The sequence below is a fragment of the Mytilus californianus genome, unplaced genomic scaffold, assembly GCF_021869535.1.
Source record: "Mytilus californianus isolate M0D057914Y unplaced genomic scaffold, xbMytCali1.0.p SCAF_20, whole genome shotgun sequence".
NCBI lineage: Eukaryota > Metazoa > Mollusca > Bivalvia > Mytilida > Mytilidae > Mytilus > Mytilus californianus.
In genome coordinates, this window is record NW_026262669.1 from 88,250 (window position 1) to 1,241,682 (window position 1,153,433).

A 1,153,433-nucleotide genomic window follows, 5' to 3' on the forward strand; every position below is an offset into this window, starting at 1 on the left:
GATGAAAATAGAGAAAAATGTGCTGAAGGACGCCTCCGGGTGCGGGAATTTCTCGCTGCATTGAAGACCTGTTGGTGACTTTCTGCTGTTGTCTGTTCTATGGTCGGGTTGTTGTCTCTTTGACACATTCCCCATTTCCATTCTCAATTTTATTATGTAGAATTGGTATCGACAATTTACATTACAAAAATTTATTTTGATCCATGTGAGTTCTAAATCATTCAAACATGATAGGCGGATTGTTCTGTTTTTAAACTGGCTGTGCGTCACAAGTTTAGTTATCGGCCGTTTGTAGAGGCATAGCCTATATGACACAGATATCAAAGCAATTGTTTTTTTTCAATTTTCAATTTTCAATGGAAACTTATATAAAGAAATTAATACCTGGTAAACATCCTTGTGATGGAGCAATTTCTGATCGCACAAAACTCCGACATGTATGACTGAATTCACCCGGCAGTGTGAATAACGGAAAACATGCTGGTCTAAAAATAAATAATGCATTATGAACAAATATACTGTAAATTAAGTAATTCTTGAGAAGGTTTTGTTAAAGCGAAAAATGAAACAGTATCAGGTTCGCAATAATCAAAACTCGCATTGATTCATTAGTGATTTTTCTTCATAATTTTTTTCAATCCCTTAAATAAGATTTCACATTTTTGCTAGTAGACAAAGATAAGGAAAAATACATGCACGCATTAATTTTTTGAATGTATAGTTTTACTATTTTTTTCATAAGTTTGCTTCTCTGACCTCTCACACCTCTTAATTATTCAAATTGTAAATGACAAGTTGTTCTTAGCAATCTTCTATTTTAGGGACGATTTGTGCATTAGTTTTGATACGAATTTTATTTTATAAAAATTCTTGAAATTATTCTGAAGAGTTTTATTATTGCAAAAAGTGGCAAAAGATACCAAGGAAACAATCAAACTCATAAGTCGAGGAGCGACTGAATATGCCATGAAAAACGGGAAAATGACGAAAAGACAAACAACAGTCAACTAATAACCGTACAACACGAACCCCATCAAAAATAGCGGGGATACCAGGTGCTCCGGAAGGTGTAATAGATCCTGAACCATATATGAGTTTAAAGGTTACAATGTCTAGACAAAATGCAAAACACTGATCAGCCACAAATCACATTATTTTTGACAATTTTTGACATTTTTACCTTTTATGTCTTTTTGTTTTGTTCATACATAGTTGTCAATATAATGGAAATATATGCGACTGTCATACAAGTGAGAGGTTAAGCTAGCTATAAAACCGAACAAAAATACCGAACTCTAAGGGAAATTCAAAACGGAAAGTCCCTTATCAAATGGCAAATCAAAAGCTCAAACACATCACACGAATGGAAAACAATTGTCATAGTCCTGACTTGGTACAGGCATTGTCCGAAGAAAATGTTGGGTAAAACCGGGTTTTAATTCTAGCTGAACCTCCCACTTATATGCCAGTTGTTTATATTTCCGATAAATTGACAAATTGGTTGAGCAACCCAAATAGACATAATAGGTTAATGACACTATACTTGGAATCCAGCAGCTAAAACTGTGTAAGCATACATATCAAGTTAATTCATTTTCTGTGTGAATACTAGAATTTGTTTTTATTCCTTTAAACATTTTATATCTAAATCTTAACCATCCACTTAATGTACACAAAACATTAGCACAAAAACATATTAATCAACATTTTTGTATATGTTGATAAGATTAACAGTTTCTTTGTATTTCTTGATTAGATAGGAAGTTTAATTGTACGTTTTGAATGGGTAATTAGTGTCATATATACCTTTTGACGGGTTTGTCCCCGATGCAGCATACAATATTTTCATCGTCATCTGCTCAGAGTAAAAAATAAAATAAAGTAAAATGAACAAAATTATGTTACATTGTATTGTGCATATAGTTTTTTTTTACAAATAGAAAGATCCAAATGCAACAAATAATTGGCCTTTTAAGTCAACATAGTTAAAATTAAATCTGATAAATTAATTAAGAAAATACAAATAAAGGTAAACCACAAACAATGAAAGATCAATGTGTCTCCTGCTATGTTTGAATCACCCGTCATTCGAATCTAAACGCAATCAAAATGTCACATAAATTGTGAATCGGGCTCAATCGGTCAATTTACAGTTCAAGCAAATGTTTCGGCATCTAAATGTCCAACGGAGATGATAGTCATTTAACGTCTTTTTCGTTTATTGTCATGGCATTGTTAGTTTGATTTCGACTTATGAGTTTAGATATATTTTGGTTTCTTTCACCTCTCTTTTAAATTAATGAATAATCGAACAGCTTTGATCCTTTCAAATAAAGTGTCCAGTGTTGGTTCATCTGCCTAGCGTTTTAACCATTCTATGGCATAGTCATATACAGGATCAATCAGTTCTTTTTCCTGTTGATGGGCTAAAAAAATCTATATTTCTAAGCTTTAAAAGATAGGCGAAAGATACCAAAGGGACATTCAAACTCATAAATCGAAAATACACTGACAATGCCATGGCAAAAAACGAAAAAGACTAAAAGACAAACAACAGCATACAAAACACAACATAATAAACTAAAGACTGAGCAACTCGAACTCCATCAAAAGCTTTGGGTGAAGATGTTCATTGTTTACGATGACAATGTCTCTAGTTAAAGCATAAACATCGGGACTAGTTTTGTACGGGGAAGATTTAATATTCAAAGCTCCCGACTTCTCTTAGTCAGGAGGTTTGGATTTTACATCCCTGCGGGTAAAGGTCTCTTATACAATCTAGTGGTTGAAAATCATGGAGACAATAGGTTTGGTGTAGGTATATGAAATGACAATTTTAGTTTTATCTTTGAATGAATCAGGTATTGTTTTCTGCACAGATGTTTGTAGATATGTTAGCTACTCCGTCATTAATCGTTTGTACAAGCTTTAAGGTGTCAGTACAAAATAGTCGGAAAGAAGGAGGAATGATAAGAGCCATTATTTCGCCACTGAAATTGCAAAATAGTAACCTTGTTCAAGCCTTTCAAAATTTTGTTAACTTTATTGATAAATGAAGAAGTTAATATTATCTGGACACTTCAGTGCAAAAAGGACACTAATTATGTCATTATGACGTCATAAACATGTCGAAATTTACGTATTTTATCTAAAATGATCATTTCACGCATATTTGTTAGACAAAATATATATATGTGCAACAGCTTTACCATCTTTACCAAACAAGATCTTTTATACACATTCACATCTTTGTCGAATACTTTGTATTGTAAAGCTGTTGCTCATTTCCAAATAAAGATGACAAGATCTCAAAATGAGGCTATTTTGGCAGTTTTTGATTTTTTGCCCTTAATGTAAGCCCTAATGCCAACATACTAGACAAAATTCAAAATATAAATACCGATGTCCAAACATCTGAAGGATTTTATTTGGTAGATTTATGATACTTTTTGATTGTCGAATTCAAGTGACCAAGAAAGTGGCCTTACCACACTTTATATTTTGATGTCTAAATAACCTGATCTTACCCTGAAGTAATGGTGTTGATATTACATCATGAAAGATTACTAAACCAAAATGCATTAAGTTGATATTATAAATATGGTCCCTAGGAGGTGTCATCCCAGCGTCATGTACACTATTGCTTATCTCTCTCGGACGAGGCAGTCTGTGGCCCGTTACACTTTTTGAACGTGGTATTATACCAATATCAAATTCTGTAAAAGAAGAGCAAGACATATTTCAGAATGGTCCTGTTATCTTTAATATAATATGTACTTTAAGGTGGAAATCAAAATACTAATTTACATCCGCCTGAATATCATTTGACTGTCAAGTCCGGAATAGTTCATAGTAATTGGCTAAAAAAATGTCCTGTCCCAGGTATTTCTGATTAAAAGTGGACGAGAATGCCAATTTATATACTTGTTAAACTTTTAAGACAACTATATTGCCACTTCAGTCTTTACAGTAATTTTCTTTTTAAAATGTACTTTTGATAAGTTAGGCTTGATATAATCATAGTTGTTTTTGGATTAAGACAACTCTTACTAATCCAATTAGAAGTGGATTCTAAAACTATCACATATTGAATGAGTTCAGCAAAAATTTTTAGTTTCAATTGTCTCGCATTAGAGGTATATATTTATATATAAAAGTTAAACTCTAAAACATATCCATGCATATGATCACCATTGAAGGTGATACACGGCTGAAAACACATTTTATATCAATAATTACTTTGAATATGTATATATGTGCAAACCAAGCTCTCTGAAGGAAGGTTTTTACAGGTTGTTCTTATGTCGTGCTGTTGCGCCACTGTCCTAGGCTTAGGGGGTAGGGGTTGAGCACTCATTCTTTATGTGCCTGACCCGTGTCAGGAGCCTGTGGTTCACTTGTTGTCGTTGGTTCATATCTGTTATATTTGTTTTTCGTAACTTGTTTTGTTTTAAATCAGACCGGTAGTTTTCTCAATTGAATTTTTTCATATTTTTCAAGTTGGTTCCTTTTATAGTCGACTATACGGTATGGATTTTTCTCATTGATGAAGGCCGTACGGTTGCCTATCATTGTTTACATCAACTTCATTTCTTATTGGCTATCATACCATATCTCCTTTTTTTTTTTTTTTTTGGTTCTTTTTAACTAAATACGTTTAATATTCTCAGGTAATTTAACATTTAAGAATCAGCTTTCAGTACCTGGGGGTACTTTTAGATCGGTACTCTGTGTCTTTCATCATAAAAATGTAATTGTTTTGGGATTAATTCAATATTGATTAGCTGAGCTATTTCCAACTAAATTTTACAGGTTTTTTTTTCTTATATTGTGCTGTTACACCAGAGTGTTGAGCGCTGGTAAACGCGTTTAAACAGGCCAAATTCTATATAGGCTTTCCCAAGTCAGATGCTTTCAATTCAGTGGATGTCGGTTGTTACTTTCTGTCATTTTTGTGTTAATTTTACTCTTGTAAAAATGTTTATTTTCGTTTGAAAAGTTTACATTTTTCAAAGTCAATGCCTTATATACTAGTATCTGATAATACGGTATGAGTATTTGCTTATTGTTGACGACAGCAATTCACACCATTTGGACTCTGTTTGATTGTTGGACCCCAGGAGTGTAAGGAATAAATCGAAAAAAGAATGCATGCTACGCATACTAATGTTTTTGAAGAGAAAATTGAAAATATTTGTTGAACGGACAGACCGGCGGACGGACAGACAGGGTGATTGTAATATGAGTGCGGGTACAATATTTTGTCAGTGTATGTATCTTAGATGCTAGTGGTAAGGAAGTCTGATCAAAACGGGGTAATCTTTACTTGTTAAAAATTTTTTTACTATTTAGAATAATAATTGCATGCCTACTGGATATTAGTACAATAGCAAGTCACAGGATAATGGAAGCTTTGAAACACCATTTTACAATAAAAACTAAGCTTTTTGATACAAAGAAACAAGGAGAAAAATCAAACAAATTATGCAACAAAAAGTGATATCAAAACAAAACAAGTGATGCTAGAATAATAATATATGTACTTAAAGCATAAAATATATAAACAAGTTTTTATTAAATATGGAATTGACTGGTAGCAGGCCTGCCTCGATTACGGGTTAAATGATTTTGTTGAACAATTCGATCCAGCGAATCGCTATTATTTCATCATCCTTAATATATATGTAATATTTGTCGCTGGATATAAGACATACATCAGTATCATCATCATCATAAATATTATAGCTTGAGGCTTAATCTTCGTCGTATTTATTATAGCTTGTGAGTTTTATAGCTTGAGGCTAAATTCTTATCTGATATTTTAGCCAATTTATGTCGAGAACTTATTTTATGCATGCATCTCTTTGCTACATGATTTTTATAAATGTCCAAGTTAAAGCCAATAGATAACATAGAAGTATGTTTATCAAATGAGCATGTCTACTCATAATTAAAACAGTAAGCAAGGGATTGACTCGTCCGACTAAAACGAAGCACAAAAACAGCAATTACTAGTATTTCAAAATAAACTCCATGTACCGTATCAAATACACCTATCATTTCTTGTCATTTTACTTGACCCATATTTCAGTTCTTCTCAACATTAAGCATGAAAATATTGAAATAATGAAATCCGAAGCGAGAAGGTTATCTCTTTTTTTGTTTTTATAAATTTTAACGTTTAAAAAGTGGATTCCAACACACCCGAATGTAAAAGGTGTACGCGACTAACTTTTAAAAATAATTATTTTTCTATAATTTTATTCAAGATAATTTGACGTGGGCAGAAATTCATATCATTGATACATTTATCAAAAAGTACTTTTTAGTCTTTAACTATAATAATGCATTGGACGAGGTTTTGATCATGTATACCTAAACGTGCATTCGCAGATACAGGGGTAGAGGGCGTACTCCCCCTTTCGATCGCCAAGTAATTTTGAACATCTCACATTTTCCACTTTATCTATACAAATGTTTAGTATAAAATCGTCCAATATTTAGAGCCTGTAATTCAGTGGTTATCATTTGTTGCTGTGCTTTCGTTCATTTTTTTTGTAAATTAATTAGGCCGTTAGTTTTATCGTTTTGGGACAGTCACCGCCATACATCATGTGGCGGAGTTAAACATGTAAACGGGTCCACTTTACTTTTATGAAATAACTAACTGGTTATTTTTTATCGATTTATCAAGTGTGAATATGATTGATAACTTATGCAGGATAAATAAGCTAGCAGCGTGTGTGAACTCTAGGTGTAAAAGGTAAGCTATTGTTTGATTTGTTTCTCACAATTACTATCAGGTGCCTTTGGGTAACCTTCATTAACTTCAGGCACGTAACCAAACACATACTCAGTGGGCTAATTAGGCATATGCGCCTGATATGTGCGCATGAATCTCAGTGTGTATTTTCTAGCTCTCAGTGAGTTACTTTTATTTTTGTTCAAACACTTCTTGATATCTATAACGATGCTAAATTCAAAGTTAGAATTTTTCGACAGTTATCATAAAGAATAAATGCTTTAACCCCGATTATTTATAAATAACATTAACACTATTCTCTAATGGGCAAAAAAATCATGTAAAAGAAAATCATGATCTTTAGTAAAATTTGAGGCAGTTCCGAAACAAAATATATGTATCTTGCCATTAGTCATGCCTTACTGAAACTCATCCCAAACTTTTAAACGAAACCCAGTTGAAGGCGGAGGACACAACAACCCAGTTAAAAAATATGAGACCGTCTTTATAACAACAAATCGGACCATCTATGGAGACAAGTCCGACAGTCTATAACGATTTGCCGACAACTAATGTTGTACTTGTTAATCGATTTAATGATATACGTATGAAGACATGTGAGTCCTTCTGTGGACACATCTGGGATCATCAAAAGAGATATAACACTCCTTACGACCTCAGGCAAAATTGAGAAATATTTTTCGATGCGTCTAACTTTCTCTTGACCGTGAACACTAGTGTGACAGCTATGGAAACAATAAACGTCAGCTGGAAAAGGATTCCCTATTCAGATCGACACAAATTTCAAACATTACTAAGAGTTGTAGTTAAATGATTAACGTGACGGATGCCACATGTGTAGCTTAGCAGGATCTACTTACCCTTTCGGAGTACCTGAGATCACCTCTGTTTTGGTAGGGTCCGTTTTCCACAGTTTTTAGTTTTCTATGTTGTGTTTTCTGTACTGTTATTTGTCATTTGGTCGTTTTTCAGTTTTTGCCATATCAACATAGTTTATCACTGATAATTTAGATTCATGTAGACAATTATAATTTTCTGAGAGGACAAAATGCATATCTTTATATAGAGATTTTATTCTTAGGAATTGTTCCAGTTTCAGCATAATTGGTAATTGCTTATTTATGTATTTGTAGATCTGCAAGTACGTAGACGAGATATGTTCTTGGCTAGGATTTTGGCAAGCGCAAAATGTACTTTGGTTAATTTTAAAATGCAGTGGAGAGCTTATTTATTGTTTTGTAATTACTTTCATTTAGAAACCGTTTAATATTAATGCTGAGTTATTATGCACTTATTCGGAATTTCTCAGTAGAAGTTTCAGATCAGCTCAATCTATTCGCAATTATTTAAATTTGAATTAAAGTTATATTTCTGTTGTTAGGATTACAAGTAGATGTGTTTTCGTCTTATGAATTGAAATTGACACTGAAAGGGTTAGTTAGAAAATTAAAACATTTACCTAAACATGCATTTCCTATTACTTTAGAAATGTTAGGAAAATTTCGTGAACATTTGAATTTGAATAATCCTATTGATGCGACATATTGCTGTTTATTTCTTTTTGCTCTTTTACTTTTAAGCAGGAAGTCTAATTTAGTTCCAGTATCAACCAAGAAATTTGATAAAAACAAACAGCTATACAGAGGTGATATTACAGTCTTTCAATCTCATATAATAGTTGCATTCAAATGGACAAAAGCAATTCAGTTGGGTAATCGTATTTTAAGGATACCTTTGCTTGCATATCCTTTATCAAACTTTTGCCCTGTACATGCGTATAACAGGATGTGTTCTGTAAATCCTTGCACTCCAGAGGATGCCGTTTTTTCTTATACAAAAAAAGGGAAATGCATTCCTATTACTTATAACCAGTTTCAGAATAAACTGAGAGAATTGGGCTATATCCAAAATTATTTTCCTCCCATAGTTTCCGAAGAGGTGGAGCAACGTTGGCTTCGAAAGCAGGGATTTCACCTAGTTCTATTCAATTGATGGGTGATTGGAAGAGCAATTGCTATAATAAATATATAGTCAGTTCTTTGTCTGATTAATGTAGCGGAACAAATTAAAAACTTTTTTTAAAAATAAATGTGCTCTTTGTAGATTTTAGGTCTACTCTGATGCGCGAATCCATAGCCAAGTATGTTAAAACTATTAGAAGGTGACATTTGCAAGTCTTCCTGGAGCAAATATTTGGGACATAATAATAAAATTGAGAATGGAAATGGGGAATGTGTCAAAAAGACAACAACCCGACCCAAGAGCAGAAAACAGCCCAAGGCCGCTAATGTGCTTATTTCTACAATTGAGAAATTAGTTAAACCACATACTGTAATAGTTGTGTCAGCAAAATGTTAAATTCGAGGACTGGAAAACAGCTAGCCAGTTTTTAACTTCAATTTATTTGGGTTTGTTTTTTATCTTAAATCTGGTTATCATCATGTAGATATATTTCCTAATCATAAAAATTATCTGGGATTTTCGTGGAAGTTTTGTTATCCTGTGAAATTGAATGTTTTCACTGTTTTCACGTTTGGGCTTTCATCAGCAGGGTATATTTTTACAAAGGTAGTTCGTCCTTTAGTAAAACATTGGCGGAAAGACGGGATTAGGGTAGCTGTATATTTAGATGATGGCTTGGTGTTAGCAGAGGATGAACAGGTATGTGCTCAACAAGCTATACGGATGAAAGAGGCTTTGATTTTCTGGGGATTTGTACCCAATAAAGAGAAGTGTATATGGGAGCCTGTGCAGAATTTAGTTTGGCTTGGATTTATATGGGATTTAAAGCATTGTCTTTTTCAATTGCCTCCAGAGAAAGTGGCAAATTTATAGATTTAGCTGGAATCATTTAAGACGAGCCTCATAGAGTGAAAATAAGGCTGCTTGCGAAATTTTGTGTTAAAAAAATTTCTTTTACCCCGGCTATAGGAAATGTAACTCTGATTATGACTAGATGCACTTTTTCAGTAATTAACATTGAGATGAGTGGGATTAATTTGTAGACTTGAATTTTAATTCAGGTTCTGTACGAGAGATTTTATTTTGGAGACAAACTATTGTACGTTCAAAGCCTGTGGGAATCTTCCGAGAAAACTCAGATTTTAAAGTGTTCACTGTCGCCAATGAGGCTGCAGCTGCAGGATTTGTAGCTAATTCTGATTATGTCATGCATAAGCAGTGGTTGCAGCATGAAGCTATCGAAAGTTCCACTTGGAGAGAATTGAAAGCTGTTGAACTGTCAATAGATAGCTTTGAGCAATTACTATCGAATAGTTTGGTTTTGTTTTTTTACAAATAACCAAAATGCTGTTGGTATTATTCAGAAAGGTAGCAAAGTACCAGAATTGCAAATGTTGGCTTTGTCAATATTTAGTATTTGTGTTTCTTGTAATATTTCGTTGATATTGAAGATTGGGGAGTTCCGTTTGAATTTTTCAACTTCATAGATAGATTATGGGGTCTTCATACAGTTGATAGATTTGCAAATATGAACAACGCGAAACTCGGGAGATTTAATTCTTTATTTTGAAATCCGAGTACTAGTGCAATTGATGCCTTTACTTGTAATTGGAATGGGGGAAATAATTAGTTAGTCCCTCCTGTTAATATTGTTAGCAAATGCTTCAAATATTTAGTTACATGCAAGGCAGTAGGAACATTGGTCGTTCCGAAATGGCCATCGTCTGCGATTCCCTTTTATTTAAGAAAAATGCAGAATATTTGGTTTGTCAGAGCCGTTTTATAATTTCATGAGATTGATAGAATCTTAATTGCAGGCAATAATAAGAATTCTATGATCGTTAACGGGACACTTAAAGGGCAGTTATTAGCTGGATGTTTTGGATGCTTTATAGATGAATTAATATGCTCTTTATTATTTACAGATTGTGGATAAAGATTTTTCACCACTGGGTGATACTTATATACTGAGTACGCTGGACTGCTTTGCATGTTGCTGGACTGTGAATATGCTTAGAGGTCACTGGACCATATGTATTTGGGTCATAGGACTAAAATCTTATAAGATGATGTTTTACGTAAATGCATTGTGTAATGTTGGTCACTGGACCATTTAGAAATCATAACGGTATGTATTGATTATAATATAGGTTTTAGTTATTTCAAGTGTTTATTTAGTTACAGAAAATATTTTCTACTGGATTCTGGTCCGAAAACGTAGTAATAAAGGCAACAGTAGTATACCGCTATTCGAAATTCATAAATCAATTGAGAAAAAAACAAATCCGGGTTACAAACTAAAACTGAGGGAAACACATCAAATATAAGAGGAGAACAACGACACAACAGAAACACAACACTAAAATGCAACACACACAGAAACAAACTATAATATATCAATGGCCATTTTCCTGACTTGGTACAGGACATTTTAAGAAATAATGGTGGGTTGAACCTAGTTTTGTGGCTATCCAAACCTCCCGCTTTTATGGCAATGTTAAATATAACATTAAAATGACAAGATTACATGACAAGACTTAAATAATGGGAGAACATACAGGACAGAGACACACACAAATAATAGCTAGCAAAAGGTACCAGGCTTATAATTTAATACGCCAGACGCGCGTTTCGTCTACATAAGACCCATCAGTGACACTCAGATCAAAAAAGTTCGAAAGCCAAAAGAAGTACAAAGTTGAAGAGCATTGAGGACCAAAAGTTCCAAAAAGGTGTGCCAAATACGGCTAAGGTTATATGCCTGGGATAAAAAAATCCTTAGTATTTAGAACAATTCATACTTTTGCAAACAGTAAATTTATAAAATGACTATATAACAGATATACATGTTAACACCGAAGTGGTGACTAACTACAGAATAAAAACGAATACGTAAAACAACCTAAATCAGCACATTAAAAAGGCACAGCCGAACAACGTATTATATGTTAGCCGAAGAGATCGACGCACAATGTGACGTCACATATAAATTTCTATAAATTTCCAAAAAATAGAATAGAGTTCAAGATTATGTTTGTAATACTGATATGACATGTATTAATAACAATGAAAATGACAATACTTATTAATATACAATTGTGGTAGTAATTAGATAATTAATATTATTATCAAGCTAAATCAAACTGTAAACCAAATACATCGTATAAATTTAGTTGACCCAAACTAAAATCTTATAAATTAACTGGGTGAGTAATTATCTTTACCGTAACACACGAATAGAACAGAAAAAAATAAGATTTACAACTACAAACGATAAGACATTTGACAAAATCCGATGAGAATAACAAATATAACATCAAAACTAAATACATGGATTTTGGATAGAAAAATACCGTGACACGTCTTATAGCAATGCGTAGACAAATATAGTGGTGGTTTTATAACTTGTAATTTACCATGCAAATAAATGTATGTTGGTCTTTATCTTCAACATTTAATTGAATCTGCAAAACAGTTTAGCATAATTGAGTCTGCATTTTATAGTATCAGATGGGCACACAATTTAGCTGGTGTATAAATCCTTGGAATTCAGATTTAATTTCTTCAATAGTTGAGTCAACAAGGAGAACACTTTATAGACCTATTAAGAAAAAGGAACCTGTGACACCTGATACTATGATTAAATTGTTTGCAAAATATAATACTTTCAATAGAACACTTAAAGATTTACGTTTACTTACTATCTGTTATTTGGCTTATACAGGTTTTTTACGCTATAGTGAATTATGTAACAGAAAAGCCAAACACATAAGTTTGTGTGATGGTTATATAGATATTTTTGTCGAAAGAAGCAAAACGGATTGCTATAGAAAAGGCAACCATGTTTTCATATCAAAGCTAGAAAGTCCACAATGTCCTGCTGCTTAACTTTCATATTATGTATATTTTTAGATCGATCTCCTTTTTTAAGAGTCCCAATTCATTTTCATTACGAAAGAAAAAAATGTCTGTTTGACGTATACTAGAACAAGACAAATAGTATCTACGGCATTAGCTGAATTTGGCTGTAGTATACATAGCTTTCGAGCTGGAGGGGCAACATATCTGATAGATTATTTAAAATGCATGGTCGCTGGAAATCATATAGAGCCAAAGACGGATACGTGTAAGAAAATTTACAGAAGTGTCTATCAGTTTCTAAGAATCTTAGAATTTAGCTACATGTATAATGCTGTCTGCTTTCTTTGTGCGTCGAGGTGTTCACTGCGCCATTCAGTATCCAAACTTGTGTTTGTTCATTTGTATATAGAAAGTAAAGTCTAATGTTGAAGTGTACATACTTGCATGTGCTAAATTATGTACACATATGTTCAAAATAGATGGAGCATTTAAGCACATAAATACTTTATGTTTGGTTAAACAAAGTGCATTAAAACAAAAATACATTTAATCAAAGTTTAGCAATCTTTCCAACTAAATCTAGAGTGGTCGTAGACAATTTAATGGCCGAGAATTGTTAATAATGCATTTTATTCAACAACTGAAATTACTAATACATAAAATAAATAAACAGAAGTATTACCATTTTTCTGATGTTTGAATGTGCGTTGTGGTACGGAAAATTAGATATTAACGAGCAAAACATTTTGCCGGGCTAGTTTTCATACAGTGATTTAAACCCAGTAAAAAGTTTGAGGACCAATACATTGTTACTAAAAACCACTTTTGAATAAGACATTCTTTTCAATGTGCAATAAGGGCTCGGTGGTCGAGTGGTCTCAGTAGTCCAACTACTGTATCACTAGCCTGTAAACACGGAGGTTGTTAGTGGGAATCCTGCACGTGGCAGGTGAGTTCGACTCCAATGTTAATTGAGTAGGATTGTCAGTTTTCCTATTGAAGGTCGGTGGTTCTCCCCGGGTACTACGGTTTCCTCTGCGTATAAAAACTGACCGCCACAAAATAGCCAATAGTGCTGAAAGTGGCGTTAAACATCAATCAATCATTCAATAATCAACCAATGTGCAATAACATAATTACGCATGTTTAAAAAGTAATATAACATACCATCTCCATAATCAGGTGGCAAAAATCTAGCTTGCGGTGAAATCGTGGTTCCCCATTCTGGGTGTTTCCAATTGTTGCATGAGCCATCTGCCGACCGATATCTACAATTATTTTCACACATCGCTGTTTTCGTCGGACAATAAGGTGCAATAGCCGCCCTGAATTCCTCTGCATTTGGAAACTTACCACCATGCCTAAAACAAGGGAAAATAGTACCATTCACTTTCAAATACAATAATTATCATTTGCAAATATCATTTGTCGATGCTGTAAACTTGCTACGTTTTAATTTTCAATCGAAATGAAATATCTTTAATCAGCGAATTCTCCTAATCAATGGGTTTACTCTGGCATGTAGTGTTTTGTGAACTGCGGTTTGCTTTTTCGTTTATTTTTTTATTGGTCATTGTATTGTCTCTATTCCTTCTGCAGTGACTCCTTGGTATCACGTTATATTGGTTTACTTTATTTTTTTTCTTCAGAAATTAGGCAATATTCAGGATTCTTTGATAGAAAAACATTAACTCTGGAATAATGTACCAAGTATGATACATATGTTTGCGTTTAAACCTTAATTGTCATTTGTTTATATTTAAATTCCATAAACATTGTAAAAGATTTTGTAATAAAATGCTCTTATAATTCCAGATTCAAAAAAAATATATCAAAGGAAAAAATTCTGATCAATCAAGGTGTGAGCCAGTCCGAACTGTTCATTATATGGCACCCTATAACTTTCTTTATATGTTCGTTCCAAGTCAGGAGTCTGAAATCAAGTCTCCCAAACGAATGTTATGCACTTTGTATTTCTTTCATTTTCTCGCTTTTGAACTTGTCCGGAAACCACTTGTTAGATGTATATAAAGTACAAGCAGTTATCAAGGGGTATCCCAAAGAAGGATGTTAAAAATAACCACCCCTGGGGACATCGCAATCCCATCCGTATGAGATTGATCAGTTTTCATGTAAAACTATATGGGTCCATTCCCTACCAGGTACGCATTTCGACAGAAATGTCACTTTAGTGATGCTTGGGGCCGAAATAAAATAAAAGACTTAATTCCAACGTCGAAGTGCTGATAGCACCAAAAAGAACCTAAAGTATAGCCAAATCTTCACGAGGAATCAGGGCTTTGCCTGATGGAGATATATTTCTTCATTTGGAATTTTTTTCAAATGTTATAACTGCAAGATTCAATCAAATAATATCCATTTTTCTTTCCAGAGAAGAAAAAGGTTACATGCATTCTTTAGATAAATAAAGCTGTTCTAAATAAGTACTTTATTTTACTCCAATAAAATATTCCTCAATATATAGATACACGGGAAAGGAAAGGTAAGCTCCAATATGTGACAGCAAAAGAGAGGCAAAAGGTATCAAAGGGATTTTCAAACTCATAAATGTTAATGAAATCTTCACACTAAATCCATTGGATGTTGTATGTGATTAATATTTTAGTCTTAGATACATGCTTTTTTATTAGTTGTTTTTGGCTTTGAACTAGCTTTCAGTAACTGTGAGTACTCTCAGATCCATACTTTGTGTCTGTTGTGTTTGTGTTAGTTGTTTTTGGCTTTGAACTAGCTTTCAGTAACTGTGAGTACTCTCAGATCCATACTTTGTGTCTTTTGTGTTCATGTTAGTTGTTTTTGGCTTTGAACTAGCTTTCAGTAACTGTGAGTACTCTCAGATCTGTACTCTGTGTCTGTTGTGTTTGTGTTAGATGTTTTTGGCTTTGAACTAGCTTTCAGTAACTGTGAGTACTCTCAGATCCATACTTTGTGTCTATTGTGTCTTTTGTGTTTTTGTTAGGGTTTTTATGTACTCTGTATCGATGAGTGAAACCTTTTTCAACTGATTTGTATAGTTTGTTTTCATGTTGTACTATTACACCACAGTCTCAGATAAAGGGGAGAGCTTGGTGCCCGCAAACATGTTTAATCCCACCACATTCTGTATTTTGTGCCTTTCACAAATCAGGGCCCTTTATTTCAGTGGTTGTCGTTTGTTGCTGAATATCATTTGTTTTTTGTTTATTGTTTTTCTACATAAATCAGGCCGTTAGTGTTCTCGTTTGAATTGTTTTACATTTGTCATTTTGGGGCCTATCATAGCTTTGCTTTGCGGTATGCTTTTGTTCATTGTTGAAGGCAATACGGTGACCAAGAGTTGTTAACTTCTATGTCATTTGGTCTCTGGTGAAGAGTTTTTTCATTTGGCAATCATACCACATCCTCTTATATTCATAACATAAGTCGAAAACAAAATGACAATGTCATGACAAAAAACGAAATACGACCAAAAAGAAACAGCAGTTCTTAAAACACAACATGCAAAAATATAGATTTAGCAACATGAACCCCAAAAAAAACCAGGAAGATATCAGGTGCTCCGGAAGGGTAACTAGATCCTGCCCCACAAGGTAACAATTATACCTTTCTGCATAAAGTTCTGTTGCAGTTTCAACCAAATCAGCAGCAAATCCAAATTTTGCTACAATTTCCGGATTTTCACGTCGTCTTGCCAACGCTCCTCTTTGCGACACAGGATTAGCAGGATCCTTTATAAGAGGCCGAGGGATGGAAGCTAAAACATAACAAAATACTCAAAAGTATGAATTGTTAACTAGAAAAATAACACAAAATATGGTCCTTTGATTTTCACAAATATAGTCCAATTTATTTCTTGAAGATTTTTGCCTTAAAATAGCAAGTAAGGGGATAAAAGAACACAGTAACAAAATTTGGTTCATGAATTTTAAAGTGACAAAAATTGTTTCAGTTAAAAAGGTCGAAATTTACATTGTCTGAAGTCCCTCTTTTAACATAAAATTGTCTAATATTTTGAGTTAGAGCTGAGGAACTTTTCTATTATTTTGATATAATTTGTCCCACGAGTAGTACATCACACTACAAAACTTTTATTGAGAAAGCACGGGTTTAATTTTTTTTAATTTGCATATATTAATCAGAAGAAATGCTTTGCACATTAATTGTGTTATCGGGCCAACGGACATCTAGCAGGTAGTTAGTCAACATATTTTGGTTACGATAGAATTAATTTAATGTACAGATAATTTGTTTATGATTGTGTTAATTTAATGTACAGATAATTTGGTTATGATGGTGTTAATTTAATGTGAAGATAATTCAGTTAGAATAGTATTAATCTAATTCGAAGATAAATCCATAAAAACATTATTATGAATCCTATCGTTAATGTGTTTATTCCTTAATAAAAAAAAAATATTCATATCCACAAAATCTCTACATTGTAACGGTTTTGACCCCCACCCCCAAAAGGTATGCTTAAATCGAAATGACAGAAAAACTACTTCAATTAACAGTAAAATTAGTTGTCGCTATTTGAGTATGTTTCCTTTGATCTTCTATACTCGCTTGAGTGCCGTTGTCAATGTAAACATCAACAACGTCATAGGTTAAATAGCGATAAACAGATCATCAATGGTCTTTATAACTCAAGGATGTTTCTAGACCTCATCTCATCTCAGGGCCGTCACCCTTTGGGGAGATTATAGCCGAGAAACATCCTCTCGTTTGAAAGACAATTGATAATCTATAATTACATTGCCAGTTAAACTACTTACATTTACTGATACCTTAACATGTGGTACGATCGAGAAAATTGTAAGTAAACTATTAGTTTTATCCTTTGGATTGTTTTACATTTGTCATTTTGGGGCCTATTATAGCTATCTATGCGATATGGGTTTTGCGTATTGTTGAAGGCCGTGTGGTGACCTAATGTTGCTAACCATCTATGTCCTTTAGTCTCTTGTGGAGAGTTGTCTCATTGGCAAAATTCCACATTTTTTTATTCTTATATTTCTTTTTTCATAAACCACGATCTATATTACGTATTTAAATAATTATTCAAATCCAGGGTTTAAATCAATAACAAAACTTCGTGCGCTCAATACGATATGACTGATTGGCAGGGTATGCAATTTAGATTTCTTGTAATTCAAAATCAAAATTTAAGTGACAGATGTTTACTTTCATCAATATTTGTTGTTTGATTGTCTTCATGTTAATTCAAGTAAGATTCAAAATAAGAATTGAGTGAATCCTTAGATATACATATTGGTCTGACGAGCCAAAGTATGTGATGACTACAAGAGACTGGTAGAAATATTCTGTTCTTGAAAGTTACTTAATTTGACTTGACATTTCTTTCTTCTATGTGTAACTAAGTATTTGTTTTCTTTCAACTGGGCATTATTCAGATCCTACTCGAAATATTTCAGTTCCAACTTGACATTTCACACATTAAACTTGACATTTCTCAGTTCCAATATTTCATTTCATACTTCCAAGTTGGAACTGAGAAATATCAAGATGTAACTGAGAAATGTAAACTTGGAAGTCAGAAATCATAACTTGGAAGTGAGAAATATGAAGTTGTACATGAGAAATGTTAATTTTAAAGTCAGAATTGTGAAATTGTATCTGAGAAATCTTGCAATTGAGAATTATCAACCTGGAAGAAAGAAATGTGAATTTGTACCCGAAAAAGCTAAATTTAAAATTGAGAATTCCCAATTTGAAGTTAAAAAGGTCAAGTTGAAAGCGAAAATTTGAAGTTGGATATGTTATAACAAAATCAATAGGAGAATTTATAGACATAAAACGAAAGCATTTCCCTACAAGTCTCACATAGATACCTCACAAGGGATGATCATTTCAAAAACTGCTTTGACATACTTACCGACTCTTCGAATAGTAACTATTTCCAAAGCGGCACTTATAGCTAGTTCAATGTCTCTGTATCCACCACCGTTTACATTAAGAATAACACATACGGCCAATGTTTGGACTAAAATCTTTCCTTACATTGTGTGAAGGAAAAACGAGGTCTAAAGTTCCAGCGACGAAATGTCTACTGATCAAAAACTGTTGAATATATATGTTTTTTACTGACGCAAATCGTCCACTTGATTTCATCAGTCCATAAACTGATTAAAACGTGTTAATAGTTTTAAATGTCAATTGTGAACAAAACCACTGAAGCCACAATTGACATTTAATTTTTTTTTTTATTTAGGTATTAGGTATTTTTCTTTAATAACAATTTATAACATGAAAATGAAAAAAAGCAAACGAGAAAAAAGAAACCAAATATGTGATCATCTAATAATTTGAGAACCTCGAACATCTATAGACTAAAGGACGATTAGTTTTTAGGCACACTGTTTTCGGGTTATGTTATAAATAAGCACATCAAATAATAATGTGGTGACAAATCTATTATACTGTGGATTCATTTATTTCTGTGGGTATCAATTGTAGTGGATAGAGAAAACATTACATGGTGAATGACAGTCAACCAATAGCAAAACTGGATGGTATCGTCGGTGAATAAGAGTGCATCAGTAGCGACACCAGATAGTACAGTTTTGAATAGCAGTCTGACAATGTCTGTACTGGATGGTATGGGCGGTGAATTAATGTTCATTAGTAGAAATTCCTATAGAAATGGAAATAACGCTTTATATAGGTCGTCATATTAGAATTTAACTTCACCACTTGGAAGCTTCCTTGTGAGCAGCAATCCTCCATCAAGTAAATTATTATAAGAAACGTAAACTCTGGGATAAATGATTAAATGATCAAATATTAGGTTCCATCAGGAACACTCAAACCTACATTTTTGAAAGCCAATGATGAATGAGTAAATAGAAAACATGGGTTGGAACTTTATGACATTGATATAAATAAAATAACAGTCAAATGCTTCAATAGACCACTTTCGAGTTATGTCCTTTACCTGAAAAGTTCGTCAATTATGCGCGCCTTTATGACGTCATTTACCAGATAGAGGGGACCGCCTGTATCCCTGCACTATTAAAGTTCATCAAGCGTCTCCGTGATCGTCATTATGCAGGATAAACTAGAAATAGTGTTTGTTCCGTAGATACTTAATCACAATTTCTTATGACAGCAGTGCTGATAATCAATTATAAGAATTTAATTAGCCGAATAATTCGTGCAATATAGCATCATATTTTATCAACCGCTCGCTCAACATGGGAAGGAAGTGACGATGCCCCTTAACGCACGAATGATGTTCATCAAAACCAAAGTTTTTGTCGGAAATGCAACGAACTCGAACATGGTCAATTGCCGTAGGGAATTGAAACCTCAGTTTCTTCCTAATCTAATAATTTATCAACGGGAATGTTAGAACAATATGCTGTAAAACTTGTGAGTAAAGAAGCAATGACTATTGAGCTGATGAACGTCTTGGAAAGACAGTCTGTAAATAGCGGCATCGGGTGCAATCGTTAGAGAATGACAGATTATTAGTAGTGACAGCATATGGTATCGTCTTGAAGTTACATTCAACAAATAATTGCACTTTTATGTACCGTTTGACAATGAATGTCTATAAGTAAAATCACCGAAAAGGTATAACAAACCATTATACTGACTGCAAAATTGGTATGATCAATGCAATGAATTTTAAGTAAACCATTGCTTTTTATGTGAGATATCGAATTACATTACGATCAAAATCCATGATTTTTAATCAGTTAAAAAGCTTAGTGCCCTCTACAAGAAATAACTTCTCAGAAGAAAAGGAATGACGTGTTGTTGTAATTCATGCATCACCCGTCATGAGTTGAAACTAATATATGTTAAAGTTTAAGTAACAGATGTTCACTTCGATCAACGTATGATTTGTCTTTGATTGTCGTCATATTAATTTAAGTTAGCTGAAAGATTTCAAACGAATATTCAAACCCATAAGTCGAAAACAAACTGACAATGACATGGCAAAATTGACAAAAGACAAACAAGAGCACACAAAACACAATATAGAAAATTTAAGACTGAGCAACACGAAACCCACCAAAAATTGAGAGTGACCACAGGTGCTCCAGAAGGGTACGCTGATTTTCCTCCATATATGGCACCCGTCGTATTGCTCACGTAAGAACGAACCCAATGATAAGTATAATTCTGTAGGTCAAAATACGAAATAACTAAATCCTAAGACATATAAAAAAGAGGATGTGGTATGAGTGCCAATGAGACAAATATCCAACAAAGTCACAATGTGTAAAAAGTCAACAATTATAGGTGAAAGTACGGCCTTCAACACGGAGCCTTGGCTCACACCGAACAGCAAGCTATAAAGGGCCCCAAAATGACTAGTGTAAAACAATTCAAACAGGAAAACAAACGATCTAATCTATATAAAAAACGAGAAACGAAAAACACTTATGAACCACACCAACAAACGACAACCACTGAACAACAGGCTCCTGGCTTAGGACAGGTGCATAAAAATGCAGCGGGTTAAACGTTTTAACAGGCGCCAACCTTCACCATAACCTGAAATAATGGTGTAACATTACAACATAAAAAGACACACAATAACATATCAATTGAAATGGCTTAACTCGATCAAAAAGACATATTCACATAAACAATAAATATATACTGAACGAATAAGTTTGATCTATGACACAATATCAATAAAAAAGATATATCAATGTCAAAAAGACAACTTTAACCTAGAACAAAATGGCGTTAAAGAAACGTGCACAGGTAAATTTAAGTATAACAATTTTGTCGTTAGGAGAACCGAAACATTTTTTACAAAATAAATTTGTTATTCATAGTACGAGTACAGAAGTGAAAATTTATCGTCATACTAAATACTTATCAAAGGTGGTACATATTAAAAATAGTAAGACGAGATATAACACAAAATAACTAAACATTGAATAAGAGAAATGCATTACAAATTGTGTCAACAGGTCAAATTAACACGAAAGTACGATGTGAGAGTACTCGCAGTTACTGAAAGCTAGTTAAAAGCCAAAAACAATTAATAATAAAAAATCATGCATCAGAGACTAAAATCAATTAAAACACATCCCAGGCAGGGATTTAGTGTTTTAACGCCATGGACAGTCAAAGAAGACATGACTTGTGCAATGCCAAAATAAAAGTAACGACAGGCAGTAGGGTAGTTAGGATTTGACCTTATAATAAATATGTATGATGTTATATATAGATAAAACAATTTCTAAATAGAAAATAAACGTGGATGTGTATATATACATCCATAAAAAATATTACAAAAGAATACAAATTTAGTTATGTTTTAATTTGTTGATGACAAAATCGATGTTAGTGCCAATGAAAACAATATTCAAAGATCTTATTACAACATTAATAAGATAACCTTTACTAATAAGTTTGTTTAAAGGTTGGATAAGTTTACACGGATCACATAGTGATTTCCGCGCTTTTAGTACAATATTACCGTAAAATGTAGGATGTGAAACACTGTTTTTAATAAGTTTTCTACAGGCACAGCCAAATCTACTAATCAAATCTTTGTATCAATGATCAAATTTAGTAAATGTTAAGTAATTTATGGTAACGAAATCCCTGACTTAATAATTTACCAGTGATGCATTGATTACGTTCGTTTAAATCTATGACATCACTACACACACGGGCATAACGAACGAATTGGGATACACCTATTAATCTGAAGGACCAAGATATGTAATACCTATGAAAGACCGGTAGGGACATTCTGTTGTTTAAAATTTCTTATTTAAAACTTGTCATTTCTTACTTACAACTTGCTATTTATCAGTTTAAAGTTCAAGGTGTCAATTATCAATTTGTTACATATAGATGCACTTTACTGTGTCAAATCGTCCACATGATTTCATCAGTCCATTAACTGTAAAAAGATATGGAGATAGTGTTGGAATATCAGTTGTGAAAAACCACTGAGAGCACTTTATCGTTTAATCTAGGTATAAGATATTATATTATGATAAAAAATAATAATTACAAGAAAAATGAAAAAAAAAAACGAGACCAACAAAAGAGAAGCCTAATATTTGATCATTTAATCATTTATCCCAGAGTTTACTTGATGGAGGATTGCTGCTCACAATGAAGCTTCCAAGTGGTGAAGTTAAATTCTAATATGACGACCTATATATCGTCAACATGTATAATCAAAATATATCTACTTTTAGCGCAGATTTATGAATAAGCAAAGTTGGCTGTTCCGCGTTACGCCCATCTTATTTATACGACCAGGTAAACTCAATTTTTGACAATTGAAAACCCACGTTTTATATTGGCCAAGCTTCAAATACAATACGGTTATCTTTATTCTAATGCAAAATAATCAAATCTGTGCATTTCAGTAATTAATTCTATGTAACATGTCATTTTACAAAAATTCCGCGAAATGATGTTATCGTCTTTAGCAACTAAACAAAGTGACGTCATATGTATGCTTCCGGCGTCAAAAGTAAACACCGGGCTTTTTCAGGCATCTTGTACGCTTCAGAATGTAATAGAATTAGATAAAAAGAACAATTATAGATGAAAAATGTGAGTCTTTTTATTTATTATTGAAAAAGAGAGACGAAATATACAAAAGAGACATTCATATTCAAAAATAAATTGACAATGTCATGACTAAAAACGAAAAAGACAAACAGACAAACAACAGTACACAAAACACAACATAGAAAACTAAAGACTGAGCAACGCGGTCCCCACCAAAAACTGGGGGTGATCTCAGGTGCTCCAGAAGGGTAAGCAGATCCTGCTCAACATGTGGCAACCGTCGTGTTTCTCATGTTAGTACAAACCCAGTAATTAATCTAATTCGGAAGATCACATTCGGGGAAAGGGGGACGGGATTGTAGTTACGACAATTGGAACATATCCGCTGTCATTTGTGAAACGGATATTCCATAACGGTCAACCAACTCGTGATGGCGTCCGTAAAATTTACGAAGGGATGATTTCAACTTCACTACTGGGATCTCTTGGTTTAATAGCTTCCTTGTGAGCAGCAACCCTCTATCAAGGAAATCATGATAGGAAATACAAGCCCTGGAATATCGTATCAACTGGGAGATATATACTCCGTATGCAGGCGCTGCTTAAAAGTTGCTACATAAAAAAGAAAAATTAACCAGTTCGCAGATACCTAATATTTTAGACATACAATGAGAGCATTTCCCTACAAGTCTCACAAAGAAACCTGATAATGGATGATAATATCAAAAACTGCTTCGACATACTTACTGACTCTTCGAATAGTAACCGTTTCCAAAGCGGCACTTATAGCTTGTTCAATGTCTCTGTATCCATCACCGTTTACATTAAGAATAAAACATACGGCCAATGTTTGGACTAAAATCTTTCCTAACATTGTGTGAAGGAAAAACGTGGTCTGAAGTTCCAGCAAAAAAATGTCTACTGATCAAAAACTATTGAATATATATGTTCTTTACTGACGCAAATCGGTATTTTTTCTTTGATAACAACTTATAACCTGAAAATGAATAAATCGCAAACGAGACAAAAAAAAAGAGAAGCTTCATGTTTGATCATGTAATGATATATGAACCTCGATCATTTATAAACTAACGGACAATTAATTTTAGGCACACTGTTTTCGGGTCATGTTATAAATAAGCACATCAAACAATTATGTGGTGACAAATCTATTGAATTGTTGAGGTGTTTAATGATAAACACAGTTACGTGTTTGATATTTTTTAACTTTTTTTTTTATCTGTTTTATACCTATAAAACTTAAATTAAAAAATAGAGTGGGTTCAGTGGTTTTTTCACAATTGACATTTCAAAAGTATTAAAACATTTGTCTTTTCTACACTTTACACAAGTATTCCCCATTTCAAACTTACATACATACAAATTGGAAGAGTTGTTCCTGCTTTGTTTCATAAAAAAGAATGGCCAACGTAGATACAAGCATCTTGTCTTAGGGAGGGATAAATCGTACTTTGAACAAAAAATCACTCTGATTCAAACAAAAAATTCTCTGAAACTGACATTATCATGATGCTTGATTTCTTGATTGACAACATATTTGTTACGTTTTGAGGACGTATTTTTCAACAAACAATCGGAATTCCCATGGGAACCAACTGTGCTACTCTTCTTGTCGACTTGTTCCTTTATTCATATGAGACTGACTTCATACAGGAACTTCTTAGGAAGAAAGAAAAGAAGTTAGCAGTATCCTTTAACTTTACTTTCCGCTTTATAGATGATGTTCTCTCACTAAATAACTCAAAATTTGGTGACTATGTTGAACTATCCCATCGAACTTGAGATAAAGGATACACCATATACAGTTAAGTCTGCCTCATATCTTGACTTACATCTAGAAATTGACAATGAGGTCAGGTTGAAAACAAAACTTTACGACAAAAAGGATGATTTCAGCTTCCCGATTGTGAACTTTCCATGTCTATGTAGCAACATTCCAGCAACGCCTGCATACGGAGTATATATCTCCCAGTTGATACGATATACCAGGGCTAGTATTTTCTATCATTATTTCCTTGATAGAGGGTAGCTGCTCTCAAGGAAGCTATTAAACCAAGAGTTCCAAATGGTGAAGTTGAAATCATCCCTTCGTAAATTTTACGGACGCCATCACGAGTTGGTTGATCGTTATTGAATATGCGTTTCACAGATGATAGCGGATATGTTCCAATTGTCGTAACAACAATCTCGTCCTCCTTCCCCCGAATGTGACCTCCCGAATTTGACTTATTACCGGGTCTGTACTTACATGAGCAACACGACGGGTGCCACATGTGGAGTAGGATCTGCTTACCCTTCTGGAGCACATGAGATCACCCCCAGTTTTGGTGGGGTTAGTGTTGCTCAGTATTTAGTTTTCTATGTTGTGTTTTGTGTACTGTTGTTTGTCTGCTTGTCTTTTTTTTTTAGCCATGGCGTTGTCAGTTTATTTTTGACTGATGAGTTCGAATGTCCCTTTGGTATCTTTCGCCTCTCTCTTTCTCAAAACTATAAACATATTTTGTTCAGCTTATGGACTGATGAAATCAAGTGGACGATTTGCATCAGTAAAGAACATATATATTAAACAGTTTTGATCAGTAGACATTTTGTCGCTGTAACTTCAGACCGCGATTTTCTTATGCACAATGGTAGAAAAGATTGTAGTCCATACATTACCTGTATGTGTTATTCTAAATGTAAACGGTTATAAATACAGAGACACTTAACAAGCTATAAATAAATGATGCTTTGGAAATAGTTATTAGTCGAAGAGTCGGTAAGTGTTTCAAAGCAGTTTATCATCCTTTATCTACGAACGACTTGTAGGGAAATGCGTCAGTGGAGAGCCTTAATATTCAACAGTAATTTATCAGTAGACATTTTGTCATTACAGCTTTAGACCACGCTTTTCAGCATACACAATATAAGCAAAGATGATAGTTCAAACATTTTCTATATGTGTTATTCTAAATATAAACGGTGATAAATACTGAGACACTGAACAAGCTATAAATAAGAGATGCTTGAAAATAGTTACTAGTCGAAGAGTCGGTAAGTATTTTAAAGCAGTTATTCATCCGTTATCTATGAAAGACTTGTAGGGAAATGCTTTCATTCTTTGTCTATAAATATCAGTTATCTAGGAAAGTCGTGTAGGGAAATGCTTTCATTATTTGCTTTTTTTTCATTTTTCTTGTTATCAATTTCTTTATTAGAAAAAAATTACCTAATACTTAAATTAAAGTGCATCTATATATTACAGTATTGATCATAAAACACCTTGAACTTCGAACTGAGAAATATCAAGTTGTAAGTAAGACATGTCAAGTTTGAAATAAGAAATTTGAAACAACAGAATGTCCCTACCGGTCTTTCATAGGTATTACATATATTGGTTCTGCAGATCAATAGGTATATCTTAGGATTTTTTTTTTTTTTTTTTTATTTTTTTATTTCCAACAATTAAAGCATATATGACATACATACAATATAATAGATGTAATATATACAATATCATTATTATAAATACATTAAAGTTGGAAATAAAAGACATTTTCTATAAAACAGATCAAAAGAAAAAAGTTAAAAAATATTAAACATGTAAAAGTATTGATCATTAGACACCTGTCAACAATGATATATATTTGTCACAACATAATTGTTTGATGTGCTTATTTATAACATAATCAGAAAACACTGTGTCTAAAAACTAAGTTTATAAATGATAAAGGTTTATACACCATTACATAATCAATTATTAAGCTTCTCATTTTTTGTCTCGTTTGCTATTTTTACATTTTCATGTTATAAGTTTTTATCAAATAAAAAAATTCGATTTGCGTCAGTAAAGAACATATATATTCAACAGTTTTTTATCAGTAGACATTTTGTTGCTGGAATTTCAGACAACGTTTTTCCTTCACACAATGTTAGGAAAGATTTTAGTCCAAACATTGGCCGTATGTGTTATTCTAAATGTAAACGGCGATAGATACAGAGACATTGAACAAGCTATAAGTGCTGCTTTGGAAATAGTAACTATTCGAAGAGTCGGTAAGTATGTCAAAGCAGTTTATGAAATTATGATCCCTGTCTTGTATCTACGAAAGATTTGTAAAGAAATGCTTTCATTTTATGTCTAAAAATTCTCACATTGATATTGGCATTTCTTATTTCCAACTTGAAATTTTTCGCTTTCAACTTGATTTCTTTAACTTGCAAATTGGGAATTTTCAATTTCAATTTGAGCTTTCTCAGGTACAACCTCACATTTCTTTCTTCCAAGTTAACATTTCTTACTTCCAAGTTAATATTTCTCACTTCTAACTTGACATTTCTAAGTAACATCTTGATATTTCTCACTTTGAAGTTGAGCTTTCTCACTTCGAAGTTTATTTTTCTCACTTCGACGTTGGAATTTCTCACTTATAAGCTGACATTTCTCACTTCCAAGTTGACATTTTTCACTCCGAAGTTGACTTTTATAAGTTACATATTGACATTTTACAGTTACATCTTGATATTTCTCTGTTCAAACTTGGAAGTATAAAATGTAATCTTGCAACCGAGAAATGTCAAGTTGGAACTGCGAAATACCAAATTTAAACTGAATAATAACAAGTTCGAAGAAAGAGATATCAAGTTTGAATTAACTATCAAGAGCGAGTGTCCCTTCTGGTATTTCGTATTTATCACAAGTCTACGTTCGTCAGATCAATATGTTTATATAAGGATTGTCTCAATCATTATTTTGAACTAGCAGCTAACTAAAATTAATATGACGCCCATTAAACAACAAGCATTGATCTAGATAATGATCTGTCACTGAAGTCATATCTTGTTGAGCGCACACAGATGTGTTATTGATTAAAAACTCTGGATTTAAATCGTAATATAGTTCGTATTTTATGAAAATAGCAATAACTTACTTAAAGGAGTAGGTCCGGTAAGAGCCGATTTTGGCCTAAAAATTCAGGTTCATCTGATGAAAGATTTTTGACACTTTTTAAACACTTAAGTGTCTACTTCAGTCGATTCGATTAGTATATGTGAAAGATTTGAACTGATTAAGTCATTAAAAACGCTCAAATTCAAGATTAAATATGAAAAATCTATCAAATATGCCATAATATGTCACTTTTCAGAGGGTTTTTGTCAAAAATGAAAGCGGCCGCATCCGTGTTAATTCTCAACCTTTATATATGTTATGTATTATCATCAAGTACAACTTACATTTAAATATTAAGAATGAACACAAATGTGGCCACTTCCATTTCAGACAGAAACCGTCTAAAAATTAACCAAAATGCTAAAATTTGAAGATTTCAGTATTTTAGCATGACTTAATCATGCTAGTACCCGATACATGTGCATTGTATTGTTAAAAACAGCCCATATTTATGTAACAGAAGTATTCTTCTTTCCAATAAATAGCTTAAAATTTACATTTTAACAATTTTGTAAAACTGCTATATTTTGGGGCCAAAAAGGGGTCTTACTGGACTACTCCTTATTAAGGTATCAGTCGATGTAAGTAGTTTTACTGTCATTTGGATTTATGCTCGTTTAAAAACCGTAATATTGCAGATATTTTGTGAAATTGAATAGGTTTTGGAAGTTTTTATTAATAAATGAAAACAACACTTTATAGATTGCATGCGTCCGAAGCGCTTTTCTTGATTTACCTTCACCAGGAACTCTCAAAGCCGAATATTTGAAATTCAAGGATGTATAAGAACTGAAACAGGTGAAAAGCTATATGACCAAAAAGGACCTTAAAATAATGGGCAACTCTTCTAACGTCAACTTTGCCTGTGGTAGTTGAAACCTTTGTTTCTTAATAATTTTTAATTTTATAAGTGGACACTTTAAGAAAGGATTGTTATAAATCAATTCTTATTAAGGAATAAACACATACACGACATGGTTCATTATATGTGTTTATGGTTTATCGTCGCATAAATTAACCCTATCCTAACTAAATTATCTTCACATTTAATAAACTCTATCCTAACCATTTTATCTTTACAATAAATTAACACTATTCTAACTAAATTATCTAATAAACTCTATCCTAACCAGTTTATCTTTACAATACTAGTAAATTAAAACTATCCGATCTAAATTATCTTCACATCTAATAAACTCTATCCTAACCAGTTTATCTTTGCAATAAACTAAATCGATGCCATCAACTTGGGCAATATCCTTCATCATAGATTAGTTCACTCGAAAATACCTCCTTATTTTAAAGATCAGACTGTACCTATCATTTTTTAAACCTATACCAAACCAATTGCCACTTTAATTTTCAATTACAAACACGTGTTGCAGGATCTCAATATTGACGACTTCAAGTCTAAACCTCCTGATTGCATCTGTGCTAGTTCCCCATTCATATGTAATCCGGCTGGCCACGTTATTACTGGTGACCTAAACATTGCCAATAACACTTCTCTGCGAAATGTGTTATCCAAAGTCCGAAATATCGTGAGCCTAAATCCATTAATTGGAAACACAACTTCAAAATACTGATGGATTTAGTCGAGGATTATGCCTGGCAATGGGTTAAACGCGAGATAGAAGACGTAGATACTCTTTCCGAATGGATTAAGGCTGTTAGGTCGTTAATACAAATCAGAATTAAGAAACTGATGGGTCTATTAATACCCATGCTACATCAATCTTTAAAGACCCAAATGTTGCTGAACACTTGTCCTACCTCCATGAGAAATATGTTGTTGTCCCCGCAGATAAAGCCCCAAACAACATCGTTTTTGTGTGTAAATTACATTACATAAACTGCTTGATAAATGAATTAGTTATTGACAATTCACTTGGAAACTCAACATATACCCCCACGACACTAACTAAAGAGGAAATCCTGGATAATCATAGGTCTGTTCTATGTTCCTTTGGAATTTCAACCAATGATAAAGAACTGGATCTTCAATCACTGTATTGGATTCCTAAACTACATAAGTGTACTTAAAAACAACGGTATATTGCTGGGTCTTCCAAGTGCTCCACGAAACCTCTTTCTTAATTATTAACATTAATTTTATCAGCAATCAAAGCCGGGCTGGCTTCAAAGTTCTTGTGAAACTACCTTATCTAGAGGTGGCGTGAATCAGATGTGGATTCTAAAAAATTCCAAAGATCTTTTAGAGTACATACAATCTAAGACTCTTTCATCTTGCAACAGTATTAAAACATATGACTTTTCTAAACTTTACACAAGTATTCCCCATTCCAAACTAAAAGATGAATTGAAAGAGTTGGTCCTGCTTTGTTTCATAAAAAACGAATCGCCAATGTAGATACAAGTATCTTGTCTAAGGGAGGGATAAATCTTACTTTGTAAAAATTCACTCTGATTCTAATAAAAAATTCTCTGAAACTGACATTATCAAGATGCTTGATTTCTTGATTGACAACAAATTTGTTACGTTTTGAGGACGTGTTTTTCAAAAACAATCGGCCTTCCCATAGGAACCAACTGTGCCCCTCTTCTTGCCGACTTGTTCCTTTATTCATATGAGGCTGACTTCAAAGAGGAACTTCTTAGGAAGAAAGAAAAGAAGTTAGCAGTATCCTTTACTTTACTTTCCCCTACATAGATGATGTTCTCTCAGTAAATAATTCAAAATATGGTGACTATGTTGAACGCATCTATCCCATCGATCTTGAGATAAAGGATACAACAGATACAGTTTAGTCTGCCTCATATCTTGACTTACATCTAGAAATTGACAATGAGGGTCGGTTGAAAAAAAAACTTTATGACAAAAGAGATTTTTGACTTATGAGTTCGAATGTCCCTTTGGTTTCTTTCGCCTCTCTTTAACAGTATCCTAACTATTTTATCTTCACATCTAATAAACTCTATCCTAACCAGTTTATCTTTACAATAAATTAACACTATCCTTACTAAATTATGTTCACATCTAATAAACTCTATCCTAACCAGTTTATTTTTACAATAAATTAACACTATCCTAACTAAATTATCTTCGCATCTAATAAACCCTATCCTAACCATTTTACCTTTACAATACATTAACACTATCCTAACTAAATTATCTACTAAACTCTATCCTAACCATTTTATCTTTACAATAAATTAATACTATCCTAACTAAATTATCTTCACATCTAATAAACTCTATCTTAACCAGTTTATCTTTACAATAAATTAACACTATCCTAGCTAAATTATCTTCGCATCTAAAAACCCTATACTAATCATTTTACCTTTACAATACATTAACACTATCCGAACTAAATTATCTTCACATCTAATAAACTCTATTCTTACCAGTTTATCTTTACAATAAATGAACACTATCGGACCTAAATTATCTAATAAACTCTATCATAACCAGTTTATCTTTACAATAAATTAATACTATCCGAACTAAATTATCTTCACATCTAATAAACTCTATCCTAACCAGTTTATCTTTACAATAAATTAACACTATCCTAACTAAATTATCTTCACATCTAATAAATAGATACAAGAAGCTGTGGTATGAGTGCCAATGAGACAACTCTCCATCCAAGTCACAAATTGTAAAAGTAAACCCTTATAGGTCAAAGTACGGCCTTCAACACGGAGCCTTGGCTCACACCGAACAGCAAGCTATAAAGGGCCCCAAAAATGACTATTGTAAAACCATTCAAACAGGAAAACCAACGGTCTAATATATATAAAAAACGAAAAACGATAAACACCTATGAACCTCATCAACAAACGACAACCACTGAACATCAGGTTTCTGACTTAGGACAGGTGGAAACAAATGCAGCGAGTTTAAACGTTTTAATAGGCGCCAATCTTCACCCTACCTGAAACAATAGCGTAACATCTCAACATAGAAAGACACACTATAAAATATCAATTGAAATGGCTTAACTCAATCAAAAGTCATATTTACAAAAAACACGTGAACATACACTGAACGAATAAATTTGATCTATGACACAATGTAAATACAAAATTAATAAAACAAGGGGGTTAGATGTTTAACAATATCAGAAAGACAACCATAACCTTGGACGAAATGCCGCCAAATAAAAAAAAATAATTTTGTTGTAAGGTATACATGGAGTACGGAAATAATTTTAACAAAATAAATAATTTTGTAAACTCTATCCTCACCATTTTATCTTTATAATAAATTAACACTATCCTAACTAAATTATCTTCACATCTAATAAACTGTATCCCAACCAGTTTGTCTTTACAATAAATTAACACTATCCTAATCCAAATACGATACGCAGACTACCTGCTAGATGTCAGATTGCCCGATAAATAATTTATTGTAGCGCACATCTTTTTATGATTGATTGATTGATTGGTGTTAAACGCCACTTTCAACACTATTGTGCTATTTCGTGGCGGTCAGTTTTTATGGTGGAGGAAGCCGGAGTGCCCGGAGAGAACCACCGACCTTCGGTAGGAAAACTGACAATCCTAGTCAATTAAGATTGCAGTCGACTGCACCTGCCCCATGCGAGATTCGAACTCACAACCTCAGTGTTGACAGGCTAGTGATACAGTAGTTCGACTACTTAGACCACTCGACCACCGAGGCCCCTCACTTCTTTAGAACAATAAATGAAAATTAAAAACATTGCACCTAGGCTTTCTCAAAAAAAAATTTAGTGTGGTGTACTACTGTCGGGACATTTATATCAAAATTATAGAAAACTTACTTTGATCCAACTCAAAAATTGGACATGATTATATTGAGGTGGTTTTGACTTCAGACATACTTAATTTTGACCATTTTTTACTGCAACAAATCACTACTTTACTTTAAAATTCACGACAACATTTTTTTACTGTCTAATTTCATTCCTTTACTTGCTATTTGAGGCACAAAGTATGAAGAAATAAATTGGGAGGTGTATGACAAATATTTGCAAGTAATACACTGTCAACATTAGAAACTATATTTGTAAACAACGAAAATCAAAGGGTCATAATTGTGTCATCGGGCCGGTTAACTATTCATCCTCCTGAGTATATTCAATGTTTTAGCTTCCATCCCTCGGCCTCTCATAAAGGATCCTGCTAATCCTGTGGTGAGCAGAGGAGCGTTGGCAAGACGACGTGAAAATCCGGAAATTGTAGCAAAATCTGGATTTGCAGCTGATTTGGTTGAAACTGCTACAGTTCTTTATGCAGAAAGGTAAGCTTGGGTGTTTTTCGAATTTGTTTAGGTTAAACATATTTCATTTTTGAAAAGAACAAATGGATCAGATACAAGTTTTTTTTAACATAGAAACGTTTTCTCCAATACATACATAACTATTAACATGAATAAACACTTCATATATCTTACTTTAACTAATTTTTGTTCTTTAGCATGAAAAAAATAAATTACAGACATTTGAAGAATTGAATCAATAAATATAACGAATGGAGTGCATTTAATTGTAAAAAAACAAAAGCAAAAACACACCAAGCTGCGTAATATAAAAAAAATATGTTTCTGTACATAACAAGTCTTGTGTTTGTATTGCTTTAAATACAAATTACACAGGTCTGTGTAGTCTCGTAGTTTTATGATGGGGTACATATTTAGCTCTTTAATCACACTATGTAAACGGTGTCCTCTAAGAAATGTGCCTTCGCGTTCTCGATGTACTGTGACTTCCATTTTGCAAACACCAAATACAACAGTACATTTAGTTTGGTATGTTTATTTTGTTATCTATATTGATTCTTCACTTTTTAATAACATGATGTATTACAGAATGAATTTTGCATACATTAATTGCATATTTACATAAAAATGATAATACATTTAAAAGTATTTGGATGTATTGTCTGAAAGTTTGATGGCATTCCAAGATTTTTTACAATTTAATCGAATGAATATACATAGTTGGTTTAGTTTAAAAGTGTACTGTGACCTCGCGTTCTTAATCTGAAAGATGGTACTGTGCCGTAACGTTTTTGTGTACTGTGACTTCTTGTTGTAGTAACATATTACAACCTCAGCTTTCAGTTATCATATCATAGGGAGATCGTATTGGTGTTATTTTAACTTTACAATATTCTGACCCCTCAAACTTTGTATGAAACTATATATAGCTAATAATCGACGTATACCTTGTGTCAGTCCTTTGACATATAACAGTCGAAAATTTTTGTAAAGTGTCAGTCATTCTCTGACAAAATATCATCACCCCGGATAAGACCACATGGTTGTGTTAAATATCTCCTCTTGCAAACTATTTGTCGACTTTTTGTACCAGGTTGTAGAATAATCCAATCGACAGCTTTTGGACAGTCATCCAAAGTTTCATCCATTTGATACAAACTATGTGGACACCGCTTATTAATACGGCATGTATAAAATATCTCGAGTTGAAGCTGCTTATCTCTTTAAGCTCCCTTAAGGCTGATGATGTTTTACTTTACTTTTCTTCAACACCAAACAGATCAACACCTTCGCAAATTGATCTAAAGGACAGGTTTAGTTTTTTACCGTCTATGCAAATCTTGTAACTTTTCAGTCATTCACAGAAAATATGTCAATCCTATGCGGAAGTAATTCTGGTTTCATTTCATTACTTTGATACAGCTGATTGGCTTGTAAAGTTGACCTTGTGAGAGAGTTAGCTAGCTTTAAAACCAGGTTTAATCCACCATTTTCTACATAAGGAAATGCCCGTACTAAGTCAGGAATATATCAGTTGTTTTCCATTTGTTTGATGTGTTTGAGCTTTTGATTTTGCCAATTGTTAAGGGACTTTCCGTTATGAATTTTCCTTGGAGTTCGTTATTTTTCTTGTTTTACTTTTTGATAACACGGCAAAGTTGAACTGTGTTGAAGCTCCATCTAAATATTTGAAAGTGGGGATTTTTCTAAAGACATCAATCGAAGAAATCTCCATGGAACAATTTACCTCCAGTTTGCCAAAATTGTTTAATTGCATTTGAATATCTCATTTGCCTTACATTATCTGAACTTAGTAGTTTAAATGCATCTAAAAACAGAAGATACAAACATTGTTTTTAGTGGAAAAGTTTTACCTTGGATCATTTAAAAAAAACTGTTTATTTCAAGTTGTTCGTTATCCTTCAAGAAAATTATTACCTCTTGTAAAAGTTTTATAATTCTTTGAATATCATCCTCAGTATCACCATCATCTCCATTTTTAAAGGTTAGACATCAAGCTTATCAATATATTTGAGAATATAGCCGGAGTCTGTTGAGATGGTGGTGATGATATGTTATTTTGCAATTGTTTAATCTTTTTATGAGCTGGACTAACTGTAGACGGCGATATTAAAATTTGTAAATACTTTCCTATTGATATTTATGAATATCTGTTTCCCATATGTTTCAACTTCACATAACTTAAAGTTCGATTTCCATTATGACCAGTGGTTGGCGATAATTCAATTTATTTTGCTTCCAAACTGTTTTATTTTTATGATGAGCTGTGGTATGATTCAGTATGCCTTTATGTGCCAATTACCTCTAATCGCAGTAATACCTCAACTAAATCGGTCTTTCGCACAGAGGACAAAACACACATTTGACAAAATCAATAAACTTCAAAGGTACAATAAATGCTATAAGTCATAGAACACAAATTCTTCGTAAATAGATATAAGAAGATGTGGTATGAGTGCCAATGAGCGGGTTTAAACGTTTTGATAGGCGCCAACCTTCACCCTACCTGAAACAATAGTGTAATAATAGTGTAACATCACAACATAGAAAGACACACTTTAAAATATCAATTGAAATGGCTAAACTCAATCAAAAGACATATTAACAAAAACAAGTGAACATACACTGAACGAATAAATTTGATCTATGACACAATGTAAATACAAAATTAATAAAACAAGGGGGTTAGATGTTTAACAATATCAGAAAGACAACCATAACCTAGGGCAAAATGCCGCCAAATAAAATAACGTACAAAGGTAAATAAAAATAATTTTGTTGTAAAGTATACATGGAGTACGGAAATATTTTTTACAAAATAAATAATTTTGTTGTTCCTAGTACGAGAACAAAAGTGAAAGTTTATCGTCATACTAAACACTTGTCAAATGTGTTATATATTAAAAATAGTGAGACTAGATATAACACTGAAGAAGTAAACATTAAATAACAAAAATACATTACAAATTGTATCAACAGGTCAAATTAACACGAAAGTACGATTTGAGAGTACTCGTAGTTACTGAAAGCTCGTTAAAAGCCAAAAACAATTAATAATAAAAAAAATCATGCATCAGAGACTAAAATCAACTGAAACACATCCCAGGGATTTAGTGTTTTAACGTCATGGACAGTCAAAGAAGACATGACTTGTGCAATGCCAAAATAAAAGCATCGACAGGCAGTAGGATATTTAGGAGCTAACCTGTTAATAAATATGTATAATGTAATATATAGATAGAGTAATCTCTATATAGAAAATGAACGTGGATGTGTATTTATACATCCAAAAAAGAAAACGTTTGAAAAGAATACAAATTTAGTAATGTTTTAATCTGCTGATGACAAAATCGATATATGTGCCAATGTAAACTATATTCAAAGATCTAATTACAACATTGGTAAGATAACCTTTACTAATAAGTTTGTTTAAAGGTTCAATGAGTTTACACGGATTACATAGTAATTTCCGCGCTTTAAGTACAATATTACCGTAAAATTTAGGATGTGAAATACCGTTTTTAATCAGTTTTCTACAGGTACAGCCAAATTTACTTATCAAATCTTTGTATCTATGAAAGAATTTAGTAAAAGTTTTAAGCAATTTATGGTAACGAAATCCCTGACTTAATAATTTACCAGTGATGCATTGATTACGTTCGTTAACATCTATGACACCACTACACAAACGGGCATAACGAACGAGTTGGGATATATAAATACCGTATAATGGAGCCAAAGGAACATCGCCGTCTAAAAAAGGAAAATTAACAATAGGGAATGAAAAATCGTCTCTTTTGTCGTAAATTTTAGTATGGAGTTTCTCTTTAAAAATTGAAATGCCTAAATCTGCTATTAAAGGGGCGCAGTTAGTGCCCATAGGAATACCTACTACCTGTCGATACATTTTATAGCCGAAACGTACATATATGTTGTCCAGGAGAAAATTTAAAGCTTCAATCATATCTTCACATTTCCAGTAAGTGTATATAGCATACTTTCCTTTTTCGTTACAGAAAAAAGGCTTTAAACGAGTTACAGCAAATAAATTTGCAATGAGATTTTTCAAAAGACCTTTTAATTAAATATGAAAACTTTTTCTTGATAAGATTGTGTGGAAGTGAAGTGTACAGGCTAGAAAAATCATAACTGTCAACAGAATTAAAATGACCATCAACAGCACGTATTTTATCTAAAACCTCTAATGAATTTTTAACACTCCAAAAATAATTAATACCATTATTTTCATAAGCTTTATTACAAAAGTTAATAACAAGTTCTTTGATAGTAGTAAGGGATGTAGTTAGAAGCACTGACAGATTAGTAGTAGAACACTTACTAGATGCGGAGATGAAACGAAATTTAAATGGTTGTTTGTGTAATTTAAGTAACCAGTACATAGTCGGGACTTTCAAATGTTCGGAAGAGGCTATAAGCTGGGTAGTGGCAGTGATATGCTTGTTTACAATTTGACTCTCTGTGGAGCGTACGGACCTGAATGTAGACGAATTGATAATTTCGTTTTGGAGAACTGCCGTGTAGTATATGCGTCACACCACCACTACATTATTGTCTGTTTTGTCTGTCGGTACGAACACAAACCGCTTTGCGAGTACTTGGAGTTTATTTTTTATTTTAGAAATGGGTACATCATGGACCCTATTATTAATTTCAGAATTGTTTTCAAAATGAGATATACGAATATCAACAGTATTCATAATTTTATTCAAATAACTGTCTAGAGATTTTTTATCAGATTTTTCACGTTTACACCAATTTTTACAGTAAGCAGACAAAGCGTCTTAAATGACCTGACGACACTGTTTCCAATCTATTATAGATGGAGGACGATATTTAGGTCTTTTCTTAAGAAAAGTCTTGACCTCCTGGCCTTCGACGATGTTGAGGTCTCCTGTAAAGAGATGACCATAGGGAACACATTTAAAACTAGATGTTTCATTGTCTCAAGTGGAAGGAGCATTGTTTTCTATATTGACGTCTGCTGTAACTGACGTATAATTAAAAATCAAACTTCTGCTGTTTTTTTTTATAAGAATACGAAATAATAGGTGGTTCTGTATTATCAAAATATGGAGGTATTTGACTATAGATGGTAGGGTCATTGAATATACTAGATAAGTTAATAAAATCATTACCTCTATTTATATATTTCAATTTTAAGAAAATACCGTTTATGATTTTCAGGTTTATCGATACTATGAAACAGCCTGTGATAACAAAAGGCTGTAATAATACGAGTGTTTTCATACAACGGGCTAAAAACTGAAATTTTATCACACCTCTGAAAAATAGCATATAATTTACTTATTGGTATATGACCCAGTTTACATAATACTTGATGTCTACCATAATTTTTTAATATAGATAGCAGAGCAGCAAGTGTATAATTAATACGATGTTTAATACGTTGATTACGGTTTTTGCGTTTACCATGAGACCTATTATTTCTTAGTCGTTTATCGACAATATTAATGACATCGATAGAAGTTTTAGATATGTTCCCCTGTCCCAATATTTTGTCATTGAGACCGAGAGGATAAGCTGTTTGAAGTCTTTTTATCCAAAATAGTTCGCAAACTTCATGAGATTTTTTGTTTGTGTGATTGTCCTGGTTGTTTCTGAACGGTTTCAAGTGGTTGGAATTTTATAAATTTTAGATTATGATTATGCTTATCTAAATGTTGGTATATCAAACTTTTGAATTTTTTAGGTCTTCGAAAGCGGTAAAGGTGCTCTCGATTTCTTCTGTAATATTCTCGTCCCGTCTGTCCCATATATTGAATACTACACTTAGGCTGGGTTCAAGTTACCACATATATAATGTTTTGAGTTTTTCAGGTAATGTCACAGGAAAAGGAGAGTGAAAAAGCTCTCCCGTTCACTGTTAAATGAGAGCGAACCCATATAAAGGCCAAAAATGGAACGATTTTAAGGAACTAACATTACAGTGCATTTGTTGAACATGAAGTCACAGTACAGTCACAGTCACTTTCTACAAGAAGTCACATTACACCGAGAACGCAAGGACACATATAAAAATAAAAATAAGGAGAGGTCAATCAGACACCTATTCACCACATAACAACGGACGAAGATGTAAACAACAACAGGTCAAATGAGCAAAACCCATACGATACACACAGACAAAATAAGCCTTTGCATTACAAAATGTTGAACAATTCAAAAGATAAAACCAACCGATTGCGTTATGCAATAAACGAAAAAACAAAAAAAACAAAAACTGCATACAGCAACTGTTACAGTATGCTGTTTCGAAGTGTCTCGACTGAAGTATATACCCTTTTGGAATTACCATTCACTCAATTCATTTTGACGTGACAAAAATTTATGGTTGAGGTTGGTGGTCTTCAATGTTCCTGATATTTAACCCTATATATCGTGCATTCCCCAAAATATGACAAACACGAAAGTATATTGTTTAATGGAATGGAACGGAACCATGTAGTTTTCCATGAAAACAAAACAATTCCATACGGAAGGTATTGCAATGTCCCCTGGGTTGGTACCTTTTATATCATTTAATTTATTTGAATGATGTTTGAACCTTTTCCAATGGAAGGCGGTGGGAATCACCCCTGGTGTCTCATCCTATACTTCATTTGCACTATTTTGCTATGTACAGCATTTCCAATTCTTAAGATTCTCCATATCTTTTACGGTTTTCGTGTAATTTGAAAATAATTGTCAATGTCAAAGGTCAATGTTATAGATGACAGTTGACCTTTTGGCCTTTTAGTAGTTCATAAGTTACCACGATCATTAATGCAAACCTAATGTATGTATCACTTACTGTTCTTACTAATTATCTAAACATAAAAACAATATTGAAATCATCCATTAGGGTGTCTTTATAAAAAAAAATGCTTTTTTGGGTACCCCTTGATATATGGTTGTACTTTACATACATCTAACTAGTAGTTTCCGACAACTGCTGCTAGTTCAGGTGCGAGAAAATGAAAGTAACCCAATGTACGTGACATTCGTTTGGGAGACTTGGTTACTGACTCCTGACTTGGGATGGATACAAAAAAAAGAGAAAGGTTTTAAGATGTTGTAGAACTGTAAAAATTTCCCCTACCATAAACTGTATTTTGCAAAACCTTTCGAAATATTCGGTCTTCAATGCTCTTCAACGTCGTACCTTATTTGGCTTTTTATCTTTTTTTTACTTTTTTGATACGAATGTCAATGGTGCGTCTTTTGGAAACGGTACGCGCGTCTGGCGTACACAATTTTAAGCCAGGAATCTATGATGAATGTATTTATACTTTACCACCTGATGTCATACCTGTAAGCAGATATGATTTGAGTTAAATAGAGGTGAAACTAGAAAAATAATAAAAACATAAAAATATCCCATACCGCCTCATCTATTTAAAAGCCGAGGTCTTCACATGACAATTGAACGTGAAGTAAAGTGCCATATACTGTACACTTCGAACTGGCTCAGACCTAGAATAATCAGGCTTCTTTCCTTTAATATATTTGTTTTGAATCTGAAATTATGAGAATTTAACTAAAAATCTTTCACAACGTTTATAAAAATTTTAAAATATAAACAATTGACAATTAAGGTTTGTACATATATATGTATCACACTTGGTACATTATTCCAGAGTTAATGTTTTTCTATCACACAAACCTGAATAATGCCTAATTTCTGGAAAAAAATAAATAAATTTAACCAATATAACGTGATATCAAAGAGTCAATGCAGAAGGAATAGAGACAATACAATGACCAATAGACGAAAGGGCAAACCGCAGTTCACAAAACACTACATATTAAAAAAACGAACACTATGAACTAATCGATACAAATCGGTTCTGGTTCCATAAGAATCATCCGTCGTAATGCTCATGCCAGAGTAAATCCCCTGATATGGAGAATTTGCTGACTAAATATATTTCATTTCGTTTTAAAGTAAAAACGTAGCAAGTTCACAGCATCAACAAATGATATTTGCAAATGATAATTATTGTGTTTGAAAGTGAATGGTAATATTTTCTCTTATTTTAGACATGGTGGAAAGTTACCTAATGCAGAGGCATTCAGGGCGGCTATTGCACCTTATTGTCCGACGAAAATAGCGATGTGTAAAAACAATTGTAGATATCGATCGGCAGATGGCTCATGCAACAATAGGAAACACCCAGAATGGGGAACCACGTTTTCACCACAAGCTAGATTTTTGCCACCTGATTATGGAGATCGTATGTCATATCACTTTTTTACCATGCATATTGTCTTTTGCGTATTGGTTGATTGATGATTGATTGATTGGTGTTAAACGCCACTTGCAGCACTATTGGCTATTTTGTGGCGGTCAGTTTTTATATGCGGAGGAAGCCAGAGTGCCCGGAGAGAACCATCGACCTTCAGTAGGAAAACTAACAATCCTATTCATTGGACAGGTACATGATATTTAGGGGAAATCTTGAGATGTTCCGGACTTGACAGGCACATGATCTTTACGCGGAGGTACATTAGTATTTTGATTTCCACCTTATAGTATATATTGTATTCCAGATTACAGGACAATTCTGAATTATGCCTTGCTCTTCTTTTACAGACTTTAATATTGGTATAACACCACGTTTTAAAAGTGTAACGGGCCACAGACTACCTAGTCCGAGAGAGATAAGCAATAGTGTACATGACGCTGGGATGACAGCTCCTAGGGACCATATTTATAATATCAACTTAATACATTTTGGTTTACTAGTCCTTTTTGACGTGATATCAACAACATTTCTTCAGGGTAAGACAAGATCATTTAGACATCATTTAGACATTAAAAGAGAAGTTGTGGGAAGGTCACTTTTTTGGTCCCTTGAATTCGACGATCAAATAGTATCATAAATCTACCAAATAATATCCTCTAGATGTCTCGGACATCGGTATTTATCTATTGAAATTTGTCTAACATGTTGGCCTTAGGGTTTACATTAAAGGCAAAAAAGCAAAAACTGCCTCATTTATTCACCAAAAGAGAAGGTGTGATCAAGCCACTTTTTGTGGTCTCTTGAATTCGACAATCAAAAAGTATCATAAATCTACCAAAAAATATCCGCTAGATGTTAGGACATCAGTTTTTATATTGTGTCTCACATTTTGGCAGTAGGGCTTAAATTAAGTGCAAAACAGCAAAAACGGCCAAATAATCCTCATTTTGAGTATTTGTCATCTTTATTTGGAAATGAAAAACAGCTTTACAATAAAAAGTATTTTGATAAGAAAAATGTATTCAACAAAGATGTAACTGTGTATAAAATATCTTGTTTGGTAAAGCTGTTGCACACATATCTATATTTTGTCTAAAATGCGTGAAATGACCATTTTAGGTAGAATACGTAAGTTTCGACATGTCTATGACGTCATATTGACATAAGCAGTGCAGTTTTTGCACTGAAGTGTCCAGATAATATTAACGTGTTCATTTATCAATAAATTTGACATAATTTTAGAGGCCTTGAACAAGCTTACTATGTTGCAATTTCAGTGGCAAAATAATTGCTCTAATTTTACCTCTTCCTTTTCGATTTTTTTTTACTGACAACTTATGCATTGTACAATCGGTTAACCACGTAGTAGCTAAGTTAACATATTTTCAACAAAAGATCTGTGCAGAAAACAATACCTGATTGATTCAAACTTCACCAAACCAAGATTTTCAACCAAAAGATGGTATTTTAAAAAGACCTTTACCATGTTAACCTTCAGGGATGTAAAATCAAAACCTACTGACTGCTATTGTGCATCTTCCTCATACAAATATAGTCCTGCTGGTTATGCTATCAGTTGAGAACTTGTCATCGTTTACAGTGTATACTAAACAATAAAGCTTAGAATTTTCCAGCCCATCAACAGGAAAAAGACCTTAAGGGTACTGTTTGATCCAGTATAGGACTAAACGCTAGGCAGATGAACCAAAACTGGACACTTCATCTGATTGGATCAAAACTGTTTGATCATTCATTAACTTAAAAGAGAGGCGAAAGATACAAAAAGGATGTTCAAACTCATAAGTCGAAAACAAACTGACAATGAAATGACAATAAACGAAAAAGGACGAAAAGAAAAACAGTACACAAAACACAACGTAGAAACTAAAGCCTGAGCAACACAGACCCGACCAATTACGTGTGGATTTGCATGAGGGTGATGCAAGCATATCAGGAGATGCATTGATCTTTCAGTGTTTGTGGTTTACCTTTATGTGTATTTTTTTAATTAATTTTTGAGATTTGAACATCGGTAAACTACTGTTGACTTAGTACACAAATTATTTGTAGCATTTGGATTCATCTATTTTTAGACGAAATATAGAAAAAATATATGCACAGTACAATGTATCATAAACATATTTTTGCATGATTTATACATTTTACTTTATTTTTTATTCTGAGCAGATGGTGATGAAAATATTGTATGCTGTGTCCGGGACAAGCCAGTCAAAAGGTATGAATGAAACTATAGTGTGTGATAACATTTTGTGAGGGAATTCGATGTTTGCTATACTACGGTTCATTTCAACGCAATTTATGACAATACCACTATACCAATCAGAATGATTTTTTTGCAGTGTTTTAAGAAATGATTTTACTTTGTATCCATGTATTATTTGTGAAAGATTAAATGTTTTAAAAGGGCGAATTTTTGGTATAAAGTCAATAATTATGTAGACTTTTGAAGCCCAAACTTTCTATTGCCTTAAATACGCAAATGAAAGATGCGAAAATATACTCATACAGAACGACATGTTTTTAAAATTATACAAAAACTTTTGGTTAACAAATTTTATTCGTTATTTCAAAAAACGAACTTAAAATATCTGTTATTTTCTCCCTACCCAGTTTACTCCTATTACTTATTATAATGTGGACCAGTCATTGCTATTGAATCTAATGCAATTTGATTGGATTAAATTATTATTAGTTTACCTCCAAATTGTTTATTTTTCTCATACACGTATATTGATTAAATCATACCATGCATGAATGTGTACAGTAACTTAAATGACCTTCAAACTGGACACTGGACGAGTCCATATTATTTTTATCAATAAAACTAAAGGTATGAAAGGTAAGAATTGTCAATTCTTATATTTTCACAAAATTTTCCACATATGGAGTAGATAAATTATTTCATAATCGCCTATTCCGGAGAAAAAAGAGAAATTTTACAATCCAGACGTTTTATTTCATAAAACAAGTCAGTTTTTGAAGAGAAATGCCGAAATACATTTTACGCACGGCTACGCCCGGTAAAATTATTGTCAATCTTAACAACAAAAAAATTTCACTTTCATTATAATGTTATAATTACAATTTATCCAAAACAAAAGTACTAGTAGTCAGTAAATAAAGTCAAAATATGTCCGATCTACCTATTTTTGGACATCAAAATTCAATACGATCGTTTTAAGGTCAACTTCGTCTACCTCACAAAATCTTTTTAGGCACTATAATTACCCAATGAAAACGTACATTTGAACTGCTTATCAAATCAAGAAATACATTGAAACTGTTAATCCAATCAAAATATATAAAAATGCTGATTACTTATCTCCTATTTTTGTTCTATTGCTTTGTCTACACAAAATGGATAGTTCAGATTAAGAAATAAAATGTTAAAAGGAATAAAAACAAATATTCACACAGAAAAGGAAATAACGTGATATGTATGTTTACACAGTTTTGGCGAATGGATCAAAATCATTGTCACATTAACCTATTATGTCTCTTTGGGTAGCTCATTCATTTGTCAATTTAACGGAATTATAAACAAATGTCATACAAGTGAAAGGTTAAGCTAACTATAAAACCAAGTTTAACCCACCATTTTCTTCGGAAAATGTATGTACCAAGTCAGGAATATGACAGTTGTTTTACACTTGTTCCACTGATCGATAGCGTTTGATTGTGTCATTTTTTATGTACTATCCCTTTTTAAATTTTGCCTTGGAGTTCGGTATTTTTGTTTTACTTTTTTTATATAAAGATTCATTTTCTGATATAGTCCATGATACAATTTCAATTAAAGGAATGTTTTCACGAAAAACATTCCATAACTCTTAATAAAACTATAACGTTAAAATTTATGAATATCCTTTTATTGTAATCTTAGCTACTTGTTTTCAAGTAAGATATCACAAATACTCATTCAATCGAGCTTAATAAAATTACGGTAGACCATACGTTGACCAGTTGTTGTTTAATCGAATCATTTCGTCTATGGTGGAAAGTTGTCTTATTGTCAATCATACCACATCTTCTTTCTTGTATACTGTCAAATATTAACAGACATTATAAACTCGTTTAAGGTTTTCATTGGTAGATAATGCAAAATACTACTTCAGGAGACGTAAAATCAAAATGTGTATTTCAGGGTATTTTTTTTAACACATTGTTTATTTGTCTATGGTGGAAAGTAGCCTCATTGTCAATCGTCTCTTTTCTTGTATACTGTCAAATTTAACAGAATTATAAACTCGTTTTAGGTTATCATTGGTAGATACTGCAAAATCCTAATTCAGGAGACGTAAAATCTAAAAATGTATTTTATTGTAATTTTTTTTAACACATTGTTAATTTGTCCATGGTTGATAGATGTTTCATTATCAATAATACCACATCTTCTTTATTGTATACTGTCAAATATTTACAGAATTATAAACTCGTTTAAGCTTATCATTGGTTGAATAGGCAAAATACTATTTTAGGAGACGTCAAATCAATATATTTTTTCAGCGGATTTTTTAACACATTGTTTCGTTCATATGTTCTTTTGCTTTGTTCTTAGTATAATGTGGTTTGTGGCTGTGTTTGACATTGTTTGGGTAGACTTTTAAATCACATATGGTGAAGGATCTGCTTTCCAGATGCGGTTCGTGTTCCTAATTGCTTAGTTGACTGTTTTTTTGTCTTTTCGTCCTTTTGTTCGTTTGTCCATTGCGTATTCGGTATCTCCTATTTTTGACATTTTTACCTATTATGTCTGTTTATTTTGTTCACACGTTGTTGTCAATATAATGGAATTTTATGCGACTGTCATACAAGTCAGAGGTTTAGCTAGCTATAAAACCAGGTTCAATCCATCATTTTCTAGATCAGAAAATGCCAGTTCCAAGTCAGGAATATGACAGTTGTTATTCATTCGTTTGATGTGTATGAGCTTTTGATTTTGCCATTTGATTAGGGACTTTCCGTTTTGAATTTTCTTCGGAATTCGGTATTTTTGTTATTTTTCCTATGTGAGTTTGGATTGTCCCCTTGGTATCTGTTGCTTCTTTTGTAATAATAAAACTCTCCAGAAGAACTTCAATAAAATAAAATGTATATAAAAAATATTAGACAAATAAACTCATTATAGATATCAGGAATAACATTTTGTTCTCCAGACGCGCGTTTTGTCTTTAAAAGAGTTACTCTCAAATCAAAAAGGTTAAGAAGGCCAAATATAGCACGAAGCAATGATGACCCAAAATTCAGAAAGGTTTTCCCCAAAAAAGCTAAGGTAATCGTTTCCTCAGGTATACAAATCCTAAGTATCTCTAAAATTTCAAATATAATTCATAATTATGACAATACCAATGATAATTCATGTCAACAACAGAAGTACTGACCACCGTCCCGAAAATAAAAGCTGACTTAAACCAACTTGTCAATAACAATGTATATAATTATGATTTGAGATGCAAACTTATGAACAAATTCAATAATAACATAAATTCATAACTATAACGCGTACATTTATTAGTTCGAATCCTTGACTTCTGGCAAACATTGTGAAATATAATTCATGCAATTGAAAAAAAAATATGAAAACAAATAACTAATGAAATTATATATGAGAGTTTTAAATATTGCGAACCTGTCGCATTTTGGGCATTGATAAAAGCATCGCAATAATTACTGAATTTACAGTATACTTTCTCAAGATTCATTATCTTTTTTAGACCAGCATGTTTTCCGTTCTTCACACTGCCGGGCGAATTCAGTCATACATGTCGGAGTTTTGTGCGATCAGAAATGGCTCCATCACCAGGATGTTTACCAGGTATTATTTTCTTTATATTAGTTTCAAAAACATCGATGATTTGCTTCGATAGGTTTTATGCTAATGCCAATGGCCGATAAGTGTGCTAGTGACAAACCACCAGTTTAAAAAAAGAGCAATCCGCTCATCATGTTTGAATGATTCAGCACTCACATGAATCAAAATATATTGTAATGTAAATTGCCGATGCTAATTCTACAAGCACATTTTTCTCTATTGTCTCCCTGTTTGGGTCAATATTCACCCCCTTTATATCCAACAAAATTAATATGAAATTTCAATTAACCCAAAAATTCATATTCTATTGCTCTAATGTTTAACGATGGCTTGAAGATTTTCAAGATGAACTTAACAACTTACACTTAACCTACACATGTCAACATAATAAAGATCAAAGCTTCTTTTTATAAAACAGGTCCGAGGAATCAGATAAATCTGAAGACATCTTATTTAGACTTGTCATTGATCTATGGTAATTCTAAAGAGGGAGAACAGAGATTTAGACAGTTTGGTTCAGGTAAGACTTGTCATTAATCTATGGTAATTCTATAGAGGGAGAACAGAGATTTGAACAGTTTGTTTCAGGTAAGACTTGTCATTGATTTATGGTACTTCTATAGAGGGAGAACAGAGATTTAGACAGTTTGATTCAGGTAAGACTTGTCATTAATCTATGGTAATTCTATAGAGGGAGAACAGAGATTTGGACAGTTTGGTTCAGGTAAGACTTGTCATTAATCTATGGTAATTCTATAGAGGGAGAACAGAGATTTAGACAGTTTGGTTCACGTAAGACTTGTCATTGATCTATGGTAATTCTAAAGAGGGAGAACAGAGATTTAGACAGTTTGGTTCAGGTAAGACTTGTCATTGATCTATGGTAATTCTATAGAGGGAGAACAGAGATTTAGACAGTTTGGTTCAGGTAAGACTTGTCATTTATCTATGGTAATTATATAGAGGGAGAACAGAGATTTAGACAGTTTGGTTCTGGTAAGACTTGTCATTAATCTATGGTAATTCTATAGAGGGAGAACAGAAATTTGGACAGTTTGGTTCAGGTAAGACTCGTCATTAATCTATGGTAATTCTATAGAGGGAGAACAGAGATTTGAACAGTTTGGTTCACGTAAGACTTGTCATTGATCTATGGTAATTCTATAGAGGGAAAACAGAGATTTAGACAGTTTGGTTCAGGTAAGACTTGTCATTGATCTATGGTAATTCTATAGAGGGAGAACAGAGATTTAGACAGTTTGGTTCTGGTAAGAATTGTCATTAATCTATGGTAATTCTATAGAGGGAGAACAGAGATTTGGACAGTTTGGTTCAGGTAAGACTTGTCATTGATCTATGGTAATTCTATAGAGGGAGAACAGAGATTTAGATAGTTTGGTTCAAGTCAGACTTGTCATTGATTTATGGTAATTCTATAGAGGGAGAACAGAGATTTAGACAGTTTGGTTCAGGTAAGACTTGTTATTGATCTATTGTAATTCTATAGAGGGAGAACAGAGATTTAGACAGTTTGGTTCAGGTAAGACTTGTGATTAATTTATGTTAATTCTATAAAGGGAGAACAGAGATTTATACAGTTTGGTTCGGTAAGACTTGTCATTGATCTATGGTAATTCTATAGAGGGAGAACAGAGATTTAGACAGTTTGATTCAGGTAAGACTTGTCATTGATCTTTGGTAATTCTATAGAGGTAGAACAGAGATTTAGACAGTTTGGTTCTGGTAAGACTTGTCATTAATCTATGGTAATTCTATAGAGGGAGAACAGAGATTTAGACAGTTTGGTTCAGGTAAGACTTGTCATTGATCTATGTTAATTCTAAAGAGGGAGAACAGAGATTTAGACAGTTTGGTTCAGGTAAGACTTGTCATTGATCTATGATAATTCTATAGAGGTAGAACAGAGATTTAGACAGTTTGGTTCTGGTAAGACTTTTCATTAATCTATGGTAATTCTATAGAGGGAGAACAGAGATTTAGACAGTTTGATTCAGGTAAGACTTGACATTGATCTATGGTAATTCTATAGAGGTAGAACAGAGATTTAGACAGTTTGGTTCTGGTAAGACTTGTCATTAATCTATGGTAATTCTATAGAGGGAGAACAGAGATTTAGACAGTTTGGTTCAGGTAAGACTTGTCATTAATTTATGTTAATTCTATAGAGGGAGAACAGAGATTTAGACAGTTTGTTTCAGGTAAGACCTGTCATTAATCTATGGTAATTCTATAGAGGTAGAACAGAGATTTACACAGTTTGGTTCGGTAAGACTTGTCATTGATCTATGGTAATTCTATAGAGGGAGAACAGACATTTAGACACTTTGGTTCAATAAGACTTGTCATTGATCTATGGTAATTCTATAGAGGTAGAACAGAGATTTAGACAGTTTGGTTCTGGTAAGACTTGTCATTAATCTATGGTAATTCTATAGAGGGAGAACAGAGATTTGGACAGTTTGGTTCAGGTAAGACTTGTCATTGATCTATGTTAATTCTATAGAGGGAGAACAGAGATTTAGACAGTTTGGTTCAGGTAGGACTTGTCATTGATCTATGGTGATTCTATAGAGGGAGAACAGAGATTTACACAGTTTGGTTCAGGTAAGACTTGTCATTGATCTATGGTAATTATATAGAGGTAGAACAGAGATTTTGACAGTTTGATTCAGGTAAGACTTGTCATTGATCTATGGTGATTCTATAGAGGGAGAACAGAGATTTAGACAGTTTGGTTCAGGTAAGACTTGTCATTAATCTATGGTAATTCTATAGAGGGAGAACAGAGATTTAGACAGTTTGGTTCAGGTAAGACTTGTCATTAATTTATGTTAATTCTATAGAGGGAGAATAGAGATTTAGACAGTTTGGTTCAGGTAAGACTTGTCATTAATCTATGATAATTCTATAGAGGTAGAACAGAGATTTACACAGTTTGGTTCGGTAAGACTTGTCATTGATCTATGGTATTTCTATAGAGGGAGAACAGAGATTTAGACACTTTGGTTCGGTAAGACTTGTCATTGATCTATGGTAATTCTATAGAGGTAGAACAGAGATTTAGACAGTTTGGTTCTGGTAAGACTTGTCATTAATCTATGGTAATTCTATAGAGGGAGAACAGAGATTTGGACAGTTTGGTTCAGGTAAGACTTGTCATTGATCTATGGTAATTCTATAGAGGGAAAACAGAGATTTAGACAGTTTGGTTCAGGTAAGACTTGTCATTTATCTATGGTAATTCTATAGAGGGAGAACAGAGATTTGGACAGTTTGGTTCAGGTAAGACTTGTCATTGATCTATGGTGATTCTATAGAGGGAGAACAGAGATTTACACAGTTTGGTTCAGGTAAGACTTGTCATTGATCTATGGTAATTATATAGAGGTAGAACAGAGATTTGGACAGTTTGATTCAGGTAAGACTTGTCATTGATCTATGGTGATTCTATAGAGGGAGAACAGAGATTTAGACAGTTTGGTTCAGGTAAGACTTGTCATTAATCTATGGTAATTATATAGAAGGAGAACAGAGATTTAGACAGTTTTGTTCAGGTAAGACTATATCGAAACTCCGTACTAGAAGAACAAAGATTTAGAAAGCTTGGTTCAGGTCAGACTATATTGAAACGTCATGCTAGGAGAACAAAGATTTAGACAGTTTGGTTCTGGTAAGACTTATCATTAATCTATGGTAATTCTATTCAGGGGAACAGAGATTTAGACAGTTTAGTTCAGGTAAGACTATATTGATTAAGATTATAACACAATGTTGACTGCTGTACCCCTATTTTTGACATTTTTACCTATTATGTCTGTTTATTTTGTTCACACATTGTTGTCAATATAATGGAATTTTATGCGACTGTCATACAAGTCAGAGGTTTAGCTAGCTTTAAAACCAGGTTCAATCCACCATTTTCTACATCAGAAAATGCCTGTACCATGTCAGGAATATGACAGTTGTTATCCATTCGTTTGATGTGTTTGAGCTTTTGATTTTGCCATTTGATTAGGGACTTTCCGTTTTGAATTTTCCTCGGAGTTCGGTATTTTTGTTATTTTACTTTTTGAAACTCCGTACTAGGAGAACAAAGATTTAGAAAGTTTGGTTCAGGTAGGACTATATTGAAACTCCATGCTGGGACAACAAAGAGTTAGAAAGTTTGGTTGAGGTATGACTATATTGAGACTCTATATTTTGGGGAACAAAGATTTAGAAAATTTGGTTCAGCAAGGACTATATTGAAACTCCATGCTAGGAAAACAAAGATGTATACAGTTTGGTTCTGGTACGACTATATTTAAACTCCATGCTAAAACAACAAATATTTAGAAAGTTTGATTCAGGTAGAACTATATTGAAACTCCATGCAAGGTGAACAAAGATTTAGAAAGTTTGGTTCAGGAAGGACTATTTTGAAACCTCATGCTATCAGAACAAATATTTAGAAAGTGTGGTTCAGGTAGGACTATATTGAAACTCCATGCTAGCAGAACAAAGATTTAGAAAGTTTTGTTTAGATAGGACTATATTGAAACCCCATGCTTGGATAACAAAGATATAGAAAGTTTGGTTCCGGTAGGACTATATTGAAACTCCATGCTAGGAGAACAAAGATTTACAAAGTTTGGTTCAGAATGGACTGTATTGAAACTCCATGCTAGGAGATCAAAGATTTAGAAAGTTTGGTTCAGGTAGGACTATATTGAAACTCCATGCTAGGAGATCAAAGATTTAGAAAGTTTGGTTCAGGTAGGACTATATTGAAACTCCATGCTAGGAGAACAAAAATTTCGAATGTTTGGTTCAGATAGGACTATATTGAAACTTCATGCTGTATGACCTAACACAGTGTAAGTCACGATCTCTCTGTTATGAATATGAGCATACAAACATACATATTACGGCATCATAAATTAAAAAATACCAAACTCCAAGGAAAACTCAGTCTAGGTGGTTGCATGGCCTAGAGCGCTGGACACAGTGCAGGCGGTATTGTCACGGTATCCCAATAGCATGAGTTCGAATCCCGGCGAGGAAAGATCAAAAATTTCCTTCCGCAAATTTGCAGATTTAACATTGTTGTTTGTGCTGAAATTTAGAGTAATTATGAATATAATATGTGTTTTCAGCCGTGTATCACCTTCACTGGTGATCCAATGGATGGATCTGTCGTAGAGTTGTCACTTGTTTAGACGTACTTCTAAAATAATTACTTTTGTGACTGCATCTTACGATCCTTTACGACAGATAATTTAGCTAATCTGCAATAAATTCCATCTTCATGCCTAATGTATCATGTAGTGTTACAACTCTAGATTATACTGACGAGGAAAGGTAACACTAGGCCACCGAAAGCTGGATTATTATTCAGTCTAGGTAGTCGAGTGGTCTAGAGCACTGGACACAGTGCAGGCGATATTGTCACGATATCCCAGTAGCATGAGTTACCAAATGTTGTTTGTTCTGTATCACGCTCGATAAAGATAGTTTGTCTAGCGGAATATAGCGTTTATCTTTTATCGCTTTGTAAATATTTTTAACATTTTAATATTTAAATACTAAATAGTGTGTTAAAATTATAGTGTTAGGCAATTTATATATATGTATATATACTGTTTAAGTTTATATGCGTTTATATGTATTTTTAGGTCATCCAGACACTTTTGATTCATTTATAAGCCTATTTCACGTTATCTTTTTACGAGAAAACGACAAAATCTTAAGAGATTTAAAACATCTTGGATGGAATGGTGACAGTCTCTACAGAGAGGCACGGAAAATTCTTTCTGCTATCTACCAACATATTGTGTACACAGCATATGTGCCAGCAGTTATAGGACAGGATGCTATGATGAGATATGGCTTAAAAAGCACACGGTATGGGCATAACACTATGTACAATCCAACACGTGATGCTACAACAAGCAATGTTTTTGCAACTGCCGCTATCCGATTTGGTCACTCTACTTTTGATACGTTTGAAAACGATGTAATCCAAGGATTTTCTCCTGATACTTTTCAGAATTACAGTAATATTGTAACTAACTCTCCGTCATCCTATACACTTTTTACACGATTTCAAAGCAAGACTGATCGATTTATGACTGATTTTGGACGAAACAAGGTTTGGGAATCTGAACCTAGGAACAGTGTTGACACAATGTCATTTGATATCCAAAGAGGAAGAGATCATGGACTACCGTCCTACAATAGATGGAGGAAGTATTGCGGATTAAGACCAATACTTCATTTTGGAAAAGGCATTATGGGATTTGCTGACCATACTTTGGGAGCTATCAAAGCTCTTGCTTCTGTATATAGGTATGTGATTCTATATGAAATAATACTTTAATTAATTTTGTGCGTCCGGGAGATACCGATACTCTTTCTTTCGTATATAGGTAAGTGATTCTAATACTGATGCATCTTTTGAAGACGCGCGTCAGGCAACCAAATTTTAAGCCTGGTTTCTATGATAAGATTACTTTAATTGATATCGTGCATCCGATGCCCCTTTCTGGATTTACTTCAATCATAAACGTTCAAACCCAAACATTTTCAAATCCGGTAATATATAAGACCTACACACGTGATCTCTGAACATGCCGAAGGGGCCCCAAAAAAAGTAACCGAATAAAGTGCAAATCAGGATTCGGCAATGAAATGATTTATTACATACATTTCTTAGATTATCCGTTTATAAAATATTGGATTGAAAGTAACAAAATGGACATTAAACGTATTGAACCAGATGTAGAATTTACAAAAGAAACCCGGATGATATGAATATAGTTCCCAGTTCTATACCAGAAAAAGTTGTACCTGGATCCATTTTATGGACCTTCATTTGTATACAAATCAATTAGTCTTTTGTTATTTTAGACATCCAGATGATATAGATCTCATTTCTGGTGCGATGGCAGAAAGACCTGTTTCAGGAGGAATTGTTGGACCCACATTTGCATGTTTACTTGGCCAGCAGTTTGCTTTATTCAAAACTGGAGATAGGTTCTATTATGAAAATGATTTTTATCCAACAGGATTTACAACAGGTTTGTACCAATTTGATATTAAAGCCATTTGTATACACTCTGCTTATCGCAAGTTCGTGCATTACCCAGGAAAAAACGATAAGTGGATTACAATAGGATAATATTTCCACAATAATTAAAAAAATAATATATTTTGTGTTTATTTCAAATATTTTTATCATGCAGATTGTATTCCGTAAACAATTTAACAAACCAATTTGTATTCTCTTCTGATAAATAAAGGGAAGAGTAGTATACCGCTGTTCAATAGTCAAAAATGTTCAATGTTCAATAGTCATAAATGTTCAATGTTCAATAGTCATAAATGTTTAATGTTCAATAGTCATAAATGTTCAATGTTCAATAGTCATAAATGTTCAATGTTCAATAGTCATAAATGTTTAATGGTCAATAGTCATAAATGTTCAATGTTCAATAGTCATAAATGTTCAATGTTCAATAGTCATAAATGTTCAATGTTCAATAGTCATAAATGTGATAAGTGAATAGATACAAAATACATCTAAGATGTCATCATGTTTCTCATCATGAGCATGAAATATTATGGATTGCGTTGTATGTAAAGCAAAGGTCTAACATTTTCAGACGGATTTGTTTAAATGAAATGTTGTTCGCTATAAGAATTAGAAGCTGGAGTATGATTGCAAATGAGACAACTCTACACTGCATGTCTCTCAGACTCTACACTGCATGTCTCTCAGACTCTACACTGCATTTCTCTCAGACTGTACACTGCCTGTCTCTCAGACTGTACACTGCCTGTCTCTCAGACTGTACACTGCCTGTCTCTCGACTGTACACTGCATGTATATCAGACTCTACACTGCGTGTCTCTCAGACTCTACACTGCGTGTCTCTCATACTCTACACTGCATGTCTCTCAGACTCTACACTGCATGTCTCTCAGACTCTACACTGCATGTCTCTCAGACTCTACACTGCATGTCCCTCAGACTCTACACTGCATGTCTCTCAGACTCTACACTGCATGTCCCTCAGACTCTACACTGCATGTCTCTCAGACTCTCGCTGCATGTCCCTCAGACTCTACACTGCATGTCTCTCAGACTCTACACTGCATGTCCCTCAGACTCTACACTGCATGTCTCTCAGACTCTACACTGCATGTCCCTCAGACTCTACACTGCATGTCCCTCAGACTCTACACTGCATGTCTCTCAGACTCTACACTGCATGTCTCTCAGACTCTACACTGCATGTCTCTCAGACTCTACACTGCATGTCTCTCAGACTCTACACTGCATGTCCCTCAGACTCTACACTGCATGTCTCTCAGACTCTACACTGCATGTCCCTCAGACTCTACACTGCATGTCTCTCAGACTCTACACTGCATGTCCCTCAGACTCTACACTGCATGTCTCTCAGACTCTACACTGCATGTCTCTCAGACTCTACACTGCATGTCTCTCAGACTCTACACTGCCTGTCTCTCAAGCTCTACACTGCATGTCCCTCAGACTCTACACTGCATGTCTCTCAGACTCTACACTGCATGTCTCTCAGACTCTACACTGCATGTCTCTCAGACTCTACACTGCATGTCTCTCAGACTCTACACTGCAGTTGATATGAAAACTCATCAAAGATATGATATCTGACTTCAAGAAAGTACAAGAATACTGTGGATTCATTATTTTTCGTTGGATACCAATTTTCGTGGAATTCGTGGGTACATGGAAACCACGAATTTAAATGTTCAACGAATTGCAAATTTGCTGTATGATTAAATGGAGAATTTTGGAAAACCACGAAAATTGGTACCCACGAAAATAAATAAATCCACAGTAATAGAAAATGATATCAGTGTGTTTAAAGACAAGATCTGGTATTGACATACCTGTACGTTAAGGATCATTGCATATGAAGACAAGATTAGATACTGGAATGACATTCAGTTGAAGACCACTGTGTATCAAGACAATGCCTCATGCTGCAATGTCACATATCACGGTTTTAAAACACAATCCCCTTCACTTCAATGATGTACATGAACAGTGGTGATTATTGACAATATGTGGATCTGCCCGTCTCTCGGTTAAGGATCACCGTATTTCTAGAAAACGTTTGATACTGAAATGTCTTTCAGTATAGGAACACTGTGTGTTTGAAGACAAGTTTGAGGATAAGATATAATATGATAGCTAATGAGATAATTATCCAACATTCCAAACGAAGTGTAAGTAAGTATAGGTCACAGTTAGGCCTTCAAAAATGAGCAAAGCGCAAACTGTCCAGTCAGCTTTAAAAGGCACCGACATTACAAAATGTACACAAATTCAAACAAGAACAGGAACATAAACGGCTGATTTAGACGAAACAATTAACGAAAAACAAATATGATAGACATGGAATTTTACAATGTCTTGAGTGAGGAAAAGAAAGAGAGGTTTGAAGCTACTATATTATAGAACATATTAGTTGGTCATTTGATACACAGGTATTCCTAAAGGGTAAATCAAGTCATGACGGTTCCACGAGAAAAATATCAACTTTGGGGATTCGATATTATAAAAAATTTAATTCATTCTAATTTGAAAGTTAACCCTTTTTTAGGTCAATTACGTGAAATCAAGAAGCAAAGTTTATCATCTGTGATGTGTCGTCATGTCAACGTACCTGCTGTTCCGCAGAATGCTTTCATATCTCCAAAATCAGGGTAGGTATAGATAAAATAGGTCTTGGGTGAACTTTTGTTTCCAGAGAGTTTTATTATATCTCCAAAAGATGGATAGATACAGATAAAAATTGATCTCGGGTGAACTATCATTCCCCGAGCGTTCTATTACATCTGATCCCACCTAACACTGGGGGTAATAGATCATAGAAAACTAAAGACTGCTCAAACCTAATCCCACCTAACACTAGGGGTACTAGATCATAAAAAACTAAAGACTGCTCAAACCTAATCCCACCTATCACTGGGGGTACTAGATCATAGAAAACTAAAGACTGCTCTAACCTAATCTCACCTAACACTGGGGGTACTAGATCATAGAAAACTAAAGACTGCTCTAACCTAATCCCACCTAACACTGGGGGTACTAGATCATAGAAAACTAAAGACTGCTCTAACCTAATCCCACCTACCACTGGGGGTACTAGATCATAGAAAACTAAAGACTGCTCTAACCTTATCCAATCTAACACTGGGGGTACTAGATCATAGAAAACTAAAGACTGCTCAAACCTAATCCCACCTTACACTTGGGGTACTATATCATAGAAAACAAAACACTGCTCAAACCTTATCCCACCTAACACTGGGGGTACTAGACTATAGAAAACTAAAGACTGCTCAAACCTAATCCCACCTGACACTGGGGGTATTAGATCATAGAAAAGTAAAGACTGCTCAAACCTAATCCCACCTAACACTGGGGGTACTAGATTATAGAAAACTAAAGACTGCTCACACCTGATCCCACCTAACACTGGGGGTACTAGATTATAGAAAACTAAAGACTGTTCTAACCTAATCTCACCTAACACTGGGGGTATTAGATCATAGAAATAAAAAGACTGTTCAAACTTAATCCCACCTAACACTGGGGGTACTAGATCATAGAAAACTAAAGACTGCTCAAACCTAATCCCACCTTACACTGGGGGTAGTAAATCATAGAAAAATAAAGACTGCTCTAACCTAATCCCACCTAACACTGGGGTACTAGATCATAGAACACTAAAGACTGCTCTAACCTAATCCCACCTAACACTGGAGGTACTTAATCATAGAAAACTAAAGACTGCTCTAACCTACTCCCACCTACCACTGGGGGTACTAGATCATAGAAATCTAAAGACTGCTCTAACCTTATCCAATCTAACACTGGGGGTACTAGATCATAGAAAACTAAAGACTGCTCAAACAGTAATCCCACCTTACACTTGGGGTACTATATCATAGAAAACAAAAGACTGCTCAAACCTAATCCCACCTAACACTGGGGGTACTAGACTATAGAAAACTAAAGACTGCTCAAACCTAATCCCACCTGACACCGGGGGTATTAGATCATAGAAAAGTAAAGACTGCTCAAACCTAATCCCACCTAACATTGGGGGTACTAGATCATAGAAAACTAAAGACTGCTCACACCTGATCCCACCTAACACTGGGGTTACTAGATTATAGAAAACTAAAGACTGCTCTAACCTAATCTCACCTAACACTGGGGGTATTAGATCATAGAAAACTAAAGACTGCTCAAACCTTATTCCACCTAACACTGGGGGTACTAGATAATAGAAAACTAAAGATTGCTCTAACCTAATCTCACCTAACACTGGGGGTACTAGATCATAGAAAACAAAAGACTGCTCTAACCTAATACCACCTAACACTGGGGGTACTCGATCATAGAAAACTAAAGACGGCTCAAACCTAATCCCACCTAACACTAGGGGTACTAGATCATAGAAAACTAAAGACTGCTCAAACCTAATCCCACCTAACACTTGGGGTACTAGATCATAGAAAACTAAAGACTGCTCAAACCTTATCCCACCTAACACTAGGGGTACTAGATCATAGAAAACGAAAGACTGCTCTAACCTAATCCCATCTAACACTGGGGATACTAAATCATAGAAAACGAAAGACTGCTCAAACCTAATCCCACCTAACACTGGGGGTACTAGATCATAGAAAACTAAAGACTGCTCTAACCTAATCCTACCTTACACTGGGGGTACTAGATTATAGAAAACTAAAGACGGCTCAAACCTAATCCCACCTAACACTAGGGGTACTAGATCATAATACTAAAGACTGCTCAAACCTTATCCCACCTAACACTAGGGGTACTAGATCATAGAAAACTAAAGACTGCTCAAACCTAATCCCACCTAACACTTGGGGTACTAGATCATAGAAAACTAAAGACTGCTCAAACCTAATTCCACCTAACACTGGGGGTACTAGATAATAGAAAACTAAAGATTGCTCTAACCTAATCTCACCTAACACTGGGGGTACTAGATCATAGAAAACTAAAGACTGCTCTAACCTTATTCCACCTAACACTGGGGGTACTAGATCATAGAAAACTAAAGATTGCTCTAACCTAATCTCACCTAACACTGGGGGTACTAGATCATAGAAAACTAAAGACTGCTCTAACCTAATACCACCTAACACTGGGGGTACTCGATCATAGAAAACTAAAGACTGCTCCAACCTAATCCCACCTAACACTCGGGGTACTAGATCATAGAAAACTAAAGACTGCTCAAACCTAATCCCACCTAACACTGGGGGTACTAGATCATAGAAAACTAAAGACTGCTCAAACCTAATCCCACCTAATACTGGGGGTACTAGATCATAGAAAACTAAAGACTGCTCAAACCTAATCACACTTAACACTGGGGGTACTATATCATTGAAAACTAAAGACTGCTCAAACCTAATCCCATCTAACACTGGGGGTACTAGATCATAGAAAAAAAAAGATTTGCTCAAACCTAATCCCACCTAACACTGGGGATACTAGATCATAGAAAACTAAAGGCTGCTCAAAACTTATCCCACCTAACACTGGGGGTAATAGATCATAGAAAACTAAAGACTGCTCAAACCTAATCCCACCTGACACTGGGGGTACTAGATCATAGAAAAAAAAAGACTGCTTAAACCTAATCCCACCTAACACTGGGGGTACTAGATCATAGAAAACTAAAGACTGCTCAAACCTAATCGCACCTAACTCTGGGGGTACTAGATCATAGAAAACTAAAGACTGCTCAAACCTAATTCCACCTAACACTGGGGGTACTAGATCATAGAAAACTAAAGACTGCTCAAACCTAATCCTACCTAACACTGGTGGTACCAGATCATAGAAAACTAAAGACTGCTCAAACCTAATTCCACTTCACACTGGGGGTACTAGATCATAGTAAACTAAAGACTGCTTAAACCTAATCCCACCTAACACTGAGGGTACTAGATCATTGAAACTAAAGACTGCTCAAACTTAATCCCACGTAACACTGGGGGTACTAGATCATAGAAAACTTAAGACTGCTCAAACCTAATCACATCTAACACTGGTGGTACTAGATCATAGAAAACTAAAGACTGCTCAAACTTAATCCTACCTAACACTGGGGGTACTAGATCATAGAAAACTAAAGACTGCTCAAACCTAATCCCACCTAACACTGGGGGTACTAGATCATAGAAAACTAAAGACTGCTCAAACCTAATCCTACCTAACACTGGGGGTACTAGATCATTATGTACACCTTAAGCAAATAATTATTTAGAAGAAGTATATTTTCCTTTCATATATGAAAAAACTGTGAAACAGTTTAGCGTTTAGTGAAACAAAATAAATCAATAAAAACCAAAGGGAGAATCCCAACGCATATGTCGGAGAGAGAGCGGGACAACATAGACAGACCGGCAAAAACGACAAACAACAGTCTACAAAACTCTACAAAAGTTTTTGATTTTGCCAATTGTTAATAACATAAACGGTACCAATTTTTCTGCACATGCGCATTTCTACAATCAATGTCTCTTCAGTGATGCTCGAGGCCAAGGGACTTACCGTTTTGAATTTTCCTTGGAGTTCCGTTATTTTTTTTTATTTTTTTTTACTTTCTACATATATAATCCTTCTTACCAATAACCCTCCTTTTCATTCACTATTGCATTATGATTACGATACCAAAACAATAAACCTCAAACAAATGTCGACTTTTCAAATTAGAATAACCATCGTTCTTAAAAATCAAAACAACGACGCTGATCGGCTTACTTTTTCTTTTTCAGCGTACCCCTGATACCATGTATGACCTTTCCTAAACTTGACCTTAGAGAATGGGATTTACATGGAAAGTATTAGAGATTCGTTTGTTGTACTATTCTACTCGATAAAAATAACTCAATTTTGTGATTTGAATTATAATTGATAATACAAGATTTAAATTATAATTGATGATACATGATTTTAATTATAATTGATGATACCAGATTTGATTTATACGTGATAATACAAGATTGTGGACATAAAAGGATTGTTTTCATTACAAAACTGTGTATCATAACAAAACATAACCTTTAATCAAATGATAATGAACAATCAATACAAATAAAAGGTATAAATCACATCTTGTTTTATCAATTATATTTCATATCTTGTAGTATCGGTTATAATTCAGATCTTGTATTATCGGTTATAATTCAAATACACTGTTTAGTGGTGCGCCTGACAGATGCAGAACATACAGATTAGAAACAAAAAAATAAAAGAATGGTTGTTAGTTCTATTTTGTTTCATAACAAATAAATTAGTCGTACTCATTTGCTTTGTTTATTTTTAACCTTTACTGTTTAGTCTATTTTTGGTATCATCTTTTAGCGTGGCTCGGTATTTATATATCTTGGCATTGTGTTATTGTGCTATGGTCATTTTTTGTATTCTTGTCGTTCATTTTTGCTTATGTGCTTTGTCTATAGAGTGTCGTTATGCCATTTTGTTTTTCTTTGTTGATATAATTGTTTAATTTTATAGGGATTAAGATTATAAGACTGATGTACCCTAATTTATGACATGTTTGTGAGAGATTAGCTAGCTATAAAACCAGGTTTAATCCACCATTTTCTACATAAGGAAAATAACTGTTTATTGTCAGGAGTATGACAGTTGTTTTCCATTCGTTTGATTCAATTAGAATTTTCCTTGGAGTTCGGTATTTTTGTTATTTTATTTTTTGTTTAATTTTGGTTGTGCATATTCAAACTTGATTTTCGAATTATTAACATTGGTAAAACTACCGTTGTCTCTTATCTATGACCACATACGCCAGGAATATATCAGTTGTTTTATATTCATATAGGTTTGATATTTATACATCCAACATTCATGTATTTAGTTATGTTTCTTTTGTAGTGCAGTTTGATATTGTGTTATGTCTTATCGTGTGTGGTTTTAATTCTGTATTTTCAGTACATTTCACATATGTCTTAATTGTCTTAATTGTCAGTATAGTCGAGTTACTCGTGGTTCGTCTACAGTGTTTTTGTTTTATGTTGTTTGTTTTCAACTGTCTTTACTGTTTTGTCTTACATGATCTTGCCTTATATTACAGCTATTTTATTTTAATTTTTTATATGTATGTAAAAGTTAAGATACAAAATCAGCTTTATCATTTATATAATTTTAACTTTAAAGCAACTATATGCACAGGATTTTTTGTTTATACACAGTTTTGATTTAGAAGAAAAACCGACATGGTTAAAAAATACATATTATAACACCATTACAAGCACAATTCCATTGTAATATTCTTGTCGTGGTTTGAAAATACATAAAATAACACCATTACAAACTCAATCCCAACTTAATATTCTTGTACGTGTAAGTTATAAAGGAAACTAATTCTATTCTATTTTTAGAAATTTACCTGTGATAATATGAATGTCACAAAAATACGTCATGTTTTGTGGCGTTGATCCATTTATGTGACGCGCAGTTTATACTTCGTTTGTGGTGTCCTGTGCTGTCGTAAATTCATGGGAGGTGTCCGTTGTTATTCAGCGGTTTACATGTTGTAATGTGTTATTATATTATTTATTTATGTATTTCTCTGTGCTGAGTGTTCTTGCGTTTATCTGTACTGCATTCCTGTCACGTAGTGTTGTCATTTTAGAGGTAATTTTAACATTGTCATATAAGCGGGAGGTTTGGCTAGCTATAAAACCAGGTTCAACCCTCCATTTTTTTCTTAAAATGTCCTGTACCAAGTCAGGAATATGGCAGTTGTTGTCAAATAATTCGTTTCTATGTATGTTGGCGTTTGTTCTTGTTGCAATTCAGTGTTTCTGTTGTTCCGTTGTTTTCCTCTTATAGTTGATGTGTTTCCCTCGGTTTTCGTTTGTAACCCGGGTTAGTTTTCGCTTAATCGATTTATGACTATTGAACAGCGGTATACTACTGTTGCTTTAATAACATAAACGGTACCAATTTTTCTGCACCAGATGCGCATTTCGACAATCAATGTCTCGTCAGTGATGCTCGAGGACAAAATATTTGAAAATCCAAAGCTTATTAAAAACATGAAGAGCTTTAAACAATAAGGAACAAAAAAGTATAGTCAAAGCTGGACAAGGAATCAGAGCTTTGTATGAGGGAGATACAATCCTAAATTTTAAATAATTTCCAAAATTTTGTAACTGGAAATTTTAATAACACAAAATCCGTATTTTTATGCCAGTACCGAAGTACTGGTTACTGGGCTGGTGATACCCTCGGGGACTATCAGTCCATCAGCAGAGGCATCGACCCAGCGGTAGTAATAACATAAACGGTACCAATAATAATATCTAATTCTGTGAAATCATTTTCATCTATTTGTGAATTTTTAATAACCTGATGATATATTCTGCCTTTTTGTTGACATGTTTGCTTGTTTTCGTGTTAATTGTGATTGTAACACAGTGTTGACTGCTGTACCCCTGTTTTTTTGGCGTTTTTGCCTATTGTGTCTTTTTGTTTTGTGCACACGTCGTTGTCAGTGTGGTGGAGTTTTGTGCGACTGTCATACAAGTGAGAGGTTTAGCTAGCTATGAAACCAGGTTTAATCGACCATTTTCTACAGAAGAAAATGTCTGTACCAAGTCAGGAATATGACAGTTGTTATCCATTCGTTTGATGTGTTTGAGCTTTTGATTTTGCCATTTGATTAGGGACTTTCCGTTTTGAGCAATCCTCGGAGTTCGGTATTTTTGTTATTTTACTTTTTTCATAGTTAAGATAATCTTTGTCCCTTGTTGTTAATCTTATACTAAAAAAGATTGGTTTCAATGCGACATTTGTGATTTCTTGTTGACGTTTTCTGCTGTACATTGAAGACCAAAATAAAAGTATAACGCTATTTATCCATTAGAGGAAACGAAACATTTCTGACAGCTAAAATTAGAGACAGAAAACTAACGTTTCCTTATACATGTTATACCGCCATTTTTCGATGCAAAGTACGAAGTAAACAATTAATCAATGTTTTTTGTTTAATTTGGTTGATATCTAGGGAGCCATCCGGGTTTTTTAAGTCTGTCTTACAACTAGACCTTTTTTATTTGCTTATCGTTGGTATCTAGAGTGCTACCGTTTGTTTAGGGGGTTACACTAATGACTCGACCGAATGACAGGACAATGACAGGACCAAAATGAAAAATGCAAATAACTTATTTATTTCTCAAAGGATTTATCTCAAATTTGAAATGTAATAAGGATTTCATCATTTAATACATAAATTTAAGAAAAAATATAGAATTCTTTTTTATAAGCTTTTGAAAACGTGAACTGACCAACGCTGACAATGACAGCACCAACATCGTCAATGACAGGACCAAATGAAAATGCTAATAACTTTTTTATTTCTCAAAGGATTTATCTCAAATTTGAAATATAATAAGATTTCATCATTTAATAGCTCTTCAACTGTTTCGGTACTTATACATCCCTCGGATTTCAAATGTTTGGCTTTGAGCGTTCCTGATGAAGGTAAAACCAGAAAAGCGCTTCGGACACATAAAATTATTAAACGTGTTGTTTCAATTTTTTAATACATAAATATGAGAAAAAATACAAGAAAAAATATTTAAAGCTTGCGAAAAAGTGACCCGACCAACGTTGACAATGACCTGACCAACATCGGCGATGACAGGACCAAATGAAAATGCTGATAACATTTTTAATTCTCAAAGGGTTTATCTCAAATTTAAAATATAATAAGATGTCATCATTTAAAACAATAATTATGAGAGAGAAAAAAAACTAAAAAAATGTTTATGTCTTCCAAACAAATATATTTTTATACCACCGCAAACAAAGTTGTGGGGTATACATGAATCATCATGTCTCTGTATGTGCGTCTGTCAGCCTGAGCTCTCTCTTTGACCTTTGTTTGATTCACTATAACCTTTGTAGAATAATTGAAAATGATATGCAAACATCGGCCTGTGAACGATTTTTATTCTGTTTAGTTTTTTTTAGAATAACATGAATAATACCACTTTTTTTGGAACCGACCTTGTCATCGAAACTCAACGTACATGATCTATTGGAATTTCATTAAACTTTACATTTTTAGATCTTAAAAATGCAGATATGCATGTGGATAGGATGTTCCCGTACATAGCTGATTTCCTTTTATTGTTATGCTCCTTTCAATTTGCAATGTTGGTCCTGACCAGCACCCATCTTCTTTTAGTTTATCTAGAATTATGCTCCTATTGCTATAGAAATTTTGACCGTTTTCAGAACCAAACTTATCGGAACTCATCCTTCATAGAATAGTATTCTCATTTGAATTGTATTACATTTGTCATTTTTGGGCTTTTTATAGCGGCTATGCAGTATGGGTTTTGCCCATTGTTGAAGACCGTACGGTGACCTATAGTTGTTAACTTCTATATCATTTGGTCTCTGGTGGAGTGTTGTCTCATTGGCAATTATACCACATCTTCTTATTTTTATAAAAACTAATAATGTACAAGTTTCATTTAATAATAAATGGAACATGTACATTATTAGTTTCTAAAAAAATAAGAAGATGTGGTATAATTGCCAAGAGACAACACTCCACCAGAGACCAAATGATATAGAAGTTATCAACTATAGGTCACCGTACGGTCTTCAACAATGGGCAAAACCCATACTGCATAGCCACTATAAAAGGTCCCAAAAGGACAAATGTAATACAATTAAAATGAGAAAACTAATGATCTGATTTATTTACAAAACAATGAACGAAAAAACAAATATGATATACAGCAACAAACGACAACTACTGAATTACAGGATCCTGACTTGGGACAGGCACATACAGATCGAAGGAGACAGGGTTAAATATGTTTGCGGGCGCCAAACCCTCCCATAATCTGGGACAGTGCAGATGTGTAAATATGGGAAGACGTCCCCGTACATTCCTGATTTTTAAAGTTATGCCACTTTAAACTTACAAATTGTTACCCCGTCCAGGACATAAATTCTATATCCTTGATTACAAACACCACCATGTCAAGAATTTTATTAAGTTAAGTGTGTCCAGAATTATACCCCTTTCACCTTATAAATTTGGGCTCTGTAGTGAACCTTCCGCGTCATCGGCACTCCTCCGTCGTGGTCTATCATATCTTAGACTACATGAAACTCTTTATATTGTTCGATCCTTATTTGTTGATTTGAATGTGGGTAGGATTTTCCAGTTCATTCTATTTTCTAGGGTAATGTCCTATTGAACTTAAGTAATTAATCCGGTCCTATCCATCACCTACCTTGTCATCGCCGGTATTAAAAAGGTGGTTCATCATATCTATATGAAACTATGAGCGGATGATGCCTACGGCCTTTCAGACCACCAGCAGGCGTATAGACCCCGTGCTAGAAAATACAACTAGCACTTTAATAAGTGAAATTCAGTCCATTAAAATTAACTATACCAAAAGTCACTCGACTTTAGAGTAAATCATGAAGGTCTAGACAGCTGTCAGTTTGCTAGCATAATCATTGTTATCTAATTGGCTGAATATTTAAACATAACGAAAACATCTGGATTCAGGGTAAACGATATATATAAAACTAAGGCGATGTGGTAGGATTTCCAATGAGAAAACTATCCACCAGAGTTCCGTTGACATAGATAAAAGCAATTACAGCTTTTTTTGTAGGTCACCGTACAGCCTTCAACATTGAGAAAAACCTATACCGTATAGTCAGCTTTAGTCAGACACATACAGAATATAAAGGGTTTAACATATTTGTAAGCGCTCAAACGAATAGATTTTAGCATTCTGATTAGATTTGTTTGACAGTTTGTGATTCAACGTAGTTGGACTGAAACTGTCTAATAAGATTAAAAATGAATGGTATTTCCAAGATAGGTTTTATCTAATGGATACCTGTATTTGCTTGATTAAAATCTAAGATGACACCAGATATATACACGAACAAACAGGCAGACAAATTCGATGATGCAATGCTGTAACGAATTCTCATTCGTTTGTCTAACATTAAAACGAGCACAAACTTTCGAATTCTGATTCGTCTGTCTAGCATTGAAATTTGGAACAAACTTTCGAAATCTGATTCGTCTGTCTAGCATTAAAATTCGGAATAAACATTCAAATTCTAATTCGTCTGTCTAGTACTTAAATTCGGAACAAACTTTGAAAATCTAATTCGTCTGTCTAGCATTACATTCGGGACAAACAAATAGAGCAAATAATCTGCAGCAGCTTCATTGACTGTTTCGAGGAGAATCTCGCCGCAAAAAATGAGCGATTATATGGGGATTAGAGAAAACAGAGACAAACACAAAAAAATGAATAGTGAAAAAAGCCAAAACAGAAGAAAGAGATATGGAATGATGAAATATTAATGGGTCAAACAAAATAAAGAAAAAAATAAAATGCTATAGAATTTGTTAAAAGATGCAATCCCCGTACCCCCAACCCACTCAAGAGATCCTAAACGATTAACTCATTACTTGTTTTGTTATCTAATTCAAAATTTTGTAAGAAAAAAAAATAAAAATGATATTATCTGTCTTTGCAATTTCTTATTGTCTTTTAGGTATAACAATTTTTTTTTCTGTATATAAGGAAGAAGGAGAAAATTACGTTTACATCTTTTAAAATACGCATTCACCGGATCACAATATAGTTCAATAAAAAAACTTAATCACTACTGTTCATATTAACTTAAAGGCATAATTTCTAGAAGTCAAAACTACATTTTACGTCTGTCCGAAATCAGCTATTTTTGACATTTTTACATATTATGTCTGTTTGTTTTGTTCACACATTGTTGTCAATATGATGGAATGTTATACGACTGTCATACAAGTAAGAGGTTTAGCTAGCTATAAAACCAGGTTTAATCCACCATTTTTCTACATAAGGAAATGCCTGTACCAAGTCAGGATTATGACAGTTGATTTCCATTCGTTTGATGTGTTTGAGCTTTTGATTTTGCTATTTGATAAGGGACTTTCCTATTTGAAATTTCCTTGGAGTTCGGTATTTTTTTTTATTTTACTTGTTTCTACATAAGGAAATGCCTGTACCAAGTCAGGAATATGACAGTTGTTTTCCATTCGTTTGATGTGTTTGAGCTTTTGATTTTGGCATTTGATAAGGGACTTTTCGAATTGAAATTTCCTTGGAGTTATTTTACTTTTTACATTACACATATTTCTGTAATTAGCTATTTTGAGAAATAGGGGATTAAATCACCAATATAAAAGACGTCCATCAGTCAAATTACATTCTACATATTTCTGTAATCAGCTTTTTTTTGACAATAGGGGATTAAATCGCTAGCATTTCACGTTTATGCTAATGAGACGTACATCCTATGAATAATGATCGTTCAATTGAAACATATTCATAACAAGGTTAACGGTATGAGTGATTTATATCATGTCATGTTATGTTATAATATTCATGACGTACTTCATCACACATGTAAAACAAATTAGAATACTTAATTTAACAGTTTAATTAAACTTTCACCCTGTGGTTGGTAAACAGGCATGGTTTTCTCAACTAATGCTACCCATTGCCGTTATGAGAAAGTAGATAAGAATACTGCAAAGTAAGAAACCACGTGTTAAAGGCTAGGAAACAATCTGACCTTTATTTCACCTTAAATGCTCCCTTTTCACGCATCAACCCCTTTTGTAGTCGTAACACGCGTCTGGCGTACAAAATAATTAACCTGCTATCTTTCATCAGTTTTTTTACAACCACGTGCACTAGGAAGATGCCCGTACTGATAGAGGTTTCAATCCCGAGGGTATCGACAGCCAAGTAGTCAGCACCTTTGTGTTGACATAGAATATCATTGATAGGTCATATATATTTATTGTCTGTTTACAAAACTTTGAATTGATCGATTTTCTAATCCAGGAATAGATCACCTTAGCTGTATTTGGTAAAAACCTCTCGGAATTTTGTTTCTTGGTACTCTTTTACCTTGTTCTTGATTTGGCCCTGAAAAGTCTTCTGTAAACGAAACACGCATCTGTCAAACACTATTATTAACCTGGTATCCTTTTTTTTAAAGCAAAAACTGTTATATCATAAAACTGGGTTGTTCAAGTGAAGGATACAATAGAAAAAACGAATGTATGCATCTACTAAAACATTTGCAAAGCATGGTAAATCATGACTTACTAATAATTACGATATTTGTTCACACATTGTTGTCAATATAATGGAATTTTAGGCGACTGTCATACAAGTGAAAGGTTTAGCTAGCTATAAAACCAGGTTTAATCCACCATTTCCTACATAAGGAAATGCCTAAACCAAGTCAGGAATATGACAGTTGTATTCCATTCATTTGATGTGTTTGAGCTTTTGATTTTGCCATTTTATAAGGGACTTTCCGATTTGAATTTTCCTTAGAGTTCGGTATTTGTTTTTTATTTTACTTTTTTTAGAATCTAAAGGACTATGGGTAATCTCGTTGTTCGTAAACCAATAGGAAAATAACGTTACGCCATTGGTTGAATTTTCATTGTTAAGTACGTTTTCAACAAATCACAACGTTTTGGTGTACACTTTTAAAAATATTACCCAAACTGCATTAGATTCTGAAACGGCGAATTAGGATCTATGAAAACTCAATGATATCAGTATCCCTATTCTCAACATCCATTAGTTCAGTAATGACATTCAAACTTCTCCCGTCAATGCTGTCGGCATGTCACAGTTAATTCTCATCATGGCAATTCACATAACAGAGCCATATGCTTGTCCCCAAGATAACTCCAGAAGGGTTATGAATAATAAAAAATGAAATTAGTGAAAAAGCCTATTGGCAATTTCATATTAGGTTGATCTTTGTAGAGTCTAAATGTGTATCTTGTCTAATATATCAACATGTCCACTTTATTCAGTTTTGTAATGTAACTTGTCTTTGACATTAACATGCATTACAAGATGTGACTTGAAATCTTGAATGTTAATGTCTGCATAGCAGATGATCATCATGACGCCGCACATGGTCGCACTACATGTAAATCAGTGAATTCGGTTGGCGAGATTTGCATTGATAGTTGTAGACGTTCACCCTGTCGACGTGTCCATTTTCGCTATATTTTGAGTTCATTTAAGTTATACGTAGGTTTTTCATTTGTTTAATATAAATGAATTCACGAGAACTGCGTTCTGGATGAAGGTAAATCTAGATAACCAGATTAGACGCATGAAATTTATAAAGCATTGATTTTTTTTACTAGCAATTGGTAGATACTTGAGGGTATCATCAACTCAGTAGATTAAATTTATGCAACAGGTGAATTATAACCACATATATTTGATGGATTTTTGAGTGTTTAAAATATTGCGTGACATAGTCACTGATTAAAATGAACTCTTGAAGAGCGACAGTACCGTTCGTTATTGTAGTAGGTTCCTCAATTACGCTTGTTCATATACCAAATTCAGACTAGATGGCACTAAAATAGGGTATTATTTTCTAATGCGTTTAGGTATAATCGCTCAAAACGGTTCATGTAATGAAAAGGTGAAATACCAATCACAAATCTAGATATAAAAGGTTAAAAATCACTCTCCAGTTTCAATAGAAAATGTTACTTTAATTACATGAGGCAAAAAACACATTAATTATTACGGTGTATGAAAACTACAAGTCACTTGGTATTTAATGCATCAAATCCACTTCATAAAAGATGGGAGCTATAGGTCAATAACGATTTCCAATACTGTGAGAATCAAAGATTATGTTCTTTTACTTTTTTAAATGTAGTAATATTTCGCTTGATTTAAAAGTATTGCATTATTAAATTTATCTCGCATAAGGTCCCCTTATTGAAGCGATAAATTAACAAAACTTCAGATTATTTTTTTTGAAAATTTAACTCGTTAACAACGTTTTATTTCTTCAGTCTAGTAAACATACGAAAGTATTGTTTCTGGCTTAAACCTTTTTTTAATATGGAAATTGTACAGTAAAACCTCAATTGGCAACAACACATTTACTATCTAATGAATTAGTTGTTTGAAGGAAATATAGTATCATTTTTTTTCAGGGAAAATATTTACCTTACACAGGTTGTTACATTATGCTACGTTTGAAGCACATTTTATAAATACTTGGTATTGTCCGGGATGTTTCTACAAAAGAAAAACCTATTGTTCTATAAGGAAATAAATTCCTACTGGTATATAAGAGGAAATAAAAGTTTCAAATAAAACAAATATTCAAAATAGATTGATTTATTACATTCATTAAGCTGCGGGACAACATATACATGGATTCATTCTAATATGATTACTTTTCTTAATCCTTATCAAATGATAGGTTTTTTTTTGTCTGAATACATATAATCCACATTATATAAGTATTCAATTCAAATTACAGAAATTCAAAGGAAAAAAAGTTTATAAAAAGTAAAATAACAAAAATACCAAGGAAATTTCTAAACGTAAAGTCCCTTATCAAATGGTAAAATCAAAAGCTAAAACACATCAAACGAATGGAAAACAACTGTCATATTCCTGACTTGGTACAGGCATTTTCTTACGCAGAAAATGGTGGATCAAACCTGGTTTTAAAGCTAGCTAATCCTCTAACTTGTAAAACAGTTGCATTAAATTCCAATTAATGAACAATAACTTGTGGGCAAAACAAACAGATATAAAAGTTTAAAATGTCAACACTTGGGTACAGCAGTTTACCTTGTGTTACAATCTTAATCACTATAAAAGCAAACAACTTTGTCAACACTGAAGATTGAAATTGCACATAAACACTTTATAGACAAGGCACATCAGCAAAAAATGAAAGACAAGAATACAAAAAATTACCATAGCACAATAACACAATTGTTGGGATGTATAAATACCGAGCCACGCCAAAAGGATATTACCAAAAAGTGACTAAACAGTCAAGTTTAAAGATAAACAAAGACAAATAAAAAGAACACAATAAGACGTAATTAAGATGATAAATAACATCAGTACCTACAATCTATATTTCAAGACCATCATGTATTTTTTGTGAAGTTGATACGGAATATTTATCAACAAGGTCTTGGTATCTTCCGATGAACTTTTTTAGAAAAACGACGAGACATTCTTTGACAAAACCCTGGTTCATCACCTTCTGCTCAGACACTGGTGACGTCTTATAAAGTCTGAGTAGTAACTGCAAGCTCTTGAATACAGAATGAGTTGTGGAATGTATACCTCATATGCAGGTAAAGTTGATTTATTGCTGCTAAGGTGGATGAAATTGATAATTTCAAAATTAAAATCGTCTCGTTTTCATAGATTCTAATACTGAGATGACTGCGTATTTTAAATTCTAGGAATGAGTCTAAAAATGAGGCGAAGGAAGCCGTGTCTGTTGTTTCTTTAATTTCTAGTTATGGAGGATATGGATATATCAATGGAACCCAATCAGAACAGTTTGGATTGTTAATGGAAAGAACATCATCAATATATCTGAATGTGAAATTATATGATCAGGCTTCTTTGGTCTTATTGCTTTTGTCAAGTATCTGACGGAACGAACTCCGACTCATATGAAAATAAGAAAATGTCGACAAGTAGAGGCGTACAGTTCGTTCCAAAAAGAATGCCGACAGCTTGTTGAAAAAGTCTACCTCCAAATTCAACAAATATGTTGTCAATAAGAAACTCCAGCATACTAATAACTTGTTCTTGAATGATATTGGAGGTTTGGTGAGACCATGGTTTGTCTGAAAGAAGCTTGTCTGTTTTAGCGTCACCTTGGCGGGTTGCTGATTCAAGATCAGAAATATCCCGGAGATCGTTGGTACTGTGCTTAGCACTGTTAGAAGTCTGTTTGACACAGATTCCACCGTTTACGGCCGATTAGGCACTTTTTAATTGATATATTTTAGAGTGGCCAACTTATTGATAAAGATTTTTTTTCTGTTAATCAGAAAACACTTCATAACTATTTCTATTGAAAATGAAACCGACAAGTGCTTGTTTCCTTGGTTGATTTGCCAATGACATAATATCTCAGATTGCCTTGAATACCTATGTCAATTTTAAGTCTGATCTTACAGTTATCACGAATGTGGTCAGTATCGACAGGATACATTATGTAATCACCACTAATGAAATGAGACATGCAAGACACGCAGCTTATCCTTTGAAAGCACTGTTTTGTCATCTGAAAGTAAAATAATAATTGCATGATTGTTGGTGTTAAACGCCACTTCCAGCAATATTGGCTATTTCCACAGCGGGCAGTTTTTATTGTTGAAGAAAACCGGACTGCCCGGAGATAACAACCAACCTTCGGCAGGAAAACTGGCAATCCTGATCAATACAGATACGAGTCGAACGCACCGATTATGGGATTCGAACTCACAACATCTATGTTGAGATATTTTCTGGGTTCACCTTTATCAGGAACGTGAAATGAGATGTCATAAACGGTATAAGAAAACATGATCCTGTGCAATGCTAAAATGCAATCATCGAAAATATGTAGGATCGTATGCGTTCATAGGAAAAAATATTTAGTTATGTTTTAATTCATAAATAACAAAATCAATGTAAGTATCGATAAAAAAAACTTTAATACCAAATATTTGTATCTATGAAAGAATTTAATAAAGGTTTTAAGCAATTTGTTGTAAAGTAACCCTTAACTTAAAAAAATATCAGTGATACATATATTACATTCCTAAGGTCTACAACGTCACCACAGACATGGGGATAGCGAACGATATATGGAATATATAAACAAGTTCATTGTCAAATTATGTGACATTGTAGTAAAAGAATTTAACATTAATGTCCATTCTGTTAAGGTCTTATAGGTTTGGATGCTTCCCTAAGAGATGGCATAGTTATACTCGAGCATACATGGTGCAGGTTACTTCTTTACACGTATGACACACATCCAAATTACATTACGTTTTCATACGTCTAATTTCCCTATCACGAAATTTTAATTCATATACTAGTAGTATTTCTTCGTCCTGTTTATTTCTTTATGCCTGTCTTCTGTTTTCATAACATTGACCTTTATCTCACATTAGCAACTATTCATTTTGTAAATTGTTTTACTGTTTTAATAGCAAGGTCGAAATTATCAAAAAATAGTTTTCAATTTGTTTCATTTGTTGAAATAGTCTACCGTTTGATTTTGTCAGGGTTTTTGCATGGACCTCCCCCTTTAATGATTTTACCTTTTTGTTTTTGTTAATAATTTTGTGCCATTGGAGGTGAAAAAACTACAGTATTCTTTTCTTCTTTTTTTTTCTTATTTCACCTACGCAAAAAAAAACCAGTCATATCTCTTCACGAAATTGAATCTTTGTTCTCTTAAACATTATCTGAAAATAAAGATGTTTTGTTTCACGATTCAGTGAATAATCAAATAGGAACTAATTAAGAAGATGATTGACAGTAGACGAATCATAAATCTGTCAAATAAGATGTAAAGGCTAAATCGTGCTTGTTAATTAATATAACTGAATCATTATAGTTTTATTTGAAGATATTAATTTTAACACCTAATTCGGCACTGTTTGTATTTGAAGGAATTAAATCTCTTTGTTGTCTTTTCGGTTCTGGATTGTTACATAAGTTTGATACTGTTTAACTAGACAAGAAAAGAAATGTATTAACAGCATGTATGCGTTAATTAAAATGTACTAATTATAATTGATTTGTCATTGCCACAATTACTCGTGTGACTTTCAATTAGAGGTTTATACCATGTTTGCAGTGGAGAAGTAAATGTGAAATTAACATTTCAAAGGGAATTTATAAATTATGTTTCACAAGAGTAAATGAAACCTATATTGGTTAAAAATGTTGGACAAAATCAAGATTCTAATTGGTTTGAAGTTTTCGTGGTTTGTCATAGTAATTATAATTGTGCCGACGATCGGTTTTAACCAACATTATAAATCCAGCGCCAAGCCAATTAAGATTTCAACAAAAGATGGTGTTTTATTTTGTGGCAGCTCAAGGGTAAGTTATCAGATTGAAAAATATACACTGTACACTGATATAATACACAATTTGAAAAGTGTCAAAAGTAAATACTTGGATATTAGAAACTTTGTATTGCCATTCGGGTGCTTTCTTCATAGACGTATACACAACAATTGATTTTACTAATGTCACGGCTATGTTTCTTATGTATATCTTACAAATTTTCTGAAAAAAAAGAAAAGTAAAAAGAAAATAAACCGAAGTCCAAAGAAAATTCAAAACGTAAAGTTCCATATCGACTCAAAATCAAAAGGTCAAACACATCAAACGAACGGAAAAAAACTGACTGACTCGGTACAAGCATTTCCTTATGTAGAAAATGGTGGATTAAACCAGGTTTCATAGCTAGCTTATCCTCTCATTTTTGGTATGACATTCGAATAAAAGGCCATTATATTGACAACAATGTGTGAAAAAGACAAGCAGTAAAATGTAAACGAATTTAACGTTGGAATAATGCAAAGTTGTCCATCAAACGGTTTTGTGTTAGGAACGATTCACTCATTATTGTACGTTTTTGTATTTGATTATTTTATCATTTACATATACAGTGTGTGCACTAGTTAAAATTATACTTTGTTCATTCAATGTTGCAGCTGATGATATTTTAACATTTTAGGTAGTATAGGGATCTTGCGCCATCTCAGATCGTTCCAAAGTGAAAAAAAATATTATTTGATAAAAAACAAACATTACACTCAGCCTAATTATGGAAGATTTTCAATTTACAAGGGGATTGCACAGTATATAAAAATGTATTTCTTTTTGTTTTGTTTTGAATCATAGCATTAGAAGGTACATTGAAAACCATATCTTATTTCTCATAAATTTCATTCTATATCTGTGTATGTGATATGGTCAAACATTAAATATAACCTCTAAATTGTACTTGCTTTTGGAATAAAATCTTTTACACAAAGCATTTTCAGAGCTGTAATTTCACGTTTTATTATAAAATACAGCTATTTAGTTTTCTTTCTATGTACAGCACAACAATGTTTTTTCTCTCGGAGGTTCTAACAAAATGTTACAATTTTTCGAATGTTGCTTTAACACATGCGCGGTGACCAAAAGGTTTTAGTTTGTATTTTTGAAAATAGCAGAATATAAACTATTTTTTTAATAAAAAAGTTCTTTTATTTTTGCTGGAATATCCATACCATGTTAATGTACTAAAGAATGAAATTTTAACACGACAGTTAGATAGTTATTTTCATCTATTTGGGTATCAAAAAGATTGAGATGATAAAAGGGACAATAGAAAAACGTGTCAAACAAACACATGCAGACAATGCCTTAGTCAAAATGAAAAACAACGAAAAAAAAAAAATTAAAAAACTTCATGCGTCTGACGCGCTCATCTCGATTTACCTTCAACTGTTTAAAAGTCAAGCAAATAGCTGAGAAACTAGGGAAAATAAAAAAAAAACTGTACTAATATGTAACTTTAATTGATAATTAATTACAAAGGACATGCAAATGACTGACATTATGACAGAGGGTCCACTATTCATTATTCTTTAGTTTTGATACCTTTTTTTCTATTTCTTATCTATTTTCCCCATTATTGTCTATTCTTTATATTTTAGCACCTCATTATTCACTAATTTCGTTTGTTTTGCCTTATTTCTCTCCCATCTTTGATTTATTTCCTTTTTTCTACACTATTTGTGTGTTTTGTTTTTCTTATTTGAAAACCCCATCAACACCCTCATTGTTATGTGTGCAAAATAATTTTATATTATTACAAACAAATAAAATTGACAGTGTGGTAGTTGTCGGTTGTCACGTGGGGTCGTTGGAGTCAACCGATTGTAACACAAAACCGTCATACAGAACCACAATCCGTGATACAATAAATCACAGTGTAAATTTGACATCTCATTTGTAAAATATAGTCAGGGAAGTTCAAAGAGGTTTTTGTAATTGATATTAAAGTATTCGAGTCATATCTAATTAATGACCTCAGATATTTTTTTCGATTTAGGGGGCGCTTGTAGAAATTGATTGATTGATCGATTGTTGTTTGCCTGTCAGACTTAATAGGATACATATTCTAAGTTTTAATAAATTTCATTGTATACATATTTAATTATATATATACGTCTATAATGAATTCTATAGTTTATTTTATAAAACCATGTTAAACAGATAAGTGCATGATACATTTATTTTGTCAATTATTGCCGGATTACCTCAACATGATTTTGTCCATTAAAAGTAATAACAATCTGTATATGGTGAACTAGTACACAAACATAAGATATACACAAAAACAGGAACGATGGGGCAAAAGTATTCTCTCTATTTATTTCATTATAAATTTAATGACACTTCGATTCAACATCTTCAATTATCTAAACTACTGTTCAGTTATATTACATATTTTCATGAATATGGACTATTACTGGTCCAAGGACACAGTTATCGTCCTTTGGTTTTCGTTGTCTACGAATATAGTCCCTAGTGTGAACAGTGTATAACTTGCATTTTTTTTTTTTGATACACTTTCCCAATTTATTTCTTGATATTTTGAAATATTAAGTAAGGGGATGAAATTACATGTTAAAAAAAATTGGGTGCTGAATTTTTATGTTAAGTAGTGATTTGGTCCAGTTAGTATTTATGTCCCTGGTTAAACGGCCTGTTTGATGTATATGAAATGTGAAGAGCTTTGTACATAAAATCTGTAGTCCATCACAAATATTTCACTAAATCTGTAAAAAAAAAAACACTTTACAATGATCATTACACCCTATTCATTTCATATGCTACCATAATTTTCTTCTTTAGGATAGAAAGTGGTTCAAATATATGCCAATTGAGACTAAAACTACATGCAAGTTTTCCATTGAAAAGTGAAAAACTGGTCATCAGACCATACTGTCTGCAAAAAAAAGTTGAATTCAAGAGTCCTTTAGCAATTAGACTTCTTGTATCATAACATCTTAGCAAAGAAATGAGCAAAAAGTAACAAATTTCCATTTCTTATAGCCTCTGTGTGCATTTTTATATGTAAATATGGCCTACGGCCTAAATCGACTCTAAATAATTCTCAGTCTTATATATAGCCTAAGACAATTTTATACTCATGTGGTATGCTTTCTGTAACTTTTCTTTACATTTAAAGTACATTTAATATATATGGAAGAATAATGTATGGTTAAAAAACTTCAAAAACTTCAAATTGGTTGAAAAAAATGCATGTTTATGTAAGGCTTCCCTTAATTCGAAAATCTCTATTTTCAGGTACAGGCTCATATAAATTTGACTTTTGAATAACTGTGATAAATCTGATAAATCAAATGAGTGTTCCGTTGCTTTTAATACTTATTATATTATATTCAAGAGTATTTAAAAAGCAAATTTTTGCAATATTTAAATTTTTTAGGCCAAAATCTTGACAGTTGAAAATATTTGATTTAAACGTCAAACATAAACATCCAAATTTCAATATTAAAATGGCCCTAGTTTCTATATTATATATCCCATGGCCATGCAACTTGGCCAACTATCTTATAATTTCCTAAGCTTAGGTCATGCAAAGTTTTATTAAAATTAGTCAAGTCTTTCTATCCTATTAGGTCCAAGGACAGTTATCGTCTTTTGGTTTTCGTCTTTTGGTTTTCGTTGTCTACGAATATAGTCCCTAGTGTGAACAGTGTATTACTTGCATTTTTTTTTATACACTTTCCCAATTTATTTCTTGATATTTTATGCATGAAATATTAAGTAAGGGGATGAAATTACATGTTAAAAAAATTGGGTGCTGAATCTTTATGTTAAGTAGTGATTTGGTCCAGTTAAAAAAGGTCAAAAATTAGAATGTCTGAAGCTGTCAAACTGAATTTTAGCCCCCTTAACACAGAATTGTCAATTTTTTGAGTTAGAGCTGGTAGAAGTTTCTATAATTTTGATATTATTTGTATCAACAGTAGTACACTACACTGTAAAAATCTTTTTGAGATAGAGCAGGTGCGATTTTTTTAATTTGAATTTATTGTCTAAAAGAAATGCACTACGAAATAACTGTGTTCTCGGGCCTACTTACCGAATCATTGGACATTATTTCTTTAATGCAGTTATCACATTTCTAAAGAAGAGTTTCACACGTGTATTTCAGTTAATTATCATTCTTTCATTCTCTCTAATCATTTTACTCCACATTTTATTTGACTGAGGCCAAATAAAAATATATGTGTGGTTCCAGTTACCCTACCCTACCCTACCCTACATTTTAGTCTTAATAATAGCCTACCATAATTTTTCTCATTTTTTATTAAGCACTGCTAAAGTACCCATAGACTCAATATGAAAAAAAACATAAAATAAAAAAAAATCGCTACGACCTTACCCTAACTTTGTTTTAGATGTAATTGGAACCACACATACTATTTTAATTGGCCTGATACCTATCGTATTTATATAGAAAATAAGGAATATTCTCGTTTATAAAATTCAACTGTATAACTGAATCGATTTACAATTATCTCCGCCTTATTCTATTAATTCAATTTGCTCCAAAAACGTAATATGCAGTGTACACAAATTCTTTAATCCCGAAATGATTGTTTTTTTTTTTTTTTTTTATTTGTTTTTTTTTTTTTTTTTTTTTATTTGGTGCGTCCGATGCGCTTATTGGCATTTCTATTATCAGGGATTCTAATGTAAGAAAAATAGTTTACTGATGTTTGAATCTCATAAATCGATACAGAGCCAAATCATGGAAACTAACAACAGCTGATGTCATATTCTACAAACTATTTCGAATTACTGGCATTTATATATTAAACAACCTGTTTCACAAAACTGATCATTTTTGTTTGTTTAACTATAAATATTTCATGTCAACATGACATTTAATAATTTTAATAACTGTACGTTGTCAAATATTTGTATGTATCATTTTGGCGTTTATGATATTTTGAGTCATAAATGTATCAATCTATTTTTCAATATTTTGTGAAAAGATTTCGTATAATGAATTTATAAATACAAAATAATTTTTATTGTTTGTATTAGTAATGCTTTCGTGTCCTTTATTTGCACGATTTTGAATAAAATTTATGTGAACATAAAAAAAAACTACATCGATAAATAAAATAAATGAATTTAAACAAAAGTTATGATTCAAATGTAAATTGGTGAAAACGAATGTATATGACTACTAAACGGTCGATCACATCAGCAGTTGCATAGCAACAAAAGACGGATTCATGCAAAGGTCCATGTTTCCACGATGATAAAAATATAATTTCCTATTTGAATGAATATCACAGTAAAATTTTCGGGAAATTTGATTACTTATCTATTCATGTCAAATTAGTTCATTTAAATGGTCACTCGATAGTTATAGTGTACTAAATGTGTCAAAAAGAGGTGACAGATACCAGAGGGACATTCAAGCTAAAGTCGAAACTTAAACTGACAACGCCCTGGCTAAAAAAGAGAGAGACCAACAGACAAACAATAATACACAAAACATAACATAGAAAAGTACGAATTGAGCATAGCTCACCCTACAAACACCTGGGAGTATTTGAGGTTATCCGGAAATGATAGGCAGGTCCCGTTCCACATGTGGCATCCTCTTGCTTGCGATCGCAATTCTTCAATTAAAAAGATACAGAATAATCAGCTGTCGAAGTGAGATATCATCTGTTAGAAGATGAAGTGACCCTTTCACAAGATTTTACGGACGTCATTATTGCATTAATTAGTTGGAGTGTACAGAGTGTTCTTGTCACAAATAACCAAATGGTCAATAAGTTGAAGCTACAATCCAACCCTCCATCCATACGCGTTTTACAGATTTTTTTAACTTAAGCGACACAAGAGTTGATCAAGACTATTCCTTGGGGTCTTCTCCGGGATTTGGTACGGGTAAAACTGTTGATTTATGTATTGTGAAGAGTGGACAGATATTTTTGTTGTCTTTCTTTAATTTTGCAAAGGTTTTATGTTTCCTTCAATGGCCTGGCATTTTAGTTGTTCAAAAGTTATATTCTTATTTTGTTATACAATTTCATATACTGGATTAAAATAAATTTGACAGGTAGCTTTGTAAATGATGACCAACTGTCATATGACTTGGATGTTTAGGTAGCTATAATATTACTAGTAGGTTAAACCAAGCATTCTCTTCTCCGTTCGTTCCGTTTGGTGATATGGTTGAGTTTTTTAATTTGTCAGGTCTTTATAGACTGGCCCATTTTTAAAATAACCTTCAGTATTTTGGTTACAAAAAGCATATTTCTATATCAAAGATGAACATGATACTTTGATTATAAGTACCATATTTTTTCATATTTCTGCTGGAACCGAATGCGTTGCATGTCTATTGGTTTTATAGTGCATTGTGGGTAAGGAGCAAGTAATCCGAATGCCATAAGTATATATGACATAGGTACATCTTTTTATAACTCCCAAAACAATAGTAACAATAAAAAATTAATAATGAGATAATAAGGTTTGCTAAAATAGGGAACAAATTGATGGTATCCCACTTTTCACTAAAACAAGACAACATTCAAACCTGAATATAAACGTCACCTTCTAGGTAAAAGAAATCTTTATGAAAGAATTATTATTTGAATTGGTGTTCCAAATGGATAAGTTTTACTACAGCAGAATAAAAAAATGTCATGTACAGACAGGGTCCTGTTTCTTAAGTAACATTTAACCTTTATAACATGTTTGACTGCATATTATTCTATTATTAGTGCCGTTCATATCAGTTTTAACTGTATTCTATTTAATTGTTGGCGACCTTTATAGCATGTTTGACTGCATATTATTCTATTTTTAGTTTTGACTGAATTCGATTCAATTATTAGTTCCGTTCATATCATGATTTAATGTATTCCTTTGATTTATTGTTGACCTCTATAGCATGTTTGACTGTATATTATTCTGTTATTAGTGACGGTCATAACATGTTTGACAGTACTTTATTCAATTATTGATGACCTTTATAGCACGTTTGACTGCATATTATTCTATCATTAGTGGAGGTCATATCATGTTTTACTGTATTCTATTCAATTATTGTTGACCTTTATAGCAGATTTAGCTGAATACTATTATAGTATTTGTAACCTTAACAGCAATTTTGGGTAATACAAAGGCGACTTAGGCATCTCATTCTCTTCAAATTGCTGTCATGTCTCTTATGTTCTTGTGATGTTCATTTTACAAATTGTAATCGTAAAACAACAAAAATACCGAACTCCAACAAAAATTCAAAACGGAAAGTCCCATCAAATGGCTAAACTAAATGCTCAAACACATCACACGAATGAAAAACAACTGTCATATTCCTAACGTGGTACAGGTATTTCATTATGTAGAAAATGATTGATAAAAACCTTGCTTTATAGATATAAAAAAAGTAAAATCACAAAAAAACTGAACTCCGTGGGAAAATTCAAAACGGAAAGTCCCTTATCAAATGGCAAAATCAAAAGCTCAAACACATCAAACGAATGGACAACAACTGTCATTCATATGTTAAAAAAATGACGGGATGTATAAGTACAAACGAATGGACAACAACTGTCATATTCCTGACTTGGTACAGGCATTTTCTTAAGTAGAAAATAGTGGATTAAACCTGGTTTTAAAGCTAGCTAAACCTCTCACTTGAATGATAGTCGCATAAAATTCCATTGTATTGACAACGATGTGTGAAAAAAACAAACAGACATAATAGGTAAAAATGTCAAAAAGAGGGGTACTGCAGTCAACATTGTGTTATTATCTTAATCACTATAAAAACAAACAAATATGTAAACAATCATTGGCACAATAACACAGTGACGGGATGTATAAGTACAGAGCCACGTCCTATGTATCAAAGAAACACAAAAAGGCTTATAGACAAAGCATATTAGCAAAAATGAAATTAACAATACAAACATTATCATAAAACAATAACACAATGACGGGATGTATAGGTACAGAGCCACGTCATATGTAAAAAAGGAACCAAAAAAAGGCATATAGACAAAGCTTTGGCTTACAACTATCAGCAAGCTATAAAGGGACCAAAAAATGACTAGTGTAAAACCATTTAAACAGGAAGGCAACAGTATAATCTATATAAAAAAGTAAAACCAGACACACTTATGAACCACATCGACAAACGACAACCACCAAACATCAGGTTTTTGACTAGGGACAGGTGCAAACAAATGCAGCAGGTTTAAACGATTTGATAGTCGTCAATCTTTATCTTTACCTAAAACAATAGAGTAACATGACTAACATCATAACATAGAACTACACACTAAAAAATATCAATTGGAAGGGTCAACATTGTGTTATAATCTTAATCACTATGAAAACAAACAAAATACACAGTCTGCAATGTTTTCATTAATATCATAATGTTTTATTCAGAATGTAATCAAACATTTGTTTGCAGATCCATGGTAATGCCAGCCTTCACGGAAGATGTAGTCCATGTGGGGCCATTAATTCGGATGAAACTTCGCTGTTATCCAAGTCTAAATATGACGTAAACGGCGAAATAGCTCATATTAACTTTTCGATACATTCTTCCATTAATGGGCAGCTTTATTTCCGATTTTGTGAGATTTCCAATTTAAAGCACTGCTTAAAAAATGACAAGGTCTATATAAAGGAGAGCTCAGAAAGAATGTACAACTTCAGTGCCGGAAATCAGACAGTTTCATTACATCTTCACATCCCTAAACAATTCAACAATGGACAATATCTACTGCAATCTAATGTTATACTGAGTAAGTAAAAATAGTTCTCTAGTTTTTTGTGCTATTTTCACATTTCTTGGTCGGTATGAGAAAAATGTTTCTCCCCATTAGTGAAATATCTGTTCACGGCAAATAACAGGTCAAAATTGAATCATGACGTCAAGCTTTCTTGTTTTTTTCAGAATTTTCTTATTATGACGTCATGAAAAAAGGCGACTATGCCTGATGATTGCTACAAGATCAAATACATTAAATGATACGATACAAAAATGTATCTTCTTTCATGTTGTGCGTTGCAACCTTTTGGCTTATCTGATTAATAACTGATTAAACAATACGCATTCAACAGGATGACGAACGCACAATCATCAAACACTCAATACATTGCACGAACGAGATAGGTTTCTTTCATACATTGTATAGTTTGTATGTAATATTTATTATTTGGAATTTAAAGATATACAGCGAGCAGAGGTATCAAAATGGCACCTTCCATCCCTTGTTTTAATATTTATACATTAAATATCGACCTTCACCTTGTTAGCCAACATCCGTTCTTTTTTGTGTAGTACACCCTTGTAAAAATGTTAAATGAATGCATAGTCTTGATTTAGATATGACACATTTGTTTTCAAATCTATTCTTGCCATACCGTCTTATGGTTGGCAACAATAAAACTAACCTAGAAAGTATCGAAAAGTTCTGAGTCTGACACAATTTGGTATAATTTAATTTTGGGATACGAAGGGGAACATAGTTTGTTACCTTGACCCAGCAAATAAACTTTCCATCCATAGTTGGGTTACCAATTTCAACTTACTTCAAAGCACTGGAAAGTTCTGACACAATTTGGTATATTTTAAATTGGGATATAAAGTTGTACTTGATTTCTTACCCACCTTCTCATGGTTTGAAACAGTAACGTCAAATATCAGTAATATATATCTTATGTTATGGCATTCAAACATTCTATACCGGATATGAATTTGTATACTTTAATATGAGAAAGGAAAAAAAAGTGTGTGACTAGAATCTTTCATACATAAATACAGTATACGAAACAAAGAAAACTAACGAATGAGCTAAACGAACTCCACTATCAGATAAAATATAAATTGAAAAAAAGAGTGAAAATAAAATAAACAACACCTGATGAAGTTAATTCTAGAAAACGGGTCATGCGCTCGAAAATCTGGATCACAAACGTCTTTTCGTATGATTTTTAACTGATCAAGTTAAAACTTTTCAACATGAAACTGTCAACCTTTACATGTATGCACATTCCAGGGATAGGGTATTATGTTATGTTACTTTTGTTTTTATTAATATTGATATACTAATATTCAATACAATTCATGTTCAATCTTATCAGTATGAAATTTAAACAAAAAACAGTACACGTGCTTTTTGTCTATACAAGACTAATCAGTGGCACTACAATTTGAACAGTTGGTATGCCAAATCAATTCGAGGTTGAAAAGCTTTAAAAAAAAACAAAAATGTGTCCATAGTATACGAATGCCCTTCTCGCACTTTCATTTTCCATGTTCAGTGGACCGTGAAATCGGGATCAAAACTCTAATTTGGCATTAAAATTAGAAAGTTCATATCATAGGGAACACGTGTACTAGTTTTAAGCTGATTGGTTTTCAACTTGAGCAAAAACTACTTTGACCAAAAACTTTAACCTGACTTGACCAAAACCTTTAACCTGAAGCGGGACAGACGAACGAACGGAGGAACGAACGGATGCACAGACCGACAAACATAATGCTCATAAATTGGGCATAAAAACGAAAAGACACATATTTGCTTACATTGAACTAAAGTGGTTTGTTATACTGACTTAAGGGGGGCATTGACAAGGTTTGATAATAGGTTTATGAGTTTAAATCTTAGGTAAAGCATGTCGAACATATTTTCGTTATTCTATTTATATTCTTAATCTACATAATAACATGCAATAAGAAGACGTGCTACCTGAATTGCAATTAGCAAAATCATGAATATGTATGTATTTGTAGTTGAAAATATGTCATATTAAATCATTCCATATTTTTACTATTTTATGTATGGATTTTTTCCTGTTCAAATTGTTTACTAATAATTGTATTAAAACAATTTCCGTAAGAATAAAATATAGAAAATTACCAATATCACTTTAAAGAACTTGACGAATGTCAAGCAACTCAATCAGTTAAAATAATTGTACATACAATTTTTAATGGCACACGTCTTCTGATTAGCTGAAAGTTGTTGCGTCTGTCAGCTCAAAAACATTATGTTGTCATGTGATCGTGACGTCATCAACAAATTCAATCATCTCAATCAGTTAACATAATTGTATATATATACAATTTTGAATTGGAATAACTCTTGATAAACACGTAGTTATAATAGATTTATGACGTTTGATGATTGAATCAGGACTGTTTTTGTTTTGTTTTTGTTTTGAATTTTATGTTGAAGTTTAATTACCACCACTGCTTGTGTCGGTCAAAGGAACGCTGCAATTGAAGTATGATTGACTAGGAAACCATAAAGGATATGCAGTTGATTTTAGTCTTTTTTATACAATACTGTGGATTCATTATTAATCGTTGTATACCAATTTCCGTGGATATCGTGGGTACAGGTGAACAACGAAATTAAATTTCAACGAATAACAAATTTTCTGTAAGGCTTCCTGTAGACTTCGGCAGAACCACGAAATGAAATATCCACGAAAATGCAAGTTTTCCTCATCCACGAAAATTGGTACCCACGAAAAAAAATGAATCCACACTTTACCAAAAATCTTCATGTAGATGATCGTACTTAAATACAGAAAATGTATTTTCGGGACACATAATGTAATTTCTGGATTTTATCATTGATCCGAAACATTATTCCAGTTGTTTATTATTTATCACGTATGTCCTTTTGGAGTATATGCGATTCTCTCAATCATTATTTGCAGCTTGGTACGAATGAGTCTTATTTAGATCAAAAGTAAAATAATAAAGATACCGAACGCCCAGGAAAATTTTAAACGGAAAGTCCGTTATCAAATGACAAAATCAAAAAGTCAAAAACATCAAACGATTACAAAACAGTTGTCATAATCCCGACTTGGTACGCGTCTAGCGTACACAATTATAAGCGTGGTATAAGAAAGTATAACAAAAATTCCGAACTCTATGGCAAATTCAATAAGGGTGGAAGTCAATAAAATCTGACAAAATCAAACGTTATCAACTAACTGAACGAGGGAAAAACAACTGTCATATTCCTGACATGGTATATGCATTGTTCTACGAAAATGGTGGGGTAAATCTAGTTTTATAGCTAGCTTAACCTCGCTCTGGTTTACACAATTATAAGCCTGGTATTTTTTATCAGTGTTTAGTATCTTCTTCATAATTCATTTTTTTTCAGATTTGATAACGGTAAAAACTACTAATGCCTAAATTTACCTTCTTTTTTCTACATTTTTTTTTCAGATCTAGTGCATCTTGTTAATTGTGTTCCTGTTATAACCAATAACAACGCAGACAAGCATTCGTTGCAGATCAACGAGGAACGCAGGACCATAGATATGGAACCAGATGGCTTAATAGATGGTTATGAAGGTCTTCATGACCACAACTTACCAGAAAATCATTGGACAGATCAGCAAAACAATTCAAATGGGATAAACTATAAGCAAAAGAAAACTTTACTAGAAATTCCGGATAATGAACTGGCTGCCTTAGATAATTACAATAATACAGTTCAAAACAATGTAGACACAAAAAATGCAGAAGAACTTTCACAACATCATGAAGCATCTTCCTCACAGTTTTACAGGAATACAAGGGAAAATGTGTTCACTTCCGTCATAGGCGCCATTTTTGATTATTTCAAAGGAAAGTCTGGTAATAGCTCCAGAGATACCAAATTAGTTACGCAGGAGGATTACGTTTGGAAAGATGGCAAAGACAATAAAACAATTAACTTAATTACTATTGATGGATTAAATTCTTCAGTTATAAACAAACAAATCGATAAAAATAGTTATATAGTTGGCCATGGCGCTGGCAGAGAGTCGTATGAAACACCAGAACCGTTACTTGTTCATAATATCTCTTTCAATACAGATTCCATAGCAAATGAAATCAACGTTGAAAGGAATGGTTCATACGTGCATGTAAGTGGTTTTATAGAAAATGTGACAGATGTTCTAGATGAAAAGAACCAAGATTATCGACATGGTACTAAAAATGAAATAATTTCCAACGCCATCAATCTATATGGAATAGCCATACCACCTACCGATACAAATATTAATTCCCTGCATGATAAAGAAGACACAAATAACGGAAAAATTGAAGAGGTTGGTAATTATATAAATGCTCAGTTTACTCAAATAGAAGAACTGTCAAATAAAAAATCAGTTGTCAGGACAGGTAAACATCAGGTAGCTATAGGTCGAAAAGATTTGATGGAAATTTATCAGCATACAAACCATCACAACGTCATCCATCAACAGAAAACGGATTCATCGACTAAAAGGAACAACGAAATCACCTCAATTAATCATAACAATGACAGTGTGAAGGAAGGACCTGCATTCAGTTGGTTGTCTGGTAAATCAGCGGAAGTAAGAAACTCCGGAACTATGTTTGTTCCTACTTTTGAGGCTATTGATCCGATAGAGCATTCTGGGATACATCGTCCGGCATTAGCGTTTGCAAAAAATACCAATAGTGTGTCACGAAAAAGGATAAAAAAGAAAAAGCGAAAGAAAAGTAAAAGAAAAAGTAAAACACGCTTACGTAAAACAAAGACAGATCATACTAAAAAAGAAACGTTATCTCAACCCGTAACTAAGTCAATTCAAAAATCCAAAACTACGTCCATAAAGCCGATATCACAATCCAAAGTTAAGTCGATTCAGTCGGCCGTCGAACCAAGAAAAGATGTTTCAAAAGTCTCCAATTCGTTTAACCAGCTAGAACAGTTGGTCAACCTGGTAATGTCTACTAAGGGAAAACAAAAACATCAGAACGTTCAGCTGAAAAAGAAACAAAGACAAGATGTTCCGAAAGTCTCAAATAAATATAACAAACTAAAACAATTGGTCTCACTTGTGAAGTCTGTAAAGGAACCAAAAGCATTTGGAGAAACTCATAAAAGCGCTAAATTCCGAACAGACGTTAAACATGTGTTCGGAACTTTAGGCAAAAAAAAGTTGCAACAAGGAGCAGAAAGGAAAATGAAACCACTTGCTAATTTCATACCAAAGTCATACGGAATCAACATTAAGTCTGCAAACAAAGAATTAAAAGTTAATGAGCAAAAATATCAAGTACATAAACAGGCGAAACCTAGTATAAAGAGGATATTGAACGCCAAAAGATACCAGATTAAATCCTCGAACCATAAAGGTAAGCAAAACCTTAACTACATAGTAACATCAAAAGGCGATAGTGTTTCAAAAACAAATAATACTACACTTCAATTAGATCCCGATTATATTGTTACTGGATCAATGGATTTGAATGGAACAAATAATCATCTCTTCACAAACGAAAAAGGACAGACATCTACGCATAAATTTGCTTCACATATTATAAATGACTTGGTTCAGCGTGGTTTTCTTGAAGAGAACCATGCTTCCGGTATGTCGACTGCACCCGGTTCACCTCTAAAAATATCAAAGCCAAACGCCAAATTCATAGATGAACAATTCAGAAAACCTAACAACAAACATTCGATCAAAATATTACCCTCTTCACAAACACCAGAACGAGACTATTTCAAAATTTCTCCTCGATCCACCAATTCCGATTATTCGGAAGTGATACATTCAACCGTCGAACCTGTCCCTTCTCCAAAACCATCTGTTATCACGGAATTAATGAAAATGGGCTTCATAGACAAATATACTTTACCTATAATTGACATCAGGAAGTCAAATGATACACATATTAAACCAGAAACAGGTTCAAGGTCAAAGTCAAACAGTTCACAATATACTGTTTTAGAAACCAAAGAGAAAGCAAACAACTTCAATGAACAGACAGTTAATGGTTACATAGCCTCGAAAAAAATCGTAGGTAAAAAAGGAAAAAACAAACCAAAAGAGAAAAACATGAATGAACAAAATCCGAATGCACAAAATCTTTTATCAAAGGATTTAAAGATTCTTGATTTATTAAAAATGGGATTCATCGATAAGGAAACTTTATCATTAATCGACCTAATTAAGTCTAATGTTACTCGTGTTACTCAAGACATAGACAAAGCTGATTTAGAGGTAACAAAATCCCTCAGAGAAAACTTCCAATCAAGTGCTAAGGTGCTAATTAACTCAAAAGCTACTGAACAAAATCATATATCGACTTCAAGTAATATAGATAGTACTAAAGAGAGTAACAAGAAAGAAGGCATGCAAACAAACAAACAAATTGTTCCGTCAGACTTTAAACTTTCAAACATTCTCAAGGGCGATGCAAAGACAATAACAGATAATCAAAAACATAGAGAAAATAATGAAAAAACAATTTCAAAGGATAACAAAATTTTGGAATTAATGAAAATGGGCTTTATAGATGAAGCCACATTACCAATTATCGATCTAACCAAATCTGATGTCATTAAAGTAACATCCAAAACTGGCGATTTAGAATTAAAAAGTACAAAAGAAAATAAACAAATCAACCGATTAAACTCAGAACGTGTTAATATCGTAAATAGAGACGAACAGTTGATGTCGAAGGACAAAACAACTGGAAAGATCTACAGTCAGTCAGAGCTGATAGATTTAGTTTTAAAGGATGGGACAGAAAAGTTAAAGGACATAGAGGTTAGAGAACACGATAAGCAAACTCAAGATACATCTAACATAGAAGGGGAAGCCCCATTAAAGACAGACAAAGTAAATAAAAAATATAATTCGTTAAAATCAAAGAAATTACCTAAACGTAAAACAAAATTGAAATTTAACGAAACGATCGATTCAACACAAAATGCTCACTTACAATTCAACAAGTCAGTCGACGTGAACGATAAGAAGAAAGGAAAGATACAAGATACAATAATCAATAAAGAAAATATTATCATTAAAGATGTTGAATCTGACAATGCAAATACTCAATTACAATTAAACATGTCACAAGCTGAAAGGCAAATCAACCAATCACGGAAGTCCTTAAATATAAAGAAAATAGATCATCAACAGTTTATAGCTTCCATAATCAAGAAACAGAAGAAAAAATGGAAAAAGAAATCAAGAAGGCGTATGAAAAATAAAACCAAAAGCCGGATACAAACGAGTAAAGAAAACCTGTCAAAGTTTGTAATAGGTGCACAAACGAACGAATCAGTATTAGAATTTGAAAAATCAGCGAGAATGAACGTAATCGCTAAATCGGAAATAGGAACTCTTGACAATGAAGACGTGAAAGATCAACTAAAATTTAATAATTCCTTTACAGGTTCACCAATGAATCTTAAAGACAGTTTACAGAACGCACCTAAAAAAGCGAAAAAATCACGAAGCAGAAAAAAAAAGAAAACACCTAATGAAGATAAAAGTAAGATAGCAAATAGTAATGTTATAATATCGGAAACGGACGATTCTAATAACACAAAAACAAAAAATGAAGATATTATAATTGACGAAACTAATAACATAAATAACGAATCATCTTCATCAAGGGCTTTGAAAAACAAAGAGAAAAATAAAAATCTTTTCTTAGAAATAAAAGAGCTAGGAGGTCTTGAAAAAGTATTACAACCGCTGGATAAAAAAACATTTGATGGAAATCCTAGAACTGAGACTAATAATATAACATCCGAGCAAGCATATCAAAAGCAACCAATGAAAAATGAAAGTAATTCCTCTGATCAAAAATCGGACAAAGACGATCACACTGGTAACACGACTGATTCAGGAAATGTTGGCGAAGAGTCAGTTTTAAAAACTTCGTCACTTGAGGGACAACAAAAATCGCCAACCAAAATTAAAAACAAACTTTATTCGGATAATGTTAAATTAACAATTAAACATAATGGACAAAGTATAAAGACTATTCTCCAGAGGATAAACGATTTGAAAAGTAAAACCTTAGAATCAGAGCTACTTTTATCGTTAGCTTTAGATCAGTTGTCTAAATCTGGAAATGTGGAACGTGTGGTCAAAACTGACCACAATGTTTTTCCTATTAATACATCACTAAAATCTTTGACTGAAAATTTAACGTCACCATTGAGTCTTGACCAAACTATTGAAGCAACTAATTTACTTTCAGCTGAAAACAAAGAAATGTTTTTTGAGACAGATTTGACTTCGCCTGTATCACAGTCAGCCGGTAACAAGAATATTAAAATAAGGAAAATGTCAACCTCAAAGTTACCTTCAAAGGAAGATTTTCTAGATACACAGAAGTTAAATCCACATGCAATAAAAGGAATTCCTAAGTCGTTACTGAAACACGATGTAGATATGATCATTCAAAAAACTGTTTTATCAGGTAGAAAGACGAAAACATCGAAAAAGGTGACCGGCAAATCGACGAGACCTAAAACAAAAACTAAAAAGACCAAAGCGGTCACATCGTCGAAACATAAATCTAAAGATGACAGAAAACTACTTCCGGTTAACCTAAATACGTTAGACTACACTAGTCAAACCAATATAAACAATAGTGAGCCGTCAAAACTGGATTTACATTCAGAATCGGAAATCATAAAATCAAATGAGCACCTAAAAACTGTGAATATACCAATGTCTACAACTTCCAAAGTAAATTCAACATCTCAAAGGTCTGAAAACACCGATAAAAATGAAGTGAAATATGAAGAAGGCGAACAATCCCTGAAGTTGTCGAATCAAAATGAAGAATCAACAAATGATACTACGAAAATTACAAAGCATGAACGTAAAGAAATATCAGAAATAGGAGAAGAGGATTCTACAATTAAATCAAAGAAGACAATTAGCAAAGATATATCGCCGACAAACAAATCGTCTTTATCAAGCAGGGATTCAACACTTCATGCTACAAACATACCAAATAAAAAACAGCAGACTGTGATATCGGAACTAATCGTTCCTAACCAAATGCTGTCTGATAAATCATCGGATAAGTTGCCTCCAATCAAATCAGGTTCTTTAATTAACATAAAACAAAGGGAACATCAAACTCTTTCGAGATTAAATACATCACAGCACGTCTATACAAACAAGACAACGACCTCAATCTCGCCACAACAGACCAGAAACGAAACTTTGCTGAATGAAAATGAAATGCAATCAATTAAGATACAAAACTTGATGAACCAAACTTTGGACGGTGTAGAAACAAAGCAAGTTTCATCTTCAGAAATCTTAGATACATCAGTTATTGATAAATCACCTCTTGAAAACACTTTAGATGTACAAGGTAATCAAGAAAGTGTTGATTCCAACATTACCATGTGGTCAACTGAAACTAAAGACAACAGTACAAGTTTGGCCGATAACGATGAAAAAAATACTGCAGAAGTTTTTCAAGACAACTTACCAACTGTTGAAAGAAATATCATAAAAACTCACGAGGATTTAAAGGACAGATTAACACCAAGAGACAGAAATGTTTCAAGGAGTTCTACTGAAAAACAGACTCGGCAAAATTTAAGCGATAGAAATGAATCTAAAACTACAAAAGGTAATAAGGGCAAGATTACAATGGTTGAAACAGTGACATCCAAAGAACATTCTGATAGGGTATTGTTAGGCGATAGAAACGTTACAAAAACTACCAAGGATGAAAATGAAAATGATTTTATAAATCAAAAAAAGGAAAATGATTTTATAAAACAAAAAAAGGAAAATGATTTTATAAAACAAAAAAAGGAAAATGATTTTATAAAACAATTGCGAGATCTCAAAGAAAGAATGATGTCTGAGGCAGCAAATGATAAAAGCTCTACCGTTAACAGTGAGGACAGGTTATCCTCCGTAGATATAATGGTAAAGGGGAGAAATATGAAAAAAGAAGAAAATGCTTCGTTACGAACGAGTGTTGCACCAAAATATGAATTACATTTAAATGGAGAAGGTGCTTTACAATATAACCATTCCCCATTAGTTTCTAAACCAGATTTAGTAGATATGTACAAAGAGATGAATTATTCTGATCCGAAATTAAAAGTCCCGGATACATCTTCTTACAATAACCGCAGGAATAAAAAATATCCTCAAATACATTCAGTACCTTCAGGCCGGGGGAAAGTCAACTCCGTGTCTTATTCTGCAATCTTACGTTCATTTAGAAAGGAAGGGGGAAATCAACCAATGTTAAATAGACCTAATATAGTGGGTGAACAATTCTTAGGCGCATCCTCCCAATTCGATTATCCTACTTCAACTTCACAACAAAATTTGGTTCTAGCAGAACAACAGGGAACAACCACAACTGTACCAACAAGTGTGGACTCTAGCGGTTTGGTATCGGCCCGAGTAGACCAAACAGAAAATACAAAATGGGCGTCACTAGCTTCCGGCATAATGCAACGCGACAAGAAAGCTCCAGGTGTTGTAATAGATAATAAAAGAACATCGATTGTTGGGGGCAAACAATGGCCAGCATTAGTAGCACAACATTTGCAATGGACTGATACTGCACCAAATTCTATGTCTTTATCCATGGGTCATAATACGGACGGCAGATATATTAGTGACCCATTCACAGGAAAAGATAGGCATATAGGAACAATTGATAAAGTAAATAGTGGTATGCATCTCAACGGAAAAGGGGTTTCAAATTTAAGGCCAAAGCAGAGAAAAACAGTAGACAATGACCAGCAATTCGAAAATATTTTAAATTCACTTGTTGATGTAGCTATGGAATCGTCATATTTAGCACAAGAGCAACGTGGTGGTATTGTAGACCAAACTATGGGTCGAGTTGTTGACAAAGCAATCAAAACACAAACGAGGAAAGGCAATCCAGCGACTCCAATGTATAGCAAATGGGATCGCCATGGTACAATGCATAATAACGATAGAGATATGATAAATAATTATAGAATAAGCTCAGTGCCATTGCCACAAAATATAGATAGAAATCCTAATACAGACGTCAATAGGATAAAAGATCAAAATTCGGTTGATTTATCGTTAGGATATCAACAAACCACGTCTACACAACCACCTAATCTTTTTATGTATGGCAAATCCCAAAATTACTGGTGGCACGACCGCCAGGTAAGAGGACCAAGTGATGTCTTGACGTTTTCAGGAGCAAATCTTCCCTTAAATAGTATGCGGCGAAGAATAGGCAATAAACCTGTGAACTCAGTAAAATCTACTATATTAAATTCAAAAGTTTCAAAGGCGGATATTAATCGCTCCAGTCCTCGCGTTCGTAATGACAGAATTTTAAAGGTAGCAACAGAACCAGACATTGTATTACTCAACAGGAAACCAGACATTGGATTACACAGTAGTGAACCAGGCATTGAATTACACAGCAGGCGAGCGATTGATTTACATAACAAAGAAGAGATCCAGACAACGGATGTTAATTTAAACAACAAACCCAGTCAAATCTATTCTAATATTGAATTACCAGGCTTGAAAGCGCCAGGATTACAAATACGTTCAATGGAAACTCCGAAGAAAAAGAACATACAATTTGGCGGTCTTTTTGTAGCACAAAATGCAGCAAATGAACAACAAGAACGGATAAAGATGCAAGATGAACCTAATAGGGCCATTAGACCACATCAAAGGCTCACTAATAAGAAAACTATTCATCTAATGCCTGGTATACTTGGCGCACATGATATTTTATCTCTACAAAACCAACACAATTCTCAACCTGATGTAACTGATTTACACACGCCAACTGTTCCCTATTCAAGGTTGGTGCCGCAAAATCAATACCACAACACAATACCAGGTACACCAAATTATGGTTTTCCATTTGAAATGAGTCTTCTGCAGTTCCAGCATGCAAGAAATCAGGGTACACGCCGAATACGTGTTAGATCTCCACAGGAAATGGCGAAAACCCAGATTCATTACGATGCTGGTCTAGCAAATAAGGTTTCCAGCAATAACTTGAATCCAAACGATTATGCCTACGAGTACCCTGGCCAACCACATGAAGTAGTCGTTAATATTAATATAATGAAAAATCTGTCAAACGTATGTGCCCCTGACGAACGTTTTACCTGTAATCCGGTTGAAAATAACGTAGCGGTGTCTGAACTACGTTCCTTGTGTATATCGAGCTGTAATCAGGGATACTGTCCTGTCGATAAATGTTCGTGTTTCTGTGTTTCTTTGACAACCCTTGATGTTAAGAACATTATAGTCGAGTCGAACAAAGTAGTACCTTCGAAACAGACAAACTTATTGGGACATATACTCGAAAACTCAGGAACCAATACTCCAAAGCTTCCAAAAACAGTAAATATTATCGGTATGAATTCTGATATCTCTGGAACCACTTCTCCTAAGAATTCAAACACAATGAATATAATTGGTATGAAAGCTGGAAACTTAGGAACCGGTTCTCCAAAGCCTTCAAAAACAGTGAATATCATCGGTATGAATGCTGAAAACTCAATAAACGGTTTTCCTGCGCCTTTTAAAACAGAAAATAACATTGGTATGAATGCTGAAAATTTAGGAACCGGTTCTCCTTCGCCTCCAAAAACAGTGAATATCATTGGTATGAATGCTGAAACCTCAGGAACTGCTCCTCCTACGCCTTCCAATACTTTGAATATGATTGGTATGGTCAGAAGTAATCCTCTGCCGCACGAGGTTCTACAAATACCAAGAGTGACATGTACCGTAACAAGTCTGTTTTTGTCTATAAAAGGAATGATAGATTGGTGTAATACTGAGTGTAATATAAGTTTAAATAATTGCCCTATGCATATTTGTGATTGTCAATTCATTTTATAGGATGTATTTATATTGTAATGAGCTTTCATGTAGATGTGTGGCGGTTTTTAACAAGAACAGTTTTTATGTCATGAAATTGAAGAAAACAAATTAACATCATTGCTTGAAATTGATTTATAAATTAATTAAAAATTTTATATCGTTTGTACGATGAATATATTCTTGAAACTCGATTAATATAAATAAGAAGATGTGGTATGAGTGCCAATGAGGCAACTCTCCATCCGAGTCACAATGGATAAAAAGTATACAACTATAGGTCAAAGTACGGACTTCAACAGGGAGCCCAAAATGACTAGTGTAAAACAATTCAAACAGGAAAACCAACGGTCTAAACTATACAAAAAAAAACGAGAAACAAGAAACACCGATGAACCAGACCAACAAACGACCACCACTGAACATCAGATTCCTGACTTAGGACAGACCTGTGCATAAAAATGCAGTTGGTTTAAACGTTTTATCAGGCACCAACCTTCATCCTAACGTGAGACAGAAGTGTAACATTACAACATAAAAAGACACACTATAAAGTATCAATTGAAATGGCTTAACTCGATCAAAAATATATTTTAACAAACAAAAAACAAGTAAACATACACTGAAGCTATTAACTATTATCTGACGTATGTCATGTATAAATGCCTAACAATGTAATTTTAAAACACTTTTCAATAAATTAGCCACTCAATCCAAAAAGATACAAAAAGTGTTTTGTTAAACTTTACAGGACACGTTGTTAAAGTTCGTTAAAATGTTTTTAAAAAACTTTTTTATCCGTAAAATTTTGTATAATATAGCAATAAGAAGCTGTGGTATGATTGCCAATATAACTCTCTACAAGAAATAATGTACACATTCATAACATTGTCCTGAATTTGTCAGTGTGAAAGTACATTGATCCAAAAGTCCTGAACTTGATATTTGAATGTACTTTGACCTAAAAGTCTATTACAAAAACGTAATGCTTACAGACACCCCAGTTATCTTAACATGCAAATTCAATATACATTTGAATGCATAACAATGAAACCAAAAGCATAATAATCACACTAGACACCTAGTGATCACACAACACATCTAGTGTTTTCATTAGACAATTGATGATCACACTAGACATATTGCAATCAAATTAGAAACATGATGGTCATCCTTATCACATAATGATCAAAATAGGCACATGATAACATTAGACACATGATCATAATGGACACATGATTACACAAGACACTTGATCACACTAGACATATGATCACGATAGACACATGATCATAATATACACAAGAACATAATGGACACATAATCAATCTAGATGCATCATCAAAATAGACACATTATCACACTAGACACGACTTTAATAGACACATGATCATAATAGACACATGGTCACAATAGGCACATTATCATAATAGACACATGGTCACAATAGGCACATGATCATAATAGACACATGATCATAATAAACATATGACCATAATAGACACATGATCATAATAGACACATGGTCACAATAGGCACATGATCATAATAGACACATGATCATAATAGACACATGACCATAATAGACACATGTTCATAATAGACACATGGTCACAATAGACACATGATCATAATAGACACATGGTCACAATAGGCACATGGTTTACATATACACATTAACATATGAACACACATAATGATAAATATAGACACATGATCACACTAGACATATGATCACAATAAGCACTTGATCACAATAGACACATAATCACACTTAACACATTATGATCACATTAGACACACGAAGAGTCCGTAGACACATGGTTATCACACTTGACACATGAAAAGTCCGTAGACACATGGTAATCACACTGGACAAATGAAGAATCCGTAGACACATGGTAATCACACTAGACCCATAAAGAGTCCGTAGACACATGGTTATTATACAAGACACACGTTGATTTGGTTTGGTATTTGGTTTAAACATTACGACCTAAGCATCACCGAAAAGACATTAATTGTCGAAATGCGCATCTGGTGCATAAAAATTTGAACTATAATGTTACACTATATATATGTTAATGTCTCTCTAACACTTGGTGATTCCACTGGACATCTGCAGCCGGTTGTACGAACGTGGCATTAGACTATTGAGTCATTAAGTCTTCATTAAGCCTTTATGATGCATTAGGCTAATGAAGACTTAATGACTCATTAGACTAATGACACGTTCGTACAACCGGCTGCTGGTCATTATATTACAATAATAGTCAAACATATGTAATACAACATGTCAACATAATATTAGAGGCGTGTGTGCGAATATGAAGTTCTTGGGTGTTCATTATTTCGTAGAATTCTTTCGGTTTCTGGTGACCCTTTGAATAAATACATCATTATGATATACATTTACGTGTATACATATTATAATAAGTGTTTCTAATGAATGTTATAGACTAAAAAACAATGTTTATCTACATAAGGCATATCTCGGCAGAACGATTTACTCTACTTTGTTCGTTATACATACTGTGAATATTAAGTTCTTTGTTTTACATAAATCTTTAAATCATCCGATTAAGGTTCATCATAACAAATGGACAAATATGGCCGTATTTTCACCTCAAAAACTACACTGTGTACAGACTTACCTGTGCAGTTTGGAAAGTTTTAAGGCCTGGCATCCACTAGATATATAAAATTTAAATTTATGTTGCATATCAGAAAGTTAAAATCGTTTTTGAATTTTGATGGGCATTTTTTTTCCTTCCTGCAGAAGGTGTAAAAATAAACAAACACTTGAATTGCATTTGATACTGTCCACTCAGTTTCTACCTTTAACTCACCTATAGATGTGTAGATATCTATTGTCCATGCCAATCAAGGACAATCAATACAATACAAACCAGTTGTTACCTGATAGGGAGCATCTCAAAGATGTATCCCAACTTAGTTAATTTTTGTGTGCGAATATGAAGTTCTTGGGTGTTCATTATTTCGTAGAATTCTTTCGGTTTCTGGTGACCCTTTGAATAAATACATCATTGTGATATACATTTACGTGTATACATATTATAATAAAACAAACCAAACCTATTTTTATCCGTAAAATTTTGTATGATATAGCAATAAGAAGCTGTGGTATGATTGCCAATATAACTCTCTACAAGAAATAATGTACACATTCATAACATTGTCCTGAATTTGTCAGTGTGAAAGTACATTGATCCAAAAGTCCTGAACTTGATATTTGAATGTACTTTGACCTAAAAGTCTATTACAAAAACGTAATGCTTACAGACATCCCAGTTACCTAAACATTCAATTTCAATATACATTTAAATGTATTACAATGAAACCAAAAGCATTATAATCACACTAGACACCTAGTGATCACAAAACACATCTAGTGTTTTCATTAGACAATTGATGATCACACTAGACATATTGCAATCAAATTAGAAACATGATGGTCATCCTTATCACATAATGATCAAAATAGGCACATGATAACAATAGACACATGATCATAATGGACACATGATTACACAAGACACTTGATCACACTAGACATATGATCAAGATAGACACATGATCATAATATACACAAGAACATAATAGACACATAATCAATCTAGATGCATCATCAAAATAGACACATTATTACACTAGACACGACTATAATAGACACATGGTCACAATAGGCACATTATCATAATAGACACATGGTCACAATAGGCACATGATCATAATAGACACATGATCATAATAGACATATGACCATAATAGACACATGATCATAATAGACACATGGTCACAATAGGCACATGATCATAATAGACACATGATCATTATAGACACATGACCATAATAGACACATGATCATAATAGACACATGGTCACAATAAACACATGATCATAATAGACACATGGTCACAATAGACACGTGATCACAATAGACACGTGGTCACAATAGGCACATGGTCAAAATATACACATTAACATATGAACACACATAATGATAAATATAGACACATAATCACACTAGACATATGATCACAATAAGCACTTGATCACAATAGACACATAATCACACTTAACACATATTGATCACACTAGACACACGAAGAGTCCGTAGACACATGGTTATCACACTTGACACATGAAGAGTCCGTAGACACATGGTAATCACACTGGATAAATGAAGAATTCGTAGACACATGGTAATCACACTAGACACATAAAGAGTCCGTAGACACATAAAGAGTCCGTAGACACATGGTTATCATACAAGACACACGTTGATTTGGTTTGGTATTTGGTTTAAACATTACGACCTAAGCATCACCGAAAAGACATTGTCGAAATGCGCATTTGGTGCATAAAAATTGGAACTGTAATGTTACACTATATATATGGTAATGTCACTCTAACACATTATTACAATAATAGTCAAACATATGTAATACAACATGTCAACATAATATTAGAGGCGTGTGTGCGAATATGAAGTTCTTGAGTGTTCATTATTTCGTAGAATTCTTTCGGTTTCTGGTGACCCTTTGAATAAATACATCATTATGATATAAATTTACGTGTATACATATTATAATAAGTGTTTCTAATGAATGTTATTGACTGAAAAGCAATGTTTAACTACATAAGGCATATCTCGGCAGAACGATTTACTCTACTTTGTTCGTTATACATACTGTGAATATTTAGTTCTTTGTTTTACATAAATCTTTTCCTGCAGGTAAGTCTGTACACAGAGTAGTTTTTGAGTTGAAAATACGGCCATGTTTGTCCATTTGTTATGATGAACCTTAACACAGTCGATAATATGAGAGTAATTGTGTGTGTATAAGAAAACGTTGTTGTAATTTTCCAAACAGGTCACGTTATATATAGTAAGATGGAAATGCTTAATAATTGTATTCATATAAATCAATACATCACAAAAAGTCACTTTCGCTATCATATATCAATTAATAAAAAGCTTCTCCAACATATATATATACTAAACGTAAGCACCAAGCAGAGACATACAAAATATAATATGGTAAGTAAAGTAATAAGGATTCATACTATGAAAGAGCATGTATCTTGTTCCGTGGCAGTGAAAAGTAAAGTACAAAAATACCGAACTCCAAGGAAAATTCAAAACGGAAGGTCCCTTATCAAATGGCAAAATAAAAAGCTCAAACACATCAAACGAATGAAAACAACTGTTATATTCCTGACTTGGTACAGACATTTCCTTATGTAGGAAATGGTTGACAAAACCTTGTTTTATAGCTAGCTGAACCTGTCGCCTGTATGACAGTCGCATACAATTTCATTATATTGACAACAGTGTGTTAACAAAACAAACAGACATAATAGGTGAACATGTCAAAAATATGGTAACAGTAGTCACATAATATTATAATCTTAATCACTATATAAAACGAACAAATATGTAACAAAGAAAAACAAAATGAAAGATTATACGCGAGTAGTATGTACTTAACGCCAATGGTCGGGACTTAATTAGACAAACTGTCTGGTTATAAAGGGACAGCCATAAGTTATTCTGGTGGGGAGAGGGCGGGGAAAATTTTTGTGCATTGCATATTCATTTTTATATGTTGCTATGCATGCTAAGCCTTTCAAAAACTTGTTTTTACTTTTGTACATATGTATATATATGTCCTGAATTTTTCTTCTGCAAACTATTCATTTACATCCGTCTTGACGTTTTCAGGAGCTAATCTTTCTTCAAATAGTAACCGGCCAAAAATAGAAAATAGAACTGTGAACTCTGTAAATTCTACTATGCTAAACACAAAAGTCTCAAAGGCAAATATTAATCGTTCCAGTCCTCGCGTAAGTCTAGACAGAATTTTAAAGAGTTTAACAGAACCAGACATTGAATTGCTCAGCAGGAAACCAGACATTGGATTACTCAGCAGGAAACCAGACATTGGATTACTCAGCAGGAAACCAGACATTGGTTTACTCAGCAAGGAACCAGACATTGGATTACTCAGCAGGAGAGCGAATGATTTACAAAACTTAAAAGAAATCCAGACAACGGATGATAATTTAAAAAACAAACCCAGTCAAATATATGCTAATTTTAAATTACCAGGGTTGAAAGCGCCGGGATTGCAAATACGGACAATGGACATTCCCAGGAAAAAGAATGTACAATTAGGCGGTCTTTTTATAGCACCAAATGCAGCAAATGAACAACGAGAACGGATAAAGATGCAGGGTGGACCAAATAGGTCCACTCGACCAGACAAAAGGTTGACTAAGAAGAAAACTATTCATCTAATGCCTGGTATACGTGGTGATATTTCATCTCTACAAAACCAACATCATTCTCAACCTGTTTTAACTGATTTACAAACTGTTCCCTATTCAAGGTTGTTGCCTCAAAATTCACAGCAATCAATGTCAGGTACACGCAATTATGGTAACTTTCCGTTTGAAATTAGTCTTCTGCAGTTCCAGCATGCAAGCCATCAGGATACACGCCGAATCCGTGTTAAATCTTCACCGGAAATGGAGAAAAAACAATTTCATGTCCACGCTGGTCTAGCAAATAAGATTTCCAGCAATAACTTGACTCCAAACGGTTATGCCTACGAATACTCCGGCCAACCACATGCAGTAATCATTAATATAAGTACAATGAAAAATCTTTCAAACGTCTGTGCCCCTGGCGAACGTTTTACTTGTAATCCGGTTGAAAACGTAGCCGTGTCCAAATTACATTCCTGGTGTATATCGAACTGTAATCAGAGATTATGTCCTGTCGTTAAATGTTCGTGTATATGCATTTCTTTGGCAACCCATGATGTTAGGAACATTATAGCCGAGTCAAACGAAGTAGTTCCCTTTAAACAGACAAACTTTTTGGGACAGATAAGTCAAAACTCAATAACCGGTACTCCAAAGCTTCCAAAAACAGTGAATATCATTGGTATGAATGCTGAAACCCTAGAAACCGGTTCTCCTATGCCTTCAAAAAAAGTGAATATTAATGGTGTGAATGCTGAAATCTCGGGAACCGGTTCTCCTATGCCTTCAAAAACAGTGAATATTATTGGTATGAATGCTGCAATCTCGGGAACCGGTTTTCCTACGCCTCCAAAAACAGTGAATATTAATGGTATCAATGTTAAAATCTCAGGAACCCGTACTCCTACACCTTCAAAACCAGTGAATATAATTGGTATGAATGCTGAAAACTCAGCAACCGGTTTTCCTCCGGCTCCAAAAACAGTGAATATGATTGGAATGAATGCTAAAATCTCAGAAACCGGTTCTCCTATGTCTTCAATAACCGTGAATATTAATGGTAGGAATGCTGAAATCTCGGGAACCGGTTCTCCTACGCCTTCAAAAACAGTGAATATTATTGGTATGAACGGAAGTGATCTTCTGCCGCAAGATGTAGTACAAAAACCAAGAGTGACGTGTACAGTCAAAAATCTGTTTTCGTCAAGCAAAGGGATGATTGATTGGTGCAACACTGAGTGTAATATAAAATTGTCTGAGTGTCCAATGCATATTTGTGACTGTCAATTCGTTTTATAACATATATTTATATGTTCATGCGATTTCATGTAGACGTGTGGCAATTTTTAAGAACAGTTTTAACGTCATGTTATTCAAACAATTGTATTAATGACACCATTGCTTGCAATTGATTTAGAAATTAATTCAAAATTTTATATCTTAAGTATTATGAATATATTCTTGAAACTAGATAAAGACTTCAATTAACATCCGAAGTATATATACCTAACAATGTAATTTTAACACACTTTTCAATATAATAAAATATATATTTACAAGTAATAAACGCAATATTAGAAAAAAAAACCTTCATCGGGTTTGCACCTATCTAGGTGAAATCGGAATCAGATAAGGAACTCATTGCACATTGAAAAAAATGTAGAATGAGCTGCATAAGTTTAAGAATAAATGATGTGTTAAAATTATATTGGTAGGACATTAATAATTTTATTTGTGTAATTGAATCTATCTTTGCACTGATTAATCCACACTCATATAGATTTGTATGTTATGTGTTGCTAAATTATATGCACTTGTATAGTAATATAATATATAGATTCTAGCACGCTACCCCGGTAAGACTCGCATTTTAATTTTGGGCTATTATTGTAACCTTTAAAAACTTACAAATCAAATTATGTCAAGTTAATTGTACAATATATGTCTCCAGCCTACGTTATGTTTAGTGTACAATATATGTCTCCAGCCTACGTTATGTTTTTATTGTACAATATATGTTTCCAGCCTACGTTATGTTTTTATTGTACAATATATGTTTCCTGCCTACGTTATGTTTTGTATTGTACAATACATGTCTCCACCCTACGTCATGTTAAGTGTACAATACATGTCTCCACCCTACGTTATGTTTATTGTACAATACATGTCTCCAGCCTATGTTATGTTCAGTGTACAATACATGTCTCCACCCTACGTTATGTTTATTGTACAATACATGTCTCCACCCTAAGTTATGTTTAGTGTACAATACATGTCTCCAGCGTACGTTATGTTTATTGTACAATACATGTATCCAGCATACGTTATGTTAATTGTACAGTACATGTCTCCAGCCTATGTTATGTTTTTATTGTACAATACATGTCTCCAGCTTACGTTATATTTATTGTACAATACATGTCTCCAGTCTACGTTATGTAAAATGTACAATACACGTCTCCAGTCTACGTTATGTTTATTGTACAATATATCGGTATGTCTCCAGCCTGTGTTATGTTTATTGTACATGTATGTCTCCAGCCTACGTCATGTTTATTGTACAATACATGTCTCCACCCTATGTTATGTTTAGTGTACAATACATGTCTCCAGCATACGTTATGCTTATTGTACAATACATGTCTCCAGCATACGTTATGTTAATTGTACAATACATGTCTCCAGCCTACGTTATGTTTTTATTGTACAATACATGTCTCCAGCTTACGTTATATTTATTGTACAATACATGTCTCCAGTCTACGTTATGTAAAATGTACAATACACGTCTCCAGCCTACGTTATGTTTATTGTACAATATACCGGTATGTCTCCAGCCTGCGTTATGTTTATTGTACAATACATGTCTCCAGCCTACGCTATATTTATCAAATTTACTAATATACTTTATACTTCTTGCACCCAGGGGGCGAGGATGCCGAGTGGTCTAAGTAGTTTAACTACTGTTCAACTAGCCTGTCAACACTGAGGTTGTGAGATCGGACCAAACGCATGGCAGGTGTGCTCGACCCAATTCCAGTTTCCTCACCAATAAAACAACTTCTACGAAAAAGCCAAAGGTGCTGAAAGTTGCGTTAAACATCAATCAATCAATCTCGCACCAAGTCTACCTCAACATATCACAATATTGTAGGCATAAATGAATGAGCAAGTAAACTAAAAGAATATCTCCCTCCACCCCAACAATCGAACAAAAAAAAGAGTTTATCACATGGTTTTCAACGAATTCAATTTGTTCCAAAACAATATGAAAGCAGATACTCAACAAAAAAGTTACAACGACGAATTAGATTTTGTCTAGAATCTGTTTGTTTCGTACGAAAGACGGGCGGACATAGTTGTCACTTAAGCTCACATTGATTTTTCACGTGATCATAAACAATACTTCCAATATAACTTTTTTCTTAGTATTATTCCCCAATTAATGTTTTATGTGTTTTACCTTTTGGAAATTACAGTTTTCAAAGGAAAAATAAATACCCTTCCCGTTATGAGATATTTGGACGTTTATCCAAATAGGGGCACGTTCTGTGTTTTCTTACGATCTCTTGCAAAGACTTTCTAACAACACGATGTTTTTATTAATGTATTTGATATTAAATGTATGGATGTGACTACTTATAGACAACAAAATGTTTTATTATATCTTGTATTCATTTTGTAATGATTGGGAGAAAAAAAAATAATCCCAATCTTAATTTCACATGCCGATACCCTATCAGTTTCCTTAGCAGACTTAAATTTCAGATCAATATAGCAGCAACGTAAGGTATATGTACAATGGAATTTTGTATAAATATAAAATTGAAAATACTCGTTCTCATAGCAAAAATAAGCAATCGACAAACGTTTATACTTTTCAAACACTACATTTAACAATATTTAAATACGATATCTTTGCATAACAATGAAACCAAAAGCATTGTGATTACACTAGACACCTAGTGATCACACAACACATCTAGTGTTTTCACTAGACAGTTAATAATCAAAATAGACACCTGATGATTACACTTAACTCATGATAATTACACTAGACATATTGTGATCACACTATAAATATGATGATCACACTAGAAACATGATGATTACACTAGACATATTGTGATCACACAAGAAACATGATGATTACACTAGACATGTTGAGCGCTCACAAACATGTTTAACCCCACCACATTCTGTATGTGCCTGTCCCATGTTAGGAGCCTCTAGTTCATTGTTTTTCGTAAAATGTTTTGTTATAAATTAGCCCGTTAGTTTTCTCAATTGAATTATATCATATTTTTTATGCCGGGGCCTTTTATAGCTATACGGTATGGGTTTGGCTCATTGTTGAAGGCCGTACGGTTGCCTATAATTGCTTATATAGATATAAGAAGATGTGGTATGAGTGCCAATGAGACAACTCTCCTTCCAAGTCACAATTTGTAAAAGTAAACCATTATAGGTCAAAGTACGGCCTTCAACACGAAGCCTTGTCTCACATCGTACAGCAAGCTATAAAGGGCCCCAAAAATTACTAGTGTAAAACCATTCAAACAGGAAAACCAACGGTCTAATCTATATAAAAAACGAAAAACGAGAAACACTTATGAACCACATCAACAAACGACAACCACTGAACATCAAGTTCCGGACTTAGGACAGGGGCAAACAAATGCAGCGGGTTTAAACGTTTGAATAGGCGTCAACCTTCACTCTACCTAAAACAATAGTGTAACATCACAACATAGAAAGACACACTATAAAATATGAATTGAAATGGCTTAACTCAATCAAAAGACATATTAACAAAAACAAGTGAACATACACTGAACGAATAAATTTGATATATGACACAATGTAAATACAAAATTTATAAAACAAGGGGGTTAGATATAAAACAATATCAGAAAGACAACCATAACCTTGGACAAAATGCCGCCGAATAAAATAACGTACACAGGTAAATTAAAATAATTTTGTTGTAAGGTATACATGGAGTAATGTATGGAAATAATTTTTACAAAATAAATAATTTTTGATGATCCTAGTACGAGAACAAAAGTGAAAACTTATCGTCATATATCCACTTCAGTTGAACTTTGGTGGATAGTTGTCTCATTGACAATCGTACCACATCTCTTTATTTTTATATTAACACATAAAAATCTCATGATGATCACATACTAGATATATTGTAATTACAGTAGAAACATGATGATGACTATAGACTCATGGTAATCACACTAAACACATAATGATTACTCAAAACACATTTTGGTTACTCTAAACACATGATGATTACTCTAAACACATGATGATTACTCTAAACTCATGGTAATTTGGTTTGATCAGCTCTTCAACGTTTTTATTAGGTTTCGGATTTTCAAATATTTTGGCCCGAGCATCACTGAAGAGACATTAATTGTCGAAATCGAAATGCACATCTGGTGCAGTAAAATTGGAACTGTTTATGTTACACTATACACATGGTGATTTTACTCGAAACTTGTTGATTACACCAGACACATGGTGATTCCACTGAACATCTGGTCATTACATTACATAAACTGTTCAAACATATGTTGTGTGAATAAGACATGTCAACATAAGATTAAAGGCGTGTGTGAGAATATAAAGTCCTTGCGTGTTCATTATTTCGAAGAATGCTTTCGCTTTCTGTTGTCCCTTTAAATAAAAATATAAATTATGATATCAGTTAACGACATATTATAATAAGTGTTTCTAAGATATGTTATCAAGTGAAAAGAAATGTTTAACTACATTGTTATTATTTAGTTCTTTGCAATACCTACCTACTTATTTGTAGATCTTGTCTTGCTGATCATTTTTTCAATTTAAAGTGTCTATCTACCTTTTATAGTTTTCGCGATAGTAGACAAAATCGTAAAATATTGGAATAAAACGTCATTAAAGAGCAAGAACTCCTACAAGGACTCCGCTGACGATTTCGGCTATTCGACGTATTTGTAGATCTTGCCTTGCTGATCTTTTTTGATTATCTAAGTTTCTATGTTTATGTTATAGTTTTTCAGATAATAGGCAACAACGCAAAAAATTGATAAAAATCGTCATTAAAGGGCAATAACTCCAATGTGGAGTCGCATGACCATTTCAACAATGCAAGTTATTTGTAGATCTTGTCTTGCTGATCATTTTTGGTATATAAAGTTTCTCTCCATCTATTATAGTTTTATCAGATATTAGGCAAAAATGAAAATAATCGGTAAAATTCGTCATTTAAGGGCAATAACTCTTTAAAGAAGTCGTCTGACAGTTTTAAAATAAATACACAAAAGATAGATCCATCATTTTGAATATTTGTGCATCTTTCAGATTGTCTCTTTTTATAGCAGTTTTCAAGATAATGGACTAAATTTGCATTTTACCCCTATATGTTCTATTTTTAGCCATGTTGGCCATGTTGGTTGACAGGTGGGGTCATCGGACACATTTTTAAAACTAGATATTCTAATGATGATTGTGATCAAGTGTGGTTAAATTTGGCCCACTAGTTTCAGAGGAGAAGATTTTGTATAAGTTAACGACGACGACGGATGACGGACGCCAAGTGATGAGAAAAGCTGACTTGGCTTTTTACAATGTAGCCAAGGTGAGCTAAAAAAAATAAGATGGAAATGCTCAAAAATTGTATTCATATAAATCAATACATCACAAAAAGTAACTTTCACTATACCAGTATATCAATTAATAAACAGTTTTTCCAACACATATATATTCTACACTTGACCCAGATGCACCCAGCAGAGATATATATATAATAAAATATTATACGGTAATTAAAGTAATAAACATCGATACTATAAAATAAGAGAAGAGCATGCATCAAGTTTAGCGGCAGAGAAAGAGTAAAGGCGACTAGTCTGTACTTAACCTGAATGGTTATAAGGGCACAACCATTAAATATTCTGGGCGGTGCGGTCCGGGAGGAACTTTTACGGATTATGCAAAAATTAGTTTTCACTTTTGTACATAATTATATCCAGAATTTTGTTCTGCAGACTATTCATTAAAATCCGGTCTTGAGCAAGATTATTTTTTTGTAGTTTTAACTACACCCCCCCCCCCCCCTAACCCAAGAAATTGAAATTCAAATTGTTGTCCCCTTGTGATTCATATATCCAAGTTACTGATAAGTTATTCTCGTCAAAATATGCATCAAATATTTGCCACTGGATGTTAAGCAAAACAAATCTATAAATCAATTGTCCTAATGCAAATTGCTTACAGTTGTGAATTTTATTTTTACACTACTTTCGAAGTCATTCAATATTTGTATAGTTCTTAATGTCAAATACATACTTGTCCATGGGTTATAATTTCTATACGTCACGTATCCATGTCTTCTTCTTCTATACACCATGCACAGCCCAATAACGACTGCAATAAATAAGATCAAAGCCAAAACAATTCCAATTGTGGCTCCAACGGAGGGACAGCAGTAATTCCTACCATCTGGCACCTTCGGTCCACAACATCCGGTCAAACAAAATCTGTATTCTGAGAGCGGAATGGTTCTAAAGTAATACCGGTAATAGCATGACCCTGCATTGACGAAAGCTATAAATACAAATATAAAAATAAGATGCGTCTACGCCAATATAAGGTATACGCTAATAAGGTATACGCCAATATAAGGTATACGCTAATAAGGTATACGCCAATATAGGGTATACGCTAATAAGGTCTACGCCAATATAAGGTATACGCTAATAAGGTATACGCCAATATAAGGTATACGCTAATAAGGTATACGCTAATAAGGTATACGCTAATAAGGTATACGCCAATATAAGGTATACGCTAATATAAGGTATACGCCAATATAAGGTATACGCTAATAAGGTATACGCCAAAATAAGGTATACGCTAATAAGGTATACGCTAATAATGTATACGCCAATATAAGGTATACGCCAATATAAGGTATAAGCTAATAAGGTATACGCTAATAAGGTATACACCAATACAAGGTATACGCCAATTATAAGGTATACGCTAATAAGCTATACGCCAATATAAGGTATACACTAATAAGGTATACGCTAATAAGGTATACTCTTATAAGGTCTACGCCAATATAAAGTATACGCTAATAAGGTATACACCAATATAAGGTATACGCTAATAAGGTATACACCAATATAAGGTATACGCTAATAAGGTATACGCTAATAAGGTATACGCTAATAAGGTATACACCAATATAAGGTATACGCTAATAAGGTATACACCAAATTAAGGTATACGCTTATAAGGTATACGCCAATATAAGGTATACGCTAATAAGGTATACACCAATATAAGGTATACGCTAATAAGGTATACGCCAATATAAGGTATACGCTAATAAGGTATACGCCAATATAAGGTATACGCTAATATAAGGTATACGCCAATATAAGGTATACGCCAATATAAGGTATACGCTAATAAGGTATTCGCCAATATAAGGTATACGCTAATAAGGTATACGCCAATATAAGGTATACGCTAATGAGGTATACGCCAATATAAGTAATACGCTAATAAGGTATACGCCAATATAAGGTATACGCTGATAAGGTAAACGTCAATATAAGGTATACCCTAATATAAGGTATACGCCAATATAAGGTATACGCTAATAAGGTATTCGCCAATATAAGGTATACGCTAATAAGGTATACGCCAATATAAGGTATAAATAAAGGCAACAGTAGTATACCGCTGTTCGAAACTTATAAATCGATAGAGATAAAAACAAATCCGGGTTACAAACTAAAACTGAGGGAAACGCATTAAATATAAGAGGAGAACAACGACACAACAAAAACACAACATCAAAATGTAACACACACAGAAACGAACTATAATATAACAATGGCCATTTTCCTGACTTGGTACAGGACATTTTAAGAAAAAAATGGTGGGTTGAACCTGGTTTTGTGGCATTCCAAACCTCCCGCTTTAATGGCAACGTCAAACACAACACCAAAACGACAACATCACATGACAGGACCACAATACAAATAAATGGGAGAACATATAGGACAAAGAAACACACGAATAATAGCTAACAAAAGGTACTAGGCTTAAAATTCAATACGCTAATAAGGTATACGCCAATAAGCTTATGTTTTTTTCTCTGACTGTTAATGACGTCTTTACACTAAATCCATTGGGTGTTGGATGTGTACGTACTGTTTGATATTTTAGTCTTAGATTCACGATTTATTTATTAGTTGTATTTGGCATTGAACTAGCTGCCAGTAACTGCGAGTACTCTAAGATCTGTTAGGGATGGATAAATACCTGTCAACGTCCACTCTGTGTTTTTGTTTGATGTTTTTCTGCTTTGTGTCGATCTAGCCCTGATGAGTTAAGCCTTTTTCAACTGATTTTTACAGAGGATGACCTTGAGGTCGTTCCGATGTATTGCTATCGCCTAAATTTCCATTATGCAAATTAGTTTTGGGATTTCAACCGATCTATAAAAATTATAGATCCGCGGTCATTACAAGGGAAAAAAGTGCATTTTTATACCTGCGATTCCGTTCTCCGTTCGTACGATGTTTCATCAAAAAATGGAATCATTTCAGTTGTTGATTTAGTACTGAAAATTTGACTGAATTATCTCCTTATTAAATACGGTTTTATATGTTTAATAGGTGTTTAAGAAAGAGGTCAGGTGCTCATGTTCATTCATAAAATTATCGTTCATTCATGAATTTATCGTAAAATCAAAATCACTACACAGGTCACACAGGTTGTATACGTAGTGTCAAAAGATAACCTGTATAGTATCCAAAAATAGACAAACTTAACTGACTCCCCTTACTGTAGTGTGTGATAACACTTTGTGAGGGAATTCGATGTTTGCTATACCACTGTTCATTTCAACGCACTTTATGACGATACCACTTTATCAATATGAAAGAAATTTTTTGCAGTGTTTTAAGAAATAATTTTACTTTAAAATCGCGTATCATTTGTGAACTATTAAATGTTTTACAAGGACGAATTTTCTGTATAAAGTCAATAATTGTGTGAACTTTTGAAGCCCAAACTTTTTATAGCCTTAAATACGCTAATGAAAGATCCGAAAACTATACCCATACAGAACGACATGTTTTTGAAATTGTAGCAAAACTTTTGTTGACAAATTTTAATTCGTTATTGCATAAATATTAACTTGAAATATCTGTCATTTTCTCCCTACCCAGTTTACCTCTATTACTCATTATGATGTGGACTTGACATTGTTATTGAATCTTATGCAATTTGATTGGATTAAGTTATTATTAGATTACCTTCAAACTGTTCATGCTTTTTCGTACGAGTATATTGATTAAATCAGAGCGTGCATGAATGTGTACAGAAAATTAAATGACCTGCAAACTGGACACTGGACCAGTCCATATTACGTTTTATCAATGAATAGATTTTTTTTTTATTTCCCAAATTACAGGGCCCATAAAGGGCATAAAATAAGATACAATTGATTTACATAATTGGTAACAACAAAAATAATAGCGGCATATAAATAGATATTTAGTATATAAGCATTGGTCAGAATCAGATGAACGAAACTTAAGGTATGAAAGGTAACAATTGCCACTTTTTATCTTTTCACATAGTTTTCCACATACACATTAGATAAATTATTTTTGATAGCCTATTGCGGAGAAAAAAGAGAAAGTTTACTGTATTAACGTTCTATTCCATTAAATACGCCATTTTTCGAAGATAAATGCGGAAAAACATTTATGAACGGCTACGCCAGGTAAAATTGTTGTTTATCCTAAAAAAAAATACAATTTTCAGTTTCATTAGAATATTATAATAATAATAAATCCCAAATTTATGTAGTCATTAGATAAAGTCCTTATATGTCCGATCTGCCTATTTTTGGACATCAAAAGACAATACGATCGTTTTAAGGTCAATTTCGTCTACCTCACACAATCTTGTTAGGCACTATAATGAAATAGACCTGAAATTTATTTCACATGTTTCCTGAAAATTGATAAATATCAAAGCAACATAGAGCTGTTTGTTCTAGTTCGTATAATGACAATTTAATGTCATGTTTGTTTGTGATGACCCCCCTTTTCGGGATTGCATTATAGTTATCTCGTATCGCATGAGGATGACACATGTCAACTGAGCAATTATGTTTGGGACTTAGTTTTAAGAAATGATGTCAAAGTAACATTATGAAAATATTTTTAGTAAGCTGAAATATATATTTATTTTTTACATGTTTATGTGTTGTAAGATATTTTATTTCTGTCCCGTTTTTCAACATTTGCGTCTGGAAAGTTGAAATGTTTTAACTGAATGGTTAATTTAAATTAATTATGAAAATGGTTAAAATTAAATCAATAAAGGAAATTATTGCCCAGTTACAAACACTACCAGGGGATAATCCATAATGATTTTTTTTCAGTTATATGTTTCAGCACATGTATAATTAACCCCAACTTTAGCCTGGTAAACTTGTTGTCTCCTTGTAAAATATAAAACATATTTAAAATGATTTCCTGCTAAAGTCTTATATTGATATAAAGTTAAAACCGTCTTGCTTCTCACTAGTTAACACTCCTGTCCTGTCAGGTTTAATTCTTATATATATGGATGAAAAATAAAAGTCCACAAAACATTAACATGGCAGCAATTGCTTTTACAGCCTTTAAGACTTTGATTTTTTTTTACAGAAGAGTGTCCACCATGCACTTGCATTACACTATAATAATAGTAGAATAGTATAATATACAAATAGATGAAAATTATATATACATGCAACCGTAATATTAATATAATATATAACAACAAACCAGTGTATTCTCTGGAACTATTATTATATTAGTATAATAGTCTAAGGTATACTGATTTGTATCACTACAATATAATAGTTATTACGGTGAGGTTGAATTTCCTGTCATTTATTCATCATCCAAGCACGAACTTGTATAAGAAAAAAAAAACTCTGTAAATTAACCTCAGTTTCAGGTATAGAGATGTGATCTGTTTCTGTGACATGTGCTTTTGACCATCCACAATTAAGAACCTGCGGTCATCCGATGTTCAGTACTTCAGTACTTTGATTATAGTTTGTTCTTATGTTGTGCTGTTACACCACTGTCCCAGGTTAGGGGAGGGTTGAGCGCTCACAAACATATTTAACTTAACGAGCAGTTTTGATTATTTCGCTTTTTGAAAGTTTAATTTTTTTGGTTTTTGATTAAGAAATTAAAAATTAAAAACGGGCGAAAAGAGAACATATATGTGTTATATTAAAATTTTATGTATCATTGTCGCGTTTGGAGTACCTGTAAAGTGCGAAACGGAATAAAACGGAACGAAATAAAGCGAAATTTGCCAAAACGAAATGAAACGAAATAAAATGAACATTAAATTTTACTTAAGCAGAGAAAAATTGATTAACAAAATAAATATTTCTCAAAAGCGGAGAATTAATTTTAAGATAAGAAACACTTTGATTGTTATCATTCTTGAGTAGGAATAAAAATAAAGAAGCGAATTTAATCATTTTTAATTGCAAAAGGATTTATAAGAACCGAAATAGTTGATAAAAGGTTAAAGATGATCGTTCAAAATATACGTTCAATGATTTCATTAGCCGACATGGATGCAGATAGTTAAGAAGCCGTAAAGCAAAACAAAAAATCTGAAATCAAATTTGAGGGAATACACGTGTATTGAACCATTTTATTGCTGAACGTACAGTAGAAAATATTTACATACTCAACCCTACCACATGAGGGTAATGGCTCGCTGATAAACTGTATATTATATATATGAAATTGAGAATAGAAACGGGGGATGCGTCAAAGAGACAACAACACGACCAAAGAGCAGAAAACAGCCCAAGGCCATAAATGGGTCTTCAACACAGCGAGAAAATCCCGCACCCAGAATAACAGGCAAAATTTATAAAGAATAGAGAAAAAATGGTCTAAAAGAATACAGCAATAACGGATCCCCCATCCACAACCTCCTACGAATTGCTTTAAGCAGTTCCTGCTTAACCTTCAGCATTAAGGCACCTGAGTTCATCCTTGAATTTGTTTTAATGGGGGTTCCTATTATTTTGCTCTTCAGTTTGTGTGTCCCATATTTTGATAAAATTTCATTTTTTTAATATCCACGTAGTTTTTACGACATTGCCCATCATATATTTGTACTAAAAAATATCGAGATTTCGTGCTCGGTCAAGTTTCAGAGATACTTAATAGTTTATTTGTACCGACGGTTAATGCATTTGGTTGTGCCTTAGCTACAGCTAGACAAGAAAAAATAATATATCGTTTAGTTTATGACGCCTGATTACACAGGATTTTGACTCATCACAGGTTAGTTTACGGTAAGAGTTACACGAGCGGTGTCATTATAGTGGATTAGGAACTGCTGATCCTTCAGTGGGGAACATCTAATTCAACTTCTGGTTTGATTGGGGTTCTTGATGCTCATTCATAATTGTCTTTTGAAGACTGTTGTTTATCGATTTTTTCATTCTCTAGCATTTACATAGAGGTTGAAGTTTAATTGCTATTGTTTTTTTTTACAAATTTTTGTTGTTTTAACACAGAATAACCTGTCCTAACCTAAACAACTAACCACCTTTTCTTCGTGTCAGTTGAAATGATCATCCCTTTCTTTCTTCCCATTAACATAATGCTATTGCCCTTCCTATATTGACTTTTTCAACATATACAAGACTTAGTTAAATAATATGTATTTCTTTTTTAGCTCACCTGGCCCATTGGGCGAAGTGAGCTTTTCTCATCACTTGGCGTCCGCCGTCCGTCGTCGTCGTCCGTTAACTTTTACAAAAATCTTCTCCTCTGAAACTACTGGGCCAAATTTAACCAAACTTGGCAACAATCATCATTAGGGTATTTAGTTTAACAAATGTGTCCGATGACCCCGCATGCCAACCAAAATGGCCGTCATGGCTAAAAATAGAACATAGGGGTAAAATGTAGATTTGGCTTCTATCTCTGAAACCAAAGCATTTAGAGTTAATCTAAATTGTTCATCAGGTCAAGATTTATCTGCTCTAAAATTTTCAGACGAATCAGACAACCCGTTGTTGGGTTGCTGCCCCTGAATTGGTAATTTTAAGAAAATTTTGCAGTTTTGGGTTATTATCTTCAATATTATTATAGAGAGAGAAAAACTGTAAACAGCAATAATGTTCAGCAAAATAAGATCTACAAATAAGTCAACATGACCAAAATTGTCAATTGATCCCTTAAGGAGTAATTGCCCTTTAAAGTCAATTTTTAACAATTTTTCGTAATTTTCTGTAATCTTTTACAAAAATCTTCTCTGAAACTACTGAGACAAATTAAACCAAACTTGGCCACAATCATCATTAGTGTATCTAGTTTAAAAAATTTGTCTGATGACCCGCCTGCCAACCAACATGGCCAACATGGCTAAAAAGAGAACATAGGGGTAAAATGCATGTTTTTGGCTAATATCTCTGAAATTAAAGCATTTAGAGCAAATCTGACTGGGGTTAAATGTTCATCAGGTTTAGATCTATCTGTCCTGACGAATCAGATAACCCGTTGTTGGGTTGCTGCCCCTGAATTGATAATTTTAAGGAAATTTTGCAGTTTTTTGGTTATTATCTTAAATATTTTTATAGATAGAGATAAACTGTAAACAGCAATAATGTTCGGCAAAGTCCGATCTACAAACAAGTCAAATTACAAAAATTGTCAATTGACCCCTTAAAGAGTTACCAGGGGTTCAAATTAGCGGTGGTCCGAGGTCCGTGACCTTCCACTTTTGCAATCGGACTTTCGTTTTGGTTCCTAGCTACGCCCGACGGACCTTTGATTTGAAGAAAATAAAAATTAACTTTGCTGACCTTTTTTAACTATCAGTATCGTCATTTCAAAGCCATATTTTTATTATATACCCCTCGAGAGCTTACTTCAAATCATTTTAACGTTGGCAAAATAAGTTTGTTAATTTATTAGAACGTGATGAAAGATGCCTTAAGTAAATTTGTAATCCATGTATTGCATTAAAAACGCCATATTCCCTTCCAAAAAGCGTCTCAAACATCGTTTATTTTTGTAATTTTTCTCGTCGGCCATTGAAATATGTGTACAGCATTCATCGGAAACGGACCAGATATGAACGAAATCCGGATTCTTACGATAATGACTACGGACGCATGAATGGCGCAGCTGACAGAAGAGAGGGGTTGAACAGCTTTTGAGGGAGGTGGGAGGAGGTGGGAGAGAAAAAAGATTCTAAAATTGGAAGGTGGGAGATAGGGGCGGGAGGTGGGAGAAGGGTACCCACTGTCCACCCCCTCAGAAGAATATTGATCCCAAAAGGAAAAATTACGCTTTCCACACGCATTTAATACTTGATCTACTTGAATGATGTATATATTTTCATGCCCCCCAAGGGTGACTGGGGAATAGAAGTATGGTCACCATTGGTCTTCCTCCGACCGGCAGTAAAACCCTTGCTAAAGTGGGGCGTCCGTTTGGCTGTGCGGGATGTACAAATTTCCAGCCACGTCAGGTCAGAATGGGGACGTTAAATCCGATGCCTCGTGTAAATAGAGTGCCACGCTCTTTGCACGTTAAGAACCCTTGCAACAACTCTTTGAGGGGTCCTTAGGTGGCCTGTTGCAAGGCTAAATTTCTGTACATGTCCCTATCCAATATTCCCTCATTTCTCGTGGCAGTCTAAATTTCTCCGACTTTACTCCCGGACGCCTCTATTACAGAACCTACCTTTTGTATTTATTGTTAATTTGTTCTCGTCCTGATTATGCATGAAATATTTTCCACTGGACGTTAAGCAACCAACAATCAATCAATATATTTTCATGTATATGCATTGTTTCAATTTATTAATAAAAGTTGCTCAACTCTGGGACTATTATTATACTAATATCATTATATTATGTCCCAGCAGAGCTTAACTTTGTTAAATCTCTATGTTTTTTTTAATGAGAAACACTGAATTTCATAAACATGATAACAGAGTAGTTTTTCAATTGAACTTTAATTGATATAACAACTTTTTTTTCCTTTTTGGTGTAAAAAAAAGTTCTTTTTTTATCAGTGCTAGATACTTAGTTGGTAGTTTCTGACAAGACAACTAATATAATCATTGTGCAACTAGATATGATAAACTTAAACACCTTTGAATTGGAACTCTTACTTTAATTGTATACTCGGGAATAAATTTAACAAAAATATAAAAAAAAAAGATACATATATAGCCCTTTATATCATAGTTAAAACCAAACATTGTAGCGCCGCGAGCAACTTTGAACACTCCTCTTTCAAATCTCGTCACTTCTCTCTATCAGTTTCAAAAAGAGAAGTCACTTCTCCCTATGATTCTGAAGTAGTGTGAGCCCTGAATTTATTGTATAATTGTCAATGATTGAGACAACACACCCACCCACAGTGACACCCTCCCCAATACAAAAAAAAAGATTATTGGACTTCATAATATACAAGACAAATACATTTATTATTATACAAGTTATACCACAGTGACACTGACAGTGTAGTGCTTTATGTATATGGTGGCCTGGAAATTATTTGTAAACTTAACAAAACATTACATGCAGTTCTTTAAATATGATGAAACAAGCTCAGTATAACCTAACACCAAAATCACATTAATTTTGTATCTTAGTTACTGAGTTATGAAATATTTCATGTAAAAGTAGGACCTATGATTTAGGTTGTGGACCTTTCAGTTTGGAGTGTCAAAGGTCCTGGACCTTCCAGTACCAAATGTTAATTTGAACCCCTGTCAGAGTTATTGTCCTTTATGGTCAATTTTTAACAATTTTTCGTAAATTTTCTTAATCTTTTATTGATCAAAAATCATCTCCACTTAATCTACTGGGCCAAATAGAATTAAACTTAGCCACAATTTTCAATAGGGTATCTTGATTGAAAAATGTATCAGATGACCCTGTCATCCAACCCTCATGGCCGTCATGGCTAAAAATAGAACATAGGGGTTTACTATAGAAGTCTATGGGAAAATTGTAAATAAAACAATTTCAGATGGTCACAACTTGAAAACTAATTTGAATAATGATAAGGGGTCTTTAGTAACTATTGTAAGACTACAATGGGATGACCTGCTTTTAATTTAACTACTGGGCCAAATTAAACTAAACTTGGCCTCAATCATTATTAGGGTATCTAATACTTTTTATCAAGTTATGATTTTTTGTTTTGTTTTTTGTGAGTGTCATTAAATGCTGTCATTCAAGTAATTCTTCCCTCAGTATTGTTCTTTTGTATTTGTTTAATATGTGTAATGTTATAATGTCCTGTTGCCCCTTGTGGGCCCTTTAATTTGGAATAAAGTATATTCTATTCTACACAAATCCAACTGACAAGATGCATGGATTTTTGTATTCCGACAGATGAAGGCTATATTAAAGTTGAAACTCCGAAGACATTTGCAGTCAGAATGTATTGAACTTGCATTTAATATTCATGAAAATGATCATGATGAAAAATTTGTCACTGAACATTTCGCAAACACAAATATATCAAACGTCCTATATTTCGTTTCGTGTTGTCATTTCATTGTTGATTAGATTCGTTTCATTTTGTTTTTCTTTTCGTTTCGTAACGTTCATTCCGTTTCGATTTCGTTTCTCATTACCTTAGCACAACCCAATAAATTCACATTTTAGTGGGGTACCTGTTACTCAAATAGCAACAGGAACTTTATTTTTCTGCGTATTTATTTTTATGATTGTTTGTCTTGTCACCATGATCACCTAGTCCTACGTAGTGATATAGTTGTATGTCCTGCTTGTAATAAAAGAAAACTTCTTTTTTTATATCGTATGGTTAAACCTGTGACAAATGTGGATCAAGAATAAAATTCAACATGGTCAATATTTTAACTTACCAATGGTGAGATAAAATATAATAACATTCTCCATCACTATATCAACCTATCAAAATAAACCGGAAATTGTAACCAAATAGAATTTTCAATGAGATATATATAAACAACGTGTGAAACTGAAAGAGTCGGAATTTTGTGTAAATTATCTTCCTCGTTGTAAAATGAAACACATTTTTTTTTATCATCCTCCCTCTCGTATAAACTACTCATCGATGTAGATATAAAACCTAGTGGCGGATTCAAAGGGGAGGTCACGTAGAAGGAATACCCCTTTGAATAAAATATATATTTTTTTTAGCATAAATTCGTCCAAGAAGATGTTTATTGCGCCATTTAGTTTGCATGCTAAAGGCTAATGATGCTAATGTTTCTTCATTTACGCCCCCTTTCAAATATCATGGATCCGCCCCTGAAACATGAGAAACCAATTCTTAATCATATACAAACTGATAACACTTGCTTAATATGAATTCATGTATTGTAATAAAAACGGTACGTGTAAAATGGCGAATGAATTATCAAAGACGATATATAAAGCTGACATTATTTAGTATCTATAAAATGAATTACTTAGTATTGTTCATTGCAGTGAAATATGTAAAATTATGAATATAATTTATATTATAATATGTTAATTATGTCCCAGAGAGGGAATTTAACGTGACATTGACGGCTTCGGGTTATACAAATACAAATATTTATTAGCACAAACTCATCAACAATAAATGGTTAAGGCTCATGGTATATTAATTACATAGTTGATCATACATAATAAGTATTGCAAATAATGACTATATTAATATGTAATATTATAAACAATGATTATGAATTAGACATAATGACAATTTTATAGAGTTTGTTCTGCTTTACGCAGGTTCAGACTGTCTGAAATGAAAGAGGAAGTCAATTTTAGGATTGTGTATGAATTATTATTTAATAAAAAGATTACATTATTTTCATTTTTTTTTTATATTCCCTAACTAACTAACTAACTAACTAACTAACTGATTTTTATGCGATTTAAAAATCAGAAGAAAAATAGGGTCCAATTCTCAGAATCCCGCTAGACAGGTTCGCCAATGATTTCTGTGCAAAAAAATCCAAACGACAGTATTTGGTATCTATAAAATGAATTACATTGTATTGTTCATTGCAGTGAAATATGCAAAATTATGAATATAATATATATTATATGGTAATCATGTTATTCGCGATGGACGCCAGTATTGGGTCTGAGTTGCAAAAACGTCATTTAAGTTAAACGTTTATAAAAAGATAATTCAAATTAAGAAAAAAAAACAAAGGATATGGTGCAATGCATGACTAAAGATCGATACGTACACATGAAATAATAAATCGAAGAAAAGAACTAAATGGCCGTTCTTCATCTCAATGTCACTGCGATGCCTTCGGCTTGGATTAAAAACGATCACAACGACTGCAAGTTCAATACGGCTAGCCTCGGTTTAAGTGAAATTATTTGCTAGATGTTGTTCACGCTGCACCTGTCCATTCACAAACACAGCTAAGGGGTAGTATCAACTGTCACGCTGCACCTGTCCATTCACAAACACAGCTAAGGGTAGTATCAACTGTCATGCTGCATCTGTCCATTCACAAACACAGCTAAGGGGTAGTATCAACTGTCACGCTGCACCTGTCCATTCACAAACACAGCTAAGGGGTAGTATCAACTGTCACGCTGCACCTGTTCATTCACAAACACAGCTAAGGGTAGTATCAACTGTCACGCTGCATCTGTCTATTCACAAACAATGCTAAGGGTAGTATCAATTGTCACGCTGCACCTGTTCATTCACAAACACTGCTAATGGTAGTATTAACTGTCACGCTGCACATGTCCATTCACAAACAGTTAAGGGGTAGTATCAACTGTCACGCTGTACCTGTCCATTCACAAACACAGCTAAGGGTAGTATCAACTGTCACGCTGCATCTGTCAATTTACAAACACAGCTAAGAGGGTAGTATCAGCTGTACATTGAAGACCAGAGCTCCAGGGCTATATCAACAAACACAGCTAAGAGGGTAGTATCAACTGTACATTGAAGACCAGAGCTCCAGAGCTATATCAACAAACACAGCTAAGAGGGTAGTATCAACTGAACATTGAAGACCAGAGCTCCAGGGCTATATCAACAAATCATAAATTACATCTGAAAAACATCAGCAAATACTGACATGAATTGGCAATTATATTCTTTGGCCTAAATTAGTAGAAAACAGTTTGTAATCCGTTGGTCAAGTCTGGTCAACACTTTGCATCGCAGAGTATGTATATAAGCGTTAGCCTGCTATCCAATTCATTTCAGTTATTTTCTGAATAAAATATGTTTAAGGTTCATCAAAAGGAAGTGAAAAATATGGCCGTGTTTACACCACAAAATTTACTCTGAGTACAGACAAACATGTGCACTTGGAAAAGTTTTAAGGCATTGCAGGAACTAGGTAAATAAAATTTGAATGCATTTTATGTTTCAGATAAATACAAAAATAAGAAGATGTTGTATAATTTCCAATGAGACAACTCTCCACAAGAGACCAAATGACACAGAAATTAACATCTATAGGTCGCCGTACGGCCTTCAACAATGAGCAAAACCCATACCGCATAGTCAGCTATAAAAGGCCCCGAAATGACAAATGTAAAACAATTCAAACGAGAAAACTAACGGCCTAATTTATGAAAAGACACAAAAATAAATATGATATACAGCAACAAACGACAACCACTGAATTACAGGCTCCTGACTTGGGACAGGCACATACAGAATGTGGCGGGGTTAAATATTATAATACGTCCATATTAGCCAAATGATGTAATAAGTGAGAAGATAATATTAACAAATTATTCCTTAATTTGACCATGTTGACTGAAAGTTACTTTGCATTATTCATTCATTTTATATATAACGCTTAGTTAAAAGTGGACTCTGAGCAACGAATTTTAGACTGTTACACACTATAAAAAAAGATGTGGTATGATTCGGAAGATAACAAAGGGATATTCAAACTCATAAGTCGAAGACAAACTGGCAACACCATAGCAAAACAGAAAAACGATCAAAAGATAAACAACAGCTTCACAAAACACAACATACTAAACTTAAGACTGAGTAACACGAACCCAACTACAACCGGGGTGATCTCACGTGCTTCGGAAGAGGATTCTGTTCCACAATACTGATAAATTATTGGCTACTCATATATACCACTGGTTGAATGTGGATGGTGAGCAACGAATCATCGAAACCAATTTGGGTTTAAGAATATAAGTGTCTATGACTCATTTTTTTTGTAAGATTCAGATTCAATATTTTATTAAAGTATCACCACTTGTTATACCTCTAAGAGAGTAGCGATTGGGTCTTTCATTTCTGTATTCTCTAATGTTTTATTCTATTTTTCTCTATTCTTTTTTTTCATAATTCTCTTTTCCTTATATTTCAGCACCCCTTTATTTTCTATTTGGCCTATTTTTTCTCTTTTTCTTTATATTTTTTTTTGGGGCTTTTATTCTGAATTTTGTGCCCATTATTCTGTATTATATAACACCATCCAGACCCTCACCTATAATATACAATCATGATATATATATATACATTGAATATAACAGAAATTTTATAATTGAAATACAAATGCCATCCTGAGAGACTAAAGAAATTTGAATACAATTATAAGGTAGAGATAAATCACTACTGTTTTCCATTAGGATATCAGGTACGTATATATATGTGATCTTGTTGATTTTTATGAAAATTTGCAAGTACCAAGTTTCAGGGAATATGTACACAGTATGGTATATACAGAACATACATTACACAGTATGGTATATACAGAACATACATTACACAGTATGGTATATACAGAACATACAGTACACAGTATGGTATATACAGAACATGCAGTACACAGTATGGTATATACAGAACATGCAGTACACAGTATGGTATATACAGAACATGCAGTACACAATTTGGTATGTACAAGATAATTGTAAACAAAATGCTCTTGAGAGCTTTTAAAACCGACAAAATAAAAGCAAACCAAACAATAAAATTGAGAATGGAAATGGGAAATGTGTCAAACAGACCACAACCCGACCAAAGAGCAGAAAACAGCCCAAGGCCACCCATGGATCTTCAACACAGCGAAAAAATCCCGCACCGGAGGGCTTCAGCTGGTCCCTAAACAATAATATATACTAGTTTAGCAATAATGGTTTACACGCTAAATTAAAACTCCGAAACATATAGATGAACCAAAATGTAAAAAACATACAAGACTAACAATGACCAGATGTTCCTGACTTAGGACAGGCGCAAAATGCACCGGGCTGATATATTAGAACATTCACACATGCAATTAACCAAAGAAAGCAAGCAAACATAAACACAAATAAAAAAAAACATCAGTTTATCGGACATGGTCTTGTCTCCAATTAAAAGTAATCAATGATATAGAAATAAGGAGATGTGCTATCACAAGTAAGTATCAAATGAGACAGTGGCAAAACCGATGGCATGAGAACAATAGAAAAGACACTCTTTTGAAAAAGTATAAAAAAAAAGCAATAGTGAAACAATGCAGGTGACGATACCTATTAGAAGTTATTTCTAAACAACCATCTTACATTTTAAGGAAATTATATGCTAAACTGTGTTATTAAAAATATGCATGCAAATAAACGATACTTTATGTTCATTATTTGTCAAGATAATTGCACTAGAAGCTTTATTGTGAATCTGAAATTAATGCTAATCTTTGCTGCATATTGCGTCTGCGCAGGTAAGAAAATCAAAGATGATACTTTTCAAAGTTGATTATCTGTTCAAAGATTTTTACTATTTTTTGTAGAATTTTAAGAAAAGGACGTCTCGATTTCTTCTTACATCGGAAAAAGGTCCGTTCAGTTGAATTTACTTAATAACCTAATTTCAAAAGTGTTAATCTTTGATGCATATATCAACCGATCCATTTTACCCCTTATAATGATCTAGCTGCATGGTTTACATATACGGATAATTGACATGTTCAAGAAAGGTAAACAGCCAGGAGAAAAATAAATTTAATTTATTCGCAACATTTAAAACCAATTTTACACAAAGCTCCTATAGCCTGCTGTACTCGTCCAGGCGCGTAGCTGCCTTTACGCAAAAAATCATTTGCTTGCACATTTTTTTCACCAAAAAAAAATAAATTCTGAAATTCAATAACGGATAGTCTTTAGTCTTTACAGATTATCGTGTCGGGCGGTGTTTAAAGCCCAAATCTCTGATGTCGTCTGTAGCAGTGACTAATAAGGAACTATATATCCTTCAATATTCGCAATCTTCTCAATTCTAGTTACAATGCCAGTAACTACATCAACTACTGGACGGTCATTTAGTGCATTAAGGCGACCGAAAACTTATCTCCGTTCAACCATGGTACAGGACAGACTATCTTCGTTGGCGCTCATACATGTTCACAAAGAAATGGGTATCAACACCGAGAGAGTTCTGCGATCATTTGCCTTGGCAAAAAATAGATATATGGACTTTCGATATTAAGGTAGCACAATACAAAGATTTTTTCACCCCCAATCAGACAACTTTAAACTGATGTAATTTCTTTCATCCAGCTTTAAATTTTATAAATGAGGTACCAAAAGAAAGAAGAAAGATTAATCTTTCAAATGGTGATTATTTCATTATGACATGATTATTACATAATTAGTTATTATGTAATTAGTTGCTATATTGTGATGTCCACACTTGAATGAAATTAGCTTCTTTGTTATTCATACCATCCCAAAATATTTTATAGATTCTTCTGAAACACAGTTTGACCTCCAAAAAGGTGTCTCAGATTTTTCCTATTGTATTTCATTCTGTCATAAACCCTCAATGAAGTTTGCAACCTCAATTCATAAGAGATCACTAAATTAAATTGGGTATAAAATTTGTTCTATTGATGTTTTTGGAAATCTGAGACACCCTTTTGAAGATAACTGGTCAAGGAACAACATGTGTGAAAATCAGGCATATAGGGGCACCCATCTAGGAGCTAATTTCATTTAAAACTATATTTTCATGACAAAAATGAATGTGCCACAATTGAATAAATAAGGATTTTCCTACTTGTACCCCATTAACTTCAATATAATTCACACATGTATCATGGGGATAATTCAGGATTGGCCTTTAATCATAAATCAATTAGGTTTTGACCAGTAAGAAAGCATTCCAATTCAGCAATTCTAAATATATAAAGAAAATGCACACCCTAAGCATCAAAAATCAGATCTGGCGGGAAATGTTATATCATTATTGACCTTGCTGTAAGTCAGTTGCTACAGATATGGTAAAAACTCCGCCCACCATGATCAACCTTTACTATTAATGATCTCAGAAGTTTAATTACACATTGCATTTACTTTTTTCAACATGGATTTTATTCTTTTAGTACATAAAATGATATATTTTGTTTTTTGCATTGTTACAAAAAGTAAGTTATGCATGTGTACACAAAATTATCAGTTGGTCAGTCTAGAGGATCCTTATGGGGGATTTCTAGAACCATAATTGTATACAATGACAATATGGTGTTTTACACAAAGTAGATTTTTTTCATTTTTTGCAGTTTGAAAATGAAATATTTAATTTGTATTTTCTTTTAAAAAGAATTCATATTTATACATTCTCCTCCAGAAATTCTAGTATAAACATCAGCAACATTTATTGTTGTACAATTATATTTTTTTAATATCTGTACATTTATATTTTGATTCCCTCTTTAGCTCCAAATAGTTGTTTTGTTTTTTTCTCCTGGCAGCTCCAATACAGAAATGTATTTTATTTGGAATTCATTATCTTCATTTTTCCATAAATCCCTAATCCACCTCTTTTTCATAACTGTTATTTTTATTCTGGTCAGTGGTCGTAAAGCTATCAAATGATTCTATTGATTAACCACATAGTACTGCCCACATGTTCTTATCTTGTATCAGTCAGACACGTGCATTTGTTTATAAAACTAATTTTCATCAAAACTCTTTAACAGTGCAAGATATGTAAATATTTTTTTCTTCTGTGGTTTTTGAATATTAAGAAGTAACAAAAACAGCTGAAAATGAAATTTTGATAAAATTTAGTTGCTTTTGTATTGTGCTACCTTAACTATACTTTAAGTCTTACATGCAGTATTAAAATTTAATAATACAGGCTCAATACAATCACATTGAAAACATCTTAGATTTATATCCCTTACTTATAAGTCAAGACTTAAAAGTGGCCGTTATATTTCGAATTCCCATTGTCCGTTCGTCCAAAAGACTATTGATTCACCTGGGGTATCTGTGTCCCAAATGACCTTCTACCGTTGTCGTAGAAACCTCTCCTTCGTGAGACACACTACGGGTGTCTTGCAAGATCAGGAACTGCTTACCCTTTTGGAGCACCGGAGGTCGCCACATTGTTTTCTGGGTCCGTGTTTTTCATCTGTATTTAGTTTTCAATGTTGAATTTTTTTGTTTCTCCTTTTGTGTCTTATCTGTTCCCGGGTTTGTCAATTGTCCATTGATTAACGCTTCGGTTGTCGACTCTTCCTGATCTTCCCGTTTTATAAAATTTATTTTATATTTGAAAATAACCATGTTAATAATATAAGCAGCAAATTACGGAACTCACTAGACTTTTACTATCGTTTCATGAAAATATGGTATTGTAAGAAACAGATAGGGTATTTTTCATGTTCAAAGCAGTCACTGTAATTACTCATATGCCCGGAGCTTCATGGAGATTCGCTTCCCTGGACCACCGCATGTACAAGAATTACGGACATTTCAAGGCGAGATAACTCGTGTTACTTTTCTATTCTGGTTTCCATCTTGTTCTCATCGTCTGGTGACCAGTAGATAAGATAAGATAACCCCCCTAAACGAACACCCCGCCAATAGATGTCACTTTGACGTTATACCTATAGGGTATAAGCTGTTATACGATAATTCCGAACGCAGTTGGATTTAAGAAAGAAAATCCGCGTACACTATACATAGATGAATGATGAAGAAATTGCCGATAGGAAAGAAATAATTAAAAAAAAAAGAAAAGTTGTGCATGCCCTATGATGAAGAAAGAATATTTTCTGTTAACGATGGTTCAAAAGAGATACGTTTACATGTTATTATATTTCCTATATTTATAATATATGTATATCTCTTGATCAATACTTTTTTTAATTTTTTTTCTTAATCTAGTAAATTTTCTTATTGTATGAAATTTGTAACCCTGTTTATACTACACACGACCTTTTCGGAAGCTTTAAGATAGTCCAAATAATTTATCATCGGTGTTTCTGATTTTAACAAGTTCAATAAAAGCCGCAGGCAAACTGATCTATCCTTGTAAATTTCTTTTTAATTGGGTTAGATGAAAATCCAATATACAAAATTCCTTTCAACATCAAGCAGGCTTGAGTATTATCTAGATTATGTTTTATATAAAAAAAAAAGCATTTAACTCTTCAACGTGATTCTGGAAAAGGATAGACAATTTATGAATATGATCTTCAATAATCTTTCAGTCAGTTTAATTGAAGTGTGGAGCTGGCATGTCAGTTATTGCTGTAGTAGTCCTTTAGTTAATTTATCAGTGTATCATTGCCATTTTGCTTAGTGTCTTCAGAGACATATAATACAAGAGATTCGCAACTCTAGTAGAGTCTATATAACAGCCAATGAAATGACGTGGCCACCGGAAAACCGATTATTCCGATGGATTTATGGGTAAAAACTCGCTATTGTTGTGAAAGAGGTTCTACGCCTCACGATTTTTCTAATGGATAATGCCGATACCTTTCACAGCTAAAGCATGCAAGTATATTAAAAAGTTACAAAAAACTAATTCTAATAATTTGTTATTGATAAAATGTGTTCTAATGATGAGATTAATCAAATACAAACAAAGTTAAAACTCGGCCCATTTTACTTCACCTCCTATTGCCGTAGAAACCATTTGATCTCCCAATTTTTTTCTTAAAACTTGGAAATATGCTAATAAATATATAATTTTATGGGGCAATAATACTCCCAAATGTTGTTTCGTGAAAATAAGACTATTTTCGTAAAATTTGATCAAACAGTGTTTTTTTTTTCTCCAAAATTATCAACAAATGTGGCGATTTTTTCTTATTGGTACCCGAAGCCAGCTGTGCTGGTACTATCATTTAATCTCGTAAAACTTGGAAATATGAGAATGATGTTATGTCGTGAAAATAGGACCAGTTTCGTAAAATTTGATCCAACAGTTATTTCTGAAAATATCAACAAAGGTGACTATTATTTTGTTATTTATACACACAGCCAGCTATGCTAATTTTATCAATCTGTTTCGTCAAAACTAGAAATTTAGAAATAAATATGTCAAATTATGGGGATATATATATTACTCCCAATTTTGTTTTTTCTTTTCTTTTTTTTTTTTTTTTGCAAACTGGCTAAATATTGAAATTGTTCATGGACAAATTTCCTTAAATCAGTCCTTCATTTTTGTGCACTATGAAATTTATAGCCTGCATTTTGTTAGGGAATTTATTCATTTTTCAATCTGTTTATGGCAAAGTTGTTTATTTTCTCCTATTCTGAAGTCATTGTTTTTCTTCTTTTTAGGTTGCCAAAGATGAACGAATGCAGTAAATTTACAAAAGGAGTAAAATTTTTCTAGTAAAGGAAAACTTCTGCTGGTCGTAATATTATGAATGAGCTTCATGCATCTGTTGTCGTTTCAGACTACGCTTCTCATTCAAAACATGAACTTAATTCATTTTTAAATTAAAATCGTATTGAGGACATTTCAATGGTGACTGCAAAAGATATATATACATATATATATATTTGATAATAAAAGATTTTATTTACACCAAGGATTTGTATATGTATACACATAAACAATCTTACTTTTAAACTGCCATCTCTTTACCCCAGAATAAAAAGACAAAAACCACTACAAATGATTAAAAGACAAAAACCACTACAAATGATCGTCTCATGGAAATAAGGTTATAAAATTCTTTTTAAATAGAGTCTTCCATGTTGCTTTGATGTATGACCTCAACTCCCACTTCAATGTTGTGTTTTTTTATAGATTTTTTGTTGCTTCGAGGACACACATATCCATCTATGTATGCAGTATTGTCAATTGTTTTTGTTGGTGGGTCTCTCGCTTATGTTTTCGTCCTTTTCACTATCAATAAAGAGTTCGTTGTCAGTTTATTCAACTAGGAGTATATCTAAGTCGTAACTATTAAGATTGTCATCCCACGAAATAAAATCGGAATTTTCCATATTGCGTGCACATGAATGAAGCTTTATTCAAATGAGAAATTAATTGTAATTTTCTTAAATATTAATTCTCAATACACACTTCGAACATGAAGAAACAATAAATTTACCGACAATCATTTAAAAAACAACTCAATGCAAGCCTATGATAAAACTGTCAAACAACACTTAGAAATCAAACATTTAACGACAATCCTACAGAAAAAACTCAATGCAAGCCCAATAAATGATGAATATAAAAATAAATAGAATTTTAATAATTTATAAATATCAAGAATAAAAAACAAAGCCTATCATGATTAACAATTAATAAACAAATAAATTAAGTTTTTTTCCACATTAATTAATTTTACATTTTGTGCATTGTATTTTTGGAAAGAGTGTGGACACCTCGGGTGTAACAACTTCTTGTTTACAAGGTGTCAATTAGAACTCATTATTTATAACATGTTCGTGATTTACCTGGTCATCGAATAATTCAAACCTAATATACATGTCACACTGTGAAATTATGTCTCCGAGACAGGTGTATATTCAATAGAAACCCATTATGTAACTATCAAATAAAATGAACTCTGACACAATTTATCAAGTGTTAATTATTTAATATCAGGGTTTTTTTTTGATACAATATCAAATTATGTCTCTTTTTCAATAATACAAATCTAAAATCAAAATTACATTAAAATAAATAATTATATATGTACTCAAATTATTTAATTAATTATGATAAATTTTACACTGAAACAGTTTATGTTATGCTTAAACATTCGTCCTTACTTCGAGTACTTTTAATACTTTTATTAATGACTTTATTACCTAAGGAGATCTCGCGAGGTTTAGCTAGTGGCCGCGTGTTATTACGGGATTTCGCCGAGTTGCGAATCTCTTGTATTATATGTCTCTGGTGTCTTAAAAGACTTTTGTTATCTATTCTGACATCGGACTCTGACTTCTTTTAAATTGAGTTTTACTGTACGTATTGCTGTGTTTTGTTTATCAAGTTCTACATAGGCTAGAGGTATAGAGGGAGGGTTGAAATCTCATAAACATATAAATAAAAGCTACAGAAGGCAATATCATAAATATGACAAGATGTACATTTTTTTACTGTCAATTTTAGATTTTATTTGATATGGGTAGGTCACATGTATTCGACATTGACATTGTATAAGCCAGATGTATACTCCATGCTGAATTTTATTTGATGTATGTAACACGTAAACTCATTAACACCTGTGGATTAAATTGTAATATTTTCCTGTCCTCTAGGAACATAAAACTTACATAATTCACTACCCTTAACTAGACATAGATATCAGTAAATAAAACCGCAGACTTTCTCCTTAAAGTTTAGTGGTTTGTACATATATTGAAGGTGTGCATGTGGTCAGGGTTTAATATTTAACTGCAAAAAATAAAAAAGGGGTCTCCCAACAATCTCTTTTGCATGGATTACTATATTTTCAATATAATACTTCAATGATAAGGTAAAATAGTAACATATGGTATTGAATAGTGATACCGCACCGGAAAGGATTTGCCGTGGCACCATGGGACGCTTAAACAATATACTATGTAAATATTGACACAATCGTGTTTATATGTTAGCTGAGATCGATAATTATGGAGCTTTTCTTAAAGAGGACCTCGATGTTTTTCGTCATTTGTATTATTAAACGACATTTTATGGATATACTAAACAAGGATTTGTATAGTACTATACAAATCCTTGTACTAAACAATAAGATTAATGTATGAAGGAGAACATAAAGATAGCATATCCTAACAATGATTTTGATGCTATGATATCTTACTGTATACATTCAAAATACTTGCATTTACTTCTCTGATCATTTCTTATAATGATAAGAATAATATTCCCTATACCTTTTCATTATACAAAACTTGTATAAAACTTTGTATGTTTTGAATAACATTAAAAATTGCACGTTGTCATCTTTTCTATTTCAATTTAGTTTTTCAGATTTCGTAGACATTTTTTTTCAATAATACAATCATGCAATTGTGTATTCAAATATTTGATAATAATAATATAATTACTCAAATCAAAATAAGATTAATTAGACAGAGCCATTAACAAAAAAACGAAAAAAAACCCAACACTTTTTGCATATTTTTCTTCAAGATGTCAACAAAACCACACTACTTTTAAAATTTTGATGTTTAAAGAACTCTTTGGTATAATAGAAATTAATATATTGTTTAAAACCTAACTAGATATTTAAAATGATGGATGTAATTAGAAAAGAAGTTCACATCATAAAAATGAGAATTCAACTAAATAACAAGACCAATTTGTCTTTGACTACGGTCAATCTTAGTTGAATGAATATTAGGGACAACAGTAAACATTATTTTAAAATGACGATTCTTATACCATTTGATAGGAAAATTATTTGCCAATACTGTATAATTTGTTAATTTGATTTACAATAAAAAATGAATTTAACATGATTTTTTATAAAATATGTATACCTCGTAATTTAACATATCTCAACCAAAAGAGAACCCGACGTTCAACATGATAGGGACACCAGTAAATATCAAGATAAAGTGGATTTTATTACACCATTTCAAAGCTAAAAAATTGTTGAGATCTCTATGATTTATTAATTTTATATGAGATTTATAAAATAGACATAGTATTCATTTATTTAGCTAGTGGTCATAATTCCCCATAGACAATAACGTTAAAAAAATTTCAATGATTACGGTTCTCTGTGTAGTAGCTGATAAAGCCATCCAGCTGAGCTGTCCGCAATTCTTGTGTATGGTCTACGGTGCTGCCCTGGATCCCCGACTAGGGTGCTACCCTGGACCAGCTAGGGACTTTGAGCGGTCCATAGCCTTCTCCCTTGCCGAATAACTATAAAGTTCACAAGTATTCACAAAATAGGAGTTTGGGCGTGAATGTGATGTGAATTTCATAAGCATGGCATACCGGGAAAATGCCCGAAAAAAAGTTATCATTTTCTGCATAAAATGGACCAAAAAAAATTTTCGCCTATCTTCGCTCGGCGATAGTTATGATTGCACTTTATGTAAGTCCAGCTACGCCCCTGTCGTCGTTTGCAATTGCTATTTTAGTAGGGCAATGATTACATTAAATGATAATGTTGCGTTTATGTCAATTCATTTTGTTATTTTTACTTTTTACCATAACGTGTTCTTGTGATGATTAAAAGTTAATAGCGTCCTTGTTAAAACGGAACAAGCATTGAAAAGACCAAGTTTTCAGTGTTAACAGGGGAGGTAATATTTTGTCCCACTGGAGATAAAAAAAAAAAGAAATATGATTGCTAATGAGACAGCTATCAACAAGAGTTTAAATGACGTGGATGTAAGCAATTATAGGTCATCGTACGGCCTTCAACAATGCCGAGAAAATGCCACAAAGACCGCTATAAAAGACATGAAAAATATATGATACAAATTAATGATTCAAACGAGAAATGTGAACATATTTTCAAGTCAAATAAAGAATTTATTCAAGTTATATTTCAGAAAATAAAATAGATAAGTGCATTATTTTTTCGATTTTTAGTTATAGTTAAACGAACCAAATTTGTATGCAAAAATAGTAGTTTTTTGTACGTTGTGGTGCATTACGGTTTAGAAATGATTTCAAATTTTAGTAAAACTTTTACCTGTTCCTAAACCAAACACTCTTGTTGGTGCTTCAGTCTGCAGAATTACATATTTCAGACGAAAACACAGCTGAAGAGGGTATTTTTTTATTGACAAGGGTGTGGGGACCGGGGTCGCCCCGATATTACGACACCCCATTAGTCCGACTACCCCGTTGGTCCGACACCCCATTAGTCCGACACCCCACTGGTCCGACACTCCACTAGTCCGACAAAGGTAAATAACTGCCGTAGAAAATCTGATAGAGATGCAGAGTAGCGAACATTTTGTCAAACTAAATATACTTTTTGAAGTTTTGTTGAATAACTAACATGGCGATACGCAACTTTGTGTTTCTCTCAAAGGAGGGAAATAAGAAAGTTAAGGCTCCAATTAGGCTTTACTGAATAAACGATTGTATGTGAGATGCTTGGTTCGGTGTATAGAATTATTTTGAGAAGACCATTTAAGTTTAGTTTGTCTTTATGCAACAATGTTTGTACTTATTGAAGAGTGAATTATTTAAAGTTAATACATTGAACTCTTAAATAAAAAATACAGACACTCCTTCGTAGAATCGTTGTTGACTTGGTATTTGAACTACTCTTTCTTATGAGTATCTATCACAGAAACAGATAATATCATGCCACCTGTCTGGTATTACTATTCTCAGATCTGCAGTGACATCACAACATGTAACTGACCAATCAATGATTAGCATTTGTGTTCTGTAAACAATGTTGAGAGGTGATGCCAATAAGAATCCTCTAGATTTTCCATAGACTTCAATGCAAATTAATTTAATTGATATATATCGACACCAGTTGAATATAGTAATTTTACTCTTTTAATATTGTTAAAGACACTATATAATATCTCCATTTTGATTTTTATCATACTATATCCTCTGGTTAAAAAATAATCGGCAATATAAATAATCAGTAATCACCTTCAAATAGATGAAAAATCTAGAGGATTCCTATTGGCATCACCCCTTGAAAAATTTAAATGCCAGGATGTCCGGATCTGAGAATTAAAGAAGTACCATGGCTATGTGCATATAAAGAAATCGAGATCCTTGCAAGTTTTGGTAAACTAATACAAATTGTGTTCTATATGGGAACACATTCTACTAAAAAAAGAAATGTCATCAGCAGTTTCCAACCATTATTATTTCGATTTATCTATACAGTACACGAACTTAATTATCGAAAACCGAGAGCTATCGAATTGTTAATTGATAATACACTCGAACATTGACGAATTTAAGTTTATAACCTAGCATTGGCAAGTTTAAGTTTATAACATCGATAGCGAAATTGTTCAATCGGTAATAATTTTTTTATACAAAAAAGACTTTATTAAGGTTGAAAATTCGATATAAACATGATAAATGGATAAAATGTGCTGTCAGAAAGAACATGAACTGAATAGTCATGAAACATTTGCCACTGGACATTAGACCAAAAAATAACTACCAATCATGTATACAAACCGCCATGTCCATGAATATTTACATAAGCGATAATATTTGTAATTGCATAAAACAAGAAACTTTTTTTTCTGTAATTATATTTTAGTTATTTTCATTTGTGTTCTTTGTTGCATCTTTAAAAACACAACTTATCGGTTGTCTTTTAAACAACACAGTCACATGCGACATGAAAATAAATCTAGCAACAAACACCACTTCTCTTGACATTGACACTGTCACAGGAATGTACTTGTTTTCATTATTTCTTTTTACCAGCACATTTTTTGCTTACAGAGAACGCACCAAACTTTACAAAGTTCTATTTGGTTCACCACTGTCTTTAAGAGTTCAATGTATTAACTTTAAATAATTCACTCTTCAATAAGTACAAACATTGTTGCATAAAGACAAACTAAACTTAAATGGTCTTCTCAAAATAATTCTATACACCGAACCAAGCATCTCACATACAATCGTTTATTCAGTAAAGCCTAATTGGAGCCTTAACTTTCTTATTTCCCTCCTTTGAGAGAAACACAAAGTTGTGTATCGCCATGTTAGTTATTCAACAAAACTTCAAAAAGTATATTTAGTTTGACAAAATGTTCGCTACTCTGCATCTCTATCAGATTTTCTATACTAGTATTTTTGTTTGGGTATATATATTCCATTAATTTCACCAATACATATCTACCAACCAACCTTGATATTCATAAGTTGCATTACCTGTTCTTAGTCATTCGATGGACAAGGTCAAATGAGTTTTAATTATATTTAAAATGCAAGTGGGAATAGAATTATGGTCAGTTTTGTCTTTTTCCAACTAGCAGTAAACCCTTGCTAAACATGCTAAAGTTGGACTTCCATTTGATTGGGCGAGATGTATAATTTTCAACAAATGTCAGAGTGGTGACGTTATATCCAATGCCTCGTTTAGAGAGAGTGCCACGTTCTCTGCAGGTTAAGAACCATTGCAATAACTCTTTGAGGGGCCGTCGGTGGCCTTTTGTCTTGAGCCTGTTGCAAGGCAAATTTCTGTCCCTATTCAATATACTTTTATTGTCCAGTGGCAAGTTTCATTGACCTTTTGATGGCATCTATTACAGGACCTACCTATTGTATTTATTGTTAAATTGTTCTTGTCCTGAACATACATGTAATATTTGCCACTGGACATTAAGCAAAATTATAATATTGTAAGTACTTCATGAATTATGTAATTATTATTATGAGGACTCTCAGGAGGATTAGTTTTAACTAATGGGATTGTCCTCTTGAAATAAAGATCATTTATTCCTTCGTTCATTTTTACTAATGTGCTTTGTCTAAGAAATAATTCATGGAAATTTACACATGGCCTGGGCAGTGATATTCGAATTTTATCCTGAGCGTAAGCGAGGGATAAAATTAACGAATATCACTGCCCAGGCCATGTGTAAATTTACAACAAATCTATGGCTTCCATGAATTATTTTGATTCTAATAGGACAAATACAGTAATTAAAAAAACGAAGCGAGGGTGGGTATGCCGTGTGTGTGGCTGTTCTATTTTACCCATGTTAGATAAAGGTAAAAAAAAATCCAATAAATTTGTAGCTTGCATAAATTATTTCTTAAATAACTGCTAGAAAAAATGAGTTTAACGCTTTTAAATCTCAATCAAAATTTAAATTTACATGTTTTTCTCGAAAAGCTACCGTCAAATCCACAGTTGACATTTCGTAACTAAGGAGCAGCCATGTTGACTTGCTGAAATTAGTAAATGTGCGAATAGTGCAATAGAATAAGAAATAAAACAACACCTACCTCAAAACTCCATTTTAATGCAATATTATCCGAATTTGAAGGGTTCACGTAACAGAAGTAGCTTCGACTTTAACGTTTTCATTCGTATGACGTCATGTTTTGAAATGACTTAAATGCACCAAAAACATTAATGGAATTTCGCGGAATTTCATTTTATTTTGATTTCGTACATTTTTTCGAGCTCTAATGCATTAACTCTTTTGTTATGCATCAGAATAAGAATAAAGGTTCTATAGGTTTTTTTTCAATTGTAATTTTTAAACCAGCGAAATGGACAAAGCATTTGCACATAGGTTATTACGATACACATGGATTTACGTGCGAGGTATATTGTAACAGTCATTATTATGTATACCTCTGAGTCTGCGCTAAGCATAGATATATCCAGAATTTTATCACAGTGTTGTTTACAAAGCGAAAGAAGCACGTCATATTATAATTGCCTTTTAAGCTCACCTGGCCCACCTTTTAACTATTACAAAAATCTTCTACTCTGAAACTACAGGGCCAAATTTAACCAAATTTGGCCACAATCACCATTTGGGTATCTAGTTTAACAAATGTGTCCGATGACCCGGCCAATCAACCAATATGGCTGCCATGGCTAAAAATAGAACATAAGGGTAAAATGTAGATTTTGGATTATATCTCTAAAACCAAAGCATTTAGAGCAAATCTGACATGAAGGTTAAATTGTTTATCAGGTCAAGATCTGCCCTGGAATTTTCAGACAAATTGTACAACCCGTTGTCGGGTTGCTGCCCCTGAATTGGTAATTTCAAGGAAATTTTGCAGTTTTTGGTTACTATACTATCTTGAATATTATGATAGATAGAGATAAACTGTAAACAACAATAATGTTCAGCAAAGTAAGATCTATAAATAAGTCAAACATGAACAAAATGGTCAATTGACCCCTTAAGGAGTCCTTTATAGTAAATTTTTAACAAATTTTTGTAATTTTTTGTAATCTTACAAAAATCGTCTCCTCTGAAACTACTGAGACAAATTTAACCAAACTTGGCCACAATCAGCATTAGGGTATATAGTTTTAAAATGTGTTCGATGACCCTGCCTGCCAACCAACATGGCAGACATGGCTAAAAATAGAACATAGGGGGAAAATGCAGTTTTCGACTTATATCTCTGAAACTAAAGCAAAAGTATAACGGTTGCATTATTTCATGCATCAATTGTAAATAAAAATATCAGGTGAGCGACACAGGCTCCTTGGAGCCTTGAGTTGTGTTTCCTTGTTACATATTTGTTTATTGTTATAGTGATTAAGATTATAACACAATGTTGACTGCTGTACCCTAATTTTTGACATTTTTACCTATTATGTGTGTTTGTTTTGTTCACACATCGTTGTCAATATAGTGGAATTTTATACGACTGTCATACAAGGGAGAGGTTAGGTTTAATCTACCATTTTTACATAAGGAAATGCTTGTACCAAGTCAGGAATATGACAGTTGTTATCCATTTGTTTGATGAGTTTGAGCTTTGGATTTTGCCATCTGACAACAGACTTTCCGTTTTCCTCGGAGTTCGGTACTTTTGTTATTTTACTTTTTATTTAAAATATTGTTCAATTATTCCGTGTCGGACTAATGGGGTGTCGGACTAATGGGGAGTCGGAATAACGGGGCTGGTCCCCAACTTTAGGTCTCTTAATGGCACAGAAAAGGCCTCGGTGGCACAAGCTATAGGTCACAAAAACAGATAAAGAGTGAAAATATTGAAATAAACAGATAAATGATATTGGTTAAAAAAAATATAACTGGCTCAGTGACTGTTTACACCTCCAAAGTTACTCTGAGTACACACAAACCTGTGGAGTTGGAATAGTTTTAAGACCTAACATCCACTTAATATATAATGTTCAATGCATTTTGTGAACCTTCATAACAAATTCCTGAAACATTCCACATTTCAACATGTTCAAAGAAATGGAGGCTTTCAACAGTTCAAGTCTAAAGAAAGCAGTAAAACATAAAGATGATTTCAAATTTAACGAATCAAAAATTATGAAGTGTCCTGGTAGATAGACATGCTGACTAATACCTCATTAAATATATCGGGGTCACTCTCCAACATTTATATAATATTGTTTTTGTTTGTTTTGTTGTACAATGAGTTTTGATATGATATACCTGTGGAACTGTAGCTCTTATGGTCCTTTCCAAAGCACACAAGATCAACCCTGGTTTTTGGCGGGGTTCGCATTTACTGGTGTTAATTGCTCAGTCTTAAGTCTTCTATGTTGTGTTTTGTATACTGTTGTTTGTCTTTTGGTCTTTTTCTTTTCTTGCCATAGCAGTGTCAGTTTATTTTCCACATATGAGTTTGAATGTCCCTTTGGTATCTTTCGTCTCTCTTTTACATTCACTGTTTTCTAATTCTAAGCTCACAGGTTTATTTTAAATTTAATTTGTAAAAGTAATTCACCAAAGCTAGGTATAATAATAAACCATTAAGGAGATGATGATGGATGGCTGCTTAATGTCCAGCGGCAAACTGATATGCTTATTCAGGATGAGACCATGTTAATGTAATATGAATATTTACCCAGCTTTGTACTAGACCTGTCACGGAATAGAAGTTCCTTCATAATATAAGTTCCAAATGGAAACAGTATTCTGGAATATTATTTCCACTGGAATAAATATTACAGTAAATGTTTCTAACGGAATAAATGGTATAGAATATTTGTTCCAACAGGAACATATATTATGACATTGTTTATAAGAAAGTTTCCAGTGGAACTTCTGTTAGGCGGAACAAATATACGTTGACAGACCAACACGCTGAGCCAGATTTTTAACATGCTAGTTCACAAGGTAACAGTCTGCAGGAAGACATGTCACCTTACCCGGACACATTATTCTAACTCCATGCCGACCAGTCTTTGCTCTTACTCCTTAATGCCGCGTTCTTAGCGGAGAAGCAGCAAATACCATTTTTTTTAAGCCTTTGGTTTGACCCGACTGGGGTTCGAACCCACAACCTCCTGCACTCAAGGCAAAAAAACTACCACGAGACCAATGAGGCGGTTACCATTAAGGAGATCAAACACATATTAACTATAATACATGAATATTGGCACTGTACATAAACATGATAAAATTACCAATCAACCATCATTAAATTTATTTTAATTTAATACCAATCTATACATCTTGTAGATGAACTTCAGTTACTTGATCATGTAAATGAAGCCAAATATGTCAACAACCATAAAACTGATCAATTAATTTTTATACGACCGCAAAAAATTTTTGCGGTCATATATTGGTATGACATTGGCATCGTCGTCCGAAGACACATTGGTATTCGCACAATAACTTTAGTTTAAGTGAATGGATCTCTATGAAATTTTACCATAAGGTTCAATACCACAAAAGGAAAGTTGGGATTGATTTTGGGGGTTATGCTACCAACAGTTAAGGAATTAGGGGCCAAAAATAAGCATTTTTCTAGTTTCCAGACAATACCTTGTGGAACGGTGTATGGATCTCTCTGAAAGTTTCCATACCAAAAAGGAATGGTTAGGATTTGCTTTGGGGGGTCATGGCTCAAACCGTTTAGGAATTAGGGGCAAAAAAGGGGGAAAAACAAGGGTGTCCTGGTTAATGGACAAATACTTTAGTACAAAACATAATTTAAAGCAGTGTAAGGGAGGTAATTCAAATACATCATTTGAATTACCTCCCTTACACTGCTTTTAAATTATGTATAAAGTAATGGTTAATGAACAATTAAGACAACTTAAAAGCAGTGTAAGGGATCAGGAGGTAATCCAAATACAATGTTTTGATTACCTCCCTTACGCTGCTTTTAAATTATGTTTACAGAAATGCATATTTATAAAGGAAGACCAGTAAAAATATCTGCTAATGTTGCATCTTATTTTTTTTACAAAAAAATCCATCTGAAAGATTTGACACCATATTTTAAATTCTATTATAAAATAGATTAAGTTAGCACTATGGGTAGCAAAATGGGTAATTATGGTTGCAAACTCCATTGGAAATTTGGATTGATATTATGTTTGCAAAAAAAAAAGTGTGTGTCTGGGGGGGGGTAATATGCAACAGCATAGTGTAATGCACAAAGGAAAAAAAAAGGGGGGGGGTAAATTTTTTATTCTTTTTTGTGGGGGGAGAGGGGGTCAATTCGCAACAGCAAAGTGTATTGCACAAAAGCAAAAAATTTAATATAAATTCTAATCATATAACCAATTCTAAGTTCTTTGACTACAGTTATTCTGTGTCAGAAACCTTTTATGTGTCAAATATTTAATTACAATCCAAATTCAGACCTGTATCAAGTGCGAATATTGCGTCCATTTTTGCCCCAACTGTTCAGGGTTGGACCATTGCGGTCGTATCCAGCTGGGCTCGGCGAAGCAATTTATTTAAATATTTCTTTCCTCCCATTTATTGTTTTACCTTTAGTTTATATAAAATCAAATACCATTTCATTATAAAGATTGTATAAATAAGGGTACCCAGACTCTGTAGGCAAAGGAACCCTGGGAAAATGGACCTGGGGTCAATGTGTTGTGTGGGTAAACGAACCCAATACCCCTCATTTTCTAGCACATTGATTTAAATCTCCAGCACAGTGTGCCGGTCTAGTACAAGACAGAGTTCATATTCATATCATAATTAGGCCTAAAAATATCTGTTTTCTTAATATGTTCTCCTGATTATGCATGTTATAGTTGCCACTGGACATTAAACACCAGCATTGGTCTTCATCAAACATTAGACAATTCAGGTTATGGTTTTATGCCCAGCCATAGGATAGTAGGGGCATCATGTTTTCCAGTAGCTCTGTCTGTTTGTTCATCCCTTTTCAGTTTAAAAATTTGATTTGAGGTCAAATGTAGAGTATTATTTTACAGACATATTAATTGGAGACTATGCAGTGAGTAAGACAACTTAGAGATAAAGAGAGAACCGAAACCAATAACATTCATTGTGCAATTTGAGTTCTAATTTGAATTACCAGGAAGAAGAAAAAGAAAGATGTAATAAGACTGATGTAATATGTAACTATGGACAGTACTGATCCATTCTCCAATATCACAGGTATTTCAGGTTTAATTGTGTGGGCAGGACCGTAACAAATTTTGATATATTTTAGGCCAAAAAATTATTATTTTTTTTGATTTTAGGATTTGCATGGTGCAAGGACGTGTGATATGATTGGCATTGAGATAGATTTGATTTTGATTTTTGGTGTTTTAACGACACTTTTAAGCACCGCTTTTAGGCTATTTCGTGGCGGCCAGTTTTTATTGGTGGAGGAAGCCGGAGTGCCCGGAGAAAACCACCGACCTTCAATAGGAAAACTGACAATCCTAGTCAATTAAGATTGCAGTCGAGTGCACCTGCACAGCGGTATTGAGATAGAAGGAAGGATGTAAACAACTATTGGTCAATGTTTGGCCTTCAATAATGAGTACATCACATACCATATAGTAAACTTTTAAAGGCCCTTTGGTTATGTTGGTATCCTGCCTACATTTTGGCATTGTATATATACACAAAAAGAACAGGATGGTCAGAGGGACAGACTTACCTGACTTGACTGTTTATCATACCATTATGTGCAGTGGAGCATGTATAAAAATTGATGTGGTATGAGACATCAAGATAACAAAAAAAATAAGAGATGATAGTAAACAGTGTACGTACACTGGTAAATGAGGGTCTGGATGGGGTTAACAGAATAGAGAATAATAGTCCAAACATACAGAATAAATGTAAAGGGCCAAGAAAATAATGAATAGAGAATAATTGGCCAAAAAAATAATGAATAGAGAATAATTGGCCAAAAAAATAAAATAAAGAAAATGACCTGAATTTAAAGAATACAGAAATGAAGTACCCTCATATATTACATAAAAGTTATTCCACACCTTAATTTGTATGGTACTGAATTAGAGAAAAAAAAACAATATTCTTTGCATTTATATCCTGTATATTTTCATTTTAGAAACAACAGTTTCAGCTTCTAATACAAGCAGTACACCGCCATACTGGAAACACCATGATGATGATAATTCGTCTGGTCATGGAATTAAAGACCATACAGTATTTGTATCATTGGTTGTCATGGGGATTATAGTGCCAGCCATCTTTATTTTTATCTTTACTATGATATGTATTAAACATAGGAAAAGGAAACAGACAAGAAGGTAGGATTCTGGAGTCGGTTTCACAAAAAAACTTACGACTAAGATTAATCGTAAGTCATGAACAATTCAGTATACTTACGACCAATCTTAGTCGTAAGTTTTTTTGTGAAACCGACTACTGTCATTTACTTAAAAATGAATATATTATATGAATAAAAGCAGATGTGGCTATGTATCAATAAAAAATTGACCAAACGGCACAAATTAGGCTAAAAATGAAATTCTAATATGACGTCCTTATTTCCCTTTGTAAACAAAGCTGTGTTCTAATTAGCACAAAATATATTTGACACATGCGCACAAACTTACTGTTTACCTCGCTAACACTCTGTGTAAAATATCGACAAATATATTGCCTACCCATGTTAAAATGAGCATAGAGCATGACATGAAGGAATTATTTCTTAATTAAAATTGTTTAATGTTGCCTCTTTTATGACTCAAATCGTTTCAAATTCTTTTTTTAAAAATTTGTTTAGTGCTCTAACAGCATTTTCTTGTCTAAAACATGTAATTTATGTTGTTGGCAAAAAACAAATGAAATCCCTTCCTTCCTACCCAACCCTATAGGGCCTTGTAGGCAACATCAGACAAGGAATTTGTTAAGGGTGGCCTAGCCTAAAGAATAGTACAGTTTATAACAATGGACAGGTGTCTATACAGTATACCAAGCGCTAAATCATCCAACCTACATGTGAAATTTATTAATGAATTAAACAGAAACTGTTAAAGATCTGCCATCAATACAGAATTCTCCAAATAACCCAAACATTAAGGGCTATTCCAGAAAACAATGGACAGGGCACTTTAGAGGCACTACCTTAAAATTTTCAAAGGTGCCTGTAGATTCTCATGTTTTGACCATAATTTGCATTATACATAGGGAAAAATTCAATGGGAGTTGAAACGAATAGTCTTGGAAGATCCCATGTCTATTTTACTGGAATAGCCCTAAGGTTGGAAGTTGTCTACCTTTGATCAAAATCTTCAACTTATCCGTTAGGCAAATTATGTTACTCCTTTCCTTTCTGTCAGCTGACTAAGAAAGCTATATATATATGTATGAGGAATTGATAGTGGTATCATTGTGAATATTCTTAAAAGATTTTAGTGTACTGCAAATTCTCAAGAGGGGGTCGGTCAAGGAATTTGAAGTAATTTATAATCTTTATGTTTTTATAGATCGACCATGTTATTAAGAAATGGTCCTGAAATTCCCATGGACGATATTCCTCTGTCAATCAGAACAAATTTAGAAAATGGCAGACTGTAAATCATGGATTTCATCAAAGCAGCCATCTTGAAAGAAAGAGATTGCAGTATATTAATGTCAGAAAAAATGTAAAATATCATGAAAAATGTAAAATTTTATAGTGTACTCATGAGCTAAATGTATAAATTTTATAGTGTACTCATGAGTTAAATATAAAAATTTTATACTATACTCATGAGCTAAATGTAAAATGTTTATACTGTACTCATGAGCTAAATGTAAAAACTTTATAGTGTACTCATGAGCTAAATGTAAAAATTTTATAGTCTACTCATGAGCTAAAATATATTGCATGTACTGCTTTCAAAACCAGGATGTACCATTTAATATGATGTTTTTTTTATTATTTTTTTTGTGATTTCTAGTCTACATCTATAAGCAATATTTATTCAAATCTAGCTTCTACCATTTTCATTTATTTTAAGCTATTCTAGTTCTGAACATTTTATCGAAAGCTGTTATTCTATGCACTGTGTGTAAACTTACCATACAGACTCGATCATGCTTCAGCTCATTTATCTAAGATTTTAACATATTTTTAAAGTACTAATCTAAAGGTCCTAAAACTTTTTGAAGACCTTCACATTTGTTGTTGCCCAGATTTTTGTAGCGAAAATAGATTTTTTTTTACGTCTTTTAGTCAATTAAATGGGGTATTTTTTCTTAGTGTCCACTAAATAACTACAGCTAGACTTCATGGACTTTCACCTGTTATACAGTCTTTCTACTGGCAACTAGTTAATTCAATTGTAATTTGATGATCTACTGTTTAATAAAAATTTCTTTTTGGAAATAAAAAAAAGGCTCAGGTGAAAACAGGTAGAACTAAGTTAAACTCACATAAAGGAAGCTGTTTCACCTGAGAAATAATTATTTCTACACCTAAAAAATATTTAAATCGCTTGAGGTAAAATTTAAAATGTACTGGAAACTATACATAATTATAAGGAACAAACCCTGGAGTGAAAATATTTTGTTTAGATTCATCTTTGAACGTCTATCAACTGTGGATCCATTTATTTTTGTGGGTACCAATTTTCATTGATTGAGGGAAAATTGCTTTTTCATGGATTTTTTATATTAAGGTTTTGTCAAAGTCTGCATACAAATTACAAGCCTATGAAAAATTGTATTTCGTTAAACATTTATAAGGAGGTGTGGTCATCTTTAAATTACAAGCCTATGAAAAATTGTACTTCATTAAACATTCAAATGTGTGGTCATCTTTACTCATGACATCAGTTAAAATTGATATCCCACAAACTTATCATGAATCCACAATATTATTTGTTATGTTTTAACATTAATGTCTATGGTTGTGAAACTTACTGTACCTAGCTAGCTATTTATTGTAGAATTGTACTTATCGTTGCTAGCTATTGTAGCAGTGGAGACAATTTTTTTTTGTAGAATTGTATTAATTGGTGCTAGCTATTGTAGCAATAAAGATTTTTTGATAGAATTGTATTATTTGGTGCTTGCTGTTGTAACAAAATTAAATGATTGACTTGATTTTATATTATCTTTGGTAATAATAAGGGTCCAAGGTAGACCAAATCTTAATTTTAGCTTTTATAGGATTTTTCTCTTTATTGAGAATTCTTAAAATTATAATCAGTTATCATAACAGTAATTAATAATTTAAAAGCAGTGTAAGGGAGGTAATTCAAAGTAGTTTTTGAATTACCTCCCTTACACTGTAATTTGTACTTAAATAATTGTCAATTAACAAGGACACCCTTGTATTTTCTCACTTTTTTGTCCCTAATTCCTAAAAATGGATAAGAATTACAAGATTTTTTTTGCCATTTCAGGAAATGCTTCACACAAAAAAATCCTGTCATAATTTTGATTGCAGTTTTGTTTCTTAAGACTTGCAGTTTTTGCAATATAATAAAAACATTGCAAACATTTTTGAATTTATAGTAATTATTAAAACAACAGTTATAAAGTATTGTTTGTTGTTAAGGTTTTAGTGCCGTATATGATTGTTAACAAATATATTATCTATTTCTTAACATTTTTTAATTATTTGATTTTTAAAATATTTTTTGTATGTAAAACACCAAATTGATCTGAAGTGGATGTTAGTTTGTAACCTTTATATTATTGTGCTACACTACACTTTAGGTGGAGTTTGCTATTTCAACCTGTCCAAGGTGGTCAAACCTTTTAGATGTCCCATGCCTGTGCTTACCCTTTAGTGTGTAATGCCATTTCTTTTTTCAATCATAAGATTTGATTATACAATACCTTGGAAAAATAAGCTATGGTATTCAATACTTTTACTGAATATTAAGTTAAATTTGAGTGAACATTAGTAGACTTCCCATGGTGGGCAGTTGAAATAACCAATCCACGAGAAGTGTAGTGTATACCAAAGTGCCTTGTGTAATTTATTTGTTATTGTTGATATGCCTTTTCTGTTTAGTGAACTTTTACATTGTATACATTTGGTTAGTCAAGTCAGAGCATCAAAACCTATTAATTTGTGTCAGTATTAAAGGGCATATAAATCAATAAAAAATCTTATCTATAAAAAAAAAATAGTCAAGGTTATATTTGTTAGAATCATCATGGCTTCATCTCTGATTTTTTTTAAATATGAAATGATACGGTTGTGTACAATACTTTTTCTAATGTCAGAGCATCTTTAACTTTTTATGATACATAAAAAGGATATACATACCGTAATATGTATTTTTATACGCCCGTTTACGGGACATATTATGGTATACCGTTGTCCGTCCATCCGTCTGTCCGTCTGTCGTCAACATGTCGGACATTAACTCAAAAACGCTTTAACCAATTTGCATAAAACTTTGGTGAATTGTTTATAACTATTGACGTGAGCTCCCTTTCTTTTTTATAAATTTTAGATTTTACGTTTCAGAGTTATGGGGTTTTATTCATTAAAAAAAGGGAGATTTTCCAGTTTTCGGACAATAACTCAAGAATGCTTTCACCAACTTGCAAGAAATTGTGGTGAATTGTTTATATCTATTGACATGAGCTTCCTTTCGATTTTTATATTTTAGATTTTACGTTTCCGAGTTACAGGGTTTTATTAATAAAAAAAGGGGGATTTTCCAGTTTTCAGACAAAAAATCAAAAATGCTTTCAGCAGTTCTTATGAAACTTTGGTGAATTGTTTATATATATTGATGTAAGCTCCGTTTAGAATTTTATAAATTTTACATTTTACATTTCTGAGTGATGGGGTTTTATTCATTAAAAAAGGGGGGATTTTCCAGTTTTTCTGACAATAACTCAAAAATACTGTCAGCAATTCTCATGAAACTTTGGTGAATTGTTTATATCTATTGATGTAAGCTCCCTTTACATTTTCATAAATTTCTAATATGACATTGAGAATTAATTGAACTTTATTTGTTTATAGTCTGACAACAGATTTACTAAGTGTTGCGCAACAGCACAGTGTATTATAAATTCAATTCATATAACCAATTTCAAGTTCTTTGACTACATTTATTCAGAAACCTATAATATGTCAAATATTTATTACAATCCAAATTCAGACCTGTATCAAGCTTGAATATTGTGTCCATTTTTGCCCCAACTGTTCAGGGTTGGATCTCTGCGGGTGTATCCAGCTGCGCTCAGCGAAGCAGTTTATTTTTAATGTGTCTTCTGTTTTGTTGTAAGTGTCATATACATAACATTTGTAATTGTTAATAAAGAAATAAATACTTTTTAATGATGCAATGTTGTAATGTTAATGTCCACACAGGTGCCAGAGCATATACACTGTAAAATTTCTCCTCAGCTTTTCTTCCTAATACTGCCATTGTCAGGGGGCTTCAGTGGCCGAGTGGTCTAAGTAGTTCATCTACTGTATCACTAGACTGTCAACACTGAGGTTGGGATTTCAAGCCTTGCACATGGCAGGTGTGTTTGTCATCAATCTTAACACGGATTGTGAGTTTTCCTGCCAAAGGTCAGTGGTTCTCTTCGGGGACTCCTTTTTCCACACCAATAAAACTGACCCCAGTGATATAGCCAATAGTGCTGAAATTAAACACCAACAATCAATCAATCAATCAATCAATTGTCAGAACTCTTCCTTTAATACCTAAATCATCAACCTGATTTTCTAACTTTCAAAACAAGAAATTCATAACTGAGGGAGGTATAAAATATTGACTAATATAATAGACCTTATTGTTATTTTGGTATCTGCGACAGATGATCAGAGATTTTGCTACATTTAAACTATTGATGTCATATGACAATCACTTTTGCATTGTTCCTTCAGACATTTTCTCTTACGACATCAACATTTTACAGGAATGTCTGTGTTGGCCAGTCATGGGGGATAAATAGTGATTAGGTGTATGCCAACCCATGTTTAAATTTATGCAAGAGTATGACATGAAAGAGGATCTGGATAGGGTTAGCAGAATAGAGAATAATGGAGAAAAATGGCCTTAAAAATTAAAGAATACAGAAATGACAACCTCTCATCCATACCATTATGAAAGAAGTATTGTCAGGGTTTTTGTCTCGCCTTGACGGAGTCAAAAAGCGAGACATAGGTATGCTGTTTCCGGCGTCAACAATGTATTAGTTTGTGATTAGGTCTAGTTCATGGTGAACCACTAGGGTAGGTCAATGATATTTGGTATGCAGTTGTATTAGCATTGGCACATCTCATTACCATGAAGATTATTTGGCCCCGCCCCCTCAGTCAGGGTCTATTGACTTTGAAACTTTGCTTAGTTTACATGTACTAGTTTGTGATTAGGTCAGTTTATGGGGAACCCCTAGTGGTAGGTCAATGATATTTGGTATGCAGTTGTATTAACATTGGCACATCTCATTACCATGGAGATTATTTAGCCCTGCCCCCTCAGTCAAGGTCTATTGACTTTGAAACTTTGCTTAGTTTACATGTACTGTAAATTCAGGAATTATTGCGTGCATTTATTATTGCGATTTTGTCATTTTAGATTAAAATGCGATTTAAATTTTTTCGATATTTAGAAATATCCTGTTCATTTCATATAAAAAATTCAAAATGCGAGTTTAAATTATTGCCATAATAACCTTGTCGCATTTTTCGCAAAAATAAAAACTTATTTCTGAATTTACAGTATTAGTTTGTGATTAGGTCAGTTTATGGGGAACCACTAGTGGTAGGTCAATGATATTTGGTATGCAGTTGTATAAGCATTGGCATATCTCATTTATAAGCAGATTATTTGGCCCTGCCCCCTCATTCATGGTCTATTGACTTTGAAACTTTTGCTTAGTTTTCATGTATTAGTTTGTGATTAGGTCAGTTTAAGGGTAACTGTTAGTGGTAGGTCAATGATAATTGGTATGCAGTTGTATAAGCATTAGCACATCTCATTTCCATGGAGAATATTTGGTCCTTACCCCTCAGTCATGGTCTATTGACTTTGAAACTTTTGCTTAGTTTACATGTATTGGTTTGTGATTAGGTCAGTTCAAGATGAACCACTAATGTTAAGTCAATGATATTCGGTATGCAAATGTATTGGCATTTGCAAGTTTCATTTCCATGGAGATTATATAACCCACCCCCTAATTATGGTTCATTGACTTTGAAACTTTTACATAGACTTAGTTTACAAGTTAATGTTTGTGTATAGGTTTGTTTAAAGGGAACGACTTATGAAAAGTCAATGGTATTTGGTTTGCAGTTGTATTAAAATTGAGAATGGAAATGGGGAATGTGTCAAAGAGACAACGACCCGACCATAGAGCAGAAAACTCCCGCACCCGGAGGCGTCCTTCAGCTGGCCCCTAAACAAATATGTATACTAGTTCAGTGATAATGGACGTCATACTAAACTCCAAATTATACACAGGAAACTAAAATTAAAAATGATACAAGACTAACAAAGGCCAGAGGCTCCTGACTTGGGACAGGCGCAAAAATGCGGCGGGGTTAAACATGTTTTTTGAGATCTCAACCCTCCCCCTATACCTCTAGCCAATGTAGTAAAAACAAACACACAACAGTACGCACAGTAAAACTCAGTATAAGAGAAGTCCGAGTCCGATGTCAGAATAGGAAACAAAAGAAAATAAACAAAATGACAATAATACATAAATAACAACAGACTACTAGCAGTTATACTGACATGTAGTATGATGTATTAGCATTGGCACATCTCATTTCCATGGAGATTGTTTAGCCCTGTATCTTTAGTCATGGTTCATTGACTTTGAATATTTGCATAACTTACATGTTAAAGTATTGCTATTTTAATTTCAACATTTGCATTATCAAAATAACAAATAGGCGAGACATATCTCTGTGTTAACAGTTTATGTTCCTTAAGATTTCAGTGTTTTATTTTAAAAGGCAAACATGAAACCCAAGATATCAAATTCTTTCAGTATGATGTTAGGATTTTGTTCACAGTGGCCAGGGCATATAACTTTACAATTGACTTTCATTGGATAATTTGTCTAATAGATTTGTTTGACATATAGGGTTGCAGATATTAAAAATGAGGAGATGTGGTATGAGGCCAATGAGACTATTCACCAAATAATGTTAGATGTTGTAAGCAGCTATAGATCACCGTATATATGGCCATCAATGAGGAGCAAAAATCATACCCTATAGTGACTCACTATAAAAGACATTACGTATATGAAACAATGCAAACAATAACAATTTATATGATTCAAACAAATCAATTACCCATGTATGTCATACTGTATAGCGGGTTATTTTTGCGGGTGTAAAATTTCGTGATCGAATAAGGTATACAAAATATTTTGGTGATTATTATTTTGGCAGATTCAAATCTTTTATACAATACCATTGCATGTGCACTTTTAAACTGGCGGAATTTATTTTGGCGGTTTTGTTCTATTCACGGAAATAAGTGAAAATAACTGGCTATACAGTATATTATTCAAACTGTTTGCTCCTATTTTTGTTATGCCAACATATATCAGGCATATATTAAATCTAATATTTGTTAAATAAAGTACATAATAACAACTTACTAAGAGTTTCATTCCAGTTGTCCGACTTTTATAATCAGGCTGATGGTTTCCTCATTTGATTTGTTTTACATGTTACTTTTGGGCCTTTTATAGCTTGCTTTACAGTATGGGATTTGCTCATTGTTGAAGGCTGTACAGTGACCTATAGTTGCTTACATCCATGTCATTTCGTCTCTGGTGGAGAGTTTGTCTCAATGGAAATCATACCACATCTTATCAGGTCAGAGGACACAGTAATCGTCCTTTGATTTTCATATAGTCCCAAGTGTGGGCTGTATATACTTGTAATTTTCTTTTATATTTTACTCATGAAATATTAAGTTGGGTGATGAATTTATATGTAAAGTAGAGATTTGGTCCTGTTAAAAAAGATAAAACAAGAATGTGTCCATAGTACACGGAGGCCCACTTGCACTATCATTTTCTATCTTCAGTGGACCGTGAAATTGAGGTCAAAACTCTAATTTGGCATTAAAATTAGAAAGATCATATCATAGGGAACATGTGTACTAAGTTTCAAGCTGATTGGACTTCAACTTCATCAAAAACTTCCTTTACCAAAAACTTCAAACTGAAGTGGGACAGACGGACAAACAGACAGACTGACGAATGAACAGAAGCACAGACCAAAAAACATAATGCCCCTCTACTATCGTAGGTGGGGCATAAAAAATTAGCATGTCTGAAGCTGTCAAACTGAATTATAGACCCATGTTTTGAATTCGAGCTGGTAGATTTTTTTTATAATTTTGATTTTATTTGTCCCAAAAGTAGTACACTACACTATAATAAACTGTTAACACAGAGATATGTCTCGCCTATTTGTTATTTTGATAATGCAAATGTTGAAATTAAAATAACAATACTTTAACATGTAAGTTATGCAAATATTCAAAGTCAATGAACCATGACTAAAGGTACAGGGCAAAACCATCTCCATGGAAATGAGATGTGCCAATGCTAATACATGTACAACTGCATACCATATACTACTGACTTTTCATAAGTCGTTCCCTTTAAAGAAACCTGAACACAAACATTAACTTGTAAACTAAGCAAACGTTTCAAAGTCAATAGACCATGACTGAAGGGGCAGGTCCAAATAATCTCCATGGAAATGAGATATGCCAATGTTTATACAACTGCATACCAAATATCATTGAACTACCACTAGTGGTTCCCCATAAACTGATCTAATCACAAACTAATACATGAAAACTAAGCAAAATTTTCAAAGTCAATAGACCATGACTGAAGGGGCTGGGCCAAATTATCTCCATGGAAATGAGATATGCCAATGCTTATACAACTGCATACCAAATATCATTGAATTACCACTAGTGGTTCCCCATTAACTGAATTAATCACAAACTAATACATGAAAACTAAGCAAAAGTTTCAAAGTCAATAGACCATGACTGAAGGGGCAGGGCCAAATAATCTCCATGGAAATGAGATATGCCAATGCTTGTACAACTGCATGCCAAATATCATTGACCTGCCACTAGTGGTTCCCATTAAATTGACCGAATCACAAACTAATACATGAAAACTAAGCAAAGTTTCAAAGTCAATAAACCATGACTGAGGGGGCAGGGCCAAATAATCTCCATGGTAATGAGATGTGCCAATGCTAATTCAACTGCATACCAAATATCATTGACGTACCACTAGTGGTTCACCATAAACTAGCCCTAATCACAAACTAATACATTGTTGACGCCGCCGCTGCTGCCATCACCGATGCAGGAAACAGCATACCTATGTCTCGCTTTTTGACTCCATCAAGGCGAGACAAAAATCATTTCGAGACAGAGCAGGTGCAATTTTTTTAATTTGAATTTATTGTCTGAAAGAAATGAAATAACTGTGCTCTCGGGCCATTATTATATTATTATTTTGTACAATTGCAACCTTTGGATTTAGAAAATTTTGATTTTGTAATGCTTGCAGTTTTAGGGCTGATTTTTTGTACAAAATTGTTTAAGGGTAACTTACAGATCCCGTTTGTTGACTTCTCACAATAAGGATGCAGTATATGTGTCAGACCAACACATCCATTTTCTTCATGCCTGCCAATAATGTTAAATTACTTTGGAAAGGCACAAAATGAGATGTGTGGTATACATCAATGAGACAACTAACCAACAATGAATAATCTAAAAGATATCTCATTGTCAATAGTCAGTCTTCAGGCAGGAATTAAACATTAACAATAAATCATTCAATAAATCAGGCAGGTATTTATACAATATGCCAACCTCTTTTGATAACAGATAGGTAAATGGATGATCTCATGGAATATTATGAAATATTGCATGCAACTAGAGCATGAGCAGACCTGCCAACTATACTGATTTAAATCCTCTTGCGCTTAAAATCCCCCATGGAGATTTTGAAAAGTTGGCAGGTATGCATGAGGAGCTGCACATAAACATAGAAAAATATGATTACATAACTTTTATACTTGAAGAGATATAGTAAATTGAATATTCTGTAGAAAGAAGTAAAAATGTATAGGATGCAAGTAAATATACCAGAAAATTTTGAATTTGATTTTTTTTTAAATTGCCTTTTCTGAAAATCGTGTCCTACAAATTTTTGTATATCTCCGAAAGTTTAAAAAGTTACTATGGGCTGTTCCAAAATTGATTGTGGTGGGATGGATGGGATGCCCCTATATAAATTAATTGTGCCTTTGCATTCAAGTATAAGTAAATGAAAATTTTTTATTATGATTCATTGAAGCTTTAAGGTGCAATCCATGCCCCCCCCAACCTTTATATACTTTATTTCGTATATCTTTTGCTTTGTTTCTTATATTATTAGATTGCTCCTATATTTCTTAGTTTTGTTTCCCCGATATTATTGGTTTGTTTTTATATTTCTTGCTTTGTTTTTCTATATTATTGGTTTGTTCCTATATTTCTTAGTTTTGTTTCCCGATATTATTGGTTTGTTCCTCTATTTCTTGCTTTGTTTCCTGATATTATTGGTTTGTTCCTCTATTTCTTGCTTTGTTTCCCAATATTATTAGTTTGTTCCTCTATTTCTTGCTTTGTTTCCTGATATTAGCGGTTTGTTCCGATATTTCTTGCTTTGTTTCCCGATATTATTGGTTTGTTCCTATATTTCTTGCTTTGTTTCCTGATATTATTGGTTTGTTCCTCTATTTTTTGCTTGGTTTCCTGATATTATCAGTTTGTTCCTATATTTCTTGCTTTGTTTCCTAATATTATTGGTACTTTATGTATAATGGTAGTGGTTTTCAGGATGTGAATTTTGTACCTGGTGAGAGATTTATTGCCCTTTTTGCATTAAAATAATATTAAACTTAATTCATTTTCTTGGTTTTTTTTTATTATTTCTATCTTTATATTTACAAATTGCACATAGTTTTATCTCTGTCAAATCACATCCATCATTCTCTCACTTCTCTCATTCCATAGATAATTTAAGTCTGTTTCACACAAATGCTTAAAAAGCAATGATGAAACTGCCTATAACAAGCACATAAATGATTCAAAGAGTTATCTCCCTTGACCTCTTAACTACTGGTATCAAATTGAGATTTTATGCTTACAAATTGGGTGTACTTAAATACATGACATTATACATGTACATCGTCCTGAACATGCATGAAACATTTGCCACTGGCCATTATGCAACCAACAACCAACGAACATATACATGTATGCTGGTGTTTTAACTCTATTTACTTACCAACATTTAAACAGGTATAACTACTAAAGCAGGAATTGCATACCCTTTCACCAAAATAAATCACAAGATTGATAATAGTAAATTTTAAAATATTCTAATATATTTTATATCCTTCCTTTGAAGTTTAACAATAAAGTACTATTTTTATACCTATAATTACATCAAAGACCAGATGTGGATCTAGGATTTTGAAAAAAGGAGGGCCTCCACACTAGGCAACAATTGGAGTGTGACATGTAAAAAGACTATGCATTAACAATGGCTCCATAAGGGGGCGGGCCTCTCCCCCCCCACCCCTTCCCCCTCTGAAAAAAAAAATCTGTCTCTGAGAACCAACAGAGTATGCAGAAGCCAATAATGAAAAACATATTGATACTGTCTGACCAATTAGAATTGGTGTTGCAAAAATATTACATTTGAACCCAAGATAAATAACTTTTCAATTTCTATATGTCCATGATAAATATACATAATGATTAATGGATCTGTACATCATACAACATTCAGACTTTCATACATCACTCACAAAACACATTTCTCCATGTTTATAACACAAATTTCAATAGTACAATACAATTCATGTCTATTCTGACTCTGACCCAGATTTATTTTTCTCTGACTCACTACCACTCTGCTTGCCACCGCCACCACTTCCTGCTTCACTTTCCTCATCAGATTCTACAATTCTGGCTTTCTTCTTTTTATGTCCTGTATCAGAATCTGAATCCTACAAAATAATAAAGAGATCACAGATTTATTCTTAAAAAGAAGCTAGGAGCATGCTACCAGGATGTAAGGAGCTTTTTAAGTTGGCTCTTCACAGCAATCCATGTAACACCCATTAAGACAAGTTGGATATGTCAATCCATTATATCAAAAGGAAAGTAAAGCATTGTAGAGGAAGCTCAAGATATACACAGCCATTTTTACAACATGTATAAAAACAAACTATCTTTATTTCAAACATAAATAAATGTGGATAGTGTCCACATGTGATGCCCCTGCTTGCATATCATATAGTTATAAAGGAACATAACTGAAGAACGGTAAAAGTGACGCTACCCAAATTTGAACTTGATCTGAGTTTTGTGGAAATAAGCATTGTGTGTAAGTCTCATAACATTTGGTTGAGGCTAACTTAAGTAGAGAACAGAAACTAAAAATTCAGCAATTTTTCTATTTGTAAACACACGGACAAGGGTAAAACTTAATGCCCCCACCGCTACGGCGGGTGCATAATCAAAGCGATGTAAGCGCTGTAGGCAGTTAACCAAAAACCAAGGCAAACGTACTAAAGTAATTATGAAAACTGTGGCAGTGTTGCTTCAATTTTTTTAAGATTTGAAAGAACAAACATTAAACATTCGTATATTGTACATTTATGTTCATTAAATAAATTGATTATTAAGGCAAATTAATTAATATTTCATCAAGGTTTTCAAAAGCAACTCATATATCAATGTAAATGACCCCCATCTTCACCCCCAAGTGCATGATGTTACTCCATACCAAGTTTGGAATAAAATGACAGGTGATTATAAAACAGTTGGTCAAACATTCTTAGGCTTTACACTGCTTGAAAGATTTATATGTTTTCTTTAAAATGGGCCATAAATGAAAATTATTATAGGCCCAGAAATAATTGAATAAATAATTAAAGTAAATTCAATTAACCTAGACTCATTTTTTGCATCAATAAAATTTTATAATAAACAAGAAATAATTGTAACAGGATGTCATTAGGAAGTCTCCCAAACAAAGCCCCCATATTTCGTCATTCCCATGGTCTCCTGACATTGGGCAAAGTCCAGTTCATATTGGTTTAGTCTAGTAAAGTGATATGCATATGTGACACCTAGGAGACTGATCCTGTATGTCATTCAAATCTTTTTGAAATGATGAACAGGAATAAATATGGTTTAGGTGTGGGTATCTCGACCGTTTACAAGTTCTCAAACAGGAGGGGGTGGGGTGTCCCCATGGACTCCCCCTATATTTCATTTGATTTGTTTTATTGTCCCATACATGAATATATATGGTTTAGGGGTGGGGATCTCGACCATTTCAAAGTTTTCAAACAGGAGGGGGTGGGGTGACCCGAGGAACTCTCCATATATATTTCTTTTGATTTGTTATATTGTCCCATACAAGAATATATATGGTTAAGGGGTGGGGATCTTGACTGTTTACAAGTTCTCAAACAGGAGGGGGTGGGGTGACCCCAGGGAATCCCCCTATATTTCATTTGATTTGTTATATTGTCCCATACATGAATACATATGGTTTAGGGGTGGGGATCTCGACCATTTCCAAGTTTTCAAACAGGATGGGGTGGGGTGACCCGAGGAACTCCCCATATATTTCAATTGATTTGTTATATTGTCCCATACATGAATATATATGGTTTAGGGGTAGGGATCTTGACTGTTTACAAGTTCTCAAACAGGAGGGGGTGGGGTGTCCCGAGGGACTCCCCCTATATTTCATTTGATTTGTTTTATTGTCCCATACATGAATGTATATGGTTTAGGGGTGGGGATCTCAACCATTTCCAAGTTCTCAAACAGGAGGGGAATGGGGTGACCCCAGGGACTCCCCATATATTTCATTTGATTTGTTATATTGTCCCATACATGAATATATATGGTTTAGGGGTGGGGATCTCGACTGTTTACAAGTTCTCAAACAGGAGGGGGTAGGGTGACCCGAGGAACTCTCCATATATTTCATTTGATTTGTTTTATTGTCCCATACATGAATATATATGGTTAAGGGATGGGGATCGTGACCATTTCCAAGTTCTCAAACAGGAGGAGGTGGGACGACACCGGGGACTCCCTCAAATTATTTTCATTTGATTTCTTTTATTGTCCCTTACAAGTATATATATTGTTTAGGGGTGGGGATCGCGACGGTTTACAAGATAAATGTACATTTTCAAATTGAATGGGGTTGGGATGACCCCCAGGGACTTACCCTATATTTTGGTTGATTTTTTTTATTGTCCTGTTCTCATTACTGAAGACTGCATGTGTCTATCACTTACTGTTTTCGAGAAATAGTCATTTGAAAATTTAAAAAAATAAAATCCCATAGGGTTCTATAGTAAACCCCTCCCTTCTTCAGGCCCCTCCAAATACCCCTAAATAGACCCCAATGCACAAACAAAAGATTAATGGCTCCGCTAGACATGTAGTCTAATATTTTATGAAACCCCAAGTATATCTGACAAACGGTCAAAGTTGTCTTCTTAGACGGTTTGAGTTGATTCGGTCCGACTTGTCTCGGGGACGAGTTGTCCACATTACTTAAAACATCCCATCGACGTCGATTTCCGCGTCTGTTCCATGACCTCGTTTCATTCATAAAATAACAACCACCTTATTTGGCAAGATAAGTTAAAAATTACCGCCCACTTATATACCTTTATTTCCTTTATCATAGAGATTTGTTGTACATGAACAATATTCCTGCGCATTTTGCCATTTGGGAAATATAAACGACTTCTAATTACCGATTTTCGGCGATGAAATATTTCATACAATTGTTCTTTGACATCGTAGCCAAAAGCACAGGGGATAATAAACTACGTACGGATTTCTATTGAGCACTACTTCCTATGTGCAACTTCAACAGTTTTGGGTAGTTCGACGATCATTTAAGGTTTTTCTGGTCATATTTTTTGTATTCCAGAAATAAAAGTATTAAAAAAATGTCCAATTAGTTATAAATAACATAATAGCCAGCTAGATAATAACAATGGCCCGTATTTCAGCATTTATTGATTAGAACACAAATCTAGGGTGCTCGCATAAGGCAGCTTAACTGCCTAAAAATAAGAAAAGAGCCTACTGATTTTATTGTTGGTATCTATTATAAATGTGTTTTTAAAAGTTTTGTTTGATTGATTGATTGATTGGTTGCTGTTTAACGCCACTTTCAACCCTTATGTGCTAATTCGGGGCAGTCAGTTTTTATTGGTGGAGGAAGCCACCTCCCTTCGGTAGGAAAACTGACAATCCTAGTCAATTAAAATTGGTGTAGAGTGCACCTGACCCGTGTGGGATTTGAACACACAACCTTAGTGTTGACAGGCTAGTGATACAGTAGTTCAACTACTTAAAACCACTCGGCCATGGAGGCCCCTTTTAAGTTTTGAGTTCAACCTTACATAAATTTAATACAAAATTTTTTAATTTGTGCATGCATCGAGGTAACACAATTCTTATTCCTAAGAAATCCTCTATACACTGTTGATTCATTTATTTTCTCATGAAAGTTTCACAGGCTTCCACTTTGTTTAAATTATTTCAAAAGCTTCCTTATAACTTACATCCTCCACTGGACCTTTCTTAGCCTTCATCAGCCTCTGTGCTCCAGATCGTTCCTTGTCAGAATCATAAGAATCACTATCACTTGAGTAAATGTCTGGTATATTAGGGCGGTCTGAAAAAAAATCAAATAACATATTATTTAATATAATACCCATAAAGTCTTAAAAAGGATTTGTACCCTACAATTAATAACAAATTCTGACATGAAACTGATGAAAGTGATTTATAAGTTTCACTAAAAACAATTATTTGAGGGTCAACATCGGTTTTAAGTGGAGTGATCTGTGAATGGCTAAACAATTCAGAAATATTTTGTACATGGTGGGGCAATTAAGACAATTCTTCGAATGATTGGGAGGTTCATAATTTTTTTTTTAATTATCATTCAAACTACAAAATTTAGTTGATGTTAGGATAATTTATTAACTTTTTAAGGATGTCCGAAATTTTAGCTTCTCGAAAAGATTTGACCTCTGATCTACCTCCCACATTTATGTAAACATTTTTTTTATGGCTATCTACCTAGCACATTCATGTAAAACATTTTATAGATATCTACCTTGCATATTTATGTAAACATTTTATGGCTATCTACCTCGCACATTTATGACCTACCTCTAGCATTTTTGTAATGTTTTTTAATGGCTGCTATGGAGATATCCCCTTCTTCCTCTTCATCCCCACTTTCTAGGTAACCACCAGAGAGACCCTTAGCAACATGTCTTTCTTTTTGTCTTTTCCTCGTTCCTTCCATTCTAATGGCTGCTCTCAGCTTTTCTTCCTCTTTCTGTAAAATATGACTCAACTTTAGTTTTGACAAGGCCAACATTTTATACTGACCAACAAATTCAAAAATAAGAAAAAATGATTAGTGAAATGTACAAAATGAAGCAGCAAAATCTATTGTGTTTTAGTTTGACCTAGATAGGCAAAGGAGAAGGTTTGTGGGCGTGTATAACCCTATTGTCTGTACCTAGTCAGGATATCTACAAGGGTGTGGATGGGGGTTTACAGAATAGAGAATAATGGGCAAAAAATATAAAAAATAGAGAAAAATGGACCAAAAAAATAAAGAATAGAGAAAAGAAGAGACCCCCCATCCAGACCCTCATCATGTGTTGGTTGCATTTGTCTGTTATTGAGAGGAGTGGATTGTTGATGTGGTCTGTTGTACTGCTACCTATTAATTATGTATGATACTTGCAAATAGGATTACAAGGAAAGCTGAAAGGAATAGAACAAGAGGAATTCACGAATGCACCTCCTTCTGCATGATCTCGGTAGCAAACGGGTTCTGATTTTCATTTTTACTTCAATACTAAACACATATATTTTTCATCATGATTATATTTTTAGTTATTAACCATTGTTAAAATTGATGCAAATGACGATTTCGTGCAAAAATAAAGTAACAGCTAACTGCGTTACACAGGTGAATGCTGAAACAAATTAAATTATATAGAGAAACCGTTTGGGAGGGTCTGAGAGTGACTGTTAGAGGAAGGTAACCGCTGAAACGAATTTACCATTCAGACAGGTTTGACTGTTTCTTAAAGATATGATTTGTAAAAAGCACCACAAACTGACAAAGATAAAAATAGTTTATCGACCAAGAAATGTTCTCTACAAAAATTTTCAATGTGCGGCAAAAACAGAAACAAGGAAATTTACGTAAACATCCTATATTTTAGCAACAAGCTAACCAATAAAAAAATATCAATTTGGAATATCCTAAACTTCCAGTAGAATGTATATGGTGATCCATAAGGTAATTATCTATTTTTAAAGAATATGCTCCTGTAGGATTCCAAGCTCTGCTGACTGTCACATTTCCAGCTACAGTAAACTATGAGATCTGGATCAAAACTCTAATTTGGACAATATTCATCATAATAATGATCTTTTAGCTTATATTTACATTTGATGGTTTAATAGCCACTACCTCTATATATATACCTTTATCATTTCTATTCTGTTAGCATTATATTTACATTTTTAGGACAATAGCCACTACCTCTATATATGTACCTTATCATTTCTGTTCTGTTAGCATCATATTTACATTTGATGGGATAATAGCCACTACCTCTATATATGTACCTTTATCATTTCTGTTCTGTTAGCATCATATTTACATTTGATGGGATAATAGCCACTACCTCTATATATATACCTCTATCATTTTTATTCTGTTAGCATTATATTTACATTTTTAGGACAATAGCCACTACCTCTATATATGTACCTTTATCATTTCTGTTCTGTTAGCATCATATTTACATTTGATGGGATAATAGCCACTACCTCTATATATATACCTCTATCATTTCTATTCTGTTAGCATTATATTTACATTTTTAGGACAATAGCCACTACCTCTATATATGTACCTTTATCATTTCTGTTCTGTTAGCATCATATTTACATTTGATGGGATAATAGCCACTACCTCTATATATATACCTTTATCATTTCTGTTCTGTTGGCATTATATTAACATTTGATGGTATAATAGCCACTACACCTCTAAATATGTACCTTTATCATTTCTGTTTTGTTAGCATCATATTTATATTTGACGGGATAAGAGCCACTACTTCTAAATATGTACCTTTATCATTTCTGTTCTGTTAGCATCAGGATCTTTGCCGTGAATGGGTAATACTTTGACCTTTTGTGCTTTTGTTGATCTGTCTGCTAATGACAATGTCATTTTTCTGTGGGTGAAGGATTCTGTAGAATGTGGTCTGTGGAAAAAAAATAAGTATAAAATTAACTTTAAAACTTCCAATCTAAAAGTGAATTTTGAGTCCAAAAGCCTATCAGCATCTATGGTGGCTAAACTTCTATTGGGCGATAATTGGTTAAAAACACTTAACCCTCGATTTTTTAGGGGTTTGTGTTGCTCAATGAATAGATTTGTAATTTTTGTTTTGTGCACTTGTTTGTCTTTTCATTGTTTTTGTCATTTTTAACCAAGGAATTTGTCAGGTTTTTTTTTTCCGACTTATAAATTAGGAATATCCCTTTGGTATCATCTGCCTGTTTTTTAAACAATATGGTTACATTCATTTAAATCAATCAGCCCAGAGGGTAATTCCAGAAATATGTTGTGGGTATTATTTTTTTTATCATAAGTTTAAATATTCCCTTACTGATGAATCATTATTTTCTTAATATGAGGAAAAATTATATTTTCCTGGATATTTGATTTCATGCCTTCATGCCTACAGCAAATAATCATTTGTTTGAATATTTTTAAAAATCTGTGATTCACAGAAATAAGTACCATGCATAATGATGTATACATTTTAATATATTGGAATCTAATGTCTTTTGAGTGATGTGTTTATTTTACTCATCATCATTAACATTTGGCTTTAAAGTACTGTAAATTCAGAAATTATTGCGAGGTTTTTATTATTGCGAAAAATGCGACAGAGTTGTAAACGCAATAATTTAAACACGCATTTTGAAATATTTCATATGAATTAAACAGGATTTTTCTCAAAATCGTAAAAATTAAAATCGCATTTAAGTCTAAAATGAAAAAATCGCAATAATAAATGCACGCAATAATTTCTGAATTTACAGTAGCTTTCAGTTAATGTCATTACTCTTCGATCCTTACTGTGTCGTCAGTCATTTTGTAAGTTGTATTTGTGCTTATTAGAATCTGATGGGTCAAGCCTTTTTTAACTAATTTTTTAAAGTACATTCTTATGTTGAGCTGTTACACAGCTACCCCATGTTAGGGAGTGGTTTAGCATCCGTAATCCAAACCTCTCTCTTAATAAGCCTGTCCCAAGCAAGGAGCCTGTAGTTCAGTGGTAGAAATCTTTCATAATTGCTTTTGTTGAATGTTATAACATTAAATCAGGCCGATAATTTTCTCTTGAAACTATTTCACATTTCGTTATCTCTCAGCCTTTTATAGCTGACTATACTGTATGGGTTGTGGTCAATGTTGTATGCCTCAAGGCTGGTAACGGTTGTGGTCAATGTTGTAGGCCTCAAGGCTGATAACGGTTGTGGTCAATGTTGTAAGCCTCAAGGCTGATAACGGTTGTGGTCGATGTTGTAGGCCTCAAGGCTGATAACGGTTGTGGTCAATGTTGTAGGCCTCAAGGCTGATAACAGTTGTGGTCAATATTGTAGGCCTCAAGGCTGATAACGGTTGTGGTCAGTGTTGTAGGCCTGAAGGCTGATAACGGTTGTGGTCAGTGTTGTAGGCCTCAAGGCTGATAACAGTTGTGGTCAATGCTGTAGGCCTGAAGGCTGATAACGGTTGTGGTCAGTGTTGTAGGCCTGAAGGCTGATAACGGTTGTGGTCAGTGTTGTAGGCCTGAAGGCTGATAACGGTTGTGGTCAGTGTTGTAGGCCTGAAGGCTGATAACGGTTGTGGTCAGTGTTGTAGGCCTGAAGGCTAATAATGGTTGTCTACATCCTTGTCCTTTGGTTTTTGGTGGATAGTTGTCTCATTGGCAATCATACCCTAGCTCTTTATTTGTATATGAACAAAGTTAGAAAATGGCCTCAAATGTACACATGGAAATTAACCAAAAGAGTTGACTGCTAAAAAAAAGTATCAGCAAAAATAAGTTGGTTTATAATAAAAGAAGATGTGGGTTCTACATTTATAATGACATCAAACAACAACAAAAAAAACAAAAGTTCTTACCTGAAGGCCACTTTTGTCCTGAATACACTTTGACCCTGTAAACCAGTACCTTGTCGTACAAACAAGTGATTAAAATCTCCCTGAATAGGCATAGTATGGACGTCAAATATTTCCTGGCCCAAATGTAATGACATGCTGAAATATAAAAAAAATGACCATCAAAATTAAAGGCTCATCTCTGAGTAGGGCATTGTATGGACAACAACAATGTCTGGCCCAAATGTAATGACATGCTGAAATATCAAAAAAATTGACCATCAAAATTAATGGCTCATCATCTCTGGGTCAGGCATTGTATGGACATCAACAATTTCTAGTCTCAAGGTGGATCATTGGTTTAGATTTCCTCATATAGAATTTTTTCCTACTGTGCCAGAATGTAGATTTTTCCATGTTTTTTTCATAAATATAATAGAAAGTATGGGTCCCCTTGCTATTTTTCAAGCTACAAGTCTTGCAAAATTGACCAAATTTGCATAGATTTTGCATGGAAAAACTCTTTTTTGTGAATAAAAATGTAAAAAGAAATCTATGAGATAGAATTTTGAAATAAAATATGTGAAGATTGGTTTATAATATGCTTTAAGAAAATAAAAATTAAAATGGTGTCACGAACTTGTTTTCTTGCTACAGGCAAATAATGAAAATTTCTTTAAAATTTCTCCTATTTGGGTTTAATGGCCAATTTGAAAAATTGATTCGAACAAACACAAATATTTGGCATTTGTTTAAACCCTCTAAATAGTACAACAAATCACTATTTTTTCTTTATTCGTTAAAATACATTGAAATTAACGTTATTTCATATGGGTTATATAGGGGAAACTTAATTTTTCCTTCTTGAGGAAACATTAAACGATACAATTGGCTAAGACTCAATGAGAATATTGTTTTTCATTAACAATTTTTGAATAACAATTAAAAATAGGGGTCATGTGCCTTATTTTTTTTAAAAATCCAAAAAACACAATTTTCCTATCAAATTCAGTATAATTATCTGCCCTTGATTTATAAAAAATTTTTCTGAAAATTTTAAATACACTTAACACTTAATATTTTGATAGTATAATCCTTGAATTTCAAGGTTTATATGTCTCTGTTGTATATTGAATGACACTTGGTAAAATATTTTTAAACTAAATAAAATGCTCCACTGGGGCGCAGCTTGATACGACCGCAGAGGTCGAACCCTGAACAGTTGGGGCAAGTATGGACACAACATTCAAGCTTGATACAGCACTGAATTTGGATTGTAATTAAATATTTGACACAGCATAGGTTTCTGACACAGAATGAAAGTGGTCTAAGAACTTAAAAAATTTTAATTTACCTATTCAAACCATATCATTATTATTTGCTTTTATATATAAATCAGAAATAACCAAATTAAAATGGAAAATTTTAAAGAAAAAAAAGGAAAAAAAAATCCCCCCCCAAATTTTTGAACCCCCTTATGATTCATCACCTCCAAACTCAATCCCAGCTTTCCCTTTGTGGTATGGTACCTTGCAGTACAATTTCAGAGAGATCCATACACTTGAACACAAGTTATTGTCTGGAAACTAGAAAAATGCTTGTTTTTTGGCCCCTTTTTTGCCCCAAATTCCTAAACATTTGGAGGCAATTACCCCAAACTCAAACCCAGCTTTCCCTTTGTGATATGGAACCTTGCAGTACAATTTCATAAAGATCCATACACTTACACACAAGTTATTGTCCTGAAACTAGAAAAATGCTGGGTTTTTTGCCCTTTTATGGCCCCTAATTACTAAAATTTGGAGGCAATTACCCCCAAAATCAATCCCAGCCTTCCCTTTGTGGTATGGTACCTTGCAGTACAATTTCAGAGAGATCCATACACTTGAACACAAGTTATTGTCTGGAAACAAGAAAAATGCTTATTTTTGGCCCCTTTTTGGCCCCTTATTCCTAAAATTTGGAGGCAATTACCCCCAAACTCAATTCCAGCTTTCCCTTTGTGATATGGAACCCTGTAGTACAATTTCATAAAGATCCATACACTTACACACAAGTTATTGTCATGAAACTAGAAAAATGCTTGTTTTTACCCCTTTTTGGCCCCTAATTCCTAAAATTTGGAGGCAATTACCACCAAAATCAATCCCAGCATTCCCTTTGTGATATGGAACCTTGTGATACAATGTCAGAGAGATCCATACACTTACACACAAGTTATTGCCATGAAACTAGAAAAATGCTTGTTTTTGCCCCTTTTTAGCCCCTAATTCCTAAAATTTGGAGGCAATTGCCCCCAAAATCAATCCCACCATTCCCTTTGTGATGTGGAACCTTGTGGTACAATGTCAGAGAGATCCATATTCTTACACACAAGTTATGTCTGGAAGTTACAAAAATGCTTATTTTTGGCCCCTTTTTAGCCCCTAATTCCTTAACTGTTGGTACCATAACCCCCAAAATCAATCCCCACCTTCCTTTTGTGGTATTGAACCTTATGGTAAAATTTCATTGAGATCCATTCACTTAAACTAAAGTTAGAGTGCGAAAACTAATGTGTCTTCGGACGACGACGACGCCAACGTCATACCAATATACGACCACAAAAATTTTTTTGCGATCGTATAAAAATTATATTTGCAACGTGCCAAGAAAGGATCCTCAGAAAAAGACACCTGGTCTACCTTAAATTTAAAAAGAATTGGTTAAACATTACTTTCTTACCTGCCGTCTGTCCATCGTACAATCCTGGCATTACTTTCTTTCTTCGGTGCACCTAATTCATCTAATACATCATTGCCATCTGCATCTTTTACTTTTCGCCATCGAATAGCATTCTCTACCTGAAAATTCAGGTCAAAATTATATTAAAGGATTTGATAACTTATTTTTTGTTATGACTTCAATATCTATAGAATAAAAAATAAAATGCTCCGCAGGGCGCAGCTTGATACGACCGCAGAGGTCGAACCCTGAACAGTTGGGGCAAGTATGGACACAACATTCAAGCTTGATACAGCTTTGCATTTGGATTGTGATTAAATATTTGACACAGCATAGGTTTCTGACACAGAATGAATGTGGTCTAAGAACTTAAAAATTTTAAATTGGACATTCACCTATTATGGTCCAATATCCAAAATCTAAATACATGGTTAGATTCAGCATATCAAAGAACCCCAAGAATTCAATTTTTGATGAAATCAAACAAAGTTTAATTTTGGACCCTTTTGACCTCAATGTGGACAAAGTTGATAACGGGGCCCAAAAATCAAAAATCTAAATACATGGTAAGATTCAGCATATCAAAGAACCCCATATATTCAATTTTTGTTGAAATCAAACAAAGTTTAATTTTGGACCCCGATTTGGACCAACTTAAAAACTGGGCCCATAATCAAAAATCTAAATACATGTTTAGATTCAGCATATCAAAGAACCCTAAGAATTCAATTTTTGTTAAAATCAAACTAAGTTTAATTTTGGACCCTTTGGACCTTAATGTAGACCAATTTGAAAACGGAACCAAAAATTAAGAATCTAAATACACGGTTAGATTCGGCATATCAAAGAACCCCAATAATTCAATTTTTGATGAAATCAAACAAAGTTTAATTTTGGACCCTTTGGACCTCAATGTGGACCAATTTAAAAACGGGGCCCAAAATCCAAAAACTAAATACACGGTTAGATTCAGCATATTAAAGAACCCCAAGAATTCAAGAATAAAACCCCATTGAAATTGGTCAAGAAATAAGCAATTTATACGAAGTATCTTCTTTTGCACAATACTGTGCAATTAAATATTTCTTGCTATTGCGCAATACTGTACAATTGACAATTTCTTGCTATTGCGCAATATTGTGCTATTGGATATTTCTTGCTATTGCGCAATACTGTGCGATTGAAGATTTCTTGCTATTGTGCAATACTGTGCAATTGAAGATTTCTTGCTATTGTGCAATACTGTGCAATTGAAAATTTCTTGCTATTGCACAATACTTATTATATAATAATTTACACATCCTGTTTGGTGTGTATCTCCTACCATATCATTATTATTTGCTTTTAAATATAAATCAGTTTTAAAAGAAAAAAAAAAGGAAAAAAAGAAAAAAAAGGAAAAAAAAAAAAATCCCCCCCCCCAAATTTTTTGAACCCCCTTATGATTCATCACCCCCAAACTCAATCCCAGCCTTCCCTTTGTGGTATGGTACCTTGCAGTACAATTTCAGAGAGATCCATACACTTGAACACAAGTTATTGTCTGGAAACTAGAAAAATGTGTTTTTTGGCCCCTTTTTGGTCCCAAATTCCTAAACGTTTAGGGCAATTACCCCCAAACTCAAACCCAGCTTTCCCTTTGTGATATGGAACCTTGTAGTACAATTTCAGAAAGATCCATACACGTACACACAAGTTATTGTCCTGACACTAGAAAAATGCTTGTTTTTTGCCCCTTTTTGGCCCCTAATTCCTAAAATATTGAGGCAATTACCCCCATCATCAATCCCAGCCTTCCCTTTGTGGTATGGTACCTTGCAGTACAATTTCAGAGAGATCCATACACTTGAACACAAGTTATTGTCTGGAAACTAGAAAAATGCTTATTTTTGGCCCCTTTTTGGCCCCCAATTCCTAAACGTTTCGGCAATTACCCCCAAACTCAATTCAAGTTTTCCCTATGTGATATGGAACCTTGTAGTACAATTTCAGAAAGATCCATTCACGTACACACAAGTTATTGTCATGAAACTAAAAAAATACTTGTTTATTGCCCCTTTTTTGGCCCCTAATTCCTATAATTTTGAGGCAATTACCCCCAAAATCAATCCCAACATTCCTTTTGTGATATGGAACCTTGTGGTACAATGTCAGAGAGATCCATACACTAACACACAAGTTATATCTGGAAGTTACAAAAATGCTTATTTTTGGCCCCTTTTTGACCCCTAATTCCTTTACTGTTGGTACCATAACCCCCAAAATCAATCCCAACCTTCCTTTTGTGGTATTGAACCTTGTGGTAAAATTTCATAGAGATCCATTCACTTAAACTAAAGTTAGAGTGCGAAAACCAATGTGTCTTTGGACGACGCCGGACGACGCCAGACGACGATGACAACGACGACGCCAACGTCATACCAATATACGACCACAAAAATTTTTTTGCGGTCGTATAAAAATTTAAAAAAAACATTTCTCTGGAGTTTTTCAGTTCAGATATAGCAACAATCATCTCTTTTTTTATCCTAGGAGAAGGTCTGGTAAGGACTTTTTTGGCCTACATCTGATGAAGGATTTTTGACATTTTTTAAACACTTAAGTGTCTTCTTCACTCGATTCAATTAGTTTATGCATAAGACTTGATCTCATTTGGTCTTTCAAGCTTAAATATAAAAATTCTATCAAATATGCAAAAAATCGTCACTTTTGAGATGTTTCTTGTCCAAGTTGGAACAGGCCGCATTCATGTTCAGTTTCAACCTTAAAATATGTCCTGTATCATCATCAAATGCAACATGTATTTAAATATTAAGACTGAACATAAGTGTGGCCACTTTCATTTCAGACTAAAAACGTCTAAAAATTAGCACAAATGCTATAATTGTGAAGATTTCAGTAATTTTTCATGAATTAATGATGCTAGTACCTGATGCATGTGAAGTGTAATGCCAATAAACTGCTTCGCTGAGCGCAGCTAAATACGCCCACAGAGGTCCAACCCTGAACAGTTGGGAAAAAAATGGACACAATATTCAAGCTTGATTCAGGTCTGAATTTGGATTGTAATTAAATATTTGACATATTATAGGTTTCTGAATAAACTTATTCAAAGAACTTGAAATTGGTTATATGAATTGAATTTACTGTGGATTCATTTATTTTCGTGGGTATCAATTTTCGTGGATTAATGAAAACTTGCATATTCGTGGATATTTGATTTCATGGTTTTGTCAATTTCTGTATGCAAAGCCTATTGAAAATATGTTATTCGTTGAACATTTGAATTCGTGGATCATCTGTACCCACGAAACCCACGAAAATTGGTATCCAACGAATAATGATGAATCCACAGTATATTCAATTAAAGATTTCTTGCTGTTGTGCAATACTTAGTAAATCTGTTGTCAGATTATAAACAAATAAAGTTCAATTAATTCTCAATGTCATATTAGAAATATATGAAAATATAAAGGGAGCTTACATCAATAGATATAAACAATTCACCAAAGTTTCATGAGAATTGGTGACAGCATTTTTGAGTTATTGTCCGAAAACTGGAAAATCACCCCTTTTTTTAATGAATAAAACCCCATAACTCAGAAATGTAAAATGTAAAATTTATAAAATTCTAATGGGAGCTTACATCAATACATACAAACAATTCACCAAAGTTTCATAAGAATTGCTGAAAGCATTTTTGAATTTTTGTCCGAAAACTGGAAAATCCCCCCTTTTTTTATGGATAAAACCCTGTAACTCAGAAACGTAAAATCTAAAATTTATAAAAATCGAAAGGGAGCTCATGTCAATAGATATAAACAATTTCTTGCAAGTTGGTGAAAGCATTCTCGACTTATTGTCCAAAAACTGGAAAATCCCCCTTTTTTTAATGAATAAAACCCCATAACTCGGAAACGTAAAATCTAAATTTTATAAAAAACGAAATGGAGCTCACGTCAATAGATATAAACAATTCATCAAAGTTTTATGCAAATTAGTTAAAGCATTTTTGATTTTGTTAATGTCCGACATGTTGACGACGGACAGACGGAAGGACGGACAGACGGACAACCGTACACCATAATACATCCTGTAAACGGGCGTATAAAAACAAGCCCATATTTATGTAACAAAAGTATTCTTCTTTCCAATAAACATGATAAATAGCTTAAAGTTTACATTTTTAACAAATTTTTGAAATGCTATATTTTTGCGCCAAAAGGGGTCTTACAGGGCCTTTAGACAGACCAATTTAAATTTCAATACTTAATTTGGATATACATGTACCAAAAAAACACATGTTTCATCCATCTAATCACTTGCATTTTGACAAAAGTAACTCATTTTAAATTACTGTAATAAAAAAATCAGAATTTCATCATTTCCATTAACAATTATTACTGATTAACATTGGGAATACTTTAAAAACATGATCTTTATTCTTTATCTGAATCAAAAGAAATGACCTGAGTAAACGATAACATTAATCCTCAGTCAGACCTAACAGTGAGCTTTGACATTGGTCCTAAGGAAGACCTAAGAGCAAGGTTAGACATTGGTCCTCATTCGGACTAAAGAAAGATTTTTTTCCCCCTTTAACCTTAACATTGGTTTTCAGTCAGAACAAAGTGACCTTATTTATTTACCTTCAGCTTCAACCTTGCTCGACCTTCTTCATCCAAAACTTCATCTTCGTCAATTTCATCTTCATATGATGTTGGATCATAAGGCCTATAACACACATATTATAATATTTTATAAGGCCTATAAATTTCTTACAATTTGGTATTTATTCATATACAAGAAGATCCAAGTTGGATATATTCCCAATCATTTTGATTTGTGTTAATTTGCTGTGAAAAACAAACTCCTCAGAAAAAATATGAAAAATAACTATCACAGGAAGCCTTGTAAGTTCAGAAATTATTGCGAGGTTTTTATTTATGTAAATAATGCAACTAGGTAAGTATTGTAATAATTAGAACTCGCATTCTGATATCTTTTACATATGGCTTTATGCAAATGTTCTTAATTTGTCCATTCTTCTAAAATCGCAATAATAAATGCACACAATAATTTCTGAATTTAAAGTAAACCAAGCAATTTTACATCCCTTCTTTTCCTGTTTACAACTTTAAGTAACCATGTCATCTCAAGTTTCCAAAATATTTTATAGGAACATGAAATAAAAAGAGAATGGTGCTTTAAAACACCCAAGAAACATATTTATGACTTAGAAAAAATAAATGAGGAATGTGTCCATGGGACACAGATGATGCCCCTGCTTGCATATCATATAAAGTTATAAAGGGACATAACTGAAGAACGGTAAAAGTGACGCTACCCAAATTTGTTATTGATCTGAGTTTTGTAGTAAACAGTATTGTGTATAAGTTTCATAACATTTGGTTGAGGCAAACTTAAGTTAGAGAACGGAAACGAAAAATTTTGTAAAGGGGTACAACTCTAGAACAGTAAAAGTGACGCCACCAAAAATCTAATTTGATCTGTATTTTGTGGTAATAAGCATTGTGTATAAGTTTCATAACATTTGGTTGAGGCAAACTTAAGTTAGAGAATGGAAACGAAAAATTCAGCAATTTTTCCATTTGTAAAGGGGCATAACTCTACAACCGTTTAAGTGACGCCACCAAAATTCACACTTGATCTGTGTTTTGTGGTAATAAGAATTGTGTATCAGTTTCATAACATTTGGTAGAGGCAAACTTAAGTTAGAAAATGGAAACCAACTTTGGGACGTACGGACGGACATACGTACGGACGGATAAGGGTAAAACTTAATACCCCCTCCGCTACGGCGGGGGCATAAAAACTGACCATAAAAAAATAGGACCCAGGGTTAATTTCCTACAACTGTCAAATTTAAGGTAATACCTTTTTTGGACCCTTTTTAGCATGAAACGTAGATGTGACATAATATGTTTTGGTGGTATTACACCTATAGTTCTGTCTAGATTGAAAATGATACAAGGGCATGGTACATGTATCTGTTTTCTACACTTAAGGAAAATTTTACATAATGCATAGTTCTTCTTAGATTTGTAATGATACAAGGGGCACATTACCTGGTTTCTACACTGAGGAAATTTGGAAGTTTAACATAATGTATAGTTTTGCCAAGATTTGTAATGATACGAGGGATCTCTACTTCTATAAGTGTTTCTTGTGGCTCTTCGATTTCTTCCTCTTCGTCAGAACCTCTCCCTCTCTGTAAAAATAATAACATCAAGAAATTGAAGTTATAATTTTAAACAAATTATTTTAATTTTTCTACATTTATTGACAAAGTTAACCATCTTTGATTTTGAATTTCTGTTCCCCCAAAATAAAAAGAAAAAAGTATAGACACCATAACCTAGCATTACAACATTGTCATGTTCAGGCAGATCTGGCTCAACACCCTATTTGGCATTCATTATAAAAAGTTATGTCATAATGAACATGTGTACACTAGCCTCGTGTGCATTCACAGAAAATAAAACACTCAGTTAATACACATGAAATATAGATCTTAATAATAAATCAGATTTCTTTCCGTCTTTTGGTCTTTAAAAAACTTTCGTCAAAATTTCATAAAATTCACTGAATGTTTGACCAAGTTATAGATAACAGAAACACTACACACTGAACCGAAACTTTGACAACGCCAATGACGATATAATCTAGGATGGCTACATGTATGTGTCGCTTTCATGATATAAATGTCATAGGCTCTACAAAAAGTAATGTCCGAGGGAAGGAAGGGAAATGTTATTTAGGGACATGGGTCATTTTCATATATATTTTTAATAGCTTTTCTATTTGATGTAGCCTAAATATGTTGATCCTAGGAGGATTTCTGAAGCCATTATCCCAGTCACCTGCTTCAGAACATACCTGATCATCTCTGTCACCTGCCTCAGACCGTTTTTCTTTGTCTTCTTCATCTGAACTGATATCGTCTGCATCTCCAAACAAGTTATCAACTGTAGCTACAAGTAGATAAGTAAACAATGTATTCTCAACTGAATTGTTTCATATTTTTCATGACAGGGCCTTTTATTACTGACTATACGGTATGGGTTTTCTCAATGTCAATGGCAGAAAAGTTGCATATAGTTGCTTACATCCACTTCATTTAAACTTTGGTGGATAGTTATCTAGTTATAGTTAAATAAAGAAGGATCCACTTTCTTTTACATATACACGATGATTTATATTTGTGTTATTTTTCTACTCGTGAAAGTCTCGAAAATAAATCACTCACGAAAATGAGTTGGTTTACAGTATTTTCTATGGCTATGAAAACAAGAGGAAATTTTTCAGCTCCAATCTCCTCAAAAGGCAACAGAAAAACTATAGGAAATTTGAGTTGATTCCTGATTTTGATTATATAATTAATATAACCAAGGGGCTTAACTCTTTCAGAATTTAATTAATCACTGCTATTAAGAAGCTTACAATACATTTATGAAAATGGTTCATTCAAACATTCAAGTGATCTTTAAGAGTTATATTCCTTTGTCTGTTTCAGTTGGAAGCTGTAACAAATCTTACCATCTACTCTCCCATTCTGATCTTCCTCGTCACTACCCATAATCCTCCTCTTCTTTCGTCTACCAATATCTGAATCACTTCCTGTCAACATAATAATGTCATAATTATTGACGTACAGTGGATTCATTTATTTTCATGGTTATTTATTTTCTTGCATTAAGGAAAAAGCATATTTTTATTGGATACTAATGATTTCCAGGTTTTCCTGAAGATTGCATACAAAGCAATAGATTTGTTCTTCCTTGAACATACTTCAAAATTTAGTTCAGCTTTTCCTGTGCATAATAATGAATACCCAGTACATGTATTTGTAATGAATACCCAGTACATGTATATGTAATGAATACCCAGTACATGTATTTGTAATGAATACCCAGTACATGTATATGTAATGAATACCCAGTACATGTATCTGTAATGAAAAGTGCATTCTTGTTTGTCTCTCGGGTTTAATCAAATTTTAGGAATTAAATATGAATATTTTTTCTCCCTTATTTTTGTGCTATTTTTACATTTCTTGATCGGTGTGAGAAAAATATTTCTCCTAACTAGTGAAATATCTGTTCTCGGCAAATGATTTGTCGAAATTTAATTATGACGTCAAATCTTCTGAATTTTCCTATTGTGACGTCATGAAAAAGGCGACCATATCTGATGATGTCACATATTAAGAACATATCTTTCTGAAAATCTTTGAAAAGGAAGGACAAAAAATCATTAGAGAAACAGATTCCACCACTATAACTCGTGTATTACGATATTTCTCTACTCTCAACAGTTAAATTTTAATTATTTAAAAAGCTCGGCAAGCCTTGCGCTTTAAATATTAACTTCAAAATTTAACTGTCTTGAGTGGAGAAATATGGTAACACACTTGTTGCAGTGGTGGAATCTATATGTTATTTTCAAACACGGGTTAAATATATGTCACTTCTCTTTGTTCTTACATTTTTATTTCAAAAGAAATAGCAAACCAACTAATTTTGATACGAAAAAATGTTGAAAAAAAATATTCCCTTATATGTGACAGTTGTAGGAAATTAACCCTGCATATATTTCATTGATAAATTTCTGGAAATGTTCATGGATAGGATGTTTAGAATGTTATTATCAATGCACTATATTTTGTGTATTTCAAAAGTAGTGATAAACCTTGGAAGATTTAGAAATCATCTCAGATTCTCAGTACCATAGGGTTTTTACCCAAAAATCACAAAAATTAATCACATTGAAGTCAACAGAAAGGGCTAAATGCCAAAATATTTAAAGTTGGTTTACAGTACACTAAGCTTAATGAGGTCAGAATAAACACTAGTTCTAATCTGATTGTTTAAGATTAGACCTAAATGTAGGTTGCAGCTCTGATAGACTTGTCTTTCACACTATTTCAAGATGGGTGGCCGAAACCTCTATATTATCCCCTGAGGGCACTCTATGGAGAGGACAAGCAATTTCTTTTAATCATCACAAGAACTGTACAAACAATACCTTGTCTTTTTATATAATAATCTAAGGTCAAATTAAAGCAGGGAAATAGGGTGGGTGAAAATGACAAAGTCCACTCGAGCTTTTAATATTATAAACCTTACTACAATATGCACTTTTAGGGCAGGTGTGCTTAATAGTATGCAAATTAAGATTTTCTGAAAAAACCAGAGTGCTATTTTTAGTAGTATGTTACTTCCAGAATGCCATGTGTCACTACAGGACTAAACATTGGTTGAAAATTGGCATGTAGAGAGTTAATACATGTATAATATGCATAATTCAGGATATAGTGTATGCATAACTTATGAAGTTATATTTAAGGTAAACAATTTAGAGAACTGTTAAAATTGAAAAGTTTGGTTGAATTTATGTATGTAGGGATTTGGAAGTGTGACACTTATAGTACACCATTGTATATTCATCTTTAAAATAAATACCTGATCCACTTTTTCTTGAACCTGATCGAGATCTTGACCTTGACCTAGGACTGCCTGCCTTTGACCTTGGACTGCCAGACTTTGATCTTGGACTTCTTGATCTTGACCTTGGACTGCCAGATCTTGATCTTGGACTTCCTGACCTTGATCTTGCGCTCCCAGATCTCGATCTTGGACTTCCTGACCTTGACCTTGCACTCCCAGATCTGGATCTTGGACTTCCTGATTTGGACCTTGGACTCCCTGATCTTGACCTTGGACTCCCTGATCTTGATCTTGGACTGCCAGATCTAGATTTTGGACTTCCAGATCTTGATTTAGGAGAACCAGATTTTGATCTTGGACTGCCTGATCTTGACCTTGGACTTTGAGAATGACTTTTGACTGAACCAGGGCTCCTTGATCTACTTTTTACTGACATAGGGCTTCCAGATTTAGGACTGCCAGAGCCACTCCTATGGGATCTTGGACTTCCAGAGCCACTCCTATGGGATCGTGGACTTCCAGAGCCACTCCTATGAGAATGTGGACTTCCAGAGCCACTCCTATGGGACCTTGGACTTCTAGACCCACTCCTATGGGAATGTGGACTTCCAGAGCCACTCCTATGGGACCCTGGACTTCTAGAGCCACTCCTGTGGGATCTGTGACTCCCAAGAGGACTGCCTACTGGTGTCCCTTGCAGGCTATGTTCTGATCCACTGTGTTGGGCTGGACTTCCAGGTGGACTCCCTGAATGTGCTGGACTACTTCCACCTGGGGTTCCTGGAACTGATCCATGACCACTTCCATCACTTTCTGAAAAAATAAAAAGACCATAAAGTTATACACTGTACAGCAACGTCCCTATGGAGTTCCAAGTAAACATCATATTGTCAAAATGCAGTAGAGGATGAGGTTCATTTCATATCGGAGTATCATATTTCATAACCACCCATAATATCAAACTTTCCTTTAGCTAAAATTTCTTATAGAATTCTAATTGAAGGAAAATGCAACCTTCCACAATTTAACAATAAACAATAAACTTGAGTGCTTCCCATTCCCCACCATGATCAATAGATCTAACTCAATGTTACTCGAAATACAACAAATTTACCCATCTTTCTATCATTTACACAATACTTTGGAGTAGATGTTATCTCCCCTTCATGGAAAGAAGAAAAGTTAATACTAATACAATAATCCACGCACAAATGCCAATTGACTTACCTTTACCCCTTAAACTGACATAACCACAAACTTTAACATTTTAACTAACCAAAAGTTTCAAATGGATTTGCGAATAAACATTTGTAAAGGTCCAACCCTGAACAGCTGGGGCAAAAATGGACACAATATTCGCGCTTGATACTGGTCTAAATTTTGATTGTAATTAAATATTTGACCCATAATAGGTATCTGACACAGAATAACTGTAGTCAGAGAACTTAGAATTGGTTATATGATTTGAATTTATATTCATTTTTTTGCTTTTGTGCAATACACTATGCTGTTGTGAATTGAACCCCACAAAAAAAATTTTTTTTAACCCCCCCCCCCCCAAAAAAAAAATTTGAGGAAATTTTCTTTTTAACTTCTGAAATCTGAAATGAGAAAAAATTGTCCCCCAATCACAATTTGTTTTTTACCCCCCCCCCCCCTAATTTTTTTTTTCACCTCCCTCCCCCCTTTTCCAAAAAAAAAATTCTTTCCCTCAAGATATGGTCATAATCTCAATACAAATTTCCAATGGAGTTTGCAACCACAATTACCCATTTAAATGCATCATAAAAGTCTTAAAATAGAAATGATATACATAATCATGGCTAAAATTAATATTCCTTAATCAGCATTTTTAAATAGTAACTTCTAAAAATAAATTGACAGCTTATCACCTCAAGACAATACAACATTTCTTTATACATAATTTAAAAGCAGTGTAAGGGAGGTAATCCAAACATAACATTGTACTTTTTATCTATTGTCCATTAACCAGGACACCCTTGTTTTTTCTCACTTTTTTGCCCCTAATACCTAAACAGTTAGAGCCATAACCCCAAAAGCCAATCCAAACCATCCCTTTTGAGGAATGGAAACTTGTGGTATAATTTCAGAGATATCCATACACTGTTCCACAAGTTATTGTCTGGAAACTAGAAAAATGCTTATTTGGGCCCCTTTTTGGTCCTTATTCCTAAACTGTTAGGACTATAACCCCCAAAATCAATCCCAACCTTCCGATTGTGGTTATAAACCTTGTGTATAAATTTCATAGATTTCAATTTACATTTACTTTAGTTATTGTCCGGGAACCAAATGTCTTCGGATGACACTCACGACGACGTGATACCAATATACGACCATGGTCGTATAAAAAGACATTTAAATTGCAACCCATTGGTAGCCGAGAGGTTTCGTCAATGTGTTGATGTCAGTCAGGCATAACAGATTTCAAGGAGGGGTTCTATTCCTAGTGAAGGCATATACAAATTACAAAAAATAAAGGAAAGTTTTTAAATTAAATCCATTAGTGAACAGAAATCAGTAAATTGACCAATTCAAACTTAATGAAATTAAGCGCACAAAGGAAACAATTGAATATAATTTGATTAGTCAATTTAAGTGACAGATTTAGGAAGCGTTGATTCTAGAAAAAGAATCCACAGTAAATGAATAGGCTGACGTCATGGTAATGGTTTAACCATGGAAATGAGATGTCCCTATGATAATACAACTGCATACCAAATATCATTGACAAACTATAAATGGTTCCCCTTAAACTGACCTAATTATAAACTTTAACAAATTGTTGAGGCTGTCAACACCACAGCATGTCTGTGTTTTGCCTCTGGGACTTGGTAAAATAAATCAAAAATTGATAAAAAATATTGGGAATTATCAGAAATTGAGGACAATAGAAAGAAAGATATTGAAATTGTGGTAGACTGTAGGTTTTACAGTAATTGTGTATATTTTTATATTTAGTTTATGGTATTATATTTTGTTTATTATCTGACTTATATTGATTAATTAAAAGGTATGAGTATATTAATTACAGATTGTAATTAATTGATTAGTATATTTATTTTCATAGTTCATTTCATTTGCCTATTTGACAGTTGGACTTATTGACAGACGACATTTTCTACTGGTTTGGGTAACTTTGGTTTCACTGTATTTTACTTCAAAGATTTTCTTTTCATGGTTCATTGGACCGTACACTTTCTTTATTTCTATTGGTTATTATGTTTTGGCGCTATATTTCTTTTGTTCTATATACTGGCTATCACTTTTTGATATAATGGTGGACATAGACATATGTGTTTGATATAATTCTAAGTTTGAGTAATATTCTTTCTTAGTGTTCTATATTCTATATACAGATCAGTTATCTTTCTCTATTACTAATTATACGTTAATAGTCCAGATATTTATTATTTTACCTAGAATGAATATTTAGAATGAAAGGCCGATGCGTAAATGTTGAATGCGAGATGAATGCTTTAAAATGATATAAAATAGATAAAGTACAGTGAAGTATTATCTGTTTGATTAAATGGTTTAAGAGACGTAATTTTTATATTTTCATAAATAAAGTACTTTTAACTAATTTGGTAAAGAATTAATTTAATACACATTGTATGAGAATTCGAGTGTTCCGGTACGAATGCTTTAAATACTTTTAAAGGTAAAGACATAAACGTAATAAAAGTTATGTGGTATTGATTGATTATTTTAACTAAGAGTACATATCGTAAACAGGTGGATTATTACAGTAAAACATGGATTACAATTTGTTTATTTGTTATACAGGTATATTTTTAAGTAATCCTGGGAATGTGATTTAATTCCAATTAGATAATTCAGGAGGCCTTTGCACCTCATGCTGGGTAAGCTAAGTGTTATTTTTGTAATGTTCGTATTTTTGTTTGTTGCTATTTTATGCTTACGGCATTTATACAGCATGCAGCTTTTGCTTTTAGTTTTGTTAATTTGCTTATGTTAAAGTTTGTGTTAACCGCTTTTGTCATTTTTCGTATATTAGACTTGTTTATATAATATGAGTCGTTAAGTGCATATGGACTAAACTTTGTCAGATACGCTCAACAATATAAGCATATTGTTGAAAATACATGCAGAACAGATTTATTTCTATTTCTATTAGTAAAACATTTGTTTATCACATTACATGGATAGAAACATATGTACCAGATTATTTATTCGATAAACGGTCAGAATCTTACTATTGTATTTATTTTGTAGGGTATTTATTTAGTTATTGTTATTATCCTGATTTTGTCAAGAAATAAAACGAATCCACCTCAGAAGAAAGTATTGTGTTTTATTAGCCCTAGAAAGTGCTATTACATAATTTGGCGCCCACGAAGATTTATTTCTGTGACAATGTTGATATATCTACGATTGGAATTCTTGGATTGAAGAAACCGTACGGTGAAAGTTGTTCGAACGCACCCGACCTAGTTATTGGCCAACGTCCGGTTCATATGAACGAAAAAAAGGTAAACAGAAATCGACATGTGATTGGAATTCTGAAACAAATTTTCTTGATTTATACTGATATTGTAAGTTGAATTAATATGTTTATATGAATTGAATATGTGTTTATTACATTAAGTGCTATTACATAATTAAATTAAAGGTGGTTGGGAAAAAACTGGAAAAGAGAATTACATGGTTGGAGACTGCCGTTATTGCTTTCATAAAATTGTAAACATCTCTGCAACAACTTAAATTTTTTCCAGAATATTTTTCTCAAGTGTCCATGAACATGGCGAATTCCGTGTCCTTATACAGCTATTAAAATTAGAATAGGTTAACCATGTTAACGATTGGTAAGTAGAAACACATATTTTTTTGTTTGCTAGAAAAAATTTACTCAAGAAAAATTTCAAAAGGTAAACTGGTTAAGTTGAAACAATATTTTATTTCACCAAATTAGGGCCACAGGATGGCATATAGCACAAAAACAATAACATAGGCAATGCTATCTTGACAATAGACATGTAATAATAAACAACAATATATTATAATTTAATTAATATTATGTTGATATTGACTCCAGTGCACCAGGTAAGTGTCTTTTGACTATTACACGTTACATGTAAATTAACAGAAGGCTTAAGTAGTTTGTGCCTTATGGAGAATAAAAACTTCATCCAATCCAATTGCCAAAAATTCAACTACAATGAACAGTCCTATCCATATCCAAATAAGTGTTCGGTGTAATTGTAAATTGTGTAGCGAAAAATTCCAAATGGTTCAAGATAATTTCTTGTAATTACTAACAAACAATAATCAACCCAAAAAACCTATGTATGCAGGTCGACTTGATCTTGATATGGTATGATGACACGTCTGATATTATACCCTGGTAGGAATTTGAAATTTGTCTTCATCTTTTTCAGTTTTTTGTGGAATTAGTTTTTCTACAATACATGTGATAGGTACATTTAAACTTTCATCACGAAGCCTACTGATTTTGTCGTCATAATTTGGAGTAGTAATTTCAGAGTTAATCATTTAAAATGTATATGTATAACAGACTATACCATTTCCACTTTCATCACTGCCAAACAATTCTCTGCTTTCCGCCATGCTGTTTGGCTAATTTTAGAAACGATGTCGGACAGGATACGATTATAAGACAAATCGGCATCTGTTTATTTCGGCACTTCTTTTTCTTTATACTATCAAACAGACTGTTGGATAATTACTGTTGCATGCATGGTTTATTTATATAAATTAATCAATTGAAAGTAATATAGAGAAAGTAAGTGCTATATGTATGGTGGCAAACCATTCACTTTTAATCTTTTTTATCAGGACTAGCTATTGATTTAAAAAAAACATACATACAATCCTTCTCACTATACAAATCCTTGATATAACGTACACACACACACATGTAAGAAGTATAATTTTGTACAATTGAATCAGTATAAAAGCCACGACTGTATATACAATTTTCAAAATGACATTCATGGGGAAAATCAACATTTGTGTCTTTCGTGTTTTATTTATTTTATTTTGTGTGTGCGTGTGTCTTAAGTTGTATCGATCTGATGAGGTAAGCCCTGTTTAACTGATTTTTATACGACCGCAAAAATATTTTTGTGGTCGTATATTGGTATGACGTTGGCGTCGTCGTCGTCGTCGTTGTCGTCTGGCGTCGTCCGGCGTCGTCCGAAGACACATTGGTTTTCGCACTCTAACTTTAGTTTAAGTGCATGGATCTCTATGAAATTTTACCACAAGGTTCAATACCACAAAAGGAAGGTTGGGATTGATTTTTGGGGTTATGGTACCAACAGTAAAGGAATTAGGGGCCGAAAAGGGGCCAAAAATAAGCATTTTTGTAACTTCCAGATATAACTAGTGTGTTAGTGTATGGATCTTTCTGAAATTGTACTACAAGGTTCCATATCACAAAGGGAAAGCTGGAATTGAGTTTGGGGGTAATTGCCGAAACGTTTAGGAATTGGGGGCCAAAAAGGGGCCAAAAATAAGCATTTTTCTAGTTTCCAGACAATAACTTGTGTTCAAGTGTATGGATCTCTCTGAAATTGTACTGCAAGGTACCATACCACAAAGGGAAAGCTGGAATTGATGATGGGGGTAATTGCCTCAATATATTAGGAATTAGGGGCCAAAAAGGGGCAAAAAACAAGCATTTTTCTAGTTTCAGGACAATAACTTGTGTGTAAGTGTATGGATCTCTCTGAAATTGTACTGCAAGGTACCATACCACAAAGGGAAGGCTGGGATTGATGATGGGGGTAATTGCCTCAATATTTTAGGAATTTGGGGCCAAAAAACACATTTTTCTAGTTTCCAGACAATAACTTGTGTTCAAGTGTATGGATCTCTCTGAAATTGTACTGCAAGGTACCATACCACAAAGGGAAGGCTGGGATTGAGTTTGGGGGTGATGAATCATAAGGGGGTTCAAAAAATTTGGGGGGGGGGATTTTTTTTTTCATTTTTTTTTCTTTTTTTCCTTGTTTTTTCTTTTAAAAAAAAAATAATTCTGTGTTTTACAAATGACATGTTTTAAAATATTATTGTATTGACATAGTACATGTCGTACATGCTGTAAGTTGTACCCGATTCGATCTATATATGTCATATTGCACAACCAATACTGGTTTAAATGCAACGGGGTGAAGGCATATTTAAGCTCCCCGCGCTAATTTCAAACACAACAGTGTCCTCTATATGATTCTAGTCTATTATTGTAGACACAGAGAATGAGCCGGAATGTTGTTGTGTTCTACTGGTGGGAATCTAGTTCCTTAACTGTATCAAAACACTTATCGTTAACTTCTGTAATAAAGCTTATGAAAATAATTGAATAAACTATCTTTGTAGTGTAAAAAATTCTGTCCCTCTGGTATCTTTCGTCCCTCTTTTTTAGATAAAATACGAGCATTTGTCGGTCCGTTTCTTTCGGTTGATTATTTCGGCTATTCAATTCTTCACACTACACTTCCACATGTTTCACACAATCTTATCAAACGAACGTTTTCCCATTTAATCAAAATAAATGGTCGTTTGAAAATTCTGATTACAAATTTATTTCACATAAAGCCGTCTTCTCTAATGATAAAGTAGATATTCTAGATATACTTACTGGAGGTGTGACGAGACGATTAAAGCTGTACATTTTCTCCTTAACAACATTAATTTACGTTGCGGCAATACAGTTTATTGACAGGTTGTAGGTAGTCTTATGAGCACCAATATATTCCGTCCCTTTGTTACAGACAAATTGTAAACAAGCATATCACTGCCACTACCCAGCTTAAAGCCTCTTCCGAACATTTGAAAGTCCATACTGTGTACTGGTTACCTAAATTGCACAAAAAACCATTTAAATTCCGTTTCATCTCCGCATCTAGTAAGTGTTCTACTACTAATCTATCAGTGCTTCTAACTACCTCCCTTACTACTATCATTCAAAGAACTTGTTATTAACTTTTGTAATAAAGCTTAGGAAAATAATGGTATTGATTATTTTTGGAGTGTTAAAAATTCTTTAGAGGTTTTGGATAAAATATGTGCTTTTGATGGTCCTTTTAATTCTGTTGACAGTTATGATTTTTCTACCCTCTACACTACACTTCCACACAATCTTATCAAGAAAAAGTTTTCATATTTAATCGAATGGTCTTTTGAGAAATCTCGTTGCAAATTTATTTGCTGTAACTCGTTTAAAGCATTTTTCTGTAACGAAAAAGGAAAGAATGCTAGATACACTTACTGGAAATGTGAAGATATGATTGAAGCTTTAAATTTTCTCCTGGACAACATATATGTACGTTATATTTATCGGCGATAAAGTGTATCGACAAGTAGTAGATATTCCTATGAGCACTAACTGCGCCCCTTTAATAGCAGATTTATTCCTGTATTGCTATGAATCTCAGTTTATGACCAAACTCAGTAAAGACACGTCATTTTTACATCCAACAATACCTACCGTTATCTGGATGATATTTTTTCGTTAAATAATCCAGTGTTCTCTAAATATACTACCGAAATTTACCCAAAAAAAACTTACTTTAACTAAATCTAACATAAACAGCAGTTGTTGTCCTTTTCTAGATTTAGACATTTCAATTTCTAAAGGGAAACTCCATACTAAAATTTACAACAAAAGAGAAGATTTTTCATTTCCTATTGTTAATTTTCCTTTTTTAGACGGCGATGTTCCTACGGTGTTTATATATCTCAACTCGTTCGTTATGCCCGTGTGTGTAGTGATGTCATAGATTTTAACGAACGTATTCAATGCATCACTGGTAAATTATTAAGTCAGGGATTTCGTTACCATAAATTACTTAAAACTTTTACTAAATTCTTTCATAGATACAAAGATTTGATTAGTAAATTTGGCTGTACCTGTAGTAAACTTATTAAAAACGGTATTTCACATCCTAAATTTACGGTAATATTGTACTAACAGCGCGGAAATCACTATGTGATCCGTGTAAACTCATCGAACCTTTAAACAAACTTATTGGATTGTGCCTGATATTCATATGATGAAGACATAATCTTTCAACCAGTTTAATTGAGGTCTGGAGCTGGCATGTCAGTAACTGCTAGTAGTCTGTTGTTATTTATGTATTATTGTCATTTTGTTTATTTTCTTTTGTTTCCTATTCTGACATCGGACTCGGACTTCTCTTAAACTGAGTTTTACTGTGCATACTGTTGTACGTTTGTTTTTTCTACATTGGCTAGAGGTATAGGGGAGGGTTGAGATCTCAAAAAACATGTTTAACCCCGCCGCATTTTTGCGCCTGTCCCAAGTCAGGAGCCTCTGGCCTTTGTTAGTCTTGTATCATTTTTAATTTTAGTTTCTTGTGTATAATTTGGAGTTTAGTATGACGTCCATTATCACTGAACTAGTATACATATTTGTTTAGGGGTCAGCTGAAGGACGCCTCCGGGTGCGGGAGTTTCTCGCTGCATTGAAGACCCATTGGTGGTCTTCGGCTGTTGTCTGCTCTGTGGTCGGGTTGTTGTCTCTTTGACACATTCCCCATTTCCATTCTCAATTTTATTATTAGGAAAGGTTATCTTACCAGTGTTGTAATTAGATCTTTGAATATAGTTTACATTGGCACTAATATCGATTTTGTCATCAGCAAATTAAAACATAACTAAATTTGTATTCTTTTCAAACGGGATGTATAAAGACACACCCACGTTCAGTTTTATCTATTAAGTGGTTAACTCCTGTGGATACATTTATTTTTGGCATTGCACAAGTCATGTCTTCTTTGACTGTCCATGACGTTAAAATACTAAATCCCTGGGATGTGTTTAGTTGATTTTAGTCTCTGATGCATGCATTTTTATTATTAATTGTTTTTGGCTTTTAACTAGATGTCAGTAACTGCGAGTACCCTCAAATCGTACTTTCTTTTTAATTTGACCTGTTGATACTATTTGTAATTGCTTTTTTGTTATTTAATGTTTACTTATTCAGGGTTATATCTGGTCTATATACCAGCTTTGATAAGTGTTTGGTATTACTATAAATTTTCACTTTTTCAAACTATGAACATCAAAATTATTTATTTTGTAAATATATTTCCTTTCTCTTTTTAAACTGTGTACCTAACAACAAAATTATTTTCATTTACCTGTGTATAATATTATTGTAAATGGCGGATTTTTGTTTAAGGTTATTGTTGTTTTTATGAAATTGTTTAACATTTCACAGCGGTATAATACTATTACTTTAATAATCATCCCTTATTTTATTGATTTTGTATTTACATTGTATCATAGATCAAATGTATTCGTTCAGTCTATGTTCACTTGTATTAATATGTCTTTTGATTGAGTTAAGCCATTTCAATTGTTTCTCGTTTCTCGTTTTTTATATAGATTAGACCGTTGGTTTTCCCGTTTGAATGGTTTTACACTAGTAATTTTTGGGGCCCTTTATAGCTTGCTGTGCGGTATTTTGTCATGTTTATTTTTTCATAACATTTTATGAAGTTGTATTGAACATTATCATTATACTTGACTTTTATACTAATGTATGCCATATGTATATATTTGCATAGTCTTATGAGCACCATTTTTTTCCGTCACTTTATTACAGACTTGTTCATGTACTGTTATGAATCACAATTTGTGGCCAAACTCAGTGTTTATGTTAATTTTCATTTTTTTAACTGCTATGTTCCTTTGACACTATCTTACGGTGTTTATATATTTCAACTTGTTCCTTATGTCCGTGTCTGTAGTGACTTTTGTCAATGAACGTATTCAATGTATTACTGGTAAATTATTAATTTCGTAACCACAAATTATTCAAAATCTTTACCAAATGTTTTCATAGATATAAAGATTTGGTTTGGAAGTTTGGCTGTACCTGTAGAAAATATATTACAAGCCTAATTTTTAAAGTGATGTTGATTACCGATCCCGTAAATTTAGATACGATCCGGGTTAACTTCTCGATCCTTTAAATAAAATTATGCTGAAAGGTTACCAATTCAACGCTGTGAAAATTATTTGATCGGTATAAATATAAATTTTTGTTAACTAAATAATATGGTTATTCACATATGCACATTCACGGCGTTAAAATCTGTCGATACCTATATTTTCAATGTCATGTTTCAAGTTCGCGGACTGCTAATGTCGTCTTTTCACTAAATCCATTGGATGTTGGATCTGTACTGATTGATTTTATTCTTACACATGTTAGATACGGGATTTTTCGATCTGATGAGTTAAAATCTTTACAACTGATTTGTATAGTTTTTTCTTATGTTGTACTGTTGCACCTCTGTCCCAGGTAATCTAGGGGAGGGTTTGGCGCCAGCAAACATGTTTAACCCCGTCGTATTCTGTACGTGCCAGTCCCAAGTCAGGAGCCTTTAATTCAGTGGTTGTCGTTTGCTGCTGTATATCATATATATGTTTTTCGTTTATTGTTTTGTACATAAATCAAGCCGTTAATTTTCTCGTTTGGATTGTTTTACATCTGTCGTTTAGGAGCCTAAATGTTAATAGCCTACTATATATGCGGTATGGGTTTTGTTTATTGAAGAAGACTATGAACTATAGTTGTTAACTTCTACGTCATTTTGGTCTCTGGTGGAGAGTTGTCTCATTGGAAATCCTTCAATATTTTCTGAAATTTATACGTAAGCCACTTCGTAATATTTGATAAGCATCACTGATGAGTCTGATGTAGACGAAACAAGCGTCTTGCGTACCAAATTAGGTATCCTTGATGAACGATAAGACTATCTCAATTCTAATGCATCTGTGAGAAAATTACAGAGAATCTTGTTTTCTTATGTTGACACTTTATCAAATAAAGGTACAGTTTGAATCATCTCTTTTCTGTTCGTCTTAAGTCGTATCTCTTTTTTCGCAGACTCTGTTTACCTCGTCCAGACCGTCATTTTTGAATTTGTAAATTCAAACGATTAATGAGAATTTGAAAATAATTAGTGATAAAGATAAGTTGGTGTCGATTCATTAAACAGCTAACACATTCCTCAAGGAATTTCTTTGTTTGGATAAGTTATGTTAAAACTAAACCTTTTCTTATTGGTAACAAAAGTACAATGAATATTATATTGGACTAACGTTTAGGTAACCAGTATTACTCACCTGTAATAATCCCTTTCAGAAAATATCAGAACAGCAGGTAGTAAGGTTTTTAAATAACTCAAAATGTTTATGTAAACTTAATTTTATTTTCTTATTCTACTGTTGAAACATCGATCAACTAAATAGATTTGTTTTAATGAACATCTCGTCGTTTGTTTATTTCATCAAATACCCTCCCACCCATTTCCCTTTAATTTTATTTTGATGGTAAAGGAGCGGTGTATGGAATCTGCTTTCAATTTGTAACTCATAGTAATTTTTTTATGATTCTGTCGTCTGTACTGTGTAGACCAGATCAAGGAAACTGAATGTATAAATCTTACATGCAGAGCTATTAGACTATTTTCATATTACCGACTTTTGCCTCCTATTATATAATTCTTCGACAGGAAACCTAATCTGTGGTAGGACATCCTAGTACTCTGTCAATTAAGAGCTACCAAAAGAAGTAAAATCAAACATATAATAGTTGTAATTTGGGGGAACGTTTACTGTTTCCCGATGATTTTGTCGTGTATAGAAAACATAAAACAGTAAATTTACCCTCTAAACTGTACCGTTTGTAAGCTTGATTTTACTACTTTAAGTTGCTCATCTTGACCGAGTACCAGGATGTCCAACCAATGAGAAGGTAACCTGTGGAAAAAATATAAACTCCTGAATCAAAAATCTACTGAGTTTTCATAAGTGTATTCAAAATAGCGTCCCTTTCACCATGTATGCTCATCAATATGTTTTCGTCACGACTTAAACTACCCCGAGATCAAATTGGTTGATTATCAGGTAACAGTTCAAATCTACTGAATTTTCATTACTGTATTCAGAATAGCGTCCCTTTTCACCATGTATGCTCACCAAAATGTTTTCGTAGCGGTCGAAAGGCAAATGATTACTCCGAAGACCAACCATTATATTTGAACATTTGACTTAAATTGCTATCTTAATAACTACTAATGAGACAAATTCATCAGGTGACTGCTATTCATATTTTAGAGGTGACTTTAAGCTTTTTATTGAGAGTTTAAACACAGGGAGATTTGCAAATTATTATAAAAATTGAAGAAATTTACTGTTTTTCTACAATAATATTTGCAAATTGACAAATTTATCCATCAAGAGCACTTACCATACATTTATAAGTTCCCATGTATTGAAGGAAAGAGCTGCAAGGCCTGCAATAATTCAAATAAAATGCTCCGGTGGGCGCAGCTTAATACGACCGCAAAGGTCGAACCCTGAACAGTTGGGGCAAGTATGGACACAACATTTAAGCTCAAAACAGCTCTGAACTTGGAATGTGATTCAATATTTGACACAGCATGGTTTTGTGACACAAAACTAATGTGGGCAATGAAGTGAAAAATTTGAAATTGCACATTTACCTATTATGATCCAATATCGAAAATCTAAATACATGGTTAGAATCAGCATATCAAAGAACCCCAATAATTCAATTTTTGATGGAATCAAACAAAAGTTTATTTTAGGACCCTTTGGACTTCATTGCGGACCAATTTGATAATGGAGCCTAAATCCAAAATCTAAATACATGGTTAGATTCAGCATTTCAAAAAACCCCATATATATTTATTTTTTATTGAAATCAATCAAAGTTTAATTTTGGACCCCGATTTGGACCAACTTGCAAACTGGGCCCAACAATCCAAAATTTAAGTACTTGTTTAGATTCAGCATTTCAAAGAAGCCCATATATATTCATTTTTTGTTGAAATCATCAAAGTTTAATTTTGGACCCCGATTTGGACCAACTTGCAAACTGGGCCCAAAAATCCAAATTTTAAGTACTCGTTTAGATTCAGTAATTCAAAGAACCCCATATATATTCAATTTATGTTGAAATCAAACAAAGTTTAATATTGGACCCCGATTTGGACCAACTTGAAAACTGGGCCAAAAATCAAAAATCTAAATAAATGTTTATTAATAATACAATATAATCTTAGCTTTAAACGGAGTTTGCTTCATCAGAAAAAAATATATTCATATATAGCATTCAGAAAATTAGTTTATACAGAATAACAAACAAACCTACCACACAATACTTCAAACAATTTACAAAAAAAAAGAAAAAACCATTTCCAAAATATCATTTATCATTAATACAATGTCTTTAAACAATCTATAAAAACTTTTCTGTTATTATCTTCAAAATATCTAATTATGAATAGTAAATTTCAAAATATATCTATATTGTCCTACAGAGCTTATCATCAACAACACAAAATTTTCAAATAAATATGTCACTCCAAGTATAATTTTGTTGTTGATAATTACCACATGTTTGTTATCTTGATAATAGGTGAAAATTATTGCATGAATAAATTAATAGTACTAAATACATTGTACTAATCCACATGTACAAATGTGAATATTTAGGTAATTGTAAAAATCTATCATACACATTGTGTGTAGTTTTATAGAAGAAAAATTCTTTTTGTTATGTGTAGGGGAATTTCATTATAAACTTTCCTTCCTTCTTTGTTTATGTTTAATTTCTATTATTAGGTTATAAAGATGTTAAATATTATTTAAAATATATAAAAATGAACAGTAAATATCAAACTATATCTATACATAATTTTTTTTTAAACTAGATGCTGTATCTATTTTTAACCATGACTCAACTTAAAATTTCGATTAAATGCGTAATACATTTCTAAATTTAGATTCTGATTAAATATTTGATATAGCATAGTTCATGATACAGAATGAATGTTGTCAAATACTTAAATAATTTTAAATAGGACATTTACCAACATGACCAACTATGGTCCAACTATGGTCCAATATCCAAATTCTAAATATATGGTTGGAATTAGCATGTCAAAGAACCCCAATAATTCAATTATTGAAGAAATTCAACAAACTTTAATTTTGGATACATTGGACCTCAATGTGGACCAATCTAATAACAGGACTCAAAATCCAAAATCTAAATACACACTTAAATGCAGCATATCGAAGAACCCCATATATTCAATTTCTGTTAAAGTCAAACAAAGTTTAATTTTGGACCCCGATTTCAGCCAACTTGCAAACTGTGCCCAAAATCAAAAATTTAATTATATGCTACGACTCAGCATTTCACAGAATCCCAAGTTTTCTTTTGTTAAAATCAAACTAAGTTTAATTTTGGTTACTTTGGACCTTAATGTGGAACAGTTTGAACAAGAGACTGTCGAGTGACAGCAAACCGGATTTTCCTGCAGAGGTTGAACCATGAACAGTTGAGCAAGTATGGACACAACATTTAAGCTTAAAACAGCTCTGAATTTGGATTGTGATTGAATATTTAAAATAGATAATTATCTAATTAATAATGAAAATGATATTTGCAAATCTGAACCCCAAACAGGATCATGTAAAAATTAAACATTAACACACACAACAAAAATAAAATACCACATAACAACTGTGACAACTACCTTCATAACACATGACTTAAAAAAATTGTTATAAAGAAATTTTGATGTTATCATCACTGGTTCATGGAATAAGTTTTAGTTATTTCCCTTTGAACAGAAATATGGTTCAACATAGTACTCTAACATTGAATATGATTTATAATCACTAAAATAGTTCTCTAAAATTAGATATGATGTTACACAATGTATATCTATTTTCAAATTATAATCAAATATAATTAATAGTTCAAAATATTTTTTCTTTCATTTGTCACAAACTAATATAGATCTCCAACTTACTTATCTACACAATGTAATGTAATTAGATATATCCTTTAATAAAAATAGATTATTGTCTAATTAAAGGAGTTCACTTCATAAAACAATTATATATATAGCATTCAGAAAATTAGTTTATACAGAATAACAAACAAACCTACCACAAAATTCTTCAAACAATTTACCAAAGAAAAAAAAATCAAAAATGTCATTCATCATTAATACAATGTCTTTTAAAAATCTTTTAAAAAATTTGTTATTTCCCTTTGTACAGATATAGATTAATTCATCAAAAATTGAATTCTTGGGAAAGGGCTATAACTGAACAACCAGAAAAGTTAAAATCGTGAAAATTGAACTTGACCTTCATTTAGTCACAGGAAACAACATATTTGGTAGCCGCCAGACCGCCCCCCCCCCCTCCCCCCACCCGCCGTACATCCCCAAATCAATAACTGATGTTTACTTCGAACATCCGGTTAAAAACGGGCCCAAAATCAAAAATTAGAAACACTGTTAGATTGCACACATTAGAGAACACCAATAATTTAATTTTTGATGAAAGTTTAGTTTTGGACCCCAATTTGGATAAACTTTGAAAACCAAGCCCAAAATCAACAAGAGACTGTCAGAGTGACAGCAAACCGGATTTTCCTGCAGAGGTCGAACCCTGAACAGTTGAGCAAGTATGGACACTACATTTAAGCTTAAAACAGTGAATTTGGATTGGAATATTTGACACAGCATAGGTTTGTTACACAAAATGAATGTGGTTTAAGAACTGAAATACTTGAAATTGGACATATAAATACCTATTATGATCCAATATAAAAAATCTAAGTACATATTACAATCAGCATATCAAAGAACCCCAAAAATTCAGTTTTTGATGAAATCAGACAAAAGTTTAATTTAAGACCCTTTGGACCTCAATGTGGACCAATTTGATAAAGGAGCCCACAATCCAAAATCTCTCAATACATGGTTAGATTCAGCATTTCAAAGAACCCCATCAATTATTTTTTTGTTGAATCAAACAAAAAAGTTTAATTTTGGACCCTGATTTGGACCAACTTGAAAACTGGGCCCAAAAATCTAATATTTGAATACAGGTTTAGATTCACCATTTGAAAGAACCCTATAAATATTTAATTTATGTTGAAATGAAACACAGGTTAATTTTATCCATAATATTTTCTGTGCAAAGGGAAATAACTCAAACTGGATATGATGCAATTTTTCAAATTATAATCAATAATATAATAACAACAACCAGTGATGACTAAGTTCTCTAAAATTAGATATGATTTAACACTCAAACATTGTTAGAATCAGCATATCAAAGAACCAAAGAATTCAATTTATGATGAAATTAATCACAGTTTAATTTTGGACCCCAATTTGTACCTACTTGAAAAGTGGGCCCAAAATCAGAAATCTAAGTATATGTTTATCAATAGACAATATAAGCTTAGTTTTTAAAGGAGTTTATTTCATCAAAAAATATTATATAGCATTCAGAAAATTAGTTTTTACAGAATAACAAACAAACTTGCCACAAAATTCTACAAACAATTTACCAAAGAAAAGAAGAAAAAAATCCAAAATTTTATTTATCATTAATACAATGTCATATCAAAATCTATAAAACTTATCAGTAACAAGAAATAATTGTAACAGAATGCTGTTACGAAGTCTCCCAAACAAAGCTCCAATAATTGGTCATTCCCATTGTCGCTTGACATTGGGCAATGTCCAGTACAAATTGGTTTATGATATGCATTAGTGACGCCTATGGATATACCCTGTATGTCATTCAAATCTTCTTGAAATTACGAACAGGAATTTATATGGTTAAGGGGTGTAGATCTCGACCGTTTACAAGTTCTCAAAAGGGTGGGTGATCCCCAGGGAAATCTCCCTTTATTTCATATGATTTGTTTTTTTGTCCCGTACAAGAATATATATGGTTCAGGGGTGGGGATCTCGACCGTTTACAAGTTCTTAAACAGGAGGGGGTGGGGTGACCCCAGGGGACTCACCTTATATTTCATTTGATTTGTGTTATGGTCCCATACAAGAATATATATGGTTTCGGCGTGGGGATCTTGACCGTTTACAAGTTTTCAAAAAGAAGGGGGTGGGGGTGACCCCCATGGACTTCCCCTATATTTCATTTGATTTGTGTTTCTGTCCCGTACAAGAATATATATGGTTTAGGGGTGGGGATCTCGACTGTTTTCAAGTTCTCAAACAGGAGGGGGTGGGGGTGACCCCAGGGGACTCGCCTTTTATTTCATTTGATTTGTTTTGTTGTCACATACAAGAATATATATGGTTTCAGGGTTGGGATCTTGACCGTTTACAAGTTTTCAAAAAGTAGGGGGTGGGGGTGAACCCGGGGACTCCCCAAATATTTCATTTGATTTGTTTTATTGTCCCATACAAGAATATATATGGTTTAGGGGTGGGGATCTCAACCGTTTACAAGATAAAAGCACATTCTCAAATTGAAAGGGGTTGGGGGTAAGAATATATATGGTTTAGGGAGACTTAATTATCTACAAAATGTCTAATAATGAATAGTAAATTTCTAACTTTTTATATACAGTCCTACAGATCTTATCAGGAAACAGAAAATTTTCAAATAAATCTGTCACTCCAATGATATTATATGATAAGATATAACCCAGATCTAATTAATAATTAATAATGTTATTAACTTCAAAATGTCTAATAATATAGCTTATAATCATTACCACTTAGAAATAGATAATTTTCAAATAAATCTGTCACTCCAATATTTTTTTGTGAGATAAGACATTATGCTTAGTCATAAAAAAGATAACAAGAGTAAAATATTTAAAAATTCCACTTTTGGATATTGAAAATGGCGATAACTCACAAAGGAGATATACTAATATCTTGAAAATTGAACTAGACCTTCATTAAGTCCCAGGAAACAACATATTTAAATTTGAAAAAAAATTGTTAAAGCGTTTTCATGTTATTCTGCTGACAAGCTGTTTGGCAGCCGCCCGTAGATCCGCCCAGCCGCCCGCCGTATGTCACCATTTTAATAACCGATATTTCCTCCGAAAATACGATGAAAAACCTAAAACTCTGTTTGATTGGGCATTTCAAATAACACCAATATTTGAATTTTGGACCCAATTTAAACTTGAATACTGTGCCCAAAACTAAAAATCCAAATACACGTTTAGATATAGCATATTAAAAAACCCCATCCATTCAATTTTTGTTTAAAACAAAGTTTCATTTTGGACCCTTTGAACCTTAATGTGGACCAATTTGAAAAAAAGGCCCGGAAATTAAAAATTTAGATACATGGTTAGATTCAGCATATCAAAAAATCCCAACCATTTAGTTTGTGTTTAAATCAAAGTTTAATTTTGACCCTTTGAACCTTAATATGGACCAATTTAAAAACAGGCACCAAAATTAAAAATCTAAATACACGGTAAGATTCAGCATATCAAAAAATCCCAACCATTCAGTTTTTTTTTATACTGGAACTCATAGAAAAGATGTATGAAGTTCAGAAATTAAAACAAATGTAACTTGTTACATGCAAAACTGAAGAAAGAGATGGGGATACCAAGGGGACAATACAATACGAAAGAATGTTAACAAAAACTCAAACGTAAATCTAAAAAATGGGAAGTCCATAAAAGCTGACAAAATTAAACGTTAGACTATATCCACTGGCGCTAAGGTACTTGATTTTGATATGTTTGTTCATTGTTTGCACTGAATCTTCATTTTCTATTTTTATATCACATGCTTAACACTACTTTGCTTGTATTACCTTGTTTTATATGAATTAATCCACTCTGATCTTTTTTATATTCCATACTTAAAAACAAGACCAGCATCATTTCAAAATTTCTTCTATCACACACCCGGATATCAAATGGTCGTTCCTTTACTTCAAACCTTTCCGTTAGAATAAGTTTTTTTCCTGATTTCGTAGATGAATAATATGTTTTGCCAATTTGATTCTATCATTACACACTTTTAGAACAAGTTGTTTCCCATTGCCAATTGTAGACTGCATGGTTCTTAACCGGACAAAAAGCAAAGCATGATCGGTTGAAAGTGATATGTAGGCGTTTTAACTAATTGATTTTGTTTAAATGCTTATTGCTATAAAAAAAATTTGAGTTAAAACATATATTAAATTTGAAAAAAGGTAAAAGAATACACATATTATGCACAGATAGATTTGCTGTTTCCGCTAGGTCTTCATTGGCAATGAAAATGTAAGGCAGCAGGTCTTACAAATGGATTTCAAAGTACAGGATCAATTACTTTGTGGAAATAGTTATCTCTTTTAAAGTGATCAAGATTATAACACAATGTTGACAGCTGTACCCCAATTTTTGACACTTTTACTTTTTATGGCAGAAAACAGATATCTAATTACGAGGCCAATTCTTTGTTGAAATAGTTCTTTGTTTTAAACTGATTAAGATTATAACACAATGTTGACTGCTGTTCCTCAAGTTTTTACAATTTTACCTATAATAAAATTGAGAATGAAATAGGGAATGTGTCAAAGAGACAACAACCCGACCAAAGGGCAGAAAACAACCGAAGTCGACCAAGGGTCTTCAACACAGCGAGAAAATCCAGAACCCGGAGGTGGACTTCAGCTGGCCTCTAAACAAAATGTGTACTAGTTCAGTGAAAATGGACGTCACTGAAAACATTGATGATAAAAGTAAATTTTATCTATATATAAAAAACTTAAAAAAGATTGCTAACTAGAATCTTATCTAAATATATCTAATTTTCAGATAAGGAGATTGATCACTCAATTTAGACTAAGTGATCACTCCCTCTTAATTGAAAAGGGGAGATATCTTAAAATCCAAAGAGAGGAACGACTTTGTCAAAAATGTAAAATACTAGAGAAACATATTTAACTCTTTTGTGATTATAATAAAACACTAAGAAATGCCTTTTTTGAACACATATGTACTGAAAATAATAACTTTGATAATTTAAATGAAAAAGAAAAAAATCATTGTTTATTAAATCCATCAACGCCTTTACAAACAAATAAGTTAGGATCCTTCTTGAAAAAGTCATTAGAACTGAGGACAGGGGACACTTAACAGATTGTTTGTTTTTATAAATTTTGATGCTGTTTTTATTGTGTTTGTTTGATATGTATGTATATATGTTTATTGTGTAATAAATGTTGGTCACAAACTGTAAAGTTTATACGACAATAAAATATTTGATTTGCTTTGATTTGATTTATATTCCTTTTGAATAAGTCTGTTTAAAGGTTTGGTAAGCTTTTGAGGTGAATGCCTACATTTTTGTGCTTAGTATAGAATATTACCACAAACGATTGGATGTGAAATATCTGAACGTATAAGATGTCTGCATGTTGATTTATAATGTCTGTTTTGTTTTGCTCGCACATTGTTCTATGCGACTGTCATACAAGTGAGAGTTATAGCTAGCTATAAAACCAGGTTTAATCCACCATTTTCTACGTGAGAGAATGTCTGTACCAAGTCAGGAATATGAAGTTGTTTTCAGTTTGTTTGATGTGTTTGAGGTTTTGATTTTGTCATTTGATTAAGTACTTTCCGTTTTGAATTTTCCGTGGAGTTCGGTATTTTTGCTATTTTACTTTTTACGGAACTGGCAAAAGACTATTGACCAAATATCTGTGCAGAGTCACAAAAAACATAACCAATTAAATTGCAAGAATCAAATGTATCCTGTTTTCTGAATTGTAGGACCTCGATGCTTTGAGATATGTCAACATTGCCATTATTTTAAATCAAACAACAAACACGCATTCTGAGAGTAGTGCATGGCAATACATAGTCCCCTACCGGTTAAAAATTAATTGTACTGGAACAAAAATGCTAACTTGATCTATAACTTGTCATGGTGAAAACTGTATAACAAATATCTAGTCAATATCTTCAAGCATGACGGAAAAAAGTGTGGAAAACTGATTATTTAAGTAAATTTTCTAAGTCCAAGGACCATAACTCTGCACAAAATCATCAGACCGGAACAAAATTTGAACTTTGTCTGTAACATGTCATGATATAACTATATACCAATTATCAAATCAATATCTTCAAGCAGGACGAAAATAAGTGTGGAAAACTGATTATTTGAGTGAATTTTCTAAGTCCAAGGACCATAACTCTGCACAAAATATCAGACCGGAACAAAATTCGAACTTGATCTGTAACTTGTCATGATAAAACAATATACCAAATATCAAATCAATATCTTCAAGCACGAAGAAAGAAAGAGTGGATAACTGATTTGCCGGACTGACGGATGGACAGACAGACAGACAGACAGACGGACGGAGTTGAATCTTAAAGCCCTCTTCGACTTCGTCGGTAGGGGATTAATAACAACCAACAAGTTTGCATAACTCATCTTTTGCTATTGTTTACATGTATAGATATTCCTAATTTTTCCGATAATAACTATACTGCGTAACTATGTTTTTTTTTCCTTTTTTTTAGCTTACTCTAAATGCATTTCTTTCAAAATAGCATTAGACCAATGTCTATCATTTTGCACTTTATCTGTCAAAATTTAAACTTTAAAAAAAACACACACAAACTCATCCTAAAACTACAGAGGTAGCATACAAAGGTGTGTATAAGGTTCTATACACACAACTGAATAGTTCACCCGTTATTACAACATAATTTTATCAAAACTCCATTACAACATGTATCAAAGTACACTGCCATTACAACAGTACTGAAAAAATAATGCTGATCTGATTTCTTGATAGTTTTCATGGTTTTAAAATTTTCGCTTTTGAAATTTTAATTCAAGAAGGGTAATAGCATTAGTTTCACTAGAACAGGAAGTTGTGAGCATATTGTAGAAAACGATTAAAATTGTTGAAATTGCATTTTAATCATTATTAGGGTTTGCCTTATAATAGTTTTATCATATCTCTATTCATCTGACTTCTATATGAAATAGGAAAAATAACTGTTATTGATAATTTTACTTTTAGCTTAATGACAAGGTCACCATGTAATTTGGGACGAGAAATTCCATTAGAAACATAGTCAAAATAATGAACTCGGCCACATTTTATTAGAAGCTCCTTATTTTGTTAAGAGTTTATTAAAACTTTTTATCAATCTATTATAATGGTAAATTTGAGACAACAGTTTTGAAGTGAACTGATTGTTTTAGATTTGACCATGTTTAAATCTTTGATGTAGGAAGATGTAAACATAACGTACTGATTGTGATATAATTGCCTTAGGCAGGAGCTTTTGTCACATCGCTATACAACCACGAGAAGTTAATTATAGAGAACCCGAAATCATCTCTCTTATCGTAAGTGTTTGTTGTTGCATTACCATAATACAAAGGAGATCTAAATTTAATAAAATGCTCCGCTGGAGCGCAGCTTGATACGACCGTAGAGGTCGAAACCTGATCAGTTGGGACAAGTATAGACACTACATTCAAGCTTGATACAGCTCTGATTTTGAATTGGGATTAAATTATTTACAAAGCATAGGTTTCTGACACATAATGATTGCAGTCACAGAACTGTAAAAATGGAAATTGGACTTTTACAGAAATCTTTTATGGTACAATATTCAAAATCTAAATACATGGTTAGATTCAGCATATCCAAGTACACCAAGAATTTAATTTATGTATTTATTAGTGGACTATATCAGCTAAGTTTTTATAGGGTTTCGCTTCATAAAAAAAAGGATTTATACAAAATAACCAACAAACCTACCAGCAAGTTAGAACTTTAAAAAATTATAAAAAAAAAAATTAGAAAAAATAATTTTCAAAATATCATTCATCATAAATACAATATCCTTTAAAAAATCTATTTAACTTGCCTTATAATTTTTCATATCTAATAATGAACAGTAAATTTCATACTATTACTTCTAAAATTATATTTCAGTTATATCTATTTTTAACTTTGAATCTACTTACAATTTCTATTGATTGTGCAATGCAGCTCTGAATTTGGATTGAGACTAAACAGTTGACATAGCATAGGTTTCTGACACAAAGTGAATGTGGTATAAGAAAATAAGATTTGAAATTGGACTTTTACCTATTATGGTCTAATGTCCAAAATCTAAATACACAGTTAGATTCAGCATATAAAAAGTAAAATCACAAAAATACTGAACTCCGAGAAAAATTCAAAAAGGAAAGTCCCCAATCAAATGGCAAAATCAAAAAAACAAATACATCAAACGAATGGATAACAACTGTCATATTCCTGACTTGGTACAGGCATTTTCTTATGTAGAAAATGGTGGATTGAACCTGGTTTTATAGCTAGCTAAACCTCTCACTTGTATGACAGTCGCATCAAATTCCATTATATTGACAACGATGCGTAAACAAAGCAAACAGACACAATAGGTAAAAATGTCAAAAATAGGAGTACAGCAGTCAACATTGTGTTATCATCTTAATCACTATAAAAACAAACAAATGTAACGAAGAAGCACAAAAAGGCATACATCAAATTTAAAATCCTCATTTTGCTTATGTTATACGGTTTTATTTATCTATGTAAAATCCACCCATAAAGGATGGAAGGTTTTAAGTACTGGCGTAAAATCGCGCGTTTGAAATTCAAAATAATTTTGTCGTTCAAAGTATGAGGGGATACATAAATACAGAGTTACGTAAAATGGATATAACAAAAAACAGACTTAACAGTAAAAGTAATATTAATAAATAAAATAAAATAATTGTCTGGTACAAAGTATGACGATAAACATAAGTACAGAGTCACGTCAAATGTATATCACAAAAAACAGACTCAACAGTTTATTCTTATAAAAGAACCCCAAGAATTCAATTCAAAAACGGGGCCTATATTCATAAATCTTAATACATGGTTAGATTCAGCATATTAAAGAACCCCAAGAATTCAAGTCTTTTGAAGCAAACCCCATTGAAATAAGCAATTTATACAAAGTAATAGAAAAGTTTTGTTTTTGCCCCTTTTCCTTTAATGGTTAGGGCCATAACCTCCAAAATCAATCCCAACCTTCTGTTTTTGGAACCTTGAGCTAAAATTTTAAAGAAATCCATACACTTATACACAAGTTAATGTTCTGAAACAAGAACAATTATTGTGTTTGACCCTTTTGGCCCCTGGTTACTAAACAGCTACCACAATAACCTCCGAAATCAATCCTTATCTTCCTGTTGTGGTATGGAACCTTGTGCTAAAATGTCATAGAGATGCATACCCTTATACTCAAGTTATTGTCGGCGAAGCAGAACGATGCTTGTTTTTGGCCTCTTTTAGAACCCTTATTACTAAACAGCTACAACAATAACCTCACAATCAATTCCAACCTTCCTATACTGGTGGTATGTAACCTTGTGCTAAAATGTCATAGAGATTCATACCGTTATACTCAAGTTATTGTCTGCAAACCAGAAAAATGATTGTTTTGGTCCCTTATTGGCCCTTAATAACTAAACAGCTACAGCAATAACCTCACAATCAAGCCCAACCTTCCTATACTGGTATGTAACCTTGTGCTAAAATGTCATAGAGATCCATACAGTTATACTCAAGTTATTGTCTGCAAACCAGAAAAATGATTGTTTTTTGTCCCTTATTGGCCCTTGATAACTAAACAGCTACGACAATAACCCCATAAAATCAATCTTAACCTTCCTATTGTGGTATGGAACCTTGTGCTTAAATGTCATAGAGATCCATACACTTATACTCAAGTTATTGTCTGTGAACCAGACAAATGCGTGTTTTAGGTCCCCTTTTGGCCCCTAAAAACTAAAAATCTACGACAATAGACCCCAAAATTAATCCCGACCTTCCTCTTGTCGTATGGAACCTGGTGATAAAAATTTCTGCGAACTAAAATGTCTTCGGGCGACGACGCAGACATCGCCATAACATTATACGAACGAAGCCAACTGGAAGCAGTAACGTAGTGTTGTCTTGCATTAATATCTGTAGTTGTCACATGTGTATCATGGGTTTTGGCTTTAATTAACTTTAATTCTTTGGGGTAAAATTTCAGGAACATACCTTTCAAAATATGGGTTATTAATATATTTTAATTTCATTAAGGTACTGAGATGTTCTGTTAAAATTATCTATAAAAGTATGGCAATAATTAAATCACTATGGACACTTTTGCATACACGGTTTTTTATGTTACTTGTACATTTGGATCCTTTTTGTGTACCCTCTGGACATCAAGGAGTTGAACACCAAATATCCTATTAACGTTAAAATATAATTTTCGATCCCTTTACAGTTTATGTTTTATAGTCCCCTATCAAATAGCAAAATCAAAAGCTCAAACACATCAAACGAATGGAAACAACTGTCATATTCCTGACTTGGTACGGACATTTCCTTTTTAAGAAAATGGCGGATTAAACCTGGTTTTATAGCTAACTAAAACTCACACTTGTATGAAAGTCGCATAGAAATCAATTATATTGACTGAGCAAAACAAACAGATATAATAGGTCAAAATATCATAAATACATCACTACTAAATGTTCAAGGTTATGATAATCGACATCTTGTTTAGGTAACTTATGTTGTACTTAAAAAATACAGATATAATTTAATATCAATCCATTGCTAATGTATAAATGGTTTTGTCTGTGTGCTTATATTTTGTCAAAACTACAAACCCAAAAGCTATGGTTGTATTATTATGAATATATTAGAAAAGCTTAGTCTAAATTTTAATCCTTGATTTTCATACATTTATACAGTATAAATCTTGTCAATAAATAGTGATTGATGTCATACCAGTGATTGTTCATCACTTTTTAAACATCCTCCCGGCTCCCTGTATACAATTATCAGTAAATACATTGTATTTTGGACCGCCAGTCTCAACATAACTTCCAACATTGTGGTTACCGCCGACCTCACGTGATCCCTTAGATTTCCATTGATCGGACATATGTTTCGCATCAACTACAACCGTCTGACTAGTCTTTCCGAAGCCACCACCTTTATGAACGAGGTATTGATTTCCATGGTCCGTGGTTACTCTAAAAAGAAATATGAAAACAGTATTTTGTGATTAATACTTAGCATTGGCAAAAAAAAATCTTCAGTACTATGGTATACATAAATTAAACCAATGATATTTGCATTTATATTTTCCTCAAACACTGATAATAAATTTTCTCAAAAATTTCAGATATTTATCTCAAAGTATTCGACAATTGGCCAATATTGATATTAAATGAAGTTATTTTATGTATTATCAGCCCTTGGTATGTTGGGTTAGACCTGGAAGATTAAGCAAGAGAGATTGTACCTTACGCCCTGATGAGGAACAAAAGGGATTTTTGCACTACCACCGCTACTGTTCATTGGTCTTTTCATACGTTCCACATTCGTCACTTTCTCGTTATATATACCGGTCAGTCCACTTTTCGTCTTTACGTCATGAGGGAAATTTGCCATTTCAAACCTAAAAAACATTTAATTATTACATAAACATCTCCATGTACATAGATTCCTCTAAGATTAGAGATCATTCAAGTCGTTATATGACATCATTTTACCAATAAATTTAATATGGGAGCCTCAGAAGCTTTTCATATGTGCAAGTGCAGGCTCCGAATTGAGTTAGCACCCGTGTTTGTGCCCTGAACCAGAAATTGAAAGATTCAGGAACGAAATGAATTATTAGTCCGAACACCATTCCAAAATAGGAGAAAATTTAAGTTTGTCTACCATCAACATCACCTCCACCACCACCACCACCACCACCACCACCACCACCACCACCACCACCACCACTACCACCACTGCCACCTATGTTTGCACCATAGAATAGGTCTCAGTCAAACTGGAGTAAATAATGAATAATGAATACAGAATGCGAAGCTGTTGTTAATCACATATGTGGTGGCTTTGCGTGGTAGTTGTGGTGATGGTTGTGATAGATACACTGTTATCATTGCTATTCGGGACGATATGAGTGAAATAATCTTAACTGGGGCGTTTAGCACCATGAACGCGTATCACAGACATCAGTGCCAGTTCAAATTCATGTTACAACATAGTTGTCAGAACATTTGCCCTCTGACGATTTTTTTTCTATCTCAAGCTCTACCTAAAAAACATTTCAATAAAGCGGAAACGTATTTTCATTTTTAATATTTTTGATATCAAGTCAAAAATCACAATCTAACTAGTTTTACTAATAACATTACCGTGTATTTGTGATATCTCCCTATTTCAAAAAAAAGAAAGTAATCTTTTTCTGTCAGGTTTTCGATCCAAAGATCAAATGAACGGAAAACCACAGTTATAAAAAGAACTTTTAATAGATGGTAATTAAATGCGCGGGGCGCAGCTTGATACGATCGCAGAGGTCGATCCCTGAACAGTTAGGGCAAGTATAGACACTACATTCAAGTTTGATACAGCTCTGAATTTGGATTGTGATTAAATATTTGACACAGAATAGGTTTCAAAAAAATTACCAAAAAGTGAAGAAACAAATACAATTTTCAAAATATCATTCCTCATAATTACAATGTCTTTTTCAATATGTAATAATGAACAGTAAATTTCAAACTAAATGTATACATAATTTCTTCTCTAACATTAGATTTACTGCTGTATCTATTTTAACTATGATTCTATTTACAATTTCTATTAATTGTGCAATACAGCTCTGAATTATGACTGTGATAATATATTTAACATAGAATAGTTGTTGCTTACACAGAATGAATGTGGTCTAAGAACTTAAAATTTTGAAATAAGACATTTGCCTATTATGGTCCAATATCCAAAATGTAAATACATGGTTAGAATCAGTATATTAAAGAACCCCGAGATTTCAATCTTTGATGAAATCAAACTAAGTTTAATTTTGGACCCTTTGGATCTCAATGTAAACCAATTTGATAACAAGGCCCTACATAGAAATTCTAAATACGAGATTATATTCAGCATATCAAAGAACACATATATTCAATTTTTGTTGAAATCAAACAAAGTTTAATTTTGAAGCCCGATTTGGACCTATTTGAAAACCGGTCCCAAAATCAAAAATCTAAATAAACGGTTTGATTGGCATATCAAATGACCCATATGGTCACAAAAGATGGACGTTTTTTCCAATGCAGCTTTGAACAGATAAAGATTTTACGGTTTACCGGATGTATTTTAAGTATGAAAATGGTATAAATTAATGAAGAAGCTGGAAATATATTGGATTTTAATATGTGCATATTTGTTTCTACAGCGAATTTGTAGATATTGTAAACTTTGTAACTTTTCTTCCGTTGCTAATGTAAACAAGTTAATGATGGCGGTTTGTTGAAATCAAACAAAGTTTAATTTTGAAGCCCGATTTGGACCAATTTGAAAACCGGTCCCAAAATCAAAAAATTAAATAAACGGTTTGATTGGCATATCAAATGACCCATATGGTCACGAAAGATGGACGTTTCTTCCAATGCAGCTTTGAACAGATAAAGATTTTACGGTTTACCGGATTTATTTTAAGTAGGAAAATGGTATAAATTAATGAAGAATCTGGAAATGTATTGGATTTTAATATGTGCATATTTGTTTCTACAGCGAATTTGTAGATATTGTAAACTTTGTAACTTTTCTTCCGTTGCTAATGTAAACAAGTTAATGATGGCAGAAACAGCTGTGGTTTTTGTTGATGGAGCATGCAAAAACAATGGTCAAACAAGCGCAAAAGGCGGCTGTGGTGTTTTTTGGGGACACTTTCATCCGTTGAATGTAAGTGAATACTTGGAAGGAAGTAAACAATCAAATAACTGTGCTGAACTATCAGCCGCAATTATTGCATTAACGCAAGCACAAAAGTTTAGATTTACGGATGTGGAAATTTATACAGATAGTAAATATGTAAAGGATGGAATTACTAAGTGGATCGGACAATGGAAACAAAATTCATGGAAAACAGGTCGAGGCAGCGGAACTGTGTTAAATAAAGAATTATGGATGTTGTTGGATAAATTGCAGAGTAACATAAAAGTTTATTGGAAATGGGTCGAGGGTCATAATAATGTGGAAGGGAACATAGAAGCGGATTCACTAGCAAAAGCAGGAATTAGTAATACTTCATCATATTGGCAACGTATGGCCGCAATAGATAAAATTGCTGAGGTATGTGTAAATGAAATCAAACAAATTGATGAGTGTAATAGTATAGAAGTTGGAGTTTTAGCAGATGATAAAGTAAAATCCCATTGTTCATTATGTAAAGATTCCGTTGATGAGATAGGAATAAGGTGTGTACATTGTAAAGGTTGGTATCATTATATTTATACTTTCTTACCACCTTATCAGTTGTATTTGTTTGTAAATTCGCAAAGAAAATTTACGTGTGAAAAGTGTTCTGGTGTTACAAATTTGTTTATTGTAAAAAATAAGCTTGATCAAAATAATTGTTCACAAATTGGAGTTCAGTGTGAGCTTGCACATGAAGAAGAAATAAAAAGTACACACGTTTCATCTAAACAAATCTGGAAAACAAATTTGCAAAATATGTTTAACTCATAGGAACTAAGTACCAAAACACCGAACGAATCGGAAAATGATAGTATCAATGTAGAAGAGTCCTGCTTTGAAAAACAAATGTTATCTATGCAATCAAAATTCGTAGATACTTTAGATAAGATTACTGAAGCACACGATAAAAGAAATCAATTAGAACAGAAATTTGAATTAGTATTAACACAAAAAGAAAACTTAGAGAAAAAGTTAAGAGCCATGGAAGCCAAATTTGAGGAAATATCTCTATGTAAATTATGTACAAACTTCGAGCAAGGGGTTAATAGATGTCGACAAGAGAAAAACAGTTTACAAAGTAAATATGCAGATTTATTTTTAGAAAGAGAAGTAGAAGTAGTTAAATATGAAACTGAAATTAAAATTGCAAAACAAAAGATGGATTGTAGTAACAGTGAAATCAAAGTTCTGTCAATTCAAATAAAACCGTACGAAGAAAGGTTACATTGTACAGATATATCCTTATTAGAGATGGAATATAAAGTGTGTGAACAAAGAAATGAAATTATTAAGTTACACGAGGATTGTTCTTTATTGAAAACACAAGTGAATAATAAGTCAGACACAAGACAAAGCAATTTACAAACCGTAAGTAAAAGTACAGACACCGAGAGTAACGTACACCAAGTTGATGTCGCATCTATTGATAATTTATCAAACTCCACACCAGTGGTTAAAAATAATGTAAAACAGAAAAATCTGCAATCTTCAGGAAATTTAAATAAAGGGAGGGAAAATAGAAAAGAAATACTTATGATAGGAACCTCAAACACAAAATATATAAGTGCTAAGTATCTATCGTTTGGAAGTGCAAATGTCAACAAGATTATCAAATACAAAATACAGGAGTCTATGGAATATATAGGTACCATTGACGATCCGAATGTCAATTATAATGCAATCATTTTACACATTTTGGGAAATGACATTGAACACAAAACACCAGAAGAATGTATTGCATTTTGCAAACTTTGATAGATCAGATAAGAGAGAAAAAATTGAGCAAGAAACTTATCATTTCACTTGGACTGCCTAAAAAAGATGGGATAAAAAATAGAAATGTAGAAAAACTGAATATCATGATAAAAGACAAATTTGGTGGTGCCAGTGACACTTTCCTGTGTGACAATAGTAACTTGTCATTTCGTGGTCAACCAGCAAACGGTATATTGATAAATGATGTTATACATTTGACTAAAAAAGGGACATATATATATACTGTCAGGAAATCTTAAGCAGGCAATTGGTCATAATTTAGAGCTTCGTGGTGACAGACTGGAGATAGGAGGACATATTGGTGTTCAAAATCGGACTTGGTATACATCCGGAGGCCGTAATGTCGGAGCAATCAAAACATGGTGGTGAAGAACTCGATAAATATAGGCTATTGGAATTGGAAATCTATAGGAAAGTGTGATATTATTGGATTGTCTGAAACTAAATGTGATTTGTCAGAACTGGATAACTACATTGTTAGTCATTTTAACAGGGCACAAAACCCAAAACAAAAGCAAGTATATGGTGGTTTAGCAATTTTAATCAACAAAAATGTAGGAAAGGGTGTAAAATTCCTTAAAAATACATGCTCAGAGTACCAATGGCTAATATTGGATAAAACATTTTTTTGGTTTTGAAGACAATATATTTTTATGTTTTGCTTACATACCCCTCATTAATTCTTCTTTTTTAAATGACAAAGACTTTGATATTTTGGCTAATCTTTCTGATGAAATAGCAATTTAAGATAAAGGTCAAGTTATGATTTTAGGGGATTTTAATGCAAGGACAGGCAATCTTGAAGATTTTATAAGTAATAATGATGACGATTATAATGATTATGTCCCTGTACCTGAGGAGTATGAATCGGATAAAATAAAGCAGTCACTAGTGCGTAACGATAATAAGTCCTGTTCCAGAGGTAAAAATTTATTGGATATGTGTATTTCAAGTCGAATTCGTATATTGAATGGTAGAATATTTGGGGATTACCAAGGTAAATTTACATCTTACCAATATAATGGCAATAGTGTAATTGACTACTGTTTGGTATCTGAGGATTTTATAGAAAATGTTTTGTATTTTCATGTTGATGATCCAATACTTAGATTGTCAGATCATGCAAAAGTTTCTGTAAGACTATTGGCTTCCGTTCAAGTTAATTGTTTAAAAGAGAATTTGGATGATTTCCCTGTGAAGTTCAAATGGGAAACTATATCTCCAGAATTATTTTTAAATGCTCTTAAGTCTGAAGAGATAAAAGTCAAAATTCAAGATTTTAAAAATATTCAGTCTCAAAGTGAAGTGGAAGCTGCATTACATTCGTTTCTTGATATTTTAAAAATGGCAGCAAATAAATCATTAGAAAGGAAAACAAAATCCAGACGTAACGGCATTAAGTCTAAGCCGTGGTTTGATAAGGGGTTAAGTAGTATGCGTAAAGAATTAGATCATAAAAGTCAAATGCTAGCAAGATATCCAAAGGATCCAATTATACGAGGAAGTTTCTTTAAATTTCGTAAATTATATGGTAAAAAATGTAAGTTACAGTTTAGACAATATAAGCTGGATATAATTCAAAAGTTGGATAATTTATTCGAAAAAAATCCATCAAAATATTCAAACTTTTAAACAAATTAAAATATGAAGATGAAAAACTATTGTCAAGTAATAGTATAATTTCGGCTGATGAGTGGTTTAAACATTTTCAAGAATAAAATACGCTCTCTTCAAAATATCAATCAAAAATACTAGAATTTAAGAATATGCTTTGTACATTAGAACAAAGAAAGACTTTTTCTGAGCTTGATTATAAAATTACAGAGAAAGAAGTGACAGAGGCAATACATGCATTAAATATGGTAAATCTACTGGGTTAGATTGCATTTCAAACGAAATGCTCAAATGTAGTGAGCTAATTTTGCTTCCATGTTATGTAAAACTATTTGATATTATATTATGCACTGGTTTTTATCCAAAACATTGGAAAACAGGTAATATTATACCAATATTTAAATCAGGTTCAAAATATGACCCTTCTGATTATAGAGGTATTGCTATTATAAGTTGTATTGGAAAGTTGTTTAATTCCACTCTGAATAATAGATTTGATAGTTATTTGACTACGTTTAATGTAATTTCTGAATCACAGATTGGTTTTCAGAAAAAATCAAGAACAGTAGAACATATGTTTATTTTGAGGACCCTAATTGAAAAGTGTATAGCAAGCAAAACTTACTCATACACATGTTTTGTAGATTTTAGGAAAGCTTTTGATTCTGTAGTTCATGAAGCCTTGTTGTTAAAACTCCAAAACATTAGGATAGGGGGTTATTTTTATAATTTTATTAAGAACATGTATAATAATATTTTTTTACAAGTTAGATTAAATGATAAATTAACAGATAAACTTAAAGCTGTCATTGGAGTTAGACAAGGGGATAATTTAAGTCCCAATCTTTTCAAGATATTTGTCAATGATTTGCCGTGTAAATTTGATGATTACTGTGTACCAGCTGAAATAGGAAGTACAAAACTTAATTGTTTAATGTATGCCGATGATGTTGTGCTTCTTTCTACTTGTCAAACAGGTTTGAGTAGATGTTTAAATAAATTAGAAGTATATTGTAAAAGTTGGTGTATTCATTCAGGTTAATCTTAAGAAAACAAAAATTGTAATTTTTAACAAAGGTGGTAAAATGATTAAAAGTAACCTTTATTTTAATGGTGAACCAATTGAGAATGTTAGAAATTATAAATATCTAGGTGTTATTTTTTCTGCTTCTGGAAGTTTTTCTACGGCTAGATATGATTTGTATCAAAGGAGATTAAAAGCTTTTTTCAAGTTAAAAAGTACTTTCGGTGAAAACATCCCAAAAATTGATAGTTGTTTACATATCTTTGACCATACAATAAAGCCAATTTTAACATATGGCTCAGAAATTTGGGGAACTTGTACTTTTAATTTTTCAAAATGTCAAACAAACAGCCCCTTTGAAATTGAGAAAAAAATTAGTAAGTTTGATTGCGAGAACTTAAGTTTAAAGTTCTACAAATACATTCTCGGGGTAAATAAAAAGTCATGTAATTTAGCTGTTATGGGAGAGTTAGGTCGTACTCCATTGCATATTGAAATCATTTGTTCTATTCTTAAATTTATACAAAGAATTAATGGTTTAGAAAAGGATCATTTGTTAAAACAAGCCCTATTCACAAGTATTGAAACTCACAAATGTAATAAGTCATCTTGGTATTCTAATATTGTATACATTTTAAGATGTATTGATGTTGATATGGAAAGTTTTGACATTGAAAAAGTTAAAAATATTTTGATTAGCAGATATAGGATTTACTGGAAAAATACTATAGAAGATAATGCAAATGTTAAAAAAGGAAAATTGCGTACTTATTTTAAATTTAAAAACATCTTCAAAAGGGAAGCATATTTATGTCAAGTTAAAAAATTTCAAGATCGAAAAAGCTTAACTCAATTTAGAATCAGTGCTCATCAGTTAGCTATTGAGAAAGGTAGATATAAAAAAATCGATAAAGATAAAAGATTTTGTGGGCAGTGTAAAAATATGCAGTTTGAAGACGAGTTTCATTTTTTGATGGAATGCACTGCATATGAAAAGGAATGGAATTTTATTCTTAATGAAGCATGCATTCAATGTAAAAACTTCCCTTTTATTTCAAAGTATGAACAATTTATTTGGTTAATGTCATGTGAGTCTAAAAATGTTAATATGTCAGTGTCAAGATTTATAAGTACTTGTTTTAAAATAAGAGAAAATTTGCATTCCAGTAACTAACTAAATATACATGTAGTAGTGATGTTACAGTAGTTTATTTATTTTTATGTATTGGAGAGGGTTAATATTCTATTTTATTTATTTTCAAACACCATCTGGTATGGAGTATAGTTATTTAATCATTTATTTTTAAGGTAATATATCTTAAAAATTACTGTATAATTAATACTATATATATATATATATGCATATGCTCGGAAACGGGCCCTTTAATTGGATTCAATAAATATTCTTATTCTTATTCTTATTCATATGGTTCAATTTTTGATGAAGTTTAATTTTTGGACCCTTTGTACATCAATGTGGACAAATTCAAAAACGGAGCCTAAAATCCAAAATCTAAATACACAAATAGATTTATCATATCAAAGAACCCCAAGAATTCAAGACTTTGAATTGAATCACATTGAAATTTGTCCCTTTTTTCCTAAATGGTTAGGGACATAACCTCAGAATCAATCCCAACCTTCCTTTTTGGGTATGTAACCTTGTGGTACAATTTTATAGAGATCCACAGACTTATACTTAAGTTATTGTCCGGAAACCAGAAAATCCTAGTTTTTTGGCCCCTTATTCCTATACGGTTAAGGCCATAATCCTAAAAATCTATCCCAACCTTCCTTTTGAGAAATGAAACCTTGTGGTACAATTTCATAGAGATCCATACACTTATACACAAGTTATTGACCGTTATGGAATAACCGTTTCACAGATGATATCGGATATGTTCCTTATGTCGTAACTACAATACCCTTCTCTTTTCACGAATGTGACCTACCGAATTAGACTATTTACCGGATTTGTAATAACATAAGCAACACGACGGGTGCCACATGTGGAGTAGGATCTGCTTACCCTTCCGGAGCACCTGCGATCACCCCCAGTGTTTGGTGGGGTTCGTGTTGCTTAGACTTTATTTTTCTATGTTGTGTCATCTGTACTATTATTTGTCTGTTTGTCTTTTTATTTTTGGCCATGGCATTGTCAGTTTGTTTTCGATCTATGAGTTTGAATGTCCCTCTGGTATCTTTCGTCCCTCTTTTATTGTTCTGAAACAAGAAAAATGCTTGTTTCTTGCCCCTTTTTGGCCCCGAATTCCTAAACAGTTAAGACAATAACCCCCAAAATCAATAACAACCTTGTTTTTGTGGTATGTAATCTTGTGCTACTATTTCAAAGAGATCCATGCACTTATACTCAAGTTACTGTCTGGAAACAACATATATCCGGACAACGACGACGACAACATAAAATTATACGAACGCAAAAATTTTGCGGTCGTATAAAACCCAGTTATAAAAATAACTATTAGTAAATGGTAAATCCAGTTCTGAATATAACTATTAGTTAATGATAAATCCAGTTCTAAAAATAACTATTAGTAAATAGTAAAACCAGTTATTGTCAATATACGCAGAACGTTAAATAAGTTTATATTTTACTTTCGTTTTCTATTTAACTTTGATTTTTATTATAAAATTTCGGTATTTACTATTTCTAAACAAATATTTAAAGATCGTGCAGCTATGATATTTCATGATAAAGTAATGACTTGGAAAATGTAAACCTGTTTACAACTGTACACTATTTTTGAATAACATTTTTGTTTTTGAATACTTATTTTAAATTGAATGACAGGGATAAAGGATTCTCATGAAGCCTCTAATAAGGATCAATGGTTTTTCCTTAAATTGATTTGTGTTAATCCTGGATATAAGTCACTAAATAGCTAAATAGCACACAATGCATCAAAAAGTAAAATAACAAAAATACAGAACTCCAAGGAAAATTCTAAACGGAAACATGGAAAAGTCCGTAAGCATATGGCAAAATCAAAAGCTCACACACCAAATGAATGGATTACAACTGTCATATTCCTGACTTGGTACAGGCATTTTCTTATGTAGAAAATGGTGGATTAAACCTGGTTTTATAGCTAGCTAAATCTCTCACTTGTATGACAGACGCATATAATTCCATTATATTGACAACGATGTGTGAACAAAACAAACAGACACAATAGGTTAAAATGTCAAAAATAGGGGTACAGCAGTCAACATTGTGTTATAATCTTAATCATTATAAAACAAACAAATATGTCAACAAAGAAAAACAAAAAGGCATATCGACAAAGCACATTAGCTTAACGAAAGACAAGAATACAAACATTTACCATAGCACAATAACACAATGACGGGATGTATAAGTACCAAGCCACGTCAAATGGATATTACCAAAAAATAGACTATTAGTTAACAGTACAAGTAAAAATTTACAAAGACAAATAAAAAAATACTATAAAACGTTATTAAGATGATAAACAACGTCAGTACTTAGAATTTATACTTCAAGACCATCGTGTATTATTTGTGAAGTTGATACGGAATAACACATACTAAAAACGCCATGGCTAAAACGAAACAGACCAACAAACTTACACCAGTACACAAACACAACATAGGAAACTAAAGACCGAGTAACACGAACACCATAATGGGGGTGATGATGATCTTAGGTGCTACGGAAGGATAAGCAGATCCGGCTCATCATGTGGATATCTATTGACATAACAACTTATTTTACTTGGCACAATTTTAACAAGCTGAAGGTGGCCAATAATCATGATCAATGGAATTTCAATTGTTATCATATAGTTTACTGACATCTTCACACAGATGAAGAAGTTGAACATCAATATGCTGACTTTAATAAGTATACGTAATTCGTAATAACAGCACTATAACACAACTCCCTAAATGAAGCATTTGGAGACACAATCTTTAGGATTGTTTTGGCCTTCATGATATTCTATTTGAGTATGTTAAGCTTAAACTTGTAGAAGATATAATAAAAATAAATAAACCCCTCACATTATTGTCATAAAATCAAAAATATACTAATAAGAAATAAATAATAAAATGGAAAAATAAATAAAAATAGAAATAGATAAATGAATAGCTAAATTCTAAGCTCATTGTAAAATATTAAACAGAAAGAGATAACATTCCATAATTTGTCGGGATATGGTTATGTGTTAAATATTGTCATGACAATATCTTTAAGTGTTTCTATGATGGTTATATTGAAAGGAGAATGTGATTTTGCAGCTAAAATGAGAGTACTTAGAAACATAACGTAACTACATCAAACACGACCAAACCAAGAGAAAAACACTAGACAAAAGACAAAGGACAAAAATATAAAAGACCAAATAGATATAAGAAGATGTGATATGAGCGCCAATGAGACAACTCTCCATCCAAGTCAAAATTTATAAAAGTAAACCATTATAGGTCTCAAAGTACGGTCTTCAACACGGAGCCTTGGCTCACACCGAACAGCAAGCTATAAAGGGCCCCAAAATTACTAGTGTAAAACCATTCAAACGGGAAAACCAACGGTCTAATCTATATAAAAAACGAGAAACGAGAAACACTTATGAACTACATCAACAAACGACAACTACTGAAATAACTCAAACTGAATAAATTATAAACACATAGTTCTCTTAAATTAGATATGATTTAAGCACTATTTTCTAAAATTAGATATGATGTAACACAATGAATATCTATTTTAAAATTATAATCAAATATAATTAATAGTTCCAAATATGTTTTCTTTCATTTGTCACACACTAATATAGATATGCAACTTATCTATCAATGTCAACAACTTTATCTACACAATGTAATGTAATGAAGTATATCCTTTAATAAAAAACATATTATTATCTAATTAAAGGAGTTCAATTCTCCAAAACAAAATTATAAATAAAGCATTCAGAAAATTAGTTTATACAGAATAACAAACAAACCTACCACAAAATTCTTCAAACAATTTATCAAAGAAAAAAAAAATCAAAATGTCTTTTATCATTAATACAATGTCTTTTAAAAATCGTTTAAAAAATGAGTTATTTCTCTTTGAACAGAATGGAGTAATTAATATGAATTTAATCTAAAAATGAATTATTGGGAAAGGGCTATAACTCAACAACGAGAAAAGCTAAAATCGTGAAAATTGAACTTGACCTTCCTTCAGTCACAGGAAACAACATATCTACACTGTGTGGCAGCCGCCCGCCCGCCCGCTCGCCGTACATCCCCAAATCAATAACCGATTTTTCCTTCGAAAATCCGGTTAAAAATATTTAAAAATGTTTAAAAAATACCCCAAAACAACTATACATATTTGTGAGTTTAACATTGAAAATTTCTACAAAATCATATCTTCATGAGTTTTTGACAATGTTCTTTAAAAATGTGAGTTTATAAGAAATAATAAGGGAAATTGGGATAGATGAAAGTATATGCAAAGGCACCATTGTTCGATAGTTAGAAGTATGGTGTTTTTTCTGAATGAAAAACATTTCAATAAAGCTGAAACGTATTTTCATTTTTTAATATTTTAGATATCAGGTCAAAAATCACAATCTAACTAGTATTACTAATAACATTACCGTGTATTCAAAATTCAGTGATATCTCCTAAATTCAACAAAACGAAACTGATTTTATTCTGTCTGGTCTTCGATCTAAAGATCACATTTTCGTACTGGATATAAATACCTACAAACGAACGGAATACCACAGTTATAAAAATAAATATTAGTTAATGGTAAAACCAATTTTTATCAATATACGAAGAATGTTAGTAAGTTTATGTTTTACTTTCGTATTGTGATTACAAGCAATAGTTCTTTAATAGTTCATAGCTGATGAAATTTGAAATAAAATTGTTGCATTGAAGTTTAATTCATACAAACTATCATTGTATAGTCAATTACAAAAATTTAAAGGCAATTACAACTTTTCAGGGGTTTCAGTTTCTTTTTAGGGAGAATGTATAATGTATAAACACCGGGAAAAGGGGGTGGGGATTACTCAATCATCTACGTTTGCACTTTTTATCGAGTAGGTTTTTTTTCAAACAGATATCTTATTCATTTACTTAATTCTTCCTAGATTGGTTGCTTATTTCTTTATGATAGAAAAGAATGTCCACTTCGGTCTGTATCTGTTTCATTCATATTAGTTCTCGAAAAGTGTATAGAGTGTGAAACGTAGTAAAATTCAAACATTTTTTTATTGAACGATCGTTTATGTACCTTTTGTCATTCAAAACTGCTTAAAACGAAAAGTGCGGAGATCTAGAAAACTTAGCGTAAGCATGACCTAATAATGTTAATGTACTGGTCCCAGGTCACGAAAGTCGTGTTAAATCAACTCTGAGGCTGATCCAGGATTTTTTTAAGTGAGGTGTAGTTCTATAAAACGGATTATATATAAAATTCTTGAACGACTTATGCTAAAAAATAATATAAATCATAAAAACATGATACAATAATTTGTTTGACCATCAAAGGGGATGAACGCCCTCTGGATCTGCCACTGCTACTCATTAATGTTTTAAGACTGGCTTTTATTACAATGAAAAATTCGTTAAACAATAACTAGATTATCCTTGAATATCATTTTTTGACATCACAGTTAGCATCAATTTCAATTTTCCAACAATCACAATGAAAGGAGGCGATTTTCCATTGTTTCATCTGGACCTGACACTAATAGCTTATGCTTATAATACATCTTATAATACATTAGAGATCTGACTAAACTATTTAGTTTTTTCGAATACTGCGATGCATGCCTTCCAAGTCTAAATTTGGTTGAAATCCAGATGATTTGAAAAATTTCATCAAATAGATATAAGAAGCTGTGGTATAAGTGCCAATGAGACAACTCTCCATCCAAGTCACAATTTGTAAAAGTAAACCATTATATGTCAAAGTACAGCCTTCAACACGGAGCCTTTGCTCACACCGAACAACAAGTTATAAAGGGCCCCAAAAATGACTAGTGTAAAACCATTCAAACATGAAAATCAACGGTCTAATCTATATAAAAAAACGAGAAATGAGAAACACTTATGAACCACATCAACAAACGACAACCACTGAACACCAGGTTCAAGACTTAGGACAGGTGCAAACAAATGCAGCGGGTTTAAACATTTTAATAGGCGCCAACCTTCACCCTACCTGAAACAATAGTGTACCATCACAACATAGAAAGACACACAATAAAATATCAATTGAAATGGCTTTACTCAATCAAAAGACATATCAACAAAAACAAGTGAACATACACTGAACGAATAAAGTCTGTATTTTAGGCCTATTTCGAAAAAAATCGTTCTATTTTACTTTCTCGCATGGTAGTTTATTAACTCAAAACACTTTCCATCTTAAAATTATGGACTTGATAATGAGACAAATAAGGCCCTTATCGTACTTACCCTTCAAAGCTAAACATGGTGGATCAACATATTAATTTGTTGGAGACCGTTTATATGTTGACATGTAGATGTCTTCCTGTCTTATTATCATAGTATTTGTATGTTTATAAATTCTTCTAGAACACATCCGTTTAATAATCATTGTCAATGCCAACAGTATTTCGTCTTTTTCTTATAGCATGTTTAGCATGAATAGTCAATAAATCTCAAAAACAAATATAAGAAGTTTGTTTCGTTGTTTTCATATATATCTTAAGTCATTTTTTTTTTTTTGCCACAAATTAAGTTTTTCTACATTTATTTACAACTATTTTATATATAGTCAGATTTGGTAGGGTTAAATCTTAAAATATTGTAATGACATAAAACAATGTTTATGCATTGTAAAAGAATTTTGGTTGAACTTTAGAAATAAACCGTTTTGTGTATAGATTAATTAGATTGCTGTCTTCATCATTTATGTGTACGCAACATCTCCTTTAAATCACTGACGCGCGTCTGGCGTACATAATTTTAATCCTGGTATCTATGATGAGCTTATCATCACATATATAAATTAAAATATGTTAACGTGCACAAATAGTTATTTTCATGGTCGATCTTTGGGTCGTATTTTTTCTTCTTATTATTTCCCTTTCTTTGGAGTATTTCTCGTCTTATGTTGTTCATATTTAGTCTGCTATCTTGTCATGGTAGGGATAGCTAGACATTCACCCCAGCAAGTTTTCTTAAAATGTCATGTACCAAGTCAGGAATATGGCAGTTGTTATCAAATAGTTCGTTTCTATGTATGTTGGCGTTTGTTTTTGTTGCACTTTAGTGTTTCTGTTGTTCCTTTGTTTTCCTCTTATAACTGATGTGTTTCCCTCGCTTTTAGTTTGTAACCAGGATTTGTTTTTTCTCAATCGATTTATGACTTTTGAACAGCGGTATACTACTGTTGCCTTTATTGTATAGCCCAGTTTAAACCCTCCCCTTGTTTAGGCTCATATCTATAATCAATATTTATCGAAAATAATTGACGTGGATATATCTGTTTTTCAATTTAATTTTTTTCCTTCGGGTAATCCTACTAAGTATTGATAAAAAAAGCATGCGTGGTGTGTCCTTTTGTTTCCATAAACATTTCAACTGTAATAACGGTTTTATACATTACAAAATTACCAAACCAATAATAGGATATTTACTATTATAGAGTCAGTAATATCTTCCAATCACGTAGTAAGAAAGCATTCAGTCTGAAGACTGTGCATCGTTCAACTTATAAGACCGTCTCCAAATTTGAAATTGACCCAGTGGTCATAAATAAACTTATCATAGATATAAGATTTAAGATTGTGTATCCCAGACGCACGTGTCGTCCGCAAACGACTCATCATTAACGCTCGAATAAAAAAAAGTTTAAAAGGCCAAAAGAGTACGAATTTGAAAATCATTTAGGACCCAAAATTCCGAAAGGTTTTGTCAAATACAACTAATGTAATCTATTCCTGATGTACAAAATCCCTTAGTATTTCGAAAAATTAGAAGTTTTATAAACAGTAAATTTATAATTATGACCATATCAATGATATGTCTTGTCAACACAGAAATACTGACTACTGGACTTGTGGTACCTTCGGGGAGAAACCTCCACCAGCAGTGACATCGGCCCAATGATTGTAAATAAACAAACAGAAAGCTTTAATCATGAAAGTAACTCAAGTAAAGTTACGCAATATGGAAGTAAATTATTTTATCTCCCTCACAAGTTGCACAAAACATAATGAATCGTTTAGTGCTGAAAAAAATCGACAGATGGGCAACGTTTCGGTTATTCAAGGTCCACATAATCATAACCATCCATACAAGGTCCACTAAATCGTAACAATCCATACGAGGCATACTAAATCATAACCATCCATACAAAGCCCACTAAATCATAACCATCCATACAACGTCCACTAAATCGTAACCATCCATACGAGGCACACTAAGTCATTACCATCCATACAAGGCCCGCTAAATCGTAACTATCCATACAAGGCCCACTAGATCGTAACAATCCATACGAGGTCCACTAATCATAACCATCCATACGAGGTCCACTAAATCATAACCATTCATACAAGGCCTACTAAATCGTAACAATCCATACGAGGCACACTAAATCATAACAATCCTTACAAGACCCACTAAATCGTAACAATCCATACGAGGCACACTAAATCAAAACCATCCATACAAGGCCACTAAATCGTAACCATCCATACGAGGCACACTAAGTCATAACCATCCATACAAGGTCAACATAATCATAACCATCCATACGAGGTCCACTAAATCATAACTATTCATACAAGGCCAACTTAATTATAACTATCCAACCAAGGACCACTACATCATAATCATCCATACAAGGACAACTAAATCATAACCATCCATGCGAGGTCCATTAAATCATAACCATCAATACAATGTCCACCAAATCACAACCATCCATGATGGTCCACTAAAACATAACTATCCATGTGAGGTCCACTAAATCATAACCATCCATACAAGGTCTACTTAATTATAATCATCCATACAAGTTCCACTATATCATAACCATACATACAGGGTCCACCAAAGCATAACCATCCATACAAGGTCTACTAAATCATAACAATCCATACAACGTCCACTTAATCTTAACAATCCATACAAGGTCCACCAAAGCATAATCATCCAAACAAGGTCTACTAAATCATAACCATCCATACAAGGTCTACTAAATCATAATCATCCATACAAGGTCTGCTAAATCATAATCATCCATACAAGGTCCACCAAAGCATAACCATCCATACAAGGTCCACTACATCATAACCAGCCATACAAGGTCCACTAAATCATAACCATCCATACAAGGTCCACCAAAGCATAACCATCCATGCGAGGTCCACTAAATCATAACCAGCAAGACAATGTCTACTAAATCATAACCATCGGTTATGGTCCACTAAAACATAACCATCCATGCGAGGTCCACTAAATCACAACCATCCATAGAAGGTCCACTAATTCACAACCATCCATAGAAGGTCCACTAAATCATAACCATCCATACAAGGCCCACTAAATCATAACCATCCATCCAAGGACCACTACATCATAATCATCCATACAAGGACAACTAAATCATAACCATCCATGCGAGGTCCACTTAATCATAACCATCCATGCGAGGTCCACTAAATCATAATCATCAATACAATGTCCACTAAATCACAACCATCCATCATGGTCCACTAAAACATAACCATCCATGCGAGGTCCACTAAATCATAACCATCCATAGAAGGCCCACTAAATCATAACTATCCAACCAAGGACCACTACATCATAATCATCCATACAAGGACAACTAAATCATAACCATCCATGCGAGGTCCATTAAATCATAACCATCAATACAATGTCCACTAAATCACAACCATCCATCATGGTCCACTAAAACATAACCATCCATGCGAGGTCCACTAAATCATAATCATCCATACAAGGTCTACTAAATTATAACCATCCATACAAGTTCCACTATATCATAACCATCCATACGAGGTCCACTTAATCATAACCACCAATACAAGGTCCACATAATCATAACCATCGAAACAACGTCCACTAAATCATGACCATCCATACACGGTCCACCAAAGCATAACCAGCCATACAAGGTCCACTAAATCATAACCATCCATACAACGTCCACTAAATCATAACCATCCATACAACGTCCACTAAATCATAACCATCCATACACGGTCCACCAAAGCATAACCATCCATACAAGGTCCACTAAATCATAACCATCCATACAACGTCCACTAAATCATAACCATCCATACAACGTCCACTAAATCATAACCATCCATACAAGGTCCACCAAAGCATAACCATCCATACACGGTCCACCAAAGCATAACCATCCATACAAGGTCCACTAAATCATAACCATCCATACAAGGTCCACTAAATCATAACCATCCATACAACGTCCACTAAATCATAACCATCCATACAAGGTCCACCAAAGCATAACCATCCATACAAGGTCTACTTAATCATAACCATCCATATAAGGTCTGCTAAATCATAACCGTCCATACAAGGTCCACCAAAGCATAACTATCCATACAAGGTCCACTAAATCATAACCATCCATACAAGGTCCACTTAATCATAACCATCCATACCAAGTCCACCAAAGCATAACCATCCATACAAGGTCTACTAAATCATAACCATCCATACAAGGTCCACTTAATCATAACCATCCATACCAAGTCCACCAAATCATAACCATCCATACAACGTCCACTAAATCATAACCATCCATACACGGTTCACCAAAGCATAACCATCCATACAAGGTCCACTAAATCATAACCATCCATACAACGTCCACTAAATCATAACCATCCATACAAGGTCCACTAAATCATAAACATCCATACAAGGTCCACCAAAGCATAACCATCCATACACGGTCCACCAAAGCATAACCATCCATACAAGGTCCACTAAATCATAACCATCCATAGAAGGTCCACTAAATCATAACCATCCATACAACGTCCACTAAATCATAACCATCCATACAAGGTCCACCAAAGCATAACCATCCATACACGGTCCACCAAAGCATAACCATCCATACAAGGTCCACTAAATCATAACCATCCATACAAGGTCCACTAAATCATAACCATCCATACAACGTCCACTAAATCATAACCATCCATACAAGGTCCACCAAAGCATAACCATCCATACAAGGTCTACTTAATCATAACCATCCATATAAGGTCTGCTAAATCATAACCGTCCATACAAGGTCCACCAAAGCATAACCATCCATACAAGGTCCACTAAATCATAACCATCCATACAAGGTCCACTTAATCATAACCATCCATACCAAGTCCACCAAAGCATAACCATCCATACAAGGTCCACTAAATCATAACCATCCATACAAGGTCCACTTAATCATAACCATCCATACCAAGTCCACCAAAGCATAACCATCCATACAAAGTCCACTAAATCATAACCATCCATACAACGTCCACTAAATCATAACCATCCATACAACGTCCACTAAATCATAACCATCCATACACGGTCCACCAAAGCATAACCATCCATACAAGGTCCACTAAATCATAACCATCCATACAACGTCCACTAAATCATAACCATCCATACAAGGTCCACCAAAGCATAACTATCCATACACGGTCCACCAAAGCATAACCATCCATACAAGGTCCACTAAATCATAACCATCCATACAAGGTCCACTAAATCATAACCATCCATACAACGTCCACTAAATCATAACCATCCATACAAGGTCCACCAAAGCATAACCATCCATACAAGGTCTACTTAATCATAACCATCCATATAAGGACTGCTAAATCATAACCGTCCATACAAGGTCCACCAAAGCATAACCATCCATACAAGGTCCACTAAATCATAACCATCCATACAAGGTCCACTTAATCATAACCATTCATACCAAGTCCACCAAAGCATAACCATCCATACAAGGTCCACTAAATCATAACCATCCATACAAGGTCCACCAAAGCATAACCATCCATGCGAGGTCCACTAAATCATAACCAGCAAGACAATGTCTACTAAATCATAACCATCGGTTATGGTCCACTAAAACATAACCATCCATGCGAGGTCCACTAAATCACAACCATCCATAGAAGGTCCACTAATTCACAACCATCCATAGAAGGTCCACTAAATCATAACCATCCATACAAGGCCCACTAAATCATAACCATCCATCCAAGGACCACTACATCATAATCATCCATACAAGGACAACTAAATCATAACCATCCATGCGAGGTCCAATTAATCATAACCATCCATGCGAGGTCCACTAAATCATAATCATCAATACAATGTCCACTAAATCACAACCATCCATCATGGTCCACTAAAACATAACCATCCATGCGAGGTCCACTAAATCATAACCATCCATAGAAGGCCCACTAAATCATAACTATCCAACCAAGGACCACTACATCATAATCATCCATACAAGGACAACTAAATCATAACCATCCATGCGAGGTCCATTAAATCATAACCATCAATACAATGTCCACTAAATCACAACCATCCATCATGGTCCACTAAAACATAACCATCCATGCGAGGTCCACTAAATCATAATCATCCATACAAGGTCTACTAAATTATAACCATTCATACAAGTTCCACTATATCATAACCATCCATACAAGGTCCACTAAATCATAACCATCCATACAATGTCCACTAAATCATAACCATCCATACAACGTCCACTAAATCATAACCATCCATACAAAGTCCACTAAATCATAACCATCCATACAAGATCCACTAAATCATAACCATCCATACAAGGTCCACTAAATCATAACCATCCATACAAGGTTCACTAAATCATGACCATCCATACAAGGTCCACTAAATCATGACCATCCATACAAGGTCCACTAAATCATAACCATTCATACAAAGTCCACTAAATCATAACCATCCATACAACGTCCACTAAATCATAACCATCCATACACGGTCCACCAAAGCATAACCATCCATACAAGGTCCACTAAATCATAACCATCCATACAAGGTCCACTAAATCATAACCATCCATACAACGTCCACTAAATCATAACCATCCATACAACGTCCACTAAATCATAACCATCCATACAAAGTCCACTAAATCATAACCATCCATACAAGATCCACTAAATCATAACCATCCATACAAGGTCCACTAAATCATAACCATCCATACAAGGTTCACTAAATCATGACCATCCATACAAGGTCCACTAAATCATAACCATTCATACAAAGTCCACTAAATCATAACCATCCATACAACGTCCACTAAATCATAACCATCCATACAACGTCCACTAAATCATAACCATCCATACACGGTCCACCAAAGCATAACCATCCATACAAGGTCCACTAAATCATAACCATCCATACAACGTCCACTAAATCATAACCATCCATACAACGTCCACTAAATCATAACCATCCATACAAGGTCCACCAAAGCATAACCATCCATACACGGTCCACCAAAGCATAACCATCCATACAAGGTCCACTAAATCATAACCATCCATACAAGGTCCACTAAATCATAACCATCCATACAACGTCCACTAAATCATAACCATCCATACAAGGTCCACCAAAGCATAACCATCCATACAAGGTCTACTTAATCATAACCATCCATATAAGGTCTGCTAAATCATAACCGTCCATACAAGGTCCACCAAAGCATAACTATCCATACAAGGTCCACTAAATCATAACCATCCATACAAGGTCCACTTAATCATAACCATCCATACCAAGTCCACCAAAGCATAACCATCCATACAAGGTCTACTAAATCATAACCATCCATACAAGGTCCACTTAATCATAACCATCCATACCAAGTCCACCAAATCATAACCATCCATACAACGTCCACTAAATCATAACCATCCATACACGGTTCACCAAAGCATAACCATCCATACAAGGTCCACTAAATCATAACCATCCATACAACGTCCACTAAATCATAACCATCCATACAAGGTCCACTAAATCATAAACATCCATACAAGGTCCACCAAAGCATAACCATCCATACACGGTCCACCAAAGCATAACCATCCATACAAGGTCCACTAAATCATAACCATCCATAGAAGGTCCACTAAATCATAACCATCCATACAACGTCCACTAAATCATAACCATCCATACAAGGTCCACCAAAGCATAACCATCCATACACGGTCCACCAAAGCATAACCATCCATACAAGGTCCACTAAATCATAACCATCCATACAAGGTCCACTAAATCATAACCATCCATACAACGTCCACTAAATCATAACCATCCATACAAGGTCCACCAAAGCATAACCATCCATACAAGGTCTACTTAATCATAACCATCCATATAAGGTCTGCTAAATCATAACCGTCCATACAAGGTCCACCAAAGCATAACCATCCATACAAGGTCCACTAAATCATAACCATCCATACAAGGTCCACTTAATCATAACCATCCATACCAAGTCCACCAAAGCATAACCATCCATACAAGGTCCACTAAATCATAACCATCCATACAAGGTCCACTTAATCATAACCATCCATACCAAGTCCACCAAAGCATAACCATCCATACAAAGTCCACTAAATCATAACCATCCATACAACGTCCACTAAATCATAACCATCCATACAACGTCCACTAAATCATAACCATCCATACACGGTCCACCAAAGCATAACCATCCATACAAGGTCCACTAAATCATAACCATCCATACAACGTCCACTAAATCATAACCATCCATACAAGGTCCACCAAAGCATAACTATCCATACACGGTCCACCAAAGCATAACCATCCATACAAGGTCCACTAAATCATAACCATCCATACAAGGTCCACTAAATCATAACCATCCATACAACGTCCACTAAATCATAACCATCCATACAAGGTCCACCAAAGCATAACCATCCATACAAGGTCTACTTAATCATAACCATCCATATAAGGTCTGCTAAATCATAACCGTCCATACAAGGTCCACCAAAGCATAACCATCCATACAAGGTCCACTAAATCATAACCATCCATACAAGGTCCACTTAATCATAACCATTCATACCAAGTCCACCAAAGCATAACCATCCATACAAGGTCCACTAAATCATAACCATCCATACAAGGTCCACCAAAGCATAACCATCCATGCGAGGTCCACTAAATCATAACCAGCAAGACAATGTCTACTAAATCATAACCATCGGTTATGGTCCACTAAAACATAACCATCCATGCGAGGTCCACTAAATCACAACCATCCATAGAAGGTCCACTAATTCACAACCATCCATAGAAGGTCCACTAAATCATAACCATCCATACAAGGCCCACTAAATCATAACCATCCATCCAAGGACCACTACATCATAATCATCCATACAAGGACAACTAAATCATAACCATCCATGCGAGGTCCAATTAATCATAACCATCCATGCGAGGTCCACTAAATCATAATCATCAATACAATGTCCACTAAATCACAACCATCCATCATGGTCCACTAAAACATAACCATCCATGCGAGGTCCACTAAATCATAACCATCCATAGAAGGCCCACTAAATCATAACTATCCAACCAAGGACCACTACATCATAATCATCCATACAAGGACAACTAAATCATAACCATCCATGCAAGGTCCATTAAATCATAACCATCAATACAATGTCCACTAAATCACAACCATCCATCATGGTCCACTAAAACATAACCATCCATGCGAGGTCCACTAAATCATAATCATCCATACAAGGTCTACTAAATTATAACCATTCATACAAGTTCCACTATATCATAACCATCCATACAAGGTCCACTAAATCATAACCATCCATACAATGTCCACTAAATCATAACCATCCATACAACGTCCACTAAATCATAACCATCCATACAAAGTCCACTAAATCATAACCATCCATACAAGATCCACTAAATCATAACCATCCATACAAGGTCCACTAAATCATAACCATCCATACAAGGTTCACTAAATCATGACCATCCATACAAGGTCCACTAAATCATAACCATTCATACAAAGTCCACTAAATCATAACCATCCATACAAGGTCCACTAAATCATAACCATCCATACAAGGTCCACTAAATCATATCCCTCCATACAAGATCCACTAAATCATATCCCTCCATACAAGGTCCACTAAATCATATCCCTCCATACAAGGTCCACTAAATCATAACCATCCATACAAAGTCCACTAAATCATAACCATCCATACAAAGTCCACTAAATTATAACCATTCATACAAGATCCACTAAATCATATCCCTCCATACAAGGTCCACTAAATCATATCCCTCCATACAAGGTCCACTAAATCATGACCATCCATACAAAGTCCACTAAATCATAACCATTCATACAAGATCCACTAAATCATAACCATCCATACAAAGTCCACTAAATCATAACCATCCATACAAGGTTCACTAAATCATAACCATCCATACAAGGTTCGCTAAATCATAACCATCCATACAAAGTCCACTAAATCATGACCATCCATACAAAGTCCACTAAATCATAACCATCCATACAAGGTCCACTAAATCATAACCATCCATACAAGGTCCACTAAATCATATCCCTCCATACAAGATCCACTAAATCATATCCCTCCATACAAGGTCCACTAAATCATATCCCTCCATACAAGGTCCACTAAATCATAACCATCCATACAAAGTCCACTAAATCATGACCATCCATACAAAGTCCACCAAATCATAACCATCCATACAAGGTTCACTAAATCATGACCATCCATACAAAGTCCACTAAATCATAACCATCCATACAAGATCCACTAAATCATAACCATTCATACAAGGTCCACTAAATCATAACCATCCATACAAGGTTGACTAAATCATAACCATTTATACAAGATCCACTAAATCATGACCATCCATACAAGGTTCACTGAATCATAACCATCCATACAAGGTCCACTAAATCATATCCCTCCATACAAGGTCCACTAAATCATAACCATCCATACAAAGTCCACTAAATCATGACCATCCATACAAAGTCCACTAAATCATAACCATCCATACAAGGTTCACTAAATCATGACCATCCATACAAAGTCCACTAAATCATAACCATCCATACAAGATCCACTAAATCATGACCATCCATACTAGGTCCACTGAATCATAACCATCCATACAAGGTCCACTAAATCATAACCATCCATACAAGATCCACTAAATCATAACCATCCATACAAGGTTGACTAAATCATAACCATTTATACAAGATCCACTAAATCATAACCATCCATACAAGGTTCACTGAATCATGACCATCCATACAAGGTTCACTGAATCATAACCATCCATACAAGGTTCACTGAATCATAACCATCCATACAAGGTTCACTGAATCATAACCATCCATACAAGGTCCACTAAATCATAACCATCCATACAAGATCCACTAAATCATGACCATCCATGCAAGGTCCACTTAATCACGACCATCCATGCAAGGTCCACTTAATCACGACCATCCATACAAGGTCCACTAAATCATAAACATTCATACAAGGTCCACTAAATCATAACCATCCATACAAGGTTCACTAAATCATAACCATCCATACAAGATCCACTAAATCATAACTATCCATACAAGGTTCACTAAATCATAACCATTCATACAAGATCCACTAAATCATAACCATCCATACAAAGTCCACTAAATCATAACCATCCATACAAGGTCCACTAAAATATAACCATCCATACAAGGTTCACTAAATCATAACCATTCATACAAGATCCACTAAATCATAACCATTCATACAAGGTCCACTAAATCATAACCATCCATACAAGGTCCACTAAAATATAACCATCCATACAATGTCCACTAAATCATAACCATTCATACAAGATCCACTAAATCATAACCATCCATACAAGGTCCACTAAATCATAACCATCCATACAAAGTCCACTAAATCATGACCATCCATACAAGGTCCACTAAATCATACCTCTCCATACAATGTCCACTTAATCACGACCATCCATGCAAGGTCAACTAAATCATAACCATCCATACAAGGTCAACTAAATCATAACCATCCATACAAGGTCAACTAAATCATAACTATTCATACAAGGTTCACTAAATCATAACCATCCATACAAGGTCCACTAAATCATAACCATTCATACAATGTCCACTATATCATAACCATCCATACAAGATCCACTAAATCATAACCATCCATACAATGTCCACTAAATCATAACCATCCATACAAGGTCCACTAAATCATAACCATCCATACAAGATCCACTAAATCATAACCATTCATACAATGTCCACTATATCATAACCATCCATACAAGATCCACTAAATCATAACCATCCATACAATGTCCACTAAATCATAACCATCCATACAATGTCCACTATATCATAACCATCCATACAAGATCCACTAAATCATAACCATCCATACAAGGTTCACTAAATCATAACCATCCATACAAGGTCCACTAAATCATAACCATCCATACTAGGTCCACTAAATCATAACCATCCATACAAGGTTCACTAAATCATAACCATCCATACAAGGTCCACTAAATCATAACCATCCATACTAGGTCCACTAAATCATAAGTATTCATACAAGATCCACTAAAATATAACCATCCATACAAGGTCCACTAAATCATAACCATCCATACAAGGTCCACTAAATCATAACCATCCATACAATGTCCACTAAATCATAACCATCCATACAAGGTCCACTAAATCATAACCATCCATACAAGGTCCACTAAATCATAACCATCCATACAAGATCCACTAAATCATAACCATCCATACTAGGTCCACTAAATCATAACCATCCATACTAGGTCCACTAAATCATAAGCATTCATACAAGATCCACTAAATCATAACCATCCATACAAGATCCACTAAATCATAACCATCCATACAAGATCCACTAAATCATAACCATCCATACAAGGTCCACTAAATCATAACCACCCATACAAGGTCCACTAAAATATAACCATCCAGACAAGGTTCACTAAATCATAACCATTCATACAAGATCCACTAAATCATAACCATCCATACAAGGTCAACTAAATCATAACTATCCATACAAGGTCCACTAAATCATAACCATCCATACAAGGTCAACTAAATCATAACCATTCATACAAGGTCCACTAAATCATAACCATACATACAAGGTCCACTAAAATATAACCATCCATACAAGGTTCACTAAATCATAACCATTCATACAAGGTCCACTAAATCATAACCATCCATACAAGATCCACTAAAATATAACCATCCATACAAGGTTCACTAAATCATAACCATTCATACAAGATCCACTAAATCATAACCATCCATACAAGGTCCACTAAATCATAACCATCCATACAAGATCCACTAAATCATAACCATCCATACAAGGTCCACTAAATCATAAGCATTCATACAAGATCCACTAAATCATAACCATCCATACAAGATCCACTAAATCATAACCATCCATACAAGGTTCACTAAATCATAACCATCCATACAAAGTCCACTAAATCATAAGCATTCATACAAGATCCACTAAATCATAACCATCCATACAAGATCCACTAAATCATAACTATCCATACAAGGTTCACTAAATCATAACCATCCATACAAAGTCCACTAAATCATAACCATCCATACAAGGTCCACTAAATCATAACCATCCATACAAGATCCACTAAATCATAACCATCCATACAATGTCCACTAAATCATAACCATCCATACAAAGTCCACTAAATCATAACCATCCATACAAGGTCCACTAAATCATAACCATCCATACTAGGTCCACTAAATCATAAGCATTCATACAAGATCCACTAAAATATAACCATCCATACAAGATCCACTAAATCATAACCATCCATACAAGGTTCACTAAATCATAACCATCCATACAAGGTCCACTAAATCATAACCATCCATACAAGATCCACTAAATCATAACCATCCATACTAGGTCCACTAAATCATAACCATCCATACAAGATCAACTAAATCATAACCATCCATACAAGGTCAACTAAATCATAACCATCCATACAAGGTCAACTAAATCATAACCATCCATACAAGGTCCACTAAATCATAACCATCCATACAAGATCCACTAAATCATAACCATCCATACAAGGTCCATTAAATCATAACCACCCATACAAGGTCCACTAAAATATAACCATCCATACAAGGTTCACTAAATCATAACCATTCATACAAGATCCACTAAATCATAACCATCCATACAAGGTCCACTAAATCATAACCATCCATACAAGATCCACTAAATCATAACCATCCATACAAGGTCCACTAAATCATAAGCATTCATACAAGATCCACTAAATCATAACCATCCATACAAGATCCACTAAATCATAACCATCCATACAAGGTTCACTAAATCATGACCATCCATACAAAGTCCACTAAATCATAACCATCCATACAAGGTTCACTAAATCATGACCATCCATACAAAGTCCACTAAATCATAACCATCCATACAAGGTTCACTAAATCATGACCATCCATACAAAGTCCACTAAATCATAACCATCCATACAAGATCCACTAAATCATATCCCTCCATACAAGATCCACTAAATCATAACCATTCATACAAGGTCCACTAAATCATAACCATCCATACAAGGTTGACTAAATCATAACCATTCATACAAGATCCACTAAATCATGACCATCCATACAAGGTTCACTGAATCATAACCATCCATACAAGGTTCACTGAATCATAACCATCCATACAAGGTTCACTGAATCATAACCATCCATACAAGGTTCACTGAATCATAACCATCCATACAAGGTTCACTAAAATATAACCATCCATACAAGGTCCACTAAATCATAACCATTCATACAAGGTTCACTAAATCATAACCATCCATACAAGGTTCACTAAAATATAACCATCCATACAAGGTCCACTAAATCATAACCATTCATACAAGGTCCACTAAATCATAACCACCCATACAAGGTCCACTAAAATATAACCATCCATACAAGGTTCACTAAATCATAACCATTCATACAAGATCCACTAAATCATAACCATCCATACAAGGTCCACTAAATCATGACCATCCATACAAGGTCCACTAAATCATGACCATCCATACAAGGTCCACTAAATCATGACCATCCATACTAGGTCCACTGAATCAAAACAATCCATACAAAGTCCGTCTTATTTATAACCATCCATATAATGTCCACTAATTTACTATTTTTACATTTTCTAATGACTGTATTAATTCGTATTACTTCATTGGTTTGTAATATTGATATTTTATATATAGGCTAAGTCGATAGAAAAATCAGGAAACCATTTAAGTCAAACATCTATACGAGGGATTGTGCTTGATTTTCATATGATTACGACATAATCTTTCAATCAGTTTAATTGAGGTCTGGAGCTGGCATGTCAGTAACTGCTAGTAATCCTTTGTAAATGTATGTATCATTGTCATTTTGCTTAGTTTCTTCTGTTTCCTATTCTAACATCGGACTCGGACTTCTTTTGAACTGAGTTTTACTGTGCGTATTGCTGTGTGTTTGTTTATTCTACATTGGCTAGAGGTATAGGGGAGGGTTGAGATCTCACAAAACATGTTTAACCCCGCCGCATTTTTGCGCCTGTTCCAAGTCAGGAACCTCTGGCCTTTGTAAGTCTTGTATGTTTTTTTTAATTTTGGTTCATTTATATGTTTCGGAGTTTAGTCTGACGTCCATTTTCGCTGAGCTAGTACACATTTTTGTTTAGGGGCCAGCTGAAGCCCACCTCCGGGTGCGGGTTAATCTCGCTGTGTTGAAGACCCATTCGTGGCCTTGGACTGTTTTCTGCTCTTTTGTCGGGTTGTTGTCTCTTTGACACATTCCACGTTTCCATTCTCAATTTTATACGATCGAATATGTAATAATGCATCCTAATAAATATCAAAATTATGTCAATACTTAAAATATTAATTATCAATATGATGTTTTATGCTTCTAAGCACCTATGAATAGAATTGTTATATAATACTAAGGACACTACATCGGTTAAAAGAAGGGCTGAAAGGGAGGGTGGAAGGGCGGTTGACGGTCAAGTGTCCAAAATTGATTATTTCATAACAACATTTTACTTTTTAAATAAAGGCGTTTTATATTTTGCCAAATGTGTCAATATCGATAGTTTTGATGATTTACTTCTAGATAGGACATGCATCGTATGTCGTTAAAATTAATGAAGATAACACTTTTCTGGATAAACCTCCCGTCAGGAACGCTCAAAACGTTTGAAAGGCAAGAATGTATATATACCTGAAAAAAGAAAGAACTTGATGACCTGAAAAGTATATTCAAATTTAAATACTTTAAGGTCAACTTTGCCCGAGGGAGTTGGTCCTTTAGTTAAGTAATTTCTTAATTTTTATCAACGGACAATTTGAGAAAAGCATAAACCATGTCAGAACAAAAGTAATGACTACTGGGCTAATGATATCATGAAGAGTATTTGTTGAAACTGTAAAAAGCTTTATAAATATATGCAACATTGTTGGGAATCACGTATGATCCTTTGACCTGTCATACAGCATTGGAAATTCTCGAATGACCATCTTGACCTGTCTTCCAACATTGGAAATTCTCGAATGACCATCTTGACCTGTCGTCCAACATTGTTGGAAATTTCCGTATGACCCTCTTGAAATGTATCTAACAGATATTGGACATGTTTTTTTTAAATGATACTCTCAGTAAATTATAATATGGATGAAACTTATAAATATGTATCCTAACCATATGAATATTTGGACCATATGCGTATATACTAATATGGTCTGACCATACGCGTATGATCTGGGTAATGAATGGGTGATGAATGTTGAAAGGGTGTCCCAAAAATAAGAGTTTCAAAAAATGAAAATTTGACTTGTTTAATCATATGGCAATCATTGTTACATAGTTAATGAAATAAAGTGAATTTTACTTACAAGTAAGAATTATTGTAAAATAATTTTCACATAGTCATTATCGACTTGTCCTTACGAAGCACCATACATGTCGAGTTAGGAAAATAACTTTAAGAAATATCTAGATGAACTATTAAACAAGAAGTCAATTGCTTAACTAACAGGAAATTTGGTCATTTAACCCTTTTCTTTTCTTTATCTAAAATTATTTTGGTATTTCAATTTGTTTTCATTCAAGAGTGTCCTCATGGGGGTACCCAGTAATCAAATAATCATTAAATTTTAGTCATTGTAATCAAATAATCATTAAATGTTTGTCCTGGTAATCAATATTTTTTTCTCAAATTGTGGTAATCAAATAATCAAGAAGGGGTCTGGGAATCAAATAATCACATAAAAATACCTTGGTAATCAAATAATCATAAGGAAAATACCCTAGTAATCAGGTTATCAAGAGACCCATGACAGCCCTCATTCAATTGAAATTTCTTAAATATTTCAAAATGTTTTAGTTATTTAATGTGGTTTTGCTCCTGTTCATACGATATTAAAATGACAGTAAGATCGTATGAATAGGAGCGACAACAGTTTCACATCAATGAATTGAAAATAATTAGAAATTAGAATAAATATTAAGAATCCAAATACAAAATGAAAATATGTACTCTCACGAAGGATTTTTAACAGTTAAGGGGAATTAACTCTGATATATATTAGTGATTTCACAATTTCGTTTAAAAAAGAAAAGCAAGCATGAACATGATTGGCAGTTTGGTTTGAAAGATCAGAGCCATAATATAGAATGATCGATGCATGATTTAACCTTATTCTTGTATATGAGATGTAGAAAGCCGACGTGGGTTCTTGATTTAACTGCTGTATAATAAGCAGACACAAGTTTATTTGAAAAGGTCTAATTCTTGTTAATTAAACAATCATTTCCGAATTATATATCAACAATATCCAAAATATGAGAAACAACCGGATGGGTTCATTATCACTCAATAGGGCTGACAAGGAGCATATGACACTATTTAACATTTATTTTGACAAAAACAATAAGGTACAAAATGCAAACAGTTTGAACATATATAAACTCTCTCTATACATATGTATTTTTAAATATGTTCAAAGGTATATAATTCTTCCATCTCAGGTTCACCGCCAACAAAAAGGGGCTGTTAATAATTGTCTCACATTACAAATTAGAATTCAGTAGGATTCAGAATCCTCTTAGTACAAATAATTAATCGGAATTCCGATATCTTCTAGTAGAAATTGGAAAAAAAGATTTATACTAATTAAAGTCTTGTACATATCAGAATTCCAATATAAATTGGTAGAACTTGTGATATCCAGATTTGTACTAGGAGGATCCTTGGCTGAAAATTCTGATTCCACTGGAAAACAATAGGATATCTTGAAAATGGACAGACCTTTCTATACACGAGACATCGGTTTTAAGGTCCCCTTTTCGTAACAAACGTGGCTATGAATTGTAATGAGGGGTGGAAAGCGGTAAGGAAACATGGTAATGAGGTGCGGGAGGCGGGAGTTAGGGGAGGGAAGTGTGTGTTGGGGTGGGAACCGGGGGAAAGGGGGGAATAAAAATAGGGATGTTTCTCATTCTTTATATTTTTTACCCTTTATTCTACTCGTTTTGTCCATTATTCTCTATTCTGTTAATCCCATCCGGACCTTCATATAATGTACACAACGGGTTAAATTTATTTTGAATCAAACTTGGATCTTTTGGCTGGAAGTAGGTATGTTTAAGTACTAGTAGTTACTCTTGTCAACTGTGTTTACATCTCTTGTGTTGCTTTTTAAACTTTTCCTATATATCATGAGCTTGTTTTGGGAATTATCTTATATCTCTATAGATCCTATGTAGGTTCTGGGTATCCACAATTTCCCTTTTATTCCTTAGTGATACAGCTTATTAAACATGATTTCATGGTTCAGTTTATCAAATGCTTTTTATGGCCCGAGAACACAGTTATTTCGAAGAGCATTTCCTTTAGACAATAAAATTTACTTACCTGCCATATCTCAAAAAGATGTTTACAGTGTCGTGTACTCATTTTGGGACAAATTATAACAAAATTATAGAAAGGAATAAATATGGACAATTTCATGTTAAGGGGTTGCATTCTGTTAGACAGCTCCGACATTATAATTTTCAAGGCTTACTTATCTATTCATTCTATTTTTAGGTTATTTTGTATGGTGTTAATAATAATATCTGCATTCTATTTTTAGGTTATTTTGTATGCATGGTGTTAATAATAGTATCTCTGCATTCTATTTTTAGGTTATTTTGTATGGTGTTAATAATAGTATCTGCATTCTATTTTTAGGTTATTTTGTATGCATGGTGTTAATAATAGTATCTGCATTCTATTTTAAGGTTATTTTGTATGGTGTTAATAAAAGTATCTACATTCTATTTTTAGGTTATTTTGTATGAATAATAGTATCTACATTCTATTCTTATGTTGTTTTGTATGGTGTTAATAATAGTAACTGCATTCTATTTTTAGGTTATTTTGTATGGTGTTAATAATAGTCTCAGACTCTGCATTTGATTTATTTGTGTCTGATTGGGTTGCTCGACCAACTTTGTCAATATAACGGAACTGTATATAAACAACTGTTATACAAGTGAGAGATTTAGCAAGCTATGCAACCAGGTTAAATTCACCATTTTCTTCGAAAAATGTATGTACCAAGTCAGGAATATGATAGTTGTTTTCCATTCGTTCCGTTGGTTGAGATAGTCTCACGTTTGATTTTGTCAGGTTTTATGCCCTCCCCCTTTTAGAATCTACCTTGCAGTTCGGTATTTTGTTAGTAAAATTTTCAGTACTTTGGCAAAAGTCTTTATAACAGATATTCCTTGATAGCTACCATGTTTCTTTCGCAACGTTTCCCTTTTTTAAAATGGTGCTAGAATCACAGCTTTTACAAAGTTTGGAACGTCCAAATATATCATAATTATATTAAGCACATGTACTATAAACGGAGTCAACTCATCTATTTCATTATTAGACTATTCAGCTGATGTTCCGACTTCGTCTGGTTCCTTTCCTGATTTACCCTTTTCTATTCAACCCCTGCGTAGTAACATGATCTATACCAAGTCCTTTGTCTATTTCAGTACTTTCAATATGATGTCGTTATTTTTAATACAAGTTCTAATTTCACAGTGTCAAATCTTTGTTCTAATCTAATATGTTGGAGTAGTAATTGATGGAAAAAGTGAAGCGAAATATACCAAAGAGATATTCATTCATAAGTTGAAAACATTCGCACAATGCCATGGCAAAAAACGAAAAACGATCAAAAGACAAACAACAGTATACAAAACACAACATAGAAAACTAAAGACTGAGTAACACGAACCCCAACAAAAACCAGGGGTGATCTCAGGTGCTCCGGAAGGGTAAGCAGATCCTGTTCCACGTGTGGCAGCCGTTGTGTTGCTCATGAACAAATCCGGTGATGATTGTTCTTGTCATATGTTCACTATGTTTGTCCATCTTCTGCAGTCTTATTCATGTTGATAGATATAAGAAGATGTGGTATGAGTGCCAATGAGACAACTCTCCATCCACGTCAAAATATATAAAAGTAAACCATTATAGGTCACAGTACGGTCTACAACACGGAGCCTTGGCTCACACCGAACAGTAAGCTATAAAGGGCCCCAAAAAATTACTAGTGTAAAACCATTCAAACGGGAAAACCAACTATTGTACCATTCAAACGGGAAAACCAACTGAGTATTGTTATACTAGATAGTGATGTGTTTTTCTTTGCATGTTAATTGATTTATCAAAAAGAGTAGTATTTTCATAATTGTTTCTGCAGTCCCGTGCCGCTGTTAGGCACAAGCTTGTATTTGCGCTTATCTTAGTATTCTTTTTTGCGCAACGCAATCCCTCTGTTAGACATAAGCTTGTCGTTTTGCCTTTCTTAGTGTTCTTTTGCAAAGCCCCATCCCTCTGTAAGACATAAGCTTGTCTAACAGAGGTTTCAAATTTAACAAAAAAGTTGAATACGTTTATATACTTGAATGGCTAAGTTTTACTATAAAACACGTGTAAAAAAGATTTAATTTTCTTTTAAAAGAAAACTCTTTATCTTATCAAAATATTCAAAAATGTACAGCTCTTGAGTTATAGTCTTCCGTATGCTGTGACCTTAACCATGATATCTCTCATTGGAAATTCCAAAACAGCATAGCGCAAGAATGAAAAGAAAAAAAACTTGATGAAAGAAAAGGTAAACAAACTTGGGAGGAAAATATCATTAACTGAATAGAATTTTTATTACACCAAATCATTGAACAACTGTTATGACAAAGTTCAGTTAAGTAATCTGAACGCAAGACTTTATGTAAAAACCATCGCTCTAATATCTTATTTTTTTTCACATGTTCCACGACTATGTGATTGTTTATCAAGATCATGATCGATGAACTTCGGCACAAATAAAAACGAAAGTTGATAGCAACTGAAGTTTCCGATCAACAATCAATCAGTAAGAACAACTTGCAAAAAAGCCTGTTTAAGTATATATGCATGCATAGGTGCAACTTATAATTTCCTTAACATTAATTATACTCACTAGAAACTCGTTTCATACAACTTCAAGTTCGTAATTTCTCCCCAAGTGCCATATTAAGCTTCCATAATCTGATAATATGTGCTGGGTTTTTTTTAATGGTTTCATGCCTTTCCTCTTTGATCGTTCCATATGGCTTTACCCTTTGGTTTCATTTTAATTTCTTAATAGCTTTTTCCGTCCATTCGTCCGCACGTCCGTCCATCAGCACCATGTTTCCGAAACAAATGGTTTCTGGATGATTACGTGAGTAAACCTTGCTTGATTGGTAGAAACTTATACATGTTCAGTTTGAAGATATAGGAAAACTAAAAGTCTATCAATTGTGGGGTCAATATGTCAAAGGTCAAGGTCATTGTTACTAAAATAAAATAAAATCGGAAAATGGTTTCATGGTGGTAACTTGAGTTTTGCATGATTGATTGGAATGAATCTTATAAAGATGAAAGATATAAGACAGGCAAAAAAGCCTTTTGTGTTTCGGGTCAATAGAACAAAAAGTCAAGGTAACTATATTACTATAAAAAGATTTTCTAAAAAGTTGGTTTCTGGGTGGTATCCCACTGTGATTTGTAACACATTTATACAGGCTAACAAGTTGAAAAATACTACATGTTTCTTTCCTCCTCAAAGCATACTAGTATTTTGATCCCATGATTTATTTTGAATGATTTATTTTGAATAAATCATGATGCAATTTGGAGATCATCAGTTGACACTACCTTAATATTTTAACTCACTTAATTACTGTTCACGTTCTGTTTTCAAAATCATATAATTTTGTGTATGTGAATTAACTTTTATACCTATATGAATGTTAGTAGATAAGAATTTGTGTATTTATGTATATCTATACGGTATATGGTATACTATACAAATTCTTAATATAATCTATGTTGTAAAATTTTGGTAACAATCCTGTAATTTATGATTTCAAACCAATCATATATCTTTATCTTTAACATCCGTCTTGTTCTTCTTCTTTTTGTGAATTGTCCTAAACATGCATGAAATATTTGGCACTGGACGTTAAGCAAACATCAATCATGTCAATCTTTCGTAAATCCTTTCGTTGGAGCTCACCTTAAATTTCTCAGAGACAGTATGATATTTCTGAAATTGATGATGTAAATGCAGCATATTAATATGTTAGTAAATGTTTCAATGGGGGTAGCTGACAAACATGCACCTTTTAAGGAAAGAAAAATATTTCCAAATTAAGTACCACATATGGATGCAGAGCTCAAAAGTGCCATTTATCGTAAGAAAATGATGTATAATAAATTTTAAAAATTCAGTGGTAGTTAGAACCGGGAAGCATATAGACGACAACGCAACTATGTTACAAAACTAAAAAAATAAATCTATTAACCAATATTTTATAGAGAGGTGACCTGGGGGCCCGACATTTAAGGATTTCTGACCAACAGTGAAACCTTTTTCTACAAATAAAGGTAATGTACATCAAAAAGAAACTGTCCTCTCTAAAATAAAATAATGTTTTAATTACAAATCAAGAGGAGATGTGTGAAATATATAATAACTATTTTGTAATAAAGAGGCGAAGGATACCAAAGGGACATTCAAACTCATAAGTCGAAAATAAAGTGACAACGCCATGGCTAAAAAGGAAAAAGACAAACAGACAAACAACAGTACACAAAACCAAAGAATGAGCAACACGAACCCCACCACTGGGGATGATCTCAGGCAAATAAAGTGTGATGATGATCACCCTAGTATTTTGGCCATTTAAGATAATCTACCCGATCGTGATCAAAACAGTTTAAACTTTTCCCCCTATTGAGTGGGTTTCATTTAGGGTCTAAGCGCAGTGGCGGATCAAGGGGGGGGGGGGGGGGGGGGGGGGGGGGGGGGGGGGGGGCTGGGGTTGTAACCTCCCTTTTTTTGACGATGAATGCTTTTGAATGGGGACATATGGTTGGAACCCCCTTAAAAATGTCTGGATCCGCCTCTGAAGCGTGTCGCGGGATTGGCTGAATTTTGGTAAGCTTGACACGTGAACGTCAATTATTGTGCGTGAAAACGTGAAACGAAGTCAGGCGGGACACATGAAAATACAAGCGTTATTATTACAGTGATAAGTGGGAATAATAAGCGGAATCCGGGATCAGGAAATTAGCCCTAGACCAAAATAAATACATTGCAGCTATCCTGATGGACTAGCTTGTCAAAAGCTTTTGACTGCCTTCCCGATTACTTACTGCTAATGAAATTAAAAATGGTCTCTCAAAATCCTCACTTGATATGAAATATAGATATTTAACAAACAGAAAACAGTGTGTGAAAGTAAACCAAAATCTAAGTGGTATGCTGGATATAGTTAAAGGGGGTACCAATAAGTTTCCATCATTGGGCCCATCCTTTTAATATTTTATAGATGACTTGTTCTTTTTGTTTACAAAAAAATGTTCTCAGGGTCGGATTCAGGCGGAAGCGTGGCGGGCGGGCGCCCCCTAAAATTTGCAAAGCATGGGTTGTCCTCAGCTTAATAAAGAATATTTCGATAATTTTACCTTAAGTTTGCCCCCCCCCCCCCAACCTAAAATCCTGAATCCGCCCCTGGTTCTTTACATAATTATGCTGATGACAATACTTCGTCAAAGTCTGGAAATTCCTTACAAGATGTAATTTCTTCTCTTGGGGAAGACAGTAATTATTTAATAATGTGGTTTCTTCAAATAAAATGCAGGCCAACCCAGAGATATTTCAAGCTATCTCTGTTGGCAAAAAACACACGATAAAAAGATTGTTTTTGATTTGAATGGTATTTCTTTATCATGTGAGGATGAGATAAATTTACTTGGAGTTACAATTGATTTTAAATTAAACTTCAATTTACATATTTCAAATATCTGTAAAAAGGCTGCAAGGCAATCGAATGTTTTGAAAAGAATTGCATGGGAAACACCTAAACAAACTGAGTAAACTTACAAGTTATTACTCATTTGTTATGTCTAACTTTGGTCACTGCCCTTTGACTTGGAATGTATGTGGGGAAAAAAATACAAGAACGAGCGTTTTGCTTTATTTATGAAGACTATCAGAACTCTTACGAATCACTCCTGCAGATTTCAAACCTTCCTTCACTAAAAACTCGTAGAATCCGCTCAACTATCTTGGAGACCTGTACAATAACTGTTAAAATGTCCTTTATTTATTCACGATTTAGTTGTTATAAAAAAAATTTCATATAATTTCAGGTATGTGAACACTGCTGTGGTACCTAGACCAAGAACCTCAAGTTATATGGTAACAGATCTTTTCGATTGCAACAAGTATGAAATTCCCTTCCTATGACTATGACCTCTTTTTACCTATTTAGGAATTACATAAATTTCTGATGTGGCGGTGAAAAATCGTCGTTTCTATCCAGTGCTGCCTCATAGCTGAAATTTCTTCCTTTTTATATCTGTCCTTTTGCTCTGCTTTTGCTCTGCATTTTTATATATAGCTGCTATTAAATGCCAGTACTAAATTAATTCATTCATTTATGTTTTTTAGTTTTTAGTAGTTTATGATATTCATTGATTTCCGGTTCTCCCACTCAATGCACATAGAGGTGTAACTGTTTGCCGCATGAGCATTGACCCTGGAGGTTCAGAAATCGAAAAATTTGCTTTCATTATATTTCAGGCATGCCTCTTTATTGTTATTTATTAGTATTTGCATGAAAGTGCATGATTTTTATATGATAGTCGGTTAAAAAGTTCATCAGAGCCCATGTTTTTTTTCGGGGTCGCCCCGATATTCCGGCACCCCATTAGTCCGACACCCCATTGGTCCGACACCCCATTAGTCCGACACACCACTTGTCCGACACCCCAATAGTCTGACAAAGGTTTAAAATACCTGCCGTAATAGAAAATCTACTTCATGAGGGTGTGTATGGGTTTACAGAACAGAGAATAATGGACAAAAATATAAAGAGTAGAGAAAAGTGGGGTGTTAAAATATAAAGATTAGAGAATGATGGTCAAAAAGTATAAAAAATAGGGAAAATGGCCTAAAAATTAAAGAATATAGAAATGAACGACCCCACCCCCCCCCCCCCCCCTCTTTAAACCAGACACTTCTTTGTAGATTCCGAGCATTGTTGACGAGGTACTTGAACAACTCCTTCTTATGAGTATGTCACATCAACAGATAATACCATACCACCTATCTGGTATTACTATTTAAGAAATACCTTGACCATATGCATATAAAGAAATCGAGAACCTTGCAAGTTATGGTAAACTAATATAAGATGTGTAATATAACACATTGTACTAACATGGAAATGTCATCAGCAGTGCAGTCTCTCATCATAAAGAATAATGTTCAAGTTATTAGGTCTCGGATACAGTCAAAAATGTAATAAGTGTCATGTTACCGTTAAAGATGGACTACTGTTTCCAAACATTATTTCCATTCATTTATACTGTATACGAGCTTAAAGATCAAAAACCTGAGATCTATCGAATTGATAATTGATAATTAATACACTTGAAAATTTTCGAGTTAAAGTTTATAACATCAATAGTAAAATTGTTCAATCGGTGATAATTTTTCTATACAAAAAGGCGTTCAAGTTCATTCCGACAGCACAATTCATCAATTTTTATCAAAGTTTCAACCTTAATAAAGTCATGAAACATTTGCCACTAGACATAGACAAATAACTACCAATCATGTAAAAATAGCCATGTGCATGTACTGTTTACATAAGCAATAATATTTGTAACTGCATATTCATAAAACAACAAACCTTTTTTTCTGTACATACGTATTTTTATTTGTGTTCTTTGTTGCATCTTTAAAAACACAACTTATCGGTTGTCTGTTGAACAACATAAGCAAAATGAGAATTGAAATAAACTCTAGCAACCAACAACACTTCTCTTAACATTGACACTGTCACAGGAATGTACCTTTTTTAGCTCACCGGGCCCAATGGGCCAAGTGAGCTTTTCTCATCACTTGGCGTCCGTCGTCCGGCGTCGTCGTCCGGTGTCCGTCGTCCGTTAACTTTTACAAAAATCTTCTCCTTTGAAACTACTCCGGCCAAATTTAACCAAACTTGTCCACAATCATCATTAGGGTATCTAGTTTTAAAAATGTGTCAGATGACCCCGCCTGTCAACCAACATGGCCGACATGGCTAAAAACAGAACATAGGGGTAAATGCAGTTTTTGGCTTATATCTCTGAAATTAAAGTATAATGGTTGCATTATTTCATGCATCATTGTAAACAAAAATATCAGGTGAGCGACACAGGCTCCTTGGAGCCTCTAGTTCATTATTGCTATTTACCAGCACATTTTTTTAAATTTTTTTGCTGTTGTAAACTCATATACTCATACATATTCCTAACGGAGAACGCGCCAAACTTAACAAAGTTCTATTTGGTTTACCAGCTTTTCCACTGTCTTTAAGAGTTCAATGTATTAACTCTAAATAATTCACTGTTCAATTAAGTACAAACATAGTTGTATAAAGACAAACTAAACTTATGTTCTTCTCAAAATAATTCTGTACACTGAACCAGGCATCTCACATACAATCGTTTCAGCAGTAGATGCTAATTAGAGCCTTAACTTTTTTAAATTCTCTGCCATGGGTGAGATACAAAGCTGCGTACCTTCATCTTAGTTATTCGACAAAACTCCACAAATAAAATTGTGAATGGAAATGGGGAATGTGTCGAAGAGACAACATCCCGACCAAAGAGCAGAAAACAGCCGAAGACCACAAACTGGTCTTCAACACAGCGAGAAAAATCATACAAAACTAACAAAGACCAGAGGCTCCAGACTTGGGATAGGCGCAAAAATTCGGCGGGGTTAAACATGTATATTTAGTTTGACAAAATGTTCGATACCCTGCGTCTCAATCATTCTATATGTTGTTTGGGTAAATGCATGTAAACCGCTATTTTCACTTAATATACATATCTACCAACCAATCTTGATAAATTGCATTACCTGTTCTTAGTCATTCGATGGGCAAGGTGAAGTGAGTTTTAATATATATTTAAAATGCAAGTGGGTATAGAAATGTGGTCATTTGGTCTTCTTCTGACTGCCTTGCCAAAGTTGGACGTTCGTTTGGTGTGCGGGATGTATAATTTTCAACAAATGTCAGAGTGGTGACGTTATATTCGATGCGTCGGTTAGAGAGATAGTCATGCTCTCTGCGGGTTAAGAACCATTGCAACAACTCTTTGAGGGGCCGTCGGTGGCCTTTTGTCTGAGCCTGTTGCGAGCAAATTTCTCAAGTTCCCTATTCTATATACGTCCATTGTTCAGTGGCAGTCCAAGTTTCATTGACCTTTTTTCATCCCGGATGGCATCTATTACAGGACGTAAATATTGTATTTATTGTTAAATTGTTCCGGCGTCCTAAATATGAATGTAATATTTTCCACTGGACATTAAGCAAAATTATAATATTGTAAGTACTAAATGAATATGTTATTATCATTTTGAAGACTCTCAGGAGGATTAGTTTTGACTAATGGGATCATCCTCTTGAAATAAATATCATTTATTTAAAGTATTGTTCAATTATTCCGTGTCGGACTAATGGGGCGTCGGACCGTATTGTGGTGTCGGACCAATGGCCGGTGTCGGACTTATCGGGCGTCGGAATAACGGGGCTGCCACGTTTTTTCTCTGTTTAATATTGTGCACATGTATGCCGACTTTAAATAAAACTTACTTACTTACTTACTTACTTACACTAGTAATTAATGAGTAGAGTGTTCTGCGAGCTAGAAACAGTCTATCCTCTACATTTATTTCATTTTCTTTAATTTCAGCTCTTATTGTTCCTAAATGTTTAGTTTGGTTGGTTGGTGGTGGTATACAAATAATGCCGATATTCTACTGTAAGTTTTCCCCTAACACGGTTTTCTCTTTCTGATTTCGTTTCGTTTAATTGGATCGTTTCACAAAAATATTAAAGTTGATTCGCAAAATGGATTGATCGAAACCAAAGTAGACAAGATGGCGGGCAAAAACACGGTTGCCCGTCTTCTTGGTCAACATAAGGCAGCTATACTAAGAGATTTGGATGTAAACAGAGTTTTACCACGACTTATAAAAAATGAAGTTATAACACAGTCAGAAGAAAGACAAATAATAGAGTCTGGTGGTCGTAAAGTGCAATGTGAAGTGTTTTTAGACATTTTATCCAAGAAAGGTGTAGGAGCATTTCACGAATTTTGTGCAAGTTTAGAAGAAAGTTCGCCACATTTATTAACAGGATTCTTATTAGAAAATCCAGGTTGTTATTTATTATGAAATCTACGCTTATTATGAATTTTTCCTTTTAAAAAAGACAAAAGACAAATAATTTTACAAGGAAATAATCTTGGGTTTCACATATACATGTACATATTTACACTTGTAGTACTAGTAGTACATTCCTGGCAACCTCTGAAACCATCAATGAGGGAGATCTCCCCATCAGCTATGACAGCTGAAGGGGAGATTTCGCGCAATTGACATTTTCAAGCTAATTCTATGACATATATACACTATCAGACTATATCCTTCTACAAAACACCAAATTTATATAAGAGTTATATAGATATACATTATTTGTGTCTCAAATATTGTTAGCTATTTTCTTATTTAACTAAGTACTGGTATATCAGTAATTATTTGATTCTTTAATGTTGACAGTGCACTTTTTCATAGTACTTATTAAGTTTTACTCTTTTCAAAGAACAGGTAACATAACAAATTCACTATATTGCTAGTGCCGGTCAAATAGCCATTTCTATAGAAATATGCTGTTTTGCCGGCATTGAATTAAGATATTTTAATCAGAGCCAAGATGCTATTTTGCCGGTGCCAAGGATGCAGAGCAAAATTTATTTAATTTTGATCAAATGATACTTAAAATGATACCAATTTTACCTGATGTAAATTTTTTAAACATGTTAAAGGAAAATGATTAAATATGGTTAATGATGGGATTGCAATTAATTTATGCTTGAATTTACCAATTTTAATCTTTTCTGTCCCTTCAGATGGCTAAAACTATTACAAGACTGATTCTATTTATTAAACATTGCGGATATGAAGAAATCAGGTAATGCGCTGCTGACACCGGGATTCCACTGTAATTCATTAATAAAAAAATTTCAGTCATAAGATAGGATAAGAAAAATTTATTTTGATTCGGCATTAGTCAAATATGCAACACAAGCTCTAAGGAGCTTTTGACCGAATATAAAAAACATATATACATAACATAAAAACAGTCTAAGATATAAACAACCTGTAATACAAAGTTAAATCTCACACATACATTGTGTAGCATGCAATAAAAATTTAGCAGCAGATTTAGAATGAAGTAAAGCATGGTTGACCTATTTAAAAGTTTAAAATTTAGATTAAAAATATGGTAAACTATCTAAATAAATAGATAACTTTTATAAAAACCAAATAAAAAAGTTTAGAACTATAAAATATGCTTGGAGATCTATATTTTCAACATGCATTGATTAATCAATTTCTGGAAATATGTGTCAGAAACTAAAATTCAAATATATATAAAAATCTGTGAAGTAATACATCACTACTAGTCCAAAGCAACATAAATAAAAAACAGCTCAAGAGTTATCTGCAAGCAGAATAGCAACATTCCAAACCGTTTGAGGACTGAATAAGACATTTAAAATGTGAAAAACTATTTTCAGTCCTGAAATGGTTTGGAAGGCTGTTCCATAAAGTTGCGGCAGCAAATTTGAAAGATTTTTTACCGTTCCAATGCTTTGACTCTACCTGTGGAACATCCAGAATATTTACATACCTAAAAAAATACTAGGCATTTGCAAGTCTCATTTCCATGGAGATTATATAGCCCCACCCCCTTATCATGGTTCATTGACTTTGAAACTTTTACATACAATGTAGTTTACAAGTTAATGTTTGTGTTTAGGTTTGTTTAAAGGGAACGACTTATGATAAGTCAATGGTATTTGGTATGCTGTTGTATTAGCTGTATTAGTATTGGCACATCTCATTTCCATGGAGATTGTTCAGCTCTGTACTTTCAGTCAAGGTTCATTGACTTTGAATATTTGCATTACTTACAAAAATGTACATGTTAAAGTATTGCTATTTTAATTTCAACATTTGCATTATCAAAATAGCAAAAAGGCGAGACATATCTCTGTATTAACAGTTTAAAATGTATTACCATTATTTTGCATTTTTTCTTATTAATTAATAGATAGATAGAAACTTTGAAAAGCATAAATGATCAACAGGAGAAATAGGTTAAATTATTTTTGTGTTTTTTGCTGTGCATGTTATGCTTTTTTGTCATGGATGTATAGCCTATATTCTTGATTTTTTTTAGCATAGATGAAATTGTCAGTTGTCTTCTGATAGGAGATATTATCCTTTAATTATGATTTTTACCCATCTTTGTATTTTGGGCAAAAACTAAAAGATGGAGGGAAAGTGTAAACAGAAAAAAATCAGCAATAAAAGATCAACAATAAAGAGAAATTTTGTCATGGATATATTAATTATGTTCTATTCTAAAATATTTGAGAGTTTTCATTGTTTTAAAATGCACATAGATCTACATGTACATGTAGGTGAGAGACACAGATTTTTAGAGCCTCTAGTTTTAATAGAAACTAAAAAAAACCTGTGCGAGTTTGAATGTCCAATTAGTAGCTTCTGTCTCGGTGTTACACAGGTGCTCCTAGAACACTAATGATTAAAACATTTCTCAGCGGTGCTAGTTTGTAGTATTGCTTTTTTTTTAAGGAAAGGTGCGAGTCAAGTTCTGGTTTCTGTGTGATACGGGTGCTCCGAGAACAGAGGAAATTACTAAGAGTTAAGACAATCGAGAATTCTCTGATGATTTAAAACATTTCTTCAGTGGTGCGAGTTTGTAGTATTTTTTTTTCGAATGGTGTGAATTCTATTTCTGTGTGACACGGGTGCTCCGAGAAAGAAGGAATTTACTAAGAGAAGAAGAAAACAATCTAATGATTAAACACATTTCTTCGAGTTTGTTATATTTCTTTTATATATGACCGCAAAAATTTAATTTTTTTTTGTCGTATATTGGTATCACGTTGTCGTCGTCGTCCGAAGACAGATGGTTTCCGGATAATAACTTTAGTATAAGTAAATAGAAATCAATAATTTTTTAACACAAGGTTTATAACCACTAAAGGAAGGTTGGGATTGATTTTGGGGGTTATGATCGCAACTGTTTAAGAATTAGGGGCCAAAAAAGGGGCCCAAATAAGCATTTTTGTAGATTCCAGACAATAACTTGTGTTAAAGTGTATGAATCTCTCTGAAATTATACCACAAGTTTCCATACTACAAAGGGATGGTTAGGATTGACTTAGGGGGGTTATAGTTCAAACCATTTAGGAATTAGGGGCAAAAAAGGGGGAAAAACAAGGGTTTTTCTGGTTAAAGGACAATTGAGACAATTTAAAAGCAGTGTAAGGGAGGTAATCCAAATCAATTTAAGTAACAATGTTTGATTACCTCCCTTACACTGCTTGTAAATTATGTATTAAGAAATGATGATTGTCTGAGATACTGCCCATAACTTGAGGGGAAGAATTATTTTTTGGAATAAGGGAAAGGGGGGAGGTGAAAAAAATTAGAGGGGGACAATTTTTCTCATTTCAGATTTCAGAAATTAAAAGAAAATTTCTTAAAAACAATTTTTTTTGGGGGTTAATATTCAACAGCATAGTGTATTGCACAAATGCAAAAAAAACGGGGTAAAGTTTATTTTTTTTTTGGGGGGGGTGTCAATTCGCATAGTGTATTGCACAAAAGCAAACAATTGAATATAAATTCAAATCATATAACCAATTTGAAGTTCTTTGACTACAGTTATTCTGTGTCAGAAACCTATTATGTGTCAAAAATTTAATTACAATCCAAATTCAGACCTGTATCAAGCGTGAATATTGTGTCCATTTTAGTCCCAACTTTTCAGGGTTGGACATCTGCATTCGTATCCAGCTGCGCTCAGTGAAGCAATTTATTTTTAAGTGGTGCAAGTTTGATAAACATGATAAAGTGATGGAAGATTGAAGTTGTAATAATTAGTGAGAGTGCTTGAGTGGGGTGAGTTGGCCTACATGTAGTGCAGATTTGTCATAAATTCAAGACAAATTGAAAAAACCCACGCGAGCACGGCTTGAAGACTACTTGAAATGTTTATGGTGATATACAGCTTTGGTTCGTGTTTCTCAAACTGTTTTTATGCACTGATGCATTATGTTGATAGTTTTCAGTGGCAGATCCAGAAATTTTCATAAGGGGGGCCCACTGACTGCCTAAGAGGGGGCCACTCTGGACAGTCATGCTTTAGTGATTCCCTAAATAATCAACCAAATTTTTCCCACAAAAGGGGCCGGGGGGCCTGGGTCTCCTGGAAAACCCTCTAAATCTGCCTCTGGTTTTGATTAGTTTGTCAGTTTTTCTTCCATAGGAGTTTGAATGTCCAATTAGTAGCTTCTGTCTCGGTGTTACACAGGTGCTCCTATAATGGAGGAAATAACTCAGAGAAGAAGAAGACAACCTAGAACACAGTTTTACCCTTGTCCGTCTGCACGTCTTACGTATGTATGTCCAAAATTGGTTTCCGTTCTCTAACTTAAGTTTGCCTCAACCAAATGTTATGAAACTTATACACAATGCTTATTACCACAAAACACAGATGAAATTTGAGTTTTGGTGGTGTCACTTTTACCGTTTTAGTTTTTTTCAAAAGGTGCAAGTCAAGTTCTGTCTCTATGTGATACGGGTGCTCCGAGAATGGAGGAAATAACTGAGAGAAGGCAATCTAGAACTCTCTGATGATTTAAAACATTTCTTCATTGGTGTGAGTTTGTAGTATTTTTTTTCAAGTGGTGTCTGTTCTGTCTCTGTGTGACATGGGTGCTCTGAGAAAGGAGGAATTTACTAAGAGAAGAAGAAAACAGTCTCATGTTTAAACACATTTCTACGAGTTTGTTATGTTTCTTTTTTTTTGAGTGGTGCGAGTTTGATAAAGTGATGCAAGTTGTAATAATTAGTGAGAGTGTTTGAGTGGGGCGAGTTGGCCTAGTGCCAAGTTGTCATGAATTAAGAAATAATTCATGAAAGCCATAGATTTGTTGGAAATTTACACATGGCCTGGGCCGTGATATTTGAATTTTATCCTGAGTGTTAGCGAGGGATAAAATTAACGAATATCACATCCCAGGCCATGTGTAAATTTAAAACAAATCTATGGCTTCCATGAATTATTTCGATTCTAATAGGACAAATACGGTCATTAAAAAACTGAAGCGAGGGTGGGTATGCCGTGTGTGTGGCTGTTCTTTTTTACTCCCTGTTAGATAAAGCTAAAACATTCTAATAAATCTGTAGCTTGCATGAATTATTTCGTAAACAACTGCTAGATAAAATGTGCTTAATTCTTTTAATTCTCAAACCCAACATTTGCCATTTTTAATTTACATGTTTTTCTCGTAAGCTACCGTAAAATCCAAAGTTGACATTACGTAACTAAGGAGCCGCCATGTTGACTTGCTGAAATCAGTAAATATGCGAATAGTGCAATAAAATAGAAAATAAAACAACACCTACCTCAAAAATCCATTTTAATGTAATATTATACGAATTTCGATGGTTCACGTAACGGAAAAATTTCAGCTTTAGCGTTTTCATTTGTATGACGTCATGTTTTGAAATGACTTGAATGCGCCAAAAGCATTAATGGACTGGTATTTATACCCCACGCAACGAGTTGCGGAGGGTATAATGTTTTTGACCCGTCCGTCCGTCCGTCAGTCCGTCAGTCCATCAGTCCTGTTTCTTGTCATCGCAACTCCTCTCAAACCACACAACAGAATTTCACGAAACCTTTTTAGATAATAAGGACATACTATGTAGTTGTGCATATCGACAGGAAATTGCGATTCAATTTTTTTTCTAGGAGTTACACCCCTTTGAACTTATTTGTTTCAATGTACTACTGCAACATTTTGTCATCGCAACTCCTCTGATACCACACAACAGAATTTCATTAAACCTTTTTAGATAATAAGGACATACTATGTAGATGTGCATATCGACAGGAAATTACGGCTCAATTTTTTTTCTAGGAGTTACACCCCTTTGAACTTATTTGTTTCAATGTACTACTGCAACATTTTGTCATCGCAACTCCTCTGATACCACACAACAGAATTTCATTAAACCTTTTTAGATAATAAGGACATACTATGTAGATGTGCATATCGACAGGAAATTACGGTTCAATTTTTTTTCTAGGAGTTACGCCCCTTTGAACTGATTTGCTTCAATGTACTACTGCAACAGTTTGTCATCGCAACTCCTCTGATACCACACAACAGAATTTCATGAAACCTTTTTAGATAATAAGGACATACTATGTAGATGTGCATATCGACAGGAAATTACGGTTCAATTTTTTTTCTAGGAGTTACGCCCCTTTGAACTTATTTGCTTCAATGTACTACTGCAACAGTTTGTCATCGCAACTCCTCTGATACCACACAACATAATTTCATGATACCTTTTTAGATAATAAGGACATACTATGTAGATGTGCATATCGACAGGAAATTACGGTTCAATTTTTTTTCTAGGAGTTATGCCCCTTTAAACTTATTTGCTTCAATGTACTACTGCAACAGTTTGTCATCGCAACTCCTCTGAAACCACACAACAGAATTTCATGAAACTTTGTAGATAATAAGGACATACTATGTAGATGTGCATATCGACAGGAAATTACGGTTCAATTTTTTTTCTAGGCGTTATGCCCCTTTGAACTTATTTGCTTCAATGTACTTCTGCAACAGTTTGTCATCGCAACTCCTCTGAAACCACACAACATAATTTCATGAAACTTTGTAGATAATAAGGACATACTATGTACATGTGCATATTGACAGGAAATTATGATTCAATTTTTTTTCTTACACATATTTTATTTCTCCAATGACAATGTGGGGACGTGGGGTATGTGAGCGAGCTCACTAAGGTTCTTTAATTTATTTTATTTTTATTTTGTAGATTTCTCCGAGCTCTTGTGCATTAATTCTTTTTGTTATGCATCCGAATTAGTATAAAAGTTCTGTAGTCTTTTTTTCAATTACAATTTTTAAAACAATAAAATCGGCATAGCGTTTGTAAATAGGTTCCAATATGTGTGGATTTACAAGGGAGGTATATTGTAACATCCATTTTTATGTATATCTCTGAGTCTGCGCCTAGTATAGATATATTGAGAATTTTATCACGGTGTTGTTTACAAAGCGAAAGAAGCACGTCATATTAGAATTCAAGACAAATTGAATACAAAACCATTTCCGCCTGCTTACAAAACGTAGACGGTAAGGAACCAGCTACGGAACTTTATTTGGGGTTTAATTAATTAAGCTACGCTAATTAAAGTAATTAATATATGAAGTTATAAAGTACATTACATACACTAACTATTTATTATTATATAATACTTCAGACGATTGTCGGCTCGGAGACAAACTGGCTAAAATATTTTGGTCTCTAAATTTGATAGTATAGATTATGTCTGAACACAAATTAACTTTTTTGGCCAAATCACTTATCCCAAGTTTTGATTGCTGTCTTGAATTGTTTTATAATGAAAGAAAATATTGAAAATGAGTATGGACAAAATGTCCCACCAACTAACGAATTGGTTGGATCACAGCACTGATTATTCTTTGATTTCATCAGGGTAACATTACAGGCACACCTACAGACAGGCCCAGGTATGCCTTTTGATGAATATTTTTTTCTTTTTTAATATAGTTTATTCAAAACCCTGTCTCATATGTATAATATGCCCTTACCTCTATTGTTTTTAATTCAGTTTGATTATAAGTTAGTTTCAGTAATATCAAGGATCTTCCAATTCCTAGTACAAATCTTAATTTCCAAATATCTGCTGGTAGATGTTGGAATTCCAAATGTGTACTAGGATGATTCTGGATCTTACTGATTTCCAATTTATACTGTAAAGCCTGGTTGTCACTATCAAAGTTAACTTGGTCAAAGTTTTCTTTGATCAGGTAACATTGGTCCAAGTCTCTGGTTGTCACTCTCAAAGTTTTCTTTGATCAGGTAACATTGGTCCAAGTCTCTGGTTGTCACTATCAAAGTTTTCTTTGATCAGGTAACATTGGTCTAAGTCTCTGGTTGTCACTCTCAAAGTTTTCTTTGATCAGGTAACATTGGTCCAAGTCTCTGGTTGTCACTCTCAAAGTTTTCTTTGATCAGGTAACATTGGTCCAAGTCTCTGGTTGTCACTATCAAAGTTTTCTTTGGTTAGGTAGCATTGGTCTAAGTCTCTGGTTGTCACTATCAAAGTTTTCTTTGATCAGGTAACATTGGTCCAAGTTTCTGGTTGTCACTATCAAAGTTTTCTTTGATCAGGTAACATTGGTCCAAGTCTCTGGTTGTCACTCTCATAGTTTTCTTTGATCAGGTAACATTGGTCCAAGTCTCTGGTTGTCACTCTCAAAGTTTTCTTTGATCAGGTAACATTGGTCCAAGTCTCTGGTTGTCACTATCAAAGTTTTCTTTGGTTAGGTAACATTGGTCTAAGTCTCTGGTTGTTTCTATCAAAGTTTTCTTTGATCAGGTAACATTGGTCCAAGTCTCTGGTTGTCACTATCAAAGTTTTCTTTGATCAGGTAACATTGGTCCAAGTCTCTGGTTGTCACTCTCAAAGTTTTCTTTGATCAGGTAACATTGGTCCAAGTCTCTGGTTGTCACTATCAAAGTTTTCTTTGGTTAGGTAACATTGGTCTAAGTCTCTGGTTGTCACTATCAAAGTTTTCTTTGGTTAGGTAACATTGGTCTAAGTCTCTGGTTGTCACTATCAAAGTTTTCTTTGATCAGGTAACATTGGTCCAAGTCTCTGGTTGTCACTCTCAAAGTTTTCTTTGATCAGGTAACATTGGTCCAAGTCTCTGGTTGTCACTATCAAAGTTTTCTTTGGTTAGGTAACATTGGTCTAAGTCTCTGGTTGTCACTATCAAAGTTTTCTTTGGTTAGGTAACATTGGTCTAAGTCTCTGGTTGTCACTATCAAAGTTTTCTTTGATCAGGTAACATTGGTCCAAGTCTCTGGTTGTCACTATCAAAGTTTTCTTTGATCAGGTAACATTGGTCCAAGTCTCTGGTTGTCACTATCAAAGTTTTCTTTGGTTAGGTAGCATTGGTCTAAGTCTCTGGTTGTCACTATCAAAGTTTTCTTTGATCAGGTAACATTGGTCCAAGTTTCTGGTTGTCACTATCAAAGTTTTCTTTGATCAGGTAACATTGGTCCAAGTCTCTGGTTGTCACTCTCATAGTTTTCTTTGATCAGGTAACATTGGTCCAAGTCTCTGGTTGTCACTCTCAAAGTTTTCTTTGATCAGGTAACATTGGTCCAAGTCTCTGGTTGTCACTATCAAAGTTTTCTTTGGTTAGGTAACATTGGTCTAAGTCTCTGGTTGTCACTATCAAAGTTTTCTTTGATCAGGTAACATTGGTCCAAGTCTCTGGTTGTCACTATCAAAGTTTTCTTTGATCAGGTAACATTGGTCCAAGTCTCTGGTTGTCACTCTCAAAGTTTTCTTTGATCAGGTAACATTGGTCCAAGTCTCTGGTTGTCACTATCAAAGTTTTCTTTGGTTAGGTAACATTGGTCTAAGTCTCTGGTTGTCACTATCAAAGTTTTCTTTGGTTAGGTAACATTGGTCTAAGTCTCTGGTTGTCACTATCAAAGTTTTCTTTGATCAGGTAACATTGGTCCAAGTCTCTGGTTGTCACTATCAAAGTTTTCTTTGATCAGGTAACATTGGTCCAAGTCTCTGGTTGTCACTATCAAAGTTTTCTTTGGTTAGGTAACATTGGTCTAAGTCTCTGGTTGTCACTATCAAAGTTTTCTTTGATCAGGTAACATTGGTCCAAGTCTCTGGTTGTCACTATCAAAGTTTTCTTTGATCAGGTAACATTGGTCCAAGTCTCTGGTTGTCACTCTCAAAGTTTTCTTTGATCAGGTAACATTGGTCCAAGTCTCTGGTTGTCACTATCAAAGTTTTCTTTGGTTAGGTAGCATTGGTCTAAGTCTCTGGTTGTCACTATCAAAGTTTTCTTTGATCAGGTAACATTGGTCCAAGTTTCTGGTTGTCACTATCAAAGTTTTCTTTGATCAGGTAACATTGGTCCAAGTCTCTGGTTGTCACTCTCATAGTTTTCTTTGATCAGGTAACATTGGTCCAAGTCTCTGGTTGTCACTCTCAAAGTTTTCTTTGATCAGGTAACATTGGTCCAAGTCTCTGGTTGTCACTATCAAAGTTTTCTTTGGTTAGGTAACATTGGTCTAAGTCTCTGGTTGTCACTATCAAAGTTTTCTTTGATCAGGTAACATTGGTCCAAGTCTCTGGTTGTCACTATCAAAGTTTTCTTTGATCAGGTAACATTGGTCCAAGTCTCTGGTTGTCACTCTCAAAGTTTTCTTTGATCAGGTAACATTGGTCCAAGTCTCTGGTTGTCACTATCAAAGTTTTCTTTGGTTAGGTAACATTGGTCTAAGTCTCTGGTTGTCACTATCAAAGTTTTCTTTGGTTAGGTAACATTGGTCTAAGTCTCTGGTTGTCACTATCAAAGTTTTCTTTGATCAGGTAACATTGGTCCAAGTCTCTGGTTGTCACTCTCAAAGTTTTCTTTGATCAGGTAACATTGGTCCAAGTCTCTGGTTGTCACTATCAAAGTTTTCTTTGGTTAGGTAACATTGGTCTAAGTCTCTGGTTGTCACTATCAAAGTTTTCTTTGGTTAGGTAACATTGGTCTAAGTCTCTGGTTGTCACTATCAAAGTTTTCTTTGATCAGGTAACATTGGTCCAAGTCTCTGGTTGTCACTATCAAAGTTTTCTTTGATCAGGTAACATTGGTCCAAGTCTCTGGTTGTCACTATCAAAGTTTTCTTTGGTTAGGTAGCATTGGTCTAAGTCTCTGGTTGTCACTATCAAAGTTTTCTTTGATCAGGTAACATTGGTCCAAGTTTCTGGTTGTCACTATCAAAGTTTTCTTTGATCAGGTAACATTGGTCCAAGTCTCTGGTTGTCACTCTCATAGTTTTCTTTGATCAGGTAACATTGGTCCAAGTCTCTGGTTGTCACTCTCAAAGTTTTCTTTGATCAGGTAACATTGGTCCAAGTCTCTGGTTGTCACTATCAAAGTTTTCTTTGGTTAGGTAACATTGGTCTAAGTCTCTGGTTGTCACTATCAAAGTTTTCTTTGATCAGGTAACATTGGTCCAAGTCTCTGGTTGTCACTATCAAAGTTTTCTTTGATCAGGTAACATTGGTCCAAGTCTCTGGTTGTCACTCTCAAAGTTTTCTTTGATCAGGTAACATTGGTCCAAGTCTCTGGTTGTCACTATCAAAGTTTTCTTTGGTTAGGTAACATTGGTCTAAGTCTCTGGTTGTCACTATCAAAGTTTTCTTTGGTTAGGTAACATTGGTCTAAGTCTCTGGTTGTCACTATCAAAGTTTTCTTTGATCAGGTAACATTGGTCCAAGTCTCTGGTTGTCACTATCAAAGTTTTCTTTGATCAGGTAACATTGGTCCAAGTCTCTGGTTGTCACTATCAAAGTTTTCTTTGGTTAGGTAACATTGGTCTAAGTCTCTGGTTGTCACTATCAAAGTTTTCTTTGATCAGGTAACATTGGTCCAAGTCTCTGGTTGTCACTATCAAAGTTTTCTTTGATCAGGTAACATTGGTCCAAGTCTCTGGTTGTCACTCTCAAAGTTTTCTTTGATCAGGTAACATTGGTCCAAGTCTCTGGTTGTCACTATCAAAGTTTTCTTTGGTTAGGTAACATTGGTCTAAGTCTCTGGTTGTCACTATCAAAGTTTTCTTTGGTTAGGTAACATTGGTCTAAGTCTCTGGTTGTCACTATCAAAGTTTTCTTTGATCAGGTAACATTGGTCCAAGTCTCTGGTTGTCACTATCAAAGTTTTCTTTGATCAGGTAACATTGGTCCAAGTCTCTGGTTGTCACTATCAAAGTTTTCTTTGGTTAGGTAGCATTGGTCTAAGTCTCTGGTTGTCACTATCAAAGTTTTCTTTGATCAGGTAACATTGGTCCAAGTCTCTGGTTGTCACTATCAAAGTTTTCTTTGATCAGGTAACATTGGTCCAAGTCTCTGGTTGTCACTCTCAAAGTTTTCTTTGATCAGGTAACATTGGTCCAAGTCTCTGGTTGTCACTATCAAAGTTTTCTTTGGTTAGGTAACATTGGTCTAAGTCTCTGGTTGTCACTATCAAAGTTTTCTTTGATCAGGTAACATTGGTCCAAGTCTCTGGTTGTCACTATCAAAGTTTTCTTTGATCAGGTAACATTGGTCCAAGTCTCTGGTTGTCACTATCAAAGTTTTCTTTGATCAGGTAACATTGGTCCAAGTTTCTGGTTGTCACTATCAAAGTTTTCTTTGATCAGGTAACATTGGTCCAAGTCTCTGGTTGTCACTCTCATAGTTTTCTTTGATCAGGTAACATTGGTCCAAGTCTCTGGTTGTCACTCTCAAAGTTTTCTTTGATCAGGTAACATTGGTCCAAGTCTCTGGTTGTCACTATCAAAGTTTTCTTTGGTTAGGTAACATTGGTCTAAGTCTCTGGTTGTCACTATCAAAGTTTTCTTTGATCAGGTAACATTGGTCCAAGTCTCTGGTTGTCACTATCAAAGTTTTCTTTGATCAGGTAACATTGGTCCAAGTCTCTGGTTGTCACTCTCAAAGTTTTCTTTGATCAGGTAACATTGGTCCAAGTCTCTGGTTGTCACTATCAAAGTTTTCTTTGGTTAGGTAACATTGGTCTAAGTCTCTGGTTGTCACTATCAAAGTTTTCTTTGATCAGGTAACATTGGTCCAAGTCTCTGGTTGTCACTATCAAAGTTTTCTTTGATCAGGTAACATTGGTCCAAGTCTCTGGTTGTCACTATCAAAGTTTTCTTTGGTTAGGTAGCATTGGTCTAAGTCTCTGGTTGTCACTATCAAAGTTTTCTTTGATCAGGTAACATTGGTCCAAGTCTCTGGTTGTCACTATCAAAGTTTTCTTTGATCAGGTAACATTGGTCCAAGTCTCTGGTTGTCACTCTCAAAGTTTTCTTTGATCAGGTAACATTGGTCCAAGTCTCTGGTTGTCACTATCAAAGTTTTCTTTGGTTAGGTAACATTGGTCTAAGTCTCTGGTTGTCACTATCAAAGTTTTCTTTGATCAGGTAACATTGGTCCAAGTCTCTGGTTGTCACTCTCAAAGTTTTCTTTGATCAGGTAACATTGGTCCAAGTCTCTGGTTGTCACTATCAAAGTTTTCTTTGATCAGGTAACATTGGTCTAAGTCTCTGGTTGTCACTATCAAAGTTTTCTTTGATCAGGTAACATTGGTCCAAGTCTCTGGTTGTCACTATCAAAGTTTTCTTTGATCAGGTAACATTGGTCTAAGTCTCTGGTTGTCACTATCAAAGTTTTCTTTGATCAGGTAACATTGGTCCAAGTCTCTGGTTGTCACTCTCAAAGTTTTCTTTGATCAGGTAACATTGGTCCAAGTCTCTGGTTGTCACTATCAAAGTTTTCTTTGATCAGGTAACATTGGTCCAAGTCTCTGGTTGTCACTATCAAAGTTTTCTTTGGTTAGGTAACATTGGTCTAAGTCTCTGGTTGTCACTATCAAAGTTTTCTTTGATCAGGTAACATTAGCCCAAGTCTCTGGTTGTCACTATCAAAGTTTTCTTTGATCAGGTAACATTGGTCTAAGTCTCTGGTTGTCACTATCAAAGTTTTCTTTGATCAGGTAACATTGGTCCAAGTCTCTGGTTGTCACTATCAAAGTTTTCTTTGGTTAGGTAACATTGGTCTAAGTCTCTGGTTGTCACTATCAAAGTTTTCTTTGATCAGGTAACATTGGTCCAAGTCTCTGGTTGTCACTATCAAAGTTTTCTTTGATCAGGTAACATTGGTCCAAGTCTCTGGTTGTCACTATCAAAGTTTTCTTTGATCAGGTAACATTGGTCTAAGTCTCTGGTTGTCACTATCAAAGTTTTCTTTGATCAGGTAACATTGGTCCAAGTCTCTGGTTGTCACTATCAAAGTTTTCTTTGATCAGGTAACATTGGTCCAAGTCTCTGGTTGTCACTCTCAAAGTTTTCTTTGATCAGGTAACATTGGTCCAAGTCTCTGGTTGTCACTATCAAAGTTTTCTTTGGTTAGGTAACATTGGTCTAAGTCTCTGGTTGTCACTATCAAAGTTTTCTTTGATCAGGTAACATTGGTCCAAGTCTCTGGTTGTCACTATCAAAGTTTTCTTTGGTTAGGTAACATTGGTCTAAGTCTCTGGTTGTCACTATCAAAGTTTTCTTTGATCAGGTAACATTGGTCCAAGTCTCTGGTTGTCACTATCAAAGTTTTCTTTGATCAGGTAACATTGGTCCAAGTCTCTGGTTGTCACTCTCAAAGTTTTCTTTGGTTAGGTAACATTGGTCCAAGTCTCTGGTTGTCACTCTCAAAGTTTTCTTTGATCAGGTAACATTGGTCCAAGTCTCTGGTTGTCACTCTCAAAGTTTTCTTTGATCAGGTAACATTGGTCCAAGTCTCTGGTTGTCACTCTCAAAGTTTTCTTTGATCAGGTAACATTGGTCCAAGTCTCTGGTTGTCACTCTCAAAGTTTTCTTTGATCAGGTAACATTGGTCCAAGTCTCTGGTTGTCACTCTCAAAGTTTTCTTTGATCAGGTAACATTGGTCCAAGTCTCTGGTTGTCACTCTCAAAGTTTTCTTTGATCAGGTAACATTGGTCCAAGTCTCTGGTTGTCACTATCAAAGTTTTTTATAAAAAAACTTGGACAAAGAAAATACTGCACTGTGATTGAATAATTATCGTCCAAGTCCATCCATAGGATGAGATTCTATTCCATCCAACATATCCAAGTCCATCAAACTTTTTGATATAAGTTTTCTTTGATGATTGCAATTGTCACTATGAAAAAAGACATCAAGACTTAAATGATACAAGAAGACTTTGATAGTGACCAGCACTTTAATTGATGTTTGTAAACATTACCTTATATAATATGTATTACAATGTGTATTATAAACAAACAAATGTGTGGAAATATATATCTTATTTGTTTTGTACACAAAAATATTTAAATTATGGACTGGAGTAAACCAGGTACAATTTTATCTGGTCTTTTTCCCAGGGTAGATTTATAGTGCTGTCATCCCTATTTACCTGTTTGTTTGGACTATTCTGTAGTACAATAGTAGGACTTGTAGACTAATACATAGATCCAGATAGGTAAAAAGTTCACCTGTAAAATGTAGGTCAGGTATAACGCTTAAATCACAACAGGTAAGCCAATTTTAAATAATTCAAAAAATATAATTTGCATTTTAAAGATGACTCTGAGATAGTAAGTGGGATTAATAATTGTAATAAAATCTGCTTTGACATTACGTAAAGAAGGTTATTTAAAAAATTATCAGTTTAAATTGTCTTTTAATTGGTTGTACAATATTTTGGCATAAAACCTAACTTATATACATTTGTTGTGATATGACTAAATCTTGTCTTTAACTTTTAAAAAATAGGGTTAGAATGACTTATTTGTAAATGCTAGCTATCTTATTTCAAAATAAAAAATAATAGCATGAAGAATTGTGTGAATTATTACTCATATTTTACTACAAGTCACAAAATTGTTATTAAAAAAATTACTGTGTATTTGAAAATGAAATAAATTCCCTCCTGTAGGCCTCTTTAATGTGGATATCTATAATGTGCATCAACCTTTTTGTTGTGTCTATTTAAATAAGAGATGATAAACAAGAAGCATGGCTTCAAATGGTAAGATTTAAAATTTTGTACACATAATCAAATGTCATATTCCGTGAGACGATAACAAGTGATATAACCTTATTTACCCTTTTATTTCATTAATTTTGATTTATGATCATGATGATTGATTGGTGATTGCTTTACATCACCTTATTGCCATTAGCATAAAATGTTATATTGTTGTGATATTGTTTGACTGAAAGTTCAGAAACTACTAAGTGCATTTAGGGACTTATCATTTACCTAGGAGGGGGGGCAGGTCATTTTGAAATCAAACGTTTTCTTGATCCCCCATAATATTTCACATTATTTTTTTATCCCCCGGCCCCTTAAAAACATTTTTAAAAAATGTGATCCCCCTCTATTAAACATGCCAAAACACTTATCTTTGACACATATGATATGTAGGATATACTTGAAGATTCAAAATTTCACAAATGTTTCATTAGAGATAAAAATTGATCTCCCATTTTGAATTTATAAAAAAAAATTAACTCCCCTTTTCCACTTATAGAAAAAAACTTGATCCCCCCTGCATTTTGCCCCACCCCCCCTTTCCTCATGTAAAAAATGGTAAGTCCCTTATTGTGATTGTTGAAAATTGTACCATCTTCAATAATATACTAGTACTGATGTCTATATACTTTATGCCAAGATATATAAATCATCACATGTCTAAAAAGTAGGGAACACCTCATTTCCCAGGAATGACAAAAAAAAAACCAGACATATAGACTAGAAATTAAGAAATTATTGCCTGCATTTATTATTACAATTGTTGGTTAACTTACAAAAATGTGAGATTAATTATTGCTATTTTAGGAAATGTTGCATGAAAGTAATGTTGTCAAAATTCAAAAGTTTTTATTTTTACAATACCCATCCTGTCAGAATTTTTGCATTAATAAAAACATCTGGAATTATTTAAAAATTGACAGTATTTAGATATGACAATCTTGAGTTAACACTAATAAACGACTTTAAGCTTGATAAGATGAATGTTATTATATATATGTCATTTCATGCCTCATTTAGCTGTGTAATGTTCTTATGAGGAAATATTTCTGAAAACAATTGATGTTTTGTTCAGTCATAGAAAAGCTATGTTACGCACAGGCTATCCATATGTGTGTGTGTGTGGGGGAGGGTTTCTGTCTTTGGACAGGGACAAGATGATTTGTTCAGTCAGAGAAAAAAAAGGCTGTGTTAGGCACTAACTATTTATATTTTTTGGGAGGCATGGGTTATTTCTTGGGACACATTTTTTTTTACTTTAATTGAAAACTAAATATTTTTCTAATTAAACATACAGGAACAAGAGGATAATTTATTCAATCAGAGAAAAAAGCTTTATTAGAGACTGACTATCCATATTTGTGGGGGGGGGGGGGGGGGGGGGGGGGGTGAGTTTTTTGTTGAGACAAACAATTTTTTTATTACTTAAATGAAATTCAAAAACAAAACAAACTATTGCTAGTGAAATTTTTTATTACTACTTGAAGCAAAATTGTTTCAATGTTCAAACTTCCCTGCTAGTCTATGATCAAACATCCCTGCTAGTCTATGATCAAACATCCCTGCTAGTCTATGATCAAACATCCCTGCTAGTCTATGATCAAACATCCCTGCAAATCTATGATCAAACATCCTTGCATGTCTATGATCAAACATCCCTGCAAGTCTATGATCAAACATCCCTGCAAGTCTATGATCAAACATCCCTGCATGTCTATGATCAAACATCCCTGCAAGTCTATGATCAAACATCCTTGCATGTCTATGATCAAACATCCCTGCAAGTCTATGATCAAACATCCTTGCATGTCTATGATCAAACATCCCTGCATGTCGACATGTTGAGCTGTGATATATGATCAAACATCCCTGCATGTCTATGATCAAACATCCCTGCATGTCTATGATCAAACATCCCTGCAAGTCTATGATCAAACATCCTTGCATGTCTATGATCAAACATCCCTGCAAGTCTATGATCAAACATCCTTGCATGTCTATGATCAAACATCCCTGCAAGTCTATGATCAAACATTCTTGCATGTCTATGATCAAACATCCCTGCAAGTCTATGATCAAACATCCTTGCATGTCTATGATCAAACATCCCTGCAAGTCTATGATCAAACATCCCTGCTAGTCTATGATCAAACTTCCCTGCTAGTCTATGATCAAACATCCTTGCATGTCTATGATCAAACATCCCTGCATGTCTATGATCAAACATCCCTGCATGTCTATGATCAAACATCCCTGCATGTGGACATGTTGAGCTGTGATATATAATCAAACATCCCTGCATGTTGACATGTTGAGCCGTGATATATAATCAAAAATCCCTGCATGTCGACATGTTGAGCTGTGATATATAATCAAACATCCCTGCATGTGGCCATGTTGAGCTGTGATATCATCATGTTGTGGTTTATTTATTCTATTTAACACCACAAACAAAGGAAGTATTAGGTTACCAATATTAGTATGAGTAATGAATGAACATATCTTTTAAAGTTTACACCTTGTATTTTAATCTTCTTTGTCTTAATTATAATTTTATATTCATAGAGGTGTTTACAGTCAAACATTTAATCAACTCATAATTGTTATCTCATTCTCAAACAGTTGAATATATGTGAGGTCAGGAGTTCAATCTTATTAATTCTATCATGTCTTTCCCCACTCTTTGCTATATGAGTAGGAAGGGGCTGTGGTGGCTGAGTGGTCTACTGTATCACTGACTAGCCTGTCCACACTGAGTTTGTGAGTTCAAATCCTGCATGTGACAGGTGCACTTGACTCCAATCTTTATTGAAATGGATTGTCCGTTTTCCTGCCGATGGTTGGTGGTTGTCTTCATACACACAGGCTTCTTTCACACCCCCAAAAAACAACAAAAAAACTGACTGCCTCAAAAGAGTCATTGAATTTTAAAGTGTTTTGGTTTTGGTTTTGGAAAAATGAAAGAATTTATCTGATGGTCAATAAAACATCACACTTTCTCAATTTGATAATTTGAGTTATCTCCCTTCTATTAAAATTAACAATAATGATTTGACAATTCACACCAAACATGTTAGGATAGATTAGAAATAAATATAATAAAATATGATATTTTGTGTATTATTTGGTGATGACAGAAAGCTTGTCAATCAGCTTTGTGACTAACTCCCATCATTATTATCCCATAGCTGTAAACTTTAAATTATCTGTACTTCCGAGGTGAGATCATCGATGAAGGTATAACTCGCTACAGGTAAAATAATTGGAGTAATCACTTATATAACAACTTGGAAATAAGTCTTCTGGAGGCTGTTTATAATTTTAAACCCTTTGCTACTGTATGCATAGTTTAAAACTATATATATATTGTATACATGTAGTAAATCCTTAACGAGTCAAAAATGCAATTAAATGTTACATAATTTGTGGTCAGGCATTGTGGTCATAAACATTTCAAGTATGTTATCGTATTCAGACTCAGAATACAGAATTCAACCAATCACAACATTTGATTTGGTGTTTTGAACACAAATTTTGCACTCCCAGTCCCAAGTACTGAGTAAAGTTTTATGACAGAGATCGCAGATCTGGTAGTATTTTATCAACAGTTGAGAACATGGGTATTATTGAGTAGACAATACAATTCCTATCTCAGACACATTTTCATGTTTATTAGTGACAACCCAACATTTTTTTTCTTGGCCTAATAGGCAGTCAGGTCTGGTAGTATTGGTTTTATCAACAGATAAGAACATGGGTATTTTATTTGTAAACAATTAAAATTCCAATCTCTGTCTCATTTTATGGTCATTTGTTTCTGATCTTAATCAGTGAGACAATATTGATATAAGGGAGATAATTGATTGACTTTATAATGGAAATGGCGACAAATTGTCACTTGAATTATCATACCATTAAAACATAAAAGACGTGACTGATAAAATTGTTAAGTAAGAAACATGTTAGAACTTTCTTGTTCACTTTCTGATCCTGAACTTTAGACAGATCATTGAATATTTCAGATAATACTGAATAAAAACAACAAATTATAAACTTTAATTTTGCTGTCAGGCCTCTTTGTTTCTAGTTATCTCAGTCATTTATTCTGTTTGTGTGAAATGCTTCATTGTTATTTATATAAATTTAGATGTTCAATGAAGTACAAATTTCTTTTAAGGGAAGCTTGTATGCAGACTTAAACAAAATTACAAAATCAAATATCCATAAAAATTCAATTTAAAAATACGAAGATGTCGTATTATTGTCAACTAGACAACTCTCCAAAAGACACCAAATGACACAGAAATTAACAACTATATGACAAATGTAAAACAATTTAATCCAAGAAAACAAACAGCTTCTTTTTTTTAAATCACTCTCATTATCTTCAGTTAAATTGGACTTAATACTGTGAGACAGACCACTAAAGCTTGTTTCTAATCTAGATACTGTCGATTCATTTATTTTCCGCGGCACCAACTTTCGACGAAACTTTATATTTTCTTAGATAATTTTCTTAAAAATTATTGAAAGACAAATAAAAATTTCAATTTTTTTTAATGTGTAGGCAAATATAATATCACAAACTTTCCTTCATCCTTAATTTCCATGAGTAGTTATTAAAATGTTAAAATAATCAAAATTTCAATTAATTTCATTGTTCCTGTTCTGGAATGGTAATATCAGAAACTGGACATTTTGTGTATTATCATCTCTACTGTTATTACAAACTCAGGTTTTTTGTTTTAAACATCTGTTTGTTAAGTATTATTATCTGACCCTTTATCAGCATTAGGTGACAGATTTACAGCTTTAGTTAACCATTTTATAATTGAGAGAAGATATGAAAATTTCACTCTGTAGGGTTTGGATGCAAGACTGAATAAAAGTAACAGTTCAAAATCAATGTAGTTTAATTTTATCATATCTAGTTGCACATTCATATTAGTCCTCTTGTCAGAAAAAAAACCAGTTTGATATTTAAATAATAAAAAAAGATTTTTTTTATATCAAAAAGGAAAAGAAAGTTATTATTTCAATTTAAAATGTACTCTGTTATGTTTGTGAAATTCAGTGGTTAAAATTCTCATTTAAAAGATATATAAATTTAACACAGTTAAGCTTGGACATAGTATAGTAGTCCCAGAGTTGAGCAATTTTAATTAATAAATTGCACAATTAATATACATGGAAATATATACATTAATCAAGTAGATCTAATCAAAATCAGGTAACAATGTTATTGATGTATATTTTTTAGAAGCAATATCTGATGAAAAAGGTCCAACAAAGGCCCTGCAACTGGGATTTGAATTAGCTCTTAAAGAAAGAGATCATGCTCTGAGGCAGCTCCAGCAAGTGAAGACAGAGAGAGATTCAGCTTTAGCAAGTCTGGACAACATTGAAGGCAAGAATAAAACTCCAAGGTAAAAAAAACACCTCCACTCTCAGTTCACAAAACTTCCATGCATGTCAAATAAATAAATTATGAAATTAAAACAGAATCAAATCATGTGAACCCTAAGTGATTCAGCTTCGAATTGGAAATAGGTACATGCATGTGCAGTTAAATTTTGACAGACCTTTGGTTTTTTTATTGTCATATAACTGCAGTGTTACTGCACTACCTAATTATAACTTCAATAGAATATATGATTATATCTGTTTTATGTATACCATTCTTGCACAGGAACATTTTATTGCTATACAGATCCTGTGTACAAGCTTTGCTTACAAGGATCTAATAATGAATATATGTTCTGATTATTATATAGACAACCAATGAAATTATTGCCTGCAAAATATTGAAGGTGAATACATCATTATTTCCTAGTATGAAGCAAAAATCTTGCAATCTGATGGGTTAATTACCTGGGTGCTAATAGCACATCACCCAAAATAAACTACTTACACCTGGGGATAAAAAACATATTACTATGCGCAGCAATATAAAATGGTACATTTACATAAATTGCCAGGAGTATAAACAATTAAAAAGTGTAATATGGTATATTCATTTTTATATTAAAATTGTAAAAAAAACAAACTAATTTTATTTTTTTTTTGCTTGCCTAGTCAGTAAAAGATAAGTAACTTTATTTATTTATGTCTGCTAAGATGGCTAAGAAATGATTAGTTTGTTAAAAAATGAGTAAAGGAACAAACGCTTCATAAGAAATGAATATTTTATATTGGTGTAATCTGGTGTATTGAATTTACACTGGTGTAGAAAATTCTGTACACCCCTAGGCCTGATTACACCAACATAACTATTATTACAACAATTCCCGAGGACCCCAAAAAGTTCTTATAGGTGAAGTGATCTGTGTTGTAATCAGATTGTGTCCTAGAAGTCATGTAAGTCATAAGCTGTTATTGTTGATTTTCAGTAAATCATCGGACAGTAACCAGGAAAACAGATCAAAGTCTCCGAGTCGTAAACCCCGCAGTAAAAGTATGGAAAGTGATACCGAAATCGATGAAGTAAGTACAAAATGTTTTCAAACTAACTTTCAGCATGTTGTCATGACTATCATGACTATGCAAGAAATATATACCATTTGACCTAAAGAAACCAGCATTCTATTCCTCAATCAGAATATATGCTCATAGACATTGAATATGTGTCAGAATTTATAACACCATACAATAGACTATTTTCATATTACTGACTTTTTCCCTATGATTTAATTTATGTCACACACAGATATAAAACATAAAACAATTAGTTCTTTCCCCAATTGCACTGCTTGTAAGCTTGATTTTAATAGTGTAAGTTGCTCTTACATGACCAAGTACCAGAAAGTCCTAACACAGAGTATGTAACCTGTCGAAAATGATGAATGAAAATGAAAAATAAAATTGTTTTTAAGACGCCTAAAAAATTTCAGCCTCAAATGGCATGATTTAATCCATGTTGGCTCAATCTATGCTAATCTTATTTACTGTAATAAATATTTGAAAAAAAAAATTTGGCATATATGAAAGTGAATGTTAGACATGTTAGAAATGACTTGTGATAAGTTTATCTTTAATGGTAATTATTGTGGCAGTATTTTTACCATTGGCCATCTGATAAGGAGGTCTGTTTATGTATAATTTAAATATTTGTTATCTAAATTGAAATCACATGAGAAGGCAAGAAAATTATAGAATAATTATATCTATCCATTAAAATTTAAACTACCACCATTTTTCTCATACCTGTGAGGACAGATATTGTTACAGCTTTGGACCTAGAATCGAGACTGAAAAAAGAGCAGAAAACAGTCCACCAATGGGTCTTCGATGCAGGGAGAGGCGGGCTTCAGCTGGCCCTTATACAATAATGTATACTAGTTCATTAAAATGGATGCCACACTTAGCTCTAAAACATATAAATGAACCAAAATTTAAAAAAAACATACAAGACTAAATGGTAGTATGTATGTCCAGTTTAATGTGAGAAACTTTTTATTCCTTTGTTGAAAAATAAAGGTAAAATAAAGCAGTGTTCTCCCAAATATTTTCAAATACTGCCATAGGATATAAAATATACTGTTTCAGTAAAATTTAGTCACTGTATATATGATATAGATTACATTCTGATACAAAACAGTGGCGTAAGAGTGAACTGAAAAGAAGGTTGGGACTTCTAAAAGTGGGCTCATATATGCCAGTGCAAAAATCTATTGATATAGCACCATGGTACTGTGATATTCTAAGGCACTGGGGAGAACATGTAAAAGGGAAAAATTTATAAAAATATCTGACTGACTGACCCAACCATAGGTCTGGATTGAGGGGTCTTTATAACCATAGGTGAAGGTCTGGATGGAGGGGTCTTTATAACCATAGGCATAGGTGAAGGTCTGGATTGAGGAGTCTTCATAACCATAGGTGAAGGTCTGGATGGAGGGGTCTTTATAACCATAGGTGAAGGTCTGGATTGAGGGGTCTTTATAACCATAGGTGAAGGTCTGGATAGAGGGGTCTTTATAACCATAGGTGAAGGTCTGGATTGAGGGGTCTTTATAACAATAGATGAAGGTCTGGATTGAGGGGTCTTTATAACCATAGGTGAAGGTCTGGATTGAGGGGTCTTTATAACCATAGGTGAAGGTCTGGATTGAGGGGTCTCTATAACCATAGGTGAAGGTCTGGATGGAGGGGTCTTTATAACCATAGGTGAAGGTCTGGATGGAGGGGTCTTTATAACCATAGGTGAAGGTCTAGGATTAAGGGGTCTTTATAACCATAGGTGAAGGTCTGGATGGAGGGGTCTTTATAACCATAGGCATAGGTGAAGGTCTGGATTGAGGAGTCTTCATAACCATAGGTGAAGGTCTGGATGGAGGGGTCTTTATAACCATAGGTGAAGGTCTGGATGGAGGGGTCTTTATAACCATAGGTTATGGTCTGGATTGAGGGGTCTTTATAACCATAGGTGAAGGTCTGGATTGAGGGGTCTTTATAACCATAGGTGAAGGTCTGGATTGAGGAGTCTTCATAACCATAGGTGAAGGTCTGGATTGAGGGGTCTTCATAACCAGTGTTCCCGCCTGCCCTAATTAGAAGGGCGGCCCGCCCTTGGTGCCCTTACCCCCGCCCTTCTGCCCTCCAAAGTAAAAGAATGCACCCCTCTGCCTTTTCAAAGAAATAAAATTTCCGAATTTCATGCCTACCGGCGTTTCCGGTAAAATTGTTACCTGATTGTGTAATACTAATTAACTGACAATGGGATTAAGTTAAATACCTAATGCTTTGGCAGTTTTATCACCTTTGTTAATGATTGTTTACTGCTAATTAGTGGATTTAAGATAATTGAACAAATACTAGATATTTAATACAGAATGAAATGTCCACATGTTATCCATTTGTAATGTTTATGTACAGCATGTACATCTGAAAAAATTTATTTCAGTAGGCATAACAAAAAAAAAAATAAAATCTTAAACAATTTTATAGCATACATAGTTTTGACTTAATGCATTGGTTAAAAATGTTTTGTTTCATAACCATGAGTATGAAATTTAAAGAAGAATCAAAGAAATTTGTACTTTGAACATAACAAGATTCACTTCCTGTTTTACTTCTTGTATTTTATAATCCTCCTGACATAGGAGCACTCAACAAATTTATTTTTAACAATGATGGAGAAAAAAGTAACTGTTTATACCTTCTGCAATATATTATTGCATCAATATAATATGATCATCTACAGTCTCACCTGTTATATTTATAAAACTCCTTACTGAGGAGCACTTTGGTGTGCACTTAAAAATACTTTTTTGTAACAATTCAAATAGCATATTTACTATATGTTTGAACAAGTAATTTAAATGTAGATAATTTAATTACATTAAACATTCAATTTTGCATGTATAACTCCATCTTTCAAAACTACTTGTTTATTTTTATAGACTGGTATAAGTTATAAAACATTAAAATTTCTGATGATTATTTTCCTTACCAAATGTACAAGTTTGTTTACATGTAGATTAACATCAAAATGATATGCTTTGCTTCATGGTATGATAATTTGATAAAAAAAAAAAATTCTTACTGGAACCAACATCAAGGACACATTAATTTCTGAATATGGTTTGAATACAACTAATCTTCTCCAGCTGAGCCTAGCAATATTCAAGGTTACTTTATACACTGTCCAACAGTGCCCTTAAAATCTGGGTTATAACGCTAAAGTGCCCTTTCAGACAACTAGCACCCTTTTGCCCTGAGATTCTGGCTGGAACACTGATAACCATAGGTGAAGGTGAAGGTCTGGATTGAGGGGTCTCTATAACCATAGGTGAAGGTCTGGATGGAGGGGTCTTCATAACAATAGGTGAAGGTCTGGATTGAGGAGTCTTCATAACAATAGGTGAAGGTCTGGATTGAGGGGTCTTCATAACAATAGGTGAAGGTGTGGATTGAGGGGTCTCTATAACCATAGGTGAAGGTCTGGATTGAGGGGTCTCTATAACCAAAGGTGAAAGTCTGGATTGAGGGGTCTTCATAACCAAAGGTGAAGGTGTGGATTGAGGGGTCTTCATAACAATAGGTGAAGGTGTGGATTGAGGGGTCTTTGTAACTATAGGTGAAGGTCTGGATTGAGGGGTCTTTATTTCTTTATTTATTGAGGCATTATTCTGTAATTTTGATTATTTTGGATTTTTCTCATTTCTATTTATTTTAGCTATAGCACCCCGTTATTATATCTATTCTTTATTTGTTGGTCCATTTTCTCTATTTATTGTTTCTATATAAAAATATAAAATTAGGAAATATGGTATGATTGCCAATGAGACAACTATTCACCAGAGTTAAAATAAAGTGGATGTAAGCAATTATAGTCAACCGTATAGCTTTCATCAATGAGAAAAACCCATACTGTATATAGTCGGCTATGAAAAGTCTGGACATTAAAAATGAGAAACAATTAAAAAAAAAAAAACCCTGTAATGCTATTATGCCCATTCTATTCTATATTTTTATCCTTAATTTTGGGCCCATGATTCTCTAATTTGTAAACCCCATCCAGACCCTCATAGATGATCAAGTCGGATCAGGGTAATCAAAATGATGAATGAGACAAGAAAATTGAACTAAGAATTCACACTTTTATGTGAACATGTAAAAACATATTTAATACTATATAAAGGTGATGTCCTTTGTACATGTTATTCTTAAATTAAATTCTTCAGCACTGAACAATTTTACTATATTATAAATCAAATTTAAAGACGTTTAAAAGGAGAATTTGAAAGACCGTAGAGTGTGTTTGATTTGCTATGTCAATACTGTCCAAATCCTTTGTTGTTAGTGGTAGACTGTAGGGTGAAGTAATTATGAGTCAAAATGTACTTTGTTGTCATACTGCTTATCCGTAGAGTAACGGAGGAATTTTAACAATGTACTAAAACGGTCATATTTAAACAAAAGAATTGTTTTCTCATACTGTTTATAAGAAGAGTTACTGAGGAATTATAGCGATATATAAAAACAGTCACCTTTAAAGGAAGAATTTTTGTTTTTTGCCAATCTTTTGTGGACATGCTTTTCATTCCTTTTTATCCGTAGAGTAACAAAGGAATTCAAGCCATGTTTTAAACATTTATTATACTTATTGTTCTTAAAAGAACTGTATAGTGTAGAGTAATAGGAATTCTTGTGATGTCCAAGGTTGAACTGTATATGAGGAAAATTTGTTTTTGCCAATCTTTTGTACAACAAAGAAATTTGAAGATGGACCTGCCAAAGTTTGATGATCATTCATTGTGTTCAGATCTATAATACAAGTGTTCAAATCTCTATCATTGGCTCAACAAAAGTATTTGAGTGAAGAATGTTAAAAACTTCCTTGGTTCGCCTTTCTTTATTGAGCCTTTATATGCACTGATAGAAAAAAGCTAATTGTGAATACCTTTATAGTGTTTATACATGTATGTACCAATAGACCAAAGCATAGCAATAGCTGTTTAATTCGTTATAGTGTTTATATGTACCAATAGACCAAAGCATAGTAATAGCTGTTTAATTCGTTATAGTGTTTATATGTACCAATAGACCAAAGCATAGTAATAGCTGTTTAATTCGTTATAGTGTTTATATGTACCAATAGACCAAAGCATAGTAATAGCTGTTTAATTCATTATATCAGAGTTCTGAAACATATTGATTGACTAAATAGATGGTGATTGCTACATGTGATATATAAGAGGATAGAAATACATGATTTCTATAGAATCAGAATAGTATTGTATCATTTGTATTCTACAGCAAATAGCTGCAAAAATAGTATTGTATCATTTGTATTAAACTGAAGATCAAAGACATCGCTACTTCACACCATTATTCTGACAGCAAATAGCTGCAATTAAATTGTTTGCAAGAAACAGGATAAATTCTTGTTCATGTTACCATTGTTCTATGTTGATTAAGACTGAATTTGAACAGTTATATAAGTGCATGAACAAAACATCCCACTAAAGATTCCTTGTAAAATCTATTTATTTTACGATTATGTTTATTACCTTCCAAGTATAGACAAGCTAGGCTTTGATGTCTAAATATTTTGATGGTAAAATTAATTAATCTTGAGACAAACTTAATTAGGTGGTAAAATTGTCACATGGTTCCTGTTTAGTTGTGTCATAATCAAGTGGATGTTTTAAGTACCTAAATATTTACTTAAGTTTAATAACAGTTGTTATAACTAGATGATCATCAGAACAATAATCCAGCAAATATCAGTAGATATAAAGATTAATTTAGGCCACAAATTTGACAGGTTCATAGTGGAGGTATACCTTCAGACTCTAAAGATGTATATGTTGGAATAAGTTTCATGACTTTGTCTTTGGACCTGTTTTTACAAATAAGACAAGACAGGATCAGGCCTCAGGTAAACCTCAGGTTAACCTCTGGACACTTCTCAAGACACTTCTCAATAGATCTACATGTACATTGGACTATTTTTGTGGACCTAGGTTCTCCTGGAATTAAGGGCACCTATTTTGCCTGATTGTTGTGGATTCTAACCTATCATTTTATGTAAGGCTTTTCCTCAATGGAATTAGAACTTATCATATGGCATGTATGGATCAGACTGAATTGAAAGGAAATCCAATACTGGACAATTTTGATTGAAACTTACTGAGTTCTGCTCGACAATTTTTTTTTTATAGACTACAGAAAGTTAAATTACTGTGTAATGAATGAACAGGATATTACTTGGACTGATTTGTACAAAAAAAATGGTTGGAAAATATATATATCATTTGTAATTTTGGAAATATATTTGGTTCTGACAATTATTTATATTTATGAATTTGAGTGCTACTATAGGAGGATAGACTGTTATTTATGATCTGCTATACGCATATTCTGGTTGTCCCAAATGAGGAAATCTGCATTTGACATTTAAAATTTAATTGTGATTAATTTGTTTTAAAATTTTTTTCGAAAAATAGTTTCTCTTGAAGAAAATCCATAACTACTTGAATGAAGGAGAAACTTTGATATTTATTAAAACTGTTACATTTGAACAAGGACATTAAAATATACATGACTTATTTAGTATAGGATCGTTACTTGGAGATTGAATACATAGATGTCGTCCATTTATTCAAAGTTTTCAGATTAATGGGACTATATACAGCGAGAGAAGTTGAACAAACGATTCACGATTCACGTACAAATAAATATTTCCTTTATTCATGGCTTTTTACTAGATGTTTGTAATACAATGAAGAATTGTTGTAAATTGATATTTTTGTTACATTGAATGGAAATTAACAGTACAAATTGTCTGGTCTTACAAATCAACACGTCAATTTTACAGTAGAATCTAGAATATTTTACCATTAAATACAGGAACACAAAATTTGATGGCAAATAACTGTTTATCATTCTACCAACGAAAAGTTCTGAGTATAAACTTGATTTGTTAAGTCGGTGTGAAACCATCTATTTCTGGTTTCGTAACAATACATACATGTGTTTTATTTGTTGTAAAGGACATGATTGAACATAACTAATGTCATAAAAAGTGACCACACGTTATCTATAACATTGTGTATATGTATATTGTTTGTGTGGGGGAGACAACATACATGCATGTACATGAACATAAATGTGCATCTTTCACTTAAAGTAAGTGAATATTAAAGTGAATGAATATTCCAAACTTATAAAATTTTAAGTAAACCTATGATTTTGAATAGGACTTTCAGGATATGACGGAGGTGGTGATATATTTGTGAGAAAAGTGTCGTGTGTTTTCACAGTGATTTATATGTAATACTTATTGTGATAGATTAGTCTCGATGGCAACAAAAATTTAATTTAAAAACAAAACGAAGACAATCTGTCTTTTGGATATATGGATCAAACCATTGTAGATCATAACGTCTACATTGTATTCTCTGTTGTGTGTTGCTTACTTAATGTTTATGGAAGATAAGTGAAAGATGGAGAGTTTTTCATTTCTGATAAAATTATTAAACTTCATAATTGTATGTATGCCTGCTGTTTAGAAGCAAACAACTTGTCTTTTCATGAGACTTGTTTTGGAATTCAATAGAATATAACTGTTCTTTGGTTATTTTGGACACTCCATTCGTTATAACAGTGGATTATGTTTTCTTTTAAAATGAAGGGATTAAGACGTAGCTCGTCAGTCAAGAAAAATAAGGTGAGTTCCGCATGTTGACCTGTAATATATGGAATTTATTAACTTGATGTGATGTTTGTAAGTCAGCTGTGGTAGAGATTGTCCTAGATATTGACCCCATACACCATCTCAACATGTCAAGTTTTACTTGCTCTAAAATTAAATTTTTCTGAAAAAGAAATAAAAGTTCATTGATTAAAAAATATATCATTATTTCTTTCAACTTTTCATTTAACTGTTGGGTTTTAATTCATTGTGAGAAAAAGATTTATTTATTGGTTGAAAAACATGCAGCATTTAAGGACATTTTATTGTAAAATTTTTGCTAGATGTCATATGACTTGAATTTGAGACAATTACAGATCTCTTGTGAATGCCTCAAACTAACAAGGATATTTTTGTCTACAAACAAGCACACAAATTGTAATTTGAAGGAAGATTTTCTTTTTTCTCCCCTACTTTTTATGTGAGAACTACACAATTCAAATATCTCTACCACTCCTGTATAATGATTTATTAAAGGTTTGGTTAATATGTGTTGCATGTATATATATATATATCCACAGATTACAGGTGGAAGATTTGGTATATATGGCGTTTAATTGTTACTTCACAACTATGATTATAATGGAACAATGATTTTGATTGGATAATATCAGAATTTGTGGACATTTATTCCATGATTGACTGTTGGAACAAGGAGCAATTCTTCAATGTTTCAATTAATGTTATTACTGGGTATATTTATTTCTGCATTTGAGTTAAAAGTAAAGGTTATTTAACTACTGACAGTAAACGTATGATTTACCTGCGGAAATATGTACATGATTTATAGCATCAATCTTTTTTGGCACTAACTTTTCAGAAATATAAAGGAAGTATTGTTTTTTGGAGGATATCAAATTTTGCACTAATCTTCTGATATTAATCAACAATGAAAAATTAAAATAGTGATCAGCAATTTTTTTCCGACTAGCTGAAAATTGGCTGGATCACAGCACCGACGATGCTTTGATTTAATTTTTTGAAACTTATTTGGAAATCTACTTTTCTGTAGATATATGAAATCTTGTAGAACAGTTTATTGTGTAACAAACCATGAATGATAACAAGCTTTGATTGATCATCTAATAATTGATTACTCTGCAGTTTATTGACAATATTTAACCTTTTATGTGGACATTTGACCTCTGTTTGACCATTGCTGTAATTTGTGATCTATAACCAGAAATATAATTAACCAGGATTTTAATTGTTACCGGTAGTTATGATTTCCCTTATCACCATACCAGATAAAATGTCCATATATAGATGTCTTGTTTCCTTATACAACTCTTCCTGAATATATATATATTAATTTTTACCAAGATAAACTATCTGACCAAAGTATATTTTAGTACTCATATCTGAATAGACCAATTAGTTTCCAAATTTTGCACCTATACATGTATTTAATTCGTGTCAGAAGTCATAAGAAAGAGATAGAAGATATCTGAGGGATATTTAAACAAAGTCAAAAACAAACTGACAAATGCATGACTAAAAATGAAAAAGATCAAAACACAAACAACAGTATACCAAACATAGCTTAGATAATATAACTACAGACTGAAATAATAAATTAATTTTCCAGATAATATATCACAATGATTTTATGATTTTTTGTGATTTGGTGACATAAATAATTGTTTACTAGATAATGTTATTTTTATGATATTTCCACGTAATGACAATTTTACGATATTTCACTAATATATTCACATCTGTGCTGTACAAAGTTATAAAAAAAACCATCGCATTGTGTCAAATTACTGGTTTTCATTGTTATGTTAATTCTGTAACAAAGGGAGATTACTCCATAGAGTGTTAAGTTTGACATGTGAAATCCATCATTGTCATATTGTTATAAACCTACTCTAAATTTGGATTACATGTCGTGTATGTGTGTGCGGATTTAAATGCCAACATTTTTAAAATTTTCTACTTGATTTTTGTGTCATTTGTGACTTATTTAAAGGAGTTTATAACAGTTGGTATGTAGAAATTGAATTTAATTTTTTTTTAAATAACTTATGTAATAGGGAATGGCCATTATGACTTTTCTTTAATCAAACTAATCCCCAACATTGAAAAAATAAAGATTTTGAACGATCGCAAGACAAAAGCAAAAATTGTCTGATTGATAGGTTTTGCTATTAAATTTAATGTTAAGTTTTTATTAATTTTAAACAAAAAAATAATTAAAATATGATGATTGCATGGTTTGAAAAAAAACCATCAAAACATTATCCTCAAAGTGAAATAATCGTTCTCTTAGTTTAATTTTAGTATAGTGTAGTAGGGAAAAAAGATGGTTAACTTTGCAGGCATACACCTTCATTGAAATAAAGTATATTGGCAGTATTAGAAGAGATATTGATGAGGTCATCAAGGGTCATTATTAGAACTGACATTAGGCTTGCCAGTAGCACCCTTAGTTCCTTATGGTTCTCTTGAATTTGAATTGCTCCTCTTTTTACTGCTACATTTAGGCCAGTCTTTAAAACTTTTTACTGGTCCACCTCAAAATTCAATGGCCTCGGGCCAGTGGTCCAGTGCTTAAGGTGATCCCTGTTTATGTATGATTAGTTAAATCCAGATGTCCAGATATTGTTTTAAGAGCTATGTGATCCAGATGTCCAGGTATTGTTTAACACTGGGTGGTGCTTAGAAAATAAACTTTTTAACTGCTGAAAAATATTAATTAATTTTATTCCTATTTTAAAGTCAATTATATATGTATATATGTATTTTTAACTAAATTATCGTCACTAAAAAGTATACTGATTTAATAATTATTCAAACAATCTGAAAAGCTAAGGTCGGGACTGTGTGTGTTAAATAATTATGGTTGAGGAGTATTGTGAAAGCCTGTGGAGATCTCTCAGATGGTTCAGGAGTATTGTGGAGATCTCAGAGATGGTTGGGGAGTATTGTAATAGCCTGTGGAGATCTCTCAGATGGTTCAGGAGTATTGTAATAGCCTGTGGAGATCTCTCAGATGGTTGAGGAGTATTGTAATAGTCTGTGGAGATATCTGAGATAGTTGAGAAGTATTGTAATAGCCAGTGGAGATCTCTCAGATGGTTGAGGAGTATTGTAATAGCCTGTGTAGGTCTGTGAGATGTTTGAGAAGTATTGTAATCTCCTGTGGAGATCTCTCAGATGGTTGAGAAGTATTGTAATAGCCTGTGGAGATCTCTACATATGTATTTTTAACTTAATTATCGTCACTAAAAAGTATACTGATTTAATAATTATTCAAACAATCTGAAAAGTTAAGGTCGGGACTGTGTGTGTTAAATAATTATGGTTGAGGAGTATTGTGAAAGCCTGTGGAGATCTCTGAGATGATTGAGGAGTATTGTGGAGATCTCAGAGATGGTTGAGGAGTATTGTAAAAGCCTGTGGAGATCTCTCAGATGGTTCAGGAGTATTGTAATAGCCTGTGGAGATCTCTCAGATGGTTCAGGAGTATTGTAATAGCCTGTGGAGGTCTCTGAGATGGTTCAGGAGTATTGTAATAGCCTGTGGAGGTCTCTCAGATGGTTGAGGAGTATTGTTATAGCCTGTGGAGGTCTCTGAGATAGTTGAGGAGTATTGTTATAGCCTGTGGAGGTCTCTGAGATGGTTGAGGAGTATTGTAATAGCCTGTGGAGATCTCGGAGATGGTTGAGGAGTATTGTAATAGGCTGTGGAGATCTCAGAGATGGTTGAGGAGTATTGTAATAGCCTGTGGAGATCTCAGAGATGGTTGAGGAGTATTGTAATAGGCTGTGGAGATCTCAGAGATGGTTGAGGAGTATTGTAATAGCCTGTGGAGGTCTCTGAGATGGTTGAGGAGTATTGTAATAGCCTGTGGAGGTCTCTGAGATGGTTGAGGAGTATTGTAATAGCCTGTGGAGATCTCAGAGATGGTTGAGGAGTATTGTAATAGGCTGTGGAGATCTCAGAGATGGTTGAGGAGTATTGTAATAGCCTGTGGAGATCTCAGAGATGGTTGAGGAGTATTGTAATAGCCTGTGGAGATCTCAGAGATGGTTGAGGAGTATTGTTATAGCCTGTGGAGGTCTCTCAGATGGTTGAGTATTGTAATAGCCTGTGGAGGTCTCTGAGATGGTTGAGGAGTATTGTAATAGCCTGTGGAGGTCTCTGAGATGGTTGAGGAGTATTGTAATAGCCTGTGGAGGTCTCTGAGATGGTTCAGGAGTATTGTAATAGCCTGTGGAGGTCTCTCAGATGGTTGAGGAGTATTGTTATAGCCTGTGGAGGTCTCTGAGATAGTTGAGGAGTATTGTTATAGCCTGTGGAGATCTCTCAGATGATTGAGGAGTATTGTAATAGCCTGTGGAGGTCTCTGAGATGGTTGAGGAGTATTGTAATAGCCTGTGGAGATCTCAGAGATGGTTGAGGAGTATTGTAATAGGCTGTGGAGATCTCAGAGATGGTTGAGGAGTATTGTAATAGGCTGTGGAGATCTCAGAGATGGTTGAGGAGTATTGTAATAGGCTGTGGAGATCTCAGAGATGGTTGAGGAGTATTGTAATAGCCTGTGGAGGTCTCTGAGATGGTTGAGGAGTATTGTAATAGCCTGTGGAGGTCTCTGAGATGGTTGAGGAGTATTGTAATAGCCTGTGGAGATCTCAGAGATGGTTGAGGAGTATTGTAATAGGCTGTGGAGATCTCAGAGATGGTTGAGGAGTATTGTAATAGCCTGTGGAGATCTCAGAGATGGTTGAGGAGTATTGTAATAGCCTGTGGAGATCTCAGAGATGGTTGAGGAGTATTGTTATAGCCTGTGGAGGTCTCTCAGATGGTTGAGTATTGTAATAGCCTGTGGAGGTCTCTGAGATGGTTGAGGAGTATTGTAATAGCCTGTGGAGGTCTCTGAGATGGTTGAGGAGTATTGTAATAGCCTGTGGAGGTCTCTGAGATGGTTGAGGAGTATTGTGATAGCCTGTGGAGATCTCAGAGATGGTTGAGGAGTATTGTTATAGCCTGTGGAGATCTCTGAGATAGTTGAGGAGTATTGTCATAGCCTGTGGAGATCTCTGAGATAGTTGAGGAGTATTGTTATAGCCTGTGGAGATCTCTGAGCTTTCATTTTGATTAAAAAGAAAATGTTTATTTATACTCCTACAAGTTAGAATTATAAATTTCAACTTAATGTAAAAAAAATATGAAGGTGCTCATATCAGCTTACTGAGGAACTGGAAATGTGCATGTCCTGTCCTAGATCTTGGACAATTTGGGGGTTCAAGAGGAAGTGCAGGTAGACAGGAATTAACTTAACTTTTTACTAATAGTGCAATGCATTAATAAATGGTATCTTGTATCCCTTATATTTCACTTACATACTTTCAAAAATAAGGAGATGTGGTATGATTGCCAATGAGTGAGACAACTATCCACCAGAGTCCAAGTGACATGGATGTAAGCAATTATAGGTCACCACACAGTCTTCAACAATGAGCAAAAACCAATAGCACATAGTCAGCAATATAAGAGGCTCAGACATGTTAAAATGTGAAATAATTTAAACCAGACAACCAAAGGCCATGTATGACAAAACAATATACAAAAAACAAATACATAACACAAACACCACCACAGAATTACAGTCTGACTTTGGGCAGTCACATACAGAACATGGCAGCAGTTAAACATGTGTGTAAGTACTGAGCCCTCCTGTAATTTGGGACAGTGTTGCACTTAAATGCTTATTATTATTTCTATTGTATAATCATTCCAGTTCTTCCCATTGATTTCAACAGAAATTCTTTTCCCACCTAATATATTGTTATTTCAAATTTAGCAGCTAAATTCCTTTACCAAAAAAAAAGGGAGGGGGGCAACTTTATTTATTTATCTAAACACAATCTTTTAAATCAGAATGCATACTGAAAGCACCACCTTATTGAAAGATGAGCACTATTAAATATAAATTATGCAAATTTATTTAAATTACTTCATAATCTTATTTGATGTAACAGAGCCTTTTATGTTAATGAAATGATAATCCTGAAGTAACATTGAAATCTTAAATTATGTTTTAATGTGATATATGTTATTGTCATCTGAAGTTTTTTCTTTCAATATAAATAGGTAAACTCCCAAGAGAAATATGTATATTAAATTCATAATTAGGGAGAGAGTGTAGTCAACTGTCTACATGTTTTATTTGATATTGTTATAAGTTATACATTTTTCTGTCTGCTTTTAAGTTAGATAATCCTGTAACATCACAATCAAATACATATATCATGTTAATTTAAGACACTGCACCCTAAAAATTGACTTAATAATCATTTAAATGAAGTTGAATGTTAAATACTTAAAATGATATCCTGTGCATGGGACACAAACTTGTATGCTAGTACTCCTACAGAAGGTAAGTGGTTTCCAGCCTTTTCTGGGGCCTAATCCTGGCCTATTCTGGGGCCTTATTCTGGCCCTTTCTGGGCCTCATCCCAGCCTTTTCTGTGGCCTCATCCTGGCCTTTTCTGGGGCCTCATCCTGGCCTTTTCTGGGGCTTCATCTCGACCATTTCTGGGGCCTCATCTCGGCCTTTTCTGGAGCCTCATCGCAGCCTTTAAAAACTTACTATATCACCTGTGTTTTGCTGGTTTAAGAACTTTTATTGTTCACATGTTTGTCCTATCATCTTTATCATGGATAGTGTGACGATCATTTCATATTTACTCTTTAAGATTTAGTATGAAATTATTCCATATAATGTCAACATTAAAAGGACCAAGTTTACATCACCTGATTAATGTCTCATCTCTTCAGTTACGCTTGTCATCATCTAAATAGTTTTACATTTGTCATTTCGGGGCCTTTAGTAGCTTACTGTGCTGTATGGGCTTTGCTTATTGTTGAAAGCTGTACTGTGACTATAGCTTTTACTTTAATGTCATTTTGTCTCTTAATGGCAATCAAACCACATCTTAGTTGTGAGATTGATCTTGGGTAACTTAACTACCACTGTAGGTAAATTCCAACTGAATCCAAACAGAAAGAGAAAAAAAAGAAATCTGTGGAATGTTGAGCCTTGTAAAACCCTTGATCATATCTTATGTTCAGATAAGTTTTAGAAATAGATAGCTCTGGTTTGTGTTTTATAAATAGTAAATCAATTCTCAATCAATGATGCCACATTCTTTACATAGTATTTTATACTAGAATGATGTACAAATGAGTTGACCCAGGATCAATTTATATGCCACATTCTTTATGGAAAATTGTGTTGGAGTAATGTACAATTGATTAAAGCCAGGATAAATTACATGTAATAGCCACAATTTTTAGACAATTTAATTTTTGCAGTGATATACTTTTAATTATATCAAGGTTCAAATATGCCACAATCTGTGTAGAACATCAATTGTTCTTGAGTGATATACTATTAATTATATCCAGGATCAATGACTCGATGTCACATTTTGTCTTTATACATGTTATAGTATTTTATTTCTGGAGTGTTGTATGATTGATTCATATACTGGAATTCTGTACAACACTTTACAAAGGTAAATATTGTTTTTGTCTGATTTTAAGCCAAATTTTATACAGTGAAGAGATTTTCATGCCAGTTATCCAAAGCTGAAGCCTGCCTCCGGGTGCGGGATTTTCTAGCTGTGTTGAAGACCCATTTGTGGCCTTGGGCTGTTATCTGCTCTTTGGATCAGGTTGTTGTCTCTTTGACATATTCCCTGTTCCCATTCTCAATTGCATTAACATTATATTTTATTTGTAAACCTTTTCCTTACTTTAGCACAGTGCCTATAGGATACAAAAGAATTTGTTTTGTTTGAATATATTGTTTAAAAAGTAAAAGAGAGGGCATAAGAAATGACACTGTTAAGAAATGACTAAAACACTTAAAAAAGATTTGATGTACTTATTCAGAATAATAATCATCTTCACCATTGGCAGATCCATGGTGGTGTTCCAGGGATTGGAACCCCCCCCCCCCCCCTTTATTCTTTCTTTTTTTTAATTATGAGAACATTTCATGGTGTTCCAGGGGTTAGAACCCCCCTTTTTTTAAATATCTGAATCCACGTCTTTTTACAATGAATGTGCTTTGAAATATGTTCTCCCACATTTTTTTGAATGCTATAATGAGCCTCTGATAACATTTAACAGTAGAAAAAAATTTCTAAAAATTTAGAAAATTTCTTTTTTGGTATGTGCCACTTCAAACATGTCAGATTTAAATATTGTACTACCTTGTGACATTGTTAAGGGGATCATAGTTATGTAAGTGTTTGTTTTTATTGAGCAATCAAGATTACATTGTAAGTAACCCTGATCTAGATCTAAATCATAGTAAAACTCTTAAAACTAGGATCATCTTTAAATACCTGAGATAACTGGAGTTATACCTAAGATAAATAAGTTTAAATGTAATCAATGCTTGTGGCAGGTTTTTCCATTTGGTTTACAGTTCTTTGTTTTGAGAGTCTGAAAAGACTTCATTTTGAACCCCCACCCCCTCCATTTTCATGCATGCTTGTGCTTATATCTTCAAACTATATATTGGGGTTCAAATTGACAAAAGGAAGTCTGTCTGAAAATATTAAGGTTCAGCAAGGACATATTTTCATTACCTATGTATAATGATAATTACAACTTTGATTTTGTGTTGGCTCAAAATAAATACACATGAGCATAACTTGACTGCACCCAATAAGAATTCAATTAAACAAAATCAGATGATCTAGGTAAGGAAGAAAATAAGATGGGCATAAAACCTTGTCATTAGATTATGAAGTCCAGCTTATGATCTTGTTGATAGATGTGAATTTCGACAGGACCTATCCAGGGGTAGGGGGGTAATTGATAATTGACCTGGATTATTGCATAAATTTGTTTTTTTAGTAAATTTTTCTGATTTTAACCTCCCCTCTCTGCCCTATTAGGCAACATTTTTACAGAGTGCACCATTGTTCTGAATATGCATGAAATAATTGACTCTGGATATTCAACAAGTAAAAACCATTGTTTGGTGAGGCGTTCAGGCTTGTTGAAAACTGAGGACTCTTTTCACCCAATGTAAACAATGTGTTCAATCTGTTTTCTTTATAAAAGATTTCTGTATTGCATGTGATATTATTGTTACATAGTCGAGATGAAACAGCAAATAATATTTTCCTCATATGCAAACTATCTGTTTAACACTGTTTCCTGCTGACCTCCCAAAAGTTTAGTTTCACACTTTCGGTCGCCTGTTAACTATTGGTCACTAGAGGTGCCAGGTCATTCACAAGTTAGATTTGTGTGTTACTTCTGTTTCCTATGGACAGGAACACCTCTAATAATATAAGAGTATAAGGGTAATTTTGTACCAAAAAATACTTATTTATTTTTTGGTTGTACTGTATTTCAACAAAGTATGTCACTTTGGTACCATTGCCAACATGGAGAATGTAACCGGAGAGCATGATTCTACTTGCAAAATCGCATGTCTCCACCGGGACTCGAACCCGGGACCTCTGTGTTACAAGGCAGCGCGTTAACCGACTGAGCTAAAGAAGTACTTCCTTAGCTCAACCACTTACGGCTGACTAAGTATCTACTAAATTTCTAAGGGAAGCAATCCCGTCACACTTCCCCAACCTCAAGAGTCATTATACTCTATAATGATGATATCTTCATCTTTTTTATATTTATGTTTTAACCTGGCTAGGTATTTCTTCTAACCGTGGGTTTTTATTGTTGGGAGCCAATGTAACCGGAGAGCATGATTCTACTTGCAAAGACGCATGTCTCCACTGGGACCTCTGTGTTACAAGGCAGCGCGTTAACCGACTGAGCTAAAGAAGTACTTCCTTAGCTCAACCGCTTACGGCTGACTAAGTATCTACTAAATTTCTAAGGGAAGCAACCCTGTCACAAGAACTTCTTAGTTCGGCCTGCTGGCAATAGTTAAGTTGTACTTAAGATATACCACCAAATCATTGGCAGGATGAATTATATATGCACATTACATGTGATATATGCAGTAACATGCCATCATACAGGTGTGTGACTCACCTGTGTGTCTCACCTGTGTGTCTACCTGTTGTTATTAATTATGTTTACATTAATGAGAGTAGATTTATACCTTACAATTATATCCGAATTAAAAAGGAGGTAATTTTGTATTCATGTGTTATTATTTTATGATTTAAAATTTGCAATTTGATTATTGAGAATTGCACGAATTTGACATACCTTGAGATTTAAATTACATTCTTTGAAGGATTAGGTTTCATAAATTTACATGTATCATGTTTGTATCATAAAAGTTTGAATAATAACACAGAATTTTCTGTAAACCTTGACTGACTTTTACTTACTTATCAATCCTTTACTAAAACATGTTATTGCATTTAATGCAATACACTCCAGGTGCAAATCCAGAATTTGTTTGAAAGGGGGTTTTAGTGAAAGGGGTTTTGCTGCTTAAGCTATAATTTTACATTTTCCATAATAAGAAAACAATGTTTGTGTGATAGCAATTCACGTAGATTGGTAATAATCAAGAATCTAAAAACTGGACAAAATAGCTTCTTTGATAGGAGGAAATGATGCAACCACTAAATTAAATTATCTTAAAATAGATATTTTTCCTTCGACCATGACACAAAGTCCATGGAAAAGCAAAAGTATTTTTATTGCTGTTCTTCATGCTAGAGTTACATACAGTGACCCTTTCAACATGATCCACAGGAGCTCTGGAAATCTTTTTTTAATAACATTATGTGCTCTCTAACCTGAGCCAGTATAAAAATAAGGAGATTTAGTTGTTGATGGCCACATATTGTTATTGTATTAGATTTCCTAAGCAACTGTGCATGAACCTGAAGTTAACGCCTCACTGAAAACCCCTGTGCATGAACCTGAATGTTACACCTCTCTGAAAACCTCTGTGCATGAACCTGAAGCTTACACCTCTCTGAAAACCTCTGTGCATGAACCTGAAGCTTACACCTATCTGCAAACCCCTGTGCATGAACTTGAAGCTTACACCTCTCTGCAAACCACTGTGCATGAACCTGAAGCTTACACCTCTCTGCAAACCCCTGTACATGAACTTGAGGCTTACACCTCTCTGCAAACCATTATGCATGAACCTGAAGTTAACACTTTACTGAAAACCCCTGTGCATGAACCTGAAGCTTACACCTCTCTGCAAACCCCTGTGCATGAACCTGAAGCTTACACCTCTCTGCAAACCCCTGTGCATGAACCTGAAGCTTACACTTCTCTGCAGACCCATGTGTATGAACCTTACTTGAGTTTCAGACATCAAGTATTAAGAAAAGTGACAAAGACCATTCTAAAACTGTCCATTTTTTCTCATTGTCAACTTAATATCAACAGTCTATTTGTATATACAACTATTAAATATGACAGAAATAAATATTAACATTCCATCAATGTCCCAACCATTTTATTAAAAAAACAATGACTACTCCAAACATAAACAAACTTCTGATGAATGATTTTATAACTAGATAGAAATAATTATACTGGACGGAAAAAATGTTGCTTGAGGGTTATTACATTTTACCGTGGCATTCCAGCGTGTAACCTAACACGGTTGTTTACTACAGGACCACCATTGGTGTTCTACTGTAATACACAAAATATGTGCAAGTGATCGGAAATAGTTTGCAACTGACTTATTACGGAAGTGATTATAGGTGCTGTCTTTTCAAGCTTGTCGGTAAATTTTGATGACATTATGTGAACTTCAACATTAAATATACATTTATATATGGTCAAGAACTTCTGGATCTAAATTGTGTTTGTAACATAAGAATAAATATAAGAGGGGATGTTTTTGACATGGAGAAGGTTTTTACAACCTTTTGACTGTATTTGCACATTGAAAGTGTGCAAAAGTAGGTATTTTGAGATGTGACTTTGTAAAGCTTATAAGATAAAACTTTCCAGTGTCTGTTTCCGATGTTCAAGATTTTTTTTTTTGCATATTTGAATATTACTGAATGATTTAAAGCGTATCAATATACTATTTGCCACTGGACGTAAAGCAACCAGCAATCAATCATATTATTTCATATTGAACATAATAACCAAGGAACACGTATGAATATTTTGTAATTAAATCTTTTCCGAAATCTACATAAAATTTGTAAGAGCCTAAAGGAATTTAGATTTCTCTGTTTGATCTGACGATATATGTGTATGATATGCTTATAATCAGTGTTTATGTGGCGTTTATTTCAAGTTTATTACATGTTAATGTCATAAGAATGTTACTATGGTTGACAGTTGGAGTTTGATTGGAAAAAATCAGAGAAAGTTCAATGTATTCAAGTAAATGTGCGACATAACTTCATAAGAAATGTCTAATCTTGAAAAATCAGTCGTGTAGAACTCTATTCCAGCTTCATCGGAACAAAACCTATAAAGAAATTAGAAATTTTAATAATTCCATATGTGTATTTTGGACTTCTTTTGTTCATTCCATATCAAGGCTTTAAAAAATGAGTTGTGTTGGATTGTAACAATGTCTTTCTATTGGATATAATAGTACCATCTTCTTGTAGTGGAAGTATTTTGATTTGTGAATGGAATACAATCTTTTGGAATCATTTAAGATGCAATAGACTTTTGAAATGATTTCACTTTTTAAAATTTATTTAGTGAGAAAAGCAATTGTCATTACAAGTAGTGAAATATAAGACTGCATCTAAGTTGGTTGTGGATTGGAACTTAAGTATCTACATTATACTGTATTTAAGTATCTCTGTTATACTGTATTTAAGTATCTACATTATACTGTATTTAAGTATCTCCGTTATACTGTATTTAAGTATCTCTGTTATACTGTATTTAAGTATCTCTGTTCTCCGTAAGTATTTAAGTGATACTTGCTGTCTAATACGCTGTGCATGCTCAGAGTACTTACATTGTATTTCAAGACTTCTACTTACATCATTGACAACAGAAATTTGTATAAGGAGGTCCAGATAAATAATCACTTTTTTTTTCAAATTAAGTGAGTAAATTAGGAGCTCAGAACTGAAAACAGTTTTGATTTTTGTAAATAAGGAAATTAAAAAAAAAGTTGTTTAAAAGGGTTGTTCACAGCATCAATGCCTGTCGAAACAGAGTCAAAATTTGAACTTATAATATAACTTATAGAAACCTGTCAGTAAAGTAACTAAAAAACTTAATAAGCATAATCTAGTTCCATATTGTAGAAAGCCATAAAGGTCATTTAAATGTTGACCTCATTATAACATTGTCAGAGATTTATAACGAGGTGATTACAGATTTAATGTATACAAATTAATAAGGCGATAATTCAATTACTCCACAAATTACAATATACTAATACATTGACATCATTTTCTGGTCCATGTGTGCCGTAAATGGCTCAGACATTTTTATGAGATAACAACGTTGTATGGTGTGACTGTCTAGATCCATACACACCCCTTTTACGTGGATGAGATTTGGACCGCTGTCTAGATTCAAACATATCCCTCATGTGGAGAGTTACGTGTTGAAAGCTGGTGTTCTGGAGTTATTGTACAGTTTATGACAAGTTTTAAATGTGGATCTGTTGTAAAATTGTTTTTACAAGTGAAAATATTTTTTTAGAATTTTGACATTGTTTCGTTTATTATTTGGAGGCTTATATACAACTGATTATTTTTCAAACTTTTTCATGGGTTTGTGAGTTACAGTTATTGAAAAATTTATTGGATACAAATTAGAAGAACAATTGAAGCAAAGAAACTTAACATTGAAATAAGCAGTTGTTAGAATCTGTATTGATACAGTCTTTATAGTGCTTCACATGGTATACTGCTTTCCACGGTATAGTGCTTCACATTTTTTATTGCTTCACATTGTAAAAAATGGGAATAAAATTTTAAACTTTGACGTATACTAATTTGCTGAGACACTATATTCTCAAACTCTTCTGGAAAGAGTGAAAGCACAAACTTTGTTATCGCCTTATTCAGACTTAGTGATTACAGTAATTGGCTTAAGACATGTCCGACAGAGAAAAAGATTTATAAAATTTACCTTAGCTGAAGTAAGACCAGTCATTTTTTAAACCCCCTGAGAATTTAACCTGAGAGTGACTGTTGTATTCTGTAAGGATTAACTCTGATATATACAAGTGGGAATTTAATATAATACAAAGTAACGAACTGTGGTATACATGTACATGTAAAGAAAAATCACCAACAGAGAAAATCTTATAGCTTGTTCTGTTGGTGGCTGGTTGATAGATTTACATTGTTTACATCAAATTAAGGAGAAGAAGTCATATACCAATGTTTTCTAAGTTTATTAAGGAGAAAAAAATCAGAAATTTAATCTGTTATATGTAGATTTTATAGGATTACATATAATATAGAAACAATAGGCTGGAAATTGGAATTCTATTTTTAGACATAGTGTAACATTTGGTACATTCAGTGGGGATTATAACACTCAAATTCAATAAACTTTGTGACTGGATAGAAATCTGTGTTTCAGCTCTATATGATTATAGACGTACATGTATTTTGTGAGAAGTGTGATGTACATCATATACATGTACATGTTATGGGTGACACTAAAGTATGAAATCTTGACAAATTCTTGTCAATGAACGTAATATTAGGTATTACATGCATGTAGAGGTGATGATGACAGATTTACATGTATGTAATACATTCAAGTTATTTCCATATATGAATTTGGATTAAAATATTTGTGTAAGTGTTTTAACTTAAAGGATCAATTATTTTTAAATATTTGCGATTGAAGTAAAAAAAAATGAACGAAGAAATGTTGAAATGGTGATTTTAAATACTTGCAATTGATGAAGAAAAAAAATTAAAGAGGAAATGTTGGAATAGTGAACTTTTTTGAAGAATTATTGCAGTTGAAAAATATCTTCATTACAAACAATGAGGAAAGCCTATTCATTTAACGCGCTTAGACGCAACGATCCCCTAAGATGGTCTAAAAGTTTGAATGATTTAAGGATCCAGAAAAACGTCAATTTCTTGTACGACAGATTTAATGGACCTGTACAAGTAAGTAGTAATGTAATCCAAAATATTTTTGTGGATACTTTATTTTACTTTTTAAGAGATAAGTAACCTCAGAGTTCCATTACTAAAACAGCATGGGTTTTGTTCATTGTTGAAGGCTAACCGTGACCCAGCATGGATTTTGTTCATTGTTGAAGGTTTACCGTGACACGGCATGGGTTTCGTTCATTGTTGAAGGCTAACCGTGACTCAGCATGGGTTTTGTTCATTGTTGAATGCTAACCATGACCCAGAATGGGTTTTGTTCATTGTTGAAGGCTAACCGTGACCCAGCATGGGTTTTGTTCATTGTTGAAGGCTAACCGTGACCCTGGAATGAGCATGGGTTTTGTTCATTGTTGAAGGCTGTATGGTATCTATATTTACTTACATCTACATTATTTTGGTGGATAATTGTTTCATTGGCAATTAATATTTGACATTAATAAATTACATTTTGTCATTATTCTGGCCTTTTTATAGATTACCATACAGTATGTTGGGTTTTTTGCTCATTGTTGAAGGCTTTATGGTGACCTATAGTTGTTAACTTGTATGGCATTTGGTTTCTGGTGGAGAGTCTTCTCATAATGGAAATAATGTCACATGTGATTTTATATTTATTAAAAACGATTTTTATCCAGTTTTGTAAAGTATTTTCTTTTCAACTCTGAGGAATTGGGGTAATTTCTGTGAAAGTATAGTCATTCTAAAGTGTCATTAGAGATTGTGTAATTTTATTTGTGGTCTATTAGAAAGTCTGGTGGACACATGACTTAATGCTGATGACAATATAAAAATAAGGAGATGTGTATGATTTCCAATGAAATAACTTTCCACCAGAGCCCAAATTAAGTAGATGTAACTAACAGCTTTCAACAATGAGGAAAACGAATACTGGAAAGCAAGCAAGTTATAAAAGGACGAAAGTGTCCTTTAATATGTTAAGTAAACTTAGATACGTTTCATATAAAAATAAGAAGATGTGGTATGATTTGCCAATGAGACAACTCTCCACAAGAGACCAAACGACATAGAAATTAACAACTATAAGTCACTGTACGGCCTTCGATAATGAGTAAAACCCATACCCCATAGTCAGCTCATGTTCATCATGTAGTCTATCTTTTTTGTGCTCTTGAAATCGCGAGACACAATTAAATAACTTACAATTTATAAATCAGATCTTTGTAGTTTACTTCAGTATGGGATTTACTAATATGTTGTGGATTTATTTATTTTCGTGAATACCAATTTTCTTGGATTAAAAACAATTTGAATTTCATGGCTATTTGATTTCGTGGTTTAACAAAATTCTTCATACAAACATATAGAAAATTTGTTCTTTTATAAACATTTAAATTCGTTGTTCACCTTTACTCAAGAAATCCACGAAAATTGATATCTCACGAATAATAATGAACCCACTGGTATCTATATAATATGTATATTAAAACCTGACTTGATTATTTAAACTGTTTGTAAGAAAGTTTGCCAGATATTTAATGTGATGAATTTATAGAGTCTGCCAGATAAGTTATAAATTTGATACTTTAATACAAAATGTCATAATAATCTGTTACATTATAATTCTGTATAACATAAATCTGCCATCATCTAATCCCGTCTTAATTCTACCAAGATGTGGGTTTAATGCAAGGTAAGATTTTTTCTTCAAATAAGTATATATGTATATAAAACTGGATTCATTATTATTCGTAGGGTAACAATTTTCGTGGATTTCGTGGATTATAAAACTATAGATAAATCACAATTTTAGTGTTCAAGGAAAGACCAATTATCTATAAACATGTAGAATTTGGAAAAACAACAAAATCCATAAAAATGAAAATGTTCTCTAGTCCACGATAATTTATTCTTAGAATTAGTATAGGTATATACTGTGGATATTATTTGTAGGGTAAATATTTTCGTGGATTTCGTGGATAAACTATAGATAAATCACAAATTGTTTATAATCATGTTATGATGTAAAGACGATGACAAAACAACAAAATCCATGAAAATGAAAATGTTGATCTCCAGTCCAAGAAAATTTGTACCCATAAAAATAAATTAATCCGCAGTAAACCTTGGAAGACTGGTTACTTGTTCAATATCTTTGGAAAACTGGTTACTGGTTCAATATCTTTGGAAAACTGGTTACTGGTTCAATATCTTTGGAAAACTGGTTACTGGTTCAATATCTTTGAAAAACTGGTTACTTGTTCAATATCTTTGGAAAACTGGTTACTGGTTCAATATCTTTGAAAAACTGGTTACTTGTTCAATATCTTTGGAAAACTGGTTACTGGTTCAATATCTTTGAAAAACTGGTTACTGGTTCAATATTTTTGGAAAACTGGTAACTCAGGTTCAATATCTTTGGAAAACTGGTTACTGGTTCAATATCTTTGGAAAACTGGTTACTGGTTCAATATCTTTGGAAAACTGGTTACTGGTTCAATATCTTTGGAAGACTGGTTACTGGTTCAATATCTTTCTGTTGCAAAGTGGTAAATCTGAAAAATAAGTTTGGAATCAGTAAGTTTGTTGGTTAACAAACAGAAATTCACAAAAGTGATCAAACAAAAAGTCACATTTAAGTCAATTTGTTAAAATAATGTTTCAGTAAAAATTTGTTTTGTTGAATGAAGATTTATCAAATTTTAATCTTACAAATTATTTCTTTAAGTACGTGCATGATCCAATCAATTAACTTTACAAGCAGCTTTCATATGTTATTTTTCTTAATCATTTCAGAAAAAAAAAATCATAATAAATTTCACTTACAAATGCAAAAAAAAAAAAAAATATCAGTCCTTTTGTTAGTCAAGGAAATATTACTGGTAATTATAGAGACTGAAAGGTTGTTCTAAATTTAGTTATTTGTATCTGAGGTATGTTATTCCTGCTGACTTCAACTTCGTACTTTATTTGGCCTTTTTAACTTTTTTTATTTGAACGTCACTGATGATTCTTTTTAGACGAAACGCACGTCTGGTGTACAAAATTTTAATTTACTTATGCCAATTAAGGACAAGTTTCATTATCTTTCAGTATGTGGTAACAACTGTGTGGTATTTATTTCCAGAAGAAAAAAAATAATTAATCAAGGAAATATTAATTACCAAGACTGAAACATGGCTTTTGTTCAAAATTTAGTTTTTTTAAAATGTCTTTGGTACTTTATTCCTGCTTTATGCAAATACAGGACAAGTTTCGTGATCTTTCAGTATGTTGCAATTACTGTGCTCTTAATCTTAATTCTTTTGATATATGTAGGTGAAATTCAACTTTTGACCATGGATAATTCGTGTTGAGAAAAAAATTGATTTTAAAACATTTAGATACAATAATTTTTCAACCAATTTTCTAGTAATTAGAAATTAGATTTCTCCCTTGATGATAAAACCTTGTAAATTAATTTTGTCTGACAAGGTTCAGACATGGTTACATAATTGAAATTAATAATCTAATTGCTATCTACACAAAGTGGCTTTTAATTGCAATAATTAACAAACAAAGACATGTACCTGAGTCTTATCATGACATCAAAGAAATTTAAACGAACTTAATGAAGCCAGGTGAGTGTTATATTCAACACCTTTTTACCTGTAATCAGAGGAAGAATCATACCCCAAGTACCCCAGTCTAGACGTTTACTCAAATTAATATAATGAATTTGAAGATATGGTTTCATGGAATTTCTTAAGATTTAAAGTTCTGACTTCTGATTAAAGGAAAGATTGTATCATCTTCTCTCTGTCTTTAAATGGGTGAAAATTGAATTAAAGTCTACCTTTTAAACATAAGACTAAAGGTATAAAGTATATTCATTAGGAATTTAAGAAATGGCATATATGTGTGGGGGGGGGGGAGGAGGGGGGGCAATATTGGTTTGAAAAAGTTGCTCATTTATATATGAGGCCTAAAATGTGTAATTATAATAATAATAATAATGACTATGAAGAGAGGGGGACTGATCATTAGCATTCACTTATATACCTATAAGAACTCGTTAAAAAACAGTACATAGATTACAATTTTTTAACACAAGAGTTTTTTTTTCTACCCAACCTTCTTTACATACCTTCCATATTTTCCTGGCAAAAAACAAAAATTATGGAAGTTAGTTATAATGATTTTATATAAAGAATTTAGAAAATGTTCTTAAAACTTGAACTGTGCACATTCAAAAATGTCCATAAAATATGATAGGAAAGAATAGAAATTAAGGCGTAGGTATAGAGGCTGGAAACATAATTTGTTTTTTGTTGGCCTTCAATGTAACACATCAAATCCTAGAAAATGGCCCAAATAAAGTTTGAAACAACACTAGAGTTTCAATTGACCGATTCCTTACAATATTGATGATCTCTTGTTTGTGGTTTACATTTGTGAACAATTTTGATTCTATTCAAATAATGCTGTGAGGCTCCAAAGGAGAAGGTTGTGTGTCTTGGTAAAAAAAAAGGAAAAAAGGAATTCTTAAGGTTAGTATTTATATCTTATCAAAAAACATGTCTTGGACGAAATAAAACAAGTCAATAAGCGAAAAACTATATCAAAAGAAAACAACATGACATCCAAAATAATGACAAACAGCAGTCTACAAAACACCAAATAGAAAACTACAGACAGAGCAACACGACTTTTTGTCAGTGACTTTTTGTCTGTGACTTTTTGTCCTGTGACTTTCTGTCCTTCATTAAGCGACACAAACCTCACTAGTAATACAGTGGTCAATTACTGGACATTTTGGAATAACCAATCAAAACTTTTACTGACAAAGATGGTTTTGGCATTTTATTTTGGAAACACTTCCTTTTCGTTCACCCCCCTACCCCCTCTTTTTTTTATTTGTTTTAACAAGCCTAGGAATACATCAATGGGGTTCAAAAATAAGTCTAATGTCATTATAATAAGTAATGATCTTTATTTTGAACTTTTGTTGTTATAAATGGTCATATATTATAGTAAAATTTACTGTCAGCAAATTTTAAACTTTATGAAAATATGATATGATATTAAGATTATAAAATAGGTTAAGGATGTCATAAATAACTGAACAGCTCTCCATTTACTTCCATATACCATTACATTCTACCTACATTTCCTTCTGATCAGGAGTCACCTGAATAAGGTAAAAGTTTTGTTACATTCTACATAAATTCCATCGAATCAGGAGTCGCCTTATTAAGGTAAAAGTTTTGTTACATTCTACATAAATTCCCTCGAATCAGGAGTCGCCTAAATAAGGTAAAAGTTTTGTTACATTCCCAAACATTTCTCTCTGAACAGGAGTAGCCTTATATTAAGTTAGTTAAATTCTATTCTTCTCAGGAGTCACCTAAATAAGGTGAGGTTTCTGCAATTTTTTGTGGTGCTTTTTAAGGGAAAATTATCTTGATTTATAAAAGAACACTGGTGTCACCACAATAAGGACATGTTTTGTTGCATTCTATAAACCTTCCTTCTGGAGTCTGAGTTACCTATTAAAACTAAGGTAAGGCTTTAAGCTTAAATGTTATTGCAATGTTTATTTCAAATGAAAAATTAATTTTTTTATTAATTTAGGAAAATCTAAAAATTCAAGAAAAATGCAGTTTATTTCAAAACAAAATATTAAGAATTGTTAGAAAATGGGTAATTTATGAATTTGTACATGAGAAATCTCTCAGTGACTTTAAAAATATGGTATTTGACCCCAGCCAATTTTTAGGGAAAATTTAGAACATCACATTTCTATTTGAAACTTTGTCTGAACAATCAGTAAAACATTTTATGATACAATGGAGCTTTACTTTACTATTCTATTTTTAAATATAAAATAAAATGATTTTGCATCTATGTTTCACAAAACTCCATATTCCCTATTATTAAATAACTAATATAAATAATTAAAAAATATATTTAAAAAGAATATTTGATTGAAAAGTAACTTCAAAATTTGAGTGAGTATAACAAATATTGTGGTCATCCATTACATGTGCAATACAGACCAGGAACTTATGGTTATCAAATGACCTGAAGCAATGGTCACTTAATTCATGGTTGACTGAACACCTGTATGTCAAAGGGTTATGACCTTAGGCTGTCAATCAATTGTTTGTATTGTTACACCTGATTGGTTTCTAATTGTAAACAAATAACATGGATTAAATAGTAATTAAATCTCATTAGGTAGAGTTAATCTGTAGTCATATAAAAATAAATAACAATTGGACACTTCATTATCCAATTCAACTGTCAACACGACCTGACATCTTGAGAAAGTTGACGATTCTGTCATTTGTCTTTTGTGTCAGTAATTTCATGTGGTGATCATTTTTTTGAATTACAAAAGTAAACAGTAAGAGAGATTTTATCCTTGGAATTGTATTGTTACTTACCAGTTAGGAAAATTGCATGTGTTTTGTATCCTGAAAATAAAAAAGCTCAGCCGGGGAAAAATGATGATGAAAATCTGTAATCGCTGTCAGAAATATGTCACATCCAAACTACATATTTGTCAGGTAAAATTATCTAATTATATCTTTTTATATGTCAGTTTTGTTTAAAACTATGAAATCATATTAAAATAATGGTAACAATGAACTTTTCAGTCATTATTAATTGAAAACATGAAGCTGGAATTTTTAAGGAATTGCCATAACTGTCCACATGAGTTATAACTAGACAATGAGACTTGGTGTGAAAGGGAAATTGTTTACACTCTTGACAAACTTTAGATATAGCAGTGTACCCTCACAGTTTACTGAATAACAGAGGTATCATAGCCTTATACAGGAATATTATTGTACATATGCATTCAAATAATCCAATGTTAATGACAGTTCAATGGTTTATATTTGTTACTAAAATATTTCAAACTTCTGATATTAGCGCTAAAAGAATATGGGATATTTCCTAAGTTTTCTATTGCTACTGCCCTTGATTTGAGAAGATGAAATGTAAGTGCACCTTTTAGAATAAGAGACCAACATTCCTACGCTTCTTGATTTTAGAAGATGAAATGTAAGGAACCTTTTAGAATAAGAGACCAACATTCCGACTCTTCTTGATTTGAGAAGATGAAATGTAAGAATAAGAGACCAACATTCCCACTCCCCTTGATTTGAGAAGATGAAATGTAAGGATAAGAGACCAACATTCCAATTATTTTTCAATCTGTAAGCTGGTCATTGCCATTTGTCTGGTTGAGAGTGTAACCAGATTGACCTATGGTCACCTATTGTCCAGTTTTAAGTGTTCAGCTTTCATCCAGTATGATATTAGAATTAGAATTCCTCTTGTATAGAAATGATATCCTCCCAATATAAAATGATTACACTAAGAAACATTGCAGAGAAGTTTGCCAAGATATTTGTTAACAGTTATTAATAGATATATGTCTTCAGTCATTAGTTATTTTTCGTTCAGCAACCTGTGGGTAATAATGCCATAGGAATAGATTGATATACTGTAGGATTTAACCATGAAAATCCCTTCTAATATTTTTCGTAAACTTAAGGTAAGAACATTTATTGTTGAAGCATTTATATGTTGGTGCAGGGTTCTCACTAAGGATTTTTGAAGGCGAGTGCAGGGACTCCTCATTTTTTGGGATTGGTGAGTCCAACAGTAAGAAGCAGAAACATTGATTTATTATTTTAGTATCCATGACCTATTATAGAGCAATGAAATGACATTAAATTCAGGTTACTTTTAAACTTTTGCTATGAAATGGTGATATGTGTGTTCAGTTTATACAAAATTTTTCAATCTTGATGCATCTTTGGATTCACCAGTTTTGAAAATGGTGAGTCCAGACAGATTTTCATGAGTTCAGGACTCATGGATTCGCCTAAGTGAGAACCCTGTTGATGGCAATTTATTTTTGTAGAACACAAACTTTTAATTCCTTTTCCCCTCTTGTTAAGGTATGATATGAATAATGTATTATGTTTTTTGTTTTTTTTTAATTCAAGTTTCTTTCTGCTTTAGTCTGTTAGTTGATAGGTGAAAACCTAATGTGGTGAGTTATCTGACCTTTGTTAACTATCGAACATTTCCAATACTAAACAAAATTTATTGGAGTGGTAAAAAATATTGTTAATATTAAACTATCAACAACCAATCATTCTAAAATAAATTAAAACGTTGATTATGACATAACTTTTAGGCTAAAACGTTGATTATGACATAACTCTTCGGCTAAAACGTTCAGATTTGACATTTTAATGTGGTATATAAACTGTGAAAATTTGATGTTTTTTTCGCCCCCAATATTACATGTATACCTGTGAGGTATGTAATAACGACTTAGTAATGGGCTGGTTATACTTGTTATACCACCTGGACCTGTTTTATAACTACATCGTAACATGTATTACATAGCCATCAGGCACCCGACGTTCACTTGTAAAATAGGCACAACATTAGAACTGCTTCCATCAAATAAAAGTTGCGTATCCACTGGTCCACAAATTTTTGTAAAGTTACGAATTCACTTATCTCCAGAGTTCATGTTAGTCTGGAGCTGAGGTCCAGTGCCTGTTTATTTCTTGGAGGGAACATTTGATTTTTGAACAACACAAGCCCAGAAACATAGGTAGAGCAATAAATGTGTGTGGAATCAAAAAATGTACAGATAACTTATAGTTTTTCTTTGTCTCTGGATTGTAACAGCATTGGTCTTTCCATGTTATATTAATATACAATGATGACATTACGTCTGACTTTGTTAGAAGTAACGCCCATAACATTATCATCAAGTATTAATTAGTATCCATAAAGAAACAGGAAATTGAATTAATCGCCATGATTTTTTACTAGATAAATATTTAACATTCTTATAGGACCTTATCTATCTGCATAACAGCACTCCAGAAATGTTAGAATATTTAATGTATGTAAGATTATGAGCCAAAAAAAGTTCATTTCCCTATGTGGTGTATGTAAAATAAAAAAAACAAAATCATTTTAGCTATGTATAGCCTTTCTGCCAGGAGACAAAAACAAGTACCGTATATATTTTTTGGCCTTAGTAAAGAAATATATTTTAGAGGTTCGCATTATATTCATAAATAAGACCGTTAATTTTTATATTTATATTCGATGAATTGAATAACCGTCAATCTGGTTAATGGGTGGGATAGTTATAAGTTTTGACAAACAAAAAAATATTTTTGAGAATTCAACATAAGGTTTTAAATTTGACTAGTAGTCTAATAAACGGCTTTAATGTGTGGCAGATACATCATCAAACAAAATGGATTATCCATTTATCAGAGGATTGGAATAAAATTGAAGTAAACTGAGAATGTGTTAATTTTACTAATAAAGTGAAAACATGTACTATTTACAAAAGTTATATAATTATATCTAAATAATAAACTTCAAACGTTACAAGTAAAGATTTGAAATGTAAATATTTACATAACAAATAAACAAACACATTACAATAATAAACAAACACATTTGTGGGATAAAGGGAGTTAAATCTGAATTATAAACAGATTAAAGGGCAGATAATCTGATAATTATAATAGTAATTTAGTGTAAATTTATTACTATTGTTATTTAGATAATTATGGATTAAAAAGAAAATATGGACTTTCTATAAAATGTACTGGTTAAATAACAACTAGCAGTGAAAATTGTCAGCTTAAGATGAAAAAATAACTTCCATTATTGTGAAGCTGATTTTAATGCTTGAGTTGTCAGGGGAAAAGACTTTATTTTTTGTTGTGGTCTAGTATATTATAAGAGAAAGTATAATGTAAAAAAACAACGATGGAAAGAAAATAAAAGCTAATTTCATATTTGAAAAATAATATTCTTGAAAATTAAAAAGAAAAGTGATAGACTGATAAATTGCAAATTTAATAATTACTCAGATTAGATTGAAGACTGATTAATTACTCAGAATAGATTGAAGACTGATTAATTACAGGTAAATAAAGATGAAAAGGATTGCTTCAGGTGTCCAGACTTGTGTAATTACCTGTAATTAATTACTTCAAAGGTAGAAGATATCAGTTGTATTTACTAATTATCTGTACAATATTGAGTTGTCTGCCGGTACATGCAACAATTTAGTCTAGAATTTTTACCTTCACAACAAATAAACTTTGAATTTCAATTTTATTTTAGATGTTGTTTGTTAATTTATTCATATTATACTCTAAATTCAGAAATTAATTCCTGCATCTATTACTGTGAATTGGCAAAAATGCTGATTGCAAAAAAATTTTAAGATTGAAAATTCCTGCTGAATTTATGAATGCAAGTTTTTATTATTGTGTAAGGACCTGATACTGTCACATTTCTAGCATTGATAAAAAAATTTGCAATAATTTCTGAATTTACAGTATTGTCTTCTCAGAACATCTCCATATTTTAAGTAGATCATGATAACATTACATTCTTATTGATAATATAACAACACATCATAGGACATGCATTGTACTTAAGTAGTATTCCCCCAAATAAAACACTCTGTTGATGATAACATTCTGAAATATGTCAAATGAATACATGTATCAGTACAGCTCTGATATTATCCAATGTTTAGCTGTACATGTCAGATAATCCTGTATGTATACAAAAAATGGTATCAGTAGAGCTCTGATAGTCCTCTATTTAGCTGTCAGATTATTTTAAAGAAGGGGACATCTTTATGGAAGTGAAATGTATACATGTTTTAGTAGAGCTCTGATATTGTCCTCAGTTTAGCTGTCAGATTATCCAGGGGACATGTTTATCACTTATAACAAATAGTTTGTCTGATTATATTTTATTTGGAGGTCTTTTAATAGGATTTGTGTATGAATCCCCATCTTTTACATAGACTAAATGAACTGATGGATTAAGATTTACATAAAACATATTAAATATACCTGGAGACTTTAAGGTAATGTAAGATCTGGGAAAATAATAAATTGAACTATTTTGATAAATATGTTAATGTGCAAATGTCAGTTATTAATGGAGACATAATAATGGCAGTTAAAAAATGGACAAATGTAGATTTGTATTTATTTATGGATATCGTTTGGCATTGATACATATATGTATACCTATATGTCAATAGTTTGACGATTTTTACATGAGTTTTTATATTGTTATCCTTGATAAGTTTTAACATTCACCTGTACAGGTATTTATATAAGGTTTAAAAAATTAAATCTTTTTTATAAAAAGTTAGATTATCTTCTCCGTCAATCTGAGAGTTATGAAAATATTTATAATGGATGTCAATTAACTTCTTCGTATATTTATAAATGTACTGAGATGACCTTTTGTTAGTTTAAATCTATTAGTGAAGGGATAATTGTTAAAAGTTTTGGGAGATTGTTTTGTATGTATTTGGGTAACCTCTGTTAATGATATCATTATTGACTTCTGACAGATTAAAGAAGGTGGTTTGGATACATTTTATTTTGCTCTGGTCTTTGTGTAGTGTCTCGTACGGATTGAAAAATGTTTTGACTTATTATCTTAAATAATATGGATGTGAATTCTTACAAGGTAAAATTGATGTCTCTTCAGGGTATAAAAGATAATCCTTACTATATACATTTTGTGATCATATGTTGATAAATTTTCTATCACATCGTAGTTTGACATTTTCTTATACACAATTAAATTAATAATGTAAATTTTGATGACTTATGGAAGCTTAAACTAAGTACAAGAAATAAATGCCAAACATTACTCCTCAGGAATTGGAACTAATATATATAAAGATTGTTCTATTGACTTATGAAGAATTTACTATTATACACTTTGAAAACAAAAAACAAAATTGGAGGGGGAGGGGGGTTAGGGAGTATATAGGAAACACTCTATCTTTTTGTCTGTCCATGTATCTTGTAAGTACACATTCTAAGAGGCTGGATGGATATTGATAAAACTGCATGTACACAATTGTACAACACTACACTACATGAGAATGTGAATAATGGAATGTAATCCCTGTCCAACATGTTAAAGGGGAAATAATCAAATTTACAGGTGTTCTTTTGTGAGTTCACTTAACAGTTATGTTTAAAATAGTTTTTATTCAGTTTATCTTGTACTAATATATATATATATTTTTTTTCAGAGTGGAGATACAGTTGTATGGGAAACTCACAAAGTTTCATTAACTAGGGTAGGTAACTCTCACAAAGTTTCATTAACTAGGGTAGGTAACTCTCACAAAATTTCATTAACTAGGGTAGGTAACTCTGACAAAAATTCATTAACTAGGGTAGGTAACTCTCACAATATTTCATTAACTAGGGTAAGTAACACAATATTTCATTAACTAGGGTAGGTAATGCTCACAAGGGTAGGTAACTCTCACAAAGTTTCATTGACTTGTGTAATATTTTTTTTAACTCACACAGTTTCATTAACAAGATAAGGTAATTCACACACATTTTCATTAAAATTGGGTAGTTAACTTGTAATCTTTCATTAACTGGGGTAGGTAACTCTAAGAAAGTTTCTTTAACTAAGGTAGACAACTCCCAAAGTTTCATTAATCTGGGGTAGGTGATAAATATGTAGATAGCAATCATATTATAGAAATAAGAAGATGTGGTATGATTGCCAATCAGTCATCTCTCCACCAGAAACCAAATGGTCAAGCTTGATTGATTGTTTAGATATGTTTAGTGTTCATTGTAATGGAACAAGAGAAACCAAGAATTTGTTTTCACCAAAAATATGATCTTGGGGGTATGTCTGTTAAATACATACTCATATCATCAGGTACAAGGCTTTGTGTTATCAGCTAAATTTGTAATACACATCAACAATATATTGAAAGGTACCAGTCTCTGAGAGTTGCATTTTTTCCTCTGCTCTACATTGACAGGTATCAGTCTTGAGATTTGCCTTATTATCCTTTGCTCAATATTGACAGATATCAGTCTTGAGGTTTGCATTTCAATCCTTTGCTCTATATTGACAGGTATCAGTCTTGTTGTTTGCATTTCAATCCTTTGCTCTATATTGACAGGTATCAGTCTTGAGGTTTGCATTTCAATCCTTTGCTCTATATTTACAGGTACCAGGTTTTGGTTTCGGTATAGCAGTTAGTGGAGGGGTAGATAATCCACATTTTGCAAATGGTGATCCATCCATTGCTATCTCAGATGTTTTAAAAGCGGGACCAGCAGAAGGCAAACTATTGTAAGTAGTACTGGTGGATTGGTTATTACTTTTTATTGCCAGAATTCAAAATCTGTCTTAAAATATCATGCAAAATTTGGGGGATATGTGTTGAGATCCCCTTTGAAAACCACTTGGCACTATTAATGTCAAATTTAATATTTTACATTGCCCATCAAAGTTTGAATTTGATGTTAAATCAATCCAAACCCTTTGCTTTATAGAATTTGATCCCTTTGAAAAAAATTCTGGTTGTGACATGAAAAGGTTTAAGAAAATTAAAAAAAAAAGATAATTAAGATGTAAAAATGTAAAAGATCATATGGATAGACTTAATTACTTTAAATACAAAATCTGAAATCTGTATAATGTGCATTCTGGATTTTTAGATGGGAGTAACTGTATAAATACAATGACTATGTAACTGTGTATAAATACAACGACCATGTAACTGTGTATAAATACAACGACCATGTAACTGTGTATAAATACAACGACCATGTAACTGTGTATAAATACAATGACGATGTTTTACATTTCAGAATTAACGACAGAGTTGTGAGTGTCAATAGTTGTTCCCTGGAGAATGTTGATCACAGAACTGCTATACAAGTGTTAAAAGACAGCGGCAATAAAGTGCACTTAGTAAGTAATGGTAGATCATAACAAAACAAACAAAATAAGATATAATCGATCTTCAAAAAAGGCAGGATGCTATGAAAAAGACAAAATGCGCCCTGGAAACTGTGAAAATGGCACAGGACACCACTCTAAAAAAGGGTAGGCGCTGCACCCTCTGAAAACGACCTAGCTGGAACACTGTAGTTACTTACTTCCATGTCTTAAGGTTTCTGAAGGATAGTTGTCTCCTTGGCAATCATACTACATGTCCTTATTTTCATGTTATGTGGAAATGATGAAATCCTCTACAGGTTGTGTAAACAAGTGGTGTGGATTTATTTATTTTTGTGGGTACTAATTTCCATGGATTTAGGAAAACTTGCAATTTCGTGGATATTTGGTTTCATGCTTTTGCTAAAGCCTTCATTCAAGCCTTTTACATTTGTAATTTGTTGAACATTTCAATTAGTGGTTCACCTGTACCCACAAAATGGACAGTAGTCAATTGATTGATAAGTGTAAGAAAGGACTCTTAATCTGCTTTGAAAAGTCCTTAATGTTTGTATTAATTTAATGTTTTACTTAAGGTCAAAGGACATATAATGGACATAAGCTTCTACACAAAATAGTTTTAATTTTTAAGAAAGGAGGATGTTTCTTTAAACTACCATCATGACACCAGCAAAGATGCCAAATGTTTAAAAACTTTTTTTGTAAAACTTCATGAAAGAATAATTGTTACGATAATTGTTTTGGGTAGTTTGGTTTTGTTGTATATATTTAGCTTTCTGTGTAAGGTTTTGTTATTTTTGTTTTATCTTTTTTCTCCTATTGATGTTTGACCATAGTATTTTTAGTTTTGATTAGATTTATGATTAACCCCTTGTAATGTTCTCTCTCTTGTTTTACAGGTCATACGTAGACGAGTTGTTGTACCGTCTATGATGGACCCAGAAACACCACTCAAAATTATGCTGGAGAAGAGGAACAGAAAAGATGGTGAACATTTTTATTATTTGTTGAATGAAATACTCCTGATTTTATGTCAATACTATGGTTACGCGAAATATAAACTTGACAGTAGAAAAGGTTAACCACTTCACCCAGCTTTATTTTATTACCTCTGTATATGAAGAGTTCATGCTGAAGGTCTGTATTGGGTTTACAGAATAGAAATGAATGAGTCAAAAATTAAAAATAGAGAATAATGGGGTGCTAAAATATGAACAACAATGGGAAATAAAATAGAGAATATGGAAAAATGGTTCGCTTAAATATAAAGAAGAATAATTGAAAAGGACAACAGAGAAAAATGGCTTAAGAATTTTAAGAATATAAAAATGAAAACCCCAACATACTCTCATTAATTAGACTGATTACTTTATGAGCTGCTGTTTTTTTTTTTTTATTTGTCTTCACTATTTTAAGATGGTTGTTTTTGTTTCAGATTTTGGAGTTGTACTTGGATGTAAATTCTTTATAAAAGAGATTTACTCTGGTTCCCTAGCCAGAGAGGAAGGGACATTACAGGAAGGGGATACAGTTTTAAAGGTTTGTTAGAGTTAATCATGTTTATCACTTGTTTTTACTAAAAACAATAAACTTATTTGATTAAAAATTACAAATTTGTTGATAAACAGTGACCCCCATGCTCTCAGAGTAGTTCAGGGTATAACTACAAACCCTCAATCCATATCAGCTTTCATACTTGACTAAAATTGGACTCGGATGTTGATACACCATGTCATATGGATTAAGCCATTTGTTATTCTCTATATAAAGGATGCTTTCGAAAATGAAAATCATAAATCCGAAAAGAAAAACAGAACACCATGACCAAAAATAAAAATGAAGGAAAGATAAACAAACAATAACAAAAAAACATTACATAGAAAACGAATTATTAGCAACATAATCCCCACCAAAACTTTACTTCTCAACACCTGTTGTGTTGCTCAAGTTAGTAAGATCTTACCTTGTATATATTTAGCATGTAAAAGTAACTCTTCAGTGTACATTTTTTACAGATTAACAATACCCCTGTAGATAATCTGTCTGTCCACGAGGCCAGGAAACTTATAGAGAAGACAAAAGAAAAGTTACAACTATTTGTTACCAAGAAAAACTTGGAGAATAGAAGGGCAACAAATAGACTACAGGATGACGGTAAGATTTATATAGAAAATAAGGGGGGTATGGAGGATAAAGGGGACTTATAAAGTACAAACAACCAATAAACAAGCTGCGAGATATAGAAGGAATCAGAGCAGAAGTGGGCTTGTTAAAAATAAACAGTACTAGTGGAAAACAGACAAGCAATGAATACACAGATTTTACTGGAAAAAGAGGGGGGATATGGATAGAAAAGGAGATTATGAAACAGATTACTTACAAATAAGGTACAAGATGATGGTAAAATTCTACAACAAAAATGATGCAAAAATGGATTTGGCAGAAACAGATAGCCTTCAAACAGGTTAATATTTGGACTCATTTTCTACTACAAAACCACTGGTCCTTATACAACTAACAACATTAAAACCCCCATCTTAAAATTTTCCCAAGTCTAAATTATTTATTGAAGACTTTGTTGGGAAGATACAACCACCTTCCAGCTATTTATTTAGCATGTTTCGAATCTCAAACTTGTTTTTATTTTTTAAGAAATGTTGTTAGAACATATATAAACTGGTTCTGCAAATTTTCGTGAAATTTCTTTATAAGCAGCTATATAATTATTATATTTTGATGATGACAGAGGCCTCACTATGATAATTATATTTTGATGATGACAGAGGCCTCCCTATGATAATTATATTTTGATTATGACAGAGGCCTCACTATGATAATTATATTTTTATTATGACTGAGGCCTCCCTATGATAATTATATTTTGATTATGACAGAGGCCTCACTATGATAATTATATTTTGATTATGACAGAGGCCTGCCTATGATAATTATATTTTTATTATGACAGAGGCCTCCCTTGGCTATGGAACATTACAAGGTACTCTCCAAACACAGAAAAGTGAAGTAGATAGTGTCAACATATACCGTCCTAATGGGCCAATAGATGAAGTGTATAAACAAGACATTCCACGTGGAGCTTACCCTCCCAGTGAGCATGCCCGGTATGATGGGAGGTATATCTACGACCATGAGGGACCTCCAGTGCCTCCCCTCCCCACAGGAGTCGACCCTAGTAAGTCATTAAACTTCTTTTGTTCGAAAGAAATCAAAGCAAATCAATTATTCAATTAAAGATTATTGTTGACTCATGTAAATATCTCATTTCTATTTTTTAAATCAATCAGAGCTGGTAGGATCATTTCAAAACAGGAAGATACTTCAAAAAATGTTATTTATACCTTGAAATGATGACAGAAAACATAGAAAAGTTTTCCATCAACAAATATAACGTCAGATTTTTTAAAAACATTGAAAACAAATAGCATTAGTTTCAACCCAGTGTGTCTTCAGCTGTACCAATTTGAAAGTAATGCAAGTTCTAAGGAAAGTTTTTTTCCGAACATAAATGCTTATTAATCTAATGTTGTATCCTAAACTATGTAGCTTTTGTTTATAGATGCTCCCCCTCGACCGCCAAGCCCAGGAAAGGAAGCTTTACGGTCCGATGATTTTTACAATTCTCCTCAACAAAACGATGGTTACTATAGCGACAGACCAGAATCTCATATGGACAAAGCTCCAACAAGGAGACATCACCATGATGAGTGAGTTCAAGATTTTAAAAAATTGACAAAAAAAAGAAAACCAGGTTATAGTAATTTTATGAGTTGCAACTTTCTTTGAGAACTTATTGAAATCAGATTTTCGTATAAAAGACAAAAATTGTTACATCTTCATTCTTTGGTCTGTAAATAGTTGTCTCATTGGCAATCATACCATTTATCCACATTTTAATATCAGATAAAAGTGGATAAAATGAAATATTCAACAGGAAAATTGTTGTTCATAATAAGAAAGGTTTAAATAAAAAATGTAAAATAAACCTTAACAAATAAGTAAACACAAGAGAGTTGATGCTCACTATGGATATCACACATGGTACTAGCACTAAATATAGAAATACATTTTATAGCTTATGATCATACATTTCACTCTGGTACTTGATAAGTCATGCTTCGTTTAAATGCTGCAATTAATTTTTTATGGCTTACTTTGATTTTTGACATATACATGATGTGAACATTTTATTAAAAACATCTAATAAGATTCAGATCTGTATAACTTCTAAGTATCAAATGTAATTTGACCACATTTATTGCAGTATTTATATTATAAACACACATTAGAAAACATCATGGAGGGTAACATTTTTGTATTATCACATTAAACATGTTAGCAAACATCATGAAGGGTCACATTTTTGTATTATCACATTAAACACACATTAGCAAACATCATGGATGGGAACATTTTTGTATTTGCTTTTCAACTTTGCTTTCATCATGCCTATTTAAGAAATAACTGCGCAGTGTGGGGAAAATGCAGGGGTGTCAATTCTGAACTGACGGTTACAAATGAAATTTTACTCGTGCAGAAAACACTCTTGACTACAGTACTTTTACTTCCATTCTTATGCAATACTAATAAAATAAAAAATATTTGAAATATCCTTTAAACGTTGAATGCAATTGTGCTGTGCTGTTGGCAGTGAATCTGATTGTAAACCTTGGAATTGACACGAGATGTCATTCAATCAAAATAGTTGTTAGAATTCATATTTATCACTGTTCTTGTTCAAACAGCATACTGAAAATCTAGTAACATTGTTTATGTATACACACCTTGCACACAGTAAAGAGAATATAATCTGGAATCCATTCCTGTTTTCATATTTAATGTTCTTATTCTGGTATCGGCAACGTGAAGAATTTTAAAAGTTTTTAGAATTATATTAATTGATTCTAACAAAGCTAAAAAAAGATATCAAAGACATGTTGAAATTATATTGTAAAGAAAAAATCTAAAGTGTGTTTATTTCATTTACTGTAAATTTATCAATGCATTTGTTAAACAAAGGACAAACATTTTTTCGATAATTCGTCTTTTCTAAATCTGAAGGACTATGGGTAATCTCGTTCGTACACCAAAATGAAAATAACATTACATCATTGGTTGAATTATTAATGTTTATTACGTTTGAACCAATCTAACATTTTGGTGTACACGTTTGAAAATATTACCCAGAGTGCTTTAGATTCTGAAATGACGAATTATGAATTAAGGAAATGTTGTATACAACTGATTCTTTCAAATTTGGAAACACCTTTCCCGTCACAATTTAGCAAAATAATAAAATTATTGCAAAAATTTCTGAATTTACCGTATACTTGAATGCGTCAAAATTTTCAAAGGAAAACAGTTTAAGTGAAAATAATTGAGCACAATTGACATATGAAATTATGAATGGATTTTACATGCTGTGGATTCAGTATTATTCGTGTGATACCAATAGTCGTCGAAATTTCATGGTATTTTTGATCCACAAATTTAAATGTTCAACATAAAAAAAATTGTCTTAAGGCTTGTATTCAGACTTTGACAAATCCATGAAATCATGAAAAAACAAGCTTTCCGGAATTCACCCAAAATTTGTACCCATGAAAATATGTGAATCCACCTTAGTACTGGTATAGCTTTCTTTATATATGCTAGATATCATGTTACTTTATTGTAGGAGATATGTTGGAAAGAGAAATGATATCATGTAAGTATTGTGACCTTTGTTAACCAAGCATTTTAAACGTCAGTCAGATGTTGGCAGATATATTCTGTTAACCAATCATTTTAAAAGTCTGTCAGATGTTGGCAGATTTATTCTGTTAACCAATCATTTTAAACGTCAGTCAGATGTTGGCAGATTTATTCAATTAACCAATCATTTTAAACTTCAGTCAGATGTTGGCAGAATTATTCAATTAACCAATCATTTTAAACGTCAGTCAGATGTTGGCAGATTTATCCTATTAACCAATCATTTTAAACGTCAGTCAGATGTTGGCTGATTTATTCTATTAACCAATTCTTGCTGAATTCAGTCAGTTGTTAACAAAACTGTTCTGTTAACCAATCATTCATTCGACACGCTAATGTCACACCTGTATTCAAAAAAGGGGATAAACATAACCCAGGTAACTACAGACCCATATCCTTAACATGCATAGCTTGCAAATTACTTGAACACATCTTTGCAAGCAGCATGATGCAACATCTCGAAACCAATAACACACTCTATGAATTACAACATGGATTTAGGGCAAAACGATCATGTGAGTCTCAAGTTATCTCACTCATTCATGAATTATCACAAAATAATGACAAGAACATACAAACAGATCTCATAATCATGGATTTTGCCAAAGCTTTTGACAAGGTACCACACAAAAGATTACTATATAAAATGAAATACTTTGGCATATCAGATCAAATCATAAACTGGGTCGAATCCTTTCTTTCAAACAGAACCCAAACAGTACTTTTAGAAAACACGTCATCTTCAAAAATACCAGTCACATCGGGTGTGCCACAGGGTACAGTGCTAGGACCTATACTTTTCCTTATTTACATAAATGACCTTCCAGAATACATCAAACATAGCAAAATCAGACTCTTCGCAGATGACAGTATAATTTACAGACAAATTAAATCTCAAAACGACTGCCTCAAGCTTCAAGAAGATCTAGAAGCCGCCATACAATGGGAGCAAGACTGGCTCATGTCTTTCCACCCAGACAAATGCAACATCATGAACATAACAACCAAAAGAACTCCCATCCACTTCTACTACAACATGTATGGGCACATCCTAGAATCAGTAAAACATGCTAAATATTTAGGTATCACAATCTCTTCAGATCTAAAATGGAACACCCACATCCAACAAACAGCTGCTAAAGCAAATAAATCTTTATGCTTCATCAGAAGAAATCTCAAAGTCCAGTCACAAAAAATAAAAGAAAGAGCATACCAACCATCATAAGACCCAAATTAGAATACTGCTGTACTGTATGGGACCCCTATACAAGCGAAAACATTAGATCATTAGAAAAAGTACAGAGATGAGCGGCAAGGTATGCATGTAACAGACATCACAACACCAGCAGTGTGTCTGAGATGCTAGATACCATGAAATGGCAAACATTACAAGAACGCCGACTAAGAACAAGGCTAATAATGTTCCACAAAATTATAAACGAAAATATTGCCATACCATCGCAAAATTTACTACAAAAGAGTCAGTCCACCACAAGATCCACCAATAAAGATGCTTACCGACAAATCCAATGTAACAAAGACAGCTACAAATTTTCCTTCTTTTGTCAAACAATTAAAGACTGGAACAAATTATCCTCAGTCATAACAAAAAACACCACCACAGAAACTTTCAAGGATGCACTCACTCACGATGTGCTCCTTGATACCTATCCACACCTGAAGTAATCAGGCAATCATGTTTTTATCTTAAATTAAAAATAAAAATAAAAAATGAAATATTAGAAAAACTACATAAAAACGAAAAATCTAAAAACAAAGAAAAATTGTAAAAATCAATAATAATATAACAAATATACAAAAATATGGAATACAAAAAATTTGACAATCTATGTCTAACTACATTTATAAATACATAAATTTGAAAAATTTTTACCAGGTATGCGCCGGAAAGTAAACATCAGTATGTTGATGGTTTTCTGAAACTGAAGAAGAAGAAGAAATGTCTGTCAGATGTTGATAATTTCATTCTGCTAGACTTCTGAAGATATATTCTGTTATCCAATCATTTTAAAGTTCTGTCAGTATTTGATAAATGTCTTTGGCCAATATATTTTATAATTTGTTGATATTACCCCAAGGCACAGATTTAGGATGTTTAACATTTAGCAAAGAATTTCTCTCAAACTGAATCTAAGTGCCATCTTGAAATTTGTAATAAAATAATATTGATGATATATATCCAAAAAAGGCAGGTAACTCTATTTTAATTTTAGCAGAGTTTTATTTTTATGCCCCCGCTGATTGGAGGGGGCATTAAATTTTACCCTTGTCCGTCTGTCCGTACGTCCCAAAATTGGTTTCCATTCTCTAACTTAAGTTTGCCTCAACCAAATGTTATGAAACTTATACACAATGCTTATTATCACAAAACACAGATCAAGTTTGAATTTTTGTGGCGTCACTTAAACCGTTCTAGAGTTATGCCCCTTTATTAATGGAAAAATTGCTAAATTTATTCATTTTTTTTCTAATAATATCAATGATGTCATTGTTCAAGTAATTTTGAAAATTGGTGTTATCTTCCTTTGTCCATGATTATAGTTGAATCAACTACAATCAATGCTATATACAATGCAATGTTTAATTTTGCCTTCCACTGATAAAACACAGATCAAGTTGAATTTGGGTAGTGTCACTTTAACCATTATTGAGTTATGCCCCTTTATAAATCGAAAAATTGCAAAATATTCAGTTTCGGTTCTGTAACTTAAGTTTGCCCCAACCAGACATGAAACCTATACACAATATTTATTACCACAAAACTAAGATCAAGTACAAATTTGGGTTGCGTCACTTTTATTGTTCTTGAGTTATGTCCCTTTATAATGTTGTATGTAAGTGGGGGCATCATCTGTGTCCATAGGGACACATTCTCCATTTATTTATCCTAGCAGAGTAATTAACAATGCAGAAATAATAAAGTGAAGATTTTTTCCATTTCAGCTCAGATCCCAGGTTTGTTTTCTTCCATAAACAGCCAGACCTAGGATTAGGATTGAGGCTCGCTGGAGGGAATGCCACAGGGATATTTATAGCATCTGTCCAACCTGGCAGTGGTGCTGCTGATGTGGGGCTCACTGAAGGAGATGAAATTTTAATGGTAAGTATTGGACTCACTGGAATCTCTATAGTTGCCTTATGAATTTGCATACAGGGTCCTTTGATTGATTTGTTTTCTCAATGTCCAGTGACAAACATTTCATGCATATTCAGGATGTATAGCTGTTTGAGACAGGTTAAAAAAGTGTCTTTACATTCTGTGTGTTAAATGTTAATTGTGGATGGATTTTATAAACTAATGATGTTTATTGAATTTAATCACTTAAAAAGACTTTCTAAAACTAACAAAATACAATTCAGAAAGATTTGTGAATGCTCCTAGTTTTGTGAAGAATTTGATTTAAGAATACACGCTGCTTGTGCTTTCATTAAATGTTGTAGGATTTTTTATACACTGTAGAGATAGAATTTTAAACATTTGAGGATAAAATCTTTACCTTTTAGTGCTCATGACAATTTAGTACACTTAAGCAATTATTTTACAGGCAAACAACAGAGAAATTCATGGTTTATCTAGAGAGGAAGCAGTGACCTACTTAACAAGCCTGGAAGGTCAAGTACAGATGCAAGTTCACTATAAAAAAGAAGGTACTTTCCTTACATCAATCTGCATAAATGCCCAAATATTGAAGTTAGCTTTTTTCTTACTTTGCATTTTGAAAAACTAGCACTTTGTTTTATCTACATGAATTTCAATACTTAGGGGACTTTGGTGACTGACTGGAGTAAGTGATTCATCACTTGTCTGTCAACACTAAGATTGTGAGTTCCAACTCTGCTCCTGGCAAAGTGTGTTCAACTCTGATCTCAAATGACTAGAATTTCAAGATTTCATACTGAATGTTATCCTTCTTCCTCCATCAATAAGAATTGGATGCCATGAAATAGCTAAGAATGCCAAAAGTGGTGCTAAACAACAATCAATCAATCAATAAATGAAAACTTTGACTTTAAAATTGTTTTCAAAGTGGATATAACAACATCAAACAAAATCAAACATGTTGTTATGGGCCATCTTGAAATAGCAGTTAAAAAATGGAAACATCGTGTTATAAATTTAATTCGTCCTAAGTGCTTTTCTGGATATACCTTCATCAGAAACGCTCAAAGCCGAATATTTGAAAGCCAAGGATGTATAAAACTGAAACAGTTGAAGAGCTATATAATAAAAAATTCGTATGGGTTCTGGGGAACCCAGTGTCTCGCCTTCTTTTGCTGTAAGGCGCAGGCTCACAAAAATTGGGAAAAAAATTATTAAAAAATTTTCCTCTAGATACTATCTTTTGATTGTAAGAAGTTCTGTTCAAGTTTGGTAAAAATCCAAGAAGGTTTATGAATCTAATAAATGTTTTAAAAACTTTAACTGCAGACTGTACGTCATGTGAACTGGAATAAAACTAAGTCCATTTATAAGTAATATACGGAAAAACAGGAAATAAATTTTTACGGATAAACAAGACTTTTTTTTACAAAATTTTCTTCAGGATACTATCTTATGATCATAAATAAGCTTCTGTCCAAGTTTGGTACAAATCTAGGATAGTTTAAGAAAGTTATTAAAATTTGAAAAACTTTAACCACAGAGTGAATGTAATGTTAACTGGCAGAAAAACTAAGTCCATTTATGAGTAAAATACGGCTAAACAGGATTTTTTTTTTTACAAAATTTACTTCTGTGTAATATCTTATGATCATAAACAAGCTTCTGTCCAAGTTTGGTTGAAATGCAGGATAGTTTAAGAAAGTTATTAAAATTTGAAAAACTTTAACCACAGAGTGAATATTTGTGGACGCCGCCGCCGACTCTGACGGAATGTAGGATTGCTATGTCTAGCTTTTGCGACAAAAGTAGCAGGCTCGACAAAAATGACCTAATATAATAGCTAAATCCTTCTAAGGCCAACTTTGCCTGAGGGAGTTGAAACCTTAGTTTCTTTATAATTTCAAAATTTAGGAATGGGCAAATTTAGAAAGGTTTGTTATAAATCATGTCAGTACCGAAATACTGACTACTGAGCTGATGATACCCTCTGGGTAAATGAGGAACAATGATAAAAGAACTGTTTCTTTGCTTTTGGCTTTATTATGTGTGCAAGGATTTTGTGGTATATCCTTCCTTTTTACTTTCAGAGTTACAAACTAGGAAAGAAATGTACTTTGTGTTAGACGAACACGCAAACTCCTAAATACTGGTTTGTCAAAGATTTCATTTGATTTACCATAAGTACAATATTTGACTAAGAAATTTTATTTATCTGATAGTTACTAATTATGAGTTACATATAATTATTTATTTTTCAGAATATGACAGAATAATGGCCAGTAAAGAGGCAGGGGATTCATTCTATGTCAGGTAATAGCTTATAAAAAAGTCCACAGAAAGTTAATTTGTAATGTCCCGTTCACATCTAATTGAAAAAATATGGGAGGTGGGACAAATTTTAATTTTTGAGTTTTTGTTGATTTTCACTGACACTGTTAGGAATTTTGTTGAAACAGAGCTAAACGAAATTAGACAAAGGGGTGAGAGATTTAACAAACTAACTGGATGTGGCCTAATTATTAAAGTATTTATAGTATCAATATTAAAGAGGCATTAGCTTTCAAAATCATGTTCACTAATTTGACTCAAATTTTTACATTTGATATATAGAATAGAGAATGGAAACGGGCATTGTGTCAAAGAGACAACAATCTGACCAAAGAGCAAAAAAAACCCAACGCCACACTATAACATACTAAAGGGTAGATCCAAATTACAAAAGTTGAAAAAAACAAATAACAATGCATGGACTTATTAGAATAGATCAGCATAATGTGTATATTTCAGACACTTTATACGTGTAAATAGTTTTACTAACGACTACATGTTACTTCATATACTAAACAAACAAACAAAAATATAGTTCAGACATATTGCAGGTTCGGCTGCAATTCATCAATGATGATGATATATATATATATATATATATATTTGAAATCTGTGTAGAAAAAGGATCTAATGTTTTTCCATTTTTTCAGAGCTCATTTTTCGTTAGAAACTACTGAACAAGGTGAATTATCTATTAACCATGGTGACATTTTCCTCGTCAAGGATACACTGTTTAGAGGAAGTGTAGGGTCTTGGTTAGCCGTATCACTTGGCAAAAATAACAAAGAGAACAAAAAGGGAATCATTCCTAATAGAACAAGGTAACTATATTAGCATTGAAGATCAATGTCATATAATTTTGTTGTGTACAAGTAAGGGTTATGCTATTAGAATGAATGGCATAGTAAGAAAGGACTTTCAGCCCAACAGAACTATAGAAATGAGTAAAACTCATCAAAGAGACTATTGAGATTGAGTCCCTAAAAATATTAGGCTTCTATGTAAAAAGTTTAGTTTGTATAAATACAGATTTAATGACATAAGTCTTTGTAACTTGACACATTGATATAAAAACTATTTGATATATTTGTACTTGTAACTTGACAAATTGTAATGACCAAGTAAACAACTAGTAGCTGGACACATTGAAATGACTATTTCTCTTATCTCTTACTTCAAGTACTCTATAATCTAGACCATTGCCTGACAATTGATTTTTTGGACTAAAAACCTACATTTTATAAAAATTTGAATTCTGCAAATTGACACATTGATATAAAGAGAAATAAGAAGATGTGGTATGAGTGCCAATGAGACAACTCTCCATCCAAGTCACAATGTGTAAAAAGTAAACAATTATAGGTCTAAGTACGGCCTTCAACACGGAGCCTTGGAGACTTTATTTGATAAACCAATAACTTGACATGGATATAAAGATTGGCAGTGATATAACAAAATGTCTTTTGATTTACAGAGCAGATGAAATAATGGGAACACAACAGACATCTGAAGCAGACAAAGAAAACTCACCAGCTAAAGTGGGGAGGGGCTTGTTCAAACGTAAAACTGCCCGGCGGTCCAAGTCACTTGGCAAGGATCACTGGGAAGACGTTATTTTTTGTAAGTCTAAAAAGCCTTTTGATTGGTTCAAAAGGTTGCTAAGGAAATTGTAGTGTAGTAGTAGTATAGCCATGGTAAATGTGAATTTGGAAACTGATGCTAGAAATTCCAGAGAGAATATTTTTTATGTAAATTTCAGCAAAATGAAAAAAATTCCAGAAGCCTGATTAAAATGTATTTCTGAATAATATCATATACCATATATCAGTTATATAGATCTATCTTAAAAACACGGCTCCCGACAATTTTTTGAGTGATCCAGAACCTTAAGTCAAGAGTCTATGTGATCCAGGTTTTGAAGTGAACCAGAATCTTGACTTTCAGAATCATGAATGGAGATTCTACGTGATCCTACACATTAAAACAAGAAAATAATTGATCCAGGACTGCAACAGTTTCTAAGTTCACCCATATATATAATATATAGTATACTCATATGGTGCTAGATGATATTTTATTATTGTTTCTTGTTGTATATGTTATATTGTTAAGTTTATGTTGTTGTTATTAAATTGTTTTATGTGTTAATGTCTTTCCATTGTCTTTGTCATTTTACAAAGGAGGGGGGGGGGATTATTTTGTCTTTGTCTTTTTACAAAGGAGGGGGGAGGGGATTATTTTGTCTTTGTCTTTTTACAAAGGAAGGGGGGATTATTTTGTCTTTGTCTTTTTACAAAGGAGGGGAAAGGGGATTATTTTGTGGGTTTTATGTGTAAGGTTTTAAATATCCAACAAGACACACATTTGCTATAGTTTGTATACAAAATTTGTTCAGCCAGAAAATCCAGTATCCATACAGTAAAAACTTTCTTCAATCCACAAAAATGTGTTAACAAGAAAACAATTGGATCTTCAGTACTTGTATAACCCAACTCTACATAAAGGCTACATTTATATTTTTAAATTATAAGTCAAAATTTAGATAACTGTTCAAGAAAACTTTTCACTTTTGTAAACATTTAAGGATGTACTTAGGTGAAATTAAAAAAATCTAGAATTTAAAATTGATCAAAAGAGCATTAGTTAAGGAACAAAATAAGATAAAAATATTGATAGGTTATGGAGCTCCTTTTCGAGATATTTAATTTTGAAAAATGGCGGGAAAAGGCTTACTCAGACTTTTACCATATATTTGCATTGATATATTTTGGGTCTCAAATCGAAAAGAAAAGAAAAGAAATCTAGAATCTGCTTAAATTTTTGTAAATGACCTTTTATGAGCTATTGAAGTCTTATATGAAAAGAAAAATGGGTGATATGGGGCAAAATATTTTACCCTGTATCGTAGGAAAAAAAACAAGGAGTCCGAACATCTGACAAAAATTCCTAAACCTGACCCAAGTACATCCTTAAGTGTATTCCTAATATAGCAGTAATATACTTTATCAATGGATACTTGAATGTTTTGAATCTTGCACAAAACAATAAATTTGTTGCTTTGAAAAAAACAACATTTTTTCTTTAACCATGAAAAAGAATATCCCTTGAATAAATTAGCTAGTTATTAGTCTTTTGTTGTTTTACCTAACATTGATGTGGTTTTGTGGTTTTTAGCTGATGATGGTGGTAAGTGTATGTCACCCGTAGTTTCCTCAATTGCTATGACAACCTTTTAGTTTTTAGCCATGCTGCTTTTGTCATTCTATGTATCATTTGACCTCTTGACCTTTAAATGAACTACACAACAACTCGTGTGGATTTTGTTGTTTTCACCTGTCAATGGTGGACAGTCCACTCTTGACCACTCAAATTTAATCTCTATTTTTTCAAAAAATATTGAAAGTAAATACTTTTTTCCACAGTATTGTTTATTAAGTTCTTATTAAGTCAGAACATAGTTGACATGTTTACCTCTTAAAGTTTAAACAGGAGAACTTCTAAAAGTTTTTTTTTGCCTCTGTGCCCACATCCATAATGGACAGGTGGATATGTGTACCCCACAAGGTTTAAACAGAGGACCATTTCAAAAGTTTTCCCCCTATGTCCCCAATCTTACCATGGACAGGTGGAAATAACAAAATCCATGTGAGCTGTAGTGTAATACAAACATCATATTTCACATGCTGCCATCTTGCCACATTGAATGTCGTAGTGTAATACAGAACAACATATTTCACATGCTGCCGTCTTGCCACATTGATTGCCTAAAGAATTCTGTTACACGGAAGAAGAATTTCAGATTTGCATGAAATGTCATCAACCTTTTTGATAGTTTTAATAGTGTTAGCTTATATATACTTTCAATACCAACATGGTCCTTAGATACACAATGGCTATTTGCCATTGAACTTTTATCAAATAGCCAATCAACCAATCATATCATCTTGTTAATATATCATTGTCATGTGCCATAGGTAACTTTAAGGTCAGTTCCATTTAAGGAATAGTAGTAATGTATTCAAAGAGTTGCCACCTTCAGATTGGGATTCCATGGTCATGAATGGTGTTTTACTGGCAGAGCAGACCAAAGATAGATTTAACAGTTTGTCAGCGTCAATCCATAATTGACAGTGGCAACTCTTCACATACAGTATTATTATTTCTATTTTATTTCAATATTTATATATCCCAGAATCATCCACAGCGACTACTCTTCATTGTTGCCTATGACTTCGACCCTCAACCATTTGAGGGCAGACATCATCCAATCAAAAATAGCTTTACATGTTACATTGCATTAGAATAATAGATAACATAGCACCTAGGTTGATTTCAAAGTACTGAGAATACTGATGGAATGATAGAATAGCTTTAATTGTCTTATGTTCAATAGTAAAATACTTACACAATCATTATCATTGCACATAGAGTAGAAACATTATAGGTAATTACATAGAAAGCCATTTCTAAGGTTCATGCCTTAGTCATAATTAGTAAGACCACTTTTGTTTCCTTGTTTTGAAGGACTTTTCCAGAAATGGGACCATCAAGGTGTATTTTCACAAGAGTCAGAAGGTCGCTAAACCAGTGTTAAGGGAGATTACTCTTTGAAATTGTTTTTAAAAGGCAGATTTGTCAGCAATTTTTAAAAATTCATTTGAAACAAATCAGAATCAATTTGTGAAACTTAGAAAATGTTTATGAAAATTGATGACGCAAATGTAGCAGTGATTTTAATATAAATATACAACTTTAAATTTCGTGCACTTTCCAGTACATTTTTAATTTTATGCTTATGTTATTACATCATAGCAAGAACTGATTGTTCAACAAGTTTTTCATTCTGTTATGATCAAGTTTATATTGAAACATTATTTGATGATATAATTGTAGTTGGTTTTATAAGATCAAGATGTGATCAAGATTCTTGGTGTATGTATCATTGTGTGCCCTGTATCAAGTCATTCATTCTACATATTAAATGTGGATCCCTTGTGTCTCCTGTATCTCTCTGTCAACCATTGTTCCTAACATCCATAATAGTCAGTGATATCTTAGTGAGAATTTGGAATAAATTTCATAGAAAAATTGAACCACATGATGTAGTTAATCTAATTTTCTTCGGATGATTTTTTTCATACATTGTTGGAATGCCAACATAGATCCTTTTATGCCTTTTTGAAAGTTAGAAATGTATTCTAAAGTTAATGTTGAAGCTAACATCTGTATTTTAACGATGTTTAAAAATGACACTTTTGATTTGTTATTTTTTGTTCTCCAAGTATGCAAATTTTTAGATAACTATCACTATAGATCATTTCACAGAGTGTATTTGTCACTATATTATATCGCTGTATCACAGAGATCTGTCACTATATTATATCGCTGTATGACAGAGATCTCACATTCATCACAAATCATAAAAAACATCAAATTTCTGCCATCTATTCAAAGGGAGATAATTTATTGTTTTAGGCGACAATTATTATGGTGAGTTCACTTAAGCCAGACATGGAAAAAAAATAGTCATTGCTTTCAGATGGATATGTAGTGCCAATATGAATTAAAGACTAGGGGTTTTAACTCTGATTTTCTGTACGAACATGGCTGACCCAGAAAATACTATGTCCGTCCCCTGCCAGGAAGGCACTTTTTTTAACCCCCATCACCCACAGAAATTAGAATAGATCAAACCCCCACCCATAAATGACCACAACCCATATAGTCAAGAAAATAACCCAAAACCCATCATATTACACCTTTTTTAACATACTGACACCCAACTTATTTCATTTCCTGCTCTCGGGCTCCACCTCCATCATTCATTTATTTTGAAATACAACCACCCACATTTAAAAAAAAAAATGCCTTCCTTGGGGGGAGAGGGGGGATACATAATATTTTCACGAACAGAAAATAAAATGGGCATTAGTTCCTATTTGAGGTTGTTCAAAGTTTGATTTAGGATAAATTACTACATAAACACCCTACATTTTTACCTATTTTATATAAAATTTTAAATGTCCCATTTGTTTTAGTTTATGATGAAATTACAGTTCCGAAGAAATATCTGAAAGCTATGACACTTCTTGTTTGGTAAATCAGTACATAATTACACAGCATGATCAAAATTATGTATCTTTTTTTATCTTGAAAATCTATTTCTTTTATGTATATATACATGTATGGAATGAACTTATAACAGGAATATATTTACTCCTATAACAAGTTCTCCGTTGGTGTCAAATGGAAAGTGGCTTTTCTGGGAATATGGAATGTTTTTGGGCTCTATTCCGAACTAGGTCAAAAGAAAATGCTTTGGAATAGTAAATTGCTGCTTGTTATTATGCAGAATTAAGGAGTAAGAGTTAAAGACTGGTTTACTTTGAGTTAGATTTACATTTTTTTCAGTATGGGGACATTTCTTCCTGTAGAATGTTACCTAGTGAAGAAAATATAATAGAAATTTGACTCAGCATCCCAGTCTTCTAATCAAATCCATATTACCATGATGGATGGAGTCCTATATAAGCATGTAATATCTGTATATGGATCAATCAATCAACACTCACACTTCTTTCTGAGTGAAATGTTAAACCCCGCTCATGGAAAGGTGTGTTCAAATCTTAATTTACTAGGATTACCAGCTTCCTGGGGGGGGGGGGGGGGGGGGGGGTACTCTGGCTTTCTCTACCAATAATAACTGGCATCCATGAATAAACCAAGCTTGAGGTTAAACACCAAACAATCAATCAATCTCAGTGAAATGGAATAAAAATGATTGGGTGTATCAATTCATGACACAAAATCACTGGAGCGAGAAAATATTATGAAAGTTCAAAATGACCCCTAACAACAGTTAAAACTGGTCTTGCCACAGGATTATTCAGATGGAAGTTTACTTGAAGTGTAAGACTTCATACAGTTGACTTGTTCAGTTTTACATTCAGTCTTGCATATCACTTCCAAACCCTTATTAACACCAGAGTCAAGCTGTGGTGACCCTTGTAGTAATATCAGACCATTCGAAATTCTTTGTTTATATATGCATGATCATGGCCAATGGAGCTTTAAATCTCACCTCTCAAGTGATCTTGTCGTAGTACAGTTTATTAATTGATTAATAGTTTGTGTTTAATGCCACTTTCAGCATTCTTGGTTATATCATGTGGCCACTATAAAAAGTTTATAGGTGGAGGACGCCAGAGTACAAGGATAGAACCTTCGACAGGAAAACTGGCCTTGTCAGTTAAGATAGGAGTGGAATGCACCTGCCACAACAAACTCACAACCATAGGGTTGACAATGATCACTGTTGATTAACTACTTAGACCACTTGCCCACCGAGGCTCCTACACAACCTTAGGGTTGACTGGCTAATGATCACTGTTGATTAACTACTTAGACCACTTGCCCACCGAGGCTCCTACACAACCTCAGGGTTGACAGGCTACTGACCACTGTTGATTAACTACTTAGACCACTTGACCACCAAGGCTCCTACACAACCTTAGGGTTGACAGGCTAATGATCACTGTTGATTAACTACTTAGACCACTTGCCCACCGAGGCTCCTACACAACCTAAGGGTTGACAATGATCACTGTTGATTAACTACTTAGACCACTTGCCCACCGAGGCTCCTACACAACCTAAGGGTTGACAATGATCACTGTTGATTAACTACTTAGACTACTTGACCACCAAGGCTCCTACACAACCTTAGGGTTGACAGGCTAATGGTCACTGTTGATTAACTACTTAGACCACTTGCCCACCGAGGCTCCTACACAACCTAAGGGTTGACAATGATCACTGTTGATTAACTACTTAGACCACTTGACCACCAAGGCTTCTACACAACCTTAGGATTGACAGGCTAATGGTCACTGTTGATTAACTACTTAGACCACTTGACCACCAAGGCTTCTACACAACCTTAGGATTGACAGGCTAATGGTCACTGTTGATTAACTACTTAGACCACTTGACCACCAAGGCTTCTACACAACCTTAGGGTTGACTGGCTAATGATCACTGTTGATTAACTACTTAGACCACTTGCCCACCAAGGCTCCTACACAACCTTAGGGTTGACAGGCTAATGATCACTGTTGATTAACTACTTAGACCACTTGCCCACCAAGGCTCCTACACAACCTTAGGGTTGACAGGCTAATGATCACTGTTGATTAACTACTTAGACCACTTGCCCACCAAGGCTCCTACACAACCTTAGGGTTGACAGGCTAATGATCACTGTTGATTAACTACTTAGACCACTTGACCACCAAGGCTCCTACACAACCTAAGGGTTGACAATGATCACTGTTGATTAACTACTTAGACCACTTGCCCACCGAGGCTCCTACACAACCTAAGGGTTGACAATGATCACTGTTGATTAACTACTTAGACCACTTGACCACCAAGGCTCCTACACAACCTAAGGGTTGACAATGATCACTGTTGATTAACTACTTAGACCACTTGACCACCAAGGCTCCTACACAACCTAAGGGTTGACAATGATCACTGTTGATTAACTACTTAGACCACTTGACCACCAAGGCTCCTACACAACCTAAGGGTTGACAATGATCACTGTTGATTAACTACTTAGACCACTTTTCCACCAAGGCTCCTACACAACCTCAGGGTTGACAGGCTAATGATCACTTCTGATTAACTACTTAGACCACTTGACCACCAAGGCTTCTACACAACCTCAGGGTTGACAGGCTAATGATCACTGTTGATTAACTACTTAGACCACTTGCCCACCAAGGCTCCTACACAACCTTAGGGTTGACTGGCTAATGATCACTGTTGATTAACTACTTAGACCACTTGCCCACCGAGGCTCCTACACAACCTTAGGGTTGACAGGCTAATGATCACTGTTGATTAACTACTTAGACCACTTTTCCACCAAGGCCCATAGTTTAGTTTTAAGGCTCATGGGTTAAAACTAAGTTACCTAATTCGTTCTTAACAATACCAATTCAAATAACATTCTAATTCCATATACTCTTTATCAGGGGAATATTTTCTTCAGGTTTTGTTTGTGGTTTGTGCCTCAGAAAGGGCAGGGCATTGAATTATTGTGGGGTTCATTTTTTGCCTTGTACAATGCATTCCACTTGTAAGTGAAATGTGTGTGAAGGGTTAATTTTGAGATTGAATATCCTCCATGAAAATCAGACACATGTAAAAATTTTCCTGATATAAGGTATCATCTTCCTGTTTACTTGACTTTTCTGTCTTCAAACCTTGTACATGGTCTTCTCTATCTTTTTATCTTCAATAAAAAAGAGGTTGGTATTGTAACTTAAGATGTATGAGACAAGAAGGCTAATATTTGGAAGAAAGAATATGAATTCGATTTTTATATTTCAACAAAAATATATATTAGAATTAACAATTTATCATTTTTATTAATGATCTCCTTCTTGAAGATAATAGTTAATTTTGGGTTCTGAAAATACAGTACAATAATCAACAAAATGAAAAATAAAGTGCATGGGCCTTTTTTTTCTTTTTTTTTTTTAAAGACAAGTAGTTTTTGCTGTATTTTTGTATGACCTATATACATTCTTTATAAACGAAGCAAAGAAGGACATATTGTGCATGTAACAAGATTCCAAGCTATAGCCTAATTTGAGATATATCAAAAGGGCATGACCATTACTGGTATATATTCAGGTTAATAGAATTTATAAAATAAGATAACTGTGGCATTTAAGTCATTTTCTTTTATATACATTTGTCTTACACAAAATGGATAGTTAGATTATTCTTTATCTTAAAAAAAAAGTATTTGTGTATTTAACTTTTATATAAGAGCAACAATGAGCTGTGTTATTTAGAAGCTTGCATTATATTCATTAAAATGGTTGTAACAAACGTAATATTGATTTTAAGAGATATGTCCCTTATCTTTTTGTCTGACATGATAATATATGATAGAGCAATGAATGTCAACCACCCTGACGGAAATATCAAAGTATTTTTCTAGAAAGGGTAAATGTTTTTGGACTTTCAGTTTACCTTTTACTTTATTTATTATATTATTATATTAATATTTGGTCTGTTTTCTGCATTTATGTGTTTGTTACATTTATTGTTTTTCTTTTAACAGCTAATCTCACAACAAAGTTCCCTGCTTATGAGAAAGTTCTGATAAGTGACGGTAAGAAATATTATTGTTTTTGTCTTATCTCGTTACATATAAAGTTTGATCTCTAAAGCATTTCAAAATACTAAGAAAGAGAACAGAATATACCGAGGAGATATATAAAACTCATTAGGTGAAGACAAACTGACATTGAGCAAGTCAACAAAAATACATAAGGTTGTCTCCCCTGACTTGCTTCATATTCAAAACTCATAGGATGAAGAGAAACAATGTCATGGCAAAAAAACGAAAAACAACGGATAAAGAGCATGTCAACAAAAAATACATAAGGAAGTATTGTCTCCCCTGACTTCATATCAGGGGTTCAAATTAACATTTGGTACTGGAAGGTCCAGGACCTTTGACACTCCAAACTGAAAGGTCCACAACCTAAATCCTAGGTCCTACTTTTACATGAAATATTTCATAACTCAGTAACTAAGATACACATGGTGTTAGGTTATACTGAGCTTGTTTCATCATATTTAAAGAACTGCATGTAATGTTTTGTTAAGTTTACAAATAATTTCCAGGCCACCATATACATAAAGCACTACACTGTCAGTGTCACTGTGGTATAACTTGTATAATGTAATAAATGTATTTGTCTTGTATATTATGAAGTCCAATAATCTTTTTTTTTGTATTGGGGAGGGTGTCACTGTGGGTGGGTGTGTTGTCTCAATCATTGACAATTATACAATAAATTCAGGGCTCACACTACTTCAGAATCATAGGGAGAAGTGACTTCTCTTTTTGAAACTGATAGAGAGAAGTGACGAGATTTGAAAGAGGAGTGTTCAAAGTTGCTCGCGGCGCTACAATGTTTGGTATTAACTATGATATAAAGGGCTATATATGTATCTTTTTTTTTTATATTTTTGTTAAATTTATTCCCGAGTATACAATTAAAGTAAGAGTTCCAATTCAAAGCTGTTTAAGTTTATCATATCTAGTTGCACAATGATTATATTAGTTGTCTTGTCAGAAACTACCAACTAAGTATCTAGCACTGATAAAAAAAAGAACTTTTTTTTACACCAAAAAGGAAAAAAAAGTTGTTATATCAATTAAAGTTCAATTGAAAAACTACTCTGTTATCATGTTTATGAAATTCAGTGTTTCTCATTAAAAAAAACATAGAGATTTAACAAAGTTAAGCTCTGCTGGGACATAATATAATGATATTAGTATAATAATAGTCCCAGAGTTGAGCAACTTTTATAATTAAATTGAAACAATGCATATACATGAAAATATATTGATTGATTGTTGGTTGCTTAACGTCCAGTGGCAAATATTTCATGCATAATCAGGACGAGAACAAATTAACAATAAATACAATAGGTAGGTTCTGTAATAGAGGCGTCTGGGAGTAAAGTCGGAGAAATTTAGACTGCCACGAGAAATGAGGGAATATTGGATAGGGACAGAAATTTAGCCTTGCAACAGGCCACCTACGGACCCCTCAAAGAGTTGTTGCAAGGGTTCTTAACGTGCAAAGAGCGTGGCACTCTATTTACACGAGGCATCGGATTTAACGTCCCCATTCTGACCTGACGTGGCTGGAAATTTGTACATCCCGCACAGCCAAACGGACGCCCCACTTTAGCAAGGGTTTTACTGCCGGTCGGAGGAAGACCAATGGTGACCATACTTCTATTCCCCAGTCACCCTTGGGGGGCATGAAAATATATACATCATTCAAGTAGATCAAGTATTAAATGCGTGTGGAAAGCGTAATTTTTCCTTTTAGGATCAATATTCTTCTGAGGGGGTGGACAGTGGGTACCCTTCTCCCACCTCCCGCCCTTATCTCCCACCTTCCAATTTTAGAATCTTTTTTCTCTCCCATCTCCTCCCACCTCCCTCAAAAGCTGTTCAACCCCTCTCTTCTGTCAGCTGCGCCATTCATGTGTCCGTAGTCATTATCGTAAGAATCCGGATTTCGTTCATATCTGGTCCGTTTCCGATGAATGCTGTACACATATTTCAATGGCCGACGAGAAAAATTACAAAAATAAACAATGTTTGAGACGCTTTTTGGAAGGGAATATGGCGTTTTTAATGCAATACATGGATTACAAATTTACTTACGGCATCTTTCATCACGTTCTAATAAATTAACAAACTCATTTTGCCGACGTTAAAATGATTTGAAGTAAGCTCTCGAGGGGTATATAATAAAAATATGGCTTTGAAATGACGATACTGATAGTTAAAAAAGGTCAGCAAAGTTAATTTTTATTTTCTTCAAATCAAAGGTCCGTCGGGCGTAGCTAGGAACCAAAACGAAAGTCCGATTGCAAAAGTGGAAGGTCACGGACCTCGGACCACCGCTAATTTGAACCCCTGCATATTCAAACTCATAAGGCAAAGAGAAACTGACATCTCCATGGGGAAAAAACGAAAGACGACAAAAGTAGCATGTCAACAAAAAATACACAAGGGAGGATTGTCTCCCCTGACTAACTTTGACACCAATTGCAGTATTAACAAGTTATATATGTAAAAACCAATTATTATACTATCCTATTTTTTGGAAAAGCATTTTTATAATATGAGCCTTTATTCAATTCCTTTTTAAAATATATTTGATTTAAACCATAAAGTCTTTGAATTGATTTGAATTGATTTTCAAATTTGTGTAATTTCATTTTCATGCTTTCTCTGTTTACAGTAAACTTTGTTCGTCCAGTGGTGATATTTGGTGCTCTGTCTGATGTAGCTAGAGAGAAGATGTTGATGGAATACCCAGATAGATTTGAATCTCCTCGTAAGTATGGCAGTGTAGTAGGATTAAAAACGAATCGTCTGATGTGACAAGAAGGAAAATGTCTATAGAACATTCTCATAATTTGAATCTTCTAAAGTATGAAATCACAATTGTTTTTTTTTATGCCCCACCTAGTGGCATTATGTTTTTTCGGTCTGTGCGTTCGTTCACCCTTTCGTCCGTTGGTTCGTCCGTCCGTCCGTCTGCCCTGCTTCAGGTTAAACTTTTTGGTCAAGGTAGTTTTTGATGAAGTTGAAGTCCAATCAACTTGAAGTTTAGTACACATGTTCCCTATGATATGATCTTTCTAATTTTAATGCCAAAGTAGCGTTTTGACCCCAATTTCACGGTCCAATGAACATAGAAAATGATAGTACGAGTGGGGCATCTGTGTACTATGGACACATTCTTGTTTTTCAAAAAAATCTGACTTTAACATTATATAAATTAAGAAATAATTTTACATAGAAATAATAGGATCTGAATTAAAAAGCAAAATTCTATGTGAGGCTGCAATAATTCCATTGAGTATATCACAAAATTCTATGTGAGGCTGCAATAGTTCCATTGAGTATATCACAAAATTCTATGTGAGGCTGCAATAATTCCATTGAGTATATCACAAAATTCTATGTGAGGCTGCAAGAATTCCATTGAGTATATCACAAAATTCTATGTGAGGCTGCAAGAATTCCATTGAGTATATCACAAAATTCTATGTGAGGCTACAATAACATGAATAATTCCATTGAGTATATCACAAAATTCTATGTGAGGCTGCAATAATTCCATTGAGTATATCACAAAGTTCTATGTGATGATGCAATAATGAGTATATCACAAAATTCTATGTGAGGCTGCAATAATTCCATTGAATATATCACAAAAACTTAGGAATTGTCGGCAACTTTAGACAAGGCTCTTCACCTCAGACTAACACATTGATACCATGTTACAGGGACAATTTTATATTCTTTTTTATTACATTTAGTGCAGTGAAATACTGTGATTTCCCAGTTGAATAAAAATGTAATAATTTCACATGTGAAATGAGTCCTGTAATTGAAAAATATTGACTAAACAACAGTGAAAATTCACTCTCACATATTTTAGAATTAATGTGTCTTTCGGATGCTCGTTAAATATTTTGCAATATTTTTGATTCTTGGATAAGTCATTCTATAATTATTTTATTCCTGACAGATCCAGTTGCGGATCCAGAGGGGGTAGGGGTGTTTTCCAGGGGTTGGAATTCCCCCTTTTCTTTGACGATCAATGCTTTTGAATGGGGACATATGGTTGGAACCCCCCTTTATCCTGGGTTGGGAACCCCCCTTTTAAAACTGGCTGGATCCGCCCATGAGACCTTTGCATATTTTGCAATACTTGAATTCTTGGATTAGTTGTTTTATAATAATTGTTTTATTCTGACAGAACAAGACAACCATGGTTTGGAAGATGAGAAGAAAACAAGATCTGGTATTATAAGACTTGGTGCAATCAAAGAAATTATCAACAAGGTTAGTAACAGTTTTTAACTAATATATGTATTTACATAGAAATAAACATTTGATTGATAAAGATTCAGTGTCATATATGGAATATTTTAAATTAATATTAATCATCCATAATAGTCTTTTGTTAAGGTTTTTTGTCAAAACATTTTCATTGAAAAATCCATTTTTGATTATATACTTATGACGTGGCTCTGTACTTATACATCCCGCCATTGTGTTGTTGTGCTATGGCCAGTTTTGAATTATTGTCTTTCATTTTTGCTTTCATTAAGTTTGTTAAAGTAAATTTGTTGTTGCTGTAGCTGAGACCACAGTAAAAAAAAAATTTTTATCTTCATGTTTTTAATTTTTAATTGGATGTGTGTTGTTTTGGTTAATGATAAAATAAACAGTTTATAATTTGGAAATGAACTTCTTTAGTTAGTATTAATTTTTTTTTTAAGTGTAAGTCTAATAATTTTAAGACTTGTCTACATGTATCATCTATCACTCTCATACCCCAGGCCATAATCTTGCCGGCGAAATGACGATTTAAGTCGCCAAAGAATTTTGAAAATCGCTAAATCTCGCCGGCCGACTGACTTCATAGCGAAGTCAAATCGCTATCAAAATCGGTAAAAGGGAGACAACTTGTGATTGACAAGTCTCACAGGTAAAAAAAATGGCGGCTGACAAGGAAAATCGAGATTTTCAAAACGACCCAGGACTAATACTGTAAACGATCAAATTAGATAAATACAACGGCGACTTTGAACATCCTCGGATATAACTTTCAAAACTGTTCAAACGGGATACTGACCGCCTGTTTAAGTTATCGTTTTACGATGATTTTCATCTGAGGATGTTGCGTAATCACTCAGCTGATTTGTTTTATTTTTATTACCTACACGAGTCGATCAATTTTACTATTCGGTAGATAAAGGGTGGGAACTAACGGTAGATTTATTATATTCATTGAATAAAAATTGAAATATAAAAGGTAGAAAGACAGCTGATGGATAATGTGATTGCAAACGTACGACACTCGACCAGATTGTAATCAGCAGTGGATTTTTTCTCATGACCACTTCGTTGATATGGATGATATTTTTAAAAAAATGATAGAAATTAGCTCTTTATCGGATAATTATTTTGCGATTGAAAGATATTTTCAATTTATAGACTTACAATCTTTAACGATAATCTTAATTTACAACTCACATAAATGTGCTGGACATTCAATAATGTTTTACAAAATAATGACAAGTGGTGATATAAATTAAATTCCCAGTCATATGAAATTCATCAGGTAAACTGGGAGTCATATTTTTCTGGAGTTTTAAAAATAAATTGAGGCAGATGCACATGAATTTAATGCATCATAATCTTGATAATATTACTAGGCTACTCCCTCATGTCCCAATCTACAAATTTTATTTAGAACACATTATGGTATCAATAAATAAATAACAACTATATATTGTCTAAACCTTTTTATTAAGAACTTTCTATATATATATACATTGTGTACAATAACATATGAAAAAACTGCAAGTGTATCTTTTATTGAATATAAAACAATTTCCTTAGTGATACATGTGATAAGCATGAAAACACGATGCAACCGAAACGGTAATGGAATCTCACTTCTCCAAGAAGTTGACCACTTCTCCCTTCTCTCTCATGGAAGGAGAAGTCACTTCTCCCTCTTCAAAATCCTAGATTAGGCCCTGATACCCTTGTAAAAATTACAGTCTAATATAGATTCTACTACTGTATCATGTGTGATACGATATTTATCCGCTCAAGACAGTTAAATTTTCAAATTTAAAAATTTAACTGTTGAGAGTGAATAAAAATCGTATTGCACGAGATTTGTGATGGAATCTGTTTCTCTAATGATTTCTCGATCATATGCAGACAAATTTAATTCTTCTTTTCGAATGATCTGCAAAAAGATATGTTCTTTCTATATGATGTCATCAGTCATGGTCGCCTTTTTTCATGACGTCACAATAGGAATTTCAGAGGAAAGCAAGAAAATTTGACGTCATAATCGAATTTTGACCAATGAAGAACTGAGATCAAAGGAACCACAAGTAGATTAAATAAAAATAATCAACAGGTCAGAAAAAGGATAATTCCGGTAAGAATTAGACAGATAGAAGAGTTCATAATATATATAATTTTTTTTTCTCTATTTTCCATAGAAAACATTGTCTACTAGACGTCACTCTAAACAACGTTGACAACACTAAAGAATTGACTTATGATTTGTTTTGTTTTTATTTTCCAGAGAAAACATTGTCTATTAGATGTCACTCCAAACAATGTTGACAAACTAAATTATGCACAGTATTATCCAATTGTCATCTTCCTAAAAGCTGAGAGCAAAAATGTTGTCAAAGAATCTCGATCTCGTCTGGCTAAGGGTTCCAGTAAAAACCCTAAGAAACTTTACGAGCAAAGTTTGAAGTTAGAGAAAATGTACAGTCACCTGTTTACTGGTATGTATACTATTACTAAGGAATAATCGTGTTGTGTATGAAAAGTTGCCACCGTCAATTGCAGATTTGATGGTCACAAATATAGTTTCACAGGCAACACCGTACTTGATATTTCTGTTGAAATGAAATAGTAGTAAAATGTTGAAAATGAAATAATTTAAATATCCTCAGAATGTTATATGTGATTATTGACATTATATATCATCCAATCAAAAGTGATAACTCTGCAAAATATCAGAAAGAGGCTACAATACCTTGCTGATTCTGAAAGAGTGAAAGAGTTCACAACTGACAACTACTGAGAAAACATTCATATTCAATTTTCATAGGTCGAGAAAAAAATCATATCATAGATACCTTGTTTTCCTGGTTGTGTTAATTCTGTATAAAAGTTTAGGGAAAATTTTGTTGAACCCTTAAATTTGTGATTCTTCACCCATACCCACAAAATCCACAACTATTGGTACCCCCCCCCCCCCCCCCCCCCCCCCCTCCAATAATAATGAATCCACAGTATCTGTTAAAGTAAAGGGAAATTTTGCTGATAGTCCACAACAAAAATTCAATAAACAATGTATCATACAAATTAGACCTACAAGGTCTACAATTTTTTTTTATCATGAGCTTATTAATAATTAGTTTGATTGATTTAAATAGGAGCAGTTGTACAGAATAACACAGATATTTGGTTTAGAAGAGTGTTGGAAGTTATAGAGGTGCAGCAAAAACAACAGATATGGATGTCAGAAGGACAAGTGAGTTATCTCCCATTAAATTTATGCAAAGAGTCCATGATGGAAACATTTCCTGCCTCAGGTTAGAAGTACTCTCCAGGTACTGTGACTTCCTCCACCAATGCACGCTGGTTCGCATGTTCAACAAACAAACATTGGGATAACATAATATTAAGGGGACTATTTTCATGAAGATTAAATTTTGTGACTTCAAAATCAAATTCTAATTAGTAAGGTTAAATTTTTCGTGTTTTTCATGTATCTGATTCTGATCTACCTTAAAGATCAAATTTACCTGAAGGCATATTTTCACCTTTTTTTTCCTGATACAAAATCAGTGAAAAAAACTAATGAAAATTTCCCACATGATAGTATTTATTTTAGATTGGCACTAGAGACTATTATTCTGAATTAGTTCGTACAAGATACCAGAGTAACAAGATGTGTTAAGATATAAAGGAAGATGATAAGTTGGTCATGCTAAGGTCGTGCTAAGGTCATGATTCTTCTAATTAGGTAGCTTGTGTGGTCATCATCAAGATGTCAAATAATTAGTCAGTGAATATATTGTAATTTATAAATATTCTATTTGTTGTCAATGTAATTCTTTGACTATTTCAGCCAGAAGACAATGTCCACGATGATTATTTATTCCCAATGAACAGCCGACTCAGTTTTGCTGGACCCCGTGAAAGTGAGCAAGACTTGACTCGTCATCGGGATGAATTTGAGTTCTCACCCAAACATCGACCACGATTAGTGAGGTCGTCATCTGATCCCAGTGTTAACACCATGGAGAAGATTCCTGGTATTCCGCCTTATCCGGCACCACCCAGTTATCGCAAACCCTCAAGTGTAAGTAATATTCATAATATACCACTGACGGTGAAAAACAAGTTAGGGGGCTTTTTCGTAAATAACTGAAAAATAGTTGGTATTCGGAAGGCACTTTTTATTTTGTCCCACCATTCATAAAATTTTAATTGATTATTTCTTTTAGTTATTCAGGCTATTTATATTTATATTACAATATATAATAAAACACCAAAGATTAAATTTTGATAGAAGTGCCTTCTGACCAGGGCTTCCAAAACGGTCATATATTCCGGACTTGACCGAAACATTCATAAAATGACCGGCTGCTCTCAGCCTCAAACGGTCAAATAGAATTGGTGTGCCACATTTTGTTATTCAAGGCATTTTCATGAAACGGTCATTTCAATTTTTACCAACTATCGATCGATAAAAATGTCCGTTTGGGGCTTTGGGCATGTCCGTTTGGGCATTTTAGTTTATAATTGTGGCAATCAATTTCACAAAGATATTTCGGTCATAATTGGGTTTAATAAAACAGAAGCAGCATATTTCAGATACTTTGAAGTGTCTCAGTTAGTCTAATCCTCTGGGTACATAAATGTACGGCTTCATGGGCTTGGTCTTTAGCTTGTGTACATCAATAAAAAGTAGAAAAAACACGTTTTCTTTTATTTAAATAACAAGAAGCTGTCAAACAATTATCCCTTCAATAAGTTATATTGAAGCCATAAATCATTCACTGATTACAGGTTTGTTACCTTTGATGAGGTGTCCTTAGCTTGTCTTTATCAATAGAATTAATGATGCATAACAATGTACATAAAGGTAATCAGGTAAACGAGGTCAAACATGTAAGAGTGTATGGAACAACATCCTATTTAATTACGATTTATAGATATTATTTTAATTGAGCATCCAGTTTAAAACAGTATCCTGATATTTAAAAGTTATTCTTCAAATAAGGATATTTATAAATGAATAAGTATGATATATATTATTTTATTTAACACTGTACATCGTGTTAAATACTGGGGTACTCTCAAGGGGAAAATTTACTAAAATATATAGGAAAAACACTGAGAATAGCTTCGCTTGGGTATACCAAGCTGAGTTGTCCAATAAATAAGGGGGGTGTTCTCTATTCTTGTTTTCATATTAAAAACTGTTTTTATAATTAAAATCATAAAGAATAATATCCAATCATGACAATCTCCGACTGTTATAAAGACTTTGTCTCAAATTGAACTTTACAATTCTGCCTTCATGGGCAAACGTAAACGTGACGATTCCGATCAAAACTCGAAATCTGCTAAAAATGCTAGAAGCTTTATTCATAAATGGTTACAACTGTTTTTATGGTTAAGATTTGACAGTATGCTAAATGCCATGTTTTGTGACATTTGTCAAAAACATAAACTTAAAAATAACTTTGTAAAGCCTGGTTCGACAAATTTTCGAAAGTCAGCCGTTGTAGAGCATGCTAATAGCAATGACCACGTTCAAGCTCTTAAATTAGAGACAGCTTCCAAAAGTAATCCAATTGTATCAGTATTTGAGAAAGTTCATGAAAAGACTGACAACGCAATGTGCACCTTGTTCCGTAATGCTTACTTTATTGCTAAAGAAAACTTACCCAAGGACAAATTTCAGTCAATAAATGATTTAACTAAGTTAAATGGTGCCGTGATCACTTCTAAATTATATCAAGAGAACAATGCCTGCTCCGAATTTATTCAGACAATTTCCGATGTTATAGAGAAAGAGGTGATGTCCGACGTAAAGTTAAGTCCCGCCGTGGGAATTATGATCGACGAGTCAACTGATCTGGCTACGCAAAAACATTTAATTTTGTACTTATCATACCTCAAAGCTGGTGAACTGAAAATTAGTTTTACAAAACTTTTGAACTTGTCTTCTGGTACCGCCGTGTCAATTACTGCACATATAATTGCCTATTTAAAGTCATTTGGTGTAGACTTGTCTAAAATATTCGGCATGGGGTCTGACGGTGCGTCGGTTATGATAGGAAAGCATGGAGGTGTATCTCAGCTTTTAAAAGACACTTCTCCACACTTAGTAGAGGTTCATTGCGTAGCTCACCGCCTAGCATTAGCCTGTGTCGACACGGCAAAAGAAATTCCGGACATTAAATTTTTAGAAAGCATTGTTAGCACTGTATATTCGTATTACAAACGTTCACCCACAAACCTTGCCGAACTACGATCATGGCAACTAATAATAGATGATCCGTTGTTAAATCCGCTTGATATTCATAAAGTCCGCTGGCTTTCTATGGGAAACGCTTTAGACAATCTCCGCCGTTCTGTTGTCTCCATTGTAAACATGTTAGGCGACCAGAGTGACACCGACATCGTGGCTAATTCTCTTCACAACAGTATGACAACATACAAGTTCTTTTTCATGCTCTACTTTTTATCCGACCTGTTTGGTAAAATTAATCAGCTCAGCAAATCACTTCAAAAATGTGACTTGTCTTATGCCACCGTGAAACAATTAGTTGACTCTTTTCTTATGGCAATAGAGGCCGAGTACTTAACCGAGATTCCTTCATTTGGACCATTATGTGCCGAATTTCTAAAATCAACAGACCAATCTGACAGCTTCAACACTATCACCTTTAAACGTAACAACCGTGACATTCATCTCAAGACAAGAGCCGTGCAATGTGCCCAATTGATACATGATAACATTCGTGACCGATTTCCAGACAACAAAATTTTCGAAGCATTCTCTGTATTTGAACCGTCGAACTTTCCAAGTAGTGTTGACGACCTTCCTCGCTACGGTGAACAACAGTTAGAGTGTCTCGGAGACCATTATAGTATAGTCAACCAAGAAGAACTACAAATAGAATGGGGCATACTTAAGTATTTGATCTTCAACAACTACAAGGGACTTTCGTTTGCCGATCTGTTGACTGCAATTATTTCAAGAAAAGACCAGTTCCCAAATACAATTTCGCTAATGGAAATTTCACGTGTTTTGCCAGTTTCTAGTGTTGAATGTGAAAGGGGTTTTTCAAGGCAGAACATTATCAAGACAAAACTAAGGTGTAGTCTAGGTATTGACTTTAGATCAACTTATGAGGATAAGCTTAGTAGGTGTAGATGTTAAAGACTTTGACCCTGTTCCTGCTATCCGCAAATGGCAATCCGTTCGTAACCGCCATGTTTATCAGAACAATGCATTTAGCAAGCTCATGAATGTAAAATCTTAAATTAGACTAAATGAACTTCTAATCTTGTGCTGTGATCTGTGCTTCTTTTCAATGTGCTCATTGTAATATTTATTAGTCAACATTGTGCTCTTCTGATATTTTATTGTTGTTATATGCTTACATAAAATATCATGTTGTTATTCATTAAATTATTTATCAACTGAGTATGTTTTTATTTATTCCTTATTTTCTAAATCAGGTTGGGAAATTGTACAAAGAAAAATATTATCACTGTTCAGTAGATTTTACACGGTTTAAAACAATATCCTTCATTGGGCCTCCTCAATGTTATCTATAAATACCGCATCAGTTGTAAAAGTCACGTGGTCAGGTAATCAATACACAAAAAGAAAAGTATCACGTGTATTGATGATCAAGTTGTACTGCAATTAAAGCCAACATCAACAGTTTCAAATAAGATGGCCTTAATTTACAAAGTGTTAAGTACTCACAGAGAGAAGATAAATTATATAAACAGAAACAAAAACATGAGAACAGTCAGGTACTGAAGCTGATTGATGCAATGATGGTTACTGTATTACGATACACAGAAAAATGACACAATACCGAGGATAATATTTTATTTATTTTTAGAATGAAGAAAACAAAACAGTTATAAATAATTTTATTGCATATAACACTACTAATTATTTAGACACATATATCAATTTATGCATCCTCTCAGTTACATTTAAGTATCCAGCTGATCATTGACCGTCAAAAATATTTCTTTGAAAAATGTCCGGCTGACGTCAGGAAATTTTGGAAGCCCTGCTTCTGACCTATACCCACCAAACCTACAAAAAGAAGTGCTCCATGAATAATATTGGATCCATTGTTTTGAAAAATGATAGATGCTATGTCAGTGTTTAATAAAGATAATTAAAAACTGAGATCAATAGTCTAGGGGCCTTATGGCTGAGTGATCTGAGATCAGTAGTCTAGGGGCCGTGATGGCTGAGTGATTTGAGATCAGTAGTCTAGGGGCCTTGATGGCAGAGTGATCTGTATCAGTAGTCTAGGGGCCTTGATGACTGATTGATCTAAGATCAGTAGTCTAGGGGCCTTGATGGCTGAGTGATCTGAGATCAGTAGTCTAGGATCCTTGATGGCCGAGTGATCTGAGATCAGTAGTCTAGGGCCTTGATGGCTGATTGATCTAAGATCAGTAGTCTAGGGGCCTTGATGGCCAAGTGATCAGAGATCAGTAGTCTAGGGCCTTGATGGCCGAGTGATCTGAGATCAGTAGTCTAGGGGCCTTGATGGCCAAGTGATCAGAGATCAGTAGTCTAGGGCCTTGATGGCCGAGTGATCCGAGATCAGTAGTCTAGGGGCCTTGATGACCAAGTGATCTGTATCAGTACTCTAGGGGCCTTGATGACTGAGTGATCTCAGATCAGTAGTCTAGGGGCCTTGATGGCTGAGTGATCTGAGATCCGTAGTCTAGGGCCTTGCGAGTGATCTGTATCAGTAGTCTAGGGCCTTGATGGCCGAGTGAACTGAGATCAGTAGACTAGGGGGCCTTGATGACCGAGTGATCTGAGATCAGTAGTCTAGGGGCCTTGATGACGGAGTGATCTGTATCAGTAGTCTAGGGGCCTTTATAACCGAGTGAACTGAGATCAGTAGACTAGGGGCCTTGATGGCCGAGCGATCTGAGATCGGTAGTCTAGGGCCTTGATGGCCGAGTGATCTGAGTACTTTATTAACACTGATCACTATTCATTTAAGATTGTCACACTGACTCAGCTAGTGTCAAGGTTTGTTGTATTCTGCTTTTAATTGTCAAGAATTGTCAGTGTTCCTGAGTACTCTGGTTTCCTCCACTAATAAAAACTGGTCGCCAAAATATAGCGGAGATCTCTGATGTTTTTGAGTTTTTGTCTTTTTTTCTAATACTATATGCAATAGTTCAACTATATTTGTTGTATGGAAGAATTGTTAGCTGTACATGCCTGCCTAGCATGGTTCATCTGACCTTGACCTCATTTTTATGGTTCATTGGTCAATGTTTAGTTTACTTGGTTAATGTTAAGTTTATGTGACAGCTGTAATAAAGCTTTATATTTAGGACTATCAACATAATATAAATGATTAGTAAAGAAGGCGAGACATTTCAGCGTGTGCACTCTTGTTTACTTCTAAGAATTTTCTTCTTCATTGACATCCATAATAACATAATAATATCAATCATAATGCAACATTATTATAACCCAACCATATATAATTTGTACTATAAATATTTTATCTTTCTTACAGCCGACATCACCTGGGGGAGGAATGTATGATGACAGACGTTACGTTGATCGTAAGTTATCATCTCAATTTTGATTGGTTCATTATTTATATACCCTTACGACAAATAAATCTAACATGTCATTTACTATAACCTGGCTGTAGGGATCATTTTGTTTGTGTGGATGCTTGATATAAATATTAGTAGAATGATGAATTTTTCTATGTTAAACTTTTTCGGCTTTGCTTCCTGCTTTTTGTTGGAAAGCCATTATTACATAAATTTATCAAAAGTTGAAGATAAGTCAAAAGAATGATGGCTGATTCACTCTCAAGTATCTGTTTGTATAATTTACTTATATTACATAGGAAATATATGACAGTCTTGAATCAGATATGACCCTATCATGAGCATCTCTCAGTACTTCAAGAAACAACAACAAAATTTAGTTTTAGCTGAATTGCATTTTGTGTTTGTATTGGAGTAAAATTCCTAGTTTATATTTCAGTGCATCGTAATCAATCCTGTTATTGTTTGATGTTAATTGATTGGGGATAATATTGAGGGGTATGGGAGTATTGGCACATATGAGACCCTTAAAACTATTAACATGATTAAGTATCCAGCATTTAAGAAGATTATAACTTTGATTTGCTGTTTTTTGTGTAGGGCTATTCCATTATATTGATGTGGGAGGGAAGGAAGGGACTTACAAACTAACCTTACAACCCATTAATTTTCTATGGAAAAATTTGCATGTCTGAAATGGATATATAACCATAAATGACACCTATACCATTTCCAAAAATAAAACTTCCCCTCCTACCCTCCCCATTTGTATTAATGGAATAGCCCTTAAAAAACTGGATGTTTAGTATCACATGGATTAAACTTTGTAGATTACTAATGCTTGAAAAACACTTTATTTTTTCATTAGAAATATTTTTGAGTTTTCTTGCTTCAGCTAACCAGTGTGAGTTTTGTGTGAACTAACGTGACAATTTTATTTGCAGTTGACCAATCAGAGGATAGATATTACCCATCATACTATGCGAACAATATGTCGCCACGTCACCCTAGTCGATCACATATTGATGCTTATGCCACAATTACTCCGCATGAACGACTTCGGCCATCTCTCCCTACTGATGGTAGGTTATAACAGAGGTTCTAGAGTATTGTTATCATGTTACAGCAGATATTTTGATTATGTACAAAAAACTATGATGTTAAGTGTGCTTGGTGAACTATAATATTATTAAGACCTTAGTTTACTACAGTAAATTCAGAAATTTTTGGAATGTTTGTATTATTACTGTGAATTCTTTTATTTTCATGACTATCAGTTTTTGTGGATTGAGGAAATGTTGTATTTTTAATGATATTGGATTTTGTGGTTTTTCCAAAGTCTGCGTACAAACTGAAGCCTGGAAAGGTTAATTAACTACTGTTGCCTTTATTAAGTACAAACTGTAGCCTGGAAAGGTTAATTAATGTTTTGAGTACAAACTGTAGCCTGGAAAGGTTAATTAATGATTTGAGTACAAACTGTAGCTTGGAAAGTTTAATTAATGTTTTGAGTACAAACTGTAGCCTGGAAAGGTTAATTAATGTTTTGAGTACAAACTGTAGCCTGGAAAGGTTAATTAATGTTTTGAGTACAAACTGTAGCCTGGAAAGTTTAATTAATGTTTTGAGATCAAACTGTAGCCTGGAAAGGTTATTTAATGTTTTATGTACAAGATCTATGCTAAAGTGAACTATAATATGAATCAAGTGTTTTGAAATTATTGTTGTAGAACGATGGTTTGATCCTGCTTATGATTTAAAGTCAGCACCAGATCATCGGAGAACTGATAGCGACCCTGCCCATCGATCATACCACAATTCTCATCCTCACATTCCAAACGATAGTAAGGTAGGTTATCACCATGACAACAGATCATGACCCTGACCATCGATTATACCACAATTCTCATCCTCACATTCCAAACCATAGTAAGGTAGGTCATCACCATGTCAACAGATAGTAACCCTGCCTAAAGATCATACCACAATTCTCATCCTCATATTCCAAATGATATTAAGGTAGGATATCACCATGACAACTGATAGCGACCCTGCCCATCAATCATACCACAATTCTCATCTTCAAATTCCAAATGATATTAAGATAGGTTATCACCATGACAACTGATAGGGACCCTGCCCATTGATAATACCATAATTCTCATCCTCACATTCCAAACGATACTAAGGTAGGTTATCACCATGACAACTGATAGCGACCCTGCCCATCGATCATACCACAATTCTCACCCTCACATTCCAAACACCATTAAAAAGCTTATCATTCTCACAGACAAAATGATGATATAAGATCATAACCTTGACAAAAGACATTGATCCTTCCTTACAGTTGAAGAGTGATAAGGATACAATTAGTGAGTTTGCACAATTTTAGCTGAAGGAGGGCAGAGTTTTAATTATTTTGTCCTTTTGACAACAACTTTAAAACAAAGATGGAGAAGTTTGGTAAACATCAATGAGACAGCAAATCATCAACAACAATAAAGCAAGAAAAGACAGGATTAATTAGTTCTCCATTGCCCCTGTCAAGAAAAACTATAAAGAGAGACTACAAAAGATCTGTTGTCATCTCCAGAAACTATCTCTGTATATTATTCAGTTGTAGCCTTTCTTTGAGGTCAATACAAAGATATATTGACCCAAAATGTTTAAAGATCTCGGACTTTGTCCTCGGTCAATATACTTTATTTATATCAATTTATCCAAGTATTGTCCTTATATAATTTCTAAACATACATGTAGTATAATAACATACCAACTGTAAACCAACTTATTTCATGTTTAGCCCTTAAGTGTCTATTTCACAACAATTTATTCTCTTGATTTATAACCTGTGTGATGTATTTCTTTGATAAAAGATCCAGATTTGACATATTTGTAAAGAATTGTATTCATGCTATTTTTGTACTTGCGAAAGATGCAAGAAAAAAAATATGATCCTGAAATTTTGTTGGATATAATCATTCTTTTTCACACTTTACAGCCATTTCATGATAATGCCTCATTCAGCGGAGATTCCTACACACGATATACATCTCATCCTGCTAATAAACATGATGATTCAAAACTCAGAGAAAAATTTGGGACCAAAAGTGTTCGTAATACATCACACGACCCGTACAGATTTACACGGAGTACGGCTCATCCGGTGAATACAGCTAGTGTTGATAAATCAAAACTGTCTGATCTCACAGCACGGTACAGGTAAGCTGAAATAAACACAATAATTATTTATTCACTGGGACCCTTAAATTTCTTCTAAGAGAAATCCATCACTCATTGAATAATTTGCCTGCATAAAAAATATCTAAGTAGATAAAAATACATGTATCAACTCACAAAACTGCATGTGATGTTGTATTTATTCAATATCAATAATGTATTTTCAATCTGCTTTTATTATTATAAGCAAGATGAATCCAATCCAGAACCTCCTTTTATATTACAGGAAAGATGAACCCAATCAAAAACCTCCTTTTATATTACAGGAAAGATGAACCCAATAAAAAACCTCCTTTTATATTACAGGAAAGATGAACCCAATCAAAAACCTCCTTTTATATTACAGGAAAGATGAACCCAATCAAAAACCTCCTTTTATATTACAGGAAAGATGAACCCAATCAAAAACCTCCTTTTATATTACAGGAAAGATGAACCCAATCAAAAACCTCCTTTTATATTACAGGAAAGATGAACCCAATAAAAAACCTCCTTTTATATTACAGGAAAGATGAACCCAATCAAAAACCTCGTTCATTATCAACATCTCGTCTTCCAACCTCACCACAGAGTCAGCCATCATACAACGATCAACCACAGAAAAAGGTGCCACCACCTGTACCGGTCAAAACTTATAATCTGAAAGAGCGAGGCATAGAACCTGACGAACTCAAAATGAGGAACTACGAAAACACTAGCAGGTATGGAATCAATATTTCTCTGCTAAGTTCTTATCTCTGCTGTTATAGAGACATTCAAAAGTATGGAAGTAATATTTCTCAGCTAAGTTCTTATCTCTGCTGTTATAGAGACTATCAAAAGTATGGAAGTAATATTTCACAGCTAAGTTCTTATCTCTGCTGTTATAGAGACTTTCAAAGTATGGAAGTAATATTTCACAGCTAAGTTCTTATCTCTGCTGTTATAGAGACATTCAAAAGTATGGAAGTAATATTTTACAGCTAAGTTCTTATCTCTGCTGTTATAGAGACATTCAAAAGTATTGAAGTAATATTTTACAGCTAAGTTCTTATCTCTGCTGTTATAGAGACTTTCAAAAGTATGGAAGTAATATTTCACAGCTAAGTTCTTACCTCTGCTGTTATAGAGACTTTCAAAAGTATGGAAGTAATATTTCACTGCTAAGTTCTTATCTCTGCTGTTATAGAGACATTCAAAAGTATGGAAGTAATATTTCACAGCTAAGTTCTTATCTCTGCTGTTATAGGGACATTCAAAATCATGGAAATTTTTATATCAGTTGTCAATTATTTAAGACCGTATGCCAGGAGAGGATTCAGATGGGGCATAGAGGGTTACCTCTTGATTGTAAAAAAAATTGGTATGAAATCTTGATAATAATTTGATAAACTCTCTTATTATCAGAACTATTTTGGACACTTTCCTCTGTCACTGGATTCACCCCTGTATGTAGACCATTAGTTGTCTGCTGGATTGTTTAATGTCATTTGGCATCTGTCTTGCTAATATATGCCTAATGTCTCCCTTTATTCACTGGTTCTTAGATTCTATGAAAATCAGTTTCTCAAATAAAATTATATTTAACTGAAGTTATCTCCCTTGATCAGCTTGTGTGTAGCATTATATCAAACTTGTGTATAGTTTTCAGCACTTTTATTATCTGAAAAGCTTGTTTTCTATGTTTTATTAAATACCACACAAACACACATTTATGACATCATTCAATTATTTATACGATCATAGCTTTATATGGAGAAAGGAAGGAATATTTAGGTCAACCAAAAAACGTAACACTAAATAGAATTCATCCATTGATTTAGCTTATCCTTGACTAAAGTCTTGATTTATTGTCAAATTCATTTCCACAATGTTGCACAAACTGAAAAGATTTATCATATCTCACTGTTTAGCATTATAGTCTTCAAAAAGTAATTATAGTTAAATGTTATGTTTACTGTATCCCTGTCTGTCATTTACTTATATGGGTAGATAATACAACACTAACAGACAGGAATATTACATTTCTTAAATTCTAAATTAACCCAAGTTTTATTTCAACATTACATCACCTTTTATTCATATTGTATAGAATATTTTAAATCTGTATAAATTGATATGTACTCAAATCTAAATAAAGTTTTTAATACAAATCAGTGAATATGATATAATTTATAAATTTATGGGAAAACTCCTTTAATTAAAGGTGTTAGTAGAAATAATTGTGTGTACTTCAATGTAAATTTGATTTTGGATTAAATACTGCTAAGACGATGACATCTGTTTATGTAAAAATTTTAAGAACAATTTTTGTCGAGCCTGCGACTTTTGGTCGCAGAAAGCTCGATATAGGGATAGTGATCCGGCGGCGGCGGCGGCGGCGGCGGCGGCGGCGGCGGCGTTAGCTAACTTCTTAAAAGCTTTATATTTCAGAAGGTGGAAGACCTGGATGCTTCATACTTTGTATATGGATTCCTCATGTTACGAAGTTTCCGTCAGTCACATGTCCAATGTCCTTGACCTCATTTTCATGGTTCAGTGACTACTTGAAAAAAAAGTTAAAATTTTTTGTAATGTTAAATTCTCTCTTATTATAAGTAGTAGGATAACTATATTTGGTATGTGCGTACCTTGCAAGGTCCTCATGCCCGTCAGACAGTTTTCACTTGACCTCGACCTCATTTCATGGATCAGTGAACAAGGTTAAGTTTTGGTGGTCAAGTCCATATCTCAGATACTATAAGCAATAGGTCTAGTATATTCGGTGTATGGAAGGACTGTAAGGTGTACATGTCCAACTGGCAGGTGTCATCTGACCTTGACCTCATTTTCATGGTTCAGTGGTTATAGTTAAGTTTTTGTGTTTTGGTCTGTTTTTCTTATACTGTATGCAATAGGTCTACTATATTTGGTGTATGGAATGATTGTAAGGTGTACATGTCTAGCTGGCAGGTGTCATCTGACCTTGACCTCGTTTTCATGGTTCAGTGGTCAAAGTTAAGTTTTTGAGTTTTGGTATTTTTTTCTAATACTATATGCCATAGGTCAACTATATTTGGTGTATGGAAATATTTTATGATCTATATGTCAGTCACGCAGGTTTTATATGACCTTGACCTCATTTTCACGGTTCATTGATCAGTGTTAAGTTTTTGTGTTTTGGTCTGTTTTTCTTAAACTATAAGCAATAGCTATATAGGTCAACTATATTTGTTATATGGAAGAATTGTTGACTGTACATGTCTGCCTGGCACGGTTCATCTGACCTTGACCTCATTTTCATGGTTCATTGGTCAATGTTTAGTTTTCTTGGTTAATGTTAAGTTTATGTGACAGTTGTAATAAAGCTTTATATTTAGGACTATCAACATAATATCAATGATTAGTAAAGAAGGCGAGACATTTCAGTGTGTGCACTCTTGTGAATAAAAATATTAATTTCACAAATCACATTTATAATATCCAGATAGAAATGTCTATCATGATTATTTTTTACAGGGTATACCTATTCAAGAACAAAAACAATCACTCAAAATGATTAATTTTGTGAAAAAGATTAAATTCCAATCGAGGCAAAATAAACAGGCATCTTTACAATAAATATATATATAGCCTTAGCCATATTTGGCACAAGTTTTCAAGTAAATAAAAGTTTAGAAAAGTTAGGAATTATCAAATCATTTGAAAGTGTAAAAACACCACATTCATGTATTTGCTTAGCTTAATTTTTATTTATGCTTTTATTTCCAATATTAAAGCTTTGTTCACTGCTTTTGCAGATCTTATAACTATAACGATGGCAGTGCATACGCCACAGTAAACAAACCTGATCGTTACCATAATGATGAAAATCCCTATGATTATGTTGTACCAAGATCTGGTTACCCACGACAACAGCAAACAGCACCGCCACCTCATCAAAGCCATTATGCTAAACCTTTCACAGGAAGTCCCAACAAGGGAGTTAACTCTGGCAGATATTTTGAGAATCAAATTTACATGGACACTAAAGATTTAGAAAAACTGAAATCTGTTCAGTCTGATCACCGTGGCAACCAGGAATATTACTCACGTGACCCTGGATATGTAAGTCCAGGAGATCGACCAAGGTGAGCTTTTTGACCTTGAACTTTGACACTTATGGCTGCTGCTTTCACTCAATACTATTTTTACAAGGATTCATTGTTAACCATATACAGATTAGTTTGAGATAAATAACACAGGTATTGGTTGTAATACTAAAATCACAATTTTTTTTTTTTTTGAAATTCTTACTTTCACCCTGTATTCATCCTAATAACAGCTGTAACTGTTTAAATGCCCTGAAGTATTCACACCCTGATCTTCCTACATACATCTCTGTTTGACCCTATTGGCTTATTTCAATTTTTTTATCAAAATATATTTTATTTCAAACTGAATGTATTTGTTTTGTACTGTTAACTTGAAAAAATACTAATTGTAAAGAAAAGCCATGATAAGAGTTATAAAGGATAACGTTTTTATTATATTCCTCTATCAAATCCTTTAGTGAAAAAAAAGGTCCCCCAGTATTTAATTTGAAGGATTTACAATAGGCTTGCATTGTGATAATAAATAAAAGTAAAATAAAGGGTAAATATTCAGCACAAAGAGGTATACTAATAAAGCAATTGGTATAACAAATTAAATATTTTAATGTTTTTTTTTTCATATTCTTTAAGGATGTTTGCTACTCATGTTTTTGACTTTTTGTCAGATATTCGTAATCTTCTAGTTTTATCCATGTAGTACCAATAAAAATTTAGCCTGCTAACCCCTACTTTTCTTTTCATGATTTTATATAGTTTAAAAAGCAATATTTTAAAATCTTATAAAATCCTTGTTATTTTTTCATAGTTTTTGAAGGAAAAAAAAATGCCAATGTTAAATGTATGAAAAGTCTAGAGATTCATTTCCCGCTAAATTTTCAATTGATTATATCTCAAAGATAAGGACATGGACCTGTCATTTTTTCTACTTTTTATGTTCCATTATTTATATATTATCATTTTATAAGTCTTTTAAAAATCTTGTTATTTTGAAAAATAGTAGCAAACATCCTTAACTGTTTTTTATGTTATCATTTGAAATTTCATAAATATTCCCACTAGAAATATCTTTAAAATGACAAGAATATATATTGACAGTATTTAACTTTTTGTAATAAAAAAATGCAGTGATCAACTCAATTTGAAATTCCAACTTAAATTTTTTTTAGAACAATTCTATGTTGAACATGTTCTCTGATAACATTTTTTTTGAATATATCACATATTACAACTCCAATAGTTCATATGGTTTATAACACACAATACTGATAGTACACTTATATGGTACATTGCTGTTTATGTGTCTTTTTTGGTTGTTGGCTGTACTAACATTCTATCAATACAATGTATCTACCTTTTGTTTCTTGCAGTAGATTAGTATAGCATGGCCCTTTCATGACAGCTGCATGCTTGTTATAATAATGGAGTCTGCACAAGTAACCTCCCTTTATAACAGTTATCTCCCCTAGAATGTGATGAATATAAATTACCTCCCATGTATCTTGACTTACTTCCCTCTGAACCTGATATTCATATCAACCAGTATAACACAATGTTAATTATAGCTGTTCCGAAAAAAAATGGAAGAGTGTTGGATTTCAGATTTTAAGAATTTATGAGGATAATGCTTAAATTTTATGACTTGACCATGTTGACCACCTTTCAAAAAATTGTTGAATAGAACTGTTCATTTTTTTTTTGTAATTTAACACCTTTCAGAATATTGTAGGTAATTAGAAATTGAGATTCATCACTCAATTTGTATTTAGCATGAACAACAGAAAGGGTGCCACATGTGGAGCAGGATCTGCATACCCTTCCGGAGCACACCCAGTTTTTGGTGGGGTTCATGTTGCTCAGTCTTGAGTTTTCTATATAGACCGTTGTATATCTTTTGAACTTTTTTTGTTATAGGATTGTTGGTCTCTCTTCAAATTGTGAGTTTTTAAATCCCATTGTTATCTGTCATGGATGGGTGATGTCCATTGTCCCACTATGACTTCCTCAATATGTTGTATGTCCTACTGTGGCTATTCCTCAGTATGGTGCATGTCCTACTGTGACTATTCCTCATGCATAAGAAAGGAAAAGTTTAAAAATTGTAAGCACATGAAAAATATTATTCTGATAAATAAGAATGTTGGTCGTGTATGGAAATTAAAAACAGGTTACTAAGCAACAGGACATAAATTTACAGATTGTAGAGGCCTAATTTGGACTCTTCCATTTGTAAAATATGTAACTCCATTCAGCAGTCATGATTGAACAATAGCGAATGATGGCCATGCTTTGCTCGTGAAATTAAAATAATCCAGTATAAATAATTGGCCCTTTGTTTAACAAAATTCTACTGCAAATGTTAATACGTTCGTTATTTTGAGATTTCAACACATGAAAAAAAGCAAAAATAACTTTTAGGCAAAATAACTCCATTTACAGTATTTAGAATTAAACTTATTAAGAATTTTACAAGAAAGTGTTTGGTGTCCAGAAATGGATAAAATTGTGATAAGGTCTATTGCCCTTTTATTTGAGTTAAGGTTAAATTCTACTGTAAGAAAGAAAGTTGATATGTGTATTTATACAGTGTTAATATTTTCTTGTGTATTTTACACGTTTTTGTAGTGTTCTGTTAACATGAATTGGAACACATTTTCAATAATATTAACATAACAATTAATTTTGGATTATATTAACTCACATTTGTACAATATTATGTAGAATTTTAAACATTTTAGATTTCTGAAACATTATTTGGAGAATTTATTATAGGCCTGTAATAGGAGAAATTATTTTACATATTTAATTGGAGTATAAATTATAGGCCTGTGAAGGGACAAATTATTTTACAAATTTGATTGGAGAATAAATTATAGGCCTGTGAAGGAACAAATTATTTTACATATTTAATTGGAGAAGTAATTATTGGCCTGTGATTTTTTTTACACATTTAATTGAAGGAATAATTATAGTCCTGTAAAGGCAGAAATTATTTTACACGTTTAATTGGAGAAATTATTTATTTTGGACATTTTATAATAATTCCCATATCATATCAGAAATTTTGATACCTATTTTATACACTTTGCGTATCAGGAATTACATATATCGAGAACATTCGGCCAGTAAATCTACATACATTTATTTCACAATCTGATTAAAATACTGAACATGTGTCAATGCATGGCTTACAAGGGTCTGACAAAGCTCCAATCTTCTTTCTGTTTTCAAAATTTTTGCGTCATCCAATGAAATTTCTGCCTTAAAAATTTGAAGGTATGAATCATTAATGACAGTAAAATCTAAGGGTCCTAAAGAAGTGTTTCCAATGGAAAGTAAAATGTCTGGTCCTTGTAAGTGCTGCATGCATGACAGGAGCTATATTTCAATCAGATTGATATATTTCATTAGCAGTTTTTCTGTCATTTTTATTTCATATGGAATTTTGATGGTTGTTTACAATGGGAGGACATCTCCATTTATAAATTAAATATTTATTTTTATATGAAAAAGATCAAGAATATTTTTGTCATTTTTTGACAAATTCAATTATATTTTTACATTTAAATAAAACAAATAGATTTTTTTGTCCTTTTTGACATTTTTTATGAAACTGCTGGTTTGCTTTTTTTTTCTATTTTTTTTCTAATTTATGTATTATAAGATTCTCAAGTAGTCTAATACACAAGTTGTTTTTTATATATAGATTTAATGAATTTTATTGTGTAGATCTATCTGCTGTTAAATATGTGTACATACTGACTTATAAACATAGAAATAACGAAACTTAAATAAAATTTATCAAACAAATATGTCCTTTTAATCAATCATGGCTGCTGAACAGTTGCAGGGATGAAAATATTTATAACTGGGAAGCACAAATGTTTTTACATATCTAATGTTGTTTAAATTTTAAGTGTTAATTAAATAATTAACAGATACAACATATTTAATTAACACTTAAAATTTAAATGACCTATAATGTTATTTGATATTGGAGCTACTTATTCCAGGATATTTAGGTTGATGAATTTTGAGAAATTGTGTAGTATCTATAGCATCCTTTATCATATATTTACCCAAACGCATGTTGAAATGCCCCTGTCTTATTTTTACCCTGTTGAACTAAGGCAATGGTTGTCTGATATTTTGTCCATTATGGAATTTGGCATTGATCTATGGTAATGTCAGTGAATGGTTGTATAAACTCTTGGTATAGACACTTTTCTTGTAGATATTGAAGACTGTCTACTGACTTCTAGATGTCTTGGTTTTATGTGTCTTTGTGCTAAGAAAATGTTTATTCTCTTCTTTGGGTTTAGATTATCCCTCTGGTTTGATTGTTTCAACACATTTGTATATTCTCCCCTGTTCATGTGTCATGGATTTTGATAGTGTTTTGTTTTCAATATAAAGAAAAATATTACTTCTTTAATTGTACAGCACATTTCTCTTAACACTGTGTCCTGGATTTCCAAAGTACTTGGAGATCATTATAATCATATCAGAGAAATTGAATGACACATTGATTATTTATAACTTAGTATGTCCAGTGATTTGTTTGAGAAAAATGCAATTCAATGTGTTTTGTCAAACCTACTAAAAAGGTCACCTAAATTCAGTGAAAATCTGTGGTGTTAGGTCACATTAATACAGTGAAAATCTGTGGTGTTAGGTCACCTTAATTCAGTAAAAATCTGTGGTGTTAGGTCACCTTAATTCAGTGAAAATCTGTGGTGTTAGGTCACCTTAATTCAGTGAAAATCTGTGATGTTTTGTCACCTTAATTCAGTGAAAATCTGTTGTGTTTTGTTGTGGTGTTTTGTCACCTTAATTCAGTGAAAATCTGTTGTGTTAGGTCACCTTAATTCAGTGAAAATCTATGGTGTTAGGTCACCTTAATTCAGTGAAAATCTGAGATGTTAGGTCACCTTAATTCAGTGAAAATCTATTGTGTTAGGTCACCTTAATTCAGTGAAAATCTGAGATGTTAGGTCACCTTAATTCAGTGAAAATCTGTTGTGTTAGGTCACCTTAATTCAGTGAAAATCTGTGGTGTTAGGTCACCTTAATTCAGTGAAAATCTGAGATGTTAGGTCACCTTAATTCAGTGAAAATCTGTTGTGTTAGATCACCTTAATTCAGTGAAAATCTCAGATGTTAGGTCACCTTAATTCAGTGAAAATTTGTAGTGTTATTTCACCTTAATTCAGTGAAAATTTGTGGTGTTAGGTAACCTTAATTCAGTGAAAATTTGTGGTGTTAGGTAACCTTAATTCAGTGAAAAACTGTGTTGTTAGGTAACCTCAATTCAGCAAAAATCTTTGATGTTAGGTCACCCTCTGCTTGTCCTGATGTAGTAATACCTAAGGTCAGTTTTCTCTTGGCCAGAGGATGACCTTTATATACAGGTTTGACTGTATCAACAATAGATAAGTTATATCATTCAGTGTAAAATTTCAGAACTGACGATGAATTAAATTCACTTAAACGAGCTGAATATCGTAAAAGCTGGACTGGTCCCCCAGACAGACAAACCAGAAAATTTTCATCATATGCTATGTTAGTTACACCAGGATTTTATGGAGGTCGTTCTAAATCACAGGAGAACATACGGTAAAGATGAGACTTTCACGGTGGATTTGTCATCTGCCGAAAAATTATTTATTTTGTGGATTCATTCATTTTCCTGAATACCAAATTTCGTGGATTGATGAAAAATTGCATTTTTGTGGATATTTAAAAATTTGTACTTTGTTGAACCTTTCAAATCATGGGTAACCCTTACTAACAAAATCCACGAAAATTGATATCCCACGAATAGTAATGAATGCACAGTACCTAAATTATGCTGAAAGTTAGAAGAAATGCAACACTTACTGTGTCAAGTGGGCAGAATGCAAGAATTCTCTTAATCTAGGAATTCTTAGCTAAAACCACAAATATGAAAACTAATGAGATGAAATTTTATTTGCACTTTTAATAGAAAATACTAACTTTGTTCTCAAACCATTAAAATAATCTTTCATGACTACAATGATTCCACAATAGTTACGCTGTATGTAGCCTGAAATACCCAAAGAACTGTCTGTCTTACACAGGACATTTTTCACCATTCAGTATTAGTCCCAGAAAGGAATAATTTCTTTAAAATACTCTGAATATTCAATGTGTATTAAATAAGACGTCAAGTAAGCACCCCTGTAACAAAACCGAAAGACATAGAGGGTAACATACACATTATTTTTCTTCTTGGGATCTATTTATGGGTATTTTGAGGGGCCTACAGAAGGGAGGGATTTACTAAAGAAACCTAAATAAAACAGACAAATGTAACATCATCAAAATAATACAAAACCAATACTGTTTAAATGCTCGCAAAAAAATAAAATGCTCATTGTTATATGAACATCGTAAAAATCACAGAATGATAGAGTTTATACTCCATCGTGTTGCATTTCAACTAGCATGATATACTTTAATACATTCTCTGGCTATGACAAATTCTCCCAACTGGTCTCAGTTTATTAGATGCTTTGGGAATTGGGCTTGTCACATGGTTTCACACTGTTATTCTATTGGTTCATACCACACATAGAATGTGCATGTACTCTAGAAGGAATACACAACAGTTATAGCATATTTGTTAAGAAATGAGAAATGTTCTGCATGAAAGGTTGACGGTAAAGGTTTAAGCACCTTTGGTAAATCAGAAGTTATAAATTAGCTGCATGAATGCATGATGATGGTTGAAGGTGAAAGTTTTGCACAACCTCTATAGTATTTATATTATCAGAAAGCTGGAATATTATAGTAATAAAGAATACAGACAAATATCACGGAACATGACAGTACAATTACTTACAAATCTTAATTAAAAATCAATTCACACTGCATACAAATATTTGGGGTATATAGGAATCACCCTGGTCTGTCTGTCTGTGTGTTGGTGAAGCTCTTCCTACAGGATATATATTGATGACAGATTACACAGACCTGAGGATGTGCAAAAAGTTAAAAGGGCAGATAATCAAATTTATTTACTTCAATTATACTCATAATATTGTATTGAAAAGAGTATCCATTTGTGAGTTCACTGACAGTCCTAGTTACCTATCAGATACCTAGATGTTTTCCATATTAAACTTGGTTCGTCTGTTTTCTCTAATAAAACTGGCCACCATGATCTAGGCCAATGTGCTTAAAGTTGAATTTATTCACACTAATAAGAACTTGCAAACTATATAAAAAATTGAAAGATGTGGTTTGATTGCCATTGAGACAACTATCCACCAGAAGCCATATGACATAGAAGTAAGCAACTATAGGTCACTGTACAGCCTTCAACAATGAGCAAAACCCATACCTTATAGTATGCTATAAAAGGCCCCGTAATAACAAAAATGTGAAACAATTCAAATGGGAAAGCTAGCAGCCTGATCTCAACATGACAAAATGTGAAACAATTCAAATGGGAAGGCCAACAGCCTGAACTCGAAATGACAAAATGTGAAACAATTCAAATGGGAAGGCCAACAGCCTGATCTCGAAATGACAAAATGTGAAACAATTCAAATGGGAAGGCCAACAGCCTGATCTCGAAATGACAAAATGTGAAACAATTCAAATGGGAAAACCAACAGCCTGATTTTCTGCATGCTTGGGATCTTTTGGTTATGTTGGTAATAATTTACTATTAATTCAGAGATTTTTGCATTGTTTTTATCATTTCGAAAAGTTGGACAGAATACGTTTTGAAAAAAAATTGAAACTAGCATTTAAAATTGAGATTGCATTTTCCTATACAGCTGTTTTGTGAAATCATAATCATTAATCTCACATTTGTGTCTGTTCAACATTTGGAATAATAAATGCAAGCCAACATTTCTGTATTTACAGTACGCATGCTGATGTTGATATCTGAGCTTGAGCTGTATTTACATGTCTCGTGTGTCTTGTGAATAATATTTTGATGATGTTTACAGTGTTAATTTTAAATGAAAGATATTTACTCACTTATTTTATTTTTATTCGACTATGCAAGAAAAAAAGCAATACAAGAATGCTTTTATTGTTGTTCTTCATCTTTAATTCAAATTGAGGCCTTTAACACCAAGCCAAAAGAAACATATCACTGCCAGTTTACAATGGATCCAAGCATATTTATTTAGCCAGCTGGTGTTTGTACATAATTGAAGATCGTGTTGTGACCTTAAGATTTTTTGTTAATTTGTTGTTGATTCAGCCGTTTCAATTATTGATTGCAATCATACAACAAGTAAAGTTTGAAAAACTTCAGAGCTCTGAATGTTGGTTATAATACATCTCATGACCAGTATAGTATGGCAAAATACTGATTATACAATGACTGATACCTTTATGAACCAGTATTATACAATGACTGATACCTTTATGAACCAGTATTATACAATGACTGATACCTTTATGAACCAGTATTATACAATGACTGATACCTTTATGAACCAGTAATTTATAGTCGCAGATAATTTTGAAGAGAGCTTATCTGGTGAATAAGTCAAAGATGGTAATCTCAAGAGTATATAAAAGTTATTTTAAAAGGAAGCGTCTCAAGAGTTTATAAATGATACTTTATAAGGCAGCATCTCAAGAGTTTATACATGTTACTTTGTAGGGGAGCATCCCAAGAGTATAATCATGTTACTTTATAGGGGAACATCTCACGAGTATATACATGTTACTTTATAGGGGAGCATCTCAAGAGTATATACATGTTACTTTATAGGGGAGCATCCCAAGAGTATATACATGTTACTTTATAGGGGAGCATCCCAAGAGTATATACATGTTACTTTATAGGGGAACATCTCAAGAGTATATACATGTTACTGTATAGGGCAGCATCTCAAGAGTTTATACATGTTACTTTATAGGGGAGCATCCCAAGAGTATATACACGTTACTTTATAGGTGAACATCTCAAGAGTATATACATTTTACTTTGTAGCGGAGCATCTCAAGAGTATAAAATGTTACTGCATAGGGGAAGATCTCAAGAGTATATACATGTTACTTTATAGGGGAGCATCTCAAGAGTATATAAATGTTACTGTATAGGGAAGGATCTCCAGAGTATATACATGTTACTTTATAGGGGAGCAGCTCAAGAGTATAGATATGTTACTTTATAGGGGAGCATCTCAAAAGTATATAAATGTTACTTTATAGGAGAGTATCTCAAAAGTATATAAATGTTACTTTATAGGGGAGCATCTCAAGAGTATATACATGTTACTTTATAGGGGAGCATCCCAAGAGTATATACATGTTACTTTATAGGGGAACATGTCAAGAGTATATACATGTTACTGTATAGGGCAGCATCTCAAGAGTTTATACATGTTACTTTATAGGGGAGCATCCCAAGAGTATACACACGTTACTTTATAGGTGAACATCTCAAGAGTATATACATTTTACTTTATAGGGGAGCATCTCAAGAGTATATAAATGTTACTGCATAGGGGAGGATCTCAAGAGTATATACATGTTACTTTCAAGAGTATATACATGTTACTTTATAGGGGAGCATCTCAAGAGTATATAAATGTTACTGTATAGGGAAGGATCTCCAGAGTATATACATGTTACTTTATAGGGGAGCAGCTCAAGAGTATAGATATGTTACTTTATAGAGGAGCATCTCAAAAGTATATAAATGTTACTTTATAGGAGAGTATCTCAAAAGTATATAAAGGTTACTTCATTGGGGAGCATCTCAAGAGTATATAAATGTTACTTTATAGGGGAGGATCTCAAGATGCTAATGACAGTGATGACAGAGGCAGTGCTTTCGAAGCATACAGAAAACCACAGTTATCAACGTTTGGTAAATCAGACTCCCCACATAGTCCTGTTGTATCATCAAATGGACCCATGAAAAATTACAGGTAAATATACTGGGTAGACAAATATAGATGTATATGTACACATGATATAATTGCACAAAGGCAATACACAAATAGATATATAGACATGTTAATATATATTGTTTGTTCTTCATATGGAAGAAAATGTTTTTTTTATAGAATGTAATAGAGAAAGAAATTTAAATGTATTACATAGCTAAATTTCGAAGTTTTGTGAAAGGTTCAATCAATCCAAGGGGCCTCGTTAGATGATTGGTAGATATATTTCACTAGCCTGTCATCTCTGAGGTTGTAAATTTGAATCCTGCTTATCAAGTTATGATGATATGTGTTCAACTTCAAACTTTAATTTACAATGATTGCAAGTTTTCATGCCAAGGTGGGTAGTTCTCTCTGTGTACTCTGGCTTCCCACACCAATAAGATCTGGCTGCCGTGATATAGCCAAGGTTGGTAGTTCTCTCTGTGTACTCTGGCTTCCCACGCTGATAAGATCTGACTGCCGAGATATAGCCAAGGTTGCTGAAAGTGAAATTAGACCAATCAAACAAATCAGACAATCCATTTACCTTGATTTTGAAGAGTTGTCTCTCTTTCTGAAAAAATTCATTGTAGCTATTAAAAACGCAAATTTATCATTTTTGTAACCTTTTGGCAAAAGAAAAGATAGCAAGTAGTAAAATATTCCTAATGCAAATAAAGTTACGATATACCATTTCTTAAGTTACGATATACCATTTCTAAAGTTACAATATACCATTTCTAAAGTTACTATATACCATTTATTCACAGGCACTGCGGGGGGGGGGGGGGTGGGTTGTGGTGTTTACTATCCACACTTGAACGAAAATCAGGATTTTTCGTACAAGTGTGGATAGTAAACCCCCCATTGACAGAAACAAGTGCCTGTGCATTTATTAGTGAAGTTAAGATTTGAGAAATATTTTAAATACTGTTGATTCATTAGAATTCGTTGGATACCAATTATCATGTATTTCGTGGGTAAAGGAAAACCACAAATATAAATTTTCAACGAAGTACAAATTATCTATATGTCTGTATGTCTGTATGTCTGTACGGAGACTTTGACTAAACCATCAAATCATATATCCCATCAAAATACAATTTATCCTCAATCCACAATGAATCCACAGTTGGAAACTTATATTTTTTTTTTTTTGCAATTATGACTAAACTTAAATGTAGGTCAAGGTCAATGAGGTATCAGCCTTACAATACAAAAGAAAACTAATGAAAAAATACAAATTCTGAGTAAGAATGAAGATATATGATATATTGTGAATTTCTTCGTAGATCCTTGTGCATGGATTTCTGTGAAAGTTTCCACACCTTTGTTTAATTCTGTTTTAGTAAATTTATAACCAAAAGGCCAAGGTAATTCTGGATACGGTTTTCTTAATTTGTTCTTTTTATTTCAAACCTTGCTTCATTGTAGGCCATATTAAGAAAAAATCTTTAAACTATGGTGTGACTGCTTTGGAATGGCTTTTTACAGTGAATTCTATGCATAATTATTTGTATGTTATGATGAGACAGAGTAGTTACTTTTTTATATACTTATAGATTATCAATGGTTTTTCAAACAAGAGGGTGTTTCTCTGAGCTACAATCTGTGGCCGAGAAACATCCTGAAGTTTAAAAGACCATTGATAATCTGTTTATCTCTATTTTGCCTATGACGTTGTTGATGTTTACATTGACAACGTCACATGCGCTCTTAGTTTCTGATGATAATTTTCTATCTCAAGTGAGTAGAGTGATATGAAAAATTATCACAAAAAAAGATCAAAGGAAAAATGCGAAAAATAGCGATAATCTTAAATATGACCTATATTGTCATAGAATTGAATGGTTAGTCTTGTTTTACAATAAAAAGGAATTATTGAAAAAATTTGAAAATTCCTGTAATGGTAAAATGATCAAAGTTTTAGGTCAAGGACATTTTTACAGTCCTTATTAAGACCTATAGTATAAACACAATCAGACTGGTGATGCTGGAATTGTTTAGAGACAATAATCTATGTGTTATTTTTTGGTATGATATTAAAAAAGTTATGTTTGCTAGTAGATTTAGTTATTTTCTGACTTTGCATTTGATAGGGACACTGTTGGATGGAATTCAAAGTTTGATGACATTTTTTGATTTAAATACTAGTTTGTATGCCTGCATTGTATCATCAGGTCACTTGGTAAAATCCAGAGTATAATATTTTATGCACACTAGCAGAATTAAATTTTTGAATGGAAAGATTTCCATCTGACATGTCCCACATAAATTATTTTCAATGTTTTATACTGTATTTTCTGTCTGTATAGCTCTGAACCTATATCTTCGGGTGAAGGCACTACTACTACTAACCAAAATGCATTGCAACCTCCTGTTGAGTCATGTGACAAGGCTGAAACTCCTCTCCTTGAGAATGAGCCTCAGTCTGAAACTGTTATCAGTGGGTAAGACCCCAGCAACTGTAGATATTTATAGTGTCTGAGTTGCAGAATGTTTGTGCATGTTATGTTTTGCTTTTGATGAAATAATCAGAGATTTTAATTTTAGAAGTTTGCTGCTGGCTTGAAACATTGTGAAATGACTGTATTCTGCCAAAATAAGCACTCATCTTCATGTCAACCTTATAAGTCTTAGGAAGCTACCATTTGATTTTTATGGGGGGGAGGAGGGGCTAGGCTGAAAAATTTTGTCCTGCATTTTTATTTTTAGTTGTAATCTCGGTCCTGCCTTTTTTTTATTAGTTAATCCTGACTTTTTTTTTACATAAATTGTCACCCTGCCTTTTTTTTTGCCAAGTGGCTCAACCTGCCTTTTTTTTTTTTTACTCAAAACTCCTGTCCTGCCTTTTTTTCAAATGTCACCCTAGCCCAGCCCCCCACCCCCAACCCCCATAAAAATCAAATGGTAGCTCCCTTAAAGTCTTAATCCAACATTAGAAAGGTGTCTGGACCATAACAAAAAAAAGCAGCAAAAATTTAATATTTCCATGGCAAAAAATAGATGATTTCAGATCATTAACAAAGTCATCATAAATGCTTTTTAAATTTTGATGTCAATTTTTGGTACAGATATCTAAGTCAGAATAGTCCATTCCACTTTAGCAAGTCATAATTTCCCGTCCACTTTTTTTAATTCATAATTTCCAATCCATCTTTGTAAGTCAGATATTTTCATCCACCATTACAAGTCATAATTGTCATATCCTCCTCTACAAGTCATAATTGCCCCATCCACCTTTACAAGTCATAATTGTCCCATCCACCTTTCTAAGTCATAATTGTCCCATCCATCATTACAAGTCATAATTGTCCCATCCACCTTTACAAGTCATAATTGTCTAATCCACCTTTACAAGTCATAATTGTCCCATCCACATTTACCAGTAATAATTGTCCCATCCACCTTTACAAGTCATAATTGTCCAATCCACCTTTACAAGTCATAATTGTCCAATCCACCTTTACAAGTCATAATTGTCCAATCCAACTTTACAAGTCATAATTGTCTAATCCGCCTTTACAAGTCATAATTGTCCTATCCTCCTCTACAAGTCATGATTGTCCCATCCACATTTACAAGTCATAATTGTCCAATCCACATTTACAAGTCATAATTGTACAATCCACCTATACAAGTCATAATTGTCCTATCTGCCTTTACAAGTCATATTTGTCTAAATTCACCTTTACAAATCACTGCCTTTTACTTTGTATTTTAAGCATGTTTGACTATAGAATACAGGAATTCACTTTTCCAGATTTAATACAAACTTGATAATTGCAAACTGATAATGCTATTGTATTATTAATGTTAATAGATTTTTTGTACTAGTTTTATGAGTTAATATCATTTCTGCTATTACAGTATAGCCATGAAACCTCGAATCAGATTGCTTCATTCATTTTGACCTAAAGGTTTTAAAAAAATAATAGCTTGGGATAAAGAGTTCTGCTGATAAAGTGATGTGTTGGCCTTTAAAGAACAATAATCTGTGAATTTTTACATTGTGATTGCTGCTTTTTAAAACTATTTAATACAGTGAAAACTTTCTAAACCAAATCCTTAGTAAACGGGTTACCTGTCTACAGTGAACTCTTTTTTTCTGGAAGCACAGTGCATACTCTTTAAATTTTTACAACAAAAAATTCATATATTTTTTTATAATTCTTAGACTGGAATAATTTTGCTTCATGTTATCACAAGATAATCTGAAAATAAACTTTGACTCATTTAGAAAGGTCTCACTGTCAAAGTATCATAAGTCATGTTGTGAAGGGTTCATTTAGAAAGGTTTCACTGTCACAGTAACATAAGTCATGTTGTGAAGGGTTCATTTAGAAAGGTTTCATTGTCACAGTAACATAAGTCATGATGTGAATTTGAAGGGTTCATTTAGAAAGGTTTCACTGTAATGGGTTTTAAAGATTATTTATCTGGACAAGACTTGTTAATTCTTTAATCTGTCATTCATAAGATGTAAAGAAAACTTAAATAAAAAGAGTTTTTATTATATTTTAAAATGTAGTACATAGACTTACAGTTAGCCAACATTAGTTTCATATTTTTAATGAAAAAAAAATCTATAACAAAAAGTCAAGAAATGATAACATAAACTATATATCACATTTGTTATCTTATGCAGATCAGACATTTCTGTGTGTCCACCCTTATTAAACATACATACTCTATTAGTGTTGGTAAATCCTTTGAATTGACAAATTGAAAAGAAATTATGGTAGTGTGTTGTATTAGTATTGACAATGCTATGCTTAAATTTGTAGGAACAATTTACAATCAATTTTATTTCAATAGAAATATATTTTTATGCCCCTGTCATGATGGAGGGGGCATTGAATTTTACCCTTGTCCGTCTGTACATATGTACATCCATACGTCCTGAAATTGGTTTCCGTTCTGTAACTTTACTTTGCCTCAACCAAATTTTATGAAACTTATACACAATGCTAATTACCTCAAAACACAGGTAAAGTTTGAATTTCGGTGGCGTCACTTTTACCATTCTAGAGTTATGCTCCTTTACAAATGGAAAAATTGCTGAATTTTTTCGTTTCCGTTCTCTAACTTTAGTTTGCCTCAACCAAAAGTTATGAATCTCATACACAATGCATATTACAACAAAACTCAGATCAAGTATGAATTTGGGTAGCGTCACTTTTACCGTTCTTGAGTTATGTCCCTTTATAACGTAATATGCAAGCGGGGGCATCATCTGTGTCCCATGGACACATTCCCCATTTATTATTTTAAAATATTATTGATTGTTTAGAAATTCTTGTTGCAATGATTAAAAAATGATTGGCAGGGATGAAAATGAAAAGAAGATTTTATCTTTTAATTGTTAGATGTCTGAATATATCAAATGAAAGGACAGTTGTTATTGAATACTGTAAATTTAGAAATCATTGCATTTTAAAGAAAGAACAAAAATGCGAATATAATTATCATTTATTAATGCAAATATCTGCACATAGATTATGAGTTCGCATGATTTGCATTAATAAAAACCTCACAATAATTTCTGAATTTACAGTAGCTTTTGTGTAAATTGACATTTGTGTATCATTACATTGTTTTAATTATGTTTTCTTATAGAAAAATTACTTTTCTATGTCAGTGGCCAAATATTTGAGATTTGGTACAGTTAAACAGTATTGGGGGTGGGGATATTTTTTTATTAATGTAATCTATGTAAATTTATGAAGATTTATTACGTTGAGAAAGGAAAATAATTTTTGTTAATATTATTTTTTAGGTTTAAAAATGATCATCAGCTGGATGAGAATCATACAGTGGTTGCCACGGCGAGGGGGTCATTTGACCATCAGGGAGGAGTTTTGGAATCTCCAGAGACAGGGGTCAGTATTGTCATACCAGCTGGTGCCATCCCAGAAGGTGTACAACAGGAAATCTACTTCAAAGTCTGCCGTGATAATAATATACTTCCTCCATTAGATAAAGAAAAGGGTAGGTAACTCCTTATAAAATATAGAGAATGAAAAAAAATCATAGATTTACCATGGATTCAGTATTATTTGTTGGGTAACAACTTTCGTTAATTTTGTGATAGTGGCAAACCACAAATTTAAATGTCAATATTTTCTTTGTGCTTGGTTGGAAAATTTAGGCTAAACCATGAAATGAAGTATCCACGAAAATAGGGGGTGGAGGGGTCATTAAATTTTACCCTTGTCCATCTGTCTGTACATCTGTATGTCCAAAAATTGGTTTCCATTCTCCAACTTTAGTTTGCCTCAACCAAATGTTATGAAACTTATACACAATGCTTATTACCGCAAAACACAGATCGAGTTTGAATTTGGTGTTGTCACTCTTACCGTTATGGAGTTCTGTCCCTTTACAAATGAAAAAGTTGAGGAATTTTTCGTTTCCGTTCTCTTACTAAAATTTGCCTCAACCAAATGTTATGAAACTTCTACACAATGCATATTACAACAAAACTCCGATCAAGTATGAATTTGGGTAGTGTCACTTTTACGGTTATTGAGTTATGTCCCTTTATATTATGCAAGCAGGGGCATCATCTATGTCCCATGGACACATTCCCCATTTGATTTTTAGGTGCCTTTGACTCCGATCGTAAATGACTAGGATGGTCAGTTTTCCTGCCAAAAGTCTGTGACCTCCATTCAGATAAAAACATTAGATTATGCTTTGTGTTTTATTTTTCAGCATCTTCAAAATATACAGAAATTCTCTATTTGTGCACACAAAGTAATGAACACATGTTTAGTTTATATGTTTTTTTTTTACAGGTGAGACCTTATTATCCCCCCTTGTGATGTGTGGGCCTCATGGTTTGAAATTTCTACTACCAGTTGAATTACAGCTCCCCCATTGTGCCTCAGTCAATCCAGAGAGTTGGTCATTTGCTTTAAAGTCTAGCGATTCTCCATCAGGTGAGTAATTGCTCCTTAAATGTGCCACAGTGAGTTAACATCTCCCCCATTGTGCCTCATTCTATCCATAGAACTGATTAATTGCTTTAAAGTCTAAGTGATTCTTCAGGTAAAGAACTATTCCCTTGTGTGTAACAACTTCCCTATAGTGCCTTGGTGAGTAATTATTGCCACAATCTTGATTCAATGAGTTATAACCACCCCAGTTGTGTTTCAGTGAGTAACTACTCTGGGACTGTTTTACCACTTCTAATATCTCCTCTTCTTTGAACCTCACTTGAAAAGAGTTCATTAACAATGCCTCTGTCAGTTTAAAAGATATAGAAACACCATCTAGTAATAAATGTCTCATTGTAAGTCTTTCAAAAATAATAATTTTTAGTTACTGTGGATTCATTTATTATCATGGGTATCAATTTTTATACGACCGCAAAAAAATTTTGAGGTCGTATATTGGTATGACGTTGGCGTCGTCGTCGTCGTCGTCGTCGTCGTCTTCCGGCGTCGTCGTCCGAATACACAATGGTTTTCGCACTCTAACTTTAGTTTAAGTGAATGGATCTCTATGAAATTTTACCATAAGGTTTAATACCACAATAGGAAGGTGGGGATTGATTTTGGGGGTTATGGTACCAACAGTTAAGGAATTAGGGGCCAAAAAGGGGCCGAAAATAAGCATTTTTGTAACTTCCAGACATAACTTGTGTGTTAGCATATGGATCTCTTTGACATTGTACCACAAGATTCCATATCACAAAGGGTCAATGCTGGGATTGATTTTGGGGTTAATTGCCTCAAAATTTTAGGAATAAGGGGCCAAAAGGGGGCAAAAAACAAGCATTTTTCTAGTTTCATGACAATAAATTGTGTGTAAGTGTATGGATCTTTCTGAAATTTTACTACAAGGTTCCATTTCACAAAGGGAAAGCTGGAATTGAGTGTTGTGGTAATTGCCCAAAACGTTTAGTAATAAGGGGCCTAAAAAGGGGTTTAAAATAAGCATTTTTTAGTTTATAGACAATAACTTGTGTTCAAGTGTATGGATCTCTCTAAAATTGTATTACAAGGTACCATACCACAAAGGCAAGGCTGTTATTGAGCTTGGTTTGGGGGGAAAGGGGGGTGGGGGTGATGAATCATAAGGGGGGTGGGGGTCAAAAAAGGGGTAATTTTTTTTTCTTTTTTTTTTGTTTAAAATTTACATTTTAAGTTAGTTATTTTTTATCACGAAGAGAAAGTAGGAATTGAGTTTTGGGGTTAATTGCTCAAACATTTATGAATAAGGGGCCAAATATTGGTCGAAAATAAGGATTTTTTTAGTTTGCAACAAAAACTTGTGTTCAAGTGTATGGATCTCTGTGAAATTGTATTGCAATGTACCATACCACAAATTGGAGGTTGTGATTGAGGTGGGGGATGATGAATCAAAAGGGGGTTGAAAAAATGTGTGGGGGTAGGATTTTTTTTTTTCCTTTTTTTTTCTTTAAAATTTTCCATTTAAAGATGGTTGTTTCAGATTTATATATGAAAGAAAATAATAATGATACGGTTATATATCATGAGGAATTGAAATTTAAAATTATGTATATTGGAAATTTAGGTTACATTGGAAAGTAATAATTGGCTTTGGGGGGGGGGGGGGGGTTGGGTTGTTATGGCTCTAATGTTTAAGGAATAAGGGGAAAAAAGGTTAAAAAACAAGGGTTTCCATTTTAATAGACAAATAATTGAGTAAAGAACATTATTTAAAAGCAGTGTAAGGTTGGTAATTCAAACTCATTTAAATATCTCATCTACACTGCTTTTAAATTATGTAAATTGGAAATTTGCCAATAACTTTATTGTTAATAAATGCATTGGAAATTTGCCAACAATTTTAGTGTAATAAACTTCATTGGAAATTTGCCAATATAAAATTTTGCTGATGAAGGTTTTTTGTTTACCTTTAGCCTTGACTATGAAGTCATTTTCTATTTTTATAGCCTTATGATGTAGTTGAATTATTTAATACTTTTATGATGTGTTTAAATGGGGTTTTATCATGTTTATGGTTGCAAATTTATTGTTTTAGTATAATAAACTCCATTTAAAATTTGCCAATAAAAAAAATTTTTGTTTATTGTTAGCTATGATTATGATGTCATTTTCTATTTTACTTTTATGGTTGTAAAGAAATTTTTATTTTTAGATATTACTGTTAAATGATGCTGATTAAGGTTTTTGCTATGTTTAGCCATGACTATGATGTCATTTTCTATTTTAATATCTGTTATGGTGTATTTAAATGGGCTTTTATGGTTACAAAGGAATTTTATTTTTAGATATTACTATAAAATGTTGCTGATGCTGATTAAGGATTTTGTTTATTTTTAGCCATGACTATGATGTCATTTTCTATTTTAATACCTTTATGATGTAATTTCCATTTTTAGATATTACTGTTAAATGATGCTGATTAAGGGTTTTTTGCTATGTTTAGCCATGACTATGATGTCATTTTCTATTTTAATATCTTTATGATGTATTTAAATGGGCTTTTATGGTTACAAAGGAATTTTATTTTTAGATATTACTTTAAATGATGCTGATTAAGGATTTTTGTTTATTTTTAGCCATGACTATGATGTCACTTTCTATTTTAATACCTTTATGATGTATTTAAATGGGCTCCCATATATTTAGATTTTTGATTATTTATACATGTTACCAAATTGGTCCACATTGAACAAAAACGGTCCAAATTTCAACTTTATTACATTACATCAAACATTGAATTCTACATATTCTTTGATATATTGAAATTAACAAACAATTTAGTTTATGGATATTCCACCATAATAGGTAAAATAATTTTTTTCCAGTTCTTACACCACATTCATCCTGTGTCAGAAACCTATGCTGTGTCAAATATTTAATGACAATCCAAAGTCATAGCTGTATCAAGCTTGAATTTTGTGTCCATACTTGCCCCAACTGTTCAGGGTTCGACCTCTGCGGTCGTATCAAGCTGCGCCCCAGCGAAGCATTTTATTGTGGATTGTGAAAATCTTGCATTTTTGTGGATATTTGATTTCATGGTTATGCTGATCTCTGCATACAAAGCCTATAGAAAATTTGTAATTCGTTGAACATTTGAATTCGTGGTTCACCTGTACCCACGAAATCCACGAAATCTGGTATCCAACGAATAATTATGAAATCCACAGTACTCACTTATTCACCAATTTCAATATGAGATGTCATAAATCAACCAATTTAACATCTCCTCTTTGAACCTCACTCACCTCTGTCATGTGATGTTGAATCAACCAATCTAACATCTCCTCTTTGAACCTCACTCACCTCTGTCATGTGATGTTGAATCAAGCAACCTAACATCTCCTCTTTGAACCTCACTCACCTCTGTCATGTGATGTTGAATCAACCAATCTAACATCTCCTCTTTGAACCTCACTCACCTCTGTCATGTGATGTTGAATCAACCAATCTAACATCTCCTCTTTGAACCTCACTCACCTCTATCATGTGATGTTGAAAGCCAATGAATCATAAGAACTAAACCAATTTCATTGTTGTCTTTTAATTTACAATTGTTTGTTTATGTTATGTCCCAAAAAAATAATTTAGAAAACAATAGGCAAAACACAAATTTTATTTCTTTCTTGTCAGCCCAATTACTGTGTATACATCATTAATTTAAACGTGACTTTTACAGGTCAGCCAACAAATAAAAGCAATCTTTACCCTCAGTGCTCACAAGCTCTGATTTTTTTTTATAGGTCAGCCAACACAGTGGCAGAATATGAACTTGGCTGGTACAGAAGGAGTAACACAAGGACGAGTCGGTAAAAGTAAAGTCTCTGTACTAGTAGATCATTTCTGAACAAGACAATCATTAATGGAGGAACAGACGCTTTGTTAAAAGTGAAAAATACAGCTGATTTCTATAAATAGATCATGATGCAAACTGCTTATATTTCAGTCCCTCCCTCATAAAACATTCAAATTGAGGTAGGGAATCCCTTCTATAAAAAAACATAATGATTGAGGAAGGGAATCACAGAATTTAGGAAAAAAATAGTTAACAATTTGATTAAAAGCAATTATAAAATTACAATACCATGTGATTAGTGTGTGAGGAAGGGGAGATAATTCATATAAAACACATGATTGTTGTATGAGAAAGGACAATGTGATTTTTGTATGAAGAAGGGGAGATCACTCTTATAAAACAAATACGATTTTGAATGAGGAAGGGGCGATCACTCTTATAAAACAAATATGATTGCTGTATGAAGAAGGGAGATCACTCTTATAAAATAAATATGATTGCTGTATGAGGAAGGGGAGATCACTCTTATAAAACAAATATGATGGCTGAAAGAGAAAAGGGGAGATCACTCAAATAAAACAATATGATTGTTGTATGAGGAAGGGGAGATCACTCTTATAACACAAATATGATTTTTGTATGAGGAAGGGGAGATCACTCTTATAACACAAGTATGATTTTTGAATGAGGAAGGGGAGATCACTCTAATAAAACAAATTGATTGCTGTATGAGGAAGGGACTGTTATAAGATGTAAGGCAGCTAGCAAATAGAGAGGAACATACCAGTTTGTTTCCTAGTCAATGTATTATAATATTGTGTAAATTGTATTCTACATTGCTATCATACATTTAAATATAACCAAATAATTTTAGAATTTAAAGATATCTCTATGTCAACAGTTTATTTTTTCAAATAAGTCTTATTGCGACAAGGGATCTATTTGGGAATATATTTCACATGCCATTGCTGTATTTGTCGTAACAAATATTCCATAAGTATAAAAAATTTCTGAACCTTGTTTTTATTTAAAGTCCTTTTTGTTGTTTTTTTTTGCATTCCCTTATTGTGTAGTACTAACCTTACAGAAACAAAAAATAAGGGATTATCTATATGTTGTTTTTACCAGTATAATATGTAATGACATTCACATTTCAACTAAAAGTGCCAAAATTGAAAATGTCATTATAAACTTTTTTTCAACAGATGAAAACTGTTTATAAAATGAAATTTTTGTTCATCATTGTTTATTTTGTAATGAAATATTAGATCAACAACGTTTATTATGTAATGAAATTTGAGTTCGACATTGTTTATTATGTAATGAAATTTAAGTTAAACAATCTTGATCATGTAATTAGATTTAAGTTCAAAGATTTTATACAGAATTTAGATTATTTAAATATGTGTATAATGGATATCAATTTGTAAAGAACTTACCTTTAGTAATGGATATCAATTTGTAAAGAACTTACCTTAAGTAATGGATATCAATGTGTGAAGAACTTACCTTTAGTAATGGATATCAATGTTTAAAGAACTTACCTTTAGTAATGGATATCAATGTGTAAAGAACTTACCTTTAGTAATGGATATCAATGTGTAAAGAACTTACCTTTAGTAAGTGAATTGTTATTGAGGTTGTGAAGACTGTTTTGCTTTTCATTATTTTATTTCTTGGTTGTGTTTATGAAAAGATTTGATCAAGAAATTATTTTATTTCTTGGTTGTGTTTATTAAAAGATTTGATCAAGAGATTTGTTTAATATTTGTTTGTTTTTTATATATGACTTCCATTTTCCACAGTATTTTTTTTATATTACACCATATTCCCAATACATACATTATTATTTTGCCTCATTTCAGAAAGATTTCAGGGGTTGGGAGTTATCTCCCCTTATCATCAAAGCAAACAATACTCAGTTAAAGAACAAATACATAATTTGCAGCAATACATTTTGTAATTCAGTTTTTATAGTTTATAGGAACAGTATATTTAAACCCATAGCTAGATGATTTATCTATATAAGGGCTATTCCATTAGAATGGATTTAGGGGGTAGCGTTTATTTAAGGGCTATTCCATTAATTTGGCATTAAAATGAATGTAAGGAGTAGGAGGGGAAGTTTTATGAGGGTCCAGATGGGGTTTACAGAGTAGAGAAAAATTAACAAAACATGCAGAATAAAGGGCAAAAAATATAAAGAATAGAGAAAAATAGGCAAAAAAATAAAAGAATAGAGAATAATGGTGTGCTAAAATATAAAGAGTAGAGAGTAACAGGCAACATTTATAATGAATAAGAGAAAAATGGCTTAAAAAATCAAAGAATACAGAATTCAAGTACCCTCCATCCACACCATCTTTTATTTAGCTTGGTACATGGGTTGTGTGTCCTTTCTTTATGGTTGTATATCCTTTTGATGTATGTAAAATAACAAAAAGAAATATCTTGGTTGGGGAGAGATTTTGAAAGTCATTTCCTACCCTCTCAAATCAATTTTAAAGGAATAGCCCTAAACATAGGAAATAGCATATTCTCACCCCTTCGTTTCTCCATATAAACATGCCCCATACTTATTATTTGGCATTTTTGCCCATTTGATATTGTACATCTTCACTCTGTATATTATTTCTATCAGGAGAACTTAAAATGTATTAATAAATCATATATTTGCTTTATTAATTCAAAATTACATGTATTTTTACTTATTAATATCCCACAAAGTAAAACCATATCTACCATAGTGTGATTTTTTTTTAAAGAAGACCATAAAATATAGGTACACATTTTGTGCTTTACAATTCTGATCAGAAAATACTTTATGGTAGACTAGATGTTACATATACGAGAAACAATGTCCTTGTGTAAACATGGTTAACATCCATAACAGAAGCATGTAAAGTTGGGGATATGTAAAATCTTTAAATTCCGAAATTGTTTTTTGCATTTCTTTTTGGGATTTTTTTAAATCTTTGAAAATTAGAGACAAATTATAGTGATTTTATGAAAATTTCATCAAATTTTTATTTTTTTCGCAATACCTATCCTGTTGCAATTTTCAAATTGAAAATGTACATCACAAAAATTTCTGAATTTACAATGTGATCAATTTGTTTGTGCCAAAGAATTAAAGTAGACTGCTGTTTATATGTTGCATTAAGAATGGTAGATATGTACAGTGTATAGAGAAAACGTTTTAAATTGTAATACTTTTTTTTTAAATTGTTTTTTATTTTCAAATATTTTACTACTGGAATATCTTTGCATAATGAATTGCTGAATGTGTTATTGAAAAGTAAAACTTTTCATTTAAACTATTGATTTAAATATCTATATTTGCTAAGAATTCAATATTATGCAAGAATAACAAATTTATGAGTTAAGCCAATTCTCTCTTAAATAGTTATTTCAAGGGACATGATTTACTTTTAATCTTTTGATCTTGGTCCATTCTGTGCTTTATATTAGTAGGCCTAGGCATAGAACAACTGATTGCAACTTTGATAATTTATGTAAACAATGAACCAACTGACCAGATTGCGTAATATCATCATAGAAAAAGGAATTTTCGTTTTCTGGCACTTTGCAACACAGACCATATCAACCCTCATAAAAAAGTTTGGATGGTTGCATTTAACTCAAGTTTTGTCAGTTTAAAAAAACCCTCTTTTATGTGTTTTCTGTCAGTAAAAGATGAAAAATTACTCCATTCCTCAGTAGTTTCTGAAAAAGAAAGCCCATAGAACCAGGGGACCAGTCCACTATTTTACATAAGGGGAGATAATAGTATGAGTTTTTTATTTTAAAGAACTATCTACTTATTGTTTTGAATTCACCCTTTAAACAAGGTTATAGATAAAAACTGAAAAGTTGTTGATTTTTGGTAGGTTGAATATAAAAACATGAAAATCAAACCTTGTTCTAAGAAAATTCAGGAATTTTAAAATGTGAAAATCTGTTTACACCTGAGTATGCAGTTAACTTGATTTAATTAGCTCTAAATTGTATTGATTTATTCTATGCATTTTTAGGAACATTCATAACAAGAATTGATTTATTTTATGCATTCTTATGAATATTCATAACATGTATTGATTTATTCTATGCATTCTTATGAAGACTTATAACATGTATTGATTTATTCTATGCATTCTTATGAATATTCATAACAGAATAATTTATTTATATATTATAATATATACCTGCCAACCATTTGGATCTTTAAAGTGAGAGACATATTTTGATTCAAAATTTTGTATTAAGATTCAAAGTATTTAAACATTTCAACACAAACAGATGATAATAACCTATACATGGATTTGATAAGTTAAAACAACATTCTGAATGACCTTCGATGTCTTTAAAATACAAATAAACATTATTTGAGCAAAAAGTGAAAATCACTCACATACAATACTATCAAGACTACTCAAATGATGAAAGAGGGAGAAATTTTCAAAAAAGTGATAGGTCAAAATGGAGAGATTTTAAAGGGAAAAGAGATAGTCTCCTCACAAGATCTGGTGCATTGGCACGTAACATAATTTCTTTATTGAAAAAGATAGTACTAATTTGAGGTTAAGATAATGTACATATATAATGATCAAAGTAATTATTTCAAGGTTGTATTGTGTGACTTAGCAACACATGTCTGCTATTATGAACAAAATCTAAAATGAATTTTGATTGGTTGTTATTCTGTTGTTACCATGGTTGTGCTTTATACAAAAGTTTATATTTCTTACAAGTTTTACATTTAAGTGATATTATATTAGTTATAACACATTGTAAATAGAGTTTTATACAAAGAAGATAAAGTTTTATTGTTTCACTTTATAATATGATACCAGTTAGAATCCTTATACTTATTTTTTGGGGGTTAATAGACCATTTTCAGGTTACTACCTTTGATCCGGAGTATATTATTTTTCTACAGGTTACTTACTCTGTGGTAGGACATTATGGTACTTGGTTAATTAATAGCAAGGAAAAGAAGTAAAATCAATCTTTCAATCGGTGCAATTTTTGGGGAAAATTAGCTTTTTTCCAATGATTTTGTCATGTATAGAAAACAAAACAATGAATTGTTTCCCAAAATTGGCATAATTACACCAGGATTCAATTCTAACAATGATTTACATTAAATTTATTTTTTCTACTCACAAAAACACAAAAATAAATTGCTTATTGAAGTAAGAGTAATTAAAGTACATGTCCTGTATCTTAATTTTCATTTATAGTCAGCTGGGAATAGTATAGTATGCTAACAATATATTATGTCCCAGTTGTCTGTACAGTGCGACTGTTTGTCAACCATTTTCAGGCCCTGCCAACTAGATCATGGTCCAGCGACTGAATTAATAAGCAATGTTGCTGTCCATCAGATTGTCCTTTTTAGGGGAGACATATCTCTGTGTCAACAGTTTATTTAAGATCCCTAACTGGTGTTATAATTATTATAAAGTGTGATTTGTACATCTATCCATCATTATTCCTATCCAAACCATTGTTAACTACATATTATCATGATTAATAAAATTTATAAAGATATTATTGTTCTTCTTTTTACCAGACTCCCCCTCCTCTTGTCTTAGATTTAAAGCATTTATATCCATGGTTGCAATGAATTACCATGATTACCTAATTGCAAAATCTTCCCTTGTAAAGTAAATCTTGTAATTTCACTCCTTTGACATCATACAACAAAAGGTGTTGTCAAGTGTTTATCAACAAAGTTGTATCTAAGCAAAGTGCAAGAGAACCCATAGAGAAAGTTCTAGTTTTATTACATCTAATGTTGCCAACTTTTACGTCAATTGGTCTCTGGTGGATAGTTGTCTCATTGGTTATCATATTACATCTCCTTATTTTATATTAGCACATTCATAAGTAAAGTTGCTGTTTCTTTTCAGGTACTTGCTAAATATTTTTCAACATTGAAAATACTTGTTATTCTTCTTACTGTTAAAAAATAATGTTGGTCTACATTCATATCACATATTATCTTATCTACCTTATACGAGACAACTATCGACCAGAGACTTAGATGTTAGCAACTATAGGTCACGGTACAGCCTTCAACAATTAGCAAAATCCATATAGAGTGGCTAGAAAAACAAAGGATATGGGGTATCCATCCATGAGATAAAATAAGTACATGCATAGCAACAATTACACAAAAAGCAAAGGAACAGCCCCTTTTATTGCTGTTCTTCAGAGTTAATCTGAATTCAACACCGTTTTTTTTAAAGTGGAGGTATTTTTTCATCTTTTCACCATGTTATCGTCCATCCGTCTTCAACTTATGATGTTGTATTCCATCCTTAGGGAACAATCATTTAGCTTTGAGAGGGGTTATTGCTATTTGTCATTCTGAATTTTTTTTTTGTATTTTTCAGTAATTTGGAATCCCCGACAGGCCCCATGTGATGCAGCTTCAGCAAGTCAAAAAGTCCCTATGTTCACACGATTAAACTGTTTGGACTTTCAGATCTTTACAAACATTTAATTACTTTATTGTACTGTCTTCTGATGTTTACAAAAGCACCAATGCTTAAAACATCATCATGTCCAATATCAGGTTTTTTATAATTTCTATTTACAGTTGTATACCTCAATTAAAGGTGCATTAGAGACCCATCTGTGTTGTAGGGATATATTATGTGATCTGTTGGTGTTCCTTTGAACAGATATATCATGTTAAGGAGGGGTATTTGCGAAAAATACCAGTCGAGAGAATGTTAAATTTCGCGAGCCGTAAGGCGAGGGAAATTCATTCTCAAATACCCCTCAAGAACATGCTATATCTGTTTAATTACACCGAATGTTAACATTCAAAAACGCATTGATGATCGTGACGTTACATTAAGCGTCCAGTCAGATAGAGTATTTTTTGGCAAATACCATGGCAGAGAGGGTAAAAAAGGTATATCCTTTTTGCATATACCCTGGCGGCGTTAAAAAATGAACGACATTCATTTGATAACAGTAAATTGGTGAAAAATACACTGGCTATCAACCAATCAAAACCCAGGATTCTTACATAAGGTGTAATTATGTGTTAAATACTACGGTAGTTATTGGATTGCTGGCTAATTGATGTTTATCCATATGGTTCCTTTCATGATAGAGAACATAAATACTGCAATTAAAAACAATTTAATATTCCAAATATATCAATAGTATTTAACAGTATTTACAATATAAAAATAATCTGTAGCATGAAAGACATAGCTATAAATAAATGGCACAATAACAATAATCAAGGTCTGGATTGGGAGGACCTCTTGTCTCTATTCTTCAAATTTTTAGAACATTTTCATTGGGTTATTTTTTGGTTCATTTTTCCTGGGAATTTTATACTAATATCTAATTAGCATAATAGTCTCAGATTTGTCTTTTTTATTTATATTAAACACTCCATAAATCTCTATTTTTTTACTATGTTTTCTTATTTTTCTCTATTCTTTGTTTTTTGGCAAATTTTCTCTATTTAATAATTTCTGGGCTCATTATTCTCTATTCTTTATACTTTTACAAACTTTTATGTATTCTTCATTTTTGCCCATTATTCATTTATCTGTAGCCCCCATTCATACCCCCAATAATATATATTATGTATATGTATATAATTTTGATTTCTCCTTAAAATCAACTTGTTAATAAAATGTTTCTTAAAATAACCTATGAACTTTGTCGACCACAACCAAGGATTTGTATTATACTATACAAATACTTGCCACAACACAGACAATTTTCTTTAATGTCAGAACGAGGTTCCTATGATCACCAGGTGATACATTTAAAAAAAAATCAGTTGATGAATAAAAGGAGAGGTGGGTGTATATGAGTTTACTAAGGATTAACTCCATATGAAGGTGCTCCTACTTACAGGAGGCTAATACATAGAAGAAGAAAAATATGATAATGAAATAGCAAACCAACAATACAAAAAAAAAAATTTCTTTTTACACTGCACCTGATTACTCAAAATTCATCTGATTTGAACCTTGAAAATCAGTATTAAAAGAAAAACTCGCATGAAATGATGTATTTTTTGGGGCATACAATCTTTTTCATTGAAAACTTTAAAATAATTTATATATAAATTGCAAAAATACTAAATTATTGAGTTAAGTACATTAATATAACAAGGTCACATTCAAATAATACAACTGGTTCTCATTACTGACAAAATAAAACAACAAAATGTATGGATTTTTAAATATTATGTATTGCTGACTATTATTTTGGTAGTCCATAAATTTTTTTTAACAACAGATACAGGTATTTATACAATTCTCAACTTTTAATAGGAAAGAAAAAAGAAGATAAAGAAAATTTAGACATCACTCCAAATCTAACACAATAAAATATATAGACTGTTTATTTTTTCAGTGGAGGTTGTTGGTGATGGATGTGATCTGTTGTTAAGGATGTTCGCTCCTCTTGTTTTTGAAATTTTGCCAGATATTCGGAATTCTCTGGTTTTATCCATGTAGTGCCATTAAAAATTTTGCCCACTAACCCCTACTTTTCTTTCCATAATTTGATTGCATATAGTTTAAAATGTCATCTTTCAAAATCTTATAAAATCCTTGTTATTTTTTCATTGTTTTTGAAAGACAAAAGGTGTCAATGTTAAATGTATGAAAAGTCTAGAGAGAATCATTTCCCGCCAGATTTTCAATGGCTTATATCTCGAAAACAAGCACACGAACCCATCATTTTTTTCTGCTTTTTTAGTTACTTTATTTATATACTATCAATTTATAACAGTCTTTTATAAAGCTTGTTATTTTGAAACAGAGTAGCAAACATCCTTAAGTCTTATATGTATCATGGTAAATCCTGCTAATAAAGTATTCTATTTTGTTTATTATACTTATACGAAAATTAAATAGTCTAATTATATATTTTTTTTTCTCAAAACATTGAAAGGAAGTCATAAAATGAATTAAATTTCAATCATAAAAACAAAGCTGGGACCAATAGATAAATTAGTCCCAGTCAAAGTGATTAAAATACTATTCCTTTTTGCGATTAATCATAAATGGTCAATTTTTGCACAGATTAACTCCTGTAATGAATTAGGTGGGGAATGAAAAAAAAAATCTTAGGCCTCCTTTAAAACAAGTCTGATTACAGAACTGATTATACATAATACACATTTATGACTTTTTAGGCCAGTTTTTATATAACATAATACTAGTTGACAACAATCCAAACACACCACTCCATGATCTGGACAGTTTCCCTGCCCATAAAATCCCAGGAGGGCACCAGTTTATAGCATTCATAAAATCACATGAAGCCTGGAGAAGTGCCAGTCGTGCTTCCAGTAAGTTGGCTTTCAGTGCTTTGGCTTCTGTTGATGTACTCTCCATGGATTCTTCTCTGTAAGAAATTTGAATAGTACAAAAATTGGAAAACAGTAATTTCTGCAAAAATAGGAGGTGGATACCAAAAGGACAATAAAACATCATGAGTCAAAGAGAACTGACAACACAATGGCAAAAAAAAAAAAAAAAAAAAAAAAACAGTCTATAAAACACTACATAGAAAACTAGAGACTTAGCTACAGGAAAACAACCGTCTATAAAACACTACAGAGAAAACTAAAGACTAAGCTACAGGAATACAACAATCTATAAAACACTACATAGAAAACTAGAGACTAAGCTACAGAAATACAACAATCTATAAAACACTTCATAGAAAACTAAAGACTAAGCTACAGAAATACAACAGTCTATAAAACACTACATAGAAAACTAAAGACTAAGCTACAGGAATACAACAATCTATAAAACACTACATAGAAAACTAAAGAACAATCTATAAAACACTACATAGAAAACTAAAGACTAAGCTACAGGAATACAACAATCTATAAAACACTACATAGAAAACTAAAGACTAAGCTTCAGGAATACAACAGTCTATAAAACACTACATAGAAAACTAAAGACTAAGCTACAGGAATACAACAGTCTATAAAACACTACATAGAAAACTAAAGACGAAGCTACAGGAATACAACAATCTATAAAACACTACATAGAAAACTAAAGACGAAGCTACAGGAATACAACAATCTATAAAACACTACAGAGAAAACTAAAGACTAAGCTACAGGAATACAACAATCTATAAAACACTACATAGAAAACTAAAGACTAAGCTACAGGAATACAACAGTCTATAACACACTACATAGAAAACTAAAGACTAAGCTACAGGAATACAACAATCTATAAAACACTACATAGAAAACTAAAGACTAAGCTACAGGAATACAACAATCTATAAAACACTACAGAGAAAACTAAAGACTAAGCTACAGGAATACAACAGTCTATAAATCACTACATAGAAAACTAGAGACTTAGCTACATGAATCCAAGCAAACACGGGGGTGATCGCAGGTGCTCTGTAACGATAAACACAACAATTGGATAAAGTACCATCATAACTACACCAAAACCACCAATAACAAACTTAGAGAAACGTACAAACAAATATATCAACCATGAAACAACACATATTCCAGGTAGCCTGTATTGATAAAGGCACTTGAACTAGTATTGCAATGCACAAACTCTCCCTTTTCCTTTCTTTATAGTTATACATAAAGTGATATGGTATAAATAGACAACTGTCTAGCAGAAACCAACGAAGGAAGATGTAAACAATTTAAGGGCACTATATAACCTTCAACTATGAGCAACACCCATATAAGAAGCTTAAAAACCTCAGCACAACAAAATGTGAAACAATTTAATAAAGAAAACCAATGGTCTGATTCATACTTAAAACATTAATGGCACAGACATCAACCATGACAACCACTGAATTACAGGCTCCGGACTTGGGACAGACATATAAGAAATGTGGCTTGATAAATATGTTTTAGAGCGTACAATTCTCCCCAAATAGCTTGGACAATGGTGTAACAGCAAACCATAAGAACAACAAAATATCAGTTGGAAAAGGCTTCACTCATTAAAGCGGCATTAAGCACATAAAAAAACAAAAAAAAAACAAAAAAAGACAAAAAAACAATGTACAGATATAAGAGTACCTGCAGTTACTTAAAGCTAGTTTAAAACTAATTCCAATTCATTGAACTCTTAATGAGAAGCTTATACACATGACTAATACACATTATTTTGATATGATTTTGATGTTTTGTTACAGGTACTTTTGTTTTTCTTCTATTTTTCCTTATCATATGTTTTTGTTTGATTTCTGTTTTAGTTATTTTTATGTAAAAAACATATTTTCCCGGTTTGTTATTGCTGATTTTTGTTATTTAAGGATTGTCTACAAGGACAAATTAAATCTCATTGTCTAGTAAATAATATACTCTTTTATTTAAGGTTGAATGTTCACACAGAAACAACTTAAATTTCAACTTGATTATATATTCCATATCTATTGCAATGCTTTTTTGTATTTGTTTGTCTTTTGTACTTTATTTGTTTGTTTGTTTGTTATTTGTTGAAAGTATTCTTTAATGTCTCAGTATAACATTAGTTCTTACCTTTCATCAGTAGACTCCAAATATTGCTGCTTCTTTATTTGTTTCAATTTTCTACTTATTAAATTCATACTAACCAATTGTCTGAAATTATATACATATATTGCATTATCTCATACACCATTGTTATCCTAACCCTGATCCTAATTCTTACCCTAGGCTAAACCTTACTCCAACCCTATTAAACACCATAGGTATTTGGGGAGAGGACAATTTTTTTTTTGGCCCTCCCCCTTTTTTCCAAAATCCGTTTTTTTTTCCATTAATTTCAATTATTTTCGCGTTTTACTGTATGATATGAACATCAATATACTAGAAATAACTTGTATTTGCTATTCACTATCAATTCCAAGTGTACTGTCAACAGCGGTCACTGATATATTATAGAGCCCAGTAATAATATTTAGAAATTTTAAAATCTCAGTGTGTAATTTCGATTCCTCAGTGTTTTATTTTAGGTTTTTAAATCTCAGTGTGGTTTTTTTTTAATTCTCAGTGTGTAATTTTTTCGAAAAAAGGGTTTAAACATAGTTTTGACCAGAACGGCTTGCCATAGTGAACATTTGAAATTTGGAGGACAAATAGTACCTATAATTCTAAAAGCTCTTTTTGATTGTGTTTAAGAAGGAAGACATGTACCTGAAATCTTTCAGTCTGGAATTATTACACCTATACACAAAAGTCATGGTAAACCTTTACAGGACCATAATTCATACAGGCGCATCATTGTTTGTAGTATTATAGGAAAAGTGTCTTAGACAATTCATTTATCTAAAATTTCTCCGGGATTTGATAAACGTCAAAATAAATTGCACCGTGGCTGTACTAAACGGGTATCTATTACAAAAGCAGCTTTTTTATTTTCCAGTCAGGTGTTAAGGATGAGGACTGGTTTTTAGTATTCAAGTGGTATCAGCAGACAAGATCGAGGGTTAAATGGGATGACAATTTTTGAGAGCATTTGATGAGCAACAGGGAATTAGACAAGGTGTTACATTTTCTCCTACAATGTATAAACTTTATATTAATCCATTATTAGATTGATATCAAAACAAGCAGGTAATATTGTATTATTAGCGGAAGATGCAATCTCTTTACAGACAATTTTAAACTTACAAGAAACTTTTGCAAATAAAGACAGATACCTTATTAGTGAAACTAAAAGTTAAATTATGACCTTTAATAATAATAGGAATGAGAAATGTTTTGATGAATTTTATTTACATGACAAACCTGTGGAACATGTTTCGTCATCAGGTCATATACACATGTTGGAATTGAACGAAATTCAGTTGAAAAATGTATAGTGACAGAGAGAATAAAATTAGCGGAATCAACCCAAATATAGTTAGTAAGTTATGGAATACATATGTACGGCATTAAAAAGAAGAAAATATCAGCATGAAAACGTTAAATAATGAAAATGTAATGCGAAGGCATATATTATAGGACTACTGAACCAGTGTGACACTTCAAGATCTATAGAGCAAACAATTTACTTTTGTATATTTTCTTTCGTATTTTTCATAATATATTTTCTTGTTTCAAAATTTTTGTCTTGCATCCATCCTACTGTGTTGCTCTTTTCAGTGAAAACGTAACATTTATATATTTTCCAAAATTTTCCGATTGACTGGAAGCAGTTATAACTGTTCTCTCCTCCTAGAGGTTAGTTATCAGGTTCACTATCAGTAATGTCGTTTCCTATGATTAATTGATTGATTTATTGTTGGTATTTAACGCCACTTTAAGCACTATTGGCTATATAGCAGCAGTAGGTTTTAATCGGTAGTCCTGGAGCCGACCTTTGACAAGAAAACTGACACGGCCAGTCAATTAGGATTGGAGTCAAACGCACATGCCAGATGCGATGTTTGAACTAGTGATACTTAGACCACTCGTCACCATCTCTTCTCGGCCTAGAATCACGTTCAATAAATCATTTAAAGAAATAATAAAAGAGTGAAATCAAAGTTAGAAGATAAACAAACAAACAAACAAAGTTCAGATTAGAATATATAAAAATAACTTAAGATAATAATAGATGCACATACTTACTAGAGTATTTCAGCAACTATAGATAGTGCCCAGATCATGACGCCTAGTACCCACCATTTCTTGGAGTCTGTGTTGATGACCTATTTGTCTGCCAACCATGGGCCTTTTATAGCTGACTATGCGGTATGAGTTTTGTTCATTGTTGAAGGCTGTACGGTGACCTATACTTGTTAACTTCTATTTCATTTGGTCTCTGGTGGAGAGTTGTCTCATTGACAATCATACAATATCTTCTTGTATTTATAAGTTCAGATTATAATATATAAAACAAACAAAGGTAATAATAACTTAAGATAATAGTAGATGCATAAACTTACTTAAGTATTTCAGCAACTAAAGATAGTGCCCAGATCATGACGCCTACTACCCACCATTTCTTGGAGTCGGTGTTGATGACCTGTCTGTCTGCCAACCAGGCAATATGCTCCACAGGATAATATGATTGGTTAATAATGTTTGTTAGCAGGTTCAAGATTCTTAATGGTGTGCTCTTCTCCTAAATCAAAATTACATCCAAAAATTAAAGAGGCCATGAATAAAAATGAAATGAAACAAAAAAGATAAAATAAACAAATAAAACAGAAAATATCCTTGCAAACAAACAATCAAACAATAAAACTTCAAACAGTTTAAACTGGTTGCAACAACGTACCCATATAAAATCGGATATATAACGGATCCATGGTACAGCTAAACCCATTTCGCTTTGCATTAGTATAAAATCGTAAGGATAAGAGCAAGAACACAATTAATAAGTGAAAATAAGTTAAATTATAAAAGAATATTTACAAAAAAAAGTTAAAGTACAAAGTGGTATATATATAAAGAAGTTTGGGGTCCATTCACCTAGCACTTGTGTTCGTACAGCGAGATGACTGCATTGATTAATAAGCTAGTAAACCAAGTCAGAGTCGACTGCATTGGTTCAGTACCGATGTCAACCAAGTCGGAGATGACGGCATTGGTTCAGTACCGATGTCAACCAAGTCGGAGATGACGGCATTGGTTCAGTAACGATGACAATTAAGTCGGAGATAGCGGTATTGGTTCAGTACCGATGTCAACCAAGTCGGAGATGACGGCATTGGTCCAGTTACAAAGTAGATAAAGACAGAAATAACTGCATTGGTTCAGTATAAAACCAACCAAGTCATAAAGGCCTGTATTAATTCAGGAGCCAAGTCAACCAAGTCAAAGATGTTTGGTTTTTTGGTTCAGAAGTGATGTCAACCAACTCAGAGATGACTGTATTGGTTCAGAGGTGAGGTCAACCTATTCAAAGATGATTGCATTGGTTCAAAAGTGATGCCGACCAAGTCAGAGATTACTGCATTGGTTCAGTAGTGGTGTCAACCAAGTCAGAGATGAAGGCATTGATTCAGTAGTGATGTCAACCAAGTAAGAGATGACTGCATTGATTCAGAAGTGATGTCAACCAAGTCAGAGATGACTACAATGGTTCAGAAGTGATGTCAGCCAAGTCAGAGATGAAGGCATTGATTCAGAATGATGTCAATCAATTCAGAAATGACTGCATTGGTTCAGAGGTGAGGTCAACCTATTCAAAGATGATTGCATTGGTTCAAAAGTGATGCCGACCAAGTCAGAGATTACTGCATTGGTTCAGTAGTGGTGTCAACCAAGTCAGAGATGAAGGCATTGATTCAGTAGTGATGTCAAACAAGTCAGAGATGACTGCATTGATTCAGAAGTGATGTCAACCAAGTCAGAGATGACTACAATGGTTCAGAAGTGATGTCAGCCAAGTCAGAGATGAAGGCATTGATTCAGAATGATGTCAACCAATTCAAAGATGACTGCATTGATTCAGAAGTGATGTCAACTAAGTCAGAGATTACTGCATTGGTTCAGTAGTGGTGTCAACCAAGTCAGAGATGAAGGCATTGATTCAGTAGTGATGTCAACCAAGTCAGAGATGACTGCATTGATTCAGAAGTGATGTCAACCAAGTCAGAGATGACTACAATGGTTCAGAAGTGATGTCAGCCAAGTCAGAGATGAAGGCATTGATTCAGAATGATGTCAAGCAATTCAGAAATGACTGCATTGGTTCAGAGGTGAGGTCAACCTATTCAAAGATGATTGCATTGGTTCAAAAGTGATGCCGACCAAGTCAGAGATTACTGCATTGGTTCAGTAGTGGTGTCAACCAAGTCAGAGATGAAGGCATTGATTCAGTAGTGATGTCAAACAAGTCAGAGATGACTGCATTGATTCAGAAGTGATGTCAACCAAGTCAGAGATGACTGCAATGGTTCAGCAGTGATGTCAACCAAGTCAGAGATGAAGGCATTGATTCAGTAATGATGTAAATCAAGTCAGAGAAGACTGCATTGATTCAGAAGTGATGTCAACCAAGTCATCTCTGACTGCATTGATTCAGAAGTGATGTCAACCAAGTCATCTCTGACTGCATTGATTTAGACGTGATGTCAACCAAGTCAGAGATGACTGCAATGGTTCAGAAGTGATGTCAACCAAGTCAGAGATGAATGCATTGATTCAGAAATGATGTCAACAAATTCAGAGATGACTGCATTGATTCAGAGGTGATGTCAACCAAGTCAGAGATTACTGCATTGATTCAGCAGTGATGTCAACCAAGTCAGAGATGACTGCAATGGTTCAGTAGTGATGTCAACTAAGTCAGAGTTGAAGGCATTGATTCAGTAGTGATGTCAACCAAGTCAGAGACAACTGCATTGATTTAGAAGTGATGTCAACCAATTAAGAGATGACTGCATCGGTTCAGAAGTGATGTCAAGCATTTCAGAGATGAAGGTATTGGTTTAGAAGTGATTTCAACCATGTCAGAGATGACTGCAATGGTTCAGAAGTGATGTCAACCAATTCAGAGATGACTGCAAAGGTTCAGAAGTGAGGTCAACGAATTCAGAGATGACTGCAAAGGTTTAGAAGTGATTTCAACCAATTCAGAGATGAAGGCATTGGTTCAGAAGTGAGGTCAACCAATTCAGAGATGAAGGGGTTGGTTCAGTAGTGAAATGCTTTTTTAATGCAACAATAAAGAAAAGCATGGGAAAGCAATCTTCCCTTCGTTGTTGTTTGCTTAACGTCCAGTGGCGAATATTTCATGCATATTCAGAGTGAGAACAAATGTTACAATTTAAACAATTAGTAGGTTTGCAAAAGTGGTCGACCGGGATGAAGGCTGGGAAATTTGAAATGTCAATATAAAATGAGGGTGTGTTGGATAAGGCTGAAAATTTGTCTTGCAACAGGGCACCTTTGGACCCTCAAAGATTATGCAAGGGTTCTTTAATGTGTAGAAAACATGTCACTTTAAGATAACAGATTTAACGTTCCCATTTCGACCGGACTTGGTTGTGTGTTTATGTAAGACATAATTGTGTCCTGTGAAAAAGTGTCCACCTGGACAGTTTTTCGTAGAATCATGGTATTTTATAATGTCCATTGCCATGAAATATTGTCCCGCAAGTGGACAGATTTTTACTGCAAAAGTTATGAAATAGTGTCCACCCACACGACAAGTTTTCATAGCAGTTGCTATTAAATTGTGTCCTCCAAGGGAAGTAATACAAAGGTCACTAAAAAGTTTTATTATACTTGAAATTTTAATAAAATCAGAACGATTGAGTAGAAATTGATTTATATAAACAAACATAATGGATGGCAGTGAATATTGAGACATTTAAGTTCTTAGAAATATCCAGCTAATGCTAATGACAATGAAATAATAACAATAAGAAGGAAGTGTGTAAAGTATTAAATCAAATGTGAAGAACTTTACTATATTTATTATGAGAAGAAGGCAAAAGAAAATATTGAATTTTGGTATTAAATACTTACATCCCACATATCGAAACAGAGAACCCACTTTAGCTTGAGTTTTAGAGCCATGCAGGCGGGAAACGTCCAAGGATAACGCAGTTTTCAATAATAGACAGATGTCTATGCAATATATATCAAGCTCTAAATCGTCTAATTGAACAAAAGTTGTAAATACATTTCATACAAACAATCCATGATTGCCATCAACACCCAATTCTTCAAATAACAAAAAACAGTAAGATATGGGCAGATATATAGAGTAGTTGCTGACGATGTCCCTGAAGTTCGCGTTCGTTCGCTTCATAATTTTTTTCAAGTGGAATATTAAAACATATAAACACAAGCTATAATCATCTTTAAAAATTGGTCAATCAGCTTGAATCAGTTAAACTTTAGTTGTTAGACAATGATTGGTTGGTTTACGTTGTAACATCGTACAAATTAGAAAGTCGAGGGAACGACATCCCCGAATTTGTTCTTACCATAAGCACAACGACGGATGTCACGTGTGGAGTAGAATCTGAAAATCTTTCTAGAGCACCTGAGCTCACCACCGGTTTTTGGTGGGGTTAGTGTTGCTCAGTTGTTAGTGTTCTATGTAGTGTGGTGGGTTTAGTGTTGCTCTGTTGCTCAGTTGTTAGTGTTCTATGTAGTGTGGTGGGGTTAGTGATGCTCAGTTGTTAGTGTTCTGTGTAGTGTGGTGGGGTTCGTGTTGCTCAGTTGTTAGTGTTCTGTGTAGTGTGGTGGGGTTCGTGTTGCTCAGTTGTTAGTGTTCTATGTAGTGTGGTGGGGTTAGTGTTGCTCAGTTGTTAGTGTTCTATGTAGTGTGGTGGGGTTCGTGTTGCTCAGTTGTTAGTGTTCTATGTAGTGTGGTGGGGTTAGTGTTGCTCAGTTGTTAGTGTTCTATGTAGTATGATGGGGTTAGTGTTGCTCAGTTGTTAGTGGTCTGTGTAGTGTGGTGGGGTTCGCGTTGCTCAGTTGTTAGTGGTCTATGTAGTGTGGTGGGGATCGTGTTGTTCAGTTGTTAGTGTTCTATGTAGTGTGGTGGGGTTCGCGTTGCTCAGTTGTTAGTGTTCTATGTAGTGTGGTGGGGTTCGTGTTGCTCAGTTGTTAGTGTTCTATGTAGTGTGGTGGGGTTCGTGTTGCTCAGTTGTTAGTAGTGTTCTATGTAGCGTGGTGGGGTTAGTGTTGCTCAGTTGTAAGTGTTCTGTGTAGTGTGGTGGGGTTCGTGTTGCTCAGTTGTTAGTGTTCTATGTAGTGTGGTGGGGTTCGCGTTGCTCAGTTGTTAGTGTTCTATGTAGTGTGGTGGGGTTCGTTTTGCTCAGTTGTTAGTGTTCTATGTAGTGTGGTGGGGTTCGTGTTGCTCAGTTGTTAGTAGTGTTCTATGTAGCGTGGTGGGGTTAGTGTTGCTCAGTTGTTAGTGTTCTGTGTAGTGTGGTGGGGTTCGTGTTGCTCAGTTGTTAGTGTTCTATGTAGTGTGGTGGGGTTCGCGTTGCTCAGTTGTTAGTGTTCTATGTAGTGTGGTGGGGTTCGCGTCGCTCAGTTGTTAGTGTTCTATGTAGTGTGGTGGGGTTAGTGTTTCTCAGTTGTTACTGTTCTATGTAGTGTGGTGGGGTTAGTGTTGCTCAGTTGTTAGTGTTCTATGTAGTGTGGTGGGGTTCGTGTTGCTCAGTTGTTAGTGTTCTATGTAGTGTGGTGGGGTTAGTGTTGCTCAGTTGTTAGTGTTCTATGTAGTATGATGGGGTTAGTGTTGCTCAGTTGTTAGTGGTCTGTGTAGTGTGGTGGGGTTCGTGTTGCTCAGTTGTTAGTAGTGTTCTATGTAGCGTGGTGGGGTTAGTGTTGCTCAGTTGTTAGTGTTCTGTGTAGTGTGGTGGGGTTCGTTTTGCTCAGTTGTTAGTGTTCTATGTAGTGTGGTGGGGTTCGTTTTGCTCAGTTGTTAGTGGTCTGTGTAGTGTGGTGGGGTTCGCGTTGCTCAGTTGTTAGTGGTCTATGTAGTGTGGTGGGGATCGTGTTGTTCAGTTGTTAGTGTTCTATGTAGTGTGGTGGGGTTCGCGTTGCTCAGTTGTTAGTGTTCTATGTAGTGTGGTGGGGTTCGTGTTGCTCAGTTGTTAGTAGTGTTCTATGTAGCGTGGTGGGGTTAGTGTTGCTCAGTTGTTAGTGTTCTGTGTAGTGTGGTGGGGTTCGTGTTGCTCAGTTGTTAGTGTTCTATGTAGTGTGGTGGAGTTCGCGTCGCTCAGTTGTTAGTGTTCTATGTAGTGTGGTGGGGTTAGTGTTTCTCAGTTGTTACTGTTCTATGTAGTGTGGTGGGGTTAGTGTTGCTCAGTTGTTAGTGTTCTATGTTGTGTGGTGGGGTTAGTGTTGCTCAGTTGTTAGTGTTCTATGTAGTGTGGTGGGGTTCGCGTTGCTCAGTTGTTAGTGTTCTATGTAGTGTGGTGGGGTTCGCGTCGCTCAGTTGTTAGTGTTCTATGTAGTGTGGTGGGGTTAGTGTTTCTCAGTTGTTACTGTTCTATGTAGTGTGGTGGGGTTAGTGTTGCTCAGTTGTTAGTGTTCTATGTAGTGTGGTGGGGTTAGTGTTGCTCAGTTGTTAGTGTTCTATGTAGTGTGGTGGGTTTAGTGTTGCTTAGTTGTTAGTGTTCTATGTAGTGTGGTGGGGTTAGTGTTGCTCAGTTGTTAGTGTTCTTTGTAGTGTGGTGGGGTTAGTGTTGCTCAGTTGTTAGTGTTGTGGTGGGGTTAGTGTTTCTCAGTTGTTAGTGTTCTATGTAGTGTGGTGGGGTTAGTGTTGCTCAGTTGTTAGTGTTCTATGTAGTGTGGTGGGGTTAGTGTTGCTCATTTGTTAGTGTTCTTTGTAGTGTGGTGGGGTAAGTGTTGCTCAGTTGTTAGTGTTGTGGTGGGGTTAGTGTTGCTCAGTTGTTAGTGTTCTATGTAGTGCGGTGGGGTAAGTGTTGCTCAGTTGTTAGTGTTCTATGTAGTGTGGTGGGGTTAGTGTTTCTCAGTTGTTAGTGTTCTATGTAGTGTGGTGGGGTTAGTGTTGCTCAGTTGTTAGTGTTCTATGTAGTGTGGTGGGGTTAGTGTTGCTCAGTTGTTAGTGTTCTATGTAGTGTGGTGGGGTTAGTGTTGCTCAGTTGTTAGTGTTGTGGTGGGGTTAGTGTTGCTCAGTTGTTAGTGTTCTATGTAGTGTGATGGGGTAAGTGTTGCTCAGTTGTTAGTGTTCTATGTAGTGTGGTGGGGTTAGTGTTTCTCAGTTGTTAGTGTTCTATGTAGTGTGGTGGGGTTAGTGTTGCTCAGTTGTTAGTGTTGTGTGTAGTGTTATGTAGACTACTGTTTGTCTTTTCGTCGTTTTGTGTTTCGTGTTTGTCATGGTGTTGTCGGTTTATAAATTTGTGGAATTCTTTCTATGCACGAGGAATCAGATTTGACTTCCTTTTTACTAAAATTCGTAAGGGTTCCGCGGAACCCAGTGTCTCGCCTACTTTTGCTGTTAATCGCAGGCTCAACAAAAATGAGGAAAAAATTAATAAAAATATTCCTTTCTATACCATCTTTTGATTGTAAGTAGCTTCTGTCCAAGTTTGGTACAAATCCAGGATAGTTTATGAATCTAATAAATGTTTTAAAAACTTAAACTGCAGACTGTATGTAATGTTAACTGGAAGAAAAACTAAGTCCATTTATAAGTAAAATACGGAAAAAATTTAACAAAATTTTAACAAAATTTCCTTCTAGATACTAGCTTTTAATCATAAACAAGCTTCTGTCCAAGTTTGGTACAAATCCAGGATAGTTTAAGAAAGTTGCTAAAATTTTAAAAACTTTAACCACAGAGTGCATGTAATATTAACTGGCAGAAAAACTAAGTCCATTTATAAGTAAAATACGGAAAAAATGGATTTTTTTTTTTACAAAATTTACTTCTGGATACTATCTTTTAATCATAAACAAGCTTCTTTCCAAGTTTGGTAGAAATCCAGGATAGTTTAAGAAAGTTATTAAAATTTCAAAAACTTTAACCACAGAGTGAATGTAATGTTTCTTGGCAGAAAAACTAAGTCCATTTATAAGTAAAATACGGAAAAAATGGAATTTTTTTTTTACAAAATTTACTTTTGAATATTATCTTATGATCATAAACAAGCTTCTGTCCAAGTTTGGTAGAAATCCAGGATAGTTTAAGAAAGTTATTAAAATTTCAAAAACTTTAACCACAGAGTGAATATTTGTGGACGCCGCCGACGACGCCGACGGAATGTAGGATCGCTATGTCTCGCTTTTTCGACAAAAGTCGAAGGCTCGACAATAAAACACTGATCTTAATTTAATATTTGTACGTTCTACATATTAACCCTTGTGATCGTGATCTTTTATCAAACAGATAAAGATAATTATGACTTCATTTAAACTTTATAAAATAAAGATATGTTTAGATTTCCAATAGGCAAAAGATAAATGTGTGTCTAGTATTTACTCAGAAAAGTCTTGTATTTTGTTTCAGTTTTTGTTTTATTTTGCTCATATCTTACATTGAGTTACCAATTCACGATTTATCAACCGAAGTGTCAACAAGAAAAAAGAAAGAAAAAAAACATATCTTGTTTTAAAATATCAGTTCTAGATATCGATGACGTTCTGTCACTCAATATCCGCATTTCAGTAAGAGCTTACATCTCATATATCCCAGTAAACTTAACACTAAGTATACTACCGAAACTAAATTGTTTCTCCCAGGAGAGATACAATATCATATCACATAACACTAAGGATACTACCGAAACTAAATTGTTTCTCCCAGGAGAGTTACACTATCATATCATATCAAATATTCCAGTAAACTTAACACTAAGGATACTACCGAAACTAAATTGTTTCTCCCAGGAGAGTTACACTATCATATCACATCAAATATTCCAGTAAACTTAACACTAAGGATACTACCGAAACTAGATTGTTTCTCCCAGGAGAGTTACACTATCATATCACATCAAATATTCCAGTAAACTTAACACTAAGGATACTACCGAAACTAAATTGTTTCTCCAAGGAGAGTTACACTATCATATCACATCAAATATTCCAGTAAACTTAACACTAAGGATACTACCGAAACTAAATTGTTTCTCCCAGGAAGGTTACACTATCATATCACATAACACTAAGTATACTACCGAAACTAAATTTGTTCTCCCAGGAGAGTTACACTATCATATCACATCAAATATTCCAAGAGGAAGCAAGGTGCGAAGTATCACAAAAAATAATATCCCTACACACATTATGTGGTCACACAAAGCTAACGTAATGGAAAAGATATTCATGACAGAAATCCTCAAAACCCACACGGCACCCCCCTATCACTGCAAACATAGCACAGTTTAGTTGTTCTTGGTCTCAAATACAAAGTTTAGCCTACAAGTGGAAAACTATTATCAAAAATCTGAAAGTTATAGCCAGTCCCTGTCACCGGCTTGAGTGGAATGTATTGCTAAATGTCGATTATGCACCGTCTGCGCGTAGAAAAATACAGATGCGGGGTTTTGCTATTAATGTAATTTCTGTTCCAGGCTGTCAATTGACTTTCAATTTAAACCGCTTTTCGGTTTAGAAGTATTCTGGGTTTTTTTCTTAAACACAAATGTCAACCAGTGATGTTATAATTTTCCCTAAATTGTTATTTTATGACACACTAGAGAAAAAAATCATTTTGTGTTTTTCATCCAGTACCAAATTTCACCCCTGGCCTTTTACATACATGATATACGTTTTTTACCAACCAAAACTATTTACAAACATTTTAAAAATCCGCAAACATTGTAAATAATTGGTATATGTATTACTTTTACGTTTGAATGTCAAAATATAATGCAGTTCGTTTGATAAATTAACTTGTATTAAAATAATCTACATGAACATTAACTTACCATTGTTAATAGGAGACAAAAAGACACATTAATCAAAAATAAGACGAATGAATACGTAGTACACAAATGTACTTATATAGATGGAGAAAGTACACATTTAAGTACTTCTTCTACTTCTACTTCTACCATTATGCGGCCACCATCAATATACTGATTATTTTGCCACTTTTTGATGCGCATGTAAATATTTCATAGAAAGATAATTTGAGGATGTGTGCTATACATTCTATATACAGTAAGGTTAAAACATCCTGGACGGTGGTCTAGATCGTCTCATGTAGGTGAGTCTTGAAAATGATTCAAGACTACCTGCACTGGTGGTGGTGAGTGGTAGTGCGTTCCAGTCCCTTATTGTTCTTGGATAGAACTGATTTATAATGAAGTATAACATGAATCACCTCAACAAAAATGCACGGTGATAAACACATGTAAATGTATAGCAGAGAACTTTGTCAACTCATACTGAGAGTACTATGTGTGTACTAGTATGACTGGGGCGGGGGAAAAAAAGGGGGGGCGCTCACCAAGGCAACGTTAGGAGTGGGAAAAGTTTAGGCATTATATAACCATATATATGTAGCTCCACCACCCCTAAATCCACCATGCCACTACGTAACGATGGTTGGTAACAAGAGTTATTTAGTTGACTGTAACGTAGTGGAAGCATGTGGATTTGACACGTTCCAAAGTGGAGTGATGAGTCACCAAGACTTATAAAATTCATTTTCAATAGTTTTCTCATTATGCTACCTTTTTCGTTTCGGTGCCGGACTATGTATTCAACTTACGTCTAAACATCTTACAGGAACCATGTTTTCATATGTATTAAATAGCGTTACTCTACAAAGAGGGTTTACAGATGAGATAGATTAGATTTAGACTATTAAAAATTGAATCAGCATGTCAGGTTGATGTTGTTATTGAAAGTATAACCACACAGTTCTAATCACAGGTACGAGACGAGATATCTTTTTATAATATATATGTATAAATACTGATAACTGAAAATACTGAAAATACTGAATACACTAACTAACGTTAGTGTATTCAGTATTTTCAGTATTAACGTTAGTGTATTTAGTAATTATACATATATTTAAAAAAATATTGTCTCGCACCTGTGGTTCTACTCGATTCAGCGATGATTTTATTTATATAATGTAATAATATAGTCGACACGTACTGGAGGCATGGGAGATTCGCTTATTTTCTACTTGGACACAATTATTTCCTGCAAATGGTTGCATTTTGTGTTGCAGAATATTCTTTTTTCACCCCGTATTGGGCAAAATTATTAATTTTCATTTAACATATAGAACAAGGTCATTTTCTAACATCAATTAACAGATCAACACAGACTAAAAATCAGTTTTCTATTTATAAGTTATATTTTCAAGTATTACCATATTTTTTTAAACAAAGCAAAACACTTATCTTAAAATTAAATAAAGAATTATGTCAATCTCAGACTTTCTCACAATCATTAGCAATAAAATCCTAATTAAACAATTGCAATGTGTCCTACATACTGACCTTTGTCAGAATTTCACACGTCCTATTTCTTGACCTTTTATAAATTCTTACCTTACTCCCAGTTCCATACGAAAGATTGTAAAATAACATTGGCAAGTCATCAAATAATCTTAGGATTACTCTGCAAGCACCTAGATCTGTAGCAATAGCGCGGATCCGATCAAAAGCTAATCCCTTTCTGTCACCGCTTACAAACATACAAACATAGGTACTGAGTCGTATAATTCTGTCATGTCCTCTATAGGTTTCCAATACGCGAACAAGATCCATGATTGCTGAATAGAAGTTACAAGTGTGTGTTTGTGTACTCTGAGCCTACTTCTGTTTTAAAGTGAAAGTAGATCACGTGGTTCCATATTTTCCCCATATTTAATATACGACTACCACAAAATAAGATAAACGTATAGAACACACTAACGAAATAAAAATAAATTGAAAACAACATTTAGAAATCGACAGCGGGACTTGATTGAGAAGTTTTACGTCAAAGGAAATGGTCTCAATTTCTCCATAATAACTTTCCATCTATTTATGGAGCAAGATTTCCTCGGTAGCAGGATAGAGAGGTGGATTTGGGGGGAAGGGGTGGTGGTGGTGGTTTAGACTTTTTACAAATCCCACTCCTAACGTTGACTTGCCAGGGGATGCCCTTTTTAAAATCATGGATACGCACTTGGGATAAAGGCTTTACTTATCTTGAACATTTTATTAGATGGTTAAGAGCATGCGCTATTGCCTAATTTTCCCTTGGTTAGATTCCTCGTTGTAAACAAAATCCTTTCTTTCAAAGAAACCACGATTGTTTATAAAGTATTAAGGTTAACCACAAGCCAGTGGCGTAGCTAGGCAATTTTTAAGTGTACGCCCGAATCACATCGAGAGGTTCGAGGTCCACTAAGCTGGTCCAGGGCAGGAGACCTTCTGGTAGGTCGCGAAACCCCCCGGAAGTTCACGCATTATTGCGAAAAAGATACCAATATCTGTCATTAAAAACTCATATCAATAGCAACATACTTGATCGATATAAGAACAAAACTTTACGATAAAAGAGATGATTTCAGCTTCCAATCGTGAACTTTTCTTTTCTATGTAGCAACATTCCAGCAGCACCTGCATATGGATTATAAACCTCCCAGTTGATAAGACATTCAAGAGCTTGCATTTCCTATCATTATTTCCTTGATAGATGGTTGCTGCATGCTTAAAAGGAAGCTACTGAACCAAGTGAAGAGTTCCAAGTGGTGAAGTTGCAATCATCCCCGGCTTCGAAAATTTTACGGTCGACATCACGAGTAGGTTGACCGTTATGGAATATCTGTTTCACTGATTGCTAATGACGACAGATATGTTCAAATTTTGATATTACCACAATCCCGTCCTAGCTCTTTTCCTCGAATGTGACCTACGGAATTAGACTTATCATTGGGTTTGTACATACATCAGCAACACGACGGGTGCCACACATGGAGCAGAATTTGCTTACCCTTCCGGAATACATGAGATCACCCCCAATTTTTGGTGGGCTATGTTGCTCAGTCTTTTGTTTTGGTGTTGTGTTTTGTATACTGTTGTTTGCCTTTTCGTAGTTTTCATTTTTTGCCATGGTATTGTCAGTTTGTTTTAAACTGATGAGTTTGAATATCCCTTTGATATCTTTCTCTGCTCATTTAGAGTCTAATTTGTTGGGTTTTTTAATGTTAAATTTATCAATTTTGTGTTTATTTGGTATATAATGTACATTTAATTAAGAGAAAAATGTCCAAACCAGTTGCGTTAAAATGTCTAAAAGGAGATGTGGGGTAAACAGTCAATCAACAAAAAAATCAAAACTTTAAAGAGATAGTAAAAAAGCAAGTCTCCGTTTTAATGTTGTCATTCTATTAATTTTTTTACCTTATTTAATTTACTCACCTTCAAATTCAAATTTCAGTAATAGACACATGTCCTAATTAATTCTCATAGATGGTCAGGTGTAACGTAAAATAAATATTGAACTGTAACATAAAAATGCAAACCACATCGTACCTCAGCAGATAATGAATTGATCTAAACAATAGTAAACTGTAGAATGCACAGTAGAATCAGACTTTGACAGAAAATGGACGAATATATCATATAAAATATGAAAACAACACGTTATTAATTTCATGTGTCCAAAGCGCTTTTCTGGATTTACCTTCACCAGGAACATTCAAAGCCGACTATTTGAAAGCCGAGGATGCATAAGAACCGAAACAGTTGCAGAGCTATATGACCAAAAAGTACCTACAAATTAGTCAAATTCATCTAAGGTCAACTTTGCCTGAAGGAGTTAAAACATTTTAGAATGGTTTGTTATAAATCATGTCAGTACCGAACTACTGACTACTGAGCTGATGTTACCCTTGGGGACTGATAGTCAACCAGCAGAGGTATCGACCCAGTGCTGTAAAAAATTAAAGCAACACATTATTAATTTCATGCGTCCGAATCGCTTTTCTAGATTTACCTTCATCAGGAACGTTCAAAGCCGAATATTTGAAATCCGAGGATGTATAAGAACCGAAACAGTTGCAGAGCTATATGACCAAAAAGTATATAAAAATAATGTGATACCAATTGATTAAGAAGTAAATCAGTAGGCCCGGTAAGACCCTTTTTTGGCCCCAAAATATAGCATTTTTTAAAATTTATAGAATTAATGTAAACTTTTAGCTATTTATTGGAAAGTAGAATACTTTTGTTCCATAAATATGGGCTGTTTTTGACAATACAATGCACATTTGTGCTAATTTTAAGACGGTTTTTGTCTAAAATGGAAGTGGCCGCATTTGTGTTCAGTCTTAATTGTCAAATATATGTTGTATTTGATGGTTATACATAACATATATAAAGGTTGAGACTGAACATGAATGCGGCCACTTACATTTTAGACAAAAACTATCTGAAAAGTGACGTTTAATGGCATATTTGATAGATTTTTCATATTTAAGGTTGAATTTCAGCGTCTTTAATGACCAAACCATTTCAAATCCTATTACATAAACTAATTGAATCGACTGAAATAGACACTTAAGTGTTTAAAAAATCTCAAAAATCTTTCATCAGATGTACTTCGAATTTTAGGCCAAAACTAGCCGTTACCGGACCTTCTACTTTCATCAGTTTGTCTTTTATCTTCAATTACAAGTCATTGAAGAAAGAATTACAATGCTCGTGTGCTTTTAATCAGTTCTTTTGATTTATTAGGGTTAAAATATTTTTTTCTTCAAATTTATGTGTACGCCCGGGCGTTTTGACGTTAACGTAGCTACGCGCATGGCTGTTGTTTACAAAGCGAAAGAAGCACGTCATATTAGAATTATACTTTACAAATATGTTATTTGTCATCTGTAAGTGATAAAACATTTCAAACTGGCTGTCGTTTCCATTTTCACATGTTCGAGGTAACATTCACATTTGCCTACAAATTGAAAATCTGAGCTATGTTTTGGGGTTTTTTGTTTTCTTATTTAACTATTTAAAAGCATTTCTTTTATGCAATATATCATTTTATCAACATCAATATATTTGACATTCCAAACATTTGATTACGAGCAGGTACTGTGATAAAGATAATTCCAAAAACATGTTTAAACGATTGTTTTTGTTTTGTTTTGTGTAATGTTGTTTTTTGTTGTTAATCTATAATGTCAAGTGTTGGCAAAACATATACAGATTCTTTATGAGTATGTTCAACAACATTAAGGAGGGAATATCCTGGAAAATAAAGGATCTGACATTACAATATAACATTAAGGAGGGGATATCCTGGAAAATAAAGGACCAGACATTACAATAACATTAAGGAGGGGATATCCTGGAAAATAAAGCGTCTGACATTACAATAACATTAAGGAGGGGATATCCTGGAAAATAAAGGACCAGTAATTACAATAACATTAAGGAGGGGATATCATGGAAAATAAAGGATCTGACATTACAATAACATTAAGGAGGGGATATCCTGGAAAATAAAGGACCAGACATTACAATATTATCAAGGAGGGGATATCCTGGAAAATAAAGGATCTGACATTACAATTACATTAAGGAAGGGATATCCTGGAAAATAAAGGATTTGACATTACAATAACATTAAGGAGGGGATATCCTGGAAAACAAAGGATCTGACATTACAATAACATTAAGGAGGGGGTATCCTGGAAAATAAAGGACCTGACATTACCATAACATTAAAGATGGGATATCCTGGAAAATAAAGGTTCTGACATTACAATAACATTAAGGAGGGGATATCCTGGAAAAAAAAAGACCTGACATTACAATAACATTAAGGAAGGGATATCCTGGAAAATAAAGGATCTGACATTACAATAATATTAAGGAAGGGGATATCCTGGAAAATAAAGGTTCTGACATTACAATAACATTTAGGAGGGGATATCCTGGAAAATAAAGGATCTGACATTACGATAACATTAAGGAGGGAATATCCTGGAAAATAAAGGATCTGACATTACAATAACATTAAGGAGGGGATATCTTGGAAAATAAAGGACCAGACATTACAATAACATTAAGGAGGGGATATCCTGGAAAATAAAGGACCAGACATTACAATAACATTAAGAAGGGAATATCCTGGAAAATAAAGGATCTGACATAACAATAACATTAAGGAGGGGATATCCTGGAAAATAAAGGACCAGACATTACAATAACATTTAGGAGGGGATATCCTGGAAAATAAAGGATCTGACATTACAATAACATCAAGGAGGGGATATCCTGGAAAATAAAGGATCTGACATTACAATAACATTAAGGAGGGGATATCCTGGAAAATAAAGGATCTGACATTACAATAACATTAAGGAGGGGATATCATGGAAAATAAAGGACCAGACATCACAATAACATTAAGGAGGGGATATCCTGGAAAATAAAGGATCTGACATTACAATAACATTAAGGAGGGGATATCCTGGAAAATAAAGGATCTGACATTACATTTACATTAAGGAGGGGATATCCTGGAAAATAAAGGATCTGACATTACAATAACATTAAGGAGGGGTTATCCTGGAAAATAACGGACATGACATTACAATAACATTAAGGAGGGGATATCCTGGAAAATGAAGGACCTGACATTACAATAACATTAAGGAGGGGATATCCTGGAAAATGAAGGATCTGACATTACAATAACATTAAGGAGGGTACATCCTGGAAAATAAAGGATCTGACATTACAATAACATTAAGGAGGGGATATCCTGGAAAATAAAGGATCTGATATTACAATAACATTAAGGAGGGGATATCCTGGAAAATAAAGGATCTGACATTACAACAACATTAAGGAGGGGATATCATGGAAAATAAAGGATCTGACATTACAATAACATTAAGGAGGGGATACCCTAGAAAATAAAGGACCTGACATTACAATAACATTAAGGAGAGGATATCCTGGAAAATAAAAGACCTGACATTACAATAACATTAACCCTACCAACTTTACTGCACCATATGCACATTTCATTTCCATGTCTCCTCAGTGATACTCGATGCCAAAATGTTTGGAAATGAAAAACCTAATACAAACGATGAAGCAATGATTAAAGCAAAAAAAAAGGACCAAAAGTAAAACCAAACCCGGACAATAAACCATAAACCATGCTATTGACTTTTCTCGTTGTAATATCAGGGGCGGATCCAGTCATTTTCTAAAAGGGGGATTCCAACCCAGGATTAAGGGGGGATTCCAACCATATATCCCCATTCAAAAGCATTGATCGTCAAAAAAAGATGGGGGTTCCAACCCCCGACCCCCCTTTTATCCCTGTATCCGCCACTGAATAGTTTTACATTTATTTACGTCGGACCCTTTAAGATCACTTACTATACGGTATGGGTTTTGCTCATTGTTGAAAGCCGTATTACTTTAGTTGCTTACATCTTCGTCACGACATGTGGTCTCTGTAGGATAGTTATCATGAGGTGTCTGCAGGATAATGGTCTTGTGGTCTCTCTCTATATGATAGTTGTCATGTGGTCTCTGTAGGATATAGTTGTCATGTGGTCTCTGTAGGATATAGTTGTCATGTGGTCTCTGTAGGATAGTTGTCGTTGGGTCTCTGTAGCATAGTTGTTATGTGGTCTCTGTAGGATAGTTGTCGTTGGGTCTCTGTAGGAAAGTTGTCGTCGGGTATCTATAGGATAGTTGTCGTTGGGTCTCTGTAGGATAGTTGTCGTTGGGTCTCTGTAGGATAGTTGTCTTGTGGTCTCTGTAGGATAGTTGTCTTGTGGTCTCTGTAGGATAGTTGTCTTGTGGTCTCTAAAGGATAGTTGTCGTTGGGTCTATGTAGCATAGTTGTTATGTGATCTCTGTATAATAGTTGTATTGTGGTCTCTATAGGATAGTTGTCGTTGGGTCTCTATAGGATAGTTGTAGTTGGGTCTCTATAGGATAGTTGTCTTGTGGTCTCTGTAGGATAGTTGTCTTGTGGTCTCTGTAGCATAGTTGTCTTGTGGTCTCTGTAGGATAGTTGTCTTGTGGTCTCTATAGGATAGTTGTCGTTGGGTCTCTGTATGATAGTTGTCTTGTGGTCTCTATAGGATAGTTGTCGTTGGGTCTCTAGCATAGTTGTCATGTGGTCTCTGTAGGATAGTTGTCTTGTGGTCTCTATAGGATAGTTGTCATGTGGTCTATGTAGGATAGTTGCCATGTGGTCTCTGTAGGATAGTTGTCTTGTGGTCTCTATATATAGGATAGTTGTCGTTGGGTCTTTGTAGGATAGTTGTCTTGTGGTCTCTGTAGGATAGCTGTCTTGTGGTCTCTATAGGATAGTTGTCGTTTGGTCTCTGTAGCATAGTTGTCATGTGGTCTTTATAGAATAGTTGTCTTGTGGTCTCTGTAGGATAGTTGTCATGTGGTCTCTGTATGATAGTTGTCTTGTGGTCTCTGTAGGGTAGTTGTCTTGTGGTCTCTATAGGATAATTGTCGTTGGGTTTCTGTAGCATAGTTGTCATATGGGCGATGATACCAAATCTTCTTACTTCATTTTATATATGAAATAGATAGTCCTGGTACAATAAATATGATACCAAAAAGAACTAGATTTACAATGGTGAGCAATTGCAGATGGCACCCCCGTTCGCCAATTGCCACTAAACTGAAGCAATTTTGAATTTTCCAAACAGGTGAATACACATATATGCTACAACACATCATTCAGTTAATTTATAGAAAGTTTGGAGCATTTTGCAATTTTTAAAATTTTCTATGTGATAGTAGTTTTTAAACAAAAAAAAATCCTATGTGTGTTGAATATTAATATTGCACGGATAGGAGAGGGTAGGGTATAATATCGTCTTCAATTCTGACATCAGTGCAAGGATAGAAGGATGGGCGAAATATCATCTTTCTGACATCAGTGCAAAGATAAGAGAGGGAATGGCGACGTATTCTCTTTCTGACATCAGTGCAAGGATAAGAGGGGGAAGGGCGATATATCATCTTTCTGACATCGGTGCTAGGATAGGAGAGGGACGTGCGAAATATCCCCTTTCTGACATCAGTGCTATGATAGGAGAGGGACGATCGAAATATTATCTTTCTGACATCAGTGCTAGGATAGGAGAGGGACGGGTGAAATATCCTCTTATTGACATCAGTGCAAATATGAAGAATCTGGGTCCGTTCGCCCTGATTCACGTTCGTCCTAGTACCTGTTCGCCCTAATACCTATTCGCCCTGATTTTTTATTTTATTTTGTTGTTAGGTATTTATTATTTTTGAATAGAATTTGTTAAAGTTTGTTGAAAATTTCGCCGAATATTCATGTTGTATTGCTGCTACCAGATATTTTTTGTCCTTTGATTTGCACTGTAGAATACAAAAATACAAGGTATTTAATATAAAACAACTGGAGACCAAGTTAACTGAAAATGTATTTATTTCTTTTGTTTTTTTTCTCATTTATAGCTCCCTGATATATATAAATTTTATTATATTGTTTGTCATTCCTCAATATTTCTAGTCAGTTAATTTAGACAGTATAATGACAAATGAATTTATAAATACCAGAAAGTTTCCCTTTCATGTTTTATAATTCGTTCATCATTGTTTTAACTCATTCCAAGCTGACTAGTTTCAGAGGCGGATCCACGGGAGAAAGGAAGAAAGACCATTCACAATTTGTCTCACATTTGTTTTTCTCTTTTTTGATTAAATAAAAAAAAATAATAAACCTTTCAAATGTAGAGTTCATAAGATAAAAATATTTCCTGTGGAACACCCCCCCCCCCCCCCCCCCCCCCCCCCCTTTTTTTTGTGCTCTCTATTTTCAACCCTCGAATTAAGCTTTCCAATCTAATTAATTAAAATTAAAACCTTGCTGTCTAACCAATCTATTCATGTACCGGACCGGCAAATTTCTTTATTTAATACGAAAATCTGCAGTGCCGTTATACACATAAAATTGAGAATAGAAATGGGGAATGTGTCAAAGAGACAACAACCCGACCATAGAGCAGACAACAGCCGAAGGCCACCATTGGGTCTTCAATGCATGTTGTTTGCTTGGAGTCCCCGCCCGAAAAGAAAGAAATAGCCAAACTCCAAGATACTATATTCCTGCATCACGTGATTTTTACCACGCGGAGCTTACATTTGAATAAATACCGAATATGAAAAGTGAAACTACAATTCAAAACATAGAGTCCGAAGGCACAAATAAGAAAAAGAATGTTTTTTTTGCAAAGGGTGCCGGGGTAATTCTCTCTGTGTTCAAAATATACAAGAAATATTTGCCACTGCCCCTTTTCTGTTCTATGAATTCTAACCCTGGGGGGGGGGGGGGGGGGGGTTCCAACCATATCCATATCTTTGTAGTATTACAAGAGAGGCAAGAGATACCAAAGTGACATCCAAACTCACAAGTCGAAAATGAACTGACAACGCCATGACTAAAAAGGAAAAGACCAACATACAAACAACAGTACACAACACACAACATAAACAAGAGGCTCTCAAGAGCCTGAATCGCTCACCTGTATTTCAAAGGAGAAGATTTTTCAAAGTAAGCAAACTAGATGAACAAATTGCGAAAAATTGTCTTTAAAAGACAATAACTCCTTAAGGGGTCAATTGACAATTTTGGTCATAGAAAAACTTATTTGTAGATCTTACTTTGCTGAACATTTTTGCTGTTTACAGTTTATCTTTATCTGTAATAATATTCAAGATAATAACCGAAAATTGTGAAATTTCCTTACAATCATCAATTCAGGGGCAATAGCCTAAAATTCAGATACCCTATTTGGCTGATAATTTCAGGGCAGGTAGACCTTGACATAATGAATACTTTAACTTCTTGTCTGATTTGCTTTAAATCTTTAGTTTTTAAATATAAGTCAAAAACTGCATTTTACCCTATGTTCTATTTTTATCAATGGCGGCCATGTTTTCTGAGGAAACAGAAAATAAAACACAAAATTTATTCTAGATACCCTAAGGATTATTCAGCTTAAGTTTGGTTGGAATTGGTTCAGTTGTTTCAGATGAGAAGATATTTGAACTAGTTTACTCCGGACGTACGACAGACGACGACGAACGCCAAGTGATGGCAAAAGTTCACATTTCCTTTTCAAGGAAAGGTTAGCTAAAAAGATATGAAACAATGTCAAAATTTTAACTCTAACCTGGGACAAAATGGCGTTAAATAAAATAACGTACACAGGTAAATTTAAATATGATAATTTTGTTGTTAGGTGTACCAAAATATTTTTTACAAAACAAATAAATTAGTTGTTCACAGTACGAGTACACAAGTGAAAATTTATCGTCATACTAAAATAGTGAGACGAGATATAACACAAAATAAGTAAACATTGATTAACAAAAATGCATTACAAATTGTGTCAACAGGTCAAATTAAAAGTACGATTTGAGAGTACTCGCAGTTACCATGGTTACTGAAAGCTAGTTAAAAGCCAAAAACAATTAATAATAAAAAATCATGCATCTGAGACTAAAATCAATTAAAACACATCCCAGGGATTTAGTGTTTAGTGTAAGACATGACTTGTACAATGCTAAAATAAAAGTATCGACAGGCAATAGGATAGAAAATAAACGGAGATGTGTATTTATACATCAAAAAAAAAAAAAAAAAAAAAAAAAAAAACATTCGAAAAGAATACAAATTTAGTTATGTTTCAATTTGTTGATGACAAAATCGATGTCAGTGCCAATGTAAACAATATTCAAAGATCTTATTACAACAATAAGATAACCTTACTAATAAGTTTGTTTAAAGGTTCGATGAGTTTACAGGGATCATATAGTGATTTCTGCGCTTTTAGTACAATATTACTGCAAAATTTAGGATGTGAAATACCATTTTTAATAAGTTTTCTATAGGTACAGCCAAATTTACTAATCAAATCATTGAATCTATGAAAGAATTTAGTAAATGTTTTAAGTATATTTATGGTAAAGAAATCCCTGACTTAATAATTTACCAGTGATGCATTGATTATGTTCGTTAAAATCTATGACATCACTACACACACGGGCATAACGAACGAGTTGGGATATATAAACACCGTATGATGGAGCCAAACATCGCCGTCTAAAAAAGGAAAATTAACAATAGGGAATGAAAAATCGTCTCTTTTGTCGTAAATTTTAGTATGGAGTTTCCCTTTAGAAATTGAAATGTCTCAATCTAGAAGAGGACTACTACTGCTGTTTATATTAGATTTATTCAAAGTAAGTTCCTTTGGGTAAATTTCGGTAGTATATCTAAAGAACTTTGGATTATTTAACGAAAAAATATCATCAAGATAATGTTAAGTATTGTTGAATGTGTCAACCAAATGTAACAATGATGTGTCTTTACTGAGTTTGCAATGAGATTTTTCAAAAGACCATTTAATTAAATATGAAAACTTATTCTTGATAATATTGTGTGAAAGAGAAGTTTAAAGAGTAGAAAAAACATAACTATAAACAGAATTAAAGGGACCATCAAAAGCACGTATTTTATCTAAAACCTCTAAAGAATATTTTACACTCCAAAAATGATTAATACCATTATTTTCATAAACTTTATTGCAAAAGTTAATTACAAGTTCTTTGATAGTAGTAAGGGAGGTAATTAGAAGCACTGACAGATTAGTAGTAGAACACTTACTAGATGCGGAGATGAAACAAAATTTAAATGGTTGTTTGTGTAATTTAGGTAACCAGTACATAGTCGGGACTTTCAAATGTTCGGAAGAGGCTTTAAGCTGGGTAGTGGCAGTGATATGCTTGTTTACAATTTGACTCTCTGCGGAGTGCAAGGACCTGAATGTAGAAGAATTGAGTTTTGGAGAACTTCCGTGTAGTATATGCGTCACACCACCACCACATTATTGGCTGCTTTGTCTGCCGGTACGAACACAAACCGCTTTGCAAGTACTTGGAGTTTATTTTTTATTCTAGAAATGGGTATATCATGAACCCTAGCTATTATCAATTTCAGAATTGTTTTAAAAATGAGATATACGAATATCAACAGTATTCATAATTTTATTCAAATAACTGTCTAGTGATTTTTTATCAGATTTTTCACGTTTACACCAATTTTTACAGTAGGCAGACAGTGCGTCTTTAATGGCCTGACGACACTGTTTCCAATATATATAATAGATAGAGGACGATATTTAGGTCCTTTCTTTAGAAAAGCGTTGACCTCAAAGTTTTCAACGATGTTGAGGTCTCCTGTAAGGACATGACCATAGGGAACATATCTAAAACTCGATGTTTCACAGTCTCAAGTGGAAGGAGCATTTCTTTCTATATTGACGTCTGATGTAACAGACGTATAATCAAAAATCAAACTTCTACTGTTTTTTTTGTACGAATACGAAATAATATGTGGTTCTGTATTATCAAAATATGGAGGTATTTGGCTATGGATGGTAAAGTCATTGGATATACTAGATAAGTTAATAAAATCAATACCTCTATTTGTATATTTTAATTTAAAAAAATGCCGTTTGTGATTTTCAGGTTTATCGATACTAGGAAACAGCCGGTGATGACAAAAGGCTGTAATAATACGGGTGTATTCATACAACGGGCTGAAAAATGAAATTTTACCACACTCCAGAAAAATATCATATAATTTACTTATTGGTATACGACCAAGTTTGCATAATCTACCATTATTTTTTATTATAGATAACAGATCAGCAAGTGTATAATTTATACGATGTTTAATACGTAGACTACAGTTTTTACGGTTACCATGAGACCTATTATTTCTTAGCCGTTTATCGACAATATTCATTACATTGATAGAAGTTTTAGATATGTTCCCCTGTCCCAATATTGTCATTGAGACCGAGAGGATAAGCTGTTTGAAGTCTTTTTATCCAAAATAGTTCGCGAAATTCACGGATTTTTTCAAAGTGTTTGTGTGATTGTCCTGGTTGTTTCTGAACGGTTTCACGTGGTTGGAATTTTATAAATTTTAGATTGTGATTATGCTTATCTAAATGTTGGTATATCCACTCTTTTGAATTTTTTCTGTCTTCGAAAGCGGTAAAGGTGCTCTTGATTTCTTTTGTAATAGGCTCGTCCCGTCTGTCCCACATATTGAATACCACACTTAGGCTGGGTTCAAGTTACCAGATAAATATAAGGTTTTGGGTTTTTCAGGTAATGTCATTGATCATTAAAAAAGGGGGGTTCCAATTGTTATTATTTATATATTGCTTGTATAACATGTATTAAAATATATCACAAAACTACCAACATTGATTGATGTCATTATACTTCAAGTTTTTAACCAGCATTTCAATGTACTGCTAATTTCGTTTCATGTCTTCGGAATACCTGACACAACTGCTACCTGCTGAGGTCTTGTATGTGATGGAGCTAGCGGTGGTGAGTCCTGCACTTTTGATGTTTGTTGTGTTACTGTGTGTGATACAGGAGTAACATGATGGACATTGGAAGAATGTGAAGGTGGTGGTGGAGTTGAATTTGAGGTTTCTGTATTATTGCCTGATGGCAAAGTAGATCCTGGATATTCCAACGTATTGGCTGACGGCCTAGTTGGCAAGGCTGGTATACCAGTTCTTTGAATTTCACGTTTCAGCTCTGTACTAATACCTTTCGATCCTTCAACATTCTTCAACTCAGTTTCACTCATATACGACATTTCTGCTCTCCCTGGCTCAGAGTTACTGGCATATGCAAGCTCTACCTTTTTAAGCTCTGTATCACTTTTGTTAGATTGTTCAGCATAAGGCATGAGATATGTATCTCTTGTTAAACTACTCGGGCTTAGATATGACTCGGCATTTCGTGGTGAAGGACGCATAGTATCAGTTGTGGTGTCCTCTTTAGAATATGCCCCGTTGCTTTGACCTTCACGACTATGATTGGTCACATTTGTCACGTGTTTATATTTCGGATCCTCAATTACGTTCAGGTAGTTATAGTCTTCCTTCACCCCTTCTCCTATAATAAAAGGGAATAATTAAGGTAGAAAATAAATTGTAGATAAAATCAGTTACCCCCTAACAGCAACAACAAAAAGACATACTAAATAAAAAGCAAAAACTCAACATCCTATAAAAGCGAAAAAAAAAAAACCAAAATAAAACACCCCTACACAAACAAACGAAAAACATTTTGGGTTGCTACTTCATGGACGTATACCTCACAAAATAAGCATCAAACTTATGGATAATATTTATTTATTATATACTTAGTAGTAAATACAGATAAATTGTATGTGTAATACGATCAATGGCATTCGTGCTGTATCAGCCATCCGTGATGATATCGATATCAGTCATGGTTTCAAAGGCTTTATCAAACCCCTAATCAGTCGCGTGAAAAACATCTACTTGGGGTATATAATAAAGTGTATATGATATGGCTTTTTTAATATCACACACCGTATCAACCCTCAACTAATATAATTCCTCGAGCAGAGCTCTTGGGATCATATTGGTGTCTCGGGTTGATACGGATGTGATATTGAAAAAAGCCATATGATATTCTCTATTTATTTTCAAAAACAACTTACATGGCAAATAAATCCTAGAACCAAATGAAAGAAAAAAACCTCCTTAATACACCGGAAACATTTGTTATATAGTCGCTAAGATAAACCTTACCTTTAATTTTGCGATAACACAATACCATGACAACCAATAGAATCAACACTAAGATCCCAACTACAACTCCTAATGCTATAACAGTACCGCCATCTTCCTCACTGTAAAATATGTAGTAAGAATCATTAAATATGTCTGGTTTATGACTGGTACGTCAGTCTCTCGTTAAATCAGACACACCATTGGCGCTCGTCAGACTTATCTTCAATATTGCACTATAAATGTCAATGTTAAATTGTTTTGAAATTTCATTTTTTTTTCAAACAAATTGATGATGGCGATATTGGTACGAATGACACGGTTATTCAGAATTACCACGTGACTAAAACTTTTAAAAGCAGAAAACATATAAGAATGACACGAGTATCCGGAATAACCACGTGACCATAAGTTTTGGAAGCAGAAAATATAGACTAGAGAAATCATGACACTTTATGGTAAAAGGTTCAAAAGACGAGAAACGCAACAAGTAGCATATTTGTCGTTAATTCTTAATTCCCAAAGCATTTAGTCAGTATTTTTTATTAGAGATTATTTTAAAATAAAGAGACATTCATTGTCGAAATGTACATCTGGTTAGTCATCTTAGTTGACATGGACAAAGACACTGTCAAGTCTGTTTAAATCAATTATGACAAAGACACTGTCAAGGCTGTCCAATTTGATTATGAAAAAAACACTTTCAAGCCTACCCAAGTTGATTATGACAAGGACACTTTAAAGTCTGTTCAAGCTGAATAGGATAAAAACACTTTCAAGTCTGTCCAAGTTTACACTTTTAATCAGCAAAGACCAGACAAATCAATATCCAATATCTTGAAAAATTAAACACGTGACCTATGTAATTTCATTTCGTTTCATGCACTGATAACAGTATTTACTGACGATGAACCAATATCATGTGACCTATCGTATTGTATACATTTCATGTCTGACACTATCAGACGATGAACCAATATCATGTGACCTATCGTATGGTATACATTTCATGTCTGACACTAGCAGACGATGGGATTGTCATGTGACCTATCGTATTGTATATATTTCATGTCGGACACAAGCAGACGATGGTACGTTATCATGTGACTTATAGAATGAAAGTATGGATGGGTTTAACAGAATAGAGAAAAATCGGCCAAGAAAAAAAAGGAAGAGAAAATGAAATAAAAAAGAGTTCTATAATAAATATGTAGGACTCAAATCTATGGTGGGTTCCACACCTATGGCAGATTTCAAATCTATGGCAAATATGACGTCACAAACGCAATACAAATCATTTATAAATCTATGGCAGTTTTTTGTTTTCTCCAAATCTATGGCAGATTTTGCAATTGCCTAATTTTTCGAGGTAACGGGTAAACTATAAAATATGAAACCGTTAACGATGGCATAACACATAGATTAGAATACCATTCCAGAAGACAGTTTTTTTTTATAAAAATTATCGGAGAGAAAAATAGGCCAACTTATTTCCAAGGATCCAAATCCAGAAGCGTTTTGGAGGGACTATGCAAAAGTACTCTTCATTTGCAAGTCAAAAGAAAAAAATCATACATGGGGATCAGCAAAAATGATAGAATGGTACAAACATATTTAGAAAACTATTTTTACAATTCAAATTCTACTGGCATTTGTACAAAAAAAGTAACGACTTAGCCACTCCACATAAAAAATATCTCTTCAAGGAGGTATCAATCGATCTCAGTGGTAATAAAATAAATCACTCCACAGCGACTACCTATACTATTGTAGCAAATAATCTTTCTTGAGACTTGAAAACTAAAAAAAAAAAATTCATAGATTTCTAATAACTACCTACATCATCTTCAGCTATATTTTAAATATTTAAATTTTATGTCGAATTACTGTACTGTTGGAAAAATTAAGATTGATTGAGAAATCAGCCACTTGTTTAAATAAGTAATTGGTCAGATATGTATTGACCTGTCCTCCATTTACAGAAAATCTGCCATAAAATTGGAAACTAGAAATCCGCCATAGATTAGGAACGTAGAAAAATTGCCATATATTTGGATTCTAAAATATCTGCCATAGATTTGGGATGCATGACGTCATATTTACCATAGATTTGAAATTTGCCATAGATCTGGAACCCGCCATGGATGTTAGTCCTACAAATGAAGACCTCTCTTTCCATATCTTTGTAGTATTACAAGAGAGGCAAGAGATACCAAAGTGACATCCAAACTCACAAGTCGAAAATGAACTGACAACGCCATGACTAAAAAGGAAAAGACCAACATACAAACAACAGTACACAACACACAACATAAACAAGAGGCTCTCAAGAGCCTGAATCGCTCACCTGTATTTCAGAGGAGAAGATTTTTAAATGTTAGCAAACTTGATGAACAAATTGTGTAAAATTGTCTTTAAAGGGCAATAACTCCTTAAGAGGTCAATTGACAATTATGGTCATTTAACTTTTTTGTAGATCTTACTTTGCTGTACATTATTGCTGCTTACAGTTTATATATATCTATAATAATATTCAAAATAATAACAAAAAACTGCAAAATTTTGTTAAAACTACCAATTCGGTGGCAGCAACCCAACAATGGGTTGTTCGATTCGTCTGAAAATTTCAGAGCTGATAGATCTTGACCAATTGAACAATTTTACCTCATGTCAGATTTGCTCTAAAAGCTTTAGTTTTTGAGATATAAGCCAAAAACTGCATTTGACCCCTATGTTCTATTTTTAGCCATGGCGGCCATGTTTGTCGATGGATCAAAACTTCGGATACAATTTATAAACTAGATACCTAAGGAACATTTAGTTAAAGTTTGAAGGTATTTGGCCCAGTAGTTTCAGAGGAGAAGATTTTTGAAATAGTTTACGACGAGAGCTAAAAACTAAAGAATGAGTAACAGGAACTCCACCAAAAACTGGGGTCGATACACTTGCTGATGTTATTTACCTGACAAGAGCAGGCGATGGCGTCGAACCAGTTTCAGTTGTTTTACACATACTACACGCCTTCTCGTTTGGACAGACAGACGGCAGATCTATTCTTTCCGGTTCTACTATTTTGTTCACATCGAGGTCAATGGTTGAACCATCTAAAGGATAAGTCCCTACCTGTAAAATATTGTACATCTGTATACATGGTATAAGAAATCATAGTGAAGTACCAGTGTATGTAAGAATCATGCAATAAGGAGAATATCAAAACATGGCCGAAAAAAAACCGCCGACCCAACCATCCTATTTTAAAGTTACACTCATAAATGGTAGTCTGTCGATTCTGCGTATCTGGTAATTCGAGAAATCTCTAAGATAACTTTTGGTTTATGATAGCAAATTACGGAGTAAGCTCCCCTTAATTTCAACCAAATTATATCTTGAAATAACAGAACAGAAAAAGGACATTCTACTTTATAATCTTTTTAACGCTCGATACTACTTTAAGGATGTTTGCGACTCTGATTAAAAATAAAAAAAATTGTTAAATGACTGTTATAAATTGATAGGTCATAAATTGAGGAAGAAAAAAAATGCAAGATACGTGAGCTTGTTTATTGTAGATAGAAGCCATTGAACATTTGGCGGGAAATGATTCTCTCTAGATTTTTCATATATTTAACATTGGCACCTTTTTTCTTTTATAAACTATGAAAAAATAACAAGGATTTCATAAGATTTACAAAAATGACTTTTCAAACTATATTTTATTAAGCGATAAAAAGAAAAGTAGGGGTTAGCGGGCAAAACTTTTAATAGCACCGAATTGATAAAACCAGAGAATTTCAAATATCATATATTATATAAGTTAAAAACAAGCAAACATCCTTAAACTAAGCTTTTAATACTCCTCATTTTAAACAATGCAATATACAATACCGTTTTTAAGATGATAAACATCCCTTTATTTGCGTCATTACCATGACTGACTCACCTTTTGGTTCTACTTTAATTGCGTCATTAACATGATAAACTAACCTGTTGATACTCTACTGTATATGCGTCATTAACATGATTAATATATTAATTGACTTGTTGGTAATCTTTTTTATTGGCGTCATTAACATAATTAACTAACCTTTCGATACTCTATTCTATTTGTGTCATTTCATGATAAACTAACCTTTTTAAGCTCTATTTTCATTGCGTCATTAATATGATTAACTGACCTTTTGAAACTCTACTTTATTTGCGTCATTAGCATGATTAACTAACATGTTGATACTCTATTTTATTTGCGTCATTTACTAGTACACAATAAACATACTTTTTGGTGCTCTATTTCAACACGATTAACTAACCTTTTGATACTCTACTTTATTTGCGTCATTAGCTTGATCAACTAACTTTTGGTACTTAACTTTATTGGCGTCATTATCATGATTAACTAACCTTTTGATACTCTTACTTTATTTTCGCCATTAACACAATTTACTAAAATTTTGGTACTCTACTTTAGGTATAGAACCACTAATTCAGGCCCGGTCAGAAAGTAGTACATATTTTGTTTAAAATAGTTCCTACGCATAGCTGTATCTTTGTCAATAGGTGGAATATTTGGGTAGTTTTGGTATCAAATGATAGCTTGGGGACTTGGGATCACTGTAGAACCCTTGTTGAAAGTTTCTTTTGAATAATAAAGAAGTATATACAATTTTAATAGGAGGGCACATTTGCCCTGTTGTTCAGATCAGAAGTACCTGTTTTTGTACTATCAAACTTCCGGGAACCAGTACGCTCTAATATGCAATTAAAGGTATGTTGAATTTTTCAGCACAAGTCAGGATAAGGTATAGTTTTGACATGAAATAACTGCTACTTTATTTTAACTTAGGAGAAAGTAGCCATTAATGCTTGAAATTGCAGAATTTAACATAGAAAGCAATGGGGCTATGAATTAGTGGTTTTATACCTTTATTGGCGTCATTAACATGATTAACCAACCTTTTGATACAGTACTTTATTTGCCTCACTACTATGATTAACTAACCTGTTGATAATCTACTTTATTGGAGTCAAACATGATTAATATGTTAATGCTCTACTTTATTAGCGTCATTAACATGATTAACTAACCTTTTAATTCTACTTTATTTGCGTCATTTACATCATTAACTAACCTCTTGATACTGTACTTTATTAGCGTCATTAACATGATTAACTAACCTTTTGATACTCTACTTTATTTGCCTCACTACCATGATTAACTAACCTGTTGATAATCTACTTTATTGGCGTCATTAACATGATTAACTAACATTTTGATGCTCTACTTGATTAGCATCATTAACATGATTAACTTACCTTTTGGTACTCTTCTTTATTTACATCATTAACATGGTTAACTAACCTTTTGATGCTCTTCTTTATAAGCGTCATTTACATGGTTTACTAACCTTTTGATAGTTTACTTTATTGGTGTCATTAACATGATTAACTAACCTTCTAATTCTACTTTATTTGCGTCATTTACATCATTAACTAACCTTTTAATACTCTACTTTATTTCTGTCATTAACATGATTAATTAACCTTTTGGTTCTTTTATTAGCGTCATTTAACATTATTTACTAACCTTTTGGTACTCTACTTTATTTGGGTCGTTGACATGATCAACTAACCTGTTGATAATCTAATTTATTGGCGCCATTAACATGATTAACTAATCTTTTGGTATTCTACTTCATTTGAGTCATTGCCATGATTAACTAACCTCTTGCTGATCTACTTTATTGGCGTCATTTACATGATTAATCTTTTGATTCTCTTCTTTATTGGCGTCATTAACATGATTGACTAACCTTTTGGTACTCTTTTTTATTTGCGTCATTAATATGATAAACTAACCTTTTGAAACTCGTCTTTATTGGCGTCATTAACATAATTAATTAACATTTTGATACTCGACTTTATTTCTGTCATTAACATGATTAATTAACCTTTTGATACTTGACTTTATTTGCTTAATTAGCATGATAAATTAATCTTTTGGTACTCTATTTTATTTGCGTCATTTACATGATTAACTAACCTTTTGGTACTCTATTTTATTTGCGTCATTTACATGATTAACTAACCTTTTGGTACTCTATTTTATTTGCGTCATTCTTATTGCGTTGTAAGTTGTATATTGTGTAACCTACGTTACCATCACCATTTTCGTCAAACAAACTGAGAAGATTTCCACTTCCGTCGACATCAAGCTTCTGTTTGATAACTTTGTTCATCACAGTGTTTGGATTAAGCACGTATTGGTCACACAAGGTAGCAGAAGCGGATCCGCATAACTCTTGAAACGCTTCACTAGTTCCGGAAAGTAGTGCCAGCATTGCGCTCAGCACAAATGGTGTCCATATCTCCTGTTCGTACGATGAAGAGCTTGCTAATTCTAAATTTGACCCACAAGGTTGAGTAAATGTCTTGTCGAAACTAGTAGCTACATGACAGTTGTATTTAGCAGCGGTGTATTCTAGTAACCACGGATTTTTTTTGTCAGTTAGAATGTCTTTATTTCTTAAATAGTTGGTGAAGTTGTTATTTGTAGGTAATTGCAATGCCAAAATGATGCTACCTACAAGTTTTGGTTTATTGGAGAAATCATTCGGTCTAAACCCCCATGCTTCGGATCCTATAAATAAGAATTCACCATATTCAATATTGTCGTTAAGTGCTGATGTTATAGGTTCTACTTGGTGAGAACGAAGGAACAAAATGACAATTTTTGCATATGGATATTTCCGCAGTTCCTCTCTAATAAGATTGAAATTGTCTCCATCATCAACTTCTATTTCCTGTGCAAGACATACTTCCGCTTTTACTGCTTCCTTCCTGAGTGCGTCACGCCCGGCTTCACCATAGGTGCCTTTACTGTAGACGAATTGAATATATTCAGAGTTGTATTTCGAATGTTTGATGATACGCATCATAGCCTGAGTTTGTCGATTATCTGGTGTGGAGACTCGGGTGAAATAAGGATATTTATTCCGGTCACTTAACCCGACAGCGGTCGACGCATACGCTACTTGTACGTATCCAAACTGTGATAACACATTTGATACCGCGACACTTATACTGCTTGAATAAGGACCAACTAGTCCAATCAGTTTGCTTTTTACACTGATAACCGTATTATTATCCAATAGAAGTCCGTTGTTCAAAATTGACAGCAATTTATGTTGAGCGAGTAACGGCTGATCACAACTATTTATAATTAAAAGTCCTACAGATTTACCAGGGAACAATTGTTCATACGGTGCTGTTTTATTGTTTATCAGGGCAACAGCGTATTCCATGGCCTCAACTAATTCATTCCCTAACGACGTCCTTATTACCCCACATGCTAATGGATCGTCAGTGCCACCATCATAAACTGGAACTATACCGCCTACAATAAGATCGCCATTCCGGAAGTAGACTTTGTCATAAACTTCCTGTAAGATGCACGAGCTGCAACGTCTGGACTCTTTACACTGCGCAAAATTGATATTGGGCCATAGTAGTTCATTTCCGGTGTTATCATACTCTCTTATCTTTGATTTATCCATCACCAGTTCAGTGTTGTTGTAAGTCCCAATCTACAGAGAGTTAAGAAATACCATTGAATAAACACGATACACGATACTTCGGAAGAATCAAAAATATTCTGACATTACCAACGTCGAAATGAATACATGTGCATACTCATAAAATTTAATTGTATTCTTATCCCAACACATTGTTTTTTTTTCGATAGAGCGAGATGGACCAGGTGAATGTTGCGGTTTTTTTGAACCCCAAGACTGAGGGTCTGGATTGGGTGGGTTCATTATTGTATTCTATCAATTTGTTTCTCTTTTCTTTATTCTTTAAGGTGGTACCTTACACTACAGGGAGATAACTCTGTAAAAATCAGCTAAACGTTTTAATTACGTTGTATTATTAAGGAAATATTAAGCTTCTCAATGATAATAATTAGTGTTTGTTAAACTGTTATATAACCAATGAAATTTTTCTGATAAAGTGGTTGGTTCAAATTTTTTGAAATTTTTATATTTTTGTCAAAGGGTCAAAGTAAACATTTTGTCAAAATTTTATGAAAATTAAACGAGCCAAATTGATATTAGTCAAGGTGTTGGGTACCACCTTAATGCCCCTTATTTTATTTTATCTATATATTAGCGGCCTATTTTTCTCTACTCTTAATTTTCTTGTCGACTTTTTCTCTATCTTTGCCCATTATTCGTGACATTCACTATTGTGTATACCTCATCCTGACCCTAGAAACTTGTTATGTAACTAACTGTCATAATTCAGGATTTTTTTACTATTTGACCAAAATAAATACGTTTCCGATCCCGATTTGAAGTTAAAATATTGTTAAAAAATTCTCATATTCAGTAATGAATTTCAAGAATTAAACACTATTTTTCCTTTGTAGATTAAAGTATAAAGAAATCGAAAGATTTTCTGTTTTAGGAACAAACGAATGATATGAAAAAAATAATGTTAATTAATGATATAATGTCATCATTCAATGAAAAGTCTTATGCTCCCGTCACAACAAACTCGTGTTCACTACATTCTTAAAAATGTAACCGAACGGGCCTGAACTGTGTGCAAACGGAGTGGGCGAAGAAGTAACTTTTTACGGTCTGTTTACGAACTAAATGATCGGGTATGATCGGAATTAGTGCTCCAGAACTTTGAGCCTACTCAAAATTTTCGGGCGATCATCCCGTTCTACAGTTAGACCGAGTGGCAACGTATTTTAAACGAGATGAACACATTATATAAATTAGAAGATGTGGTATGAGTGCCAATGAGACAACTCTCCATCTAAGTCACAATGTGTAAAATGTTAAGAATTATAGGCCAAAGTACGTGTAAAACAATTCAAACCGGAAAACCAACGGTCTAATCTATATAAAAAAAAACGAGAAACGAGAAACACATATGAACCACAGCAACAAACGACAACCACTGAACAACAGGCTCCTGACTTAGGACAGGTGTATAAAAATGCAGCGGGTTTAAACGTTTTAACAGACACCAACATTCACCCTAACCTGAGACAGTAGTGTAACATTACAACATTAAAAGACACGCAGTATAAAATATCATTTGAAATGGCTTAAATCGATCAAAAAGACATGAAAACAAAAACAAGTAAACATACACTGAACGAAGAAGTTTGATCTATGACACAATATAAATACAATATTAAAACGTAGGTGCTTATATAACATAGACGTTACAGGTAGTAATAAAAAAGATGTAGCCTTGGACAAAATGACGCTAAATAAAACAACGTACACAGGTAAATTTAAATATAATAATTTTGTTGTTAGGAGTACGGAAGTAAACATTTTTTACAAAATTGATAAATTTTTTGTTCAGAGTCCAGAAGTGAAAATTTATCGTCATACTAAATACTTATCAAAGGTGGTACATATAAAAAATAGTGAGACGAGATATAACATTAAATAAGTAAACATTGAATTGCACAAATGCATTACAAATTGTGCCAACAGGTCAACTTAACACGATGAACGGAATTGCAGTAATTAGTATCAGGGACGTGTTATGATGTAATATGGTCGGATCTCAATTGGATGCACGTGTGCACAAAGACCGATCTATTAGTCCGTTTGTAGCACGTTCATCCCATCCACAAACAGACCAAGCTCGACCTCATTACGTCCTTAGTGCGTCTTTAAGCCGTCTAAATACAATCAAGACAAAATAATAAGTTCTAAATAAATTAGTTATACGTTTCTACTCAGTTCAAAACGTGTGCAGTATGTTCTTAGTACGCTCTACTCTTTTTGGGTACGTTTATTACGTTCTTATGTTTTTTAAACGTGCACCACGTCTGCAGTACACTCAGACAAGGTTTGGTATAAAAAGATGCCGTTTTCTCACTGGCTCTTTATTTGGTTAGCTATATGCCCAGAAACATGGATATATCTTCATTGAGCGTGAACACATTTCTAATTTGTATAGATGGGAAATAAAGAATAAATTATATTAACATATTCATTCTCATGCTGTACTTAAACCTTATAACCATTGATAACAGCCAATCATTCAAACATGTCCCTGTACTATGTCAAAAGGAATATCAGCCAAACACAAAATATGTCACCGTACTATGTCAAAAGGAACATCAGCCAATCTCAAAAAATGTCACCGTACTGTGTCAAAAAGAATATCAGCCAATCATAAAACATGTTACCGTTCTATGTCAAAAGGAATATCAGCCAATCATAAAACATGTCACCATACTATGTCAAGATGAAAATCTGCCAATCATAAAACATGTCACAGTATTATGTCAAAAAGAATATCAGGCAATCGTTAAACATGTCACTGTACTTTATCAAAAGGAATATCAGGCAATCATAAATATGTCACTGTACCATATCAAAAAGAATATCAGCCAATCATAAAACATGTCACTGTACTATATCAAAAGGAATATTAGCAAATCATAAAACATGTCACCGTACTGTGTCAAAAGGAATATCAGCCAATCATAAAACATGTCACCATACTATGTCAAAAGGAATATCAGCCAATCATAAAACATGTAACCGTTCTATGTAAAGGAATATCAGCCAATCATAAAACATGTGACCGTACTATATCAAAAGTAATATCAGCAAATCGAAAAACTTGTCACCATACTATGTAAAAAGGAATATAAGGCAATCCTAAAACATGACACCGTACTGCTATATAGTATGTCAAACGGAATATCAGGCAATCATAAAACATGTCACTGTACTTCTTTATTATGTCAAAAGGAATATCAGCCAATCACAAAACATGCCACCGTACTGTGTCAAAAGGAATATCAGCTAATCATAAAACATGTAACCGTACTATGTCAAAAGGAATATCAGCCAATCACAAAACATGTCACCGTACTGTGTCAAAAGGAATATCAGCAAAAGGAATATCAGCCAACCACAAAACATGTCACCATACTATGTCAAGAGGAATATCAGCGAATCAAAAAACATGTCACCGTACTATGTCAAAAGGAATATCAGCCAATCACAAAACAAAGGAGTATCAGCCAATCATTCAAACATGTCATCGTACTATGTCAAAAGGAATATCAGCAAATCACAAAACATGTCACCGTATTGTGTCAAAAGGAATATCAGCCAATTATAAAACATGTCACCATACTATGCCAAGAGGAATATCAGCCAATCATAAAACATGTCACCCTACTATGTCAAAAGAAATATCAACCAATCACAAAACATGTCACCGTCTATGTGAAAAGGAATAGCAGCAAATCACAAAACATGTCACCGTACTGTGTCAAAAGGAGTTACAGTCAATTATTCAAATATGTCACCGGTCTATGTCAAAAGGAATATCAGCCAATCATAAAACATGTCACCATACTATGTCAAAAGGAATATCAGCCAATAAAAAAAACAAGTCACCGTACTATGTCAAAAGGAATATCAGCCAATCACAAAACATGTCACCGTACCCAGTCAAAAGGAATATCAGCCAATCATTCAAACATGTCACCGTACTATGTCAAAAGGAATATCAGCCAATCACAAAACATGTCGCCGTACTGTGTCAAAAGGAATATCAGCTAATCATAAAACATGTAACCGTACTATGTCAAAAGGAATATCAGCCAATCATAAAACATGTCCCTGTACTATGTCAAAAGGAATGTCAGCCAATCATAAAACATGTCACCGTACTATACACTATTTATAAAATAGCCAGCACAACTGAAAAATATATAAGTTGTGGCGAACGAGAGTGAGGACTGGCAACAGAAACATGCTGGGCATAAATCAGTTAGATTATTTACCTACACAGCTACCCAGCCTAGTCATGACTGGTCCTATTAAACATGGTTAAAGTTAACCTCCCCAAAACATCGATAAATCAAAAAGCATAGTATAATCAATCCATATCGCTTCTTACCTTTTCAAAACAGAATTTAGAAGCATCCGATATACATGTCCTATATTGATAAACTTGGTAATCAGGAAATCCTGTTGTATACTGAGCATCACTCGTATCAGTAAAATCAAGAGAAATATTAGTTAATGCTGCTGGAACATAAGTAAAATCTGTATTAAAATTAATTGACAAACCATTCATTTCTTCTGTAAGAGATCCCTTATTGTTGTATAATTGGCTTTTCATGTTACTGCAAATTCCTTGTTGTCCTGGACACAAGCGGTCGTGAACTTGTTTTAAAACCTTGGCCGTAACGTAAGCGGCTTTGACTGCATAGCTTGTCCAGGAGGACATTTGTGAAGCTTTATCTAATTGTGCCGAATCAAGTTCTGAACAGGTTGATATTGTAGATGAACAACTCGAGTATTCTTTATAGACATTCTCTAACCAAATATTAGTTTTAGATTCTTCGGCAACTTTCGTAACATTCCGAAAGGTATTAAACCAGTAATCCTCAAATTCATCTATACGAATTTGCGGCGGTGAAACAACGTATGCACCTTTTGATGCTTTATATAGCGCACCTGTATTACTTTTAAAGTGGCTATCGGAAAGTCCAATGGCTTCAGAAAAGATAAAAGAAATTGGGTCCGATAATGTATCTTTTAAAGCGGTGGCAGTTGCAACTAAGGCATTCGCATGGGCACCGCTGGTTAACACAACAACACCACTTATTGGACTCTCTCCGTTTGTAATTATCTTCTGAAGAATGTCGTTGACCTGGATTAAGCTGACCGCACCAATCGGAAGAACGAACGAAGTCGCTACACATATCGAGCTTTTAGCCGCTCGAGTCATCAATGCGTCTTTGCCTTCTGTTCCATAAATATCATCATCGTAGATGATAGCAATGTAGTTCCACTTTAGCTCTGTCATCAAAGAAATCATCACCTGAATAAAACATGAAATATAAGCAAAATAGACAGTATCATCAAATCGCTGTTTATTTCTCTGGCTAGATGGTTAACACTTCATGTTGTATTTTGTAAACTGAAAACTTATCGTTCTTTTCTGTAATCAGTATATTTTTACCCAATTCTATATTTTTGCAATGATTGTAAGCTTGATAATACTTCTTTCAGTTGCTCTTACTTAACCGTGTACCAGAATATCCTACCACAATGTAGGCAACCTGTCGAAAAATTATAAACTGTGGAATCAAACGTCGATAATATGAAAATAGCCTAGCTTTTGGCCAACACGTTGTAAAATAAGATAGATGTCGCCTTCGATCGATAATCTAACATTACTGTCATACCTTGAATCATAGATTTACCTCAATTTGTACGGCATCACTTGCAACAACTCTGAAGAAATTGCTGTAAATGTTGGTGTTGCTAAGCGACGCAGCAGTCGAGGAGAATCCAATTTGTAATAATTTGTCGTCTGCTCTTTGCGAACTTAATAAATACGACGTTTTCTGGACTTCGCTACTATAACCAGGACCTATCAGAGCTGAAAACATAATATTAATAATTTAAGAAGAGGTATCAGTATATTTTACAGATATCAAAAATACAGTGAAAACAGAAGGTACCAAGGGGACGATAAAAATTAAAAGTAGAAAAATCACTATTGCCAAAAAACACTCTTGCCAAAAAACACTATTGCCAAAAAAACACTATTGCCAAAAAACACTATTGCCAAAAACACTTTTGCCAAAAAAACACTATTGCCAAAAAATACTATTGCCAAAAACACTATTGCCAAAAACACTTTTGCCAAAAAACAATAATGCCAAAAACACTATTGCCAAAAACATTATTGCCAAAAACACTTTTGCCAAAAAACAATAATGCCAAAAACACTATTGCCAAAAAACACTAATGCCAAAAACACTATTGCCAAAAAAAACCCACTATTGCCAAAAAAAAAACACTTGCCAAAAAAACACTATTGCCAGAAAATACTATTGCCAAAAACACTATTGCCAAAAACACTTTTGCCAAAAAACAATAATGCCAAAAACACTATTGCCAAAACAGTATAGCCAAAAACACTATTGCCAAAAACAATAATGCCAAAAACACTATTGCCAAAAACACTATTGCCAAAAAACACTAATGCCAAAAACACTATTGCCAAAAAAAAACAGCACTATTGCCAAAAAAATAAACACTATTGCCAAAAAACACTAATGCCAAAAACACTATTGCCAAAAAACACTAATGCCAAAAACACTATTGCCAAAAACACTATTGCCAAAACAGTATAGTCAAAAACACTATTGCCAAAAACAATAATGCCAAAAACACTATTGCCAAAAACACTATTGCCAAAAAACACTATTGCCAAAAACACTATTGACAAAAAAAACAACACTATTGCCAAAAAAAAACACTATTGCCAAAAACACTATTGCCAAAAAACACTAATGCCAAAAACACTATTGCCAAAAAAACTATTGCCAAAAAACACTAATGCCAAAAACACTATTGCCAAAAAAAAAAAAACACTATTGCAAAAAAAAAAACACTATTGCCAAAAACACCATTGCCAAAAAACACTATTGCCAAAAAAAAATAAAATTGTACAACAAACAAACAAACAAACAACAGCCTACAAAACACTAAAGGTCAATCAACACGAAGCCATTCTAAATTCCAGGGGTGATAAAAAGGTGGTACGACAGGATCAATAGATTCTTCTATACTTGGGAGATTCCCAGGGACTAAAAAAAAATCTTGTGTGATATCAGGTTCTCCGGAAGGGTAAGTGAATTCTTTTTCACTAGAAGAGGCTAAGAGCCCACATAAAAAAAACATTGAAGTGATGCCAGGTGATCCGGGAGGGTCAGTAGATTCTCCCCCACTAGAAGAGACCAATGGACTAAACAAATGTATGCTTTAAGTGTAATAAGCTTTGAACTAGCTTTTAAAAACTTTGAGTACTCTTGGATCGGTGCTTTGTACATGTCTTTTGTCTTTTTGTTAGTTTTTGTGTGTGTTTCGTGTTGATCAGATGATTCAATCCCTTTCCAATTGATTTTTACATCGGATGTGACCTTGAGCGGTCATACCGGTGTTATATTTCCACATAAATGTCCTTGCGCTTTTGACTGATAACCGAACGTATTTCGTATAATTACGCGGATATTATCGAGTGCAAAATAACATTCCTTATCGCTCGTTAGATATTAATTTCATCAATAAATATTCATGAAAATAATTTTTAAGAACATAGATAAATGATACGAAAATGTTTTGTCGTGAGAAATATATATATATATCAATAACAAATCATGAATACCGAAAATTTGTGTTTACGCATGCGGAAGAATATTTCGAGAACCTTTTGCAACAAAAGCGGGAAAATATGAATGCCTACTCAAATCCAATCTATTATAGAATAAACGAATTATTACAGAAGAGTGTCCACCATGCACTTGCACTGCACTATCATTAGAATAGTAGAATAAAATGATATATAGATGGATGAAAATTTGCCTGTAGAGTTATTAAGATGATCTGCTATATACTATAACTGTTATACAAATATTAGTATAATATATAACAACAAACAAGAGTATACTGATAACAAATGATTATATCACTACAATATAATAATTATTACGGTGAGGTTGAATTCCCTGTCATTTATTCATCATCCACACAGGAACTTGTCTGTGAAAAAAAAAAAAACATCTCTGTACCTTAACCTAACTTTCAGGTATAGAGATATGATTTTTTTCTGAGACAAGTGCTTGTGACCATCCACCAGAACTTGCGGTCATCCGATGTTCAGTACTTCAGTACTTTGATTACAATTTGTTCTTAAGTTTTTCTGATACACAACTGCACAAGGTTATAGCGGAGGATTGTGCATTCGCAATCAATTTGAATCCCGCCACAGTCTTTATGACATTAATCGACCTGTCGGAAGTAAGTAAGAATTAATTCAGATTTGTCATTGATTGCTGAATGCAATATTTGCAGTGGGTTTATGGTTTTATCATAAATCGGATCGCTGATGTTCACGTTTGAATTGGTTCAATTTTTTTTATTTTCAGGGCTTTCGGTTTTTATCATTGCCGTACGGACATGTGGTCTCTATTGACGACCCCTGTTCTCTCTATAGACGGTTCATGTTGTCATCAATATATTTCTCCAAATTCGATAGAATAATTTTCCAGCCATTGTATATAGGAGGGTCCTCGATCGTTGTCTCTATAGAATGACTGACTTGTCACCATGTCTTTTTTATAGACGGCCCCAGCTTCCTTCGGTTCGATTTATTTTGTGATCAGGCCTGACTGGTTTTTGTTTTAAAGTTGGGGAAGAGTACAAGTAAAGCGCGACCAGTGACAAGATACATATTTTGTTTCCGGAATAGCATACATATTTGACGGTATATGATGATTTGTGTTTAGATATTTTATGTGCATGAGTAAGTAGTCCCTATATATTTTGAAAATAATAGAGATTAAACGAATTCATTATTATGATAACTGTCTATAAATATTTTTAACTAAGTAATTTCTATAAGGATGACAGTGCTATTTACTTGAAAAGGAACGAAACTAGCATCGTTAAAGATAACTTGACAACTACCCATGGGCTACACTCATTCAGATATGCAGGAGCCAAACTCTGGAACGAACTGCCGAATAAGATGAGGGAAGAAATGCCTTTGGGTCAGTTTAAAAGTTTGGTTGGTAATTGGGAGGGCAGTTCGTGTCAGTGTTCCTCCTGCAGATCTCAGTGAGTTGTAGATCATTTATTTATTTATTTATTTATTTATTTATCTTGTATACTCTGGCTTTTATATTTGATGCATAACTTTTTATTTGTGTTTTAAATGCTTGAATTACTTTTAGTGCTATATAATAGCTATTGCATGAATGTTAGTTTATCTGCATTTTATGTTTGCTTTATATGCTTTAATTTTGCTTACAAATTGCTGTGCTTGAAAACATTATTATTTATGCTTTGCATGATGTGCTTACTGTTTCATGTGTTTTATGTATTGTGCTTGTCATATATGTGTGTCGGATAAAAGCTCTACAGAGCTTATGTTGTATTGTTATATGTGTAACCGACTTTAAATAAATCTTTTATGCTTTATGCTTATGCTAACGCAAGCGACTCTTGCGCCTGAGTAAAACAATAGTATAATGGTTGTGGGAACCAGTCATTATATACTGATTAAATATGTTCTACTAAAACCGGCCATTAAGTAAAGAACAACTTACCAACAAGTGGTGGCTCTGTGAAAGAGGAGTCTTGTTTGTCTTGTCGGATTTTGTAAATTAAATCAACGGCCCTGTCGCTTGCCTCTGCAACCATCTCACATGTTTGATAAGCCTCTAGACCTTAAATAGAAGTAAAGCTATGAATAGAAGTTAAGCTATAAATAGAAGTAAAACTATAAATAGTAGTGCAGCTATTAAAAGAAGTATTATTAGAAGTAATGCTTTCAATAGAAGTTAAGAAATAAAGTAACGGTATGTCTGTTTTTTTATTTGTTTGTGTCAGAATGTTTTTTTCTCACAACAGCCCTGTCAGCCAGGAAGAATGAGTTTAACAATACATACAGCTTGACACTAGTTTGACATTATAATTATTCCTGTTCAAAAGACTTGTTCCTGAAATATGTTGTTGAGTTGTTTTTTTTTTCTTTAGCGGAGACCACCGAAAACCTAACAGCAGACGTACGAAAATATTTTCTTTCTTTTTTTTTGGCAAAGAAAAATTCAATTGTCAAATGTTTTTTAGTCTTCATGCATATCCGATTAAAAAAAAAACATTTCCACATCAGGACAATAACAGATTTTGAATAGGCAGCTATTTTCTATGTAGGTAGGGGTAGGGCAAACAAACATTTTTTTCTGCCCTAAAAACACACCTTCGCCGTATGTTAATCAGTAAGAGTAACTTTGGCCTGTGTTAATCAATAACTGTTATTTTGACCGTTTTTAATCAATAACTGTAATTGTGGCCTATGTTAATCAGTAACTGTTACTAGTACTTTGACCTACGTTGATCAATAACTGTAATTCTGACCTGTATACAAGAATAACTGTGATTTTGAATGTGTTGGTCAATACCTGTACTTTGGCCTATGTTAACGAATACCTGTACCTTTGATCGATATTATTCAGATACTATTACGTTAGTCTATATAAATCAAAAACTTTAATTTTGGCCTATGTACATTAATAGCTGTAATTTTGACCTATGTTAATCAATAACTGTGTTTTTGGCCTATTTTAATGTACTTTTGGCCTATGCTAGTCAATAAGTGTAATTTTGGCTTAACTGTGACTACAATAGCATAAGGTTTTTCTAAATATACAAAAATGCTTGGTAGAAGAAGAAAATATAAGACTTAACATAAAATCGATAAATTCTTTAAGATCCTTCCATTCACATCATATAACCTTTTGACTTAAAGACATGCTTGTTTTAGTTATATGTTTTGTTGGTTTTCCATATCATCATCTCTTCTCAGTTATTGGCAATACATTATTATTCTTACCAATAGAAACTCCGGGAATATAGTTGTTTTCATTTAATTTCCTAAAAGTCCATTTGACAGCTTCTAGACTTTTAACAGATAGTGGAGAGATTCCATCACATTTATTATTCACTGCATTCTGTATTTGGAATAAGGCAGCAATAGTTATCTCCCCTGGTAATAATGTCTCACAAAGAGCATAAGTCGACAAAATGATAACGAGGAGAAATCTGTTCATCAGAATCATGCTGAAAAATATAAATACAAAAGTAGTATATGTTTGATTGTTGAACAAATGAAACACCATTAAAAATGTTCTTCTATTACATAATCATGCGATTTCACTCGGTAGAAGAGCTGATCTTGTCGAAGCCCGTCGAATCAATTCGATTCAAACCCATCCAAACCAATTAAATCACTTACCCTGTCGGCACCCGTTTAAACTATTTGATAATAACATATCAGCACTAATAGAATTACTTATCCCGTCGACACCATAGTAACCCTTTACACCAATCACTAAACCTTGTCGACACCCGTCAAATCAATTCGTTTGAAACCCATCTACATCAATAGAATAACTAACCCTGTCGACACCCGTCAAATCAATTCGTTTGAAACCCATCTACATCAATAGAATAACTAACCCTGTCGACACCCGTCAAATCAATTCGTTTGAAACCCATCTACATCAATAGAATAACTAACCCAGTCGACACCCGTCAAATAAATTCGTTTGAAACCCATCTACATCAATAGAATAACTAACCCTGTCGACACCCGTCAAATAAATTCGTTTGAAACCCATCTACATCAATAGAATAACTAACCCTGTCGACACCAGTCAAATAAATTCGTTTGAAACCCATCTACATCAATAGAATAACTAACCCTGTCGACACCCGTCAAATAAATTCGTTTGAAACCCATCTACATCAATAGAATAACTAACCCTGTCGACACCCGTCAAATAAATTCGTTTGAAACCCATCTACATCAATAGAATAACTAACCCTGTCGACACCCGTCAAATATATTCGTTTGAAACCCATCTACATCAATAGAATAACTAACCCTGTCGACACCCGTCAAATAAATTCGTTTGGAACCTATCTACATCGAAAGAATAACTAACCCTGTCGACATCCATCAACTCGATTCCTTTGAAACCTATTAACACCAACCGAATCTCTAACCCTGTCGACACTCGTCAAATCAATTCGTTTTAACCTATCGACACTAATACAATCAGACCCTGTCCACACCAGTTGAATTAATTCGATTTGAAACCAAACGACACTAATTACAATCAGACCATGTCGACATCCGTCAAATCAATTCGAGTTTAACCAAGCGACATTAATAAGCAACACGACGGCGCGGGGTGCCACATATGGAGCAGGATCTGCTTACCCTTCCGGAGCACCTGAGATCACCCCCAGTTTTTGGTGGGGTTCGTGTTGCCTAGTCTTTAGTTTTCTATGTTGTGTCATCTGTACTATTATTTGTCTGTTTGTCTTTTTATTTTTGGCCATGGCGTTGTCAGTTTGTTTTCGATCTATGAGTTTGACTGTCCCTCTGGTATCTTTCGTCCCTCTTTTAATACAATCAGACCCTGTCGACATCCGTCAAATCAATTCGAGTTTAACCCGACGCCACTAATACAATCAGACCCTGTCGACAACTGTCAAATCATTTCGATTTTAACCCGATGACACTAATACAATCAGACCCTGTCGACATCAGTCAAATCAATTCGATTTTATCACGACGACACAAATACAATCTCGTAAAATCAATTCGATTTTATGCCGACGATACCAATACAATTTAACCCTGTTGACACCTGTCAGATCAAATATTTTGAAATAAATCGACACCAATAAAATCACTAACCATGCCGATAACCCGACGACATTAATATAATCAGACCCTATCGAAACCAGTAAAATATCAATTCGATTTTAACCCGACGACATTAATATAATCAAACCCTGTCAACACCAGTCAAATCAATTCGATTTTATCACGACGACACAAATACAATCTCGTGCATTCAATTTGATTTTAAGCTGACGATACCAACACAATTTAACCCTGCTGACACCTGTCAAATCAATTCTTTTGAAACCTATCGACACCAATAAAATCACTAACCCTGCCGATAAGCATCGACTCAATTTGATTGTAACATATTAGCACAGATTCACTTATTCCGCCGACACCCGTTGATTCAATTCGATTGAAATTATCGACACCAAAAGAATCCCTAATAATGTCGACGCCTATTGAATCAACCAAGTTGTGAATAATGATCGATGCAAAGAGAAAAAAAGTAACGAGTCGACACCCGTCGAATCAATTCGATTGTTACTTATTTACGACTATTTGTCGATGTTACCAGTATAATCAATTCGTATGGAACTTGTCGACCCAAGTATCTTCACTTACTGTATCTTCACAGATAGAATGCATATAAACCTTGTCGACATCCGTAATATTACTTCGATTGCAGGCTGTCGACATAAATGGAATCACAAATCCTGTCGAAAACAATCGAATCTATGAAACCTTTCAACGCCAGTCAGTCACTCAACCTAGTTGACACTAAGACGAAGTTTCCCTTTATACGAAAATATACCACTTCTATTTATCATCTTATTGCATTTGAATTTAGATTGCTGCTCAATATATCAAATCAATGAATGCATGACAACTCGGACCAAAGACAAGTCAGACCATGACAACTCGGACCAATCTACAGACAACTCGGACCACTCTTGAAGACAACTCGAGCCACTTAAAAAGCTAAGACAACTCGGACAAAGGAGGATGGAAAAGGTTTGCTAAGTGTAGTTAAAATAGTCTCTGAAATTGCAAAATAGTCATACTAGTATATTCAATAATGTTTTGTTAATTTCATCTGTGCTATTGACAAAGTGAAACGAAATTATAAAGACAGTCTTTTCTTTTAATTCTTATTTAATATGCTGACCAACACAGATTTTTGTACATGTACATGTAGTAAATAACGCGTTTTTTTTTTAAATATCACCAAATAATTTATTCCCAATGAAATATAAAAAATCTGATCCCGGATCCCGCTTATTGTTTGTCAGATTCCCGTATCCCGCTTATTGTTTGTCAGATTCCCGTATCCCGCTTATCCATTTTTTAGTTTCCCATTTCCCGCTTATTACTTTTGTCATTTTAGAAGTCGCCTCACATGTAGAAATGTAGTTAACATTCATTGTATTTTACTGACCCTGTGACGCTGTTCGACATATTAATTATATCAAACTTTTGGCGTTGAAAACCGGGCTAGATCGTACACATCGTCAGAACCGGAAATGATCTTCATCAATTTGTGTCTGTGAGGTCTTCGAACAAGAGATTAGAGAATTAATTAGATCAGGGTGCGGTGATATTTGTGAGCTCACTTGGATTAGAGAATTAATAAGATCAGGGTGCGGTAATATTTGTGAGCTCACTTGGATTAGAGAATTAATAAGATCAGGGTGCAGTAATATTTGTGAGCTCACTTGGATTCGGGAATTAATAAGATCTGGGTGCAGTAATATTTGTCAGCTCACTTGGATTAGAGAATTAATAAGATCAGGGTGCGGTGATATTTGTGAGCTCACTTGGATTAGAGAATTAATAAGATCAGGGTGCAGTGATATTTGTGAGCTCACTTGGATTAGAGAATTAATAAGATCAGGGTGCAGTGATATTTGTGAGCTCACTTGGATTAGAGAATTAATAAGATCAGGGTTCAGTAATATTTGTCAGCTCACTTGGATTAGAGAATTATTAAGATCAGGGTGCGGTGATATTTGTGAGCTCACTTGGATTAGAGAATTAATAAGATCAGGGTGCAGTGATATTTGTGAGCTCACTTGGATTAGAGAATTAATAAGATCAGGGTGCAGTGATATTTGTGAGCTCACTTGGATTAGAGAATTAATAAGATCAGGGTGCAGTGATATTTGTGAGCTCAATTGGATTAGGTAATTAATAAGATCAGGGTGCGGTGATATTTGTGAGCTCACTTGGATTAGAGAATTAATAAGATCAGGGTAAGGTGATATTTGTCAGCTCACTTGGATTAGAGAATTGATAAGATCAGGGTGCGGTGATATTTGTCAGCTCACTTGGATTAGAGAATTAATAAGATTAGCGTGCAGTGATATTTGTGAGGTCACTTGGATTAGAGAATTAATAAGATCAGGGTGCAGTGATATTTGTGAGCTCACTTGGACCTATTTTCTATTGAGATTTGATATATTTGCATCTTCCGTGGCTGTTTTATTGATGAAGAAATGTCAGCATTCAATGTAGCTGCGAATACGTAGCTTTTAAGCTTGCTGTTTTATAATGGCACTTTTTTGTGTGAAGTCCGATTATAAAGGGCGACCCTAAATGTTACCCTAAATGAAAACTAAAATTACTCAACAGAAGAATCCTGCAACACACCTCTTGATCTTTGGACTTCGACTGGAAATTGTTATTTTATTATGATTATATATCTAAATACGAAAGACATTTCGGGATACAGTTTTAGAAATACAGAAACCAATAACGGAATGTCGATGACAACAAAGTGTACAACCAACCAGTATTCACTTCTTTTGACAACAATTTTTATTTACACGCTTAATAAAATTATGATTTTCAAGCTCATTTTTTGGTAATTTCACGTGTCCCGCTCGACTTCATTTCCCGTTTTCACGCACAATAATTTGACTTTCACGTGTCACGCTTATAAAAACTCGACCAATCCCGCTTCACGGTTCGTCCCAACGAAACCCACAATTAATATTAACAGAACAGAAATATGGTAAAAACAAACAAGCAAATTAAAATGCATCAATCTGAAAGATGGTCAGTTAGGGGGAAAATGAGAAGAAAAAGTCAAAACAAAAAACAAACGAGTTGTCTTTACAAGTAATCCCAGTTGTCTTTAAATTAGTCCGAGTTGTCTTGGTCCGATTAGCTTTTGGTCCGATCTGTCCTGATCCCCAAATCAATATCTTTATAACAAATATGGGTTTAATAGGTCACCCTTTTTGGCCAATATGACAATTTTCATTTGTTATTTTAGAAATTGAATTTTTAATGAGGGTGGTAAAGGGTTATTTTCGTGCAACGTTTTTGTCATTTTTATTTCACGTGCAGCCGTGAAAAAGGTTCGTTATTCACCGTGTTTCGTGAAATCGGTAAAAAGATCGACGTGCAAGAAATTTTCAATTGTTCGTTCATCGTGAAATGGCCATTTTATTTCGGGTTCTTCCGTGTAGATACCCCCCTTTACGCCCCTCTTTAATGTCGGGTTCGTGTTTCTCAGTCTTAAGTTTTCTATGTAGAGTTTTGTCGACCGTTCATTGTCTTTTCGGTCGTTATTGATATAACGATGTCGGTTCCTTTCGACCTAGCTATGAGGGTTTTGATCGTGGTCCGTCATTTCTGTATTTTTTTAATTTTCATTTTCTCTATTCATTATTTATATTGCCCATTTTTCTCTAATCTTACTTATGATTATACAAAACTTTTGATTTAATTCATTGTCAAAACGTCCTTCAATAGACACTTTATTTCCTTGTCAAGTGTACATTTCATGAATACAAAGCTCCTTTTCGACCAAAACAATTTATTTTAAATAGCTTGATATATGTGTGCATATATGCTTTCTGGAGCTAAAAAGAATTGTGTAAATCTGAATTCATTCTTTTATATATAGTAAACCATTTAAACTTCAAGTTTTAGTAAACCGGTATTCATTAACAAATATTTCACCTATAATTCTATTTTGTGAACCCTTGTTTGAACATATAAGTTAAACACTTCATTTGTAGTCAAAGCTTTATAATTCAATGCTTTATTCGAAGTATTTAATGAGGGTCCTTATGATGTCGTGTTCATTTATGTATTCTTAACTGCTTGATGCTATTTTTCTTTTAGACTGGTACCCGGCCGTTATTTGACAATTTGTTGGCTCATCATTCTCTGTTATTTGATGGCTGGACAGGGGATTCTCGATTCCAATTTCCCTACCCTCCAACTCCGACTTCAACACAAAGCTACACAGAAAACTAAATATCGAGAACTCCACCAACAACCAGTGGACCAATAAATTAGAAAATCTTGATAGCGTAAAGAGAACGATGGGCTTAATTATATCAAAGATTAGAGAAATGACCTTAAATTAATGCATAATTATAGACCCCCTATTCAGACCCTCATATATTATAATAGTTTGGTGTATGGATCTCAAGGTGGTTTGGTGTATGACCCTTTAGATTGTTTGGTGTGTGTGGATCTCAAGGTTGTTTGGTGTATGGATCTCAAGGTTGTTTGGTGTTGTTTTGTTTTAAATCACAAGAACCCTGTACTTTATACACCGGTATTATAAAAACCAGAAGTGGGGAGTTCCGTTATAATTGATTGGTGGTTGCTTGATAAACGTCAAGTGGCAAATATTTCATGCATATTCAGTATGATAACAAGTTAACAGAATAGAACGTTAGTGAGGTTTTAGGGTAGTTCTACTGGAATGAAGGGCGTGGAATATGGGCTTACACTAGTACTGATAAATGAGGGTCAAAACTGATGCCTAAGGACCATTCAGAGAATTGTTGAAAGGGTTTGACGTCATAAGCGTAGCTCTGGTCTTATTCAATGCATTGGATTGAGTTCCCATTCTGTCAGGACGCGGCTGCGTATTTATACATCCCTCACAGCAAAAAAAGACGCCGCTTTTTGAATTAAGATTTTGCTTCTTTGAAGCACGGGATAAGTCCAGAAAATACAATATTTCTATACGCCAGTCATCCCTTTGGTATAGGAACGACAATTGATATTCTGGGAGGGGGAGGACATGAAAATCAAATGGTAATATTTATTATTTATCCTACTTTCCTGCCGGACGGGAGAAATCAGAGATGATCATGTCTCTAAACCTCAGTCATCCCCTTTGTGTAAACCTGTACTCCGTCTTCTTTTTATTGTACATATGTTTTTCTCTATACCTTGTCAAAAGGATGGTTCGTTGAGAATAAAGAAAGCTATATATGTACTTTTTTTTATGCCGGACTGGAGAATATAAAAATAAGGAGATGTGGTATGATTGCCAACGAGACAACTCTCCACCAAAGTTCAAATAAAGTGGATGTAAGCAGTTATAGGAAACCGTACGGCCTTCAACAACAAGAAAAACCCATACCGTATAGTCGGCTATAAAAGGTCCCGACATAAAAAATATGGAACAAATCAATTGAGAAAACTAACGGCCTAATTTATAACAATTTTGTTTTACGAAAAACAATATAACAGACGTCAACCAACGACAACCACTGAACTACAGGATCCTGACTTTGGACAGGCACATACAGAATCTGGCGGGGTTCAACATGTTTGTAAGCGCTCAACCCTCCCCTAACTTGGGACAGTGGTGTAACAGCACACCATAAGAACAAACTATACAAATCAGTTGAAAAAGGCTTAACTCATCAGATCGATGCAACGAAAAATATCAAACAAAAACACAGACAGGACGTGGCAGGGTATATATCCATCTCTCATCCCCAACAACAAAAAAGACACTAAGTACAGATCTGATAGTACTCGCAGTTACCGACAGTTGGGCAAAGCCAAAAACAACTAATAAATAAAAATCCTGTATCTAAGACTTGAAGTCCACGGATTTCCATATTTCTATTCGCCAATCAAGTTTTGGGAAAGCCTTTACTAAAAAAGCAAAACACAAATACAGAACTCTAAGACTAAAAGTTTACGAATTTCCATATTTCTATACGTCAATCAAGCTTTGGGAAAGTCTTTACTAAAAAAAGTACAACACAAATACAGAACTCTAAGACTAGAAGTCCACGGATTTCCATATTTCTATACGTCAATCAAGCTTTGGGAAAGCCTTTACTAAAAAAAGTACAACACAAATACAGAACTCTAAGACTTGAAGACTACAGATTTCCATATTTCTATTCTTCAATCAAGCTTTGGGAAAGCCTTTACATAAAAAGTACAACACGAATACAGAACTCTAAGACTAGAAGTCCACGGATTTCCATATTTCTATACGTCAATCAAGCTTTGGGAAAGCCTTTACTAAAAAAGTACAACACAAATACAGAACTCTAAGACTAGAAGTCCACGGATTTCCATATTTCTATTCGTCAATCAAGCTTTGGGAAAGCCTTTACTAAAAAAGTACAACACAAATACAGAACTCTAAGACTAGAAGTCTACGGATTTCCATATTTCTATACGTCATTCAAGCTTTGGGAAAGCCTTTACTAAAAAAGTACAACACAAATACAGAACTCTAAGACTAGAAGTCTACGGATTTCCATATTTCTATTCGTCAATCAAGCTTTGGGAAAGCCTTTACTAAAAAAGTACAACACAAATACAGAACTCTAAGACTAGAAGTCTACGGATTTCCATATTTCTATTCGTCAATCAAGCTTTGGGAAAGACTTTACTAAAAAAGTACAACACAAATACATAACTCTAAGACTAGAAGTCTACGGATTTCCATATTTCTATTCGCCAATCAAGCTTTGGGAAAGCCTTTACTAAAAAAAGTACAACACAAATACAGAACTCTAAGACTAGAAGTCCACGGATTTCCATATTTCTATTCGCCAATCAAGCTTTGGGAAAGCCTTTACTAAAAAAAGTACAACACAAATACAGAACTCTAAGACTAGAAGTCCACGGATTTTCATATTTCTATTCGCCAATCAAGCTTTGGGAAAGCCTTTACTAAAAAAAGTACAACACAAATACAGAACTCTAAGACTAGAAGTCCACGGATTTCCATATTTCTATTCGTCAATCAAGCTTTGGGAAAGTCTTTCCTAAAAAAAGTACAACACAAATACAGAACTCTAAGACTAGAAGTCCACGGATTTCCATATTTCTATTCGCCAATCAAGCTTTGGGAAAGCCTTTACTAAAAAAGTACAACACAAATACAGAACTCTAAGACTAGAAGTCCACGGATTTCCATATTTCTATTCGTCAATCAAGCTTTGGGAAAGCCTTTACTAAAAAAAGTACAACACAAATACAGAACTCTAAGACTAGAAGTCCACGGATTTCCATATTTCTATTCGCCAATCAAGCCTTGGGAAAGCCTTTACTAAAAAAGTACAACACAAATACAGAACTCTAAGACTAGAAGTCTACGGATTTCCATATTTCTATACGTCAATCAAGCTTTGGGAAAGCCTTTACTAAAACAGTACAACACAAATACAGAACTCTAAGACTAGAAGTCTACGGATTTCCATATTTCTATACGTCAATCAAGCTTTGGGAAAGCCTTTACTAAATAAGAACAACACAAAAACAGAACTCTAAGACTAGAAGACTACGGATTTCCATATTTCTATACGTCAATCAAGCTTTGGGAAAGCCTTTACTAAAAAAGTACAACACAAATACATAACTCTAAGACTAGAAGTCCACGGATTTCCATATTTCTATTCGTCAATCAAGCTTTGGGAAAGCCTTTACTAAAAAAAGTACAACACAAATACAGAACTCTAAGACTAGAAGTTCACGGATTTCCATATTTCTATTCGCCAATCAAGCCTTGGGAAAGCCTTTACTAAAAAAGTACAACACAAATACAGAACTGTTAGACTAGAAGTCCACGGATTTCCATATTTCTATTCGTCAATCAAGCTTTGGGAAAGTCTTTACTAAAAAAAGTACAACACAAATACAGAACTCTAAGACTAGAAGTCTACGGATTTCCATATTTCTATACGTCAATCAAGCTTTGGGAAAGCCTTTACTAAAAAAAGTACAACACAAATACAGAACTCTAAGACTAAAAGTCCACGGATTTCCGTATTTCTATACGTCAATCAAGCTTTGGGAAAGCCTTTACTAAAAAAAGTACAACACAAATACAGAACTCTAAGACTAGAAGTCCACGGATTTCCGTATTTCTATACGTCTATCAGGCTTTGGGAAAGCCTTTACTAAAAAAGTACAACACAAATACAGAACTCTAAGACTAGAAGTCTACAGATTTCCATATTTCTATACGTCAATCAAGCTTTGGGAAAGCCTTTACTAAAAAAAGTACAACACAAATACAGAACTCTAAGACTAGAAGTCCACGGATTTCCATATTTCTATTCGCCAATCAAGCTTTGGGAAAGCCTTTACTAAAAAAGTACAACACAAATACAGAATTCTAAGACTAGAAGTCCACGGATTTCCATATTTCTATTCGTCAATCAAGCTTTGGGAAAGCCTTTACTAAAAAAAGTACAACACAAATACAGAACCCTAAGACTAGAAGTCCACGGATTTCCATATTTCTATACGTCAATCAAGCTTTGGGAAAGCCTTTACTAAAAAAGTACAACACAAATACAGAACTCTAAGACTAGAAGTCCACGGATTTCCATATTTCTATTCGTCAATCAAGCTTTGGGAAAGCCTTTACTAAAAAAAGTACAACACAAATACAGAACTCTAAGACTAGAAGTTCACGGATTTCCATATTTCTATTCGCCAATCAAGCCTTGGGAAAGCCTTTACTAAAAAAGTACAACACAAATACAGAACTCTAAGACTAGAAGTCTACGGATTTCCATATTTCTATACGTCAATCAAGCTTTGGGAAAGCCTTTACTAAAAAAGTACAACACAAATACAGAACTCTAAGACTAGAAGTCTACGGATTTCCATATTTCTATTCGTCAATCAAGCTTTGGGAAAGCTTTTACTAAAAAAGTACAACACAAATACAGAACTCTAAGACTAGAAGTCTACGGATTTCCATATTTCTATACGTCAATCAAGCTTTGGGAAAGCCTTTACTAAAAAAGTACAACACAAATACAGAACTCTAAGACTAGAAGTCCACGGATTTCCATATTTCTATACGTCAATCAAGCTTTGGGAAAGCCTTTACTAAAAAAGTACAACACAAATACAGAACTCTAAGACTAGAAGTCAACGGATTTCCATATTTCAATTCGTCAATCAAGCTTTGGGAAAGCCTTTACTAAAAAAAGTACAACACAAATACAGAACTCTAAGACTAGAAGTCTACGGATTTCCATATTTCTATACGTCAATCAAGCTTTGGGAAAGCCTTTACTAAATAAGTACAACACAAATACAGAACTCTAAGACTAGAAGACTACGGATTTCCATATTTCTATACGTCAATCAAGCTTTGGGAAAGCCTGTACTAAAAAAGCAAAACACGAATACAGAACTCTAAGACTAACAGTCCACGGATTTCCATATTTCTATACGTCAATCAAGCTTTGGGAAAGCCTTTACTAAAAACAGTACAACACAAATACAGAACTCTAAGACTAAAAGTCCACGGATTTCCGTATTTCTATACGTCAATCAAGCTTTGGGAAAGCCTTTACTAAAAAAAGTACAACACAAATACAGAACTCTAAGACTAGAAGTCCACGGATTTCCGTATTTCTATACGTCAATCAAGCTTTGGGAAAGCCTTTACTAAAAAAGTACAACACAAATACAGAACTCTAAGACTAGAAGTCTACAGATTTCCATATTTCTATACGTCAATCAAGCTTTGGGAAAGCCTTTACTAAAAAAAGTACAACACAAATACAGAACTCTAAGACTAGAAGTCCACGGATTTCCATATTTCTATTCGCCAATCAAGCTTTGGGAAAGCCTTTACTAAAAATGTACAACACAAATACAGAATTCTAAGACTAGAAGTCCACGGATTTCCATATTTCTATTCGTCAATCAAGCTTTGGGAAAGCCTTTACTAAAAAAAGTACAACACAAATACAGAACCCTAAGACTAGAAGTCCACGGATTTCCATATTTCTATTCGCCAATCAAGCTTTGGCAAAGTCTTTACTAAAAAAAGTACAACACAAATACAGAACTCTAAGACTAGAAGTCCAAGGATTTCCATATTTCAGATCGTCAATCAAGCTTTGGGAAAGCCTTTACTAAAAAAAGTACAACACAAATACAGAACTCTAAGACTAGAAGTCCACGGATTTCGATATTTCTATTCGCCAATCAAGCTTTGGGAAAGTCTTTACTACAAAAAGTACAACACAAATACAGAACTCTAAGACTAGAAGTCCACGGATTTCCATATTTCTATTCACCAATCAAGCTTTGGGAAAGCCTTTACTAAAAAAAGTACAACACAAATACAGAACTCTAAGACTAGAAGTCCACGGATTTCCATATTTCTATTCGTCAATCAAGCTTTGGGAAAGTCTTTCCTAAAGAAAGTACAACACAAATACAGAACTCTAAGACTAGAAGTCCACGGATTTCCATATTTCTATTCGTCAATCAAGCTTTGGGAAAGCCTTAATTAAAAAAAATACAACACAAATACAGAACTCTAAGACTAGAAGTCCACGGATTTCCATATTTCTATTCGTCAATCAAGCTTTGGGAAAGCCTTTACTAAAAAAAGTACAACACAAATACAGAACTCTAAGACTAGAAGTCCACGGATTTCCATATTTCTATTCGCCAATCAAGCTTTGGGAAAGCCTTTACAAAAAAAGTACAACACAAATACAGAACTCTAAGACTAGAAGTCCACGGATTTCCATATTTCTATTCGTCAATCAAGCTTTGGGAAAGCCTTTACTAAAAAAAGTACAACACAAATACAGAACTCTAAGACTAGAAGTCCACGGATTTCCATATTTCTATTCGCCAATCAAGCCTTGGGAAAGCCTTTACTAAAAAAGTACAACACAAATACAGAACTCTAAGACTAGAAGTCTACGGATTTCCATATTTCTATACGTCAATCAAGCTTTGGGAAAGCCTTTACTAAAACAGTACAACACAAATACAGAACTCTAAGACTAGAAGTCTACGGATTTCCATATTTCTATACGTCAATCAAGCTTTGGGAAAGCCTTTACTAAAACAGTACAACACAAATACAGAACTCTAAGACTAGAAGTCTACGGATTTCGATATTTCTATACGTCAATCAAGCTTTGGGAAAGCCTTTACTAAATAAGAACAACACAAAAACAGAACTCTAAGACTAGAAGACTACGGATTTCCATATTTCTATACGTCAATCAAGCTTTGGGAAAGCCTTTACTAAAAAAGTACAACACAAATACAGAACTCTAAGACTAGAAGTCTACGGATTTCCATATTTCTATACGTCAATCAAGCTTTGGGAAAGCCTTTACTAAAACAGTACAACACAAATACAGAACTCTGAGACTAGAAGTCTACGGATTTCCATATTTCTATACGTCAATCAAGCTTTGGGAAAGCCTTTACTAAATAAGAACAACACAAAAACAGAACTCTAAGACTAGAAGACTACGGATTTCCATATTTCTATACGTCAATCAAGCTTTGGGAAAGCCTTTACTAAAAAAGTACAACACAAATACAGAACTCTAAGACTAGAAGTCCACGGATTTCCATATTTCTATTCGTCAATCAAGCTTTGGGAAAGCCTTTACTAAAAAAAGTACAACACAAATACAGAACTCTAAGACTAGAAGTTCACGGATTTCCATATTTCTATTCGCCAATCAAGCCTTGGGAAAGCCTTTACTAAAAAAGTACAACACAAATACAGAACTCTAAGACTAGAAGTCTACGGATTTCCATATTTCTATACGTCAATCAAGCTTTGGGAAAGCCTTTACTAAAAAAGTACAACACAAATACAGAACTCTAAGACTAGAAGTCTACAGATTTCCATATTTCTATACGTCAATCAAGCTTTGGGAAAGCTTTTACTAAAAAAGTACAACACAAATACAGAACTCTAAGACTAGAAGTCTACGGATTTCCATATTTCTATACGTCAATCAAGCTTTGGGAAAGCCTTTACTAAAAAAGTACAACACAAATACAGAACTCTAAGACTAGAAGTCCACGGATTTCCATATTTCTATACGTCAATCAAGCTTTGGGAAAGCCTTTACTAAAAAAGTACAACACAAATACAGAACTCTAAGACTAGAAGTCAACGGATTTCCATATTTCAATTCGTCAATCAAGCTTTGGGAAAGCCTTTACTAAAAAAAGTACAACACAAATACAGAACTCTAAGACTAGAAGTCTACGGATTTCCATATTTCTATACGTCAATCAAGCTTTGGGAAAGCCTTTACTAAATAAGTACAACACAAATACAGAACTCTAAGACTAGAAGACTACGGATTTCCATATTTCTATACGTCAATCAAGCTTTGGGAAAGCCTGTACTAAAAAAGCAAAACACGAATACAGAACTCTAAGACTAACAGTCCACGGATTTCCATATTTCTATACGTCAATCAAGCTTTGGGAAAGCCTTTACTAAAAACAGTACAACACAAATACAGAACTCTAAGACTAAAAGTCCACGGATTTCCGTATTTCTATACGTCAATCAAGCTTTGGGAAAGCCTTTACTAAAAAAAGTACAACACAAATACAGAACTCTAAGACTAGAAGTCCACGGATTTCCGTATTTCTATACGTCAATCAAGCTTTGGGAAAGCCTTTACTAAAAAAGTACAACACAAATACAGAACTCTAAGACTAGAAGTCTACAGATTTCCATATTTCTATACGTCAATCAAGCTTTGGGAAAGCCTTTACTAAAAAAAGTACAACACAAATACAGAACTCTAAGACTAGAAGTCCACGGATTTCCATATTTCTATTCGCCAATCAAGCTTTGGGAAAGCCTTTACTAAAAAAGTACAACACAAATACAGAATTCTAAGACTAGAAGTCCACGGATTTCCATATTTCTATTCGTCAATCAAGCTTTGGGAAAGCCTTTACTAAAAAAAGTACAACACAAATACAGAACCCTAAGACTAGAAGTCCACGGATTTCCATATTTCTATTCGCCAATCAAGCTTTGGCAAAGTCTTTACTAAAAAAAGTACAACACAAATACAGAACTCTAAGACTAGAAGTCCAAGGATTTCCATATTTCAATTCGTCAATCAAGCTTTGGGAAAGCCTTTACTAAAAAAAGTACAACACAAATACAGAACTCTAAGACTAGAAGTCCACGGATTTCGATATTTCTATTCGCCAATCAAGCTTTGGGAAAGTCTTTACTACAAAAAGTACAACACAAATACAGAACTCTAAGACTAGAAGTCCACGGATTTCCATATTTCTATTCACCAATCAAGCTTTGGGAAAGCCTTTACTAAAAAAAGTACAACACAAATACAGAACTCTAAGACTAGAAGTCCACGGATTTCCATATTTCTATTCGTCAATCAAGCTTTGGGAAAGTCTTTCCTAAAGAAAGTACAACACAAATACAGAACTCTAAGACTAAAAGTCCACGGATTTCCATATTTCTATTCGTCAATCAAGCTTTGGGAAAGCCTTTACTAAAAAAGTACAACACAAATACAGAACTCTAAGACTAGAAGTCCACGGATTTCCATATTTCTATTCGTCAATCAAGCTTTGGGAAAGCCTTTACTAAAAAAAGTACAACACAAATACAGAACTCTAAGACTAGAAGTCCATGGATTCCCATATTTCTATTCGCCAATCAAGCCTTGGGAAAGCCTTTACTAAAAAAGTACAACACAAATACAGAACTCTAAGACTAGAAGTCTACGGATTTCCATATTTCTATACGTCAATCAAGCTTTGGGAAAGCCTTTACTAAAACAGTACAACACAAATACAGAACTCTAAGACTAGAAGTCTACGGATTTCCATATTTCTATACGTCAATCAAGCTTTGGGAAAGCCTTTACTAAAACAGTACAACACAAATACAGAACTCTAAGACTAGAAGTCTACGGATTTCCATATTTCTATACGTCAATCAAGCTTTGGGAAAGCCTTTACTAAATAAGAACAACACAAAAACAGAACTCTAAGACTAGAAGACTACGGATTTCCATATTTCTATACGTCAATCAAGCTTTGGGAAAGCCTTTACTAAAAAAGTACAACACAAATACAGAACTCTAAGACTAGAAGTCTACGGATTTCCATATTTCTATACGTCAATCAAGCTTTGGGAAAGCCTTTACTAAAACAGTACAACACAAATACAGAACTCTAAGACTAGAAGTCTACGGATTTCCATATTTCTATACGTCAATCAAGCTTTGGGAAAGCCTTTACTAAAACAGTACAACACAAATACAGAACTCTAAGACTAGAAGTCTACGGATTTCCATATTTCTATACGTCAATCAAGCTTTGGGAAAGCCTTTACTAAATAAGAACAACACAAAAACAGAACTCTAAGACTAGAAGACTACGGATTTCCATATTTCTATACGTCAATCAAGCTTTGGGAAAGCCTTTACTAAAAAAGTACAACACAAATACAGAACTCTAAGACTAGAAGTCCACGGATTTCCATATTTCTATTCGTCAATCAAGCTTTGGGAAAGCCTTTACTAAAAAAAGTACAACACAAATACAGAACTCTAAGACTAGAAGTTCACGGATTTCCATATTTCTATTCGCCAATCAAGCCTTGGGAAAGCCTTTACTAAAAAAGTACAACACAAATACAGAACTCTAAGACTAGAAGTCCACGGATTTCCGTATTTCTATTCGTCAATCAAGCTTTGGGAAAGTCTTTACTAAAAAAAGTACAACACAAATACAGAACTCTAAGACTAGAAGTCTACGGATTTCCATATTTCTATACGTCAATAAAGCTTTGGGAAAGCCTTTACTAAAACAGTACAACACAAATACAGAACTCTAAGACTAGAAGTCTACGGATTTCCATTTTTCTATACGTCAATCAAGCTTTGGGAAAGCCTTTATTAAAAAAGTACAACACAAATACAGAACTCTAAGACTAGAAGACTACGGATTTCCATATTTCTATACGTCAATCAAGCTTTGGGAAAGCCTTTACTAAAAAAGTCCAACACAAATACAGAACTCTAAGACTAGAAGTCCACGGATTTCCATATTTCTATTCGCAAATCAAGCTTTGGGAAAGCCTTTACTAAAAAAGTACAACACAAATACAGAACTCTAAGACTAGAAGTCTACGGATTTCCATATTTCTATTCGCCAATCAAGCTTTGGGAAAGCCTTTACTAAAAAAGTACAACACAAATACAGAACTCTAAGACTAGAAGTCTACGGATTTCCATATTTCTATTCGCCAATCAATCTTTGGGAAAGCCTTTACTAAAAAAAGTACAACACAAATACAGAACTCTAAGACTAGAAGTCCACGGATTTCCATATTTCTATTCGTCAATCAAGCTTTGGGAAAGCCTTTACTAAAAAAGTACAACACAAATACAGAACTCTAAGACTAGAAGTCCACGGATTTCCATATTTCTATTCGTCAATCAAGCTTTGGGAAAGCCTTTACTAAAAAAGTACAACACAAATACAGAACTCTAAGACTAGAAGTCCACGGATTTCCATATTTCTATTCGCCAATCAAGCTTTGGGAAAGCCTTTACTAAAAAAGTACAACACAAATACAGAACTCTAAGACTAGAAGTCTACGGATTTCCATATTTCTATTCGCCAATCAAGCTTTGGGAAAGCTTTTACTAAAAAAGTACAACACAAATACAGAACTCTAAGACTAGAAGTCCACGGATTTCCATATTTCTATACGTCAATCAAGCTTTGGGAAAGCCTTTACTAAAAAAGTACAACACAAATACAGAACTCTAAGACTAGAAGTCCACGGATTTCCATATTTCTATTCGTCAATCAAGCTTTGGGAAAGCCTTTACTAAAAAAGTACAACACAAATACAGAACTCTAAGACTAGAAGTCAAGGATTTCCATATTTCTATACGTCAATCAAGCTTTGGGAAAGCCTTTACTAAAAAAAGTACAACACAAATACAGAACTCTAAGACTAGAAGTCTACAGATGTCCATATTTCTATACGTCAATCAAGCTTTGGGAAAGCTTTTACTAAAAAAGTACAACACAAATACAGAACTCTAAGACTAGAAGTCTACGGATTTCCATATTTCTATACGTCAATCAAGTTTTGGGAAAGCCTTTACTAAAAAAGTACAACACAAATACAGAACTCTAAGACTAGAAGTCTACGGATTTCCATATTTCTATACGTCAATCAAGCTTTGGGAAAGCTTTTACTAAAAAAGTACAACACAAATACAGAACTCTAAGACTAGAAGTCTACGGATTTCCATATTTCTATACGTCAATCAAGTTTTGGGAAAGCCTTTACTAAAAAAGTACAACACAAAAACAGAACTCTAAGACTAGAAGTCCACGGATTTCTATATTTCTATACGTCAATCAAGCTTTGGGAAAGCCTTTACTAAAAAAGTACAACACAAATACAGAACTCTAAGACTAGAAGTCTACGGATTTCCATATTTCTATACGTCAATCAAGCTTTGGGAAAGCCTTTACTAAATAAGTACAACACAAATACAGAACTCTAAGACTAGAAGACTACGGATTTCCATATTTCTATACGTCAATCAAGCTTTGGGAAAGCCTGTACTAAAAAAGCAAAACACGAATACAGAACTCTAAGACTAACAGTCCACGGATTTCCATATTTCTATACGTCAATCAAGCTTTGGGAAAGCCTTTACTAAAAAAAGTACAACACAAATACAGAACTCTAAGACTAAAAATCCACGGATTTCCGTATTTCTATACGTCAATCAAGCTTTGGGAAAGCCTTTACTAAAAAAAGTACAACACAAATACAGAACTCTAAGACTAGAAGTCCACGGATTTCCATATTTCTATACGTCAATCAAGCTTTGGGAAAGCCTTTACTAAAAAAGTACAACACAAATACAGAACTCTAAGACTAGAAGTCTACAGATTTCCATATTTCTATACGTCAATCAAGCTTTGGGAAAGCCTTTACTAAAAAAAGTACAACACAAATACAGAACTCTAAGACTAGAAGTCCACGGATTTCCATATTTCTATACGTCAATCAAGCTTTGGGAAAGCCTTTACTAAAAAAGTACAACACAAATACAGAATTCTAAGACTAGAAGTCCACGGATTTCCATATTTCTATTCGTCAATCAAGCTTTGGGAAAGCCTTTACTAAAAAAAGTACAACACAAATACAGAACCCTAAGACTAGAAGTCCACGGATTTCCATATTTCTATTCGCCAATCAAGCTTTGGGAAAGTCTTTACTAAAAAAAGTACCACACAAATACAGAACTCTAAGACTAGAAGTCCACGGATTTCCATATTTCAATTCGTCGATCAAGCTTTGGGAAAACCTTTACTAAAAAAAGTACAACACAAATACAGAACTCTAAGACTAGAAGTCCACGGATTTCCATATTTCTATTCGTCAATGAAGCTTTGGGAAAGCCTTTACTAAAAAAGTACAACACAAATACAGAACTCTAAGACTAGAAGTCCACGGATTTCCATATTTCTATTCGTCAATCAAGCTTTGGGAAAGCCTTTACTAAAAAAGTACAACACAAATACAGAACTCTAAGACTAGAAGTCCACGGATTTCCATATTTCTATTCGCCAATCCAGCCTTGGGAAAGCCTTTACTAAAAAAGTACAACACAAATACAGAACTCTAAGACTAGAAGTCTACGGATTTCCATATTTCTATACGTCAATCAAGCTTTGGGAAAGCCTTTACTAATAAAAGTACAACACAAATACAGAACTCTAAGACTAGAAGTCCACGGATTTCCATATTTCTATACGTCAATCAAGCTTTGGGAAAGCCTTTACTAAAAAAAGTACAACACAAATACAGAACTCTAAGACTAGAAGTCCACGGATTTCCATATTTCTATTCGCCAATCCAGCCTTGGGAAAGCCTTTACTAAAAAAGTACAACACAAATACAGAACTCTAAGACTAGAAGTCTACGGATTTCCATATTTCTATACGTCAATCAAGCTTTGGGAAAGCCTTTACTAATAAAAGTACAACACAAATACAGAACTCTAAGACTAGAAGTCCACGGATTTCCATATTTCTATACGTCAATCAAGCTTTGGGAAAGCCTTTACTAAAAAAGTACAACACAAATACAGAACTCTAAGACTAGAAGTCTACGGATTTCCATATTTCTATACGTCAATCAAGCTTTGGGAAATCCTTTACTAAAAAAAGTACAACACAATTACAGAACTCTAAGACTAGAAGTCCACGGATTTCCATATTTCTATTCGCCAATCAAGCTTTGGGAAAGCCTTTACTAAAAAAGTACAACACAAATACAGAACTCTAAGACTAGAAGTCTACGGATTTCCATATTTCTATTCGCCAATCAAGCTTTGGGAAAGCTTTTACTAAAAAAGTACAACACAAATACAGAACTCTAAGACTAGAAGTCCACGGATTTCCATATTTCTATACGTCAATCAAGCTTTGGGAAAGCCTTTACTAAAAAAGTACAACACAAATACAGAACTCTAAGACTAGAAGTCTACGGATTTCCATATTTCTATTCGCCAATCAAGCTTTGGGAAAGCTTTTACTAAAAAAGTACAACACAAATACAGAACTCTAAGACTAGAAGTCCACGGATTTCCATATTTCTATACGTCAATCAAGCTTTGGGAAAGCCTTTACTAAAAAAGTACAACACAAATACAGAACTCTAAGACTAGAAGTCTACGGATTTCCATATTTCTATACGTCAATCAAGCTTTGGGAAAGCCTTTACTAAAAAAGTACAACACAAATACAGAACTCTAAGACTAGAAGTCTACGGATTTCCATATTTCTATACGTCAATCAAGCTTTGGGAAATCCTTTACTAAAAAAAGTACAACACAATTACAGAACTCTAAGACTAGAAGTCCACGGATTTCCATATTTCTATTCGCCAATCAAGCTTTGGGAAAGCCTTTACTAAAAAAGTACAACACAAATACAGAACTCTAAGACTAGAAGTCTACGGATTTCCATATTTCTATTCGCCAATCAAGCTTTGGGAAAGCTTTTACTAAAAAAGTACAACACAAATACAGAACTCTAAGACTAGAAGTCCACGGATTTCCATATTTCTATACGTCAATCAAGCTTTGGGAAAGCCTTTACTAAAAAAGTACAACACAAATACAGAACTCTAAGACTAGAAGTCTACGGATTTCCATATTTCTATACGTCAATCAAGCTTTGGGAAATCCTTTACTAAAAAAAGTACAACACAATTACAGAACTCTAAGACTAGAAGTCTACGGATTTCCATATTTCTATACGTCAATCAAGCTTTGGGAAATCCTTTACTAAAAAAAGTACAACACAATTACAGAACTCTAAGACTAGAAGTCCACGGATTTCCATATTTCTATTCGCCAATCAAGCTTTGGGAAAGCCTTTACTAAAAAAGTACAACACAAATACAGAACTCTAAGACTAGAAGTCTACGGATTTCCATATTTCTATTCGCCAATCAAGCTTTGGGAAAGCTTTTACTAAAAAAGTACAACACAAATACAGAACTCTAAGACTAGAAGTCCACGGATTTCCATATTTCTATACGTCAATCAAGCTTTGGGAAAGCCTTTACTAAAAAAGTACAACACAAATACAGAACTCTAAGACTAGAAGTCTACGGATTTCCATATTTCTATTCGCCAATCAAGCTTTGGGAAAGCTTTTACTAAAAAAGTACAACACAAATACAGAACTCTAAGACTAGAAGTCCACGGATTTCCATATTTCTATACGTCAATCAAGCTTTGGGAAAGCCTTTACTAAAAAAGTACAACACAAATACAGAACTCTAAGACTAGAAGTCTACGGATTTCCATATTTCTATACGTCAATCAAGCTTTGGGAAAGCCTTTACTAAAAAAAGTACAACACAAATACAGAACTCTAAGACTAGAAGTCCACGGATTTCCATATTTCTATACGTCAATCAAGCTTTGGGAAAGCCTTTACTAAAAAAAGTACAACACAAATACAGAACTCTAAGACTAGAAGTCTACGGATTTCCATATTTCTATACGTCAATCAAGCTTTGGGAAAGCCTTTACTAAATAAGAACAACACAAATACAGAACTCTAAGACTAGAAGTCTACGGATTTCCATATTTCTATACGTCAATCAAGCTTTGGGAAAGCCTTTACTAAAAAAAGTACAACACAAATACAGAACTCTAAGACTAGAAGTCCACGGATTTCCATATTTCTATACGTCAATCAAGCTTTGGGAAAGCCTTTACTAAAAAAAGTACAACACAAATACAGAACTCTAAGACTAGAAGTCTACGGATTTCCATATTTCTATACGTCAATCAAGCTTTGGGAAAGCCTTTACTAAATAAGAACAACACAAATACAGAACTTAAAGGCAAATTCAAAAAGGGGAAGTCCATAAAAAATAACAAAATCAAACGCTAATCAACAAACCAAGTGAAAAACAACTGTCTATTGTTTCAGCCGGACGGAAGAAGTATAGGTATTTCTGGTCAATGCATTGATTTATCGCTAAGAATTGCATCATTCATGTAATCACTAAAAATAGTAAATACAGAGATGAAAGAAAAAAAAAATAATTAATTAAAAAAATATTGAAATGAGATATTCTATACTTACATTGTAAACTTTATATCATTTTGAGATTAAAGTTAATAAATAGAAAAAAAAACTACCTATGGGTTTTAATTGTGTGTTGATATATTAAAAATCTGCGCCTGCATACACATTTGTTGTAATTGGGTAAAGATAAAGTTGAAAGTCGGGGATAATTTTAAAAATTTCAAAACTGTCAATAAATACAAACGGGACAAGGGAATACATTTGACACATATTTTGTAACTTTAATATTTGATATATAATTTTTCAATCTGTTGAATTATTGTGGTTAAAGCCTTGGCTTCTTCTATATTTATCTTTTAAACAAACAACGCCAACATCTATAACAGCAATCCATTTAAAAAAAAATTAAGAACGTTGTCCCTCTTGGTATGTACAATTAGGAATTAAACATGAAACATGAAAGATACACACAAAATGAATAACACGAGTATAACAATACACCTTATTACATATAGCGGAAAAAATGTACACACCTTGTAGGTAGAACGTTTGACATAAATGATGATTTATAACAATATAATATAAAATGAATTAATATATATTATACATTTTAATAATTAAACAACCTACCTGTAAAATGTAAGAAATTTTACTATTTATCCTTTTAGGAGATACTATTATAATGACACACTTATTTTTTTAAAAGTAAACATTGAAGACGTATTAATTTTATTATGGTCATGCTTGATCAGTGATGTACAATGTTTCTTTATCATTAAAATACGTATGAACTGTAAACTTTTGCGGAAACCGTCATACCTACAATTAGCATTACAATTACGCTTACAAAGGAATTGTTAAAAAAATACACACTAGTGAGAAGGTGTAATCGTGTAAACGAAGGACAGACACCAGACATTAATATTTCTAATGCACTGTGCTGCGGCGGGGTTAAACTTTATATTGTGTAACCTTACACTTCCGGAGAACCTCAGATGACCCCCGTTTTTTGGTGAGGTTCGTGTTGCTCAGTATTGACTTTTCTATGTTGTGTTTTGTATACTATTGTTTGTGTTGCTCAGTATTGACTTTTCTATGTTGCGTTTTGTATACTATTGTTTGTGTTGCTCAGTATTGACTTTTCTATGTTGTGTTTTGTATACTATTGTTTGTGTTGCTCAGTATTGTCTTTTCTATGTTGTGTTTTGTATTTATTGTTTGTGTTGCTCAGTATTGACTTTTCTATGTTGTGTTTTGTATACTATTGTTTGTGTTGCTCAGTATTGTGTTTTCTATGTTGTGTTTTGTATACTATTGTTTGTGTTGCTCAGTATTGACTTTTCTATGTTGTGTTTTGTATACTATTGTTAGTGTTGCTCAGTATTGTCTTTTCTATGTTGTGTTTTGTATACTATTGTTTGTGTTGCTCAGTATTGTCTTTTCTATGTTGTGTTTTGTATACTATTGTTTGTGTTGCTCAATATTGACTTTTCTATGTTGTGTTTTGTATACTATTGTTTGTGTTGCTCAGTATTGTCTTTTCTATGTTGTGTTTTGTATACTATTGTTCGTGTTGCTCAGTATTGTCTTTTCTATGTTGTGTTTTGTTTACTATTGTTTGTGTTGCTCAGTATTGTCTTTTTTATGTTGTGTGTTGTATACTATTGTTTGTGTTGCTCAGTATTTACTTTCTATGTTGTGTTTTGTATACTATTGCTTGTGTTGCTCAATATTGTCTTTTCTATGTTGTGTTTTGTATAATATTGTTTGTGTTGCTCAGTATTGTCTTTTCTATGTTGTGTTTTGTATACTATTGTTTGTGTTGCTCAGTATTGACTTTTCTATGTTGTGTTTTGTATACTATTGTTAGTGCTGCTCAGTATTGTCTTTTCTATGTTGTGTTTTGTATACTATTGTTTGTGTTGCTCAGTATTGTCTTTTCTATGTTGTGTTTTGTATACTATTGTTTGTGTTGCTCAATATTGACTTTTCTATGTTGTGTTTTGTATACTATTGTTTGTGTTGCTCAGTATTGTCTTTTCTATGTTGTGTTTTTTATACTATTGTTCGTGTTTCTCAGTATTGTCTTTTCTATGTTGTGTTTTGTATACTATTGTTTGTGTTGCTCAATTATGACTTTTCTATGTTGTGTTTTGTATACTATTGTTTGTGTTGCTCAGTATTGTCTTTTCTATGTTGTGTTTTGTATACTATTGTTCGTGTTGCTCAGTATTGTCTTTTCTATGTTGTGTTTTGTTTACTATTGTTCGTGTTGCTCAGTATTGTCTTTTTTATGTTGTGTGTTGTATACTATTGTTTGTGTTGCTCAGTATTTACTTTCTATGTTGTGTTTTGTATACTATTGTTTGTGTTGCTCAATATTGTCTTTTCTATGTTGTGTTTTGTATACTATTGTTTGTGTTGCTCAGTATTGTCTTTTCTATGTTGTGTTTTGTTTACTATTGTTTGTGTTGCTCAGTATTGTCTTTTTTATGTTGTGTGTTGTATACTATTGTTTGTGTTGCTCAGTATTTACTTTCTATGTTGTGTTTTGTATACTATTGTTTGTGTTGCTCAGTATTGTCTTTTCTATGTTGTGTTTTGTTTACTATTGTTTGTGTTGCTCAGTATTGTCTTTTTTATGTTGTGTGTTGTATACTATTGTTTGTGTTGCTCAGTATTTACTTTCTATGTTGTGTTTTGTATACTATTGTTTGTGTTGCTCAGTATTGTCTTTTCTATGTTGTGTTTTGTATACTATTGTTTGTGTTGCTCAGTATTGTCTTTTCTATGTTGTGTGTTGTATACTATGGTTGTGTTGCTCAGTATTTACTTTCTATGTTGTGTTTTGTATACTATTGTTTGTGTTGCTCAATATTGACTTTTCTATGTTGTGTGTTGTATACTACTAGTATTGTTTGTCTTTTGTATGTTGTGTTTTGTGTACTGTTGTTCGACTTTTCTATGTTGTGTTTTGTATACTATTATTTGTCTTTTGTTTTTTTTTATTCTTTGTCATGGCGTTGTTAGTATATTGTCGACTTGTGAATTTGAATGTACCTTTGGTATGTTTCGCCTATCATTTGCATGTCGCAATTTCCCGTGATTTTCAAGTGCACCGTTTGTTGAGTATTCTTTTGCTATTCTAAAATAAGGTAAGTCACATATTAGAAACATAACATAAAAGGAAGTACTCTGTTTCTCAGGGGAAAGTGTTGGTTTCTTTGTTTAGATATATTCGAACATACATCCAGTATTGACAAAATTAAATAGACATATTACATATTATAGAATAGAATTTGAGCACGCCATCGGAGAATTGAAAAAAAATATGGGGATTTTGTTGTGAGATCCAAGACAGCAATTCAAATCTGATGTGACCATATGGTCTGCATTAGTGTGTCGTCAAAATGACAACATAATACAAACAAGTACTATCTTTAAAAAAACATATCTGACGCATTCAGACGTCAGCATAAAACAAACCATGATTCTTTATCATTTTAATCATAGTTTACAAACATTGCACACAATTTGTCGGCAAAAGGCTGACGATTATGAAAGTTGAGTATATGCGCTTTTCTCTAAAGAATTATAATCTATACTGCATTGTACTTAACTAAATTATATATATATATATATATATATATATATATATATATATATAGGTATTATTCAGAGATAAAGAAGTACCTGTAATTGTGAGATAGACATACACATAAGATATGTAGGTTACATTCTGTAATGAATAACAAACTTGAAACAGTTTAGATCCATGAAGAATTGTCAATTATAACTATACGCCAAGAACAACTTTCACAATAAATTCGGTATGTATATCGGGGACGGACGGACGCCAAATAGATATGATCTAATACAGCTTTTGACAATTAATTACATTTGCGATATATGTATTTTGACATTCTTTATTTCAAGTATATTATTTTGTACTCTTTGAGATTATTATTTCACCTTTGAAGTTTTAGTCAATAATATATAATTTATAGCACTGAGCTATTAATAACCTAATTGACCTTGTTGATCTAATGAACATGTCAGTGATATCTACCAACTCGTGTATTAAAGGCTAAGCCTACAAAATCAAAACAATTTGACAGTTGTGATAATGACACCTTCTTTACCTGAATTTAGTTTTATTTATCTGGATGATTTCATTTTTAAGTTTGATTTTATGTCCGTAATGTTTTCCTTTTATTGTAGCATATATCTTTTTTGTTGGTTTTTGTTCAAATCCGTTATTTCGTCCAATCAGAGTAAAGATTTGTGACATCATGCATACCGTTGCCATAGTGAAGCGTCCTTTATGAATGGGTCACAAACCGAAATTATACTGAATGCGTCAGAAAAACATTTAGTTATACAGTTGAACGGCAAACGCCTGAATCTGACAGACAAAGGTCAATCTGTCGACACAAAAAGTAACCGTATGTTAAATTTCACTCCAATTAACAGCGCCACCTTTAGGTTTTCTTCCTCGCCTTTGAGAACGATGTTCAGTTCTTTTGGAAATTAAAACATTAAATTGACTAAAACATAGAAAAGTAAGTGTAGATAAATTTAAAGATATATTTTTACATGACTGGCTATGCATAATATGCTGGCAATGTGCGAAATGTCCTTTAATCCAAGATTGAAAATGAGTTTGTTTCCTATGTCAAAATGGCGGTTTTCAATGTTTACATGTTTCTACCAAAACAAAAGCTGATTCAATTAGGTGTCCGGCCATGCATATGCAAATTATTGATTGTTTTTGGTAGCTTATCCACTGAAATTTACTGTTATATAAGTGGCTATACGTTACCATGTATCATTTCAAAAGTTTGACGTGTTTGATGTGTACATATCCGGAATGTTGTGTATTCAATTTTTGCGGTAAAATTCAATGTTATCGTCATTATATTTCCATGCATACACAAGTAATAACAACAAATACAGTTTTTATAAAACTTAAAAATTATACAGACATGTTTAATTGGTTGTCGTAACAAAAATTCGTGTAAATGAAGCTGATGGATCGTTTTGTAATTTAAGCACAGCAGACAAACACGTGGTCGTTCATTGATGTTTGTTTACTTAAAATGCACGCTTTTGTCCCTGCATACTTATATAGCAATAACCACTATTTTGTTATTATTGTTAAACAGTAAATATATTTAGTATATACAGATGGTATTTTATTGATATCAAGAGTTATATAACACGCCTTGCCTAAAAAATGGGTCTACATAGGTTCCAATAAAAAATTGAGGCTATAATGATGTAAATTTACTATGTTCACATTACAGCTGCACTTTTTTTTCATTTAACATATTTTATATATGTTCATAGAGAACAATGGAGTAGATGTACATCAGTCCAAATCCCTCCCTTGACAATAATGTTTATAGTTAGACACAAAGCGGGCAGATTAGCCTAGTGTCCTTGCATTTACTCTGTTGTTCCTATTTCTCAAAAGTCTGCTCGCATTGTCTAAATCCCCAACATTTTTCTTTTTTAATATAGAGCAGCTCCTCTAAGGTTAAGTAAGTGGGCACTTTATATATAGCCCAGCGACTAAGTCCTGTCCTTTTTTGTCTCTTTTTTTAAGTCTAGCGCACCCCTTGTAAGCCGTTCACTGGATAACCACCAAGCCACAACTCCTCTTTTTTCTATACTGGCTGAAAACAATGTACCGGTCTTGTTCATTGTTGATGTCTGTAAATTGACTTATAACTTCTTACAGTCACATTATTTGAACTCTGGTGGATAGTTGTATCATTGGCAATCATACCACATCTCCTTATATATGTATGGGTTATTTGAAGTAGATGGCTAACAAACATTCAGTCATTTAAAAAAAATATATGTACTGATTCCAGATTAATATTTTGGGCTATTAGAAATGAACTGTAATTTCAAAAATTATTAATGGTTTTTATTATTAATACGAAAAATAACTTATTATGTTTTGGATTAATACAAACTAGCATTCTGATATCTGATACATATATATCTGTATACACAAACTAGCATTCTGATATCTGATACATATATATCTGTATACACAAACTAGCATTCTGATATCTGATACATATATATCTGTATACACAAACTAGCATTCTGATATCATATATATGTATATCTGTATACACAAACTAGCATTCTGATATCTGATACATATATATCTGTATACACAAACTAGCATTCTGATATCTGATACATATATATCTGTATACACAAACTAGCATTCTGATATCTGATACATATATATCTGTATACACAAACTAGCATTCTGATATCTGATACATATATATATCTGTATACACAAACTAGCATTCTGATATCTGTTACATATATATCTGTATACAACATTTTCTGAAATGGTTATAATCTAGTCTTGTTGTGGACTGAAACATGAGATTTTTGGTGAAAGTAAGAAAATTGTCAGTATTTCAACCACATTGAGGCCTAAGAAACGCAGATCGCAGAGTTTGACCAACTAAATATGTCACATATTGAGAATCTATCTCTTTGCCGATCATTGAAAAAGAAAGTTAGTTTGCTTACATGCATGTATTGTCAATTGCGGATACAGAATTATGAAACAGGGGGACCCCTAGTTAACCGGCGTTTGAACTGATGTTTGTAAAAAGTATTTGGATTTATCATATATGTAACTTCATGAGCGGGGTCTCTGATTGTTTGAAAATCTAAAGAGAAACATTTCCATAAAAAATCTCTATCAATACGTTATTTCTCCATACACACAAGATACAGTGAAATTTTAATACGTATATTGCTCGGCAAGCCTCGCATATATTGGAAATTAAAATGTCTCGAAGAGGGAAATATTGTTTCACAATTGAAGATGTGTTTCATGTAGAATGTATAATATCACTAGGTTTTTTTTATATGATCAGCATACAAAGTCAAAGAATGTATACAAGTTCTTCAATCTAAATAACGTTGTTAAATCTCATTATTGAAGCTAATTTTTTACACCAGAGTGAAAACTTTCTATTTTAAATACTTTTTTTTTTAGATATAAATCAATTTAATTGAAGTCTAAATTGAGTGAAATAAATATTAAAAAAAAAATGTTTAAACAAGGTACATGTACAACCACTGAGTTAATGTTCATATGCTTTCTAAAAATATTTATAAAAATAAAGTGAAACAACGACTTGTATCATTCCATCTATCAAAAGGGTGTTTGAAAGTAGAAAGCAATTTATAAGTTCCAAGTTTCAGAGGAAAGAAAGTTATCAATAATTTTCTTTTTATGATGGAAAGTTTTTAAAACCTGTAATTACTTGAAATAATGCCATATTCAACCATTCCATGACTCTTTTTTTTAGTAACAAAAGTGAAGGAACATGAATTATGGAATAGTTATTTTAGAAAGTGGTAAAATGTAACTACAATCATTACTTTTTTTTTCAAATTTCTGTTCTGAACTAGTAATTTTTACTTGCTTGTTACGGAGTTATCTTCCTTTGGTTATCACATAGCCACACATAAGCTGACATAATGACACAATGACATATGTGATACACCTTCCTTTTACTCGCAAGGATCCTTTGCTTGCCTATGGAAGAAATATATTATGATACCCCTTCCTATTACTTGCAATGATCATGTGCTTGCCCATGAACAACGTATGTGATACCCATTCCTTCTACTTTTAATTATTCTGAGCTTGCCATGTAAGACATTTGTGATACATATTGCCCTTTTCTTTCAAGGATCCTTTGCTTGCCAATGGAAGACATTTGTGATACACTTATCTTTTATTTTCAAGGATCCTGTGTTTGTCCATGGAAAACAAATGTGATACCCTTCCTTTTACTTTCAAATATCTAACGATTGCCCATGTATGACCTGTGCGATACCCCTTCCTTTTACCTGTGCTTGCTCATGTAAGACATATGTGATATACCTTCCTTTTACTTTCAAAGATCCAGTGCTTTCCCATGGACGACATCCTTTCTTTTTACTTTCAAAAATCATGTACTTACCAATAGACGACATATGTGATTACCCTATACTTTCAAGGATCCTGTGCCTGCTCATGGAAGATATATGTGTTACCCCTTCTTTTTTCTTTCAAAGATCCTGTGCTTGCCCATGGAAGACATATGTGATATCCTTCTTTTTTCTTCCAAGGATTCTGTGCTTGCCGATGGAGGACATATGTGATACTCCCTTCCCTTTACTTTCAATTATCATTTGCTTGCCCATGGAATACATGTGATACAATGTGATACACCTATCTATTTTCTTTAAATGATACTGTGCTTGCCCATCTCAATCACTCACTCATCCTCTTCGTGCCTGTCAGCACGTATGGCCTCAACCATGGAAGACATATTTGATACAGTGACGTTTTTCTTTCAAGGATCATGTGCTTGACATCGAAGACATCTCAAGGACCATGGAAGATACATATGATACATTATGTTCATGATCTATCATTTTTCTGTCAAGAATCATGTGCTTGTTCATGGAAAATATTTGTGACGCACCTACATGTATCCCTTTTCTTTTAATCGTCTAATAACGAGATATCGTCTAATAACAAGATATCGTCTAATAACGAGATATCGCATAATAACGAGATATCGACTAATAAATAGTTATCGTCTAATAACATCCTTGTTGCTAATTTCGTGTTGATATTTCCGTCTGCCATGAAAAATATATCTATTCCTATAATTTGTCAGTGTATTAAATGCTGTCTCCTATTTATCATGATCTTTATTATTCATACATACTATGACTGAAGACTAAGATGCTAGACCTAGGTGAAGGAAGAACACGATATAACAGGCCTACAAAGGATTAAAAGGTTAAATTTAAGTTAAGGAAGAACACGACATATCAGGTCTACAGATGATTAAGATGCTAGACCTAGGTAACGGGAGAACAAGACACAAAAGTTCTACAGAGAATTAACAGGTTAGACCTGTGTGACCGGAGAACAAGACATAACAGACTTATAAGAGATTAAGAAGTTATATCTAGGTAAAGGAGGAACATAAAAGGCCAACAGAGGATTAAAAAGTCAGATCTAGTTGAAGGGAGAACACGACATAACAGGCCTACGGAAGATTAAGAGGTAAGACCTTGGTGAAGGACGAACACGACATAATACTAGTTGGCTTAAAGAGGATTAAGAGGAGACCTAGGTGAAGGGACAACACAACATAACAGGCCTACAGAGGATTAAGAGGAGACATAGGTGAAGGGAGAACACGACATAACTGGCCTACAGAGGATTAAGAGGAGACATAGGTGAAGGGACAACACGACATAACAGGCCTTCAGAGGATTAAGAGGAGACCTAGGTGAAAGTGGAACATAAAAGGCCAACAGAGGATTAAAATGTTATACCTAGGTGACGGGAGAACACGACACAAAAGGCCAACAGAGGGTTAAGAGGTTACACCTATATGACGGGAGAACAAGACATAACAGGCTTATAGGATATTAAGAGGTTATTTCTAGGTAAAAGGGGAACATAACAGGCCAACAGAGGATTAAAAAGTTAGATCTAGTCGACGGGAGTACAAGACACAAAAGGCCTACATAGGATTAAGAGGTTATACCTAGGTGGAGGAAGAACACAACGTAAAAGGCCTACAGAGGATTAAGAGGTTAGACTTACTTGAATGGAGAACACGACATAACAGGCCTACAGAAGATTAAAAAGTCAGATCTAGTTGAAAGGAGAACACGATAAAACAGGCCTACAGAAGATTAAGAGGTATGACCTTGGTGAAGGACGAACACGACATAATAGGCTTAAAGAGGATTAAGAGGAGACCTAGGTGAAGGGACAATACAACATAACAGGCCTACAGAGGATTAAGAGGAGACATAGGTGAAGGGAGAACACGACATAACAGGCCTACAGAGGATTAAGAGGAGACATAGGTGAAGGGACAACACGACATTACAGGCCTACAGAGGATTAAGAGGAGACGTAGGTGAAGGGACAACACGACATAACAGGCCTACAGAGGATTAAGAGGAGACCTAAGTGAAGGGGGAACATAAAAGGCCAACAGAGGATTAAAATGCTAGACCTAGGTGACGGGAGAACACGACACAAAAGGCCTACAGAGGATTAAGAGGTTACACCTATATGACGGGAGAACAAGACATAACAGGCTTATAGGATATTAAGAGGTTATTTCTAGGTGAAGGGGGAACATAACAGGCCAATAGAGGATTAAAAAGTTAGATCTAGTCGACGGGAGTACCAGACACAAAAGGCCTTCATAGGATTAAAAGGTTAGACCTAGGTGGAGGAAGAACACAACGTAAAAGTCCTACAGAGGATTAAGAGGTTAGACCTACTTGAAGGGAGAACACGACATAACAGTCCTACGGAGGATTAAGAGGAGACCTAGTTGAAGGGAGAACACGACATAACAGGCCCACAGAGAATTAAGAGGTTAGACATATTTAAAGGGGGAACATCAAAGGCCAATAGAGGATTGAAACGATACACATACATGTAGGCAAAGGGGGAACATAAAAGGCCAGCAGAGGATTTAGACGTTATACCTATATGCCAAGGGGGAGCAAAAAAAACCAACAAAAAATTGAGATGTTAAACCTAGGTAAAGGGGGAACATTAAAGGCTAACACAGGATTTATACGTTATAGGATATCCCAGTGAACTTGAAATTAAGGATACTACTGATAATAGAAGGACTGTTTATATCTTGATCTTTTCCTCAATATTGACACAACTGGACGACTTCACACTAAAATCTATGACAAACGGGACGATTTCAACTTCCCAATTATCAATTTCCCATTTCTCAGCAGTAACCTACCCTCTGCCCCATCGTATGGTTTTTACATATCTCAGTTGATACGTTATGCTCGTGCATGTTCACACTATACGGACTTCATATACAGGAGTGTGCTCCTTACGCGGAAACTGATCTATGAGTTATGAGGAGGAAAGATTAGAAATGACACTCCGTAAATTTTATAGACATCATCACGAATTGGTTGATCTATACGATGTGCTGTGTCTGAACTAACTAACGACATGTTTACCACGTCTTAGATTGTGGTTTATCATGTATATCTATTTTATAGTCATTTTATAAAATTTACTGTTTGCAAAATTATAAACTATTCTAAATAATAAGGATGTTCTTGTCCCATACAGAAAACCCTGGCCGTGTTAGGCGCAACTTTTTGGAAGTTTTGGTCCTCGGTGCTCTTCAGCTTTGTACTTGTTTTGGCTTTCAAACTTTTTTCATCTGAACGTCACTGGTTGGTCTTGTGTGGACGAGACGCACGTCTGGCGTATTGAATTTTAAGCCTAGTACCTTTTGTTAGCTATTATTCGTGTGTTTCTTTGTCCTATATGTTCTCCCATTTATTTGTATTGTGGTCCTGTCATGTGATGTTGTCGATTTGGTGTTGTGTTTGACGTTGCCATAAAAGCGGGAGGTTTGGCATGCCACAAAACCAGGTTCAACCCACCATTTTTTTCTTAAAATGTCCTGTACCAAGTCAGGAAAATGGCCATTGTTATATTATAGTTCGTTTCTGTGTGTGTTACATTTTAATGTTGTGTTTTTGTTGTGTCGATGTTCTCCTCTTATATTTGATGCGTTTCCCACAGTTTTAGTTTGAAACCCAGATTTGTTTTTATCTCTATCGATTTATGAGTTTCGAACAGCGGTATACTACTGTTGCCTTTATTTACCATCTACGTCTTCTGGTCTTCTAAGTACCGAACATGACTATTCCCGAATATGACTGTTTTGCTAAGTGTGGATTCGCATTGCTGTTAGATGTGTCTCGGTATTTATACATCCAACATTCATGTATTTAGCTATGAAGTTTCATTTGTAATTCTGGTTGGATATTGTTTTATGTCTTATCGTTTGTGGTTTTAATTCTATTTTTATTTTCTTTATATATGTAAAAGTACAGATAAATGACCACCTAGTTCATTATATGATTTTTAGTTTAAATCAACTATATGCACAGTATTTATTTGTTTTTACACAGTTTGATTTAGAAGAAAAACCGACATGGTTAGAACATACAAATAATTAAACCATTACTAACACAATTCTATATTAAAGTTCTTGTAATTCTTAGAAAATACACACAACAACAGCATTACAAACATAATCCCAATTTTATATTCTATTTTTAGAAATTTACCTGTGACTTCAATTTTTTGTGGCGTTGATACATTCGTGTGACGCATAGTTCATAATTCTATTGTGCTGTTTTTGTGTACTGTCGTAAATTAATTTTAGGTGTTCATTGTTATTCTGTGGTTTAGATGTTGAAATGTACTAGTATATTATTTATTTATGTATTTCTCTGTCCTCAGTGTTCTTGCATTCATTTGTATTGTATTCCTCTTACGTAATGTTGTCATTTTAGCGATATCTTTAACATTGCCATACAAACGGGAGGTTTGGCTGTTCATAAAACCAGGTTCAACCCACCATTTTTTCTTAAAATGTCCTGTACCAATTCAGGAATATTGCAGTTGTGATGAAATAAACTCATCATAGATACCAGGATTGAAATTTTGTATTTGCGTCAGACGCGCGTTTCGTCTACAAAAGACTCACCAGTGACGCTAGAGTAAAAAAAGTTTAAAAAGGCCAAATAAAGTACGAAATTGAAGAGCATTGAGGAACAAAAATTCCTAAAAGTTTTGCCAAATACAGCTAATAGTCCGTTTCTATGTATGTTGGCGTTTGTTTTTGTAGCAGTTCAGTGTTTCTGTTGTTCCTTGTTTTTCCCCACTTATAGTTGATATGTTTCCCTCAGTTTTGGTTTGTGACCCGGATTTGTTTCAGTTAAATCGATTTATGACTACTGAACAGCGGTATACTACTATTGCCTTTATTTAGACCTTGGTGGAGGAATAAGTAAAATAACAAAATTACCGAAGTCCGAGTAAAATTTAAAACGGAAAGGCCATAATCAAATGGCAAAATTATAAAGCTTAAAACTCATCAAACGAATGGATAACAACTGTCATATTCCTGACTTGGTACAGGGATTTTCTTATGTAGAAAATGGTGGATTAGACCTGTTTTAATAGCTAGCTAAACCTCTCAAATGTATGACAGTAGCAAAAAATTCCATTGTTTTGACAACAATGTGTGAACAAATCAAACAGACACAATATGTTAAAATGTCAAAAATAGGGGTACAGCAGTCAATATTGTGTTATAATCATAATATCTATAAAAACAACAAATATAAGAACACGATAAAATAAATGCCTACAGAGGATGAATATCTAAGACCTAGGTGAGGAGGGAACACGACAAAAAAGGTTTACTGAGGATGAAGAAGTTAAACCTAGGTGAGAAGAGAACACGACATAAAAGGCCTACAGAAAATGAGATGTTAGACCTAGATGAGGGGAGATTACAACATAAAAAGCCTACAGAGGATGAAGATGTTAGACCTAGGCGTTGAGAGAACACGACATAAAAGGCCTACAGAGGATGAAGATGTTAGATCTAGGTGAGGAAAGACCACAACATAAAATGCCTACTGAGGATGAAGATGTTAGACCTAGGTGAGGGAAGACCACAACATAAAAGGCCTACAGAGGATGAAGATGTTAGACCTAGGCGAGGAGAGAACACGACATAAAAGGCCTACATAGGATGAAGATGTTAGACCTTGGTGAGGGGAGACCACAACATAAAATGCCTACAGAGGATGAAGATTTTAGACCTAGGTGAGGAGAGAACACGACAAAAAAGACCTACTGAAGATGAAGATGTTAGACCTAGGTGAAGGAGACCACAACATAAAAGGCCTACAGAGGATGAATGTTAGACCTAGGCGAGGAGAGAACACGACATAAATGTCCTACAGAGGATGAAGATGTTAGACCTAGATGAGGAGAGAACACAAAATAAAAGGCCTATAGAGGATGAAGACCTAGGTGGAAGGCGAATACCACATTAGAAAAGCTAGCCGAGGAGTAAGATGTAGAGCTTTTCCTATATTATTTATTTATGTATTATTTATGTATTTTTCTGGTCTGAGTGTTCTTGCGTTTGTTTGTATTGTATTCCTGTCACGTAGTGCTGTCATTTTAGCAGTATTTGTTATCATTGCCATACAAGCGGGATATTTGGCTAGCCATAAAACCAGGTTCAATCCATCATTCTTTCTCAAAATGCCCTGTACCAAGTCAGGTATATAGCAGTTGTTATCAAATAAAATTGAGAATGGAAATGGGAATTATGTCAAAGAGACAACAACTCGACCATAGAGCAGAAAACAACCGAAGGCCACAATGGGTCTTCAACACTGCGAGAAAATCCCGCACCCGGAGGCAGGCTTCAGCTTAGACCTAAATAAAAATGAGTACTAGTTCAGTGAAGATGGACGTCATACTAAACTCCAGAACATATAAATGAACTAAATTTTAAAAAAAACATACAAGACTAAAAAAGGCCAGAGGCTCCTGACTTGTGACAGGCGCAAAAATGCAGCGAGATTAAACATGTTTTGTGAGATCTTAACCCCCCCTTTACTTCTGGCCAACTTAGAATAAACAAACACACAGCAAAACATACAGTAAAACTAAGTGTAAAAGAAGTCCGAGTCCGATGACAGCGTAGGTACCAAAAGAAACTAAGTAAAATGACAATGATGCATAAATTAACAAAGGACAAATAGCAGTTACTGACATGCCAGCTCCAGACTTAGATTAAACTGATTGAAAGATTATGTCTTCATCATATGAAAATCAAGCACAATCTCTCCCGTTAGGGGTTTGGTATCATACTATCATAAAATATATGAGAAGAACAAACCTGTGTCATGCCCACAACAGGTTTTAGAACAAATGTATTTATTTCCCATGCAAAGATCCTATGAGTGAATCAATATTAATACCAAAATATGCCATCTTCAATGACCTGAAAACAGTATCGTAACTATATCCCTTCTGAATAAGTCTGTTTAAAGGTTTGGTTAGCTTTTGAGGTGAATGCCGACATGTTTGTACTTTGTAAAGAATATTACCATAAAAGATTAGATGTGAAATACCTGAACGTATAAGATGTCTGCATGTTGATTTATATTTACGAATGATGTCCTTATACCGATGATGAAATTTAGTAAATGTTTTGACTAGTTTGTGATATCGAAAACCCTGGTGTAATAATTTTTCAGTAATACAGAGATCTCTTTCATTAAAATCAAATACGTTGTTACATACACGAGCGAATCGAACAAGTTGAGATATATAAACAACATAAAATGGTGACAAGGGAACGTCACCATATAAAAATGGATAATTAACAATAGGAAATGAAAAATCATCTCTTTTATCATAAATTTTGGTATTAAGCTTCCCGTTAAAAATATAGATATTAAGAACAAGGAAAGGGCAGTGTTCATTGTTAGTATTATCTTTATTTAAAGTAAGTTCAGCAGGATAAATCTCGTTAGTATACATACTGAAGTCGTCATTATTGAGAGCCAATATATCATCCAAATATCTAAAAGTGTTATTAAATTTTTGTATCAGATGTTGTTTCGATGGGTCTTTGCTGATTTTATTCCTATATTGTAACTCATAACAATACAGAAACAGGTCCACAATAAGTGGTGCACAGTAAGTCCCCATTGAAATTCCAATAACTTGACGATATACGGAATCTCCATAGCGAACAAAAATGTTATCTAGTAAATATTTAAGGGCAGTAATAGTATTTAAGCAGGTCCAATTGACATAGTTCTTTGTTTGTTATTACTTAAAAATGACCTAAAAGAATTTCAAAATATATATTCGCATTCTAACTTTTTAAATGCCCATTTAATTAGGTGTGTGAATTTTTTCTTAATAAGATTATGAGGCAAAGTGGTATATAGGGTAGAAATATTAAAACTATGAACTGATTCAAAATCACCATTATAAGCATGCAATTTATTAAGTACTTCCAACGAGTTTTTGACACTCCAAAAGTAATTAATTCCACTATTTTCAAAGGCCTTATTTGAACAATGTATTACCAGTTTTTTTATTGTACCAAGTGTACTTGTAAGAAGAATACAGTTTATTAGTGGAACAATGGCTTGAAGACAAAATAAATCTATATTTGCAAGATGTTTTGTGCAGTTTTGGAAGCCAGTACATAGTTGGAACCTTCATTGTATTTGGTTCTGCTTGTAAAGAGGTAGCTAAAAGTTTATGTTTGTACATATGTCATTTTCCGAATATGGAGTCAGTTGGAATGATTGTGAATTCATGATTTCCTTTTTCAGAACCTCAATGTAAAATTTACGTCAAACAATTATGATATTATTAGCAGCCTTATCAGCCGGAACAACAACAAATTCATTTGCGAGTTCTTTTGGGTTATGTTTGATACTAGAAATAGGGCTATTATGGTTGTTGTTAGGAGTAAAATGTTCTTTAAATGTTGTATCCGTATATCAACTATGTTCATTACTAAATTAAAAAAAGAATCTAAGGATTTCTTGTCAGCTTTTTCGCGTTTTATCCATTTCGAACACTAACATGAGTAAGTACGGAGTGAGTCGTGTATGATGTTACGACACTCATTCCAATTAATAATTGACGGAGGACGATATTAGGTCCATTACTGAGGAATGATTTAAACTCTCGGTCACGAACGATGTTGAGGTCTCCTGTTATAACATGGGAACTGGGGCCATAAATACATTCGGAATTACTGCAATTTCATGACGTAGGTGTATTTACATCTTTACACATTTCACTATAATTAAACACATATTTCCGGGTAGATTTTTTTGTAAACATAACAAATAAGAGGGAGTTCAGTATTACCATATTAGCCAAGATTTGTTTTTGAACAGAATGATCAGTAAAAATACCGGCAATATTTACAAAACCCAAACCTTTATTGACATATTTGATTTTAATAAAATGTTTTTCTGATCTTCAGGGCGAACAAGTTTGGTGAACAGTTTAGAATAATAATATGCAATTATAATTTGGACGATTTCATACTTAGGACTGCAATATGGAATTGCGTTGCAATCCTCTAAAATTAGATGTAATTTATTAACAGGTAAAAAATAGAGCTTGGTTAACAGATAATGTCTACCGTTGTTTTTTGAAATAGAAATTAGGTCCGAAATATTTGTATTGTTGGTATGAAATTTTCTTTGATTGCGATTTATTCTACGCCCATGAGAACGGGTTTTACGAACTGTTTAAGAAACTATATCCAAAATGTTAACAGAATCGGGTCTGGATATATTAAGAATGCCCATGATATTATCATTAAGACCGAGAGGATAGACTGTCTGTAATTTTTTAATCCTATTTAATTCAATTATTTTCCGTGATCGTTCAAACTTTGAATGAGATTCCCCAGGCTACTTATTTACTACTTCTAAAGGTTGAACTGTTAAGAGTCATTCTCTGTAAGCATTAAAATCATGTTGAAATGATCATGACATGTCACAGAATTGGTTCAAAATTTGTAAAAATGTTCTAACAATTGAGATATACTGAAATATACATCAAGTTCCACATAACATTTTGCAGTTGCTATGGCAACTGCTTGAACAATTTTTGATCAATTTTTGTAAGTAAACAAGGCTAAAAGTTTGCAATTACAATTGGATGTATATGGCCATTTCGATGATAAAACAGAAAATTGTGTTTGTTGTTATGACATATTTAAAAAATGCATTTAGAACAAATATGTTTTTTAGCAGTTATGTCAAGAACTTATCCCCAAAAGGTGTCAAATTCCTTGTGTATATGGATTCCCATTTTACCCTGTTTTGAAAGCTTTGAGAATTTCAACCCAGATTTTCCCGATATGGCTAAAATAATTGTTTAATAGTTTAACCATTGATACATCAAAATAAAAAAAATTGGGAGGGGTATATTTAAAAATTTTGCATAATTCAATTTTTCGAAACCATGTTTTTCGAAATTACTGTTTTTAATATTGTTACAAATAGAATATTGAAATTAACACGAATGCTTTATTTATCTGGTAATACTTAATCCTGCTCTCAGAGAAAATAAATGTTCTCAAATTAAATATAACGACTGCTGAATACTTAAATCTCAATTAAAAGACTCTTTTAGTTACCTCTGTGTAGCAGGAGTAGCTTCCCCTGAATTACTCTTCAGACAAGAAGACACACATATATTATGTATATCTACAGAAAACAATTCCACATAGGATGATGACAAAATGTATTCCAAAGTACAATAAACACAATAGAATGTGTTGTGTTTACCACTCGAGGTTTACCATAAACAAGACCGTTGAAAACATTCGCAGTGCTGTACTGAACTTGTGAAATGGAAATCATTTCATCAATCGGATATTCTGATAATTTTAACTGAAGTAAATATTTTACCAAACAATTTGGCAATGTCTGAATGTTCTGTAATTTTTAACATATTCCCAACAATTGCTCAAGCAAAACGGAAAAAGGAAAAGGAGGGCTCTGTGCATGGTATCCAGGGCAATTAGTACACACCCCAATGTAGACCATTCAAAGAAGGGGTCGGGTCGAGCAGTACATGATGGAAAAAGAAAATGTTCTAAACAACTGTCAGAAAGAGATATACTTGTGATGTGTTATTGATGTGGGGTGGGGACGAGGAAGTAGACCCCCAAAGCTGCGATCACCATTATCATTGAAACCTGTTATACAGAACCCAATTACGATTTTCTGTATTAGCCCTTAGTATATAAACAGTGTCTAAACTTGAATATATGTATATTATGTATTGGACAGATATTCAGATTATTGAAATACAGTATGTTACAGTACATGTCACTCTATTGAAAGCGACTAAAGCGCTGTGATTTTCGAAGTGATCTCACATGCGAAATATCAGTGTTTATTTCACTCTACAAAGTAGCACAACAATTCTGATGTCAACTTGTCAAGCTAAACAAACAACTGTTCGTAATGACATATAGATATAATTTGATGTGGTTTATTGAGTATCTTTATTTAAATCAATGTACAAATGTAATACATGTCTTAACAGAATAACATATAACTATTAAATTCTCATACTGAAAATTTATATCTTGTGACTTAAAATGTTATTAACTTATTAGGACACTCATATACTTAATGGACAGTGTCGTTGACATGATGTCATAACAATCAGTAAAAGAAGCTTTTCCTACATGTATGTTTGTTTAAGGCACATATCAGTTAAATTCATAAAATGATTTGAAATTATTTGTTAATTGTCAATCATGACAATGTTATAGATTAAAATTAAACATAAAAAATATCAATCAATAGTTTACACAAATATTCTTGACACTACAATATACATGTGTACTTTTTACTGCATGCATGGTAACACATCATTTTGAATTTGTATAATAAATAGTAGCTTTATGAGGATGCACATGGAATATCTGCTGTAAATTATTTTCATATTTCATTTTCAAATTGGATGACATTTTTTAAATACATTCAATACAATTTATTTCCAAATACCTGATACAGTTACGAAAAAAAAGAACAATTTTACTGATAATAAACTGAAGATTAAATGTATAATACATTGTAAGCATTAAGGCACACCGTTAAGTTAATTAATTTTTTGAAATGTTTGAAAGATCATTTTATCAAAACAATATAAAAAGAACTAAGTTAACATTGATTGAATCATTGATTGATTGTTGTTTAACGCCACTTTCATCACTATTGTGATATTTCCAGAAGTTCAGGTTTTTTTATGCGATTAGGTTCCCAGAATATCAGTTGTTAACCAATCAGAATTAACTTGGAATATTTTACATTTGTTTCGCTTGCCCGAGGGAGGTATTTAGATTTGTTCACCTAATAGAGTTGATGTTTCCCGAGGGCAACGCCCGAGGAAAATATGACTTTTTTTTTAGGGTGAACAAATCTTTATACCTCCCTCAGGCAATGGAAATAAATGTTTTATTCCACTGTCTCTATTTTTTTTTCACTTTATGAACATAAGGAATCAATTTATGTACATGAACAATGTTTTATCTGCTTGCTTTAATAAATAACCATGACATAAATATTGATCAAAAATTAATTATTCATTCAACCCAGAAGCCTACTGATTTTAGTGAACATGTTCCTTCTTTGCAAGACCAAGTAGTTGAACATTCATAATATGATCACGCTTTCACAGTGTCACTAGGCCGAGAAACAGATGTTTCTGTTTTCTCCAACGATAATTACGCGACTTTTTCTTAAATACATTGAATATGGAATGCCAGAACAGAACTATGGATAACTGTCGACTTCAGCTTTAGAAAAAAACAAAGTTGGATCACCTTTATGTTGATATAATAAAGAAGTTTATATAATAAAGAAAACAAATAGCAATTGTCTCAACTGGTGCACCATTTGTTTTATCAAAATATTACCGATGAACGATAGACTTGGAATTGACGGGACGTAGTCACAAATGTGAGATTCACTAACAAAAAAAAAAGATTTTCTTTCGACAAAGCCTGATAGCAGTAGAATGTTTGATATGAATGAGTTTTTAACATTTCAACAAATAATAATCCTGTTTTCCAGTCATGTAAGACAACAAGGTGCGGCTAGAGAGCAATATAATACAATACTAATTATATATTGATCATATTTGTGTCAAGCTATTAAATCAACATACTGTCTGGCATTTTATGATATTAAAACAGAAAATCCCTCACCACCCCAATAAAAAAAGAATAAAATAAAAATAATAAGGAACCCACTTCGATTAAATAGATTTATAGAATGTTGCCTATGTTAGTCTTTCCACTTAAAACTCCAAAATAATAATACAGTCATATCAAAGTTGTTTTATTATTTCACATCAAATAGTTTACGAAATGAGACCAATGTTATCCATGTTCATTTCGTTGCCCGATATACTTGTTATCTTATTATAATCATTGCTGCATCAAACATTTGTAAAACTTGTACCGAACCTTTTATATATATAAAAAAATAGATGTGGTATGATTGCCAATGAGACAACTCTTCAAAAGAAACCAAACAACACAGAAATTAACAACTATATAAGACCGTACGGCCTTCAACAATGAGCAAAGCTCATACCGCATAGTCAGCTATAAGAGGCCCCGAAATGACAAATGTAAAACAATTCAAACGAGAAAACTAACAACCTAATTTATGTACAAAATAATGAACGAAAAACAAATATGTAAAACAGCAACAAATGACAACCACTGAATTACAGGATCCAGACTTTGGACTACGTGTTCTTATATAATATAATGTTTTGAAAATTTTGTTTAACGATTTGTTTTTTGTAAACTTACATCAAGTCAATTTATCGAATCATAAGTTTTGATAGCAATGGTTAATATGGTAATAAAAACAATTACGACACCTGTGTAAAAAGAAAAGGCAGCTATTTTAAACCTTGAAATTAAGTCATTTACTATAATGTAACCAGTTTCCAACAACTTGCATTCAAAATATTTGAGTTGTCTTATCATAGAAAATATGGACATAAAAAGCTTACTGAGAATTAAAAGGTCGCAGGCAGGTAAATGCACTTTGAAAAAATTAGGCACTGATTTTCGATAATTGTATCGAAATCTAAATCTGACGTATTTTTCTAAACTATGCGACACGTGATTGGCTAGAAAGTTTCATCGACATCAAGTTTGATATTGTCACGAACAGCTGATCGGGAACCTTGTTATGATAGAAGTCAGAGTCAACCGTCCAACAAAAATACGTTAATGTAGACAGATGTTGCTTTTATTTTGAGGTATGTTTGTTATAAATTAATTTGTCTTCTACTGCCAAGGTTCGTCGATATTCATTTCATTGATGATTGAGTCTCGATTCAGTATGAATGTATAGAAAGCAGCGTTGTTTACTTCAAAAGGCGGCTCATTTGTTACACGTTTCGATGTCAACATGACTAAGACAGTCTGTATAGACAAACTTCATATGAATAGCAAGTCAACACTATTTTAATCGCTTATAAACAATCCTATCTTCATTGACTTTATGTCGACATTTTGAATACTGATCTGTCATGCATAGATGCAGGTCCAATATGTTTGAATAGGGGCCCATAATGGCCATCAACAATGCATAAAGAGTGGAAATTGTTAAAAGTCCGAGCACCATGCCCGCCACACCCCCCTTTCACCCTTAATTTGCCTCTAAGTCTATGGCCATCAACAATGCAACGTAAGGAGTGGAACTTGTTAAAAGTCCGAGCACAATGCCCACCACACCCCCTTTTCCCTTAATTCACCTCTAAGTCTTACGCATGAAATGATTTGAACAATGTCGAATTTTATGTTGACTCATTAAGTATATTTTGAGCATTAATCTTCAGATTGCTCTGATTGTACATGCAAAATTATTTCCCTACAAGGTGCTTATTCCAATGTAAACATAATACAAACCCCCCCCCCCCCCCCCCCAAAAAAAAGATACTTAAAAATATATGCATAGATGGCACTGTGCATGCAATTATATTAATGGCTTGCCTGCATTTAATAAAATTGCTTCGGCAGACACATTAGATGTAAAATATGTTAGAACTATTATTTGTTATCATTAGCCATAACTAAAAAACAATTTATCATTGATGGTTTTCAAATCTGCTAGTCATGATACTATCATTTTAAATCATTCCTTTTTGTGAACATTTAAATTTTTTCTTTATTCATTTGTTCTTCTTATGTTTATAGATCTATTAGTCATTAGAATAAGGTTTATTTGTTATATTGATTAACTATAAACATGTGTATCTGAAGTCTATATGTTTTTTTTGTGTAGATCTTTTCACATTTTGACGAGCATCACTTAAAACAATTTACATAAATCTAATTTTGTTTATTAATAATCTGGTGTGTATCAAATTTAGTTTGAAACCTTTCAGTTATTATTGTGACTTCTTTTGCATTTTGATTTACACCATGCACACATTAAATGTCATTTTAATGCATAAAGACATGAAGTTCTATAATATCAAACAAGAGGTCTACACAATGTAAGCATTAATTTTATAATGTATGAGTCTTGCTGTGGGTCCTTCAGTTCTTTATTCTTTTCTTATACCATTTCCTCTATTCTTAATCTATTTTGCTCATTATTCTCTTTTCTCTGTGTTTTAACACCTCATTATTCTCTTTCTTATTAGTCCTATTTTATTTTTTATTTTTTTATCCCTTTATTCTGCACTTTTTGTCCATAAGGATTATGATCTATTCTGTAAACACCATCCAGACCCTCATATTTAAGGTGTATATATACCTTTTCTGATATATTGAGTTACATTCAGTCAATATTGATAAAGTCATAATTAATAACAAATTCGTAAAGCATTCTGATGGGCAAATATCAGTTAAAGTAAGTTGTAGTTAATCTTTTATTGTAGTTTTATAGAAAATTCATAAATAAAAAAATTACTTTTAATTCAATAATGATTTTCGAACACACAATTTTAACTGAAGTTTTTTTATTTGTATCATAACATGAATACCAATAACTTTTAAATTGCGACTTTTTTTTAACTGTTTACATTACATTTTTTCAGTATTATGATGATTTGTAAGCGATGGTATTGTAAAAGTTTTTACAAACGGAAATTGGAAAAAAGTAATTAGAGAAAAAGAGAAAACACTGGTTTCCTTCGAAGAGCAACACACATAAGGAAATTGTTAGACCATTTATAACCATTTATTGAGATAATTTTAGATCTATGCATGAAAAAAGATGAATGTTTTAAAGATAAAAGTTTGAGGACATATAACAAAAATTTAACAGTGCTGAATATGAAATAATCCATGCCATGTCACATGTGAACGTTTGAATGAAGCAATTTTTAGTACGACAACAAAAGGAAGAATTAAATGACTGTTCAAACTGACTGTAGAACATTGAAGACAAATAAATGAAAATATTAAATCAAAGGAAAGGACTGTGCACTTCTTTCTTGTGAGATCAGCACATAAAAGGAAATGTTCACAGCTTATTCATCATTTGCCAGTTAGTGAGATAATTTTTCATATGATCTATACATAAACAGTTAAATGAGTGAGAATTATAATGCAAACATCATATTTGGCAGGCTGGTAACTGCATGTGCTTACTGGTATATATATTGTAATTCACAATATATTACATGTATATAGGAATAATCTTTGCATGTTACATGTGAATTAATAGAAATATTAAGAAATAAAGAATTTCCAATAGAACAATAACATATGAAAATCAGCAGGATGTACATTAATCATGGATAATGGAAAACCAAATAAAAAGTATTGAATGTGTTGTGATAAGGACTGTCAGTTAAATGTGACATGTACAATGCTTTTGACATTAAGTGTGAGAAAATTATTTTGAATTGAATGAAAAATTATCATAATTTTCACCTCTTAGGAAATCTCTTATTTTAACTTTTTTCTATAACAATAGAAAATAAGTTCTTATTTACCTACATGACCTAATATTATGATTTTTCTGGTTTAATCATGGACCAATAGACATGTTGTGAAATTTATTGATTTAATATGTTTTATACCGAAGAGACTACTATTGATGAATGATGCATGTTCAACAAATTCTAGCTTAAAGCCGATATGGTTTCTAGAAGGATCCAATTACACATGTGAGAGTTTTCCGATCAATACTAATTTCAGTGAACTATGTAAAAATATTTTAAAAAAAACATTGAAAAAAACTTTATCAGGTCTGAGCAGATTAATATTTCTCATGAAACATGCAGAGTTTGATAGAAGGAGCTTCATACCTCCATGCACTAGTGCTGGTTAAATGTGATTATTTTTCTTATCAAGAGAAACCTTTTGTTTAAGAAAGATTTTATTGCCGTTCGTCATCAGAAAGTCGTAAAAACCCTATAAGAATTGAGGCTAAGTCATTAAATAATGTTAATTTTATTTACAATCAGCACATAAGTGCAGTTAGAAATGCCCATGAGGTTACGAAAGCTCTTACAAATTATAAGGTGGCTAACATTAGTGTGTCCCCCTTTTTGTCCCCTCATACCATTTTTACTACTATTTGTGCATGTATTGCTTACCGGTATTTTAAGCTCGTACTAGATGTCCAAACTTCCTGTTGTACATTTATGGAAATATTGGAAAAAAGTATTATTTGTAGGTCATCCTTGTCCTCTTCTGTATAATGTAATGTAAACAGTTTTGATGATTTTAAGTTATGGCCAGTATATAAAGTATATCACTAGATTGAGGTCTCTTTTTAAGATAAGTATAATGTGCCTTGCTCCTTGTAATGTTTTTAATTTTAGCTTTGTAAATGGACAACCCACATTTACACATTAAATGTTAAGTAAGATGGAAGCAGCATTCACATGATATTCATTATAACTGTTAGCATTATTTCTGATAAAGAACATGTTCAAGTTGTGAACATTTGATAGTTATTATAAGATGCACACGCCATTCATATAACCACATTGTTCATTCGAATAGGTGCTTCTCAGAAACTGGCTCACAAATCTTAATTGAAACTTGCATGCATACTATTACTGTGATCATACTCAATTTTTGTTTGTTCTTGATGTCTATCCGAAATTCAAGATGACAGTAACCACGGAGTAAAGTAGTGTACCCTTTGACAAAGACATACACATTTATATTTAAACACATAGCTGTTAGTCATGCTTAGAAGAAGAACAAATGTAATGAATCATACCATATAGGGATATTATTATTTTTAATATCATGCAAAATACATAATGAAAGTCTCGTTACACAAATTTACAATACTAAAACTAATCCAGCAATTCGGATTCAAACTAATCTGTGTCTACATTTGAAGACACAATTATCTAAATGATTCTAATAATGTTTAACTTATATAGAAATGAAACTAAATATAAGATCCCGATTTAAATAAAGAATAATCTATATACAACGGAGAATAAATGTAAGGTCCTAATTATGTTTAAGTTCTGTACAAAGGATGAAACATGTATGAATAATTTTAATAAAGTAAATCTTGTATAAAAAAGAAAATATAAGGTCTTGATTCAAATAAGGAGGTAACAACATATTAATGTAAGCTCATGATTGTAATAATGTAGTAGATATATACAACAGAATGTCAATATAAGGTCCAGATTCAAAATTATGTATCATTTCCAAACAAAGAAATATAATTGCAAGGTCCTAATGCATATAAAAGAAAAACTTACAAAAAAGTAATGCATAAAAATGTTAGGTCCCGAATTCAAATAAAGAATAATTATTTACAAAGGCATATGAATGCATATCATACACATGTATGGTCCCCGTTCAAATAAAGAATAATTCATATTCAAAGGCATATGAATACAAGGCATACACTTGTATGGTCCACATTTAAATAAAGAATAACTTATACACAGCGACATATGCATGTATGGCATACACATGTATGGTCCACATTCAAATAAAGAATACCTTATATACAAAAGCATCTAAATGCAAGGCATACACATTATGGTCCACATTCAAATAAAGAATAACTTATAAACAAAGACACATGAATGCAAGGCATACACATGTATGGTCCACATTCAAATAAAGAATAACGTACATACAACCCATATACATATAAGGTTCGTTCCGTTTCAAACAATGAATAACTTATAAACATGAAATAATAAATGAGTGATTATAAGGATTAGTTTATTCAGTTGCAAGTGCTTGTCAAACAAATTATAGTTTATAAATGAGCTCTAAAGATATAGGCACAGCACCGTGGGATTAAACAGATTGGTTGACTGATTTGAACTATATCTTTCTTGTATAAATACGATTCTAGTAAACGTTTGTTATCTAAACAAAGCATAATCGACAGTAAACCTTTTGTAAATATTGTTTTTCTAAATTGCAATCATACCTTATATCTCCTTTTTCGTTTTATCGTTTTATAATAGACATGTAATTCCTTCTTGCTGGAAAAATGAGATTAAAATGAAAAACACCGGTAAAAACGTCCACACTTCTGTTACAACTCACATTTGGTCAGGAATATTAATCCGCAGCAAAGACTCAAGCTAAGTGATTTTGTCAACACATGAACTACTTATTCAACCAAATGTGTTTTATTCACCATACAGTAAACAACCAGAAGTCACGGTGCGTCCTTCAATAATCACCAAAACAAATACTAAATACGAAGTTATAAAATACCACGCCCCATAAACTCTGAAACAATAAAAAAGAAAAAGAAAACTAAAGTCACGATTTAAACCAACAGTAGTATACCGCTGTTCAAAAGTCATAAATCGATATAGAGAAAACAAATCCGGGTTACAAACTAAAACCGAGGGAAATACATCAACAAAACACGGTCAAAACTTCTGTCACACACAAACTAAAGACAACCAATGAATAAAAGGCTCCTAGCACAGGATAGGCACGTACAGAATGTGTCGAAGTTAAAAAAAAAGAAGGCTTATCAAAGACAAAACATTTTTGAGCGCTCTACCTTTGTATTACCTACAGCAGTCATGTTAGTCATTACATGTACTCAGCAAGTTATAAGCGCATCGTGGAGTATTCGGAATTCTGACAGAGAGCAAAATCATGAGACTCTCGCATAACTCCCGACTTGATAGGATTCCGATATTTCTACGACTGTCATAATGTAAATATCAATATTACTTGATTTGCTCTCTTCAACATTAATGAAAAGCGTAGAGGCAGGATTTTATTAAACACTTCTAAACTATAAAAAGGACAGACCCTCAATTTTAATTAACTGAATCAATATTTAAAACATTGTGCATTCTGATAAAAAAATATCAAACACATTAAATATATATGATTCTTAGTATTTGTTTTGTTTAATGTCTGTGTGACATCTTTGAGCTTATGTCATGTTTATGATTCAGAAGTTTGCCGACACATACATGTTAAGCGTGGTGAGCTATTTGTCACAGCCTGACAAAACATTCTTATTTACTATATTTGCAAATGAACTTAACATTATAAGCATGGGTTGTTAGGGTGTGAGGCCCCTTTCTCTCATTTTTGGTGAAAATTTAATATAAAAGTAACTTATACAATTGTATAGATGATTTTGAAAAACAATGTCATTACTGCTGTCAATGTTACAGTGTCATGTTGTTAACAGAAAAAAAAACCTCAAATACAAACAGGATATGCTTTCTGATTGCTAAAGAGAATAAAATATCTAGCAATGTCAACAGGACGTAAATTGTAGCAACTATTGTTCCAAATACACCTTTCAGTAATGAGCAATGTTCACAGGACATGGATTGTAGCGATTATTGTTCCCAATACACCTTTCAATAATGAGCAATGTTCACAGGACATGGATTGTAGCGACTATTGTTCCCAATACACCTTTCAATAATGAGCAATGTTCACAGGACATGGATTGTAGAGACTATTGTTCCCAATACACCTTTCAATAATGAGTAAAATCAAACCGTTATTTCATTAACAAATTAATCAGTTAAATACAGAACAATGAAGACAAACAAATTGATAGTTCGCTCTGATTACGATCTGTTGATTAAAAGAAGCACGGGTCCAAGTTTTGTAAATCATTAGACAGTGTAACACAGCTATTTATAATTGACAACATTTTTTACACACTTTATGTAAAAGGTTACCCGCCAATTCTAAAAAGTAAAATAACAAAAATACCGAACTCCGAGGAAAATTCAAAACGGAAAGTCCCTAATCAAATGGCAAAATCAAAAACTCAAACACATTAAACGAATGGACAACAACTGTCATATTCCTGACTTGATACATACATTTTCTTATGTAGAAAATGGTGGATTAAACCTGATTTTATTGCTAGCTAAACCTCTCACTTCTATGACAGTCGCATACAATTCCTTTATACTGACAACGATGTGTGAAAAAAACAGACATAATAGGTAAAAAGGACAAAAAAGGGGTACAGCAGTCAACATTGTGTTATATTCTTAATCGCTATAAAAAACAAACAAATATGTCAACATAGAAAAACAAAAAGTCATATGGACAAATTTTGCCTATGGTGGTGTGTGTGTCATCTATTCTCATTACAGGTTTCCTCTGGTGATATTTTTTTCTCCTAAAAAAGAATTAAAGATTTCCTCTGACGATTAAGTTCTTCTTCTCTAAGAATCTAAGATCCGTCAAAAATTGCCTCTGATTGTTGTATGCGTGTTCGGTTCAAGCCAAACGTTTCATGTTGTAGTCGAGTTCTTTATCTATAAAAATTTAAATATTGCCTAGGGTGGATGTGTGCGTTATCTATTCTCTTTTTATGTTTCCTCTGGTGGTCGAGTTCTGTAGCTATAACATTTAAATATTGCCTATGGTGGATGTTAGCGTTATCTATTCTCTTTACATGTTTCCTCTGGTGGTCGAGTTCTGTATCTATAAAATTTAAATATTGCCTATGGTTGATGTGTGCGTTATCTATTCTCTTTACATGATTCCTCTGGTGGTCGAGTTCTGTATCTATAAAATTTAAATATTGCCTATGGTTGATGTGTGCGTTATCTATTCTCTTTACATGTTTCCTCTGGTGGTTGAGTTCTGTATCTATAAGATTTAAATATTGCCTATGGTGAATGTGTACGTTATCTATTCTCATATTATGTTTCCTCTGGTGGTCGAGTTCTGCATCTATAAAATTTGAATAATGCCTATTGTGGATGTGTGCGTTATCTATTCTCTTTACATGTTTCCTCTGGTGGTCGAGTTCTGTATCTTTAAAATTTAAATATGCCTATGGCTGGTGTGTGTGTCATCTATTCTCATTACAGATTTCCTCTGGTGATATTGTTTCTCCTCAAATATACTTAAATATTGACTATGGTGTGAGTGTGCGTCGTCTATTCTCATTACAGGTTTTCTCTAGCAGTCTAGTGATAGTGTTTCTCCTTACATATACTTAAAGAGTGCCTCCTGTGGAAAGGATGTTTATATCATCAAATGGAAATCATGTGTAAAGAACCTTTCAATACAATATTAAAGAGACGTTCACATCTCATACAATGAACACAAACTGACAGCGCCATGACAAAACACACCAAACGAAAAAAAAAAAAGATTATGTCTCAATACACAACCTAACGATTTCAGCTTTCTATCATGCTTGCTTTTCATTAGAATCAAACAAGAGAAAGAAAAAAAAAACACACACTTCACAAGATCTTCCTCAAATAATTTCTACAAAGTTTGGATCGAATTGGTCTTGACGTTTCAGAAAAAAAAATCTAACAAAAAAATAAACCATTTCTCATTCTAGTTTTAAGAGAATATTTTTAAAACACTGTTACTTAAAAAATTTGCCTTAAACCTTCATGGGTTTCAAATGGTTACAAATTTTTAGAAAATATAATATATAGCTGTCTGTATCTATTTCTGCCAAATTTTATTTGTATTTGTCTGGTTCCTTCATGGAGATGGCAAACGTCGTGTTATATAATTACACTTAAATCAATTACAACATTTCCGTAAAGCTAAAATCTTATAACTTAAAAAATTAAATGTATACGGATTATAGATTAGAATGATAAATTACAGATAATAAAAATATACAGATAATGAAAACACATGCCTTTGTTACTTTACCAACTTTACAATACAGCTATTCTAAAAAAAAATACTTTCAATCCTTTTACCATTAATTGTAAACGAAATTTTCATAACAATAGAATACAGTTAAGTAATGGTCAGTTTATTAATTTAAATCTAGCAAGATTAAGTTTATTGATTGTTTGTAGTCTTCTGTCAATGATTGTCTCGTCTGTTATGTGTAGGTATTTGAAACAAGAACGCAGTAAAAAATTTGACAAGACTTTGTTGTTTCCATCTCAGGTATTTCATCTTGTCTCTGTATAAATTAAAGTATAACCAGTTTTTAATCCATTTTTTAATGTTTGAAAACATTATATCCTTTCAAAATGCTGTTTTTGTTTATTGATAATAAATAAGATGATATAAAGTATTCAATATGAACACCTCTGCATTACGAATGGGATTATAAAATGTAATCAATGGTGACCCTTCCAGAACACCTTAGTACCCCACTGGATAATAAATTATATGATATAATGTAATCAATACTGACCCTTTAAGAACACCTAAGTACACCACTGGATGATGAATGGAATAATATAATATAATGTAATCAATGCTGACCCTTTCGGAACACCTTAGTTCACCACCGGATGATGAATGGAATAATATAATATAATCAATGCAGACCCTTCCAGAACACCTTAGTATCCCACTTGATAATAAATTATATGATATAATGTAATCAATACTGACCCTTTAAGAACACCTAATTACACCATTGGATGATGAATGGAATTATATAATGTAATCAATGCTGACCCTTTCGGAACACCTTAATACACCACTGAATGATGAATGGAATGATATACTGTAACCAATGCTGACCCTTTCGGGACACCTTAATACACCACTGGGTAATGAAATGGGATGATATACTGTAATCAATAATATCCTTCCGGTACACCTTAGTTCACTGGGGAGAATTTGGTTGTATTTATTTTTCTGTACACAGATTTGTGGACTGGTGTTTTTCTTTTGGTCGTTTTTCCTTTTTTGTTGATGGCATTGCCTGTTATTACTATATACGACATTGGTATAAAAAACTGCTTTGGAATTCAGTGGATGTCGTTTGTTGCTGCATATCATATTTGTATTTCGTTTATTGCTTTGTTCATACATCAAGCAGTTAATTTTTTTCTCTCGTTTGGATGCTTGAATATTTGTCATTTCGGGGCGTGTGTAGCGTGCTTTCCGGTAGGAATGTTGCTCAAAGTTGAAGAACGTTCGTATAATTGCTATTTTGTACGCCATGTAGTCTGTGATGGGACGTTGTCATTGACAATCATGCCACATCTTCTTATTCTTATCTTAACAACATGATTGTGTTTGTTAAAATAAAGATATGCATAATCTTAACTATTATGCTAAAAACATTTAATTCAATTAGTCGTTTAATATTGCAAATTATTTCAAATTTCGAAAAATTATATACTATAAAGGTTTTGAAAATAAAAAAGTGTGTAGTTTTTCCAACAACAGATACATTGTATACTTATTGACTTGGTATGAGTGGAATAGTAAGTTTATTGTCCCCAAGGTGCAACTATTGCCCTGAGGCGTAGCTGAGGGCAATAGTTGTATCCGAGGGGAGAATAAACTTACAATTCTGCGAATATCCAGTCAGTAAGTGTTTTATTATACCAAAAGAGACAACATACCATTAATATCGGGGATAAATCAACTATCGCAATATAAAAAGCAGTGTTTCACGTTCATTCATAATATATTCTGAATGGTAAGGCTACGTTCTGCACTGACGTCAACCCTAGACACAATAGGTAAAACGCGACGTCGTAACTCCCGCGATATTCTCTACATTATCCAATCCCGTATCTGAATTTGAAATTCCGCGAAATATAATGACCCTTGCGGTCAAATAGTTTCACCGAGGTCCAATAGTTGGAAACTGTTGTCCGGTCAAATAGTACAACGCTTGCAATTTAAAAAAAATAGTGAAAATATTGTGTACTTATTTTATATAGAAAATGATAACTGAGGTATAATAATTACTTTTAACTTACTCTCTGTTAGTTAATTTGAAGCAAATCCTAATGGTTGCTATATCTCTGCTAGCAACTGTTGTGTTTTCTATTTCATCTGCCAGTTCTGCATATACAGAGTCTTCTCGTAGAGCTTTGAGAAACTCAATAAATCCATTTTCATCTATGTAAAAGAATGTCTATTTATTTCCTGTTCTTTTGTATTTGAGCTGGACTAGCATTCATCATTTGACTATCAGCTATAGTCAACACATCACGTGATATCAGATGATCGACTATTTTCTCATGCTGTATACTGTCAATTACATTTGAATAGTTCTTTTGTAGACGAACTTGATACACCGGAACTGTCGACTCTGACAATCCTACAATTGTTTTACAACTTGAGACATCACCTCATATACAGTTATAAAAATGACACAAAGTAAAAGAATCTAATGAAGATTGACAACATTAATATTTTGGAGTATTTTAAGATTCGTTTCAATAGCAATCCAGCGTTTTACTACACTGGTGAAAGAGTAGGTCAAATACTGTATTTACTATTATGGATGTAGAGTAGGTCTTTAAATGAAAATGTGTTTTTGATAAATCTGTTAAAATCCTGTGGTTAGTATTTCCTATTCAAATATGAAACAAAAGTATTCTCTGTATAATGACTTTTCCGACTTGATAAGCGATTTGACAGACACAATCACGTTCTAAACCTTTGGTTTGGGCGACCTAATAAGAATAAGGACAGACACAATAGGAGACCATACCTTTTGTTTGGGATGCTTGATATTACAATGAAAGGGGACAAACATACTTATAAAAATAAGGAGATGTGGTATGATTGTCAACGAGACAACTATCCATCAAAGTTCAAATGAAGTGGATGGAAGCAACTATAGGAAACCGTACAGCATTCAGTAATGAGGAAAAAAAAAAACACTTACCATATAGTGGGCTATCAAAGGCTGCAACATGAAAAATATAAAACAATTCAATAGAGCAAACTAACTGCATAATTTATAACAAAACAATTTACGAAAAGAAACATGACAGAAATAAACAAACGGCAAACACTGAACAACAGGCTCCAGACTAGGAACAGGCGCATAAAGAATGTGGCCGGGTCACACATGTTTGTTCAACCCTTCTCTAACCGTGGACAATGGTGTAACAGGACAGCATAACATCAAACTATAACAATCTTTTGAAAATGGCCTAACTCATCAGATCGACACAAAGCAGAAAAAAAAACGTCTATCAAAAACACCGGACGTGGGAGGGTATTTATTCATCCCTCATAACAAACAACAAAAAACACACTAAGTACATATCTTAGAACTCGCAGTTACTGACATCTAGTTCAAATCCAATTACAACTAATATAAAAGGTCATGTATGTAAGACTGAATTATCAATCAGTACACATCCAATATCTAATGGATTTAGTGTAAAGACGTCATTAACAATTAGAGAAAAAACATGTGCAATGTCACAATAAAGGCATCGACAGATTGTAGTGCCATTAAAGGGCATATGTGTATTACAATACTATTTAGTATATAGACTGTCGTACAAGTGAGAGGTTTAGCGCTATAAATCCAGGTTCAATCCACCATTTTCTACATAAGAAAATGTCTGTACCAAGTCAAGAATATGACAGTTGTTGTCCATTCGTTTGATGTGTTTTGTCATTTGATTTTGCCATGTGATTAGGGACTTTCCGATTGAATTTTCCTCGGAGTTCAGTATTTTTGTGATTTTACTTTTTAATTAACTGATAAGAAATAATAATAATAGTTATACCAATAAAACAATATTCAAAGATCTAACTACAGTGGGCAGTCCATATATCAAGATAATGACCAGTTTTTCAATAACTATTATATATGTAATTATCGTCATCCGAGAAAATGCATCTATCATGTTTATGTGCCTGTCCTAATTGCGTTGAGATAAAATGTAAATTCTATGATATTCATCCAAAAAGATTATTTTTTAGATAGGGTTGAGAAGAAAAGAAAAGAGCCTGTAATGCATTGCAACAACTATCCACCAGAGTTCAAGCCATGAAGATAAAAACAATTTCAAGGCAACAATAAAAACAAACCCACACCAGATAGTCAGCTATAAAAGGCTCTGACATGAAACATGTGAAACGAGAAATTTTAGGGCCTAATTTATACAGTACAATTTACGAAAACCAAATATGAAATTTGGCTATACGATATGTATTTTCTCTCTCATTGTTTGTGGCCGTTTACGTTTAGCTTCTAGTTGTTACAGTCTTCGCCCATTGGTCTCTGGTGGACAGTTTTTCATTAGCAATGATACTATAGTTTCTCATTTTCTATATTACATTCTTTTTCTGAAATACGTTAACATGGTTACTTATCTGTTTCCTGTTTGATAGCATACATACAAAAGCTATAAAATGATGCATATTACATGAGTAAAAATGTCAAGCCAAATTATATTTGTGTTAGTAAATCTTACCAAAGAAGACTACTGACTTCATTTCTTGACGATTACAAGACCCACATTCTTAAATTCGGCCAGGGCACTGATAAAACAGATTGTATCTTCAATTATACCTAACACTGATATCGAAATCTGGAATTTATTTCATGAAAATGAATATGTGAACTACATTTGTAATATTTTATTACATTGATTTAAACATATATTACAAAAATCGTATTTTGATTTTTTTCTAATTGTAATATCATTTTTAGAACAATTTGTAAACAAATATCCAGGATTTACAACCATAGCCTGCGGTAACGATACACTGGACAATCACATCCTACGGTAACGATATACTGGACAACCATATCCTATGGTAACGATAAACTGGACAACCATATCCTACGGCAATAATATACTAAACAACCATACTCTGCCGTAACGATATACTGGACAACCATACCCTACGGTAACGATATACTGGACAACCATATCCTACAGTAACGATATGCTGGACAACCATATCCTACAGTAACGATATGCTGGACAACCATACCCTACGGTAACGATATACTGGACAACCATATCCTACGGTAACGATATACTGGACAACCATACCCTACGGTAACGATATACTGGACAACCATTCCTTACGGCAACGATATACTGGACAACCATACCTTACGGTAACGATATACTGGACAATTATATCCTACGGTACCGATATACTGGAAGACCATACCCTACGGTAACAATATACTGGACAACCATACCCTATAGTAACAATATACAGGACACCCATTTACTACGGTAACGATATACTGGACAACCATATGGGATTATGTTAAATGCTATTGGGATAGGGTTAGGGTATAAACATAAGGGCTAGTGTTAGGGAATAGAAATTAAGGTTATGTTAAAGAATTACGGATGTCAGTGATGTGTAAGTTTTTGTTCCATATTAAAGGTCTCACTGTGACTCTGAAATGAAGCCATTAGGAAAAATGCGCCATTCCTTGGCATGTTATTATTAGTCCAGTGGCGGATCCAGAGGGGGCGTAGAGGGCGTACGCCCCCCTTTGCTTGCACTTTTTTTTTTGTAAAATGATTAATCGGACTAGACTTTGCGAACTTTGCCATTTCCCGTGTATTTAATTTTTATGCGACAATTCTTTACTTATAAAGATATTTTTCGCTCGTATTTACTGTAATATATTATTGATTATGTCAAAGTCATGTGATTCGCTACGGTGGAGTTGACCAGTACGTCGAAAAAAACGTCACTCAGTCATTCTGAAATTCAAATTACAGTAACACATTGCTTAGGTTGAGGATGACAAGCATGACGTCTTTAAAGCGACAAAGTATTGAGCAAGAACGTATTGACTTCTCTTTCACAATTCCACCCAACAAAAAATAATACTCTATAACACTCTATCTCATGAAAAAAAAAGTTCCACAGCAATATTATTTACCTACGAAAACATGTTTAACCCCACACGCCCCAGCCTATTAATAACATTGCTGAATAGTAATCCCCAATCAGTAAGCTCTAGATATAGATTTAATTTAAAGTCTAAGGTACGGACCATTTGATTTGAGGGGGCAGTCTTAGATATTTTAGAGAAAAAATTCTGACCTTGATTTTTGGTATAAAAACAAATATTGTGGCCGTATCTGGATTGAAAACAATAATCTTGTCCACTTTTTTGCTAGACTGAAACCGCATTTCGTTTCTGATTAGAGATAGTAAAAAAAAAACAATCCGGAGTAATGAATAATTTCCGTAAAAAAAAAAATATTTTGCCCGACTGCAACCTGCCTGCTTGGTGTGGCCTATATGTCTCCATGTGTAGACCGTCATTCACAACTTCATTTTCGTTTCCGACTCATTCGTAGCCTTTGGTTGATTTGGAACCCCTCACTTCCCTTGTTGGTTGAAACATTTCAACCAAACATTTGGATACAAATTGCTTGTTTGTCTTTCTTCGTGTCGATCGTAATGTAAACTTCATTGAATAGCCGTATATCTTGTTTACAACAAGAAATCTGTGAGGTTATGCTAACAAACCATACAACAAACGAGAATTTTCCATGTCCATTTTTTACTGACAAATCCCACATCAAATATATTAATTAGTACATAGCTTTGGATTCATCCAATAATTTTATAATAGACAATTAATGGAGATAATACGGCACCAAAAATATCAAAACCCTACACTTTAACTATAAAATGCATTTTACACTTATTTTATGTTTTTTAGCCAAAAAAGGTCAAAAAAATTTTTCTTTATTACTTTATTACTACGCCCCCTTTCCAAAATCCTGGATCCGTCCTTGATTACATATACACATATATAGCTGGCATGCCAATACTGTAAACCAACTAATTTTTGCGAGCGATTTATTTTCGCGACTTTCGCGATTAGAAAAATAACTGACCGCATTTCGTGTCTGATTGCACGAGGATAAAAGCTTATGTGAAGGATTACTGCCAGTCACTCAACGTCAATCCGTTGCACTACGAACAGTGTATACGCAAGTTAATGTAGTCCCAACCAAAAAGATAGATCTAAATATCTAAAAGGAAACATAATTGAGCAGGTATGTGCGGTAAAATAATTTGCAGTAAATTCATTGCATTGAAGTGCAAGGTTTCTTGATTATCAACAGAATAGCCTGGGATTTTCAAGAAATATTAATTATTGGAAATATTTAAAATGCCATTTACAGTCATAGCCGGCAAAATGATAGGTGACTGCAGGCAGGTCACATTCACATAGCACCAACTTTTAAAATATTGTAGATATATTTACGTTGGGTATCATGGATTTGCAATTATTTATATGAGGGACATTGGGAGGAAATGGAAAGGCCAGACATGAAGCATTGTTCTCGAAAGTATCTTATGAATAAGACATGTCTTACGATTGTTTAAGAACATGTCATACAATATGTATTCGAAAGGGTCTCAAGTCATGATATTCATAACTTTTATTGTACACTTAAGACACCTTACGACATGACTTATGATGGTCTTATGATTGTAATTAATGTTACGTCATCACACCTTTTTTTTATTTGCTCATGCAACATGCAGATCCAGGATTTAGAAAAAAGGGGGCCCAAACAAGGCATCGTTTGGAGTGGTATAAGCTAAAAGTTTATACATAAACCATATATGTAGCTCTCCTATAAAATCCGTTTCTGCATGAAGCCTTGCTTGCTCTCTTTTTGGCAGTTTGTTCTGCCGTTTAATCTGCTAAATAATTAAGATTTATTTCTTCTCCATTTCGTAATTTAAAATGAATCTCCAGCGACGTACAATTTGGAATCCTTTTCTTTGTAATGATTATTTTAATAAAAATTTATAATATTTCTTTCTTTATATAGTAGTTCATTAACGTATTTGCACGGGCATTTCTTTAAGCGGGTACTCTATGTACCAAATCTTAAAAGTATTCCCAATTAGATAACACTTCGTTATAATAGTACATGAACGCGAAGTTCTATCTAAAATAAACAAATTATCAACTCAGATGTTAACTCCTCTTCATATATAATTTCATGTTCATCGTGTTCAATATAATGAAAACAATATGAAATATTCGTATAAGTTAAGAATAGTAACAGATATTATTTTCATAGTTACATATTTTTACTTTTGACTGTCATTAGAACATCAGAGGTATGACTATCTTATGACAGCTATAATTTACATTCTATGGCGTAGCATATGATAGTCATAAGATGGTCATAACTTTTGCCTTAAGATGAATCGAAAAACAGCCTCGGGACTTTTAAAAATTAACAAAATAAAATGTGTACTTATTTATTTCGTGAAAATAGGTATTTATTTGCTGTACAGCAACTGAATTTGGAATCCAGAAAAAATCTAAAGGGGCATATTTAGGAAGTTCACTGAATCAACAGGTGAACTTCGTCTAAGAATTAACAAACGTTCTATTGAAGATTAGTCCATAACCCTGTAATTCTTTATAATTCACAATTTGCATCTTATTAAGATAAAAAAAATCCTTAACAAGACACGATACTCTGATGATTGTATACAATGTAACAATGACCCAAAACGGCAGGTGAGATAGATTTTGGATACATTTTGAAATATTAGTTTAGTACAATTAGTAAAATACAAGTATCTAAATCTCGTGTTTGTGGGACAACAAAATTATACCCAAACCTCATAAATAGTTTCCGCATTGAACATCTAAATAATCTTATCAGTTTGTTTAAATATTTTGATAATTTAAACCGTTATAATGACAGGTATCCACCAGTTTCCCTCCTGAAGGCCTCGATAAGTATTGATTGTATTTATATATTTACTTTGGAGTCGTTAACATGCAACCTTATCAAATATGGGGACCACATTTTGGTAAGTATAAACACGAATTGTATTTTTATGTCAAAGTAAAAGTTAAATTGATGATAAACAAAATCTATATGTTTTCTAACTTAGTTTCAATATGTAAGGTGCTACATATCTTCAAATAAATGTGCAAAGTAGTAGATAACTTCAACTTGGAAACAGTGTGACTAGACTTCAATATCAAACCTTTACTTATTCATATGCCACCGCGGTTATCTGATGGTAGTGTGAATCCACTCCTAGGGGTTCTCTGGTGGTAGTGTGAATCCACTCTCGGAGGTTACTCTGGTAGTAGTGAATTCACTCCTGGGATTAACTTTGGTTGTAGTGTGAAGCCACTCCTGAGGTAACTCTGGTTGTAGTGTGAATCCACTCCTGGGGGTAACTCTGGTGGTAGTATGAATCCACTCCTGGGGGTAACTCAGCTTTTTGAATCATATTCAAAAATATTGTAGTTTCAGTATAACGATTCTGGTTCCTATTGACTGTTACATTATGAACTAGTACTTAACAATCATTTACATGTAGTCATATGCATATAAGTCATGTCGGTCTAATCCAAACAGCGTATACATTTATATGTAGTCATATGACATATTAGCCTTGTTGGTCTAATCCAAACAGCGTATACATTTACATGTAATCATATGACATATTAGCCTTGTCGGTCTAATTCAAACAGCGTATGCATTTACATGTAATCATATGACATATTAGTCGTGTCGATCTAATTCAAACAGCATATACATTTACATGTAATCATATGACATATTAGTCGTGTCGGTCTAATTCAAACAGCGTATACATTTACATGTAATCATATGACACATTAGTCGTGTCGGTCTAATTCAAACAGCGTTAACATTTACATGTAGTCATATGACATATTAGTCTGTCCTTCCTGAATTGACATGTGATATTTGCCACTGATTGTTTAACCTAAACATGTCCCGTGTAAACGTGTATCGACTGTAGGCGGTCGTTTGCTTGACCCTTCCTTCGTCAAAATACAGATTTAAAAGATGGTGCTTAATGAATAATTACTGAAAACGCCACATTTAGAATGAAATCGACACATCTTGAAATTACATGCAAACCTTAAATATTTTTATATGAACAACAAGTTAAGTAGATGTATACATTAAGAGACAGCAATCGAACGAAATAAACAACAAAATAACATCTAAAGGTCTCCAACAATCTTTAATAAAAGAAATATATAATCTATCAAAAAAAATAAAAAATCTTCCCTTATAAAAAATTGAAAATAAATTAAACAGAAACTAAGATCTGTCATCCACATCATATTCTATAATCTAAAAAAACACTTTTGACATAAGACTACTACTGATGATGTTCCTGAGTTTGAACAGGGACGTTGGAATGTGCTGTAAGTAAACTATTTTTTATATCTGAATCCTCCATCATTTCTTTGGTATACCTGTACATGCACAATTGATCTTTGTATCAAACATTCAATTTGGGTAAATCTCTGTGCAAAAAAAGTTTGATACCAATGTTTGTGAATAACATTTTTTCTGAAAGTACGTCAAAGTGAATGTCCAGAAATTTCTTAAGAGGGACCTGCGGTTCACACTATTGATTGCTGAAGAGGGATGTACGGTTCACACAATTGATTGCTTAAAAGGTATGTGCGGTTCACACAATTGATTGCTTCAGAGGCATGTTCGGTTCGCACAACTGATTGCTTAAGAGAGATGTGCGGTTCACACAATGGATTGCTGAAGAGGGATGTGCGGTTCACACAATTGATTACTTAAAAGGGATGTGCGGTTCACATAATTGATTGCTGAAGAGGGATGTGCGGTTCACACAATTGATTGCTTAAGAGGGATGTGCGGTTCACAGAATTGATTGTGAGTTATACATGGAGCGATATGAAATCAGCATGGTTAAAATCATTTTGAAGTAAAATCTAACTTGCATTTGTTTTGTCGGTTTGAGAGAATGGCACTAATTCCTCTACCTTCTCAATACGACTTCTGATTAAATTCATGTTGCATCACAATGAAAATATTTTCCGACATAATTGAATGAATTCTATACGATTTCGGATATACCGAAGAAACAAAAAAGAAACGTTTTTTGAATATTTTAGCAGAAATGTTAATTATGAAAGTATAGCCTGATTTTCATGGCGGTAAGTTATATAGCCCTTGCATAGGATAACATAATAAGAGCTAAATACCGTATTAATATTCGAAAACACAAGGGAGGCCATGCTTAAAGTACTGAATTTCTCTCTAAGGGGATTGACACTAGGAAGTCAGTTTACCTAAGTAAGGGATTGAACATACTGTGCGCTACAACACTTTAATTATAACACTTCCCTGCAGCTACTGGAACGCATTTACACCCGGTTAGTTGGGTACCACAGTGAAACAGAGGTCATTGGTGTTATACGTCTTTGAATGCCGCACAGTTGTGCTAAAGTGCAAATAGTGTGACTACTAGCAATACTCTTGCAACATTAAGTATAATGCCATTATCTTCTCGTGTGAAACATTGCGTGTGAAACATTGAAGATGCATTGTAATCAAATGGTTAATCACGTTTTTGTCTATTGCATCAGAATCAGTTATGTAAAAAAACACAATAAATTGATTGTAAATATGTACAATGGTTGCTCCTTTAGCAGCATATTCTTATAATTATCAAAGTCAGTATGAAAGAACATGATACCTAGATGTAATTGTTTGTTAGTTCAACATCGAAAGGACCCTTCATATCGTTGACATAGACATGATATCAGATGTATTTATTTTTTAGGGTGATGGATTTTACGTAAAGCTGGAGAATGACGAAGTTGACGTTGATTGTCTCGCTTTTGTGCACAGTTATAGTCTGCCAAGTATATGCACAAGGTATGTCCTAGTGTGTTATTCAATCAACGTTTTTTTTCAATGATAAGCCAGATATATAAATCATTGACTCATTGAATAGATAACAATTAGTAAATTTCAACGTACCAAGAAACTTTCCATTTTGAATTTTCCTTGGAGTTCGGTATTTTTGTAATTTCCTAGGATATACAATATAGATTTCATAAGTCTTAGATTTTGGACATACATTTATCAGTTGCCACATCCCGCCACATTGTGTATTTGCTTGTCCCACGTCAGGAGACTGTAATTCAGTGGTTGTCGTTTGTTGCTGTATATCATATTCGCTTTCCAGTTATTATTTTTTGTACATTGACCAGGCAGTTGGTATTCTTGTTTCAATTGTCTTAAATTTTACATGTTGGGAGCCTTTTATATCTAGCTATACGGTATGGATTCAACTCATTGTACAAGGACGGACAGTGACCTATAGTTACATTTTCCTCTGTCATTTTGTCTCTTATGGAAAGATGTCTCATTTGCAACCATACCTCATCTCCTTATTGTCATACCGAACGAGTGCGTGCAAAAAGGCCTTCGTACTAAATATGATGTTTATTGCTGTTCGTAAAAGGTCCGGTGGCTAATATTTAATACATTGCTGTACAATTTATAAATAAAAAGATGTGGTATGAGTGCCAATGAGACAACTCTCCATTCAAGTCACAATATATAAAAAGTAACAATTATAGGTCTAAGTACGGCCTTCAACACGGCGCCTTGGCTCACACCGAACAGCAAGCTATAAAGGGCCCCAAAATGACTAGTGTAAAACAATTCAAACAGGAAAAACAACGATCTAATCTACATAAAAAACGAGATAGTATGATATTAACCGTGATTAATGTTTAATCGTTAAAACATGCTCAATTGATAACAGTAAAATGTTAACTTGTTCGTGATATTTCATGAATAAGATCGGACATATATCTGATGCAGACTTATTAATCGATTGTTTAATTCTTTTTTGTCCTGCAGTGTATCAAATATTGTCCACTGGACCTTTAAGGAATATATATATACAAAGTGAAAACAGATGATGAAATCGAATGAACTCCAAGGAGATCTGTTGTGTCGAACGGGTAGACCTCTCCTAATATGCATGCATTACCCGCCTTGCTAATGTCGACTCAACATATTCAACATGTCACGAAACGGAATATAAAACAACGCCAACATACAAGTTTAATATAAAGACATAAGTCTCGTCACCATATCTGAAGCCTGCAATCCATTAATTTTACGTTGGTTGTTGTCTGACATAATTATTTTCAACATAAAAAAAGTTAGCTGTTCTTTTTGCTGAAATGTTTCACATTTTGTCTTGCCGAGGAGGTGGTATTAATGCTTACTATACGGTATGGATTTTGCGCATTGTTGAAACTGTAAAAAAAGAGGATACAAGGAATAAACTCATTCAGAAAATGCAATGCATTCACGTAAATTCAGGTATATGAAACAATATGTTCTATATCATTCAACCAATCTGAGTGAAAAGTAAAATAATAAAAATACTCCATGAAAAATTCTAAACGGATAACACTTCATCAAATGACAAAATCAAAAGCTCACACACATCAAACGAATGGCAGTCGCGTATAATTCCATTATATTGACAACAATGTATGAGCCAAACAAACAGACACAATAAGTTAAAATGTCAAAAATTGGGGTACGGCAGTCAACATGGTGTTTTTATCTTAATTACTATAAAAACAAGCAACTATGTCAACAAAGAAAAGCAAACTGGCATATAGACACTCTATAGACAAAGCCCGTAAGCAAAAAAGACAAGAATGCTAAAAACGACAATAGCACAATAACACAATGGCGAGACACGCCAAAAGAATATTACAAAAAATGAACTATAACCAGTAAAGGTTTACAATATACAAAGAAAAATAAAAAGAATCACAAATACGTTTTACGCTATTACACTGTATTTAATTTGTAATATTTCTGTTCTAGGATCTATACAAAATGACAATGCTGCAGCTTCGAACGTACCAACTAGGTTAGTACAGTAAAACCATATAACGGACAGAAGGTTTACCACAATGCAAGCACAACATGGGGTTGATTACACCATTTGAACGTGCGCAACCCCCATCTTGCCCGTCTAGATCATATGTCATGAACCCATAACACACAATAAATCCTATCTGTAAAAAAAATGTTCGAATAAGAAAAGAAAGCATGAATGCATTTATAATTATTCAGCGCTAGTAAATCATAAATCGGTTCCGCTAATGACGTTGTTCGATATAATTGATAGACGATTGTCGTTATTACTGTTTGCTTGGCGTCGTTATTACTTGTGGTCTTTTACATATCCGGTTAATAAGTTTCGTTAATTCAACGATTTGTAGTTGAGTTGCTGACATTAAAACGTCTTGCAAAAGCATGTGTTTTATCTCTGAAAGTAACTTTCCGAAGGCTCGATTGCAATTTTTGTCATTGAGTCGAGACCATAGATAAAACAAATAAAATAAATGATATAAAGTCATATGATTAAACAAATTCAAGTATGCAACGCATGCATTAGAACAGACAAACAGGTTTAAAAACCGACCGTGCGATACCCTCATTGGTTGTCAATGTCATTAAACACCCCCTACTAGTAGGTTTAACAATGACAAGTATTCAGCTGTCAGAAATAACGAACTTCATGCTGTTTTACTCATCAGTATATATCATTAATCAATATATTCAATAACAGAAGGTAAACATTGTGATCTGGTTGGTGTGTTTTTATTTAAAAAAGGACATAGCTGGCGAAAATAAATATCAAGTCTTTTATTTGGACATTGGACATTGGACATAACGGCTGCCTCAATTACATTTGCATGTGTTCCAGTAAAATTTATATATACTTTATATTTGCATTGTTTGTATTAACTAATATATTTCAGTATGGCTATAGGGGCTATCGTCGCTACCGCTGTTCTTTGTGGAATTGGTGCCATATTGTGTATTGGTGGACTGGTGTTCGCATGCAAGAAATGTGTTACAAGTACGTATATATTTGAATATTTCGAATATGTAATGGAAATAGATAGATAGAAACTTTAAAAACAAAAATGGCAGGACAAGATCTTTAACCATGATAAAAGTCAACATTGCCAGAATCGTCAGTCGACTCGTTATTGGAGTTCTTGCTCTTTAGTGACAATTTTACCGTGTTGTTTTGCGTTTTTACCTATTATCCTGAATAGTATAAAAGATAGATAGACACTTTAAATTACAAAAAATAATCAGCAAGGCAAGATCTGCAAGTAAGTCAAACTTTTTTCACAATTTGTAGGAGTAAATACCCTTACATGACTATGTGCCGTACCCTTTTTGTGTTGTTTGCAAAATCTAATGAAGCTAGAGATACTGTTCTAGTCTACAATATGTAGCGTGTTCATTGTTAAAGATGCACATAGACCTATGTGAGTGACACACAATCTCAATGCAGGTTAAGAGATTATTTCAAATATAAAAAAATAATTTTGAATGGTATGATTGCCAATGAGACAACTCTCCACAAGAGACCAAATGACACAGAAATTAACAACTATAAGTCACCGTACGGCCTCCAACAATGAGCAAAGCCCATACCGCATAGTCAGATATAGAAGACCCCGAAATGACAAATGTAAAACAATTCAACCGAAAAAACTAACGGCCTAATTTATGTACAAAATGTGGTATGATTGCCAATGAGACAACTCTCCACAAGAGACCAAATGACACAGAAATTAACAACTATAAGTCACCGTACGGCCTCCAACAATGAGCAAAGCCCATACCGCATAGTCAGATATAGAAGACCCCGAAATGACAAATGTAAAACAATTCAAACGAAAAAACTAACGGCCTAATTTATGTACAAAATAATGAACGAAAAACAAATATGTAAGCCTTTCCCTTTAAAAACCCCCAATTATATACTGATAGGGACAAGAAAGGTCCACTCATCTTTAATATGCATAGAATTATATATGTGCACCTTGATGATTTGCAATTAACAATCAATCAATCAATCAATAGCCTCGCAAACAGTAAGTTAGTTGTTTTTTGTGCCTTGTATCGATCTGATAAATTCAGCCCTTTTCAACTGAGTTTAAAGTTTGTTCTTGTGCTGTTACAACACTGTAGAAAAGTTACCATTCAAAATTTGTATAGACGCCATAGTGATTTGGTTGACATTGATAAAATATCTGTGTCCCAGATGACTGCGGATATCTTACAACTGTCAAAGCCGCAATCCAGTCCTCTTCTTTACGATTTTGACTTCAGCGAATGCAATTAATCACCGGACTTTAAATTTGTATCAAAACCACGACGGATGACAGTAGTGGAGTAGAATATGCTGACCATTCGGAAGCACATAATATCAACCTGGATTCTTATTTTGGTATGTTTTGCTGAGTCTTTAATTTTCTGTATAGTGTTTAATGACGATTGTTTGTCTTGTCGTCGTTTTTCAATTTGCCCATAGTTTTGCTTGTTTTTCTTCGACTTATGATATTTGAATTTTTTTTTTTGGTATACCTGAATTATGTCTCTATTCAAAACGATTCCGGATTTGTACACAAATGTTATCCAGTTCGACTTTTGAAAGAAACACAGTAACAGACTGTAACAACTAATAATTACATTACATGTATGTTTCATTATAACACGTTATTTTGATTGGCTAACAGCAATCCCGCGTCATTCTGAAATGAACCTTCATTTCAAAATGAAATGTAATATTCCTGATGACACGAGCTTCCACAATAAAGTGCACAGATAAAAAAAAAAAAGAAGAAAAACTTGATAGAAATCGTGTTTTCATGATCCTAGCAAAGAAAAATGTAATTATAAGTTTTGAATGCTTCTTTTAGTAATTTTATAGGGTTGTAAAAGCGTTGACCGTGCGTTCAATTTCAAAATGAAGCGCTTCCACGCTTCATACAAAATGTACTTCGGTCAACACTTTTACACCCCAATAAATTTACAAAAAAGAAGCATTCAATACTTAAAAAGACATTTTTGTTTGCTTGGATCATGAAAACACGATTTCTATCAAGTTTTTCTTTTTTTTTACCTGTACACTTTATTGTCGAGATCGTGTCATCATGAATGTTACAATTCTTTTCATTTCATTTCATAGAAACATTCAATTCATAAATGATGCGAACCAGAAATATACGTTGGGTCAACTATGGCCAGTGTTATCAAATTTGTTGTATCTAGGGGCTAAATGTAGTAAATATGCCTGTTATCTCACCAATGATGAAAATTCCTTTCTGTTTAATGTTTCGAAATTGATCTTTGAGAACAAAATTATAAATTTCTAATAAGCAAAGAAATATTAAGAAGCATTAAAAATAAAAACCAAAAACTACCACAGAAGATATGAAATTTTGGTAAATATTGCGGAACCCAAGTAAATACAAAACTGACAAACAAAAAGGAACACTTTTAGTACAAGTTGATATCAACTACAATAAGCAACAAATTGTGTTAATTATATTCAAACTTCTGTTTTTTTTAATTTCAGATGGAGTTATAGTTTAATATTTGGAGACTAAATGTGAGCTTCTGTGTTAGTATATCAATATCACCGAAAATTGCATTCTGTTAATAAAACACGCATCTTTGTTTCAATTGCCTATCATTAAATCATCTATCATCAGGTGCTATTACTAATCAAATGTTTATGTTTTGTATCATACATTGAAAGTTATTATAAATAATGTTTATATATTTAGTATTTTTTGTAAAGCACTAACTTTAAATAAGTTAGGGCTACATTTCTAATAAAACCGTTTTATTAGTTTGATATGACTTTATGTGGTTAATACCATGCGTTACTGTCTTTTGTATTGTGACAAACATGAATGTTAAAAATCTGAAAAGACTGATGGAAATACTATTGGTTACTTAAGGCAGACCTTCTGTTGAATGTTGTAGAAGGAATAATATCAAAATTAGTTGAAGGAACATTCAAATCTTTCGGGAGCTTACTACATTGTGTAGTCATCGCTTGACCGTCCACCCTCCGTCTGGCTGCTATTATGGGGGTTCGAAGCGCACAATCTCAATGTTGACAAGATAGTGATTGCTGTCGATTAAATAATAAGACCACTTAGCCACAGAGGCCCCCAGATTTTGATAAAACTTATACGAATGGCCGAAGGTAGAACATTTGAAACACTGAAACGCATTTAAACAGTTGAAACATAAGCACTAATATTATGTATCGTATGTGTTTTCCAAGCATACCAATATGTGGAATTCCCTAAAATACATGTAAACCACTTCTGTATGGCGCTTTTTTTTGTTTTGTATCAATAAATGTGAACTTAGGTATCAAATGGCAGTTTTACGTTTTTTTTGGACTAACAATTTGTTCAACATTAATTAATAAAATTCAAATATAAAACGTATAGTTCTTAGATATGTAACGATCAAAATGAATAAAGCGAGACATTACAAGGAACAATAAATTAATTGTCTGTACCTTATAGAAATAACGACTGTTGAAGGTAAACGAAAATATAATTATTTTTTTTGACGAACTAGAATCTTTCATAGCAAAATTCTGTATTAAAAAAGTTTCACCAAAATACAAATCGCAATGAAAAGTTCAATAGGGGGAGAAAAAACTAAAAGTATGTGTATTAATCAGTCAAAAATATAAACAAAAATGTATTTCATGATGCATTTAATGCATATAAATAAACAAATAACATATACAAGACAAAATAAATGTACACTTTAGTCAAACACAATGAAATATCAAGTACACATATCATTACATGTACAGGAGACACAATGTTGAAGTCAATGGTCCCATATTTTTTAACTATTTCCTTGGTCCTTTTCTTGTACTTTAAACGACGCTCCCAGAGTATGTTCTTCAACCTTCAAAACTTGCATGCAGTCTGTCCTTGCATCTTCCATAATGACTGGTACCAACAAAAGAAAGCCAAAGACAAAGATAAATAAACGGTATACCAAAAGCATTAATATTCCGACTTCGAATACACAAATCATTGCAATTATAGATATAATTGATATTGTAATATCAGTTGTGCCGTTGTTTCAATTAGTTCATAGTCATGTTAAAATTTTGTTTGCAACCAATATAAGTAACGGAATGCAATTTACTGAATGTCCATCAAGCTATCTGTTGAGACAAGGTATACATACTCGTAGTTTTTATTTTCTCTCTCTTTATTTTGTTTATGTTAAAAGTGTTAATGTGCGACATTTTCAACTTCTGTGTTGTATCACACACTTTCTCCTGGAATATTCATACAACAAACCAAAAATATGGCAGTTATTCTTTTTTATACCTCATTTTCCTCCTTTGGGCTTGCGATACAGTTTCACATTTTATTGTCATTTTTATAATTTTGATACTTACATATTAATTAAATAAAGAAACTATGCCGTCATCATAATTGAAATGTATTGTAGACAATGGCGAATTATTAAAAAAATCACCAAAAAAAAATTGTTAAAGCCATGCTTAAAATTACGGATAAAAGTGGAATATTTGTTTTTATCTTTAAACATGCTAAATGTGGAAATCGAGAGATTCTCATAATGTATTTTTTTCTCAATTTTCTACATTAACTGACTTTTCGTCATGCTTACTCCAAATAGCAAATTTAAAACATGTTTCACCGTGCTTGGTTTGAAGATAAATCGCGATCAATCATAAAAATCGATCCCCCTTTTGTAACCTCTACGTTAGCGCAAATATTGGAGACGTTTCCCGCCAATTATTCTGGAAAGTTGTCTTCGAAATTTTCCAAGTGTATATATATTTTTGTCTCGCCTTGACGGAGTCAAAAAGCGAGACCTAGGTATGCTGTTTCCGGCGTCGGCGGCGTCAACAATGTTTTAGTTTGTGATTAGGTCTAGTTCATGGTGAACCACTAGTGTAGGTCAATGATATTTGGTGTGTAGTTGTATTATCATTGGCACATCTCATTACCATGGAGTTTTTTTGGCCCCGACCCTCAGTCAAGGTCTGTTGACTTTGAAACTTTTCATAGTTAACATGTATTAGTTTGTTATTAGGTCAATTTATGGGGAACCACTGGTGGTAGGTCAATGATATTTGGTATGCAGTTGTATAAGTATTGGCATATCTCATTCACATGGAGATTATTTGGCCCCGCCCCCTTACTCATGGTCTATAGACTAGAAAAATTTTGCTAAGTTAACATGTATTAGTTTGTGATTAGGTCAGTTCAAGGGGAACCATTAGTGGTAGGCCAATGTTAATTGGTGTTCAGTTGTATAAACTTTAGCACATCTCATTTCCATGGAGAGTATTTGGCCCCACCCCCTCAGTCATGGTCTATTGACTTTGAAACTTTTGCTTAGTTTACATGTATTAGTTTGTGATAAGATCAGTTTAAGATGAACTGCTAATGTTAAGTCAACGATATTTGGTATGCAAAAGTATTGGCATTTGCAGGTATCGTTTCCATGGAGATTATATAGCCCCACACTTAATCATGGTTTATTGACTTTGAAATTTTTACATAGTTTACAAGTTAATGTTTGTGTTTAGGTTTGTTTAAAGGGAACGACTTATAATAAGTCAATGGTATTTGGTATGCAGTTGTATTAGCATTGGCACATCTCATTCCATGGAGATTGTTTAGCCATGTACCTTCAATCATGGTTCATCAACGTTGAATTTAGCATAAATTACATGTTAAAGTATTTGCATTATCAAAATAACAAAAAGGCGAGACAAATCTCTGTGATAACAGTTTATTAACACAGAGCTACCTTAAAATAATAAAATATATCGAATTTATATCTGATACACGGGACATTCTAACTATAACTTCCTTCTAATGTATTAATACAGGTTAGACTTAATAAATTCGTTACAACAATCAGCTCAACTAAATGTATATAGTCATATACAGACTGTACATAATCTTAAAATCAATTAAGATGTATAACAAATGAAATACATATGTGTGTATATTTTTTTTAGCGAAGATTAGACTCTCAAAAACTCTAACGTTGTTGATTACATTTCTATTTGCACGACCTTACCGTAAAATAAATCTCAAGACAGTTAACACTTGTCACATCTTTAATTCTTTCGAAGCTGTCCAGACTATATTCTCAATGTAAAAGCGTGACATGAAAATAGAATAGATTTATCATGTTGTTGTTGTTATATTATTTTAATAATAAAGAAAGAGTCAAACGGAATTGAAAAGAAGTGAAACAAAAAATTCAATGATGCACAGTCCATGCTATTAACTAATGAAAAAAACCCAACAATATAACGGAAATAATTGTTTGAAATTACATGTTTTCTGGAAAAAAGATTATATTTGCTCAAAAATACCATACATCATTGATTATATGTAACCTAGTAAAAACTGACGAACAGTCATTTTTATAGCATGAAATGCAATTTTAAGTGAATGATCAAACTATAAAGCTACAAACATGAAATCAAATTAGATTATAGAATGATGAACTTACTAATTATAAATGTTTTTTTTTCAATTTATTCTTGCTATTAAACGAATTTAATACAGTATGATGTATCACACACTGCTTAAAAAGTGATAGATTTGCAAAACTTGGAATTTTCATGCGTTTTCTTGACAGAACAATACTTCATTATAATTTATGATTGAATTAATTCCAGACTTCCTCTTTAACATTTATATGAAATCATTATTTGTTTAAAATTATTTCTATGAATAATGTGAAATCTTTATTGATTTGAAATTCCTACAACCACACAGTTAAATAATAAAACAAAAACAAATATGGTACGGTTAGTAAATGTTTGAGTTATTTTAACATGTAACAACGACAAATAAATGAAGAGTAGGTATAATGTTATACATAATAAGCTAAGCACAAATATTGGAAACAGCGATAAAGGACACCATAATACCTTGTACATATGACATTAATAACTTAAAAACGCTAAATTATCAACGTGTTTAAATTAACGAATTCATAAGGGTCTGTATTGTAATATCATTCAAGATTTATGTAGTTAAGTTTCGATCTTCTGGATGTTCTTATATACACCATTGTCCTATAAATATAGATTGTTATAATAATCAGTTTGTATAATACATTTCATTACAAAAGGAATGGTGTGCTGTCTTTCGACATTTAAATACATTGATTGATATAGCCTAAACGTCATTATCCAATAAATAACTCAACTTACATGGACAAAAGTATGTGTGAGTGTTGCTACAAAAACAACTCGCTGTACCGTTCATTGGTTCAACTAAGCAGCTACCGAATCCGCAGTCATATGCATTGCATTGACTTACTGTAGAAAAAATAATTAAAATTAATATGATCATAACAAGTCAGTTTGTTTAGGGAGCACTTCATAATTCGTTTTATTTAAACATTGCCAAATGACCGTTATATATCAATCTAAAATTAAATGCGATTGATTACATACAACAGTATTAGTACACCTCGTCGTACCAAATATCGCCGGACGTTGTGCACCAATGAATACACAAATAAGGTGTAACTATGTTATCGATCATGCATATTTTTTAGCTTGGTTATCTTCATTTCACACACCGATTGATGGCTAATTGCCAAAACTGGGCAAGGGATCAGAGCTTTGACTGTAGGAGATGTATTCCTTAGTTTAAAATAAAAATGTCATGTTATGTGCTACATTTTCGTTATTATGGTGTGTTGTTTGCTAATGTTGTTTTGTATTCATGCTAAGTATGTAAGTAGTTTTGACTTTATATGTTTAATGGATATGATGAATACATGTGTAAAAGTATATACCATATTGAACAAAAATAAGTATAGAGACAAATATATAACCATCTAATAAAGAAACATTGATAGTACATTAATTGCCAGATATACAGGGTTGCTTTACTGAATAATGTACAAAAATGTGCGAAGAAACAAATTGTATCAACACACAAATAAAGATATATTATATATTACAAAAGATCGTTTGCTCGTGGAAGGTGATAGAATTTGTTAATGTAATGAGAGACACAATAAAACATAATGTAAATGAAAAAAATAATGATTGGAATTGAGCTTTGAACGTTGTTATCACGTATTTATATGTAATGCTATGTATAAAGTTTAGATAAATATATGTTGATTTAGATTATCTTATTATTTTTACTCATTCATAAAACAAAACCAATGCAGGCTAATGTTACATGACATACAATATATTATGGCCGAACGATGGACCAACTTAGGCTAATAACGTGTAACACATGACCCAAGAGTATGACATCATGATTTAAATAATATGCATTAATTTCGGAACGGAGGGCAAATATGATGTATCATATGTTTAATTTTGGTCCTCCTTTGGGTCAACGGAGTCTGATTTATAATTCAGTATAGTTTATTTATTTACCATTTTTTCATATGTATGATACATAATTAATTCTACAGAAATACGTGTGTTTAATGAAACGAACTAGTGGTTTGGTAATTTGGTTAAAAAATCAGCTAAAATACCTTTCATTTCGTAATTTGTTTTGCAATGCAGATGTTAAGCTGACTTAGTTTAAATGTGTCCGTATTCATGATGTTTGAATAGAAAAAAAAAACATGATCTAATCAAGATTGCCAAAGATGGTAGAAGACAGTATAAATCATAACTTAAATACTACAATCTATACCTTCACAGAATTGACCAGTCCAATGTCCAATGCAATCACACAATACTCTTCCGTCGTCCTTTTGAACGCATTTTCCATTGTTAAAACATTGACAGTTATCAGCTAAAATGAAGTTGCATTAAAATGTTGTATTATAGAAGTTATTTTATATGAACAATTACAGTGTTCTACTGATTTTCAAAATGAATATAGCTACCGTATGTATCATATAAATAAACAGGTTTTGTTAAAACAATATTCCCCTTGTTTATAAAATGGAATTTTGAAAATAATGAATATTCAAGTCTACAAAATTAAAATCTGAGTTATCATATAACCATAGAAAACAGAAGATATAGATGTTTTATGACCTCTCTAAAAATGTGGATATTCAAAGCGATTCATTCAGATACTAGACGTGAAACACATTAGTTAGTTTATATCAAAATGGCAAAACTAGATGATGACCTTTTTGTTCAATATGAGAACGAACAATGAAATTATAAGGGAAATCATTTCAAACAAAAATAACTATATTTTTGGTGGCTTCTTGCCAAAGTATTTGATGTATGTTTATCTTTTTTAAGTCAAGTGCATTGCATTTCTGTGATGTAAATTTACACAGTTTTGGCTATTAGGTCCGCGCTTTTGTCACCTTTATCTATTATGTCTGTTTGGATTGGTTTCTAATTGTTTTCAATATGACGGAACTGTAATTCACGTGTAACGTTAAGTCTGTAAATAGTTATTAAAGGTACCTGGATTATAATTTAATACGCCAGACGCGCGTTTCGTCTTCATTGGACTGATCAGTGACGCTCATATCGAAATAGTTATAAAGCCAAACAAGTACAAAGTTGAAGAGCATTGAGGACCCAAAATTCAAAAAAGATGTGCCAATTACGGCTAAGGTTATCTATTCCTGGAATAAGAAAATCACTAGATTTACGAAAAATGTAAAGTTTTGTCAACAGGAAATTTACTAAAATGACCATATAATTGATATTCATGTCAACACCGAAGTGTAAAACTATAAAACAAAGTTTGCATTTATTACTATAAATAGTTAAGGGGTTTCAATGCCAAAACAGCCTTTCAAATGAAATGCCTGATATTTCCAAATGAGCTTGCTGCCTCATACGGGTTTTCACTTCGGCTTGATGTATGGCAAACACACGTTCTCTATTGATTAAAATCCAATGAAAAAAATAGATGTGTTTTGGTTGTTGTTTTTTTGGTATTCTTCTTTAAATTAATTTTGCCTACATGTAAATTGTGCAAAGTAGTTGTTGACCTGCAAAAAAGATATGTATAACCTAAGAAACTGTTGTATCTTCAAGACAGACAACTAAAAATTAAATAAAATGTTATATAATCAATACACAAAATTATACTACGTACGATTACATTTTTCAAGCTCAGATGATCGCAGTGATATCACAAATGTTCCATCGCTACATTTAGCACTTGTTCCAACGGATGCTCTTTCAATTAGCCATGACCAGAATGGAAAAATACTGCAGTCACAGTTGAGTGGATTTGATGTAAGATATCTTAAAAGGTGATGGTAATAAATCAAAATTTATAGATTGTTTAAAACTTATATTGGCACGGAGCCTTATGTAAAGTTTGTTAATAATAGATGCCACCGACGTATTTTGTCACTATTCAGAGCTGGTTCGTTACAACTAAAACTTGAAACAGGTTAATATGGTAGACCACCATATATATATATATATATATAAGTGCCTATAAATAGCAGCACATGACATACAAATCTATGGGAGTGTGGATTAATCAGTACAGAGATTAATTCAATTACACAAATAAAATTATAGATTGCCTAACAATGTAATTTTAACACACTATTTAGTATGTAAATATAAGAATGTTTAAAATATTTACAAAATGATGAAAATAAACGCAATATTTCGCTAGACTAACTAGCTTTATCAAGCGTACATCTATCCAGGTGAAATCGGATGTAGATGATAAGAAACTTTTGCAGCTCAATGTATATGTTGCACTTGAATTTAGCTGCCTTGAAAATAATACATAATTTGGATGAAGTTCAAGATTTTTACAAAATTGCTAGTTGAAGTTAGCAACGTCCATTGGCCAATATTACAGGATAAAAAGGACGATGCTGTGTACTAAATTATTCTTTATCTTTCCTGTATCTTTTCTCATCTTTTTCGTTAAGACCATCAGGTTCTAAAGTGTGGAGTTGGTGGATCCAAAAATTTTCTCTTCTCCTTCTCGCCGTGGTGTCCCACTCGGTGTTGACTTCTATGATTTGGAAGGTAACATTATCAAAAGAATGTTTCGTTGAACGAAGATGTCTTGTGAGAGGACAGTTTTTGTTTGTTTTGTACCATGAACGATGGTTATTGAGCCGAATATTAAATTTGTCCATTGTTTCTCCCACATACTGAATGTCACATGTGTCACATGTTAATATATAAATTGAGTTCTCCGTTTTACAGTTGGAATTTGAGTAGATGGTATAATTTTGTTTAGTAACGGAGCTGATGAAGGAACTGCTTGTATTGGCAGCTTTACAACACAAGCAGTTCCTTCGACCACATTGTTTGTAGCAACCGGGAGATGGAGTAGGCTGCTTTGCTAATACAGATGTCACTAATTTGTCACGGATGTTTTTAGGTCTTCTGAAGGCCATGACTGGTGGTGAGGAAAATACTTTTTTAAGATTTGCATCATTTTCTATAATTTTCCAATGCTTCTGAACAATGGAAGACACATTTTTAAAATCAGGATGGTAAGTGAGTACAAGGGGTGTTCTGTTAGCAATGAAAAACATTATCTCCAGATAGACGGTACTAGTATGGGCACAAAAATGGCCCCGTCATATGCCAACATATTTATGGGCCAACTTGAAAAACGCCTCTTGGCTAGTGCTCCATACCAGCCCTTATCATGGTTCCGATTCATTGACGATATTGATTTCAAATGGACAGATTCACAAGAACATCTTAATGAATTTCTAGGACACTGTAACTCTTTCCACCATTCAATAAAATTTACATATGAATCATCTATGGAGAAAATAAACTTCCTCGACACTACGAGTTACATCAAGAACGGAACCATTATAACGGACCTTCATACCAAACAAACGGACAAACATCAATTCCTTTCTCCTAAAAGTTGCCATCCTAAACACTGCTCCCGTGGCATCCCATTCAGCCAGGCATTGCGAATCAAGAGAATATGCTCTACTGAAAATACGCAAAATGCTAGACTTGGACAACTACGTAAACATCTAGTTGTTCGAGGATACAATAACAACATCATTGATAGCGCTTTCGAAAGAGCAAACAAAACTAGTCGCCAAGAACTTCTAGAGTACAAAGATAAGAATAAAGCAACTAACAGAACACCCCTTGTACTCACTTACCATCCTGATTTTAAAAATGTGTCTTCCATTGTTCAGAAGCATTGGAAAATTATAGAAAATGATGCAAATCTTAAAAAAGTATTTTCCTCACCACCAGTCATGGCCTTCAGAAGACCTAAAAACATCCGTGACAAATTAGTGACATCTGTATTAGCAAAGCAGCCTACTCCATCTCCCGGTTGCTACAAACAATGTGGTCGAAGGAACTGTTTGTGTTGTAAAGCTGCCAATACAAGCAGTTCCTTCATCAGCTCCGTTACTAAACAAAATTATACCATCTACTCAAATTCCAACTGTAAAACGGAGAACTCAATTTATATATTAACATGTGACACATGTGACATTCAGTATGTGGGAGAAACAATGGACAAATTTAATATTCGGCTCAATAACCATCGTTCATGGTACAAAACAAACAAAAACTGTCCTCTCACAAGACATCTTCGTTCAACGAAACATTCTTTTGATAATGTTACCTTCCAAATCATAGAAGTCAACACCGAGTGGGACACCACGGCGAGAAGGAGAAGAGAAAATTTTTGGATCCACCAACTCCACACTTTAGAACCTGATGGTCTTAACGAAAAAGATGAGAAAAGATACAGGAAAGATAAAGAATAATTTAGTACACAGCATCGTCCTTTTTATCCTGTAATATTGGCCAATGGACGTTGCTAACTTCAACTAGCAATTTTGTAAAAATCTTGAACTTCATCCAAATTATGTATTATTTTCAAGGCAGCTAAATTCAAGTGCAACATATACATTGAGCTGCAACAGTTTCTTATCATCTACATCCGATTTCACCTGGATAGATGCACGCTTGATAAAGCTAGTTAGTCTAGCGAAATATTGCGTTTATTTTCATCATTTTGTAAATATTTTAAACATTCTTATATTTACATACTAAATAGTGTGTTAAAATTACATTGTTAGGCAATCTATATATATATATATATATAAACAAGTCTAAATTGAAAACAACGTTCAAACCTATGATTGCGTTGGATAAAAACAGCAATTTTTATACGTGTGCATGGAAAACAAATTTCTTGGTAGAGGGGTCTAAATACAGCACAAACAACATTTTCCAAAATACCAAAATAGTGAAAAAGTATATTTTAACAAAACGCATTTGACTAACAGGTCGAACAACTGATGTTCTTAAATCCTGCTGACTGCCATTGGCGATTGCCAAATAAACCGATCACCGATGTAATAAATGGATCTTAATTGTAAATTTAGTACTAAACTGAAAACAATAAACTTGCGGAAAAGATGGTATACCGCAAACAAAAGGTGCAAAGGTTTTTGTACACCATATCCGGATTTCGACAATTAATGTATCTTCAGTGATGTTAGGAATCGAAACGGTATTTGGAAAGTCATACAATTTAACTCAATTTAGGATAGACTCTTGAATGTTGAGGAGTCAAAATAGAATGAACGGATCATATAAACCCGACGGCAAATATAATACAAGCCCAAACGAAAAAATATAAACAATTCTAAATTGAAAACAACGTTCAAACCTATAATTACGTTGGATAAAAACCGCAATTTTTATACGTGTGCATGCAAAACAAATTTCTTGGTAGAGGGGTCTAAATACAGCACAAGCAACATTTTCCAAAAGACCAAAATGAGTGAAAAAGTATATTTTAACAAAACGCATTTGACTAACAGGTCGAACAACTGATGTTCTTAAATCCTACTGACTGCCATTGGCGATTGCCAAATAAACCGATGACCGATGTAATAAATGGATCTTAAATGTAAATTTAGTACTAAACTGAAAACAATAAACTTGCGGAAAAGATGGTATACCGCAAACAAAAGGTGCAAAGGTTTTTGTACACCATATCCGGATTTCGACAATTAATGTATCTTCAGTGATGTTAGGAATCGAAACGGTATTTGGAAAGTCATACAATTTAACTCAATTTAGGATAGACTCTTGAATGTTGAGGAGTCAAAATAGGATGAACGGATCATATAAACCCGACGGAAAATATAATACAAGCCCAAACGAAAAAATATAAACAAGTCTAAATTGAAAACAACGTTCAAACCTATAATTACGTTGGATAAAAACCGCAATTTTTATACGTGTGCATACAAAACAAATTTCATGGTAGAGGGGTCTAAATACAGCACAAACAACATTTTCCAAAAGACCAAAATGAGTGAAAAAGTATATTTTAACAAAACGCATTTGACAAGCAGGTGGAACAACTGATGTTCTTACACCCTGCTGACTGCCATTGGCGATTGCTAAATAAAAGGATCACAAGATGTAACAAAATATATATATATAGATACTGTAATGGATGGTGACATTTTTCTAAAATAAATCTCATCTTATTTTATCTTAAAACATATCTTTAGAGGTTTTTACTTGTTAAATGATTCACCATCAATTGACATGTGTTATGGTTGCTCATAAATCCAATATAGGGCTTATATTCATTACCAGACCACAATAGTTTTTGAACATATGCTGTTTCATTTGATAAACACAGAATCATGTTAAAACCGGTTCAATAACTACTTGAACTAGTTAGAGTAACATAACAAGTGATCACAGATGTTCGTAAATAACAGGTGGTATCCTACACATGGTTAAATTGACTGTAAATACACGTTCTCTTATAAGTCGTCTTAGCGAATGTTTGAATCAATGATACATAAATGGTGTGTGGATTCAGTAGAATGTGTCCTCGTGCAGTGTATGCCTTGAAAATTTGGTGATTATGTTGAACGCATCTTTCCCACCGATCTCATATCTTGACTAAAATCTAGCAATTGACAATGAGTGTCGGTTGATAGCAAAAAATTACGACAAAAGAGATGATTTCAGCTTCTCTATTGTGAGCTTACCATTTCTATGTAGCAACATTCCAGCAACGTCTACATACGGAGTATATATATCCCAGTTGATACGATATTACACATGTTACATGGGTTGTATTTCCTATCATGATGTCCTTGATAGAGGGTAACTGTTCACAAGGAAGCTCCTAAACCAAGAGCTCCAAGTGGTGAAGTTGAAATCATCCGTCCGTATATTTCAAGGACGCTATCACGAGTTGGTTGGTTGACGCAATGGAATATTCGTTTCAAAGATGATAGCGAATTTGTTCCAATTGTCGTAACTACAACCATTCCCCTCTTCCCCGACTTATTACCAGGTTTGTACTAACATGAGCAACACGACGGATGCTATATATGGTGCAGAATCTGCCTACTCTTCCGGAACACCTGACATCACACGAAATTATGGATTTTGTGTTATTAACATTTGCTGTTACAACATTTTTGAAATTGTTTTAGATTAAGGAATACATCTGTTTTATGCAAAGCTTTGATTCCTTGCCCGAATTGGTTAAATCGTTTTGTCATTTTTTGGTTTAAATGCTCTTCATTTTTTAGTTAGTTTTGGATTTTCAAATAATTTGGGCTCTCGCATTACTGAAGAGATATTTATTGTCGAAATGCGAATCTGTTGCAGAAAAAGTGGTACCGTCAATGTTATTACTGGACATTCAAAACAGTCAAATCCTGTAACATTCAAAATTTCTATTTTCGTAATACCTGCTAAACATTCATAGTATCGGTTGGATCTTCAATTGAAAGAAGAGAAAGGGAAAACAATACATGTACATAAAAAAATCAACAAGCAAACAAAAAGAAACAGCTTGAAATATATCAATATAGCAATTGTTTTCTTTTTTTGAATCACTCAACGTTTAAGAGACTAAAAGAAAATTTTAAGACAAGACTTTGATAAGGATGAGCAGATTTAGGTTTTGAAACTCAAGGTGCAGTTAACTTCATAAAATTATTAAGCGCAAATAGTTATTGAAACTCAAGGTGTACTTTATAGCATAAGTTTGTTGAGCATTGAGAGTTATTGAAACTCACGAGATCAAAATCTGATTTAAACATTTGTTTATTGATTGTTATAGTTTTGTCATGACTAATGCGCTGACCACAATTTGGATTACGTAAAAACTTATTTTTCACTATAGAAACGACATAGCAAGAGACTAGTGTATACAAGTTAAGAACGCGAAGATTATTTGGATCATCAAGCTTCATTCCAATTGAATCAAATATACGTTTACAAATTAATAATATAGTGTCCAAACTTACAACTGAGACAGTGAAGTAATATTCCCAAAAGCATGTTCTTTGATATGGCTGATATTATTTTGACTGAAATCTCTGTAATAAATAAACATCTCATATCGAACATATTAGATCAACAATATATCAAAATCACGTATAATGAGAAACATTCCGTCAGTTACCTTTATTAATCTTCAAACTGTCATATCTTGCATTCTAATATTTATTCCTGATTATCTATTATATAACTGTCTACCTTATTAATCCATCTTTATTGCAATCAAACTATTTTGATTTGTATCTCTGTCCAATAACTTATTTTGGAAGCGATCTAATATTATTTTATCAAATCTGCATTCCCAAGTTAAATCTCACACTCCTAATAATACTGCATCTTTATGCAGAATGTTGTGTCATGATTCCAATGGATAAAATGGTAAAGATTGTTTTTTTTATTTAAAACGGTTTGAAGCTTCTTACGTATTTGTCACTAATGGCTTACTTACGTTGGCGATTTCAACGTTCCTGATGCAAGAAAATTAACCAAAGAGCTGTACACACATAAAATGTAATATTCTACTTCATTATCATTCTTTTATACTTACATGTATCTTGTATCCACTTTCTCAAATGTATGTGCCTTAATTGTGGTCAACTTGTTGTTTTCAAGATACCTTCCAATACAAATATTTGCAAATTAGATACATGATATATGTTTTGTTTTTACACACCACGACACACACACATTTTACACCTTAACAACTCACTAGTCCACATCAGACACACACACTCACGTTTAATATTCCATGTTATAAGATTTAACTTTCAATGTTATACTGTGTTTAGCTCCTTTACGGACTTCGGTGCAATGTATGAGCCACACATATAGTTTTATGATATTTCGCCTACGCATCGTTTACATTTGTATAGGTACATCCAATTGAAAAATAACACGCCTCATTGTGGAAAATGTTTCAGGTCCCCGACTTGTCAACTATATATGTGAAATATCTTGGCCGTTAACAGACAGTTAAACCACTGATAATTTTTTAAGGTAATCACAAAATAGCCATAGGGCACATCTTTAGTATTGACAACTGTTATCCTGCATACAAGGGTTATCTGTTAATATAAAATTGAAATCAAGGATAACAACCGTATACTATTTATACCGACCGCCGATAAAGCGAAAAAATGACAGGTTAGAAAGACTCAAAACATGATTAAGGATGTCCGCTACTCTGTTTCAAAATAACAAGCTTTTTAAAAGATTGTTATAAATTGATAGTATATAAATAAAGGAACTAAAAAAGCAGAAAAAAATGAAGGGTCCGTGTGCTTATTTTCGAGATATAAGCCATCGAAAATTTGGTGGGAACTGATTCTCTCTTGATTTTTCATACATTTAATATTGGCACCTTTTTTCTTTTAAAAACCACGAAAAAAAAAAAAAGAATTTGTTAAGATTTTTAAATATGACCTTTTAAACTATATGTAAAAAAATAATGAAAAGAAAACTAGAGGTTAGTGGGCAAATATTCTAATAAAACTGCATGAATAAAATTAGAGGTTTCCGAATATCTGGCAAAAAATCTAAAACAAGAGGAGCAAACATCCTTAACATGACTTATATCGTTGATTTTTGACAATCTTACTAGGATTTCAATCCTTTCTTCTCTCATGTACCGTATACCCCTGGATTAATCGTCAACACTTATGAAATTAACTCACATGGAATAAAGAGCCGGAATGTGGACAAATGCATACTCCTCTATGGTGGTTATTTCATTGCTGCTAAGGTCTCTTTTAAAAATAAGAATTCACTTTATTTAAAAAAGAAAAAGTTTTAGTTTTCAATGTGATATGATAAAAACCTGTTTTAGTAACTGCATTTGGAATAATGAAAAAGAACAACGAAATTTGTGATTAATGTACAGCATTTGAACTAATGAAAATACTTCTAGTAAACAAACATAGCATCAATACTGCATAGCTTACTTCTTAGATACTTTTCTTGAAAATATGCTTGGAAATTTCAGTTGTTTACATGGTAATTTGAAGCTCATAATTACAATGTACATGGCTATGTTATGGCATGATTCAAAATTAATCCAAAAAATCAGGGAGTTCGCAAATGAAAACCATGCAGAAAATTGTTGTTTAAAACAGACATTTATACACAATATACTTTGCTGTCAATTTCATTTTTGTTTTTGTATAAATGGCTTCATATTGAAAGAGACGAGTTCAATCTAAGTATAGCATAATATTTGCTAACATTCTTATAGCTGCATGGTTAGCAGAACAGAATACTCGTTTTCGATATACATTGATACACAGATGTTGGTTATGCGTTTGAAAATCTTACATTTAAAAAGAAGATCTACTATTTGTAAGACGACGGGAAGTATATTCAAACTAACATAGTCATTTGTAATGCAATGGCATGTTTTGCATTCCGATATAGCAGAGTATGAGTGCAAACATATAAGCATTTACTTTTAGATAGTTTTCCTTGATTAATATATTTGAAACAAATGAAAAAAAAAAATATGAAGTCAAAGAGTTAATGAATTATAATCTTTTTGAAAGGGACACACATCGTTATGTAAGGCAAACACAAGAACAAAAATCAACAATCATGATGACAATACTTTGTGAACTCAAATGTGTAACCTAATTTTCGTATGTTTTGTGATTGTTATATACGAGTTCTGCTTCATTACATGAATGTTCTGAATGAAATGTGACACTGTATACAAGTATATACTTACATGTATCGAAGACGAGGGAGATTCATGAAAGCAAACTGTTTTATTGTAGATATCTTGTTATCTTGAAAGTAACTAAAACAATAATATTAATGTGTTCATAAGTTTGAACTGCCATTATATCGTTTGTTAATCTGAATGTTCGAATCAACATTTTTAAAACATTAACCATCAACATTTTAATTTATATATTATTCGTATATGCATATATTTTATTTGTTATGTGTAGTAAAAGAAACAATCATAGCATATCACTGTAGGCGAATGGTTGTGTAATATTTTCTAATTATGAATTAGTTTTATAAAATGTTATCAAAATTATAATTATTATTGTATTAATAATAATCACCATTATAACAGATTGAAGAAACAGTTATTATTTTTAAGATTGTTAACTAAACAAGCAGAAACCGCGTACGATCTTGTTAAACATGAATATCGTTAAAACCAACTTGAATTCCAATTACCTAAACCATCTTATATTCTTTAGTTAAATAACACTCACATTGGTTTGGTGTAATATCAATGTAGGTTGACGCAGCAATCTCCAGTTAATTTAAACAGCGTAATGTCATATATGTGGAAAATTGAAATTTTGAGGACAATAAACAAAAGTGACATTACAACTTACACTCTGTACAAATTTGTCATGTTCATAAAAGTATAACTTGATATTGACTGTATCTTGTTTTTAGACATATATCTGAAAGAGATACACCTGTTTATATTGAAAAGCTTATATAATCCTGTACTTTCAGGCAATTTATTACAAAATTGATTAAGCTATATATAAAAATGTATGTAATGTTTCTTAATCCTTTTTAAATTACATTGATTGAAAAGGATAGCGATGGGCCAGTAGACAGAAAATATATAACAATAACTCATTATACATGGAATTGCAGTGCGATTTACTGATTGTTTAATCGGGAACAGCCCATTTGAACAGTCCAATGACCACAAAAATATACTTTAAATAAAAACTATAATTTGAATTTTCCTTAGAGTTCGGTATTTTTGTTATTTTCCTTTTTTTGCATTATAACAAATATTATACAAGTTTATTTTCTGATAGGTTTTCCATTTCAAATTAAAACCTTTAAGTTATAAGAGGAAAACGGCTTTTAAATATGTTGCGAGATTTATAATAATAATATTATACTATTGAGGAAATACAAACAGATTTCGGGTCTTATAACCAGACAATAGAACGCCATTCAATTAAAAAAATGTATTAGCAGACATACAGAACCCCGAAAAAAGTTCAAAAAGAGGGAATTGGATATTTGGTCCGTGACATCTCCGTCGAAATAGGAAGTATTATCATATGAAATTTATATTAATTTGTCAGATTCATGACCTATTTCGGAGCAAGACGAAAACTTAAAGAACTAACCTAAAAATTATCTATAGTACAATTGTGTTGCAGTAACAACAAATGAGAGTGATGTTTACTGAATTTAAATTTTGGCAGTTTATGATTGTAACAGTTTGACAGCAATCTTATTTTACGTATTGGTTATACTTATCCAGTCTTTAAGGAGCTTTATAAATTTAACTGACCGTAAATAACAAAATTTCATACAAAAACATAAAAAAAAAAGAAAATAATTTTAGATGTTCCAAATTTGTAAGCACACTCTGTTCAACAAAAAGAAGCTGTAAATCTAGCTAATTTCAAAATGACATACAAAAAGGATACTAGATGCCTCAAAATTTGAAATATGCAACAAAGCACAGCAATAAGACTAGCTGGAACACACACAAAAAAGAAAAAAAAAGACAGCTTTTGCGTAAGAAGGAACATTATAGATACTTTTGAATAAAGATTCATCTGTATGCTATATGTAGAAAAAAACTGAAATAGGCAAACTGTAAAACAGATATTGCGCTTTACGAGTTAACTCATGCTACCCACTTGGTTAAACTGTTCACGACACAAGGTTTGATTTTCTTGAAATCTTTTGAAATGAATCCAATATTGTCGATTTCATGATCCAGGAAATTGAATTGTTTAGGTCCTCAACCTATACTTGAATTAATTGGTAAAAGAGAATAGAACGTGATACAGCTGTGCACGTTTCAAATATTCTGTCACATGTCTTATGATATACGTAACTGTTTACTAACAACATGATTTATATCATTGCCCTTACGAATACAGTACAGCCCTAGACAGCTTTTCCCAGGGTATATGAAAACTTGATTTCCATTTTGGTTAATGATATATTGTACAATATATACTACTGCCGTTTTATTTTAAGTTCTAATGTGAAGAATTTGTCACCAAAATGCTTTTAAACATAGAGAATTTTTTATTGCATTATCAGTAAAATCGTCATCGCTTTTAAAAACTAACAATTACGTCTTCTTTTTGGTGGTTTAGTGTGCAGCGTGCTGGTAAGTGTTACATATACCTGTGTAGTGTATTGTTGTTTGTCTTTTCTTCGATTAGGAATTGTTGATCATAATGTTGTTGATTATGCTATAATGTATGCTTGTTTGAGTCCCGTTATATCTTGTCCCGTATTACATATTTACTAATAATGCTAACACTAATTGAGGCTACTCAGCTTACTGGTATTGGAATGATTTTTAACAAACTTCTCGTATTGAAGTGTACGTTCATCAATTTAGAAATTATTAAGAAATTAAGTTTTCGAATCATTCAAGCAAAGTTGACCATATATGGATTTGGCTATCATTTTCAGGTCCTTGTTAAACATATAGCTCTTCTGCTGTTTCGGTTGTTATATTCCTTGACATTCAAATATAAAAATAAAATCCAGGAAAGCGCTTCGGACGCACTCAATTTTATAAAGTGTTGTTTTCAATTCTTAAAATTTAGATGATATACTCACAAATAGTATAAGTTTGGCATGGTTCGAAATTGTATTACATCAATATTATGAATACTGTTGTTTTGCATGTACCTAAAAAGAAATACAATAAACATTGATTATTATAGAAGATTGAATGTATTCTTCCATTTTGGATTGTAAAATAGCAGAAAACAATCGGTAAAGGTTTTTAATGACAAACGTGTATGCAAATTTTGAAAGGAATCTAATTCACTTGTCAGACTTCATATATATAAAGAAAACTATATGTACTATTTTTTTTCTTACGACTGATTACCACACGTAGAACAAAAGTACAGATTAATATTTTTTTTTTATTTATTAAACTTAGCCGTATGAGGGGAGATAACTCATAAATTCTTTCTTTTATAAAGGAATGCTTAGTGAATTTTTCAAATTTGTTCTGTTGCAAGAAAACAACTCCCGTTACTCCAAAGGTTACTTTTTTATTTCCTGAAAGCAGATTGTTAGAGATACCTTCTTATATTTTTGTGAAACAATCTGTACTGGACAAAACAAAATGTCAAGGTACCTATACTTTTAATTAGATTATAAAAAGCGGTACGATTTACACTTCATTTTCGACAAATCATTTCCTTTGTCGATTAAAAGTTCCCCAACAACTTTTATTTTATCCTTATCAAACTGGCCAATATCACTATGACACTATTTTATAATTGATTTTGAAACTATTGAACTGTCTACAAATTAGGGCATACGTTGCATCATCAAAATAATGCAAAATGTATTTCGTTTACACTGTTTTTTTTTTAAATACTTCATAGCATTGTTGACTTATGATTTGCAAAAACAAGTATTTTTTTTTCTATTTTATCATCCGATTTTGTTTGTTCGTAAATGAACGTGTCTAAAACGCTGTCATGTCAAATTATAATGTAATACTGTTTGTTAGTTTTGTAATTATATGTTATTTGTAATAAACATTCTGATCCTATCAAATCATGTATATGACAGGAAGATTGCGTTATAAATAAGTATGTACTTACAGATATACAAGGTTTGGAAGATGTTCCAAGGCGTGTTCTTCTACTTCAGATATATTATTGGACTGAAGATCACTGTACAAATGAATTGAACATGCTTATTTAAGTCATATTTTTATCTGTTTAAAATATTATTGCAAAACCTTTTAAGATCTGTTAATTTCAAAAGATCGATACAAAAATTTATTCCACATCAAAATAAAAGAAATATCAAATTAAAACCAGTAAAACATGCAATGATATAATTTTGTCAGATTACACACGAGTCAAACAAAATGTCAAACGACAAACAAGAAAGCTAGGCCTTTTGTAAAAGACCAGAAAATATCAAATTTCAAAATATAAATATAAAATTTGAATTATATTAAGCAGTTCAAGGTATATCAAATACACAAAGTCAAGTGATTGATGCATATCTACAGAAAGAAATCAGAACAAATTTCCTTTTAGGAGAAACGCACTAGTTTTGAACATGTAGATTTTTGAAAATAACATCCTGTTTTAATGACTCCTATACATCTAGATAACATATTAACAAGTAAATCAATTTTCCGTAGTGTACTTATTTGACTTTACAAATCGAGTGATTCAAATACACAAGGTAACTTGACTAATGGATGTCTGCAACAAATAAAATTGAATCACATCGTATTTCGGAAGAAATCTTCTGGTTAGGAATGTAAATCTAGATTTGAAAACGACAGTTTTAGATAAAAACACAGGCAATTTCTATATTTTCTTTAGAAATAACCAGGACTTTTTTTGGCAAATACATTCCACGTGTGAACAATTGCGGAAAATGCATTATCTGAAATAAGAAAAACAATAACGTTCTTTTTTAAGAAAGAAAACTCCTTTATGTTGAACGTAGATCTGATTTAAAAAAAACAGTTGACCAATTTCTATGGCAGTTAGATTGCAAAGTTTACAATGTAAAACAAGATGAAAGAATGTTCTTATGTTGTTCTCAAATTTGACTATATATGTTTACCATGTAAATAATGTATCCGTTTAACGTGAGTTAACATTTCTCAAATATATCTACGACTGTATTTTTCTTAGATATAACCCTGTGTTTTATCTCGCACTCTTTATGTCGAAAATGTACTTGTGTGGTTTAAGATATAAGTTGTTCCCTTCAGTCAACGAGACTAACGTACGACAATGCATACATGTATACGTGATATTGACGATGGCGCATTGTCATTTCTGACCGTGTTATATGCTAAACTATCTTGAAATTATGTTCATTGTTAGTGATTTGTCAAGCAACAACTTATGTAAAAAACAATGATGTTCATACATGTCAAAATATAATTAATAATTTGTACGTGGATATATATGGTCTGTGTCACTGGACTTTTAGAAAACACTAATAAATCTTTAAAAGCATCATATACATAGATACAAATTTCTTGAACTTACATTTCATATAAGTTAGTATAGTTGGCAAATACGCCCGATTTTAAGATTTTGATATTGTTAAACTTCAAGTCTCTGAAATAGAAAAGGACTATCAAAAATAGATTACAAGGAATATATGTATTTGACCTAATACTTTAATTCTTTGGCGTCTTTTAATGGTGATGCATGTGTTTCAAGTGCCGTGCAATATTCAATATGTTAAAAATGTATTCAACTGACGGATCAGTAAAATCGTAATGTCTTATGATATACCGCATTTAGAATGAACATTGTTGTGTAGATATGTATTTTGCTTTGAATCAGCGTCTGTGTTATGACTGCCCTTGTGAAATAATTTGTTCTTTCAACAAGTTAAATTTCAAGCTATCAGACAGGTTCATTTGAGTGATTACGCAGTTTTGCAGAAAGAAAATTTCTAATTAAATCTAAATACTGCATCACCATGATCACATAGATAATAGTTTTATAGAAGAAGACATGACAACATTGGTGTATGTAAATAATCAAATTAATCGTACTTACACTTTATACAGATTGGATGAATTTCGTGGTAAAGATTGGTTTATATCTCGTAAATCGTTGTAGGAACCATCACTGGAAAGACAGTTCAACAAAATGTATCAATATGTTATCTTAAAATAATAATATTGCTTGTGAAATATAAAATATTTCTAGAACATTAAATGAAATCATTTGAACTGAAAGAGAACAAAATGCCAATAGTCAAAACCTAAAATATGTGTATCATTAAACATTTAAAAAATATATCCCAAACTTATAACGCCGATGCGTTTAATTTTGTGTCCAAATACTCACCAGGGGTATTCGGATCTTAAAAGTTATAAGTGCTTAAGTGAACACGAAAAGAAAAAGTAAGTGAAGGATTTATGAGACTGATTAGATTAGACTAGACTAATTTGATCATTCTTCATTGCGATTTAGTTGCCGTGTTAACATTTTCTCCTCATACCAGTACATCACTTTAAGTTATCTCTCTCTCTCTCTCTCTCTCTCTCTGATATAACCGGTACGGTGTTGATAAATCGTAACTGATTGTTTAACATCAAACTGTGTAAATAAAGGCAACAGTAGTATACCGCTGTTCAATAGTCATAATTCGATTCAGCGAAAACAAATCCGGGTACCAAGTTAAAAACGATGGAAACACATCGATTATAAGAGGAAAACAACAGAACAACAGAAACACTGAACTACAACATAAGCAAACGTCAACATACATAGAAACGGACTATCTGATAACAACTGCCACATTCCTGACTTTGTACAAGGCATTAAAAGAAAAAATAGTGGTTTGAACCTTTATGGCTAGCCAAACCTCCCGCTTATATGGCAATGGTAAAATACCGTTAAAATGACAACACTACGCGACAGAAATACAGTACAAACAAACGCAGAACACTCAGCACAGAGAAATACATAAATAAATAATATGATAGTACATTACAACATGTAAACCGCAGAATAACGGACATCTCCCATGAATTTACGACAGCACATCAGGACACCACAAACGAAATATAAACTGCGCGCCACATGAACGGATCAACATCACAAAAAGTGACGTATTTTTTGTGACATTTATATTATCACAGGTAAATTTCTAAAAATAAAATAGATTTGTTTTATTCATAGACACGTACAAGAATATTAAATTGGGACAGAGTTTGTAATGGTGTTATTTTATGTATTTCTTAACCATGACAAGAATATTAAGTTGGAATTGTGTTTGTTATGGTGATACTATTTGTATTTTCTAACCATGTTACATCTATATAATTAGCGATGACTGTAAGAACACATTTTAACGTTATTATAATACAATACAATATTACAACGAAGTGTACTACATTAAAAGAACTAAAGAAACTTACATTGTTCTTAGACCAACAGCTCTCTCCAAACCTAAATTGTCAATTGTGTCCAGCATGTTACTACCAATATATCTAAAATAAGTGTATTTTATCATGACTAGATAATGGAAACAAACTCAAAAATGAAACGTTGGTCATAACTGATATAGCTACATGACCCTCTGCCTTCCGTATGTACCTTGTTGAATCTGTGTCAGTTTCTGTCATTGCAATACTCGCAAAAATGAAGCTTGTTCGGATTTTTAAATGACTACATGTACATTTTCATTTTCTGTACGCTAGTAAATTGATTTCGTTTGATATTTGTAATAATGTACATTAAACACCATTAATCACCACAAAACGACAAATTATGTTAATTTCATTTCAATCTAACGCCTTATTTGTGTATTGTTGATTGTCTATTGGTCTTTATCTTATTTAGACATGGCGTTGTCAGTTCATTTTCGACTTATGAGTTTAAATGTCCCTTTTGTATATTTTGCCTTTCGTGAATGTATGGATATTCGTATGACTGTAGTCAATTATTTAGCGTGGTTAAAATAATTTTGACAACAAAATTTAAACAAGTATAAGAAATAGTTTTATTTAGATCCTTAAATAATTGACTTTTGTTTGTTTAACTTCAAATATTTCAGTAATCGATTAAATACACACTGCATGTATAATTCAGATATTCTTAGTAAAATGTGTACTTACACGTTCAAAATGCCATGGAAACAAACATATAACACACACATTTTAACTTTTTTGCTGTGTCAATTTCAACGCGAATGTAAAAACCCAAATGTTTTCCCTTGTACAATATTCATCAAATATGGCTGTTAATTGCCTAGTAGAATGTAAATTTGGGTCAGCCTATCAAGGGTCAAAGTAACAAAACCCGTAAATATACTTATATAAGGAGAAACGTTTGAAACACTACATTTTTGGTTCTAAATCAGATATTTCCCGATCGTTAATAAATAACTTGGTGTGATGGTCAGTACTTGGATCAAAGGTCAGCGGCAAACAAAAGATTTCTGTGAAGATTTAAGATTTATCATTTAATTGTTTTATACAAATGTATTTCTGCTACTATTTTATTTGAATCTCGGCTTTGCATCCATTGGGATTTGCATTTGCATACATTTTATTTATTAAATTTTATTTTAAAACAAAACATTCTGCTTTAAATGTGTTCTATATATTTTTTGGTATATTTTCTCCGGATGAACAACCGAAAACAACGTAACATAGGTTTAACGATTACAATCGCGAGTTAGTTGACCGATCAAATGTGTTGGTGTCTCAACTCACTGGCGACATGTTTTCGCGGTTTGAGATCTTTTTATACCAGTAATGTCGTATGCTCTATGAATTTTACCGACAGTGTACTGTTCCTGATTGTGACATGTATACTAAGTGTGAAATTGCATGGCGCCTATTTACCATGTCGACGTACCCGGGTCTGCTATGATAGGTTGTTCCGCAAGAAGTATTAATGCATTATTTAAGCCAGAAGTGTATTGGATGTACATGAATCTTCATGGCTGGGAAAAAAAACATATCAAATTAATTATACTCTTTCATGTCTTTGTTCAGCTCTATGCGTGTGTGCGTTTGGGTGTTGTTTTTGGTTTCCGTCTTGAGCGTTAAAGTAAAAGAGTTGAACGTTAATATTAGCGGCATGTGTAACCCTTAGTAAACAGAAAACACTTGAAGGAAATTATTGTTAAAATTTACTCACATGGTTTCTAAATAAGGAAAGTTTTTCCAAATGTCTCCAAAAAAATCATGTTGTTTACTTCGTCTTGTCTGTTGAATGTTTCTATGTTTTAATATAAATAACTTATGACAACATATTATTTCTAAAACCTTTTTCAACCATGCAATGCATGAGCATATATTGAAATTTTTGTTAACCATTAACCAATTAATAAATACAAAAATGCTACATATACAATATTCCCGTGCAGATGCTTCAAAACAGTTCCGTGAGTACAAACATAGAAACAAATTAAAAGAGAAAAATACCCTGTCCAATTTATACAACTGAAGGAAATATGACTGCTAGTACACACCGACAACCACCGAATTACAAAGACTTTGGAATGGATATGCCGGGAAAAGGTAGAAATAGGTTGGAAAAAACGTGTATGTGATCTCCCAAACCCCACTCTCACCTGAAATCCTATTAAGGGAAAATATGGTGTATTAACTAATTTGAAGTTGCTTTCATTTTATGTGAGTACTTTTAACTCAAAACCTAAGAGTGATTTGTCTTTATGTAAGGGTTATGTGTGTGTAATGTGTACCGAACTTGTTAGTAAAGCTTTACTGTTTTTTTTTTTATTTTCCTTTTTTTATTTTGGGCTGTTTTGTGTAGTTAAGAGGGAGGGTGAATGGCCAGAGGCATGTATAACCTCGCCACATTGTTTAAATCAGGAATCTGTAATACGGTAGTGGTCATTTGCTGTTTCGTTTTTCCTAGTTGCTTCTAATTCAAATCAGATTGTTAGCTTTTTGTTCTGAACTGTTTTACATTTTGCGATGCCGGAGTCTATTTTGCTTATTATTGTAGGCTGTATAGTGCCCTACATCTGTTTGCATCATCGCCCTGTGATCTCTACTGTATAGTTACTGCATTGGCAATACACAAGTTATTTCATTACCAATAGTTTTACATTGTGTTATGTGTTTTTGATAGTTTGTTCGTACTGTGTATCGATCTGATAAATAAAGTCCTTTTCAACTGATTTGTATAGTTTGTTTTTATGCTGTATCGTTAGACCGCTGTTCCAGTGTACGGGAGGGGGATTTAGCCGCAAAATAATTCAGGCCTTTATTTTTGTTATATGAATTGTTTTACATTTGTTACCCCTTTGCCTTTAACAGCTAATTATGCGATATGGGTTTTAATCCTTGTTAAAAGCCGTACGATGACCTATAGTTGTTTAATTTTACGGCATTTGGTAAAATTTTAAATTACAAAAATACTGAACTGAAAATTCAAAACGGAAAGTCCCTTATCAAATGGCAAAATCAAAAGCACAAACACATCAAACGAATGGACAACAACTGTCATATTCCTGACTTAGTACAGGCATTTCCTTATGTAAATAATTGTCTTTTTTTCAGATAAAATTGCATCCTTTTCGTATGATTATTTTAACAATATCGTACACTAAATCTGGAGAATCGTAATAAAAGTCTTTAGTGACGATATTTATACAGTTCATATTCCATGTGCTTAAAAACTGGCATTCAGTCGTGTCTTTTTTTCATGTATATATATTAGAAATATTGAATAAAGACAACAGTAGTATACCGCTGTTTGAAACTCATAAATCGATAGAGATAAAAACAAATCCGGGTTACAAACTAAAACCGAGGGAAACGCATCAAATATAAGAGGAGAACAACGACACAATAAAAACACAACATTAAAATGTAACACACACAGAAACGAACTATAATATAACAATGGACATTTTTCTGACTTGGTACAGGACATTTTAAGAAAAAAATGGTGGGTTGGACCTGGTTTTGTGGCATTCCAAACCTCCCGCTTTTATGGCAATGTTAAATATAACATTAAAATGACAACATTACATGACATGACTACAATACAAATAAATGGGAGAACATATAGGACAAAGAAACACACGAATAATAGCAAACAAAAGGTACTAGGTTTAGAATTTAATACGCCAGACGTGCGTCTCGTCCACACAAGACAAACCAGTGACGCTCAGATTAAAAAAGTTTGAAAGCCAAAACAAGTACAAAGCTGAAGAGCACCGAGGACCAAACTTCCAAAAAGTTGCGCCTAACACGGCCAGGGTTTTCTGCCTGGGACAAGAACATCCTTATTATTTAGAATAGTATATACTTTTGCAAACAGTAAATTTTATAAAATGACTATATAATAGATATACATGATTAAACCGAAGTGGGGACTAACTAATAAGATAGAATTAGGATTGATTCAAGATTAGATCTGTAATGCTGACATTACATTTATTAATAACAATGAAAATTACAATACTATTAATATCAAATTGTGGTAGTAATTAGATAATTAATTGTATTATCTAGGTATGTCGGTGTTTCTTCTGAATCAAACTGTAAACCAAATATATCGTATAAATTTCGTTGAACCAAACTAAAATCTAATAAATGAAGGGGTGATTAATTATCTTTACCATAAAACGCGAATATAACAGAAAAGACGTTAAGACATTTGGCAAATTTGAAAATGATTATGAAAAATCAATAATCGGGCCAACTGATACCAAACACCTTAAGAGGGACCAGATTGTCCGAACTTGACACTACTACACAAAGAAGAAATTATAAAACAAGTTTGATCATTTATATAAAAATAGTCGCTAGAATTATAGCGAAACCAAAGAAATCATTTCACAATAAAGTGATAATAAAATTATGTGTGTTTATACACAATTGTAATCTACTTACAAATCCGTCAACTGACTACAAGGTAGAAGAAACTGATATCCATAACCAGACAATGAATTTGATTGTAGATTTCTGTAATAGTTATATATAGATATTCGCCGTCAAAAGCTATGCACATGTCAACAAAGACAAATCTGTTGTGACAAAATGAAAGATAAACATAATGTTTGTTTAGTTTTCATACAGTAAAGTCGAAAATATAATCAATAAAAACGCCTTACTGAGTTAAGAAATTTGAAAAAAGAGAGGAAAAAAAAAAAACCAAACGCCAAGGCAAATGCAAATAGTCCACCAAAACCGACAATATCAACCGTGATTAACCAACAACTGTCAACTTAGTATGGTACAGATATTTTCCTAAGAAAATGGTGGGTCAAACTGGTTTTTATAGCTAGCTAAACCCCCACTGGTATGACAGCTCTTTATAGGTCCGTTATATTGACAATCTATGAATCCCTCATTAACCACTACACCATGTTTTTTGGTTTTTTTTTGTTTGTTTTTTTCAGCTCCCCACAAGGCTGACTGGGGTATAAAAATATGGTCACTATTGGTCTTCTCCGAACGGTAGTAAAACTCTCGCCCAAGAGAGGCGTCCGTTTGGCTGTGCGAGATGTAAAAGTTTGCAGCCACGTCCTGTCAGAATGGGGACATCAAATCCGATGTCTCGAGTTAAGAGAGTGCCACGCTATTTGCACGTTAAGAACCCATGTAACAACTCTTCGAGGGGTCCGTGGCAAGCCAACATTTCTGTGCCTATCCAATATACCCTCATTTTCCCGTGGCAGTCCACAGGTCCCCGATCTTCATCCCGGACGGCCTCTATTACATGCCCTACCTATTGTACTTATTGTTAATTTGTTCTCGTCCTGAATACGCATGAAATTTTGGCCACTGGACGTTAAGCAACCAACAATCAATCAACTTTTTGCAGTTATCGAGGTTCGATGGTGAACACGTTGACTACACTAGTGTAGAATTTATGTCCGACAGGGAAAAGAATTTAAATGAAGGCATTGATGAAGTTTCAGTTGAAGATACTGTTGTAGAAGATTTTTCAAATTCAGATCTCTTGACTTATATGAAAAACAAAATTGCCGGTCTCGAGAAAAATGGGTCGACCAATAGTTTATCCAAACAGGTGAGGAAGTCGGAAACACCTTTAAATTCAAAGGTAATAAATTTCTGTTTGATTTTAACGTGAATGTGGTCGACAATGTAGATTATGCTATTGCTTGTATTAAGAAGAAACGTCCGAATAAAGCCATTGCGTAGTTCGGATATTACAAAGAGCTGCTGAATGAGTGGAATACGAGTATAAGGATCGCATATAAAGTCCGCAGGCGGTTGGAAGACGGTCAGTGCATACTTATTTGATGATATCGCTATTGATTCGGAAGATAAGAAACGCAACAGTGCCGCAAACAGCAGGGCAGTCAAGAAAAGTAAGGCAGACAAGACAAAAAGCAGCATTATTAGTTTTACATTTGTCATTTCCGGGCCTTTTATAGCTGACTTTGTGGTATGGTTTTTTTTTCTCATTGTTGAAGGCCGTATGATGACCTATAGTTGTTAACTTCTATGTCATTTTGTCTATGGTGAGGAGTTTTTACACTGGCAATCATACCATATCTTCTTGTTTTTATATACATGGTAGAAAAAAACCTGCAGAAGTGTCTGGTTCGTGGTATCAACAGGCTCATAGTGATTTAAATTCTGGAGGTAATGGTTTTCAACTTTAGGCTTTTCCTGCAGGGGTATCTTCCGGTATAGCCCAGGGTCAACAGAGCCAAGCAAAAAAAAATGATGATTGATCAACGGAAATGAAACAGTGATAATGTTCGGAATTTGCTCTCAGAAAGGTAGTGGAATATTTCTGTTTCAAAAAAAAAAACTTTCGAGGTCTGTTTCAAGTGTGGATTTTATTGTTTTTGGCCGAAAAAAAGGTCGCCGACAGAGCAAGTCTAGAGTACACAGAGAACCTTCACAGGACAAAAGATCAAGATACTTTTAAAATACTTTAACAATTTAATATCGACACTTATTTTGAATATGAGATAGATGTTATGGGATTAAACGCCTTTTTAAAGAAATTTATTGGTGTATAAACTCGATCAATTCACTCACAAACAAATAAAAGTCTGACGGACTTTTATGATATGTTTGTGAGTGACTTGGTCCAGTTTATACACCAATAAATTCCTTTAAAAAGGCGTTTAATCCTTATAATTCTTTAAATTAATGTATTTTTCCACACTCATAACCTCTTTCACACGTAAATTGTATAATTATGTCATTGAATTAGCCTGGCGCATGAGTATATTTATTTGTTAAAGCAAAAGTATGTACTCCATGAAATTTGCTATCTGATAAAAAATAAACTACAAAAAATCATAATATCATTCAAATGAATGTTTTGTGTTTATTATTTAATTTAACGATTAACGCGAAGTGAAAATAAATATTTTAAACGTCGAGCCGGATTGTGTTATTATCGTCGCCATCTTGTTTACATTGGTTACAAAAAGAAATTTGGTCAACGTCGTCTATCGAAAAATAAACAACGTCAAGAACAACTATCGGAAGTCCTCTCGGCCAATCATATCAATGTATTTCCTAATATGCAAATCATATCAGAATAATTCTGCTATATTTATAAAGGAAAAGTAAGTAATTTTTAAAACTTTTTGGTTAAGATTTGTATGTTCCCAAGAGAAGATTATAAAATATCCTTTTTTACAAAAACCTCAATCTGTATTTTTGTTAAAATGATTTGTCGTCTCTAAAAAATAATATTTTTGTACATGAGACTACTTTATATTTGCCTAAAGAAAGTATCGAGCGGACCCACGCTGTGAACTCTCTGAAAGTAGCTATCAGTGTAAAAGATAAACATAGACTTGGACTGGATATAGGACACGTGAACAAACAGGTATTAGTAAACAAAGTTAAATTCGAAGATATGAAAGTGTCGAAACAATATGTCACAAATTATTCTGTCGGTTTTCCTTCTCCACACCAGAAGTATTAAGATTTCTCATGGAAGTTGTATGATGTTGTATAAGACCTGGACGTATTCGGAAAAAAATTAAGAGCTCCACATGGAGAGAGGTGAAAGCAATCGAGTTGTGCTAAATATCGTGTGCGCATTTATTTTGCAACAAAACAGTTGTTTTTTATACAGACAACTAGAACGAAGTGAGCGTCCTTGAGAAAGGTAGCAATATATTTGAACTTCAGGACTTGACTCTTTCAATTTTTAAAAATGTATTGTGAATTGTATTTCCTTCATCAGTATGATTATGATGATGTAAAATGAATCATATCAATACATTTTGATTTAACTTAATCAATTTTTACTGTTATACAATTACAAACCGAACAAATATACGTAAGGATTTGAATGACTAGTAAACATTATCCTTGTCAAAGCAATTACGTATCTATTTTACACAGCCAATGTTCCTTTTAAGGTAACTATTCGTATATAAATATATTCAAAGAGTGTAACTTACCAAAATAATGTTTGTATAAGCTATATCAAAATACCGTTTGCAGTAATCGTCCGTTTTCTCACAAACCAAAAAACATCATACTATTTGTTATAACAGAATATTATATCAACTTACAGATTCCTTAAATCAGTCAAGTTGTTGAACGCATTTGGATGAATGTAAGAAATCGTATTGTCGCTCAAGTCCCTAAAAAAAGAATTGAAATGTACTTTCATTGTGATCATACGAAATGAACGATTTACAAATATAATTATTTAAGAAAGGCTTATATATTTTTGTGTATTTTAAAGCGTACATAACTGCAGGTACATTAGAGTGGTAAGTTTTTTTTTGTCGTGAAAGTGAACACTATGTTATAACCAACGCCAGCACGACAATTATGAATGCCTAACATGTTAAGTTGTGTAACATTTTTGTAGAATATATGACATATTATTGACAGTAATGCCATTCATGAAGGAATGTATTATGAACTAAATGATTAGCCACGAAACGCAAATCATGAACATAGCAAATCTGTGTGAAGAAAAAGAAATAGGCATTTGAATTTGTCTTTTCGAGGTCAGACTGCATTTTTGTCAACACTGATGCTGATTTCACGTCCAAGTTCTTAATCTATGATAATAAAAAAAATTGTATCAAGCAAATATAAAGTAGCTGGGAAGAATACATCAGGCAAGTTAACTATTTATACTCTTCAATCATCTTCGTTCTGATGATTGATCAACGGAAATGAAACAGTGATAATGTTCGGAATTTGCTCTCAGAAAGGTAGTGGAATATTTCTGTTTCAAAAAAAAAAAAAAAAACTTTCGACGTCTGTTACAAGTGTGGTTTTCATTGTTTTTGGCCGAAAAAAAAGTCGCAGACAGAGCAAGTCTAGAGTACACAGAGAACCTTCACAGGACGAAAGATCAAGATACTTTTAAGATACTTGAACAATTAAATATTGACACTTATTTTGAATATGAGATAGATGTTATAGGATTAAACGCCTTTATTAAAGGAATTTATTGGTGTATAAACTCGATCAATTCACTCATAAACAAATAAAAGTCCGACGGACTTTTATGATATGTTTGTGAGTGACTTGGTCCAGTTTATACACCAATAAATTCCTTTAAAAAGGCGTTTAATCCTTATAATTCTTTAAGTTAATTTATTTTTCCACACTTATAACCTCTTTCACACGTAAATTGTATAATTATGTCATTGAATTAGCCTGGCGCATGAGTATATTTATTTGTTAAAGCAAAAGTATGTACTCCATGAAATTTGCTATCTGATAAAAAATAAACTACAAAAAATCATAATATCATTCAAATGAATGTTTTGTGTTTATTATTTATTTTAACGATTAACGCAAAGTGAAAATAAATATTTTAAACGTCGAGCCGGATTGTGTTATTATCGTCGCCATCTTGTTTACATTGGTTACAAAAAGAAGTTCGGTCAACGTCGTCTATCGAAAAATAAACAACGTCAAGAACAACTACCGGGAGTCCTCTCGGCCAATCATATCAACGTATTTCCTAATATGCAAATCATATAAGTATTATTCTGCTATATTTGTACAGGAAAGTAATTTTTAAACTTTTGGATAAGATTTGTATATTACCAAAGAAGGTTATAAAATATCCTTTTTTTTACAAAAACTCAATTTGTATTTTTGTTAAAATGATTTGTCGTCTTTAAAAAATAATATTTTTGTACATGAGACTACTTTATAATTGCCTAAAGAAAGTATCGAGTGGACTCACGATAGGCTTGGACTGGATTTAGGACACGTGAACAAACAGGTGTTAGTAAACAAAGTTAAATTCGAAGATATGAAAGTGTCGAAACAATATGTCACAAATTATTCTGTCGGTTTTCCTTCTCCACACCAGAAGTATTAAGATTTCTCATGGAAGTTGTATGATGTTGTATAAGACCTGGACGTATTCGGAAAAAAATTAAGAGCTCCACATGGAGAGAGGTGAAAGCTATCGGGTTGTGCTAAATATCTTGTGCGCATTTATTTTGCTACAGAACAGCTGTTTTTTAATACAGACAACCAGAACGAAGTGAGCGTTCTTGAGAAAGGTAGCAATATATTTGAACTTCAGAAATTGACTCTTTCAATTTTTAAAAATGTACTGTGAATTATATTTCCTTCATCAGTATGATTAGGATGATGTAAAATGAATCATATCAATACATTTTGATTTAACTAAATCAATTTTTACTGTTATACAATTACAAACCGAACAAATATACGTAAGGATTTGAATGACTAGTTAACATTATCCTTGTCAAAGCAATGACGTATCTATTTTACACAGCCAATGTTCCTTTTAAGGTAACTATTCGTATATAAATATATTCAAAGAGTGTAACTTACCAAAATACTGTTTGTATAAGCTATATCAAAATACCGTTTGCAGTAATCGTCCGTTTTCTCACAAACCAAACAAAAAATCATACTAATTGTTATAACAGAATATTATATCAACTTACAGATTCCTTAAATCAGTCAAGTTGTTGAACGCATTTGGATGAATGTAAGAAATCGTATTGTCGCTCAAGTCCCTAAAAAAAGAATTGAAGTGTTCTTTCATTGTGATCATACGAAATGAACGATTTACAAATATAATTATTTAAGAAAGGCTTATATATTTTTGTGTATTTAAAAGCGTACATAACTGCAGTTACATTAGAGTGGTAAGTTTTTTTTTGTCGTGAAAGTGAACACTATGTTATAACCAACGCCAGCACGACAAATAATGAATGCCTAACATGTTAAGTTGTGTAACATTTTTGTAGAATATATGACATATTATTGACAGTAATGCCATTCATGAAGGAATGTATTATGAACTAAATGATTAGCCACGAAACGCAAATCATGAACATAGCAAATCTGTGTGAGGAAAAAGAAATAGGCATTTGAATTTATCTTTGCGGGGTCAGACTGCATTTTTGTCAACACTGATGCTGATTTCACGTCCAAGTACTAAATCTATGATAATTGAAACAATTGTATCAAGCAAATATAAAGTAGCTTGGAAGAATAAATCAGGCAAGTTAACTCTTTATACTCTTTAATCATCTTCGTTCTGATGATTGATCAACGGAAATGAAACAGTGATAATGATCGGAATTTGCACTCAGAGAGGTAGTGGAATATTTCTGTTTCAAATCGTTCCAAAAGATGGAATATCATTTACACTTTTTTATGTGATTTTTTAATTGGCAAAATATGATAAAAATGTATCTATTCCATAACGAAACGTTCAAAATTAGGCAAGACCTACAAGGTCTGTTATAACAAAAAGCATAACAGTGTTAGACAAACTTAAACCGGAAGTGATTATTCCGTATTTGCCCACGGTTTAATACGGCTTTTACAGTATTGGACTGGGCCGAGTAGCAATATTCATGATATTAACGCATGAGTTATATCAACAGATGACTTCACTAGTATATCACATGAAGATTATTCGTATAAGGGCCAATTTGCTCATATTATTCAATAATAGAAATTAAACATCTAGTAAACGACGTAATAAGTGTTTTGCTTTTACTAATAGTCTCTATTATAGGATGAATAATATAATGAACAGGTCTTTTCTATAATAACTGTGTTTGTTGGGTTTTTTTACGTTTTTTTGTGTTTATCTTTGAATTTCATTTTGCTATGAAGTTGTACATGTTGTATATATATTTGTCTGTTTAACAGTAGATGGGAGGCACACTGACGGTGTTGAGTGTTCTGCTGTAAGTTATATGTTTTTCCCTGTGTTCATATTGTATATCCCTTGATGTAATTCCCTGAATTGGTTTTACACGCTTAGTATTTTGTATATACATGTATTATTTTTTGTTCATTTTTATTTTACTTTTACTTTTAAAAAACAACGAATCTTAAAAGAAAAACGTAGTATTTCGAAAAAAATTGTCAAACCCATAAGTCAATCAACTAATAATGTAATGGTAAAACAATACAAAAAACTACTAAAGATATCAAAAGTGTACAAAACACAGCATACAAAACTAGCGAATGGGCAAATCTTATATCTTACATATTTACCTTGAGGTCATTGCAATGAAAAAACAGCAAAAATCTATTTCAAATACTCACAGAGTCTGCATCCTTGTAAAATTTCCAAAAGATAGGTCATCAATATTTGTAAACATGTTGCCACTAATATGCCTGAAATGTTGTTAAATTATTACTATTTCATTTATCGGTTTATGTGTCTTTGACTTAGGAACATTACACATCTTTTAACCGTATAAGAACTTCAAAATAAAGTTAGTATCGTTACCGTGCCATTTCTCATCCGTGTCTTGAACAGGACGACAATATCATTGCCAAACTAAGGAATATATTTTAATATACGTCTTCGTGACTAACCACAGACTGAATTATATTTATAACTTGTATATTTAAGCCAGTGAACTGCTCGTGTATTTGCATTGTTTATCCGTGGTATACTTGAAATTTTACTGTTTTACAAAGTATATATGTATCTCACATTCAAAGGACTGTGCTATAATTTATATTTGACATGTCGCTCATTATAACATAAATTCAACACATAGTAAAATTTTATATCATCTAGAATTAACAGATATTACCATTTGGTAGATTGGTTCTTAAATTACAGTATCAGCACCTGATAGTCGTTTTTGCTTGATCTCAATCGTCAGTTATTCCTAAAAATCCGGTCATTTTAGTAAAAAGAGTACAATTTACCTGTTGTGTCTCACAGATTACGCAACTCCACGTCAGTTTAACGACTCCAACCTTTAATGTGTGCCCCTCATGAAAACGCCTTTTATTGGCTTACAATCAATTGACGACAACCTGTCTTTACTTTTCCAGTAAAGGAATAACAACGAAGCAGCGTTCTTATCTGTTACCTTGACAGTACGAAACCTAGCCTGAGTGGCATAAGCAACAAACCAACAACGTTGTTAATAGTTTATTGTAATCAAACTACCCGTTACAAAACATGAATTCTGATCATAAAGAACGCCATGACAACACAGAGTGTCTATATAAAAAAAAAAAAAATACAAGAACAAGCGTAACTTCCAGTGAATGCTGGACACCCTTACGAAAATACGTCTGATGTTTCACTCTAATAGCAAGTGACTCACAGATGAGTACCTGAACCCTCTAAAGAAGACCAGAACGTTCGACAGTCTTAAGGACATGGACACATGTAATCATTTATCAGATATTCGACTGTTCAAAGCGGACTTGGTCATGGAAACACTGCACGAACATCGCCTCGCATTGGCAAAGGGTTAACCAACAAACACATCAACGAGTAACAAAACATCACACAACGGAAATTACATTGTTTCTTACATGAGGTAAAGGCTTTGCTTATTGTTGCAGACCTTGGATAACATGTAATTACATCCATACACCGTCAGTGTGTACGTCGTTTCTTCCTCTTTCCGATGTTTTTGCTTTAAATAATCGGTTGATTGAAATTTTAATAAATAATAATATACAGGAACTCACAAATGTTGAAGACTTGGAAGATTCATAAAAGTAAATGGTTCTATTGTGGATATGTCATTGTTATACAGATATCTTAAAAGAGAAAAGTACATAACTGTTATATGGTAATCTGCTAAATAACACTACAAACCTTTATAGCCAAAAAAATATACAAAACAAAAAGTAAAGATGAATATGATTAGTGAAAATATGGGTGAATTAATGAACCGACAAACAAACCCAAGTAATTTAAAGGACATCACATAGTATTTAACAACAGACAGCCGTCCCTACAATATGTCTAGCTTTCAAATGTGCCGAGTGTACATACGATGTAATAAAATTGTACCAAACACGCATAGATCTTTCAAGAACACGGTTTTCCCAAACGCACGTTAACTAATAAGATATGACCTACGAGAAATACTGACGAGGTCCCTGACTCAGACCCTACACTTTAATCGAAATAACACATTAAAAATGTCATGCCTTCTTAGCTCTTCTATATTCAGGGATGCATAAATACGTACTATCGTTCGGAATTATATAACACAAAGGGAATAGTCAAATCATCCAAGGTCAACTTTGTCTGCAGGAGTTAAAACCTTAGATCAATCGTTCAATTTTTTAACTTCATTAATTGTTGTAGCTTACGGTGGATCATCGGTATATATTTCCTGAGATAGAATTTTCTTATACTTTGCCAAAATGAAGATTTAACTACGCTTTTTTAAGATATAATATAAAGTATGGGTCACCGTGCTATATTTCAAGCTACAAGTCGTGCAAAATTGACCAAATTTGCATAGATTGTTCATGAAAAAACACTTTTTTGTGAATAAAAAGAAATCAATGATATAGAATTTTAAATTAAAATATGAGAAGATAGGTTTTATTATATGCTTTAAGAAAAAAAAAGAAAAAAATGGTATCAACGAAAATGTTTTCTTGCTACTAGTAAAAAATAAAAATTTCACTATAATGGTCTAGTTGAAAAATTGATTCTAAAAAACACAAATATTGGTATTTGTTAAATTATTTTGGATAATGCGATTAATCACTTATTTTTCTTTATACACATACAACAGTCTTACAAATATAATTGCAAATCTGTCTCAAAATTTGCAGATTGAGGTAAAGAACTAGACCGATTGTGTACTACTATTGTACAATCCAAGATGGCGGTATACAGGTCTACCTTAACGCAGCCAGTTGTCTTTCTCGTTTTAATCGTGTCAAATTGTTTATTGGTTTAATGTATTTTTTTCCGATTTAGAAATTCTTACATACTGAATACTTATATATTATGTTGGCTTATTGATATGTATAACATTTCATTAATTTTCTCATGATTTACAAATCATGTCTCTCTAGAAATCTGATACAAGCTTTATTTTAGCATGCTTCATCATATCTATACTGTGTGGTGCATTTTGACGTCCATTACACATTAGCGTCCTACTTATCAAATTATTAAAGCGATATGTTTTTATCGTAATACCGCGTAGCTCAATGTTTTAGTATAAATCAGGCAGTTGAATTTCACCTTTGCATTGTTTCAGATTTTGTCAAGGTATATTTGGTCCTTTGATAGCATTTCAAGCTTTCTTGCGGTATGGGTTTTGCTCATTGTTGAAGACAAAGGTTGACCTATATTTGTTTCTTTCGATTCCGATGATTTAGATTTAAATAATGCATTGATTGAATTCTTAAAAAATAATGAAGCAGGTAAACGAAAAAAAATGCAAAGCGGTTTATGTGAATAAGTCAATTAACAAAACAAACTTTAAACTTGCAAAATAATAAACAAAAGAAATAGTAAAGATGAATATGATAAACGAAGATGTGGGGAATGTATTAACCGACTTACAAACCCAAAGAATTTAAAGGAAAGCACACATTTGTAAACAGCAGACAGCTGTCTCTACAATATGTCAAGCTTTGAAAAGTTCAGAGTGTACTTAAGATGCAAACACAGTATACAGAAACATATACAGATCTGGCACTGACGATAAACATTAAGATATGAGAGACTAGAACTACTGACGAGGTCTCTGACTCACGCCCTAACCTTTAGTTGATATAACACTTCAACAATGTCATGCCTTCTTAGCTCTTCTAGATTCAGGGATGCATAAATACGTATTATCGTTCAAAATTATATAACCAAAAGGGAAAAGCCACATTTATTCAAGATTAACTTTGTCTCCAAGAGTTACATCCTTAGATTCTTGATATTTTTTGTATTGGCGCATCGTTCAACTTTTTGGTTTTTGTTAATTGTTGTAGCATAATTCAGCCAGTTGCATTTCTTGTTTGAATTGTTTCAGATTGTTTCTACTCTGATGGTCTTTTTTCCAATTTAAAAATGCTTGCATACTGAAGTCTCTCTACAATTCGGATACAAGCTTTATACTAGCATGCTATCTTGTGTGGTGCAATTTTACGTCCAGTACACATTTATGTCCCGTTAACCGAATAATAAAGGCGATATATTATATCGGCATTACGGCATATCTCAATGTTTTCTTCTTCGTGTATTGTTTTAGTATAAATCAGGCAGTTGGATTTCTTCTTTGCGATGTTTCATATTTTGTCCAGTGATATAAAGGCATTTGATCTAATTTAAACCTTTCCTTGAGATATGGTTTTTGCTCATTGTTGAAGACCTTACATTGACTTATATGTAATCAAATCCACACGCTGTCAGGGTGTACGTCGTGTTTTTTTTTTTATTTCCAATGATTTAGATGTAAGTATTGCATTGATTAAAATCTGAATAAATAATTAAACAGGTACTCACAAATATTGAAGACTTGAAAGATTCATAAAAGTAAATGGTTCTATTGTAGATATGTCATTGTTATACAGATATCTAAAATGAGAAAATTGCAACGCAGTAATATGTCAAACGTTAAAATTGCCAAAAAAAAAACCAAAATTTTTTTTTAGTAAAAATGAATATGATTAACGAAGATATGAAGAATTAATTAACCGATATATAAACCCAAATAATTTAGCACATATTAAACAGCAGAGAGCTGTCCCTACAATATGTCAAGCTTTGAAAAGTTCAGAGTGTACATAAAATGTAACAAAGTATACAGAAACATACACAGATCTGTCATTAACCCCGTTTTCTCCAACTGACGATAAACATTAAGATATGAGAGACTTCTACTACTGACGAGGTTCCTGACTCACCCATTACTCTTTAGTTGATATAACACTTTAACAATGACATGCCTTCTTAGCTCTTCTAGATGTAGGGATGCATAAAGACTTATTATCGTTCAAAATTATATAACCAAAAGGGAATAGCTACAGCTTTTGAAGGTTAAATTTGCTTACTGGAGTTAAAACTTTAGATGTTTGATAATTGCTTAATTTATCAACTTCAAATTTTAGAAAACTATGTTATAGATCATGCTAGTATAAAAGGAATAAGAACTGAACTAATGACCATAGTACTCTTGTCTTGGTATATAACAAGTGCTAAAGACAGTAAATGTTTATGAAAAACAAGACAGTAAAATAAAAATAAAAATGAACATCATGACTTACAGTCGATACAAGTTTGTCATGTTGATAAATGTGTAACTCTTTAATGACCGTATCTTGTTAGAATTCAGATCTCTAAAAGATATAAAATAAATCCGATTCAAAATGACATAATACAGGTAGTGTAGTTGAATAACAAAGATGTTTAATAATTTCTGCAACCGGTGTTTTCTTATAAATTTCGTCGAAAAAATGATGAACTAAAAAGGTAACGTTCAACTGCCATATAACATGCCAAATAGCCACTGACTGCCACTAAAATCGATTGCTATGTTCTACTCCAATTCAAACTAAATCATTGTCTGTTTAAACGATAGAATGACCATTCTTAAAGACTCCATTCCGATTGTTGTGAATTAAAACGTATACATATGCTACATAATGTTATATGAGTAAGTTTTATTTTATATGGACAAACATGCAGTTATATGCCTTCAAGAAAGCTATCTTTTCAGAATTGGTAAATCACCTCTTAATGAATACCAAAATTGACAGCAGTTTTTTATACAAATAAAATAATATTGCTTACCGACAAAAACAATTTTGAAAATCAACAGTGCAAAGATCTAACCATCATGTTGGTCATTTTCAAATCTTCTGTTTGTTTATAGGCACACATTTTTATAGGCTTTGTAAAGTCCTAAGATGCAATTTTATAAATATCTTTTGAAATGTAGCAAATTATGCATGCATGCACTTTTTTCATACACCTTCTAAATTTATTTCTTTATATTTTATGCATAAAATAATAAGTAGGAGGTGAAATTACATGTATAAACAATTTGGAGTAGTAATCTGGTGCAGTTTGAAAAGGTCAAAAATTAATATGTCTTAATCTGAAGCTGCCAAACTATATTATACACCCCCTTTACATAAAATTGTCCTGAATTTGTGTGACAGTAAATAGACTTTTCTATAATTTTGACATAATTTGTCCAAATAGTAGTACAATACACCGTAAAAGCAGGTGCGAATTTTTAAATCTGCGTTTTCTGTCTTGAATAAATGCACTACGATATAACTGTTTTCTTTGACCAGTGTTTGTTATATGACTGTTTTGTGTTACTAACGTCATTCTGTCGGGCTGTTCAACATAGTTTTGATAAGAATTCCTCGACTGCTTTATACATTGTTTATATATTCCGTTATTGTTATCCTTATTCACTGTTATGACTTTCGGCCTCATATTATTTTCTCATTACCCTTAATATATCATTTTAAGAAATGGTGAGAAAACAAAATACACAACTCCTTCAAGGATATTCACGTGCGAAAAGAACCGCATTCCAAAAATAAATTCTACTGCCGTCAATCTAAATTCCCCTTCTAAATTTAGCACTTTTTACAATTGTGTCAAAGGTGCACGTGGATATCAACAAATATTCCCGTAGAATGACAGACAAGACTAATATGCTCTAGATTATCTTCTAATAATACTGTTAGGTCAACAGTGAACGGGTGAGCTTTTTCGCTTCCCTTTTCCTGTGACATTACATAAAAAACTCAAAGTCTCATTTATCTGGTTACTTGAACAAAGCGAAAGTGTGGTATCTGTAGGACAAACAGGACGAATTTTTTTTTAAACGAACACAGGAACATCTATACTGCTTCCGAGAACAGAAGAAATTAAAAAGTATAATTTACCAACATTTAGGTAAACACAATCACAATTAGATTTATAAGAGTCCAACCACTCAAAACGATCAAGAAACAACAAGGGCAATTGCATAAACAATTTGAAGATTATTGTAAAATTATCGAACTGTCTTGTATTAAACGACTGCAGACAGCATATATATCCCCTGGGTCTAAATGACAATATAATGGGACAAGGGAACATATATAAAACTTCTTCTATTGATATCATGAATATTGTTGATAAAAGACAACGTAAACATAGGTCGCATGGCAAACGTATCAATCGAAATCAGCGAATTAAACATCGTATAAATTATAAACTTGATGATCTACTATCTATATTTATAAACAATGGTAGGCATCAATTATTATGTAAACTGGATTTTATATACTCGTTATTTCTGTGTGTGTTTGTGTAACTGATAGCCGAATTTCTGTTTCAAATATATTCTATGTTTTTCCGTCCTGTATATGCATGAAATATTTGCCATTGGATTTATACCAACAACCAATCAACCATGTAATCAGCCATCCCATTAATTAATCAATAATTGTAATTCTGAAAATGACGGGAGTTTTCCACATGATAATTTTGTTTATCTAATTGTAGTGCAATTAGTCGGAGTGAAATCATGTAAATGTAATATAATGATAACATAGTTAAATGTTGTATTTAAACTGTGATGCAGGTTTCAATGGCGATTATACTATGCGTCTCATGTTATGCAATTTGCTATACACGTGTAATAGCACAATATGATTTGTGACGAATTCGACATTGCAGTCTCTGTAATAATTATTTTATTCTCCTAATCAATCAAACTGTTAGTAAATCTTCGTAGGACATCAAACTGTGAAATTATTTTATGTCGATATGCTCATTAGCGTCGCTGTCTTAAACTTTAACATCTGTTACATATCGTGAGGTCAAATTTATGAAAGGGTCCTGTCTGGTGAATTTAATATTAGTGTAATTGATCAAGAAACAACAGGGGAAATTGCATAAACAATTTGAAGATTCTTGTAAAATTATCGAACTGTCTTGTATTAAACGACTACAGCATCATATATATCCCCTGTGTCTAAATGACAATATAATAGGACAAGGGAACATATATAAAACTTCTTTTATTGATATCATGAATATTGTTGATAAAGGACAACGTGATAATAGGTCGCATGGCAAACGTATCAATCGAAATCAGCGAATTAAACATCGTATAAATTATAAACTTGATTTACTATCTATATTTTGAAAACAATGGTAGGCATCAATTATTATGTAAACTGGGTCAAATACCAATTAGTAAATTACATGATATTTTCAAGGAGTGCGACACAATTTCGTTCTGCAGCCCACTCTATGAATATTTGCGTATAATTACAGGTGTTTGCCACATTATGGCTGTTCACGCGTATCGATAAACCTGAAGATCATAAACGGCATTTTCTGAAAATTAAATATATTAACAGAGGTATTTATTTCATCAACTTATTGAGTATATTTAATGACTATTCCTTTCAAAACGTTATACATTCCTATGTTGATAACATAAAACCACCTATTATTTTGTATTAATACAATAAAAAAAACAGCAGAAGTTTAATTTTTAAATATTCATCAGTTTCATCATACATCAGTGTAGACATTACACTCCTCTAACTTGAGACTATGATCGTCGAATTGTAGATATGATCCTTATGGCCAAATTTTTACGGGGGACCTCAATATCGTTTAAGGCCGGGAGGTAAAAAACGTTTTGCTAAAAGGACCAAAATATCGTCCTCCATCGAAACAAGATTGGAATAGTGTCGTCAGGCCAAAAAAGACACCCTTTCATCGTATTGTAAAAATTGGTGTAAGCGGGGAAAATCTAATAAACATTCTCTTGATTCTTATTCAAATAAATGTATGAATGTTGTTGATATTCAAATATCACATTTTGAAAATAATTTAGAAATAGATAAAAGAGTACACAATACGCCCATTTCTAGAATAATCAACAAACTTCAAGTACTTTCAAAGCGGTTTGTGTTTGTACCAGCCGACAAAGCAACCAACGCTTAACAAATTAACAGCATTTTAAAAAAAATTAAGCAAAGCAATGACAAGTTCAACGTTTTTTCAAGCTTATTTATTTTAGTCATATAAAAACAGTCCTATTGTAAATAATTAATCATCAATTCTCTATGAAGCTCAACCAACAGATGACCATTTGAAAAAAAAAATTAAGAACAGCCTTGTTTCCATGGCTACAAGACCATGGTTGTTGAATATGTTTGTTTGTGTTATAACCTATAATTTAAACCAAAAGTTTGGCCATATTTTTTTTATATTTGGGTAATTCTTTCAGAGAATCGATGTTAAGTATTTATCTACTATTGGATTGTATTTGCAATTATGATATAACAATCATATGAGGAATTACATTGAACAGACGTTCAGAAAATAGTACAATGTACGTGTAAAGAAGCTTAATATATAAAACGTAAAGTAACAAAAATACCGAACTCCAAGGAAAATTCAAAAACGAAAAGTCTTTTATCAAATGGCAAAATTGAAAGCTCAAACACATCAAACGAATGAAAAACAACTGTCATATTCCTAACTTGGTACAGGCTTTTCCTTATGTAGGAAATGGTGGATCATGTTTTATAGCCAACTAACCTTCTCATTTGTATGACAGTCGCATAAATTCGCAAATTCCATTACATTGACACGAATGTGTGAACAAAACAAACAAGCATAATAGGTAAAATTGTCAAATTTATTTCTTTCGTCTTAAGGTCATTTCAAAAGCTATGATTGCGATTTGGGATATAACATAGTGCGTTACTGTAATAATTATTGTTAAGTAGTGTTATAAATTGTACTCACTCTTTTGTTATATGTACTTTGATACATGTACCTCATTTGTCTTTAATGTTTTCGAAAGTCATTAGAAAATGAATATTTAAAAAATATACTTACATGGTGCTTAAGTGTTCACAATCTGCAAATGTGTTTTCCGGAATTTCAGAAATCTGATTGGTGCTGACGTAGCTTATACAAAAAAGGAAATAACATTAATTTTAGCAGCCGGTAGAATTTAAGTACATTCATAGATTGCAACATGTCCTTTTTCGTATCGACCTAGTATCATCCGGTGACTCCCATATCAGCCCAAGATTGTTACCAGGGCCCATATATTTTAATCTATTTATCACATATCAAACACATGCTTAAACAAGTTGATATGATTTTATTAATCTGTCTTGCAAGATCATTCATTTGTTGTCCTTCACTAAAAGGACTTCATTATTACGAAGCTCCCAAACCGCTCATACCTGTAGTTCTTTTATGATATAATGCAGGTTCCAGCACTTTTTCTGACGTAATTACTTATGGACTTTTGATTTCGTAATAAAAGTTGTTCATCGTTATTATCATTGTAACGACATTATTCTGACAATGCCATATGTTGCCTTGGTTACATATGTATGACCTGTTATATTGCAGATTAATGATTTACGACATTAAAAATCATTTTGTAATGCACGTTACAGAAAATAGACCGAATTTTAAAAAGTTCATTCAAGGCCTAAAGCTTAAAAAAATGCCACCAATAAACAAATGGCATCTGGACATTTTTATTGTATCGATATCAGTTTTCAACGCGTAATTCGAAAATACTGTACAATGCCACAACTGGTCTGTCACTGCTTTATCCAAATCTTAAGTTTTTAATTGACAAGACATTAATTAGTATACATTTAGGTTAAATATCATAATAGTATGATGCATGGTACAATTATTTTCAAAGTGTGGTAACACATATTTATTTAATATGCAGCAAAACAAACAGTATATACATACAGATTTTGCAACTGCGGCATCTCTTTACAAAACTGAACATCAATCTCTGTTATGCTGTTATACCTTAGATTTCTAGATAAAAGATAAAAAAAATCATCCTGTCAGCAATATAAGTCAATCATAGTTATGTTTTTTCGTAATGTGTAAATAATAACAAAGCCAGTATTTGTTTTTCCATATAATTTCTTATGGTATCGTTAACATGTTTAAGCATTGCATAACATTGTATTCTCATGTTTTATTTTGTTTTGACAGTTTTGCATAATGTTCATATTGTTGTTATGGAACAAAATGTCAGCTGATTGCAATTAAAGGGGATTGTTATATCAAAATTATAAATAAAAAGTTATCTGTCATTTTCAAATATTGTTCGATAATGTAACATCGTTGGTAGGCGCAATGAACATTTGTGTAAAGTTCGCAAAATTAAGCCATAACTGTGGATGTTATTAGGTATCTTTGGAATTTCAAACACAACGAAAAAATCATCAAGAAAAACGAAAGAGAAATACCCCAACAGTTTCAACGAAGAAACCAGCTCAGTGTTTTTTTTTGTAACTTCAAAGTTCTAAAATAACACACTTATTAGAGCCAGGTAATTTGTAATCTTCCTTTGTAACTGTTTTGAATCGATTAAATGTCTTAGGTAAGTATCATAAATATAAGCCACAAATATATTATGAGTTTTTCTTAATATATATTTTACTTCCTTCGATTTTATTCGTTTAATAAGTAACAAATATATCCTTTCATTGCATTTTGCATATCGGCCTTGGTTTTCCTTTCGATCGATATTTTGACCTAAAGCTGAAGCTGATGTATAGACATGAGAGTGTTTAGATGATCAATGATATGATATTGAAAGTGCCGTGTACGTTATTAAAATAATACTTACAACACCATTGTTTGTACTTACAGGTAGTACGTGTCGTTAGGAAGGTCACGTGGAATTTGTTGTAAAGATTTGGAGTAACAGTTAACGTATGAGCCTGATGTAGATGTAGAACACGAACAAATCGACGGACATAATCCATTCACTAATCTAGTACTGATTGCAACAAGAAAGACGGGAAAAGTACTTCCTATTTTCATTCTTATGTTACAACGCTGAAAATATATATTCGCATCATGCAAATATCTTTATACATATTGACCTAATCAACGTATGCATGATCTAAACCACGCATTATTCTTTTACTACAAACATGACCCGAATCCAAAGTGGAAGGCAATATCTCTTAATATTGCAATATAAATAGTTTCATGGTTTAACTCAATGTATAAGATGGTATTCGTGTCATATCTATTATAGATATAAGTTTTTACATTTTAGTTATACAACAAAATTGAACAAGATCGAAAGATTGTAATGTAGAACGTGATGTGATCTCAGTAGAACCTAACCTTTGAAAATGTTCAATACTTTAAATATCAGTAGAAGCATGTAATGTCCAAATCTTTGAACATTTTGGAAATATAAGTCTCAGGAGAAACCTGTCTTCTTCACAATCTTTGAATACGTTGCTAAAATAAATGAGAAATGTAGTTCCTGAATACATTCAGCTTATCTTCATTCGTTTTAGTTGTTTTAAAGCTAACACGATTTAAGCCGATCTAATTCATAATTTGCTTTAACTTAATCTAAACCAGCTTCTTTGATTGTTTTTAAATGCAAGTCAATTCATTGTGTGTCTTTATCAATGATTTTTTTTTATCTTCAGTAAAGCTACTGGTGTATCCACCTAGAATAAAATGCATTTTTGTCAGTTCACTTAAAACAATTTTCTTACCTGAAGTCAACACTTATTTATACCTAAACTGATTTAAACAGTTTGATAACGAATATTTATATTCTTTTGTTAAGGACATTTTAATTAAAGTCATGCATTCATAATGTAATCTTTATGACTATACACACACTAACATATCAAATTACTAAAGTATTGATTAACGTATATAACCTTGCCCTGATTTCCCAATAACAACTTTAAAATATAACTTTAGTCCAAGAGTACGTATGTAAAAAGGAGATGTGGTATTATTGCCAATGAAACAGCTATTACCCATAGTTAAAATCGTTTGGACATTAGCAATTATAGGTCATCGTACGGACTTCGACAATGAATAAAAGTTTATACCGTAAATCAGCGATAAAGGCCTCGACATGACAACATATGTTAAAATTCAAACGAGAAAAATAACTGCCTAGTTTTTAACGAAAAATCTGACTAAGCAAAACAAGAATGACAGACATATATCAACGAGATCCTGAAAATTACAAGAACAGTGGATTTAGCATTAATTTCTCATCGTATTGTTTATTAACATATTATTAACCAAAAACATATATTGTGGTTCATGTAATAATGCAAAAGTGAACAAAAGTTTGAACCATTTTTCAAAATATCAAAAATTGTCTACTGCAGGAATAGATTACACTAGATGTATAAGACAAAACCTTTCGTAATATTTGGTTATATGATAGTGGCTAGATTTTGTTGTGGAGTGACGTTTGAGAATTTGAAGAGAACTATTGATCATCGGAAGAGACAATGCAATCTTGGTTGATAAAGATAGGAGTCAAATGCATCTTGCAACGGTCCGGGATTCAAACTCACAGCCTAGTTGACAGGCTAGTGATAAATGTAGACCGATCGGCCACCGAAGTACCAACATATAAGAAAAATTATTATAAATGACCTATTGCAACCAGCGTGCACTACTCTGCTTTCTTTTTTCGAATGTCCCTCCCCTCATCTGAGACGATTACTTAAGTGGGAAAATCTAATCCATTTTTCATTGGAGACAGTTTCTGTCATATTATACATTTCATTTCTACTGAAATCCAACACTATTCAATGGTATGGTTTGTCTGGTTGGCATGTAATTTTGTAACGCCTTTCATACAAGTGATTTATGAAATGTAAGGATTGTATGGTCAATTTAATTTAAAAGGAATCATGTATATACTAAGATAAATGCTACGTGAAATCAATGAATACATCATATTTGTTACGTTTCTATGTTTCAAAATCCCCATATGTAGTTGTACAGAGTGAGTTTGCACATCAATATTTCCATGCATATTGAATCAAAACATATAAACATACTAACATACTCATTTGTATATCAATATTTGAAGTTTCGCAGATATCAAGAGGGATTGGTTGTCAATCGAACATAAAATCTATATTTGTTTAAAAGTATAGACATCCATATTAGATCTGAAACCAATATTCAAGACCCAATGATCATTTGTTGGCAAATGAAGTATCCAATCATTTATGTGCATCATGAAAAAAAGATCATTACACGACAAACACGGGAAGAGGTCCATTCTACAATGCACAAGTGATTAAAGGGAACTTGAAAAATATATTGAGGGAATAATTGAAATTAATTTAACTAACTATACAGTACACCATGTCACATCGACCAATACAACCCTTCAAAACAGAAATACAAACAAACACAAACAAAACGAACAATACTTGGTCCAGATATCGTAACTTGAGACTACATATTATGTTCTATCCCTTTTTCGTAAACGTACAACATGTGAGTGTCGGGTTCGACCTGTGTTACGTACGCACAAACTTAACCTTAAGCCGGTCTACACACAATCAACAGAATGCCCACTAACTATAGCATAACATAAAGACGGCACTCACTTTTGTAAAAGAAAGTTAAATCAAGACCCTATTTATCACAAGTTAAATTAACAGATATATCGTATGGTGGATTACTACTCACAAAAAATGTTTTTGTGAACATATCATTCTTTATGGAAAATTTACAGTAAAATTATTTTAATTACACATTCACAGCTGGAGATTCCGTTATGTCTTCCGCAAGACCACTGGAATGCAAAACGGTTTACATTTGATTTGTGTTTTCATAACTATATATGGGTTTTGTAAACAAAAATATTAATGATAAAAAGTGGCTGGACCTATGTAGGGTGTAAGGTTCCGACTAAATCGTTGAGAATAAAATAGTCAACAAAAATGTTGCAAATTGTTTTATTTTTTCATTATCTATGTTCATATAACAAGGAATTTCAACCAGTATATGTATGAACATAATATGTTTTCTCTCTTAAAACAATAATATAAAACAAGTTGCTTTCTTTTAAAACTAAGAACAGTAATCGTGTTTCCTATAACGCTGAACGGTGAGTGTGCTGTGTGGTTATAATGCTAAACATATTATATTATTCAGTTGATATGCAGTTGTATCGATCGATGTTTTGCTACATGCAAAGAACAATTGAAACGAGACCAACTAAAAGTTAACGGCGGTTGGTGCATGATTATAAAACGAGGTGTGTCGAGTCTTAACAAAAAAAAAAAAAAAAAGTAATTTAACAAAATTACCGATCTCCCAGGAAAATTCAAATCGAAAAGCACCTTATCAAATAGCTGAATCAAAAGCTCAGACACATCAAACGAATGGAAAACAACTATCATATTCCTGTCATATTCCTGACTTGGTACAGGCATTTCCTTATGTAGAAAATGTTGGATTAAACCTGGTTTTATAGCTAGCTAAACATTTCACTTGTATGACAGTTGCATAACATTCCATTATATTGACAACAATGTGTGAACATAACAAACAGACATACTCCTAAGTCAGGAACCTGTTGTTCAGTGGTTGTCGTTTGTTGGTGTGGTTCATAAGTGTTTCTCCTTTCTCGTATTTGATAAATTAGATCGTTAGTTTTCCTGTTTGAATTGTTTTACACTAGTCATTTTTGGACCCTTTATAGCTTGCTGTTCGGTGTGAGCCAAGGCTCCGTGTTGAAGGCCGTATGTTGACAAATAATTGTTAACTTTTTACACATTGTGACTTGAATGGATAGTTGTCTCATTGGCACTCATACCACATCTTCTTATTTATATAATAGGAAAAAATGTCAAAAATAGGGGTACAGCAGTCAACATTGTGTTATAATCTTAATCACTATAAAAACAAACAAATATGTCAACAAGAAAAAAAAAATGGCATATAGGCAAAGCACATAAGCAAAAATGAAAGACAAGAATTCAAAAAGATGAGCATAGCACAATTACACAATGGCGGGAAGTATAAGTACCGAGCCACGCCAAAAGGATATTACCAAAAATGGACTAGACAGTAAAGGTTAATAATTTACCAAAGACAAATAAGAGAACACCATAACATGTAATTAAGATAAAAACAACGTCAGTACCTAGAAACTATACTTCAAGACCATCATGTATTATTTGTGAAGTTGATACGGACTATTTATCAACAAGGTCTTGATATATTCCGATGAACTTTTTTAGAAAAAGGACGAGACGTTCTTTGACATAACCCTGGTTCCTCATCTTTCACTAGTGACGTTTTATAAATTCTGACTAACAGCTGCTCTTGAATACCGAATGAGTTGGAAACTATATATTCCATATGCAGGTGAAGTTTGTATATCGCTCAGACATTGGTGAAGTTTTATAAAGTCTGATTAGCAGCTGCAAGCTCTAGAATACGTTAAAGGATTATGTTGAATATCTAGTGAAAAGCTATATTTTCATTTCACAGTGAATATGTATAGAAATGATTTTGTTTGCATTAGAGTTATTTTTCACATGGTATGATTTATCCATTCCTAACACAAAATTTGTTATATGCATTTCAAAATGTCCTTTTACCTATACAAAATCGAATCATATAGAAAATGCTTTAAGATAAAAAGGACTGGCATGTTTTCGAGTTCTAAAATATTGCGATGATTAATATTGTGACAACTAGTACATTATGCACTAATGCATAATCAAAATAGGGATCTAATTTATCCTAGCATTGATTCATATCAATACAAGCTTGTACAAACGCGTTAAGCGTATTGAATTGTATTGTATAGTTTTAATATTCTATTTTGACTATTTAAAAGGTATATTAAATCGTGCCATTCCGCCCAACATGTTAAGTTGTTCGCTACTCTGTTTCAAAATAACAAGCTTTTCAAAAGACTGTAACAGTTATAACTTGATAGTATACAAATAAACGAACTACAAAAACGGAAAGAAATGAATGGTCCATAACTGTATCGAGATATAAGCCATTGAAAATTTTGCGGGAAATGATTCTCTCTAGATTTTTCATGCATTTAACATTGACACCTTTTTTCTTTCAAAAACTACGAAAAAATAACAAGGATTTTAAATGGATAAAACAAGAGAATTCCGAATTTCTGGCAAACAATTAAAAACAAGAGGATCTTACATCCTTATATGACAGTTGTTTTCCATTCGTGTGTTATGATAAGGGACTTTCAGTTTTGAATTTTCCGTTGAATTTTGTATTTTTTTAATTTACTTTTCACTTTCAGGTTTAATTTGGAAGGTACAAAAATAAAATAAAAAACAAAACGAACTCCAAGGAAATTCATGTTGGAAAGTCTATTATCAAATGGCAAAAAGAAGAGCTCAAACACATCAAACGAATGGAAAACAAAAGTCATATTCTTAACTTGATACACGCATTTCGTTATGTAGAAAATGGTTGCTTAGACCTGGATTAAATCCCGTATGATTTAAATGAAAAAGGAGAAATGTTAGTCGTATACGGAATGGTGTATGGTGCATGTTGTAATGGTGCATCGTGTAAGTGGGAAGTTTACACAATCCAATGACTGTATAGTAATTCAATTTCATTTATATAAAAAATTATAAGAAAAAATGTGTATGAGATGAACTTGATTCATATCAAACTTGATGATAGTGCATGATTCAGATGCGAATATATGATCCATTTAACCATACACCTTATTTCCCGATACACTATACGACATTTGTAAGTATACAAATTCCAGTATCCCATTTTTTTCTTATCCATAATGCTAATCATTTACGGAAAAACGTGCGTGTACGAATTATGTTCCAACATCTAAGTTATCTAAGGTAGTTTGGCATACCGTTGTAGTGACATCACTAACTTTAATAACCTATTCACGATCTTATGTATGATTATTTTTCCTTCATGCCAAAATTTTTTGAATTCTAAATAATACTTAAATCAGTAAAAGATTGTTGCATTTTCATAATGCCGTGTCTGAGCAGTGACAATCCTATTCAGGCAATAATAATATTTGAGGCATGCCCATATCAACGTTTTGTTCCACTGCCGCGCCTTACAACAACGGTACAGCAAGACGAAATGCCTAAATGACCAATCATCAGCGGGTCAACATGGTGTTACCACTCCGCATCAATTAAAATTGCATTACGAAACGGCATTTGCCACAGCAAGTACATCTGCAACATCATTCTCTTACATTCGCGTTATGTCAAGGCAGACATACTCGAGTCAAAAAACGTTTCTTATATACAGGCATTTCACAGAATCCACTACAGTTAAATCCGCAAAATAAAAACAAAAACTAAAATCAGACTGCAATTGGTTACACAGAGATAAATTCCGGAGGGCCAATACTTAACTCAACTCAAAGAACACATGTAAATAAGGTTTCAGTGCATACCAAACACTTGACCATTACACGTGACGTAATAAATTCGTCTTTTGAAAACTTTATGTCGACGATAAGTAATTGAACTGATGTTATGTTTATGTATTGAAATTGTACATTAACAGAAAAGAAATCTAGTGTTAGGTTATTACATTCCGTTAGTACATTTGGTTTGGTACTACTTTGATTGAGATTAAACAGTGGTTAATATCTCCAGAACAAAAATTCATATGTGATGTATGAATCTTTATATTGCCTCTACTATGAAAAATCATACATTATACATGTTGCACATGTTGTAGGTTTATGTTGTTTTTCGTTTAGTCTTGTGTGTCCTTTTGCAGATGTTTGGTTGGTATGAATGTCATAGTTTTATTTCTTAATTAAACCATTTTTAAAACTGTCGTACTGCTCCATTTATATTGCGTCTGTAGTGCTTCAGTCTTATAAAGTGTACATAGGTAATATAGAAGTTAAGTTTGATTACATATATATAAAAGAGAGGCGAAAGATGCCAAAAGGGACATCCAAACTCAAGTCGAAAATAAACTGACAACGCCATGCAAAAAAAAAAAAGAAAAGAAAAAGATAAATGACAAGCAAGAAAATACAAAACACAATATATATAACAAAATAGAATAACAAAGGCTATGGGGGTATCCATCCCTGACACAAAATCAGTACACGCACAATAAAAACACACACAATGCAAAGGAACAGCGCTCTCATTACTGTTCCTCATATCAAAGTTACAGTGAAAAAATATACACAATAATAAATTGTATTTATGAAATGTTAACACTGACGTTAACAGAAACTGATTTAAACAGTTAGTTTGATAACCAGCAGGTCTATGCTGTTTATATAACGAATTGAAATAACTGACAAGAAAATAGAAACAAAGATTTCCTTCCGTAGTCTGTATGGTTTTTCAAATACAAATATATGAAATAGCCTTTAACGACAATCGCCTTGCACGAAATATTTAACTAATCTCTGTAAAACACACCATTTCTTTACACGTCCGCCTATCATATATAAAAAAAACAAAGATGAAATATAACAAGTTGTTTTTGTTACAAATTATATTTAAAAAGTCTTAAGCTTATTAGTTACTTTTATTTACATTGTGCACTTTCTTTTCAAAAACAAATTGCTTTTATTCTTTTATACTTTCCGGTTCATTATGTTGATAACAATGCTGTCTTTCTTCAACTTATTTACAACTTCTATGGATAGTACGATATAGATGTTTTATTGAAAAAAAAAGCTGTCAGATCAATTAAAAGTTCACAATAAAAAAAGTCTTAATAAATACATGTATATCCAATCACAAAACCATTAACATTCAAAAGGTCATTATTTGATTTTAACCTTAAAACATTCAACACTCATCACACACAAATCTATTATGCCAATTAGTCTTCGATTATCAGTACTGAATATTTGTTAATTCAAAGGAAATAGTCAACATTCACCAAACGTTATCATTTAGCGTTTAACATTAAACAACGTATTTCATTATTCGACTGTGAATGTGAATGTTAAACATTCAGATGTTCATTAGGACAATGTATTTTTAATGTTTAGTATTTAATATTATTTTAGACTTTCATAAAATGCTAAAAACAAACAAAAAAAAAACAAAAAAAACAAAAGTACCGTTAAGATTGAATTTCCATTATTAGCGACAGATGGTTACATGCACAAACTTATCACTAAATTAACGTCCTGTGACATATTCCGTACTATGTCTATCCCAGGTTACTGCGTTTCTAGTTACCGAATTAATGAAAATTACCTTATAATCTTGCGCACAAAATCAAACGTTCTAGTGCTTACGAAGATTCACGCAAATACGTCATTAGCATACATAGGCAAATATTAAATTCATTTTCTTATTGAAAATATTTTTTTTTTTACATATTGAAGACTTGAAAATAAAAAGTGTTAATCTGATTTTCATGATGTTTGAGCTGGATTTGAAAAAAAAAATAAAAAAAAAAAAAAATAAACCATTAAACAGGTCATTTGTATTTCAAATTGTCTATTTATTTGTAGAAAAGATTACTACGTCATATCAATTAGTGACAACAAGCATCAGAACCTATTTTAAAAAAGAATACTGCAAAACTCCATTACATGTGGCATAATCAATTCAACAATTGTTTGTTAAGATATGTTTTACATTTTGTATTACGTTTAAGTGTCATTTTAAACAATAAAATATGCTTAAACAAATACATTACCATATATATAACAAATCTTATATTTTCAAACATTATACATTAAAATAACATAATAAGTATTTTAATCAACATGCTGTTGCTCATGATTTATTGCATTTCAGGTTCATCATAACTGTCGGTACATTAGGCCGTATTAACACCACAAATGTCACTCTAGTACAGACAAACCTGTGCAACCTAAAAAATTTAAAAGCAAAGCTGAACCTAGATAAAAATAACATGCATGCATTTTAAGTTTCAGGATATTAAAAAAATAACTTAACTGGATGTTACTATTCAATTTTCTTTTATCATTCCTGCAGAAGCTAACAAAATAGACTAATACCTGATATTCATATAATGAAGACATAATCTTTCAATCAGTTTAATTGAAGTCTGGAGCTGGCATGTCAGTTAACTGCTAGTAGTCTGTTGTTATTTATGTATTATTGTCATTTTGTTTATTTTCTTTGGTTACATCTTCTGACATCAGACTCGGACTTCTCTTGAACTGAATTTTAATGTGCGTATTATTATGCGTTTACTTTTCTACATTGGCAAGAGGTATAGGGGGAGGGTTGAGATCTCATAAACATGTTTAACCCCGCCGCATTTTTGCGCCTGTCCCAAGTCAGGAGCCTCAAGCCTTTGTTAGTCTTTTATTATTTTTAATTTTAGTTTCTTGTGTACAATTTGGAGTTTAGTATGGCGTTCATTATCACTGAACTAGTATATATATTTGTTTAGGGGCCAACTGAAGGACGCCTCCGGATGCGGGAATTTCTCGCTACATTGAAGACCTGTTGGTGACCTTCTGCTGTTGTCTGTTCTATGGTCGGGTTGTTGTCTCTTTGACACATTCCCCATTTCCATTCTCAATTTTAAGTTGGGAAAGAGGTTTGAGAAACCACCTTCATTTAGAAGATTGATTTGCATGATCAATAGAGAGACAATATATATCAGCAATTTGCGATGTAAGCTTTGCAACTGCGTGGGCATGTGTTCAATATGCATGCCTTCAAATATAGAATAATTTGCAATGTCAACATGGCATGGATTATAAAAAAAATATTAAAAGAACCTATTAATCAATTATCTAGTTACACACATATATTTATATTTATAATCGTTATTGATTAATATACTCAATAATACATGTACTAGATATTCGGATAAATTGCTTTTGTTTTATGAAAAGTAGAGTAAACAAAACTACCTAACTCCTAGGAAAATTCAAAACAGAAAGTCCCTTATCAAATGGCAAAATCAAAGCTCAAACACAACAAACGAATGGAAACAACTGTCATATTCCGGATTGGTACAGGCATTTTCTTATGTAGAAAATGGTGGATTAAACCTGGTTTTACATCTAGCTTAACCACTTGTATGACAGTAGCATAAAATTCCATTATATTGACAACAAGGTGTGAACAAAACAAACAGACATGAGAGGTAAAAATGTCAAAAAGTGGGGTACAGCACTCAACATTGTGTTTTAATCTTAATCACAATAAAGGCAAACAAATATGTAAACAAAGAAAAACAAAATGGCATACAGACAAAGTATATAAGCAGAAAGAAAGGACAAGAATACAAAAAATGACCATAGCACAATAACACAATGACGGAATGTATAAATAACGAGCCACGCCAACAGAATATTACCAAAATGGACTAAACAGTAAAAGTTGATAATATACAAAGACAAATAAAAGAACACTTTTACACGTAATTAAGATGATAAACAACGTCAGTTCCTAGAATCTATACTTCAAGACCATCATGAATTATTTTTGAAATTGATACGGAATATCTATCAGCAAGGTCTTGGTATTTTGACTTACTATCGTTTTTTTTTTCACAATATATAATAAAATGCACACAATTTGTAATAAATCGTCCATTTGGCCAACTGTGAAACTAATAACATATAAGTATATGGCTTTATGTGTATGTAGCACTCAAGTTCTCATCCAAACAAACGTGCATGGGCATGTTGGTGTAATATTCGTCGCTGGATCATATATGTTCAGCCTTCACGACATAAGACAGTGTTTATATTTAAACTTAGAATTTTACGTTGAATCGAAATGAACTTTTTCTAATATTTGTATTTTTGAAAGACTGTATAAAACTCAGATTTCAATGGGTTTATATTTATGCTCTTTTGTAAAAGAGGGACGAAAGATACCAGAGGGACAGTCAATCTCATAGATCGAATACAAACTGACAACGCCATGGCCAAAAATAAAAAGACAAACAGACAAATAATAGTACATATGAGAAAACTAAAGACTAAGCAACACGAACCCCACCACAAACTGATGGTGATTTCAGGTGCTCCGGAAGGGTAAGTAGATTCTGTAACAGTTTTTCGACTTCGTGGTTCTACATGTAGGAATGACTGCCATACAAGTGGGAGGTTTTGTGTGCATACATAAGTGCCTATAACAAGCCAAGTAAACAAACTGAAGCCATAATAAACAAAATTCTAGATTGTCATTCAACTTTTATTCTAAAAAGGAAAAGGCCGTACATGGGTGGGGAGATGTGCGAATTTGAATTTTGTTTTCATTTACCATAATTAATGAAACTCTCAAGGGAAATAAAAAGAAATAACCAAAACTTCAAAATATTTTGTTTATCTTCGACAAAATCTTGGCGGGGTTTATTTGGGGAGGGGATATCTATGTTTTTTTAAAAATAATTTTACAAATATTATTATTATTTGATTTTATTATGATTTTCATGTACCCAGTTTTGTGACAAGAAAAAGTGGACGTGTTTATTCAACTTGTTTTCAGTAATGAACTGCAAGATAATGAAATAAATAAATATTAATATGCGTCGTGCACTGAATTGATCCCATTGAAGTCATCATTACTAATTTTGAAGTTAGACTTACAATTCAGTTCGAATATAAATTACTTCAACATTAAAGCTGATTGGAGATTTACCTATATATAAATTGATCAATAATTAACGTTTTAGATCAATAAATTATGTGCTTCTGCATGGAACAATTTTTTGTATGATATGTCGTATGTTTTATTTCTTGAAGCATGACCCAGTTACATCTGTCGTAAAGAATGTCGACCACTTACTGATGATACTGTATAACACATAATTTTAAATGTACATACAAATTTGCAGTATTCAATTTTAACACTTTAAATGTTTGAGTCGATATTTGCAACATATGAATAAGAAAATAAAGAAACTCCGGTATTCATTGTTTTTAGAGCTGATTTTTTTGCAATTGATAAAGGTTAATATTTCGAATTAAAAGTGTTTTTGAATCGTAATAGTTTTATATATACGTAAAATATTAAGTAAAAAGTCACTATCACAAAGTAAAGAAATGTACAAATGTACAAAAGTGATGTAGTTTATTTTATAATTCACACAATTAGTAACGCGAAAGGTATTTTCAAGTGCACGTAAACAATAGACTCTGAAATCTGTAGTAAACTCCGGTAGACATTGTCATGCCCATTTTGAGCGCGTTAACGTAATTATAGTAAACGCGCGTTTACCAGTTAACAAACGCTAATATGCATTTACTTTATGTGATGATTAGCTTGCACCCAACTGTAGTTTACTAACATAAGCGATAAACAAGTATTTCTTCATATGCTACGGTGTCAATTGACGACCTATGTGCTAAAAAACAGAGTTGGTGCAATACTACAAATGCTGAATGAATCTCTTGTAAATAGAAACAAGACACTAAGGAACAATAAAGCAAATCTGACAGAAAAAGAAAATCAACACCTTCACTGGATGAAAATAGACGAAAAACAAACAGTTAATAAACCAACACTAAAGATTGAGAAACATGAACAAAATTGAGAAATAACTGGACGAATCTTCGTGTTTCGGATTTGTCAGCAATTTCTACAATATCTGTTTTTTCCCCAAATTCCCAGTTTAGCTATCACTTTATTACAGCAAAAATAAATACACTGTCATGTGTATAAAATTCATTGACAATACATTCAATATATTCAAATGAATTTAAAGGAAACATACTATCTTTTGAATGTCAAGGATATTTACTATCTTGTGAATGTCAAGAATGAATACTGTCTTGTAAATGTTAAGGATAAATACTATCTTGTGAATACTATGTCTATAATATTTTACTGTTTAAAAGTTATGCTTTGTCAATGAAAAGATTTATAAAATGGTCGATATTAAAAAGAAAATCCTTTAAGCAATATAAAGAAAATCATTTCATAAAAATTGGCTTAATGGATACGACTAACAAATGATAGGTTTCCATGTTCGATATTTACAGTTAAAATTGAGAATAGAAACGAGGAATGTTTCAAAGAGACAACAACCCTATCAAAAAACAGAACACAGCTCAAGGTCACCAATGGGTCTTCAACACAGCGATAAAATCCCGCACCCGGAGACGGGCTTCAGCCGGCCACTAAAAAATGTGTACTAGTTCAGCGAAAATGGAAGTAACACTTAACTCCGAAACATATAAATGAACCAAGATTAAAAAAAGAAAAATACAAGCCTGACAAAGGCCAGAGCCTCCTGATTGGGACGGGCGCAAACATGCGGCGAGGTTAAAAATGTTTTCTGGAAGCACATTTAGATACGCTCTATTTGAAGTATCAACTTCCTATCTATGTATGTAGCGTCGTACACTGAATAAATATTAAATGGATAAATGCAATTAGTAAATAACTATCAAAGTGCAAATATAAACACAATATCACGTCCTTAAACAAAAGGAAAACAAAAGCGGCCGCTTACTTGGAAATCAAACCAAACAGGTGTTCTCTACAGCAGTATCTCTTCTCAGTAGCTATAGCTTGTTGTTTAACCAAAATCAATTAAAGACTTTATTATTAAAAAGCGAAATAAACACTCGGGTTAGAACAGTGAGATAAAACGATCAGGCGTTGACCATATGTTTGTTCTTCTTTTATCTTATCAGCTCTTCAATTTCTTTGTATAAGTTTTGGATTGTCAAAAAGTTTGGCATTAATCCTCAGTGAAGCGCCATGTGTTGTCGAAATGATCATCTGGTACAGTCAATTCGAACCGTATATGTTCTTACTATCTTTTGTGCAGACACGTCTGTTGGTGAACTGTTGGACCCCGAGGGTATCACCAGCAAAGTATCCATTAATTTGATATACTAACAAGGTGAATTAACATGAATTTTACAATCCTTGTTAAAATCGATTTATTCACTCTATTCCAAATTTTGATTATATGTGTGAAACTATGGAAAGTGGAAATGGAGCTCTCTGTCAAGTTCGATAGTTATGAGTTGTTTGTTCGAGAAATAATACAGGCCGTATAGAAACATCTACACTTCCTAAGTACACATTTTGTTTTCTCTTTCTTTTTGGTTTATTGCTTTGAAGACTTCGACTTTTCATATGTTATCTCCTTATATTATAATTTAGATAAGCAATTGGCATTGATTTCTTATTAAAATCAGAAAATGTGATATGATTGCCATTATGTTCTTTGATAACATTTACATTAACCACCAAGATGGCAGCGTCAAGATTAATCTTAAAGTAACTGTAAGTTCTTACCTGTCCTGACATTGAAGTAAACGCTTAATGGTGTGTATAAAATTTCTTAACCAAAATTACTATACCTTTCCGCAAGGACCTTGTAACTATTGACATAAAAACATTAATGAAATGCATTCGTTATTTAATTTAAATCTCACTACAAATACACCTTAAATAGGTTATATTAACAGGTATACAGTGACAAAAATGTCCTTGACGAAATTTGCTTATTATGTACCGATCTTGTCATTTAATCTGCACAGGATAATATTCATAAGCACCAATAATAAAATGTAAGATAGAAAGCTTTTAAACTGGTGATCGAATTTGCTTTATTTCTACATAATGTACAGTACTTGATATTTACTTTGTTGTTACGGGATAAGTTGGTGTCTTCCTATCTTTGTATTTTAATTGCTTTGTACATTTTGATGATTGGTGTGTATATAAAATATTGTTTAAATGATATTCCTTTCAAGATTGCCAGTTTATTTGTGTAATACTTTCCATAAGACTTTAAATGCATTATAAGAAACCCCGAGAGTTCGCAAGTGCACCATTTTGACTTTAACAGGCACTTCGAACGACAGAAATTTCAAAAGCATTGTCTACTTTAAAAAATACAATACCATTGAAAAATATCTTAAATCACAAATAGTTTCCTTTAAATAAAAATAACAGAATGATGTAATCATTTCATAAAGTTGCAAAGCCATTTAGCCTGCCTTTACCGGGTATTGTCTTTTTTCTCCGCATTATGTTTTCTTACATCCTATACAGCGACGGAACACTAACAAAGGCATTTCTTTATATTGATCTTATTTCATTGTTGTTGATCTTTCTACTGAAAAGATGACCCAAATACAACTATCAATTACACCTTTTTGTAGGGGTCTTTGTTTAATATATTAATTTGCATGTTTGTTTAAATTAATTTGTCAGTTTTTGTGTATGTCTGGGATGTATGCTTACACAGTTTTGGCCTCCTGGTCCCAATTATTGTCACATTACCGTAAAATGACTGTTTGGGTTGCTCACCCAATTTTGTCAATGTAATGGAACAATAAACAGCTGTCATACAAATGGGAGGTTTAGCTAGCTATAAAACCAGGTTAAGGTGGTACATAGCATTACAGGGAGATAACTCTGTAAAAATCAGCTGAATGTTTGAATCACGTTCAATTATTTAGGAAATGTTAAGCTTCTCAATGATTAAAATTAGTGTTTGTCAAACTGCTATATATCTAATGAAATTTTTCCGATAAAGTGTGTGGTTCAAGTTTTTTGAAGTTTTTATATTTTTGTCAAATGGTCAAAGTTGATATTTTGTCAAAATGTTTTGAAAATGAACGTGCCAAATTAATTTTATTCAAGGTGTTTGGTACCACCTTTAACCCACCATTTTCGTCGGGAAATGCCTGTACCAAGTCAAGAATATGGCATTTGTTTTTCACCCGTTCCATTGATTGATAGTGTTTGATTTTTGTCTCTATTAAATTATGCACATTATTGTATATTGCATTGGAATCAGTAATATTAGTAAAACATTTGCACAATAAATATGACCAATAATATATACACTAAGACGTAAAATTCCTTAAAAACATATTTTAATCGTCAAAGCGAATGTGAAAGTGTGACATCGAGATTATTTTTCAATTCATAATCGTACTGAATGTAAACTTGTACGCTATAAGTTACTGTATCAGGTTTATAGCTAAACTTACTGTTTAGGGTGATGGATTTTACGTAAAGCTGAAGCATGATTAAATTGACGTTTGTTTTATTTTGTGTGTGCAGTTATATTATATCAAGTATGTGCAAAAAGTATGTACTTACTCTTCTGAGAGAAATAACTAGAAATATTCAACATACCTTAGCTCTTAGGTTATACGACAGCAATCCTATTAGTTTCAGATTTTTTACATTTAATCAGGAGCAAACCCCACCACATTCTATCATGTTTTCCTTTCGGTTATTGTTTGTAATAAATAAATCAGGCGTTGGTTTCTTTCGATTGAATTATTTTACATTTATATGTCAGGGACCTTTATGGCTTGCTATGCGGTATGGATTTTGCTCATTGTTGAAGGACGTATGGTGACCATTGGTTGTTAACTTCTATGTCATTTGATATCTCGTTGAAAATTGTCTCATTTACAATCATATCGAATCTCCTTATTTTCATACTAAAGGCTTGCATACTTACTATGGTGCTGATTTCTGTTTGTTAAAGGTCCAGTGACAAATACGTGATACTCTATAGGACCAAAAAATTTGAACAATCGATTGATAAGTCACTTATAGACCTTGATACTACATTACAACGGGTTCTTTTACCTGTAGAAAGCGTAAAACTATCACGGATATAACACTACATCCGACCTAAATTCGTAATGAACGTATACACCCTGTACTGTCAAACATGCTCGAAAAAGTTTCACACTTGGACTATATTCATATACTTCGGTTAACCATAGGGGTAGAACAAACACAAACAGAATATATATAATTTTGACCTTTAATTTCAAACATGTGTTATTAAAAAGGCACTATCAGCTATAATCACACAACGATTGTGTGTTTTGTATGTCGAAACCATAGTAGCTTATGTATTTCTTTATATTAGATTATAATACTTGTAAATAAACGTTGTTGGCTGCTTAATAAAAAAAAAGAAAAAAAAACCTATTGATTACAATCAAGTTAATGATAAACCTTATTATTTATGAATAATCAATTATAAATTTTTGTTATCTTATGATAATATATTACAGTTTTCATTACGTATCTCAGATAGAACATTAATACGTCAGTATAATTTATCATATTCACAAAGGATGAAAGAATGTTTGTTTCACTAGTCAATTGTAAAGTATCATAAACTTTGTTTAACATTTGCAAAATTAAACAGGTTAATTTACAAATCGTCTGACAACTTCACCAATGTAGACCAAACAAACGACAAATGTTGATGAACGACAATTGTTTGTTATACAAATCGAGTTAATAATGAAATAACCAACATATTGGTAATCGTTGTAATAGCTACACAAAAAGGTTGAATATTGCGTTTTAATGGTTTGTCCATGTCTAAATAAAGATGAGTTCAAATGATATGTTCATATATAAAGGATATTAAACATGGACCTCTAACGTTCAATTTTACTCTTTGTCAACCTGGATCATTTATTGTTAATGAAATTTATCCCTTTATTCAAATTAATTTTATCATTCACCAACACTAATTAATAAATACAATCATCATTTAACCTAATGCAAATAAAACAAAATACAGGTTATGTATACTTCTTTATTTTCGGCAATGTCCATGTCATTCCGAAATAATTTTCTTTTGATGCACTATTTAAAATACTGGTGAATGGTTGATTTTGTATTCTTCCAACGAGTCTTTAAGTGTAGCCTAACGAAGATTTTTTTTGCATTATTTATTGTCTACTTATACAATGCTAAGCATTCTACTTTGAAATATGTGGGAAGCAAGCAGTTGAAAGATGCACTATACAAAATAAAATAAAAATACAAATTTATATATGTAATATTTACACAAATCTGAATTTATTTTTAATAATTAAACACATAGATATAGCCATGTGATATGTGACGCAACAGTAAATTAGGTAGGGGTACATCGCACAACAGATCCAAATAACTACATACAGCTTCTAGTTGCTTGTCAACTCCAGTTGAACATTTTTGGCGTGTTTAGTGTTGACAAATGTTGATGGAAAACTATAATATAAATCCTTTTTAATGACGACATTGCAAAATTTCATCCTGAATTTGCTGGGAAAATTTTCTCTTTAAAACTAGACTGGAACTATTTTGTTTTAATTCCTCCATTATCAGAATCAGCAATATTGAATTTTATGTTTCAATTTCAGAAAACAAGCATACATATCAAAATTATTAAATTTGATGAAATGCATTGCATATCAAGTGAAAGTTTACAAAAAACACTAACAGTACATAACAGAAACGTAGAAAAGAAAAAAAAAATCACAAACTATCAATTGCTGTTATAACCTTGGGTCTTTCATTTCCAGGCTTATGGAGAAATAACTGTATTGTGTGAAAAACGCGAAAAACTATGAAGGTAACGACAAATTGTGTATATGAATATACACATTGAATTTTATACTGAATTTTAGGTCTGGATGCTTTTAAGAATTAGATGTAAAATGTATATAATTCAAAGCTGCAAGATGAAGCTCTTGAATTAACCAAAAACGTCAACATGAAGATGAGCAATTCTGTATTTGTTTACATTTTGAATAGCTGTATCTAAAACATGAAATTTTAGTACATAACATTTTTCTTGCGTATTATATTCATTACACAGGCAAAATTTGCCCACGGGAATTTCAAATTCAGCTCCCTGGAAAAATTTCACTTTAGATTCACCTCAAACGAGCTTATACATGAAACTCATGTGAACATTGTTATGTGAATTTCACGTGAATTGAGATTCATATGAATCTCACGTGAATTTCACGTAAACTTTATAAAAAAAAAAAAGAAATGTTTCATGATTTTAATTAAATTTGAAAATTTATATGTTATTTGAATCACTTTTTTTAAAAATTCCCTTGAATTTCACGTGAAAAAGAATCATGTGATTTTTACGTGAAATTCACGTGAAACTCACATGAACTGATTTAACCCGAGGTTCACGTATAAGCTCGTTTGAGGTCAAATTCACGTGAATTTCACGTGAGATTCACATGAATTTCAATTCAGGTAAAATTGATGTGAGTGAAAATTCCCTGTGTAGTACATTGTAAATTACATTTTATAATGAAACGTAAGTATCCAAACATTCCTTCAATCAACGCAACTTCAACATGTATTCAGTATTAGTATTAGGTGTAAGATTGGACAAGTCCAATATGAAATAACAAAACTACTGAACTCTAAGGGAAATTCAATTCGAAAAGTCTCTAATAAAATTGCAAAATCAAAATGAACTCATCATATATACCAAGCTTAACATTGTATACACCAAACGCGAGATGCATCTACATTAGACTCATCAGTGACGCTCGAATCTAAAAAGTAAATACCAAACGAAGAGTACGACGTTGAAGAGCATGCAGTACCAAAATTCCGAAATGTTTTCCAAAACGCAACTACGGTGATATATTCCTGGTTATAAGTCGAACTAGTGTATCACTAGCCTGTCAATACCGAGGTTGTGAGTTCCAATCCCTCACGGGACAGGTGCACAAGACTACAATCTACATTGACTTGGTTTGTCTTGTTTCCAACCGAAGGTCGCTGGTTCTCTTCTAGTACTCCAGCTCAGGCTGCCAACAAAACTTACCGCCACGAAATAGAACAATAGTGTTGAAAGGGGCGTTACACACAAATCAATCAATCAGACAGTTGTTTTCTATTTCATGTATATAGATTTAGTCTTCTTTCAAGTATTGTATTTTATTTGGATTTGTTTGCTATCTGTTCTAGATCTGTAATGTGATATTTTATTTGTTTAAGTATCGTGTACATTAAAGACAAGGTCATAGTGATTAAACATCCCTTCCATTTTAGTCATAGCTATGTTATATCCCTCTTCATCTTCGTCATAGCTTTTTGATATACCCCTCCATTTGACTGAAATAGACTGGTGTGCGTCTTTTCATGAAGTTAAAATGTTAAGTGTGTTGAAAAGTTTGATCATCTTAACAAAGGAATGTCTCCCATCGAATATGATGTTTAAAGCCTTTTTTCATGAATGTGTCTGAAACTGTAGTTTAGTTTCAATAGGAATGAGATTGTCTTGAAGAGGATTTGTCTGATCTTTTAAATAAACAAGATGTAATTGACTATAGTAGGTATAGTCAGTTTAAAAAAAAATATATGAATGAATGATTGACCTGGAGATGTACTAGAAAGAAACATTATTAGATATATATTTTAGAAATCAAAAGAAGTTGTAAATTACCTTTTTCATGCCAGATTTAAAAATAACTTACTTCATAGGGTAATGCCAGTTAAATTACAGCTGTTATTTAGAAGCAATGGAATGATTAATAGTCGTTTTGAAGCATTTATGCATACACAATCGTCAAAGATAGAACTTTAATTTGACTGTTTTTCTGAAGAAGTTTCGCAATTGTTTGTTTGAAGCAAACTAGTAGAACCTGTATAACATTCAAAATGCTCTGCTCTATAGATGTTCATAAATACATTGATTGAAATTGCATCAAAGAAGGAATGTACCGTATCAGATAAATATATGAAATTTCATTTTGTAAACTACTTAAAATTGTTACGCTTCGCATGTCATGTATTGTATAGACATACATCCCGGATGTTTGTTAAAAAACCAAATTTATTATAAAACATTTACATTTGATATTCTGAAAGAGAGCACATAACTGTATATACTATTTTTGAAAGTTTTATTCAAACACGTTGTTGGAGATTACTAAGCATCAATAACACATTGATTGCGTGTTATATCATATTTTGGAGCAAAAAACTACACGTACAGTGCACATATTATATCAATTACCATACGTCATTCTTTTTTATTATTCACATATGCATTTGATGATGATACATGAAAGTCAAACAAATGGTGTGTTTATTTCAAGAAACCGATTAAACATGCCTCGAAATTTTCAGTGTACAGTTTTAATCCCTTAAATATATCTGTACATTATGTTATATGATCTTTCATCATGTATTATACTTAAACCATGACGAAGATACATATCGATGCTTGATAAGTTCATATGTAGAACAGTGTCTTAAGTAAACACGAATAGATTAAGTAAATAACTTTCTTTAAACAAGTCTAAATTGAAAACAACGTTCAAACCTATGATTGCTTTGGATAAAAACCGCAATTTTTATACGTGTGCATGCAAACAATTTTCTTGGTAGAGGGGTCTAAATACAGCACAAACAACATCTTCCAAAAAACCAAAAAAGTGAAAAAGTATATTTTAACAAATTGCATTTGACTAGCAGGTCAAACAACGGATGTTCTTAAACCCTGCTGAATGCCATGGCGATTGCCAAATAAACGGATCACCAGATGTAACAAAATGGGTCTTGATTATTAATTTAATACCAAACAGAAAAAACTATCTTAAAACATATATACTCGAATGATACTATTTTATATATAACATACCAATGATATAAAGAGTGGCACAACTTTTTGATTCTCTCAGTTGCGCTCTGTGTGAAGTCTGATGATTCTTTAGGGTTTTGATTCATATTTTGAATGTATAAACTAACTGCAAATTATCAATCTTTCGATGGAGCGGGCAATAGATTGCTGATGCTCATTCAGCATACTTAAATATCTGAAAGCGTTTAGTTTTTATTGGTGGTGGATTTCTCTGATATCCATCTCATTGTATGAAAAAACAAAACCAACCAATCCTGATGTACAAAAATTGCTCAAATTCAATGGCGGTTCTTGATTTCTATTAAAATAAAGAGATTATTGTATTCGTATTCAACACAAACAAAGGTTTAGTACTTTTATCCTTATAATATTAAATTATTTTAAAGAATAACTTATCTAGAGCAAATAAAAATAATTGATTGCAAACAACAGTGCTTTATTTTTGAAAGAATGTAGTAATTTTGGAATTTCTAAACAATGCGAACAGTATTTTAGTATCTGTTCTCTGATATTCATCCTATCTCCTATAAAAACGCCGACCCATCCTTGTGTACAATATTTTCTAAAAACCGCGGTTGAGAATTTTCATTAATTTGATAAAAAAATTATTGCACTTTTATTCTACAGACGAAAAAGTTTAAGCAAATTTTTACTGAGATGATTCACATTTTATAAACATCACTCATCCAGAGGCATTTGAGATTACTGATTGCAAATAAAACGTTAAAACACAAAATACTGAACTAAATAAATGAAAAAGAATAACATTTTCAGTATAGACAAATGAGTGAAATATTAAGCACTGAAAAATGACTGAAATGTTCAGTACTGAAAAATAATAAAAATTTTCAGAACTAAAACAACTTTTTTTATGTGTATATGTAGTGGCAATAAAGGTACATGCAAACATAAAGTTCTTGATGCTTTTTAGCATTAAATATTAATTTCTGAAGCTCTAGAACTAATTAGAAACGTAAACATCAAGATGACAAAATCTCTATGTTTACCATTTTAAATGTCTATATAAAAAACATGAATTTTGTTAGTAACTTTTTTTTTTCTTGCGTATTATATTCACTAGTAAAAAGTAAAACGTACTCCTTAAAGACAAGCTCATAACTATTTTATATTCCACTCCATTTTAGTCATGGCTATTTAATATTTCCATCCATTTTAGTAATATACCTATTTGAAACCCCTCCACTATATTAGTCATAGCCATTTATATGCTACCCCATTTTAGTCATAGCTTTCTGATATTCCTCTCCGTTTAACTGAATAAACTGATGTGCCATTTTAAATGAAGTTCAAATGGTACGTGCTTTAACAAGTTTGTAAAGCTGAACAAATGACTGTCTCCCATCATACAGGATGTTAAACGCCTTTTCTTCATGAATGTATCAGAGATTGTAAAATAGTTTAGTTTCCATAAGTATGCAAGTGTATAAGAGGATTTATGTAGTCGTTGAAATAAACAAATGTATTTGTTTATAATAGAGACAATTCTTAAAATTAAAAATCAATAATCGATTGACACGAAGACATGTGATGCACTAGAAAAAAACAATATTATACATCTATTTTAGAAATCAAAAGAAGTCGTAAGATATCATTGCAAGGAAAGTTTAAAATAGTACTTACTTCTATGTTGGATCCAGTTAAATTACAATTGTTTTTGAGATATATCCTTCGATTTCCTCTAGAAGCAGTTGAATGATTATTAGTTGTTTGGAAGCATTTGCAAATAAGAAATACGCACTCGTCAAAAATACAACTTTACCTTTTTCTTTTTAAGAATTGAAATACATTTATTGAAAACAACACCTGAATAGAATTTACCTTGTATAACCTAGGGAGGTATACATAAGGGGCCCTGTGGGTACAATGTTCCATCGTTCAGGGATAAACAGTAGATTTTATTATACAATAAAATCTACTTTTTATATTTAACACATAAGTTACATTCTTATTCATTACACAAACAAACCTGGCGATTAAACAGTATAACATTCTACATAAGATACATCCACTGACAGATATATAGTATACATGTAAATGCATTAACAACGTCGAGCATGTGACCTATCAAAATCACTGACCGACACATTTCAATGTAATCCAGGGTTTAAAAGTACAAATTTAATATGTCAATTATAAGTAAAGGTAATGTGTAGATAATAGTGTGTCTTTTGATGTATCAAATGTTGCAAATAGGAAAAGAATGTAAGTACAAAATCAATAAGTAACTTATTTAAGGTATAAGGTTTGCAATAAGTTTTATTTCAGCTGAATATTTTTCTTTTTATGAAGATAATGATATATTCATAGATTCAATTTAACTGGTCAGTTCCTGTTTTACATATGATATCAATTGGCTGCAAGTAAGACTTTTAGACTGATATTTGATTATATTCCTAGTTTCCAAATAATCCATTTAACTGTATTCAGAATCGTATTGGTTATGACGTTACATTTTTATGGCTATCGTACATTCCTAGTATGATAAGTTCTTCCCTCATCGGGATATATATTATGATATTATTACGTGAGTATTTCTGTATTGGCCTTGTTATTGGTCCGAGGCTTGCTGTATTGGCCTGAGGCAAAGCCGAAGGCCAATGCAGCTGGCCGAGGACCAATAACAAGGCCAATACAGAAATACACGTAATAGTATCTTTATTAATTAACTACAGTGTTACAATATTTTTTTTATTTCATTTCACAAGAGATAAACATTTTCACCTTGAAGTGGAACTATCCAAATCTCAGTTTCTTTTTATAAGATGCTCTATCTAATGATCTGGTGTTGTTTCCAGGTGTCTTCAGCATTTTCTCATCTGATGAATTTTTCTACCCTTTCCAGTCACTATAAAGTGTTACAATTTAAATTTAGACACAGCACATATATAGTAATTGGAAAGGTACTGCCATTGCATGTGTTATGCAGAAACAAACTGAAAAATAATGTAGGAGTTGAAAATGATACAACTATCCATAAGCCAACTGACTAAATAACGAAGATTTGCACAATTACAGGTCACCCTTCCAGAATGCATATGCCTGGTTCGGGTTTAAAAATAAATGACAGTTTACAAAACATGAGAAGCGAAAGTAAACAGTAAATCGACTTGTACCATCGTGAAATTATGAGGTCGACAAGAAATGAACTTTGTGATAATCTACTCGTTTCCCAAACCTGAAATAATTCCATTGTCTGCTTTCAAAATGCTTTTTAAATGAATGTGACCGTCTTAAGCCTGAAATATATGCCATACTGAACGTTTCAGCATGTTTATGGTGAGTAAATGAAAACTGCGTCTTCCAAACAACTGTTTACTTTCAGTTTGTGTTTATCGTGACTTTCGATCTAAAAACTAGAGACGTTCCGAAATCCTGTATTGGCCGGATCAGAACTCGGCCAATACAGAAAAAAATCTATATTGGCCGAGTTATTCTGTATTGGCCGAGTTGACACCTTTATATTGCATAGGCAGTTTTCATCATATTAAGTCCAATAACAGTGTAGTTATTGCATATTCAATTTGTGCAATAAATATACAATTATAGATTTGTTTTGTTTCATTCCTTCGCCAGAATAATATAAACAACAAACAATTGAAATTTGGCTTATTATTTGTCATGGCATTTATTCAACAATATTCAACAATATCAACCAACAAACAACCAACATCAACAAACTGGCCAACAAGTTAAAACTTGATGACAATTGGTCACTGAAGGTAAAACCAACAGTAAATGCATAATAATTTCTAGCTGCTGGGCAGATCCATAACAGCTCGATGAACAATATTTGAATAAATCACTGCCAGTTGAATTAATGTGATGATGACATCCAACGCACTTTCCATATAGAACGTAATGCCATGACGATAGACATTTTTTTTTTTTTTATTATTACTGCAAATTTCTTGAATATTCAGGTTTCATTGAATCTGCCGATGAATGTTGAAACGTCCGACATTTTTGATGATATATGACAATCTAATTGAAATATTCAATACATGTGGATCTGTTTACCATGTAATCTGAAAAATAAACTTAAAACAGCAGCAATTTTGTTTATTAAAGGGAGGGAGGGTGGGTTGTGCAATTCTGTTGAGAAATAATCATTGAATGAAAATTGAGCGGGAACACGTGTTTATATATGACAAAAGTCCACGAGGCGCTTCAAAGCATATTCTTTCGTATGTTTAAATATATGGTTGTAAAGATTTAAATGGCAAACCGTAAACAATGGACTGACTGTACAATCGAAACTCAATAAACAAATACATGTATTTTGAATGCAATAAATCAATTTAATTATTAGATCATTAAATTTTATTATTGCATATTCAATTTGTGCAATAAATATACAATTATAGATTTGTTTTGTTCCATTCCTTCGCCAGAATAATATAAACAACAAACAATTGAAATTTGGCTTATTATTTGTCATGGCATTTATTCAACAATATTCAACAATATCAACCAACAAACAACCAACATCAACAAACTGGCCAACAAGTTAAAACTTGATGACAATTGGTCACTGAAGGTAAAACCAACAGTAAATGCATAATAATTTCTAGCTGCTGGGCAGATCCATAACAGCTCGATGAACAATATTTGAATAAATCACTGCCAAAATTGGCATTTTATTGAACTCTCAATCAAATGCTAATCCGCCATGACAATTGAATAAGCAGCATAAATTAAACGAAAATATATCAACTAGTTGTTATTCATTTCAACATACAACAAATATAAACAAACATCATTCATGCATCGGATAAACAGAATTATTTGGTATATTATCAAATTGTTCTAAAGCAGTTTGAAAAGAATTCAAAACTATATCATTGCCAATAAACGATAAATGTACTCCATCATGACTATCCAAAGATAAGAGTTTGACTTCAAAATCAGAATGAATTATAGTGTAACCCCCAGTTTTAATTAAATGTGATTGAACCAAACTATTTGTACGTTTCCTGGTTGCATCCATTGCTTTTAAATCTTTTGAACATCTTCATTTCAACCTTGGTAATATGCTTGAAAAAATAATTTAACTCCATTCACCATACGTCCAACTATATCTAGCATAAATTAAATATAAAATAAAATTTTTTGCACAGTTTACAAGTCTAATTTCATTGCCACCACAGTGAAGCAAAACAGCATCTGGTAAACCCCCACCATGTATCACATTCTCTTCTATTGGTACAAAATTATATAGTGACATACCGGACATTCCTGCCCACATCAACTTGTATGTAACTGTAAGTTATCTGTTAATGTTTTGACAACACAATGTTCATCATGATTATCATTTGAAGACAACATTAAACTTGTCGAACAACCAATTTGATCCTTCTTAGAAGACATAATTGTAACAAAAACTTTAGAACTAATATCATCAAATTTAATATCTGAATTTTTTTAAACATGATTATCAGTTTTGTGATTTCTCTAATTCTCATAAATCCAAAAAAGGCTTAAGCAAATCCTCCCCTAAACATTTACAAACATTGAAGAATTAATTCAAGTTGTTTTAATACATCAACAGTAATAGGTTTTCTTTTACTTTTTTACCTTTAAACATTATTTTCAAAATAAATGATTTGCTATAATCATTTCAATTATTCATTTTCAACTTATGATTTATTCCTGATAGATATGTTTTTGAAGGTTATAGGAATAACTTTTTATGAAAGCTATGTAATTTAATTGTATGATTAACAGGAGGTGGCCAACTTTCCTCTATTCGAAAACAGGTCAGAAATTTATGAATGAATAGATGCATTTTCATACACATCCATTGTATTTGAAAAACAGATTGCCTTAAAAGTTTATTCACTTCATCTTTAAAAGGTTCCAGAACTCCACTGGAATTGGATGTGGAAAATCGCTGTCAAGTGGTGCAGACATTGAAATTTCTGAAAATTTGCACGAGATAATGCATCAGCAATTGCATTGTCCTTTGACAAAATGTGAACAGCTTTAAACTGAAAATTACCAATTAGTGAACAGTGAATAATTAAACTAAAAACGGACGAAACTAGTTAATATTTTCTTGACATTTTGTTGAAAACATTCACTACTGCCAGGTTATCAATGGGAAAAAGTATGTTTCTTGTATAATTTATCAAACCAGTGTTATTGGAATGATTTCAAAATATGTTATATCTTCAATTATTTCTGAACTATTACATTCTTTATGCCACTCAATTGAGCATTAATATAAATTGCACACCCTTTACCTTATTCACCAGCAGTATCTGTATATAGTTCAAAATAAAAATTTGATATCCATCCTATATCATTTAAATACGAAATCCTATTATACTGTTCCAAAAATAATTTCCATATCAATAGATAAAAGTGAAACGGATTTGACACTTTGTCCATGGTCGAATACAACTAAACGCTCTTCCAGCAGGTATAGCCTTCGTGCAGAAAACTAATGAACCACATATTGACTGCAATTCTTTTAACGTTACTTTTTTCATGGCTTATAAATTATTAATTCTGTTTAAAATTTCTTCAATCTTTTCATGTGGAATTTAAACAAGCATATTAACAGTATCAATTGTAAGACCCAGATATTCAATCAGTGTAGTTGGACCTTCATTTTTTTTTTTTTTTTTTGCAAGTGAGACTACAATATCTTTGCAAATTTCATCATTCTGAAACATCAGTTGTTCACATTCATCAGAATCTGATTAGCCAACAATATTAAAATTCTACCAAATAGTGGTCTATATTATTTAAACCAGACTTATTTTTAAAACCAATTCAAAAAGGCTAAAAACTTCTCAAATTTAGCATATGAAATTGAGCAGCCCAATGTCATTGCCTCGTCTATGTAGTATTCATTTACAATTTTAAAACCAAGTTAGTCAAAATCTCATGTATAAACCGGAAGTAATCAACAGCATTACCAAATGAAGAATATTTAACAGAGGTAAACCTTTCATCGATGAAGTCGTTAACGCTGCTCAATGGCTGATATGATAAATGGGTAATCAGACGAAAAACCTGTTTTTTTTTTTTTTTATTTATGATATTGGTCTCTTACAAAGAGCACCTGCTATTCTTCATAACGATATTTCAGATTCAATCTTACATCTAGCTCCAATAGGATTTGTCAAAAAAGATTTTAATTTTTTGATTCAAGTGGAAATCTTGGTCAATTATGATTCAATCTAAATCCAAATTTAAAACCAATAAACAAAATTTGTTTGTCCTGTTCATTAGGATAATCTTAATTGTTCAATATTAATAGTTGAATGTCTCTTCTTCCAAATATCATATTTATCCTTTGACAATTCTGAAAGAAAAGTTAACTATATGTCATTTGATTAAATCTAGGGACGAAATACCTTGTGTTTATTGGTGACCTATATCTATTTGTTGAACAAATGAAGGCCTGTTTTGTCGAAACTGGTTAGACATATGAGATCTAATTTGGATAAACACAGGTGGCATCAATGATCCCTTATGATAACCTTGGTTACTTTGTAAGCTATCAAATCTAACACATAAGACTGGATGTTGTAATGAACATTTCATACAGTTATGTCTGTAAAACACTTGAGATTTCTGACAATAACCTTTAAAGTTATAGTCATAACAATGTTTTTGTAAGTTAGCCTGGCAGACTACAGGATTAGGTGTGCCTTGCGATCCCTTTACAATGAATTTCAACCAAAGAAAGCCATCAATCTCAGACAAAGATTTAGAGTGTTTTAGTGATACACTTAATCTAAATTTTCTATCATACGGGTAAACTCTGTCAAAATGTGCATCTGATATAAAAACTCTTATGATTAACATGTATGTAAACAAGTCTTGTGTTAAGCCAGCATGTTTTTGAAGAAGTATTTTAGAAAAAAACTGCAAATGCTTCAGTCCATAATTTAATGGTATTTATTGTATTGTCCTTTGAAGGGTAATGAGAAATGACAAGCATTCCATTTTTAACCATTACGCTTTGTTTCTGGTCCAAACTACTATAATATTGACTATTTTGTTGAAGAAGAGTACCAAAATCAACATTTTTACAATTCCGAATTTTCTCTATTATTTGCTGAGAAATAATTATGTCAATTTCATTAGAACATGGTATAAACAAAGGACAGTAGTATTTAAAGTATTACCCGGTTGAGCGTGAACTGCCGTAGTTTTCAGTTGTTTCTGAGGTGGAGGTTGATTACTGGGCTCCACAGGTTGATCTGGTTGTTGAAGCTCGGGCGCTGCACGCCTTCTTTTTCCGTGTCTTCCTCTGTTTACCACTCGGACAACTTCCTCAGGAACGGGTACCTGTTCTGGTGCTGGTACTTCACGAGGAGCAGGTCGTTGAACTCCAACGTTGTTTACCCTTGGTCTTAATCTCCGGCTTACTTCATTTCTTCTATTCTTTTATAAAATGAAGTCATTATAAGTATATTGTTTTCATAAATATATGAAGATGTTTTAATTTATGAAACATTACATTGATGCCTCGGCTGTATATAGATAAAATGCTCCGTACCTTAAATATATACTATTATAAATGTGTATATAATGTACGCCTCTTAAGACATCTATAAGTGTATAATAACCAGCAGTAATTTGAACGGCAGTTGTAAATGCCATTACATTTGTAAGAATCGTGTGTTCCATAACATCATTACAGGAATAATATCATTATCAATTTATTGAATCAAATTTAAAGAAAGCTTTATATGCACAATAACATGCAGCAAACTAAACAGCAGTTGTATTTATAATTAAATAAATGCCGTCACATTTGTAATAATCGGGCCTTCATTAACTTGAATAACCGGTATTTCAGTGTCAATTTAGTACCTGAATTATGTGCAGGTAAAGAACATAAATTAAAATAATGTAACTAAGCGTATAATTGTCAGCAAGCCTACACAAGTATTCCATAGCTAATTATACATGAGCATATTTATTGCTACTATGGTAAAATAGAAACAAAAACTTACCGATAGAACTGTGAATTAAATGCAAGAACCATAAGTAAATGAAAATGAATGGTCATAAATAAGCACATATATATATATATAAATCTAATTAAAGTGACATTAAACAATTCATTAATTTAATAATGAACGTGAAGAGAAACATATAATTATACGAACACATGCGAACACGTGTTAAACTTAAAGTTACCCGTTTTACTTTATCGTCACAGAATTTCAACTCACAGGTAAAAAAGGTTTGCTCTTTAAATATAAACCAAATTATTATAGTAAATTAAAATGAATAAAAGGAAACATATCTAAAGTATAACGGATAAACTTAACCAACTTATCTTATTTACGCTCTGGTCCTATCCTTGTGCAATTCTGTTGAGAAATAATCATTGAATGAAAATTGAGCGGGAACACGTGTTTATATATGACAAAAGTCCACGAGGCGCTTCAAAGCATATTCTTTCGTATGTTTAAATATATGGTTGTAAAGATTTAAATGGCAAACCGTAAACAATGGACTGACTGTACAATCGAAACTCAATAAACAAATACATGTATTTTGAATGCAATAAATCAATTTAATTATTAGATCATTAAATTTTATTAATTAATAATGTAATATTCAGCATGTTATACTTTTTTAAAAGCATCAAAAATATGTTCCCAAACAACCTTTATAATGTTACAGCTGTGAAAAAGATGTTTTACAAAAAAGTCATTTACCATATTTGGATTTGCCCATTCTAAATAGTTTTTGCTCCGTGTAGATAATGTTATGAACAATTTTGCAGCTTGTTTGATTTGCTTTCCTAGAGGACAAATTTTTATTTAAATTTACCCATATCTGTTTTACAAGGTAATCCCGAATTATACTGAATATTCCATTTTATTTCACAGTTTGGAACTATAACTAAATTTAACGAATATTGGATTACTTTCAAAGATATTTATGTAATAATCATTTTTTTTTTGGTTCGGGTTGTAGATTGATTTTAGTCTGTCCTTTAACGATTTTGGAATAGCTAATTTAGTCTTGTCCATTCTAAATTCCAGTTTCTTTTATTTTTAAGGATATTGTATATAAAGTAGTCGCTTTTGATATTTTTCGTTTTTTCATCCCAAATGTCTTTAATTGTATGAATTCCACTTTTGCCGATGTAGCAAAGGAAATAGGTTTTCTGTTATATTGAGTTTTTATGTTTCCAAAAAATTGTTTGTTAAGGATATCGTTCTGTTTATTTGACTTTGTATACTTAACAATTTAGACCATTTGTAATCCTTTTAAATCAGAACATTTTGTAAAAACTTTTCACAATTATGTTTGATATCACATTTCTGTAACCACCATTTGGCTATCGTGTTCCAGTTATCGTTTTCTGATCTCAAAATCTTTTGCATACTTTTGATTTGTTTAGACTTAATGAGTCTATGTTGATCATACCCACCCCCTTCCTATACTGGTAAGCAACATACGTCCCATTTAATTAAATTTACTTTTTACTCCTATATAAAATTTCACATGATGTTGTTTAATTCTTTTTTTAAATTTTTCAGGTATTCCTCGCATTTCGATTTCAAACCCTATTTTAGATATAATAAATGATTTAAATATTAAGACCCTGCCTTTGATTGTTAGGTCACGAGATTTCCAAACCCCAAGACACGCCTTAATTTTCTCTATTGTTTCTAACCATATAGCTTCTATATTAACACTGTATCCATGCATAACTTCCAAATGTTTTAATTGGTTCACTTGACCACCTATTTTTTTTATATTTTGGTGTTTTATTTTTCCAACGACCCAAATATACCCCTACAGTCTTTTCATAATTTATCTTAGCTCCCGATGCTTTCTCGTATATTTCTCAAACCTTAAATGTTCCTCGATTGATTCATCTGTTGTATTAAAAAAATGTGTATCGTCTGCATTATTGTCTTAGTTTTGAATTTCTGTGTAGGGGTGAGGTAAATTGCTTCCTTGAATTTTTGGATTAGTCCTATTTGTGGCTGTCATAGGCTCGGCCTGTAAAATATATAGACAATATTGGACAGCCCTGACGGATTGATCTAAAAATGGGGATATATCTTGATTGAAAACCGTTAGTCATTAAACAAGTTTTAGCATTGTAACATTTTAACCCACTCCCGGAAAATTTCCCCTAATTGAGATTTTTCAAAACACGCAACTTACCATCCCATTCTGCATAATCAAAAGCTTAGTTTGGTTTAGGAAAATTATGGATACTTCCTCATGTTCCATATCTGTAAATTCGAAAATATCTTCAAGCATTCTATTAGAATCGAAAATATTTCTGCCCTTAACAAACACTTTTTGTTCTGTTTCTATAATTGATGAAAGAACAATTTTCAAACGTTCAGCCATAATTGTTGAGCACATTTTTAAGTCAACATTAAATAATGTTATTGGTCGCCAGTTTTTAATACCCTCCCTCTCCCCACTTTTATATAATAAGGTTATCATTCCAAGTCTCTGCGATTCGGGAAGAGTTTAATAAAAAAAATGTTTCTTTTAATTTTTGCGTAAGCTCATTCTGTATCAAAAACCAATACTCCTGATACCATTCTGCAGTTATGCCATCTTCCCCTAGTGATTTATCCCTTTTCATTAATTTAATTGCTTTGAAAATTTCATCTTTCGAAATTTCAATATCACAGAAACGTTTTCCTACTTCAGAGAGAGTTTTATTTATATTTTGTAGTAATTTCCCCCCAGCCTCTCGATTACAACCCCCGAAGTAAAAGTTTCTCATAATATTTTAAGTTTTCGCCTAAGATTTCATTGATATTTTTTTTCATGTGCCATTTTCGGCTTTTATCTTGGACCATAAATTTTCTTGTCCTGGTTATTTTTCTAATCTAAAAAAATAGTTTTTGGATTTTCCCCCTTTTTCATACCAATTTATTTTTGATCTTATGTGTGCAGCTTCTGGTTTTCGTTCGTAATATTGATATACTTTGGTGGATAGATGTCTCATTGGCAATCATACTACATCTCCTTATGTTTATATGTATCATTTTTCAGTTTTTCAACCTCATTTAGAATTTGTTGCTTTCAAATAGAGATTTTTATTCATGTTCCAACGTTTTAACCTCATTTTAATTTAAGATGAGTTTCGTTGAAACAGTTATTGTAATGTCTTTATTTTAGTTTTTGTCAGGTATCAGAATTCCTTTTTATCTTTGAATGTATTCATGTTTCGAAGATTTCCAGAAAGTTTCAAATTTATTTTTAAACAGGTCGGTTCATTTTTCAATAACCAGGATCTATTTCTGGTTCGTTGATGTTTGTAGTAATTGTCTCGCCGTCATGATCACTGAACGGGAAATAAACAATTTTGCATTGTTTAATCTACAATCTATTTTTCATTATTATTCTCATATATAGATATAAGAAGATGTGGTATGAGTGCCAATGAGACAACTCTTCATCCAAATAAAATTTATAAAAATAAACCATTATAGGTCAAAGTACGGTCTTCAACACGGAACCTTGGCTCACACCGAACAGCAAGCTATAAAGGGCCCAAACAATTACTAGTGTAAAACCATTCAAACGAGAAAACCAACGGTCTAATCTATATAAAAAAAAACGAGAAACGAGAAACACTTATGAACCACATCAACAATCGACAACTACTGAACTTCAGATTCCTGACTTAAGACAGGTGCAAACAATTGCAGCGGGTTTAAACGTTTCAATGGTACCAAACCTTCACCCTTATCTGAAACAATAGTGTAACATCACAACATAGAAAGACACACTATAAAATATCAATTGAAATGGCCGAACTCAATCAAAAGACATATTAACACCAGTGAACATTGTTGAAGGTCGTACGATTGACGATGGTTGCTTACATCCTATTCAGTTGAACTTTGGTATATAGCTGTCTTATTGGCAATCATACCACATCTCCCTATTTCTATAAAAGCTGGTTTTATGCGTTATTGCCTTCAAGGGATATTATTTAAGCCTATGTAGGTTATTGTATGGTCTTCTTTATCTATATATCAGCTTATTTTTCCTTGGTAAAAAGATGGTCAAAAAATGGGTTTTTTCTTATACACAACTATTATTGATTGTTTTGCATTTTGCTCCCTTAAATAAAAGTTCTGAACTTTGAGAAAGCTCATAATAATCAGGTTAAAATTATTTATAAAAACATACATTTTTCAAATATTTATTCATTTATTTTTTATTCAATGTTTATTAGAATTAACAATGTTAAGATGATCTCAAATTTATCTTAGTGTGTATCAGGTAGTTTCCATCACAGAAGGCGTCAACAGCTGATTTTTACTCTAATGGGTTATCATTTTTTTATTTTTATATTTAGAAAGAAAAATACTAACAATATACCAAGCTTATCAATGTTGTCAGGAGATATTAAAGTAATGATTGTTTGTTACTACTAAAGGGTTTTTAACGACCTTGAACACATATGAAAGTCTGGTACGATGAGATAATTTATTTGTTAATAAAAGAGTTAATGAAGAACAGATTTTGTGCTTTTCAACTTTAAATTTTACTTGTCCAGGGCAATTTGGGCGGCTGTTAATAAATAACTATGACAGTGTCATTTATTCAATATATAATCATAATGTTCAAGATTTGGAGACGCTTCATTTGTTTGTGGAGGGAGGAGGAGGGTATTGGTATTGGTTTTTTAAATGACTGTATTTTGAAAGAAATTACTCACCATTGACACTGAAATCAATGAAGTAAAAAGGGCAAATAAAGTATAAAGCTGAAAACCATTTAGGACCCGAAATTAGGAAAAGTGTCCGAAGGCATTCATAATGACAGATACTAATACATTAATACTAATACCCGAGTTACAAATTGTTTAAATATATGAGACAACTTCTGAGTAGAAACTGTGTATACATTTCTCATAGTTTTTTGAAAAACCTTGTTCATTGGTTCTGGGTATCTTGTATTTGGCAACATAAAGTCAACATTGGTTTAGGCTATCTATTGATTATTTCTACAATATTCTAAATATGCAAAGAAATTCATCAGAAGATATTTGCAATTTCAGGTAACCAGAATACATGTTACCGTTGCAACCATTACATATTTTAGATGCACACCAAAAAAAAAAAAACATAATTTGGTGAAGTACCTTCACATTTGAAAATTCTGGCTAATTTTGTTTCTAGTAGCAGAAGATTTAAAAAGTTTTCAGACGAATTATCAAAAGTAACGGCAATACATCACAGAACCCTTTTGGTCTAGTTGAACTTATACATTGTAGGTACAGAAACACTAATTTCACAAATACATGTGTGTCTGGAAATGTTTCCTGCCTAGGTGCCCAAGACCTGGTTGAAATTGTATCAATGTATTGTCTTTAAGTATAGTATTACTTTATACAGAATAGTTAATTCAGTTTATTTGTTCATGATTATAGATTTCTAGGGGAAAAAATGAAACATAAAAAATGAAACTTGAAATGCTACAGTATTTGACTGAATTTGAAAGGCAAAAATATTATATTTAATATGTTTTCTTTGGTTAAGAAGGACATAAATAGTAAACCGTGAAGGAAAGTGTAGATAAAAATAAGAGCATGCAGTTTTGACATCATGAAAAAAATTGAGCGATGCTGTTATAACCACAAATTTAAACAAATAGGTCAAACAATATAGTTCATTGTGTTTCCCATTAACTTGGTAAAGAAACAAACACGTATGAATATCTCCATGCAACGAGTTCAATCTTCTCGAAAGCGCATTTGTGTTTTTACGTTTTTCTTACTATACCAATACCGATACTAGTGCATACAAGTATTCCTTGACGTACAATACCTCGCATGATATTTCCTAGTAACCACTATAAATCATTATCTGTCCTATCGGAGTATATATATAAAAATAAGGTAGATGTTTTTATGACCGTCCACAATAGTTCAAGTGACACGGATATAAGCAAGTTAAGGTCAACCTACGGCCTTCGACAATGAGTAAAACTCATAACGTAATGCTTTAAAAGGCATAGCAAAATGTAAAACAATTCAAACGAAAAAAAAAAACAAAAACATTCCACCCCACTTCATCAAATTCCCTCCTTCAACTCGGGACAGTGGTGTAATAGCACAATATAAGAACAAACTGTATACATTAGTTGTAAATGACTTTTCTCAAAATAGTTGTACGGAGCACAAAAACATCTTACACAATAAGACACTACGACCGATAAAGGAGAACTCGAGGTTCAAAATTTAGTCTAAAGCCAAACAAAATTGATAAATGCATTATGTTCTCTAACACTAGAGTAACAATTAGTATAAATCCATCTTATATAGCGTAAAGACGCAACACACTGTCTGAATATTGTACAATGGCAAAATATAAGTAAACAGTATCGACAGGATGTAGTATTGATTGATTGGTGTATGGGTGTTGACACAAATTTCAGAAATTTTGCGCTATTTCGTGGCGGCCAGTGTTATTGGTTGAGGAAACCGGAGTGCCCGTAGAAAACCACAGACCTTTGATAGGAACACTGGCAATCCTAGTGAATTAAGGTCAGGATGTAGTATGATATGCCCATTATATGCAAAAAGGAAGAGGAAATGTATTGTATCTATTCTTTAAAAATTTTATATGCGACATATATATATATATATATATATATATACAGAGTCTATAAGAATCTACCAACCAGATGTATATATATATATACAGAACAGTTAAGTCTATATGTTACTTGCTTTGGTCCTCTTTCGCAAGCCTGTTGGTTGTTTCTTAACTTTAGTTCATTTTTTATTTTACTTTTCAGGGTATTGTGATAAATCTTCAGGATATATTTTATTTATTTTTCACATCTATAGATGCAGATTGACGCTGTTTTATAGACAAACGAATCACAGATTACTTAGATATCCACGATTAGAAATGATCGACTCAAATATAAATGAGGGGCCTGATGGGGGGCTCATCACGATTCACGAGTTGATTTTTTTGTCAATCACGATTCACAGAAAATAAATTTCCATGATCACGGATCACGAAAATATAAAAAAAAAAAAAAAACGGATCACGATAGCGAAAATGCGCCGATCACGAAGAACGAAAATAACCCATCAGGCCCCTCATAAATATTCGATCAATGTCGTTACATTCAACAATTAACATACATGACTGAGATCTTAAATTTCGATTTTAACAGTTGGCATTTGAAATCAACGTGCGAGTATTTAAAAAAAAGCGAAAGATACCAAACATGCCAAAGGGACATTCAAACTCATAAGTCGAAAATAAACTGACAACACCATGGCTAAAAAAGAAAAAGACAAACAGACAAACAATAGTACACAACACACAACATAGAACACTAAAGACTGAGCAACACGAACTCCACCAAAAACCTAGGGTGACTTCAGGTGTTCCGGAAGAGTAAGCAGATCTTGCTCCACATGTGGCACCCGTTGAACGATTTCACATTATATTTTATGCATTGAAATCATCATTGCAGTATTCAACATTTAAAATTTTCAACTTACAATTTCAACGTGTTCTATATATAACATTCGATATTCAGTTTTCAGCAATCAACATTCGACTTCAAATTCCAACATATGTCATCATTCGAATTTAACATTCAACTGTCGATATGAATGCAGAACGCGCGTGACGCTTATCCATCAGAAGCACTCACTCGATCTCGCTCTTTTTGGAATTAATGCAATCCCCTAATTTTTGTTTGTTTTTTGGTAGCATGATTTGATTTTCTGAATCAATTGATAAGATTTAACATCGGAATATTATTGTTGCCAAAATTACACGCGAAGTTACCGCCGTGTGTACATGTTTCGTATGTCTACTATGATTTATGTGGGTTTTGTTTTTGCGTTTTAATGCATTTATTATAATAACCTTATTAAAGCGGTCAAGTGGAATTGTGAATGTCTACTCAAATACAACACAATTGTTGTCGGTAGTTATTATACACATTTGTATTACATCTTCAATCTTGTGCCACATATATGTTTTTGCCTGTGATGTAAATCTACTACATCGATGGACTTAGAATCCAGCTGGGATCATTTGAATATTACAACGCTTCCGCCTTGCCAATAAAACAATAATGTGATACAAGGATGTTATGCCAAAAAAAAATTGTTAAATGTCTATCAACGTCTATTTTGATACGTCTTTTTTCTCCCTTCATATTGAAAGAATTCACAGTTTTATTTTTCCAATCTCAGGGCCCATTATATCGTTCATCTTATTCTTTTTTTTTTGAATAACGTTAAATTTATGAATAATAAAGGTTTAAGAAACTGATTATAAATGCCTCGAAATTTATAGGAAATTCATATGATGTAATTACAGTCCCCGGGATAAACATTTACAGAGTGTAATGATATATTTTATCTTGTACTTTTATCGTGACGGAGATATATATCGATGCCTAATAAGTTGGTATGACATGTTCTAAATTGATCATATGGTATGAAAGGTTTTTCTATGTTTGGATTAAGAATTGCCCGAATTGTGAATGCATCTCCTACTTGAGTGTTGAGTGGGCTTGACACTTTAGAATTATATTAAGGTAAAGTATGTGACATTCAAATCTATATATTGAAGAGTCAAATGCCATACTTATGGTGCAGAGTGAAGAAATCAAACATTTTGTTCATCGTGTGATAAAGATCACTTACACCACAAACACAAAGAAAAGTCTTATTCGTTTCACATTGCACAAGGGATGAACAGTCAACTGAATAATATATAGAAGGGAATAATTATAATTGCAAAAGCCTACTGGATAGTTATACATATCACATTAATGAATAATCCCAGAGTAATTCCAAACCAAAAACAAGAACAAACAACACATGGTCCCGACATCATGACTTGGACTACAGCTTGTTCTTTAGGGAATCTTTTCTGTCGGATTTGCCCACAACCATAGGCCGGTCTAGACATATTAAAAAAATATGACAAAATAGTTTAACAAATAAATGAAAACTGCATAAAATTTTCTTATCAAAATATCCAGTCAACGTAATGAACCTAGCTAAATAAAAACTTTATTTTAAAAGCTACAAAAAAAATTAACTTTTATTATGGCATATAAAACAATAAATAACTTGAAAATCATGGTCAAAATTTGGTTACTAGTAAAGGAAGTTAGCTAATGTAACTTTACTTGTTGGTATGGGTTTTTAAACATAACTAAATTTAGATTTCATCATTCATATGTTAAATTAGCACTTGCATCCACTTGTAATCCAATTGTGATCTTAAAATACTAAACAATAAATCATTAGGTTTTTTCGAGTCTTTCAGTCAAATTTTAGATTGATCCGCTGCGGTAAATTCAGTAATGTTCAGATAATTAGGTTGCTGTTCAGTCTATGTTACGACTGTTCAGAAGTTTTATTCATGTTTGCATATCACCATCATACTGAATTGTCTGAACAGTTACTGAACAGTACTGAATTGACTGCAATCGAATTGTTTGAATAGAAATAAAATTACCGCAGTGAAATACATAAAAAATTCACCGAAATACTGATCATGACTCAATTATTCGTCTTTCAGACTTTTCAGATGGTGTTTTGATCAACATGACGGTTTAAGACTACAATGTGTTTAATAACGATCGCGAGGTAAAATACACAATATCAAAAGTCTTCTTTTGTTGATTAATTTTAAATATATATATGTATTTAGCAAAGTCGATGAAAATTATGATTAAAATTGACCAGGACTAAATACGATATTTTCGTATTTAAAAAAAAGAAAAGAGATTTATATTTGCAAAGCTACTTGAGCACATTTTTAACCAAGAACTGCAGTGTTTAATCAACTTGAAACACAAGTTATTCGCCGTTTGTTTTAGAAATCAGTATAGGGTGTAAATGGTGTTTGCCGTCATGCTTAGTCCACGTTACAAACTGCCTATTTACATTTGTTTTCCTATTCCTCCTTTTAAGATCTTCATTAAGGCAAATAACTCTCAAGTTTGTCAAAGTTAATACTATTATTTGTAAATGCAACTTGTATTAGTCTCTTATTATTATGACATTTGAAGATGTTGAGGAATTTAATAATAAATGTAAATAACTGAATTCATACAAAAAGCATAACAAATAAGTTCTTACCTGTTTCATGTTAAAGGTTTAAGGTTTGTTTACTAATATTTATATTCTTTCCTTTAAAGTTTATGTCATTGTTAATGTAAACACATATAGAAAAATCCAGACGTTATATAATCTTTATTTCACGCGAAAAAGGTAAATATTCAATCACTGCATATCTCTTGTCACGCATGTCCTTGTACGAATTTTGTTTTAAACTATCAATGTATTGTTAAAGGGTAATATAACAATAATGAACATACACATTAGTAAAAATATGTTATTAAACGTATTATTATTTGTAAGTCTGTTTAAAATCGTTGATCACATGTAATATATTTAAACATTTTGCAAACTATTGAATATTTACTCTGTTCTTCTTTACATTTCTTGCTTTATATCTTTCTCTATTAATCTATATGCATAATTTGATAGATAATATGAATATGTGCGAATTTGATCGATGTACTATTCAAAATTGCTCGTAGATGTGTCTAACATATTTCACATGACTATCAAAGCATCACAGGAAAGCCTTATTATCACGAAAACTGTTTATATTCGATTCTTACTGTTGAATGCCAACCAATCATAAAGTGTAAATGTAGGCATCGTCAAATAAAACCTCCTGTAACGATTGTTTAAAAACTATCATAAACATGTGAAGCATTTTTATATGGATATTTGTTTTTCTTTTTTATAATTGAAATGATACAAACTGTATGTATCATGCGAATAAGTAATTGAAAATCAAGGCAATACGCTACATTTAAATTTTTTTTAAATTAACATTTCACGAGTATCAGATAAAAAAGTTTCAAACTATTGGGATTTACATTTAAATGTTTACTTTAAAAAGTTAAAGTAAATTTAAAAACAATTAATGATCAAAGCACACGAACCGAGTTATAGTGTACGTTCATCGATAAATGTGCATATAATTTAATTTTTACCGTGACTTCGAGTTCTTCAACTCAAAAGATTGATTGGGTACGGAAACTTTGTGTTTTTTCGACCAGCATTAAAACCTTTGCCAAAATGAGGCTTTTACTTGGCTGTGTGGGATTTATTCATTTGCAGGCATATTCGGTAAACATGCTGACGTTTAAGTCAATACCTCGTAGATAAAGTGATACTCTCTCCGAGCATTAAAGAACCATATCATACACTATTTAAAAGCTACCTTATTGCAAGCCTACATACATGTCCTTATTCATAATACACTAGTTTTCAATTGACATTCAAAATATTTGACCCTTCATCGCGGTCGACCTTTATTACAGTGTCGTAGACTGGTTTTACAGTAATTGTGTATATTTCTATATTTAGTTAATAGTATTGTATTATGTATATTATATGACTTGTATTGATGAATTAAAGGTATGAGTATACTGATTACAGATTGTAATTAATTGATTAGTATATTTACTTGCTTAATTTATTTTATTAATTTATTTGAAATATTACATGTCTGTCAATACAGACTTTTTTAAGTAAATCTTTCATTGATTCCCATAATGTTTTATATGAACATGTTATGAACAAATAATTATAGTTATCTAGTTTATTGGAGTATGAACAAAAATTGTTTGGTGAAATTTTCCACTTAAAAAGCATCTCCTCTTTTGGCAAAATATAATGCATTAGTTTCCACCTGAACATTTTTAAGAGTCTTTGAATTCATCTTCCTATACGTAAGACTCTTTCCCATTTGAAAAGTCCAGTTAGTATTTCTGTTTTCACTGGACTTAGTACTATTTTGTAAATAGATTCATAGACGGACATGTAGGAACTGTTGTTTGTGTATATGAAGGTTAGGCTATAAAAAAGAAAGAAGGAATGCGAGATTTGCAAAGAATGTTAGAGATTATTTGACTGAACAGTTTCATCGGGGAAAATTGACTGGACGTGAAGTTGACACGATTGATGCTGTACATAGATTGAATATCTTATATAAGTTGTTTCTTACGAGAGAAAAGAATTGATCACCAAGGTTTTGTCTTTTCCTTTTAGACCGTTTTTTTTTCAATTATTGCGTTATGTATGTGAGTATTAAAATTAAATAATTTAATTAACTATTTTAAAAAGGAAATATAACTTTTAGATTTCAGGACTTGATATTTACTTTTTTATTCATTGAAATTGTTGATGCATTTTTTCAAGCAATTGCAAGCTTGACTCTTAAAAAAATAAATGATTACGAACAAAGCTTTGTCTTTGACCATGTAACACATTGTTTTATCGGCACTTATGCTAACCGATTTACTAGTTAAAGATTCTATAATGATAAGGTGCCATTTAGAATTTGCGATGGCAGTTTAAGCACCAATAAATGAATAATTTATCGTACCGTCAATTTATACATTGTTCATTGATTTCTAGTTTGCAGGATAATGGGCATTAATTCCCATATTTCTTGATTACAAAATGTAACATAGTTACCTTGCATTTTTCCAGAAATCGAATGAACATCTAAAGTAGATTTTTTAGATTTGTAATTGACAATGAATTGAAAAAAAAACCAATCGTCAATACAATAATGCAACACAGATTCTTCAACAATTCAACCTTAAAAAATTGGTCCTTCCCCCTTTCATTCCAGGGAAACTTTTATCCTAAAGTAATTTACAATTAGCAGTTTTTTAATTGTGGAAAACAAAATTAGAAATAAAAAAAAAAACACACTCTTTTTTCATTATTTTGCAGAAAAAATATATCCTGTTCCATTTGAAACTAATGGAAAATGTAATGTTATTAGGATACATAAGAAAAAAATGGCAAAAAAATCGCTTTTTTTTAAATTTTGAGGAAAAAACTAAAATATATATAGGTTATAACTTAGTGGTTACCATAGCAACAGAGCAGCTTTGATTAATATTTTAATTATATGTTTTTAGAAATAATAAAAGATATTGAACAACACGCTTTACTTAATTATACCTAAACACTATTTGTTTATTGAGAATAAAGTGATGAGACATGCTATTTTAGCCTTACATTCTGCCATTCTTACCTTTATAACTAAGCGCATGGATGCTACCATGGAATCCAATTTGACAATTAATAAATGACTTATCTAATAACAAGCAAAAACTAAGAATGAACAAAATCTAACATCCCTCATTTTGATGGAAATTCTAGAAAATATTCCATGGTTCATCAGTGCGTAGAGTAAGCGTAAATTTATTAGGAAATATGTTATAAAAAATAAAGGCCAAGTTACCATTATCAAGGAGTATCAGGGGAAAACAGGTCAATATTTCGAAATTTTACGAAATTTTGTATGCATTTAGATATCGTTAGACTGCCTCTAAATAAGAAAAAAAAAATGGTACATGTAGCTTTAACATGTAGATTGTAGAGATACAATTTATTCATTATTGTTTATTCATTTACTTCATGTAGGTAAAAAATGGGCAAAAACATAATAAAATTGTTCACCGAATTTTGTTTTAAAATGATCATCGCTGTGCATCTTTGCAATTAAAAGATATGAAAACATTAGGCGGTCAACAGATCGGTTTTTAATCTTGGCCGTTTAAGTGATGTATGAAAAATATGACTTATTACGATATTGCAGTCTGACGTGATCATGAACTGACTCTAGTGTTGCTCTTCGGCGTTTTATCACTGCACGTACATAGACTATATTGATGTTTACTGAGGGAAAACGAATCCGTGTGAAAGTGCATTTAATGTGTTTTAGCAATGCTTTGTATGTTTATTCTATACATTTATAGATCCTTTTCATATATTTTTAAATCGATCGTATCTTTGAAAAAGATAAATGGTACATATTTTACTTTTAATGTATTCAGATGCAGTTTATTGAGTTTCAAAGGCGTTCAAATTTCATAAAAATCCGAAAAACCGCCTTATTATTTACACAAACTTCGCCTAATTTTTTAATGAGCAGCTGTCGCAGTGATAAGACCACAGGAATTATACTGTCTATCTGAAAATTTAGATCTTGTGGAAATTCATTCCCAAGCTAGAACACCGGCTAGCTACATCTCTTCAAGGGATACGAGAAAATGCCCATTAAACGTTAAGTGGACTGTTTAATAGATAAAATACTATCGCAAATATTGTGACAACGATGATGTACGGGAATGCTTGATACTGTGCAACAGGTTCTGTTGCTGAAACTGACGAAGATGCCGAAATGAAAGACAGTGACCGACGACTAGTCCCCTGTCTATAAAACAAAAACCAAATGGCGGAACTAACTCACAGACTGGTAGAGCGAATACAAACGATGAATTTCAGTATGGATTTTTATTCGCCCTTTAAATGAACGGATTGTGTCAGTTCAAAAGGCTGACTCCGACTGAAGACTTAACTTCAGTCGATACATTTTAAAGATAGACAATGTTTACAGGTTGCCAAAGAATTAAGATTACATAATAATAAAGCTGACAAATTTAACAAATACAGAATGAGCACTTTAAAAGTAACAAAAGACCACAATTGAAAAACGGATTATTGTCATTGTGATCATACATGTACTGAACAAGAACTGATAAAATAACTATTGAAACGAATTATCTATGTACGCTATAAATTAACGGATTAAAAAAAAATGAAATGAAATACTTGTGTAGCATAAAGTAACATAATCCCTCGTATTGTTTTTCACACAATTTTAGATTAAAAAGTAACACACATACATAATATTTAAGAATGCAAATTGAAACACATTGTCTGTTGAATTTGAAATGAAATTGTCTGAAAAGATTTAACAGAAACTGTAAATAATACGATTCTCCTCCGCATTTAATAAAATATACAATATAAAAATTAGGAGATGAGGTTTGATTGCCGATGAGACAACTATCCAACAAAGTTGAAATAAAGAGGATGTAAGCAATTTTAGGCAACCGTACGACCTTCAACAATGAGAAAACCCCATACCGTATGGTCGGCTTTAAAAGGCCCCGACATGAAAAATATGAAACATTTCAATTGAGAAAACTAACGGCCTAATTTATAACAAAACAATGAACGAAAAACAAATATGACAGACATGAAACAACCACAACCACTGAACTATAGGCTCAATTATTTTTCCAGCGCATTTTCTTCAGACTAAATCAGAGTCGTATGTTGTCATAAAAATTTACCGGCATTTTGATAATATGGATTCTGATTGGATACAGGTATGATATGACGTCTGATCAAAGATAACTGACCTTCAGCGCCAACATATTTATTTAAGAATTTTTCTCTTGTAGTTTTGATATTTGCAGAATGTTTCGTTTGTTAAGAAACATTTATTTTAACTGCAAAATATTTGTTCAATAATGGTGACCTCAGGTAATCTGTGTATAAAGACAGGCTTAATAAAGGTGACATCAGGTAATCTGTAGTGTATTGAGATTTGTTTAATAAAGGTGACCTCAGGTAATCTGTTGTGTATGAATACTGGTTTAATTAAGGGGACCTAAGATAATATGTTGTGTATTGAGAGTGATTAAATAAAGGGGACCGCATGTAATCTGAGGTCTGAAGACTACTTTAATAAAGATTACCTCAGGTAATCTGTGTATGCAAACTGGATTAACAAAGGTGACCTCAGGTAATCTGTGTATGCAGACTGGTTTAATAAAGGTGACCTCATTTAATTTGTTGTGTATGAAGACTCGATTAATAAAGGTGGCCTCAGGTAATCTATAGTGTTTTGAGATTAGTTTAATAATGGTGTCCTCAGCTAGTCTGTTGTGAATGTAGACTGGTTTAATAAATGTCACCTTAAGTAATCTGTAGTGTATTGAGATTTGTTGAATAAAGGTGACCTCAGGTAATCTGTCTATAAAGATTGGATTATTAAAATTATGTAGACTGGTTTAATAAAGGTGACCTCAGGTAAGCTGTAGTGTTTTGAGATTTGTTTAATAATGGTGAAGTCAGGTAGTCTGCTGTGTATGAAGACTGGTTTAAGAAAGGTGACCTCAGGTATTCTGTGTATTGAGATTTGTTTTAATAATGTGACTTCAGGTAATCTGTGTATGCAGACTGGTTAAATAAAGGTGACCTCAGGTAATCTGTATGTAGACTGGTTGAATAAAGGTGACCTATTTTAGTTCGTTAATGATCAATGGCCAATATATTTTGAAGGCCTCCCTTTCCATGATCTACATGCATAATTGGTATCAAATCATTACAGTCAAAGTTTGACTTCTCCAAAGTTATGTTTAATCTAAAAAGCATGCGTTCTGTCTGTTTTTCCGTACGCAGGTGCGGATGCAGGATGTTTAAAAGGAAAATTTTCAATTACTACATGCACTGTGCATGTGCATTAACAACATTTGGTTAAACAGGGAAAGAAAACTGTCCACTTAAACTTGAGTGTAAGAAATACAGATATTCTATATATCTATATTTGATTTATTTTGTCAAACAAAGGATTTTTGTATTATTGATAAACGATGAAATATTACCAGGGAATTTGTAAAATAATTCCTAAAACTTTCAGTGATTATGTAAAATCACTGGTCATTTGTAGGGATTATATATAATCACTAATGATTTGAGTGATTATGGAAAATCCCTGACAAATCATGAATTGTACAAAATCCCTGATTTTACAAATTCACTGTAAAATATATGTGTCTACTCGAGATAACAAATACAGTTGCCCATTTTAGAATGACAGCATATCGACATCCCTATAATACATCAATTTCGTCTGAAAAATACGTGTATATATAATATTACACATTGATGGATATGTATCACTCGTTTTAAAGTACTTCAACGGAAACCTTTTGCTCTAAAATTGAAATGTCTAATGCTGATATTGACATATACTAATTATTAAACGGAAAATGATACGCGCACACTTTTAAAGGTATTTACTTTTCGATAAATCTGGTATTATATTTCGTTTTTTTCTAGTTGTCATATATAGAACAAATAATATTAAATCAGTCAACGCGTTTTCTATGCAAGCTTAGTCATTCGTACTGTGTAATTTAAATAATCCATACATGAAGATTCTAAACTTGGGGTTTGTCCCAAATGATTAAGGCTGAAAGATAAATACGACGGCAAAGTGTTGTCTATATAAATAAGAAGATATGGTATGAGTGCTCATGAGACAACTCTCCATCCAAAACACAATCGGCTAGGATGAGGTATGTTTGGGATTGTAGGGCATATGATTTGTATGTTAATATGGTAACATGTTTGAGGAAAATCACCTGCTATCTCACACCTGTAGCAGATTACAAACAAGTTTTTTTGGAAAGGGGGGGGGGGGGGGGGGGGGGGGGTGCGGGAAGGGGGATTGTATTTTGGACAGGATTCAGAAAATTTTGTGTCGGAGATTTTCAAATATTTTACCAAATGTTATATGAGCAAATTTCAGTCTACCAATATCTGTGTTTTCATGTTATGCTAGAAACAACCTATGTGTTTATATTTGAATATGATTAAATGTTGTTCGTACCTTTAATATTCGACGAAAGTATAATTGTTAATCCTGGGAGTTCTTGAAAGTAAACTTGCTACTGGGATTATAATAATATTGCGGACTTTTAGTCAATTAGCAGAGTTTTAGTCAATTAGCAGAGGCATCGATAGATGTGTTAATGATAATAAAAAATAAACATTAACACACAACACACCAAAATGTACATACAAAACAAATTAAACGAAGGATAAAACACAATAAATGCAAGGAAGAACTAAGTCATTATTACAAACGTTGCAAATTGTGTACACATGAAATATGATCAATCATTTCAAATACGTCATATAGTATATAATACTAGTTTCTGAAGATACTTTACATATTTTGTTTGTATTTGTAATATTTACTCTGCCACAATTTATGGTAATTGATAACAGATAAGTAGCAATATAATACTTTGATATAAAGATCAGAACGACTGGTTTCTATCTTAATGTTTTCATAAATGAGATCAATGTCTTTAACGAAACGAACATGCATGTAAGTAAACAAACCAACAAAAAACAACATTTTGCATCTCCATGAAGGCTAAGGAACAAGAGATTACCTATCAAATATGTTCTTACATATACAACAACGTATTCAAATAATACAAAAAAATAACTCAAAGGTTAATTCAAAAAGGGAAAAGTCCATAAAAACCTGATAAAATTAAACGTCAGACTATATTAAAAAAACGGAACGAATGAAAACAAATGTCATATTTCAGACTTGGTACAGGTATTTTCCGAACAAAAATGATGGGTTAAACAAATCCCATATCTAGGTAAAGCTCATACGTGTATGACAGTTGTGTATAGCTCTCTGAATTGGTATATGTGAATACAATTGACTTCATGTAGTTACATAAGTTCATGTTAATTCAATCTTGATTTGAAATTGCTTATGCAATGAATATAGGAAAGGAATACCTGTTAGCTTTCTAAATCGTAAATAAACTCTGACAATTCAAAGAGTTAATTGGGCAACTGTACATAGTATGTCAAAAACACCTAGTCCAATAGTAATGCCATAAGGATCAAAAGAGAGAAAACACAACAGTGTAATATGCATTTTTTTAAATGATCAAACGATTAGAAAAAAAAACATCTTTTACTAGTTCCTGAACGAATTGTGAATAACTAAGGATTTCAGTGGACATTTTAATTAAACACTACATTCCAAGGTTTAATAGAACATGTGAATTATAGAAACATTAACACATTTCTAACGTTTTCATCCTTTATCAATAAGTAATTTCACAAATAATAACATCCGTTTTAAAATACGAGCACATTGTCTGTTCTTATAGAGTCAACCATTGTGCAAAACTGCTACTTGTTTTCAGTTAATCTGTTAATATACATATTGATTGTGGCTTAATAAAGCTTTTATATACAAGTTGTATACACCATAAAACACCCTTGGAAGATGCAAGACATTTCACGATATGACTTTGTTCATTTAACTTTCTGGATAAAAGTTATAATTTAATTTTGTGAAGTAAGCCCATTCAACAGTTGAATTTAAATCATATACTTTCATGCAGTAGAAAGCATATTTTTGGCCTTGTTTTTTAAATTAATTGCGCTTTATATTGTCTTGTTCAAGTTAGTCGATTATCAAGCTAAGTTCTGTACTTTTTCGCTTGACTTAATGATTATCCTGTTGACTCTGTTTAGATCAACTAAAGAGGGGTTCACAAAGAAACAGAATATGTACATACGTTACCTAAGGGAGTATCAAAAGACTTTAATCCAAGTCACGAAACCTGGACCATATGTTGTTGGTAGTTGTTCGTCTTTATAGAAATATTGTAACTAAAACGAAAATCAATATTTATACTAATAAAAACAATATCCAATGAACTTATGACAGTGTTGAATGTGTAACCTTTTAGAATAAACTGATATTTTAAGGATTGATAAGTTCACCCGCATCGTATATAAATGTCCAGTCTCGGTAAACAACATCACCGTAAAATTAAGGATATGCTATTCCGTTTGAAATAAATTTTCTACATGTACAGCCAAATTTGCAAACCAAATTGTTGAATTTATGGAAGAATTTAGTAAAAGTGGCTAAGGTTCTAAGTAATTTGTGGTTACGAAATCCCCGACTCAGAAATTTACCAGGAATACATAGATAACGATCATTGAAATCAAAAACGTCACTACAGATACTGGCATTCCGAACGAGTTGGGATATACAAACACGGTAAGACGGTGCAAAGAGAACATCACCGTCCAAAAAATAAAATTAACAAAAGAGAAAGTAAACTCATCCCTTTTGTCGTACATATTTGTGTAGAGGTTCTGGAGTAAAGCTGTAAAAATGACAGTTATTGCTTGTGATATTTTGTCTATTTAAGTAGGTTCCTTTGGGTAGATTTCGGCAGTACATTAAGAGAATTCTCGACTATTTAAGGAAAAAATATCATCAAGATAACGGTAATTGTTGTTTATTTATTAATTAAACGGAATTTAGACGGGTCTTCACTGAGTTAAGCCGTAAAATGTTTGTTTGAATTACTGTTTTTTGGAAAGACTCAGTTGTTCTTGGTTGATTTGACATGTACTAAACAGTAGGTTTCGGCGATTCAAGTTATCCTTTTTTCAATTGTTGTGCATTGTAGAATAAATAAGAAATTTCTCCGTTCTGCGACAGATTATAACTATACCTCTTGATGAACAGAAATGTTAACATTGAGAATGGAAACGGGTAATATGTCAAAGAGACAACAACCCCACCAACCAGAAGAAAACAGACAAAGGCCACCAAGTGTTTACATCACTCTGCACCATAAGACCATTGGTTCTTCAATATACTGATTGTAACGTCATGTACCTGTCCTTAATTTAATTCTAAAGTAGCCATGCCACTCACTACTCGCATTGGCAATTTCAAAATTAAAAATTGAAAATTTTTCGTACCAGATCTATGGATATATGTTAATTGTCTCTTGCAGTTTCTGAGATTGTGAGACCTTAATATGGTTCAGATTCACACATCAAAATCCGAAAGTTCAAATTATAGTACAATTATTGCATAAGGTTTTGTTTACCGTAATTTTTCATGTTCAAATTTTTCAATTTCTAGAAATTAATTTATATAGAAAAATACCTAACTGACTATGAAATAATAAACATTTGACTGCGCAAGTCTATAGTCTTGAACATATTATTTGTATCCTATTGACAATAAATTTCACTATATACGTGTGAAACTGCAAATACTGATATAACAATGTATAAATATAGAAATTGTAGGGGGTGATTAGTTTTGATTGATTATTCGTGGAAATATTTTCTTACTTTACATCTAATAGAGCTGATATCCAACCATACACACTTATTTATTTGTAAATACAAACTCTTCATAGATCAAAAATTGAAGGCACGTACAATCATTACATTTCAGCTATCGCCTGTATAAAAGGCATATCATTAATAAGCGCAAAACAGACCCGCCAAAATAATGAATACTGATAACTGTTTGATATCAGTAGCAAATTAAGTACTCAGTGCATAATTAGGAGAAGTCATCAATGTAAAAAGAATAAGATATTTCCTACTAACGGATTATGATTAAGGGAGGAACATTAGGGAATATGAGACGGGAGTAATGCACGCTGATGTCATATTTATTGACTCCAGAATTTATTGCTAGGATGTGCGTATATAATAGGTCAGTTACACTGTTATGAGATGGGGAATCGAACCTACTACCTCAAGTCCAGTATTTAGATATAAAAATAAGAAGATGTGGTATGATTGCCAATGAGACAACTCTGGACCGGAGACCATATGACAAATTTAGAGATTGTTTATATGTCTTTTGGTTCGTTATCTCATTAACATTATACAAATAAGGAGATGTGGTACGGATACCAATGAGAAAACTATCTACCAAAGTTCAAGTGAAGTGGATGTATGCAATTATAGCCAACCATACGGCCTTCAACAATGAGAAAAACCCAATCCGTAGAGTCGGCTGTTAAAGCCTCCAACATGAAAACTATGAAACAACTCAATTTACAAAAAACTAACTGTCTAATTTATAACAAAACAGTTTACGAAAAACAAATGTGATAGACATGAACAAACGACAACCGCTGATCTACTGGACCTGATTTTGGACAGGAACATACTGAATGTGGCGGGGTTAAACATGTTTGTGCGCGCTCAACCTTCCCCTAGTCTGGAACTGTGTTGTAACAGCACAATATAAGAAAAAACTATAAAAAACAAGATGAAAAAGCTTAACTCATCAGATCATTACAAAGCAGAAACACTATAAACACAACACCAGTCCGGATGTGGCAGGGTAATTATCCATCCCTAATCCCTAACAACAAAAAGACACTACGTACAGATCTAAGAGTAATTGCAGTTAATGACAGCTAGTTCAAAGCAACTATCAAGTAATAAACAAAACATGTATCTAAGACTAACATATCAATTAGTACACGTCCAATGGATTTATATAAAGACGTCATTAACAATCAGAGAAAAACATTACCTTGTGCAATGCCAAAATATAGTTATCAAAAGAGTGTAGTACTGTGAAAGTACATATGTGTATAACAATAATATTTAGTGTGGTTTAATGTTACTGATAACAAAATCAATATTTATACCAATCCATTCGATAAAATATCGATATATATGTTGTTATATGACGCATTTTAGTTCGTCAGAAAGTTTTGTGTGATCGACATGACTCTGATACGTTGATAAGTAGTTCGAATATAAAGTGTGTTGTTTTGTTTTGATGATGTGCATTAACTAATAACTAAAAACATCTTGTTGATACTGATATTTACGTCGTCTATTTTCTGATCAGAACAAAGTATTCACGTTCTTTTGATTTGATCTGTTATACTGATACACTCATGAAAGTGCTCACGAAACAATAAAACATAGAGTATGTGTTATATTGTACAAATAATTGCGCATATTCGTGTCTGCATGGTTTTTAATAGACTTGAACAGAAATTATATCTAATTTGACAATGGACGTTAAGCAGCTAACAATCAATCAATAATATTTATAGTTCTATGAATGTATGACGTGAAACATGGTTATTTGATAAACACAAATTGTACAACTAGCAACTGCATAAATGATGGTTACTTTATGTCATTTGCCAATGATTAATGATTGAAAACTGAGCTAAGTTTATATTTCTATTTTTAACAATATAGTTCCATCTAAATATGAAAAATGAAAAAGTAGTTGAAGTACTTCATCAATGGAACCAATGACTTTTCTCGATGTGTTTTGTTGTTGAAATCGTATATTTGGAATAAGTTTCTTATTCACGAGAAACGCTCGTAAATAAAGGCAGATACCAAAAGAGAAAATATTTTAATAAATGTAAAAGCCTATATATATATTGTGATACGGTTAACACCAATTGCAAATATGATTCTGAAAGAAATGAAAAGAAATACCCGGACATTTTTTGTTCATCATATATAAAAAATGTTGGTATACATCGTTGAGGCAGCAACTCCAATACAAAAATAATACAGACACCTAAAAGACAAAATAAACAACATTAGAAAGGTGTCCGCACAATATGTCAAGCTCTTAGTAGTGCCGGGTTATTTAAAATAAACCTCTTAAATCGGGAAATCAATAACATTTCAGATCTGATATTCAGATATCTTTTAAAACACATAGCGGGAAAATTATAATGGCTTTTATTGTGTCGTCTTTTGTGATAATATTTATATATTTCTGGAATTTGATTCATTAAATGTCCTAACCTAAAACATAAAAGCATAGTTTGAGTTTGATGTATTCAGTGGCCATAAAACAGCTGAATTTTCCCCCAAATAGAAAATGTACATATGAATGTATTCAAAAAAGTAATATCTTGATTATGAAGATCTAATATCATAACAAGAATCAGAAACTATAATGTGTATGCGGTGGTAAAAATATAACGTGTTATATCCAAGCGTATAAAACCCTATCAGTGGTTTTGTGGCAGAGAGGTCACCGTGAGTTCTGATAGAGTTTGTTTGCTTAACCGTTATAACTTTTTTTCAGCCGCTTCTCTGCAAAATATGCAAAGACAACAACGAAGGCTTGTCGGCTTTTAATCAGAATAATGTGTTCCTGTCAGATGACACAAGAACTTCTTTCGATTTAAAATTTTGGAGGTAGCAAATGATTAATACGACTCATCGTATATGACTAGTACAAAACAGGTTTTGATTGTACAACTCACTGGCGTGGTTTTGTTATAAATATCCATGGAATATTTGCAGCAGGACTAAACAAAAAGCATAACATATCGCAGAACTTGGTTATATTGTATAAAGTAGCCAAACAATTGTCAAACTGAACAATAAATCTTCAAACCAGTGTAAATATTACTGAAATTTCTTACCTAATCATTCCACTAACACGAGGATATGGAATTGATATTCTGACTGGACATGGCTTCAAATGTATACATCAAGCACAGCCAAACAAAAGCCTGACGTTTGCAAGGTTTTATGGCTGGTCGGCAGAACATCATGTTTCTATACCAAATGAATCCCTTGCATTACAGGGCTATAAGTCACGGCAAACTATAAATGATATGCACTGTTATAAATAAACTTATACTATAATTCATCATATGTGATCCTTTTCATTCAGCAGTTTTACAAAAGAAAGGCTGATGTTTTAATGGTTACTAGTCATTACTATATTCTAGCAAAGTCATGTGTAAATATCAAATCAATTCAATTCTTTTACAGAAACTAATTGAATCGACTGAAATAGACACTTAAGTGTTTAAAAAATCAAAAAATCTTTCATCAAATGTACTTCAAATTAAGGCGAACATTACCCCCTACCGAACCTTCTACTTTGCTTTCTAATTTCTTAATTTCTTCTTTGAAATTTCAATCAGGGTCATACTAAAGATACGCACAAGAATATATTGAAATCGTGATTGGCTTAGCTATTTGTTCGAGATATCAACCTGTCCTTAAACTGTAGACAAAAGCAATACAAAGATCCACAAACATATAAGTAAATCGGTCAATTTGCTGTAGTTATTTACTACAAGGATGCGCTTACATATCTCATCAACATAGCATGTCTCATAAAGTCCATTATTAAATCTTTATCAATCAAATTAATTTCTTATGACGAGTAATTTATATTACTTCATTCTATGTCATTATGTTTGAAAGTAATAATTTTAACTATTCCGCTCATCTAAAGCACTCTGTATTGCAAATTTAAATATTTGCGTGTCTGTGTGCGGTGAGTTATCAGCAGTAATAATATCATTTCACACAATTTATCATTCAAATCACATGTTGAATGTCCGAAAACATTTACCTATGGAAGTTGTATCCGCTATGGGAACTGATCTACAGGTGAAAGAACCGTACATCAATACGTATCTTCGTCATGGTTGAATACCATTATAACACACGATGAAAACTTGATATTATATATACGTTATGAAAGTGTTAATGTCATATCAGACATTAAAATGCTCTGAAATAAAAGTATATTTGTGTTAGCTATCAAACATTGAAACACCTGTTAATATCAGTTGAGCTGTACATCAATGTTTGTTCTAGGAAAGAACACTTTTTATTATACTAACTAACAATGGGCTTTTCATTGCTGGTGCATTATTTATTAACATATCAATGTCGCATTTAAAAGAACTAATACTTGTCTGCAGGGGTAAAGTTATTGATAGATATCAACCAACACTTCATTTCCTTTAAGTAACAGTGCACCTAATAAATAATGTTGTCTAGTATTCAGTTATTTTCTCATTTAATAATTAGTATAGCAACGCATTTATAAAACTTAAATATTGCACGTACAAATGAAATGAGAAATGTATCATGTATGAATGTGAACAAGACAATATTCCATGGGCGTTTAACGGACAAGAATGCATACAGTTCACCTTGCGGCCTCTTGCAATTAGTACACAGTTATCTTGAAGCAACGGAACACAGCCTTGACCAGAAAACAAACGGCAGGTTCTATGATAAAACGATCAACAACAAAAAAACCAAAACATTATTGGCCAATATTTACAGAAAGCAACAGCCGATGAACTTTTGTATACGGTATTGACTTTGGAAAGGTACATACAGAAATATGATATTCCTCCTTTCTGAACAAGAAGTATTTTGCATGTAAACGGACCTTACCATCCAGAAGAATGACACACTAATAAGTTGCTAATTTATTGATTACTCTTTTGCAAAGAGCAAAACTATTTAAGTTACTTTAGGGACAAATATTATTATTGTGTTTAATATATCGAGTGTTTATCCTAATATAATATTTGTCAAACCTAGAATCTTTCACAATAGAGAAAATCTTCGAGTATAAAACAAATGTGTGTACTTATACTGAGAATATCGTTGAGATAAGTCAGATATTTAACTGTTTATAGTATTCCCACCAAGCTTTTAACCTGTGAATTAAGCCAAAACAGTCAGAAATCCAACTTTACGTTCCAAACTTCAACGGCAATGCCAAATAACCATACACATGTCATTACAACCATCGTCCCAAATTGTATTACGTACATCTGTCCAATAAGAATAACATTGTGATATTCGATTTTTGCGCTATAAATGTACACTGTTTATTAGTTGTTATTGGCTTTGACATATCTGTCAGTAACTGAGAGAACTCACATTCTATATGTGCCTGTCCAAAGTCAGGAGCCTGTAATTCAGTGGTTGTCAATTGTTGCTGTATATCATATTTGTTTTTTTTCTTCGTTGTTTACTTAAATCAGGCTGTTAGTTTTTTTGTTTGAATTGTTTTTACATTTGTCATTTCGGGGCCTTTTATAGCTGACTATGCCATTTTGGTTTTGCTCATATTTGAAGGCCGTACGGCGATCTATAGTTGTTAATTTTCTATGTCATTTGGTCTCTGTTGGAGTGTTGTCTCATTGGCAATGTCTATATCCTCTTATTTTTATACTTACTTTTTTATATTTTGGTAAAATGTGTTCATGATGCGAACTTTTTATTTTCAGCGATGTAACATAACCAGAATGATCGCTGAAATAATTTTTCTCCTCTTTCTTGTTGTGATCAGTACTGGATTAGTAAAAGGAACATGCCCGTCAACTTGCTCTTGTTATGGCGATTCAACAGGCTCTAACGTTAACTGTTACACAAAACATTTGGGACATATTCCAGACCTTCCTAGTGATACGTATTTCTTGTACACACATTATTTTGTGAATATAATTACACGTGCACTCTTGATATTGTTCCTTCGAATAACTAAACACTGTCATATCGATTGACAGACTTTAGTCTAAGGTCTTAATATTTGTCATGTGTGAACAAATGGAAAACCAAGGACGATATGCAAAATGCAATGAAATCATCCTTGTGTTACTTGTACACACTTAACAAAGGATTTAAATAGATAACCAAAACGAACGTATCAAAGATATCAGGTTTATCGATATCATTTACGACAGACGAACGGTAAGTGTACCTTCCACACTCCAGCAAATCAAAACAGTTATATGTGAAGCTAAATCAAAGAGAAATATTACAAATAACCTGGCTCAAAAAAGTGTGTTAATAAAGATCTACCAAAACACATTGAATCGAGCCAGTGTATCCGTTCATTGTGTTATTCATTTATGTTCGAGGTGTTTTTTCTCCTGATATATTTATCGTATTGTTTACAATTTCAATGATTCTTCAGAACTCCAATAGCCAGGAATTTTTTTTAAACTTTCAAAATAAGCATATTGTGCCTACAATCGATATCGGACGTTATTTTAAAATGATAGATAATCTTATTTTGATAATTCTGACGTAGTCATGCCCTAAAATTGCATTGGTATTACAAAAATCAAGTGTCAGTCTCGTTTATTCCATTACACTATGTGAAAGGTTATCGCTAAAAAATAGTGTGACCAATGAACAATATGCCAAATAGTCCAAACAAAATAAAATACGAGAATAGCATTTTAAAAGATTTCATGCAATGATTGAACATGTTAAAAAACTATATGAGATTATATTTAAAAAAAAAAACAAATATTGCCTTTTTTTTATTCATAAAACACGAAAAAAAGCAAAACCATGATTGAGTTATATTGCTGACCGGATAATTCTTTGTCCTTTCTTTTTTTCTAGAGATGTCAGTTTCAACAGCTTAACAGACATTGATGTTCAGTTTTGTATAGAAATGCCACAGTTGCGAACTCTGTATGTATATACGTTTAGTTTTGCTTTATATTACATATATAATATCAATAAGTGTACCATTTATCAACCTTCTATGATATTTAATAATTCAGTATTTAAGGAATGACTGTAATATTTTTTCTGTCTATGAAGAAATAACATCAAAAATGTGGTGCACACTGAATAACCCGCGTAGCGTGTTATTTTAAAGTGTGCACCACATTTTGTAATGTTATTTCGAATAGACAGAAAAAATATTACAGTCATTTCTTATAATTTAATTCTAAATTCCATTTCAAACCTGAGTAAACCATGAAAAAACGTTGATGACGTCACGGTCACATGACAAAATTATGTCTATGAGCTGATATACAATCAACGTCAGCCAATCAGAACACGCGTTACATCCAAAATTAAATTATTGAAATATATAATTGTAAACATCAATGCTCTTGTCTATTAAAAACTTAGTGTTGAATAAAGGAGGAACAAACTAGTTTCGTCATTTTACAGTACAGAAACATGTAATGAACCTATCAACACTTATATTCTGGGCTATGTTTTTTTCTATTGCATTACATATCATTTTTTATCAGCCTTCTTGTATACAAGACTAATTTCAATGTCGGAAACTATTATCTGAATAATCAAGTCACGTTCCAGCGATTTAATTGCGTATAGTTTGCAAGGTATATATAAACTTAACAGATTTTGAGTTTTGAAATACTTCAAAAACTATTAATTGTCCACACACTAGGCAACATGGAGTCCTTTTTCAGAGCAGATAAGTTATTCATCAACAGTGGAAGGGTTTAATAATTAGAATTAAATGGACAAGTCTAATATCTAAGTACCCAAAGAAATAAAAAATACAGTTTTGTTACTAAGTGATTCTGTTAACTGTTAAGCATTGCCTCGTGTAATACCATGCTATTTATTAGAATACATTTTTTTTCAAAACTAACTTACTCATTTGAACAAATTTGAGAAATTGTAATCGGTAACGTTGAATCTATTCCTACTGGAAACACTTATGTGGTAAAATCATATTTGTAAAAAGTAACCATATAGCATTGTAACGTACATGACACAAAAGTGTCATTATAATATCATAAACGATATTTAATGAAGTCTATATAGAGAACAGAAAGATTAAATCTGCTTCACACTGGCTTTTGTTGAAGTCTGAGCATTTTCTACCGAACAGTTTTTATAGATGAATAATTCTTAGATGATTTGCATATCTACAAATACTGGAATTGAATTGGTCCGTTAGCATTTTGTCCCTTGGTTTACACTTCGATAAACCATGTTGCCGAAACTATTTATGTAACCTTCATTGTGATCTATTCATGCGCGATACAGATGCAAATTGAGATTGAAAACACAAATAAATAATTGTTATTTCTATACTAATGAACAATAAAAAGAAATAATGCATTAAAGCTTGGAAAATGTATACATGAATGAGCTTGGCGCAATCACGTCATGGGAAAACTTGATGTAATACGAATAAAAACTCTCAATATAAAGATTATTCCGCTTCTTGTACGCTTCAAATTTAAATAATATCTTATTAAAATGAAGTTTTTGAGGAAGGTATTATTTCAATTTAGATTCTATTGAACTAATCGAACATAAGTGGATTTCAGAAAGTCAATATGGCGGCTTACTCCTTCGTTACGAAATGCCAATAGTGCATTTGATAATAATTAGTAGCCAATGTCCCAAAAATTGTTAATTAAAAATTGCAAAAGTTTGGGTTCAAAATTATAAGGATTAAACACATTTTTCTAGAGGTCATTGATGTGTGAACTGGGTCGCTGACTTTTAAACTTTACATAAAAGTCTTTCGAACTTTTATTCAGTTTGTGAGTTAATCGCCCCTGTTTACACATCAATAACCTCTACAAAAAATGTGTTTATTCCTATAATGTACGTATTAAAATATATCATTTGAATATATCTAAAGGGATATTTAAATCCTCGACTTTTAAAAACTAATAATTTTCGTTTCTAATTAAGTGACATCAGCAATCATATTTCAGAAAATCCAGTTAATACATTTGTATATTGTGAACTACTGCAGAACATGTGTATTATGTGTATAGGAATTAAAATACATCACTTCAATATCAACAGATACTTTAATTCAAGACTTTAAAAAATGAATTGTTTTCTTTTTTTTATATAAGCCTCATCTCCTACAATCAGATTTCTGAAATTCTAGTAAACACGTTTTAGATTGTGAACAACTGCGTTCCATGTAAGCATATCTTTTATATATTAATTTTGTAATGACCTTATCCTGAAATTGTCAAAAACAATACACACAGACCACACTATGAAGGACATATAGCACAAATAAAACTTGAGTGCAATAAATAAAAATACATAAACAGCTTTTACAGTAAATGATAATGCTTTTTCACAAATTACAACGCTAGTTTTCCATAAGACTCTAAAAACAGAAATGCATTATAAATTCATCTTCTTATACGTTATTCTACTTTTTGAAATTAGACTGTGCAGGGATGCTTGATTTCTTGATTGACAACATATTTGTTACGTTTGGAGGACGTGTTTTTCAACAGACTGTCGGAATTCCAATGGGAACAAATTGTGCCCCCCTTCTTGCCGACTTGTTTCTTTATTATTATGAGGCTGACTTCATACAGGACCTTCTTAGGAAGATAGATAAGAAGTTAGCAATATCCTTTAACTCTACGTTCCGCTATATAGATGATGTTCTCTCACTAAATAATACAAAATTTGGTGACTATGTTGAACGGATCTATCCCATCGAACTAGAGATAAAGGATACTACAGATACAGTTAAGTCTGCCTCATATCTTGACTTACATCTAGAAATTGACAATGAGGGTCGGTTGAAAACAAAACTTTACGACAAAAGAGATGACTTCAGCTTCCCAATTGTGGACTTTCCATTTCTATGTAGCAACATTCCAGCAGCGCCTGCATACGGAGTATATATCTCCCAATTGATACGATATTCCCGGGCTTGTGTTTCCTATCATGATTTCCTTGATAGAGGATTGCTGCTCACAAGGAAGCTATTAAGCCAAGAGTTCCAAATGGTGAAGTTGAATTCATCCCTTCGTAAATTTTACGGACGCCATCACGAGTTGGTTGACCATTATGGAATAACCGTTTCACAGATGATATCGGATATGTTCCTTATGTCGTAACTACAATACCCTTCCCTTTTCACGAATGTGACTTACCGAATTAGACTATTTACCGGATTTGTAATAACATAAGCAACACGACGGGTGCCACATGTGCAGCAGGATATGCTTACCCTTCCGGAGCATCTGAGATCACCCCCAGTTTTTGGTGGGGTTCGTGTTGCTAAGTCTTTAGTTTTCTATGTTGTGTCATCTGTACTATTATTTGTAGGTATGTCTATTTATTTTTAGACATGGCGTTGTTAGTTTGTTTTCGATCTATGAGTTTGACTGTCCCCATGGTATCTTTCGTTCCTCTCTTACATATTTAATATTATAGATAATGCATATCAAATAAAAGACTGACCATAGGCATGTTCATGTCATTTGTATAAATAAGCATTGGACAGATTTACAACTATAAACCATTTATTTGGATGTTATGATTCCAATTGAAATGGAAAGGTATCTCTTACTAGCACAAGCTAATAGTTTTCACACTCACCTATATACGATCTACGTATGATTCAAGCGCAATTTTCTATGATGTAAAAGTTATTTTCAATCAACATGATTAATGACGATGTGTTTTATATATTTGTACATGTTATCTTCGATATTGGTCCCGGTATCAGCCCTTAGACTCCCATATCGACCCAGACGGTGTAGCAAAAAGGTTGATATTGGTCGGATGGAAAAGGCCATGTTATGATATATTTATCGTATATTGTATAATTGTTTTTGATTGACAGTTTTAGCAAAAGTTAAATTCGGGGCTCAATATGGGTATTTTAGGGCAAATATCGACATTGTCACGGATAATTGAATTGACTTTGTTTTGATTTTAACCAGTGTGAAGCATTGCATTTAATACCAGTAATTGTCAGTAGCTTCTATAAATGTTTGAATGTCGATTCAAACTGAACTGTCTAGGTCTTTCTTTTATTTGAAAAAAACATAGGAGAAAACACCTATTCCGGAAATTTGTTTCCATGAACAATATCTTGTTAGTGATGCAAGTATAGAAGGAAACGCGTACCGTGTTGAAGCACAAATTCTCTGTCCGTTTGTAGATCAAGCAATATTATGAGTCCGGGTGTTACTTCGATTTGTCATTTTACTTGATTTAAACGAATTGAACATCGCTAAATTGTCTTAGCTCATTGATATAATTTTGTTTAACTGCATGTATTTTGCTAAAGCAGGTTTGTTTTATCTTTTTAGACATCTACATAGCAACAAGATGCAGTCATTAAAAAGTAATATGTTTATCAATATGGCAAACTTGTATCAACTGTAAGTCGTGATATATTTTGTATGTTTTTTTCTTTTTAAACTCGCATTTTCCTTTCACGCACAGTATTTATAAAATGTTAAAATTATTTCGAACATTAGGCTTGATGTTAAAGTCAATAGCAGAGTTTTGAGTAATGCAAATGTATCTAACAACAACAAGTATGGACCCAGGGCGTTTCACAATTTGACATATTACGGGGATACCTGCCTGTAGTCGAGGACTGTATATGAACCTCTAGATGTCTTGTGCTTATCATTTTCGTTTGTTTGCAATATTGTAGGTATTTTCCTCACGATTCATTTCCATTGTATGTATAAGTATCGAACTGTTATCAAACAGAAAAATATAAAGCTATATATGCCCTAGAGATAACTTTCATAACTTGTGTCGTATGATTGACGTCTACCACACATATCTTTTTATTCATAGTAATCTTAAACATTTTAAAATTGATTCGTTGGTAACATAACATTCATCAAACATTGTAATTCTCAAATTTGCTCTTCCTTCATTCAAAGGACTGACATGTTGCACCTATTTACTCTTCTCTTTCTAGACTTTTAATATTTTGCCAAAAAAGGGATTTTTTCTTACTAGATAATTTTACGGAGAAATTATGTAATATATGGTTTTTGTGGGGTTCATGTTGCACAGTCTGTATACTTTTGTTCTGTGTTTTGACCGTTTATCGCTTTTTACCATGGCATTGTCAGTTTTCGATTCATTCATTTAAATATCCCTTTTGGTAATTTTCGGCCTATCTTTTAGATCTGAGTTAACAGATGAATATCAAAAAGAACAGCGATTCTTAAAATTTCAACGCAACTGCTCTTTACTAAACATGGGCACAAGAGGGTAATAATTTAGAAAAAATAAGAACGCATGGATCTCTTTAAAATTGGAAGGTATATCATTTCGTAGATATGTCTATACACTTTAAAATTAATATCTGATGACCTAAGAAAGATCATTCAAACAGACGGTTTATCGTTTCATTATTGATATTATTATTATTATTACTTTGAATAAAGTTGCTTTTGTCTGATTATTACAATTATCATTATTATTACTTCGTGATAAAACAAAACCACACACACATTCTAATGCAATTCGTTTTCAACGATAATTTTCATTGGACGTTAACAAATATTTTGAAGGGTTAGATTCCACGTTCTACCAGTCCGTAACTAAGAAAGCTACCATTTTGAATTCTGATTGTTTGAGGTATATAATTTCTCAAAAACAAAAAAACAAACAAGAAAGTCACATTTTGAGCCTCAAAATCTTCTTTTTGTCAATATTGAAACCATTCTGAAGCGTACGAAAAGTATAAATACGTCTAGTGTTTATGATTGACATCCATAGTATACTCTTTGGTCGGGTTGTTGTCTCTTTGACACATTCCCCATTTCCATTCTCTTTTTTATATGACGTCACATTGTTTAGATGCTAAAGACGATGCGGATTTTTTTCATTTATTGCATTTTTTAGCCAAATAATTCATTAAATGGAATCTATTTTAATATGTGGCATTAGAATGGAGATAAATGTATTGTATTTTAAGTTTGGCCTTCGTAAAACTTGATTTTACTGTCGCAAATGTCCGTTTACCTAGCTCCGCTCCGCGTCGCTAGGTAAACTCAATTTGCGACAGTAAAATCTACGTTTTACGAAGGCCAAGCTTAAAATACAATACAGTTATCTCCAAATTTATCTTGTTTTGCTAATACTCAGCCGTATCAAAACTATACTAAAGACATAACTGTAAATTAGTAATTTGAAAATGTTTTTGGTTGACATTAACAGTTTAAAACCACTGGTAGAAACTGTGTTACAAATAGCAATTAGTAAAGAGCACAATATTATGTATAATGAATGTGATACAATTTCGTTTTTGAATCTACAATATGAATGTATACTATCATACCAACTTTTTATCACCATAGATTTGACAAAAATGAAGATCATAAACGGTATCTTCTGAAAAATGAAATACAATAACAGAGGTAATGATTTTAGTACTTTGTCTAGTATTTTAATAGCTTTACCGTTCAAACACGTATAACTCTTTATTTGATAACAGAGAGCCACCTTTAGTTTCTTATGCGCGTAAAAACAACAGTAGATGCTTAATGTTTAACAATATGTCAGTTACATTCAACGTCGGTGTAGAAAACAATGATCCTTCAACATATGATATGATCCCTAAGATCATACTTTTACAAGGAACCTCAAAATCGTTCAAGACCGAGACTCTGAAAAAAGAACCAAAGTATCGTCCGCCGTCGAAAATAAATTGAAAAGAGTGTCGTCGGGTCATAAAAGATGCTCTTTCATTATATTGTAAACATTGGTGTAATCGGGATGAATCTGAGAGAAAAAAGTCACTTGATTCCTATTGAAATGCATGTCTGAATATTGTTTATATTCGCATATCACGTTTCGAAAATAATTAAGAAATTATTAAAAGGGTAAGTAATATGCTCATTTCTAGGATTAAATACAACATGCAGGTAATTGAGAAGCGTTTTGTGTTCGTATCGGCCTTCAAGATAGACTACAATGTGGTGGAGGTATAACGTGAAAAGTACACAGAAGTTAGTGAAAATGATATTATGTATTCATATGATCAAGACGTAATCTGTTAATCAGTGTAATTGAGGTCTTGAGCTGGCATGTCAGTAACTGCTAGTAGTCCGTGTTAATTTACGTTCCCCATTTCGCTTGGTATATCTGTTCTATTACCTATTCTAACAACGGACTTTGACTTTTTTAAACTGAGTTTTACTGTGCGTAGTCAAGGAACCTCTGGCCTTTGTTAGTATTGTATGTTTTTCTTGTTTTGTTTTTTTATATGTTTCGGAGTTAAGCATGTTAACTGTGATGTCCTTTTTTGCTGAACTAATATAAATTATTGTTTAGGGTCAGCTGAAACCCGCCTCCGGGTGAGAGATTTTTCGTTGTGTTGAAGACTCATTGATAGCCTTGGGCTGTTTTCTGCTCTTTGATCGGGTTGTTGTCTCTTTTCGATTCTCAATTTTATATACATTCAACATGTTTAAGGTCATGCGTTTCACAGAGTATCAAATAAGAAATAATCATGATACTAACACAGCCAAGCTTAATGTCTCGCTCAAAATTTGAAAGTCCCTACTATGTATTGGCTTCCTACACTATATGTACACAAAACTTTTTCAAATTTCGTTTCATCTCAGCTTCTAAAAGTGTTTTACGACTAAGCTTTCTGTGATGTTAACTAGCTCCCTTACTCCTTTTACAAAAATCTTTGGATGTTTTGGATAAATTACATGTTTCTGATGGTCCGATCAAATCAGTTGACAGTTATATTTTTTTCGACTCTACAAAACGCACTTCCACACAACATTAACTCATATTTAATAAAATGATCCTTTGACAAATATGGGTGCAGATTTATTTGCTAACACTCATTTAAAGCCTTCTTCTGTAATGAAAAAAGAAACTATGCCAAATATATTTGCAGGATACCATGTTGACATGATTAGAGCTGTAAATTTACCCCTTGACAAAATCAATAAACGTTTCGGCAATCACCTTTTTTCAATTGCGCCCCTTAAATAACATATGTGTTCCTGTATAGCTATGAATCACAGAGAATAGCAAAAGTCAGTAGAAGTCATATCTAATTGATAAATTTAAAAACTGCGGTAATTTACGCTAAGGAACTTTCTTTTAATAAATCTAAAACAGAACGAAACAATAGTCCTTTTCGATGTGCTTTGTTATAAATTATATCATTTATTTTCATGTTTTGAATTGCTTTCCATTTTTCATGTCAGAGCCTTTTATAGCCGACTATATATGTTTTTCTCAATGTTGAAGGTTGTACAGTGACCTATATTTGCTTACATCCACTTCATTTGAACTCTGGTGGGTAGTTGTCTCATTGGCAATCATACCAGATCTTCTTCATTTTAAACAGTAAGAAATAGAAAACTGTCAAAGAGCTACAGTACTAAAACCTTTGTCCGTTATACATTTACCTATACCATGTATACCAAAGAAAAGATATCCAATCTTCTGTGGGGTTGTCCATCTGTCATGATCGAATTCATTAGGATGGTCCCATAGTTTAGGGTCGATCTGTGGATCATTTAAATCAAACAGTATGATGGACTTAGCTGGAATAGTATATTGTTCTACTTTTATTTCACGCGGGCTGGTTCTGTATATGGCAAGTACAACTAAAAAGAAGGAAAACAAAACATCAGGAAGAGAGAAGTATTCAACCAGCTAGCATGTGATATTATAATAGCATACGATACAGTAGCAGTGACAAATAAATATGCATCCACATAGGACGCGGCGTTTTCGCAAGACATTGTATATTTAAGCACATTGAATCAACTGCGGGGCATACATTGAATGCGTCTTTTTAACAACGCTGCCAGTGATAACTTTAATTAAAATATCAGATAAGCATCCACAATTGGCGGAAAAAATCGCTTATGTCATCATATTAGTTACGTAATTTTGAAAGAAATTGCAAACGAACATATCGAAAATGTAAGGTTTGGTGTACAGCGGTAATAACTCCATGACAATGTTGCACGATACACATTATAATTTAGCGCCAAAAGAAGGAAATGGAATCTCAGTGTTAGAACAACTAGGTTGTCTCTTTCCATAAAAAAAATGAGCACAAGGAACCTTTTTTTTCTTTCGCAATGGACTATTTTATTTAGGGTTTATCAAAATTGTAAGAAAAAATCAACGGTATAATTTGTTTTAAAATATTTCCATTGACAAGAAAATGTCTACGGCTTTTTATTTTCAATAAATGTACGATTTAACTAATTGTTTACCAAAATCGGGATTCATGTAATTAATTTTCGAAGTCCTATAAATTAAAGAACTCTTTGCAAAATAATTGTTGAAAATATATCTTTCCGTCTCTACAAGTTCAAAGTTGTGTTACTTTATTTATTTATTAATTTTTTTTTTTTTTAAAGAATTGAAAAATACAATTTTTCGTTTATACATGAAATATACACTTTCAAATTGCAATATCTCAAAAAGATAGTAAGACAGGTATATTTTCTTTCCATATTTCGATAGTGCATATCAAAATGATAAGGAAAAATCAGCGAGAGATCTTTTCTGTGTGGTATGCCCTTAACGTTTCAGTTTTAAAACCATTTGAAGAGGAAACCTGTACACAAATGTATGTGGTTGGTAATGAATATCTAGCCCTTGAAATCCTGTCAAAAGGGATTCGATTTTGGTCGATGAATGCATTTTTAAAAAAAGTTCAAACTTATTCAACCTCAAAGTTGAAGGCCGTACGGTGTAGTTGTTAATTTGTGTGTCATTTGTTCTCTTGTGGAGAGTTGTCTCATTGGCTATCATACCACATCTTCTTTTTATATTATATATTTATTCAAAGTTCCTATTAGTTTCATTTCAATAATAGACAAACACAGGAAATTAACCGACTGTGACAAAATACAAGAAGTGAAACCAAATGATTTGTTTCTCAAAAATATGTATAGAAATAAACGGAGAATATGTCTATTGGACACAGATGATGCCCCCGCTTGTATATAACGTTATAAAGGGACATAACTTAAGAATGGTACAGTGAAGCAACCCAAATTCGCACTTGATCTGTGTTTTGTGGTAATAAGCATTGTTTATAAGTTTCTTAACTTTCGGTAGAGGCGAATTAAAGTTAAAGAGCGGAAGTACGGACGTACAGACATATGGACGGAAAATGGTAACTCTTAGTGCCCCTAAGACTAGTAAATGCATAAGATTGTGAAATGGGGCGCAACGAAGTGAATTTCCTCTGATCTTCACATTCTGAATAAGAGATACTTTGGCAAACTGCAACATTGTCAGAATCTAACCTGGTTTAGCAATACGTAGTATTTCTTTAATAGTTGATTCCACGGACTTTGTAACGTAGTTTATCTCTGTCTTCGATCGATACTGTATGTTTTCCACCGCATACCTTAAACATACAAAATTAAAACATGAATAATCTGAAAACAAGAAAGTCAGTATTTGCTATGTCTATCAGTATAGTTTAATTTGTATCATAGTGTACCGGTATGAGTGTTGACATACAATTTCCTATTATAACAGTACGATCAAATTGGGATAATAAAACTAATAGGAAAATTAGGGGATATGGAAGGCTTTCTTTTTAATTTGCAATTTCCTAAAAAGTTCATATGACAAATATGGAATAAATTATAGGGTGTTTTTATATTATTTTTTCCTTGTCATAAAATTTCAAGGAAAGAATATCATGAATGGAGTTCCATGACAACATTAGTTATTTTTAAAAACCTGTATGTTAAAGTTTTATGAAAATTTGTAAATGATATCGTCATAAGTTTAGACAAACGAACAGTCGGTCAGATGTATAGGCAGACCAGAAACCAAATTAACAGATAGGACAAGAGCCTACCATAAAATGGATGTATGAACAAAAACAAATCGAAACTGACATCACAGAAACAAGCCGAATCTGACGGGTTACAATTTCCGGAAGGGGTGATAAACTAATTGCAATACAGTACCCAAAATAAGCACTTGTAATTAACAGACAATCATCATTTCTGTCAGTTTACCCTATGTATTTCCTTCCTGCATTTTTTCTGGACATCCGGGTATTTCGGCAGATAAAACACCAATGTCATCATTGTGCCTGTGTACGTCTCGTATGCCGCTATATACATATCAATGTTAGCTTGGAAACGTTAGTTTCTTGAAAAAAAAAAAGCATTTCGAAAAATGTTTGACAAAATATCCATTTCAGACCCATTACCATAAGATGGACAAAACTACAGTTGGTTATAAACAAGGTATTAAATAAAACTGGAAATCAACATCAAGTTAAGAAAACCTACATTTCTTCTTATCGCTTTATTTCATGATGTTAATTAGATTGGTTTTTTTTAATTTGATGTTACTATCATTTTTTTCTTCTTAGTTGATTTTTTCATATTTAACCTATTTATTATGCTTGAACGACATATTGTGCATTATAACTTACCTTAAGAAATAAATTGCAAACACTTGATAGTATGACTAAACTTTTCCTTGTTTTTTAAACATGAAAACTTTGGAAATAAGCATATTCCATGCATGCATGGACGAAGGCAACTAATGTTAACTTAGTCCATACTTGCATGGACTAAGTTATATAGATACAATGGATAAGCGTGGATTCATGAAAAAGAAACCATGAGCCCGGAGGGCGAATGGTTTGTTTTTCATGAATCTACGCTTATCCATTGTATCTATAACTTAAACTATTGTGTTAATTTCTTTTCAAAATTAAAGCCTTTTCTTAATTAGAAGGTATTGTAAGTGAGTTTACATAACCATGTTATCGTGTCCAACGATGCCTTGATAAATCTCAGATCACAATTAATTGGTTAACAAAATACAAATATAACACTTCTACCTTTGAAGATCTTTATATTACCAGGCATATGAATATTATCTGTTTATACAAAATAAAGACATATTCGAAATTATTTCTAATAAAATTGAAAATGAAAATGGGGAACGTGTCAAAGAGACAACCACCCGACCAAAAAGCATATATAATGAATATATAATAAGTATGTTATCGAAATTTTTCTAGCACTCTAGGCACATCACGCTTTTCTCGCATAGGAATTTGCGAACAAACCTTTGTAAAATTATGTAGTAAAACAGATGAAATCATACTATATTTATAAAACAAAACTTGACAAATAGAATGTAATCATTTTTGTTTCAAACATGTGAAATAGCCAATAATAATTAAAAAAAAACAGTAAAACTCGCTGTTATTACAAAAATATCCACTATAACATGCAAAATTAGAAAAAAAAACTAGGATAACTTAAGAATTGGAACAACAGAGAAAATACAGGGATTCGAACCTAAACCGACAAATCCCTATCTTTAACTCATTGATTTTAACCATGCTAACCTCGCGGCTACCAACTCATACTGTACGACTGCCTATTGTGTCTATATAAAGGTACAAGCCCTGTGTGTCCGATGAACCGATGTATATCAGATGTTCATTTAAATATATAAAATAGACATCTATAGTGTAACCCATTGGTAGCCGAGAGGTTTCGTCGATGTGTTAATGTCAATCACACATAACAGATTTCAAGGAAGGGTTCGATCCCAGTGAAGGCATATAAAAATTACAAAAAATAAAGGTAAGTTTTTAAATTAATTCCATTAGTGAACAGAAATCCGTAAATTAGCCAATTCAAACTTAATGAAATTAGGCACACAAAGGAAACAATTGAATATAATTTGGTGAGTCAATTTCAGTGGCAGATTGAGGAAGCGTTGATTCTAGAAAAAGAATCCACGGTAAATGAATAGGCTGACGTCACCACAATGGTTTAAGTCTGCTTGAATAAATGAATAATTTCAAATTTCTATAAAAAGTTAGTTTAACTCATGCAAGCATGGACTAAGTCTATTGTGTTAGTCCATGCATGCATGGACTACATTAACAGTAGTTGCCTTCGTCCATGCATGCATGGGCTAAGTCTATTGTGTTAGTCCATGCATGCATGGACTACATTAACATTAGTTGCCTTCGTCCATGCATGCATGGAATAAGCTTAGTTCCAAAGTTTTCATGTTTACATAACATGAAAAGGTTTAGTCATACTATCAATTGTTTAAAGTTTATTTCTTAAGGTAAGTTATAATGCACAATATGTCTTTAAATCATAATAAATAGGTTGAATTTGAAAAAAATCAACCTAATGGAAAAAAAAAATATTTACATCAAATTCAAAATTAATCTAACTAACATCATGAAATAAAGCGGTAAGAAGTAATGTAGGTTTTCTAAACTTGATGTTGATTTCCAGTTTTATTCAATACCTTGTGTATATTAAAAAAAAATGCGTCAAAATAATTCTTTCTCCTTTATGTCAAACAATCCATCCTAAGGTAATAAAAGATAATTCATCCCGCCAGTACAATGGTACAAGCTTTAATTATATAAAAAGTAATATTCAAATTGGCAATTTTTATTTTTATCGTTATACATGTAATTCACCGTAGACTACAAGAGTTTTCAATTTGTATAAAAATGTCCCACATTATGTACCAAAACAAACGAATTCTAATTGCTGTAACATAATATTGTTACGAAAGCTAAAATACTGACACTAAATATTGTTGCGACAACAAATTTTGCAATTTCAAAATTTAATTTCTTCACTTTTATTTCTAACAATCCATTCTGAGGTAGAAAATGTACTCAATTACTAGGCCAGTACAACAATAATAAAAAAAAAACAAATATTGTCACTTTTTATTTTTATCGCTCAAAAAGAATATCAAATTGGACGAATAGACTTAATATTAAATGCTCTCAAAGTAGCTGTTGTAGTTTTATTTTAAGATTCTAAACATTTGAATAATAGGCAATACTTGATATTATTATTATTTTTCTGGTTCACAGTTTGTGTGAAAATCTCCAAGTTATTTTGTTGTTCAAAATTTTATTTATATTTTCACTAACATTTATTTCGGATTTAAACTGGAAATGTTTTATTTACATGCTTCACATGTTTTAACAATAATTGTCCATTGTTAATCTTAAGAGTTGATTTTATATGTTGCATGAGTTTTGTATATGTTATCACTTTTATTTTTAAAATAATCTTTATCATTTTGCAATTTGGACATCATCATCCTTTATTTCAAATCACAAATCTAATTTCCAAAATGAAAGTCATTGTTGTTGTTGTTCTACCAGCCTGTCAGGTTGATGAGTTGGTTCAGTCAAATGAACTAACTGGTCGACAGTATCTATAATTTTACTTTATTTTCTTTATCAGAACGTTTGATGTCACTTGAACGGATAGTTCTTGGAAAACGTAAACGTGTTTTTACGTTAATTTAAGCGCACGTGTTCTCGAGAAAAAAAAAAGAGACGGAAATTACCTAAAGGGACATTCAAACCCGTTCACCAAAGAGAAACTGTAAACGCTGAAGCAAAAACATGAAACACAACGAAAGGACAAACACCAGTGTACGCAACACTACAACGAATATTGAAAACTGAGCAACAAGAGCTCCATCAAATTAGTGTTTTGGTAGTTTAATCAGATCCTGTTCCACAAACGGTATTCGTGGTATTTATCTTTGGAAGAACAATGTCGGTAATGTCAGCGATCGCTGATAATCTTTGTCATAACTTGTACATCTGATGTCAGTTGTGAAGATTGGTCATTTTACATCAAAAGAACATCGCAATGCATTCTTATCAATTGAATTTGTGTACATACCAGACCGGGGGTCAATTATATGCCAATTACATTGATTTTTAAATGTAATTAATTACATCACAATTACATTGATTTTCAAATGTAGTTTATTACAATTACATTGCCAATGTAATTAATTACATTTCAATTACTTTTGTCCAAAGAAATGTAAGAGCTACATCATTAAGAAGAAAATCATAAAAATGGCAACAGGCTAGAATAGAATTAAACTTTTATATATACATACACTTTTTAACAGTAAAAACATTAAGAAAAAGATTCAAATTTCGAACGTCATTGTTACATTTCATCACCATTAGACTTTCACTGTGATTATATGATTGCATTTCTTATTTTTATTGGAACAAATTTATATAATATATATATATATATATATAAAGATGAATATATTTTAAATTCTTAAAAAAAAAATTCTTAAAAATTTCAAGTTTCTGCTTAAAATGTTTATTTAGATGTTCAACTTAATGGTTTTCTTATGTACCACAAATGAAATTTGAAGTAACTTTCAAGCTTCCATTTATTACAGAATAGTAATGGTAGCTTTTTCCAGACTAGTCTTTTGGCAAGTCAAAATTGTCAAGTACAAAACTATGTAAATTAAGCTCCATTCTTATATGTTTTGATTGTTGCATTTACAATTTTGTAGAAAATATTTAAAAATAATATCCATCTAAACATGTTTTAACATATACATATGATGGTTTAAAAGTTTAAAATAACAATGACCTTTGACATTATAATCAAGGGACCTTCTTGTACTTCATAATTAGTTATTAATAAGTGAAAAGAATAACCTGAGGCTAAGATTATTGTTAATTGTTGCAACTATATACTTACAATTTGTATGTAAATGAATTGGTATTGCTTTTTTATTTTAAGATTTTTTATGTAAACATGTGAAAAAGTTAATGAAATAAATACAAATAAAGATAATTATACATGCTACATGTATAATGGTTAATGAAATATAAATGAATATTGTATTTTTTCATCATGATACAAGTTAAAAAAATATTTAAACAAATCAAAGTACCAAGTGTATACTAAACTATAAGTTGCATCAGCAAAGTCAAAAATGTTTAAAATTTCCAAACAAATATTTAAATGTAATTCAAAGTAATTGAAAAGTAATTCATAATTACTTGGAAAAAGGCAATGTAATTCATTACTTTCAATTACATGCAATTGAGAATATGCTCAATTACACATTACATTGAATTACTGTCAAAATTGTAATTAATTACAGCTAATTACAATTACATTTTAATTACCCCAGGTCTGATTTGCAAAGAATCATTTTCTATCGTACCTATGAAACATGTTACATGACCTATCACAGATCAAATTAAGGTCAGTAGTCAGAGCAGGTTTATTATCGCCAGTAATCTCCCCTACCAGTAGTAGACATTTCTACATGATGTCACCACAAAACTGCAAGTTGCTGCACTCATAATTTGTTTTTTTTAAAGATTATAAAAAATTGTAAAATTAATATTTTAAACTTTTGATCTGAAATAAAGCCACACACTTTGATTTCTCTCCAAAAATTGCAGGTATCTGCAAAACAGAGTTACATTACTTCACATAAACTAGGAAACCTATTCATATTCTCTCTCTTAAACTATTGGTATTTTTTTCTGTCTTGTTTGTGTACATGTGTACCTATCAAAACAATACTGTATACCAACTTATTTTCGCGGATACTTTATTTCGCGTCTAGTCCTTTCTAGTCCACTTCGCGGCGATTTAATTTCAAGATTTTCTAATTTACTTGATGTAGTTGAATAGGGAAAGATCCATTTTTTACATATTCACGACGATTAATATTCGCGTTACTTTTCTACTCGCGAAAGTCGTGAAAATAAATCGCTCGCAAAAATAAGTTGCTTTACAGTATTATGAATTATACAGATGTGTGTCCACATAGTTCATGCACTAAACCTAACCGCTTTTTATATTTTTATATTTATTTTCAAGATTTTGCGTTTTTTCATTGACGATTTTGTAAAAAGCAATGTCGTCAAATATGAGCCTGTAATGACTCCCTGGACAACTGGAATACATCTTTGAAGCAATGCAGATTCAAACGTTTAGACGAAAACACAAAACAATAATGAAATATTTAAAAGAGAGACGAGAACATGTGTTTAGAGAAGAGGAATATGTCAAATCGTGACTTCGCCTGGAAAACTTAGTTATCCGACCAGATTTTGGTTATTAAAATGGACTGACTGGTTCCGGAAATTCTCTCTTTAAATTTAACCACTTTGACAATGAGGTTTCCATTTTGGAACAGTTTTTGTTTATATCGCGGGGGAAAGGGAAGATAAGGACTCACTGGGAAATATTTTGCAGTCACCAGCTGGGCGATCAGGATGATAAAATATATTCGCCCAGCCGAACTTTAAGTTTAGTCCCTGTAGTTTCTAAAATTGCCAAAAAAACAGTATCAGTAGAAAAGTTTTCAATCTTGTGATTTTGTCTTTAAGCCAAGACCTTGATGTTACTACATTTATTAGGAAATAGTATAAAGCTAGATAACCAAAATAACTGAGCATGGCAACCATTTTGTATCCTGTTTTTACATTTGTTCATTAGTAACAATAAGCATTAAGGCAATCAAGGCCACAATCTGGAACAACAAAGTAAAAATGTGAATATAAGTCAGTCCTACTATCTGTTAGCAAATAAGGCATCCTTTGAGGGGTTGGTTTTAGAAGTACATCTTTTATATTAACACTTGCAATTGACATAAGAAAACTAGTATAACTTATTCATGTATATTCAGTCCTATTCTACTATTTAGTCAGACGTCAGTCGCTACCCTGATATACCCTTTCTTTTTCGGGTAATTAATACGGATAGCGTTTGACATCTTTAGCCGAACAGATATATCATTTTTACATAATTTAATTCAGTGTATGCTGGTTCATATTCTGGACGCCAGTCTTTGCTCCTTTCTAATATAATTCACAAACAAAAAACAAATATGAAGCTTAGAAATGGAAAATATTAAATACTAAACTCTTTCAAAGGGTGTATCTACACGTCTCAATCTTCAAAATCGCTTATCTAAAAATACTACCGTCGCTAACATTTTTAACAATAAAAATCGTGGTTACCCTTCTATCGATAAGTGTCGTGCCAAAAAATTACTTACATGTCCCCGTCTTTCCACCAACAATACGGTAAGGTCCACGTTTAATGGTGGCACATTTTCTTTAAATTTTGAAACTGATATAATTTGAAAAACAAACAGTATTATTTATTTACTCACATGAAACAAACCGGGATGCGGTATTCAGTACGTAGGTGAAACTGTTCGATTCTCTCGTGTATGTAACAATTTTTTAAATTTTAACAAGAGAAATTTATGTATTACTGAAAAATTATTACACCAGGGTTTTCGATATCACAAACTAGTCAAAACATTTACTAAATTTTATCATCGGTATAATGACATCATTCGTAAATATAGCTCAACATGCAGACTTCTTACACGTTCAGGTATTTCACATCCAATTTTTTATGGAAATATTCTTTATAAAGCACAAAAATGTCAGTATTCACCTCTGAAGCTAACAAAACCTTTAAATAGACTTATTAAGAAGGGATATAGTTACGATACTGTTGTCAGGTCATTAAAGATTGCATATTTTGGCGTTAATATTGATTCACTTATAGGGTCTTTGCATCGGCACTAAACACATTTATTTAAAAACCAGTTGTTGGCATGACACGGGTTATGTTCTTCTCATATATGTTATGATGGTAAGATACTAAACCCCTAACGGGAAGGATTGTGCCTGATATTCATATGATGAAGACATAATCTTTCAATCAGTTTAATTGAAGTCTGGAGCTGGCATGTCAGTTAACTGCTAGTAGTCTGTGGTTATTTATGTATTATTGTCATTTTGTTTATTTTCTTTGGTTACATCTTCTGACATCAGACTCGGACTTCTCTTGAACTGAATTTTAATGTGCGTATTGTTATGCGTTTACTTTTCTACATTGGCTAGAGATATAGGGGGGGGGGGGGGGTTGAGATCTCATAAACATGTTTAACCCCGCCGCATTTTTGCGCCTGTCCCAAGTCAGGAGCCTCTACCCTTTGTTAGTCTTGTATTATTTTTAATTTTAGTTTCTTGTGTACAATTTGGAGTTTAGTATGGCGTTCATTATCACTGAACTAGTTTATATAGTTGTTTAGGGGCCAGCTGAAGGACGCCTCCGGGTGCGGGAATTTCTCGCTGCATTGAGGACCTGTTGGTGACCTTCTGCTGTTGTCTGTTCTATGGTCGGGTTGTTGTCTCTTTGACACATTCCCCATTTCCATTCTCAATTTTACTCAGATGCATCATTTGTTTTCATTTGGTTCTGCTGATTATAGGGTAATGAAGTTCTAATTTAAGAATAGCTTATTCATATTTTGCTGAAATTGTAATGTTGTTACCCAGTTAAACCCTGTAGAAACAACAAAAAAAGGACTGATAGATGTCTTGTACATTTTAAGGATAAAAAGCCAGTAAACCTAAGATATTGGCCATTTAATTAACCCTTGATGACAAGTGATTGGAGACGGGATTTCTTATAAGGGGCTTGCTTTTGCAGGAATTACCGCAGTTCTGTTTAACTTGAAAAAAGAGACTGTGTAACAGATACAACCAGTAGTTTAGCAAAAACGATTATGTAATGGTTTTCAACACAGGAAAACGAAATATAACGTAGCATAATGTCTGTATATTAACTTATAGTCTGACCCTCCACTCAACCTGCAAATGAAATATAACATAGCATGTAAAATGTCTGAATATCAACTTGTGCACATAGGCTGATCTACCAACATGACCAATGAATCTGAAAACCATAAACAAGAATGTTGGCAAACATGTTTAACCCAGTCACATTCTGTATGTGCTGTCCCATGTCAGGAGCCTTTTATGCAGTGGTTGTCATTTGTTGCTGTTTATCATATTTGTTTTTCGTTAATTGTTTTGTACATAAATCAAGCTGTTACTATTCTCTTTTGATTTGTTTTATGTTTGTCATTTCGGGGCCTTTTATAGATTATTATGCAATATGCAATTTTGTTCATTGTTGAAAGCAGTACAATGACCTATAGTTGTTAACTTCTACGTAATTTGGTCTCTGGTGGAGAGCTGTCTCATTAGCAATCATATCACATCTTCTTATTTTTATATTTACTACTCACGTTCCACCTTCTAGAAAGTTACACACATTATCGTCTCTTTTAGATACCAGATGGAATGTTTCTCGGATTATATGTTGCTGTAAATCTTCTGGCTGAGGGGAAAAAAAAGTACAAAGTTAGAACTTAAAATATGTTAATTACTGTATTGGTAAGACTTACCGTATTTTAGACACTTTCGAACACCAGCAATTCTTTAAAAAAAAACTCGTTTGACATTATATGAGTTTTTGTTAAATTATATTCCTTTTCAAAACAAACTTCTGCCAAAACATGCAATGCTTATACAGTCCACTCTCATTATCTCAAAGTCAACCAGACCAGAAAAATATTTCGAGATACCTGTAGTTCGACTCAAACGAAAACCGGAATCCACAGATTTCCATTGCAGTGTATGACAACTTATGCTAGTGTTTCACTAAATCCTCTATAGTGGCATCAATCATTTCTTGTGGAAAAACAGGGTTGTCCATTCCATCTGTTTTGTTACCTAAAACACAAAAAACAAAAATCTGAATTACAAATAAATTTTAGGTTTCGATCTTTATTTTCAGATGATTATTAGATTTTTTTTGCACAAAGCAACACAATCTCCACTAAATCCGACTTTTTCTCGTGACTTTTATATTGATTATGAATATTTAAAAAAAAATAGTTTAATAATTTATCTTTTATTTTTCTTTAAAAATGGAATTTTCTTGTATCATGATTATGACGATCAAATCGTTTGTTCATAGAGTTATCATTGCAGTATAAATGAATAGGTGTTTTCATAATGTTATATAACCCAATGTACAAATGTATGTAATAATGGCTACCCCAGAAAGGATAGCAACACCGAGGAAATTAACTATTATTAAAGATCGATGACATATACTTTTCTTTATGAATACACCCATTTATTGATATGTTTATTAATTAACCAGTTAAATGTAATTAAAATGAAGTTTCCTTATTTCAAACTTTATTCAAAACAATATGTAGTGTCAATTATGGAAAAAAATATAGCATTATGTCAGTCCATCACTGGAAAAAAAAATGTCTTCGATACAAAAGCAATCCGTTATGGCACAGTTTCTCCATAATGGCCCTGGCATAATGCCCTATGTATCCACAATGTACTTAGTTCACAAATGATAAGCATTTAGGCAATAATTTAAATAGCTGGTTAATTGTGAACTTTTATATTTAAATCATATTCAAGAAAAACTTGTTCAGAGGGACGATAAAACAGAACCTGGAATATCATTTTAGGGCCACGTGTGATTTGGAAAATGTTATTTAATTTAATTATGTTTTTACTTGTTTTACGAATCTTAGGGTAGTGCGGTACGATTGACGTGCCTCCTGAAAAAAGCGACTGGTCCCATTAAAGGCAATTTAAGGAGAGTCTTGTTGTAGTGGTTAGCGCATCGGACTACAAACACAAAGGTTCCTGGTTCGATCCCCGTTCCGGGGAGAAATTTTCAGGGACTGAATTCACGGCTCTCCCTTGACACCATTTGCGAGTATGGTCTTGAGAAACGATGATAGTCCGTCGGAAGGGGACGATAAATGGCTGACCCGTGTTAAGAGAGAGAGCAATATTGCTTGCACGTAAAAGACACCCTTGTAGATTTCGAAAAAGAGCAGGCTAATGCCGCTACAAGGCAGCACTCGCACCAGCAAAGTGGAAAGGGATTAATATAAGCTGTAATAACTTGTTTCCCAATCCACTATAAATAAATATGTTTAAACTAAGGTACGATCATTCGTTTTTCTAGGGTGGAAGGTTTTTTTAAGGGTTATTTTCTTTTCACTTTTTGATAAGGCGGTTTATTCATTTTTCGCGACTTCGCCTCGTATTCATTTATTTTCAGCCTCTTTTACAACTTAATCTGGCGTTTTAATATAGTTTGGGGACAGATTATTCATTTTCAATCCAATAATTAGCCCAGTTTATATCTATTTTAGGTAATTGGTAGTCCAGATTATTCATTTTCAAAATCATCTTGACCCCCTAGAATATCAAATGGTCGTCCCCTTTGAACAGATAAATTATAAATGGGGAAATGATATACAGTTTACTAGATTGTTTCTTCTTTTTTTATACTTCTGTGGTAGATGTAGGTGACCCAGCCGACTTAACATTTCACTTTATAAACTAACAATAAGGTACTCACATTAATTGAAATAAAAAACCGTACATCTGTTATCAATACCATTCGAAATGACAACCTCTTCTGCTGCTTGAGTAAGAAGGCGGAAACCGTTTTTGTTTTGCAGCTTAATCGTATTATTTATGCCGACATCATATTTATCGCAATTAATTTATCACAATTTATGGTACTTTAATTTATATAAGGGAAAAAAATAATAGAAACGTTGTGAAACAATGCGTTATCTCGCATAGAATTAATTTGCCATACAATAAGTCGAAATATGCGAGAATGTGTGTTCTTGCCTAAAATTAAGTTGACATGACATAACTCGTTTTATTTAAGTCGACATATTATTTATCTCAATTAATTTATCACACTTCTATTCAAATATGCGAGCAAAACAAAGAGAAAAAATGCGAAATAATGTGTTATTTCGCTTAAAATATATTGAATAGTCCTTAAAAAATTAACGAACACGAGGCCAATATACTCTTCCGTACAAAAAAAAAGAAACGTAAAATAAGATTTATATATCTATGCGCTAAACTTTCAAACCCATATCAAACATACTAATACATATTTGTTGATGAGTAAGAATATTTTTTTCCAATCTACCTCATGACAGTTTGTAACAGTAGAATACACATTAAAAGTTTTACAACTTAGACATTCAACTTTAATATATCTTTTTTGTTTTATGTGATGATATATCGAAATCAAACTTAAATTTACAAATTACAATTCATATTTTTCTAAAAAAATCAGTGACATGTTATCTAAAGGCATTACAATACTTAAATCCAAATTGCATTAAGCGACGATCAAAATACTTAAGAATTGAATGCTTCTTTTTGTAAATTTATTGGGTGTAAAAGCGTTGACCGAAGTACATTTTGTATGAAGCGCGGAAGCGCTTCATTCTAAAAACGTGCGCACGGTCAACGCTTTTACAACCCTATAAAATTACTAAAAGAAGCATTCAATACTTATAATTACATTTTTTTACTAGGATCATGAAAACACGATTTCTATCAAGTTTTTCTTTTATTTACATGTGCACGTTATATTAATGTGGAAACTCGTGTCATCATGAATGTTACATGAAATGAAGGTTAATTTCAGAATGACGCGCGAGATAGCTGTTAGCCAATCAAAATAACGTATTATAATGAAACATACATGTAATGTAATAATAAAACAATGAAGAATTTCCATGACCTTTGTGTCTGTAGCGGTCTTTTGTTTTTTTGATAAATTTCAAAGGTACTTTCAGATGTCCATTTTTATTAAACAGCTACACTGGTAAAGATCGATTTGATAAAGAGTTTTAAAAATATCATGCATATTCATGATCTACAGGGGAAAAAACAATTCATAAGAAATCTAAAGTGGTTCCACCGGAACGAAGGACGGAACTGTCAATTGAAAAAGATTTGATGGATAGGGGTAGATATTTTAACTTGCAACAGGCCGCGTACGGACCCCTAAACTAGTTGTTTCAAGGCATGGCACTCGGTTCAGGGATCCATAGTTAAAATTTTCGGTCAACCAACGGGACATATAGGACAGATTGATATGGGACTGATTCTTATTCTATAACAAATGTATCTAGTGAATAGTATTAGAAAGATTATATTTGGAAATAGTTGCAAAGAATTACTTAGTTTACCATTGGCATACTATTATAATTGGGAATAAAACCTATAAACTAAAAAGTTTAGATTGATTAAAATTGCAAGATATTTATCGTAGCTTTTGCTTACTTTAATCTGCAAACTGCATGCACATTTTTATTTGAGTAATTTATAATCTTTTACAAATTTTAATTAAAAATAAAAAAAAAGTCAGACAATTGAAGAATGTGCTGACTGTTTCTATCTAGACATGTGATATCGCAATGATATCAATTTCTCCGAGGCGATCTCAACCTTTCTACTAGTAATGCATACATATATTTTTTTTGTAAAAATGTTTTGTTGTTTTTGTTGTGTTTTTTCGGCTTAGTGTAATAACGTGCCAAAAATTATAAACATTAAAAGTAACTTAAAAATCGAAGATGAAGCTTAGTTTTGATATGGTGATTTACTTGTTCTTTATTTGTGTTCTTGTTTTGGATACTTTTTTTTTTATTTACATCGAGTTTTCATGTATAAACGGTTTTAACAAGATAATTCAAATACAAGTTTCGAAACTACATTCACGTTTTCTGAGACTATCATAGTCGATTGTGTCCGTTATAAAACTTTTGAAAAACAATACAATTATATTATGCGAACGGTGGGAAACAGGTGCGATTATAACGTCAACGTCGTCAAAGATTATATATATAATATATTGTGACGTCGAAATATTGTTAGTTACGTTTCTAACATGTACCGTCTCGGCAATTTTGAATTTTGGTCTTGGCACTGAAAGGGTAAATCAAAATATTCTGGACAGCTTCGAAGGATTCAATATGAATGCAAGCCCTTAGAAACGACCGTTATTGCTACTTTATGAAGACAACAACGGGACTGATATTAAAGCCCGCCATTCTGAAGTTGCGTTATTTTCGCGGAAAAATGAAATTGGCGGGAATATGGGAATTTTATGTTTTCTGTTGGAGTCAGAAATTGATATCTTTTTATGTCTTGAGCATGTGTCTTGTTACAACAGAAAATATAACCCAAAGTGGCCGTCCTAAAACAAATACGTTGAAAATTATGGGTATTTGTCTGTTAGTTTTTTCTTCTGTTTTCACAGATAATTAACATTTATTTTATATGAATTCTACAGAAGAAAAAAAAATGATACGTATCTGAAAGTTAAAAAATATTTGAAGTCTAACTGGTTGTCACCCCTAATGAAACCCCATTTGAACTAAATTCCGAAGGAAAGACATTTTTTTACATTGTAGTATTTTTTGTGTCTTAATTACACATCGATGTCAACATGCATTTAGTGTGTTTGGCACAGTTGTTTGGCAATGGCAAATTCAGCTGTGAATTTGACAGGATTAATAATTCAAACAAAAAGGTAAGGTAATTTTATACTGTCTGTGCACAAGCTAAAATCAAGCTGAATGGACACAATCATTCATACACACTCGTGATGCAAGAGGGTCTGGATGGGGTTTACAGACATTGATAGAGAATAATGGGCAAAATGTGCAGAATAAATGGCAAAAAAATAAAGAATAGAGAAAATTAGGACATAACAATAAAGAATAGAGAATAGTAGGCAAGCCCAAAAATATAAAGAATACAGAAAAATAAACAAAAAAAATTAAAGAATACAGTAAAAAAGGACCCCCACCAGACCATCATGTAAATATTGTATTATTTTTGTGATGAAGGACTCATGTAAAAGTTTATAATAAAGTTAATACTTGCATTTTAATCACTCTTGAATGGGACGACCATTTTCGTAATCACATGTATTCAGTTAGTCCAAATAATTATGACGTCGTATTCAGACTAGTATTCAGTGTGACTTAATTCTGTTTCAAAAAAAATATTGACTCAAAATCATCACTAAAATAGGCCTAGTTATGTTTTTTTTTTAAAAAGAAGAAAGAGTTATATGAGATCGAATCTTTCTCATTATTATTTATTCGCAAGTTGATGATTTACCATTTAAAATTATTTTCGTGATCAACAACGCTACAAAAATGGGAACGAGTTGGTAAAAGTACGAGTTGGTAAAAGTACGAGTTGATAAATGCACGAGTTGTCGTATGTACCCTCGTCCCCTACAAAAAGAAAAATCGGGCGAATATACCCCTATCTTAAAGGAGATGTGGTATGATTGCCAATAGAAAACGATCCACCAGAGTTCAAATAACGAAGATAAAAGTAATTACAGGTCGCCGCGGCATTCAACATTGAGAAAAACTCATACCATCCACCCACTCCATTTAGTTCAGTTTTTTTTTTTCATCTAGAAAATAAAAAATTTTGTAATTTAATTTTTCATCTGTTTTGGTTTGGTATTTTGTTTTATAATACTAGAACTTGTCCATTACGTCATGTACGGACATGGATTCATTACGTCATGTACGGACATGGGTTCATTACGTTATGTACGGACATGGGTCCATTACGTCATGTACGGACATGGAAATTTCATTTTACATTCTCTCTCTCTTCTATCATGTCTATTGTATGTAAATACTTTCGTTTAATTTGTGTATATCTCCAAACTATCTATAGAAGATTACTCCATAACCTTTGTAATTAGTTACAACTTAAAATGTATCTTTAGTTATTATAAGATAAAAAAAAAACATTAACAAGACGCAATGTACTGATGAAACGGCAGATGAGATAGATTTTGGATAAGTTTTGAAATATGAATTAGGACAATACAAGTATTTAAATCGCGTATTTGTTGGACAACAAAATTAATAAATAAAAACCCAAACCTTTATAAGTAGTTTCCGCATAGAACATCTAAAATAAATCTTATCAGTTTGTTCAAACATTTTGATAATTTAAACCGTTATAATGTAAGGTATGCAACAGTTTCCCTTCCGAATGCCTCTATAAATATTGATTGTATTTACAGTATATGTTTAATTTGGAGTCGCTAATATGCAACCTTATCAAATATGGAGAACAAATTTCGGTACGTACATTATGTATAAACACGAATTTCATTTTTATGGCAAATTAAAAGCTATATTTCATGTTAAACAAAATCTATATTTTTTTTTCTAATAAATTTCAATATATATGTAAGGTGCTTTTACAAAATGTACAATGCAGTAAACATGCTTTAACTTGGGAACATTGAGCCTTGACCAATACATCAAACCTATACATGTCAATACCACCGTGGTTGTAGGTTGATCCCCTCCGTGAAATATTCAGTATGCCTTCGGAATATACAAACTTGTCAATAACGACCGGGTACTAGTCTACCGTGGTTGTTTCGTGGTAGGGTGTATCGAGTGTTGAAGGTCGTTAGTTCAATCACTGTTGCGTCAAACTACATATTTTGAATTTGATGTTTGCCACATCATTGTAAATAACGCAGCATTTACAATTATGGTCGGCCAAGAGTATTAGTAGGGATCTGGTCCTTCTGAAACCTTATGGAATAGAACGTACAGATCACTACTAGTACAAGACGGCGCATACATGTACATGTAGTCATATGACATACCAGTCTTATTTTCCTGAATTTTCATGTAATATTTGCCACTGACTATTTAACCTAAACATGTCCAGTAGAAGCTTGTACTATTCTATCGACTGTAGGCAGTCGTTGGATCGATCTCGGTTCCATCACTGACTGTCAAACCACCAATTATCAATCAATTTTGTAACATCTAAAAAACTAAATATTGTTTTTAAACATTTTGTAGCAAAAGATTTGTGTATTTTGTTAAGAAAATGAAATTTACACTACACGTAATTGTAATAATGCTGATATAAACTCACTTGTACAATTGGTGGGGTTCGTGTTGCTCAGTCTTTAGTTTTCTAATTTCTATGAAGTGTTTTGTAGACTTGTTTTTGTCTTTGATACATGATTTTTTTCTCGCCTGCGAAGAAAGTCGCAGTATGCGAAACTCAGGTATTACTACCCGGCGGCGGCGGCGGCGGCGGCGGCGGATGTAAACTATTTGCATAAAGCTTTATATTTCAGAATGTAGAAGACCTGGATGCTTCATACCTTGTATGCAGATACCTTATGTTACGAAGTTTACGTCTGTCATATGTCCATTGTCCTTGACCTCATTGTTATGGTTCAGCGACTGCTTTTAAAAAATAGTTTTTTTCCATGTGAATCAGGAACATATATATTGTTATATATACTGTTCCCAGTGTGAATTTCTCATTTATTATGAGTAATATGATAACTATATTTGGTATATGGGTTCCTTGCAGCGTCTACATGACCGTCAGACAAAGTTCACCTAACCTCGACTTCATTTCATGGATCAGTGATCAAGGTTAAAGTTACATGATTAGGTTCGTTTCTCAAATACGATAAACAGTAGGTCAACTATAGGTGGTGTATGGAATGATTGTAAGGGTACATGTCAGTCTGGCAGATTTCATCTGACCTTGACCTCGTTTTCATGGTTCATTGGTCAATGTTAAGTTTTTGTGTTTTGTTCTGATTTTCAAATACTATAGGCAGTAGGTCAACTGTATTTAATGTATGAAATGATTGTAAGGTGTACATGTCTCTGGTAGGTATCATATGACCTTGACCTCATTTTCATGGTTCATTGGTCAATGTTAAATTTTGTGTTTTGGTCTGTTTTTCAAATACTATAAGCAGTAGGTTAACTATATTAAGTGTATGGAATGATTGTAAGGAGTACGTGTCTGTCTGGCAGTTTAAGCTAACCTTGACCTCAATTTCATGGTTCATTGGTCAATGTTAAGTTTTTGTGTTTTGGTCTGTTTTTTAATTACCATGAGCAATAGGTCAACTATATTTGGTGTATGAAATAATAATTGTTAGGTGTTATTATCTGACCTTGGCCTCATTGCCATGGATATTTGAAAATGTAAAGTTTATGTGATACTTGTAGTAAAACCTTAAATAATTTTCTTAAGACTTTCTACATAAAAGCAATGGTCAGTAAAGCAGGCGCGACATTTCAGCGTGTGAACTCTTGTTTTATTAGTTGTTATTGGCTTTGAACTAGCTGTCAGTAACCGTGAGTACTCTCAGATCTGTATTTAGTGCCTTTTTTTATTGCAGGGATGTATAAATACCGCTACGTCCAGTCTGTGTTTTTGTTTCTTGTTTTTCTGCTTTGTAAGTTGCATCAATCTGATGCCCGTTTCAACTGATTTTTATAGTTTGTTCATGTGTTGTACTGTTACACCACTGTCCAAGGTTAGGGGAGGGTTGGACACCCGCTAACATGTTTAACCCGCCACATTCTGTATGTGCCGTTCCAAGTCAGGAGCCTGTAATTCAGTGGTTGTCGTTTGTTGCTGTTTATCATATTTGTATTTCGTTCATTATTTTGTACATAAATTAGGCCGTTAGTTTTCTCGTTTGAATTGTTTTACATTTGTCATTTCGGAAACTTTTATAGCTGACTATGCGGTATGGGTATTGCTCATTGTCAAAGGCCGTACGGTGACCTATAGTTGTTAACTTCTATGTCATTTGGTCTCTGGTGGAAAGTTGTCTCATTGGCATGATACTTTGTTTTCTTAGTTTTATATAATTTGCCTTTTCATTGTTTTGCATACATTGGATGGCTTTGTTAGTTTCTCTTTAACTTGTGAGCTTATAAGTTACGAATGTACCCTTGGTATCTCCTGCTTTTATATAGTAGTAGGAGGTAATCAAAGTGTTTTCAATACAAAAAACAGGTCAACATTTTGCATTTTGCATTTTGATCCCAAAACATATAGGAGGGTGTGGATGGGGGTTTACAGAATAGAGAATAATGGGTAAAAAATATATTGAATAGAGAAAAATTGTATTTAATTCTGATGTCAGTATTTACGAAATATGTGTTTTTTTAATATTAGAATACATGGATGGAAATGCAGAATAAAGCATTATTGTATTAAGAAGTAACACACATATGTACAAAAACACCATTATTTCATAAATACTGAACTGTGAAAAAATATACTTTTCAATGTGAAGCAGATTTTAAATAGTGCTATATTCATTATTTCCATGCATTTGACGTAATTCTACTTTTAGAAAAATATCATCAGATATTATCATCATATATTGTATGATATTCACATGGTACTGGTATATCCTGAACATGCATGAAATATTTACCACTGGACGTTAAGCAACCTCAAATCATCAATTGTTTTATTATGTTAATTCTTAATACAAAAGAGATCAGCAACACATAGAGTTGCCTTCATTTTTAAAAATTTTATATTTAGGACAACAAAATTTTGGAAGTATTTTACCATACAAGAATATTTTTACTACAACATAACTTTGCAAGTATTTAACTGTTGTTTTTTTTATATTCTAAATGAGTAATTTAATGCTTTAAAATACTGACTGTATTTTACCTGTAATTAATTATTAATTGTTATAACAACACCCATTGTATTTTGTTTGTAGGCATAGGTTGAATATATATTTTTAAACAAATACATGTATCAGAAGTTACCATTTAGCGAAATGCTCCTCTGGAGAACCTTGAAATGGTTCCCTTGGTATCACTTATTAAAATTGTCAAATTGTGAAATGTTTTGCTGGGGAAAATTGAAATGTTCCGCTTGGAATCATCTCATACATTTATTATTTTATGAAATATTCCCTTGTTATTTTAAAGCATCTAGGTAAGCAAAGATCAAAGTTACTATTAAGTTAATTGTTCCCTGTGTAACCCTCGATAAAAGTGATCATTTTGGGAAATTTTCCCCTTGGGAACACATGACAACAGTGAAGTATTCCCCTGGCATCACGTAATAAAAGTTACCATTTAGTAAGAATATAATACTGTTGGGAACACAGATTAATGTGCATCTAGGTAAACACATTCATGTATCAAAAGTTACCGTTTAGCGAAAATGCTTCTCTTGGGATCCCTGAAATGGTTCCCTATGTAACACATGATCAAATTAAAATGTTCCGCTTGGGATCACATAATAAAGTAATCATTTTGTGAAATGTTCCCCTTTGAAACACATGGTAAAAGTTATCATTTAGTGACATACTCTCCTGGGAAACACGTAATAAAATTTTTATTAGTGAAACTTTACTGTTGGGAACACACAGATTAATGTTCATCAAGTAAACCATATCATGAATTTTTTCTAAAACATTATGTTACTGCATATAACTCTAAAATGATTCGCTAGAAAAAGTGAGAGGAGGGGGAATAAAACTGTGCGGGACAAATTAACCATTCCAGAACAGGCAAATCTGACTGCTGTTTTACAAGATAACAAAAATATTTTTTGGCCAAATGACAGACACTTTAAAAAAGAAAATTTCCCCAAATGTCCCAACATGTCACTGTTGTCACTGATTAAGTACATTTCGAATGGGAAATTTAGGAATTATCATGGGAATATTAGAAGAACCCATGTGAAAAAAGTGAACTTTTGTCATTTGTTTGTTCCCATGGGATATTTTAAAGTTCCCATGGGAAAAAAGTCAGGATTGATCAAATGAAAGACCGACCTTGGGCAATCACAATTTAAATATTGCAAGTCTGACGTAAAGCATTAAATCAATCTTTATATTTTCTTTTTTGTATACTTATTTGTAGAGAACTAAGGCAAACGTTTGCCTTTTAGTTTATTTCTTTTCTGTAATTAGGTCTTTCCACTTTTCTGTGGAAAGACCTATTGTATTTGTTCTGATTATTATTATTAGGTCTTTCCACTTTTCTGTGGAAAGACCTATTGTATTTGTTCTGATTATTATTATTATTATTATTATTATTATTTTTTTTCTTCCGCCTAATTTTGTTCTCGCGTAAAATTTTTGTTTCGCAAGATGTCGCTTAGATATTTCTTATATAGTATCATACAGTTTATGCGCTTTTTATTTTCACCCATTCTAAGCCGAACAGTTTTCTTTGTAGGAGTTATCTCCCTGAACACTGTTTTCCTTGTGATTGCATCTCCTTCGTAACAAATAAAGATATCGACAAAATTCTTTTTCTTAATTATTTGTTACATCCTCAGGAATTTTTGCCTAGTTTGGATCGAAGCGATCCAGTGAGATCTTAAAGGAGTTATCTGCCTTTACCAAATTAATTTGTCGTTATGTTTTTGTAACACGTAAACCGTAAGCCGTATAAAAAAAATTTGACCAAAATGTTAGTCGCGACATGATATAACTGGAAAGTTTTTGTCAAAATGGTACGCGTCATTGTTTTAGGGGTTCCATGCCACTGAAATAGCAAAATGAACAAAATGAACTAATTATAGCCTCAAACTTTGCAGCTATCATGATGTATACATGCATCTTATCTTAATTTATCAACCAAGGTCCACCATCCTCCACCTCCCCCCCCCCCCCCCCCCCCTTTTTTTTTTCTTCTGCTTTGAGGAATCCCATTTTGCCTTGAAGTTCAGTCCTGTACATTTTACTGTAAAAATGCAATCCTTCTGATGTACAAACTTCTTAAATAGAAATTCATTCCTGCAAAAAATCGGCTCCAATTCATGTTCCCGTTAGACGCGGTCCGCTTGTTTGAGAAATAAAATTCAATGACATAGAAAAATCGTAAATATTGCTGAACTCCTACAATCAAATTTTTTAATCATGCATTAAAATACAAAACTGTGCTCCCGTAAACATGTGAACGTAAGATGCATGCATGATCCGTCATCAATGACCTGTAAATAATAAAACCAATAGTGGTCATGTTTGTCCGATCAGTACACATGTGCTCTGTTCAACGGTCTCCCCTGAAAAGAAATTAACTCCAGACATATATATTCGAGCGTCACGTGACTTCAAAACATCATCACGCGCGCGGACCTAAAATTAGAATAAAACATTCGAGATCCATATCCAAATATGGAAAGTGAAACTTCCAAGACAAAATGTTACTCATTTTTTTTCTTCCTACAAGTTGAAACAAAATGTACACACAACACATAAAAGAAACCATGAAGTATCAATTCTCGTAGCAAATAGAGAAAATTAGAAAAAAAAGAAGATGTTAGGACTTTTATTTATTAGGAAATCCTCAGGCTGTCCGTTTGGGAGTGCGGGATGTACAAGTACGCAGCCTCGTCAGAATATGAACGTCAAGTCCGATGCCTCGCATAGAGAGAGTGTCATGCAAACTTTCAATCAATCAATCAATCAATCAATCAATCAATCAATCGACCAACCAACCAACCAACCAACCAACCAACCAACCAACCAATTAATCATGTTTCGGTGGGGAAAGACCGTTTAACAATTGTTTTTAAAACAATTGATTTATATTTATTATTTTCTTCCGCCAAATTTTGTTCTCGCGTAAAATTTTTGTTTCACAATATGTCGCTAAGATATTTTTTATATAGTATCATACAGTTTATGCGCTTTTTATTTTTACCCATTGTAAGCAGAACAATTTTCTTTGTAAGAGTTATCTCCCCGAACACTGTTTTCCTTGTGACTGCATCTCCTCCGTAACCGCAAAAGAAAGCGACAAATTTATTTTATAAAATTTCTCGTTATATCCTTCGCATGATTTGTCCTATTTTGACTGAAGCGATATGAACACTCCATATGAGAGTTATTTCCCCTTATGCATGTGATATAAGTGATATGCATTTCTATCTTGTAAACCATAAGTGATAGAGACATAGGATCTTTTGATTTGAGGTTCTTGACCAAAAAAAAAAGAAAATTAGGTCAAGGTCAGAGGTCAAGGTCATATTTTAAATTTTGATTTTGGCTTTTTTTCAATTCTTTTCAAAAACCGTATAAGATATCGACAACATATTTTTACTAAATTGTAAGTTGCGACATGAACTCAAGGTCATAGGTAAAATTGACGTTCTAGATTTTGACCTTTGCTTTTACCTCATATGTATACATGATAAAGCCATGGGACTTTTTGCATTACGATGCAAGACACTTGACCATGGAAAAGCCAACCGGAAGTGACCTGGTGTAAACCGGAAGTAGCTATTTTTTGTACTTATTTAATGATAAAGTATATTGAACCATAAATTTTTGGAATCAGTATCAAGTAAACTATCAAATACAACCGGAAGTGACATATTTCAAACCGAAAGTAACAATTTATCTCCCTTATTTAGAAAAAAAATGTATAGAAACCATATATTTTTGGAATCAGTGTACAATAAGCTATCATTTGACGCTGGATATGATATATCAAACTGAATTTTTATAGTTCTATATCAAAATTGATCTTCATGGGTGGAAAGACCTTCAATTGTTCTCTGAACAATTGGTTTTTAATTTCTTTAAGTTTTCTTTTCTGTAATTTCTTTAAGTTTTCTTTTCTGTAATTTCTTTAATTTTTAAGGTAATTTTTCTCTATTCTTCGTATTTTTTGCCCATTATTCTCCATTCCTTATATTTTAGCATCCAATTAAATATTCTCTATTCTTAATTTATTGGAACCATTTTTCTCTGTTCTTTACTTTTCACCTATTTTTCTCTAATCTTGGCCCAGTATTCTCTATTCTGTAAACCTCTGTTTTGTCTGTTAAAAGGACGACATTCCCTTACAATCATTTGAGATTAGAAGATTTCTTAAAGAACGCTTTTGCACAAATTATATATCGGATACACTTATAAGAAGGTTAGATATCACTACTGTTTATCACTTGTTTTGTTGTTTAAAAGATACAAAGGAAGAAATAATAGGTGAAATCAAATACGAAAAGAGTCTGTATGGGAAAGAACACAAAAATATGGCCCTCTAAAGGTTAAAGAACACACAATTGATGAGCCACCCCCCTTTTTTTTGTCCCTTCATATTCAGATCCTCATACATGTGAACTGAACAGTATTCTTTGATAGTAAATTAAAGTGTATCCAAACGCCATCACAACTTGGTTGATCATTATGGATTTTTTTTTATAAACAATGACCACACATATGCTCTATTTTTCATAGACGACTTTCCTTGTTTAAGACTAACTTTAAATGCTACTTATAAAAATATTTGTATTTTTCATGAACTGTTACCACACGTAAATGGAGCTGTCTATCTAATCATCTTTGATTCATATCCTTTCCCAATGTCCTGCACCGCACATATCCGTTCCATACGTGCTTCGCAATACTTCACTTAAGGTGGTACCCAACACCTTGACTAATATTAATTTGGCTCGTTTAATTTTCATAAAATTTTGCAAAATGTTTACTTTGACCCTTTGACAAAAATATAAAAATTTCAAAAAATTTGAACCAACCACTTTATCAGAAAAATTTCATTGGTTATATAGCAGTTTGACAAACACTAATTTTGATCATTGAGAAGCTTAATATTTCCTTAACAATACAACGTGATTAAAACGTTTAGCTAATTTTTACAGAGTTATCTCCCTGTAGTGTTAGGTACCACCTTAATATGACATATGATGATACGTAGTATAGAACAGAATAGATATGATCATGTTGCTGGAGATTGTTCATTTCCTTTGCCAGAAAAAAAATATTTTTTCAAACGCTGTTGTCTGAAGCCATTGAAGTGTATTATGAGGGTGTGGATGTGTCTTTGAACTGACAAGGTCATTATATCGGCTTTACATTTTCCCTTGTATCCTTGAACTGACATGGTCATTACATCCACTTTACATTTTCCCTTGTATCCTCGAACTGACAAGGTCATTATATCCGCTATACATATTTCCTTGTATCTTTGAACTGGCAAGGTCATATCCGCTTTACATCCAAGAGCTTGCAGCTGCTACTCAGACTTTATAAAATCACCAGTGTCTGAGCAGAAAGTTGATGAACCAGGGTTATGTCAAAGAACGTCTCGTTCTTTTTCTGAAAAAGTTCATCGGAAGATTCCAAGACCTTGTTGATAAATATTCCGTATCAACTTCACAAATAATACATGTCTTGAAGTATAGATTCTAGGTACTGACGTTGTTTATCATCTTAATTACGTGTTATAGTGTTCTTTTTCTTTTTCTTTATGTATTGTTGACCTTTACTGTTTAGTTATTTTTTTTGTAATATACTTTTGGCGTGGTTCGGTATTTATACATTTCGCCATTGTGTTATTGTGCTATGGTCATTTTCGTATTCTTGTCTTTCATTTTTGACATGTACTTTGTCTATAGAGTGTCTATTCAATTATTTTGTTGTTGTTGAAATAGTTAGTTTTATAGTGATTAAGATTATAACGCAATGTTGACTGCTGTACCCCAATTTTTGACATTTTTACCTATTATATCTGTTTGTTTTGCTCACACATTGTTGTCAATATAATGAAATCCTATGCGACTGTCATACAAGTGAGAGGTTTAGCTAGCTATAAAACCAGATTTAATCCACCATTTTGTACACAAGGATATGCCTGTACCAAGTCAGGAATATGACAGTTGTTTTCCATTCGTTTGATGTGTTTGAGTTTTTGATTTTGCCATTTGATAAAGGACTTTCCATTTTGAATTGTCCTTGGAGTTCGGTATTTTTGTTATCTTACTTTTAACCTTTGTATCCTTGAACTGACGAGGTCATTATATCCACTTACATTTTCCCTTGTATCCTTGAACTGACAAAGTCATTATATCCGCTTTACATTTTCCCTTGTATCCTTGAACTGACAAAGTCATTATATCCACTTTACATTTTCCGTTGTATCCTTGAACTGACAAAGTCATTATATCCGCTTTACATTTTCCCTTGTATCCTTGAACTGACGAAGTCATTTTATCCGCTTTACATTTTCCCTTGTATCCTTGAACTGACAAAGTCATTATATCCGCTTTACATTTTCCCTTGTATCCTTGAACTGACAAAGTCATTTTATCCGCTTTACATTTTCCCTTGTATCCTTGAACTGACAAAGTCATTATATCCGCTTTACATTTTCCCTTGTATCCTTGAACTGACAAAGTCATTATATCCGCTTTACATTTTCCCTTGTATCCTTGAACTGACAAAGTCATTTTATCCGCTTTACATTTTCCCTTGTATCCTTGAACTGACAAAGTCATTTTATCCGCTTTATATTTCCCTTGTATCCTTGAACTGACAAAGTCATTTTATCCGCTTTACATATTTGAAGCATCTTTCTCTAGTGCATTATTCAACCTTTCCTACAGAAATATATCAAAACAGAAATATATCAAATTGATCATTTAGCCGTGATATGGTAATTCAGCCTTGCAGGTGAACGTGTAGATGTTATGCGCAATACACGCACAAAAGAAGTTTATCATAGGGACGACTACTTAATATTCTGGAAACGGAGCTTTGTATCCTTCTGATGAGTCAAGCCTTTTTCAACTTACACCACTGTCCCAGGTTAGTGGGGGGGGGGGGGGGGGGGGGGGGGAGGGGGGGAGGGAGCGCTAACAAACATGTTTAACCCCGCCACATTCTTTATGTGCCTGTCCCAAGTCAGGAGCCTGTGGTTTAGTGGTTGTCGTTAGTTCATGTCTTTCATATTTGTTTTTCGTAATTTGTTTTGTTATAAATTAGGCCGTTAATTTTCTTAATTGAATTGTTTCATATTTTTCATGTCGGGGCCTTTTATAGCCGACCATACGGTATGGGTTTTTCTCATTGTTGAAGGCCGTACGGTTGCCTACAATTGCTTACATCCACTTCATTTGAACTTTGGTGGATATTTGTCTCATTGGCAATCTTACCACATCTCCTTATTTTTATCTTGAAAAGGGGGCGGGTTTGTTTTCGATTTGACAAACTAAATAAAAGAAAGATATTTGTCAAATCGAAATTATCGTTTATGCTTTCTGCAAAATCACTTACAAAATTACAATAATAAATAACTAGGTCAGGCAAGCCTTTTTGAAACCGTGCTTGTACTAAGTTTTGTGTTTTTTTTATTATCAGAATCAACATATTCAATACTTTTTAAAAGTATTTTCGAAATTAAATATCTAATTCACACAACCTGCAAATAAAGGTTTTGTACAGGTATTTTACGAATTTGGGAAAGAGCAACTCTGAAACATCATTTTTCAAAAATACAAAACACCTTGAAGCTAGCAAAAATCAATAGAAATGTAAGATCTGTTTTTCATCAGTTGAATCATCGATCAGCTATTTCGTTCCGAGTCAATTGTAAACTCTGTACATTAAACCAACGTTCTTAATTATCGAAAGCTATCAGTTTGCATTAACCCGAAAATAATGTGTAATGTATATGCTTCAACTGTCGAATGCGCTCAAGAGTTCATGCACTTTAGTTATTTTACCCGAATAATTCAGTCCCTCCTCGTAATCGATCTCTCCTATATAACGTAGCAATCGAAGCTCAGCGGGAAATAACGACTGAATTATTAACACCTATCTTATATTTGTATGCAAGTTTATACAAATTTCAGGACATGACGTTTTTTTTATTTCGATAAAGTTTCCATAGTGTGACTAAACTGTAATACTCGGTATTCAAGTTGATAGCTGAATCCGTGTTTGTATTAAAGCTGTTACCAAAATAATAGTATAGATAAACCGGAATCTAAATTAACTAAATTTGATCAATCTAAAGTACTTCTAAACGAATTGCAGATGAAAATCTGTATTTCAGCACTTCAAAGGCAATATTTCATATATTGATTTCGGATAAAAATCTATTAGTTGATATAGTTTCCGATTCTGACAAGTCCGTCATATAGCTATGTATCTGTATTTATATATTCAAGCTTGTCTTTTCAACTTTTAATAGTTACTTAGGAAAATCTATAAACAATACATAATTGTCCTTGCTAATAGTCAATGGTTATAGATAGGCTGAGCTTGTATTTAAATGCTAGTAACACAGTTACCGGAAAGAAATGTTACAGGAAGATGTGATACAAGGGTGTGTGTATACGGGTCGGATGTCTTATTACAAATAAAGAGTTTAATGTGATATACAAGGATACGGGTTGGATGTCTTATTAAAAAGTAAGGGTTTAAAGCAAACGTGACAAATGGCTTTTCTGAAGTTTGAGACAATCAGCATTTCTTTTAGAAAGAGAATTAACCTGTGACATGTGGTATTTCTGAAGTGTGACAATCAGTATTTCTTTTATAAAGAGAATTAGCCTGTGACTTGGTATTTCTGAAATGTGAGACATTCATCCTTCTCTTTCATAAAAGGAATTAGCCTGATTTTAAATATATTGCTGATTCTCTTAAAGTGCATGGATTATTTGTTACTGGACGTATTGCAAAACAATATTTTATCTTATCTAGCATCTCATATTGATGATCCTATAAAAGTTCATGAGATATTTGACACTGGACGTAAACAACAATCAACTAATCATTAATGTTATTGAAATATAAAGAAAATAGGCAAGTAAACTTTCTAGCGACTTAGACTATAAAAATACCATTGAACCTCATATGAGGTTCTACATCTCGGGGTCTGGATTGGATTTACAGACTACAAAATAATGGGCAACACAAACATAGGAAAAAGGGCAATTAAAGAATATAGAGAACAACGAGGTGCTAAATGTAAGGAATAGATAATCAGGGTAAAAAAGGAGAGGAAAATTGCCTTAAGATTAAAGAGTTTAGAAAATGAGGTCTCCTATCCACACCCACCTGTATTTAATCGAAAAAAATAGTTTGCTTTTGATATGAGTTAAAAACAAAAACGATGCCCCTCTACCCCCTCACACGAAATACGAATGGTGTATGTCTAAAGACGAATGGTGTATGTCTTTATACGAATGGTGTATGTCTTAATACGAATGGTGTATGTCTAAATACGAATGGTGTATGTCTAAAGACGAATGATGTATGTCTTAATACGAATGGTGTATGTCTAAAGACGAATTGTGTATGTATAAATACGAATGGTGTATGTCTAAAGACGAATGATGTATGTCTAAAGACGAATGGTGTATGTCTTAAGACGAACGTCTAAAGACGAATGGTGTATGTCTAAATACGAATGGTGTATGTCGTAATACGAATGGTGTATGTCTAAAGACGAATGGTGTATGTATAAATACGAATGGTGTATGTCTAAAGACGAATGGTGTATGTCTAAATACGAATGGTGTATGTCTAAAGACGAATGTCTAAAGACGAATGGTGTATGTCTAAATACGAATGGTGTATGTCTAAAGACGAATGGTGTATGTCTAAATACGAATGGTGTATGTTTAAATACTAATGGTGTATGTCGTAATACGAATGGTGTGTGTCGTAATACGAATGGTGTATGTCTAAAGACGAATGGTGTAAGCCGTAATACGATATTGCATTATTATCATTCATGTATTTGAACTTAATGAAATTCACCCATCGGTGATTTTCATATAGTTTTATATTTTTACGGTATTTTAATAAATTTTCCCCCAATATTTTGTGTTAACGTATAAGATGACATTAGACTTTATTGTATTTACCAATCATGGGCCCTTGTCAGGCAAGATACATTAGATTAACATAATAATACAACAATACTTACAAAATATGCAAGTTTTTAGTGAAAATACACAATACACCAGGAAATAAAGTAAAATATGAGCAATATAGGATGTTATTATATAAAGCATTTAGTGTAATGAGGTCGAGATAAATATGTTTACTTTGACCCATGACAGAAAAAATCAATACTGATAAACTTGTTGTATTTATCAGTTAAACAAAAATAGTTCAAACATCTGACAGACAATGTATCGTTAATCACTTGTCTTATAAATACTGTAAATACTGTGATCGGATAAATATAACACGGGGGATGGGGTGGGGATATAAAAATGTTAAACAATGTTAAACGTCATATGGTTTGTATATTTTAAAAATGAATAAAAATATAGTTTAAAGGAACCAATAAATTCCACAAATATATAAAGATATTTATAAATTCACTCAGGTAAGTATTTAAATTTATCAGTTGACCCATAAGCTAGAGCATGATTTTAACATAACAAAACAGAAATAATATATGAGAATTTTCTAATTAGAATATCAGTGCTATGTATATCAACCAAAGAATTTCAGATTTGTATATACATGAACTATTTGCCACTACACGTTAAGCAAACAACAATCAAACCATTATTTGTAAGAAAACTGACCAAGCATGAAACCTTCAACACGATTATTGATATTATTATGATAAAAACTTTTTATTTTATAGGTGTGGGTATATTTTTTATTTGTAGACATTTCTTTCTAAAATTAGAAATTTATGACCATAAGGTAACCTTGACTTGTGTTATCTCTAAAGTGGATTTTAATCTTACATGGAGGACGATTTAAATTTCTCAATTCGATTCAAATTGAAGAAGTGTAAATTATTGATTATGAAAATGTCTGTGATCAGACAAAACAAATTGAAAAAGTTGAATTTATAATGTGAATGATAGCTATCAGCTTTCAGATAAAACAAATGATCGAATATAAGTTGTGAAATCAATCATTCAGGTATGATAACTAATTGTTGATATATCACCCGTGTTTTTGCATGGTTCATGTTCTATGAATGTAACTAAAACTGATAAAGAAACTAATAATGTCTTAATCTATTGATTTACACCAAGATGTCGTTAAATTGGATACCCTACATTTTTCATACTTTTCTGTAACATATGATCAAATCGCTGAAAGACCCCCGTCCTAAGTTATTGAAAACTATCATTCTGCTTTGAAAATAATATTAGGGATACACCCATTCGGGCTAACACCCTCAATTTGTATCTAATACATAAACGTAACGTCGTTATCAAGAAATATAGTTTTACACTTAATATTTTCCCATCTGATTGATTTCTAGCTTTTCAAATAATGTCTACGTATCTAAATAAAAGTGTTATCATTTATAATCTAAAAGTTCAGATTTTGACAATTAAACCAGAAAAAGACAGATAGTACAGCGATTCATATGGCCATAAAAAAGCAGTGATAAGGTAACAAAATGATGACAGAAAAATAGACGCAATTACGCTATCATTCCAAATCCATAACTATATAACATATTCTGAAAGTGTTACTGAATCTGGATAATGACACCCCTCAGATATGAGAAGCCTAAACTATTTTCGATATTGGGGAATTGATCAACACGGGACGCTTTTTGACAAAATAACTGTGACTGGCGATAGCTTCTACTGTGACAGACGACAGTTTTAACTGTGACAGGCGATATCTTCTGCTGTGACAGGCTACAGCTTCTATTGTGACAGACTATAGCCTCTACTGTGACAGGCGATAACTTCTACTGTGCAGGCGATAGCTTTTACTGTGACAGGCGATATACTCTACTGAGACAGGCGAAAGCTTCTACTGTGACTGGCAATAATTTCTTATGAGACATGCGATAGCTTCTACTGTGACTGTCGATAGCTTCTGCTGTTGACTGGCGATAGATTCAACTGTGACATGCGATAACTTCTACTGTGACAGGCGATAGATTCAATTGTCAGGCTATAGCCTCTACTGTGACAGGTGATATACTCTACTGTGACAGGCGATATCTTCTACTGTGACTGGCGATAACTTATAATGTAACAGGCGATATCGTTTACTGTGACAGGCAATAGCTTCTATTGTGACAGGCGATAACCTCTACTGTAAAAGGCAATAGCTATTATTGTGACTGGCGATATCTTCTACTGTATCAGGCGATAGCTTCTACTCTGACAGGCTATAGCCTCTACTGTGACAGGCGATATCATTTACTGTGAAAGGCGGTATACTCTTCTGTAACAGGCGATAGCTTTTACTGTGACTGACTGGCGATAACTCCTAATGTGACAGGCGATAGCTACTAATGTGACTGGCGATAACTTCTACTGTGACAGACGATTTCTTCTACTGTGACTTGCGATAGATTCAACTGTGACAGGCGATAGCTTCTACTGTGACAGGCGATAACTTCTACTTACGTGAGGAATTTAAGTGAAGAATATAGAATCATTAGATAGGTGTCTACCTTTTCAAAAAAAATTTCCTGTTTAACACTTTTTTATATTGATCGGTATATCAACAAATATGCTATCTAATACTAAAAAAAATAATATTGTGACAAGTTTTTCAATACAGTGTTAATGAAAAAGTAAGAAAGTTAGGAGAAATATAATGTATAAAAAAATAATTGAAAGAAGATCATAGCCATGTTTTTATTCTGTTTCAGAAAATGTTTCCCTATTTGACTAATTTTAATCTCAATGAGTAGATTAACTAAATATGCTATTTAATATCAAAAATATATATTCTTCTACAAGCGAAATCTAGCTTAATATACTTAAATTTTTCATTACAGTGTAAATGAAAAAGTGAAAAAGTTGAGAGAAAAAACTATGAATGAAAAAAAAACCCAAGTGAAAGTAGATAACAGCGATGTTTTTTTTTTTTCTGTTACAGAATGCCATGTCCTCTTTTACAGAGAAGATACAAAACGAGATGGAAGTATGTGTATTACATTATCTTATCGATTACCATAACAGTTCTAGTGACAGTGTACGATATGGATAACGAAAAATCTCTCTGGCCAATTCCTCACTATGGACTATTATCCAACACATATCAACCGTATGTGAAAATATTTCCAGACCGACAGTTCGGACCCGATAAAACAAATAAAGTTATACTGCTATGGACTAAGTTCTTTGAAACATACGAATGGTTTGATACAATACCATTACATACACAACACTGTCCGAAGCAATGTATCATTACAAAGAATAGAGAAGATTTATCACAAAGCGATGCAGTACTATTTCATTTTACCGACAAAGATTTATTTCTGGACGATTTACCCACTAAAAGACTTCTTTCACAGGTTTGGGCTTTATACATAAATGAACCTAATGTTTTTGTGCAAGAGAGTTTCACACCATGGGCAAACGTATTTAACTGGACTATTTCATACAGGAGGCATTCTACTGTGTTCTTACCATACGGGATGTATGAACCAATTCCGAATGAACTACATTCGAATGTCTCGCGTATTAATCCAACTATATACCCATCACGATACAGAGACAAGATGGCCTACGCAGTTGTTAGCCGTTGTGCCGATGATGCCGAGCGTTACAGACTAATCAATGAAATAAGTCAGCACATGAATGTCGATTATTACGGTGAATGTGGGAATTTGAAATGTGAAATAAAACATAATTCATGCTTACCTCCGAACACTTTGAGACGATACAGATTTCGTCTGGCTTTTGAAGACAGTAATTGTAGAGACTATGTTACAGAGAAGTACTGGGATACTATTTCTAAAGGAATTATTCCCGTAGTCGATTGGAAAACAGCTCAACGAGATGTACCTGTCCCTCCACATTCTTATATTAATGTTTATGATTTTCCAAATATAAAGAGTCTCGCCGAATATCTTACTCAAGTTAGTCGGAATAGTACGTTATTTCACAGTTATTTTAAATGGAGAGACCATTTTAGGATTTATACCTCGTTTTGGAATAGTTTTTGTAACTTTTGCACCGCTCTCTACGACAAAAGTGTACCAGCTAAAGTGTATACCGATCTAGAAGGATGGCTGAGGGATGATTACTGCCAACGATTTACAGTAAGTTTATCATGTACAGACGTGTTTATGTGTATCGCTTCTACTTCTTCCACATCAGTTCAGTTAATATGGGTCTCCAAATAGTATCCAAACTGTAGTTTGTTATCCTTCCTAATGATTATTCATTTTGGGTTGGTTAACAATTCAGAAAACTCGATGATTTCCGAATGTCCCTTCTTTGAAGGTCTGGATGGGGTTTACAAAAATGAGAATAATGGGCAAAAAGTGCCGAATAAATGGCTAAAAAATAAAGATTTAGAGAAAAATAGGCAAAAAAATTTAAGAATAGAGAATAATTGGGGGCTAAAATATAAAAATAAAGAATAGAGCATAATGGGCAAGGTTTATAAATAATAGAGGATAATGGGCAAAATTTATGAAGAATAGAGAAAAATAGCTAAAAAAAAAAATTAAGAATACCGAATTGAAGGACTCAACCCCATCCAGACCATCTTCTGCCATTGTCATCGGTTTCAGATTTTATTTCTTCTCCGCACGACTAAATGATGCTTCAGCCCATAAAAATCAGCTGCTGACGGTACAAGTCCGATAGTAATTGAAAATCCAAGTGAGAAACAAGGACGTCTCAGACAGAAACTATTGCAAGCTGAGAAAACTGTCTACCTTATTCACTGCATGACTTCATCAGATGACAATACGAATACTATAAATCCCGGCAAAAAAATAGACTCACTATTTCAATGCAGTAACATAACCGCGTTAACCACCGAAAAGCATATACCAGATTCAGATTTTCATCGAATCTTGAACTTTAGTTAATTCAATAATAAATCCCCCTGATTAAGGAAAATAGACAATAAAATGCCCAATGGTTACACATTATCCTGTGTGTGATGACCTTGAAAGAAAACGAGCTTCTGGTAACTCAAGGTGGTATGCAAATTGTGTTCGCTATCTTGTATTCTAAAAAAAAAAAATCGGTATTGATTTTGTCAGACTTTCGCAAATTTTTTAACATAAATTTATTTGAATGAATGCTATATGAATTACTTCACGTTTTGAAAAAAAAACTTTAAAACTAGGAATCTGATTTATAGTCTACCAATCATAGATTTGTTTGACTGTTGGTTGATAAACGTCCAGTGACTAATATTACTATTATATCAGCGATTTACATGGCAAAATCAATCGTGAAAAAACCCACATTTTCAAAATATATGACCGAATTAAGTGTGTGATCATGAAGAAATCTTTTCGATATTGGATTTTAGCTTAATAAGGAGAGAGAAAAAAACAAGAGGCAACCAAAATCCACGACCGGAAAAAAAAAATCACACATCATTATTCCCCCCCCCCCCCCCCCCCCCTAAATAAAAACGACGAAAAAACACTCTACACAGAAACTTGTATATATTGAGCAACCTGAACCCCACCAGCCAGTCCTGTAATGTCAGCAGCTTCATTTATTTTTTATCCTAGAATATTAATATATATATGAATAAGAAGATGTAGCATGATTGCTAATGAGACAACTCTCTATCAGAGACCAAACGACGTAGAAGGTTAGCAGTTATAATTCACCGTACCGCATAGCAAGCTATAAAAGCCCCAAGATAACAAATATAAATCAATTCAAACGAGAAAACTAATGGCCTGATTTATGTACAAAAAGTAAAAATAAACGAAAAAACAAACTTGATATACAGCAACAAACGACAACCACTAAATTACAGGCTCCTGACTTGGGACAGGCATATACAGAATGCAAAATCAATATTTATACTGATAAAAACAATATTCAAAGGTCTAATTAGTGTTGAATACCCATTTTATTATGTAGCAAGACAACGAGCATTTTTTTAAAGCATATTATAAGAGCAATCTCCGCATATATATCATTTAAAATTTTATCATTTAGCTTCCTTTGTACTCACACAAAATTCCTTATTTCATGTACATTATCCAAGGCAACAAAACCTGAAATTTTGCATATTTTGTAACTTATAAAATGCCCGTTTTATTTTTTGACTAACCATCTACAATGTATTTTTCGTTATTTTTTGACTAACCATCTTCAATGTATTTTTCGTTTTATTTTTTGACTAACCATCTACCATGTATTTTTCGTTTTATTTTTTGACTAACCATCTACAATGTATTTTTCGTTTCATTTTTTGACTAACCATCTACAGTGTTTTTTTTTCTTTTTTTTCAGTACCAGAATCAGTACAGAAGGTTAATCAAGAGATTTTTGTTTGACGGGAATCTTGTTGATTTGCGAATATTTAATTAGACAATTACTCTGCGGAGGGATGGATTGGTAAATTTTAAATATTAGTGCTAAATCATACAACATGTAATAACGCAACCTGAATTCATTGTTCTACAACTCAATCATACTACAGACCTGTCGAATACTGTTACGTGTGATAACATAAAATAAATTATTTGCTATACAACTCAATCATATAACATACTTGTTGAATAATGCCACACGTAAAAAAAAACCAAAAATATACTGACCGACTTTAGAAACGCAACACTAGATTATTCTTTAAAAATTTTTGAATGAATGTGGCACCGTCAAAAGCAATGACTGCCTGTAACAAACGCCAAAATGATTGTCAGAAAGATCAACCAATTCTGTTCCACAAGTTTTGGGTTCTGTTTTACACCTTCTGAATATGCGTTTGTTCCACCCATTACAATGGGTTTTGGCAATTATGCGGTTGAAACTTCAGGGCTTTAAATGTTTTTCTTCATTGTCACTACATGATGATCTGGTCATTGATGGTCAGCAACAAATCCCGTCTTCCTGTATCGTTGTCGGAAGGACAGTAAGACGAGTTTCTGAAGTCAAACTGTATGGTTGCAGCACGTTCACGTTTTCCTGTTTGCAGTATTCTTATGGGCTGATTCAGTTTTTTATTCCTTAGTCTTGGCAATATGGAGATGCAACATTTTTTAACTGATTTAAGTGTGGCCAAGGATTGAAAGAACTGTTTCACGAAGCAAAACAAACTGAAAAAGTCTTTTATTGGTTCCAAATTTCGCTTTAAGAAATTCGTGCGACTTCAAAAATCCGGTATGTTCAATAACCACAGGTAAGTCAGAGAGAGAAGAGAAAGAAGTATGGTAAGCATTGATAGTAGTTGTATGAGAATCAAACATGATGTGGGGAAAAAAATCAACGAAATGAGTATTGCGTTTTTAAAGTCAGTCAGTATAGATTCTAAAACTAAACATCTTTGAGTGTTCCTTCAGTTCAACGTTTGGATTACATAAAAGTGTACAATTATTTTGTAAAACAAGTAATTTCGTATTCAATGTATTAGTATGTAAGAAACCAGCCCCGATATTCCGACACCCCATTGGTCCGACACCCCAATAGTCCGACACCGATATCTAAAAGCACAAAATTCTTTTTTTTAAAAGTCTTGGCGAATTGCTTAAATATGTCTAGATACAGTTTCTCAGAGATACAAGTTAAAAATGACGCAGTAAGAAAATAAAAGAACTCATTGCAATGAAGGTTTGCTGCGTACACGATTATATGTGTAAATATGGCTTGAGTGAATAAGACGGTCACGTTTTCTGGTATAACTCTAGCGATAAAAAGTAATAACGGTGCTGTAACTCAACTTATACTTCTTATTAAATTAAATTTTTAAAAATGGGAGCTAAAATGTTGCAGTATAATGCCATTAGTTGAAGAAGAACTCCAGTTTATTTTATATATATGGGCAACAGTATTTAAGAAAGAGCGAAATTAGGGCAACACACTTGTGCTGAAGTGTTCTGTTGTAATTTTGCTCTTTTTCATATATAGTGGGTAAACTGGTTCAATGATTATCTCCATTCCAAATAATACTCTTCAGTTTTTGACGCGTTCGCCGCACAGGGACTCGGTTAGCAGATCATTTTTTTTATAATCAGGCATCAATATTTTTTTTGTTTTCTAGCAATGTGCAGTTTACCATCCATATCAGTATACTGAAAAAACCCTAAATTTAAAGGGATCTAAGTTGTCATTTTGAACAGCCTACCCTTCTTTAAATGAAAAACAATTAAAAATATTTCAATATGAGTGTATACCTTACAAAGGCACTCATTTCCTTCCTAAATGATTCTTCTATCAGAAGCATGTATTGATTTCCCGATCAACGACTACCGTACTCAGCTATCGTTTCAATCAAGTCAAACATTTCAAATTTCCCAGCGAAAGCAACATAACTGCAAAACATGTCATTTTTCAACAACATAGACGAAAGGGGAGATACATCTGTCATTACATCCAGTGGCAAATATTTCGTGCATGTTCAGGATAAGAACAATTTACAATAAATACAATAGGCCAGTCCAGTAATAGGGGTCGACCAGAATGAAAAGCGATAATTTATTTAGAAGCAGTAATATTCACTGTAAATATAGAAATAAGAAGATGTGATATGATTGCCAATGAGATAACTCTCCAAAGAGACCAAATGACACGAAAATTAACAACTTTATATAGGTCACCGTACGGCCTTCAACAATGAGCAAAGCCCATACCGCATAGTCAGCTATAAAAGGCCCCCGAAATGACAAATGTAAAACAATTCAAACGAGAAAACTAACGGCCTAATTTATGTACAAAATAATGAACAATATTTTTACTTTCATTTTATTTTATGAAATTTTTCGATTTTTAAATTCAAGTTCAGTGCAAACGGAAACCAACATGCTTCGATAAAATAAGTTTTTTTTGTTTGTTAATAAAATCTTTTTAGTTTTGACAGTTTCAGAGAGTTTATTGCAGTCTGGACATTTTCTTTACGACGAGAAACTGTTCTTTAAATTCCAAATTTTCTTCACCCCAAGGATGACTGGGTATAGAAATATGTTAACTTTTTTTTTTTATATATAAAGTTAACCACTTGCCAAAATGGGGCGTCCTGTGGTTATGCTGGATGTATAAATACGCAGCCACATTCAATCTGAATAAGGAAGTAAAATCCGATGCCTCATGCAGAGAGAGTGGCACGCTCTCTGCACTTTAATAAACTTTGCAACAACTCTTTGATAGGTACGTAGGTGGTACCCACACTTGTTTGCCTATATTTGTTCCTCCTCACAGAATTTCCTCTGAAAACTTTGTTGTAAACAATGCTATAATATCTATTCCTTTTGGAACAAATATTATACATACCCTTATTCCGTCAGTGATATTTTTTTTCCAGTGTAAATAGTATAATAATATTCCATATTTAGAACATATATTATAAAGGAACTTCTATTCCATGACAGTCTCTTGCCAGCCCAAATTTCTATGCCTATCCAATATACCCTCATTTTGACGTTGCAGTCCAAATTTTCTGCCCTCTATCTCGGTCGATTCCTTATTACAGGACATACCTTTTGTATTAATTATTAATTTGTTTTCGTCATTAACGTGCATGAACTATTTTGACACTGGACGTAAAGAAAACAGCAATCAATCAATTAAATTCCTTTTTAGCGTAGTGTTTTTTAATGAACGAGCTATGTCATACTTTGTATTTCTACACAAAAATTTGGCAAGGTTGTCGATTGCCTTATATTTATAGGACAATCATTATGGTATTTCTTACATACATGTACCAATTGGGAAGTGCTGTCTTTTTCATTTCTTTGTATGACGTAGATTTTTAATTACAGCTTGTGTTGGGGTGTCGGACCAATGGGGTGTCGGACAAACGGGGTGTCCGACCAATGGGGTGTCGGACCAATGGGGTGTTGGACCAATGGGGTGTCGGAATATCGGGGCGACCCCAAGAAACCTATTGGCACTTGCATCGAGTAATCGATATATGGAAGCATTTTTGTCTGTCAGAAAACTTCTCAACTTTAGCTACCCGTTATCGCCTTTCTTCATTTGGCATTGATAATGACCACATACATTTTTTATACGACTGCAAAAAAATGTGGCCGTATACTGGTATGGCGATGTCGTCGTCGTCGTCGTCGTCGTCGTCTCCGAAGAAAGTTCGTTTCCAGACAATAACTTGAGTATAAATTTATGGATCTCAATAAAATTATACCACAAAATTCCATACCACTAAAGAAAGCTTGGGATTGATTTTAGGGGTTATGGACCTAACCGTTTAAGAATTTTGAGCCAAAAAGGGGCCAAAAGCAAACATTTTTCTGGTTTCCGGACAATAACTTTAGTATAAGTGTATGGATTGTATGAAATTGTACCACAGGTTTCATACCACAAAAGGAAGGTTGGATCTAGTTTGGTGGTGATGGCCGTATCCGCTGAGGTTTGAATAATCTTTAAATATTGGGGTTCTTTGATATGCTTAATCTTATCGTGTATTCCGAATTTTGATTTTGGGCCGTGCTTTCAAGTGGGTCCAAATTAGGATGCAAAATTAAACTTTGATAGATGTCAATATGCTGAATCTTATAATGTATTTAGACTTTGGATTTAGGCCCATTTTTCAAATTGGTCTACATCAGGGTCCAAAGGGTACAAAATTAAACTATGATTGATGTCAATATGCTGAATCTATATGTATTTAGATTTGGATTTTGGGCCCATTTTTCAAATTGGTCTACATCAGGGTCCAAACGGTACAAAATTAAACTTTTCGTGGCACAAATTTATCCCATATTATTATCCTTTTTTGCAAACAAAAAAAAAAATCTTCAGTTCATTATAATATAATTCTATAATCCTTTTAACTTAGATACAATTTTATTCTGCATTTAATTTCAACTAAATTATTCATTCCTAAAATTGCTAAATTATCAGTATTAATTTCTAAATACTAACAGTTTAACAATTTCAAGAAAAATGAATTTCCTCTCCTTTCACATCACCAAAGTCCCAATAGGTTTAATCAAAGTACTGAAGTACTGAACATCGGATGACCGGAAGTTCTTGTGGATCACCACAAGCACTTGTCTCAGAAAAAAAAGCATCTCTATACCTGAAAGTGAGGTTAATATACAGAGATTTTTTTTTCTGAGACAAGTTCGTGCGTGGATGATGAATAAATGACAGGGAATTCAACCTCACCGTAATAACTGTACTGATACAAATCAGTATACTCTGGTTTGTTGTTATATATTATATTAATATTTGTATATAACAGTTACACGTATATATAATTTTCATCCATTTGTATATCATTCTTTTCTACTTTTCTAATAATAATGCAGCGCAAGTGCATGGTGGACACTCTTCTGTAATAATACGATTTTTATAATAGATTGGATTTGAGTAGGCATTCATATTTTCCCGCAAAACGTTCTTGAGATATTCTTCCGCATGCGTTAACACAATTTTTTTCTGTACGTGTGCATAGATATTAATGATTTTTTACTTATATATATATATTTCTAACGACAAAACATTTTCATATTATTAATTTTTGTTCTAAAAAAAATATTTTTTTGAGTATTCATTGAAGAAATGAATTTATAACAAGCGATAAGGAATGTTATTTTGCACTCGATAATGTCCGCGTATTTATAGATCGGTTACAAGTCAAAAACAAACGAAAGTTACGTAACAATACATCGGAATGCCCTCACGGACATCGCAATGTAAAAACCTCAATCATTACCTGATGACAAATACATCTCAAATATCATACACATCCATCTGTACGCCACTTGTAGCAATATTCAAACAACAAAAAATTATTAATTAATTTACTATAAGGTTTCTTATCAATTACAGCTTTAATTAAATTCCTTTGTGGAGCTTTTTAAAAACTTAGCTAAAGTTGTCCATTGATAAATTATAAATTAATTTCTTGGTGGACTTGAATATGCTGAATCTAACCGTGTGTTTAGATTTTGGATATCGGACCATAATAGGTTAAAGTCCTATTTCAAATTTTTCAGTTATTTGACCACATTCATTCTGTGTAAGTAACCATTTCTATGTCAAATATCTAATCACAATCCAAATTCAGAGCTGTATCAAGCTTGAATGTAGTGTCCATACTTGTCTCAACGGTTCAGAGTTCGGCCTCTGTGGTTGTATCAAGCTGTGCATCGCGAAATATGTTTTTAATTATTTGACATGCCATCGTTAGCAATAACTGTTTAACACTTTTGCTCTTGGCTCTGAATTTGGTACACGTCTTGAACGGCGTCTAAGCACGAAACCGAGACAAAACCTTGTCTCGCCGATTAAACACTACAGTTTATAAACATACTCGTTAACAATATTATTTATTTTTGACTCGACAAGCGCTACATGTCCATATCGGATAAAAACCCAACATTGGTTTCACTAACTGATGGGGTGCTGTTTGACAATGATCAGTCATGCAGTTAAAACATATCAAAACACAGAGGAGTTAAAAACCTGCAAATTTCAGGTGCTGTGATTGGCTGCCCAGTTATTACAACATCATGTTATTGGTAGCATTGATGGCAACATCCAACATGTCTTATCATGCCCATCATATTGAGGAACATTTTCTTGTTCTGTTTTGTTCTAGTTACAATATTTTACAATTCTCCAGAATTGAGTGTTAGATGTCGTAATGATGGCCAAAGATGATATATTACATCATGTTAAGTGACTAAGGTTAGTTGGAGGGCTGAAGCGGTCAAATTTACATTTAAACCTGCCACATTCTCTTTGTGCCAGGAGCCAGTGGTTGTCGTAGGTTGCTGTCTACCATATTTGTGGTTTGATTTTTGTCGTAGTATTAACTTGATAAATCGACTATTGGTTTTCTCTTTTGAATCAATTTACATTTTGTCATACATGTACCTTTTATTGCTTACTATGCGGAATGAATTGTGTTATTTGTTCAAGTCAGGCCAGTGTCATATTAAACAAATATTGAAAACAAGTGTCTACGACGATAGAAAGTAAATAAAATGGATAATATTTTGAAAATCAAATATTGAGACAATTCGGAAATTAAAATGAAAAATTATACCCAAAATCAAACCTTTGAATGACAGGGATGTATAAATACACAAAAACGTAAAAAACTATATGTCAAAAAGGAACTTAAAATAGCCAAATTCAGCTAGGGTCAACTAAACCCGAGGGAGCAGGCAATACTATTAATATAACAATGTGTATGAGAGGATTGTCTAACCCTCAGACATTACAAATTAATAATCCATCAGAACAAGTATTTTCGCCAACCTTTAAATGTGACAGAATACTGAATTAACCAAAACCTGTAACAACACTAGCAAGAGGAACAGGAACAAAGAGTTGCACGCGGTATACCCAACTTGTTCTAGACATTAACTGACAATTCCATCCTCAGTGGGTAAAAGAATTTCACAGTCTCGTCAAACAGCAAGTGACTGCCCGGCAGATATTACAATTGCCTACAATACAACAACTCATTACTTATAAAGTTCCAAACCAAATACCAAATAATTCCATAATGCAGAAGTTTGAAAACATGTAAGGAACAATTTCCGGCTTAGTTGGTATTACATTTCAAAGTATCGTCAACATGGTCAACCAGATATTGATTGATTGTTGGTTGCTTAACGTCCAGTGGCAAATATTTCATGCAAGTTCAGGTCAACCAGATATAAAACCTGCTTACACCAATGAGACGTAATGTACGTCTGGCGTTTAAAATAACATTCTGGTGACTTTTTACAGCCACTAGATCGAGAGCACTATTTGTATACGTTTTGTTCCTTTCCGTAACACTAGCTCGGCACTTTAGGTCAACAGTCCGTGCTCCTGTGTTCACATGAAATACCATTAATATGGTCAGTTCCCGTACGTTAACCTTTAATGAAACGACAAATCCAATCAAAAAATTTTGTCCTGCATTTTATTTTAAGTTGTAATCTCTGTCCTGCCTTTTTTTCCCCCTCTACTCGGTCCTGCCTTTTTTTTATTAATTTATCCTGACATTTTTTACATAAAATGTCATCCTGCCTTTTGTTTTGGCCAAGTTGCTCATTCTGCCTTTTTTGTTGCCCCCTCCCGTAAAAATCAAATGGTAGCTCTTTTATGTTGACGAAACACGCTTTCTAGTATCTTTGATGAGTGTTACGCTATGCATTTCATCAAAATAAAAGTTCAGACCAAATTTTAAATCATTCCTTAAAATAGGAACGGACACAATGTTCGTGTTTATTCCTTGCTTAGTTAGTATTCAATTGTAAATACACTCATCATTGATACCAGGCTTAAACTTTTTTACACCAGCGTGCGTTTTGTTTACAAAAGATTCAGCAGTGACGCTTGAATAAAAAGAAAATCAAATATCAAGTATGAAGTACCTAAAATTCCGAAAGGTTTTGCTAAATACAGATAAGGTAATCTATTCCTGGGGTACAAAATCCTTAATATTTCGAAATGACTGTCTTATCTGTAAATCGCGTATGAGGTACTACATATCGAAATAAATTTCAAGAACAACTATCAAATCACTCCTAAAAACATAGACTCCGAAATATGTAAGAAAACATTCATACTCAGTAGTTTACTACATGTGGTATATAAATATCAAAGCATCGTTGGGACTGACCCTCTACATCAATCATCCACACAGAAGAACTCAACAGAATAAATTGTCAGACAAAATATCACATTCCTTAATACAGAAAGTGATGACGGACGGACGGACGCAAAAGATGAGTGCATTTTACCACTAACTGATTGAGTGGAATAATAACGAAGGTTCCGATTTTACTGTACCAGATGCGCATTTTGACAATCAATGTCTCTTCAGTTTTTTCGATGCCAAACTATTTGAAATCCAAAATTTAATTCAAACGATGAAGAGCTAATAGAATCAGAAGGGACCAAAAGGGTAAGAACAAATTTGCACGAGGAACAAGAGCTATACACGAGGGAGATATATTCCTTAATTTTAAATGAAATTCCAAAATTTTATAACAACAATTTTCAATAAAACAACATCCGTATGTTCATGCTTGTGCCGAAGTACTGGCTACTGTGAGGGTGATACCCTCGTGGAGATATACTATTACTAATTGCACGAGGAACCATAGCTATACCCTCGTGGAGATATACTATTACTTATTGCATGAGGGGCCAGAGCTATACCCTCGTGGAGATATACTATTACTTATTGCACGAGGAACCAGAGTTATACCCTCGTGGAAATATACTATTACTTATTGCACGAGGAACCAGAGCTATACCCTCGTTGAGATATATTATTACTAACTGAACATTAACTGGATGCGGATATCAAAAGTGATTTTATTATTTTTCTTTTACTTTAGGGAGCCAGTATGTAAAAACAAATGTCGTGTCAGCTTTCAGTTGAACTGAATCTTGTTATCTACAAAGGTATGAACTTTATAGAACTTGAATCTTAGGACAGTACTTTCGTCAAGCAAAGAAAGCCACATTTGATAGAAACACAAAGAGCTCCCTAGTTTTGTCTTCAACGTTAACGTTACGCCCAATATCGTATATTGTTTTTCCATTAAAGTAGAAGAAAAGACAATCAAGGAAACCACAAGGATTGCTTTGTCAGCAAGTCGAGAGCCAACATGTTAATTAAACTTTCCTTTTAACATTTTGAAAAAATGTATAATACAGACTTTCGTACGAACGACATTTTTTATGAAGTATTTTATTCAGTTACATGGAGATCTAAAGTTTAGATTCCACAATACAACATATTTGAGAGTTAAGACATAGAATAGTCATAAATAGAACAACCGAAACATCAATTTTGCCATAGAGAATAGCACTCTTGATTTTGGTACCAATTCATAATTCACGAACCGCACACTAACAGACAAAAGTTATCATTTAAATAATGTCATTACTGAAGAACTGGCCTCTAGGTGTCGAAGACTATTACGTTAGTTATTTTTGACTCGATACGTGCCTAATGTACATGTCCATATCAATTAAAACCAAACATTGCTTTCACTAACTCGTGTGTTATGTATTACAATGCCCTGTCAGGAAGTTAAAATATATCAAAACACACTTTTGAAGCCTATCATATAAATATAAGAGCCAAGAATTAAAACGGTCTGAAGGAAATCACCTTATCCACCCAAGGTCGGGTTTAACTGAGGATTTGTAATCTCAGTTCTTAAATGAGCAAGACGGCGGGGGCTACATTTCTGGAGCATATGACATTACCTCTGGTGTTTGATGGGGTTCGTGTTGCTCAGTCTTTAGTTTTCTTTGTTGTGTCTTGTGTACTGTTGTCTTTGGTTGTTTTTCCATTATTTGCCAAGTCATTGTCAGTCTGTTTTCGACTGATGAGTTTGAATATCCCTTTGGTATTTTTCGCCTCTCTCTTATAGTCCACAAATAGGTGTACAATATGTGTACACAACAAGTTGTATTCAAAAACATTTCATACAGACTCCGGTGTTAACATCACGTTTGTCTTTGACACTATCATAAGGTATGCTGCAAACCAAAACTTTTGAAGCCAAACATAAAACGTTTAAGGTGCAAGAATTAAAACGGCCTGGATAAAACCACTCTATCCGCCCGAGGTCGTGTTTTACGGAGGAATTCCAACCTTGGAGCATATTCATTTAATTTATGATCCGGAAAAGTATACACAAATATAACCGGTCAAATATATCGTGTTGTTCCTGCCAGTACTACACTCGATATTGACACAGTTCAATGAGAACTGATATACTGAAAGAGGCATATTTCCTTACCCACAGTATGTTATCCTGTCCAAGTCCTATCCCGACTAAGTTTTAAAACTTCCAAAGTGTGTTATGTTTTCTAAGATAAAAGTAAACAAGATAATAAATTGACAATAAACCTCAATTTCGGCATTTTATCATTTTATGGCTGTAAGGAATATTTCAGTTATCTCAAAACAGCACATTTTATTTATTTCTAATCAGATTTATCCAGAATGCATTGCCGTTTTACAAGCTGGTGGAAACCTGGAGGCACAGGAAGTTGACTCCAAATGATGATGTACACTTCCACATCGGCCTAATCGTGCCGTATGTAAATCATGGATTAAGTCAGAGGTCACATGTTTACCCGTGCTTTCCCATACCCAAACACTTCCAAGATGTGTTGTTGCCGCTGACCAATAACTGCCATCTGAAAAAAATATTATTTAGTCGTATATTATTTATCTTAATGCCAATAATGTCACAGAAGACCAACATCGGTAGAAGAAAATATATTATAGTTGTGTATTGTGAATCCAAATGCTGTGAAAGTCACATAAGATTATTATATGTAGGTTTAAAGATATCATATAGTTGTACATTGTTTATCAACAATGACGACGCCAATGTCATAGAAGAACAAAATCTGTAGGTGCACAGATATCATATAGTTGTACATTGTTTATCCCAATGCTGCTAATGTTACAGAAGAACATTGTTTGTAGATGTACAGATATTATTTAGTTGTATATTATTTATCCCAATGCTGCGAATGTCACAAAAGTACATAATCTGTAGATATAAATATGTTATATAGTTGTGCATCGTTTATCCAAATGCTGTCAATGTTACAGAAGAACATTATGTGTAAAGTGTGAATAATAATGATGAATAAATTGCTAGGAACGCTGGATTAATCTGCTGTGTTCAGTTCCTTCACTTTATATGGGGTTAACGTTGTCCGATTTTTTATTTTTCTGTATGATATTCAAGTGACTTGTTTTCTTTCTTTAATTATTTTTCTCTTTGTTTTGTGCCGCCAACATACTTTGACTTACAAGTGTCATTCCTGATGAAGATAAATCCAGAAAAGCACATTAGATTTAAAAAAAAATATGTGAATCATCGTTAAACAGTATTTTAAATGATTTTATGTCGGCAGATTCAGTCAACAAAAGGGATCTTTAAAGTGGCTACCTTGTTTCACTTTTCAATGTTGACATTGTTTTATTTTTTTAGTACCAAACATGTCAAGTCAATGCGTAACCCATCCCAATTAAGGGTTAAATTAAAGTTTGCATGGATACGGATTCAAATGAGTTTAATTATTGACTTGCAAGCCAATATGGCACCATCGACGATTTCGAGCTTATTTTGACAAAATTGAACCAAAACTGACTGCTAATAGTGAACTATTATTTCACAATTCCGGTTTTATAAACATTTGAAAAAAAAAAACAGAAACAAAAACAAAAAAACAATCATATTTTGATTTTTGTCAATGCCCCTTTAAAGTGGAAACGTTTTATCAATTCAGATTATTGAAATGAACAAAAAGATAATCCAAATGAATCATATAAAAACCCAGATACCAACATGTCTATGCATTCCAAACTCAATACAATTGAATGCGACAAAATATTAAGTTAAACATTCTTACCAATATGCAGATGTCCAGGACCATGGTGTAGAAAGTAACGCATGGTATGGCCCATTTCATTTTCGGAAACAAAGTCAATAAGTGAACCACAGTGACTTGTACAATAATTCTGAATAATACAAATAAAGTTCTTTCCGAAAGGAAAATCAATATAATTATATAACAAGAGTACACACGCTGAAATGTCTCGCCTTCTTTACTAATCATTGATATTATGTTGATAGTCCTGATAGTCCTAAACATAAAGCTTTACTGCAACTATCACATAAACTTATCATGATCCAAGAAAATGAGGTCAAGGTCATATAAACCAAACAAGAAATACATGTACACATTACAATCATTCAATACACTAAATATAGTTGACCTATTGCATATAGTTTCTAAGAAACAGACTTAACCCAGAAAACTAAACATTGACCAATGAACCATGAAAATGAGGTCAAGGTCAGATGAACCATGCCAGACAGACATGTACAGCTTACAATTCTTCCATACAACAAACATAGTTGACCTATTGCTTATAGTTTAAGAAAAACAGATTAAAACACAAAAACTTAACACTAAGCCATGAACCGTGAAAATGAGTTCAAGGTCAAATAAAATCTGAGAGACTGATATGTACATCATAAAATATTTCCATACACCAAATATAGTTGACCTATTTCTTATAGTATTAGAAAAAAAGACCAAAACTCAAAAACTTAACTTTGACCACTGAACCATGAAAATGAGGTCAAGGTCAGATGACACCTGCCAGCTAGACATGTACACCTTACAATCATTCCATACACCAAATATAGTAGACCTATTGCATACAGTATAAGAAAAACAAACCAAAACACAAAAACTTAACTATAACTACTGAACCATGAAAATGAGGTCAAAGTCAGATGACACCTGCCAGTTAAACATGTACACCTTACAGTCCTTCCATACACCGAATATACTAGACCTATTGCCTATAGTATCTGAGATATGGACTTGACCACCAAAACTTAACCTTGTTCACTGATCCATGAAATGAGGTCGAGGTCAAGTGAAAACTGTCTGATGGGCATGAGGACCTTGCAAGGTACGCACATACCAAAGATAGTTATCCTATGACTCATAATAAGAGAGAAATTAACATTACAAAAAATCTTAACTTTTTTTTCAAGTAGTCACTGAACCATGAAAATGAGGTCAAGGACAATGGACATGTGACAGACGGAAACTTCGTACCATGAGGCATCCATATGACGTGGTGTTGCTGTTGTCGTTGTAGGAATCGGTGTTAGGGGCTCTGTGGATACAATGAGGTACAAAGGACTTACTGTTAACTGTATGACGTGGTGTTGTTGTTGTCGTTGTAGGAATCGGTGTAGTGGTTTTTGGCTGCGTTGTGAGCGATGATGGTAGATTATGATTGCAAAGGTCGCTATGACAACATCTACCTTTTGGTTGTAATGATTGTCGTTTACTAAATATGATTCCAGTTGATGCAGTAAAGTGTTGACATGTCTGTGTGTAAAAATAATAGATTGTATGAACGAAGCGCAAATGATATTGCAAAGCTCTGGTCGTTTCCGTCTTATGGACTGTTAAGAAATAGATTTGTTATTGCCAATGCTTCTATAAAGCTGCTGTTGCGTGTGGACTGTTAGTCCCTTAGGTCACCATCAGCTCGGTAGTCAGTACTGACATGATTTATGTATCTTTTTCTTAAAGTATCTAAGGTTCTAACTCCTTAAGGCAAAATTGAGCTTAAACGGATGGGCAGCTCTATTAGTTCCTTTAGGTCATTTAGCTCTTCACGTGCTAGTGTTCTCTTACGTGTACATGGTCGGCTTTCGAAATTGTTGTTGGAGCCTTTCAAGGTGAGCGATGAAGGTAAATCATAAAAAGCGCCTCTGATCCATCAGATTGATAAAGCGCTATTTTGATTTTACATATATTTTTAAAAGGTTTCCATAAGCTTAATGTATACATGTATTTATACGATGAAGTAAAATATAATGTTTGAAAAAAATATGTAAGCTTACTATATAATTATATTGCTTCTTTTTATATTTTTCATATAAAAATGAATATAAATGAAATGATAAAGGATTCTTTTTTTTTTTTTTTTTTTTTTTGAAAGTAAATATCTTTTATTACATATCTGCTGTTTTAACAATTTACTCGGATTACAGCGTTAGCCCGAGTATCCCTGTTATTAGTTACTAAATTCCCGGGGAAAAAGTTCAGTAAAAAAATTAGTCAATTGTTAAAAAGTATTACATATACATTCTTTAAAATACAGTTATTTACTCCCTCGTTTCACTACTCCGAAAATAAAATTTGTCTGAACTAGATATCGTAGAAAAAACCAAACACAGTATAGGGTTGTGCGTTCGCTACAAGATCGCATTTAATTGAACGTGTTCAACATATATATATATACAATCAGCCGTACATAATGAAATTTTACTATACACAAGTCGATAAGAAACGATAAGGTTGCATATAATATGCGTAAATGGGGTGGGAGGGGGAGGAATGGTATACCAATCTTACATAGTCCTTACTATCTTGTTACGAGCGTCGCATTGGTCAAACACGCCTCAAATCTTCCTTATATACTTACTGCCGAAATCATCCGTGCAGAAAGGAATACATATAAAGTATAGAATTCCGTGGTATAAATCACGTGTTTACGGAACATCTATTTGCTTTCCGAAATTGTATTCATTTTCCCATATTTATAATCAATCATTGACACAGTGATTTTGTACTTGACCTTTTGTGCTGGATTAGTTAAACTGTTTACTAATTTATTGTCCAAAAACTAGTGCCAAAAAGCACATGTTTGTAGTTAACAAATTGTTGGATTAGATTAAACTAGTTTGGTAAGTATTATATATTATTCATTAGTAACAAATGTATATAGAATTTAAGCGTTTTAAAAATATCAGGAAGTATAGTAGAAATAAAGAAAAAAATATCAACATGTGATTTGATACCAACACACACAAAATTACTTGAGGATACTTAGTGTAAAACAGTGCTAAATTTTGTTCATTTTAGCTTCAAAGTATAATAAATAAAGTGTCTTGTTCTGTTTGTTTATACATAGAAAAAGTAGAAAACCAACAACAACAACATAAAGTCTAGCAAAGGTATTTTGACTTCAATGACCTTTATCTACTGAGACATCATTCATACATTTCAATTACATATATTTTTGAATATTTTTTAGCATCTGACTTATTGTTTTATTTCTATATTCCATCAGATAATATCTGTATTCATATTCTTGTTTAAATATTTTATACACATTAACTTGATTTGTCTTATTATTTGAAATGCAATTGCATTTGTGCAGAGTGAATAAAATAACTGTCAAGAGATAATTAATATCATTTAATGAGTCTTCTCCTATTTTATATCCTACCACCAAATGTTTTAAAGTAATTATATGCTTATCAATATGAAGTTTATTTAATAGAATACAGATTTTATTCCAAAAAACTTTAAAATAAGTACATTCCATGAAATTGTGTTGATAAGTATCTGGTACCCCACACACTGAACACAAATTAGTGTTCTTAATTTTCCAGGTGAAAAGATGTGTACCTACAGGTAATATATAGTGTAATAATTTCCATCGAATCATTTTTAATTTATTGTCTTCTAAAAAACTGAAAATAAAATTTAATGTGTATTTGATATTTGGTGGATTTTTATCTATATTTAGTTCTTTCTGCCATCTTGTAAACCCTATAGGTATACCTTTACTAACATTTGATAGAATTATATAAATATCTTTATTATTGATTTTTTGTAAAACGTATATAATTGCGCCTTGTTTTAAAGAGAGTTGTTTTTCACACTTAACAATAGTTTTTTGTAATATATATTTCCAGTGATTTGGTATACTCTTTCTTATTTGTATTATTTCAGCAATCCAATTTCTTTTTAACATTTTAACTTATTGAGGATTTTTCTTTTGATATTCTACCTTTGTTATCAATTATGTCATTTACATAGATTATATTGTCTTTTATTAAATGACTAAATATTAAACTGTGCCCATTTAACTTTATTTATTTATTACCCCATATTATTTGTTGTCTAATGGTTCTAAAGTTTTCTGGTTTGTTAGTTTGACCGCCGCCATATCATACCCACGTTTTTAGTATTTCAAAGTAGAAATAAGGGATTTTGCTCTTTTGGTAATTAATGGATTTTAAATTATCCAGATTCATGTGAAATATTAGAAAATTTGATCCATACTGATTTAAGTAAAATGTTGGAATAATTTTCCAATTTGACTGTTCACCTTCCATTAATCTTTTCATCCATTTAATTTTTATTGCATCAATAAACTTGTAAATATCTATCATTCCAAGACCTCCTTCATTTTTTTTCATATTAATTGTATTTCTTTTAATTTTTTTCTTGTTTATGGTCCCAAATGAAGTCATAAATCATTTTTTAAAACTTATATATTGAATCTTTGTCGATGTTAGAAACTGAAGCTAAATATGTAATATTGGGTATAACTAGAGATTTCACAACTGCTATTTTTCCGATCATTGTTAACTTTCTTTTCTTCCATGAGTTAAGAATTTTTTCAGATTTTTGAAGTTGTTTTTCTATATTTAAATTCATACATTGAGATTTATTATGTCCAAAGTAAATACCTAAGCTCTTTGCTCCAGTTAAAATTTTCAAAATTGTCCGAAATGTGTTTTAATTTACCGAAAGCTAATCCTTCAGTTTAAGTTCGATTTAAAATAAGTCCTGATAAAGAACCAAATACTTCAATTATATTAAGTGATTGAGTAATTTCATCTTTAGAGCATAGAAACAATGTAGTATCATCGGCTAACTGGCTTATAATAAGGCTGTGTGTTTTTCTATCTAACTTTATGTTTATTCCTTTAAGATTATTGTCAGTTCTTATTCTACAGGCTAATATTTCGACTGCAAAAACAAATAAAATGGCGCTTAAAGGACATCCTTGACGAATTCCTCTAAAAAGTTTCAGTGTGCTTGAAATCCATCCATTATTTGAAATACATGCCTTAATATCTGCATACAAGGTTTTGACCCATCTTAACATAGAATTTTCAATACCAAATTTTGTTAGTGATTGATACATGAATTCCCACTCTAGGGAATCAAATGCTTTGGAGAAATCTAGAAAAAGTAAAGCACCATCTATTTTTAACTTTTCTGCATGATCAATAATGTCTTGTATTTGACGTATATTAAAACCTATATAACGGTTTTTGATGTACCCATTTTGGTCACTGTGGATAATTTCTGACATTAGAGGTTTTAATCTTTGGGTTAATGTATATGCAATAATTTTAACATCAGCATTCAATAGCGTAATTGGTCTGTAATTACCTAAATCAGTGGGGTCTTCTTTTTTAAATATTAGAGAAATAAGGCCTATTTTTTGTGATTCAGATAACATCCCTTCTTTATAGCAATAATTGAAGCTTTGAATTGCAAAATTCTTTAATTTGTCCCAAAATTCTCTGTAAAACTCTACTGAAAGTCCATCTAGGCCGGGGGATTTATTTAATTTCATTTGAAAAATTGATTTTGTACATTCTTCTGTTGTGAGGAGTCCGTTTAGAGAATTGCTTTCCTCTTTACTCAATGATTGTTTATTATTTGTATCCTTTATATAGTTGTTTATAAAAATTTTATCTGGTTTAGTGCTAGTGTAAAGTTTTTCATAATATTTCTTTTCAAAATTTAGTATTTCTGATTGTTTTGAAATTATCTCCCCTTTCTCATTCTTTAAATTTATTATATTTTTTCTTGTTTGTCTACTTTTCTCTAATCCTAGAAAAAAATTAGTGTTCTTTTCCTCTTCTTCTATCAATTTTATCCTAGAACGTATCTGTGCATCTTTTGCTTTATAACTATAAAGAGATTCTATCTTACTTTCTAACAAATTGATTTCCTTCTTTTCCACTTCACTTAATTTTTTGTTATCGTTTTTTTCCTGTAATGTTTGAAGTTTTATTTCCAAATCTTGAATTTCATTTTTTCTTTGCTAAGCTTTATTTTTACAAAACTGTATTGTTAATTATCTTACCTCAATTTTAAACAAATCCGATAATTGTGATAGGTTTTCAGTGTTATTGCTTTTGAGTATAAAATAGTCAATTATATTTTCTATTTTTTCTTTATAAGATTTATCAGTAAGCACACTATTGTTTATTTTAAAGAACCCTTTACCCTTATTATCATTAGATATGTTGATTTTCAGTAAAATTGCCTGATGGTCTGTACTAGAAAACAGGGCTGGTCTAATATCCGTAGACTTTATCATAGTTCTCAATTCTTTACCGGTCAGAAAATAATCTATTCTACTTGCCTCATCATCTTTATTTTTACGTTTCCATGTATATTGATACAGTTTTGGATGTAATTGTCTCCATATATCCTCTAGTGTATTTGTTTATATTAAAGTTTTCAAACTATTTGTAATTTTTTGTTCTCTATTTTTTTTTATTATTTTTTCTATCTGCACTACTCAATGTTTCATTCATATCTCCTCCTACCACTAAAATTCCAAGACTGTGCTCTTCAATTATTTTATTTACATTTTTAAAGAAGACATTTCTCTTTTTCTTCTCATTTGGTGCATATAAATTAATCAAAGAGAATATATTGTTGTTTATTTCAACATTTACCAAAATTATGCGACCTTCTTGATCAGTATAAGTATCAATTATCTTTGAATTTAATGTTTTTTTTATAAATATAGCTACACCTTTTGATTGAGTGGTGCCAAAACTATGAAAAATATCTGCAGCATATTCATTGCTAACTTTATTTTCTATTTCTACAACAAAATGAGTTTCTTGGATAAAAAGTATGTCTGTTTTTTGATATTTCAACCATGTATAAAGTCTATTTCTTTTTTTTTACTTGTCCTTGACAATTTAAGGAACAGATGTGTTAAGTTTTATTCATGAATCTTATAATTTTTGTAGCTCAAAGCAAGTGATTTAAAACCTAAACCTTCTCTACTGTATTTTATTTTTTCTGAACCTTTTTGTAATCTGATGTAGCCAACTATCCTTAATATGAGTAGTTCACATGTAAAGATACAATACATAATTGTGACATTTGACTTTTTAAATTGTTGTACAATACTGAATACATTGACAAACATATACATGTACAAGAACAGTAGCATGCATAAATTAAAAATATACATATATACATTGAGAACAACATTGTATTTAACATGATTTTGTTAACTATAAATATAATGAATACATTCTCTTTTATGTGTATTTTATCTACCCGTAAAATTGGACACCGGTTCGGGAAAGGTGTACATGTTTTTAATAATCTATGTAGGGATTTTCCCGCATCTATTAATATCAGTCGTTTGCTCAGATAATTTCTAATTATTGTTTTTGTTCCGTTAAATTCTACTGATTCTAATAATGCGCTTATATTGTTATATTTTGTTTTAGTTGTAGTTGATAGTAACAATTTTGTTTTTATTTCTGCAGGTAGATGAGATATCAAGCTCAAATACAACATGAGCTTAACACAGTTCAAGATACATTGGTATAAATTTATGTCTTTGGTTACGAACGACACGATTTGATAATAGGATGAATTTACTTGTTTTACATGAAGACTAAAGTACTTTGATTTAGTGATGCTGCAGATTTTTACAAGAATACATTTATGTGTGAGGAATGATATTGCTGGATTTCGACTAAAAATTCTTTTCCAGTATCTATACATGTACATGTATATTTGTGAGCATTTGTATAATAATACAACGTATTGAAGCCAAAAATCATGAAAGTTATGTAGAGAGATCTTACAGTGAAGTATTATCCAGGTGTAAATATGGACTGTAGTTAAATGTTGCTGGATTACTGTTTGATTCATAGATTTTTTTTTTCGACAGCATAGGATTGGAATTATGAGATTCTTACTCCAGTTTATCTGTAGGAAGTAAGAACTTTTTTGCAAACTGTTTTCCAAACTATGATGATACTTATATAAAGGAATTGATATTGCAAATTTGAAAGTATGAAATCTAATATTCCATCACAATCATCGCTACATGTCTTTGTATTTTTACTGTTTTTTTTTAAATTTATTTAAAAAGCATTGTCTTCAAGGTAGGTATCTACCTTTAGGAATATGCTTGGCATACATATATGTATGAATAATAATAAAACTATATACAAACAAATCATTGTAAAAAATATAGAGATGATAAACAAAAAGAAAAAAAGGAGTTAGCTACATAATCGTTTGTACATGTTTATTTCTCCTTTTTAACTTTGAGTTTTTGGTTTGCTGGTTTGGTTCTCTCTATCGAATAGGTCAGTTGTGGGTGTTGTTGCAGACCTTTTTGAAACTTTATTTCCTGGAGTGGTTGCACTAGCTTGTTTCTCAACTAGAAATTGTTGCATTGAACTTTGTTTTTCATCTTTTGCATCATTTTGATTAGTTAGTTTATTCTTTTTACTAGATATTTTTTTTAGTTTTTTTATGACTTGATGTTGCAGCTTGTCCTGTATTTTCATCATTCTCTTCATTGGTGATTGATTGAAATAGAGGTTGAGATTTTTGAATAGACACCTCTTGCGAATTTTTGTTTTGAGTTTTCTTCGGATTGTGAGTGAGCACTTCCTGCAATTGTTGGTTAGGCACTTCCTGCATCTGCTGGTTAGGTATTTCCTGCATTTGTTCAGTTTCATGTTGTTGAGTATGTGCAGTCTCATCATTATTGTCATCAGTCTCTGATTCTTTGTTGTCATCATCTGTGTTTGTTAATTCATTTTCATCATGTGCATTATTGTTGTCTGAAAAGGGCTCTTCACATTCTGATTGTTTGTGTCCATTTTTTTTTTACAGATATTACATTTCCAGTCATTTGGACAATTGCTGATGAAGTGGCCTTTTTCGAGGCATTTTTTGCAAACCATGTCGTCTCTGTTTTTTGTTGGTTGACCTTTATGAAGGATTGTAGCCCTGTAGTTTCCTAATGTTACTTGTCTAGGAAAAGGTTGTTCCACAGGTTCACAATAAAATATTCGGTCTCCTGATAGGCAGTTTGTTATTAGGCGTCAACTCGTATGCGCTCTCAAAAGTATCTGTGTATTTTACACCCTGCATTCTCTAAAAAGAAGGTAATCTGACCATCATCAGCCGAGCATGGGATGTCTTTTACCCGAATTTTAACATGATCTGGGTTCACATAATCTTGGAATCTCGGGTTTTGTGAATAAAAATTCACCAAACGGTCTCTTACCACAATGCCTGATATTAGAAGCTTGCTGCGATCGTCTTCGCCTTGTGTGTAGATTCGCCACATACCTCGAACTCTATGAAGCGCTCTAAGATGGGAAGAGGGTATTAGTCGACCAATCATTTTGTAAAGTTCGTGGTGTAAAAGGAAATCTTTGTCAGAGGGTTTTGGACCAAACATATCTGATTCCAATAAGAAAATAGGTTTTACACTCATGTCATTGTTATTACCATTTTGAACTACCTTCGAATATGTTTCCGCCATTTTTCCTTTGTTTACAGTTAGATTGGCACTATTGAAATACGATGATTTTGTCATTCCAAACTCAAAAGAGCAAAGTTATTGTACCATATAATGGTTACTAATAGTTTTAAGCACTGTTCTGTCAGAAAGTGAAAGAATTATCGTTACTAAAAATTCAAAAATCTAAATTTCGTAAGAGCTCAGAAAAACTCCGTAGTTGACTAGGAAAACAGTTAACAAGTCTGTTCCAAGTTAACTTGTGTAGAGGTTATACTGCACCTATATGTATATATTTGACACTCTGAGAGAGCTTGTTTTCATATACAATACATTGCCGACATTCATCACACACACGTTTGACATATATCATGTATATAATACTAAAGATAAAAATAAAAAGAACTTTTCACCGTGAAAAAAAAAAAAAAAAAATCAGAATCGAATTATATAGTATTGAATCCAAAATCGTTATTTGTTTTCTTTACTAGCTATTCATATATTTCCATGCATATATTTTATCTGCATTCGTTGATACATAATATAAACTTACAACTCAGACAGTGCAGTTAACTTCCAAAAAGCGTTGTCTTTGATATGGCTGATATTGTTAACGCTTAAATCTCTGTAATGATTATAAACTATGTTATGTTATTTAACATATAAATAAAACAAAACTCTCTTGAACTTAATAGGTATGTTCAAAGTGATTATGTATGAAAGCAATTGAAAGAAACCAATTATTTGTATCTGATAATTTCATATGTTGCTCCTTTTCCCCCTTTACGAATTAGATAACCGGGCAGTTTGGGGTTTAAAAGGAAATATCACATTATTTCCGATACGTTTTTTGTTCTTCTTGTCTCTGAATGTAGAGTTTATAAAAGAAAATATTATATTGTTCATCATTTGTCATTTCAGTACATTTTATATCAGCATATGACCTATAATTGACTTTGTCATCATCATCTAAACTCTAGAGGATCATACCACATCTACTATTTTTATAGGCATCCATAAGTGACCAAACCCAAAAGCGTCCGTAGGTTATATTCGTCTATACTATATTTAATCGCATTAATACAAGATCTGCAAAAACAAAAGGCATAACCGCATAATGTTCAAACAACATGTTACATATTAGTTAATTTTAATGAAACATGCAGTTGAAAAAACCAGTATATTTACATCATGACTACAGGTATTACAAGTTTGTCCTGTTGAAAAAATGTATTACTCTCTTATGTCTTTATATCTTGTTGTTATGAAGAAATGTAAACACAAACAATTAGCTTTACGATGAAAAAATGCAGGCAGTTAAAACCATATAGAAATAGGCAACAGTAGTTTACTCATATATCGATTAACACGGCAAATTACTGTAACAGAAACAACTGAGGGTATCACATGATTCCCAATAGGGGTGAGACAGGTAGCGCTGACAGGGTAAGTGAATCCTGATATACATGCATCGACCGCATGCAATTGTTGACGTACACGAATTTACACATGTGATGTCATGTTTTGTGTTTCTTCAATACATATATGTCATAGAAAATAAAAAAAAATAATCGAAATTGACACAAGTATAAGACACTGCCTGTCACAGTGCCGATTTGAATGTCTTACTCTGGACCAAATTAAATTATAGTCGATTGACCATTGAAACGCGTCCTTACAATTTGTAGTTTTATTAATTATAATAGATGCTAGCTGATGTGATTAGTGTCCATTCATGTAGACGAAACAACTATTAAAGGTTAAAAAGGAGAATAATTCTTTCAAAACTAGTACATCTAATCGTAATGACTATCATGATTGACAGTAGCTTCTTTACATATACAATAATGTTGTTTACTAACAAACACGAATTCAAAATGTGTTGTGCAAAGATCCCAACGTCCTAATTTTTCATAAACATGATAAACACATATCAAATGGGTTTGTTTATCAATACACAATCAAATTTGTTAGATTTGGTCAAATAATGAGTTAGTTTTTATTCTGTTACAACGACACTATGTCCTCAAAGAGCTGTCCCGTTCGTTGGCCGCAAAAAAAGTTATTCGAAGCTAGTTTACCATTAGTGTTACTGCAGTATGCACTTATGTATACGCTTGTTTTTCTGTTAGGATTTCAAATTTATAATGTATAACATGATTCATCTTCAATCAAATTCCTGCTTACTGAATACTTATACATTCTTACACCTGAGAGCTATGCATTAATATTCCGTTCCATTTGTCTCAGGAACTGCAAATCAAAGCATTGCTATCTACAATTGAGAATCAAGCTTTATACTAGCTTGCTATGCATTTTCACATCCGTCATTTATCAACGTCTTGTCTACCTATACTTACAGCGGGGTATGTTTAGTTTTCGTTTATTCTGTTTGCTGGAATCTTGCAATTTGTTCTCTCGGATGAATTGTTTTAGATTTTCTCTAACCCGGACCTTTTTGAATAATGTATAGCTTTCTTTACGGTATGGGGTTTGCTCATTGCTAAGGGCATTATGGTGACCCTTATTTAATATGATCCATGTCGTGTCAGAGTAAACTTTTCTTCTTATTCTTGATGCTTAAGCTTTAACAAACGTGTTGATATAAATCTAAATAAATACTAAACATGTACTCACATAGTTCGAACACTTGGAAGATTCATAAAAGTGAACAGCTCTATTGTAAATATTTCATTGTTATTTAGTTGTCTTAAAGAAAAGATAACATCAGTGGAATATGTCAATTCTTAAAATATCAGTACACGTTTGATAAATTTTATGATACGAAAGAAAGAAATGTTAAAGACCAATACGAATAAAAGACAATAAAGGTTAGGCCAATCAAATGACACAACTAACAAAAATAATCTAGAGGGCAACACATGAATTTCAACAACAGACAACTGTCCATAAAATATGTCAAGTTTTGAAAAAAAACGTTCATAGTTAACACACGTTGCATATTAATTGTTCCGAATCAAGCAAAGATCTCTTATTAACTCCATTTTCTCCTAATGACACACATTATGCCCCTTTACATACACTTACTTTTTTATTCGAGTCCTTACAAATATCACACATTCAATGATCATTTCTTTTAAAACCGATTTCTGAGCTGTTACGTGTTATTACGAGCTAAACATGTGCCCCTCCTTTCAAGTATCATTAAATGTGTTTGCAAGTTGTTTACGGGTACCTGCAAGTTATTTCAGGAAAGACTGTAATATTTTGTCTGTCTATGAAGAAATAACATAAAAAATATGGTGCACACTGAATAACACGCGTAGCGGGTCATTTAAAAGTGCGCACCACATTTTTTATGTTATTTCGAATAGCAGAAAAAAATATAACAGTCATTTCTTATAATTTAATTCTAAAAAGGAGTAAACCATGATAAAAATGTTGATGACGTCGCAGGACAAAATTATGTCTATGAGCTAATAGACAAAACACTTTCAGCCGATCAGAGGACGTGTTACACCCAAAATTAAATTATTTACGGATGCTTACGGTTGACTACAAGTTGCCGATATATAAATACTCGTAAGAAAAATCCGGAATGCGAAAGGGGTAAAATGACTAGTGTAAAATGTTTATGCTTAAACTGTGTGCATTTGAACTGATGACTAAAACATTGAACATATCACAAGTATATGACGTTAGTCCAACGTGTTCTTTTGTGTGTGATTTCCAAATTTCTAGGTCCCATGATGTATGAAACATACAACTTTTTAGAATAATCTACGTCTCTATAGGAAAATAATAAATCTAAAATTTACTTTACAGAACATCAATAAAATTGAAAGTTTAATCACAGTTTATAACATGGCGACATATTTATTTAACGTTTTGTTTCTAGTTCAAAAGTCCAAATTTGGTCTACTGCTACTTATTTCGCTCTTTTTGGTGTTTTCGAAACATTACCGTGTTCAGTGTTGTTGCATACATTCATTTCCAACGCGTAAATTTTCTTTCTTGGCCTAGCGGTTATTCTACCTTTCGTCTTTAACATGGCAGACCTAACTAGTCCATCTAGTCCAATAACAAGTGCTTTTATAATAGTTAACTGCCAATTAATCACGGGAGTTTCATTGTATATATGGTCAATGTCACCAATATTCATACCTTGTTCATTTGAACTACTGATACAATGATAATTGCGTTAAACGGTTAAATTATCATTCTTCTATCGAACTATCTGGCATTGGACTTTTTAAAGTTTGTTGGCAGAAGATTGTGTAAGATTTTTATATGAGGTTCATGTTAACATAAAGGTTGCTAGGATACGGTAGTTTTACACATTCTCGTCCATGTACTTACTGAGATGTAGTCAGCTGGTCCTCGTCTATTGATTCTGTAGATACTGATGCCAACGAACATTTGGGTTTGCCTCTTCTTTTCTTATTGTAATATTAAGTATATCTAAACTCACATACGATCGCCATTTAATTCCTTTGATACATATCCTTGTTGGTTGTATGATTATTTACCAAAACACCGCCATACCAAGGCTCTAGCTCGGTTACAAAATTTAACTTCGTCCATTGACTATTCAAAGTTGTGTTGAAGTGTTGGCGATGAAATAAGCATTTCAAGTCCGTACTGATGCTACGTATGTTGTCACATTGTCAGAAACCACGATTGTTGGAAGTGATTTCCTACTTACAAATCTACGAAAAAGTAAAATAAACTGTGCCTTGGTTGAACGTGAATGATGGTACTTGTCTTCTCTGTTTGATTCCCTGTAGTTTTTATTTGTCCTAAGCTTCTAAACATTTGTGCTCCGTTTACATTCCATGTGGGCCACATATTATCTATAGTTAGAAATTGTATTTTGTTTCTTTATATACTCCAACAACCTTGCACAAATCACTGCCCCCACTAACTCGAGTTTTAGTATTATAATATTTTTCAAAGGACAAACTCTGTTTTGAGCCATAACAAAATACCTTTCTTTCTCTGTCCACGTGCTCTGTATGCTCTAGGACTTGCTTCAGAGAATATATCTAGGGTTGAGTTCGAAATATTTGTATCTCCATTTAAGTTCATTCGGGGTAATTCTGCATTTTGAGGGCTATTCCTATTCATTTTTTTTTATATTTTGTTATGAAAACAACTGGTCCTAATCCAATATATTATTCCATAACTTCTTTAAAACATTTTATTTCTCATTATTATTTGATTCTAAAGTACTAACGGGTGGAATATTCTAGATGATTATTTTAGTAAATTTCGTTTTTTAACAGCTTTGCTTCCTTTAACAAGGAAATCCTATTTAGAAAATGTAATTGTGTCATTCGTAGCATTCATTTTGCTTCCGAATACCTTGTAAATTGTGTTTTGTTCTAGAACAACGTCGTTTCTGCCAAATTTCGTAGTGTGATGTCCATGATAGAAGATTAAATCCTGCGTTGATAAATAATTGTCAAGTTTGGTTATACATGTAGTAATCAATCACATCGTTTTCTATCGAAAAACTTGAAATTATGTTGTCAACGTTTAATTGTCTGTTAACCTCTCTGTCAAGGTACACGTGTTGTTCAGCATAACAAATAAAATGAGTGCATGTTGAACCGAATAGAACGGAATTAAAGCGGCAACATGCTAACTGTTTTGTTGTGTTTGTTGGATTGCTATACCTATTAAATCTTGTAGCATAGTCCAACATTCAGAAATGCCTTCTTAGTGAATGTTGTCACTGGATGTTTTTTGCTGATTTTAGGGAATATTAAAATAAAAAAAAATCCGCCAAGAAAAAAATATCAGGTGTTTGACGGAATTCGTAGACTATTTATATCGGAGTAGTAACTGAATCATTTTTCCCGGTGGAAGTAAGCTAATTAAATATGCATCTTCTAAGGTCAACAATAAAACCAATCTGTTGAACCGTTTTACGCATTTTGTTGAGCATGACTGGTGCCAATAACGAGCCGTACGAGTCTCGAGTCTTGAATGTGTCCGAAAGATTGTATCCTCCAATTTATGTTTCTATTCTGTTGTAGAAATATTTGAGGCTGGTTTTGTTTTCTAAAATAGTTCTTATCCAAAACTGTTAGAATAGCTTGTGTATCCTTTTATATAATTCCATTTCACACGTTAGAGCTCTGGCTAGCTTTAAAACCAGATTTAATCTACCTTTTCCTACATCAGGTAATTTAGTTCGTATACATATTTCTAATAACTTTGCAATAGACAATGATTAAAAAATTCCACAAGAGTCAATGTATATAAATACCCAACCCTGCGATGTACTCTTGTCTACTCTCTTCTTCTGTTGCCTTGTTTATATATCTATAATCTTCCATATTACAATTTCCTATCTTTTATAAAATCATATCTACACTTTTCGGTTCTGTCATGCACGTAACAATGCCACTTGGTTACATTTACCAATTTTAGTTTAAGGACAGCATCGTTTCACAGTAGGACTTGATTCGATGTAACCGCTTACAATTTATCAAATTAATAATTCAAATTTTATAGACTCTTTATTCCAACGAAGGAAATGGAAGTACAAGAAGAAATGTTTACCAGCTTGACACCTTAGTAAAACAAAACGCATTTCATAGCTATGCATGTATGATAGTATAACTGTTTTTTTTTTCTTTTCAGGTTGATTTTGTTTTCGATTTTAATCCATTGTTGATGAATTACATATCTTCCAATATTTTCTTTAAACTTTTCTTTGCCTAGTATGTGAGAAATTATTGTTCCTCAAGTACTTTAAAACTCAAATTCCTTACAGGTGAAATACACCACGAAAATTATAAGCAATGAAAACGCACAATCTGTTGATAATATTCGTAACTAGATATTCTGATAAAAGTTTATACGAACAGACTTAGTATGAAAAAGATTTCGACTCGATATATCAAATTGTATACTAAATGATATACGTTTATAAATCCAAATACTAAATATTTCAATATAATAGAAGTACGATACTCATATAGCAGTTATATTCGAAGCGTGGCAAGAATCATATGTTTAATATGAAGCAAAACAAAAGTATTTACATACAGAATTTGCAACTGTGGCATCTTTTTACAAAGCTCGACATCAATTTGTGTTATGCTATTGTACCTGAGATCTCTGGATAAAAGATAAAAAAAAACCCGAATAATTCGGCCCGCACTACAACTCAATCATAGTTGTGTTTGTTCATGTTCTATTAATACAAACGATGTCAATATGTTCTTTAATCAATTTGTTTATGGTATCTTTAAGCATTCCATGAAATCGTTTTTAAAATTGTGCATAATGTTCATTTATCGTAAAAAGAAGATGCCAGCAGATATGGTACTGACATCGATGCCCCGTGTTATCAAATGGGTAGGCGTTATCAGACTTATCAAACTAATATTATCATTTATTTTCAAATAACGTCTGATATTGTGCAATTCTTAGTAGACACATTTGTTTAAAATGGAAAACAAATATGCACGGAATCACGGGAGTTTTAAGAATAACTGAACTTTCAAACAATACGACCAATATTCCAGGAGGAACACAACTTAAAAACAAAAGAGAAAAAAAACTCTAACATGAACGGATACACTGGCTTGTTTCAGTGTGTTGTTTTAGATGTTAGAACAGCATACTAATTTGAGGAAGGTTATTCGTAATATTTCTCTTTGATTTGGCTCTACATTTAACAGTGCTAATTTGTTGATGTGTCTATGGTAGATTAATTGCGTATCTGTTGTAAATAATTATTAGTCTTTATCTTTGATGCTTGTTTTTACCCCTTCCAAATTAATTTGTTTAATATGAGACAACTATATCATGCCATTGCATTTTGCTTCTTTGTTTTGGTGTTCCATATTTTCCCATCTCAGTCGGCTTAATCCTATCATTCAATATGGTAGTATTTTGATGATCCAAGTGACGATATTAAATGTGACATGTACTTGATATTAATTAAACTTAAAACGCATGGATGAACTTACATGTTGTACGTGTGACGAGGAAGATCTGGAAAATGTCCTAAAGATCTGAAATAACAGTCCACTGAAGAGCCTGATGAAGTTGAAGGACAAGAACAAGACGACTTGTGATTACAACAAGAAAGGCGAAAACAAAAATGTCTACTTTCTATCTGAATATATTACATCGCTGAAAATAAATAGTTATCATTACGAAAATGGTTTACTAAAATATAATAAGAAATAAAGTAAACAATGCATGATCTCAACTACACATTATTATTTTTAGCAAAAGCAGACATGGATCCAAGAAATCTCTATAAACCGATTGGAAACTGTCTGATTGGCTTATTTCCAGCATACTATCTTAGTCATGTCTATACTCCATTTGAATTTTGATGCATAGTTGTCTCCTTGGCAATCATATCACATATCCTTATTTTTATATTATGTTAGTAAAGTTCGTTACAAAAGCATCGTACTTATAATATTTAGTGATATTTTATTTATTAATGAATTAACGACCAGCAAACATTTAATATATTCCATACATAATCGTGGTATTTGGTTTATTGCAGAAGATATTAGTTCAGGCTAATGATGTGTTGCTACATTATGCATCAACATTAAAAACACGCTAAAAGTTAATTAGAAATAATGTTATTACCTAAAGTTAACAATTATGGAAGGCTAAACTGATTTCAACAGGTTTGACGATGTCTGATAACTATCATTTTTATACTTTTCATTCAGAACATTGTTTTTACTGACATGAAAAGAGAGACACAACATTTCATAGGTAGTCTTTTAGGCTTACCAAACATTCATATATCAAATTACTGAAGTATACATTAACGTAACTTCCCCTGCACATTTTGAACTATTTACAATTTTGGTGAGGTATATATGCTTATTACATAGCATTTATTGGTTATTTTACAATTTGTTTCTTTTTCATCCTTTTAAGGGACATAAAAGTTGTAATTTTGCAAAATCTTATGTATGCCTTTGCACTTGTTGGGGAATGTGACAAATCTTCAGAATTATCTCCTGTATTAATTTCTTTACATCCAAATGCAGATCAGCAGCGTGTTAGATACACACAAATGTCAGATAAGTTCCAAATTGAAAGTTGAAAGCAATTAAAGAACCCATTAAGCTATTTAGTGTAACCTAAAAAGAAAGAAACCAAATGACAAACAACAGTACACGAAACACAACATAAAATTAAACTTAGCAACACAAACCCCACCAAAAACCGGGTTTGTTCTCAGGAGTTCCGGAAGGAAAAGCAGATCCTGATCCCCATGTGGCACCCGTCGTGTTGCTCATGTAAGTACAACGACGGTGATAAGTCTGATACGGTAGGTTCCATTTGGGGAAAAGAGACGTTACTAATAGTTCAATCAAGAAACCATGCATCTTGATAATGTCAGTTTCAGAGAATCGATTGTTGAATTAGAGTGATTTTTTACAAAGAACGATTTTTTCCTTTTTAGGACAAGATACCTGTATCTACGTTGGCCATTCTTTTTCATGAAACAAACAGGACCAACTCTTTCAATTTGTCCATTAGTTTTGAATGGAGAATAATTGTGTCAAGTGTAGAAAAGTCAAATGTTTTTATACTATTGCAAGATGAAAGAGTGTTAGCATGTAGGTCCTCTTAAATTGTTTGGATTTTTGTTCATATGGGATAATACGGTAATGGTCAGTATGAAATAGTCCCTCGTGACATAATTCACATATTTCCAGATTTGATTTAGGATGTGCCATGTTGAATATATAAAAAAAATGTATGGACTATGCAAATCTCACATTACAGTTTCATGTTATGTTTTTGTTTAATGATTGGTTTCACATTAGGCTAACGACTAAATGTCGCATTTTAAAAATTATTTAAATCATGTTTAAGACATTACATACTACTTAATACGGAGTTGCGTCCTAAGCAAGGTGTAGTTTTTAATTACATAATATACAAGTTTTATACTATATACAAAGGAATTCACGTAGAGTCATTATATTCATTTTAACATAATATGTGTTAGTCAAAATATTGACACGCAAAACAACGTACTAGAATCGGATTACACAACTTTTAGTCTTAAATAATGTTTCCTTTCTGATTTAACGCTGATGAATAACGTTTGATAACAAACCTTTCTATAATTTCATGGTATAGCATACTAATGCTAACACAGAATATTACTTAGTAGTCTGTGTTGATTTACAAATACACATATATTCAATTACTGAAGTAAACTTCACCAAAAATGACCCTCACCAAAGTGTTTTACTAATCTTTGTAAACTACATTGTTTTTGCCAAGGTGAATATACGCCCATGATAGAGTAAAATAGAACGAAAGAAGACATACACCAAGTTATTTCTTTATGAATCCTACAACATATAAATAATCTACAACTTCTCTAGGCGTGGCCATGCAGATTAACCATGTGGTATATCAAAATGATGTCAGATAAGTTGAATGATCAGAATTTACAATAATAATACACCTATACACAGAAATTCGATCAATGCTTCTTCACTCAACAAAATTATTGAAATTCAAAATTTTTATTTTTAACATTAAAATGGTCAACACAATTCAACATTTGACCTTCAACAATAATCATGATTTCAACATTCACAACTTTTAAAAAATGAACATTAAATATCCGATTATCAACATATAATACTGGAGTTATACATTCAATAATCAACAGTTAACATACTTCATCTGTCAATGTACACATTCAACAGTCGATGTGAATGTTGAACGTCAATGTAAATTTAATATCGTTGATACTATTAGTTACATGGTGTGTTAGTGACCTTATACGATATATATGGGGTCAGTAAATTCCATATGGGATAAGAGCGAAGCTCGAAGCTCGAATCCCAATATAGAATTTACTGACCCATATATATCGTATTAGGTCACACGCACACCGTGTACCTAATTTATCTTACCGACTATCTTCACATGTGGTATTTCGACTAGCGGCCTATCAAAGTGATTAAGTCTTCAATTTTTAGTATTAAGAACCTACTTCCATTTGTCTATACAAAAAACAAATGCCAACAATAACAACTTGTTAGCTTTAAATTTGTTTTATGAATTTATTTCAATCGGTCATTATTAATTGCTTTGTCTGTTGAAACCTTTCAGATTTCATTTTTGTTTTGAAAGGGAAGTAACTCCTTACTACCCCCATATGGTAACTTACCCCATATTTTTTAGGACACTCTATATCAAATATATGTAGTCACCACATGTAGTTTTTTAACCAATCATATCCCCAGAAATCTTTAGGAGGTAAGATAATATCAAATACACAATCTGAACGAAGCAGATTTTTTTCATCTGATGCAAGACAGTAAAATGATTGAACTAAGCATCAACGTGGGATTAATGTATTGATATTAAAACATGAGACATCTCCGAGTAATAAAGGACATTGTGCTACAAGGTAATAATGCCAAACAAATACCGTTTCTAAAATGGCCATTGTCAGTGTATTACTGTTAATGAACATATAAAACACACACCATTTATAAATGTGGATATATATTGTATTCCCGTAATCAATTAAGTTGATAACATTTTTGATTTGATAAAATACGTTTACTATTTGTGCAACGCACTTGCCATATACTATCGCTTTTCATAGTTCCTTTTGTTTTAATGAATTTACACGTACATACCCCGAAATGTTCAGGATGACGTTATAGTCCCCAGAATACAGTTTTACAGAATGCTGTTAAAACATTCATCCTTTGTGATGCTGTTTTAAAACCGTGACAAAGATGCTTGGTGAATTGGTAATGAAAATGTAGAAACAAATGTCGTTAGCTAATACAACTTCACAATTTTCTAACCAGTAAAACACATACTCGAATACACTGATGAAATTTAGGTCAATAACATAATGCAATCAGATAAACTAGTATCTAATTTGCAAACATGGCGCATATTATTCGCACAGTACTTACAATTCTTACAGGGGTAAATTCAGTAAACGAATATACGTCATCAATGACTGCCTATTTGGGAGAGAGCTTTCTGTATAACACTGAAGTCCTGTTTCCTGTGATAATGTTTTAATAAATATTTTTTGATAGATGGATCAAAACAAGAGTTAAAAAAAATAAAATAAAGCTGAATGCACTAAATATTAATGGAATGAAAGCTTTTTGGAACCAGTTAAAGTTGTTTTACATACAAAATTCATGTTTAAGGCAAGGATGTACTAAATATACTGTGGAAGGAAGCATGGGGGTATATGGTAAAAATCAGTGTTGTGTCCAGATTTAAAGAAACAATAGAAATTACACTTTAGAGTTGTACAATTAATGAAAGGCATAACTATTCTCCCCATTTTACATCAAGTTTTGCACATATGTCTTCTAATAATGTGTAACATCATATAATAATAACATATAAAATGAAATTAGTCTCATATGGGTGTTATATCATTTATATCTCTCATATGGTGAATGTTAGAAATATTTCGTCTCTTTTTGTTAGTTGACTATTATAAATACACGAAAGAGAAGTCCCATTTCAGTGTTGTATCGTAGTTATTATATCTTGTTTTGATATAAATGCAGACTTCATGTTGAATTACAGAAAAAACTTTTGTTATCTGTATGTCTGCCTTGCATTTCTTTCCATCTTTTTTCCGACAAACATATCAATGCATTCAAACCCGCTCGTCCTAATAAAAAAAATAAAGCAAGAGTATCATGATATCGAATATTTGTTTAATAATAATCAGTTATCTGTTAGAACTATATTTTGTTAACAAAAAATATTTCGTTACTCTTTATTGGTTAAGGTACCATACATAGAACATTGACACACCAGTGTGATTTAAAATTTTACAATAGATGAACTACTGGTCGGTTTATTAGTCAATTGTTCAGATCAGCAAAATTGAAATGGTTTATTCAATTCAACCTGTGGTTTTAACGTTTAACTGGACCTTTATTTACCTTTATCTACCTTTATCATTTATTGTCTATGTAGTATACCCCTTCGTTTATGTTCGATTCTTTTCATGTGAGGATGTTTGCTCCTCAGTTTTATAATAACAAGCTTAATATAAAAAATGCTACAAATAAATATTATATAAAAAAAAGTCATTTAAAAGCAGAAAAAATGGTAGGTTCGTGTCCTTGTTCTTGAGAAATAATCAATTGAAAACTTGGCGGAAAAAGATTCTCTTTAAATTGTTAATACATTTTACATTGGCCCTTTTTTCAAAAACTATGCAAAAATAACAAGGATTTAAAAGATTTTTAAAAACGACTTTGTCAACTATATGTTATAAAATAAGGGGTTAGCATGCAAACTTTTAATTGGCACTGCATGGATAAAACTAGAAGATCCGAATATCTGACAAAAAAACTAAAAAAAAACAACAAAAAAAAACAACTTAGCAAACGTCCTTAATTGTAGTTATTAACAAATAAAATCGTCATTTACACTAATGTCTATAAAACAAAATACAGTTCTGTAATTTTGGTAAGATCTTTTACATTCCATATTATTATCTTTTGATGCACTATTAACCATGTTTTATGTTTTAACAATTGGAAAATGCTTGATTCTTTGTTTTGCCAAAATGTTTGTAAAGTGGGTCTTAAATAGATTTATTTGTTTTGAATTATATATATATATCTTATACGTATACATTTCAAACCATTTTACTCTAAAATATGTGGGAAACATGGAGGTAAAAATGGATCACACTTGAACTATAAAAATGCACTCTACATTGGTAAAGTCAATATTTCCAGAATCGGTATTTACTTTTAATGATAAAACATTTAGAGACAACAAAGACATATGTGAAAAAAAAAACAACGGTAAATTAGAAAACAAAAATTTTGTCAATAATAAATCGCACACCAACTCCTAACTACATACAACTTCAAGTTGCTTTTCAATTAAAATCTTCTCCCGAAAATGCCCATGCAACGCCACATTCACATTAGCCCCATGTTTAAGTTTATACAAATGCTGATGGAAAACGAAAATTTAAGTGCTTTTTAATGACGGATTATTTTCTTTTATTTCAAAATTTCAAATTAAATATGGTTGGATATTTTTTTTTTATCTTTTAACCAAAAAAATCAAAAGTTAACTTAACGACCATACCATCCATACTGGTATCTCATCAGTCCTTGGTTATAGTTTTTACTATTTTTGTCTATATTTTTTATTTAGATTTAAACTGTTAACGTGTGACATTTTAAACTGTTAATGTGTGACATTTAAAACTTCAAATCAGAATTTCTCTTTTTTCTTATCATACACAATCAGGACTTAGACTGATACACATAAAACGTCGTTAAATAATCGTTTAACAATATTTAAGATGTTTGATTATGCTAAATGTGAAACGAAACAAATACTTCTGGAACAGTCCTATATGTTTAACAAGACAGAAACATGACAGTCCCCCTTTTTGCATCAATTTGCTTTTGGTGTTTCTGTCATGTTGGTATTAATAAAGTTTGCCTAAGCTTCTGTGTAGTGAAAAAAAGCAGTTTTCAATCACAAAGTCTTTTGCGATGTTTGAGAACTTGATGTAGCCTATTTGTGGTATCGATTTACTTAAAGCTTTGTAAACTTGACTAAAACACTAAATTTATATGCATACATTTTCTTACATCATGTAACCAATATTGCATATTAATGTATGTGTTCTCATATATATCTTAATTGTACGGTATTCTTTGGGACAATACACAGGAGAGGAACCGTGATAACGGTAAACACATAATGTTAAAAGAATGTAAAGTTGTGGTACACGAATCGTGTGAATGGAGATATACTTCTAACTATTTAAGATCTACACCTCTTACTCAGAAAATTAAATGCTAATAAATTTATTTTTATCAATCTCATTATATTACTATTGAAGTTGTAACTTACTGCATTCGCTTGCTCGTTATTTTATCGTCATACTCCGCATCTTCATCTTCTGTTACAGATATTTATCCAGATTCTTTCTCGTGTTATCATAGAATCATGAAATGATAATAGAACAGTGCATTGATGTATAAGTTTTAGTAATTGCATTCACAAATATTAGGTTTATACTCAATAGATTTAAAAGACACATGATTGACTTTTATACCTTATGTAAATATGTTTAATTATAAAAAGAACAAAAAACGAAAAGATATAAACAATGTATGTAATTAGAGGTTGGCTTATCATTTATGAATTAGATAAAATATATAATACACCAACTCCTAAAACATGTCATGTGTTAGCAATCTAAGGTACACTGTATTACAGATAGATAAATACTCGAACAATAATTCATCTACATATGCTATAATAATAGCATTTTACATAATGTTTTACGTTGCTTCTTTTGTTCTATTTGCAATTTGTGCTAATTACATGTTATGCAATATATCAAATGAAATGCAATGTAAACAAATTAAATGGAAAAAGTGATCATGCCTTCCAAATATAACGGATGCTATTTTTTTAAAACAATATTTATTTTACTTTGTAATTAAATATAACACAACTTACCATGACAATAGTTAACACATCTGTCGCCAAACAAACACTGAGCTGTACCATTCATAGGCTCTATATAGCAGTCACCAAATCCACAGTCATATGAGATACACTGACTGTCTGTTAATGTATGAGTGTGAAGTTAAATAAATAATAGCATATTAAATGCTGAACTGACGATTTACCTTACTTTCTGTATGTGCCAAATGAATTGGGTTGTCTTTCGAAATTTAATATATACATGTTGTTTATGTTGTCAGATGGTATAATTTTACTAGTGTGATAATTGATTTGGCCAATGACTTTCATAAAAGTCAACATTACAGAACAGTACAACTGAATGTTGAACATGGGGCATGTGCCTCATACGTTCTGTGTAGCTATATCAGTTATTGTGATTAAGCATTTCTGTGAAAGTCTCCGTTAAAAGCACACACAAGTTCTAAAAGTTATTCAGGTTATAAAGTTTAGCGTAGGTAAATATAAATAATTGGTTATTACATTTTAGGGTTGGAACACTACTGATGAAGATAATCCGGACATCGCATCAAATGTATTACATGTATGAATGGTATTTTTACTTCATTTGTTAAAATAAATATCATTATTCCAATATTAACTGCATTCTTCCTGTGAAAGTAAACTGCCTTAGGCAACAGGTGTTTACTGGTCCAATACAAATACAGTCATAGCTAGGTCTGTAATTCTAGCTGACTGGCCGTGATTGCAATTTAGTTATGTATAGGAAGTAGCATGGTTTTAATCATTTAAGCATTGGAAATAATTATTAGAAAATGAAAGTCGGACCTCTAATCTAAGAAAATGTCATCTTGAATTTCGATGGTTACATTAAACCTAATACATGAATGTAATTGTTTCATTACTATTGTGTTATCTTGAAATATACTTAATAAACACCTTGACAAAATTCACCGGTCCATTGTCCAATGCAGTCACAAACAAGTTCATTGACCCTTGCCACACATTTCCCACGATTGAAGCAGTGGCATTTATCAGCTAAAATATAACAATATTACCATTAATTGTTATAGAAATTATTCTAATATCTAAAAATTAACAAATACAGCGATCGACAGTCCTTTAATATGTGCGACAAAATTAATAAAATGAAATGAATTATTCTTTTTATGAACAAATTGAACAATGATTGCTGATGCAATTATATTTGCTATCATCATCCTAAATGGTTATGATGATGTTTCTGTCATGTTTTAAAGAAAAAAAATACAGAGAAATCGAAGCATGCTATATTGAACTTTTAATCTGTTATTTAACAAAGGGGTGAGAGATTGAAATGGGCTTTTTCACAATTCGAAGTAATGACGTCACGGTCGAGAAAAAGAGATCTTTGTTACAATTGCAACAAATCTATTGTCAGCTATGACACAGATATTCAATAACGGTTTGATCAACTCGTGATTGAGTTTCGAAAGGATAAATAGCTTCCGTAAGCAAACATTCTATATTTACAAGTATAGCATGACAGGAAACGCAAGCTTGGAAATTAATTCAATATCCAAAATCGAGCCAACACAGTGATCGAAAGACCTTCAACATATGCTATCGGATATACAGTTATTTGTTATGCAATCAATTATTTAACTTATTTAAAAAAATTACATCAATTGCAGATTTATATTGTAAATCATCGTTTTAAAGGGCAATACAATAGGCTTCACGAAACCCAGGAACAACCCGGGTTTTCTCAAGTGGTATGGAAGGGTAAGTAGATCCTGCATCACACGAGTCACACGTTGTGTTGCGTATGTTAATACAAATTCGGTGTTATCTATCATTGAAAGACTTTACCTTTGAGGAAAAGAGGTCGGAAATTTCATTTCTAAAATTGAAACATATCAGTTGCCATCTATGAATCCGTTATTTCATAACAAATAACCAATCCGTGACGGCCTTTCAATGCAAATTTAATATTTGCAACTTATGATTGATCACCTTCTTCGTAAGCAGGAATCCTCTAATAAGAAAATTATGATATGAAACGCAAGATATGGAAACTTGTGTAAACTGGGAGATATTTACTACATATACAGGTGCTACTGGAATGTTGCTTCATAGAAAGTTTATAACTAGGAAGATGAAATCATCTGTGTTGTCGTAAATTTTTGTTAAGGGGACCGTAATTGTCTATTACTAGATCAAAGTCAATATAAGAAGCAGACTTACTGTTTATATCGTATCGTTTGTCTCACATTACGTGGGATAGATGTGTTCCACATTGTCACATATCTCAGAATTATTCAGTAATATACTATGATACATACAGTGGAATGCGAAGTTAAAGGATAACACTAGCTTCGTTTCATTGGTCATTAGAAGCTATTGTAGGAAGTCTGGTCCATATGCATAAGTCCATAAGAAGAGAAATAACGATTTGCTATTAAAAAACAGGTCATCCAAACGTAAAACAATATATTGTCAGACACAACATTTTAACTTTGTAAGGACACTTATGCAATGAACATGTGAACTGATGTATTTATATTATTTCCACGTTCTGGATATTTGTTTAAATAACAGGAATTTAAACCAACGAGTTTTAATGTGTACACACTATATTAATATAATTTACAAGCAGATGTTTTAGCCACTGTACTATTAAAGGGTAATTGTCTCTTTATTTGTATGTTTGTTGATATCCAGGGTGTAACTCAGTAAATTTACAAAAAAAGGTGAATATACAACTCTGTTATTTACATGGATAAATAGCTATGTGACTTTTCATCGTCCAATGCCGTTATGTGTAGCAGAACATCTTATGTAAACCATATTTTAATTTTCCAATTAAAAAATAGACAGACAGAAATAATAGAAATAATAAACCAATGGTTTCTATCATGATATTTTGAAAGGACTCTATATATCGGCTGGTACAACTTACGATTACATGTTTCAAGCGCAGCTGATTGCAGTGATGAAACTAATATTCCGTTGCTACATTTGGCACTTGTTCCAATGGATGCTCTTTCAATTAACCATGACCAGAATGAAACAATTCTGCAGTCACAATTGAGTGGGTTCCCATAGAGGTGCCTTGAAAAAAAAAAAATGTATGAAGCAATATCCCTTAAGCACGACCAAACCGCATAGGAATTGCAACATTAATGAATTGATTTAATGAATTGATGAATATCAATGCAGATCATTGAATCTAGAAAATATTCGTTTTGGGTAAAATCTTGCTTTAAATGTAAAATTGTTAAACTGGAAAAAAAAAGTGTTAATCCAATTTTATTAACTTAAATATCAATCCAGTCTGGACATGATATATTGGAGTCAACACGAAATCTGAACATCACTACCTATCACACGTGACGATTTCGGTTGAGCATGTGTAACACTGCAGGAGGAAGTTGTATGGGAAGTCTGATGCGGTAACTTTGATCTTAAGAGGATCTGAAAAGTATGAACAATAAATTATTCAGTCAAGTTCAGTTTATCAGTCAATGTCAAGACTTATCCACTGGGATAAATTCAGTACTACTCAGACAGTTCCCTTGCAGTCAATTCAGTACTGCTCAGTATCATTTTAGACAATTCAGTATCAATCTGATGTGTACAGTTCAATAGCAGCTTCTGACCAGTCTGAACACAAACTGAACAGATCTTAATTTACTGCAAGTGAAATGTCTGAACATTACTCAATTTACCCCAGTAGAAAGGATTACAAATAGACTGAAAAACCAAATATTGACGGAAAAACTAAAAATAACGTAATAATTTAGTGTACGAGTTGTTCAGATCAAAATGACCGTTTCAAAAAAAAATTGTTTTTCTAGTGATTATAACATGCAAATAATGCCTTATAGAAATTGGGCACGATTTAAAGACTCTTGCAACGATACTAGCAATTCAATTCAAATGATGACCATCAGCACTGTGACTGACCTAGAACCAGCAGCATAGTATAGCAAAATTCGGTTACTTCACATGATAAACTTGATTGTAACAGCAACAGAAAAAGCATCAAATGTTCTAAGTCTCCGACAAATATCGGTAGAGACGGACAGAAAACGTACTCGAAAAACGGTTAATGCGCAAGACGTCCTTACTTTGGCGCAAGGTTGTGATGGTGCAACAGAGTACTGGAATGGAACCCACAAACCTGGAGGAAAGTCTAGTTTATCGTTTAAACAAGATTCAAGCTACAGAAAGAGATGGCCGTGCATTTGTTTTATGACGTCAGAATTAGAGGTTTTCTAGCAACCACGTCCTTGAGGTAGACAATTGTAGCGCGTAGGTAGTGTGAAGGTGTTGGGTGACATATTCTTAAAAACCTTAACTGGTGAACATCTTCCCAACCATAACGCCACTAGATACAGAGATCAAGTTTTGACACTACAAGTGGTGCCCAAAATGACCCTCCTTCGGAACATTTTTCAACAAAAATGCCACAATTCGGATTAGTACATAATAGGTAAAATTACAAATAAGACGACTAATCTGGTATATATAGTACTTAAACTGTGCACACATGTCGCTAGTGAGTAAGTCACATATATATCGTATCGGTGAACTAATTTTAAATGGTGACCATACAACTTATTAAGTATTACACTGTTTGCGCAGCTGTTGTGTAAATAATAGACCTTGATAAAGAAGTCTCAAAGTAATAAACATGCACGAATATCACGTATCGATTGTTATATGCTATTGTCATACGTTTGAGCAGATAGTCTGTAACTGCAGAGAAGAAAGAATTTGACATTAGGAAAATTGATATATTCACATTTTTCATATATTTGTGTCAATATCTTAATAAAAATTAAGGTATCAACCATCCATTCTAGCTTTGGTAGTATCCTTAACCAGTCGATATCCACGCTAGATATCGATCGAAACATATACTGATTATCTTTCGAGATATTAAAAGTTATGGTGTCAATAGTGTCGTTGGATAATTTTTTTAAAGATAATAAACACATATTTCCTCTCTTAATAGTTACTAGCAAGTGTCTATAATACAGAATAATATATTCAAAAGTTAATCTTTACTTCAAATGTCATAGAATTCGTCAAAAATGCAATGTTCATCATCCTGGTTAAATGTGTAATAAATAAATAAAAACAATAGTTTGTACATAATCGTAACAGGACATGTCAAGTCAATGCCTAATATACCAGGAAATGGCTAATCATTGCGTGTGACAAGGTTCTAAATTGAGAAGTAGGGCAACCGGACATATACACTATCAAAGAGTTCAGACATATCACTTTTGCTAAATGTATAACCAATGCCTTTATGAAACTCGATGCAATGTTAAAGGCTCTTTATCTAAGGACAATTGATAATAATTCATTTTAAAGGCTACAAAGAGGGAATAATAAGTCTTTCGGTTTGAATTTTAAAATTGCAACTTGTATGCAATAAACAATGATATACATTTCCGTATTGTTATTTGACAGATCATTTCCAGTTTTCAGATGCACCAATTAAATGTTTTTGAAATGAGAGGTGAACGATATCAAAGGGGAATTCAACTATCAACGCCATAGTAAAAAGGAAAGACATAGTTCATAACGGTCAATCAACTCGTGATGACGTCCGTATAATTTTTGAAGGGATAATTTGAACGTCACTACTTGGAAATCTTGTAACATATGAAACGTATTTTAACAATACGCTTTTTTTATATCTTTACAGGCCATGAACAACACAGCTGATTACAGATGTACAATGAAGCAATAGTGACAATTATGACCGTACCTACCTGTTTTGCAAATGACCACTCCACATTTGCATTGGTGAATTACAATAATGTAATAACATACTTTCTACACTTTTAATTGCCGGCCAGATAAACTAAAGGTACAATCGGATGTATATTTTTTAGTCCAAATTTCTCTTCATACAATTTTACCTCTTCGTCTTAAATAAAGCGACAGTATTTACCAGTATTAATGCTATTCCCTCGGGTTTTGTTTTTCACGTGATCTTGTCTTTTGAATTGTTTGAAGAGATATGGAACAACGGTAATCTATCGTTGCAATGATCTAAGAGATCTGCCATATGACTGGGTTTTCCATATCTAGTATCAAAAATATATCTTGTCGACAGCTTTATCTATTTAAGGTTACACGAAACCGAATGGCATATCTCCCGATTTCTAAATTCTTCTGCACACTGGTACTTTAAATCAAGTTACATCGGAATATGAAATAAAAAATGGGGGTCACCATTTTTGTTTTTTTGTAATATTTGTGAGAAAACGTCAGTTTTGGCGACAAATTTACATAAATATATAGGGAAAATACCTTTTTTATCTTATTTTTTTTATCTTTTTTAATGAGGGCTATGTAATTATATACGGAGAAAGACTAAAAACTAACATAATATCCAGGATTGTATACTGAATCCATGCATGTATAGAAACACATATGTCACCATCCTTGTTTTTTAGATACATTGCTTCAAAGTTGACCGATACGCTTAGAATTTGACAGAAAAAGTGTGACGTTACTGAATACAGAATAACGTTATTTTTATTCACAGGTATTTAAAAAATAAATTTAAATGGTGTTTGATATTTTATTTTCATTTCTCCTGTCGTAAATTTCCTACTTATTCAACATTACATTCGACTGAGTTAATTTTATTTCTTCCTAAAAGGGTGCGCTTTTAGCTTTTAAAAACTGAATCTTCAACTTAACCCTACTAAACTAGACAATGGTGATGATACCGATGGTCCATGCATGAATTAAATTAAGTGCTTCGAAAATTTGATTTGGTAAACTGATGTTGAAGTACAATTTGAATTGATTGATTGATGATTTCTAAACGTCCAGTGGCAAATATTTCATAAATTTTCAGGACGATACAATACAATTTAAAATAGTTGTGTCTTAAAGACACATTTGATGCAACCGTCAAAAAGGATAAAATATTCTGTTAGTTGTAAAAATTATAAAGAAAATCAACATCCTTATAAAATACACATTCTAAATATAGTACATTTTGTAAACGTGTGGTTGTGTGCATAGTCAGTCGGACAAACCTTGCAAACTGTATGCAAAATTTTACTTAAATAGACAAAGTTCAACATTCTGTCATTCGTGGACAATTGCCATATTCAGCAACCTGTCATAAAAAAAATTTGACAAGATGTGCATCTTTAGTATATGTACATAAATTATAGTACATAATTTCAAAGTTTAAGCTTAAGAAACTGTAGTCCTAAGAAATCAGCCGTATAAACCCTATATACCAAGTGCGGGACGGACTGTCGAAAGGACACGGGTAAACAATATGCTCCCAGCATTTTGTCTAGGGAGCAAAATGTATATTAGCATATATGATGATGTTCTATTTATAAATCCTTTGGTGACAAAATATCATTTTGAATAAGCAGTTCATAGTGAAATGGTAATTGGGAGATCTCAAATGTAGCAACGTAAGCAAGCTAACATCTACGTCATTTGGTCTTTGATGGAAAGTGTCTCATTTGCAATCATATGCATACTACACCTCCTTATTTCATAATGGATTGAGTTTTCTCCTGAAATACAAGAAGTTTAAAGACCAACAAATACGTACTAGGAGACTGAAAATTAATATGTTGCTGTTCAAAATCTGACGTTTGTTGTGAACATGTGATGTTTTAATTTGATAAATTTAATACTTGCCATACTAAATATACTTATTAACTTTCCAATTCAAGGGACCAACGAATCTTTACTAAAACTACAAATTAGCAGTACAAAAATACTCGTCCATCCTGCATTAGTCACGTGTTATCTAGATTTGGTTTTATGTGTCGTTAATTGGCCAGTTGCTGTTTTATTGTATATCCCACATTTCAATTTATGCACACACAGAAATAACAACCCTTTTAATTTACCTAAACACTTGTATACTTGTTGTAAAATCTCCTTACTGCAAATACTCTCGGGCTTTTCCCGACGCCTGTGTGAGCAATACCCCATCCCCAAAAAGGCACCTTTGCTATTCGTCTGTGAGTCGTTTTGTCTCCCCACTTTGTGAAAAGGTGCGTTATTTATCAGCTGTACCTGTACATTATGTCCAACAAAAGTGCAAATTAATAGGAATCTAAAATCAAAATGAATTTAGGATCTCGTTTTGTCCGTCCGGTCTTGTTAGCTCTCTCATGTGTATACAATTTTTGCCAGATTTGTATAAAACTCATATATTAGGTTTATATCAGAATTGTTGCTGACAAGTTTGAAAATAAGTAACGATCAATTATTTGTAAACGAGTAATGCCCCTAGGAAATATTGATTACATGGAAAATTGCGCTCTCACGTGTATACATTTTGCTAGATCTCTAACTAATTTATATGAAAGGTTTATATCAGCATTGTCTTGGATAATTTCGGAAGTCAGTGCCGATCAAATATTTTTAAAAGAGTTATATCGGAAATTGCATTGCATTTGCTCTTAAGCATTTTTCTATCAACGATATTTATAAAAAAAAAAAAAAATCAAAGCACCGATCATTCATTTATTGTGGGGCCACACGTTTTTAATGAATCGTTTGATTATAAATTTCGAGAAAATAATTTATTTCAGAATGGGAATTGAAAGAAAAAAATGTAACAGGATCTGAATGATTTAATTATATTTCTTCCTAACAGAGTGCACATTTAGTGTTGACATCCCATATGTTTAAGCCTTTGTTTACTTTCTCCTTATTCCGATGTAGCTGTCTTGTGTAGACTGTGCTTACAAGATTACAATGCCAGTAGTTTGTTTTAAACAAGCTTCCGAAACCATATCGGATTTCTTCTGTACAGTCCAATAAATTTCAAAGACTTTTTACACATGAAACATAGGGAACGTTGTTTGGCCAAATAGCCAAATTCAAATACTCTTCTTTTGTCATTCCATGCCAACAAACTATTTTCTGTCTGAGTTTATACTTCTGATTGTACTGTGCATTCGTTCGCTAGTATCTATCGGTATCCTTTTCCAAATAAATTTCCTTTTTCTATTTTGCTAGCGACGGTGACCATTTAAAAACGAATGGGCTTCTTAGTGGAATTGAAAAATTTCACAGGGAAACGGCGTGCATCATAAGTAGGAATGTATTTAAAAAAAAAAAAAAACAAACCTAGAATAAAAAAGGCCAGTCTGTTATTCATAAGAACACATAAAGATAAATCGTAAAATTGCTTACTTATCAATAGAAACAAAACGTTTCAAAAGTCCATATTTAAATGTAAAGAATGAGAAGAAGAATGGGAGGAAGACGACGAAGCAATCAATGTCAAATAACGTATTGCCACAAATCCCTCGAAACTCTGCATTCTATGCAAAGTTACTGTTAAACATGTTTATTAGGTTAATTTAAATTTCACATAAGTGCGATTTTTTTTTATTATTTCTCATTTTTGTTCTTTCGTGTAAATCGCATCTGTAAAGTGAAGTTTTTGTTTTGTGATTGTATATGATACGATTAGAAAGTAACGCTAAAATGAATTTTATACCAGGCTGAGGCAAATTGTTTCTTTAATTCGTTCTGAGTTGTTATAAAACATCAGGTTTTTACGTTTGCCGTCAACAGCAGGAACGATAAGTCGTGACGTAACGTCATTCGGTATCGTGTAACCTTAATATGTAGTTATCATCGGTCTTATGTATTTACTAGTATAATTTAGTTATTTATTTATCTAATCTATTTAATTATTTCACAGTATTTATGTGACATATTTTTGTTTTATTCTTTTAAGTCATTTTGAAATTCCCTATACCTTTTTAATGTATTTGTCCTCTTTTTTTTAATGTTTTTTTTATTTTATTGTGATTTTAATCAATATTATTTCAAACAGAATATTCCTGTTTATGTTAATTTTAATTAATATTCATCGTCACTGTTAAAACATTTTACATGCAAGTAACACATGATTTTGATTAACATGTAGTATATGCATCCAGATATATCAGAACTAAAATATATCCATCAACCATCTACTATTTCTACTATTTAATTACTTTTATCTTAAATATAACTTCTAGTGAAAATCGAGCTTACTGTCCATGATAAAAAATCACGGTGAGAGAGTAACTATCACATATGTCATTAAGAGCATTTCAACCATGGATCATATTTTCACAGTTTTTCACATTGTGACACTATTACCCTAGAACGTATTTTAAAATATCTAGGATCGAACTGTTCTAGAACTGATAAGAACTGGTAAGAACAATTCATTGACAAATTATACTGACAGTTCTAACGAGAGGATATAACTGACAAGTTAGGGAGAGGGTTGAGCGCTCACAAACATGTTTATCCCCGCCACATTCTTTATATGCCTGTCCCAAGTCATGAGACTGTCGTTTAGTGGTTGTTGTTGGTTCATGTCTTTCTAATTGTTTTTCGTTAATTGTTTTGTTATAAATTAGGCCGTTAGTGTTCTTAATTAAATTGTTACATATTTGTCGTATCGAGGCCTTTTAAAGCCGACTACATGGTCTGTTTTTTTTTTCATTGCTTACATCAACTCTGTTTGAACTTTGGTGGATTGTTGTCTCATTCATTGGCAATTATACCTCATCTCCTTATTTTTTTACTAACGCTAACAAAATGAAATAAAAAAAACTGACTGTATCCAATAACAAGCCAACATCTATGAATAAAAACAAAATTGTTCTTAGACAAAAAAAAAACAAAAAACAAAACAAAAAACAAAACAACAAAAGCGAACAGAATAAAGCAAATAAACAAGATGACAATAGTCAACATCTTTAATTGCCAAATATTCTTTATCAGCTTACAATAATATTTTGAATCTTAATATACAAATCCAACAGACACGATATCAGATGTCTACTTGGAATTTATAGTAACAATGTATATATGTTTTTTTTACATTCGTAAATCCTAATTACATACTAACAAGTAATTCAAAGACGTTAGGTTTCCAAAAGCGTGTTCTTTGATATGGGTGATATTGTTTGCACTCAAGTGTCTGTAATATTAATACTATACATTTTATCTAACATATATTCAAGAAAGCACTCTTACAACTTACTACATCTGTACAAATTTAGTTTATATGCTGACAAGTAAAAGAACAAACTATTGTGTATTGAACGAGTCCATAGATTTGTTTCTCTCTTCCATTGAAAAAATTAAGAAACGAAAAGTGGGTTAAAACAGCCAATTTGTTATACCTCTCGAAAAAAGGAAGTAGATTATTGTAGATACATTTGTTTTGCTGTTATTGTGAAACTTTCAAAAAGTACATTTCTAAAGGGCACCTTTTCGCTATTAGTTTGATTAATATAATTTTTATATCTTTGCAGGTTAAAGAAAACTATGAAAATAAGAAAATGTGGAATAAACTTAACATATTGCATTTAAACGACTCGAATAACAAAGTAGATCTCGAGGGCAAAACACATTCTTCAACAACAGACAGGTACACCTGTAGTATGGCAAGCTCTACAGAGTTTTGAGTTTAGAGTAGTTGAGGAGAGATTTAAATGAATTTAATCAACTATCTAAAATTAACATAATCATCATTCCTAATGCTTAATGTATAATCATGATAATTAGAAGAAACAAGTTATGTGTGAGTTAATTGCAAGTTTAAGAAACCAATACAGAATAATTACATCATGACTTACATGTAATACAAGTTTGTCATGTTGATAAAAGTATTACTCTCCAATAACTGTATCTTGTTGTTGTGAAAATATCTTAACAGATTAATCAATTCAACTTCATGATTACAAATTATTAAAAAATAGATAAAAATAGAAAACAATTAGTAGTAAAGCAAGTATTTGTACGATTGTTTGTTCTGTTAGTATTACCGGTTAATATCGTATGTCAACGTCTGCTTATTGGATACTTATATACACCTTATGGTTGTGCATAAACATTCCGTTGCATTTTCTGTAGGATCTACAAAGCATGGCTATCTATTGTATTGTATCAAGCTTTACTTTAGCATGCTATTCTGTGTGGCACATTTATCAACGTCATGTAAACGGATACTTATAGAGTTTCTTCTGTGTGAGAAACATCGCATAGTTTAATTCGTTTATTTTATTTATATTTTTAGCAAGAATCAGTCAATTAGTTTTCTGGATTAAATTGTTTCAGATTGTGTGTAACCAGGACCTTTAATAGCATTGCCAGTTTTAGTCACATTATGTGTTGTGCTCATTGTTGAATGTGAACCATCTTTAGTGTCATCCGAGTGTTATCATAGTTAACGTCTTTTCTACCGATGTATGATGTATAAGTTTTGAATAATGCATTAATTGTAATCTTAATAAATAATACAGGTACTCACAAATACCGGAGAGTTGGAAGATCCATAAAAGTGAATGATACTATTGTAGATATTTCATTGTAATACAGCAGTCTTAAAGAGAAGGTTACACAAGTTTAATTTGTCTATCATTTAACAGTCCAAATCTTAGAAATACATTGTTTAAATAATATGATGTTACAAAAGAATCAAACTAAAACATGTTTAAGAAGCATATGAATAACATGATATGTGTTGTAGACGTCTATCATACGACACAACTAGCCAAAGTTATATAAAGAGCATATATATTTCCATATTTCTGTGTGTGATAAAAGGTCAATACTTTTACATGCTAAAGATTTATATGACTAAAAGGAGTTATAAGATAAACGTCAATTATATCGCAACCAAACGAAATCAATAACCAAAATATATCTAGAGGTGAATATAAAGTCCTCGACAACAGACAGGTATCCCTGTAATATGACAAGCTGTGAAACTTCTCAATTCTTATAAAAATTGTTTATAGATTCATTTGCAATTATAATAACAACTCTGTCATTAACTTAAACACCAGGCCTAAAGTTCGTAATTACTTTTTGTATTATACGTGAGTAACTTGTTAGAAAAATGCAAGTTTTGAGAAATAAAACATAATAAGTGCATCACGACTTACAGTTCATACAAGTTTGTCATGTTGATAAACGTATTACTTTTTAATGACCGTATCTTGTTGTTATATAGATATCTAAAAAGGGAAAACAAACGTACTTTGGTATAGCATAATACACGCAGTTAAACACAACAATTCCTATCGGATACAAAAGTTTACTGATGTTCTAATCTATTAAATCTAGAAAAAAAGACAAATCGAAGTTACACACATACTTATAGAATTGCTTGATCTACAAATGAACGGAGAATTGGTGCTTCAACACGATACTCGTCTCCTGCTATACTTGGATCACTAACACGGTATTGTTCGTGTAAACGACACTCAGTAAGCAGTATTGTCTCCTATTTTTTTTACCTTTATGAAAAACCTAGACAATATATTTTAGGTCGACATTTAAACACTTATGGAAGCTTCTGACACTCACTGGTATCGATTGCAATGTTTTACACTGGTTAAAATCAAACCAAAGTATATTTCAACTGTTTGATGAACTACCGTCGGAAATAAAGTGTTAAATCATCAATATAAAACAAAATAGAATATGTCAGAGGTTGCCATATAATAAATTAGTTTAAATTATCTCACAATGATATCGTGTCTCACAGGAGAATTTAACTTGATATTGCGGAATCTTCGCCATACCATGAAATGTAAGGTCAATATTTATAAAGGAGTAACTTAAAAAAAACCATAATAATTATATAACGACTTACAGCCGATACAAGTTTGTCATGTTGATAAACGTATTACTTTCTAATGACTGTATCTTGTTGTTATTAAGATGTCTAAAAAGAGAAAACAAACGTACTTTGGTATAGCATAATACACGCAGTTAAACACAACAATTCCTATCGGATACAACAGTTTACTGATGTTCAAATCTATTAAATCTAGAAAAAAGACAAATCGAAGTTACACACATACTTATAGAATTGCTTGATCTACAAATGAACGAAGAATTGTTGCTTCAACACAATACTCGTCTCCTGCTATACTTGGATCACTAACACGGTATTGTTCGCGTAAACGACACTCAGTAAGCAGTATTGTCTTCTATTTTTTTTTACCTTTATGAAAAACCTAGACAATTTATTTTAGGTCGACATTTAAACACTTATGGAAGCTTCTGACACTCACTGGTATCGATTGCAATGTTTTACACTGGTTAAAATCAAACCAAAGTATATTTCAACTGTTTGATGAACTACCGTCGGAAATAAAGTGTTAAATCATCAATATAAAACAAAATAGAATATGTCAGAGGTTGCCATATATTAAATTAGTTTAAATTATCTCACAATGATATCGTGTCTCACAGGAGAATTTAACTTGATATTGCGGAATCCTCGCCATACCATGAAATGTAAGGTCAATATTTATAAAGGAGTAACTTAAAAAAAACCATAATAATTATATAGCGACTTACAGCCGATACAAGTTTGTCATGTTGATAAACGTATTACTTTCTAATGACTGTATCTTGTTGTTATTAAGATGTCTAAAAAGAGAAAACAAACGTACTTTGGTATAGCATAATACACGCAGTTAAACACAACAATTCCTATCGGATACAACAGTTTACTGATGTTCAAATCTATTAAATCTAGAAAAAAGACAAATCGAAGTTACACACATACTTATAGAATTGCTTGATCTACAAATGAACGAAGAATTGGTGCTTCAACACAATACTCGTCTCCTGCTATACTTGGATCACTAACACGGTATTGTTCGCGTAAACGACACTCAGTAAGCAGTATTGTCTTCTATTTTTTTTTACCTTTATGAAAAACCTAGACAATTTATTTTAGGTCGACATTTAAACACTTATGGAAGCTTCTGACACTCACTGGTATCGATTGCAATGTTTTACACTGGTTAAAATCAAACCAAAGTATATTTCAACTGTTTGATGAACTACCGTCGGAAATAAAGTGTTAAATCATCAAGATAACACAAAATAGAATATGCCAGAGGTTGCCATATAATAATTCAGTTTAAATTATCTCACAATGATATCGTGTCTCACAGGAGAATTTAACATGATTTTGCGGAATCTTCGCCATACCATGAAATGTAAGGTCAATATTTATAAAGGAGTAACTTAAAAAAAAACATAATAATTATATAGCGACTAACAGCCGATACAAGTTTGTCATGTTGATAAACGTATTACTTTCTAATGACTGTATCTTTTTGTAATTAAGATATCTAAAAAGAGAAAACAAAGGTGTTTTGCTAAAGCAAAATACTTTCAGTTAAACAAAATGATACTAATTGGATACAAAAGTTCATCGATGTTCAAATCTTTTAAATCTAAAAAAAAACAAAACAAATGTAAGTTACAAACAAACTTGTAAAATGTCTTGATCTTCAAACAGACGGAGAATGTACTAACAATCACTGGTATCGAATGCAATGTTTACACTGGTTAACATCAAACCATAATCTATTTCAACTATTGACTGCATTACCAGCGAAAACGAGTCTTTGCATATTGTAACATCTCAAAACTAAATGTGTTCGGAAAAATTATATATGATATCTGATTTGAAAAGTGTTAAATCATACATACAAAGCAAAATAATAGTTGCAAGATGTTGCCTTTTCATTCTCTCACAATGATATTGTGCCACACAGGAGAATTTAACTTGACCATGCTTATTCTTCGCCATACTGTTATTTGGATCCTTTTTGACAATTAGTATTATAACAGAATCAATGATGTATACACTTGTTTGTTCTGATGTATTTTTCACTTTAAACTGTCTATTATGATTCCTCATGCATCAAAATATTGATTACTGAATACTTACAAATGCATACACGTAATGGGTATGTACACACAATCCGTTGATTTTTTTAAAAAGGACCTGAAAGGCATGGCTTTCTAAATTGCTGACTCAAGCCTGATGTTAGCCTGCTATGACATGTCCATACTGTGTGGTGTATTTTTATATCCATTACTTATCAACTTCCTGTTTACCGAATCATTTAAGCAGGATTTTGTGGTGGGTAAAAAAGCATAGTTCAAAGTTTTGTTTTTCGTGTATTGCATTTGTATAAATCAGGTACTTGGTTTCTCGTTTAATTCCTTTTTGATTTTGTTCAGTTTTATTAAGGCATTCGGTAGCATTTATAGTTTTTTTGTTTTCGCGGTATGGGTTTTGATCATTGTTGAATAGCTTATTTTGACCTATATTTTATTGCAATCATACGTTATCAAGGTTTATGTCGTTTCTTCTGATTTCCGATTTTATTCTTAAAGTAGTCCGCTTATTGAAATCAAAATAAATAATAAACAGATACTTACAAATATCGAAGACTTGGAAGATTCATAAAAGAAAATGGTGCTAAAGTAGATATTTCGTTGTAATGCAGATATCTAAAAGAGAAGATTACAAAATTATTTGGGATATGTCCATCCTTTAAATAACAGTACAACACTTATAATTGTAGCCTTTGATAAATATTATGTTACCAAAGAACAAAACTAAACAATATCAAAGGTTGATATAGATAAAAATAAATAAGGGAGTATACCTCCATCTAACAAAACAATTAAAGTAGCATAGACGGCTGCACTTCGTAAATAACATCAGACAGCTATTCCTACAATATGTCAAGCTGTAAAAAGTCCAATGTCTGCAAAGGTCTCATATGAATGTAACAGAAGTCATTCACAACATTTTGTCAAAATAACCATGAACATTAAAATATGCAACATGAGAACAACTGACGTAGTCCATGACTCAGGCATGAGCCTCAGATGGAAATAACACTTATTTAAAAGTTGTCTGTGTAGTTTTTGTTGTTATTCAACAAAAAATAATTATTTAAGATAACTGACACGATATCATTCCATTAAGAATATCTTATGGTTACTTATTAACTCGTTGCAGCTCTGAAAGTTGAGGTCCTTTTACTGGAAGTTAACCATGGTTGACTTATAAAGAGAGCAATCCATCATTCAGCTTCATTTAGTGATATACATAGCAGTTTGACGGAAGTGGTTAATTGACTCGGCTATATTTTCCCTTTTTCAATACTCGACATTTTAAAGCAAGATTTAAAGAGATTTCACAAATTTATTTTGATTTTTACAAAAAAATATTTAATGATTTCTAAAAGAAAGAGCTTTTAGAATTAGAATAAAAACGATTAATTTAGTTTCGGCTTTTCAATTGTACACATTTTAAAATAAAAATGTGAACCTGTTAAATAGCGTTCGACAACAAGCATGGGACTGATTTATTATCAGGTGTGTGAAACTCTGTTATTGACACAATAACAAGAAGATATACACGACGTTTCATTTCATTTAGCTAGTTAAGGTAAAGAACCACGAACTCGGGTCCGTTCTGAAAGAACATATAATAAAGTAGTACACATTGCATACAAAGTAGTTCCTACGCATAGCTGTGACTTTTAAAATTTGTAAAATATTTGGAAAATGATGTTAAGAAATGCAAGCCGAATGATTGGGGGTCATTGTAGAACCTTTGTTAAATGATTTTAAATAATTGAAAAAATGTATGAAATTGAAAAAGGAGGGCATATATTGCCGGTTTCTCAGATCTTAAGTGCCTATTTTTGTATTTCCGAACCTCCGGTAACCAGTGCGGTCTTATATGCAATGAAGCGTATGATGATTGTTATGGCAAGGGTAACAAGAACGTATTGTTTTGGCATGGAATGAGTGTCAGTTTATTATAGAATTAAACACATTTTTTCTATAAGTTATTGATGTGTAAACTCGGGCGATTAACTCACAAACTGAAAAAAGTCCGAAGTGTGAAGTTTGTGAGTTATTCGCTCGCGTTTACACATCAATAACTTCTAGAAAAAATGTGTTTAATCCTTATAATTCTTAATTTAAATTTAGATAGTTGTTGTTTGTAATATTGTTTTATATGTGTGTTCCGTTTGTGGAACACTAGCGTTGCATATACGGGCAATGCGCATGAATATATTAGAGTGAAATCGACACACAGGGAGGCTAATGTAGGTCATCACTTATTCTCGTTAAAGACAAAAAAGTAAGAATTAACAACACATTCTGCTAAATAATTTTGTTTTAAAACACATACAGAAACAATAATAGAACAACAAACACGTTCAATGTTAATAACTGAATGTTTACAGTCAAGAGTAAAAATATCGGGATTTTGAAGCCGCGCCATCAACGTGTACACACGCTACACAACTACACAGCTCAAAAGTGCTACATGTTAGCTGAAATTGAAACTACAGTTGTGATATACAGAATTTGCTGCAAATCCAGACATTTTGTGGTTTTGAAGATTGTACTGACTGTTTACTAGAACGTTCTAATTTGGCATATCGAAAGAGCGGAGTGGGGTTCGTTCGGTATTAAGAACAGATTGTCCAGTTTCCGTGTTAGTGACATTGTTTTGAATTGGAAAAATTGCGGTAGAAATATAAGGGGCAACTGGTACAAGTGCTGCTGATGACGAAGAATTACCCGTTGCTACATTGTCTAACACCGAACTAATTTTTGTACTTCTGAACGGTGCTTGGTCTTCTGCAAGAGTATTTCAGACTTTCCTCACATTTATGGTCCGACATACACATGATGCTCATATCCTTTAAATCCGCATCATTCATGGCTGTAATAGCTGTAGACCTGAGTGAGTGCCATGTGTAACGTTTAACACCAGCATTTTTACATATGTCGGGCATGAAAGCCGAGAAGTTGTTAACTTTTACAGGCGTTTCATTATACCATGTGTTGTACACTGATGGACAGCGTAAGGCTTCTCGGCAACATTGGTTGAACAGTAATTTGGTAGCTGGATCACACTTGGATAGAACGTGCTTAATCGTAGTAAGAGGACAGGACGGAGAATTAGGTACGGCATACATTTTCTTATCTTGCATTTCTCATGTTGCATCATCTAGTCCACTCTGGTGGTTTTTTTGGTGTGTCTCGTGCGAAATTGACATGAATTCAGATCCCCTTTCATCACGTTCAAATTTGAAAGAATTTATATTCAACTGATAATGGAATTTTTACCCCACGGCTGACGAAATGAATGCCTAAAAGGTACCATACTCTGAAACGGAGTGCAACAGGGTCCTCTTTTATTATAAGGTAGATGTTAATTTTCATCAATTCAGGAGTTGCTATAGTAGGGTGGTGTTGCGTAGGTCTTGATGAACCATTGCGCAAATTAAATTTGAGCTTGGCACTCAACATATAGAATTTGCTGATTTAAATTCTGTGTCACGGACAATGTCAATGCTACGGCCAATATCTTTAAGATGTCTGTTTATAGCAGCACGTACATTTTTTAATGAATGTTTGTGATATTCCTGTGCTTGTTCTTCTGGCATTTTTAAAGCCCTTTTGGTTATGTTTTGAGGTTGAGCCTCAGCATAAAATTGCCTCAAACTGCTGTTCAGACTGCCTACAGAGACAGTCTAAGAGTCAACAGTATTTGCGATTCTTTCAGAACACCAGGCTGAAAAGTAATAATGTACAAATATAAATTTGATTACAAAAAAGTTCATCTGCTTATGTTTATTTTTTATCTAAGATATATATGCATATGGGAAGATCATGGTTTAGATTACTTTTGTTGTTTGGTTGCTGTCTTGTGAACCTATAGGCTATACGCCCCATCTCCTTTCATTCATATTTTCTAAAATATATATGTCTGTTTGGTTATTTCATTAGTTAAGTAAAAAAATACATTGTGTACACCAATCTCAAGTTTAGATTGTTTTTACCCATGGTCAATGGGCGTAAACAATGACATCGAAAACAATCAGTTCTTACTGTGATGTAATAACATAAGCATTGTGATAGTGTTAGGAAAAGAAGGGGAAAGAAGGGGAAAGAGCACAATTTTGGAATGTAGTCTATTTTTCACTCTCTGTTTTATTAAGTCATGTAATAAAACATTGAAATGTATAAGTTTTATATTATTTTATGGGGAGGGGGGGGGGGGGGGGGGGGGGGGCTCGGTGGCCGAGTGGTCTAAGTAGTTACTACTGCTGTAATCACTAGCCAGTCAACACTGAGGTTGTGAGTTTGAACCCTGCTCGTGCGGTTGCACTGGAGTCCAATCTTAATTGACTAGAATTTTCAGTTTTCCTATCGAAGGTCGGTGGTTTTCTCCGGCTTCCTCCACCAATAAAAACTGGCCGCCACGAAATAACCCAAAAGCGGTGCTTAAAAATGGCGTTAAAACACCAAAAATCAAAATCAAAATCAGATATTATCTTCTGTTGTGTTATTTCATGTTTTATGATTTATTTTAGCTTGTGTCATTTCAAGTCAAGATTTAGATGAATCAACTCTTTTCTGGGAAATGGTCAAGTTTTGATTTATATTGTCTGTCAAAACGGATCATTTCCTGGGTAGGTTTCATGGAAAAACAACAGCTAATTCAATCACTGTGTTTCAAAAAGATTTTTGTATAGAATCTTACCGTTAAAGATTCTAACTCCCCAATTTTGTGGTTTTTTTTTGTTGAGGCACTGTACTGATTTTGCTCTATTTCAAGCAGAGTGTCTTTGTCTAGATTTTTGAAACGTCTCGAGTTAGATGTCTTTTCTGATTCCTGTATTGGTGCAGGCTCTTGTTGATGTTGTTGTACCTGGACATCAACTGTTTCAGCAAAAGTTGTGCTTGGAAGTGTTTCTGTCAGTGTTTGGTCATTGTTGATGCTTGTTACAGCATGAAGCAGAATTTCGTCAAAGCCTTCAACTTCTCGGTGCATAATTTCGAAAAAGGTCAACAAATTCATCAGCATCAATGTCTTCTGGCAGTTATAATTCAAAAGTTATTGGAACATCTGGCATCGTAGATGTGTCAAAATCAGCAAAAAGCTCCATTTTTACAGAATTTTAGGAGACGACTTTTCAGATGAATGGAAGGTCATGTGATTTCCGTATTTTTTACCAATTAAAAAAATGGTTTACAGCAATAATTTTGAACTCCATTCTATTTAATTTTTACAACCACTAAAAATATAAATTTATACATGCCCGGTTATATTTACACAATAAGCGTTCGCGATTTAGAGCCGCCATATTGTTTACATTAGTTACAAAAATAGTTCCGGCAACACAGTCTATCGAACTGTAAACCAAGAATAGAAAGTGGAATTGACCAATCACAGTTAACTGTGTGTAGATATGCAAATCATATAAGAATTATTTAAACTTAAGACACAAAAGAGCTATGCAAGTTTAAAAATATAGAAAATGAACATAGAAAGCAACTGGACCATTAATTAGTGGTTTTATTCTGTAAACGTAAACAAAAGCTTTTCAATACTCATTTTTTGTTTTTTTCTTTTTGTTTTTAGATAACGTCGTCTACAACCGTACATATGACTTATAACGCTAGACAGTACTTACCAATTTTGAAAGTTTTTTGTACATCATGTACATAGTTCTTGTTAATAGATATAAGAAGGTGCGGCATGAGTGCCAATGAGACAACTCTCTATCCAAGTCAAAATTTATAAAAGTAAACCATTATAGGTCAAAGTACGGTCTTCAACACGAAGCCTCTGCTCACACCGAACAGTAAGCTATAAAGGGCCCCAAAAATTACTAGTGTAAAACCATTCAAACGGAAAAACCAACGGTCTTATCTATATAAATCTATTTGTTAAAAGTCGACGTTCTCATTGAGATATACACATTGACACTTTACTACCATCGAAGCGTTTATAAATCCCATTATATGTTAACAATGTTGTCGAAATATTACTAATGACTAATTTACCTTAACATCCTTTTTAAAAGTAATATGAATACATTGTTTTCAATCCAGCAAACTAAATGAAGGGGAGTAGAATCGTACAATATCGTCATTGGAAGGCAATAACTTTTATATCATACAGAATTACGACCAAAATCAGGTTGACTCATATCTAGATCTCATCAATGTGATTATAAAATATATATTTGTAGAGATAATCTTGAAATAGCAAATACATGTATGTTTTTGCTTTATCGAGATTATCACTGTCTATCATAGACAAACACGAATAAATGTCCTTTAATGTCGATAATTTCGATAAAGAGTCAACGGGCGATTTCGTCCATTTTAAATACTTGTAGATTTTGTCTTGTTGTTGGAAGTTTCTCTATATTGTCAATTGTATTTCCCAAAAACTCAATACTTTCGTTAAAATGTCATTGAAGGTGTCTGAGAGTTTCAGCCATATGACATAGTTATAGACAATTTAATTTTTTTAACTCGCAATACACGATGCATCGGATTTAATGTCTTCATTCCAACCGAACGTGACAGCCAAACTGGTGTGCCATTTTAGCAAGGGTTTACTTTGTTCGAGAAAAAAAAACTGTGTGTGACAACATTTCTATACTATAGTCAGCTCGTAGGTTTTACATATAAGTGTTATACCGCCAAATCATAGTACGTCATATCCGGTTGCAAAAAAGGGTCGAAAAAAATATTCCCATTATGAATTTGACAGATGTAGGAAATTAATCCTTCATTTCATTGCATTAAACAATTTCTGAGTCATAAACATATATCTTGGGTCTTTTAAAGCACAAGTCCTTTTTATTTGGTGTTTTTATAGAATATTTTGGAAACTTGAGGTTACATGGTTACATTTTTTTTTGTACTAAAGCTTGTTCACAGGAAAAAAGGGGCGAACATTTGATTCGTTTACTTCCAGTGATGGTTATTATCTTATATGCAAATGACATGTTGTGTGAAATTTTGTCTGTAGTACTGGACAGGTTACAAAATAAAAACAATGGTGGTATTACACCTATAACATGTGATATGTGGTACACTTTGATGAGACAGCAAACAACACAGAAAAATACATTTATTTAGAGTCAACAAACAGTCTTATATAATAGACAAATGCATATATAAAAAGTTTTCAACCGCCGCATGTCTACATGTCTACAAAAGGCTGACTTTATATAATTCACCATTACAGATAAGACGACAGTCACAAGAACATTATGTATGTTTGAAAATGTTGTCCTGTTCTTTTTAATCTCGTTATTTTACAAATTGAAAATAAAAAAAAATCCAATAAAACTCAGTGCAGTAAAAAACACATGCATATGTGTCATATATAATACATTATAAAAGAATACTATAGTACGAAAAAACAACAATAAAAAGAACAATCACATAGAATTCTACAAGAAGGATTGGCAACAGTATCTAGTAACCTAATGATATCATCTGACACTACACATTAATATCGATGGCTGACGTCACAACTTCATGAATTATTCTATGTAACCACAAAGAAGACAACATTGCAACCAAACGAAAAAAATATCAAATATATCTAGAGGTCAATATACAGTCCCCGACAAAAGACAGGTATCCTTGTAATATATCAAACTTTGGAAATAGAAAGTTGAGGTTCTATTAACTAGAAGTTAACCAGTTGACTTATTTAGAGTGCAATCAATCAGCTTCATTTAGTTATCAACATAGTTTGTAGTCCTAAGTGGTAAATTGACTCAACACATTTACTCTTTTCAAATATTAGATATCTTAAGTTAGAGTTGCGCAAGATTTCATAAGTGTCAATTCAGTTAAACAAACAGATATTTAAAGATTTATAAAAGAAATAATTTGTGAAAATAAAGATAAACACGATCGATTTGGTTTAATCTGAAATTCAGTATTTCTGATGGTTACTAAATTTTCAGGTAAATATCACATTTAATGTAGCTTGGGATTTTTAATTGTACAAATTCTAAAATATAAAGATGAAAGATTAAATTGCGTCCAACGACAAAAATGGCAGTGGATTTTTATTTGTTGTCTGGAGCTCAGTAATATGATCACAACTAACTCGTTATACAAGAAGATCTACGCGACGTGTCATTCAATTCTGATTGTTAAATGTACAATACAGCTTTTCTGTACTCATTTGTCCATTTATATTTTTTTGTAACGTCGACTACAATCGTATATATAACTAATTACACTGTACTGAAGACTTATCATTCTTGAAAGTTGAAAGTTGAAGGACAGAGTCCCTGCTAAATTTGATTTGCATGTAGTCTACGTACTCATTTGGAATATACAATTAACACTTTACTTTCATGGAAACGTTTATTCACTATCTGTTCATAGTGTTATCGAATTGACCTTTAGTGTAACCTCAATTTAAAAAGTAGTACGAATACATTGCTTCCTATAATATGGAAAAATACCGTAAATATTATCATTGAGAGGCAATACATTCTATATCATAACAGATTACGACAGAAACCATGTTTAATCATTTTTTGATATTATCTAGGTGATTATGAAACGTATAATAGATAGCGGTAATCTATAAATAGCTAATACTTGTATGTTTTTGCTATTTCGAGTTTTTTCTATCTATTATAGTTTCACAAAGACAACCACAGGTAAAAGTATGATAAAAGTACCTCAACAGGTGTCATATATAGTAACAGTATAATAGAATCACGTGCATTAAAGTACAAACAAAACAACAATATCAGTTTCATAGAATTCAAGAAGTTATTTACGATGGATTATATATAGATACCAAATGAAAATGTATTGTTACCAAATTTATTGTTGAATGTCATAGGGAATATATTCATTGATAAAAAATTAACATGTATAGTACCTCGATATTACTTATTGAAATCATCTTAAATTGACAAGTTTAATTTCAGAGGATTACACGAACAATCAGTGATAAAAAAAAATGAAAAAGGAATATCTCATATAGAATTATTTGTAATGAAAAAAATATATTTTATGACGAAAATGAATAATTCCCATAGGAAACAGAAAACAAATATATTTCCCTGGGAAACTATACATATTCAACTGGCATTCATGAAACGTTTCCCAGGGAAATAGAAAGTATGATTTTACTAATTTACGTGCAAGTATTTCCGATATTTTGCACCAGAACTACTATAGTTTTCAAGGAAATTATTTCTTATATATTTTTCCTGGGAAATAAAATGACAACAACTTAAGTCAGCTTCCATCATACCATCCTAATGAATGGTTTATAGTTGTTAATCCGTCCATTGCTTATCATACTGACATGTCTGTATACTGTTAGTCTTTCATTTGATATGCATATAACGATAACGTATAAGAAGTTGAATATCTAATTAATTTATGTTTTTTTAGGTTGATTTGGGAAACTAGCGTTGCAATTTCGTGAAGGAAAATCGTCCATTAGTGTTAAAGCTTTTTAAGTATGTTTATTTGTTGTGCTCACTCTTTGTTTATTCTATATGTCATTTAATACTGTGTTTTAAGTGTATTATTTTTGAAAGTTTTACGACAAGGTCATTACAAAATGAATGAATAAAATATATACTTACATGATACGCAGTTGTTCACAATCGACAAACGTGTCTTCCGGAATTTCAGAAATCTGATTGTTGGAGATATAGCTTACATTCAAAAGAAAGAATTCACTTGTAAAAATCGATAAATAACGTAGTTCTTTAGAAATTCAAGTGATATGTGTTAATTCCTGTATCCATTTGTAAAGAATACTGTTCAATAGAAAATGTTTAGGATGCAACAAAGGCCAATATATATAAGATTACTCTTGAGGTTTTTTATATTGCATTGATTACATATATATTAACCTTCATATTAAATGTTCCGTCAATATGGCAATATACATGTTGTAATGACACCTTTCTGTTATGTACGTTAAAAAACCATATGTTTACTCTTTACAAATATGATTTTAGGACATAAATGATTCAACGTTACCGACTACAATTTATCAAATTTGTTCAAAACATGAGTAACTGATATTTGCACAACATTTATGTCAATGATAGGCATGTCAGGACAAGATATATTGTTTAACAGCTTGAATCACATAGTAACACAACTGTTTTGTTATTTATTTGTGTACGTTGATAGTAGTCTTGCTTATTTGACTTTAATCACAAAACCCATTAGCTGTTGATGAAAAACTTATCTGCTCTTGAAATGATTTATTTTTCGGACTGTACTTTGCCTAGTGTGTGGGAAATTATAATTATCAACTCAAAATCTTGTTAACTATATGCAATTAAAACGCTTGAACGTCACTTGATCATTCAGCTAATAGTTTTCCGACATTGACATTAGTCTTTTATACAAGATGACTTTTTAATGATAATATTAAAAACGCCATTTGAAACAGAAGATAGACTGAACTATTAGTAATACTGGTTTATCAAATGGTAGAAAGCTTAAAACAGAAGTCACAATGTTTCAATCTAACTTAGCATTACATGTTACATAAAATGATATACCAGATATTTTAATTAACATATGCCATCTGGACATTTTATTGTATCGATATTTTTACCAAAATTTTGACATTTTTACCTATTATATGTCTGTTTGTTTTGCTCATACATTGTTGGCAATATCATGGAACTATATGTGACTGTAATACAAGTGAGATGTTTAGCTAGCTATAAAAGCAGGTTGTAGTCATCATTCTATAAAAGGAAATGCATGTACCAAGTCAGGAGTATGACAGTTGTTTTGTATTTGTTTAATGAGTTTGAGCTTTTGATATCGCAATATGATAAGGGACTTTCCGTTTTGAATTTTCCTTGGAGTTCGGTGTTTTAGTTATTTTAATTTTTTTTCTACTAAAAAGCTACACAATCTTTGTCAATTTTGTATTCAACTTTTTGATCGACAAGACCATTTCTGTTTACGTTTATAGATTTGAATACTGAGGTATTAAATACCATATAAGTACGATACATGACACACTTGTTTTTCAAGTGTGGTATCAATTATATAATATGCAATTGTAAGCTTAACAAAATGTATTTACATACATAGTTCGCAACTGCTGCATCCTTTTGCAGAACTGAACCTCAATTTCTGTTATGTTGTTATATCGGAGATCTCTAGAAAAGAAAAGCATCAAGTCAGCGATATAACTCGAGAAAAGTTCTGTTTTATCCTGTTTTGTAAATAAAAAAAAAAAAAACAAGCATTTTCTTTTTCAATCTTACTTCTTATAAGTTTATATAAGGTGGATCAACACTAAATATTTCTTGAGACAGAATTTTTTTATATTTTGTGTAAATGCAGTTGATAAAATACTCTTTTGAAAAACACAATAAAAAATAGGGGTCACCGTGCTTGTTTGGTCAGTACCCTTATCCAAAGTATTGTGTATTTTCGAGGTTTTTTACATAGATATTACAGGGAAATCGGCATTTGTAAATTTTCCCTAGTTCAGAAAAAAAATCCATGAGACAGATTTTTCTTATTTTCTCTAGAATTGTAGCAAAGATATAGATAAAAAAAAAAAATAAAAAAACATAGGGTCACCGTGCATTTTAAAGAAATATTTCATCATTTGCTTGAATATTTTCGGATTTTCAGGAAGGGGAGATAACTGTATCCAGATTTCCCGGGAAAAGATTAATATAAATACTCATTACTAATAGAACTAAATTAGGTAAATTCTAGGTCCTTATTATTATTTGAAACACTTTTGTGTTACAGATTTCTACTACAAAAATCCATGATAACCAATGATATCTCCATAGCAACCAAATAAATCAATTTATGCACTTGGAAACTAGAACATAGAGAAACATGTAAATTTGAGCATATTTATGTAGTACAAATTATAAGTCTTTATTGCTTAAATTGATTTCACAATCTGTTATTCTCTGCAAAATTATATTAAAGGAATGCCCCATAAGTTATCTTGAGATATCTGGACCAAAATTTGGGTAAAATCCAATTTTTTTAACACAAAATCACAAATTTTGAGAAACTAATTTTTGTACTTGAATTTCAACCAAATTTATATACAATTTAGAAAATGTTATCAAAACTTGGTTTTATACACCAACAATTATTTTGATCTTGTAGATTCTTCTTCTCGGTTTAAAAAAAAATCACAAATTTTGAACAATGACGTACAGGTAGGGTTAGGCATTCAAAATCATATCCAGATGTCAAAGAGTTTCAATATGTTGTAAAAACTAACTTTCTGATCCCGTAAAGTGGAGTTGCTCTAGAGGCATGCATGCAGTGGAAGATCCAGAAGTAGGGGTCTGCACTGGTCATGCTTCAGTGATTACCTACATATAAATCAACCAACCCCCCTTTTTTTTCTGCGTGCATCAATCTCTCCGTGTGTCTCATAAAAATGTGCAAGTGGTTTTCTAGTTGTCATCTTTTTACCTTGTTTTCATGTCAGTTTTCGTTATCATGTATTTTGAGGGAAAATGCTAATTTTGATGTACAATATGTGGATTTTGAGGATTATTATCTCTTTTTGCACAATTGACCAAAACATATTTTGAGTACTAGTCACCAACTTACCGTTTTTACCATGTTACAGATTTTAGTACAAGCCATTTTGCTAATGATAAATGCCATAAGGTGACCTATAGTAGCTGACTTCTACGCCTGAATAGTTGTCTCATTGTCAAAGATATCACACGTTCTTATTTTTACAATACAATTTAATTAGTGTATACATTTAAACATTTTCACAAAAGAAAGCAAACAAAGACTTATGGCTGACCATGTGGTATGAGCTTTGCTTATTGTTGAAGACTTGATGGTTACCAATAGCTGTTTCTGCGTCATTTGTTCTCTAAAGGAGAGTTGTTACATTGGCAATCGAACCACATCTTTTTATTTTGCTGAACACACATTCTTTTTACAGGTTGATCAATAATTTGAAAGGGTCCTCTATATGTCAATCAGTAAACTGCAGCTTCTACTAGACACATAAATTGAAATTCATTATTTGAGTAAAAAAGAGATTAAAAGGTTACAATTAAAATTTGTTTGCTAGAAAGAAAGATGTCAAATGGCTGTTGACTTTTATTCCCTATCCTTTGCATCCATGCCAAATTTAAAACAAATTGAAGAAAACACATGAGCTCAATCTGATGAAAGGGATCTGTATTATGTATCCAAGACATATATAATATTGCGCTTATTCTGTTGCACAATATACAGAAAGAAATACAAGCATGAACTATAAGCAATTTTTATTAATTAATAGACTGGTAATTTAGTCCATTATGTATCATATTGTAAATATATATATATATATATATATGAATATATAATGTTTGAATCCAAATTAACATTTGCAATTTTCATTATCTGTCACGTAATTTTTTTTATCACAGTTGTTACAAACACTTATTGTATTACATATTGAAAACTAAAATGTCAGTAGGAACAGTAAAATTTAAAAACCATCAGTCAAGATAAATCTGATAAAACTTGTTAATGAAAAGAAAAATATTTGCAACCTGTATAAAATTTAAACCACATCAACTCTTATTGATCTTTGCATAGTGTTTGAATTCTTTATTTGATAAAATGATAAAAGGCAAAATAAATTCCAGCACATATTAACAGACATATATGCAAGAACAGTACTACATCATAACCCTTCATGTACAAGCTTGGTCAAATAACAAACCAGATACTCACATGAACATGTATTTTCTCATATAATTTTTCTATAAATTTTCTTTAAAACATTTTTTTATAACAAATCATTCTCACAAGTCATTATTTAATAGTATCATTCTGAAAAAATATCTATGTTACAAATTTCGTTAATAATCATGTTAATTTTGGATAAAATTTTACCAACAAGTGTCGTAACAAGATAGAATATTCCATTTTTAATGAATTGAAATTTGCCTCCTAAATTAAGATATGAAATGTGAACAGAAGACAAGAATTGACACAAACTGATGGCAACAGCTCACAAATCCTTAAATAAGTAGTGATATTATACAATGACAGTACAAATTATAAACATGTTATAAACTATATATCAGGTAGATATAAGTTTGAGTGGTCTTTTTCAAGTCTAACAAATTACATTCACTAATATGGATCACACAACATATGTGTGGTACACAATATGATCATTCTTACTGTGGTAAAACAAAATGTCATCTTTGACTTTAAATCCTTCATACAATTAAAGAACTATAGACAACATTATAAAATTTTATAAAAAATTTTACTACTAAAATTCTATTTCCTGACATTCAGCATGGACGGATCAATCAAATTGCTAAAAAATAAGGTATGCGTAGTAGACTACAGGACCAGTCAAAATTTTCTAATCTCTTATCCAAAAATTAAGCTCACAAACAAATATTAACTTTAACATTTATGGTGCAATGTAGTATTTAAATCTTTATATTATATATATTGACCTGATTCTCCATAAGGTCAAAGATTTAGCATCCTAAGAAATAGGTTTCTTTGATAATAACAATTATTGCTAATTGATATAATAGAAGCTTGGTCACAGAAGCAAGTATGTCTGTAGATTAAAATTTCTGTTAATCTCTAGTAGCATTCACCATAATTGTTCCATTTAAATTCTACAATGTATATATATAATCAGATTCATATGGAATCTAAAACAATTTACTCTTCATTTCATATAACAAAAAAATCATACACCTTCTGAATGATAGATTTTGATGTTGTAACACGTACTACACCTGAACTATTTTTTTGAGACAAAAGTGCCCTCAGTCCATCAATACCATTTCTTTGAATTGACAAAATAAAATGCTTCTTGCACAACCCAGTTGAAGCTGTCTTTTTGGCTAATTGTTTTGACATTACTTTATTTTCAACAAGAGCTTTGAAAGATAAGTCATTTTGGCAATATTTGGGTACATTCCATCAAATGTATACTTACAGAAATGAGAAGCTAAATTTCCATGTGATCGCACCAGTTTAAATAAAGATTTACAGTCATACAAAGCATTATGTGCATCATAACTTTCCCCTAAAAAATCTGACACTAAATCACACTGCTTGTAACTTTGACGACCTGGATATTCACTCCTAAACAATATTCTTGTGTCAATGAACCCATTAAAATACAGGCAAAATTCATCCCACATCTTCAATTTATTCAATTGATTATACAGTATATGGCAGTCGAACGTTTTTATATTGTGTCCAACAAGTGTTGGTTTAGAAGGAAACTTGGACAAAAAAGCAATAAGATTAGTAAAGACTTCAAATGGTGGTGACCTTTCCACAGGAACTTCATTTGCCCATCAAAGAATGCAAGTTTTGTTATATCAGATACCTGTGGTGTTATCTTCTTTGATGGCATAACATAGGCTGAGAAAGTTTCATTCTCAGTTAAAGCTGCTATCTGTACAATATCTGACTGACGAGCTGAAATTTTTAAAATGATCTGTTAATCAAACTCAATAGATATAAGAAGATGAGGTATGAGTGAACTGTCCATCCAAGTCACAATTTATTAAAGTAAACTATTATAGATCAAAGTACGTCCTTTAATATGGACCCTTAGCTCACACCCAACTACAAGCTAATAAAATGCTCTGCTGGGGCGCAGCTTGATATGACCGCAGAGGTCGAACCCTGAAAACCAGTTGGGGCAAGTATGGACACAACATTCAAGCTTGATACAGCACTGAATTTGGATTGTAATTAAATATTTGACACAGCATAGGTTTCTGACACAGAATGAAAGTGGTCTAAGAACTTAAAAAATTTTAATTTACCTATTCAAACCATACCATTATTATTTGCTTTTATATATAAATCAGAAATAACCAATTTAAAATGGAAAATTTTAAAGAAAAAAAAGGAAAAAAAAATCCCCCCAAAATTTTTTGAACCCCCTTATGATTCATCACCCCCAAACTCAATCCCAGCCTTCCCTTTGTGGTATGGTACCTTGCAGTACAATTTCAGAGAGATCCATACACTTGAACACAAGTTATTGTCTGGAAACTAGAAAAATGCTTGTTTTTGGCCCCTTTTTGGCCCTAAATTCCTAAACGTTTAGGGCAATTACCCCCAAACTCAAACCCAGCTTTCCCTTTGTGATATTGAACCTTGCAGTACAATTTCATAAAGATCCATACACTTACACACAAGTTATTGTCCTGAAAGTAGAAAAATGCTTGTTTTTTGGCCCTTTTATGGCCCCTAATTCCTAAAATTTTGAGGGAATTACCCCTAAAATCAATCCCAGCCTTCCTTTTGTGGTATGGTACCTTTCAGTACAATTTCAGAGAGATCCATACACCTGAACACAAGTTATTGTCTGGAAACTAGAAAAATGCTTATTTTTGGCCACTTTTTGGCCCCTTATTCCTAAACATTTTGGGCAATTACCCCCAAACTCAATTCCAGCTTCGGAACATCAGGTAAATGAATTTATACTAAATTTATGAAATAAAAGGGTTAATTTTTCAAAAAATAAAATTAACCTCTGTATGTCTGTAATTGTTTTGTACATAAATCAGGTGGTTAGTTTTTTTCTGGTTTTGTCATTTTGTGGCCTTCCATACCTGACTGTGTGGCATGAGTATTGCTCATTGTCAAAGGCTATATGGTAACCTATAGTTAACCTCTTTGCCATTTAGTCTCTGGTAGAGAATTGTCTCATTTGGCAACCATACTACATCTTCTTATTTTATAATCATTATGAAAACTTCAAAACAGGAACAACTGAAAATGCCAAGGATGGTTCTGTATATATCAGAGTTTTATTGTTGTGTAATAGCAATGACTTAGGCACATTTAGTATTCATTGGGGAATCAATTAATAATTAGAATATTTTATTGTGAGAATATACCCAATACTATTACAAAAAAGAAGCATTCAATTCTTGTAATTATATTATTAAGCTACCACCCAATGAGTAATATCACGATTTTGTTCTTTTCCCATGCATCATTGTGACATTGTCATGGGAAGCACACACATTTATGAATGTTGTATTTTTTTGGAGAAAAGAAAGATATTTTGGAATTCTTTGTGATTTTTGTTAGCCAGCAAAAGTATACATTTTTAAGAAATGTAATTTCATGTAAAAATGAAGCTGTTTACACCAATAAATTTTGATTGATTATGTCTCAGATACACATAAATTTCTCTATAGGAATACATACATAAGCCTGTAGTTTCAAGATCAAATACTATAATTGGAAAGTTTTCCTCAGCTGTTATCTGTTTCCAAGTTGGAATTTCTTCTAGTTGGTCAGTTATATCATCCTCAATGTCTACAAAACAGTATTAGTTACACAGTGTGTAATTGTCCTAATACAAGAATTCATCAGGTGAATAAAATTCATATTCATTGAGGCAAAGCAAAACCCGATATGAATTTTATTCACAAAATAAATTCCATATTAGGACAATTGCACATGTGTAAAGAATTTCTCCTGATTTTGTTATATTACATATTATTATATTCATATTCAATTATTTGGACAATACCAACGAAATATATTTAGACATTTAATCTAAAATTTGAAAAATAAGTATTAGGAATTTAAAACCACTAATTTTTCTTGGTTTTTTTTCATTATGTCAATGGTATAAGGGAGATAATTCCAATTTATGTAATAGAAAATTGTACTGAAATTTATTAAACCAATATCAGGTAATCAAATTGCGAGAAATTACTCTAAATCATGATAATTATTCTTGTTATTTGATTATTGCTTTACATTTGGTTTATTGTTTTTTAGGTAATTGTGCTAATGAGGATAATAGATAAAAAAAGAGTTATTATATGTCATTTTGTAACTTGTGGAAAGTTGTCTCATTGGCAATTATAAACTGTTATATATTTGTTGCAAACGATGTTGTATTAGAATTATATTTGGCTTATAACCAGAAGCTTTGAGAAATTTGCTAGGGCTTATTTGGATTAACTGTGACATGAATGAGAAAATTTTATTTAAAATATGTTGATAGGTAAGGCATGAGTTTCTTTTCAAAGGAAAAACTGAATGTGAAACGTGAATGAATAAAAAATGACTATGGATGCAAAATGATGGTATTACCTCACCATTGCATCCAGCAAGGTGAGCTTTAAATGAAAAGTGGCATGCTCCTGTATTGTAATTGTGTCAAACATGATATTTAATAAAATGCTCCGCAGGGCGCAGCTTGATACGACCGCAGAGGTCGAACCCTGAACAGTTGGGGCAAGTGTGGACACAACATTCAAGCTTGATACAGCTTTGCATTTGGATTGTGATTAAATATTTGACACAGCATAGGTTTCTGACACAGAATGAATGTGGTCTAAGAACTTGAAAATTTTAAATTGGACATTCACCTATTATGGTCCAATTTCCAAAATCTAAATACATGGTTAGATTCAGCATATCAAAGAACCCCAAGAATTCATTTTTTTATGAAATCAAACAAAGTTTAATTTTGGACCCTTTTGACCTCAATGTGGACAAAGTTGATAACGGGGCCCAAAAATCAAAAATCTAAATACATGGTTAGATTAAGCATATCAAAGAACCCCATATATTCAATTTTTATTGAAATCAAACAAAGTTTAATTTTGGGCCCCGATTTGGACCAACTTGAAAACTGGGCCCATAATCAAAAATCTAAATACATGTTTAGATTCAGCATATCAAAGAACCCTTAGAATTCAATTTTTGTTAAACTCAAACTAAGTTTAATTTTGGACCCTTTGGACCTTAATGTAGACCAATTTGAAAACGGAACCAAAAATTAAGAATCTAAATACACGGTTAGATTCGGCATATCAAAAAACCCCAATAATTCAATTTTTGATGAAATCAAACAAAGTTTAATTTTGGACCCTTTGGACCTCAATGTGGACCAATTTAAAAACGGGGCCCAAAATCCAAAAACTAAATACATGGTTAGATTCAGCATATTAAAGAACCCCAAGAATTCAAGAATAAAACCCCATTGAAATTGGTCAAGAAATAAGCAATTTATATGAAGTATCTTCTTTTGCACAATACTGTGCAATTAAATATTTCTTGCTATTGCGCAATACTGTACAATTGACAATTTCTTGCTATTGCGCAATACTGTGCAATTGAAGATTTCTTGCTATTGTGCAATACTGTGCAATTGAAAATTTCTTGCTATTGCACAATACTTATTATATAATAATTTACACATCCTGTTTGGTGTGTATCTCCTACCATATCATTATTATTTGCTTTTAAATATAAATCAGAAATAACCAACTTAAAATGGAAAATTTTAAAAGAAAAAAAAAAAGGAAAAAAAGAAAAAAAAGGAAAAAAAAAAAAAAATCCCCCCCCAAATTTTTTGAACCCCCTTATGATTCATCACCCCCAAACTCAATCCCAGCCTTCCCTTTGTGGTATGGTACCTTGCAGTACAATTTCAGAGAGATCCATACACTTGAACACAAGTTATTGTCTGGAAACTAGAAAAATGTGTTTTTTGGCCCCAAATTCCTAAACATTTAGGGCAATTACACCCCAAACTCAATTCCAGCTTTCCTTTTGTGATATGGAACCTTGTAGTACAATTTCAGAAAGATCCATACACTTACACACAAGTTATTGTCATGAAACTAGAAAAATGCTTGTTTTTTGCCCCTTTTTTGGCCCCTAATTCCTAAAATTTTGAGGCAATTACCCCCAAAATCAATCCCAGCATTCCTTTTGTGATATGGAACCTTGTGGTACAATGTCAGAGAGATCCATACACTAACACACAAGTTATGTCTGGAAGTTACAACAAAATGCTTCGCTGAGGCGCAGCTTGATACGACCGCAGAGGTCGAACCCTGAACAGTTGGGGCAAGTATGGACACAACATTCAAGCTTGATACAGCTCTGAATTTGGATTGTTATTAAATATTTGACACAGCATAGGTTTCTGACACAGAAAAAATATGGTCTAAGAACTTGAATTTTTTTAATTTACCTATTATGGTCCAATGTCCAAAATCAAAATACATGGTTAGATTCAGCATATCAAAGAACCCCATATATTCAATTTTTGTTTAAATCAAACAAAGTTTAATTTTGGACCCAAACTTGGACAAACTTGAAAACTGGGCCCATAATCAAAAATCTAAACACATGTTTAGATTCAGCATATCAAATAACCCCAATAATTCAATTTTTGCTAAAATCAAACTAAGGTTAATTTTGGACCCTTTGGACCTTAATGTAGACCAATTTAAAAAACAGGACCTAAAATTAAAAATCTAAATACACGGTTAGATTTGGAATATCAAAGAACCCCAATAATTCAATTTTAGATGAAATCAAACAAAGTTTAATTTTGGACCCATTTGACCTCAATATGAACCAATTTGATAACGGGGTCCACAAATAAAAAATCTAAATACATGGTTAAATTCAGCATATCAAGGAACCCCATATATTCAATTTCTGTTGAAATCAAACAAAGTTTAATTTTGGACCCCAATTTGGACCAACTTGAAAAACTGGGCCAAAAATCAAAAATCTAAATACATGTTTAAATTCAGCATATCAAAGAACCTCATATATTCAATTTTTGCTAAAATCAAACAAAGTTTAATTTTGGACCCTTTGGACCTTAATGTAGACCAATTTGAAAACTGGACCCAAAATTAAAAATCTAAATACACTGTTGGATTCGGCATAACAAATAAATAAATGTGATCAAAGATTTTACAAATCTAATGCGCCATACTGTGCAATTAAAGATTTCTTCTTCAAATTTTTCAATATTTGAAATTTAAAAAAAATAATATTTGAAGAATAATTTTTTTAATTTCTGAAATCTGAAATGAGAAAAATTGACCCCCCACAATTATTTTTTTATCCCCCCCCCCCTTTTTTCTCCCAAAAAATTCTTTTCCTCAAGATATGGTCATAATCTCAATTCAAATTTCCAAGGGAGTTGGCAACCATAATTACCCATTTAAATTTACCATAGTGCTAACTTAATCTATTTTATAATAGAATTAAAAATATAGTGTCAAATCTTTCATATGGATTTTTTTGTAAAAAAACAAGATGCAACATTTGCAGATATTTTTACTGGTCTTCCTTTATAAATATGCATTTCTTTAAACATAATTTAAAAGCAGTGTAAGGGAAGTAACCAAAACGTTGTATTTGGATTACCTCCCTTACACTGTTTTAAATTATCTTTATTGTTCATTAACCATTACTTTATACATAATTTAAAAGCAGTGTAAGGGAGATAATTTCAATGATGTATTTGATTTATCTCCCTTACACTGCTTTAAATTATGTTTTGTACTAAAGTATTTGTCCATTAACCAGGACAACCTTGTTTTTCCCCCTTTTTTGCCCCTAATTCCTAAACGGTTTGAGCCATAACCCCCCAAAGCAAATCCTAACCATCCCTTTGTGGTATGGAAACTTGTAGTATAATTTCAGAGAGATCCATACACCATTCCACAGTTATTGTCTGGAAACTAGAAAATGCTTATTTTTGGCCCCGTTTTGGCCCCTAATTCCTTAACTGTTGGTACCATAACCCCCAAAATCAATCCCAACCTTCCTTTTGTGGTATTTAACCTTATGGTCAAATTTCAAAAAGATCCATTTACTTAAACTAAAGTTAGAGTGCGAAAACCAATGTGTCTTCGGACGACGACGCCGGACGACGACGACGCCAACATCATACCAATATACGACCACAAAATTTTTTTGCGGTCGTCTAAAAATGCTTATTTTTGGCCCCCTTTTTGGCCCCTTATTCCTTTACTGTTGGTACCATAACCCCCAAAATCAACCTTGTGGTGAAATTTCATAGAGATCCATTCACTTAAACTAAAGTTAGAGTGCGAAAACCAATGTGTCTTCTGACGACGCAGGACGACGCCGGACAACAACGACAGCGACGACGACGACGCCAACGTCATACCAATATACGACCAAAAAAAATTGTTTGCGGTCGTATAAAAACAGAAAGAAGATGCATGTACCAATATTGGTTTCATAAGTTGTTCCCTCTAGAACTTCTGCTATACCATTGCTGTTACATTTCTCCGACTTTAGCTCAATTCTTCTCCTTTTATATTTCCTCGTCTTCTGTAATTTACTGTACTTTCTTCTGATCTTATCCATGAAGGTAGCACGCTTTATGGTAAAATTGCCTGATGAGAGCCCCATTGATTCATGAACCTGTTAAAATGCATGTCAGAAAAAATATTTAATAATTACAACAGTATACATGTGCCATTCTCAACTTTAATCTTAATATTGTACACACTCACTGACTGAAATGTTATGACTAAAATTTGAAGACGATATATGTCTCTGTTTGTATACCTTGCCGACTCTACATAAATATTATTAGAATATTATAATATTGAGGATTCATTTATTTTGATGGGTAGGAAATTTCATGAATTTCTGAAACCTTGTGTTTACCATGTTTATGTGAATGTGATGTTGTGGTTCTGTCAAAGTCTGGATACAACTTTAGAAAAATTAAATAAAGAATTACAGATGTTGTTCTAAATAGTTCATTTAATTACCTCATGCACATATCTGTGGCCTTCATTTTTCTGTGCCACTGTTGCACTAAACCTGTAACTCAGACTGTTAGATGCAGAATAATGTTTATATTTAGGTGCTTTTGTTGCTAACATTTGGTTGAGATTTTCATTTGTTTGAGTGCTAGCAAGATTTGCAAGTTTTTCTGCTTGAATTGATAATTTTTTAATAAAAATTCTATCCAGTTCCTTCCTCAGCTCTGGATTTTGAAGTGGTTTGCCGTATGGTCACTTACTAAATTTTGCCAAAGGGTGTTCAAGGAAGACACACCACTTGGTATTACAGAAGCTATGGTCACCAAAAATATGTCCTACCATTGCTTTCAAGCCAGTTGTTACACCTTCTGTGTTTTTTTTATTTTGCGCAACCATGTATGAAAAATTCTGCATGATGTAATTGATGACCCTTTGTGACAATTCTTTGTAATTCTTTTTTATTGCATATAACTGTTTTGATATGTTTTTCTTGATATGGTTTTTGTCCGATCTTTTCTTAAGTTTTATTTTAAGAACGTTTTGTGCTCTTTGAAAACCTGTAGTGTCATCATCACCAGCAATTTCTTTAATATCGACACCCTTATTTATTACATCTTTTATCATATCAACCACTAAAGCTGGCTCCATGCCTTTAGATGAGCCTGTATGGTTTTTGCTGCATTTGTGCTCTTTTGGAACTATACCTTTTCTTTTGGCAACATCACAAGTCCTGCAATTTTTTGATTTTATTTTTACATTCAATACCTAAAACATGCATAACATATCAAAAGATTTAATGTTGTTAGTATAGAAACATGATATATTTTGTGCATGTTATCAATAGGATAATAACAAGCATTCTGTGAGCATTTCCTGGCAATACATAGTCCCCTAACAGATTAAAATTACATTGTACTAGAACAAAATGTTAACCAGAACTATAACTTGTCATTGTGTAAACTATATAACAAATATCAAGTCATTGTATTCAAAACAGATTAACAAAAAAATTTTGAACATTTATTATCTGAGTGAATTTTTTTATGTCCAAGGACCATAACTCTGCACAAAATAATCAGCCTGGAACTTAATTCGAACTTGATATTTAACTTGTCATGATAAAACTATATACCAATTTTCAAATAAATATCTTCAAGCAAGAAGAAAAGATGAGGAAAACTGATTAAGTGAGTGAATTTCCTAAGTACAAGGACCATAACTCTCTACAAAATCATTAGACCAAACCAAAACTGAACTTGATCTGTAACTTGTCATGATAAGACTATATACCAATCATCAAATTACTATCTCAAAGCATGACTAAAAATTTGTGTAAAACTTATTATTTGAGTTGAACATCAATTGATACTTCAAAATAATATTCTTCAATTTTTTAAACATAACAAATACTAATTTATATAGTGTTAATTGTGTTACTATACCAGACAAACTATTATAGGATTTCCCGGAGCCTTTTTTTTTGCCAACAGTATCAGTGGAAACTGCAATCCCTTTGTTTTCTCCATTGTCATCAGAATCTATTGATAAAATAAAAAAAACATGTATACAAAAAATCCGGCTTTTGTAGAGAGTACAAATAAATTTTATATTTCAGACAATGTAAATATATATTTGTATTTTTATCAATCTGATGAGTTAAGTCTTTTTCAACTGATTTTTATACCTCGTTCTTATATTGTACTGTTACACCACTTGTTCTTATATTGTTATGTTATACCACTGTCACTGTCCCAGGTTAGGGGAGGGTTGGGATCCCGCTAACATGTTAAAACCCGCCACATTCTGTATGTATGTGCCTGTCCCATATTAGGAGCCTTACATTCAGTGGTTGTTGTTTGTTAAGGTGTTAAATTTTTGTTTTTCGTTCATTTTTTTGTACATAAATTAGGCTGTTAATTTTCTTCAGAGGCGGATTAAGAGGGGGGCTAAGGGGGCCTGGGCCCCCTTTTTCTGGTAAAAATTGTTTGATTATATAGGGAATTACTGAGGGGGGCTTAGGGGGCCTGGGCCCCCTTTTTCTGGTAAAAAATTGGTTGATTTTATAGGGAATCACTGATTCATGAATGAAGTGGGCCCCCTTTTATGTCGTCAGTGGGCCCCACTTATGAAAATTTCTAGATCTGCCACTGTTCTTGTTTGAATTGTTTTACATTGTCATTTCAAGGCCTTTCTTAGCTGATAATGTGGTATGGGCTTTGCTCATTGTTAAAGGCCATATTGTGACCTATTATTTCTGTGTCATTTGGTCTCTTGAGGAGAGTTGTCTCATTGGCAATTATAATATATCTTTTTTTTTATATTGTTTTTAATCTGCAATTTACACCTGGCACTTTTGTAAAGAGGACCCCAAAATAATATGTGTATATTGACGGTAAGGGTCAAAAGTTAATATTTGATGCTGATTGGCCTCCTACCCACTACTTAGATGACATGATATAGTTTAAGAATTTCTGGACAGTTTGTAAAACTCGATAATTACCATGAATAACGAGCAAAAAAACATGCCTAAGTTACAACAAACCATGAGTATTTTCCTGTAAATTAGACTCCATATTTAGATATTTTATCATGGATTCTTCAGCATATGAATCCAATGCTGCCCCAACTTCTTCTTCTCTCGTCTTTAACCCAGATACGCTCAAATAGTGAAGATTCACCGAAGCCAACAGATTACTAAGTTGGGTCTCACCAAGGCCTACGTGAAGCATTCCTGTTGAAAATGAAATTATTGCATTGATTTGTATTATACATGTTAAAAATGAATTAAAGTACAAACTTCCTTAGTACCAGCAATAAATATTTGATTTAAAGATCACTGATAATGCTTCTTCTGATGACAAAAAAGTAGTATAACTTGTGTATATACATGAAGTGTATTGCAAACAAATGTATAAAAAAGTATAAGGTGTGTGTATAGACTTAGTGTAAAGTACATGTAAGTTAATACATGTATATAATAAATTATAATTTGTGTATGTTAAGTACATGTATATAGTGTATTTAGTAGGTTTATATTTAAAAAATAGTTTAACTTGTGAGTAAAGTGTACAAGTAATTTAACATGTTTAATATTAATTTATTTTCAATACAAATCTTATTAATAGATATATATATTTAAACACCTATGCTGATCTTACTAAAATTTGTAATTTCAAACCCATATATGTTTCATTCAATATGTCTGTGTTTTAAAATTTTAAATATAGGAAAAAGAAAAAGTATAATGAAATTAACACAAATCTGGAAGACCTCTGACATCAGTACATGAAATAGCTGTAATTATGCATGGTTATTGTTTATTATATTATTTATACTTTATCAAATTTATCAAACAATTTTTGCCACACATGGAGCCATTCCAATTTTATAAAGTGTTTATAGGAGCTGCTTAATAACAAAGAATTACAAACAGTTGACATAAATAAACAAGCTGATTGTAATTAACAATTTAGTAAGCAGTCCTTAATTAAGTAGACAGCACTTCTGTATCTACAAAATATTTTACATTATTTAATCTTTGACACTAGTTTAAATATATCATGTACTGATCTCAAAAAATGCTTACCAATGAAAATAAAACAATCAACAGTCTTCTCTGAAATGTCCATGCAAAACATATTGTACATCATTCTCTTCAGGTTTCCATCAGTTCAATTTAAAATTACAGATTAAACAAATGGTAAACTATTCTCTTCAGATTCCACCATTTGACACGGAAACCAGCATGGCAAGGAAGGAAAATCAACTGATTTACTAGTTTCTTTCACAATGCACAGTCCTAGCTGTTAGGGGAATTGAGCACTCACGAACTCATTAACCCATCAGCATTCTTAATGTGCTTGTCCCAAGTCAGGAGACTGTACAATCAAGTTCAGTGGTTGTTGTTGGTTCATGTCTGTCATATAGGTTTTTCATCAATTTCTTGGTTTTAAATTAGTCTGTCTATAGTCTTCATAATTGAATTGTCTTATATTTTTCATGTCAGGTATTAAATAGCTGACTATGCCATGACATCAATTTTTCTCCTTGTTGAAGGTATTATGGTTGCCTTTAATTGCTTACATCCACTTTATTTATGTTGTTTTTATTGTACATGCATGACATGTACATGTGGATGCATCATTTTAATCAGTTCACCAAAATCAATTTCTGATATCCCTTTCCTTTTTGGCTGTCAATGTCATACATGTATATAACAGTACTGCAAGTTAAGGCCTTTAAAACAGATTTATGTCAAACACAATTTACAATGGGGTAACTGTTTAAGCCAAATTTCTCCATGACCCACCAAGAAAAGGGTTACATGTATATGCATGTTAATATTTTTCTATCTTCAAATCATGACTGAATTAAACCTGAAGAAAAAAAATCATTTATTGATCACATATATAACAAAAATGAAAAAGTAACACAAAAATACAGTTATAATTTTTCAGAGTGCCATTCATGTACCTGTTGCAATTTTGGTGTTTACATCAAAAACTCCTGGACCCCTTTTGCTCGGTGTTGTAAAATGACGCTTTGACAGTGGGATTTTCTTAACTCGAATACATTGCTTACATTCTATGTAAAGCCATCCTCCTAACCCTCTTGGTAAAACACCTAATGAATCCTTCAGATGAAGGGGTTTCATACAATTTGAACATGACTCAAGGCCTTGAATAATCAGATCAATTTCAATAATAAATCTACAAAAATTTAAAGGAACTAGGTTGTCTGGTAGTATATCAGTTCTATCATATATAAGTTCATCTTCTTCATCACTTCTGCCTCCGGCGATATTTGATACAGGTTTTATAACATTTAAATTGTCACTAACAGTAACACAATAATCGTGTTCCTCTCTTATTCCAGATGCCAAATTTGAATTACTCTGACTTTTCTGATGTCTGATTTTCATAAACGACGCAGATTTGCTTATTAATTTGTTTGTCGAAAATTTACCCTTTTTAAATTTTAAAAATACCATTTCAAATCGTTGCAGTGTTGATATTTACATTTTCCGGTTGATCGACGCTGAAGAATTTCGAGTTTCCGGTAGAAAGTCGTAAATATAAAATGCGTTGGAAAAGGATCTTTATAAAATAATGATTAAGTTTTTGATCATTTATTAATAAATAAATTACCTCTTTACTAGTGAAAAACCATATTTTCATAAATCAATCCCCAAATAATATTTCAACATCTGACAGTCTTCGGATCGTAGTTGCGCAAGTTTTATGCGCGGTGGTATTCAAATGACTTACCTTAACATATTCAAGCATTGTATAAAATCTTTACAAATGCTAGTATCCAGTTTTGTGTTGTTGGACAATTTTCAACAATGTTTATTAATCGCTCTTTTTCTTGGGATAACCTATGTTTCATGTAATGGAAAAAAACGAGACTGCCAGCTGATGTTGTGATAATATATATGTGCCCCTTGCAATTAAGGGGGACGGCTACATTAGACTGATCACAATTAGATTATCTATCATTTAAACAAAAACGTCCGACATCGTTGGTAAGCACACTATGCTTATGTTTAATGTAGGAAAAAACAATCCTTTGCCACGGGAGTTATGATGAATAATTTGAATGTCAAACAAAACGATATATATCAGGAAAAACCGCACCTCACATATGAATGGAAAAAAAAAAACAACAACACAAGGAACTGATATAGTGACTCGATTCAGTGTGTTGTTTTAGATCTTTTATGTTCTATATCAACATACGTATTTGAGCCTGGTCATTATTAATATTTCTCTGGTTTGGTTTAGCTCTACATATAACTGTTTTCATTCGCTGAAGTGTCCAAGGTAGACTTATCGCTCATCTGTCGTACATTATAATAATAAACCTTTTTTCTTATCCATTTAACTCATTCCTATTTGTTGTTTTAGTTTGCATATGTAACAAAAGGATCATTTCATTGCATTTTGCATATCGTAATTGGTTTTCCATTTTTTCACATCTGATAAATATGTAGACCTTAGACTCAAGTCGGTGAATCGATAGTAGCAAATAAAAATAACCGAAGTAACGATATTAAATGTCACTTACTTAATTTGAATTCTACTAACAAAATAATATGTGTACTTACAGGTGATACGTATCACTAGGGAGGTCTGGAATATGGCCCACATATTTCGAATAACAGTTAACGTTAAAGCCTGATAAATCGCTAGAACAAGAGCAAGTCGACGGGCAAGTTCCTTTTACTAGTCCAGTTCTGATCACCGCAAAAAAGAGGCAAAAAGTTACTTCCACGTTCATTGTAATTATGTTACATCGCTGAAAATAAATAGTTCGCATCATGAACACATTTTACCTAGATATAAAATAAAGTAAAACAAGCATGACCTACATTATTCCTTTCCTCAAAACTAGACCTGGATCCAAAATGAAACGCAAATTCGCTTAACATTTCAATTGAATAACTTTCATCATTTAACGAATTGTATACGATTTATTTGGTTTCCTTTCTTATATAAATATGATTTATTAAAGTTTATTTGATACTGCAAATAAGTGTAAAGGAAACATTTGGTGATAACGCATGGTGTCGCTCATGTAATTGGAAGAACTAATAGTTTTTTTTTTTATTCCTACAAAATCTTCAAAACTAAGATTATGACTATGGGTTTGCAAAATCTTATTTATTTGACAGAATGTAGGCACAAGAATACAAAGGGGCAATGACAATTTAAAAGTTAACATAAACTTACAGTCTACGAAACACCTACATTTGTACATAGAATACCTATAACTAAACGACTCTCACTAACAAACTGGATAATCTCGATATCCTTGCATATAAGATAAGAGATTTATATTTGTGAAATGACTTATTAAGTGAGAATAACTACTTAAACATATTTTGTAACCAAGGACTGAAGGGTTTAATTAACCTGAAATTCACGTTACTCGCAATTTGTTAAAAAATAAGTACAGGATGTTTGTCGTAATTTTTCGTTCATGTTAAAAACTGCCTTATTACACTGTTGTTCTATTCTTCCCATTTAGACCAGTGCTATTGCATTTAGCTTTTGTTGTCATGATATCGTCATTCAAACAAATAACTCTCCAAGTTGTCAAAGCTAATAATATGATTTGTAAATGTAACTTGCAATAGTATTTTATTGTTATGACAATTCAAGATTCAAATAAATCTCCATTAATACATGTTAATACTTAAGTCACATAAAAAAGAGCATAACTGATAGGTTATCAACTGTTTCGGTGCTTTATGAGTTAATGGCCACTTAATACAGGTTTCCTATTTAAACTTTAACGTGCCTTTTAACGGGAATGCGCGAATTATTTTCGTTATTTGTGACAAGTAATACTAAACTACATTTTTTGAGCTATACAATGTTTCATTTGGACCGGCAGCGCAGTAGCTGCTTTTTGAAACAATGATCAATATTGCTTAAACAGTTGCGCTATTATTTTGGAATGAAAATCATATTTTTTATAAGGTCAACATGAATCTTCGGGAGAAAAATGCAGGAACTAACTTCATTTTTGAAAATTTAGCGATGTGCGTGATAGTGAACTGACAATCAGATGAAGGTGAATGACTGAAAGAATGTTCGGGGAAATAATATAAATTTTAGTACACAAAGTTAAAAACAATAACAGCTGTAACAGATCCCTATATTCGAAATAAAAAGTGGCAAATATTCTACCTTGATTTCGAAAATACTTTTCTATCATGTATAGCTAACTAAAATAGATAAGTAGATTTTCATCCAGATTTAAAAAAAAAAAAGGGGGGCGGGTAGGAGGATTTAATTTTTTAATTTTTATTTCCTAAACCCTTTTGTGACGTGTTGTTCCTACAAAAGGGTAATAATAAGCTTATATCATCATGACCATGTATATACATGTATAAGGAATTCTACATTATTCATATGCAACACAAATATTATGAGTACAGAGTGAAATGAAAACTCAAACTGTGTTTAAAATACTGTTGTTGATGCTTTGAAGATTATTATGCAGTGTGCAAATTAGCTGCAGAACCGTAGCACTTAGGTCCTTATGATATTTTTGACTATTTGCGGGTCTATGGTCTGGAAAAAGTCAAAAAATATCATAAGGAACTAAGAGCTACGGTTTAAATAAGTAACCTGTATTAAGCGGCCATTAGCTCATAAAGCACAGTAGCTGTAACAGATCCCTATATCCGGAGCTAGGTGCAAATATAATTACATTACACTACAATGTAAAACATGAACTGAACCAAAAAGAAGATGTTGTATAATGACTCTATTAAGGGGCTGTGGACAGAGGATGCTTGCTGTTTGTCAACAAATTGACAGCCTTGGGGGTAAATCAAAGGGCTTGCTATAATACATTTTGTACGTTTGCCGACTCTTTGTCCTCACTATACGGTCATTAATCGCACAAGTTCGTGCTTGTGTCAATTACTTTATTCCAGTCATGTTTTTGTACTAATGTGTTCCATGATTTATGCGCTTTGGATATCATTCACAGTACAAATTTCCGACACAAAGTCATTGAACAAATAAAAAAATCAATGGTTTTATAATCACTGAAATTTGTGACATACCGCGATTAGCGTTCTTGGACACCGCGTATTCTACATCTATTACTCGTAACCCGAATATTTTATGCCCTTCTAGTAATCAATCTATATTCTCAGAAGAAAATGTTGTCATCATTGAGCAGCAGAATATGTCGACTTAATCATTTTGGTTATATTACTCGAAGAAATTCGAAAACCGAAATTTGAATTTGAAGAAAGTTTTGAATGAATCGAAATTATCTGCGGTTATCGGTAACGTAAATGAACACAATCCAGAAATCGCAAACTTTTTAAAATAAAAAAAAATCGGGGCGGGACGATTTCAGAGGGGAGGGCGGGGATGAAAATTTATCAATTAATTTTGATTGGCCTAACTTATCATGTTTAGTTTCAATTGTCTATTTCCATCATTCATAATTGTAAATATTCCCTTCAGCGAAAAATAATTACAACAATCTTCATTCAAGCGTTTGAAAAATTAAATACTACCAAACTAAATGTTTAGATATGATAATCATGTAGTGATAGATATTTTCAAATTGCTTATTAAACTCGTCATATTTCAGAAAAAACCATCAAACATCCTTTTTAACCAATTTACATGAAACTATAATATTAGGTATATCAATAGTACACGTCGTTTGACCTAACATGAATTATTACATATATAGAATTTATTCTAATCGGCCTGTATACTCATTTTTAAATGTTACTGTTAGTTACACTTTTTTATCGACAAATCCTTTATACTGTCAATCACGTTAATCGTACAAATCATGTGGACATATGAGTATACACGTGTATACCCAAAAATGAATCTGTGAGTAACATTCAACTTTAACATGTATGTTATGCTTTGTCTGTACATAATTTTGAACATATTTAGATATTTTAATCTTGTTTCAAAGATATGCTTGTTGATTTTACGTTTCTTGCAATTAATGTAAAATAACACCATCATTTCGACTTGCAATCAATTTGAGACCGCTTTTTTATATTAAGGGGATACGATACAGTTCTGATCCCACGTTTCAAGCTATTTTTCACTTGGTTAATTCAAATATGTAATAAAAAATATAGTTTCATGTGCTAATTTTGCAGATAAATGGCGAAGAAAATTTAGCCATTTACTTAAAATTTCGGTTTCTTGGACATTTGTATCCTTTGGACAGACACACTTAACTTTTGTTTCAAAAGATAAACGCATGCAAATTTGTAACATGATTCGAAAATCATCTTTACAAAAGAATGGTCTTAATTTTCGTTAATTTGTTTTTGAAAATATTTTTTTTTTTTTTAAATTCGAAAATTTTAGCATGTTTAGTCAAAAACGTCATGTCTTGCTGCATATTTATCTAATTTAAAAAAAAAATCATAGGCGATTTTTTCTTGAAATTTGGAAAAAATAATCCAGTCATTTTTCATTTTAAAAAAGAGGGGTCTATGTACTTGTTTTCAAGCTAATGATAAAAATTCCTCGAAAAATGCAGCTTTTCCTGTTATGTCGCAGTTTAACGTCGCGAAAAATAACATATTACGTTAGCAACGTCATTACCTCCCCTGTAAGTGGATCGTATGCCCTTAAGGCATTCTCTACAGCCTTCTCAAAAACGATAATGCGGTACATACTTATTCTGTACAAGGTAATAGAAAAAAACTCACAAATAACGTTTGTAAAAGGGCTATTTACGTCCATGTTTACATATTTATTGTTATAGCCTGTCACAATTTCTTTTTGAATTTCTTTACATGTAGTACCATGGGCCGCATAAACCGTCCATGTCTACCTACGGACAATCAACATTCACACTTTGGAAACTTATTTTGCAATTATCCAAAAGTTAACAATACAACTAACACGTCAGATGAAGAAGGATCTTCAAGACATTGGTTGTTATACTTAAATTCATATAAAAAGGCCATAAAGGATCAGTTTTTTTTATTTAAATAAACATGAAAACATAAAAAAATACAATTTTTCTATCATCTTTATTCCACGAGAAATACATAATATTGAACAACTGATCTCTTGTTACGCATGCTTTTGTACGAATTGGCCCATTGCAATGGTAGCAAGAAATAGTAAATATAGAATGATATGTGGAAAAATGCTGAAACAAACGGATGACATTAACGATAACAATGTGTGTTCTTCGATCAATGTGCATATACGTTTCTATATGCTGTGACTATGAGCCCATCAATCCAAAAGAGTATCAATGCATGTTATTCCACTGTTTATACATATTGATAGTTAAATCAATATTTGATTGGTTGAGACTATCCCACATGCCATTGAACCAATCTTCATATTCCCTTCTAAGGATCATATTCCCCTCTAAAATGTCGGGATTACATCGTGCGACGCTACGCGCGGTTAATGTACATAACGTTTTGAACGTCTTATTCTTCTTAAAATAGTGATAGCAAAAATCATTATCATGTTCAAATTTTATTTCAGACGATAAAACAAAAAGAGTAATAATGAACTTTTGATCCGTACTGTTTATCAATGTGTATGTCATGTTTAGTTTAACTTATAAAAACAAGCGGATAAGAAAAGAAATTGTATGCAAAATAATAATTAATGTATTGATAGTTAACAAAGCATAGGCAGTGGAATAAAACATTCATTTTCCTTTGCCTCGGGAGATATGAAGATTTGCTCACCCTCGAACAATCATATTTCTCTCGGGCAGAGCCCTCGTGAAATATGAATATTCCTGGGTGAACAAATCTTCATATCTCCCTCAGGCATGGGAAATAAATGTATAATGTTCTTTCGATCGGCAGTAAAACGCTTTCCAAATTGGGACTTTTGCTTGGCTCAGCGGGTAAGATGAGTATGCAGCCAGGTCTGCACAAAAAACCGTATCCCTCAATCTGTAACGCTCTGCAGGTATAGTTTTGCGAGTCGGAATAGCTGTCTTTATTCGTAACACCCTTGTTGTCTGGTGACATTCAAAATGTGTCGCCCTTCATTTTAATTGCTAGTTTGTTTTCAGCTTGAGCATGACTGATATATTTGCTACTAGACGTAAACAAAAATGGTTTAATCAAGTTCCATCCTTTTTTATAGCCTCGGTTTATGATTAACTTTACGCCTAACATATATTTTGATTTTGATTTTGATATTCTTCAGCTTGCTTATCGTATTTGGTCTGTATATGTAGCATGTTACCAGATGCATATTTCGAATGTTGCACACTGTTGGACAATATCATACTTAGACATTAGTTATATCAGTGGCAGGAATTATATTCGGAACATGCTGTTTCGGAATGTTGTCATGACGTACATTAAAGCATTGACTCATATTTAAGATGAGAGATTTATGTTTGTGAATATGATGTATTAATGAATGATAACTTCTTTAGAATATTTCAAATAAAAAAATGTAGTGTTTAATTAACCTGAAATTCACGTTTTTCCAAATTAGTTTAAACATTAGAACATGATGTTTGCCGTAATGCTTTGTCCAGGTTAGAATCTGTCGTAATACACTTGCATGACTTGTTTCTATTTTTCCTCTTTAGACCATTGCTTTTGCATTTCGTCTTGTTGTCATGCTGTTTCATTCATGCAAATAACACTTTAATTTGTCAAAGCTAATGATACGATTTGGAACTTACATTAATCACTTATGTTCATGACATTCAAAGATTCTGGTGAATTTATTTTATAAATGTTAATAAGTTAATTCACACAGTAAAGAACATAAGATATAGGCTCTGACCTGTTTCGTGTTATTGCGTTCAATTTGCTTTACTGACATTTATATTCTTTTCCTTGAAGTTCTTGTTATTACTAATAAGAACACACAAAGAAATACGTAATAATTAAATACTACGTATATCCTGTCACACATGTCCTTGTACGAATATTCTTTTTAACTACTATTGTATTGTTAAAGCCTACTATAACAATAATGAACAAAACATTATTTTAGGTATGTTATTACAAGTATTCTCAATTGAATGACAGTTTTAAAATCGTTGATCACATTTCATATTTAAATATTTTGCACAGTATCAAATATTTACTCTGTCCTTCAATTCATTTCTTGCTTTATAAATGTCTCTGTCAATTTCTATGTACATTTTTATAGATATAATGTACATGTGCGTTTCATTGGTAAGCGAAATTCCTCTTACGATTGATTACAAGCTATCAAGCTTATTTTTACTTAAGATGTGAAGTATTTTATTTGGTGATATTAAAATTGAGAATGGAAATGGTGACTGTGTCAAAGAGACAACAACCCGACCAAGCAGAAGAAAACAGCCCAAGGTTTTTAATAGGTCTCCAACACAGCGAGAAAATCCCGCACTCGGAGGAAAGCTTCGGTTGGCACCTAAACAAAAATGTATACTAGTTCAGTGAAAATGGACCTCACACTAAACTCCAAAACATATAAATGAACTAAAATAAAAAAAAAACATACAAGACTAACAAAGGCCAGATGTTCTTGACTTGGAACAGGCGCAAAAATGCGCGAGGTTAAACATGTATTGTGAGATCCCAACCCTCCCCCTATACATCTAGCCAATGTAGTATAAACAAACACACATCAATACGCACAGTAAAAATCATTTCAAATATTATCTCGTGTAAGGAAAAGACAACTACATATGAAAATTCTTTTAGTTTAATTGTGTTCCTGGCTTAATGTTATTAATCATTGTTGTGTTTGGTATCTGTATTTATGTTTGAAGAAACCTAGGATGAAACACCTTCTTTTTGTCTAGTTTTATAATCGTTTAATATATGTTCGGATGTTCGAAAGTTCAACACTTTTTTTTGGAGAACATCACAGTTGTTTTTAACTTTTCCTTTAAATTCAAGATAGGTATTTTCATGATTATATTGATATTAAGAATATTTGATTATAGACTATATATCTCATATTTGATACAACATTTGTTTCTTCTATTCTCATAATTTACATTTGTAAATAATGTCGAATCCACTAGGGGTCAAGGTTTCCTCCTCGAGGGTATCACCAGCCAAGTAGTCAGCACTTCTGTGTTGACATGAATTGTCATTGATAAGGTCGCATGTATAAGTTACCCAGGGTCAAACACCTTCTATTTTGTCTAGTTTAATAATCATTTATATAACTTTGTTTTACTTCGGATGTTCTAAAGTTCAAAACCTGGTTTTTTTTCGGAGACCAACACAGTTATTTCTAACCTTTTCTTTAAATTCAAGATTGGTATTGTCATGATTATATTGATATTGAGAATATTCGATTATAGACTATATATCTGATATTTGATACAACATTTGTTTCTCATTATCTCATAATTTACACTTGTAAAATAATTCGATTCCACGGTGGGTGAAGGTTTCCTCTTCAAGGGTATCACCAGCTCTGTAGTCAGCACTTAATGACATGACTTATCATTGATATGGTCACATGTATAAATTAATTGTTTGCAATTCTCTAAATTGTTTTAAATACTACGAATTTTTACCCCCATGAATAGATTTTAGCAGTACTTGTCAAAATCTTTCGAATTTTTGGTCCACAATGCTCTTCAAATTAGCACTTGATTTGGTCTTTTAAGTTTTTGATTCAAGCGTTACTGATGAGTCATTTGTAGATGAAACCCACGTCTGACATACACACAAAATATACGCCTGGTCTCGTTGATAAGTTCTTTAACTGGTTCGAAACCTTTGCAGGTAACGGTTTTTAATCACGAACCATCAGCGCTTCCATGTGACATGACATATATCTGATATGGTCATGATTACAAATTAATTGTTTACAAAACGTTAAATTGTTTGAAATGCAACTTACCAAAATAGACGTATCACTGGGTTTGTACTTACATGAGCAACACGTCGGTAGTCGCATATGGAGCAGGATATACTCATCCAGTTGTTATGGGGTTTGTGTTGCTTAATAGTTAGTTTTCTATGTTTTGTTTTGTTAATTGTTTGTCATTTGATGGTTAATCATTTTTGTCAAGGTATTGTCAGTTTGTGTTCGACGTATGAGTTTAAATATCCCTTTGGTATCTTTCGTATCTCTTCTGTAAAAGTAACCCTCACCGCAACTACCACAGCAAACAAATAAACCAATACAGGCCCTGCTTTGTTCAATACAAAATTTAGTTCTTACCTAGTCGTTTATATGAAAAAAAAAAATTATAAATTGAAAAATAACATTTAACAATACTCTTTTCGTTTAGAGCTTTGTAATATATGACAAGAAAACCAATGCATTCATTACAAAGCCTGTGTGTCAATACACAAACACTATTATCAGATTACTGAAGTAAATTAATGTAAATGCCCTTGAGAACATTGAATTTCAAATTACTGTAATCAGTATCATTTATCTATATGAATGCCTTTGTCAGGTACAAACAAAGCGTATTTTTAACCAACCATACAATATATCAAGTATACGTAATTTACTAGCTACATCTCAAGTATATATTTATATATAGTCAAAGGACATTTTTTTCAAAAAGAAGGAGACAATGTCAAGGGGTAAATATTAATCAAGCCGTTGTAGGAATATGATGGAATGCAAAAACTACTAGTGACCATTTACAGAATAGCCTTACTGTTTGATTCTAGCGATATTTTACCTTGATTTCAAAAATACAGTTTTTTATCATATAACTAATCGTGTTTATTTTCAATTGTCTATTTCCATCATTCATATGTCAATGTATGTTGTAAATATTAACTTCAGCGAAAAACAGTAAACAAATATTACATGAAGATATGAAAAAATAGAATACTGCAAAACTATATGTTTAGATATGATAATCCTGTAATAATATATATTTTTTAATTGGCGATTAAACTCGTCATATTTCAGAAAGAAACACACCAAACATCCTTTTTAACCAATTTACTTTAAACTAGAATATTAAGTATTTTAATCTGCACGTCGTTGGACCTAACATGAATTATTACATATATAGAATGTATTCTGATCGACCATTGTACTCATGTATAAAGTGTACCGTTGGTTACGATTTTTCATCGACAAATCGATTATACTGTTAATCACGTTAATTTTACAAATCACGTGGATATATGAGTTAACACGTGTGAGTATTATTCAACGTTCACGTGTATGTTATGCTTTGTTTGTACACAACTTTGAACATATTAATATATGTTAATTGTGTCTCAAAGATATGCTTTTTGCTCTTAACTTTCTTGCAATTGATGTAAAACTTCAATATCATTTGGACTTGCAATCAATTTGAGACCGCTTTATTTATGTTTAGACAATCACTACTGCCTTGCCAAAAATATATATTGCGGTGCATGGTAATGCGGTACAAGGTAATACAAAAAGCCCACAAATAATGTTTGTAAAAAGGCCATGTCTACATGTTTATTAGTATTCTTTTCCAGATCCTTGGTGTCAGGTGAAATTTAAAATATGTCGTCCTTTGTTTCAACTGCTACTTTGGTTTCAGTTTAAGCCTTACAGTACTCTCAAATCGTACTTTCTTGTTTATTTGACCTATTGATACTAATTGTAATGCGTTTTTGTTATTTATTGTTTACTTTTCAGGGTTATATCTGGTCTATATACCAGCTTTGATAAGTGTTTGGTATTACCACTATAAATTTTCACTTTTTCGTACTATAAACATCAAAATGATTTATTTTATAAATATATTTCCTTTCTCCATTTGAACTGTTCACGTATACCTAACAACAAAATTATTTTCATCTACCTGTGTTTAAAGCAATTGCAAATTGCTGATATTTGTGTTTAAGCATATTGTTTTTCTTAAACTATTTAACATTTCACAGCGGTATAAAATGTAACTTTAATTATTCTTCCCTTAGTTTATTTATTTTGTAATTACATTGTATCATAGATCAAATTTGTTTGTTTAGTGTATGTCCACTGGTGTTAATATGTCTTTTGATTGAGTTAAGCCATTTCAATTGATATTTTGTATGTGTCTTTCTATGTTGTGATGTTACACTATTGTTTCAGATAAGGGTGAATGTTCGGTACCATTAAAACGTTTAAACCCGCTGCAATTGTTTGCACCTGTCCTAAGTCAGGAATTTGATGTTCAGTAGTTGTCGTTTGTTGATGTGGTTTATACGTGTTTCTCGTTTTTTATATAGATTAGACCGTTGGTTTTCCCGTTTGAATGGTTTTACACTAGTAAGTTTTGGGGCCCTTTATAGCTTGCTGTGCGGTGTGAGTCAAGGCTCCGTGTCGAAGATCGTACTTTGACCTATAATGGTTTACTTTTATAAGTTTTGACTTGGATGGAGAGTTGCCTCATTGGCACTCATACCACATCTTCTTATATCTATGTGATATATTTTCTACTAGACGTAAACAAAAATTAATTAATCAGTCGAGTTCCTCCCTTTAGTATAGCCTCTGTTTATAATTGCCTTTATTTCAAATGTTACACACTGTTGGAGAATAGTATATTTAGACATAAGTTATATCAGCGACAGGGGTCCTATTTGGTTTATGCCTGTTTCGGAAGGTTGACATGGCACACATAGAAAAGAATTGACGCATATTCAAGATGAAAGATTTATATTTGTGAAACGGTTGTATAAATATAAGATAGCATCTTTAGAATATTCTAAATCAAAGACCGTAGTGTTTAATTAACCTGAAATTCAAGCTATTTGCAATTTGTTTAGAAATTAAAACATGATGTTAACCGTTATGCTTTGTCCATGTTAGAAACTGCATTTTTACACTTTAGACCATTGAAATTGCACTTCGTCTTTATTTCGTGCTAACTTCATTCAAGCAAATAACTCTCTATTTTGTCAAAGCTAATAATACGATTTGCAATTTGCATTGATCTCTTATGTTCAGGACATTCAAAGATTCTGCTGAATTTATTTATAAATGTTAATAATATATTTCACATTGCATTCAATAAATATTCTTATTCTTATTCTTATTCATAGTAAATGCTTAAAAGATAGGTTCTTACCTTTTTCATGTTATTGCGTTTAATTTTGTTTATTAACATTTACATTCTTTTCCTTTACGTTCCTATTATTATTAATATGAACACATAAAGAAAAACCCAGACGTTATATATAAAGGCACCAGTAGTATACCGCTGTTCGAAATTCATAAATCGATTGAGAAAAAAAACAAATCCGGGTTACAAACTAAAACTAAGGGAAACACATGAAATATAAGAGGAGAACTACGACACAACAGAAACACAACATTAAAATAAAACACACACAGAAACGAACAATAATATAACAAGGGCCATTTTCCTGTCTTGGTACAGGACATTTTAAGAATATAATATTTATTTCATATGAATTACGTGACAGTTGAATAACTGCATATATCTTGCACACATCATGCACATGTCCTTGTACGAGTTTTTTTTTACCTACGATTGTATCGTTGAGGCATTATATAGCAATAAGGAACAAATACATTATTTAAGGTATGTTATTACAAGTATTCTCAGTTAAATGACAGTTTTAAAATCGTTGATCACATTTCATATTTACACATTTCGCCCAGTATGAAATATTTAGTATGTCCTTCATTACATTTGTTGCTTTATAAATGTCTCTGTAAATTTCGATGTACATTTTTATAGATATAATGTATATGTGCGTGGCATCGGCAAGTGGAATTCCTCTTACGATTGTTTACAAACTATAAAGCTTATTTTTACATAGAGACGTGCAGTATTTTATTTTGGGATATTGTTTTTTCGTTTGTAAATTTAAATTGATAATTTATCTATTGATCAGTTGTACCATTGCAGAAGAAATCCGAAATTAAGACAATCCACTACATGTTATGGTTACTAGATTTTTGTTATTGAGCTCATTTTTTAAATGACCATTTCATGAAAATCGGATTGAATGAACTTTCATAATATTTGGATCAAATGCCTATTAATTCATACAGCACAGTAGCCATAACAGATCCCTGTATTTTAACAAATAAGTGCGTAGCAATTATTCAGCAATGTCTTTTTAGTCGTTGAACTACATCTGATTGTCGGTTCAGTATCACGCAACGCTAAATTTCTAACAAAATATAGTTAATTTCTGCTTGTTTTTTTCTAAGATTCATGTGGTTCTTATAATGTAAAACATGATTGGCATGCCAAAACTATAGGCAAAATTTTTCAGCAATCTTAATCATTGTTTCAAAAAGCTACAACCACGTACCAAAGCGAACATTTTTATCGATTAAAGTTGTTGTTGATTTTTGGCGAAACCTGAAATATTTTACCTTTCACGACCTAATGCAACACAGGATAAACGCAATACACTTAATGAATTTGATGCGTTGTGTAGGCTTTTCTCGATGAACGTTTATTTGTAATGCCGGTACATGACAAAATCAACCTCATCTTTATTCAAAATTGCATACAATTAAACCCACAATTACAAGTGCTTTTGCTCATCAAATGTTTTTGTTTTGTATTTAGAGTGTTTGTAACTATTTTTGATATATTACAAATGTATTTAAGAGCATTAATTCTATATATGTTAGGACTTAATTTCTAACAAAACCGTGTTATTAGTTTGATATGACTTTCTGTGTCTAAACTAAGGATAACTTTCTTTTCTATTGTAACAACAATAAATATTGAGAATATGCCAAGACTCATGGAAATACTATTTGTTATTTGTTACTTAATAGAGACCTTCTGATGAATTTTGTAGGACGAATATCAAAATTAGTAGGAGGAATACTAACATCTTTCGGGAGCATATAACATTGTGTAGTCTTCACCTTGACTATCAGCCCTCCGTCTCTTCCTCTGTCGACCCAAACGTCTTTTGTATCCAAAACAAATGGTTTTCGAATGTGGACTTTAATTCCTCTGGTTTGCTTACAATGAAACTTTTACACAATTATGAAAAACATGAGCAAGGGAAAGATTCCTGTACACCTTAGGATCAATTGATAAACTTCACGGTCACTGAAATATTTTGTTTTGAAAACATGATTTTCGTATGTTAACTTCAGTTTGTTTTTTAGGTTTAAGGGAAAGTTTAACATAAAATGATGGAATATATGGAGAAAGAGAATATTTCTTTCTTCAAATCAACACGTCAAAAGTCGTGTTGAAGCTGTTAAAATAGACAGTTGTTATAGAAATGTTAGTTTGATTTTATAGTTTCTGAGTGGTGGAGGGGCTGTTATGACGGAAACGTGTTGGTATGAGATACATTGTTTGATAAATTAATTGATGGTGTTTAACGTCATTGTAAGCACTCTTGGTATTTTTATTGGCGGAGTTAGCCTTCGACAAAAGACAGAAATACTGAAAATTCAAATCAAGTCAAATGGGGGATCGGTGTGGCTTCGAAACCCACAACCTTAGTGTTGACAAGATAGTGATGGCTGTCGATTAACTAATCAGACCACTTAGCCACAGAAGTCTAAGATTTTGATAAAACTTATACTTTGTTCAACGTTAATATATGAAATTGTAATATTAAACAAACAGTTTTTGCATAAACGTCTTAAAACAAATTTTACCAAGACGATTGTTTTATATTATTTCCGCAACGTTGTTCAATCCAACCATTTAGATTCAAACAATAAATAAGCTAGTCAGGGGCATTACTCAAACAAGTAACTTTTTAAAATCACCTTAACAAGTAATGATGAAAACGAGGCTTATTTAAATATTACTTATATAAGTAACTTTTCTAAATAGTAGTTTTATAGGTGTCCATTCATACAGATTTTGCTAGCTTTAACAAATTTTCAGTCATTTTGGTTATTTTTCCAATGAAATATAAAAACTAATCCTCCTGAAACACTAGTTGCCTTTTTATGCACTTATCATTCATATCAACGCTTCTGGGTCAAAGATTGGTCTCTTAAAACTATCCAAATATACTTTTCCTTGAAAATCTTGAAGGTAGACAGGTATGAATAGATAGAAACTTGTAACTTGATTAAGACTTTAAGATATTTAAAATTTGTAACCCAAAATAATTACATGTGTTCTTTAAATAATTGTAATTACTAATTCTTTAAAAGATACATACAATAACTTATTCAAGTATAATATTTTTGTCTTTATTTTAAAGTTACCTTTCATTTCTAATACCTCTCAAATTCAATAAATTCATAATGTTATGTAATAGAATGATGTAAAAATTCATAAAAACTACATTTAGTCTATGCTTCTTTTGAAATTTAGAATAACTCTATTGAGTAATTTAATTATTTAAAAAAAAAAAAACACTTACCTATATAAGTAAATACAAATGTTTAACTTGTTAAAGTAACGCCCCTATCTCTTATATAAAGATAACAAATAAACACTTCATAAATTTGATGCAATTGGAACGCTTTCCTTGTTAAACCTTCACAAGGAACGCTCAAATCAAAGAAATTGGAACCAAGTGGATTTTAAATTTCTACAGTCGTGACCATCAAAATGAACAAAACGGGATATAGCAAGGAACAAGAAAATACATTATCGATACCTTATATAAAATACAACTGTTGAAGGTAAACGAAAATATAATTGTTTTTTTTTTCTTGAAGAGCTAGAATCCTTCATAGCAAAATTCTGTACTTCACAAAAAGGCCAATCTCAAAGAAATGTTCAAATGGCGGAAGGGAAGGAGATATCTTTTTAAAGAAGACTAAAATTATGTTTGTATATTACTCAATAATCAAAACTATAAACACAAATAAATGCATTTCATGATGCATTAAAAAAAACCAACATACATATAAAAAAAAAAAGTATCTAAACTTTAGTCAAACATATTGAAATATCAAGTACACACATCATTACGTTTACAGGAAATAAAATGTTAAAGTCACTGGTCCCATATTTTAAAACGATTTCCTTAGACTTTTAGCTTGCGCTGTATACGACGCTGCTAGAGTATCTTCTTCAACTATCATAACTTGCCTGCATTATGTCCTTGCATCTTTTATGAAGACTGACACCAACAAAAGGAAATCGTAGAAAAAGTTAAATATACGTTATTAAAAAATCATTTATTATTCAGAAATCGTGTACACAAAACATGTCGAATAAAGATATACTTAATATTGCAATATCCATTGTGCTGTTTTTTCTCTCTATTAGTTCAGAGTAATGTTAAACATTTGTTTGAAAGCAATGCTATAAACGGTATGATTTTTACTGAATAATCAGCAATCTATCTGATGCGATTGGGTGTTAATGTGCGACATTTTGAATTATTGGAATAGTTCTAAACAAACAAACAAAAATGACAGTAATTCTTTTTTATTTTGCAACATTTTTATCTTGAAGTCTCTGTTACGTCGATGGCAATTAAGTCTTTGAATGTGCTTTTTGTTGTAATAAAAGCAGTTTGCTTCCAACAGTGCACTGATATCTTAAAATGTACTGTTGTCTAAGATTTCATTAGATTGTGTCATTAAGAGAAGGCACGATGATTGGCCAAATTGAATTTTCAAAATTCAATGTTAAATGTACATCTACATCTACGGTAAAACATGTCTATACAGGGCTCATACAAAGTTGTTCTCTATGAAAAACAGTTGATGATGAGACCACATTACTTCTTATTGTGTTATTGTTAACGTATATTATTAACGTAATTTGTTATTTGTGGTCACACAGCTCTTTAGCTGTTTTGGTTTTTTATACATCCTTGGCTTTCAATTTTTCGTCTTTGAGCGTTCCAGAAAAGTGCTTCGGACGCATGAAATGTATAACGTGTTTTTTTCATTTTTAAAGCACTTAGTCGATACATGTGCTGTCGACGAGGTTATCAACAGCTCAATAGTCAGTACTTCGGTACTGATATGATTTATAACAAACCTTAAAAACCAAGTCAATTGTATTGGACAGGTTGCAATATATATAATTAATCCAATAAAAGTCTGAATTATCTACAGTATCTTGCCCTTTGAACGAATACTTATCAGTTGTGAACAAACATTAATAGGTATAATATGTAAATTTAAAAGATAATGATAGTGTTAATTATGAAATGACTTATGGCATTATGCTATTTCAGACGCTGTATCTGAATCCTTTGGAATTATTGAGGTACAATTAAGACTTATTTTAGCATAATGTTTCAGTGTAATTCACCTGTTTTAATGTTTTGGGAAAAAGAATTTACATAGGGTATATGAAAAGTATCTCATGCAGTGGGGGAATGATAAAGAAATAATGTCTATCCCCTCCAAAGTATGTCTTACATAAATCGTGCGTGAATGGTAATGTACAATTTCAAGGGAGTACACGACTCTTTCTGAACATAAGTAGCATATAGCGTGTTTTCCTGAATCGTATGATATTATTAAGTTTGAATTAATTACCTTCTCTTGTTCTTATTTTTAGTATTACACTTCGCATCTTAATCCTGATGTTGTATCTAGATGAGTTTATCTTGCTCATACGCACATAAAATGATAATAGAATACATTGATTTAATTATTGTTATAATTGTCTTCAGAATACAACTTCATTCAATAAATTTAAAATATATGTGATTTATGAATTGAATGTTATACTGTAATCAATTATTTATCTATGTTTAATGCAAACAGTAAGGAAATATATAAGATTAAAAAATAATATGTCTGTTTTATTGAAAAATGTTTTGAATTATAGAAAATATCGCTCACAATGCACCCAACTAACGTTGTCTGAAATAAAAACGATCATGTGTTTGCAATTGACAAAAACTTTATTTCAGAGATACAAGTACTTGAATAATAATTTATCAACAGTTGATATATAAATAAATAAATAGTAAAATGTTCTAAATGATTTTGAACGTCTGGTTCTAGCTGCATCTATACTTATTAGTAATAATGGCGTAATCAAGAATAGATAAATCCATATTTAATTTTATCATAACAAGTTTAGCATCAGGACCTCTGACATTACTTTTCTATTAAATCCTATAAATAATTCAACTATTTCTCAATTCAAGATTGCAACATGTTATTCAAACACAAAAAGCTGATACTGTTAGTATGCATTATGACGTGAATATGATTTAACTGAAAAGTACTGGATTCATAAAAAACACACGGATGTATTTTAAAACAACGAACAAATGGGATCATCAAAATACCTTGTACATATAATATCCATACTTTACTGATGATACAATTAAAGTATGAATATAGAAATATTAATATACAAATTCTACTAAATGATATTGATATGTTTTTCAAGATGTTTTTCGTGGCCACATTTCTCCAATATACATATGTTAGTTAACACAGTTTATACCATTACTCAAGTCAGTGCAATGTCAACTATATACATTCACATTTGCATTGTATTACATCCGTTTCGATTGTTTATCAGAGGAAAAATCTAAATCATATAAAGTTTTCTTTTTAATTAAATTTCTCGATTTATTTGATTCAATAATATATTATTGCATTGGGAATAACTTAATATACACCCTGACAAAATTCACATTGCCCACCATTAAAGCATTGGCAGTTATCAGCTAAAATGAAACAATATGATCATGATTTGTTATCTAAATATCCGAAAACATGTTAACGAAAAAAGATAATCGGCGAAAAGAATAACACGCCAATAGTATACAAAACAGAACATATAAAACTAAATACGAAGCGACATGAATATTCGCAAAAAACACAGTTGTTCTTACGTGTTTTGGAACGTTAAGCAATTGACACCCGCTGTTTAACGTAAGAAAGTACAAATTCGATGCTAAATCTGTTTAATAGATGTCGAGGTCGGGATTGTCTTGATGCCAATTAAAACATATCCGTTGTCGACTGAAACATTTCTCCTATAAAGATCAACTAAGGGATGATTTTAACTTTACAACTTTGAACTTATGGCTTAATAGATTCATTATAATGAGCAATCATCTATCAAAGAAATCATGATAGAAAACCAAAGACCTTAATACTCGTATCTATTGGAAAATACAATATACATATGCAGGTGCTGTTGGAATGTTGTTTTATCGTGAAGTTGACAATAAAAAACCAGAAATCATTCCTTTGTTGTAAATGTATGTCTTTAGAATCCTAATTGTCAATTTATTGAAAAGTCACTTTTCATGTAGTATCCTTTATCTCCAGTTCACAAGAAGCTAATGTTGGTAAGGACACTTTTATATTTTACGTTTTATATTTCGTTTTTAAAAATTGAACTGATCAATCTGTTATGTTTTCAACGTCTTATGCCTAAATTTGGAAAACAAGCAATCAAACACGAGAGTTTTGATTTTACGGTCATTTGCCAACTTTTAACATGTTTATCGTCTGGTTCTAGAGTTTTTATCCTTTTAAATGACTGTTTGATGGTTAAACGTTAAAAGAAGTAAATATTCATCGATTACATGCACACGAGTTTATGTCAATGTGACTTTACATCGTTCAATGCAATTTTAGTATTTTGGTAAGTCCCATTTTAACCATTTGAAGCTTTATCATAATTATAATTTTATGGTAGTATTTTGAAAGAACACTATCGACATGTACTACTTACGATTACATTTTCCGAGCGCATCCAAACACAGTGATATAACTAATGTTCCGTCGCTACATTTAGCAGTTGTTCCTAAGGTTGCTCTTTCAATTAACCACGACCAAAATGGATAAATGCTACAGTCACAGTTAAGTGGATTCGATGTGAGGTATCTTAAAATACAAAAAAAAAGATACTTTCATTAAAACCCTGATAAACTGTCAAGTAAAGGTAATTGCAAACAGAATGGTTTTTTAATGTTTCATTGCAGGTTACATTTTCGCAGGAAATAAAACAAATCAACACCTCTCAAAACATTGAAAAAAAGAATAAATTTAGGATAATTTTTTTGTTTTTCTTAAAAAAATTCAAAACAGAAAACTATATCTTACTCCATAGACAATAGATGGATGAATTTGTTTCCTTAGGTGTGAACATGAACACTGAATTTGGATAATTATGTATGATAAAATGATTCATTTACATTTAAAATTTCTAAAACTTAAAAAATGTCACGGCTTGATCCAACTTGAGAAAACATAGTCTACCAGATAAATGTATTATTTTCTTTTGTAGTGCAATTGTGTGCACAACATTTAAATACCATTCCACAAAGATTGTACAGTTGATATTTTAGGGTAAAACCATGTTTTTCATATTCGTATTGCTGAACACTGGGAAATAGATCATATGCTGATCCATATCCACTAAAACAAGCATGCATTCAATATTTGTACTGCAGTTCTCATATTTGGACACGATGTAATCATCATTTTTTAGTCGACTTATGGGTTCGATTATCCCTATGCTTGCTCCCGCATCTCTTTTATTCAGCTGAAATAAAAATTGATGCAGTAAATTTATGAGTATAATAAAAGGAAATGGCCAATTTTGCATTCCTGGGTTGCAATTTATATATAAAACTATGCAATTATGGTATAAAATTACGGAAAAACGGGAAAATATATGTTGCGTTGCCTCCAAAATTTTGTGATTGTACACAGATAATAAAAATATGTAAATAAAAGTTATTCTTATTAATTTAAGTACCTATAAAGTGATCAGATAGCTTATATTAATATGTAAAATGTCTTTTTATATGAGAATCCAATTTGTTGCCAAATCGATAGATAGCTCGAACACTGCACTTTCGAATCCTAACTTATTTTTGCCTACGTAGCCAGTACACATAGTGTGACGAAGGTGACCTACATTGGAAATTAGCTTCAAGATATAAAGGTGTGTGTAAGATTTTAAAGGGCCTTATTGAGAGTACATGCAAAAAACAAAACGAAAAAAAAAGGAAAAAAAAAGGAATACTGTAATGTGCTATTACAGTCAGTACAGTAAAATCATATCAAACTTGAACGTATATTTTTGTATTTTTACAATTGAGCATTTCTTCTCATTGGTAAACATATTGATATCTGGATTCTGCTCTAAACACGGTTCCACTGGGGTCTTCAAGCTTCAGACAGTGCTTGACTGTTTTTTTTTATTCTTTTTGTTAGAAAGAGTTCTATGCGACTGAATAAGTTGGTCAAACTAGGCAACATTGATAGAAAATAAAGGTACAGTAGTTTACCGATGTTAAAATCTCATAAATCCATTAAGGAGACAAATACAAGTAACACACAAAAACCGAAGGGATCGCATGGACTAAAACATGAGCAACATCAATATCGTAGACAAGTTACGTGTCCCCTGGCATGCATGCATCACCCGCAATGCGAATCCACACTAAATTAAAATGTCACACATTGAAATAGGACATAATCGTGAAATTACAAATCAGACGACTTTTCTATAATCAAAAGATGAAAGACTGCGACAACTTGTGCTACGGAATGAAGACATACATTTTTTGTGACTGTTTAAATTTAACACCAAAGTTCTTGACCATTGTACATTTAAAATCGCCGAAGTAAGTCAATCATGTCAATTAATTCAATTTACATTATTTAAGTATGACAATGGATAAATAATTGTTTATATTGTGTTAAACTGTGTTGTCATCTGTTATGCTTTCGGTAATTTTTTTTTTGTTGTATTTCTGTCTGGCTTACGTATACACCATGTTGAATTTGGGTCAACTATAATGCTATGAGACCACCGGTCTCGATGGATATCTCTTCTCCAAATAATTCAACATAGAATCCCTTCTTGATAGTTTCTATAAAGCTCTATCTTATTGACTTATCCATTAAACATTTGACCCTTTGTTCAATTGTCATTAATTTTGTATTAAATGCAATGTTAACCTTCATCGTAAAATCAATGAAAGATATGCCAGAACATGACATAGTATTGGATTTGCGACAGCTTGACATAAAGAATGTGAACTAGGGCAATCGGAAACATACACTCATAAAGAGTTCAGACATTACACAACTGCTCATTCTATAACCACTGCGCGTATGAAGCTCAATTGAATGTGAAATATTGCTTATCTGAAGACAATTGATTATCCAGTTTAAAAGTCTTTTATTTTTTGTTAAATAGTAAAGTGTTTGCAATATACAATAATATATATTTCCGTATTGTAAATTTGAGATGCAACCATTAAATGTTTTAAATACATTTGTTGCAATTTGTTTAACCCACCATTTTTTCTTTAAATATCCTGTATCAAGTCAGCAATATATCAGTTGGTATCAAATAGTCCGTTTCTATGTATATTGGCGTTTGGTTTTGTAGCAGGTCAGCGTTTATGTTGTTCCGTATGTTTTCCTCTTATCATGTCTATAGTTGATGTGTTTCCCTCGGTCTTAGTTTGTGACCCGGATGTGTTTAGTTAAAAAAATTGATTTATGACTATTGAACAGCGGTGAACTATTGTTGCCTTTATTTAGCTGACTAAAATCAAAAGATCAGAGAATTATTAACCATTATTAGTATGATTATTTGTATTTTATGTTAAACGAGAGGTGAAAGATACATAAATGGCATACAAACTCATTATCGAACCCAAATCGACAATCCCCTGGCAATAAACTAAAAACATCAAAAAAACTACAGTATACAAAACACAAGATAGAAAACAAAAGACTAAGCAGCACAAACCTTACCAAATACTGGGGGTGATCTTAGGTGATCCGGAAGGATACAAAGTAAAATAACCAAAATACCTAACTCCAGGGAAATTTCAAATCATAAAGTATCTTATCAAATGGAAAAGTCAGAAGTTCAAACACATCAAACGAATGGAAAACAACTGTCATATTCCTGACTTGGTACAGGCACATTTCCTGTGCTCCATATGTGACACTCGTCGAATTGTTCATGTAAATACAAACCTAGTGATAAGTCTTATTCGGTAAGTTACTTTCGAGGAAAACAGGGCAGATATTTCATAACAGTCATCCAACTTATGATTGCGTCAATATAATTTTCGACGGTATGATGTTAACTTCACAACTTGGAACTCTTGTAACATGTATACATATTCTTACAAAACCAATACCATTTTAATTTTTATTAAAGGCCACGCACAACACAATTAATTTACGTGTGTTTCTTTCTTGTTACAGATGTACAATACAGCGATGGTGACAACTATGACTTTACATACTTATTTTGAAAATGACTCATTTTGCAGTTTCAATTGGTACATCTTAATGATATCAAAAATTAAATTCAACAGTTTGTATTTTCAGATATTTTTATCTGATCCAAACGGTAACTTAATGATATACAAACTTAATTGTAAATATTAATAATTCAACATCCATGAATGAACACAAAGTTGGTCTTAGAAATAAAGCAATCAAAAACGAACAGAATAAAGCTAACAAACAAGATGACGATAGTCAACATTCATAATTGCAACATGTACACATGACCATTATAATACTAGAACTCAAAGGAAAGTGTAAATCGGAAAGTCCCTTATCAAATGGCAAAATTAAAAGCTCAAACACATCAAACGAATGTAAAACAGCTGTCATATTCCTGATTTGGTACAGGAATTCCCTGTGCTTCATATGTGACATCTGTCGAGGTGTTCATGTAAATACAAACCCGGTGATAAGTCTTATTCGGTAGGTTACTTTCAAGGAAAACAGGACAGATATTTTATAACAGTCATCCAACTTGTGATGGCGTCAGTATAATTTTCGAAGAGATGATTATAACTTCACAACTTTGAACTCTTGTAACATGTACACATATTCTAACAAAACCAATATGATTTTCATTTCATCAAAGGCCACGAACAGCACAATTAATTAACGTGTGTTTCCTTCTGGTTACAGATGTACAATACAGAGATGGTGACAACTATGACCTTACATCATTTTTGTACATACGATGTACTTATTTTGGAACTGACTCATTTCGCAATTTAAATTGGTACATATTAATGATATCATAACTAAATTAAACAGTTTGAATGTTCAGATATTTTTATCTGACCCGAACGGTAACGTAATGAATTAAAAATTAATTGTAAATAATAATAATTCAACATCCATGAATGAACACAAAGTTGGTCGTAGAAATAAAGCAATCAATAACAAACAGAATAAAGCAAACAAACAAGATGACAATAGTCAACATTCATAATTGCAACATGTACACCTGACAACAATAATGTTGAAACTTAATACACAAATCCAATACACACGACCTCGGATGTCTACTAGCTATATATATAGTTACACTGTTTATATATTATCAACATTCGTAAATACTAAATTATAAACTCACAACGTAGACAAAGACGTTATGTTCCCAAAAGCGTGTTCTTCGATATGACTGATATTGTTTCCACTTAAATTTCTGTAATATTTATAACATATATTTTATCAAACATATCAATAGAAAACAGTGCTGCAACTTAGTATAATTATCTTTACAAATTCAGTTTATATGCAAACAGTTAAAAACAAACTATTGTGTATTGAACGATTATTTAGATTTGCTCCATTCTTCGTTTGAAAAAAGTAAGCAATGAAAAGAAACGGGTTTAAATAGCCATATTTTGAACTCACATGAAAAAGGAAAGATCACATACTTGTAGATACGAATTTATTTTTGCCGTTATTGTGAACCTTACAAAAAGTAAATGTTTTAAGTGAACTTTTTTCTTTTTTCTTTTTTTAATATTTGAGTAATTGAGACAAGTTTTGATAATTTTATATTTCAAAGACAAATGTGAAAGAAGGAAAATAGATAGCAACTGAACTAAACAAATAACAGAGTAAACATAGAGGTCAACACACAGTCTTCAACAACCGACAGGTATCCCTGAAGTATGTCAATCGCTACACTAGTTTGAGTCTATAGCAGTTGAGGATATATTTAATAGCATAAATAAACAATCTTAAATTAGCATAATCATCAGTTCTAATATTCTAATGTATAATTAGAGAAAAAAGTTATGTGTGAGTTAATTGAAAGATAGAAGCAAGTTTAAATAACCAAAACAGAATAATTACATCATGACTTACATGTAATACAGGTTTGTCATATTGATAAACGTATAACTCTCCAATAACTGTATCTTGTTGTTATGAAGAATTCTAAAAAGATTAAAAAAATCATATTCATCAATACAAATTATAAAAAAGAAATTAGATACAAATAGAAAACAATTAGTAGTAAATCAAGTATTTATACGAATGATTTTTTTGCTAGTATTACTGATTTATATCGTATGTCTACTTCTGATTTAGTCTGATTACTGAATACTTATACACGTTATGGTTATGTATTTTCTGCATGATCTACAAAACATGGCTATCTATTGTTTTGTATCAAGCTTTATTTTAGCATGTTATTCTGTGTGGCACATTTATCAACGTCATGTTCACGGATACTTATAGAGGGTTTATTTTTGTAAGCAATAGCGCATAGTTTAACTCGTTGATTTCATTTATTGTTTTTGCGAGAATCAGCCATTTGGCTTTCTTGATTGTATTGTTGCAGATGTTGTCTAGCAACCTTTACTAACATTGATTGTTTTTGTCACATTATGGGTTTTGCGTATCGATGAAAGCCTTACGGTTACCTATATATTTCATTTCATCCATGTGTTGTCATTGATAACGTTTTTTCTACCGATTTATGATTTGTTAACTTTAAAAGAGAAGCAAAGAGTGACATTCAAACGCATTAGTCGAAAATAAACTGACAACACCATGGCTAAAAAAGAAAAAGACAAACAGACAAACAATAGTACACAAAACACATCATAGAAAACTAAAGATTGAGCAACACGAACCCTACCAAAAACTGGGGGTGATCGCAGGTGCTCCGGAATGGTAAGAAGATCCTGCCCCATACGTGGCACCTGTCGTGTTGCTCGTGTTAGTACGAACGGTAATACGTCTAATTCGGTAGGTCACATTCGGGAAAAGGGGACAGGATTGTAGTTACGATATTAGAAACATATCCGCTATCATCTTTGAAATGGATATTCCATAACAATCAACCAACTCGTGATGGCGTCCGTAAAACGCACGACTGGGAACTCTAGCTTTCTTGTGAGCAGCAACTCTCTATCAAAGAAATCATGATAGAAAATACAAGCCCTGGAATATCGTATCAACTGGGAAATATATACTCCGTATGCAGGCGCTGCTGGAATGATGCTACATGGAAATGGAACGTTCACAATTAGGAAGCTGAAATCATCTCTTTTGTCGTAAAGTTTTGTTTTCAACCGACCCTCACTGTCAATATCTAGATGTAAGTCAAAATATGAGGCAGACTAAACTGTATCTGTTGTATCCTTTATCTCAAGTTCGAAAGGATAGATGCTTTCAACATAGTCACCAAATTTTGAATTGTTTAGTGAGGGAACATCATCTATATAGCGGAAAGTAGAGTTAAAGGATACTGCTAACTTCATTTCTTTCTTCCTAAGAAGTATCTGTATGAAGTCAGCCTCATATGAATAAAGGAACAGGTCGGCAAGAAGAGGGGCACAATTTGTTTCCATTGGAATGCCGATTGTTTGTTGAAAAACACATCCTTCAAACGTAACAAATATGTTGTTAATAACAAAATCAAGCATCTTGATAATGTTTGTTTCAGAGAATTTTTTGTTTGAATCAGAGTGATTTTTTACAAAGTAGGATTTATCCCTTCCTAAGAAACATACTGGTATCTACGCAGGCCATTATTTTTTATGAAACAAAACAGAACCAACTCTTTCAACTTGTCTTTTAGTTTGGAATAGGGAATACTTAGGTAAAGTGTAGAAAAGTCAAATGTTTAAATACTATTGCAAGATGAAAGAGTCTTAGATCGTATGTACTCTAAAATATCTTTGGAATTTTTTAGTATCCACATATTTTGTTCACGCCACCTCTAGAATAGGAAGTTTCACAATAACTTTGAAGCCCGGCTTTGATTACTAATAAAATTAATGTTATTAATTTAGAAAGAGGTTTCATGGAGCACTTCGAAGACCCAGCAGGATTTTCTTTTTAGTAATTCATGTAAGTGTCGTGGGGGTATACGTTTACTTTCCAAGTCAATTGTCAATACCAAATTCATTTATCAAGCAAGCAATTTAATTAGATTTACACACAAATACGAGGTTGTTTGGGGCTTTATCTGCGGAGACAACAACATATTTGTCATGAATATAGGACAAGTGTTTTGCAACATTTGGGTCTCTAAAGATTAATGTAGCATGGGTATTTATAGACCCATTCAGTTTCTTAATTCTGATTTGTATGAACTACCTCACAGCCTTAATTCATTTGGAAAGAATATCTACGTCTTCTTTCTCGCGTTTAACACACTGCCTGGCCTAATCCTCACTAAATCCATCAGTATTTTGAAGTTGTGTTTCCAATTGATTGATTTAGCCTCACGATATTTCGGGTCTTTGGATAACACATTTCGCAGAGAAGTGTAATTGACAATGTTTAGGTCACCATTAAAAACGTGGCCAGCCTGATTATATATTAATGGGGAACTAGCACAGGTGCAATCAGGAGGTTTAGACTTGAAGATTCGTCAATATTGCGATCCTCCAACACGTGCTTGTAATTTAAAATTTTAGTTGCAACTTTAAAATAGGGAGGTATTTTCGAGAGAACTGATTTATGATGAGGGATATTGCCCAAGTTGATGGCATCGGGAAATTTGTTGGCAAAGGAAAGTTTAAGAAAGGATCTTTTCTGATTTTCATCTTTTACAATGCAAACTGGTTTGAAAAGTCTGTGACTTGCAATTTCCGAAATGATAGCTGTAAGTTTGTATTGGTTTGAATGAGGGTGAGTTACAGTGCTTTTCAAACATAAATTGTACACAGAACACAAGTTTTGAAAGGAGTAATGAATAAAGCTTCGTGCGAATGTGATGAATACCTAACGGCTTTTGCATAAATGATGCGTTAAATGAAATCTGAATAACAAAATACAAGTACTCACAAATATCCAAGACTTGGAAGATTCATAAAAGTTAATGATTCTATTGAAGATATTTCATTGTTAGACAGCTCTCTTAAAAGAGAAGGTTACATGAGTTGAATGTGTCAGTCTTTTAAACAAACAGAACAAAACTTAGAATTGCATAGTTTGATGAATATCATGTACAAAAGAATTAATCTAAGTCATTTCAAAGATCATTATGAAAACATGATATGTGTGGTAGACGTCAATTATACGACACTGCTAAAAAAAGTTCTCTATAGGCATATACATTTCTATATGTCTGTGTTTGATAAAAGGTCAATACATTTACATGTTATAGATTGATATGAATAAAAGGATTTGTGGGAAAAACGGCCACCAAACGAATATAATACAATATATGTAGAGGTCAATGTACGGTCCTCAACAACAGACAGGTATCCCTGTAGTATGTCAAACGCTGAAATGTCCCGAGTCTATAATATAGATCAATTTGCATTAATAAAACACTGCCATTAAATTTAACACCCGACCGAATGTAAGTAATAACTTTATTTATAAATGAGTTACTTGTAGGGATAATGCCATTTAAAAAAAAAATAAAACATAAAAATTATATAACGACTTACAGCCAATACAAGTTTGTCATGTTGATAAACGTATTACTTTCTAATGACTGTATCTTGTTGTTATGTAGATATCTGAAAGAGGAAACGAACGTGCTTTTCTAAAGCAAAATACACACAGTTTAACAAAATGATACTAATCGGATACAAAACTTATTCAATGTTCAAATCGAAGTTACACACAGACTTATAAAATTTCTTGATCTACAAACTAAAGAAGAATGAGTGCTTCAACACGATACGCGTCTCCTGCTATACTTGCATCACTTACAATGTATTGTTAACCTAATAGTATTTGAATAAGTAAGGTTGTCTTCTATGTTTTTAACATAAAAGAATAACCTAGACAATTAAGTTCAAATCGACATTCAAACATTTATAGAAGCTACTCACAATCACTGGTATTGAATGTAGTGGTTTACATTTGTTCAAATCAAATCATAATCTATTTAAAAAAATGAAAACAATACGTTGCAAAACTAATGCTCAAAGCCGAATATTTGAAAACCAATGATGTATAAGGACAGAGTTAGTACTATAACAGAATCAATGATGTACATGCATGTTCGCTCTGATGTAATATCTAACTTATAAGGTATATCACGATTCAATCTTGCATCCACATTGAAAATCCTAAGCCTTTATATCTAAGGTGTGATGTTACCGAACGTTGAAGAGAAATAAATGTTCATTAGAAACATATGAAGGTCGCATTTTTGTCTATTCTTCAATAATCGCAATAATAAATGCAAAAAATAATTTATGAATTTACAGTAATCTCTGATTTTACAAATTCACCATATCATATGCAGTTAACATCAATAAAAACTCGATGTGCTAATTTCGAAAATTGATATCTCGTCATTGATGCTTGACACAAAAATATTTGAAAGTCTAAAAAAAGAAACGATACAAATATTACAGTTGTGATAAAAACCAGAATGTGGTAAATATAAACCTGGACATGGAATCAGATTTATACATGAGACAGAAAACATTCCTTTATATATTTGTTTTTCAAAATTAAGTTTTAACTTGTATTAAAAAGCTTGTATTATGTCCAGCATAACTATTCTGTACTTACTTTGTTTTTAATTTCGAACGCAACTATAAGTCTTACCAATGGTTAACCACATTTTATCTATAGCGGTCAATTTGATCTTAACAGCTCTAAAAGACCCAGTTTTTTCGGTCAATTGTATAGTAATAAGCTGGTGGATAGTCGTAGCAAATGCAATTATACTACGTCAGCTCTCTAAATAATAAAATTCTTGAAAGTTAATGTCGTATCGTCATTTCATACATTCGAAATAGACATTGCAAGCAATTTGACCTTATCAAAGCAATATAATATATTTGTTGTACTCACTTTTTTTCGTGCTATATGTCCTTCAGAAATATTTTCTGTGTGTATTGTTTTTTTAATATTTAACGATAAGTTCATCACAAAATGAATATATAAAAGATATACTTACATGTTTTGCAGTAGTTCACAATCTACAAATGTGTTAACCGGAATTTCAGCAATCTGATTGTTGGAGATGTAGCTTGTATAAAAAAGAAAATGATGCATTTTTAAAAGTCAAGAATTTAAGTATCTCTTTAGATATTCAATTGATATATTTTAGTACATATATCCATCGATAAAAACTGTTCAGTAGAAAATCCAACAAGAGAGCCAATGTGAAGAAGATTTACTCTTTCTGTTCTCTGTAGCCTTCATTACATATCGTTGATTACATTATAATGACACTGTTCTGTCATGTACGTTACAATGCCATATGTTTACTTTTTACAAGTACAATTTTAGCACAAATTTGTTTCCAGTAGGAATAAATTCAACGTAGTAGAATTTTTCGAATTTGTTTGAAAGGAGTAGTTTTAATTTGAAAAGAAAACTGTATTATAATGACGAGCATGTTAATGCAGGAGGCAATGCTTTACAGTTCGAATCACTTACTAAAACACTGTATTTTTATTTATTTATTTATAAGTCCCACTCACTGTTGATGAATAACTTATCTGCTCTAAAAAGGACTTCACTTTGCCTAGTGTGTGGACAACTTTTATTTCTGAAATATTTTTATAAGTTTAAATATACCTCGCAAACTATGTGGAAATAAAACGCAGGAACGTGACTTGATTATTCAGATAATAGTTTCCGACATTGAATTTAGTCTTTTATACAAGAAGACTTATAGAAAAAATATATGTAAATACAATAGCAAAACAAAAATAAACTCATCATAGATACCAGGATTAAATTTTGTATTTACGCCAGACGCGCGTTTCGTCTACAAAAGACTCATCAGTGACGCTCAAATCCAAACAAGTTAAAAGAAGCCAAATAAAGCACGAAGTTGAAGAGCATTGAAGACCAAAATTCCCAAAAATTTTGCCAAATACAGCTAAGGTAATCTCTTCCTGAGGTAAAAAGGCCTTAGTATTTAAAAATTTCAAAAGTTTTGCAAACAGTTAATTTATAAATATGACCATATCAATGATAATTCATGTCAGCACAGACGTGCTGACTACTGGGCTGGTGATACCCTCGGGGAATTAAAACTCCACCAGCAGTGGCATCGACCCAGTGGTTGTAAATAAACTCATCATAGATACCAGGATTAAATTTTGTATTTATGCCAGACGCGCGTTTCGTCTACAAAAGACTCATCAGTGACGCTCGAATCCAAATAAGTTAAAAAAGCCAAATATAGCACGAAGTTGAAGAGCATTGAGGACCAAATTTCCTAAAAGTTTTGCCAAATACAGCTAAATACAACATAGACTGAAACAAAAGTAGTGATATTTCATTAAATGGTCTTTAGTTTTAAACAGAAGTGCAAAGGTGTAAATATAACTTAGCATTATAAGGATGACATTATATTACAGATATTTTTAATATCAAATGGCATCTTGACATTTTATTGTACCGATATTTGTGTATTAGTATATCCCTCCTTTATTCAACTCTACGTTTTTGAGAGACAAGAACATTGCTGTTTAATTGGTAACACACTTATATGTAATATAAAGCAAAACTAAATGTATTTACATACAGAGTTATCAATTGCGGCATCTCTTTACAAAACTGAATATCAATTTCGGTTATGCTGTTATTCATGAGATCTCTAGAAGAAGATAAAAAGAAAATCATCCGGTCAGCAATATATCTAGAGCATATTTGTTTTTTCTTGTTTGGTAAATTAAAAAAAAAACAGTATTTTTTTTTCACTATAATCTCGTACAGGTTTTTTTTAACATGTTTAAGCATTGCATACAATCTTTAAAAATGCTATTATCGTGTTTTATTTTGTTTGGACAATTTTACATAATGTTCATTGGTCATAATATTGTCTTGCGATAACCTTTCACAAGTGTAATAGAATAAATTCGACTTATTGCTGATTGTATCATACTTTAAGGGGATTGCTACATCAGAATGATTTAAATACGGTTATCTACCATTTTAAAATAACGCCCGATACCTTTTGTAGGGAAACTATGCTTATGTTTAAAGACAGAAAATGAATCCTAGCTACTGGAGGAATGAGAAATCAATGAAATTTTAAAAAATACGATAAATACATCAGGATAAAAAACACCTCAAATATGAATGAAAACCCCAACACAATGAACGGCATGATTCAGTGTGTTGTTTTAGATCTTCACTGTTCTATATAAATACTCTTATTTGAGCCAGGTTATTCGTAGTTTTTTTATTTGGCTCCACACATAAATGTTTTGATTTGAAGAATTGTGGAAGGTAAACTTATCGCTGTCTGTTGTGAATGATAACAATTAAAAATGGTATCTCTGATAAATGCGTTTTTGCTATCTATCTTAATCCTTCGTTAATGTGTACATGCAACAAAAAGATCATTTCATTGCATTTAGCATATCGTCTTTGGTTTTTCATGTGTTCACATCTAACAAATATTGAGACCATAGGCTAAAATAGGTCAATGGATATGACAGTATTAAGATATTCGAATGAATGATACCAAAAGTACACGTGTAATTATATACGCACATAATAATCTGTGTACTTACATGACATACGTATCACTAGGAAGGTCTGGAATATGTCCCAAATGTTTTGAGTAACAGTTAACGTTAGAGCCTGATGAACCGCTAGAACAAAAACAAGTCGCCGGGCATGTTCCTTTTACCAATCCAGTACTGATCACAACAAGAAAGAGGAGAAAAGTAATTTCTGCGTTCATTTTGGTTATGTTACATCACTGAAAATAAATAGTTTGCATCATAAACACATGTTACCAAAATATAAAATAAAGTAAATATAAAAATAAGAAAATATGGTATAATTGCCAATGAGACAGCACTTCAAAAGAGACCAAATGCCATAGAAATTAACAACAATAGATCGCCATACGGCCTTCAAAAATGTGCAGAATCCGTTCCGCATAGTCAGCTATAAAAGGCCCTGAAATGACAAATGTAAAACAATTCTAACGAGAAAACTAACGGCCTGATTTATGTAAACAATACCGAACGAAAAACAAAACAAACGATAACAACTGGATTACAGGCTCCTGACTTTAGACAGGCACATATCAATGTGGCGGTGTAAAATACGTTTGTGGGCGCCTAACCCTCTTCATAACCAGGGACAGTGGTGTAACAGCACAACATATGAACAGACTATTCAAATCAGCTGAAAAGGGCTTAACTCCACAGATCGATACAAAGCAGAAAAATACAGTACTGAGAGTAATCGCAGTTACTGACAGCTATTTAAAACTAATTCAAAGCTAATACATGTAACAATTAATACAATATAATTTTTTTAAAGATTATAATATCAATCAGTACGCATCAAACATCAAATGGATTTAGTGTAAGGACGTCATTAAAAAAGGCAACAGTTACTTGTATTCATGCTGTTAGGCAGTTAGGCTAAAACATGACCGTGTAAGATACCCATTTTATAAGGAATAATGCACACTCACGGCATATGTTCCTCAATAGTATGTACTTGAAGTCATATGCCAGTTTTGTTTTCGACTTATGAGTTTTAATGTCCCCTTTGATATCTTTCGCCATTTTTTGACTAGATGAAAGTGTATGCATGTATATCAATTCCAGATATAAACTTTTACATCGATTGATTTGGTTATCGTTGGTGTTCTTTAATATTTTCAAATATCTAGATCAGGCATGAGGTAATGCACATTTGTAATTGTAATGCATTGTAATGCATTACATTTTTCCAAGTAATTGCATGTAATGTATAATGCAACAATTTTTGCATTGCCTGTAATTGTAAATTAATGCATTACTTCAGCAAAAAGTTGTGAAATTCCATGCATTACATTGCATTACAAGGGATTACTTTTAACATACTCTTTATCTTTAACAGATTGTTGGAGATTTAACTAAAGCAGAATTTAAGATTTCTTGATTAACTAAGAATATAATCATGTTAATATTGATTTTTATTTAATATTTATTTTTCGCACTTTGCATAAATCACTAGAAGGAATTAGGAGATTAAGCCTTGCCCCAGGTAGAACTTGAAAAAAAAATGGTATCAATACTAGAATGACCAAACTACAATTCTAAATGAATAACACAATACTGTATATCAGATTGAGTTCTTGTTTTTATTTCATTTTATTTCATACATTTGCTTGCATAAAAAGATTGATATTTGAAAAGCATTACTGTAAAAGTGTTCCATTGTTGTCAAAAGATCAATGAATACCTTTGTCATGATTAAATAACCATAAAGCACTAATTAGCTTGTTTTACAATCAATCTTTTCACCATTTTGACACTTTGTCATAGATTAAGTTCTGTTTTTATTATATAATTAGGAAAGAAATCCTCAGTAAATACTTTAATTGAAATTAAAAAAAAAAAAACAAATGTATATTTATAAAAGTAAAGTTAACATCAAGTTGAAATATGAATTTAACTTCATTTCTGTAAGAGATGTTTACCTTGAAACATAGAATGCACATAAAGGATGAAACCTTCGATACTCTTATGATGTTAAAATGTAATAGTTGTATTGAATAGAATTTTTACATGTATACTTAAATGCAATACATAGATTAGTTACTGCATAAGCTAGAATCTTTTGTTACTTCATGTTGTTTTTCAAAGTGTTTGGTTTTTCTGTTCACTTGATAATAAAATTTACAAATGTAATGTGTAATTCAATTCATTACTTTGCAAACTTATAGTAATTGTAATTTAATGCATTACTTTGATAAATGCATGTACTTGTAATTGTAATTTAATGCATGGTTTTGTCAAAGTAATTGTAATATAATGCATTATATTGCCATGTAATTCGCCCCTTGCTGATCTAGATATGATTTTTGTAACAAACGGACACTTGGCTCAACAGTTCCCTCTTTAAATTGAAAACGCGAAAATCGAATATCAGAATGGTTTCTTTATTGGTGAAAAGTTGTACGTTATAGAATAGGGGACGATGGTTGCAATGATATATGTTTTGGTAATTTTTCATTGTCGTTGACGTTGGGAACGTAAAGTTAAATCCTGTCGTAATTCACATGTTAGAAGTTTGGTAGGAATTACCATAAACAGTTAAATGTCTGTCTTATCTTAACGATGTTCTTTTTATTTATACACAAAAGAGGGACGAAAGATACCAGAGGGACAGTCAAACTCATAGATCGAAAATAAACTGACAACGCCATGGCCAAAAATAAAAAGACAAACAGACAAATAATAGTACAGATGACACAACATAAAAAACTAAAGATTAAACAACACGAACCCCGCCAAAAACTTGGGGTGATCTCAGGTGCTCCGGTATGGTAAGCAGATCCTGCTCCACATGTGGCACCCGTCGTGTTGCTTATGCTATTACAAATCCGGTAAAACAATTTTGTTTTATACTGTAGAAGATTCCAGGTACTTCAAAACTATATTAATTTAAAAAATAACTCAACTTATTTATGTTTGCGGACGAACTAGCCGGCATTTAATATGATATATTCTGACATTATGTGACGATACATATTTATACAATACATTAATAGAAAATAACAGATTAGACTAAACAGTTATGCCTATGTAGGTTTAAGAAACAAATGTTAAATCCTTGAATCTTTTATTATCTCTGTCATAAGTAATGAATGCCACCCAGGAAAAGCCATAAAAAGTAATATCATGGAAACCCGTAACTCGAGGTAATGCCGACACCACTTCCAGAGAAAGCGTCAAATCCAGTGCTAAAAATCCGAATACAAAAAATAATCAGTCACTGGTTATAACATAAATATATATATATGTGCGATGATATTCAACACTTTTTAGTGTTTTGTTTTCCATCTATTTATCGGTATTGTTACACAATCTTTTAGACTCATATATATATATGATAAATTTGCAGATTAAACATTGTTATGTTGATATTTAGATTAATTATATGAGTGGTCTAGAGCGATGGACACAGTGTTTTCAGCCGTGTATCATCTTCACTGGATGGATCTGTCGTAGAGTTGTCACTTGTTTAGACGTACTTATCAAAAATAATTATTTCTGTGATTGTATCTTACGATCCTTTACGATAGATATTTAGCTAATCTGCAATCAATTCCATCTTCATGTGGTTTTCTATCGAACGTCCACGGATAGAATGAGGACCTTAATACAAGACAATACTTTTGGCGCCAAACCATAAAAACCTTGACCATTAGTAATTCTAAAACACACTTAGTCTCGATGAACTGTGCAATACAATATTTGTTTGCTAGACTAAGAAACGAAGAAAAAAAAATACATATTCAGCTTTAAAAGTAAACTACTCCAGGATTAGTTTGAGGCAGTCTAATATGTAACCAAATAAAACAAATAAATGAAATTATAGATATACATAAATGTGTTTAATAAAGCAATGATAAATACTAAGATCTTTTAAAGTTATGAATGTTTTAATGATTTAAAATTAAATGAAATAACTATATGTAAAGATGAAATAATGAACATATTCAAGGGAGACAATAAACGCATAGATTCGAAAGACTTTTTGGAATTGAAACATAGTACAAAGGAATGGCACACACACACGAATTAATTAACACAACATTCGTGCCCCGGCTTCAATGAAGATTATAAATTATCAATATAACCAACAGCTGTTAATCTATAAGATAGTGACTGCTAACGAATGCTAACCCACAGTAAGGTATATTTGTTTGAAATGTTTTTTAACCCTACTCAGAAAAATGCACGAAACATTTGACCTTCATAGCTCATAATTAACGTATTTACACATTAATGTAATAAAGTCGTTAAACATTATTTATTTATAACAACTTCATGTTAAGATTTGATTGAATACCCATATTCCGATATTGTCATGTAAATACAATATTATGCTACATATATAAGCGCATTCTTGTAGTCAGTTAGAGCGTTATAGACCGATCTGCTTATATGTTTTATGAACCTCGCTATTGACTTTGTCTACCGTTTATATAAGAGGTTGATATCTCAAAAAACAAGCTTAGCCAATCAAGATTTCAAGAAGTCCTTTTATATATCTTTAGTATGACCCTGATTGAAATTAAAAAAATACACATTTAGAGATCGGAATAAAAAGTAAAAATGTCCGGTAAGGGCTAATGTTGGGCTAATTTTGAAGTACATTTCATGAATGCTTTTTTATATTTTTTTAAACACTTATGTGTCTACTTCAGTCGATTCAATTAGTTTATGTTAAAGATTTGAACTGATCTGGTTATTAAAACGCTTAAATTCAAGCTTAGATATTCTTAAATAGCAAATGCATTGCATATTGATGGAATTATTGGTCTGTATGACTTAGGGTAATATTCTTCCTAAATCATGATTTAAGCCTTCCTTATAATTTCCGGATATTGTTAATACAGTTGCGCTGCTCATTTGTTTTATTGTCGTTTATTAAGAATAGTCGAATATGACTTATGACTGAAGAATGACTTTTAACTGTTACTACTGATTATTTCAAAAGTATGTTATAAATCATAGCAGTACCGAAGCACGGGCCACATGCTTTTTTATGTACTTTTTTCAATTATATTTCTGTTTCATGAATATTTTTTTAATTTCAAATCAACTAAAGTATATTTGTATATACGTGACTGCATCTTACGATCCTTTACGACAGATAATTTAGCTAATCTGCAATCAATTCAATCTGCATGCCTGATATATCATGTACTGTGTTACAACTCTAGATTCTACTGACGAGGAAAGGTAACACTAGGCCACCGAAAGCTGAATTTTTAGTTTAGTCTAGGTGGTCGAGTGGTCTAGAGCGCTGGATACAGTGCAGGCGGTGTTGTCACAATATCCCAATAGCATGAGTTCGAATCCCGGCGAGGGAAAACAAAAATTTGCTTCAACATTTGCTTTACTAACATGAGCACGGCGATAGTGGCATATGGAGCAGAATATACTTATCCAGTTTTGGTGGTGTTTGTGTTGGTCAATCTATAGTTTTTATGTTTTATTTTGTTAATTGTTTGTCATTTGATGGTTAATCATTTTTGTCAAGGTATTGTCAGTTTGTTTTCGACTTATGAGTTGGGATATACCTTTGGTATCTTTCGTATCTCTTCCGTAAAAGTAACCCGCACCGCAAATACCACAGTAAACAAATAAACCAATACAGACCCTGTTTTGTTCAATTAAAAATTTAGTTTTTACCTGGTCGTTAATATGAACAAGAACTTAAAATTTGAAAAAATAACATTTAACAATATTCTTTTCGTTTAGAGCTTTGTAATATCTGACAATAAAAACAATGCATTCATTGCAAAGTCTTTGAGTCAATACACAAACAATACTATCAAATTACTGAAGTATATTTATGTAAATGCCCTTGAGAACAATGAATTTCAAATTACTGTAATCAGTATCATTTTTCTATATGAATGCCTTTATCAGGTCAAAACAAAGCGTATTTTTAACCAACCATACAATAAATCAAGTATACGTAATTTCTTGCAATTGATGTAAAACTTCAACATTATTTGGACTTGCAATCAATGTGAGACCGCTCTATTTTTATTAAGGCAATTTCTATCGCCTTGCCAAAATAATTCGGTACATGGTAATGCGGTACAAGGTAATACAAAAAGCCCACAAATAATGTTGATAAAAAGGCCATGTCTACATGTTTATTGTTATTGCCTATCACACTTTCTTTTTGAATTATCTTACATGTAGTACCATAAGCGCCGCATAAGCCGTCCATTTTTACCTACGACCAATCAACATTCCAACTTTGGCAAGGTATAATGCAATTATCCAAAAGTTAAGTATACAACTAACACGTCTGATGAAGGAGGATCTTCAAGACATTGGTTGTTATATTTGAATTCACATGAATAAGGTTACAAAGGATCAGTTTTGTTTGATTTTTATATGAATTAATAAAAATACAATTGTTATGTCTTCTTTATTTCACGAGAAACACATAATATTAAACAACTGCTCTCTTGTTACACATGTTTTTGTACGAATTGGCCCTATGCAATGGTTGCTACGAATAATATATATATAGAATAATATGTGGAAAACTGCTGAAATAAATGGATGATATTACCGAGTAACAATGTAAGTTCAATGTACATATACGTGACTATATGCTGTTACTTTGAGCCCTTCAATCCAAAAGAGTATACACATGATACATGCTCGATTTTTTTTTCGACCGGCAGTAAAATCTTTCCAAATTGGGGCTTTTGCTTGACTGTAAGGGATATATGAATACGCAAGCAGGTCTGGTCAGAATGCTGACGTTTAATCGAATGCCTCGTGTCGATTGAGTGCTAATTCTAATGCAATTATTTTGTATCAATGTTTCTGATTGGATGGCAATAAGCGTAAAATTCTCTATCTCCCTGTCTGTAACTAAGGAAGCCGACATTTTGAATTCCGGAATGTATTAACATGTAATTTTTCCAATAATAAGCAAACAATCTCACATTTTGCACCTATAAATCTTTTTTTATCAAACTTTATTACATTCTTAAGCGGACAAGAAGACAGAAAATGCCCGGTGTTTACGTTTGATGCCGGAAGCATACTTATGACGTCACCTAGTTTTGGCGCCAAAGAAGATAACATCATTTCGCTTAATTTTCGTTTAATAAAGATTTACACTATAATAATGACTAAAATTGAATGATTTGTTTATTTTGCATTAGAATAAAGATAACTGTATTGTATTTGAAGCTTTGCGGACGTCCATCTGTAGTTTTACTGTCGCAAATAACCGTTTACCTGTCTCCGCTACGCGTCGCCAGGTAAACTAAATTTGCGACAGTAAAACTACCGATGTACGTCCGCAAAGCTTCAAATACAATACAGTTATCTCTAATTTATCAGCGCGATGAACAACCTAATCCCTCATTCAGTAAATGCTTCGTAGGTAGCTTGTTGTTAGTCGGAATAACTGTCTCTAACCATACCACCTTTATTTTCATGACCCTTGTTGTCCGGTGAAATTCAAAATGTGTCGCCCTTTATTTTAACTGCTACTTTGTTTTCGGCTTGAGCATGCATGATATATTTTATCTACTAGACGTAAACAAAAATAAATAATCAATAGAGTTCCTCCCTTTTGTGTATCCTCTGTTTATAATTGTCTTTAATTCGAATGTTGCACACTGTTGGATTCAATACATATTCTTATTATTATTCATTGTAACGGCTTAAGAGATAGGTTCTTACCTTTATTCATGTTATAGCGTTAAACTTTGTTTATTAACATTTATATTCTTTTCCTTTGCGTTCTGATTATTAATATGAACACATGAAGAAAAATCCAGACGTTATATAATCTTTATTTCATGAGAATTACGTGATGATTGAATAACTGCGTATATCTTGTTACAAATCATGCTCATGTCCCTGTACGAGTTTTTTTTTTACCTACCATTGTATGGTTGAGCCATATATATAGCAATAAGGAACAAAAACTAAATTTTAGGAACGCTATTACAAGTATTTTCATTATAATGACAGTTTTAAAATCGTTGATCACATTTCATGTTTACACATTCTGCAAAGCGTCAAATATCAACAATGCCCTTCATTACATTTGTTGCTTTGTAAATGTCTCTGTACATTTTTATAGATATAATGTATATGTGCGTGGCATCGGCAAGTAAAATTCCTCTGACGATTGTTTACAAACTATAAAGGTTGTTTTACATAGAGATGTACTGTATTTTTTTATTTTTTTATTTTTGGGGGGGGGGGGGGGGGGGTGTTGTTTTTTCGTTTGTAAATTTAAATTGATAATTGATCAGTTGTACAATATGCATAAGAAATCCAAATATGAGACAATCCGCTACATTTCATGGACACTGGATTGTCGTTATTCAGCCTATGTATTAAATGACCATTTCATGAAAAGCGGATTGAATGAACTTTCAAAATATTTGGATTAAATGCACATTAATTCATACAGCACAGTAGCTATAACAGATCCCTGTATTTTAACAAAAAAATGCATAGCAGATATTTATCAAATCTATTTTTAGTCATTCAACTTCATCTGATTGTCAGTTCAGTACCACGCACAACGCTAAATTTAAAACAAAATAAAGTAATTTCTGCTATTTTTTCCAAGATTCGTGTTGACCTCGTGATATCAAACATAATTGGCATGCCACAACTGTAGGCACAACTTTTTAAGCAATCTTAATTATTGTTTCAAAAAGCTACTACCGCGTTGCTGGACCAAAGCGAACATTGTTTTATCGATTTAAGTTTTTTTGTTGAATTTTGACGAAACTTTTTTTTTTAACATTCCACGACCTAATGCAACGGAGGATAAGTGCAACAAACTTAATGAATTTGATGCGTCGTATAGATTTTTATCAGTTAACGTTTAATTGTTATGCTTAAATCCGAAAACTGGAAAGCCAAGTATGTATATTTTGTAAATGACAAAACAAACGTCCTCTTTATTTAAAATTACATTAAATCCACAATTACAAGTCCTTTTGCTGATCAAACGTTTATGTTTGTATTGAAAGTGTTTGTACTTATTTTTTAGTAGGAATAATAACAAATTTCGTAGGAGGTACAGTAACATCTTTCGGTTGCATATAACATCGTGTAGTCGTCGCTTTGACCATAAGCCCTCCATCTCTCTGTGCTTCTATGTCTATCCGTCACTAAATAAACCGTTTACAAATTCGATGCGAACGGAGCGCTTTCCTTGATAAACCTTTACCAGGAACACTCAAATCCAAGAAATTGGAAGCAAGTGGATTTTAAGTTTCCACATACCTGTCGATCAAAATGAACAAAACGGGAAATAATAAGGAACAAAAAAAAATGTCAGTACCTTATAGAAAATACAATTGTTAAAAGTTAACGAAAAGATAAATCTTTTTTCTTGACGAGCTAGAACCCTTAATAGCAAATGTCTGTACTTTCGAAAACATTTTCAAAAAAATATCAATCTGAAAGAAAAGATATAATGGGGGAAAGGAAGACTAAAATTATGTTTGTGTATTACTCAATATTCAAAAATGAAAAAAAAAAATGCATTTCATGATGCATATGAAAAATACAAACATACATATACAAAAACACATCTTAACTTTAGTCAAAAACATTGAAATATCAAGTACACACATCACTGCATGTACAGGATACACAATGGTGAATTCACTGGGCCCATATTTTAAAACGATTTCTTTGGGTTTTTTCTTGTACTTTATACGACGCTGCTCCCTATTGTGTATCCTCTGTTTATAATTGTCTTTAATTTGAATGTTGCACACTGTTGGATTCAATACATATTCTTATTATTATTCATTGTAACATCTTAAGAGGTAGGTTCTTACCTTTTGTAATGTTATTGCGTTAAATTCTATTTATTAACATTTATATTCTTTTCCTTTGCGTATGGTTAATAATATGAACACATGAAGAAAAATCCAGACGTTATATAATCTTTATTTCACGAGAATTTCGTGATGATTGAATAACTGCGTATATCTTGTCACACATCATGCACATATCCTTGTACGAGTTTTTTTCACCTATCATTGTGTAGTTGAGGCATATATATAGCAATAAGGAAGAAAAACCAAATTTTAGGTATACTATTACAAGTATTTTCATTATAATGACAGTTTTAAAATCGTTGATCACATTTCATGTTTACACATTCTGCAAAGCGTCAAATATTAAAAATGTCCTTCATTACATTTGTTGCTTTGTAAATGTCTCTGTACATTTTTATAGATATACTGTATGTGTGCGTGGCATCGGCAAGTACAATTCCTCTTAAGATTGTTTACAAACTATAAAGGTTATTTTTACATTGAGATGTGCAGTATTTTTTTTTTTGGAGGGGGGGGATATTTTTTTTTTTCGTTTGATAATTTGTCTATTGATCAGTTGTACCATATGCATAAGAAATCCAAAAATTAGAAAACCCGCTACATTTTATGGACACTGGATTTTCGTTTTTCAGCTTATTTATTAAATGACCATTTCATGAAAATCGGATTGAATGAACTTTCAAAATATTTGGATTAAATGCACATTAATTCATACAGCACAGTAGCTATAACAGATCCCTGTATTTTAACAAATAAATGCAAAGTAAATATTTATCAAATCTCTTGTTAGGCATTCAACTTCATCTGATTGTCAGTTCAGTACCTCGCACAACGCTAAATTTAAAACAAAATAAAGTAAGTTCCTGCTATTTTTTCCAATATTCATGTTGTCCTCGTAATATCAAAAATAATTGGAATGCCACAATTATATGCACAACTTTTTAAGCAATCTTAATCATTGTTTCAAAAAGCTACTACCGCGTTGCTGAACCAAAGCGAACATTGCTTTATCGATTTAAGTTTTTTTGTTGAATTCTGACGAAACTTTTGTATTTTGTATTGAAAGTGTTTGTACTTGTTTTTGATATATTGCAAATGTATTGTACCCCATCAAATCTAGATATGTCATGATTAAATTTCTTTTCTTAGTTTGTTATGGCTTTCTGTGGTTAATACTATGCATTACTTTCTTTGCTTCTGTGACAAACATTATTATTAAAACTTTGACAAGACTCACTGAAATTCTATTTGTTACTGGTTACTTAAGGTAGAATTTCTGATAAATTTTTTAGTAGGAATAATAACTAATTTCGTAGGAGGAACAGTAACATATTTCGGTTGCATTTCGTCGCTTTGACCATAAGCCCTCCGTCTGTCTGTACTTCTGTGTCTATCCGTCCGTCAATCCCTCGTATGTGTGGCCGAAACAAATAGTTTTAGAAAGTGGACTTTAGTTCTTCTTATTTGATCACAGTGAAACTTGTACACAATTATGAAAGACATGAGTAGGAGAAAGAATCCTGTACACTTTGGGATCAGTTGAAACATTAGCACTTGTATTATAAGTCGCATGTGTTTTCCAAGCATACCAGTATGTGGAAAACTCTAAAACACATGTAAATCACTTTTGTATGGCGCTATTTTGTTTAGTATCAATAAATGGGAACTTAGATATCAAGTTGCAGTGTTTGTTTTTTGTTCAACGTTAATCGATGAAATTGAAAAAAAATAAACGAACAGTTTTTCCATAAACGTCTTTAAACAAATTTCACAAAGACAATTGTTTTATTTTATTCCTGCAACGTTGTTAAATCCAACCATTTAGATTCAAACAACTTATTAGATAAAGATAAGAAATTCGATGCGAACGGAGCGCTTTCCTTGATAAACCTTTACCAGGAACACTCAAATCCAAGAAATTGGAAGCAAGTGGATTTTAAGTTTCTACATACCTGTCGATCAAAATGAACAAAACGGGAAATAACAAGGAACAAGAAATAAAATGTCGGTACCTTATAGAAAATACAACTGTTTAAGGTTAACGAAAAGATAAATGCTTTTTCTTGACGAGCTAGAATCCTTAATAGCAAATGTCTGTACTTTCGAAAACATTTTCAAAAAAAATACCAATCTGAAAGAAAAGATAAAATGGAGGAAAGGAAGACTAAAATTATGTTTGTGTATTACTCAATAATCAAAAATATAAAAAAAATGCATTTCATGATGCATATGAAAAATACAAACATACATATAAAAAACACATCTTAACTTTAGTCAAAAACATTGAAATATCAAGTACACACATCACTGCATGTACGGGATACACAATGGTAAAGTCACTGGTCCCATATTTTAAAACGATTTTTTGGGGTTTTTTCTTGTACTTTATACGACGCTGTTTGAGTATGTCCCTCAACCATCCAAAACATTTGGAGAGCTGTATAACCAAACAAAAAAGGACCTAAAATAATAGCCATCTCATTTCATGGTCAACTTTGCATGAGAGAGTTGCAACATTTGTTTCCTAATCAATTAAAGAACAAATGAAACCTTTAATGTTTTAGAGTAATAGCTCTTTATGTGGAAGTCAATTATATAGGAAAGTACAATAAGAGGATCCAAAAATGTCCATTTTAAGCACGTTTTATGAAAGTGTCTATTATGCAAGGTGTGACTTTATGCTAACAAACTGTTTTGGTTAAACAAAACTATTTTATGACCTATATATTCATGCAATTATAATAAATGCAGTACAATAGGGAAATTATGCTAAATCATGTTGATTTGACATGTTCATGTTTCGAAAAAATAAGGATTTTGAAAAAATATTTGAACTGTAATTGAATTTTGTGTATATCTATGTACTTGAAAACATTTGTGTATATCTATTTACTTGAAAACAATATAAAGTGCAAATTTTGAGCTCTATATTTATTTATCCAAAATGTTTTATAACTTTCAATTTGTGTAAAACACTTGACAAATCTAAGTTATGACGACACATTTGAGACATCAGTCAAATAGTGGCTAATAACCCCGTTTACTGGAAATCCTATCTTCTGATGTCTTTTGAAGCCCGCAAATGTACATTATTGTTTTTTGCAAACTTAAAAATAATCATACGATTAAGCAGCAAAAACTTTTACTACATCGCTATTTTCCATTATACAGTATGTTTTATTTTAATTTAAAACAATCGTTTTTTTTTAAATAAAGGCATTTGAACATGTTGAATTTATAAGAAATGCATCTCGATACCCGAGACTCGATACAATAATTTACAAAAAAGCACAAAAGCATCTATCAAATTATAAACCACATTCATTGCTTCCCGTGTCTGACGTCAGAAAATGTAAACGTCACATAAAAAGAAATGTTGTCATTCAATGTGTAAAATAAATGTGTCGTTTGTCGTTCAAAGTATTTTCAAATTTATAAAAGAACAATAACATAATGACGGGATCTTTTAAAGTACAGAGTCACGTTATAAGAACCACAGAAGCACAAAAAGTCGCATATACAAAACACACCAGCAAAAATGAAAGATAATACAAACACATTGACGGGATGTATAAGTACCTAGCCATGTCAAATGGATATCACAGAAAACAAACCAAACAGTAAAAGTAATATTAATAATAGAACAAAGACAAATGAAAGAACAATAGTACACGTTGTTAAGATGATAAACAACGTCAGTATGCAGAATCTATACTTCAAGACCATCATGTATTATTTGTGAAGTTGATACGGAATATTTATCAACAAGGTCTTGGTACCTTCCGATGAACTTTTTTAGAAAAAAGACGAGACGTTCTTTGACATACCCCTGGTTCATTAACTTTCTGCTCAGACACTGGTGACGTTTTACAGAGTCTGAGTAGGAGCTGCAAGCTCTTGAATATCGAATAAGTTGGGAAATGTATATCCCATATGCAGGTGAAGTTGGTATATTGCTACTAAGATGGGGGAAATTTATAATTTTGAAATTAAAATCGTCTCGTTTGTCATAGATTCTGGTACTGAGATGACTGTGTATGTCAAATTCGAGATGTAAGTCTAAAAATGAGGCGGAGAAAGCCGTGTCTGTTGTTTCTTTCATTTCTAGTTCTGGGGGATATATTAATGGAACCCAATCAGAAAAGTTCGGATTGTTAATGGAAAGAACATCATCAATATATCTAAAAGTGAAATTAAATAATCTGGCTTCTTTGATCTTCTTGTTTTTGACAAGTGTCTGAAGGAACTCCGATTCATATGAAAATAAGAAGAGGTCGGGAAGGAGAGGCGCACAGTTCGTTCCCATAGGAATGCCGACAATTTGTTGAAAAAAAACTACCTCCAAATTCAACAAATATGTTGTCGATAAAAAACTCCAGCATACTGATCACTTGTTCTTCTGTGTAGCATGTTTTACCCTTTTGTTCACTATTGACAAAATATGCCTTATGATATCCCAAAGTAATAAATTTATAGCGTATGCTACCATTTATATTCCCCAAAAACCAAATGGGAGTGGGGAAGGGGTTGATTCCAGATTAATTTGTCTGAATATTCTAAATGAAAGTTTCCTCTCCGAATGTGATGTAACATTACAAAAACAATACGCAAACTTGACAAAGTCAAAAAGAAAAAGACATCACTTTCAACGCTGATTTTAACTTTAAAAGTTTTTGAGACACTCTAGTTATTTTTTTCGGCATACTTTCCTATTTTCGACAAGAATAATAAAACAAGAAACATTAATTGACAAATATAAAAGAGTAAAATAACAAAATTACTGAACTGCATGGAAAATTATTTTCCTTTATCAATTGGTAAAATCAAAAGCTCAAACACATTAAATGAATGGAACTCATATTCCTTACTTGGTACAGGCATTACCTTATATAGGAAATCATTAAAATCTAAACACACGCGTTAAACAGTTTCATTTGACACAGTACCAAACTAGTTTGTTCGATATTAAATTGTATTCCCAAGAACAAAATATGGTTTAGTTTTCTTTTTAATCAAGACAGATTAACATTTTGACAGGTATATTTTCCATTTTCATAAGGGAACACAATAGTTTTAAACAGGTTGAAATATCTGGTATTAATCAAATAAAAGTCTGAAAATCTGATCTGCAGTATCTTCCCCTTTGAACAAATACATATCCAAATTAGTTGGCTACAAACATTAATATGTATAATATGTATTATTAATAGATCTTGATAGTGTTGATTATGTAATGACTTAAGTTTATTTGAGAGGATGTATCTGAATCTTTTGGAATTATGGAGGTGCAATAAGGACATGTTTTGGCAGTATTTGTCAGTGTAATTTGAACTTTCTCTTTTTTTAATGTTTTGGGCAAAACATTATACATAGAGTCGATGACAAATATCCCGTCTCATGCAGTGGGAAAAAGGAAAACAAATAATGTTTAACCTTTCAAATGATACTGCACAGTAATCATTAATAGTGATATACAACTAGCAGTTTTTAAGAAACTACACAACTCTTGTCAAAAATAAGTAGCATATAGCTATAGCCTGTGTTTCTAAATCTTATGATACGTTTTAATCCATTACCTTCTCGTGTTCCTAATATAAGCATTACACTCCGCATCATAATCTTCATATCTATATCATTTTCTATTTATCATTTGTTCATGAAATGATAATTAAATACATTGATTTAATTTATTGTACAAATTGTCTTTATAAGCATTAGAATGATATTTCGATTGAATATATATAAAAAAAAATATCATTAATTCACAAATTGAATAATATTCTGTAATCAATTATTTGTCTTTGTTCAATAGAAACAATAAGGAAATACATACGATACAAAACTATTACTGTTTTTTTTTTGTTTTTTTTTTTATTGAAAAGGCCCTAAATAATTTAACATAATGCTTACAATGCATCCGGACAACGTTTTCTAAAAATATATCATTATTGAAGGAACATTTTATTTCAGAGGTAAAAATAAAAAAAAAAAAAAATCGTTAACAAATATCAAATATACAAATAGATGTTACAGATTTGAACTCAAAATCAGTTATTATATATTCAAGGTTTGTTTTTCTCCAGAAAATAGAATAAACAATAATCATTGTGAAAAAAACCAGTGTATTTCATAACCATCAACTTGTTGGATAATTATCATTTAAAATCTCTCAAACTACAGTTTGTTATGTTGACAGTACAGAAAACAAGTCTTCATTTACAATTATATTTCCAATAATAACCAACAATAATTGAACTTTCATTCCTACAAACATGCAACTGGTTATTCAAACATAAAAAAACAGGTGCTGTTAGTATGCGTTGAGAATATCGAATGAGGATTAAAATAAAATATAGGATTTAATTAATCTGTATAAGCACATACATGTATATTAATTAAGTTGAATTCAAGCAAATATCGAAATATCTTGTACTGATCACATGCATAATTCACTCATGAATGATATAATTCAAGTTGGAATATAAATACTTTTATATCATTAAAAACAGACAGACACAATGTAAAGAAATTGTAAGAATATTTTTTACGAACGCCAGCTATCGATGGAAATTAAAATGGAACCCAACATCCACATATTCCAACATCCTTATGTAATTCATATCAAACATTACTCTACCTGATTAAGGAATAAAAATACTTCATTCCTGATGGTATTTTAATATATTCTAGAAAATCACTAGAACTGACTTGATAAATTTATATAATTGCTTGCATCAATACCACACTTATTTAGTGTTTCGGCGGCATTTTTATAGGTTCTAAAATGGGTTTTAGATATAGGCCCTCCATCATCAGGGTTTGTCCTATATTTTAGTTGATGTTAGCAGATCTGTTAAATTTTTGTGCCTTTTATATGCTATAATAGGTTTTTCTGTGAATATCTTATTGCAAATCACATCTTTTTGTAATATGTGCCAATGTTTGATGATTTTCCCAATTTTCTTATGCATGGGTTGTATTTGGTAGATGAAACTAAAGGAATTTCCTTTTTTCTTTTTTAGAAATTTTTCTCAATAGAAATTTTCTATGCCTTGTTCTTGCCTCATTTACACAGTTATATATCACTTTCTCCTTGTATTCCCTCTTAATCAAGTTCAATTTGAACTGTAAAAGAATTTGTCCTAAATCATCTATATTATTTGTGTTTCTGATGTATCGTATAACCTCACACTTGATAAAACCGGAAAACACATGTCTAATGTGACAGCTGTTCCAATGTAGGTATAAACATGAATTGGTGGGTTTAAAGTGCGTTTTCAAATCAAATATGTTTTCATTAAGAAAACGTCTCCCTTTAAATAAATGAACATCTAGAAATGTAGTTTCAGCATTTGAAATTTCATATGTGAATTTAAGGAACTTATGGTTGCTATTAGCTAACTCAAAAAAATCAATCAATTCTTGTTTGTTGCCATTGTATATTATAAAGCCATCATCTATGTATCTCACATAATATAATATATTATTTCAATTACGGAATTTAGAAAGAATTTTTTCATGATATTGTACATTAAGATGTTACAACATTCTGGGGAACAGCACGCCCCGATAGTTGCACCAAGACATTGTTGATATTGAAGTCCATTGAATTCAAAGATATTATTGACGAGGACAGATCTAAGGAGGTGTAGTAGATCCTCTTTGGGTGGGCATTTTTATTTTGTATTGTGATTTGTTAAAATCATCATAGGCAATTCTCACTGCAGATAATATTTCATCAATTGGACAATTTGTAAACTTTTGGCTTATATCAAAACTGCATAGCAGACAATCAACATGTGGTTTAATTGTTTCCAATTTGTGTATAAAATATGATGTGTCTCTTATAGATATAAGAAGATGTGGTATGAGTGCCAATGAGACAACTCTTCATCCAAGTCAAAATTTATAAAAGTAAGCCATTATATGTCAAAGTACGGTCTTCAACACAGAACCTTGGCTCACACCGAACAGCAAGCTATAAAGGGCCTCAAAAATTACTTGTGTATGTATGTTTGTTGCTTTTGCACGATAGGCACAAGAAAATAATCGACATAACGGCTTATATATTCTGTAATCGTGCCGATCTGAGAGATAATTGGTCGACCAGGTGGAACTATGTTGTGAATATTAAACCCATTGCATTTTATATTAGATATGTCAGATTGATTCAATTTATGAGTTTTTGGAAGTATGTGCATATGTCCTGGTCCATAATTTATTCTATTACCATTAATTAGGTAATTAAAAGTTTCACTGTCAAGTATTCTCCTGTTGAACATACCTATTAGATATTCGTTCAGACTGTTTCTAAGACGCTTGAAATCAAAATGGTCAACACTTTTGTATTGATGTGAACCAAGCTGTCTATTTGCTTCAGATAAGTAAATACGTTTATCTAGAATTTCAACATTGTTACTCTTGTCTGCTTTTTTGGGTTAAGAAACAAACAAAAAAACTTACTGAGAGACTTTGACGAGTTTTCAAGAAAGATGAGATGTAGATTTCTCTTTCATTTAGCAGATCTGCTAACATCAACTCAACTTTGAAATTAGGAAATATAGGACAATACGTGATGATGGTGGGCCTATATCTAAAACCCATTTTAGAATCTATAAAAACGCCACCGAAACACTAAATTAGTGTAGGATTGATGCAAGCAATTATATAAATTTATCAAGTCAGTTCTAGTGATTTTCTAGAATATATTAAAATACCACCAGGAATGAATTATTTTTATTCCTTAATCAAGTGGAGTAATGTTTGATATGAATTACATAAGGATGTTGGAATATGTGGATGTTGGGTTCCATTTTAATTTCCAATGTAACATAAAAACAAAACCAAACGATGGCAGACGAATTATTTCTCAATGCAACTGTCACCGGAAGGGTTAGCAAATTTATTGATTACTTTTTGATACTTATAGTTAAAAGACAGACCAGTTACATTAGAGATAGTGGGGATTTCATAAATAAAATAGAAAATTTAAGTCCTGATCGGGATTGCCTTTTAATCTCTTTTGACTGCACCGGCATGTATACCAACATGAAGTTCAATGAACAAATTCAATCTGTTGGACGGGCTTATAGCTGTGCAGTAAAACAAGATTATCCGATAAAATTACTAAGCTGTGAAACAATTAAAACGTTAGTAACCACACTGTTGAAAAACGATTATTTTGAATTTAATGACCGATACTTTGTACAGAAAATAGGCGCTAGTATGGGAAGTAAATGCAGCCCAGAAGTTTGTGATATTAGAGCATTTGAAGTTATCAATGAAGTCATTGAAAAATATAAGTATAAAAATAAGATTTTATTTTACGAAAGGTATAGAGATGATGCGTTTATAATAGCTCATTCATCACGAGAAGAGGTTGAGGAATTCTTTAAAATAGCAAATGATCATCACCCTTTATTAAAGTTTACTTATGAAATTTCGAACGAAGAAATTATTTTTCTCGATACAGTCGTACATAAAGGGTAGATGTTCAGGAACACCGGTATCCTTGATATAAAGAGCTACATCAAACCTACTAATACATTTTAATATTTAAATAGGACGTCTTTGCATAACCCAACAGTCTTCTCTGGATTTATAAAAAGGGAAGCTATTCGCCACCACCGAAACACCAGCAACACACATAATTTAAAAGATACAATTTGTAAATTCAAGGGCCATCTTAAGCAAAGGGGATATAAGGAGCATGAAAAACATCGTAACTGTGAATCGGCTCTCAATATCGAACAATCAGAGTTACTCAGCTTTAAACAAGACTCTGACAAGCAGATAACACTAGTATTTGTAACTAAATACCACTTTTCGTTAGGAAATATAAATAAAGCTTTGCGTAAACATTATAAAAAACCGTGTAGGGATATATTTCCAAAACCACCAATGGTGGCGTATAGTACACATCGGAACTTAAAAGAAATACTGACTAGCTTGTTAGTCAAAGCTTAGTACAACATGAAGGATTGTGTCAGGACACCCAAAGAAGCACCCACCCTTCATATGGGCCACGGAATATTGTAGAGTTTGTCCTATTCTGTACTGCAGAAACACGATGTGTTGGGTCCTGGAAAATAGGCAAACGTGGCTGTTAGGTAATTTCAGACATTCAACAATGGTTCTACTTACGATTACATGCTTCAAGCACAGCTGATTGCAGTGATGTAACAAATATTCCGTTGCTACATTCAGCACTTGTTTCTATGGGTTCTCTTCCAATTAACTACGACCAGAATGAAATAATACTGCAGTCACAGTTGAATGGATTTGCTGTGAGGTCTCTGAAATACAAATGCATTGTACAGTCAATCTAGCTTACGTACGACGAAACCGCATACTAGTTGCATCATAAATATATTTATGTTTTTTTTCATATCAGTACAAAAAAGATCTAAGAAATCTTCAGTATCAAAACAATGGAACATTGTTATTTGTGTGAAAAACCATATTAGAACAAGAGGAACACAGGAATTATATCATATTTTGAAATAACCACACAGAACATAGATAAATACATTATTTTCAATTAAAGTGAACCCGTAACATGTTCGAAGAGTATGCACATCAATGATTGCAGACAAGAATGTGTTTAGGGAAGAGAAAAAAAACACATGTTTATTTTATGTAAAATGGCTAAAACTTGAAATTTGTCATCTGATCCAACTTCATTTAATTAAAGATAAATGTACTATTTTCTATTGTGTAGTGCACCTGTATGAACACAATCTATGGAAGTTAACATGTATGTTTACGATCTGAATTGCACCACCCGTCAACAATTGCAGGAATCGGTATATTTTTATACTATCATGCCTTTTCAATTTAACATTACGGAAACCACGTTTGTATGTACAACACATACACATTCAAAATTATCATCAAATAGATGTTCTACAAGGATAACCAGTCCTTCACCTTTCATTTGATAACTTGATTACCAAAATATATTCTACGTAATTAGATATTTATGCATATGCTATTTTAAATATGTACTACTTCCCGGTATGTTCTTTCTGACCGGGCCCGAGTTTGTGGTATTACATTTTACATAATCTAGCCAAATGTTTTGCCCTATTCATACGGTATTTCCTCCCAAGTTATCTAACAAATATCTCGATGTGTCCCGTTGTTGTCTAAATGTCTGTATTGTTTCTTTCACACTTCAGTGTGACTGTCGGGCTGAATTTTGACAGCAAATGTTTGATTTCTTTGCCAGATTTATTTTATTTATCATTCTAATATGACGTTCTTCTTTTACTTTGGAAACAAAGCCATGTTCTAATTACAATAAAACATGGGCTGCACTTGATTGACGTCGCAATATAAATTGCAACATCAGTTGTATTTTGAACAACGCCGGAGATCGACATGGACATTTGTGTTGGTGTTGCTTGCTCGTTTTTAGTTCATCAACTCAAGATGGTTGCCTCTCGAACGTGTATTATAGGTCCACTTCCAGTTATAATAGTTATAAATTTTCTATCATAATCGAAATAATTCTATAATGCCATGCTCTATGCTTATCTTAACATGGGTAGGCATAATATTTGTCAATATTTTACAAAAATACAGAACAGAATAATTACATCATGACTTGCATGTGATACACGTTTGTCATGTTGATAAAAGTATTACTCTCCAATAACCGTATCTGGTTGTTACTAAAATATCTAAAAAGATTAAAAAAATTGCCTTCGTCATGACAAATTATAAAAAAAAATCAGATAAAATAGAAAACAATTAGTAGTAAAGTAATTATGTATACGGTTGATTGGTCTGTTAGTTTTACCGATTTATATCGTATGTCAACGTCTGCTTACTGATACTTATATATACATAATGGTTATGTATACACATTCTGTTGCATTTTCTGCAGGATCTCAAAAGCATGGCTATCTATTGCATTGTATTGTATTAGGTTTTATTTTAGCATGCTATTCTGTGTCACACATTTATCAACGTTATGTTTACGGATACGTATAGAGTTTTGTTTTGTGAGCAATAGCACGTAGTTTAGCTCGTTGATTTCATTTATTGTTTTTGCAAGAATCAGACATTTGGTTTTCTTGATTGAACTGTTTCAGATTTTGTTTAGCTAGGATCTTTAATAGAATTGATATTTTTCCTCACATTAGGTTTTTTTTTCTCAGTGCCGAACGATCACGATGACCTACATTTAATCTCATTAAGAGTTGTCAGAGTGAATGTCTTTTCTACCTAGTTATGATGTTCTAGCTTTCGATAAGGCGTTATTTGAAATCTGAATAAATAATACAGTTACTCACAAATATTGAAGACTTGGAAGATGCATAAAGGTGAATGGTTCTATTGTAGATATCTCATTGTTATACAAATTTCTGAAAAGAGAAGGTTACATAAAATGAATATGTTAGTCCTTTAATCAAACAGAACACAACACAGAGTTACATTGTTTAATGTATATAATGTTACAAACGGATCAATCAAAAACAAGTTTAAAACAATTGATACGAATTAAAGGAGATATTATGTAGACGTCAATCACACGACACAACTAAAAAAATGTAATAAGGAGCATATATATTTATATATGTGATAAAAGGTCAATACTTTTACATGTTAAAGATTAATATGAAAGAAAGGAATTGTGAGATAAAGAAAGAATTATAAATGTTGTCGGATTATTGCAGTACTCAACATGATATTTACCTTATCCTCCAATTAAACGTAATTTGAGTACATTATATCATATCCAAACAAACTAGAGGAAAAAGAGAAGAACCATAAAATATCGTCATTGATAGGCAATGTCTTTTAAACAATAGAGAACTATGACCGAAATCATGTTAAATCATATAAAGATCTTATATAGATGATTATGAAAAATGTAATTGGTAGGAATAATCTCGAAATAGGAATATAATGCATTCAATTTGAAAAAAGAGAATTTCTATTTTATTCTCTTTTTTTAATGTTTTCTATTTGTGTGACCAAAATATTCAAACAAACATTTTACTGGCATGATTGTAACAAATATATTTGATGATGGCATCAAATAACACTACACAAAAAAACATGGAAAAAAATCTCCAGATATGAACACGTTTTACTTTAGTTGTACAAGAAACGTAGACATGTTTTGTGAACAAGTATTGGGTAAATTTCCCCACAAGGTGATAACCAAGCAGATATCAATAGACTGGGGGAGTTTCCCCAAAAAAGATAAATACTAATAAGTAGAATGGGGAAATCTCCCCAAAACGATGAAAGGGAAAAAGAAATCAACAAAATGGAGAAATTCCAAAAAAAGATGATAACCAACAAGAAATCAATACAATGGGGAAATCTCCCGAAAAAGATGATAGCGAAAAAGAAATCAATGGATTGGGGGAAATTTCCCCACAAAGTTGATAACCAACAAGAAATCAAAAGACTGGGGAAATTTCCCCAAAAAGTTGATAACGAAAACGATATCACTAAAATGGGAAAATTTCCCCACAAAGTTGATAACCAAAAAGAAATCAATAGACTGGGGAAATTTCCCCAAAGAGATGGTATCGAAAACGAAATCAATAGAATGGGGAAATTTCCCCACACAGTTGATAACCAAAAAGAAATATGTAGACTGGGGAATTTCCTCACAAAAATTATAACCAAATAGATATCAGTAGACTGGAGAATTATTCCCACAGAGATGATAACCGTATGCTTGAAGAAAATCCCCATGCATTGCACAATGATTGCTCATTCCGTTGTATAAAACAATGAAAAATATGTCGTCTAACAGATACTATAAGAAAAGAAAAGAGTGGGGAAACATTTTTCAGCAGCAGATTACACAATTGAAAGAAATCATTGGCTGGGGAAACATTCACGCTGATAAATTAAACAACAAATATCACAGATAGAGATGATACAGTATACGAATTGGGCTTATTGCCTCACACACTCTTGTTTACATGTATATCGGGGCCTTTCAAAGTCGAATATACGGTATGGTTTTTCTCATGTTGAAGGTCGTAAAGGTTGCCTATAATTGCTAAAACCCACTTTATATGATCTTTGAGGAATAGTTATCTCATTGACAATCATACCAGATCCCCTTACTTATATATAGCTATACATTAACTCGTATGTTTTAATCTGCTTGGGGGCCTCGGTGACCGAGTGGTCTAAGTAGTTCAACTACTGTACTAGGATTGTCAGTTTTCCTATCGAAGGTAGGTGGCTTTTCTTCGGGCAATCCGGCTTCCTCCATCAATAAAAACTTATCGCCATGAAATAGCACAATAGTGTTGAAAGTGGCGTTAAACACCAACAAATCATTTAATCAATCAATTTAATCTGGTGAATTTCCCCGCCCGTTTGAAAAAATTACACCCTATGGGAGACCATGAAAAAAAAATTGACACATTTGAAGTGAGTTTATAATCTTGCATAATGTGGTTTTAATTTCATCTACTAGTATTCAACATTTACAGTAAATATTATAATTCGAACCAAAAAAAAACAGAGTTACTAGTACTTAAATAGAAAACAAGCTCTTTCAGTTATTTGGTGTCCTCATTCAACAGCAATAGATCATGCCTTGATGAAATTTGACAAAAGGCAAGACTGGAGTTTTGAGAAAAAAATGGTAGGATGAGACACTTTGCCAAAAAAAGGCAGGATGACAATGTATGTAAAAAAAGTCAGGATAAACTAATAAAACAAAAAAGCCATGACAGAGATAATAACTAAAAAAATGCAGGACAATTTTTTTCATCCTAGCAAACCCCATTAAAATCGATTGGTAGCTCCTTAACGTATAAATAAGCTTGCTATATCTTTAGACGGTTAACTGTATTGAATGTCTCAATGAAACGTGATTCTGATACTTTTCTGTTATCGTCATTCTGACGTTGATATCTATAAAATGAGAAGGTTGCACTTGCATAGGGAAATTCACAGCTGAGGTGTACTGGAGAAAAATAATCAGGGTACTGTTCGGCTTAGTTTTTTTTAAACAGGTCCAAAGTTGGGGTTGGACACCTTCCCTGACCCTTTAACGAAAAGTTAATGAAAAAATTCCCTACGGCAACACTTGTGTCCGCACTAGATCAAAACGAAAGCTGGGTAGCTGAGGTCTAGTTGAGAAACATTCCAGGGTGTTATTTGGCTTAGTTTATTTTAAAACCGGTCCTAAGTTGGGGCGGACCCCTTACGTCACCCTTACCGAAAAGTTAATAAAAAAAATCCCTACGGCAATACTTTAGTCCGCACTAGGTGCAAATGGAAGCTGGGGACTAGGGCTTGCTTGACAAAAATTCAAAGTGGGGTATAGCACGGAATTTTTTTGTTAAATAAATAATTTCCTTGCACACCATACTTTTAGTACAAAAATAAACCTTTCGTCCAATCAAAAGCTATTTCACACAATATCACAAAAATAATTTCTGATTGAAAAGTCAATACCAAGTAACAAGCAATTTTGCCAGCACTTAAATAATTTCATAATTATTTACTATTCTATATACATTCAAAAGGGTTGACTATTAAAAATGTAGTGTAGCACGCTGTTTGGTGTACTATTGTTGTTAAATTAATGAACAGGAAATGAAATTTTAAAATTCATTTAATAGTGTCTTTGACTGCTTAATTATATATTTTTAAAACAGATAATTTAGTAGTTATATTTTAATAAAAACGTTTTAAGTAAGTTTTCTCATGCAACTTTTGGGTTCATAGACATATCTGAAAACTGGCTGCTAACGCCGTTGCTGTTAGCGAGTGGCTGCTAGCTTGAACCTTGTGTGCGAGGCATTGATACCTTAAAAATGAAATTAATTGTTTATGTTGAATTGATCTTATTTTGTCATGTTTTCTAAAAACCTACCTATAAAATTCAAACCTATTCATGTTATACTGTTTTCTTAATATACCATGCAAAATCAGATATAATATATTTGATATTTTGTCTTACTAAGTCTGCTTATAAACCGTTCGTGCAACGGTTACTTGAAAGAATAATCAAGTACACACAATATTGTTTGCTATACATACGAATTATATCATTTATTTTTGTTTAGAGGCGGCTCCCATTTCGTGCTACGGTTGGTACAGCATCAAATCGGGTATCCTCTATTAAAATTAGACAAAATGCTCCTGTGGAAATGTAGTAGAAGAGATGAACACGTTATCAGCTGTAAATTTTTGTGTGCACGATAATTTCAGATTTGATGGTTGTTTGGACATTATTTTAATCATCTAATTGCACTAAGCGTTGGTCATTTGACTCTCCAACAAGTATTCATTAAAAAACAGTGTTGTCTGTTCATTTTTATTTGTATGCATCGATCATAAATATCTAGTACATAACACATCTTGTTGTGATAAACAAAGCAGTGGTTAAGTTTGGCTGCAAGTAGAAGATATCGATTAAAAAGATGGTCTGAATTGTTCGGGTTATTTATATATTGTGCATAAAGCAGTGAAAAATAGTAATTACATGCTTTATTAAAAAAATTAACACACTTGCATTTTCAAATTTAAAGATTGACGTACTTCACAATAATCTCATTTCATTTGCTCCATAAAATGAAAAAAAAAAGAAAAAAAAAAAAAAAGAAGGAGACTCATTAAACAAGGAGCTCTTTGTCGCTCATCTTGATCGCTTTATATCTCCAACAAAGGCAACCCTCCAACAAAAAATATTCATTGCTTGAATCTCGTTTTCTTAATTTTTTTCTGTTTCTGTTTATCGACTTTAGTTTTAGCCAAATAACGCAAAACATATCATGATGATAAAAGCCTGCATTTCAGGACAATTGTTCAATAAGAGTGAACATACAATTTCGAAAATGTTGACCTATTTCTTACTTTTAATGCTGACCACATTTTCCTACGGTAACCTTAAATAGTTTAAGCCAAAATATAAAAAAATCGGTATAAGTCATCCTATAAGGAGTCGATTGAAAAAAATGATTATTTTAAACTTTTTGTTAATCAGAATTTACTGATAATTTCACTGCTTAGACCTTCTCCCTAGCTACTATATATATCTGAAATGGTTTTTGCAGAAATATTAAATAAACGGGGAATGTGTCCATGGGACACAGGCGATACCCCGCTTGCATCTCATATAAAGTTATAAAGGGACATAACTGAAGAACGGTCAAAGTGATGCTACCCAAATGTGTACTTGAGATGAGTTTTGTGGTACACAATGTAATAACAATTGTGAATTTGGTTGAGGCAAACTTAAGTTAGAGAACGGAAACGAAAAATTCAGCACGTTTTCCATTTGTAAAGGAGCATAACTCTAAAACAATAGAGGTGACACCCCAAAAATTCAAACTTGATCTTTGTTTTGTGGTAACAAGCATTGTGTACAAGTTTCATAGCATTTGGTTGAGGCAAACTAAAGTTAGAGAACGGAAACGACAAACTCAGTATTTTTTCCATTTGTACATGGAGCATAACTCTAAGTCTAGAATAATAAAAGTTACAACCCCAAAATTCAAACATGACCTTTATTTTGTGGTCATAAGCATTGTGTATACGTAGTTATGTATTCATTTTGTTCCCAATCTATTATGTTCGTTTGGTTATATGTTGAGTATATGTCATTATTTGTTTAATTGTGACAGATTCACTTCACCCAGAAATTCTGTATCAGGAATTAAAAATCTGTTCAGACTGTATGTGTTTTGCAATTCAATATCTGTATCTTATCATTTGTGGCTTTGATACTTGAGGCTTTAATTTTCATTATTAATCATTGTAATTCTGTGGACAAACATCCTTTATTGATGATCACATTTACTCGTCTCTTTTTTTGTATTTTCATTGTAGATTTTGAAAGATAAACTTCATATATTTAAACCTTTAAAAACTAGTGATGTCGGACAACACGTCATGTAAGGACTTGATTAACTATTTCATGTATTTGACTGGTGCTTTTAAATTATTTACGTATCATACATTTGTTTGTAAGTTAATCTATATATGAATATGAGAATGTCGTTGGCTTTTGTCTTTCTTTTATAGCAACAGTAAGTAAGTTATAAACTTCAGCTGAGCTAGATGACATAAAGGTTGACTCGGTAGTTTATGTGGGACAATAAAACGTCTGACATAGACTGTATTATCGAAATGGACATCAGTTAATTAACTTATAACCAATACAAACTATATTTACAAAGAAAAAAACCCCAAAAAAAACGGTGTATCATTTCAAGTAATAGATGAGTTCCTAGACACCTTTTTTTCTATCTTAGGGTGAGACTCTATTGCCAATATGTTATTATGTTTAATCTACAATCAATTTAAAATTTGCCATATAATTTATAATTGATTTTTTTCATTTCCTAGTAAATATAAACTCATTTAATCGCTATTTAACCCGTCACAAATACCACAAAATGCAGATGCTGTAATGTACCTAATGTAATTAATATGCATTTTATTTCCCCCGAATGTGACCTAACGAATTCGACTTATTACCGGGTTTGTAATAACATGAGCAACACGACAGGTGCCACTTGTGGAGCAGGATCTGCTTGGCCTTCCAGAGCATATGAGATTGACCCTTGTTTTTGGTGGGTTCGTGTTGCACAGTCTTTAGTTTGTCTATGTTATATTTTGTGTACTATTGTTTGTCTATTGGTCTTTTTCTTTTTTAGCCATGGCGTTGTCTGTTTATTTTTGACATGTGAATTTGAATGTCCCTCTGGTACTTTTGTCCCTCCTTTATGGCTAAAACGGGACATAAGAAACACACAGAATTGGAAGAATTGTATAGAAACTACTAATGATTTTTAAAACCAAAAACATAAATGCTTTGTTTTGAAGAACTAGTATTTTCATAGAAATATTCTGTACTATTCCTCAAATATTCGAATTAGCAATTATGAATTTCACGAAACATATTTAAAACAAATGCATATTTACTTTAGTCCAATACAATTGAAAATTAACTGCAAACATCATAACATATACAGAAAACAATATGTAATTAACAGTCACTTAATGATTGCTGTTTCTCCCGAAGGTATACATACCACTTATATGAAATACAAGCACACAGAATATGTGACGTCTATATAATATTCTAGTTCCATTTTGTTGAAAGGCATCCTACACTTCCAAGAATTTACCCACATTTGTTTGGTACATTTCTACCCTCGTACATATCAGTACTGTTCGGCAAGACTGAAAACTTGTAATGTTATACTAATTGAGTGCTGTTTAATCTTATACAAAAACGGTACAATTACAAATTCTGTAAATTCAGTACTGATTTTGTCAGTACTGTTTCAATACTGATTTCGTCAGTACTGTTCAGTACTGTTTTTGTCAGTATTGTTTCAGTGCTGATTTTGTCAGTACTGTTTCAGTACTGATTTCGTCAGTACTGTTTCAGTACTGATTTCGTCAGTACTGTTTCAGTACTGTTTTTGTCAGTATTGTTTCAGTGCTGATTTTGTCAGTACTGTTTCAGTACTGATTTCGTCAGTACTGTTTCAGTACTGATTTCGTCAGTAATGTTTCGTTACTTATTTCTTCAGTACTGTTTAATTATAATACTGATTAAGTCAGTACTGTATATGTTCTGAATTTTTCATTTCTGTTTTGAGTATGTACTAACTTTTTTCAGTGCATGGATTAATAGATCACTGTGTTCATAAAAAAATGTTTTTTTGTTTAAGTACGTAGCTGTGCATGGTTTTTTTTAAGGTTTTAATTTGTTTCTAAATCAATTTAGTTTATTTATCTTACAATTAGTTGCAATGTTTATATTTGCACTATTAAAGGATGTCACATACATCTATCTTCCTAAATATAGTACTACCAGAATCTAAAAAATAGACAATCTAAATGTGTTTCTTACTTCTGCACTCGTAAATTGAAACTTAAGTCAAGTTTACAAACTTCTGTCAAGCATATTCTATAGATTAGTCTTGTCAATTTCACTGCGCATTATTCAATTTTTGTCTGAAATTCAGGCTAAGTGTTATCCTTCTTTTGCTTATTTATTTTGTTTTGTTTTGTTTTGTTTTCTACATTTTACATTACAATTACTACTACACATCTTTGTAAGTCTAAAACAAAGATTATTGCATGAACACAGACCTTGCTCATTTTTTTTTTCAATAGTATTACAGTATCACAAGATAAGTGATAATTGACATCGTTAACATCTGTTATTTATCAATGTTTTCCTTTTGTATATATGTTATGTACATGTATGTTTTGTTTTGTACTTTATCTCGTCTAAATTTGAGTGTCCTGTTAATCAATGCATATGTCAGCTTTTGGTTTCAAAGGTCTGTCCAAAGTGTACATCATGTGCTTATGTTTCACTATATATTCATTATAAGTTTTGATAGTTTTGACTGATCAATGTTTTTAACATTAATCTGTAAATTTGTTAACTGTAATATTAATCAAAACATAATCCTCCCTATAATCATAAAAAATGTTTTTATCCTCAGTAGTATTATACAGTTTTTGTTATTGGTTGCTGGAATTGAGCAAAATCCAGGTCCAGATCAGAGTAACAAACAGAATTTGAAAATAGTACACAATAATGTGTGTAGTTTACTTCCTAAGTTCGATCTCATTAACAATGAACTTCATGAGTATGGCATTATTTGTATATCAGAATCTCATCTTGACAAGTCAATTACTGATGACCAAATTAAATTAAATGGGTTTCATAAACCTATTAGGTTAGATAGAAATAGACATGGTGGAGGTGTGACCATTTATGTGAAAAATAGTCTACATTTTATTATACGGAAAGACATATCTGTAAGCAATCTTGAATTACTTTGGGTTGAAGTGAGGAATTGTAGTAATGAAAAAATTTTAGTTGGTGTTTTATACCGGCCTCCAAACTCAAATTCTAATATATGGGACTTATTTAGTGAGTCAGTAGATAAAGCACTTGATTGTAATTTGCCAATTTTCCTTTGTGGTGATTTTAATTACGATATGATGTCAAACACAAGTAACTCTTTTAAAAAGTTACTTAATCGTTTAAACTTAGAAAATGTTGTTTGGGAGTCTACCAACTTTACAACCCAAACTGGAACTTGTATTGATTTATGTGTGACTAATCGCAAAAACTTAATTAAATCAGTAACTGTACTTACACCGATATGCAGTTCTCATTCTCCTGTTTCAGTCGAAATTTCATTTAAAAATTTTAAACAACACTCGTTTAAAAGACAAATTCGTGATTTTAAGCGTGCAGATTATGAAGGTCTTAAAAACCAGTTGAATGATACTGACTGGGATGATGTTGTTTTTAATTCAAATAATATAAATGATGTTTATATGAACTTTGTTAAAACATTTGAAAGTACTGTCAATAGATATATACCTACTAAAACTATTACAGTAAGACCAAATGATAAACCATTTATGAACAACTTGATAAGAAACAAGATAATACATCGTAATAGAATTCACCACAAAGCGAAAACTTCAAATAATCCAGATCACTGGAAAAAAATTAGAGAAATTCGTAATGAAATTATCAGTTTAGTTAGAAAGGCAAAAGATGACTATAAGTGCAAACTGACATCACAACTTATTAACAAAAATATTCCTCCTGGTAAATGGTAGCGCATTGCCAAATCTGTATCAAATTTTACTAAAAACAGAGATTCCCCCCCTTTTTTGGAACATGATGGCCAAATTATTATTCATCCTTTGGACAAATCAGAGATCCTGAACAATCATTTTGCTAATATAGCTAATATTGATACGGAACCAAAAATTCCTGATAATAATGAGCCTCCTCCATGTCATTTAAACAAATTTGTCATCACTGAGAAAGAAATTTTAGACCAGTTAAAAATCTTGAATGTTAACAAACCAGCTGGACCTGATGGTATCAGTCCTAGAATCTTAAAAGAGGTTGCTAGCTTTATTTCTAAACCATTAACTAAGTTATTTAATATGTCCCTATCAGTTAAACAGGTTCCACTGCTATGGAACATTGCACATGTTAATCCTATTTTTAAAGGGAAAGGTAGTCCACATTCAGCTCTAAACTATCGTCCAATATCTGTTACTAGTATTGTTTGTAAGATTATGGAAAAAGTTCTATTTAAACATTTGTATAATTATATGAGGAGTAATAACCTTTTGTCAAAGTTTCAATCTGGATTCCAGCCAGGTGACTCTACTGTTAATCAGTTAATCGAAATATATCATAAAATTATTAGTAATATGGATAGTGGGAGGGATGTAAGGTTTGTATTTTGTGATGTATCTAGAGCTTTTGATAAAGTTTGGCATAAAGGACTTTTATTTAAACTTAAACAATCTGGCTTAAATGACCAGCTCTTATCTTGGATAGAAAGTTATCTTTCAGATCGACAACAAAAGGTAGTTTCAGAAGGCTTTTCGTCAACTCTAAGAAGTATACATGCAGGTGTCCCTCAGGGATCAGTTTTGGGACCCTTTCTGTTACTTATTTATATAAATGATATAGTAAATGACATTGCTAATGATATTAGACTTTTTGCAGATGACGCCTCTTTATTTGTTATAGTAGATGATGATCATGCTGTAGCAGCTGCTTCTTTGACTGATGACTTGGATGTTATCTCAAATTGGGCAAAATCATGGGCTGTTCAATTTAACTCTAAGAAAACTAAAAATATTGTATTTACTAGAAGGGAAAGGGAGCATCCACCTGTATTTTGTTAGATAAATGGCGAAGAGGTTGAGAAAATAAATATTCACTGTCATCTTGGGATAACATTTCAGTCATCAGCTTCATGGAACACAATTATTGATATTATTTATAAAAAAGCATGCTCTCGTCTATCTGTGCTTCGTCAAGTTAAACATTTATTAGATAGGAGTTCACTTATACGTATTTATTATGCTTTTATTAGACCTATATTAGAGTATGGTGATGTTGTTTGGGGCAATTGCTCCCAGCACGAGTCTGAGCTTCTTGAAATTATCCAAATAGAAGCAGCTAGAATTATTACAGGATTACGACGTAATTCCTCAAGACATAAACTTTATATTGAATTAGGTTTAGAAACTCTGGAGAATAGACGTAATAAACATAAGCTTATACTATTCTAGAAAATATTAAATGGGATGACACCTGTATACTTATATGAGTTAGTCCAGCCATATCTTCCCAGACAGACCCCTTATACTTTGAGGAATGAAAATAACACTTTTCACCCACCTCTTGCTAGAACTAGCTCTTATTTTAATAGTTTCATTCCTTCCACTATAAGACTTTGGAATAGTCTTTCTTTGAGTTTACAAAAATCCCCAAGTTTGGGTATATTTAGAAGTGGACAAGTTTTATAGGACTGATGATATATCTAAACCTTTCCACTATGGGATAAGGAAACTTAATATAAGTCATTGTCAACTCAGAAATAATGCTAGCAACCTAAAATCTCATTTGTTTAATCAGTTCTTATCCGAGAACACTTTTTGTGCAAACTGTAATCCCCCTGTTGAGGATAACCAACATTTCGTTTTTATTTGCACTAAGTACAATGATGTAAGACAGATCTTACTTGATTCCATTTACTCCATTGCTGATAATGTTGACATAAATATTGAATTATTACTTTTTGGAAACAGATTATTTTCATATGATATGAATATTGCTATTTTTAAATCTGTTCAGAAATATATCAGTGACACTCAACGCTTTGTTTGAAATTTACTCAATTTTTGTTTTATTTAGTTTTATTTTTTATTTTTGTCTCCTCCACTTCAATATTTATTCATTTATTCCACTAAGTAAGCTTAGTGTCTCTTTCAAGCCATACATATATATTTCTAATGACTTATAAAGGATATTTGCATGTTTCAAGGTACTTGAATAAATGATGAGTAATTGCCTATATACTTAAATATACTTTACATTTAGTAAGTAACACTGTAAACATATATTTGCTCGTGTGTGCTCATAAGTAGCATGTTCCACTATATTGAATTATTTTAAATACAGTTGTTATAATTGAATTATACCTTGTACATGTAATATGGAGAGAGCTTTTATAGGCTGTGCCTGTTGCTCAATCCTTTTCATATCTTAATGAATAAAATATGTTTAAAATCAAATGTTTATATTTGACTGCATACAGTGATGCCAATTTAAAAATAAAAGGAACTGAAAAACTAATTAACTAATAGATAATTATGTATTGATAGCAAAATTAAGGTATTGCAGATCTTAGGTTGTTTTGTACATTTGGGTTGGACTAATTATTCTCTTGAACACTTACCCCGTTTCCATTCCTTTTCTATATTGTGACATATGATGATTTCGTTATGTTTTTTTATTTCTCTGATTTTTTGTTCTGATTTGGTTATGCTTTACTTGAGTTCCAGATCTTCAACAGTTATTTTAGCTTTTTTTTAATATTTTTGCTTGATGTCATATTTATTGTCAAATTTGCATATGGTGCGGTCAATTGATATGGTATAATACCATATAACATGTACTTGTGTCTTGCTTGAGACAAATCAAAAATATTTAACAAGAATTGAACATTGGAACTGGGTATATTACTTTTGAGAAGATGGGTGGATGGATGTTATGTCATCCAGTGTCAAGTTAAGTGCATAATCTAGACGAGGACATGATACTCAGATATAAATAATTACCCTATTTTACCCTGTTATTATTTGTACTAGACCAATAATGCACTGAGCTGGTTTTTTTAACACGCTAGTTCACCGCAATGAGATAATCTGCCAGAAGACCCCCCCCCCACACACACACCTTGACAGGTACCTTCAAACTGAACAGTCTATGTTTTTTCTCCTTTATGCTGTGTGCTGAGAGATTAATTAGAATGCAACCACTTTTCCAGTCTTAATTCTCATAAATAAATTTCCGTTTATATGCCAACTGTAAGATTTTTAATGGTTGAATAAATTTATTGACAGTCATTTGCAGATTTTCTTTTTTTTTGTATACATTAATCATGCTGCAATTTTATCCACTTGTAATTTGTGTATTGTGAATAGTATCTGCATTGAGGACCGGTAACTTATATATGAACAATTCTTCTAATTTATCCGATTAACTATAACTGCAGAGCATATTTATCTAAAACATATATGAAATTTTGTGTTAGAAAATATAGGTATCCTGTTAACGGGGAGTTGAAGGGTTGAAATTTAAACTACATTACTCGGTATAGCATGTTCACATGAGGACTGATGACTTTCAGGAAACTCTTGATTTGTAGTTCCTCAGATCACTGTCACGGATGGATTTGCATATTACAGAAAGACATACAGAGGTAAAAAAAAGTATAAAAATCTAAAGACTAATGTCCAACAGACCGATTGATGTCTGAAGGATGCCATTTGGTACATATATTATACTTTTTGATTTTTGAACATAAATTCCTACAAAAGACCTTCTCCTTTCATGAAAAATTACTTGATCAAAATATTAAAATATACCTCACATTACAAGTTACATGATTATTACAAGTTGCATGGATTTGAGTTACTTTTTATAAATATTTATATACTACCGGGTAGACATAAATATGATTTCTTATCATGCTAATCTTACATTATTCCTGAAAACTGAGGTCAGGTGGCTATGTATGTATGTATGTGTGTACGTAGATCCCTCTGTTTACAGAGCACCCCTCAAGAGCTGCAAGGTACAGTGGAATCCGTGTACACTCCCTATCGGGTTTAATTGAGATGTGTCACTAACGTATATTTGTTGACCATTTAAATAGTTACATGGTTTGCTCTTCAAAATTGATTTTTTTCTTAACTGAATAAAACAAGATGAAGATCTCAAATGTTTAATGTTCTCTTTTTATCTACTGCAATAACTTCCATTGCAAGTACAATAAAAAGTAATCTTAAGAATGAACAGCATGAAAGAGTTACAATATATTGTTTTATTTTTTCTCTCTCAATTTGATGTTTTAATCACTGTTTCGTAAATCTGCTCCAATTTTATTGTCCACTGCTCTTCCAATGCATGTAATATATATCTTTGCCAACTTGTTTCAGGAATGGAAACATTGGATTATAACACTGTCAGATTTTAATGTTGTCAAGTCTAATTATAAGGTCAAATATAGGTCAACCATAACATAAAATGTATCTACATACATTGCATAAGTGGTATAACGTTAATACAAGGTTCATATTATACATGGAGAAAACAAAAATGAAATAATGTATGATTTACCTACTTGAAAACTGATCTAAAACGATTTGGAGAAGAAGTTTAGCGCTCCATATCTGGGTTGGCAAATTCCATGTGTTCAATAAGGGCTGCACTCTGACTCGTTAAATCGTTTTGTTTATTAATTAGGCCGTTAATTTTCTGAATGGAATTATTTCATGTCTTGGTCTTGGTCTTTTGTAGCCGACTATATATATACGGTATGGGTTTTCTCATTGCCGCACAGTTGCATGTTATTGTTAACATCCACTTCATCTGACATTTGGTGGATAGTTGTCTCATTGGCAATCCTACAATATTTCATACAGCAGTTTAAAAATTAAAAAAAAAAATTATTCTTTTTGTGGAATTCTTCATTATTAGCAACAGTGGCAATTCTTATTATAATATCATTTCAATCTGTTATTCAGTTTCAGAGAAGGAGATCTTTGTTTGGATTTCCTTTAGGTTCCAATTTTTAAATATGTCCTGCTGTGACACTCATCTTTGGATCGGCACCAAAACACATATATTAACATAATCCGATTATTCATTAAATTTACTGGGAAAATTTTGTTCTTTCTGACAAGGTATTGTTCTTTTTACTGTAAATAACGGTTGGTTCTGGGGAGGTACCAACATTCAGTTTACTGAGAAAATTTGGTTCTGACAAGGTACTAAAATTTTAATTGTAAATTACAGTTGGTTCTGAGGAGGTTCCGACATAAAGTTTACTGAGAAAATTTAGTTCTGACCAGTTTTTGTTGTTTTACTGTAAATAACGGTTGGTTCTGAGGAGGTACCGACATTAAGTTTACTTTAAATATTTAATTCTGATCGGGTATGGTTGTGTTTACTGTGAATAAAGGTTGGTTCTGAGGAGGAACCGACATAAAATTTACTTAGAAAATTTATGATGAACATGTATTACAGTTTTTACTGTTAATAAAGGTTGATTTTGAGGAGGTACCGACATAAAGTTTACTTCAAAAAATTTGTTCTGACAAGGTACTGATATTTTTAATGTAAATTAAGGTATTGTGTTTTTTTACTGTAAATAAGGGCTGGTTCTGAGGAAGTACCGACATAAAGTTCACTGAGAAAATTTAGTTCTGACCAGGTTTTGTTGTTTTTCTGTAAATAACGGTTTGTTCAGATGAGGTACCGACAAACAATTTGATTAAAGAATTTGTTCCTGACAAGGTATTGTTTTTATAACTGTAAATAAAGTTGGTTCTGAGGAGGTACCGACATAAAGTTTACTGAGAAAATTAAGTTCTGACCAGTTTTTGTTGTTTTACTGTAAATAACGGTTGGTTCTGAGAAGGTACCGACATAAAGTTCGCAGAGAAAATCTAGTTCTTACCAGGTTTTGTTGTTTTACTGTAAATAATGGTTGGTTCTGAGGGGGAACCGACATAAAGTTTACTTAGAAAATTTAGATCTGACCAGTTTTTTTGTTGTTTTTACTATAAATAACGGTTTGTTCAGATGAGGTACCGACAAACAGTTTATTTAAAAAAATTGTTTCTGACAAGGTATTGTTTTATAACTGTAAATAAAGGTTGGTTCTGAAGAGGTACCGACATAAAGTTTACTGCGAAAACTTAGTTCTGACCAGTTTTTGTTGTTTTACTGTAAATTACGGTTGGTTCTGAGGAGGTTCCGACATAAAGTTTACTTCGAAAATTTAGATCTTACCAGTTTTTGTTGTGTTTACTATAAATAACGGTTTGTTCAGATGAGGTACCAACAAACAGTTTAATTAAAAAAATTGTTCCTGGCAAGGTATTGTTTTTATAACTGTAAATAAAGGTTAGTTCTGAGGAGGTACCGACATAAAGTTTATTGAAAAAATTTAGTTCTGACCAGATTTTGTTGTTTTACTGTAAATAACGGTTAGTTCTGAGTAGGTAGCGACATTAAGTTTGCTTAAAATGTTTAGTTCTGATCAGATATGGTTGTGTTTACTGTAAATAAAGGTTGGTTCTGAGGAGGTACCAACATAAAGTTTACTGGGAAATTTATGTGCTTTCTGACAAGGTATTGTTGTTTTTATTGTAAATAACGGTTGGTTCTAGGGAGGTACCGACATTCAGTTTACTGAAAAAAAAATTGGTTCTGACAAGGTATTTTTTTTTTACTGTAAATAAAGTTTTGTTCTGAGGAGGTTCCGACATAAAGTTAACTGAGAAAATTTGGTTCTGTCAAGGTACTAAAATGTTTACTGTAAATTATGGTTGGTTCTGAGTAGGTTCTGACATAATGTTTACTTATAATATTAAGATTTGACCAGTTTTTGTTGTTTTTACTATAAATAACGGTTGGTTCAGTTGAGGTACTGACAAACAGTTCAATTAAAAAAATTGTTCCTGACAAGGTATTGTTTTTCTTACTGTGAATAAAGGTTGGTTTTGAGGAGGTACCGAAATAAAGTTTACTGAGAAAATTTAGTTCTGACCAATTCTTGTTGTTTTACTGTAAATAACTGTTGGTTTCGAGGAGGTACCGACATTCAGTTTACTTAATTTTTTTTGTTCTGATCAGGTATGGTTATGTTTACTGTAAATAAAGGTTGGTTCTGAGGAGGAACCGACATAAAGTTTACTTTGAAAATTTAGGTTAAACATGTATTGTTGTTTTTACTGTAAATAAGGGTTGGTTCTGAGGAGGTACCGACATAAATGTTACTGAGAAAATTTAGTTCTGACCAGTTTCTGTTATTTTACTGTAAATGTAACAGTAAATTTGGTCCGGAAGTAAAATTTGTCCGCCAGACTTTTTTTTTCAGATTAATCAAGTCCATGACCATTATGTTACTAGGAATATAAGTCCCAGGGCAACTTTACCTAGGAAAATAAGTCCATAGCTAGTAAAATATGTCTGGCACTTATTTTCCTAGGAAAAATTGTCCTAAGATTTGTTTTTCTACTAGGGCTAATTTTTATTATATTATAAAAATTATTGAAAATAAAAATAAAAAACATATTCTCTTAGTTAAGATGGGAAAGTTTTATTTTTTTCCCTACTAAAATAAAGAACATGGACGTTATAACCTAGGCATGTTAATGACATGGACATGATGTCCTAGGAAAAACAGTCTGGGGACATAAATTTTATTAAAATATTAATACACAATTCTAAAACAATATGTTTAAACATAACATTTAAATGTATTTTTTAAAGTAAAGGGCATGGACTACATAAGAAAATGCCTGTACCAAGTCAGGAATATGACAGTTGTTATTCATTCGTTTGATGTGTGTTTTTTTTTTGTATTGGCCATTTGATTGGGGACTTTCCTTTTTGAATTTTCCTCGGAATTCCGTATTTTTGTGATTTTACTTTTCAGCTAGGAATAATAATGACATGGACATGATTTCCTAGGAAAATTGGTCTGCGGACATGAATTGTATTAAGAAATTAATGCACAACTCTTTAACAATATTAAAACATATTTAAGTTGAATCTCCATTGTTTACATGTAAATAATTTGTTTCATTAGAAATTTCCTTTTAAAATAAAGGACATGGACGTTTTCACCTCGGCAAATTCATGACATGGACAAGATTTCCTAGGAAAATTAGTCTGGGGACATATATTTTATTACAAAAATTGATACACAACTTCTTAAACAATATTAAAACATAACATTTATATTTACCTTTTAAAATAAAGGGCATGGACGTTTTGACCTAAAAATATTAATGACATGGACATGATTCCCTAGGAAAATTATTCTGGGGACATACATTTTATCAAAAATATAAATACACAACTCTTAAACAATTAAAACATAACATTTAAATTTCCATTGTTTAAACATTGTTAAATGCAAATGATTTGATTCATTAATATTGTTTCTATAAAAAAAAGGACATGGACGTTTTTACTTATGAATATTAATGACATGCATGGACTTGAATTCCTAGGAAAATTTGTCTAGGGACATAAATTACTAACATCGGACTAAAATTACTAGTAAATTATGTAACCATGGACTTTTTATACTAGTAATATGTGTCCGCTCGGACATATTTCACCAGGACAAATTTATCTCTTACATAAGTTACGGTTGGTTCTGAGGAGGTACCGACATAAATTTCACTAAGAAAATTTAGTTTTGACCAGGTTTTGTTGTTTTACTGTAAATAAAGGCTGGTTCTGAGGAGGTACCGACATAAAGTTTACTTAAAAAATTGGTTCTGACAAGGTACTGATATTTTTACTGTAAATTAAGGTTGGTTCTGAGGAGGTTCCGACATAAAGTTTACTTAGAAAATTTAGATCTGACCAGTTTTTTGATGTTTTTACTATAAATAACGGTTGGTTCTGAAGAAGTACCGACATACAGATTAATTTAAAAATGTGGTTCTGACAAGGTATTGAATTTTTTATTGTACATAATGGTTGGTTCTGAGGAAGTACCGACATAAAGTTTACTGAGAAGATTTAGTTCTGACCAGGTTTTGTTGTTTTACTGTAAATAATGCTGGTTCTGAGGGGGTTCCGACATACAGTTTACTGGGAAATTTTTGCTTTTTCTGACAAGGTATTGTTGTTTTTATTGTAAATAACGGTTGGTTCTGGGGAGGTACCGACATTCAGTTTACTGAAAAAAACATTGGTTCTGACAAGGTATCATTTTTTTTACTGTAAATACAGTTTGGTTCTGAGAAAATTTGGTTTTGTCAAGGTACTAAAATTTTTACTGTAAATTACGGTTGATTCTGAGGAGGTAACGACAAACAGTATGTCTTTATCAAGTAACACCTGATTCTACTCAAGACATGGGAATGGATACTTATATGACTTTTTATGACTAAAATCAGCAGAGACCCATAGAAACAATATCTGATACCAAAATTTTATAACACTTTTAGATATTTGGATGATATATTGGCTCTCAATAATGACGACTACAGTGTCTACACTTAAGAGATTTATCCTGCTGATCTGACTTTGAATAAATATAATACGAACAATGAACACTGCCCTTTCCATGATCTTGATATCTATATCTTTAATGGGAAGTTTAATCCCAAAATTTATGATAAACGTGATGATTTTTCATTTCCTATTGCTTATTATCCATTTTTAGATGGTAACGTTCTCTTGTCACCATCCTTATTGTGTTTATATATCTCAACTTCTTCGGTTCGCTCGTGCATGTAACAACGTATTTGATTTTAAAGAAAGAAACCTCTGTATTACTGAAAAATTATCATACCAGGGTTTTTGATATCACAAACTAGTCAAAACATTTTCTAAATTTTATCATCGGTACAAGTGCATCATTCGTAAATATAAATTAACATGCAGACATCTTATACGTTCAGTTAATTAACATCCAATCTTCTAAGGTAATATTCTATGCAAAGCACAAACATGTCGACACTCATCTCAAAAGCTAACCAAACCTTTGAAAAGACTTATTCAGAGGGATATAGTTACGATACTGTTGTCAGATCATTAAAGATGGCATATTTTGGTATTAATATTGATTCACTCATAGGGTTTTTGCATCGGAAAAAAACACATTTATTCCAAAACCAGTTTTTGGCATGATACTGGTTATGTTCTTCTCATATAGTTTATGATGGTATGATACTAACGGGAGGGATTGGGCTCGATTTTCATATGATGAAGACATAATCTTTCAATCAGTTTAATTGAGGTCTGGAGCTGGCATGTCAGTAACTGTTAGCAGTCCTTTGTAAATGTATGTATCATTGTCATTTTATTTAGTTTCTTTTGTTACCTATTCTGACATCGGACTAGAACTTCTTATGAACTGAGTTTTACTGTGCGTATTGCTGTGTGTTTGTTTATTCTACATTGGCTTGAGGTATAGGGGGAGGGTTGAGATCTCACAAAACATGTTTAACCCCGTCGTATTTTGCGCCCGTCCCAAGTCAGGAGCCTCTGGCCTTTGTTAGTCTTGTATGTTTTTTAATTTTAGTTCATTTATTTGTTTTGGAGTTTAGTGTGACGTCCATTTGCATTGAAAAGGTACACATTTGTGTTTATGTTCCAGCTGAAGCCCGCCTTCGGGTGTGGGATTTTCTCGCTGTTTTGAAGACTCATTGGTAGCCTTCGGCTGTTTTCTGCTCTTTGGTAGGGTTGTTGTCTCTTTGACATATTCTTCATTTCCATTCTCAATTGTATTTCTTCATCTAAGTGATACTCTTGTGATGAATATAAATATATCAAAATCAGGTTGCTAGTGTATTTTTAAAAATGGTGAGAGATTTGTTTATCTAACTAGTCATGAAAATGACGCTTTTGGGGGCAGTTTCGGAATTTTTGCTGAACATTGTTCGAAAGTACATGTCATAGGATGTAAATCAATATTTGCATTTGTTTTCATAAGTGCCTTACCAATGTGGCTACGTAATTTTAATAACAAAGCAAGGCTTTAAGAAGGCTGGTATCCTTGATGATTTTTGTTTCAAACCTGTGGGGCGATGTCACTTATGGTGATGGTTTCCTCTTCGGTATTATCTCCAGGCAAATAATCAACACTTCTGTGTTGACATGAAGTATCATTGATATGGTTATATTTATAACTTAAATGTTTACAATCTTTGAAATTTTCAAAATACAAACGATCCCCAGATTCATAATCAATCGTCATTTTGAAAAAAAAATAGGTAGTAGGTCTAGATATGCATAATATATATTTATGAAGAAGAAAAAATTCTCACAAATATTCCAGATATGTCAAATTACTAAATGTTTCATATATATTTGAAAGGTTCCAGCTGATTTCACTGAAAAAATATAAAACATTGTTTATATAAACATAATATATATATATGTATATGTATATAATACTGCAAATAATAACAGACACTTTGACAGAATACTATACTAGGCAATACAGAAAAAAATAGAATTGCATGATTAAGAAGCAATGAGTAAGAAATGTCTTATGTGCAACATTTAAAAATGCACCAAACGATTGACCGAACACCTTGAAAAAATATATGCGGTCTTCATATGAAGATTTTTGAATGTTAAACTATTGATAGAAACCTATAATTTAACAATATAGTAGATCAAAATGTACCAATGTGTTAGTGAAGCGCAATGACTTATGTCCGGTATTAGTTATATCTTTTGTCATTGAAGGAGTCAATGGAACAAACTATCACGGTTATATATCGTATTGCATTGCCGGTACCAAACATACTGTACCAGGTCCTTATTTCTACATTTTATGAATCGTCAGTAAAAAATATTTAGAATTGAAACTTAATGTGAAATTTATCGAACTTTTCGGTTTGTAATGCTCTTAAAACTTTGTATTTGATTTGGAATTCTAACTTTTTTACTCGATCGTCATTTTTTCGGCTAATGAAGACGTAACGCGCATTTTTTGGAAGCTGGCGTGCATCTGTTTATTGTTGATCATATCAACGTAAAAATACACAGTTATAATTATTTACTGTTGTTATAGTATCAGTATTAGTGTATGATTTTGACTCTTCAAAATTTCACGACTTTAATTGGTTCCTTAACTAATCAGTGAAATAGTTATTTTGCATCAGTATAATTGAGAAATGATTAGCATCAAACAGAAACGCTCATTGACTGATGTTAACTGTACACGTAGTGTCAACTATTGCATGCAGATTGAGCACCAAAACAAATAAACAATAAATACAATTACATGTATGACGTTCTGCAAAGAGGACTCACAGTGATATTGATGGCACCTCTTGTAAATTTATACGGTAACGATAGTTATCTTACGCAAAGAGAGAGTGACATACTCTATTAACGAGGCTTCGATTTTTTCTGCCATATGTTTACTAGTAGATAATGCGTGTTCATACACATTATGACTTTGAACAGGCATATACAGAATGTGTCGGATTTAAACATTTTTGTGAACTGCCCTTAAATGATCTGTATAGAGACATTAGATGTAAACATCGGTAAACTACTGTTACATATTATTTATCTTAGATGGATTTGTCGATTCAGTGTAGGTCTCATTATCCCATACATGTCTTTAAGAATTCAAGTATTTATACACCATTGGCTTTCAATTTTTGTGTTAATTTTTAGGTGTTCACGACGAAGAACAATCCATAAAAAAGTACCAGACGCAACAAATTCATCAACTTTGTATTCTATTTACAGATGGCACTGTATGGAAAAGTAGTCTGGTGCTCACCAGTCCTTAAGATTTGGACATATATGAACATTGGGAATAAAAAACTAGAATATGAGAGACGAATAAAAGCCTTTAATGTCCAGTTTGGTTCGATTTGTTGTGAATTTATTATCATGATTATTTCAGGTAGTCTTTATTAATGATCAAATAACCATGTTTACTTTCGATCGATTATCTTTTTTCACACATTATTGTCAATATATTGGAAGTCTATGCGAATGGCATATAAATGGGAGGTTGGCTAGCTATAAAACCAGGTTTAATCCGCCATTTTCGACATAAGGCAATGCGTGTACCAAGTCAGGAATATAATTTTAGTTTTCCAATCGTTTGATGTGTTTGAGCTTTTTACGTTGACATTTGATAAGATAACTTTCCGTTATGAATTTTCTTTAGATTTTTGTATTTGTGTTATTAAAATTTTCTTTAAAGTAGAAAAGCACGTACAATTGTCTTATTGAAATAAAAAAAAAATAACAAAAAAGAAATAAAAATTAAAAACAGCACAGAAATTCAACGATTTGGCCATTACAAAAAAAGTGGGAGTGATCTCAGATGATTCGGAAGAGTATCATCGCACACGTGGTAAAATTCGTATGCTAAGGCAAATGTTGTAATAAGTTCGAAAGGGGAAACAGGAGCAAATTCCAGCTATCCATGATTATCCGTGACACAAATATTCAATTATAGTCAAAGAGATCAATGTAGTGTTTGTAAAATTTTTAAGGATGATTTTAACCGTTCTATTTGGAATCAATTGTTCAATATCTTTCTTGTAAGATGTATCTCATAAAATATTGTTTCGTCTTTTTTCCTGAGTTTCCGAATATTTTTTTTTAAACATCTTATTACTTTAAGTTGCAAAAAAAGCTGGAAACTGTAGCTTTCATCAGATACATCCACACATTAAGCATACGTGAAGTTGTCCGATTGGTAAAAAAACCCATGAAACAAAGAATAATAAAACACAGCATCATATGATTGTATGCAATCTTTTATTTTCAGAAATAGTAAAACTAAACCTAAGCAAAAGCAAAACATTATGAAACTAATAAAACAACACAGTGCAATCTTCTATAAAAACAAAATACTGGACATTAATGAAATAAATCGCATTAGATAAGTTAGGCAACCAAATAAGCAAATGTATTGTGATGCAATGAATGTAAAGTACTTGTTTTACATATAAGGAAATAAACATATCAATAGAGTTGTCTCCTTGGCAATCACACCACTTTTTTATATCAGTGCAAACAAATGAGAACAAAATATACATATAGCTGTTCGGTGACAATCTACAGTATACAGCAATAGGTAACCACATAACAAGACCAGTATATTATTTTTTTATAAATATCGTTCTGTCTTCCTTCATTGTTTGATTTGTGCTCATTTCTAAAAGCAAATTAAGCTTCGTTTCTTTTTTCCTATCTGATATTTTGCTTTTTTCAGTTTTTGTTTGTTATTTTCGTATCTTAGTGAGGATGAAATTTCATGTTTTGAATTCATGGGCACACAAAGCAAAACAAATAAATACAAATAAACCCACACCAATTATAGTTGAACAAGAACAATCATGATTATTTATTCGTACATGTCTGCATTTGTTCCATAACAATAAATTAATACACAAGTTTGTTTTATATTTCGACACGTACATCGATACGTTTCGGTTGTATAAGAACGGCACCATTGCGTAAAGGCTCATAGACAAATGTAAACAAGAGGAACTATTTTTAAATATAAACCGACATTTTTTTTTTCTCAATTTCTTCACGAATTATTCGTAGACACAGTGTTGATCACTTATAGTTCATGTTGTGGGTGCATATGAGTTATCATTCAGAAAAGGATTCTTATCTTTAAAAGAAAATAACAACTACCTATAAAGCATGAACAATGAAAGCTAATATATAATATATAAGTTAGGCGTCTAGCAAAAATTCTACAAAACGAAAATAATATTTTAAAATTTGGATGCGTCCGAAGCTTTTTTTTTTATTAACTCCTATCCTGAATGTCAATATCCCATAATATTAAAAAGATATTGATGCAAAAAATACTTTAAAATTCGAGGAGCTAGATGGCCAAAACTAACTAAAGGGAATTCACAAGCCCAGATTGTTCAATTATGAAAATATAAGCTTAATGAAATTAATATTTTGTATTATTTTTCATATTAGTATTACAAACATGACAAAAACATGACATGTTGTCTATTTGTCTTCGAGTTATGGTTTGTAATTGCCACTTTTTCCGTTCCTTTTTTATCATGTTGATGACGCATTCTAGTAAAGGCTTAACGCACTAAGATAGCATGAGATGTCTCTGTCAGGCTTTATTCAGAATTAAAATCAGATCAAACTTCAATAATTTAATTTAATTGTTTCATTGATTGAACAACTATACAATAATAACGTATTAGTCTATCATTATTCATTACTCTCAGCTAGGGCCTATTTCCTACACTGAAGCTTGCTGTCGTTCCTACACTGAAGCCTGACGTCGCTGTGGGATTTGGCGTTGAATCTGCACATAGAAATAATAAACAAATCAGTATTGCACACTTTTATTTTATCTTGTAAATAACGTGATTCATTTCTAAATGCATATTGATATGACATAAAGTAATGTTAAAAGTAGGGAGCAACCATTCAACTTCTAAAGGGGGGTTATGGTTTTTTGTCCTAGTCAGAACATGTTTTTTCTTAGTTTTTCGATGCTATCAAATTTATTTTTTTTTTCAAAATTTAACACTATTAGGTATAGGGAAAATCTGGATTCAGAATTTTTTTGTCATCTGCTAAACCACAATATTTTTTTGCATCAAATTAGGGATCAGAATATTTTTTTTAGGAAAAACACAAAACCCCCTCCCCCTTCCCCCCACTTGAAGTTAAATGGTCGTTCCCTTATTATAATTAGACTAAAACCTGAGCATACCTTTTATCTAAGGATGAGTACTACAAGTTCCTCTAAAAAGTCTTCAAGGTACACCGTCTTTGATCTAGGGAAATTTCTATCATGAGATTCGAAATTAATCTAAAATATAATCATTGATAATGCTTTTAATAAAAATGTATTCACGATATATAATAGTTAAAACTTTGCATAACAGCTTTTATATGAATACTGGTTTTGCCTATTTTTTTTATTTTATAAACTTTATACTGATGTCTTTTTTGTCAAATACATGGTTAAAAGAAAGTCATATAAAAAAGGATATATGATAAAAAAGATTATGAATTACTTAAACATGTTACACTTTATCCGGGATATCTTTGTACATATATCTTTAATAGCGTTTTACAGTAGACTGCAGAATTGTTTTTTTGTATACATTTTGCTGTATTCTCATGATTTAATACTTTTTGTCTCACTTGGAGGCATCAAAAGATGTCTATTATGCAATACCAGTTTATTATATTTTTACACATATATCATGTGTATCTCAGCTGCATGTGCATTTGTCATTGTTTTTTCATAACTATTTCTGTATGACAATGCAATAGAGTATACATTGTACTTCCAGTTGTTATAGACGTGATATATCAAATAATGATCATTTCGTTGTATGATTTCGTGTATATTTTATGGTGTAATTTATATATAATTCAATGTTTTAATATCAAAGAGTACCAAAATTGCATCAAAAAGAGAATAATATTTCATTAATTGTCCTCTAAACATAAGTTATTCACGGCTAATTATACAAATGTAATAGCTTAATTAATTTATAAACATACCTCAGCTTCTTTATATTTTTTCCGTGTGTATAAAGTTCTGTGTGTTGATAATGCTATTTTGAATTTTATTTATGACCTATTTCCTCTGGCAGGCGCTCCCATTGATATTAAATTCAATGTAATTCAAAACAGAGCGCTGTCGAGTGATATAATTGTCAATTATAACATGTGTTAGTGTATGAATAAAAGGAGAGTTGTTTATTTAAAGATAGAATATTTGCAACGCACAAGAATGTGCATCAGATTAAAATAAATATCAAAGATAATTTATGATATATCAATGAATATCGGATAAACATGCACTGACCACAATTAATCAATTAAAAGAACATTGTTTTTGAAAGGCGCAAAACATTTTTCCTAGAACACCAAAGTTAAAACAATGAAATACTATCAATAAAAACTATGTACAGTTATATTCTTAAAATTTGCTCACTAACGACCAAATAGTACGTAAATTTTATAACAAAATAATTACGATACACAATATTAGAAAACGTAATACTAAGGTCAGTTAGACGTCACAAATCAATATTACTTGCATACGTTGAAAAGACGTTTTAATTACGGAATAATTTACGTAAAGAATTACCTTCAAAACAACGTCATTATAACGTATCTGTAAATTTCAATTACGTAAATGTAACGTTTATCATACGTCGTGATATACGTAAAAGTTCGACGTTATAAAAACGTCATTAACGTATTTTCATAATCCAATTACATAAATATTACGTAAAAATACGTTATTTTTTACGCTACCAAACCTGAATTTCACAATGACGTCAAAATAAGGTAACGTCAGCAGTTACTTCTATACGACCAAATTATTACGTCGTGCTTACGTCGTGTGTTTTCTGGGCAAATATTTGCATGTCAAAATGTCCAAGAAAATATTATCCCTAACAATTTAATAACAAATTATATGGTATAAAAATGATCAGCAACACATTAGGTAAAAAAGGCAAAGTCTTGACCGGAAGCCTCCCTTGTATATAAATGAAGAAGTCAAAATTTTAACTTTGAACTAGAATTCACAAAAAAATATTAAGCCCGGTCAAAATCGTGGATATGATTTCTAAAGACAATTTAGTAACACATAATATGATATAAAAAAAAACAAAAATATATTAAGTTAAAAGGGCAAAATCTTGATCGGTAGCCTCTCTGGTGTATAAATGATTAAGACAAAATTTAGAATATGAACATAACTTCACGAAAAATACATAACCCGGTCAAAATCTTTAATATGATATCTAAAGACAGTTTATTGACAAATTGATTGTTGAGCGAGTTTTGCTCAAATTGTATTTTTCCGAGAAGACTTTAGTTGTTATCTCCTGCCAACTTTCCAAATCTACATTGGAAATAATTTATAATGAAGACAACAACAACAAAAAACAAGAAACTGTGAACAACTATAACATTTCATGATTGACTGATTGATGTTGATGTTAAACCCTTCTTTAAGCACATTTAACTAAAATCACGGTGGCAAGTTTTTTTTATACGAAGGAAGTCAGAATACCCAAAGTACCTTTGACAGAAAAAAATTTCAACTGAATCCTAGTCATCTCCTGGTATAATTGCTTGCATCAAGTTGGTCATGCTGGGACGAATGTATAGAATCATTAAAAAATTAATTAGAATTAAATGTATTTGTAGATTTATATGTTTAGTTTTGTCTTATTTTGGTGGAGACATTAATTCATTAAAGTATATTAATTATGGAAGAAAAAATATGTCGAAAGCAATAATGACACAGAGCAGACTGGGTTCGTGTGGTCTGTTTTCATGTAATTCAAGTTTTCCTTTTATGCATCTTCTTTCGCGTCAGAGCTATCAGCTCTTTGATTAAGATACCATTATAACACAGTTATGTTATAGTATCACATTTTCTAATTTGAATGAAAGCTGGTGAAAGAGAAACATAAATGAGAAGCAATTTTAGTTGACAAAGATAAGACGTCTTCAGGTCAGCCTATGGAACAACGGATAATATCCTTAATCGGATAGAAAGGTAGATTATGTGGGATACGATTTTAGTGCACACAACACGAATTTATAATACATAAAGGCGTTAGTAGTTTACCAATGTTCAAATGTCTTTAATCGATTAAAGAGAGACAAATCAAGATAGAAGACAAAGACCGAACAAATCACATGAACTCCGAAAGGATCATGATCGGGTGTGTCAACAGGATGATAATCTATATTCCATACACATTATACAAAAAGTTTCAGAAGATAAAACATATCAATATTTTGAGAGCATGAAACCAAAAGGGTCAACAATGATAAGCCAAGAGCTGTAAACATTTCCTATGGGAGTTATGACCTTAGATCATAATTTACACAATCAAAGAATCACTTTACAAATATTAATATAGGTGATTAGCTTCATCTGCTTTTCACTGATTTATAAATGTAATGGTTATCTACTCATGCCTTAATGATTCCATCCCATGTGTTAGCAAATCACGACCATACTGAATATTCAACAACATGAAAAATTTAAAAGGAAAAACTCAGTTCCTCGAATACAGCAAACAATATAACTGTAATCATCATTCTAAAGTCATTGCTAGATTTTCAAAGAAGAGAAAATCATGACCACCTCACACCATGTGAAAACAGGCAGAATGGGTATTGCATACACTGAAACACTATTTATAATACACAAGGGGACAAGAATCTAAACCACTATATAACACTATATAAACGTCAATAATAAACAAAACCCATACCGTATAAATTATAAGAGGTCCCTGCATCAAAGACATGTGAAACGTTTATTAAGTGAAAACTAATAGGCTGATTTTAGCTAATGACATGAAACGAAAAACAAAAAATTGTCATAGAAAATCGACAACAACCACTTCATCACATCTTGGTTTAACAGGCATATGCAGAAAATGACGATATTTAACATTTCTCGAGGGTTCAATCCAACCCTTATCTCAATGGAGAGGTTTAATTCTGGACAGTGTCATTATACATAGTACAGGTTGACCATGTTCGAGTTCGAAGTGGTACGAGTTTATATTGGTACGATTTAACTTTTTTTCCATTCGAACAAATAAGTGAAACGTGTGTACATTTTTTTTTTGGTCATTTTTGAGAAAGTAGGTTGGGACCAAGTTATATTGTTGAAGGGGTAATTTTGCTTTCGTCTTTTGATGCATCCATGGCAAGCGTCAAACATTCCGGACTAACAATTTACAAAATACACACCAAAGGCGCTGTTATCTAAAATTTTGAAAGCAAAGTCAGTTACGATTTTTAAGCATATTGCAGTAAAAAGAAATCAAAAATTCCAATAAGTGATTTCTAACCCTCGTTAAACGAACGCCCCGAAGCAGTGGGATCATTCAAGTGCTTTTAGAATAACCAGCTCAGCTCAGTAGTCAGAAGTGCGATACTAACATGATTCACAATATTCCTAATTTGTATACGCCGTGGATGAACAGAAAAAAAACATTAGGTACATCGATATTTTAACGAACAGTCAGTATTCCTTTGGTACTTATTTTCAACTATACTTGCTTGCTTGTTTTAACTCATAAGACACATAATTAATATAAAACATTTTTTTTTCAAAAGGAGCATCTTGCCGTTATCCAATTTAAATTTCATATATATTGATAATGTTCTAGCAATCGTTCTTTCGGAGCAACTGGAAACAAACCCGGGTTTTGACGGGACCTCTGATGCCTACTCTTTAGTTTAGTATAGAGTTTTTTTAAGCTGTAGTTTGTGTTGTCGTCGTTTTCATTTTTTCGAGATTTGGTCTGTCTGTCTCTCTCCGATTTTGTATTTCAATTTTGTTTCTCTCCCTTAAGGTGATATACAGCTATTCACGTATTCAGATATGTATACATCATTGGCTTTCAAATGTATTGGTTTGATCTTTCCTGTTAAAGATAATTCAGAAAAGCGATTCGGAGGCAATACCTTGATACAGTATTATTTTAATTTGGTATCTTTCACGAATAAGTTGATGGCTATTATGTATCTGTGTCTCAACTCACTAGTGAGATGTTTTTTTTCTGGTTCTCGGTTTGTAGATGCCATAATAGTCGCCTGTTCTGTAAATTGTCTGATTGTTACACTTCAGCTGAGTGTGTATACGGAATGTGGAGGATACAAGCATGACAGAAGATGCGTACCCGTCCGATTCCTTCATGTTTTGTTTCATCCTTAAATGATCTGTATAGAGGCATTAGATGTAGACATCCTTAAATGATCTGTATAGAGGCATTAGATGTAAACATCGGTAAACTACTGTTACATATTATTTTTATCTTAGATGGATTTGTCGATTCAGTGTAGGTCTCATTATCTCATACATGTCTTTAAGAATTCAAGTATTTATACACCATTGGCTTTCAATTTTGTGTTAATTTTTAGGTGTTCACGACGAATAACAATCCATAAAAAAGTACTAGACGCAACAAATTCATCAACTTTGTATTCTATTTACAGATGGCACTGTATGAAAAAGTAGTCTGGTGCTCACCAGTCCTTAAGATTTGGACATATATGAACATTGGGAATAAACAACTAGAATATGAGAGACGAATAAAAGCCTTTAATGTCCAGTTTGGTTCGATTTGTTGTGAATTTATTAGCATGATTATTTCAGGTAGTCTTTATTAATGATCAATTAACCATGTTTACTTTCGATCGATTATCTTTTTTTTTCACACATTGTTGTCAATATATTGGAAGTCTATGCGAATGGCATATAAATGAGAAGTTGGCTAGCTAAAAAACCAGGTTTAATCCGCCATTTTCGACATAAGGCAATGCGTGTACCAAGTCAGGAATATAATTTTAGTTTTCCAATCGTTTGATGTGTTTGAGCTTTTTACGTTGACATTTGATAAGATAACTTTCCGTTATGAATTTTCCTTAGATTTTTGTATTTTTGTTATTAAAATTTTCTTTAAAATAGAAATGCACGTACAATGGTCTTATCGAAATAAAAAAAATAACAAAAAAGAAATAAAAATTAAAAACAGCACAGAAATTCAACGATTTGGCCATTACAAAAAAAGGGGGAGTGATCTCAGATGATTCGGAAGAGTATCATCGCACACGTGTAAAATTCGTATGCTAAGGCAAATGTTGTAATAGGTTCGAAAGGGGAAACAGGAGCCAATTCCAGCTATCCACGATTACCCGTGACACAAATATTCAATTATAGACAGTAGATCAATGTAGTGTTTGTAAAATTGTTAAGGATGATTTTAACCGTTCTATTTGGAATCAATTGTTCAATATCTTTCTTGTTAGATGTATCTCATAAAATATTGTTTCGTCTTTTTTCCTGAGTTTCCGAATATTTTAGTTTTTTACATGTTATAATTTTTAGCTGAAAAAAAAGCTGGAAACTCTAGCTTTCATCAGATAAATCCATACATCAACCATACGTGAGGTTGTCTGATTGGTAAAATAGCCCCATTAAACAAAAATTAATAAAACACAGCATCATATGATTGAATGCAATCTTTTATTTTAAGAAATAGTATAACTAAGCCTAAGCAAAAGCAAAACATTATGAAACTAATAAAACAACAAAGTATAATCTTCTATAAAAAAAAAAACAAAAAAAAAACACTGGACATAAATGAAATAAATCGCATTAAATAAGTAATGCAACCAAATAAGCAAACGTATTGTGATGCAATGAATGAAAAGTACTTGTTTTACACATAAGGAAATAAGCATATCAATAGAGTTGTCTCATTGGCGATCACACCACATATTCTTTTTTTATATCAGTGCGAACAAATGAGAAAAAATATGTATATAGCTGTTCGGTGACAATCTACAGTATACAGCAATAGGTAACCACATAACAAGACCAATATATACATTTTTTAAAAGATACTGTTCTGTCTTCCTTCATTGTTTGATTTGTGCTTATTTCAAAAAGCAAATTAAGCTTCGTTTCTTTTTTTCAATCTTATATTTTGTTTTTATTTGTTTTTGTTTGTTATTTTCGTATCTTAGTGAGGATGACATTACATGTTTTGAGTTCATGGGCACAGAAAGCAAAACAAAAAATACAAATAAACCCACACAAATTAGAGTTGAACAAGAACAATCATTATTATCTATTCGTACATGTCTGCATTTGTTCAATAACAATAAATTAATACACAACTTTATTTTATATTTCGACACGTACATCGATACGTTTCGGTTGTATAAGAACGGCAAGATTGTGTAAAGGCTCATAGACAAACCGTACAAATGTAAACAAGAGGAACTATTTTTAAATATCAATCAAATTTGTTTTTGTTCTTTTTTTCTTCACGAAACATTCGTAGACACAGTGTTGATCACTTATAGTTCATGTTGTGGGTGCATATGAGTTATCATTCAGAAAAGGATTCTTATCTTTGAAAGAAGGTAACAACTATATATAAAGCATGTACAATGAAAGATAATAAATAATATATAAGTTAGGCGTCTAGCAAAAATTCTACAAAATTAAAATGATATTTAAAAATTTTGATGCGATCGAATTTTTTTTTTATTAACTCCTATCCTGAACAGTCAATATCCCATAACATTTAAAAGATACTGATGCATACATACTTTAACATTCCAGGAGCTAGATAGCCAAAAACTAACTAAAGGGAAATCACAAGCGCAGATTGTTTAATGATGAAAATATAAGCTTAATTAAATAAAAAAAAAGAATATATTTTGTATTATTTTTCATATTAGTATTACAAACATGACAAACACATGACATACAGACTATAGTGCTTTGTCACTCCAGTGAGTCAGGACATGACTCAGTCCTCAGTATATACGTTGTACCTTTGACATAGATAAGACAGTCCACCAGATTTTACATGCTGCAGTGCCTTCATAAGAGCAAAAACTGTTGGAGTTTGACTTGAGTTTTTCCATATGCATAATACAGATGCAATTTGGCTGTACATATCTTTTGGGTAATTGTACATGGTTGCCTCTATATCTTCTACAGTAAGTCCCAATTCTATTCCGAGGTGTATAACACAATTGCCAATATGCTTTGGTAGCTCTGTTAAAACATCATCATCAACAGTGCTTTGCAGACGGCCTTCAGACACATCTGAAGTAATAATTAAACCAATGCTTTTCCCTTGATAAGTTATTCTTCGTTTTTCTTTGTGATTTTCATTAATTTTAACATACAAACAGAGATCTGTAAACGCATTATTGCAAATTTAGACAATCACTTTCTGATAAAAAGCTATATCTTGTTATTACTGAATATTTAAAAACATCAACGTATCAAACAAAACGCTAAAAGAAAATGTTTAGCTTATTAAGCTTACGAACACGTTTAGTTAAACCAAAAATAATGAAAACTTTACCAAACAAGTTAAATATTTACATCATTGAATATCCTTCATTCATAGTGTGAAGTGGGTAATTGACAATTAAATTCAGTAGACCTGAATAAAAGGCTTGTTTTGTAAATGTATGTATGATAAGGTCAAAGTCAACTTGTTGTAAGTTCTAAAGATGCAGTCATAATTTTGTTGATCACACCGATATCAACATTACATTGTACATTAGTCGTAATAACTATTTCCTTAATGGTTTTTCCTCATGAATTTGAATAACTAAACATTGTTTTGAGCAACACGAATGAAATGACTTTTCATCTGGAAATAGTGTCTTTATTGGAGCATCAGTGATTTTCACTGGTAAAAATTAGCAGCATTGTCATTTTAGCGATTTTTTTAATATTGCCATATAAGCGGGATGTATGGCTAGCCACAAAACCAGGTTCAACGCACCATTTTTCTTAAAATTTCCTGTACCAAGTCAGGAATATGGCAATTGTTATCAAGTAGTCCTTTTCTATGTTTGTTGGCGTTTGTATTTTGTTGCACTTCGGTGTTTATGTTGTTTCGTTGTTTCCCCCTTATAGTTGATGTGTTTCCTTCGGTTCTAGTTTGTAACGCGGATTTGTTTTCTCTCAATCGATTTATGACTTTTTAAAAGCGGTATACTACTGTTGCCTTTATACGGAATTTACAGATGATAGCGAATATGTTCCTAATGTCGTAACTTCAATCCCGTCCCCTTTTCCCGAATATGACCTACCGAGTTAGACTTATTACCGGGTTTGTACTAACATGAGCAACACGACGGGTACCATGTGGGGAGCAGGATCTGCTTACCCTAATGGAGCATCAGAGATCATTACCAGTTTTTGGTGGGGTTCGTGTTGCCCAGTCTTTAAAGTTTGAATGTTGTGTTTTTTTGTACTATTGTATGTCTGTGGGTCTTTTTATTTTTTAGCCTTGACGTTGTCAGTGTATTTTCGACTTATGAGATTGAATGTCCCTTTGGTATCTCTCGCCTCTCTTTTAAGTAGTACTTTTTTGAACATTGTGCTGTGCACATACTGGAACAAATTTTTTTTCCTGACGGGCATTCAGATACTTTAAAAATATAACATTCACGTTCAAATAAAGGTTATTCTAGAAACAGGCATGTACAATCTAAAATATTGATCAAACAAAAATATCCTACTACAAAAAAAAACCATACCATTTAGGCTAGTGTCTTCCCTGAATATCTACAAACAAATGTTGATACCATATAAAACATGTCAGCTGAGTTATAAAAATGACATATAAATGTATTACGTATTAAAACACTTCATATTCATAGGAGAACTCTCAGTTACTAACAGCTAGTTCTAAGTAAACAAGAACATATACAACATTCTTTTTCTTTGACTTTAATTTAAATCAAAACGCATCCAACATCCATTGGATTTCTTGTTTAAATTTCATTAAAACTCACATTAACCATGATATTGCGCAATACCAACTAAGAGATATCGACAGAATGTAGGCCCTTGAATGTTCAACTCTGTATGAAACACATAATATGTATATTTTAATTTAGCTCATTAAATCGTTGAATTCGGTTAGGTTTCATTGACACTAAGGCCATTGATCTCATGCTTATATGTGATAGAATAAAGTTGACGTAAACAAGTTGTTTTTTGCTCAATTGTTTTAGTATTGTCAAAAATGTCACTACACATGATAAATATATATTTTGTATGTCAACGAATACATGATACATTAAACCTAATATATAATCAGCGGGGTGCTGATTTTTTTATACAATACATTACCTGGCATAGGATATGATGGTTCAAGTTAACTGCTATCAGAGCATCTCTAATGGGTTTCAACGATGGGCGTTTCAGTTTAGCTTCAATGTCTTTCATACATTTTACCAATGCCATGAACATAACACTATGTACTCCATTAGCTTCATACTGGTGTTGTATATTGCAATATTCCTGTGTTTCCAATCCCATGTGAATGATGAATTCACCAAATAAAGTAATTCCAAACTTGGAAGCTAATCTAACAAGATGCTTGTTGCTTGGAATTGTTTTCAATTCTGTTGTATCAAGACCTAAAATAAACATTGAAATGTTATGTTATAAACTGTTCAAAAGTACAAATGAGGTAGTTTTTGACACACTGTACATATTTTAAAAACAGGCGTTGATATTGTCCCAAAATTAACTACCAATTGAACACAGATTGAGAAAAAAAAACTAATCTATTTGTATTCGATATATTAAAAAGAAAAAAATGCAGCTACTCACCTGTACATCTTTGATGACATTCTTTTTGTTTCTGTAAAAGACACATGTACAGAAATTAGATAGCGGGTGTAAAGTAGAAAACTCATGTTCGGACAATTTTACAGACAACAAATTCAGATCTTATTTGTAGTTATATACTACATCCCGAGTATTTGGACTAGATAGTCGTCTCATTGGCAATCATAAGATCTTCTTACTTGATGATGTTGATGTATTTTAATCGTACGTCAAAGAACACAATGGGATTACCGAAACATAATTCTAAGGTAGAAACCAGCAATCAGAATATAAGAATAAGAAGATGTTGAATAATTGAGACAATTCTTTACCAGAGATCAAATGAAATAGAAATTAACATCTATAGGTCACATAACGGCTTTCACCTATAACAAAAACCGATACCGTATCGTCAGCTATTGAAGGCCCCGAAATAGCAAGGAATGCACATGACGATGCACCCGTAATTAACCAAAAAACAACGACGTAGTCTCACTACAAAAGCCTCCAACGAACATTTTAATTACATAAACCTTAACTGAATAAGGTTCACAACAAAAGCCCCAAACAAACTTGTTAACTAAGTAAACATAAACAGACTAACATTCACAACACCAAAACAAACAAAAAAAAACACCGTTAAACATGTTAACAACGTTAACCCTAACAGAATAACGTTCACAACAAAAAAAAAAAAAAAAAATGTTAACTACATAAACCTTATAAAAAAATAACAGAATAACGTTCACAACCCAGCAATATGAATAACTGAAAAACCGTAACAGAATAGCATAATAACGTTCAAAACAAAAGCCCCCCCCCCCCTCAACAAGCATGTTAACTACATAGACTTTAATAAAATAACGTTCACAACACAAGCCCCCACCAAACATGTTCATGACACTTACCTTAACAGAATAAAGTTCACAACAAAAGCTCCAAACAAACATGTTAACAACATAATCCTTAACATAATAACGTAATCCACAAAATCACCCGAAAAACATGTTAACAACATAATCCTCAACATAATAACGTAATCAACAAAATCACCCGAAAAACATGTTAACAACATAATCCTCAACATAATAACGTAATCAACAAAATCACCCGAAAACCATGTTAACAACATAATCCTCAACATAATAACGTAATCAACAAAATCACCCGAAAAACATGTTAACAACATAATCCTCAACATAATAACGTAATCAACAAAATCACCCGAGAAACATGTTAACAACATAATCCTCAACATAATAACGTAATCAACAAAATCACCCGAAAAACATGTTAACAACATAATCCTCAACATAATAACGTAATCCACAAAATCACCCGAAAAACATGTTAACAACATAATCCTCAACATAATAACGTAATCCACAAAATCACCCGAAAAACATGTTAACAACATAATCCTCAACATAATAACGTAATCAACAAAATCACCCGACAAACATGTTAACAACATAATCCTCAACATAATAACGTAATCAACAAAATCACCCGAAAAACATGTGAACAACATAATCCTCAACATAATAACGTAATCAACAAAATCACCCGAAAAACATGTTAACAACATAATCCTCAACATAATAACGTAATCCACAAAATCACCCGAAAAACATGTTAACAACATAATCCTCAACATAATAACGTAATCCACAAAATCACCCGAAAAACATGTTAACAACATAATCCTCAACATAATAACGTAATCAACAAAATCACCCGACAAACATGTTAACAACATAATCCTCAACATAATAACGTAATCAACAAAATCACCCGACAAACATGTTAACAACATAATCCTCAACATAATAACGTAATCAACAAAATCACCCGAGAAACATGTTAACAACATAATCCTCAACATAATAACGTAATCAACAAAATCACCCGAAAAACATGTTTACAACAACATCCTCAACATAATAACGTAATCAACAAAATCACCCGAAAAACATGTTAACAACATAATCCTCAACATAATAACGTAATCAACAAAATCACCCGAAAAAAATGTTAACAACATAATCCTCAACATAATAACGTAATCAACAAAATCACCCGAAAAACATGTTAACTACATACACCTTTACATACAATCCTTTACAACAAAAGCCCAGAACAATAAAATTGAGAATGGAAATGGTGAATATGTCAAAGAGACAACAACCTCCCCCCCTCCCCCCCCCCCCTTTTGCAACAAACATGTTAACTACATAAAATCAGAATAACCTTCTTCTTTTGTGCTGTCCCTATTATGACTTGACCAGGGAAGGCTATACATGTTGGTTAATATTTATGATAAGATAATAGTAAAATAACAGACATCTCAACGGTCAACAGACAAATAACTCGAGTATAAGCCCAAACTGATTTTCTTTTAATAAAAAGGGATTCAGAATTGCACAAAATAATTTTTATACCAATATGTAAGTTTCAAAGTGTTTTTCTAACTTGAGGGATTTGAAACCTTAACATCGCAATAATTTCAAAGTTTATCAAAGATTTTTTAAACAAGTATGTTGTAAATATTTTCAGGATGGGTTAAGATTTAAGAACAAAAACCTTAAGTTAAAAATCTCTTTATATATTGTCTTATTTCAAACATTTGTTTTAGTTTTTAACATCTAGCGCTAACGGCAGATCTCTCATAGCATCTGTTTACATGCAGCTTATTGCCGCTTTGAAAGACTATTTTCAGCACTCAGGGCAAACGGTAGAGTGCACACTAGACGTTACTTACACATAAATTGTGACCACCTTTTAGATAGGTGGTGTTGATTAGGCAGACTATCCTATTTACATATTCAAATCAGAACAAAAACACCCGAAATGTTATAAACCAACCAACATGTTACAATAGAAGCCTATTGTCTTGGCTCACTGCTTGGCAGTAAACTCACTGACACGAAGTGGAGGTTTTGCCAGGATCACGAGCTATAACAAAAAGACACATATGTAATCTGTTGGCGTATTTCCGTCATCATCTGATCATCGCAGATGCTATATTTATCATGGATGCCGATGCGTTGAAGCTTGAGCATGAATTGGATCTAAATATATTCTGCATTTGCATGGTGAACGACTCGACCGACAAGTGTACTTGCTTCTTAGCTGATGACTATGGAATATATTTGTGTATATAACTTACCTGATCAAAGAACCAGTACATTGGATATTTCTTCTTATGATTCCGATTGCCAGCTGTGCATGTCCATTCGATACCGTGTGAAGAGTCGTTAAGGTTTAGAAGACATACTGAGTTGTTGCATACTACTCCTACTTCAATCTTGATCTTGTTTAAAACTTCACTGGGATCAATCTGCTTTCCATTACTTGTATAGTAGAAGGCTATAGACGACTCAAGTGTCTTAGTTAGACATTCTTGTACGCTTGCAGCTATGTCAGGTGAAAGGAAGTGTAACGATGTTCGGTTAACTAGGTTTACCATTACGCGATTGTCTTCTAGACACATTCTGATTTCATTGTCGTCATCCACCATAAAAATCGCAGCTTTGTAAAAAAGACATTGCTTTCCATCTTCCTTTTTCAAAAGCAAATTATTTGATGCAGCACCGATAATCTTAAATGCAAGTGCAGATGGAATAGATGTTATTGCTAGAGAGTATGCTAATACGATTGTGTTAGAATCGCTGGTTCCACGTAAGAAGAAACCAGGTGGAGGACTTTTTTTCACCATGCATGGAACGAGGTATATCTCATCTCCAGAAGCCGAGGTATTGTGTTTCGGCTGGATAAGGATATCTAGGTGTATAAGTAGCTTTGCAACAAAAGCTTTAAGTTCTTCGGTCGGCAAATATTGATGGAAGCTGTCTTGTCCCCAAAGTTTCCATAGATCACTCTTGAATATATTCCCGGTAAGAACTAGGTTCTGGAGAATTTCTTTGAGCTCCGCATTGTGTGGCCAGAACATCTCATCCGTGATGAATGACCTCATAATGTTGACCAGTGCTGGTGTATGTATGATGACGAACCCTTCTAGGCCAGGTTGTTTGTAGTACATTGCTTTACCAATTGCATGTTGGTTCCGGAGGAAATCTTCTAGTTGCCCTTCTGTTAGAGCCAGATCTTCATTTAGCCTATTAATGTACTCGAGTTGATTTCTCGTAATGATATTGATATTCTGGGATCTCATATTATCTATTTGTAATTCTAATGGCACCCATGCCATTGGTCTTTTTTGTCCCCATGTCGACTGTTGCATTGCAAATCTGACCAGTTGCTGAGTCAAAACCTTGATCTCTGGGTCATGCTCATCGGTACCATTGATGAAGTATACTGTATCCAGGAACATATGTTTTCTTTGTTCGTGCTCTCAGAACAGGTCAGTAATTTCTTTCGTAAAATACATTTTCCTGTTTCGAGCTTCTTCCTTCAAAAACAGGAAAAGAAAAAAAAACGTCACTAATAATCAACATCCCATTCCTGATATTGCATAACATTAATCATAAGCTTACAAAAACTTTCAGCATGAACAAAAATATCAACCGAATATACTAAAGTAGAATATATGATAGGATCAACTGTATAAGCCTTATTAATGAAAAAAAAAAAAATACCTATCGTTTATTTAAGTCCATTTTAACAGATCTTTACAAAGAAAGAGGCGATCAAATCATAGAATATAAACTTTTTGTACATATCTAATCCAATTTAGTTTGTGATTTCAACGTTGGTTAGGTAATTACATAGAAGGTACCAATTTTTCTGCACCCGACGCGCATTTCGACAATAAATAAAAGTCTCCTCAGTGATACTCGAGGCCAAGGTGTTTGAAAATCCAAAACTTGTGAAACAAAATGAAGAGCTTATAAACCAAAAAGTACAAACAAGTATAGCAAAATCGGGCAAAGAATTAGAGCTTTGGATGAGGGAGATATATTCCCTAATCTAAAATAATTTACAACATTTTGTAACAGTAAATTTTAATAACACAAAATCCGTATTTCATGCCAATTTGTAAGTACTGGAGTTTGGGCTGATGATACTGCACTACTTGTAACTGTCAAACAATATCATAATTAGTGGTATCTTTACGTCATCATTTCTGACACAGATGTCCCGAAGTAAATCATGAGATATTCCTTAAAAATGTCAATTAGACTTATCTAAATGTCCCATTACTATCACTTGGTTCAACAGCAAATGTCATTAGGAAAAACATAATAGGGAAGTAATCTTTAGAATATTATATCAACTTGTAGATGTACTTGCAATACGCAGAAACTGCTGGAATTGTTCTAGAAAAAAAGGAAAACGGGTATTTTACAATGTATCATTTAAAAAAAAAATCTTTTCGGATTTCAACATGAAAATATTGCAAATAGCTCTCCGCTAAATTCCCAATTACACCACTCGCATAATGTATAACTTTAAATAAAATGATAGTTTAGAGATAGTGATTGTTCTATGTTTTGCAAGTAGTGTGTCAAATAAAGTTTGTCCTTTAGTGTTTTTGTATTATCTTCAGTTGATTTAAACGTATCCGGTCTATATATTGCAGTATATATCTGCATTCACCTGCTAATAATATTAGGAAATTAATTGTCAATCGCCTATTTATTTTGTTTCGTTCTAAAATAATACATAGTCTAAAAAAAGATAAATAAGAAAATAGGCAATATATAAAAGAAAACAAAACCAAAACAATAAACCGACATACTGGAGTGAAGCAATCACTGTGTGTTGCTGCAAAGAGAACCATCGGCATTATATCATCCCCTTCTGGACAGTATGTTAGAATTGAATTGATCCAATGCATGATTAATGCTGAAATAGACATTTGCCAACAATTATTTTCTACTAGAAAACATATAGCTTACGACTGCATGGATATGCAGATTCTGCGTTTTATTCATATACACATTAAGATCTGGTTCTAATTCTAGAACAGAAATAAAATTTTTGTCAGTTTTTAACAGGAAAAAGAAATGAAGCGCTTTCATTACTCATATTAATCACAATGGACGATAGCATAGTTTTAGATAATTAAGATATAGCTAACATTTTTACTCATATTAGATGTAAGACAAGCTATATTTTTACGTAATGACATATACTTCTTATCCACACTTAGTAAACGGTATTTCATACATATTTCACCGATTTCGGTTTAAATATTAACAAGGAAATGTAAGATGATTGACAATGCGACAACTGTCATAATGATCATATCACACAGATGTAAACAATCAGAGGACACCGTACGGCCTTCAACAATTAGAAAAAAAACATACCATGTAATTAGCTTTAAAAAACCCGCTATGTTCATTTGCAGCCATGTATATCCTACGGTTAACACACATGTAAGGGATATGAATATGCAATTGTCTTTTTTCTGCAATTATAACTGTTTTACGTTTTACTTAGACTGTACTTACATTCCGAGGTGACATCACCTTGGGGATATTCCGTTAGAGGTGTTTTCAGTTCATATCTTCCATTGAACATAATGATGAACGAACCTCGGTGTTGAATGAATAATTGATGCGTCATATCATATGACCGCTGTCCACCAAAGTCTACTAGATCAGACGGGGCAGTTTCGATAATGTATCGACCTTTTCTTACTTCTTCTAAAATATCTTCTCGAACCGTATAATGGTCTAATTTTGAAACATCTGGTATGGCATCAGGTTCATCTTGCCTACATTTTTCTTCTCTATGCACAATTTGTGTTTTCTCTAATGTTGGAGCTGAAGTGAACGAACTTTTGACTTCCTTTACAGGAACTTGCACAGTTTTGATTTCAACCTTATTTGCCACTTCCTTTCTGATATTTCGCATTGCATTTTTGAATTTTCTAACGAAGTTTTGTACGCCAGATTTAGATTTTTTTTTATCTGACGACTGCCTTTTTTTCTGTAGAACATTTGGTTGTCCACGTAAAATTCTAGAGAAAACAGCGTGACAACCGGCACCTGCAATACAAACATAAAATCATAAAATTTACGTGGATATACTGTATAGGACTTTAGAAAATATAGCAATACAGAAGTAAAGTCATTGTAACATAAACGACCAATCTATTCCAAATTCCGAATCATAAGCGACCTGCGGTATGGTGCAATAATGCCCGGAACCATCGCTACTTTTAGTTGTTTTATTGTTTATTTTCTGATATTCGTGTATGCTGATATTTGTTCTGTTTTTTTAGCAGAAACTGTTGGTCTATTTAAAGTACTGACTAATACCAAACATTACCGTTGGAATAAGACATCTTTGAACCCTTTTCCATCTGAACAACAATACTAACGAAGGCGACTAAATTCCTTGTCTGCCTCAATCTTAAGAGACATTGAATGTCGAAAAACATATTTAATACAAACATTGGTAACATTATTGTTCTAACATAGGTTATATTTCTATTATATCCTTGTTTAGATAATTTCAACTCCTGAAGTTTTCGTAAATGCAACAAGAACAATAATCAATTTTTGTCATACTTTCAACATTCAATAGACAATGTTTCTTATCACAACTTTGTTTGCAAAACATTATGTTAAGAACATATCATGTCAGGAATAACTCTGGCGTATACCATTATGCCACTATAACTAATATATGTTTACGAAAAACTGGTAAAATTATTGTTAAACTACAAAAGTTATTATTTACATGTATTTAAGATATTTTCGTAAATTTTATGAATTTTCTGCTGGTAAAAAAAAAACGTGTTTGCATCTTTATTTTAAACTAATGGTCATAAAAACATTTGATAATCCTTGTTCCAAGTAAATATTGCAAATATGTGAATAACGCATTAAATAAGAAATAACACATAACACACAATAGAACAATTTATGTCTTTGATTAATTAATATTTTTAAACAAGCATATAAAAAAGCAGACACTGTAGTATATATTTTCCCAGCTAAAAGTTTATTTTTAAATGGCTCTTGATTGGTTATTTATTTTTAGATTGTTTTGATTTGTGATTTATCGACATACTTGATTTTCTGTTTTAAGTTTTGTCTTACTGTGTCACCTTTAAGCACCCATTTTACTCTTGTTTTGAAACAAGCAATACCATATAACATATGCTGTTCTATACGGTTTAACAACCGGTCAAGGATACGCTTAATTATATGTTTTGAACATACACATTAGCTATAAGAAGTCTGAATTTCGTATATAAGTAATATATCTATACATAATTGTATTTTGCATGCACACGTATTAAAATTGCGGTTTTTATCCAACGCAATCATAGGTTTGAACGTTGTTTTCAATTTAGACTTGTTTATATTTTTTCGTTTGGGCTTGTATTATATTTGCCTTCGGGTTTATATGATCCGTTCATCCTATTTTGACTCCTCAAAATTCAAGAGTCTATCCTAAATTGAGGTAAATTGTATGGCTTTCCAAATACCGTTTCGATTCCTAACATCACTGAAGAGACATTAATTGTCGAAATCCGGATATGGTGTACAAAAACCTTTGCACCTCATGTTTGCGGTATACCATATTTTCCGCAAGTTTATTGTTTTCTGTTTAGTATTAAATTTATAATTAAGATCCATTTATTACATCGGTGATCCGTTTATTTGGCAATCGCCAATGGCAGTCAGCAGGGTTAAGAACATTTGTTGTTCGACCTGTTAGTCAAATGCGTTTTGTTAAAATATTCTTTTTAACTTTTTTGGTCTTTTGGACAATGTTGTTTGTGCTGTATATAGACCCCTCTAACAAGAAATTTGTTTTGCATGTACACGTATAAAAATTGCGGTTTTTATCCAACGCAATCATAGGTTTGAACGTTGTTTTCAATTTAGACTTATTCATAATTGTATTTATATATATGTGGTTTACCATCTTTTAAAGGAACCATTTCCTCTGTCTTTAAATGAATACCGTTTCTGCCAAAATAGACAACTAAACCGTCTGTAGATTTCCATGTTAGGGGTATGTCATCACCGATGAGAACGCTTGCTAAAGTGCTTTTTCCACAGTTGCAGGCACCTGCCAAATATACTCTGTTGTCAAAAGACTCGTACATTCCTTTTGATAATATGACCTTGAACTCACTTGGGTTACCTATCCATGGAAATTCGGCAACAGATTCTGAAAAGTAAAATGTATGTTTACATACAAAATATGAGAGCAAATTTATGTGTGTAACTATGTCGGTGTCCAAGATAAAACGACATTACATTGAGAAAAACCCAGATTTTAGAGTTTTGTCATCTAAAATGAAACAAATGGAGGTCAAAGGACATGAATTATTCGAAAGGGAAACATTATGCTTGTAATGATAACAGAGGAAAATGGTTATGTATGACCTTTTCTCTATTTTTTTCATTTTTTTCACATTTCCTAACCGATTTCGAAAAAATGTTCTGCTCACTAGTAAAATAACTGATCTCGACAAATGATTGGTCGAAATATATTGATGAAGTCAAATTTTCTTGGTTTCTTCTGAATCTCCTATTGTGACGTCATGAAAAAAAAAACACCCATGCCTGATGACGTCACATATAAAGAACACAACTTTGTGCAAATCTCTCAAATCGAAAGGATAAAAATCATTACAGAAACAGATTCCACCACTATAACTCGTGTATTACGATATTTCTCCACTCTCAATAGTTATATTCTAAATATTCAAAAAGGTCGGCAAGCCTCGCGCTTTCAATATTAAAATGTAACTCTCTCGAGTGTAGAAATATCGTAACACTTGCTGCAGTGGTGGAATATATATATATATATATATGTATGTCACTTTAAAACAAAATCCTATCGAGCCTTATTCAAATTATTCTCCTTCTTCTCCTGTTTATCTAACAACGGCAACAACCTGACATGTTTTGGACCAAAATTAGTTAACGAGGTGTTTATTCATATACTATGAAAAAAGATTTAATTGTGGCAAATGTTCCATCATTCTAAAAAAAATGTGGAAATAGTTAATTTTTTTATTGTTTGTTCTACTAGGTTGTTTCACTATGAACATTAAACCACAGCAAAACGTCACTTCCAATGTCACTTGATTGTTTAGTCATGTCGAAACGGGCAATACTAAGTTAAATTGGTAAATGCTATCTACGTCTATGAATAGATTAAGTATGTTGAATTATCTTACCACAACGTTTAACGTGCATCAACATATCTTGGAGAAAATACTATTCTAGTGTTTAGTCGTTCCTTCGTGAAGTATAATAGTTGATAATCCTACTAATTTATTCTAAATACAAAAAATTGTAAAAGCTTAGAAAAATAAGTAATTATCTGGAGGATGTATTTTAACCAGGTTCAATCAACCATTTTCTACATAAGAAAATGCCTGTACCAAGTCAGGAATATGACAGTTGTTATCCATTCGTTTGATGTGTTTGAGCTTTTGATTTTACAATTTGATTAGGGACTTTCATTTTTGAATTTTCCTCGAAGTTCAGTATTTTTGTGATTTTACTTTTTACAGATTTATGAAACGTTTGCGATAACAACTATTACCCATCCCAATATATCCATACGTTTAATGAATAAAAATATCGGTCATAAGCGTTCGTCAATGCCATGTGTATTTGGTTCAATCTATAATCATAGCCCATTTGGTGTCGTTTTTCATCATTTTTTCCCCATTTGTTTTATGTTATGATAAATAAATTATCATGTACTGATTATGCTTATAATATTTATTTTATTATGAAACAAAACGCATGAAGAAGTCTCTCATAACATATTAACTTGAAACATGATACCATCGGTTGCAATTATTTGTATACCCAGACACTATTTCAGCAGGGTCAGAATTTGACCTGTTTTTGCTTAACGTCTTTTGAAATTTATCTCAGAACTGTGTCAGGGTATACTCCTACTTTTTTCTCTCATTATCTTATTCTAACTCTTAACAGCCCAGTTAAATTGTTAAAATCAATAATATTTGAATTGGAAAATCGAAAAAATATGTTACGTGTGACCCTAAACACTACTATTATTCATGATAGACAATTCGATGTTGTTTTTTTTTTTCGATTACGAGTTAAAACACTATATATATTCACACTCCGTTATTGGATGAAATGTTTATTCAGTCGTAAGTTAAAACATTTCATAGCATACAACAGGGTGTTAGTAACACAAACCATATGTTAATAGCTAATGAACACAGATAATAATCCAACATAACTTCGAAAGAGTTCATAGAAAATATCCAAGTTAACAATGCCAATCAAAATTTATGATTTAGACGAAAATAACATTTTCTCCCATTCAAACTTTAACTAACTGTTCGATGTAGTTTCTTAGGTATTAATAAGCAATAACTTCAGGACATCTGTTTAATTTGCAGAGCTTGAAAATGCATTAACAAATTTGTTATATTGGAGTGTTCAGTATTTGAAAGCATCTAATTATACTCCCGCAACGTGTTTGTTCTGTCCCTCAGCCAATGCTATGTACTACCATATTATATTACATACTCAGATCACTACAAGTAAGCTTACCCGTTTGATCTTTTGGCTGTTTTGTATTGGACACAGCAGATTTACTACTTGTATCCGCATCTTTGTTTTTGGATTGTTCCACTGTTCTCTCAGATGTATCATTTAGTCCCTGAAAATATAATATGTAAATATACCAATAAGACATTGATAAACAACAAGAAACGTCCAGTGTTGAAGAGTGTTTGGTGATATGGTAATTACGAGGATAGTATAAGGAAAGCATTGACTATTAAGAATATCCTTCGTGTTTTTAGGTGTTGGGGAGGTAACTCCAATAGGACAATTAAATATATTCTTATTTATTTAATATGCTGGAAATGTTATTCTTTGTACTGATACAGAGATATTGCCATAATGTCATTGAAATATAAAACAGGAGATAAAAAGAAGAACATTATCACGTACAGATAAAGATATTTATTGTAAACTTTGTCTCGCGACGCTAATAAAACCGGTTTTGAAAAAAAAACAAAGTAGCTATATTGTTTGATTGCTAGTTCTAGATTAAACCTCAACTGACAAGGTACTTCCAACAAAGAATGTTCGATAACATCAAATTTTGCGCTTCAAAACTTGATAAGTTAGAAGCTCACATATGTCTTTAACATACAATTTGAGTATTGTTTCAAAGTCGGTCAGGAAAAAAACCTTAAAACCAGCAGGTCAGTTCCGGTAAAAGAATTGAAATGATATGTGAAAGCAAAAATTTTAAACAAGAATGAATATATGTCAAAAAGAATATTATTAGAGAATATATGAAATATACCTTGGTATTAAATTAATAATATAGATCCATTTTGTTACATCTTGTGATCCGTTTATTTGGCAATCGCCAATGGAAGTCAGCAGAGTTTAAAAACATCTGTTGTTCGACCTGTTAGTCAAATGCGTTTTGTTTAAATATGCTTTGTCACTTTTTTGGTATTTTGGAAAATGTTGTTTGTGCTGTATTTAGACTCCTCTACCAAGACATTTGTTTTGCATGCACACGCATAAAAACTGCAGTTTTTATCCAACGCAATCATAGGTTTGAACGTTGTTTTAAATTTAAACTTATGAAATATACCTTTATATATTCAAGTGCCTCTTGGTATATATTACCATAAACATAGTCCTTATTCTGTTTATATGCAACTTCAGCCAAGTCTAAAGGTGTCATACCCTGTAACATCAACATATACAATGATAATTGTAGTCCTCTGTACTGTGTGAGATACACCGAGGGTATTACCAGCCAAATAGTCAACACTTATGTGTTGACCTGATTCATCATTGACATGGTCATATTAATAAATTAACTATAAGTTAATTATAAGTTAAGCTGCATTTGGCACAACCTTACGGAATTGTGCGTCCCCAATGCTCTTTAACTTCGTACTTTATTTTGCCTTTTTAACTTTTGTTATTCGAGCGTCACTGATGAGTCTTTTGTAGACAAAACATGTGTCTGTCGTGTACAATATCAAACCTGGAATCTGTGAAGAGTTTATTTGGAACATATTTCTTCACTGTATATTCGAACGTGAATACATTAAATGTTGGTTGTACGGCAGTGAGACAATACCGCAGCGACAAGCATAACCAAAATTCATCATAAAGAAATATAGTCCAAGAGAGATCTTGCACCTTACGCCTGATTAGGAATTGCAGGAGATGTGGGTTGTCAGAGCGCATCCCTTATATATGTAGGACTCAAATATATGGTGGGTTCCAGATCTATGGCAGATCCCTAATCTATGGCAAATATGACGTCATGCCATCCCAAATCTATGGCAGATTTGTTACAATCCTAATCTGTGGCAAGTTTAGTAATTTTAAACAAGTGAAAATGTATGAAAACGGAAGCATGTTTATAAACATTTTTGAAACAAACATTCCATACCATAATACAGACTTCAGGAATAAAAATCAATTATAACTCCTTTCCTAAAATATCCACTACTAAAAACAGCCGTGCCTTTATTCATCGCGGAGTTTGGACAGTACAGCACATCTTCCTTTAAACCATCGGCAAATTGTTTTAGAGGGAGCCTGTTTCCCTGTGTTTTTTTTGGTAAAAATTTGAAATCTGTGTACCCCGTGTTAAATATTTGTTTTTGGTTTACATCATACAATTAAAAGAAAAAATTTATAAATGGTGTTCAAATCTATGCCGGTTCTGCCAACGTTAGCGCCGGCGACGACGACGTAATTATGGCGTTATTTAATTGTGACTCTATATGTTACTCTTTTCCCCGGAACATTACGCAATTTCAAGATCTGCCATAGATTTGAAGAAAACAAAAAACCGCCATAGATTTGATTTGTAACGTCATATTTGCCATAGATTAGGAATCTGCCATACATTTGGAACCCACCATAGATTTGAGTCCTACCTATAGAACATAGAAACAACTTTCTGTCTGTCTCGAAATCGTAGTAGATTCAATTTCGTATTACATTGTGACAAGTCTATTAACGTTGTGAATAAAGTTTAGAGAAACTATCAAACATATGTAATAGTGGCTCGCACTAACTATTAGGCAGGTAAAATAAACCACTTACAGTATCTCACGTATAGGGTTAGGGTAAGGGTTGGGAACACCCTTATACGAATCTAGCTAGTCAATGCAAATATCTACAACTAGAAGTGACTGAACATTGTAAGGCATTCAACAATGAACAGAATGGGAAGACGAATAAGAAGGTTATTGAATTCATCGAGATCATTATATTAACATGCTTGAACAAAGAGTTTAAGTTGATGTGTTCTCTCCTTGAGAAGAATTAAAAGCTTATGCATTCAATACTGTATTTTAATCGTATTTCAAACGTGTTTTCAATACGTCTGAAATAGAGCACAACTTTATAAGATTGGTTGTTATGATTGTGTTATACTTGAATATAGTTTTTAGATTTCAATAATTTTAATATTTTATTACTTAAATATTACTTTTTTATCTGCTGTTTTCAATTTACTTTGGGAAATACAATATAAAATGTGATTAACGAATCAAATTAGTTAGAATGTACAAAATAATAATATTACAGATTAGTAGCCCTTTCTCAAAACACAACGTGATAAGAAGTGTTCAAAATCCATCATCAGGATATGCTTCGCTTTCTAAAGAAAATGTAATAGTAGGAACTCCTGTAAGAAAGCAAGGACAGATTCATCCAGGAAGCTATTGCTAGCAGAGATACTGTCCACCTAACATACAACATTCATAACATACAATATATTCATAACATACAACTATATATTCTATTTTTAACACGGTTGTGAACTGAACGCGTTCAAAAAACCTGATATTATAATGCCCAGTTTTTAATGATTTGACATTTCATAATCTTTGATATATAGAAAAACAAAGTACTAGTCGAAAGTGTTTATAAAGATCACTTGTATGCTGGAGCTTCCGTTTTGAATCATGCATATCTATAATATACTGATGATTTGGTATAAAAACGGGAATGAAGAATGATTGGCAACGAATCAACTATCCAACTAAAGTCCAAATGAAGCAACTTTGAGTACCTAAAGGGCATAGTACGACCTTCAACAATAAGGAAAAACTGCAAAAAATATGCCCGTTAGCCTGTTATTTCCTCCCGAAAGATTCAATACGTTCTATACACTATGCATGTTATGTGTTAGAAGAGATCTTTCATCGGTCGATTGTATACCAGTTAAGAAGAAAAACTACCACGACTTTACCACAAATATAAAACAGCGATTAGGCGAAGACTGCATTTTTTAAATACAGATATCAATTTATATTTACAGAGTTAATACAACTGCATATCTTTAATTTCGATTATATATCAATTAAATAGAATATTGGGTGGAATACTTAACTTAAAATAGACAGGAAATATCGAATAAAATACACGTTTAATTAATAGTGTAACTGACAAAAGACAACTTTTTTTTTAAAGATGTAAACGTTATAATTGTGGGTACTTCTTCAAATGTTACATTCAATGCACTATTAAAGTTATTGAAAACAAAAGATGCAAATTAACTCAATTATTTGCATTAATTTTGAAAATCTAACCTCTTTATTTCTAGCTGTAATATCTGCACCTAGGCAAATCAAATCTTTTATTGTGGCCAATTCACCATTTCCGACTGCCTGATGTAGAGGAGTATCACCCTAAAGAAAAATAATACTGATGATAATTGTTTTTGGCTCTTACTTTATCTGCAAGAAAATCAAACGAGCCCGGACGAGCCAGCTGATATCCAAGCTAATGAAGTAAGTATCAAACCATAAAATGCCATTATTTTTTTTATCGGTAACTTTGTCTTAACAATAGATGTTTGGTTGTGAAACATATGAAATAACATGAATTCTACGCGTACAAAACATTGTGATAGTTAGTAAGTTGTATGAATGAAGTTGAGGTTGGACATACACATGTGACGATGCTACACTGTTACGTGACATCATTGAATAATATTCCTGAGTATCAGGTCCTATCTATGACATAGAAAAATATTAGGATCAGAAAGATCAAAAGAAAAATGTACAAATTGCCGATAAAACTGATTCTTACAGAACTTATAATGCATTATGTCATATAACATATTGTTTACATTGGTTTATCATTTTCTTTTAACAAAATACGTCAATTGTATGTAACATTTCTAAGGTTGTATACGTATGTTAGATAGGTCACGTACTTAAACAAATAACAAGTTGTATAGCTTTTCCTAGAGTAACTGTTTATAAGGTAATGATAAAACAGGTAGACTTTTCTAATTGTTGAATACATTACAGAAAATGGTTGAAAGGGAGTAAGACACAGTAAAGGTTTGAGGAAGATCCAACATTAATAGACACAGCAGAAAATGTTTGATAAATTTGGTTTAGTCAGAGTTTCTAACCAGAGGAAAATTTGACAACAATGGTAGTTAAATTACGAAATTATTGACTGAAGCACATTTTGCATGAAGCGCAGAAGCGCTTCATTCTAAAAAAGTGTGCACGATCAACCCTTTTACGACCCTATCAAAAAGTAAAATAACAAAAATACCGAACTCTAAGGAAAATTGAAAACGGAAAGTCCCCCATCAAATGGCAAAATAAAAAGCTCAAACACATCAAACGAAGGGAAAGCAACAGTCATATTCCTGACTTGGTACAGGCATTTTCTTATGTAAAAAATGGTGGACTAAACCTGGTTTTATAGCTAGCTAATCCTCTCACTTGTATGACAGTCGCATAACATTCCATTATATTAACAACAATGTACGAACAGAACAAACAGACATAATAGGTAAAAAATGTCAAATTACTAAAAGAAGCATTCATTTCTTATAATTACATTTTATGCTAAGACTATGAAAAAAAAGTGTTATCAAGTTTTTATTATATTTTCATGTTCACTTTTTTGTGGAAGCACGTGTCATTACGAATGTAACATTTCATTTTGATATGAAGGTTAATTTTTTATTGTCGCACGATTGCTGTTAGCCAATCAAACTAACGAATTCTTGTGAAACATACATGTAATGTAATTATTCCTGTTTGAATATTGTTGATGAATTTTTTCTAATTAAACAATTGAAGCAAATTTAATTACATGAACAATGAATATAACTTTTTTTATACAGTGAGTAGAATAACCTTCAAATGAGACTACCTACAATATTAGTATTTGTTTCTAATTGAATACCCTCAACAGTATTGAAGTTCGGCAGTCGATTCTGTTTTATCTTTACCTTAAGGATATGTCTATTTTAGTTCATTGAAGAGTATCAGCTTTGCATTTCCCGTGGTATGACAGATGTCAGAGATGCATTAGAAGAACCCATTAATAGTGTTTCATATTTCACTTGACAATTGCATTTGCAATTAAAAGACAAAAAAATTAAAAAAGGTTAACCTCGTTATTTCGATCTGACAAATCGGCACCTAGACTAATCAAGGTTTTCACCGCGTTCTGTTCTCCTTGGCTCGATGCTTGATGTAAAGGTGAATCACCCTAAAAAGAAACATAACTATTAACATTCAGGCAGCCGTTTTATTTTACATGGTAAATATGATAGGGAGTAAGCTAGAAAAAAAAAACCACCTCATTAATGCTATTATGCTTTGAATTGAGAACGGAAGACAAGTTTTTGTCTACATTCTAATCAAAACAATTGGAAGGCATAATTAAAGTTGAAGAGCAAAAATACCATGAATCTACGATGAGTTGTCCCAAATCTGCCTAAAGTCATACAATTTTAGGAGAAGGGACATCAAGGTGTTTTGCATGTTTTAAATTGTGTATGAACAGTATAATTACCACACACATCCATGTCTTCAGAGGGGTAATGACCACAAGGCTGATGATACCATTTGGGACGAAGCGTCCGCCAGAAGTTAAATCAGTTCAGTGGTTGTAGAAACTGATACAAAATGCTAGGCTTATTACATGTATTACTTTGTACAAAATGTTTGAAGACCAATTTATGTAAGAAGTAGAAAAGTATTGAATTGTGTTTGGTGCGTCCAAAGTCCTTTTCTGGATTATTCATCATAAAAAACACGCTTAAACCAAAAACTCAAAAAGCTATGGGTATATAATATTAAAATACACCATGAGCACCATTTCTATAATGGACCTAAAAGAATAGCTATAGCTCTGTAAGGTAATCATATCATGGTGAAATTTGAATTGTATTTTCTTTATAAAATCTTAATTCAACAATGCAGAATTGAAGAAAGATTTGTTATAAATCATATTTATTCCGTAACCCCAGCCATTTATCCGATTATACCCTCAGTAATTATAGTCCAACAGCTTCGATATCAACCCAAAACAAGACAATATAAGTTACACTTTAGAAGTTTGGTATATCCATACCGCTTCTCTAGATGAACCTGCATGAGGAACGCTCAAAGTGAGAAATGTAGACGCAAGGGATGTACAAATACTTGAACAAGAATAATGTCATAGGAACTACACAAACATGTTGTACCAATATTACGTACGTGTTAATGCCAAAATGACAAAGACTGCAATATGAGGATACGAAGTTATGGGAAGATTGGTAATGACACAACTATCCAACATACACCAAAATGACGTAGATTTTAGCCGATATAGGTCACTGTACCGCCTTCAACAATAAAACAAAGCCAATACCTCCTGGCTATGACATGAACAGACTAGGCTAAATGAAAAACAATTCAAACAAGTGGTGAAGTTGAAATCGTCTTTCCGTACATTTTACGGACGCTTTTACGAGTTGGTTGACCGTTATTAAATATCCGTTTCACATATTACAACGGATATGTTCCTATTGTCGTAACTACAATCCAGTCCCCTTTCTTCCCGAATGTGACCAATCGAATTACACTTATCACCGAGTTTGTACTAACATGATCAACACGACGAGTGCCACATGTGAAGCAGGATCTGCTTACCCTTCCAAACCACCTGAGATCACCCCCAGTGTTTTTGGTGGGGTTCGTGTTGTTCAGTCTTTGATTTTCTACTGTGGTTTGTCTGTTTGTTTTTTTTTTTTTTTCTTTTTTAGCCATGGAGTTGTCAATTTATTTTCGACTTGCGATTTGGAATGTCTCGATAGTATCATTCGCCCCTCTTTTAAAAAACAAGTCAGAAGAAAATATAAAAACCAGGGGAAAAGGGCTTGACATATTTGGCTCAAATAATAGATACTATTTATAAAAAAAAGTATTGTATGATTCCAGTATTATTTACCTCAAAGATAGATTAAAAAATCAACACATTTACCATAAAATATTTTAACACTCGTTTGCCGATGTATGTGCGACAACATGATGGATATTTGATTTTTAAAAGTATACATAACGATATTTCGCTGATTATACCTTACACCGATGAAGTTAAAACTGGGCACCTTTTTTCATATTCAAAACATATAGTAGACAAGGGAAAAGCTGATATCAAGAATCACAATTTACGTATTTTGCCCGTTACCCTCTATAATATTACTAGTATCTAGTACTAGTATCCGCAAAATTTAAGTAACATCTAGAATCAACATGTGCATGCATTATACTTATCCATCACCAAATATCTAAACAACTTTCAAACCTATGATTGCATTGGATAAAAACCGCAATTTTTTTACTTGTGTATGCAAAATATATATATATTGTATCTTTTTTTTTCAAGATATAGTTGACTTTTCCGCCATTTTAATGTATCTGCTCTACTAAAAGTGATACACAATGTGTGTCAGTGCCAATTATGAGCTATCTTTGGCACTTATGCATTAATTTTGAATAAACAAGCTATATTGATGATATTAATGTGAATGCTTAAAAAAAAAAAAAAACAAACACACACACCCAGAGAATGGTGTCTAATGCATACCTAAATAAAAAGGAAACATAAAGAGGAAAAATGATTGAAAATATCAAAAAAAAAAACTTTCATCTAGAAAATTGACAAAGAGAGTCATTCTAAACCAAAACCTCACGACCAAGCAGAGGATTTTAGTTTTGTTATTTTGAACTGTCGTCCGTTTCTATGCAGCACTGTTAGCTGCATATAGAGTATGTTGCTTCAAGGTGATATGATATTCCAGAGACCTTGCTTTTCCCTGACAGAGGGTTGCTGCTTATAATGGATCTAGTGAACTAAAGATTCTTACTGGTGTAGTTAAAGACATCCATTTGAAACTTTTAACGGCGCCATCATGCGTTGATTGGCCATACTGGAAAACATATGTGTCACTGATGACCACGGATATTCAAATTGTCAGATCCATGATACGGGCCTCTTTTCATCGATTGAGACTTATCACCGAACTTTTACTTATTCATGAGCAACAAGGTGGTTGCCAAATGAGGAGCAGGATATGCCTATTCTCCCGAAGAACCTAGGCTTCTGATTGGTTCGTCGCGTTTAGTATTAAGTGTTGTATGTAGTGTTTTATACACCGATGTTTGCCTTTAACTTGTTCTTTTGTCATGTTTTTGTTGGTCTCTTATCGATTGATAAGTGTTGATTCCATAACTTTTTTTTCATCACAAAAGCACACATTTGGTTAAATTCAAAGCTGTGGATTAAAAACTGCATGTGGGGTCAATAACATAAACATTTTTCCCGATTTCTGTAAATTTTGTAGAAAAATAAAAAGACTCCTCAAATAATTTGATAACAGCGGGTGCAAAACTTCATTATGGGTGCTATATCTACGAAGTTATAATATGTGCAAAAATCGCATATACGACCACCAGCAAGCATCTACATACGTATCTATCCACATTTTCATTTTATAGGCCATTGTTTAATTGTGTTCTGCGATATATTTAGTTCTGGTCATACACTTCAATTGTGCATATTTTAGATCACAGCAGAAACTATCTCGTTTCTCCTTTTTATATAGATTAGACCGTTAGTTTTCCTGTTCGAATTGTTTTACACTAGTCATGTTGGGCCCTTTGTTGGGGCCCTTTATAGCTTGCTGTTCGTTGTGAGCCAAGGCTCCGTGCTGAAGGCCGTATTTTGACCTATAATTGTTTACATTTTATACATTGTGACTTGGATGGAGCCACTAGTAACGTGTTTTACTACTGAAACGGTCATTTTAAACTAAACAACTCTAAAATGCCTGCATTTACCGCAAGGAAAAATGTCAAGATATTTTTCAGTTGTTCAGTACATGTTCAGTACACTAACTATCGCGATCGATTAAGTACCAGTCAGTACTGATTCAGGTAATTTAGAAAAAACGCGTAGCGTTAAATCTAGTACTGTTAAGTACATTTTAGTACACGTCAGTTCATTGATAGAATCATTGTACAGTACTTTTCAGTGTATCAAAATAATATGAGGATAGCTTCCCTTTGATTAGCAGAGGAATCGTAATAAAAAAAGCGAAAAAAAAACAAACAATAATAAACAAATAAATATAAGGAGACATAATCGAAAACGGGACTGTAGATACACGTTTTTGTTAACATGCGTTTCATTTTCATAAATTGGTAAAAATAACATGAATAATAACTGTTAAAATATTTGTATGGAACCATATGAAATTCTGATAATTATTCTTTAATGGGTACGCAATTATAAGATATTGATGACTGTTAACTGAGAGTTCAGCCGTAAAGATTGGAATAATGAAAACTCCCGATAGCTTTCGAAAATATCCACGCTATGATTTCGCGCCATTTGTCTTTTGACAGGTACTTGCTGTGTCCGACTGAAGTAACGTAAGTATATATTTTGAAAACATTTTGACAGTTTCGATTGATAAACATATACATTACTTACTTTACAAGAAGAGTGTTTGTTTGATTTGTGAACTTTGAATGAATATGTACTGTTTGTTTCCGACGACTTTCACAAGAAGGGGGTTTATTTGGTTATACAGTTGTACAACTGTTCATTGAAATTCCTGTTCTTCGACATTTAAAACAAAATTATCTTAAACGAGAAGCCGATCAATTTCAAGCATTCATGGTATAAAATTTAGCCTTAGCATCAGAATAAACACGGACAGCAGTGGCGGATCCCCAACCCATGATAAAGGGGGGTTCCAACCTTATGTCCCAATTCAAAAGCATTGATCGTCTCAAAAAGGGGGTTTTAACCCCCCCCCCCTTTTTTTGAATCTCCCACTGGGCAGTTCAGCTGTGTAACATTATCAGTGACAAGCATAACAAGGGAGCTGCCTGTTGAAAACTTAACATTGTTTTATATGGAAAAAGAAAAGCATTTGCTATATATGGTTATCAACATTTTATTTATACAACCAGAAGTCAAAGTTTTATCTTTATACACCAATCTTAAGTTTTTTTAAGAAGGAGTTACCAAACAGCTGCCCCACGCAATCGGTTCCTACTGTGACATATTATCATAAGCATTGTGACATATGAAATTTACTGGAAAGTGCACACACTCGAAAGTTGTCCATTTTGATGTAAAAAAAAACCACTTTGTTATGTTAAAGTTGACCATGTGTCCCTTTCGGTTTGAACATTTCCCATTAAAAGATATGTTGTTCCTATACAATGTAACTGAATGCAAAGATGTCTTCTGGTAGGAAAAAAATTATCATTGGTAAGACATTGTTTTGTCATATCCCATGATATTTCTTAACAATTTCTGTTTCTGTCAGGTACATGTCTAAAACTGCAAAAACGGGTGTATTACATTTGCATAGATTCGGGGATTAACATATGTTACATTTGCACACAAAAAAAAATATCTCATTTGTTCGCTTTAACCTATTGATCTACCTGTATATTTAGCATGCTATTAAAAACTCCATTCTTAATTATCTAGGATTGTCACGTTTTACTATCAAAGGTTTGGTGGTTCTCTCATGACACTCCAACTTCCTACACCAATATACATAGACCTCCAGGAAACAGCCCAATAGTCAAAATAGTGCTGAAAGTGGCGTTAAACACCAATCAATCAAAATATATATAATGCTTTTCAAGAATTTGTTTACCTACACTGACTTATTTTGCTTGTTAATCTAAATCTATAGGAAATTATGTGTTTTCAATACTCGTTGATTTTTAAATTTGTATGGGGAAAACAACAAACAATGATACACAGAAGAAGAAAAGGCTGTATAGTGTATTGACGAATTTAGGGTCACACCTAATTCTTTATAGTTTTTGAAATTTATGAATTTCCAGTGAAGTTAAACTTTACATCAATCTGTTGACTAGCTATCAAATGATCAGTCTGGAAGAAAGTCTCATTGGAGATCATACCACATCTCTTTAGCTTTTAAATAGTGACCCCCAAGGATGACTGGGGAATAGAAATATGGTCACCATTGGTCTTCCTCCGACCCTCGCTAAAGTGGGGCGTCCGTTTGGCTGTGCGGGATGTACGTCACGTCCGGTCAGAATGAGGACGTTAAATCCGATGCCTCTTGTAAAGATAGTGCCACGCTCTTTGTACGTTAAGAACCCTTGTAACAACTCTTTGAGGGGTCCGTAGGTGGCCTGTTGCAAGGCTAAATTTCTGTCCTTATCCAATATACCCTCATTTTCCCGTGGCAGTCAAAATTTCCCCGACCTTCATCCCGGACGGTCTCTATTACAGGACTTACCTATTGTATTTATTGTTAACTTGTTCTAGTCCTGAACATGCATGAAATATTTGCCACTGGATGTTAAGCAACCAACAATCAATCAATCAATTTTAAATAGTGCACCTGAGATAAATTATGATTAGTTATAAAATAATCTCAAAGGCCTTTAGTTTTCTCATTTGAAATGTTAACACTGTTTTAAATTTTTCATGTTGGACATTTTATAGCTGACTATATAATACATTATGGGGGTTTTCATTGTTGAAGGTCGTACAGTGACTTATAATTGCTTATAAAATATCTTTGCCATTTGAACTCTGGTGTATGGTTGTCTCAATGGCAATCATGCCACATCTCCCGATTTTCAAATAAATTAGCACATAACTCATGGCATTAGTTTTCTCTTATGAAAATTTCAGTATTTTTGTCATGCTGTGCCTTTTATTCTCACCACACAATACGGTATGGGTTCTGGTCATTGTTGATTATTATACAGTGTCTTATAGTTGTTTAACAACCTCGTCCTTTAGTCTCAGGTGGATAGTTTCTCATTTACAATCATACAACATCTCCTTATCTACTATATCCATGTTTATTGAGTTGGAGAATGCAGGACAGAAAGCCCTAGACAAAAGGGTACAGGAAAAGTGATCATTAAGTTTTGAGATAAATTTGTCTTTGATTTACCATATTTATATGTTTTAAGTATATTTCGTAATTTCTTGAACAATTATATGTAAAACAACTTTGATATCTACTTATTTGTCCTAAAATTCATAATTACATTGTATCTTGAAGATAAGCTAATTAATACAATGTCGGTTTCAATATTAATTTTAAAATTAATTTGTTCCTCAAAAATATTTTTTATATATAATAGAATAGAATAGAATAGAATAGAATGTTTTTATTTCCCAAATTACATGATGTATTATATATTTACTGAAAATGAATTCATAACCATACAAAACTGAAATTAGAATAGGTCATAATCAGGATGTTCACATTGTATTTGTAATTATCAGAAATCAGAATATACATGTACGTTCTATACATGCTACAGGTAATAAACAGATGTCAACAAAACAGTAAATTGTCTTGAGGGGTGAATTTCAAAGGGTCATATATGTAAGTATCGCACACGACTACGATTTCCACAAATGTTAAATTGCACCACTTATCATGTACCTGCTCATGTAATTTTACTGGATATTAAAACCAATTTGAAAAAGAAGTATGAAACAACATGCTATATATATTGTATTCTGTTAATTAAGAAATGCATTTTTAAAGGTTGTATTGAGTATTTATTTATCAACTTAAAACATTAATCATTACAAAATGTAATGATGAAAGAAATTAAAACACAAATGTCATATGAAACCCAGGGTTTACTGATAAATTTTAGACGGAAATTATAGCTATTTTAGTTGGCCGACTTGAGGTAAAGTTTTCCCCTAACATGTATTTGTACTAGGACAAAGATCATAAAATTTAACCAGAAACAATTTTATTTTTCATGACCAACAGTGAATTTATTGCTGGCCTTTTCTTTAATCTTCTGTTCTTTAAGTAGTTTATTTACTGTACCAACAGACAAAAGGCCAATTTTTAGATAGTATTTGATACAGGATCTTATATATGCCTGTTGAGAATAAACTTGCATGCAAGTTTTTCACTGAAAAGTGAAAAGTCTTTGTATCAGACCATACTGTTTACAAAAAAAAGTTGAATGCAAGAGTCCTTTTGTATTCAGACTTCTTGTATCATGTCACCTAAGTATAGAAATGAGCAAAAAGAAACAAATTTGTATTTCCTATAGCTTCAGTATGCATTTTTAAATGTGAATATGTGCTATGGCCTAAAATAGACCCTAAATTATTTTCAGTCTTACTTGGCCTAAGACCATTTAGTACTCATATGGTATGCTATTTGTAATTTGTCTTTCCATGTAAAGTACATTAAATACATATGGAAGGATTACTTATAACAAAAAAACTTCACAAATTTAAAATTGCTTGAAAATATTACATCTTCATGTAAGGCCCCCCTTCATTCAAAAACCTCTATTTTCATTCGCAGGCTCATATGAATTTGACTTTTGAATAATTGTAATAAATCTGATCCATCAAATGAGTGTTCTTTTGCTTTTAATACATGATATATTAAATATTAGGGCATTTAAAAAGTTATTATTTTTTTGCAATTTTTTAATTTTTTAAGCCCCAAATGTTGATAGTTGAAATTTTTCAATTTTAATGTCAAAAGCTACACAGTTTGATTTTCATTGTCTACAAATATAGTCCCTAGTGTGGACACTGTGTTACTTGCAATTTTTTTTTATACCCCTTCCAAATTTATTTTTTTCATGTTTTATGTTTCAAATGGCAAATAGGGGGATGAAATTACACTGTAAAAATATTGGGTCATGAATTTTAAAGTAAAGTTGTGATTTGGTCCAGCTAAAAAAGGTTAACAATTAGGATGATTAGTATTTCGGAAGCTGTCAAAAGAATTCAAGACCCCCTTAACATAACATTGTCCATATTTCGAGTTAGAGCTGATGAAGATTTCTGTAATTTTGATATAATTTGTCCCAAAATTATTACACCACATTGTAAAAAAATTGTCTAAAAGAAATGCACTATGAAATAACTGGGTGCTCGGGCCATGCTTTAATGCTTTATTCTACCTAAATAAAAGTTGTTGTAATTGTGATTTTCTTTGAATATAATTTTAGAGTACTTACACAATACATATAAACTAAAGAAACAAGTCCATTCTTAATGTATATATATGATTCCCAGCTAGCAGCTGGCTAGAAAAATGAAGCAGCTACAAATGATAAATGTGCACTTATGATTTGTAGGAAATATAGATGTCAATAGCTTAGTAGTTGCAAGTTATGAAAGAGTGGATGAATTCATAATTTTGTGTATGTTATTCATTGTTTTTGGAAAAATGAATAGCTCAAACAGCATTGTACAGTAGTACTACCATGAAGTGGTGTTGGGATTAAACTGGACAAGAAGCAAATAGTGCATTGAATAAATAGCAAACTAATAATTTGTTAGAAAGATCATACAACTGGATAGCTGTTAATACTTTGGCTTGGATAATTATTCATTTGAAATAGCAATTTGGAATTATAAGAATTCAAAGTCTTAGTGCATATATTTGTAGTGCATCATACATGTATCTGAATTTGATTAGTGCCTTGGATAAATATTCGTTTGATATAGCAATTTGGAATGACAAGATTTTATAGATTCAGTGAATATTTATATTATAGTACATGGTCACCAAACTGGCATTTTATTCTGGTCAAGCATGTTAACAATACTTCAAAGTATCATTTTATTTATATGACCATTGATCACAGCTGCTTTTGCTATTAAACAAAACTAAGACAACAATAATCATTCAATTACATCATGTACATGTACATGTTATTATATTCATGATATTGTAGTCTTGTATAATATAAAATAAGGAGATGTGATATGATTGCAAGTGAGATAACTATCAACCAGAGACCAAATGAGATAGATGTTACATGTAGCAACTTAATGTCGTCAATGTACAGTCTTCAGGTGTAATACCACCATTGATTTTCCCCTATATGTCTTTGTTAAATTTGCACTTTTCAAAAAATTGTGCAGAATTTTATTTGTTTCAAATAAAGAAATACTTGGCATGAGTAAAGTTTTATCCTGTCCAGTACTATAGAAAAAAATTCACATAACATTTCATTGCATATAATAAAATAACTATCACTGGAAGTTAACCAATCAAATTTTCCCCCTTTTTTAACCTGTGTACAAGCTTTAGTAACCATGTAACCTCAAGTTTCAAAAGTATTCTATAGAAACCCCAAATAAAAAAATAATGGTGCTTTGAAACACCCAAGATATATGTGTATGACCCAGAAATGTTTTACTGCAATGAAATGTAGGATCAATTACCTACAACTGTCAAATTCAAGGGAATATTTTTTTTCGACCTATTTTCGTATGCAACCGGATGTGACGTACTATGATTTGGTGGTATTACACCTTCAAGGATGAGTAAAACTGATACTGCATATATATAGCAAACTATTAAAGGACAGACATAAAAAAAAAAAAAAAAAACAATTCAAAACTACCCCAACAGCCTAGTTTATGTACAATATATATGAAAAACAAATATGATGTTGCAACGAACAACAACCGCTGAAAAATTTTCCTACCAAATTTTAGTACATTGTGAAGTAAGGTTGATTGTAAGTTAGATTCTTATTCTAGTTTTAGAATTAGTATTTGCTACTCCTCAGTATACATGACAAAGCACATAGCATTCAGGAAAAGAGTTAAATGTCTTTCAGCAAACTCTTTCTTTTTGCGGTAGCATGCTTAAAAAAACCTAGTTAAACTTAGATCGGTCTACTACAAATTAAAGCAGGTTTCTTACATACATGTATAGAAATGGTGTCCTTAATATGCATAGTGTTTTCCATTGATGTAAATCCACCTTCATTCATTGGAACAGAAAAAAAACGTGAATACCTGTGTTAATAGAGGTCACCAGCTGGGGTCGAAGTCACATTTTTAAAAAAAGTTCAGTAAAGGCTATGATTCAATACCAGTAATTCATAGATGGTAATAGTATGTCCCAATATTTGACCGGATTGAAGAAGTCCAAAACTTTCTTGTAGTTTGGATGGAAGCTCCTTGAACATGTTAATTTCTGTATTCTTTAAATTTGTAGACCATTTTTCATCATCTTTGAAAAAAGTGTTAATTCAGTTGAATGCTTTTGAAAATCATTTTACTATTAAATTTTATTATACCCCTGCTTTAAAAAAGTGGGGATATACTGTTTTACCTCTGTCTGTCTGTCCGTCCGTCCCATGAATATTTTTCGTCGCATCTTTCTCAGGAACTACATGTACATGATGTACACTACAAGGATTTCTGAAATTTGGTTTTAGGGTTTATATAAGTCAGCTTTACCGTGTGATGCGTTTATTTAGATTCATCACTCAACAACTTCCTGTTTACTGTCAAGTATTTTGGCGGGGTATCATCAGTGAGCAGTAGCTCACAGTTTCACTTGTTATGCCCCTGCGGTAGTGGAGGGGGCATTAAGTTTTACCCTTGTCCGTCTGTACGTACGTCCCAAAATTGGTTTCCGTTCTATAACTTTAGTTTGCCTAAACCAAATGTAATGAAACTTATACACAATGCTTATTACCACATAACACAGATCAAGTGTGAATTTTGGTAGCGTAACTTTTAATGTTGTAGAGTTATGCCCCTTTACAAATGGAAAAATTGCTGAATTTTTCATTTCCTTTCTTTAACTTTAGTTTGCCTCAATCAAATGTTACGAAACTTATACACAATGCTTATTACGACAAAACACTGATCAAGTTTGAATTTTGTTGGCGTCACTTTTACTGTCATGACTGTTCTAGAGTTATGCTCCTTTACAAATGAAAAAATTGCTGAATTTTTCGTTTCCGTTCACTCACTTTAGCTTGCCTCAACCAAATGTTATGAATCTTGTGCACAAAGCTTATGACCACAAAACTCAGATCAAGTACAAATTTGGGTAGCGTCGCTTTTACAGTTCTTGAGTTATATCCCTTTATAATGTTATATGCAAGCGGGGGCATCATCTGTGTCCCATGGACACATTCCCCATTAATTTAATTAGTTGTACAAGTATATGATTTCTTTATTCTGTACATCATTCATTTCTGTAATCAGTGTTGTAATTTTTATTTACAGCCGTTATTCTTTATACTTTGGCACCCCATTATTCTCTATTCTTTATATTTTTTTGCCATTATTCTAGATTGATTAAAACCCATCCAGACCTACATTACTGCGGATTCTTATATTTTAGCAAATTCACTTCAGGAAAATTTGTATTCTTGTGGATATTTAATTTAGTGGGTTTGCCAAAGTCTAAATACAATTCTTTAGAAAATGTGTACTTCGTTGAACTTTTAATTTTGTGCTTTATCTATTACCACGAAATCTAATATTTGGTATCCCAAACACTAATGAATCCAAAGTAGCAGACATCTACCCATCAACCAAGAATTAACAAATGTCTTAAGGTCAACATATACTTGTAAAAAGTTTTTTTGAAATTTTAACTAGAGATCAAAAAAGAATAAGATGTGGTATAGTAGTTGCCAATGAGACAAAGACCCACCAGAGACTAGGTGACCTAGAAGTTAAACAAGAGGTCACCGTACGGCCTACAGCAATGAGTAAAACCAAAAATGTATATATAAATCCTTGGCAAAACCCAAACAGCATATCTTCTCCAAAGAAAATTTGGTCACAAAGATTGAACCTCCCAGACTGTAATTTTGTAAAATAACCTATTTCATCTCGATTATGCATGCACTGTGTCTCTTATTTTAGTCTCATAGACATTCACATGATACATAGACCTTTCAATTTGCATTTGTAGTGAATAAAATTTCCGGTTTCAACTGACTTTACCGGTCCATGTAACCACGTTCCTCCATGCTCTTTACCGACGACGAACACCTAAAAATACAATTGCATGTACCACCAAACGTTTTTGGTGTTATTTTAGCATGAATGCATATATTTCAAATATGCTGTTAAGATCTGTTTTCTTGTCAACCATGTCAACAGAAACCACTTATAACTACAACAAACACATTTTCGGGAGACGGATTTAAAAAAGTTTTTCCAAACTTGTTTCCGAATCCCATATTTGAATTTCATGTACCATTGTACTACTTACTCATGTTATAATTTTTCATTAATAAAAACTGTTTAAACTAAACAAATTTAATTTGCCTCAAACTTTATATTTACTACAGTTATGTCGTCGACTGGTTATGTCCTTCGGCCATCGGATGTCAAAAGCAAAACTAAGGAAATCAGGATTTAAGTTATTTTTTGTAAATAATTTGTGAAAGGGAACCCCCACGGGCTACGATTACCGGCAAAGAGTAACAAAAAGAAATAATGATTGTTACTTCCGAGACTAGTTGCCGAATGTTTTTAAGGACAGGGACCTGATTTCACACGGAAATTGCAGGAAACAATAATATTGTTTAAATACATATATTTGATTTTGACACCATTCATGAAATATCACATTTTTTTCTGGTTCAATAATCACAATTTACAAAATTACCGTTACAGATCCGGACACGTGCCAAACTACCCCTTTTAAATTTGATTTTACAACTTTACAAGAGAAGAAAGGCAAAGGATACTAAAGGGAGAGTCAAACTCATTCGGAAGACAAACAACAGCACACAAAATTAACCTAGAAAACCAAAGACTGAGCAACACGAATTCAAACCCCACCAAAAACTTGGAGTGATCTCAGGTGCTCCGGAAGGGCAAGCAAATCCTGCTCCACATGTGACACCCGTCGTGCTGCTCATGCAAGTCCAAACCCGGTGATATGTCTAATCCTGTAGGTCATATATATGTGAAACAGATATTCCATAACGGTCAACTAACTCGTGATGGCGTCCGTAACATTTTTAAGATACGCAATTATTTCTTGATTATATTGAATTTTGAATATTTACTCAATAGCTACATTCAATTCACAAGTGTACGATGCATATAAAGTATTTTTGGTTAATAGTGCATTTTTGATGCACCTTAATATCACCCTTCCAGTCTTAGTAGGTCGTAGAAGTTCAAGTAGCCTGGCATCCTGGTCAACCTCCTTTTTGCGTCGGTACGAATCAAATCGATGTAACCGAATTTATGTTACAATTTAAAAGATTCCAAACAAGGTAATCTGATCCGTTCGATGTGTACATGTAACAGATCGGTATAATATAGTTCGGCATTTCTATGAGTTTCACGTCAGTATGACAGCAACCGAAGACAGAAAACAACCAAAAGACATCTTGAGAGCAGCGTGGAGTATTCAACAAAAGACCGGAGTATTACACATGATCATGATGATAGAATATAGCAAGCTCTAAATAGTCCAAAGTTTATAAACAAAATGAAAACAACATGTTAATTATTTCATGTGTAATAATGTCATTATCAAATTGTGAATAAGTCAAACAAAAACAATAAAAAATCTGCATGAGACGATGGTCAATTCTTTCTTTGTAACAGGTTTACGTCTATCAAAATCACTCACAAGAGTTTTTGTGTCGGACATATATTTGTATCCATTCAAGCACGGTATTTTAAAAATAAGGAGATGTGGTATGATAGTCAATGAGACACCTATCCACCTCAGTTCATAGGAAGTGGATGTAAACCACAATGATCGAATTCGTTCATGTGAATTTTCAAATGAATATTGTGGATGGTTAAAAGTTAATTATATCGATTGAAGAAAAATAGTAGACAAAAAGATATATGTTAACAAAGAGTACAAAACATTTACCATTACAAACCGAACCACAGATTGTGAAAAAAGTGATGCGTCATAAAATCGACATAACAACTTCATCAAGTTATATCTCTTTGATCCTATATAAGCAAGCTAAAGATTTCTGATTTTTTTTTATCGTACCAGGCTATCAATAAATGATTTATTTTTTGTCCCGATTTTTTTTTTATAAGCTTAAAATTAAAATGAATCTGACTAGTTCTTTTTCTTTCTCCTGGATCAATTTTTTTTTCAGAAAAAAAAAATAACCCCCTTTAATGGTCGGTCCCTATGAACAAATTACATTAGAAGCTATATGAACAAATGGGACCTTTTTCATATTTGAATGATTAAATTTGTTAAAGATATTATAAATACATGTACATGTGTACCTTAAGATTAATAAAGTTGATTAACGACAACTAGAAACCTATAGTACAAATGTATATTAACCAGTAAAATGCAATATACTGTATAATAAAAAAAATATAATTCAAGTGTTTCTTACCGATTAAAAATGCCGTTAAAAACACTTTAATTTTAGGGGTACGTCTAAACACTGCTCAGGACTTCCTGAGTGCACTCAGGACTTAAACGTGCACCCAGGACTCTTTATAGTTATCGTATTTGCACACATGACGGATATATGTATTCGTTGCAATCAGTTTATTTTAGTGGTAAATTTTCGTAGATTTTGAAAACAAACTTTGAGAGATATTTATTAATTTTATAAGATAATGGCACGTGTCATTGATTACATAACTACTCAGCCTTGATTATCAAATCAACAAAATTGATTGAATTATCCTAATTGCTTATGAATAATATGTTATTAGAACAGTGTTTTGAATAAAATTGAATTAAACATTTTACTTGTTTCGGAATTGTTTCATGTTACATGTATTAAAATTACTTTATGCGTAGTGCATTTTTACGATTATGAAAAAAACAATACAAACTTCCTTTCAATGCATTTTACTACAGTTTCTCTTATGACCGTGACCTGTTATATATTTCTTCCATGAAGACATATTTCTCCGAGCAGTGTGATACAAAAAACTCAATTTTGATTATTAAAAATATACCTAAATATGATAAATGACAGAAACTGAAAGGAAAACGGAGATAAATTAATATTTCATTTTTATTTAAATTAATTCAAGGCTTGCAATACTGGACAAGTACAATTTTAATAAGAAATAAAATCTTACTATATGATTGATTGATTGTTGGTTGCTTAACGTCCAATGGCAAATATTTCATGCATATTCAGAACGAGAACAAATTAACAATAAATACAATAGGTAGGTTCTGTAATAGGGGCGTCCGGGATTAAGGTCGGAGAAATTTAGATTGCCACGGGAAATGAGGGTATATTGGATAGGGACAGAAATTTAGCCTTGCAACAGGTCACCTACGGACCCCTCAAAGAATTGTTGCAAGGGTTCTTAACGTGCAAAGAGCGTGGCACTCTCTTTACACGAGGCATCGGATTTAACATCTTCATTCTGACCGGACGTGGCTGCAAACTTGTACATCCCGCACAGCCAAACGAACGCCCCACTTTAGCAAGGGTTTTACTGCCGGTCGGAGGAAGACCAATGGTGACCATACTTCTATTCCCCAGTAACCCTTGAGGGCTCTTACTATATGAGATTTGATCATATGAAAATCGTATTTTGATAAGTACAGCAAGTTCAAGAAATGTATTACTGGACAAATTAAAACATAACTAAATTTGTATTTTTTTCAAGTGGGATGTATAAAGACACACCCACGTTCGTTTAGATCTATAAAGAGTTTAAACTTCTAACTATCCTACTGTCTGTCGATACATTTATTTTTGGCATTGCACAGTCATGTCTTCTATGACTGTCCATGACGTTAAAATACTAATCCCTGGGATGTGTTTTAGTTGATTTTAGTCTCTGATGCATGATTTTTTTATTATTAATTGTTTTGGCTTTTAACTAGCTGTCAGTAACTACAAGTACTCTCAAATCGTACTTACTTGTTTATTTGACCTGTTGATACTAATTGTATTGCTTATTTGTTATTTAATGTTATTCTGGGTTATATCTGGTCTATATACCAGCTTTTATAAGTGTTTGGTAGAACTATAAATTTTCACTTCGTACTATGAACATCAAAATTATTTATTTTGTAATAATATTTCCTTTCTCTATTGGTACTGTTCACGTATACCTGACAACAAAATTATTTTCATTTACCTATGTTTAAAGTCATTGCAAATGGATGGTATTTTTGTACGAGCATATTGTTTTTCTTTAATTGTTTAACATTTTTTACCGATATAACATGTTACTTTTATTATTCTTACCTTAGTTTATTTATTTTGTATTCAAAATTATTTATTTTGTAAAAATATTTCCTTTCTCTATTGGTACTGTACAGGTATACCTAACAACATAATTATTTTCATTTACCTGTGTTTAAAGTAGCTAAACGGACAGAAAGTCACAGGACAAAAAGTCACAAAACATAAAGTCACAAATTTGATAGGACAAAAAGTCACAGGACAAAAAGTCACAAATAATTTGTTGACAATTGTTTGAATATATAAGAGAAAGATCTTGAAATATTTTCTTTTTATTACATATATTCATTTTAAAGTTTAGGAAATTGTTCATAAGCCTTGATAAATGAAAATTTATTAGATTTTAATCATGCAAAGGATATATTTCTTGGCATTATGAAGCCATTTAAGTACCAAGCCACTTTGACATTCTATTTTCTTAACAATTATTTGATCATTATTGAATAAATTTTAATTACAAAGTTGCTTCATATATTTAAAGTAATTTCAAATGGATGGTATTTTTGTTCGAGCATATTGTTTTTCTTTAATTGTTTAACATTTCTTACCGATATAACATGTTACTTTTATTATTCTTCCCTTAGTTTATTTATTTTGTATTTACATTGTGTCATAGGTCAAATTTATTTGTTCAGTGTATGTTCAATGGTGTTAATATGTCCTTTGATTGAGTTAAGCTATTTCAGTTGATATTTTATAGTGTGTCTTTCTATTTTGTGATGTTACACTATTGTTTCAGGAAAAAGGGTGAAGGTTTGGTACCATTAAAACGTTATAACCCGCTGCATTTGTTTGCACCTGTCCTAAGTCAGGAATCTGATGTTCAGTAGTTGTCGTTTGTTGATGTGGTTCATAAGTGTTTCTCGTTTCTCGTTTTTTATATAGATTAGACCGTTGGTTTTCCCGTTTGAATGGTTTTACACTAGTAATTTTTTGGGGCCCTTTATAGCTTACTGTTCGGTGTGAGCCAAGGCTCCGTGTTGAAGACCGTACTGTAACCTATAATGGTTTACTTTTAATTTTTTTAAATTTTTACTTGGATGGAGAGTTGTCTCATTGGCACTCATACCACATCTTCTTATATCTAAGAATGAGTTTTTTTGTTGTTGTTTTTTTTTTGCATATGTAAGCTGTCTATTAATAATGTTCAATACTATCAGGGGTTACAAGAAATTTAGGTGGGGGGGGGGACGATTAAAGACTATGCAAAAACAGTCTAACTTGCGAAGCCTACTTTGATATTCTATATGACAAAATTAGTGATTCTTTTTGTAGATTTAGATCTTTGAACACAAACATTTCTATTGAAATTGGTAGATGGCAAAATAATCAGAGAGAAAATTTTATTTGTACTTTATGTAATTCCGGTGGTATTGGCGACAAGTTTCATTATGTTTTAGAATGTTCGGCAAAAGACAAAAGTAGACAAACGCTGTTAAAACGGGGTTTTGATCCCCAAGGACGCCACATTTGGCAATAATTTGTATCGATATTTTTTTAACGTTTTCAAATAAAATAGATTGAATGGAAAATTTCCCGACTTTATGAAGATTTCTCAATTGGCTTCAATAATTACAAACAAAACGAAAAGTTTATTTAACATTTTTGCAATTCAGTATGTTTATCATTTTTCAAAAGAAAACTTTTTTGTTTGCCAAGTTTTCTTGTATGTGTTTATAAACCATCACTAATCACAGTGACACTCCTAATTATTAAAGATCAAACGACCTTATCAACATAATAATTGGTATTGCATATGACCATCGGTCGTGCATATCCCAAAATACGGCGCGTGCCGATAAAAACTTATTATTGAATTGATTTTATGAAAACAAAAATTATAAGATCAAAAATTAAATTATCTATCGAATGCATACCCTTAACGCACACTAAAACATCTATTACATGTCCTGAGTGCACTTTTTATGTTCTGAGTGCACTCAGCAGGTCCTGAGCGGTTTTTAGACGTACCGTAATTTTAGTGACCGAATAGTGCTAATTCCATGACCAGGTGTTTAGTGTTCGGTGATTCGTATCGGCTCACACTATACATGTATCAGACAAATTAACAAAATAGCTAATTACCAACCCAATCAAGGATGTCCTCCTCGGCTTTAAATCACATGTTACAGTCGGTTGAAAGTTACCTGTGTATATTTAGTTCTAACTTTTAATCTAAAAAATAATGCATGCACAAGCTGTACATGTTTGCACATTTTATTTCTACAAATTACCAAACTATTTCAACTCTCTTCTCGAATGTACTTTTAAGGATTACGATACAATGTTAAAAAGGGGGTTAAAATAGTCAGTTTTAAAACATGTTATCGTGTTACCATTAAAAATATAAACTACAAGAACTGCACATAAGTTTCAGACATAGGCTTCCCCTGAAGATTATATAAAAAAAAGATCATGATAAATTGTATGTATACCTATGGAAGATTTGCATGTACTTTCACGGCAATGGCTGCATGACTGCATTCTATTTAGACGACACGTTGATGATCATAGTTTTTTGCCAAATTGAAATTATCCCACACCAAATTTACTCTTTTTAAACACTTATTTCCTAAATGAATTCATATTATACACAGACCTTGCTGAGTGAACATGTTTAACTTGAGTTAGAGATTCTAAATAATTCTAATATTTTTAAAACATCTTCACAAAAAAAAAAATCACAGTATCACAGCTTCACGTGTTACGGTGTATATATAAATATATACTTACTTTGAGCTTTAAAACATAATGTCATTTCATGAAAATGATCGATTGATAATTGCTTAACATCCAGTGGCAAATATTACATACATGTTCAGAATTTTTTTTTATAAAAATAAAATGTACGCGTTGATGACAGATATTTCATTGTTTCCGTTAGATTAATTCTCAACTGTTATACACTATATGGGTAAACTTGTCTACTGTTTTTGACTGTATGTTGGTCTTGTGATGTCTTCTGCATATTGTTTTTGTGTGGTTGCTGTCTTTTCACTTATACCCAATATATTCTTACAAATGTACATTGAATTTCATACTTGTCGGGTTGTTAAAAAAATTGAATGTCGTGGTAACGAGCAGTATTTTAGATTTTAAAGTATAATCGTGGAATAAAAACTTTACATACTTGGACATTGCCTATTTTCTTGATCAATATAACTGACAAATAATTCCCTCAAAAATTCAATTCATTTTTACTGTTAATTTTCACTGAAAAGAACAATTTAAACACAACACATGAGAAAATAAACGGAAGCTTCGAACTAAAGTGTACATTATATAATAATAAAATATTTCAGACTGTCTGGTGGAAGAGTAAATGTTGATATTTGGTTTAACGTAAACAGAAACATTAGTTCATCAATATTATCATTTATTAAACATAACCGCTGGCAGTGACATTTTATTCAAAATATAAATAAGGAGATGTTGTATGATGCCAATAAGACAAATTTCAATCAGAGTTTCAATGACAAATATATCAGCAATTATATGCCTTCAACCAATATAGGCATGTACAGACCGAATGATCTGTCTCTTGTGTGTTTAAACTTGTCATTTCATATTTAATTTGTCCACCGACCAGAGGAGGGACGACATTCTGTATACGGCACGCATATTGGACGTATATTATCGATCGATCACAGTCACTTGGACAATGGAAATTTGTTGGGATGATATTATACACATAAGCAATATTATACAGTTGTAATAATTATATAATATACATACATGTATACATAATAGCTGAATTTGGTATTTGTTATTATTTGCCAGGCATATACGAATTTATCCCTTTATCAAACTGCTATTTTCCGGGTGCTTTTTGTACGGCATGGACATTATAATTGAATACTCGTTTATTAAAGTAATTTAACAAATTTTGGGTTTTTATTTTGGTCAAAATTTTATTTTATACAAAATTATAAATATTAAGACTCTTTTTTTCATTTGTCATTAAAAAAAAAAACACGAGAAAACAAGTAAAGAACGAAGCCAACCAATATCCAGATTAAACATGTAATTTAAAAAAACAAAAAGCTATCTTACATCTTTTGTTTTGTTTTTTCGGGGGGGGGTTTGATCATTTTTATTTCAATTATCTTGAATATCTAAAATACACAATACATGGTATTTGTTGCTACGTATTTACGTAATTACTCGCGAATTTGACAACTATTTTTTGACATTTTATTTGAAAATCGTTGTTTTTTAGCGACTTATTATGCAGCAACGAATGGAGACTTAAGGAGCCTTTTATGTTTTATGCTGTATAAACAATATTCTTTAACTGTTGGAAATTTAGATTTTTTTTTTACTTGCTAACTAACGAAGTATTAATAAAAGCTTGTGTCTAGTATTTTTACAGACCTCGAATAAAAATTCCTGTCATTACGGAACATAATCTTTATAGATACAATTTACCAAAAAGAAGTAACAAATACATTACAGTTTTTAAGTAAAAATTATTTTCGATCATCAATATTTCTTTCCATTTGAAAACTTGTTAAATTTTTATGATTGCAATATAGTATATTTGATATTAAAACATGAACAAATATACATTGCAAATTGAATGATATTCAATGAATTTTAATCTCTTTAAACTACATGTCATAGTTACAGTTAAAATTGATTTTTACAATAACAAAGTCTAATTGTCAAGTCCGATTTAATCAATTGAGTATACATTTTTTTTTTTTTTTTTTTTTTTTTTTTGAAAGTAAATATCTTTTATTAGATATCTGCTGTTTTAACAATTTACTCGGATTACAGCGTTAGCCCGAGTATCCCTGTTATTAGTTACTGAATTTCCAGGGAAAAAGTTCAGTAAAAAAAAAAGTAATCAATTTTCAAAAGTATTACATATACATTCTTTAAAATACAGTGTATACATATAAAGTATAGAATTCCGTGGTATAAATCACGTGTTTACGGAACATCTATTTGCTTTCCGAAATTGTATTCATTTTCCCATATTTATAATCATTCATTGACAGTTATTTTGTACTTGACCTTTTGTGCTGCATTAGTTAACCTGTTTACTAATTCATTGTCCGAAAACTAGTGCCAAAAAAGCACTTGTTTGTAGTTAACAAATTATTGGATTAGATTAAACTAGTTTGGTAAGTATTATATATTATTCATCAGTAACAAATGTATATAGAATTTAAGTGTTTTAAAAATATCAGGAAGTATAGTAGAAATAAAAAAAAAAAATGTCAACATGTGATTTGATACCAACACACACAAAATTACTTGAAGATACTTAGTGTGATGAATTATGTTCATTTTAGCTTCAAAGTATAATAAATAAAGTGTCTTGTTTTGTTTGTTTATACATAGAAAAAGTAGAAAACCTACAACAACAATATAAAGTCTAGCAAAGGTATTTTGACTTCAATGACCTTTATCTACTGAGACATCATTCATACATTTCAATTACATATATTTTTGAATATTTTTTAGCATCTGACTTATTGTTTTATTTCTATATTCCATCAGATAATACATTTTTTAAAGGTTAAAAGTTGTAGAATTTTACCCGGAAAGCCGTTAAAGCTAGGTAAATTTGTACGCAATTCCGAAAAAATATTTCATTTTAGTTGTAATTTATGCTCATTTAACCTTCACATATATTTTATTTTGGACAATTGAACAAAGCAAACAAATTTTCACGGAAGGACATGAATATAATTGAGAAATCAGGGTATTGCAAACAAGCTCGAATAAAGGGAGACAAACCTTATGAATCTGCACAAACAATTTTATGTCAACATTGATAGAATTACCTGGTACTGGATGCTACTGAAAATTCCCAATCAAATATTTTATCGATGAACTGACGTGTACTAAAATGTACTTAACAGTACTGGATTTAACGCTACGGTTTTTTTTTCTTAATTACCTAAACCAGTACTGACTGATACTTAATCGATCGCAATAGTTAGTGTACTGAACATGTACTGAACAACTGAAAAAGATCTTGACAGTTTTCCTTGCGGTAAATTCAGGCATTTAAGAGTTGTTCAGTTTAAAATTACCGTTTCAGTAGTAAAACCCGTTACTAGTGAGAGTAGTCTCGATGGCACTCATACCACATCGTCATTTTTCTATCTAAATATATATTCGAAATGTTCAACTGTTGTTATATAGATAGATATTATAAATCGAACTGAAGAACAAGAACAGAACCGATTATGAGGTTGTCTGCATATTAATATTGTAAAAGTTACACTATGAAGTTTTTGTTGAATGATATTTGACGATATTAATATGATGAATATCTGATAATCGATTTATCTGATTGTATGTGTGCATTTTGCCTGATAGAAACAAGTCTTTTTCCTTTGTTTCACCAGTAAACCGAAAGATGACTTGATAAGTTCGTGTCAAACAAAGCAACGTCGATACATTTATTATGTTGTCGGTGATATGTTCGGGTCAAAGTTATTTAGGTGGGGTTAACGTATTTGACGTCACAAAGCTGTGATATACAATTTATTGTAGACCTGAGCAGAGTGATATAGACAGTGAAACACCGAAAATGAACAACATTGGATCCACAAACAGATCTAAATCTGAAAAAAGCTGACACTTTTTTGTTTAAACATATCAGAGAATGTGTGGGTTGGACCAATTCGAGAGTCCTTTACCAAATATTAATTACATATGTATCAAGATGACTATGTAATACGTGGAGTTTGATAAATGTTAATATGTTTACGTTTCTTATGATATATAATATAAATAAACTCACTAAATACTGGTGTGAACACGTGAACACATATTGACTTCATTATTATCGTGGTCTTACCTTTGTTTCCCCAATATACTTATGTGATTGTTTGTAGGTTTCTTCCAAAGATTCTAACGGTGTCCTTCCCTATAAATAGAAACATATATATTGTAGCCAGCGTTATTATTTGTCCCAATGTTTGGTAGTATCGTATATCTTGATCATGATAATTATGTTTCAAAGAGTACTTGCAACTTGTCATCACAAGATTGATTTCTAACAATCACATGTAAGGATGATGTTGACTATGAATTGGTCATTATAGACCTTATGCTAAAACCCTGATTTGTTAAAAATTGTCCAAATTTGTATAACAAACATCACAACAGTAACACGTAAATGGGAATATAAATGAAAATAACACTTTCAATTGTTTACGTTTGAAGGTCAAAGCCAAACTCTTCAAAACTAGCTGGATAGATACCAAACGACACAAATGAAGAGCTATACAACCAAAGGGACATTACAGTAATAGCCAAATCAACCTTTTCCTGAGGGAATTCAAATCTTAGTTTCTTAAAAATTTATAAAATCAAAGGAGAATTTAACAAAGGTTCGTTATAAATCATGTTCAGTCATTTCGTTGAACGGATTTGAACTCGTTCCTTTGCATAAGAAATCAAAATCAAACTAAGTTAAATAGGTTGTTATCTATGCAATAGAGCATGCCTTTAAAATATTTTCGTTATTTTCTATAATTTATCTTAATTTATAACAGTATTACAGCGTGACACCTATTATCCTTGGTACTATTTAATATATTCCGTTATTTCAATATATTCAATTTACGAAAGAAAAACAAAACAAACATAGCCTACGTCATATAAATATTGTCAATACATATTTCATATAATCGGGTTCATTACAGAAATTGTGGTTGAAAACAACAAGGAAGTTAATAATGTTTTGCTAATTTCAGTAGTAATACATAATAGAATAATTATGCGCTTGCTATAAAAGATAGACAAAGAGTTAGCAAGTGATTGGACACTATTTCTCAACAATCGCCAACTTTTAAAATTTTAGATAGCTTTTTAACTAGTAAAAGCATTTTTTGAGATTTAAATTTTATAAAATGTTTTGCAACCTTAGCATGCTTAGTATAAATGATATAGCCAATTTAGAACGAATGATTGACATAGTTTTATTTTACAAAAATAATGCCCTATCTATTCATTTTTTTCGATTTTATGGTCTATAGACCATATCACATTAATTTGAAACAAACTACTCAAATCTCCTTATTGTTACATCAGGATAAATTGTGATATCTATATTTTTATATTCTTTTTAAAAATGTCTTTGATGCCTTCACATTGTATTACGGATTATTTTGGTTTCTTTTTATAACTATCATAAAGGATTCCTCAGGAAATTAGTATTTGGAAAAGGTGTAAACTTTTATGTGTTTTTTGTTTATTGTCCGATATTATTTGTTTTTATTGAAATCCTAAGGTTCCTAGGGTCATCCATTGAACAAAAAAAAAATCGAATAGTGACACACTTTCCTCTCTATACGTTACGATTGGATGTAGGTTTTGTAAACTTCGATGGAGCTTTAACTTCCTTTTTTGTATTGATTAAGTGTAGTTGAAGTTTTGAGAAACATGTTGAAGTCCCCCTGTATTTCGTTTGTTTTTCTTGTACAACACAATTAATATATTATCTTACTCACTGATCTTCTGGAAATCTACAGACACGTATCTTTTCAAGCATACTTTAACATGCTGATACCTTTTTAGGTTGAACATCATTGTTTTTGCGGCCATTTGTGTGTTTATAAATTTTGTTTAATTTTCCTATTGTGACCTCCGTGAAACATCATATATTTATTAAAATTCCCATTTAAGTAATTGAATACAAACTACTGTTTCTGTCTTACTAACAGTACTATGACACTAAATTATATATACAAGTGTCTTTTTTTCTAGTGCTAACATTCTGCTGTAGGAATGTATCAATATTCTAACTACCTTGTTAAGGGAGCCTATTGTAACAGCATGAAACCTACTGTCACGTGTAGAGCAGGAAGTGCTCTCTATTCAATTCATGCTTTTGCTCTTTAAACTGATTACAAAAAGAGGATAGTATCCAGAGAAGCACGTTAATAGGATAAAATATGACAAAATAAGAATACGAGTACACCAAGGATTTATTTTTACTATAAATATGTTAATTCCAGCTTCGGTGTTGTTTGAACATATTTAAATAAATTAAATAAACAAAAATTCTAGACATTTTGTATGTCCCTATGATTGCTTCAAAGAAAGCTAATAGTGTAAGGAATGAACTGATACAGAAAAAGTGTCTGCATTGATTTTGCAGAGTGTTACCTTTGTTGTAACTCACACTCTAAATGCTGCGTATACATATAGCATTCATGAACATTCATCAGTAATGTCACAAAAAAGGAACTTAACATAGTTCGCAGTGAGACCTGAAAAAGTTCAGAAGTAATTTATATTTTTGATTATTATGACTTTGACCTCCAATATGTTGGGCTAGCACAGCAATCATTCCACTAATGGCCCAATTATCACAGAACCGGTGTTTCTAAGACGCCATCATTGGAAGTGAGTCACCATTATAGAAAATTAAACTACGTCAACGATGTCATAAACTGCATTGTGGGCTTTGTGATAAAGCAGAACAATCACTGAAATGATACCCAGCGGGAATATCGCGTAAGAATATGGGATTTTAGTGTTTGTTATTTTGTTTATATTCGACCCTGTACTGTTCAACGTTCAGATATTTTAGATTTCAACGACAATTTACAATATTGCTCTATTTCGAAATGTTACCGTAAAAATTGTAAAACCTGTGGTATGCTAATATGTGATACCCACTTTCAAGGTATGACCACCAAAAGTTACAATACACACAGCCATGATGATTTAAATTGTACTGCTTACAATATTGTGTACGGTATTGAATGTGCTCTTTCTGGACTGATTTTCGTCGGGGAAACTCGACAACGACGCATATTTAGAATGAATGACCATCGGTTTAATGTTATTATAATACTTTACGTTAAAAAGCCATATTTTGATTGGTTAATACGAGGGAGACAATTTTCTCTATCCCATGGCTGAGCGGGAGACAATTGTTTGAATGTCACCCTCTCGTGCAGACCAATCAAAAATCGATAATTTAAAGGACAATAAATTGAATCTACATTAAATAATTAAAGACAATGTTTAAGTTCTACGTTTTGGCTAAGAACGTTTTCATAGACTGTCAAAATGCTGATTTTTCTAATATCTGTAACGTTGTAATGAACGTGACGTCACAGTAAAATACTTTAAATTTAAAATTCAACAGTAAAAGACAATAATGATAGGACATTCAGTATAATGAATTAAATATCACATAGGTGAGAGGGCGATAGAGCAGATTGGTACCCTCGAAAAAAACATAGTCAACCTTGGCTTCGCCTCAGTTGACAATGTTTTCTCGGGGTAACAATCTGCTCTATCACCCTCTCAGCTAGGGGTTATTTATATAATGATCCTAATAACAACACATTTCTCTTTAAACATTTTAATCAGCCTGACTATTATATTGTGTCAATGAAAGTCCGGATTATAGAGAAAAATATATCATTCAACAAATGACCCAACAAAGGCAACAGTAGTATATCGCTGTTCGAAATTCATAAATTGATTGAGAAAAAATCAAATCCGGGTTACAAACTAAATATTGAGCACACCATATCGTCTACAAAGGGAAGACTTGTGGATTAGAGAGTTGGGAACAGCCATTCCCTAAGGATGCGATGACATCATTGATGGTGTATGTATTTTTTCTAGTCTTAGGTGTAGTACTGTCAATAAACTACAGTTATTTAACACTTCTGCTCGACAAAATAGAAGTCATGGTCACAGAAATTATATACCACCTGCTGTTCACACCGTGACAATTGATAGTCTGTTACCGTATGTTCAAAAACATTCACCATATCAGAACTAAATTATACTCCATGTCATTATCTAAACTTTATTTACTATTTAAAGGGACTAAACATACTTCCGTTATTGATTTTAATTCTGTTTTGTATAGATAATATTGGAATATGACAGTTGTTGTCCATTCGTTTGATGTGTTTTGTCATTTGATTTTGCCATGTGATGAGGGACTTTCCGATTGAATTTTCCTCGGAGTTCAGTATTTTTGTGATTTTACTTTTTAGTTGCATTAATCATGGAGATTGCTAATCATAGACTATTCAAACCCGTATCAACTACTTCCAAAGATGAGGAAAAACGTAAGACGTCTCTTTTGTCGAAATTTTTGTATGTTTAAATCTAGAAAAAGGACAACTACTGCTGTTCATGTAAGATTTATTTAAAATAAGTTCTTTTGGGTAAATTTCGGTAGTAAATTGTGAGAACTCTGGATTATTTAATGACAAAATATCATCAAGATAACGGTATGTATTGTTGAATGTGTCAACCAAATGTAACAATGACGTGTCCTTACTGATTTTGGCCATTAACTGTGATTCATAGCAATATAGGAATACATCTGCTATTAAAGGGGCGCAATTAGTGTCCATAGGAACACCTACTACATGTCGATACACTTTATTGCCGAAACGTACATATATGTTGTCCAGGAGAAAATTCAAAACCTCAATCATATCTTCACATTTCCAGTAAGTGTATCTAGCACACTTTCCTTTTTCGTTACAGAAAAAGGCTTTAAACGAGTTAAAACAAATAAATTTGCAATGATACTTTTCAAAAGACCGTTTAATTGAATATGAATGTATGTGTGTGTGGAAGTGTAGTGTAGAGAGTAGAAAAATCATAACTGTCAACATAATTAAAAGGACCATCAAGAGCACGTATTTTATCTAAAACCTCTAAAAAATTATTTATACATCCAACATTCATGTATTTCGTCATGTTTCTTTAGTGGGTTCGGTTGGATATTGTGTTATATCTTATCGTTTGTGGTTTCAATTAAGTTTTTTTCGGTATATTTCACATATGTCTTAATTGGTAGTATAGTCGAGTTAATTTCATATTTCCGTGGATAAAGTATTGTGTTCGTCTAAATAATTATGATGTGGTCACAGCATTCATTTAAAATAACCTTTCAAGATCGTCATAATCATGATAATTATTTGGACTAGTATTGTAAAAATAATTGTAAATTTTTGGATATCGTTTCATACAATTGTATGAATTTCAAGATTATATATATACGTCACAAAAATACGTCACTGTTTGTGGTGTGCTGTACTGTTGTTAAAGGAAGATGTCCGTTGTTATTCTGTGGTTTACATGTCAAAATATACTATTATATTATCTATTTATGCGTTTCTCTGTGGTGAGTGTTCTTGTTTGTTTGTACTGTTTTTCTGTCACATATTGTTGTCATTTTAGCGATATTTTTTAACATTGCCATATCAGCGGGGATTTGGCTAGCCATAAAACCAGGTTCAACCCACCATTTTTTTCTTAAAATATCCTGTACCAAGTCAGAAATATGGCAGTTGTTATCAAATAGTCCGTTTCTATGTATGTTGGCGTTTGGTTTTGTTGCACTTCAGTGTTTCTGTTGTTCCGTTGTTTTCCTCTTATAGTTGATGGGTTTCCTTCGGTTTTAGTTTGTAGTCGTGATTTGTTTTCTCTCAATCGGTTTATGATTGTTGAACAGAGGTATACTACTGTTGCTTTTATTTACATCTGGATCTTTGAATAACTGCAGATCTATCTCGAAGTAATTTTATAAATTGAATATTTCGAGATTGATCTCATACCAGAATTTATTCGAATCCTAATGTTTTTCATTATTTGTATAGAAAGAAACCAACATCTTTAAAGTTTTTGATATTGTACGACTTTACCCCCCAGCAGAGCTATAGAAAAATAGTACATTAACGGGTGTTACACGGACACTTTTTAGATGATACACGGACACTTTTTAGTTGTTACACGGACACTTTTTATGAATAGAATCACTCGTGCATGATCAGAGAGTTCATGGGCACTGTAAATTTCAATTAGATTTGAACTTTTTGTTTCACCGACATATTTCCTGTCTTTTTGATTAAAATATTTACGTTAGCATCAATAACTATATCTCAAACAATTCCAGTAAATTACTATTCATATCAGTACACTAAGGGATTGACCATTTAACTTAAAAAAAAGGGGGGTATGTCTTTTTTCTAAAAAATATTTTGATACCCAATTTTATAAGAAAAAATATATTGGTGGTCAAGCAGATGACAAAATAATGTTCTGATTCCCGATTTTCCGTATACCGTATATAATCGTCTAATTTCGAAAAAAAAAATGAAAATAGTTGGGTGATAGCGTTGAAAAAATAAATAATGTTCTTACTCAGAAAAGAAGATACCCCCTTTTGAAGCTAAATGGTCGGTCCGTAAGTGTTTTTTTTTACCTTCAACATATGGACATGAATAGTATTGTTGAGAATGCTGAAAGTAAAGAAATGCTGGTACCAACGTTTATATTTCAATAAAAAAGACAGGAAATATATATAAAAAAATCAAATCTAATCAAAAGATAAAATCCCTATCAACTCACCAATGCACGATTGATCCTATAAATAAAAAGTGTCCATGTAATACATGTTCAAATATGCAGCAAATCATGAAGAAAAATCATTCAACTAATGTCATCAATTTTGAACGATAAGCTGCGATTGGATCATATAGTGACACGTGTTAAATCCTGATCAACACTATCAGAGGCATATAAAAAAAAACCTATATGTATGAACTATTAAAAAAAAATCCAAAATATATGCCTATATATATATATATATCAAATAACAAGACAAAATCCAGTTTTTCATAACATTTCATTCACTTAATATCAGTTCTGTTAATTTTAAATGGATTAACACCCCCCCCCCCCCCCCCCCCCCCCCCCCGCTTTCCCTTCCGTTTTTCCACAATAATAAAAATCAAATGTTAGCTCTTTTTTTTTTTTATAAATTACTAACTAGCGAAGTTGCATTATAAAAAGTCTCAAATGTAAACAACATTCATATTTTCCTTGAAATGGTTCTTTTTTTTTAAAGTTATTAAATTCTTGAAATCTTTTTAGAAAAACAATTCTCGGCTTAAGGGAAGTGAAAAAAAATGTTTTTAAACTGTAACTTACATTAACTGGTATATGGCCATTGAAGTTTCTAATATGTTTAGTTTTGCTACCTCTTCTAAATGCAAAATGTACTACTTCCTTCCTGAAACGTCGTACAAGTCAGATACAAAACAAAGGTAACAAAAAATAGGCCGGAAACAACCTGCCGTATAGTTTGTCTGCACTTGTAGTCAGGTCAAGGTCCTCGGCTAGCGCCTCGGACCTTGACCTGACTACTCGTGCAGAAAAACTATCCGGCAACGGTTGTTACCGGCCTGTTTCTTTGTTACCTTTGTATTGTATCTAATACTTATTCTGTGATCTCATGTTGTGTATACCATACTATCATCAGTAAAATCATGATATGCAAACAATTTTGTTAATTGTTTACATCATATGTGCGATACATTTTGACTGTTGAATATATTACTAACTGCGGTTTTAGGAATTATCGCTATTATTAAAGAACAATTGGATTATAAACTGTATTTCGTTCAGTTGGAAGTGAAACATGAAATAAATGGACAAAATAGAAGATGAATATTTGATTTTTTTGAGAATATCTGCCTGTTATTGAGGATTCTTTAGATTTCGTGTTCAACGAAATATGCATTTTGTATAGGCTTGAATGCTGGCTTCGGCAAAACCATTAAACCAATTATCCACGAAAATACAAGTTTCCATCAATCCACACAATTGGTATTCAATAAAAAAAAGACTCATCAGTAGTTAACATTTGTAAATTTGCAAATATACTATTGTCTTGGACACATGATTTTTTTCATTAGGTGTTATTGAATTTGAACTATTGTTACGTTATTGCGAGTACTGTCACGTAGTTACTTTATGTCTTTAGTGTTTGATAATTGTGTGTGTCCATTGTGTCAATCTTACGAGTCAAGCTCTTTCCAACAAAAATTTTATGTGTATCAGTGTGATTAGCTGTTACATTATCTGCTCATTAGGTAAGGAGATTGGATCCCGCAACCATGTTTAACCCAACAACATTATGTTTGTGCCTGTCCCCTGGCAGAGGTGTCCCGATGTGCTACGTATCATGTATGGATGGTTCGTAACTCAACGATTAGTGCTGTTTTGGAGGTATCATTAAATGCATGAGAATATTTAAAGCATCTTGGTGACATTTTAACAAATGAAATGCATATCAGCAAAAAACTAGCTTAACTATTTATTTGTAAACGGTTTTAACGTTTCTAAAACACTTCGTGTATGATTTTTATGATAATATTTAGTTGTGCACAAGTGCATGAATCAAACAGACCTTAAAGGAACTGAGTTGACACGTCCTTTCCTTTAGATTCTGATTATAGATTTACGTCTCTGTTTGTTATAGGTTTTTTTTTTTTTTTTTATGTTTATTTAATTTTTTTTTTAAAGTATAAACAAAATTTGGAATCATTAAATTATATATATGAAGTACTTTCTAAAACTCGTGTTACACGATGTTGTTTATTTTCGTTGACGTGTCAAGTTTGTGTTGATTTCTTTATTAGTTCTTGCATGATTTTGAAATCGTTATTATTATTTCAGTAATCTATGTCGATTATTACAGCAGAAAATGTTTTCTCGAGAGGATGAGAGAGCTGAGATTTCATTTTGAGTGAGAAAGGTCACTCTTCTCATCCTTTTGTTTTGTTTTCTAACAACTGCAGATTTTTGTTCTAGAGCGCTAAAAAAGTAAACTTAAAAGACTTTAGAAAAATAAATAATCACTTTGCTGTTGCCGATGAAAAAAAAACCACACCAATGTCTTGAATCATTCAATTTAAAATGACCAGAAGAATTGTCATACAATTATAGTAAATTGAACTGACACTCGTGTTCATAGCGTACATTTTATTTGACCTTTTTTCGTACTTTGGTAAAATTTCTCATAAGTGTGTATGACGTTTTTGAGAAAATACAGAAAATTATAAGAATGGTATAGATAATGAACTTGAACTACTCAAAAAAAAAATTAAATTCTATCAAAGAATGCGAAGAATTGATACTGACTATTTAATTATAAAATATTTCGTTCACCGATATGGTATAAGTTTATATATATACCTAGGGACTTGCTCATAAATATGTTTATGTGTAGCTGAAAACAGTTGCGCAACCAGTTCTGTATTTATGTTCTTCATTAATACCATTTTAATAAGGTAAGTTTTGCTTGTTGAAATAGTTCTTATGCTATCATGTTTTCTAAAAGCCTACCCCAGAAATGCTAACCTATCCATTCTATACTTTTATATCAATATAAAAGCGAACATTCGATAAAATATGAATGCGCTTTATGTTTATGTTTACCTTCTATTTGCCTGTGCAATTTCAAGGGAAATAAGGGAAATCAATCTTAACTAAAAACCGTTCGTGGTTGAACGCAAAATCGAGTACACACAATATCGAATGCTATGAACAGGAAAAATATCCCCAAGAAACAATACCAAGCTGTAGCTAAAAATCCTCCATATATTCTTGATAATGATTAAAAAAACATAAGCTGACATTGAGGGCATTTATAAATTATTTTCAAAAGTTCAATGACGGCTCCCGGTTCATACTACGGTTGGTACGGTAGCAAATCGGGAAATCTCTATCAGGAGCATATAATGCATGTTACAAACATCAGACCTCGGTTGAATTGATTGATATTTTAGCATGTCGGGGTCGTTAACAGCTTGAAATGCGGTATAGGTATTGCTGATAGCTCATAGTAGATGACCTAGTATTGCTAATATCATTTGGTCTCTAGTGGATATATGTTGTTGTCTAACTGGTAATCGTATCATGTCACCATATTTTATATTCTTGTTGTTTAATTGTTGTTTTTGCTTTTTTCTTTGACGCCTTATTAAATCGTTACAGAAGGTTTGTCCAGGATTAAATCAAATTAATAAAAAAAGGCTTGCATAAACTTTTATTTGATTTTTAATTGTTCTTACTTTGTCATTGTATTCAGTGAAACAAGCAATACATATTATGTTTTCATGAGCATTGTTTGAAAAGCGTCGAGCCTTGAATATCAATAAGGACAAATATATTACAAATAGGCACAATGTTTAGATTACGAGTTTTAAATGTGTGTTCTAACTCAAACGTGAAACATTATCGGAAAGTAATTGGGTCAATGGATGAATATTGACTCACTCTGCTGTGGAAATAGTAGAAACTGTTAGCTCTGATCACATGACATGTTCAGAACTAGAGATCACGCATACCATGAGGATATTTGAATTTTAGGAAAATTTAACCCAAAAAATAATGCAAACGAAAATAATTTGACATGCTATAAGAAACGTATGAAAATTTTAAAAGGGAAAAAGGGAGAAAAAAAAAGAAATTATGGAGAAAACGTAACGAAAAAGAATAGAACGACTTTAAAAAAAAAAAAAAAAAAAAAATAGAAAAAAATAAAAACATCTAAGATGAAAAGAATAGACAAAAAACCAAACAATTAAAGCAAACTGGTTAATAAAACGATGTACCTGGATTTCGGACAACAAAAACATTAAACTAAGTGTTTGCCACTGTGTCAGATTGTTTCTATCGTTAAAAAAACACGAGTGTACAAATCATTTTTTTTTTATTACTTTTACCATCAGTTAAAAATAGCATGTGCAATATGAAACGTTATTTTTTGCAATGTGTTTTTTTTTTTTTTTTGTTAATGACAGGAAAATTGATGGTACCTCTTCAGATGAAGATGGTATAAATTTTGCTTTTATTAAATCAGCATTAACAGAAACTAACGGATTATTACAAGACACACATGGGGGAAAGCTTCAGAGATTGTCAAGTTCTGATGATAAAAAGATTTGTACAAAATGGAACAATAGATGTGATTGGAAATCAACAAAGTATTGAAAGAAATATTATTGAACATAACACTCATTCAGTATACTGGATATATGGATAAAATCATATCCTCTACTAATGTATGTTATTTTCCAAAAATGACATTTATAATCGTCAGGTTAGTCTATATTATAAAGACGTTTCAGTTTACTTATTTTTTGAGGTAAGGACCATAATATAAATCGAAGAGGTTTTAAAAGTGTCTCCTGTCCTGGAAAGCTATCATTTGAATCGATCATCACTTTCTACGTAATACATGTACATACTCACTTTATTATCTGTACTGTTAACATAAGAGATTGGTAAATTGTATAGTCATGAGTCTTTTACCTCAATGACTAATCATATAATGTCAAAGATAATTCTAATATGACAGCAATCAGTTGTTAATGTGAGTCTATTTTTAAATGTTTTAAAAGTTTTATATTATCGAGCATAAATCAACAGTGAACTATAAGGAAACTCTGTGAAAGGAAAATTATTTTTACAAACACAAAGCACACATATCTTTACATCGGTCGAATGCAGCTGCAAATCGTGTCAAATGCCTTAAAATCTACCAATAACTGCACTGAATAGTATGTTAGTTTACAAACTTTAATCCGGCAATTGTAACCTGCAACCACTTGGATGTTTAGGATATTTACTGTAACTCAACATTTGACAACGGTAATGTTTTTATGACATGTTAGTTTTGTAAGTGGCGGATATTCAAAAGAACCACTTTCGAATCATTTGAGTGTTTTAATCTTTTGTATTATATTGTCTTTCTTGTGTACGTATTACAGTTTTTGTACACAATAAAAAACAACTAATATAGACAACAAATTACACAATTTAAAATTTGCCATAACAAACTCCTCTTGATATATGCAGTATATATTTTCACGTATTGTACGGCGTGCTAGAATATGTTCTTATGAAGCTAACTTTAATATGCCAAAAAGAAAAGACACCACACATATTTGAATACTATCGCCTGTTAAAAGAAAACCTACAGAATATAAAAGAACAATTAACATTTTGATTATAAAACAATAACAGGCTATCATTGTGTTGATACAATAATAAAACAAAACTATACATTCCCCATCTCTATAGTGCGTGACTCGGTCACACGTTACTTACACACAGAGCAGTGCAACTCGTTCTGTCATAAATATTTTAATATGCAAGGTGTGTAATAAATGCAGATGAGACAACTCTCCTTCCAAGTCACAATGTGTGAAAAGTAAACAATTATAGGTCAACGTACGGCCTTTAACACGGGACTTGGTTCACACCGAACAGCAAGCTATAAAGGGCCCCAAAATTACTAGTGTAAAACAATTCAAACAGGAAAACCAACGGTCTAATTTCTATAAAAAAAACGAGAAACACTTATGAACCACATCAACAAACGACAACCACTGAACAACAGGCTCCTGACTTAAGACAGGTGCATGCAAATGCAGCGGGTTTAAACGTTTTAACAGGGGCAAGCATTCACTCTAACCTTAAAAAGTAGTGTAACTTTACAACATGAAAAGAAACACTATAAAATATCAATTGAAATGGCTTAACTCCATCAAAAAGACATATAAACAAAAACAAGTAAACATACACTAAACGAATAAGTTTGATCTATAACACAATATAAATACAACATAAATAAAAAAGTTGTACGTATTACAGGGTTTCTACACAATAGAAAAAAAACTAATATAATCGACAAATTAGACAATTTAAACGTTGCCATAACAAACTCCTCTTGGGTTATGTAGTTTACATTTTCATATATTGTACGATGTGCTAGAATATATTCTTATGAAGATGATCTTACTACGCCAAAAAGATAAGACACCACGCTTATTTGAATACTATTGCCTGATAAAAGAAAACTTACAGAATATATAAGAACAATTAACTTTGTGAATACAAAACAATAGCAGGCTATCATTTTGTTGATACTATAATAAAAGAAATATGCCTTCTCCATCGTCATAATGTGTGACTCGCTAACACGTTACTTACACACAGAGCAGTTCAACTTCTTGTCATATACATTTCAATGCAGAAAATTAGGAAGAAAACAAATAAAAACTTAAACAAACAGATTTAAAACACAACCAAAAACAGCACAACAATACAGAAAGAAGACAACACAAATAAATTTAGCTTCAATATGACGTCGCTCAGATATATCTGAGCATTTAAACCAGACGAAATTGTGAAATGTTCTAACATATATCATGTCAAAAACTTTCAAATTGATCCAAGAAATGTTTTACTCTTGTTTTCGATTACTATCTTGAAAACATGACTTCAAAATAACGTGTTGCTTTGAACATGAATACGTTGCAGTATACAACTAATTGCCAACTTGTTGCACCATACCTTTATATATTATGCACTGTACCTCTTGCTACTAAATGAAGTCTCCACTTATCATGAACCAAAAGAATGTGTATAGTTATAATATACGTTTTTATAAATGTAAGTAAAGTAATGATTATCACTTGTTAGGATTAGAAATTGAAAATATAAATACAATTGAATCTATTATTTCATCATAGGATCTCAGTTGCATCCGATAACAAGGTATTGCATTATCATTTTCTTTTAAAGAGTATTGTCAAAGCTCGTGAACCATTTAGCACAAAAATTGACTGATGTTGACTAAAAACACAATTCATTGATTTATGGGTTATTTTTATTTCCTATATATATACAATATATACCAAAAGTGGGTGGAGTTTAACAGTATCTTCGTGAGATGGTGTTGAAATGAGTTTACTGATTGGGTCCAAGACAATCGATACTGATAACATAAAGTACTTGACACGGAAAAATGTGTCAACGTCATACACTTAAATAGAGCTTGCAATGCAGTACGGGTTTTGCTCATTGTTGAAGGCCGTACGTTGACCTATAGTTGCTCACATCTACGTCATTTAGTATTTGGATAAAAGATGTTTACTTGGCAATCATACCACGATTAGCGGTACCAGCTCAGTAATAGTAAACATAAAATATTTAGCAAAAACGATTACACAATCAATAAAAAAGACCACTACAACATAAGAAGACTTGTTCTTATTGCTGAAGGCCGTACGGTGACCTATAGTTGTAAATTTCTGTTTCTTTTGATCTTTTGTCGAGAGTTGTCTCATTTGCAATCATACCACATCTTCTTATTTTTATATTTGAAGGTCTTATTTACACAAGAAAGTGCAACAGCAGATTTAGTATATGCTCATACTTCTATTGACTAGAAATTTACAAATGTGAACAACTACTTAAGATTATTATTGAAAAAACACTAACCCCATTATTTGTATCATATACATTTCCTTTTCACTAGAATTGAAGAAGCAAGACATACTTAAACATCATACATGATATTCGGATGTATGCGCTGTTTTAAATACGAAATTAAATTGTGACACGATATGTGCAGGTTATCTATTTATTTGCTAAACATGACATACTTTAATATAGGGAGTCAAACTTTCAAAGAAATTGAATGGGCAAATGGTCAGCAATGAAAGAAAAAGGGTTATCCAAAAACATATATAAGCGTGTAAGCGTCATTACGTCAGAAGATGAGTGACTACTTATACAGAAAGGGAAAAAACATAAGATATATAAATTTTGGAAAACGCAATGCCAATTTTGATTTTTCAACCAAAACAAATAAATTGATTAAGACACAAACAACACACACACACAAACACACATACATATATCAACAGTCAAACGTACACCCACACTCCCATTCTCACATGGACACCAGCATACAGACAACGCCGAAATAAAATTTCATATACCAGTATACACGTATACGTAGCATGAAAAACAATTAAATGAATTATAAAATAACATGTCATACTATAAATAAAGTTTAGAACGGCTCACCTCATTGTTCCGAGCTGAGACATTGGCACCTAGACTAATTAGAAGTTTTGCAGCGCTATAATCGAAATGGCTTGCTGCTAGATGTAAAGCCGAATCACCCTAAAAAAAAAGACAGATTATCTTTTCCTAATTAGAAAATAATATTTTCATTTACGCTTAAAATGCTCAATAGCAGGAGAAACAAAACATCATAAAAGTTATTAGGTTTTTTATTTTGTACTCAAGACACACGTTTCGTATATGCTCGAATCGTTATAAATATGGAGGCATAATACATCCAAATATTTAGGAGTATAGATACCTGCAAAATTGTGCCAAATCTGATTAAGGTCATTTATAAATGGAGTAAACACACCTTAAGTTAGTATTTCGAAAGTTTAAAATTGTTTTTTAGCATACATGAAGAATCACTGCTATTTTATGAGTCTACTGGGTTGATGAAACTGTCGGAGACAAAACGGCCATCAGCAGTGGAATCAAACCAGCGGTTGTATTTAAATGCTAGGGTTACAAAACAGGTGAACGACCAAATTACTACGAAGTTTTTTACAAGTCTATCTTTAGACCACCTATAGTTTGATTAATATATTAGCTTTTTAATAACAATGAAATCAATTGTCTTGGCAAAATGAATGGGTGATTGAATATTTGACAAGGGTAAGCGCTGATACTAAAATAGCAAAGTTGAGACTCGTTTTCCAATAGCTTTTAAAAAGATGATGTTTAATGAAAACATCTGGTTGTTATAATATGAACTGGTTAGCAGGTGAGCTATCTAATGAAACAGTTAAACACAAAATTCATAGCATATATGATTTTATTAAATATATTTGTTTGATGAATTTGACCCCAGTCCAGACCGATGTCACAATTTACTTTTTTCAAGAACATTTGGTCGAAAATAATCAGAAAATTACAACATTGAAAATGAAGCTTTGATTTAAAAAAAAAAAGGATTGTAAGCGATCTGCTTTATGTAAATGATATTCCGGATGACAAAGGCTTTGTTTCTCACGATATTATTTACAAATCAGTTGATAGATGAATCAAACTGGATAATTGAAATCAATTTAGTAAAACAAATCAATTCCATAAATGGGCCGCTATTTTAAAGTTCGAATTCTTTCTAAATAGCTCAGTCATTGTAAAAAGAAACCATTTTATATGGAAAGCTTTACTTATAAAATAAGAAACATTATTAAACAAACGTTTTATATAAGTCCGTTGTAAATGCAACCTTGGACGTTACTGATTGACGTGAACTTTACTTATCGGTGAATGATCGGTGATCGATATAATGATGCATATTTGACTTATCTGACGTCATCAATTCATCAGTCAATGTATCATATGCACGGATCGTACGGATACATATATCGTTATGATTCGTATGTGAAACGAACTTTGCAGTATTTACATTCGATAAACGCAGACTTCGATGAAGATACCTTTACCTGATAATTAGTTATCATCTTGGTCGCAAAAGTATATGAGAAAAAAATATTAATTACTGTTAACGCATATCATGTATGTGATTATCGCATTATCTTTTATTGTTCTGCTATATAATTTACATACTTGCTGAATAACGCCACGATGCTATTATTTCAGATCACTTACCTTTTAGGCAATCATGAACTTAAATTCCGCTAGCATGACTAAATGAGTTAGTTCTAATAAAATGTAACTAACAAACAGTAAAAATACTTAAAGCTTTGTTTGTGTTGTGAAAAGATAATAAAATGTTAATTGTAATGTTAAAAAATGCCATAATTTCTTTCCTTTTTTAATTTTTTTTTTACATGTTTAAATCAATGCACTTTTTTTGCAATCAGTTGTTATAAAAGGCTTTGGTGAGTTATTTGGATGAAATGTGAAAACTAAAACATGATTAAACTTTTGTGTGTGTTGATTAAAGATGCAATTGTTTCTGTCTTCTAATGGAAATCATTAACAGTTATTGTATTGTATGTTTCTGGTCATTTTAAATGCCCCTGGGTAAGTTATTTTTCCAAGAATGCGAATAACATTGGGATAAACTCGGAGTTTTTTCCAATCGCGATATTAGCAATCATCGGGTTTGAAAACAACATGCATAGATAGTTTTGACATTTGAAATTATTTATTCAATTCAAATTTTAGTTTTGTCTGCATATATCACTTCTCTTCTAAGAACTGTAAATGTTTGAGTTGTGAAAACTTTGCTGAATGATTAAAAAATACATTTTAGATTATATTGACCGTGGCCTCCAAAGTGATGGACAAGTAAAGCAATCATTCAACCAATGGCTCAGAACCGGTGTTACAAAGACGCCATTATTGCAAGTAAGTCAACATAATAGAAAGTTGAACCATGTCCACGATCTCATAAAACGCATTGTTGGTTTTGTGATTTAATAGAAAAATCACTGACATGAAACTAATAGGGAAGACGGCGTAAGAATAAAGGAATCCAGTGTTCGTCACTTGGAGATAATTTATAGAAACACCCTGCTTGTTTATGTTATCATCATTGATATCATTTAATGTATATATATATATACTGTTTGGCATTGTATTTTTCTTTTTGTTATTTTGTGTTTATACGTACCTAGGCATAAGTTCAGTAATTTCTTGTATTTATTGTTCGAAGTTCAAGTTCAAGGATTTACAATTGACATTACGTGCAATACTCGCCAGAAGAAAGAACAGCTTTTGAAAATATGCGTGGCATTGTCTTCACATTGTGTATTTTATTAATTGTTTTAATTGGATTATTATTTTTTTGCACGTTGCAGCGTTTGCAAGTCTCGTTGAACGTTATGCTTCTTTACACCTGGATCGTTTAATAACTGCGGATCCATCTCGAAGTAATTTTATTAGATTGCATTGAATCTTTCCAGATTTATCTCATACCAGAAAATATTCAAATTCTTATGTTTTTTATCATATGTATAGAGAGAGGCCACAATCATTTCAGTTTTAAATATTATTCAGTGATCCCATATTGTGGATACGATATTATCATCAGTGAAATATTATCAACTGTTTACATAATATAATACAATAAAATCTTACTGTTGGATAAATTGCAAACTGCGGTTTGAGGAATTATCGCTATTATTTGGCACACTTGGATTATACACTTTGTTACGTTCAGTTGGAAGTGAAACATGAAATAAATATACTAAACAGAAGATGAATTTTTGGACATTATGTGAATTTCTGTCTGTTATTGTGGATTCATTATTTTTCGTGATATACCATTTTTTGTTTTGATGTGTTGATAAACGATAACAACGTATTTAAATGTTTAACGAAATATACATTTTGTAAAGTCTTGTATGGATACTACGGCAAAACTACAAAGTCAAATATCCACGAAAATACAAATGTCCATCAATCCACGCAAATTGGTATCCAAGAAAAAAAACAGAATCCACTATAGTTAAATTTTGTTAATTTGAAAATATACTGTTGTCTTGGATAAATGATTTTGAATTAGTTGTTATTGGCTTTCAACTAGCGTAACCTAACTTCGAGTACTTTTTGGTCGCAACTGTGAGTCTTTAATGTTTTTGATAGTCATGTGTATCCATTTTGTCGATCTAATGAGTCAAGCTCTTTCCAACAATTGTTTAAAGTTTCTCAGTATGATAAGCTGTGATACCATCTGCTTAGGGGATTGGATCCCGCAACCATGTTTAGCAAAAAAATATTATTTTTGTGCCTGTCACCTATCAGAAGCGTTTTAGTTTTGTTTCTGTATACATGCATCACATCTCGTTGAAATGTTTCACATTGTAGCTTGTCGTAGTCGTTTACAGCTTGATGTGCGATATGGGTATTGGTCATTGTCAAAGAAAGATCGGTGACCTAATACTGATAAGATCTGCGTCATTTGGTCTCTAGTGGATACATGAAGTTGTCTAAATGGCAATAATACCACATCTCTACATTGTATATTCATGTTATTTAATTGTTTCTCTTGATCTTTTCTTTGACGCCCTATTAAGTCGTTACAGTAAGGGTTTGTCCAGGATTGATTCAAATTAATGTGAATGGTTTGCATTAACTTTTATATGATATTTTATTTTCTTATTTGTGTCATTTTATTCAGAGAAACAAGCAATACACAACATGCTTTCATGCACATGTTTTTAAAAGCGTCGAGCATTGAATGTCAATGGATCATGTATTACAAATAGGCAAACAGTTTAAGTTACGAGTTTATAAATCTATGTTCCAAATCGAACGCGACACATTATCGTAAAATTATTGGTTGATGGATAAGTAACTATTGTCTGAATCTGCTGTGGAAATTGTTAGAACTGTAAGCTCTGATCATACGACATGAACAGAACTAACGATAGCACAGAACATGAGGATATTTCAATTCAAGGAAAATTTAACCAAAAAAATAATAAAAATGAAAAGAATTTGACATGCTATAACAAACTTTTGAAAATTAAAAAGTGAAAAAGTGAAAAAAAAAAGGTCATTGGTCCCCGATGTCATTGTAAAAGATCCCAGGACCTTTGTTTGAAGAGATAAAGTTAATTTTGGCTTTTTCAAAAATGTTAACAAGGGTTACTGTAATTTCAGAAATTTTTGCGAGGCTTTTATTAATGCGAATATTGCGACTGGGTGAGTATCGGAATACTGAGAACTCGCATTCTAAAATTGATACACATACTGTATGAAGTTATTTCCGAAATCGCAATGATTAATGTTGCATTTTTGTCCATTCCTAAAAAATCGAAATAATAAATGCACACAATAATTTCTGAAGTAACAGTATGCGTTACGGATATGTCAAATCATTTCAGTAAAAATGTAACAAAGTTATGCCTTATTGGCCCAAACATTTTTTCACTGTTCACGATTTGTGTACATATAATGATTTATGAGATATTTCTTAATGAAGTATAAGGTCAAAGGTCAAGGTCAACTTAACGATTCCTGTACGTATTAGGGTTTATGAGATATCCCAAAAAATAGTAGTGAGGTCAAATGTAAAGGTCAAAGTAAAAAAAGCTTTAAAACACACTTAAAACCATTCAAATAGGTCAAAACCACATAATATGCTATCTGGGACATGATCTTGACCTTTTACTTTGTGACCCTTGTCAAGATCATTGGTCCTTAATGTCATTGCTGAAGACCCAATGGGGGTAGGACCTTTGGTTTAATAGTTAAAGCTAATTTTGTCTTTTAAGGAACCGTTAACGAGGGTAATGCCCCTCACGGCAAGGTCAAATCTTTTCGGTCAAATGTAACAAAGTTACGCCTTAATGACACAAACATTTTCCACTATTCCAGACGTCTGTAAGTATAATGGTTTCTGAGATTATCCCATAACAAGGTATAAGGCCAAAGGTCAACAAAGAAAACTAAAGACTAAGTAACACGAACCCCAACTAAATCTAGGGGTCATCTCAGGTGATTCAGAAGGGTAAGCAGGTCCTGCTTCATATGTGCACCCGTCATGTTGCTCATGTTAGTACAAACCCGGTAATAAGTCTAATTCGGTAAGTGACATAAAGTTGGACCTCAAGGTTTTAACATTCTTCACTATTCAAGATTTTTGTAAGCATAATTGTTTTTGAGATATCCTATAAAAGGTTGTAAGATAAAAGGTCAAGGTTAACCCTTACAAAGCTTTAAAACACACATAAAATCCTTAAAATAAGGTCAAACACACAAAATTCGCTATCTCGAACATAACATTGAAATTTGACCTTTTGAATTTTGTCGAAGTCATTGGTCGAAGATGTCATTTGTAAGACCACATTGGTCTTAGACCTTTGGTTTTAGAGTAAAAGCTAATTCAGACGTTTCAGAAACTGTCAACGGGGATTATTACCCTTACAGAAAGGTCAAATATCTTCGGTCAGAATGTAACAAAGTTGCGCCTTACTGATTTAATAAAGGCAACAGTAGTATACCGGTGTTCAAAAGTTATAAATCGATTGAGAGCAAACTAATCCGTATTACAAACTAAAACCGAGGGTACCACATCAACGGTAAGAGGAAAACAAAGGAACAACAGGAACACTGAAGTACAACAAAAACAAACATTTTCAATTATTCAAGACTTTTGTGAGTGTAATGGTTTCTGAGTTCATCCCATAACAAGGGGTTATGTCATAAGGTCAAGGTCATTTTTGAAATTTGACCTTGAGGACTTTTCAAGGTCAAATGAATTGATGATCATAAGTGAATTTCCTAGGTGACTACGACTTACGGTTTCTAAGATGTAGTGGCCAAATGACATCTGTGAATTTTCAATGGGGTATTACCCTACCAATGAATCTCTGGATATTTTGAAACTAAATGTAACGAAACAGCAAGGAATGGTTCTGAACAAATTCCATCCGTTGTTTTTTCTCTATCTATAACGGTTACGGTGTTCATCCTATAACAAGGTTTTTAGGTTTCGGGCAGATAAATCCGGACCGACAAAATTTTACGACTCACAGGGTGACTTCCGGATAGGTAATTGTGACATCGATACAAAGTGTGAACCAGAAAGCAACATGTCTTACTGTTACGGATGAAAATTTTGTCAAAATTTGGCGAAAAAAAAAAAAATTAAAATGTCAATTGTTCGTGAACAATTGAGAGGTCTTTCCTTTTCGTCATGTGAAATATATGGTTAAATAGATGTAAAATGCATTGAAAAGCATTAGGGTGTAATATCACCAAATCATAGTACGTCACATCCGGTTGCATACGAAAATAGGTCGAATAAAAATATTCCCTTGAATTTGACAGTTGTAGGTAATTGATCCTACATTTCATTGCAGTAGAACATTTCTGAGTCATAAACATATATCTTGGGTATTTCAAAGCACCATTATTTCTTTATTTGGGGTTTCTATAGAATATTTTGGAAACTTGAGGTTACATGGTTACTAAAGCTTGTACACAGTTGAAAAAGGGGGAACATTTGATTGGTTAACTTCCAGTGATGGTTATTTTCTTATATGCAATGAAATGTTATGTAAAAAATTTTCTATAGTACTGGACAGGATAAATCTTTACTCATGCCAAGTATTTCTTTATTTGAAACAAAGATAAATTCTGCACAATTTTTTGAAAAGTGCAAATTTAACAAAGACTAATTGGGGAAAATCAATGGTGGTATTTAACCTAATATGGGAAGCTGTACATGCACCTTTGACCTTGTGAGTACTCTCATGTGTTAAAATTTCTTGCTATTTAAGTGAAATATTACAAATAATGAAATATTCTAAGTGGATTGAGTCTCCAAAATACATTTTATGAGAAAATTTCCTTGAAATAGGACTTTACCATGAATATAAGTTGACAGAACAAGCCATACTTAGAGTATTGGGGAGCTTTTTCTCCTTATTTCTTATATTCTGCTATACTAGAAAAATTTTCCTACGAAATACTTTTATAAATATATAGTTTTGAGTAAATGGAATTATTTTTAAAGCAGTAACAACAAATTATTCACCATAAAAGAAGTTTTTTATGTCCCTCTCTGGAACGCGGCGTAAATTTAAGTTTTACGTAAGGACTTATTTAAACCTCCTTGGAGACAGTAAACTTTTATACGGATAATTCATTCAGCTTGAATACTTCAATTAATCATTTATTATAACATTTCTATCATAAATGAGTGAAAGCTATCCCAAAATTTTTATTTATTTGCCTAAAAAGTAGAAATTTTGAGGAAATGAGAGGTATAAATGGACCAAAAGAGACCTTATAAGGAAGACAAAGAGGTCCATTAGTAGTATTTATCATCCTAAAGTCATCTTTTGTATCATATTCAACTGATTGTAGGCAGATGAGATAAATATTTGATCATTTATTGGTCCACACTATATGCTATCATGATGCGGCTTGGTTTGGATTTTTCGAAGAAATTTTGCTCGAATCGCTGTAGATGTCGTCTTACATTATATTAGATTTTTCTCAAACTATTGAACTGATTATGACAAAACTTGACAGGAATGCTTGAAATAACCAGTATTACAAAGGACAAAAGTCACATTCAGTTTATTTAACAAAAAAGTCTTCTTTAGGTGTAATACCACCAAATCATAGTATGTCACATCCAGTTGCATACGAAAATAGGTCGAATAAAAATCCTTTGAATTTGACAGTTGTAGGTATTTGATCCTACATTTCATTGCAGTAGAACATTTCTGAGTCATAAACATATATCTTGGGTATTTCAAAGCACCATTATTTCTTTATTTGGGGTTTCTATAGAATATTTTGGAAACTTGAGGTTACATGGTTACTAAAGCTTGTACACAGGTTAAAAAAGGGGGAAAATTTGATTGGTTAACTTCCAGTGATGGTTATTTTCTTATATGCAATGAAATAATATGTGAATTTTTTTCTATAGTACTGGACAGGATAAATCTTTACTCATGCCAAGTATTTCTTTATTTGAAACAAAGATAAATTCTGCACAATTTTTTGAAAGGTGCAAATTTAACAAAGACTAATAGGGGAAAATCAATGGTGGTATTACACCTTAAACGCACATAAAACCCTTAAAATATGGTTAAAAAAAAATCACGACTGGTCATGACCATGCCTTCAACCTGATGACCTTTGTGACAAAGATCATTGGTCCCCGGTGTTCTTGCTAAATACATAATGGTTAGGAAATTTTGATTTTGAGTTTAACCTAGTTTTTTCCTTCCGGAAACCGTTAACGGGGGTTACGCCTTTACGGATAGGTCAAATCTCTTCGGTCGAAATGTACCAAAGTTGCGCCTTGATGACCAAAACATGTTTCACTTTTGACGATTCCTGTGCGTATAAGGGTTAAGTATGAATGTCAAAGGTCAAGGACAACATGATAAAAGCTTTAAAACACACTTAAAACCCTTTAAGGTGGTATGGGTGTCTACAATAAAAATGATAAATTTTCCTCAAACTTCGTGGATATTTCAAAAACACAGTAATAATTTTAGGTCAGAGAAAAATCAAATAGATTTTTCACAAACTGAAAAATGGGTGCAATTAGGCTAATTTCTCAATGAATATATACGGAATATATGCAAAACACATATTTGGTTCAATACCCACAGAAAAAAAAATAACAGAAGTTCCTCATGTTTTATGACTGAAAAGCTAGGTGTCTGTATTTTGTAAAATTAAAATAAAATTTTGGGGTCACCGGCAATATAAGAGAATTAATCTACTTCTTATAACCAGTTTACCATGGAAACGGACTGTAAAAAAAAAACTATTTTTACTAATGAAGAACTTTGGTAGCAACAAATCTTTAAGACTTTCGATGAGAATTTGATAACTTTGGAAGGGTAATAAGGTACATATGGGTGCAGTCCTAACCTGTCCAAAATTTAACTTAAAGCTGACTTTTTGACTGCTTTCCAAGTTAATTTAAGAAATTTTAAGCAGAAAAGCAAGTTAACTTCATCGGCGGTAGACCAATCCTAGGTCTGATTTTTAGGACTGCTGCAGATCTATTGACAAGTCTGCTCCAGACCAGATTTGTGGACAAGTCTGCTATTGACCGGTCCTGAGGACAGGTGTGCCCAGACCAGACCTGAGGATAGGTCTGCTCCATACCAGACATATGCACAGGTCTGCCCCAGACCAGACCTGTGGACAGGTCTGCTTATGTTAGATTGCCGTGTTAAAGAATTTTCATATTAGACCTGAGCTTTTATTATGTAAACAATAATCGTATTGGTCCTATTTCCCAGTACAGCAAATTACTATAAAACTGAAAATGGAAATTGAGAATGTCTCAAAGAGACAACAACCCTACCAAAGGGCATAAAACAGTCCAAGGTCACTTACTGGTCTACAGCACAGCAAGATCATCCCGCACCCGGAGGCGGGCTTCAGCTGGACGCTAAACAAAAAATGTGTACTAGTTCAGTGAAAATCGACGTCACACTAAAATCCGAAACATATAAATGAACAAAAAGAAAGAAGCCAATGTAGAATAAAAAAACGGACAGCAATACGCACAGTAAAACTCAGTTTATAAGAAGTCCGAGTCCGATGTCAGAATAGTAAAACAGAAGAAACTAAGCAAAATGCCAGTGATACATAAATTAACAAAGGACTACTAGCAGTTACTGACATGCGAGCTACAGACCTCAATTAAACTGATTGAAATAATATGTCTTCATCATATGGAAATCAAGCACAAACCCTGCGGTTAGGGGTTTAGTATCATATCATAATAACATATATGAGAAGAACATAACTCGTATCATGCCAACAACTGGTTTTAGAATATATATGTTTATTTTCGATGCAAAGACCCTATGAGTGAATCAATATTTATCCCAAAATATGCCATCTTAAATGATCTGACAACAGTATCGTAACTATATCCCTTCTGAATAAGTCTGTTTAAAGGTTTGGTTAGCTTTTGAGGTGAATTTACGCCATTTGTGTGATTTGTATAGAATATTACCATAAAAGATTGGATGTGAAATACCTGAACGTATAGGATGTCTGCATGTTGAATTATATTTACGAATGATGTCCTTGTACCGTTGATAAAATTTAGTAATATATGTAGTTGTCTCGTTGGCCACATACCACATCTCCTTATTTTATATTCATGTTGTTTACTTGTTGCTTTTGGTTTTTTTCTGACGCCTGTTTGAGTAATTACTGAAATGAAGGTTTCTTTTAAGATTGGATCAAGTTAATGAAAATGTTTTGCAATAGCTTCATATTATTTGTAATTGTTCTTACTTGTGTCATTTTATTCATCAAAACAAGCAATATAAATTGTGTTTTCATGAACATTGTTTTAAAAGTGTCAACCCTTAAATGTCAATAAGGATGATGTATTGCAAATAGGCAAACAGTTTACATTTATAGTTTGTAAAGGTATGTTCAAATCCGAACGCGAAACATTATCGCTAAAGTAATTGGTTAATGAAACATACTGTCTAAATCTGCTTTTGAAATTGATACACTTTTTACCTGGTGAACACATGAAATGAGACGAATTAGAGACTGCACATACAAGGGGAATATTTGAATTTTAGAAAAAGTAAAAAATGCAAATAATACTAAAAAGTAAACGAATTAGAAATACTTAAACAAATAGTGTCGAGCCTCTCCCATGTAAGGAACATCTAGCATCTTTTAGTCTTGTGTGTGTTCTTTTTGTCTTAATTTTGATTCAATAGTGGGTGTCGGAGTTAAGTGTGGCGTCCTTTTCGTTGAACTAACATATATTATTGTTAAGAGGCCAGCTGAAGCACACCTACGTGTGCAAGATGTTTAAACTGCGTTGAAGACATATTGGTGGTCTTTGGCTGTGTTCTGCCCATTAATTGGATTGTTGTCTCTTTGAAACATTCCACGTTTCCAATCTTTATTCTTATAAAGATTTATAGAAAAAAAAAGGGTACAACAAGCAATATAACTAAAGTGAAGTGACATAAAGGAATTAAAAAAACATTAAAAAAAAAAAAATAAATAAAGAGAAACATTAAAGAAAAGACGAAATGGAAAACCTATCGAGGATTACTGAATTGAAAAACGGTGAACCTCAATCGCAGACAACACAACATGAAATTCAATGATAGCCAATATGTCAAATTGTTTCTGACGTTCAATGAACAAGAGTTGAACAAACATTTGTTTTCACTATTTGTGATCATATAAAATAGGCAGGATTACTATGGTACTCTCTTTTTGCTATATGAACGCTATGTCAAAGACAGATTAATTGAAAGTACCTTTTAGGATGAAGATAGTTTAAAGTATGTTTTTATTTAAACAGCAATTATATGATGATATAGTACCATAAACACATGGGAAAAGTTGAAGGGCATACACACTATTTTTCACCTTGTTATTTCAAATATGTAATAAAAAATATACCTTCATGTGCTAAATTTAGAGATAAATTTTAGACATTTACTTACAATTTATTTTTCTTGAAATTTCTATCCGTTAGTAAGACATACTTAACCTTTTTGTTTCAAAAGAAAAACACATGCAGATTTTTGTAAAATGATTATGGTACAAAATTATGGTCTTTATTTGTGTAACAATTCTTAAGCAATAATTCATTTTTTGTCAAATTTTCATGATTTAAAAACAAAACATCCTTTTTTGCTAATTATTTATCTAATTAAAAAAAATCATCGGTGATTTCTTCATAAAAATTATATTCATATAGAATCAGGTCAAATGTAATTTAAAAAAGCGGGGTCCATGCACTCGTGTTCAAGCTAATGATTAAAATCACTCGAAAAATGCATCTTTTCCCGTTATCATGTTAATGTCGCCGTTTGACGTTTCAAAAAATTACATTTTACGTAAGCAACGTCATTACCTCCCTTGTAACTGTATCGTATTCCTTAAAAAAGTAAAATCACAAAAATACTGAATAAGAGATTGTAAAAAAACAAGTTCATGACATAAGCGTATTTTTACAAAATGGGATAAAAGATATAATTGAGAATTAACTCAGCATTAAGACGAACATTGTTGAACATTACACTCATTCAAATGCTAAATATGTAGATACAATTATTGCCTATCCTAACTTCTTTAAATTAACAAAATTACAATTGTTAAAGAAAAATAACAAAAATACAGAACTCCAAGGAAAATTCAAAACGGAAAGTCCCTTATCAAAAGGAAAGTCCCTAATCAAACAGAAAGTCCCTTATCGTAAGTGTCTGGTTAGTCTATAGCATGATGGAAACGTTTATGGTTACCTACGTTTTCAAGACCATAACATAACCCAAAGAGGTTTAAAATGTGTGTCCTGTCCATGGAAGCTATTATTTAGATCGAGTGTCACAAATTATGTTTTACATGCACATACTCACTCTACTGTTAACACCGTCTCCATTCCGAATTAACATTTCAGCAACTTCTAAGTTTTTGGCTAAATCGAGAGGTGATTGATTCTGTCATAAAATAAAACAAACAACGACAGTGTATTGCTACCATTTAGCAGAACCAAAGTACCGGTTTAGAGTGTTTGCTACATTGTAGAGCCATGACTATTAAATCTCAATGGCCAATCAGGCAATGTCACATATCTAAAATTGTAATCTTATACGACATCAATCAATTATGAAAATGTCTGTATATTTTCGACTGTTTATACAAATTTTCAACTTTCGAAATTAAATCAACAAATGAACCGTGTGACTACTCTGTGTAAGGAACTCTATTCTCACAAACACAACAAACATGTAAATTATTGTTCAATATACAGTTCACAAAACATAAACAGATCCCCCTCCTCCCCCCCCCCCCAAACCCCCCTCCACCAAAATCAGCATGCGACATGCATCTTAACAACGAATATAAGATTCAAAGTTGCGCGGTGGTTTTTTTGAAAAATGACAATAAAGGACACCACACCAAGATACAGTTGAAAAGTTATATGTATAAATTAAAAAAAAAAACAAAAAAAAATAACTGACAGGTATGATCCTTTACCTCGTTATTCCTTGCATTTACATCTGCATGAGCATTTATTAATTCAGTGACGATTTGAAGATCATCAGCTTCTGTTGCCAAATGAAGAGCAGTCCTTATCTGAAATATAGACTAGTTTGTAATAATATATATAATCAGATAAGGGATTGGCTCTCTCACACATGTCTGTAGTAACGCTGCCTAAATTATCTATTAGCTGATTGACCTCAAGCTTTCCATCAGAGTACACCAATACATCTCCATAAGTTGTGTCGATGGTGTTGCTCCTGTCAAGTACACATCCGATTCAACACTATGCCTTCATTTAACAGTACGTTTTCAAGATGTTTCGTTACATAATTTAATATTCAACGGATGCTATTTTCATAGCAAAGTAAAATCTTATTTGTATTAAGCACATATCAAGTGATTCGTTGATTGCTAGCCTTCAAAGGTGAGCTAGTGAGATTACATACATACTTCCGTTTTTTCAGTAAATCATCTCAATGAGCCTTTACCACTCAAACTCAGAAAGCAGACAATCGTTATATTTGAGACCGAATTATCGAGTCTCATTTCAACACTTGTAAACCGATGTTGACAAGAAACAGCCGAGTTTACATTAACACCTCTTAAAAGACATAACAAACTTATTTTTTATAGTTTCGGTTTTGCTCATTGTTGAAGGCCGTACAGTGACCTATAGTTGTAATCTTTTATGTCAATTGGTTTTTTGTGGAGAGATGTTTCATTGGCAATCCTACAACATCTTCTTATATTTATATCAATAATTAATTATAAAATCAAGTTCAGTCTCCAGATTTATCTATTGCAGTAAATGTAGTACTGTTCAGTCAATTTGCTTGCAGTCATGAAGGACATATTCAGTCTGTGTTACCTGAACAAAGAACCAACACACGTAATTATCTAAAGCAGTTTAGGGTTATATTAAAGACCACATTCGACAATTTTATCTAAATTGAGTATGAATGTTCAGGCTTAGCACATACAGGAAAAAAGATTCAAAAAACTCAACTGAAATCTAAAACGGTATAACAAAAAAAATGAAATACAAGTAATAACGTATTAAAATTCTTCCTTATCAAAAATAATAACGTTGGTTGCTGTACTTAATTAGAAATATGATACCGCAGCTGCATTATTTTTTATTGTTTTTTGCTGTAGTATTTGAAAGAAGTATTGATTGGACAGCAGCAGTTCACACATGCATCTACCACTTTTATCAACAGCCAAATAATCATAGAAAAAAATATTGGAAGGGAAAATTCCAATATGTGTTGGTTAATAAACAATATCACAAAATACTTCAAAAACAAAGCCTGATACGAAATGACACTTTTTATTTGATTTCTGCAAACGAGAACATACATACAACAAAACCTTATAACTTTATATGTGTTATTACATTTATGATGTTAACACGTTATTTATTGTATATATGTTAAAATTGATTGAATTATAAAGTGAATAAAAAACAGTCAGAGAATAATACTGTAATTCGCCTGTTGACTCTTTTTTCGTACCTCTTTTTCAGGGACGCGCTTTTTGGCTTATGTTTGTCTCCATGTCTTTGTTGCTTTCAAATGGTAATAAAATGTATGTATGAATGTTTAGATTCAAAGATGTTCGTTTCTCTGTTACCAAATAACAAGCTTTAAAAAAAAAAAAATTGTACTTTTATAGTTTATAAATAACAGAAATAAAAAAAAGCAGACACAATGGAAGGTCTGTGTCTTTGTTTCTTAGATAAAAGCCATTGAAAATTTGCTAATGATTGCTTCTTTCAATATTTGAAATACCTACATCGTTGGTCCTAGCATTTACATTTGCATTTTTTCTGATCAGGACTTTTGTCTTTTTAAATTGGCCGCTGTATGCTGCTTTGTGAAGAGGTGTCCATCCCTACAACGTAAATAAAACATTTGTTTGTAAAAAGTAAAACAACAAAAAATCCAAGCTACAAGGAAAATTCAAAACGGAAAGTCCCTTAACAATTGGCAAAATCAAAAGGTCAAACACATCCAACAAATGGAAAGCAACTGTCATATTCTTGACTTGGTACAGGCATATATGTAGAAAATGGCGGATTAAACCTGGTTTTAAAGCTAGCTTAACCTTTCACTTGTATGACAGTCCTATCAAATTATATTTTAATGACAACAATATGTAAACAAAACAAACAGACATAATAGGTAAAAATGTAGTGCGTCTGAAGCGCTTTACTTGATGTTTCGTTCATCACTAATTAACGAAAAAAAGTAAAAGCTGTATCATTCCTAAGGATGATATGGCCAATAAATCCAAAAACAGAACAGCCAAAATCCCCTTTCAATGTTGCAACCATAGTCTCTTACTGATTATAAATGCATCAACTGACTGCTTGGTCAATGATACCCTCGGTGACTAATAGTCCACCAGCGACAACATCGATCAAGTGTTATAACATACACATTCATAGCAGTGAATAAGACATTTTAAAACGTGAGATGTGGTATGATTGACAATGAGCCAGCTATCTGTTGACATAAAAGAAATTTCATTGTCTTCTCTTAAAAATGTGTAAACTGTCGTGAGTAAATTAACGGTGAACATTGTTTAAACTCAGGTTATGAACTATTTTATCGTAAAAACAGCAAATATGTCTTTTGAAAATTGCTGAACGAAACAGTTAACAGTGTCAGATGCATTAAACTTGTCTAAACATGAAAGTTATATCAACGAGGAAAAGATTTGTAGGTCAAACAACCATTTCATAGTAGTACAATTTTAAGAAAATGGTCACTTTAACATAACCTAATGTTTCTAAACGTGTCGGATATTTGAGAAAAACGTTCGAAAAACGAGCGAAAATATCCTCTTGTTTTAACTTTTCTTCACCTTTTTTAACTTTGTTAACTATTCTTTACCTTTTTTTTAATTTAAGAGTGAATGATAGGTATTTTAATGCAATTTGTATGTAACAAAAAGTAAAATAACAAAACAGAACTCCAAAGAATATTCAAAACTGAAAGTCTCCTATCACAAACACATCAAACGAATGGCAAAATCAAAAACTCAAACACATCAAACGAATGGATAACAACTGTCACATTCCTGACTTGGTACAGGCATTTCTGTATGTAGAAAATGGTGGATTAAACCTGGTTTTGTTAACTACATACACATCTCACCTGTATGACAGTCGCTTATAATTTAATTATATTGACAACTATGGATGACAACTGTTTTTATGGGCTACAATTACCTTCATTTCTAGATATTTCAAAAGTTTACTTTTTGATACTTTCAAAACTATGTATCTTGCATGTAAATAAATTATTTCTGCACACAAACACTTTGGTTCTGACTTTAAGGAAGAACCACTAATTATGGGCCACATGAACAATAATATACATGACATTAGTGTAGATGTTTATACACTAGTATTTACGCATTGTTGTAATATATCTTATAGGTACACTACTTTGAAAATTTTGGAATGAAAGCTTAAGGAGATGAAAAATTACTAAAGGGGCAATAAAAAAATTAGTACAAGGAATGACTGTAGGACACTTGGTGGAAGTAGTTTTTGAATCACACAAAACTAGTATGAAATCGATAGTGTGTTTAATAATAGCACGATATTAAGTATCATGAGTATGGAGGTACGTAACGTTTCAATCAATCAATTTACTTGATGCTAGATTAACAGAATAAAAAACATGTCTAAGGTAATTATGATTGATTGTTTTAGCATGTGATCTTCTATTGCGTTTTTTGTTGTTGTCTTGTTTGATACTGATTCAAAAATATTTAAAAATGAGGATTAAGGTTTGAACTCTGTGCAATGATGCTATGATTCAAACCGAGCTTCGCCTTCTACAATGTACATACTCACATACTCATCTGTACTGTTTACAAAGGCTCCATTCTGAATCAAAATTTCAGCAATTTCATCGTTCTTTGCTAAATGCAGGGGATTTTCACCCTGTTGTAAAATATAAGAGAAGAACACGCTGTTAATGTAGACATTTAAAGAACCAATATAGCAGACAAGAATTTTGCTACGTTTAAGAGTCACTGATTTTCTGTTTCAACAGTCAACCCAGATGATGTGCCATATATAACTATGGTGGAACATCACTATATATGTCTTTATATATAACTTCCTTATACTTTGCTAAAATGTTGATGTGTCCATGTTTTTTTCCAAAAATATGAAAAAAAGTATAGGTCACCATCATAATTGCAAGCTACAATTGCCCCTTTTTGCTTAATTGAATCATAAAAAAGCTTTTTTGTGAGCATACAGAAATCTATGAGATAGAATTTCGAAATCAAATATTAGAAGATATTTTTGAATATTATGCTTTCAGGAAATGAAAGAAAAAAATGATGTCATCGAACTTGTTTTCTTGCCAGTAAATTTCCAGTATATAATGTTTAATATTCGAGTATATAGGTAAGTTGAAATATTGAATCAAACAAAAACAAACAGTTGGTATCTTTTTGTCAAATTCTATTACATTCTGAAGCGTACATAACGTTTTAAGATGTCTAATATTAAAGTTGTACGCCTGAAAAGGACGTATGACGTTATACTGGTATGTGCAAAAGACTAGATCAGCGATTCGCGGATTTTTTTATTTAACAATAGAAGTGTAGACCATAACTGAAATAGGTTTAACAACTCGTGAGAAGTGGATATTGCTTGATATCAACTCTCGTTATTTAATTCAAATATTTATAATAATCTCGTCGAAGGCTCGTTTATTATTACATTGTAATTAAATAACTCGAGATGATATCAAGCGATATCCAATTCTCACTGTTATGAAACCTATAATTATTATTACAAACACAACACATATTTAATTATAAGTCGGTCAAATTCAGCGGCAAGTCGTGTCGGATGCCTGAAAATCTATCAGTAGCTGCACTACAGTGTTTTCATAAATTAATCAGCACAAAAAAATCGATAAGGATTTGATATGTTCTCTTCCCATATCACTATCAATTCGAAGGAGAATTACCTTCTTCGTAAAATATACTCAAATTGCTATCTCTGCTGTTTACATCGGCTCCATTCTGAATTAACATTTTAGCAACACCTATGTTTCTGGCCAAATGGAGAGGAGTTTGATTCTTTCATAAAATAAAACAAGTAAACTGTTTTAAAAGTGTCTAAAATCTCGAGAATAAACCAACAGTGAAATGTGCGTAAACTCTGTTAAAGGAACATTCTCTTGTGGTTTAGGCATGTTAAGGACGTGTGACGTCATACTGGTATGTGTAAAAGACTAGATCTGCGACTCGCGGAAATTTTAATATATCAGTAGCTGCACTGAATATACAGTTAGTTTAAAACTCTTATACGGCAATTGTAACCTCCAACCAGCTGGATGTTAAGTACACTTACTGCAATCAACAGTTGACAACGGTAATGGTTATATAACATTCTAGTGTTTAAAAAAGTGGATTATTAAAAAGAACCACTCTCGAACCATTTGAGTGTATAACCCTTTTGTATTATATAGTCTGTCTCATGTATGTATGCTAAGTATTCCAGCTACATGTAAGTATGACGATGACATTACAGTGTTTGTACACTATAGAACAAAACATTAAAACAATATATACGACAAGTTAGACAATTTCATAATAGCCATAGCAAATTCCTATTGTTTTATGCAATGTGCATGTTCTCATATTGTACGGTGTGCTAAAATATGATGTAATAAAGCTGTCTTTATTATGCCAAAAAAAGAGAAAACGCCACACTTATTTGAATACTATCGCCTGTTAAATAAAACTTTCGGAATATAAAAGAACCATTAACATTCTGAAAACAATAGCAGGCTACCATTGTGGTGATACAATAATACAAGATAAATACCTTCCCAATTTTCATAATGCTTGATTCGTTAACAAGTTAATTACACACAGATCTGTGCAATTCGTTCTTTCATATATATTTCAATGCAGAAAATTAGAAAAGAAAGAAGAACTCAAACAAACATATTTCGCTTTAATATCTATATATTAACATGCTTAATTTAATTTACAGTTCACAAAACATAAACAGATCCCCCTCTCCCCCCCCCCCCAAACCCCCCTCCACCAAAATCAGCATGCGACATGCATCTTAACAACGAATATAAGATTCAAAGCTGCGCGGTGGTTTTTTTGAAAAATGACAATAAAGGACACCACACCAAGATACAGTTGAAAAGTTATATGTATAAATTAAAAAATAAAAACAAAAAAAAATAACTGACAGGTATGATCCTTTACCTCGTTCTTCCTTGCATTTACATCTGCATGAGCAATTATTAATTCAGTGACGATTTGAAGATCATCAGCTTCTGTTGCCAAATGAAGAGCAGTCCTCATCTGAAATATAGATTAGTTTGTAATAATATATATAATCAGATAAGGGATTGGCTCTCTCACACATGTCTGTAGTAACGCTGCCTAAATTATCTATTAGCTGATTGACCTCAAGCTTTCCATCAGAGTACACCAATACATCTCCATAAGTTGTGTCGATGGTGTTGCTCCTGTCAAGTACACATCCGTTTCAACACTATGCCTTCATTTAACAGTACGTTTTCAAGATGTTTCGTTACATAATTTAATGTTCAACGGATGCTATTTTCATAGCAAAGTACAATCTTATTTGTATTGAGCACATATCAAGTGATTCGTTGATTGCTAGCCTTCAAAGGTGAGGTAGTGAGATTACATACATACTTCCGTATTTTCAGTAAATCATCTCAATGAGCCTTTAACACTCAAACTCAGAAAGCAGAAAATCGTTATATTTTAGACCGAATTATCGAGTCTCATTTCAACACTTGTAAACCGATGTTGACAAGAAACAGCCGAGTTTACATTTACACCTCTTAAAAGACATAACAAACTTATTTTTTATAGTTTCGGTTTTGCTCATTGTTGAAGGCCGTATAGTGACCTATAGTTGTAATCTTTTATGTCATTTGGTCTTTTGTGGAGAGATGTCTCATTGGCAATTCTACAACATCTACATTATATTTATATCAATAATTAATTATAAAATCATGTTCAGTCTCCAGATTTATCTATTGCAGTAAATGAAGTACTGTTCAGTCTATTTGCTTGCAGTTATGAAGGATATATTCAGTCTGTGTTACCTGAACAAATTACCAACACACGTAATTATCTAAAGCAGTTTAGGGTTATATTAAAGACCACATTCGACAATTTTATCTAAATTGAGTATGAAAGTTCAGGCTTAGCACATACAGGAAAAAAGATTCAAAAACTCAACTGAAATCTAAAACGGTATAATAAAAATAAAAAGAAATACAAGTAATAACGTATTAAAATTCTTCCTTATCAAAAATAATAACGTTGGTTGCTGTACTTAATTAGAAATATGATACCGCAGCTGCATTATTTTTTATTATATTTTGCTGTAGTATTTGAAAGAAGTATTGATTGGACAGCAGCAGTTCAAACATGCATCTACCACTTTTATCAACAGCCAAATAATCATAAAAAAAAATATTTGAAGGGACAATTCCAATATTTGTTGGTTAATAAACAATATCACAAAATACTTCAAAAACAAAGCCTGATACGAAAAGACACTTTTAATTTGATTTCTGCAAACGAGAACATACATACAACAAAACCTTATAACTTTATATGTGTTATTACATTTATGATGTTAACACGTTATTTATTATATATAAGTTAAAATTGATTGAATTATAAAGTGAATAAAAACAGTCACAGAATAATACTCTAATTCGCCTGTTGACTCTTTTTTCGTACCTCTTTTTCAGGGACGCGCTTTTTGGCTTATGTTTGTCTCCATGTCTTTGTTGCTTTCAAATGGTATTAAAATGTATGTATGAATGTTTAGATTCAAAGATGTTCGTTTCTCTGTTACCAAATAACAAGCTTTAAAAAAAAAAAGATTGTACTTTTATAGTTTATAAATAACAGAAATAAAAAAAGCAGACACAATGGAAGGTCTGTGTCTTTGTTTTTTAGATAAAAGCCATTGAAAATTTGCTAATGATTGCTTCTTTCAATATTTAAAATACCTACATCGTTGGTCCTAGCATTTACATTTGCATTTTTTCTGATCAGGACTTTTGTCGTTTTAAATTGGCCGCTGTATGCTGCTTTGTGAAGAGGTGTCCATCCCTTGAACGTAAATAAAACATTTGTTTGTAAAAAGTAAAACAACAAAAATACCAAGCTACAAGGAAAATTCAAAACGGAAAGTCCCTTAACAATTGGCAAAATCAAAAGGTCAAACACATCCAACAAATGGAAAGCAACTGTCATATTCTTGACTTGATACAGGCATATATGTAGAAAATGGTGGATTAAACCTAGTTTTAAAGCTAGCTTAACCTTTCACTTGTATGACAGTCGCATCAAATTCTATTATAATGACGACAATGTGTAAACAAAACAAACAGACATAAAAGGTAAAAATGTAGTGCGTCTGAAGCGCTTTACTTGATGTTTCGTTCATCACTAATTAACGAAAAAAAGTAAAAGCTGTATCATTCTTAAGGATGACATGGCCAATGAATCCAAAAAATAACAGCAAAAATTCCCTGTCAATGTTGCAACCATTAGTCTCTTACTGATTCTAAATGCATCACCGGTAAATCAACTGACTGCTTGGTCAATGATACCCTCGGTGACTAACAGTCCACCAGCGACAACATCGATCAAGTGTTATAACATACACATATAATATAATATACTAGATTATGGAGTGTGTGTCCGAGCGATAACTTCTCTAGTTCATTACTTTAGGAATATTTATCAAAAAGTAGTATTTCAATATTCAGCCCCATTCTACTATTTAGTCAGACGTCAGTCGCTACCCTGATATACCCTTTCTTTTTCGGGTAATTGATACGGATAGCGTTTGACATCTTTAGCCGAACAGATTAATCATTTTTACATAATTTAATTCATTGTATGCTGGTTCATATTCTGGACGCCAGTCTTTGCTCCTTTCTAATATAATTCACAAACAAAAAACAAATATGAAGCTTAGAAATGGAAAAATATTAAATACTAAACTCGTTCAAAGGGTATCTACACGTCTCAATCTTCAAAATCGCTTATCTAAAAATACTACCATCGCTAACATTTTTAACAATAAAAATCGTGGTTACCCTTCTATCGATAAGTGTCATGCCAAAAAATGACTTACATGTCCCCGTCTTTCCAACAACAATACGGTAAGGTCCACGTTTAATGGTCGCACATTTTCTTTAAATTTTGAAACTGATATAACTTGAAAAACAAACAGTATAATTTATTTACTCACATGAAACAAACCGGGATGCGGTATTCAGTACGTAGGTGAAACTGGACGATATTTATCTAAACGCACTCAAGAACATCTGTATCGTTTTAAAAGACCCAATAAATTCAAAAGTATCATTTATCAACACCTTAAGAAGCACAATCATCCTATTAAATATTTAGCAGTTCAACCTTTAGAAGTAGTAAATAAGCAGCCTGGTGAATCTCATTCAAAGTTTGTACGATCGCGGAAAGTAATTGAATTAAATTGGATTAAAAAATTACAGACAGTCTACCATCTCGGTCTTAATGATAATATCATGGGAATTGGTAATATATCAAGAACCGATTCTGTTAACATTTTGGATATAGTTTCTAAAACTGTTCGTAAAAACCGTTCTCATGGTCGTAGAAAAAATCGCAATCAAAGAAAATTTCGGACCAATCATACCAATATTTCGGACCTAATTTCTATTTCAAAAAACAACGGCAGACATTATCTGTTAACAAAGCTCTGTTCATTACCGGTTAATAAGTTAAATAAAATTTTAGAGGATTGCAACACAATTTCATATAGCAGTCCTAAGTATGAAATCGTTCAAATTATAATGGCATATTGTTATTCTAAACTGTTTCCCAAAATTGATCGCCCTGAAGATCATAAAAAACAGTTTATCAAAATAAAGTATGTCAATAAAGGTTTTGATTTTGTAAATATTGCCGGTATTTTTAACGACCATTCTTTTAAAGAACAAATTCCGGGATATTTTGATAATACTGAGCTCCCTCTTATTTGTTATATTTACAAGAAATCTACCCGGAAATTTGTGTTTAATCATAGCCAATTATGTAAAGATGTTAATATCAGTGAAAATACACCTACTTCATGTAATTGCAGTAATTCCGAATACATTTATGGACCCATTTCCCATGTTATAACAGGAGATCTTAACATCGTTCAAGACCGAGAGTTAAAATCATTCCTCAGTAAAGGACCTAAATATCGTCCCCCGTCAATTATTAATTGGAATGAGTCTCGTAATATCATCCACGACTCACTCCATACTTACTGTTTGAAATGGATAAAACGGGAAAAAGCCGACAAAAAATCTTTGGACTCTTTTTTTAAATCAGTAATGAACATAGTTGATATACGTATTCAACATTTTAAAGAACATTTTACTCTTAACAATAACCACAATAAACCTATTTCTCGTATCAAACATAAACTAAAAGAACTAGCCAAGGAATTTGTTTTTGTCCCGGCCGATAAAGCTGCTAATAATATTATTATTGTTTGACGTAAATTTTACATTGAGGTTCTGAAAAAAGAAATCACCAATTCACCAACATTCCAACTGACTCCATTTTCAGAAAACGACATCTGTAACAAACATAAACTTTTAGCTACCGCTTTACAAGCAGAACCAAATACAATGAAAGTCCCAACTACGTATTGGCTTCCGAAGCTACACAAAACACCTTACAAATATAGATTCATTTCGTCTTCAAGCCATTGTTCCACTACTAAATTGTCTATTCTTCTTACCAGTACACTTGGTACAATCAAAAACCTGATAATAAATTGTTCAAATAAGGCATTCGAAAATAGTGGAATTAATTACTTTTGGAGTGTCAAGAACTCGTTGGAAGTACTTGATAAATTGCATGCATATATTGGTGATTTTGAATCTGTTCAAAGTTTTGATTTTTCTACCCTATATACCACATTGCCTCATATTCTCATTAAGAAAAAATTCACACACCTAATTAAATGGGCATTTAAAAAGTCAGAATGTGAATATATATGTTCAAACTCTTATAGGTCATTTTTTAGTAGCAATAAACAAAAAAACTATGTCAATTGGACATGCTTTGATACTATATATGCCCTTGAATTTTTACTAGATAACATTTTTGTTCGCTTTGGAGATTCCGTATATCGTCAGGTTATCGGAATTCCAATGGGGACTAACTGTGCACCACTTATTGCGGACCTTTTTTTGTATTGCTATGAGTTACAATTTATGACAAAAATCAGCAAAGACCCATCGAAACAACATCTGATACACAAATTTAATAATACTTTTAGATATTTGGATGATATTTTGGCTCTCAATAATGACGATTTCAGTATGTATACTAAAGAAATTTATCCTGTTGAACTTACTTTAAATAAAGCTAATACTAACAATGACCACTGCTCTTTCCTCGATCTTGATATCTATATCATTAACGGAAAGCTTAATACTAAAATATATGATAAAAGAGATGATTTTTCATTTCCTATCGTTAATTATCCATTTTTAGATGGTGACGTTCCCTTGTCACCATCTTACGGTGTTTATATATCTCAACTTGTACGATTCGCTCGTGTATGTAACAATGTTTAAGATTTTAACGAGAGAAATTTATGTATAACTGAAAAATTATTACACCAGGGTTTTTGATATCACAAACTAGTCAAAACATTTACTAAATTTTATCATCGGTATAAGGACATCATTCGTAAATATAGCTCAACATGCAGACTTCTTATACGTTCAGGTATTTCACATCCAATTTTTTATGGAAATATTCTTTATAAAGCACAAAAATGTCAGTATTCACATCTGAAGCTAACAAAACCTTTAAATAGACTCATTAAGAAGGGATATAGTTACGATACTGTTGTCAGGTCATTAAAGATTGCATATTTTGGCGTTAATATTGATTCACTTATAGGGTCTTTGCATCGGCACTAAACACATTTATTTAAAAACCAGTTGTTGGCATGACACGGGTTATGTTCTTCTCATATATGTTATGATGGTATGATACTAAACCCCTAACGGGAAGGATTGTTCCTGATATTCATATGATGAAGACATAATCTTTCAATCAGTTTAATTGAAGTCTGGAGCTGGCTTGTCAGTTAACTGCTAGCAGTCTGTTGTTATTTATGTATTATTGTCATTTTGTTAATTTTCTTTGGTTACATCTTCTGACATCAGACTCGGACTTCTCTTGAACTGAATTTTAATGTGCGTATTGTTATGCGTTTACTTTTCTACATTGGCTAGAGGTATAGGGAGAGGGTTGAGATCTCATAAACATGTTTAACCCCGCCGCATTTTTGCGCCTGTCCCAAGTCAGGAGCCTCTAGCCTTTGTTAGTCTTGTATTATTTTTAATTTTAGTTTCTTGTGTACAATTTGGAGTTTAGTATGGCGTTCATTATCACTGAACTAGTATATATATTTGTTTAGGGGCCAGCTGAAGGATGCCTCCGGGTGCGGGAATTTCTCGCTGCATTGAAGACCTGTTGGTGACCTTCTGCTGTTGTCTGTTCTATGGTCGGGTTGTTGTCTCTTTGACACATTCCCCATTTCCATTCTCAATTTTACATTCATAGCAGTGAATAAGACATTTTAAAACGTGAGATGTGGTATGATTGACAATGTGCCAGCTATCTGTTGACATAAAAGAAAATTCATTGTCTTCTCTTAAAAATGTGTAAACTGTCGTGAGTAAATTAACGGTGAACATTGTTTAAACTCAGGTTATGAACTATTTTATCGTAAACACAGCAGATATGTCTTTTGAAAATTGTTGAACGAAACAGTTAACAGTGTCAGATGCATTAAACTTGTCTAAACATGAAAGCTATATCAACGAGGAAAAGATTTGTAGGTCAAACAACCATTTCATAGTAGTACAATTTTAAGAAAATGGTCACTTTAACATAACCTAATGTTTCTAAACGTGTCGGATATTTGAGAAATCCTCTTGTTTTAACTTTTCGTCACCTTTTTTTAATTTTGTTAACTATTCTTTACCTTTTTTTAATTTAAGAGTGAATGATAGGTATTCTAATGCAATTTGTATGTAACAAAAGGTAAAATAACAAAACAGAACTCCAAAGAATATTCAAAACTGAAAGTCTCCTATCACAAACACATCAAACGAAAGGCAAAATCAAAAACTCAAACACATCAAACGAATGGATAACAACTGTCACATTCCTGACTTGGTACAGGCATTTCTGTATGTAGAAAATGGTGGATTAAACCTGGTTTTGTTAACTACATACACATCTCACCTGTATGACAGTCGCTTATAATTTAATTATATTGACAACTATGGATGACAACTGTTTTTATGGGCTACAATTACCTTCATTTCTAGATATTTCAAAAGTTTACTTTTTGATACTTTCAAAACTATGTATCTTGCATGTAAATAAATTATTTCTGCACACAAACACTTTGGTTCTGACTTTAAGGAAGAACCACTAATTATGGGCCACATGAACAATAATATACATGACATTAGTGTAGATGTTTATACACTAGTATTTACGCATTGTTGTAATATATCTTATAGGTACACTACTTTGAAAATTTTGGAATGAAAGCTTAAGGAGATGAAAAATTACTAAAGGGGCAATAAAAAAATTAGTACAAGGAATGACTGTAGGACACTTGGTGGAAGTAGTTTTTGAATCACACAAAACTAGTATGAAATCGATAGTGTGTTTAATAATAGCACGATATTAAGTATCATGAGTATGGAGGTACGTAACGTTTCAATCAATCAATTTACTTGATGCTAGATTAACAGAATAAAAAACATGTCTAAGGTAATTATGATTGATTGTTTTAGCATGTGATCTTCTATTGCGTTTTTTGTTGTTGTCTTGTTTGATACTGATTCAAAAATATTTAAAAATGAGGATTAAGGTTTGAACTCTGTGCAATGATGCTATGATTCAAACCGAGCTTCGCCTTCTACAATGTACATACTCACATACTCATCTGTACTGTTTACAAAGGCTCCATTCTGAATCAAAATTTCAGCAATTTCATCGTTCTTTGCTAAATGCAGGGGATTTTCACCCTGTTGTAAAACATAAGAGAAGAACACGCTGTTAATGTAGACATTTAAAGAACCAATATAGCAGACAAGAATTTTGCTACGTTTAAGAATCACTGATTTTCTGTTTCAACAGTCAACCCAGATGATGTGCCATATATAACTATGGTGGAACATCACTATATATGTCTTTATATATAACTTCCTTATACTTTGCTAAAATGTTGATGTGTCCATGTTTTTTTCCAAAAATATGAAAAAAAGTATAGGTCACCATCATAATTGCAAGCTACAATTGCCCCTTTTTGCTTAATTGAATCATAAAAAAAGCTTTTTTGTGAGCATACAGAAATCTATGAGATAGAATTTCGAAATCAAATATTAGAAGATATTTTTGAATATTATGCTTTCAGGAAATGAAAGAAAAAAATGATGTCATCGAACTTGTTTTCTTGCCAGTAAATTTCCAGTATATAATGTTTAATATTCGAGTATATAGGTAAGTTGAAATATTGAATCAAACAAAAACAAACAGTTGGTATCTTTTTGTCAAATTCTATTACATTCTGAAGCGTACATAACGTTTTAAGATGTCTAATATTAAAGTTGTACGCCTGAAAAGGACGTATGACGTTATACTGGTATGTGCAAAAGACTAGATCAGCGATTCGCGGATTTTTTTATTTAACAATAGAAGTGTAGACCATAACTGAAATAGGTTTAACAACTCGTGAGAAGTGGATATTGCTTGATATCAACTCTCGTTATTTAATTCAAATATTTATAATAATCTCGTCGAAGGCTCGTTTATTATTACATTGTAATTAAATAACTCGAGATGATATCAAGCGATATCCAATTCTCACTCGTTATGAAACCTATAATTATTATTACAAACACAACACACATTTAATTTTAAGTCGGTCAAATTCAGCGGCAAGTCGTGTCGGATGCCTTAAAATCTATCAGTAGCTGCACCACAGTGTTTTCATAAATTAATCAGCACAAAAAATCGATAAGGATTTGATATGTTCTCTTCCCATATCACTATCAATTCGAAGGAGAATTACCTTCTTCGTAAAATATACTCAAATTGCTATCTCTGCTGTTTACATCGGCTCCATTCTGAATTAACATTTTAGCAACACCTATGTTTCTGGCCAAATGGAGAGGAGTTTGATTCTTTCATAAAATAAAACAAGTAAACTGTTTTAAAAGTGTCTAAAATCTCGAGAATAAACCAACAGTGAAATGTGCGTAAACTCTGTTAAAGGAACATTCTCTTGTGGTTTAGGCATGTTAAGGACGTGTGACGTCATACTGGTATGTGTAAAAGACTAGATCAGCGACTCGCGGAAATTTTGATTTATCAGTAGCTGCACTGAATATACAGTTAGTTTAAAAACTCTTATACGGTAATTGTAACCTCCAACCAGCTGGATGTTAAGTACACTTACTGCAATCAACAGTTGACAACGGTAATGGTTATACAACATTCTAGTGTTTAAAATAGTGGATTATTTAAAAGAACCACTCTCGAACCATTTGAGTGTATTACCCTTTTGTATTATATAGTCTGTCTCATGTATGTATGCTAAGTATTCCAGCTACATGTAAGTATGACGATGACATTGCAGTGTTTGTACACTATAGAACAAAACATTGAAATAATATATACGGCAAGTTAGACAATTTCATAATAGCCATAGCAAATTCCTCTTGTTTTATGCAATGTGCATGTTCTCATATTGTACGGTGTGCTAAAATATGATGTAATAAAGCTGTCTTTATTATGCCAAAAAAAGAGAAAACGCCACACTTATTTGAATATTATCGCCTGTTAAATAAAACTTTCGGAATATAAAAGAACCATTAACATTGTGAAAACAATAGCAGGCTACCATTGTGGTGATACTATAATACAAGATATATACCTTCCCAATTTACATAATGCTTGATTCGTTAACAAGTTAATTGCACACAGATCTGTGCAATTCGTTCTTTCATATATATTTCAATGCAAAAAATTAGAAAAGAAAGAAAAACTCAAACAAACATATTTCGCTTTAATATCTATATATTAACATGCTTAACATGCAAGATGCATGATTTTTTTTCTATTAGTTAGCATTTGCTTTGAACTAGCAGTACGTTGCTAGTATTAGCAGATCTGTACAGTATCTTTTTGTTGTGGGGATGTATAAGTACATGTACCTTGACACGTCTGCTCTATGTTTTTGTTTCTTGTGTTTGTGCTTTGTATCGATCTGATGAGTTTAGCCCTTTTCAACTGATTTTTATAGTTTGCTCATATGTTGTACTGTTATACCACTGTCCCATGTTAGGGGAGGGTTGGACGCCCGCTAACATGTTTAACCCAGCTACATTATGTATGTGCCTGTCCCAAGTGAGAAGCCTGTAAATCAGTGGTTGTCGTTTGTTGCTGAATATCACATTTGTTTTTCGTTCATTATTTTGTACATAAATCAGGCCGTTAGTTTTCTCGTTTGAATTGTTTTACATTTGCCATTTCGGGGACTTTTATAGCTGACTATGCGGTATTGATTTTACTCATGTTTGAGGGGTTCACGGTGACCTATAGTTGTTAAGTACCAGTCCACAGGAATCATGCAATATTTGAAAAATCTGCTGTATTGATTTTTTTCATAAAAGCTTTTTTGGGGTTTGCATTTGTAGATTAATGTAAAATCATGATTTATGTCAAATTGTAGGTGATTATATAGTATCCTTTCAAAGATATTATCAGATTTATAAAGGTACTGACTGCAGTGCATTCTATGTAAAAATATGATAATCTTATTTTTTATTCCAAGTCTTTTTAATTGAAATTGTTCATTTGCTTGTTTAAATATATATGAAACAAACAATAAATCATATTCAAAAAACTTGGAAATAAAGTAAATAAAACTATGTTTTTGTTATTATTTTTTACTGCAAATTATCTCCCCTGGAAGAACTCTCTATGTCTTTATTGAATGTAAACAACAATGGCAGACGACACTGATGAATATTACAGATGCAGTTTTTCAGTTTTTACTAATATTAAATGTGGTCTATCTTCACATTTTCCTACATACAATACTAGGGTGTACATTAAGGACTGCCATACAAACATTTTGAGTCATCTGAGGTCATTGAATTTAAGCCAATATTCTGAAAGCCTGACAGAAGGTCAACTTATTTGCCACAGAGTTGGAATTTTTAATTCGAGTTCCTTTCTATCAATTTGTCCATCCCACCGATTTTCCCCCGGCTTGTGCATTACCTTCACATAATGGAAAATGAAAAGCAGACAGAACAGTCACCCCAACTGTCAGCCGTGGAATTCTGTCACAGAAGGGACTACTACTTCCAGTAGGGTCAGGTGAGTGAAACAAAGTAAATCTCCTGATATATCCATGGTTTTCTAAAGATTACAAACAAAAAAAAAGGAACACCCCCCCCCCCTCCCCCCCCCCCCCCCCCCAAGGTGTTACCCTGAGTCTTGTCAAACTTAACACAACTTGTTGCTCTGTACTACTACTAGCACATGACTAGGCAAAAAAATCCTGCATTCTATGTCAATCTAAGAATGAACTGAATTTATAATTTAGTATTTTCATTATATTAACATTACATGTTTTATCCTAGTCCTATAATAGACAATATATGACTCAGCACTTGGCGAATCCATGGGGGTGATGGCCTTAGAAAATTGCAATTTTTAAAACTTGTTGAACAGGAAAAAAACCCACTTTTTCCCTTATATTTTACAATTTAAGATACCCTCCGAATGCAGGATTTGAGGTTAAATATTAAAACAAAAAATTCTTGGGGGGTTGGGGCATTCGGATCACTTTGTGATCTTCACCGGTGACCCTGACTTTGCATAATAAGTCCATTTTTATATCTATATGCTGACTTTTGTCATTTATTTGGCAGCTTGATAAAAGGAAAAAAAAGTAAAATAATTTTATAGAATATTGAAACATGAATGTTGAAATAACAAACAAACAAAAAATCGCTGGCCCTGAGGTCATTTATTATAGGATTCGTTTTACCTGTACCAGAACATTTTGTTATCGTTGTTCTGATTGTGTCCTTATTTGAAAATATTTCCCAGGTGATTATTAGGGGGGGGGGGTCAGGGTTTCATAAGGACTCCAGAAAAGGGTTTTTCAAGCTTGAGATTTCGGGATTGAGCCATTTGTGGCTTTCGAGAACTGGAATTTTGAATTTCAGAATGTTGAGTTTGAAAATTTCTAAAAATTCAGGACCTCAAGATTTCATGTTTTTAAGCCCTGAATTTCAGGAACAGGGCCCCTTTTACCAGTACTCATCCTACCCCCACCCTCTTATATAATAGGGTTATTGCAAATATAAATATTGGTATAAATCACACGATGGGTGTCGAATACATGCAATATGGTAATTTAATGCACATTCTAATGCAACATCTGTTGTAACGTCAAATTTAATTGGATAACGTTGCAAATTTCAGGGTATATATTGCCCGGTTGATACCCTCAAATATTTTACGCAAGTGCAGACGTACTTATTCACTAGTTGCATTAGAATGCATATAAGAGTACTGTAGTTGAAGATTTGTCGCCATCAATCTAAGATGTGATGGCTTCAAATCTTCAAATACAATACAGTTATCTCCTAATTAACACATTTGATAATTTTATACATTGAATAATTCATTGCTATTCATTAAAAAAACAGTATTTGTTTTTCATCACATATAGCAAAAATCATATAATTATTTTTTCAGTACTGTGCAAGAATTGTAAAGGAGAACTGACAGATTCGCTTACAGCATTTTCAGAAATGGTAAGTTATAATTTAGAAATGCATAACAATTTTTTTTAAAGGAGTTTTTATTCAATTAAAATAGAATGCAGCTTCTAAGTTCTATGTTCTACTGTTTTCACTCAGTATACTTATTTCGCAACAATATTATGCTTTAAAATTTAGTATTAATCTGACATGTCTATAAATCCTTAGTAAATTGTAATAATAGTACACTTTCATGCATGTTGAAAATGGTTGCAATTTTGATGATGGATACTCTACCAGATGCAAGGGAGAATGTGATCCAGAAGGTACAGAATTAGATAATTTGGTAAACAATTTTTGTTATACTATTTGACGCATCTCAAAAATATAATGCCCAGCAATATATTCCATGAAATCTAACAATATGCAAACAATTTGTTGTAATAAAGGATATGGTGAACCTGCATGATTTTGACATAAAAATCAAAACATGCGAATTTAAAAACAGTTAAAGCCAATTGCACACACGCATGAACTATCTATTACTTGAACATACTGAAACGTATATAAACTTCAGAAAAAACTTACAGAAATTTTTATAAAAATAAAATATATGATTGAGAATCACAACATGGAATACAAATAAAGCAAAGTTTAAATCAATTGAAATATTTATCAATTATCGAATCAGCAATAAAGTCCCATCACTCTAAAGGGGATTAATTACCCACATGTTATCATTCTTCAATTTTTTTTAAATCTATTTTTCAAGCTGAGACAAATAGCATATATATACAGGCTGATAATATTACACCAACTTTAGGGAATAAAAATACTTGTGTGGTAAGCATAGTTTTATTCTTAATATGATATTATTAAAGGCAGTCAGTGTATGTTTCACAATATGAAAAAGGAAGGATATGGGTTATGCGTCAATGAGATATAATCCTGATTAGCCTTTTTCTCAATTTTTATAATTTATTTATGCTAAGAAACTGATTTTATTTTTAAATATGGCATGTAAACTGTCGTGCATTTGTCAAGTAATTGTCTTTCTTTAGGTAATACAATAACACCTAATTCGGCGTTTTACGTTTCCGCATTAAATTTCCTATGTTTCAGCATTTTTAAAGTACTCTTTTCCGCATTGTTTTTACATTGATTTTGTTAAAGGTTATTTACGTTTCTGCATTTTAATTTTTAATGTATGCCTCTTCCGTTTGTCAAATGGTTTCCCTGTGAAGTGTAAATTGATTGATTGTTTGTTGTTAAATGACAAATATTTCATGCGTGTTCAGGCAAACACAAGTTTAAAAGTCAGGTTTATAATATAAAAACGAAGAGTTTTGATCCAAAAGAGTTCAAATCAGTGTGGAGTGGATGTAAGCAATTATAGGCAACATTAAGGCCTTCAACAATGACAATACCCGATACTGTAAAGTCGTTTAGAAAAGGCCCGACATGAAAAGTGTGAAACAATTGTCAAATGGTTTCCCTCTTATTTAACACAAGTGTAAATTGACTGATTGTTTGTTGCTATTTTTGTTATGCCCAGTGACAAATATTTCATGCATGTTCAGGCAAACACGAGTTTAAAAGTCAAGTTTATAATATAAAAACGAAGAGTTGTGATCCACCGGAGTTCAAATCAGTGATAAGTGGATGTAAGAAATTATAGGCAACTTTAAGGCCTTCAACCATGACAAAACCCGATACTGTAAAGTCGTCTAGAAAAGGCCTGACATGAAAAGTGTGAAATAATTCAAACGATAAAACTAACGGTCAAATTATACACAGTTAGGAATATGACAGGGTTGATATAAAAACAAAGATTTGGTATGATGTCAATGAGCCAACTCTCCACAAGAGACCAAATTACACAAATATACTATAATAAAATAAAGTCTTATATATCATTAGAACCATTTTTTACAAATGAAATACAGGTAAAAATGTGGAAAGGTGGTAACGATTTATTTCGGAAAGGTAATGCACGAAAATGCGGAAACGTGAAACTGGATTTTTGCTTAAAATGTGAAAACGTAATACGCCCACTTAGTTGTAGGCATAAAAACTGGAATTTATGTTAGTTTTTACTTAAGCTCAATTGGCAAAAGGCCATGTGATGAGCTATTGTCATCACTTGGCTCAAACGGTTGTCCATTTGTCTGTTCACAAACTAACATTTTCATTTATTCCTCTGAAACCCATGCTCCTATATAACTGATATGTTGTATGAATTTTAAAATGCATAATTAGGTAACAATACCTCCAAGTGCCAAATATATTGATGTACTAATGTATATATATTTTAGGTAACTGATGACAGTCTAGATCTGCCAGTGTTAATTGAAAACAGTGAAGTGTTTGATATGATTACTGTAAGTAAAAGCTGTGCAATAACCCTATAATATAAGATATCTTATAAAACCAAAGTATATTATTAGCTCACCTGGCCTAAAAGGCCTTGTGAACTTATGCCATCATTATGCGTCTGTTGTCGTCGTCGTCTGTTGTCGTCGTAAACTATTTCAAGAATCTTCCCCTCTGAAACTACAGGGCCAAATACTTTCAAACTTTAACAGAATGTTCCTTAGAATATCTAGTTTATAAATTGTATCCTAAGTTTAGATCTATCAACAAAACCGTTGCTAAAAATAGAACATTTAGAGCAATTGTGACAAAATTAAAATGTTCATTAGGTTAAGATCTATCTGCTCTGAAATTTACAGACAATTTGGACAACCCATTGTTGGGTTGCTGCCCCTGATTTAATAATTTTAAGGAAATTTTGCAATTTTTGGTTATTATCTTGAATATTATTATAGATAGAGATAAACTGTAAACAGCAGTAATGTTCAGCAAAGTAAGATCTACAAATAAGTCAACCTGACCAAAATTGTCAATTGGCACCTTAAGGAGTTATTGCCACTATAGTCAATTTTTCGTAAATTTTTGTAATCTTATTAAAAAATATTCTCCTCGTAAACTAATGGGCAAAATACCTTCAAACTTTAACCTAATGTTCCTTAGGGTATCTTGTTGATAAATTGTTTCTGAAGTTTTGATCTATCAACAAACATGGCTGCTTTTGCTAAAATGTTTTATGACCAATATTGTCCATCATTTCAATTGACAGAGTCATTGCCCTTGAATGTGTCATATTTCAGACTGTATGTACAATTTTTACATTTATTTTCAGCCATTGAATTCTCAGTCATCCTCACAAATATCGTCATGGAGCCAGAAAAATGACAAACATTCTTTGAGTTCTATAAACAAAGCGATGGATATATTAGGCCATGGAAAGATAAGCCCAGTCAAATTCCAGGTTCGAACTAATATAAAAGATCTAAAACCATCAACCTTGAGATATTTGAAAAGAAAAGCAACCACAACAGTTCATGAAGCTTTATATTTCATAGCACCAAGTCAAGCCAAGAAACTATTCCAGTTACTTCATATTGATAAAGTATGTATGTCAAACTATATTCTCATGCTGCATTTTTGTATTTATAAAAAAAAACAGAGGCTCATCCCTGTCTGTTCAGTTTGGTTTGAAATAAGATCCAAAGTTTAATTTGGGTATGTGTGTCCCATGGACACTTTCTTAAATTCTCTTTTAGGAACAATTCATAGAGACTCCATTATATCATTATTTAGCCGCAGGCTGTACATTTGTTTTACCCCCAAACAAGTTTGATTCTAATAGGACAAGTGCGGCACATTTTTAATGTCTTAAGAGACCTGCAATGACATAAGGCTTCGCAATATGTGATTGATTTAGGTTTATACAACTATCACCATGGTCACAACAACAAAACAGCTTGATGTGCTGACCATTTTGCTCACCGTTTTTGCTTTTTGTGTGAGTGCTGTGGATTTAATTACGAGTCGATGCTCATTATTCTTACTTTTTAATGCTGAATCATATTTTTAAAAACATTGTTGGAAAAACACTGTGTGTATGTGTTTACTAGAAACAGAAATAGTCCTAAGAAGAAATAGAATATACATAAGCCACGCCTCCTTTGTCGCATGTTGCTCATATGTATTTCACATTTTCACCACGTTTGTGGTTGCAAAGCCCTTCAAGGCCATTATATTAGAATTTTACATAAAAACCTTCAGAAGATTATTTTTTTATTTAATGTAGGAACCATCAAGTAGAACAGAACTATCAAATACTGAGGATATCAAACTACAGCAGTTGATCATACAACTATATAATGAGTCAACAGAAATGCCAAGATTCAGCTCTTGCCAATGGTGTCCGATCTATCATAAAAAAAGCACTGCAGGACATTATGCCAGGGATCTCACAGTATGCTGTTGACACAGCCAGACAACATGCTGTTAAACATGGAAAAGGTAGTTCTTTACTTATTAACTTTGTTCTTTGTTGCATTAAAGCCTATATGAAAGGCTAAATGTAATGAAACTACTGTCTGAAAGTATTCCATCACTCATCCCTACACTGAGTAAAAATTTAAAAATAAGCTTATTATGCCAATAATCACTATGTTCATTTGTATTCCATCAATTGAATACAAACACAGCTGAAATCCAGGGGACTAATTTAGTTTCCAGAAGCCTAGGGTGGGGGGGGGGGGGGGTGGGGGGCGGTGTCAAACATTCTGTGTAAATGGCAGTAACAGTATAACAGTAATGATATATGGTGACAAATGTAAAAGGTGCGGAAAGGGGACAACATTGTTTTATCTATTTAGGAACAAAATACCGTCGGTTATAAAAATATGGGCATACCACCTTCATATTTGTATTATATTTATGTAACATAGCTCAACTTCTACTTTCTTAGAGGTATCATCTTTTGGAACAAAGGAATTGAAATTGAGCTCAGGGGAGGTATTACAGAATCCTGAAGTTGTGAGGACAGCCCGCCACTCTAGTATTGCAGATACCTATATATCATATTGTAAAGAGATATAATTTGAACCCCTTTCAAAAGCAACATTGTTTAACATCCTAAGTGAGTGTCCAGCCTCTTACCGTACCAATTCGAAAGGTCTTGACAATATTGCAGCAGATGAAGTATGTGCTATGGATACACTTTTAGAAATTATTGCTAATTTTCAAAATAGCATTGTACATCAAAATACAAATTTCAGTGATATGAAAGAGAAGCTCATCTGATATAAGCTCTACCTGAAGACAGACTTCATAGCATCATACTAGCATACTTAACAGATCTAAATACGGTCTGACAAATTTGAAAGTTATTTTTTTAGGTTTGGTCTGATTTGGTCTGAAATCGTCTTAACAGATCTTAATCGCTCGCTAGAACATTCCTTCTTGTTTATCTTGACATGCCTTAACGGACTGAATTACCTGATGGGACTATCGATCGGAACGGCGTCGGAAAGTCTGAAACAGTCTTGAAGTGTTTCTCTCGAGGTAAATTCAGTCGATTAAGACTTGATCAGACCAAAATGATCGTTTCAGACTGAAATCTTGCTACTAGTGTGGGATGATTGTGTTCACTTTTTACTTTTGGCGGTCCGAGAGGCTGTTCAAGAAGCCCTTGGTTTTAGTCCCTTTGAGATGATGTTTGATCATACTGTAAGGGGACCTTTGAAACTGGTTAAGTAACAATGGCTTACTGAACACATTGACTTGAATCTTCTAGACTATGTATCTAGATTTAGAGAAAAATTGTATACTGCTTATCAAATTGAAAAATTTAAAAACTGTTCCGAATAAGATGAAAATATGGTAGGATAAAGATGCCAGGGACAGAGTTTTTGAGCCTGGTGATAAGGTTCTTGTAGTTTTGCCAGGCCCTGGACATCCTTTACAGGCTAACTACTGTGGTCCTTATACAACAGAGAGTAAAATTGATGATTTGAAATATATTGTAAAAATACAAGGTCGGCGTAAACAAAAAAGAATGTCACCTTAATATATTAAAACCATATTTAGAACGTGCTAATGAAGGTGAGAGCAAATCAGTTACCATTTTAACCATGGTTAAATTGGAGAACGATCATGAACTAACCAGATACAATTGAACCACCTTTTGATTATAAGACTATGGAACAAACAGTTAGATTGAAAAATTTAGAAATTTTGTCAGGTTTAGACTCAAAACTTGCACATCTGACTTTCGATCGCAGAGAAAAATTAAAAACTTTGGTATTTTCTTTTGAAAATCTTTTTCCAGATGTGCCAAAGAAAAACACTGCTGTGTTTCATGATGTCGATATAATGATGCTTCTCCAATTAAGCAACATCCTTACCGTCTCAATCCACTAAAACTTGAATTTATGAGACAAGAATCTAAATATATGCTTGAAAATGACATTATTAAGCCGATTAACAGTGAATTGTGCTCTCCTTGTCTTCTTGTGCGCAAACCAGATAAAATCGTGCGTTTCGTTACTGATTTCAGAAAAGTAAACCCAGTTTCAAAATCTGATCCTATCCGATTTCAAGGATAGACGATTGCATTGATAATATTGGGCAAACAAAATCTGTGAGCAAATTTGATTAATTGAAAGGTTACTGGCTGGTACCCTTGACACAGAGAGCTCGTGAAATATTAGCTTTTGTCACACCAGACGGCCAATTACAGTATACTGTGATGCCGTTTTGGTATAAAAAGTTCTCCAGCTACATTTCAAAGAATGATCAATAATGTTATAAAAAAATTAGACTGTTGGTATGCTGAAAGAAACATTGTTGAACATTACACTCATTCAGTATACTTAATATATGGATAACATTATATCCTCTTCTAACGTATGTTATTTTAAAAAAATTATATTTATAATCGTCAGGTTATAAATTAAAACAAACAAGGATATTGTATTCACATAATTAATCAATACCAACATACCGGTTAAAAGATATTGGTACATTGTAAAATCATGAGTCTTTTACCTCAATGACCTATCATATAATGTCAAAGATAATTCTTGTATGACAGTAATCAGTTGTTAATGTGAGTCTATTTTTTAACTATTTTACAAGTTTTAAATTATAGAGAATAAATCAACAGTGAACTGTGAGTAAACAAGACACATATATTTTAAAATCAGGTACCTCAAAATCTATCAGTAGCTGTACTGAATATTACGTTAATTTGTAAAACTCTAATCTTGCAATTTTAACCATTTGGATGCTGAAGACATTTACTGTAACTCAACATTTAACAACGGTAATGTTTTTTTATAACATGCTAGTGTTTAAAGTAGCGATTTATTTAAAAGAAGTACTTTCGAGCCATTCGATCGTGTTACCCTTTTGTATTATATTGTCTTTCTTATGTTCGTATTACAGTGTTTGCATCAAACCAGGTTCATCCGTTTGTATCAAACCAGGTTCATCCCACGATTTTTTCTTAAAATCTCCTGTACCAAGTAAGGAATATGGCAGTTGTTATCTACAGTCCATTTCTATGTATGTTGTAGTTCAGTGTTTCTGTTGTTCCGTTGTTTTACTCTTATAGTTGATGTGTTCCTTCGGTTTTAGTTTGTTACCCGGATTAGTTTTTGCTTAATCAAATTATGACTATTGAACAGCGGTATACTACTGTTGCCTTTATTTGTACACAATAAGAAAAAACATAATATATAAGACAAATTAGACAATTTAAAAGTTAACAAACTCCTCTTGTTATATGCAGTTTACATTTTCACATATTGTACGGTGTGCTAGAATATGTTTTATGAAGCTGACTTCTATAAGTCAAAAAAAAACGACACCACACATATTTGATTACTATCGCCTGTTACAATAAAACTTACAAAATATATAAGAACAATTAATATTCTGAATACAAAACAATAGCAGGCTATCATTGTCATGATTGTGTTGATACAATAATAAAAGAACTATACATTCCACATCTATATAATGCGTGAGGCGCTAACACGTTACTTACACACAGAGCAGCTCGTTATTTCATATATATTTCATTGCAGAAAAGTAGAAAAGAAAACAAATAAAAAATCAAATAAACAGATTTTAAACACAACAAAAAACAGCACAACAATACAGAAAGAAGACAATTCAAATAAATTTAGCTTCAATATGACGTCGTTCAGATATATCTCAGCATTAAAACCAGACGAAATTGTAAAATGTTCTTTCAGATATCGCGTCAAAAACTTTCAAATTGATTGCACTATACAACTACTTGCTTAACCTTGTTACACTATTCCGTCATATAATGTGCATTCTAAATAAAGTTTCCACTTATTATGAACCAACGGAATGTGTATAGTCATAATATACGCTTTTATAAATGTAAGTAAAGTGATGATAATCACTAGTTAGGATTGGAAATTGTAAATATAGATACAATTAAATTTTTTATCTCATCATAGGATGTCAATTGCATCCGATAACCATATATTGCATTTTCATTTTCTTTTATAGAGTATTGTCAAAACTCGTGGACCATTTTACACAGAAATGGACGGATGTTGACTAAAAATCACATTTGATTGATTTGATTGGTTATTTTTATTTCTTACATATATATGAAGATTTTACAATTTATATCAATAGTGGAGGAGTTTAACATTACCATCGTGTGATGGTGTTGAAATGAGCTTACTGATTAGGCCCTAGACAATAGATACTGATAAAATAAAGTAAATGTGAACAACTACTTAAGACTGTCATTGAAAAACTTTAACCCAATTATTTGTATCTGATATATTTCCCTGTCACTAAAATTGAACAAGCGTGAAATATTCTGTCATCATATATCATTTTTTGGATCTATATGTTGTTTTACATCAGAAATTAAATTGTGACACATCTGATATGTGCAGGTTATCTATTTGTTTGCTAAGCATGACACATTTTAATGTAGGAAGTCAAAGAAATTGATTGGGAAAATGGTCAGCACTGAAAGAAAAAGTGTGATCCAAAAACTTAATAAGTGTGTACGCGTCATTAAGTTAGAAGATGATTGACTACGCATACAGAGAGGGAATAACATAAGATATATAACTTGAGGAAAACGTTATGCCAATTTAGTTTTTTCAAGCAAAACAAATAAATCGATTTAGAAACAAAAAAAACACACACACACATACATATACAGTCCATGTAACGTAAAAGTTAACACTTTTTTCATTCGGGAATCGTACGTACAGCGTTCGGGAATCGTTTGTATAGAGTTCGGTCATCGTTCGTACATCATTCGTATAGCGTCCGTACAACGTTCGGTCAGCGTTCGTTCATCGTTCGTTCATCGTATGGTAAATGTCATCGTTTAGGGTTTTGTATATCGTATAGTTCATGGTATCGTTAAGCGTTTTATTTGTCGTATGGTACATGGTATGGTTTAGCGTTTAGCGTTTCGTTTATCGTATGGTATATGATATCGTTAAGCGTTTCATCTATCGTATGGTATATCGTTTTGTTAAGCGTCTGATATATGTTAGGGTTTTATTTCAGAAAGTTATTTCAATTATTATTTTGAGTTAAAATAAATTAATATAAAAAGATGCGGGATAAAAAAAAACAATTATTAGTTTGGATTGATTGAAAGTTTTTTTTTTTACTGTAAGCCGTAAGAAAACCTTGAGTGACCATATTTATATCCTTTTGTCACCCTTTGGACTATATTAGATTGGAATGATCGGATTGGAAACATTTCACTTGTTAATTAAAGCAAATAAGTTATCTTATTTATTATATATTTTGTTTCATACTAATTGCGTAGTTCTTGATGTCTTTTTGCAATTTTGAATCATTTCAAATTCAAACTTATAAAATGTTAAAAAAAAACTAACCTAAACAATACCCTTAGTTAATTGAAACGTGAACTATTTATTTACATAAAACATATCTAGTCTAAAAAATAGTATTGGTTGTAAACGTTTTATCTTGATTGAGAAACGTTTAGCAATGCAATAAACTTACTATAAATGTACTATAACTTAACGTAGATTTCGAACTGTAAACCATTTTTTACCGATAGAAAAAAATCTGCAACTAATATCATTATAGAATACCCTGCTATATAAAACGAAGGGGAAACATTTCCTTACATCACATTTTGACATGAATAACATGAGACCAATTTGAAATACCGCGAAATAAGTCTCTCTGTTTCTCTCTCTCTCCTCCACCAAATATTTCCTTGAAACAATAAATTATATATAATGTTCTTTAAATGAGGCCTGATATGAGATACACCTTTTATATCTAAATGTATTTAAAAAAAAAGACAAGACATCCATGGTATTTGTTCCCCTTAATGTCACAGTCTGATATAAACCGAAAATTGCCAGGGATATATACAAATTCGTTGAAGACTTCTATGGAACCAGCGTCGCTTGTGATTCCTACTGCCGGTGTTAAAACTGTTATTTTGACTGTAAAAAGTGCTTAAGTCCATGTATGAGTAAAATACAGAATTAAGAAAATAACTCTACCGTTTTTTATATTTCTTTATTTTAGAGGTAAGCTTCTGGCCATGCAAGTTACCTCAATTTTAACGCAAATCATTTAACTTAAATAACCAATCAATTGTATTCTAAAAGTTGTTGATTTGTTCTTTGTGCGAATACATGAAATATTTGTCACTGGACGTTATGCATGAAATCGATGATCAAATACAAATCTACAGTATTTATAAACATACTGCAATTGAATATATGAAAGAGACTAAATAATATTAATTTTAATTATTTTACGCATATTTTAAGGATCGAAATAATCAGTTCTACAAATGGTTGTTACTGAAAGACTTAAAAATTTACAAATATCACATGCCTCTATGAAATTTCATATCGACGCACCAAACTATTTCCTTTTATCATGCATAGCTCTTTTGCGATTCACTTAAGGCTTTTAACGATCTTCTTACTTGTTCATTATATTCTAAAATTAAAATCCTATACAAATTGCCAAAACTTTCATTCTCATGCTAGACAGCGTAAAAGATGAATACTGTTTTGTTAGTGTACTCACGGTGTTTTGAAGGCCGATATTCAATTTCGCTGAAAAAGAATTAATTTGCGCCGCAAATTAATTACGCCAATTCTTTTCTTTGTTTGTATCACTTTATTTTAAAAACTGCAGCATTCATTTGCGCCAATAAAACAAGCATTTAATTGCGCAAATGTTATAGACTTATTTGCAAATTGTTGTTCTTAGTGCACTAAGGAGGCACTTTGCGGTATTATACTTGTCCACTAAGAACAAAATATTGCACTAAAGACCAGTCCTGATGGAATGATAGAATTGACACAAAAAACACGGCATATAGAAGGAGACTTTCTAAAAGAACATTATTTCAAATTTTATAATCATATCTTTAGTAATTATAAATTTACTTAATGTTTTATCGACACGCGCCACCCTCCGTTGATTGTCACCTGTGTAATCGATAGCAATTCATGTTCGTTCAACCTTAACCCGTTTTGAATCCGCTTGTATTTTAAATTAACATGTTTATGATATTTCAATTTTCTCTGATTTTTTTCGTCTGTTTGCTACTGTCGTATTTCTTTTGTTTTTCTGACTGTTATATTTTTTAGTTCAATGTAATAATGTATGTTCTACTATTTTTTATTTTCCTTTTAATTTCTCTTGGTTGTTTGTAAACTTAACTTTTTTATAGTTCTCTAGTATTTTTTTATCAAAAAATATTTTAGAATGTATGTACTTGTTTACCAGCAAATCAGATAAACATGTTCAAAGTATAACAGTTTATTACATTTCTGTCGGGCCTGCGACTTTTGTCGCAAAGCGAGACGTATAGCGATACTACATTCCGTCGTCGGCGTCGGCTAGCGACATCTACATACTCACTCTGTGGTTAAAGTTTTTGAAATTTTAATTACTTTCTTAAACTATCCAGGATTTCTACCAAGAGAAGAATGTTTATGATCATAAGATAGTATCCAGAAGTAAAGTATGAAAAATAAATCCTGGTTGTCTGTGTTTTAATTACATGTATAAATGGACTTTTTTCTCTCAGTTAACATTACATTCATTCTGTGGTTAAAGTTTTTGAAATTTAAATAATTTTCTTAAAATATCCCGGATTTCTACCAAACTTGGATAGAAGCTTGTTTATGATCACAAGATAGTATCCAGAATTTTGTAGAATAAATCGTATTTTATTTATAAATAGAGTTTTTCTGCCAGCTAACACTATTTTCACTCTGTGGTTAAAAGTTTTAATTTTTTTTAAAAATTTCTTCAACTATCCTAGATTTGTACCAGTGACACGCGCTGATTACGAAGTCATTTAACTTCAAAATAATAAAATCTATTCACACCAAACTTTATATTTATGAGTTATATACTCATATCTTCTTTTATCCATGTTCTTTGTGGTCTTAAAACATCGTTTTAGTGTCCTTAGTGCAAACACGTTGGTCTTAGTGCACTAAGAAGTCCTTTGCGGTATTTCTGCACACCGTTTTGATATTTAATTAATAACTGGATTCCCTCCTCCTAGCTATTTACGGGCTAGTTTCTGAGTGCTTAATGCATGTATGTGATCTTATTCTTCATTCAAAATGATTGTGCACGAGTCATCTGTAAACAGCATTGCAAAGCATGATTTAACAGCGCGCATTATGTTTCCATTTAAGTTCTCCTTTTTCTATAATAAGTTCAAATGTTGCTTTATTAAATACACCTAGGTACGTATTTGTAAACTTGTGTTATTACTTTATTTCATGTATCTTTTTGCTTTTGGCTTCAATTACTTATTTTTTTCTAATTGACTTATTCGTAAATCGAAAAACGCAGAAACCTAAATAGAATCATATGGCATTGAATGATTTCTTCAACTCAAAACTAGTAATAGATGCCTCTTAAATTTTATTTTTCTCGTTGGGTTGCTTGTCCATTAATTGGCGTTTACGCCGTATTCTTTTTATTCGGTATTTGTAAAAAGCCGCTCATCGATCAATTTCACAAGAAATCTAATACTCGTAAGTCATTTACATTGAAGTTTAACTTGCTATCATGGATTGAATAATCCCAAACAACAAATTTTTTGATTGGTTTGTCATACTTGCTTATCAACTTCGTATTGTTTTCGGCTGAGACTACAATAACAGTTATAGTAGTCTCAGTTTTCGGCAATATTGTAACAATATCCTTTAGAATTTTAAATTGCTTCAGTCATTTAATATATAATTTATTTTTGTTGTTGTTCACGATTAAAACTTTTAGATTGATAATGTAATTGCATAATTTTTTAAGCATTATAGAAGACACAGTAAACATTAAACTTATGCATGGCGGAAAAGAAATATACGAAAACGATAGGTGCAATGTTCATGCAGCCTTGTAAATAATATTTAAAAAAAAAACATTTAATTTATAAAACTTAAGACTTTAATTAAAGTATTTTTGATGGGATGTTGAAGTTTCAAGAACATAGAAAATACACAAGAAAATCTATTAGTACACTAGTCTATCAAAATGTGCTTGCTGTCCATTTTACAATATATTATTTAAGAATTAAGTGTTTTCTTATTCATTCTGACATCTGTGTCCCTGGATCTGAACAAGAAATTGCGAGGACGTTATGATATCAGTTTACCTTTAAAATGATTTTTCAACAGAATGTTATCTATATTAAATTTTATCTTTTTTGTTTTTCGTCTCGAAAACAAAATGGCCCTAAAGCTAAATGTCATCGTCAGATGTATAATGGAAGGTGATAAACACTTAAGAATATATACCACCTGCTGGATCTTTTTACCTGGACACAGATCTTATTAGTTAACAAGTACGAATGTAAAATTATCGATTTGGTATATTCAGTCGAATATATACGGTATCTCTGGACTGGGGTTTTTAAGATATTTTGACCTAACAACGTATGTAAATTTATTTGTGCTTCAAATCGCTGATTTCAAATTATAGACCAATCTCATTATAATCAACAGTGGGAAAAGTATTTGGAAAAATTGTATTTAAAATGTATTTAATCACTTAATTAGTTATATTTCAAATATCCAAGAAAGTGTTTTAATTTCAAGTTCATATTCGCCTTTTTGGAATACTAATGCAGGAGTTCCACAAGGCGTCTATATTAGGTTCCCTACTATTCTTTATTTATGTATATGAGATAGCTGGTAATTTGATAAGTCTAACTCGATTGTGTGCTGATGAAACATCCCTTTCTAATTTAAGTATTATAGTCCTTACACAATAGAGGGTGTCATTAATAACGATTTAGAACAAATTTCAACATGGTCTAAAGATTGGCTTATTGATTTTTATCCTAACAAGACAATTACTATGCTATTCTCCTGTAATTCTTCCCCAGATGATATTAAAATAGAACTTCAAAATCAAGTAGTAGAATTGTCTCCTGTCATAAACACTTAGGGATTACTTTTGATTCCAATGGTAAATTCTATACACATATAGAAAACGTTTTAAATTGTGCAAGCACAAGATTAAATTTCTAAAAAGAATTGAAATATGTATTGACTAGAAAGTATCTTACTCGTATAAACTTAACACTTATAAGACCAATTATGGAATATGCACGTGAGTTATGGGATGGTTGTACTCAACAGGATTCCCACAATCTAGAACATGACGTTTAGTTGGAAGCAGGAAGATTAGTAACTGGGTTGCCCGTGTTTGCTAGTCCGGAAGTTATATATTTTCAGTGGTACAGGCCCACATTTGCTAGTGGACAGAAGAAAATCCAGAAAGCTCAATATGTTCTATTCTTCACATAAAGTGGGACTGCCTGTACGATTTAATGCCACTTTTTTTCAGTTATAAATAGATATAACCAGAAAATCCTTTTTTTTTTCATCTACTACTATCGAATGAAATAGCCTAAACCCCGACATATGTACGTCCAGAAATATGATTATAATTATCTAACTTGATACAGACACAATTGTACGCCAATCTTTATTATTAAGGACAGTTGATTGGATAAAAGTGATGGATTGCCACGCCTATATTAAAACCGAGGTCCTATGAACTGACTTCAGATAGCTCCCAGTATTCGAATTTGATAAAAAAAAATATTGATATCTCGTATTGTTTCAATATTAAAAGTGTTGAGTAACGTAGTTGAATTTTAGATTAAATTAGGGAAGTCGTGTACATCCCCATCAGGGGCGGATCCAGAACCTTGATGTCTGGGGGAGAGGGGGGCACCATGAGACCAAAATTAAATATTTATTTAGAGGTGTATATATGCGAGTGTGGGTGGTAATGGTGGTGGTGGTGTGGGGGGGGGGGGGGGAGTCAGATCATCGATTGTCCTAAGCATGCTATTTTAATATCTACTGTTGTCTGTTCTATGGTCGGGTTGTTGTCTCTTTGACACATTCCCCATTTCCATTCTCAATTTTATGTAATATTTGCCACTGGACGTTAAGCAACAAACAATCACCTCTTTATTCTGTTATCTATATTTATTTATATATATTGGTCCCATGATTCTCTGTTCTTTAAACCCCATCAGAGACATATATAATATGTCTCTGACCCCATTCATATCCTCATAAATGATAACCTTTTCCTAGCCTCATACATATACGTACATTGTAATTGAAACAGGAAAAATATACACTCATATTACTGTATGCTGGAACTAATAGAAAAACGTATTAGTTCCAGATTATCTTCTATAAAATGCAATTGCGTTTTAATTAAAAACAATGACAACCAAATTCTTTTTTGTGGAAAGAGGGGGGGGGGGGGACATTTTTTTTAAACAAATTATTGGTTTCCTTTGAAAATAGGAGTGAAAAGAAAATACGACATTTAGTTTATAAAAAAGTCTTGTTTGAAAAAACAGTTTGTTGTTGAATAAAGTCACAAAAAGACAGTTTTGAAGAAAAAAATCCCAAAAATGACAATGTGAAAATTTTGTTATGAAGACATATCCCATACATCGATACTAATATTCTTGGCTCTAAACATTTATTTGTTCATATTTATTTAAAACACAGATTTGTGTTAGTAATTTATTTCCTGGTCAGAAGATGATATTGTATTAAAAACCAATAACAATATTCGTACTTTTCCAATCAACATGTACATCAAATATTTTAAAATGAAACATTGCACACACGTGTCAATATTTACAGACCCACCGATAACTTTTTTTTTAAGTTATTCAACATGAATAAATACAAAAAAAAATCAGCTGATTTTGAATTTTTTTAAGAGTTGCAAATATCTAATAAATTAAAATTATGATACAGAATGATTCTTTTTATTTTTCTTCATGAGTGTTTGCTGAAGCATTTTTTTCCCGAATCCCGAAAAGTTTGATCATATATTCCAGAGTTTAATACGTGTAAATTCCGAATTCACACACATAATAAAGTCCCAACCCGACGTTCATAAAAGGTCTGTTCTAGAGTTTAGTCTAATTTTCAGAAATTAAAATCAAACACAATGTTTTATACAAATTCGTCTTCAGACACGTAAATAATATAGGTTATTCGCTGGCCTGGATTGTGATAGAAAATATCCAATGAAATGCATAAAATATCTAATGCTATGGGTCACGCATGGACTGTCTTACTTTATCATGTTATGCCCATGTGGCACATCAAAGATAGGATTAGTTTACCCATTGTACTTTAGAATTGCAACAAATCTTAAATTCACTTGAATACATTCACCTGTTATCTTGTCGACTTTAAAGCCAACATACAGATGGCCGTAATATCCTGAGAAGAGACCTCGATGAAATTTGAAAGTTAAACAAATCTTAGTTTTTACGGGAACGAATATTTTGTAAAAACGTTGTAGTGATCAGATCATCAATGACGCGTAATAGGATGAAAAATGTTGTCCTGCATTTTTCTTTAAATGTAAACTCAATGTAAATATAGTCATGCTTTTTTATTTTACACTCTATTCGGTCCTTCCTTTCTTAGTTATTAGTTTATTCTGACTTGTTTTACATAAAGTCATCATGCCTTTTTCTTTTTGTCAAGATGCCCATCCTGCCTTTTTTCTCTAAACTGCTGTCATGCCCTTTTTTCAAATTTCATACTAGACCCCCAAGTTCAGTTTCGCCATTTTTCGTGCTTGTCATGAGACGATATTTCGATTGTTAAACTCATTAAATCAAATAACATATTTCATCTCAACATGAGAAAGAGTGGCTCATTTACCTCTATCAATGTTTATCGTTTATAAGATGTTGTACTTTCAATGCTTTTTATAAACGCAGAGTAAAATTAAAAATTTTTGGTATACAAATTTTAAATTATTCATCTTAAAAAATATTCAGAAGATAATGGGAAATATCAAAGAATCATGATATAAATTTAAAGAAAAAAAGAAAACCCAACTCTTTTTTTATTAAAATTGAAAATCCAACGGATGAAAGGTAGTATTGACCTCTAAAATTCTATACACAGAAAACAAGTACTTATAGTATTTTAAAACGTCCAAATAGAGTCCGTTTTATAAACGCGCACTGGACATAATTGTTATATTTTTATTCAGATATTCCACATTTTATCAACCGTTTCTGAACTATTTTTGAAGATAACGAATCCGTGGCTTCATTGCACATTTAACGTAAAATACATTTTGTTTTTTTTTTTATTAAGAAAATAATATACACAGTTACTTGTGTGTAAAATAATTTCAATGGAAGCTTTGTGAAGGTATTTGATAGGACGTACGCCAATTCATGAGGGCGTGACAAATTGCCACCAATGTCCAATCAAGTTTTTTCTGTTGTTCAAAGTTTGACGTGCGGTGATGTTTGAACAGTGTTGAGTGTATTTTACATTTGTCATTTCCGAGGCTTTAATATCTTACTATGCTGTATGGATTTTGCTCATTGTTGAAGGCCGTACAGTGACCTTTAATTTGTTATTTCTACGTTATTCAGTCTCTGATTAAATTCTCTCATTAGACATTATACATTTATTTCCCGTGTCTGAGGGACATATGAAGATTTGTTCACCCAAGAATATTCATATTTCACGAGGGCTCTGCCCGAGGGAACTCTGATTTTTCGAGGGTGAGCAAATCTTCATATCTCCCGAAGCAAAGGGAAATGAATGTTTTATTCAACTGCCTATGGTTTGTTTACTATCAATACATTAAATATTATTTTGCATACATTTTGTTTTCTTATCCGCTTGTTTTTATAAGTAAAACAAAACACGACATACCCATTGTTAAACAGTACGGATCAAAATTTAATTATAAGTCTTTTTGTTTTATCGTCTGAAATAAATTTGAACATGATAATGATTATTGCTATCGCTATTTTAAGAAGAATAAGAAGTTCAAAACGTTATGTACATTAACTGCGCGTAACGTCACACGATGTAATCCCGACATTTCAGAGGGGAATATGATCCTCAGAATGGAATATGAAGATTTGTTCAACGACACATGGGATAGTCTCAACGAATCAGATATTGATTAAACTATCAATATGTATAAAAAGTGGAATAATATCCCATCATAGATGTGTAGCCAGTCAAGGTCGTTAAAAACTTCCATTTGTTGTTGTATCATAGATGAACCGACCGTGCAAGGGCTGTATAGCCAGCCAAGGTCGTTAAAAAGTTCCATATATATATCATAGATCATCAGGTTTGATATAAAAAAGAAAACTACATTATTGTATCTCGGATATATATCTATTAAATATAATAAAGAAAACTTTAAGTAAGATTGAGTACAACAAAAGCTTTGCCTTATTAAATCCTTGATGCTGTCTCCTTCAGACTGTCAAACACCGTCACCCTACGAATATAGTCCCAAGTGTGAACAGTGTATAACTTGCATTTTTTTTGGGATATACTTTCCCAATTTATTTCTTGAAATTTAATGCATGAAATATCAAGAAGGGGGATGAATTACATCTTAAAACAATTGGGGTGCTGAATCTTTATGTTAAGGAGTGATTTGGACCAGTTAAAATAGGTAAAAAATTAGTACGTCTGAAGCTGTCAAACGGAATTTTAGACCCCCTTATCACAGAATTGTCAATATTTTGAGTTAGAGCTGGTATAGAGGAGGGACGACACTCTGTACACGGCACGCAGATTTGTCTTATATTATCGATCGGTCGCGGTGGTATTGTGTCATTTATATCAAACTACTCGTGGTGTTGACATCACCGTTAATGACACCTGGACAAACGAAATTTGTTGAATCAATTAAAAAAAAACAAGTAATATACAGGAGGGCTGATCATGCAATATACATATACTTTGTACATACATAATAAACAAATTTGTTAGTTATTTCTTGACAATAAACATATTTATACCCAAACTAACTGTTTATTACCAAGGGCTAATTTCGACATCGATAATCACTGATTTCTCAAGTTATTAAATTGGTTTTCAGTTTTTAATCTGGACAAAGTTTTGTAAAATACTAAATTTTAAATATTGCATTATTTCGTCATTTGTCAGTTAACAAAACAGAGATAACACTAGAGAGAAGGCAATTAAGCAATCCAATACACAAATAAAGCACGATTCAATTATGAAAAAAAACTATATTTATCAGGATGGTTATTCATAAGACAAAATTTTCATTTTGTTTTCAAAATGATTAAAATAAATATTAGAGTTTATATGCCTAAAATAACATAATTACTAGCGGATTTGACAAATATTATTGATATTTTACTTACCGGAAATCATATTTTAGCGACTTATTACAAAGCAACGGCTAGAGACTTAAGGAAACTTAAGAAGATTTAGAATGTCTAAATAGTGTTCTTTAATTGGTATAAATCTGAATGATTTTCACGTGCTGACATTTGTAAAATTTACAAAAATCTGTGCCTCGTGATTTCGCAGAGATCGAATAAAATTTCCCGCCATTACAGTGCATTTCTTTATTGATAGAATTTACTTAAAAGATAAAAAAAACATAAAGAAAATATTTCATATAAAGTGATCTTCTATCATTGATTAATCTTTTTATTTCAAAACTTTCTATATTTTCTTTGAGTGCAAGAGAGTATATTTGATATAAAAACATGAACAGATCGATCTTTTCCAGATTCAAAATTGTCGAGAGACGCTAAATCGTACCACGTGACCTACAAAAATGTGCACACAGCACCTAAGGCTGTCGCCCCTCCTCTGGAGCTGGTAGAAGTTTCTATAATTTTGATATTATTTGTCCCAATAGTAGTACACTACACTGTAAAAATCTTTCTTGAGATAGAGCAGGTGCAATTTTTTTAATTTGAATTTATTGTCTAAAAGAAATGCACTACGAAATTACTGTGTTCTCGGGCCAAATTGTTAACGTGGTATTATATGTGATAAATTGTTTTAAACAATAGTAAACTGAGTATAATAATTTATTCACAGTACGCACTTCCTAGTTTAGTTGTGGTGATAGAAATCTTAATATCATTGATACACAGTTGAGAAATATGGTGCAGTTCTTCAAATGCAGATTTAAACCTTATTAATATTAAACCCAATCCCGCATGCAGTTATGGCCATCCTGTTGAGGATAGTATTCATTATTTTTTAAGTGCCCTTTTATCAACGAAGCAACAGAAATATTGTTTTCAAGATTAGAAAGATCTACTATATCCATTTTGCTTCTATTGGCTGGTGACGGTGACCTTTCATTTCATCAAACAAAGACATTTTTTAGTCTGTTCAATCATATATCAGAAATACACACAGATTTAGAACATTCAATTAAAATTCGGAATTCCTACTTCCTAACTCTTCACTCTAGTCCAGTTTTATATGTTACTCTATATTATATTATACTTTTTGTTTTTGAGACAAGGCCATATTTTGTCAAAAGAGAAGCACAATTACCCCAAAGCGAATTGCGAGAAGTGGTTTCGTATTTCGATATAGAAAAAAAAAATACTAGTAGTTTATGTAAAGTAACGACTCTCGTACGGTGTCGCGTTAATATCTTTTAAATAAATTGGTGCAATTGGATGCACAAAATAATGACCATAAAATGTCAGGTTTGCGAGATCAGACAGTAATCTAACAACTAAACAATTGAAAATCTAGGGATCAATATTTAACATTCGTCAGCAATGAGCAATTTTCATAAATAAAACATGATTTAGTCGAATACTCTGCGAGTAAAGAAAAAGAGACTACCATAGATTTGTTATTAACCCCAAATGCTTGATGGGTACAAATCAGTATTCAGGAGTTACCTTTTTTGCATTAAACCACATTACAACAGAAATTGGAAAATATGGCATGGAAGTGTTTCTATAAGACATTGTTGTTTTCCTGTTCTATGAAGCTTTCTTATTGGCAAACATGGTGATAGATTTTATAGATGTTGTCAGGCACCGACCATTGAAAACAATCGATCTGTTTAAAATAAGAAATGAAAATAACTGTTTGATGTTGTTTTTTTTTTTTTTTTTGGTAAATAAGAAAAATGACCGTTTGATTTAAAATTGTTTAAAATTATTTTGAAATAGATTTATGAAAATAATTTATTTACATGTGAAAAGGCTAGACTTTGTGGCGTAGGGATGTGATTGAGTGGTTTTGTTTACAATTATTTCCTATTATTTCGGCAGTGAAAATCTGCAATAATTATTTGTTCATCATGTTGTGTGATTTACACATTATAACAAAACTAAGAATGTGACGGACGAATTTAGAGTTAGCTGTTTAATGTCCAGTGGCAACTATTATATGTATTATTAGGAGGACATTTAAAATGTTATAAATATGAACAAGGACATCCTTTGTTATGCAAACATGTATCACGGCACAAGCGATGACCAATAGACCGTGTGTATCATATGTATATTTAGGGTGGGGTTGCTCCGAATAAAGGAGGTATAGATACAGGAAAATAAAGAAAAAAAAATATAAAATTAGAATAGAGTATAACGGGAAAAATAAAGAACAGAGGAAAATGGTATAAGAAAATTAAAGAATAGAGGGTCTAGTTTTTTTGCCGGACAATTGTTGATGATAGTTTAAAGTCAAGTGCAATTATAGTTAAAATAATACACAATCGTATGTACATCGGTAGGAAAATATGTTTAGGGTTGATGAGGCACATAACGAATAATTGTTTTTATTTGAAATTTATCGAATATTTGTTTTTTTCGACTGATTTGATAGATGAATAAAAAAATCTATAATCTAAACAAATTGGTTTAATTACGATATATGGATGCAACTGCTATTCAGTCGATTTTAAAATACATGCGATAAAAGAGAATACATAAAAATATTTAACAAACCTTTTGGACAAAAGGTCAACCTTAAGACCCCAAATAAACTTTTGTAAGAACATTAGATTAATTCCAAATTCCATCTTAAATCAATTGTTCATTTAGGTAAAAAAAATAATGTTAATACCTTGGGCTATTTTCAAAAAATGTTGACTAAATACCATGCAGACTGCAGTTTACTCGCACATTCACCAAGTACGTATTTCTACGGCTAACAAAATTCATAATCGTATCTTTTAATTTGTTTAAATTTATTTCAGTGTTTTTTTTTCAAACGTTTTATGTAAATAATTTTGGATCAACATCGAGTCAGATCAAATTATAATTTATTAAATTATTAATTAAAAACTGAAACATGCATCGAATCTAAATTTTACGACTATTATCACCTATATAAACAAATTTAACAGAACACCATTAAACGAAACTATGCACGCCAAGAAACGATGTACGCTAAACGATACGATATACGCTAAACGAAACGATGTACGCTGATACGCTAAACGATACGGTATACGCTTAATGAAACGATGTACGCAAAACCATACAATGTACGATAAAAGGGCGCTTATGTTATCGTTTATGGTATGGTTAATGGTATATGGTTTCGTTCGTACATCATTCGTTCAGCGTCCGTACAACATTCGGTCAGCGTTTCGTTTGCATTCGTACGGGAAGCGTACGTACATCGTTCGGGCATCGTCCGTATATGATTCGGGCATTGTTCGTATTGTTAACTTTTACGTTACACGGACTGTGTCAACACCAAAACCTACACCCACACACTTACTCTCACATGAACACCAACACATAGACAACCATTTAAATAAACAATCATACACTAGTATACACGTAAACGTAGCAACAACACAAAAAAAAAACAGACAATCAAATGAAATCTAAATGAACATGTCATTTTATAAATAAAGTTAAGAACGACTCACCTCTTTGTTCCGAGATGTGACATTGGCACCTAGACTAATCAAAAGTTTCACAGCGCTATGATCTGATTGGCGTGCTGCTAAATGTAAAGCCGAATCGCCCTAAAAAACATTATCCTTGTCCCTCTTTTAAATAATAATATGTTTATTTACGCTTAACGGATCAACACATTTACCATAAAATATTTTAACACTTTTTTGCCAATTTATGTGCCACAACATGATGGATATTTGGTTTTTATGTTATACATAACGATATTCAGCTGATTATTAATTACACAGATTAAGTTAAAACTGGGTACCAATTTTTATATTCAAAACATATATTTTACAAGGGAAAAAGCTTATATCAAGAATCACAATTTACGTAGCTTGAGTAATGCCAGTTACCCTCTATAATATTACTAGTATCCGCAAAACGTAAGTAACATCTAGAATCAACATGTACATGCATTACAATTGTCCATCACGAAATATCTAAATAGCGTATAATGTTTCACTATGTTGCTGATTTTTTTCACAGACAATATATATATATAAACAAGTATGAATTGAAAACAACGTTCAAACCTATGATTGCGTTGGATAAAAACCGCAATTTGTATACGTGTGCATGCAAAATATATACATATTGTATCTTTTTTTTCGAAGACATAGTTGACTCGTCCGCCATTTTAATGTATCTGCTATACTAAAAGTCATACACTATGTGGGTAATTGCCAATTATGAGCTATCTTCCGCACTAATGCATTGATTTTGAATAAACAAGCTATCTTGATGATATTAATGTGAATTCTTAAAAAACAAAATCAACAAACAAACACACCCAGAGAATGGTGTCTAATGAATACTTAGATAAAAAGGAAACATAAAGTGGAAAAAAATTGAAATTATTTAAAAAAAAACTTTCATCTAGAAATTGACAAAGAGGGTTATTTTAAACCAAAACCTCACGAGCAGAGGATTTCAGTTTTGTTATTTTGAACTGTCGTCAGTTTCTATGCAGCACTGTTAGCTGCATATAGAGTATATTGCTTCACAGTGATATGATATTCCAGAGACTTTGTTTTTACCTGATAGAGAGTTGCTGCTTATAATGGATCTAGTAAACTAGAGATTCTTACTGGTGTAGTTAAAGTCATTCCTTTGAAACTTTTAACGGCGCCACCATGCGTTGATTGATCATAATGGAAACATATGTGTCACTGATGACAACGGATATTCAAATTGTCAGATCCGTGATACGGGCCTCTTTTCATCTATTGAGATTTAGCACCGAACTTGTACTTACTCATGAGCAACAAGGTGGTTGCCAAATGAGGAGCAGGATATGCTTATCCTCCCGGAGAACCTAGGTTTTTGATTTTTTAGTCGCGTTCAGTATTAAGTTTTGTATGTAGTGTTTTATACATCGATGTTTGCCTTTAAATTGTTATTTTGTCATGTTTGTGTTGGTTTCATATTGATTTATAAGTGGTTTTTTTTCATCACAAAAGCACACATTTGGTTAAATTGGTTAAATTCAAAGATGTAAATTGAAAACTGCAGGTGGGGTCAATAACATAAATATTTTTTCCAAATTTCTGTAAAATAATTTGATAACAGCGAGTGCAAACCTTCATTATGGGTGCTATATCTACAAAGTTGTAATATGTGCAAAATTGTCCGAGTGACAACTCGCATATACGACCACCAGCAAGCATCTACATATGTACCTATCCACATTTTCATTTTATAAGCCATTGTTTAATTGTTTACTGCGATATATTTAGTTCTGGTCATACACCTCAATTGTGAATATTTTAGATCACAGCAGAAACTATCTCGTTTACAGCCGTACTTGACCTATAATTGTTTACTTTGTATACGTTGTGACTTGGATGGAGAGTTGTCTTATTGGCACTCATACCACATCTTTTTATTTCTATCTAAATATATATTCGAAATGTTTAACTGTTGTTATATAGATAAATATTATAAATCGAACCGAAGAACAAAAACAGAACCGATTATGAGGTTGTCTGCATATCAATATTGTAAAAGTTACACTATGAAGCTTTTTGTCGAGTGAGGCAGCTGATATTTTACAATATAAATATGATGAAAATCTGATAATCGATTTATCCGATTGTATGTGTGAATTTTGCCTGATAGAAACAAGTCTTTTTCATTAGTTTCACCAGTAAATAGAACGATGCCTTGCTAAGTTCGTGTCAAACAAAACAACGTCAATACATTCATTATGATGTCGGTGATATGTTCGGGTCAAAGTTATTTAGGCTGGGTTAACGTATTTGACGTCACTAAGCAGTGGTATACAATTTAATGTAGACCTGAGCAGAGTGAAACAGACAGTGGAACACCAATAATGAATAATATTGGATCCATAAACAGATCAAAATCTGAAAAAGCCGACACTTTTTTGTTTAAACATATCAGAGAATGTTTGGTTTGGACCAATTCGAGAGTCGTATACCAAATATTAATTACATATGTATCAAGATGTAATACGTGGAGTTTGATAAATGTTAATATGTTTACGTTTCTTATGATATATAATATTATCAAACTCACTAAATACTGACGTGAACACGTGAACACATATTGATTTCATTATTATCGTGGTCTAACCTTTGTTTCCCCAGTATTCCAATGTGATTTTTTGTAGGTTTCTTCCAAAGATTTCAACGGTGTTCTTCCCTATAAATAGAAACATATCTATTGTAGCCAGCGTTATCATTTATCCCAATGTTTGGTAACATTGTATATCTTGATTATGATAATTATGATTTAAAGAGCACTTGCAACTTGTCATCACAAGATTGATTTCTAACAATCACATGTAGGGATGATGTTAACTATGAATTGGTCATTATAGACCTTATGCTAGAACCCTGATTTGTTAAACGTTGTCCAAATTTTTATAACAAACATCACAACAGTAACACGTAAATGGGACTAGTAATGAAAATAACACTTTCAATTGTTTGCGTTTGAAGGTCAAAGCCAAACTCTTCAAAACTAACTGGATAGATACCGAACCACACAAATGAAGAGCTATACGACCAAAGGGATATTACAGTATTAACCAAAACAATTTTTAAATGCCCCTGTGTAAGTTTTCCTAGAATGCGAATAACATCAGGATAAAGATACTTCAATCTTCTTTATGTAATGGAAGATAATGCCCGCAATTTGCAATATTTTATTGTTCTTTTTTGTTGTAGAGTGAATTTAGTAGATGTTTTCAATCGCGATATTAGCAATTATCGGGTTTGAAAATAAAATGCATATATAGTTTTGACATTTGCAATTATTTAAGATTCAAATTTTAGTTTTGTCTGCATATTTCACTTCTCTTCTAACAGCTGTAAATGTTTAAGTTGTGAAAACTTTGCTAAATGATTAAACAAAATACATTTTAGATTACATTGACCGTGGCCTGCAATGTGACAGACATGGGAGCAATCATTCAACCAATGGCTCAGAACCGGTGTTTCAAAGACGCCATCATTGCAAGTAAATCAACATAGTTGAACAACGTCCACGATCTCATAAACTGCATTGTAGGTATTGTGATTTAACAAAACAATACGTGACATGATGCTAAGAGGGGAGAACGCGTAAGAATAAAGGAATTCAGTGTTCGTCACTTGGAGAGAATGTACATAACACCCTGCTTGTTTATGTTATCATCATTGATATTATTTAATGTATGTATATATAATGTTAATCATTGTATTTTATTTTTGTTATTTTGGGTTTATACGTACCTAGGCATACGTTAAGTAATTTCTTTTATGTATTCTTCCAAGTTCAAGTTCAAGGATTTACAATTAACATTAAGTGCAAGACTCGCCAGAAGAAAAAAACAGTTTTCGAAGTACTGCGTGCCATGGCATTGTCTTCACATTGTGTATTTTATAAATTGTTTTACTTAGAGTGTACATTTTTTTGCATGTTGCAGCGATTGTATTTGGGCACATTTGGATTTTACACTTTGTTACGCTCAGTTAAAAGTGAAACATGAAATAACTATATTAAACAGAAAATGCATTTTTGAACATTATCTGTCTGGTATTGTGGATTGATTATTTTTCGTGCGATATAATTTTTTTTTCGGGATTTTGTGTATTTAAACGTTCAAAGAAAAATGTATTTTGTATAGGCTTGTATGCAACCACGAAATCAAATATCCACGAAAATACAAATGTCCATCAATTCACGCAAATTCGTATCCAAGCAAAAAAGAAGGAATCCACAGTAGTTTTTTTAGTTATTTTGCAAAAACCCTGTTGTCTTGGATACATGATTTTTCATTAGTTGCCATTGGCTTTGAACTATTGTTACGTGGTTGCGAGTAATTTAACGTCACTACTGTGTGTCTTTAGAGGTTTTGATAGTTGTGTATGTCTATTGTGTCGATCTCACGAGTCAAGCTCTTTCCAACACATTTTTAATATGTATCAATGTGATTTGCTGTTACACCATCTGCTCATTAGGTAAGGGGATTGGATCCCGCAACCATGTTTAACCAAACGATATTATGTCTGTGCCTGTCCCCTAGTAGAGGTTTCCCGATTTGCTGTGTATCAGGTATGGTTGGTACTTAACTCAATGGTTAGTTCTATTTTGAAAGTATCATTTTATGTATGAGACTATTCTTATCATCATAATAAAATTTAAAAAAATTGAAATGCATATCAACAAAATACTAGCTTAAGTTTTTGTCTGAAAACGATTTCAACGTTTCTAGAACACTTTGTTTATGATTGTTATGAGATTATTTAGTTGTACACAAGTGCATGAATCAAACAGACTCAAACGAACTGAGTTGACACTGTCTTTAGATTCTAAATTAAGATTTGCATTTCTGTTTGATATAGGTTTTGTTTTTGTTCTGTTTATTTATGGAAAACTTGAAGTTTTTCTAATGTATACACACAATTTGGAATCATTAATCTAATATATATGAAGTAAAACACGTTTTACACGATTGTGGTTAATTCGTTAACATGTCAAAATTGTGTTGATTACTATATTAGTTTTTGCATGATTTTGAAATTAGTTTATTATTTAAGTAATATATGTCGATCATTACAGCAGAATTTTTTTTTTGAGGAGATGAGAGAGCTGAGATTTCATATTGAGTGAGAAAAGGGCACTCTTCTCGTCTCTTTTTTTTTTCTTTTTTTTTAACAACTGAAGATTGATTTTGTAGAATTTTAAAAAAGTAAACTGAAAATATACTGAAAAATAAATAACAACTTTTCTGTTGCCGATGAAAAAAATCCACACCAATGTCTTGAATCAATGAATTTAAAAAGGCCAGAAGAGTTTTCATATAACTATAGAAAATTGTACTGACACTCGTGTTTTTTGAATATTTTATTAGCGTATACTTTATTTGACCCTTTTTTCGTACTAAGTGTGTATGACATTTTTTTACAAAAATGCAGACAAATATAAAAATGGTATAGATAATGAACTTGAACTACTCAATAAGTGACAATATTAAATTCTATTAAAGAATGCGAAGAATTAAAACTGACAATAAATTAAGTTTCTTGTTCACCGATATGATATAAGTTTATATATATACCTAGGGACTTGCTCATATATATGTTTATGTGTAGCTGAAAACAATTGCGCAACCGGTTTTGTATTAATGTTAATCATCAATACATTGTTAATGAAGTCAATTTTGTATGTTAGAATAGCTCTTATTCTATCATGTTTTCTAAAAGCCTAACCAACAAAAAAATGCTAACCTATTCATTCTATACTGTTTAATCAATATGACAGGCAAACATTAGATAAAATATGAATGTGCTTTACGTTTACCTTCTATTTGCCTGTGCAATTTAAGGGGAACAAAATCTTAACGATAAACCGTTCGTGTAATGGTTACTTACAACGGTTGGTTGAAAGCAAAATTGAGTACACACAATATAGAATGCTTTGAATAGGAAAAATATCCACGAGAAGTAATACCAAGTTGTAGCTAAAAATCTTTCACACACTGTTGCGAATGATTCATAAAACATACGTGACATTAAGGGCATATATGAAGTATGTTCAAACGTTAAATGACGGTTCCCAGTTGATACCACGGTTCGTACGGCAGCAAATCAGGAAACATCTATCAGGAGCATATAATTCAAGTAACAAACATCAGACCTCGGTTTAATTGTGTGACATTATAGCATGTCGGGATCGTTAATAACCTGAAATGCGGTATGTGTATTGCTCCTTGTCGATGACATAGTATTGCTAAAACAATCGTCAGTTGTTCTCTATTAGATACATGTTGTTGTCTAACTGACAATCATATCATATCTCCATATTTTAAATTCATGTTGTTTAATTGTCGCTCTTGCTTTTTTTCTTTGACGCCTCATTGAGTCGTTACGTAAGGGTAGTCCAGGATTAAATCAAATTAATAAAAATGGCTTGCATTAACTTTATATGATTTTAAATTGTTCTTATTTTGTCATTTTATTCAGTGAAAAAAGCAATACAAATTATTTTTTCATGAACACATAACATTAGGGTAATTGAATTCAAGGAAAAATTAACCCCAAAAAATAATTAAATGAAAAAAAGTTAACATGCTATAACAAACGTATGAAAATTTAAAAAGAGAAAAAGAGAAAAAAAAAATGACAAAAAATACGGCTAAAACGTCACGAAAAATAAAAGAGAACGACACTAAAAAAAAACAAAAGAAAAATAAAAGCTTCTAAGATGAAAAGAAATGGAAAAAAACAATTGAAGCAAACTGGATTGTAAAAATATTAAACTTAATGTTTGCAAATGTGTCAGATTGTTTCTATCATTCAAAAACATGAGTTGAAAAATCATTTGTTTTACTCATTTTGCAATCAGTTAAAACAAGCATATGCAATATGAAATGCTATTTTTTGCAATGTTTTGTTTTGTTAATGACAGTGAGATTAATAGTATCTCTTCAGATGAAGATGGTATAAACTTTGCTTTTATTAAAAGAGCATTAACAGAAACTTACGAATTAGTACAAAACACATAAAGGGAAAACTTCAGAGATTGTCAAGTTCAGTACAATAAAATATTTGTACAAAATGGGATAATAGATGTAATTGGGAATTAACAAAATATAGAAAGAAACATTGTTGAACATTACACTCATTCAGTATACTTAATATATGGATAACATTATATCCTCTACTAACGTATGTTATTTTCATAAATTAAATTTATAATCGTCAAGTTATAAATTAAAACAAACAAGGATATTGTATTCACATAATTAATCAATACCAACATACCGGTTAAAAGAGATTGGTACATTGTAAAGTCATGAGTCTTTTACCTCAATGACCTATCATATAATGTCAAAGATAATTCTTGTATGACAGTAATCAGTTGTTAATGTGAGTCTATTTTTTAACTATTTTACAAGTTTTAAATTATAGAGAATAAATCAACAGTGAACTGTGAGTAAACAAGACACATATATTTTAAAATCAGGTACCTCAAAATCTATCAGTAGCTGTACTGAATATTACGTTAATTTGTAAAACTCTAATCTTGCAATTTTAACCATTTGGATGCTGAAGACATTTACTGTAACTCAACATTTAACAACGGTAATGTTTTTTTTATAACATGCTAGTGTTTAAAGTAGCGATTTATTTAAAAGAAGTACTTTCGAGCCATTCGATCGCGTTACCCTTTTGTATTATATTGTCTTTCTTATGTTCGTATTACAGTGTTTGTATCAAACCAGGTTCATCCGTTTGTATCAAACCAGGTTCATCCCACGATTTTTTCTTAAAATCTCCTGTACCAAGTCAGGAATATGGCAGTTGTTATCTACAGTCCATTTCTATGTATGTTGTAGTTCAGTGTTTCTGTTGTTCCGTTGTTTTACTCTTATAGTTGATGTGTTCCTTCGGTTTTAGTTTGTTACCCGGATTAGTTTTTGCTTAATCAAATTATGACTATTGGACAGCGGTATACTACTGTTGCCTTTATTTGTACACAATAAGAAAAAACATAATATAAAAGACAAATTAGACAATTTTAAAGGTTAACAAACTCCTCTTGTTATATGCAGTTTACATTTTCACATATTGTACGGTGTGCTAGAATATATTTTATGAAGCTGACTTCTATATGTCAAAAAGAAACGACACCACACATATTTGATTACTATCGCCTGTTAAAATAAAACTTACAAAATATATAAGAACAATTATCATTCTGAATACAAAACAATAGCAGGCTATCATTGTCATGATTGTGTTGATACAATAAAAAAAGAACTATACATTCCCCATCTATATAATGCGTGAGGCGCTAACACGTTACTTTCACACAGAGCAGCTCGTTTTTTCATATATATTTCATTGCAGAAAAGTAGAAAAAAAAACCAAATAAAAAATCAAATAAACAGATTTTAAACACAACAAAAAACAGCACAACAATACAGAAAGAAGAAAATTCAAATAAATTTAGCTTCAATATGACGTCATTCAGATATATCTCAGCATTAAAACCAGACGAAATTGTAAAATGTTCTTTCAGATATCGCGTCAAAAGCTTTCAAATTGATTGCACTATACAACTACTTGCTTAACCTTGTTACACTATTCCTTCATATAATGTGCATTCTAAATAAAATCTCCACTTATCATGAACCAACGGAATGTGTAAAGTCATAATATACGTTTTTATAAATGTAAGTAAAGTAATGATTATCACTAGTTAGGATTGGAAATTGTAAAAATAGATACAATTAAATCTTTTATCTCATCATAGAATGTCAGTTGCATCCGATAACCATATATTGCATTTTCATTTTCTTTTAAAGAGTATTGTCAAAACTCGTGGACCATATTACACAAAAATGGACGGATGTTGACTAAAAATCACAATTGATTGATTTGATTGGTTATTTTTATTTCCTACATATATATGAAGATTTTACAATTAATATCAATAGTGGAGGAGTTTAACATTATCATCGTGTGATGGTGTTGAAATGAGCTAACTGATTAGGCCGCAGAATACTGATAAAAAATTAAGTACATGTGAACAACTACTTAAGACTGTCATTGAAAAACTTTAACCCAATTATTTGTATCTGATATATTTCCCTGTCATTATAACTGAACATGCGTGAAATATTCTGTCATCATATATCATATTTTGGATCTATATGCTGTTTTACATCATACATTAAATTGTGACACATCCGATATGTGCAGGTTATCTATTTATTTGTTTAACATGACACATTTTAATATAAGAAGTCAAAGAAATTGATTGGGCAAATGGTCAGCACTGAAAGAAAAAAGTGTTATCCAAAAACATAATAAGTGTGTACGCGTCATTAAGTTAGAAGATGATTGACTACGTATACAGAAAGGGAATAACATAAAATATATAACTTTAGGAAAACGTTATGCCAATTTTGATTTTTCAACCAAAACAAATAAATTGATTTAGATACAAAAACACACACACACATACATATATCAACACCAAATCCTACACCCACACACTTACTCTCACATGAAAACCAACACATAGACAACCTCTAAATAAACAATCATATACTACTAATACACGTAAACGTAGAAAAATAAAAAACAAACAATCAAATGAAATCTAAATGAACATGTCATTTTATAAATAAAGTTTAAAACGACTCACCTCTTTGTTCCGAGCTGAGACATTGGCACCTAGACTAATCAAAAGTTTCACAGCGCTATGATCCGATTGGCTTGCTGCTAAATGTAAAGCTGAGTCACCCTAAAAAAAACATTATCCTTTTCCCACTTTTAAATAAAAATATTTTTATTTACGCTTAAAGAATCAATACATTTATCATAAAATATTTTAACACTTTTTTGCGGATTTATGTGCCACGACATGATGGATATTTGGTTTTTATATTATACATAACGATATTCCGCTGATCATATCTTACACAGTTGAAGTTAAAACTGGGCACCTATTTTTATATTCAAAACATATAGTTTACAAGGGAAAAAGCTGATATCAAGAATCACAATTTACGTATCTTGAGTAATGCCCGTTACCCTCTGTAATATTACTAGCATCCGCAAAACTTAAGTAACATCTAGAATCAACATGTACATGCATTACAATTGTCCATCACCAAATATCTAAATAGCGTATAATGTTTCACTATGTTGCTGATTTTTTTCACAGACAATATATATATATAAACAAGTCTGAATTGAAAACAACGTTCAAGCCTATGATTGCGTTGGATAAAAACCGCAATTTGTATACGTGTGCATGCAAAATATTTATATATTGTATCTTTTTTTTTCAAGATATAGTTGACTCTTCCGCCATTTTAATGTATCTGCTATACTAAAAGTCATACACAATGTGGGTTAGTGTCAATTATGAGCTATCTTCGGCACTAATGCATTGATTTTGAATAAACAAGCTATCTTGATGATATTAATGTGAATTCTTAAAAAAAAAAAAAAAAAAAAAAAAAATAAACACACCCAGAGAATGATGTCTAATGAATACTTAAATAAAAAGGAAACATAAAGTGGAAAAATGATTGAAAATATTTAAGAAAAAACTTTCATCTAGAAATTGACAAAGAGGGTCATTTTAAACCAAAACCTAACGACAAAGCAGATGATTTCAGTTTTGTTATTTTAAACTGTCGTCAGTTTCTATGCAGCACTGTAAGCTGCATATAGAGTATATTGCTTCAATGTGATATGATATTCCAGAGACCTTGCTTTTCCCTGATAGAGGGTTGCTGCTTATAATGGATCTAGTAAACTAAAGATTCTTACTGGTGTAGTTAAAGTCATCCCTTTGAAACTTTTAACGGCGCCATCATGCGTTGATTGATCGTAATGGAAAACATATGTGTCACTGACGACCACGGATATTCAAATTGTCAGATACATGATACGGGCCTCTTTTCATCTATTGAGACTTAGCACCGAACTTGTACTTATTCATGATCAACAAGGTGGTTGCCAAATGAAGAGCAGGATATGCTTATCCTCCCGGTGAAGATAGACTTCTGATTGGTTCGTCGCGTTCAGTATTAAGTTTTGTATGTAGTGTTTTATACACCGATGTTTGGCTTTAAGTTGTTCTTTTGTCAGGTTTTTGTTGGTCTCTTATCGATTTATAAGTGTTGATTCCATAACTTTTTTTTCATCACAAAAGCACACATTTTTTTAAATTCAATGTTGTGAATTAAAAACTGCATGTGGGGTCAATAACATAAACTTTTTTTCTGATTTCTGTAAACTTTGCAGAAAAAATAAAAAGACTCCTCAAATAATTTGATAACAGCGGGTGCAAACCTTCATTACGGGTGCTATATCTACAAAGTTGTAATATGTGCAAAAATTGCCCGAGCGACAAATCGCATATACGACCACCAGCAAGCATCTACATATGTACCTATCCACATTTTCATTTTATAAGCCATTGTTTAATTGTTTTCTGCGATATATTTAGTTCTGGTCATACACTTCAATTGTGAATATTTTGGATCACAGCAGAAACTATCTCGTTTCTCCTTTTTTATATAGATTAGACCGTTGGTTTTCCTGTTTGAATTGTTTCACACTAGTCATGTTTGGGCCCTTTATAGCTTGCTGTTCGATGTGAGCCAATGCTCCGTGCTAAAAGCCGTACTTTGACCTATAATTGTTTACTTTTTATACGTTGTGACTTGGATGGAGAGTTGTCTCATTGGCACTCATACCACATCTTCTTATTTCTATCTAAATATATATTCGAAATGTTTAACTGTTGTTATATAGATAAACATTATAAATCGAACTGAAGAACAAGAACAGTACCGATTATGAGGTTGTCTGCATATCAATATTGTAAAAGTCACACTATGAATTTTTTTGTCGAGTGAGGCAGCTGATATTTTACAATATAAATATGATGAAAATCTGATAATCCATTTATCCGATTGTATGTGTGCATTTTGCCTGATAGAAACAAGTCTTTTTCATTTGTTTCACCAGTAAACCGAAAGATGACTTGATAAGTTCGTGTCAAACAAAGCAACGTCGATAAATTCATTATGATGTCGGTGATATGTTACGGTCAAAGTTATTTAGGCTGGGTTAACGTATTTGACGTCACAAAGCTGTGGTATACAATTTAATGTAGACCTGAGCAGAGTGATACAGACGGTGAAACACCGATAATGAACAATATTGGATCCATAAACAGATCCAAATCTGAAAAGGCCGACACATTTTTGTTTAAACATATCAGAGAATCTTTGGTTTGGACCAATTCGAGAGTCGTATACCAAATATTAATTACAGATGTATCTAGATGTAATGCGTGGAGTTTGATAAATGTTAATATGTTTACGTTTCTTATGATATATAATATTATCAAACTCACTAAATACTGACGTGAACACGTGAACACATATTGATTTCATTATTATCGTGGTCTTACCTTTGTTTCCCCAATATACCAATGTGATTTTTTGTAGGTTTCTTCCAAAGATTCCAACGGTGTTCTTCCCTATAAATAGAAACATATATATTGTAGCCAGCGTTATTATTTGTCCCAATGTTTGGTAACATTGTATATCTTGATCATGGTAAATATGATTTAAAGAGCACTTGCAACTTGTCATCACAAGATTGATGTCTAACAATCGCATGTAGGGATGATGTTGACTATGAATTGGTCATTATACACCTTATGCTAGAACCCTGATTTGTAAAAAGTTGTCCAAATTTGTATAACAAACATCACAACAGTAACACGTAAATGGGACTAAAAATTGAAAATAACACTTTCAATTGTTTGCGTTTGAAGGCCAAAGTCAAATTCTTCAAAACAAGCTGGATATATACCGAACCACACAAATGAAGAGCTTTACGACCAAAGGGACATTACAGTAGTATCCAAATCACTAAGGTTTGTTATAAATCATGTTCAGTCATTTTGTTGAACGGATTTGAACTCTATCCTTTGCATTAGAAATGAAAATCAAACTAAGTTAAATAGGTTGTTATCTATGCAATAGAGCATGCCTTTAACATATTTTCGGTATTTTCTATAATTTATCTTAATTTATTACAGTATTACAGCGTGACACCTATTATCCTTGGTACTATTTAATATATTCCGTTATTTCATTTATATTCAATTCGCGAAAGGAAAAAACATAAATAGCCTACGTCATTTCAATATTATTAATACATAGTGTACACTATTTCATATAGTCGGGTTGATTAAAGTCCAATTTAGAGAAATCGTGGTTGAAGACAACAAGGAAGTTAATAATATTTTGCTAATTTCAGTAGTAATACACGATAGAATAATTATGCGCTTGCTATAAAAGATAGATAAAGAGTTAGCAAGTGATTGGACCCTTTTGCTCAACAATCGCCAACTGATTTGACTGAAGTATGCATCACATTTTGGGCAAGATGTCTAGCAAAAGTCTCAAATTCTCGAAGTTTTTTGTTTCCTTTTTTAAAATTTTTGATAGCTTTTTAACTAGAAAAAAACAATTTTTGAGATTTAAATTTTTATAAAATGTTTTTCAACCTGAGCATGCTTAGTATAAATGATATAGCAAATGCATGAACGCATGATTAACATAGTTTTATTTTACAAAAAATAATGCCGTATCTATTCATTTGTTTCGATTTTATGGTCTATAAACCTTATCACATTAATTTGAAACAAACTGATTAAATCTCCTTATTGTTACATCAGGATAAGCTGTGATATCTATTTTTTAATAATCTTTTTAAAAATGTCTTTGATGCCTTCGCATTGTGTTATGGATTATTTGGGTTTCTTTTTTTAACTATCATAAAGGATGCCTCAGGAAATGTGTATTCACATTTTGGAAAAGGTGTAAATGTTTATGTGTTTTTTGTTTAATGTCCGATATTGTGTGTTTTTATTGAAATCCTAAGGTTCCTAGGGTCATCTAATGAACAAAAAAATCGAATAGTGACACACGTTGCTCTCTATACGTTACGATTGGATGTCGATTTGGTAAACTTAGATGGAGCTTTAACTTTTTTTTTTTGTATCGATTAAGTCTAGTTAAAGTTTCGATAAACATGTTGAAGTCCCCTGCGTTTCGTTTGTTTTTATTGTACAAAACATGTAATATATTATCATACTTATTAATCTACTGGAAATCAACAGACACATCTCATTTCAAGCATATTTTAACATGCTGATACATTTTTTATGGTTTAACATCATTGTGTTTGCGACCATTTGTGTGTTTATAAATTGTGTTTAATTTTCCTATTGTGCCCTCCATCATATATTTATTACAATTCCCATTTAAGTTATTGAATACAAACTACTGTCTCTGTCATACTAATAGTACTATAATAAAAAAAATACTAGATAATATATACAATTGTCTTTTTTAGTGTTTACATTCTGCTGTAGGAATGTATCAACATTCTAACAACGTTGTTAAGGGAGCCTATTGTAACAGCATGAAACCTACTGTCACGTGTGGAGCAGGAAGTGCTCTCTATTCAATTCATGTTTTTGATATTTAAACTGCTTACAAAAAGCGATGAGGATCCCAAGTAGCAGGTTAATATAATAAAATATGATAAAATAAGAATACGAGTACACCATGAATTTATTTTTTACCATCTATTTGTAGATTGTCGAGAAATCCAGCTTCGTAGTTGTTTGAACATATTAAATTTCAATTGAAAAACAAAAAATCAAGATATTTTGCATGCCCCTATAATTGCTTCAATGAAAGCTAATAGTGTAAGAAATGTGCTGATATAGAAAAAGTGTCTCGTTGATTTTGCAGAATGTTCACCTTTGTTGTAACACACACTCTAAATGCTGCATATACATATAGCATTCAGCAACATCCATTAGTAATGTCACAAAAAAGGAACTTAACATAGTTCGCAGTGAGACCTGCAAAAATTCAGATGTAATTTATATTTTCGATTATTATGTCTTTGACCTCCAATATGTTGGACTAGCACAGCAATTCTACTAATGGCTAAATGGTCATAGAACCGGTTTTGAAGACGCCGTCATTACAAGTAAGTCAACATTACAGAAAGTTGAACTACGTCCACGATGTCATTAACTGCACTGTAGGCTTTGCGATTTAGCAGAACAATCACTGACATGATACTCAGAGGGAAGACCGCGTAAGAATAAAGAAATTCAGTGTTCGTCACTTGAAGAGAAGTTACATAAACAGCCTACTTGTTTGTGTTATCATCATTCATATTATTTAGTGTATGTATATATACTGTGTGGCAATGTATTTCTTTTTGTTATTTTGGGTTTATATATACTCAAGCTTACGTTCAGTGACTTACTTTTGTCTATTCTTAAAGTTCGAGTTAAAAGATTTAAAATTAATATTACGTACAAAACATGCCCGAGGAATTGCGTGGCATTGTCTTTTACTAATTTTGTTAATAAGATTATATTTTTATTTTTCACGCAACAACGATTGAATATGCAAGTCCTTTTTAACGTTATGTTCTCAAGCTTGACTGTTCTTCTTTACATCTGGATCTTTGAATAACTGCGGATCTATCTCGAAGTAATTTTATTACAATAAATTGAAGATTTCCAGATTTATCTCATACTCGAATTTATTCGAACCCTAATGTTTTCCATTATCTGTATAGAGAGAAACCAATATCTTTTAATTTTTGATATTATTCTGTGATCTCATGTTATGTATATGATATTATCATCAGTGAAATCATTATATGCAAACAATTTTGTTAACTGTTTACATCATATGTGTGATAAATTTTGACTGGTGGATATATTGTTAACTGCAGTTTTAGGAATTATCGCTATTATTTAGGCACACTTGGATTATTAACTTTATTTCGTTCAGTTGGAAGTAAAACATGAAATAAATGGACAAAATAGAAGATGAATGTTTGGACTTTTTGAGAATATCTGCCTGTCATAGTGGATTAATTAGATTTCGTGTATTTAAATGTTCAACGAAAAATACATTTTGTATAGGCTTGCATGCAGACTTCGGCAAAACCACGAAACCAATTATCCAGGAAAAAACAAGTTTCCATCAATCCATGCAAATTGGTATTGAAGAAAAAAAAAAGAATCCGCTGTAGTTAACTGTTGTAAATTTGCAAAAACCCTGTTGTCTTGGATGCATGATTTTTTCATTAGTTGTTATTGGATTTGAACTACCGTTACGTAATTGCGAGTACTTTCACGTAGCTATTTGTGTCTTTAGTGTTTGATAATTGTGTGTGTCCATTGTGTCAATCTCACATGTCAAGCTCTTTGCAACAAATATTTAATATGTATCAGTGTGATTAGCTACTACACCGTCTGCTCAATAGATAATGAGAATGGATCCCGCAACCATGTCTAATCCAACGACATTATGTTTGTGCCTGTCCCCTGGTAGAGGTTTCCCGATTTGCTACGTATCATGTATGGATGGTCCGTAGCTCAACGGTTAGTGCTTTTTTGGAGGTATCATTAAATGCATGAGATTATTTTATGCATCATGGTGACATTTTAACAATTGAAATGCATATCAGCAAAAAGCTAGCATAACTTTTTATTTGAAAACGATTTCAACGTTTTTAAAACACTTTGTTTATGATCTTTTTTTGAGATTATTTAGTTGTTCAGAAGTGCATGAATCAAACAGACCTTAAACGAACTGTGTTGACACGTTCTTTAGATTCTTAATATAGATTTGCGTCTCTATTTGTTATAGGTTCTGTTTTTGTTTTGTTTATTTATAGAAAACAAGAATTTTTTTTTTAAGTATAAACAAAATTTGGAATCATTAAAATAATATATATGAAGTACTTTCTAAAACACGTGTTACAAGATGTTGTTTATATTCATTGACGTGTCAAAATTGTGTTGATTTCTTTATTAGTTCTTGCATGATTTTGAAATTAGTTATTGTTATTATTATTTAAATAATCTATGTCGATTATTACAGCAGAAATTCTTTTTCTTGAGAGGATGAGAGAGCTGAGATTTCATATTGAGTGAGAAAAAGGGCACTCTTCTCATCCGATTTTTGTTTTTTAACAACTGAAGATTTTTTTCCTAGAATTCTAAAAAATTAAACTGAAAATAATTTTGAAAAATAAATAATCACTTTTCTGTTGCCATGAAAAAAATTCACACCAATGTCTTGAATCATTGAATTTAAAATGACCAGAACAATTGTCATACGATTATAGTAAACTGAACTGACACTCGTGTTCTTTGAATAATTTATTAGCGTATATTTTATTTGACCTTTGTTTCGTACTTTTAATTTTGGTAAAGTTTCTCATAAGTGTGTATGACGTTTTTGAGAAAATACAGAAAAATATAAGAATGGTATAGATAATGAACTTGAACTACTCAATAATTGACAATAATAAATTCTACTAACGAATGCGAAGAATTGATATTGATTACTTAATTATAAAGTTTGTTGATCACCGATATGACATAAGTTTATATATATACCTAGAGACTTGCTCATATATATGTTTATGTGTAGCTGAAAACGATTGCGCAACCGGCTTTGTATTTATGTTAATCATTAATACAATTTTAATGAGGTCAATTTTGTACGTTAAAATAGCTCTTATTCCATCATGTTTTCTAAAAGCCTAACAAAAAAAATGCTAACCTATCCATTCTATGCTTTTATGTCAATATAACAGGCTAATATTCGATGAAATATGAATGTGCTTTATGTTTACCTTCTATTTGCCTGTGCAATTTCAAGGTAAATAAATCTGAACTATAAACTGTTCATGGTTGAACGCAAAATCGAGTACACAATATCGAATGCTATGAATAGGAAAAATATCCACAAGAAACAATACCAAGTTGTAGCTAAAAATCTTCCATATGTTTTTGATAATGATTCAAAAAACATAAGCTGACATTAAGGTTATATATGAATTATTTTCAAAAGTTCAATGACGGCTCCCGGTTCATATCTCTATCAAGAGCATATAATGCATGTTACAAACATCAGACCTCGGTTTAATTTGTTGACATTTTAGCATGTCGGGGTCGTTAACAGCTTGATATGCGGTATGGGTGTTGCTGATAGCTCATAGTAGATGACCTAGTATTGCTAAAATCTCCGTCACTTGGTCTCTAGTGGAAACATGTTGTTGTATAACTGGTAATCGTATCATGTCTCCATATTTCATATTCATGTTGTTTAATTGTTGTTTTTGCTTTTTTCTTTGACGCCTTATTGAATCGTTACAGAAGGGTCGTCCCGTATTAAATAAAATTAATAAGAATGGCTTGCATATACTTTTATATGATTTTTAATAGTTCTTACTTTGTCATTGTATTCAGTGAAACAAGCAATAAAATTGAGAATGGAAATGGGGAATATGTCAAAGAGACAACAACCCGACCACAGAACAGACAACAGCAGAGGGTCACCAACAGGTCTTCAATGCAGCGAGAAACTCCCGCACCCGGAGGCGTCCCTCAGCTGGCCCCCAAACAAATATATATACTAGTTCAGTGATAACGAACGCCATACTAAACTCCAAATTGTACACAAGAAACTAAAATTAAAAATAATACAAGACTAACAAAGGCTAAAGGCTCCTGACTTGGGACAGGCGCAAAAATACATATTATGTTTTCATGAGCATTGTTTGAAAAGCGTCAAACCTGGAATGTCAATAAGGACAAATGTATTACAAATAGGCACAGAGTTTAAATTACGAGTTTCAAATGTATAATCTAACTCGAACGTGAAACATTATCGTAAAGTAATTGGGTTAATGGATAAATATTGATTGAATCTGCTGTGGAAATAGTAGAAATTGTTAGCTCTGATCACATGACATGACCAAAACGAGCGATAACACATACCATGATGATATTTGAATTTAAGGAAAATTTAACCCAAAAAATTCTACAAATGAAAAGAATTTGACATGCTATAAGAAACGTATACAAATTTAAAAAGGGAAAAAGGGAGAAAAAAATTAAAAATTATGGAGAAAACGTAACGAAAAAGAATAGAACGACATTAAAAAAAAAAGAAAAAGAAAAATGTGTTCTTTTTTCTTAATGACAGGGAAAATGATAGTACCTCTTCAGATGAAGATGGTGTAAAGATTGTATTTATTAAATCAGCATTAACGGAAACTCACGGATTATTACAAGACACATATGGGGGAAAGTTTACGAGATTGTCAAGTTTTGAAGATTAAAATATTTGTACAAAATGGAATAATAGATGTAATTGGGAATCACCAAAGTATTGAAAGAAACATTATTGAACATAACACTCATTCAGTATACTGGATATATGGATAACATCATATCCTTTACTAACGTATGTTATTTTCCAAAAATGACATTTATAATCGTCAATTTAGTCTTTATTAAAAGACGTTTCAGTTTACTTATTTTTTCAGGTAAGGACCATAATATCAATCGAAGAGGTTTTAAAAGTGTCTCTTGTCTTGGGAAGCTATCATTTGGATCGATCATCACTTTCTACGTAAAACATGTACATACTCACTTTATTATCTGTACTGTTAACATCGGCTCCATTCAGAATTAACATTTCAGCAACATCTGAGTTTTTGGCCACATGGAGAGGGGTTTGATTCTTTCATAAAAGAAAACAAACAAGGATAGTGTATTCACATAATAAATCAATACCAACATACCGATTAAAAGAGATTGGTACATTGTAAAGTCATGAGTCTTTTACCACGATAACCAATCATACAATGTCAAAGATAATTCTTGTATAACAGCAATCAGTTGTTAATATGAGTCTATATTTGACTGTTTTTCAAGTTTTCAATTCTCCAGAATAAGTCAACAGTGAATTGTGCGTAAACACTGTGAAAGGAACATTATTACAATACACATGGCATTCTGTTACTTTAGGGAACTCGACATTCTTAAATTTTACTTTAGGGGAACACTACTGGACAAAAAAACAACTGTCCATACCAGTAACAGTCGTTCTAAGACTGATAATGTTTGTTAAAGTTGTAACAGTTGTTAAATTTCACTGCTGCAGTTATTTTGTAACTGTCCCAACTTTAAAAGTGTTTGTCTAAAACATAAATCGACTGCAACAACGCTAGAAATAACTGTCACAGTCATTAAAGGACTGATACAACTATTTAAAAATTGTAACAGTTGATTTACATCTGTCCCAACTCGAAAAACGTTGCAACAGTCATAAATAAACTGATTAAACGCCTAAAAGGTTGTCACAGTCATAATAAGACTGCTGCAACCATTTGAAAGTTGTAACAGTTATTTAATAACTGTCCCAACACGGAAAACGTTGAAACAGTCATAAATAAACTGTTTAAACGCTGAAAAGGTTGTAACAGTAAAAATATGATTGCTACAACCATTACATAGTCATAGCTAATTTATAAGTGTAGCAGCTTCAAAACATTGATCGTCATTAAGACTTAAAAGTCACGGATACAAAATTTCTGACAGACAGGGATAGGTTAAATTATTTGTAAAACAATTTTACCGTGTGCAATATAAGGTTGTGACAAAGAGACACAACTATCAAACCCATTTAATACATTAATTTTAGATAGAAATTGATTAAAAAAAAAATATTTTGAAATATTTGCCACTGAACATTTTGGTATTCCCCGCTTATTTAGTGAATGAGCTAAATTTATATAATTATTAACACTCCCTCGCCTCTCATCTCATCGAACAAAATCGGAACCAGCACTAAATACCTGCAATTTCACACAGGACGGTTTTATTCGCATTTAAAACTAACCAAATGTATCTTTAACTGTATTAACAGTTGACAATTTTCATTTCAATATTATCTAAATAAAAACTTTTTAATTTTTTTAAATTAGTTAGGTGTGAAATCATTCATGCATACAAGGTTGTCTTCAATACCCGTAGTTTTACGAATCACATTACTTCATAATAACGGTCAATATACACGATATACTGTAAACACAGCGGGGAACTCCGAATATACACCCTTGTCAAACTTATTCCCATATTAAACTGCTTAATTTTTTCCCCGAGGGTTTATTTCACACACTTATTTTGAGCTTTTATTTTTGGCTACATTTTTTTTCTTGCAAAATTATAAATATTGCCGTATTAACCATTTTGATTTCTATACATATAAAAAAAAATCAAAGCTATGATGAACATTTAACGCATCTTTTGCAGCTATGGAAAAACAAAAATAATCTTAAATCTATCTAAATTTAATTTATTTTACTGTATTTTATTTTTGAATAGTTCAATATTGACTCGACTTTGTACTGTATATTGTAACGAGTGGTCTATTTGAAGTTCAAATGTCCTTGATAAATAGCACTTCGGCATTCATTCATGATTGATTGAGGTAAAAATATTATCACTCGAGATCATTCATATTTTCACCGGATTTTTCTCAACCAATTTACCAAAAGTATTTATAAACAGATGGGCGTACTGTACAAGACCGCCAGTGAAAGTTGAAATGTTCAAAACAAGAAAACTCGCATTGTTTCAGACAAGGAAATCAAATCTTCTTTTATTTATTCACATAACGGTTTAGAACTTGTTGTATTCTTTAGACTCCGGTATTGTTAAATTCTACAGACTGACATCGGATTCTCCTTTGTGGTTTCAGTTGATCAGATGTGTACTAACCATGCTAACATTTATCTAAAATATTTTCCAATTTCCATTTTTTAAATTCAATTTATTTAATCATATAAATGCTTGTCCAATATTGATATATAATTCAAATAGTAAAGAAACCAAATGGGTCCATTATTCTAATTATATTCATCTTCAATCAGTGATGAAAACAGTACATATGTATTACCAGCAGAACTTATTTGGGCGCCACTTAGAAAAAAAAAATCATTGATTAATTAAATCACACAAATTGTTTTGACTCACTTTAATAGAAGGATGGACTGAAAATAAGTATTCTGGCCCTGGTCTGAGTGAAAATATATAATCTGGCTGCCTATATGTTGGAAATTAATATTCTGACCATATCAAATTTGCCAATTCAGTTGCTAACTTCTATGTCATTGGATTTTAGGTGAAAAATTGTCTAATTTGTAAACAAGTACCACATCATTTTATTAATCAAATAATGATCTTATTAAAAAAAATGCAGTTCTATTTAACATTGTTGTGTCGATATTTTGAGCAATTATGATTTCAGCCGTGTATCACCATCAATGATCACTTGTTCTCCAATGGATGAATCTGTCGTAAAGTTTTCACGTGTTTAGACGTATAGATATATGTTGACCTCTAGATTGTTATTTAGTTGTTGTTGGGTTGATGTCATATAGTAGCAGTTTACTCAATTTCACCAATTTATTATCATATGTTTTAGTCTATTTGTCATGTTTGTATTGCATAGGCTTTTCACACCATGCTATATATATATGTCAATGTATGTATAATGTATATGTAAATTATAACAAACAGCTCACCAATAGTGCATAATACATGTATGCCTTTGTAATGCTTATTGTGTATATTGAAAATGTTGCTAAACATCTTGGGATATATATTTAGAAGGCATTTATTCAAAAGCAGATATAATGGATTTGTAGAAAAACATGAATAAGGGCAGAAGCCTGTTAATATTGGATCACCTATAAGCATGATAAGCCTTTGGTAAACCATGATACATTTGTCATCACTCATGTTTCAATGGGTCTGTAAACATGATAAAAATGGGAGACATCAGAAATGATCATCCAGGAACTATTTTTTCAAATTCTAAACATGCTTAACTGTAATTTTGAGGCCCTATATAACTTGCTGTTCGGTGTGAGCCAAGGCTCTGTGTTGAAGACTGTACTTTGACCTATAATGGTTTACTTTTTCAAAATTTTTGACTTGGATGCAAAGTTGTCTCATTGGCAATCATACCACATCTTCTTATATCTATTAACTGACCCAATTTTATCGCCAACAGATTGTTTGTTGCTTTTTTGTATATAAATCAAACTTGGGTTTCTCATCTCAACTTGTTTACATTGTGTAACATCATTTAATATGGCTAGGCCTGTTATAGGTTTTTCATTATCATGATTATGTGGTACTGATTTTGCTCATTGTTGAAGGATGTGCAGTTAATAACAATTACATCACTTGGTCTACGGTTGATGGTTGTCTCATTGAAAATCATACCACATATCCTTAATTTTTGTTATTGTACATTCATGACATTGTACATGTTATACAAGACTACAATATTATCAAATGAATTATAACTATTGTTAATACTTGTCCGACTTTTGTTAACAAAAAGCAGCTATAATCAACATGGTAGACATGATCAATGGTGATGTAACAAGAGTGACTGTGCACACGCTGAAATGTCAAGTCTGCTTTGCCTACATGTAAAATTGAATTTATGTTGAATGTAAAAAATGTAATACATGTATATATGAAGGTTTTACTACATGTACAAGTATCACATAAACTTTCCATTATCAATTACCTTTGAAAATGAAGTCATGGTCAAATTAACCATGCCAAACAGATGATGTACACCCTACATACTGACATTCCATACCCAAAATTTAGTGGTTTATAGTATCTGTGAAATAGACTTAACATCCAAACCATGAAAACTAAACATTGCCCAATGAAACATGAAAATGAGGTCATGGTCAGATTTAAAACCTCCCAATCAAACTTGTACAACTTACGAAGATATCCAATATGCCAAAAATAGTGATCATATACATGTCATGCATGTACATGTACATGTAGTTTATAGCATCTGAGAAACATTGGGAAATAGACCAAACCACAAAAACTAAATTGTTCAATGAACCATGACATTTTCATTGAGGTCAAAGTCTGATGCAGGTCTTGCAGTCAGATATATTCACCTTACAATCATTTCATACACCAAATATAGTTGACCTATTATTCCTCTGAGAAACAAACTTGACAAAGTAACTGAAATAACCTTAATCACTGATCCATGAAATGAAGTCAAGGTCAGGTTAACCCTGCCTGACAGACAATGAGACATGTAGACCTTTCAAGATACCTATATATATATACCATATAAATTTATCCAATTACTCATTATACATGTACATGTTATACATGTAAGAGAGTATTTCACTGTATGACTGTTCAAACAGTCAGTGAACCATGAAAACAAGGTAAAGTGCAACGGACAAGTTACTAACAGAAACTTCATAACATAAAGAAGTATCCAGGTCTTTAAGCTTCAAAAATGTACCTAGTGAAGCTTTATACAAATAGGTTACGCTGTCAGTCAGGGATACTACTTGTACAAGTAATCTTTATTTACTTGAAGAGGTAAAAAATATATACTTCTATACATGATATAAGTTAACTATAATGTTTGAATAATCTCCCCTTAATTTTCTCAAAAATTCACTTGTATAAGTAATTTTTTTTTACAACCCCACAAAAATTCTCAAGTTTGAGATGTAAAAACATGCCTTTAATGATTTTTCCCAGGATAGCTCATAATTTTTTATTAGAGCTCAATGTTTCATCTCATTAATTCAACAAAGAAACTGATTGCACAAAAATCTTAAGTATTTGCTCAAGTCCTTCAAAAATTGCTCCTTGGGGGCTTGTAAATGAGCAGTGTTCTGAAGATAACAGACAAATGAGATTTTCATTGTTCATGAAATTACACTTAAATGATTAGTTAAGACATCTGCAAAAGACAGACAATTTAAAATTCTATTAGAGCAAAGAAGTCCTAAGAATTCAAGAAAAGAAGATAGGATGACTTTTTCACTTATATAAGTAAAAAAATCTGAATGTCTAAGGGACATAACTAAGGCAATTTTTTTTTTACCTATACAAGTAAATAAAATACACTTGTATAAGTATCCTACAAATTTACTTATATAAGTATATTAATATTACTTCTTCAAGTAAATAAAAATTACTTGTACAAGTAGTACCCCTGACTGGCTGTAGCCGCTGCCAGATTGTAATACCTATTTCTTGCATACATCAACTTTTGTTGTAGGCGGGACTATAAAATTATACTTTGAATTACATGGTTTATTTGTTTAATATGCTTGGGCACTAATTTAGATTTTTATTTAATTCTAATTCAGACTTTAAGTACAGCAAGCAGTCATTTGACACTTAACAACTGTGACCGACTACGAGAGACCCTCATGGGTGGTTAAGGTCTTTTTACACACCCTGGTGGTAGTTAACAATTGCAATGCCAACATAAACTTTGGATGCGATTTATACATGCACTGTGTTGTAAATTTCACTGAAACTAGAAATTCACATTATATCCAAATTGTTATTATATTAAAATGACTGATTATCCACTAAAGTATTCATGAATTCAGATATTATGCACTATTATTATTAATATTCACTGAAACTAGGAATTTTCATTATTCCAAATGGCTATTTCAAATGAATAATTATCCAAAGTATTCATGGAATTCAGATACAATGTATGATTGCACTATTAATATGCACTGAAACTATGATATCTTGTTATTCCAAATTCATTATTGATATACCAAATGAATAATTATTATGATTATCCAAGTTATTTAGTCATCAAGTACTGTGGTCCTCCTTTAATACAATTTGTAAGTTTCCTATTTGTACAATGCACAATTTTTTTTCTTGTCCAATTTAATCCTAACATCACAAGTCATCATCATCATGGAATAATGCTGCAAGTGCTATTCATTATTTCCAAAAACAATAAATAACTAGCACAAAATAATGAATTAATCCACTGTTTCACAATTTGCAGCTATAAGAGTGACTCAGTGACATCTATATTTCCTATGCATCAAAGTGCACATGTAGCAGGCTTCATATTCTAAGTGGGAATCATGCTCAAGCCAATACGAATCTACAAAAAAAAATATACATTGAGACTAAAGTACAGTAAAATTTTAGCTAACATAATACTATATACATTGTACGGTACTTAGAAGAAAGTCAATTACAATAACTGTATCTACCTAGATGAAAACTAGCAATCCTCATTTGATTGACGAAAAAATTTCTAGGACGTATACAATTATATTTTTAAGTCCCAATTTTAAACAAGAAGAATAAATCTTTTTAGTGGGTCTAAATTCTATGTATGGTCTTTTTTCTACATTAATGATTTTTTATGTGTGACTGTGTACTTTCATTGAAGGGTTACTGTCTTATTGAGGCTCACACCATACTTTATTTCATCAATTCTTTAAAGTCAGACATCATGGACATAGTTATTCCTCTCTAAAACACAACAGGTTATTGCTTTTGTTCATGTTAATATGAAATAAATTGATACTACAGAGAAAAGTTTAAAGAATGAAAAAAATAATTAAATAAATAAATGCACTGTTACTATATAGATGCTATTGACTTTCCCTTTGTCAAGTGCATATAATGAATAAACCTTTGTGATGTAAATGTAGAATCTTTGTCCTAAGGTTAATCGGGATGATATATATACTGTTCCAAGGCTTAACCCTCCCTGTTAACAGTCAGGGGACTTACTTAAATGAGCGCTTTTCTAAATCACTGATTCAAGTAACATTATGACCATAAAGGTTGGAAGTAAGAGTTGTTTTTCTTTAATAATCACCTATTTAAGTACATGTAGTACAAATTAATCACTAGCCTAAGTGATTTAATTTTATTGTAGCTTTAAATATAGAATACTATTGATCCAGGGGCTAATTATGTTGCTAAATTTATCAAAACCAACATCTGTGTTGATAGGATGACCCGGTCATGTCAGGTGATGACCTTGTACTAAATCTAGGATAATGACATAAAAATCACTTGTTTAAGTATCATACCTCAATTTCCTTCCAAAAAATCATTTCTTTTATTGGAACCCAATGAAAGTTTTCCACAGTGCCATCTCTATCTTGACCAGGTATTTAAACTTTTGCAAGTTCACCTGTCCTATTGAATAGATACAATAGCTATTGTTCTCTGTGTAGTTTATTCTCTGGGACCTTTAAATTTCTTCTAAGAGAAATCTATCATTCATTGATTAAATTACCTGAGTAAAAAAAATTTCTTATATATAGACAAAAATACTGTTTTTATACTCATTAACTGCGTGTGATGATGTAGTTATTCAATATTAATAATATATTTTCATTCAGTTTAATATAAACATTGATTCAATCATAAAAAGTAGATTTCTGACAAAACTTTCAACATTGTTCCTTTTAAAAAAAAATTTGTTTGACATGAATAAGAACTTGAAAATAATGATGTTTCAAATTAAGATCTTCTTAAATGTATTCTATAACTAAACAAAAAAAATCAAATTTCAATAGGAACATTGATAAAACTTTTGTTAGAAATCAACTTTTTATGATTGAATCAATGTTTATATTAAACTGAATGAAAATATATTATTAATATTGAATAAATACACCAGCACACGGAATTAATGAGTATAAAAAAAGTATTTTTGTCTATATATAAGAATTTTTTTTTACACAGGTAATTTAATCAATAAATGATAGATTTCTCTTAGAAGAAATTTAAAGGTCCCAGTGAATAAACTACACAGAGAAAAATAGCTATTGTATTCATTCAATAGGACAGGTGAACTTGCAAAAGTTTAAATACCTGGTCAAGATAGAGATGGCACTGTGGAAAACTTTCATTGGGTTCGCAATAATAAGTATCATTATTTTAATAACCCCCACTAATTTCAACACCCCGAACAGTGAAATTTTTATCGTGAACAGTTGAATTTTTTTACATAATCTATAAGATGAAACCTTGAATTTTACAGGGCAAATACTCCCACAGTGGCACTGCTGAGAAAAATCTGTTAAGAAAGTATCAGTTCATTATGTAAAGCCATTTTTATAGCATTTTTTCAACCAAAATAGAATTTGCAGCTAAATGATTGCATCAAAGGCATAAACCTTGCTGCTTAAAAGAAGCAAAAAGTTCATTTTTTTTCAATTTTACTAATGAAAAGATATTATGTAAACCTATGTATTTAAAATTTTGGTAAAACTACAAAATCACAATTTGTGACAAAACTTCCAATTTGCTACTTAAATAAGTGACTTAAAAATCACTTATTTCAAAAAGTCCCCTGACTGGTTAATGTTTTAAATCCTTGAGTTTAATTTTACATCTTTTGTGTTACCCTGTATACTTTTTCCTTATTACAGCTTGTATTAAATAATGCTTTGCAGCTCAGACAACACTTTCTTTATTTTATTTTAGTTATTTACCCAATTTTATTTTGATAAATCAATACTCAGATAACTTTTAAAATATGCATTTTTTGTATCCAAAATAATATTATATCCTGCTGATTCATATTTTTCTTAAATTACAATTTATTTTGAAATATTTATCAAAATGTTGAAGAGGACAATTATAATTTGTGAACATCATTATAAAATCATCTTCAATATATACCCATGACAGTTTAAAATTCCTCCCCAAGGCAATAAACTATTGTGTGTCTTAATCTGTATATTAGCTATAACATGTATATAAGAATTCCTGATTATTACCTATCCAGTGTTAACATCCTGATTATTACCTATTTTAATGTCACATTTGCATGGTCATGAATTCATGTTCAGTAAATACATAAATTTTAATTATTTATTTTGAATTTGAATAAAAGGTATTTTTAAACTAAATTATTGGACATACAATGCAGTTAACACAGTCAATTTTATGACAACTTACTTGATACTACAATATCTATAAAAATATTTTGAGCTTCATAAAATACTTTAAAAAAGTTTATACCGTGTTTAGATAAAAAAAAAATATGCTTACAGATAGATATTTTTGTTATGTTTTCCCCACATATTGAATGTTAAACATAAAATAATTATGTAGAAAAGGCAAAAAATCTGCAGTCAGATGTGAATGCACATGATGAAAGGAGATGTGGGATATAATTATATATCAATGATGCATCAACCCAACAGTAAGGCAACAATAAAGTAACCAAAACACAATTTAACACACAAATTTGACTCATGAATAGAAAGTCCTTTAATCATTTTAATGGTGGAATAAATAAAAAGACCCTTGAATGTTACTACTAGATAACATTTATGGCATAAATGAATTTTGACTAACCAGAGGGCACAATTTATATAAAAATTTCACATGAAAATATATAGTTTAGGTTCAAAGTATTTACAAATTTATAGTGATTTAATATTCTATGTTAAATCTAAAAAGAATATAATTATGATGCTCACTTTGCTCTTTTAATATGTTTTTTATTTCTTTTTATCTTAAAATCATGTACATGTAGCAATTAACATGATGACATATTTATAGATATTTTATTCATTGTAATTATTCATTTTGAGAAAAGATGCAACAACCTCCACAACCCTTGTTCAATATGAATCTTTAAGTACATGATGAAAGAATTACTAATTGAATTAGCACATTTTGTTTAATCAACTGTGTTTAAATGGCAACTGTTTTGCTTCTGTGCATCGTTTCAGGAACATTAATTTAATAATATTGTTTTATTTTGATGATTAATGTTATTTTGAACCATCTAATCAATGCTAATACATATTCACTTTCAATGCCTTATATTATCAAATATATTCATGTTTTGTTGTCCATGATTTGGGAATTATTTAAAAATTGAATGAAAATGCATACTTGCTAAATAAGTCACTAAAATTAATACTTTTCATAAAATTTTATGGTCAGATCATATGTTTTCATACACCGTCATATTAATTTGTACTATGCATGTTTTTTCAATGGAAATTGTGACGTCACAATGCATTCTTAATAGAACGAAAACTATCAGCTGATAAAGCAAAACCAGGGAAATACTTGTAATCCAGCATTAGTAACACAATTATATGGATATGTACATGTAAAGATTGGTTGGTTGTTGGTTATAAGAAGTCCAGTGACAAGTATTTCATGCAAATTTAAGACCAGAGTTAACAATACATTAACATACAATATGTACATGATGTATAGGTCCTGTAAAAGGTCATCCCGCACAACAAAAGTTAACCAATGCCCCAAATGTTAGAGTTTAACAGTAAGACGATGAAGATCAAGAGTAACCTTTTTTTATTCCCTTGACCTTGTCACCCTTGGGGTGATGTATGCAAAGTAAATAAGGGATTAAATGACATACACATGATAAAAGGGGGAGGGGGAATGGTGTCAAACATGAATTTCAATGATGCACAACTTTTCCAAGCCCAAATCCTAACTTTGCCTTGGAACATGCAACTATGCACGAGTGTGGTGATATAGATCGTCGATTCATAGCCTGTCTGTAGGAAGAACAAATGTGCACATTTTCCCTTCAAAATCTTGGATCCATGATTATTCGATAGACATGCTTTAAAATACTATTCATTTCTACTCACCGATTGTAATTTCCAGCTCTGCTTATATTGTACATGTGGTCTAACATCTGTAGTTTCCTGTGTAAAATATAGTTTGCCGACCTCCAGGTCCAGTTTGCCGACAAGAAAATAAAGAGGGTAAATCGTCCACGGTAAAGAATTGTTTTCCGTTTTTAAAGAAACTTGACAGATTTAATTAATTATTTTTTTTATCATCTGAAAATATTCCTCATGGAGAGTAATTCAAATTAAAAATGTTTTATTATGCTGTACAATATTGATAACTTAGTCATATTCTTTAAATTTACTTCAGGTACACCGACGGTACATTTTCTATTCCTCAGAATTTATCAAAAATTTTTCAAATATAAATTTGAATGAATTCATTAGCATCTTCTGCAATAATATTAAAACTCCATTTTTAAACGAAGGCTTCTGGTGTGTAAAACCAGTTATGAACGAATCTGAATAGATAAAATAAAAAGTAAAGATACCTAAAGGAAAGTAAAACGCACATGTCAAAAATGAACGGACAATGCTATGGCAATAAACGGAAAACGACAAAAGACAAACAACGATCGCAAAATAAATAAATAAAAAACAAAACAAGTCAACAACCACACAATAGATGATAATAGTATAAATTATGGGCTATTTCACAACTATATCAAATCTTGAGAGCCGGCGAAACGTAAATTTTTTTTATACACTGAGTTGCTACAGTGACGCTAAAATATTTGTCGACTGCAACAACCTATGAAATGTTTGTTTTAAACATTTAACGACTGTAGCAACCTTTTAAAATTTGTAATAAACATTTTATGACTGTAACAACCTTTAAAAAGTTTTAACAAACATTTTACAACTGTCCCAACTCTAAAAATGTTGTAACAAACATTTTTTGACTGCATCAACGTCTAAAAAGTTGACACAAACAAATTTCAACTGTCCCAACTATTAAAAGGTTGGGACAAACATTATACAACTGCCACAACTTTTGGAAAGACTGTAATAAATAGTATTTGACTGTGACAACCCCGTATACCACCGCAACAGTCCTTAAATGACTGTTGATAACATATTTTGATTTTCACAACCCATAAAAGTGTTGGGACAGACATTAATCAACTGTATCAGTTTCTTTGACAGTCATCTTCAGTCTTCCACAGACTAAGACAGTCGTAGAACGACTGTTACTGGTATGGACAGTTGTTTTTTCGTCCAGTAGTGGAATGTGTCCATAACAGGATATTTTTCATCTGTTTTTATATATAAAAAAAATATGAATATGTTTAATAAATTGTAAATTAGTGTTAAAATGCGTTTTTTTAATTAAAGGGACCTACAAACTATAGACAGATTAAAAAAAAAAATACTATAAAACTGTATAAATATATATGGGTCCGCTAAAGTAACGTAGTTCTATAATGCCTTCTTTTACTTTAGGGGACCCACAACCTATAGATAGATTGAAAAAGAACCAATTACTATAAAACTGTATGATATATATTATATGGATCCCCTAACGTAAAGTAGTGCTATAATGCCGTCTTTTTTTCTTTAGAGGACCCACAAACTATAGACAGATTTGCAAAAAAAAAACCAAATACTATAACAATTCATAAAATATATAGGGGTCCCCTAGAGTAAAGTAGTTCTATAATGCCTTCTTTTACTTTAGGGACCCACAACATATAGACAGTTTTTAAAAAGGACCAATTACTATAAAGCTGTATGATATATATATGGGTCCCCCTAAGTAAAGTAGTGCTATAATACCTTCTTTTATATTAGGGGACCGACAACCTATTGACAGATTTAAAATAAACATACTATAAAACTGTATGATATATACACGGGTCTCCTTAAATAAAGTAGCGCTTTAACGCCTTCATTTACTTAAGGGGACCCACAATCTATATACCGATTTAAAAAGAAATTACTATTAACTGTAGGATATATATACGGGTACCCTAAAGTAAAGTAGTGCTATAATGCCTTCTTGTACTTTAGTCCCCTAACACATATATAAACAGCAATTATACTACCCAAAAAACTATTTTTTTTAACAATATGTTAAGTCCCCTAAAGTAAAAGAAGGCAATACACATTAATCTTTAAATCGGTCAAATACAGCTGCAAATCGTGCCAAATGCTTTAAAATCTACCAATAACAGTACTGAATAGTAATTTAGTTTAAAATCTTTAATCTGGCAATTGTAACCACAAACCAGTTGGAATGTTAAGGACAGTTACTGTGACTCAACATTTGACAACGGTAATGTTTCAATAAAATGCTAGTGTTTAAAGTAGAGCACAAGGTCATGTTTTTCTCTGACTGTTTATGACGTCTTTACACTAAATCCATTGGATGTTGGATGTGTACGGATGATAATTTAGTCTTAGATGCATGATTTTTTTATTAGTGTTATTGGCTTTGAACTAGCTGTCAGTAACTGCGAGTACTCTCAGATCTGTGCTAAGTGTCTTTCAGTTGTAGGGATGTACAATAAAATTGAGAATGGAAATGGGGAATGTGTCAAAGAGACAACAACCCGACCATAGAACAGACAACAGCAGAAGGTCACCAACAGGTCTTCAATGCAGCGAGAAATTCCCGCACCCGGAGGCGTCCTTCAGCTGGCCCCTAAACAAATATATATACTAGTTCAGTGATAATGAACGCCATACTAAACTCCAAATTGTACACAAGAAACTAAAATTAAAAATAATACAAGACTAACAAAGGCTAGGTCTCCTGATTTGGGACAGGCGCAAAAATGCGGCGGGGTTAAACATGTTTATGAGATCTCAACCCTCCCCCTATACCTCTAGCCAATGTAGAAAAGTAAACGCATAACAATACGCACATTAAAATTCAGTTCAAGAGAAGTCCGAGTCTGATGTCAGAAGATGTGACCAAAGAAAATAAACAAAATGACAATAATACATAAAAACTACAGACTACTAGCAGTTAACTGACATGCCAGCTCCAGACTTCAATTAAACTGATTGAAAGATTATGTCTTCATCATATGAATATCAGGCACAATCCTTCCCGTTAGGGGTTTAGTATCATACCATCATAACATATATGAGAAGAACATAACCCGTGTCATGCCAACAACTGGTTTTTAAATAAATGTGTTTAGTGCCGATGCAAAGACCCTATAAGTGAATCAATACTAACGCCAAAATATGCAATTTTTAATGAACTGACAACAGTATCGTAACTATATCCCTTCTTAATAAGTCTATTTAAAGGTTTTGTTAGCTTCAGAGGTGAATACTGACATTTTTGTGCTTTATAAAGAATATTTCCATAAAAAATTGGATGTGAAATACCTGAACGAATAAGAAGTCTGCATGTTGAGCTATATTTACGAATGATGTCCTTATACCGATGATAACATTTAGTAAATGTTTTGCCTAGTTTGTGATATCGAAAACCCTGGTGTAATAATTTTTCAGTAATACACATAAATTTCTCTCGTTAAAATCTAAAACATTGTTACATACACGAGCGAATCGTACAAGTTGAGATATATAAACACCGTAAGATGGTGACAAGGGAACGTCACCATCTAAAAATGGATAATTAACGATAGGAAATGAAAAATCATCTCTTTTATCATATATTTTAGTATTAAGCTTTCCGTTAATGATATAGATATCAAGATCTAGGAAAGGGCAGTGGTCATTGTTAGTATTAACTTTATTTAAAGTAAGTTCAACAGGATAAATTTCTTTAGTATACATACTGAAGTCGTCATTATTGAGAGCCAAAATATCATTCAAATATCTAAAAGTATTATTAAATTTGTGTATCAGATGTTGTTTTGATGGGTCTTTGCTGATTTTTGTCATAAATTGTAACTCATAGCAATACAAAAAAAGGTCCGCAATAAGTGGTGCACAGTTAGTCCCCATTGGAATTCCGATAACCTGACGATATACGGAATCTCCAAAGCGAACAAAAATGTTATCTAGTAAAAATTCAAGGGCATATATAGTATCAAAGCATGTCCAATTGACATAGTTTTTTTGTTTATTGCTACTAAAAAATGACCTTAAAGAGTTTGAACATATATATTCACATTCTGACTTTTTAAATGCCCATTTAATTAGGTGTGTGAATTTTTTCTTAATGAGAATGTGAGGCAATGTGGTATATAGGGTAGAAAAATCAAAACTTTGAACAGATTCAAAATCACCAATATATGCATGCAATTTATCAAGTACTTCCAACGAGTTCTTGACACTCCAAAAGTAATTAATTCCACTATTTTCGAAGGCCTTATTTGAACAATTTATTATCAGGTTTTTGATTGTACCAAGTGTACTGGTAAGAAGAATAGACAATTTAGTAGTGGAACAATGGCTTGAAGACGAAATGAATCTATATTTGTAAGGTGTTTTGTGTAGCTTCGGAAGCCAATACATAGTTGGGACTTTCATTGTATTTGGTTCTGCTTGTAAAGCGGTAGCTAAAAGTTTATGTTTGTTACAGATGTCGTTTTCTGAAAACGGAGTCAGTTGGAATGTTGGTGAATTGGTGATTTCTTTTTTCAGAACCTCAATGTAAAATTTACGTCAAACAATAATAATATTATTAGCAGCTTTATCGGCCGGGACAAAAACAAATTCCTTGGCTAGTTCTTTTAGTTTATGTTTGATACGAGAAATAGGTTTATTGTGGTTATTGTCAAGAGTAAAATGTTCTTTAAAATGTTGAATACGTATATCAACTATGTTCATTACTGATTTGAAAAAAGAGTACCCGTCCACGTACACTTTGTGTTTATGTTGGATATATTTCTATTTGTATCCTTCTGATGAGTTAAGCCTTTTTCAACGGATTTTTATATTTTGTTCTTATGTTGAACTGTTACAACACTGTCCCAGGTTAGGTGGAAGGTTGGCGCCATAAACTAGTTTAACCCCGCCACAATCTTAATGTGCCTGTCAGGAGCCTGTAATTTAGTAGTTGTCGTTTGTTGTTGTTTATCATATTTGTTTTCCGTTTATTGTTTTGTAGAGTTTGTTCTTGTTTTATGCTGTTTCACCACTGTCCCAGGTTAGGGGAGGGTTTGTCGCCATCTAACTAGTTTAACCCCGCCACATTATGTATGTGCCTGTCCCATGTCAGGAACCTGTAATTCAGGGGGTTTTCGTTTGTTGCTGTGTTTCATATTTGTTTTTCGTTCATTTTTTTGTACATAAATTAGGCCGTTAGTTTTCTCGTTTGAATTGTTTTACATTTGTCATTTCTGGGCCTTTTATAGCTGACTATGCGGTATGGGCTTTGCTCATTATTGAAGGCCGTCCGGTGACCTATAGTTGTTAATTTCTGTGTCCATTGTTCTATTGTGGAGAGTTGTCTCATTGGCAATCATACCACATCTTCTTTTTATAGATATTTAAAAGAAGTACTTTCGAACCAATTGAGTGTATTACCCTTTTGTATTACATCGTCCTTCTTATGTACGTGTGCTAAGTATACCAGCCAAGTATGACGATGCCATTACAGTGTGTGTACACAACAGAAAAAAATATTAAACTGATACCCACGACAAATTACACAATTTAAAAGTTGCCATAACAAACTCCTCTTGTTATATGCAGTTTACATTTTCACATATTGTACGGTGTGCTAGATTATGTTCTTATGAAGCTGACTTCAATATGCCAAAAAGAAAAGACACCACACATATTTCAATACTATCGCATGTTAAAAAAACACTTACAGAATATATAAGAACAATTAACATTCTGAATACAAAACAATAACAGGCTATCATTGTGTTGATACAATCATAAAATAACTAAACATTCCCAATCTTCATGATACGCGCCTCGACAACACGTTACTTACATACAGAGCAGTACAACTCGTTCTTTCAAATAGTTCAATGCAGAAAATAAGAAAAAAAAATAAAACCTTAAAAAACAGATTTAAAACACAACAAAAACAGCAAAACAATAAAAAAAGAAGAAAACACAAATAGTTTTCGCTTCAATATGACGTCGTCCAGATATATCCCAACATTAAAACCAGACGAAATTGGAAAATTTTTTTTTGAGATATCGTGTCAACAACTTTCAAATTGATCAAAAAAAATACTTTACTCTTTTTTTCGATTACTACAAAATAACGTGTTGCTTTGAACATGGAGACATTGAATAATAACGGAATGTGTATAGTCATGATATACGTTTTTATGAATGTAAGTAATGTAATAATTATCACTTGTTCGAATTGGAATTGAAAATATAAATACAATTAAATCTTTTATCTCATCATTGGATGTCAGTTGCATCCGATAACCATGTATTGCATATTAATTTTAATTTTAATAGTATTGTCAAAACTCGTGGACCATTTTACAAAGAAATAGACGAACGTTGACTTAAAATCACAATTGATTGGTTGATTGGTTATTTTTATTTCCTACATATATATGAAGAATTTACAAATACTATCAAAAGTGGAATGAGTTTATCGCGGTGAGATGGTGTTGAAATGAGCTTACTGATTGAGCCCAAGACAATCGATACTGATAAAATTAAGTAAATTTGAACAACTACTTGACTGTTATTGAAAAAACTTCAACCAAATTATTTGTATCTGATAAAAATTCCTTTTCACTAGAATTGAAAAATCGTGAAATATTTTCACATCAAACATAATATTTTGGATCTATATGCTGTTTAGATGAGAAATTAAATTGTGACACATTCGTTATGTGCAGTTTATCTATTATATGTGCTTAAAATGACACATTTTCATGTAGAGAGTCAAACCACAAAGAAATTAATTGGGCCAATGGTCAGCCCTGAAAGAAAAAGGGTTATTAAAAAACATAATAAGTGTGTAAGCGTCATTAAGTTAGAAGATGAGTGACTACTTATACAGAAAATGAATAACATAAGATATATAACTTTAGGAAAACGTAATCCAAATTTAGATATTTTAACCAAAATAAATAAATTGATTTAGAAACAAAACACACACACACACCTACATATATTAACACCCAAACCTACACCCACACACCCACTTTTACATGAACTACAACACACAGACAACCTCCAAATACAAAATCATATACTAGTATAAAGGTATACGTAGCATGAAAAGCAATCAAACTATTAAATAACATGTCATATTATACATAAAGTTTAGCACGACTCACCTCATTGTTCCGAGCTGAGACATTGGCACCTTTTTTAATTAAAAACTTCACAGCGCTATGATCTGATTGGCTTGCTGCTAGATGTAAAGCCGAATCACCCTAAAAACAAAAGAAACATTATTCTTTTCCTAAATTGAAAATAATATTTTTATTTACGCTTAAAATGGTCAATAGCAATAGAAGCAAAACATCATCAAAGTTACCAGGCTTTTAATTTAGTACTCAACACACGCTTTGTCTATGCTGGAATCATACAAATGTAGAGGCATAATAAATTAAAATATTTATGAGCATTGATACCTGCAAAGTTGTGCCAAATATGATTAAGGCCATATATAAGTAGGATAAACACAACTTAGTATTTCGAAAGTTTAAAATTGTTTTTTTTTATACAATACATGAAGAATCGCTGCTTTTTTATGGTAGCACATGAGTGCTGTCTACTGGGCTGATGAAACTATTGGAGACAAAACGATCACCAGCAGGGGAATCAATCTGTGGTTGTACAAACGTATTTAAATGTTAGGGTTACAAAACAGGTGAAAGACCAAATTAATTACGAAGTTTATTACAAGTCCATCTTTAGACACCTGCAGTTTGATTAAGATATAAGCTATTAAATAGCAAAAAAATCTATTGTTATGGCAAAATGAATGACTGATTGAATATAAGACAAGGGTAATCGCTGATACTAAAAAAAACAAAATTGAGACTCGGTTTCTAATAGTTTTAAAAAAAAAGATGATGACTAATGAAATCATCTGCTCGTTATAATATTAACTGGTTAGCAGGTGAGCTATCTTATGAAAGGTCTAACAACTTTGAGCTTAAATATTCATTGAATTTGCAAACACTATACAAAATCCAAGAAGACAGTAAAACACTAAATGCATAGCAAATAAGATTTTATTGAATATATTTGATTGGTGAATTTAACCAAGTACAGACCGATGTCACGATTTGCATTTGTCCTAAACAAAACGTTTGGTCGAAAATAAACAGAAAATTACAATAGGACAAGAGTAAATGAGTTTTATTTAAAAATGAAGCTATGATTTTGACAAAAAAAATGGATTGCAAGCGATCTAATTTATGTAAATGATATTCTGAATGACAAAGGCTGTGTTTCTCACGATATTAATTACAAATCAGTTGATAAATAAATCAATCTGGATACTTGAAATTACATTGTAATTTAGTAAAACAAATCAATTCCATACATGGCCGCTATTTTAAAGTTCGAATGCTTTCTAAATAGCTCAGTCACTCTAAAAAAAAACCATTTTATATGAAAAGCTTTACTTATAAAATTAGAAACATCATCAAACAAACTTTTGTATAAGTCCGTTGTAAATGCAACCTTGGGCGTTACTGATTGACGTGAACTTTACTAATCGGTGAATGATCGGTGATCGATACAATGATGCATATTTGACTTATCTGACGGATTCTATTTGACAACCGCAAGCAATCTATCAGTCAATAATTTATATGCACGGATCGCACGGATACATAAATCATTAAGATTCTTATGTGAAACGAACTTCGCAGTATTTACATACCATACATGCGGACTTCTACGAAGATACATTTACCTGATAATTTGTTATCATCTTGGTCGCAATGGTATATGAGGAAAATATAAATGACTGTTAACGCATTTCATGCATGTGATTATCTCATTATCGGTTCTTTTTTTTCTGCTAAATAGATTTCATAATCGCAGAGAAAATGCCATCATCATAATATTTCTGCACTACTTAAAACCGACACAATGTCATTATTTCAAATCAGTTACCCTTTGAGCAATCATGTACTTAAAGCCACTAGATGAGTTAGTTTTAATAAAATGTAAATAACATAATAATAAAAGTACTTCAATACAGACAACAGTAGTATACTCTGTTCAATAGTAATAAATCGATTAAGCGAAAACAAATCCGGGTCACAATCCAAAACCGAGAAAAACACATCAACTATAAGAGGAAAACAACGGAACAACAGAAACACTGAACTGCTATAAAAACAAACGCCAACATACATAGAAACGGACTAGTTGGTAACAACTGCCATATTCCTGACTTGGTACAGGACATTTAAAAAAAATGGTGGGTTGAACCTGGTTTTATGGCTAGCCAAACCTCCCGCTTATATGGCAATATTAAAATTACCGCTAAACTGAATACATTACGTGACAAGGATACAGTACAAATAAACGCAAGAACACTCAGGACAGAGAAATACATAAATAAATATTTCAAAAGTACATTACAACATGTGAACCACAGAAAAACAACGGACACCTCCCATTAACTTACGACAGTACACCAGTACACCACAATAGAAATATGAAATGTGCGTCACACGAATGTATCAACGCCAGAAAAAGTGACTTCACAGGTAAAATTCTAAAAATAGAAAATAAAATTGGGATGAAGTTTGTAATGGTGTTATTTTATGTATTAAAGCTTTGTTTGTGTTGATTTAGACTGTAGGTGCTTCTTTAAACTAATGCACTTTTTTTGCAATCAGTTGTTTCAAAAGCCTCTTGGTGAGTTATTTGGATGAAATGTGGAAAATATAACATGATTAAACTTTTGTGTGTGTTGAATACAAGTGCAATTATTTCTGTCTTTTAATGGTAAGCATTCGCAGTTATTGTATTATATGTTTCTGGTCATTTTAAATGTCCATGGGTAAGTTTTCCTAGAATACGAATAACATCAGGATAAAGATATTTCAATCTGTTTGTGTTGCATAAGAGTGCAATCATTTCTACATTTCATTAACATAAATTGTAACTCTTTAACTACCAATCGATATAATTATTTTTGTATTTATTGTTCTCTTTAAAATATGATGAATTTAAGAGAAAAATATACTTATATTTTTTTCTGAAGTGTCCATATTGCTTTATGTAATGGAAGATTATGCCCGCAATTTGCAATATTTGATTGTTCTTTTTTTGTTGAAGAGTGAATTTAGTAAATGTTTTCAATCGCGATATTAGCGCAATCATCGGGTTTGAACATAAAAAGCATATATAGTTTTGACATTTGCAATTATTTAAGATTCAAATTTTAGTTTTGTCTGCATATTTCACTTTTCTTCCAACAACTATTTATGTTTGAGTTGTGTAAACTTTGCTAAATGATTAAACAAAATACATTTTAGATTATATTGACCATGGCCTCCAATGTGACGGACATGGAAGCAATCATTCAACCAATGGCTCAGAACCGGTGTTTCAAAGACGGCATTATTGCAAGGAAATCAACATAGTTGAACAACGTCAACGATCTCATAAACCGCATTGTAGGTTTTGTGATTTAACAACAAAAATACGTGACATGATGCTAAGAGGGGAGACCGCGTAAGAATAAAGGAATTCAGTGTTCGTCACTTGAAGAGAATTTACATAACACCCTGCTTGTTTATGTTATCATTATTAATATTATTTAATGTATGTATATATACTGTTAAACATTGTATTTTATTTTTGTTATTTTTGGTTTATACGTACCTAGGCATACGTTCAGTAATTTCTTTTATTTATTCTTCGAAGTTCAAATTCAAGGATTTACAATTAATATTACGTGCAATACTCGCCAGGAGAAAGAACAGTTTTCGAAGTACTGCGTGCCATGGCATTTTCTTCACATTGTGTATTTTATAAATTAGAGTGTACATTTTTTGCACGTTGCAGCGATTGCATTTGGGCACACTTGGATTATACACTTTGTTACGCTCAGTTGGAAGTGAAACATGAAATAACTATACTAAACAGAAAATACATTTTTGGACATTATCTCTCTGGTATTGTGGATTCATTATTTTTCGTGCGATACAATTTTTTTTCAGGATTTCGTGTATTTAAACGTTCAAAGAAATATGCATTTTGTATAGGATTGTATGCAACCACGAAATCAAATATCCACGAAAATACAAATGTCCATCAATTCACGCAAATTGGTATCCAAGCAAAAAAGAAGGAATCCATAGTAGTCAACTTTTGTTATTTGGCAAAAACACTGTTGTATTGGATACATGATTTTTCATTAGTTGCCATTGGCTTTGAACTATTGTTACGTAATTGCGAGTAATTTAATCTACTGTGTGTCTTTAGAGGTTTTGATAGTTGTGTTTGTCTATTGTGTCGATCTCACGAGTCAAGCTCTTTCCAACAAATGTTTAATGTGTATCAGTGTGATTAGCTGTTACACCATCTGCTCATTAGGTAATGGGATTGGATCCCGCAACCATGTTTAACCAAACGACATTATGTTTGTGCCTGTCCCCTGGTAGAGGTTTCCCGATTTAAGACGTATCAGGTATGGTTAGTACTTAACTCAACGGTTAGTTCTGTTTTGGAAGTATCATTTAATGCAAGAGACTATTCTATTCATCATAATAAAATTTAAAAAAATTGAAATGCATATCAGCAAAATACTAGTTCAACTTTTTATCTGAAAACGATTTCAACGTTTCTAGAACACTTTGTTTATGATTGTTATGAGATTATCTAGTTGTGCACAAGTGCATGAATCAAACAGACCTTAAACGAACTAAGTTGACACGGCCTTTAGATTCTAACTATAGATTTGCATTTCTGTTTGTTATAGGTTTTGTTTTTGTTCTGTTTATTTACGGAAAACTTGACTACTTAATTATAAAGTTTGTTGATCACCGATATGACATATATGTATACCTAGAGACTTGCTCATATATATTTTTATATGTAGCTGAAAACCATTCCGCAACCGGTTTTGTATTAATGTTCATCATTAATACATTGTTAATGAAGTCAATTTTGTATGTTAAAATAGCTCGTATTCTATCATGTTCTCAAAAAGCCTAACAAAAATAAAAATGCTAACCTTTTCATTCTATACTGTTTTATCAATATGACAGGCGAACATTAGATAAAAAATGAATGTGCTTTACGTTTACCTTCTATTTGCCTGTGCAATATAAGGGGAACAAAATCTTAACGAAAAACCGTTCGTGCAACGGTTACTTACAACGGTTGGTTGAAAACAAAATCGAGTACACACAATATAGAATGCTATGAATAGGAAACATATCCACAAGAAATAATACCAAGTTGTAGCTAAAAATCTTCCAAATACTGTTGCTAATGATTCATAAAACATACGCGACATTAAGGGCATATATGAATTATTTTCAAACGTTAAATGACGGCTCCCAGTTGATACCACGGTTCGTACGGTAGCAAATCAGGAAACATATATCAGGAGCATATAATTCAAGTAACAAACATCAGACCTCGGTTTAATTGTGTGACATTATAGCATGTCGGGATCGTAAATAACTTGATATGCGGTATGGGTATTGCTCCTTGTCGATGACCTAGTATTGCTAAAATATCCGTCATTTGTTCTCTAGTAGATACATGTTGGCAATCATATCATATATCCATATTTTGAATTCATGTCGCTTTTGCTTTTTTCGTTCCATTGAGTCGTTACGTAAGGGTCGTCCAGGATTAAATCAAATTAATAAAAATGGCTTGCATAAACTTTATATGATTTTTAATTTTATTTTGTCAGTTTATTTATTGAAAAAAGCAATACAAATTATTTTTTCATGAACATTGTTTTAAATGCGTCGAGCCTTGGATGTCAATAAGGATGATGTATTACAAATAAGCACACAGCTTAGATTACGAATTTATAAATGTATGTTCTAACTGGAACGCGAAACATTATCGTAAAGTAATTGGGTTAATGGATAATTGTTAGCTCTGATCACATGACATGACCGGAACTAGAGATAACACATAACATGAGGAAAATTTAACCCCAAACAATAATAAAATGAAAAAAAGTTGACATGCTATAACAAACGTATAAAAATTTTAAAAGAGAAAAAGGGGAAAAAAATGAAAAAAAATATGGCGAAAATGTAACGAAAATTAAAAAGAACGACACTGATAAAAAAAAAACAAAAGAAAATTAAAAACATCTAAGATGAAAAAAAATGGAAAGAAACAATTGAAGCAAACTGGATTGTAAAACGGTGTACCTGAAACTCGGACAACAAAAACATTAAACTTAATGTTTGCAAATGTTTGCAAATGTGTCAGATTGTTTCTATCATTCAAAAAACATGAGTTGAAAAATCATTTGTTTTACTCTTTTTGCAATCAGCTAAAACAAACATATGCAATATGAAATGCTATTTTTTGCAATGTTTTCTTTTTGCTAATGACAGTGAAATTAATAGTACCTCTTCAGATGAAGATGGTATAAAATTTGCTTTTATTAAAAGATCATTTACAGAAACTTACTAATTAGTACAAAACACATATAGGGAAAACTTCAGAGATTGTCAAGTTCAGTACAATAAAATATTTGTACAAAATGGGATAATAGATGTAATTGGGAATTAACAAAATATTGAAAGAAACATTGTTAAGGATCTTCGCTCCTCTTGTTTTTGAATTTTTGCCAGATATTCGGAATCCTCTGGTTTTATCCATGTAGTGCCATTGAAATTTTTTGCCAACTAACACCTAATTTTCTTTTCATAATTTGATTACATATAGTTTAAAATGCCATCTTTGAAAATCTTATTAAATCCTTGTTATTTTTCATTCTTTTTGACAGAAAAAATGTGCCACAATTAAATGTATGAAAAATCTAGAGAGAATTATTTCCCGCCAAATTTTCAATGGCTTATATCTCGAAAGCAAGCTCACGGACCCTTCATTTTTTTCTGCTTTTATAGTTCCTTTATCTATATACTATCAATTTATAACAGTCTTTTTAAAAGCTTGTTATTTTGAAACAGAGTAGCGAACATCCTTAACCATTACACTCATTCAGTATACTTAATATATGGATAAAATTATATCCTCTACTAACGTATGTTATTTTCAAAAATGACATTTATAATCGTCAGGTTAGTCTATATTATAAAGACGTTTAAGGTTACTTATTTTTACAGGTAAGGACCGTAATATAAATCGAAGAGGTTTTAAAAGTGTCTCCTGTCCTGGGAAGCTATCATTTAAATCGAGCGTCACTTTCTACGTAATACATGTACACACTCACTTTGCTATCTGCGCTCTTTATATCGGCTCCATTCTGGATTAACATTTCAGCAACATCTATGCTTTTGGCCACATGGAGAGGAGTTTGATTCTTCCATAAAATAAAACAAACAAGGATATTGTATTCACATAATTAATCAATACCAACATACCGGTTAAAAGAGATTGGTACATTGTAAAGTCATGAGTCTTTTACCTCAATGACCAATCATATAATGACAATAAGATAATTCTTGTAATCAGTTGTTAATGTGAGTCTTTTTTCAAATGTTTTACAAGTTTTAAATTATCGAGAATAAATCAACAGTGAACTGTGAGTAAACAAAACACATACATTTTAAAATCAGGTACCTTAAAATCTATCAGTAGCTGTACTGAATATTACGTTACTTTGTAAAACTCTAATCCGGATATTGTAACCATTTGAATGCTGAGGACATTTACTGTAACCCAACATTTAACAACGGTAATGTTTTTTTAAAACATGCTAGTGTTTAAAGTAGCGAATTATTTAAAAGAAGTACTTTTGAACCATTCGAGTGTGTTACCCTTTTGTATTATATTGTCTTTCTTATGTTCGTATTACAGTGTCTGTATCAAACCAGGTTCAACCCACGATGTTTTCTTAAAATGTCCTGTACAAGTCAAGAATATGGCATTTGTTATCTACAGTCCGTTTCTATGTATGGTGTAGTTCAGTGTTTCTGTTATTTCTTTGTTTTTCTCATATAGTTGATGTGTTCCTTCGGTTTTAGTTTGTTACCCGGATTAGTTTTTGCTTAATCAAATTATGACTATTGAACAGCGGTATACTACTGTTGCCTTTATTTGTACACAATAAAAAGAAGAAAAAAAAAACATAATATATACGACAAATAAGACAATTTAAAAGTTTCCATAACAAACTTCTCTTGTTATATGCAGTTTACATTTTCACACGTACGGTGTGCTAGAATATGTTTTATGAAGCTGACTTCAATATGTCAAAAAGAAACGACAACACACATATTTGAATACTATCGCCTGTTAAAATAAAACATACACAATATATAAGAACAACTAACATTCTAAAAAAACCAATAGGAGGCTATCATTGTGTTGATACAATTATAAAAGAACTATACATTCCCCATCTTTATAATGCGTGAGGCGCTAACACATTACTTACACACAGAGCAGCTCGTTCTTTCATATATATTTCATTGCAGAAAATTAGAAAAAGAAAACAAATAAAAAATTAGACAGATTTTAAACACAACAATACAGAAAGAAGAAAATTCAAATACATTTAGCTTCAATATGACGTCGTTCAGATATATCTCAGCATTAAAACCAGACGAAATTGTAAAATGTTCTTTCAGATATCGCGTGAAAAACTTTCAAATTGATCCAAAAGATATTTAACTCTTCTTTTTGCTTATTCTCTTAAAAAATGACTACAAAATAACGTCTTGCTTTGAACATGGAGACGATGCACTTAACAACTACTGTAAATTCAGAAATTATTGCGAGGTTTTTATTAATGCGAATAATGCGAGTGGATGAAGATCGCAATAATAAGAACTCGCATTCTGATATCTGATACTTATATCTGTATGCAGATTTTTCTGAAATCGCAATAATTAATCTCGCATTTTAGTCCATTCTTCAAAAATCGCAATTATAAATGCACGCAATAATTTCTGAATTTACAGTAATTGCTAAACCTTGTTATACCATTCCTTCATATACTGTGCACTCTAAATAAAATCTCCACTTATCATGAACCAACGGAATGTGTAAAGTCATAATATACGTTTTTATAAATGTAAGTACAGTAATGATTATCACTAGTTAGGATTGGAAATTGTAAATATAGATACAATTAAATCTGTTATCTCATCATAGGATATCAGTGGCATCCGATAACCATATATTGCATTTTCATTTTCTTTTAAAGAGTATTGTCAAAACTCGTGGATCATATTACACAAAAATGGACGGATGTTGACTAAAAATCACAATTGATTGATTTGATTGGTTATTTTTATTTCCTACATATATATGAAGATTTTATATCAATAGTGGAGGAGTTTAACATTATCGTCGTGTGATGCAATACTGGAGGAGTTTAACATTATCGTCGTGTGATGCAATAGTGGAGGAGTTTAACATTATCATCGTGTGATGCAATAGTGGAGGGGTTTAACATTATCGTCGTGTGATGCAATAGTGGAGGAGTTTAACATTATCGTCGTGTGATGCAATAGTGGAGGAGTTTAACATTATCGTCGTGTGATGCAATAGTGGAGGAGTTTAACATTATCGTCGTGTGATGCAATAGTGGAGGAGTTTAACATTATCGTCGTGTGATGCAATAGTGGAGGAGTTTAACATTATCGTCGTGTGATGCAATAGTGGAGGAGTTTAACATTATCGTCGTGTGATGCAATAGTAGAGGAGTTTAACATTATCATCGTGTGATGCAATAGTGGAGGAGTTTAACATGATCGTCGTGTGATGCAATAGTGGAGGAGTTTAACATTATCGTCGTGTGATGCAATAGTGGAGGAGTTTAACATTATCGTCGTGTGATGCAATAGTAGAGGAGTTTAACATTATCGTCGTGTGATGCAATAGTGGAGGAGTTTAACATTACCGTCGTGTGATGCAATATTAGAGGAGTTTAACATTATCGTCGTGTGATGCAATAGTGGAGGAGTTTAACATGATCGTCGTGTGATGCAATAGTAGAGGGGTTTAACATTATCGTCGTGTGATGCAATAGTGGAGGAGTTTAACATTATCGTCGTGTGATGCAATAGTGGAGGAGTTTAACATTATCGTCGTGTGATGCAATAGTGGAGGAGTTTAACATGATCGTCGTGTGATGTAATAGTGGAGGAGTTTAACATTATCGTCGTGTGATGCAATAGTGGAGGAGTTTAACATGATCGTCGTGTGATGCAATAGTGGAGGAGTTTAACATTATCGTCGTGTGATGCAATAGTGGAGGAGTTTAACATGATCGTCGTGTGATGCAATAGTGGAGGAGTTTAAAATTATCGTCGTGTGATGCAATAGTGGAGGAGTTTAACATTATCGTCGTGTGATGCAATAGTGGAGGAGTTTAACATTATCATCGTGTGATGCAATAGTGGAGGAGTTTAACATTATCGTCGTGTGATGCAATAGTAGAGGGGTTTAACATTATCGTCGTGTGATGCAATAGTGGAGGAGTTTAACATTATCGTCGTGTGATGTAATAGTGGAGGAGTTTAACATTATCGTCGTGTGATGCAATAGTGGAGGAGATTAACATTATCATCGTGTGATGGTGTTGAAATGAGCTAACTGATTAGGCCGCAGAATACTGATAAAAAATTAAGTAAATGTGAACAACTACTTAAGACTGTCATTGAAAAACTTTAACCCAATTATTTGTATCTGATATATTTCCCTGTCATTATAACTGAACATGCGTGAAATATTCTGTCATCATATATCATATTTTGGATCTATATGCTGTTTTACATCATACATTAAATTGTGACACATCCGATATGTGCAGGTTATCTATTTATTTGTTTAACATGACACATTTTAATGTAGGAAGTCAAAGAAATTGATTGGGCAAATGGTCAGCACTGAAAGAAAAAAGTGTTATCCAAAAACATAATAAGTGTGTACGCGTCATTAAGTTAGAATATGATTGACTACGTATACAGAAAGGGAATAACATAAAATATATAACTTTAGGAAAACGTTATGCCAATTTTGATTTTTCAACCAAAACAAATAAATTGATTTAGAAACAAAAACACACACACACATACATATATCAACACCAAATCCTACACCCACACACTTACTCTCACATGAAAACCAACACATAGACAACCTCTACATAAACAATCATATACTACTAATACACGTAAACGTAGAAAAATAAAAAACAAACAATCAAATGAAATCTAAATGAACATGTCATTTTATAAATAAAGTTTAAAACGACTCACCTCTTTGTTCCGAGCTGAGACATTGGCACCTAGACTAATCAAAAGTTTCACAGCGCTATGATCCGATTGGCTTGCTGCTAAATGTAAAGCTGAGTCACCCTAAAAAAAACATTATCCTTTTCCCACTTTTAAATAAAAATATTTTTATTTACGCTTAAAGAATCAATACATTTATCATAAAATATTTTAACACTTTTTTGCGGATTTATGTGCCACGACATGATGGATATTTGGTTTTTATATTATACATAACGATATTCCGCTGATTATATCTTACACAGTTGAAGTTAAAACTGGGCACCTATTTTTATATTCAAAACATATAGTTTACAAGGGAAAAAGCTGATATCAAGAATCACAATTTACGTATCTTGAGTAATGCCCGTTACCCTCTGTAATATTACTAGCATCCGCAAAACTTAAGTAACATCTAGAATCAACATGTACATGCATTACAATTGTCCATCACCAAATATCTAAATAGCGTATAATGTTTCACTATGTTGCTGATTTTTTTCACAGACAATATATATATATAAACAAGTCTGAATTGAAAACAACGTTCAAGCCTATGATTGCGTTGGATAAAAACCGCAATTTGTATACGTGTGCATGCAAAATATTTATATATTGTATCTTTTTTTTTCAAGATATAGTTGACTCTTCCGCCATTTTAATGTATCTGCTATACTAAAAGTCATACACAATGTGGGTCAGTGCCAATTATGAGCTATCTTCGGCACTAATGCATTGATTTTGAATAAACAAGCTATCTTGATGATATTAATGTGAATTCTTAAAAAAAAACAAAAAAAAAAACAAATAAACACACCCAGAGAATGATGTCTAATGAATACTTAAATAAAAAGGAAACATAAAGTGGAAAAATGATTGAAAATATTTAAGAAAAAAACTTTCATCTAGAAATTGACAAAGAGGGTCATTTTAAACCAAAACCTAACGACAAAGCAGATGATTTCAGTTTTGTTATTTTAAACTGTCGTCAGTTTCTATGCAGCACTGTAAGCTGCATATAGAGTATATTGCTTCAATGTGATATGATATTCCAGAGACCTTGCTTTTCCCTGATAGAGGGTTGCTGCTTATAATGGATCTAGTAAACTAAAGATTCTTACTGGTGTAGTTAAAGTCATCCCTTTGAAACTTTTAACGGCGCCATCATGCGTTGATTGATCGTAATGGAAAACATATGTGTCACTGACGACTACGGATATTCAAATTGTCAGATACATGATACGGGCCTCTTTTCATCTATTGAGACTTAGCACCGAACTTGTACTTATTCATGATCAACAAGGTGGTTGCCAAATGAGGAGCAGGATATGCTTATCCTCCCGGTGAAGATACACTTCTGATTGGTTCGTCGCGTTCAGTATTAAGTTTTGTATGTAGTGTTTTATACACCGATGTTTGGCTTTAAGTTGTTCTTTTGTCAGGTTTTTGTTGGTCTCTTATCGATTTATAAGTGTTGATTCCATAACTTTTTTTTCATCACAAAAGCACACATTTTTTTAAATTCAATGCTGTGAATTAAAAACTGCATGTGAGGTCAATAACATAAACTTTTTTTCTGATTTCTGTAAACTTTGCAGAAAAAATAAAAAGACTCCCCAAATAATTTGATAACATCGGGTGCAAACCTTCATTATGGGTGCTATATCTACAAAGTTGTAATATATGCAAAATTTGTCCGAGCGACAAATCGCATATACGACCACCAGCAAGCATCTACATATGTACCTATCCACATTTTCATTTTATAAGCCATTGTTTAATTGTTTTCTGCGATATATTTAGTTCTGGTCATACACTTCAATTGTGAATATTTTGGATCACAGCAGAAACTATCTCGTTTCTCCTTTTTTATATAGATTAGACCGTTGGTTTTCCTGTTTGAATTGTTTCACACTAGTCATGTTTGGGCCCTTTATAGCTTGCTGTTCGATGTGAGCCAATGCTCCGTGCTAAAAGCCGTACTTTGACCTATAATTGTTTACTTTTTATACGTTGTGACTTGGATGGAGAGTTGTCTCATTGGCACTCATACCACATCTTCTTATTTCTATCTAAATATATATTCGAAATGTTTAACTGTTGTTATATAGATAAAAATTATAAATCGAACTGAAGAACAAGAACAGTACCGATTATGAGGTTGTCTGCATATCAATATTGTAAAAGTCACACTATGAATTTTTTTGTCGAGTGAGGCAGCTGATATTTTACAATATAAATATGATGAAAATCTGATAATCCATTTATCCGATTGTATGTGTGCATTTTGCCTGATAGAAACAAGTCTTTTTCATTTGTTTCACCAGTAAACCGAAAGATGACTTGATAAGTTCGTGTCAAACAAAGCAACGTCGATACATTCATTATGATGTCGGTGATATGTTACGGTCAAAGTTATTTAGGCTGGGTTAACGTATTTGACGTCACAAAGCTGTGGTATACAATTTAATGTAGACCTGAGCAGAGTGATACAGACAGTGAAACACCGATAATGAACAATATTGGATCCATAAACAGATCCAAATCTGAAAAGGCCGACACATTTTTGTTTAAACATATCAGAGAATCTTTGGTTTGGACCAATTCGAGAGTCGTATACCAAATATTAATTACAGATGTATCTAGATGTAATGCGTGGAGTTTGATAAATGTTAATATGTTTACGTTTCTTATGATATATAATATTATCAAACTCACTAAATACTGACGTGAACACGTGAACACATATTGATTTCATTATTATCGTGGTCTTACCTTTGTTTCCCCAATATACCAATGTGATTTTTTGTAGGTTTCTTCCAAAGATTCCAACGGTGTTCTTCCCTATAAATAGAAACATATATATTGTAGCCAGCGTTATTATTTGTCCCAATGTTTGGTAACATTGTATATTTTGATCATGGTAAATATGATTTAAAGAGCACTTGCAACTTGTCATCACAAGATTGATGTCTAACAATCGCATGTAGGGATGATGTTGACTATGAATTGGTCATTATACACCTTATGCTAGAACCCTGATTTGTAAAAAGTTGTCCAAATTTGTATAACAAACATCACAACAGTAACACGTAAATGGGACTAAAAATGAAAATAACACTTTCAATTGTTTGCGTTTGAAGGCCAAAGTCAAATTCTTCAAAACAAGCTGGATATACACCGAACCACACAAATGAAGAGCTTTACGACCAAAGGGACATTACAGTAGTATCCAAATCACTAAGGTTTGTTATAAATCATGTTCAGTCATTTCGTTGAACGGATTTGAACTCTATCCTTTGCATTAGAAATGAAAATCAAACTAAGTTAAATAGGTTGTTATCTATGCAATAGAGCATGCCTTTAACATATTTTCGGTATTTTCTATAATTTATCTTAATTTATTACAGTATTACAGCGTGACACCTATTATCCTTGGTACTATTTAATATATTCCGTTATTTCATTTATATTCAATTCGCGAAAGGAAAAAACATAAATAGCCTACGTCATCTCAATATTATTAATACATAGTGTACACTATTTCATATAGTCGGGTTGATTAAAGTCCAATTTAGAGAAATCGTGGTTGAAGACAACAAGGAAGTTAATAATATTTTGCTAATTTCAGTAGTAATACACGATAGAATAATTATACGCTTGCTATAAAAGATAGATAAAGAGTTAGCAAGTGATTGGACCCTTTTGCTCAACAATCGCCAACTGATTTGACTGAAGTATGCATCACATTTTGGGCAAGATGTCTAGCAAAAGTCTCAAATTCTCGAAGTTTTTTGTTTCCTTTTTTAAAATTTTTGATAGCTTTTTAACTAGAAAAAACAATTTTTGAGATTTAAATTTTTATAAAATGTTTTTCAACCTGAGCATGCTTAGTATAAATGATATAGCCAATGCATGAACGCATGATTAACATAGTTTTATTTTACAAACAATAATGCCGTATCTATTCATTTGTTTCGATTTTATGGTCTATAAACCTTATCACATTAATTTGAAACAAACTGATTAAATCTCCTTATTGTTACATCAGGATAAGCTATCTATTTTTTAATAATCTTTTTAAAAATGTCTTTGATGCCTTCGCATTGTGTTATGGATTATTTGGGTTTCTTTTTTTAACTATCATAAAGGATTCCTCAGGAAATTTGTATTCACATTTTGGAAAAGGTGTAAATGTTTATGTGCTTTTTGTTTAATGTCCGATATTGTGTGTTTTTATTGAAATCCTAAGGTTCCTAGGGTCATCTAATGAACAAAAAAATCGAATAGTGACACACGTTGCTCTCTATACGTTACGATTGGATGTCGATTTGGTAAACTTAGATGGAGCTTTAACTTTTTTGTTTGTATCGATTAAGTCTAGTTAAAGTTTCGATAAACATGTTGAAGTCCCCTGCGTTTCGTTTGTTTTTATTGTACAAAACATGTAATATATTATCATACTTATTAATCTACTGGAAATCAACAGACACATCTCATTTCAAGCATATTTTAACATGCTGATACATTTTTTATGGTTTAACATCATTGTGTTTGCGACCATTTGTGTGTTTATAAATTGTGTTTAATTTTCCTATTGTGCCCTCCATCATATATTTATTACAATTCCCATTTAAGTTATTGAATACAAACTACTGTCTCTGTCATACTAATAGTACTATAATAATAAAAAATACTAGATAATATATACAATTGTCTTTTTTAGTGTTTACATTCTGCTGTAGGAATGTATCAACATTCTAACAACGTTGTTAAGGGAGCCTATTGTAACAGCATGAAACCTACTGTCACGTGTGGAGCAGGAAGTGCTCTCTATTCAATTCATGTTTTTGATATTTAAACTGATTACAAAAACCGATGAGGATCCCAAGTAGCACGTTAATATAATAGAATATGATAAAATAAAAATACGAGTACACCATGAATTTATTTTTTACCATCTATTTGTAGATTGTCGAGAAATCCAGCTTCGGTCTTGTTTGAACATATTTAATTTCAATTGAAAAACAAAAAATCAAGATATTTTGCATGCCCCTATAACTGCTTCAATGAAACCTAATAGTGTAAGGAATGTGCTGATATAGAAAAGTGTCTCGTTGATTTTGCAGAATGTTCACCTTTGTTGTCACACACTCTAAATGCTGCATATACATATAGCATTCAGCAACATCCACCAGTAATGTCACAAAAAAGGAACTTAACATAGTTCGCAGTGAGACCTGCAAAAGTTGAGATGTAATTTATATTTTCGATTATTATGTCTTTGACCTCCAATATGTTGGACTAGCACAGCAATAATTCTACTAGTGGCTCAATGGTCATAGAACCGGTTTTGAAGACGCCGTCATTGCAAGTAAGTCAACATTACAGAAAGTTGAACTACGTCCACGATGTCATAAACTGCATTGTAGGCTTTGTGATTTAGCAGAACAATCACTGACATGATACTTAGAGGGAAGACCGCGTAAGAATAAAGAAATTCAGTGTTCGTCACTTGAAGAGAAGTTACATAAACAGCCTGCTTGTTTGTGTTATCATCATTCATATTATTTAGTGTATGTATATATACTGTGTGGCAATGTATTTCTTTTTGTTATTTTGGGTTTATATATACTCAAGCTTACGTTCAGTGACTTACTTTTGTCTATTCTTAAAGTTCGAGTTAAAAGATTTAAAATCAATATTACGTGCAAAACACGCCCGAGGAATTGCGTGGCATTGTCTTTTACTAATTTTGTTAATAAGATTATATTTTTATTTTTCACGCAACAGCGATTGAATATGCAAGTCCTTTTTAACGTTATGTTCTCAAGCTTGACTGTTCTTCTTTACATCTGGATCTTTGAATAACTGCGGATCTATCTCGAAGTAATTTTATTATAATAAATTGAAGATTTCCAGATTTATCTCATACTCGAATTTATTCGAACCCTAATGTTTTCCATTATCTGTATAGAGAGAAACCAATATCTTTTCAGTTTTTGATATTATTCTGTGATCTCATGTTATGTATATGATATTATCATCAGTGAAATCATTATATGCGAACAATTTTATTAACTGTTTACATCATATGTGCGATATATTTCGACTGGTGGATATATTGTGTTAACTGCAGTTTTAGGAATTATCGCTATTATTTAGGCACACTTGGATTAACTTTATTTCGTTCAGTTGGAAGTAAAACATGAAATAAATGGACAAAATAGAAGATGAATGTTTGGAATTTTTGAGAATATCTGCCTGTCAAAGTGGATTAATTAGATTTCGTGTATTTAAATGTTCAACGAAAAATACATTTTGTATAGGTTTGCATGCAGACTTCGGCAAAACCACGAAACCAATTATCAAGGAAAATACAAGTTTCCATCAATCCATGCAAATTGGTATTGAAGAAAAAAAAAGAATCCGCAGTAGTTAACTGTTGTAAATTTGCAAAAACCCTGTTGTCTTGGGTACATGATTTTTTTCATTAGTTATTATTGGATTTGAACTACCGTTACGTAATTGCGAGTACTTTCACGTAGCTATTTGTGCCTTTAGTGTTTGATAAATGTGTGTGTCCATTGTGTCGATCTCACGTGTCAAGCTCTTTTCAACAAATATTTAATATGTGTCAGTGTGATTAGCTGCTACACCATCTGCTCAATAGATAATGAGAATGGATCCCGCAACCATGTCTAATCCAGCAACATTATGTTTGTGCCTGTCCCTTAGTAGAGGTTTCCCGATTGGCTACGTATCATGTATGGATGGTCCGTAGCTCAACGGTTAGTGCTTTTTTGGAGGTATCATTAAATGCATGAGATTATTTAATGCATCATGGTGACATTTTAACAATTGAAATGCATATCAGCAAAAAACTAGCTTAACTTTTTATTTCAAAACGATTTCAACGTTTTTAAAACACTTTGTTTATGATTTTTTATGAGATTATTTAGTTGTTCAGAAGTGCATGAATCAAACAGACCTTAAACGAACTGTGTTGACACGTTCTTTAGATTTTAAATATAGATTTGCGTCTCTATTTGTTATAGGTTCTGCTTTTTTTTTTTATTATTTATAGAAAACAAGAAAAATTTTTTAAGTATAAACAAACTTTGGAATCAATAAAATAATATTTATGAAGTACTTTCTAAAACATGTGTTACACGATGTTGTTTCTATTCATTGATGTGTCAAAATTTGACCTTTTTTCGTACTTTTAATTTTGGTAAAGTTTCTCATAAGTGTGTATTACGTTTTTGAGAAAATACAGAAAAATATAAGAATGGTATAGATAATGAACTTGAACTACTAAATAATTGACAATAATAAATTCTATTAAAGAATGCGAAGAATTGATACTGACTACTTAATTATAACGTTTGTTGATCACTGATATGACATAAAATGAAACAAGCAAACTGTTTTAATTTTTTTTTCTCTCTAGAATAAATCAACAGTGAACTGTGCGTAAACTTTGTTAAAATAACATTATAATTACACACACAACACTCATTTATTTTGAAATCGGACGAATGCAGCGGCAAATTGTTTCAACTGCTTTCAAATCTATCAGTAGCTGTACTAAATATAATGTTAGATTAAAATCTCTAATACGGCAATTGTAAACACCAACCAGTTGGATGTTAAGTTTACTTACTGTACCTGAACATTTGACAAACGGTAGTGGTTATATAACAAGCTAGTGTTTAAATTAGCGGATATTTAAAAGAACCACTGTCAAACCATTTGAGTGTGTTACCCTTTTGTATTATATTGTCTTTCTTACGTACGTATGCTAAGTTATCTAGCTAAGTATGACGATGCCGTTACAGTGTTTGTACACAATAGAAAAAAAATAGACTACTATATACGACAAGTTAGACAAATTAAAAGTTGCCATAGCAAACTCCTCTTGTTTTCTGCATTGTACTTGTTGTCATATTGTACGGGGGGCCTCGGTGGCCGAGTGGTCTAAGTAGTTACTATTGTAATCACTAGCCAGTCAACACTGAGGTTGTGAGTTCGAACCCCGCTCGTGCGGGTGCACTCGACTCCAATCTTAATTGACTAGGATTGTCAGTTTTCCTATCGAAGGTCGGTGGTTTTCTCAGGGCACTCCGGCTTCCTTCACCAATAAAAACTGACCGCCACGAAATAGCCCAAAAGCGGTGCTTAAAAGTGGCGTTAAAACACCAAAAATCAAATCAAATCAAATCATACTGTACGGTGTGCTGAAATATGTTCTAATAAAGCTGACTGTATTATGCCAAAAAGAAAAGACACCACACATGTTTCAATATTATCGCCTGTTAAAACAAAACTTTCGGAATATATAAGAACAATTAACATTCTGAAAAAAAAACAATAGCAGGCTATCATTGTGTAGATACAAAAATACAAGATATGAAAATTCCCAATCTTCATAATGCCTGACTCGCTAACACGTTACTTAAACAAAAAGATGTGCAACTCGTCATTTCATACATAGCAATGCAGAAAATTAGAAAAGAAATAAAAACTCGAACAAGGAGATTTAAAACACAACAACAAACAGCACAACGATAAAGAAAACACAAAACGTGTATTAACATGCTTACTATGCTTAACTTGATTGGTATGTTTTATAAGTCTAATCAATTGGACGATTATAAAACGTTTATTCAATCTTACTCTCTTAAAAACTTGACTACACCATAACTTGTTGCTTTAAACAGGGAGACGCTGCACTATACAAGTAACTGCTAAACCCTGTCACACAATACCTGCATATAATGTGCACTGTAGCTCTTGCTACTAAATATAGTCTCCACTAATCATAAACCAAGGGAATGTGTATAGTCTATAACATATTTCTTTAAAAATGTAAGTAAACTAATGATTATCACTTGTTAGGATTGGAAATTGAAAATATAAATACAATTATTAAAATTTAATCATTTATTTATTAAATTTATTTATTGTATTACTTGTCAAAACTAACCTAGCCTAATGTTTTACACATTGCTATCATTAATAATATTCAGGTAAAAATTATACAAACAATGTCTACAATTTACACAAGGCCGTTAGGTTTCGCGCTAAATTTTAGCACGTGTTTCTCGCTTTTAAATTCGAATAGACATAAAAAAGCAGTTCCAATGTACCATATTGTTAGTTGTTGGAAAATCATCAAGGAGTTTGGACGGAAAAAAGAATTTATATAAGATAAGTATACCATTTTGTTTTAGTTGTTAAATAAGTAGTTTGTTCTATTTGCTAAGTGTAAACGTATCTAATCTTAATTCTAAGTACTGTTTTGAGTTTAGAATTTGCCAAATATTATGTTCACAGTGTACAGAATATTTTATATTTTGTGTTTTATATAGATGCAATTTAGTGCCCAATTTTCATTCTTAGTTGAATGTGTGCTATAATTTTAAATCAAATTAAGAACTAAGCATGGATTGTTTCCCATTAATGCGTAAAGTTTGTAATCTGCAATAACTTAGGTTTTCTAATAATACTATTGATTTTATTTGTGTTATACAATGTCGGTTGTTTATTACACGTATTAATTTAGGTTAAAAGTATAAAACATTATTCGTAACTATATATTTAAAAACATGATAACGCATTGTACCTATTTAGATAAGATATTGCATATTGTATATAACATGATTGAATACTAATTGGCATCATTTTACACTCATTCGTCATGTTCGTAAGAGTGAATAAAAAAAAATAACGTAAAGATAAAAAAAAATAAAAAAAATAACGTAAACACATATTACACAGCTACTTTATTAGAAGTAATGTTGATGTACAGTTCTCAAGATGCATATCGAATGTACATCTAAAAAGCTGTATATTAACTGTACAGCTGTAAAGCTGTATATAAACTGTACATCTGTAAAGCTGTATATCAACTTTACAGCTGTTTAGCATTAAAGCATTAAAGTACACATCTGGTAATCAAACACCTGCTAAAATTTACACATTAGCTGAAATCAATCGATGAGCGTGTAATTTAATTGTACAAGACAAGATACATGTATCGTGTGATACGCGAGCTATTGTAGAACATAATGAACAGTTAGTATGCCGCTCCGTCAATATATACACATGTTGTCTGTTCCAAGGTCCCCTCTAAAAAGACTATTAATGTGCCAAGTCCACGATAATATACTTTGAGTATCACGTGACGCCACCTTCTTCTTCGCGCGTGTGTCTAATTTAAGATTCAAAAGAATTCCCCAACTATACACAGCTACAATAGTACAAGTAATCTTGATGTACAGTTCTAAAGATGCATATCGAATGTACATCTGTAAAGCTGTAGATAAACTGTACAGCTGTAAAGCTGTATATTAACTGTACAGTTATTTGAAATAATTTTTAAAAGTTCATATTATCGATAAACATATTAGTAAGTTAAAGTCACAAATACTAATGATGAACTATTTTGGTTTCTTTTCGTTTATTGTTTTAGCATAATTTAGGTCGTTTAGTTTATCATGTCGTGTAACACGGTAGGTACAGTGTCCGCTGGAGATTTTTTTTTTTTTTTTTGGTGAATCGGTCCACTTTTTTAGAGTGTAGATTAGGTTTTATCGAGTAATACTAAATGCGATCAGATCGGTTTTATTCATGACTGTTCATTTTATTCTAAATACTATATATATTTCGATGCACAAACTACGCACAATTTCCTTGAATTTCACTTAAAATTTAGCGTTTTACATTGTCCGGGTTTTTTCGAGAGCAACATTTAAAACGTCGAGGTTTTTTAACAAACTGTCCGGAGTTTTTGAAGAAAATATGAATAAGTTAGAAGACATTCTTGGTATTTAAAACTGTTTTTTTTTTCTAGTTTATAACTGTAATATAGTGATGAACAATTGTGTATATTCCCAATAAGTCACAAAACATATTACAATGTTAATAAAATTAAACCGTTTTCGACTTAATGCTAATTTTCTGTACTGAAAAGATTTTACAATAACCTTGAAGTATTACGATATATAAGAATTCACTGGGTTCTTTTTAAAACAGTCTTTAGAACCGAAAACAGGGACTCATAATCTTTTCAATTTCATTTCATGCTACCTTTGTTTTTGGTGTCAAAAATATGTTATGATTGATATATATTACAGTGGCGAACCCCTGAGTTCTAAAAGTATGGGTAAAAAAACTAAGGAATAGCGGTAAAAAATCAGAAATTACAATATAAACACAAATATTAAAAGAGCCCCCCCCTCAAAAAAAGTTACAATAAAAAAAAACAACAAAAAACACACCCTTAATCCACCCATATATTATTTCCCATTGACAAATACATTTGAATTGAATGGAATATCCAATAGAAAAGGAAAACAACAAATATAAATTTCATGAGTCCGACGCACTTTTCTGGATTACCTACATCCAGAACGCTCAAAGCTGAATATTAAAAAGCCAGTGATGTATAAGAACAGAAACAGTTGAAGAGCTTAGAGAGCAAAAGGGACCTAAAAATAGCAAAATCCATCTAAGGTCAATTTTACCTGAGGGAGTTGAAAACTTAGTTTTTATATTTGTAAACGCACAGTTTTAGATGATTGATTGTTGGTTGCTTAACATCTAGTAGTAAATATTTCATGCACTTTCAGGACGACAACAAATTAACAATAAATACTATAGGCAAGTCCTGTAATAGAGGCCGTTCGGGATGAATGTCGGGAAATTTAGACTGCCACTGAAAAATTAGGATAATATTAGGTACAGAAATTTTGCCTTGCCACAGGCCATCAACGGATCCCTCAATGAGTTGTTGCAAGAGGTTTTAACGTGCAGAGAGCGTGGCACTATCTACACGCCCCATTCTGACCGGACGAGACTGCATACTTGTACATCCCGCAGAGCAAAACGGACGCCCCACGTTTGCAAGGGTTTAAATGTCGGTCGGAACAGGACCTAAACGATCATATAATCATATTCCCGAATTTATATTTTTAGAAAGGTTTGTTAAAAATCAAGTCGCTACTCATGTCAGTACTCTTAAATCATGGGCGCTTTATCAAGCAAGTTATGTTTGGGCAAAAATGTAGAACAAACACAAAAGTGAAAAAGGAATTAACTATCCAACCTAGATTTTCTTTTGTCCATTTTGACCAATAAATTCGAAATTCGCTGTTACCTTTGATTAATTGTGAAAACTAAAAAGTTCTGAATGAATTATCTGAAACGCTTAGCTTCTATACGAAATATTGTTATATAAGTAAATTAATCAGTTAAATGCAGCTCTAATTAGGTTTAGAAATTGTGTGTTTTTTTTTCAATAGATGCAAAACCTTAAAAATTTCGGGATACTGATTTATCATGTGATGTCCAATTTGTTCAAAGAAATACCACCTCCTCTTTAATTTTGTTTGTTTTGCAATTAAAATGATTAAATTTGTCTGTCTCTTGTTTATTTTTTACATTAACTTTTAAAACAGTTTGTTTTCGATCTATGAGTTTGACTGTCCCTCTGGTATCTTTCGTCCCTCTTTTAAGTAAAAATAAATGTTCATTTCATTTCGTTTTGTTTCTATTCATTATATTTCGTTTCGTTTTGTTTTGTTTTGGCAAAATTCGTTTGATTTTGTTTTGTTTCGTTTCGTTCCGTTTTTATTCCGTTTTGCAATTTCCAAGTAGCCCAAACGCGATAATGATACATATGTTCTCTTTTCGCCTGTTTTCTATCTTTAATTTCTTAATAAAAAATCTATAATTTCAAACTTTCAAAAATCGAAATCATCAAAACTGCACGTTAAGTTTAGTATTTTTAAAGTTTGATTAAATATCCTAACTATCAAATTTTAAAACGAATTATATATTTTAAAATTTTAATTATATGGTGAAATTTTCAAAATTTCAAAAAAATTTCAAAATTTGGAATTTGGATATATAATTAAACTTTGAAAAAATCCAAAACACTAAAATTTGAAACTTTTTTAAAATTTTGAATTGTTAAGTGTTCTACGGACCCTGTCCCCTGTCAGGAACATGTAATTTGTATTGCTATGTACATACAGTAGACTTCGTTTGAATTGTTTTACAATTAAGCATGTCGGGATCTTTTATAGCTTGTTATGCGGTATGGGTATTGTCCAGAAAGTTAGGTAACCTATTAAATGTGCGTCATGTTGTGTCAAAAGTATACAGGAATCTGTTGTTCAGTGGTTATCGTTTGTTGATGTGGTTCATAAGTGTTTCTCGTTTCTCGTTTTTTATAAAGATTATACCGTTAGTTTTATCTGTTTGAATTGTTTTACACTAGTCATTTTGGGGCACTTTATAGCTTGCTTTTGGTTTGAGCCAAGGCTTCGTGTTGAAGGCCGTACTTTGACTTATAGCTGTTCACTTTTTACACATTGTGACTTGGATGGAGTGTTGTCTCATTGACACTCATACCACATCTTCTTATTCCTATGTAGTTGTCTCACTGGCAATTACACCACATCTCTTTATTGTATATGCATGTTATTCAATTGTTGCTTTTGCTTTTTACAAAGCATTATTGAGTCGTTACAGAAACGAAGGGTTCGACCAGGATTTAATCAAGTTAATGTCAATGAAATCTGCAGAATATTATTGATTTATTGATTGTTTTGAACTTCGGGTTGTGACATTTCTGTTACACGAACGAAATATAACTAGGCACAGCACTTTTTGAAAAATGAAATATGAAGCCTTCCCACAAATATAAAAAATGAAGCAGGTTGGTGAAGCGCTTGCACCTGCCCTCTTCAATTGATTTAACGTGAAGTAGCATTCTCGCTTGGGACTGTGGAAGAAAAGGTTTCCTGTCTCATGACGGTATCATTTCGACGGATTATTACTTATTTCGTAGTGCATGTACATACTCACATTGTTATCTCTACTGTTAATATCGGCTCCATTCTGAATTAAAATTTCAACAACTTCTTTGTTTTTGGCCGCATGAAGAGGAGTTTTATTCTGGTAAAAGACAAAACAAACAACAACATTGTATTTGTCTATTAAATCATTACAAGTATATCGGTAAAAAGTGTTCGGGCAATGAATATCTTACTTCAATAGACAAATTAAATGTAGTTAAAATTATATAAATGTTAGTGTGAGGAATATTTTACTTTACCAAATTAGATAATTTTGACATTATACATTTTAGTGTAATGAATACTTCATTACAATTACCAAATTAGATGATGTTAAAATTATCCGTTTTGAGGTAATGCATACTTTATTTCAATAGCCAAATTTGATGATGCTAAATTCTAAGTTTAGTGTACTGAATATTGCACTGTAATGGCTAAATTAGATGATGTAACAATTGTAAGTTTTTAGTTTCATAAATATTTTAGTTAAATAGCCGAATGAGATGATGTTGCATACACCTAAATTGTAATTCCTATCAGATAAAAAAAAAAACATTTGTTAAACTGTTAGTTCATTGTATATTCTATTTTAATTAACCTAACTATGCCATACAAACATATGTTTACATTGGTGAAAATACCACACACTTTGAAATATTTTAAATCAAATATACAACTGATATCAGCATACAATCTGCAAATCTAAAGATTCTCGTTAAGATATTCTATACAACGATATTTCCAATATAACAATAAAAAGATGTGGTATGATAATGAGACAACTATCCACCAAAGTTCAAATGAAGTGGATGTAAGCAAATATAGGCAACCGTACGGCCTTGAAAAATATTCAATGGAGAAAACTAACGGGCTAATTTATAATAAAACAATTTACAAAAAACAAATATGACAGACATGAACCAACTTCAACCACTGAACTACAGGCTAAAGACTTGGGACAGAAACATAAACTATGGCGGGGTTAAACATGTTAGTGAGGGCTCAACCCTCCTCTAAAACTGAGACAGTGATGTAACAGCACAGCATAAAAACAAACTATAAACATCATACCTACTGTTTATTCCAATGTCATAAATAGAAATCAAACAATGAAAACGTAAATAATCATGTAAAGTTCTAAAAGTTTCAACATCTTTAAGCAAGCTAAATAACCCAATTTGAACTTTAATTCAGTAAGATACTGTTTGACTAACGCTTGATGTATATTTGTTTTCTGATGGCAAAGAGATGACAGGAGGCTCTTGTTAAATATCAATGTTGAAATGGAAATAGTTTTGATATATATTTCAATATCAACGCGTCAGCACTATATTGATAGTATTGATAGCAACACTCACAGTTTTGCTTGACTTCGATAGATGTAGGGTAACATACTTAATCGGGGATAGCATTTAAACTTAGATATGTTTAACAAAAATTATATATGTCGTCTTGGATGTGTACATTTGAGTTACCTTATCTTTAGACTAGGCCCCACAATATTTATCGATCAGGTTTTAGATAAAAAAAAAATCCTTGTTCCATGATGCTAAAATTTACAGCAAATATAACGTAATAACTTATACATGTGCATACTCACTATGCTATCTCTACTGTTAACATCGGCTCCATTCTGAATTAAAATTTCTGCAACCTTTTTGTTCTTAGCCACATGGAGTGGAGTATCATGCTGTTTTAATATATAACAAACAAAAACTATTATTTAGACAATGTAAATAGTACCAATATGACGGTTACATTTTTTTGGTATTCGTTTTTGGTGTAATATGTGTTACCTAAAGGACCACATACATGATGGCACTTTGACCACAATTGTGACTGATACTCTTCAGCAAAAAAACTAAGTTTAAAGTTCATTGTCAACTCATTACTATTTTTTTTTCTATGGGGATTAAATCAATAGCAAACATGGTGTAAACTAAGTGTCAGGAACTCAATTGTAAATACAAATATGTGTTTTGAAAATCGTTGAATGCAAAGGCAAATATGTCAGATTCAATTAAGAATTAAAGCTGGCAGACGATATACGCAATGTAACAACAGCTTAGATGATTTGGTACTTCAAAATGCATTACTTATCACAGTAAACCGGGAAACTTCCGTGCAGTATTTATTTCGAAATTTACAAACTGAATCTTAATTCGCGCCGTTTTGAATTTGTGATTTATGTGGGTCCTTTACAAATGTTCATACATGATTTTGAAACTCTACAGTTGTACATGAATTGTCAATAAATAATTGAAAATCATTTTGATTTCGTTTGAACACACTTGACAGTTTATTATACACATGTAAATTTATAGTTATATGACTTATAATAAGTATAATTAAACGGCTTCATCTATGTTTGTTTGTAAAACACATAAACACTTAACAGAGAAGAATTGACTTATGATTTGGCTAATTAGAAGCTGCGAGCATTATGGCTTATTAGCAATAGTTTAATCATATTAGTCTGTGTAGCAGAGACAATATTTAATGTTATAATCTTTGGATAAATGTGTGTGGAACGTAATTTACCTAACTGTCACGAATGTTGATTACGTAACAAATTCAATTATTTATGCTTGCTTGAGAAGTTTTTCATTTTAATTCGAATGAGTTTAATGTTTTCATTTGTAACATTGCCTGTCATCTAAATAATCGTTGTTAAAAAATGTACCCTGTTTATAATCTTATCGGTATACTTTCCTGTATGGATTTCATGCCATGAATGCTTTTTCTTGAAATATCTGCGGACGTTTTATTTTTGCGTTTTAATATAAAAAAGAAATAGCGAAAATAAAACAACTGACGCAAAAATTTCCCTGTTTACAGTAGTTGATTGCTCGTATTAGTACAAAGCCTAAGACATAACAATATTTATTAATACATTGTACTACTAAAGACAAACCTGTTATTATTGCAAAAGAGGCGTTCAATTGCATTATTGATAAAACTATGTGCAGAGAATTGCAGATGATAGAGACAATCGTTACTATCATTTGAATTAACTACACAATGGATGAAGTTGGGTTTTTCTAAGACTTCACTAGAATTTACTCTACAAATAATTGACTGTTTTTGGTTTTGATAGACCTAATTGGCCAATTGGATTGTTATGCATGTAAAAGTAGTGATTGTATTTTTAAATGAAACATGACATTTACATTGCAGAAGTATAAAGCAGAATATATAAAGAATTGTGTGTAATTCAGGTAACCAATTCTTAGTCGGGACGTTGTGATGTGTACTTGATATTTGAACATGTTCAGTTTCGCTCACAAATGGTTTACATTAATTCTTTATCTTGTTATCTTGCATGGCACATTGTCAGCAATAATCACTTTTTTATTTGTATCTATACAAAGCGTGTTTATTGTTTTCATTTCGCTTGCTTCTCTTAGTTCAATAATCTAAGATAGATAACAAATTCATACTAGATATTACATTTCTAATGTAACGCTACTACAGATGGGTGCGGTCCTAACCTGTACAAAAGTTAACTTTGAGCAGACTTGTTGACTGCTTTTCAAGTTAACTTGGGAAATTTTAAGCAGACAAGCAAGTTAACTTTGTCGTTGGTAGACCAGACCTTCGGTCTGCTTTTAAGGACTGCTGCAGACCTATTGACAGGTCTGTTCCAGACCAGACCTGTGGACAAGTCTGCTTTTGACCAGTCCTGAGGACAGGTCTGCCCCAGACCAGACCTGTGGACAGGTCTATTCCAGACCAGACCTGTGGACAGGTCTGCTCCTGACCAGACCTGTGGACAAGTCTGCTATTGACCAGACAGGCCTGCTTATGACAGATTACCGTGTTTATGACTTTTGATATCAGACCTGAGCTTTTAATATGTAAACAATAATCGCATCGTTCTTTTTTCCCTGTATAGCAAATTTCTTTACTCGTTAGACTCTATCGATATTATACACATTAAAAAAAATTCTTTTTTTCATTTCATGTATTCTTATATACATTAAAAATGGCCATAAAATTACACATTTGTGATCACATACAGCTAACATTAAAGAAAGGAAAGTTTTTATTTAATCAGAAGGCGGATAGAAAGGTTATCCAATGCATCGGAACAATATTTTTATGTCATGGGATATCAACATCATTGTCGACGTTGTTTCGTTCCCCATTTTTTACAGTCTCTTCCTAAATTAAACTTTATGCATTACATGGATATTTCATCGTAATTCACCTTGTTTGCCTTGGATTTACGATTTTGTTTTCGACAAAATATTCTAACGAAAATTGTAGTGTCCGGATACATAAGGTGTTGAATAATTATGAACAATCTCGTCAATTTCGTCAGATTTGTCTTTACGGATTAAAAATGATGATATGGGACTTCCAAAACAATATACTCGTTGTGCACATGAATGAAATAGTTTCCACTTGATGTTTAGCTACAAACGAAATCAACAAACCGACATAATGTACCAACAGTATACTATTCCCAGAAGAGAACTTCTTATACTTTTCATTATAAAGTAAAAATGAAATCAGACATGTCAGTGTTGGATGATGCAGTCAAATAGTTTTGTTATACACACCATCCTGAACTACTGACTTTAGTGATGGTCTAATATTATTAATACAGAGATGAAATGCTGACAATCTAAATTGATGCGGAAAAGATATTGCATCCATTGTTTTCCAATATTGCTGTCATTTGTATTATAATACAATACATCCTGACATAAAAAAAACTTCTGATTAAATATAATGCAGCCATACAGATTTACATACTAAAGTGCAAATATGGTCAGTTTTAGTTGATACGGTCATAACATTTTGCTATACCAGTCAGCCTGAGGTATCAAAAGTACTGCAATTTTGTTACATATCAATATATTGAGCAACAGGAGGACATGCTGGCACTCTAAATTTATGCAGACAAAATTTGTAGTTGTTGTGTTCCAATATTGCTGTCATTTGTATTATACATTAAATCCTGACATAAAAATATTACTGAATTGTTATGCGGCTATTAAGATTTACATAATAAAGTGCAAATATGGTCAGTTTTGGTTAATGCGGTCAAATAATTTTGCTATACAAGTCAGCCTGAGGTATCAAAACTGCTGAAATTTAGTTACGTATCAATATATCATGTATATTGAACAAAAGGAAGACATGCTGGCACTCTAAATTTATTTGGACAACATTTTGTAGTTGTTGTGTTCCAATATTGCTGTCATTTGTATTATACATTAAATCCTGACATGAAAATAGTTGCTGAGTTACTATGCGGCTATATAAATTTACAAAATAAAGTGCAAATATGGTCAGTTTTGGTTGATACGTTCAAATAATTTTGTTATAGGAGTCAGCCTGGGGTATCAAAACTACTGAAATTTTGTTATGTATTAATATATTGAACAAAAGGAGGACATGCTGGCACTCTAAATTTATGCGGACAAAAATTTGTAGTTGTTGTGTTCCAATATCGCTGTCATTTGTATAATACATTAAATCCTGACATAAAAATAGTTGCTGATTTACTATGCAGCTATATAGATTTACAAAATAAAGTGCAAATATGGTCAGTTTTGGTTAATGCGGTCAAATAATTTTGCTATACAAGTCAGCCTGAGGTATCAAAACTACTGAAATTTTGTTACGTATCAATATATTGAACAAAAGGAGGACATGCTGGCACTCTAAATTTATGCGGACAAACATTTGTAGTTGTTGTGTTCCAATATTGCTGTCATTTGTATTATACATTAAATCCTGACATAAAAATAGTTGCTGATTTACTATGTGGTTATATAGATTTACAAAATAAAGTGCAAATATGGTCAGTTTTGGTTAATGCGGTCAAATAATTTTTGCTATACAAGTCAGCCTGAGGTATCAAAACTACTGAAATTTTGTTACGTATCAATATATTGAACAAAAGGAGGACATGCTGGCACTCTAAATTTATGCGGACAAAAATTTGTAGTTGTTGTGTTCCAATATTGCTGTCATTTGTATTATACATTAAATCCTGACATACAAATAGTTGCTGATTTACTATGCGGCTATATAGATTTACAAAATAAAGTGCAAATATGGTCAGTTTCGGTTAATGCGGTCAAATAATTTTGCTATACAAGTCAGCCTGAGGTATCAAAACTACTGAAATTTAGTTATGTATCAATATATCATGTATATTGAACAAAAGGAGGACATGTTGGCACTCTAAATTTATGCGGACAAAAATTTGTAGTTGTTGTGTTCCAATATTGCTGTCATTTGTATTATACATTAAATCCTGACATAAAAATAGTTGCTAATTTACTATGCGGCTATATAGATTTACAAAATAAAGTGCAAATATGGTCAGTTTTGGTTGATACGGTCAAATAATTTTGTTAGAGGAGTCAGCCTGGGGTATCAAAACTACTGAAATGTTGTTACATATCAATTTATTGAACAAAAGGAGGACATGCTGGCACTCTAAATTTATGCGGACAACATTTTGTAGTTGTTGTGTTCCAATATTGCTGTCATTTGTATTATACATTAAATCATGACATAAAAATATTACTGAATTATTATGCGGCTATAAAGATTTACATAATAAAGTGGAAAGATGGTCAGTTTTGGTTGATGCGGTCTAATAATTTTGCTATACAAGTCAGCCTGGGGTATCAAAACTACTGCAATTTAGTTACGTATCAATATATCATGTATATTGACCAAAAGGAGGACATGCTGGTACTCTAAACTTATGCGGACAAAATTTTGTAGTTGTTGTGTTCCAATATTGCTGTCATTTGTATTATACATTAAATCCTGACATAAAAATAGTTGCTGATTTACGATGCGGTAATATATATATTTACAAAATACAGTGCAAATATGGTCAGTTTTGGTTAATGCGGTCAAATAATTTTTGCTATACAAGTCAGCCTGAGGTATCAAAACTACTGAAATTTAGTTACGTATCTATATATTCAGCTCGTTAGCATTGTAACCATTATCATTTTTTTAATATATAGAAAGGCAGATCACGGATATATTTGTATATAAACAACAAAGTTTTATGCGTACTTTATTTACAAATAGATCACTTCAACACGGAGCTACATGTATTCAATTATGTTTATATCACGGAAGTATTAAATTTACTTTATTCATTTATGTTTATACCAAGAAACAAAGACATTAAAAGTTATTAAAAAAAATCGATGTAGAGCGGTCCTGGTTACAAGTTAACTTAGTGTTGAGCAGACCAGGCCAAAAGTTAACTTGAGATCAGGTCTGGTTCAATCGGAGTTGTCAAAATCAAAGTTATTTTGTGTTAACTTATGACAGAACTGGTTTCGAAGTTAACCTATATCAATAGCGGACCTGTTTCCTAGTTAACTTTTTTGGGCAGACATAAAAACAGTTCAAGGACCAAGTCCGCTTTTCAAGTTAACTAGATTGTGGTCCTAGGACTGGTCAGAGCAGTCCTAAATCCTGTCACAGGTTAACTTTGACCAGTCCAAATGACTGGTTATCAAGTTAACTTGCTGTACAGGTTAGGACTGCACCCATCTGTATTAAATCTAAACCACAAATGCAATAAAAATAGTTTATCAACTAGTGGCAATGCAGACTACGATTTAAACTGTTCTTGAGCTCAGTAATGATATACTAGTAAATAGAATTTAAGGAAACCGTTAACCTAGACAATTAACCCTCTGAGGTTGTAAATTTATGTCAACAATTTGCAGACAATAATCTTATCAAAGATCAAAACATTTGGTGATACAGTTTGTAAAAGTTATTTGTAATTCAAAATTATGTATAAACGATCGGTACTCGGTTCCTTAAATATCATAGTTATTCCAACAAAAATTATCTAAAGTAAACATATATTATTGCCTTGTCGCCATTCTCTCCCTCTTGATGGATCCTAGCAAATCAATAAAACAACAGTTTTCGAAGATAATTTTTAACTAGTGTCTCAAGTTCGGATATCAAGTTTAAACTTAAAATGTTCATATTGTTTGAAATCAATTTAAATGTCTTTACACGACAGTATATTAATTCTATGGAAAACAAAGTTATTTCATATTTTGATTAACACCACTGTCATTGATTTTTATTTCTAACGGACACAGTTTTGTTATCGGTCAAATTAGCACATTTTGACCAAGTTAAACTTTTGCAAATTGAACGTATCCATCTTTTTCAGAAAAATACTCCGATAACTCATCCAAGCGATCAATGTCCTCGCTGAAAGTTTGGATTCAGTACAAACACATTATCATCGGTTTGTATGTCCTTTTCCGTTTAATTCCACCTGTCATGTTTATTTAATCTTGGCAACTATTCTCTTATCCAACGCTTCCAAAAATGTCTGATTAATTCCTGTATTCTTCTCTTCATCGTTTTCTAGGGTTAAAGTCCGTATCATCATCTGATTCCGGAGCGAAATGACCACCTATTTGTCTATGCAAGATTGTTTCTCGTTTCTCGATTTTTATATAGATTAGACCGTTGGTTTTCCTGTTTGAATGGTTTTACACTAGTCATTTTTGGGGCCCTTTATAGCTTGCTGTTCGGTGTGAGCCAAGACTCCGTGTTGAAGGCCGTACTTTGACCTATAATGGTTTACTTTTACAAATTGTGACTTGGATGAAGAGTTGTCTCATTGGCACTCATACCACATCTTCTTATATCTAAGAAGTGATTCGGTATTGAAGGTGTATCATCTTTCGGATCGGCTGACTGGTACGTAGGCGGTTTCGAATTTATTAGCGCTTCCGGTAAAAGATGTTCACATTTCCTCTTCATAAATGTCTGCATTTCCCAATATTGCGTAAATTGACACTTTGGCGGATTTGAATGCCACTTAATCCCTTGACTACAAATTGAATTGTGTATTTTATCATTGTCTGAAAGTGAAACTAGTACTTTAGGAAGACATCGCTTATTTACAATCCGATAGAAAGCTTTAAGAAATGAGTCTATTTCTAATCCCAATGCTGCTTCCAAATGCACTGCACGTGACGCTAAACATGTAAGCTGACTTAATTCTTTATTTTTTTTTCCTTCAAAATCAACAGCTGTTCGAGCAAAAGCATGTAACTGTGTTTTGAAACGAATTTCCAGTAACGGAGCAATCATTTGCTCGCGAACTTTAGCTTTTTTCTTACGACACGTACAACACTCGTATTTATATTCTCTTTTTTCTTCTCTCCTTGAAATAATCCAAAAACCGTGTCGATAATGCTGAAAATGTTTAATATGTCCCACTAACATGTTTTCAAATTTCATGATAGCTCTTTACAACAGGCTTTGCGACCCAATTTTTTCGTAATATTATAATCGTATATCGAGCATCAAACGGTACAAAATCGGTTTACTCTAAACGTCCATTACATCCTGATTAATCCATTCCCATCAATTCTTGGTTGTAAATGCTAACAATTTGCTAGTTTTCGGTAAATCATTACTATTCATTGGAGCGTTGTATTTGTCTAACAATATTATAATGCATGCCTTTGTACATTTTTAATGATTTCTAGTTCGGCCACTGCATATTTGACGGTGGATAAACTTCCTTGACGACGTTGTTCTTGCTTCATTTTACAATCGTCAATAAATCTGTTATTTCGTACGAATACTCGAATAAGAAAACCACACGGGATCTAGACGCCACTGTGATTCATTCATGTGAATACTGTTCAAAATAGTACAGTCACTTACGTTTTGCTTACCTCCTTTTGACACTTTAGTTCGATATCATGTACTTTTTCTATCTGGATATTATTTTTCGGCCATTGTGCTTCTTCTTCTTCTTGCAGAAATGTGGGTCTATTCCACCAAATTACGTCCGACTGTAGTTGTTTAATTTTCCTGCATCTAGAAACTTAATCTGCCGGGTTAACTTTTATTGGCACATGTCGCCGTTTTTTAGGATGTGATGAAGTGTGAATAATCCCGATTTGATTCGCTACGAACGGTTTGTACTCTCTACTCCTGTCCTTATCCAATACAAAACGTTCATACTGTCTGACCAGAATGCCATGTTATCCTCAGGCACTTCTAAAGCGTGTTTTACTGAAATTGCTAATCTTAATCCTAATAATGCGGCCATCAACTCAAGTCTTGAAATGCTGAGGGATCAACTCTTGACTTTGCTGCAATTAATCTCGTAGGTATCATTCCACACTTAAACACGTGTCTGGCATAAATAAATGATCCATACGCCTGAATGTATGAAGAGTTGCTAAAATGATGGCAATGTCTAACTTCACAGAACCACTCATTTAAGGTGGCTCGGCCCTTTAACAGTGCGCAGTGTTCAACGCATGTTTCTAACGACGAGCGCGTGCTCTTCATCTTGGTAACGATCGCTTTCAGGGGTCTTCTCAAAAAAAATTTTGACGACATCGGAACGCGGGCGTGTCTGAGAACACCCTTTCTCGATGTCAACAAGCGATGCAAAACTTTTTACAAAAACATTTTACGGTCTGAAATTCAGAGTGGTTTGTTACTTTTTCACATACAATTTTAGATGGACAGAAATACCATTACGGTGTTGGTGTTGTGCATAAAAAAAATCAAATTGAAATATTGAAATGGTGTACGACTGCCAATAACGCAACGTTTAACCGTAAACAAAGGACCTGCCCCGTACATACGTTAAATTCTTAAATTCTCGGTGGTATAGGCAAACTTTACGTCTTACTTTTTTGACATGTGTTTTTTTAAAAGGGAAACAAATAACACAAGTTCTTGATTTCAAAAATGAGTGGAGTATATCTTTGTGGCAAAAAAAAAAAAAATTGAATGACAATTTTAATAATGAATGTGTGAACACTGGTTTTTCCTGGGACATAATATATATAATATACATGTAATATACTATATAGTTAGTATATAAGTCCAAGGTTTGACCCACCTGCTGCAAAGTAACGAAATTATCGGTCTATGATGATAATGAGATGCCGATTGTTTTTTTTTTTTTTTTATTAAACTGGACTCTCAAGGTTAACAGGGGTATAGAAATATGACTTCCCTCCACTAAATAAGGAAATCAATTTCACAACACTAAATAAGTTGTCTTCAAAGCTTTAATGCTTACAAGCAAAAGGTGTGAACTATTAGGACTTGTTTTAATACAATTAAGAAAGTATATAAGGATAGATCACATATTTTTTAAGTTGTTACCAAAGATTCCTAGATACATCTACATGTATGGTAGTCAGTTTTCAACACATTTTTTGTGTCAACAAAAATGCACAAGCTGAAATGCCTCTCCTGCTTTACTAATCATGCTTTTATGTTGATATTCCTAAAGATCAAGTTTTACTTCAAGTATCATAAACACTAAGTCTTGTGTGATCAATTATTCATGAAAATGAGGCCAAGGTCAGAAAAACCAGGTCCGCTTAACAGTCATTTCATACACCAAATGTTATTGAACTATAACATATATATAATATACAAGAAACAGACCAAACCATGAAAACTTAATATTGACCAGTAAACCATGAAAATGAGGTCAAGGACAAATGATACCTGCCAAACAGACCTGTACACCTTACTATCATTTCATACAACAAATATAGTTAACCTATTGCTTTTAGTATTGGAAAAACAGACCAAGCCACAATAACTCAACATTGACCAATGACCTACTGCTAACAGTATCTGAGAAACAGCCCTAATCAGGTAACTTTAACCTTGATCACTGATCCATGAAATGAGGTTGAGATCAGATTAAACCAGTCTGAAGGACATGTAGACCTTGCAAGGGACCCATATATCTAATATAGGATCCTATTATATATGTAGCAGTCGCTGAACAATGAAAATGAAGCCAATGACGTGTACAGCAGACATATGACAAACAGAATTTTTGTAACATAAGGCATCTGAATACAAGTTATGAAAATTCCAGGTCTTCTACCTTATGAAATATAAAGCTTAATACAACATAGTGTATGCTGACGCCCGATTGTAATCCCTATGTCTCGCATTTTGCCACTTTCATCGCAGGCAGGAAAAACGTTGTTGAGTTGTTGTTGTTGTTGTTTTGTTTATGAATACTCCATATTTCTCCTGCTATCTTTATAGGATTTTTAGGGTAACACAATATAGAGTTCAAGTAATGTTAAAAACCATAGTTGATGACATTCAGGTGTTTGATCAGACATAATTCAAGTGTTGAGATAAAAATAGTGCAAACAGCTTTTTTAAATTTCTACTCTTAGAAAAATTTGAAATTTTAATTTTATACTTATAAGGCCATAATGAGAGTAGGGTTATGATTATTTTTAAAAATCATGTACGGAAATCATTGTTGCAATCCCTATTAATTGGAGTTCATATATAATTTTACAAAACAATATTTGCCTGATTTTAGTTATCTGGATCATGGTGATAGATGATGAGGTTGTCAGTTACGTTTTGGTGAGACTCTATTTTACAGGTAAACCGTATAATCACCACTCCTAATTGTGTCAGTTTTTCCAGACAATATATAATTTGTTTGATTGTTTTGTTTGGTTGCTGTATCATTGAACTATATTCCATACTCCTTTTATCCAGAAAAGACTTTTGAAATAACTACTGATTAGCATATGGATGGACAACAAATGCCAAATGATGTAAAATATTTCAAATGGCCTTTTGGGTCAAGTGGTGTGTGAGGTAAAAGATGAAGGAAAGGAGCGTACTTTTACCACAATTACCACCTGATATTATGATTTCCAAAATATATAAATCACATTAGCTTAATTTTGAAAGACAAAGGCAAGCATATTGAAGTCTGCATGTCTTGTATCATCTTTGCAGCAAAATTCAATACAGGCAGCAAAAAAATGAATTAAATCAGCTCTTTAAATTTTTATCCATTTTTGCATCATTTTTGATTTTTTTTCTTCAAATGTTATGAGATCAAAGATATTAAACATTAATTTACTTTGTGTATTCCAAAATTGACATGTTTACATGTACAATCATTAACTGATCAGATCCATATTTTTATTATATCCATATATATTTTTTAATAGTTCTTCAGTGTTCTTTTAAATGACCCAATATTCTGTGTTTATTATTGGGACATGTAAGTAAACTGGTCCTTTTGATCTTGGATTTTTATATGGATTTTGACAACACTTTGCATATAGTTCCCATGTAGTTGATCTCGGCTTCTAATTTGTTGATTCTGACAGTACATTGTATATAATCACCAAGTATAGTTGATCTTGGGTTCTCATGTGGATTCTGACAGTACTTTGATTATACATGTAGTTCCAGTATTGTTGTTCTTGGTTTTCAATGTGGATTCTTAATTTATTTAGATATGTCTTTTTGTTATTTTGATGGTAAAATGCAAATGATAAAAATTAAAATAACAAAACTGTAATATGTAAGTTATGAAAAATATTGAAAGTCAATGAACCATTACTGAAGGTACAGGGTCAAACAATCTCCATGGCAATGAGATGTGCCAATGCTAATACATATGTATACAACATGTCATTGACCTACCGTTAGTGGTTTCTCCAAAACAGACATAATCACAAACTAATACATGTAATCTAAGCAAATGTTTCAAAGTCAATAGACCATGACAAGTAAGTAGGCGAGACCAAATAATCTCCATGGAAATGAGATGTGCCGATGCTTATGCAACTGCTTACCAAATATTATTGACCTACCACTTGTGGTTCCCCATAAACAGACCTAATCACAAATATTGTTGAAGCCGCTGCCGCAAACAGCTTACCTATGTTTGCTTTTTCACTCCGTCAAGGCGATACAAATACATTGTACATGTATGAAGCAGTTGTGGTGTTCATTCAACATGTACAATCGGTCAATCCCGGATCCAGCTTACACCCCAATGACACCCACTTTGTACTCCTCATCAACCAATGTTGGGGTTACTTATAGTAATGTACATTTTAAAAGAATCCAACTTTCAATGTCCAATGTACCTTATTTTATTTGAATAAAACTGGAACTACATTTTTAATTGGCCTGACCATTCATGTTTTAGAAGGAGGCATTATTTAGCAATGTTTTTTCATTCAATAATCTTTAAAAAAGTTGTTTTAGAATGACAACTGAAAAAAGAAGTAAAAAATATAATAAAACAAATTTACTTAAACAAAATTCTTAAAGTTGAAACATATTTTTTTGTCTCTGAGCAAACCTCTTCCTAAAGTGCATTACCATGCTATTTATATAACAAATGAATAATGTTACAACAATGCAAAAATAAGACCTTAAAGTTAATGTTTTATTTTGGTGTACATAAGTATAATGTATATATAAGTGTATGTTTTTGATGTTCTTATTGTAAACAGGACAGGATCAGTCCACCAAATGGGTATAACACCCTGTTTGGGATATGGGATTCTCAAATTTATTTATTCATATACTAAGCAAAATAAATGTAAAATTGTGAGTTTGGAAATTTATTCATGTTCGGAAGAGATATCTGAAGATTGATCTCCTGGTCAAAGTCGGGGACCAGTTCGACCAACCGAGCCCCCAAACTACCCATTCTAGTTTAAACTCCGGTATAAGTACCAGAGATGTGTGTGGGAGGATGAAAATCACCCTTCTAATGTACTGAAATTTTCCAGCGCCCCGAAACAGGATTGAACCCGGGACCTTCAGCACTGTTGCCATCGGTCTTAACCATTAGACCACCAACCCACACATGTATGTGTTATTAGGTAATTTAGTTGAGTCCTATGCTTGAACCTAGGACCTGATGATGTTTTTTCCAAAAGAAGGGGGAGGGGGTAACTGTTAAAGAATTATGATCATGACGTATCGACCAATGATTTATATTGCCTTATACTGTATGGGTTCTAATTTACATTAAGCAATTTGTATTCTTGCCAACAAATTCATCAATCGTACTGTTTGTCACTGATATTTTATCACCAGATTACATGTTTACAGTTTAAGGATGAACACAGAAGGATAGCCAGCCATTAAGAATATACCTTGTAAAACTAGAAAAATACACTTAGATTACGTTGGGCAAACATCATTCATGTTTTAACCCATGAAAGCTTTCAGCCTCAGATATTTTCTTGAGCAGCGAGTATTTTTGGACAACCCCAATATTTGTATTTTTAATGATACTGATAACATTTGGTTGCCTTGAATATCAAAATCTATGTATTAATATGCAATAACTCTACCCGCAACTTTGTATATTCGCCACTATGTCTGTTATTCAGGTACATGGTCGTATTCATCAGAAGTATATGCTGCACGACAATGGCGACCCTTAAATTTCTGTTGTCCGATTTTGGCGCCAATTTAAAGGGAAACAATCGCGCCTGACAAAATTACCGTATTTCACCAAAGTAATACAAATTTCGCTTTGTCATTATTTTATTAAAGCGACCAGTAAAGAATTCACAACAAAGTAATTAATGGAGTGCATTGAAATCAGACCTCATGGGGTAGAGGGGTATTACAAAAGCCCGTAACTTTTTTAAAAGCCCGGTGACCCCCATTGTATTTTACCTTAAAATCTTCGAAAAGTTGATAGCTTTGACATATCCGATTTTCAAAAAAATCTTCCGGGGAAATTTTACGAAAAATCGATGTAACCATTATTTTAGCCATAAACTGAAAATTAGAATATGGCAAAATTTGAACATAAATCTATAAATAAAAGGAATTTTAAGTCTAAAACAACAAAGGAAAACGTTTACATTTATAATTCTAATGTTTTTTTCACATAGTTATCAAACTGACTTAGTTCTATAAGTCTGTGAATATGATGTAACCCTTATCGATGACAGGCTGGAAATGTTTAAAAATAGGGTCAAAATCGCACATTTTGCTTCCTTTTGAGGAAAAAACTAGCCTAGTGACCCCCTTTTTTCTTTGCATTTTTGGATTCAGCATAAAACGATCTACAAAATATGTGAAAATAAAATAATTCTACCGGGGATTCTTATTGGGGTGAGCCACCTTAATTCGTAACAAGTATTACGTCTAACCGGTCGACACAGTCCAACCCTGCTGTCCTCATTTCTTGTAGTAGTGGTTTCCCCTTATTGTGTATGGCGGAACTAATCTAACCGGGTTCAATAACCTATCAACTTTGCTTAGAATGTTTTCTTTCGTTCGTACATTTGAAATCATTAGCAGTTTGGTTAGCTTTGAACGTGAATATGACAACATATTTGTTGAATTTGGACCTTTTCAATACATTGTCGTCATTCCTATGGGAACGAACTATGTGCCTTGTTGACCTCTTCTTGTTTTCATATGAATCAGAGTCCCTTCAGACACTTGTCTTAAACAGGATGATAAAACAAGCCGGACCACTAAATTCACATTCAGATATATTGATGATATTCTTTCCATTAACAATTCAAAACTTTTCTAATTGGGTTCCATTAATATATCCTCCAGAACTGGAAATTAACGGAACAACAGACACGGTTTCCTCCGCCTCGTTTTTAGACATACACCTCGAATTTGACATAAGTGGTCATCTCAGTACCAAAATCTAAGACAAGCGAGACGATTTTAATTATGAAATTATAATTTTCCCCAACCTGTTGAAGGCCGTACTTTTACCTGTAATTGTTTACTTTTTACACATTGTAACTTGGATTGAGAGTTGTTTCATTGGCACTCATACCACATCTTCTTATTTATATAAGCAGCAATATACCATCTTCACCTGCATATGGGATATATATGTTCGAACTCATTCGGTATTCAAGAGTTTGCAGCTGCTGCTCAGACTTTGTAAAACGTCACTAGTGTCTGCATAGAAAGTTGTTGAACCAGCGTAAGGTCAAACAACGTCTCGTCCTTTTTTCTACAAAAAGTTCATCGGAAGATACCGAGACCTAGTGGATAAATATTCCGTATCAACTTCACAAATAATACATGATGGTCTTGAAGAATAGATTCAGGGTACTGACGTTGTTTATCATCTAATTACGTGTTATAGTGTTCTTTTTATTTGTCTTTGTATATTTTTAACCTTTACTATTAGTCCATTTTGTTTTCTATACTCGGTATTTATATATCCCGCCGTTGTGATATTGTGCTATGGTCATTTTTTGTATTCTTGTCTTTCATTTTTTGTATTCTTGTCTTTCATTTTTTGTATTCTTGTCTTTCATTTTTGCTTATGTGCTTTCTCTATAGAATTTCTAAAAGCCATTTTGTTTTTCTTTGTTGACATAGTTATTTGTTTTTATAGTGATTAAGATTATAACACAATGTTGACTGCTATACACCAATTGTTGACATTTTTACCAATTATGTCTGTTTGTTTTGCTCACACATTGTTGTCAATATAAAGGAATTTTATGCGACTGTCGTATAAGTGAGAGGTTTAGCTAGCTATAACATAAGGTTTGATCCACTATTTTCTACATATGGAAATGCCTGTACCAAGTCAGAAATATGGCAGTTTTTTTTCCATTCGTTTGATGTTTTTGAGCTTTTGATTTTGCCATTTGTTAAAAGGCCTTTCCGTTTTTAATTTCCTTGGAATTCGATATTTTTGTTAAGTATTTTACTTGCTATCATTGTCTGCCTGTCATATTACTCCAAGTGTTTTAACAGGCGGTAAATATCCCTCATCGAGATCGACTAGTGACGTGCGATCTTCTTTTGGAATATATTTCAAAAATGTCTTTGAATTTGATAGCCATTTCCGTGCATACATCCCTGCTTTTGTCTATAACTGTGATAGCTAGTTATAAATTTCGATGCTTTGTTTCTCGTTGAGTACAGAGTCCACACTGTCATCTATTTACGTAGATTTAAGAACTGTTTCGCCAGCTCGCGGATGTAAATCATTCATCATTTCGGCACGTTTTCGAGAAACAAGCTGAGCTTGCAATGGAGATACATTAATTCCAAACGTAACACTTTTGAATTTGTACTCCTCTGGTACCTTTATTAAACTGGTTAAGTTTTCATTGAGCGCCATAAAAATCTGTGCAACGGCCTGTCATCTGGTGCGATTAATATCCTTAATTATATCTCGGTGATATCATAACAAAGTGCAACTGGGTATTTTCTAAGACGCAAGAGCATACCAAATAAATCCTGTTGTAAATTTGGCCCTTGATGATTAGTGTCATCAAACGAACCCCCCTTAAACTTTGCAGACGCATAAAATACAATCTTTGTTTTTGTAGTTTCCGTGACCTGAAGCAAATACGACTGTTCTATTAGTCTCATCATTTGCCAAAAATTTGCGAACATATCCTTTTTCGATTTATTTCTCTATACTAGGAGTTTGTATATAATCATTAGCAATGCTCGAGTCTTTGTTTAATCTTTCTTTGGGTTTTTCAAATCTTGTCAATGACATGTTGTGATTGTTCGGTCACGAAGGTGTGTCGTTCTTCCATTGTACTCCAACTTCGTAGTGTCTGTCCATAAATTCGAAAGCGTGTTCTACCTTAGACAATGCTTTTCGCTCATCACTGTTTAGAAATCTGCTTTTGCTTGGTGTTTTGATGTTCCGAGTTCTCAAAACAATGTTATCTAAATCATTATGATTCTCTTGTGAACGAGCAAAATACGTTCGGTTAAATAGTTTCTGATCCTGTTCGCTAGTCTGATTTCCAATACACATCCAAACTAACGGCGTTAGTCTACTTATGGGTTGTCCAGGTTCAACTCGTATATCTCTGGAAGAATAACATGAATAATGTAGAACAGGATAATATAGCCCGATCAACTTATCAACGTTAGGTCTTTTGCCAAGATTTGGAAATAAAATTTCTGCAAGATGCTCATTTTTCCGAGCTTGTTGTTTCCAGTCAACTGGTTGTAAACTTCCGGTATCCCGGTAAGTAGTATCCTGGTGTCTGTCTGACCTTTAAGTCTAACCTCGAATGGCATAGTTTCGAATGTTTCGACGTTCTCATTTAAACCTATTAAACCTGTCCCTGAAATCCAAATTCGGTGGCGAACTTAGCGTTGATATATGCTTTGAAACGTCATCCAGTAATGCATTAACAATTACGGTACGGCGTCCATATTTCCATATGACGGGCATTGTTCTCAATGTAATGAAGTTTGATTTCCTGTCACGGCCGATCATTGTACGATCCTAACTCTCACCTTCGGTGGTGCATCTTCCTCCTTTTCAGTAGCATAGTTTTGTTTTGTTTTTGATTCGGTTCTCACAGAAATTTTGGGAACACTGAACGATTGTTTATCAGATCCTTATACAAAAAGTATGTGATGCACTTATTTGCATCTACCTAAGTTACCGGCTTTACTTTCGTGGACACTGCTTACCAACATGATCGTGTCCTTGACCACAATAACATAACTGAAGTCGTTTTGAGGTATTCCTTTGTTTGTGAACGGCCAATTTCCGACATTACTCGCATCTTTAGACTCAAAGACTGTTGCAAAACTTCCACAAAGGTGTCATTGATTCTCCTTTGTTTGCAGTGTTGGTTTCATTTTGCGATTCTCCAGAAAAATGTTCTAAGTCCATCCTTACAATGCTTACGATTTCCCTTGTTACTAGTGTTCGCACTTAACCAGTGTATTGTTTCTGAGGCTATAATTTTAAACTCTGATTCTTGTAATATCCACTCCGGTAGATATTCAACTGACTGATTTTTCCGCTTTCGAATATCCAACGATGTTACATCGACAAAATAGGTGCTGTCATTTTAAATTGCAAATTGTTGTACAAAGAACTATTCTTTAGCTCTTCAAAACGACCTGCTTCTTTCAAGTTCACAACAGATATATCCAGTAAATCTGTCGATGTCAGTAGCGAATCCTTCTCTCATAGGTTAAACATTTTCTAATTTTTCGACGAACAAAGTAATGTGTCTCCTTTGTTCTCCTTTCTTTATTTCTAAATGTTCATTTGCGGCATCGTATGCCACTGATAAATGTCCCAAATTGTCGATTACTTTTAGTGTTTCACCATCCACATGTTTTCTCAATTGTAATATTTTGTATACCTTTGTCGCTGGTGCTTGGTCAATACACGCTAAAATAGTTCCGTTAATTTCCTATAAATATCGGTATCGAAACTCTTTCTAACTGTTTCCACATCTCATGTTCTATTTCTGAACTAAATTTGTTTACATCCCCTCGAATACTGTTATTTTCTTCTTTCGTAGTTTACCCAAATTCTGTTGATAAAGTCGAATCTTTATTCGCATATGTACATGTATTTAGATGAACTGGTTTTTCATGTAATTCATGTCCTGCTTTCGTTAATGCCGTTTCGCTTGAATTTATCTTTCTTCAATTTTTCTAGTTCTACACTTTCGTCGTGTTTTCCAATAACGGTATCGATAATTTTTTCCAATTACTCATTTTAAAAATAAGAAGTTTGGTGTGATTGTCAATGAGACAACTAACCACCAAAGTTCAAATGAAGTACATATAAGCAATTGTAGACAATCGTACGACCTTCAACAATGAGAAAAAACCATACCGTATAGTGGACTATAAAACGCCCTGACATGAAAAGTAACGGCCTTATTTATAACAAAACAATTTACGTAAAACTAATATGAAAGACATAAATCAACGACAACCACTAAACTACAGGCTCCTGACTTGGGACAGGCACTTAACGATTGTGGCGGTGTTAAACATGTTTGTGCGCGCTTTTTGTCTACTTTTCGATTACGATTGATTGTTCATATAACCACGCTAAATTGTTGCAGAGATACGATTGCTGTCAAATAAAGTAAGATATAAAATTCGACGATTTTGGACTTGGAGTTCGACGACAATGTTAAAGAAATATCATTATATCCATAATCGATTTGGCTACTCACAAAAACGAATATTAATATTTACAATTATAAATACATAATATTCCTTGTGCAACTGTTCACATCATTTAACACAAAACTTCGATGTTTCTCTTTCTAGTAACAAAATCATACTAATTACAAATGTTACAGTCTAAGATGATAAATTCTTAATTTTACGCTACTATTAAATCTAAACCACAAAAGCAATACAAGTAGTTTACCAACTAGCTGCGATGCAGACTACGATTTGATCTGTTCTTTACCTCAGTAATTATATAAATAAAAGTTAGGGAAATGCTAACCCAAACAATGTTAATTTATGTCAACAATTTGCAAACAATAATAAACTTTAAAGATCAAAACATTTGGTGATACAGTTTGTAAAAGTTACTTGCAATTCAAAATAGCGTTAAACGTTCTCTTCTCTATTCATAAACACTTATTTGAAAATATAATGATTTAAACAAAAATAAACTTAACTAAAAATAGAATATTGCCTTCCCGCCACGAACGACAATATGTTGGTGTATTAGGACTTGACTGATATCCACATAACATGTACTAATATGACCACATAAAAATATGGTGAACGTAAGCATTTGAATATTTCTGCATAATAATCATCAACATTTAGGTCCAAATTCTGGTAAAACGTTTCTGAGTAACAAATAATCGGTTGTTGTTCATGATCAAAATATGGTGGCATCATTTTTGCTGACCTACTGTTCTCTGAAAATACTATAAATGTTTATTTAATGACCACCTTTACTAATACATGTCAATTGTCGAACTTATTTAGTATGATCCTGTTTTTATCGATGTGTGTGAACAGTAGATTATCACTGAAGAAATACGCTAAATTTAAATACTGTTAATTCATAACTATTCGTTGAATAACAATTTTCGCAGATTTCGTGGGTACAGGTAAACCAATATTTTTAATTTCAATGAAGTAAAAACTATTTATAGGCTTGTGTGCAGACTTTGACAAAACCACGAAATCAAATATCCACGAAAATACAATGTTTCCTCAATCTACGAAAATTCGTACCCACGAAAATGATTGAATCCACAGTATATAAAGACTATTAAACGAGACAATGTTACATTGTGGAAAAAATCTTGTTTAACTGTGTAGTGCATAGAAAATAGGACTAGAAGAGAAACATTCATTGGTATTCATGACTTCAATTCATGTTACTGGATATTTCATTGAACATTTATCCCATCTCATCCATTTAATTTCGACGCACCTGACTTCATGAAGTTCCAGCTGGTTCCCAAATGTTGCAGATACCAAGATGTACAATCCCTTTACAAACATTGGTTACCGTTGTAATTTTTCATGGAAGCTAGAATTTATTTTAACCAATGTTGAGCCTATGTATTTCAGGTTATAGATTTGTTTAATATAGTAATTTAATAACATATTTAAGGGGGAGTTATATTTCTTGTTTGAAGGGACGAATATTCATGGTCGGGCACCTGAAGACGTTTCTGTTTTTAAAGATATTTGGTTTTTTTACTCTTAGTAAATTACGAAAAACGAGCTTATCTTTTCTGTATGACTATTGAACAGCGGTATACTACTGTTGCCTTTATTTCTGTATGTTTTATTGGAGCAGAAATGTTGATGTTAATCTTGATACATAGGAATAATGCCAGTATTGTTTGAGCCTTTTCATGTTGTGGTATAATAAATCACCATGCTTCACATGTTTGATACAACAATATAATTTACATCTATGTAGAGGGTAACACGTGTGTTATACAGCAAGAGACGGGTAAATATTCATTATATATCATCTTCTATTTAATTGTAAGACGATTAAAATTAAAAACTGTACACGCAACACATACATTAAAAAGCAAAATACAGTACAGAAGTTCAAAATGTGTTTTTTCATGGATAATTTTAATCATTAACTTACATCTTCTCTATATCTAAAATTGACTGAAGCACCTCTTGCTAGAAATAGCTTCACTTTTACAACATCTCCATTATGAGCTGCCCAGTAAAGACTCTACAAGAATATGATGCGATTGATATATAGTGTCTATCAACAGTGATGTCAATAGTGTTCATAAATATTTGTTAACATCAATCTGTTATGCTCATAACATCATAGTAGAATAAAGGAATATTCGGTATTTTTTCAAGACTAACAATATCATAAGGCATATACGGACTTGGTTCTTACTTTAAAATAGGAACCTTTTTAAGGTCAGTACATGTATAAACCTTCTTGTGTCCATGGTATATACAAAATGATGGAAATTATACCACACCAGCACGGGAACACAAAATACGAGAGCAGCATTTAATAATTTCAACTGGCTGCCAAATGGTTGACTTCGTTCCGGTCCATTTGGTTAGATTGTAGTATGCAAGTTATTATTCATCTATTTTGAAATGTTCCGTTTTTTTTTTCCACAATGAAAAAAAGATTAATAGCATTTTGTATAGTGTTAAATTGATTTATGGATATTCAACAAACTCACTAATTTGTCTGATTATCTGACGATTTAAATACCTACTGGCCTCCCACAAATATTGTTGATTTCAAATAAATGTACAAATGCGACTGCATCAAACCTTTTAGAAGTATTGTTTCTGATAAAAACAAATTCTTAGGGATGAGTATCCAAATAACAGCTGGAATTCATCTTCAAACCAGAATATATAACAAACTAGAGGATTTCAGCTTTCTTACTGTTAACTTCCCATTTCTCAGCAGTAACATGCTCTCTCTACGCTACACTATAACGACTTAATTCAAGAGGGTATGATCCTTACACAACACTGCTCCGACAGTGTGTTTGTTAGGAGCTATTGAAGTCACAACTATATAGGCGTTACTGTCACAATCACCAATCGGCTGATCGATACGATGTGTCTGTGTCGCAACTCTTTAGCGTCATGTTTTCGCAGTCTTTGATCTGTTCATACAAGAAAAGGTGTTTGATCTGTAATTTTACTGATTATGACCTATATTGGATTGTGAATTTTTGATTGCGTTTGGATTCGCATGGGTATGCATTGTAGGAGATATCTACTTTTGCCTATATTTATAAAGATTTCCTGAAAGTGATAAAATTTAGAAAACAATTTAAAATTTGGCAATTTATCTCCATCGTGCAAAGCTCTAAAAACTTGTCCCGGTATGGCTATACTGTTTCAACCTTTTCTGTTATTTCTGTTTTTATTAGATTTTGCATTTGTACACCTTTTGGTCTCGAGATTTTCTTAGAGGCTGGGGGACATTAATTATCGAAATGCACATCTGGTGCACTACATTTGTTACTTATTTATGTATCTTCCATTTAACCATTTTCAGTCATAGATGACCTTTGCCTTATAAGGTATAACGTTTTTGAATTTTGTATTATCAACCTCGTATTTGATTTGGCATTCCAACTGTTTGAATTCGAAGACCACTGATTAGTGTTGTGCTGTGTAGACGAAGCATACGTGGCACGTACACACAATATAAGGTTAGTATCATTGATGCCATTTTATATCTTTGATAATAAATTGTACCAACAAATTCATTTTTTTTACATTTCTACCAATTTCTTACCGTAAATACATTAAAAAAAATATGTTACATTACTTATGACAGTATACCAATACATTATAATTTACTGCATTCCTAGCATTGTTAAAATATGTTATATGTTATCAATATTACCTCATTAAGATAGTTTATCGTTGCCATACATCCGCTTGTCCTGAAACGAGAACACAATATTTTATATAAAAGGTGAAATAAGTTGTTAACTTGAAAATATAAAATTATAGCTTGTTATTAAGTTACATATCTTAGCCTTCAAATATTTGTTGATAAATGTTTGCTGACACTTAATTGCTTCTTCGTTGATTTGTTCGAGCACAATGTCAATAATATGTATTTGTTGCTTAAACAGGGGTCTGTGATAAATTGCATTGGTCGCTGTTTCAACTGGCGGCATGTAATCAACATTCGCATTTTAGAGAAGCACGTGTAAATGTACAAAATAGATACAGGAAGATGTGGTATGGGTGCCAATGAGACAACTCTCCATCCAAGTTACAATTTATGAAAGTAAACCATTATAGGTCAAGGTACGGACTTCAACACGATGCATTGGCTCACACCAAACAGCAAGCTATAAAGGGCCCCAAAAATTACTAGTGTAAAACCAATCAAAGGTAAATACTAACGGTCTAATCTATATAAAAACGAGAAACGAGAAACACGTATGAACTACATAAACAGACGACAACTACTGTACTGTACATACATTCCTGACTTAGGACAGGTGCAAACATTAGCAGCGGAATTAAACGTTTTAATGGTACCAAACCTTCTCCCTTTTCTGAAACAATAGTATAACATCACAACATAGAAAAACACACTATCAAATATCAATTGGAAGGCTTAACTCAATCAAAAAACGTAAATTAACACACAATGAACGAATAAATTTGACCTGTGACACATGAATGCAAATACACAGTTAATAAAAAATTACAAGGGATAAATAATTAAAGTAAATAAACAGGTTTAAACAAAGTTAAAGTATGATATCACTGTGAAATGTCAAACAGTTTTTAGAAAATCATCACTTTTGAAGAAACCTGCGTCATATTATACACAAGTAAATGAAAATAATTGTGTTGTTAAGTTCTTCTTCTGTGTGTATAAAATCTTCTGTTTAGGAATACCAAGAAATGTCTTTAATATCAATAAAACTAATCTAACACTTGGTACATATGGGGTGAATTTCAACAATAAAACTATACAATTAGTGCTTGATAAAACTTCCTGTACAGGCCCAAGAACAGCATCTAAGGAAAATTGAAATAATTTTGATGTTCATAGTACAAAGAAGTGAAAATTTGTAGTAATACCAAATAATCAAAGCTGGTATATAGACAAGATCCATGTTAACATTGAATAACAAAAAAGCATTACAAATAGTATCAACAGGTCAAATTAAAAAGAAAGTACGATTTGAGAGTACTCGCAGTTACTGACAGCTAGTTAAAAGCCAAAACAATTAATAATAAAAAATCATGCATCAGAGACTAAAATCAACTAAAATACATCCCAGGGATTTAGTATTTTAACGTCATGAACAGTCAAAGAAGACATGACTTGTGCAATGCCAAAAATAAATGTATCGACAGGTAGTAGGATAGTTAGGAGTGACTTCTGTTCAGATAAAAATGAACGTGTGTGTGTCTCTATACATCCCGTTGGAAAAGAAAATACAACTTTAGTTATGTTTTAATTTGCTAATGACAAAATCGATATTACTGCCAATGTAAACTATATTCAGAGATCTAATTACAACATTGGTACGATAACCCTTATTAATAAGTTTGTTTGAAGGTTCGATGAGTTTACACGGATCTAATTACAACATTGGTACGATAACCCTTACTAATAAGTTTGTTTAAAGGTTCGATGAGTTTACACGGATCACATAGTGATTTCCGCGCTTTAAGTACAATATGACCGTAAAATTTAGGATGTGAAATACCATTTTTAATAAGTTTTCTACAGGTATAGCCAAATTTACTAATCACATCTTTGTATCTATGAAAGAATATAGTAAAAGTTTTAAGTAATTTATGGTAACGAAATCCCTGACCAGTGATGAATTGATTACGTTCGTTAAAATCTATGACATCACTTCACACTAGGGCATACCGAACGAGTTGGGATATATAAACACCGTATGATGGAGCCAAAGGCACATCGCCGTCTAAAAAAGGAAAATTAACAGTAGGGAATGAAAAATCGTCTCTTTTGTCGTAAATTTTAGTATGGAGTGTCCCTTTAGAAATTGAAATGTCTAAATCTAGAAAAGGACAACTGCTTCTGTATATTTAGAAAACACTCTAGATTATTTAACGAAAAAATATCATCCAGATAACGGAAGGTATTGTTGAATGTATCAACCAAATGTAACAATGACGTGTTCTTACTGATGTTGGCCATAAACTGTGACTCATAGCAATATAGGAATACATCTGCTATTAAAGGGGCGCAATTAGTGTCCATTGGAATACCTACTACCGGTCGATACACTTTATCGCCGAAACGTACATATATGTTGTTTAGGCGAAAATTCAAAACCTCAATCATATCTTTACATTTCCAGTAAGTGTATCTAGCATACTTTCTTTTTTCGTCACAGAAAAAGGCTTTAAACGAGTTACAGCAAATAAATTTACAATGAGATTTTTCGAAAGACCATTTTATTAAATATGAAATTTGTTTCTTTATTAGATTGTGTGGAAGTGTAGTGTAGAGAGTAGAAAAATCATAACTGTCAACAGAACCAAAAGGACCATCAAAGGCATGTATTTTATCTAAAACATTTAAAGAATTTTTAACACCCAAACGATAATTAATACCATTATTTTCATAAGCTTTATTACAAAAGTTAATAACCAGTTCTTTGATAGTAGAAAGGGAGGTAGTAAGAAGTACTGATATATTAGTAGTAGAACACTTACAAGATGAAACGGAATTTAAATGGTTTTTGTGTAATTTCGGTAACCAGTACATGGTAGGGACTTTCAAATGTTCGGAAGAGGCTTTAAGCTGGGTAGTGGCAGTGATATGCTTGTTAACGATTTGACTCTCAGTGGTGCGTACGGACCTGAATGTAGAGGAATTAATAATTTCGTTTTGAAGAACTTCCGTGTAGTATATGCGTCATACCACCACTACATTATTGGCTGCCTTGTCTGTCGGTACGAACACAAACCGCTCTGCGAGTACTTGGAGTTTGTTTTTTATTCTAGAAATGGGAATATCATGGACCCTATTATTAATTTCAGAATTGTTTTCAAAATGAGATATTCGAATATTAACAGTATTCATAATTTTATTCAAATAACTGTCTAGAGATTTTTTATCAGATTTTTCACGTTTGCACCAATTTTTACAGTAGGCAGACAGAGCGTCTTTAATGACCTGACGACACTGTTTCCAATCTATTATAGATGGAGGACGGTATTTCGGTCCTTTCTTTAGAAAAGTTTAACCTCGCGGTCTTCGACGATATTGAGGTCTCCGGTAATAACATGACCATAGGGAACATATCTAAAACTAGATGTTTCACAGTCTCAAGTGGAAGGATCATTATTTTCTATATTGACGTCTGATGTAACTGACGTATAATTAAAAATCAAACTTCTGCTCGGTTTTTTATAAGAATACGAAATAATGGGTGGTTCTATATTATCAAAATATGGAGGAATTTGGCTATAGACGGAAGAGTCATTGAATATGCTAGATAAGTTAATAAAATCAATACCTCTATTTATATATTTTAATTTAAGAAAATGTCGTTTATGATTTTCAGGTTTATCGATACTAGGAAACAGCCTGTGATGACAAAAGGCTGTAATAATACGGGTGTATTCATAAAACGGGCTAAAAAAAGAAAATTTATCACACTCCAAAAAAATAGCATATAATTTACTTATTGGTATCTGAACCAGTTTGCATAATACTTGATGTCTGCCATTATTTTTTATTATAGATAACAGATCAGCAAGTGTATAATTTATACGATTTTTAATACGTTGAATGTATATAAACAATTACGACGTGCAAAATGTTCCACGAGTCTTTATCCCATAGAAATATGACATAATGCAGTAAAACGTGCAACACATATATGCAGTTTCTGCTTCACGAAATTTGTAAACACTGGACGCAAACAGTTTTAACAAATCCGAACAAAAAATAGTACATGTGCTATCATTGGTCTTATTTAAAACGAAAAAAAAAATACGCTTATAAATCATGTGCGACCGAAGCGTTTTCCTTGATCAACCTTCATCAGAAACGCTTCAAGCAAAATTATTGAGAGACAAGGATGTATTATCACATCAACACGTAGAGTGCTAAGAGGGGCCTTCAAATAATAGCCACATTAATCAAGGTGAACTTGCTTTAACACTCAATGTATAAGATAGAACGCACGATCCTTGTTAAGACTCTCGGTTTAAAGCAAGCGGAAAGGCAACAACCAAATTACCAGTTGGAGAGCATTTATTACTTAAATATAAAAAAAATGTGCTGATTCGTCTACGAAAAACATGCCTGGGAAAAGAAAGCCTTAGTGTTTCAAACACTATTTTTCTCGACACATTCTTGACAGTTTGGAACAGTCAGAGTTTGTCCCGACCCATTCCCGACAATATAGAGTTTGTCTGAGTAATATCTATACAGTATCAACAGTTTAAAGGGTGTCTTTTAACAATAAAAAGATGCGGTGTGGTTGCCAATGAGACAACTTTCCACAAGAGACCAAAATGACATAGACTATTGGGCACTATTGATTACAAGGTACAACGGCATACATTTCCGAACATGCATATATGGTATAAATGTTCCTATGCATGGTTCAAATGCTCTTTAAGTGTACACGTATATATAAGTATGATATGTGTCATATACATGAACTATATAAATATCCAAATAGGTATATGAACTAAACTTGTTATAGGCCAAATACATGGTCTTTATTATATATTTTTTAACATTTATTTATAATGTAAACTGAAAAAGTGTGTCTCTACTTTTGTGACCAAATACATGTAGCTGAAGAATTTGTCAGTTGCACTTGTGTCTATTGTACATGTGTTTATTTATTTTAAGTATATGCATGATATGCATGATAAAACACATGTATAAGACACATTTTTCAAACTGCATTAATATTGTTATAACCATGATTACAAATATCATTTTCTAGTCAAGCAAACGTTTGGCAAAATAACCTCAACTTGTATTTTAGTTGACACAAAATGATTACTCTACATTTTAAAATCCATATTTTTATGTACCATAAACATTATGGTAAGACGGAGATTTGTATTATACATTTGTATTTCTGATTCCTAATGCTGCCAAGTGTATCTCTTCTGCAGCAAAGATAGGTAACGAGCTGTTCCTAAGTCTTAAATGTTTCCACAACAAATGCTTATCATCATCCTTTCGTAAGTGAACCCGATTCAGACCCTCAAACATGTCTCGGATAATATCAATTATAAAACACAAAATAACCATAAATTGTACATTTTATCTAATCAAATAATAGATAAGTACCAATGCCAAAAAAATGGGTACGAGTTGGTATAAGCAGGAGTTTGGTAGAAGTACGAGTTTGTAAAAGTACGAGTTGGTGACGGTACCAGGTATCGTGTACCCATACAAACAACAACATTTCCAACATTATAATTCCTTTGAAAAACTTCAAATCAACACTATAGCATGATAATGTTTAAGATTGCATCACACAGGTCTTTTCACCCCAGGTGCACATCCAAGATTTTTGAAAAAGGGGAAAGGGGGAGGGGTACAGTGCAAACCACCGTTTGGATTGTGACCTGTACCAAATCATGTTCATTTATTATATGTGTAGCTCCATTAAGGGATTGGATTCCTTGATCCCCTTAAACCGCCTTTGCCTCATATTTGCTAAAACTGTATAATGTGGGTATATATATTCTGTGCTGCATTGTTTTGCTATTTGATCACTGTGCCTCCACCAATCCCATTACAACACTATATTGCGCTAATTATTCCAGTTTGTAACAGTATGTCGTGTGTTGAAGCTCAAATGAGATGTGAAATAAAGCTGTCTTAGTTTCAAAGCTATAAGTTCATGTAAACATGTAAAATGTCAATATTAATACGACAAATTTGAACAATCAAAACAACTTCATATGAAGCTTGTATAAACTCCGAAATTCGACAGTTTATGCAATATTATGGATTATAGTTAAAACACAAACGATGTTTAAAGAAAGTGTAAAGGCTTTTGTTGTGCAATACAATGCTTCATAATGTATCTATAATGTTTCTGATTTATAATCTATATATTCGAAGTCAACGTTCGTGTACATACATATCCAAGATGGCGACAGAGCTCCTATTAATCAACAATATTTCATCAATGGGTAAAAGTCCAAATAACGAATAAAAATTAATAAAATCCTAAATAAAAATTGTGTTTTAAAAGATCGATCTATAGATTAAAAAAATGTGTAGTAAGCTACAGTGTGTAGAAACTGACCAATGGTCATCCAGCCTAAAGATCGTAAGGCAGGGGTTCCCTTGAAAGGATTAGGAAAATGTAAATTTCCAAACACAATAATGGTTTCCTTCGTCTGCATAAAAATACTTATTAAAATAACTTACCTAAACGTCAGGTATCTTTGAAATATTTCATCTGGCAAGAGTACGTCAAATTAAAACTATATACACAGAACTGTACAACAAAAAAAGTAAAAAAAAAAAAATGCCGAACTCCAAGGAAAATTCAAATCGGAAACTTCCTTATAAAATGACAAAATCAAAAGATCAAACACATCAAACGAATGGAAAACAACTGTCATATATGATTTGGTACAGGCAGTTCCTTATGTAGAAAATGGTGAATTGAATCTGGTTGTATAGCTAGTTAAACTTCTCACTTCAATGACAGTCGCATAAAATAACTTATGTAGACAAACGTCGGTAAAGGACATCCAAATATGCAGTTTCCATACTGAAACTAAGAAAATTATTAGTCATCATTCGAAGAAATCATTTTAGTTAGAAACTTATAGATCAACATGCTACAACTATGTTTTGATATATAGTATGAATCATGATGTATAATCCATTAATATCTATTAAATATTTCATTAGCAAAAGAACCTGTACGTGTATAAAATGCACACGTTTCTTGTGTTTGTTTCAATGTCATGTTACAGGTAGTTTTGTTTAATTATACCACAAGTTGATTACCGTATATTATCTGCAAAGGTTACAAAATATAGAAAAGGGAAATACATAACCATGTATTCTTTCGATAAAGAATTTTCATAAACAAGACGGAATTGTTTCAGATTCTTTATGAAATGAAAAGATACGTCTTTTCAACAGTTATCTACTCATCTTGACTATTTAGTTGTACGTTTTAATCTTTTAATGGAAATATTCAGGTCATTAACTCTTTTTATTGATCCCAATACTAGTACTATGTTACAAAAAAGACACATACTGATGTAATGTTGACATTTGTACAATTTAAAATCAAATATAATAAAAATAAGGAAATAACAATATGAAGGTCAAGTAATAAAACTAAGGAAATTATTAGTCATCTTTCGGAGAATTCACGTTAGTTAGAAATGTTTAGATTGAAAAGCTATAAACGTGAAACATATGTTTTGATAAACATAATCTGTAGATCTATTTATCTTAATTTCCTTCTACAAGAGATTCACTATAAAAAATAATAATAACGAAAGTAATAAACTCAAATGTTTCTTGATTTTGTTTTCACTCCAAATAATTTTTGTTGTATTTAATTTAATTTGATCAAAGTGTTACCCCTTCCAGTCAACTATTGACTATTAGTCTTAATACAATGATTCTTCTCATGTCTGCATTTGTGATACTAATTGTAAGCTAGATACGCCATTTCTGCGACACTGCACAATGGAGTATCTTAAACACGGAATATAAATATTTCGAAAAGTCAAAGGTGAAAATGTCATAGGGGTAATCTACGTTGAGACACATTTAACAATTAGCACATATCTACCAAAAGGATAACCACAAACATATGGTACACCATAAGACATAATGAAATGTAACTTTTATTAGTAGAATAAAACAGGAAACACTTATACTTCACAAACGGACATTTTCACACAAATCATTTAATTTAATGTAAACAAAAGAAAATAACGACATAAATTAATATTTGTTGGATAAATATTCTTACCCAAAATGTCATTTATAACTGATGACAATTCCTAACTCATTGTCTTATCTGAAAGCTTCATAATCAAATGTAGATTGTATGTGGAATAACCATTCATTGTCTCGAAATTAATTTGCACAAGGCTTAAAAACAGGTTTAAAGCGAGGTTTTGCCGAGCATGTCTATCCTGTTTTGAGCCGAGTACAAATAACATTTACATTTCGAGACAAGGTATGGTTATTCTGTAGACACTGCAACTCCTACAACTGTTCCACATCAAATATTAGGGTAAAAACCATCATTTTTCAATGACTTCGGAAACGCATTGTCAACGTCATAAGCAAGCCAATCTACGGTCAGAGACTGTATATCACAAATAATTATACAGTCAATGCAATTTGACTGCGCACTAAGCATAGCTGCAGTATATTAAAGTATATCAAGTTCTTGTTGATTGTTGTTTGTTAAACTTCAAATTGAAAATATGGAAACATATTTAAGTCTCAAACAAATAAAAACAAATGATAAGCAGGCTTTACAACATGAGTTGAGCGGGATTTGTAAAATTGTAACTGCTTTTTAATGCCCCATTACATTAAATAAGACAGTCGTTTAGACTTACAAAAACCTTTAAACGGATCCCGAAAATAGGTTTCAAAATGTTCCGTTGACATGACAATTAGCGTATCGAAGGTCCGAAAGTCCACTTTATTACCCGATATGGCTTAGACCTAAAACATTCAACACAACTAAAACGAACGGACCATGCGCTGAAGTCGCATATCTCATTCAGAGAACCTATAAATATTTTCTATACCTGATATTTTAGGAGGTTAAGGGCAAGTTTCGAAGTTAGCTTTTATGTACAAATTGCTTGACCAGTCTTGACCTGTCTCGATCAGTCTCGACCTGCCTCGACTCAGTCTTTACCTTGAAAGTTAGTCTCTATTGGTCTGAATCATTATCAAGTACTCAATCAGACTTCTTAAGTAAAGTCGAGACCAAAGTCGGGTAGAGGTAAGTACAGTTAAGTACTGTCGAGATTATGTCGTGTCTTGTCAAGTAAAACATGTGCCCCGACCTTACTGGTCGAGCACAAAATATGGTCTTTTCAGACTCTGAGCAGTTTGTAGTGTATTTGTTGTAAAAAAAAACAAAAAAAGTCAATTTTATACATTTTTTTTCAATTTCATAACGTTAAATTTTGAAATTCGTGTCCTACCTATGTATTAAGCTGATTTGATTTTTTTTCTGCCTTCAGCAGCGTTCTTTTTTTTCCCCCGTTGTCTACAGTTTCAGTACTCCAGTATACGTTTCAATTTAGTCATGTGTGGTTAAGAATATCTGTGTATCTTTTCAACAGAAGATAGAAAATGTACCTCAGTAACACCAACTTTACGCTACTCTGTGATAATGTATGTTCTTTTCATCCTACATGGAATACCTATCGTTTTACTTAGTGGTAAATGCTATATATGTTCAACTATTTTTCTAGGTACAGGTTAATAGTGAAACGTACGTCATTATTATACGTAACAGAATTGACCTTATACCTTGGATCACAGAAATCAGTCAACCGGATAATGACGGAATAACATCTACGGAAAACCCGGGACTATCAATTTGGAATATTAACAGCTAGAAAGTAGGGCAATTTTATGATTCATTCTATAAATTTATTAATTAAACGCCGTTTATCGAATGTTTGTAACTTGCATATCTCAACTTAACACATAGTATCAATAACAAAACTCACGATAACTGGAGTTAATTGGAGATAATTTGGTGGTGAATAATTTGAATGATGGGGGTGTAGAGATGCTTTAAAATGAAAGTATAAACTCTGGTTAGGTTTGATAACAAGCACGAATGTGGAAAAAAATTAACAATATTTGATTTGCCTTGATTTTTTTCGGACTCATACAGAACTTCGGCTTAATCTTTTCATTATCAATTTCAAACTGGTGTAACAAGAGCAACAGCACTAATGAAGCCGGAAGTATGTATGTAAAAAAAATAACCAACCTTTACTTCATGATTGGATGTCGGAAAGCAATGAACAACGTGTTTTTACTGTTGTTGCTGTAGAAGTTTAAATCAGCGTCATTTTGGTTCCAGTGAATTGTTGTCTCATTGGCAGTTATACCAGATCTCCCGATTCGTATACTTAATTAAGTCAAAAGGTTGATGCGGGAAAGAAACATGAGCTCAACTCTTCGACAATATGACCTTGGTTGAAGTGAACCTTCTTAAAGGTTCTCAATTTAACATGGTCATTAAATCTGTGAAATGATCAATACTATTTTTCTCGGAACAAACATTGATTGTAATATTGATAGATAAAAAGGTAACTTAATATTATTGCTATACAACTTTGAACATTTACTTTTCTTCATTCTGTCGATACGTAGATTTTAACAATGAACAAGCTCATGTTATATATTTACCTCTATATTAGTTGGTCTCATTTGTTTCATTTGTCAACATACTACATCTGGGTTTATTTCTTATATTGATTTGATCACAATCGATATATTTATACTGAATCAAACCCAATATCACCAATTCCGTTAATGTGTGTTAGAAAATCAAATCGTTCTCTGTTCGTATCAAAACATCACCAATAGTTCGTTGGTGGAAAGGGTAAAATGTTTTTCTTACAACGCGTATACAATCCAACATTTTGACAACATATCGTTGGTGACCGATCAATTGTACTTAAATAGATTGATGTTTTTACAATTCAAAGGCACCAATCAAAGGACAAACGCCAAGAAATACGAAATTAATCAGTGAAACACAGCAAGGTTTCTGAAAGGGGAGGTATATTAGAGAATGTACTAGGCTTATTTTTGGCATTATGGAAAGGCCATTAGATGATAAAATTCCAGGTCTTTTACTTATATTAGACTTTTAGAAAGCATTCGATACTCTTGAATGGTCATTTATTGACTTGGCATTGTCTTTTTTGGGTTTTGGACCTGTTTTTTTTTGTAAATGGATCAAGACCTTATATGCAGTATCTCAGAGCTGTATCTTTTTCTGAAATTAGTTTTATCAAAACTTATGTTGTGTCAACCCTGTATACCACCATTCCCCATGTAAAAATTGAAAAATCGCCTGAAAGAAATAATCCACAATGTTTTTCAACAGGAATATGGCAGCGTATAAATTTATTACTTTGTGATACCATACGGCATATTTTGTTAATAGTGAACAAAAAGGTAAAACATGCTACACAGAGGAACAAGTGATCAGTGTGCTGGAGTTTCTTATTGACAACATATTTGTTGACTTTTGAGGTAGACTTTTTCAACAAATTGTCGGCATTCCTATGGGAACGAACTGTGCGCTTCTCCTTGCCGACCTCTTCTTATTTTCATATGAGTCGGAGTTCCTTCAGACACTTTTTTCCATAAACAGTCCAAACTTTTCTGATTGGGTTCCATTAATATATCCACAAAACTAGAAATTAAAGAAACAACAGGCACGGTTTCCTGCGCCTCAGTTGTGGACTTACACCTCGAATATGACAAACACGGTCATCCCAGTACCAGAATTTATGACAAATGAGACGATTTTAATTTTGATATTATCAATTTCTTTCACCTTAGTAGCTATATACCAACTTCACCTGCATATGGGATATACATTTTTCAACCTATTCGGTATCTAGAGCTTGCAACTACTACTCAGACTTTGAAAAACGTCACCAGTGTCTGAGCAGAAAGTTGTTGAACCAGGGGTATGTCAAAGAACGTCTCGTCCTTTTTCTAAAAAAAAAATCATCGGAAGGTACCAAGACCTTGTTGATAAATATTCCGTATCAACTTCACAAATAATACACGATGGTCTTGAAGTATAGATTCCGGAAACTGACGTGGTTTATCATCCTAATAACGTGTTAAAGTACTCTTTTATTTGTCTTTTGACTATTACTTTTACTGTTTAGTCTGATTTTGGTGTTATTCGTTTGACGTGGCTCGGTACTTATACATCCCTTCATTGTATAATTGTGCTATGGTATTATTTTTTATTCTTGTCTTTCATTTTTGCTGATGTGCTTTGTCTATATGCCTTTTTGTGTTTATTTGTTACATATTTGTTTGTTTCCATAGTGATTAACAATATAACACAATGTAGACTGTCGTACCCCTATTTTGACAATTTTACCTATTATGTCTATTTATTTGTTTTCCCCACATTGCCAATATAATGGAATTTTATGCAACTGTCATACTAGTGAGAGGTTTAGCTAGCTATAAAACTAGGTTTAATCCACCATTTACTACATTATAAAATGCCTGTACCAATTCAGGAATATGACAGTTGTTATCCTTTTGTTTGATGTGTTTGAATTTTGATTTTGCCATTTGATAAGGGACTTTCCGTTTTGAATTTTCCTCGGAGTTCGGTAGTTTTGTTATTTCCTTTTTTGTTATAAACAATGGACACTGCTCTCAATTTGGTAATATTGGTCGTGGTGTTAGACAGGGAGATCCTTTGTCTCCTTATCTCTTTATATTATCTTTAGAACTTATGAGTGCTGTACTTAAAACAACCCAGATATAAATAAATGACTCTGAATATCTACTAAGCCATTATGCAGGTGACTGGTGTATTTTATTAGATGAGAATGAGCAATCTGTAGAAAAATGCATATATACTTTAGAAAAATTATCTAAGTGTGCTTGACTAAGGGCTAACTTTGAAGCCAGATGAATTGGTTCAAATATTCACTCGTGAGTTAAACTAGTAACTGCAAGAAACTTGAACTAGAATTATTCAGGAAATTTTAACTTTTAGGAATAAAATTTGATCTGTTAAGTGAAAATAAAACGCTTGTTCATTTTGAGGAAAAAATAATAAAAAAAAAAAATACAAAGCTTCCTTAATTTCTGGGTATATGTAGATTTAACCTATATGGGAGATATTTTCTGTTCTTAAATCATTAGCGATACCTATTTTTATTTAATCATTGACAAATTTGCCAAATGCACCTGTGGATTAAAGAAAAAAAAATCTAAATATTGTAGTTAGGTTTCCTGCGGGCAGGAAAACTAGACAAGATTAAAATAACAGTTACGATAGGGTTGTATGAAAAAAGGGGGTTCAAAATGCCAGATATATAATCGTTTTGTTATTCACTAAAGATGACATGGACAAATAAACTTTAAGACCCCTTGAATATATCCAAAAGGAAAACACTGTAAATAGATCAATACAACAGATTTGGAGCAGACACAATATGGTTGATGACCCCTGATGGTACCTAAACGATTTCTACAAATTTAATGATGGTTTTTGAAAGGCATTTTACTGAACTGGAATATCCTTAACACTATCACTAATGACACTGCTGAGGGATCATGAAACAATAAATATGACTAAACAAAAGTTTGACGATGAATAATACAAATGTCTTTTACAACATTTTTGTACAAGAGTAGGTATGAATAAGGAGTATTCTTTGTGTATGATTTTCTTGATGAGAACAGTGATTTTTTTACTTTAAAGGAATTCCGCAGAATATATAATATTAATATTGATTTCCTGGAATACCATTATATACTTCAAAAAGCTTGGAAAGATCTAATCACTGCTGCAGAGAAAACAATGTGCATATCAAATGAAAAAGATTGAATGTATTGAAAACAATACAAAATCATGTCATTTCGTTTATAAAAGATTCTTGTCAAGGTATACAGAACGTCTTTCAAAATAAGAAGACAAAATGTGTAAAGAACTAAGCACTCATATAGAAAATTGGGATTTCATTTTAGTTTACCCTTTTGTTGTAAACAACAAATTTAGTATGTTGAAGTTTACAATTTTGCATAGAACTCTCGCTACAAATGTAAATTTTAGTCACTAGTTGTTATTGTTGCTTTGAACTAGCTGCCGGTAACTGTAGATACTCTCAGATCTGTTTTAGTGTCTGTTTGTTGTGGGGATGTATAAGAACCCGTCCGCGTCCACTCTGTGTTTTGTTGGATGTGTTTTTATTCGGTTCCATCAGATTAGTTAAGCCTTTTCAACAGATTGTTATAGTGTGTGCTTATGTTGTACTGTTACACCACTGCACTGTCCCAGGTTAGGGAGGGGGCAGGGGGGGTGGTGCCCATAAACGAGTATAACCCCGCCAAATTCTGTATGTGCTTGTCCCAAGTCAGGGGCCTGTAATTCAGTGGCTTGTGGCCGTGTTACATTTGTGTTTTTCGTTCACTACTGCGACATAAATTAGGCCGTTAGTTTTCTCAGTTGAGTTGTTTTACATTTGTCATTTCGGGGTCTTTTATAGCTGCCTATGTGGTATAGGCTTTTCTCATTGGTGAAGGCCGTACTGTGACTTATAGTTGGTAATTTTTGTCATTTGGACTCTTGAGGAGAGTTGTCTCATTGGCATTCATATCACATCTTTTTTTTATATTGTAATCACGGTCTCAATGTGTTACGCATATATGATTGAAAATTCCTTAATTTTCATATAATTGAACAGTAGAATTTTTGATGACCAAACCTATATGCTGTACCTGACACCATTTGAATTCTAATTCCGCATTATGAAGGAAAGTAGAACAATGTGTATGCAACCCTTATTTGGTTTGTTTAAATTCAGTCCTTACTACATTCCTGCAGTATATTTAGCACAATTGTACTCTATAGCGTGCTTTACATATGTTGAAATATGCGTAATAAGTATGACTAATATCTGTATGTATTAGATACATCCTTAAGAGCGTAACCCTTTTTTAGTGCACCTATTTTCAAACCAAGATATTATTGTCAATGTAGAATGATAGTTTTAAATAGTTTAGGAAGCGGTCTTTAAGCAATTTGACCATATGTTGTTGTGAAGCATAGTAAATGCAGGGTGTGGAATTTCGTTTAATTACATGTTGATGTAATTAGTAATAGAAATGTCATCAGCAATAATAAGTATCAAATGCAAGCGTTTATTGTCTGCACAAAATTACAATATTTCATTAAGAAAGACATAACCATTTTCGCATTTTGATATATCATTATTTCAATTTCACAAAAACAGAAACAAAACAGATTGTTTCAAGACTCTTTATATAGTGATCAAAATGCATCATTTACGGTAGGGGGTTGGAGTCTTCAATTAGCATTAATTTTTTTTTCTATTTACAAATATCACAAATCAAAAGACATATCTCGTTTTGCTTGCATTTTGTGTTTTACCGCAAATTAAGTAATATTTTTAAAACTATAATATATGACATGCAAGTATACCATCATTTGATACTGATTATATATCACAATGAAGTGTCAGGATATCTGAATTGAAACTCATGCATACTAAATATTTTCTTCCAGAAATTTTCTGTGATGAATATGTACGAAACTGTATATTTCAATAAATAGCTGGTTTCAAATTGCAAATAAGAGGAATTTACCGAAAAATAAATCAACATTGGAAACTTTTCCAAAAAAGTATTTAAAAAATTCATTGTAATTGTATTCAATACATAAAGAAGTTGTAATATTGCCACTTAATGATTTCGATTTTTTAGTCTTTACTTGATCAATCTAGAAAGTTATCAATGAAATTCGAATTCTAATCATGATAATGTGCAAACAATTACACAACAAATCATCGGATGTGCCCAGTGGTATCAACTCGTGTTTGAGAAGTCGTGGTATATTTTTGAAACTAGTTTCTTAATTTTGTGATGTATAAATTGTAGGCTTATTGATTTAATTTTAACGAAAGATAAATATCAGAAAATTACAAATATAAGACAGAGCCATTTGCGCTTTCGATATTTCAAGATTTCTCGTTAATATGGCGGAATTGTTAAAACTGATACGATACGTTTTTTTAAGACAAGAGTTAACTTATTATGTTGACTTTTTTGTTCCGTATAAGTTTGTTTGTATGGGAGTATTTGGGTCATAAACTGAACACGATTATTTTCTACTATGTTTAAAAAAGAAACACATACTAATGAGATGTTGCCATTTTGTATCTTCTATGCAAAACTTGAAAACAAGTATAACAGAAGTATAAAGCAGTTTGGTCAAATCAAAGTAAATACTCATTTGTTGACACTAAGAAGAAAAGTATATTCACATATAAGAACTGTGAACTATTTGCCTCATTGTTTCTAAGTAAATAATTTGGGCATTCTTTACATTTTAAATATTTGACATGTTAGACGCTTTGTCGAAAAAACCAATATACTTGAATTATTATGACATATATTTTAAATCTCCATGCACACATCGCACTTATTGTTATACTACTCATCATCGTGGGGTTTAGATACAGCGCTTTCAAGGGTCTCATCTGCTTATTTGTTGTTCTGTTTGTCGCTATTTATAAGTTCCCTTAATATCAGTTTACGCAAGGAGATAGTTGATGACTATTTTCTGTTAATGCAATAGTCATGAGAAACATATTTTCAGTATATAATGAACAACAGTTATTTCTACAAAACATAAATCATGTTTAATTATAAGAAAGTATTGAGACGCCAAAATGCTTCCCTACGTTCGAAATATAATCAAAAAAGAGTTAACGTCCGTGTCTAGCATCAAAACTATTGGGTTTTGTATGCATGGAAACACAAAAAGTTTTGATCTTTATATTAAAATCGTTCGTGCTTATTGTTTAAATATGAACACAAGGAGGTCTATTTTCTCAACAAAAAGTAGAATAACAAAAAATACCGAACTCCGATGAAAATTCAAAATGGAATGTCCCTTATCAAATAGCAAAATCAAAGGCTTAAACACATCAAACGAATGTAAACCAATTGTCATATCCTTTACGTGGTACAGGCATTTCCTTAAGTAGATAATTTAGGATTAAACCTGGTGTTACGTTTAGCTAAACTTATCACTTGAATGACACTCGCATAAAATTCCATTACATGTATATTGACAACAATGTGTGAACAAAACAAACAGACATACCAGGTAAAAATGTCACAAATAGGGGAACAGCAGTCAACATTGTGTTATTATTTTAATCACTATAAAAACGAACACATATGTCAGGAAAGAAAAACAAAACGGCTTTAGACGAGGCACACCAAAAAATTAAAGACAAGAATACAAAAAGAAATGAACATAGCACAATAACATAATGGCGGGGTGTATAAATGCCGTGCCAATCCAAAATGATGTGAAGTTGATACGGAATATTATCAACAGGGTACTATGAACTACCTTCAAAGATTATCTATTTTTTTCATTTTTTTCTTGAATATATTGTGTTTATTTATTTATTTTTTTTTAGATATCTTTCCAATTAAAAATAGGTCAATCGTATTTCTTTACAGTAAATAGATTAATCAAAAATTGTATTTGCTTATGAAACGTCCTTATATGACACATAGTTTATCGCTACGATGTATCAAATATGATGAAGGAAAACGTAGCATACGTAGTAAAATCATTACGATAAATATCAAGTAGGAAGTATATATCCTTTCGCGGTAAAATTCAAATGACAGACCAAATAACTCTGTGTACTAATTTACAAAGGATAAAAAGGCTATTATTTAATATGTCAGAATCGTGCTTCGTTTGCATCAGACAAATCAGTGACGCTAGACGAAACGCGTCTTGCGTACAAGCCTGGTATCATTGGTGAGGTTTTTTTTCCTAAACGATTTTAAGTCACTTTGTGGTGTTTTTCTTAACAATACATTCAAATACTTTGAAATTGGCAATTATACGGTATACAAGATTGAAACCGTGTGATAATAATATTACAGCTTCAGTCAAACACATTTAATAATTTCATTTCACTCTTATTAGAGAAAATATAAACTTGGTGATCCTTGATCACCCTCCATTTACTTGCTATTTGTTCACATTCCAGGCCTTGTAGTTAGACTCAATGAGGGAGATAAAGTGTATTGCTGTAATAAAATTGTGTATTCATTAAAAATTAAAGAGTGAATCTCTCTCGTGGCAAGCTCTGTCGAGGGTTGATTTTACGTAAGGTCCTTTAAGAATGACATTTTAAATTGCTCCTCTGAGTCAGGTGATGCATCTGTTCGTGTTCTCAGATATTATGGTTAAATCTCGGACTCAATGTCTTTTTATAAAAAAAAAGAAAAACATAGCCAAATTAAATGTGTGGTACATGGATATTGAAATTAGTTTTCGATATAGATTAACTGTTGATTAATCTTGATGAATTGACCACTTGAAAGTACAAGTAAGTCATAAAAAGTATGGATAATACCATAGAAAGAATAAAACTATGTTACGTAGTTCAAAGCATATTAAAAATATGCCAAAACAAAACCAGATAAAGTCAAGCGAGGTCTGCTATGTTTTATGATTATTATATGGGTGATTTAAACATGTGAAATTAAAAGGCTTCTTTACAGTGACTTAGTACATTGAGAAGAAGGTTCGATAACTGCAATTCAAATGGAGGATAAAAGTTTGTTATTTAAAACTTAGCATCATTTGGCTCCTGAGGAAATAGATAAAAGGCAGAATGCTTTTTATGCCTGGAAGATACTTAATTAATTAGTTTAGAAAACCAAGATATATAAATAAATGTGTGTCTTTTCTCTGAATAAAATAGACAAAACATAATTACTAGTTGTTCAATTGTTTATAAGTAGAACTGGGCTAAACGTAAAAATTGGTCAGTTAATGACTTAATGCAATACAATAAAAATCAAGGCAGTACTATCATGGTATTTCAAGACTCCGAACATGCATTCCATAAAGGCCTTTATATATATTTATATAAGAATTGTCACATGACCTCTGGTGTCTCGCGTACCCTCTTTCGATATCCAAATGCAAAATATTGAACCAACTTTGCATATTAACAGTTTTTATTTGGAATATTTGAAAATATTAACTTGAATTTTGTCAAAAAACAAGATAACTTTGTTTAGATTATGGTGAATATACAGAATTACACATCCTGCTTAACTGAAATGCGCTAAAACAAGTTGTCAGAAGAAAAACTGTATTAAGAGAGGTGCATTGTCATTAAAAGCTACTGTATTCCCGAACTAAAACAAAAACAAAAAAACTAAGACAGGCCATCTCCTGGCAGTCTAGTATACGCTAATCTAATTTTCTCTTAATATATAAAAAAATATACATAAAGAAAAAGAAATATACGTTGTGGCTAGAAGATAACCATTTGTATAATAACATCCTTATATTTAATAGTTGTTTTTATGTTACTATTCTTTAATGCTATTTGATTATATGTACAGCTTACCCTTTCTGCTAGTTGTCCATGTTGTCTTCACCCAATGCTTTTTATAGGGGTTCGTTTTCTGTAATTTTCGGCACATTGTTTTGTAGACTGTTTTCCCCCAACAATGGTACTGGCTAAAGTGTCATCAATGCAAATTTAAGCATGTTAGGGAAAAAAAGTGTAATTCTAGTTTTTACTCAAGGTACTGGCCAACTGTGAAAATAATTTCATTTCAGTCAAAATCAGGGCCATAAATATTCTTAAAAGCCCCAGCAACCACAACCACCCGAAAATCGAATGGTCCGTGCCTTATACATGAACGTTTACTGAAAGCATATCTCTTATCACAGAAATACCGGTCTGAAATCGATATATTATGAACCTGCAGACAGTGAACGAACAATTTTACCTTATTCTAGAAATTTTAGAATTGTCAAATAAATCAAACAATGTGTTTATTATTCTCATAATATTCACAATCAACCAGTGATGGAAAAATTGCGAATTGTATCATTTAAAATCTAAATATATGTAGAGCATCATTTTACTGTGGTTATTATGTTGAATTTTGAATTTTGTTTCACTTTATGAAACTTCTAGGACCTAAAAAGAATGGAAGGGTGACCATGGTGATATTTGGCACTTTTATAACCACTACACTCTTAAGAGCACCAGTAAAACATGTGAATGGTACACCTGACATTTGCCTGAGACTTTTCAATAAATACAAAAATTGATATTAAATTGTTTCATTTTTGTAAGGTTTCTGATTTCAAGTTGTGTGGTCGGCACTGAGATATGTACAGTCTTAGATATTTACAAAGTATTTTTTTAAGAATCATGTTAATATTTCGCATCCAAATATATGCAAACATGTTTAAAATAACATTGAAAGCGTTCAGTGGTACACGATAATGTATGTTTTAGACACTCGTAGGAAATAAGGTAAGACTTAATGTGTTCACATGTACCGGTAAAGTCGTTTACATAAAGAATGTCCGTAGAGAACGAATGCAAGTTTTAGTTGAAAAGGGAGTTTTTTTTTAATTCTTAAAAATGCAAATGAATAGGTCTATGTATCGTTTGTACTTTGTCATGTATGTCCGAGACTGCAAAACAAAACATGTTTGTAATGAATCGCAATCAGGAAGAAATAGGAATAGACAGTAGCATACAAAAAGTATATATATTGTATACATGTTTAAGCAAAATTACATTGAGGTGAAGTTATTTAGTGGACAACCATTTAATTATGAGGGGGTCTGAAAGATTATAAATTTGATCAACTGTTTAATTCATCAAATATTGTAATATTAGAAAAACTATGTTAATTTATCAAAGTTATAAATGTGAAAGTCAGTCCTCCAAGTTAATTTCATTGTATTGTTCGCACATGCCTGTTATAATTGTACCTTATAGTTATATTTATGTATGTTCTCTATAACTATGTAATTGTAGTTTTATGAGAAATAAAGTATTCGAAATTCGGTAGAAAAAAATACAATTTTGTTTACGAAATCTTCCAAACATTTCTTTACTCACTACGCCCTTTTTGGATAATAACACCCAAATGTTGTTCCACCATTGATAGTATTGCTATCATATTTTCATATTAATAGTCTATATGTTCCAGTCTGTATTTTGACTGCTCTAGATATATTTGTTAGAAGTTGTATCTGTAATTCTATAAAAGGTAATCGGTATCACAAAATTTAAATTACTTTAGAGGGTGAAAAGTTTTTTCACAGGCGGAGGGGTGCGAGGAGGGCAGTTTTTATGTCAATTTGAGGATGTGCAGAAAATGAATAATCTGGTCTTGGTCTGAGTAAACATCAATAATCTGGCCGCTTTGATGTTGGAAATAAACTATTATGACCTCATCAACTTTGCCAGCCCCTCTCACCCATTCTGGATTAAATGGTCGTCTCCTCAGGGGTACATTCGTTTGTTCTACAGAAAAAAAGTATAAAGCTTGCTATACGGTTTAGTCATGCCCATACTTGAAAGCGGTACATTGACCTACAGTTGATAACTTCCATGGCATTTGATCTCTAGTGGAAAGCTGTCTCATTTGCGAACATATCTAACATCTTCCTGTTAATCATCATCTTATTAAAAAACATTTAGTAGTTAAAATTTTCAAGAGTGTCTTCTTTTAAAGACATTTGTGTTTTGTTGAAAGTTATATGTTGACCTCTAGATTTTGTTGTTGTTGTTGTTGTTGTTGGGTTGATCTCTCATCATAGCAGTATAATCAATATCACACCTTTCATTATCATGCTTTAAGCCAATTTGTATTTCATAAGCTTTTAAAACCAAACAATAATGTACAAATGTAGTTGTAACACTGTGTATTCACCTAAGGAAAATGCAGTTTAATGATAATTGTACAGCCACAAGAAGAAAATTCCCTTTCTTATCCTCCCTCTTGAGGCCTCTTTTTTATACCATTTTTTATTTCTGGTTATTTTCTCTCTTTTGCTATAATTTTTCAAAATTATAGCAAAAAGATCCCCCAAAAATATGCTCCGAATCATATTTAAAAATAAGATAAATAGTCCACCAACAGCAAATGATACGCCCTTATCATGCTTATTGTGTATATTGAAATTGTTGCAAGAATAACATAGGATATTTAGAAGGCATTTAATCAAAAGCAAAGAAAATGGATATGCAGAAAAACATGCCTGAGAGAAGAGGTTTGTATATATAACGGACATTGGTTGACCATAATATATCCTTCATCAATGGCATATAAAAATGAAAGACATCAGAAATGATCATCAAGGAATTATTGTTTCATATCCTTAACTGACCTAATTTTTGTTAAATTTTGACCTCTAAACATACTGGTAGTTATGTGTTTATTTAATCAAAGTGTTGTTGTATCAATCAGTTAGTTATAAGTATTTTTTTTATGCTAATATGATGGGTTGGACCACCGTGACTCAGACTTATTTTTTAGTGGTTTTTGTTTGTTGCTGTTGGTCATAATTGTTTGTGTGTTAATTTTGTATATAAATCTAACTGCTGAGTTCCTCGTCAAATTTATTTTAGTTACATGTACATTGTATGGTGGGGCCTTTTATAGCTTACTTTTCGGTGTGAGTTTTGCTCACATCTCCTTATTTTACATTATGCAAGACTACAAGATTATCAAATGAATGTTGATATTTGTCTGACTTTTGTTAACAAAAAACATCTATGATCACTGGTGATATAAATAAATTGATACTTTGAAATATGCTTGACCGGTATAAAATGTCAGTTTGGCTATCAACAGTAACTTATGTTATTATTAATATAAATTTCGACTTTAAATACAGCAATCAGTTATTTGACACTAAAAATAGTGATCTACTCTGCCAGACCCTCATGGGTAGTAAACCATTGCAATGTCATCATTAACTTCATATGTGATGCGCTAGAAATTTCACTGAAACTCGGAATTCTTATTATCCGAATTCAGTTTAGTCTTTTTTTTTTATCCAGCAGAATAATGAAAAATTATCATTTATGTGTAGTAGAGACATACATAATTATGCATATACTCATACGATTGTTTTCCCGTTATTGGCTAACAGTGATGTTATATAAGAGTTGAATGATTCATCAGCTAGAATCATTAAAAATAAATTACATTTCTAGAGAGTGTTTCTATTTAATCATGTATCTATTTGTGAAACGACGCAGTATAACAACACTGAGTTTGGGTCTTCAAAAAGAGATTTTTGAAAACAATGGACGCCCTTTAATCGATACTTCTCAATCGGTCAACTGCAATTGACAATCGGCTGAAATTACTTAAATATATATGTGTAACCTATGTGTTTGTAATAAAACCTGCATTTAGTAATGCTTTTTAAAACACATTCTTGTGACGACTGTCTGACAGTGGCTGAAGATCATAAAATAAGGTGATTATATGTTAATATATGGTTGTCAAATTTGTTTGTTTTTCTAAATTATATAAATCCTTGTGAAAAATTCTAATGGGAATAACAAATACCGTATCGTATCATATCTGTCATCATTAATTAACAATGTACAATATTGCACACTTTACATTTACCCAAAAATTTGATTGGACGATTCTATGGCATTCAAGGTTTACCAAGGTTTTATTTTTGTAAATACAAGTAATAGAATAACTGTTACTTTTATTTACAAAAAAAAACCTAGATAAAACCTCGAATGCCATGAAATCGTCAAATCAAATGGGCAAATTCAGTGCATCGGCATGCACATGAACAGGTTATTATTTTTTTTTTTTTTAAATATCTTCAAATAAAAGCCATACGATACAGCTACAAAGAATGCTATCTTTCGATCAGTGGTCTAAATTTGTGTTGATAAAGTCGACGCATATTTGTTTACATTCACAGAAGATAAGCATAACTGATGAGTTATACTTAAGAAAATGAATGAATAACTTATTAATAAACATTAGCATGCATTACACTGTTCTTAATAACTTCCCATAGATTGTCAAATTCAGTTATTTATTTATTTTTAATTTTTACAGCTATCATATTTTCTAAATTGTACATATATTTTAGCTTTGATTTAATTGCTTGCAATGAGAGATTTTTTTAAAGCATCTCGAGTTATACATATATTGTTTAAATGTAAAGACAAAGCATGTTGCATTAGTTAAATGCAAATATTTTCGATAAGTCTCCAAAAATAAAGCATAACTCTATATAATTTATTCAGATGTCACTGTACAGCCTTCGACAATGAGACAAACACATTGTTAAATCATTTATAAAAGGACCCGATATGAAAAATGGTATATGTAAACCTTTATGTTATATTAATAATGCTAATTTTATATTACAATGAAAGGTCAAAATATTTGAATGAAACACCCTGCATATTAAATTGTTTTTTCATAACTTTTTTGTTAAGAACACATGCAACGCTGTAAATTTCAATAATAGAAGTAGTCTCAAATGGCAAACAAGAGGAATTTACCTAGAAACAAATTCAAAAAGTTTCCAAACACAGAATTTAATTCCCTTTTTTTAGTTCCTGTATATGTTATTACATTGATACTTAATGATTGCGATTCTTCAGATTTTCTCTGGATAACACTAGGCAGTTAAATCAAACTAATTGAATGTTAATGTACAAACAATTAAAAGTTCAAAAAAACTAAGGGCGTTTTCAAAAACCTTCAATGAAAAAAAAACAAAACAAACAATATGACCAAAACCAAATCGAGGAAAGAACAACAATAAGATTGATCAACGCGAACCTCTACAAAAATAAAGGAAGAAAAAACCTTAAGGTGCTCAGGAATGGCTAGCTGTTATTGCTCCTCATGTGGCACTCGTCCAGGTAATAATGTAAGTTAAGGTCCCTTGATAGTCTCATGTATAATTGTCACAGCCAATTTAACCAATCAATAATCAATCAATCAACCTGTTTCGTGGTTAACGAACAGAAGTCTTGGTCTAACGTAAAATACTGCTCCTGCAATGATATATGAAAGCACTATTGAAATCGACACTGTTAACGTGATAATGTCACACATTGGTTGACCAATACACCACGAATTGGTTGACCGATACAGTGTGTTTGTGTCACCACTCAATTGCGACATGTTCTTTCTCATCTATTATTTGTTAACGATAAATTTGTTATCTAACTTTTCTATGTGTTCCTCAGTTTTGTCTTACATGTTCCTAAAAATAAATCATTTTGAAAATCCCCTGTACCTATTCTATTAATTTTCGAACCCTGACAAATAACTTACTAATGCCAGATTATGTAGGAAATTCTGTCATTTGTGAACAAAGATTTATATACGGAAGATAACATCGGGGAAACAAATCTTTAACATTCAATCTAATATCCTGAAATATTATTAAATAAGTTATATAAATATATATGGTGACTGCTTTACAGTTTTTAAATTATCAAACACAAGAACAAATGACAGAGCTTGTTAATATTGGTTTAAATACAATTCGTGTCTAGGTAAAGATAACATTGTAAAAGCAAAGAAGAATCACAATGTATAAAATCAAACACTCACACCAACAATTGTATGTACAGTTATGGTTCACTAAGGTCTCCCTACACAGATGCATACATTTTTATGTGTTTTATTGTATGGTATTCAATTTCATTGTCAATTTTGGTTTTCTTAATGATTTGAGTCAAACGACCTGATTAGTTTTATGTAGACAACATCGCATTTGAGGTATTTAATTATTATAAAGGTATATATATAAACTTTAAATTCTTTAGATGTACTTTCTATATGTTTCCTTACACAATTTAACAGGAAATGTTAATTTTTGATTAAGCAATATAATTACATCGGTGAAGAAAATAACAATATGAAGGTCAAGCAATAAAACTAAGGAAATTATTAGTCATCTATCGGAAATTCACGTTAGTTAGAAATGTATAGATTCAAATGCTGTAAATATGATACATATGTGTTGATCAACATTATCTGTAGTACCATTTATCAAAAAATCCTTATATAAGGAATCACTCTTAAAAATAATAATAACGAAAGTAATAAACGCAAATATTTCTAGATTTTGTTTCCATCCCTTGTAGTTTTTTTTGTGTTAAATTTGATAAAACTGTTAACCCTTCCAGTCAACTATTTACTATAATGCTGTTTGAAATTATCCTACTAATGTCTGCATTTAAGTTACTCATTGTAAGGTAGATACACCGTTTCTGCGACACTGAACAATGGAGTATCTTAGACACGGAATATATATATTTCGAAAAATTTAACTGAACCTTCAATAATGTCACAGGTGAAAGTGTCATACGGATTACTTCATAGATTTAAAAGTTAACCCTACGTTGGGACATATAAAAATTAGCACACGTCTGCCAAAAGGATAAAGCTTTTTACACAAACATATGGTACATCATAAGAAATGATAAAATGTAACTTTTATAAGTAGAATAAAACAGGAAACACTTATACTTCACAAACGGACATTTTCACACAAATCATTTAATTTAATGTAAACATACGAAAATAACGACATAAAATAAATTTCGTTGGATAAATATTCTTACCCAAAATGTCATTTATAATTGATGACAATTCCTAACTCATTGTCTTATCTGAAAGCTTCATAATAAAGTGTAGATTGTATATAGAATAACCATACATTGTTTCGAAATTAATTTGCACAAGGCTTAAAAACAGGTTGAAAGCGAGGCTTTGCCGAGCATGTCTATCCTGTTCTGAGCCGAGTACTAATAACATTTACATTTCGAGACAAGGTATGGTTATTCTGTAGACACTGCAACTCCTACAACTGTTCCACATCAAATATTAGGGTAACAACCATCATTTTTCAATTTGGCGCGAACCTGTACTTTTGATGACGTCAAGTAAAACTACTACGGAAACGCATTGTCAACATCATAAGCAAGCCGATCTACGGTCAGAGACTTTATATCACAAATAAGTATACGGTCGATGCAATTTGACTGCGCAAAAAGCATAGCTGCAGTATATTAAAGTATATCAAGTACTTGTTGATTGTTGTTTGTTAAACTTCAAATTGAAAATATGGAAGCATATTTCAGTCTAAAAAAAAATTTTAAAAAAAATAAGCAGGCTTTACAACAAGAGTTGAGGGGGATTTGTAAAATCTGAACTGCCTTTCAATGCCCCATTACATTAAATAAGACAGTCGTTTAGACTTACAAAAAAACTTTAAACGGACCCCGAATATAGGTTTAAAAATGTTCTGTTGACATGACAATAAGCGGATCGAAAGTTTCGAAAGTCCACTGTATTACCCGATATGGCTTAGACCTAAAATATTCAACACAATCAAAACGAACGGACCATGCGCTCAAGTCGCATATCTCATTCAAAGAACCTAGAATTATTTTCTATACCTGATATTTTAGGAGGTTCAGGACAAGTTTCCAAGTTAACTTTTATGTACAAACTGCTTGACCAGTCCTGACCTGTCTCGATCAGTCTTGACCTGCCTCGACTCAGTCTTGACCTTGAAATTTAGTCTACTGGTCTGAATCATTATCAAGTATTCAATCAGACTTGTTAAGTAAAGTCGAGACCAAAGTCGGGTATAGTTAAGTACAGTTAAGTACCGTCGAGATTATGTCGTGTCTTGTCAATTAAATATGTGCTCGACCTTACTGGTCGAGCACAAAATATGGTCTTTTCAGACTCTGAGCAGTTTGTAGTGTATTTGTTGCAAAAAAAAATGAATTTTATAGAACACACGTAAGTATATAATATTAGTCAATTTTATACATGTTTGTATATGTGGTTAAGAATATCAGTGTATCTTTTCAAAAGAAGTTAGAAAATGTACCTTAGTAACACCTACATTACGCTGCTCTGTGTCAATGTATGTTTTTTTCATCTTCCTATATGGAATACCTATTGTTTTATTCAGTGGTAAATGCTATATATGTTCAACTATTTTTCTACGTACAGGTGAATGGTGAAACCTCATTAGTAAACGTAACAAAGCTGAACATCTGCCTTGGATCACAGAAATCAGTCAACCGAATAATGACCGAATAACATCTACGGAAAACCCAGAACTGTCGAGTAAAGCTATTAAAAGTTAAAAAGTAATACAATTTTTTTTCAAATTCATTCCATAAAATTGATAAATTAAATGCCGTTTATCGAATGTCTGTAACTTGCATATCTCGAATTAACACATAGTACCGATAGCAAGGCGCACGATAACATTTCAAGGTACACTGGAGATAATTTGATGGTGAATAATTTGAGTGCTGGGGGTTTAAAGATGCTGTTAAATGAAAGTATAAATTCGGGTTAGTTTCGACACCAAACACACATGCGGAAATAATTAAAGAATATTTGCTTGACATTGATTTTTTTCGGACTCAGAACATTTATCTATTTGATCTGCTACTCGAATGCAGGACTGCGGCTTAATAATTTTATCTTCAATTTTAAGCAGGTGTTACTCGAGCAGCAGCAATAATGAAGCCGGGCGTATGAAAGCTTCTGTTTTACATTATTTCATTATCGATTTATAATGAAATTACTATTGCACTATCGTGAGATGTATCAAGAATTTCGAGTTCTTTTGATTATGTGTTCGTCGTTTCTTGCATTCTACCAAACGTGTACGGGATTTGTTGTAACCTTAACTTCATGCATGCATGTCGGAAACCAATAAAGAACGTGGTTTTACAGTAGTTGTTTAGATCAGCCTCATTTGTGCTACGTCTCTGGCGAATTGTTGTCTCATTGGCAGTTATACCATATCTCCCGATTCGTATACTTAATTCAGTGAAAAGATTGATGCGGTAAAGAAAAACTGAGCAACACTCTTCCGACAATATGACCTTGGTTGAAGTGAACCTTCTTAAAGGTTCCCAATTCAACATTGTCATTAAATCTGTGAATATTATTTTGCTCGGAACAAACATTGATTGTTATGTGAATAAACGAAAAGGCTTTGAACATTTAGTTTTCTTTATTCTGTCGATACCTAGATTTTAACATTGAACAAGCTTATGTGATGTATTTACTGCTACGTTATTTTGTCTCATTTGTTTCAATGGTCATCATACCACATCTTTTTTTTTCTGATATTGATTTGATCAAGCGATATATGTATACTGAATCAAACCCAATATCAATGATGACGTTGAATGTGTGTTAGAAGAGCAAGTTGTTCTCTGTTTGCATCAAAATATCTCCGATGGTTCGTTGATTGTAGGGGTAGAATGTTGTTCCTATAAAGCTTTTCCATCAAATATCGTTGTTGATCGATCAAATTTTACTTCAATAGATTGATGTTTCGACAATTAAAAAGCATCAATCAAAGGACAAACGCATGTGGTCAAGAAATAATAAATATTTCTTCTCTTTTACCTTTTGATTAAATTCGATGTTATCTTTAATTTTTTTAAATATCTTTGAAGATGACGTTAAACGTTTAACAATTACTTAATCAATAAACACTGTGTTATTCATTTATTAAGTAATTTTTATTCTACTTACATAAAAAGAATGTTGTTTGAAAACTGAATTTACGAAAGAAGTAAAACCACGAGTGACTTTTAAGGTGCAAGAATTATTGTCCTCTCTAATAAGCCCTGAGTGTTACAGTCTTCTTTACTACTGGAGTGATCAACTGATTTTTCCCGAGTGTTTTACAGAAAAAATAACATCAATAAGGTTGCCATTTTTACACCTATCCACCAAAAATCTATAAAGACGAAAATGTGAACAAATATAGGGCACCATACAGCCTTCAATAATTAGCAAAATAGATACTGTATAGTTAAAGATAATAGACCCTGCCGTGACAAAATGTCCAGCCATCGACCAATGTGTAGTTTTAATCACGCTTTCAATTTGTTACGCATATATCATTGAAAATTCCTGATTGTTTTCATTTAATTGTACAATAAACTGTTTGATAACCAAGCCTAAATGCTGTACCGGACACATTTTTATTTTAATTCCGCAATATGAAGAGTTAAACAATTTGTATTTTATCCTTATTTGGTTTGTGAAAAAAGGGTACCATAGCTGTTTATATTTATTCCTTACTACATCCCTACAGTTCTATTAAGCACATTTGTAATCTATAGCATGCTCTAAATATGTTGAAACATGATAATATGTATGACTAATATCCGTATGTATTAGATACACCTATGAAGGTGTATGCCCTATTTGGTGTACATAATTTTATTAATAAAAGCTATTATTGTCAATGTAAAATGATATTTTTCAATAATTTACGAAAGGGGTCTTTCAGCGTATTGACAATGGGTTGTTGTAAAGCGTGATAAATGCAGGGTTTGATATTTGATTTAACGACATATTAGTGTAACTAGTAATAAAAAAGTCATTATCAATAATAAGTATCAAATGCAAGCGTTTATCGTTTGTTGTCTGAACAATAATTGATGAAGAAACACATAATCATTCTCGCATTTTGGTATATTATGATTTCATTTTAAACAAAAACAAAACGGATAGGTTCCAGTCTCTTTATATAGTGATAAAAAATGCATCATTTGGAGGTTGGGGTTGGAGTCTTCAATCAGTATATTGCATGTTTTTCTCTACTTACAAATATCACAAATCAATAGATATATCTCGTTTTGCCATCATTTTTGCAATACTGTGTTTTACCACAAATTAATTGATGTTTTTTAAACTTTAATATATACTGAATTATAAAAAATAATTATAAGTAATTGTTTTTGATACATGAAGATGATGTAATATTGTCACTTACTGATTTTGATTTTGTAGTTTTTACTTGATTTATCTAGAAACTTAATAAATTAAATTCGAATTATAATCATGATAATGTACACACAATTACAAAACAACGATTGCATGTGCCCAGTGGTGTAAACTCGTGATTGAGAAGTCGGGGTATATTTTGGAAAACAAACCACTTAATTTAGTTATGTACAAACTTTAGGCTTGTTTGTTACATTTTAACGAAAGGTAATTACCGTACAATATCCAACAAAGTTACAATATATAAAAAAGAAAGACAGAGCCATATGCGAGTTCGATATTTGAAGATTTCTCTTAAACATGGCGGAATTGTTAAAGACTCTGTAGAAACTGATACAATACGTTTTTTAAGACAACATTTATCCAATAATGTTGACATTTTGTTTTCTGTATAGGTTTGTTTTTACGGGAGTATTTGGGTCATAAACTGAACACGAACAAATTTACTCTGCTTTAAAAAGAAGCACATACTAATGAGACGTTGACATTTTGTATCATATTTGTTAAACTTGCTAACAAGTATAACAGAAGTATAATGCAGTTATGTCAAATCACAGTAAATAGTCATTTGTTGACAGTAAGAAGAAAAGTATAAGCACATATACGAACTGTGGACTAGTTGCCTCAGTGTTTCTAAGTAAATAAATTGGTTAATCTTTACATTTTAAATATTTGACATATTTCACACTTTGTCGAAAAAACAATTAATTGATTTATTATGATATATATTTAAAATCTTCATGCACGCATCGCACTTATTGGTATGCTACTTATCATCGTGAAGTTTAGATATGGCGCTTTCAAGGGTCTGACTTGCTTATTTTTCGTTGTATATGTCGCTATTTATAATTTTCCCTGAATAACAGTTTACGCGAACATATATTGTGTGACCATTTTCTGTTAATGTAATAGTCAGCAGAAAAAACGTTTTCAGTATATCGTCAACAAAAAAAAAATGTTTATCTGCTTTCGAAATATAATCTGATATTTGAAAATTTTAAGTGTAAAATCAGTATGATTCATCTAAGGTTGGAAGTATATATCCTTGTTTGGTGGAATACAAATGACAGACCAATAACTCAAAGTACTAATTTACAAAAGATAAAAAGGCTACCATTAAATAAGTCAGACTCAGTGGCGCTATAATCAAAACAGTTAGTCAAATCAATATCAAAGTAAAAAACCATTCAAAGGGACTAGTACAAACAGGTCGGCAAATCTGGTTAAAGTCATCCTACTATTTTTCTTAACCATAAAAGTCATGCCATTAATTATACTGGAACACACGGGATCAGAATAAGACAGTGTTCAAAAATGATTTGTGAACTTGGTGATGTTTTAAGAAAACAAAAGAAAATAAATGTCAGGTTCAGTGGATGCAACTCATTTATGTATTTCTTGTGGTAGTTTCTCAGCGACTGTGAACTGCTTATAACGAACTAAAGTGGAGCGATTGTGAAAAATAAATATTAGAGAAACAATTTTAGTTTCTCTGAATTTATTGCAACTTAAAGAGAATAAAAACATAGTAACAGTCCATACTCGGATTGCTTAACCGTTGAATGTATCTTTTTAATATGGTGAATTAATGTAAGTTGATTGGTTTGAAAATTTTGAATTGTTTTGTATCGGACGTGTCAAAGTTTTTTCACCTAGACATGCTAGCTGTAGTTAGTTTTAACATGTATTGTGTTTGTTTAAGTACACCAAAACCAATTTTGTCAAAACTTGACACAAATTATCTTTCTAAATTGTACACCAAAGGTAACATCTATATGTATATTAGTGGGGAAAACATGGTTCATAAAAACCGAATAATAAGATGACAATAGTCACCGAAGAGACAATTTCAAATCATAAGTGAACGACATATCGACAAAATAATGAAATAAAGCGAAAAGACAAAGACAAATTTACAAACGACTTCATAGAAAATCAAAGACAAAGCGGCTATAACTTCACCAAAAAATGGGAGTGATCTGAAAGGGTCAGCAGAATCAGACATCTTCTAATTAAACTGTTTCCTCACATGTAGGTATATTTAAGCAATGTATACTTTGAGATATGTTGTTTTCCAATTTACAGAAGACAGTTGTATTCAGAATTGCCTTAGTTGTACTTGTATCAAATGTTTAATTCATTTAAAATTAAGGAGTTAGTCTCTCTAATGCATAGCTTAATTTCTAGTCGTGGGTTGATTTTACGTATGTTCCTTTATTGATTTTATTAGCTTTTCGTCGTTTGTAATCTGATGTGGACTTTCAGATATTTTGGCCTCGGGTGTGATGAGTGTTTTGGCTAGCCATAAAATCAGGTTCAACCCACCATTTTTTTCTTAAAATGTCCTGTACCAAGTCAGGAATATGGCAGTTGTTATCGAATAGTTCGTTTCTATGTACATGTATTTTGGCGTTTGTTTTTGTTGCACTTCAGTGTTCCTGTTGTTTCTTTGTTTTCATCTTATAGTTGAGGTGTTTCCCTCGGTTTTACTTTTTAACCCGGATATGTCTTTCTCTCAATCGATTTATGACTTTTGAACACCGGTATACTACTGTTGACTTTATTTATGCATCACTTAGGAATGATATTTTAAATTCCTCCTCTGAGTCATGTAATGCTTCTGTTTGTGTTCTCAAATTATATTATTACATCTCGGACTATAAAGAAAAGATAGCCAAATTAAATGTGTTGTAAATGATTATTGAAATGAGGTTTCGTTATAGTTAAATTGTTGATTAATCTTAATTAAATGACCACTTGCAATTACAATTTAGTTATAGAAAGTATAGAAAACAACAAAGAAATATATTTAAATGAAACTGTGTTATGTAAATCAATGCATATTTATTTAACAAACATGCCAAAAAATAACCAAAAAACTTCAAGCGAGATCTGTTATGTTTTATGATTATTATATGGGTGATTTAAACATGTAAATTAAAAAGCGTTGATACAGTCACTTCGTAGAAAGATAAGAAGGTTAGATAACTCAAATTCACATGGGTGATACAAGTGTGTTATTTAAAACTTAGCATTATGTGGCTCATAAAGAAATAAAAATAAAGGCTGAAGGCTTTTTATAACATTAACGGTTATCATATTTGTTATACTTGCTAACAAGTATAACAGAAGTATAATGCATTTATGTCAAATCACAGTAAATAGTCATTTGTTGACAGTAAGAAGAAAAGTATAAGCACATATACGAACTGTGGACTAGTTGCCTCATTGTTTCTAAGTAAATAAATTGGTTAATCTTTACATTTTAAATATTTGACATATTTCACACTTTGTCAAAAAAAAATATAATTGAATTATTATGATATATATTTAAAATCTTCATGCACACATCGCACTTATTGGTATGCTACTTATCATCGTGGAGTTTAGATATAGCACTTTCAAGGGTCTCACTTGCTTGTTTTTCGTTGTGTATGTCGCTATTTATAATTTTCCCTTAAGGGAGTATGCTGGTCAGCTTTTGGCTGCGGTAAATCAGCTGCTTATCGCAAAACGAGGTCGACTTTTTTTTTGAAATTTTAATAATAAAGAAATCATATTACTAACAAAAATATTATGTTTATATTGTCAGAATAATTAAAAATATTTTTATTGTTAAAATAAAATAGTTAAAACGAGTTTTACGACGATTCGAATGACGCGCCGTTTCCCGGCAATGTAAACAAATCGCCAGACGACACAATGGGGCGATTTAAGAAAGGTGGTTTCTCAAACAAAATAATACAAAAAACGGTACGAGCAAGTTTCTGAGGCAAAGAAGAAGCGATGGAATGCACAACAAGAAGACCATTTATATTCCAGACAACAGAATACGACCAGTAAGTGAGAAAGGGTCTGTCTAAAATTCGACTTTCTGAACTTTTGAAAAAAATACATATATGCAGTTGGATTCAGTTAAAATCTCTCTAGGAACAAGTAACCAGAACTAGTTCACGAACAGTTCTAACTGGGCATAAGCCTGTTCTACAAGACTTAGAGTATGTTCTACATGAGATCACAAGGAGTAAGCAGCGACCTTGGTAGAGTCATAGTGCTGGTAACATATGGTACCCTTGGCTTTTTAAAGTTACCACTAGTACTCGTAGTGCGACTATGTCTATCAAGTAATCGGGTCCATTCGCCCTGTTTACATGTTCGCCCTGAGTCCATTCACCCTGAGTTCTTTCGCCCATAGAGTCCGTTTGCCCTGAGTTTGTTCTCCCTACTTTAAAAAAATTAATAATAATAATTTAACCCTTTGAGTGTCAAGCTTGTTATCTGGTTAGTGCCGGAGGATTTTTGGTAGATTTGTTTATCAGAGTGATATAGTGAAGTTGTACGTAACAACCATTGTGTGACGTAACAATGTTGCAAGGAGATTCATGTGCAGTGCATGCCAATGTGTAACGTCGAAATTTATGATCATGTATGGTGTCAGAGTATCTCTGTCATAGTCCGTTCGAATATTTTTAGATTTAAAACATGTATTATTTCAATGTTTTCTTGTATTTTTTTTTGTTTTTTCGTGTCATCACTTGTTTATTAAAGCAAAAACAAAGGAAACGATTGCATGAAAATACATCGTTAGCAATGGTTAATTTCAAGAAACGTATCTTTGCGCAATAAAGAAATAGAACAGCCAATTGTATATCTATGTTTTAATTGACAAATCGAATTTTAATATCTAATTGTCGGTCAAGTATGATCATGTATCAACTAATATGAAGCCTTTTACAGTCCAAAGCACCACCTTGAAAACATAAAAAAAGCGATCTTTTGAATGTAATAACAACAAAATTGATCTATGTTTTGAGTGCGGGTGGTTTCCCTGTGTGTTATCAGTTGACTCTATTAAGAATCACTCACTTCGTAAAATACATATTGATAAACGTTTTCGATGCAAGGTCTAGCTGCCATTACCGACGTTCAATTGTCAATAATTTTGACGTAAAACAATCAACTGGGTATCAGTCCATTTTGAATATTCGTCCTGAACATGCATGAAATATGGACGTTAAGCAACCAACAATCAATCAATCACTTAAACACAGAAATGATTTAAACTTCTATCTATTTCACTAATTCTCTTTGATTATGTATTTCTTGAGATAAAATGCTACACATAATTTTCTTCGATTTTAACAAATTGTAAATGATTTTTATTTCTTGAAGTAAAATGCTACACATAATTTTCTTCGATCTTAATTTACAAATTGTAAATGCATAAAAAATTTCATTAAACAACCGGAACACTACCTTATAACATATACTTAATCTCTTTAAATCTGAAACTTTTTTGTGTTATTGAATTCAAATAGACACCGGTGCCTGTGTACACATAGTCCTTTAGACTCAATGTTCGCACTTAATGCAACCACTTTTGATATTTTACGCTGGAAAACCTCCAAAAATTATATTCAAACCTTGCGTTCTAATTTATGTATATAAACTTACATAACAAAAATAAAAACAAAAACAACACCACGTCAAAATTTGATGAAGTATATATCATTAAAAATCACAATAACATTGCACGAAAGATAAATTTGGAGCTGTTTTGATGATTTTCACAAAGTACTGTAAGTAAAGACCATCTTGCATGGAAACATGTAAAACAAAAAGGAAGGAAAAAACCTTTAACACCCTCTGATATTTGTCTGAAAATTCCAGCCCAATCAAATAATTGGCCCTTAAAGATTGATCAGTGGTAAAGCTTAAAATTTCTGAACCATCGTAAAATTATTTGACAAGTTGGGTGTCTTGCAAGAAGCAGGACCTGCTCACCCTCTGGAGCACCTGAGGTCGCTCCAGTTTTTCGGGGTCCGTGTTTTTAGTTTTCAATGTTAAATGTTGCTGTTTGCCCATGTGTGTCTTATTTGTTCCCGGGTTTGTCTTTTGTCCATTGATTCCCTTCTTGGATATTGCTTCGGTTGTCTACACTTCCTTGAAATTTAAGCTACCAATTCCAGCAGCAGATCTGTATATTTAGCTGGATGTATACTCCAGTCACTGTCCACCTTCTCCCTTGAGCCCAGGGTACACATTAGAAATTTGGCTGAGTCCTGTGTACACATCCAACTGAGTCCAGCATACGGTACCTGTTGAATTTGGCTGTTTGTCCGGGATGTTTGTAAAAAGGTTATATCCACTTATCTTTTTATTGGAAATAACACCCCCTAGAACTACTATAGTTGAAGGAGAGTCAGCTCTAATATTTTAATTGATGTCTTGTCAAGAAAAAATCGTTTAGAGTCAGCATACTTTATGTATACATGTCTGACATATACATGTAACTGTACAACATAAGATCAATCAGACCCGAGGGCACAGCAAAATGTACAAATATATAATTTTAAAATAAAAGCATGTATAGTATGTAATTATATAACTGTGTCATGGTACAACTTGACACAATGATTTAAAAAACAGTTTTGTTTCCCCTCCCTAAAATCTCCCATATTGTAAACAAGAGAACTTGAATAGGAATAAATTAAAAATAGAGGTTATAGAAACTTGACATATATTTATTACACCGTGCATCATCGGTACAGCGGATATAGCTTGATAGGTACTTCGAAGCGTGAAAAGCTATATACCGTACATTCATTTAACTATGCACCGTACAGAAGGATTTATGTGGTCAGCTATACACCGTACACAACGCTTCTTTTCGGAATAAAATATTGAAAAATAACATATGTATGAAAGATTTCAATGCCAATTATTGAAACAGCTATACTTATTACGCACAGACAATGGCCTTCTATCAGTAAAAGAGTTGCAATGAATATAGAATCATATCGGATGAGACCAGCGCCAACTTCTTTAACAAGTTTTTGCACATGTTTTAAGTAAGCGTTCTTAGCTAACTTGTTTTAGGAAAATAATGAGACTTCTCTAATCACCAACCTATGACCAAATCATTTCTTAAAACAACAATTATGTTTAGATTGAAGTAAACATTGATATTATGTAAACAAAACAAAGATTTTCATACCGTGTCAGAAGAAATTTATTGTGATTCTTATAATGCAATCTTGGTGTTGAAAGTCTTGTTTTGCCTGCAAAAATTTAGAAATAAAAATGATGTCAACGATTTTGGCGTTGATAATCAGTGTAAAAATATGACGTCACTTGCCCGCTTGAGGTATGTTTTCAACTGTTGGGCATATCTAACTTGCTGTTCGCCTCAAATATTAATTAAATAGCATAAAAGGATGTTTAAAAAGAAAGTAAGGTCATATTGGATTTGGTATCATTGGTGCAAAACAGAATCCCTGATCTATTGCAATTTCCAAATGGCTGCCAAATGGCAGTAAAGAACAGGCCCTGTCCTGGCCAAGGCATGTAAATAGAGAATTTGACGGTCAGTTTTTACCAAATAAAAATGTGCGTTACAAAAATATTGTATTTGAATATGTTTTTGACTTATTGAATTGCCTTGACTGCAATAGAATATAGTTTTTTTCATTTTTAAATAGCTTCAATAAATGCCGGAGTGGGTGAAAGGAAAGTGAACAAATTACTATCTGGTTTGAATATTCCTCCTGTGAGCCATTGTATGATGTCAGCCAGGCAAAAGGATGTTGGAGTTGCACTACAGAAAGTAGCAAAGGAGACAGTCGATCAAGCCCTGTTGAGGAAATAGAGTTAACTAAAAAGTAAGAAATATTTCTACTGGTATTATATATTAATGGCTCTCTCACTTTGGTGGGGAGACATAAATGTATTCTTTTCATCTCTTTCTTCATTGAAACTATTGAACTAAGTTTCATGAAACTTGATTGGTAGATTGGACACCATAAGTAAATAAGTAATGATTTTTCAATTTCAATAGCTTCAATAAATGCTTGACTGGGTGAAAGGCAAGTGAACATTACTATCTGGTTTAAAAATCAGCTCAATAAATGAAGCGGTTTAGAAAAAAAGTCCAAAGAAGTGTTATATTGAAGAATTTTCAAACTCCATAGACCGTAATTTAGCAAAAACCTGCTGACCAAAACAAAACGCAAACTTGATCAGTAACTCATCATAGTAAGTCTTATACCAAATTTCAGCTTGTTATCACCAGTTGTGTAGAAAAAATCCCCGGAAAGTTGAAACGTTACTGACGGACAGACTGAGTCGGGCGACTACTAGACCTGCTTTCACCTTTGGCGACGCAGGTAAAAAGACCAAACATTGATCTAACATTAATTGACAAACAAACAATACAACAAAATAAAGCAAACAAAGTATGATATACAATTAATACAGAAATATTACTGTAAAATCAATGTACATAACGTTGTGTGATATCCCAGCTAAGGAATAGAGTTATCTATTTTTGACCAACCATTTTATCCTGTAGAACTTCAAATGTTTATATATATAGTTTGTCAGTATTATACTGTAATGGAAATTAACCATTTTGACTTTCAGAAATAAAGACCAAGATAGCATAACAGCTGCTGTAGATGCAGGATGGCAAATGAGGGGCAGTGGAAGGTCTTATAACAGTTTATCTGGTAGGTCATTCTCATCGGTATATACTTTTAAATGATGCCTGTATAAATAGTCCTAGATTTGACATTCTTAAATGTATGAATAGTATGTGCTTACAAAAGATGAAAATACATAATTATTAAAGGGGGAGGGTTCTGGACACATAAACACATGAAATAAAAAACACAAAATGAACAAATAAAGACCCTCTTACATGGACAAACGTGAAATGAAAAGACCAAAAACCTTGTACTAAAATAACCCTTTACCACCCTCTTTAAACAAATAACAGGAAAAGTGAACAATGGCACACCAACCAATTACATTTAGGTCACACAGCAAACCACTCTTAATAAAATAACAGATTTCTATATAATTTTCCATTTTTTATGTTATTTCGAATAGACAGAAAAAATATTACTGTCATTTCTTATAATTTAATTCTAAATTCCATTTTAAACCGGAGTAAACCAAGAAAAAATGTTGATGACGTCATGGTCACTGACCTCCTAAACAGAAGGTAGACAGATTTGCTACTAATTCAGTAATTTAATTTACACACACTGACATATAGTTCCCAATTGTTCTCATGTCTGTGTACATATGCAGAAATGAACTGTAAAAAATGGGTTACATCTTAATTAAGAGCATTTTTTCAAGAATAATAGTCTTTCCTTTTGTTGAATTTGGAGATATTCAAAAAAAAATAAACAACAATATACTTGGCGAAGAAAAGATAAATCTCAGGCAAGTAGGATTGATATGATTCTGATAGGTTCAGACTTCATACCACTAGTAGAATGTTGTAAAATTAAACCTGCAGTTATTGATTGTACGGATCATCAAAGTGTTTTTATGAAATTTAGAACTGGTGCATCAGAAAAGGGAAGGGGGTACTGGAAAATAAATAATTCTATATTAGAAGATAATGACTACATACAATTAGTTAATAAAGAAATGAAAAGCTGCTTTATGAGTAATAGTAATTTAAAAAACCTTGGTTTAGCATGGGATATATTTAAAATAAAGGTAAGGGAGGCAACTATAGCTTATTGTAAATCTAAAGCAAAATTTACAAGAGAAAACGTACGAACTCTTGAAAAAAGATTAGAAATAAAATTGAAAATTAGAGATGAGCAAGAATCTGAGAATAATTATTTAGATAAAGATATTGAAGAACTTGAAAATAATATTGCCAAAATTTACGAACAAAAGGCTAAAGGGGCTCAAATAAGATCACGAGAGAAATGGTTTGAATTTGGGGAAAAAAATAACTCGTACTTTTTAGGTTTAGAAAAACAGAGACAGGTAAAAAAAGTCAATCAATAAATTAAAAGGGGAAAATGATGAGATTTTAACGGATCAAAGTGATATATTATGTAGTATTAAAGAATACTATAAAAAGTTATACTCGACGCAAAGCCCTGATAAAACATCAAGCGATAAATATATATTTGAGACAAAACTCGAGAAAGAAATGGATAAAAATGATAAATCACTCTGCGATGGGGATATTACAGTAGAAGAATGCTCAGATGCTATTTATAAAATGAAACTTAATAAATCCCCTGGATTAGACGGTTTAACAGTTGAATTTTATAGAAAATTTTGGGATAAATTAAAGTTCATAGTAGTAAACATTCTTAATATTGGATATAAAGATCAAACATTTACATACTCACAGCGTACAAGTGTATTAACGCTATTATTTAAAAAAGGTGATCCATTGTCACTAAATAATTACCGTCCTATTTCTCTTTTAAATATTGACATGACACTTCTATCATACGCTCTAGCACAACGATTGAAAAAAATCTTACCAAAACTTATTAAAGAAGACCAGACTGGATATGTAAAGAATAGATTTATTGGTTTTAATCTTAGACAGATACAAGATATTATTGATTTCACTGATTTATACAAAATTGAGGGGGCTATAGTCTTTGTTGATTTTTCTAAAGCGTTTGACTCTCTAGAATGGAATTTCATGTTTTCAGTTTTAAAACATTTTGGATTTAATGAATCTTTTATCAGATGGGTTAAGACTTTATATAGCGATATTCAATCATGTGTTATGAATAATGGTTGGATATCTGATGTCTTTAAAAACACCAGGAGTATACGCCAAGAATGTCCTTTATCTGCATTATTATTTGTTTTATCTGTGGAAATTATGGCTTCAAGATTAAGAAGCAATACTGATTTTAAAGGTATCAGAATCAAATTAGATTGCAAAAATCATAGCATAAAAAGTTCGCAAATAGCAGACGATACTACTTTATTTTGTTGTTCTTAATTTGATATTCAAGTTGCTATGAACGAAATTGAAATTTTTGGTTCTTATTCAGGATTGAAATTAAACAGAAATAAAACAGAGGGGTTATGGGTAGGAAAGCTTAAATCATGTAAAGACAAAATTGAGGGAATCAACTGGAGCAATGGACCAGTTAAAACTCTTGGTATATACTTTGGGCATTGTAGAGAGGAATGTGAAAACTAAATTGGGAAAATAAAATTGAAAAGATGAATAAATTATTGTGTGCTTGGCAAAAAAAAGAAATCTTACTATTTTTGGTAAAATTTTGATTATCAAAACACTAATTGTGCCCATTTTTACTTTTGTGGGATCTGCCTGCATAGTTCCAGAGAAATATTTTTAAAAGAAATAGAAAAAAGTTGTTTTAAATTTGTTTGGGATAATAAACCAGATAAAGTAAAAAGAAATTCAATTATTGGTCCCTATAAAAAGGGGGGATTGGATATGATAGATATAAGGAGTTATTTCACTGCTTTAAAAGCTATCTGGGTAAAAAGACTAGTAAATGATTGTGAAGGAGGTTGGAAAATTATACCTCAGCACTATTTTTATAATTTTGGGTCAAACTGGTTAGTGTTTCAAACAAACAGTGGGGATAAGCCAGACGAAAGCATTGAACACATCCCAGATTTTTATAAAGATATCATTAAATGTTGGAAATTAACTGGTGGAGGTCTAACAAAAAAAAACAGAAACATTTACAGATATAAGAAAACAAATATTATGGAACAATAAATTTATTAAATTTGAAAATAAAGCTAAAATTTTAAAAAATTGGATTAAAAGCGATCTTATTTATGTAAATGATATCATAGATGAAAAAGGCTGTATTTCTCAAGACATAATTTTAAATAAACTAAAAAATAAATCAAACTGGATAGCTGAAATTAATTTAGTAAAGAAATCAATACCAAAAGACTGGGCAGCAATTTTAAAATCGGAAAATTCTGTTAAAAGTATTGTTAATATAAAAAGAAACCAATTTATATTGAAAGGTTTACCTATAAAATTAGAATCACTAACAAATAAACTTTTATATAAGTCTCTGATAAATAAAAAAAATTGAACCAGCTATCGGACCAAACAAATGGCTGCGTATATTTGATATAGATGATGTGTTATATCAAAACAATTTAGATGGAAATTACTACAACATATTCTACCTACAAAAAAACTTTTATGCAGGTGGAAAATTGTAAACAATAGTTCTTGTAATTTTTGTACACAAGAAGAGGATTATGATCACTACTTTATACTGTGTCCGTATTTAAAACTTTTTTGGAATAAAATAAATGAAGTTTTAAAGAACAGTAAAATATCTTTTCAGATAAAACTAAGACACTTGGTATTTGGATATAAAACTTTTGACGAAGAATATTTTGACTTTAACTATTTTTTAACGATTGTTGGCTTTTTAATTTACAAAGCCTATTACATATCTGATCAAAAGACAAAAAATGTCAATGTTTTCTTAATTTTTCTCAATGAGTTCAATAGAAGAGTATGTTTGAAAATTAAAAGTAATATTTTAGCAACTATTAGAAAACATATAAATAGTCATATCAAGATATATTATTTTATATATATTTGATGTACAAATGTAATATGTATTTCACAACTAATCACTACCCTGAGTGATTAGTGGATTGTAACAGGGAACATCAGGAGGAGCTTGGACTCCTGAAGGATATTGTAACAAGCCAATATTTGAAATAAATATTTAATTATGTAAAAAAAAAATATGTACATAAAGAATAAGACCAATGTCTAATAACACCCTTATACTAAATAGTTGTTTGTATGTTACTATTTTATAAAGATATTTGATTCTATATACAGTTGTGTATGTGTTTGTGTATGTTTTGTTAGCCTGTTGTTTAGATAAAACATAATAACATTAAAAAAAGAAACAGCTAACTCTTCCAGCCAATTGTCTTCACCCCATGCTTTTTACATGAGTTCGAGATCTATAATCTTCTGTTTTGTAAATTGTTGTTTTGTTTTTCAACAATGGTACAGGTTAAAGTGTCATCAATGTAAGTTTAACCATGTTGGGAAACATACAATAGCGTATCTACTAAACGACATCAGCAATTTACACATTCATATGATATAAGAAAATAAATGTTAAAACATAACTACCTTTAACTGCTTTACAATCCACTATCATAACGTTTCTAAATCAATCGGCCATGTTGTTCCCAACAGTGAGACAAAAATATAAATAAAAAACTAAATGATGTGGATACAAGCAACTACAGTTGACCATCCGGTCTTCAAAAATCAGCAAACCTAAAATTTCATAATTAGCCAGAAAGACACCGTCTTGAAAATAAATGTACAATAATAAATTAATATTAAAACCAAAGGCTTGAATTAAGGTAGAATAACTGTATACCGCCATCTTGGCTTGTAAAATGGCAGTTTACAATAGGTCTAGCTCTTTACTTAAATCTGCAAATTTTTAGACAAATTGGTAAAACATGATTGAGTCTGTTTATGAGAATAAAGAAATCAGTGCTTAATTGCATTATCCAGACTAATCAAATTGGCAACTTAGCCATTTAAGCATATATAACTCAAAAAGGATTTTGTTTATAAAGGAATGAAGTTTTCAATTTTTACTTGTAGCAAGAAAACAAGGTCGGTGACACCATTTTATTTTCGTTTTCTTTTCTTAAAGCATATTACTAAACCTATCTTCTCAAATTGACTTCAACATTCTATCTCACAGATTTTTGTTAATTTACAAAACGTGTTTGTTCATGAATAATCTCTGCAAATTTGGGCAATTCTGTACAACTTGAAAAATAGCATGGTGACCATTACTTTTTTTAATGGTTTCAAAAAAAAGGCATGACAAAATATACATTCTGGCAAAATATTAGAAAATTCTATCAAAAGAAATCTATACCAATGATCCACCTTAAACGTGCAATTCAGCACTAAACCGTCCCCGTACCCATAACAGTACGGTAATTAAACAACGTTACATCAAGCTATATATCAAATCAAAAAGCTCACATGCTTAACACGCCACATTATTTATGTACTTGTCGAAATGCATGAGCGTGAAATTCAGTGGCTGTCGTTGGTTCATGTTTTTCATAGATGTTTTTTTTTTTTTTTGAATTGTAGTATTATAAATTAGGTCATTTTCATTTCCTTTTGTATAGCCGACTATACGGTTTGGGTTTTTGTTATTGTTAAAGATTGTACGGTGACCTATATTTGCTTATATCCACGTCATTTGAACTATGGTGGATAGTTATTTAATTGGCAATTATAACACGTATCTGCATATCAGCTCATGATCGTCACAATTGTATTGATTTAGAACTTCGGATTTTCGGAAATTGAATTGAATACATACATTTATACGATCTAAAGATTTATGCTGTAATAACCTAATATAGAATAAGGGAAAGCTGTAATATTATCGTTTTATTTTAAAATGATAAATGATAAATTGAAAAAGTTCGATCCCAACAGTTTTAAGATGGACAAAGGTGTAGAAGTATCAAATGTATGTAAAAAATTAGTTATTGTGACACATATCGTGAGTAATGTACACAGAGGAATTATTACGTTTATTCCGCAAGATCCGAATTATGTATCATTTGGTGAAACAAAAGTTACAACCAGATGCAATATTTGTGCATAATGTATGAAGTTTATCTTGAGCATGTACCGTGCAGTTACATTGTATCCATGCACATGTAGTTGAACAATTGTATAACACTCTGGAACACCAGTACAAGTTTAGGAAAAAAGTGCAATGAAAATGATCATTGTTGATTCTGACCATGAATGAATAATAACTTATCTCTGTGATTTGTTTATTTTATTGACATAATACAGATGTATAAGAAAAAAAAGAAAAAAAGATATCTGGTATAATTGCCAAATAAGCGACTTTACTAGCCATAAAATTAAAAATAACTATGTAAACAATAAATATATGAACAATCCAATTGAGTAAACTAACGGTCTAATTTATAACAAAACAATTAACCAACAACAAATATGACATGAACCAACAACAACCACTGAACTATAGGAGGGGTTAAACATGTTTGAAGGCGCAAACCTTCTCACCCTTCCCCTCTTTCTTTTTACCTGAGACAGTGGTATAACGGTACAACATAAGAACAAAATATAGAAATCAATTGAAAAAGGCTTAACTCATCAGATCGATACAAAGCAGAAAAACATCTAACGAAAACACAGACTGGGCGTGGCATGGTGTTTATACATTCCCTACAAAGCACAGATCTGAGAGAACTCTAAGTTACTGACAGCTAGTTCAAAGCCAATAACAGCTACTAATTAAAATTAATATATCTAAAACTAAAATGATCAAACGTGTTAAAATCCTGGACAAGTCTATCTTTTATTTCATAACAAATTATATGTTTTATTTGTGTGTGTGAAAAAGGAGGTTTCATTTATTTGATACATTTGATTTTTTTATCAACAGAATAAAATGCCACAGGAAGCACCGGCCGGCTAAAGTAAGTGTTTGGACACATACAATCCCTTCCAAGAACACTTCTGAGGGGTCCTTATATGATATGTTGCAGGGCACTTACTTCCCACATAATACTTTGACGGATGACGGTTAAAATATTCGCTCTTCATCACGGTTGACTTACTTTGCAAAACCTGATTTTTATTGTTCTTGATCACAGAAATGTTTGTCTCTGGACATTCAAAAAAACCACAATGATTGAAATCGTTCCAATGATTATATGAATATTGATGATGGTAAAAATGTTATTTCTATCGATTGAAGAAAAATAGTAGGTTAACAAAGAATACAAAATATTTAACATTACTAACCGAACCACAGATTGTAAAAAAAAAGTGACGCGTCATAAAATCGACGTTACAAGTTATATCTCTTTAGTACTATATATAAGCTAGATAAAGGTTTCTGATTTTTTCACACCAACTAAGATCAAATGATTTATTTCTTTGTCGCGATTTTTTCTTTTTTTATGAACTTAAAATATAAAATTAATGGCAGATACTTTCAACCTGACTAGTTTTGTTTTCTTTCTCCCACACAATTATTTTTTTATTCAGAAAAAAAAACATAACCCCTTTAATGGTCGGTCTCTAATTACACGAAGAGCTATATGAGCAAATGGGACTTAGATTTGTTACAAATTTTATAAATACATTAACATGTTTATCTAACTATTAATAAAGTTGAATAACGACAACAAGCAACCTAAAATAAAAATATATATTAACCAGTAAAATACAATATATTGTATAATAAAAACATATAATTCAAGTTTTTCATACCGATTATTATGTCATAGTAAAAGTTAAATGATAGGTAAATATTGATATCAAAAGACCTTCGAACAAAAAGGGATGTTGAGATTTGAACAGTCCTTTTTTGTGAGAAGTTCTTTTAATGTCAATATTAACTTAATCATTGAACTTTTACTGACTTACAAACAGTCAAAAACATAAGAAAAGTATACAAAAAACCACTTGCAGAAGCCTGATTCCCCTGAATTGGACGAGTCTAAATATATTCAAGTTAAATGATAGATAAACAGTACTCCGACTGATATATACAAATAACAGTTACCTAATTGCATTGAAAACGGACCGATTAAATGGCAGTACATCATTTCATTATTTATCTATTATAATTTTTTTAGCACTAAAACAACACCATAGGATAGTTTTATAAAATTAAGGAGTACATTTATATTTTTGAATTCCAACTTTTCAAAATAACGATTTTTTATTTAAAAATGAGTAAATCAAAACCCAATACAGACCTCATTTGCAACTGACCAATGAATGTTCTGCACAAGAACTTCTTGTTACATATATTTGATGTTTTTAATCTGTCAGTAATCATGAACTAGATTCGTAAAGACCAGACTATATGGAAACAGTAAGTAAACTTCCAATAATTAGTTATTTAAACAGCCTGTTTCACAAATTATATTCGAACAGACCTAGATGCACAAGGTCCTTCACAATATTCAGGTATATGTTCATGTTTGTTATGATTCTGTTATTTTTCTACAATACGTTACATGCAAATGCAAAATAATTAGTGTAAGGTAATTAATAAATTTTGGTTTGTTTGTTTTTTTTAAACTATGCCTGTAAACTTCAATGAATAAAATCGTATTAAATAGCCTAAATGTAACATCTTTAGCATCAAGTTATATAAGTTTGAGTGACTCGATCAAAACGTGTATAGATAAGATATTTTTGCAAGGTTGATCATCATTTTTAAATTGAAATACAATGTATTATATGAAAACAAATACTTTTATTTTAGTCGTCCGTCATTCCCTTTCCACGTCTAAATGAAGCATAAACACCTTGAAAAAAAACTTTTGCCTTTCTTAGTTTCATAATCGCCTGACATAATCATATATTATAAATAAACAAAAACATTTTACACTATTATTAAGTGATTTAAAAGGAAATTTTACATTACAGCATTGTCTTTGTGTACTATGTACATGGAATAATTTATGAAGTTGATTGGTTGTTGTTTGCTTTACGTCCAGTGGCAAATATTTCATGCATGTTTATGACGAGAACACATAAATTCTAAATACAATAGGTAGGTCTTCCAATAGGAGGTCGACAGTGAGGTTGAACGTGAAACTTGGAATGCCACTGGAAAATGAGGGTATATTGAATAAGGACAGAAATTTAGCCTTGCAACAGCTGGCCACATCCGGACCACTCAAATAATTGGTGCAAGAGTTTTTAATTTGCAGAGAGCGTTGATCCATGAAATCTCCTCTGAAGTCATCCATCGATATTTACGTGTAGTTTCCAATATCATTTAATGCATCTAATTTAGGTTAGATACTTTTAGCAAGCTTAATAACTGTGAGAATTCTGTGAAACTGTAATGTTTATTTACTTGAGTTTTTGGTATGATATTCTTTACTACCACTCTCCTGGTTGGTCTCGTGGGAGTGTGTTCGAGAGCGGGAAGTCGTTGGTTTGAATCCCGACCGGGTCAAACAAAGATGTTAAAATTGGTATTTTCTGTTTTAACGCTAAACGCGCGGCATGTATGAGTAAGAGCACTTTCTGGTCGGCTAGGAGTCAGAAATGCGCCCGGGTAGGGTGCATTTTCTTCCTGCGAACGGTTAGCTTGTGAACTTACACGATAAAATTCCGGCTCAGCGTGTCGGTCAAGTACAAAGCAGGTTTTATATTCATATTATATTTACATGTTTTCGTCCTGAATATGCATTTAATTTGCCGCTGGACGTTATCCATTATCATCATTTACTTTTCCGTTACAATGAAGTGTTTTACTTCTACTGGTTTATACAACATCTTCTTTAATTTCCACCGATCAAAATTACAAAAAGGCAGGTGATATTTTTCAACCAAACACTTGTGGCTGTTTGGATATCTTTGACGGTAAATAATATTAAATCAATTGTGCCTGTTGGGATATCTTTGACGGTAAATATTATTAAATTAACTCCGTATTTTTTGTCATGGGGCGGTTTTGAGCTTATTATTCTGTATAGGCAGCTTTCTATTAGAAAAAAACTGTATGTTGACTCTTAATGTTTTGATTTGTCTGTGTCGTTGGGTTGCTGTCGCATTAATATATACCTTTATCTCCCTTTATTCAAAACCAAAGGATTGGCTTGGGTATAGAAATATTGACATATCCTGACTTCTCCCATCTGACAGTATACCCTGGCAAAAGGGGGTGCGTCCGATTGACTATTCGAATGTATAAATACGCAGCTTCGTCCAGTCGAAATAAAAATGTCGTATATCCGATGCCTGGTGTAGTGAGAGTTTCACGCTATCTATACGTTAAAGAACCATTTTAATAACTCTTTGAGGGGGAAATACGATCTACGCATAAGTTGAATGATTGAAATCTCTAAACAACAACAAAGGTCAGCTAAATCTCCAGATAAGTCGCATCGCTGATTTTAACACATTTTTTGCGACTTTTGCAAGGACAATTGTAGATGAAAATACTTCAAAATCGGAAGTTAACCCCCCACCCTTTCCCTCTTTTTTTCCACGGTAGACGAATGCCAAAAACAAAACGACATGCATTCACAACCAAAAACGGCCACTATAAGTGAATGAGATATGGACTTATTTTGTAAATAAATTCCTATTGCAGCCAACATTTCCCGGTTTCGGTCAGGTTTGTATTTCCACTCAAATACCGTCTAATTTGACCGGAGATATTAAATCAACCAAAAGCACTTTGATTCTCTGAAATTGTAAATTATGGTATTTCGCTTGCTGTTTTTTTTCCCGATCCTGTTTTGGACCTCCTGATTCTAATAGGGCGTGTCTAATTAGTCATGCCCGATTAGCTTTTAGTAAATTGAACCTCAACTTAAAGACCTACACCGGGTTAATAAGTTCGAGGTCCAATAAGTAAACAAAAGAGATCCTTTATAAAATGAGATCGTCCCAGGTATCTTAGATAATCATTTTGAGTTGAATAACAATGAAAAATGCACAAACAGGTTTGTAATGATGCACAATGATTAGAAACACGGTATTGGCATTATTTGGCAACAGCTTTATTATAAAATTATAAACACATATAACTAGGTAAACAGTTAAGATATATATATGTATAGTAAATAGATAATTGAATGGCCGTAGTCACCTTTCATATTGGCAAACTACGACACAATAACTAGATAACTAACTAGATAAACAATTAAGATATATATATGTCGACTCTTCAAAATTCAAGAGTCAATCCCAAATTGAGGTAAATTATATGGCCTTCCAAATACCGTTTCGATTCCTAACATCACTGAAGAGACATTAATTGTCGAAATCCGGATATGGTGTACAAATTTTTGCACCTCATGTGTGCGGTATACCATCTTTTCCGCAAGTTTTTTGTTTTGTATTTGGTATTAGATTAAAATTAAGATCCATTTTGTTACATCTGTGATCCGTTTATTTGGCAATCGCCATGGCAGTCAGCAGGGTTTAAGAACATCCGTTGTTCGACCTGCTAGTCAAATGCGTTTTGTTAAAATATACTTTTTCACTTTTTGGTCTTTTGGAAAATGTTGTTGTGCTGTATTTAGACCCCTCTACCAAGAAATTTGTTTTGCATGCACACGTATAAAAATTGCGGTTTTTATCCAACGCAATCATAGGTTTGAACGTTGTTTTCAATTTAGACTTGTTTGGTTGTATATATATATATATATATATATATATATATATATATATATATATATATATATATACAAGTCTAAATTGAAAACAACGTTCAAACCTATGATTGCGTTGGATAAAAACCGCAATTTTTATACATGTGCATGCAAAACAAATTTCTTGTTAGAGGGGTCTAAATACAGCACAAACAACATTATATATATATAGTAAATACTAGTAGATAATTAAATGAACGTAGTCGCCTTTCATATTGGCAAACTACAAAATGATAACTACATAGCTAACTAGATAACTAACTATTTACAATAAATGAAGCATCCAATTAAATGAATCCTGGGAAACAGGGATTCGTAAATTTTGGTGTGTGGGTCCTGGGATACAGAAACCCACAATATCAAATGTTTTGGATGCTAAATGAAATATGACGCTGAATGACGCATATTTAAAGGAAACGCATCGAAATGTGCCAAATTGAGCTAGGCAGACATAAATAACTGTAGGGTCAACCGCCATTAAAAGCGGATAGAGCTGCGTAGAAGCTGTGTACCAAATCAAAAAAAAAAACAGATATAAAGGACTCATATATTTAAACCCTAACAATAACTGAATTGAAATTCTTTTTACTCATTGTGGAAAGTATGTGGTGTGTAGACAAGGCTTCTACAGCGCCTTGAATTGTGATAAGCAAACTGTTATTACTAATATTAGTCAAATGTACACCATCTTGGCATATAAATATGGAATTAGGAGATACATCGGGGTATCGTATGTATTGATTGTATATCCCCCTTATCCTCTTTCTGTCTCTAAGCATTGCTTCTGTGTCTGGGGAATAACGTCATGTTAATTTGGCAAACTTAAGACCACATCAATCTGATATTCAAAGAAAGAACAGAAAATATATATTCACAGTATTTTTTATTACTAATATTTGTCAAATGTACACCATCTTGGCATATAAATATGGAATTAGGAGATACATCGGGGTATCGTATGTATTGATTGTATATCCCCCTTATCCTCTTTCTGTCTCTAAGCATTGCTTCTGTGTCTGGGGAATAACGTCATGTTAATTTGGCAAACTTAAGACCACATCAATCTGATATTCAAAGAAAGAACAGAAAATATATTCACAGTATTTTTTTTTAATCTTATACGTAATACTCCTGTCTTAGTTTCAACTCAATCATTTCCACCTATCTGCCTATGTGTTAAATTAGACATATTGAAAACCGAAATCCAGTTTTATCTTGTACAAGATGAATGCCACTTGGTATATTCCGAGCTTGAATACATTCGTTTTTCACAAAGGAGGAAACCACAATCCGAATGGTTTCTGTCGAACCTGCTATTCTGACATAAAGATTAGTCCTACTAAAGTGATTGCAAGTTCTAAACATAAAATTATAAAAAAAATACAAACAATTATACACATTGTTGTATTTGAATATATGAACGAAATGACTCATACTTCCATCTACAAATTGTCCGAGTTTTAGAATCAGATCAGTCAGTTATGGCAGTGCTATAGCAGCGCCTTTCATGAAGCAATGAGAACTATATATCCCTTGACCTAATCCGAAAATATTCAGTGACTATTGTAGGACTCAGAAAATTGATATCTAGAGAAAGGAGTTCTATCAAAATAACAAAGCAATTGATCAGCGACAAGTCTAAACTTGTAATTAGTAAGTAATTTCTTTTAAGCCAAAACTGGATAAACATCTCAAGGCCGCTAATCAATAACATGTGTGATTCTTTCGCAGCACTAGTCAGTCTTAAATGAAAGTAAATGGAGTTCAAAACTATATATATTAGTGTTGATATCTGGCGAGATGGCAATATTATTTGTAGTATAGATCATTTTGTTAGAATAATTAAATTTGTTTAATTAATATTAACAAGCATTCTGAGAGTATTGCATAGCAATACATAGTACCCTACCGGTTAAAAATATATTGTACTGGAACAAAATACTAACTTGATCTATAACTTGTCATGGTGTAAACTATATAACAAATATCAAGTCAGTATATTCAAGCATGACGAAAAAAAGTGTGGAAAACTGATTATTTAAGTGAATTTTCTAATTCCAAGGACCATAACTCTGCACAAAATCATCAGACCGGAACAAAATTCAAAAATGGATCTGAAACTTGTCATGATAAAACTATATTCAAATTATCAAATCAATATCTTTGAGCATGACGAAAAAAAGGGAGGAAAACTGATTTTTTGAGTGACATAAATAACTGTAGGGTCAACCGCCATTAAAAGCGGATAGAGCTGCGTAGAAGCTGTGTACCAAATCAAAAAAAAAAACAGATATAAAGGACTCATATATTTAAACCCTAACAATAACTGAATTGAAATTCTTTTTACTCATTGTGGAAAGTATGTGGTGTGTAGACAAGGCTTCTACAGCGCCTTGAATTGTGATAAGCAAACTGTTATTACTAATATTAGTCAAATGTACACCATCTTGGCATATAAATATGGAATTAGGAGATACATCGGGGTATCGTATGTATTGATTGTATATCCCCCTTATCCTCTTTCTGTCTCTAAGCATTGCTTCTGTGTCTGGGGAATAACGTCATGTTAATTTGGCAAACTTAAGACCACATCAATCTGATATTCAAAGAAAGAACAGAAAATATATATTCACAGTATTTTTTATTACTAATATTTGTCAAATGTACACCATCTTGGCATATAAATATGGAATTAGGAGATACATCGGGGTATCGTATGTATTGATTGTATATCCCCCTTATCCTCTTTCTGTCTCTAAGCATTGCTTCTGTGTCTGGGGAATAACGTCATGTTAATTTGGCAAACTTAAGACCACATCAATCTGATATTCAAAGAAAGAACAGAAAATATATTCACAGTATTTTTTTTTAATCTTATACGTAATACTCCTGTCTTAGTTTCAACTCAATCATTTCCACCTATCTGCCTATGTGTTAAATTAGACATATTGAAAACCGAAATCCAGTTTTATCTTGTACAAGATGAATGCCACTTGGTATATTCCGAGCTTGAATACATTCGTTTTTCACAAAGGAGGAAACCACAATCCGAATGGTTTCTGTCGAACCTGCTATTCTGACATAAAGATTAGTCCTACTAAAGTGATTGCAAGTTCTAAACATAAAATTATAAAAAAAATACAAACAATTATACACATTGTTGTATTTGAATATATGAACGAAATGACTCATACTTCCATCTACAAATTGTCCGAGTTTTAGAATCAGATCAGTCAGTTATGGCAGTGCTATAGCAGCGCCTTTCATGAAGCAATGAGAACTATATATCCCTTGACCTAATCCGAAAATATTCAGTGACTATTGTAGGACTCAGAAAATTGATATCTAGAGAAAGGAGTTCTATCAAAATAACAAAGCAATTGATCAGCGACAAGTCTAAACTTGTAATTAGTAAGTAATTTCTTTTAAGCCAAAACTGGATAAACATCTCAAGGCCGCTAATCAATAACATGTGTGATTCTTTCGCAGCACTAGTCAGTCTTAAATGAAAGTAAATGGAGTTCAAAACTATATATATTAGTGTTGATATCTGGCGAGATGGCAATATTATTTGTAGTATAGATCATTTTGTTAGAATAATTAAATTTGTTTAATTAATATTAACAAGCATTCTGAGAGTATTGCATAGCAATACATAGTACCCTACCGGGTAAAAATATATTGTACTGGAACAAAATACTAACTTGATCTATAACTTGTCATGGTGTAAACTATATAACAAATATCAAGTCAGTATATTCAAGCATGACGAAAAAAAGTGTGGAAAACTGATTATTTAAGTGAATTTTCTAATTCCAAGGACCATAACTCTGCACAAAATCATCAGACCGGAACAAAATTCAAAAATGGATCTGAAACTTGTCATGATAAAACTATATTCAAATTATCAAATCAATATCTTTGAGCATGACGAAAAAAAGGGAGGAAAACTGATTTTTTGAGTGAATGTTCTAAGTCCAAGGATCATTACTCTGCACAAAAATCATCAGACCGGAACAAAATTCGAACTTGATCTGTAACTTGTCATGATAAAACTATATACCAATTATCAAATCAATATGAAGCATGACGAAAAAAAGTGGGGAACACTGATCATTTGAGTGAATTTTCTTAGTTCAAGGACCATAACTCTGCACAAAATCATCAGACCGAAACAAAATTCGAACTTGATCTGTAACGTGTCATGATAAAACAATACACCAAATATCAAATCAATATCTTCAAGCACTATGAAAAAAAGTGTGGAAAACTGATTTGCCGGACGGATGGACAGACACACAGACAGACGGACAGAGTGCAAACCTAAAGTCCCCTTCGACGTCGTCGGTAGGGGACTAATTGTTAGAGTAGAGATTGTTTTAACACCACTTTCAATTGCAATTGACATTTACAAACTTTATCACCAAATGTTTTGATCTTTGATAAGATTATCGTCTGCAAGTTGTTGACAACCTCCGAGAGTTAACGGTTACCTCACATTTTATTTGTATCATAACTGAGGTCAACAAAAGTTCAAATCGTAGTCTGCATCACAGCTTGCAGATAAATTACTATAATTGCTTTTGTGCTTTAGATTTAAAAGTAGTTCAAAATTAGAAATTTATTATCTCAGGCTGTAACGTATCGAATTAGTAGGATTTTATATTCGAAAGAGAAAAAAAAGGGGTTAAAATAGTCAGTTTTAAAACATGCTATCGTGTTACCATTTAAAACACAAATTACAAGAACTGCACATAAGTTTCAGACATAGGCTTTCCATGAAAATCATATAAGATTAGATCATAATAACTTGTATGTGTACCTATGGAAGATTTGCAATAACTTTCACGCAAACTGACTGCATTCTCTATAGACGACACGTTGATGTCATATTTTTTTTGCCAAATTGAAATTATCCCACACCAAATGTACTCTTTTTAAACAATAATTTCCTGAATGAACTCAAATGATTCACAGACCTTGCTGAGCGAACATGTTTAAGTTGAGTTAGAGATTAGACACAAGCTTCATTTTTTACACAGAAAAAAAAAATTAAATTTTGAAAACAAATTTTCAACTCTTAAATGAAAAAATCACAGTATCACAGCTTTACGTGTATGTATTAATTTATATTTACTTTGAGCTTCAAAACATAATTTCATTTCATGAAAATGACCATTCTGAACACGGCACGCATATTGGACTTCTATTATCGATCGGACGGGGGCACCGAGACAGTCGAAAGGAGTAGGTGTGGTTAGACCCCCTTTTGGCCCCAAAATATAGCACTTTTACAAATTTGTTTAAAATGTAAACTTTTAGCTATTTATTGGAAAGTAGATTACCTTTGCTACACACATATTGGCTGTTTTTGATAATACAAAGCACATGCATCAGGTACTAGCATCATTAATTCCTGCAAAATTACTGAGATCTTCACAATTTGAACATTTGAGATATTTTTCGACGGTTTTTGTTTAAAATGGAAATGGACGCACTTTTGTTCTGTCTTGATATATAAATATATTTTGCACTTTATAATATTATATAACATATATGTAGGACTCTAAAGTGCGATGGTACTCTAAAGTGCGATGGTCACGCTGAAGTACGATGGTCTACGCTAAAGTACGATGATGTCAGACGCTAAAGTGCGATGGTTGTTTGTTTTTTAAGTGCGATCAGATAACACGCTAAAGTGCGATGGTATGACACGCTAAAGTCCGATGGTGTAACGGGACTTTGGTTCAGGCAATGGTTTTTGTTTGTTGCTGAGTCCCTATTACTTTTTCGAGAATTGTTTTATTTATACATCAAGCCGAAGTCTTTCTCATTTGAATTGTTTTACACTGGTCACTGTTTAAGCCGATATAGCTTGTTATGCGGCATGGGCCAAGGCTTTACGTTGAAGGCCGTATGATTATTAGTTGTATACATGAACGACATTTGGGGTTAAATGGATAGTTCATACTACATCTTCTTTATTTTTTTTTAAAGTACGATAGTTGTCCAAATAGTGTAATGGTTACATTGCAGTAGTTAGTTTATCCGGAATTTAGAGGTAGTCGTTTTTTTGTATATTTCATATTTGATGTTCGTTTATTGTTTTGTATTTAAATTATGTTAATATTTTTCTTGTTTGAATTGTTTTACACTGGTTGTTTTGAGACCCTTCGGTCTTAATAGAATACTATGCGGTGTAGCCAAATTGAATGTTCCGCGTTAACGGTCATACTATAACCTAAAGGTTGCATACATTAATGACATTAGGTCTTCGATAGAGAGTTGTCTTATTGGCAATTATATGTTGATACTACACATCTGTCCGTTAGTTTGCTGTCTAGTTGACGTATATTCCTTATTTAACAGAAATAACAAACCACATTGTAATTTTTTAATAGAAATATTCAATTAGAAAGTAAAAAAGAAGACTTTTTTGGCACTCCAGCTGTTTTGATTAAATTTCTTTCTACAATTTTACATATTAAGTTAACCTCTTCCAGCTACGACAAAAAAAAGTTTTAGGTTGTGATCATTTGTTTCTCTCTTTTTGTTTTTCTTGTGTAATAAAAATCCTTAATTTGGACAAACATTCTCGTCATAATGCTGTCTAACGTTGCTAACGTCGATACCTTTGCGGAAAAACGCACTTTAGGTTGCATTTTGTAAATACAGCTGTTTCTCAAACCACGCCTCTTTTGGGGAGATATATAATATTCATAGATATGTTAATTTGTTAACGTACTGGTTCCCATTTATGATCTCTGTGTTTCATCTCATAGAGACATCACTTGGGAATGTAACCAGTATAGAAAAACATGGTAGCGCCTAAATTTTAATTCTTAGGAGGTCCAAAAATGGAGGTAAGGGTAGTATAGAATTTTAGTATAAGTTTAATCTCTTAGAAGTTCAGGGCATATAAATGTTGAAAATATGCCGCACAGCCCTATATTTTGACCTTTGAATAAAATAGTAGTGCATATAAACTTTCCGTTCTAGGATGTTAATTTTCACGAAACTTCATAGTAAATGTGTCACAGTTTTAGCCGCAAAGGGAGTTCCTATTGGAAATTGCATTGTCTATATTTACAGAATTGCAACCTATATAGGGTTAAAATTAGAACATACAGAATTTCATAAAATCTTGTTTATCTCAGAGATTTTGAAGAATTTAACTCAAATATGAAGTTTTATAAATATTTCATGAAGATTGAGAAAATCCTGGGCCTTGACTATGATGAGTCAGCATAAATTCACAGTTTACAGTATGCATTGTTTACTTAAAGCCTTGAATTAAAAATAAATTCATAATATATGCCTATTTGTAATTTAAATTGTTTAGAAGTGCTTATATTTACCCTTCGCAGTCATTGCAACTCATTGATCCTTCTTAAATATTTTTGGTTGGGTGCAAAAATCAGATGTAAACAGTCATTTCTATCAAACTTTTAGTGAATTTATGCACCAGACTGATATCTTCATAAATACAACTTTTGCAGATATTGCTTTGTTTAAACACTTCTACTTCATATATTAACTAACTTATGTTAGATATATGGTAAGGGATGATACTGTTGTAACAGGAATTCTAAACTGATCATTTGAGGCAGAAATTGTGAACTTTCATTGACATATAGGCATACAGTAAGATGTGGACTGGAGACACAGGCAGGATTGGATACTTTGTATAATCTTAAATGTTGGAATGATTAACTACTTAGCATTACATTTATAGTATTTTAAAATGCTTTCAATTTGTTATCAGAATAGTTTCAAACAGGTTTTAGACAGTTCATGTCAGAAAACATCCACATAGGGTAAGCTGGCAATAATTAAAGTCTTGTTTTCAAATTCTTTAAAAAATCGAAACAGGGGTAGGGGTATAAAATGTACTGTAAAAGGAAACTTAGAGTATATGCAGTTATTTCTTTAAGGCTATAATTCTGATAAATAAGTATTGTTGTGAGAAAAAGTGTTTTTAGAGAGTTTTCTATTGGAATAAATGTTTGTATAGGTTGCATTTTGTAAATACAGCTGTTTCTCAAACCACGCCTCTTTTGGGGAGATATATAATATTCATAGATATGTTAATTTGTTAACGTACTGGTTCCCATTTATGATCTCTGTGTTTCATCTCATAGAGACATCACTTGGGAATGTGACCAGTATAGAAAAACATGGTAGCGCCTAAATTTTAATTCTTAAGGGGATCCAAAAATGGAGGTAAGGGTAGTATAGAATATTAGTATAAGTTTAAACTCTTAGAAGTTCAGGGCATATAAATGTTGAAAATATGCCGCACAGCCCTATATTTTGACCTTTGAATAAAATAGTAGTGCATATAAACTATCCGTTCCAGGATATTATTTTTCACGAAACTTCATAGTAAAAGTGTCACAGTTTTAGCCGCAAAGGGAGTTCCTATTGGAAATTGCATTGTCTATATTTACAGAATTGCAACCTTTAGCGTGTTCAAATGAATAGCACAGTCCATCGCATTTTAGCGTATAAAACCATCGCACTTTAGCGTAGGCCATCGCACTTTAGCGTGACTATCGCGTTTAAGCGTCTCCATCGCACTTTAGAGTCCTACATATATAAAGATTGAGACTGAACACGAATGCGGCCACTTTCATTTTAGACAAAATCCATCTGAAAAGTGACGTTTTTTTGCATATTTGATAGATTTTTCATATTTAAGCCTTCATTTGAGCGTCTTTAATGACCAAATAAGTTCAAATCTTTTACAAAAAAAACTTATTCAATCGACTGAAGTAGACCCTTAAGCGTTTAAAAAATGACAAAAATCTTTCATCAGATGTACTTCAAATGTTAGGCAAAATTAGCCCTTACCGGACCTTCCTTTTGTTGAATGATAATATTAATATTATGAACATCAGCAAAAATATTTTGCTATTAGGCTACTATTTCAGCTCCGTTGGTAAAGCGCTTGGTATTTGCTGGTGTTTGAACCCAAGCTGTTACAGTGGTAATTGTTAGAGACAAATTATGCTCTCCGGAAACACATATTAAAATTGATCTTAATTTGAAAACTTATATGTATTGTGTATTGTTTGCAGTGTGTCCCTTTAAGATCCGATTATTCACTTTACATATGTATATATATGCTTACAGATATAGTAATGCTAGGTTTTTATGCCATCTAAAATAAATACTGATAACTATACATTCTATCAAACAGATATTCAAAATGGCTGCTTCACTACTGAAAGACGGAACGACACATTACAAATATGGAAAAGGGCAAACTTACAAGTTCATTTATATTTTGCTGTACCGCTTAAATAAAACGAGGCTTATTCGCTGGCATTTAGGGAAGCACCTTCTCATATTATAAAACAATTTTTGACGATTAGCCTCATCTGGTTACAGAAGACTGAGCAGTAACGGGACAACATGCAACAACCAGAAGAACATAAGCACTCTTCTTTGTAAATAAAGAAAAAAGGAGCCGGCAGTAAAACATCTAAAAAGTAATATTTTGGAAAACTTATATACCAAAACAATTATGGTGAATGTTGAATAAGCCTTTTCGGGAACATTTGATCCTTATATTTCACTTCCAGTCACAACATATCCAACAATGCATTGTAAGAATTCCTAGACAAAACGAAACTATACAAACTATACAAATATATGCAATATGTGTCATTGTTAACTTGATTAGTTGTTATTTAACCTCATAATGTTTTTTTTTTCTATAAAAGATAATACCAATTGCATCAAATAGTAAATATATTATCTTTCAATTGAATTCGGTTTTTTTCAAGCTTGTATTTTATAATAATCCTTCGATATGGTGGAGAGAGGAGGGAACTATCAGTTTGACATTATTATTTTAGGTGTGATTTTTATTTTGCTTTCAATTTGTACTAAAATAGACAAAACAGAAATACAAAAATGATAAAGACGAGAAATGCTAGAAGAAAAACATTCGTGAGTACAATGAAACTGATCAGTACGAATTTTTTATCAGTGGGAGATGACGTTTTCTTAATTACTCCCATTAGATAGATGCTTAAAAAGTACTTGAACGCCTTTTAAAATTGAAAATGATAAAGATGTGTCATTGAAATAATGAAATAAAAATTAATGGTGTCTTTGATATCTCTTGAAAATAAAACATAGTAACTAGATACGTGTACTTTTATTTACAGCACACCTTTACTTTAATGACCAGTAACAGTCAAATGTTGATGGTATATTGTATCGGTGACTTTTAGAATAACGGGATTAGAATTCAGTAGGTTTTTCCTTATGATATGACCCAATCACTGGTCTCCACACGTTTTACGAAACTTGCAAGGATTTGGAGTGAAAATTGTCAACGGCTGTGTAAATTTATGAAACATCAAACATCATTTGTCATTAAGATTGACACATAAAAGAGAGATATCCAGCTTGTTAAATGACTTAAAAGGTTGCAAAACGGTCACTGAATTTTTGCCACCGATTTTATTTGATATCACCTTGCATTTAGACACACTTCTGTAATGGAATAGATTCTTATATAACTTTAATAAAGCGACAGATTTCTTTTTTTCTTGATAAAGAAATCAATGTAATGATATATCATCAATAATTACAATACTAATTTTCTTCTAAGAAAATAATTATTGATCAACACACATAATATTTAACGAAATATTTACTTTCAAGATTAAACATTTAAAAATGAAAATTAATTTCTCATCTGAATATACACATGTCTCCAAGACATTATAACTTTAAAGTATGACATGTATATTAGTTGTGGATTAGTTGAGTACCAGGTAAATCACAACATGTTCTAATGAGTTTAATTTTACACCTTGTACACATGAAGTTACTACACCACAGGAGTCCAAACTCTTTAAAAACAATTAAATTCCAAATGTGAAATAAAATATAAGCAACCCTTTCAATTTTTAAACGTATACATAATAAGGTTTTATCAAATGGAAGAAGGGGTCGGCTAGCTTATATTTCCCTTTGAGTTCTGTAGTTTTTGTTATTTTACCTTTTAGCATAATTGTTTCCTCAATAAAGATATTTTTACCGAAGATAATAATTCTTGCAACAACAACAAAAAAACACAAATTGTTTGACAGAAAATCGCATGACATAAGGTGATATTATATATATTTATTAATCAAGTTTTTTTTATTGTATGTCACAGTTGATAATTAGAAAGTAAAAGCAAACAAAAAAAAGGAAAGAAATCATAATCGCAATTGCCATTTTCTCTAATAAAATAAACTTTAGTTTCTGTCTCATTTTCTTTTTTTATCATTTTGAAATTAATTAAATATCTTATTATTAAGACAGATATTTTTTGCTGTACATACAAAATCTTAGAATAGATATTGTATCATTTGAACATTTTTTAGGTTAAAGTTCGTTTTTTATTGTTGGATAATATGAACACGAAATAAAGTTATAATCGCAATTGCCATTTTTCTTTTAAAAACAACTTCAGTTTCTGTTTAATTGTTCATGTTATCATTTTGAAAAGAATTTAAACATTTTACATAATTGATAGACAATACAAGGATATTTCTAATCTTAATTTCAAAACTGTTTCAAATTGGTAATGTAGGGCTGTATATTATCGTCAATAATAGCGAGTACGTATACGTAATTTGTCACATCTCTGTTTCCATATCATATCGATAATTATGAAATGACCCGACAATGTAATCGATACGAGTTTCGGGTGTCAAATCCGGCAATAAAATATGTCCCATATTTTGATTATACACCTTTCGTGGGAAAACAATAAGTTATTCATTGATAAGGAAATTTGTTACCAAAAATATTGTTATATTTCAATTGGTGAGGGTTTGATATTTACTAAATTTTACAGAAATTGATTTTTAACATCGTCAGATTTCTATTTATTTCAATCGGGATAAGTTCTGAAAGTACAAAAGTTTTATATTACATCATACACCAGTGGAAGCTATCTGATGCCCTGTTTAAACAATGTTTTTTGCAAAAAAAAACTTTGAAAGAGATATGTTCAAAACATCATAAACACGCCAAGCAACGTATTTTTATGACTCTAAATTGTGTTTCAGAAAAAAAGATCATAAAATTGAGAATGGAAATGGGGAATGTGTCAAAGAGACAACAACCCGACCACAGAACAGACAACAGCAGAAGGCCACCAACAGGTCTTCAATGCAGCGAGAAATTCCCGCACCCGGAGGCGTCCTTCAGCTGGCCCCTAAACAAATATATATACTAGTTCAGTGATAATGAACGCCATACTAAACTCCAAATTGTACACAAGAAACTAAAATTAAAAATAATACAAGACTAACAAAGGCTAGAGGCTCCTGACTTGGGACAGGCGCAAAAATGCGGCGGGGTTAAACATGTTTATGAGATCTCAACCCTCCCCCTATACCTCTAGCCAATGTAGAAAAGTAAACGCATAACAATACGCACATTAAAATTCAGTTCAAGAGAAGTCCGAGTCTGATGTCAGAAGATGTAACCAAAGAAAATAAACAAAATGACAATAATACATAAATAACAACAGACTACTAGCAGTTAACTGACATGCCAGCTCCAAACTTCAATTAAACTGATTGAAAGATTATGTCTTCATCATAATCTATCATGTCTATTGCAATTTCAATATTTTCACTTTCTAAACTTTTCCTTCCCTCAGCTCATTGCTGATGACCTTTTTTTTGCAACACTTGACACAAACAAGAAGTTGTGTAAAAGACTGGTTATTGTTCGGATGGAATTGAATAGCCATAAGGTGTATCATGATCACTTGTCCTTTCCTTTCTTCTGTTTAATGTAAATAACTACACGGTTGGAGCACACTAAACTGACTTTGTTCATTTAACAGAAATATATTCAAATGAGCATACATGCATACAAATAAAATTAGTCTAAAGTTAAAATGTGACATCAAAAAATATTGATTGTGGCAGCGTAATGGCACTTTGAATCAATTCGTTTAATGGTAGGGTTGAGAACTAAGAATTTTTCATATTTTGGATAGCAAAAATATAAACCTTATCATGTATTTTTTGACAAAAAAAATACTTATTGCCACCATGATTAGGCTATTATATGGAGAGATATATACATTTTACCAATATCTGATGCATTTACTGCGGAAAATCAACATCTGAGTTTTAGATACCTATGATTCAATAAGGGCATTTTATTTTAATTTTTCGACATTATCACATAGCACAAAACTTGAAATAGAGACCCTTTCCAGTGACTGATCTGTACCACTCATTACTTAAACAAATTCATAGTTTCCTAAGTATCAGTTTACCTCATTATTTGATTGTGATCAACAATAGAATGAACAAAAGTAGTAAAGCAGGCTTCGTGGTCAACATTGTCATTGAATTAATCAAATAGTATTATATCATTTCCACTTGATCCTCAGTTAATTGGAACATCCCCCCCCCCCCCCAGCATAAATTTATCAATGATTCGTCTTGCTACAATCACAATTCTAAGGTTGTAATCAGTCGAGTTCATTAACTTGTCATGTTAACCATAGTTACCTTTCAGGACATTGATGCTAATAACTTACAAAAAGGTGAACTTCCAAATCGGAAACAAAAACCACATATGATAGATGTTTTAAAGTTAGACCCAAGTAAACCAGAAGAAAATATTAAGGTCTCAAAGAAAAGAAAAACCCTTATGGTATTTGCTACAGTGTCAGGTAAGAGAGACAACTCAAAATAAATGTAAAAAGTCCGTTATTGCTCAGAACATATGAAAGACAAATTGTAGTTGAGAGTTGATTCATTGGCAATCATAACACATCTTATTTGTGTAAGGATGTGTTTCTACAATATCTGGTAAACGCAGCCTTACTGAAAGAATTTATTTTAAAAAAAAAGATTTTACTGAAAAAGGGTTATTTTCAAGTATCTTTTTAGATATTCTTAAAACTGAACCCCTCCATTTATGGCAAATTTCTGATAACAAGAATGTAGACTTTCGTTACAACAGTACATAAAGTGTTTACCTGTTTGTCCTCGTTTTTAATTCCACTGCTAGTTAAGCAACAAATAATCTTTTTTAATTGTTTTTTTTTATTTTAATTTGTTATTTTAAAACACTTATTTCATTAAGTACTTTTTAGAGACAATCAGAAAACATATGTAAAAGTAAGGTCCATATATTCCTTTGGAAATGAGGTACAGGTGAAGAAGTTGAAAGTGATTATTTCTACTGTGTCAGATTAGGGAGGCAACTGAAAATACAAATATCACTGTCATATGTAATTTGTGCTGTTTGTATATCATGTTTATTATCAGTAATTCATTACATTCATTTTTTAGAACTTTAATTTTTACTTTCTTTTTACCTTTATTTTGATTGTAATTTCACTTTCACTTTAAAGTTACTTTCACTTTCACTTTCACTTTTACTTTGTTGATTTCCTGTTTCCTGTTATCAATTGTGAACCACAACGACATTGGACCAATGTTAAACTTTATCGAGCTGTAACTTTGATATCCGTTTTTGACAAACCACTATGTAAGTTAAATATTTATTTGTAAGGTTTATACTGTATATGTGCACTTTCATTTTTTGATGCAAATAAGTAAACTATGAAGTTCTAGAGCAAAGTATTTACATTCATTTTTTCTATGATATTTTGAGTATGGAACCCCGTTTGAGCTATATTTCTAGTGTTTCTGCTAAAGCACTTGTCAAGTTTTAATATGTCTTAGTACATTCATCTATTTAATTTGATATTGAGGTTGATAAATGCTATTTTTTGTATCTTCTTCACTTGCTCAACTTTGTCAATTTTAATTGAGAAATTACACTATTATTGTTGTATTTTTGGTACACTATGTAGCTTTTCCAAATATTATATGGTATTTTCATTCTTGTTGCAGCTTTTTACCTGCATACACAGTTGTCAACACAATCATGCCAGAATTATGGATAAACTTTAAAATGGGCAAACGGTGTTTTAATTCACTGTATGGTAAACTATCTGCTTAGTACTTGAGCGGAATATAATTAATGTAAGTTAGGCCTTATATATATGAAAAAAACACTGTTTTCCAATCAAACAAATAAGTTAAATGTTTGTGCTTTTTTTTACCCATGTTTGAAAAAGTAGGTTGGAACCAAGTTATATTGTCGAAACGGGTAATTTTACTTTTCGTCTTCTGCTTGCATTTACGACAAGTAGTCAAACATTCCAGGTCAATCTTTCTTCAAATACATACCAATGGTGCTGTAATCCAAAAACTGAAAAGCCAAATAAGTTACGATGTTGAAGCATATTGAAATTAAAAAGGAATAAAACGTTCCAGAAAGTGCTTTCTAATGTTACCCTCGTTGACAGAATACCAACAGTAGTGGAATCAACCAAGTGTTTGTACACAAAAAAAACAGATAGGCTCAGTAGTCAGAATGTCGGTACTGACATGGTTGATAAACTAAACAAATATTAGGTGAATTGATAATTTTAGAACAGTCGGTATTCGTTTGGTACTTATTTTGAACTATACTTGTTTGTACTTATAAGACACATAATGAATGTAAAACCTATTTCATTATAAAGATACAGATTTCCGTTCTTAAATTTTACCTTCATATATATTGATGATGTCCTGTAGCTCGCTCATTCAGAGTATACCTGGATATTTGCGGGCTTTGGATGCTAAGTCTTTAGTTTTGTATATGGTGTTTTGTAGACTGTAGTTCATATTTTCGTCGTTTAAATTTTTTACATAATTTTGTCCGTCTCTCTTCGAATTTGTACTTTAGTTTTGATTCCCCTTTTTGTTAGTTATTCAGCTCTTCACTTAGTCAGGTCGTTTTACATCATTGGGTTTTAAATATGTGGGTTTTAGCCTTCCTGTTAAAAATACATACAAAAAAATTTGGATGCACCACATTTATACAGTGTTATTTTAATTTGGTTTTTTCCACGAATTGGTTGATAGATATTAGGTATCTTTGCATCAGCTCAATAGTGACATGTTTTTGCGGTCCTCGATTTGTAGATACCAGGATAGGCGTCTGCTCTGTAAATTGTTCGATTGTAACACTTCGGAGTGTGGATTCGGAATGCAGATGATACAAGCATAACAAAATACACATACCCGTTTGATTCCTTTGTGTTTTGTTTTATCTTGGTTTGTATGATCTGCACGAGATGTGAACATCGATAAACTACTGATGCATATTATTTAACTTAGGTGGATTTGACAATTTATTGTAGGTCTCATTTGTTCATATAGGTCTTTAGGAATTCAAGTATTCATACTCCATTGGCTTTCCTTTTCGTTTTATTTTTCGTTTTTTTTTCGATTAGGAACAATCCATAAAATAACTCCGGATGCTATTTATTAAGTATGTATTCTTTTTACAGATGGCACTATATGAAAATTCGTCTAATGCTCACCATTCCTTTAGATTTGGACATATACCATTATTTGGAAGTAAAAACTAGAATATGTGAGAGACGAATAAAATCAATTAATGTCCAATTTGGTTCGATTTATAGCGAAATTATTAAAATGATTATGTCAGGAAACCTTTTTAATGCTAATTTTAATTTTAATCTATTTTCATTAAAACAGTATAAAAAAGTGAAATTAACTTGTTGAATAGACAAGGAAATTAAACAATATTTAACAATCAAATTGAAGATTTGGCAACATAAAAAAGGTGAGTGATCTCAGAAAATAAGAAGAATAATACTGCACAAGTGGTAACATTCCTATGCTATGTCTAATGCCGTAATAAGTCCGGAAGGGGAAACAAGGAGCGAATTCAAGCTATACTTGGTCATCCTTGACACAAATGTTCCATAATGGTCACAGAGATCAAGGTAGTGTGTGTAGACTTGTCAGGGATAATTTCAACTGTCCTATTAGGAAACAATGGTTCATTAGCTTTATTGTAAGTTGTATTGCATATAAATATTGTTTGATCTTTTTTTTCTTTTGTATCCAAATAATTGTTTAAAACATCTTATAACTGTTATTTGCAAATAACTCTGGTAACTGTATACTTTTGTAAGTAAAATCAACACATTAACTATACGTCAATTCAAAGTTGTCCAATTGGTAAAATGGCCTCAATAACTGTTTTTTGTTTTTTGTTTAATAAAACACAGTTTAGTTATGTTTTTACTTAGATATTTTTACCGATGAAAACAATATTCTACAGTGTTTAATTTAAATCCTCATTTGTTTTTTACTGACATGTCGGTTTATTTCCTTAACTATGTCACACAGTACTTTGTATTCATTGCATATTATGTGGGGTTTTTTTTGTATTGCACAAGGTCATGCCTTTCCCAGACTGTTCATGAAGTCTTGTCACTAAATTTGGATATGTACTGATTGATAATTTAGTCTAAGTGAACATGATTTATTTATAAGTTGTTATTTCTTTTGCATTGTTTAACATCTTTTCATGTCTGAGCCATTTGAACTTACTTTACAGTATGGCTTTGCTAATTGATGAAAGCAGTAAAATGACCGTTGATTGTTTAAATCTGCTACTCGAGGACTCTGTTGGATAACTGTCGCATTACGATTCATACCACATCTACATGATTTACAAAAAAATGTATATACATGTCTTGTTGAACTTATATAATGCTATAAGTAAAGCAATTTTGATCTAAAACGGTCACATGAACGAAGTGTCTATATGAATATCAAGTCCAATATTTTCTCAATTATACACAAATTTAATATGATGGTGAAGTAGAAAACGTTTGATATCAATAGTTATTTTTCATTAAAAAGTAGAAAAAAAAACTTAGATACCAGTTTCATTGTTGAATGTTTTGTATGGACAGCAGCCAAATTTGTCCAAAATAGAAACAGTTTACAACTGACAAGGGGAACATTTTGTGTCAAAAGTGTGTAATAGCAGAATCGTATCGGTAATTGGCCAATATATTATTGTATCACGGTACGTTTCGTATCAACAACATTTCTGTACTGCAATTATTACAAAATGACTAAAGAAATGGGCTACGTGGAATGAAAAGGAGCCAACAGATTCCAGTTTCTGTTTACGGATTATCAAATTTTTAAGCCATGATCTATATTTTAATGCGATGCATTCTGTGATAAACTTTGGATAAATAAAATACGTACATACACGCCGTATGCAATGCATACTTTGTTACAATTGATACACTTTGGATAAATGAAATACGGACATACACACCGGATGCGATGATAAATAAATTACAGCTATGCGCGCCGCATGGAATTTATTAAAACAAACGTGACGTTCTGTTCCCCATATTTTGAGCGTGAACTATGCTTTTTTTTTCATTACGATAATACAGAAGTTAACAATGCAAATAATAAAGTTCCGCCGAAGAAGACAATCACGACAGGGTAACACTGGAGTTTTTTTAAGAGATTTTGTTATTTACATATTTTTGTTGTGGTTTAAAATTATGGGAAGGGTTGAGAAAACCAGTCGCCGTCCTAAACAGAAACTGAAATGAATACTTTGCCACTAATGACACATACTCTAAATCGTGTATAGTAATTGAATTTTTGAGAAAAGAAATACTTTGAAAAACTCCCAAAATATTAAGATAATTAAAGACAATCATATACTAGGACTTGAGACGAACACAAGAACATATGGCGGAACTTATCCTGTGTTGTTCAATATTTTTCTGCTTACTGACCTCAGGTATTGGCAGTCAACACTTAACATTTATACTGACAGCAGCAATCGCAGACGAGATCCATTGTTCTGAGGAAGTGTTTACGAATATTTTATCTTGATTACAAGGATAAAAAGGAGTGATTCCATTGTTTTTCTTAAATTAATCATTCGTAAAAATATTCTGTTGGTATAATTAGAAGTGCTTACGAAACTAATGTTCGAACTGCATCAGGCAAAATTGACCATACGTAGATAACTAAAAAGTAGGTTTTATGCTTTCCTGATGAAGATTCGTCTAGAAAAGCGCTTCGGATGCACAAATATAAATGCTACCTTAATGTTCATGCATTATGGTTGTGTATAAGTTGGGTTCCTTGTTTTTCTATGAATTTCGAGTTACTTTGTTAGACAATCAAAATATTGATGTTTGCATATGAAACAATATTGTTTAATGCTTATCTGCTGAAAAAAAAACAATATATTGAGGATACATTAACCACACCTTAAGACATATTCAAATAATAGAAATCCATATGCTCGAAGTGCATTTTAGATTTTAAATGCGCTTCTGAATGCGTGATCAAACAGTTTTTGTTCATTCAGATAAAATGTGCTGTTTAGGTTTGTCTGGTTCCCCATTTATTTTATAGAAAGATGTTTACTGCTTTTACTCAGTTTGTGGTCAATTGTTGGTGATATTCTTTTGGTGTGGCTCGGTATTTATACACCCCGCCATTGTGTTGTTGTGCTATGGCCATCTTTTGGTTTTCTTAATAAAACTGATACTCAAACTCAACACAGCAAGTAAATCACGCACCCGGAGGCTGGCTTCAGCTGATCCCTAAATAATAATGTATACTTGTCATTCATTCATGCTTATGTGACTTGTCTATAGAGTGTCTATCTGCCATTTTGTTTTTCTTTGTTGATATAGTTGTTTGTTTTTATGGTAAGATTATAACACAATGTTGACTGCTGTGCCTGAATTTTTTACATTATTGTTTTGCTCAAATATTGTTGTCAATATAATGGAATTGTATGCGTCTGTGAAAGGTTTAACTAGCTATAAAACTAGGTTTAATCCACAATTTTCTAAAAATAAAAGTTGTTTTTCATTCGTTTGATGTGTTAGAGATTTAGATTTTGCCATTTTATAAGGGACTCGGTGATTTCTGTTTTACAATGTCATGATTAGTTTTTCTAAAGAAATAACAATGATGCAGTACATTGCAAAAACAAATGTGCATTCAACTTATCAATCCTGGTGTTCAAATTTTGAAAGTCTTCCTTGTCATATAAGTAAGCATCAGCTGTTTTGGGAATTGGACACATAAAAGAAATACACTTGTTAATGACGTTTGCTCTTTCTCTTGATTTAAATCTGAACATGTATGCTGCAGTTACTGATAAATTTGTGAATCAATCTTCATTCTATGCGTCTTTGTCAACTTACTATCACTTACAACAATTTTTGTTTGCGTCTTTGTTAAGATTTATTTGTATGTTCCTTTGAATTGTTTAGTCAGTTGTGTTCTGAGATGTATGTTTACACAGCTATGGATGCTGGATCCCAATTCTTGTCACATTAACCTATTATGTCTGTTTGGGTTGCTTACCCAATTTTGTCAAGATAACGGAAAAAAATAAACATTTATCATACAAGTAGGAGATTTAGCTAGCTGTAAAACAAGGTTTAACCCAACATTTTCTTCCTAAAATTCATGTATCAAGTCAGGAATATCACAACTGTTTCTCACTCGTTCTGATTGTTGATAACGTTTGATTTTGTCAGTTTTATTGACTTCCCCCGGTTTTTTAATTTACCATTCAGTATGATATTTTTGTTATAAATTTTTAGCCAGGAAAATGACAATTTATTTTTTTTCCTTTCTATCAGCTCTTACCTAGTAACTTTGTTTCTTCTCTGAAAACCTGACAAAATACATAAGACAATTAAAAACCAATTGTTTAGAGAACAATTGAAGGTCTTTCAACTTCTAAAGATTTATTTTAATATGAAAATATAAAAATTCGGTTTAAAATGTCATTACCAGTGTCAAATGATAGCTTATTGTTTGCTGATTCAAAAAATATATGGTTTGTATACAATTTTGTCTGAAATAACGGAGGTAATTTGATACATCCGGTCTGAAAAATGTAATTTCCGGTATTATTTGATAGATAATTTGAAACTGCTTTCAAAAATATATTGTTCTATATACTTTTACATAAAATCAGTACAAAAAATAGCCACTTCCGGTTTGCTTTTTCAAAGTCATATGGCTTGTAACCTAATGCACAGAGTCATATGGCTTAATGATGTATAAATATGAATTTAAAGCAAAGGTGAAAATCTAGAACGTCAAACTTACCTATGACCTTGACCTCAATTTCAAGGTCATAAACCAAGGACCTCAAATCAAAAGACACTAGGTCTTTATTATATATGTTTAATGAGTTATATCATCATACGCGTAATTTTAGATATAATAGGGGAGAAAACTCCCATTTAATGTCAGCGTACCTTTTCAACCAAAATGTATGTGTTACGACATGTCAAAACTAACAATTTAGTAAAAATATGTAGTCGATATCTTATATGGTTTTGAAAAGAAGTGAACATAAGCCAAAATCAAAATTTAGAATATGACCTTGACCTTTGACCTTGACCTAATTTTGGTTTTTTTTTTTTTTTGGACCAAGGACCTCAAATCAAAAGACCCTAGGTCTCTATCACTTATGGTTTACCAGTTAGAAATGCATATCACTTATATCAAATGCATAAGAGAAATAACTCTCATATGGAGTCTCCGGATAGCTTCGGTCCAAATGGTCATCCTAAACCTAAAGATGTAACGAGCAATTTGGTAAAATAAATTTGTCGCTTTCTTTTATGGTTACGGAGGAGATATCGGAACAATGAAAAGTCAAAATTTAGAACATGACCTTGACCTTTGGCCTTGACCTCATATTTATTTTTATGAACCCAGGACCTCAAATACACGTACCAGTGGTCTGTATTACTTACCATTCATGTGATACATTGACATATCACTTATGTCAAATTCAAAATGGGAAATAACTGGCAAATCGTACTTTCTTGTTTATTTGACCTGTTGATACTAATTGTATTGCTTTTTTGTTATTTAATGTTATTCAGGGTTATATCTGGTCTATATACCAGCTTTGATAAGTGTTTGGTATAACTATAAATTTTCACTTCGTACTATGAACATCAAAATTATTTATTTTGTAAAAATATTTCCTTTCTCTATTGGTACTGTACACGTAGACCTAACAACAAAATTATTTTCATTTACCTGTGTTTAAAGTTATTACAAATGGCTGATATTTTTGTTCGAGCATATTGTTTTTCTTTAATTGTTTAATATTTCTTACCGATATAACATGTTACTTTTATTATTCTACCCTTAGTTTATTTATTTTGTATTTACATTGTGTCATAGGTCAAATTTATTTGTTCAGTGTATGTTCAATGGTGTTAATATGTCCTTTGATTGAGTTAAGCTATTTCAGTTGATATTTTATACTGTGTCTTTCTATGTTTTGATGTTACACTTTTGTTTCAGAAAAAGGGTGAAGGTTTGGTACCATTAAAACGTTTTAACCCGCTGCATTTGTTTGCACCTGTCCTAAGTCAGAAATCTGATGTTCAGTAGTTGTCGTTTGTTGATGTGGTTCATAAGTGTTTCTCGTTTCTCGTTTTTTATATAGATTAGACCGTTGGTTTTCTCGTTTGAATGGTTTTACACTAGTAATTTTTTTGGGCCCTTTATAGCTTACTGTTCGGTGTGAGCCAAGGTTCCGTGTTGAAGACCGTACTGTGACCTACAATGGTTGACTTTTATAAATTTTGACTTGGATGGAGAGTTGTCTCATTGGCACTCATACCACATCTTCTTATATCTATCTACGAATTGATTCGGTTGAATTTGACAAATCATCTTTAGGATAAATTTGTCGCTTTCTTTCACGGTTAAGGAGGAGATATCGGAACAATGAAAAGTCAAAATTTAGAACTTGAACTTTGACCTTGACCTCAAATTTATTTTGATGAACCCAGGACCCCAAATACACGTACCTTAGGTCTGCATTACTTACCATTCATGTGATACATTGACATATCACTTATGTCAAATTCAAAAGGGGAAATAACTGTCATATGGAGTCTACGAATTGATTCGGTTAAAATTTGATAAATCATCCTGAGGATATAACGAGCAATTCAGTAAAATAAATTTGTCGCCTTCTTTTACGGTTACGGGGAAGATCTCACAACAAAGAAAACAGTGTTTGGTGAGATAACACTTACAATAAAAAGTCTTCGACTAAACAGGGTCAGTCTCAAAAGCGCAATAACTGTTCGATATCATATGCAAAAAAATCTAAGCGAAACCACAAAACAAGTTTTGAAATTTGGCGGAAAAAGAAAAGAATAATCAAAACAAATACAGTAGGTTTTTCCACAAAATAGTGGAAAGACCTAATAATATTGAAAAAAAGGTATTACCTGTATACCTATCATTTCTTCTTAAATTTACACCCTATATAAATAAAAAACTCATCAATATTACCTAGCTTACAATTATGTACGACTGCCGAGCGTTTTATCTACATAAGGCTTACCAGTGGCGCTTTAATTAAGATGTTGAAAGGCGAAGTCAAATATATAGTTAAAGAGCATTGAACAACAAAATTCCGAAAAATTGTGTCAAATACGGATACGGCTGTCTATTTTAGGGTTATACGAATTCATTACTGTTTCGAATGATTCATCATTTAATAAACAGTAATGTTCAGTAAATGAACATATCCGTGACATTTCATGTTGACAGGCATGTGCTGACTACATGGTCGGTGATGCCCATTGCAGACCAAACGTCGAGTCGTAGTGTCATCGATCTATGGGTTATACATTTGGAATTTCAGCGCGTATGTTGTCTTCATACATGTCATATGAACCCTCCGTGATACGGGAATCAAAACAGTTGTGAGGCCAAATCAAATCAGAAGTTAATGAGCATTAACACGTCTAATTACTGCCTATTCCCATAATAACCAATATTTATCATTTAAAAATACGACATAGTATTTGGCGGCCATATAGCTCTTTCAATTAAGATAAAATCAGTATACAACGTTTATATATTTATTGCCACTGTACAACTATTGTGTGTTAAAAACTGATCCTTTTTCTAAACATTTCTAGAGCTCAAATACACAAAAATTGGCAGCATGTATTAAAGTACCAACATTGCGTCTTTATATTCATAATGGTTTACTGTTCAGATCAATCCGTCGTCGTGGAAACACAGAACGCATTCTATTTTATACTGTAAAAAGGGTAATTTTCGCGGCAGTTTAATGTTCGCTATATTTTGTGATAAGAGTTGAAACGCGAAAATAAAAATTCCGCGAATATTTCAAGGACAACCGATTAAAAGTATGACCATACATGAACCTATACCAATAGGTTTATGAAAAGGAGCATTTCATAAAAACGATTTAAAAACAAGCGGAAACTATTGATATTGCATAAGGTGATTAATTAGCCGTATCATGCAGCTTATTTGGAAAAGTTTTCATTGTTGATATGTTTTTGTGTTTTTACATGCAAACATACATAAAGAGATGTTATTTTACTTGATATAAATCAATTAACTTTAAACCTAAATGTGCATTAATGAAACAACGATAACTGTTCACACTGGTCAGACCAACAAGTTTTTCTGAACGAATTTCAATGTTTCAATACACCCTTGTAAAATTTGAAATTAATTGATATAACATTGTAAAGACCCCGTCAATAGCGAATTCAAAACAGCGCGAATTAAAATGCAGTTGTCAAATCGCTAAGTAAAAACGATGCGAAAGTTTTCCAACTTACAGTACTAAAATATTGTCAGCATGAAAAAGGAGTGCCGAGCCTTTTTTGAAATACGGAAATGTGTTGTAATAAGATATTAAAAGAATAGGGACTCAGGATTGATTGTGATATAGCAAGAAATAATAATAAAGAAAGTAATATTAGAATAATGTGAAAAGGGTCAATACTACTTTTTTTTTAATGTTGAAATTAGCAGTTTTTTGTAACTCATGATAAATAATGTATCATAAAATATGAGTATTACAAGTGTAGATTTTAAACACATTTACCAGCATTAATCATGAGTGCTAATATTTCATCGTGTATCTAAAAGCACGTACGAGTATTTGAAATCAGTCGAAGCAACCACACTAAGTGTCATTTTATGCTCATCATTTATATTTGGAACCACTGATTTCTTTTAAAACCTGAAAAGACGATACACTAGATAAGTTCAACAAGTTATATTTAGAAATAATGAAGTACCATGATTAGTCCCGTAACTATGTTACTACTGCCAGATTATGCATTTGCATTAGATGATAAGACCTTGACCTAATACAACACGATAGAGCATCAATCCGAAAAGTTCTATGATTTAAGCAGGTGACACAATATTATGGACATAACAATATAAAAATAAGGAGATTAGGTATGATTGCCAATAAGACTACTATCCACCAAAGTTCTAATAAAGTGGATGTAAGCAATTATAGGCAACTGTATGGCCTTCAACAATGAGACAAATTCATACCTTATAGTCGAATATAAAAGCCCCGTTCAGATTGCATCAGAACATTTTCGGGAGACATACATAACCTGTACCTGACAAATAACATGGTTATCCAATTTTACTTCTTCCAAGGCGTCTGCAAGATCTTTCATCGAAGGGTCTTCAAGGTCTGATAACTTAGATTCCTTTCATTTCACTAGTGCCATCGACTTATGCCTTCACGACTGTGACCACCATACATGTCTAAGGTGTTCTCCCATTGCCTTGGTGTCATTCCCAAATTAATGAAAAACTCTTGAAATGTTTTTATTATAATCTGACCTCTGAGTCTAACTAGGTGCTTATCACTTGGTACTGTTCTCAATTCATTTTATTTTAGACATCAAAGTTGTACCTTATGTTGAAATAAGCGGTAACAATGACTCATACTAATTCAGCACATTGGACTTAATCCAACGGTTAATGTAAATCTACAGAAACGTTTACGTAATTGTCGGCATGTACAAGCAGTATGTCAACACCAAGCAACATTGCTAGCAGTCCTAGCGTTTGTCACATTTCAGTTGAACATTAAATGTATGAAATCAGAATGCTATTTTGATCAAATCTATCCAAAAAATGCGGAAACGGCCAATTTCAAATGAAGTGACACTATTTCATATAACATCATAATTGTAATTTTCAATATCCATATAGCTTAAAAATTATAATCCAGTTAAACAAATAGTATTTAGTGTCTAGTGTTAGTGATTTGAATGCTTTCTTTTCTCCTGCATTCTTATTTTTTTTGTGTTTGTTTTAATTCCATTCATCACACAGATATGTATAACCGCATATACTTGTGTTTTCTATAGTTACCTTTACATCCTAGTGCACACGTCTTTTGAGACTGAAAAATAAATTAGACTATTTACTGTTTGTAATCAAATAACGAGCTTTTGTCGTGTATTGATTTATACTACAGATAAGATGTTGGTAAATATGTATAAAACAAAATCGAGGCATAAGTTTTGTGAAGGGTATATAGAAGGTGGCGTTATTTTTAAATTTATATCATCTATTTTCAGGGTGCTCAACAGATGCCTCTTCCATTTACAACAAAACAAGATCATGAAACCGTTGTTTGTATAATCTCTGTTTTATTTTCAATTATACTTGAATAAAGGTTGGGAACTGTTGAGTGTATTACATTAGAAGTATTTGTAATGCTTATAAACATACACTAATGACTTAAAAGGATTTTGTTAATACAATTCATCATACAGTATTGCCTTACCTTATCAAATATCCAGTAAAGTAAGTATTTTGTTTCATGCTTTTTTCCATGTCACAGGTTCAAAATTTGGCGTCATTAACCTCTTCTGCAGATTTGAAGCATACACCATTGCAACATGGAACACCTAGCGCCAAGGTGTACGGTTCTAATACTTTTGTTGGTTTGATTTTCTTACCGAAACTGTAAAAAATAGAAGAGAAGGGAAGACCCGATGCTCTTGGTCAAACATTCTTGTATGCTTGTTGCAACATCAGGTGAGATAGAGAGTAATGATGTCTGGTTTGTTAAGTATACCGTAAGTCGATTGTCTTCTAACCATATACTGAGTTCATTATCCTCACTCACGTTCATGACTGCCGCCTTGTGGTATAGACACGGTTTTCCATTTTCTTTTTTCAATGACCAAATGATTATTGCTGCCCCAATTACTTTGTAAGCATTTCAATTTTCTTTTTTCAATGGCCAATTGATTATTGCTGCCCCAATTACTTTGTAAGCAAGAGCATTTGGAATGGAGTTTTTGGCTAATGCATACTCCAGACAAACTGTTCTTTCTCCATGATGTTGCAGGTTCTTGGAGTCTGGTCTGGGGGTCTTGATTATGCATGGTACAAGGTACCCATCAGAATACGAATTTTTCAACACCTTAGAGACTACCATAATATCCAAATGAACAAGAAGCTGTATGACAAATCATTTAATGGAATCATCTTGCCTGTATTGATGGAAATGATCTTGTTGCCAAAGCTTACAAAAATCTGTTCGGTAAATGTTACCTGTCTGTGTCAATGTTTGCATGACGGTTGAGAGATTTTGGTCTGCTGGAAAGAACTTCTCATCCGTCACAAATGACCTCAAAATGTTAACCAATGCAGGAGGGTGAATGATGATGCAATTGTCTAAGCCAGGAGAATTGTAATACATCAGTTTACCAAGGGAGTGTTGGACTAAAAGGAAGTCGTTCAGCTGATCTTTTGTTAAGGCCAAGTCGTCATTCAGCTTATTAACATTTCGTAGATCTTCCTTGGTAATGATGTTTACATTTTTCACTCTCATGTTGGAGATTTGCAACTCCAAAGGTACCCATTTCATAGGTCGTCGCTGATAAAAATACATAGTATCCAGGTGTATGTGATGTATTTTCTCGTAATTGCAGAACATATGTTAAATAACCAGAATGAAATCTTCTTTCATCTTTGCAACGTCGGCCTGAAAGAAAATTGAAAAAAATAGCAAATAGCAAACGTTGTTACCAGTGCACCAGTGCCTTCTGGCTTCAGTGTGGCTGTTGAACAACGGGAATCGTTCTGTGTTTGAAGCAGAATAATGGAATTAAGAGTAATTACTGTTGTTGTCTTTCCGGAAGTTGAAATACAGGATGATGAATGAAATAGTATGACAAATTCAAAGTTTAAACGCTATAAAATGAATGCACGTGAAAACGAAAAAATGTATTCTGTAAATACAATAGATTACCACATTGTCTATTAATAATTGAGTATAAATAAAAAGCAACATCATTTTACTGATGTTCAAATTTCGCAAATCCATTTAAGATAAACAATCCTAGTAAAAACGACTGAGAAATTCAATTGAACTCCAAAAGAACAGGTGCGTGTACAGGTTTAAATTGTCTGGTTGTAAATAAATCAGATGTCATGCGAATACAGAACCAGTCAAAATGGTCAAAGTAGGAAAGTCAGTTAATTTACAAACCAGACGACTATTCATTTATATTAAGATATTTGACCGTACAAACATGTATCTCGAGAGTTATAACAATCAACCTACTAATTATGTTAAACATTTAGGAAGACCTTTATCATCTACATTAGAAATATATATTTACTTGATTTTCTTGTAATTCTTTGGTTAAATCAAAATTCTTGTTTCAATTTTCTAATTGTTACTATACACTACTATAAGTCAAGCTGATGCAATGTGAGCACTGCTAATGAAGACCTATAACCAGCATATATAACCCTATAGCCAGTATACATAAACCTGTATCCAGTATCTGTAAACCTACAGCCAGTATCTAAGGCTTAAACTTTGATACTTGATAGATATATGTGAACGTTTTTAGATGCCAATATTATATGGTGCTCACGCGTTAGTTTACCTTTCACTGGTCCCTGTGTGTTGCTGCAAACATAATCTTTGGCATAATGTCTTCAGTGTAAGTCAAAACGGAATCAACCAAGTGTTTTAGTATTGCTGAAATAAAATGTAAAATTTTTACCGACCTCGAATGACTTCAATTCACAATATTGCCGCACTGAAAATGCGTAGATAAGTAATACATGAATGCATAGATAGATACTGAAATGAAATTCAGTAAATTTTTAAAATGAAGACAATAATGACTATATGAATAAACCAACGTATCGGATTTTGACCAAACGGAACATGTATTTGAATGAATCAGCATTTACTGTGAACTAAGGTATGTGACAAGTATAACATACACTGAGGTTATATTCTTTGATAGGTTTTCTGTTTACGACGACTCATCTCTGAAATATGTCATCTAAAATCAGTTAACATTGTTCGGCTGAATCAATTTTTGAACATTTGAATTCTTTATCAAAACCAATGCAAGATCATTTGTAGATATATGTCAGCTTTATATTCTTCTAAGTGCATAATATTTGAGAAATTTCAAGGGCCTAATGAAAATCCACATTAACACCAAGATTAAGATATTCATTATATCAATCTTCAGATGTGTGATTCTATTAGGTATTTTCTTCTTATAGGTTTTACTTACATGCAGCTGTAACCCCCTCCGGATATTCGTCCAGCTGTTTATGTAAACCAAATCTACCATCAAACATCAGTAAAAATGATCCATTGTGTTGTATGAAAAGTTGATGAGTCATATCATATGATTTCTGCCCACCAAAATTGATAAGGTCAAAAAAGAATCAACAAATGAACTTCAATATACTTAAGTCAGACATACCCTCTTGAAGCGGAACCATTTTCTTCCTTTCAATATTAATACAATTCCTGCCAAAATAAATGACAAGTCCTTTTGTAGAATTCGACTTAAGAGGAATTTCTTCGCCAAGAAGTACACTTGCTAAATTACTTTTTCCTGTCCTACAGGGACCACATAACAATAAAATAAACAATTATTAAAGATGATAACAATGAAAAGTAAAACAACAAAAATACCGAACTCCAAGGAAAATGAAGACATTATGCCAATAATTATGTTTGCAGCAACACATAGGGACCAGTTTAAGGTAAAATAACGATAAAAATTGTTCCACGCGTGAGCACCATATAATATTGGTATCAAAAAACGTTCACATATATCTATCAAGTATCAAAGTATAAGCCGTAGATGCTGGCTCCCCTACTATAAGAAGCAAGGTATAAAAAATAAATATTTGTATAACTATCCTTTCCCTGGATAACTTTTGTCTTCTATTGTAACCTCTTCACATCTTGCTTAATAGATTAAAAAATCTTTATCTTCCCAGGCTTTAGATTCATCAGTCAACATAAACATTACTGTGTTACTGCCCACTACATATCTGTTAATCAAAGGAAAGAGATGACAAAAATCGTGTAGTTATAAAATTGTGAATGGAAATGGGGAATGTGTCAAAGAGACATCAATCCGACCATAGAGCAGACAACAGCCGAAGGCCACCAATGGGTCTTCAATGCAACGAGAAACTCCCGCACCCGAAGGCGTATTTCAGCTGGCCCCTAAACAAATATGTATACTAGTTCAGTGATAATGAACGTCATAACTCCAAATTATACACAGGAAACTAAAATTAAAAATGATATAGGACTAACAAAGGCCAGAGGCTCCTGACTTGGGGCAGGCGCAAAAATGCGGCGGGGTTAAACATGTTTTTTGAGATCTCAACCCTCCCCCTATACCTCTAGCCAATATAGAAAAAACAAACGCACAACAGTAGTTGTCTGATGACTGTCAATTTTCAAAATCATCCTTTTTATACGATTTAGGTAACTTTTCTTTCAATTTGGTTCTTGTGAATTTGAAATATAATGTATTAAAATTAAATAAAGAAAATGCTTATATTATATTCCATGCGCTGTTGCTTTTTCATTTTTTGTTTCCAGCTTCTAATATTATTTATGAATTTGTTGGTACAGGAAAATCCCTTTCATTGACTGATTGTGCCCCCTAAACATCATTCAACTACAGGTAAAACATTGATTCAATATTTTATTAACTTATGGCTTCATATCAAACAAACCTAGTAAAATCGTCGAGTACTCTCAGATCTGTACTTGGTGTCTTTTTGTTGTTGGGATGTACAAATACCCGGCCACGTCCACTCTGTGTTTTTGTTAGATGTATTTCTATTTGTAGCCATCTGATGAGTTAAGCCTTTTTCAACTGATGTTTATAATTCGTTCTTATGTTGTACTGTTACACCACTGTCCCGAATTAGGTGGAGGGTTGGGATCCCGCTAACATGTTTAACCTCCGCCACATTCTGTGTGTATTTGTCTGTCCCAAGTCAGCAGCCTGTTATTCAGTGGTCGTTGTTTGTTTCTGTGCTACATATTTGCTTTTCGTTCATTTTTTGTACATAAATAGGCCGTTAGTTTTCTCGTTTGAATTGTTTTACATTTGTCATTGCGGGGTCTTTTATAGCTGACTATGCGGTATGGGCTGTGTTCATTGTTGAAGGCTGTATGGTGACCTATAGTTGGGAATTTCCGTGTCATTTGGTCTCTTGTAAAGAGTTGTCTCATTTGCAATCATACCACATCTTTTTTTTTTATAGTATGACTCCCTGTGCTTGCCTGCGTTTTTGTATTATATTTATGTTCGATGATTAATCAGATGGCATCTATTCTATAATACACATAAACTATTGATACATTATAATGAGTCCATGTGTTATAAATAACATATGAGATTTTGAGTCGAATTGGTGAACATGAATTTGACAGCTAATGCTCATTTAACCCCTTCCACATGGTACTTCTTATATAAGCTTAAAACAGACTTGTATGCTATAATATTTTCTCCTCACATCTGTGTATCAATATGAGCATTAAACAGGCTTGTATGCTTGAGTGATGTAATTTTCTCCGTTTCTTTTTCACTTTGGTTTTCTAAAACACAAAGAATTAACTTTAATAATATATATATATATATTAAAGCAATGTAGTTTAGAAATATCATTTTTATCTGCATTGAAAGTCTTTACAAATTATCTGTTCCTTGCAAAACCTAGTGTCTTTGTACATTGTTTATGATACTGCAGTTTTTTGTTATATTTTTTTACCTAATTTAGAGAAATTACATGTGATAGTCATTGTCATCATAAGTGATATGTGTATTTTCAGTTGCCTCCCTTGTCTGACACAGTGAAAAATAATCACATTTTACTTCTTCACATTTTCCTCGTGTCTACATGGTTATATGGACCTTACTTTTACATATGTTTTCTTATTTACTCCATAGGACACTTACTGAAATAAGTGATTTAAAATAACTAATTGAGTTAAAACAGAGGACAAACAGATAATCATTTTAACACTTTGTGTACTTTTATAAAAGAAAGTATAGATTCTAGTCACCAGAAATTTTCCATAAAGGTTTTAGTATTAAAAGTATCTAAAACACATTTCTAAAGACATTTAGTTTTAAAGTACTTGAAAAGAATCCTTTTTCGTATATTTCTATTTTTTTAGTACAAACAAGGTTTTTTTTAAAAAATTTTTAATCACTTATTTCTGCATGTCCATTGTCTTGGCTTACTTGATACTGTAGACACTGGCTTTTTGTTTCTAATTTTCACTATTTCATATTTTCTCAGAAATAGCCGAGTCTAACTTTTTCACATCTATTTTTGTTTGTCTCTCTCACATTTTGTCTTACCTGACACTGTCGCAAACATCATTAGGGTTTTCCCTTTTTTTTAATCATTTCTTCTTGGTTTTCTGGGGTCTAATTTTGACATATTCATTTAAGGTGGTTCTCGTTTCCATTTAGGAAGTTCATCTTGAAGTTCTTCTAACTCATCCTCATCAGTGTCCTGAAATGGTAACCATTACAATTTATAAAATTTGATCAGAGCATGGGATAGAATATGGAAGAACATTCAGTTATTTTATACGTTCAGTTGTTATGTACATGTTTCAGGGTTTCCGCTTGCGGTCGCCATTTTCGCAATTGTGGCGATTAAAATTGATTATGACGAAAGACTTCAGTGAAAGAAATATAACGGGTCGATTTCGTCCATCTTTTTTTTTATTCGGGTTTCTTTTACTTTTTCACTGATCACAAACTAACAATACTAGGATTTCACCTTGAACTCAACACACATTACGATTTTGAAAGAAAATCAAGAATCAGCTGATTGCATTTTATAGCTATTGGCAACAATGGCCAAATGAATAAAAGTGCTCAATGTATTGTATAATTGTATGATTGTGTGGTTAAAATGTCACCTAAAGGAGTTCTTACAACTTTAATAGAAATAATTGTTTAAGGTGGGTACTTTACAATCGTTTTTCACAGCATGTTTCTGTAAAGCATAGTTTTACATCTCTACTTTTTCTTTTATCGTTTGTCCGAAAGAAAACATTTGTAACTTGTTATGCTCTGACTTAAGGTGAATCCCGTGTTCCCAGTCGTCAAATATGATGATTTCATCGATTTATATTGCAATTTTACAGTATCTTTAAAAAAAATAATATTTTTTTTTATCATTATTACAAGGTAGATTACAAAATAGATATGACATGTATGAGGTAGACAACAATGCTTCAATCTGAATTTTTCATTGTTATCAAGGAGGAAAGTATTGAACAAAATATGTTAATGTTAGTTAGGGAAAAAATTGAAAGTGGCACAAAAAATATTGTTTTGACGAAAGAGGTGGCGAAAAAGAAAATTAACACACGGAAAACCATGTGCATATTCAGGAGTACTTTAATTTTCCAACTGTCATCATTGATTGCTTTTAAAGCATGATAATGCCTCGTAATATAAAAAATCAAATTAATTAAGATTTAGTAAAAAAGACAATTAATAATGCATGATTATTCTCATAAGCTTAGTACTGAAGCAAAACATTATTAAGAGGAAATGACAAAAATATATTTCAATAATTCAATGTTGACAATGTATCTTGCCTTGCTACTTTTGTTCATTCGATGTTTGTTCACAATCAAATAATGAGGTACAACAATTATCAAGAAACTAACTGTCATTGTTAATAAATGTTTTTTATTGATATAATATGTTCATGTATTTCGGATTATTTAAGCAATTCGTCATTGATACCTTACAAGTAAATGGTTATTAATCCTTCAATTTCAGTTATAGAATCAATCCACTGCGCATTGAGGAAAACAAACTGAAAACATGTTTTCAAATAAGATATAAGTCAAGTCACAAATAACAACATGCTTGTTATTACAGTTTGAAGTTGACTTCCCCCCAAAAATCTTTGAAAGTATGATAACAGACATGTTGTTACTTCAGGCTTGACCCGATCTTGTTTCTAAACATCAATACAGTAACCTGAATCCAAAATGCGCAGTAGATTTTTACAACTGAAATTGAAGGATTTATAACTATTTAGTTCTAAGGTATTATTAACGAACTGCTAAAATCATGTAAAAAACGTGAAAATATTAAATCAATTCCGCTAAAAAAAATTCTATTCACGACAAAGTAATCATCACAATACTACTTTAAAAAGTACAACTAACACTCGATTGCAGAGTTCAACTCGTAACCGGGAAAAAGAAGAAAACAAACTGACAATCACTTATGCCTACGTTGTTTTACCAAAAAATGGCGAAAATAATAATGTTAACATGTTGAAATCACACGAGATCTTAAAAACAAAACAAATAGCGGTTAATTTGAAAGTATCTGACCCGATTTGCGACGAAAATGTCTGGGATAACTGAGAGGCGTTAGTATAGACATTGTGTCTTTGTACAATAGCAGACATGTGTTATTTCAACACTTTTCATGACAGGAGGAGATAACTCTGTCAGAATTTCCACAACAACAGTTTGCCTTTAATTTTCTGTAATAACTTGTTTAAGTTATATCCTTGACTGGTAATACACCTAATCGCTGTTTAGTCCAATACGGAAAAACAACTTTCTGTTTGAGTCAGGTGTCGTAAAAAACAAAGGTCACCACTAACGAGCTGTGGGAGGAAAGAGTTAAGAAAGTGAACATTTTGAAACTTAATAGATTGTGATCCACTTTTTTGAAACACAAATTCAAGTAATGAAAATGCTTTGTTTGAAGTGTTAACGATTGTTTAAACATGACTCTTTGAAAAGTTTTATGCATAATAAAGTGTTTAAAAAGGGCTCCAGATAGCTGAAACTGGATGAAAAAGTTGTGTAATTTAAGAACTTAACCGGATTGGAATGAATATCGATAAGGTGTATAGAAAGTAATAACACGTTACCTCCCATTGATCAAAAAGTCATACTGAATCAACTTCAAGGTAACCACGAATCTTTTTCTTCTTCCATTTCTCGTCTTCATCATTCTTTGTTCTTTGCTTTCTTTTTCGTCTGTTTTAGTACAAATTGAAAGCAGAAATAAATTAAAATCTATGAAAATAATAATGTAAAACTGAAAGTTCCCTCGTCTCTTCACTTTATTGAAATGATTATTATAAAATGCAAATTAAAAAAAACGAATACAATTTAAAGGAAATAACATATGAATAAATAGATACTTCCTGATATAAAAAACATCATATAGGTTTAAATAAAATTGATTAAAATTTTCGATGACATATAGCACATAACTTGATTTAGTTTCGTTTTGTCTAATAATTTGTACAATGCATTATGGGATATGTTTTGACTGGAAATGAAATATTCCTGAAAAATGGGTTAGGAATACCTTGATTCTTCTAACGAACACTTCAGCTGCTTGTTTTGGTAAATGTTTTTTTCATAAGATTACTTCTTAGATTTTATACTGCAGGCACTTTTCTCTGAATGTTTAGGTGTATTTTTACAGAAGCTCCTGTGTTTTAAGCAGTTCTGGTTGTTCCATGTTGTCTACTTTAGTACTTACTAAAACAATCTCAGTCTTCAGTAGGATGATTAGAATAATTTTCAAATTATTGGTTCATGACCTGAGACAGGTGTCCTGAAATGCCAGGGAAGTAAGCCTTGGTCATTAAGTAATACAACAAAATTTAGTTTCTCTTGTAAACACAATCTTCCAAGTGTAAACTGGAGTTTTTTCCCGGAACAATTGATGTCACCAAGCAAATAAGTTTACGTCTCTATTTTCGATGACCACTTTCCTCTGAATCACCCCATATCAACTTGGGCAGTTCATTCATAAAATCAAAATTAGAATCTCGTTTATTAGTAAATTAGCAGATAAAAGTTATATAGTATTTCACATACACCATGTACACAGAATACTTCTTTGCCCTGTTCCCAATTTTATTATGTCCTATATTAGTTATATATTAAGTTGAATTATTTGATTAACGTTTTTACGTCATGCCAGTTAAGACACTGGACATCGTTAATTTAGTAGTATAGATGTAAAGTGTACATAAAGTTTATAGTTGTTTTGATATTTCCAATTGCAGGTCCCTGAAGGCACATACTGCAAACAATACACAATACATAAAAGTTTCCCTTTTCATGTCAATTTAAATGTGTATCTGGAAAGCATAATTTGGTATATACATGTACATATATGTCCATGTTTAAGCTATTTTATAGTGTCCCAACGTCAAATTTTCCAAACAATGTAGGAATTTATATTTGTGTGGCCTTCATTGTAGGCTCAGTGTCTGTAAGTGTGTTTTCAGTCTTGTGTTCTTTTCCTCTTGATTAATAGTTTTCAGGTCAATGTATCTCTCAGGTTTTCGTCAGACATTTTTGTTACGCCTTTTCAGTTTGGCAGTTAGTCTTGTTCATTAAATAAACTGTGTTATAACACAATGATCGTAATCTTAACAACATTTAAGTAGATACTTGTTGATATTCTAATTGACAAATGTTCATGATCCAGGTAGTTTGATATTTGGTATTTGGAAATACAAAAGTTAAAAGACGCAGCTGGTCATATGACAAGCATTGTCCCTATAAGTGATTTTTTTTAATATGAACAAAAGTTCCGGATGGTATGTTTTAACAAAAACTAAACACTGTTTTGACCACCTTTTGATGGTGTTATTTATACTATCTTCAATTGACTTTTTTTAATTGATCATTTTCAGATTTTTCCAAACAATAGTCCCATACAGTTCAAACGGACATTATCTTCTTTCAAAAACTATGTAACAAATGTTATCCAAAATATATATTTCTTTTATATGTTTTTCAAAGTAACATGTGGGTCCCAAGATTTAAGCATATAATTGAAGAACACGAATAGATGCCTCACATGACTCAATGGAACAACTTTAACCTAAACTGTTTTTCAACATTTGGAGAATCGACAATAAAATGTTAAATTTATAATATACTTCTGTAAAACAAATTTGAACTCTTTCAGAGAACCTAAAACGTGTTTATCCTTTTTCGTGGAATGGGGGGGGGGGGGGGGGGGTGGACAGGGGGGGGGGGGGGGGTAATGTTATACAAAAATTCAGAAAAGCAATAGGCTTAACTGAAACATATTGAGCAACCACTAATGCTATTAATGTATGTTTTGTATGATTTGTAGACTCTCAACCAGATCTTGTATTTAGTTGCCATATAAATGTTTTTGTAGATTATTTTATATGATGAAACCTTCGTACAATCATTGTCATTTCAATGGTACTATCGACATTTTAATCATGTTCAGTTCTTCTAAAATAGGGGATTTTGATTAATTTTTTTATAAAGCATGTTCTACATTTTCCTCCTGCACATTATTATCAATAGACTCGATACCATCTTGCTGTATTTGCTGCTAAGCTTCATTTCTATCCTGGATGTACTCTTGAGATTCAATCATGTTGTATCTATTGGGTTGGTTCTAACATAAGCAACACGACAGGTGCCAAATGTAGAGCAGAATCTGATTACCCTTCCGGAGCACCTGAGATCACACTAAGTTTTTGGTGGGGTTCTTGTTGCTCAGTCTCTAGTTTGTTATGTTGTGTTTTGTGTACTATTGTTTGTCTGTTTGTCTTTTTCTTTTTTAGCCATGGCATTTTCAGTTTATTTTCGACTTTTGAGTATGAATGTTCCTCTGATATCTTTCGCCTCTCTTCCTTGCAGATTTTATAAATCCAATCAGATCCAGTCGTCGGGGCACTGGCGCAGCAAATAACCTAGTTTCTGGCATTTATGAAATTTTCATTCTTCTATTGAATTACTATCTCTGTTTTCGAGTTCTGGTTAGCTAAAATAATATATTTCGCAATCAGCTAATTCATAGGTATTGGTTTGTTTACTGTATTGACTTTGCATATATCCGGAGTAATAATTTTATCATTAATGATGTGGATGATATTTAGATGAAATGCCAGTCTAAAATAGTATTACTTTGATTCAGTTATAATAAATCAACATAAAAAAGCCGTGGTATGTTTGCCTCTTCACCAGACACCAAAATGCATTGAAGTTACAATTTGTATTATGTAGTCTGAGTGTTAAATCTAGTTTGTAAATAAGTCTTTTTTCCTTAAACTTATAGCACTTCACAAAATCTCGGATTTAAAGAGGTATGCAAATGTTATGTAAATGTATTCAGAGACCGATATTGACATATATTGACAGACCGCTGTATATAGTTTATCTTGTATTTACAAGTTGTAAATATTAACATTTCTTGTTTTTTAACCCTCTAATGGGCGGTTACGAGAGACCTCGGTTTATAAAATATATTAACACCTAATCAAACCTTTTTAAAGTTTAGAACTAACATATATTAATGAACATCTCAAAATTTTCGGAAATGTATGCATTTTTGTATATCTCTGCAAATCGAAATCTTTGTCATGCATTTTTCTATGATGTAAATTTATCTGCAAAGGTGTTTCTTTATCTAGGTAACAAGCATCATCATTCAAATAACTCTATAGGGGTTATAAAGTGTAAGGTGGATCTACATTTGTCTGGTATGTAAATCAATTCAAAACGAGAACTTTAGATTTGTCAAATGTGTTGTAAAGGAATATTTTTTGTTAGTCGTTATAGTCTACTGAAATGTATGTCAAATCAGAACATATCAAAAGCCTTTGAACATATTCTTAAATGTATGGTAAATACATAGATGTGCAGACAATTGCTTAATTGAGAAAGGTGATCAAATGATCATATCAATGATATGTGTAAATATATTGGTCATATGTAACTTTGAATATATATGCAAAGATATGACAAAGAAAGACATATAAGACTGCTAGAAATGTATGATTAATAGTTATGTTTGCTTATAATTTACTGATATATTTAAAAGGTGCAGAATATATGAACACGTATGTTCATAACTTTACTGGTCAAGCCAGCATATGACAAATATAGCTGCTTTGGGGAGTGGTTTTGGCATAATGGTAATATCATTTATTATATTTTGATAATTTCGTTTTGATGAAGATCTTATTCGATTCTATAAAATCAGTTCTTGATCTCTTCTTTGTTTGATGTACTGCATGTATTTCGATATCCATCAAACTCTTCTATTCTCAGAATGTGTCCGATACACAGTCAATCAGTTATGATAGTGAATTCTCATATCATAAAACGATTGTTTCCATTGAGTATATCTTTCAAACTTCTGAAAAAGGACGAGCCATAATTCATTCTGTTTATAAAACATATATTGTATTCATAGAAAAAAAAGACATTTACTTCAAAATGTATTATGTGTAACTAATAGAAATAATACACATATACAAAGCCTAAACAATACTAATTATGCGGTCTCATTATCAAATTTAAGATTTAAAATCGTTAGCTTTCCAAAGGTTATCGAGCTGTTTATCACATTTTATAAATAGTCTAAGTATCTGCAATAATTATAAATAGTCCAAGTTTCTGAAATAGTCATATTTCTTCATCGGTAAATTGGTTGCCACAAATTATTTGACACAAAACACATCTTGAACGCTTTAAAAGAATCGGCTTGTTTGCACACTTATATAAACGTTAAATCTATTGACGAATATTTGAAATATTTGTTTTCCTTATCCGTTTAGTCCAATCACGAGATGTTGAACTCCGTGTGCTTCATGAATCGTCCTCTGCAAAAACGTTCATGTATGCGCGATAGAAATTTTAACAATTACAAACAATAGACCAGTGAGTCACGTTTTATAATTGACACACAATTTACCAATGAAATCAAATAAAATCAATAAATAATATTATTCCATCGACGGGATGTCGCCCCTCCTCCGATCGACGAGGTTTATCAACAGTTAATTGTAACAATTATCAGCTTTTACATAAAGATTTGGTCCGAAAAGATCAACATAACAAAGCACACACAATAATCATTTCTTTATGATTTGTAAATTTTCTTACAACAATGCTCCCAATGTCATTTGATTGTGTTGTTTTTAAATATGCAAAACCAAAATAAGTTATTGAACTATCACTCAATCGATATCTCATTTACCGCCTATTTTATCCGAAAATTTCACAGCTTTCTTTGTACTTTGACAAGAATCGTGTTTTATTTTATCATGATCAAATAAGTAATATTTTTGTTTGCAACAATTGGATATATAGGTACGTTGCAAACATTTCAATTGAAATAACACTGACACAAGATCGAAGGTAATATAAGTAACAAAATTGATATGACGAAGTATATTTGCTTGAACACAATTCTGGAAGATTTGTAAACGACTAATACAATTTACAGTAATGTTGATCGGAGTTTGTATCATGGAAAACTTATCTTTCAAACAAATAAGGCAATTGTATCGTGTACAACAAGACGAAGTCTAGACTTATAGTTTGAGCGGAAATTTATATGATTCGTGTTTAAATTACGGGAATATCTTGCAATTTTTTCTTTTAGTTTACGCAAAGTCTTTTAAAATAACTACATGAATCATTTGTCTTTAAACGCCCGAGTCTAAAACATGTATCATTGTACTTGCTTCAAACACAGGCGGACAATAAGGATAGATATATCAACTACTGTCATTTTTAATCAAATTGATAAGAGTTAGAAAACTCTAAATAAGTTGAAATATTAAAGAATATTTTCCTATAGAAAAATTAAACATAAAAAGGTGAAAAGCGCGTGTGTCTATATACGTTTCTGATTTTTACAATCTTTAACTCGCATCATGCTTATCGTTGAAGCTGTTAATATCAATGTTATTTGGTCCCTAGCAGATACACGTATTCGTTTCATTGGCTATTATACGACATCTTTTGTCTTACGTACAACGCCTCTGTTCACGATGTTGTAATACCTATACAGTTTGAACTTCAATCGTTAAAAATGTTTATTCTATTGAAATATTAGTTCTTTGGGTCCCAAAGTTGACCTTAAAAAACAAGTAAATTATGAATCAAACTGAATCCACTGTTGCCCCTCTTCCATATGCATGTGTATGCAAGCTGCAAATCTGACAAAATCTATCACTGCAAATCCCTGATGATTATTCAAAATGTGAGGTTAGTTAGTGCAATGAAATTTAATAGTAAATTGATTAAAGCAAGAGGCACACACTCATTTTATGATTGTATCTACCGAGTATCGGTATTGATCCTAAGTTTATGATCAAATTACGTTCTAATCAATGTACATGAGTACATTATTTCTTTTTGCTGTGTGTGTGGGTGTGTGTGTGGGGGGGGGGGGGGTGTGTATGTGAAACACCGCCTTCCTGTGATGCATCTATTTGCTAAGTTTGGTGAACCTAATTTCTAGGTTTGTTAGGACATTTTGAATTTCATTTACTCCATTTTTCTCTATTTTTTATCACATTTGCCAATTATTCTCTATTCTTTATATTTTAGAAGCCAATTATTCTCTATTCTTTATATTTTAGAAGGCAATTATTCTCTATTCTTTATATTTTAGAAGCCAATTATTCTCTATTTTTTATATTTTAGAAGCCAATTATTCTTTATTCTTAAATTTTTTAGCCCATTTTTTTTTCTATTATTTTTTTTTTTTTTTTTTTTTTTTGCCGCATTATTCTCTATTCTGTAAACCCCATCCCCACCCTCATAGAAGGTGTCATTCTAGATATATACGTCTTTTTTATTTGCACTAAATTATTGTCATGATTGTATCTGTTAATATTAAATTCTTTAAACTTTTTATTTCTTTTTTATTCTTTTTTAACAGTAGTGTCTTTTTCTAACCTGGGGTTTGTTTGTTTAATTTTGCTCCAGATTTTGTCATTTACAATGCAGTTTAGTGTTCTCCTGCAAATGGGAATTTTTACTTCATAATCCAAAACTTTGTACTGATATTAAGGTAACACGGTACCGAATGGCATATCACCCGATTTCTATCATTTTTGGCACACTTTTTCTTTGTTTGAATCGAGTTACATTATATGAAATAAAAAAATGGGGGTCACCATTTTTGTGTTGTTTTTTTTATTATTTTTAGTAGAAAACGGCAATTTTGGCGACAAAATTACATTGATATGTAGGGAAAATGCCTTTTTTGACTTATTTTTTGAGGTTTTGCATTGGATGGCTATGTTCTTATAAACGGAAAAGATTAAAAACTAACATGATATCCATGATTGTATACTGATTTTTTTAGTAGTTATTAAAGGCTTTCACCTAGCTGTCAGTAACTGCGAGTACTCTCAGATATGTACTAAGTAACATTGGTTGTTGGGATGTATAAGTACCCGTCCACGTCCACTTTGTGTTTTAGTTAAATGTATTTTATTTGTATTCATCTGATGAGTTAAACCTTTTTCAACTGATGTTTATAGTTTGTTTTAATATTTTACCGTCACACTGCTGTCCCAGGTTAGGAGGGGTGAGTTGAAGCCTTCAAACGAAGTTAACCACGCAACATTCTGTTTGTGCCTGTCCCATTTCAGGAGCCTGTAATTCAGTGGTTGTCGTTTGTTGCTGTGTAACATATTTGTTTTTCGTTCATTATTTTGAACATAAATTGGGCCGTTAGTATTCTCGTTTGAATTGTTTTAAATTGTCATTTCGGGACTCTTTATAACTGAATATGCGGCATAAGCTTTGCTCGTAGTTGAAGGCCGTACGGTAACCTATGGTTTTTAATGTTAGTGTCATTTGGTCTCTTGTCGAGAGTTGTCTATGTGGCATTTATACCACATCTTCTTATTTCTATATGTATAGAAACACATATGTCACCATCCTTGTTTTTAGATGAAATGATTCAAAGTTGACACGCTTTAAATTTGACAGAAAACGTGTGACGTTACTGAATACATAATAACATAATTTTTATTCCTAGATACTGAAAAATATGTAACGGGACCTGAATAGTGTGTTTTTTTATCTTCTCCCCCTGTCGTAAATTTCTTAATAATTCAATATAAAATTCGACTTAAGTAATTTTATTTTGTCTAAACTGGGTGCACTTTACGCATTTTAAAACTGAATCTTCAACTTAACCCTACCAAACTAGAAAATGGTGATGTCACCGATGTATCCATGCATGAATAAAATAAAGTGATTCAAAATTGATTTGGAAAACACTGATGTTGTGGTACAATACAATTTGAATTGATTGATTGATGTTTTGTCTTAACGTCAGGAGGGAAATATTTCATGTATTTTCAGGATACAATACAATCTAAAGTAGTTTGGATGCATCCGTCAAGAAAGGTTAAACATTCTGTTAATTATAAAAATTATAAAGAAAATCAACATCCTGATAAAATACACATTCTAAATATAGGACTCTCTGTATGATGTAAATGTGTGGGTTGTGTGCGTAGTTAGTCGGACAAACCATGCAAATTGTTATCAAAATTTCACTTAGATAGACCAAGTTCAACATTGTTTCGTTCGTGAACAATTATTAAAAAAAATGATCCTGGGAATATATAGACACCCTCAATATAGGTAAAAAAAAATCAAACTAGACGCAATATATAATCAAAATGCCAAATTCAACAACCTGTCATAAAAAAAAGAAAATTCTGACAAGATGTGCATCTTAAGTATATGTATTAACACCCAGTACATCATTAAAAAGTTTAAGCTTATAAACTTTAGTCTTATGAAATCTGCTGTATAAACTCATATACCAAGTGCGGGACGGACTGTCGAACGGACATGGATAAAACAACATGATCCCAGCATTTTCTCAAGGGAGCAAAATATATATTAGCATATATAAGGATGTTCTATTTAAAAAATCATTTCGTCTAAAAATATCGTTTTGAAAAACAATTCATAGTGGAATGGTAATTTGGAGATCTCAAATGTAGCAACTTAAGCAGGCTAACGCCATTTGGTCTAATGGAAAGTTGTGTCAATGTTAATCATACCACATCTCCTTTTTTCATAATGATTTGCGTTTTTTTCCTGAAATACAAAAGTGTAAAGACTAACAAATACGTATTAGGAGTCTGAAATATGTTTCTGTTATAGCTAAAATCTGACTTTTGTTGTGAACTTGTGATGTTATAAGTTGATAGGTTTAATAATTGCTATACTAAATATACTTATTTACTTCCCAATACAAGGGACCAACGAATCGTTACTAAAACTAAGATTAGCAGTACAAAAAAACATGTCCATTCTGCATTAGTCACGTGTTATCTATATGTCTTTGGTTTTGTGTGTCGTTAATTGGTCAGTCGATCTTTTAAGTATATCACTCATTTACATTTATGGACACAAAGAAATACCAACCCTTTTAATTTACATAGACACATGTATACTTGTTGTAAACACTCCTTAAAAGACTGCAAATACTCTCTGGCTTTTCTCGACGCCTATGTGAGCAATATGTCTTTCCCCCAAAAATGCACCTTAGCTAATCGTCTGTGAGCCATTTTGTCTCCCCACTTTGTAAAAAGGTGCATATTTACCAGTTGTACCAGGCCTGTACATCACGCCCAACTCAAAACAACAAAAACACACCGATCCCCGAAAACCAAAGTGCAAATTAATATGAATCTAAATTCAAAATGATTTTAAGATCTCTTTGGATTTTACATTTATTTATGAATTGCTATTTTTATAACCGGATTTCCAATCCCGTTATCGATTTACAATTTTACTGCGGACGGCCGGGCGGGCGGCTCCAGTCGTTCCCGTGCAATAACTTATGAACCTTTAATCCAAATTGTTTTTAAATTTTAATATGTTGTTACTGATGACAAAATGGTGGTAGAGTTCGATATTGGCGATTAACATTCACACTATTCAGCAACAATATTATTTTAATTTGAAATGAAAATTTAACCTTGATAAGAAATGTTTTAAAAATTTTGAGCCGTCGATTGAAACAAATACATGTACTGGGAAAATAGATCATTATTCTTTAAATAGAATAAAGTCAAGATCAGGAAACTAAAAGGAATCAACATTTTTATCAAAATTCTATATTGTTTAAATACTGTCATATATCATTAGATTAAAACTAATACAGGAGCATTCAGATTATTGCAATTGAAATTGTTCATTTATGTTGGTTATTTCTATTCTTGTTAAAACACGAATTAAAGAGTTTATATCGAAAGTTAAATTGTTTGCTTTGCATCGAATTTATTATATCTGCCGTGAGAAGCGTGGAAACTGAAATGTTTATTATATACAGAAGATAATTGTTTTAAAATAGTTTGTCTGTATATAATTTCAATATTTTTTAGGTAATAAGCCTATGAATGTATACATTTTACTTTTGAATATGCAATGGTGTTTATCCTCACCAGAATTAAGATACGATGCTACTATTCTATTTTCTGCTTTAATTTTCTAGCATGTAAAATTATTTGCCTTTTTCAAAGTATTAACACATTTTAATCAATACAAATTGCATGTTTAATTACAGAAATGATCTCGATGTCTTTATCTGGCATATTCTTGGCTTGCGTACTTGGTATTTTGTATATTATCAATGTTTTCAGAACGTCTGAATTCTATTATACACAATTAGCGTGACCAGATCAATCAGTTCAGTGTTTCTGTTGTTCCGTTGTTTTCCTCTTATAGTTGATGTGTTTCCCCAAATTTTTGTTAGTGACTCGGATTTGTTTCAGTTAAATCGATTTATGACTATTGAACAGCGGTATACTACTATTGCCTTTATTTGTAAATAAAAACATACGGTTTTCCTTTTAAGGAACCCTGTTGTGCTAAAAGATGAACCATTCAACAGCCAGGAAAATCCCTTCATTTACATAAAAGTGACACATTTACCACCTGCTAAGGGATAGATGATTCATGGTCTTTGTTTATTGTATTATTAGACATTTTTAGTTGTAATCATAAACATTCTGATAAAATACATGTATGCGCATACTCGTGTATTTTCAAGTTATAAGATCATGCAAAACACACGTCCTGGCTCAAGTTATCTTGAAATAAGTAATTATTATTCTCTTGTTTAAAATGAGAAAAGATCACAAATAAGCAGAAACTAAACTAACTTAGCCAAGATTTGTAGACTTTACCTGAGATTCGTGTAGTATTTGCAGCTGAATGTCTTAATATGCTATAAAAAGTATCAGTTTACTGTTACAATTCATCGTCTTAGATAAAGTTAACGTTCTGATATAAGCATATCGAATTGTAAACTCTGCTTTATGGAAAATTATGAACATTTTAAAGAATTTTTGTTTTGTTATACAAGCAAAATCTTAAAAAAAATCCTCATTAACGTTTTCAATATTTTCTGTGGTTCTGGAGTGAAGCTTTGAAGATTTTTTTTTATATAATCAAATAGAAAAAATGTCATCGGTCCGAAATTTAAAATGTACCCTTTTTAATATCATTAAATGTGCTTTCAGTTCTGTTTTTAATTCGGGAAGAAGAATATCTACTTCATCAATTCAAATATTCGCACGGTCTCTGAAACCATCAATACTTAAATAAAGTAAAACATGCTGCAAAAAGTACTATACAATATATGGATATATTTTCTACGTAAATGCGAAATAATGCACACATCTTACAGCATTTACTAGGGTCTGGATGGGGTCTTTCATGTCTGAATTCTATGATAGTTTAAGTCATATTTGTGTCCATTATCATGATTATTTTCTTTTTTGTATATATTAGACCAATTTTGTTTAATGTTTTGGGAGTCGATAATTTTCTTTTTTCATCTTTTAACTCAAATCAAGACCCTCGTTTATGTTTGCTGTACATGTTAGATATAAACCGTAGTCTCGCAAAGCTAAACATGTGTAAAGATCGATATCTTAACACTTTTTCAATGTTTCATATAATAACTATGTAGTAAATAAAATGAATTACTTTATGTACATGAACGAATCCGACAAATGCTTGCAAATATATGCAAACATTTGACAGCATTTACTTTGAATTTAAATGTTTTATTAACCGAGGTATCTCAAAACTATACATACCTTTGTAAAGATATGTTGCAAATATCAATATTTATCAAAAACTATAATACTGGAAAGTATAAGCAAATAAAATACATTTATTTACATTCATGAACGATATCGACAAACGTTCGCAAATATAAGCAAACATTGGACAGCATTTACTTTGGTTTTAAATGTTTTTTAAACCGCGGTCTCTCAAAACTGTGAATACCTCTGTAAAGATATGTTGCAAACATCAATATTTATCAAAATAACTATGATAATGGAAAGTATAAATGAATAAAATACATTTCTGTACATACATGAACTATAACGACAAAGGTTTGCAAATGTAACACAAACATTTGACAGCATTTACATTCAATTTGGTTGTAAATGTGTTATAAACCGCAGTTTCTCAAAACTTTGCATACCTCTGTAAAGCTACGTTGCAAATATGAATATCTAACAAACTAACTATGATAAAGGAAAGTATAAGTAAATAAAATACATTTCTTTACATACATGAACCATCGATAAAGGTTTACATATATAACACGAACATTTGACAGCATATGCATTTTTTGTAAATGTTTTATACACCGCGGTCTCTCAAAACTGTTCACACCTCTGGAAAACAGTTATGCCCATTTTAATCTTTGCATACATCTCCTATCTGGGAAAATGCATTCAAATATAGAGCTTATCTTTACATATCTTTGCAATATGAGTAAAGCTATAGAATTAAAATAATTATCTATAGCATATCTTTAAGGACCTCTTAAATAATGTCAAAGGTATAATACATGTCCATTTACATGAGTAGGTTCGCAAATATATCTGGCAGAAAAGTAGTTATATTTGTCAAACATTTACATGGATGTCCAAATTGATGTAAATATGCCTTTTCGTGTATTGTATTTAGGTATATCGAAGAATAGATTGTTAAGATCTGAGGTGAAAATATTTGAAATGGCTCTCGCATATATATAGCGATTTTGTGTTTTTATTTTTGTTAATTTAGAATCATTCAATGTTTGTTTGTTTTTTCTAATATGAATATTAGATGCGCAGAATTGTTCGACACAATATAAAATCCCATGTTATATTGATGTTCATTGATCTATTAAATGATCTTTGTTTTGAACCAAACGAATATCATATCTTACAATAAATGTTTTATTTCAATATTGTAAGGTAATCCATTTAAATATAAAAATAAATATTTCCCTATGTATATCATTCACTCATAAATATCAAATCTTGACGATAACTATTGACGTAGATACAACAAAAATGGCTGATGATTTATAGGCAGGACAAAGGTTTTTAAAAAAACAAAGTTAATTATTATTCATCGTTGCTTATCACATGTATGTATAGATCTTATATGTTTACTTGTCTTTAGATCAAGTTTGAACTCACAATGTTGATATTGTTCATCGGTTACATTTTATCATTTTGACATTCATTTAACTTCTGAACGCTTATACACATGCTTGTACAACATTGTGATATAAATAATGTATATGTTAAGGGTTTAATTGTCCTTTAACACAAATGTGATCAATTGAAGACCCCGATAATTTAGGTATAATGACGCCTAGCTCATTTTAAATGTGAAAAGAAAAGATATGACAAAAATACAAAAGTTCAAGGTAAATTCAAAATTGGGAAGTTAATGAAACCTGACAAAAGCAAACGTTTGATTTTATCAACCAACGGAACGAATCGAAACCATCTGTTATATTCCTGACGTGGTACATGCATTTCCGAGGAAAATGGTGGGTTAAATCTGGTTTTATAGCTAGCAAAATCTCCCTTTTGTATGCCCGTTTTTTATATTCCGTTATATTGACAAATATGGTAAGCAATCTACACATTTATACTTTGTTAATGTGACATCAATTGCGACCCAGACATACAACAAAACGGACAAGAAATTTCAAACAAACATACAAATTGATCTGACAAGACGCCAACAAAACAAGTTATTGTAGCTGTTAATGGTAAGTACAAAAACAAAGACACCAGTAAAAAAGTTTTTGTAGTTGATAATACGTATAGTAAATTAAAATATAATTTAAGATAAAGTAACAATTAAGTAAAATATAAAATTTGAAAGGTAAATAAAATAATAATATGAAAACTATCACTCTAAAAACCTCATGCTTCGAAATTGCACTTCTAGACCAATTGCACAAGACATGCTCAAATCCAAAATGAACAAAAAAAAAAAAGAAAGCGAGATTTTATAATTACGAGCCGCGTCGAGATTATACGACCAAAAGAAACATAAAAGTACAAAAAAAATCGAAAGTTAACTGTAAAGTAAACGACATGATACATAACTGCAGCATCCATTATCTGAAAATCTACTTGTACATGTTGTATTTATTTGTGAAGTAGACTTTCAATATTAATGTGTTGTGTCTCTTTGTGAACTTTCTTCGACCAATCCCTAGCTCATTAATTTATTGCTGAAACACCGATGACGTTTTATAAAGTTTGATAGCAGCTGCAAGCTCTTAAATATATTATGGGTTGGGAAATTTATATTCCATTCGAGGTCGAAGTTGGTTTACTGCTTCTAAGCTGGGTAAATATATAACTTCAAAATCGAAATCGTCTTGTTTTTTCATTGATTCTGGTAGTGAAATAACAGCTGTAGCTAAAAATCGAGGTTTATGTCTAAAAATTAGGCGGACGAAGCTGTCTCTGTGGTTTCTTTTATTTCTAGTTCAGGAGGACAAATTAATAGGACCCACCACAAGAAAATGGATTGTTAATGGAGATACCATCATCAATATACCTGTATGTGAAACAGAATGGTCTTCTTGTATTTTACAAGTGTGTGAAGGAGCTACGATTCATATGAAAATAATAAAAGGCCTGTCAGTAGAGGCGCTCAGTCAGTTCCCATAGATATGCCAACCTCCAAATTCAACAAATATGTTGTCAATGAAAAACTCTTGTTTATCGGTAAAGCATGTTTTATTTTTTTGCCCAATTTATTTAACAAAATATGCCCAATTTTATCCAAAAATAAAATTGAGAATGGAAATGAGGAATGATTCAATGAGACAACAACCCGACTAAGGAGCAGAAGGCGAAGGTCACAAAACAATACATTTGTAGCGTATGGAATCCTTGTTATGGTTTCAGTGAAGCAGTGTGGATTGATTTTTATACAGGTGTTCCATTTTTCATGTAATATGGTGGTGTTAAGGGTAGGATATTCGAAAGAGTTTAATAATTCATTTCAGAGGATGACCGAGATTTAAATTTTTCAGAAGTTCTTATGAATCCACATATGGTCAATGCCACTTCGCGAATACACAATCTCACTATACTTCTATAATCCCTCTTCCATTGCGGACAACAATTCGGTTAATCTAACGGTAAATTCCACGGTAGAACACATAGATAAGCTTGAAATTTACCATTAATTGCATGTTTTGTAAAGATAAGGTATCCAATGCAAAAACAAAAATCACAATAAACCAATACACAGAAATAAAACATCATTAAAATGCTGAACTTCTTGATCGACAACATATTTGTTGAGTTTAGTTGATTGGTATATCAGCAGACAGTCGGTTTTCCTAAAATTATGATACTAATTGCGTTACTCTTCTCATCGGCTTGTTTTTTGTACTGATATGAAGCAAATGTAAAATAGAATCATCTCAAAGCCAAACACAAAACTTGCAAAGTTCTTTAATATGATTTTTAGAAATAGTTATGATATTCTTTCTTTTATTAACCCACATTCCAGTGAGTGCTTACATCTCATATGTCCTAGTGAACTTAATATTAAAGATACTATCGAGAGTAAAATGTCTGCATCATATCTTGTTAGGCCGACCGGAGTATAGGGCGGGAAATTTAGGCTTCAAACTATAATCTATGACAATCGTGATGATTTCAACTTTCCAATTGTCAACTTCTTATTTGTCAACAGTACCAAAACCCTTGCTCATTCTTATGAAGTTTACATAATTCTGTTCATACATTCCGCTCGATCAAAACCACACTATTTGGACTCCATTAGCAAAGGTTAGATTCTTTTACATAAGTTGTTCCAACTGAATTAGGAGACAAATAGACTGACATCGACACTGCAACCGTTTTATTATAGTTTGTTTCTGTGTGTGTTACATTTTAATGTTGTGTTTCTGTTGTGTCGTAGTTCTCCTCTTATATTTGATGTGTTTCCCTCAGTTTTAGTTTGTAACCCGGTTTTGTTTTTTTCTCAATCGATTTATGAATTTCGAACAGCGGTATACTACTGTTGCCTTTATTTACGGACACCATTACGAATTAATGGACCAAAACGATGTTTCACAAAATCTATAATTTTCTTATTTCAGGCAAACTGAGGGACGATAAACATGGAAAGTGATGGATTGGTAATATTTCTTACAGATACATTCATTAAAACAGTGCTAGGAATGCAATATTTTTTAAACAATTAATTCAGGCATACAAATTGGCGTGTGTTTTTTCTTTTTTTTTTTTGTACTTTCCCTTCTACAGAATCTTCATTTATCTGCAGTTATTGGTTGAGATTGTGTGATTAAGTCTTTAGTATTTGGTCGTTTTTGTGTTTATGGCTTTGTTTGTGACTTATGAGTTTGAATATCTTTCCTGCCTCTCGTTTTCACGAGAAGCACATGAATTTGGGTCAATGCAACTGCACGTTGCTGCATAATATAGCAGACATTCATACTGATTTAAAATATTACAGAATAATTCAGTTATATTAGTTAAACGACAATGAGTTGGTATATGTTAGTCAAAAGTGGTGGGAAATGGTAGCTATTTGACCTAAATTGGACATTATATATTGATATTTTAATCTGAAAACGCATGGTTTCTGTATCCGTGGACATAAGACTAAAACTGCCTTCTAGTAAGTGTAAGTTATGCGAGATTGGTACTCTGCCTATTTGCAAAGTTTTTAATGGGCTTCGTCCATTTGATCAGTCAAGCTCTTTCTCACTATAAGCACTCACAAATAAGCTCAACTTCAACTGCCCAAATTAAGATGCTTTCAATAGTTGTCGTTTGTTCAGGTTGGCCATAAAACTTCGTTGTTTACCCACTTGATATTAGTGTGTTCGTATATATAATTAAGATCATTGGTTTTCTTTCGAAGATCGTTTCACATTTTGTATGATTCTGGTTCTTAATAGCTACAAAGTACGGGTTTTGCTCATTGCAGAAGAAAGTACGATTACCAATTATAAATGTTTAATTTTTCATTTTGATTTAGTCAACGTACCAAAATATCACAGACAACAACAGGAACAATGGAGTCGTCACTTAATGGTTAAAAATAGGTTAACGACATATTTATTTTTGTAAAGTTTATGTTTATTTTTCTGTCTAATTTTCTTTTTTAGGCCATGTGACAACTACATTAGAAAATTGTTTTATAGATATTTGGATAGTATGACTGATTAAATTTAACTATACTGTCATAAAATAACATGTTTATTTATTGTTTGTTTGTCTTTTGTGTATGAACTAATCTGACGTATGCACTTAAATATTTGCAAAGTGAGAAGATAGCGTCAACACACATCTTGAAAATATTGCTATAGAGTTTCTATAGATTGTAATTATAATAAAAATTCCAAAACAATTTTAAGTTATTAAATATTAATTAATGTCCTTGTAGACACTTTGCAGGGAAACCCTGGACGGCAATATTGCAGAGATGAAGAAGCTTCTTTCAAGAGGTGTCTCAGCAAATTATTACATAGATCATGATGTAAGTTAAGGCTAAACTGCTGAAACATGTCTGTATGTATGTATGTATGTATGTATGTATGTATGTATGTATGTATGTATGTATGTATGTATGTATGTATGTCTGTATGTATGCATGTATGTATTAATGTATTTATGTATGTATGTATGTATGGTTGTATGTATATGTGTGTAACAGGGTCGTATCTAAATAAAGACTAAGCAACACGAACCCCACCAAAAACTGGTGGTGATCTCAGGTGCTGCGGAAGGGTAAGCAGATTCCGCTCCACATGTGGCACCCGTCGTGTTGCTTATATTAGTACAAACCCGGTAATAAGTCTAATTCGGTATGTTACATTCTTGAAAAGGGAACGGGATTGTAGTTACGATATAAGGAACATATCCACTATCATCTGTGAAACGGATATTCCATAACGGTCAACCAACTCGTGATGGCGTCCGTAAAATTTACGAAGGGATGAATTCAACTTCACCATTTGGAATTCTTGGTGTAATAGTTTCCTTGTGAGCAGCAACCCTCTATCAAGGAAATCGTGATAGGAAATACAAGCCCGGGAATATCGTAATAATATATACATTCAGTAAGTTCTTTCAGATGTCACGTGTACTTTTATTGTAACCCTTGATCATAAATAGTGTACTATATAATTCGTACTGGTAAACTATTCGTACGGTACTAAATTAAAGTTAAAACTGCGTATATAACATTAAACTAATCGGAACATTAGAAATTATTTGTTTTTACCACACTATAACATTACAACAATCAATAAGTTGTAAATATTATTTTTATAGAGACCAATTAGGTCAATATTCTAAATATGCTTAAAACCGCATATTAAAAGGGACATAAACCATAACGTTTTGTTTACAACATTACATATTTGAAACCAATTGACTCTTACCGCTTGTGGAGTGAGTTTTACCGACAAGGAATAGGCACAGTACACAAGTAACACTCTGCATATAGCTACATCAATAGAGTTCTAAAACCAAAATGTAATCCTAAACATTCGGACTTAAAATATTAAAATATACAATCTGAGAAAATAACTCAAGTTCATTCATAGTTATACTTCTATCATTACAGTGTATAATATAAATGTCCTAATAGATATCAACATTAACACTTTTCCTTATTTTGTTTAATACGCCGCCATTTATTAAATATCAATTATCTCTGTCAATAATCAAATAGCTATGCAAATTACCTTATTCTATTTTCTATCGTGACAAATTAACGGTAAATAATAATAAAAAAATATGTTGCACGAAGGCTTTGTGGCGAATCTAAATAAAATATTTTGGGGTGCATCTATTACACTAATGTAATAACCAAACTTATTTTTACATAAAGTATCTGCGTGATTAAAATTAGTACATTGTTCGATCATAGAGATGGTGCTTATATTATCCTATTGTGAACTACTTATTTTGTATAAAACAGCATCTGTATCACACATAACTTAAGATAAGTTCCATTTGTCTAAGTCACAACAGTTACCTCTTTTAATCGATTGTTCCAACAATGAATATATCTTTTCGTGTAGTAAATACCGATGGTTGCTCGTAGTTCTAGAACTACTTAGGCTACCAGACAATCGATTCATACTGGTTATCGATGGTGTTCGTGTGACACATTTTGTTAGTTTCTTTGAAGTGCTTTGTGAATTGTTGATAGGTTTTTTTCGTCATTTACTTTTTATCATGGTATGTTTTGCCCTTATTCACTAGATCAAGTTGATGCTTCCTTGGTATAATCGTTTTTGTTTTAACAAATGATAGAATATCACTTCATCAGTCTAGAATTGTATTTTGAGGAATCCAATGCACTCTTCCAAATAACTCTATATCTTGTGTTATGGTAAATAAATTAGCATTTTATTGAATATCACATATATGATAATTACCTTCTAAATGCTATAATTTGTAGGGAGCCTCACCAATCCATTTTGCAAGACGCGGTGATGTAGCTGAGGTTTTACTAAAAAATGGTGCCGATATCAACAGTGCTGATCATAATGTGAGTTTTCACTTAAAGCCCTGTTTGAAAAAAAAAATCATATGGAAATGACACAAATGGTAGTAACACATACTAACAACAGTTATAATAATCACACGGATAATTTTGCATTTTGACATAAATCATATATAGAAAGATCCACTAAAATCTACAAATAAGAAAAATGGTTATGATTACCAATAAATAATCAACAGATAACAATTAACGTGAATACTATCAAACTTAGGTCACTGTTAGGTTTTTTTTTATCAATAATCAATGCATCAGTGAGAACAAAAAGCCCAAAAACAAATGGGAATTCAATGGTATTATTTAAGCATAAACAATTACGGAAAAACATATTTTACAGACAGCAACCAACGACTTACACAAGATTACAGGCACTTGACCTTGGACAGGATGGGTTATTACCGTCCAATGGTAAATCAAATACATTTTCAGGACAAAAACATGATAATATGATATAATTATAAACCCTGCTTTGTACTAAATTGACACAATGAGCCAGATTTTAAGCGTGGTAGTATACTGAATAACAATTCGCAGGCAGACTTATCACCCTACCAAAACACATTTTTCTGATTCTCAGCCGACCAATATTTGCTCTTAATACTAATGGCATGTTGGTAAGCAGGGATGCAGCTAATAACAATTTTCAAATCTTTGGTTTGACCCGGCACGGGGTTGGACCTCACGACCTCCCGCCCATGAGGGAAAAAATGCTTCAAGGAGACGGTATGGATTTGGAACAGGCACATGGACAACGTGAAACAAAGAGATAACAAACACAACTATCTTTGAAAAAATTCATGCTTACTGAATGCACAATATAAATTTAAATAAACTTTATCTATGTAGCACTGGTAAATTATTAAATCAGGGATTTCAAATTTATACTTTTTTTAACTGATACACATATTTGGTCAGGAAGTTTGGTTGTGCCTTTTTATCTCTTTATGGATATCGAATCCTATATTTTTCTCTGGCATTGTTTTTAGAGCTAGAAACTACGATCAAAACTGAAATCTATAATTTGTGTTTATGTTTCCCATCTTATAAGTTGGTTGGGTTGCTGTATATCATATTTGTTGTTTTTTACAGAACTCAAACAGTTAGTTTTCTTGTTTGAATTATTTAACATTTTGTCATGTAGGGCACTTTATAGCTTGCTATGCTTTGCATTTGTTGAAAGCTGTAATGACATGTTTTAACTCAAAACTACAGCAAAAGCAACACAAACTTGTTTAATTCGGACTAAAGGTAACTGCAGATGTTCCTGGTGGATGAGCATGTCCTGCTCCATTAGTGGCACATGTTGTGTTCCTCATGGATAATGAGTCCAATCAAGAGGTATCACAATTAACGAGAAAAGGATGAGATGACTTCAACTTTACCACTTGACCAGATGTTCAAAACTACTCCCGCAAATTATCTAATACTATACTTTAACAATTTATGTTTACAATACCTCAAGCCTTCTTCAGTAAAGCCTCATCTACCTCACCGCAATTTGCAAAATGAATTGTTGTCACTCCCTGAAAAAAAATATAAAGAATTTATCACATATATGATTTTCAATTGAATGCTAATTTATTTACTATAACGCAAGATATGCATTAAATTACAATTTTAGACTGATGAATTATGGTAATAATATTTGTTAAAACAAAACGATAATACTTAGGAAGCACCGATCATTATTGTACTTACTGTTTCTTTAGGGGTTTACAGCTCTACATCTTGCAGCCCAAGATGGACCAACAGAAATTGTTGTAGATTTAATTCGTCTCGGTGCAGATATATCAATTACTGATAATCAGGTCAGTTTTAGATAGTAGACATGAAAATTGGTTCTTTCATATCAACATCTATTTCCTGAACTTTCACGATAGAAAATATTACAATGCTTAGTAAACATGTTCATATATTTAAAGGAAAAATCCGCGATTTTTTACTTATCATCTAAATATGTTCCTCATAACATAAAAAACGTATTCACAAAGTTTTATTTTTATATTCCCTCTAATAACGGAGAAATTCAAGTATTTGTAACTTTTTGGGTTGACAAACGTCATTGAGTTGTGACGTTTGAACCCGATTTAGTGAATGCTGGGAAATAATAAAATCAGTTAAAGTCTTTAGCGCTTATCGAATTTTTCCGTAATTAAAAGCGCGCAGATGACTGTTTCTTGTAGCATTTTTCACGTTTTGCATTGATTAAATGAAAAATATTATGGTTCATATTTGCGATTTGATTTTATCTGTTAATAGTTGTGACTTTTTCCGGAAATATTTATTGAAGACAAATTATTTACTGATATTGAACTGAAAATATTTTTCATTTGTATTTACCTTATAATAATAATTTTATTCCAACGCAAAGTCTGTGTGAATAGAATGCGTCTGTTATTTCGGAAAGGCATTGTTTATTTCTCGAATAGATGAGCATTTTGTAAAACAATTCGTTTATTTTACCTGAGGGCAATTAAGCCTCAAACGTACGCTTTTACAGGTGTGATGTTGTCATTTTGAACCAGCAGATAAGCAGAAATAGCCAGAATGGCGAGCTTAATACACCGATCTTAAATATACGATGACAATGGGAAACAAAATAATTCTATGATTTCCTTGAAAATAAAATTCTAATTTTTAATTATCATGATTATAGCAGAGAATAAAGCTAAAAAAAAAAGAACAATTTTTCAGCTACGTTCTCTGCAATTAACATATAGATTCAAATATGAAGAATAAGAATAAAATTAATGCTATTTCTCCCTAAATGTTATAGAGGGATACCATTGCACATGTGTTTAATTTAGTTTACAAGAATTCTTTAACTTGTATTTCGATGTATACGTAATAAAATTCAAATTGCAATCACCTAGAAATATAATCGGGGGAATATTTTTTTTAAATAGAATGCCGATTATCATTTCTTTCATAAAAGGATCAGCATTCAGTAGAAATTTAGGCTAATTAATTAGCTGTTGAACAAGTAAACTCTTGATCAAAGGAGACTAATTTTCCTCATCAGATACACTTTTATTCACACAATTTTATGAATAGAGCGTGTTTGTTTTTATATGAGGTCCCTCAATATATCTAAATTTCTGCATTATATACTTAGCTATACGTTTTAAGTGGTTTGGTGGGTGTAAATTCAACATGGTTATTCAAATAATGAATGCTGTACTAAGCCATACGTTACAATTCGTCTTAAATGTGTAAGCTGTGAAACGAAATTTGAATAACGATATTTATATGCAAAGTGTAGGATCTGAAATGTATATGATTTATGTGAAAAAAATACCGAGTACAGGGCGGGTGGTATGACACCAAGTCAACCCAAACCTACCCGAATTATAAATCATAGCCTCCTTACTTAATTTAATCCGAAATTAAGCTTGTCAGAGAAAACCAGCGCTTTTGCTTAGGGCTAGAGATGAAAAATAGCATTTGCTTATAATCCAATATAGTAAAACGTATATTCCCAAGCGTATAATATGAGACTACTATCAGGTGTGTACTCTTAAACTTAGTTAGGTGGTATTTTTCTTTTAACTACACGTTAAAACAGATGAAAACCGTGCACTACAGCGGAATTACGGCTTTAGTTGTTATAGTACGCACAGAAATAAATTGGCCTAATTTGGTCTCTGTCATTGGCAGTAATATCCCACATCTTTTTATGCAATATAAATCGTTAATCTTGAATATTTAGTAATCAATTGATGAAGCATGATCGAAACGTAGATCCTCTTAGATACCAATTGTTCTCTTTTCTTCTATTTCACAAATGAACCGCCGAAGCAGAGACATATATAGGTAGTCACGCTTAGTCGGAATTTCACGTGCTTTTTCACTAGGTTCACATTATCATACATTATAACTAACAATTGTGATGACGAATTTCTTAATCTGTTCTAGAACAATCGAATTTAAATATAAATCTGTGATTATATTATGCTTATGTTCATGACTTTGAGGAAGTAAAGCAAGTTAGAGATTGGTCTGAATTAGTTTTGTTCTGGAGGTTTCTTTTTTTTTATATATATTTTAAAGTGTGACTATCTATAGTTCCGTAACTTTCTATCTGTATTAATTTAACTAATGATTGACATTTGTGTGCATTTTTTTTGAAATACTAGAAATATTTATATGTTTCAAAATGTCCATAATTGTTGACAACGAGTACATACTTACATTTTCCATATTTTACTTACCATTGGAAAATATCTAAATAGAGATTTACTTCATCTAATCTGTAGGTGGAATTATTTACATTTTTATCAATATCATTCATTACACCAGAATTTGTTATTCATAAACAAGTGGTAGTAAAATTGCCTACACGTATGAGTTTAGAAATGTCTCGTGTATCACTGTCGGACTCAAGACAAACAAAATGTACACTCGATGTATTTTACACCTGATAGTTCCAAATTACCGGCCGTGTACACTGATCTATTCACAGTGGTATATAAGGTCAGCAGTGAAGCGGTGCATGAACCTGCATTTCGTAATTGTGTAGGTGTTTTTGAGCCCGACAGAAAATCGCCTGAATACCTTGTCAGGTCACCTCACAATACATCTGGCAATAATTCCGTTAGCCATGCTTGATGATCAAATAAGGGAAGGACCGAATTAAATAAATGTATTACATAAAACCGTTATGAACGAAATCAGATTTTGAAAAAAAATTTTCTACGGAACACCGCTAGTTTGACTTTGAACTCTGAGAGAATTTATAACTATAACTATAATTCCCCTACATGTATTTGTTTCATAAACTTATTAAAAAAAACAGTTTAAAACTGACCATAGTTATTTAAAAAAAAAAAACTTTTTCCGGATCCCGTATAAAGTTAATTGTAAAAAAAGCTTGCCGATAGGTACAAACTATGTCTGGTATAATTCTTTTTTGTTGAGGATATATGAAACTGTGTATGCGTTTGTCATTATCTTGTCGGGTAAAACAACCGTACGATTGACAAGAGATTTTGACACTTAATTACGACTACGTTTTCCCTGCTTGTTTGGGTACTTTATGGTTTATAGTTAGCACGTGGTTTTATTAACCGGGATGCCGTCAAGATGGCTACATGTAGTGAATTGATAGTCTCAATTTAAAATCGATGGTGATATCTTATGTAGGAGAATAAAATTTGAATTTGTGCTTTTGTATACATGATGAACATAATATCAATTTTTCATTTTTTTGCGGAGTTTCCCTTTATCACTTTCAATTCTTAGATTAAGCGATTCATCTTTTAATTTATCATGCAAGTATGATCAACCTAAAATGAATGAATAACTATTTATGAAGGTCACCTAACGAAACGAGAAAGTATCTGTCAATGCTATGTCATATAACAGACTTTATTAAAATATAATATAGTTATGAATATAAAAGGATCATCTTAAAAGAATATACAAAATGAAAAAAACATAACGTCTAGATATTATTTGGATTATATACAATACTTTATGACTTTTAAAATAAACGATGTCTTCTGAAATGATTTGTCACATATGCTTGTGAGTGATTTTCTAAGTAAATATAATGACTAGGACTATTGAATAGTTCTAAACTAAATGCAAGGAAATAAATTAAGACATTTACTTTGCAGGTTTAAGTGTCTACTCCTTTTAATGTGCATTACTAGGGTTATATTTGTTATCTACGTTGAATTGCATAGTGTTCACGTATTCTAAAGGTCAAATGAGTGTGTGAAATGTATGACCGTACAGAAAACCTTCAACAATGAATATACAAAAATGCTATGTAATAAGCTTTGAAATGCCCCGTAATGTAAAAATACGCATCATAGTTGATAATCAAAAAGTAAGATAAAATCCAAATCCGACCGACAGCATTAGTAGGCAACAACTCGTTTACAGCTTGTTGACTTTTGACAGGCACATACTACAGGAGAAGGGGTTCCACATGTTTGCGAGCATCAATCCCCTCGTAACGGGTAAAATATACCTACCAGTATTAAAGGCTTTTTTCATATTAGATCGGCTTTTAGCATTAGCAATTACATCAATACACATAGTATATATCTTGATGTTTTCGCAGGTCCTGGGAATGAGTTAAATAAGCTATCTTTGGATCTATTTTTGTAGAAAATTAGACAACGCTGTACCAACCTGAACATTTTACTCTTATATGTTAGTCGGAAGAACGAGATATGTTTGGCCAACATAAATCAAATATGTGATGCTGTGTCTGGTTGCATTTGTTTCTTTTTTCTTTTTTCTTTTTTTGTCGGTTTTTGCTGAATAGTTTTACATTATCCTTATTTGAAAGCGAACTTACATTTTGCAAGCAAGATACTAATGTTAAATGAAGTTTTGCTACAGTACAACATTTCGTTTTCCTATATGTTTAAAACAAATGTTCCATTGTGTTTAAACAAGAAGAGCATGTTTTACATCAGGTCATGCAGTGTTATGTCATCACATATTTCATGAATGGAGTCATTCCATCTCTTATTTTTCTTTTTTTTTTTAAAGTTGATATATCGATGATTTTGATGAACCATGCTCTCTGCAAGACAGCAACTGAGGAAAGGGTATTTTCGTTATCAGTGTATTATATCTTAGTGGAAGATATCAGCAAACAAAATCGAGAAAATTGTGTAAATCATGATACAAGGTACATTATTACCAATCATCAGGCCGATAGTAACGCTTATATCAGAGAGTACTATGTTGTTCAAGTGAGGCATTTCGCATTTGTAGGAAACTTTCTTCTCGACTTTTTCATTCTTCCCACGTTCAGTTTTGACTTTTGTCCTTACTGCTGTACTACCATTTGTTAAGTAATTTACTTTCTTAGCCTCATGTTTTGCAAACTTATCAAAATTGCCAAATTGCACTGTCTCTGTGTTTGTTTTTTATTCATAGAACAACACTTCTCCATCTATCATGAAGATGAAACGGCAATTTACACATGAGTCGTTTTATATTTTCTGAGTACTCTAGGATATGCATAGCATTAATACTATGTGATGTATTCCACACTCTATTAGTAGAAGTGAAAACTCATTCAAACCATTCGAATCACCAGCTTTCAGTATTGCCCAATCAAGTGCTTTCTTAATGAAGGCTTTCGCTAGCAATTCATTTCTGTCATACCTTTCTTCGAGTTGCTTCATCACTGGTCGATATGCATATTCATCACTTAAAAGACTTAAAACAGACACTATGTTATGTGCTTCTCCAAAAGTGAACTGTTCCAGTTAGTCTTTTCGTGTTCGGTATCACTGTTCTGTACTATTTTAACTGAAAATTGTCGCACAAACTTTCCAAACTCTAATTGGTCACCTTTTTTTTATTTCTGGCATAGGTGTTCTCAGATTTTTTTTCAATTGCAGTAATGGCTTCATTATTATTGTTCTGATCTGTTGCTTAAGAATCTTGTCTATTTGTTGTAGTTGTGGTTTGTTCTAACTATTCGTACTTGTTAAACACAGTAGTCTTATCATCTGCTACAGCAATGCCTGCTTAATCCATCTTAATATTAATTTTGGCAGATTTTGATTGTCTCCTTTTTTTTAAAAGCTTCCCTCATTAATTCTCATTTCACTTGTTGATTATCTTTCGCTGACTGTTGATTGCGTATTTACACTAGATGTGTATGGTTTGCTATATAAAGGCAACAGTAGTATACCGGTGTTCAAAAGTCATAAATCGATTGAGAGAAAACAAATCCGGGTTACAAACCAAAACCGAGGGAAACATATCAACTATAAGAGCAAAACAAAGTAACAACAGGAACACCGAAGCGCAACAAAAACAAACGCCAACACACATAGAAACGAACTATTGTTTTATAACAACTGCCATATTCCTGACTTGGTACAGGACACTTTAAGAAAGAAATGGTGGGTTGCACCTGGTTAAATGGCCAGCCAAACCTCCCGCTTTATGAAATGTTAAAAAATATCGCTAAAACACTACGTGATAGAAATACGGCAGAAACACACGCAAGAACATTCATTTCAGAAAAACGCACAAATAATATAATAGTCAAAACAATATTGCAAACCGCAGAACAACAACGAACATATTCCATCAACGACAAACACCACAGGATATCAAAAACAGTGACGAGCTTACGTAGCTAACATGCGATCTCGAATATTCACAATATTCGTCCAAACAATTTTTAAGACAATGATGGTTTGGAAAGGCAATTTTATAATTATCTGGACTAAAAACGATAAGACATAACAGATTATCCAAACGAAACCATAACAGAAACATCAAAAATTAATACATGAATGTTGGATGTACAAAATACCGAGACACATCGTATAGCAATGTAAATTCACTCTCGGTATAACAGTCATATTCGGGAATAGGTCAAGTTTGGTTCTTAGCAGGCAGACGACGTAGATGTTAAACCACAATCTAAGACGTGGTAAAAATGTCATTAATTAGTTTAGACACAGACACATCGTATAGATCAACCAATTCGTGATGGTGTCCATACAATTTACGGAATGTCATTCTTAATCTTTCCCCCTCATAACTCTGTTGGAGCAGTTTCTGCGTAAGGAGCACACTCAGTGTCAGTATAGTTTGAACATCCACGAGCATAACGTATCAATTGAGATATGTACACACCATACGACGGAGCAGAGGGTATGTTACTGCTGAGAAATGGGAAGTTGAAATCATCCCGTTTGTCATAGATTTTAGTGTGAAGTCGTCCATCCGTGTCAATATTGAGGAAAAAATCAAGGTATATAGCAGTCCTTCTTGTATCAGTATTATCCATAATTTCAAGTTCACTGGGATATATGAGATGCATGTCTTCACTGAAATATAGTTATTCAGTGATAGAACATCATCAATATATCTAAAAGTAAAATTAAAGAACTTTGCAAGGTGTTGCTTTTTCTTTTTGCCTTTTAGAAGGTTAGTCGTTGACAACATGAGTTATATATCAGTTTTAATTCGCTTAAACTAGCTGTATGTAACTGTTAATATTCTTTGATCGGTACTTTGTGTTTTTTCTTTGAGTTGGCTGGTTGTTTTGTTTGTTTGTTATTTGCAAACGTTAGGAGTTAGGTAGATTACGCTTGTGGTTATTTGAATTTGATCAATAACATTGATTCTCTTAATGTCATTCCCATGATTAAAAGAGGTGAATGATACCAAGGGAACATTCAGAAGTCATAAGTCGACGACAAAATAACAACGCAATGTACATTTAATTTATTATATATTTCAATAGTGTATACATTTGATTATTTTGTTCCAAGTTGTTACAATAGCTGAGTAACAAACTTATTTTAAAATCAGACTGATTAGAGTCTCATTCATTATCTCGTTTTGGACAAATTGTTTTTGGGATTGATGGCATTTCAACCTTTAATTTGGTCGTGGTCTAAGCTATGGCATGTCATGCGGATAAAGTATGCAATATAGAATAATCATCTGCAACTATGATTATTGCTCTTTTTTTTATGTCACAGGGCAGGACACCTTATGACATAGCAAAAATTGTATGTAGAGACCAGGGTAGCAGCATTTCGTCAAAGGATCAAATGATATTGAGATATCTAGATGTAAGTAGCATATTTGATTTCGTACTTATGATGACGTCAGACTTAAACTAACCCGTTTTTGTAAGTGAAAAGGCAGCGCACAATTGTCCCAAGCACAATAAGAGTATGTTATCAATGAGGAGCACCAACTTTTAACTTGTTTCCTTTGTTTCTCATACAAAACAATCGTAATTATCCATCGTTCAAAAGGGATAATTAAAATTAATCAGTTGAAACCGACAACGTCATGACAAGAAACTATAATTACGATCAGACGAACAACACTCGAGAAATTACAATTCATATAGATCTTTAATGCCTAGAAATGACAATAGTAAAAGAGTTGTTCCTTTTGCATTTGCATTTTGGGACCGGTTAATTTTGTGACTGAAATAGGGAAGTCTAAAAATATTTAAACCAAACCCTGAAATTGTTGTCAGTATCAATTATTATGAGGTGAAGAAAAATGATAGAAATCATGTATATTTTTTAAACACATGATTCTCCAAATTTCAGCCTTAATGTTCACTGTCATAAGTTCCTGTATATACAAGTGTCCCTTGTTTTTCAACAAACAATCGACATCCCAATGGAACAAACTAATCCCATCTTCTTGCCGGCGCATTCCTTTATTCACACGAGGCACACTTCATACATGATTTGCATTGGTAGAACGGAAAAACCCTAGCATTATCCTTTAACCTAATGCTCTGCTTTATATAGATGGTGTCCTCTAACAAGATAATTGAAACTTTGGTGACTATATCAAACACATCTATTAAATCGAACTTGAAATAAAGAATATAACAGATACTGTTAAGTCTTCCTTATACCTCGAATTATACATATACAATTGGTGATGAGGGTCGTCTGAGTATAAAACTTAACGACAAAGAGATGATTTCAGCTTTTAAATTGTGAACTTTCCATTTCTATGTGGCAACATCCCAGCAGTGCCTGCATGTGAAGTAAAGATCTCCCAGTGGATATAATATCCATTAGATTGCATTTCCTATCATGATTTCTTTTTTATAAAGGGTTGATACTTAAAGTTTATAAGTTTTTAAGTTTGATTCATTTATTTTTCAATTTCATCAATGACAATTAATTTTTTGATAATATACTATGCAGGTAAACTTTAAATTATACAATAGTTTTCATGCTTCATTATCAAATGTTCCTTCTTTTCCCCATCTTTTCTTTATCTTTGTAATGAAGTACTTACGGATTGCAAAGTGGCCATTATATACAAAATGAACTGTAAGATAAATTTTATTAAAAAAGTGAATAAAGTAAATTCAGCTTGACTGGAATTGAAAAACACACTTGTAACTAAATAAATACACACAAAACGGAATTCAATATAATATTATGAAATAAACAAAATGAACTTAATAATTTCAATACTGTTCACAGCAGCATCCTGGAAGATTGAACGTTGCAAGTACTATAGAAATATGAAATTCGTTGTCTCCCTTTCATTTCTTCTAATCATAAAAGTAAACGATAAAAAATGATGCTCAACCATTTTTGGTTAATTAAAAACAGAACCCTATACTATACATATCACTTCAATGATGACTTTAGTGAGATAAGATGACTCAAATTTCATAATACTACACGGACCTCTCGTTTTCTTTGACAGAAATTGTAATTTATATCAGCAAACACCACAATGTTACCATATTTAATACCGACACTATTTTTTACCAACGACACCATTCATCACCATTCAGTTGACGCTATTAACAAAGTGCTATACGTACACTTAGCCGGGACTAAAAGCCCCTACAAAATAAATATTTAATCCATAGATTACATACGTTATCTATAAATTTACATAGTTTAACAATCATCCGTACGTTGTGGATAGCGAGCACGATATATCATCTCCACGGAAATATAGGCCTCAATGCACCATGCATATAAGTTTAAATGTCCCACCTGACTGTTGTTATCATAACACTCGATATACTGCTGTCCTGAACTGACACTTATTAGACCAAAATTGCAGTTAACAAATCTGCAACTCAGCACAAGCGTGTTCTTCACTCAATGGTAATGTGTCAACTGATTTGAAACCTCGCCTGTGAAATATCAATAAATGCCTAATCACGTTATGCTTATGAAAGGTCTGCTTTACTATAGTGTCTGTTATAATAAAAAAAAACACCCTAACATAAATATGGCCAAATGTAGAAATCGATATGTATAGATAAATTACTTTTACATTTTTTATTTTTTGTTTGTTTTTAAGTAAAATAACAAAAATATCGAACACCGAGAAAATTTCAAAACGGAAAGTCCCGAATCAAATGACAAAATCAAAAGCTCAAACACATCGAACGAATGGATTACAACTGTCATGCTCCTGACATCGTACAGATATTTTCTTATGTAGAAAATGGTGGATTAAACCTGGTATTAAAGCTAGCTAAACCTCTCACTTATATGACAGTCGCATAACAATTCCATTATACTGACAATGATGTGTGAACAAAACAAACAGACATAATAGGTAAAAATGTCAAAAATTGTATTCGTTTTTTGGTGAGATTTAGATTGTTAAGAAGGCGATTCTTCTGAAAATTTGATACAATCTTATAAATGTCCCTTTTTACAAATTATCCAGATTAATAAGATTAATAACATTTTATTATTAATCCTGGTGAGACCTATATATATATATATATGTATACATGTTCCGTAGAAATACGTTCTAATAAAATAAATGTGTACATTTAAAGACACGTTAACGATTTGTATACAAGAACATTCAGTCAAACCATTTCCCTACAACCCGTAAACATGAGTTTATAAGACGCAGGCTTCTAGTTTCAAGGTATAATAGCCTACCACCAGAGAGGCTGATCCTCTTTTGATACAAATGATTAAAGATGAATAATAAGCTATATAAGTTTAATTTTTGTACACTAAACAAAACATTTGTAATAAAAGATAAAAAAAAAAAAAACCATTCAAGAAGAAACACCAGAGTCAGAGTTAGCAAACAAATGGCTTCCAGAGGTAACAATACAATGCTAACCAGTAATCATGCCGTCTCACATTGTATACCAAGTACCAGAGTTGTATGGTAAGCTCTTAAATAAAGTCATCAATGAATTCAACCAAAATATATGTCATCAAAATCTTATTTCAAAAAATAAACAGGGAATCCTGACGAGAATCAGAACATTTAACAGGCTGTCAGCCCTTCGACACCCATGTCACCCTAGTTAGTGAGTACAGAACAAGACAATGTTACCACGATAATCAATACACTTTATTTTTTAACTGTAAGCCAAATTAAAAAAAGTATTTTGCAGTTATTTTAAATTGATGAGTAAACACTTCAATTTATCAATTGTAGAAGGTGGGCTCGATTATGAATAATACAGTGTGGTTCTGTTTAACGGGAATGACAGTTGTAAAAAATGTTGTATGGGTCCAAATTAATACATAAGACATCCATAGGCAAAAGCTCTCAGATAACTTGCAGTATATCAACGTATTGTATGCATTTAATTAATGTACATTTATAGTGGGTCACCCAATTCTTGTAGACCTCGTTAATCATTGTACTGCATTTGTCATAAGAAAAAGACAGTGACTAAAATAAGACAATAAGATGTTGATGCACAATGCAGCAACAACAGCAATGACAGCTAATTTAATTTTCAATTATTGTTTTTATTGAATACAGTGTAGAGGATCTAACTACTTTTACTTAAAAAAACAAACGTATTTGCCCCTTTCAAACCTCATCTGAATAAAATGGCAGCAAATTCGAAATCATTATTAGGTCCATTAAATATATTGTTGAATTATCAAAAAATCAAATGTTAAACAAGACTTTTTTTCCCTTGAAAAGACGTAAATCACCGTACACAGACGGTACTTAAATATGGTCTTTTAATTCTAGGTCCTTACTTAAAAACCTTGAAAAGGAGGTCAAGGTCACAGGTAGATTTAACGTTTAAGAGTTTGACTTGGTTATAACTTCATATTGATAAATAATAAAGCCATGGGGTCTTTTGCATTAGGAAGGAAGACATTTGACCTTTACAAATTGGCCTGAAGTGAACCTAAACAAACTAGATGTGTGTCTTCTACCGCCACTTTCTCCAAACTGTCGATTTTATATTTGGGGTATGACATCGACCAGATTCTGCGCTTTTAGACTCACCGTGTTTAACCGAACACCTTTTGTAATGACTATGAAATTCATGTTGACGTTCTTGAATTTAAACTTTGATATCCATTCATATGTATATATAATAAAGCCATGAGGTCATTGTATTAGGTTGGAAGACATATGACCTTGAATGTTAGTCTAAAATGACCTTTTGTAAAATGGAGAGTAATCATTTGTTGCACCTATTTCATTTAAAAGTATCAAGTATTTTTGTGATTAGCGTCAATTAACAGTAGTATACCGCTGTTCATTAGTCATAAATCGATGAAGCGAAAACAAATCCAAGTTACAAACAAAAACAGAGGGAAACACATCAACTATAAGAGGAAAACAACAGAACAACAAACACACTGAACTGCAACAAAAACAAAAATGCCAGCATACAAAGAAACGGACTATTTGATAACAACTGCCATATTCTTAACTTGGTACAGAACATTTTAAGAAAAAAATGTGGGTTGTACCTTGTTTTATAGCTAGCCTAACAGCTCCCGCTTGTACAGCAATGTTGAATATACCGCGTGACAGGAATACAGTACGAATAAACGAAAGAACAATCAGGACAGAAAAAACATAAATAAATAATATAACAGTACATTACCACATGTAAACCGCAGAACAACAATGGACACCTCCAATGAATTACGACAGCACACCAGGAAACCACAAACGAAGTATAAACTGCGCGTCTCATGAATGGATCAACGCCACAAAAAAGTGACGTATTTTCTGTGACGTTTATATTATCAAAGGCAAACTTCTAAAACACAATAGACCCGTTTTACATATAGACACGTACTAGAATATATCATTAAGACCAAGTTTGTAACGGCGTAATTTCACGTATTTTCTAACCATGACAAGAATATTTAAATGAAATTGTGTTTGTAATGGTGTTATTATTTGCATTTTCCATCTATGTCGGTCCCTCCCCCAAAACCAAAAACAAACAAAAATGGTCTGTGCATATACTTGCTTCTGTTTATATGAACTTTTACATACCTATAGCAAATAAAAATAAAATAACTGTTATGTAAGTCAACGATTAGGTAAGACCAAACAGTAGACACACATGAAAACAAACAACATAAAACAACAACACTGTAGACGAACCACGATTAACTCGACCATACTGAAAACTACAACATATGAAAAATGTACAGAAAATACAGAGTTCAAAGCACAAAGGATAAGACATAACACAATATCCAACCGGACTTACAACAAAAACTCATAACTAAATACATGAATGTTGGATATATAAATACCGAGACACGTCGTATAGCAATGCGATTTCACAATCAGCGAAACAGTCATATTCGGGAAAAGGTCACGTTCGGTACAAAAAGTCAAGACGACGTAGATGGTAAACCATAATTTAAGACGTTGTACAAATGTTGTTAGTAAGTTTAGACACAGACACATCGTATAGATCAACCAAGTCGTGCGTGATGGTGTCCATAAAATTGTCATTTTTAATTTTTCGTCCTCATAAATCTTTTGGAGCAGTTTCTGCGTAAGGAGAACACTCCTGCATATGAAGTCCGTATGACGTGAACATACACAAGCATTACGTTTCAATAGAGATATGTAAATACCATACGATGGGGCAGTGGGTATGTTACTGCTTAGAATTGGGAAATTGATAATTATGAGGCTAAAATCATCCCGTTTGTCACAGATTTTCGTGTGAAGTCGTATATATACGACTTTATAAATCTGCTGAGTCTGAATCACTATTCTGCATTTACTTTGATCATCAACGTTAAAACAAAATTTGGAATCTACAGGATATATTGCTTTGCTTGAATACCTTAGAAGGTGTATGACCAAACGAGACTAGCATTAGAATAGCCAGATCAACATGAGGTCAACTTGGCCTGAGGAATTTGGAATGTATTAATAACTTATGTGCGAACACCCCGATTCGAGAAAGAAATATTCACTGGAACCTACATGATCATTATTTTGCGAATTGGAAACATGTTTGTTACGTTTAAAGACGTTTCAAAAGGCAATTGGCAATCCAATAAGACCAAATTGTGTTTTTCTGTCTGCTGCCTTGTCTCTTTTCATGAGGCAGTCTACTAACTGGAAATTTCAAAGAAAATGAAAAGATGCAGGCATCATCCCTTAAATCTACTTACCACTTCAAATATGACGTTCTTTTACTGAATAGTTAAAAGTTAGGAGTCTATTTTGACTAAATATATCCCAATGAAAATATATCACAGATAAAATAATTTCTCCCTCATATCTTCACTTACATCTTTCAGTTGACAAAGAGGGTCGGTTGACAACAAAACTTTAAGACAAAAGAATTGATTTCAATTTTCCGAATCGTGACCTTTCCATTCATGATTAGCAACATTCCAGCAGCGTCCGCATATAGAGTATACATTTCACAGATGACACAATATTCAAGTGCTTGCATTTTCTTGCGATTCCTTGATATAGGGTTACTAATTAAAACGCTGCCATTATATAAAGAGTTCTGTAAGGGGAAATGTTGAAAGTTGTACAGACGCCATCATGATTTAGTAAAACGCTATGGAAAGTCTGTGATACAGACAACCATGGATATTTGCCATTTGTCGTATCCATTGGCATTGTGTTGTCTATGTTTATTGGAATTATGATAGTTTATGTCTCTCTTCTTTTTTTTATTTGTTTCTCGCCATACAAATTGGCTGTTACCAAAGTCTCCTGGGTATATTTGTTAAGTTTTTAATAAAACTGCATTGTAAAATGTAATATATAAACATATACATTATTGAAAGCAAATATCAATGTATACTGTACATCCTCTTCAACAAAATACTATTTGCTTTTCGGCCTATTTTGTTTATCATTTGAACCACATTTGACTGATGATAATATATATTATCTGTAAACACTATTTCATGGATATACTCATTTATATATAGGAAGCCATGCATGCGTTAGATCAACAAAATGTTACTGACAAGAAACCAAACGATTATAGTGAGCAGTCCAACTTGTCAGATACAGGACACTCCGAAAGGAAAATTGGTAAGTGAAGTGAGTTTGGTCTGTGCTTAAAATATCACATAATTTCAATGAAGAAACTGTGTAAAACGGTTGAACTCTTTCTTAAACATTTGAAAGCAGACGCTACAATTGCAACTATATAGTTTCATCGAAGTGAACATGCTATTTGTTTGTCGTAGGATATAATTTTAGGCAAATGAGGTTCTGTCAAAAGGGACACGTGCTTCCTAAACATAAGTTAAAAATATTTAAAGCAAGTTTGTCTTTGGAGAAAAAGCGTTTATGGTTATCAAACATTAAAAAAACGAAGGAAAGTGCACGACAACCATAATTAGGTTTAGGGGTTTAGAAGGAGAAGCAAATGCAAATGTTAATTGCAGAGTGTTGTATGATAAAGTAATTTCATGCCAAATTTTAAATGCTGAAATATTTGACATTCTAAGGTTCTTATATCACCAGGCAAAGATATCTCTTTGTATTTGATTTGGCTTACCAACTACTTCCATTCGAGTGCCAGTGATGAGTCTGATCAAGACGAGACATGCGTTACAACATTATAAGCCTTTGCATCTTTTATAAGTTTCGGACGCTAGAAATTTATGAAGTATTTATTTAATTTTAAACCCTGATGTAAATGTAAGACAATATTCAAAAACGCAAATTCTGATTTCTGACAAACTTTTGTCTTGAAAAGATCTGATCAATGTTACTTGGTAGATTTAATATACTTTTTTTTTTAATTTCGTATACAAGTGACCAAAAAGGTCCCTTATTTTCTCTTGAAACAATGTTCACCAAAATGCTTAGTGATTGCTTTAAATACAAAGAATAAAAAACCAGTCTTGTAAAGTAGCGATTAGCTCATTTCCATACCATAAACCAAACGTTTGAAAGTACAGGTCATTTAGTGGCGTATTCAGATCCTGAGATATTCCGGTTGTCGGTCGTCGGTAAGGTTCTTAATGCTCAGCCTTTATTTTTCAATGTAGTGTTTAGTGGACTGCTGTTTGTCCCATTTTCATTTTTGTCATTGTAATGTCTGTTTTTCTCCGTCTTACGTTTTTGTTATTGTCACTTTGGTACCCCATGAATCGTTATAACGGTTTTGAAATAAAAGGAGTTTTTTTTAATGTTCATTCATCATATACAATTTTGTTGACGACAACCTATAATTTGTTTCATGTTATATACTAATATTGACCAAATTTTCCTAAAAATAACTTGTTAAAAAGACTATAACATAAAAGATTTAGGTTTTATAAATAAGCGGTGTATGTAATACCATTTAAGATCAAGTGATACCTTATCGAAACTGCAATCGCTTCAATTGCGTCATTCCAGAAGAAGTTCACATTTTAACTTGTTTGTCCATATTATAATGCTATCAGGATTGTCATACTGCAAATTGCAAAGCGTTATTTGAGTTATTTCTGGTATGTATTTTTTGTAGCTGCTCATACTGCGTAATTAAAATGTTAATATGTAGTAATAGGAAATGACGATTTATAAAAATCTGGAAATATTTGACACGTTTTTGAACGCCTTGTTACAAGTGAACGGATTTAGTTACTGGTTATTGTGTCTATGTGTATGTGCCTGTGTCTATGTGTATGTGTGACGCTATTGTGCTGTTTCGTTATATGGATTGTCTTTGTCCTGTTAAAAAGGTTTTGTGTTTTATTGAGGAGAACCTCTAGTAGCACTTGTGATACTGGTAGTCCTCGTTCCATTAAATACAACATTACATTAAACTTTTACCTTTTATAGGTCCCTTTTCTCGTGTTATAATATAGACATATTTGGCTTCCCATACGTATTTCTCATTCTTAATTAAAAAAACAGCTTAAAAAATGTAATCCAACTTTATTTAATAACAAAGAATGGCCAAAGAAGCTACACATATTTTGTGCTGAAAAGGAAAAAAAATTATACTGAGAAAAAAACTGGTAGATTCAAGCAAACAGTTTTCTGAAATGACATCTGTGAGTGTCGATGAAATGTGTTTCCAAGGACGATTGACAGGCACTTCTTAGGAAAATCCAAAACGACTAGCATTGAACCTTACTGAAGTTGATGTCCGTTAACTGATTAATGTGTGGTTGATTGCATTTATCCAATTAAACTTCAATTAAAGGATTGAATTTTAACTGAGCAGCAATGCTCAGGCAGGACCTGACTGGAAAATAAATACCCAAGTTGACTCGTGTTCTAAGGCTAGCATATCCTGTTGTGATTCCCTTGATAAAGTTTTATTTTTTGTTCACACGGAAGTTATTGAACCAAGAGTTACAATTGTTCAAGTTAAAGTTATCTTTTCGCTAGTTTTTAGTACGTTTTCAGGTTATGGATGACAATTATGAATGGTTTACAAAGCGTACAGTACCAACAATCCCGTATCGATATCCTAAAATATGACATATTTAGATGGGAATTATCACCAACTATTTACCTGCAATTAGTAACAAGACGATAACCACTAGTGAAGAAGGAACCTCTTCCCTTTCCTGATCACCTGCAATCGTACCAGGTTGTTCAGGGCCGTTTTGTTTCCAATTTAGTTTTATTTGTTATGTTTTGAGTACTGCTACGTTTTATTTTCGTTGTTAGTCTTTATTACCATAGTGTTGTGTGGGTTTTTTTTTTTGGCGTAAGGTGTTTTCTCCCTTGGTTTCTTCTCTTTCTTTCTATTGATTGGAACACGAACAAGAATGATTCTCAATCAAGCCAATAGTTTGATATGCTGTGAAACACTGTATGACCATTCACTTTCATCCGAAAATGATTTAATTGGTCAGGTTTAAGACAATTTTTCTTCTTCTTAGGATGATTTTCTCCAAAAAGTGGTCAGTAAATATGCGCATCGATTGTGTATATACACACACGTGTAGTACTTTCGTTATTTAAGTTGTTCTCTTCTCGCGTATCATCTTGAAGTGTTCCGATTCAATAGAAAAGTAATACAACTTAAAGTGATCAGTATATTCATGTTGACTTACTACGTCACACTTATCAATTGAATTGTTTTCTTCCTGATTATGAATCCCTTATTTGTGGATAAATACGTGCAGATATTATCAACATTTCTTTAAATGTCAAATGACACAGTACCCGTAATTTAACATATTGCCGACACTTGTAAAAATATAATAGGAATACTGTTCTCTTTAGAGACTGATGTACATCATCGTCTCTGACTACAAATAGAATTGAGAATGGAAACGGGGAATGTGCCTAAGACACAACAACCCGACCAAAGAACAGAAATAGAACGTATTTTTTTATTTTCAGAAAGCTTTTAAAACAAAGACAAATATGTTTTATAAACTGGTCAAAACATTTTACATTCAATATTGTCGAAAAGCTAAAACAATGTGACTTGGATGGAGAGTTGTATCATTGGTACTCATACCACATTTTCTTATTTATAAAGAAGGCATGAGTAAGCATTCTCAAATATAGTGTCAACCTAGAAAAATTGACGATGGGAAATAATTTAATGTTTTTACGGACTTTTGTGATGATGACATATGTTGGTGGGCTATTGAAATATATGCGTATTTTTTCTATACTCAATACTCTGTACAACTTATTATTTTGAACTTTTCATTTAATTTTGTTTTCAGACAAGGATATTCAACTTCCTTGGTTAGTTGATGGTGATGAATTCCATTCTATGTTGTCACGTGGAGAATTTCAATCTTACGAGCACCGTTTGAGTTTGGGTAACAAACTTATCACAACCATTAAATCTTTAACATCTGTATAGAAATACACAATTATGGTATATTTCGATAATTCAAATAACGAGGATGAAAACAAAATATATGTCACGGTACAGCCTTCACAATCAGACAATCCAAATCGTATAGTTAGGTATAACAAGGCCCCGACAAAACACAAATTAATTCAATTTAAACGAGAATGCAACAAGCCTCACGTTTTACAAAACAATAAACAAATAACAGTATGGTAGAGAGCAAGAACTGACAGTTACTGATTCACAAGTTCCTGGTTTGGGTCTGATACTTACATTACGTTGCAAAGCTGAAAATGTTTGCAAGCGCCTTACCCTCTTATTACCTGAGACAGTTGTGTTACAACGCAACATGAAACAAAATGTAAAAAAAAAACAGTTGACAATAGCTTGACTCAAAAGATTGACACAAAGTAAAAGCAAATAACTAAAGAAAGCACTGATATAATAGTACTCGCTGTTACTGAACGCTTGTTTAACGTCATATATATATATATATATATATATATATATATATATACATATAATTCGTCTAATTAACAAACCCAACAATGTTAGATCTGTAAATTTGCAGAAGCAAATTTTTGTTCTTCCCTGGCTGGGATTCGAACTCATGCTACTGAGATATCGTGGCACCATCTCAGTAGCGTGAGTTGGAATCCCGGCCAGGGAAGAACAAAAAGTTTGCTTCAGCAAATTTACAGATCTAACATTGTTGGGTTGTTATTTAGACGAATTATGTATACAGAATGTGTTTTCAGCCTTGTATCACCATCACTGGTAATCCGATGGATAAAATCTGTCGTAGTGTTGTCACTGGTTCAGACGTACTTATAATATATAGTTAATGTTACTCAATCAAAATATATACAAAGGGTTTGTTTTTGTAAAGACATGATACACATGATAATAGCATGACCTTGTGCAATGCCCGAATCAAAGTATTGACAGGATGTAGGCCAGTAATTGTTAATAGCTGTTTACGAATGCAAATTTAGTTACGTTTCATTTCATTAGTAACAAAATCAATAACAGTACCTATAAAATAATATTCATAGATCATAATGCGCTCTTTATTTGATAAAAGTGTATTCAAAGTAAACAATAAAAATATTCGATATAGCCATCCAAAGGTAGTTATCATTGAAATTCAAAGTGAAAAAGTCATAGCCTTAACTGTGTTTTGACCTAATGATCTCAGTTATTATAACCTAACAAAGTAAATTTTGGAATTTACAAATATTTGCTTCAATTTGGTGTAAGGTTGCATATTTTTACAAGATAAATTGCACTGTTTATAAATAGTTAACCGAACCAGTTAAAAAATCACATCTAAAAGTTCAAGCGAATTATTCTGGACCCTTATTAAACTGGAGTTTACTCGAAATAGAATAGTAGGTATAATAAACAAAAAATCTATATAAATACTGATCATGTAAATTCAGTATGTGTATTGGGTAAAGAGAACCTACTAGCTATGAACCAGGTTAAATCCATAGTGTTCTACATCAGGAAATGCATGTACCAAGTCAAGAATATAACAGATGTTTTCCATTCGTTCGATGTGTTTGAGATTTTGATTTTGCCTTTTGATAAAGGACTTTTCGATTAAAATTTGCATTGGAGTTCCGCATTTTTGTCATTTTACTTTCTACTAACATAATTCTAGGCCTAATGCATTCCTTTCTTACAATATATTCACATTCAGATAATTGATGATGTTTTTTCCATAAACAATCCAAACTTTTCTGATTGGGTTCCATTAATATATCCTACAGAACTAGAAATTAAAGAAACAACAGACACAGCTTCCTCCTCCTCTTTTTTAGACATATACCTCGAATTTGACATCAGCGGTCATCTCAGTACCAGATACTATGACAAACGAGACGATTTTAATTTTGAAATTATCAATTTCCCCCACCTTAAATAAACAAACTTCACTTGCATATGGGATATACATTTCCCAACTCATTCGGTATTCAAGAGCTTACAGCTGCTACTCAGACTTTGTAAAACGTCACCAGTGTCTGAGCAAAAAGTTGATGAACCAGGGTTATTTCAAAGAAAGTCTCGTCCTTTTTCTAAAAAAAAGTTCATCGGAAGATACTAAGACCATGTTGATATATATTCCTTATCAACTTCACAAATAATACATGATGGTCTTGATGTTTATATTCTAGGTACTGACGTTGTTTATCATCTTGATTACGTGTTATAGTGTCCTTTAATTTGTCTTTGTAAATTATTAACGTTTACTGTTTGGTCCATTTTTTGGTAATATCCTTTAGACGTGGCTCGGTACTTTTAAATACCGCCATTGTGTTGTTGTGCTGTTGTCATTTTTTGTATTCTTGTGTTTCAATGTTGCATATGTGCTTTGTCTATATGTTTTTCTTTGTTGACTTATTTGTTTGTTTTTATTGTGATTGAGATTATAACACAATGTTGACTGCTGTACCCCTATTTTTGACATTTTTACCTAATATGTCTGTTTGTTTTCTTCACACATTGTTGTCAATGTAATGGAATTGTATGCGACTGTCATGCAAGTGAGAGGTTTAGCTAGCTTTAAAGCCAGGTTTAATCCATCATTTTCTACATAAGAAAATGCCTGTACCAAGTCAGGAATATGACAGTTGTTTTTCATTCGTTTGATGTGTTTGAGCTTTTGATTTTGCCAATTGTTAAGGGACTTTCCGTTTTTGAATTGTCCTGGGAGTTCGGTATTTTTATTGTTTTACTTTTCATTGTTATAATCATTACTAATGGTTTATTTTATTGTTAGGTGGTCCCTGTAGAGCTGGAAAAAGTACTCTAGCAAGCGTACTTATTGGCGAAGAAATTCCTCTGAAGTGGAATTCTACAGACGGACTTGTCATTTATTTTGGCAGGAATGGTATTGATATTGAAAGGAAGAAAATGGTTCCGCTTCTAGAGGGTATGTCTGACTTAAGTATATTGAAGTTCATTTGTTGATTCTTTTTTTGTAAAAATATTCATGCCAAAAGAGACAAATAAGGAAAGCGTCCACGGTATGTATACATCCTCTGTCATGCAAATTCCGACTCTTTCAAAATATCACAAAAGAGAAAATAATATAATCAGTATATGTTCAGTTAGCCATTCTGTTTTCTTGAGATGTGAACTCGACAAAATGACTCTATTGATCATCATCTAGTGTGACCTTCAATTCTGATCTTCTTTCAGCGTCAAGGAGCGAAAACATATATTTAAATATATCCTTTCGATTAATCTGTATTTCACGTACCAATTTAAACAAAAATAGGGAATGTGACATGATTTAGAATGACACTTACACTAATAAATTAACACGTAAGTGTTAGTTTAAGTGAATATTTACAGATCGCTGTACGGACATCAAAAATGATACAAACCAGTATCCTATATTAAGTCAAAAGAATGACAATTTTTTATATATTTCAAAAAAGAAAACCAAGGGCCTAGTTTAGAACATTTATATATCACTGTTGCATCTTCCTTATTCTGCAACAATAAACAGGAACTAGTTTATTCTGAGGAAATTAATTTATTTTGATAATAAGTCTCGACAGATTTTAATATGGTAGTATTTAGAATGTGTTCTGAAACAGAATTAACATCTGAATCACCAACCAAATATAAACAAGACGACAACGAGACCACTTAATATTCGACAGACAAGTTATCGACAAACAACGAAACTAGCAATGTTATAGATATCTGAAGTGTCTTTGCACATGCGTAAAACAACAAATATGACTGACAGCAGCCAACGACAGACACGTTTATGTTAGAGGATGATAGATATAAAAGACTTCAAATTGAATGCTATAATAAGGCCTTTACAGTTCAGATTGCTTTCACATTTTCTAAAATGTGGATTGTTGGTCGATGAACTTACCAGTTAAAAACATAAAAACTGTGTTCATGTTGTACGATTTGAAATTAGGTCTTTGACTTTTCGATTCATTAAAATTTTAACAACTGTTTTAGGTGAACGGGGACATGAGGTTTTGGCAAAAATACTTCGAGGTAAGCCTAATGTCAGTAAGACATACGATCAGATTACCAGACAAGAAACAACAAGCACTGTGAGAAGGGTCTATACAGAAGAAAATACAGAATTAACATCTGAATCACCAACCAAATATACACAAGACTACAACAAGACAACTAAATATTCGACAGACCATTGTGCGACTAAGACGTATGTTTCCATGACTAAATCTGTCCTGGAGCATCATTCTTCACACATGTCTAGCAAAGGTTTGCCATCAGCAGTTACCGAGATTCAAACTTTGGATTGCCAGAAGCTGCAACTTCAATCAGATATTTTAGAAGAAGTGAGAAATGGGCAATACAGAATTAAAATAGCACCGTCTGACCTTATCGATTTTGGTGGGCAGAAATCATATGATATGACTCATCAACTTTTCATACAACATAGGGGATCATTTTTATTGATGTTTGATGGTAGATTTGGTTTACATAAACAGCTGGACGAATATCCGGAGGGGGTTACAGCTGCATGTTAGTAAAACCCTATTAGTAGCAAATACTTAATATAATTACACATCTGAAGATTGATATAATGAATATCTTAATCTTGGTGTTAATGCGCATTTTCATTAGTCTCTTGAAACGTTCTCCAATATTATACACTTAAAAGAATATAAAGCTGACATATATCCAAAAACTTGAATCACCCGAACAATGTTAACTGAATCTGGATGAGATTTTTCACAAATGAGTTGTCGTGACCAGAAAAGCGAGCAAGGAAAATAGTCTTCAGTGTGTAGTATACTTGTCATATACCTTTCTTCACAGTAAATGCTGATTCATTCAAATGCATGTTTCCGTTCGGTCGAAATGCGATATGTTGATTTATTCATATATTCATTAGTGATTAATTTCATAAATTTACTTAGTTTTTATTCAAGTATCTATCTATTCATTCATTTATTACTTTATCTACGCATTTTCACTGCGGCAATATTGTGACTTGAAGTCATTCGAGGTTGGTAAATAATTTCACATTTCATTTCAGCAATACTAAAACACTGGGTTGATTCCGTTTTGACCTACACTGAAGAGACTGAAGACATTATGCCAATGATTCTGTTTGCAGCAACACACAGGGATCAGTGTAAGGTAAAATAACAATCTAAAGATTGTTCCACGCGTGAACACTCTGTAATATTGGTATCTAAATCGTTCACATATATCTATCAAGTATCAAACTATAAGCTGCAGATACTGGCTGTAGGTTTAAAGATACTGGCTACAGGTTTATGTGTACTGGCTTTAGCTCTATATATACTGGAAATAGATCTACATTAGCGGTGCTCGCTCACATTGCATCAGCTTGACCTTAAGTAATGTATGGCAACAATAAAAAAATTGAAACAAGAATTTTGATTAAACTAAAGGATTACAAGAAAATCAAGTTCATACATACGTTTAATGTAGATGATAAAGGTCTATTTAAATGTTAGACATAATAAGTAGGTTGACTGTTATAACTCTCGAGATACATGTTTGTATGGTCGAATATTTTAATATAAATGAATAGTCGTCTGGTTTGTATATTAACTGACTTTCCTATAGTGACCATTACTTCTCATTTATACTTAGTTATTAATAGACAATGTTTTAATCTACTGTATTTACAGAATACATTTTTTTAAAACACATTTAGTTCTAACGTGCATTTATTTTATAGCGTTCAAACTGTGAAATTGTCATATTATTTCATTCATCATCCTGTATTAAAACTTTCGGAAAGAGAACAACAGTAATTACTCTTAATTCCATTACATTGCTTCAAACACATAACGATCCCTGTTGTTCAAACAGCCTCACTAAAGCCAGTAGGTACTGTGGTGCACTGGTCACAACGTTTGCTATTCGATATTTTTTTCATTTCCCTTTCAGGCTGACGTTGCAAAGATGAAAGAAGATTTCATCCGGGTTATTACACAGATGTTCTGCAATCACGAGAAAATACATCACATACACCTAGATACTGTGTATTTTATCAATGGAATTGATAAAAACGACCCCGAAATACAACACATGACAGATCAAGTTGTCCTGTTTGCAATGCAGCAATCGTCCTGGGGCCAGCGACGACCTATGCAATGGGTACCTTTGGAGTTGCAAATCTCCAACATGAGAATGAAAAATGTAAACATCATTACCAAGGAAGATCTACGAAATGTTAATAAGCTGAATGACGACTTGGCCTTAAGAGAAGATCAGCTGAACGACTTCCTTTTAGTCCAACAATCCCTTGGTAAACTGATGTATTACAATCTTCCTGGCTTAGAAAATTGCATCATCATTCACCCTCCTGCATTGGTTAACATTTTGAGGTCATTTGTGACGGATGAGAAGTTCTTTCCAGCAGACCAAAATCTTAAAACTATATTGCAAACATTGACACAGACAGGTAAAATTTATCGAACAGATCTTTTTAAGCTTTGGCAACAAGATCATTTTCCTCAATACATGCAAGATGATTTCATTAAAGAATTTGTCATACAGCTTCTAGTCCATTTGGATATTCTGATAGTCCCTAAGGCGTTAGAAAATTCGTCTACTGATGTGTACCTTGTACCATGCATGATCAAGACCCCCAGACCAGACTTTAAGAACCTGCAACATCATGGAGAAAGAACAATTTGTCTGGAATATGCATTAGCCAAAAACTCCATTCCAAGTGCTCTTGCTTACAAAGTTATTGGGGCAGCAATAATCACCTGGCCATTGAAAGAAGAAAATGGAAAACCGTGTCTATACCACAAGGCCGCAGTGATGAATGTGAGTGAGGATGATGAACTCAGTATTTGGTTAGAAGACAATCGAGTTACGGTATACTTGACAAACCAGAAATCATTACTCTCTATCTCACCAGATGTTGCTGCAAGCATACAAGAATGTTTGACCAAGAACATCGAGTCTTCCCTTCTCTTCTATTTTAACAGTTTTGGTAAGAAAATCAAACCAACAAAAGTATTAGAACTGTACACCTTGGCGCTAGGTGTTCCATGCGGCACTGGTGTATGCTTCAAATCTGCAGAAGAGGTTAATGAAGCCAATTATTGGACATGTGACAAGGAAAAAAAGCATAACACAAAATATTTACTGTACTGGATCTTTGATAAGGTAAGGCAATACAAGTCTAATGGTACCATACTGTATGATGAGTTACATTAAACACATCATTGTAAGTCATTCGCTTCATGTTTATAAGTATACCAAATACGTCTAATGTAATGAAATTAACTGTTTTTAACCTTTCGAATTAGGCAAGTATTCATATTCACGTCAAATAGATTCAATCCAAAATAAAACGGAGATGAAAGTTTATCATAATGTTTTCAGACTCTAAAGTTTGTTTTGTTACTAGAAGATCTATCTGTTGAGCCCTCTGAATTAGCATTGTATCAATTAGAAAATAACTTAATCTGCTGTACACCCTTCACTAAACCTCTACCTCGATTTTGTTATATACATGTCATTTCACATCTTTTCTGTAATATTAATCAATACATTTTGCACATGCTAGTTAATCTAATACAACTTGTCTTATTTATTTTTCAGTCCCAAAAGACGTGTGCACTTGGATGTAAAGGTAAGTATAGAAAACACATTTACATCCGGTTATACATATCTGAACTAAATGGAATTAAAACAAACAAAATAATTGCGAATGCAGGATAAAGGTAAAAGAATCTGTTAACTTAAAACACTCAATACAATTTGTTTAACTAGATTATTATTCTCAAGTTACATTAATATTGAACATAACAATTAAGATGTTATTTGAAGAAAGTTCTAATCATTTGAAATTGCCTTTAATCGCATTTCTGCATTCTGATTTCATACTTTCAATTTTAAAATAAAATGATACAAACGCTTTGACAACTAGAAATGTTGCTTTGCACTGCTTGTAAAGTTTATAAT

At 32.5% G+C, this 1,153,433-nt stretch overlaps 12 protein-coding genes, 10 long non-coding RNA genes and 1 pseudogene across 72 annotated transcripts in view; 8 read left to right on the forward strand and 15 right to left on the reverse strand.

Annotated features, from left to right (window-relative positions):
- The first annotated feature begins 41,449 nt into the window (after window positions 1-41,449).
- Window positions 41,450-54,983, forward strand: LOC127731652 (peroxidase-like protein). The gene is made up of 12 exons (XM_052240405.1): window positions 41,450-41,570; window positions 41,930-42,118; window positions 47,834-47,935; window positions 48,719-48,751; window positions 48,923-48,955; window positions 49,398-49,430; window positions 49,872-49,904; window positions 50,550-50,582; window positions 51,144-51,173; window positions 53,259-53,763; window positions 54,325-54,494; window positions 54,961-54,983. The coding sequence occupies exons 1-12, from the start codon at window positions 41,450-41,452 to the stop codon at window positions 54,981-54,983; spliced, it is 1,305 nt and encodes a 434-aa protein (XP_052096365.1).
- Window positions 54,984-75,060: 20,077 nt separating this feature from the next.
- LOC127731653 (uncharacterized) lies at window positions 75,061-97,353 on the forward strand. 3 transcript variants are annotated; one of them, XM_052240407.1, is made up of 4 exons: window positions 75,061-75,525; window positions 83,975-84,311; window positions 87,764-91,840; window positions 92,558-97,353. In XM_052240407.1, exons 1-4 carry the CDS (start codon window positions 75,364-75,366, stop codon window positions 97,207-97,209), a joined length of 9,228 nt encoding a protein of 3,075 aa, XP_052096367.1. In that variant the 5' UTR covers window positions 75,061-75,363; the 3' UTR covers window positions 97,210-97,353. The 3 variants fall into 3 exon arrangements, with proteins under 3 accessions (XP_052096367.1, XP_052096368.1, XP_052096366.1); XM_052240408.1 differs by having other exon boundaries at window positions 87,764-89,689; window positions 91,742-97,353; XM_052240406.1 differs by having other exon boundaries at window positions 87,764-97,353.
- An 8,214-nt stretch (window positions 97,354-105,567) lies between these two features.
- On the reverse strand, window positions 105,568-121,576 carry LOC127731654 (uncharacterized). The gene is made up of 4 exons (XR_007995663.1): window positions 121,465-121,576; window positions 110,830-111,087; window positions 106,060-109,173; window positions 105,568-105,874 (listed from the first exon to the last, which is right to left on the reverse strand). It is a non-coding gene; the product is annotated as an uncharacterized LOC127731654 (long non-coding RNA).
- A 13,907-nt stretch (window positions 121,577-135,483) lies between these two features.
- Window positions 135,484-143,836, forward strand: LOC127731655 (uncharacterized). The gene is made up of 2 exons (XR_007995664.1): window positions 135,484-135,556; window positions 143,650-143,836. It is a non-coding gene; the product is annotated as an uncharacterized LOC127731655 (long non-coding RNA).
- A 12,738-nt stretch (window positions 143,837-156,574) lies between these two features.
- On the reverse strand, window positions 156,575-183,769 carry LOC127731656 (RNA polymerase-associated protein LEO1-like). 3 transcript variants are annotated; one of them, XM_052240411.1, is made up of 13 exons: window positions 183,708-183,769; window positions 178,770-178,953; window positions 178,156-178,709; window positions 176,231-176,311; window positions 175,571-175,665; window positions 174,760-174,902; window positions 173,320-173,404; window positions 168,671-168,789; window positions 165,971-166,105; window positions 163,901-164,036; window positions 161,905-162,076; window positions 161,289-161,401; window positions 156,575-157,682 (listed from the first exon to the last, which is right to left on the reverse strand). In XM_052240411.1, exons 1-13 carry the CDS (start codon window positions 183,751-183,753, stop codon window positions 157,539-157,541), a joined length of 2,007 nt encoding a protein of 668 aa, XP_052096371.1. In that variant the 5' UTR covers window positions 183,754-183,769; the 3' UTR covers window positions 156,575-157,538. The 3 variants fall into 3 exon arrangements, with proteins under 3 accessions (XP_052096371.1, XP_052096370.1, XP_052096369.1); XM_052240410.1 differs by having other exon boundaries at window positions 178,156-178,304; window positions 178,347-178,953; XM_052240409.1 differs by having other exon boundaries at window positions 178,156-178,953.
- Window positions 183,770-204,515: 20,746 nt separating this feature from the next.
- Window positions 204,516-218,012, reverse strand: LOC127731658 (uncharacterized). The gene is made up of 3 exons (XM_052240412.1): window positions 217,894-218,012; window positions 205,373-205,528; window positions 204,516-205,100 (listed from the first exon to the last, which is right to left on the reverse strand). The coding sequence occupies exons 2-3, from the start codon at window positions 205,519-205,521 to the stop codon at window positions 204,866-204,868; spliced, it is 384 nt and encodes a 127-aa protein (XP_052096372.1). The 5' UTR covers window positions 205,522-205,528; window positions 217,894-218,012; the 3' UTR covers window positions 204,516-204,865.
- Window positions 218,013-248,166: 30,154 nt separating this feature from the next.
- LOC127731659 (tight junction protein ZO-1-like) lies at window positions 248,167-859,197 on the forward strand. Of its 18 annotated transcripts, none has more exons than XM_052240418.1 (37): window positions 248,167-248,456; window positions 269,370-269,535; window positions 270,499-270,592; window positions 278,250-278,285; window positions 305,457-305,504; window positions 306,408-306,532; window positions 307,054-307,156; window positions 308,044-308,131; window positions 308,580-308,683; window positions 309,160-309,298; window positions 310,113-310,337; window positions 310,722-310,869; window positions 312,840-312,869; window positions 315,881-316,037; window positions 316,483-316,585; window positions 318,299-318,350; window positions 319,019-319,189; window positions 319,843-319,988; window positions 321,543-321,554; window positions 328,510-328,560; window positions 331,226-331,321; window positions 332,756-332,841; window positions 335,114-335,324; window positions 335,982-336,079; window positions 336,680-336,913; window positions 342,372-342,420; window positions 343,362-343,499; window positions 344,148-344,266; window positions 345,422-345,642; window positions 346,167-346,361; window positions 349,419-349,748; window positions 355,173-355,325; window positions 359,495-359,638; window positions 360,988-361,011; window positions 365,418-365,629; window positions 366,439-366,582; window positions 370,362-375,967. In XM_052240418.1, exons 1-37 carry the CDS (start codon window positions 248,177-248,179, stop codon window positions 370,463-370,465), a joined length of 4,836 nt encoding a protein of 1,611 aa, XP_052096378.1. In that variant the 5' UTR covers window positions 248,167-248,176; the 3' UTR covers window positions 370,466-375,967. The 18 variants fall into 18 exon arrangements, 15 of the variants coding, with proteins under 15 accessions (XP_052096378.1, XP_052096373.1, XP_052096379.1 ...); XM_052240413.1 differs by lacking the exon at window positions 360,988-361,011 and adding an exon at window positions 361,954-362,088; XM_052240425.1 differs by lacking the exons at window positions 248,167-248,456; window positions 360,988-361,011 and adding exons at window positions 263,513-263,608; window positions 361,954-362,088.
- LOC127731671 (uncharacterized) lies at window positions 271,679-272,629 on the forward strand. Of its 4 annotated transcripts, none has more exons than XR_007995677.1 (4): window positions 271,679-271,915; window positions 272,138-272,311; window positions 272,427-272,498; window positions 272,535-272,629. It is a non-coding gene; the product is annotated as an uncharacterized LOC127731671 (long non-coding RNA). The 4 variants fall into 4 exon arrangements; XR_007995675.1 differs by lacking the exon at window positions 271,679-271,915 and adding an exon at window positions 271,960-272,065; XR_007995676.1 differs by lacking the exon at window positions 271,679-271,915 and adding an exon at window positions 271,960-272,065 and having other exon boundaries at window positions 272,427-272,462.
- LOC127731668 (uncharacterized) lies at window positions 325,048-328,494 on the reverse strand. 2 transcript variants are annotated; one of them, XR_007995670.1, is made up of 3 exons: window positions 327,244-328,494; window positions 326,381-326,676; window positions 325,048-325,951 (listed from the first exon to the last, which is right to left on the reverse strand). It is a non-coding gene; the product is annotated as an uncharacterized LOC127731668 (long non-coding RNA). The 2 variants fall into 2 exon arrangements; XR_007995671.1 differs by lacking the exon at window positions 327,244-328,494 and adding an exon at window positions 327,170-327,195 and having other exon boundaries at window positions 326,381-326,745.
- Window positions 363,824-365,104, forward strand: LOC127731674 (uncharacterized). Its single transcript, XR_007995681.1, has 2 exons — window positions 363,824-363,934; window positions 363,987-365,104. It is a non-coding gene; the product is annotated as an uncharacterized LOC127731674 (long non-coding RNA).
- Window positions 377,560-395,650, reverse strand: LOC127731667 (peroxisomal membrane protein 11C-like). Its single transcript, XM_052240456.1, has 4 exons — window positions 395,348-395,650; window positions 384,335-384,513; window positions 381,963-382,043; window positions 377,560-379,813 (listed from the first exon to the last, which is right to left on the reverse strand). Exons 1-4 carry the CDS (start codon window positions 395,564-395,566, stop codon window positions 379,588-379,590), a joined length of 705 nt encoding a protein of 234 aa, XP_052096416.1. The 5' UTR covers window positions 395,567-395,650; the 3' UTR covers window positions 377,560-379,587.
- LOC127731661 (uncharacterized) lies at window positions 405,028-451,124 on the reverse strand. Its single transcript, XM_052240429.1, has 9 exons — window positions 451,030-451,124; window positions 427,918-428,144; window positions 426,632-426,751; window positions 422,717-422,895; window positions 421,402-422,331; window positions 415,533-417,029; window positions 412,412-412,572; window positions 409,471-409,571; window positions 405,028-408,805 (listed from the first exon to the last, which is right to left on the reverse strand). Exons 2-9 carry the CDS (start codon window positions 428,141-428,143, stop codon window positions 408,159-408,161), a joined length of 3,861 nt encoding a protein of 1,286 aa, XP_052096389.1. The 5' UTR covers window position 428,144; window positions 451,030-451,124; the 3' UTR covers window positions 405,028-408,158.
- LOC127731663 (leucine-rich repeat-containing protein 15-like) lies at window positions 499,456-785,670 on the reverse strand. 23 transcript variants are annotated; one of them, XM_052240432.1, is made up of 29 exons: window positions 773,314-773,503; window positions 763,511-763,701; window positions 762,517-762,588; window positions 760,933-761,004; window positions 703,427-703,498; window positions 701,540-701,611; window positions 700,827-700,898; window positions 700,114-700,185; window positions 535,441-535,512; window positions 534,043-534,114; window positions 532,419-532,490; window positions 530,034-530,105; window positions 526,405-526,476; window positions 523,673-523,753; window positions 521,944-522,015; window positions 520,574-520,645; window positions 520,052-520,123; window positions 518,630-518,701; window positions 517,623-517,694; window positions 515,393-515,464; window positions 514,765-514,836; window positions 513,722-513,793; window positions 512,596-512,664; window positions 512,015-512,086; window positions 505,843-505,994; window positions 504,463-504,564; window positions 503,001-503,108; window positions 501,851-501,914; window positions 499,456-499,728 (listed from the first exon to the last, which is right to left on the reverse strand). In XM_052240432.1, exons 2-28 carry the CDS (start codon window positions 763,681-763,683, stop codon window positions 501,883-501,885), a joined length of 2,157 nt encoding a protein of 718 aa, XP_052096392.1. In that variant the 5' UTR covers window positions 763,684-763,701; window positions 773,314-773,503; the 3' UTR covers window positions 499,456-499,728; window positions 501,851-501,882. The 23 variants fall into 23 exon arrangements, with proteins under 23 accessions (XP_052096392.1, XP_052096391.1, XP_052096395.1 ...); XM_052240431.1 differs by having other exon boundaries at window positions 501,851-503,108; XM_052240435.1 differs by lacking the exon at window positions 701,540-701,611 and having other exon boundaries at window positions 501,851-503,108.
- On the reverse strand, window positions 612,145-623,764 carry LOC127731673 (uncharacterized). Its single transcript, XR_007995680.1, has 3 exons — window positions 623,691-623,764; window positions 614,051-614,154; window positions 612,145-612,385 (listed from the first exon to the last, which is right to left on the reverse strand). It is a non-coding gene; the product is annotated as an uncharacterized LOC127731673 (long non-coding RNA).
- LOC127731672 (uncharacterized) lies at window positions 636,722-643,919 on the reverse strand. Its single transcript, XR_007995679.1, has 3 exons — window positions 643,866-643,919; window positions 638,820-640,527; window positions 636,722-638,542 (listed from the first exon to the last, which is right to left on the reverse strand). It is a non-coding gene; the product is annotated as an uncharacterized LOC127731672 (long non-coding RNA).
- Window positions 683,788-699,470, reverse strand: LOC127731669 (uncharacterized). Its single transcript, XR_007995672.1, has 6 exons — window positions 698,803-699,470; window positions 698,070-698,141; window positions 690,093-690,244; window positions 688,091-688,189; window positions 686,570-687,292; window positions 683,788-684,344 (listed from the first exon to the last, which is right to left on the reverse strand). It is a non-coding gene; the product is annotated as an uncharacterized LOC127731669 (long non-coding RNA).
- LOC127731670 (uncharacterized) lies at window positions 718,223-726,428 on the reverse strand. Of its 2 annotated transcripts, none has more exons than XR_007995674.1 (3): window positions 725,446-726,428; window positions 724,891-725,089; window positions 718,223-718,318 (listed from the first exon to the last, which is right to left on the reverse strand). It is a non-coding gene; the product is annotated as an uncharacterized LOC127731670 (long non-coding RNA). The 2 variants fall into 2 exon arrangements; XR_007995673.1 differs by lacking the exon at window positions 718,223-718,318 and adding an exon at window positions 720,077-720,181.
- Window positions 726,459-730,571, reverse strand: LOC127731665 (uncharacterized). 3 transcript variants are annotated; one of them, XR_007995669.1, is made up of 4 exons: window positions 730,427-730,546; window positions 729,026-729,815; window positions 727,982-728,170; window positions 726,459-726,977 (listed from the first exon to the last, which is right to left on the reverse strand). XR_007995669.1 is itself a non-coding variant. In XM_052240455.1 (3 exons), exons 1-3 carry the CDS (start codon window positions 730,427-730,429, stop codon window positions 726,760-726,762), a joined length of 924 nt encoding a protein of 307 aa, XP_052096415.1. In that variant the 5' UTR covers window positions 730,430-730,571; the 3' UTR covers window positions 726,459-726,759. The 3 variants fall into 3 exon arrangements, 1 of the variants encoding a protein (XP_052096415.1); XR_007995668.1 differs by having other exon boundaries at window positions 729,026-730,550; XM_052240455.1 differs by lacking the exon at window positions 729,026-729,815 and having other exon boundaries at window positions 729,913-730,571.
- Window positions 820,316-827,846, reverse strand: LOC127731793 (uncharacterized). Its single transcript, XM_052240633.1, has 6 exons — window positions 827,495-827,846; window positions 826,777-826,883; window positions 824,245-825,486; window positions 821,079-821,109; window positions 820,593-820,882; window positions 820,316-820,321 (listed from the first exon to the last, which is right to left on the reverse strand). The coding sequence occupies exons 3-6, from the start codon at window positions 825,406-825,408 to the stop codon at window positions 820,316-820,318; spliced, it is 1,491 nt and encodes a 496-aa protein (XP_052096593.1). The 5' UTR covers window positions 825,409-825,486; window positions 826,777-826,883; window positions 827,495-827,846.
- On the reverse strand, window positions 832,527-947,410 carry LOC127731794 (26S proteasome non-ATPase regulatory subunit 10-like). Its single transcript, XM_052240636.1, has 6 exons — window positions 947,366-947,410; window positions 944,995-945,063; window positions 838,430-838,528; window positions 836,596-836,694; window positions 833,625-833,720; window positions 832,527-832,667 (listed from the first exon to the last, which is right to left on the reverse strand). Exons 1-6 carry the CDS (start codon window positions 947,408-947,410, stop codon window positions 832,527-832,529), a joined length of 549 nt encoding a protein of 182 aa, XP_052096596.1.
- Window positions 947,411-1,084,580: 137,170 nt separating this feature from the next.
- On the forward strand, window positions 1,084,581-1,096,604 carry LOC127731644 (uncharacterized). The gene is made up of 3 exons (XR_007995660.1): window positions 1,084,581-1,084,669; window positions 1,085,038-1,085,169; window positions 1,096,494-1,096,604. It is a non-coding gene; the product is annotated as an uncharacterized LOC127731644 (long non-coding RNA).
- A 3,504-nt stretch (window positions 1,096,605-1,100,108) lies between these two features.
- LOC127731795 (LRP chaperone MESD-like) lies at window positions 1,100,109-1,106,235 on the reverse strand (annotated as a pseudogene).
- Window positions 1,106,236-1,151,408: 45,173 nt separating this feature from the next.
- The window catches only part of LOC127731675 (uncharacterized), a 6,959-nt gene continuing 4,934 nt past the window's right edge, over window positions 1,151,409-1,153,433 (forward strand). Inside the window, exons 1-2 of the mRNA XM_052240458.1 lie at window positions 1,151,409-1,152,632; window positions 1,153,071-1,153,101. Of these exons, the coding sequence (XP_052096418.1) occupies window positions 1,151,415-1,152,632; window positions 1,153,071-1,153,101 (1,249 nt within the window). The 5' untranslated portion in view covers window positions 1,151,409-1,151,414. The remainder of the gene's footprint in view (window positions 1,152,633-1,153,070; window positions 1,153,102-1,153,433) is intronic.

Bases quoted from the DNA above. Each gene is read 5' to 3' on its own strand.
- LOC127731652 (XM_052240405.1), top strand. From the start codon at position 41,450: ATGTGTAAAAACAATTGTAGATATCGATCGGCAGATGGCTCATGCAAC. The intron at 42,119-47,833 runs GTAAGACAAGAT...TTTATAAAACAG, and splicing joins ATCAACAACATTTCTTCAGG to GTCCGAGGAATCAGATAAAT. The intron at 53,764-54,324 runs GTATGTGATTCT...TTGTTATTTTAG, and splicing joins GCTCTTGCTTCTGTATATAG to ACATCCAGATGATATAGATC.
- LOC127731653 (XM_052240406.1), top strand. From the start codon at position 75,364: ATGTTGGACAAAATCAAGATTCTAATTGGTTTGAAGTTTTCGTGGTTT. The intron at 75,526-83,974 runs GTAAGTTATCAG...ATTTGTTTGCAG, and splicing joins TATTTTGTGGCAGCTCAAGG to ATCCATGGTAATGCCAGCCT. The intron at 84,312-87,763 runs GTAAGTAAAAAT...TTTTTTTTTCAG, and splicing joins GCAATCTAATGTTATACTGA to ATCTAGTGCATCTTGTTAAT.
- LOC127731656 (XM_052240409.1), bottom strand. From the start codon at position 183,753: ATGGCGGAAAGCAGAGAATTGTTTGGCAGTGATGAAAGTGGAAATG. The intron at 175,666-176,230 runs GTAAGATTTGTT...ATCTACTTGTAG, and splicing joins TCAGAATGGGAGAGTAGATG to CTACAGTTGATAACTTGTTT. The intron at 162,077-163,900 runs GTACATATTTAG...CATATTTTACAG, and splicing joins ACAGAACAGAAATGATAAAG to AAAGAGGAAGAAAAGCTGAG.
- LOC127731658 (XM_052240412.1), bottom strand. From the start codon at position 205,521: ATGGCAAATTTCCCTCATGACGTAAAGACGAAAAGTGGACTGACCGGT. The intron at 205,101-205,372 runs GTACAATCTCTC...ATTTCTTTTTAG, and splicing joins GTTCCTCATCAGGGCGTAAG to AGTAACCACGGACCATGGAA.
- LOC127731659 (XM_052240413.1), top strand. From the start codon at position 248,177: ATGGCGGGCAAAAACACGGTTGCCCGTCTTCTTGGTCAACATAAGGCA. The intron at 319,190-319,842 runs GTAACTATATTA...TTTGATTTACAG, and splicing joins ATCATTCCTAATAGAACAAG to AGCAGATGAAATAATGGGAA. The intron at 359,639-361,953 runs GTAAATATACTG...CTGTCTGTATAG, and splicing joins GGACCCATGAAAAATTACAG to CTCTGAACCTATATCTTCGG.
- LOC127731667 (XM_052240456.1), bottom strand. From the start codon at position 395,566: ATGGATCTTGTTCGCGTATTGGAAACCTATAGAGGACATGACAGAATT. The intron at 384,514-395,347 runs GTAAGAATTTAT...ATTTTGATTTAG, and splicing joins CGTATGGAACTGGGAGTAAG to GAGAAGAGCACACCATTAAG. The intron at 379,814-381,962 runs GTAAGAACTAAT...AATTTCTTACAG, and splicing joins TTGGAGTCTACTGATGAAAG to AGAAGAATCCATGGAGAGTA.
- LOC127731661 (XM_052240429.1), bottom strand. From the start codon at position 428,143: ATGATTCTGATGAACAGATTTCTCCTCGTTATCATTTTGTCGACTTAT. The intron at 422,896-426,631 runs GTAAGTTGTTCT...TTATGTTTTCAG, and splicing joins CACAGAGCCACCACTTGTTG to CTCTGATAGGTCCTGGTTAT. The intron at 417,030-421,401 runs GTAAGAAGCGAT...AACTCTCTGTAG, and splicing joins CTAAATTCTGTTTTGAAAAG to ATTGGGACTTACAACAACAC.
- LOC127731665 (XM_052240455.1), bottom strand. From the start codon at position 730,429: ATGGTATTTTTAAAATTTAAAAAGGGTAAATTTTCGACAAACAAATTA. The intron at 728,171-729,912 runs GTACATGAATGG...CATTTTCAACAG, and splicing joins AAACACCAAAATTGCAACAG to GAATGCTTCACGTAGGCCTT. The intron at 726,978-727,981 runs GTTTGTTGTAAC...TTTTATCAATAG, and splicing joins TTTACAGGAAAATACTCATG to ATTCTGATGACAATGGAGAA.
- LOC127731663 (XM_052240431.1), bottom strand. From the start codon at position 763,683: ATGAACGCAGAAATTACTTTTCTCCTCTTTCTTGTTGTGATCAGTACT. The intron at 700,186-700,826 runs GTAAGTCGTTAT...TTCCCTTTTTAG, and splicing joins ATGACAAACTTGTATCGGCT to ATATCTATATAACAACAAGA. The intron at 514,837-515,392 runs GTAAGTTGTAAT...TTATTGTTTTAG, and splicing joins ATGACAAATTTGTACAGAGT to TTACTTTCAAGATAACAAGA.
- LOC127731793 (XM_052240633.1), bottom strand. From the start codon at position 825,408: ATGTTCCTGGATACAGTATACTTCATCAATGGTACCGATGAGCATGAC. The intron at 821,110-824,244 runs GTAAGTTATATA...TGTCTTTTACAG, and splicing joins TGTACTGGTTCTTTGATCAG to AAACAAAAAGAATGTCATCA. The intron at 820,883-821,078 runs GTGAGTAGCTGC...TGTTTATTTTAG, and splicing joins ATGTCATCAAAGATGTACAG to GTCTTGATACAACAGAATTG.
- LOC127731794 (XM_052240636.1), bottom strand. From the start codon at position 947,410: ATGCTATATGTATATGCAGCATTTAGAGTGTGTGTTACAACAAAG. The intron at 945,064-947,365 runs GTGAACATTCTG...TTCTATTTATAG, and splicing joins GAGTGTGTGTTACAACAAAG to GGAAGAACACCGTTGGAATC. The intron at 832,668-833,624 runs GTATATTTCATA...TTATATTTTCAG, and splicing joins AGGCACTTGAATATATAAAG to GGACTAAATGATACATCTGA.